The 1,153,433-nt window shown below is 37.9% G+C and overlaps 5 protein-coding genes across 9 annotated transcripts in view; 2 read left to right on the top strand and 3 right to left on the bottom strand.

Annotated features, from left to right (window-relative positions):
* Positions 1–111,220, bottom strand: part of LOC5577138 (carboxypeptidase N subunit 2) — a 557,300-nt gene extending 446,080 nt beyond the window's left edge. Inside the window, exons 1-3 of the mRNA XM_001663176.2 lie at positions 109,750–111,220; positions 63,607–63,981; positions 54,137–54,970 (exon numbers count right to left, since the gene is read on the bottom strand). The gene's annotated coding sequence lies outside the window, so the exon portion shown is untranslated. The remainder of the gene's footprint in view (positions 1–54,136; positions 54,971–63,606; positions 63,982–109,749) is intronic.
* Positions 111,221–150,536: 39,316 nt separating this feature from the next.
* On the bottom strand, positions 150,537–152,375 carry LOC5577135. Of its 2 annotated transcripts, none has more exons than XM_021852630.1 (4): positions 152,030–152,375; positions 151,785–151,961; positions 151,438–151,728; positions 150,537–151,380 (listed from the first exon to the last, which is right to left on the bottom strand). In XM_021852630.1, the coding sequence occupies exons 1-4, from the start codon at positions 152,358–152,360 to the stop codon at positions 150,686–150,688; spliced, it is 1,494 nt and encodes a 497-aa protein (XP_021708322.1). In that variant the 5' UTR covers positions 152,361–152,375; the 3' UTR covers positions 150,537–150,685. The 2 variants fall into 2 exon arrangements, with proteins under 2 accessions (XP_021708322.1, XP_021708323.1); XM_021852631.1 differs by having other exon boundaries at positions 151,785–151,927; positions 152,035–152,375.
* Positions 152,376–192,916: 40,541 nt separating this feature from the next.
* LOC5577136 (leucine-rich repeat neuronal protein 2) lies at positions 192,917–695,582 on the top strand. Of its 4 annotated transcripts, XM_021855556.1 has the most exons (8): positions 192,917–194,051; positions 242,236–242,623; positions 406,377–406,739; positions 520,922–521,446; positions 569,706–569,795; positions 674,740–675,742; positions 684,989–685,149; positions 693,497–695,582. In XM_021855556.1, the coding sequence occupies exons 6-8, from the start codon at positions 674,903–674,905 to the stop codon at positions 694,515–694,517; spliced, it is 2,022 nt and encodes a 673-aa protein (XP_021711248.1). In that variant the 5' UTR covers positions 192,917–194,051; positions 242,236–242,623; positions 406,377–406,739; positions 520,922–521,446; positions 569,706–569,795; positions 674,740–674,902; the 3' UTR covers positions 694,518–695,582. The 4 variants fall into 4 exon arrangements, with proteins under 4 accessions (XP_021711248.1, XP_021711247.1, XP_021711249.1 ...); XM_021855555.1 differs by lacking the exon at positions 569,706–569,795; XM_021855557.1 differs by lacking the exon at positions 569,706–569,795 and having other exon boundaries at positions 192,917–194,055.
* Positions 695,583–735,374: 39,792 nt separating this feature from the next.
* LOC110678172 lies at positions 735,375–738,169 on the bottom strand. Its single transcript, XM_021850796.1, has 3 exons — positions 737,271–738,169; positions 736,888–737,207; positions 735,375–735,489 (listed from the first exon to the last, which is right to left on the bottom strand). The coding sequence occupies exons 1-3, from the start codon at positions 737,757–737,759 to the stop codon at positions 735,375–735,377; spliced, it is 924 nt and encodes a 307-aa protein (XP_021706488.1). The 5' UTR covers positions 737,760–738,169.
* Positions 738,170–887,195: 149,026 nt separating this feature from the next.
* Positions 887,196–887,993, top strand: LOC110678171. Its single transcript, XM_021850795.1, has one exon. It carries the CDS (start codon positions 887,196–887,198, stop codon positions 887,991–887,993), a length of 798 nt encoding a protein of 265 aa, XP_021706487.1.
* Positions 887,994–1,153,433: the final 265,440 nt, after the last annotated feature.

The following is a 1,153,433-nucleotide window of genomic DNA, read 5'->3' as shown; positions in this document are numbered from 1 at the left end:
GAAGGAAGTCGTCACTATAACTTTTTACGTTATAAGTAACTATGTCGGGGATGGGATTCGATCCCAGGTCCTCGGCGTGAGAGGCGAGTGTTCTAACCACTACACCAGGTCCGTCCCCGACTTATCTAAGATTCATAACTGTGGTATGGGTTTCAATGCCCCACAGATATGAATCAACGCTTCTAGGAATATGTATGACATTTTATTTCCTACGAACGGAACAAATGTGTTTAAGCATGTTATTGTTGATTGCGATGCTGTATAGATTTATGGTTCGCGGAGGTAAAATGGGTTCTGCGTAATTGCAACTCTATTTGATCAGATATTCTCCGTTTAATCCAACTTTGATCCATATCTGTGTGCTATCCATAACTGTGGGGTGACTGTAGTATTGACTGGTCCGCAGGATATGATAAACTGCACTGCTGTTGTAATGTTTCCAAAAACGCCTATTTGGCCTAAGTTCCTCGCGGCGAATAGCCCAGGAAAAGCACAACTGCGTTTGATGAACTACCGCAATGTTATCTTCCATAAGAAAGCAGAGAGCAAAACCACGGTTGTTCGTTTCCTCCGGGGAACATCGCGTGTCCTTTTGAACAAATCCGTTAATATATCGCAGAAATTGTTTGTTCACAAATGTCAAAAAAAGCTGCGGAGTCCCTGATGTTCTGGATTTGCTCAGGTAGTACAGATTATTGATGCGCGCATTAGTTCTCTCTCTTGCTTTCCCGCTGTGACGTCATTTTTAACTCTGCATAAAAACAGCGGGAGAATAGAAAAGAAAACTAATACAGTCATCTCTCCCTAACTCGATATTGAAGGGACCATCGAGTTAGGGAGGTATCGAGATACAGAACACAAATTTTTAAATTTTTGATATTTTGATTATTTCGACAAAGTACATTCAAAATAGTAAATTTAAAGTAAAAAATAGTAAAATTTTAGCACATTTAGCATCGTGACACTTTTTGCATAGCCTTCAAAAAATCAATTTTTTATCACCCTGAAATGACTTGTTAACCTTCATTTTGCCATCACTATAATCATATATATCAAATTTATGAAATTTATTAACATTTGGAGAATATTTGAAAATGTTCATGGAAATATCGAGTTAGAGAGGTAAATTTGCATAGGAAATTGAAACAGATCGCATCGAGTTAGGGAACATCGAGTTAGAGAGGTATCGACTTGCAGAGGGATCAAAGTATGCTAGATCGAAGGGACAGCGCATCCCATCGAGTTAGGGGAAATATCGAGACACAGAATATCGAGTAAGGGAGATTTCACTGTAGCACGCATCAATTATTCGCGCCACATGAGTAAAGGCTCTCCCAAATCAACGCGATTTTTTCCGCGACGGCGACGAAAAATCGCCGCGATTTCGTTGTTGTGTCATACTTGTCATAAGCTCTACATGTAGCAGCGAGTGTTTGTCGCTGTCGCCGTAAAAAAATCGCGTTGATTTGGGTGATCCAAAGCCACACCTCAAATCTTCAAGAGCACAAATCTAAAGAACCAGACGTCCATTCAAGCTGAAAACTCTATCGATTGGTTATACGTTGGCCAATCGATCACGTATTCAGCTTCAACCGCTGTCGGGTTCGTTAGATTTGTGCTCTTGAAATTCTGAGGTATGCTTTCGATTTGTATTCACCTTAAACAAAGAAGATGCGTACATTATTTTATATCGAAAAATGAATATATTTTATATCGAAAAATGAATCACGCTGTACCATACCACTAACTCTTCTCTCCTCTTATAACGTGACATAATTTCCTCACGAACCTCAAATAAAAAAATGCGATTTTTTCGAATTGTTTAATATTGATAATATATCATCACAAGTATTGGAAGCAAAAAACCGCAAGGCAAAGGTCTTAACCTTTTCAATACCGACATCAAAGTTTCAAATTTCTCTACTTTCGCCATCTTTCGATCGATTTTGAAGATTTTTTTTGGAAAAATCACAAATCAGTTATAAATTTAATTCATGCATTGCATGCATCATTTTTTTTTTCGATTTTTGCACATCTAAATCTCGAGAAAAAAAAACCAAACAATGAATTTAGCTCATTGAAAGACGGATTGGCTGATCAAACATGAGTGAACTTGTCAATCTTATTTTTGGTTACTCTATGCTATGTAGTCCAGGTTCAATTTAGTGAAAATGTGATTTTGTAGTCAGTTTTAAACAAAGAATCGGAAAATGAGATAATATCAACTATCCTTAATTCTTCCAGAAATTCCATCACAGATTTTGGAATAGGATCATTTCTCCACTATTTGCTCTACAAAATAATAGAAATACCTTCAGTATTTTTCTACAAGGTTTACTCTAAAAGTTTGCATTCATCCATATTCATCCAGAGTGATCCCTCCAAGAATTAATTCACAGTTTATGAAAGGCTTTTCCAGAAAATTTATTTGAAACTTCTAAATAAACCCCAGCATGCAATCCTGGTTAAGTTGCTGCCGCAATATCTCTTGGAATTTATTACTCTTGCAGTTCTTTTAAATTTATCTTGATTGATTATTAGGTATGTGTTGAAGGATTCCTTAAATTGTAATTTAATTCAATACTCCAGTGTATACTAAACCAAATATTCCAGTGATTCCTCTGTTCTACTTATTTTTCTTCTTATTTCTGGCGTTATGTTCCAACTGGGACAGAGTCTGCATCTCAGTTTAGTGTTTTCAGGATCACTTATCGACTTATGTCCCCAATCACATTCATGCAAGCCACGAAGCACAGCAAAAAAAAAATGAAAATCATTATTCTATATTTTATGGTATATATGTATTGGCATAACATCACATCCACATGATTAAGGTTACATCGTCGTTTTAAAAATTTCAAACCCAGTTTTTTTGCTCAAAACCGAAGCAATGTTTATGAAAATCTATCATTGGATTGCACCAGCTATCTGTAATACAGTGATAGATTTTCATGAGAATATTTTTAAATTTGAAAGAAAAAACTGCTTTTTCATTTTTGATGACTCTTGATGATTGAATGATGAATTCTTGAGCCTTAAACAAATTGTAAGGCATTTATAAAAATTAATTAATTTTGGGCTCCACTCAATATTTTTGAGATTGTTTTATATATTTATAACTGCTTATCGATCCACTTCTTAGTTGTAACATTCAAATTAAACCCACTCATTCCCTTGTGTTAATGTCAGATATGTTGAAATGAAACCTTATAAAGTTATTACAGTCAACTCTCCCTTACTCGATGAAGGGACCATCAAGTTAGGGAGGTATCGTTACAGAACACAAGACCAATGCAACTGCGATCCAAGGGACCATCGAGTTAGCCATGAAAACCAACTTTTACTATGGTTCTCTAACTCGATATCGAGATACGGAATATCGAGTAAGGGAGATTTAACTGTAAGAAGATTTCAAATAACCAAAACATGTAAGGATTCTGCTGAGCAACACTAAAGTTTCCATATGGTAGAGAATTTAAAAAGATGTTTTTTAAGCCTTTTGTAAAATTTCCAGCTTTTGACAAGAAAAAAAACATAAACGTGTATTCCGCGAAACAAACTCAAAAATTTCGTTTCGTATCGAAAAATTCCGTGAGATATTTGATTTCGTATCGAGTTACACGAAACATTTTTAAATTTCGTTTCGTTTCGTCATTATCAGCGCAAAATATTCCGCGTATCGTTTCGTTTCGTATCGACATGGAAAAAATCCATATCGCATACCCTTAGTGGATATGTAAAAGAGCTAGTTAAGCTAGTTAAGAGCAATGTTTTGGCATACTCAACTCAAAAACTCCAAATTTCTAGTTATCTAGTTGTAGCATTAAGGGGACGATATGCACCCAAAATAGCCTATCGCTGGACTGAGATAAAAGTGATAAAATATTTGCCAGCTAGTGCCATATTAGGAGTGATTTCCGAACTAATAAGGTTTAGACGAATTGATATCATTCAGTTAGTCAACTATGTATTTAATTACTGGACTGAGATATAGGTGAATAAACCCTAGCGCCACCTTGGGAGTGTTTTCCGAAATAATAATAATAAAGTTTAAAGGCTTATACGTCTGATTTTGTTTAAACAATATGTCGAAGATATCAATTGTGTATCTAATTTTTGGACTGAGATAAAAACGAATATAATAAATACCCACGTGCGCTATCTGGAAAGCAATTTCCGAACTAATGAAGGCACCTGTTTTATATCGAATCACTAGACTGAGCTACATGTCAATAGAAGTTTGCTCACAAGCGCCACCTTGGGAGTGTTTTCCGAACTATTAAGTTTTAAGCTAATAGATCTCATTTAGTTGAACGCATCAGTCAGTCAGTTGAAGCCATCAGTTTCTATCTCATCAATGGACCGGGCTATAAACGAATAAAATATTTGCCCACTAGCGCCATTTTCTGAAAGTTTTTCGAATTAATAAGGTTTTAGGCAAATAGGTCTTATTTAGCTGATCAACTTTGTCGAAGACAACAATTTTGTATCTCATCACTGGGCTAAGATATAGGCAAAACCAATATTTGTATGCCGAAAAATTATTTCATATAGTACATCTACATGCGACTTTGGCTGGAGCCTGTACGCCATCTGGTGAGCGAATTTAAAATTAAAATATTCATCGAGGAAGTCAGCAGTCTTGTGATCAACTTCATAGAAGACAGTTTGCTCCTAAACCTCTTTATTTTCAAGATATTGGCACAACAAGTACTGTCCTGTTTTTAGGACGCTAAGCGTTCGAGGCAAATGTCCTATTTCTAGGACGCTAGGTAAATGTAGGTTAAGTTCAAGTATTCTACTAAAAGAATACTTTTAGATAGATTATAAACATATAGGTGTTATTTTGGACAAAGCAATATTTTTTTATTTGGGCATATTGAAGAATTTTGGTCTTACGGACTAGAACAGAGAACGCGTCTCCCAGTGAACCACGTATCGTATAAGATTGTGTGCCAAAAATCTCATATTCATACGTCAAAAATCAGAATCGCACAATATGCCAAATCAAAACGAATAAATGGTAACACAAATTGTATATAATTCTCCACTACGATTCATTGTCGACAAACTTTGTTGACAACAAACCATGCCGTAAATAGTATAATCTAGAATCGCGTCAAGTTGTATAAACTGACAGATCATATATCAATGCAGACTAGCATCAAATGAAATCGCAATAACTTAGCGAAATTTACCACCCGAGGTTGGTATCTTCTGGCGGTGGGCTTCAAAGAACAACAAAACGTGTGTGTTGTAGAGCAAACTTCCTTTCATATTGGCGCTTGAACTTTTTTTTTTATTTTTATCGGAATTTTGTGGCATTGTATTGCTGACCATGGAAAGTCTGTAAAAATCGTGGGAAGTGCGTATATGGCCTCCACTTTGGTGTGTATATAGCGTTTTCATGCATTTTATACGAGTGATTTGATTCATATATAATGATGTATAGCAAAAAATATACCAGTTAAAATGTTGACTGGGCTGTCTCAGTTGCTGGTATGAATAAAACTAGTTTAATGCCATAACGTAACGTGAAGGTAGTCTTTCACAGTGTTGCTAGGATACTAAATGTCATTTCAAGGTATTTATATATGAAGGTGTTCTACAATACTACACATATGAAGATACACAACGTGCCGTTAAGGTAAAATCACAGCCAGATTTGATCTGTACATGTTAATGCTTCAATGCAAATTTAAGACCAGGGCAGGTAATCGTCACCGTCAAATGGAAAAAGTCGTCGACGAAACTAAAAAAAGAATCGTCATCGTCACTCAACCAGCGTTGGATGACGATTTGCTGCAGTTATCCGCCACAAAGGCTCGGCGTCATGACGAACAAAGAAGCTTCCTTCGTTACGGTCGAATCTTCATTCGGGAGCTCTGAGTGGACTAAAAATATTAACCGTGGCGTCGATAGATTATGAGCCTTCTTTGAAAAAAAAAACAAAAACAAAAAAAAACAAAACGTGTCCGGAATTGAACAAACGATCTCTGGATCGTCAACGTTACGCGCTTACCAACAGAGCTATTGTTGAAGCTTGAGGAATGCGGGTTGAATCGCCAACACAAGCAATTCTGGGATGGCATTCGCCGTTTTGTGCATAGCAAGCGAATATACAATAAACGCCTCCTTCGTTTGAGAAAGGGGAGCGAACGGAATGAAGACAAAGTGGTTCGTTGACGATTTTGGATTGACGTTCGTCGTGCATTCTTTCTTCGATGACGAGACGACGACCTGCCAGAGTTATTATACTGGATGACGATGTCTTTTTTTATTTCGTCATCGCACTGTGACGAATCTGACGATTGCCTGCCCTGTTTAAGACAATCCTCTTGCATATATAACATATATAAATCATAAATATCCTATGCTTGCCGAAAAAGGAATATTTAATAGTCAATTTTACCGTTCAGTAACTTATTTTTTTAATGTATTTTCAATCAAAGATTTACCTCGGACGGCATTACTTCCCTTCCGAAAGAAGTTGTCATTACAACCAGGCTTGATAGAAACTCCTCTGCGATGCAAAAAATTTCATTCAATGAGGCGATATCAAGATTTTTATGAGTAGTAAACATTGAACTCAAAACTTTCAACACGATATCTCAAACGATTTGAAAAGCGAAGATTTTTTCTGGTGTTCTTTATATCTTGCTTCTATGCTATTCTTTACTCACACTAGAAAAGAACTCTTGAGTGACCCGTCCAAACAAAAAAAGGCCTTGCGGAATTGTGATAGCTTGTTTTTTTTTTTAATAAAATTTTCATCTGTTGTGTTTCATGTCGTACCTTCCTCGTTCATTTTTCGTTGCCTCTCTGCTCAGTGTTTTTTAGCTCCCTCACAAAGAGGCAAAGAAAGCACGCTGCTTTAGAGAATGTTGCCGAATTCTGGTGATTTTGAGGAGTATTATCAAGCCTGATTACAACATTAAGACTATTATATAAGGCATGTTGAAAATTATCTGAAATGCAATCGCAATTTTCTTCTTCTTGGCATTTCGTCCTCACTGCCAGCTCCTTTGCTTAGTGTTTGAAGAGCACTTCCATAGTTTATAACAGGGAGCTCTCTTTGCCAAAGTTGCCATTTTCTCATTCGTATTTCGGTCGGTGCCCAGGGAATTCAAGGAAAATCAAATAACGAAAAGAACTAGATCGACCGGGAATCGAACCCAGACACCTTTGGCATGACTTCGCTTTGTAGTCACAGACTTTAACCACAATGTATTCTAAATATGGCTGTCAAAATTGCCGATGAATGCCTAGAAGAATGCTTTTTAATTCAGATTTATCGTATCTGCTACTTTTAAGTATGTTTTGCAAAGTTGTACAACATAAAAACTTTGCTGACGTAATCAACTATCTAAAAATCATTTTCCCAAAAAGCCTTTTTGGCCTTGCCCTAATTGATCTCGCCCGATTTTTTTTATTATTATTCGTGATGCTATTTTAAAAAACTGTCCCGATGATACTTATTAGCAGAAGCATCTCGAAGAGGTTTTAATCATCTATTCTCAGATTCGTCCCCACTGTGAGCCGGCTGCTAGAAATAGTTAGGATGTACCCAATACAGGAAGATGACATCCTGGAATATTGCTCTAGAGTGTGGAAGGAGGTTGACGTGCTCACCGGTGCAAAGTTCAACTTCTTAAATGTCTCCCACTGTCTCATGAATTAGAGTGGTGGAGTGGAGCTGAAATGGGACGGGTAGGAGTGGATTCGATTTCATAGAACGACAGGAATTTTGGAATGCTCCTTCCTTCACTCGGTGCGTCTGACGACGGAGCGAGTGCTTGTTCAAAAACTTAAAATCGTTTGGAGACCCATTTTCGTCGAGTTCTTGTCGTTGGTTTCAGCCTTGAAGGCGCGTAGGAAGAGGGTTTAAGGCTGACGCAGCGGAGGAACCATTTATTGATTCTTTTCTCTTCAGGCGAAAGGTATTTAATGGGATAAAGGAAAGGTATATAGTAATTTAATTGGATGGGTCCTTTTCCGGAATGAAAACTGTTGGATGGATGGATCGGAGGAAAAGTTGGAAATCAAACCGAATGACGATGACGGCCGGAGATCGAACATGGGTCTCGTTTTCCTCGAAGTGAAAAGTGAACCCGATGGATTGGTTGTCAAGTTTTGCGATCGATTTTGGCTACTGATTTGCTGAGATGTTTCAAAGGATATGGTTTGCGAGCCAATTGCGGGATTTGACTCAACATGAAAAAGATAAATATGGGCAAACCATGTGTAGATTTGTTCCTTATTATTCAATTATATAAATGTGTTCGGTATTGTCACTCATACTTTAACAAGATTCATGTTAAATTCTTTCTTTTATACTCCACACAAGAGGCAATATTTAAACCTCATTTTTCGAAGCTCTTTTTCTTCCTTTTTAAAACTAGCAAGTGCCAAACATTTTGTGTTTAGGAAAGAATCGCCTCTCCCTCCTCAGATCAATTTCGAATGATAAATGAAAATCGATCTTTTATCTACTTACTGAGACCCCAGCCCCTGTACACAACTTTTCCCCCATCATCGTTGCTTCCACACAGGATCCGTTGTCGTTGAGTGAAATGTACTTTCCATAATGACCGAAATCGTTTATCTGCATGTCAGGCGCATATCTCGTTGTTAACATGGAAAACAGACCCGCGCGCTTCCCGACCCACAGCTCTGGCACCTTCCCTGTTTTGGGCTGCTGCTGCCATTGGGAAAGAATTTCCCGTGTTGCTGACAGACAGACAGAACGACAAGCGTGATCGAAGTCCCCGGGTCGAAACTGGGGAAATATTATCATGCCCTAGTACGGGGACGACCATCACTAGCCAATAAAGTAACTCTAAACAAGCAATTGGGGGTAAAAGATCAACTGCAAATTCCAACATAGCATTTAAAAATATGTTTTCCACCGGGAAATAAAAAATCAAATATAATCATTCAAAAACTAAATATTTTCCAAAAACAAATATAAGCACTACGAAGTTAGAATATTTCCAAAGAATTTGATTTTTACAATTTTGTTTGAAACTTTTTGATTTTTTAGTGTTGATTTTCATTTTTTAAGTGCTTAATATATGTTCATTATATTATTTTTCATTAGTGCTTGTTAATATTTTGTTCTTGGAATCTTTCAACATTTTTGGTTATTAGTTTTTATTGCTAAATTACATACTTTTTCTTTAAAAGCTTGTCAATTTTGCTGCCGCGTCGAAACGGAAGGAAATGAAATTGGGCACGAATGATGAATTATTCCAGCTTCAAGCCAGTTGGCACACCATTCGACCAAAGGCTGACTGGACTGAGTTATTCATTCGGAATGTTATTTACATTGTTTGACAATTGATTGGGTGTGTGTGAGTGTTTCAAGCACCCCGATGAGTTGAACTAGCATCGGCAACAGCAGCAGATTTATCCATGTTGTTATGGATTCGTTTCCGTTAGTTGAGCTGACGTTGTGGCAATAAATTTTGATAGCTCACAGTTTTTTTCTCGCGAAGGTTTGCTTGCGATAATGATTTAGCCCTGTGGGGATTGGTTTTGTCCACTTTTCGCATCAGTAAGTTTTGTTTGTAGAGAATTTTCTACTGTAGAAGATGTTGTTCATACTAACGATGGATTGGAAACGTTATATCCAAAAAAGAGATTAAAAAATCCAACACATGTGGTTTAAATTGCAAAATGCTCTCGTACGTCCTCTCAACTGCTCTATATCGTTAAATTTCAAGAGAAAATCACAAAAATTACTGAATACTGAATAGTTGGAGAGAGATTTTTGGAAGAATTACGAGGTGAAATATTTGAACAATGCCTTGAGGATGAATCAAATGTATTTTTGGAATTTCTTCGATAATTTTTGGTATATTCACTATAAAATTGAGTTTTATTCCAGTAAGTTTGATTTAGTTTAGTTTATTTTAATTACGGAATAGAACGTTCAATTGAAACTGCATAGTAGTAAGGATCTTTTTGTTGTGAATTAAAATCACCTGCTTATAGGATATGAACCTTGCTTATGCTTAATATTTAAAGTACTTATAAACACAAGATTGTTATTTTTTTTCTAAAATATGATTTTCATTCAGTATTTGCTCAAATACCCATGAGCCGATATTAGAAGGGATGATCGAGTCATGGATATAATAGTAATCATGCTTTAGGTTTGGTTCCATGACTCGATACCATGTTATAGAACATCGGCTCATGGAGGTTTTACTGTAACTTATTGATACTATACCAGAGAGGGAGCTTTAGAAGCATCTTTTCTAATATTTTATTTTGATTCCTCTGCAGAGTCAATATGTCTTTCTGGCATGTTAAGATTGATTAGTGGTTAACATTTTTCAGCATTTTTTTTTATCATGTTATAGTAGTTATACTATCACAATAATGAATCATGTTTTCTTCATCTTCCTTGGTATTACGTCCTCACTGGTACAGAGCCTGCTCCTCAGCTTAGTGCAATAAGCTTTGCCACAGTTATTAACTGAAAGCTTTCTTTGCCAAAGTTGCCATTTTCGCATTCGTATATTGTGTGGCAGGTACGATGACATTCTATGCCGAAGTCAAGGAAATTTCCTTCAGCAGCAAGCAAAGCCACTTTGTAGCCGTGGACTCTAAACACTCGGCTGAGGAAGGCCCATGAATTAAGTATGAAGTCATCCATAAACCAAATGGTAATTTTGGTGGGAGGGTGGTTAATGATCATGGTGCATACAAATTTGAAATTAGTTGTAAAGTCAAATGACCACAATGGGTGGAGAAGGAGGGGGGGTCTGGAAGTCTAAAAAATAACCACGTGGTTAAAAACTTTTTTAATTATGTAAACACTAAATTGAAAAGTAGCAATTTTCCTTCGCGAATGCATTTCGATGGAAGTGTAGGTAAAAACTCTTCTGATATCTGCAAGCTCTTTGCAGATTTCTTCCAAGAAGTTTATACAACCTACTCCAAAGAAGACTGCGATCGCGATTTCTTTTCTTTTTTTTTCAGAAATTTCGAATACCATAATCAGTCTTCTAAGATTATGGTCCATAATTATTGAAAAACTAACACAACCGGAAATTTTCGCAGCACTAAAAAACCTGGACCAGATGGCATTGCACCCGTGTTCTTCAAGAATCTTTCTGAAGAGCTTGCCCTTCCCTTAGAACGCCTTTTCAACATGTCTCTGTATAATGGTAAATTCCCAGAAACTTGGAAATCCTCGTATTTGGTTCCTGTTTTTAAATCAGGCACGAAATCTGACATATGGAACTAACGCAGAATTGCCATATTCTCTTGTATCCCCAAAACTCTTCGAATCTCTCGTGAACGACAACATTTTCTAGCAAGTGAAAAATCAACTTACTAACACGCATATGGCCTTTTTAAAGGCCGCTCGACAATCTCCAATCTGCTACAATTTGTATCGTTCATTCTTAAGGTGAAGATGAATTGAAGCCAAACTGCAAATTTTCAAGAGTACGGATCTGGAGAACCAAACATCAGTTTGAGCTGAAAACCTTATCGATTGGTCAACACCAGCTAGTGACCAATCGATTAAGTTCTGTAACCTCTGGAGTGCCCCAAGGTTCTCATTCAGGCCCACTTCTTTTTATTTTATATGTAAACGACATTTCCTTTATACTTAGAAAAATTAAATTTCTCATATATGCAGATGACATGAAGCTCTTCATGGAAGTAAGTAATTCTAGCGAAACAGAAGAATTCCAGAGTGAAATTAACTTATTCTTCACTTGGAGCAGAAAAAATTTACTCCAACTCAATGTCAAAAAATGTTATTCAATAGCATTTAGTCGAAAACATGTGACACCTCCAATTTAAGTATTTTTAGGAAATCAAGTAGTACAGAAGTGTAAAATTGTTAGGGATTTGGGCGTAATCCTAGACTCAAAACTCACTTTTGTAGAACATTTTAATTCCATAGTAAACAAAGCAAACAACATGCTTGGCTTCTTTAAGAGGCTCAGTAACAATTTTCAAGACTCATATACTCTTAAATTATAATATATTACATATGTAAGACCAATTCTGGAATACTGTCACCTAGAATGGAACCGGTGCCATGTCATCATTTATTTGGACTGTACTGCCACTTCCGTCGTATGAAGCACGCTGCATGCTCATCAACTTGGAAACACTTAAGCAACGCCGGGAATTCGCAATGATTCTCTTTATAAACAACATTATTTCGAACCGTGTAGACTCTGCTGTACTTCTTTCTCAACTTAAAAAAAAAGACACTGACACGTTAATGCTTCCAGTGGGCATTTATGCCCTTTGAAGGAAGCACCACACTAGACAACGGACTAGCATGCAACGCCCAGTGGCACAGTCGGAAAACATTTCTCACGAAAATTTTACCAGCCTGAGGTGGGAATCGAACCCACACTCCCTAGCACGGTGCGGCTAAATGCCTGGTGACACAAACCGCACGGCTACGAAGCCCACAACAACTTAATTTCTACACACCCTCTCGGCATTTAAGAACAAGAAAATTATTTTCAGAAAAATCATGCAGTACGCATTATGCTCAAAACGGATCTATAAACCGTATGATGCGTCAGTATGATGTACATTGCGAAAAAACGACTTAACCTTTCAGTCGCCGCGTGGTTGACCACCGTCAGAACCACCACGCTGCTGGTGTTATCGAAAAGCAAGGTTTTTTCACCAGTGCTGTACACAATACAACAGCGCGACGACTGAAGTGTTAAGGACAATAGAGGTAATCCATAATATGTAAGAAATATTTGTAATTATTGCATTTAGTCTACTTATGCTTGACGAAAATAAACAAATAAAAAAATAAACAAATGGACAGCCCCCATGTACTGTTTGATTGCATCATAGCATAGCATAGAAAACTCCATGCGCAATTGTGAAAAAGATCATAAAACAGTAAGTAATTAATTGTGTTAAACATTTGTCTTCAATACCATTATAAAAATTGAGGTATTGACTACTGAACAATATCTAATTATGATGTGATATCAAAATATGGTATGAATAGATTATTTGGAGTTGTCTGTTCCTCCTCAAGGAGTAGCCATCAACTCAAAAACTTGTCATTTCTTCAGTGCGAACTGTTGTCCCGTAAAATGCGAGCTTTGAGGGCAAAGGTTTGCATTTGTCTTGTAATATTAAATACAGCGTCTTCCCTATTTAAGCAACATTCGTTTTTTTTTCAACATTTTCTTCCCGATTTTGGAATCTTATTGAACATTACTCACAATTGATTATTACCCAACATCCTGAGCAAAGGCAATAATTAGTTTTCTTATCATGAGTTCATTTGAATTTTTTTTTTATCAATGGCAAGGCTCTTGTTATCAATGGATTCTGGGCTTGCCAGATCGAGAATGCCATCGATGGGTGAATGACGTGAAATAGTTGTGAACGATATTCGATCCTTACAACCAGTTAATAACATAATAAGTTATGAAAGGGAGGATTTAAACGTATAACAGAACTTGTTATTAACCTGTTTCGAAAAATAACCCAATTCGATATTATTATGATATCATAAGTATTTGATTTTGTTATCATTTTTGTTATGTTGTCTGATTATTAAATCAAAATGACGACATATTAAGTTTTGAGTTGCTTACTATTGGATAATTCAACGTGTTATCTTTTTGTTATTCAACTTTGCTCGGGATACTTTTCACACGCTAGAAAACACACTTAAATGTTCATTTCCTTGTTTTTGTTTTTTATGGGTTTTGTTGAAATTTTTAGAATTTTCCGAAAAACTCTTCTAATTTATGGGCCGTAAAACTTGTCGGATTATCTTGCGGCACCAAAATTTATCTGCTGGGTGGCGTTTGTTACAAATATTCTTCAATCTAATATTTCTCAAGATCCTGATGAGTCAGATGGTTGGTGTCTTTGACAACGTTGTTCAGCAGTAATCCTCCGCCAGGTGGCTTTAGTAACAGATTTTCGTCAGTGTTCCATATCTCAAAACCTACTGAAAGGTTGGTTTTTCGATAAAAATGTTCAGCAAACCAAGCACGGTGAATAAAATATTGTTTAGTGGCTCCAGTTTTCTAAATTTTTCCATTTCAAGAGACAAATGTGCCAAAAGTTTGGAGTCTTCGACTAACTTGTTCACTGCGTTGCGAAAGTCTCAAATTCTTATATCTCATGCTCGAGATTTTCAACGCTTAAGTTGAAGCTCACGCAGTTATACAACTACAATATCATACATGAGGTGGATCTTCAGTTGGACTCATTGGTTTGTTTTTCACAGTTGTGTGTTTTTCTGCAAGAAATATGATTAACTATTCTAATGTGAACAATGATCGTGGGTTCGAATCCCGCTTGTCGAGGATCCTTTCGTAAAGGAAATTTTCTCGATTTCCAGGGCATAGAGTATCTTCCACACGATAACTGTGGAAGTGCTCATAAGAACACTAATCAGAGAAGCAGGCTTTTTCCCAGTTGGAACGTAACGAGAAGAAGAAAATTTTTGCTTTTGACAGATTTTCGATTTGTTTTATGATTGAATCTGAATTATTCATCATAGCCTCATGCGTGAATTTTCAAAGCAGACCTCAGATAATTTTGCTCTTGAGAGAGAACTAAATGATTGAGATTTGAGCATTGGCGTAGCTGGGATTTTTTGACGTTGGATAACGTCCTTCGGCAACATATGGGGGTACAATTCCAAAAATCGAAAAATTGAGCATGTAACGAAAAGTGGTCAGGTTTTGACCGCTAATAACTCAGCCATTTATCGATAGATTTTCAATATTTATACATCAATCGATCGGAAATTTATCTACGCGTCGATTCAAATGGAGCACACTATTGATTATTGGCAACAAACTATTGAAAAATCGTTAAATGTTGACCCCTTTCTTATCTAACCAATCACGTTCAAGCATATTTTTGGGTTCCGCTTCCCACTATGAAAGCGCACCGAACCTGCTTCTTCCCTCAGTCTTCTTTTTGCGGTCGGACTGTGAAAACGGTCGTTGGAGTCATTTTCGCTTTGCGTTTGCTCCCGCGTCACAGGAAGACGCAAGGTTGATTTGCGGCGGCGATGACGATGGCTTGAGCTTGGCTTGGCCGTTGGTGTTGTGCGCCATCCACGTTACGAAACATTTAGCTGGTTCGTCGTAAAAGCAAATAACTTGCTCAAATTTATACATTTGAGTTGAGGATTCCCCGTTTGACCATGGCAATCAATTGATAACATCCCGCAGTGCTATTTATCTGTGACAACATCGAAGTTAACAAAGCCATCGGCCCTTTTCAGGGCCATCAAATGTTTGGAAAAGAGTTAGAAGAGTTATATTTTCGACTTTTATTACACTTCATATTCCTCAATACATCTCACAGCTTCATACAATATCTCATTTGTCATGAATAATTGATAACCCGACAATTTGAGAATTTATCCGCGGACGCTGCTGCAGTGCCGTTAGGGTGAGAGTGCGCAACATTTCACGACGATTTTAAAATAGAGTGGCATTTTCACCATCGTCTTTAATTTCCCATATTTAAAGGGAACACTTCGATTACTAAAATTATCACATGTAACAAAATTGCGACATATTTCGAACGCTTTTGAAACCAATTCTCATTGAACAATTTTCATCATGTTGGCACACATGGATCAGAAATTTATCTTCATAAAAATAAAACTAATGATTATCAAAAGTTAAATATTGAATATTTAGGGAATTTCAACTCTTCCAACAATTCGTGTTCGACCATTTTCTCATGCATTAGCATTTCCTACGATTTTCAAGCGATTCTAAGCCCAACAAATTATTGGCACATACCCATTTCCTAGATAGGTCGATCAGAAAGAGAAGAGCACGAAAGGGAGGAGCATAATCTGCTATTCTAAGATTATAAAACATGCTTCCCTCGTCGGATTCGGTTTCATTCCATTTTCGCTTTTGAGCTGGTAAGACCTCATCCGAACCTGCTTAGCGAGGAGCAACTCGCAGCCAGAAGCCTGCTGAGCTATTGATCAGCGTCTGGTTTGTGAAATCGCTCAAGATTTCTAGTTTGACCTGCGCTTCCAGATTTCGGCTCGTGATAAACTCATCATCTTTGGAGCAGCCAAGAATCAAGCCCGTTAGGTACCATTACCACTATTATTAGGCAAATCGAGCGTTTGGCTTGTGAAATCGCTCAAGGTTTCAAACTTGAGCTTCATTTCCAGATTTCCAGGGCCACTGAATGTGCGTAAAAGAGTTAAGAGTAACTTATCCGACTTTGTTTATCACATTGCCAAGCACTGAATAATATTTCTCTCAAACCATAAGATCAACAAAGCGATGACTGGAGCTTTTATTATAATCCTCGAATAACTTTCTATAGACACATTGCTGTTAAATATTATTTATGAAGTGAGATTACACATTTTCATAGATAAATATGACGAATGATTGACTAAATTGTAATGTTTATATAGAATGAACTCACGTTCATCGGATAGAGATAATGTAAATTTGGGACATGATCAAACGTACTCTTGGCTGCAAATCGTTATATGCATAAATATTTACGAAAGTTTCTAACACTGAAAACAGTCTGAAGTCAAAACGAGCAACCAGAACGACATCAAATTCGGTTACATTAATCATGGTGGTCCTACGTCACCAGTTCGTATAACTCCATAGGGATGTACGTTTTTCAGAGCCTCCAAGAGTATGGGTTGTTTTGAATCACATTTTTTACGAAAATATCATTATCTCACTCTAACCAATTTTGGAATAATCGAAATATGCTGCGTTAAACTGAACTATGTGTAAAACCGTCCAAAATAATCTGCCCTTCATTGAGACCATTTTCAAAACCATATCCTTTTTGAACCAGCCTAAGGTTATCCAACGTCAACACTGCGGTCGTGTCTTGCACACAACCCCTCCAACTTTTTTCTGAAGGGGGCCTAGCAAATTCTTGTTTAACAGAAGTAATGTCGATCGTGGTAAACACGCTTTTGCACAAATTTGGTAGTTTGCATAGATTTGTATTGATTTTGTCTCATATAACTGCACATCAGTAATATTTGTGAATTTCAATTTTCACTATGGAAAATATTTGTTTCTTGTCTCCTTTAAGAATGCTTCCAAAGAATTCTCGAGGTATATTCCTTGAGATTCTTCCAAGTACTTTTCAGGTATTCAATTATGTGCTTTCAATAGATTTCTCTGATAAATCATACGGGGATTAGTAGTTAATTAATGCCTGAAGTTTCTCTAGGCTATTCTGATTTGAAATTATTTTAAACAATTCTCCAGGAAGGTCCTCCACGTACTTATTACAGACACATACCAATTGTTAGTTTTTAATATCATGCTTTTGTTCATTAGTATTTTTTGTATGATTTTCTAGAATAACTGAGGATTTCTCCAAGATATAATATAAGAAATTCTGGAAGTCTCGTCAAATCTCAAGATCACCAAGCAAAAATTCTTTACACAAATTTTTCAGGGAGCTCACCAACATTTTTTTCAAAATTGCTTTTGAGGTTTTTCCTAAGGCTTCTCTTCAGTTTCTTTTAGAAAATCTTTTAGAAATTCTCTCAAGGATATATTTAAAAAAATGCAGCGCAAATTATCCAGGACTTCCTGTAAAAATGATCCTTCCAGGTGTTAGTTTTAGCATTCCGTAGGATTTCCATAAGCAATTGAACAGAATCCAATTGTGAAAAGATTCTAACAAATTTCTCCGACAAGTTCTCCATGGATTCAACTGCATTTTTCACAGAAAATTCTAGAGATTTCCATGTTATGTTGCTGAAAATCCATGTAATGCTGCTCCTCTCATTCCTTCTAAATTCTCTCGAAAATAATACCTTAAAATTTCTTCAAAAGTGCCTACCTCAGAAGAGTAAAAAAACAAACATTCCTGAAAAGTTTATTGCTCTTTAAAGCTCTTCGGTTAAAATACTCACAAATCACCATAGCAATTTGTTCAAGGATTTATTCAGAGAATTATATTATTGCTTTTTTAAGGATGTCGTCTTAGGTTTTTTTGAAAAAAAAAACAGAGATTCATTCAAAAACTTTTCAGAGATTTTTAACTTAAAATAACACTTGCACTTCCTTTGGGTATTTACAATTAAAATTTTCAGAAGATTTTGCAATTCACTTTTGAATTTGTTCAAAAATTTCTTCAAAAATTTCATTCCAAATCAAAAGCTACTTCAGGAATGCTTTGTAAGAGATTTCTTTGCAAATTTCTCTACGAATCACAAAATATCCATATCCATTTTGTATTAGATTTCTAGAAAAACACACATTTGAGCAATTCTCGCTGAAACCAGGCCGCCATCGGCACCCATCGTTAGAATTCCTATTTTATGTCACTGATTGCTAGTTTTCAATAAAACTTAAGGGTGGTCCTTTTTGTTTTCTCAAATTGGTGGACCCCTCGTACGCCAGCTAGCTGAACAGTTTGCGAAAAAGCCTATTTTTTGATAAATCTTGGGTATTTCTTCACGTGATATGTCTCATATTTCGCTTGGAACACATAGCAAACTAAGTGGCATCGTATAGAGAAGGGATATAACTTTCATTTGGTCGGCGTTAAGTCAGAGCAATAAACTGATTGATTTTTGCATTTTTTGAGTCAATTTCAGAGTCCGATAGAAGTTTATGGTAGTTCTATGGTGTATGTATGGAATGTGCTAGAACCCGCTTATTGGACCAGTATATTTTGATCGGTACTCAAGATTTTCACTTGGTCCACTCTAGCTGAACACATATTTGTATTTTTCTGGTCTTCAATGCCATGACCCTGCAAATCCTTAATTTTCGAGCTATTGTAATGCCACTGATATCAGTATTGACGAACGGATTATTGAAGAATTTACGATACTGGTGTCGAAGGGTCTTGATAATCTGCTTATCTTAGAGATGTTCACCCAGTTGGACCACGCAAGCATTAAATGATTGTTATTTTACTAGAAATTGTTCAGTCAGAGTGAACCAAGTCACTGAACGGTGGTCTTTAGTTCAGTCAGAGTGGACCAAGTATACATAGTCCATCAAAAAATCGTTCTATCAGAGGGTTGGATTATGATTTTTCATGATTATCACTTCTCATTATATTGTTTGAAAGTAATACAAAGATGTGTTGAAATATTGAACCAAAATTGAAACGATTTCAAAAATTACAGAGCAATAGACTTTTAACCCATTTTTCTTTTAATATGAAAAATGTCACTTGGTCCACTCTGACTTAACGCCGACCATTTGAAATCGAAAAAATTTGCTATCTTGAATTTTGCTAGAAAAATCGTTTTTTCACCATTAGAGCACCGCTAGTTTTGGATTCAGAAAGCTGAGGAAAAATTGCGTAAGATAGGCTACATAAACTAGGTGAGCAATGGTATCTACCCTTTCAAATGAGCGATTTTCGAAATCATGTTCTACGATTTTGACGTATATGGCGAGTGTAATCAATACAAAAATCTTTTTTTGTACCGCAAAGAAACAAGTTTTCAATCTTTGGTATTTTATTCGAGTCGAGTAAAGAATAAGAATATTATTTGAAATGAAAAAATCTGGCGGCCATCTTGGATTTTGACGCCATCTTGATTTTAAGTAGAAGAATGAATTTGTCACCTTGATGGCACTCAGCATGTCGAATTTAGTGGCTATCAATAAAAAAAGGTTACGTATACTCTTCTTTTTATAATTCTGAATTTTTCTAACGTTACTTCCCTACTGGAACCGAGCCTGATACTCAGCTTTATTAGTTAGTTATAAATCCAGGTTATTAGACAGGATTTTTTTTATAATGCGATTTCTGACAACAGAATAATTCTACGACATATCGTTGAATTCAGTGATAATGAATAAATAAATTCAATAAATGAAAACCGGCCAAAAACATTGATTGTATTAAACAAACATTTTTTTTACCATATGCATTGTTGTTCATTGATTGAAGTTTATAGATTAGGCAACGGGACATTGGTAAGTCTTGTGGTAATATCTGTAGTTTTAACGTAAAACATTGACAAAAGTGCATTGATTTAGAATGAAAATCTCACATTTTGAAGCAAAAAACATCCTTGATTTGCTGAACCATAAAGTATCATGCATGTGAAAAATAGCGAAATTGAAATATGAGAAGCAGGTTTTGTTCTAATGTGGACGTAATGCCGAAACGCAGGTGTATTATTTCGAGTTTGGAAAATCTGGCGGCCATCTTGGATTTCGACGCCATCTTGGTTTTTAGCAGTTGAATGATGTTTTACCATATCAGTGCTCATCATGTTGAACTATGAGGTCTCCGTTAAAAAATAACAATCATATTCTATTTTTCTTATCTTATCTCAGCTGTTCAACTGATTGTTCATTTCTATCAATGGTTTAGACCAGATGAATGAAAGAAATAATGGTATTTTTCAACTCGAAGATGTGCAGAAGAATCATTCAAGTAGCAAATAAGCGTGAAAAATCATATTTGATCATTTGTTTTTAAAGCTAGTCAAGCTGAGGAATTGGCTCTGTTCCAGTAGGGACGTAACGTCAGGAAAAAGAAGAACAAGAAGAATAATAAGTGTAATTGTAGCATTGAAATCTAACATGTTGAGTGCTAACAAGGTGAAAACTCATTCTTAAAACCAAGATGGCGTCAAAATCCAAGATGGACGCCAGATTGTTTCACTTAAAATAATATTCTTATTCTTCACTCGACTCGATAAAACACCAAAGGTTGAAAACTTGTTTCTTTGTAGCACAAAATTTTATTTTGTATTGATTGCACCATATACGTCAAAATCGTAGAACATGATTCAAAGAATTGTTCATTTGATAGGGTAAATACCATTGCTCACCTAGTTTATGTAGCCTATCTTACGCAATTTTTCCTCAGCTTTCTGATGGTGATCTCATAATTCAAAATTAGCGGTGCGCTAATGGTGAAAAAACGATTTTTTTACAAAATTCCAAAGGGCCGCCAAAATTTTTTCGATTTCAAATGAAAGCTTTATCCTTTCTCTATACTATGCCTCTAAGTTTTCCAAGCGAAATATGAGACATGCAACGTGAAGAAATACCCCAGATTGATAAAAAAAATGGGCTTTTTCGCAAACTGTTCAGCTAGCTGGCGTACGAGGGGTCCACCAATTTAAGAAAACAGAAAGGAACACCCTTAAGTTTCATAAAAAACTAGTGATCAGTGACATAAAATTGGAATTCTAACGATGGGTGCCGATGGCGGCCTGGTTTCAGCGAGAATCGCTCATTAACTAATATCATGTCGGAAAATTCAAGAACTCACCCTAGAAGTTCTTAAACCTTTTGGCAAAATTCATTAATACATTCCTCAAAGAAAAGCTTAAGTCTTTTTTCGTAGGAATTAGTACAAAGAATATTGTTCTTTTTATCCTTCTTCTGAAAGACAACGATTGGCCTTGTTGTGTTTTGACGATCTGATATGTGTACCCACCTTTGAACGCTCTGACTTTGTATCTAATTATCTACTGTTATTCGTTTAGATAAGTACTTAGCTTTTCATCAGATGTTCAAAGTTCAACCGGTTTGGCATTTGCGCATAGTGTAATCAGCATCGGTTCCGTATTAGTTTCAAAAACTTTGTTTCAATTTCGACACAATTGTGGACATTTTCAACTTGCAATGGCGAAAGATACGAAATGCAAGAAATGCTCTCTGTGTATTGACAGTCATGTTGATCTTTACATGGTTTGCGAAGGTGATTGTGCGTGCTTTTTCCACGCTGACTGTGTTGGTCCGAAGGAAGGAGACTTCGACGTACTCTCGCGGACGCAGAATATTCTATGGCTGTGTGATGCGTGCATGGGTGCGTTACGAAAAATGAGAGATGGTATTCCATGCGATGGGAACTCAAGAACAGCTGACGGCACCGAGCGTAAATCAGTTTAGGAAGACGTGAAACAGTTGAAGAACGCAATGAAGGGAATTTTAATACAATCACAAAAATCATACCTACTGCCTCCCCGATCGCATCGAATGTTTTGAGCTCGACTCCTATCTCGGCATACACGCTACTCAACGGAAAAAATGGATACGACGTCGGTATTACTAATGACTATAGCGCGCACCGATCCAGAGACGAGTGGATGGCGAATGACTATCACTTTGCTGTGTTTCTTTCGAATATCCATCCAAGTGCTACTGAGTGTGATGTTCAGCGTATGGTATCCCGTGTGTTAGAAATTTCTGAACCCGATCGCTTGGATGTTGTAAAGCTGATAAAAAATTGTGAAAATTCTAGAAAGTTGTACTTTGTGTCATTTAAAGTTGTACTCAATAGTGAATTGAAAGCTCGAGCGCTTGATCCTTCAACGTGACCCGTTAATATTAAATTCAGGGAATTTGTACATGGCGACCTTCAATTTGAATCTCCTTTTTAATGTTAAAATTATTCAATAGCCGCTGTTTTAGCTTTCATTCATTTGTATCATTGATCTTTTGTTGAATTACCGTTGAAAATGTTTGATATTATACTGTGTAGTTGTATTTTGTTCTGATTTTTGAATATGTTTGAATCTGTTTTCATATGTTTTGTTTGTTATGCTTGTTGTATTAGAATTAAGATATTCAATAAAACCGTAAAGTCAGTTGGATTAAATGAATAAATAAATAAATAAATAAATAAATAAATAAATAAATACATAAATAAATAAATAAATAAATAAATAAATAAATAAATAAATAAATAAATAAATAAATAAATAAATAAATAAATAAATAAATAAATAAATAAATAAATAAATAAATAAATAAATAAATAAATAAATAAATAAATAAATAAATAAATAAATAAATAAATAAATAAATAAATAAATAAATAAATAAATAAATAAATAAATAAATAAATAAATAAAATAAATAAATAAATAAATAAATAAATAAATAAATAAATAAATAAATAAATAAATAAATAAATAAATAAATAAATAAATAAATAAATAAATAAATAAATAAATAAATAAATAAATAAATAAATAAATAAATAAATAAATAAATAAATAAATAAATAAATAAATAAATAAATAAATAAATAAATAAATAAATAAATAAATAAATAAATAAATAAATAAATAAATAAATAAATAAATAAATAAATAAATAAATAAATAAATAAATAAATAAATAAATAAATAAATAAATAAATAAATAAATAAATAAATAAATAAATAAATAAATAAATAAATAAATAAATAAATAAATAAATAAATAAATAAATAAATAAATAAATAAATAAATAAATAAATAAATAAATAAATAAATAAATAAATAAATAAATAAATAAATAAATAAATAAATAAATAAATAAATAAATAAATAAATAAATAAATAAATAAATAAATAAATAAATAAATAAATAAATAAATAAATAAATAAATAAATAAATAAATAAATAAATAAATAAATAAATAAATAAATAAATAAATAAATAAATAAATAAACGAATGGATTGTTGTTAACATCTTAGGAAATGTTTTACATGAACTCCGAAGTTTCATGATATCATGGTAGACAGAATATTGTAGAAACATCATGGATTTTCAGGAATCAGTAGCCGTGCACTCCCGTGCAAAAGTTTGGGTTTATCCCCTTAAAAACATACAAAAATGTTCTGTCCATATCCTGTCTAAAAACATTTTTTTTTATTTTGTATACTAAACTTTTACCTAAAGTTGTGACATTTTTTAAAAAACAAATTAAAGAGCATGGCTTGTTTCATCAGCATTGGATTGACCAACATTTTAAATCAATGAGTCATTAGAATCGTAATCTAAAATTATTTGTAAAGCAATCACGATAATTTGGCGGAAAAATTTCAAAACTATTCAAAATCAATGGAACAGTCATTCAAGTCATCGTGCAAAAGTTTGGGTTAACTTTTCAACCAATTTTAAAAGTTCATGGCTTTTTTAAACGTAAATTATGGCGTGAACATGATTGGTTTGAGATTTCTCGTGTTTTAAGTAAGTTCAGGTGAACCCAAACTTTTGCACGATGAATTGACTGTTTCATTGATTTTGAATAGTTTTCACATTTCTCCACCAAAATTTCGTGAGTGCTCTACATAAAATCAAGTGCTCTTAGAAAATCTAGTAATACGTTATGAAGGTAATATGTTTTGGTATCACACTTCAGGGATATGGGTTCGGTCGTTAAACGTCTGATTAACAATATGGAATCAACATTTTTAAAATAAAAAAATACTCATTCGAAATGAATTTTTTGGACGTCCTTCAAAAGTGCCGAATGTCATTTTTCTCTATGTCTAGTACAGTCAATTATCCCTTACTCGATATTCCGTATCTCGTTATCGAGTTAGAGTACCATAGTTAAAGTTGGTTTTCATGGCTACCTCAATGGTCCCTAGGCTCACATTTGCACTGGTTTGGTGTTCTTTAATTCGATTGTCCTTTAGAAATCGAGTTATGAAGAGTTAACTGTAGTTCCAAAGACATGAATAGAAGAATGTAAGCAAATCCATGGTTGTTTGTCAAATTTGCTACCACCGGGGGTGATCCGATTAATAAAGAAAAAAATGATTTGAACATATAGGGTGTCCCAGAAAGTATGGACATTAGAGTGGTTCAAAAAATCGTTTTTGCTCCACACCGCTCATTCGATTCTAGATCAAATTCTGAGTGTCCTCCCAAAATTTGAGCTCATTTGGATGAAAACTGAGACTGCACAAGTCCTTCAAAGTTTATATGCGAATTACTATGGGAAAAGCAAGCAATTCATTCAATCGGTCATAGTGTTTTCCCATGTGCTCTTGGAGATTAGAGCTACGTTGATACTGTGAGATACATTCATCAGCTACAACTTTGCCGAAGACCGTTTTTTAATCGGACGCCTCAGTAATTAGTTATTGATTTATATCCAGTCACAAATTCTTCGGCAGTGCTCATTTAACTTCTGAACAGGCAACATTGCTGCACTTGGCGCGAAAGATAGCACGCACAAATCATGGCTACTATGTTTTACTGCATATATCCAGTGATGCCTGCAGAACAGCCCAATAATTATAGCCAAAGTTTTACAACTCATTCAAAAATCAATAACTAATTACCGATTTAAAAACGGTCTTCGGCAAAGTTGTAGCTGATGAATGTATCTCACAATATCAACGTAGCTCTAATCCCCAAGAGCACATGGGAAAACACTATGACCGATTGAATGAATTGCTTGCTTTTACCATAGTAATTCCCATATAAACTTCAAAGGACTTGTGCAGTCTCAGTTTTCATCCAAATGAGCTCAAATTTTGGGAGGACACTCAGAATTTGATCTAGAATCGAATGAGCGGTGTGGAGCAAAAACGATTTTTTGAACCACTCTAATGGACATGACTTTGATAACGTATTTTTTTATTTTTCCTTGGAGCATTTTAAGCGCTGGCTGTGAAAATTTTGTTTGATAAAATAACAGCTTACATTGATATTTTTATTTGTGAAAAGGAAGGACCCCTATTCATATACTAAAGTTTACGATTTCCAATAAAATTATTGAAGACCTGATCATTTATCCTATCGACAATGATAAATATGTTTCTTTTTCAGATTTTCATTGTACTTAGCACAAATTTAGTACAAAAAAGTCGCTCAGATATAACGCGATCTGTGCAAAACCGATAAGAGGAGCTTCCAGAAATGTTACACCATCAACAAACAGGTAGCGAAAAAATCGCTCAAAATTCACAATCTGCTCTTAATAAATGCAAGCATAAAATGTGTGAAAATCAGACTTTAATCTTCACTAGCCTCGAAATTACAGTATGGTAAAATGGAGCCCATACTTTTTGGGACACCCTTCATTTCAAGTTAATGAATATTACTCCAACATTCTGTTGAAATTGATGATAATCGATAACACGTTTGCATTTTTCTATGGACACTTGCTATAGAATGGTCTATCTTCATCCTCGGCATATTAATCCTGAGAAAATGGCATCTCCCATTTCCTGCATATCTGCACAACCGGTCACAGAAGGTTGCAACTGCTGGTTGCAGTAATTCTCCTCTGCGCACTGCTACTGCTACTAATATGTGTACGAGACAGTAATAATTAATTAATCTGACCAAGTAAGGAAAACCTCAGCTTGTCCCTGCATTCGTGCCAGCAAGAAACCATACCGAATGTCACCGTGTATCGCTTACGGATTTCCCGATGTGGAACATTTTCCATTTTCTCATTAGAATCCATCGCATTCTGTCCCCTGGCTTGTTCTGCCGTTGATGGCCACACTTCGTCGCAGACCCAGGCAACCAACAGCAGCGACTTGCGTGACTTGTCCACTCTGCCTCTCGCCTTCCCTCCTCCTTCATACCCTCGTGACAATGACGTTTACGCTTCAATTTAAAATTTAATTATTTAATTAATTAATTTGTGATTGGTCGCCCAAGCGCTCGGCTCTGGAGAAGTCAAGCCAGTCAGTGAGTCAGTTGGTCGGTCGATTGGGATGTCACCGCATTCAGCTCTCCGGTGACGGATGGGTGACGATGATTGAAAGCGCCCATTCCTCCTCTCTTATTGTCACCGTTCCGTGCTTTGGAGGTAGGGTACCTCGGTGTAATACGTCCACCCGGGAATTACGGCCCTGTTCAAAATTCAATCGAATCCAATAATTCAATAGAAATAAAAAAGATAATGACTGAAAAACCCTTCTGTTCACAATGCAAGTTTGACTGATGTATCACGCAGTTAAGTAATGATAATGTAAAAAGTATTGAAGGTCGAATGTAAATTTCCACCCAGTCTGTTTAGGATTTTTTTTTTTTGTAGGTAAAATAGCAACAACACAAAACCAATCTACGAACAGTGGGAGATTTCGTCATACTAGGGTCGTATTATCCCGGGTTACCCTACATTCGGAAATTGTTAGAGACGGTGAGGGAATCTCTGCGTGGAGTGAAAATTGAGCCACTCCTGTTGGTTTCAACGAGTATGGGAAAACTGTCGAGACGGAACGAGCTATTCATTGGCTCGTGAGAGTAACGTCGCCATCATATCGGGGCTGACGCGTGGCGCGAAGCGAATTGAAAAATCAGAATGGGAAATGTATGCTACGGCGATGCTACGGGGTAGGTATGTCATATCGCGCGAGATGGGTAAATATTTGAGCGGTGATACGTGTTTGAGTTCTATTAAAAGAAACTTTGCAGGAAAGTTTTCATTTCCATTATGCACTGGGGATGAGAGAGCAGATAGATGAATTGCTTGGCTTTATCTTTTCTTGAATGGGATTGAGCTTACGCAAACGATGCGCAGCAAAGTTGATAAATGAGCGTATCAATCTTCATTCATTAGCGAAAGTGAATGTCAAACAGTGCTGAGGATTTGAGAAAAAGGAAGCTTATTTGGCATTTGAAGTATTGCTTGACTGTTCAGAAAAAAAAACAAAGATGAATTGTTGAAGTGTTTGCATTTTTTCCGAATAAAGTGAGAAGGGCAGCCCTGTCGTCGTAAAATTGGAGCTACTTAGTCGTCTTGTTTTTTTGGGGGCGTTACTATAGCTCAGAGGGCTCTACTTCTCCCAGACGTTTATGAGGTCGTTTGTAAAGTCTAATTTCTGATCAAGAAACATTAAGCTGTTTAGCTTTATTAAACAGACAAAATGAATAATCTAAATCATGTTTTATTCTTCTAGTGCATTGTCCCTACAAGGACAGAGACAGATTTTTATCTCTTAATTTTATATGGACAATTGTAATGCATTATTTGTTCAATCAAAAATTCAATCAAATCGATGCGTTGTAATTTACTTATTTACCTTACCGGTTAGGGTGAGGCCATGGCGGCCGGAGACATCGGGGTCCATGGCTGCCGGTCTTTAGCTACGCATTTTATGAAGAATCCGCAAATGATCCTCAACTTGATCGACCCATCTTGCTCGCTGCGCACCACATCGTCTTGTGCCGGTCGGATTATTTTCGAGAACCATTTTCACCTGGTTGTTATACGATATTTTGTTGACATGCCTGCCCACCACAACTTCCCAATTTTTGCAATGTTCTTCCAGCAGCTGGTGCAATTCATGGTTTATTCGCCTATAGGACGTCTTCATTCTGTACTCCACCGTAGTAATCTACAAAATCTTCCATTCGAAAACACCAAGCGTTGCGATTGGCGCGTTGGTTCTCTGTACGAGGGGTTCATGTTTCGTGCCCATAAATGAGTACCGGTCTAAACAGCGTCTTGTAGATGGTTAACTTAGTGACGAACTTTACTCGATCAAAGAGTTTTGAGGAGTCCAAAGTAGGCACGATTTCCAGCAACGACTTGTCTCTGAATTTCTCTGCTGGAGTCGTTGTTGGCGGTCACCAGTAAGCCCAAGTACACGAATTCTCCGACCGCCTCGATTTCATCTTCATCAATATGACCTCGAGGTGGGGACATGTATCTTTTGAGTCCCTGGTTATCGTACACATTGATTATTCGACACATTGATGTCCGATTCACCTAGCTTCAGACCTCAATCAGTTGTACGTATCCGCCATCTTCTCGAAGTTCCGTGCTAGAATATCAATATAATCGGCGAAACTAAGTAGCTGAACGTACTTTCGGAAAATCGTGCTACTCATGTCTGTAGGCCTTTTTACGAGTCGTTTCAAATCAGCTCACTTTAAAGAAATTTGACAGTTCTTCTATGGAGATGACTGCGCGTTTGAACCGGAGCTCCACCGATGTAAACTTTTGCATAGACGGACTTGTCGCATGAAAATGCCTATCCCCGCTCTTCTTATCACACCCTCTAAAGTAATGTTGAACAGCAAGATTCGAAGAGACTTGAGGGCGCCCCTGATACTCTGGAAATGCACATCACTCGATCTATCATCGCATTGATCAATATTAACAGTTTGACCAAAACGCTGTATATTTGCATAATCTGCCATAGCTGGTCTCGATCATATGTATCGTAGGCAGATTTGGATTCGATGAATAATTTTTTTTTTAATGATGTGTGGTTACATTGTACTCCCGGCAATTCTGCAACAACAGGCGACTAACGAATATCTGAACCAGATGTCTCTCGTCCTGTGTTGGTGTTCCTGGAGTTGTAACTTAATCCTGTTGTATGTTAAAGAATAATAAACATATTGTTGTTATCATCTGTCGTTTTATTTTTGCAAAAATAAAGAAATGTAACAGTTTTAGAGGTAAAACACTTAAAAAATTGCATTCCTCTTATCAGTTCAACAATAGATTTTAGCAGGCATTGAAACTTTCAACACTATATGGACAATATTTTACTTGAACAATATTGTTATAAGACTGAGATGCTAAATATCAATTACCATTCCAGGTTAGTTGATTAGCGAAATTATAAAGAGATCGTATATTTTAGTAATACATATCCCCAAACCCTTTTTTAAAGGTAATTTCTGAACCTTTTTTTGAAGTTGGCGCCATGCAAAAGTTTGTTAGTAAAATGCACATCTAATTCAAGAAGGCTCCAGATTTCCTGACACATTCTTAATTTTCGTTAATAAAGTATTGAATTGCATGCCACAATTTGATCAAAAATCAAACGAGATATAAGAGCAATTCCTACTCAGGAGTTTATTGTCTACTGCGTTCTTGTACGAATTTTGGTCGCCTTCAATAGTATACAAATCATTGTCGCCGACGCGGATTTATTTGGATTGACCCAGAAATTCTTCTCGAAGTCCTACAAAGCATTCTGTCCATAAACCACTTTATTTGGTTCTTGTCCAAAAATTTTTCAATCGTAGTCTTAAAGGCTACGTGTTTTTTTTTTCCAAATATCTGTTCAGATAATTGAACCATAAATTTATTAAATGATTATAAGAAAATCAAGGGATCAGGTGCATTTTGTTGTCCAATAAACAATCATATATTCAACTATATCAGCACACTGGGATAATATTTTCTTATCTTACGTAGAAATGTGCAGAACCATATGCAACACTAAAATTTCCTGAATGTATTAGGGCGTTAGCATGCTCATAACCTCGAGAAGATCTGTGTGAAGCAATATTTAATTACTGAGGGACATTGATACAGCTTAACAGCATCTACATGATCTACGAGAGATACGACCACGTTACTTCAGGGCGTGGATAAAGCTTAGAAATTTCGACTTATGGTTTTCAGGACATTACGATGCACCTGGTCTACTTAGGATAAGATCAAATAATTACAGGGCCTTGATACAGCTTGGAATTTTTAATTGCTATCCTCAGGGCGATCTGAGTTACGGCCAAATAACTTCAGGGCATGAATATCTGGATGCCAATGATACCATACATGGCGCCAAGTAGACGTTGTTCACATGGGATAATGTCGAATAACTCCAGGGCGTTGATGCAGCTTAGAATTTTCAATAGTTGTTCAATGATGTACCTGATGTACATACGATAAGGTCAAACTACTCCAGTGTGTTTATACAACTTCAATCAATGTCTACAGGGGTTGAGATGTAGATAAGCTACGTGGGATGAGCTCAAATTACTCCAGGGCGTTACTAGAGCTTCTAATTTTCCACTGATGTCATACAGGGCGTCAAGAGGCGCCAGATCTTCGTGGGATAAGGTCAAATAACACCAGATTACTGTATTACTCCATTGTTGATACAACTTGATCTATATAGGATAAATTACTCCAAAGCATTGGTACAGCTTTCAATTTTCAATTAATGTCCTCAGGAGGTTGAAATGCATCTGATCTATATCAGTCGAAATAAAATTACTCCAGGGCGTTGATACAACTTTGAAATTTTGAATGATGTCATACAGGGCGTTAAGTATACTTGGTCTTCGTGAGATAAGGTCAAATCACTCCAGGACGTTGATACAACTTATAGTGTTCAACTGATGTTCCACAGGGCGTCAAGTTACTTGTGATCTACATCTTGTGATGTTAAAGTAACGTCCTCAGGGCGTTGAGGTGCATCTGATCTATGTGATATCTGGTCAAATTATTCTAAAGCTGATGTCTTACAGGGCTTTAAGATCCATCTGGTCTGCGTACATTAAATTTAAATTACTTCAGGACGTTGAGATATCACATAATTCCCATTAGACGTCCTACAGGGCGTCAAGATGCATCAGATCCATGAAGCATAAGATTTAATTACTTCAGAGCGTTAATACAGCTTGGAAAAATAGATTGATGGCTAACAAGACATTCAGATGCACCTAATCTATTTAGGACAAATTGCTCCATGGCGTTGGTACAGCTTAAAATTTGCTATGTTTGTCTTCAGGGGGTTGAGATGCATCTGATCTACGTGAGACAAGGTCAAATTATTTCAGAGCGTGGATACAACTAGGAAATTTCCATTGATGTCATACAGGGGGTTATTAACATCTGGTCTACGTGAGACAAGGTTGAAAAACTGTAGGGCGTTCATGCAGCTTACGATTTCGAACTGATGTCGAACAGGGCGTCAAGATGGTTCTGATCTACGAAGGATAAGGTCGAATAACTACAGGGCGTTTATACAGCTTAGAATTTTCAATAGTTGCCCTCAGGGCGTCAAGATGTACCTGATTTACTTAAGATATGGTCAAATTACTACAGGGTGCTGATACAACTTGGACATTCAATTAATGTCTTCGGGGGGTTGGGATGCAGCTGAATTTCATAGAATATGGTCAAATTATTCCAGGGTGTTAATACAGATTATAATTTGCAACTGATGCCCCACAGGGCGTCAAGATGCATCTGATCTTGGTGGGATAATGTCCAATTACTCCAGAGCTGATACAGCTTGAAATTTTGTATTGATGTCTAACAGGGCGTTAAGATACACCTACTAAGGATTATTTACACATGGGCGTTGATATAGCTTGCAATTTTCAATTAATGTCCTCAGGGGATTGAGATGCACCTGATCTACGTAAGGCAAAGTCAATTACTCCAGGGCGTTGATTTCGATTGATGTCATATAGGGCGTTAAGTACATCTGGTCTTTGTGGGATAAGGTCGAATTTCTTCAGGGCGTTGATATGGCTTATAATTTCATTGATATCTTTAAGAGAGTCAAGATACACTTGATCTACGCAGGGTAAGGTTGAATTATTCTCGGGCGTTAATACAGCTTATAATTTTAAACTGATGTCCTACAGGGCACCAAGATTCACCTCATCTACGAAGGATAAGGTCAGATAACTGCAGGGCGTTTATACATCTTGGAATTTTCAAATAATATCCTCTGGGCGTTGAAGTGCATCTTATTTACGTATATAGTCAGCTTATTCAAGGGCTCATGTCATGTTTCAGATGCACCTGGTCTACGTCAAAAGTCAAATTATTCCAGGGCGTTGATATAGTTTGAAAATGTCTATCGATGTCTTACAGGGAGTTAGGATGCACCTAATATCGCTATGACGAATCACTCTTCCTATATTTTTAATGAATTTTTAATGAAAATTGTAAAAAAAAAATATGAGAAAAGCTTCTTAGTCGTCGACTAAGCGCGACTAAGCAGGACGACAGGGCTGAAGAAGGGGAGTACAAATTTTTAACAATTTTAAGTAATATGTACGCACGAAATGCACAACAAGTGAAATTCGCTATCAGGAAATGCTGAAATAGTATAGGAATAAATCATAAACTTTACAAAAAATATTATAAGTTTCGACATGCTCCGCACAAACTAACAGGTGTTTTGTTAGATAATGCTGAAAAACTGTACCAGTTTTCTAAAAAACTCTTTTTGCTCGACTGACTGTCAGACTTGATAATGCTCTTGAACGTCACCAGAGTTCGGTAACATGCTCTCTAGAGCTGCGTGCTGCCTCTTTGTGAGGAAGCGAACAAATACAAGCGTGGAGGCAACGCAAAATGATCGAGGAAGATGCAACACAAAACACAACGGAGGAAAATTCCATAAAAAAGAGTGCCATCACAACTCCGCGAGGACCGTTGTGTTCGGACGGGTTTTTAAAGAGTTCTTTTAAAGTGTGAGTAAGGGTGAGCATAGAAGCAAGAGATAAAGAGTACCAGAAAAAAATCCTTGTATTTCGATGCACTTTCACTCGAATCGTTTGAGGATTCATCACTATATACCGTTTTGATTCATACTATGGACAGTTTTATATTCCGGACACTCGGCTTTGTACGGAAAACATTTCACACGCAATGTTTCCATTATTGCTGCTCAAAAGCTCTCATTTTTGAGGCTTATTTTAAAAATTATTTTTCATGGATACGTATCAAATACTGCCTTTGACGTCTCGTCAGTTGTTTGGCGATTTCAATTAATGGTTTGACGCTTCTAATTATGATTTTCATGAGTTGTCCGGGACTCGAATCAAAGTGTCCGCGATATGAGGCAATAGTTAGGGAGCGTCCAGAATAAGAATCATGAAAAATTCACACATTTTTATTTATTTAAAATTGTTCGGAAGTTGTTACGGAATCAAAATTTTCACTCATCTTTCGGAAGCTAAGTGTTTTAACGCCTATATAACGCGAAGAATTCGTACATAATAATTCATTATATATGCTTTTTGATGGGTGATGCTACACTGAGGCCTTGAGTGTCCGTAATATGAATCAAGACGGGGCTTCAGCACCAGTTATCAGTTAAAGTGAGGGAATAATTTAAATGCCTACATGAGGCTACTGCGATGGAACTCATATTGAGACCACTCAGACAACTAGAATGTATGTAGGGTAGATGTACCAATAGTGGAGGTACTAAGCACGATTGAACTTCATTTAAACGCCCAAATTCATGATGCGCAAATAATGAACATGTTAATGTTGTAACAGGAAGAAAAGATCATTGACTTTATGAGAAAAATGATTTCATCGCAGTAATCCACGTCATGTCAGTGAAAAATTATACCTCCACTATTGGTACATTGTTCTTTTAGTTGCGGTATATTTTTAATTTGTGTTCCTATAGTTGCGGTATCCGTTGTTTCCTTATGGGACCCTCCACTATAGGAACACTTTACCGCAACTATTGGTACAAGCAAGTGAAGTTTTAGCTATTTTAGTGATATTTCATCAGTTGGGAAGCAATTTGAACACTCATTTCAACTGTTCCGTGTATCAACAAGCCAATGCGTCGATTGGCAATGTCGGTTCTGTGGTTAATGTAATTAAATAAGTGAAAACGGCACTACCGCAACTATAGGAACACCCACAACTAAGGGAACGCTTACCCTATAACAAAATCACCTTTTGCGTTATACGATGCTTATATGCGTTAAATTTAACGTAAAAGATTTCGCGAAAAGGCCTTATACGTATAAAAGTGGAGGCGATATGATATGATAAAACACAGCATGAAATACGAGTGTGTTGATTTCAGTGCGAACTAATCTTTACTCTTATTTATGATAACAAAGTTGATTTGACAGCTGCTACGGATTGATCCGATTTTCTTTGAGCGAAATATTAACTCAAAAAATAGCATATTATGTGCGGAAGCTCATTAATCAAACGATTTCATTGATCATTCCATGCGGGTGTGATGCAAATTGTATGAATAAACGACTTAGTTCGCAAACTGTAATGCGGCTTGTGGTTGTCTGGGCAACCCACTGAGCACACTCAGTATTAAACAAGCACAACACCAAAATGGATCATTGAAATAACTAAAACAGCCGTTATAAACGGCCAGAATAGCAATGCAGTCACAATGATAAATGCCATGAGCCTCTGTACGTGCCATAAATTCTCTTTTCCGGAAATGACCAAGAAAAAGAACAAACCGATTATTTTACCCTTTTCTTCTTCGTTCGATTATCTACTTTATTATAACGCGTTAAACGTGCCTTGCTTTGTGCGCCACGGCACACATACAAACACAGTTTGCTGCAGCTTCGCACTCTCAGCATAACAGTCAACTTTCACACAGGCAGATGAAAGATAGAAAGAAAAAGTGCCCACATGAATGGCCAAGCACATTATGCCTCTTTCTTTTGTTTCGGGTAGGGGAAATCGATTGAGAATACCGTGATTTTCTGCGGAAGAATGAACGAAGAATGAGAGAGCAACAGATACGCATGTCGCGCAACAGGGAGTGCCGCTCTTTTGTGTGATGATGTTTTATGAGAATTTACTAAATAAATCTATACGTACTCGTATAATGTCCGGAAAAAAAGTTTGAAAAATAGACAAAATTACTAATGGAATTACTCAGAAAATACATAGCGAGAATTTTTGTCGAAAAATAAGGCTAAACTTTCAAGGAATTTCGTCATGGCAAAGTTTTCTTCAGATAAATGGTAGAAATCCTTTGCTTAAACTATATTTTTTATTATTACAGTGAAACCTCCATGAGTCGATATTGAAGGGACCATCGACTCATAGAAATATCGAGTCATCGAACAGCAATCCTTTGGAAAGCTGCTTCTAGGGACCTTAGTAACCATGAAATTTTGCTTTTAGTATGGTTCCATGAGTCGATATCGAGTCATGGAACATCGACTCAGGGAGGTATCACTGTATAACTTATATTTTCCAAGAAAACTTAGTTGTTTTTGGATAAAGTTGTAGGAAATTAGCCAAATAATATTTTGAGACTTGTTCACACTTTCAAAGCAAATTCCTCATGGTGCACATCCATTCTTGCTATCAGCCATTCCATGAAAAACCGATCAGGTGGGTCACCGAATTCCGTGAACATTTACTATATTGTTCCTTATCCGAAATAAGGATACACGTGTTTTTGGATTTTTATATTAGGGTGACCATTTCTGAAATAGAGTGACCAAAAAATCGCGATTTTGCAAAATTTTTATTAAAAAAAATTATAACTTTTGAACCGTTTGACGGATTTTCTTAGATATTGAGAAAATTTTACGTTTGCTGTCAAATTTTCAGCAGTGTTTGTTTTTAGTTTTTGATATATGTATTTTTAAAAATAAAGCTCAGTCATTTTTTATCGGCACACACTGTAGATTTGAGCGCATTAGATTTTATATTTTTTTAAAAAATCATAACTTTTGAACAGCTCTATCGATTTCCAATCTTTTTTCATGGAATGAAAGCTAAAAATATAAACTTTTCAGAAATAAATATAAAACTCCGAAAAACATTCTGTTTTACATAAAAAATATAAAAATTTTCTGCAAAACTAGAAAAATGATAACAGCAATAGTTCCTTTTGTCCCGAGGCCTTCAAGACACAAAAAAAAAACGGAAATATTTGCTTTTTTTTCTCATGTAAAGAATTTTTTTTTGTGAAATTTCATACTTTTCTTGAAAAGTCAAAATCTTTAGCTTTCACTTCGTCCAAGAAAATTGAAAATCGGTCAAACGGTTCAAAAGTTATACTTTTTTTTATTTAAATTTTGAAACATCGCGATTCTTTGGGTCACTCTATTTCGTCACCCTAATAAAAAAATCCAAAAACGCGTGTGTCCTTATTTCGGAGGAGGAACAAAATAGCAAATTTTCCCGGAATTCGGTGACCCACTAGACCGGTTTGTCGTGGAATGACTGTATGTCTACTTTTTATTAGGAAATTTATTACGGAAAATGTTCTCGGATTTACCTAAAACATTGTTACTTAATCTTTCAAGAGTTCGCAGATCCTCCAAAATATCATTGATTCTGTAAAATCTAATACTGAGATATTTTGCTGAAAGTTCAATTATTAATTCTTCAGTATATTTCTTTCAACTAGTTTTCCCAAATGTTCCATTGAAAGTCCTTATGAAATATTTCCAAAATACTTCACGAATTGCGTCAAAAATTCTTCTATGTTTTTTTGTAATTTTGCTTCGAATTATTCAAGAAATGAAAAGAATAATGTTTGTGAACTGTCTCTTGCCTTCGAATCTTTGGAGGAAATTTGCATAGTGGCAAAGTAATCTGTAGAGAGACATGTAGCAAAATACCTGGGAAAAGGGAAAGTTTTATTTTGATATTCATAAATTTGTATTGATCTTCCTCAAAACACTTTTTTAGAGATATTTTTACCATTTATTGGCAGAATCCATATTCTTGGTTAGAATATTCGTGCGATACAAGGGCGTAATTTCAAAAGGCTTTCCGACAGAATTTAAGGAAACCAGAAGTCAAGGAAGGATCGATTACAAGGATCATTTCTAAAGAAGATTCTGATGGACCTTCTTGGGAAATTTGTTTTATTTGTAAAGTTTTAGAGAGGTTTTAACTACCCTGTACTGCCCATAACTGCATATTTGTCACATTCGACATTTTTGACAATTTCGAGTTAATACCGGGGAGAGTCATCAAATGGCAAATACTTTCGATCAACTTACTGAAATCTGTGAGATTGTTCTAGAAAATTCGAAAAAAATACCAAGCTGTTTTGTCACATTGGCAATTGTAACCGCATAACAGTCACATTGAGATTATACATGAGCCTCATAATGCAGTAGCAACGAAATTTCTATCAGAATTATTTTCTGACTATTCACCCAATATGCGATATGAGTTGTACAAAATTTCAGCTTCAAATAAGGTCTTTTGAATTCTCAGTGATTTTTTGAAATATATGTTTCCTCCCATACTGCAATAAAATGCAAACTTGGTATCCCATTTACCAAATGCCTACTTTTGTCGAATGTTACAAATATGCAGTTATGGGCAGTGTAAAGATTATAAATTATGTTTCATTGTACGATTGCCCATCTATTGTTCTATCTGCTTTAATATTTTGTTGTTTGTTCTTCCGTTACATGACGCTTTGAAGAACTTTGTACAAAAATCTTTCCATACTCCAGAAAGCAACCTTTTAAAGAATCTATAAAAAGGTAAATTATTGGAGTTTTAAAAAATTCCGAATTCTTGTACGTATGGTTCCTAATTCCTGAAAGTCCATCAAGAATTCCTCAACAAATTTTCAAAGTAATGCAAAAGTTTCCCCTACTATTAAATTCATTAAAATCTTATGTTACGCATTTTAATATTATTTTTTTTTCTCCAATAGAGCTAGGTACATACAGGATGCTTCGATGCCTAACGGTGGCTTGCTCAATTTTCATCTCCTTTAAAATTTAAATCTTTTAGCACTATTGCGTCACCTATCCACCTAATAATTTCCATCATTTGCCAAAATCTTCTATAGAATCCCTTCGATAAATCGGTGGTTAATTTTTCGGAAGAATCTAAGGAAACAGTTTTATGATTCTCTAAATTTCTCTTATTTAATAACTCAGGAAATATTTTAGTATTTTTTGCGGAACTGTTTTTGAAAGAACAGTTGAAAGTATTCCGCTTGGAACTTAACAAGAGTGTTAAAATTCTTTAAACATTTATTAGTGAGGCATTTAAAAATGAATAAAAAAAGAGAGAGTTTGAAGGGAGGCGAGATGTTGCTCTTTAGTTTTGAAGAAATCTAAAAAATAATTTACTGTGAAAAAAAATACAAATAGATCTTCGGAGAACTTCTCTGAGAAATCATGAATAACATTTTCCCAATCGAATTCTTTTTATTTGCTCATGAAATTCTTGTGAAATAAAACGAGGGATTCTTACAGTAACACCTGGAAGAGCCAATATTTTTTTTCAGGATGTCTGGTAATTTTTGCTGACATTTGTTTTCAAATAATCCTAAAGGGAAACTTTGGAAAGTACTTCAAAAGCAAAGTTCGAAAAAACTGTTGGCGAACGTGGAATGCTTGCTTAGTGTTTTTGAAGACATTTTTGGTGAGACTTGTAGAACTTTTTGTACTATTTTTATAAAAAAAATCATCAGTAATTCCTGAAATCCTAAAAATTATTAATGAAAAACATGAACACAGGAGGGTACTTTAAACTAAGAATTGCATATAATGTGTAATAAGCACGTAAAGGACCTTCCAGGAAAAATGATTAAAAGGATTTCTAATGCATTCTCTGGCAGTATCCTCCAAAAGATTTTTTAAGCAATTCGGAAGAAATTTTCTGGTGAGATAAGAAAGTCTGGGAATGATTTTCCGGGACGAACTCAGTGAAAACTGATAAAAGAGTTCTTCGAGAAAGCACTGAAAAGTACGAAAATAATTCATAAAGAAATTTCCGGAAGGATTCTCAGAGGATTCTCACCAAAGCACATGGTTAAATACTTGAAAAGTTCGTGGAAGAATCACAAAGGGTATTCTATGTGAGATTTTTGCTAGAACTCTTGAAGGATTTTTGACCGGATTAAAAAAATTAATCTTTACGTAGCGAAAATTGAAATTTACAAATATCACTGATGTGCCGCGAAATTAGACCAAATAACATATAAATATAATCAATACAAATCTGTTGAAACAACAAAATTTGTGAAAATCGTGATAATTGCGACCGACATTACTTCTGTAGAACATGTATTCACTAGCCCTTCTCTAGGCCACCTCCAGAAAAAATTCTAGCTACGCCAATGGGCAGACGTACACTCAAATCTCAATCAGAGGGTAAACTCATTGGAGATTTACTTCGCAAAACTCACGCATAAGATTTTGATACTAAATCATTTGCTCACGCTCATGCCGTCAAACATGATTCAATCATAAACCCCATCGGAAATCTGTCAAAACTAATGTAATTGTTAACATTAAAGAGGTTCGTTATATTTCTAGCAGAAAACAAAGAATAAGTACTTTGCGTGAAAAAAAAACTGAGCAAATACAAGCCAATGAGTCAAACCAATGAGCCATTTCATGCATGATGCTTTGGCTGTACAGTTGCGTGAGTAACAACTCAAGCGTGAAAAATTTCAAGCATGACACATGAGAATTTAAAGTTTTTGGCAGTGCTGCCTCTAAGGATATATCGGTGGCGACTACTATAGAGAATTTTGTAGAGACTTGTCGGGAGCTCGTCACTAACCATCTGTAGATAAAAATGTTGATGCATACAGACGGTTTATGGACAAAAGGGACTCTTAACATTTTTACTCATACATTCACACTGCGTGACCAGCCCACTCAAGTCTGCCGGATTTCGTGTAGATTGTATATACAACCTACAAGTATAATACATTCAAAAGCTAGGAATGCTATCCAATCCAGATATGTCCTGATGTTATGACTTTGTTGTTTTTTTTTTTGTCGAGTCACCTGCAGTATGGGTATCAAAGTCTCAAAAACTGTATCAAAAAACTGTTTTTGTTTGTTATGATTTCATCTCTCGAAATTATCTAAATTATCTAAAGAGTTTATTTTTGGTCTATAAGAAGTATCACATATGTTATACGAGTTACCTGAAAGATCAAGGGTCGCCCTAAACAGAGATCTGCAAGAATCTAAATGACCTGGAATTTTAAAAATGCATTAGACCATGAGTGTTCTGAAGTTTGTTTCAGGGATATATTTTGAATAAAAAAGTTTGCTGAAGGATTTACTCTACGATTTTTCAAAATATTCCTCCATCAAGAAAATCGTTGAAAATTCCACTAAAATCAAGTTCATGACTAAAATCAACTTTGTGCGCTGAATGCATCGTGATATCATTTTTTTTTTCATGTGGCATGAATTTATGGCAGAGCATCTGAAATCTCTGGAATATTCTTGAACACCACACTAATAATTTATGTTCCGTCGTTTTCGTTTTTCGCGTAATTTACGTTAAAAATATATTTGAAAATACATGTCTGATCTCCAGGGGCCTTTCTTAGTCGAGTGGTTAGAGTCCCCGGCTACAAAGCAAAGTCATGCTGAAGGTATCTTGTTTCAATTTCCGGTCGGTCCAGGATCTTTTCGTAAAGCAAATTTTCTTGATTTCCTTGGGCCTAGATTATCATTCTACTAACGACATACGAATGGAAAATGGCAACTTTGGCATGAGTGTTGCCTTTCCAGATGGACATCAAGGACGCAATGATCGATGAATGATGAAGATAAGAGAATTATCGATTGGTCTACAACATTTTGCTTATTATGCGACGCAAGTATGACCATTGAAGTTCCACTACCACGTAACAAATCTACTAACTAGTGTTTGGAAAGCATGCCCAATAAACACAAATTCCTCTAGAGATTGTATCCTTCGACAGATACGCGTATTTCTAACTCAACCGTAAGGCTGTCTGCAGTGTCGTGTACTAGACTCGACTTCAGACTAGACAAATTCATTCTGAAGCAAAACGATCTACATCTCTTAAATCTTATACGATTAATGAGAATGCTTATCTGGCATTATCTCTCAAAAATAAGGACTTCAGGAATCCAAATGTTTCATCTGGTTCCTCTGTTAACCACAGCTTACCCATAAATCTCTTTCTGTTCTAATATTTAGAAAACTATTCTCGGCTTCAGTCAAGATCAAGGATGGAAGAAAATCGTCTCTAGCGACAAATAACACAGTATTCGAATGATCTAAGAGGGCTGTCGTTCTTGCAAAAACATGATTGCGATACATCATTCTGCGCGCGTTGAAACGATATTTGGATCATCAGATGAACTGTTTGTCGTAGGACAAACCGTTTGTCGGATGTTGTAACATGTTGCGATTAACATGCATCAGAACGCATTTACGATGTTAATTTTCGCTCAAACCATTCTCGAATGACTTTTGGATCAATAAAAGTATGCTAGAAGTCATATTGCAGAGTGAAATCGTGGAAATCCTCCAAAACTTATGAAATCGGTTTGCGAACAATTGATCGTCAGCTCACAGGCCGAGCGATTATTTTTTCGCGGAGCGGAGTTTGTTGTGATGGCTTGACGACTAAGGGTTTATCGTTGTTGCTATGATCGCATGATAAAGAACAACCACGATGCATCATTTGTTTTATCATGATCACTAGATTTCCATCCTTGGTCAAGATACACATACCAAAACCTTGAAAATACAATTCTTTAGATAGACCTATTCCTACATGTTATATACCAGATCTTAAACAAACTGCAATTTAATCCCTAGTGCGGATGTTCCTCAAAGTGTTATCTGAAGTAAAAACCTAGTGTACATGTAGCAGGAAAAACGAATCAAAGAATATTATGTTTGCACATCCAGGATTTATTTCTTCTTAGTCCCATCCCCCCATTCTTCAAGACCCCTCCCAATAATGGCAACAGCTCAGGACGACAGAGAGAACGACGACGATATTTGTTTCAATGAAGTTCTGCGTGGTTTATCTTTTTCCGATACCCACACCCTGTCTCTTGGTTCCTTTTTCCTCAGTAACTTTTTTTTTCAACAACGTTCCGACGATATGAAAGTTGCACTTTTATACGCATTAAGGGACCAACCATCTATCAGAGCTTTGAAGGCAGTGGTGATATTACAGCATCAGGAGAAGAAGGCAAATCTCGAGCAAATCGGTGTATCTTATATGGTTTCAAAGCAATGATCCTGTCTTCTTGCCGGGATGCATCCGACCGAGTACGATTGGAGACACGGGACATGAGAAGGCTCGAGAAGCACTATGGGCCATCAGGTGGCCAAAAATAGAAAAAAATGACTTGCTCTAATAGGTTTGTTTCATTCATAATTCCAAAGTAAATATTTCCGTTAAGATATTTCTGTAATGTTAGCGTGAGATCATTTGTGGTTTTGTTACTGAAATATTTTGAGCGGCCAGATTATATGAAAACCGCCCATAGTGGAAAGGACACTGATTCCGGAAACAAAGTTAGCTTTCCTTGTCAAAGGCACCCACTGCAGCTCCATGTCCTCGGCACAACAAGCAGAGAGATGCCTTCCGGATCAAACTAGAAAACCGGGAGAAAATTTATGTTTAGCATCATCTAATGACATAAAACATTATCCGAGACTGGGTGCTTTCCGTTCTGTCGGGAAGTTTTAGTTCCATGGTCCCGAAGAGGGGGGGATGGCGAGTGGCTCCGAAAACCGATAACGATAACGAGAAGATATGGGTTTTCTGGGCAGACAAATTTAATATTACGTTCATTTGATTTTCAAGTCGTTTGGTCGAAATGGTTGCGCCATGTCGGCAAAGGTCAGGAAAACCCGAGAAGGATGTGACATTTCATGGTCCGATCAGCAACGGGATATGGTACCTTAATGGCTCCTGAGAGGTTTGATGAGATAAGAAATTCGATTTTTGGGATGATTCAATCTTCACTTTTTGCTATTTCTCTCTCACTGTTGATGGAACGACTTCCGAATGGGAAATTATGCGATAGTGAGCTTTTTGTTTGTACGCTGAAAATATTTTATCATTGAAACGAACAAAGATTTCTGTCGGATTGTCTTCGGAGTTGCACATTGATGAATACTTTTCATCTAAAGTTGTTTTACTGACTAAAAACTATAGGCGGATCATTACAGTTTCCAGCGTCTAAAGTTGCGTTAAAGACATGTCTCGGAAATTCCACAAAAATAAAAATACAACAAACTCTTAAACAAAATCGTGTTGCATATCATCAAGAAATTTCAAGGGAACCCATGACTGCCATCAGGAATAATTTCAAGAGGAATATATTGAGAAATATCTGAAGATATATTAAGAAAAAAGGAACGAATTACACAAAATTTAAATAAAATCCCTATTTTTTTTTTTTTTTGTTCGGTTGGTGTTACATCAATTAATTTGATAAAACCTCGTTAACGATGTTACGTCAATTTCGATTTTGTTACGCCAGCTTCGATTTTGGACCACGCTCTCCAGATCTTGTTGCACCTGATCAAACCACCTCGCTTGCTGTGCTCCTCGCCTTCTTGTGCCAACCGGATTCGACACAAAAACCATTTTTACAGGATTGTTATCCGGTTGTCTTGAAACATGCCCTGCCCAGCGCACGCTTCCGGCTTTCGCCACCTTCTGGATACTGGGCTCGCCGTAGAGCCCTGCAAGCTCGTGGTTCATTCTCCGCCGCCACACACCGTTCTCCTGCACACCGCCAAAGATGGTCCAAAGCACCCTTCGTTCGAACACTCCAAGTGCTTGCAGGTCATCTTCCAGCATGGTCCATGCTTCATGTCCGGTAATATTAGCGTTTTGTACATGGTACATATGGTGCGGGGGTGAATCTTTCTTGACCGTAGCTTCTTCTGGAGTCCATAGTACGCGCGACTTCCACTGATGATGCGTCTCCGTATTTCATGACTAACGTTGTTATCAACCGTTAACAAGGATCCGAGGTAGACGAACTCATCAACCACTTCAAAAGCATCCATGTCTATCGTAACACTGCTTCCTAGGCTTCCTAGTCGGGCTCGGTTCCGCCTATCAGCATATACTTTGTTTTTGACGCATTCATCACCAGGCCAACTTTTCTAGATCTTGTGAAAATCGTACTTCGGTTATTGAACCCGGCTCTCCGCATGACACCTTCAAGCGCGATGTTGAACAGCAGGCACAGGAGTCCCCTATTCTGCACACCGTCCACTGTAGCTCTTATTAGTCTTGTGAGCTTCCCGGGAAAGCTGTTCTCGTCCATAATTTTTCAAAGCTCCTCGTGGTCGATACTATCATAAGCCGCTGGTGATGCGTTGGGATTTGGTATTCACGGCATTTCTGGAGGATTTTCCGTACAGTGAAGATATGGTCCGTCGTCGGGCGTCCGTTGGTGGAACCAGCTTGATAACCTCCCACAAACTCATTTGCTACTGGTGATAAACGACGGAAGACCCAGACAACCAGAAGTCGCATGAGGGTTCACGTAATAACTCGTTAATTCATACAAATTACATCAAAACCCGCAAAACTCGGTGGATAAAATCGTCAGATCGATGAGTTTCCTCGCATAAAACGTTTTTTTCTGAGTTCATTTGTACATTTTGTTTCGTCCCGTACACTCGTACAAAATAAGTCGAATCAATCCGTAGCAGCTGTCAAATCAACATTTGTTATCATAAGTTAAGTCGCATAAGATCACAGGTTAGTTCGGTAGAAAATTTATACCCTCGCATTGTATGCTATAATTCATCACATAATATATGCACGTATATCGCCTCCACTTTAATACGTAGAAGGCCTTTTCGCGACATCTTATATGTGAAATTTTGCACATACAAAGCCTCCAGGTGATTTCGATATACGTGCATTTTGATTATATGGGGATAATCTGGGATAGCACTTTGTAGGCGGCATTCAGGATAGTGATCGCACGATAGTTTTCACATTCCAGTTTGCCGCCCTTCTTGTAGATAAGGCATATGACCCCTTTCTTCCACTCCTCCGGCAGCTGTTCCGTTTCCCAGATTCTGACTATCAGCCGGTGCAGACAGGCGGCCAACCTCTCCGGGCCCATTTTGATGAGTTCAGCTCCAATACCATCCTTTCCAGCGGCCTTGTTGTTCTTGAGCTGGTTGATGGCATCCTTAACTTCCCTCAATGTGAGAACAGGTTGGATTCCTTCATCCGCCGTGCTGACGTAGTCACTTCTTCCACTGTCGTGACCCTCTGCGCTTGTATTCTCCATATCATTCAAGTGTTCATCGTAGAGCTGCTTCCACCATTCAATCACCTCACGTTCATTCGTCAAGATGCTTCCGTTCTTATCCCTACACATTTCGGCTCGCGACACGAAGCCTTTTCGGAATGCGTTAAGCTTCTCGTAGAACTTTCGCGTTTCTTGTGAACGATGCAGCTGTTCCATTTCTTCACATTCCGCTTTATGAGGATCGAGGACCTGAAACGCGAGCGGTCGCAAGAGAACGAACACGGTGTGCAGTTTATCGTACGCAAACATGAACTGCTAAATCGGGAAGACAGCGAAGAAGGTGACAGTGTGCCGAGTATGCGGAGCAGCCAGAGTAGTTCGAAGCGCTCCGAAGATTGGGTACGGCAGATGAATGCAGCTGAAGTAGTCAGATACCTACGTCATCATCTGTGAATGCTGATTTGTCGGTATGTGCGTCTTCAGGAAATCTACAAGTAGTACACCCTTCTTCAACTCGTTGAACAGTTGAGAATTCTATCAGCTATTTACTCATCTGTCGGTGATGGCAGGGTAGGTGTGGGATTAGAAGCGAAGTCGATTTCACAGACCTTGAGAAGCATCACAATCGGCTCTGTAGGCGCTGTCGAAGGAGACAAGGACGTTCAGAGAAAGGGTCTGTCAGACTAGCCGTTCGCAGATCTGTTAAAGGTTGAAGAAATCGTTCCAAGTGCTAGTGCTAACGTCATGTCGGTATAAATCGCATAGGTACCCACTACACGCGATGGACTGTCGAAATATGTGAGCTCCGGAAGCAGCAACGACGATCGGAAGCAGAAAATCGAGCCGTCCAGGACCTTTCTGCTAAACACCAGTTCGATATCGACACGAGACGGAAACGTTCCAATGGTGGATCTGAACGTACTCAGCGATTACATGGCGAAGGTGGGCCTTCCTTAGCCGAGTGGTTAGAGTCCGCGGCTACAAAGCAAAGCCATGCTGTAGGTGTCTGGGTTCGATTCCCGGTCGGTCCAGAATCAATTCGTAATGGAAATTTCCTTTTCACACAATATAAGAATGCAAAAATGGCAACTTTGGCAAAGAAAGCTCTCAATTAATAACTGTGGAAGTGCTCATAAGAACACTAAGCTGAGAAGCCGGCTCTGTCCCAGCCAAGAAGAAGAAGAATATGGCGAAGGTGTTGTCGGCGGCTAGTGGCGTAACGAAGCTTGCAAGTATCCCACAAAAATCTGCGAAAGAAGTACAAAGCCGACCAAAGGACAGATCGTTTGTGAACGCGCAAGTGACTTCAAAGCCGCCGAAAGCAAATCGCCGAGAAGAGACGCAAAAAACTGGAAGCGAGAAGGGTGAAGGGTTCCGTATGCAACGTCGAAAGTCACCAAGCCTAAAACTGTTCGTCGTTCAAAGGGCTGGTTCTAGACAGCAGATGGAAGGCAATGCAGGCAAACAAACTGTGCGTTCGTTGTGTCACGTCACATGCTCGGTGGCTATGTAAAGAAGAAGTTTGCGGAATTAACGACTGCCCAAAGTGGGATCATCGTTCACTTCACTTCGAACCTCCAGCGACTTCCAAGACTACTAGTGCAGTGGTTTCGACCATCCACGCTCTTCCGCATCCTACCAGTGACCATTTGTCCCGAAAGGGACAGTTCAACACCTTCGCATTCCTTGACGATGGATCGTCAGTAACACTCGTCGAGCGATTGATCGCTGAAGTTCTTGGTGCTAGCGGAGAAGTTGAGACTGTGAGCTTCGAGTGGACCGGAGGAATTAATGGAATGGAGCGTTGCTTGGAATTCGTCTTCGCAGGACTGTCGAGGAAAACCACAAGCTGAAGGTCCAGGAAACCGGTTTGTTCATGGATCAGGTCTGAAACGCGTCGATATCGTCAGTTCGGCAGGCGACATTTCGGAGTCGATGAGATATTGAGTCTTTCCAAAATTGATGAGTGGCAGTAGGTTTCGACGAAGATGAAGCCACAGAGTGGGGAAAAGGTCCATCGTGTAACGTAAACAATCGCTGGTTCCAGGGTCTTGAGTTCCTCTACAGCAGCAGTGCAGATTGGTCGATGACTCCAGATAAAGATACGAATGAAAAAGATATGGAACTACGGGAGGCATATGGCTTCATTCATCTTGAGGTAATTGCCAGTTTGTCCACGGATGCGTGCAAGAAGGCGACAGAAGTTTCGTAGCACGACGTGTCCTTCCTCAAGAAATATTTTCTGACAACGGCACAAGCTTCATTGGAGCGTGTCGGGAGACGAGTTCAGAAGGATGGCTACGGAATTGGGGAGCACTTTTATGAATACCCATACCGCATATGGGAGAGAATGGTACGGGAAATAAAGGAAGCTCTAGGCTGCGTTCCAGAATTACGGAAGATGGACGACGAATCGTTCGCAACGGCTTTGGCTGAAGCAGAAAGCACGACCAACTCCAGACTGCTTAGGTTCATTTCACTGGAAACGGCCAACCACGAATCACTGACCTCGAACCACTTTTTGCTGTTAAGTTCGAATGGCGTACGAGAACCCGAGAAATTTCCAACGGACCAACGGATGGCGCCGTTGGGTGGTAGAGTATCTACCAACTATCTAGATCTTGTATTTCTTATCTCGTAGTTGACGAAAATGTGAGGAACCGGTGGATACGTGGATGAGTGGTCCAAACGATTCCGGGAAAGGATGGCGTGTCGCGTAGAGCGGAAGTGCATGTTTTGGGCAGAACGTTGAAGAGGCCTGTTGTGCTGGACGTGATAAGGTCTGGTGATGCTGGACCAGATGTTAAGGCAACACGGGGGGTCGGAAAAACTTCAAAGTTAATGACTCGATAAAAGAGATGCACTGGGCAGCAAGTTAATTTGCTTCAAACTTTAGAATTTTATCCGATGAGTTCTTTTCATGATATTTCTCAATTCAATACCCTGATAGCTCTACTTGTTTTTCCTTCTACGATCGATTTTATCCTAATAGACTACAATTAGCCTTGCAGCCAACTATAGTTACTCACGCACCACATGTTCCTATTTCTATGAAATTAAATGATGTTAAATGATTTAAAATTATGACATGAAAGCAAATTTTCATAAAGAATTTTAAACTGAATTCAACTCAAACACAAAGTCAGTTGTTCAAACCTTTGAGACATGTCGCTAGTAGGATTCATCCACGTCTCAAAAATCAAGGTGCAAAATAACGAACCCTTCCCCTTGATGCACAATTATTTTGGCACTTGTTTTGCACGGGAACTGTCGTCATCTGAGTCGCGTGAGTTTAATGACATCAGCCAGCTTGAGCAAGTGACATCCAACAATAAAGCCGACGAAGGCGACGACGACGACGAATTTCGCCCTACAGCCTATATATGCAATAAAGTGTGCCCGTCATCTTCAAGCCGTTGTGTAGCGCCTCAATGAACTGGCGTCAGTCAGTTGGCAGCATCATCCGATAAACTGACGCCAACCAAAAAAAACGAAATTGTTGGTGCTTTTGCAATCGTCTAGCTCAGTGGTGCTCAAACTAGAGCATGCGGGCCAAATTAGGATTTTGCATAAGTTCGATTTGTTTCAAATCAAATTTAAATATCCTCACTAATGGCGCCGCAGGTAACTTTTTATTCCATCTCTTCATCATTGGAAAATCATAAGAAAATGTACATATTTCAGCATGTCTCCCTCTGATTTTGATTTTTTTTTTCTGAACATTTAAATCGGATGATTGATGCAATGTTCAAAAATATCTCTATGGCTGAAGCAGTGCAAGTTGGTGCAAAATTTACCATTTAATTGTTATTGAATTTCGTTTCTGTAATTAATTCATTTTTTAAATATTTTGGATTGGAATGCTCGTTTTCTAATGGTAAAAAGGACGAACAGTTTATTTTTCTAACAGTTAAAAACATACATATAGCAGTTATTACATAAAAGTATTTGCAACCTGGATCCAAACTTTTTTGTTTATCGTAATGATCGACTGGATGGAGCATGTGATGGAGTTGCAATCATCATTCATAGGCGTATAAAACATCAACTTTGGGGCCTTTCATAGCTGAGTGGTAAGAGTCTGCGGCTACAAAGCAAAGCCATACTGAAGGTGTCTGGGTTCGATTCCCGGTCGGTCCAGGATTTTTTCATGAGTGAAATTTCCATGACTTCCCTGGGCATAGAGTATCATAGTACCTTCTACACGATATACGAATGCGAAAATGGAAACTTAGGCAAAGAAATCTCTCAGTCAATAACTGTAGAAGTGCTCTTAGAACACAAAGCTGAGTAGCCGGCTCTGTTCCAGTGGGGACGTTAATGCCAAGAATAAGAAAACATCAACTTTCTGGTCCGCGGAGCTGCAAATTAAGCACCACTACCTACATGACTACCTATTTTCCCGCCCCGTGTACCCCTTTAAGCGCACACTGTTCGCTCATATCCACATTCCAACGTATGGTGCTTGTCATATTAGCATGCTGTCAGTCACTCTAATACGGACGGAGCTGCCAGGGAATGTGGAACGTCATCGCAAGCCGCCCTAGGACGGTAGCTGCTGCAGAGTCGGAAAGTAAGTCTCCGAGAGTTAGTCGGTCGAGCTCACACAACGCCTCATGCCCATTGATCCATGTGAACATTTGTCCGCTTGGTCGTGGTGTATTTCTGGAGCAGCAGCACTGAAGCGTTAAGGATGGAGATCACATAGTAGCTCTGACAGCATCTTGGCTTCAAAAATCAATTAAGTTGTTAAAGTGAACATGCCGAAAAAGGAAACGAGTTGAGTTGTTGAGGGAAAATGATTGATATTTGAGTTGTTATGTGTGGAAGACGATTGACTTAATTTTGTTTGTTACGAACGATGTTTGGGCAATAAGCGATGGGCTGTGACTGAATAGAGAGCTTTTGATTCCCAATTCCAGGATAACCAAAATCGGATTTCGCTTTGTATTTCCTTTCCATCGATCAAAACATGACAGATTTTGAATTTCTGTTCTGTTGGGATGAAGCACAGGTGATGTTCATATATGCAGTTAGCTTGGAAATTGAATCAGTTTGTGAATTTTAATTTTCGGATTCTGTTCGTAACATTTTTATCATAAGCTAGAAGTTCCATCTTGCTTTGCACTGCCTTCAAAGCCAAACATCACATGCTAAGTAATCCGTTACCTTCATTGATAAGAACAGAATAGAATTCCAATTTCGGCAAAGTTTTGCTGATGAATGAATTATCAATCCATTATGTTGTGCATCTTATCAATAAAAAATTGATCGATTTGCAATGGAACCGCATTTTTTTTTTATTTCATGAAAAAATTAATAATAACACTTAAAGTTTAAATTACACAAAAACTTCGTGTTTTTTTATCAGAATAAATACGTTTTGATGATATAATAAGAATCTTGAAATTCGTTTTAATAGGCTTATTTCTTTAGCTATTCGCGATTCTTCATCAAAAAAAAAATAAGTAAGTGGAGATAAATGTGGCCACTCGAGAACGCATTTTTCTTGATGGAGAATCGTGAATAACAAATGAAAATGGCCTATTTTTAAATAATCCTTTTTGCATTGAACTTGATATAATTCCAAAATAACTACTCCTAGAGAAGTGATCATAATATTCATCATGGTTTAAAATGGTTTCAAGATACTTATTGTGTTATCAGGACGTATTTATTTTGGTAAAAAGTCAACATTTTGAAAATAGACCGAAAGTTTGTCTTAGAAAAACTGTTTTATTAAAAATTTCTCCATCATGAAATTTTGCCTCAAACATCTGTTTCCTTTGGTGAAAATTTAAAAAAATATTTCAAATGGGGTTTTCGTGTAATTTAAAAGTTAAGTTAAATTTTTGAATTTTTCTAACAGTTTCGGAGAAGGAATTTGTTAAATAAATTGCATGCGAAAAATTTTAGGTCATTTTCAAAAGTTATTCTTGAGTCAAAATGATCGATTTTTCTATGGAAAACACCTATTCTACCGTACTGAAAACATGTGCATAATTCACTGCAAATCGCTGATTCTGTGTCTGACCGATTTGACTTGGAATTCGTCGAGACTTCTTTGGATTTTTTGAGGAAAACTGTCAGTGTTTATTTCTGAAACTAATCAAACCAAAAAAAAAATCCTGAAAAATCCATCATGATAAATAAACTTCAAAAATTCTGTAGGAAATCCTCCAAGGATATATCCAGGAAATTTTCAAAGGATAAACCTTGCAGAAATTTATAGAATATCGTGAGAAGTAGTATTCCGATGACCTGTTTTTTTTTTATTCCGCAGATTTTTTAGGTAGTTTTCTTAGAGATATTCAACGATAAACCTAAAAGATGCAATAAATGAAATCGTGATAAAATCTTTAAACTATTTTCCAGTGTACCAAGATTCTGAAGGAATCATTGCTGGATGTTTTAGCTACACTCTTTTCTAATACCGGGAACCCCAGCAACACACATGTTATAATTGTGTATTATCAACTGATATATGACGAAAATTAGTTATATATTAGTTGATAATACACAATTATAGCATGTGTGTTGCTCGGGAAGGAATCAAAACATAACACTTTAGGTACTTCAAGTTGAATTCTTCTAAATCTTAGAAAATCACAAATTTCGGAAATCTCTATATAAATTTAACTATGAAATTTTCAAAACAAATCCATTAAATAATCGAGAATTTTTAAACAAAATTCTTAAAAAAAATCACTGGTGGAAACCTAGATGAATTCATGCATGTAGTACAAAATGTAGATACATTTAGTTATTCTTAGAAAAATCAAAGAAGAAATATTTGGAGAAATAACCAGGCAAAATTACTGAAAATATCTGGAGAAAAAAAAAACGGTGTTTTGAAAATACCTGAAGGTCGTAGACACAAAAGTCAATTTGGACAAATTGAGATGTGGAATTGTGAAAAATAATAGAATCGTTCAGGTGAGCTTCGATCCAACGACTCCCAATACGCTAGACTGGGCGCGTTAACCAACTACGCCACAGAACGGGTAATGGTTCTAGAAGGTAGCCAGAGAGATTAAATTTTAATTTTTATAGAATTCAAAGAAATTTTTGGATAAAATCATGTAGTAACTTTTGGAACAAATTGAGAGGCAAAAACTATTTTGAGATATTGCTCTATGGACAAATTTTTGCTACTCCCAGGAACGTTTTCTGGAAAAAAAAAATATCGGAATAGTTATCGAATGTGTAAAAGAAAAGAGAAAAATCCCAGAATGATTTCCTGCGAATATGTGGAGTCATTTCTTCTCGGATTTCTTGACAAACTTCTCGATAAATTCCTTGATTAATTTGATTCGAGATAACTTAACAGGTGCTTGGCACACACTTTTTGAGTTTCGAAATAAATGTTTGGCCGATTTCTCGCAAGATACATTGTGAACTGTTATTAAATGATTTTTGATAGGATCTGTAGCAGAAATCTGATTTTGTTTGGACTTCAAGAATTATTATAAAAGTTACGTGCATGTGAATGCGTGAGATCAACAGCAAACCATTTGATTTTGATTTTTTTTGACGGCCAGAAAGGGGGGGTGGGTCACGGTCCCTCCCTGCTCCCTCTGGCGACGCCCATGGTTCAAGTTGGTTGAATAATTTAAATTAAAAAAAAATGAAATTAAACTTAGCCACGACACAGAATACCCATAAAACGTAATCATATTACTTTTCAATTATGATTTAACTTTTACGGCTTAAGAGTGGAAGTTATAAACTTAAGAAAAACTGAAGCTTACATACCTTACGTACACTTTCAATTGAAATAAAAGAATAAATTGGAGTGAAATTTTAGAAATATATACACATCTTCTCGGCAAGTGAAATTGTTCGCATTATGAAGCACCTCACGAGTGTTAACCAACGCAAAAGAGAAATGACAAACTCGCGAACAGGCTTGGTGTGAGTCGCACCTGCCTCATCGGGAGAATATGCCAGAAAGAAATAGCAAAAAGTTCGCGAACAGTTACTCGCGAGTTACCGAACCACTTGTGATTCACTACGGTTTTGATAGACAAATTAATTGTATATCCATCAAATCGACAGTAAACTACCAGCTTGTAGTCTAAATCTCTTAAAAACCAGAAATGTTGTACCTTAAAAACCAGATTTTTTTTACCCAAAAGCCCGATTGACGCTGAACAGCTACGAACACGTTCACTTTAGCTTTGTCAACTCGCGAAAACGACAGTCTGCGAGTAAATCAGCACTTTGACGCTCGTGAGCATATTATTTCGTTTTTGTCCGATTCAGCAGACATTCTCGCCACTTTCCATCACTGCTCCGTGGTAACCCGACCAGTGGATTACAGCAGAGTTCAAACAGATTTTGTTGATTAGTAATAGCGTTTTTTATAACAAAATGTGATATAATTTTGGCTGGTTAGTAGCTAAAAAAACAAAATTATAATACAATTTCCTATGCTAAACAAATATAAATAAACAAAGTTATAATATAAACAAAAATGTAACTCATTATGTTCAAAATTTAACAAAAATACATCGTATTTTGTCCTTTTCCATAACTGAATTTTACCACAATTTGTTCTTTTCTTCACATGATCATAAGCGCACATAAGCATAAGCAATTGCTCGAATTGGTGGTCGAAAAATTTGGAATTTAGCGTGACATAATTCCTTACGATAAATTTGATTTTTGCCAAGCAGCCTACAAATTCAATGAATCTCCCATATAATCTTAATTTTATATATTTTAACCATATCGAACATTCAGTCATTACATTGTATAACGATGCATTGAAATTTTGGCAAGGTATATTGCGTTAATACGATCTGCTATAAAATTTTGTAGTCCCGATTTGAGTATAAACTTTTTCATTCATTATTGACATTATCTATTTGTCACTGAGAATACCATTTCAAAATACTTGTTTAATACATTAGCTATCATTTACTATCCACCTACCTTGTATATGTGAAAGTATCCTTCTCCAACTCCACCTAATAGATGACTATAGTTTATTCTTCTCGAAACTTCACTCCTACCTCACAGAAATCCTTATCGTCTCTTCCGTTCTCTTAAATGGGCCTGGAATTTATTCACTATTTCCCTGCTTTCGTTGATCCACTTGTGCCAACTCGTTCGGCTCTAGTTTCGCACAGCTCCAACTCCAGGCGCGAAAGGTAATTTATCAGTGAATATGATTTTTAATTTATTTCCCGTTTCTTCAGCTGGTTCCCGATGATTGTAAGTATTTTTCCCTTGTTCTGTTTTCCTGGTTCCTGCCTGCCAGCCGCAGATACTCTATTCAACGCAGACTAAAGGCGCAAATAGGCACCATCAACTCGCAGACCAACCATCGGTTTTACTTTTCTTCCTGAACCGGAGTATTCTGCCATGGATATGTAAGTATGTAGTATTCCTAACAGTGCACAGTGAAAAGCAATTTATTTTCCTTTATCGTCCGGGCGCTCACTTTTCGCCTTTCTGCTCCTTCACCTTAAAACTACGCGCCAAGCGAAGAATCCGCACCCACGAAGCGCAAAAAAAAACGGTTTTATCTAAGATCTCTCACTTAATAATCACTTATCATTACACGGTGTTAGGTAATTTAAATTTTCTTCCGCCATTTCCGCCCTTCTTGGACGGTGAATCTTTTCTTGGCCCAGATCCAACCGAATAATGGTTACGTAAAGCTCGCTGGGTGAGCTTTAATATCCTTGAAAGGTGCGATTCGCTATTGTGCCTTTTTTGCTGGAAGTCGTCGTGTCCTACAACAGGTCGAGCAGTGGGGCTTCGCTGTAAGAAACCAGACAAGAACACCGAGATTCAGTCGTCGTCGTTGGGAACTGGGCTAGCTAGAAGGATTAATGTGCTTCTCAACGGGTGCGAAGACGACCAGTGAACACTGGTTCAGAACAAGAAATATGTGCTTCTTTTTAGTTTTCGAGGTCCTAACGTGTTCTAAATTCAGGTGGTGGTGATGTCCTCAGAAAAGTTGTAGACTACTTAATAAGCTTTATTTTGATAAGAGCATATAAGCAAACAGAAGCAAACTACCCACTAGGCAGTGCAATGTGAAAATCATGTGTTCCACTGCCGCTCACAGCCTTGCATGACGGTTGCGTATCTGGCTGCGTACCACCGGTGGCGTAGGAACTGTCAGTTGAGTTTGTTGTGTAAGAATGTGAGAGGTATGTTAACACAAATAAAAATACAAACACAGACATAAACAACGCCAAGCACAAAATGATCAAAATAGGGAGAAAAAAGTGACGCCTTTTTGGCGAGGGAAGTTAAAGAATTTTGAGGCAGTAAAAGTCGAGTGAATTAGGCAATATAGAGCTTAGTTTTTGTTCTGGAAAGTGAATGGAGATTGAGGGAAACTAATTCGAGTTCCCGAAGGTCGAAGTGAAGAAAGTGAGAAGTAAATGTTTGGGAAATCTTTATTTATAACATCGCGAAAATCTTCTTTAGGAATGGGTAGCTTTTCTCTTGTGGGTAGCCGTTATACCGGTAAAAGGAAGAAAATAATCAGAAAATTTTAAATTGTTAGTAAAAGATAAGAAATCGACGTAAAAAGAAATAATTAATTTACGTTTTTTGTTTCGTCCTGTTTTCACTTGTATAAATAAATGTAGTTTCAAACTGTTGCGTTAACAAACTAGCACTGCTTTGAGAATTCGTAAAACTCTCGAAATTGGAAATCCTGAAAAATCAGGTTTAAACTGCGCAGCTTGTGATCGTCCCGATGAGGATGAGTCGCAAATGGTATTTTGTGACCACTGCCAGCAATGTTACCATTTCGGCTGTGTTGGCGTCACATGGGAAATAAAGGATGTTTCGTGGTCCTGTCAAAAGTGCAATGAATGTGCAAGTGGTGATTCCAGTTCATCGGAAATGCAAGAGCAGTTGAAAAAACTCGAAGCGGCGAAGAAGAAGCAGAAGCGGAAGATGGACAAGGAGAAGATCTTGCACCGGAAGCGACTTGAGATGCAGAAGGAGCTTAACGAAATGCGTGAACAGCTCGAAAAGGAGAAACGGGAGATGGAACTGGAGTTCGAAAGGGCGCGAATGTAGAAGAAGATCGCCGAAGAGCAGTCCCAGCAGGAGAAGCTTGCTGAAATGAGGACACAGATGGAGTAAACGCTGAAGCAACTGAAGCTGAAGCGGAGTGAAGAGCCAAAGACGGCTGAAAAGGAGTTAGAAGGAGCAGTTGGAAAGAACGAAGCGGAGGGTTCGAGGAAGCGGTCACTGAAGACGATGAAGCGGGAGAAAGCGAAGCCATGAAAAATGCTCGAGAAAGAAAAGTCGGGAAAATGCAGCCTGGGAGAGCAGATCCACCAAAAATGAGTCCAAGTGATCCTGGAGCAGCCTACCGCAAACATTCGACGCCGAAAGTCACCCAGAAGCTCGCGAAGAAGTCGTTTGAAGTTGGAGGTCCATCAAGTCTACCGGAAAGTTTCCTGATCGGTCGCGATGCGGATGAAACGCCTATCGGACATCCGGAGATTCTCAAGAAGGACAAGAAGATGCACGGTAAGACGAAGCAGAAGCTGGTATAAGTTAGTAAATCGCAAATTTGAGAGAGTTTAAAGGAAGAAGAAGAAGAGTCATTCGGAGAAATTCAGCTGCGCAGAAGAAGGTTTCGACGAGGAAGAGAGCTTCGGAGAGGAGGAAGTTTTTGTCGAAGGCGTAGAGGAGGAAGAGGAGAGTTCCGAAGAAGAAGTATATCGACGTGTTCATCAACGAGGGCCGACGAAGATGCAACTGTTCGCCCGTCAGCTCCTGCCCAGGAAGTTGCCTTCGTTTTCCGGCAACCTGGAGGAATGGCCAATGTTCATAAGCAGCTACGCGACGTCGACAAAGGTGTGTGGATTTTCCGACGTGGAGAATCTGACGCGACTACAAGAGTGCCTGAAGAGAGAGGCGCTGGCAACGATACGGAGTTGGCTATTCCTGCCGAAATCAGTCCCGAAGATCATCGAGACGCTGCGCATGCTGTACGGCCAACCAGAGCGTTTGCTGAACATACTGCTATCAAAAGTCCGCAACGCAGCGCCACCGAAAGCAGATTGGCTGGCGAGTTTTATCAGTTTCGGTGTATTAGCTGCAAGATGAATTTTCGTTGCAACATCGACGGCTGCAAGGAGCATCACAACCCACTCCTTCATTCAGGGATATCAGCTGCGAACTACAACATCCATGCGATCAAGCCAAAACCCTCCGTCATCTTCCGCATGATGCCCGTCACACTCCACTGCGGAATGTTTTCGTAGACACGATCGCGTTTCTGGATGACGGATCGTCGTATACGCTAGTGCAGAAGTCGCTGATCAACCGCTTAGGTGTTCGTGAGGTAACGCAACCGCTACGGGTCACATGTACCGCCGGTATCTCCAGACTCTCGAGAAGAACTCGCAGTGTGTGAGCCTACTCATCTCCGCTAGAGGATCGGAACAGCGCTTCCTGATCAAGGGTGCGCACACCGTCGAAAGTTTGAAGCTGCCGCATCACACATTTGACGTTTCGAATGTGGTTCAGCAGTTCGCACACCTCCGAGGACTACCGATCGTTGGCTGCCAGCAAGCTGTCCCGCAAATACTGATCGGGTTGCTAGATGTGCATCTTTCGGCACCACTTGAGTCGCACCACTGAGCCTCGAAGAGCCGATAGCGGTAAGATCCAAGCTTGGATGGACGGTGTATGCACCGATCGGCGGTGAACATGTAGAAGGAGGAATCATAGGGCACCACACGTGCACCGCCGTGACGAACCACGATCTCCACGATTTGCTGAAGAGCCACTATACGCTGGAGGAATCCGGCATTTCCATCGCTTTGCTTCGCGAGCCGGAAGAGGACAGAAGAACGAAAGAAATTTTGAAGAAGACGACGAAGCGGATCGGCGATCGATTCGAAACGGGACTGCTTTGGAAGGACGATGTCCCGTAGTTTCCCAATAGCTACGCGATGGCGGTCAAGCGTTTGAAGTGCCTGAAGAATCGTCTGAGGAAGGATCCAGATCTCTACGCCAAAGTCCGCTCGATGGACGCCGACTATTTGATAAAGGATACGCACACAAAGCAACACCGTCGGAGCTAGTGACGCTCAACTGTAGCAAGGTGTGGTATGTACCGCTGAACATCATCTATAATCCGAGGAAGAAGAAGTTCCGTCAGAAGTGGGAAGCCAGAGCAGAAGTAAAAGGCGTGTCGCTGAACTCCAAGCTGCTAAAGGGCGCGGATATGCTAACTGCCCTGCGGGCAAGTTTAGAGAGCGAGCGGTTGGATTCGGTGCAGATAACAAGGAGACGTACCACCAGCTAGCTGCGAATCCGAGAAGCAGACATGCGAGCGCAGAGATTCCTATTCCGGAACGAACCTTCAGAAAAGCCGGAGGCGTACGTGATAGACGTGGCGACGTCCGGATCCACGCGTTCATCATGCTCCGCACAATACGTGAAGAACTTGAACGCAAAGGAGTTTTCCGAACAGTTTCCGGAGGCACCGAAGGCGATCAGAACCATACTAAGTCGACGACTACTTCGATAGTGTAGATACGGTCAACCAAGCAGTGAAGCGAGCGAAGGAAGTTCGACACGTCCACTCCAAGGACGGCTTTGAGCTCCGCAACTGGGTCTCCAACTCTGAAGAGTTGCTGGTAGAGATGGGAAAACGGAAAGCGGATCAGTGCGTCCGGTTTAGCGTAGATAAGAAATCCGGCACCGAGCGCATATTGGGGACCGAGCGACGAGTTTTCGTTCTCCACTAAGTTAAAAGACGATCTGGAGCCATTCCTCTCCGGCCAGCTTCCGACAAAAAGGATTGTGATGAGCTTTTTCGACCCGCTTGGCCTACTGTCTGTTTCATGTTTTACGGCAAGATGCTGATCCAGGACCTGTGGTGAAGCGGCTGCGAATGGGACCAGCCGATCGACGAAGATTGCGTAGAGAAGTGGAGCAACTGGATCAGGAGATTCCCAGAGGATGAGGGCGTTCGCATTCCCCGTTACTTATTCCAGTGAGGGCGTACCCTAGACTACAGCAGCTTTCAGCTCCACGTTTTCGTCGACGCAAGCCACCTATCAATCCCCCGCTTAGAGCTGCAGGCAGCAGTTCTTGGAGCAAGACTGGCCAATTATGTCATCGACGTTCTTTCCCTCGAGGTGAAGCAATGCTTCATGAAATCCGACTCGAAGACTGTCCTGTCGTGGATCCACTCCGACCACTGGAGATACAAGCAGTACGTGGCGATTAGTATCGGCGAAAGCCACAGGATGACGAGACTTGCGGAGTGGCGCTGGATGACAACAAAGTGCAACGTAGCTGATGTTTTCACAAAGTGGGAGAAAGGGAACATCTTCCGTTCCGTTGGGCCGTGCTTCCGTGCCCCAAAGTTCCTCTACCAACCTCTATCAAAGTCCGAGCGAGTCTACAGGTCCACAATGTTTCCGTGACCGAACCAACGGTGGATCCACTGCGGTTTTTGAAGTGGTTCGCATCGAATTTCAGGAGCAAGCGAGATGGTGTGGAGATCGAGGCCGTTCCAAGCACGGCGAGAGTGAAGAAGGTGGTGAAGAAGGAAGTTCGCTCAACTGTAGTACCACTGAAGCGCGAGGAGTACCGAAAAGCGAAGGCGTTCCTCTGGAGATCGGCTCAATCCGACCACTTCGAAGACGAGAATAGGACGCTGAAGAAGAATCAACAACTCCCAACACACCAACATCACCAGATGGAGAAGTCCAGCAGCTTGTACAGCCTGAGTCTATTCCTGAACGACGATGGAGTGTTACGGATGGAAGGCAGAGCGGCACGAGGATCGTCGTTACCTTTCGAGCTGCGCTTCCCAATAATTTTACCGAAGCAGCATCCCGTGACAAACAAGCTGCTAGAGTACTACCACCAGCAAGTAGCCCACGTGAACGTGGAGACTGCCGTAAACGAGATCTGGCAGAGGTTCAGCATCGCGAGCTTGAGAACGGAGATGAAGAAAATGGGAAAGGCCTGCGTCTGGTGTAAGGTGTAGAAGTGTCACCCGACAAATTCTAGGATGGCTTTATTTCCGGAGTCGCGTGTCACACCAAACCTACCACCGTGGACTACTGCGGACCGGTGACAGTGGCTGTTGGCCGCAGAACGGAAGAACGCTACATTCGCCGTTTCACGTGCATGACGAATAGGACTGTCCACCTTGAGATCGCTCACAGCCTGACGACACAAGCGTGTCTGATGGCCGTACGGCGATTCGTGTGCCGTAGAAAAAACCCGCTGGAGTTCTACTCCGACAACAGCACGAACTTCCAAGCTGCAATCAAGGGGATCGTGCAGCAGATTCAAGCCGTGAGCGACGACGAGTTCACGGATTCTAGAACCCGGTGGAATTTCAACCCACCTAGCGCGGCCCACATGGGAGGGGTCTGGGAGCGACTGGTTCGCTCAGTGAAGGCAGCATAACCGACGAAGTGTTGCTGACGACGATCGCGGAGGCCAAAGACCTGATTAATTCACGGCCGCGAACCAGGAGCGAAAGAAGCGTTGACGCCGAACCACTTTGTTCGTGGCGTCGGTGCAATCGAGGTGGAACAAGGCATTCCACCTGTACCAGGCAGTTGCTGAGTGGGGAACGGACATCGCCATCATATCGGACCCATACCGAGTACCCGCCGGCAACGGCAACTGGGTCGTGGATGGATCCGGAAAAATGGCGGCGATATGGACGACGGGTAAATACCCTGTCCAGGAGTTGGTGTCTAGTACCTACGAGGGCTTCGTGATCGCCAAGGTAAACGTGGTCCTCTTTTGTAGCTGCTATGCGCCTCCGAGTTGGTCGACCGAGCGGTTCACGCAGATGCTGGACTGCATGACGACCGTGTTGACAGGGCGAAGGCCAGTAGTAATAGCGGGTGACTTCAATGCCTGGGCCGTGGAATGGGGAAGCCGTATCACGAACCAGCGAGGTCAAATCCTGCTAGAGGCACTGGCCGTGCTAGATGTCGATCTGGCTAATGTTGGTACCAAAAGTACCTTCAGCCAAAACGGAGCGGAGTCGATTATCGACGTTACTTTTTGTAGTCCTGGCCTAACGAGTAGTTCGAACTGGAGGGTAGACAATGCATACACTCACAGCGACCACCTGGCGGTTCGCTACAGTATCGACTACAACAACAGCAGGCAGCGCGTAGCGGAAGCGGCTAGGTCACGGCCAAGCCCTCGTAGGTGGAAGACATCGTACTTCAATGACGAAGTACTTAGGGAGGCGCTCCGTCGTGAGCGTAACCTACTCGGCCTAAGCGGGGACGAACTGGTAGCGGTGCTTTCGCGTGCGTGCGATGCGACCATGCCTAGGAAAGTCCACCCTAGAAATGGGAGACCACCGACGTACTGGTGGACTCAAGCAATTGCGAACCTGCGCCGTGCCTGCCTACGGGCCAGGAGGCGGATGCAGCGAGCACGTACCGAGCAGGAGCGTGAAGAACGACGGGCGGTGTTCACCGCTGCCAAAGTCGCGCTGAAGTCCGAAATAAGGGCAAGCAAAAAGGCCTGCTTTGAGGGACTCTGTCAGAGTGCCAACGCGAACCCGTGGGGTGATGCCTACAGGATCGTTATGGCGAAGACAAGAGGTGCAATTGCTCCTACGGAGCAATCTCCACAGATGCTGGAAGGGATCATCGAGGGGCTCTTTCCGCGCCACAACCCTAGCCCATGGCCTCCTTTTGTAGGACAGCCGGGGATTGGGGCTGGCGATGAGGATAGAGTAACCGATGAGGAACTTGTAGGGATTGCAAAACCCCTAAGCATGGGGAAGGCACCAGGTCCGGACGGAGTTCCAAACCTGGCCCTCAAAGTCGCAATCTTGGAGGCTCCCGGTATGTTCAGATCTGCTATGCAGATATGCCTGGACGAGGGAGTATTTCCAGATGCGTGGAAGAGGCAGAGCCTGGTACTATTGCCAAAGGCGGGGAAACCACCTGGTGACCCGTCGGCGTATAGACCAATATGCTTGATTGACACGGCGGGCAAGGTGCTCGAGAAGATCATCCACAACAGACTGTTGAGGTACACTGAGAGTGTAAATGGTCTCTCAAGCAACCAGTTCGGCTTCCGGAAAGGGAAGTCCACCGTAGACGCTATTCTGACGGTTAAGAAAACCGCCGAGATAGCACTCCAGCATAAGAGGAGGGGGATTCGCTACTGCGCAGTAGTGACTCTGGATGTAAGGAACGCATTTAATAGTGCCAGTTGGGCGTCTTTTGCCGATGCGCTCCTGCGTCTGGGGATACCCGATTACCTGTACAAGATTCTCGGAAGTTACTTCCAGAATCGGGTATTAGTCTATGACACAGAGGTGGGTCGGAAGTGCTTTCACATAACCTCAGGAGTCCCGCAAGGTTCCATCCTGGGTCCGGTGTTATGGAATGTCATGTACGACGAGGTGTTGAGATTAAAATTCCCGGCGGGTGTAGTCATCGTTGGCTTTGCCGACGATATTACGCTGGAGGTCTACGGTGAACCGATCGAAGAAGTGGAATTGACTGCAGCCCACTCGATCGCAATTGTGGAGGAGTGGATGAGCTCCAGGAAACTGGAATTGGCTCACCACAAAACTGAGGCGGTTGTTGTCAACAACGATGGTGAGGCACTTCGGGATCGCTACAAGCGGTCACAGCATCTAGCAGACCAGGCACCGCCATTAGCCAGTGGCGATCTGGTGTATATCGCTAACGAAGCCGTGCGGAAGAGCTGGATCCGTGGCATCGTTACTGAAGTGTACCCGGGAGCGGACGGCCGAATCCAGCAAGCAGTGGTGAAGACCGCAAAGAGTAAGTTCAGAAGGCCGGTGACAAAGCTGGCGGTGCTGGAGGTGCAGCAGTAAATCCGGTGCGGCCCAAGGACCCTCACCAGAGTTACGGGGAGGGGTATGTTCGCACCGCTGCTTACAGCCCTGCGGCGGCATGACGGTCGCGTATCTGGCTGCGTACCCCCGGTGGCGTAGGAACTGTCAGTTGAGTTTGTTGTGTAAGAATGAGAGAGTTATGTAAACACAAATCAAAATCCAAACACAGTCATAAACATCAACAAGCGCAGAGATGTTATTATGTTAATTACATCGCAGAGCGCAAGCCAAAACTAAATATAATATATTGTTAACCAAATGTTAATAAATGCTTAATTTAGTTTTAACTTATTAGAATGATAGTTTTTTTCTAACACAGAACACCTAGATATAAGAAAAGAATTAAATGTTCGGAATAATACTAATAATGAATAAAAAAATGAAATATCAAACGTGCGGGATATCCTTCAACTCGTTTAAAGGCACCACCCTTCTAAAACAACGCTTGGACATCTGAAACTTAAAACACCCACGTTACTCTCGTTCTGAACCAGTGTGCACTGGAGCTATTAATATTTCCCCATATCATAATAATTCATACCTTTGCTTCAGTCTTGTTTAGTCTGACGGCTTACAGGTGGGATAGCTTTCAGGAATGTGGCATATAAGTTCACACACACACACACACCCAGTCGGTGGAGACTATTTTTCTTCGGAGCTGCTGGAATGCTTTTCTTGTGTGATATGAGTGGTGTAACATGGACGAGGTGATGTATTTTTGCCATTTTCCTCAGCAAGAATGATTCCACCCAGGAGACAATGTCATTCTGACGGGATGCTGCTGCTGTTAGGAAAGGTGGTAAAATTGTGTCACGAACAGGAACAAAACACCGCAAGTCTAATTCAGCAGCTTAGCATGATGTGACGAGGACGACGACGACAACGGCCATGAAGGCGATGAAAATGGGGTGATGGCCTGGAATTTGAGAAAATGGAAAAAAGTGGAAATGAAAAGGTTGTGATAAGGGTTTAGAGTTTGTGGGCTGTCATATGTGAAAACTGTTCTGGTGGCGTTATAGATACATAAAAGAAGGCAATATTTAAAATGGTGTTTTGTATGTGATGCTTACAAATGTAAATATATTTTTCCCAATCTAAACACTTTGTAATTATTTTGTGATTCTCTTCTACGTGGGTTGGATTTTGAAATCAATCTACAATTCCTACAATCCCATCTTTCCTAACCGTCAAGCACATAGACAATTATTACTGAGACTGGTTAAAAAATCATTAGATTGATTCGAAAACCTTCATATTTCGTCCAGAATTGCAACCATTCCACATTCTACTTAATACAGGTGTCCAACTAGAAGCATTAAGTCTGAGAGACTAAGAGTTGATTGCGTGCTACCCAAAAGTAGGGTCAGCGGAAACCGAAAAGCTCCCTTCCATAAATCTACTCAATTGACCATCCCGCTGCTGCTGGACAGCCGAGGCGCTGCACAGTGCTTCGTCCCTTGGACAAAAGTCAAAAAATCAACTTTCATATTCGAAAGAATCAAGTAGGCCATGATGTTGACATATGTTTTGAGCGTGTAATACAGATACTAGAAAGTTCGTGCGCTTATCAAAACAAACCAAAACACCACTTGTTGACAAGTTGTTTCATCGTTATATATAATTCATTGTTTTTGTGTCAATCAAATCCCCTTTTTAATTCGCTTTATTCCCATACTAATCACATTTTCAAAATGAAAGCCGTTAAGGATCGTGTTGAAACTAGTAAGTAGGAGTCATTCCGTTTAATTTTCCGTGGTGTATTTTAAAAATTGTAGAAAAAGATGCTTCTAAACAATAAGCTCTTTAATACAGAAGAAAATTAAAACTCCTATCTTCTTCTAGCGCATACAAAAAAGTACCTCAAAGTACCTTTCTGAAATCCACTTTAAAATAAAATTTGAAGTATTTTTCAAATTCTGAAAGTGATTTTAGCTGCATATGTTTGCCGATCGTATGTCATTTTATGATTTTTAGGTTATGCTGCCACAATCATCAATAAAGATTGTTTCAAGCAATGGTATTCTGCCAATCCACGTATTCGAAAAAAATCATGTTGTGGATTTCATGTACGGTGGTTAGGGCACTGATTCTTTCATCCAGATATTTGAAAACAAGCTTAATATGTTGAGCAAATTTTATTGCTGCAAAATACACCAAAAATGGGCTAAATATAGAAGATCATACGATATTTTTGTGAAGCAAAAATCCGACTGATTAGCAAAGCCAGTTTTGCTTCCGCGCAAACAGAAAATTGACGATGCAGAGTTTTCCAAGTCGGATGTAAAGGCTGGCATGGGAAGGCCTTTCATACCGTTCAATGAATGTTCATGAAAATCCTATATATACCTTATCAACAATAATGAACCTGAAGAGCTCGCGTTCGTAGCCTATGTATCAAATTGTTTCTAATAATCATTAAACAGAAACCCACGACATTTCAACTTTCTTTGTAGAAAAGAAGATAATAATTCGATTGATATGTTTTTGGATGATTTATAGCTGGTAAATGAATTGTATTACTAATAAAAATAAATTTGATATAACTTTTTTTATTGGGGTTGATTTTAGTCGTTGGAATAATCCGTGCTTTAATATGTTTATAAAAGTTTGGTTATTGAGACACTTTTACATTTACGCATACCACATAGATCGTTTATGCAAACGACTCAAGTACTTTTTCATGCGTTTTTATTTTAAACATTTATTCAAAATCGAGCACTGTTCTATGGTGTCAAATGTAAAACGTGGCGTATAAGCCGCTTATGCCATTACTGATGTGTCATTCATGCCAATAATGAGATTTTTTTGTGTAAAACGACTTTATCCTCAACTTTGTAGGGCAAAACCGCATAAAACATCCAGTTCTGACTTTTGTCCCCAAGTGCCATACGTTCGAAGCACTGTGCGCTGCCCCAGATCAAGATCATGTCTGGAAAGTCAAATTCTTCATCCATTCCGGGTGCAAAAAGCGGCCCCGGATTCTTCGGAAAACATTAACTTCAAACTGCGAAAAGCAAGTGGAGAATCTCCCACATTCCACCGGTCGGTCCCGGCTGTGGAAGTGAAACGAATACTTATGGTAATGGAGCCGGACTTTTGCCAAACCATGCGAAGTGCTTTTCTCGCACTTTTCTCCTGTCTCATCTCGGGCGGCCCGGGTAGAGGTGAATAACAAAATAGTGATAAAATAAGAACAGGGTTGCGATCATACCAAGACTAACCATTATTATGTTATTTAGTTATGGCATCAGTAGCTTAACATGCTATCATAGTAAATGTTTTAATTGGTATATTTTCCTTTAAAAAAATATCGCAGAACTAAACAGAAAGAAAATAGTTTGTTAAGGCTACATTTGTTATTTAGTCAAAAAAAAAAAAAATAATAACATAAAATGCCATAAGAGAAACTAACCTTGCCATCATAGTAAAATTTGTCATTATTTTGATATAACTTTAGAAAATCATGTCATTTCAACAGCCTACAATAAAATCATGCAATTATGCCTAGTTCGAAGAACTAGATGAACCATTGCCATTAAATTACGAACGTTACCATAGAAAAATGACCCAATGTTTAAAAATGATAATAATAATAAAAATACCTAGTTTATATGAGTAAAAAAAAATTTAATATTTTATTATGCCATAAATAAAACAAGCTAATATGAAAACATTGCAATAAATTCATTTGAAATCAATATCTATTTTTTTTATTTCCTCTTGTCTACATTTTTGTTAATGGACATTCAAACGTTCTATTTTAATATTACAATTTGATATTTATTTACCATTCCTCTCTACTCAGGAATCAACCTCTTTATCTACACCTCCCTATGGGAATGGGCAGCCGCAGGAAAAACATCAAAGCTTCTGGCCTCTCTGGAAGAAGAAGCAATTGAGGAAAGAGAGGCGAGAAGACGAAGCAAACGAGCTTTCCTCTAGCCAGATCATTACCGCAGATTCCGGGCTGCCGCCTTCGATATAGTTTTTCTTCGGACCTACTTTTAACACCACCGCCCGATGAGAAAACGGACCCAAATGGTTGGTGTTGCTGGAGGCGTAGAGTAAGAACGGTGGTGTCTTAAATTCTCATCACAGTTCGAAGTAGGATAGGTTGTGTGCATTGCATTTAGTTTACTTGCGGATCACGTGGATTTCGAAAGATCCTTTTTTTATTGGGACACGAAAGTATAGGGGGAAAACAAATGAACGATCCGGTAGCAAATAGTGCTCACGTTAAATATGACAGTGAAGGACTATAGAGGAGAAAAGTATTCCAACGCAATTGGAAATTATTTTGGCAACTTACAATGAAACATTGAACTCGATGGTAGAACCAAACATTTCTAGGTATAGCTAATTTTATGTATAACGTTAAATTCAAAAACTTCGGTAGCTAATGATAACACTGCTGAACACGTTTTTGACTCAAGTATCAAAATACCGTTATTTACTCAATTAAGGGTTACTGAATCCATTGCCGTTTTCAAAAATATAATAGCACGTCTAGTTTTCGAGATACTGGCTGTTGAAAATGAAAAAATTAACTAAATCAGCCAACTTGCATGCAAGTTTACCAGCTTGAAAGGCAATTTATTTGCTTAATTAGCCACAGAATTCAAACTTTATGTGAATGCAAGACTGCAAGCATTTTATCTAATTTTTATCGTGTAATTTCAACCAATTTATATCTTAAATGAAAGTTGAAGCCTTATTTTACATGCTTGTTGTATTAAATCACAAAAAAAAGTTTGATAAATCATACTTAAAATTTTATGTAAACATTAATTAAACCAGTACGTGTTTTATACATTTTTGGCGACCAATTGCTGAAAATTGTGACGTGCATGGACATTTCTGAGAACGGCATCAGATTCAGCGACCCCAAATCTAAAAGACAATTTACACCGTCTGCACAGTCTGAACATAACTAACATTAGACAACGGACACACGGAATGACCAGTGGACCAGTGAAGAATTTTTCGTTTGACGAAAAGTTTTCTCCGACTGGGGCGGGAATCGAACCCACACTCCGTAGCACAATACGCCTAAACGACTGACGCCGCTAACCGCACGGCTACGAAGCCCACAATCTACTGGAGACTTCAAATTTTAAAGAGCACAAATCTGGAGAACCGAACACCCGTTGGAGCTGAAAACTTAATCGATTGGTCACCACCAGCTAGTTACCAAGCGATTCAATTGATTAAGCTGAAAATCAGATATTTGGTTCTCCAGATTTGTGCTCTTAAAAATTTGAGGTTTGGCTTCGTTTCATCTTCACTTTAAGACTCGCAAAAATGTATTTTTTGTTATGCTGTGAGCTGTTTTGTAGTAGATATAAGTAAATTAAAACCCGAATTTATTACTATGCCATTTAATTACATTTTTTTTGAAGATGGATCAAAAGCTTTCAAGCGATGTAAAAAATTCCTTATTCTTTCTTATGTATTTATTAAAACATAGTTTCTCTTTGTAGTGCTACTATATGTAAAATAAGGTATGACCCACTTAGAAATGGAACAGACATGTTTGGTTCTTACAGCTACTTTAGTAATCAAATTTAAAAGCTGAATTATCTTTATGTACTTTATAACTATAATAACATAACATGTTTATTTTCGCAGCTTAATTCAAACGTACTTCAGAGAAATTTAACATGAAAGAAGAAATTTCTTCTATGGAAAAGCTGTGGATTGAAGTTATCTCGACCATTAGGTAAAATCCAAACATCTCGGAACGCGGCTTTGGCTGAAAAGTTCGGTAATTCACGCAGTACCGTGCAATAGATACGTCTCCGGGAAGGTCGGTCATTTGGCATAATAGACGTTTGGCATAATGCGTCTGAAACCTGCTCGTGATATCCCTCAGGAATTGCTTCTGAAACTTCTGTTTGATTGCCATCTCGAATGTTTCGAATTCGGTTTAAAGGATACTTTAAGAATAAATATTTAACATGGATTTCTCCAAAAACAGCTTCTTAGGTTCCATAAGGTGCTGCTTCTGGATGTCCTTCAAAAGTTCTTAAGTTCTTCCTAGCAAGGGGTTGAATCTTCTATGCTATGGATGCCACATGGAGTTGCTACTGCTTGTCCTTTTAAAGACTTTTTTTTAAATTTTCCATTAGGTTGACCCTGGAATTTTTCAGAGGCTTATAGAATTCTTTCGAAAGTTGCTTCTGAAATTTTCCGGAACTTACTTCTGGAGTTCCTTTAAGGGTTCCTCCAGGCAAATTCCATCCAGAATGAGTCGAAAAAAATAAAAATCGTGCACGATAATCTTCGATTTGGATTAAATTTTGCACATGTTTTGTTATGGTAGGACAAACTATTAGGTTTTGCATGCAATTTATTTGAAAAATTTGGGGCCCAGATAGCCGTAACGGTAAACGCGCAGCTATTCGGCAAGACCAAGCTGAAGGTCGTGGGTTCGAATCCCACCGATCTTGTCGGGTTGGAAATTTTCTCGACTTCCCAGGGCATAAACAGAAAGAAAAATCCGTGTAAATTTCAGCTTAAAATCGTGCACATAAAGGGAATGCCAGATATGTCGCAAATCTACACGTCACATTGTGTAAAATTACATCAACATCATGTAAGTTTCCGCTAAACATCGTGTAATCTAGCATGGACTCTAACCGATTACGCGTCAATTCGCATAAATTTACACGATGTTGATATAATTTTACACAATGTGTCATGTAAATTTGCGACATATCTGGCATTCCCTTTATGTGCATGATTTTTTGCTGAAATTTACATGGATTTTTCTTTCTGTGTAGAGTATCATCGTACCTGACACACGATATACACATGCAAAAATGGTCCTTGGCATAGTAAGCTCTCAGTTAATAACTGTGGAAGTGCTCATAAGAACACTTATCTGAGAAGCAGGCTCTGTCCCAGTGGGGACGTAACGCCAGAAAGAAGAAGAAGAAGTTATTTGAAAAAATCTCACTCCGAAACTATTGATTCTACAGAATAAAAAACAAATGAAGAAGTTGTAGTGAACCATTTGGACTACAAGAAACGCACTGAAAAAATATTTTATTATTTTCATGTAAAATTTAAAACTAAAACTTATATTAAAAATTACACAAAAACCCCATTTTAAATATTTTTTATAAAAAAAAAAATTCTAATAACAACCTTTGGTCAATTTTCAAAATTTAGTATTTTTTATTTGTCAGAATAAATACGTTCTGACGTTACAATTGCAATATTGAAATTATTCTAAACCATAATGAATGTTCTGGTCACTTCTCTAGAAGTAGCCTTTTTCGATTTATATCAAGTTTAATGCAAAAAAAAATAGAACTAAATAATCAACTAGGCACTTTTCATTAGCTATTCACGATAATCCATTAAGAAAAATAAGTAAGTGGAGATAAATATGACATATTCTCTTGAAAATATATTGTTCTTGATAGAGAATCACGAAATAACACCTAAAAATGTCCTATTTTATTGTTAAAATTATATTGTTATAATTGAACTTGATATAATTAAAAACTGGCTACTTTCAGAGAAGTGATCATAACATGTTTTGGAATGATTTCAAGATTCCTCCAGCTGAAGTTGCTCTTATTTTTTAACCGTTGGGTAGAATTTAATGAAAATTCGGGTGGATTAAGTTCATAGTGCATTATTTACATCCTGCAAGTTTTAAAGTCCTGTGATCAAAACTCGCGGAAATGGAGTCGAAAGAACAGCTGGTGCGTGATAAAATCTTGCGCATTCATCACGAGCACAAGGATCTCTCGCATCGTTCCATCGCTAATACATTGGGAATCGCGAATTCTACGGTGTCGCGAGTGATTAAGCGGTTCGAGGAACGATTGACCACCGATCGGAAGCCCAGAAGTGACGGAAAAAGTATTCCGTAGAACACCAAAAATCACAACCGCGTAGCTGGGGCCTTAAACCGAAACCCGAACGCCTCCTTTCGGGATGTGGCTAAGAACCTGCACCTAAGCCGAAGTTTTGTCCAGAAGGTCAGGTCGGTGAAGGGACAGGTGTACATGAAAGAGTACCTCTAGAAGCGGCTGCTTCCTCTCCTGCAGGTCCACAACGTCCCAACAATCTTCTGGCCGGATTTGGCATCATGCCACTACTCCAAGGACGTGCTGAAGTGGTGTGCGGACAATAAGGTCAATTTCGTGCCGAAAATGTTCAACCCTCCCAACACTCCGGAGCTCCGCCCCAACGAGAAATACTGGGCGATTATGAAGCAGCACCTTCTTAACCCTTTGGGGCCGGCGCGGTCATATATGACCGCAGTACAAAAAAGGCTGTAAAAAAAGAACCAATGAACAAATATATATATACTGTCTTCGGCAATGTTGTCCCAAATATACTCTTTTATCAGTGAAAAATTTGAAGTATATGCCTTTATGACCTAATTGACAACCTAGAACATCCTGAACATCCTGAAGTTTGGAAAATTGAACTATAAGTACATACGAAGCGTGAAATGCTGTTTGTGAACATAAATGATGTTCAGGATAGATAATACAGAATTACTCTTTTAACGAAAACACTATTTCACTTGCTTTGCTATGTCCTGGGATGTTCTAGGACGTCCAAATTGTCCTGAAGCACACTCTTTGAAATCTACAACCGTAACAGTAATTGTTTGGGTTAAAAACAATAACATTACAAATTCAAATAGAATCTACCAACCTCTGAGAATCTCAAGAGCTATTTCAAGGAACGTTTGGGATATTCCAGGCCCTCCAAATTACCCTGGAGTTCAGAACTTCAAGTCTACGCTTGTTCCAGTAGTTATTCTGGCTAAACTGAGTGAAGTTATATAATCTACAATGTTTACTGAACCTTGTCACGGATCAAAAGGCTACTTCAAGAAACGTTTGAGGTATTCCAGGCCCTCCAAATTACCCTGGAAATCTGAATTTCATGTCTACATTTATTCCAGTAGTATTTCTTGCTAAACTGGGTGAAGTTATATAATCTACCATGTTCACTGAACTTTCGCACGTATCAATAGGATGTTTTAAAGAACGTTTGGAGTATTCCGGGCCCTCCAAATTACCCTGGAGTTCAGAACTTCAGGGCTACACTTATTCCAGAAATTTATCTCGCTAAACTGAGTGAATTTATAAAATCTTTCCTGTTCACTAAACCTTCTCATGCATCAATAGACTGTTTCAAGGAACGTTTGGGATATTATAGGTGCTCCAAATTACCCTGGAGTTCAGAACTTCAGGTCTACACTTATTCCAGTAATTTTTCATGCTAAACTGAGTAAAGATATATAATTTACCAAGTTTACTGAACCTTGTCACGGATCAATAGGCTAATTCAAGGAACGTTTGGGGTATTCTAGGTCCTCCAAATTACCCTAGTGTTCGTAACTTCAGGTTTACATTTGTTTCAGTAATTTATCTCACTAAACTGAGTGAAGTTATATAATCTAACATGCTCACTAAACCATCTCATGGATCAATAAGCTCTTTCAAGGAACGTTTGGGATATTCCAGGCCCTCCAATTTACCCTGGAGTTCAGAACTTTAGGTCTGAACTTGCTCAAGTAATTTATCTCGCTAAACTGAGTGAAGTTATAAAATCTAACATGTTCACTGAATTTTCTCACGGATCAATTAGCTGTTTCAAGGAACGTTTGGGGTATTCCGAGCCACCCAGATTACCCCGGAGATCAGAAATTCAGATCTACAATTGTACAATCTACAATTGTAAACGATGAAGTTATTTAATGTTCACTGAGCTTTCTCACGAATTAAAAACATATTTCAAGGAACGTTTGGAGTATTTCAGGCCCTCCAAATTACCCTGGAGTTCAGAACTACAGGTCTTCCCTTGTTTCAGTATTTTTTCTTTCTAAACTGAGTGAAGTTATATAATCTACTATGTTATTGAACCTTCTCATGGATCAATATGCTGTTTCAAGGAACGATTGAGGTATTGCAGATCCTTCAAAATTTCCCCAGGACTTCAGAACTTCAGGTCTACTATTTTTCCAGTAATATTTCCTTCTAAACTGAGTGAAGTTATATAATCTAGCATGTTCACTGAACCTTCTCACAGACCAATTGGCTATTTCAAGGAACGTTGGTGATATTCCAGGCCCTCTAATTTACCCTGGAGTTCAGAACTTCAGGTCTACCCTTGTTCCAGTAACTTTTCTCGCTAAAATGATCAAAGTTTTCCCTTTGGGGCCGGCACGGTCATTTATGACCGCAGTCGGAAAATGACTGTATAAAAAGAACCAATGAATAAAATTTACTGTCTTCGGAAAAGTCCTTGCAAATATACTTCCCTGTCAGGGAAAAATTTTAGGTGTATGCCTTAATGTCCTACTTAGCAACCTAGAACATCCTGAACATGCAGAAGTCTGACAAATAGAATAATTAGTATAAAAGTAGCTTTAATACAATTAATGTTCCTACTTGGTAATACATACCTATTATGTCAAGAAAAACGTTGCTTCACATGCTTTTTCATGTCCTGGGATATTCTACGACGTTCAGACTATCCCGAAGCTCAATTCTCGAAATTTACAGCAGTAGTTGCTTGCGCTAGAAATAATCAGCGATGCCAGATTTCTTTGGAAATCATTCCGTAGACGAAAAGTGATAAGCGGGGGGAGAGATCCCCGGCATTCCGTAGATTTCCGTTGGAAAAATCCGTAAATTACCGTAGAATAATGAGAACTTCCGTAGCTTTCTGTAGAAAATATACATTTTCCGTAGAAAGTGCTCAATTCCGTAGATCTACGGAAATTTCCGTAGATCTGGCAACGCTGCAAATAATAATATTTTCAACTCGGAAACGGAATCTATTGACCTCTGAGAATCTCAAAAGTTTTTCCAAACTATCCTGGAGCTCAGAACTTCAAATCTGCCCTTGTGGCAGTGTTTTTTTTCGCTAAATAGAGTTCAGTTATATAATCTACCAGGTTATATAGGGCCCCCATAGCCGAAGCTGTAAAGACGCGGGTATTCATCATGACCATGCTGAGGGTTCCGGGTTCGATTCCCGGTCGGATGTACCATGAGCTTCTCAAGAGTGTTATGTCTGTTTGTCTGTGACAGTACAGTAGTGACGCCTCTACACGGATAGTCGTGTTGCACGATTGCAAAAAAGAAGTAGAGCTCGAGATTTGTATGACGATTACCAGATCTTTTCGTAAAGGAAAGAGTCTTGACTTCCTTGGGCACAGAGTATGGGCGCATGCCTGCCACACGATATATCCATGCAAAAAGGTCATTAGCTGAGAAAGATCTCAGGTAATAAATGTGGAAGTGCTAAACTAACACTAAGCTGAGAAGCCAGCTTCCTCCCAGTGGGAACGATATGCCAAGAAAAAAGAAGAAGATTCGTCGACAAACACATATATTCAAAACGTATTTCTACTCGTTTACGCATTTAGACTCTTCTGACGTTTTCACAAATTGTTCTCAAACAAAAGGTGAAAAGCAGGGGGGTTGAAAATAATATATTTTTACGTGACATAATTTATGGATGCTTCCCAATAGATGTCGCTAATTATGACTGGAAACTTTGTCGAATACACCATGTTTCGGAAGTGCTTCGTTTCGTGGTTATTAATTTATTACCACTAAATCCTGACTCTCATCGCGTTGTAGATCTTATGTACTGAACATCCCGACAAGTTAGATAATCTAGAACATTCGAAATGATCTGATAATATTTGCTGAACACTCAGAAGGTTCAGAATATACGGTAGATTACAGTTCATCACCTTGTATGATGAACAAGGTTGTTATTACTAGCATAGACTTCAAGTTATAAACTCAAGAGCAGTTTGGAAGACCTAGCACCTCCCAAAAAATATTTGTCATCATTTCTTGTTATGTTTAGCATTTTGAGCACCAAAACTATTGAAAGGTGTTAAAAAAACTGTATAATAGTTCTTGAAAAAAATCAGGCTCCAAAGGGTTAAAGGACCTAAGCTAGTGAAGACAGTCGAGGAATGGGTTTTCATGCAAAAAACGGTTGATTCACAGGTTATGCAGAACCTTATGGCCGAGGTTAAGGCCAAGGTGTGGGCATTTGCGTATGGACTGTAAATAAAATACGAGTAAAATGGTAATGAAGTTTAATAGTTATTTTTCAATCCCTGAAAATTTGATGGCAATCGGATGAAAACCCGAATTTTGCGAATCAATTTTGTGTGTGGCAATTTCATCGTAGACACCCTTTATTGCCTCGTCAGATCGTATTTATTTTAACAAAAACTCAAAATTTAAATGATCGACCAAAAGTTATTCTTAGAATTACTTTCTTATTAAAAAAATTTTCCATTATGAAACTTCGTTCCTAACCTCTGTTTGCTATCAAGAATCTATGGAGAACATTTGAAAAATATTATAAATGGGGTTTTGTGTAATTTAAAATTTAAGTTTTATTTTCGAATGTTGCATGAATTTTTTTTCAATGCATACCTTTTTTTTATTTTAGTGCGAAGAGTTCAGCACAAATTTTTCATACAAAATTTGTCTCTAAAACCAATAGTTTTGGAGTTAGAATTTTTTAAATAAATTACATGAAAAACCTCATAGGTCGCTTTCAAAAGTTTTTGAGTTGAAATAATCGATTTTTTATGAGAAACACTTATTCTACCGTACCGAAAACATGTGCAAAATTAACTGCAAATCGAAGCTGGTAGAGTTCTGTGACTGACCGATTTGACATGGAATTCGTCTCCAGTTATTCTTCCGGAAGAAGCTTCTGGAATTCCTTCAGCAGTTCCTCATGGAACTCTTTCAAGAGTTCCTACTGTAATTTCATGATAGTTATTATGAAATTCTTCAAAAATATTACCCTGGAATTCATCGGGGAGCTGCTGATGGAATTCCACCAAGAGTTCCTCCGAGTGTTGTCCTGGGTTCGAATCCCAGCACGTGGATTTTTTTCATAATTTCACCCATAATTCATTTATTTTTACCACGTGTAATGAGTTATTTAATTTAAAAACCATACGGATTGGATTACCGAACAACTCAAGCGTCAATAAATCTTCAAAAGTTGCATCTGGAGCTCTTCTGAGTGGTGCTTCAGAAATTTCTTCAAGAGTTCCCGGAATTCGTTCAAAAGTTTCTTCTGGATTTCTTCCAAAATTTCCTCCTCCTCCTCCGGTCTCTAGGAGTTGTTTTTTCTGGAATACTTCAAAAAGTTGCTTCAGCGATCAGTCCTTCAAGAAACTCTCCTCATAATCCTCCGGAAGTTGCTTATGATTTTTTTTCATGAGTTCTTTTTCAGACTCCTGCAGGATTTGTTTCTGGAATTAAATTAACCATTACTCTTGGAAATCTTCCGATAGTTGCTTCTGTTGTGTATGTATCAGAAATCGATTCTGAAACTCCTGTCCCACTAAAGTTCCAGCTAAAATTCCCCACGAAGTTGCTTCGAGGACTACTTACACAGTTATCTAGAAACCATTTCAAAAACTGACTTTGGAACTCGCCTGGTTGCTTCTGAAGTTTTTTGAGAGTTTCTTCTGGAATTTCTCACGTGAATGCCTTGGATTACCTTCTGTAGTGACTTCTGGAGTTTCTCCGGAATTTTTATCTGGATTTCCTCTATTCATCTTTCTATTTCTATTTCCTATATTCATCTTTCTATTCTATTCTATTTCCTATATTCATCTTTCTGAGATATTTTGGAAGGTACTTCTACAACTTACTTCGATCGAATTTGTTTGAGCTTGATTGACCGCCCGTGGTTGCTTCTCCAGCATCACCATATCAGCTGTACTTATACAAGGACTAACAGACACACTCATGGTGGTAAGCTCCATCGAAGTTAATACGCCAATCGCGTATTATCCTCGATTTTGATATAGTAAAATCGAGGAAAATACGCGATTGGCGTATTAACTTCGATGGAGCTTACCACCATCAGTGTATAAGTGCTGGTGATCTCCTATTTTCAAGCAATAATGGCGCCTGCTACGTCAGAATGTAGACCAATGAGGGGAAGGAGGAGGAAATGATGTTGCCTTTAGACCTGAGACCCAGTAGTCCGGATATACGCCTGCATTTACGCCAGTTTATGCGGGAAGTTTGGTTTAGCTCACTGCCTATGTATCAAACGTGAGGAAAGGAATGGAAGCGTAGGGAAAGGGTTGTTTTGTCCGTCTTTGATTTTAGCAAATGATATGAACTCTGGTAGATAAGCTGTGATAGATTAAGAGTGGAAGATAGAAGCAAGTGAAAGATACAACTGAAAAATACAAGAAAAGGGACGGGCTTGGAATTGAACCCATGACCTTCTGCTTATGAAGCAGAAGCGGTAGCTATTAGACCACCAACTCCGTTTCATTGAAAACGATAGAATTTGTTTAAATTTAATAAATTTGAATACTACTATAAAAATTGGTGCACAATATCCTTTATGAATAACTGCAAAAATTGCTCCTCACCTTCAAAGATATGCCTCGTTAATTTCTCTAGAGATTTTTTTTATTTTTTACAGAACTCTCCTAATTCTTATCTGGAATTACCACTTAAGTTTAAATCAGAAGTTCATTTGAAGTTTTGAAACAGATTCCTTCATGAATAACTTCACCATTTTTTTCAAAGGCCGCAAAATGTGCAAAAAATACAAAAGTGCATCAATGAAATATTGTAAACCTTCCGAGTATGAATATATAACCCAAATATTGAACCCTTGCGGAAAAAAACCGGAGGTTTTCATCATCTGCTGTATCAGATATAGCGTGCTTTGCTTAACAATAATCTTCAAGGTATTCCTTAAATTTTTCAAAAGAGTTATACTTCTAGTTTTCTTGGTTTCTGATGAGATGCTCCTAGAAAATTGTTCACGTATGATATAAATTAAAAATATCTGCTTTTCTCTTTCAAGATTTCTTCAGAAGCTTAGACGGTTTTTTTCCAAAATTTTCTTCGTTATTACCTCTGAAACATCTTCTAGGAATTCTTCTATAACTCCCCTAAGACTCCATTGTGAAACCTTGAAGAACTACAATGGCTTCCAACAACTCCACAAGTTCAGTAGCATGAAACCCCTGAACTGTGTCGCAGGGTCGTAATGTTACTGGGTAATCGGAGGGGCTACGCGAACAGAGTATGAACAACAAAAAGATTCACATTCATAAACATTTATTTAAGCCCTTGTATAGCGTGTGAGTGGGGGTTGAACAGGTTTGTGTGGCGAATAAGCGAGAGTAATCGACAGCTGCAGCTTTGTACATCTCCGGATACAGATAGAGATAATACTATGAATACCGACAATTTCTCGCGTAACTTTTCAAAATGACCTATCTTACATTGCGAGGCTCTCTTTGTTTTGCTTCCAGTGGACAATTTGCCATTTGAAGGAAGACCCACACTAGATAACGAGCTAGCATGCATATACGTTCCTGATGAAAAGTTTTCTGGAATGAAGCGGAAATCGTACCCACACTCCTTGTCTATCAATTCAAGTTTAAGCTTATCGGGTAAATCATTTTTAAATCTCTGGCGGGATCCTTATCAATGTAAAAAATCATCTCCAATCAGCATAGAGTTCAATTTGCTCTTCCGTTACAAACTCACACTTCATGATTTGTGAATTTTATTCATTCTTCATATCATAACTATACCATCGGGTCCTGTGAAGCTATTTTGTTTGAACCTTCTCAATCCGGCAGAATATTATTCACAGCTGGGCCTACCGAGCTCCTATAGTCTGCAGCAGAAGGTGTCGAAATGCGAGAGACATAATCCCCCTTCGAGGAAATTCGATATGTTCTACCAGGCAATAATATATCTGGCTTAGCAAAGCTTGAGATATTGGAAGCACGCGTATCCCAATTCTACCATCGAACCCGAACCGAAAAAAAACTAAAGAAGGAAACCGAAAGAACGAAGGAATGGAAATAGCTGGGGAGCATTCCGCATTTTGGCTAGGACCGGTGGTGTGTCCGGCTTCGACGAGGGGGACGAGTTTTTATGGGTTACAATTTATTGGAATGCTGCATCCTGGTGCTATTCGATTGGCTGGCGGTGCGGAGCCTGACGAAGGATAACGAGAACCGGAGTTGGATCCTAGCCGAGAATCACGTACTTACATGGGAAAATTCCAGCCCCACTACAGCAGTGCTAGGTTATTCCGAAGTTAAGGGGATGCGGTATGCGGTTTTTCATGTCGATAGTTCTCGCATCCTGGGAAACGAATTTCGAAAATAAATATTGAACCATTTTTTTCAGGAATTCAGTTTGTTGCTTCGTTAAATTTTAAAAGACGAATGATCAATTTTGAATTCCGTGGTATTTTGCTGAATTTAGTATCATTATTATATTACGGAATCATTCGAAATATCGCGTACCCTTACCCCGAAGGTACCTCCACGAAGGATGAAGTGTAATTAATGAAATAACCCTTCGAGTTGGTTTTTCTGCCAAACGTGCAGCTCGTTTGGGAATCTACATATTCGCACGTACAATTGCGAGGTATTTATAGCGACGTAATACTTTTTCAGCTAGAACGGGGAAGAATTGCAATCGATGCGGAATTTCAATCGAATTCATAAATCATGTTTTAATGTGGAAACATAGTGTTCCGGTACAATATTCCGCCGCACTTCCCTACGCTTTTTGGGCGGCTTCGGCTGCAGCGGAAACAATATAAAATCTTAATTTTTCGTAATTAAAAATAAATGTTGTGGAGTTTTCGCAAAAGCACCGGTGAGAGGCTAAAAAAGCAGCAAATTAATTAAATTTTGTTTGCGATACAATAAAAATGTTGGATGCATACATGTTCCTGGAGCGCGATTTCAAAATACACCTACCGACGAATGTCCGTACAATGGAAAAGTAATTTAAGCAAGGTACACACGTAGTGAATGTACACGGGCACCTGCTTTCGCACAAACCATCCACTAGAAAGGCGAAAAGCAGCAGCGGTTCTAACATGGGTGTAGCCAGGATTTAACGACAAAATTGAACGTTTGTTCTAAGTCGTCTTAAAAGGCCTATCAAGTGACTATAAGCCTATCACCTGAAGAGATCAAAAATGGAATAAATGATATACTTGGAATTTCCTCAGTCCAAGTAATCATTATGAAAAGGAGAACCTAATCTGGCATTGTTCGGGAGGGCTTTCTCAAGTTCACTTTAATAAAAAAGATCAAAATAATATTAAAGCTTTAGAAAAAGAAAGATTTATTTTCGATGTCCGTGTGACATGGGAACATTTCCAGATGCCTTGAGAAAATTACTAGAACTCCACTCGGTGCCGTCGGTGCCAAAAGTGGGGTCACGGTACAAAAAATTACCGCATGGATGCTAAATGCATGATTTGCGGAGGTTCTTCTCACGCAAAGAACGTCTGTTCAGTGAAGGAATATACCGATAAGTTCATGTGCGCCAATTGCGGTGGCAATCATTAGTCAATTTTTTGGGCACCTGCATATTTGCATTTTAAATTCTCTGGACAGCAAGTTAATTTGCTCCAAACTGACTTGCAAAAATTGACTCTCAATAAGTCAAATTTTTTTGTCATTGGTAGCTTTAATGCCAAACATAGGTCATGGAATAATTCTCAAAGTAATTCCAACTGCAGAATTTTATTTGATGAGTGCTCTTCAGGATATTTCTCAATTCAATACCCTGATAGGGTGTCCGGCCATTTGGCCGAACGCCGTTTGGCCGAATCATGAACAAAAAAATCAAATTCATCAGGATTCATAAGTGTGACCCAATAACTGATAAGCAAATTAATTTGTTGATATTTATGATGTGACGGGACGTCATGTTTGTCACTATATAAGAGCTCCAAAAGAATGATAACATCGACCCTTTTATTCAGGACGAAGTTGTGAACTCCACACTTCACGTTAAGACTCTGAGGTGATGATTGATTCGCCACTGGATTACCAATGGTGTAATAAGGTCTCAAGTATTTTTAATGATTTCATCAGAATTTTTTCCTTCTTTTAAATATAGGCTATTCTTTCTAGTTATACTGGTTCCATTACTATCGGCAATGATTGACCTTATATGTTATTTGGAAATTTTTCCTTCTTTAAATCATCGGCAATTCTTTGTTGTTGTACTGGTGAAATAAATAATTATATGCATTGCACTTGTTTTAATTTTCATAAGAGATTTATCCCTCTTTTGTTCATAGGCTGTTCTTTCAAGAGGGAAATATTTTTCATAATTAATTTAAATAATGCTTAAAATACGTTCTTTTCAAAACATATTTATTTAGCTCAACTTACACACTCCGAAAAAAAAAATCATGCGATTTTACGTCTTTTGGATGGACATAAAAGAAATGAGCCAAATGACGTGAATTTGTGTCTCATTTTAAATACGATGGTTTCTGATTCGGGAAATGTCAATCATAGCGGCATCGTTTCATGTCCTTCATCATGTAAAATTACATTTTTCTTTCAGAATCCATTTTTACGTCATTTCATCACTTACATAATGTGCCATTCAGTCATAATGTGAATTATGTCCGGAGTGATTTTCATTATTTTTAAGAGTGTAGATGAGATGTCATTCTCCTCCAAGACTAAAATTACAATTTGGGAACTGAACACTGCACCGTTTCTTGAATGTAGCAATAAACGACTCGATGAACACTTACGTCAAAGAAGTACACTGTTTCTCCGTTGTGAAAAGAAGAAGCCAAGACTTGTTGATGTCAGCACTATGACATATATTACTTAGTACGATTCGAGGGATCGAAGCAAGTCGATCCAGCAGAAGGACGAATAAGTTTTAAACTGTTTCAGTTACTGTCAAAAGTTAACTACAAACGCGATGCCAAAACATCTGCTTGTGGCTATTACCACTAACATAGCATTGAACAACTGCTTACATTTAGGATGTTCTTTTTTCAGCTCTGACTGTTTTTTCAACTAACACTAAAAAGCTTATGTATATCAATGATTATATTTCCTATTTTTATTAATCAGCTGATTAAGTTCCTTGAAATTCATAATAAAGCCATGTTAACTGTAGTTCACTTTTGTTTTCAATTTCGGCCAAACGGAATTCGGCCAAATGGCGTTCGGCCAAATGACCCTTTCGGCCAAATGGCGTTCGGCCAAATGACCCTTTCGACCAAATGGCGTTCGGCGAAACGGCATTCGGCCAAATGGCATTCGGCCAAATGACCCGGAACCCCCTGATAGCCCTACGCGTTTTTCCTCTTCTAGAAATCCTTTTACGATTTGTTTGGTCTTAACCGGCTCTATTCATCTTCGTAGCCAATTAGTTACTCATGCTGATTTTGAGTCTGATCATGTCCCTGTTAAGTTTCAAATATCCCATGAAGCGATTCTCAATCCTATCAGCTCCTCTTTCAATTATTATTGAGCCGACTAGAATATATATGACACATCCCAGACAACCAGATTGTACGTATAACGAAATCACCGCTCTCGTTATGCGATGCTTATATGTGAAAAGTTTCACGTATAAGATGGTGCGAAATAGCCTTATACGTACAAAAGTGGAGGCGATACACGTGCATTTTTATATGATGAAAAATAGCTTGCAATACGAGTGTATCGATGGGCCCAGATAGCCGTAGCGGTAAACGCGCAGCTATTCAGCATGACCATGCTGAGGGTCATGGGTTCAAATCCCGCTGGTCGAGGATCTTTTCGTAAAGGAAATTTTCTCGATTCCCAGGGCATAGAGTATCTTCGTACCTGCCACACGATATACGCATGCAAAAATGGTCAATCAGCAAAGAAAGCTCTCAGTTAATAACTGTGGAAGTACTCATAAGAACACTAATCTGAGAAGCAGGCTTTGTTCCAGTTGGGACGTAACGCCAGAAAGAAGAACGAGTGTATCGATTTTATTGCGAGTTAATCTGTACTTTTATGCGACTTAATTTATGATAACAAAGTTCATTTGACAGCTGCTACGGATTGATCCGACTATCTTTGTACGAGTATACGGGGCGAAACAAAATGTACATATGAACTCATAAAATAACGTTTTATGCGAGGAAATCCATCAATCAAACGATTTCATCCACCATGTATTACGGGTGTGATGCAATTTGTATAAATAAACGACTTTGTTCGTAAACTGTTATGCGACTTCTGGTTGTCTGGGATATATTGACTCTAATCTTGATGTTAACATTTCTTAACAAACAAAACTTGATATCGACAATGCTCTTGAAACTTTAACAATTTCCATTGTTGAAGCCAAGAGCATAATAATTCCAAAATGTGAAGTAAAGTTTGAATCCGTGATTATAGACGACGATCTAAAAGTCTTGATCCTTCTGAAAAACGTGAGGGGAAGGCTATTTTACCGCACTCGCGATCCTACTATGAACGTTTTATGGCAGGATTTGCAGAAAGAAATCAAGAAACGTATTGCACAATTTAGAAACTAAAATTTTTAAAATAAAATTTCCGAATTGGACCCTTGACCGGCATTAGAAGAGGAAAACAAATTATTACTAACTTCTTGCTAAAAAGTTCAAAAACTTGCTATGCAGTTTGAAAGCGCGCACAGTTTTAATTTAGGACTTACTAGTTCAATTGAAAATCAAGTTACTCAGGAGTTCGAAATATTCTCAATCAAGAGAACGTTTTTGAAAATGCCTGTGAGAATGATTTGGAAGAAGCGAGAACTATTATTAAAAAATTTAAAAATATGAAAGCTCTTGACGATGATGGAATTTTCTACATCCTCATCAAGAAACTTCCAGAAAGTAGCTTATCATTCTTAATTGATATATTTAACGAATGTTTTCAATTAGCATATTTTCCTGACAAATGGAAAAATGCTAAGGTTGTTCCAATTTTAAAACCAGACAAAAATCCTGCAGAAGCTTCTAGCTATCGTCCAGTTTGCTTTCCTCCATCAGTAAACTTTTTTAAAGAGTTATTTTGAACAGAGTGATGGTTAACATCAAAGAAAATTCAATTTTTGCCAATGAACAGGTTGGATTCCGCCATGGACATTCGACCACCCACCAACTTTTATGTGAAACAAATTTGATTCGTTCCAACAAATCTGAAGGCTATTATGCTGGTCTTGCTCTTCTAGACTTAGAAAAGGCATTCGACAGTGTTTGGCATGAAAGGTTGATTGTAAAATTAAAAAACTTTAATTTTTCAACATGCATTGTAAGAATATTTCAAAGTTATCTGTCAAATCGTATACTTCAGGCTAATTATCAGAACTCCAAGTCTGAAAGTCTTTCTGTAAGAGCTGGTGTTCCTCAAGGCAGCATTTTGGGACCAATATTATACAATATTTTCACATCTGACTTACCTGAGTTACCTCAGGGATTTCATAGATCTTTGCTTGTGGATGACACAGGCCTCTCCGCCAAAGGACGAATCCTGCGTGTCATCCGTTGTAGATTGCGAAAAAGTTTGGATATTTTATCTTCATTCTTCCAGAAATGGAAGATTTCTTCTAATGCTTCCGAGACTCAAAAAATAATATTCCCACATAAACTTAAACAAAATATTCCATTCCGTCAGGGGAGGGGGGCAACGCCCCCTTCTTACTACATCCATGGATTCCAACCGTTCCCATGCTTTTGTTTCGAAGCGATGGAAAAGCCTAGGCTTCCCAAACGAAAAAGGGGGCCGATGGTATTATTCTGTCCTGGGTGCATATACTGCATATGGGCAAAGCTGCACCAGCCAACAATGGATGGAAAGCCAAACAAAAATATTTTTCCGGGTATGCAAAATGGCATATCCGAGCGGAACATTTACAAGTCATTTTAAGAGAAGTTATTTTACGAAGTATGTCAAGTAAATATTACCGTCTGGGAATGGAGGCCCGGTAGGATAAGGTTGGCTAAAATAAATTGAATGGGTAGGGCAGTTCAAGTTTAAGGAAAAAGTCGATATCAGGCCTAACAACTTAACATCAATGGTACATTTTTTTTTATTTTGTTTTTCAATGATTTAAGATTCATAGGTTTTGCTGTAGAACTTGGTCAGCATCGGAAGTGTGGAAAAATCCTCAAAATTTGATGGTTATGAATTTCCCAGCCAGTACATCGTTTAGTTATGGGGCTTTCCTTACCTAGCCTAGTGGTAACATCCATAGCTACAAAGCAAAACCATGCTAAAGGTTTTTGGATTCTATCCATGATCTTTTCGTAATTGAAATTTCTTTGACTTGCTTGGGCTGATAGTATCACCGTACCTGCCAAAATGTACATCTCATACATATGAAGGAGGTTTAAATTGTGAAATTATGATACCATGTGCTTTGGGTTAATCGAGTTCAGTTCGCCTCCAAGCGTCGGGGTCTCTCAAGGGGCTCCTTAGCCTATATTTTCAATTTTGATTTGTACATTTTCACGTGTTTTCCGTGTACCGTAATCCGGGGTAACACTGATCAGCGAGGTAACATTGATCGGTATGACCCTTCTCGTAAGAAGTTCAAATCATCATTTATTGATGGAAAATTTTCAATGTATGAATGGTGTCTCTCTTTCTTAATTTGCTAATAAATATTGAGGTTTTTGTGAAAATTGCGTTTCGTTCATGTGTAAATTTGTCAACTTTTTAAATCAATGATTTTTAATATTATGGATGACACTACTAAAGATTCATGTCTCACATGTGTTCTGCAAATGGTATAAGCAAGGAAAATGCGGTTGTTATCAAACATGACATCGCTAAAAACGATTCCGTTGTCAAATGTTTCATAAATTTATTATATTAAGCAACATTAACGAACTTCTATTAAGAATGCAGAATTTCCTTAGGGAATTGCCTACCTTTAGGCGTATCAATATTACCGATCGTTTTTCACATGGGTGATCAATGTTACCCCATATCAGCTAAATCAAAAAATCACTTTAAACATTTATTTAAACATACTTACATCTTTTTAAAACCAATATACAGTATATGCCAGTCCTTGTTTTAAAAATATTAAACCTACGACATTTGCGTTTTCAAATAAAAAAAATGGAAATATCCCAAAAACTGATCAATGTTACCCCGGATTACGGTACATGTAAACTTCAAAACCTTACAACATTATAATTCCTTCAGCCCATTGACATGGATGGAGACAACATCTTCTTTGATGACAGATGAATCGGGCGCGGGACATCCAATACAGTTGATATAGGAAATAATGGAAGGTGTGAATTGCTTAGGCTGGAAAAGCTTAGAACTAGACAATACAAATGTGCAAATAAGTCTGATTGTTGAACATCCTTAAGAAAATACGGACTGTTTGACATTTAGAAAGATATTAATTTAAAAATGGATGAATTATCACCCTACGAAGGTTAATATGACAAATTTAGCAAAGAAATCCCAAAGTTAAGAACTTTGGAAGTTCTCATTGAATACTTTGCCAAAGTTGCCATTTTCACATTCGTATATCGTGTTGCAGGTACGATGATACTCTATGCCCAGGAAAGTCAAGGAAATTTCAATTACGAAAAGATCCTGGACCGACCGGGAATTGAACCCAGACACATTCAGCTTGGCTTAACTTTGTAGCCCGAACGCAAGTTCCCTATATGATCCTTTTTTTTTCCGAATGACATTTCCCTGAATAACATGCCTCCTCAAAAAGTGGTACAGATCAAAAAGTAGCAGGACTAGTCTTCAATGGCAGGTAGCAATTGGAAGAATTGGTCAACTTCGATAAAACACATATGGCCAAAGAAGCCAAGGACGGTGAAACTCAAAAAAAAAAAACGCCAATGAAATAAAGAAGGGTGCACATCAGATGACCAGTTAGTTCATCACCCCGAAATGTATGTACTTATGAGAAAAAAAAAGAAAGACTTGGTCTTCTTGGCAGTATGCTTCGGGTCGTTGTTCTAGAGAAATATGAATATATCTTCAAGGCCCGTCTGGATCAGCGAAACCTCCAGAATTTCCCGCAAGATGTTGATGTAGGAATCTGCCGTCATTATTCCGTCGATTTTCACGAGGCTTCCTACTCCACTCCATGAAAAACACCACACACGAGCCCGCCGCTTTCGGTTAAACAGCTCGAGCTTCAGGAGCGCTACATCCAAGGAACGGTGATGCATGAAGGTGTGATGTGATGAAATGTGATGGTCTGGGGGTGTTTTTCATGGAGTGGAGTAGGAAGCCTCGTGAAAATCGACGGAATAATGACGGCAGATTCCTAGATCAACATCTTGCGGGAAAATCTGGAGGTTTCGCTGATCCAGACGGGCCTTGAAGAGAAATTCATATTTCTCAAGAACAACGACCCGAAGCATACTGCCAAGAAGACCACGTCTTTCTTCCTTTCTTGTAGGATTAAACCACTGGAATGGCCTCCACAAAGCCCAGACCTCAACCCCATCGAGAATTCTCGATGCCAGGGTTGACAAAACTGGTGTTACCAACAAAAATAATTATTTTAAGGCCTTGGAGCGCGCCTGGGAAGAACTAGAACCACAACACCTACAAAACCTGGTGAAAAGCATGCCGAAGCGCCTCCAGCAAATCGTAAAGGCCAAAGGAGGACACATTAACTATTGAATTGCTTTTTATTTTTCTTAAATCATCTTTTCTGGGGCCAAGAAGGAAGTGGGCACTTTATTTTGTCACTATTTTTTTCAATAAAAATTGATTTTCTTTTTCTTTAAGTAAAACTCTTTTTTTACCAAATTTTCGTAAGTGCAACTTTAAAAGAATATCAAAAATAAAATTTCAAAAAAGATTTAAGTGTGTTAACTTTAATTTGAACCAAATCAATGAAAGAAATTCGAAAACTGGTAAGGTGGGCACTTTATGTTGCCTATCAGTGTACATATCTTGCGATAAAGAGGTGGAAAAAATCAGAAAAATATACAGATGTGCTCAGAAAACGTTTAGCTACCATGTGAAAACAAAATGAAGATTTTTTTAGAAAAAATTCGAAAACCAAATTAGGCATCTAAATTTTATATTTCTGAATTTTTGTCAAATATTTCAAAACTCGTGGCTTGAAAACGGCCAATATTCTGACTTCTGACAACTGAGCGACTTTCTGTGACGAATCCGGTAATTTCTTTTTGCAATCTTTATTAGGGTTTGAACGAATTAATCATAAGTTCAACACTCATAGATATATCCCTTTCGGGACGGACCACATTTGAGTGATTATTTCAAAATATACCTTATAAACTCATCATCTCGTAGAACAAAACTTTCTTTATTTTGGCTATTCTAACAATCGATGAACTTTTTAGGGTCAAATTCAGACCAGCACAATTATGCTGGTCCGTCTCCAAAGCGGTCGATGTTCGAAAAAAATATTTTTTTTTTTGTATTTTTAGAAAATTGTTCCAGTCATGCCTTTTTGAAAAAATTTGGGCCCGTTTTTTTTTAATTTCGTCATCAGGGTGCTCTTTCGTGGGATAGGGTGACCCAAAAGTTCTGAAATATATTTGTTTTAAATACATTAAAATTTAAAAATATATATAAATATATTTTAATTTATGATTTTTTTTTATTATAGGATCGAAAACAATGTACGAGAGATAAAAACACTTCATATTATCTCTAAGATTCATAGCATTAGGTGACGATGACGTTCATCGCTATAATTCAAGAACTAGGTTGGTTGGTTTGACTTTATTAACGAGATTTTTAGCCCTGGGCTAGTTCATCTCGGGACCAACGGCTTTACTTCCCTTCCGAAGGAAGTCGTCACTATAACTTTTTACGTCATAAGTGACTATGTCGGGGATGGGATTCGATCCCAGGTCCTCGGCGTGAGAGGCGAGTGTTCTAACCACTACACCAGGTCCGTCCCCTAATTCAAGAACTAGTCTACGTTATAGAAAAATGGGTAAACATACATGTGTGAATAACTTGAAAATTAATTGTCTCAACCAAACCATCTTGGTTTTGCTATGTTTGTTTATATCCTCAAAAATTATATAAGATTTTTTTCTCGAAAATAATTTATGGAATAAAAATCAAAATTGAAAAAAATAATAAACCTTCGAATACTTCAGTGGAATACCTATAAATAAATTAAAACCGAATTCAGCACTGTACCATTTCACTCCACTAGAGTTTGTAGAGTTTATTTTTTAGAGACCACCTCCAACCTCTTTTGCTCACTTTACGTAACATATACACTATCACTTTTGAAATCACATAGTCCTCCTTCAAATGATACTCAAACAATTTTTTTTTTGTAAAGGTTGGTAAAATGGAACTGATAAATTTTCAATTACTGGAATCATTCATTTTATTCCAAGAATTTAAATGGAAACATCAAAACATTCAGTCTGCGTAAGCAGCTTCCCTAAACATTCATGTAAATTTATGTAATATGTGCTCGACAGCTTGGACGTTAATAAACAAGAATGACAAACAAGCACAAATAATTAACATCAAGCACTTCCACAGTTATTAACTGACAGCTCTCTTTTTCAATCTACCAATTTTGCATGTGTATATCGTGTGACAGGTACGATCATACTCTACGCTCAGGGAAGTCGAGAAAATTTCCTTTACGAAAAGATCCTGGACCAGCTGGACTCTAACCTACGACCCTCAGCATGGTCTTGCTGAGTATTTGCACGTTTACCGTTATGGCTATCTGGCCCCCAATATCAAATTTAAGGGTATGCGAAATACCGAATGATTCCGTCAAATACGCTTCGAAACGAAATTCCGCGGAATTCCACGGAACTCGCACAGGCGAAATTTGTATTTTGCTATTTCGTTTCGTTTCGCAAAATTGTTAAAATATTTCCACGGAAAATTGAAAACAAACGGAATAAAACGGAATTTCGCGATATTCGAGTTTAATTTCGAACAAAAACAAGCAAAGCGTTCGCTTCTACTCCTAGCTACTGTCAAAAATGGGTCCGTATTATGGATCAAATCGACTCATATCATGGATCAGAACACTATAACAGCAAATTATCTGCGAGGCAAACGAATGGTGTGCTAATGAAAGCATACGTTTTGGCGTTTCTTTAGGAATCGTCTTATCTTCGATTCATAACTGTGGTATGGGTTTCAATGCCCCACAAATATGAATCAACGCGTCTAGGCATATGTATGATATTTTATTTCCTACGAATGGAACAAATGTGTTTAAGGTGATTATAAAACGAAGCCAAACTTCGAATTTTCAAGTGCACAAGACGAGAAAATCTGACAACAGTTCGCTTTGAAAATTAATCAAAATGCTTGCTTGCTGGTGGTGACCAATGGGATAGATTTTCAACTGCGGAGCGCTGTTTGGTTCTCAAGTCTTGTGTTCTTGAAAATTTGAGTTGGTGCTTCGTTCTATAATCACCTTAAGCATGTTATTGTTGATTGTGATGCTGTATAGATTTATGGTTCGCGTAGGTAAAATGGGTCCTGCGTAATTGTTACTCTATTTGATATGATGTTCTCCGTTTAAACCAACTTTGATCCATATATGTGTGCTATTCATAACTGTGGGATGACTGTAGTATCTCTCAAACCCCCAACGTCTGACTTTTCATTAAAAATGAACTTTAAAAAATCATAACTTGGCCAATTATTAATCAATTTTGGATCTTTTGGTCTCAAACGAACCGCATACTCCTCAAGATTTATTATGTTTCGGAAGAAATGGGATTGGCCACTTGGTTCCGGAGTTATTCCGGATACAAATGGGGTATATTCGTTCCGGAAGTGATAGATCCCTTAGATTTTTCAAGATTAGCGGTAAGAAAATTATTCATTGTGTACTTTCTATAAGTAAAAAGCTGCCAGAAGGTCGAATGACATTGGTTCTCATTGATTCTGGCCATTTCGGATACCCGGTCATCTGGCACCGGTTCCTGAATGTACCCAGAGAGGACATTTTCTGAAACTCAAAGAATACTACCGTGCGACGGCACAAAATTCCTGATTTTTTATCCGGAACATCATAAATATAATGCCAAAGACCAATATGAGGTTCTGGCCACGTCCGGATACCCCGGAATCGGTTCCGGCAAGGCCTCAGTGGGACACTTTTGTAATCTTACTCACTCATATCGTGCGACGGCTCAAAATTCATGATTTTTTTATCCGGAAGATCATAGATATAATGCCAAAGACCAATATGAGGTTCTGGCCACATCCGGATACGCCGGAATTGGATCCGGGAGGGCCTCAGTAGGACACTTTCGTAATCCTACTCATTCATATCGTGCGACGGCTCAAAATTCATGATTTTTTTATCCGGAAGATCATAGATATAATGCCAAAGACCAATATGAGGTTCTGGCCACATCCGGATACCCCGGAATCGGTTCCGGCAAGGCCTCAATGATACACTTTTGTAATCTTGCTCACTTATATCGTGCGACGGCTCAAAATTCATGTTTTTTTATCCGGAACATCATAGATATAATGCCAAAGACCAATATGAGGTTCTGGCCACATCCGGATACGCCGGAATCGGTTCCGGGAGGGTCTCAGTAGGACACTTTCATAATCCTACTCACTCATACCGTGCGACGGCTCAAAATTCATGATTTTTTATCCGGAACATCATAGATATAATGCCAAAGACCAATATGAGGTTCTGGCCACATCCGGATACCCCGGAATCGGTTCCGGGAGGGCCTCAGTAGGACACTTTCATAATCCTACTCACTCATACCGTGCGACGGCTCAAAATTCATGATTTTTTATCCGGAACATCATAGATATAATGCCAAAGACCAATATGAGGTTCTGGCCACATCCGGATACCCCGGAATCGGTTCCGGGAGGGCCTCAGTAGGACACTTTCATAATCCTACTCACTCATACCGTGCGACGGCTCAAAATTCATGATTTTTTATCCGGAACATCATAGATATAATGCCAAAGACCAATATGAGGTTCTGGCCACATCCGGATACCCCGGAATCGGTTCCGGGAGGGCCTCAGTAGGACACTTTCATAATCCTACTCACTCATACCGTGCGACGGCTCAAAATTCATGATTTTTTATCCGGAACATCATAGATATAATGCCAAAGACCAATATGAGGTTCTGGCCACATCCGGATACGCCGGAATCGGTTCCGGGAGGGTCTCAGTAGGAAACTTTCGTAATCCTACTCACTCATATCGTGCGAAGGCTCAAAATTTATGAATTGCCATCATGAACATCATAGATATATTGCCGTGGACCAATATGAGGTTCTGGTTACATCCGGATACCCCGAATTGTTTATCCAACAGCATCACTCCATAAATCAATATAAAGGTTCTGACTAGATACTTGAAATCTTAGCGAAATGCTGAGGCTGGTTCGAAGGAAACAGAACCAGGATTAGGACACAGAGCCTGGACGCGGAAGCAGAATCTCTTCGTGGAGATATAGCCTGGAGGCTGAGCTGTACTCTGGAGGAAGAGTTAGCATGGACGAAAATCTAATATAGATTTGAAGGTCAATACGCGTTGAACAAATTCAGCGTGATGCGAATGCTGACTCATCTAAGGAACTGGTCAACAGTGTTGGAAGGAACTTGGTAGTCTGGAGAAAATGATGCTAGGTGAATTTGGTTGGGAGGAGCTCACGGAAGAGCTTGGCAACTAATTTCAATACTGTCGTTAGCAACTATAATAAGGGATACAAGGTGTAAAAATATGGCTTCATTTTAAGGACGAATACATATTAATAAAATGATGTAGTTTATGAACCAGCATCAAAGCTTAACAAATGATATAGAATTTCATCATATGACTTTCAAAGACATTTTCAAATTTCTTTATTATTTATATTTGGAGCACTTCTGCCACAAGATTAACTGATATTCTAAAAATAAAATTATACTTTTCTCTAGTCAATTGCATCAAGGTTAACACACAATTGTATAAGAATGTATTTAGCATTGCAAACGAATTCCAAAAAACGACATGTTGTCATAAAGGATGTATAGGATGAAATAGTCGAAAGAATTTGTAGCGAACATGTCTTAGAATTTTCTCTAAATATTTATTTTTTTCAAAAACATTTATGAAAGGGACTCTATGAATTTTGATAAGGTATAGTGCCTTTTGATTTTGGCAGAATTCCAAAAAAAAAATCATGTTGCTAATATCGAACCGTGTCAAAATAAACAGTTGTTTTTAATCATACTTTTGTATATATAAACACGGATTAAATTTAACTATTTTGAAAAAAAAGAAACATTAAGATAACCAAGATCGGGGACTAACCCATGAAGTATTTTTTTTTTTGTATATAAATTTCAGTATAAGTCGGACTCGATTATCCGGGATTCGATTATCCGGAATTTTAGACTCGATTATCCGGAGTACGATATTTGATATTCTTGTTTTTCAGTATTTGTGCATAAATTTGAGATAATTTAGTATTGCATTATACAATACGAATGGTTTAGCAGTTTTAGACGTAGGTAAGAAAAGGGGGTTTGAAAAAGTTTTTTTTGTGTACGTTGGTCAAAAAATGATTTTTCTTCTCAAGACCCCCAAATGTTCCTAGAAATAATATCTTGCTGCGCCACTGCATCATATTAATATAATAACGAATGAAAAATATTTGAGTTCTTTATTCGCAGATTTCAACTTTTTTTAAGCGATTCGATTATCCGGAGGATTCGATTATCAGGAGGATTCGATTATCCGAAGTGAAAACAATCGATACTCGAGTCCGATCTGTAGTACCAATAGATAATTTAGTTGCATTGTGTAATGAAAAACAAACTAATCTTAATATGTCTGTAGATCAATAATTGGTCGCAATGGTTCTAATCCCAAAAAAAAAATGTCTGTAGATTTAAATACAGGTTGGACTCGATAATCGCTAAATCAACATTTAAATCCGCGATAAAAGCAATAAAAAAACACGATTTTTTATCGTGTTTTTTTTATGTTGACAAAAACGGTTAGCCAGAAATGTCTCATGGACTTATCGATATGGATCCAAAGCTATTTCAATGGATTCAACGAAGATTACACAGAGTGCATATGAGTCTTATCAGAACAATTTTGGAGTAATCGCATGTTACCAGAATATTATATTGATCCATGGCATAATAGCCATGATGTGCAGCATAAAAATCATGAATTTTGAGCCGTCGCACGATATGAAGGAGAAGATTTACAAAAGTGTGCCACTGAGGTCCTGTCGGAACCGATTCCGGGGCATCCGGCTGTGGCCAGAACCTCATATTGGTCTTTGGCACTATATCTATGATGTTCCGGATAAAAAATCATGAATTTTGAGCCGTCGCACGATACGAATGAGTAGGATTACGAAAGTGTCCTACTGAGGCCCTCCCAGAACCGATTTCGGGGTATCCGGATGTGGCCAGAACCTCATTTTGGTCTTTGGCATTATATCTATGATGTTCCGGATAAAAAATCATGAATTTTGAGCCGTCGCACGGTATGAGTGAGTAGGATTACGAAAGTGTCCTACTGAGGCCCTCCCAGAACCGATTTCGGGGTATCCGGATGTGGCCAGAACCTCATTTTGGTCTTTGGCATTATATCTATGATGTTCCGGATAAAAAATCATGAATTTTGAGCCGTCGCACGGTATGAGTGAGTAGGATTACGAAAGTGTCCTACTGAGGCCCTCCCGGAACCGATTCCGGGGTATCTGGATGTGGCCAGAACCTCATATTGGTCTTTGGCATTATATCTATGATGTTCTGGATAAAAAATCATGAATTTTAAGCCGTCGCACGATATGAGTGAGCAAGATTACAAAAGTGTCCCACTGAGGCCTTGCCGGAACCGATTCCGGGGTATCCGGATGTGGCCAGAACCTCATATTGGTCTTTGGCATTATATCTATGATGTTCTGGATAAAAAATCATGAATTTTAAGCCGTCGCACGATATGAGTGAGCAAGATTACAAAAGTGTCCCACTGAGGCCCTGCCGGAACCGATTCCGGGGTATCCGGACGTGGCTAGAACCTCATATTGGTCTTTGGCATTGTATCTATTATGTTCCGGGTAAAAAATCAGGAATTTTGAGCCGTCGCACGGTAGTATTCTTTGAGTTTCAGAAAATGTCCTCTCTGGGTACATTCAGGAACCGGTGCCAGATGACCGGGTATCCGAAATGGCCAGAATCAATGAGAACCAATGTCATTCGACCTTCTGGCAGCTTTTTACTTATAGAAAGTACACAATGAATAATTTTCTTACCGCTAATCTTGAAAAATCTAAGGGAACTATCACTTCCGGAATGAATATACCCCATTTGAATCTGGAATAACTCCGGAACCAAGTGGCCAATCTCATTTCTTCCGAACACAATAAATCTTGAGGAGTATGCGGTTTGTTTGAGACCAAAAGATCCAAAATTGATTAATAATTGGCCAAGTTATGATTTTTTAAAGTCCATTTTTAATGAAAAGTCAGACGTTGGGGGTTTGAGAGGTATTGACTGGTCCGCAGGATATGATTAACTGCACTGCCGTTGTAAAGTTTCCAAAAACGCCCATTTGCCCTGAATTCCTCGCGGCGAATAGCCCAGGAAAGGAACAATTGTGTTTGATGAACTACCGCCATGTTATCTTCCATAAGAATGAAGAGAGCAAAACCACGGTTCCCTCCGGGGAACATCGCGTGTCCTTTTGAGCAAATTCGTTAATATATCGCAAAAATTGTTTGTACACAAATGTCAAAAAAGCTGCGGAGCGTGAGTCCCTGATGTTCTGGATTTGCTCAGGTGGTGCAGATTATTGATGCGCGCATTAGTTCTCTCTCTTGCTTTCCCGCTATGACGACACTTTTAACTCTGCATAAGAACAGCGGGAAAATATAAGAGAAACTAATAGCACGCATCAATGAGTAAAGGCTCTCCGCGATTTCGTTGTTGTGTCATGAAATTCTACATGTAGCAGCGAAACCGCAGCGATTGATTGTTGCCGTAAAAATAGCGTTGATTCTGGTGATCCAAAGCCACACCTCAAATCTTCAAGAGCACAAATCTAAAGAACCAACCGTCCATTCAAGCTGAAAACTCTAACGTTTGGTTACTCGATGGCCAATCGATCAAGTGTTCAGCTGTCGAGTACGTTAGATTTGTGCTCTTGAAATTCTGAGGTATGCCTTCGATTTATATTCACGTTAAACAAGAAAGATGCATACCTTTTTATATACGTACATTATTTTATATCGAAAAATGAATCTAGGTTTATTCACGCTCTACCACACCACCAACTCCCTCTCTCCTCTTATAGCGTGACATAATTTCCGCACGACCCCCAATTAAAAAAAATGTGAATATTGATAATATATCATTACAAAACTCTCTAGTTTCGCCATCTTTCGATCGATTTTGATGATTTGTTTTAGTAAAAATCACAAATCAGTTATAAATTTGCATGCACATCAAAATTGGTTCCGGATTGGATTCAAGTTTGGTGGGGTACCGTAAAACGGAGTAACTTTGATAATGCGGGTAACTTTGATACTGCGAGACCCACAACATACTGAACGAAATAACGAAGTTTCTGTCAATCAGTTAAGAAAAACGAATGCAAAAGTAAAGAGTATTAGTATGACACTTCATTTTAAAGCTGTTTTCGTTGGAATCAAGTGCATTTGAGAATTTATATGCAAATATTTGAAAATTACAAGATTTTAGTATTTTTGCAACGCTTACAAACAATCTGTTCTACGATCACTATTTGAGAAAGTCATAACGCCATATAAATGTTCCGTAATTCATTCAATTTTGTTCGATTATCAAAGTTACCCCAAAACAGAAAACCGACTTTCGATTATATCAAACATAATATATCCATTCAGAATAAATCTTTTGGCAATCTATCAAGTGCAATCGATAGCTAGGATGTCAGTAATTGTTTTAAAATTTCTTACGTGCCACACAATTTATTTTTAATTTTCATACAAAAAATCTTACCATGGGGGGAGGGGGTGTTGAAAAACCCTGAAAATTGTCTTACGTAATTAATGGATCGCCCCTTAGTTGTAACATTAAACCCACTCATTGCCTTGTGTGAGTGTCAGATATATTGAAATGAAACCTTATAACGTTATTAAGAAGATTTCAAACAAACAGAAAAAAATCTTATCAAAACATGTAAGGATTCCGCTGAGCAACGCTAAGGTTTCCATATGATAGAGGATTTAAAAAGACGTTTTTACTGCCTATTGTCAAATTTCCAGCTTTTGACAAGAAAAAAAAACTTAAACGTGTATTCCGCGAAACAAATTCAAAAATTTCGTTTCGTTTCGAAAAATTCCGTGAGATATTTGATTTCGTATCGAGTTACACGAAACATTTTTAAATTTCGTTTCGTTTCGTCATTATCAGCGTAAGATATTGCGCGTATCGTTTCGTTTCGTATCGACATGGAAAAAATCCATATCGCATACCCTTAATCAAATTTACTTAATTTTTTTTTTTTACATAGAGTATTTTGCTTAAAATGTTTGAATTTATATTACAGGGTATTGTCAAATTCAGGTCATTAACCATACTAAAGCATGAATTTGCTTTTTGAAATTGTTACATATATTCCAGCTTTTTGAAAAAGTACACAAAACAATCAAATTTTGTTTCGAATGTATTTAAATATTTGGAAACTATCAAATTTTAGAATAAAGACACTGGCAATCCATAAGACAGCTGCGATCAGCAGGCTTTTTGGTTTGCCATAAGTTTTTAAAGTTTCGCAAACGGTGTGACCATTAGAGTACAAAGGAAAATGTAAAGCTCCCTTTCCCTTCCGTTTCATTGCATGGGCACTTTTAGCTGTCAACCCTGAAGTGGAAAGTTTCCTGGAAAGCATTATGTACAATTATGATTTTTGAAAGGAGCATCACACGAATCAACAGACTAGCAAGCAACGCCAAATGACATGGTCGTAATACGTTCATGACGAAAAAAAACACTGTAACGGGAATTGAACCTACACTTCTTTGATCGATAAAGCTAGTTACTTTGCACGGCAATGAAGTCCAGATTTTAATTTTTAATATATCAGTCTCAAAATTCAAGATTTGGAAAAAATATTTTTTTAAGGTAAAAGAAACGAAGCGATAGGGGAATTGGGGTAAAATGAGCACCATAAGCAATTTTCGTTTTTTCTTACTTATGAAGCTGTCAGATTCGTTTTAAGTTGCTCGAAATTGAAGAAGGATGTTTATGCCATGTCTTCTTCTTCTTGGCATTAACGTCCCCACTGGGACAGAGCCGGCTACTCAGCTTAGTGTTCTTATGAGCACTTCCACAGTTATTAACTGAGAGCTTTCTTTGCCTAAGTTGCCATTTTCGCATTCGTATATTATGTGGCAGGTACGATGATACTTTATGCCCAGGGAAGTCAAGGAAATTTCCATTACGAAAAGATCCTGGACCGACCGGGAATCGAACCCAGACACCTTCAGCATGGCTTTGCTTTGTAGCCGCGGACTCTAACCACTCGGCTAAGGAAGGTAACGAGTTGAAAAATAATGTGAGGGAAATAGAATGTTATCAACATTATTATAATATTGAAAATTTCTCTCCATAGAGTCAATGTTTCAAACATGTAGGTAAAATGAACATGCACCGGGGGTAATATGAACGTATATTTGGGTGTAAAATGAACATGTAATGAGGGTAATATGAACATACGTTGGGGGTAATATGAACATGTAGTGGGGGTTAAATGAGCATCATTCAAATTGAACGGATTGCGGCATGATTTTCGGAATCTGGTACATGATTAATACAGATTTCACAGACATTCTGCAATCGATGGAAAGTATAGCCGCCACCATTTAAATGGCTGTCCTTGTCTGTCTTTGTATTTTTCTCGGGTGTACTCTCGGCATCTGGAATAAAATCCGGTAGTATACGCCCTGCTTCGGTGCTCATATTATCCTAAGGTGTCCAGACGTTCAATTTTCAACATGAGATTACAGCGTCGAATTTAATTCTTTGACTGAATAGAGCATTTAGATTATGACTTAGGCTAGAAATGAGTGTAGAATACACATCTAATACAAATAATGTTCGATTGGCAACTAGGTCTGACAGGGTGTCCCGCGTTTTGCGTTTTTCAAAAAAGTCGAAATTTAGCGTGACATAATTTGTGTACCATCCCTTAGTAGTTTAGTTGAGTATTTTATAGTACTGCAAAAGTTTAAAGTTTCCCAGTTTAAACGCATTTCGTTCATCAACATCATTAACAACATTTTTGCGAGTAATTCCAGCATGGGCTGCATACATCAATAGTATGCCATTTAAAATACTCTGGAGTTCAGAAGTAAATAGTAAGTAAAGGTTTTTAGCTTCAGTTGTCCAACTTCATAAATATTACAGCAGATATTGAACCAGCATGCATTGTAGAACACCAACATGGATTATCGCTTCAACATGATATTGACAGATTATCAAAGCAAGGGGACATTCAAATTTTACGTCCATTGTTTTTAAGTCTATCTTAATCCCTCCTATGCTCACTATCACGTTTTTTTCCAAGCCCCTAGTACATGCACTATCACACTTTCATACACCTCCATTCCCCTAAATGATTGACGGAATTTTTGAACGTTCCCCAAACATTTTACTGTTTCTTATACATTGCTATAGGAGATTTAAGCCACTAAATGTGATTTCCAATCTATTTCAGATATGGACTTATAAAAAAAAAGTTTGAAACCAAAGCTTTAAGTTTCTGTTACATAGTTTTTGTACGGTACATATTTTTTATGATTCGTATTTAATCACTTATTCATGTTTTAATGCAATACTATGCACTATTGTGGACATTGGAACCAGATTCAGCCGCTTAACTTGATCAAAATACTGAAAATGAAAATTGGTAGTCCACAACGAACATCGACCGGGTAAGTGCCGGCACCAGCACAATTGTGCTAGTCCTACTTTGTCACTCAAGAAATCTTTGCTGTGTGAATCAATTCTCATTTGGTCTTCACCACTTCAAAGAATGACTCTTTGACTCTCGATTCGTATCTTTGCATACCTAGAAAAAACGAATAGTTGAAAAGTTGCGACAGATAAAACTTTTTCAATTCTTACGGTGTTTGTTTACATTGTGTTTACCCAGAGCTGATGTTTTCTAAACACGATGTGAACAAAAGCTTTTGTGCTTAATTACAAGTATCAATGATAATTCAATAATCGAATTCAAAACAGTTTAGTAAAACAATGATTTATTGGCTAAAAGAATCATTCAATGTCATGGGTGCCGAACAGCACAATTGTGCTGGTTCGTCCCGAAAGGGATATTCATGATTATGATAAAACTCGTGAAATATTTCTTATCTTTAATCTCGGTGTTATTGAAATTGCAGGTACCTACCTAAGATTTTTTTTTTCGATAATGATCGTTTTCTTCTTCTAGGCAAATACAATATATGGGGGAATTTTCGCCGAAAGAATACTTTTAACCATCTTATCACAAAATCTTAGCTGATAAAAATTTTCGTAAAAATATCCAAGGTTCATCAAAGTTCGGTAACAATCAAAATTTTGACACTGTGTGTAGAAGACTCGTAAAATATTGTTTTATCATCCATCATAACGTCGAAAACATCATAGAGTGAAGATAAATTAAAAGATTCTACCCCATCATTCCGAATGCTATTTCCCCGAATTTTCAATTATCTTGACATGATGATATTGATGGGATTTCCCCATCATATTGGAATTCGTGGTTATGTCATTCGGGGTGAAGGGTCGTTCGGGGTTTTGGAATTCAGGGTAATGGCGTTCGGATTAATGGCATTCGGGTTGATGGTATTCGGGGTAATGGGGTAGAATCAAATTATAAGCACCTTCTTATCAAGATCATAAATCTAGAGTCAGAATGTCGTATTTATCATGTATACGCAAATGAGCTAGGGTGCCATGCGATATTTCATATCGCAGCTCACAGATTATGTGAGACACGAGATGCAGATACGTACAAAATATATCCTAGTGAGCGAGTCTCATGAGACATTTCTTGAGGCTCGTCACATGCACTTACTATGAGTACTTTTATGCAGTTATGTTTGCCTAGTAGAATAACCCAACGGAATCATATGGTTTCGGTCGATGCTTCTTTCTTTGTTTCTTCGGTGGGTAGCACAAGATTTTCAATTCAAATGCTAGAATCTCAACCGCGTTAAACCGCGTCAGTCTTTTCAAACTGGCTACAGGCAGTTTCGCTCATGGTTTAATCCCTTTCCTTGCTTCTGAAACCATCGCCTGCGAGTCTCAAATACACTGTTACATTGAGATTTGCTCATGAGACGACGCATGAGCCAGTGCAGATGTGATCGTTTGAGCTAGTACATTGCTAGGTACCGTAAAACGGGGTAACTTTGATAATGCGGGTAACTTTGATAGTGCGAGACCCCCAACATAGTAAACGAAATATCGAAGTTTCTGTCAATCAGTTAAGGAAAACGAATGCAAAAGTAAAGAGTATTAGTTTGACACTTCATGTCAAAGCTATTTTCGTTGAAATCAAGTGCATTTGAGGATTTTTATGCAAATATTAAACATTTACAAGATTTTAGCATTTTTGCAACGCTTACAAACAATCTGTTCTACGACCACTTTTTGATAATGTCATAATGAGTTCGTCACTTACCCATGACAGCCTAGTTATAGTAGAACATGAATTCGGTCTCAAATCTCTTAGCGAAAACCATTTTTACAAACTGGGACCATTTTTGTAATCTAAGTCAGAAATTTCCATATAACGTTAAACGCCTAGAGGTATGCAACGCCCTATAAATGTTCCGTGATTCATTCAATCTTGTTCGATTTATACTCCATTATCAAAGTTACCCCAAAACAGAAAACCGACTTTCGATTGTATGAAAAATTATATATCCATTCAGAATAAATCTTTTGGCAATCTATCAAGTGCAATCGATAGCTAGGATGTCAGTACTTGTTTTAAAAATATAAAATATAATTATTTGATACAGAATGCATAAATATTGAAGTTTTCTTCGAAAAAACTATCAAAGTTACCCCGTTTTACGGTACATGAGATCAGAAAAAATGTGTCTCATCATCACACGTGCTCAAGCGCGCGATTATTTTTGTACGCTCATGGCAAGCTGATCTCCAGCTCTTGATATGAAGCGCGTATACATGAGAGATCGAGACAAGGAACATTAATTGAATGAACACTAGATTGAAAATCACTCCGTTATTAGGAAAATAATAAACAAACAAACTTCATTTCGAGTTTACAAATTGTTCTGAATCGCTTAAATCGGGTCTAGTAACCTTTGATAATGTTCATATCGAGATAAAGAGAGAAAATTGAGAACGAAAAACCAACAGGAACACATCGAGATATGGAGATATCGAGATGAGCAGGAATCGAGATATGGAGAGAGAAATGGTATGCAGAATGAAGGGACCGACATAAGGAGATATATCGAGATGTAGAACATCGAATGTGGAGAGTCGACTGTATGTTTAAAACAAGTACTGCCACCCATAGCTCGGGACTGTATACTATATACCGTTTTGATTCATATTACGGACAGCTTTTAATTCCGGACAGTCTACTTTGTATGGGAAACATTTCACACGAAATGTTTCAATTTTTGCCGTTCGAAAGTTCACAATTTCGAGGCTCGTTTTAATAAGCTATTTTGATAAATATCTATGCAAATTTATAATGCACAACTGCCTTAGACGTCTCTTTAGTGGTTCAACAATTTCGTTTGATAATTTGACTTTTCTATTAATGATTTTCATTAGATGTCCGGAATTCGAATCAAAGTGTCCGGAATATGAGGCAAAAGTGAGGACTCGTCCGGAATAAGAATCATCAAAAGACTATACATTTCGATTTATTTAAAATTATTCAAGTTGCGGAAGCGTATTCTTTACCCACGATTTGAAAGATAAGGGCTTCGGGCGCTCGATAACGCTGAGGAATCATACAGAATGATTTATTTTGAATGCTCTATGCTGTGCTATACTTCACTGAGGCCTTAAGTGTCCGTAATATGAATCAAAACGGTACTGTATACTGAAAGATTTAGGCATATTTAAAAAAAAAATTTGAGCGATTTTTTGATTTGCGTGATATGGGGTAAAATTGATCACCTATGTTAACAACGTTCGGTCATATTACAAATGTCGTTACTTACTTAAATAATGACCCCTGATGAAGGCCAAACGCTTTACTTGTTGAGTTATTTTAAAATTAAAACACCTTGAACCACGGAATACGCCTAAATGTAGGCAATTATCTAAGAGAATTCTACATTCTTAACAGTAATTCGAAAGTTTTGACATCGGAATCGTTTTTGGTGATACCATTTTTAGTGAGAACTGCTTTTGTTTTTTGTTCATATCATTTGCAGAACTTATGTGAGACATGAATCTTCGTTAGTACCATCCTTAGGCATTGAAATAGTTGTTTCGAAAAGTTGGCAAATTTACGCATAATGTAAACGCTTATTTTTGCAAAAATTTTCATTTTCGTTAGCTCATGAATATGAGACAGCGAAGCACCATTCATGATTTGGAAATGTTTCACAAATAAATGATGATACGAACTTTTTACGAAATGAGTCATACTGATGAATGTTACCCCGCTGATCAATGATACCCCGGATTACGGTACACAATAGATGTCTTATATGAAATTTCGATTGATTGTTCGCATTCAACAAATTACTAATTAGCGAGATCGGTTGTCATGTGAATTTACTCTTGAAAATTCTCTTGGTATGGCTTGATTTGGTATAATTATAAACATTTATTCAAATAAGTTAAATACAATAAAAAGAAATAAATTGAAATTAAAAGTTGAGATATTTAAAAGCATTGCAAAAACATCTCATAACTGTCGCGGAGTACCTAGGGACGTTCCAATATGGCGAAGTATTATTATTAATAATATCGAATCAGAGTATGGACATAAATAATAATCCTCTGCTAAGATTATGGTACAATTCTAACTGAAACTGCTCGTTTAAATACAACATTTTAATTTTACATGGATAAAACCCTACAATTGTTTTTCTTGTATTAGTGTACGATATATTGACATCACCGAAATATAAAGTAAAACACATCGATACCAGAATATCGAATATCGAAAGCAAAATATCGATATTCCGATAAATCGAATGAATTGGAATGACTCTAGGTACACCTCCCAAGGCTTTATTGAGTATCAAATGCTCCGCGGAGCACGATCTGAATACCGCTGTTCTAGACTAAACATGTATTTCTAAATATGTAGACGACCAAATAAGTCAAGAAGAGTGCATATAAGATGTTCATTCACCACCCTGAAACACATACAGTAATGACAATTGTCAGTGCCATCAATTATTGGGTTATTCGGAGAATTTTTATCGTATCGTCTAGAATGACGAAATGATTTAATACATTTTTAAACCATTTCTTTTTGTTGAATGACTCGAGTCTAGTATACGACACTGAAACCTTACAGTTGAGGTCGAAATACGCGTATCTGTCGAAAGATACAAACTATAGCGAAATAAGATGGTATAGTACTAGATTCTGCTTTTAATTTATTTATAAGTATTTCACTAAACAGCTCGAAGATTTATTGTCATTTTTTATGTTTGTTACTTTCTGATAACCGCTCTCTTCTTTTATGATATTCCCTGAGCAAAAATTGAATTTTAGATTTAAATAAACTTCACATAGCAATTCTGAAGGGCAGAGCTAAAAAGTGACGTTTAAGGTGCTGTAGTCGGCTTTAGGACATTTCGTCGAATGACATTTGGTTGAATGACGTTTGATCGAATGACATTTGGTCGAAAGTACATTGAGTCGAAAGGACATTTGGTCGAATGGACATTTGGTCGAATTGCTTTGGAACATTTATTTTAGTCGAATGACGTTTAGTTGAACGGAAATTTGGTTGAAAGCTTATCTTCAGGTTTATTGAAAGAGCATTTGGTAAAATTGATAATTGTTTTCTATGTTTTGCAAAGTTGGTAAGATAAGGTATCCTTTTGAAAAATTTAAATCATTAAGGTGACCACCAGCGAGTGACCAATCGATTAAGTTTTCAGCTCAAACGGATGTTTGGTTCTCCAGATCCGTGCTTTTGAAAATTTGAGGTTTGGCTTCGATTTATCTTCACCTTAACTGTTGTTGAATAAAAATGGGACATTTTATGTAGTCCTATTTTAAGTTTCATACACCTTTTAATTTGTAATTTGAAGTTATGCCAAAATTTAGGATTTCGATGATTATTCAAATGAACTTTTTAGAAGAAGTTTTTTTGTTCATTGACTGGAATATTTAGCTCTAGTGAATATCTTAATTAGTTATATCTTTGAAAATATCATCAGTCTTTGGAAAACTGCTCAACAAGTATTTTTTGTTACTCAACGATGTGAACACAATATTTTTAATATTAATTATTCTTTTGAAATGTCATCATTCTTCGCGATGCGCTGCTGATCTTTATCTAATGGAAGCATTTGGCGAGAGCGCTCGGAAACTATCTTTGAATTCTGGGTCTTGCAGTATATGAACGTGTAAGGTTTTTAAATGCGGAAATAAGAATTAAAACGGCAGGCACAATTTGATTTAAAGAAAACCTTTATGGCGAAGTAAATATTAGGTGTCGGTAACTCTACGTATGACCATCTGGCTTACTGTGAGTTCCAGCTTAATAACCAAATATATGGCTTTGCTGACAGTGTTGATGATCTCGGGTGAATAACAGAGTTTGCAGTAGAATCTTTAAATTATTAAAATTGAGATTGTGCTAATATTATGTATCGGGAAAGGAATGACGAGTTGACTGAGGCGACAAAAGTTGGTTAGCTTCCATTTAAGATCAGTTTATCTCGAGTCGCAGAACATGTCTGATTGTGAGCTTCATGGCCGTACGGTTAGTGTTACCAAACATTTAGCCGCATCGAGTCAAGAGGTGTGGGTTCGATTCCCGCTTCAGTCCGGAAAACTTTTCGCCAGGAAGGTTTTTCGACTGTGCCACTGGGTGTTGCATGCTAGTCCGTTGTCTAGTGTGGTGCTTCCTTGAAAAGGTAAATCGTCCACTGTAGGCATTAACGTGTCAGTGTCTTCTTTAAAAAAAAAGCAGCATTTTTTCCTTTATTAACGTGAATTTTAACACATATGGCTAGTTCTTCACTCAAAAAAAAAGCAGCATGAAACGTCAAAAACGCAAGAGGTTAAAATAAATATGTTGGGAGAGCGTCCATTAAATTGAATAACAAAATTTTGATAATCATATATAGATTGTTGGTGAGATGGCTGATACTTTTTCAATTATTCAATCACTCTTGTAGAGTTCTGTTTGATCCTTCGACCTTGACGCTTGCTCCTACGGGGGGCGGGTGATGAGGGCAGGATCAATCGTGTCGCACGCCGCTCGCATAGCACGGTGGAATAGTGTCTCGGGTCGCGGAACGCGTTAGTAGTGTTTGATCTTCTCGCTTGCTCCTATGGGGGCGAGTGACGAACACTTGTTCGGCGTTCAATGCGTTTATCGAGTAATATCGAGAATCCGGTTAGGCGCATTCATTTCAAATTATATATTTATCGTTTACCAAAACGAACCCCTCCCCCATATCCAAACTCCCAGTGTTTACTTGTGGAAGTGCAGAGGACTCCTCGGCTTCCATAAAGCAAGTAACACGTCAAAATTTCCCTCCCATCCCCAAATTGACCTGCATTCGGACGCAGCCCACGCCGTTATTGTTTATTGTAATAATGAGAGCACCAGTACTTACACATGGTACTAATCCCGAGAGGCGTCTGTTGGTTCCCTGTGTAAGTACAGCTGTTCTTGCAATAACGGAGTAGCATCTGCGGGCGGTTAATCATGCTCATGCTCATGCTATTCAATCAATCTTGTATTAGCGACGAAATGTTACTCTCGACGATAGTCAAACTAAATGCAAAACATTGTTTCCATACTATTTAGATTCCACGAAATGTCGGTTCGATCAAATATCGTATGCTTTCTGTTGCAACTAAACCTTTTCGAACAAATATCCATTCGACAAAATGTCTGTTCGACCAAATGTACTTTTTTTTCTCAAAACTATCGTCTATGTTTTATGAACCCAGTTGAACATCTTGGAACCCAGTTAAAAAGCTAGGCCCAGACGAAAATCTTGGACTATTTTGAATAATAAATGTTGCTTAATGTAGCTGTTTACTCTGCTACTCTGCTAATAGCAGGTCTTGGTCTCTATTCTAAAGCAAGTTTCTAAAAATACTAATTGATGAGACTTTTTTACAAAAATGATCTCTAAAGTCACTGTTTTCTTCCCCTCCCAGTAAATTAATAGTATAATTGGAAATTACTTACCAAAATGCGATTACACGATATCCTTCAGAGATTTGTCGATCATTTCAAATTTTCCACCGATTTTCCCAGTAGCCCAGGTTTTTCAAAGATTCCTACAGGAGTTCCTTCAAAAAATCTCCAGGGTCTTGTTCCAGATTTTTTGCTGAAATTCGTTAGTTTTCTTTTTTGAAACACGTACAAGGATTATTCAAGTATTTTTCTTTGCATTTTTTAGGTTATTTGCCAATAAATTGTTCATCCTCTTGAATTAAGTTGGTATTTTAATAGATTATTGTGAAAGTTAATGAGAAACTTATACGAAAGTTTCTACAAATATTACACAAGTCTTTGTTTTGAAAATACCTCCCGGATTTTTAGGAACATTTTCATTGATTAAAAAAAAAACAATTATTATAATTTCCTGAAAAAACCCTTGCAGACATACTTTGGGAAGTTCCTTGGAAAATCTCTCAAATATTGCTTTGTGTGTTTGAAATGCAAATATCAAATGCGGGAATATCAAATGCGGTAAGATTTTCCACAAGAAAAGCGGGGTCATAGATGGAATTTTCTTGCTAGGGCAGCGGTGATTTCTACAATCGTTGCTAGGTGTCCTTCGATTGATTTGTTTTACCGCATTTGAAGGACGTTTAGTCAAGATTTGCATCCCAAAATGCAAACAGCAATTATTTATTGAGAACTTTTTTGAGGAAACTTCGGAGGAGACTCTATAATAATTTCTGAAGGAACATTCTTGGTTGAGATCTTGAAGGAATCCTGTATGATAATTTTGGAGGAACACAACCAGTGGATTACAACAGAGTTGTAACAGATTTTGTTACCCAGATAGGGCGTTTTTTCTTACAAAATATGTTTATAACTTTTTTAACAAATTGTGTTTTAATTATGTTTGAAATTGAACTAGACTTAAAGCATACTCTGTTATTAGACCTGATTTTTATTTAACCTTCCAGTCGTCGCGCGATACGCGACTGTCAAAGCCATCACGCTGCTGTTGTGATCGAAAAGCGAGGTTTTTTCAAAAGTGTTGTACAAAATACAACAGCGCGATGACTGAAGTGTTAAAGGCGAAGTAGGCCGTCATTGAAATTTGTTCGTGTCGTTAATGATTGTTGCTAAATCATGCCACAATTTCGAACTAAAGAAAATCAGTTGGTATCGCACTGATGCATCTGAAAAAGGATCAGCATACTTTCTGCACGTCGGCACATAGAGTGATGCTATTCCGGATCAATATGATCTATGAGGAATGAGATTTATCACTTTGAAATTGTGAGTTGCTATGTCAACATGGCTGCCAATGACGTGCTACTTAGCCTTAACTATGTTATAATTGCCTCCATCAACTCAATGTGCTACTAACAAAAATGAAACAATATTTGTTATTTGTAACAAATCTTGATATAATTGTGCTACAATTTTGACGTAATCCACTGGTCTGGAAACCTTAAGAAATCAATGGAGAAATTATTACTCGAGCTTTTAAAAATGTTCTTATCAGAAATCTTGGACGAACTCCTAGCAAAATCTTTTGAAGAATCACTAAATGAAAATCAAACATTTGTCAAAGAATATTTGGAATTATTTCTGAAGAAATTCATGGCACTATCTGGGGTAACTTCTATGAATACCCTCGAAAAAAAAATGATGTTGAATTCTTGGAGGTATGTTGAACTGTTGATTTTCTGAAAATTCGTTTGGTCTCTTCTTGGTTATAGTCACTTAAGCTCCTATTTTCGAGGCACACAATCGCTACCCCAGGCCTGTATTTGCGGTAATTCGAATTTTTAACAGAGCTGTACCTAGAGTACTATCCAACCAGTTGAATATTCCGGACGCTATTGATTACCAAGTGTTCAAGAGGTTTATTTTGGAGGCCATAAAATAGTCCCACTGCCCTCAGAATAGTAATTAATTTATATGTTGTTCCGAATCAAGTCGAGATACACATGAAAATTTGTAGAATTTTCTGGAAAACTCATCAGAATCGTTGTTAACGCCTAACGCTAGCTATTGACAATGAGTTACTTTGTCAAAACTGCTATTCTTACATCTGCTATAGAATTGTCGTAAAGCAGTTTGAATTACGATTACATCCTGGACATCATCTGCTCGGCTTTATGGAACGTTTTCAGAGCACTAAAGGATAACCTTCTGTTAAACTAAAGGTCTTTTTGAATGATTTTCAAGAAGGTTTTACAAAATGTGTCTTCATTGTCTTTATGCACATATACTGCGACCTTTTAAATTAAAAATAAAACGCATTACTATAAATAATGTCATGAACAAAAAAGAAACCAAAGTTGCTAACAAAATAGTGTGATACAGTTGTATACAGAAATCAAATGGCAACAACGGAAAATAAAACACACGTGCTTATAAAATTATAAAGTACTTTATTTCATAAAACAATAAACAAGAATCAACAATTAATTAAACCGAAAAGTTTATTTTGATATGCGTTCAATCAATTACCCGGACACACAAAACGCTGCGATCCGTTTAACTGCTCGTTTCACTGGAATGGTTGTTGCTCGATGGTAACCTTTTGTAGGAACAAGCTTCCACACTAGGGCCCCAATAATTACCCAATTGAATTAACCGAACCACACTATTGCACACGCACACCAACACAATGGTCAACTGCTTCGGGCCAAAACGAGCTTCACGCGAATGGGTTTTTATTGTTTTACTATCACACAACGGCTCTCCCCTCCGCTATTGTTCACTTCACTCGATTGCACTTAATTAGTTCACCTCTAATGGGATATCGACGCCCCAGCCTTTTGATTCGCTCCAGCAAACGGCGGCGTGCTCGATCAACACCTTCGAAATTAATAATGCAATTTCGGGCGCGTTTCCCTGTTCGACGGATGTTCCGCACCAGATTGTTCCTCGCATGTGTTAAGTCACTCTTCCTGGAACCGGTGCCACAAAGTATGCATCGGACCGTACCGTGCCGAGCTTGTAAAACCGATTATTATTCCAATTTGCCAACGTGCCTCGGACCAGGAACGACAAGAGTGGCACTTGCAGCGACCTAGACGAGAAAACCGCATCGATTTATTCACAGTTTCGTTTTTCGGTTGCCCTCCGGTGTAGAAACTAGGGCTTGCTCTGCTCGGTACTCTCCGTAGATTGCGGTCACGTTGAACGCAGGCAAGTGGGTTTGAGGTTAACCGCACTTATACGAAAAATTCTGTCGGTTTTCAACTGCGATCCCCCTACTGGGACCAAGTTCACACACTGACGTTGTCGGACAGGACTAGACAAAAAAGAAGTGCATTGGTTTGAGCCCTGACAATTTCACTCTAATCTGCTGTTCGTTTTTGTAAGGCTCTCTCTGTAGTTCACTATTACGAAGGACGCCGTTTTTCGGGGGTTTCTGGTCCCGAGTCAAATGACAGCGAATAGCCTAGCCTCGACCGTACAGTTTTTTTAGGCAGCTTCACAGCATCTCATGCAATATGTATCACAAACTGCGAAAGCGATATGATTCGTTTTATCCTGACTGAGGCAAGGTCATATTCCCCCTTGAATAAAAACCAGTCGGCTTGGTGTGGATGGGGCTGCCTTATGGAGAGAGCGTCGCAATCCTTAGTGAGTCCCCAGTCCACCCTCCAGAGGACGAAACACACTGACACGGTCCAACGCTGCGTCCCACCAAATTGCTGCCCAGTAGCAGGCTTGATTGATTGATGATCTACTGGTGATGGCTTTCACCTGTTTCACCAGGCAGTAGCACCCAAAAATCTGATACTCTTTTGTCTACAGGAAAAATATGTTCAGACGAAAAAGTCCACTTGCTTCACACGCAATCCAATCAAACAACGCACACCGCGAGGGAACACGAAAGATTCGCATCCTGTTCTTCCCGAAGCGACGATACTACTGATGAGCGCTCGGTGCCGACCTTCGTTCCGATCCGATTCCAGCTCTCCCTTTGGTCGGTGCAACGGTGCAACGAATAGCTTCGGGTTTTACGTAGAATGTCGCGTGCTGCCGTGCAACATCTTTTAATGGAGTCGCGTGTAGCTCAATCTCTCAAAAGTTGCTCAATTTTCTGTTTGTTCACTTTTACGCTCTCTTCTGTTGACTTCTCTCTTGATTTCATATCAGCTCTGTTTTTACGAGAGCATTTCAATTGCACTTCAGGAATGCGTAGGCGCCTGTCTCCTTACAGAATGCGATGTAATCCAGTTGTTTGTTTTGATCGTTTGCGTTCTTTCCCTCACCACTGATAAAAAACATGCTTCTGCTGCGTGTCTGTCGGCCGCATCTGCCTTTCGCTCAATGTGGCATAATAGTATCTCCCTTGAAATCGCAACAATCCTTCGCGTTTCACAGCTCATCGCGTTCATGGTAAGGAACAATATTTTATTTGCCGATTTATTTCATGATTTGAATCTAAAGATCATATCAATTTTACCTACCTATAACACTGCGGAACACGTTTTTGTCTCAAGCACCAAATTACCACTATTAACTAAATTAAGGATTGCTGAATACATTGCCGTTTTCAAAAATGTCATGGCACGTCTAGTTTTTGAGATATTGACTGTTGAAAATGTTAATTTTGACTATTTCAGCCAACTTGTACGCAAGTTTCCCAGCTTGTATGGAAATTTATTCGCATAATTTGCCACAGAATTCAAACTTTATCTGTACAAAAATTACTGTCAACAAAATTCATAACACTTTCGGAATCCAAAAGTTGTTTCTTGATGGTTTCGAAAAGTATTGTATTTTGCCATATAAGAGAAACTAAGAATTTCGTATAAAGATTGCATGTTGAAAAAATCGATTTATTACAAATTTAATCGTGAAATTCCAATCAAATTATATCTGAAATGAATTCTAAAGTCATATATTGCATACTTGGTAGATTAGATTACAGAAAAACTTGATAAATCATACTTTAAATGTCATGTGAACATCAATGAAAACAGTGTTTCACACAACTTTGGCGACCTGTAGCTAAAAATTGTGACGTGCTGGAACATATATGAAAACGGCATTAGATACAGTAACCCCAAATCTACTAGAGACACATAGTTTGACCCTTGAGACACGAACAAATGTTATTTTTGTTACGCTGTGTAATAAATTCAGGATTATTTCAGCTAATTAAAAAGTGGAATTTAGGAACATCTACAATAAAACCTCCATGGTCGATAATCTGAAGTCGTGGAAACGAAAGCCTTAGAAAGTCGTTTGAAGGGATCATCATAGTAACCATGAAATTTTGTTTTTAGTATGGTTCCATGAGTCGATATCGAGTCATGGAACATCGACTCATGGAGGTTTAACTGTATATGATTTAGAGCCATGATGACTTTGCTGCTCGCAAATTGAATGTAGTGAAACTGAATCCTCGTAGGGTATTAATACAGTATGTGTAAGGAAGATCCTGGAAGGGCCTCTAAGATCTAGCTTTTGCGGCAGATGACATTAGTCATCTGCTAGAACTCAAGATCGGTTTTGCCCTGCTAGCCAAATTTTCCCCAACTCTTCCTATGAATCTGCCTTAATATAATTCCCAATAACCTTCTAGAAAAATTCCGTTCCAAAGCAGGTAAAATATCTTCCAAAATTTCAGTAATTCAAATCTACTTATTCCTTAGTATTTCAAAAGTTTTATTTAACATTTCATGCTCGTTTATTAAAAACCAATTTAAAGTAATTTTGAATGCCTTGTTGTCAATTTTTTTTAAATAGAGAATTTTTTTAAAAACTATTATCATTTATAAGCCGAGGATTTAATGGAGTAAAACAAATTTTGCCTAACGCTATCTGTGAACGGATCCGTTTGTGGCAATAATTTCAATCTATCAACCTAATCTGAGTAGTGACGTCACTCTTTTGAGTTGTAATAAAATATTGAGTACGTGAGTTACTTCTCATCAGCTTATTCCCTACAAATACAAGTCGAGATCATTTCTCCAAAGATTGGTTTAAGGGTGCTCATGCTCAAAAAGTCTTGTCTCGGTGAGTTATCTGGTCTACTGGCTAGCCGACGGTCTAGTGGCCAGCAACGGCGTCGATCTTCGTGCTGCGACCCACAGGCTACTGGATCACTATCGGCTAGTGGTAGTTGATGAGAGCTTGACCAATGCCACCTTAAGGCGAAGTAGGCCGTCATTGAAATTTGTACGCGTCGTTGATGATTGTTGCTAATTCATCTCACGATTTCGAATTAAAGACTGACACAGCTGAAAAAGTATCAGCATACTTTATGCATGTTAGCGCTTACAGTGATACATTTCCAAGTCAATTTAAACTATCAAGACTAAGTTTTATTACTTTGAAATGCAAGCTGAAAAGTCATCATTGTTGCCAAAACGAATGACGGGCTACTTAGTTTTAACAGGGATCGATGCGACGCCGGCCAACTTCTATGGTATTTCTCGCGTGTGGAGAGCACCAACAACACCAATGCTTTTTATCCGATGGTGGGGTGGGAGTAGGAGATAATCGGGCTATTGTTGACCATGGACCTTTTGAATCCGGGACGTCTCGCTGGCTGTGGTTTCCCTCCCCCAGTCAGACCTCTCGCTAAGTTTGGCAGCTCTCTTCCTCTACGAAGCTCCGAGGCTAATCCACACCCCCAATGCTCCACAAGGTCACATGCGGTGACTGTGGAATAAACACTATTAGCACTCCCAACACACCAAATGATTTTCCTGAATTTACCTCACGTTACTGCTTTTCACTTTTCAGCTAGTTTTCCTCAATAGCTTTTTTTTAGGTTCAAACTCACGTATTTTTCCTACGGAAATTATTAATAAGCTTTCAAATTTGTAATTCTGTTTTTTTTTTTTCAAAAAATATGTGCTTACAATCAATATTTTTTCCAAACAACTCCACCCATGATTTTAGATGAACTGGTTTTAACACTCAACTTATTTCTGTAAATACCTTTAAAAATAAATCTTTTTTATTTTCGACTTTTGCAGTCAGCTATTTTTACTGTTAGGGGAAAGGTATTCAATATCGGCAGATAGAGATATGTTTGCCAAATTAAGTGTAATTGTGGTAACATTGTGGTCAGTGTGTACGGCAGCAACCACGTACCTATTCCTCAGCCGAATCGACAACCCGTGCGATCATATGGGGATGTAGGTACAATAGTGTTGCGTTTTCTCACACCGACTGTATTCAATGCCGGCAGATAGAGATATGGTGAGGGATAAGTGTGGTATATTGGACTAGCAAGATTGTGGGGCTTGGGGATGCTACAAAGGTCATTAGCCAAATACTTCAGTTTACCGTAGCGTAGCTGTAGTATAATTGGTAATGCGTCCGTGTACAGAATGGAAATTGTGGGTTCAAGTCCCGCCGGCTACATAATCTTTTAGCACAATGTTACCACAATTACACTTAATTTGGCAAACATATCTCTATCTGCCGATATTGAATACCTTTCCCCTTTAAAAATAAATTAAATTAATTAACTTTTCCTTGTTTTTTTATCTAACATTACTAGCAATCACTTTAAATAGGTTTTAATCACTTGAATTAAATTCACTTTATCACTTTATAACTTTATTCTTCGGCGGTCTGAACTGGAAAGAACTGGAAAAGATCTTGTCCGGACTTTCAAACCTCTGATTTCCAGAAATTTCTTTTTAATTCCGGTCCAAAACATTCTTGAAAATATTGTTTTTAATTCCAATTTTCTTCCTTTTATTCGGCTGAATAATTTTGAAGAAACATTTTCACGAGATCCTGATTCGAGCATGTACCTTAGTTGCCTACTTAATAGGCGCGAAATTATTTGCAATTTAGGGATGTCTATGAAACGACACGACGATCAGACGCCCGTTTCATATGTCAACAGTACGGATAAGAATCAGGTTTTCCCTGCATTTCTTAAACGGAAGCATGCCTCGCTAATGTTTTTACTAAAATGAAGCCTTGCAAAACAGATGAATTATACAGTTTTAGTACTTAATTGACTTACCTACCCTGTGCCGGGTGTATAATAGAGTTCCATCTTCTTCGGTCTTGTGCGATATTTCTCCAACTGCCTCGTACGTTAACGGTCACCAATTTCTAATCAGGTTCTACTGCGTACAGCCAGCGTATTCGTAGTCTACCTCTACCTGGTTCTCTGCGATACATAATTTTTTTCGCAAATCTTTCTTTCACCATTCGTACTAAATGATCAACCCACTGAAGTCTGCCTTATTTACACGCTGCTCCACATAGTCTAGTCACCAAATGCATTTCGATCTGATTCTTTCAACGTCCACGCTTCTTGCCCGTAGATAGCCACAGGTCACAAGTGTTCCGAGGTAAAACAATCACTTCAATAACTTTAAACACATCCCTACCAAATACTACCTCAGCATGAACACCACTAGGCCTTACTCTATTTCTAACTACAACCATGTAATTATACCATAACCACGAATTGTTTTGGTAGAATTAGTGGTCAGGCCAATCCTCGCTGTCTCTCTCTCACTCTTCAGAGGCACGAAGATCTCCTTCACTGATTTGCCATCGATTCTAATAAGGCCGATATCGTCCGCAAAGCCAAGTAGCATGTGCGACCTGTGATTTTTCTGATTTTTCTGATAGCACCCTCGAGTGCTATGCTGAACAGTCAATTCTCCCTGATTCAATCCGTCTAACGTCACAAACGAGGTTAACACCTCGTCTGCAATCTAAACACTTGATTTTGAACCATCAAGGGTAGCAGGTCTTCTTCTTCTTGGCATTAACGTCCCCACTGGTACAGAGCCTGCTTCTTAGCTTAGTGTTCTTATGAGCACTTCAACAGTTATTAACTGAGAGCTTTCTTTGCCAAAGTTGCCATTTTCGCATTCGTATATCGTGTGGCAGGTACGATTATACTCTATGCCCAGGGAAGTCAAGGAAATTTCCTTTACGAAAAGATCCTGGACCGACCGGGAATTGAACCCAGACACCTTCAGCATGGCTTTGCTTTGTAGCCGCGGACTCTTACCACTCGGCTAAGGAAGGCCCCCGTAGGGTAGCAGGTATCAGCCTAATAAATTTCGCCAGAAAACAATATACAGACATTAGCTGCCACAGCTCATATCATTTCACTGAATTGTACGCTGCCTTCAAATCAACAAATAGATGTTCAGTCTGCAAGTTATACTTCCGGAATGTATTTAAGATCATTTGCAAGGTAAACATTTGGTCAGTTGTAGAGCGGCCCTCACGAAAACCAGCTTGGTATTCGCCGACGAAGGACTCCTCGAGCGATCTCAGTCTGTTTAACAGGATGCGCGTCGGTATTTTGTACGCCGAATTCAGCAGGGTTCATCCTGTTCCTCGCTTCATTTCCATTTTTACCGTTCAACAATTGCAGAAAGTAATGCTTCTTCCACCTGGCACCCTCCGCCGTTTTTTCGGTCAGCAAATTCCTTTCTCGATCATTGCACATGGCGGGCACTGTGCCGCTCGTCATTGACCGTTGCATCAAATCTCAGCATATCGCTCCGGTACATAGTAGCGTAGCTTGGGGACTGCGGTGGGTGCGGTCCGCACCGGGCCCCGAGCTCCTAGGGGCCCCAAAATCGCAGTGCGGAATTCTCATAGCATTAAAAGATCAACAATTTGTAAGATCCAAAAAATAATGAGTTTGGCAAGTATCAGATTTGGAGGAGACTTGGATAAGCAATGTACAGGGGCCCCTTGATAATCTCTTATTTTTGATATTTTAGACCTAGGTTTAGAGTGAGCAGAGGGCCCCGAGTGAACCGTGGCTATGGGCCTGCACATTTCAGGGGCGTTTTGATTCTACCCCACTACCCCGAATGCCATTTCCCCTATTTCCCCGAATTCACAATTATCTTGACATGATTACATTGATGTCATTTCCTATTGATATTGGAATTCAGGGTAATGTCATTCGGGGTTATGGGTCGTTCGGGGATTTGGAATTCGGGGCTATGGCTTTCGGGTTAGTGGCATTTAGGATAATGGCACTCGGGGTAATGGAGTAGAATCATATTCATATTTATAAAATACTTTATGAATTCTGATTTCTAATCAAATCCATCCTACACATTGTTTTACTATCTAAACCATTCTCATTGTCATTAGAAATGATACAGAGACCTTCTCAATAGTATATACGTTAGGAAAAGACTAAAGGTGTACATTTTTATAAGATAACAACGTTTGAGATATATTCATAATCATGAATTATGTAGAATGAGTAAGCTAGAGATTTTGATTTTTATTTTCTTTTCAGACTTATTAGTTTTCTTTTATGTCCGAGACCACTTGGGAGGTTCAAGGCGAGGAAAAATATTTAGGATAAAAACAAATTATAACATAGCATAGACTGGTTGTACATGTCAATGGTTGCTACTCCGTGATTGATCGGAACTGGTAAGAATTGCTCTTCGATCCAAATGAATAAGGGATGGGAGTTTCCGTTTACTCTCGAAGTGCAATTTTAGCAGATTTTATATAATTGATCAATAACGGCGCCGGCCAAGTCCTTACAGTCAGTTGTGATGGGGAAGGAATGTTAGGGTGTAATGACTGTTGCATCTAGAGTCCGAGAATAGCTCTGCATCTCCACAATCACCACGGAAAGGGTGTCTATTAGTGAGAAAGGAAAAAGATCTGGGAGTCACCTTTGGTCGGTGATGCCATCCATGGATAAGGAGGAATATTACGACTTTTGGCATTTTGTCTCGCGGTGAAAAAATATTTTAATATAGAAGATTAAAAAAAATCGACGACATTCAAAATGTCGAACTAGCCAAAGGTTATTTTAAGAAATGAAAAGAAAGAAAGCTATGTATAATAAAATTATATTTAGTAAGAATAAAGGTTTATGTCGGCACTTGAAGTGACGAACCATCCACAGCTTGTTTGAAAAATGCGGAAACGATAAGCAAAGATTTTTGAAAAATGAGTCAAAAACCCTAATCAATCTTCTCAATTCAATGCATTCCGACTTAAATTAATGAAATAGTAATGGAAGTTTTATAAAATTAACCATATAGGGTATTATTAAGAAAATTTAAACCTGTATCACGTCGACATTCGTAATATCGAACTTATCAAAGGTTATATTTTTGATAATGAGGAAAATTAAAGGTTACAGCATTAGAATTATTTAAACCAGCATAAGGGTTTATGCCACCACTTGTAGTGACGAACCAAAGTTTGTTTGAAAAGTACAAAAGTAATGTGGCATCAGTATAAATGAGTAATCATAAGCATGAAACGAGCTCACCAGTTTGTAATCCATCCTTGACTGAACATAAATATATTTTCGCACAACGCAAACCGGACACGATGGCTTGGGCTTCTCCTATGCACTTCAGCCGTTCAAAGTTTGTACGGGATTTACTATGGGAACAAATTTGTAGCTTTGCAAAGAAAAATCGTCAGCTATCGCTCATTGACTTCTAAAAAATCTGAACACAAATATCGATAGGCATTTCTATGATGAAGAACATTGCCAAAGACCGCGAAACGATGCTCACGCATCGGCGGAATAGGGTTATTGGTGTGGCGTTTTAATATGGTTATTTTGGCGGTTTTCATTGTGCAAAGCTCCCTGGTTTGCCATGCAAAACCCTTGCTGACAAGAGTTTTTTTGTAAACATGTCTCTCGACCACGTGTCTGAGAAAGTGAGCAAGAGTCAAAGCAGCATTGTCCACATCACGAGTTTTGAGAACTTCTATCCATTCGACGGCGGCGAGAAATTCCAGAATGCCTTCATCGAGGCTTCGGAGATTATGGTTGGTTTTTTGGTGATCTTTCGAAGAATGGTTGATATCTGGGTGAAGGAACCCGTTGTCAGATGATACCCAAGGTATTCCAGGCATTTTAAAATCGCCAGGCACTACGATTTCATCCGAAGGCTTTGCAATTACGGAAATAACAGACTGCAGATGAGTTTTTCTATCAGGGTCTCATCACGTGCTCGATCGGGTGGAGTGTAAATCCCGCACAAAAATAAGCTGTGACCAAAGAACTGAACGTGCACCCATAAATGCTCGGCACTGTACCATAGATCATTTCTCGACTGGGGCAGAAGGGCCGGGAGCTTCCATGAGGCTTACTAAAGCGGTCCGGTTGTTGATCATTTGAAGACTTGGCTGAGTTGCATTAAGGAGTCATTGATGTTTCATCAGCGGCGGATAGAAAGCTGAAATTTGTCAATAAATATATCATGAAAAGAACCTCTGGTATAACACGCATACTTGATACTTGTCTGGAAGTGCAAGCTGAGAGACCTCTTCCAAACCACCGTAAACAGGATCAGGACGACGATGGTGACCGGAGATTTGATCGGTTGATACGTTGGAATCCATGGTGCTTTGTTGCTTGCGTCCTGGTGCTTCGGCAAACTTTATGCGTCCAAACTGGTTGGCACCAGATTCTCCTTCGCCGATGTGGTTGGTAGACTGAGTATTCTCGGTAAGTCACAAACATGGTTTACAAATCGTCTGCAATCCGAACACTTGATTTAGCTTTATCGATGGTGATTTGAAGGTGGCCCAAAAACGATGTAGGTTTATATGGAAATTAGGCTGATACAAATATTAATTTTCTTTTATGTCACCCCCCCCCCCTTTCAAAAATCTGAAAATTTTGAAGGGGAGAAAAAAAAAGATTCATCATTTTTTTGACATCAGTATGGTTTTTTCAATTTTCAAAACAAAAAACAAGTAAAATAATGATTCAGAGGACGTTTGAAAAAAGTTTAACAATTATCGTTACAAATAAAAATTCGAAAAATAACTTTTTTTTCATTTTTATTTTTTTGTTCCTTATTTATTTTTATCCCCCCCCTCGTACCTTCCAAGTGGTCTCAGACATAAAAGAAATTAAATATTTGTATCAGCCTTACTATGGAGAAATTTTGAAAAAGGTTAGTACAGTACAAACTTATCATCTCAAAGTTAAAACTCATTCTTCAAGCAAGAATAAAGAAATTTTCTGAAGAGAGCAATTCTATCCGACGAATAGGAGAAGAGATATTCATAGGTTTGTTTGCCATTATTTTGCTTTATATGAGTTTATAGCCCTGTAATTATGTACAGAAATCCCAAACAAAAATAGCTGAAAAGGAATTTGTTTCTTCAGAAACATTTTTATATTGTTGACGTAGCTTTAGCTCAAAACCTATTTTTTTGTGAAGTCTACAAAAGTTTGAGTCTCGCGCGCGGTATACAGGTATAAATGACTATTTTATGATTTGTAAACAAAATTGGACAATTGCACTGTTGAAGGATTCTTTGGATTATTAGTAGGCTCGCTGGTTGAATGTCGGAAACTTCTTGAAAATGCGAATGTTGTCGATAGTTTTGAAATCGTCTTGCGGAGTTTTCAATCCTGACAAGGTTTTGGATTTTGTTGGAATTTCATGATCACTGGTTATGCTTATGAACATCTGTGGTTAAGATCAATGGTGTTTACAAAATTTCTTTGTTGCTGTATAGTATGAAAATTTCTATGTTATTTATATCTGTAAAAAATAATCAGACCGTTTCGTTTTGCAATATCTGATTAAATTGATCATAATAATTATCTTAAAGATATATCGTCTAGCTCAAACCTTTGTAGGGGTATGTGGCGGGACCATCATCATCATCATCATCATCATCAACATCCTTCACTAGGGTTTGAAGAATGAGTTTTCACTTTGGTATGATAGTTTTGTACTTTTGTAAACCAGTACGTGCTTGAAACATTTTTCAATATTGCTCCAAAGTAATTTCCATATAAACCTACATTGTCTTTGGACCACCTTTTTAAATCACCACCGAAAAAGCTGAAAATTTCACACAACACAATTTTTATGGTAAGGATGGTAGATTGGACTTTCCAACAGTTTAAAATTTTGAAAGGCCCTAGTGTTTAATTTCCATTCCGTTAAATCTAAAATCGTTTAGATGTCCTATATTGTTAATGAAATTGAGCGCAACGCTTGTTTCCCACAGTGCAATCTAGTTATGACGACGATGCACGAGAAAAATGACTTCCTATAAAGTCTTGAATCGTCCGCCATGACTTGTTGGGTTGATACTTTCCAAGCTGGGTGGTCTTACTCGATCTGCATTCGTGTATTGTCTCGGATAGCATCTTCTCGGAGTCTGTTCTTTGCTCGCCATTCAACGAAACGCTGCTGCGGTGTGACAATTGACGCCGATGATGAAGATAACTTCCCAGGCGAAACCATTTCCCATTTCATTCGCAGCATCGCACTGTCGGGGTGTGCGATATGCATATTTTTCATGTCGATACGAAACGAAACGATACTGTTTTTTCTCAAATTCCGAACATGATGCATATTCCAAAAAGTGACAATTTCAGCGGTTGAATTAATGTTTTCAAAACTTGTAATGGTGGAAGACGTGAATCATAGGTAGAAGAATGGATATTTAACCTTTTCGTACCTGACCTATTTTTACAACCAAATGTTCGTGATCTTTTGGCTTTAATTTCCATAATTTTCATCTGGTTTCAACAAAATCTTTACACAACACCACAGTATTATTCAAGTCCATGACTTGTTTTGAGAATCCCAGCCAGATTGTCGTTTACGGATTCATATGGATGTTTCGTGGGGTCTGTCCGAAGGTCATTTTGCACTAATCAAATAAAACTACAGTGTTTGTCACTGAATCATAAACAATAAGTGAAGTCTAACTTTTTCAACTCATTTGGAATCATTCTGACAAGTTCTGGATTCCCTGGAACCGTATCTTGGGGAATCAGTTGAAGATTTTACAACAGAATAGTAATTTAATGCGTAGTGAGTAATTGTATCTAACATAGGACCAGGCATGGGAAAAAATCAATCGAAATTCTTTCGTTGACGTTCACTTCCTGATACAATTCACCTTCTCATATTTTGTTTATATCTCACCCAGTGAGATACAAGCACTTTGCTTTACCGTGTAGAAAAGTTCATTCATGAAATCAAATTTGGTGAGGGTCAGGTTCATTCATTCACGTTCGGAAGGCATATTTTTCAGTCATGAATTCATTCGTAGTGACGTTTTGTAGTGAGAGAATCATAAAAGAATATCATTTCATGTGCAAGCGATACATTCGGTGATTCCATATTTGATACGTTCATATGATTCAATCTTGATTCATTCAATTTGCATTCACATCAAATTCAACCGCTCTTATTAACATATAAACAGTTAAGCAGAGATAAACTAGTCCGCACGAGCTGCATAATACTGATTCCCAAATAAATGTTTGTTTCTAGCATGAAGCGCTCCAAGCCAACCCAGAGATCAATTTTGTAGCAAGTAATCCGCGAACAAGATGGCAAGTTCAAATGTATTGCCGATAACAAATACAACTACGCAAGGGGCATCGCTGAACCACGGAAATTTTAAACGACACGTCCATGGCCTCCATCCAGTAGTGTTTGATAGGCTAGGGCTGTCGTCTTCCTCAAATGAAGTTGGTGAACCAATGACAGCTAAACAGAAGCCCAAAAAGTTAATTGTTGAAACAGACAAACAGCAACTGATCTTGGGAACCCTCTTGCTGCTGACGAAGAACAATTTGCCATACAGTTTCTTCGAAATGCCGGCCTATCGGATTCTACTCGGAGCTCAATATAACGGACCAATTACAAGTGGTTCCAGAATACCCTAGAGCCTATTTCGGAGCCCTGAAAAAGGACATCAATCCGATGTTTGCTAATCATACGACTCATCAATCCTTATTTTTCTCCAGGAGTATGATATGATTCAAAATGAGTCTTTAAAAAAGTTTCGATAACTATTTTTCAAGAAACCAATTTTATCACAAGACGATCAAACCATTCATGGTTCAAGTTCTGTAAAAGTTGCGAAAATATCAATGAAATGCCAGTGTTTGGAATGTGAGCCATGTTCTAAATTTGAGAGTAACCGTTTCTCCATATTTTTTAGACATTTTTTTCAGTGATGTGAAATTGGGGCGGCCCGCGTTGTCTACAAGATCAGGATAAAAACTTTTGTGCTGACACATTTACAATATTTTAGAGCAACCGAATTGGAGCAGCTTTTCTGAAAAAAAAAACCTGACCTGAAAATTTCTATCTGTTATAGTACGCGAGTTATGATTTTTTAAATCAAACATGTAAAAGTGGTCCTGAAAAATCAGTGTTTTCTTGATAACTTGTTTAACCATAATTTCTTGAAAAAATTTTGTTCCAACCACTTTTGGAACTTTTGATTGCGAAACTACTGTTCTATCTCTTATAGATGCAGAGTCGTCGGTTGTTTCCAAATGCCGATTTCTCTAAAAAGTGCAAACGAATTCTCAATTTTCATCGCCATTTGAGAGATAATATTTTTCTCTGTTTATGGTGAAGAAACTGTGAGGACGTTTTTTGTTTGAAGAGATTAACAAAATTATGAAAACAATATGTTTTCAAACGAAAATCTTCCATAACTTGAAACACAATCGACATAGCTCTTTGGTGGCTTCAGCAGGAATATGCAAAATTTAAAGGCTTGAAAGTGTTTGATATTCGTAGAAAATCAACGCTTTATATTCACCATAAACCGAAATTTATATGGTAAAGAAAGCGAAAAAAGAGATGTTTGCTAGGACAACTTAAATAACTGCAAAAAAATTTAAAATTAAACAGATGGATCACAGTAAGCAGAATCTGAGGAGTTGGAAGAACGGAAGTTATTTCATGAAGCAGCATTAAAGTGACCAGGCCCACATGGGGTTTGTCTAAGGTACAGACATTTAGGACTTATTTATATCTGGCTTTTGCACAAGATTCATGCCTTCTTCAACAGTCGAATGCTGTCCCGGCTACTTCGTTGTGGCATGGATTTAATGGCATTTATTTGATTGAAATTAATTGAATGGGATAAGTTGGATGCCCAGATAAGATAATTGCAGATACCTAAGATATCGAGAAAAGTAAGGTTTTCCTAATGTGCAGGAATTCGTCAAAGTTTACGGGTTGTTATCGTTTAGGGTTAATAATATTAAAGATGGGGCCGGTATTGTACTCATGACCTTCTGACTAGTAAGTTGAAGCGGTAGCAATTTATCACCGACCATATCATAGGGTTAGTTGGACAAACTGTATTTCGGGTGAAATAACAAGACTGCGTTTATGGATTATTGTTCCATGGATCACTGTTAAAACTGCTTTGGCAAATAATTATTCTACTCCCAACTTTCACATTGCGCTTACTGTGATCGATCTAGTATCAATGCATTAATATTCAATTTTGAATGATTTTACATATAGTAATTCCGTTCTTCTAGCAAATATCTTTTTTTTTGCTTTCTTTATCCTATAAATTTTGGTTTATGGTAAATATATCTTGAAGCGTTGATTATCTACACTTTCAGAACTTTCAATTTTGTTAATTTTTGCTGAGCCAGCAAAGAGCTATCTAGTTTATTTTTCAAGTTATGGAGGATTTTTGTTCAAAAACATATTATTTTCAAAATATTGTTATCCTCACACTTTTATCGCCATAAACAAGTTATCTTTCTAATGAAAGATTAAGAATCATTAAGAATCCGTTTGCGACTTTCAGAGATATTAACTTTTGAAAACAATATATTTTTTCGAAGAACATCCTTGATAACTCTGCAACAATAAGAGATAGAAAAGTAGTTTCTTCGGCAAAAAGTTCAAAATTCCTGAAAGTGCTCGGAACAAAGTTTTTGCAAGAAATTATCGTATAAAAAGTTATCAAAAAAGCTGATTTTTCCGGACCACGCTAACTTATTTGTTAAAAAAAATCATATCTCGTGAACCATAAGAGATAGAAACTTGGGTTCTTCCGCAAGTTTTGGGTTCGATTTGGATTCTTTTCAATAAAGTTTTCCAAACGAAACGATATCTGAATAAAATTTGTCTTACTGGATTTCATAGGTCTCCACGAAATTACGGGTGCGCGGTATTTTACGTAATGAATCAATGTATCGCATACCCTTAGCCGCGCTGGTTGTGTTGTGGGCGTTTCACTTTTAGGGCAATCTCTTCGATCCAGGTTAACAGTCGGTGGTGCCGTTGAAATCGATATTTTCCAACGGCCCAACCAACTCAAATGCCAAACCGTGTGAAGATGCACGGGACAACAAGGGGTGGCAGCGAAATGTTCGCACCCTGCTGTTGAAGCCCAAGAAACGAGCCCCCCAACAGTTGGTGAAATTGAAAATAAATTTTAATTCTTCCGTCTTAAATGGGACTTTAGACACGTTATTGGATTTCATAGTTTGCTATTTTTCTTCCGCCATTCTGGGTGAGAGACCCTTTTGCCCTTCCGCAGACAACATCGAAACGCTAATTCGAGTTTCATGATGAAGTGATTGGTGGTGGCTTGGCTTGTCAGTCGCGCTCTGTGTGTGGGATCCGGAGGTGTGGAACAAGTGATTGTGGCGTGTAAAACAGCTCGTTGGTAACTTAATGTGTTTCCAAATGGGGAATTATGTGATTTATGACTGATTGAAAGACAATACCGCCTGGGCAGCTTGGGTGGCGCCTCCGTGTAGGTTCCCACGTTTTGCTATAGTGATGTGTTAGTATTTAAGGGTCTGTATGATTTTTCTATAAATTTGACAAGTTGTGGCACACTACACTGAATTTGAATTTTTCTGCTTGGGATTCCTTGCATGATTTATATCGTTGGTTGTCCGAGTGTAGTTTTTCGTTAATGTTGGATTGGCTTTTCAGTTTTGACAAAATTAAAAACTGTTATTTTATTTTTTCCAACGTTTCGGCCCTTTTGGGTCTTTCTTCAGGTCCTCAATTGTTACAATTTTTTGATCAGTATGGCTCGGTAGAACCTGTAACTGTCAGGTGGATCGATTTTCCCGCACAACCGCAGCCAGTTTTTTCAGTGTGAAAGTCAAAGTCGTTGTGCACCAGCATTTAGTACGTGATCGAATATCGATCAAAAAAACAATCATATCAATCCAATTCTTGTCCACTTGCTTGCTCGGTAACAAAAACACTTCAAATTGTTTCATCCTAGGCATCATACACAAATTATGCGACGCTCGAAGGGAGAGGGGTTGAAAATAAGACGAATAAGAAAATAAGATAGGAAGCTTTTGAGCAAGCGTTACGTAATTAAAGGGGAGCGGTACTTCTTGCAAGATAGAGGGAGAGGAGATCAGAATTCTTGATTTTTAGTGTTACATAATTTTTGTAAGTGAATGACAAACGATACCTTAATTAAAAGGTCGTAAACTTTATCAAGTAATTTATTTTCTATTTAAAAAAACTGCTTCCCTATAAATTCCTCGACAATTGATTAGAACAGCAAACCATGTCTCTCACTCGCAGGATATTTGTTCACCAACTGCATTTAACCGGTAACTGTGATTGCACCGAGTCAACAGATGGGCCGTGATTCCAGTGTACAACCCATGGTACAACCACTTATGACTGGTAATAATTAAAACCAAACATCTTTACCGTAATTGACGTCCACTTAACGTCATGCAGCGTTAAAAACTGTAAACTGTTTTGTACACACACTTTTATCGCCTGCCGTATCTTCACGCCATCGCATCATGTTTATCCGTCCTGTGTGGAGAACGGGAGAATGCATCACGCCCGCAAATGAATTCTTCTCCGTAGCCATCCTCCTCCTGGTTGTCTGTCGGTCGCATTTATTTGTACGGGAACAATATTTGCTCGCACAGCTCACAGCATTTGCCTTGCACCCGCTATCTCTACCAGAAGGGAAATACCTTCGAGCGCCGAAAAAATATCGAAAATAAAAACAACACAATGAAACAGGCGTCAAAAGCATTTTTGGAAACGGTATTCCTATTTTCGAGAAAAAACAACAACACTTGCTGATGGATGCGAGCTAAGGGGACATGCGTATAAGGGTCTTCTCCTAGGAGAAAACCCAAACAAAACGGTTCAATTCAACGAAAGGTGTCGAGAGTTTAGATAACTTCACACCCGATCTATTGTGTGATGTCCGGACGAGTAAGGCGTGGAGTCATAACAGATACCTGAGCTTGAGAGGGAAGGCCATTGAACTGTAGCATTGATACTTCCATCCAGCATCAGGGAAGAATATCCACTTTATGACGGTATTGATGTGAAATTCATACTGCAATTGAAATCTGAACAACGGCATGCACCGGACCAATGAATTTGTTGTTGAAGCTACAAAATCTATGCTCATTTTTCAATTGCTACGCCTCTTCGAAGCAGCTTTTATTCAAATTAGGCTCGCTCTCAGACAATGGCCCCTAACAATGGACCACGTGCTGTTGGAATCATAAGATGACAAGCATAAATGTAAGCTGCACTCAGCTCAGCGCACATATTGGATGAAGCACTTTGGAGTGTGTTAGTAATCGAACAAGCAAATGGACATGAATATGGATTATTAACGATGTTGTGAAAGATGAACGATGAATTATGATGGGGCTACAAGGGAGCTGATAGAGAGAAACGGTGGATAGTGAATCGAGATACTGATGATTATATTCTAAACCTAGTTGAGGAACATTTTCTTTGAAAATTCCAGTCGATTTCCTAAGCCAAAGTTTAACGAAGATGTACAGAACATTAGCTATGGTAAAAGTTTCTGTTCAAAAAATATATGAAGGTATTTACGACCTTGGCATTCAGAGTGAAGCATTAAATTCTGTTTTTTCATTAGTTCGTTGACATTATATTTTTCGTTTCTATAATGTGTATTTTTGAGTAGTTTGCTACGATACGTAGAATCACGTTACTTTATAGGCACCATTGGATATTTAATGTTATAATTGAATGCTTTTATAAAAAAAACGATTACATCTACTGATAAAGATCTATGAAGTACTGATTTTGTCGAAATTAATTTCACAATATCTCAGTTTCAGGAGAGAACATAACAAAAAGTTGTAAAATAGTGATCAATTTGCCCCCGGATCAAGGTACTTAATTTGAAATGGTGAAATGGCGATGAATAAACAAATGGTTCAATATATTTGGGAATAAGTTTATTATGGTAAGGGGCCGTCCATAAATGACGTAGCATTTTTCGCTGATTTTTTACACCCCCTCTCCCCTCGTAGCATTTAGTCACAAATGCTGATACCCCCTTGGAAAATACGTAGCATATCAAGCACCACCACCCCCCCCCCCCATTCATTATTTTTATTCGTTTTCCTTAGAGATTGTTTGATTCCCAGTACAAATTTAATTTGGTTAAATTTAGGTTAGGTTAGGTTGTAGTACTTTTGCTATTGTTAAAACGTAGAACAAGTTTACAGCTGAAAATATAGAAAAAGATAAAAATCTTGTTCGGATTGATAAAACTACCAGCAATGAGTAAGGGTTTAAAATAAGAGGATTTTACTTTTAATTATTCGTGGTGAAGAAACAGATTTTAGTGAATATGATCAACAAAATTCCCTAAATTGGAATGGATCTCCGTCATTATTTTCTAAATTAAAATCCATTCACCAATCAGTTACTAGATAGAGAAACAATAACAATTGTAATATTTGGAATGTTTCAAAAACCAGCTATTTTTATACAATCACCTTTACTTATATTTCAACTAAACTTCAACAACGTCACCCATACTGAAATATTCTTAAACAACTCATTATAAAAGAATGAAATAATAAAAATGCTCTTTGGCGACGTCCACTAATTACGTAACGCTCTAGGGGGAGGGGGAGGGGGGAGTTGGCTCAAGCGTTACGGATCATACAAAAAATTGAAATTATTTATACAAAAAGCGTTACGGACGAGGCGGAGGGGGTCCAAAAATTGTCAATTTTAGCGTTGCGTAATAAATGCACGCTGCCTTTTCCTGAATTATCGAGTGATATAGAAAACTTATAGATAGAACAATTAACAAATTAAGGATAACACTGAATTTTGATGTCCTCATTATCATCCAGGCTTTTCCAACAAGGACATTGATATATCAAAACAAATCGTTGAGTGGAAATCTTCTGCAACATTAAACGCACTGAATATATATTTAGTTTTACTATAATAACGTTAATATTTGCCTTAATGAACATATTATATTCTTTTGAGGAATTAAAGCTCTAACAGAAAATATGAATTAAACTAGAACGGTTGATGCTATGTCTTGTTAACAAATGGACAAACAATATTTTCCAAGCCGATAAAGCATTGATTTTTATTTAACTTACTGAACTTTAAATTTGATTATTTATAAATAAAATAGCTCGGAAAAGAATATAATATAATACTCACATAAATATTTAAACCTTAAAATAATCTGTTTGATTGTCAAACAGTTATTAAAAATGTCTTAGTAAATTCAATAATTTGATAATAATTTTTTGTTCATATTATATTAATGTTTTGGAGCTGCATCATCATTTTAAAACTTAAGTTCAATAATTTAGACAAAGAAGTTTGATAAAAAAAAATATTAATATTAACAAATTTTTGCTGTGCAGTTACGAAACTACAGTGACCAGATCCGGATCTCCGGGGGGGTTTTGGAAACCAGACATGTGTGCCTTTTATTTAAGCCCAACAGAACTAAATTCGGTCACTACACTGATTTTTTCAATCCGTTTGAATTTCGGGTCGAAAACAACCCCAAGTCACAATTTGTACCTTTTTTTTAAGGAAGCTCCCCCAGGGCTCATTCAAAACTTTTGTTCTCGCAAAAATAAAATTTCTCATAAAAAAAATAATTGTCACAAAATTTTAAATTGCTGGGTTATTCAAATCAAAAGTTACATTGATTTGAATTTGGGTGGGTCGTAAAAGACCCAAGGTCCATACTAAAGTTAAACTATGATGGTTATCCACGATTTTTGTTTCCTTTTACGATGAGAAAAGTGGAGTCCTTAACACATCTTGGTTCAATTTGTTGGCTGAGTAACGAGTCCATCTAACGCATTGGAAAATGCCAGATCGAATATGGGGATTCCATACAGTTCATCCAAGAATCGCCTAAGATAGATTCTACTGTCATTTCTTACATGAGTAACTTCCTCTTTAGGCATCTCGCAAGTATTCCTTCACTTATATGGATTGATAGCCAGATGACAGCTAGAAGAGTGTTTCTAGGATTTGTTTTTGGTTGCACCTTCCGCTAACTTGCATTCTTAGAATTTGGCCTAAAATTTTCCTTAAAATCCATCTAGCATTTTATCAAAGGTTCTTACATAAATATCTCTAAGTAATAACTCCAGCGTCCCCTACATCAACTCTTATTGTCCCCTACATAAATTATGTCAAATTTGAATACTGCTTTGGAATTTTAGATATATGTATCTGCATAAATTTCCGAAGAATGCATCTAATGCTCATCTAAGCGTTTTTCAGGGTTTATTCTAATATCTTTCGCAGGAACTTGTGAATTCCAGAAAGCTACAGGTTAAAATTCTTCTTTTGAATTATTCAGATGACTTGTTAGTGTTCTAAAAGGTATTCAAAGAAAAAGGATCGTAAAATTGGAGATAAGCGTTTGCAAAAGTCCTCACGAAATCTCAGAAATTATTCTTTATGCATCGTCGAAAGAATTTATGTTTAAATGCTTGGAGCCGTAAGACCTATTCTAGGAGAAATTGCTGTATCAATTCCTTAACAAATCAATGCGATACGTTTCAAATGAAATTTATGTATGAAATCAAATTGTATCCACTAGTTCACACCCTTGAGGCTAAATCCTCGATTTATATTTTGCGAAGGAACTCTTGAAAGTTTCCGAATTCTATAGAAAAATATTTGGGGAACTTTTTGGGAAGACATCAAAACAATTTCCTGGAGACGTTTCTGCATTTTATATAATACCTAGAGTTATTCTTAGAATGAGGCGGGAGGGAATGCTGGAACAAATATAATGGGAAAATTCCTAAACGAAATTCCAATCAGTGGAGTTGTTCTGCTTAATTAAAAAATAACTCAAGAGGTATTTGTGATGGAATTCTTTAGAAAGGAATTTTAAAAATGTTTAAAGCAAATCACTTTGAATAATTATTACCTAAGGAAATGCTTGGAGATGACACAAGTTAAATAATTATGACATCTTTTGAAACTTTTTGGAATATTTCCTGTAGGAACCTTTCGATAATCTTAGAAGTTTCTGGGAATTTTTCAGAGTTATTATAAAAAAATAAGTTTGTTGAAGATGTATTGAAGATGTGTTGAAAAATACAGTAGGAAATTTGGAGAAATGTCTGAGGGAATCTCTGAGTTTTCAGAGTATATTTCAGAGGTAATCCCAAACATATTTTTGAATTATCTAAGGTTACATATCAATTACGATTTCTAGAAAAAATGTCATGAAAATATATTTTTGAGACGCCTTAATTTCTTATCGGAATTACGGATAAAACACTTAAATGAGGTCAAGAGGGAATGCATGAAAGAAATCTAATGAATATGCAGAAGAGTTCTCGTAGGTGCCATCTTTGAAGTTTAAGTTAAAGCTTTATTAAAAAATAAATAATGAGTATTTATGTTATGTATGATATTTTTCCTAGGATTTCTAGAAAAAATTTGAAAAGTAAATCCTGAAGCAAAACCCGAGAGAATACTTAAAGAATATGCTGATAAAATACCTGTGAGGATCTTTACAGGAGTTTTCATGAAAGGACCGTATGAAAATATCGTGAAAAAATCAACGAAGATCATTAAAAAATATCTGGGGGATTCTTGAAGTTTGCTTTAGAAGAATATCTTCCGAATTTGTCTGTGATACTCTTGCATGGAGGAACTCTTGGGATATTTGTTTAGGTAAAAACTTCTTGGAAGAAATCTTCCAGCTATCATAGGATAAATCAATGTGTAGCAATTGAAATACTCTCCGTCAGGCATATCTCCTCGACTCGATTGTAGGGATCATGCATCGACACATGGAGATATCAAGTCATGGAATGGATACCCTTTGTAATGCTGTCTCTAGGGACCATCATATTAACTAGTAAATTTAGTTTTGAGTATACAGTCGACTCTCCATAACTCGATATTCTATAACTCGATATACTCTATAACTCGATGGATTTTTCGGTCCCTTCATATTTCCATACATCGTGCTCTCCATAAGTCGATATTTCTATAACTCGATATCTCCACTAGTCGATGTCACGTGAGAGGTAAATTTCCCTCCATAACTCGATATATGTTTTAAAATACTTTTTTTTCGGGGAAACTTGGATTATTTCGCGTAAGGAGGTGAATAAATACTTGCAATTTGTAATAAAAGTTTAAGAGCATGAAAATAAAAAATATATTATCAGTAAAAATATTGTGATTTTTTAACATGCCAAAAAAAAGTTTTCAAATAATGGTTTGTTAAATACAATAAATCAAATCAAATAACTTTCTTACAGAAGTGATCAAATATGTTTTGGAAATACAGGAATTTGTTCCTTAGATTTTGAGATTTTTTTGTGTCGGTAAATTCTATAACTCGATAATTCTATAAGTCGATGGTCCCTTGAATATCGAGTTATGGAGAGTCGACTGTAGTTCTATGAGTCGATACATAGTCATAGAAGTTTAATTGTACCGTAAGTTCGGGTGTAATTGATTAGTAGAGTGAAATTAATCACCGTGTCACGCGATTTTATTTCTTACTAATAATGCACCAAGCTCAGTGCAACCTATAGTAAATGAACGTTGTTTGCCTTAAATAATGTCTCATTGTGTAATGTGAAGTTATTTGTGCCACAGAATGTTTATTTATATAAAATTAATGTAAAATTCTAGAATCAAGTTTAATGTGGAGATGATCATCATCTATAAACTTCTAGTTCTAAACAAAGATTTGGACATGGTGTAAACCTGAAAGTTTGTGAGGATGCTAACAATATATCTCCAAAACAATTTTACTATCAAAACTCTTACCAATTTGCTCGTTTTTTTTTTTTTGAAAAATTCAATTTTCTGCAACAAAGTAGGGAAATCCTTTGGAAATTGTCTTTGTCTTTATAAGTGATCAATTTCACCCCGAAATGGGATTCCCCGGTTTTTAATTTTAGACAAGATCTTTGTCACTAACATCACATTTGTCAAAAAATGTCGGTGCATGAGCCAATGAGGTTCACCGTCGTAATTGTTTTCCTGCATTTAGAAGTATGATATTGATAACATTTTAGAAAGGATACCAAGAAAACAGTGAAAAATGATCAATTTCACCCGAAATTACGGTAGTTCATTATTACCATTTTAATGAAATTTTACATATGGTGACATAGGCGACACACTTTTTGAAACAGTAATTCCCAACTTTTTTAAGCTGAGAACCCCTTAGAAGTTTAACAAACATTTCGCGGTCTGAAAGTGGATGATACCAAAACGAAAAATTATGAAAATATTAAAAAAAACATAATGAAACAACAGATATCCGTGGTAGACACACCCGAATGTTTCATCTGTAATTCATTACAGATTATGAAAGAATTCTTCCAAGATCATCTGGTCATCTAAGGTTATTAGAAATCTATACGTTACGTTACTTTGTCATTGAGAAACTGCAAAACAACTTAAAATTAGCTAGTTTATAGGATTCCTCAACAAAAAACAATCATCACAGTTTTTTCAACAAGGACTACGATGCAGATTTCATCAAAAACCAACCCATAATATTTTCATAAATATTAAAAAAATGGTTTCACTTTAAAGCTCCACAAGAATCCGCAAATAAATTTTCCTTAGTTAGGTAATGTATTCACCAAGCTTTCCCGCTACAAGCTTTTTTCAATATTTTAAAAAACTTTCTCTAATTTGCTTCTAAGAAGGAAGGTTGGAAGGAGATTTCTGCAAGGAACTTTTGAAAAATCTTGTTGAATATCGGTCGAAAATCTCATAAAAGGTTCTGTTTATTGAAACATTGAAGAATTGAATTTCTTCAATCCCGTCATTAGTTCTTCAAATAAATTTACTAAGATCTTACCAGGAACCTAGTGAAATCTACCAAAAGTTAAGTCTAAAATATTCTAGAAATTTTCTACTATTACAAAGAAATCACTAGAAAAATCCATTTTAAAAATCTGGAACTATGCTTGAACGTCTTTACATGGAACATGACAAATACATTGTAGGAATCGAGCAGGTATCCAAGGCAAAATTCCAGATAAATGTTGACGAATACTGTTTCTTCGAGGAATCCATGAAGAAATATTTGTTAGAATCATTTTGAAAGTTTCTGAAGATTCGTAGTTGAGGATTTCCATCCACATCAATTCCTGGAAAACAATCAAGTATGAAATATTCATTTAATCGTTGAATCTTGCTAGAAATTAAAATAAGGAGTAGCAATATCCTTCATTAAGGTTTGAAGAATGAGTTTTCAGTACGGGATTATAAGTTTCTACTTACATTGCAGTACTAGCGTGTTTGGAACATTTCTCAAAACTTCTCCATATTAATTTCTATATAGAACTACATTGTCTTTGGGCCACCTTTGAATCAACACATAGAAAGCTGAAAATTTCCTAGAACACTATTTTTATGGTAAGAATGGTAAGGAGCATATGGAAGATAAGATTTTCAAACATTTTTAAAATTTGAATTGCCATAATGAACAACTGAATGGGACAGAGAGCACCAGCACAGAAGGTCAGGACAGCGGACAGTAGAAACCAACCAGCTCCCACGATGGGGGAAGTTAAGGATGCCATTAAACAGCTCGAAAACAACAAGGCCACTGGCAAGGTGCGGACTTAACAGTCGAGGCACGATTTTCACGAGATCCGGACAATTTGTTTGCTTCGCGGACAACTTGGTAATTATTGGCAGAAATTTTTTAATGGTAGCAGATTTGTTCACCCAGGGTCCAGATAGCCGTAGCGGTAAACGCGCAGCTATTCAGCATGACCATGCTGAGGGTCGTGTGTTCGTATCCCGCTGGGCGAGGATCTTTTCGTAAAAGAAATTTTCTCGATTCCCAGGGCATAGAGTATTTTCGTACCTGCCACACGATAAACACATGCAAAAATGGTCAATCGGCAAAGAAAGCTCTCAGTTATTTATTTATCTATTTATTTATTTATTTTAACCAATAATTTTGAAAGAGGGAAAAACCCCTTTGAGTGATTTCCTTTCGAAATCTTTCTCAAAGAGGCACAAAACCTCTTTATCTTTTCTTATAACGTTACAAAACAAAAACAAACTAAAACTAAAGGCTCATACGGTAAAACAAAAACCATAAAAGAGCCATATACTGCAATATAATGTAGATTTGAGAGTGTATTGATATCTTGAAAATGGGATGAGGGAGGGGGTTTACTAAACATCATTTTGGTATCCAATCATCATCTTGATATCTGAAAATAAAAAAAAAAATACAAAAAAACGAGTATCAAACAATACATGAGATCTCAATTAAAAATTGATATAAGAGTTTAAGTATAGGGTAGTACTTTGTACCCAATATATCCCGAATAGAAACAGGAATTGGATGACCAAAATTGATTATATTACTAAATAATTTTTCTCTCGGTAAAATATATCTTGAACATTGAAGTACAATATGATCAATGTCTTCATACGAGATTCCACACTCACACAAATTGGAATCTTTAATATTGATACGATATAAATGACTGTTACACAAATAATGATTTGATATCAGTCGTGAAAAAGAGCAAATAAAATTTCTACTACCTGGTATATTCTTAAACCAAGGAAAGTGACTGACCTTAGGACAAATTGAATAACACCATCTTCCTTTGTCGCTAGAATTCCAACAAATTTGCCATTTACTAATGGAATATTCTTTTAATTGGGGATAATATTCAGAAGAAGAAATGTCACGGTTATAAATAAGCCCCCGAGCAACACCAAATTTAGCCAATAAATCAGCCTGTTCATTACCATAAATTTTGCAATGGGAGGGGATCCATATTATTTTTATGATAAATCCCTGAGAGTGTAAGTCAAATAAAAGTTGTTACAACATAAATAATATAAAATGAGTTTTGAAATTAAAAGAAATGGTGTTCAAAGCATGAAGACAACTCAAGCTGTCAGAACAAACAATATAAATATTTGGTGGACACTCCTTAATCAAGTTGCAAGCAAAGTATAAAGCGACTAATTCTGATAAAAAAAATAAATTCTAATATTTTACTCGTCGGGTTAATTTCAAATAGGGACTTCAAAATGTTGATAATTGGATGATTACTTGAGAAACAATTAATCAAAAATTTGCAATTTAGTTCTTGAAAACGAATTTTGAGAGGAACAATGCCGGTAAGAACTTCAGTTGATTGAGTATGAGTTGAATTCATAAGTTTCAAACAAATTCTCAAACAACGAAATTGTATTTTTTCAAGTTTAACAAAATATGTATTTGCAGCACTTCCAAAAGCGAAGCAACCATATTCCATAACTGAACGTATAGTAGTTTTATAAAGCGTTATTAAATCAGATGGATTTTTTTTTTTTTTTATTGAAACAGGATTTGAGTTACAAACTTCTTATTGCTTAACACTACTTAACTTAAGTACATCTACGATTGTTAACAGTTAGCATATGTTCAAATTTGATCCGAATTCCGAAGCAAAAAATTTTCTGTTGTTCCACCTTTCTTCCCTTATCTCCTTTTTGAAAACAAATAGTGATGGTTCTGAAAATGTCAAATTGAATGAAATCACTTTCATGGTCAGCCACAAAGCAGCTTTTTGTTGCTGCGATGATTTACATATCGAAAACGGAAGAAGATCCTCCAAATCAACTACACTTATTTTATAACGCGTTTGAACAATCGAACTGCACCATTCCCAAATGATCTTCGCTTTTGGACATCCTTTAAATCGATGAAAATTACTATCTGCGATTCCACACCTGCGACAATTTCCTTGGCTACTGCGAATGTTATAAGCCGAGAGTTTCTTGCCATTTGTAATGATGTCATTAACAAAACAAAAGACCATTGATCTTATGTCGGTTGAAATAAATCTCATATTTATGTTTTCCCATATTCCTGCCCAATTGATATTAATGTTTTGCTCTACTTTAGGAGTGCAGTTTTTCAAACTTACAAAATAATTATACAAATGCCTTGTACTGTTATAATTAAATCGTTCTTTCAACATTTCCCTTCCTGAATCCATTCCCTTGCGTTTTTTGTTAGTCTTTGTGTTTGTGTTTCTCTCATTTCTAGTAAATATTTTTCTTCTACTGTTGTATCACCTCCATCTGGGTTATACAGGATGTTCCTCAAAAATAAAGCTTTAATTTTCGCCTCCGGATCAATCAAATTCAAACCTCCTTTCATGTAATCAAGATACATCTGGTTTCTCTCGATTTTAAAGATAAACCCACTCCATAAAAACTTTCCGCAAATAGATTTGAGCTGCGCTATGTGTTTGTTTAAGGGAGGGAAAATTTGTGCTAAGTACCAAACCTTTGATAGAATAAATATGTTTAAAATCCAACATTTCTGATACAAATTCAAATTTCTTATGTAATGTCTACTCAATGAGTGTTTTGTATTATTTATCACTCTATTATAATTAGTGTTTACCGTCAAATACCAACTTCTACAAAACGTTATTCCTAAAATTTTCAGGCTATCTACTTCTCGAATCTTGTGTGGTCCCATTCTTACTTGATTAAATCTCATATATTCAGATTTACTCAGATTTATTCTTATTTTAGCAAGTATTGCATATTCATCGAATATACTCAAAAGTTGATCAAACTCATCGTCATTTCTAATAATTATGTTAAAGTCGTCAGCGAAAACAATTACTTTTAAAAATTTATCGTAAACTAGAAATCCTGTTATACTTTCTGAAACTCTTCTTATCAATGGTTCAATGTATAAAACAAAAAGAATCATACTTAGGGGACATCCTTGTCTGACAGAGCTGTTTATCTTGATCTCATTTATAAGAAATCCATTGATCTGGACTCTGGAAACCGCAATACTGTACACATTTCTAATACATTGAACAATTGTTTGGGGGAAGCCGAACTTCTCCAAAACCTTCCACAAATATTCATGATCAACTCTATCAAAAGCCTTGTTCAAGTCAATACTGACAAGACAACCCTTGAATCGTTTGTTCTCACAAGATTTAGTCAGCATTCGACGAAGATCTTTCAAATTATTCATACAAGATTTGTTTTTCACGCAAGCAGACTGTCCCTCAGAGAGTAGTTTATCTAAAACAGGTGATATTCTTTCCACAATGATTTTCATAAACAGCTTGTAGTCACAGTTCATTAGAGAAATTGGTCTGTAATCATCTAATGACCTACTGTTACTCCCTTTCTTGGGAACAAGTGTGATAATCCCATCTGAAAAGCCTTTTGGGGGACAAAAGGTGCCAGATAAATAAAGATTGAAAATTTGCAGTAGGTCCTGCTTAATAACATCAAAATTTTTCAAATAAAATTCATAGGTCAATCCATCTGGGCCTGGCGATTTCTTTTTCGAGCAAAGTTTGAGTACCCTTTCCAATTCAATAATTGTGATTGGCCGCGCTAAGTGTTCTCTGTCGTCATCATTCAGTGAGTTGTTAATACTGTTGAGGGGATCATTGATGTTGTTTGGAAATCCTGCACTTTCATCCATTTTGAACCGCTCTGTGTAATATTCGAAAACCTCTTTCTTGAGTTCCCTGATATCCACAATCATGGAACCATCTTTAGATAATTTAAATCCGCTACTGTGCTCTGAACGCTTGATCTGAGCTGCAATTTGATATATATTGATCATCTCTCCCTGTACCAATGTAAATTCATTCATGGTGTTTCCGAAATGCTTCAATCTGTTGGTTTCTATTTCAAGCAACCTAGATTTGATCATTCTAACATTAAGAAGAGTGTCCTCACCGTTATTCTGCTTGTTCATCCATTCATTCAACTTACTTTGAAAGTAGCTTTTTTCTGTAAAAATCCTGCTATTTAGCTCCCAGCTCTTAGTTCTATAAAACTGTTTACACTTAATTTTAAATATACTATTCCACCATTCGCATTTATTATGTACATACTGATTTCTATGCTTCCAAATCTCGTAGTTATTTTCAAAATCTCGGGCTACATCATCATCCATGAGAATTGTGCTATTTACCTTCCAGTATCCTCTACCTTTGGAAACTATCGTATTTGGACAAATTCCTATTTTCATGGCAATTCCGCAGTGGTCTGAAAAGGGTACCGGAATTGTCTTGAAATCTTTCACACGGTCCATGATATTGACCGATGCATAAAATCTATCAAGCCTGGAAGCTGACGATCCACGATGAAAAGTAAATTCTTTCTTTTTAAGAACCAGCGCTACATCTTTCCATTTGAACGAATCTATGAGGTTTGTAAGCCCCGGGCTATAGTTTATGTTTTCCCCAACGCAATCAGTCCCATCTACAATACAATTGAAGTCACCACCTACAACATTAGCAGTTATGCCCGCTTTGCCGAGGTGGGGAACAAGATCATTTAAGAATAAGTTTTCCCGTTCTTTTCTACGGTTCGATCCAGAAAAGCCGTAGATGTTTACGAAATCTATCCCGTTCACTATTACAGAAGATATTCTTCCATCCAAGCTTAGCAACGGCTGTCCCACTTCAAATGTATTTCTAATCAGAATGGCAGTCCCAGAACCATGTTCACTCACATTCACATACGGAATATAAGATGGAACAAAAGAAAAATTCGTAAAGCAAACTTCTTGTAACAATATCACATCAAGGTCATTGTTGAAAATAAAGTCCCGTAACAAGTACCTGTTAACAATCTGCTCTCTTTTCAATGTTCTACCACTCTCGCTACCATCTCTTCCATAGTCTCAACCTGACTACTGCTCTCGCTGAACTGTGATGCATCCAATACTCCGGAAACTTCACCTACCTTACATCTCTTTTGTTGTCTCGCTTTATTTCTCGTCGTCACCCCCTTTTCCCCGCATCCGCTTTGTCTATTGCTGTCGATTTGATGTTCCGATTCCGTTGTTGAGTGCTCCGATTCAGAATCTTTTCTGCCTTTCTCTTTCCCTGTCTGCTTCCTGCCGCGTTTTGTTTTTACCTTCCATTGCTCGCCCGCTGCTGTGTTGGGAACGCTTGGTGTCTCACTTTCCGATCTTTGTGTGTCACCATCGCCCCGCTCTACACCTCCGCCACATGTAGAAGTGGTGGGAACGCACGGTTGATCGTTCGTCGTTGTGGTTGTATTCTCACTGCTACGCTCGCTGATTCTCTCTTCGCTCTGCATCGCTTGACGTTGAGACAGCGTCATCGTGCCGCCGGGAATAGTTTGTCTCTCTACCTTCTCTTTCGCTTTCGTTGAATGATCCGACGGTGGCGCATGGTAGTTTGCTGCCACCGGCAGTGACGTGAAATGTAGTTGTACGTTTTGATTTTCTCCTGAGTGCGTTGCTGTGCTGCCAACATCTTCATTTGTGCGTGCTGGCTCTCGCTTCTTCGTCCATCTTCCTCCAGCAGTGAGTGCGTCACTGTAGCTCGACGGCCCTGCTGCCTGGAGACGATCGTTCACCGTTTTCCGTTGTGGGAATTCGGCTTTTATGTGATCAGTACTACCACACCGATAACATTTGTTGACCAATCCATCATAAAAAATCCGGGCACGCAAATTCTTGACTAGTACAGTACCGGGAATTTCAACGTTGTCCTTGAGCTCGACGTATACACCTCTTACCGATGTCCAGATTGGAAAACCAGTATCCTCCGCATATTTTTCCCTTACCATCCGAATAACTTTTCCATACTTAGCCATGACCTTTTGAATCTCCAGGTCTTCCACCTCCGGCGGGAGATTGAATAGCCGAATGTATCGTACAATGGCGTTTGCCATCGAAAGCTTCACATTAGCACTCTGGTACTTGTTGTAGTGAAACTCCATGACACTGGGCAAACGCATTAGCGCCCGCTGTGCGTCCTCTTCCTTCTTGAATTTCTCTTTATACATCGACAGTAGACTGTCACACTTCAACGCCATTTTTTCCTTCATAAAGGAAAAAATATCCATGTCCGTCGGTTCCGGGTCTCCTCGCTCAAAGCGCAGCCTCAAAGAATTTGTTCTCAGTTCCATATCTGCCATTTTCCTATTCGTAGCCTTCCCACACTACACCTCGACAGCAATAAGCTGAACAATACAACTTTGAAAACACCTTCAGATCTATACTTTTGTGCGTACTATATACGCCTGATCACAACGAAGTTTGAACACGAACTGCACCCCACCAAGTACCTGTGATTGTGCGAAGAAAATTAATTCTTTTCGAACATGTTTTTTGAATTTGTTTAATATGAATGTTCCAATTCAATTTGAAATCAAACCATATACCAAGATATTTATACTCATCAACTTGTTCAATTTCAATTCCATTAAGGTACAAGTTAATAGTTATATTAGAATGCTTTCTTGAAAATATGATATATTTAGTTTTTTGAACTGAAAATGAAAAACCATTCTCATGAGCCCATGAATCAATATTATTCAAAGCACATTGCATAAAATGTCTAATAACTTCTCTATTTTTGCCGCTAATAGAAATAACATTATCATCGGCAAATTGAAGCAAATAACAACCATTTGGAATAATTGATGCAATATCCCTGGTGAACAAGTTGTATAAAAACGGACTCAAACTAGAACCTTGTGGAAGTCCAAAAAAACTATATCTTGATAATTTTGAGTATCCATTGTGAAAAAAATTCATAATTTTAAAAGAAAATAAATTGTAAATGAAACTGGCGATTAAATTTGGAATTTTTAAATGATTCATCTTTTCGAAAAGTAATTCAATAAGTACAGAATCATAGGCTCCAGAAACATCAAGAAAAGTGGAAACTACATCTGTTTTTTATTAAACGATAGTTGAATTTGTGAAGCCAAAAGTGAAACACAGTCACGAGTGCCACGACCTCTTCTAAATCCAAATTGAGAAGATGAAAAAATGTTATTGTTCTCTGCCCATAGTTCAAGACGATTTAATATCATTCTTTCTAAAAGTTTTCGTAAACATGATAACAAACTTATCGGTCTCCTACTATCAGCTAATGAAGGATCTCTACCAGGTTTAAGAATGCTGATGACTTTGATTAAACGCGATTCAAAGGGAATTATATTTTGAGATAAGAAATCATTATATATTGAAAGTAAATTCCTTCATCAGGTAAATTTTTCAAAACAATAAATTTAATGTTATCAATTCCTGGAGCTGTGTTTTTAGTAATTGACAATGCCAAATTAAATTCAGCTAATGAAAGTGGATTACAAAGTTCAGGAAAATGATTTTGACTTCTATTTTTAAACTTGATGGATTTAGGAACAAAATCAGGGCAAATTTTAGATGCAAACTCCTCTATCCATTTTTCAGAATATTCCAAAACAGTAAGAACAGTCGAATCATAGTTCCTTAAATTTCTTGCAACTGACCACAAAGTAGATAATGATGTTTCCTGATCAAGATTTTGGACAAAATTTTTCCAATAATTTCTTTTCTTGGATTTAGTAAGTCTAATGAACAATGCTTCAGCTTTACAATACAAAAAATAATCATTTCTGGAGCCTGATCTGCGAAAAATTTTAAAAGCATCTGATTTTGTTTTTAGAGCAAGGGAACATTCATTATCCCACCAAAAACATGGACGCTTTTTTTATTATGACCCACCATTTTTTTGGTTTGAAATTTACGCAAGCAATCAATTAGTAATTTTGAAAAATTATTGTAATTTTCAATTGGAGAATCCAGATTGTTAATATAAATTAAGGAAAAGGATATAAGATCAGAAAATTTTGTCCAATTAACATTTTGACAAAGGTCAGGAACATGAGAATCGTGTAATAAATTACCGCGAGCAGGATTTTGAGTTTCAATTAAAATTGGTAAATGATCACTACCATTAGGATCATCAATAGTTATCCAAGAAGATTTCATTGATAAACTATTAGAACAAAGAGATAAATCAATACAATAAGGTTTATTGGGTGGTACAACAATCCTAGTAAAAGATCCATCATTGAGAATGTGTAAGTTTAATTCATCAATTAAATCCATAATTAATGAACCTCTACCATCTGTTTTGTCGCTACCCCAAGCAAAATTATGTGCATTAAAATCACCTAATATGTAAAATGGAGGAGGAATTTCATTTAAAATACTTTTAATTTGCGACAACGAAAAACTGACATTAGGTGGGATATAAAAACAAATAATAGAAAATTCACAATTTTCTCTTTTAATAGAAACAGCAACGTATTCAATTTGCGAATGCAATGTTGAATCTAAATACTTAAATTCAATATCGTCATGAATTCCAATAAGTACTCCTCCATATGTAGAATCCCTATCTTTTCGAATTATATTAAATTTTGGAATGCGAAAGAATTTTGATGTAGTTAGCCATGTTTCATTTAGGCAAAACAAATCTATATTATGGCTGTTAATAAGTGCTTTTAATCTATCAATTTTGGGAATGATACTGCGGCAATTCCATTGTAAAATGTTCATGTTATTGATACTTATAGAAGCCATTACGACGAAAATAGTGAAGAAATGAGGGGTCCAAATGAATTCAATTTATTTAAAAAGGAAGCCAAAATAGGTAAAAACATTTTGATTATTTTTTTCCAAAATTCACTTAATCCCAAAAAATCTATTATTTCCTCTAAAATGCCCAGAATTGAATTATCAGAATTTTCCTTATGTCTTTCATCCGGTGAATTGTTTGAATTCTGACTATTATTATTGGATGTGTTAACTTCTACTTTACGAAATCCAGGTATGTTTTTAGTTGAAGCAGAGTTATTCAAAGGGGGAAAATTTATATCAAACGAGGTAGATGGTTGAGGTTCAAACATTTGGTTTTGATGGGACTTTTTATTGATGGTTCTTTTTCTTTTGCTAGGAGGTTTGTAGATATAATTATCAACATTTTCATGACATTCATCATCATCATGATTTGATAAAATTTCAAAAGTGTTTGGTGAAGCAGTGTTGTCTGAAGATTTCATAACTTCAGCATAAGACAACGAATTTTTGTTTTTAATTTTTTGATTAAATTTCGATTGATTCTCAATGTAAACAACACATTCGTTTAAAGAATTGTGTTTGTGTTTACAATAAATACATACTTCAGATTGCTCTTTACATGTAGAAGAATCATGAAGTTCTCCACATTTAGAACATTTTTTCTTGTTTGAACAAAAATTAGAAGTGTGACCAAACAAAAGGCATCGATCACAATCCATGAGCTTTGGATAGTAAAGTCTCACGTGAAAAATAACATTATCAACCATTACGTAATCTGGAAGTACAGATCCAGAAAACGTAATCTTGATGCAATTGGAATGTACATATTTTGAATTATTTCCATCAATGAATAATTTAGACAAACGAACACAATCCAAAATCTTGACCGGAGAAATGGATTTGTTCCTAAAAAAGCCTGAACCATGATTTCTTATATCATCACAGTCCAAAGACTCGTCATAAATAATTCCATTAATTTCGCATGCATCACAAGGTGCGTACACGCGATAGGAATTGTAAAATAATTTGGATTCTAAGAGAGCATTAGCATCATCTCGAGATCCAAAAACTACTCTCAGTCAGTGTTGGGAAACTCGTGCTCGCGAGTAAAAAAATACTCACTCCCGTACTCGTTTGCGTGTAATACTCACGCTGTGAGTCACTCATTCCTTACTCTAACTCACGCGAGAGTATGACGTCATAACTCACTGCGAGTATTACTCACGTAAAGAGTAATACTCGCAGTGAGTATGACGTCATTACTCTCGGTGAGTGAGCAAGTTACTCTTTGTGAGTATGGTGAGTAACCAATTTCCATAGCAAAATAAAATTGTACATTAGTATGTTCTATACTAGGTGGATGACTTTAAATGTAAATAATTCAAAGTGTTTACAGTAGACCTATTCATATTTTCAAAAATGTCGGAAAATCAACCAGTCAACCAATATTTAGATTTTTCATGTTAAAATGAACTTCTGGTCAAAATTTCAATCAATTTGGAGAAAAATTAGGTGTGCTTCAAATCAATGATGTATTTTTAGGATAATTTCAAGCTATAAAAAATCATAACTACCGAACGGAACACCAAAAATTATTGAAAATACCTCTACACAGTAGTTGATTTAATTCTATGAACTTTTGTCGAACATGGTTTTACGATTGGAGCAAGTTTTAACATAGTTTGGTTGAGGTTTGTGCTTCGAGGTTCTTGAAAACCACTATTTTTAGGAAGTGTACTCTCTAAAAAACATACCTGTATGAAAATTTAGGATTTTTATCTTCCAGAACATGATGACTACACATATCTATAACTCAATACCGTTGAAAGTTACAAGTTATCTTACGAAAATAAATTGTAAAAAATAGTAACTTAGGAAGCACATAGGTGAATCCGCTGTGGAGGAGCAAAGAGCACCATCGTGAGCTTTGTGGAATGTAAAAAATGAACACGTTAGCACTGCTTTTTCTCAGTCGATGATGATGATTGTTTTCAAATCGTTCTGAATCGTCAATGAAATGCGATCAAAACAATCATCAATCGGAAAGAAAAAGCAATACTAACTTGTTCAATTCATTCAATCGTCGGTACATGTGTCATGCGTGATTTAAGGCGAAGTAGGCCGTCATTGAAATTTGTACGCGTCGTTGATGATTATTGCTAATTCATCTCACGATTTCGAATCAAAGATAGTCAGTTGGTTTTGCACTGGCACTGCTGAAAAAGTATCAGCATACTTTATGCATGTTAGCGCGTACAGTGATACTTTTTCAAGTCAATATAAACTATCACGACGGAAATGCAAGCTGAAAAGTCATCATTGTTACCAAAACGAATGACGGGCTACTTAGCCTTAACTATCATCAGGTTGTGATGCAGTGCTCGATCTTTGGGCATTTTTTGTAATATATTGCCTTAGGTAACATGTAAGCTGTTAATGGTTAATGAATTCATAGCTTTACAATGTTCTATTCCCATTGACTATGGTCTGAAAAAAAATGTCAATGTGTGGTTTTTGTACCATATATATTCAAAAAACTGTGATTTCAGGGTACTGCGGAAAACAAATCTCGATCAAACAATTTTAAAACTCAATTTGATCTTATTAGCGTGTTCGACAAACTTTAACAGAGTAGAATTAGCTATCAAGTAGTGGTAATAGCAAGTTGTTTTGATTTTCCAAATGCTAGTTATGATTTTTCAAACCTTGATATAAGCTCAAAAACACATTTTCAACTTGAAGCATATTGAAATCTTTATCAAATGAGCTGAAATTTTGACAACACATTGTTCTTGGCATGATAATTCGGAATACTGCTTGACCGGTAGATTTACAGACATTTTTTCAAATATGAACAGGTCTAGTTTACAGCTGCTGTCGACTTCAGTGTGTATTGTGATATGCACTTTTAAAGTATGGTTGTTTAAACTTTACCGAATTCAGAGCCAGTTTTTCAAAATGGATAAACAAGTTATAATGGCGAAAGTCCAGTTGTGTTCAAATACTTTCCAGACCAATTTATTTCGTTTAGTGGCATAAAATAAATACTGTAACTTTTTATGAACGCGTTTATGTTATTGATATTCAAAGTTGAATTGAAATACAGTCATCTCTCCCTTACTCGATATTGAAGGGACCATAGAGCTAGGGAGGTATTGAATTACAGAACACAAAACCAGTGCAACTGAGATCTAAGGGACCATCGAGTTAGCCATGAAAACCAACTTTTACTATGGTTCTCTAACTCGATATCGAGATACGGAATATCGAGTAAGGGAGAGTTAACTGTATTAGTAAAAATGGAATAAGGTACCGTGGGGCAAGTGGGTAATGGAAACCGTATAGTTGAGATTCTTCAAATTCTAAAGACCTAAAATTGAAATAAACGAGGTCGTCTTTATTTTATAACTTGACTCCCACCAAATATAAACAGTATGCTAAAATTGATCTTTATGTAAAAATGAAAAAAAATACAGAAAAAGTTTTTGCAAAATGTCACTTTTCACTTGCTCCACAAGTTTTTGAACAATAAATTGAAATTTAGTTATATTCACGATTTCTATTAACTTCAACATTAGTTAAGGCGTCCTGTTCCATAGGTAAGTAACATGTAAACAAAGAAAATTTTATTCTTGTCAATTCAATTTTCTTGTGTTCAGTTTCGGCTCTGTAAAATTTTCACCGGTCGTTATTTGTTTCTAAGAAAGTCGGATATGACATAAGATAACTCTTCAGGAGAAATTATTTTTTGGAACGGAATCCTTCAATAGTATTCGGATTCTTTTTTATGTGGATATACCCATACCCCATTTCTAAGTTTTGGACTAGCTTTACATTTACATTCCATGAGATTCCTGTGCGTGCTCTTATATTGCAACTTTTCAATCAACGTTTTCCTTTCCAACGTTCTTCTCTTTTAGAGAAGTTCCATGATTAGTAATAGCTTTTATCGCTTTGAGTATTGTGTTTCTTGAATTTGAAGCACGTTCCGATAATTGCGAACCTTGTTTACTAATAGCTACCTAAAAAAAAAACACAAATTCAATCTCTAATGAGATACTTTTTACTTGCCCCACGTGATTAGAAAATTGATGGTGTTCTAATTTATTTATTTTTATGTCTAGGTCGAATTAATCCCAAAACTTTTATTGTCAGTTTAAAACTGTCAGAGAGTACAACTTAGATGTGGTACAGAGAATTATTTTCTGCAACTTTTTTCTGCTGAACATATCAATACAAGATTGCACGCCGCCAACTTGTAACGGAGTAATAGTTGACAGGTAGACAATCTTTCACTCTATCATGCAATAATGGTTGAAAAATCGCAGGACTCTCTTATCTTACGATAGATACGATGCTCTGAATGGCCTCAAAGGTTTACGCATGAGTTTGAAACGTGAATACATATATTCAGTAAAATATACAAATAATTTTCACTTACCCCATTTACCCACTTGCCCCGCGGTACCTCACATAAATTTGGTTTGCGATTGGCATCTTGCCCATTTCATACGTAATTTAGCTTTTAAATATTTTCAGCAAACCTTATGTAATTTGCAAGTTTGTTCTAGAAAACTTGTATGCAACGTTGCCGAATAAAGATTTCTGATCAGAAAATTGTTCGGAATTTATTATATTTTGCTTGGTTTCTATATAGATGCTGAATGATAAGTTTATCCTCATTAAACCATTATACGGGCCTCTGATTATTGTTTGGTCATTACTGTTATGTGGTAAAAGCATGTTTGCATAATTTTTCAATATAGAATTTTCAATAGCGCTGTTTAAGGAATAGACATTTGAAAATGTATCATTTTCAACGTTTAATCTAGTCCCAAAATGAATAAAAAATAAATTAAAAATAATTTTCTGAAATATTTTTTAACATCTTCTTCGATTTTATCTAAGACATGTGGCACCTGACTTATTGTTAGATTTTTGCTCCTCTTTTATGATCTATGTGTTGTCAGAAAACCGAAAAAAAATGAAAATTGAAAAGCTGGTGCTGAAGTTGTCGCACAAAATATTGCTGGCAATACTGTTTGGCAGACCAATCAGCGGCTTATTAGTTTTGGCACGAAACTCAGATACGTTTTGTCGAGTCTGTGTCTCAGGTTTTTATTATTGCAGTAGTGCTGCATATCGTAAAGTAGAGAATAAAAAACATAGTCAATTGGCAAATAAATAAAGCTCATAGTTGATTAATGTGTAAATGCTCATATCATAAGTACATTAAGCTAAAAAGCAGAATCTGGCCCAGTAGAGGTGTAACGTCAGAAGAAAAGAGCATTTACGATGCAACATGCGCAGCGAAACACCAAACATAAATTACAGCTTGTGTTAAGAATTCATATTATACTAACGTTTTGCGTGGATCAAATAGTTTTTAGAATAAAATTTCCATGTTATCATTTGAATAAGGTCACCCCAAGAATAGCCTTACTTATTACTTATTATTTATTTGAGCCATTCGCAAGCTTTTAGAATATTTACAATATTTAAAGTGAGTAAAATTACTCACGAGTGAGTAAATGTTAGTCGAAAACTCACTCACGAGTATGAGCTGTACAACTGAAACTCACGACTGAGTATACTCACGCGAGAGTTCAAGCTGTACAACTCATACTCGTGAGTGAGTTTGCAGTTTTCAGTGAGTACTCACGAGTTTCTCAACACTGCTCTCAGTTTATCCAAAGAAATTTTTTTGATTTCCTTCACAGATTTATATTTTTTATAAAACTCTGAGGAAATCAACAGTACATTTATTGGTTTCTCTTTTTTTTTCTAAAATATACAACAAAGGGTCCAGAGAAACTAGAAGGGTAAACCTTCACTCGAAAAGGTTTGGTCAATAAAGTGGTACTAGGATTATCAGAGTTATCTTTTGATCCCCCCTCATCCCCATCAGTTTCCATAACGGAAACAAAAAGATCAATAAAACAACAAAATCAAATGTGAGATGAACAGAGACGGAAAAAAGGTGGAAACTTGAATTCGAATAACTTGAACAGCAACTCTTCAAGCAACCACACCGGGAAAATCCACAAACCAACTCGTCAAAATCGGAAATCGAAGCCTCGGAAAATTATTATCTGAAACGGGAAAAAAAAAAACCTCTCAGTTAATAACTGAGGAAGTGCTAAGCAACCAGAGTTGGGCTAATGGTGAATGCGTCGAAAACAAAGTGCATGCTGGTGGGCGGAACTGAGCGCGACAGGGCCCGCCTAGAAAGCAGTGTCACGATAGACGGGGATACCTTCGAGGTGGTGGACGAGTTCGTCTACCTCGGATCCTTGTTGGCGGCTGACAACAATGTTAGTCGGGAAATACGAAGGCGCATCATCAGCGGAAGTCGTGCCTACTATGGGCTCCAGAAGAAACTGCGGTCAAGAAAGATTCACCCCCGCACCAAATGCACGATGCACAAAACACTCATAAGACTGGTAGTCCTCTACGGGAATGAGACGTGGACTATGCTCGGGGAGGACTTGCAAGCTCTTGGGGTTTTTGGGCGCCGAGTGCTAAGGACGATCTTCGGCGGCGTGCAGGAGAACAGTGTGTGGCGGCGAAGCATGAACCACGAGCTCACCCAACGCTACAGCGATACTGGGTTTGAAGGTGGTTAAAGCTGGAAAGATACGCTAGACAGGGCATATTGCAAGAATGCCGAAAAACAGCCCTGTTAAGATTGTGTTCATCACGAATCCGGTTGGAACAAGAAGCCGTGGGGCGCAGCGAGCTAGGTGGATTGACCAGAGAAGCGAATCAAGCTAATTAATGTAAAACCAAATAAATAATTAATAATTCCTAATGGCGTCCGAGTCTTTGAAATATCGAGATAAGTAAAATTAAAAACAACGTTGGAGAAATTATGTGATTTATTTTTGAAAATATCATAAAATTGCTTCATTTTTACAGTAAGAAGGGTCATCATGAGTTTTTTCCGGTTGTCCTACTGATATTGATTACGTCAACGATTCATCTGTTTCATTAATTTCATTCCTTAGAATCAGGTTGTTGAAACTACAAAAGACAAAATGCTCGGTGCCATTGCTTCTTGTGGAATGTTTCCGACCACAGTTTGCAGATCTTGAACCCTACAGTAACTCACAGTGCCGTAGGTTATATTTGAAACGATAGAGGAATTCCACCCGTGGGATGCACCATTCAAACCGCATATCGGATCTTCGCCAACGAATGGATTATTGCTGACAACCAGAGCAATTGCGGCATTCAAATCCGGTGATTTCACTACTTTCCACAGCCATTTTGGTACGGGGATGCGTCCATTGCTCAAAGTGAATTCCGGACAATGATCCCACAGCGAACATAGGGATAAAGTGTCATAAACTCCGGTGTAGACTTCCAAGGTTTTCTTAGCGTTTTGAGCAAGTGTTCGCACATTACTTTCCAAGTACTTCCAGTTACCGTTGTTGATATGCTCCCACATGCCAACGACGTTGAGATAGAAATAGGTTGACCATTGCCAGGTGGTGAACAGTTGGTCGGCATCTGGAACAAGATGTCCCCTCTGTAGATAGCTCAAATTGTAGTACACTTCCGCAGAACCCCATGGATTTGGATCGGCTCCGAACAGAGCAACAAGTCTATTCAGCTGAGACTCTTGATTGTAAGCTGATGAAACGGCTAATCCTTGTGGAAAACCAGCAGACTTGAAGTCCGGTCTAGTCGAAAAGCATTTATCTACAAATGAAGTTTAAGGTTAGAGTTTGTACCAAGCCGAGAAATAGTGTTCATTACGTTCAATTTCGTTCCCAATTAGTGTGTGATGAGTGTAGATGGCAGTGGCAGACGGTTCATCGAAACAAATTTGATAAAGATCGAAAAATCGATTCCCAATCGTGGGAAAAGTCACATCGAATCCAATTGTTTTGTGTGTTCCCGGGCATTGGACTCGAGCTGCATCTGTCTTTACGTTTCCAGTCACCCTGTTATCGCACTGCACTTGTGTGATATCGAACACAGCACCGTTATGTACATATTCGAAGTCATATCCGTCCTTGCATTCAATTTCCGCCGATACCAGATATACTGAAACGGGAAAACTTTGTTTACTCAAAATTCATTTGTTACTGACGTACGCTTACTTCCACGTATGCTATTACGTGATCCTTCCGATGGAGGGCAAGCGATCCAACTCCTCTCTCCCTGAGCCCAGGTGAGATTACCATCTACCGGGAGCATCAAGGAACGCGGACTTCCAATGTTGAAGAAAACGGGTTGCCTCTCTTGTAATCGTCTTATGTACACTTGGCATCCCGGTCCTTAGAGGCGAAAAACAACGCATTCGGTACTCAACCAAGTAAACCTGTTATCTGTACTGAATACATACTTGGACGTTTCTGTCCCAGCACAGTGGCCACGCCAACACCTCCGACGACTGCCGCACCAACCGTTCCAGGATTTTTGGAAACAAACTGTTCCACTTTTTCAACCACTTGACCACCCTGTTTTATCACCTTGGGAATCCATTTGGCTATTTGACCGAAAATAAATTTCGGAAACTGTGGCTTTGGCGATCGCTTTTCTCTGGATTTTACAGCGTTTTCCTCAACGGATGCTACACATGTTAGACATACAATGAATAAAATTAGTACCACAGTGCAGAAATTGCGTTTCATCTCGAACGCTACTCGATCAAATGCTCGCTTGTGACTAGCCATTTCCAGACTTCGGTTTGCATTTAAATGAAGATAAGAGAACTATTAACGGTGCATCTTATCTGCATTTTATCTTTTTCAACGATCGATGTAACACGTAAATTGACAAAGTAGCTGAACGGAAGTGTAATCAGCAAAACTACAAATTTGCTGTGCGATGAAAAGTGATGTTTGTCCACAATTTCTGAGAACTAACTTACTCTATTTTACAGAGTCGCACTCGGTTGTTTCTGCCAACAGATCTGCTACCAGATTTTTAATCTTTGGATAACCCGTGCTCTTCATTCAGTGCATGTTATTTTTCTCCATATTTATCAGAGAATGAAAAAATTGCTAGTGTTTGTTACCATATCATTTTAAACCAATTGGCATTGGCAGAGCTTTTTTTTTGAAACAGATACCGCTTTGATACTGGCCGCTAAACTGCCCACGTTTGTCCAGCGACTCCCGTGGAGGATAGTTTCCGAAACGCGTAGAGTAAAGTGGGGCAAAAGTTCGAGTGGGGCAAGAGTTTCTTTTTAGGATTTCTAGCTCAATTCAAAACAAAACTTATAAATGTCATGATGGTTCAAATTCTATTCAAGTAAGAGATTTTCACTCCAAATATCATGAAAATTGATTGTGATTTGAAAAAGTTATGGCTATTTGTTGTTTTTCGACGTGAATATTGTAATTTTCGTTGCATGGAACCAAATGAAGATAAAATCTTTTTCAATATTTTATGTAAGGGCGTTTCTAAGCCTATCACAAACAGTCTTTAAAGATCATCCTTCTACTCCAAGATTCAAACAAGCATGCTTTGAATAAATCCCAATAAGTAGGATCGTTTTGAATCCTGATTTTACAATCTCAGTGAGCGTAATTTTGCTAGGGATTCAATCCCAGGATTGAATCCTTACTCATGAAGTGTTATCATTGTATCTCTGTACGGGAGTTGTTTGTTTCAATTTTGTGTGGAATTCTGTCAGTTGTCCAGATTTTTACGAACGGTCATGGCCGCCACATATAGGCACCCTTACTGGTTGGAATCAAATGATCTGACAATCGACTTGCGTGCGTTTGAAAACCAATAGTTTAAATTATAAGTGAAGGATCGACTGTAACTCAAATATTGGAGGAATTTTAAGCTTTCAGTCATCAATTCTTAAATAAAACAGTATTTTTCTACTGTTTAAATTAAGGATTCAAGATTGTTCGGGCTCACCGCAACGACTCCCCATTCATTGCTAGGCGCACTCTGTTACAGCACCAGCGCAGTAGCGTATTTAATTTCACTCTTTCTCCCCCAGCTAGCAGCAAGCAGCCCAATTGCTTTGATGCTGTTGCTTTGGGCTGCGTGATGCTAGCTGTCGGCGCATCGCTTACATTGTAATGTTACTCTCAACCGTACTACCTCTAGCGTATATAAGAGGCATGTTTTCTGTATTCATGTTAGTTGTAAGTTGTGATTGTAACGAGTAGTATCCCCCACCGAGCAGGAGCACTGCCTCTCGGTGGTGGGCAATAAATTACCGTTAAAGCCAAATCGTTCGTTTATTCGTCTGCCCCTCCGGGACCAAAATTAACACAACATAGGGCCTGGTCAACCCTGGACGAAACAAAGATAGTCCTCCAAAATGTAAGTTTGATGATCGATCCTAAAAGCCCCAGACAAATAATGCAGGGACTTATTCAAAACACTTCCTCAACATGCAATATGTTTCAGAAACACATTTGAAAAATATAAATGCATGAAAAGTTTCTCAAATATAAGCATTTTTTAACATATTTTCATCAAATTTTCAAACCACCACAACAAAAAAGCCCCACGCTGCCCCACTTTTCTTCCTTCGCGACATTGAAACTTATGTTCTTGAATAGTCGTATACAAAAAAATTAGCTGCCGCCATCTGCCGCTTCATGAGTTATCCTGGATTTTGTAAAACACTATTTTTAGACTGTTTTTACCAAAAATATAATTAAATCTGAAAATTTTGCTAGTAAATGATATAAATTTACTTTGTTATAGTGATGCTTCTAATACTTGATGACAAAATATTTTTCAACAATTTTGTTGTATGAATAAACGGTCAAAATCGATTTTTTGACTGTTTTTACTAAATTGTCATATATCGTGATCCACGTCAGTGATAGAGTGTAGATGTCTTCCGAAGAAATGTCAAAAATGTCTCAATGAACAACTTTGCAGAAGAAAGTTTTTTGCTAGGACGCTCCTATCAAAAGATAAAACTGATCTAGATCAGTTTTCACCTATCTAGATTAAATCTGAATGTGTCAAAATGCAGTACAAGTTATTCCAAAAATTTTTGTCGAAGATACCAAACCTCTAGGGTGCATATCTAGAGAACTAGAGGTTTTGGCCGTCGAAAACAGCGATCTGCCCCAGTGTGTATGGGAGCTTTCTTAGCCGAGTGGTTAGAGTACGCGGCTACAAAGCAAAGCCATGCTGAAGGTGTCTGGGTTCGAATCCCTGTCGGTCCAGGATGGTTTCGCAATGGAAATTTCCTTGACTTCCAAGAACCAACGGGTAGAACTCGACTTCTCATTTAATTTTGTCGTCCAAACCTGTACACTAGGAATAAGCGCGGTGAGTTCACCTTGCCTTCTACAAGTGGCTCCATTCCTGATGCCACTTAGGTGGTCTGTCCAATCCGATGATGTTCTTCACATTTCTGTTGTCCTTCCGCTAGTAACACTCTATGTCCCCAGCCAGATTGATGCAGATGAGGATCACTGTCTTCGACGATATGATGCGGTAATCGCTCGCTACCCGTATAGCCAAGAAGCGGAACATTCTTGCTAACTTCTCTCGACTCTTCTTGATTTTCGTACCAGCAGCATAAGCCGGAACTTATATATTTAACTTTTGATAGCGCTACGTCTTTCAAGACATGACCTGCGCCACAATGTTACGCCAACAAGCTAGGTCCATGGCTGCTAGCCTCCAGTTTCTCGATCGCCCCACACTTCCAAGATCCTGCTCCACTTGATCAAACCACCTAGCTCGTTGCGCTCTTCTTCGTCTTGTACCGGCCGGATTTGAGGTAAAAACCATTTTTGCGGGATTGTTGTCCAGCATTCTCACAACATGCCCCGCCCATCGTACCCTTCCAGCTTTGGCTGCTTTCTAGATACTGGGATCACCGTAGAATTGCGCAAGCTCATGGTTCATTATTCTCCTCCATACGTCGTTCTCACATACTCCGCCAAAGATCGTCCTAAGCACACGTTGTTCAAAAACATCTAGCGCTTGCAGGTCCTCTTCGAGCATTTTCTTTTGTTACAAACGGGTCCGATGACGCATACGATATCTTCATACATCTTCTTGATTGGTAAATGGCTGGGCATGGCGTACCGTTGGTACCTATCGTACCTGAAGGAATTAAATAGACCTCACTGTGCAGTTCATAGCCTCCTGCCCAGTAACTCCTATCCCTATCTCCTCGCGGCTCACAACAGCGTCTGTTCCCATGTCAGGGGTGGCTTATCATTATCCAAGCTTCAGAGAAGGACTCTAAGCTAAACTGAGCACTATGGCCATCCGAACATTTAAGAGGAATGGTCCTCAGGAAATCTAGGGGGTTGGTGTCAGGCCCTCCAAGCCAGCCGTAAAAAAATTCAAGCAACTAATTATCAACGAGAGAATACGAACCGGGACAATCGGCAAGGACCACAGTGACGTAAAGGGACTAGCGATTGGAAGTTCGGTACGTGGAACTGTAAATCTCTCAAATTCATCGGGAGCACACGCATATTCGCTGACGTTCTGAAGGACCATGGATTCGGCATCGTAGCGCTGCAGAATATGTTGGAAGGGATCAAAGGTGCAAACGTTTAGAGGTAACTGTAGTAAACCTTGTAATCTAGACCGTCCGAAATCAAAACTGTCGTTTTTTTCACACACATCCGTTTGCCGATAAAATCGTCAACAGAATGAATCATGTGTCAAGCATATTTTTCTTTGAACCCAATCCGAGTTTTATCACCATCCTGCTCTGACACACAGCCGTTCTAGCTTTCCTGCTCTAATCATCTCCGTCGTCGCGAAGCTTTTCTAATTCTGACTTTCCATTCATATACTTCACGCACACTTATGCGAGCATTGAACCGTGCTTCAAATCGTAAAGCTCTTCTGCCCGAGTCTACCGTTCATTCGGAATGACGTTGAAGCGTTTCGTTTTGTCATAGACTAGGGCGCTATTTCCAACCAGTGCTAACATCTCGCGTATTTTAATTGACAATAACTGATCATTGATTAATTTATCATCTGTACTCGGATTGCACACTACAGTAACCATATCATCCAGCCCTGTCGTCGTAAAATTTGAGCTTCTTAGTCCTCCCTTTTTGTTGGGGGCGTTACTATAGCCCAGAGGGCGCTTCTGTTTCCAGGCGTTATGATGTTTTCTCATAAGAAATATCACACGTATTTTAGTATATAAGGATCAACTATGACGGAGGTTATATTTGCTATGGGTTTTCGACTTTTAGTCTGTACAGATCATAAACGGAAATCCAAAAACCCTTGGCAACATTTAATATATAAAAATTATAAACATCACAAATACTTCAATATACATTCCTAATAAACGAAAACTAATGTGCTTTTGCACGTACTTAGTTTGTATTCCATTCCTATTTAAATATGGAACGAAGATATCAAGTACATGGGCTTAAAATGATTTAGTTGATAAATTTGCTAATTTAAAAAGTGAAAATTATTTACTCCTTGTACCAATTGAAACTACCATAACAATGCCTATGACTATTTATTAGAGTCTGACAACTAATACTGTTACGATGTGTACTTTAAAATTAATCTCAATCCATGAAATAAACTCAGTCTTTTATAACCTATCACTCAATGTAAAACGGATAATCGAGTGCAAATTCAAAAACCTCATCGAACCGTTTATTTGAAAACGTTTTTGTGTTCGCCTCAAATTTAAATTTTTGTCTTATGTTCGGCATTTTGCTTTTAAAACAATACATTGTTATTGCATTTCGCTTTTTAAACAAAATTGTGAACAATTTAAGCAAATTGATGCAACAGTCGAAAGCCAAAAATTCAAAATGAAGTCGAATTCGACATGCCCCTAAGATTGCTTTGTGTTTCAAGGAATATATGAGAAGAAAGATACGTGAGGAAATACATAGATTTTTTTGTCAAAAACTGAGCTTTTTGCAAACTGTCAAGCCTAGGGTTCAGCATTTTGAGTTATTTTTTTATATATGAGGGTTTTTTTTATCTAATTACTCAACCATAACTCGAAACATTGTTTAACGAAGTATTATGCGTATTCTCAGTCCTGTCAGACTAAGAAAATTTGATTAGGAAGAAAAGAAAAGTTTTAAAGTTAAGCATAAATAAATTAATACTTAAGATTCAATGTTTCAAATGATTGATTATATTTGAACGTAAAGTATTCATATACACGTAAAATATTCAGTATACAAATAATAATACATAGAGTAAAGTGGGGCAAAAGTTCGAGAGGGGCAAGAGTTTCTTTTTAAGATTTCTAGCTCAAATCAAATAAAAACTTAGAAATGTCATGGTGGTTCGAATGCTATTCAAGTAAGATACTTTCACTCCAAATATCATAAAAATCGATTGAGATTTGGAAAAGTTATGGCTATTTGTTGTTTTTCGACGTGAATATTATAATATTTCGTCAAACTTTCGATGCATGGAACCAAACGAAGACAAAATATTTTTCAATATTTTATGTAAGGTTGTTTCCAGGCCTATAATAAGGATGCTTTGACGTGTATTAGTTGGAATCAATTTTTGGCCCATAGCGGGGCAAAAGTTCGACCCATGTATAAACCCACGGAAAATTTTTCAAATTTCCTAAAATCTACATATTATCTTCAAATTTAGCGAAATTTGTCTGATCATGCGAAAAATGTCACAAAAATTTTACATTTTCACTTAGTTTTGCGAAAAACTGCTATTTTTTGGGTGTATTACAATTAACCCTGTTTTTGGCACTTTTTGATGAAAGTTTAGTGTGTATTTTTAAGCAAACATAAGTTTACGGCTGGTATGAAGTATGCCTGGCATAAAAGTATTGATATTTTGTGTTTTAGCCAACGAACTTTTGCCCCACACTAGATTCGAACTTTTGCCCCACCGGTGGGGCAAAAGTTCGTTTAAGACAATCAATTTTGAAACTGTTATAACTAAAAATGGGTAAATATTTTGACACAAGTTTGTTCAGCAAAGTTATAGCCAATATGTTGAAGGTTCGCTGTATGGTATTTGTTTTGTTTCATCTGCTATTATTTTCCTTGAATCTTTGATTATACCACTAAGGTCGAACTTTTGCCCCACCTTACTCTATAGAAAAATATTATATTTTTTCTTTAAAAAAATAAATCAAAATAATTAAGTAAACAAAGATTTTTTTTGAGTTTTCTAAAAGCAGGACATCTAGAACGTTCGAACTTTTTTAACTTTAAGAAAATGTGTTCATTTTTCAGCCAAATCTTCTTTCTGGCATTACGTCCCCACTGGGACAGAACCTACTTCTCAGCTTAGTTTTCTTATGAGCACTTCCACAGTAATTAACTGAGAGCTTACTGTGCCAATGACCACTTTTTGCATGCGTATATCGTGTGGCAGGTACGAAGATATTTTATGCCCTGGGAAGTCTAGAATATTTCCATCCCGAAAAAATCCTCGACCGGTGGTATTCGAACCCACGACCTTCAGTTTGGAAGTGAAGAATTGAAGAATTTTATCAAATTTAATAATACGAAAATGCTGCTCTTTTTGCATTCTTGATTATGAAAGTTCACTTGAAAATTATTGGTCCAAAATAAACAAGGGTATGAACTGTCTGTCTTAAGAACATATAAGTTGAAAATGTTTTCAGCTTTAAACATTAACATATTTCATCAAACTTCGAGAGTGGTCTAGAGCCTCTTAATAATCACGTGCTGTTATCGAAGGATCTCTCAAGATAATTTAACCAAAAATTTAATTAATAATACCGAATATTTGGGATAAAGCGCATACAGCCTATTTAATTAAGGGATTGTGCTACTTTGCCCTTCAAATTGATTCCCCAAATGTCGTTTCCTCGAACGTCAGTCCCTTGAATGTCTGTTCTCCGAATATCCCATTTCACAACTTCCTACATTTCAGAGTAGTGAACGGGCCAGTCATCTGGTAGCACTCTGTCACTGAGAACTATTCTTGCACCTTAATGAACTGCACCACTTCTCGAAGTGACAGGTCATTCGGAAAAATGGGATTCGAGGAAAAGGATTATTCGGGGAACTGTCATTCGCAGAAGCGACTTTCGAGGAAAAGTAGCAATATCGATTGACAAATAGTATGGAAATATAATATGAGACAAAATATAGATATTATAAACAACGTATGAGCCCATTCACAAATATTGCTGTGTGCATTTGAAATGCAAATATCAAATGCGGGAACACCAAACGCGGTAAGATTTTCCACAAGAAATGCGACGTCAAAGATAGATTTTTCTTGCTAGGTCGGCGGCGACTTTGATAATCGTTGCTAGGTGACCTTTAATTGCTTTGTGTACCGCATTTGGAGGACGTTTAGTTAAGATTTGCACCTCAAACGCAAACAGCAATATCATAACGCTTGAGGGGGTGGGTGGGTGTCCTAAGGATGTTACGGCCCATTCAAAAATTAAATAATGTTCATACAAAAAGCGCTACAAAAGGGTGGGTGGGTGTCCAAAATCATCAATTTTAGAGTTATTAAATAAATGAATGAGCCCTATAAAACGGAAAGAACTCACCAATATAATAAATAAATTGCTCAGCATACACAATCAACATTGATCTTGTTTGCATCGCTCGTTCTCACAAGAGCAGACGACGCAACTAAAGTACCAAATACTACTCTCCACTTGATATACGTTAGTTAAGGTCATAGAGCAAACAAAATTTAATTGTTTTTTTACAGGGCGTTAAGATGCAGCTGATCTACGTGAAACAAAGTATTATCACTTCAGAGCGTTGATACAGAATAAAAAATTTGATTGATTTTTACATGGCGTTACGATTCGATTCATTAGTGTGGACTTAAGTTAAATTACTGCAGGATGTTGATAGAGCTTGGAATTTTCAAGTAATGACCTGCAGAGCATTAAGATCTACCTGATCTACATAGAATAAGGTCAAATTACTCCAGGGTGGTAATACAGTTTGGAATATTCAATTGATGTTCTAAAGGGCGTTAAGATGCACCTGAACTACATAAGATAAGCTTGAAATATTCCAGGACGTTGAACAGGCTAGAATTTCCAATTGATGGCATATAGGACGTTAAGATATACGTGAGACAGGAACAAATTAATCCAGGGCGTTGATTTATTTTGACAATTTCGATGACATCAATCAATGACGGAGCATTGAGATGCACCTGATCTTCAAAGAATATAGTCAAATTACTCCAGGACGTTCATACTACTAAGAAATTTCTATTGATTTTAAACAGGGCGTAAATATCCTCCAGATCTTGCAAAGATCATTATGGAATAAAACAGAATTACTTAAGACCATTGATATAGCTTGGTCGATAGATATTATACAAAGTGTTAAGATGTTTCTGAACTATGTGAAATAAGGTCAAATTACTCCAGGGCGTTGCAAAAGCTTGGAATTTATAATTGATGTCCTACCCGGCGTTGCGATGTACCTGATCTACATAAAATAAGCTCAAATTACTCTAGGGCATTGGTACAGCTTGGAATTTTCAATGCATACAGGGCATTAGGTTGCACCTGATTTACGAAAGACAAGGTCATTGGACAAGGTCGTAAGACAAGGAAAATAGATATCGAACAGGGCGTTAATATAAATTGATTACATGACACGAGTCCAAATTACTACAGGACGTTGATACTGCATGGCGTTTTCAATTGATGTCCTAGAGGGCGTTAATGTGCACCTTATCTAAGATTTACATGAGACAAGGTCGAATTACTCCAGGGCGTCAATACAGATTAGCATTTTCAATCGATACAGGGCATTGAGGTGCACCTGATCTTCGTAAGACAAGGTCAAATAAGTGAAGGGCGTTTATACTTCTTAACATTTGTCCCATTGGGCGTTAAAATGCAGCTTATTTACATGTAACAAGGTCAATTCACTCCAGGGCGTTGAATATTCAATTGATGTCCTACAGGGTGTAAAGATGCACTTGGTCTACGTAAAATGAGGTCACATTGCTCCAGGACGTTGATAAAGCTTGAATTTTCAATTGATGTCCTACAGGGCGATGAGATGTATTTGATCGACATAGGATTAGGTCAAATTACTCCAGCGCGTTGATAGTGCTTGAAGTTTCTATTGAGGTTACACAGGGCGTCAAGATGCACTTGATTTACTTGGGATGAAGTTAAATTAGTCTAGGGCATTTAAACAGCTTGAATTTTTATAATAATGTCCTACAGCCCTGTATGTTAAGATGTTGCTGATCTATATGAGACAAGTTCAAATCACTCTAGGGCGTCAATAAATTGTAGCTTTCAACCGATGCAGGTCATTGAGGTACACATGATCTACGCGAGACAAGGTCAAATCAGTCAAGGGCGTTTGAACATCTTGACATCTGTCCCACAGGGCGATAATATGCAGCTGATTTACATGGCACGAGTCCAAGTTACTCCAGGGCGTTGATAATGCTTAAAATATTCAAGTGATGTGGGGCGTAAAGATGGGCGTAAGGATGCACTTGGTCTACATAAGGGAGGTCAAGTTACTCTTCGGCGTTGATAAAGCTTGAATTTTTGATTGATGTCATACAGGGCGTTAGGATGCTGTAAAGTAAAATTACTCCAGGGCGTTGATACAGCTTGTAGTTTTCAATTTTGATCTACGTGGAATAATGTGAAATTTCTCTAGGGCGTTGATACAGCTCAAAAATTTCGATGGAATTTTTACAGGGTGGTAATATGTTCTATATGAAGTTCTTAAAAATAGGGTAACAAAGCGTTGGTAGGTACAGGTTGGAAATTTCGATTGATATCTTATGGGGCGTTAGATTGTTGTTGATTTTGCACATTTTTTTCTATGACTTCGGGTGAAAAATTAAAAAAAAAATCTGAGAAAAGCTTCTTAGTCGTCGACTAAGCGCGACTAAGCAGGACGACAGGGCTGATATCATCTATCAGAGCTGCGGCAATACACACGAGCTGGGAACAGCTTTTATAGTGATGGGTGATATGCAGAGGCGTGTGGCCGATCAATGAGAGAATGTGCAAGTTAAGGCTCAAGGACCGGTTCTTCAACTTCAGCAAAATAAAAGTACACAGCCCTCACTCCGGAAGCACTGATGATGATAAAGACGCCTTTTACGCGCAGCGCAAAAGCGAGTACGACAGCTGCCCAAGCCATGACGTCAAATTCATCATAGGAGATCTAAACGCTCAAGTTGGCCACGAGGAAGAGTTCAAACCGACGATTGGAAATTTCAGCGCCCACCGGCTGACGAACGAAAACGGCTTACAACTAATTGATTTCGACGCCTCTAAGAATATGGCCATTCGTGGCACCTACTTCCAGCACATCCTTCCATATCGATACACCTGGAGATCACCACAGCAGACAGAATCACAAATCGACCACGTTCTGATTGATGGAAGGCACTTCTCCGACATTATCGACGTCAGGACCTATCGTGGCGCTAACATCGACTCTGACCACTATCTGGTGATGGTTAAACTACGCCCAGAACTCTCCGTCGTCAACCGACGGCCGCCCCTGTACGACCTAGAGCGGCTCAAGCAACCGGGTGTCGCAGCGGTATACGTGCAGCATCCCGAGGCTGCATTACTGGAAGAGAGTGAGCTGGATGAAGCCCCTCTTGAGAACTGCTGGAGAACGGTAAACGCAGCCATCAACAATGCAGCTGAGAGCAACGTCGGGTACATGGGACGAAGTCGATGGAACGTTCGGTTAGATGAAGAATGTAGGCAGATTCTGGAGGAGAAGAACGCAGCGCGGGCGGTCATGCTGCAGCAAGGAACTCGGCAGAACGTGGAGCGTTATAGACGAAAACGGCAACAGCAGACCCGCCTCTTTCGGGAGAAAAAAACGCCGCCTGGAGGAGACGGAGTGCCAGGAGATGGAACAGCTGTGCCTGTCTCAAGAAACACGAAAGTTCTAACAGAAGCTCAACGCATCCCGCAACGGATTCGTGCTGCGAGCCGAGATGTGCAGGGTGTAACCCTTTGGTCACAAATTGTTGGTTTTTTGTTCCATATATATTTGTTCACTTCCGTACCTTCACGTTTCTCGTGTAAAACACAAGAAAATACCACAGAAGCGTTAGGATATGTGCCGCTGTAAATGTCTTGCTGCCAATTATTAATCATGGCGGAACGATAATACATATGAGTTCGTTTTCATGAATCCACCAAAAAGCACTTGGTCCAGTCTGACTAAACATCGACCATATATGAAGCGAAATGGCATGTAATCAGATAAAATATGATGGATGTGGGAAATCTTTAAAAAGGACGGCCATTGTCCAATTTTGGCCATGTGGGCGTCATGTGCTGTGGATAAGTGTTCAATGCAGTGTGCGAACCAGTCCAGTTTAGTCGCTCCTGCTGAGTGGATGCTTGGGAGATAATTACGCTGAGATAATAATAACCTGCATTGTTTTTAGAAAACAAATTATAATTTGTACGCGTCCATTAGGACCTCTTGTAACTGTTTATTGTATCCGACCAGCACACGGTTTGGCCCGTGAAGCCTTCAGGCTTCCGCGGCTAATCGTTCAGGATATTCACCCATCGTTGGATGAATCCTCAAGCCATAGCCCTTAATTTCCAAGAAGGATTTCTCCTCTCGGCTTTCCAAGGTGGCTATGCCACGGCCGGCCGATTACGTCCATGAGGGAAGACTGTTGTGAACCCCACCGTCCAGCAACGCCCGCAGGCCCGTCAACGGACCTGTGAGTACCCGTCCGTACATAGCCGCTCCGCCGCTTCGCCATTTCGGCGAGAGTTCCGGCCGCACAGCAGGATCGGTGTCACTGTGTCGACCATTCGTCCAACCATCAACCAACGGCAGCGTCCCAGACAACCAGAAGTCGCATAACAGTTTACGAAGTAAGTCGTTTATTCATATGGATTGCGTCACACCCGCACTGAATGGTGGATGCAATCGTTTGATTGGTGAGTTTCATCGCATAAAACGCTATTTTATGAGTTCACATGTGCATTTCGTTTCGTCCCGTTTACTCGTTTAAAGTACTCGTTCAAAGGACCAATAGGTAGCAGTTGTCAAATCAACTTTGTTATCATAAATTAAGTAGCAAAAGAGTACGTATCAGTTCACAATAAAATGAACACACTCGCATTGCATGATGATTGTCATCATATAAAATATGCTCGCATATCGCCTCCACTTGTGTACGTATAAGACCTTTCCGTGACATCTAATACGTGAAAATTTGCACATATAAGCATCGCATAACGCAATAAGTGATTTCGTTATACGTATATTCTGCTTATCTGGGGTGCCTGTTGTTCAATATTGCGCTAGAAGGTGTTATGCGGAGAGCAGGGCTCAAAAGCCGGGGTACGATTTTTACGAGATCCACTCAATTTGTTTACTTCGCGGATGATATGGACATCGTCGGCCGAACATTTGAAAAGGTGGCAGACCTGTATACTCGCCTGCAACGTGAGGCAGCAAAAGTTGGACTGGTGGTGAATGCGACTAAGACAAAGTACATGCTAGCTGGTGGGCCGAGCGCGACAGGGTTCGCCTAGGTAGCAGTGTTACGATAGACGGGAATACGTTCGAGGTGGTCGATGAATTCGTCTATTTGTGATCCTTGCTGACGCTGACAATAACGTTAGCCGTGGAATACGGAGGTGCATCATCAGTTGAAGTTGGGCCTACTATGGCCTCCACAAGAAGCTGCGGTCAAAAAAGTTTCACATCCGCACCAAATGTACCATGCACAAAACGCTCACAAGGCCGGTAGTCCTCTACGGGCATGAAACGTGGACGATGCTCGAGGAGGACTTGCAATCACTTGAAGTTTTCGAACGTCGGGTGCTTAGAACGATCTTTAGTGGTGTGCAAAACGGTGTGCGGAAGCGAAGGATGAACCACGAGCTCGCTCAACTCTACGGCGAGCTCAGTTTCCAGAAGGTGGCCAATGCTGGAAGGATACGATGTGTAAGGCATGTTGCAAGAATGCCAGACAGTAATCCTGCAAAGATGGTGTTCTCTTCAAATCCGGTTGGAATAAGAAGGCGTGGAGCACAGCGAGCTAGGTGGGCGGATCAAGTGCGTATCGATTTGGCGAGCGTGGGGCAGAACCGAGGATGGAGAGATGCGGCCACGAACCTAGTATTGTGGCGTGAAGTTTTAGATTCAGTGTTATCTGTTTAGATGTTAACTAAATAAATGAAATGGGCTTAAGCTTTGGAAAGAATTACGATTTCTATTAGATCTATTCTGTCTATGATAATGAATTTATTTTCTTAACAGAAATTTTAAATTATCCCATTAAATCTGAAAATCTCATCACACTAAAAGTATGTCACTTGAGCAGACCAACCAAACCAAGACAAAACAAGCTTCCAGATTCCAATAGCCATGGCTCTCCCGGGTGACAATGACACGCTTTCGGTGCCACTTTGCATAATGAATGGCAGGTAGGAATTTTCACTTCATGCTTGGTATTGTATGCAACAAAACCTTGTCTTTCTAAGCGGAAGAAAAATCCATAGCACGCTTGCACTACCAAGGTCCATCTGAAAGGAGGAAGCATTCACACTTCCTTACACATGACGCGCGCGTTGGTTTCAATGGTGATGAAAATAGTCAAGATTGTCCTAGCTTTGCCGGGATGGGAGTCATTACGTAGATTGAACAATGCAGCGGATTTCACTAATTGTTATAAATAGTTGGTTGTGAGAATAGAGTAGAAGAAAGACAATTTCAACTTCGATTTATAATAATGGTTCCATGTGATTCCATAGAGAAAAAAATAGTTTTGATTGAAATACCCCAAATGGCATAAGCTAGGTACCCCAAGGGAATCTGGAATAAATCCGGAACCATCCGCATTTCGGTCCATACCATCCGTTTGATCAAAACTAGAATAAAAACTGGACCTTGTCTCCAATTTTCATAAAGATCGGTTGAAATTCACCTGAGTTATGAATTTTTCAATTTGAAAATTTGGTACCGAAATTACCTTGGCCTTTTGGGTGTTAAAATCCATTTACAACTTCATATTAACAACGATAAAATCACTTTTTTATTCCTTTATTAGTAGCATTTCAAACATTACATTCATTTTTTATATCTAGGTGTTGTGTGTTAGGCAGCACTATAATCCTAATTTGGTAAAACCAAATTAAGCTAATATTAACATTTTGTTAACAACATATTACGTTTCATTTGCCATAGCAGTTAAGAATTTTTACAAGTGAGTTAATTTCACCTGATTATAACCGCTTTCAATTTACTTAACCTTTGCTTCAAGAATGGAATTTGTTAAAGTTTCAAGAGCATTGTCAATATCAATTTTTGTTTGTAGAGAAATATTAACATCAAGATGACTATCGATTTATGTTTCATATATATTCAAGTCGGCTCGAAAATAATTGAAAATAGAGCTGATAGGATTGAGATTCGCTTCATGGGATATTTGAAATGTAGGCAGTTTACATTATTTATCGTCCAATATTCAGTTATTATGCGTTTTACATGATAATCTTAAAAGTTTTCATACCATGTAAGTTTAAAAGTTTTTTGCTGTTTACATTATAAATGGCTCTACATGGTTCATGCTAAAAGCCTGTGAAGTGTAAATCATAGATATTTTGGAGTGTGCTACTGAAATAAAGAAGCCTTCAAATTGATAAGAGTCTGGCAGCAGGTCATCCATATTTTATCGGGTGGTAATGTATTCGGTGTCCACATAACAAGCCGTATTACAGTATGCAAGATCAATCTTCAGATAAACTCATTTCAGACCAGTTCGTTAAAAGTGTCTGTCTATACGCTATCACTGCTAAGCTAATAGCATATGGCCGTACGACTTTTGTTTTCGTTTGAACCTTTTAAAATTCCTTTCTGGGCTTCTTCGTCAAACACAACAGCAGCACATTGATGCATATTTCTGTCCATCAACACATCTTACGAAGCATACTATCTATCCATCAGTCGGTGGCAGCTTTTTTCCAAGTCCAAGAGAGCATCGACTGATGAATAATGATAGGACCGGATAAAGACCTATCGACGACAGATGGATGGAACCGAAATGAAAGAGGCCTCATTTATAAATTAAGATAATAGGTTGATAAATTTTCGGACTGCTTTTGCCTGAGAATGTCATTTCTTGGGGAATGACAGAAAAGGTGACGACTACAAGATGTAGGATGAATTGATGGGCGACGTGAGGCCCGAAAAAAAAAGCAGGAGCGCGCTATGAATTTATATCCGAACGATAACTAAAGTGGTCGTAAACATGTATATGTTGGCTACTTTTGGAGTGATGAAATGTCTATAAGCATAGCAAGATAACGGATTATTTTGAATTTCAAATAGTTGAACGGCAAAAGAACTTCCAACAAATTTACCACCCTCAAATAACATCACTCGTTCTCAACAAGAAAATCAAAATCTCATAAATACTAAGTGAGAAGAAAATAATTGAGTTTTTTTCTTCCCATGCCACCAGGAAGCTCTAACAGAAAAAGGGACTCACTTGTGGACGAACTTCATCTAAAGGAAGCAGCAAAAGTTAGCACCTGGGTGGCCATCGTCGTGTCGGTGCCACTTTCCCTGCACCATTTATCACAGCTTCTTGATAATTTCCTTCGGTTGTCCTCCGGTAACGAATCGTTCTGCCAAGCGTACACTCAAATCCAGACCGACCTGTGTGTGTGTGTGTGGTAGGGAGTTTATTACACGCGTATTTAATTCGCTTTAGGGATGCTTCCATGCGCCGCGAAATTTATACGTGCCTACTTCCGCGGAGAGCATTTCCAGCTCAAAACGCAAGTACAAAAAGTATTTGAAGAATAGCTTGTTTTCAAACTAGATGAAAATTTTCGTATGTTTCATTAGCAGCCAAGTATGGCGATAAGCCCTTTTCAAAACGTAATTTAAGGAATTCAGAAAAAAAATGATGGAATATTTTTACTAAATTTCTTAGACTACATTTCAAATAAACGGGTTTCTATAGTTCTAAAATGAATAATTCAAGGCACCGGCTGCGTCCGAATGATTGAGGATGGAAAGGACATGTTGGCGTTTTATTTGCTTTGGGAAAGCCGTTGAGTCCTCTGCACTACCACAAGAAAACACTGGGAGTTTTGATATGGGAAATGGTTGATTGTTTGCAGGATTCGTCTTGGTAAACGATATTATTTTTATTTTAATGTAGCCTCACGTGTTTGGCATTACCGTAAAACGGGGTAACTTTGATAATGCGGGTAACTTTGATAGCGCAAGACCCCCAATATATTAAACAAAATAACGAAGTTTCTGTCAACCAGTTAAGAAAAACGAATGCAAAAGTAAAGAGTATTAGTATGACACTTCATGTCAAAGCTATTTTTGTTGGAATCAAGTGCATTTGAGGATATTTATGCAAATATTAAAAATTTACAAGATTTTAGCATTTTTGCAACGCTTACAAACAATCTGTTCTACGACCACTATTTGATAAAGTCATAATGAGTTTGTCACTTACCCATGACAGTCTAGTTATAGTAGAACATGAATTCGGTCTCAAATCTCTTAGCGAAAACCATTTTCACAAACTGGGACCATTTTTGTAATCTAAGTCAGAAATTTCCATATAGCGTTAAACGCCTACAGGTATGCAACGCCCTACAAATGTTCCGTAATTCATTTAATCTTGTTCGATTTATACTCCATTATCAAAGTTACCCCAAAACAGAAAACCGACTTTCGATTACACGAAAAATTATATATCCATTCAGAATAAATCTTTTGGCAATCTATCAAGTGCAAAAGATAACTAGGATGTCAGTACTTGTTTTAAAAATATAAATTGAAATTCTTTGAAACAGCATGCATAAATATTGAAGTTTTCTTCGAAAAAACTATCAAAGTTACCCCGTTTTACGGTACCATTTTTTCTTGAGATTGTATCCGAATTCGCAAATTCCGATTGTATCCGAAAGTCTGGTTAAAAGATTATGATCGCGATTGCGTTGTTTTTTGTTTTGCGTCTTTTTCGTTGACAATTTGATTCACTGGCACTTTATATGATTATATATAAAGCCATTTCCATCAAAACCAGAGCTTTAGATTTTATATTTTCTCTTGAACAACAAAGGCTTATCATTCGCTGGAATATAGTTTTACAATTATACTGTGCTCTTAATTTACCACTCTAGACTGTATTGCAAAGTGTGAGAAAAGACTTTAGCTTCTGCAGAACAAAAATAGTGGGATAGTTGGATTAGCTTGACTTAGTTAAGATTGACTCCACATATTTGTGTTTGCTGTTCCGTGATTGACCAAAGTCGTTGAAGATGTACAAAGATTGATTCTTGGACTGATGCATATTTCAGTATTCTCCTTTAATTAACGGTCATTAACGGCGCTGGCCACGTCCTCAAGTTAGGTGAGATTGGTTAAGCAACATTAGTGTGTAACCTTTGCTATTCGGCGACCATGTGTACCTCTGCGTGTCCACAAAGGTCACAGAAAGCAGTGTTGCGATGGACTTTCTTCGCGAACGATTATCTACGCATCTTCGCGATCCAACATTCGTTAAGATTCATTTTTAATTTTTGCATCTCGAAGAGCACCGCTAAATGCGAACGGAACCAACGCCGAAGATGCAAAATGAACGCACCGAAAGGTTGCCCGCAAAGCCCTTCCACTCACAGTATTCATTTATCCACGCCGCTCAGTGGCGGAAGCTAGAGGTTTGGGGGCCTGGTACGGAGCGCGCTATGTCTGAACCAGACGATTATAAAAATCGAATGTACATCGGATTTTTTCTCGCTAGAGATGAGTATTCAGTCTATATTTTCATAATCGGAAGGTTTTAAAATATTCTATCGGTGAAATTTTTTCCATGCATTTCCGGTCATACATTTTGTATGGGCGGAAATGCGTCGAAAACTTGATTTTTCATGGGATTTAGTATGAAAAATGGCTAAAAAGTGGAAAAAAAATCAAAATTTCACCGATGGAATTTTTTAAAACTTTCCGATTATGAAAAAACTAAACTCTAGCGAGAAAAAATCCGATGTACATTCGATTTTTATAATCGTCTGGTTCAGACATAGCGTGCTCCGTACCAGGTAGATTTGGGAGCCCCTCAAATAGAAGTTTGCAATATAGGGTAACGTATATAACTTGGACATGCATATAATTTGGACAGGATAGCCATTCTATGCTCATTTCCAATGAGATGGTGAGGAGTATATGTACGGGAAATCATGTATTGCATTATTAATACACTATGCTACTTAATATTGACGACCATTTTCAAAACAATTACAAATTATCTTCAAAACTATCAAAATTGTAAATTGTATCAATAGAACATCTGTGAAACCTACACACTAAGCTCGTACGGTGAATTTCACCGTAATCTCAACAGCTGAACAGTTCGGTGAAATAAAACACCGTGATTCCGTCAAAATTTTATGGATTCCGGTGATTTTTCACGGAATACTGTAAAAATTTACCATACTCCGTTAATTTATTTTACCGAACTGTTCAGCTGTTGAGATTACGGTGAAATTTACGGATTACGGTAAAATAATTTAAGTGTGTACGAATGCAAGAGGACGTGCATTTCAAGAACATACATTAAATGCAATAATAGAGCTCAGAATTGGCATTCATAAAAAGTTTAAAATCGGCAGTATGATAAAATATGTCTAAAATTTAGGCTAAGTCCATCTAAAATCTTAACATGAGTATATAGGGCATAAATCAAGTGATGTCCAAAATAGATTATGGTTTTTGTTCTGTTGATATAATTTGGTCATCTGATGAAATACACTGGAATGTCGTGTGCATGCATACTTGCAGGCGTTTTATCGTGGATCTGATGATATTTGCTTGCATTAAATGAAATTATTGATTATCACTAATATACACATCCAATAAGCGAAGAAAATGCATAATTCACATGTAAACTCCCAAAGTTTTATGAAACAATCGTCTTTTTAAGAAACCATTGTATGGATATTGAGATAACGCCCATGTCCAAATTATATTCACATAAGGGTGTCCAAATTGTATATTTGGTTTCCGAAATGTATAACAGACAGGCCGCCAAAAAACGCTATTTTGGAAGCTAATACTACAGTTTGTAAGCTTTTTTTCCCCGGAAACTCAAAATACAATGAGACATTTAGCATATAAGTATCATTACGTAATAAAATATTAGTGTCTAATGCAGTTAATCGATCGCCGTTTCCAGACATATCCTTAGCTTGTCCAAAATACATAATTTACCCTATGCCTTTAATTACTGACATCACTCGTACCTTTAACATTTTGCTCAAGTAAAATTTATCCTTTTTACCAAAGCAATTTTGACAGCTGATTCAGTATGAGCGAAATGTCACTTTTACTTGCGGAACAATTGAGCGGCACTTTTTTCCGTAATGGCTGGTACACTGATCATAAGTACTGCGCAAAAAGATAGGACAAGAAACGGTCAAGGAATGATTTCGCTACCGTAATTACTTGATCTGTACGCTGCTGAGAAGTAGAGCTGATTTCATAACATCGGTAACGCCTGCTGTACGAATCAAATGGAGCTGTCACTTTTTCTTACGGAATAATGTGCCTCGCAATTGTTTCGCAAGTAAAAGTGACCTTTTGCTCATATTGGATCAGCTGTCAATATTACTTTGGTAAAAAGGAGAAATTTTACTTGAGCACTTTACGTTTCAGGTGCATACCAAGCATAACGCAGGCGTTACCGACGTTATTAATTCGGTTCTTTTTCTCATCAGCATACAGCTCAAGTAATTTCGGTATCGGAATCATTCCTTGACCGCATCTTGTACTATTCTTTTGCACAGTGCTAATGATCAACATACCAGCTATTAACATTTGAAAAAAAAATTGTGATTGTAAGGTCAAACATTTTTCGATGCTGTGAAATTAAAATAAATATGTATGAAACAGATGTTCCAAAAGTTTTTATATGTTTCTGTTTAAAAGGACCTTTAAAGGTATTCTTGGATAACTTTCTGCGTGTTGTACAATATTTAGTAGTATGCTTATGACTTTTCTGGTAAAATTCTTTGAAGGCTTATGAAAAAAATGGAACAATTCAAATTCAAATATCTAGTGAAACCGCGGGACAAATTTCTGAAATTCTAGTATTGCGCAAATCACTGACAAATTCTTTATCGAAGTTTTTGATGCAAATGGAGAAAGCAATCAAGATAAAAAAATTTGTTTTATTTTTAATGTTATTTATGAGGAACTCCCAACGAAACTAATAGAGGCATCTTTAGAAAAACAATTGAATACATCTTGAAAAAAAAAAAACAAGCAGAGATCCTTTTTAAGAACAAAACTTTTCACAGGAACTCTGTCAAAGCCATTTGCTTGGTTTTTTAGAAACTTCTTATAAAACAGCCTTATAAGAATGATATTTGGAAGAATACTAGAAGAATCAACTGTTAAAATCACTGAAAAGTTTCAGGGAAAATTTATGACTTGAACAACTACTTGTAGTAATGGACGATTCCAAGAAGAGCTCCCTAGAAAAAATGAAAAACGCACTCAAAAGATTTCCAATTGTTTGATAAATTCTCACAAACTTCTAAGTCAAACACCAGAAAAAAATAATTTTCATGTAAATCTCTCTTTTTCTCTCAATAGGATTGCAGTGAATTCTGATGCAAAATTCTACGGACTCCAGAGAAAAATATCAAAGACTTTAATGCAGCTTTTCAGAAGGTTCTTAAAGAATTCCTTCTACCAATACTCCCAGAAACTATTACAGCGAATTTGCAAAGGATGCTTAGAGGACTTTCTCCAAGAAAACCTTGAGCACTTCAACGATTCACCTCCAGTTATTTTCTCAGGGATGACACCGAGTTTTTTTTTCCAAAGAATATACCAAGAGTTCCTCCAGATATTTTTTTTACTAATCCCTCAACCGAATTCTACAGTTGTTACTAAGGAAGTCGGTGGAAAAATCACCTGATACAAGCATGGAGGACTTAGGCCTTCCTTGAAAAACATCCAAAACAATCTTAGGTGAAAATCCCGGGTAATTTTTATAGTTATCCTTGTTAAAATCCAGGTTATATTCTTGAAACTAAATTCTTGTGTAAATTCCTTAGAAAAATTGTTGGAGGAATTCTATAGGAAATAATAACTCAATCTTCGGAATTATCACTGAATCTTTGGGAAAGTACTTAATTATCACGAAATTCCTAGAAAAAAAAAAAAAAAACATGAAAAATACATACAGTAATAGAAGCAGTAACACTATCGTAATGTCATAATGAAGAATTACCAAAAAAAAAGGCCGTGCCTGATTTGTTTTTCTGGAAACATTTCGTTTTTCTGTTTCCTGTTCGATCCATTTTTTGTCTCTTCTTGGTCTGTGTTTGTAGTTATTTTACATATCAGAGTTTATTTTCAAAAATTTCGCCCATTATTCCGGATTTACTAACATTCAGGCTGTCGCAATGCTGTACTTTGTACAACAGTTGTGATTTATATGCTGTGAATTTGTAACAAATGTATCTATCGACACGAAACCAAAATGTATTCCTCAAGAATCTTCTTAGGAACTATACTCAACAGCATTTGTTTACAGTATGGCCCTTTCTAAAACGTTGAAATCAACAAATGTACATAGAAGTCGCATAATAATAAACGCACTATATACTGTTCGAGTAGACCACAATTTGAAATCGATATATCTCAAAGTCAGGGGCCTTCCTTAGCCGAGTGGTTAGAGTCCGCGGCTACAAAGCAAAGCCATGCTGAAGGTGTCTGGATTCGATTCCCGGTCGGTCCAGGATCTTTTCGTAATGAAAATTTCCTTGACTTCCCTGGGCATAGAGTATAATGGTACCACATTTAATTCGGAATTTGACCGTTAGGTTGCACTTGTGGGCATGGAACTTTTACTTTTTTTCTGCAGATATTTCAGGATACAAATCATTTAGAAGGATGGCATCTTCTGAACAACTTTGCTGAAGACTGCATCTTTCTAAGTAGTCAGACTCCTGGGATATTTGCGAAACCAAGGATGTTGTACAAAGTACAACTCGCAACTACTCACGTTACAAAAATTCGTGCGACGACCGAATGGTTAAAAAAATGAATCTTTCGAATCATATGATGCGTTTCCGAAAAGTATGTTATATTGAATTGAATCTAATTATTCGTGAAAGTTTAGCTATACAAATATTTATCGAGCTTTGTAGGGGCCCCCAAAACGTGGGGCTGTAAATGCGGCCCTGTATTCAGTAATTAAGAGAATAGACCCCATAACATTATCAATGCAGTTTTAGTTCACGGAACAAGCCAGAAGTATATTGGTATATATTACGGCATAAATCGAATGAGTTTAGTACCTCGGAAAAAGTAGAAAAGATATTCACACTTATTTTCAAAAAGATACTTTTTCCATAGAACATATTAAAAGTCGAAATCTAGATACAATTGTCAAAAGTTTTTGTCTGCGTTATGATTTCAATTAAATATAGTTATCTTTTAAGTAACTCGCATATTTTTCTGAACATTGTTTCATAGTTTTGTAGTTTAATGTATTTAGCCTATAAAATTCTAACAAAACATGTTTTGAAAAGTTTTCAATGTCTATATATGTTAATAGACATCCCCTATCACATAATGCAGTTCACAATCTTCCGAACAAATCAAGCATTTCAGATGACTGATATATCGACTTTCGACGTTTATGTGACTTGTCAAAGTGACAACTTCCCTTTATTAAGTTAAATAGGATCTATTGAAAGAATAAAGAAGGTTTTATGGGTCCTTTCGGAAGATATATTGCATTTGTCGAAACATAGTTCTAAAGTGGAAGTGAGTTCAAATATATCACGCAGATGCGAGTACTAAATTTTGAAAACATATGTGTGTTCACACGATGATAACAATGTTGGTTGATGTTTTTATTACATTTTTCCGTTGTTTGGTGAAGGCATTCATGTGTTGATATGTTTCGAAAAGGTCTATTGCTGTAACCAAAAACACATTTGCAAAATCATCTGAATCTTACTTGCAAGTTGCAACTTAAGGTGACATTTGCTTGATTAAAAAAATGGCCTCAAATTTGACCCATCTCTCCTTTCACTTCCCATTCGTTCTCCACAATTCATACAGGGTTTTCCAAGGTTGTATCATGATAATAATTGAGAAAGTTGGTGTTCTAACTATCTGAAGTAGAATTGCTATACTGCTTAGTATTTCTTCTACATAGCTGGGTGGTGGCAACTAAGCGCATCATAGCCGCCTATGACGCTGGGCGAGCTGCTACACAAGGCGCATACATATATGTGATTGTACGGAAGTGCTGATCTGAGCCTAACTTTCAACAACTGGAAGGATAATGAAAATGAGCTTAAATCCAGATACAACCTTCTGCAACTATGTTCATTAGGGTATCAACTAGTGAATTTGCCAATATGAGCTCAATTGAACGCGATTGATTAGTATACCGAACGAAACAGTGACATAGGGTCAATTTTCAATATATTTAAAACGAATATTCCATGCAAACTTCGAATTGAATGCGCCAGCTGGGGGAGCAACCAAATGAGTTGAAATTTTTAGAGAGCTTTTTTCATACCCTAAGGCATATATCTAGGGGGTGCCCCGTTAAGTTTTGCAACTTTTTTGTTTAAGGACCAGTCTAACTTGCATGCAAGTTGGCTAAAATAGCAAAATTTTGCATTTTCAACAGTTAATATTTCGAAAACTAGACGTGCGGTGATGTTTTTGAAAACGACTATGGTAATTAAGTTAATAGAAAAAAAAGCAAGATATTGCAAGATAGAGATATTGAACTTGAAGAATGCCTTAATAAATTCGAAGGCATGCGTCTACGCGATTTGCGTCTTGAGCTGGAAATGCTCCGAATGCTTCGAGCCAAGCATTTCCAAGGCTTCGGGGTTGATATCCTCCATTCGAAACCAACCATAAACTTTTATCACTAGGACGAAGTTTTGCTGAATAACTTTCAACCATAATCATCTCTTACACCCAGCCCAACGACGGGCTTCTCTGCTTGGAGGATTTTTTTTGTTTTCTTCTAAACTTTCTTAAGTGCAAAAACAGCTCGTAATGCCTGTTTAATCTTTATATCCGATTTGAGCGTATTCCGTCTCCGGTACGACTCTGTTCCCTTCCCAGCCTCAAAGACGCAGAACGACCGGCCGGCGAGACGCCGGACGCAAAACTAGCACACAGGAATAATTAATGGAAGGCGAAATTTCTTACGGGGACTATTGTTATAATTCCATGGCATCTCGTGTCGCGCCACCAATAGGCTTGAGCCATGCTTTCTTGCCGGACGTCGCCGTAAGCTGTTTTCTTCACGTTTAATGACTTTCTTCTGCGGGCAACAGTCGGGTGGCCGGATCTAGGAGCGACGACCGGTACAATTACTGTGTTCGCTGGAAATTTTCCCGTTTATGGCGATTTTCCAACATTTTTCCGCGGGATGGAGATGCCGTGCTAAGGAGAAAAAGAAATTAATTAAAGCTGGGCCTTTGATTTCGCATTTGTAAGTAATGTGTTGGAACTTTCAGTCATCAGTGACCTATATTAAAGAAGTATATGAGAATAAGTAGTGGTAGTAGAATTCCAAAATCATGGTTCGGACTATTAAAACTGTTCTTTTCAGTGCTATATTTTCTACCCATCGAACCCTTTTCAATCCTTGTTTGGACCCGTGCCTTTGATTTTTCGTTGGACCCGTCAGCGAAAGCTAGCGGTGGTAATTAGTGATGGGCGGATTTGAATCGATGTTCCAAAAATTTTTTGAATCGATGTTAGGAGCACTCAAAATCGAGTGAATCGATTTTCTTCATTCGATTTTTTGTTTCGATTCAAAATGATGTAATTAATAAGAATTTATTAATGAGTTGACATAGTTTTGAATTGTTTAATATATAATTTTCAATTTCAAACGTTATTCAATCGTAGAAGTTTAACAATCATATGCAATTTCATTTGGTCCTATTTTGAAAGCTTGTTTTTGTAAATTTTCATATGAGCTTGACATTCGAATCGATTCAAATGATTCGATTTTATCGGTGAATCGATTCAACACTCCTAATTTGAATCGATTCAGTAACATCGATGCTCTGGTCAAGTCTGCCCAACGCTAGTGGTAATCCTTCTTGAACACCGTCTTGGAAAAAAAAAACCTCTTAGAAGGTCATTTTTTCTTTCGTATTTTTACTGAACATGGCTGCAACCACGAACAAAAGGAAGGGTGATCTCTAAATTCATAACTTCCTTCCAAAACACTCTTGATCAGTCTTAAAAACGTGAGGAGAAAGCAATTTCAACGCACTTGTGACCCTGCTATTAAAATGATATGGCAGGATCTGTAAAAAGAAATCAAAAAACGATTTTCTCAATCAGGAAACCAAAAAAATTGAAAATTAAGTTTCTCAATTGGACCCTTGGCTTTGAGCTACATTTTGAAAGTTATCAAAATTTTGAAAAAAAAACCTCAGAAACCAATTCCGGCATTGAAAGAGGAAAACAAATTATTACTAACTTATTGTGAAAAGCTCAAAAAGTTGCTATGCATTTTGAAAGCGCACAAAATTTTAATGTTGGACTCACTTACTCAGAATTTTAATGTTGGACTCAAGTTACTCAGGATTTCGTAAACTTTCAAAGTCAAGAGAACGTTTTCTAAAATTCCTTGGAGACTGATTTAGAAGAAGTGAGAACAATTTTAAAAATATCAAAAATATGAAAACCCATGGCGATGATGGAATTTTAACATCTTTATCAAGCTACATCCAGAAGGTATTTTTATACATTCTTTGTTGATTTATTTAAAAAAGGTTTTCAGGTCCATATTTTCCTGACAAAATGAAAAATGCCAAAGTTGTACCAATTTTAAAACCAGACAAATGAATGAAGAAGAATGATGGTCCACATCAACGAAAATTCAATTTTTGCCAATGAACAGTTCGGATTCCGCCATGGACATTCGACCACTCATCAACTCTTACACGTAACAAATTTGATCCGTTCCAACATATCTGAAGACTATTCTACTGGTCTTGCTCTTCTAGACATAGAAAAAGCATTCGACAGTGTTTGGCATGATGGCTTGATTGTTAAATAAAAAAAACTTCAATTTTCCAACATACATTAGAATAATTCAAAGTTATCTGACAAATCGTACACTTCAGGTTAATTATCACAACTCCAAGTTTGAAAGATTTCCTGGCTGGCGTTCCTCAATGCAGCATTTTGGAACCAATATTATACAATATTTTCACATCTGACTTACCTCACTTACTTCAGGGATGTCAAAAATATTTGTTTGTGAATGACACAGGACTCTCCGCCAAAGGACGAAGCCTGCGTGTCATCTGTAGTGGATTGCTAAACAGTTTGGATATTTTTTCTTCATACTTGCATAAATGGAAAATGCTAATGCTTCCAAAACTCAACTCATAATATTCTCACATAAACCAAAACTTTTCATTTGAAACCTTTGGGTAGATATGTTGTCATGATGAGAGGGGTTCTGAATTAGTCTGATGAAGTTAAGTATCTAGGGTTCATTCTAGATAAAATTTAACTCTCAAAATCACAATATGCAAGAAATCCGCGAATCGTTCCGTTTCGTATCGACTTGAAAATAATCCATATCTTAAACAGAACTAAAAAGTATGTCTTTTGAATGCCATTATGTTGATGTACTGAAAAGTAGCACTTTACAAAACTTTTTTTTGGTAGATAGTAAAGCTGTTATGTTGTTCATTCATTTGATAAAATCTAGATTGATTTGCAATGGAGTTTTGAAAAATCGATTTTCGAGATATATCCGCATAAGTGACACAGTTTATTTAAGTGAATTAGAACAAGAACGTTTTCCTGTTAATTTCTCAGACCATCTCAGCATATATTGTGTAAAAATCTCTCATTTTTCTATGAAAATATTTAATACTTTTCCATCTCATTTGTTTCGATCTCTACATAAGAAAAGAGAGTACCCTGAATAAACTTGTTTTGATGTGATCTTTTTAAACACAAATGCTCATAATTTTACCCCCATCTTCCTCAGATCTCACCTAGGAAGTCCCTCAAGCCAGCCGACCTATTCTTTATACCTCTCCACTTCATCACCTAGCACCATGTAAGCTGTTCCTTTTCGTTTACCATTTATGTATTCAACAGAACTTTCTTCCTCTTTTTCATACGACCAAAGAGTATTTATTGTTATTTGACCATGTTGTTCCGGAAGATGAAAAACGGCATGATGAGGGGGTCACACCCCGGCAAATGACCATCAATCAAAGTTGCTTTCTCCTGCTTATGTCGGCCAGCCACAGTGGAGAGGAGAGCCGTTCTTATTTACAAAGGTAAGAATATGGCAGTTTGTGCCAGTTTGAGTGTTTGACCAACAAAACGCTGCTGTTGCATCAAGATCAGAACAAACGCCGTCCCATGGCGAGTTGGAGCTCCTCAAACAACAACAAAGCACAATGTAAGAATGTGTGACCGAACCTCTTAAGGTGGGAGACGTTTTTTTCCCTGTCCAGGCGACACTTTTGATTTCTTTCACTGCCCCATTGTGTTGCGTCTTTTTTTTTTTTTTTTGTTCTGACGAGTGCTCGACTCATTTTGATGTCATTTTAATGTCCCTCTATTATCCCATTAATGATCACATAACGTCTGCTGCTTGTCTTGCTGCAGTGGAGAAAGAAAGCAAAGAGAATCCAATAAGGAAGGCAGGGAAGTACCCCGAACAAAGTAAACGATATGGAAATCCAGCTTGACTTGACAACAAATGGAATGAAAAGAATGGGAATCAAGTGTCACCTTTTTTATTTGGTCAATAATATTCTATAAATATTATGGATGTGAATGTTATTATTGCTGCATACATTTCTTAGTGCATGTTTCTTAGTGAGGAAAGGTATCAGAAAAGATAAATATTAACTTACAAGATTTATCTTTTGAGTCCAACATTCATCTCTTGTATTATTTTAGAAACCGTAGCTACTTAAATCAAAAGTAATAATGTCATATATTGTGCGCGGCTTTATTTAATCAAAAAAGCATATTTTGGTGGTATTCAGCTCTAACACCGTCTGCTGAGAAGCGCTGGATATTGAATCGCATTGTTCGCTGTGGTCTTGAATTCGCTACAGTTGATAACCGCGCTCGAATTTTACTGACAACGAGGTAGTGATCCGAGTCAATGTTAGGACCCCTGAAACTCCTAACATCGATGAAATCTGAGAAATGTCGGCCATCCACCAGATTTCGCATACCATATAGACTACATGGTTGCAAATATCACCATTTGGACGCCTCCAGGTGTGCTTTCGAATATCCTTGCGTGCAAAGTAGGTGCTGCTGATGGCCATCCATCTGGCAGCAGCGAAAGTCACTGGTTGTAGGCCGTTGTCATTGGTAACGAAGTGAACACTCTCCTTACCGATTATCGGACGGAAAAAGTCCCCTCTTTCGACTTGCGCGTTCGCATCTCCGATGACGATTTTCACGTCGTGTTTTGGGCACTCTCCATAGGTCTTATCAAGGCCTTCATAGAACGCTTCCTTCACGTCATCAGGTTTGTCGTTCGTCGATGCATAAATGTTGATCAGGCTGTAGTAGAAGAATTTGCCCCGTATCCTCAGTACACAGCGTCCAAGGTTTAAGTGAAGTTAATAAATCTCCAAGCTGTTCAGTGGAATACCTATTAATAATTGAAAACCGAATTTATTACTGTATCATTTAATTCCTCTAGAGTGCGTATCCTTTAACAGAAACTTGTATTTCAATCTCAACTGTTAGCCCGTCTTAAGTTGTCGAATCTAGTATACGATACTGAAGATAGCCTTAAAGTTGAGGACAAACACACGTCGAAACACATCTATCTGTCAAAGAATACTAACTCTAGTGGAATTAAATGGTTTAGTACCTATTTTTGGGTTTTCATTTACTTTTCAAGTGAATATTTTACAGTACAACACAGTAGTTTAAACCTAATACAATTCGGATCGGTACGTTAAAATAAGTTGAAATAAAATGACGCAATAATACAGAAGACTAAGTGTACCAGATCTAAAATAAACAATGTGTTGTATTTCGGTAAATTCACTGCGACCATGAAGGAAAGGTGTCCGACAGATTCCGACTACCACATAGTCGCTCTTTTGTCTTTCAAAATATACGAAGATCTTTGATATGCTTCAAATTCTTATGAGAAATTCTTCAAAAAAAAGTTTTCGAAGTCAAAGTGCATGTTCATGGTAATACCTTGAAAAGTAGCATGAAGTTTTATCGGCCCATTAGGTGGATCAACCGCAGCTAGGAGCTTCATATTTCTGACTGACTTCTCGGTGGCATAATTTATTACGATGGCAAGGGACCTCATTAATATTCTTTTCAATATCACCCTCACCGGTCCGTAAAACTGGTCCGAGCATAGGTTTAAAAGTTTCTTGTGTGCAGTCACAACACCGAGACTGCGAGGGCGAGGAGCTTTGCCACTTTGTGTTTCAACGGCAGCGCTTCTTATGCAACTCAAGTGGTTAAACAAACATTGTAAGGTCCTCTGCAGTTGAATGCATGCCAGTGCTGCTGCTGTTAGGTAGTGCAAGTGCACAGACACACACATGCAGTGCTAATGACGACGCGCAGGAAGTGACACTCTTTCACGTTCGTGTTGACGGTTGGATGGGAGCGGGTAAATGAATTCATATTAAAATATGAATAATGCTGCCACCGTACCTTCTTCGGGAATGTCCACCCAAACTGGGTAGACGACGGAAGCGGAATGACGATGGTGTGGCTTGGGTTCCGTATTCTTCTATCTTCTTAGGTATTCCTGAACTGAAAATTCAAGTCGGCTAACAAAATATGAGGGTGTGAAAAATGAGGCACACTAGAGAAACTATGTGGAATGAAACTATGCTATATGAATGTTAATAATAGGCAGGGAATACATCATCTAGGTCATCAAAGGGCATGAACCCTCGACCGAATATGAAGTTGAATGAGAGTAATATTAAACTATTAGTGCATCAGTGCGCATCGTACCCAAAGACCGCCAGCTAAGGGTTGCGTACTTAGCTGGTAGTGCAGCCTGGGCACTGTTGTCCTTCTGACATCAGCTAGATTGAGGAGGTACGTCTCGAGCGTCTGTTCACCAGGAGGTGCGGCTCAAACAGCGTCTGTTCTGGTATCCAGCGGCTGAGCAAGAAATGCTGAATCGCGCACAGCTAAATCCAAGGTGGTAGCCCCATCAGCGCGATCGTCCTAGTGTTAGTTGGGACGTTAAACAGAGCTGGCACGATGGCGCTCCGGCGAGACAGGAGTGTTGGCGTAGGCCCAATAAGCCACCCGTAAAAAACCTTATTGCGAATAACATAGGAGATAATACGACCCGGAACAATCGGCAAAGACCCACGCGACGAAATAAGGATTACGATTGGAAACTTGGAACATGGAACTGCAAGTCACTTGGTTTCGCAGGTTGCGACAGGATAATCTATGACGAACTACATCCCCGTAACTTCGATATCGTAGCGCTGCAGGAACTTTGTTGGACTGAACAGAAGGTGTGGAAAAGCGGGCATCGAGCGGCGACAACGCGTTATCGGGTGGCAGCCGATCAACGCAAGGATGTGCAAGATGAGGATAAAAGGCCGTTTCTTCAACTACAGCATCATCAACGTACACTGCCCACACGAAGGGAGACCCGACGACGAGAAGGAGACGTTTTACGCGCAGCTGGAGCAGATTTATGACGGATGCTCGCCGCGTGACGTGAAAATCGTTGTTGGCGACATGAACGCACAGGTAGGACGAGAGGAGATGTACAGACCGGTGATCGGGCGGAACAGTCTGCACGCCGTATCTAACGACAACGGCCAACGATGCGTCAACTTTGCAGCCTCTCGTGGTATGGTAGTCCGAAGCACCTTCTTCCCCCGTAAAGATATCCATAAGACCACCTGGAGATCACCCGATAACCTAACCGAGAACCAAATCGACCACGTTCTAATCGACGGAAAATTCTTCTCTGACATTACCAATGTTCGCACATACCGCAGTGCGAATATAGATTCGGATCACTACCTAGTTGCTATATGCATGCGCTCAAAACTTTCGACGGTGACAAACTCGCGTCGAAGCCGAACATCGAGCGGCTACGGGACTCAGAAGTAGCCCAAGAATACGCGCAGCAGTTGGAAGTGGCCCTACCAACGGAAGAGCAGCTCGGCGCCGCCACTCTTGAAGATGGCTGGAGGCACATAAGATCCGCCATAGGTAGCACCGCAACAGCAGCACTAGGTCCAGCGGCCCCGAATCAGAGAAATGACTGGTACGACGGCGAATGCGAGCAGTTGAAGAATGAGAAGAATGCAGCATGGGCGAGAATGCTGCAACACCGCACGAGAGCGAACGAGGCACGGTATAAACAGGCGCGGAACAGACAAAACTCGATCTTCCGAAGAAAAAAGCGCCATCAAGAAGAACGAGATCGCGAAGCGATGGAAGAGCTGTTCCGCGCTAAAGACACACGGAAGTTCTACGAGAAGCTTAACCGTTCGCGCAAAGGCTTTGTGCCACAAGCCGACATGTGCAGAGACTTTGACGGAAATCTTCTCACGAACGAACGTGAGGTGGTCGAAAGGTGGCGGCAGCACTACGACGAGCACCTTAATGGTGATGTGGCCAGTAGCGGAGGTGGCACGGAAATAACTTTGGGAGCACGCGCGGACGACGAAAGACTTCCGCCTCCAGATCTCCAAGAGGTAGAAACGGAGATTAGACGGTTGAAAAACAACAAAGCCGCTGGAGTAGACCAACTTCCTAGCGAGTTGCTAAAATACGGTGGTGATGCACTGGCAAGAGCGCTGCACTGGGTTATTTCCAAGATTTGGGAGGAGGAAGTATTGCCGGAGGAGTGGATGGAAGGTGTCGTGTGTCCCATCTACAAAAAGGGCGACAAGTTGGATTGCGCCAATTATCGTGCGATCACAATTTTGAGCGCCGCCTACAAGGTACTCTCCCAAATTCTATGCCGCCGTCTATCACCAATTGCTAGAGAATTCGTTGGACAATATCAGGCAGGATTTATGGGCGAACGAGCAACAACGGACCAGATATTCGCCATCCGCCAGGTGTTGCAGAAATGCCGCGAATACAATGTACCCACACATCATTTATTCATCGATTTTAAATCGGCCTATGATACAATCGATCGAGAACAGCTATGGCAGATTATGCACGAATACGGTTTCCCGGACAAACTGATAAGATTGATCAAGGCGACGATGGAGCGAGTGATGTGCGTAGTCCGAGTATCAGGGACACTCTCGAGTCCCTTCGAATCTCGCAGAGGGTTACGGCAAGGTGATGGCCTTTCGTGTTTACTGTTCAACATTGCTTTAGAGGGTGTGATAAGAAGAGCGGGGATAGACACGAGTGGCACGATTTTCAGAAAGTCCGTTCAGTTACTTGGTTTCGCCGACGACATTGATATCGTAGCACGGAACTTTGAGACGATGGCGGATACGTACATCCGACTAAGGGCTGAAGCTAGGCGAATCGGACTGAACATCAATGTGTCAAAGACGAAGTACATGATAGCGAGGGGCTCAAGAGAAGACACGGCACGCCCCCCACCTCGAGTTCATATTGACGGTGATGAAATCGAGGTTGTCGAAGAATTCGTGTACTTGGGCTCACTGGTGACCGCCGACAACGACACCAGCAGAGAAATCCAGAGACGCATCGTTGCTGGAAATCGTGCCTACTTTGGACTCCGCAGAACGCTCCGATCGAGCAAAGTTCGCCATCGCACGAAGTTGACCATCTACAAGACGCTGATTAGACCGGTACTCCTCTATGGGCACGAAACATGGACCCTACGTGCAGAGGATCAACGCGCCCTTGGTGTTTTCGAACGGAAGGTGTTGCGGACCATCTACGGCGGAGTGCAGATGGAAGACGGAACGTGGAGAAGGCGGATGAACCATGAATTGCACCAGCTGCTGGGAGAACCAACCATTGTCCACCTCGCAAAAATTGGGAGGCTGCGGTGGGCCGGGCATGTCACCAGAATGTCGGATACCAACCCGGTGAAAATGGTTCTCGAAAACAATCCGACCGGCACAAGACGACGTGGTGCGCAGCGAGCAAGATGGGTCGATCAAGTTGAGGACGATCTGCGGACCCTTCGCAGAATGCGTGGCTGGCAACGGGCAGCCATGGACCGAGTCGAATGGAGACGTCTCCTACGTACAGCAGAGGCCACCCAGGCCTTAGCCTGACTGGTAAGGTAAGGTAAGGCGCATCGTACCCTCGTGCTGTGCTCACACAGATTAATTCTTTCTGTTCTCGGAAGTATTTAAAACTACCTAAAGCAATAAAGCAGTACTTTTCAGTGCTACAAAAAACGGCACTTTTCAGAGCTAAAAACAACACTTTTCAGTACTATGTTTCCTACTATTGATCGCTTTTCGATCCTTGTTTGGACCCGTGCCTTTGCTTTTTCGTTGGGCCCGTTAGTGAAAGCTATCGATGGTAGTCCTTCTTGGACATTGTTTAGGGGTAAAACGTCTATTAAGGTTTCTTCTTCTTTCGTCTATTCACTAAACATGGTTGCAACCACGAACAAAAGAAAGAATGAATCTCTGAATTCACAACTTGCTTCCAAAAGTGGGATTTAAAACTGTTACTTAACGTGGCAAAAATGGAAGAAAGGACGTTTCTCCGGAATGCGAACCTTCTTCCAAGAGTGAAATGGATAATGTTAGTAATTGCATCGAAATGAGCAATCAGTTCGATGCTCTAGACAAATTTTCCGAACACCAAATCGAAGCAGTCTCCAGCCTGGCCTCTTCAATTCATGTGAGGAAGCAAAGAGTGCCGTCTATCGTGGTCAGTTGTTCCGAATTTTGGAGATTTAGGCAGGAGATCTTGAACTCAAGTGGAATCAAGGTTTCCTTCCAAATTGCAAAGAAATGAGACTGACGAGTTTTGCCGGAAGCTCGTAGAGATCGTGAACTTCTTCTCAAATATCTTGTTTAGTAGAATCACACATTTTTTTTAATTTATGACGACAAAACTGAATGTTTCTTCAAGGAAGAGAATCAAAAATGGAATAAATGATTTACTTGGATTTTCTCCAGTCCAAGTAATCATCATGAACCAAATCTGGTTTTCTTAGGGAAGGGCTTTGTCAAGAATATTTATTTATTTATTTATTTATTTATTTAGGAGAAGGGAAAAGCCCGTTTGAGTAGAGCTATCATTTTAGCTCTCTCTCAAATGGGCGCAAAACCTTCTCATCTTTTCTCATCAACAGAATAATACAATCCAAATGATGAATTAAAACTAACATAAATTCTTAAATTAAGCTAACTCTACCTTAAATAAACCTACTATGTTCGAAAAATCTCACTAAAACTTCTCTTTACCGCTGAACGAGACAAATTAAAATCGAAAACATGGTAACATTTATTGAACAAACGAGACATATTGGCAATAGGTTCATTGTGTCCATAATTAGTACGTGAGGTTGGTAGACGAAGAAACTGATACGAACGTAGAGTACGACGGTGAATATCAATGTTCAATGAATTCAAGACACAAGGACAATCAATACGGGACTGTAATACATCAGCAATAAAACATGCTTTGGAGATGTTACGCCTGTTTTCCAATAAAGGAAGATCGATCAATGAACACCGATCTTCATATCTAGGAAGATTGAATGGGTCATTCCAGGGTAAATGACGGAGTGCAAAACGAATGAATTTGTGTTGAATCCTTTCAATTCTTTGAACGCTGTTGTTATAATAAGGAGCCCATACTACCACTGCGTATTCGAGGGTGGAACGCACTAACGAGCAGTATAACGTTTTTAGACAGTGAACATCTGTAAAACGTTTGGCCGCACGAAAGATGAACCCTAGACTCTTTGATGCTTTAGCTGTTATATAGCTTCTTCTTCAGTTCACTTTAGCAAAAGTACTCAAAATAATTTTAATGCTTTAGAATAAGCAAGACTTATATTCGATGTCCGTGTGACATGGGAACATTTCCAAAAACCTGGAGAAATTTCCATAACCCCACTTGGTGCTGTCAGTGCCAAAAGTGGGGTCATGGTTAAAAACATTGCCGCGTGGATGCTCGTACCAGGCAGATGAACGGTAACGTTTTTCGTTCCCAAAATTCCCCAGGAAGAATCTCCAACAATTTTCATTTTTCAGTTAACGCTTAAAAATCGCTAGCTTCCCAAGTAACCACAAGCATTATAACATTGCATGTATTCTACTGCATATCAACAACATTGATGTAACATTGCTTTTATTCGACATATTTCAAGAGTTGTCAAGCTACATTACAAATGTATCAATGCACTAATACCTACCTTGATGGCTACAGCGTAGCATCACGCCATTGCCGGGCGTATTGTAGAGCTCCATCTTCGTCGGTCTTGGGCGAAATTTCTCCAGTTGTCCCGAACGTTTAGGGTCGCCAGGTCCTCTTCCACTGCGTACAGCCAGCGTATTCGTGGTCTTCCCCGATGCCGCCGACCTCTACCTGGTTCCTTGCTGAATATTATTTTCGCAATTCTTCCTTCCGACATTCGCACTAAGTGATCAGCCCACTGAAGTCTACCGTATTTTACACGCTTGATAATATTCGCATCTTTGTACACTTGATACAACTCGTGATTCATGCGTCTGCGCCACACACCATTTTCGAGTATTGTCCGCAGCACTTTACGCTCGAAAACACCGAGAGCTTTCCGGTCTGACCCTTTCAACGTCCACGCTTCGTGCCCGTGGAGAGCCACCGGAAGAATCAATGTTTTATACAGGGCGGATTTTGTTTCGGTTTGCAAGCTGCGGGAGCTAAGCTGGTTACGTAGTCCGTAAAAGGCCCTATTCACAGCCGCAATACGTCTTTTCACTTCGCGGGAAACGTCTTTGTCACATGTCACAAGTGTTCCAAGGTAAACAAATTCTTCAACAACTTCAAACACATCCCCATAAAACACAACCTCAGCACCTACACCACCATGCCTGACTCTATCATTACCTGCAAACATGTACTTCGTTTTGGTAGAATTAATGGTCAGGCCTATCCTCGCTGTCTCCCTCTTCAGAGGCACGAAGGCCTCTTCCACTGACCTGCGATCGATTCCGATCAGGTCTATATCGTCCGCAAAGCCAAGGAGCATGTGCGACCTTGTGATAATAGTGCCATTTCTTTGCACGCCAGATCTCCTAATAGCACCCTCAAGTGCAATGTTGAACAGTAAATTTGAAAGTGCGTCTCCCTGCTTCAATCCGTCTAACGTCACGAACGAGGTTGACACCTTGTCTGCGATCCAAACACTTGATTTCGAACCATCCAGCGTAGCACGTATCAGACTAATTAGTTTCGCCGGAAAACCATTTTCAGACATTATCTGCCAAATCTCATTTCTTTTCACTGAGTCGTACGCCGCCTTGAAACCAATAAATAGGTGGTGAGTCTGCAAGTTATACTCCCGGAATTTGTCTAGGATCATTCGCAAGCAAAACATCTGGTCCGTTGTCGAACGGCCCTCACGAAAAACAGCTTGGTATTCGCCGACGAAGGACTCCTTGAGCGGTCTCAGTCTGTTAAACAGGATGCGCGACAGAATTTTGTACACCGAATTCAGCAGGGTAATTCCTCTGTAATTGGCACACTCCAGTCTGTGCCTTTTCTTGTAGATAGGGCGGATGAGGCCATCCAACCAGCCGGTGGGCAATTCTTCGTCCTCTCATACCTTCAGAAGTACTCGGTGGATCGACTGGTAAAGCTGCTCGCTTCCGTGCTTGAGAAGCTCGACCGGGATCTCGTCCTTCCCAGCAGCCTTACAGTTCTTCAGCTCGCTGATAGCCATTTTAACCTTGATCGTCATCATCTATGTTCATCCTGTTCCTCGCTACATTTCCATTCTCACCGTTCAACAATGGCTGAAAGTGCTCCTTCCACCTGGCAGCCACCGCCGTTTTATCGGTCAGCAAATTCCCTTCTCGGTCATTGCACATGGCGGGCACTGGTACGGTATTGTGCCGCGCACCATTGACCGTTGCATAAAATATCCGCATATCATTCCGGTTCATGCTTTCTTGTGCGTCAGCTACCACACTTTCTTCGTGCTGCCTTTTCTTTCTGCGGTGGATTCGCTTTTCTTCGGCTCTCGCTGCTCTGTACCGCTCTCTGTTCTGTCGGGTACCGGCCACAAGCATACGGCTTCTGGCGACATTCTTCATGTCTGTCACCCTCTGGCACTCTTCATCGAACCAGTCGTTCCGTCTTCGTCGTTGACCAGTGCCGATCACTTCCCGCGCCGTTGTTGTCACAGCTTCGTGGATATGGTCCCACAGGCTGTCGACGTCTCCAGCAACGTTGACTCTTCCCAACTTCTCGTCTAGGGTTCATTCACATATTTCATAACGCTAAAAATGACAATTATTGACACCCACCCACCCCCTCATAACACTTTTTGTATGAATATTTTAAAAAAATTTGTATGAGCCGTAACAACATGAGGACACCCACCCACCCCCTTCAGCGTTATGAAATTTGTGAATAAGCCCCTAGTTGCTGACGGTACTGCGCAGCTACCCCATCAGTCGACAAGCGTTGTATATTGTTGCGGAACTCGTGACGCGTCCGAATTTTAGTTACAACGAGATAATAATCCGAGTCAATATTAGGGCTTCGGAAGGTCCTGACATCAATGACATCTGAGAAATGTCGCCCATCAACCAGCATGTGGTCTATTTGGGAGCAGGCATCGCCACTCGGGTGTCGCCAGGTGTGTTTGCGGATATTCTTTCGCGCGAAGTATGTACTGCTGATTGCCATCCCTCTAGCAGCAGCGAAGGTTACTAGCCGCAGGCCATTATCATTGGTAACGGAATGAAGGCTTTCCGTTCCAATGGGCACTCTCCGTAGGCCTTATCCAGGCTCTCATAGAACTCATCCTTCATGTCATCGGGCTTATCGTTCGTTGGCGCATATATGCTGATCAGGCTGTAGTTGAAGAACTTGCCCTTCATTCTCAACACACAGATTCGGTCGCTTACCGGTTTCCACCGAATAATTCGCTTCATCTGCTTCCCAATCACTATGAAGCCAACCCCACGTTCTGCTCTGTCGCCACCGCTGTAGTAGATGTGGTACTTGAATGAAGTGTTGGCGATGGGATCCACCGCTCGGAATTCGCGTTCTCCGGTTCTCGGCCAGCGTATTTCCTAATTAGCTGCCACGTTCACGCCGACATTCCGCAGCTCACGAGCCAGGAGCCCAACACGCACGGGTTCGTTCAAAGTTCTCACGTTCCAAGATCCAACTTTCCAATCGTTGTCCTTTATTCGTTGCCGGGTCTGTTGCCGTAAAATCAATCCGTTTGCTCTACTTTTGCCTTTCTTGGTTGGTGAAGAGTCTACGATAGGCCACCTAACCAGGGTTGCGCCACCTACATCGTGCTAGAGGGGCTGCCTCCTCGGTGCTGACACGATACAGCATCGTCCGCTTGTTCTTTACATGATGACCACGGTCATAGCCATCACAACCATCCACCTTTATCAGGGCTTTGGACCTGTAGCTCTGGTTCTCAATAGTTTCAAGTTCTTTCGGACATGCTACTATGGTGAGCCGTCATGCGCTAGCGGTGTTCAATGCACTAATATCTCTTAATAAATTGCACTGCTGCACTAATGTTACCTTATAAATTGCTTCATTGCATTATCGTCGTTTTTGCATTAGTGAAACTGTAAAAGGGCCCTTTTCCACTTTTAAACTACTTTAATGGTAGGCTTACGGCAATGCTGCTGCATTATATATGCAATAACATAATGCTCCATGGTTACTTGGGTTAAGAATCATACCTATAAGACATATTACAATCATGCTCATTAGAATGTCCATTTTCCGACCATTTTGCTTGTCCCGGGATTTGGTACAAAAATTGATGCTTGACCTAGGAAATCTTGGGATCCCGGTATTTCTTAGATTTAAAAAAAACTTGTATTTTTGTTCAAATGGAAGTTTATTACAAGTTCACAATGTTTTTTTCTTCTAAATTAAAAAATAGAGATAAACAGTTTTTTGGGGCCCAGATAGCCGTAGCGGTAAACGCGCAGCTATTCAGCAAGACCAAGCTGAGGGTCGTGGGTTTGAATCCCACCGGTCAAGGATCTTTTCGGGTTGAAAATTTTCTCGACTTCCCAGGGCATAGAGTATCTTCGTACCTGCCACACGATCTACGCATGCGAAAATGGTCATTGGCATAGTAAGCTCTCAGTTAATAACTGTGGAAGTGCTCATGCCTGCTGAGAAGCAGGCTCTGTCCCAGTGGGGACGTAACGTCAGAAAGAAGAAGATAAACAGTTTAACAAAAACTTGACTAATTACGGATATGTTTGGGAAGACAATTATGATTGCATTCCGCTTACTAATCGCGCTACGCTCGGTTCTCAAATTTAGCAAACTTCTAACACAAGTGCATGAAAGAATTGTAGTCGAAATCTGTCAAAACGCATGGAAGATAATTAAAAACGTAAACTTCTTACAATAAGAGGAAACTGGATCGAAAAAGTAGTGATTAGAAATCAAGTTCAACGCAGTGCTGGAAAAGATCGCATCACGAAGCAGCTCACGAGTGTATACCAACGCATTACAAACATCACACACTCGCAAACTGGCTAGGTCCGCACCCGCCTGCTCGGGAGAACATGTCAAATGAAGTAACAACAAGCTCGGGAACGTTTATTCGCGAGTAACCGAGCAAGTTGTAAAAAATGATTTCATAAAATAAATCAGACAACTTATTACAAAAAAAATCAAAACAATTGAATTAAAATTATAAACCTCCTATCAAGATTGTTAACTTGATGTGTGTACAAGCTGATTCAACTGAATACCAACCTTAACGCTGCCAACCACCACAAGAAGCCCAAGCCAACCACAGAAGCTGCGTTAGTAGCAGAACCAAAACAAAAACATAACAGTCGACAGAAACGTTCCGATGCTCTCCAACTCGTGGGAAAAGATCTAGTCAAAAAGGACTTCCTCTCAGAGAACTTCAAAATTCTCTCCAGAAACAACTATGCTTGAGATTAGAGCAACCATACCTACAGCATAAACCGTCACATCGCGCCCTCATCGGCAGCATGTTGCGTATCTCACCGCGAGTGCATGCTCGGGATTGCATCGCTTATGCTCGCTCACCCACTCGCTTCGGGTCGTCCTTTCTTCGAGAGCATCGGCAACGAAGCCGGCTGGTATCGACTGCTGACTCGTGGCCACTTGGCTCTTCAGTAGTGTGTCTGCCATCGGGCAAAGCGCGCGCGTCTTCTGATCTAGGGGTTAGTGATTTGTTCCCGGTTTGAATGCAGGATTTGCGAAAAAATCACGTACCCGACAGAGCTTGTGTTGACGACGACGACGAGTGGACGTAAATTTTGCACCGCGTGGAAATCGATACTGTTGGGCAGTTGAAAGTGGGAAAATTTTTCGCAGGATGTGTCTTTGCTAGAGTTGGGCGAGAAAAGCGAGAAGAACTCGGATCGGGAAAATTTTTGACGAGTATAAATATGCAATTTTTTGCTTGAATTCAAGAAGCAATCCACTGTTGAGGAACGGTGAAACGTGATGAAGTGACCGAAGGGAGCTCAGGGAAGCACTGATTTGTTGATAGTGATTCCGGCAAACATGCACGTGGAATGTGAAACGTGAACGTGTTCGGTTTCCGTGCCAGACTTGGTGAAGTTAGCATCATCGACGAGATTTCGTTCGTTCGTTGGCAGCAAAGCAAGATAGTGAAAATCACACCGGCAGTGAAAAAAAAACCTTTTACAGGACGGTGAAAATGAGGTTGGCCAAGTGAATAATGTGAATGGGCAGTTCGGTGGATTGGTTGTCATTCGAGAAGCGGATGCAACGTTAAAAAAGAGTAACCGATCACAGAAGAGCACATAAAAAGGCCGATCGTTTAGTGGGAAATTGAATTTTATTACCGGACCCCGGGGGAAGTCAAAGTCTGTCGCAACAGCGGAAGAAGCGAAGAGAGAACCCACAAAACATGTCCCACTGCTGGGCCCAGAATAAATGCTGCGTGGGCGGAAGAGGTGCCGAAGAAGAACGAAACCTTTTGTGAGAGGGGCACAGTGCCAGTGAGTGGCGTAAGAGGCATTTTCGGTCCATTGTTATGCTAATACCAATGTTTAACAAATTTCACGCATTGCAATAAAGTTTTAGTGTGGTCGGTCGAGTTTGCTGCCGAGCCGACTAGTGGTGGGAAGAAGATTTGAATCGAATGGATTGTTCTAGTCTGCTCAAGTGGTTCTTCTGATGTGAAATACGGAAAACGAAAAACACAAATGGTGAACGGAAATTGAAAACCCAGTCAGTGCTAGAGGGGAAAAGACGAGTATCGTTCCGGCAAATGTAAGTGAGTTGTTTATCAAAATATTAGATCTCGCCACAGAAACAGTTACATACAGAGCTGTTATTGAGGCGACGATACCAATAGCTGCTGTAGAGTACGTCAGGAGTTAATCATCCATATTGACTTGCTTTTCACGACCACTACGTTTCTAGTATTGACACTCCGGACTGTCAGGTTTGGTGGTAAAAGTCCACTTCATAGGTGATCTCTTATTTCTGATTTGATGTGGTTTCACGCTTATCGTGCTTAGGAATGAATGGTTGGGGGTTTTAAACAAAACATAGTCGCCAACGTGGTCTGTAGAGAGCCAGGTAGCCAAGGAGCCCTCTACAGCTGAGGGGTGTTAACTCGAACATTTTGGTCATTCAATTTGAACACAACATTTTACACCAGTGCTAACTGTTGTTTGTTTGCTTGTCTCGCAGGAAACCATTTTTAAGGCGAACACCTAGAATATTTCACACAATGTTTCTTCAGTTTGATGCAGGCAATATGTCCAAGAAATCAGCTGAATCAGATAGTTTCTGATCATAGATTAGTAAGAATTGTTTTTACAAGTTTTTGGAAGCGTATGCATAAACACGACCAAATATAACGGTTTTTTTTTAAAGTTTGTATTTTTTGTGTCAAGTATTGATCGCACAATCATACGCATACTCAAATCATTTTTATGAAAATTTTAGCTCGACAGTAGCATGGCTGCTTGTTGATATCCAGTACGCACCCCCTAGCTCCACTGTATGGATCAATGCACGAGTCCACTAATTTGACGTTTGAGCGGTGCCAAGTTCACTCGTTGCCATGGTCACATGAATAACACGGCACCGCTCAAACGTCAAATAATGAACTCGTCAATCGGTCCATGGATCAATGCACGAGTTCACTAATTTGACGTTTGAGTGGTGCCGAATTCACTAGTTGCCATGGTCACGTATATAACACGGCACCGCTCAAACGTCAAATAGTGAACACGTGCATCGGTCCATTGTTCCCTTCCTGCGCTGCTTAAAACAATAAAGTGTATAAATCTTCTACCGAACTAACCTGTGATCTTATGCGACTTATCGTGTAATAACAATTGTCGATTTGACAGCTGCTACGGAATGATTCGACTTACTTTGTACTAGGAACATTCCGATATTGCGAAGTATCGATATTCGATTCGATACGATTATCGAATCGAAGTATCGATACCGCCGATATATTGAATCAAAATATCGATATATCGCAATATCATTTGATACATTTGAATGGCGAAAAATTCTTGTATCGCTTAGTTACGTAACGTTTAGTTTCCTACGATTCGCAAACAATTCTATGAACCCTCAATATAATCGGCATTTTGATCGATTTGGACATGAATATCGTCTTTTTTGATAAATCATTCAACAATTGGTATGTGAACTGCTTTCAATTATTTAAAAATCATTAGTATTACGAGAAACCCCTACAATTGTTATCCAAATATTGGTTTACGATACATCGGAAGGAAATATCGATACCAAAATATCGAATATTGAAAGCAAAATATCGATATTCCGATCTATCGGAAGTATCGGAACGTCTCTACTTTGTACGAGTGTACGGGACGAAACAAAATGTACAAATGAACTCAGAAGAAAAGCGTTTTATGCGAGGAAACTCGTCAATCTGACGATTTCATCCACCGTGTTTTGCGGGTTTGATGTAGTTTGTATGAATAAACGAGTTATTACGTGAACTTTGATACGATTTCTGGTTGTCTGGGAGGTGACCTTGTGTTTCTGCTGGATAACTCTTCTGGCTGCCCTTCTTCAGTCTCCAAACTGAGGCTAAATAAGAGTGGGATTATGGATATGTTGGTACTTATATTTTCACCAAAACAGTTTCGGAGAATGAGTTTTACACAGTGTATCCTGTGCTTTCTCGCCTTTGATGACTTTTAAAAGATATAGATTTGTTTTATTTTTCGCTACTAATCATCTTAGTGCTAAGATTGTAAAAAGCACAATTGTGCCTGGTTTGGGTAGCGGCTACGGTTATAATAGCTCAGATCAATCTTCAGCATAAAAAAAAAGATATCAACGATCGATATTTGCATACTCATGTAAAGCGACTCAGCCTTACTTCCGTAAGGGGATCTTTTATCTAGATAACCTTGTGGACTCAGTTTTTGCAGTTTTTATCGAACATGAAATGGTAAACTCGCGTGCATTGCCTCGTGCATGCGTGCTCGTTAGTAACGCGATCGATACTACACTCATTTTTGAGTTAATTAGTTACGAATGCTCTGTCAGGATATTTTTAAAATTTATAATCAACCTAAAGTAAGACTAACGCCTCCAGAATATTCTGGATTTTTTCCGTAATCGACACAAGTTCATAAGTTATTTCTTAGCAATTAATGTCTATGTTTGTTGGTTTACAGCACTCACTAAGCCTTAACAAACTTGTCCTCAAATTTTGACAAGAAATTGGATATTGGAAGTCATCCAAATCATCCTGGAATTCAGGTCCTTATGATCTACCGAATCTACTACAGTCTATACTAACCCAATTCTCTTGAAACTTTCTCGTTACTATTCAAAAAGCTTCATATGGCTCAAAGAGTGTCCTGCTATGTATATTGATAATCTCAAGGTCTTCACAACATACTGAAGTTGTAGGCATCAATTTCTATACGCAACTTAACTTAGTATTCAAATAAAATGGTTTTAACATATCCATATGTTATGACCTTGGGATTATCAATATTCATAGCAGTACAATTTTTGAGCCATATGAAGCTTTATGGATAGGAAGGAGAAAGTTTCAAGAGAATTGGGTTAGTATAGACTGTAGTAGATTTGGTAGATCATAAGGACCAGAATTCCAGGATAATTTGGATGGGCTTTAGGACATTTCGTCGAATGACATTTGGTCGAATGATGTTTGGTCGAACGGACATTTGGTCGAATGGAAATTTGGTCGAATTGCTTTGGACTATTTATTTTGGTCGAATGCCATTTAGTTGAACGGAAATTTGGTTGGGAGCTTATGGTTTGTTAAACGATCATTTGGTAAAATTTATTATTATTTTCTAAGTTTTGCAAATTTGGCGAGATTATTCTTTCGGATTATCTGAATCATCAATTGTTGGTGAATAAAGTCATTCGACTAAATGTCTTTCGACCAAATGTCATAGATTCATTTGGATGAATTCCAATGTGAACACGTCTGTTAAGACTTAGTGAGTGCTGTAAACCAACCAACGTAGACATCAATCGCTAAAAAATAACTTATGAACCTGTGTTGATTATGGCGAAATTCCAGAATATCCTGGAGGTCTTCGTCTTACTTTAGGTTAATTATAAATTTAAAAAATATGCTGAGCCTTCGTAACTTATTACAAATAATGGGCTTTTTCACATTTTGTATGAAAACATTTCTTTTCCAAATGATAAATGAGCTCTAAATGGAAGTTTATGTGATTTTCACTCTACCTGACCCAGAGATGTTCTGAAACAATTTTGTCCACAATAATCCGGAGCTATACCTTCCATCACTTATGAAATTACAACTATTAGTGAATCAACATGTCATAAAAAATATGGAGTTATGCTCAAATACGAGCAATTTGGTTTTTGTATGTCAGCCCAGAAGCCTACTGGTTAAGCATGAACTCACTTGTACATATTCGGTCGGCATGTTTGGGAAAAATAGTAAACTATGATGACATAAAAAAAATTACTGTAAGAACAACGGCATTTTAAAGACTGTTTATTTATATATCAAATTTTAAAGCGATGACAAATATATTTTAGTTTTAAATTTGATTGTTTTGAGCAGCAAAAGAAATTTTTGATTATACTCAAAATATCTATTGCTTAAAAACTATAAGAAACATAAATGTTATTATACAAGTCTAGTGAATATATTTTAGCAACTAAAGAATTTATGGAAAATATTCATAATATCTTTTACCTAAAATAAACTATTAAAATATTAGACTGTTTGCTTGTAAATCAAAATTCATGGTGATGACATGTTTTTTTTTTCAACGAAACATTAAGTGTAGAATTCTAGCCAACATGTCTGAGCAAACATAAAAACCTTTTTGTTTACGCTAAGAAACAAATTACGAAAATAAGCTAAAAAAATGACGAAAAGCTACGAGAACTCAAGCATGTTGTTTTTTTACATAAATATTATATAAAATCTCCTGTAAACTTGTTTGAGCAGAAAAATGAATTTTAGATACAGTCACTCCACGCAGTTGAATCACCCATAATTTATGAATCAGCTGACTTCAAAAGACAAAATTATTATCAAGCTCGTCACAAAACATCACAGAATTATTTTTACTGATAAGAAACTATGTGTAAAAATAACTCTATGATGTTTTGTGACAAGTTTGATAATAATTTTGTCTTTTGAAATCAGCTGATTCATAGTAGCATTCAAAATTTATTTTATTGATAAAAAAACAAATGAACATCCTATTAAATATCTAATCATTTTTACCGTTCATCAGAACTCAAATCGACGATATGTAGTTTTTTGACTTTTATATACAGTCATTCCACAAAAAACCGATCTAGTGGGTCACCGAATTCCGTGGAAATTTGATTTTTGTTCATTATCCGAAATAAGGATACACGTGTTTTTGGATTCTTTGATTAGGGTGACTATTTCCGAAATAAAGTTATCATAAAAATCGCAACTTTGTCAAATTTTTATTTTTTGAAAAATTCTAACTTTTGAACCGCTCCACAGTGCGTTGAATGTATGGAGCTGCGGGATAAAAATCGAAACTAGAAGATTAAGCCATTTGAGCACCTTGGTATGGAAGGGAAAGTTGTTTCTGGTCAAAAGAGCTACAATTTGCATAAATGACATATAATATACGCATAATCGCAAAACTGTCCCAAGCGCAATTTCCAAGAAAAACCATGCCATTCGTACTTTTATTGCTCATAATGATGTAAGAAGTTATTTGCAAATATTTCTCTTATCACTCGTAGCTGCAAAAGTGACTTATACGCCTTTACGCAATAAATTGCATTTTTTTTTAATTTTTCAGTTTTTTATATTAAACTAGTGGTCCCGGCAAATTTCGTCTTGCCATCAAGTAGGCTGTTGAAAATTGCTATGAATCGTCCCACACAAAATGACAGTTCCGTTCATTCGTGTTTTTCCTGCTTTCCCAGTGATTACCTGGAACTTTTATACACACAAACACGTCTGAGCCCTTGACGAACAAAATGGAGAAAGAATCATCGAAATCCGTTGCCCCGTTCGTGAGCCATTTCGTGACATACAAACACCATTCCATTTTTATTTATATAGATTTGATCAAAATCTTGGAAATTACATTTGAAATATATTATTTTAAGCATAAACTTGCTCTGGTGTAATGTCTGGTTGAGCCGAGACCACATAGTGTTGCAAGATTTTCGGATTTTCCATCACAAACAACTTATTTTCACACTTGTGCTGGTTAAGGAATACCCCTAAAAATAGTGAAAAATCTCGAAGAGTTGCAGGGAGTTGCAGCTGTATCTTTCAGACCTTTTACATGACACTCTAAAAAACATGTCTGTGGGTGATTTAGGGTGGAACGTGTCGATTTCTCATATTCAAAGGTAAAATTGGTGTTATTATCCCATCAAATATACTTTACCAACCTCCAGTAATGTTCTCTTTCGGATTTTGATGAAATACATTGGTTTCAAAACTCTCCGTACTAGTTGAAAGGAATGCTGAAAACATGCGACAAAATTTAGTTTTTCTGCTACTCCGATAATGGATGCTTTCGAAGCTTGTTGCAGTAGTTTTAGTGCTTTGTATGTCTTATAAATACTTGTTTCAATAGCGGATGCTATCTATAAACACTTGTGGGTACTTATTAGCGCAGAATAAAATAACTTGAAATTTGATTTTTGTCTATGGAGCAACGCACTGTGCGCTCGACCGATTTTTAATTTTCTTGGACAAAATGAAAGCTAAAAATTTCAAGAAAAACAAAAAATAAAAATTTCCGTCCTCGGGACAAAAGGGGCTACTGCTGTTCTCATTTTTTTTTAAAGTTCAGAAAATTTCACGTTTACTATCAAATTTTCAGCGATGGATGTATTTTAGTTTTGGAGATATATTTTTTGAAAAAAAAAAAAGATCTGTTATTTTTCATTGGAACACACCGCAGGTCTCAGCGCATTGGATTTTTATTTCTTTTTCAAAATCGTTACTTTTGAACAGCTCAACCGATTTCCAATCGTTTTTATGGATTTAAAGCTTAAAATTTCAACTTTTCATAAAAAAATATAAAACCCAGGTTTTTTTTTACATGGAAAAAAATTAAAATTTTCTACTCCTTTAGAAAAACTTTATATTTGTTCATGTAAAACATTTTTTTACAGAGTTATATTTTTGTTCTGAATAGTTGAAATAAGCTTCCATTCAATAGAAAAAGATTGAAAATCGGTTGAGCTGTTCGAAAGTTATGATTAAAATGCAAATCTAATGCGCTGAGACCTACAGCGAGTGCCGATGAAAAATGACTGATTTTTTATCTCAGAAAAAAAAATATCTCGAAAACTAAAAAACATACATCGCTAAACATTTGACAGTAAACGTAAAATTTTCCGAACTTACAAGAAAAAATGAGAACAGCAATGCCTCTTTTGTCCCGAGGCCTTCAAAACATATATTTTATATTTTTATATTTATATTTTTTTGAAAAGCCATAATCTTTAGCTTTCATTTCGTCCAAGAAAATTGAAAATCGGTCGAGCAGTTCAAAAGTTATAATATCTTAAAAGATAAAAATTTAGCAAAATCGTGATTTTTCTGGTCACCCTATTTTGGAAATAGTGGCCCTAATCAAAAAATCCAGAAACACGTATATCTTTATTTCGGATAAGGAACAAAATATCAAATTTTTACGGAATTCGGTTACCCACTAGATCGGTTGTTCATGGAATGGCTGTAATAATTGCAGAGGGCCAATACATTTTTGGACAGAAACAAAAAACTTCGCAAGTCAATGCATTGAATTTTGATTTGAAGACAAAACTTATTGAAATATTGTTTTCGCATTTCTTGTAGAATAAATTTCAATATAATAAAAACAATCTATCTATCAAGGGTAAGAAAGTTTACTGCACTTCTAAAACCTGATTGATGTTAGAAAAATAAGAGTATTTCGTAATTTTGAATTAAAATAAAATTACAGTGTAATAAAAAAAAAATATTTATACACAAACATATTCACTAGACTTCAGCTGTCATGTTTCAGTCCAAAAGTCCATCATTTGTATAAAAAAAGAGTTCTTCAAAGTTTTTGAATAAAAAGATATTTTGAGTGCAATTTCGAAGTGCTTGTCGAAGCTTTAGATCAGTTCCTGGGCGCCAATTCAGTAGAAGATGTAGTGGAAAAGTTTGGTATGCCCAGGGATGAAAAGAAGATCTTGGATAGTTAATTTAAAAATCGGCAATTCAATAAAAAAGCTTTAGTGAAAAAGACTTATCTATACAACGCGCCCTAAACAACCGGAAATTTTTTTTTAACGAGTGTAGTGTCGTTAAATTCTGAAGTTTTCTCTGCAAATTTGAGTTCTTTGCTGAATTTTTAAATAAAGATTCCCGACATTCACAGGCTGGGCTGCTGAATATCATGAATATCACGTGACTTTGACATTTGAATATTACTAATATCATCTTTCCCCGTGGAAAAAGTCATCGTAAAATGTTTTCCGGATGAGCTTTCACAAATTGCTGTTGGTTGGTAATTTTTGCTGATGATGTATTTCACATGGAGGGGTACTACACATGGCCCGTTTATGCATAAATCTTACAGGAACTTCTTCAAACATTTTCCAGCAGTTCTGCAGGCAGTTTATGGTGATTCAAGCAATTTTTTTGTATCTTCCTCTGAACTTCGCCACGCTAAATCGGTGGGAATCCGACAAAATTGTTCTCAAGGATCTAGCTAAGAAATACTTCCTTAAGGGAATAATTTAGGTTGGGTTGCACCCTCGGCTATCTTGTGATATACTGCACCATGATTGTGTTGTGTATGACAAGTAAACTTTTTTTCAGGATTTCTGTAGTCGCTTTACTGCCCATACTCGCATAGCCGACGTAAGTGCCAATATGATCAAAATGCATTTTTGTCATTGATATGCATTCTGTACCAGCGAGCTGGATGAATTGTGTGGGATACTTATGAAGTCGATTAAAGAACTTTGTGTCAACTAATATGTTACTGAACAGTTTTTGCGCAACTGCAAATATTTAGGGGAAATAATTTCAGAAGTCAGAATCCACAGGGCATTATGTTATTCTTAACTCGTTGTTATGAGAAGCTACATGCTCTCATTTCGGAATTCTGATATCTAAAAAGATGTTTAACGAATTTCACACGTTGCAATAAAGATTACTGGTCGGCCAATTTTGCTGGTACCAAAAAGAGTTTTTGTATCAAATCGTTTGTTGTTCCCTGCTCAAGTGCTGATGTGAACTACGGAAAATGAAAAACATGAATGGAAAACGGAAATTGGAAGCCCAGTGCCAGAGAGAGAAAAATACGAGTATCGCACCGGCAAATGTATGTAAATGAGTTGTTTATCAAAATATTAAATCTCGCAACAGAAACACTTACACACAGAGCTCTTCTTGGGGCGACGACGATTCACTCGATGCACTTTTTTTTCCCATGCTGCCGTTTGCTGTCTGTCAATCTTGCGTTGTTCTTTTGTAGGCGGCTTGAAGCGACCGACCGACGAGCGGATCCTCGTTGGGAGGTCGAGTGGTTGGAAAATTGTGTCGACGGCAGCCGGATAGCCGGTTTAATCCCCGGATTGCAAGTAACAACACTACATGGCTGGTAGATGTTGCACTGAATGCGCGTGAATGAATGACGAGTGATGAAGTGAAGGCAGTTGGCGGAGAGAGTGTGATTTATGCGGATGACTATAATTGATGGCGATGACGCTCTGGTAGAAACACGTCGTTCAATTGGCAAGTGGATTTTTATTAAAACTTGGGTGAACGTAGCGAGGTGCACTTTGACGACATAAATGCGTCATAAAAAAGGGTATATTTGAATTATTATGGCCACTGCATACAGTATTCAAAAACTCTTCTGTTTGATGAATATATCAGTTTTTTACATGGAGAATAGCCATTACTTATGAGCAAGTTTGGAGCTTTACTGCTAGTTTGATGAATAAGCCGTTAATACTGCAAATTCTTTACATACGTAAGACCTTTCCTTAAACATTGTAATATTCTTGGCCCACATCAAGATGTACACATAAACCGATGATTATGATTGTATTGCATGATTGACCACCTGCAGTTGCTTCTCCGTTATTGTAAGAATAGCTGTACTTACATAGGGAACCAGCAGACGCTACTCAGGAGTAGTAGCATCCTCAATGTGTGCATACTGGTGCTCTCATTATAACACAGTCCAACAAAAAAGTTGATCTGAATGCACAGAGACGGGACACCCCGGGCTTGAAAGTTAAAAAAAAAACAAAAACAAAAAATAATGGCATTTCCAGAATGTTCGTGTCTGCCCCAGGTCGTTTTTAAAATATACTTAACATTTTGCATTTTTTGTTCAAAAATCTAATCTAAGTAATCAATAACCCGACACAGTGTTTTATTTCCAGGACAGCAGATTCATGTGCCATATTATGTTTTAAACTTGAAATTCAATATGAAGAGTTGTACTAAGATTTGCATGGATATTGTATGCATGCATTTTTTGCGTGGAATTGAATTTCATTCCTTTGGCATCAATTTATACCCACCAGGGCTGTTAAGGTGAAGATAAATCGAAGCAAAACCTCAAATTTTCAAGAGCACAAATCTGAATAACCGAACACCCGTTTGAACTGAAAACTTAACCCTAGATCGGTCGCATGCGTGTACTGAGTACACGCACCTTAAAAAAGCTCGCTTTTCATACACAACTCAAGCGAGGTGGCGCTGGCGATGGTTGAATGCGCGACCGCTCTTGAGTTAATCGATTGGTCACCCCCAACTTGTGACCAATGGATTAAGTTTTCATCTTAAACGGATGCTTGGTTCTCCAGATTTGTGCTCTTGAAAATTTGAGGTTTGGCTTCGATTCATCTTCACCTTAAGTATCATGACGGACTTACGACACTGACGAAACAAGTCTTCTCACTGTCACTAGACGAAGTTACATTTCATGTGCTCACTTCGTCACGTCGCAATGACAGAGCTCTCATAAGGACAATTTTTTTTCTATTAAAATTTTTATCTATATTTGGAGAATTTCGGGAAGTAAATGAGTTTGATGAGTGAAGTAGATATCCTTCCATGATTCCAGCAATATAAATAACAATCATGCCAAATAATAAACCAAAAAATATCAAGTTTACGATTCCGTCACAAGCCGTAGCGACGGGAAAATAAAAGATAATTTGAAAAAAGTTTCTGTCAATGTCTCGCCGTCTGATGACAGTGATGGAAGTATCTATGTAAAAGTCGACATTATCTATTTACATTGACGCTTTCCAGCCCTGATACCCACTAATGAGGGCAGACACGAATAACAATGCATATGAGTCACATCAGGAGTTTACCATATCATAGGCACTGCAAGTATTGACTGATGTTCCCTCTTGAGCAGCATTGAATGGCAGCAAACGCAAAGATGTTTTGGAGAAACATTTTCGTTGACTTATCGATCCCTATGAGCAACATACTGTTAAATATCTGGATTCATACGTCTAATATCTCTTATATTGGATGGAATCAAGTTGAGTGTTAACAAGTATGCCATGAAATATGTTTGGCGAACAAAGTAAACAACTTATCACCTGAGAGAGACGAGACAGCTCACTGACAGTTGGCATGCTTTTTTGCCTTCTTTGACTTCTTTCTTTAATTCTTGGGTTTTGCACAATGGACCAATGCACGAGTTCACTAGTTGACGTTTTAGCGATGCCTTGTTATTTAAGTGGCCATTGTAACCAGTGAATTCGGCACCGCTCAAACGTCAAATTAGTGAACTCGTGCATAGGTCCATGGTCAGATGAACTTATTTTGGTCAAAATTATTCATTTCATCACTATGGAAAAGCATGAGAATATAAAAAAAAAAAAACAATAGCAGTTTGGCAACACACAACTATATTTAGGTATTCAACTTTTTAAAATGTGAAATCATCGAAAAACACTTAGAAATTTTAATTATTTTACTTGAATTTTGACGGTTTATCACGCTCTGCCCTTCGAATGTTCGAGTTTTCCAGAGGCAATTGGTGACAGGTTCCTTTGACTTTCGGGAGCTCGCAATCTGTCTCCTCTCTCTTGTCACTATCTGAGAGTTATAATCAGAAACTTAATTTTTATTATTTTTTTTGTAATAATAAACCTTTTATTTATAGGTTTATAAACAATAAATCCCCTTAGAGACTCGTGTGCGTACCAATATGTCGGCGGATGGAATTAAGTGGGGGCATTCTCATGATTGTCATGGTCTGCATTAAGGTTTTTTTTTGCCAAAATTCCAGGTTAACCCCTCTACTAACAGCTTCATTTTTTATCGCAAAAACAATATTCAAATCGCGATAACATTTTTTCTCGATATTTTTGCACCTTGTTAGATAATGTTCTCAAAAAAACTCTTCTACTTTTAGAATCTGTGTCGATATTGATCATTGGTCATCTGAACCCTAAGTTATTCTTATGTCTGGTAGAATTTCTGCAGAAATTTCTGGTGCAACTTCTGGAAAAATCCGTGATTCAATTGATGGTGAAATCCATAAGTGAATTGCTGTAGGAATCCTTGAATGACTTCCTGGTAGAATACCGTGTTTGATTCCTGAAGAAATTCCTGCAAGAATTCCTTAAGAAGTGGAATTTCTGGAGGAATACTGGCGGAGCGAAATTCTTGATTTCTAGCGAAATTCCTGTAAAAATTACTGGCGGAATTCCTGGAGGATTGACTGAAACATTTCCTGAAGGAATGCAAGGGGAATTTTTCAAACAACCCCAGGTGTAATTTCTGGAAGAAAACATGATGAAATTGCTGAGAAAATTTCTGTTGAAATTCCTGAGGTTATTGGTGGAAATGATTAAGTTATCACTGATGGGTTTGGCAAAAAACCACGGTTCATGTAATTTTTAGCGGAATTCTATGATGAGATTTCAGTCGAATTCCGGAAAGAATATCCATGGATAAATATTTGAAGGGAGCTCTAGAAGAATTCCCGAAAAAAAAATCAATTGAGTAACTCTGAGGAGAGGAGCCCAGATAGCCGTAGCGGTAAACGCGCAGCTATTCAGCAAGACCAAGCTGAGGGTCGTGGGTTCGAATTCCACTGGTCGAGGATCTTTTCGGGTTGGAAATTTTCTCGACTTCCCAGGACATAGAGTATCTTCGTACCTGCCACACGATATACGCATGCAAAAATGGTCATTGGTATAGTTAGCTCTCAGTTAATAACTGTGGAAGTGCGCATAAGAACACTAAGCTGAGAAGCAGGCTCTGTCCCAGTTGGGACGTAATGCCAGAAAGAAGAAGAAGAACTCTGAGGAAATCCCGTTTCCTGGGCGGAGTCATTAAGGGAATTGTCTAGAAAAATTGCGGAATATTTACTGAGGGGATCCCTGGCGGAATTACTGGTGATATTGTGGGAGAAATCCCAGGAATAATTCTTGGAGGAGTGCCAAGAGGTATGCTTGGAGGAATTTCAGGAAAATGTCTGAATTTCTTTCTTGGTGAATTCTTTGAAGAAATCTTTCAAAGAACAGCTGGAATCCATGTAGAAGTTCTCGAAAATATATTCTTAACTTTGTTGAAATGATCTTAGAGAAATTCCATGAGAAATACATTAAGTAGCTTATGCAGAAATTCTTGAGGGAATTCTTGGGAAAATTCCAGAGAATTCTTGGAGGAACCCATGGAAGATTCTTTGAAAGAATCCTTAAGAAATCCTTGCAGGAGCTTTCGAAAAAAATCTCAACTATTTAGCGGTTAAATTTCCCTAGAGCAATCCCATGACAAATTCCTGGAGGAGTTGAAGGAATTCGGTGGAGAAATCCCTGAAAAAGTGCTGGAAGCCCTTTGGGATTTTTTGGAAGAATGCCTTTGGGCTTCGTGGCCGTGCGGTTAGTGTCGTCAGGCAATGAGCGTATCGTGTCATGGGGTGTGGGTTCGATTCCCGCTGCAGCCATTGAAACTTTTCGTGAGGAATGTTTCTCGGCTGTACCATTGGAGCATGCTTGTCCTGTTAAGTTACAGTCTGTGCAGCTAAATGGCTGAAGACGGTGTCCGTGTCTTTTAAAAAAGTCTCAGGTGTAGCCTTTCTGCAAAAATCTGAAATATTTCATGATGGAACTGTAGAAAAAACTCACTGCATTCTCTAAGTGAGTTTATGGAATAATCATTTAAAAATTCTTCCTGCTGAAATGTTCCTAAAAAATGGTTATGAACCCCCCGAAGGAACTTTAGGATCAATTCCTGAGTAAATCCTAGAACAAATTTCTTAAAGAATTCCTGGATGAACCCCTAGAAAAAATGCAAAAATAATTCCTAAACAATTCCATTGAATTGGAATTGGATCAATTTCAAGAAATTCAGTTTAGGTCCAGGTGAAATATTTGAAGGAATTACTGAAATGCTTGAATTATTTCGAGAAATCCTTGCAGGAGCTCCTAAAGGAAATCTGTAGAGGAACCCCTTTTAGAATTCTTCGTAGAAATGCTGGAAGAATTACGGGAGGTTTTTGAGAGGAATTTCTGGGAAATATCTCAAACATTTCTGAGAAATCTTTCGAGGAAATCCTTGGAGAAAGTACTGCAACCCCTGGAGAAGTATTCAAAAATATCTCTGAATTATTACCTGGGGAAATGTTATTAAAGAAATTAACTTAGAAAACGCTAAAAGAGCTCTTGGCAGAATTCCTGAGGGAATCCTTGGATTATTTCCGAATTTGAGAAATTCGGTGGAGCAATTGAAAAATAAAGAAATTTGCAGGTGAAATTTTGGAGGAGTTTCTGGAAGAACCCGTTGAAGAATTTTTGGAAAATATCTTAATTGTGTTTTTTTTTTTGTTAACATTACCGAAATCCTCTGAAAAGTTTTCGAACAAGCTCTGAATTATTTCGTGGCAAAGTTTCCCTACAGAAATTTGTTGAGTAATCTCTGCAGGTTTTCCTTGAGGAATACTGAGGAGATATCCCTGAATACATTTGCATGAGGAATTCCTGAGAAAGCCTTGTTTAATCTCTAGGGGAATCACCGTGGGAATTTCTGGAAAAATATCTGGATGAATCTTTGGAAGAATTTCTGAAAAAATCCCGGGTATGTTGTATTTAATTTATTTCTTGGTGAATTCTGTAGAGAAAATTTTGAAGGAATTACTGAAATACCCGGAAAAGTTCTCGAAAATATCTTGGAGAACTTCTTCAGGGAATCCGTGGAGAAATTGAAGGCGAAAATCTCGAAAGAGTCTTTGCAGAAGTTTCGGAAAGTATCTCAATAATGTCGAGGTGAAATCTTTGAAAGAATCAATGAAATCCCTGGAGAAATTGAGCATGAGCATGAGCATGATTGACCGTCCGCAGATGCTACTCCGTTATTGCAAGAACAGCTGTACTTACACAGAGAACCAACAGACACTACTCGGGATCAGTAGCATCCTCAATGTGTAAGTACTGGTGCTCTCATCATTATAACAAACAATAATGGCGCCGGCTGCGTCCGAATGTAGGTCAATTTAGGGATGGGAGGGAAATGTTGACGTGTTACTTGTTTTATAGAAGCCGAGGGGTCCTCTGCACTTCCACAAGTAGACACTGGGAGTTTGGATATGGGCAAGGGTTGGGTAAAGGATTCGTTTTGGTAAACGATAAGTATATAATATAAAATTAATGCGCCTAACCGGATTCGCGATATTACTCGATAAACGCATTAAACGCCGAACAAGTGTTTGTCGCTCGCCCCCACAGGAGCAAGCGACAAGATCAAAGGATCAAACACTACTAACGCCATCCGCGATACTATTCCACCGTGGTACGCGAACGACACGCGACATTATTGATCCTGCCCTCGTCGCCCACCCCCGCAAGAGCAAGCAACCAGGTCGAAGGATCAAACAGTACTCAATGTAATCCCTGGAGGAATTTTCGAAAAAAATCTTTGAATCATTAAGCGGTGAATTTTGCCTAGAGCAATTCCTTCAAAAATCACTGAAGAAGTTTCTAGTAAAATTCCTGAAGGGATTCTCTGGAGGAGTCGCTCGAGAAATTGCAGGACTTGCTGATGGAACACTTTGGGATTTCTCAATAGAATCGCTGGAAAATTTGTAGAAGAATTCGAGAAGGAGTCTTCGGAGGAATCCATAGGGAAATTTCTGGAATGTATCTGAATGATGTCAAGAATCACTAAAATCCTTGGAGGAGTTTTCGAAAGAATCTCTAAATTGTTTGGCGGCGAAATTTTCCTAGAGAAATCACAGAAGGATTTCCTGATAGAATCATTGGTAGAACCCTAGATGAATCTTTGGTTGAACCGCGGTGGAATTTTTCAACACCTATGCGCAATGGTCCGAATCGAAAATTCAACAGGAAAAGTGTTTTCTCTGTTCTCGTCAATTTCAGACGTTCGATGTCTTCAGAAAAAAATATTTATTATTGAGTTTTGCATCTTCTAACAAAAAAGTTGAATAGGATAGCTCTTATTTAGGTTTAAATTTTGACTCAATCTCTTTATGTTGGGATGAACACTTTTGGTGAATTGTGGCTGGCTCTTTTGCAAACTTTTAATAAATTATAATTTGAACAACTTTTTTGTGGAAAAAAATGAGGCATTCTTTGAAAAAACAGAAGGGGGAATCTCGGGGAATCTCTGGTGGAATCTCTGGTGGAATCCTGGAGGAATCCCTTTGAGAATTCTCGTAAGAATCTCTCAAGGAATGTGTGGAAAAATTATCAGAGGAGTTCCTGGAGGGGTCATTGAAAGAATTTCTGAAAGTTATCTGACATTTTTCTTGATGATTCTTGTTGAAGGAATCATTGAAGGAGTTACTGCATTCTATGGACGAGATTTTAAAATAAAAATCTCTGAACTGTTGTCTGCATAATGTCTCTGTAGAAATTCCCCGACAAAACATTGGAGAATTGCGTTTTACACTGAATTGGTTTACATTTTCTCTTCCCGATTGCTGTTGATATGGTAGGAAAACAAATCATTCCTATCGCCCAATGAATTTTCTTCTAGAATATACCAGGTGTCCAACTTTAGAATGCACATCAGAATACGAAAAAACGCATCGCTCCGAAGTTGGATACATCGCAGACTTCGACAAAAACCCATCCTAGGTTGATAGACGAAATCGATGACAGATCTTGCCCTCTTAAAGAATCCGCTCTCATTTGATTTTGAAGCATGATCGAAGCAAGCAAAGAAAAACATCATATCTGCATCGATCCACAAGTTGTAACAAGCTTGATAAATAACGGTAGTAAGCGAGAGCCCCAAAGAGAGAACGAGAATAAAAGCCATTTCTCTCGCTTGTCCACCATTGAGGGATGGCGTTTCAATTCACTGACATGATGAACAATCCTCAAACATACGATATCAATACTGTTCCCCAGATTTGGAGCTTGTTTTGATAGGTTTTATCATGCACTGTTTTCCTACCGATCTAATCTGAGCTGTAGAAGAAGATAAAACATACTCTCATGATGTGCTACGGAACGTGATTGTTATAGAAAATGATAAGTGAGAGATATTCTCAATTTTGTAATCCTTTAAACCGTGGTTGGCAATATAAATTGTAATTAAAGTTGGAAATTTTCTTAAAACTATAATAAATTCAAATTGTGTTTTATTATGTAGTGTTTTCAGCTTATGAAAATATACCATGATTCGGACTCATGATATCATGAGTCAAATTGCCATAACGCAACACACGCGTTATGTTTTTGTTGCGGATTGCTCGAAATCATGAATCACATATTTAAAATCATGAGCCACGTATCCGTTTATGATCGACATCATAAAAAAAAAAACTAGAGCGAGATTCGAACCAAGAACCTTCTGATTGAGAATCCCTTATCACACCACATTACCACTTCATCATGTTGAAATGCTGATGATCGAAACGAATCACATGATGCAATCCATGTAGTGTTGTCGCTCTGAATGTTACGCTTATAAAGAATCAAGATTATTATTCCAGGAACCATTATTTGTGATTTTGATATTATGATCTAATCAATTTATGAATTTCATGATTTGTAATTCATGATTTGGGGATTACATATTTTCCGTGTATTTGTTTTATGATACGAAGGTTTTGTATAATGAGGATTATGCGCCTTAATATACGAAGAAGTTTCTTCAAACAAACCATATCGGCAAAGTCGACGGTTTAAACGTTATTCAAAAGCGCACGAAGCTGACAAAATCTAAATTTCCGTCTCTTGATTCTAGATAATCCACTGTGTGTAAATTTAAAATAGAAGTGGAAGTTCTGGTCTTACCGGACACCTCATGTTGTTGTCTTCATAAAAGTTGTTAAAAATAAATTAGAGTCCGCGGCTACAAAGCAAAGCCATGCTGAAGGTGTCTGGGTTCGATTCCCGGTCGGTCCAGGATCTTTTCGTAGTAGAAATTTCCTTGACTTCCTTGGGCATATGTAGAGTATCTTCGTACCTGCCACACAATATACGAATGCGTAAATGGTAGCTTTGGCAAAGAAAGCTTTCAGTTAATAGCTGTGGAAGTGCACATAAGAACACTTAGCTTAGAAGCAGGCTCTGTCCCAGTGAGGACGTTAATGCCAAGAAGAAGAAGAAGATACTCAAAGATGAAATGCTTTTGTCTTAATAATTATATAGAATTGAGTTATTCACAAGCTAAATTTCATGCAAAAAATCAATTGATGTCGAAACTTCTCAGCACAGTTCCCTATTTTTATTCCACGAACAACCATGACTAAGGAATGTCACTAACGGTCAACATGAAGAGAGGAACAGTTGTCGCTGGGGATGAAATTAGATTTCCGTCTGTGTTTTCCTTTCGGTGACGAACTCAGCCAACAGCCGAGCAGCAAAGCTAGCCCAGTTTGTGGCTCTTCCTTTTTCTGCCAACCAACGCCGAAGAGCTGGGCAACATCAGTAAATGGATACCGCCGTAGTCATCATTTTCCCGGATTATAGAGTTGAGTGAAACTTTGTTGTGTCATGTTGTGCCAGTTATTTTTTCCTATGCTGGCGAAGGCAGCAGAATGCGTTGTCCTCGTTGCCGTTGTCATCATTATCAACAGGAATGTATTACACGGGGCAGTCGGGGAACGATGAATAATAGATCTAGTTTGTTTCGGGAAATTACGTCCGTAATTTCCCTGATCATCGAAATCATTTAGTGCCAGTTGCTGCTGTTTCATGGCTAGTCGGACAAGTTGGATGTGGAAATTGGTCGGCGGCTCATAAATCTTAAATGATTACAGCTATAAACGTATGTTCAGTTTTGTGTCTATGCTTGATTTTATTGATTTCCTTGCAAGTTTAGATCGAAGAGTTCGATTCCTACTTTGAATGTTTGAAGCTCAACAATTGAGAACACGGATAAAAATCTGATCCCCACACCATGATTTACAAATCATGAAATTCATAAATTGGTTAGGTCATAATATCAGGATCACAAATCATGGTTCCTGGAGTCATAATCATGATTCCTCATAAGCGAAACATCCAGTATGAAAACACTAAGCGGCGCACTTTGCTTCATCTCATTCGTATCGATCACTCATAATACAAGATGACGAAGCGGTCGGGTGGTAGAGTACGTGGCTCACAATCGGAAGGTTCTTGGCTCGAATCTAGATGTATGCTTTTTAAACTTATTTTTTTATTTTGTCGATCATAAACGGATGCGCGACTCAGCATTTTTGGCATTTGAATCATGATTCCGAGCAATCAGCTACAAAAACCTAACGCGTGTGTTGCGTTACGGCAAACTGACTCACGATATCATGAGTCCAAATCATGGTGTATTTTCATAAGACGAAAACACGCTGGAATCATGATATCATGAGTCATAATCTTGTTTTTGGATTCTGATTTCTACCCATGAACACAAGTGTGAAGATGAAATATCGAAACTTTTTTTGCAATCGACTACAAATGCCACAAATGGCGGAGAGGCCTGCATCATCCACAAAGATTTTTAACATCCCTGAGGTAACTCAGGTTAGTCAGATGTGAAAATATTGTATAATATTGGTCCCAAAATGCTGCCTTGAGGAACACCAGCTCTAACAGGAAATCTTTCAGACTTATTGCTCTGATGTTACCGAACAGACGTCCTTAGCGTAAGAAAAACTTCCGCAAATCATGCATTTAGCATCAATGCGGCAGCTTTTAGTACTATGACTCCACTTTTAGCACCGACGGCACTGAATGGGGTTTTGGAAATTTCCTTACTCAAACTTGTTGAACCAATGTTGCAATTATCTGTTGGTAGAATCTTGGTAGCTAAACTCACGCGAACGTTGCTTTTGTCCCTAGCTAGCTTACAGTGTTCGTTATCTTAATGTCAATCTTCCATTTTCGTAAAAGGAACTAACAAGCTCAAGTCAAAAGGCTACACAAACATTGGAGGAAAGTGCCTGCCACCCCCAAGGAACATACACCACATCCCATACAGAGCGCAGAGAAGTACGACCTGGAATTTCTATAGGCACTCTGGCAAGTGCGAGATATCAATTCCACTCACACTTCGTGGAACACCGGCGAAAGTAAGTTGCCATAGATGTACTCTCCCTCTTCGGTAGGCTCCACACTGTTGGGGGTGGATCGAAACACACATCGCGTACGTTCCCCACTCAGGCCACAAACCGGAAAGCAGCCTATAAAACACGTACTTTTTTCCTTAGAGTTCCAACAAGTAAAAACCTATAACCTCCGCCACAAACAGGACCATCAAGAGGAGTCCTCGGCAACACAACAGAGCCCACGAGTGCGAGGAAAATTGCCGAGCTGTGCCTCCCTCCTGATGGGGCGAACTGGGCAATTCCGGGGAAAATTTATTGCAAGCGATGATGGTTTAAGAGAATTGCGAAATTTATTGTAAACACGATTTGTTTTCTCGAGAAATTTGCTTCCGGTGGATTTTTATGCCGGGTGCGCCCAACAGGGAATGAATCCATTGCCGCTATGATAGCTCAAAGCTTCTACATGGTGGTGGCTCGACCCAAGTGCAGAACAGAGAGCAGAGGAGCGATGTTTTGCTTTCCGAACACATGTTCTATCGGCTGGGGGTAGCCCAGTACACTTCACTGTGCCAGTACATTATGGCAAAATGATTGCCGCCGAACAACACGAACAACCGGAGATGAGTTTGATTGAGATTAGGCCCCACTCGTGGAGGCTACGTGAGCAATTTGGAAGAAAATTTTCAACTTTTTAGCCTCCGTACGTGACTATTTACCCGGGGCCGAGGAAAAATGAACTTGGACGGAATGAGCTATTGGATCATATATTGGAACATATTCTTTAACACTTCAGTCGTCGCGCTGTTGTATGTTGTACAACACTGCTGGAAAAACTTCGCTTTTCGTTCACAACAGCAACGTGGTGGTTCTGACGGCGGCAAACTGCGCGACGACTGGAAGGTTAATTCTGGTGGATATCTCTAGGAGCATTTCTGGAAAAAAATGCAAAGTTTTAGATATGAATTATGCTGAGGTTCTAGAGAGGTATTACAACAGGAATTGTTTTGAAGTTCTTTCAGAAATTTCAATTCAAATCTAATTTTTCCAACTGGGACAGAGACTGATTTTCAGCATATTGTTCTTATGAGCACTTCCACAGTTATTAACTGAAAGTTTTCTTTTCCATTTCACAATTTTTTGCATGTGTATACCGTGTGGCAGGTACGAAGATACTCTTTACCCTGGGGAGCTGAGAAAATGTCCATTACGAGAAGACCTTCGACCGGCGGGAGACGGGTTTGGTGGTCTAATGGCTATCGCTTTTGCTTCATAAGCAGAAAGTCCTGGGTTCAATCCCAGGTCCTCCCCTTCTCTCGTACTTTCTATTTGTGTCTTCCACTTGCTTCTATCTTCCACTCTTCATGTATCACAGTTAATCTATTCAGTTCATAGCATTTGCTAGAATTAGAAACGGACAAAACAACGTTTCCCTACGCTTCCATTCTTCTATCATTATAGCACATACATGATACATAGGCAGTCCGCAAACCAAAATCAAGCCTCTCTGCCATAGTGCGCCTCGTACCTTCGTGCTGTGCGTACACGAATTCTCTCTGCTCTTGGAAGTTTTCTTAAAAACTACCTAAAGCAATAAATCAGTACTTTTCAGTGCTACAAAAACAGTACTTTTCAGTACTATTTTTTCAACTACTGATTCCTTTACGATCCTTGTTTGGACCCGTGCCTTCGATTTTTCGTTGGACCCGTGGTAAATCATTTTACATATGGTGTGTAATCCTTCTTGGACACCGTCTTGGGAAAAAACCTCTCGAAGTCACGTCTTTCTCGTTTATTAACTAAACATGGTATCAGCAGCTAACAAAAGGAAGGGTGAATCTCTGAATTCACTACTCGAAATGAGCAATCAGTTAGATGCTCTAGACAAATTTTCCGAACAGCAGCCTCTAGCCCAGGCTCTTTGATTCAAGTGAGGAAGCAAAGAGTGCCGCCTATCGTGGTCAGTTGTTCCGAATTTGGGGGATTTAGGCAGGAGATCTTGAACTCTATTATGGTTTGAATCAAGGTTTCCTTCCAAATCGCAAAGAAAGGAGACTGTCGCGTTTTGCCGGAAACTCTTAAAGATCGTGAACTTCTTCTCAGATATCTTGAAGAGAAGAAGCACAATTTTTTTACTTATGACGACAAAACTGAACGTTTGTTCAAAGTTGTCTTGAAAGGTCTCTCAAGTGACTATAAGTCACCTGAAGAGATCAAAAATGGAATAAATGATTTACTTGGATTTTCCCCAGTCCAAGTAATCATTATGAAAAAGAGAACACAATCTGGCATTGTTCGGATAGGGCTTTCTCAAGAATATTACTCAGTTCACTTTAACAAAAAAGAACTAAATAATATTAAAGCTTTAGAAAAAGCAAAACTTATGTTCGATGTCCGTGTGACGTGGGAACATTTCCAGAAACCTGGAGGAAATTACCAGAACCCCACTCAGTGCCGTCGGTGCCAAAAGTGGGGTCATGGTACAAAAAATTGTCGCATGGATGCTAAATGCATGATTTGCGGAGGTTCTTCTCACGCTAAGGACGTCTGTCCTGTGAAAGAAGATGCCAGAAAGTTTGAATGCGCCAATTGCAAGGGCCCTCATAAAGCGAACTTTTGGGAATGCTCTTCACGCAAAAGAGTCGTTGAGGCTCGTGCCAGGCAGTTGAAGGATAATATCCGTTACGATAACGGTCGTTTCCGGAATTTGCCTGGTAGAGTATCGAACAATGCTCATTTTTCAGTTAACGATCGCTTGATTAGGAATCATACCCACCAGGAAGATCATAATCATGCTCATTCACAAACAAATTTTAATCCGTTGGATGTATCTACCCACGGAAAATCCTTTGCTGATATCGTAACAGGTAATTTGAACTCCTCTCCTGTTCGTACTATGAGTAAACATTCTACTTGTTTCAAATCAAATGGAAAAAACCCTACCGCCACAAGTAATTCCTACTCCGCTTCTTCGTCTACCGAAAATTCCAATGGAAAATCATCAGATGTACCCATTTCAAGTGATATGTCTGCCTCTGATTTTAATTTTCTAACTGAACAATTGAATCTAATGATTGATGCAATGTTCAAAGCCACCACTATGACTGAAGCAGTCCAAGTTGGTGTTAAATTTACAAATCAAATTGATATTGGATTACGTTTTTCTAATGGATCCAAATAATAATTTAAATATTTTAAATTGGAATGCTCGTTCTCTGAATGGTAAAGAGGGCGAGCTGTTTAATTTTCTTACAGCTAATAACGTGCATATAGCAATTATTACCGAAACTTATTTAAAACCTGGATCCAAACTGAAAAAAGATCCTAACTTTTTTGTTTATCGTAATGATCGACTTGATGGGGCATGTGGGGGAGTTGCAATCATCATTCATAGGCGTATAAAACATCAACTGTTTTCGTCATTTGAAACTAAAGTTTTTGAAACTTTAGGTGTTTCTGTTGAAACACAGTTTGGTAAATATGCTTTCATAGCTGCCTATTTGCCTTTTCAATGCTCTGGGCAGCAAGTTAATTTGCTCGAAACTGACTTGCGAAAATTGACTCGCAATAAGTCAAATTTTTTTGTCATTGGTGACTTTAATGCCAAACATCGGTCATGGAATAATTCTCAAAGTAATTCCAACGGCAGAATTTTATTTGATGAGTGATCTTCAGGATATTTCTTAATTCAATACCCTGATAGCCCTACATGTTTTTCCTTTTCTAGAAATCCATCTACGATTGATTTGGTCTTAACCGACTCTTGTCATCTTTGTAGCCAATTAGTTACTCATGCTGATTTTGATTCTGATCATGTGCCTGTTACATTTCAAATATCCCATGAAGCGATTCTCAATCCTATCAGCTCCAATTTTAATTATTTACGAGCCGACTGGAATACATATGAAACGTATGTTGACTCTAATCTTGATGTTAACATTTCTTTAGAAACTAAACTTGATATTGACAATGCTCTTGAAACTTTAACAAATTCCATTGTTGAAGCCAGAAGCATTGCAATTCCAAAATGTGAAGTATAATTTGAATCCGTGATTATAGACGATGATCTTTAACTCTTGATCCGTCTTAAAAACGTGAGGAGAAGGCAATTTCAACGCACTCGTGATCCTGCTATGAAAATTATAAGGCAGGATTTGCAGAAAGAAATCAAGAAACGTTTTGCAGATTTAAGAAACAAAAATTTTGAAAATAAAATTTCTCAATTGGAACCTGGCTCTAAGCCCTTTTGGAAATTATCTAAAATCTTGGAAAAACCTCAGAAGCCAATACCGGCATTGAAAGAGGAAAACAAATTATTACTAAATAATTGCGAAAAAGCTCAAAAACTTGCTATGCAGTTTGAAAGTGCGCACAATTTTAATTTAGGACTTACTAGTCCAATTGAATATCAAGTTACTCAGGAGTTCGAAAATATTCTCAATCAAGAGAACGTTTTCAAAAATGCCTGGGAGACCGATTTGGAAGAAGTGAGAACTATTATTAAAAAAATTCAAGAAATATGAAAGCTCCTGGCGATGATGGAATTTTCTACATCCTCATCAAGAGACTTCCAGATAGTAGCTTATCATTTTTGGTTGATATATTCAACAAATGTTTTCAATTAGCATATTTTCCTGACAAATGGAAAAATGCTAAGGTTGTTCCTAATTTAAAACCAGACAAAAATCCAGCAGAAGCTTCTAGCTATCGTCCAATCAGTTTGCTTTCCTCCATCAGTAAACTTTTTCAAAGAGTCATTTTGAACAGAGTGATGGTTCACATCATGGAAAATTCAATTTTTGCCAATGAACAGGTTGGATTTCGCCATGGACATTTGACCACTCACCAACTTTTATGTGAAACAAATTTGATTCGTTCCAACAAATCTGAAGGTTATTATGCTGGTCTTGCTCTTCTAGACATAGAAAAAGCATTCGACAGTGATTGGCATGAAGGTTTGATCGTAAAATTGAAAAACTTTAATTTTCCAACATACATTGTTAGAATAATTCAAAGTTATCTGTCAAATCGTACACTTCAGGTTAATTATCAGAACTCCAGGTCTGAAAGACTTCCTGTAAGAGCTGGTGTTCCCCAAGACAGCATTTTGGGACCAATATTATTTGTATTTGTATTTGTATTTGTATTGAAGATTCATCCGACATCATGGTCTTAATGAATAAAATTAAAACTAAACTAAACTACGCATCAACTCTTGGACAACACTTAACAGGATACATTAAACCTGGCGATTGCGCAACCGATTTTTGAAGGTATTAGTTGAGATGTTAAAATCGAACAAATTGTAATTATCTTGGAATCTCCGGCTTATCGTGTCAATGGGATTATTGGATCCATACATAGTTCGCCTCGGTGGTTGATTAGTAGTTGTCTAGAACGCAGCACACGTTGAGGAGCGTATATATTAAGCTGGCGAAGCAATGCTGGGCTGTCTATTTCGGAGCGAAGAACTTTAGCACCAAAGACGGCTTGGTTCATCTTTCGCCTCTCCTCTAGCGTTTCGATACCGAGCAGTGCGCATCGATGCTCGTAGGACGGTAGCCGTAATGGGTCAGACCAGGGTAAGCTACGTAATGCGCATCTCACGAATCTACGCTGAATCGATTCGATTCTAGCAATCCACACTGCATCATATGGCGACCAGATTACAGAAGCAAACTCTAGAATTGATCTGACTAACGAGCAGTACAATGATTTTAGACACAGAGGGTCATCGAATTCACTTGCTATTTTGAAGATGAATCCAAGTTGACGATTGGCTTTGTCGACTGTTTCTGAATAGTGCATTTTGAATGTCAATTGATGGTCTAGTAAAACACCCAAATCTTTAACATTATCCACACGATTCAGTATGGTACCATTAATGGCATAATTGTACAGAACAGGACTTTTCATTCTACGAAAGGATATGATGCAGCACTTAGACACACTAATACTCAAATGATTCAACGTACACCAACTCACAAAGAGGTCCAACTGTTCTTGCAACTGGCGGCAATCATTGATGCTTCTTACTATGAGATAGATTTTCAAGTCATCTGCATAGAACAACAAGTAACAGTTCGAAAGTACATGGGACACATCATTGAAAAACAGGACAAACAACAGTGGCCCCAAATTACTCCCTTGGGGTACACCACAATGCGGAGTGAATGGAGCTGATATGGCTTTTCCAATCTTAACGAGTAGTTGACGATCAGTTAGATAGGAATACAGCCAACTGCAAATTCTCGAAGAAGCACCCAAACGGTTCAACTTTGCCAAGAGAATACTGTGATCAACTGTATCAAATGCGGCCTTTATATCTGTATAAATACTATCGACCTGTCCCCCTTTATCCATTTCTTTGATGCAGAATGACGTATACTCGCATAGATTTGAGATTACTGACCGTTGTGAGAAGAATCCATGCTGATTCTGTGAAATGTATGTTTTGCAGGCTTGCAATAAAACATCGTTCATTATTATCTCGAAGCATTTCGATCCAGCTGGAAGGGAGGTTATTCCACGATAGTTCGATACTTCCGTTCTACTGCCTTTCTTGAAGATCGGTCGCATATAAGACATTTTCCATGCTTTAGGGAACTGCTGACATCGGAGAGAGAGGTTGAATATAGCCTTTAGCGGAGCAATTAACACCGCCTTGCAATGTTTCAAAATGCATGCAGGAATACCATCAGGGCCTGGCGATATGGATGGTTTTAGCTTCTTCAATGCCTCCTCCACCATCATATGGCTAACTTCGAAGATGTCAACATCGATAATATCAGTAGGTAACGATTGTGACGCAGCATCGGGATCCGCTTGAGATTGAGACGATGTGTCGAAAACACTCGCAAACCATGATGCAAAAAGCTCGCATTTGCCCTCGGCCGAGGAAGCAGAGTGGCCATTCAAGCTCAAAAATGATGGCAGCCCAGTTTCATTTCGCTTTGAATTGACAAAACTCCAGAACTGCTTTGGATGTCTTCGTAAATTGTCCTGAACACGCCTTACATATTTACCGTAGAGGTATCGATTGTAGTAACGATAACTGCGGCTAGCTCGATTAAATGCCAGCTTGTTGCAATCGTTTTTTCTTTTTGAAAATCGTCTCTGCATCTTGGATTGATTCCGTCGGAGATACAACAAGCGTGCATTAGACCACGCAGGTTTGCGTCGCGGCATTGCTAACGGTACACAGTGCGTGAAACATTCGTGTAGTTTCCCATTGAAGATGCTCACCGCATTATCCACATCGTTGCATTGATAGACAGTTGACCAGTCCACTCTCGAAAGCAAAACGTGGAGTGTTTCGTAGTCCACTTTACCAAAGTCGCGAACTTCTTATTATACAATATTTTCACATCTGACTTACCTGAGTTACCTCAGGGATGTCAAAAATCTTTGTTTGCGGATGACTCTCCGCCAAAGGACGAAGCCTGCGTGTCATCTGTAGTCGATTGCAAAAAAGTTTGGATATTTTTTCTTCATACTTGCAAAAATGGAAGATTTCTTCTAATGCTTCCAAAACTCAACAAATAATATTCCCACATAAACCAAAAGCTCTTTATTTGAAACCTTCAAGTAGACATGTTGTCATGATGAGAGGGGTTCCAATAAATTGATCAGATGAAGTTCAGTTTCTAGGGCTCATGCTAGATAAGAATTTAACTTTCAAAAATCACATTGAGGGCGTTCAAGCCAAATCTAACAAATATGTTAAATGTCTCTAACCACTTTTTAATAGAAATCAAAACTTTGTCTTAAGAACAAGCTATTGATATTCAAACAAATTTTCAGGCCAGCCATGTTGTATGCTGTACCAATATGGACTAGCTGTTGTTATACCAGGAAGAAAGCTCTGCAGAGAATTCAAAATAAAATTTTGAAAATGATTCTGAGGCTTCCTCCCTGGTATAGTACCAATGAGTTACATAGAATATCCAATGTTGAAACATTGGAACAAATGTCAAATAAAATAATTAATAATTAATAAATAAATCGCTAGAATCTTCTATTGCCACGATTAATGCGTTATATGTTTAGGTTAAGTTAGGCTAAGTATATTGAAAGCGTTTTTTTCTCTTATAAGCAGGTGAAATCAACTCACCTGTAAAAAATCTGAACTGCTACGGCAAATGAAATGTAATATGTTTTTAACTAAATGTTAATAAAATCTTAGATTTGTTTTACCAAATTAGGATGATAGTGTTGTCTAATAACACAGAACACCATGATACTAATAAAGAAAAAAAAAACCTCTCTGCCATGAAACTACAATAACCCTATGCCTTCCCGCATGTACTGGCGTAGATGTAGGGGTATGTCCGGTCTACTGTAGGCCAATTGGTCTGCATTCTGACGTGGCAGGTGCCATTTTTGCCTGAAAATTGTTACCGGTAAACTTTTTGGACTTCTGCAATGAAATAGTCCTTGTAATTCTCCAAGGAACGCCTACGATATATCCGATATATCCACTGATGTCTTCAAAAATTCTTCCAGGAACTACTACAGGAATTTATTTGGAAATCCTTCGAAAGATCCCCACAATAATTATGTATCCTGTTAAATCTCTGGGATTATTTTTAAGTGATTCATAATTAATTCATACAGGAACATTTCTCAATTCGTACCGAGATTCTTCTTTGAACTCGAGCGTTGTTTAGAAATCTCCTGAATTATGTTAGGCTTCTGGGACCTTTTTCGTATTTACACTGTTCGACAAAAAATTTTTTTTGGATGGATCAGGGACGCGTTTATATGGGTCTTGAAGTGCAAGGAAAGTATAGAAAGAGGCCGTTTTCAAATTATTTGCAGCACCTCTGAATTATTTTTTGATAAAGCTTGAAAATTTGGCATTTTTAACCACAAAAAGTATAATAAGCAAAATATCAATATCTTTTTAAATTCAATTATACAACCATTAAATTTGTCAAATCAATATTTTTTAGCACTTGATGACTTCAGGGAAACGTGCTTCATTTCAGAAGAATATTGGCATCTATTTTGTATATAAATTTGGAATGTTAACGATCATTAAGCAAATACGTGAGGATGTGCACCATATAAATACTACTTTTTTTTTTATTTCACACATCTAACATAACAGTAACATTTGATTTCAACAAGGATACGACGACTACGGAAAATGTATATGTCTGTTTTATTTATATGGGCTGGTTGGTCCAATATACTCTTAGCAGTAATACAAAATTAGATTAGACACTGACATGTCAGTGGTCTTACATGAGCTAGTCGGTTTATCAGAAACCGATGGCGAAGTCTATGAAAAATGAGACAAAATTGTTATTTGCGATTTCCAAAGATTTTGAAACGTACTCATTAAAAATAGATTACTTATCGTGAGGTCCATTTGTTATCAGAATATCCCTAAAAAATACAGACTTACGTAAAATAGCAACCAACAATTCAGTAATCAACAATTTCACCTTTGTTAAGACACCACTAGACAGCCACTCAGGCAGGCATGAGCTATTTTTGATTCAGTTTGTGCACAATGCTAATCATTTGTGAAAACCGGTTAAGTGGTAGCATGCCTGCTTCTTACTTGTAAGATGAAAAAAAAATCTGGTTAAATCATTTCCAAATCTTTTTTTTTTTTTTTTTTGGTTCTACATTTTACATATTTTTGGCAATTTTAATCAAACTTTCAAATGGAGCGTTAGTTTCTTGTTCAATGGGATGTTTTCTTCAAATGGGTTTAGTTGTAAGCATATTGGAAACATAAAGAAGTCGACCATTAAAATTAATTTTAAACTCGTTTCCCTTATGAGGCCAAACGTGTCCATTTATGAACCCCCATTCCCATATCCTCTGAAAGAGTAGAAATGCTTTTCGATTAAGTGAAGAAACAATTTATCAATACATTTATGATAAACACTTTTGCGAAACTTCACGTAATGTCTGTTTTTCTTTCTTTAAACAGGAAGACATATAAAAAAAGTGTTTTACTCATTTAGATTATACCACAATTTTTTGTGAAATTTATTCTAAATCTCGAAACTGAATGTTTGATTAAAATTGTCGAAAAATATGTGGAATGTAAAATCAAAAAAAAAAACGGAAATGGTTTAACCAGAAATTGTTTCATCTTACAAGTAAGAAGCAGGCATGTTACCACTAAATTAGTTTTCACAAATGATCAGCATTGTGCACAAACTGAATCATAAAGAGCTCATGCCTGCCTGAGCGGCTTTCGCAAAAAAAAATGTGACAATGTTGATTACTAAATTAATTATTACTATTTTATGTTATTCTGTAATTTTTGTAGGGATATTCTGATGAAAATTAATCTCACGATAAGTAAACTATTTTTAATGAGAACCTATCGAAATATTTAGAAATCGCAAATAACAATGTCATCACATTTTTTGCAGACATCGTCTCCTGATAAACCAGCTAGCGCATGTAAGACCACTTGCATGTCAGTGTCCAACCTATATCAATTTTGTATTTCTGCTGAGAGTTTATTAGACCAACCAGCACATATAAATATAACAGATACATAAATTTTCCGTAGTCGTCGTATTGTTGTTGAAATCAAATATTACTGGATTGCATTGCTCATTGCTTTATCTAATGGAGCAAAGAATAAAATTCTAATCAAGCTTCTTCTTGAACCTATAATAATTATTATATAATGAATCAGATGTGTGAAAAAGAAAAAAAGTAGTATTTATATGGTGCACATCCTCACGTACTCGCTTAATGATCGTTAACATTCCAAATTTATATACAAAATAGATGCCAATATTCTTCTGAAATGGTGCACGTTTCCCTGAAGTCAACAAGTGCTAAAAAATATTGATTTGACAAATTTAATGGTTGTATAATTGAATTTAAAAAGATATTGATATTTTGCTTATTACACTTTTTGTGATTAAAAATTTTTTCAACATATATCTTCGAAACTATAAGATTAGTGTTTATCAAACATTTTACAGTCGAATACACTTAACTCCTCGAGGCGTATTGAGCCAATGTTGAAAAATTCCGTTTTTAAATTAAAAAGTCAGAATTTATTTAAATAAAATGTCAAGCAATCTTGCACTCCAACAAAAACTATATGGCTAATAATGAACTTATCAAATAAAGTGCGATCAAAAATCGCAACAGATTACCTTTTTTATTGTTTTCTTGTTTTATTGTTAAAATAAATATCAAATTAAGAGAGCATCAAAGTAATTGAAAGCTCTTGTAATTTCCAAAAATATTTGAATTCATCAAGTCAAATCTGGACAAAAAAATCAAAAGGGCACATAGACATTGGTGAACAATGGCTTTGCAAGACGCTGTTGAGCCCAATTCAACTCGATCACGCTTACCAATACCACTATCAGGAAAAGCTAACACTTATCTTCCTGATGATGGTGTTAGTTTGCGTGAGCGGGCTCAAAAGGGCTCAACAGCAACGTTTCTGAAAACATGTTCAAAATCTCTTGGGCCCTTCTCTAATATTTGTGCAGAGCTATTATGTTGCAGTGTGGACGAATAGCGAGAAATGTCTTTATAATCGAATATTTATCATAATCTGGATTTATATTTAAATTATTTATTATTTATCTATTTTTTATAAACGCCTGTTTTTTATTTGAAAATTAGCATCTGGCAACTGGGTCAACTTATGGCTAAATAAATGAAAAGCCAAATTCAGTATTATACCTTTTAATTCCACTAGAGTTTGTATCCTTTGACAGATACGCGTATTTCGACCTCATTTAGTCGAGTGAAGTACACGAAACTGAAGACGGCCTTACAGTTGAGGTCGAAATACGCGTATCTGTCAAAGGATACAAACTCTAGTGGAATTAAATGGTGTAGTACTAAATTCGGTTTTTCATCTACTTATAGGTAGTCCTAAAGAGCTCAAAGATTGATTATCAACTTATGGTTGATAAAAGTAGATCTTTTGTCTATTAATATATCAACTGAATTGAAAAATAATCTGTGAAAATAAAAATAGAATGAAGTTTGTATGTCACGAAATGGCTTGAGAACGGGCAATCAGAGTTTGAAAAATCTCCTATAGTTATGTTGTACATAGAAAGCACAGGTTATTGAACCGGAAAGTCGAAAAAAGGGAATGCACGGCAACGTCATTCTGTATGGGACGTTTCATGACGTTTTTCATCAGCCTACTTGATGGACAGACGAATTTTGTCGGAAATACTAGTAATAAAATTAAAACAATTGTTAGAATTGATTATATGTTGAGACCTTTCTCAAACATCTATTATTTGTTTGATTCTTTACCGACCAAGAGTACCTAAGCTTTGCATAAAGTAATGAAGTCTTCGTCAAACCTTGCTTGAGATTATAAATAGAAAATTGTGCATCAAGTACAATTAATTAAATTGAATACAGGAGGAGTACATGGAAGAATTTATAAAAATAGAGGAATCTCTATTAGCACCCAAGGACAAATATTTTTAATAGTTTTGGAATTCCACTCTAATAAATCTCCGGTGTAATCTCGGGAGAGTTCTTCCAGTATGATTATATATAATTATTACTTGTAAATCCAACAAACAACAAGCATGCGGATATTCACTAACCTGGGCAGTTGAAAAAAATACGCCCAAAAATATCCTCGACCGTTGGGTTTTGAACCTACAATCTTCAGCGTGATCCTACAGAATATCCGAGTGTGTACTGCAATAATTTAATAATTTGCAATAATCATAAAATACGTTTATTCGACACGAATGCCACATTAATGGTAAAGTGTCGCAAATAAATAATAATAATAATAATAATAATAAAATACGTTTACACAAGGTGCGGATAGTGTAAAATGTATTCGCTGTCTAGGCACCCTAACTAAGGGAGTAGGGAACTCTGAAAAAACATTCCCTTGTGCACGAACTTAAGTAAGTCCACCGTAATCTGCTCTTCAGCCAACCACAATTCAATCTTGTTCAAACCCCTATTAACTAACTAGCCCTTTAAATCACCCGCCACCTCTATCGCGATGATTACGTGATTACACGATCTTACCAACCAGTAAGAACATTTTCCATCTGTTCGGAGCAAGCAGACACCTCCACTGAAGAAGCCGTGGCCTTTCGCGACGAAGTGTGGCAAAAATTGAATTATTGTCGGTGCAAATTTAATTCAATTTGGGATTTACGGTTGCTTGACTCGAAACATCATCGTATCGTAGCCCGGCAAAGGTGACGTGGGGTTGTCCCGTAAATAGCTTGATACCATGCGATTTTCTTACTTTTTCTGTCATTGTTGGGGAATTTTTACCACTGGTCCTTCAGGGTCTAGGCTTTAAGCACGAATAGATACATGAACAAGGAAGCGTGTACCTGCGTCGTTTTGGGTCGAAGAAAACTTCCCCTAGCTCACTATGGGCGATCAGGTGGCCAATAATCGAAAGAAATTACTTGTTTTGGTAGGGCTTTTTGATTATTTTTAATATTTTTAACATTTTCAACTTAATAACAGTTTTTGGCGTTTCAGTCGGTTTTTGGGATCAACAACTCAGTCTTGTTTCTTCTCAAACGTTTCGATCATTCTTGGATCATATTCAGGGGTTCTGGAATTTATTTTGGTTACAAAAAGGTCTTTTTTTTGCTTTATTATAGAGGCTTTCAGCTCTGGGCTGGTACGTCTATGAAGTTAGATCATAATTACACAGCTCACAAACATTTAACACATGCCGAAACTATTGTAGTTTTATCGTCAAGTTCTCGAAAACTTGTTTGCTGAAAACAATATATCAAATTTGTATCACAAACTCATAAAAAATAAATATAAGATGACAATTTTTTTTTTTTGCTCGCTAGTTTACATAAAAACTACCCATAGTGCATCGTCTCCATCGCCATCCGACCACAATTGGAAAGTGTTCGTAATTCTATATAAATCATCAAGCCAAATGAATTGGGCTTAGCCAGGGAATTCAAAGGAACCAACGAACTAAGAGAAAAGCGAAAAAAGAAAAGCGGTTCTGTTTCGTTTCACAAAGTCACGCGATGTTTGCTACCGTGCATTCCGGATTGGTTGCCGATGTTCGTGGGCGTTGTGACGAGGCTGTGAACCTGCGGCTGCGGAGTTCTATTAGTGGAAATATACATTTCCACACGCCATGCTGTTTCGCGGGGGAAATAAATGCCCTTACATTTCGTTGAATTGGTAAAGTGGTGTTGAATTGTGGCTTGTTTTGCTGATAAACTGTTTATTAATAACCGTCGCTGCTGAAGTTGGATGAATGATGAAGTTTGGCAAATTTACTTTGGATGTCTCAGTCTAAATTTAAATCTGCGAGAAAGTTAGCGAAGAAAACTTTATTGAAAATTCTTACGAAGGGGATATTTATAAATTCATTCATATCAAAAGTCATCATAAAGCAACTAAGAAACCGCAATTATTCCTGTACTGTATTTCCAAACAGAAATTTGTGTCTTTTGACATATATACGTGTTTCAACTAATGCAACGAAAGCTTTAGTTGATACATGTGGAAGTGCTCTTAGAACACTACGCTGAGAAGCAGGCTCTGTTCCAGTGGGGACGTTAATGCCAAAAAGAAGAAGTGGTAATGAATCAGATCTCTTATAAACTTACAGATATTTTATAACAAGCTCAAGGATTTATTATTATTATGTAATTCGGCTGTTAATTGCTTTGGATTATTATTTATTATTCTCTATGGAGTCCTAACCAAATGCATTTCAAGTAAAAAACAATGTTTGTAGATAAACAATTATAGGCTAATTGCTGGGATCTTTCCTAAGTTTTGTACAGGAAATGCGTAATACATTCTATCATATTTTTCTTTAAAAGTACTTCAAAGATTCATCATAATACATCTCCATGTATTCTTGTGAAGTGTCCTGAAAACTTTTTTCTTGATTTTCTTCAGACATCGTACCTGAAGCTTTATAAAATACGAAAAACTCTCAAGAGTTGTGTGATCACGAGCACGAGTAGAAAATTTTTCCACAGATTTCACCGAATTTTTTTCCGGGAATATTTCTATGCAGGAAACCAGAAATTTCCAGAAATTAATCGAGCAGTTATTCACAAAATTCATGATTCCTGAAAAAATCTTCAAAAAATGCATTCTAAAATATATGCATAAATTACTCGAGAAATTCATTTGGGTTTTCTCCAAAAATACAACCACGAGTTTCTCCAAAAAGTTCGGCATAGATATCATAAAAAATGCACCTCCTTTTTCTCCAGGAATTCTTCAAAGATTCCTTAAATGATTCTAGAAGGAACATGTTCAGAAACTTCTTCAAGGATTTCTCCAGGGATTCTAAGTATTCTACATGTATACACTGCATTGATTCATACATTCCAATTTTTCCTGCGAATTATCTAAAAATTCTCAAAGGATTTCAAAATTTCTTTTACAACTCTGTCAAAGATTCTTTCAAGACTTGTTTTAAAAATACTTTTTCAGTGCCGTAATCCAACGTGACATTGATCAGCTTTTTGTTTTTGTTTTTTTTTTCTGAAATATTCAATTCGAAAACACATGCAAGAAGTTTTATTTATATGAAACAAGTACTGGCATTCATCGTTTGTGACTAAACACATTTTTTATTTCCGATTGTTTGAAGTAAACTTGCTGAATGTTTGAGGGCTATTTTTTTAATTTAGCTGATTTAGGGTAACACTAGTCAGTCATGTAAATAATATACAGTAATATTGAAAATATCGTTAGATACCCCTTACAGATCATTTAATTTTTAAGTTATGTTTGAAAACTAACGCATGCATATAACTAAATGTTTGCAAAACCATAATTGTTCATAAGCTTACTCTTCTTAGATAATAAGCTTAGACTTCTCTTTTTATTGAAAATGTTCCAATGAAAAATGATAATTCGAACTTTTTATGAAAAGAGTCATTCCGACCAATGTAATTTGGTGGTTCAGGTGGATCTTTTTATAACTAGTTAAATCGGCTATAAACATCTGTAATACATTTTGTATAATACAAATATTGAGAAATTTCTAGAACTATATCATGAATCTAAACTCATGTGATCCTTTTGGAATTACTTTGCATCCTGATGACATCTAAGGAAGTCCTACATATAGTAGCCACAAATTGGGCCCACCGCCTCATCGAGTTCGATCTTGTTTGTACCAACGCTACCTAAACGCATGTATAGGTCTCTGATAATCCCCGAATAAGTCTAAATATCCATCTTCATTAACTGAAAAGACCAAATCTTACGTGCAGTGAAACATTATTTTACAATTATCATTTGCTGTGTTAGAGACTTTGAACATTCTTTGAGGTTTCTAAAAATGCACAGCAGTTCTCAGAAATTTCCCATGGATTCATGCATTTTCAAAATTCCTAGGAAGATCAAAGTATTATTGCTTTGGAAATTCCCTTGAGCTTATGCAAATCCATTTCAATACTTCTGAAAAACTATCCGAAAATTAAAAACAAAAAAAAACTTAATATTTTCATGAATTCTCATCAGGCATTGCAGAATTCGCTCTCATTTGAGTATGAGGCACGATCAAAGCAAGCAAAGAAAAACATCCCATCTGTTGCGGTCCACGATCGTCAGTGTATCGCAAGTTGTAACAAGTCTGATAATTATTAGCAGCGGACGAGAGCCCCAAAGAGAGAGCGATGATAAAATCCATTTTTCTCGCTTGTTTACCGTTGGGGATAGTTGTTGTTCTTTACTTGCACGCTCAACAATCCACGAACATTCAATAGCAATAGTGCTCCCCTGGATTGGAGCTTGTTTAGAGGGGTTTTATCATGCACTACTATCCCCCCAAACTGATCAAAGTTGTAGCAGTATACGATAAACAGTCTCTCATAATGTGAAGCATATTATGATAGTTATAGAGAGCGATACGTGAGAGATTCTCTCACATTTTTCAAGATTCAATCCCTGATTTTAATATAGATTTGAGCTTAAGACCTAAGGTGCGCAATATGTTTATGACTGACCTTATTTCAATTTTTAATTGTCTTGAAGCCAGAAATAGGACAGTATTTTTTTGCTAGCGATTTTTGCTTATTTTTTATTTTTCTTTTATGGAAAACTTGTAACTTCTCTTATCTCTGATAACTGACAATAAATTGGGCCGTTTATAAATCACGTGATTATCTATGCGTGAGAAAAGGGTCTGGACAGGGATTGAATTTTGAGAAATTTGAGAGTGTATTACTCTTATCGCTTTCTATAAAAATCATGATCCGCAACACATCATGAGAGCCTCTTTTTCTGCTACAGTTATGATTAGATCGGAGGGATCGTTTTGCTCTTTATCCGCCCACGATTGTACCCCGTTTGTCATAACGTCGATTGACATAAGGTCGTTTGGCTAAAGCCGTTAAGTATAAAGCCGTTTGGCATAAAGCCGATTGGCATAATGGTCGTTTGGCATACTGATTGACTTAGAATGAATTTCGGCATTTTCGAAGCTCTTACCGAGATCAACACCACCGAGCCCATAGCACAAATTTTTGGTAGGTTCTCAACAAGCGTGGCGTTCGCTCAGAGATTTTCCAAGCTATGAATGTCAATAAATTTTGTGACAATAGAGCATAACTAAATAAAACTCGTGACGGGTCTGGTGGAAGATCTTTATGGATAAATAATTTTCTATACATCCCAGAACATAGAGTTTCTTTGAGCGTGTTGCGATATACATATTTGACAATAGTAAATTAGCAGTTATTAATGAAGGGAACGCTCATAGACTATTTCGCTGCAGATCAAGCTCTGTCCCTGTTTGGACATTATACTCGATGAAAATTACTTGATAAAAGAAGCGAAAATTTGTTTTCAAAATATTGAAAGCTCTTATCCAAAGATCTATTATTGCAGCATAATGCAAAAAGAGCGTTTATAGGAGAGCAATGATCCAAGAAAAGCTTTTTTCCCACTTTGCATTACATGAGTACAATAATGTAACGAAAATTGTGCCTTTATTATCCGGGAATTATGACAATTTTTCCACTCGACCCCCATTCCCCTTCTTCCGTAACGCTTTTTGTATGAAAAATTTAAAAATTTGATATGAGCTGTAACGCTTGAACTTGCTTTCCCCTTCCCTTAGAGCGTTACGTAATTTGTGGAGGGCAACTTATTGTATAATGGACGAGTTCGTTATTTGACGTTTGAGCGAAGCCATGTTATTTGTGTGACTATGGCAACGAGTGAATACGGCACCGCTCAAACGTCAAATTAGTGAACTCATGCATTGGTCCATATCGTACAAGAAAAACTATGGTTGCTTGGGTTCAGGAATTCTGACGATTTATATCAATCACTTCTCAGAAGGATACTTTCTTCTAATGTGAATAGTACTCCGTTCACTTCACAACACAATACTGTCATCGAATGAGAACTGCGCTCCTATGATTCAGTAATTATGACATTTTTTGTAATGAAAACCTTATTCTTGTGATTCAGGAAGTATAACTATTTTTCGCTCACCTTTCATTATGGAGTATTACCGCATCATAAAAGTAGCGTTCCCTTCTGATCCAAAAAAATAAATTATTTGTTTATCTACCTTTCCCATTTAATTTTATCATGTAATGAAAATTGCGCCCCTTTGGTGTAGTAAATATGACAGTTTTTTCATCAATTTTTAAGCAGTTTTCTATCATCTATGATCCAATCCACTACTCTACAGGTCATTGCAATCATATCGAATTGTGCCCCAATTATTCAGAAATTATAAAAATCATCATCATGACCATGGGCGTAAATAGCCATCAGACTTGAGGGGGGCCACGGCCCCTTCTCATGAGAGATAAAAGTCGTAAAGGATTTAGATAACTTAACAATGCTTGTTTCGATAATATTTTTGAACCGATTATAGTGGCTCACTTTCATACAGAGTTAGATCAAATGCTAAAAATCGTCCAAAAGCGACTGATCAACTTTCTTAGACACCGCATGTCACTTTAATGGAAAAATAGTAAAAATTTATTTAAAAATCTTTGTTTCCGTTCTATATTGCCAAGAAGACGTATTCAACGATAACAATTGTTTGAAGAAAACAGGATGGAAGGTATTTTGCTCATGGATTTATTAATATCCAATCATAGTAAGGCAGAGCAAAAGTTCGACCTTAGTGGTATAATCAATTTTTTTATAAAAACAATAGCAGTTGAAAATAAATACCATACAATGAACCTTCAACATATTTGCTATAATTTCGCTGATTGTCTTAAACAAACTTTTGCCCCGTCGGTGGGGTTCGACACTTTTACGATACACATACTTTATATGAATGTATTTGCCTTTAATGTATTAAGTTGTTTGTTTTTGTTTTATATTGTGGGTTCCGTTTTTTCTATGATTTGTAATTGATGTATTATTGTTAACATAGTAATAAGTCATTCAATGAGACCTTAACAGTCAGTTGAATTAAAATAATAATAAATAAATAATAAATAAATAAATAAATATAAACTTATGTTTACAGATAAATACACTCTAATTTTTCATCAAAAATTGCCCAAAACCCAAAAAAAAAACGTTTTTTGCAAAACTAGGTGAATATGTGAAATGTTGGTGACTTTTTTTCGCACGATCAGGCAAGTTTCGCTAAACTTGAAGATAATATGTGAATTTGGGGTAATTTGTAAATTTCTCTGCTAGATTGTATGGGTTGAACTTTTGGCCCGCTGATTAGAACTTTTGTCACACTATGGGCCAAAAATTGATTCCAAGCAATTATGTAGTAACTAATACACCTCAAAACATCCTTACATAAAAAATCATAGAAGATTTTATCCTTATTTTTTTCCATGCAATGAAAGTTTGATCAAAGATTATAATGTTTACGTCAAAAAACAACAAATAGCCATTATTTTTCCAAATCTCAATCGATTCTTATGATATTTGTAGTGAAAGTCTCTTACTTGAACACTGTGGCATTTAGAAGCTTTGATTTGATTTGAGCTAGAAATCCTAAACATTCGATATCTTATCAATTATCTAGAAACAATATTTATCTATTTTTCTTACAAATAACGCAACGTCTTCTAATTACAGAAATTTTACATGAATGCATATATATATTTATAAAAAAAAACATCTCTGAACCGAATTGATGTGGTGACGGACCTGATGTAGAACACACGTCGAGCACTTGGGATCGAATCCTATTCTGCAGGTAGTCACTTATGACTCAAAAAGTTATAGTGGCGACTTCATTTGGAAGGGAGGTGAAGCAGTTGATCTCGAGATGAACTGGCCCAGGGTTAAAAATCTCGTTACAAAGACAAACAAAAAGAATTGATGTAATGTCCATATAAACTACGTAAGACCAATGAATCAAATTATCATCAATATAGACGAAAAACAAACAACAAAGCAGGCTCGCTCACAACCGTTCGTCGCAACTGTTGCTGATAGGGACACAATCAAAAGCAAAATTGTCATGACAATCACAAGGCGCAACATTGTTGCAACCTTTTCAACTCGCGATTAATCAGTTATTTTAAACACAAAACCAATTTTTTTATGGATGCTGTTTGATAATGTGTCAATGTTTACCAACACGAAGAAAGTTCTCGAAAATTGCAATGTGAAGCCCAGAAAATCGCTGCGCACGTGGTGATCGATCTTTGTCATATTCTGTTCAAGTGATGATAAACTCATGTTGCGGATGTAAAATTGTTACAACAAGAATAGGAGGTGACAATGTCTTTGTTGCTGCGTGTTGAGTGACAATTGATTCACTGCGTAAGACGCAAAAAATATTGGCGCAAGAAAAAATAATAAAAAAATAAAAAAAGGGTCATATTATAAACACTTATAGAAGAATTAAAAGCGTGTCTTAAAGCAATCTTCAGTATGAATAATGTTTTACGTTTATTCTACAGAAACAAATAGTAACATGGTCTTATTATCTTTTCAATCTAAAAACTTCAGAAAATTGGTGTCAACATAACATTGAAAAAAAAAAAAATTGTTGCTACATCTACGATTTTACACGGTTCGAGGTGTTTTTGTACGAATCCGCCACTACCTTACTATATGTAAAAAGATTTAAATGTTTACAGTTTTGCTGTCACATTTAAATGCAACTGCTTCACCGTCGGTTACTTACCAGCAGTTCATGTCTGTTCCCGAAGTCTCGGAGACAAACTTATCGAATGACTTATATATTTGAACATGAAACATTTAAAAGTTCGCGAAAAATGTATACAAACAAAAGTTCGCTTACTGCACCATTGTTTATTTTCGAGATTTTTTTTTTTGAAAAACTTAACCATAACTCTCATCCACAAACATTTCCCAGTAACAACAATTCGTTCTTGATAATTGATCATAAAATATCGCAGCTTGTTTAAAAATATGAAAAGACTTTGGTTTTATAACTATCATTTCTTCACCATTTTTTTTTTCGGGGGGCCAAGCCCATGGTTCGGGGGGGCCAGGCCCCCCCTGGCCCCTCCCTATTTACGCCAATGATCATGACTGTTATTTTTTCAATAATGGCAACATTTTTCATGAACTACTCGAAAATAGTCTTCTGTCATCTAAATTTTGCTTAAATTAAACAGGAATAATATTCATACATTATCCTACCTCCTAGAATACTAACATGTTGTTGAAATTATGCCCCTATTATTCATAAATTATGACAATTTTTATGCCAATCTCCACTCAAAAAGTTATATCATCTTATTAACATTGCGAATCTCCACCCTTTTCCCTTTTAAATTGAATTCATATAATGGAAATCGCTTCCTCATAATTCTGGAAATCTGTCTGGATTTCTATCCATTACTCAAAATGTTTCGCCCACCCACCCTGATTGAATGGAATTTTATAATTATAATAAAACCTTATTACAATTATTCTGAAACAAAGTTCTCCAAAGGGTTCAATAATCCAATAAAAACAGCGCCTTTAAATTCCAGGAATTATGATAGTCTTTCGCTCTGCCCATAAATGTATTAAATCATGCATGAAAAATTGCGCCCCTAGATTTCAGGAATGTTGTTGATTTATTTCACTCACTTCTCAAAAGGGTACCTAATCTTTGCTAATAAAAATTGCGCTCCGTCCACTGTACAACAGAATACTGTCATTGCATGAGAACTGCGCCTTTTTGATTCTGGAGTTATGACATTTTTTCGGCCCACCATCCCTCATTACCTTGTATCATGTAAACAGTGCATGAAAAAACCCATCTAAACAAGCTCCAAATCTGGGAAACACTATCAAAGAGAAAATATACCGTCAGGAGGAAAAAGTCATTTGGTGTGCGTGACATCCGTGTACGGTGCAAAATGTTTCACAGGTTTTATGCGAACAGGCTCCTAATAGAAGCTGTGTAAATTAGTGACGTAGTTATTTTTGTTTACGTTTTTCTTTTAACTAAAACATAGCCATGGCTTCTTGTTCCACACCTTAGCATATATTCTCATTAGGATATTATTGCTGTGAGATGTTCGGGCAGGTATTATCATGCCAGTGAAATAAAACACACAACCCCAATGGTTAATAAGAGAGAGAAATGGGTTTTATCATCGCTCTCTCTCTCTCTGGGACTTTCGTTTTGCTATCACGCTTGTTACAGCTTGCGAAACATTGCCGATCATGATTCGATACAGATGGTGTTTTTCATCGCTTGATTTGATCGTGTTTCGAAGTCGATTGAGAACGAATTCTGCAAAATCTGGGTCAGGCCAAACATTACAGTTCCTAAAATTTATAATGTTTTTGTATAAAATAAAATAAAAAGGCAATGAGTGGGAGGGGTAGTCTGGATCAAATCAATGGCTATCCATTACTTACGTAAAGGGTGATGGTGGGGAGGGGTTGGAGAGGTTGGAGATATTTTAAGCGTCATACAATTTATTTTTCATTTTCATACAAAAAATCCTACTTTGGTAGAAGGGAGGGTGAAAAATCCTGTAAAATATCTTTCGTATTTAATGAACATCCGCTAAACTGACCACGTAGTTTTAAGATAGCCCTTTTGGTAGAATATTGAAATTTTAACTTGTTTAAGAAAAATTTTATTCACCATTAAATTAAAATAGGGGCATCATGGATTAAATTCACATTCCAAGCCATTTATAAGTTGAGGGATTCCACGGAGGCATGCAAGTCGATTCTGATCGACTATTTCAAAAATATCTGAAACTTTGCACAGTTTTTCAGTTCCATCTAAATCGTTATATTCCGATATCAAATCTTCAAGTTGAGTCACGACTAACTTTTCAAAAGGGTGTATGTGAAAATGGTTCAAAAATATTCAAAAAGCTGCACAGCAAAAACGGTTCGTTCGATTGTTAGACAACTAAAGAAACAAAGTTAGACAACTAAATAAAGATTCCAAAAAAAATACACACAGTAAAAAATTTTTTTTTTGCATTAAAAAACATCATTTTTGTCACAAAAACTCAAATATCTCAAAACTCTATCGGAATACCAACGTAATTTTTTGAGGGAAAACGGTCAGTTATATTAGCTATCTACCATAAAAATTTGGTGATGGTAAGCCAATAAACAAAAAAGTTATGACATTTCAAATATTTCACAAATTTGACACTTAGTGAATTTTTTTTTTTTTTCATTGTTAATTTTTTTTAGGACCGCAGTTTGTTGCTGAATTTTTTGTTAAGAGTACCACATGAGGTTAACAAGTTGTTTTCATGATATTTTATTTAATTATTCATAACTATTATAGCATCTATAAGAAAGTTAGACGCGATCCAGTGTTGTGATCTAAAGTCTTGATAGTGTCATATTTTTTATTGTACGTAACTGAAGAAAAATTCTCTCAATAGTGTTGAAACCTTTTGATAAAAGAAACCTATAAGAAATCTAATATTGAAGACAAAAGCTACAAAAAAAGTTTTCTATACAGGTATACGACTAGTTTACCTGCAAAAAGTTTACCTCGTAGAGAACAAGGCGGGTCTATACCCAGGTGATCTAGTATACGTTAAGCAGGTCGGTTTTTTCGGCGCTGGTTTTCTCCACAAAGTTAAAATCTGATTACACCTGGGTATAGACCCGCCTTGGTAGAGAATAGACTTTGTTAATCATATTTGGGAGAAAGCGAGTAACTTCAACAACATCAAAAACATGATAGGTGCATACCATGAACATACTCACGAAAAAGCTAAAAATATACTACCACTATGGTTATAAAAGATTTAATTGTAAAATTTGTCTTCAGTCAAGCAAACGACACCAAACTAGTCAGTAAAAACTTAAAAGTGATTTTGTTTATTAAAATCTAACGAGCAACATGAGTAGTCGCTTTCTCAACTGTTGCAGGCCGTTTGCAGAAAAAAAGTGTTCGAAAGAGCTACGAAATCTCACCGAAAGCACCATAGATAACCTGAAAGCGGCTGGTTATGCTCCAATGTCTACATTGAATACAAATTTACGCATTTGTACGTCCTGCCGTTTAAACGTTGACAAACGGGCAATCTGTACATCATCGGTGGATCAGGTTGCAGGAAGTTCGAAAACAACTACAACTGAGGAATTACTAGATGCACCGACAACAACTGAGGAGTTACCAGAAGTACCAAGTGCAGATAGTATTGCCACGGTACCATCAGCGACATCTGTTTCAACAAATCAATCAGAAGATGAGTGTATCCAGAAGGTCAACATCGAACGCTTCAACGAAGGGATAGCTGGAATAAAAGTGACTCCGATTAAATGGACGAAGATGGGTTACGTCAATTATCCCGAGAAAAAATACCGTGAAATCAACGAAGCTGTACGAAGAAACCTCTACAAATTAGGACCTGAGGATGTGGAAAATACAGACTACGATGAGGTAATTATGAATATGAAGGAAAGGTTCTCGAATCTAGCCACGACAAGGAAAGAAAAATTATTGATTTTGTCGATGCTGCCAAGCTCGTGGTCTATTCAAGACGCCATTGATGAGTTCAAAACCAATAGAAATACAGCAAAAGAGGCAAAACAATTCAAAAATAACTGTCTTGCAACCAAAAATGCTAGGTCGAGTACTTCATTAACAGATGAGATAAAAGAAAAAATAATTCAATATTTTGAAGACGATGAAGTAAGTAGAGCTATGCCTGGCCAAAAAGATTATGTATCTGTAAAAAAAGATGGAAAGCGTCAAGCAATCCAAAAAAGATTAATGATGACTACTTTGCAAGAAGCGTATACACGCTTCAAGGAAATTAACGAAAATATTAAGGTAGGTTTTTCCTCATTTGCAAGCCTTCGTCCAAGGCAATGCAAGCTTCTATCCAATTCAGGAACGCATAATGTTTGTGTGTGCACAACACACGAAAATGTTAACCTAATCTTACATAGTTTGAATAGAATCAATTTATCAAAGGATATTAAAATGTTAACTGGTAGTCTTTTGTGTGAAAATACAACATCAAATTGCTATCTACGATCTTGTTCGGATTGTCCAGATTCTTCATCATTGGAAAATACTTTATTCACTGAGTTTGAAGAAAATTATATTGATCAGTTATCATTTGAGCAATGGGTGACCACGGATAGGTGTGACCTAGAAACTATTGTAAAACCTGTAGATGAGTTTGTGTCATTTTTTTGCTTGAAATTAGAAAGTTCAATTCCTCACGACTTTATTAAAACAGAGCAATCCCGCTTTTTAAAAAATACGAAAAATACATTACAAGATGGTGAATTTTTAGTCATTTGTGATTTTTCTGAAAACTATAGCTTTGTATTGCAAGATGAAGTGCAGTCCCATCACTGGAACGTACAACAAGCTACAATTCATCCATTCGTTATTTATTTCAATGGAAGTACGCAAATTGAACATTTTAGTTTTATTGTAATTTCCGAAGATTTAAGACACGACTCAGTATCTGTAAATTTGTTCATTGCCAAAATGATTAACTTTTTACGCGTTGATAAGGATAAAGAAATCAGAAAGATATATTTCATGTCTGATGGAGCAGCATCGCAGTACAAAAACCGTAAGAATTTTTCGAGCCTATGTCAATTTAAATCAAAGTACGGAATTGATGCAGAATGGCATTTCTTTGCTACGTCACATGGCAAAGGTCCTTGTGATGCTATTGGAGGAACCATAAAGCGCATGGCCACAAGAGCAAGTTTAGCCAAAGAACGTGAGCATCCAATTAAAACTGCAAAAAAAACTATTTGATTGGGTGAATCGCAGAAAAGAAGAAGATTTAACAAAATTATCATTTTGTTTTACTACTACTGAAGAGTACGAATTAACGGCATCAGAGCTCAGCGAGCAATATAAAAACACGAGAACGATCCAAGGAACCCAAAAATTTCACTGTTTCATTCCATTGTCAGAAAATAAAATTAAAGCAAAACTATACTCGAACTGTACTGATAATAATGCAAAAGTGTTCGATATTGTAAAAAAATTGAATAACAATAAATAAATAAATAAGTATTAATAAAATGTTTTCATGATCTCATAACGCATACCCAAATCCAAAACTTTTAAAGTTTATATATAACATTTAGAAACTCATCGATCATACTCTAAAAAAAAAATATCCTGGTAAAAAAAAAAATTATTTTCGTGTAATCTGTTAATTCATTTTAATTTATACATATATACATATACATATAATATTTATACATATACATAATATTTATACATATAATATACATAATACTAATTAATACATGAAAACGACTTGTTTAATTCACGCAAGGCCCTTAACAATAAAATCAGCAACAAACTGCGGTTCCCGTAATAATTTACACCGAAAAAAAAAATTTTTTTCTACTAAATGTGAAAATTGTGACATGTTGGAAAAGTCATAACTTTTTTGTTTATTGGTTTACCATCATCAAATTTTTATGGTAGATAGCTAATATAATGGACACCGTTTTCCCTCAAAAAATTACGTTGGTATTCCGATAGGGTTTTGAAATATTTGAGTTTTTGTGTCAAAAATTATGTTTTTTAATGCAAAAAAAAAAATTTTTTTTTACTGTGTGTATTTTTTTTTTGGAATCTCTATTTAGTTGTCTAACAATCGAACGAACCGTTTTTGCTGTGCAGCTTTTTGAATATTTTTGAACCATTTTCACATACACCCTTTTGAAAAGTTAGTCGTGACTCAACTTGAAGATTTGATATCGGAAAATGACGATTTAGATGGAACTGGAAAACTGTGCAAAGTTTCAGCTCAATAGAAAAAAATGAATTAAAAATTTTACCAAATTTTGGTGCTGTTGCTTGGAATCACTCAGTTTTCTTGCTTATAGAGCTGTCAAATTTTTTCCAAGTTGCTCAGAATTGAAGAGGATGTTTGTATCATGCAGCAAGCTCAAATACTGGGATGGAAATAGAGTTTTATCATCCTAGTTATGATATTGAACAAATCTTTCCACAGAGTAAATGTTTCAAAAATGTGGGTTAAATAAACACATACTGGGAATAAAATGAACTCCATTTTAATTGAACGGGTGGCAGTATATAGTTGTTCTTCATCTCGAGTGGTTAATTTTTCCTCCGAATAGTTTACATCTTCAAATGTTCGTCTATCAGTCATATATACTTGAAAGATGTTATGTGATTTGGTCCAGTCTGTCTGAGCATCTTCTATGTAATTAAAAATGGAATGGTGTTTGTATGTCACGAAATGGCTAACGAACGGGTCAACGAGTTTGGATGATACTTTCTCCATTTTATTCGTCAAGGGTTCCGACATGTTTGCGTGTATAAAAGTACCAGGATATTCACCGGGAAAGTCGGAAAAACGGAAGTGAACGGAACTGTCATTGTGTATGGGACGATTCATAACGGCTATCAACAGCCTACTTGATGGCAAGACGAAATTTGCTGGGACCACTAGTTTTGAAATAATTTTACACACAAGCAAAGAATAATCTACAGCCATTCAAACTTGTCCTAATAAAACATGTTATAAACATGTTGAAACACAACTCGTTTCAAACCAAAAGCTCAAAATTTCTCAAATAATCCTCCAAGTTCCAGCATGGCCCCGAATCACTTAATAGTGACGGATGGTGGATGATGTGCCAAAATTTGCCGTTCGCCTTTCACCACGCTTTTCCGCCCCCACGTGAGCCCCAACTTCGACAAATTATGACCACCGAAAAGGTCGTTTGAACTTTCGGTGCCGGAAATTCGTCCTCGTTTTTTTTTGGCACTAGCTGCTTGCTGCCTGCACTTGGGTCGCAAGTTTACCTTAGAAGTTGCTTTTTCTAGGTCGACTGGCGCAACGATTGTGTGGTGGTGCGGCAACGACGATGATGGTCCTTTGGTTTTCAATTTTCCGTTCTTGGGGAGGGAACAGAAGGGTTGGTGGGTTTTCAGGAATGGTTGTTTGCAAACAGCAGTAAACGGCAAAAGTGCACACGCCAACGACCGTCGAAAGCACACGAAAATTGAATTCTTTTTTATTAAATTAACTGTTTTGCACTCACAGTCTCCTCTTTTCAACGTTGGTTCTGTGTCTATGTATTTGCAGAAACCTCAGCCACCGCCGGAAGAAACCCTTGACGAGGACGATTCATGGGACGACTACAGCAACGGAAAAAGGCACGACTTGGGCGTATTGAGTATAAAACTAGGGGACTGCAGCCATAAGAAGTCGGGACGTTGTGAATGATTGGATAATTGGCGTCAGTGAAATTAATTGAGGGGTGTATTCACGTTGGGTGAAGGTTCTGCAGGTGGAACGGGTGAGTTTTGTTGCAGACCGTGAAATTCCGAATAAACGCTGAAAAGTGAAAACTCTTCGGAGCAGTTTCGCGTGGTTGGGCGCAATATTTGAATTGAAAGAAAACTGTGACAAGGGTATTTCTAGACTGCTTAGTGTTGGTGAAGTGCAGGACGATGCTTCAAATAACTTGAAGGTAAGTTTGCATATATACAGTTGTATGTAATACATTAAATTTCTGTTTATCTCGTACAGTACCTCTCAGTGATATTTTTTATACCAACTGATCCCTTTTGATCCTTCTTTGGAGCCGTGCATTAGATTTTTCGTTGGAACCGTAAGTGAAAGCTAACGATGGTAATGCTTCTTGGACACCACTTCGTCTCTCAGAATATTAATTTAATATAGTTTATATCACGCACCAAAGGTATGGTGAATCTCTCAATTCACAACTTTCTTCCAAAAAAAATTTAAAACTGTCATAAAACGTGTCAAAATGGAAGGCAGGACGTTTCCCTGGAGTGCGCGATTTCTTCTATCGCGAATGGATAATAATGAAAATTACAACCGAAAGAGTAACCATTTCGATGCTTTATACAAGTTTTCCGAGCAGCAAATTCAAGCTGGATCTAGCCCAGACTCTTAGATTCAAGTGAAAAAGCAAAGAGCGTCGCCAGTCGCGGTCAGTTGTTCTGATTTTGGAGGATTTAGGATGCTTATCTTGATCTCCATAAGGAGACCAAAGTCCAAATCACAAAAATAAAGACTGATGGCGCTAAGGACGCCTGTTATGTGAAGAAAGCCACCAAAAAGTTTATAAGCGCTGAGTCGGGAGTGCCCTTCGCACAAACAATATCAGGCAGATGAGTGGCAACGTTTTTTATAGCCGGAATTCTTCAGACAGAATCTCTAAAAATTCCCATTTTTCAGTTAACGATCGCTTACTTAATAATCATTCCCACCAGGTAAATTATAATCATGGTCATTCACGAGCTTCCGTCGGATAACCGTTTGAAACCTGGATCCAAACTCAAAAAAGATCCAATCTTTTTTGTTTATCGTAATGATCGACTTTATGGAGCATGTAGTGGAGTTGCTATTATCTTTCTTAGGCATAGGCTTTTTTCTTCATTTGAAATCAAAGTTTTTATATTTTTTGTGTTTCTGTTGACTTGTGGGAATTGATTCGCAGAAAGTAATTTTTTTAGCCATTGGTGACTTTATTGCCATACATCACTATTCGCAAAGTAATTCCAGGCTTCTGGGATAGATCGCATGCTCAAAAATCAGGAAGATTGAGCGTCGAAAGCCTATTTTTGGTTACAAATACTGAAACAGTCCTCAATGCGGGTATATCCTTTGGTCATCCCCAGATTGTGGTCGCAAAGAACCAGACTAGTCATTTACTTATTATTGTTTGAGATTAGTCATATGCACACTAAATAAGGAAAAATTAGCCGTCGAATGTCGTTATACTAAAAACTCCCACTATAGACTGGTAATTCACTTTTTATTGTATTGGATGGGTCATGTGCTTTAAGAATAGAAAGATTTAACCTTCGAATCCCTGGATATGATACAAAAACTTATGTGTCTCATTATACGGGTTTCTGCAGTGGATATTCCTGGGTTATTTTAGTGGCCACATAGAACGAGAGAGGTCATTTACTCATTATTGTGTGATAGGAGTTACATGACCAAAAGACCAGTCATCGAATGACTAGTTTTGGTAGAAAAACTGAATTATTCCTCAATACGGGTTTCTCCGGTGGTCATCCTTTGGTTATTTCGATGGCCATAATCACATGCTAAACAGGAAAATTAAGCCGTCGAATGCATAGCTTAAATGTCCCAATATAGGTATCTCTGGTCATGGACGTAACCAGGATTTCCATCAGGGGAGGGCAACATTTCATTCACGAATTTCACCTAAAACCAACACTATACACAATTTCTGCACGTTTTTTACATGAAAAATTGAAATGTGATGGATATCAACAGTGGGCAAGGTGAAATCCGAATCCAATTAATCAGATTGGAAGAATTAAAAAGATTAAATTGGTAGAGTTCCTATTGAAACGGAATTTAAGAATTTCATGCAATTCTGAATAGAACTCCTTAAAATATATTCCACCAGGATTTCTTCTAGCAATAACTCCCAAATTTCTTCTGATATCTGTTTATCTAGCAGGTATTACTCCAAGCTCTTGCAGAATCTCCACAATACATTTTATCAAGTTTATGGCTCTATACGCAGGTGTTATCACTTATTGCAGAGATTCCTTCGTAGACTACCCCGAAGACTTCAAATGTTTTTATAGATATCATTAAGTATTTCCCAAAAAGTTCAACAAATGATGCTCAACATTACTTTTGAATTTCTACAGGAATTACTCTTGAAATTCTTCTAAGGATTAATTCAGCAATACTTTTAATATATTCTCATAAATCAGATTAGGTTTTTTTTCAAAGAATTCTTTTAAATTACATTTAACTTTCCTTTGGAGACATCCTCAATATATTTTTTTGGGAATGGTAATTTTTATGGGACCTTGACCTGGACCATTTTCCATGAATTTCATTAAGGATTCTTCCATCGATTTCTTTCCAAAACGACAATTATTTCATCAACAGTTCTTTAAGATGTATCCCTGGGTAAAACTATGAAAATTATTTTACTATTTCCAACCAAATATCATCATTGCATAGCTTCTAGAATTCTTTTTTTTATTTACTGAATTTTATGCAGATTGTTCTAAAATTTTGTCCAGAGATTTCTACGCAAATATTTCTAAGTATTCTTGGAAAAACCATTCAGGTGTTACTTAGAAATTCCATCTAGAAATAAGTACAGAAGAAAGAAGTCCTCCAAGGATTTCTCATTTTTTTCATTTTCCAATAACTCTAGCAGGATTCTACTCCCAGAAGCAATATGTAAAAAATCCTTTCAAAGATGATTTGTTTTGTGTTCTTTGAGGTATTCATAGATATATGATAGTAAAACCTGTAGCATTAGATAAAATTCTGAAAAAAGTCACATAAATTATTCCTAATCATTGGCGTAGCTAGGATTTTTTTCTGGAAGGTGGCTAGGGGGGCCTAGCATATACTTGTTATACAGATGTAATGTCGGTCACAATAATCACGATTGTCACAAATTTCGAAGTTTCAACAGATTTGTAATGATTTACATTATTTGTTATTTAGCTTCCTTTCGCGAAACATCAGTTATATAGGTAAATTTGAATTAACAAATTCATTATTTTACAATCCAGTCAAAAATCCTTCAAGAATTTAAGAAAAAACACACGGAATGTCCTTTGTGATTCTTCCACGTTTTTTAGGTATTCAACGGTGTGCTTTGAAAAGATTCCTCTTAGAACTCCTATGAGAACTTCTATTTGAATTATTTTCGTAATTTTCAGTGATTTCTCCAAGAACTTCTATACCAGTGGTCACCAAATTGCGGCCCGCGGGCCGCATGCGGCCCTTTCCACAATTCTGTGCAGCCCGCGAGACTTCGTTGGATATAAATGAGTTGCGGCCCGCTTGTTATGATCTCAATAAAAAAGGATTGTATTTCTTAAGTCCTTACAATCAAATACTTATAAATTGTACATTATGCACTACATCGTGCTGAACAGAGACGGAATGTTATCTTGTTTATTTTATATTTCATGAACGGCTCTGAATTTTGTCTGACAATACTATCTGTTATCAAATCTTGAATTTTCCATTAATATTAAAAAAAAGTTTTATCTGCCAATTATCTTAAAAGCGTTCTTAAGCTATTAAGAGCTTTGAGAGCGCAATTTTTATGTAAAGGAAGTTGGTACAGCTTCCTAAAGTGGCTGGAAAAACTTTCTTCCAGAAGCTGGAAAACCTTCCTAACAGAAGCTGGAAAAGCATCCTAACAGAAACCGAAAAACCTTCCTAACAAAAGCTGGAAAAGCTTCCTTTCAGTAGCTGGGAAAGCTTCCTTTCAGAAGCTGGAAAAGTTTTTTTACACAAGCTGGAAAAGTTTCCTTCCAAAAGCTGGAAATCTTCTTTCCAGAACCTGCAAAAACATCCCTCCAGAAGCTGGAAATGCTTCCATCCAGAAGCTGGTAAAACTTCCTTCCAGAAACTGAAAAAAGCTTCATTCCAGAAGCTAGAAACGTTTTCTTTCAGAAGCTGGGAAAACTTCCTCCCATTTCTAAGATTTATAAGATGAAATGATCAGCACAAATATCTTTTAAAACTTGTGCGGATTGATCCGGCTTAGAAGACAGATATGAGGGATATTTTAGCATTGAAGAGGAATCGTCATTCTTTCTGTTAAATTCATGTATTTGATCTCTTAAATGAGAATCGGATTTTTTATTACAAACCTAGAAACATTCTAATTATAAAAAAAAGTGATATGCATGGGGAAAACCATAAAAGACTCAAAGATGTTGGAGTTATTAATGAAGGGTTTTTATTTTATTATATTTCAAATCCGTCAAAATAGAATCTTCCATGTCTTGCGGCCCGCTCCATGTTCTAAAAGTTGCTTAAAAAATCTCTTAAAGAATTCCGACAGAGACTGCATTAGAAATCCTTTTTATGATTTCTCCTGGAAGGTTCTCTACGTACTTTTTACAAAAAAAAAATCCAATTATCCTTGAGTTGTTCATTAATAATTTGTTTAGGATTTTCAGGAACTACTGAGGATTTCTCCAAAACATAATATAAACAACTCTAGGAGTCTCACAAAAAAAGTCTTCAAGATCACCAAGCAAGCATTCATTCCATGAATTCTTCAAAACAAGTTTCTTTTGAAGTTCTTCCTAAAGTTTTTCTACAGGATTGTTTGAAAAAATCACAGCAAAATTTAATCAACAAATGATTCTTCTATGTGTTACTCTAAGTATTCCTCGTAATATTCTACAAAAAATCATGAGCAAATAAAAAGAATTCAATTGGGAAAATGTTATTCATGATTTCTCAGAGAATTTCTCCGCAGATCTACCTGCATTTTTCAACAGATAATTTTTGTTTAAGATTTCTCTTAAATTAAGTAGTAACATCCTCCATTCCTTTAAAAGTCTCTCGTTTTTTTTTTAATTTTTTTTTAAATGCCTGACAAAGAAATGTTTAATAAAAATTAACGTTCTTATAAAGCTCCTTGTGGAATACGGTCAACTGTTCTGTTGCATGAGGAATTCCTGATGGACTTTCAGGAATAATGAACCGTACGTTCTGCAATTTTTGAAAACTCCTGTAATTTACCTTTTTTAAGATTCTATCAGTATCTTAATCAGAAATTATCTTTAAAATCTATCCTTGACTTCTAGTTTTCTAGAATTCTGACTGAAATGCTACATGTTTCTCTACAGATTATTTTACCACTATGCTAATTTTGGAAGCAAAAGTTTTCCTGTGGTATTTCAACAATACCAGCATAAATAGCATTTTTTAGGTGAATCCGGGAACATATTCTTGGACCAATTTGCTTGTAAAAAGTAGACATGAAAGGAATGCATGTCCACCAGGAGAAATTCGCTTTGAAAGTATGAAAAAGTCCCACAATATTATTTGACTAATATCCATGAGATTTGCAAAAGTTTTGAAGCCACCCTTAAATATCACTTGAGGCATATAGTTATTATAAAATTCTATAAAGAATATGGAAAAGATTTTGAAAAATTTTGCTACTAATCTGTTAGAAAATAATTGAATAATTAATTATATACCTAATAAGTTATCTTGCAAAAAACAGTTAAAGCAATAAATTTATTCATGCGAAAATACTTCAAAACATTAAATCAAAATCGAAAAGAAAATGTATTGCTGGAATAAAACATTATGGTCAATTTTGTTACATTTTTAAGTCATTCATCTGAAGAAAACTTCTCCATTCCGCAATTTTTCTCGGATATTGACACTATTTTGTACCACGGAATTTTTTGCAACGGCGATATCGATAAATTACGCTTATAAAACAAGAAACAAGTTCTAACAGTAGTCAATCGATCGACTGGTTATGCTTTCGGTTGTCGCGCGATTCATCGAAGTCAGAACAGTCTCGCTGATGCTTTGTAAGACAAGCGAGGTTTTCTCACTATAGTTGTACAACATGAAATAATGTAACTATTGAAACGACTTATGATTGTTAATAGCAAGAGTCATGTACATTCATTATATTTATTGTTTTCAAAAATTCTGGAGAGGGGGGGGGTCTGGATGATTCTGGAGGGGGCTATGCTATAAACTTCTTTGAAGAAGCGTTAAAAGTGTTTCTTAGAGAAATACATTGGTAATATCCAAAAACCTTCAAAATCAAATTGCTTTGAAGAAACACTGGAGTAATTTCTTGGCAATTCTTTGAAAAATTCCTGTTATGATTTATGTAGAAATCCTCCGATAGTCTTAGCAATTTTTTTGGTGAATTTCTCAGGATGATGTTAAAGAATTTGGTGTAAAATTTCCAGAATGATAGTGAGTACAGTTAATATAAGAATATCTGACAAAAGTTTTCGGAGTAACTGTCAGAGGTAACTCTGAACATTGTTTTGTTCTGTCTAAGGTTGACTTTTATCTAGGAGAAAATGTCGATTGTGCTACCTTTCCCTAAATGTCGTTTCTCCGAATATCCCGTTTTCCCGAAGAGCCCAGTTCCCCCAAAAGTTTTTAGCTTTCTAATTGCATTTCAAAGTGGTTAACCGGTCTTCTGATATGCAACCTTCTTTACTTGATTGGCGGCTCTTTCGAATTTCACCGTCCTTGGCATTTGTGGCAATTTGTGTTTAGTTGGGAATTCAAAAATACTTCCTTCTTCTGATTGCTTATCATTTTTTTTTAGTTCAGCACCCTGTCACTAAAGACACCCTTGCAACCTTTTGAACTGCACTACTTTTCGGGGAAACGGGTCTTTTGGGTAACTGGCCATCGAGGAAATAACATTCGGGGAACCGACATTGGAGGAAAAGTAGCACAATCGAAAACATCAGATTAGCATTTTTTGAAGAGATTTTCGAAGGAGTTAACGAATTATCGAGAGCAATTTTGAAAATAATACATTGAAGAATAACTAAAAATACGTAATGAAATCCTGCTGAATACATGTTATAAGAAAAAAAACCTCTCAAAAAGATTCCTGAAACAAAATTCTCAAATGAATTTTCGGTGTAACTACTGACCAAGTTCAAGTGAGAATGCATGAAAAATTTCTGAAAGTATGCTGAAAAATTCCCAAAGTTGTCATCTTAGACGAATACTTGGAGGAATCCCTAAGAACTTTTCAACTAGGTTTTTGCTAGAACTCTTGGAGCAATTGATGAAACATTCCAAAAAATACCTTGAGGTGCTGCTTACAATTGGTTGGAGACATCAAATTACCTGGGAAATATGATTAAAGAAATTAATAATTCATTTTAAGACGACTAGGCAGATCTTTGGCGTAATCCTCTTGGAATCCATATTAAATTTTTGGCAGATACCTCTCTAGATAGATACACTTGCGGACTGTTTAAAAGACCATTCAAAACTTCACAAAGAAATCAATCAAAATGTAATAATATATTATAATAAATACTAAACAAATGAGCAATGACGACTCTTTGAATGGTTTCTTAATATATCTTTGGCTTGCAGAAGGCTGGTTTCAAATTGAACTACAAGAATTATTAAAATAGTTTATCCTGACGATTTTTTTTTTAAATGTGAATGCTGAAAACAATATTTGTAAGCAAACTAGTTGATTTTATTGAATTTTCCCCCCTCTTGCTACGCTCGCGTCTCCGGTGGTCATTCCGTTTATTTTGGCGGTCGAAAAGAATTAAAGTGGTCATTCATCTACAAATGAACTTGATACAGATCTACAAATGAACTTGATACAGATACAGATATTCAAAATGTGGGCTTTGTGGCTGTGCGGTTAGTGTTACCATGCATTTAGCCACATCGAGTCAAGGGATGTGAGTTCGGTTCCCACTCCAGTCCGAAAAACTTTTCGTCAGGAATGTATTTTGTCTGTGCCACTGGCCGTTGCATGCTAGTCAGTTGTCTAGTGTGGTGCTTCCTTCAAAGGGTAAATCATCGACTGAAAGCATTATTAATACGGGTTATCCGGTGGCCATTGCGGTGCTCTAGAAAAAAAAACAGAATAACCATCCATTTCATTTTCATATAGTTTTTGTTAAGTGAGCAAACACATTGAAACACGTAACATTTTAAAATAACAGAATAACATTTCTTTCAAATTGTGAACCTCTGAAAAAGGTCTCTATTTTCCTTATACGAAGGTGTCTCCTATACTCCCAGTGCGACGACTTCTAATGTTACACGCAGCTACTTACTTATCTCTGGCACTGACATTAACAGGAAGGCAACTTACCATATTCACCAACCACGACCGAGTCTTCGGATGCCGCATGACGAGACAGAATAGGTGAATAAATAAAATTTCAAACACGTCTCCGCGGTTTGATAACTACATTTGATTACATGCATTAAACTGTCAAATGTAATCGTTCCCGGGAGCAATTGTGAATCAGACAGCCACCGTCACCACCACCATCACCCTTCCTACCCCTGATGGTGTTGGACGAAGGCAGCGGGGACGATCGTGGAGACAAGCAGTAAATATTTTATTGCCTTTTGCATACCTACATTTTTTATCTAGCTTTTCGGGTGGGCTGCAAACATCCTGTGCTAACGCAGTCACCCCCTAAGCGGGGGTGCAACAATAACCAGAAGAAGCACAAGCGAACGGGCCAAATGTTGGTTGTTGGCACTGCTTCTATTTTCATTTGGTAGAAAACAGGAAATCGCACCGGGAGAATTTTTATTTCCCGTCGTCGCGTTTCGGAGTAAGGGTATGCGATATGCATTGGCTCTACGTCGATACAAAATGAGACGATACATGACATTTCTAGCATTGTTTATGACGAAGTGAAACAATATATGAAAATGAAGTTTTAAATTTTTTCTAAGAATACATTAAAAAAATTGGTTTCTTCGTGAAGGTAAAAGGTCAGCGTTTAGTCAGACAGAATGAAGTGCTTTTTATTTCAGAACTTCTACTCCTTGCATTTCCAATAACGAAATATTTTCAATATTCGCCGTAATATTGAAACTTATTTGTTTATAGACCACCTCTCAGAAAATTCCTTATTATCACCAAGTGAAAATGGAGAAGTTGAGCTGCAAATCAAAGAGAATGATTTGGTCTATTGCAAAAGTTTTTAAATTTAATATTTAATCTTAGTTCATTCTACGAAATTAGGTCTTACTGGTTGCCGTGAAGTTCCGCAGTATTCAGCATATCGCATCCCTTTAGTTAGGGGCGCTTTTCGCGTGCAGCACTCAAAAGTCAGGGCAACATCTCCACCATTGGAATGGGGCAGATGACTTGAAAGGACGAAAACGGAAGACAACTGCTGAGCAAACAAGGTGTCGTCGTCAGAAACGGTTGATGTAAATTGTTTGATTCGAGCCCTCCCTTGGTGCAAAGGAGCAGCGGGAGATAGCGGCATCTGCACTAGGTACCTTCCCAGTCTGGTAGCCAAAGATTCCAACGCGAAAACGAACGCATTCGGGCAATTTATTACCGGTTTTGGAATGCGCTTGTGATATTTCGCTTGTCAGAGCGTGTTCTTGGAAAAATAGATTATATGATTCGCAGATGGAAGGTAATAGGAATTCACTTAACGGTAACAAGATATGACAGATGCCATTTGCACTTACTATGTGACAGGCAAAATATGACGGCGCAAATTCAATATTTTGCTTTACATGTTGTACGAACCATAGACATGTAGGTTGTTCACACTTAAGCACGGAAGTCTTCAAGAAAAAGTATTTTGTATTTCAAATACAACCTTAAAAAAACTGTCACTAACTCGATATTTAAGGAATCATCTACTTATAAGAATTATCGAGTTGTTGATTACATCAATACAACATTAAAATCCAAAACTAAAAAGAATGTTTAAGATTACTTCTTCCAGGTAGAAATATTACACTGTTCGACAAAAAAAGTCGATCTGAATGCACAGAGACCGGACACCCCGGGCTTGAAAGTATAAAAATAAACAAAAATATTGGCGTTTTCAGAATGTTCGTGTCTGCCCCAGGTCATTTTTAAAATATACTTGAACTTTGTGCATTTCTTATTTAAAAATCTAATCTAATCAATAAACCGACACAGTGTTTTATATTCAGTACAGCGGAATTCATGTGCCATATAATGTTTTCAACTTTAAATACAATATGAAGAGTTGTAATAAGATTTGCAGGGAGCCCTCCCCCCTTTTTTGTACCTTCCCCATTTTTAAAGTATCGCAAATGATGGAATATTTGATATACAGGGGGTTGTCAAAATAACAAACACACAGGCAAACACACAGGGACAGGCAAAAATTGGGCCAGCTTTGGAATGCTGTAACTTTGATAAAGATTGACCGATTTCAATTCTTTAAGAAGTAATGAACGGATCAACTTATCTAATTTTGAGGTGCATCCATGGAGATGAACTATGACCACCGGATACCGGTGATAATCCGGATTTCCGGAAGCATGTCTTATGCAGAAAAATTATGACGTGCACGGGTAGAAATCAGAATCCAAAAACAAGAATATGACTCATGATATCATGATTCCAGCGTGTTTTCGTCTTATGAGAATACACCATGATTTGGACTCATGATATCATGAGTCAGATTGCCGTAACGCAACACACGCGTTAGGTTTTTGTAGCTGATTGCTCGGAATCATGATTCAAATGCCAAAAATGCTGAGTCGCGCATCCGTTTATGATCGACAAAATAAAAAAAAAAGTTAAAAATAGCATGCATTGAGATTCGAGCCAAGAGCCTTCCGTTTGTGAGCCACGCACTCTACCACTCAACCGCTTCGTCATCTTGAATTAAGAGTGATCGATACGAATGCGATGAAGCAAAGTGCGCCGCTTAGTGTTTTCACACTGGATGATACGCTTATGAGGAATCATGATTATGGCTCCAGGAACCATGATTTGTGATCCTGGTATTATGACCTAACCAATTCATGAATTTCATGATTTGTAAATCATGGTGTGGGGATCAGATTTTTATCCGTGTGTTTTTAGCAAAGGTCTTGGCTAAAAAATCAAAATTTTACTACACATGAAGATAGAAGATCAAACTTAGAAGCGATTGGTGCGCCAAGTATTAAGATCGGTCCAGAAACAACCAAGATATGGCCATTTACCCGGAATCGGTGCCGGTAGTGGATCCGAATTGGGATCAAACAATTTATTCACTCAAAATATGTCGCGCAATATTGTTTTCTCCCTAGCTTATCATAAAATACTCTATTATAAATTGAAAATGAGTCTTGTACAGATTTGGCCACTCATGCAGCCGCCAAGTCCTAGCCAATTTGTTTGATTCGCGGATGATATGGATATTGTCGGCAGAACATTTGGAGCGGTGGCAGACCTGTACACCCGCCCGAAACGTGAAGCGACAAAAGTCGTGATGAATGCGTAAAAAAAAGTACATAGCGGAACCGAGCGCGACAGAGCCCACCTAGGCAGCACTGTTACGATGGACGGTGGTTGATGAGTTCGTCTACCACGAATCCTTGTTGAAGGCTGATAACAACGTTAGTCGTGAAATACGGAGACGCATCATCAGTGGAAGTCGCTTTGGCATAATGGACGTTTCGCATAAAGCAGTTTCATATAAGAACAGGTAGCATTTAAAAGAAGGCATATAATTCTCATTATGCCAAACGTCCATTATGCGAAACGTCCACCCATAAAATTATGCGAAACGTCCTAATGCGAAACGTCTTTATGCGAAACGTCCCTCCCCCGAAATATGGACCATGCTGGAAGAGGACCTGCAGTGCACTTGGAGTGTTCGAACGAAGGGTGCTTAGAACCATCTCTGGGGACGGACCTGGTGTAGTGGTTAGAACACTCGCCTCTCACGCCGAGGACCTGGGATCGAATCCCATCCCCGACATAGTCACTTATGATGTAAAAAGTTATAGTGACGACTTCCTTCGGAAGGGAAGTAAAGCCGTTGGTCCCGAGATGAACTAGCCCAGGGCTAAAAATCTCGTTAATAAAGTCAAACCAACCAACCTAGAACCATCTCTGGCGGTATAGATTTCTGATTTGAAAACCTTGAACCGCGGAATACTCCTTAAAGTAGGCAATTCCCTAAGACAATTCTACATTTTAATTTTTGTTTCGTAAATGTTGCCTATTTGAATGAACTTATGTAAAAAATCTATTCCTGCTATAGCATGTTAACTTGCCTTCGGAAATCAATTTCAGGTGGAACATATCAGATGTCATAGCCATGAATTTCGGTTGACAGGCAAGCAGGTTAAAAACCAAGGTTTTTAAAAGTTTAAAAAGTAAAACCAATTTTGAGTGTTTTCGAAAAGTACTTTTTATGCTCACAAATGTTCAATGGTGTTCTAAAATAAAATTTATATTGAAAATACATTTCGTCGCTTTTGTAATAGAAATTTTGAGTGCAACCAAAAATGTCTATTTTATCCCAATCATGTTGACTGAACATCTACTAGAAAGTTGCTTATATGTAGTTGTTTTTAAATATTATTCGGTAGCAATCTGCTTCATAACATTTTTTTTTTCTTTTTTATGTTCAACTGTTTTAAGCGTTATGTAAAATATATCTTTCTTCTCAATCTTATGCACTGTTTTTATTTTGTAAAATTTATGTAGAGAAAATACATGTTATAGTTTTGAAACTCGATTTATAGGCAAATTGTTATACTAAAATAAGAATTTCCGTTTTTATCGTCAATATAAGAAATTTGGAATATTTCCAAAAAAAATACTATCTATGCCCAAATATAATAACTGAATTTCTAGGAGCAAAATTATGCCGAAAAATAGACATGTCTGTTACTTGGGAGTCGAACCGACCCCTAGACAAGACCTGAGTACCGGCAAGCTAGAGCGTGAGCTTTTTGCTCTCAGGATCAACAAGCATGGGAATCATTCACTCGATTATTGGGTTTCCCTCGCGCACTTCCACATACAGTCAATAGCGAGGTTGCTATTTCTTCAACCAAACTGAGTGTTTCAATGTCCAATGCGCTTTCTACTTGTTCGCCGAGCGACATATCAGACAGAAACGGCAACAGAATGATTCACTACCGACTCGGTGTGCCGAAGGCATCCGATTGCTGTAGCGAATGATTCTTTACATTCCGATTCCGCACGAGTAGCATTCGTGTTTGAGAGCTGAAGAGCGTTCACTGACTGTGAATACACAAGGCGAAATGATTCAGTGAACGCAAAATCTGTACATTCCGCTGAATGCATTCAGTGATTGAATGACGAACGCGTTCTTTCGTCACGCTTAACTTCATCCGCTCAGAAATGAGTGCCGAGTACACAAAATCGGCCTCTCTTCATGCAGCATAGATTCTGTGCAAAGGGAGCTGTACACAGTTTTGTGAAAACGATGGTAAACAAACCGAATGAGTGAAATGCGCACAGAGGAGGAACGCTTGGAATGCGGAATTCGCTTCCATGTTTGTTTTGCTTCTGAAAACATTGAAAAAACATTCCCATTTTAAAAGTTTTTCAGAGACTTTTTCATTCGAATAGCCGAAGCGGAAGCAAATGGGGGAAAAACTTTCTCATTTGCGACCATCTTCCGGCTTTTTGCTGGAAAAAATCCCTGAAAACTCCCCATCTTACCAACGGCCAACTGTTTGCTGCCACGCGGGAGATGACTGACAGTTCCATTTCCATTGATCCGCGCACAGCCAATGGCCAACACATCGGTTACACATAGCATGAGTGCGACTTACACAGAATTTTCACTCAGCCAGAGAGTCCTGCATTGTTTGCCTCAATCTGTGTAGTTTTAACACATGCGCTGCGTTGAGCAAAGTTAGCGTGGTGGCTCCCATTTTAGAGCGGATTGGTTCTCTCTCCGCTCCGTGAGATTTTTGATTTTCAGATTAACTCAATCGGTTGCGATTCGTTGGGATCGCGCTCACCCTAGTAGCGTTCGGCTGTCACTGAACATTCGGTGGCAGCAGATACTTTGCTTTATTTTATCGGTAACGTTCGGTTGAGTGAGTGAATTTTACCATGCTTGCGTGTGAATACGATGTATTGATTTTACTGCCACTGGCGGTATTTCTTAAAATTTCAGCTTTTGAAATGGCCTTAGCTGAACAGTAGCGTCTAACAAGTTTGGCAATCACTATAGAAAGAGACCGAGCCAGCTTTATAATTTCCCCAGTAGCCTTTTTCTTATTTTAGCCCTTTCCTCAACTCGCGACAACTCTTAGAAAGTTTACCCTGCAGCAGTTTTTAGTGTGTTGTGTGCAATGTTCGAAATGTGTTTTACAAATTTTGTTCTTATTGTTAATATAATGTATTTTTAATAATTTTACTTATTTCTTCTAACAAATTAAGTGTGCATGTTCATTTTATAGGTTTCTTATTCAGTACAAATATGTTTTATGTTTAATATGGCTTTAGGTGACTAACATTTTTAACGTAACTAATAAATTAAACACATTTTTTTATTCTTCATCGAGCTCTTATTCGCCAGCTTGGGCATCATCAGAGCGAATACAAATTGACAGTTGTTGTTGCTTTTTTATCAGTCATGCCACGTTGCCCCCCTGAAAAAAACACATTTCATTCCGCATAATGATTTTGGATTTTATGCCCCATCGGTAACATGTTATTGCTTTGAATATTGATTAAGAGGCAAACAAGATGAAAATTTAGGATTTCTCGTAGGTTTCTAGTAAAAGACATTACACGAAACAAAGAGAATTACACGAAACTTCAAATTATATTTGAGCACTGGATACGTATAATCTAGTTTATGCCGAAAAACAACATGTTATCGCTGTAAAATTCGATTTATAGACGAATAGGTTAAAAAACAAGGATATCCAGATGTTTTTTTATGAAGATAAGTTTTGAGTGTAGTCTTGAATTTATATTTCTACTCAAACATGTTCTCTGCACTTTGTTTTTGCTATATAGTTTTAATTTATTAATAAAATCGTGATCGGTTTTCTGTGCATCGTTGAAGAACTAAATAGTTTTTCCAAAAACTCCAAAGAGAAACTGTTTGTCAAAGTTGAGCATTATTTTTCGCATAATAAAAATCTTCATTTTTATGAACAAATTGTATGTTGGTATCATTTATAATTCTACTAAAGGTAGTGCTTTGAAAAATATCAATACTATTCCACCGTTCTCTGACACTAGGTCATGCTAGTGATTTATCCTTCATATCCAAACTTGCTAAAATGCCATCTTTTTATTCCCAGCAAAAAAAGTTAAGTGAAAATCGTGTTGAAAATGTGTTTAGATTACTAAACAAACTAAATTTGTATAACAGAGAGCTAAATCGCGAGTTTTAAACACATTGTTAGGTATATTATTTGCTTATTATGGTCGTTTTATTGAAAAATCTCATACTTTTAAAAGCTTGTACGCATATTTATCGATCTACTGCAAATTGTAAGTGTTCTTTTTCAAATATTTTAATGGGTATTCTCAGAATAACATATCATGAAAACAATAAATGGAAAATAAATTCGATTACATTACAGCAGTTTTCCCAACTTTGATGATTGTCATTTTGCTTTGGAAGGTCTTCTGGAAATAAAGCATTTATTTTTTGTATTGTGCTTGGCGTTGGGACCAAATTTGCAACTTTATGAAGGCGTGAGTAATTTTCCATATTAATACTATGTTAGTACTTTCGTCAGGACTTGAAGTACGTACCTAGTACCTACAAATTCTACTGACATCAGTTCCATTTAAATTTAAACTATTTTTATCTAAAAAAACCAACAGTGAACAATGATTTCATGATATCTGGAAAATTGTTGCTTCAAAAATAACTTGATATTTTTTGCAGGCTTCTGATTGATGATACTTTCGAAGAACGAGCCTTTTTTGAAAATAAAAACAGTATAGATGGTCGATTTTTCCAGCCCATTTCTAATAACACAGTAGAACACGATTTTGTCTCAAGCACCAAAATACCGCTATTTACTTAATTAAGGGTTGCTGAATCCATTGATATTTACAGAAACATCATAGCACGTCTAGTTTTTGAGATATTGGCTGTTGAAAATGCTAAATTTGACTATTTTAGCCAACTTGCATGCAAGTTTTCCAGCTTGTATGGCAATTTGTTTGCTTAATTTGCCTCAGAACTCAAACTTCATGTGTATAACAATACTTGTCAACAAAGTGCATAATACTTCCGATGCTCAAAAGATATTTTTTGTTGATTTAGGAATGAATTGTAATTTGCCATATAAGACAAACAAAGAATATCGTATGGAGACTGCAAGCAAATCGAAAAAAAAAACGATTTAACCTCAATTTAATTGTGCAATTTCAATCAAATTATATCTGAAATTAAAGTTAAAGACCCATTTTGCATGCTTGGTAGATTATCTCATATTTTTTTTTTTTTTTGATAAATCATTGTTTAAGTTTTACTGGAACATTTCTGAACACGGCATCAGATACAGCAACCCCAAATCTACTAGAGACAAATAATTTGATTCTTGAGACACGCAAAAGTGTCATTTTTGATACGCTGTGTGATCTTTGTTTTTGATAACCCCCCAAAATCGACTGTTCTAATCGTTTTGCTTTATTACTGTGAAATTAAATTATTTTTGTGGCTTTTTTGTTATCACAATATTGTACAATATTAGTCGATCGATGTACAGAAAACCGATTACGATATTATTGATAAAATAAAAAGAAATTGCATTTACAAGGTGTCCATTTTATAAAATGAACAGTCCTTACAATCAAATTTATATCGAAAAAACTACATGTCAATGTTTTGAATTTTGGTTCATAGGCAAACCACCCAGACAACCAAAATGTACGTATAATGAAATCATCTTTTGCTTTATGCGATGCTTATGTGTGCAAAGTTTCACGTATATGATGTCGTGAAAAGGCCTTATTCGTAATAAAGTGGAGGCGATATATGTGCGTATTATATATGATAAAAAATAGCATGCTATGCGAGTGTGTAGATTTTATTGCGAACTAATCTGAACTCTTATGCGATTTTATTTATGATAAAAAAATGTATTTGACAACTGCTACGGATTGATCCGATTTACTTTGTTCGAGTATACGGGACGAAACGAAAAGAACATATGAACTCATAAAATTGCATTTTATTTTCCTCGCATAGATGAAACGATTTCATCAACCATTTAGTGCGGATGTGATGCAATTTGTAGGAGTAAACGACTTTGTTCGTAAATTGTTATGCGACTTCTGGTTGTCTGGGCATTGTTTCTTTGTTCTTTTCAGTAGAATAAATTTTGAGTGTGATTAAAAAAAAATCCTGCTCAAACATATTATCCACATTCTACAAGCAAATTTGTGTCGCAAAAAATGTTAAAATTGTTGCATTGAACTATATTGCAGGAGAACGTTTCTAACTAGGACTAAGACTAGGACCACAGAACTGATAGCAAAGATGACAACAAAAACAGCTGCCAAAATTAACGCGAACACTAGCGCACCTGGTGGCGGCGGGCAAGCTTTTTACACAGTAAATTTTACGAAAACTCGTATAATTTTTTTTTTAGATTTTTATCCAAGGTTGTTGGAAAAAAAGGTAGTCTCCAGAAAGAGTGGAATATTTTCATTGAACCCATGATGACCATGAAATTTCAATCGTTATTCAGACATAACTTAAATTTTACTTATCTTAAAATTCACAATTTTTACACACATTTTTTTTAGTTTTCGCAAATATCAAATTTTGCAAAAAAAAAAAAATCAATTTTTCACTTCTAAAATATTTTAAAAAGAAGTAGTTTTACTGAAAAAAGTTACACTACAACCCAAATTTATGATATTTGGTATATTGCTCTTAATCAGTTCATTTAAGAATGATTGCTTATTCAAAATACTGTAATTTTTGTCTAAAGCCTGATTTGCTGCTGAGAAGGAATCGCTAAAGAAATTTCTCGCCGATTCTTTAAAGAAATTTTCTACAGCAACTCCCATTTGAACTGACAGTTCTTTTCAACTGCGTACTGCGATCAGAAAAAAGCGCCTTCTTGATCGATTCCTTGCAGAAATTTCCCATGCATCAAGATAGGCCGATAAATTACTTGTCAGCAGCGAATCAGGCTTAAATCTGAGTTTTGTTATAACTCAAAATTTTGATTATGCAATGTTGGTAATATCCAACTGAGCTAGTTCAAAGTTGCGGTTAAAATTTCAGGTCAAACGAAGCACTAAAATCCTGGATCCAATTGATTATTTTGTAAGTAAAATTGGCCAATGCGTAAATGCTGGTGCAGTACAACAGTACAACAGTACAATGTGTAAGAAAATAATATCATGCAATTTTCTTACAATATTCCAGACGTTTATTTATTTATTTTTAAGCAACGATAACATTCCCTCATGTTTTTTGCTTCTTTTTTTTCTACGATAAACGTATAAAGAAGTGGGTAAACCATCTAGAGTAAAGAACGATTTCTTAACACCTTACGTTTTTAGAATTAAAAATAAATGGTAGGTGGCTTAAACGCTTGATGTTTTTGTTATTCAAAAGTTTTCTAGATGCTTTTTTCTGAGATTGATAGGATTTTGAAAAAAAAACACTATATCAGATATTTTTATTTCTTATTCACTGTTTTGAACTATTATGTGGCTGTTACAGTAAAAATATTCTTTAAGTGTTCAAATTTCAAGGAAATAATTTTACAAATTGAGATGATAAGTTTAATATCGTATTGTTGATTCAAAATTTAGAACAAGACAAACAAGCCAGAATGCAATGCAACTTTGATTAAAATAAAAAAAAAACAATTTTCTAAACCAAAAGTCAGAAATTTACTGAGTTTGCCATATAAGATCTACTAATTTGACAAATTCCGTGTAATTTCTTGGAATTTTCTAAATTTCATGTTAAAGGAAAAATTTCGCGTATTTGGTGGGTTCCGTGAATTAAAATTGTCCTTATTTTTCTCATGTTGTCTCTTGATCTGGTTCAAGTTCATCCATGTAATTTCAGTTAATTCACGTGAAGTTTTTTTTCTGGAATATTTATAACATACAAACATTAATTTTTCCGTTTATAATGATAAAAAATCAAGAGGAGATGGTTTTATAGTTTGCGACAATTATGATAATCACAGATCATATTTCAGTAAACACCTTGATTGAGCCATTTGTCTCATTTATATCATCTTCAAAACCGAAAATTTCGAAGTTTGCAAACAACCAGAAATAATATAAGAGTTCATGTATCGTACCGGATTCCCAAGTAACCAGTAAGCACGATAATGCGGCACGGTAACAGCATCATATGCGCATATAGGGTAATCATTTGATGCATGTTAGTTTTATACACGCATAAAATGCTATTATAATGGCAGAAAAGGCGAAATAGCGTGCCATTATAATGCCAAGATATAACCGTGCTTCTCTGCACCACTAATGCTGATATAAGACCACGTGAGAAGCATTAATGATGCTGTAATAGGGTTTCTATGCAGCGGAAGTGCTGTTATAAGGTGTGTAAGCATTTATGGTGATATTATAATGCATGTACGCATCTATGATGCTGATTAAGGGCTTACTATTAGTGCTTATGGTTACTTGGGTTGATTCAAACTTTGACCCATCTCCATGATAATACGTCATTAGGTGGTTTAATCCATAATGGAAGAAACTTTTAAGTCCGATAAATGCTAAAAAAATCAGTATCACTCAAAACATCTATCTAAGAAAAAAAAACGTCGTCATAAACATTAATATTGTTTAACTCTTAAGCATATTTTTCAACCAAGTTTTTACTTCATTAAATATTGTGACATTTATATTTTTAACTCATTAAATGTTGCAGGAAAATAATTGCATTTATTAAGTCAAGCATTTTATAAATATATTGATTTTACACGCATGTGATTATGTCGGATTGGTTGGGGATCTACACCGCGTTTATTTGTCATCTCACGCTCAAGTGCAGTTAAGACACCTAATCGATCCGACGTAATTCCTCACTTCGACCCGCGCTGTTTAAGAAATTCGTAGAAATATATATGATCAAAGAATAGTGTAAATTTCATCAAATAAAGGAAAAAACAACTACTAAATTTACTTATTTTTTCTGCTTTTGTAAAACGCGAGTCTGGTTGAACACCGGAATTCGGTAATCGTTTCTCCTCCTCAAACGTCAGCCATTGCACTGAGTTTTATTTCGTCGATTTCATGCACATTTTGAATGGCGCCCAAACCGTTGATTTTAGCGATATAGTTTGTTTGGAGAAGTTTCTTGGTATATTAAAGCGCATCTCCTGATGAAAAAAGTTTTGTGATCAATCCACATAGCAGAGAGATAGAAAATCTATGTTTTCAAAACATTTAGATAGACATATGGTGTCTTCGGCAAAGTTGTAGAATTGGCAATTTGAAACAACTTTGTCGAAGACATGATTTTTCTATCTCTTATACTTTTTGAGATATATGCCGTTGTATGTGAATGTCCCCTTAGAATCATAACTTTTTTCCAAGAATTTTGCCATTTTTTGTGTTTTCTACAAAGTTACGCTATCTTTGGAAGTAACAAAGTTATTAATGAATTACTCTTTTTTCAAGGGGTAGTTTAGGCCCCTATAACTGCCTTCGGCGCAAAATAGCAAATTGTATTAATTCAATTTAAGGAAACTAAATAACATAACACCGCGATAAATTAATCAACCTTGCACTCGTCTAAAAATTTTAACATCAGACGAAGGTTTCTGCTTCATTTACATCAAAGCAATCCTTTGGTGGAGAGCAATAAACAAAGCTCGATACATTGGAATTGAATATTGAGTCCATTCACTAATTTCACAACGCCGAAAATGGCCATTTCCGAACCCACCCACCCACTTGTAACGCGTTTTGTATGAGTAATCTAAAAAATGTATGAGCAGTAACATCTTAACGACACCCACCCACCCCTCCAGCTTTATGAAGTTTGTGAAAAGACCCATTGAATAATTTCAACCGTATCCTTCACGAGAGTGTTAGTGCGATCGTGTTGGAAGAGTCGTTGCGTGAAGGCGTTTTTGTTGAAAAAAGAGCATGATCAAGCAAAAACTGTATGCCGCAACATGTAGAAGAACTTTATGTTTGACATCTATTTATTGTTCTAAACGGTGGACAAAAAAGGTGAACATGATTGAAATTAGCGTTATTTTTTTCCATATGAGTTTCACAGTGCACCAAGGTGGCTATCCTAGTAGTTGGTACCACATCATTTAGCTAACACATCCCCAAAGAAATCCAAAAGAACGTCAAAAGCCAATAAACAGCGGAAAAATGTTCAAGATTGCTGTTTGAAGCGTGTCGGGCTTTTGTTGATAAATGTTTTGATTCAGGTGCACTGCAAGGCTTACTGTGCTGGCGAATCAACGGTGTTGACATAACGTCAAACAAATTATACGAGCGAGGCAGATCATTTTAGACGAAGTTAACGTCAATATCCTGCACTGTAAATTCCAGTGGGGCAAACAGTGTTTTATTCACCTACTCTTCTCCACATTTTCTTGTACTCTAGATGAAAAATACGTTTTGTTCTAAGATGGCTATCTGTTCTGTGCTAGGACAGTTATAACTTATCTAGATTAAATCTGAAGGGATCAAAATGTAATGCAACTTATTTCCAAATACTTTGTCGAAGATTCAAAACCTCTATCATGCATATTCACAGAACTCAAGGTTTTGGCTATAGAAATCCACGATCTACGCAAATATGCCTCTTCAAGGATGTTCCAAATATATTTTTGCTTTACATGCATTATTTGTTTAGTTATCTGGGATTATTCGGGTTTGAAAGACATCATAACATTTGCGGTAAAAGGCTTTAGGACATTTCGTCGAATGACATTTGGTCGAATGACGTTTGGTCGAATTACATTTGGTCGAAAGTACATTTGGTCGAAAGGACATTTAGTCGAATGGACATTTGGTCGAATGTCTTTAGAACACTTATTTTCGTCGAATGATGTTTAGTTGAACGGAAGTTTGGATGAAAGCTTATTTTGAAAATGATTCATTGGAAGATCATTTGGTAAAATTGATATTTGTTTTGCAAAATTGATAAGATAACGTATTTTTTTGAATAATCTGAATCATTAACTTTTGTTGAATAAGAAATGGGACATTTGCTGTAGTCTTATTTTCAAATTCGATGCACCTTTTTATTTGTAATTTGAAGTTATGCCAAAATCAAAAATTTCAATGGTTATCCAAATGAACTATTTAACAGTTTTTGTCATTAACAGAAATACTGAGCTCTAGTGAATTTATTATTCTTCCAAAATATCATCATTCTCTTAAAAACTGCTCAACAAGTTATTTTATTACTCAATGATGTGAACATAATATTTTCTTCATCTATTATTCTTTTGAAACATCATCGTTCTTCGTAATGAAGATCAGCTCATCTGACGGAAGCATTCGGAAAGAGAGCACGGGATCTTTCTTTGCATTCCGGGTCTTGCAGCTCAATAAACGTGGGTAAGATTTTTGAATGCGGAAATCAGAATGAATACGGCAGGAAAAACTTACTTTGAAGAAAACCTTTATGGCGAAGTGAATGTTAGGTGTCGGTAACTCTACCTATGGTCAATTAGCTTATTGTGACTTCCAGCTTAATAACGATCCTCAAGCAAATATATGGTTTTGCGTACAAAGTTGATGACCTCGAGTGAATAACAGAGCTTGCAGTAGAAGATTTGGATTATTTAAAAGTGAAAAAAGTGCTGATTCTTTGTACCGGGTAAGGAAAGATCAGTTGAGGTGACAAAAGTTGGCTTGTTTCCATTTAAGATCAGCTTATCTTGAATCTCAGAATAAACCTGGACAAGAAAGCAGCATGAAACATCAATCACGCAAGAGGTAGATTTATACGTTGGAAGAGCGTCCATCAAACTGAATATCAAAATTTTGCTAATCGCATATAGATCGTAGGTAAAATGGCTGATACTTTTTCAATTTCTTGTTTAAGCGAAAATATGCTAATCTCGATGGTAGACTAAACGTAAAACTTTGTTTCCATAGTATTTAGATTCAAGCACAATTTTTCCCATGAAATGTCAGTTTGACCAAGTATCATATGCTTTCTGTTGCAACTAAAGCTTTTCGACCAAATGTCCATTCGACGAAATGTCCGTTCGACCAAATGTACTTTCGACCAAACGTCATTCGACTAAATGTCATTCGACCAAATGTCATAGATTCCATAACATTTGCGGTAAAAATAGATAAGATTGAATTTATGACATTTGGTCGAAAGACATTTGGTCGAATAACGTTTGGTCGAAAGTACATTTGGTCGAAAAGGTTTAGTTGCAACGGAAAGCATATGATATTTGGTCGAACTGACATTTCATGGAAAAGATTGTGGTGAATCTTTCTAGTGGTTGAATCTATGGTTGAAGTATGGAAACAAGTTTAGTCTGACTATCGTCCAGAGTAGCATTTTGTCGCTAATGCAAGAGTGATTGAATAATTGAAAACAAAAATCAGCCATTTTATCAACAATCTATATGCGATTAGCAAAATTTTCCCAACATATGGATCAACCTCTTGCATTTTTGACGTTTCATGTTGCTTTTTTGATCAGTTATGTTCTGCGTTTCGTGATAAGTTGATTTTATTGGAAGCAAGCCCACTTTTGTCGCCTCAGTCAACTCGTCTTCCCTTACCTGATACATAGAATTGGCACAATTTTTAGTTTTAGTAATTCAGTGTTTCTACTGCGAAATCTGTTATTCACCCGAGGTCATCAATACTGTCAGCAAAGCCATATATTTGCTTGAGGAATGTTATTAAGAATCTATGACATTCGGTCGAATGACATTTAGTCGAATGACGTTTGGTCGAAAGTACATTTGGTCGAATGGACATTTCGTCGAATGGACATTTGGTCGAAAAGGTTTAGTTGCAACAGAAAGCATATGATATTTGGTCGAACCGACATTTCGTGGAAAGGTAAGTGATCGAATCTTAATCGTATGGAAACAGAGTTTTACGTTTAGTCTGACAATAATCGAGAGTAGCATTTTGTCGCTAATACAAGAGAGATTGAATAATTGAAAAAGTATCAGCCATTTTACTAACAATGTTTAAGCCATTTTACTTTAATGTTTCATGCTGCTTTTTCGTTCAGGCATGTTCTGCAATTCGAGATAAGTTGATCTTAATTGGAAGCAAGCCATTTTTTGTCTCCTCAGTAAGCTCGTCTTCCTTTACCCGATTCATAGAATCAGCACAATTTTCATTTTTAATAATGCAAAGCTTCTACTGCAAACTATGTTATTCATCCGAGGTCATCAAAGCCATATATTTGCTTGAAGAATTTTTTTGAGCTGGAAGTAACAATAAGCCAATTGGCCACAAATATTTTCCCTCAAGCAACTTTTTCCTGCCGTTTTAATTATGATTTCCGCATTCAAAAATCTTACCCACTTTCGTAAGCGGAAAGACCCGGAATTCAAAGAAAGATCCCAAGCACTCTCTCCGAATTCTTCCATCAGATGAAGATCAGCAGTTCATTTTGATTTAGTAATAAGAGCAATAACTAATAAATAAGCCTTCACAGCGTTGAGTAATAAAATAAAAAACTGAGCATTTTTTCAAAGAATGATGATAATTTCAAAGAATAATAAATTCACTAGAGCTAAATATTTTAGTCAATGTATAAAACAACTATTTCCGAAAATTTCATTTAATCAAAAGATGTATGGAATTTGAGAATAAGATGACATACAATGTCCCATTTTTTATTCAACAACAGGTAATGATCCAGATTACTTAAAATAATACATTATCTCACCAACTTTGCAAATTTAGAAAACAATAATTAATTTCACCGAGTTATAATAAACAATTAAAAAATAAGCTTTCAACCAAATTTCCGTTCAACTAAACGTCATTCCAGCAAAAAAAAAAGTTCCAAAGCAATTCGACCAAATGTCCATTCGACCAAATGTCCTTTCGACCAAATGTACTTTCGACCAAATGTCATTCGACCAAACGTCATTCGACCAAATGTCATTCGACGAAATGTTCTAAAGCCGTTATTAAGCTGGAATTCACAATAAGCCAATTGACCATAAGTAGAGTAACCGACACCTAACATTCACTTCGCCATAAAATAAGATGAAAATCAACAGTTCATTATGAAGAACGATGACATTTCAAAAGAATAATAAATAATGAAAACATTATGTTCACATCGTTGAGTTATAAAATAATTTGTGAAGTTATTTTGAAAGAATTATAATAGTTTCAAAGAATAATAAATTCACTAGAGCTATATAGTATTATAAGCATTCAACCAAATTTCCGTTCAACTAAACGTCGTTCGACTAAAAGAAGTATTCCAAAGTAATTCGACCAAATGTCCTTTCGACCAAGTGTACTTTCGACTAAATGTCATTCGACCAAACGTCATTCGACCAAATGTCATTCGACGAAACGTCCTGAGGCCGAAAAGATTATCATGCCGCTTCAGTGGGCAAGAAAATATTGTATTGCTTTAATTTCCCTACCGTAAAAAACCACATCTAAAATTTACGTTGGCATATCATATTTAGCTTTTGTGAGATCTGACCAATAGCTGCGATATATTTATTGGATCTGCAAACATCAAATTTTGCTATTTTTCAGAAATTCAATGAATAAAATTTTGATATTACCTTCAGATCTTTCATCTTTTATGTGGTAAGGGTAGGGTGAGGTAGGGAAAAACAGGGTAAAAGCGCCCGCCTAAGCAATTCAACTCATATTGCAAAATCAAGAATCAATAATTCCTTTTTTGATGCCCACCCACGGAGTAAAAGCGACCAAACGAAGCGAACCAAACGAAACTTTGTTTTTGATATTTGATATGAGAAGTGTAATGTAAATATCATCCTAAATGGTTCGAAATGTCAAAAATCTTGTGTTTATGGAAAGTGCTTGGTGAACTTTTTAAGAAAATCGCCATTTTCATGCGAAACTGAAGGTGGTTCGTCTTACCCCGTCTTCACCTAAATATTACATTTTGATTGTCAGGACTTGATACATAGAGATTTCCTTGGAGATCGAGCATCTTCAATTTTTCTAACTTATTTCCGATATAGTCTTCAGCCCGTGCTACCTGAAACAGTTGGCAAGAATTTCGGCCTTCCTTCCTGAAACATTTTGATAAAAAGTTTGCTTCCTGCAAATGAATTAATCCTAAATTTGCGCAATTTGAAACTAGTTTTGGTCACATATGTGTGCATAAACAGCTGCTGCTGTTATGTAGCTTCCCTCTAACAAACGCATTTAACAAACCATGTATGCTCATGTCAAAAATAGTCGAGAGCGACGACCGTAGCTAACACATACAAAAAAAATCATGACACCGATCCATTACTCCAAACTCAAAAATTTAAATCCCAAATGACTACAACTCATTTGCATGAAATAACGTATCCAGCATGCAAAGGATGAAGTAGACAGCAGCAGAGCAAGACCACTCCTAGCATTTGAACGATGCTCCAAAGCAGCAGTAGCGTAACATCACCACAATGGCAGCAAAACATTCCCTTCTGCAGCAGTCGAATGCCCAAGCTACCAAAGCATAGCCAGCCGAAAAAAAAAATCTGGCTTTCGGAACAAGTGCCTAACCTACCAACCGAAATTGAAGTGAAAGCTATGCGAACGATCCGTTCACAACATGCAAACTGCTCTCTCTCGCCCCCCAACTGAGTGTACGTTTTCCGAAATCGCATTCCAGGGAGCAGCAGAAATACCACCCGAAAAAAGCCAACGTGGAAACACTCCGAGCTCTCAATCTAAATTTTTCTCCACTTCCTTTAATTTTGCTTGCTTTGCTCTCCAGTAGAATCCAAATCTGTCGCTTGGTTTGACAATTGTAAAAATCCTGCACAAGTCCTGCCGCTTCTACATCTGCAGCCGTGAACGACAACACTTAAGCTCGGGCGCATATTTTCTCTCCCATTTCTATTATTACCACCCTTGAGCTCCCCCGCCGAGGAAAAACACGAACCCCACCCAACAGTTTACCACTGCTTTGATATGCTTCTTTCCTTTCAAATAATCACCCCGAGGGGAACGGGCGGCGGCGGAACTACTGCCATTTGCCCTCATACTAGCACTATGTACAGACCAACCATCCAGAGCGGTAGAAATTGAGAATCAACTCCACGATAAAACGGAAACCTAGCCCTTGATCCCTGGAGTGTAATATGAGAACATACACTTGAATATTAAAATTATTAAAAAAGCAGTGGCAAAAGTCAAACCCGGTTGACTTAAGGAGAGCTTTCCTCCGTCTTACAAACCAAAGTCGAGTTCGCTTTTGTGTCCGTTGTTTAACCGGTTTCTCGGCGGCATATGAGGTGTGGTATCTGGAAGCGTGCTTGGAAAATGGTTTGCTTGTAGGAAAACATTCCATTCCCGGTTCTTCTCAAGGCTTCCCGGAAAAATCTTTCAAGAGCCTCATCGTCGTCGTCCTCGTCTTGTGTGGAGGGGGAGCGTAGCTTTACTTGTTTTCACTTTATAGTTTTATTTCCTCATATTTTCACTCTCCTGGATTGCACTCTGGCGCTTTATCTTACCCTGTCTGACACACACTCACATGCTATTAAAGGGGGGGGGGGGTTAACCCCAGTTTTATAGAGCGCAGCCCAAGTGGGAATGCATATCGTAAAGGCTCCATCAACAATCGTCACAGCAATACCTACAGAGGGATTGTCGTTAAGTTGCAAGGATATGGGGAGCAAGAAAAGTGTTTGCACTCTTGTAACGCTGTTTCCCCTTCTGTTTTTTGTTCAGCTATTCTTTAATTATGTTTTTACTGGTTGTATGCACAGCATACGTCCCATTCGATGCTATCGTCAACGTAGTCATGAGCGTTGATTCTTTTGTGCTGAGGATCAAGCTCTTAGCCTGTGCGCTTATTTTTTTTCATAATCGCTAATGATGAACCTGGGATTACGAATGCTCTGAGAGAAGGTTGCAAGGCACGCAGATTGTTTGAAGTATAATGACATTAAATAGACTTAAATTTTATCCGTTGAGCTATCCTTTTAAATCCTAGTATAATGAAGCAAGTATTTTCCAATGTTTAAACTGCAAATCCTGCTTAGGATTCAGAATAATTCCTGCTCAGGATTGTGAAAGATTCCTGCTCATCATTCTGAATAAATCATGCTCAGGATTCTCAATGAATCCTGCCAAGAACTCCGAGCAAATCCTATTCAGGGTTGTGAATGAATCATGCTAAAGACGCTAAATGAATCCAGCTCAGGATTCTAAATGAACCCTGCTCAGGATTCTGAATGAATCCTGCTCAGGATTCTGAATGAATCCTGCTCAGGATTCTGAATGAATCCTGCTCAGAATTTTTAATGATCCCTGCTCAAAAATCCCTTCTCAAAATTCTGAATAATTCCTGCTAAGGACTCTGAGCGAATCCTGTTCAGGATTCTGAATGAATCCTGCTCAGCATTCAGAATGAATCCCGCTCAGGATTCTGAATAAATCCTGCTTAGCACTCTGAATGAATCTAGCTTACGATTCTGAATGAATCCTGCTCAGGATTCTAAATTGATTCTACCCAGGATTCTGAATGATCCCTGCTCAAGATCCTGAACAGGTCCTGCTCAGGATACTGGAAAAATCCTACTTAGGATTTTAAATGAATCCTGCCCATGATCCTGAATGAATCGTGCCCAGGATTCTGCATGTTTCTGCCCACGATTCTAAATTAATCCTGCCCAGTGTTCTAAATGAATCCTGTTCATGATTCTTAATGATCCCTGCTCATAATTCTGAATAAATCCAGCTCAGAATTTGGTATAAATCTTGCTCAGGATTCTGAATGAATCCTGCTCAAGATTCTGGACGAATCCTGCTCAGAATTCTGAAAAAAAATCCTACTTAGGAATTCTGAATGAATCTCGCCCAGTGTTCTGAATGAATCAAGATTTCAAGATTTCAAGATTTCAAGATTTCAAGTTCAAGATTTTGAATGAATCCTGCTCAGGATTCTGAATGTATCCTGTTAAGAACTCCGAGTGATCCCTGCTCAAGATTCTGAATGAATCCTGCTCAGCATTTAGAATGAATCCTGCTCAGGATTCAGAATAAACCCTAATCAGTAATCTGAATGATTCTTGCTCAGGATTTTGAAAAATTCTGAATGAATGCTGTTCAAAATTTAGAATGAATCCTGCTCAGAATTCAGAATAAATCCTGTTCAGGATTCTCAACGAATCTTGTTCAGGATTCTGAATGAATCGTGGTCACTTTTCAGGAGTCTGAATGAATCCTGCTCAGGATTCTGAATGAATCCTGCTCAGCATTCAGAATGAATCCCGCTCAGGATTCTGAATAAATCCAACTTAGGACTCTGAATGAATCCAGCTTACGATTCTGAATGAATCCTGCTCAGGATTATGGATGAATCCAGCTCAGGATTCTAAATTGATTCTACCCAGGATTCTAAATGATCCCTGCTCAAGATCCTGAACAGGTCCTACTTTGGATTTTGAATGAATCCTGCCCATGAATGAATCGTGCCCAGGTTCTGCATGTTTCTGTCCAGGATTCTAAATGAATCCTGCCCAGTGTCCTAAATGAATCTTGTTCATGATTCTGAATAATCCCTGCTCATAATTCTGAATAAATCCTGCTCAGGATTTGGAATAAATCTTGCTCAGGATTCTGAATGAACCCTGCTCGTGTTTCTGGATTCTATGTTACTCTGTCAGGGTTTTGAACGAACCTTACACAAGATTCTCAACTTATTCTGCTCTGGGTTCTTAACAAATTCTTCATAGGATTTTTGAACATTTCTTAGCAAATCCTGCTCTGGATTCTGAACAAACCCTGCTTAATAATCTTATCAATTCCTGTTCGTGATTCTGTTAAGGTGAAACATCTCGGAATCCAAAGATGGCCGGCACAATGGCCGACTTGTGCCCCTACTCACGTTTTCAGAGGCACTAAACTGGGGAAATAGTTGGCAATCGGTTCAGATCTTCTTATTTTAAGCTTTCTGCGTGTGCTCAAAGCCAAAATAAAAAGTACACTGTTGTTGGATGCTTCCTTCGCGAGATTTGTGCCTTTGAAGTTTGAGTGCAATCTCTGAAGTTGATTCCAAACTGTTTCACCTTAAGGATTTTATGTTAACCATATTCAGGATTTTTTGCGAATTTTACTCTAGAATTAGAAATCTGCATTTTCGAATCTGAATAAATGTTTCATTGAGTGAATTAATATTTTAACAAATGTTATGTTAAACACATCGCCACTTAAATAATTTTATTTTCTTTCTCTCTTTGTTCCAGGTATATTTCCTGTTGTACATCAGAAACTTCACAAACTTAAGTGGGCTTTCTCGCAATACTAAGGAATTTGTTAAGTGAGTAAAGTAGTACGGTGCAAACATGGATGAATAATTTGAAGTTTTCTTATCACAGGAACAGAAAAATGTTGTTTTCCCATCAACAAACTTTTGTTATATTTTTTTTATCGAGAATTCATATGCAAGAACAAAATGTTTATTCTTGATTGACAATTTTTAAACTGACTGAAAATAGAGAATTCAGCTGACATATCTTGTAATGCCGCAATTAGTGGTTAAATTTGAATAATGTCAAAATTTTGCTTATGTTTAGTTTTATTACGTTAATTTCTTGTTTGTCATTGCCTGTGTTTTTTTAATATGCTTTTAAAAATCCCGACCTTAAAACCATCTCTGCTTTATTATTTTGTAAATTCAAAGCTTCAGGTTTTATCAATAATATTTTGCTCAATTTATCTAAAGTAATTCCTTTAGAGTTCCTTTTTGAATTATACAAAAGATCCAAGAATTCATCCTATATATTTGTTAAGGATTTTCGCAATGAATATTTAGGGAAGTTTACGATTTCCTTTTATTAAACCCTCACGGTTTGAAATCGAAGTTTTTCAAAGATTTTCTATTAATTATTTAGTATTTCTGCAATGATTTTTAGGAATTAGTTCCAGAATTACTTCATAAACTTTAAACAGAGTTATGAAGCAAACCATTGTCAAATTTTTCGTATAATAATTCAGATATAATTTATATAATTTCCAATACAAACGAAACATAAATAATATTTATTTGAATGATTTTGGAATTGTTGTATAGATTTTTGAGTTATTTGGTTGAGAAATAAATCTATGATGATTCTGTGAATTTTGTTTCTAAGACTAAGCATCCGTGTTACAATTTGGGTCTTGTCATGATTTTGAAGCAATGTTAAATTAAAAAATTGATTTGAATTAAGAGAAACCCGTGACTTGGAGTTAAATAAGATAACTCAATCTTTTACGTGAGATTGTGTTACAAAGTTCAATTTCCTTGGATAATTTTCAAGAACAAAAACAATATCAAACAGCAAAGAAGCTCACCGTTAGTCCAGTTCGTTTAGCTGATATAATTACTTCCGTCATTATACTCTGCTATCCCCCCAACAGAAGTCCCCACAGTTAATTTGTCTTCCATCCCTTATCTCGGTGGTCCATGCTTTCACTCGGAAGATCCCTTATAATTGAATTGGGTTGCATAGTTTCGAGACGTTCTGACCGCAAGCATTCGGTGCTGTCTGTTATGTGTTGTGTGTGATGTTTTGTTTCCATCGGCTGGCGGCGTTCGTACGATATGAAGTGGGAACATCAGGAATATGTTGCGGTTCGGACCCGAGACACGTTCCAGGGATCAAAAACTTAATTGAACATGTCGAATTTGTATCGCACGGTATTTTGCTTTCCTAAGAATATGCAAATTCCAGCTCTCTACATCGATTGCCGGAGCAATTAAGTACTACCGAAAGGAAATTCCAGAACGTTGAGTGTGGAAGCAAATTATAGAAAAGCTCTGAGGTGATATGTTCGAATTAGCCATATGTCATGGTTTGCCTCGAAAGAGTGTAGAGATGGAGACGTCCACTATTCAAGTTGAAACTAGGAATCATTTATAACAACATCACGATAAGAACTCGGCCCGTGCCGACAAAGGCAACCCGCAAGGGATGCCCCTTTCGTAGACTAGAGCATAGGTTTCCAAACTTCTTTTATGTATAACCCATCTAGTCTTTAGGTTCATTCTAGGGACCTACCAGATAAAGACAGTAAGATGAAAGTTTCCTTGTTGAACAGTGCTATGGTTTCAAATTTTTCCTTTACTTCAATGATTTTTTTCCAACATAAATAAAAAAAGAATAGATAATGAAAACTTTCGTTTAAAAACTTGAGATTTTTTCAGAATATTCAATTAGTTGTTGGAAGCTTAGACATTATTCAAGTGTAGTTTTGGATATATATGAATGGATTTTTAGGAAAATAATCCATTATATATAAATTATATGAGCATGTTTTGAACCCTTCGATCATATTTGGTTTTTAACTTATTCCTAGATCTCCCGAAAAAAAAAATTGAAAGTGCTTCCAAACTTTATTTTTGGAAGAATATTTTTGCTCCGACTTATGTAGTGAACGCAAACGCTAAGCATGTGGTGTATATGTCCATTCACTAAATATAATTGAAATATACCTTATTAAATTACATGATTGTTATATTCGCTGTGAAGATATAGTCAGTATAGTGATTATTCAATGCTTGTATGCATCAGGCATATAAGCAATAATGATGCAGAAAAGGTTTGGGAACCTATGTTCCAAAGCATATACCGTTCCATCGTTTGGCATCTGTGTAAACTAAGAAAAACAAATTAATTCAAATCCCCTGCTATATTGCAGCAGAGCTCAACAGCATTGACATGCCGAGTGCATTTAAAATACAGAGTAGCGTTGGCTCTTGATGCTTGACGCTTGTGGGATGTACGCACGTGCACAAGTCGGATGGATGTTTTCTAATGGTGATTGCTGTGTAGTGGTACTAGTGGTCCTTTTGAGACAGAATAACATACATGAAGAGAGAACCACAGAGAGTAGATTTGGGATCTCTATCTGTTTTGAACCCAAAGACGATAGCGGGTTCGAGAACTAGAGATGGGCAAAAAGAATCGAATCCGTTCAAAAGATCCGGATCACTCAAAAGAACGAGAGATCTGTGGCTCTTTTTTGGTATAAGAGTGTTCATTTGATCAGCACGGATCAGACAAAAAGTGACCCGGAAAAAGAACGAAATGATTCTTTTCCGCTATTCTCCATCGTTCGTTTCTCGGCTTTGTAACGCTTGACACGTGCCTTCCTTAGCCGAGTGGTTAGAGTCCGCGGCTACAAAGCAAACCCATATCTGGGTTTGAATCCCGGTCGGTCCAGGATCTTTTCGTAATGGAAATTTCCTTGACTTCCCTGGGCATAGAGTATAATCGTCCCTGCCACACGATATTGGAATGCGAAAATGGTGACTTTGGCAAAGAAAGCTCTCAAATAATAACTGTGGAAGTGCTCATAAGAACACTAAGCTGAGAAGCAGGCTCTGTCTCATTGAGGACGTAATGCCATGAAGAAAAAGAAAAACAAGACGTGCCTTGCTTTGCGCGCCACGCGCACATGCAAACACAGTTTGCTGCAGCTCTGTACTCTCAGCATACACAGCCAAACAACTAATTTGCCCCGCCCACTTGCATAAAGGCAGATGACAGATAGAGAGAGAAAAAGTGCCCACTTGAATGGCAAAGCAATTTTTGTTTCTTCTTTTTGGCTCGGGTAGGGGAAATCGGCCGAGTATAGAGAGCGAAAGATACGAGAGTACGACGCATGTCGTGCAACAGGGAATGAACCGATCTTTTTTCCGTTCGCTCTCTCTTTGCGAGCCGCTGAGCCAATGAATCGTTCAAAAGATCCGGTTCAATGAAATGAGTAATTCGGATCGAATCCGTTTGCTGAAATGAGCCTTTTTACCCATCTCTATCGAGTACCGTCGGTTGTAAATCTCTCCTGGTTGGAAATTTTCTTGATTCCTCAGATCATAAAGTGTCATCTTTTATTTTGTTTCTTCTATTATGTATTCCGTTGCCCGTACAAAAGGATCTATAACAGTGGGCTTTATATACCTTCACGGTTTCTGAACCTTTTTTTTTCATTATTATGTGACAAACTAGAAATTATCTTGACTTTTGAATTGTTTGTAAACTATTTATTTAGAGGATACAGATAGGAGGAATCTTGACAAAAATTTGTTTTGTACACTAGAGCACAGAGGTCGCCGGACAAATCATCAATGGGACGACACTGGGGCAAGTTGCCTGGGTTCCTTTCTTTCGGCATTTTTCTACATTTTTTTACTGAACACCCATTATTTTTTAAGAGTTTCAGATTGTTTGAGGAGTTATTCTTCGTCACTGAGAAATGAGTATTTTCGTAAAGGGATTTTACAAGGAATTACTACAAGTACATTTCCAGGGATTTATCTAGCAATTATATAAAACAAACAACTCCAAATATCCCTTATAAAGACTTATAGAATATTCCTTTAAGGGATATCTTCAATAACTATTCCAAAAATTCTTCCAGAACTGTTTGCAAATACTTTCCTGGGTATAGCTTCATTTATTTCTTTGATTATTCTCTTGTTTTTCAGTAATTCTTTCAGTAAACGTCTTCACAAAAACCATCAAAACTCCCTAAACGAAATTTCCAGATGTTTTATGAGAGAAGAGTTTCCAAAAGTTTTTATTTTTTATTCCGTATTTTATATTTCAGGAATTGCTCTAGGCTTCAACCGTTGCGCCAAGGACATTCTTGAGTAGTTATCGAATACAGTCGACTCTCCACAACTCGATATTCTATAACTCTATAACTTGATGGATTTTTCGGTCCCTTCGAATTACCATACATTGTGCTCTCCATAAGTCGATATTTCTATAACTCGATATCTCCACTAGTCGATGCCACGTGAGAGGTAATTTTCCTCCATAACTCGATATCTATTTTGAAATCGTTCTTATTTTGAGAAACTTGGTCTAATTCTTGTTTGGAGGTGAGTAAATACTTGCAATTTGTAATTAAAGTTGAAAAACATGAGAGTTAAAAAATATTGTCAGAAAAAAACGTGATTTTCCGAGCATTTCGAAAAAAGTTTTCAAACACAAACAAGTTTGTGAAATACTACCAACAAAATAATATTTCTTTCTATTAGAAGGATCATATAGGTACTGAAAATACAGAAATTTGTTCTATCGATTTTGTGATATTTTTATGCCGTTATATCCCATAACTCGATAATTCTATAAGTCAATGGTTCCTTGAATATCGAGTTATGGAAAGTCGCGAAAGTCGTCAAATTGCGACTTCTACAACTTTGCCGGAGGCATGTCTATCGAAATGTTTAGAAAAAATATGGTTTTTCTATCTCACTGCTAGGTGGATTGATCACAAAACTTTTTGCATCAAAAGATGCGCTTTAATATACCAAAAAACTTCTCCGAATAAACAATCTCGCTAAAATGAACGGTTTGGATGATATTCAAAAATCGACAAAATAAAACCCAGCGGATTCTAGGATTCAAATATGAATCCTGAAACTCCAGTGTGATTTCTGGGATTGTAGTATGAATCAAAGAATTTCAGTAAAGATCCTAGGATTGTGTGGGTCTTGGAATGCCAGTGTGGATCCCAGAACACCAGTGTTGATTGGGGTATTTCAGTGAGGATCTCTTTATTCCAGGTTGAATCCAGAGATTGTTGTGTAGATCCTTGGATTCCAGTGCGACCTTTGAGATTCCAGTGTGAGTCCTGGTAATCCAGTGTGAATCTTGGGATCCCCGTGTGCATCGTGAGATTCCAGTCTAGATCTTGGGGTCACAGTTTGGGTTCTGGTATTTCATTGTTGATCCTTTGATAACAGTGTAAATCTTGAGATTACAGTACAGATCTTGGGATTTTGGTGTGTATTCTGGATTTCCAGTGTGGATCCTGGGATTCCAGTGCAGATCCAGAGTCTGCAGCGTTGATCGTAGGACTTTGATGTGGAATCTGGGATTGTAATGTGAATTGCAGGATTTTAGTACATTTCGGCAGTGATCCTAGGTTTCCAGTCTGGATCTCTAGACACCCGTGTGGATCCTGGTATTCTAGTGTGAATTCTGAGATTCCAGTGTAAAACCTAGTAAGGTACAGTGGGGGAAGTGTATCAGTGGGGTAAGTGGATCATTTGTCAATATAAAGCCTAAATACTTGGATATGTTGAATGCTTTCGCACCATTGCTTCGTTTTAGGTTATATTCTTACGCCCACACTGATACTATTGCAAAACTGGTACTACACGTACACTAACACAAGCAAACTTGGTAGCTGCAAAAAGTAATTAATTTGAAAATTCTTTTCCATCAATCAAAAATCCATTGTATCTCTGTCTAAAATCAAATTCTATTATTTTTTTCGACACATGGTGAGCATTTCAGTTCTAATTGAATGAATCACAATGAAAAATATGTCATTTTTATGAATAAATACAAATATATTGGACATGGTACACTTACCCCTACTTTTTAGAGGGGTGGGGTAAGTGGATCAAGAATAATTATCATTTATTGGCAGACTGCTTACGAGAATTTTAATAAGCTTTAATACCCGCAAATGTTGTTTTCCTTTATTTTGTTCCATTCCCAGCTTGTTAAATTGACCATAGAAAATTTGAATTAATCCACCTTAAAGCTTTTTTAACCTTTCTGGTATAAAAAAAATATAAAAAGAATAATAATTTCAAAATTCACACGAAACTTTTCGTGGTTTATCTAAGCTGAGTTGTAAAAGAGCAAAATATACTAATTTTCCAATCGAAAGCAAAGTCTCGTACATGATTTGACCATATAAATTTTTCTAGACAGATGATACACATATATTCATAAATAAAACAGAAGGATTTCAGTTTGTTATTCAAAAGTAAATGTTACTAATATTTTTAAACCAAGAGTGCTTTTCAAAAATATCGTTAGGAAAAATCCTACAATACTTCTGTATAACTTATGCGTATAAATGGATGAATTTTCTCCAAATTTTTCTAGTTACAATGTTTTTTTTGTTCTAATTAGTATGAACTAATATATGCATACTTTTTATTATATTTTGATTAAATAAAAATACTTTTTAATTTTAAAGTAATAAAATGTAACATTACTAGCACTTATAACAAGTTCGAGGGTAATATCATTCTTATTAAACATAATCGTACTACATTTGTTTCGAGAACAGATTTTTTTTTAAGGTGATCCACTTACCCCACCATGGTGCGGCAAGTGGATCATTTGGCGCAAATTTTCAAGTCTCTCATTCTCAATACATAACAATCATAAAAATCGAAATAAATGACGATTTGAAGTATAATAGTTCCTTATTTGTTATCCACAGAAAAAAGTTTGAGTTAAACTATTCACGTTAGCTATACATAACAATGAAGTTAACTATTAATTTTTCTGTATCCACTTACCCCACGGTACCTTATTCCAGTGTGCGTCTTGGGACTTCATTATGGACCCTGAAATTCCAGTTTGAATGCGGAGATTCCAGTGTAGATCCTTAGATACCAATATGGATACTGATATTCAAGAATAGATCCTAGGATTTTAGTATGGCTGTTGGGATCCCAGTGTGTATGCAGGGATTCCGGTGACGATCCTGGAGTTCCAGTGTGGATTCAGCTGTTGCAGTATGGATCCTGGTATTCCAGTATGAATCCTAAGATTGATGCGTTGATCGTGGCATTCCAGTGTGGATCCTCGGATTTCAGCGTGAGCCCTAAGATTCCAGTATGGATCGAGATTTTATACAAGTATTCCAGAGTGGATTCTGGAATTTAGGTGTGTATTCTCATGGTGGCATTCTGGTTTGGATCATGGGATTTCAATATTGATCCTAGGATTACAATGTAGATGTTGGGATTCCAGTTTGGATTTAAGTATTTCAGTGTAGATCCTAGGATTTCAGTGTAGATCCAGGCATTCCAGTGTGGATTCTAGGATTCCAGTGTGGATCCTAGAATTTCAATATGGATATGAGGTAGCCAATGTGGATTTTAGCATTCCAGTGTGAATTCTGGGCTTCCATTGTGGATCCAGGTGTTTCAATGTGGATTTTAAGATTCTAACGTAGATCACGGAATTTTTGAGTGGATCCTGGGATTCCAGTGTGGATCCTTGAATTCCAGTATGGATCATAGGTTTGTAATGTAGGTCCTGGAATTCCAATATGGATCTTGGAAACACATTATCCTGTGACCCGACGATCCTCCCCATTAACAAACATCCCTCCCAGTAACCTTTGTGGTGATGCAGAGGAAAACACGGTCTCCAAATAGCAAAGATTACACACTTACATTCCTTCCCCCAATCCCACCTGACTGCAAGGACGTGGCCGGCACCGTTATTGACCATGTATAAATAGAAGCACTGAATTATGCACACTGAAGAAGATTATGGCCAATCCCAGCCAAACTTCTAGTTGATTCTTTGTGCATTTTCACTGACTTCGGTCAATCACGGAATAGCAACCATTGATATGTGTAGTCAGTCTAAGCTAAGTTAAGTTAAGCTAAGCTAAGCTAAGCTAAGCTAAGCTAAGTAAACGAGTATGTGTTGTGCATATATTTTTGTAAAACTAAGCTACTTTGACATAAAATATGAAACAAATCATAGAAGTATGTTTTTTAAGGCCCAAGAATCCATCATTCAATCATCAACAATCATTAAAAACTAAAAACTAGTTTCTCGTTCAAATTCAAATTCAAAAGAAATTCACATCAAAATCTATCAACACATAACAGATAGGAAGTACAATGTTATGATAGATTTATTTGAATATTACTTCAACTTTGAGCGAAAAAACTGGTTTTGCAAATTTGCAAAACGATGATGGTTATTTTCCTCTTAATTAAAAGTTAAATTCAAAATTTGATAAATACGTTTTTGCAAAACCTTCTTCATCGCGTTGTTGCAAATTGCAGTTCATGTTGATGCGATAGTGATTTCCGCTTCATGTGATGTATTTGAAATGTGAAAAAATATCTCTACAGTGCCCAACATGAGATTCTATGTGCAGTGTTGTGAGAAACTTAAATTTCCATAACTCATGATTGAAATTATTCTTGCCTGAGTTGTCAATCACATAACTCAGTAGTCAAAAAAATCATGGATGAGTTGACTCATTTGTTTGATTCATTGTCTCGTATTTCCACAGTTCACTCACACAAAGCAATGATTGCTTGTTAGTCTTGTGGAATTATTGTTATATTTTCTATCGTTAAAGATAACATTAGGTTTTCACGAGCTTTTGGGGGCCATCAATTAATGACGTAACGGTTTATAGGGGGGGATTTCTTACGCTCCATACAATTTATTTTTGATGTCCATACAAAATAGCTTACCATTGGGGTTGGGGGTATAAAATTACGAAAATTGTCTTACATAATTAATGGACATCCCCTTGACGGGTTTGTTGACCGAACCAGATTTTTTAAATATTTAATTTGTTCATTTGACGAAAAATAGATTTTAGGGTTCAAAACTCGGTCTTGATTTCATGGAATGCAATCTACGAGCATCTGTTTCGGTTTTATTACATATAAAACTGATATATTTAGTTTTTTATTGTAAAAAAATATATTTTTTAAATCATGTTCACTCCAAACTGCATCCTCCACATTTTAGTAATTCCGCCAAACGTCGAGAACACGTTCAACATTTGCGTTGAAAATTGTGCGGTAAATTTCATTTTCGTCTCAACCATCTTCTTCCAGATCGGAAGCGTGTGGATGATTTTGGCCGATAGCAACATTGAAGTTCAGCATGGCAAATACTTCTGCGGTTCCCGTAAGAAAGTAGCTAGGTGGGTTCTTGCTAGACGTCTCGATGACGACTAGTCAGTCGCTGTTGATTGAATGAACCAAGTTATCTTCGTCATATCGGAAGAGGAACTCCGAGCGCGGTGGAATTCCGTCTTCGAAGGATGCAAACTTGTTTACCACCATCGAAGACGGAGACGGCGAAGATAAGCGCGAAGACGACGGTGGACTTTTGTGGTGATGACATCGAGATGGAGATGATTGCGAAAGCAATCGATGCGGAATAAGTGCCAGTGAGAGCGCCGCGGCGCGGTAGATGATGCGAATCCAGGGATCGATCCGGCTGTTCAACTTGGCAGTATTGGTAGCGGAAATGGGTCAGATTCTAGTTGAGTGGATTGACGAGGGTTGTGTTAATGGAAAAGTGTCAAGATGATGCCGTTCAACTTTCGTTAAAGCTTGATCGAACAATCATCCGAAGGGATGGTGTTTATCTTAAATTGAGATTCGAGTTAGAATGGTTTATCGATGCAAATGAGATGGAATATTTTGTTAATAAGTCCAAGACTTTTCAATCATACTAAATAATTAACATCTCTTTCTTTAAATATTCAATGGTAATAATGAACAAACATTTATCATTGTTCATGATAGAGTAAGCACTTATCCTATTTGCATAATTTTAATAATTCCCTTCGATCATACATATGTAACTCAAAAGTTGTAGGTTCCAAGGGCTTACTCATATTTCACCTCATCCCTGCAATGCAATGTAGTAGAAATATATTGGCGACAAAAGCTGTTAAAAGTTCACTGAAACGAAAACCTTCTACCTAACTCCCAACAACACACACCCCTTCATCCCCCCTGCCTAAATTCGACCCTCTGTCGGCCCTATGCGTTACTCATGACAAATGACAAATGACGAGGGACACACTTCAAAAAGGCGATGACCAACTCCAGGTTATCGTCGGTAGCCGTTGGGGGACCGCAGTGACGAAATGATATAAGGGTATGCAATATTTTGAAATATTCCGTCAAATAGCGATTAAACCGGACTCCCACGACATCTTTCTTGTTCTTCTTGACATTACGTCCCACTGAGACAGAGTCTCCTTCTCAGATTAGTGTGCATTTCAACAGTTATCAACTGATAGATGAGATCGCAGCAGTCTGTGAGCGCATGAAAAAAAATTCGGCTGTCATTTGTTTTGAGTAGTAAAAGTTATAAAAAGAAATTTTTTAGCCAGTGCTGTCTACATTAGTAGATCGATTTCTGGAGAAGCAATGTGTTGTGGTGTGGCGTGGGGACGTTCGGTTTCTTGCTATGGAAATAATGCTACCTGAGCCTAACGGTCGGCGTACGTGGTAATACGAACCACTGTTGGAAATGGACTGGTCATCTTATCAGCTATACCCAATTGGGAGATCCGGTGAGTTTGTTCCAAATTATTATCAGAATATTGTTCGCAATAGTTGAATTTTGATGAGTGCCGCGGGAACGAATTGTTTTTTTTTGGGATATGCATCGTCGGTTCGGGATCACAGATAATTGAATGGTTCGCGTGTGGGTGGAAATATGTTTCGAATTTTCCACTATTTCTACATTTTCTCCGTTTTTCAGCTTGTTTAGTTTAAACATAAAGAGGCGCGTTTTTTATTTTTGTTTTTATATATTTTTTTAGAATTGCCGCCATTTCTTCAAAATATTTCGGATACTTTTTCTTTTGTTGCTAATATTCAATTTCCGAATAGTTTAAAAAAACTAGTTTTGTAGATCTTACGCGTAGCGGTTTTCTGTTTTTGTTTTTCTGTTGTCTTCTATCCTTTTTCTCCGATGACCCCTGAGGGATCGGTTCTGCTTTTAAAACATTAATAAGCAGATACACACACTTGATTCGTCGCAAACATAATCATTTAAAACGGAAAGTACTATGCGGAATCTAATTAACCATATATCTTAAATACGATAAATATCTTCTCTTTGATTGCCGGCATTCAAAAGATTAAATTCAAAACGCTTAAACAATAAATGCCATCGGTCTATCGCTAGCTTTCAAAGCGAATCCTGACTTTTTTTCCTCTCCTAACCCCCACCTCCGTAGCACTTATGAGGGTGTCGCTGAGTCGGTGGCCTCTCATTAAGTAAGTTTTACATCAACATTGCCTTCCCCTATCCCAAGTTAAGGTAAAGATAAGCGTGGCCAGGAATAGCGATATTTATGGTTTTGGTCTTCTTGTTTAAGATTGGGTCAAGGAATATTCCCCATACTTGTTCGTGAAAGCAGTCCGAATGAGATTATCAAAAAGAATATCGCATCCGTATATCGTGTGGCAGCTACGATGATACTCTATGCCCAGGGAATTCAAGGCAATCGACCGGGAATCAAACCCAGACATCTTCAGCCGCGTTTCCAGCTATTTTAAAATGTTTTTAAACAGTTTTACTATGATTCACAATGTGTTTTCCCAGGTTTCCATTTCATAATTGAGGGGGTTAGAAGCCAAGGAGCATGAATGACAAAACCTAGTTTTAATAAAATCAATCTTAACCACTCAGCGAATACCTAACGGATTCAAATAAGTTTTGTCAGTACACTGTCACACATATCTAGTTATTAGAAGTGGCCAGACGAACTCGGGAATATTCCTGTGGCGGCAGTACGAGTATACAGACAAATAATAGTTGAAATCCGTTTGGTGTTCGCTGAACGGTGAGAGGTTTAGAATTTTCTCTTTCACTTGGGCCTATACGGGTTCTTCTTTTTTATTTTTCGTTCCATACAAATTGTATGGGCGCCAAAACAGTAAACCAATCTCCTACGAATAACGTTATGTTTTCTTCTATTAGACGGGAAAATCACCTTAGAGTACTGATGGAAAGCTTGGATAAGTAGATTTTTTTAGTATGCTCAACTCAAAACTGATCAGAATGCCACTCACAATCCACTGTATTTTATTAGGTTGATTTCGTACAATTCTTGAATAGCGCTGAAACCGTTGATTTTAGTAAAAATTTCTTGGTATATTGGAGCGTTTTTTTTAACGTTCATTTATCAGGCATAACGGAGCTGAATTTATTTTGATTTGTTTTACAAATTTATATTGCTTCTTAACGCATCATGTCAGTTTTGGAGAACCGTAAAACTCTGGGTTTGGTCGAGGTTATGGAATAAAATTTAATTTAGATAAGGGTGGGATTCGAGGGTTTGCCTGATGACGTGCACTAGCAATGTAGCAGTACAAGAGCGAACTTGTAACGATACAACTAAACCTAGGGGGACGGACCTGGTGTAGTGGTTAGAACACTCGCCTCTCACGCCGAGGACCTGGGATCGAATCCCATCCCCGACATAGTCACTTATGACGTAAAAAGTTATAGTGACGACTTCCTTCGGAAGGGAAGTAAAGCCGTTGGTCCCGAGATGAACTAGCCCAGGGCTAAAAATCTCGTTAATAAAGTCAAACCAACCAACCAACTAAACCTAGAAGGGGAGACGAGATGGGCAAGCAAAACTGTAAGGATCAAATGAAAACGTCAATTTTCTTCAGGAACTTTAAGATGAGCAACATGTTATCGAAGTCCAACCTGTTCAACACATCTAGAGGAACTTACGTATTGTCGGCAGCCTAAGCAGCTGAACTTTTAAGAGGGCAATTTTACGCAACAGTAGAGCACAACAATTAGCAGGAGATACCTGAACTACACTTGAGCACTCTTTATTTATCAATTATTTTACACAAAACACTATTTTATTATCTTAATCTTCTATTTTTCCTCTCCAAAGTCACGAGGCACTTGTTCTTTTATCGGCAATGCAATTACTATTGTCGGCAATAAAAATGTTCACTTCGGCAATCCAAAACTGCGCAAAAACTAGTTTAGGTGTTGGTAACATTTCATATTTGTTGACAAATCCTGAAATTAAACGTCACTCATTATGTTCGACTTGTTGAAAGGGCCAATGCAGAAAAATACAGACTACACTGAGAACAGAATTGCAGTTATAAATAAAATAGCAGAGAGTCAAATTGAAGACACAACGCCACTAAATTTATGCAGACTATGGCGCCGGTAATAAATTACGTAACGGTCTAGGCTCAAACGTTGCGGCTCAAACACAAAATTTATTTTTTTCATGCAAAAACCGTTGCGGAGGGGGTATGGTCGAAAATTGTACATTTTAACGTTATGTCTTAAATGGACGCTGCCTAATTTCGTTTTCATTTATTTCATCGAATATGTTTCTATTCAATCTAACTATGACAGCATTTTGGCTGTAAAAATTGCCATGTCATGGTTATTAACTTGCAGCAAGTGCGAATCCAACCTAGAAGTTGCAGCGTGACGTCATGGTTAATTGATTCATAATATTGTGCTCTGCAAGAAAAATCCACGGAACACGATTATCGGATTACTTGAATTTCAGAATTGCGTTTGAATGGGTTACATGCATGCCCCTTTTCGCTACTTACACTACTGTTGCTGCACCTTAATAGCTTATTTTCAAAAGCTCTCAAAACCCAAAATTCTTGTACTCTTATGAATTCAAATCATATTACAAGAGAAACCTCAAAGTTTGACCCAAAAATATATATTAAAAATATATATTTAGAGGAGGCGAAAGCGTCTCGAAGGTAATTTTTCAAGTTATAAAAAATGGCCTTCAGTGAAGTCACCATAACTTCGGTAATTTCTAAACAATTTTGAAAGTTTCAGCACCATTATCTTACAAATTAAATTTATGAAAACTTTGTAGAATATCAAATTTGAGTAAAATCAAAAATAGTTTCACAAAATAAATAGTTTAATACAATGATTCCTCATTTTACTAAAAAAATATCTTTGTTTGACCATAACTTCATGAATACTTAACTAATTCCAATTATTTTTGCCTGGTTAAGAAGCTTACTTAATTGTTTTCAAACTTTCCATACGCCAGATTTTACTAAAAAAATGTTTTGACCAAGTTATTCAACAATAACTGCACGAAAACATGAATTTTTAACGAAAAACGCCAGTTTTTTTATTGTTAGTTAAACAATATTTTTTTTAAAGCTGGAACTGGTTTTCCTCATTTGTTAAACCTTTGAACCTGTCAACAATTTTTGAATCATTTTGAAACAATAATATTTTAGCTCATTTAAAAAAAAAATGCACTATTCAACTCGTAATTAAAACAAAATGCTTTATTAACACAAGTGTATAATTTTTGTATATTTTTTGGCAAATAACTTGAATAATCCAAAGAGATTTGATTTTTTCTTTAAAAAATCATGTTTTTGGGTAGTTTTTGTAACAAAACTAAGCCAAAACAATTTTTTGGCAAAATGTGTTGTATGGAAACAACTAAGGAGTGTATCGAAAAGTAGTCGCAAACATTCAAAACGGTATATCTCAGAGCATTGTTGCCGACTTGGGAGTCACTGAGGAATATCCCTTGCTTGAACTACAACGCACGGAGCATCACGCTACCTAACGTTGATGGTTTACACATTGTGTTTTCTATAGCACTGGAGAACGATAATAGGTCATTGTTAAATCTTCAGATAAACAGAAATCACGTCGATCAAATTGATAAATTGAATTCCTGGATTAAAATTATATCAGTTGCATTAAAACTTATAAACTACTGTGAATTTAAAAACTTATACTACATTGTTTCTTATAATAGTGAGTAAAAACTAATGAAATTATAACTAGAAATCCTAACTAATTATCATCCATTGAAGATTGAAGATCTATATACAGTAGGAAGATTAGTTGGGACGAAATCCAGAGCGAGGTTAGACTCAATGTGAGTATCGAAAATCAGCAATTGAATTTATATAAAACTAATTAAATAAACAGCTTTTAGCAACTGTCGCTACTGATGAACCAACGAAGTTCGCTTAAAAGTGGTCCGAACCGTCCAAACGCTCAGTCCCCAAAAATCTAAAAGATTGATTCTATATCGATCACTCAATCACACGCAATGGACACGTGTCAGGCATGCGGTATCCAGACGGATGATTCCTTGGTCCAGTGTGACCGATGTGATTCTTGGTGGCATTTCGGGTGCGTAGGAGTGAGTGATAGCATCAGTGAGAAGAGTTTCGTCTGCACGAACTGTTTTAACACTACTCCTCCGCAACCACCGTTGAACCAAGCTGGAGATTTGAGATTGCCACCCACCGATGCCCTTTCCGTATCGTCCAGAAGATCTTCGATCTCGAATGCGAGTGCTCGAGCTCGACTTAATCTGGAACGGCTCGAGGTCGAGAAAGCTCTAGCCGAGAGGATGTTAAATTTGGAACTTCGGGAGCAAGAACGGAAAGTCGAACTCGCACGCATACAGAAGGAGGGAGAATTGGAACGCAGAAAGCTGGAAATACAGAGGGCCTACGAAGAGGAGAAGTTTCGCTTGATGGAGGAAGAGCTGGTAGAAGCTGCAGATAGAAGTCTACGTTCCCAGCAGAGCAGTAATAGTAAGGTACGACAGTGGAGGAGTCGAATGCAACTCGGCGGGGCCTGTTCGACGATGCAATCCCCTGCAGCGAATGAGGTTCTGGGCGATCGTGAGACAACGACCACCACAACGACGACTACTACGGCACCTGAGATACAGACTTCCGCGCTACCCGCAGCTGGTAGTGGAGCTATGAACCAGCATCCGATCGGTGTGACGAGTATTGCAACTGGGGCAGTACACAAGCATCAACTGAACAGCGCAACCATATGTGGAACGGTAAAGTCCATCCCACCCCCACCTGTGGCTCCGGTAAGTGCAACGCAATTAAAAATCTCTGAAGCTGATAAGCCGCTTAGTACTATAGTTGTACCAGCTACAGGTAGTAACAGTATAGGGACTAGTTTGCCAGATCAACATAGCATTGTAACTAGTAGGCCAGAGTCAGGTGTTCCTCCAAGCAATTTCAAATCTGTCCCTCTGATTCCCGGTTCACAATCACATTCATTACTTACCCACGGCTTGAGAACCACGTTTTCTTCCCAACCTCTTTGTAAGGAAGGCTCATTCCGGCCTTTGATGGATATTAGATATTCTGCTCCGAGCTGTTTTCCGCGTCCGGTCGTTTCGTGGCGAGAGTCAATGCCCGGTAGTGCGATCGAACGACAAAAGCCTACGCGAGTGATGTTTGAAAAAGGTGTTCGTGATTCAGCAATTGGTGCGTCGCAGCCAACTCAAGTCAGTCCAGCGGGATCATATATGGTGGACATTCGTTCGCAGCCGACTAATCCGGCAGAACGAATAGTGAGCGAAGCGTCTCTAGGAGTTCCGAGTTCGGTGTCCTACACACCGATGAGCAAAACGTCAACCGGAAACAGTTTCGTCTTCCAGCAGCCATGCCAGAATGCAACTACTGGACCGGAATCGAGTGCAACTACCGGATTATCCTTCATCTCTAATAGTCACCCTGGTTTTCAGGGTCAAACTGGCCAAGTGAACGGCCCCTCTTCATCTCAGTTGGCTGCCAGGCAAGTTATGCCCAGGGATTTGCCAATGTTTTCCGGAAACCCGGAGGATTGGCCAGTATTCATAAGTTCGTTTGCCAACTCTACACAAGCTTGTGGGTACACGGACGCCGAAAACCTAATACGACTGCAGCGATGTCTCAAAGGACCAGCGTTGGAGGCCGTGAAGAGTCGCCTGCTGTTTCCTGCTGCAGTTCCACATGTCATCGCCACTTTGGAGACTTTGTATGGAAAGCCGGAACATCTAATTTTCATGTTGCTGAAGAAGGTTCGGGAGGTCCCTGCACCAAAATCTGATAGGCTGGAGACTCTCATCGGATTTGGAATGGCAGTGCAAAACCTGTGTGATCACGTGGAGGTGGGACAACAAGTAGCACACCTGAACAATCCCACTCTTCTGTACGAGCTAGTGGATAAGCTGCCAGCCAATCTAAAATTGGACTGGGCGATGTTCAAGCAGCAAGCTCCAATTACAAACTTGCGAACTTTCGCGCAGTTTATGTCGAGACTAGTGACAGCAGCGGCTGATGTTACACTTCATATGGATCCAAGAACGACCCAGCGTTCAAAATCTGAGAAACCCAAAGAAAAGAACTTCTTGGGTGCTCATAGCGGAATGAGGAATGCGGAAGACACTCCGAAGTCAGACTTTTCGAAAGGACGGCTTCAGGCCCAGTCGCTAGGTTCAATTACGTGCCTGGTATGTAAGAAACCTGGCCACAAGGTTAAGGAATGTAAGGAATTTGCAGACATGACCGTGGAGAACCGTTGGAAAACTATCCAAGCTCACTCTCTTTGTCGAACGTGCATTGGGGCCCATGGGAAACGACCTTGCAAGTCCAAAAAATCGTGTGACGTGGACGGGTGTCAAGCAAGACATCATTCACTTCTTCATTCGAACCGGGACCAAACAGCCCCGGAAATGACGCACGGAATCATGAACCATCACTTCGTGGATCGTTCCAGTCTTTTCAGAATTCTGCCGGTTACGCTGTATGCCAACAATCGATCTGTTACGGTGTTTGCCTTCCTCGACGATGGGTCGTCGAGAACACTGATTGAAGAGGACCTTGTCAAGCGACTGGGAGTGGAAGGAGAAGTGAATCCACTGTGCCTGCAGTGGACTTCGAATGTCAAAAGAGTGGAGAAACATTCAAAGAAGGTTAGCCTAGAGATTTCTGGAGAACAGCGAAAGCATCTCTATCAGCTGGTCGATGTCCGAACCGTAGGTCACCTAGATCTACCACGACAGTCAATTCGCTATGCGGAAATGGTGAGGAAGTACCCTTACTTGGAAGGATTGCCCATAAGGGATTATGTCGACGCTATTCCCAAAATACTCATCGGCAACGACAACTCACATCTTGGTGCCGTTTTGAAGATTCGCGAAGGAAACCCTCAGGAACCAATTGCCGCGAAAACCCGTTTGGGGTGGACCATTTACGGATCGGTACCCGGTAGCACTGATCGTGCTTTGAGTTTTCACATCTGCAGCTGTGAGTCGGATTCATCGCTTCATGAGCTGGTGAAACAATATTTTTCCGTAGAAAGTCTGGGGGTGAAAGTCGTCGACGGACCAGAGTCGCAAGAGATCCAGAGAGCCAACCGCTTACTGAAGAGTTCAACGAGGCGGATTGGGCAGCGTTTTGAAACCGGCCTACTATGGAAGTTCGACCAGATGGAATTCCCTGACAGTTATCAAATGGCCATCAAGCGAATGCTGTGTCTTGAGCGGCGCATGGCGAAAGATCCAGCCATAGGTGAAAGCGTTAAGAAACAGATGGTAGAATACCAGGAGAAGGGGTATATCCATCGGGCGACAGAAGCTGAATTGAATGAAGCGGATCCTAGAAGAATTTGGTATCTCCCTCTAGGGGTAGCTCTAAACCCCAAGAAACCGAATAAGATTCGAATATTTTGCGATGCGGCTGCTTCTGTGGACGGAGTATCGTTGAATTCCATGCTTTTAAAGGGGCCAGATTTCCTCAGCTCTCTACCTGCTGTTTTATTCGGATTCAGAGAGAAACGCTATGCCATCTGTGCTGACATTCAGGAGATGTTTCATCAGATCAGAATCAAGAAAGAGGACAGACATGCTCAACGACTGTTGTGGCGTGATTCTCCGGATGATGATCCAGCAGTTTACCTCATGGACGTCGCTACTTTCGGCTCTACCTGCTCTCCGTGTTCAGCGCAGTACGTCAAGAACCTCAATGCGGCTGAACATGCTGAAGAATTTCCGGCGGCCGCTAATGCTATAATTAAAAAGCACTACGTCGACGATTATCTTGACAGTGCTGAAACCATCGACGAAGCGGTGCAACTAGCGAAGGAAGTTCGAACCGTTCATTCCCGAGCTGGTTTCCATATTAGGAACTGGATGTCCAACGCAGAGGAAGTTCTCCGACGGGTCGGGGAACCCAGCAAAGCCACGTCGAAACAGCTAAACCTGGATAAAAGCAACACAACTGAACGTATTCTAGGGATGCTGTGGTGTCCCGAGAGGGATGAGTTCACCTACTCCACGAGCATGGAGGTGAATTCTCAACTACCAACCAAGCGCACAGTTCTGCGGGCGGTCATGAGTCTGTTCGACCCGCTAGGATTAATGTCCTTTTTTATTATTCACGGCAAGGTGCTCATTCAAGACATCTGGAGAGCGAAAACGGATTGGGATGAACCTATTCCGGAGAAGTTATGTCACAGATGGTGGCAGTGGACAAAACTATGCGGTCAGCTAGATCGTATTCGGATTGGACGTTGCTATTTTCTGAACTGCGGCGTTGAACAATGTGAGTCACTACAACTTCACATCTTCGTGGATGCAAGTGAAGGAGCCTATGCTTGCGTAGCGTACTTCAGAGCCATTTATGGCGGCAAGGTACAATGTGCCTTGGTGGCTGCAAAATCCAAAGTAGCGCCGTTGAAATCCCTGTCAATTCCACGTATGGAACTGCAAGCCGCTGTTCTAGGAGTACGCTTGCAGAAGCTGATTCGTCAAACGCACAGCCTACCTATCAGCCAATGCTTCTACCACACGGACTCCAAAAACGTATTAGCGTGGATCAACTCTGATCACCGCAACTACCGTCAGTATGTTGCCGTGAGAATTGGGGAGATTTTGACCGAATCTGATGAAAGAGAATGGCGCTGGGTTCCATCGAAAGAAAACGTTGCGGACGATGCTACGAAGTGGGGCAGTGGACCAAGCTTTTCCTCTACAAGCCGGTGGTTTCGAGGACCCGATTTTTTGTATCGTTCGGAAAGTGAATGGCCGGTAGACAAACAGGTCAGATACGAAACTTTAGAAGAGATCCGGGTATGTCTGATACACCAGGAAAGCAGTTGTTCGAGAACGATCGATTGGAGTCGCTTTTCGGCATGGAATCGACTGTTGCGTAGTGTGGCCTACGTGCGGAGGTATCTGAGGAACCTGCGGAAGAAACTGCAAAACGAATCTCTACAACACGGCATGCTGACACAAGAAGAGCTATCAGCAGCAGAGACTTGTATTTGGCGGCAAGTACAAAAGGAAGCCTATGCAGATGAAATTCGTGCAATAGAGTGTGCAAACCTGGCTTGTGAGAAAGGATCAGTTAAACTGGATCGGACTAGTAATATACGCAAACTATCTCCGTTCGTAGACATCACTGGAGTGCTGCGCTCAGAAAGTCGACTTCAAAAGGCACATTTTGCGTCCTACGATACAAAATGCCCTATAATACTTCCCAAGGATAACCCAGTCACGATGTTACTCGTGGAGTTGTACCATCGAAAATATCTTCATGCCAATGGTGAAACGGTTTTCAATGAGATGCGGCAGCGATTCCAAATTGCCGGTCTTAGAGCGTTGATACGTACAGTAACAAAACGCTGCAATCTGTGTCGGATTCGAAATGCTACTCCTTTGGTTCCACGAATGGCGCCACTTCCCACGGCTAGACTTCAGGCTTACGTCCGGCCTTTTTCGTACGTAGGACTGGACTATTTCGGTCCACTAGCGGTTCGTGTTGGCCGAGCTACGGTAAAAAGGTGGATTGCTTTGTTTACGTGCCTGACCATCCGCGCCGTACACCTGGAAGTGGTCCACTCACTCAGTACCGAATCCTGCAAGATGGCTATTCGTCGCTTTGTGGGCCGGCGTGGGGCTCCTGTAGAAATATACAGCGACAATGGCACCAACTTTGTCGGTGCAAACAATGACCTTCGTCGGGAGTTGGCCAACATTACTGCAGATCTCGCCGAAACTTTCACCAACACTTCTACGAAATGGCGCTTTATTCCACCGGCGGCGCCCCACATGGGCGGCTCGTGGGAAAGGCTTGTGAGATCGATTAAGACAGCACTGGATGCAATGTATACTTCGAGGACTCCGAATGAGGAAACGTTTGCAACCCTGATAATTGAAGCGGAAGCTGTAGTAAACTCTCGCCCATTGACTTTTGTTCCTGTTGATCCTGTTCTGCAAGAGGCTCTGACTCCGAACCACTTTTTATTGATGAGTTCGAGCGGAGTAACACAACCAGCGAAAACATTAGAGGAAGCTAAGCAAGCATGCAGAAGCAGCTGGAACCTGGGTCGGGTCATGGTTGACGCATTTTGGCGTCGTTGGATACGCGAGTATCTACCAACGATTGCTCGACGTACTAGGTGGTTCGAAGACGTGAAATCAATAGAGGTGGGTGACTTGGTGATCGTCGTATCCGAAAGTACTAGAAATGGATGGACAAGAGGACGAATACTTGAAGTGGTTCGAGGAAGTGATGGAAGAGTACGGCAGGCAGTCGTGCAGACCTCTACGGGAGTAATTCGTCGGCCAATCTCGAAGCTAGCTCGGCTAGATATTGATGGTAACCTTGGCCAGTTGAGTTCCGGACAAAGTTACGGGTCGGGGAGTGTTGCCGACTTGGGAGTCACTGAGGAATATCCCTTGCTTGAACTACAACGCACGGAGCATCACGCTACCTAACGTTGATGGTTTACACATTGTGTTTTCTATAGCACTGGAGAACGATAATAGGTCATTGTTAAATCTTCAGATAAACAGAAATCACGTCGATCAAATTGATAAATTGAATTCCTGGATTAAAATTATATCAGTTGCATTAAAACTTATAAACTACTGTGAATTTAAAAACTTATACTACATTGTTTCTTATAATAGTGAGTAAAAACTAATGAAATTATAACTAGAAATCCTAACTAATTATCATCCATTGAAGATTGAAGATCTATATACAGTAGGAAGATTAGTTGGGACGAAATCCAGAGCGAGGTTAGACTCAATGTGAGTATCGAAAATCAGCAATTGAATTTATATAAAACTAATTAAATAAACAGCTTTTAGCAACTGTCGCTACTGATGAACCAACGAAGTTCGCTTAAAAGTGGTCCGAACCGTCCAAACGCTCAGTCCCCAAGAAGTATGTTTTTTAAGGCCCAAGAATCCATCATTCAATCATCAACAATCATTAAAAACTAAAAACTAGTTTCTCGTTCAAATTCAAATTCAAAAGAAATTCACATCAAAATCTATCAACACATAACAGATAGGAAGTACAATGTTATGATAGATTTATTTGAATATTACTTCAACTTTGAGCGAAAAAACTGGTTTTGCAAATTTGCAAAACGATGATGGTTATTTTCCTCTTAATTAAAAGTTAAATTCAAAATTTGATAAATACGTTTTTGCAAAACCTTCTTCATCGCGTTGTTGCAAATTGCAGTTCATGTTGATGCGATAGTGATTTCCGCTTCATGTGATGTATTTGAAATGTGAAAAAATATCTCTACAGTGCCCAACATGAGATTCTATGTGCAGTGTTGTGAGAAACTTAAATTTCCATAACTCATGATTGAAATTATTCTTGCCTGAGTTGTCAATCACATAACTCAGTAGTCAAAAAAATCATGGATGAGTTGACTCATTTGTTTGATTCATTGTCTCGTATTTCCACAGTTCACTCACACAAAGCAATGATTGCTTGTTAGTCTTGTGGAATTATTGTTATATTTTCTATCGTTAAAGATAACATTAGGTTTTCACGAGCTTTTGGGGGCCATCAATTAATGACGTAACGGTTTATAGGGGGGGATTTCTTACGCTCCATACAATTTATTTTTGATGTCCATACAAAATAGCTTACCATTGGGGTTGGGGGTATAAAATTACGAAAATTGTCTTACATAATTAATGGACATCCCCTTGACGGGTTTGTTGACCGAACCAGATTTTTTAAATATTTAATTTGTTCATTTGACGAAAAATAGATTTTAGGGTTCAAAACTCGGTCTTGATTTCATGGAATGCAATCTACGAGCATCTGTTTCGGTTTTATTACATATAAAACTGATATATTTAGTTTTTTATTGTAAAAAAATATATTTTTTAAATCATGTTCACTCCAAACTGCATCCTCCACATTTTAGTAATTCCGCCAAACGTCGAGAACACGTTCAACATTTGCGTTGAAAATTGTGCGGTAAATTTCATTTTCGTCTCAACCATCTTCTTCCAGATCGGAAGCGTGTGGATGATTTTGGCCGATAGCAACATTGAAGTTCAGCATGGCAAATACTTCTGCGGTTCCCGTAAGAAAGTAGCTAGGTGGGTTCTTGCTAGACGTCTCGATGACGACTAGTCAGTCGCTGTTGATTGAATGAACCAAGTTATCTTCGTCATATCGGAAGAGGAACTCCGAGCGCGGTGGAATTCCGTCTTCGAAGGATGCAAACTTGTTTACCACCATCGAAGACGGAGACGGCGAAGATAAGCGCGAAGACGACGGTGGACTTTTGTGGTGATGACATCGAGATGGAGATGATTGCGAAAGCAATCGATGCGGAATAAGTGCCAGTGAGAGCGCCGCGGCGCGGTAGATGATGCGAATCCAGGGATCGATCCGGCTGTTCAACTTGGCAGTATTGGTAGCGGAAATGGGTCAGATTCTAGTTGAGTGGATTGACGAGGGTTGTGTTAATGGAAAAGTGTCAAGATGATGCCGTTCAACTTTCGTTAAAGCTTGATCGAACAATCATCCGAAGGGATGGTGTTTATCTTAAATTGAGATTCGAGTTAGAATGGTTTATCGATGCAAATGAGATGGAATATTTTGTTAATAAGTCCAAGACTTTTCAATCATACTAAATAATTAACATCTCTTTCTTTAAATATTCAATGGTAATAATGAACAAACATTTATCATTGTTCATGATAGAGTAAGCACTTATCCTATTTGCATAATTTTAATAATTCCCTTCGATCATACATATGTAACTCAAAAGTTGTAGGTTCCAAGGGCTTACTCATATTTCACCTCATCCCTGCAATGCAATGTAGTAGAAATATATTGGCGACAAAAGCTGTTAAAAGTTCACTGAAACGAAAACCTTCTACCTAACTCCCAACAACACACACCCCTTCATCCCCCCTGCCTAAATTCGACCCTCTGTCGGCCCTATGCGTTACTCATGACAAATGACAAATGACGAGGGACACACTTCAAAAAGGCGATGACCAACTCCAGGTTATCGTCGGTAGCCGTTGGGGGACCGCAGTGACGAAATGATATAAGGGTATGCAATATTTTGAAATATTCCGTCAAATAGCGATTAAACCGGACTCCCACGACATCTTTCTTGTTCTTCTTGACATTACGTCCCACTGAGACAGAGTCTCCTTCTCAGATTAGTGTGCATTTCAACAGTTATCAACTGATAGATGAGATCGCAGCAGTCTGTGAGCGCATGAAAAAAAATTCGGCTGTCATTTGTTTTGAGTAGTAAAAGTTATAAAAAGAAATTTTTTAGCCAGTGCTGTCTACATTAGTAGATCGATTTCTGGAGAAGCAATGTGTTGTGGTGTGGCGTGGGGACGTTCGGTTTCTTGCTATGGAAATAATGCTACCTGAGCCTAACGGTCGGCGTACGTGGTAATACGAACCACTGTTGGAAATGGACTGGTCATCTTATCAGCTATACCCAATTGGGAGATCCGGTGAGTTTGTTCCAAATTATTATCAGAATATTGTTCGCAATAGTTGAATTTTGATGAGTGCCGCGGGAACGAATTGTTTTTTTTTGGGATATGCATCGTCGGTTCGGGATCACAGATAATTGAATGGTTCGCGTGTGGGTGGAAATATGTTTCGAATTTTCCACTATTTCTACATTTTCTCCGTTTTTCAGCTTGTTTAGTTTAAACATAAAGAGGCGCGTTTTTTATTTTTGTTTTTATATATTTTTTTAGAATTGCCGCCATTTCTTCAAAATATTTCGGATACTTTTTCTTTTGTTGCTAATATTCAATTTCCGAATAGTTTAAAAAAACTAGTTTTGTAGATCTTACGCGTAGCGGTTTTCTGTTTTTGTTTTTCTGTTGTCTTCTATCCTTTTTCTCCGATGACCCCTGAGGGATCGGTTCTGCTTTTAAAACATTAATAAGCAGATACACACACTTGATTCGTCGCAAACATAATCATTTAAAACGGAAAGTACTATGCGGAATCTAATTAACCATATATCTTAAATACGATAAATATCTTCTCTTTGATTGCCGGCATTCAAAAGATTAAATTCAAAACGCTTAAACAATAAATGCCATCGGTCTATCGCTAGCTTTCAAAGCGAATCCTGACTTTTTTTCCTCTCCTAACCCCCACCTCCGTAGCACTTATGAGGGTGTCGCTGAGTCGGTGGCCTCTCATTAAGTAAGTTTTACATCAACATTGCCTTCCCCTATCCCAAGTTAAGGTAAAGATAAGCGTGGCCAGGAATAGCGATATTTATGGTTTTGGTCTTCTTGTTTAAGATTGGGTCAAGGAATATTCCCCATACTTGTTCGTGAAAGCAGTCCGAATGAGATTATCAAAAAGAATATCGCATCCGTATATCGTGTGGCAGCTACGATGATACTCTATGCCCAGGGAATTCAAGGCAATCGACCGGGAATCAAACCCAGACATCTTCAGCCGCGTTTCCAGCTATTTTAAAATGTTTTTAAACAGTTTTACTATGATTCACAATGTGTTTTCCCAGGTTTCCATTTCATAATTGAGGGGGTTAGAAGCCAAGGAGCATGAATGACAAAACCTAGTTTTAATAAAATCAATCTTAACCACTCAGCGAATACCTAACGGATTCAAATAAGTTTTGTCAGTACACTGTCACACATATCTAGTTATTAGAAGTGGCCAGACGAACTCGGGAATATTCCTGTGGCGGCAGTACGAGTATACAGACAAATAATAGTTGAAATCCGTTTGGTGTTCGCTGAACGGTGAGAGGTTTAGAATTTTCTCTTTCACTTGGGCCTATACGGGTTCTTCTTTTTTATTTTTCGTTCCATACAAATTGTATGGGCGCCAAAACAGTAAACCAATCTCCTACGAATAACGTTATGTTTTCTTCTATTAGACGGGAAAATCACCTTAGAGTACTGATGGAAAGCTTGGATAAGTAGATTTTTTTAGTATGCTCAACTCAAAACTGATCAGAATGCCACTCACAATCCACTGTATTTTATTAGGTTGATTTCGTACAATTCTTGAATAGCGCTGAAACCGTTGATTTTAGTAAAAATTTCTTGGTATATTGGAGCGTTTTTTTTAACGTTCATTTATCAGGCATAACGGAGCTGAATTTATTTTGATTTGTTTTACAAATTTATATTGCTTCTTAACGCATCATGTCAGTTTTGGAGAACCGTAAAACTCTGGGTTTGGTCGAGGTTATGGAATAAAATTTAATTTAGATAAGGGTGGGATTCGAGGGTTTGCCTGATGACGTGCACTAGCAATGTAGCAGTACAAGAGCGAACTTGTAACGATACAACTAAACCTAGGGGGACGGACCTGGTGTAGTGGTTAGAACACTCGCCTCTCACGCCGAGGACCTGGGATCGAATCCCATCCCCGACATAGTCACTTATGACGTAAAAAGTTATAGTGACGACTTCCTTCGGAAGGGAAGTAAAGCCGTTGGTCCCGAGATGAACTAGCCCAGGGCTAAAAATCTCGTTAATAAAGTCAAACCAACCAACCAACTAAACCTAGAAGGGGAGACGAGATGGGCAAGCAAAACTGTAAGGATCAAATGAAAACGTCAATTTTCTTCAGGAACTTTAAGATGAGCAACATGTTATCGAAGTCCAACCTGTTCAACACATCTAGAGGAACTTACGTATTGTCGGCAGCCTAAGCAGCTGAACTTTTAAGAGGGCAATTTTACGCAACAGTAGAGCACAACAATTAGCAGGAGATACCTGAACTACACTTGAGCACTCTTTATTTATCAATTATTTTACACAAAACACTATTTTATTATCTTAATCTTCTATTTTTCCTCTCCAAAGTCACGAGGCACTTGTTCTTTTATCGGCAATGCAATTACTATTGTCGGCAATAAAAATGTTCACTTCGGCAATCCAAAACTGCGCAAAAACTAGTTTAGGTGTTGGTAACATTTCATATTTGTTGACAAATCCTGAAATTAAACGTCACTCATTATGTTCGACTTGTTGAAAGGGCCAATGCAGAAAAATACAGACTACACTGAGAACAGAATTGCAGTTATAAATAAAATAGCAGAGAGTCAAATTGAAGACACAACGCCACTAAATTTATGCAGACTATGGCGCCGGTAATAAATTACGTAACGGTCTAGGCTCAAACGTTGCGGCTCAAACACAAAATTTATTTTTTTCATGCAAAAACCGTTGCGGAGGGGGTATGGTCGAAAATTGTACATTTTAACGTTATGTCTTAAATGGACGCTGCCTAATTTCGTTTTCATTTATTTCATCGAATATGTTTCTATTCAATCTAACTATGACAGCATTTTGGCTGTAAAAATTGCCATGTCATGGTTATTAACTTGCAGCAAGTGCGAATCCAACCTAGAAGTTGCAGCGTGACGTCATGGTTAATTGATTCATAATATTGTGCTCTGCAAGAAAAATCCACGGAACACGATTATCGGATTACTTGAATTTCAGAATTGCGTTTGAATGGGTTACATGCATGCCCCTTTTCGCTACTTACACTACTGTTGCTGCACCTTAATAGCTTATTTTCAAAAGCTCTCAAAACCCAAAATTCTTGTACTCTTATGAATTCAAATCATATTACAAGAGAAACCTCAAAGTTTGACCCAAAAATATATATTAAAAATATATATTTAGAGGAGGCGAAAGCGTCTCGAAGGTAATTTTTCAAGTTATAAAAAATGGCCTTCAGTGAAGTCACCATAACTTCGGTAATTTCTAAACAATTTTGAAAGTTTCAGCACCATTATCTTACAAATTAAATTTATGAAAACTTTGTAGAATATCAAATTTGAGTAAAATCAAAAATAGTTTCACAAAATAAATAGTTTAATACAATGATTCCTCATTTTACTAAAAAAATATCTTTGTTTGACCATAACTTCATGAATACTTAACTAATTCCAATTATTTTTGCCTGGTTAAGAAGCTTACTTAATTGTTTTCAAACTTTCCATACGCCAGATTTTACTAAAAAAATGTTTTGACCAAGTTATTCAACAATAACTGCACGAAAACATGAATTTTTAACGAAAAACGCCAGTTTTTTTATTGTTAGTTAAACAATATTTTTTTTAAAGCTGGAACTGGTTTTCCTCATTTGTTAAACCTTTGAACCTGTCAACAATTTTTGAATCATTTTGAAACAATAATATTTTAGCTCATTTAAAAAAAAAATGCACTATTCAACTCGTAATTAAAACAAAATGCTTTATTAACACAAGTGTATAATTTTTGTATATTTTTTGGCAAATAACTTGAATAATCCAAAGAGATTTGATTTTTTCTTTAAAAAATCATGTTTTTGGGTAGTTTTTGTAACAAAACTAAGCCAAAACAATTTTTTGGCAAAATGTGTTGTATGGAAACAACTAAGGAGTGTATCGAAAAGTAGTCGCAAACATTCAAAACGGTATATCTCAGAGCATAGTTCATCTTTTCAAAAGCTTTTTTCACGCAAATCTTCATCATGTCATCAAAAAATCGAAGCAGCTAAAAATATATTGAATAATATGCAGTCTTAATATAAATACAACAAGGTTTATAAAGCATGGAAAATAAAATCTTGCACAAAATTACATTTTTGAAGTGTCTTCTGAAGATTCGATGATTTGTATTGAACAAAATGTATATCAAACAAAATAGGATGAAAAGCTTATTTTATCGAAAAATATGTTTACTTCACACAGCACGTAGAAATAAATTCAAAAAAATAAATTATTGCTCTAAAAAAGCTCAATTATTGGAACAAGGTCAGTTTTAGACAGTCACTTTTGTTTAATCAACTTTTGAAGCTCTGTCATAAACAGCGGCAATTATATAGAATAGTATTTTTTGCTTACATTACTTCATAAATATGCAAAGAAACTTTTCCAATCAAAAAACAATTTTTTATTCATTACAATCGTTCGATATTACCATTAACGTGTAGAAAGAAAAAAAATCAAAAAACGAGGTCCTCAAAAATCGACTTTTCTCGATTTTTGTATTTGTTCTCAAATGCTTATTAATGAATTTTTCAAAATACTTTTTACACTATGTCATGAGAGTTGTGGCACAGAATATATAAGCATAAATAAAAATCATTTTTTCTAAAAAAAATACACATTTATTAACATATCAATTTTTTCAGAGGTGTGCAAGATTTTCATCGACATCTGTTAGTAATTTGCAAAATTATCATGCAAATTGCCACTTTATTGAAACAATATCACCACATCATAATTTTTAAATACATTGTAAAGCATTTCTGATCAAAAAATTGTTTGTAGGTTCCACCCATTAATTTTGAGACTGTTTTGAAAGTTTGCGACTACTTTTCGATACACTCCTTATGTTTTGCTTCAAAAACATGTACCTACAAATATTTGGAATCGGTTGAGTATTTATGAAGTTATGGTCAAACAAATATGAATTTTTCAGTTCAATGAAGAAAAATTTCGAGGAAACTACTTTTAACAAAAATTGTTTCGATTTAAGTCAAATTTGATGTTCTACAAAGTTTTCATAAATTTAATTTTGAAAATAATGATGCTAAAAGTTGCAGAATTGGTTAAAAATAATCGAAGTTATGGTGACTACACTGAAGGCCATTTTTCATAACTTGAAAATTCACCTTCAACACGCTTGCGCCACCCCCAAATCTTAATATTTTTGGCTCAAATTTTGAGGTTTCTCCTCTAATATGATTTGAATTTATAAGAGCACACGAATTTTGGGTTTTGAGAACTTTTAAAAAAATAAGCCACACCCTAGTGTCTATGCGCAAAAAATCGCTAAAAGGTAACGCAAAATTGGAAATTCTACAGGCTTTTTTGACATTTTTTTACGTTCATATTTTTCTCAGTGTATGAGAAAATCAAAATTGGCCCTTTGCAAATCAATTCACTTATGATTTGACACAAATACATCATCCTCTGATTGCCTGTAAAACAACAGGAGTGTTGCCAAAATAGTTAACCTATTGAAAGAAGTATATTTTATATGTTTCTCAGTATATTGAAGTTTATGCGCTAAAATCTTCAGATATGGAAAGTATTGGAAGGCTCAATTATTATCAATGCATTTTTTGTTGCCTAATTCCAATGAATTAATTAGTTGTGTTCGATTTTTTCAAAGAATTTAAAATGTGAATAAAAAAAAACACCGCAATTGAATATGGTTTTCTGGCAACCTATTCTCGTAATAAATAGTGATTTCCGAAGAAAGCAAAGTGCATTAATTTTAGTTTGTGATTTGAAGCATAAAAATTCAGTATTTTCTAGTGCTTTATAGACGAATGAAAAGTTTAATAGTGCATAAGTGATCGGTGCGTAGCTTTTGTGACAAATTGGCATTGGAGCGGAGATTTGGACATTTCAAAGTGGTGAGTTTTTCTTAAGCTGTTCTTGTGTTGTTCTATTCGGCAGCTCACGAATGACAATAATTTCGTAAGCATTTATTTCATTTAATGATAAAACCCATGTTATAAAATATTTTTGTGAATGATGAGGTTTACATGGGAGATTATAGTTCAAGGAATATATTGAGTACATTGAAGGTAACTCTTGTTCCGTAGATAAATTTTAACAAGGACGATAAGTGAGTGCTGACGAAAATACCCTCAGGGTGTCGAAGCCATCATTTACCCTATATTGTCTTTCATTTCTGGTTTTCTTCGGGTCCCTAAGATTCACAAAATTCGGTTCTGGCAATATCGTTTTCGGGACAATACCAGACAACATGGTTTATGGCTTTGTAACCTTCGGCACAAACATATCGGTAGATATCTGCGAGACCTATTCTAAAGAAATGTGGGCCTAGGGAGTAGTAATTGGAAATCAGGTGGCACATTACCTTGATACAATCTTGACTCATATCCAACCCCTTAAACCATGGTTTATTCGATGCATGTGGGAGAATAGCATATAACCTCCTGACCAAATCTTTTTCATCGCATTTTTGTGCCACTTGATCATGACTTGCTGGTGAGAAATTCGTTCACATTGTAGGTTTTGTCATTATCTCGTCGAATATTGTTCCATCTTTTAACACATTTCCAGAACAGTCACGATGACGGATGGCATGTATCCTAGCAGCGAAGAACTTGGAAGGGTTGCCATTACTAACACCTTTGGTTTCTTGCATCATGATCAGATCAAAACATATAGTAGAATTGGAGAAGACTGGCAAACAACTATCGTGAGATGTGTTCGAAGGGGAGGATTAACCTCCAGAGACATGCACCAGTAGTACAGTGTCAATTATTTTGTTTGAGGATTTCTATTTCGTGCCTATAAATCACTTCGCGGAAAACTCAAAAGAACAGCTTATGTTTGAAAGAAGGTGATATTTCTAATGCTGAATTATCAATCGTGTACCGACTGATTTTCGTTGCAGTTAAGGCATCTCTCTGGGAATATTTCTTCTCTCGAACATTGGAAGTTTTCATACGTAATTTGTGTTCCCTCGAGGATAAAGAAAAAGTTTGAAATTTAAGCGAAAAAGTCGTGACAATAACATTGATTAGATAGCCGTAGCGGTAAACACACATGCAAAAATGGTCAATCGGCAAAGAAAGCTCTCAGTTAATAACTGTGGAAGTGCTCATAAGAAGGCTTTGTTCCAGTTGGGACGTAACGCCAGAAAGAAGAAGAAGAATAAAATTGATTTAAGCTAGCTTTCTCCCTGGCGTCAAAAAGTATACTTCGCACATTACTCTCTTTAATGAAGCGATACGAGTAAGTTGGGCTTATTCTTCGAGTAGCATTAAGTGAAAGTTCTTGCTATCGTATAGCGAGGAGACAATACTCGACTCGAGTGAGGTGAGTCACCATTTGATTTGCACGAAGAGTCACTTAATTCAAATCGAGTATTGCCACTTCTCTATAGGAGACCGAAAACTCTCATCCCTTTCGTAGAATAAGCCCAAGTATGACTTGGAAAGCGCCGGTCAGGTGCAAGATGACATAAATTTGATTAGCAAATCATAAACGAATTCAATTACAAGAAAAATTATACTTTAAAATGTGTTCTTCAAATTATGCCAAATGACCATTATGTAAAATGGGGGTAGAGGCGTCAAAATAATATAAAATACTGATTTTATCTGTGGTATTGATCGAGTTAACAAAAAATCTTTGAGCCTTGAGGTATTGCTAAGGAATCTTTGGGGAAATTTGGGATACTCCCTTGAAAGATATCTGCTATAAACGAGGGAATCCTTGACAATGTTTTGTCATATAGAATACAGAGTTTCACCGGAAGCTCAACGGTTTATGGGAAAAAGTTTGAAAGACAACAGGTTGAATCTGATGTGCTTGTCTTTTTTTTTTTTTGTTCTACGACCTTATTATTTTCTGTGCAGCAGATACTATGCAGTTATATGTCTCTTTTGAATTTAAGTTTAAATGGAATACTTGAATGTCACCGATGGTTTCTGAGCAATCTTTAAGCATGGCGCATTCTGCTCAATGTCATTTGCTTTCTAGGTGGTCAAAATCCTTATTTAATATTCTATTTTTATGAGGAAATCGGGAAATGTTCTTCTGTGAGAGGAATTAAAATCGACAAAGATATCGCACGAAACAGTCAAACACTTTTTTTAACATGGAGATAATGCGGTGACGAATTTTACACCTAGTTTTCCTACACAGCCTTTGATTAGACGTGGTTTGGTGTAACATCCAAGGGAGGTCTAGTTCATTTCACATACCATGCATTTCTGTTGTAAGTCTGTCTCGATAAACCAATACAAATAATATTGATAAATATTTTGCGTGGATAAAATCAAAATTCCGTTTCGATCCAAAAATATTCGGGTTATATTGGAATTCGTATCGTTCATTTTTCAGGAAACATTTTTATATTTCGCTTCGTTTCATATGAGTGCCAGAAATTCAGTTTATCGTTTCGCTTCATATCGACATAACAAATTTCACATAGCATACCCTTAAAATATTGTGTGGCAATCAATTAGCTGGAAATGTCCAACCTTTCTCCATTTTTTCAACTGAGGGATTCATGCCTCTAGTGGCTATGCTATCACGAATTGAATTACGACTTCTTGTGCCACCAAGTCATAAGCGCCTGTGCCTGTGCATTTTTATCACTCAAGTCATGCCTTTCGGTTATGAAAGGTGCAGACCGCGTCACAGGTGAACCGTTAAATCTAATTGAAGGCGGAGAAAAGGTTTCCCCTTTATGACTCCCTCGATCGAAACCCCCGGCAAATTGTACACGATTGCTGGCCAGGAACAAGTGCCAAGCAATTCATTTCGGTCCCGTCGCTCATCGAGGGATACATACTAATTATTATGCAAATCGGAATGTACAGCATCTTGCAGTTCGGTACCATGGTATAGCTCCAGAAGTAGCTGCCTGTAAGCATGTTGTTCCACACCGAAACCAAACAACATAAGCACTTTTCCCCCCGACAACCGAACTGACTTGCAAGGAGAACATTTTCTTTTCCATTCTGAATGGTGGAAAATCCCTTTAGAGCGGGCGTTGTTATGCTTGTTCGTGTCTGGTGGTAACGTTGTGGAAATTTCATCCCACCTTGTTCCCCCAACTGTAGGTTTAAGCGTTTCTCATTCACCCGGCAATTTGCAATGATATAGTTTAACTCATTCCTGGGAGCATGGTACCCACTTGTTAGTTGGTACATAATGCTGGATGGCGTGAGGTGTGAGTAATGCTTCATGACGATAAAGATAACACGAGATGGAGACATCCTCCGAAATTGATACGGGGTGGTGTACGGTTATTTAATGCTAAATTAGTGTTGTAGCAAACCGATCGAATATGAGGAAACCCGATGGATCAGATTATAAATAATAATTACTCTTCGTTCTTCCTGGAATTTCACTTGATACTCAATTTCTACAGTTAAGGTGAAGATGAATCGAAGCCAAACTTCAAATTTTCAAGAGCACGGATCTGGAGAACCAAACATCCGTTTAAGCTGAAAACTTAATCGATTGGTCACTAGCTGGTGGTGACCAATCGATTAGGTTTTCGGCTCAAACGGGTGTTTGATTCTCCAGATCCGTGCTCTTGAAACATTGAAGTTTGGCTTCGATATATCTTCACCTTAAACAAAATTTTGAACACGTTTTTAAATAAGAAGATTTGCTTCGACTTTTGCTACTTTTTGTTCATTTAAATCAAATTGAATTATCATACAAAAAAGTTGAGCTATCCAGTTGGGCATTGGGAGGCCCGGGTCAGATATCTTGACGGGACCCTTAGAACAAAATGAACGGGTAACGCTAAAGGGCGAACACGAAATTATTGCGACACATTCAACAGGGCATAACTTTTCTACCATTGGGTAAAACTCAACCAAATTTTGCACACTTTCTCCTTGATGTGTATTGTTTACATGCTGTCAAACTCGAAGTCGTCTTTTTCGATTCAACGAAAATCGAGGTGAACCAACGCGTGTCGAGAGAACAAATTCTTTCCAAACACCTGAAATTTCCTGACCTGTCGCACCGGCAGTTGGGAAAAATGTTGAACATTCACCATTCAACCGTCTCCAGAGTGTTGAAGCGGTTCCAGGACCGGGACTAGAGAACAAAAAGACGGGGGAAAAGGTGAAGCGGATGATTAGAGCAAATCCCAACGTCTCAAGCCGTAATTTGGCTAAAAAGATCGTCATGTCGCAGAGCTACGTCAAGAATGCAAAGAAGAGAGCTGGACTACATACATACAAGGAACAGAACTTCCCAAACCGCGATGAGCGGCAACAATCGACGGCTAACACTCTACGAGAAGATTCTGACAAAATATGGCTGCTGTGTGATGGACGACGAAACGTATATAAAAGCCGATTTTAAGCAAATTCCGGGGTTGTAGTTTTTCACCGACAAGAGCAAGTTCGATCTGGACGACAAATTTAAGAAGAAGAAAATGTCGAAGTTCGCCTCCAAATATCTCATTTGGCAGGCCATCTGCTCTTGCGGACTGAGGAGTGTGCCTTTCGTGGCAAAGGGCACAGTAAATGGCGAGATCTACAAATCTGAGTGCCTCGAGAAGCGCTTTTTGCCGTTCTTGTAGCAGCACGACGAAGCTCCGCTATTTTGGCCAGATTTGGCTTTAAATTTTAAAAGTGTCCTGGAGTGGTATGAGGCCAGTTCTGTCCATTTTGTTCCAAAGGACAAGAATACGCCAAACTGTCCAGAGCTGCGCCCGGTGCAGTACTGGGCAATAATGAAACAGGAACCTCAGAAGAGCAAGAAGACAGTCAAAGACGAGAAGGACATGTTAAAAAATGGGGAAAAAAAACTGAGAAACTGGTACAGGATGACACTGTAAAGACTTTGATGCGTTCTTTTGATTACTGAAGTAAATATATGTATAAAACTACCCTAAAATTTTGGGTTAATTCTAAAAATTTTCGGTGTCGCAATAATATCGTGTTCGCCCTTTAAGCCTAGGGAAGTTGAGTATTATTGAAAAAGAGTGCGCATCGTACTTTCGTGCTATGCGTACATAAATTGTCTCTGCTCTTGGAAGTTTTTAAAACTATCTAAGGCAAAAAAAATACTTTTCAGTGCTATTTTTCTACTATTGATCCCTTTTCAATCCTTGTTTGGCCTGCTGCCTTCAATTTGTCGTTGCACCCGTTAGCGAAAGCAAGCAAAAAAAAACGCGGGGAATGTCTTTTGTGATTCTTCTACGATTTTTCAGTTATTCGACCATGTGCCTTGAAGAGACTCCTCTGAGAATTCCTATGGGAATTTCTTCATAAATTATTTTCGTACTTTTCAGTGCTTTCTTCAAAAACTCCATTGCCAGTTTTCACTAAGTTCATTCTGGGATTCCACGGAAAATCATTCCCAGACTTTCTGACATCATCGGAAAATGTCTCGAAGAATCTCTATCGAATTGATTAAAAATCTTAGGAAGAACTCCGCCACAGAACATTAGAATTCAATTCTATTTATCGTTTCTCCTGGAAGGTCCTCAACGTGCTTATTGCATATAAATTCCAATTGCTAGATTATGCTATTCTTCAGATGTTCATTAATAATTTGTTTAGGATTTTCAGGAATTACTGAGGATTTCTCAAAAAAAAAACCGAACAGAAAATTTTAGTATTGTATGTAGTATGTAGGTAGCCACCATCCTTGCTTGAGTCTTGCTCTGCTTGCGGTTCCACTCAACAGTGAGGTCAAATTTCATTACCAACCTGATTTCAACATACTGCTGTATGAAGGGCCAAAAGGGGGGTGGCGGACCCGTAAGCAGAGACACTTACGCGAAACCCGCGGGAAGTAGAGAATCTCCTTCCAACAGTATGATCCAATAGATTGAGTATTGGAATTTGCAGTACTTGTCGAGCTTTCCACGGGATGGTTTGTTAGAAGAAGGGCGCGTCAAATCGATTACAACTGTTGGAGAGAAAAGTATTTATCGCGAGCGACTAACATTTTTCCTCCTGACTCCGATTGGCACTCCACTTCATTGTCCAGTTGTAAGTTCAATGATGCCCTGATGCTCCCTCCCTTCCCAGTATACTGTCAATGTTATATAATATAATATGTAATATAATCTATAGTTTGAAATTCAATATAATAAAATGTAATGTAATATAATGACACATAATATAATATAATATAATATAGTATTTATAAACTCCCGACTCCGTATCCTGAAAATGGTTAATTAAGTAAATGAACGCTGTATATGGAATATAGTAACAATTTCATGTAACAATCTTGTACAAACAAAGTTCGCGTCACGTTCAGTAACTCCACTTCATTGTCCATTTGCACCTTCCATGATGGTCTGATGCTCCATCCCCTTTCCATTATATTGTCAATATAGTACATATATTATATGGTATACAGTATTAAAATATGAAACAATTTAATATAATTGTCAATTTGTTTGCTTCGCGGACGACATGGATATTATTGGGAGAAAATTTGAAACGGTGGTAGATTTGTTCACCCGCCTGAAACGCGAAGCAACAAGAGTCGGGCTAATGGTGAATGCGTCGAAAACAAAGTACATGCTGGTTGGCGGAACTGAGCGCGACAGGGCCCGCCTAGGAAGCAGTGTTACGATAGACGGGGATACCTTCGAGGTGGTGGACGAGTTCGTCTACCTTGGATCCTTGTTGACGGCTGACAACAATGTTAGTCGGGAAATACGAAGGCGCATCATCAGCGGAAGTCGTGCCTACTATGGGCTCCAGAAGAAACTGCGGTCAAGAAAGATTCACCCCCGCACCAAATGCACGATGTACAAAACGCTCATAAGACCGGTAGTCCTCTATGGGCATGAGGCGTGGACTATGCTCGAGGAGGACTTGCAAGCTCTTGGGGTTTTCGAACGCCGAGTGCTAAGGACGATCTTCGGCGGCGTGCAGGAGAACGGCGTGTGGCGGCGAAGGATGAACCACGAGCTCGCTCAACTCTACGGCGAACCCAGTATCGTGAAGGTAGCTAAAGCTGGAAGGATACGCTGGGCAGGGCATGTTGCAAGAATGCCGGACAGCAACCCTGTAAATATGGTGTTCGCCACGAATCCGGTCGGAACAAGAAGGCGTGGAGCGCAGCGAGCTAGGTGGATGGACCAGGTACACCAGGACCTGGAGAGCGTGGGTCACAGTCGAGGATGGAGAGAAGCGGCCATGAACCGAGGGAATTGGCGAAATATTGTTGGCGAGGCTTTATCAAGATAATTGATGTAAAGCCAAATAAGTAAGTAAGTATAATTGAATGTAATATGATAAAGAATACATAATATAATAGTATACTATACGCCAATCCTAGCATCTTGAAAATTATTAAAGCTAGAAATGTACGCTAGACGGGGCTGATAGTAATAATTCCAAATAACAATCCTGAAGTTCGCGTCTCGTTCAGGAAGTTCCTTGATGCTCCTTCTTTTCTCAGTATACTGTCAATATAGTCATTATGTTATGTAGTATATAGCATAATATGAAATAATGTAGAACAATATAATATAATATAATGTAATACAATATAATACAATATACAGTAATGACCCGATTTTGTCAGCCCCCGGTTTTGTCTATCCCCGATTTTATCTACCCCGATTTAAGCACCCTTTTTGACCCGGTTTTGTCTACCTCCGATTTTAGCATCCTTTTTTCCAGATTTTGTCAGCCTAAAATTTATATTTATTTTAATTAGACTGATATTCAATATGGTGAATGATAATGTGGATCAAGAATACACACCATAAGAAATAGAAAATTGATTTTCATTGGGAAAATTTCATTCATCGATTACTCAATTTGACGTCGATCTCAATATCGCCCTTTTGAAGAAAGCACACAGAAATATTACCGTTTCCTCCCAAATTCCGAGCACAACTCATGTTCCAAGCACTCGACAGTTTGTTGCGATTTTTCAAGAAACCACTCAAATTTATGCACATGCTTGGAAATTCTTTAATGAATCAATTTGTCTAATTACAAACGTTGTGCAAATATCATATTTTGCCTGAAATTGCCACTGTTTGGAATATGAGTCGTGTTTGGACTTCGAGACAGAACGGTACATCACTCTGAAAAGATGCGCTGGCGCTTTACAACCTCAAAGCTCAAAACACATGAAGCCCAACAAATATTACAAAAAAAAAAAACGTTTGCGCATAGGATATATATTAGGCGGCATCAACAAATTACGTAACGCTCTAGGGGGAGGGGGGAGTAGGCTCAAGCGTTACGGCTCATACAAAAATTTAAAATTTCTCATACAAAAAGCGTTACGGAGGGGGGGGGAGAGGGTCAACAATTTTCAATTTTAGCGTTACGTAATAAATGGACGCTGCCTTATAGATTGGAACAAACTCACCGGGTTACTTTGATTGGTCACCATCCTATAATGAAGAACACAGCATGCCGTACTTTTTTCAATCATTTGTCGTTCACACAAGCACACGCCTAACTGTTTCGGACATCGTTCGGCTTTTCGCACTTCACTCATACAAGATATGCACAAGATGGGAATCACTTAATTTTTCTGCTTGTAAGCAACTCAATCAGAAATTCACGGATAAAATATAGCAGAAGTCCTATCATTTTTTGTCACATTATGCCACCGAAGAAACACAGCACTCGTTGAAAAACACGCACTTCAATCACTACTCAAACGAACAACCAAGCCAAAAAGCCTTCACTTCCGCAACAAAACACAAAAACGTCTGCTCGCGACGGCTTACTGAGCCGAACTGATATTTGGTCCCAAAGCCTTCAAAACACACAAAAAAACGTATTTTTTTATTTATTTTTCTTTTCATCTTCTGACAAGCTATCTGAAGTTTGACTCCTCTCATCCAGCCCTCGAACGCGTCAATTATTTCCATCACTGATATCTCCACTTCTTCCAGCGTCTCGCCCATCATCACCGTTAATGACACATCATACGCAAAACCAACAATCTTCACCTTCCTGAGTAGCCGCGATGTAAAGACTCCGTCGTACATCACATTCCAAAGAGTTGGACCGAGTATGGAACCTCTAGGGACCCCCGCTGACCGAACAGAAAATTTTAGTATTCTCACTTAAAAATGTCTTCAAGATCACCAAGCAAGTAGTCATTCCAAGAATTCTTTAGAGAGTTCACCAACAGTTTTTTTTCTACTTTGCTTTTGAAGTTCTCCATAAGCTTCCTCTTTCTTAGCTCTACAGGATTGTTTTAAAAAGTCGCGGCAAAAATAATCCAGACTTCTTGAAAAAAAAAATAATAATAATAATAAAGCTTCCTCGTTTTATTCCTCAAGAATTTCATGAGCAATTAAAAAAAATCCATTGGGAAAATTTTATTCAAAACTTCTCAATGATGTTCCCCGCAGATCTATCTACATATTTTTAGAGATAAATATATTTAAGACTCGAAAATCTAAAAGCAACACCCTGCATTTCTTCAAAACCCTCTCAATTTTTGACGTTGGATAACGTCTTTCGGCAACATATGGGGGTACAATTCAGAAAAACGAAAAATTGAGCATGTAACGAAAAATGGTCAGGTTTTGATCGCTAATAGCTCAGTCATTTATCGATAGATTTTCAATATTTATCCATGAATCGATTGGAAATTTATCTACGCGTCGATTCAAATTGAAGACACTATTAATTATTCGCAACAAACTATTGAAAAATCGTAAAACGTTGACCCCTTTCTTATCTAACCAATCACGTCCAAGCACATTTTTAGATTCCTGTTCCCTCTATAAAAGCGCACCGCACCCTGCTTCTTCCTTCAGTCTTCTTTTTGCGGTCGGACTGTGAACACGGTCGGGCGAGTCATTTTCGCTTTGCGTTTGCATCCGCTTCACAGTTCAATTTGTTTCGTCGGAAGAGGAAGACGCAAGATTGATTTGCGGCGGCGATGCCGATGGCTTGGGCGCTTCTCCGAGCGGCGAACTACTGCCGCTTAGAGAAGCGCCCAAGCCATCGTCATCGCCGCCGAAAATTTATCCGCGCTTGCAGATTTCGACTCGTGATAAATTCAGTTTCGGTGGTCAAGAAGCAAGCCCGCTAGGAACAAAATACCGCAAGCCCTCTGAGTTGCTGATCCGACGAGCTGCTGCTAATCGAGCGTCGGATAGGTGAAATCGCACAAGATGTCAAGAATGAGCTTCGTTTCCAGATTCCAACTTATGCCCGGTGATCCACAACCCGCTGGTCTTGTGCGCCATCCACGTCACGAAACATTTAGCTGGTTCGTCGTACAAGCAAATCGGCGCTTTTCAGAGCCATCAAAAGTGTTGAAAAGAGATAAAAGAATAATATTTCCGACCTTATTACATCTTATATTTCTCAATCAATCTCACAGCTTCATACAAAATTTAATTTGTCATGAATAATTGATAGCACGACAATTTGATACTGTATTCGCGGACGTAGCTGCAGTGCCGTCGGGGTGAGTATTCAACATTTCACAACGGTTGTAAAATAGAGTGGCATTTCCAACAGCTTCTTAGACTTGCCATATATTATAATAACATATGTAACAAAATTGCGACATATTTAGAATGCTTCTGAAAAGAAATTCTCATTGAACAATTTTCATCATTTTGGCATCCATGGATCAGAAATTTTCCTTCATACAAAAGAAAACTATTGATTATCAATAGCTAACCATTGAATATTAGAAATTTTTCTACGAATCGACTCCAATAATTAAAACTATTGATTTTCATGAATAAACTATTGAAAAATCGATAAATATCAAGGCATGTCTTATTTTCCAGAAAAGCACATTTTTCTTGTGTATTCCTAGCACAGACATCATTGTTCGATATCTTAGCCACTTTCGTCATGCAAAGGGACACGCTCCTTTCGGTCTTCTTCTTATTCCTCTTTATTCTATTGTGTTCAGTCGAAGCCAACCAAGCTTCAATGAGCCCCGCGCACATCAGTCAATCGTCGACCAGCAATTGGAGAAGAACTCCTATCGGAATAAATTTTACACATTCGTCGCTGCCGCTGCTTCTGCCTTTGTTTATTCCCAACCCAAGCTAAATGCTGCGGGTTCCGTAAAATCGCTCATCATGGCCATGGGCATCCAGCTAGACCATCAAATTCGTGGAGCACGCGTCTAGAAACCTTGAAAATTGCCGTCGAAGGAGTGAGAAAACCAACGAAAACAAGAAAGCACAAAATTACCGACCGCATTTCGATTTAATCGTCTTCGGTAATCTTTTGGTGTGTTTCTGTCTAACAATAGATTGACAACCCAGTTCGATCGACGGTGACTAGCCCCAACCGTCCTTTTCAGGACGACCATTTCATTTTGAAAGAGTTGTGAGAATTTTCCACCGTGAAGAGCGACATTACTGGTGATTGGATGTGATTGATTCAGATTTTTTGGGAACCTAGATAAAACTTTGTTTGCCATTTATCTCCGTTGAAAACTTATCATTCAAAATTACAATTGATAACTAAATAAATTAATTAATCAATTGTGGCCCTGCAAAGGGTTGTTGTTTGAAATTGTGCTTCAATGCAATTTAAGCGCCTTCGCCACGGATACGACGAGCCAGCTGGATGTACTTCGGCATGATGGAGACACGCTTGGCGTGGATCGCGTACAGGTTGGTATCCTCAAACAAACTGACTAGTTAGGCCACGCTAGCTTCCTGCAGGGCCATGACGGTCATGCTCTGGAATCGTAGATCGGTCTTAAGATGACACGGGAGACCGTGTTATTTTCCCTATCTTTTGTCTCACTCTAACAATTATCATCAAAACTTTGCAGAAGCAAATCTCTAGTTTTAGTGAACCGATCAAACTGAAAATTTAATGGGTTGTGCACTACATATATATAATCCCCAGCAACACACATGTTATAATTGTGTCGTATCAACTGATATATGACCAAAATTAGTCATATATCAGTTGATAATACTTAATTATAACAAGTGTGTTGCTCGGGATGCTAGGGATACATTTTTCGCATCGATATATTGAATGGTACTTGAGATTAACTTTTCAAATGGAGAGGGTGATTAAAACACCGTCCCGTGCGGCCTTAATCAAGAAGTCCTGATCGATTTCACCGCCAACAACAACGATTGCTGTGGCGCACAAGATTCGCAAACTCTGCACCTGTTATGATGTAGAGCTGGGCTTGTCAGATGATTATGGTGATATTTGCGTTGCCGATATCACTATAATGAATTGTCGGGCACTACTGGTTTGCCTCTACATTTCTCCGGATACCACAATGAAGCAGAAAAAGTTCTTCATGGCGCGGAACTTCTTCGAGAATCAAAAGGAGCCCATGCCAATCATCGTGACAGGTAACTTCAACATCGATTTGAGCAAAGCGGAGTACACAGAGTTAGCGGACTTCATGGACAACAACCTCAACCTCAAACTGGCTTCGGAATCCACTAAAGCAACCAATCTTAGTGGATCATGAATGGACCTAATGTTCAACCGGTATATTTTTTTGGAGGGCAAAAGTTACCGCTCATGCTTCTTCTTCCATCGACCGGTTCTATCGGTGTTGAAGTGTTAACCGAACCCACCAAATAATAACACTCAATATCCATAATAGATCAGAATTGACATGCAACAAATAGTTTGAAAATTGATTAGATTTTTAGATTTCTAGGTAAATCTTTCATAAGTTCGTGACGGTCCTAAATCAGGAAATAGAAGAAGCTAACGTTATCCAACGTCAACTTGGCGGTCGTATCTCGGAAACAACCTCTTACTTTTTTTTCAAAAAAGTCTTACTAAGAAATTTTTGAAAAATTCTAACATTTCAAAAGAGTTCCTAAAGGGAACATTTGCAACTATTCTTGCAAAAACTCTTCCGCAAAAATACACCAAGATTTCTCGAGTAATTTGTTAAAAGATTTATTAGAGAATTATTCTGTTGTTTCCCTTAGATACTCCCGATAAGTTTACTGGAGATTCATTTAAGTATTTTCTACAGTTTTTTTTTCTTTAATCCGCACTAATGATTCTCTTGGGAATTTTTTGAAGAAATTTTACAAAACATTAACTACTATTTCTCCAGGAGTTCCATCAAATAATCTTTCAGGTTAAATTGTGTCACGCAGTTTTTTTCAGAATGGTCATCTCAGAATTCTTCCATAAATAACATATAAATTTATCCCCTCTCCATACGTTGGTTCCAAAACTACTCCAGGAATATCTCAATATTTGAAGGGATTGCTCTACAAATTACAAATTTCTCTACGAATAACTCCATATCAGATTTGAGTTTGTGCATGAGCATAGATGACCGTTCACTTCGTAGTTGCTACTCCGTGTTTGACCAGAACAATCGAAGTTGCTCAGGGAACTAATGAATGCAGCTTGGGATTAGCTTACCATTCTTCAATGTGCACAAATCGAGAGCTCAAATTTAAAAAGCAAAAACAGCGTCGGCCACGTCCATACAGTCATCGGGGAACGGAAGGATTGTTAGTTAGACAACCGTTGTTACTAGAGACCGAGTATACCTCTGCATCGTTACAGTTGTCATGGAAAGGATATTGGGTTAGTGGGATAAGGTAAAGATCTGGGAGTCACCAATGGTTGGTGATGCGATCCATGATAGAATCACGCCTAATCGGATTCACGATATAATTCGAAAATCGCATTGTACGCCGCACAAGTGTTCGTCACTCGCCCATACAAGAGCAAGCGACGCGATCAATAGATCAAACACTACTAACGATCCGCGATGCTTTTTCATGTCACTACACGACCGATTACATTACAGGATAGTTTAAGGATCTTAAGAGATCTTTAAATCTGTAAAGAGTGCTTCGAGAAGCCCAAGCAGGACAGTTCGGTTTTGCGTCGTCCGATTGATTTAGCTGACGGATTCGCGCGTTTTCGTTGCCGGAGAATTTTTTCCCCCTGTTTTGGAGCGTCTTGCTGGGTAGTGCTTCGAGAAGCCCAAGCAGGACAGTTCGGTTTTGCGTCGTCCGATTGATTTAGCTGACGGATTCGCGCGTTTTCGTTGCCGGAGAATTTTTTTCCCCCTGTTTTGGAGCGTCTTGCTGGGTAGTGCTTTGTGAAGCCCAAGCAGGACAGTTCGGTTTTGCGTCGTCCGATTGATTTAGCTGACGGATTCGCGCGTTTTCGTTGCCGGAGAATTTTTTTCCCCCTGTTTTGGAGCGTCTTGCTGGGTAGTGCTTTGTGAAGCCCAAGCAGGACAGTTCGGTTTTGCGTCGTCCGATTGATTTAGCTGACGGATTCGCGCGTTTTCGTTGCCGGAGAATTTTTTTCCCCCTGTTTTGGAGCGTCTTGCTGGGTAGTGCTTTGTGAAGCCCAAGCAGGACAGTTCGGTTTTGCGTCGTCCGATTGATTTAGCTGACGGATTCGCGCGTTTTCGTTGCCGGAGAATTTTTTCCCCCTGTTTTGGAGCGTCTTGCTGGGTAGTGCTTCGAGAAGCCCAAGCAGGACAGTTCGGTTTTGCGTCGTCCGATTGATTTAGCTGACGGATTCGCGCGTTTTCGTTGCCGGAGAATTTTTTTCCCCCTGTTTTGGAGCGTCTTGCTGGGTAGTGCTTTGTGAAGCCCAAGCAGGACAGTTCGGTTTTGCGTCGTCCGATTGATTTAGCTGACGGATTCGCGCGTTTTCGTTGCCGGAGAATTTTTTCCCCCTGTTTTGGAGCGTCTTGCTGGGTAGTGCTTCGAGAAGCCCAAGCAGGACAGTTCGGTTTTGCGTCGTCCGATTGATTTAGCTGACGGATTCGCGCGTTTTCGTTGCCGGAGAATTTTTTTCCCCCTGTTTTGGAGCGTCTTGCTGGGTAGTGCTTTGTGAAGCCCAAGCAGGACAGTTCGGTTTTGCGTCGTCCGATTGATTTAGCTGACGGATTCGCGCGTTTTCGTTGCCGGAGAATTTTTTCCCCCTGTTTTGGAGCGTCTTGCTGGGTAGTGCTTCGAGAAGCCCAAGCAGGACAGTTCGGTTTTGCGTCGTCCGATTGATTTAGCTGACGGATTCGCGCGTTTTCGTTGCCGGAGAATTTTTTTCCCCCTGTTTTGGAGCGTCTTGCTGGGTAGTGCTTTGTGAAGCCCAAGCAGGACAGTTCGGTTTTGCGTCGTCCGATTGATTTAGCTGACGGATTCGCGCGTTTTCGTTGCCGGAGAATTTTTTTCCCCCTGTTTTGGAGCGTCTTGCTGGGTAGTGCTTTGTGAAGCCCAAGCAGGACAGTTCGGTTTTGCGTCGTCCGATTGATTTAGCTGACGGATTCGCGCGTTTTCGTTGCCGGAGAATTTTTTCCCCCTGTTTTGGAGCGTCTTGCTGGGTAGTGCTTCGAGAAGCCCAAGCAGGACAGTTCGGTTTTGCGTCGTCCGATTGATTTAGCTGACGGATTCGCGCGTTTTCGTTGCCGGAGAATTTTTTTCCCCCTGTTTTGGAGCGTCTTGCTGGGTAGTGCTTTGTGAAGCCCAAGCAGGACAGTTCGGTTTTGCGTCGTCCGATTGATTTAGCTGACGGATTCGCGCGTTTTCGTTGCCGGAGAATTTTTTCCCCCTGTTTTGGAGCGTCTTGCTGGGTAGTGCTTCGAGAAGCCCAAGCAGGACAGTTCGGTTTTGCGTCGTCCGATTGATTTAGCTGACGGATTCGCGCGTTTTCGTTGCCGGAGAATTTTTTTCCCCCTGTTTTGGAGCGTCTTGCTGGGTAGTGCTTTGTGAAGCCCAAGCAGGACAGTTCGGTTTTGCGTCGTCCGATTGATTTAGCTGACGGATTCGCGCGTTTTCGTTGCCGGAGAATTTTTTTCCCCCTGTTTTGGAGCGTCTTGCTGGGTAGTGCTTTGTGAAGCCCAAGCAGGACAGTTCGGTTTTGCGTCGTCCGATTGATTTAGCTGACGGATTCGCGCGTTTTCGTTGCCGGAGAATTTTTTTCCCCCTGTTTTGGAGCGTCTTGCTGGGTAGTGCTTCGAGAAGCCCAAGCAGGACGGTTCGGTTTTGCGTCGTCCGATAGAGTTTGTTGACGGTTTCGCGCGTGTTTTCGTCGCCGGAGATTTTTTTTTTTCCCTTTGTTTTGGAGCGTCTTGCTGGGTACGTATTTGGGAAGGCCCAAGCAAGACGGTTTATTTTCGGGACGCCAAGAAGTTTTGCTGTCAGTGTCAGTTTTGTGTTCAGTCGAGAATGGATGGCCAACTGGTGAGTTCGTTTCATGCTTATGATAACACATATTTTCTTGAAAGCGTAACTTTTATGTAATATTAAAACAAACTTTGTATGGTTTGTCACTGTAGGTGTCGGCATTATGCTTTTTTCTTATACAATTTGAATATACATATATTTTTCTCTTTTTGACATTATTAAAAATTATCCTTTGAATTGTTCGACATTGTGAATGTTGACGTATTTTCTAAAACTTCTACCATATCGAGACAAAATGCACAGTAATACTCATATGTAATTTTCAAACAAACTATGTATGGTTCGTCACTACAAGTGTCGGCATTATTCCTGTTTCATATAAGTTAAAATATATACATGTAATTTTCAGTTTTCGTCATTAATAAAAACGTCTTTTGAATTGTTCGACATTATAGATGTTGACGTAATTTTTCCAAAAACTTCTCGAGACAAAAATACAAAACTAGCTTTAAATACAAGTCGTATATTTCCCCCTTGTCCATGGATCGCATCACCGACCAGAGGTGACTCCCAGATCTTTTCCTTCCTCACTAATAAACACCCTTCCCGTGGTGATTGTGGAGATGCAGAGGTATTCTCGGTCTCTAGAAGCAACAATCATTACACCCTAACATTCCTTCCCCATCCCAACTGACTGTAAGGACTTGGCCGGCGCCGTTATTGATCAATAATATTAGATCTGCTAAAATTGCACTTCGAGAGTAAGCGGAAACTCCCATCCCTTATTCATTTGGATCGTAGTGCAATTCTTACCAGTTCCGATCAATCACGGAGTAGCAACCATTGACATGTACAGTCAGTTTATGCTATGCTATGCTATGCTATGCAAAACACCCCTTTCTTTTTACCTTTATTTTTGTAATAAAAAGGACTTTGAATGGTTGGACACTACAAGTGTGGACTTCCGAAAGGTTCACTTTATTCAACAAACTTTGGATGGTTCGTCACTGTAAGTGTCGGCATAAGAATAGGAGTGTTAGGAATGTTTCATTTAGGTATTTGTTCAACAAACTTTGAATGGTTCGTCACCCCAAGTGTCGGCATAATCATGTTTATATCTCACAAATAATTATTTATCATGGTCTAATTGCTTATCAAAGTGAATCCTGTGACCCAACGATCCTCCCCATTAACAAACATCCCTCCCAGTAACCTTTGTGGAGATGCAGAGGCAAACACGGTCTCCAAATAGCAAAGGTTACACACTAACATTCCTTCCCTCAATCCCACCTGACTGCAGGGACGTGGCCGGCGCCGTTATTGACCCTGTATAAATAGAGGCACTGAATTATGCACACTGAAGAAGATTATGGCCAATCCCAGTCAAACTTCTAGTTGATTCTTTGTGCATTTTCACTGACTTCGGTCAATCACGGAATAGCAACCATTGATATGTGTAGTCAGTCTAAGCTAAGCTAAGCTAAGCTAAGCTTAAGAGATCTTTAAATCTGTAAAGATTTACAGCGTATAAAGCAAAAGGTGATTTCGTTAGACGAACATTTTTGTTGTCTAAACATTTGTGCTTCAGCCGACTGTGAGCGGTTCCATTTGAATTCGAATGTCGGTTTACTTTTGTATTTTTTGATTTGGCTGAAATTTGGCATATGCTTTCTTTATACCCAAAAATGCCTATTTGCATCATCGGTTCACCATTTTTACCCTAGTGTTACTTTTGAGAAGGGCCTAAGAAAAAAAGCCTTAAATATTTTTAAAAAATTAAAACTCAGAAACTGTTTGTCTGATCGGTTTGGTGTCTTCCGCAAAGTTTTAGGTTATTGTTGGAACTATCTGGAAAAAATATACAGTATAAAAACAAAGGTTGTAATTTTTTTTTTTTTCGAAAATAAAGCCTAAAAATCCATTTTCTTCAAAATTGTTTTTTTTGATTTTTTTATTTTCTTATACCTTAAAGTAGACAAAAAATGGAGTCTTTTGCACAGTGGGTCAAGATGGAGGAATCATGGACAAAAAAGTTATGATATTTTTTAAAAAGGTTGATCATTCAATATGGTCTAAATAAACTTTTTAAATGCTTTTCGACCCGAGTTTATCAAAAAAAAATCAAAATTTAGCGTGACATAATTTGTGTACCATCCCTAAAGCTTTTATTTTCGAATGGAAATATTTCATTATCTTAAATCGATATGAATGCATTTCACGTATTGATTGCTTTATATTCATTATTTTATTATTTTTTAACTTAATGTTCCATGTTTTCTTGATAATTACATATCAAAATATCACAATGTTGAATGATGAAGTTGTGTTTCGTTAAAAAAATAAATGAATCATCTTTACAGGGCACATTTTTTATTTCGCCTCATACCATGAAAAATTACCAAATCAATATTTTTTCAAACATTTTAGTCAAAAATTATCTGCTCTTTCAGACAGCGCAACGCCTGATGGTATTGATGCTGCGTTGTGTTTTGTTTGACTGACAAAATCGATGAACTGTGGCAAATTGTGATCACAGTTCCCAAGCTTATGAGCCTCGAAAAACATTCGAAAATGACCGAAAATTGAAAATTATATCATTATTTTGTATTGAAATCGCTGTATCTTTAAAACGGTAAAAGTTAGCCTGATATTCCCGTATACCTTTTTTTGTTGTAAATTTTGCGTACTTTCATAAAATCGAGTTGAAAAACATTTAAAAAGTTTATTATGACCATTTTCTAAAATTCACCTTTTTTTAAAAAAAAAAATCATAACTTTTTTGTCCATCTTGACCCACTGTGCAAAAGACTTCATTTTTTGTCTACTTTAACATAAAAAAATAATAAAAAAAAAAATATCAAAAAAACGAGTTTTGATGAAATTGATTTTTAAGCCTTATTTTCGAAATATAAAAATTACAACATTTTTTTTACAGTGTATATTTTTTCAGATAGTCCCAACAATAACCTAAAGCTTTGCGGAAGACACCAAACTAATCGGACAAACCGTTTCCAAGTTATATTTTTTTGAAAATTATTAAGGATTTTTTTCTTAGGCCCTTCTTAAAAGTAAGGCTAGAGTCAAAATGGCAAACCGATGATGCAAAAAGGCATTTTTGGGCATAAAGAAAGCATGTGCGAAATTTCATCCAAATCCAAAAATATGAAAATGAAATTTGGGAAAAAAGTCGTCATTTTCTGTGGAACCTCTTCTGTGCAACACTTTCCTGATTTTGTGAACATTTAGTATCGTTATCCTTAAAATTTATTGTTATCGACATAAATTGGCCATATAATTGGCCCTTTTGCTAACAATCCAGCAGTGTTGCCCCCTTTTATCAGAATATGAAAACTTGAATAACCATTTTGGAAATTTCTCAATCCATTATTATTTTTTGCCGAATAACTCGGATTCTTCTTGGCATTAACGTCCTCACTGGGACTTCTTAGCTTAGTGTTCTTATGAGCACTTCCACAGTTATTAACTGAGAGCTTTCTTTGCCAAATTTGCCATTTTCACATTAGTACAGGGGATAGGCAAAATGATTGAGATAGGCAAAATTTTGCCTAAATTCAAATGCTCATAACTTTATGAAAAATTGATGAAATTGGATGCATCTGGAAGCAGTCGACGGCAAATTTGGTCTAGTTTCAGGAACTTGCTTGGCCATGCATATTGGCCACTGGACACCGGAGATGTTCCGGATTTTCCGAGGTCATGTCTAAATATCATTTTTTCTGTCGCTTGTATTTTTGTGCGGTGTAAAGTTGGATAGATTTTTACTATTTTCCTAGAAACTAGAACTAATAGGAAGTTGAATGCCGCCGGACGCATCAAGATTGGTTCGAAATCTTCAGAAATATGACCATTTCCGTAAAATGATTCCAGAAAACATGGTCAGTCATGTGTGTATTTCCAATTATGTAAATATTACCCAGAACTAGGGTCGATGTACCAATAGCCGCATAGTTAAGAACAAATATTCGTATAAAATCGAAAAATAACACTAGCGTCATTATTTTTACATGATCTGAAAGCTTTTTATCTTGGTTTTATGGGAAACATATGAAAACTACGAAAACTCATATGTTTGTATTTATTATCGCTTGTGCCACTATAGGAATACATGTGCCTATAGTAGCACTATTTCTAATTTCTGTTCCTATAGTAGCACTAGCATCACGGCGTTGGCAAAATACTAATCAAAACCATATTTTTACAAAGCTTTCATATTTTTCCGTCAAAGTGTGGATCAACAGCTTTCGTTTGATGTAAAAAAAGTTCTTAATTCTTAAATTATTTCGTATAATAAAAAATAGTTTCTCTCAGTAGTGCTACTATAGGAACAATAGGTTTACTATAGGCGCAAGGGAGCTCAAATTTTAAGCAAAACTAATTATTTCGATCATTGTTCTAACAAAATCAAGCTGTGTATCAATGGTACTTAGATGAATAGCTCCTGACCTTCATGTCAAAACATATTTTGAAAAGATTTATAGAAAAACGGCCGTAAAAAGCCACTAGTGCGACTATAGGGGACTGTCCACTAAGGGAACACTGACCCTATATCCAAGTGAGCACCAACCTTAGAAAAAATGTTTCCAGCAGCATATTCAGAACCATTAGATGCATAGACCACTCTATAGAAGGTTCCAGGTGCCCTGGGGGGAAGTGGTCAATTAGAAATCTGGATTAATCTGGAACCATATCAATATGGGCATTAAACTTCATGGTTTTCAAAGCTTATGCTATCCGAAGAATTTCCAGCACCACCGGCTGCCATGACTACTTTATAGTAGGTTCCAGGTGCCCGGGGGATTTGGCCAATTTGGCCGTTCCCATGTTAAGAATCACCTTCTACCATGAACAGTAGGATCCATGTGACTTGGATTAGTTCTAGTTTCTAGGAAAATAGTAAACATCTATCCAACTTTACACCGCTCAAAAATACAAGCGACAGAAAAAATGATATTTAGACATGACCTCGGAAGATCCGGAACATCTCCGGTATCCAGTAGCCAATATGCACGGCCAAGGAAGTTCCTAAAAGTAGACCAAATTTGCCGTCGGATGCTTCCGGATGCATCCATTTTCATCAATTTTTCATAAAGTTATGAGCATTTGAATTTAGGCAAAATTTTGCCTATCTCAATCATTTTGCCTATCACCTGTATATCGTCTAAGGAAGGCCCATTTTTAATATCCATTGTGTTCGGGCAAGCGAAAACCAACTATTTTCGACGCAGGCAGCACTGGTCAAACGCAACGATTAGAGGTTTGGGCTTGCGTTTTTTCTGTCATTTTTCTCAAAATCCATCTAAACGACATTGTTTTTTTGTTAATAATTATTTGCCATTATTTACCCTAAATTACATTGAGCTATTATTCCTGATATTAACCCCTCTACCGGCAGCCTCATTTTATACCGCTAAAAATAATAATATCGCGATAATTTTTTTGTTTCTCGATATTTTTGCACCATTTTCTCACAAACTCTCAAAAAACTCTTCTAGTTTTAGAATATGTGTCGATATTGATAATTGGTCATCTGGATCCACAGATATTCCAAAATTCCTTGGGGGACCGACGCGTAGCCATAATCCATGTAAATATCTCAGGGTACAGAATTTTTATCGTATTCGGATATTTACTCTTACGATTAATACATTAATGCGAGTGTTTTGAAAATATGAAGCAATCCGGTGCAGCTGTCTCTGAGTAAAGACCATTTATGTTTCTGCTACCACACTGGACAAATAAAGATCTTGAAAACTATAGAAAACCTCATACCGTAATTTTCAGATTTCTCCAAAAATACTGAACCGATTTGTATGATTTTTTCAGAGTAGCTCCTTTCTACCTGGCATTGTATAGTACACATTTTATTTTTTTTTGATAAATTGACCAAAAACAAAATGGCCACCAAAGACATTTTATATGGAGAATGTCGTTCCCCCAAGGAAAGTCGGAATATCTTTAAAACTAGATCACCAATGGTTAATATCGACACAGATTCTTAAACTAGAAGAGTTTTTTGAGGTCTTATGAAAAAATGTACAAAAATATCGAGAAACAGAAAAGTTATCGTGATATGAATATTTTTTTAGCGGTTAAAATTGAAGCTGCCGGTAGAGGGGTTAAAATTTGACGTTGCCAGCTGCCAAATATTTTTTTGTTATTCATTCGATTTTAAGTTAGTTCCTCTATCATTATTGAACATTAAAATTTACTTTTTTGTGACAAGTTCAGTTTATTAAGATTTGTTTGAATATAAACGAACAGTGTTTTAATTCCAAAACTGAAATATGACAGCTTTAATAGAACTTCAAGTTTCTCTACAGTTTTCTAAAACAGCAAGATCGTCCAATTTGATAACTTTAGAAGGAATTGAATATTAATGAAAACGATCGTTACCCGAGCAAAGATGAACAGCAAAATGATAACAAATCTTTATACCTGGTTATCATCATTTGATAACTGATTTTGTTATCACCTTGGCTGAATTAAGAGCCAACATAACAAAATTGAGAACTCAAATTTGTTATCATTGAGTTCAAGTTGATAACTACATTTGCATTATCATCTTCTTCTTCTTGGCATTAACGTCCCCACTGGGACAGAGCCTGCTTCTCAGATTAGTGTTCTTATGAGCACTTCCACAGTTATTAACTGAGAGCTTTCTATGCCAAAGTTGCCATTTTTGCATTCGTATATCGAGTGGCAGGTACGATGATACTTTATGCCCTGGGAAGTTGAGAAAATTTCCAACCCGAAAAGATCCTGGACCGACCGGGAATCGAACCCAGACACCTTCAGCATGGCTTTGCTTTGTAGCCGCGGACTCAACCATTCGGCTAAGGAATGCATCATCATATGTTTTTTAATTTTGTGGTCATACATTAAGGAAACATTTTGAGAGGATTGAACTTACGCTCCAAATAATTTAAATAAAATGTGTATGACAAAAAGTCAACGTTGTTCAATAACACACGCTTTATAATAAAGTTATAGGAAACATGTATGATAACATATTTTGTTATCAACCTGTTATCAAAAATGTCTCGCGGATACAATGATGTTATCATTGGGTTATCTCTGATAACAAAATACCAAAATGATAACGGCGACAAAAAAATTGTTATCAATTTGATATCATCCAGTTATCCGACTTTGCTTGGGTAATCTGATTTTAGGTCGAAAAACAGTTTGGTCGTAAAACACTGTGTCATAAATAGAAGATAAAACGTGTCAGTATCATTTCATTTTCTCCATATTAATATCCATGTGAATCTTGACTCCTCCTTCAAATTCTCCCAATACTGATGGTAATTTTGACAGAACTAATCATAGAAATTGTAATGACCATCTAAATATGTGGGAGAAAGGATTTTCCAACTTTTTTGAATTGAAGTTTCTAGGAATATCCTGGGATGTCATATGGTCATCAGAATAATTTGTATTTTACTTGTCAAATAACGAAAAATAGTTCATTTGTGAATCTACTGTCCGTTCCCATCTTGAATTGATTGAGTATTTCACGGTTTCTTGCGTTTAATAGGAGAACTCCCAATCTCAATCTCTGAAGCAAACTACTTGTATAGCTGGGAAATAATAGTTGCTCTCGTTTTTCCAGACTGAACCTAAACGAAAATAAGCATCTTAAAATGAGAATGGACAAAACACCATGAATGTTTCAAGATAGCGATGCTGATGATGATGATGATGGTGATTACTATGACGGTGTTGATCATTTAACATAATCCTTGTTTCTATATGTATATGCAGCCATGCTAAGATGAAATAACAAGAAGACAAGAATGCTGCTTCTCTTAATTGTACTGGAGCTGAATCATCGCAAAACTATTCCAGCATCCGACCCAAGACTAAACTGTTTGTGTGGTTGGGAGTAACCATAGAACTATGTGTAATAGTTAGCTCCAAAAACGCCATTATCGTGTTGCATTAACTGGTCGTCGTTCCGACGAAAGGAAAGTCCGATGATGCATGAAAATGTTTCGCTTTTTCCGATGCCGGCTAAAGCACGAGTTTGAGTTTCTACTTTGGTGCAAACATTCAGTGTTAAGTATGATGTAGTTGATAAACAGTTTAATTTCGTTTCAGTTAGTTTTTACACAATACAGGAGGATTGTTAATAGTTTTTTTTAATTATGGGGAATTATCGAAAAAAAATTGGAACTTTTTGTGTTCTTCAATCCACATAACGATCCATGATGAATATTCAAAAGGAAACAGATGACCAAAGCAATCTAGAAAAGCAAAACTACAGTGAGGCAAACGATCAACAATTTACCATAAACGCAACAAATTTATTCACTCTTTCGCAGCGTGCTCCACCCAAACGCTACCGACCCATAAAGATCATATAAGTCAAAATTAGACGCGATAAAATATAGCATCTGACCAAAAATGGACCGGACTCTACCGACCGCAGTCAAGGTGTCGGCCGGCAATATGGCAATATGAAGCACCTGAAACGGTACCGTATAAATCCGACAGCGACAGATGCATCGCAGTTGATACCGTTTTTGGGAGCCGAAGGGTCACGACGCACAGCGGTATCACTGAGAAGCCAAAAGTACGCATTGATCGTTCTTCAACAAAAAATGATGATGTTTGGGTACTTGGATCTCGGCTCCTAGAAGTCCGATTGACAGTTTGGAGAGTGTTTTTTTTTTTTTTTTGATAGTCAAAAAATAATTGATTAGGCATTTTTCGATGGTTGTTTTTATCAGATTTACAATACACGTTTTATGGCCGCTTCATAGAACACATTGAACCACTGTGTGACGATGCTCACCGCGGACGAATATTCAAATCAAGCTTTTTACAAAAGTTGAGCCACACCACAGCTCTTTTTTTGCCGAGTGGCAGCTGATAATAATCTTCGTCGCCGGTTTTAGGCGCTCCCGTTCGCGTGGCCTCGCAAACAAGGGAACCCGAATTGCTTTATGAGCGACGACTGTTGCTCACTTTGTTCGTTCACCCTAACTCTGCGTTGGCCACGCAAAACGCCGTACCCCCCTCTGTGATGATTTTGGGACTTTGCCCCGATTTGGGTACTCAGTCCATATTTATAATACCAGCGCTGACTGCTTCCGCCTGCTTCGTGGGACTCAGGGCGGGTCGTCGTGACGCATCGTATCCCGACCAGAAGGAGAAGACAAACGAGCGAAATTGAAAATCTCTTCCAAGGTGAGTTGATATAAGACAAAATATCAAAAATCAAAACCTTTACTGCTAAATAAATTATTAAGATGGTGTTCAGCATTATCCATGCTTTGTAAATTTTCAAAAAATCGTCACTCTTTATCATTTTTTTTTTCTCAAAACATCAAAAATAATAGCATATCTAGTATTCTAAATCGGTTATGATAGCATAAAATGGTCTTATTAGATCTCCATACTCAACAATATAATGACTAGTTATAAAAAAAATGCCAAAGTATACTCATTGAACATTTCTAAACGACCTAAGTAACATTGAGAGCATTTCTTCGCTTACTTTCTCTTCAATCAATAGCTTAACCATGACATTCCTTGCTGTGCGCTTGAACAAGACAGTTCAGTCTTTGGCAGTCGGTAGTTTTTTTTTTTTTGGTTTTTTCTCCCACCGCCCGAGTGGGTTTTTACCAGTGCAGTTTACTTCTGTAGTGCTATAGACCGCGCACCGTGAAGGAAGCGAACCAGATTGGCAAAGGTCAACTGGTATCGTGCCACCATTTGATTAATATTATCACCATCATCCCCCGGTGATTGGTTCCCCGCATACATCAGTGTAGCAGACCAGCAGCGGTCATCGAACGGGAACGGATAAGTATCAATTTGTATACCTACTCCACATCTATTGAATTGCTTTCGCATCTCCGAACAAACAGTGTTGAGTTCAAGGTTGTTTGTTGTTTCTCCTCTGTCTCTCTCCCGGTGCAATTTCGGCCGTATAGGGGAGTTGGGTACAAAATAGCCCACTGATTGGTTAAGTTTTTTTCTCGATTTTTTTTTTTTTTTTTTTTGTTAATTTATTTTGCCTATTTAGGGGAGGTGTGTACAAAATAGTCCACTGATAGGTTATTTTTTTTTCTGCATTTTTTTTTGTTTTTTTTTTTATTATTATTTTTTTGTTTTATTTTTATTATTATTTTTTTTATTATTTGGTTGCGGTTGAATTCTTTTCCGCATGGACGAATCGGATGGAGGCGATACGCCTCCTAAAGATCTCGTTGCTCGAACGCGGTTTTATCAACCGTCTTCGGCTGGGCCTTGGGTTGTCTATTTCCGGCGCAAAAATAAGATTTTGAATGTGCTCTCGATCTCTAGAGAGCTGACGCGTAAATATCCTGGGACCGTTATTCACCAAGTGAAGCAATCCAAGCTGCGTGTAACTGCACCTAGTTACAAAGCAGCGAATGAGATTGCTCAGCATGAGGCTTTTACTGTGGAGTACTTTATCTACATACCCGCCAGAGAGGTCGAGGTGGAAGGGAAAATTATCGACGCGAGTCTGACATGTGAAGACATTAAGACTGGCAAAGGCATTTTTGAGAACCGGTCCATTCCTGATGTGGCTATACTGGATTGTAAACAATTGCAATCAGTTTCCATGGAAGGAAATAAGAAAGTGTTTTCGCCGTCAGCCTCGTTTCGTGTAACTTTTCCTGGTTCCGTTCTCCCGAAATTTGTTTGCATCGATAGTGTTTTTTACCCAGTGCGCCTATACGTGCCGAAGGTATTTAATTGTACCAACTGCAAACAGCTTGGTCATAGTGCTAGCTTTTGCGACAACAAGCCCCGTTGTGGCAAATGCAACCAAGCTCACTTGGAAGATGCTTGCACACAGGAAGCTGTAAAATGCAGCTACTGTCGTGAGGATCTTCATGACTTGCAGAAGTGCCCGGCATACAAAAGGCGCATTCGAAATGAGAGTCGCTCCATTGTGAAGCGCTCCAAGAAGACATATGCGGAAATGGTAAAATCTTTAAAAAAATCCGCAGAAGAGTCTTCATCAGCCATCCCAGTTGGTAACTCTTTTCAAGAGTTGTCTTCCGATGAAGCGAACGACGACGAAACCGATGGGGGAGATTCTTCGGAGGTACACGCACCCGGTAAAAGAAAGTCTCCATCTTCTCCGGGACTGCGCCGTAAGGTATTGAAATCTTCCCTCAGAAGTTTGCCTAATCCCAAAGGAGGTGGGGCAAATTTAAAAATCCCGAAGAAACAGGTCTTTGATGCTTCCGTTCCGTGTTGCAGCAAAGATCTGCCGCCCCCGCCTCCACCGACTAAATACACTTCGAAAAGAAGCTCTAGACAAGATAGCAAGAAAAAAGCTACTGAAGTCCCTCGCTCTTCCTCGAAAACCCCCCGGGCTAAGTGAGGACTGTTAACTTTTACGGCCCTTGTGGATCGCATATGTAATGCTCTCGGAGTTTCAGACTCATTCAGAGGCATACTCGACCTTTTTCTCCCCGCAATAGAAGAGTATCTCAGGGAATTAACTATTTCGTGGCCCCTCCTTGCTTCGATCATATCTTTCGATGGCTAATTCATCAAGTGAGGTACAAGATATGATAACTGTGCTACAGTGGAACTGTCATAGTCTAAAACCTAAATTAGACACATTTAAGTTTTTGCTTCACAATTCCGATTGTGATATATTTGCACTCTGTGAAACATGGCTTTCTTCTGAAGATGATTTTAACTTCTACGATTTTAACATTATACGCCAGGATCGAGATGATAATTACGGGGGTGTGCTTTTAGGGATCAAAAAGTGCCATTCATTCTACAGAATCCCCATCCCGACTCATCCAGGCATAGAAATCGTTGCTTGCCAAATAAACGTAAAGGGTAAAGATCTTTGCGTAGCTTCTGTTTACATTCCTCCAAGAGTTTCAATAAACCGCCGTCTTCTTTGGAATGCAGTCTCCATGCTCTCATCTCCAGTTTTAATACTGGGTGATATGAACTCACATGGTACTGGATGGGGCGAATCTTATGACGATTATAGAGCGGCTATTTTCTATGACTTATGCGACGATTTCAACTTGAACATTTTGAACACAGGTGAAGCGACACGTATTTCATCCGACGGCAAAGAAAGCCGCATTGACCTATCTTTGGGTTCAAGTTCACTATCATTCGATTGCATGTGGAAGGTGATTGATGACCCCCATGGTAGTGATCACTTGCCCATAATAACCTCTATCAGAAATAATCTTGAAAGGTCAGAACAGTCAATTCAGGTTCCTTTTGACCTCACTAGGAATATCGATTGGCAAAAATTTGCATCAGCGGTAACTTTCGGTATCGAATCATTCAACACTCTCCCACCGTTGGATGAGTATCGATTCCTAACAGAATTGATTTATAAAAGTGCATTAGAATCCCAAAAACAACGAGTTCCAAGTGCATCCTTCAAAAGACGACCAGGCACGCCTGGTTGGGATGATGAATGCACTCAGTTGTATCGAGAAAAATCTAATGCCTTCAAAGCTTTTCGTAGATATGGTACCTCAGAACTTTATTTAGAGTACTCGAAGCTCGAAAAAAGACTGAAGAATCTTATTAAAGCGAAGAAGCGTAGCTATTGGCGACGTTTTATCGATGGCCTCTCACGAGAAACTTCAATGACGACGCTTTGGAGAGTGGCTCGCAACATGCGAAACCGCTCATCCTCAAATGAGAGTGACGAATACTCCAACCGATGGATATTCAACTTCGCAAAAAAGGTCTGTCCTGACTCAGTTCCAGCTCATCCGCCTTTTTGGGAAACTCCAAGAGACGATTCTTTGGACAGACCATTCACTATGCTGGAATTTTCTATGGCTCTTCTTTCATCAAACAACTCCTCTCCGGGACGCGATATGATTAAGTTCAATCTTCTTAAAAATCTCCCCGATATCGCTAAAAGACGGTTACTTGACCTGTTCAACTCATTCATGGAGCACAACATTGTTCCACCGGAATGGAGACAGGTCAAAGTAATAGCAATTCAAAAGCCTGGGAAACCAGCGTCTGATCATAATTCATACCGCCCGATCGCTATGTTATCATGTTTAAGGAAATTGTTCGAAAAAATGATCCTATCGCGACTCGACCACTGGGTCGAATCAAACAACATGCTTTCCAGTACACAATTTGGCTTTCGCAAGGGCAAAGGAACAAACGATTGTTTAGCGTTGCTTTCATCAGATATTCAACTAGCCTTTGCAGACAAGGAGCAATTGGCTTCGGTTTTCTTGGACATTAAGGGCGCTTTTGATTCAGTTTCCATAGAAATATTGTCAGAAAATTTGCACAATAGTGGACTACCTGGAATATTGAATAATTTCTTGTACAATCTGTTGTCAGAAAAACACATGAGCTTCACTCTCGGTCAACTGACAACTTCCAGAATTAGCTATATGGGCCTTCCCCAAGGCTCATGTCTGAGTCCCTTGCTTTATAATTTTTATGTTAAAGATATTGACAACTGTTTGGAAGAACCATGCACGCTAAGACAACTTGCAGATGATGCTGTGGTTTCTATGAAGGGCCCACGAGCGGAAATCTTGCAAAGACCATTGCAAAATTCCCTTGATAATCTATCCACTTGGGCTAGAAATTTAGGGATCGAGTTTGCTCCGCAAAAAACTCAACTGGTCGTATTTTCAAGGAAGCGGAACCCTGCCCAACTAAAGCTTAAGCTTTTGGGAACAGACATCGACCAGTCTTTGACTTCAAAATACCTTGGGGTCTGGTTTGATTCAAAAGGCACTTGGCGAACTCATATTAGGTATTTAACGGAAAAATGTCAACAAAGGATCAATTTTCTACGAACAATTACCGGAACATGGTGGGGTGCTCACCCGGAAGACCTCATAAAACTCTATAAAACAACCATTCTCTCTGTTCTAGAGTATGGCTCTTTCTGTTTTCTCTCAGCAGCAAACTGCCACTTGATTAAATTGGAACGAATTCAATATCGTTGTTTGCGTATCGCCTTAGGGTGTATGCACTCAACACATAATGCGAGCCTAGAGGTTCTGGCAGGGGTTTTACCGCTACAGAACCGATTCTGGGAGCTCTCGCTAAGAATACTTATTAAGTGTGGAGTGAGCAACACACTCGTCATCGAAAACTTCGAAGAATTGCTCAAACTGAACACTCAGTCAAAATTCATGAGAGTTTATCTCTACTACATGTCATCTGACATTAGCCTTCCATGTTATAACCCTCCACGTGTACGCTTCGCCAATGACAGTTCCTCTGTTGAATATGATCTGTCCATGAAACAAGCTATTCATGGAATTCCAGATCAACTTCGATGTATAACTATTCCACGTATTTTCAACGCAAAGTTCCAGCATGTTGATTCCTACAGGAGATATTTCACTGACGGGTCTCGTATAAATGGATCCACTGGTTTCGGTGTCTTCAATGAAAATTCTTCCGCCTTCCGAAAACTTCAGGAACCTTGCACGGTTTATGTTGCTGAGCTGGCAGCAATCAACTTCGCTTTGGGGATGATCTCAACATGCCCGCAGACCACTTCTTCATCTTTTCGGATAGTCTCAGTTCAATCGAGGCACTCCGATCGATGAAACCCGTAAAGCATGCATCTTACTTTCTTACAAAAATAAGAGAGCAGATGTGTGCACTGGTCGAAAGATCATACAAGATTACCTTTGTATGGGTCCCCTCACATTGCCTAATTTATGGCAATGAGAAGGCGGACTCTCTCGCAAAGGTGGGCGCTGAGGAAGGTGAGATTTATGATAGACGAATTTCACACGATGAATTTTTTCATTTAGTACGTCAAAGTTCTCTTCGCGGTTGGCAAAGCGATTGGCTAAATGGCCAACTGGGACGGTGGTTACATTCCATAATTCCTAGAGTTTCCTTGCGAGCCTGGTGGAAAGGTTTGGACATAAGTCGAGATTTCATTCGCGTGATGTCAAGACTTATGTCCAACCATTACTCGCTAGATGCACATCTCCACAGGATTAACCTCGCGCTGAGCAATATTTGTAATAGGTGTGGTTCCGGTTATGATGACATCGATCACGTAGTTTGGCAGTGCCCGGATATGGACGCCTCCAGAGCGCAACTTTTGGATACCCTTGCGGCCCGAGGTAGACAACCCTATGTTCCAGTTAGAGATGTGTTGGGCACCCGCGATCTTATTTATATGGTCGCAATTTACGATTTTCTTCGCTCGTCTTGTATAAAAGTTTAATTCTCTTGTGTTCTCTTCCCCAGTTTTTTTTTTTTTGTGTTTTGTCCACTTTGTGTTGGATTGAGGATCCTGGCCATCCGGCAGTCGAATACCGGCAAGAAATCGCTACCAACGCCATGAAACGAGAATCAAGATGCCACGTTATACCTCCCGGATGAGCTGCTGAGAACCCTGATTCCAATCCCTACCAAGTCCTTCCTTCAAAAATTGTGACCACTAACCTCGAGCTGCCACGAGTACCCTGGCTCCATCCCATATTAATGTTGAAAAAGCCAATTAATTGTATGTAATAAAAATACAAAAAATGAATTTCGGCTCTGTAAAGCGTTAAACGCATTTGAGCCTCAAATAAACGAACTAGATAAAAAAAATAGCTTAACCACAGTTACATCTTCTGTGGCGCTTTTTGTACGAATCTCTAGCCAATGACATTGTCTTTCGGTCTATAGCGGAAAATTTACCAAACTATTTAGAGGAGAGTAGGACGTTTAGACAAGTTCAGCGAGTATTATACCTTAGCTTGGTATGTGGTTATTATAGGCTTGCTATTTCCTTCTGATCTGGATCACGCAACCATAACCTAAAAGGCAGCCCACCGAGGAGCAACGAGAAAAGCGAATCCATTTGGGAGCATGTGATTTATTCCTTTTGATGATGATGCCCCTCTCATATTTGGGCGTTTGACGCGGTTGGAAATATTTGTGCTTTTGTTGTTTGTTGACCATACCTTTCGGACACGGATGAGGCAAACTCTACTCCGCCCAAAATGGTCCCAGATAGGGGCAAAAGTTACTTACCTACCCCTCGCCCCATCTCTAATCCGGTGATAACAAATATGATGAAGTGTCCTACTGGGAAGTACCCATTTATGGGCTTTGATATGTGATACAGAGGGCCCGAGATGGAAAGTGCTGCGAAAGTCAATGTTGCTGGAAGCGGGGGGAAATCTGATGTTTCACGGAAAAAGTTATTGATATGGATTTTTAAAAGGGGCTTATGCAAATATAGAAGAAGTATGTCAGTAGCGTTGCTACATATTAGCAAAGACCATCAAGTTTTACATAAGCCATTTTATCAAGAGCAAATATAAAGGTTTTTTTTATACAGTCATCCCTCCATGAGACGATGTTCCATTACTCGATATCGACTCATGGAACCATACTAAAAACATAAAATCATAGTTACTATGATGGTCCCTTCAAACAGCTTTCCAAAGAATAGCTGTTCCATGACTCGATATTTCCATGAGTCGATGGTCCCTTCAATATCGACTCATGGAGGTTTGACTGTATACAAGTCAAAGATTATCTTTTCAGAAACCACATATGGACTGTGACAAATCAAACATGGAAAATTCAAAATCCGTATCTTTTATATTAACCTTTGTTGATTGTCGCGCTAATTTAGTGAATGGTTGCGCGATGTACTTTGTAATACACCCTTGTTTTTTCACGTTCACCATAAATACCTGGCATTCTATATTATATGTAAAATACCATCTTCGGCAAAGTTGTACCGTGCACCCCTGCTAATTTGAACGGTACCTCATCCAAACCATCGGGGTTCATTTTTAATTTGAACATCTAGTCACCCTAGAAACGTGTTTCTGGTTACCTCTTTCACTGTTTTGTTTTGATTCTGCGTTCCGTTCCACAGCGTTCTATTTCACTTTACTCCGTTCCATGAGCTGAATGACGTTTGAACCATTTTTAATCTGAACGATGTGCAAATTAGCGGCGTACAAATTAAAAAGTGTTCAATTAATCCGCATAGGCCTGAGTGAAAGCAATAATTATTATTCTTAATGGATTCAAAAGATTTTTTCTCAGTATACTGGTACACGTATCTAGTTTCTAGAGGTGGACAGAGGAACGCGGAAATATTCATGTGGCCGGAGTTATTCCGGTGAATCACTGGGTCAGGTCGGGTGAGGAGGGTACTGTGCGTTTGTGCCTCTGGAGGTAGGCAAATTTCAAATCACAGATAATGTCGGGAATCGGTTGTAATATGGCCACTACATGACGGAATTTTAAGAAAATTGCATCAGTGTAATCCTTTTGAGAAACGATTGAATTGGATAACTATGGGTTTTGCATTTGATAAATCCTACAAATGACCATTTTCGGGTCCCGGGACGCCTCAAACTTGCGATAAAGTGGCCATTTTATATCTGAACATCTGTGCAAAGCTAATGGGAACGCATTTTAGTGCACAATTATGTTTGATTTCTACTTTTCGAGAATTGAAACGGATTAGTATCCAACAAATCTATAGCCGATTCTTCCGGGCATTACGTCCGAATGGCCACGTCCGGTACATTTTAAACGGTGCATAGCTCTTCATTTATGATGTTGAATAGCAGATCTTAATGATTTATGCAGGGATTGAATCCTGAGAAAATTGAGGGAATCTCTCACGTATCGCTCTTTGTAACTATCATAATATGCATAACACGAGAGACTGTTTATCGTATACTGCTACAACTTTGATCAGATTGGGGGGATAGTAGTGCCCCCTCTAAACATGCTCCAAACCTGGGGGATACTATTGCTATTGGAAGTTCGTGGATTGTTTATCGTGCCAGTAAAGAAAAACACTTATCCCCAACGGAAAACAAGCGAAAAAATAGATTTTATCATCGCTCTCTCTTTGGAGCTCTCGCTCGCTGCTACCATTTATCAGACTTGTTACACCTTGCGATACAATGACGATCGTGGGATGTTTTTCTTTGCTTGCTTTGATCGTGCTTCATACTCAAATGAGAGCGAATTCTGCAATGCCTGGATTTATGCAAATTATTGCAATTTCAGAGATAACTTTCCATTCTACGGTTGAACAGAAAGCTACCGCAGCTGTCACATTATTGATTTTCACAAAGCATCATCGATCGGCTACGATGATACCTTGGAAACCACGCTAATGACTGTTGGTTTCTACCGCGTTCCAAAGTTTGGGTCTCTACAAGCATACTTTGATTAGATGGTTTCGTTCAATGATACAATGATTTTCAAGCCTGCGGTAGAACTTCGACAGCTGTGGTAGAACTTGGCGGCTACCGCAGAACGGAAAATTTTCAAAAGAACCGTAATAAAATGATTGTTATTGCAAATAAATAAAGGTAACTTGGCATGTCCCAAAAAATAGCCCTTTTTTACCCGACTTGACCCAGTGTCCCATCGGAATAACTCCGGCCACAGGAATATTTCCGAGTTCCTCTGGCCACTTCTAGGAACTATATATGTGGGCCAGTGAACTGACAAAAAATCATTTGAATCCGTCAAGAATTTTATGTGCGTTGAGGGTTTTAGTATTTTTGCTTTCACTCAGGCCTATACGGGTTAAATGTGGTCAAACCAACGGTACCCGGTATAGGGCTGACATACGGAGATCATTCAGATACGGAATTCCGTCACCAAGCGGCGCTAGTGGACATTAAAGTTTTATTTTGCAAATACTTAAGATCCACTCAGAAAGATGGCGTATTGCGCAAAGTTGATCAGTAATTCAAAGACTATCATTTTTCAGGCTTGTTAATCCAAAATTTGGCCACAAGATAGCGCTAATTAGAAGGAACATTCGTTTTGCAAATACCTCTAGACCCTTACTTCTCAGAAAGACGGCGTCTTCGGCAGAGTCGTTCAGGATCCTGAAATATCCACAAAACCAAAATTCCATGCTCACTATCATCACCTGGTAGTATATTCTCGAATTTCTTGGCCTAAATAGTAATAGCCCTTAAGCTCCCAAAATATCTGCAACACAAAAGTAAAAGTTTAATGACCACTAAGCGATCAGATTCCAAATTAAATAAGGTACCATTATATAGTGCTCAACCTTCAGAGCAACTTTCTTAAGTCACTCAGCTTCGAGATTATCTGGATTTTGATGTTTACCGATTTCAAATTGTGGTTTACTCGAACCGTATACAGTGCACTAATGTGAATGTAGGGACGTTCCGATACTTCCGATATATCGGAATATCGATATTTTACTTTCGATATTCGATATTTTGGTATCGATATTTCCTATTCAATATATCGGTGATATCGATATTTCCTTCCGATATATCGTAAACTAATATATTGAAAACAAATGCAGGGTTCATTAGTAGGTGGTACAGCCCTAGACCGCTCTATGAAGGTTGCCTCTTTCTCGTCAGTTACCATAGACAAAGATTTAAGACAAATCTACCTCTTAGACGAAATTGACGGATCCTTCAGCAGTCGGGATTTATCTTGGCCATGTCCTTGCAAAGAGCTGAGCTTACAATTGCCGTTTGCATTCTTCCAGGCACCACACATAATCAGCCAACTATCGTACCTCTTAGAACCATTTACAGTTGAATTGATGAGGCTCTTCCCAGTCTCGTTCGTTGCGCCAACAAGTTTCATTGCCTCCCGTATTACATTTTCGCTTCTTAAAAGTACCCTGTAACCGCAACGACCTGTATTCTCGATCAGCTGGCATCAGCAACGGTTTCGGATCCATTTCGTATGTTTCAACAACTGGGTACATTTTTTCAACCAGATCGTTTTGATCCCCGCAGAGCTTTTGTTCACAATCTTTAGAGGTACATTGGAGATTCAATTGCTCATCGTTTATTGTTTTGTTCACACATTTCACTATATCGTTTGATGGCATTTGTTCTTGTTTTTGGATATCAGCTACCGCTGCACTCAGTTTGTCAGTTTTATATTTCACATCCCACAAATCCTTTTGCATTTCAGTCATTTTGAATGTTAATTTAACAATTACCGAATTTACACGTATTAAATAATCCTCCAAATAATCACTAATGTTCATATGATGATACACAGCTGACGCATCTCCTTGGCCATAGGGGTAAGCTTCACCCCACCAGCATGTGACCGCATCCATTCTTTCAACTATTTTTCACTTCGGCACACGTATTCGAAAACTTATCCTGGAGTTATTGGTTCCCGGACGAGCCCCCAATTTGTAAGCTTCCCGATTCTAGAACCAATAAACTCGTACACTTCGGACTAAGAAATCGAAACGGAACTATGTACAATTCATGATATTTATAACGACCGAGTGCCACCAGCTCGGTGCATCGGCAAACACTAACTTCTTTTACCCGAAAACAATTCAAATAGTCGTTCATCGTTGATACAATTCCACATTTATGTAAATATCGGTCAAAACAGCATTTACTTTGAGTATTCAATTTTTTTTGACAAATTTTAGGAAACAAAACGGCAGGTCCCTAAGTGATATAGCAATTTTGCTCCATTGAAATATATCATATGATATTCCGATATATCGATATTTTGAATCAATATATCGGTGGTATCGATACTTTGTTTCGTTAATCGTATCGAATCAAATATCGATACTTCGCAGTATCGGAACGTCCCTATGTGAATGTGTGAAACAATACAGTGCCTGCTCGATTTTGGCAACATGACAAAAACTTGCATGTTGCCTTAATCAAACCATGCCAAAAACAAACGGTCGTTTTTATTAAAACTGTTATCACCGTAATAATGACCACGAACTAAATTCAACTGTTCTGAATATGATAAGCCTCAAGAAGGTCCACAGAAATATTGAGATTGAAAGGATTGGTGACTGACCATGATCCATTTTTTGTATATGGATTTCCGTGTTGTCAAAATGGAACGGTTTTTTTTACAAAATCAAACCGTGCCAAAATTAAAGGGCCCTGTAGAGACATTCATGTTGTGTAAAAATTGTTTTATTACCTCTCAGGAAAGTCAAAGTTTTTTCAACAAAAAACGAAGTCTCGATATCTGCCCAACAATAACATACTTTCGGTGTACCATCGAATAGATGATGTTTTCTATAACTTTAAGTGATTTTTGCTTTAACGTGTTTTGGGCTTTTATCTCTCATGTTGTTCTGTATGTTTTTTGCTACATATTTCATAGAGAACTCAAATTGCCTAACGCTTGTCGAAGAAACCTTTTTCTCCACGCTTGCTAAAACTCTTAAAGGATCATGAGCATAAGCAAAGGTGACATACAATTCATAGTTGCTACTCCGTGATTGACCAGAGCGATCAAAGTTGCACACAGATTTAATTAATGGGGACTTGAGATAAGCTTACCATTTTCAATGTGCACAAATCGATAGTTCAAAGTTTAAAAGTCAATAACGGTGCCGGCCACGTTCTTACGGTCATTGGGAATGGGAAGGAATGTTACCGTTGTTACTAGAGATGGGATATACCTGTGCATCTCCACAGCTGTCATGGAAAGGTAATCGGATTCGCTGTATAATACGACAATCACCATCAAACAAGTGGTTAGATAAACACTATTAACGATCTGCGGCGCTTTATTGTTTCACTACGCGAACGACGCGCGACGTGTTTGATCCTGACCTCCTACCCCTCATAACCGAATGTCTGGAAGGTGTCGTCTACCGTAGTTTGTGAAGGGTTCTGCGTCCAGATTCATCGTTTCCATGCATGATGTGTTGGCCTTTCTGATGACGAGGGAGATGTTTGCTTACATCGCAATGTAGGGTTTTGTTCTTCTTCGTCGTAAGCGCTACTATTCGTCGTATCAAACTTTAAATGTTCCACTACGGCAGATATTCAAACTCACCTGCAACATAGATTCATTATCCAAGTGTAATTTTGTGATAGCTGTTATGGTTTGTACACTTGTACACCAAAAATGCAATAAAACTACTGTATTTCGGTAAATAACTTCAGTTCAATTATCCACTTTGCACTTTTTCACCGAAATCGCATGGACGAACACGATTTGAGAGAAATGCTTAGCGATCGACTGAGCCACACCACTTTCCAACACGCCCCCGTGGGTGACTTACTTCGCCGGGCACTTATTTTCACTATGGAAAACCTTCGTACTTCTTCACTGAAGGATTTCATTACAACCACACGCCGTAAAACTTCAATAAATTACCAAATTTTACGAAATTTCCTCAACCGCCGCGTATAATTGAGAATGTAAACAAAGTTTAATCCGTCGTACTGAGAAAAAAAAAGCTTGTGCGCATCAATGTGTGCGCAAGGCTCGATGTAAAAATACGGTTTCTTTGATTGTGTTGTTTTCGCTGTACTGTGAGCAAATGCCATAATTGTACGGTCAAAAGGAATTGTGTTCATATGTTTGGGCTGAATTTTGATAACGAACAATGAATTTTAAAGGAAATTAGTACATTCCATCATGCTGAAGGAATGGAGGGAGATGCCAGTAGATCTATATATTCTAGTAAAACATTTTATTATAGCGTTGATTTGTTGTGTATTAACCATTCAATACACACAGTGAGCCATAAGTTGTGAGACGAATCTGGAAACTGATTGCGACGGAGTTGAAAACGATACGACGGACTGAGAATACGGTAAGATGCATTTTCTTTGCATTATTTCCAAAAAGAGATCAAGATTTATCAAAATGTTATTGTACAATGCTAAAGCCGTTTTGAGAAAGAATCGTTTGGCATCGGTTTGTGTCAGTATCATTCACTGCAATACTGGGAAAATTGCAGTTCTCACTGATCAATGCTTAATACGATGGATACTAGCACATCACCCTATTATGGATGTGCGACGATTGCTGTGAGGTCATAGAAAGTATGAGATTTCATGAGACCGTTAATATTGTTCGCTCAATGAATTTACCAGTTAAAAACGAGGCTGAAGATCTGAAATTTGAAGTAAAAAATTAACGACGCTCTCGATTGCTTAATGAAGAGAGTTACAACAATGTCGGATAATTTTTGATCCACTTCGACCTCTCAAAGTGCTATCAGTGTTCCTTAACAGTCATCATTAGAGCATTCACCCCCGTTAAAATCTACACGAATTGAGTCTTTAACACCTGCTTGTGCGAATGAAAAAACTCTTAAGCTGAACTTGTCGAACATCACTAGTGATGTAATAGAAGATGACATTGTGAAAATGATCAATGAGTCCATCGGAGTGAAGGAGATTTTAAGCAGCAAATGCCTCAAACCAGCATGGAGGGATGTAGCTACTCTAGATTTCATCTCGTTTAAAGTTGGAATTCCTAACTGTCACCGTTTGAATGCATTAAGTTCTTTTAAATGGCCGAAGAGCATCAGATGTCGGGAGTTCCGAGATTTTCCGAATACGACGTAAAGACGTGCTTCTTGATAGATCATAAACTTAAAGCTGCTATTGCGCCTGTTTTTTACGTGTCTATTTTTTTTTAAGTTGTGTAATGTATTAAGAAGGTGCTGTGTGTTGTTGGTACTGTATCTAGTTTTCATTATTTTCAATAAGACGGTAATATGTCAAATGGAATGAAATCAAATAAATAAAGAATAAAAATACTTATGTATTTTCAAATTGCAATAAAATTACATTTTCGATTATGTTTTACCAGATTATGTAACGATTGCTAATGTTGTTTATTTAAAGCTTTATCTACTTTTGTGTCACACGACCCACTTTTGTTCAAATATGTTGAAATGTTTTCAATTTGGAGTTTTGCACTCATCATCAGATTGTTAGAAAAAAAAAAACTGGTGTTTGTGTTCATTGTACAAAAATTCAAAACCATATTTAAAAACTTGACAAAACTCAATTTCGATGTAAAAGAATTTGTTAAAGTTCATGAACTCTACCAAACTCAATCTGTAGAAGTATTGGCTGGTGTGAAACCTCTTAAAATTTGAAACCAAAAATTTAATTTTAAATTTGCAATGCAATGTTTCATTTCAATATCCAATCATTGATACTTTAAAATCTATATATGAAATCCATCCTACTAGTAAAATATTAAATGTTTGATTCATTGTTCCAATGAAACGATAATTTCAGATTTTTCATTGGTTTTCATAATTGAAAAATGAAAACTTTTTCTTTTCACCCTCCCAATGATGTATGTTAATAAGCATTGAAACAAACTCCAAAACTAGAACTTGTTCTTTTCTTGCGAATTTATTATGTGAACGAAAATTTGAAGGCATAATAATGATCAATTTTATTTTACCAATGAATCATTGATTCAAGATATTGCTAGTTTTAAAGTGTTTAACGTTCAACGCTTCGTCATCGTAATCATCGTCATCATCGAAACTTCAAAAGCAGTTTTTGTGTACAAAACTGAAAATTATTCGATGAAAATGTGTTCACTGTGTTTCGGTTGGAGAATTGAATACAGTGAACACATTTTCCAGAAAATTTTCTTGATTTTGAACGATAAAACTGCTTTTGAAATTGAATGAAATTGATGACGGATCCTGCCCCCTTAATAATCTTTCGAAGTCTTCCTTAGCTGAGAGGGTTAGAGTCTACGGCCAAAACACAAAGTTATACAGAAGGTGTCTGGGTCCGATTGCCGGTCGGTCCAGGATCTTTTGGCATACGGATGCGAAAATGGCAACTTTTGTAAAAAGCTCTTAGTTAATAACTGTGGAAGTGCTTATAAGAATACTGAGCTGAGTAGCAGGCTCTAACCCTGTGAGTTTTTAATGCCAAAACGAAGAAGATAAGTCCCTTGACTCATTTTTTTTTTTTCAAGTAAAAAGAATCTTGTTCAATATTTACAAATTACCTAACTGTTCATTTCGTATGTTTCTTGATTGGATCATTTGCTCAGAACGTATTTATAGGAAGCTTAAATTCTAAATACGATATTTGCACAACCGAGCTCAGGAAACAAAACTAACTGTGTGGATCGAACCCCTTCACGAGACATTTTATTTAAAAAAAAAAGCCAGTTTCCCACAGGAAAACATAAGTGTTTTCGACCAAAGTGAGTAATGGGCCGAAGTTATTAGCATCGATTTTGTTTTGTGAAATGTTTTAGGGTCATCTATTAATTACGTAATTATTCAAAGGATTGGATTTCAGGAAGTTTGGACTTTAAGATTTATAAGACAAAGTTGGGGCCTTCCTTAGCCGTGTGGTTAGAGTTCGCGGCTACAAAGCACAGCCATGCTGAAGGTGTCTGGGTTCGTATCCCGGTCGGTCTTTTCGTAATGGAAATTTCCTTGACTTCCCTGGGCATAGAGTTTATCATACTTGCCACACGATATACACATGCAAAAATGGCAACTTTGGCAAAGAAAGCTCTCACTTAATAACTGTGGAAGTGCCCATAAGAACACTGAGCTGAGAAGCAGGCTCTGTCCCAGTGAGGACGTTAATGCCAAGAAGAAGAAGAAGAAGAAGAAGAAGAAGAAGAAGAAGAAGAAGACAAAGTTTGGATATTTTCTCGACATCGCAGTATCTGTGTACCTACGATGTACACAGGCAAAAATGGTCAATTGGCTGCTCTAAGTTATTAACCATGAAACACTAATCTTCGAAAAAATATGTATCTCCGAAGAAGATCAAGTTCAGATCGAAACGTTAGAGTGAAGAAAATAACTCTTTCGTTCCACAGCTTCAACTGCCTTTGACGTTTGATAAACTTAGTTTCAATTTTCCTTTATTATGGTAGCGAACGTCCCTTGACCTCCACGTCAATATACCGTGGAAGCATTTTCCAGGTAAATTTTCACTAATATCCATGGATCTAACCTCTGATGACCCCCCTCCATCGACACCACCACCGATTAAATAAGCGCATTGTAATTTTCCGCGAACAACCAATCTCTCATCGCCCATCTGTGTGCTGTGGCATCCGAGAATCCTTTCATCCCCTTACATTATTGCCGTCCGTCAGTAGTGTAGCAATAAATGCTCAGCGACCCGTTTATTGGCTGATGGGCATCTGGAGTGCAGCGGAACAAATTGATTGGCAATTCATTTATTAAAAACCCTCGTTTCGGAAAATGGGCTTCCATCGTTTCTTGTCGAACAACTCCCGGTTACCAGCGGTGTTCCGTGTCATATACCGTAAAATGGGGTGACTCTACTCAAAAAAAGCTAAGATTATTTTTTTTCGTTAAAAATACTAAATGCACAAATGTTGCCTCCCAATTTGATGTTGTGAAGGTAATAACAAATATGGCCCCGACCAGACGAAACATTTTTGGAAAATTATGTTACTGTTCATAATGTTGGATGTTACTTGAGCTTGAGCCAGTGGTTGCTACTCCAGTATCGCCAGATCAGCTGTACTTACACAAGAAACCAACCAGATGACTGTCCGGGACTAACAGACACCCTCAGTGTATAAGTGCTGGTGATCTTCTATTTTTAGGCAACAATGGCGCCTGCCACGTTAGAATGTAGACCAATGAGGAAAGGAGGCAGAATTGATGTTGCATTTAAAACTGGCTCACATTAGACCTGACATACGTCTGCATCTAATATTATTTTCTGGCATAGAGGGTTGCTTTTTGGTTAGCAGACTGTCTATGTATCCTGTATAAGGAAAGGCATGCTATAATGATAGAATAATGAAAACTTAAGGAAACGGTTTTTTGTTCATCTCTTGTTCTAACGTTTGATATGAACGAATCGTTTGAGATAGATCAAAGATGGATAATAAAAGCAAGTAAAAGGTACAACTGCAAAATACGAGGAAAGGGACGTGCCTGGGATTAAACCCATCACCTTCTGCATATGAAGCAGAAGCGATAGCCATTAGACCCCCAACTCCGTCAAGGTAATTTTTGAATGAAATTTTATAGAAATACCTTAAAGAAACTGATCAACTTTACCCCATATTACGGTACCATTAGCGTGTGCCCATAAGCTACGACCGAAATGAAGTTGAAATAGTGGATTTGAGCTTGTGAACCGGTTGAGGGCATCAATAGCAGCATAAAAAAACGCTTCCAACGGAAGAGCACTATGCAAATGGACGGGTGCAAGATTAATTGGGATGTGGTCACAGCATGCAGCCACCGCCACCCGCACAGACCGACCGGAAGTTGCACAAAGGACTCCGGCACTACACACTACAGGCGGGCTTGGCTGCTGCATTCCGGGGGCTAGAGTCTCGCTCTATTTAGTGAGCAGTCGTCCTGGAGTTGAGTCTGTGGGGATGAAAAAATGGCAACCCCAAAAAACGACACCCGCCCCCCAATGGAATCTCTCTTTCAGCGGACCCAGACTGGACGCGACGGAAACCGGGTTAAATGGGGGTGGATTACAGCAATGGTGATCCCAACCGAAGCAAGAAAAAAGCACTCGGTGAGCGAACTTCGGGGCGAGATAAATTCTCAGCAATAAATTATGCTATCTTTCCTAGTTTTATGTTTTATTAAAGACCTTTATCCGCCCTCCCAGCAGATGCATCTTCTGCCGGACAGATCGGGCAGGGGCGTAGCGAGGATTTTGATTAAGGGAAGGCGAACGACTCAATGTTTGAAAAATTCAATATACTTTCATAACAAACCAGTTTTTTGTCATCTAGGGGATGGGTAATGCACCCCCTGCTCCTCTGTCTACGCCCATGACAGCTCAAGCCTTTGATGATATAGCTAGTTCATCCCGTTCGCTGCCCAAGCCCAATGAATGAATGGCTCCGGCAAGGCAGAGGGAAGGTGAAAATAGATTTTTCATTCGGTTCCTCGGTAAGCTCCGAAGCAAAAGGAAAGAAAGGTGGATTCAAATGGAAACTGACAGGACCAAGGCCACACCGCCAACTTGTGGGAAGAGTGCTCTTCCTCCTTGTCAGCCAGTAGGTAGTGAAGGAACGTACGAGAGAACGGATGCAATGTGGAGATAAACGAGCTACAATCGAGTCGCGCTGCCATTTCTACTCGGATGAGATGAAAGAATTTGTATCTGTCAAGCTAGCTGCTAGATCCCGACGATGGATTATTTCGTCTTCGGGTGAATTATTAAGTTTTTTTTTCTTCATCGCATTTGTGGAACCCAGATGATCAGCTCCAGGGGATGGCACATCCAGGGATTCATTAGGATATTCAATTCTGCCGGCGATGAAGACAACTTCAAGCGAAAGTTTGCCAAAGCAGTAGACAAATGTTGCAGCTGATTCCATCTAATCATGGCAACTCATCATTCTAAGTGATGAGTCATCTTAGGGCATTTATCTTAATAGCAAATCGCAAAACTCAATCCCATCGACCCGGGAGCGATACAAAAGCGTTCGTTCACCCACCCGCCCATCGCTAGGAACGGGAAGACTCGATCCGATAGTGGCCGACCAATCGGAAGTCAGGATGTTCCTCGATAAAAAATACTTTCGGAAATTACTTCCACTATCGACGACAGAATGGCTCCTAATTTCGTCGCTTCACCCCCTTTCATCGATACAGGGCAACTAAGTGATGGGGGAGTTTTTTCCTTCCGTCTCTTTGCTTGTGTCTTGGTGCTCGGGTGGATAGAAACACAAAGGAAGTTGATAGTGTGAACAACAGGAAGGAAGCAACTTTTTGCTGCTGTAACACTAAATTATAGTGGTGAAAGGAAGGCATGCCAGGGTTTATTCGGGAAGGCATGTCACGTCAAATTTTGCTAAATGATAAATATTTGAGTCGAAAAATGTATGAATAGTGAGAATATTTGATTCAAAATCACCTTTAATTTTTAGACCCCTTGTATGAGATTAGCTGCGGGGCTATCGATTTTATCAATTCTTTAGCTTTTGTCCGGCCGTCTCGATCTCTGGTAATGCATTCAAAAATTTGTGATTGAGATAAACGGAGTATTAAATTCCTGCAGTTCTTTAGGTATTCTTACAAGAGTCTTTAGGGATTTCTCCAGAAGTTACCTTAGAAATTCCTCCAGGAGGAGGAGCTTAGGGATCCTCCTCATGTTCTTCGTGGAATTCATCCTGGAGTTTATCCAGAGGTTCATTAATGAATTCATCCAGGGATTTCTGAAAGATGTTTCTAGGGATTTTTCGAGCAAATCTTCTAGGGATTTTATTAGAATATTTTTCAAGGATTCCTTCAGTAATTCATCCAGGAGTTTCTTCAAGAATTCTTCCAGAGTTCCAGCAGCAATTCCTTCAGTTATTCCTATAAATATTACTCCAGGAATTTCTCCAAATATTTCCAGTGAGTTCGTTCAGAAATTCCTTCAGGAGTTTTGCCAGACGTCACTACAGGTATTTCTTCAAATATTTCTCCTGAAATTCCTGTAAATATTACTCCATGAGTTTTTAAGGAATGACTCCAAAAGTTTCTCCAAGGAATCCCTCCAAGAATTCAGTCATTTATTCCTTCAGGATTTTCTTCAAGAATTCATCCAGAAGTTTCTTGTGGAATTCAACCAGAAGTTCCTTCAGAGATTACTCCAGGAATTCTTCCAGGTATTGCTACAGGAGTTCCTTGAGGAATTACTTCAGGAGTTTCTCCAGGAATTTGTTCAGGGACTACTCCAGGAGTTCGTTTAGGGATTCCTTCAGTGATTACTTCAGGATTTTCTTCAGGAAGTCCTCCAGATGGTTCTTCTGGTATTAATCCAGAAATTCCTTCAGGAATTCCTTCAGGGACTATTTCAGGAGTTCTCCAGGAGTTTCTTTAGGGATTCCTTCAGTGATTACTCAAGGGATTACTCCAGTAGTTCTTTCAGGTATTCCTCCAGGAGTTTTTCCACAGGTTACTCCAGGTATTCATTCATATATTCCGCCAGGAATTTCTCCAAATATTCCTCCAGGAGGTCCTTAAGGAATTACTCCTGTAGTTTCTTCAGGGATTTTTCCTGAATTTTCTCCAGGTATTACTCCAGGTATTTCTTCAAATATTACTCCAGGAGTTTCTTGAGGAATTGCTTCAGGAGTTTCTCCAGAGATTCCTCCAGGAATTCCTTGATTAATTCCTCCAGGATTTTCTTCAGGAATTCCTCCAGAAATTGCTTCTGGAACTTATCCATAACTTCCATCAGGAATTCCCCCTGGAATTTATTTAGAAATTACTCTAGGAGTTCTTCCTGGTATTCCTTCAGGAGGTCCTTATGGAATTACTCCAGAGGTTTCTCTAGAGATTCCTTCAGGAATCTTCCAGAGATTACTCTGGGAATTTCTTCAAATATTCCTCCAGGAATACCTTCAAATGTTCCTTCAGGAGTTTCTTGAGGAATCACTCCGGGACTTTCTTCGGGAATTACTCCAAGAGTTTCTTCAGGTATTCCTCCGAATATTCCTCCAGGAGTTCCTTCAGGAAATCCTCCAAAAGTTCTGTAAAGAATACTTCAAGGAGTTTCCTAAGGATTCTTCCAGGATTTTGTTTAAGGATTACTTTAAGTATTCTTTCAAATATTTCTCCAGGAATTCCTCCAAATATTCCTCCAAAAGTTCCTTGACGAATTGCTTTAGGAGTTTTTCCAGGGATTCCTCCAGGAATTCCTTCATTCCTTCCTTTTTCAAGAACTCCTCCAAAAGTTTCTTGTGAAACTCAACCAGAAGTTCCTTCAGAAATTACTCCAGGAATTCTTCCAGGTATTCCTACAGGAGTTCCTTAAGGAATTACTTCAGGAGTTTTTCCAGGGATTACAAAAAGAAATTTGAAATTTCTTCATTCTGGAATAAATCCAGAAGTTCCTTCAGGAATTCTTCCAGGACTTCCCTCAGGGACTACTCCAAGAGTTCTTCCATAGATTTCTCCAGGAGTTCGTTTAGGGATTCCTTATTTCTCCAGGATTTTCTTCAGGAAGGTCTCTAGAAGTTTGTTCTGGTATTCATCCAGAAGTTCCTTCAAGAAGTCCTTCAGGGACTATTTCAGAAGTTCTTCCAGGGATTTCTGCAGCAGTTTCTTTAGGGTTTCCTTCTGTGATTACTCAAGGGATTATTCTAGTAGGTTTTCCAGGTATTCCTCCAGGAGTTTTTCCACAGGTTACTCCAGGTATTCCTTCTAAAATTCCTCCATGAATTTCTCAAGGAATTACTTCTGGAGTTTCTTAAGGGATTCCTCCAGGAGTTTCTCCAGGGATTATTTTGGGTACTCCTCCAAATTTTCTTCCAAGAATTCCTCCAAATACTTTTTTAGGAGTTCTTTAAGGAATAATTCCAGAAGTTTCTCCGGGGATTACTCCAGGAGTTTCTCCAGGTATTCCTCTAAATATTCCTCGGAATATTCCTCCAGGAGTTCCTTCAGGAGTGTCTCCAAAAACTCTCTAAGGAATTCCTCCAGGAGTTTTCAAGGGTTTCTTCCAAAATTTTCTCCAGGTATTACTCCAGGTTTTCCTTCAAATATTCCTCCAGGAATTCCTCCAAATATTCGTCCAGGACTTTCTTGCGAAATTGCTTCAGAAGTTTCTCCAGGGATTCCTTCAGGAATTTCTTCATTAATTCCTCCAGGATTTTCTTCAAGAATTCCTCCAGATGTTCCTTCTGAAACTCATCCTGGAGTTTATCCAAAGGTTCTATTAGGAATTCCTCCAGGGATTCCTGAAAGATATTTCTAAGGATTTTTAAAGGACAGCTACCTGGGATTTTATAAGGAATTCTTTCAGGGTTTCCTTCGATTATTAATCTAGGATGTTCTGCAAGAATCCCTCCAAGAAATCTTCCAAGTTTTCCTTCGGGAATTTGTCCAGAAGTTCCTGCATGAATTCTTCAAGTTATTTCTCCAAATATTGCTCCAGGAATTCCTCCAAATATTTCCAGTGAGTTCGTTTAGATTCCTCCAGGAATTCCTTCATTATTTGCTTCAGGATTTTGTTCAGGAATTCCTTCAGAAGTTCCTTCTGGAATTCATCCAGAAGTCCTTTCAGGAATTCCCCCAGGTATTCCTTCACGAGGTCCTTAAGGAATTACTTCAGGAGTTTCTCTAGAGATTTTTTCAGGAATCTTCCAGAGATTACTATGGGAATTCCTTCAAATAGTTCCTGCATGAATTCTTTAAGTTATTCCTCCAGATATTGCTCCAGGAATTCCTCCAAATATTTCCAGTGAGTTCGTTCAGATTCCTCCAGGAACTCCATCATTATTTGCTTCAGGATTTTCTTCAGAAATTCCTCCAGAAGTTTCTTCTGGAATTCATCCAGAAGTTCCTTCAGGAATTCCCTCAGGTATTCCTTTACGAGGTCCTTAAGGAATTACTTCAGGAGTTTCTCTAGAGATTCACTCAGGAATCTTCCAAAGATCACTCTGGGAATTCCTTCAAATATTCCTCCAAATATTCCTTCTGGAGTTTCTTGAGGAATTATTCCAGAAGTTGCTCCGGGGATTACTCCAGGAGTTTCTACAGGTAATCCTCCGAATATTCCTCTAGGAGTTCCTTTAGGACTTCCTCCAAAAGTTCTGAAAAGAATTCCTCCAGGAGTTTTCCAGGGATTCTTCCAGGATTTTCTTCAAGGTTTACTTCAAGTATTCTTTCAAATATTCCTCTATGAATTCCTCCAAATATTCCTTCTGGAGTTTCTTGAGGAATTGCTTCAGGAGTTTCTCCAGGGATTCCTCCAGGAATTCCCTTATGAATTCCTCCACGATTCTCTTCAGTAATTCATTCAGAAGTTCCTTCAAGAATTCCTCAAGAAATTCCTACAAGGATTCGTCCATGAGTTCTTCCAAGGATTTATTCAGGAGTTTTCCCAGGTATTCTTCAGGAGTTCCTTCTGGAATGCATCCATAAGTTCCTTCGGGAATTCCTCCAGGAGCTCTTCCAAGGATATCTCCAGGTTCCTCCTCCAGGTATTCCTCTAGGAATTGCTCCAAATATGCCTCCAGAGGTTCCTCCAAGAATCCTGCCGCTAGAGATTCCTTAGGAGTTCTTCAAGAGCTTCACCTGGATTCTCCATGAGTTCCTTTATGGATTCATTCAGGAGTTCTTTCAAGAGTTCCTTCAGGAATTCTTTCTGAAGTTTCTTTAGGAATTCCTCCAGCAATTCCTACGGAAATACCTCCATCAGCTCCTAGAGGGATTTGTCTGAGAATTCTTCCAGAAGTTTCTTAAAAGATTCCTTCAGGAGCTGAGACTTCTGGGATTTTTCCATGATTTCCTTCAGGAAGTTTTTCTAGGTATTTCTCCAGGAATTCCTCCAAATATTTCTCCTGGAGTTCATCCAAGGATTACTCCACAATTTTCGCCAGGGATTCCTCAAAGAGTTCCTCTAGGGATTCCTCCAAGATTTCCTGGATGGATTTCTCCAGGAGTTCCGCTAGAGATTCCTTAGGAGTTCTTCCAGGAGTACCCCCTGATATCCCTTAACGGATTCTTCTACGAGTTGCTCCAGGGATTTTCTCAGGAGTTCCAATACATATTACTCCAGGAATTCCTCTATGGATTCCCGCAGGAGTTACTTCCAGAAGTTACTTCAGGAATTTCTCCAGGATTTCAGCAATTCCCCTAGGACTTCCTCCAGGAGTTCTTCCAGGATTTCCTTCAGGAATTCCTCCAGGACTTGTTTCAGGAATTCCTCCAGGAGTTCCTTCAGGAATTCAAATCATAAAGGGCTAACGAAAACTCTTGCATGCTCGGAGGAAAATCTGGAGGAATTCCTGGAGAAATTTTAGGCTCCCTGGAGGAATACTTGGAGGATGCCCTGAAGGAACGACCGGAAAAAATCATACACGAATTTCTTCAATCTCCATAGAACAATTGCCGTAGAAATTGCTGTTGTAAGAATTTATCAAGGAATACTGGGAAAGGATTCGGAAAAATACTTCTCTGGAAGAGATCCTGGAGAAATCTTTGGAGAAGGAAATCCCTGGAGGAATTTTTGGAAGAGGAAATCTCTGAAGAATATCCTAGAGGTGCATTTGGAGTAATCCCGTCAAGATTACCAGGAGGAATAGCTGATTTTTTTTTCAAAAATCACCGGAATAATTCTTGAGGAACTTCCATACCGAAAAAGTCTCTTTAGGTGTTTCTGTAGGATTAACTGGAAAAATTCTTGGAGGAAATGCATGGAAGCACCAATGAGGAGGATTTTTTTCGGAGGCTGTCCTGGATGAATTCTTGGATTGATTCCGGGGGGAATCCCTTCAGGAAATCTTGAAATGTAAGGAGGAATTCAGGAGGGAACCGTTGAAGCAATAAATAGGTGAATCTTGGAAGCAATCATTGGAGATATTCCTGGCGGTGCCACCGACGCAATTCTGATTTCGTGAGGAATATATTTGAGGATTTTCCAGGAGATATCCTTAGGAAATTCCTGGAGGAAGTCATGGAAGAATCGCTGGAGGAGCTCCTGGAGGAATCCCTGAAGGGAATTGTTTGAAAAATCCCTGAGAGGACTCATAAAAGAATCCATAAGAGTATTCTATGGAGGTATTCTAGGAAAAGGTATTCCGAGGAATACCCGGAGAAACCCTAGGAGGAATTCTCAAAGGAATCCTAGGTGAAATTCTCGGATTAATCCCTAGACGAGTTCTAGGAGGAATCTCCAGAGGAATTTCCGGATGAATCCCAGCAATTGCTTAATGAATTCCCAGAGCAATCTCCGTATACAAATTTTCTTTGGAATCATTGAAGAAATTTCCGTAGTAAACATTGAAATAACTCCCGTTGTTATTCCTAAAGAAATTACTGGATGAATTTATCGAATGTTTTCAAAACAGATCCCTGTAGAAATGAAAAAACGGTTTCCTGAACTCAAAAATGTTGAAAATAAAATTTCTCTATTGAGCCCTAGTTCTAATCCCTTTAGGTAATTATTTGAAATTTTGAAAACAAAATTTAAATGCCAATTTTAGCATTGAAAAAGGAAAACGAACTAATTGCGGAAAAAATGCTTTGCAGTTTGAAAGTGCCTCAAATCACAATATAAGGACTAGTCTAATTAAAATTTGAGTTACTAAAGGCTTCGAAAGCACTCTGAATCACAAAAGAACGTTTTCGAAAATTCCTGGGGGATGATTTGGAAGAAGTGAGAACAAGTATAAATAAATATAAAGTCCCAGAATAAGCTTGCTTTCCTCCATCAGTAAACTTTTCAAAAAATCATTTTTTAAAAACATGGTGGTGGTCCACATCAATGAAAATAATATTTCAGCCAATAAACTATTTGGATTCCGACATGGACATTAGCCTGGGACACGGTCATATAAAAATTTAGATTCTCGCTCCAGTCCACTTTTTGGACTTTTTTTTCACAAGTGTCGGATTGTTTCGCGGTCTTCGGCAATACTCTTCAACGCAAAAATACCAATCGAGGACAGTGTTCAGAATTTTTATAGAGGTCAATGGGCGACCTCTGGCGATTTTTCTTTGCAAAAGTAAGTTTTCCCATAGTAAATCCCATATAAACTTTGAACGGCTGGCGCTAAAATATAGTTTCTCCGATTGAGCTGAAATTTTGCACAGTTGTTATGAAACCCAAATGCAATACAAAAAGTGGACTGGAGCGAGAATCTAAATTTTGTCCCACACTGATGGACATATGACCACTTATCAACTTTAACGTGTAACAATTATAATTCGTTCCAATATATCTGAAGGCTATTCTTCTGGTTTTGTTCTCCTAGACATTGCAAAAGCATTCGACAATGTTTGGTATGGAGGCTTGATTGTGATTTTAAAAACCTTTGGTTTTCCGACATACATTGATAGAATAATCCAAAGTTATCCGTCAAATCGCACACTTAAGGTTAATTATTAGAACACCAAGTCTGAAAAACCTTCCGTAAGAGCTGGTGTTCCTCAAGGCAGCATTTTGAAAGCAATATTATACAATATTTTCACATCTGACTTACCCGAGTTACCTCAGAGATGTAAAAAATCTTTGCGGGTTACAGAGGCCTCTCCGCCAAAGGACGAAGTCTGCAAGTCATCTGTAGTAGTTTGCAAACAAGTTTGGATATTTTTTCATCATACTTGCGTTTATTCAAATCAAGATAGAATCCTTTCATTTGCTTTCTTCAACGCATCTACCGAGCACGAAATAACCAACAATCTGGTTAGCATAAGATTCAACAGTTCAACTACAAACGGCAGCAACAACAGTTCCTATCAAGAAAGGAACATCATTTGCGTCCATTCACCGCTATCAACCAGCCGTTCGTCCACCCGCTCAAACCCCAAAGCGGCAAACTGCAAAGAACTGACTTCACTCTGTGCTCTGCCAAGCCAAACAACACGGTCCTTATCATGTTTGCCGTCATCCGCAAACAAATAGCTCTATACTTTACGGTCAGCTTTTATTAATATTTAGGTATCAGGCAAAAGTGTCGCTGCTGCTGTTGAACGACCTATTCGTCGTCGTCGTCGTTGCTTCTTGCGTGGTCTGACATAAGAAATATGCGATGCAACAACGTTGTACAAGGTTCGTACCTAGTAGAGAAACCCAGAATGCATCATAAACGGAAAGGCGTCCATAGCTTCCCGAGGAGGAACAAATAACTCCCCAATAACTTATGCATACCATTTTTTGGTATCATATCAAAATTAGGTATTGTTCAGTTGTCAATACCTCAATTTGGTATTATAATGGTATTGAAAAAAATCTTTAAAACAATTAAAAATACTTCATTGAGGTATTAAACAGCTATTGAGGTCTGCTGGAGGTATTGAACTACAATTGAAAAATTTCATTTTTATATGAAAATCCATCAAGTATTATTGAGGTATTACAATACCTGATCTAGTTATCAGTTTGGTGTTCGTAGAATATGCTTGAGATATTATTTGAGGTATTTTACCTCTTATGCAGGGCTAATTCATACCTCATTCAGGTATGTAGTATTGGAAATTATCTGGTATGGAATACCTCAATTTGGTATTCAGTAGTTATTTTCTTCTGCTCGGGTTTGGTCGCTTTGTGGCTCTCAATTTGTTGGTGAAGATGAGCGTTAAATGAGCGGGACTAGTTGGATGCACTAGTTGGATGGAGTTGCATTCCAAATTTAGGGTGTGTGATATTTCAAATGATTTCGTTGAATAGTTTTCTAGGGTTTATTCACTTTACTATCCCCCGTTTTAGCTCGCAATTTAGGATTCTGGTGAAGAAAATGTAGAGGTACAATGTGTTTCAAGTGATGATCCGGAACACTTACCAGTCTTCCAAGAAGTCAAAGTAATTTATATCCTGCCCATAAAACTAGACAACATTGAAGACGTTGTTTCTGATTTCGTACATCGTTTCCTTGAGCATTGACGAGAGAAAAAAAACACATATCGCATACCCTCATTCCCCATACAGTACCCGTGTATTGGCAGACTCCTTCATCAGTGCTTTTGTGGTCCACTGGGTGTATAGCTGCGATTAACTCGGACGGGACTAAGCTTTACCGCCACCGAACCAAACCGGGTACCGGACCGGAGAGAGATACGGAGCGCATAATGACGACATTGTCGGTCGGATCTCGTTTGCGCAGACAGCAAGATGGATGCATAACACGGCCAATTCCGTCCGAACCGAGTATGGTTTATTATTATACGTTTTACCACCAGCGGCATCGTTTATTGATAATATAATTTTCTTCCGACCGGACCGACAACAGGACCACGCTGCATGTTGTCGTGTTCTTCGCGTTGCATTTCTAGACATGTATCTACTCTTCGGGGGTGGCATCAGGAAGACAGTGTTGGGAAACACCGTTCGGACAAAGTGGCAAAGTGGCTTTTGACAGAGTATGCTGCTCCGCTGTTTGGTCTATTGCCGAACGATACAACACCGCCGTTCACGAGGAGGGAGTGCCGGTTTAGGAGTTGTTCTTTTTCCTGATGATTGAATCGAACGATAAAAAATTCAATAACAAGAGAACGAAGCGTTTTACGAATCGCTCTTATCGATGCAAGGTCAATATCTTCTTCTTCTTGGCATTAACGTCCTCACTGGGACAGAGCACATCTCTTGAAGAAATTTCAACCTGGCCAAGGCTTCTAAGAGAAGTTAAAAAAATGGTCATTGTTTTTTTTTTATTTCAGCAATATGTTCTTTCTTTGTTTTCGCTTCAATTAAAAAAAAAAATCTTGAATTTATTTTAATGGCTTAAATTCTATACTCCGTTTTACCAACCTTGATACCTTGATGGCTACAGCGTAGCGTCACACAATTGCCGGGCGTATTGTAGAGCTCCATCTTCGTCGGTCTTGGGCGAAACTTCTCCAGTTGCCCCGAACGTTTAGGGTCGCCTGGTCCTCTTCCACTGCGTACAGCCAGCGTATTCGTGGTCTTTCCCGAAGCCGCCGACCTCTACCTGGTACCCTGCTGAATATTATTTTCGCAATTCTTTCTCCCAACATTCGCACCAAGTGACCAGCCCACTGAAGTCTGCCGTATATTACACGCTTGATAATATGCGCATCTTTGTACACTTGATACAACACGTGATTCATGCGTCTTCATTTTCGAGCTTTCCGGTCTGACTTTTTCAACGTCCACGGTTCGTGCCCATAGAGAGCCACCGGAAGAATCAATGTTTTATACAGGGCGAATTTTGTTTCCGTTTGCAAGCTGCGGGACCTAAGCTGGTTACGTAGTCCGTAAAAGGCCCCACTCGCAGCCGCAACACGTCTTTTCACTTCGCGGGAAACTTCGTTGTCACATGTCATAAGTGTTCCAAGGTAAACAAATTTTTCAACAACTTCAAACACATCCCCATCAAACACTACCTCAGCACCTACACCACCATGTCTGACTCTATCTCTACCTGCAACCATGTACTTCGTTTTGGTAGAATTAATAGTCAGGCCTATCCTCGCTGTCTCCCTCTTCAGAGGCACGAAAGCCTCTTCCACTGACCTGCGATCGATTCCAATTAGATCTATATCGTTCGCAAAGCCAAGGAGCATGTGCGACCTTGTGATAATAGTGTCATTTCTCTGCACGCCAGATCTCCTAATAGCACCCTCGAGTGCAATGTCGAACAGAAAATTCGAAAGTGCGTCTCCCTGCTTCAATCCGTCTAACGTCACGAACGAGGTTGACACCTCGTCTGCGATCCGAACACTTGATTTCGAACCATCCAGCGTAGCACGTATCAGCCTAATTAGTTTCGCCGGAAATCCATTTTCAGACATTATCTGCCAAAGCTCATTTCTTTTCACTGAGTCGTACGCCGCCTTGAAATCAATAAACAGATGGTGAGTCTGCAAGTTATACTCCCGGAATTTGTCTAGGATCATTCGCAAGCTAAACATCTGGTCCGTTGTCCAACGGCCCTCACGAAAACCAGCTTGGTATTCGCCGACGAAGGACTTTTTGAGCGGTCTCAGTCTGTTAAACAGGATGCGCGACAGAATTTTGTACGCCGAATTCAGCAGGGTAATTGCTCTGTAATTGGCACACTCCAGTCTGTGCCCTTTCTTGTAGATAGGGCGGATGAGGCCATCCAACCAGCCGGTGGGCAATTCTTCGTCCTCTCATACTTTCAGCAGTACTCGGTGGATCGACTGGTAAAGCTGCTCGCTTCCGTGCTTGAGAAGCTCGAACGGGATCTCGTCCTTCCCAGCAGCCTTACAGTTCTTCAGCTCGCTGATAGCCTTTTTAACCTCTCCTATGGTTGGTGGGTCCACAGCTTGATCGTCGTCATTTATGTTCATCTTGTTCCTCGCTACATTTCCATTCTCACCGTTCAACAATTGCTGAAAGTGCGCCTTCCACCTGGCAGCCACCGCCGTTTTATCGGTCAGCAAATTCCCTTCTCGATCATTGCACATGGCGGGCACTGGTACGGTATTGTGCCGCGCACCATTGACCGTTGCATAAAATCTCCGCATATCATTCCGGTTCATGCTTTCTTGAGCGTCAGCTACCACACTTTCTTCGTGCTGCCTTTTCTTTATGCGGTGGATTCGCTTTTCTTCGGCTCTCGCTACCCGAATTTAGTACTATACCATTTATTCCACTAGAGTTTGTATCCTTTGACAGATACGCGTATTTCGACCTCAACTGTAAGGCCGTCTTCAGTGTCGGGTACTAGACTCGACTTCGAGGTGATGTAGCACCTACTTAGCGAGAGGCCACCGACTCAGCGAAACCCTCATAAGTGCTACGGAGGTAGAGGTTGGGAGGGGTAAAAGGTCATAAGATTCGCCTGAAATGCTAACGATCGACACAAGGCATTGTGGTTTAAGTGTTTTGAAATTTATTCTTTTGAATGCCGGCTATCAAAAGATGGTATTTTTTTAATTAATTTTTATTTAAATTAGTGTTTTGCGAAAGTTTTAACTACAACCCAGTCATCGATAATATGATTTATGTAAGATTATCCGTTCATTAACAAATAAAGAGCGAAACCGATCCCTCCAGGGTCATCGGATCCACAAGAAATGTATAAAAAACGCAGAACAAAAAAATTGTTTAAAACACGACCGATGGTGAGGTTCCATCTGTTTCATTTTTTCAAAGCATTTACTATCTATTTTGCGTCATCGCATGGAAAAAAAAGAAAACAAAATCATTAGTTAGCAAGCAAATAGATATTCCATATAAAAAAATAATCCGTTTCGTGCTAAGGGATGGGACATAAATTATGTCACGCTAAATTTCATCTATTTTGACCCCCCCCCCTCTTTGTCACACTTTTTGTATGGGTTCTCTAAAAAATGTGTATGGCTTGTCACGCTTAGCTTGACCCCCTCTCTTCCCCTTGGAGCGTGACATAATTTGTGCATGATCCCTAATGCGTATATTGTCGTGTGGAACGAAAGCGCTGATTGAAAAAAGGGTAGACACAAAACAAAAAAAATCATCTTAAAGAGAATAATCGGAACAAACTCACCAAATCTTCTTATCCTATTTCGGCCGATTCCCGCATTCAACATGGTTTTTTGTGACGAATTGTCAGCAGTAAAATTTTACACCATTCCTCATATAATATCCAAAGTAATGCAACAATTTCTCTAAGCTCTAATTTATGAATTTAACCATAAGACGTCTTTGGTTTTGTTCTTGTAGAATATCGCAAATATTTTCACGGTAAACTTTTATAGTTCTACCACAAAAGTTAAAAATATTCCCTCAAAAAAGTTTGTATATAATTTCTGCAAGTAGGAAAAAAATGGGTTTTCGATTAATCTGTTCACCATACAATCATGGAGTTCATGCAAAACATTTTTAAGATGCTAGATACAAACATCTTCAGTAAAAATTCCATCAGTTTTAACATCATTGTTCGTTATAAAATGAACAAGATATTTTGTTGGTCATCCTGCAAAACAACACCAAAGCTCTTTCCGTTAGGTACATCGTGAAGAAATTCGTCAAACAGTATCAACAATTCTACGGTGAATTCTTCAATTTCCCAACAAGAATTCAGTATTTTTTCAAATTCAACTTGAACTTCAATAAAGAAAAATATAAATTTTTGAGCCATATTTGTAATGTGGATAGATTTCTTAATAGTCTTCATAGAAGAATCCTTGAATTAACATTCGGAAAAAATAAGGAGTAATTTTTAGAACCCAAAAAATACCTGATGAAATTTCTGGGGATTGTTTTTTGAGATTTTCAAAAATGGATTTTAAAATCCTTCTGTAAATCAGTTGAAAAAATTATTTTAAAAAATCCCCAGAAGAATCGATAACGCTGTTTAAAGTAGGAAATCTTTGAAAAATGCTTGTGTGGATCTCTGATGAATTTTTCGGAACGATCCTTAAACGATATCCCAGGGGAAGCAACAATAAAATTCTCTAAAGAAATCTCTTAAAAAAATTCCTGGGAAATGTTGATATGTATTTTTACGGAAGAATTAATGAAAAAATAGCTGAACGTTTTTCGCTAAAAACTTTGGAATGATTGAATTAAAAAAAAATAGGTAGGCTTGTTTGAAGAAATTTGAAAATAATAAAGAGGGGTCTGCGAGAAAGAATTTCGAAGAAATTTAGAGATCATTAAAAAATTAATTTTGAGATAAACCTAAAGAAATACTTAGAGAATTTTCTGTAAAAAACTGCGGATAGATTTGTGGAATACTTATCTGACAAACCACTATTAACATTTCTTCAATTGAATCTTATGAAAATCTGGTGGAATATTAGAAGGAATCTTGAAAGAATCATCCATTATTTTTTTCAGGAAGTCCTGGATAATTTTTGCTGTGAATTTTTTAAGCTACCCTCTTAAGAATTTTTGATAGATTTTCTGAAAGATTTGATGAATGAATCTGAAGAGATACTTTATAAAGAATCTCGAAGGCAAAGTTGGAAGAACTGCACTCTTTGAAGAATTTGTGGAAAGAGCCCATTCTTTGTGATCTTGAATGCAGTTTTGGTAGTATTGCTTGGAGGAATCACTAATAATTCCAGAAAATCCTCAATAAATTATTAATGAACAAATGTATTATATTTTAAACTTACAATTAAATTTTTTGTTGAATAACTGCGTACTTTACTTTCATGGAGAAATGTACAAAATTCGGAATTCTTCAAGAGATTCTTGTAAGCAATTTGATTTAAATTCTTAAAAAAAAGAGATGGAAGTTTAGAAAGCCTAAGGAAACTCCAGGAAAAAATCTGTTTCCCACGAATGGTTTTCCGTGGGAGTCCCAGAAGGAACTCGTTGAAAAATGTACTGGAAAAGTATGGTAATAATTCATGATAAGATCCCCGATACCTGAAGGATTCTCGATGGATTTTTTTTTGGTGGAAAAGACAAAGATTTATTTTTTTCTGTAATGAAATAGAAATCTATAAGTATCAGTGATGTGCTAATTTATGCAAAATACGAAATTTGTGAAAATAATGATTATTACGAGTGACATTACTTCGGTAAATCAAGCATTTGCTAGCCCCCTCCCTAGGACCCCAGAAAAAATCATAGCTACGCCAAGGCACAGATTTTGAACCATCAAGCTGTACACGTATCAGCCTAATAAGTTTTGCCGGAAAACCATGTTTAGACATTATCTTCCACACCAAATTTCTTTCCACTGCATCGTACGCTGCAGTGAAACCAATAAACAGATGATGAGTCTGCAAGTTATACTACCGGAATTAATGTAGGCTCATTTGCAAGCTAAACATCTAGTCCGTTGTCGAGCGGTCATGAAACCCAGCCAGATGATTACCGACGAAATATCCAAAGATCGACTCCAGCTAAACGACAGTATTTTGAATACAGAATTCAGTAGGGTAATCCTTCTGTATTTTTCTCACTACAGTCTATGCCCTTTTTTGTATATTGAGTGTATGAGGCCATCAAACCAACCGGTTAACATTTGTTTGTCCTCTCCAAACTCTAAAAGGTAGCCGTTAGTTGATTGTTAAATCTGCTGCCTGCCGTCCTTGTGAGCTCATGCTTGCGTATAGTCCTTTTGACCCTTCATATGGTCAGTTCACAGTTGACCGTGATTATAGATGTTCATTTTGTTTTTGCGCTCGATCCAGGGATTTCACCAGAAAATTCTTTAAGATAATCTCTACCGAAATCTCTTCAGCAATTTCTCTGGCAGTCAGAGTCAGAGTCCTCCAGAAAGAATTTTTGTTTGCTACCAGATTTTCGATAGGGTTCGATTCCGATAGGGCTCCGGAAATACCCCCCGCAATTCGTTCAGGAATTTCGCCAGAAGTCTCTTTTGGAACTCCTTCAAGTAATGTTTGCAGGAATAGTTTCTGAAGTAGTTTTAGCCGAAATCTCACCAGTAATTCTACCATAGATTCCTCTAGTAAAATCATTACTTGATTTTTCAATGATTTTTTCCAAGGATTTCTCTGGAAGCTTTTCCAGGATTTATTGCAGAGATTCCTGCAAGGGCTGGTTCAGAGATTCTTCCAAAGATTCTTCAAGCGATTTTTCCTAATATTCCTATGACAATTCTTCCAGAAACAACAGTAACCTCTTTGCAGAAATGTTTTTAAGGCTTTCTCCAGGTTACACTTTGACAATACCATACAGTGAAACTTCAAATATTTTTCAAGTGATTTATCCAGAAATTCCTCTCGAGATTCCTCTAGGAATTATTACTGAGATATTTTTTACAGAGATCGCTAGAATATTCCTTCCGGAGAATCCACCGAAAATTCATCTAGGGATACTACAAGATCAATTTCCATAGAGATTTCTTAAGAGTTTCCTTCATGAATTCTCCTTGTAAAATCACTACGTGGATTATTCTGATGGTTTTTTAAGTAATCCTTCCGGGATTCCCTTTGAATTTTCTCCAGAGATTCGTTCTGGGTCTCTTAAAATCCTTCGGGGATTTTCCTTTCCTGACGAAGTTTTTTGAGAAATCCCTGGATAAGTTCCTGAAGAGATTCCTGGAATCATCCCTGGATGAACCTTTTGAAGAAATCTAGAGTTCAAGGGAATTCCACACAAGGAAAGCTATGGAGGAGTTGCTGAAGAAATATTATTTTTGGGAACGCAGTCTTTATTTTTTAACGTCTTAAGACTAATTAAGACTAAGTAGACGAAAAGTATATTTCATTAAAATTTTCGGTCGATTCCCTGTCAGCTCATCTCTGGTACAAATTTTAGAGGAAACAATTAGAGATTTTCCTAGAGTAATCCATGGAGGAGACTCTGAAGAAACTCCAGTAGGAAGGATTATCTAAGATAATTACTGAAGGATTCTTGGAGGCGTCTCTGGAGGAATCCCTGTAGAATCCTTGAAGGTATCCCAAGAAGAATCACTGTAGACATTTTGGAGAAATCCATGGATAATTTTTTTCAGATATCCCAGGTGAAATCTTTGGAGAATTCCATGAAGAGATTATCTAAACGGCATTTATGTAAAGATTTTACTAAGGCAATTTTTGTAGACATTTTCCCAATGTAATCACTACAGAACTCTTGGAGTAATCCCTGGATGATTTTATGGAGGCTCAGAACGAATCTCTCGAGAAATCCCTGGGGAATCACTATAGGATTATCTGGAGAAATTCTTAGATTAAGTCGTGTAGCGATTTTGCTGGTGCTTATTCTGGGAAAATTTCTGGATTAAATTTTTGATAAATTGCTTGTGGAATTCATGAGTTGTAGAAAACCTGGAGAAATTCCAGGTAAAATCTTCGGACAAATTCCTGGGCGAATGGAGAGAGGACTGCTTGAGGATATCTTTGTATGTATTCGTAGAGAAATCCTCTGAGGAAACTCTGGAGAAATCAATAGAGTAATATCTTGAGTAATCATTGCAGAGATTGTCCTAGTGTAACTCCTGGATTAATTCCTGGAAAATGTCTTGAAGATATAGCGGCAAGGAACTTTGTAGAGATTTTCCTAGATGAATCCTTGGGAAAGCCTCTGAAAGATTTTCTAGAGGAATCTCTGAATGAATACACATAGAAATCGCGTGAAAAATTCATGACGAAATCCTAAAACACAACCTAGAGGAATCTTTGAAGAAATTTCTGGAATAAGTAGAGATATCGCTGGAGGATTCTAAGAAGAAATTCCTGGAATAAGTAGAGATATCGCTGGAGGATTCTAAGAAGGAATCACTTGAAAAATCTGAATCTAAATCTATCTAAATAAAAGAATTTCTCTAGAAATATCCCAGTAAAAATTCCTGGAATAATCCTTGTAAAAATTCCTACAGGTATTTCTGGAGCTCTCTCAGAACCGGTCTTAAATGTCTCATGGCGAACAAAAGTTCCTCCTGGAGAAATCTCTAGCAAAAGCCCTAGTAGGGGCTCTAGGGATTACGGTAGAGATTATTTTAGAAGGATTTTCTGGAGAAATCCTTCAGAGAAATTTCCGAATTTAATCCTGGGGAATTTTCTTAAGGAGTCTCTGGAGATATTTCGAAAGAAATTTTGAAGGAATCGCTGTAAGTTTTACTGAAAGATCACCAGAAACTAAACTGGTCACAGTATTGAGATTGCTATCAAAAGTTATAATTCGTCAGCGATAAAAGATCGCGATACATATAAAAAGCAGTGTCTGCATTTTTCAATATACAGTCAACAACGTGGACCCTCAGTAGGATCCTTCTTCGCTGAATTCTTCTTTGTGTGAACGTTTTTTTGACAAAACATGCACGAATCTGGTAGAACGTGCATTCAGTTTTTCAATTACTTTTTCTACACTGATTTTCATCCACCTACTGACATTCGGTAGCAGTAAATTAAATTTTGCTAGTGAAAAAATTCATTTCCATCAAAATACCCCACAAAAACATCTGCAAATGGCAAAAGTTGTATTTTTTTTTTATTGAAACACAATCATGATTCATCAACTGGTAACATAAAATTCATTTGTATTTTTTTATATTCAATTTTCAATTTCAGTGCCTCTAGGTGAAATTGAATTTTGAAATGACACCAACAGTGGGTGAAACTGAATGTGTGCGTGTGTTGCACCCACTCTCTTTCTCGTCGCATTCGCACTCGAAGTCAGATTGGCTTCTTGCTAGCGAAGTTTGTTTTTGTTCGTTTTCGCACTGATCGAGTATCATTCGGCTGAATTTTTACGACCCTGATAAATAGTTGTTTCCTCTTTAAAAGCCGGAATTAGCTTTTGAAGTTTTTTTTTTCAAAATCTTTGATAATTTCCAAGTCTAGGGTCCCATTGAGAAGTTTTATTTTTTAAGTTTTTATTTCCTTATAGAGTAAAACGTTTTCTGATCCTTTTGCAGATCCATATAATATAATGTTCATAGCAGGATCACAGGTGCGTTAAAATTGCCTTCTCCTCACGTTCTTAAGACAGATCAAGTGTTTAAGTTCATCGTCTATAACCATGAATTCAAATTTTACTGCATGTTGGAATGAGTTAAAGTTTGGAAAACATTGTCACAATCAAGTTTTGTTTAATATGTATTTTAGTCGGCTCGTAAATTATTAGAAAGTGGAGCTGCTAGCATTGGGAATCTTAGATATTTGAAATGTAACAGGGACATAATCAGAATCAAAATCAGCTTGAGTAACTAGTTTGCTACAGAGATGGCTAGAGTCGGTTAAGACCAAATCAATCGTAGAAGAGTTTTTGGTTGAGGAAAGACAAGTAGGGCTATCAGGGTATTGCATTGCGAAATATCCTGAAAAACACAAAGCAAAATTAAATTCTGCAAATTAAATTACTTTTTGAATTATTCCATAAGCGATGCTTGACATTTGAATCATCAATTACAAAAACATGACTTAATGCGAGTCAATTTTGGCAAACCATTTTGAAACAAAATTACTTGCCGTCCAGTGCATTTAAAAGGAAAATAGGCAGTTGTGAAAGTATATTTACCAAATAATACTTCGAAAGAAACACCCAAAGTTTCAAAAACTTTGGTTTCAAATAACGAAAAAAGTTGATGTTTCATACACCTATGAATGATGATTGCAACTCCCTCTATTCCTCCCCAATCAAGTTGATCATTACTATAAACAAAAAAGTTTGGATCTGTTTAGAGTTTGGATCCAAGTTTCAGATATGTTTCAGTAATAACTGCTCTATGAATGTTATTCGCTGTTAGCAAATTGAACAGCTTATTAAATTAGAGGCAGTCATTTCATTAGACGAAGGTGCATTTTCTGATGATTTTTTGTTGGGAAGTTGATAAGGAGACGGAATAGGAGTTTTCTGAGTGGCAGGGGTATTCTATATGATTTGAAACAATTAGAACGGATATCCGTAGGTAGACAATTTGGGGGGGGGGGGAGAAGTTATAACTGCCTGCTACAATATCGGCATACGAGTTTGCTTGGCTAGATTCATTCGAAATCAAAAGATTCGAAAGGTTACCGAACGGAACAAAATTAGCTTGTGAATGAGCATGATTATAATATATCTGATGAGTATGATTAGTAAGCAAGCGATCGTTAACCGAAAATTTGAGCAATGTTTGAAATTATCCAGGAAAATTCCTGAAACGAAAAATATTTCCGCTCATCTGCCTGGTCCACAGAACAGACGTCCTCAGCGTGACAAGAACCTCCGCAAATCATGCATTTTGCATACATGCGGCAATGTTTTCTACCATTACCCCACTTCATTTTTGATCTCTTTAGATGACTAATAGTCACTTGAGAGACCTTTCACGGCGACCTTGAACAAACGATAAGCTTTGTCGTCATAAGTAAAATAATTGTGCTTTTTGACGTTGGATAACGTCTTTCGGCAACATATGGGGGTACAATTCAGAAAAACGAAAAATTGAGCATGTAACGAAAAATGGTCAGGTTTTGATCGCTAATAGCTCAGTCATTTATCGATAGATTTTCAATATTTATCCATGAATCGATTGGAAATTTATCTACGCGTCGATTCAAATTGAAGACACTATTAATTATTCGCAACAAACTATTGAAAAATCGTAAAACGTTGACCCCTTTCTTATCTAACCAATCACGTCCAAGCACATTTTTAGATTCCTGTTCCCTCTATAAAAGCGCACCGCACCCTGCTTCTTCCTTCAGTCTTCTTTTTGCGGTCGGACTGTGAACACGGTCGGGCGAGTCATTTTCGCTTTGCGTTTGCATCCGCTTCACAGTTCAATTTGTTTCGTCGGAAGAGGAAGACGCAAGATTGATTTGCGGCGGCGATGCCGATGGCTTGGGCGCTTCTCCGAGCGGCGAACTACTGCCGCTTAGAGAAGCGCCCAAGCCATCGTCATCGCCGCCGAAAATTTATCCGCGCTTGCAGATTTCGACTCGTGATAAATTCAGTTTCGGTGGTCAAGAAGCAAGCCCGCTAGGAACAAAATACCGCAAGCCCTCTGAGTTGCTGATCCGACGAGCTGCTGCTAATCGAGCGTCGGATAGGTGAAATCGCACAAGATGTCAAGAATGAGCTTCGTTTCCAGATTCCAACTTATGCCCGGTGATCCACAACCCGCTGGTCTTGTGCGCCATCCACGTCACGAAACATTTAGCTGGTTCGTCGTACAAGCAAATCGGCGCTTTTCTGAGCCATCAAAAGTGTTGAAAAGAGATAAAAGAATAATATTTCCGACCTTATTACATCTTATATTTCTCAATCAATCTCACAGCTTCATACAAAATTTAATTTGTCATGAATAATTGATAGCACGACAATTTGATACTGTATTCGCGGACGTAGCTGCAGTGCCGTCGGGGTGAGTATTCAACATTTCACAACGGTTGTAAAATAGAGTGGCATTTCCAACAGCTTCTTAGACTTGCCATATATTATAATAACATATGTAACAAAATTGCGACATATTTAGAATGCTTCTGAAAAGAAATTCTCATTGAACAATTTTCATCATTTTGGCATCCATGGATCAGAAATTTTCCTTCATACAAAAGAAAACTATTGATTATCAATAGCTAACCATTGAATATTAGAAATTTTTCTACGAATCGACTCCAATAATTAAAACTATTGATTTTCATGAATAAACTATTGAAAAATCGATAAATATCAAGGCATGTCTTATTTTCCAGAAAAGCACATTTTTCTTGTGTATTCCTAGCACAGACATCATTGTTCGATATCTTAGCCACTTTCGTCATGCAAAGGGACACGCTCCTTTCGGTCTTCTTCTTATTCCTCTTTATTCTATTGTGTTCAGTCGAAGCCAACCAAGCTTCAATGAGCCCCGCGCACATCAGTCAATCGTCGACCAGCAATTGGAGAAGAACTCCTATCGGAATAAATTTTACACATTCGTCGCTGCCGCTGCTTCTGCCTTTGTTTATTCCCAACCCAAGCTAAATGCTGCGGGTTCCGTAAAATCGCTCATCATGGCCATGGGCATCCAGCTAGACCATCAAATTCGTGGAGCACGCGTCTAGAAACCTTGAAAATTGCCGTCGAAGGAGTGAGAAAACCAACGAAAACAAGAAAGCACAAAATTACCGACCGCATTTCGATTTAATCGTCTTCGGTAATCTTTTGGTGTGTTTCTGTCTAACAATAGATTGACAACCCAGTTCGATCGACGGTGACTAGCCCCAACCGTCCTTTTCAGGACGACCATTTCATTTTGAAAGAGTTGTGAGAATTTTCCACCGTGAAGAGCGACATTACTGGTGATTGGATGTGATTGATTCAGATTTTTTGGGAACCTAGATAAAACTTTGTTTGCCATTTATCTCCGTTGAAAACTTATCATTCGAAATTACAATTGATAACTAAATAAATTAATTAATCAATTGTGGCCCTGCAAAGGGTTGTTGTTTGAAATTGTGCTTCAATGCAATTTAAGCGCCTTCGCCACGGATACGACGAGCCAGCTGGATGTACTTCGGCATGATGGAGACACGCTTGGCGTGGATCGCGTACAGGTTGGTATCCTCAAACAAACTGACTAGTTAGGCCACGCTAGCTTCCTGCAGGGCCATGACGGTCATGCTCTGGAATCGTAGATCGGTCTTAAGATGACACGGGAGACCGTGTTATTTTCCCTATCTTTTGTCTCACTCTAACAATTATCATCAAAACTTTGCAGAAGCAAATCTCTAGTTTTAGTGAACCGATCAAACTGAAAATTTAATGGGTTGTGCACTACATATATATAATGCTAGGGATACATTTTTCGCATCGATATATTGAATGGTACTTGAGATTAACTTTTCAAATGGAGAGGGTGATTAAAACACCGTCCCGTGCGGCCTTAATCAAGAAGTCCTGATCGATTTCACCGCCAACAACAACGATTGCTGTGGCGCACAAGATTCGCAAACTCTGCACCGGTTGTAGGACAAAAGGTCGAAGGACAGAAGGTCGAATGACAAAAGGTCGAAGGACAAAAGGTCGAATGGACAAAAGGTCGAAGTGACAAAAGGTCGAAGGGACAAAAGGTCGAATGGACAAAAGGTCGAATGGACAAAAGGTCGAATGGAAAAAAGTCAAATGGACAAAAGGTCGAATGGACAAAAGGTCGAATGGACAAAAGGTCTAATGGACAAAAGGTCGAATGGACAAAAGGTCGAATGTACAAAAGGTCGAATGGACGAAAGGTCCTAATTGTACCGTTGAAAGGGTGATAGCTGTTCTTCAGAACTATCGTTTGAAGCAATAATTTCTATTAATGCTATTATTTTCCAAACAAAAGATTTATTTTCTGAATGTCGGTTGTTATTATTTTGATACTCCAAAGCATAAAGTGATTATTATTAGCTTTTTATTTGAAACATTTTCAATAAAGATTTGTCCTTCTTTGAAACATTGGCTGTTCTTTTGGAGTTATACATTATAGTGGTTTTATACTGTTGTAGACATTTGTATCGACGATTATTCTTTCTTTTATAATCGACTGATTTAACTTTTACATCTTGCCTGTATTTTTTTTTTCAATTGAAATGTTGCCTTCTTATAAATATCGGCTGTTCTTCATGCTTACAGAGTTTATAAGCATATCAATTGCATTTCTAACAAAGGATTTTCCTTCTTTTGAAGTTTTGCTGTTTTAGGGCTATGCATTAGAGTTTTATCTAACTGTTGGTTTCGACTGATTTAAATTAGCATAAGGGAAAAATAATCGTCCTCTTTCTGGAATTAGGTCCCAAATAGGGTAGAGTCTGCTTCTCAGCTACACTAGCATTTACTGAGAGCTTTTTTGATAACTTGATCATTTTTGCATTTGTGCATCATGCTTTTTAAGAGATGATCTGCAACCCGAGCTGATGCAACACTTTAACATATGTAGAAGAAAAAGCCAGCCAAGGCAAACTGCTTCTCCTAGCCGTCTAGAACATTGTTACAGGGAACCAGCCTCCGCAGAGCGAATACTCTGCTCTGCAGTCAACTCATGGCGGCACGCCATTGGTGCAATAATTCCAGTATAATCTGAATGACAGCCGCAGTTACTGCATTCCAGCACTCGGCATCCCAACACATAGCACATCGAGTGGCATCTACCTCGATGCACTTAGAGTTTCATAATTACCAGGAGAACATAAATGGACTAACGAGTCTCCAACCAAACAGCCTTTCAACGCATCAAAATCATAGTGTGCTGCGCTAGGTTCACACAAATTCTGAAAGCGCGCTAGGGTAGATTCAACACATGCGCTGCTCGGTGCTACGCTCGCCATCGGTATCCAAGTTGTAAAACAACTGCTCAGTAACGATGGGTCTCTACAGCTATTTTTACCTCATTATACAGGTGTCTAGATGGTCTACATGGTACGGTCGAAGACGCGGGATCCGGAAGCTACAATTTCGATTCTCGTTTTAAAATTTTGTCTTCACATCAATTATTGTGCTGTTTTTGAACAACGCATGTGACGAAGTGCATGAGACGCATTGAATAATTACCCTAAAAAAGCGTGGAACACCAACATAGGTCTCAAAATGTACAGTGCACGGGTGAGCATGAAAGGAATGTGGCTCTTGCACATAAGGCTACAGCACGTACACAGTAACTCTGGATGCACTACGACCTGAAAAGTCTAACAAAATTTCACCCCGAAAAGATCGTTGACCAGCTTAAATTGAACCTCCCTCAGTATGGTCTTTCTGAAAATATGCGCGTTTTCTTCGCGTCTATTTTAGCTGTAGCGCTTGTGATAACTTGCTTTTTTATCTAAAGAGTATAGCCTTTTGTTCTTCCTAAATTGTTGTCCATTCGACCTTTTTCGGCATTCGAACTTTTGTCTATTCGACCTTTTGTCCATTCGACCTTTTGTCCATTCGACCTTTTTTGTCATTCGACCTTTTGTCCATTCGACCTTTTGTCCATTCGACCTTTTGTCCATTCGACCTTTTGTCCCTTCGACCTTTTGTCCATTCGACCTTCTGTCATTCGACCTTTTGGCATTCGACCTTTTGTCTTTCGACCTTTTGTCATAGATTCTAATGAATTGTCGGGCACTACTGGTTTGCCTCTACATTTCTCCGGATACCACAATGAAGCAGAAAAAGTTCTTCATGGCGCGGAACTTCTTCGAGAATCAAAAGGAGCCCATGCCAATCATCGTGACAGGTAACTTCAACATCGATTTGAGCAAAGCGGAGTACACAGAGTTAGCGGACTTCATGGACAACAACCTCAACCTCAAACTGGCTTCGGAATCCACTAAAGCAACCAATCTTAGTGGATCATGAATGGACCTAATGTTCAACCGGTATATTTTTTTGGAGGGCAAAAGTTACCGCTCATGCTTCTTCTTCCATCGACCGGTTCTATCGGTGTTGAAGTGTTAACCGAACCCACCAAATAATAACACTCAATATCCATAATAGATCAGAATTGACATGCAACAAATAGTTTGAAAATTGATTAGATTTTTAGATTTCTAGGTAAATCTTTCATAAGTTCGTGACGGTCCTAAATCAGGAAATAGAAGAAGCTAACGTTATCCAACGTCAACTTGGCGGTCGTATCTCGGAAACAACCTCTTACTTTTTTCTTCAAGATGTTTGAGAAGAAGTTCGCGATCTTCAAGAGTGTCCGGCCAAACGAGACTGTCTCCTTCCTTTGCGATTTGGAAGGAAACCTTGATTCCCCTTATGGAGTTCAAGATCTCCTTTGTAAATCCCCCACATTCTAAACAACTGATCACGATATTTTACTTCGGCTATATTAACTTATGTTTTATGTACAATGTGCACTGTGCACTTTGAGTCAATGCAGACGTAGATATCCAACATGATTCTTAAATTATGTTGAATTTAATTAAATTCATGCAGTTTTGGTGTTTTTGAATCTTTTGTTTCAAATTCAAGTCAAAATATTCTTGACACCAAAGCCTAAAATTGCCACTGGGTACTGAGCTACATTCATCTTCGCGAGCCGCGGGTAGCCGCAGGCATTTAAAAACATTGTTCCCTCATCTTCGGTAGCTATCTCATTTTCCCGCTTCATAAATCATGCACTCCATCAAAAAAGCTGCATCGACTTCTTCTGAACTGTGCAACCTTCCCTCCGCTGCTGGGATGCAACTATTTACGACGCGCAGCACAAAAGCAGATGCAAGTTTATAGCTCAAATCCAGCACCCATCAACTGCCAGCCATCCGACTATTCTATTGAAAGTTCGACTTTCAATCGCTCAAAATAATGCCTCATCTCTGCGTAAGAATTCACTTTGGCGGCTACCACTTTACCGCCAGCCACACCGCATGTTGAAGAGTGCATCAATATTATTGACTGGCCTGCCCAAAGCCAACCACCAACAGACGACCGGGAGCAGAAGCACCATTAAAGTTTACGCCTCAAGATAAGACTTCAGCCACCGCTGCCGTCGAGTTGCTTCCCGTATACGCTGACTGCTGGCAAAACTTCTTATGCATCCAGTCGATGTGGCCGGCGAACAAGGCATACCATCCTTGCACTGTGGGCGGTAAGGTGGCCAAAAATCGGATAAATATAGTAGGTGTGATAGATAGGTCGATGATGGAATTTTTTACATCCTCATCAAAATAAAAAGTTTGATCCGTTCCAACTCAAATTTTTCAACATACTCTGTAAGAATGATTCAAAGTTATCGGTGAAATCGTACAAGGTTAATTACACAGTGTAACAAAAATGACCTTTTTGCGTGTCTCAAGGATAAAATTATGTGTCTTTAGTTGATTTTGGGTCGCTGAATCTGATGCCGTTTTTAGAAACGTTCCAGCACGTCACAATTTTTAGCTACAGGTCGCCAAAATTATATAAAAACTTTCAATTTTGATAATAATTTGTTGAAATTGCACGATAAAATTTGGATTAAATCGATTTTTTCAACATGCTCGCAGTCTCCATACATTATTCTTTTTTTAATTTATATGGCAAAGTACAATACTTTTTCAAACCGCCAAAAATAATTTTTTACCATCGACAATACTATGGACTTTGTTAAAAAATATTGTTTTACAGATGAAGTTTCAATTCTGTGGTAAATTAAGCAAATAAGCAAATTTAGCATTTTCAACAGTCAATATCTCAAAAACTAGACGTGCTATGCTATTTCTGAAAACGGCAATGGATTCAGCAACCCTTAATTAAGTAAATAGCGGTATTTTGGTGCTTGAGACAAAATCGTGTTCCGCAGTGTTATCAGAACTTCAAGTCTGAAAGATTTTCTGTAGCAGCTCGTACTCCTCAAGGCAACCTTTAAGGAACAATATTAAAGCCTGTCCACGTTAAATTTCGGACACCCAAATAATGGCAGCAAAAAAAAGTTACTCATAATTCAACAAAAACAATTGTTTATTTCAGAATAAAAGAGTTATATCTACAAAATAAACAGTTGAAAAGGATGTTAATCCTTCTTTTCGTATGATTTTGACTTCCCAACTTTGCGAGCCACATTTCGCACAGAAAGATTGGGATTTTTCTCAATAATGGCTACCACCTTCTTATCCATTTGTCGGAAGCATACTTTTCGATTTGTTCCACTTCCAACCTTCCGATCCACAGTCAAGCGCTGGTCAAATGATTTGCAAACACTAAATACCGTACTTTTCGGTAGCTTTAGTTTTTCGGCAAGATCGCGTACCGATAAATTCGGATTTTGCTGCCGTTCAAACAAAATGCGTTTGCGCACTTCCACTTGATTGGACGCCATTTCAGTGAATGTTACGATAATGTAAACATGTTGTACCACGAAATAAAGTGGAGAGTTTCAGCTGTCATATAAGTGAAACGTTTCAGCAATCCGTGAAATAATTCAAAACCTACACTGAAAAAAAAGTGTCCGAAATTTATCGTGGACAGGCTTTATATGAAACATACACATCTGACTTCAGGGATGCCAAAAATCTTTGTTTGCGGATGACATAGGGTTTTGTTCTACTTCGTCGTAAGCGCTACTATTCGTCGTATCAAACTTTAAATGTTCCACTACAGCGGATATTCAAACTTACCTGCAACATAGATTCATTATCCAAGTGTAATTTTGTGAAAGCTGTTATGGTTTGTACACTTATACACCACAAATGCAATAAAACTACTGTATTTCGGTAAATAACTTCAGTTCAATTATCCACTTTGCACTTTTTCACCGAAATCACATGGACGAACACGATTTGAGAGAAATACTTAGCGATCGACTGAGCCACACCACTTTCCAACACAAGTTTCTTCCCGCCCCCGTGGGTGACTTACTTCGCCGGGAATTTATTTTCACTATGGAAAACCTTCGTACTTCTTCACTGAAGGATTTCATTCCAATCACACGCCGTAAAACTTCAATAAATCACCAAATTTTACGAAATTTCCTCAACCGCCGCGCATAATTGAGAATGTAAACAAAGTTCAATCCGTCGTACTGAGAAAAAAAGCTTTTGCGCATCAATGTGTATGCGACGCTTGACGTAAAAATACGGTTCCTTTGATTGTGTTGTTTTCACTGTACTGTGAGCAAATGCCATTATTGTATGGTCAAAAGTAATTGTGTTCATATGTTTGGGCTGAATTTTGATGACGAACAATTAATTTTATTGGAAATTAGTATATTTCATCATGCTAAAGGAATGGAGGGAGATGCCCGTAGATCTATATATTCTAGTTAAACATTTTATTATAGCGTTGATATGTTGTGTTTTAACCATTCAATACACACAGTGAGCCGTAAGCTGTGAGACGAATCTGGAAACTGATTGCGACGGAGTTGAAAATGATACGACGGACTGAGAATACGGTAGGATACATTTTCTTTGCATTATTTCCAAAAAGAGATCTAGATTTATCAAAATGTTATTGTACAATGCTAAAGCCGTTTTGAGAAAGAATTGTTTGGCATCGGTTTGTATCAGCATCATTCACTGCAATACTGGGAAAATTGCAGTTCTCACTGACCAATGCTTAATACGATGGATATTAGCACATCACCCTAGGCCCTATTGCTAAAGAACGAAGCCTGCGTGTCAACTTTAGTAGATTGCAAAAGAAGTTGGATATTTGTTTTCTTCATTCCAATATGGACTAGCTGTTGTAATGCCAGGAAAAAGCTCTGCAGAGGATTCAAAATAAAATATTGTAAATGATTCTGAAGCTCCCTCCCTAGTGAAGTACTAATAAGTCATGAGGTTTCATTGTTTATATCTTGGTGAACAGTATTCTTTGAATAATGTGATATTTTTCACATCTACGTTTCTAAAATGTTTAAGCAAAGCTACATATAATGATGAATATGTAAGTTTATACTATAGTTTATTCTACGCTTATCGTACATTGACATTAGACAACAAACATACTTTTGTCCACCAGACTATACAGAAACAACCCATAGTGTATTGGCACGCAGCGCAAAGTATAAGTTCATCGATCGACGGTAGCACTATGAGAGAGCAGGACGGGAGCAACCAGACGATTGGCCCTCGGACGGACGGCTTCCAAGAGTTATGCAACACCGTACCGAGCTGGTGGTGAGAAGAAGTTAATAAATTTTCCCATCCATCGATAATAATCAATTGCATTTAGTTGGGCACCTTCTGGTGAGGTGGAGTTGGTGAATATTTAAATATTCCAATCGATAGGTTCGCCTTTAAGGATTTACGCGTCTCGGACCGTCGGAGCTTTGCGTTGCAGAGGAAATTTTTCTCGGATAGCGTTGCTGATCCCCAATTGGATTGCGAAACCCTTGTCAAACTTTTTGACACGTTTTGTTTTTAGTTGTAGCAAGGTGGGAGAGGATCTTATGTGAGGAAGGAATTTTCTATATTCGAATGTTTTTTTTAACTGATCTGCATGAAATGTCAATTTGCTTGAAACGAATTGAGATGGATTAGAGCTTATTTTTCTTCTATGTTTAATCATTAAACGTAGATGCTTGTCTTGGAACACTTGCGAGTTGCTCAGAACATCTAGGAATAAGAAATGAACGTGATGTTCAAAATTATGCTGATAAGAAAACGAAAGCAAACAACAAGACTATTGGGAATGAACCTTCGGCTACTTGACATTGGATCCTAACTAAAACAATTTTCACAGATTTGTCCAGCAGATTTGGATTTCAGCAATTCGTAACTATACTTCAGGGATTCAACTGGTGAAGTTTTTCGGCTAAAGTAGCTTATGGGATGCAGACCATCTTCCATTTGCTGTAACAGTATTCCGGACAGTCCGTGCGAACAAGCGTCTATATGCACTTCTAGATTTCGAGCACGGTCGTACATGGCTACGACCGGCTGATTCACAAGAGCTTCTTTTAATTTCCCGAAAGCTGTTTCTTGTTCTTCTTCCCACGTGAACGGTTGATCTTTCTTCGTAAGTCGTGTTAATGGTTCGGCGATAATACTAAATTCTTTCACGAATCGATGAGAGTAATTGGCTAAGCCAAGAATATTGCGCACATTCACTGGCTGTGGAAATTCACTGATAGCACGGATCTTTTCTTTTCCCGGTCGTATTTCACCTTCGCTGACTTCATGGCCCAGGCAGACGAGTCTTCTCCAAATTGACTGTTAGACCAAATTCCACCAACCGCTTCAACAGAGCCTCAAACTTTTGCAACACATCATCTACATCACGCCCACGAAGAATAGCATCATCCAGATACACTATAATCCCGATCGAACGAAGGGGTGCAATCACCGTATCGATCATCCTTTGGAACACTGCACTACCGTTGCTTAGTCCAAAGGGAATTTTCACATACCGTAAAACGGGATAACTTTGATAATGCGGGTAACTTTGATAGTACAATACCCACAAAATATTAAACGAAATAACGAAATTTCTGTCAATCAGTTAAGAAAAACGATTGCAAAAGTAAAGAGTTTTAGTATGACACTTCATATCAAAGCTATTTTCGTTGGAATCAAGTGTATTTGAGGATTTATATGCAAATATTAAAAATTTACAATATTTTAGCATTTCTGGAACGTTTACAAACAATCTGTTCTACGATCACTATTCTACGTCACTTATCAATGACCGCCTAGTTATAGTAGAACATGAATTCGGTCTCAAATCTCTTAGCGAAAACCATTTTTACAAACTGGGACCATTTTTGTAATATAAGTCAGAAATTTCCATATAGCGGTCAACGCCTAGAGGTATGCAACGCCATATAAATGTTCCGTAATTCATTCAATTTTGTTCGATTTATACTCCATTATCAAAGTTACCACAAAACAGAAAACCGACTTTCGATTATATGAAAAAATTATATATACATTCAGAATCAATCTTTCGGCAAGCTATTAAGTGCAATCGATAGCTAGGATGTCAGTACTTGTTTTAAAAATATAAATTGTAATTCTTTGAAACAGCACGCATAAATATTGAAGTTTTCTTCGAAAAAACTATCAAATTTACCCCGTTACTTTCTGCTATTTTCCGCTAGACGAATTTGATGATAGCCTCGAAATAAGTCCACAGCGATGAACAGTCGATTGCCAACTAATTGGTTCAGGCAATCCTCGATAACTGGCATCAGCCAAGAATCCTTCACTGTTCTAGCGTTAATAGTCCGATAATCGACTACCATACGCCAGTCGCCGTTCTTGTTACGTACTAACACTGTTGGGCTGTTGTATGGGGAGTTAGATGGACGAATTATATTCGCAGCCAACAGATCTTTTACAATAGTCTCCACCTGAGACGAGACTCGCGAAGACGGTCTTCTTTTTCTGTGATTGCTGAGTTTTTTCTTATTCCACTTAGTGTTCATACCAATTATGCGCATGCTGTTCAAAACCTCACATGAACTTTTCAGCAAAAAATGATTGAGTTTGCATCACATCGAATCATAAATAGCCGTTTGAGTGTAATTTCATGCAAGCAAACGTAGCAGACATTAGAAATAATTAATCTTTTGCTTATATTTATCAGCAACGTTGGAAAAAACTGCTAGACCGACTGAGGTTTTTAATAACATTTTACTTTGAACACAATACTTTTCACTTTTTCAGCCATAAAAACGGTGGGCTGCATTTGACGTTTCGTGAGAGGGGAATCTGGATTGTGCGATATTTGCCAGAAAACCATTCGCCAGAAAACTATTCGCCAGAATGACATCTGCCAGAAAACCATTCGCCAGAATGTACCATTTACCAGAAAACCATTTGCCAGAATGTACCATTCGCCAGAAAGTACCATTCCCCAGAATTATTTTTCTTGTCGATTTTGATCAATTAATGCATGGTGAAATATCTCAGAATCCGAAGATGGCCGTCACACTATTCGACTTGTGTCACTTTTCACATCTTTGAGAGCATCAGATTGAATTAATAGCATTTTAACAATCTCGTTCTTTTTATTTAAGGCTTTCTGCTACTGCACAGAGCAGAGACAATATAACACTGTTATTCTACATCTCTTGTGAGATTTTTGCCTATGAGGTTTTGATACTGAATATTCTAAGCTATTTTACCTAGTTTTAACTTTGAGAAAATGGCATTTCCTTTCACCGCGAGCTGTTCTTCATCAGAATATTGTATTGTACAGAATTTCTCGTACAACTACCAGATAATTTTTGCTTTTCCATTGGCAGTTTATTGAGGTTGTGCTACTTTCTACTAAATATTGATTCCCCGAACACCAGTATCACAAATGCCAGTTCCCTGGCCCCCCCGTTTGCTCAAATGGCCTATTTCTTCGAAAATGTTTTGGCACTCATAATTATCATTACTTATTGTATATTTCAGGGTGATGAATGGTTCATATGATAGGCACCCTTCTTTTTTGATCAGCGGTTCTTCAAAGCTTCTCCGAACTCAGCATTTTTTTCTTGTTTCTTTATCGTTCTTTCTAGTTCACCATGCTGTCTCTGAAGATTGTTTCTTTATTTTGAACTGGATCTATTTTGGGGCCGTCCATAAACCACGTGGTCGTTCAAGGGGGGGGGGGGGTAGAAGGGGGTGGTTCTATCTTAATACAGGTCGGATTCGATTATCCGGAGTATCGATTTTTTTTATTCTGGATAATCGAATAATGAAGAAAAAACATGAAATCTTCGATAAAAGAACTTAAATATTATCTTTTTTCGTTGTTTTATTTATATTTATTTCTAGGAACAGTAGGGGTCTTTATAAGAAAAAACGGCCAGCATACACAAAAAACACTGTTTCAAATCCCCCTTTTCTTAAAAACGTTCAAAACTGCAAAACCATTCATATTGTATATTGCAATACTGAATTGTCTCAGATTTATGCATAAAAATTGAAAAACAAGAACATCAAGAATCAAATTCCGGATTATCGAATCCCGGATAATCGAGTCACCGGATATTCGAGTCTCCGGATAATCGAGTCCGACCTGTACTATGATCCATACAAATTTCGGGTAATTCGGGAGAACAAATTGCGGGGAAAAGTACCATTCGGGTAACTGACGTTCGTTGCAAAGATATTCGAGGGAACAACATTCGGGTAAAAATAGACCAAAAGGTGATAATGGTCATTGCTTATCGCTACTTGATATGGTTTGGGGCAAATAAGAATTCTCCATTCTCCATATAAAGGATGTTCTTATTAAACTTAAAACTGTTTTAATTTATCTGAAAGCTCCTGAAAGTTGTTATGGTAAATGTAGCTTTGGTTTGCGAGTGGCGGCATTGATTACTTCATCGAACAGACGGCACAAATAGTTTCAACGTATATAAAAATCTTATAAATATCCAATGAACTAGCCCTTAAGAGGAAACAAAACTTTGAAGAACAGCTTATGATGAAAAGAAGGTAGAACTTCTTGTCAAATATTCCAAACAATAATTTCGTATAAAACTAAATAACATTAAAAAAACATTTATTTTAAAGCTGAAAAGAAGGGCGATTATCTTGTGAAGTCTTTCAAACCATAATACCAATTTATAGGGACATATTTACTTACTTTATTATCCGTTCTGCTGAATATAAAATCTTTACATCAGTAAGCATACATAGTGGAGCAGCTTTTAATGAATGCAACTGTTATTCCATTGTATGTTTTCTGCTTTCTAGTTCCACGGTCCAGCAGGATTATGTGCAGTCTTTTCGATTCATGTTTATAAAGCTTCAAATATTGATGTTGATCGTTGATTGCTTGAAAAATATATATATTTTTTAACCGTGATGAAGTCCGTGTCTACTTGGTCCAACAATTAGAATACAAGAACCACAATCCCCAAAACGGATATTCGAAGCTGGCTCATTAAGTCAACTGGTGTCCAAGAGACCCTGTACTTTTTTGAGTTTACAAACAAAAATAATTCCACAAAATGTTTTAACGCTCTGGCTCGATTATTACTCCTACAATTGCCAACTCGATTCATTTGAAGAAAAAAAAAATTAAAAAAAAATCTAGAGGATGGTCCATTCTGGGGAATGGTACATTCTGGCGAATGGTTTTCTGGCGAATGATACTTTCTGGCAAATGGTTTTCTGGCATATGGTACTTTCTGGCGGATGTCATTCTGGCGAATAGTTTTCTGGCGAATGGTTTTCTGGCAAATATCGCACAATCGGGAATCTGGGCTGCATATGACGTTGATATTTTTCCTCTTCGCGAGTCTCTCTCAGGTCTCCACCACTTTTTCTCGCGAGTACTTCAATGGATACTGTTTTGTATGAGTCGGCTTTTTGGCTTCGAAAAGTTCAATCTTCATCTCTTAATCTCTTGCGGTACCCATTTTTTGGGAATTATTTTTTGCAAAACATGGTAAGTTCCTGAGACTAGATCAAATTTGCCGTCGACTGCTTCCATATGCATCCAATTTAATCCAATTTTTATAATTTTATAAGAATTTGAATTGAGGCAAAATTTTGCCTATCTTAATCATTTTGCCTATCCCCTGTATTTGTTATTCAACATTTCTTGGATTTGATACAAATTATCTGAAATGCAACGCAAAGTTCTATTTTCCAATCTTTCTTAAAAATGTATGTAGTAACGCTATGCATACTTGTAATAAATGTACTCTATGATCCAACATATTTACAACCCGAGAAGCTCTTGGTCCGGCGAATCGAGCGAACCAGCGAAGGGGTCATTTAAAAATAACGTCCATCATTTGGGGATCTACAAAACGGCTTTAGGACATTTCGTCGAATGACATTTGGTCGAATGACGTTTGGTCGAATGACATTTGGTCTAAAGTACATTTGGTCGAAAGGACATTTGATCGAATTGCTTTGGAACATTTATTTTGGTCGAATGACGTTTATTGGTTTATTGGAAGATCATTTGGTAAAATTGATTATTGTTTTCTAAGTTTTGCAAAGTTGGTAAGATTACTTATTTAAGAAATCTGAATCATCAACTGTTGTTGAATAAAAATGGGACATTTTATGTAGTCTTATTTTAAACTTTCATATACCTTCTTATTTATAAGTTGAAGTTATTGCAAAATCTAGGATTTCGATGATTATCCAAATGAACATGTTTTGTTGTACATTGACTGAAATATTTAACTCTAGTGAATTTGTTATTCTTTGAAAATATCATCATTCTTTGAAAAATTGCTCAACATTACTCAACGATGTAAACATAATGTTTTTAGTATAAGTTATTCTTTTGAAATGCCATCGTTCTTCGTAATAAAAAAAACTGATCTTTATTTGATGAAAGCATTTGAAGATAGTGCTTGGGATCTTTCTTTGAATTCCGGTTTCGCTGCTTACGGATACGGGTAAGGATTTTAAATGCGGAAATCAGAATTAAAACAGCAGGAAAAATTTGCTTGGCAAAGTAAATGTTAGGTGTCGGTAACTCTGTGACTTCTAGATTATTAACATTCCTCAAGCAAATATATGGCTTTGCTAACAGTGTTGATGACCTCGGGTGAATAACAAAGTTTGCAGTAGAAGCTTTGAGTTATTAAAAATGTAAATTGTGCTAATTTTATGTATCGAGAAAGCGAAGACAAGTTGACTGAGGCGACAAAAGTTGACTTAGTTCCATTTAAAATAAGCTTATCTCGAAGCGACAAAATGCTACTCTCGAAGGCCAGACTAAACGTAAAACTTTTTTCCATACTATTAAGGTTCAACCACTATCCTTTCCACTTATGTTGGTTCGACCAAATATCAGATACTTTCTATTGCAACTAAACCTTTTCGACGAAATGTCCATTCGACCAAATGTACTTCCGACCAAACTTCATTCGACTAAATGTCCTTCGACCAAATGTCATAGATTTTACAAAACTGAGACAGTATATGCATAAGATATTGTAAAACGCGTGTCAGTTGGTGGCGGGGTTCTAGAAATCCAGGAAGGAAAACGATGGACGTCATATTTGAATCTTCCCTAATAGTCTTACTGAATAGCTGATCTTTGACTGCTATGGTAATTTTGACCCCGAAGAGCTACGATGAAGTGCATATCATATCGAAAAAATAATTCAATAAACAAGTTTTACAAACTTTTACAATTTTAAAACTTTTGATATTTCAAATCCATGAAAATTGAATAAAAATTGAATTTAACCTCTGTATAGCTTGGTATGTTTGTAAAAAGATCTTGTAATTATAATCATAAACCTCAGCCAGCATTTCAATAGTGTACAATAATCTGATCTATTTTTCTCTACTTTCAGGTAAATATCAACCAAATACTCCAAATTCGAAATAATTATTACATACCTTATGGTAAGTACTCAATGATTCACAATTACCGAAAATTGTTTCCAGTTATTTACAACCCCACGCATCCTCCGATAAGTTTATATGGATGTCTTGAAATGTCCAATCGTTACGCGATCGTTAGGGTTGCAATTTTGCAAGTTAAAACACTTGTCGGTACAATCCGAAAAAACTGGAAAAAAGGCTTATTTATTTGGTTCCACATCAATCAAATTGATAAAACCTCACCAACAATATTTCGCAAATTCACTCGGTTCATGGCCGCCTATATCCATCCTCGACTGCGACCCACGCTCTCCAGGTCTTGGAGCACCTTGTCAATCCACCTAGCTCGCTGCGCCCCACGCCTTCTTGTTTCGACCGGATTCGAGGCGAACACCATTTTTACAGGGCTGTTGTCCGGCAATCTTGCAACATGCCCTGCCTAGCGTACCCTTCCAGCTTTAACAACCTTCAGGATACTGGGTTTGGCGAGCGCGTGGTTCATTCTTCGCCGCCACATTGGGGGAGATCCCCCAGTGCCGGACAGCACCCAATACCGGACAAAGCCGAAACATTGAGAAATCATGGTCCAATCAAGATGGTGTATTAATAGAAAAGAAAGCTATTATGTAGACTAATGATTGCGTAGAATAACACATCCTTGAAATATGCATGCCTTTTTATAAAAGTAGATAATTTTGAAAATCTTTAAAAAATTGACGTATTCACTTAATTTTGAGCCTATTTAGTAAATATTTTGAATATGAAAAAATGCTTTGGATCCCGCAAGCATGATCGAACATAATCCTAATTTGATAGTATGAAAGTATTTTGTACCTTAATTGAACTAAATATGGACAAATTACAATTTTGGTTAAGCACCTCCTGTCCCCCAGTTTCGGACAGCTTGATTAGTTATATGATATCTTTGTAGTTATTGCATCAGTGTCTCAGAATACTTTCATTTTTCATGGGTTCCGTCGATCATGGTATCAAATATGCAATAAAATTAAGAATAATGAACATTCAGAACAACATCGTAAAATGTGCTATTTTCCATCATATATGAAAGAGGTTTTTGTTAGGCATCTTGCAAACTAAGAAAAACTCAAATTATTCTTGTAAATGTAGCAAATGCATTGAATTGGTAATTATAAACTATTCCTATAGTGTACACATTCGATGATGTTCAAATTTACAGAATTCGAGGCATTTCCAGATCTTGTCCGGTATTGGGTGCCACCTTTCAAGACGATCAATTTGGTACTAAAACTCATCATCAAAATGCAATATCAAAATTCATATTTATATTTTCAAATTTATTTTTGTACACTTTAAAAATGATAATATTTATCATAAATGGGTAACACGAGCCCATAAAATCAATATTTTTCGAATTATGAATTTAGTGGCTTAAGTGTCCGGTACTGGGGGATCTCCCCCTACCGTTCTCTTGCATGTCGTCGAAGATCGTCCGGTCAACACGGTCAATACTATTTCGTGCCGCTTTGTAATCGATGAACAGGTGGTGCTTATGGAACCTGGTACTCACGGCATTTCTGGAGGATTTTCCGCAAAAAAAAAAATATCTTGTCTATAGACCTATCTGTTTCCTCAAATTATGTTGGTGTGGAAGAAACAGCGGAGCATGTCGTGTTCGATTGCCCCCGTTTCATTGTTGTGAGAGATCGCATGCTCGCTACATGCGGAGGGGACACGTCCCCGGACAATATAATCCAGAGAATGTGTGTGGATTCCGAGTACTGGAATGCAGTAACTATGGAAACGTTGTTTAAGTCGGCTAGGATAAAAAGTTTGCTTAGCCTTGTTCTGCTACACGTCTTCTTCTTCTTTCTGTCGTTACGTCCCAACTGGAACATAGCCTGCTTCTCAGATTAGTGTTTTTATGAGCACTTCCACAGTTATTAACTGAGAGCCTTCTTTGCCGATTGACCATTTTTGCATGTGTATATCGTGTGGCAGGTACGAAGATACTCTTATGCCCTGGGCATCGAGAAAATTTCCTTTACGAAAAGATCCTCGACCAGTGGGATTTGAACCCACGACCCTCAGCATGGTCATTCTGAATAGCTGCGCGTTTACCGCTACGGCTATCTGGGCCCCCGCTACTCGTGTCAAGTGTTATATACACTGCTCCCTCTCCGAAAAAGTACCGTAAGGTGGTTCCGGGGAGAAAATGGTCTGAGGCCATGGTAATATTTGTGCATTCTGTACAGCATTTGAACAATTAAGCGAAAATTGATGACTTACAGTCCAGGGATTGAATACTGAGAAAATTGAGAGAATCTCTCACGTATCGCTCTCTGTAACTATCATAACATGCTACACATTATGAGAGACTGTTTATCGTATACTGCTACAAGTTTGATCAGATTGGGGGGATAGTAGTGCATGATAAAACCCCTCTAAACATGCTCCAAGCCTGGGGGACACTGTTGTTATTGGAAGTTCGTGGATTGTTTATCGTGCCAGTAAAGAAAAACACCTATCCCCAACGGTAAACAAGCGAGAAAAATGGATTTTATCATCGCTCTCTCGTTGGGGCTCTCGCTCGCTGCTTCCATTTATCAGACTTGTAACACCTTGCGATACAATGACGATCGTGGACCGCAACAGATGGGATGTTTTTCTTTGCTTGCTTTGATCGTGCTTCATTCTCAAATGAGAGCGAATTCTGCAACGCCTGGGCACCACCCACTAAAACCAGCCCATGCCTTACAACTCTGATGAGAGCATGCCTTTAAATCTTTAAAGTTTAAAGATTTAAAGGCATGCTCTCATCAGAGTTGTAAGGCATGGGCTGGTTTTAGTGGGTGGTGCCGCATCTCACACTCCCTGAGTTCTTAAGGCCTTCTCAGAGGCTTAATTGCAAATTTCCCGTTGTAAAAAAAACATGTTATACAAATGGGAAAATGACAGCTTTGGCAAATATAGCTTTCGGTTGATAACTGTGGAAGTGTTCATTGGACACTAAGCCGAGAACTCTGTCCCAGAGAGGACGTAAAGCAAAAAAAAGAATAAGTCTCAAATTACTAAACAACAGAAAGGCAAGAGCAGCTGAGATTAGCAAAATCCTCGCTTCCGATTCTCTGTGCAAGCATCAATTTAAAGTAAACTGTTCTGCTATGTCCTGTTAAGAACTCGAATAATCTTTCCTCTTCACTGCTGTTGTCAGCAAGTGTGTGTGTGCTCCGGACAAGATAACAAACACAGTGCTTTATGGCATCATTCAATTTAAATCGAAACAATTTTGCACACATCAGAATCTGCTTCAACAGGACCCGGCCCCAGTCTGCACAGCTTGGGGCCTTTGTTGTGGGTGGATCAATCCCGGCAGGCACCCAACAGTGTGAATTACGCAAAGAAGACACCCCCCTGAACTGACTGACGACGATGCAATTGACGATGGAAAGCGGCTTCCTGCAGAAGAACTAGCGAAATGCGGGGGAGTGGTGGTGATGATGTCTGATGCCTGAGCTGCCTGCTAAACCATCCAGTGCAATGCAACGCTCGTTCGTTCGATGCATAAGTACCGTAAAGCGGGGGAGAATTGATCACAATTTTACAGCTTTTTGTTTTTTTTTTCATGGGATCAAAATAGTGTCAAATTAATTTCGGCAATATCAGTTCTTGGTTGATTTTGATTGAGGTGCGACATCCATTTTTATGATAACATTGAATGTTTCGTGAAATTAGCTTGTATATTAGGTAAATATAGAGGCCTTCCTTAGTCTAGTGGTTAGTGTCGGCGGCTACAAAGCAAAGCCATGGTGAATGTGTCTGGCGTCAATTATCGGTCGGTCCAGGATCTTTTCGTAATGGTAATTTTCTTGACTTCCCTGAGCATAGATATCATCGTACCTGCCACACGATATACGAATGCGAAAATGGCAACCTTGGCAAAAAAAGCTCTCAGTTAATAACTGTGAAAATGCTCATTGAACACTTAGCTGAGAAACAGGCTCTGTCCCAGTGAGGACCTAATGCCAAGAATAAGATTAAATAAATGAAACAAATTCACCCCAATGATTAATTTAACCCCAGGCTACGGTACCTAGCTATCAGCAACGAAACCGAACGCACCACACTCTGGAATAGTGCACGTGCAGTAATGTGCGATCGATTTTGCTTGCATTTGGGGTGTTGCAAGGAGTGCATACAAATCGTTAGTCTTTTACCGGGCTTGGCGTCATCGTCGTCGGTCGGCACCCAGTCAGTGATGCACAAAGAACGTAGAAGAGATAATATCGTATTGAAAGGCTTAATCGATAAAATAAATTATTCTGCTTATCTATTTGCCGATACCGGCTGCGTGTGCCAAACAAGGCTGCTGGTCTGGCCAGAGAAGAATGGAGTGATGACGGTGTCTCGACGTGAAAGGAATGCAACACTACAGTTTTGCGGAGATGGGTGCTGATTTAATGGACGATTGATTTTCCCTGTCTGGATCTTTGGGGAACGTGCCTTTGCGATTTCCGGATGAGATTGGATAAATTATTCAATAAAAATCTCAATCGAAGAACATCGGATATTTGGAATCATGCAAGCAATTTGCAGTACCTGTACACTGTACAGTCATATTTCGATATAATGTAACGAACGTAGCTTTTTTATGGATATAAAGTATTTTTTTCTTTGGCTCCCATTTTTTGCAGTTGAAATTATTGAGTGTTTGGTCCATCGATTGTGTCGCTTGCTCCAGCGGAAGCGAACTATAGGACCAGAAACACACTCGTTTGACATGTAATGCGTAATCGAGTAATATCGGGAATCTGGTTGGGTGCGATTAGGTTATGGATCGCATCACCATTATCACCACCTGATCCCACTAACCCAATATCCTTTCCATGACAACTGTAGAGATCCAGAGGTATATTCGGTATCTAGTAACAATGGTTGTCTAACTAACATTCCTTCCTTTCCTAGATGACCACATTGGGCGTGGCCGGCGCTATTATTGACTTTTAAATTTTGATCTCTCGATTTTTGTACATTGAGAATGGAAGCTAATCCCAAGCCCCCTTCATAAAATCTCTGTGTAACTTCGATTGTTCTGGTCAATCACGGAGTGCAACTATCTCAGAGTTTTACCAGTGATCATGCAACAAATTTCGACAGGGATAACCCTTAAGAAATATTCACCAGATATTCATCTATATACATTTCTAAGAATTTTTCAGGAATACTTCCTGAGATTCCTGAAAGCAGAAAGTTTTCATAGAATTCCCTTATTAGTTTTTCTAGGACAGGCCCCACTAACGTACGGCCCGCGGCTACATTTTGTGTGGCCCGTGGAGATCTTGAAGATCTTTCTCATATCTGGTCCCCTTGCTGCTCTACCAACTTGATGTTTGAACGTACCAAAGCGAATTGTTACAAGTTTATTTTTTATAATTTTTATAGGCTTGTTTATTTTGAAGATTCTTTGCATTATTTTTAGGTCTTTCTTAATTTACTTGATTTGCTTTTCAGTTATTTATTTTGTTCATTCTGTCAAATGTTACATTAAAAAAATGCCTTATGGGTTAAGTACAACAAATCTCTCCAATAACTTTTAACTAAAATGACGGAATTTATGACAAGTTCGAACAAATTTTGTCGATAATAAAAATTACTGGCCTTTTTACGGTGTTTTCAGACTATTTTTCGATTTCTTTTCACCTAGAATCCATAGACGTCTTATACATTCTACAAGCTTAAAAGTCGTTGAAAAAAATATATTTGGGTGATTAAGGGCCGGTGTCCGGAATTCGAAGCATCCGGACACTTCGAATCAACACGGTATTAAGTTTATCTAAAAGCAGATTATTAACTGCACTGTATAGACAGAATTCTCACAGAAATTTAACGGAAAACTTGGGCTGGATTCTTCCAAAATGTTTGGCAAAATCGGTACAAAATGCGAAGCAAAATGACATAGTGCTCAGAATATTTCTGACAAAATTCTGAAAATAAATTCTATGAAACTCTGTACAACATACTCACAGGGTCCAGGGCAGGATTTTTGTTGGAGCCTTGTTCCTACAGAATCATCGGAGTTATTATTTTTGAAAAATTTTATTATTTTTTTATTATTGCGGTACTTAAACATCTGGCCCGCCACAAAAAATGATGTCTGAGATTTAGCCCGCGATTCAAAAAGGTTTTGTGTTTCTTCGACACAGCTTGGTGAGAGCCACTTAGCGCATCATAGCCACTTATGACGTTGGGCAAACAGCTGCACAGGGCGTATGCATATACACTCCCGTGCAAAAGTTTGGGTTCACCCCCTTAAAAACATACAAAAGTGTTTTGTCCATATCTCCGTGATTACAAGTCCAATTCAAACTCTTTAAGCCGCATTCGAAAGGCAAAGAGTTATTCTTACTTTGTATGTATTTTTCTAAAAACATTTTTTTTAATTTTGTATACTAAATTTTCACTTAAAGTTGTAACATTTTTCAAAAAACACACTGAAAAATCATATCTAATTTCCTCAGCATTGGGTCGACCAAAATTTTAAATCAAAGTGTCATTAGAATCGTAATCTTATATTCTTTGATGAGACACCACGAAATTTTGGCGGAAAAATCTGGAAAGTATTCAAAATCAATGAAACAGTCAGTCAAGTCATCGTGCAAAAGTTTGGGTTCACCCCTCAGTATGATGCAAATCGTGCAAAAGTTTGGGTTCATCTGAGCCACACGCACATCATTTTTGTCAATATCTCTGCCATTTTTCAACCGATTTTAATAGTTTAAAGCTTTTTTGAGCGCAAATAATGGCGCGTACATGATTGGTTTGAGATTTCACAGATTTAAGTAGAGTCTATTCAAAGAATATAAGATTGTGATTCTAGAGACACCTTGTTTTAAAATTTTGGTCGATCCAATGCTGAGGAAATTAGTAATGTTTTTTCAGTATGTTTTTTGAAAAATGTCACAATTTTAAGTACATATTTAGTATACAAAGTTCAAAGAATGTTTTTGGAAAAATACATACGAAGTAAGAATAACTCTTTGCCTTTGGAATGCAGCTTAAAGAGTTTGAATTGGACGTGTAATCACAGAGATATGGACAGAACACTTTTGCATGTTTTTTAGGGGGTGAACCCAAACTTTTGCACGGGAGTGTATGTAATCATACAGGAGTGCTGATCTAAGCCAAACTTTTAACAATTGAAATGTCAATGAAAATAAGCTTACACCAGATTTGAAATCACTCCGTTACTAGGAAACAGAACAAACAAACAAACTTCATTTCGAGTTTCCAAATTGTTCTGAATCGCATAAATCTGGTCTAGAAATCTTTGATAATGTTCATATTGACATATAAAGAGAAAATTTGGAACAAAACCAACAGGAACACATCAAGATATGAAGATATCAAGATAAGGAGGATATCGAAATATGGAGAGAGGAATCGTATGCAGAATGAAGGGACCGAAGCAATCATCAACATAGAGAGATATCGAGATGTGGAGAGTCGACTGTATTTGAAACAAATATCCCATACAATCTTTGGATCGAATACGCCAACTGGTGGAGCAACCAATCGAGTTGAAATTTAGAGAGAGATTTTTTCTTACTCTTAAGCACATCGAGGGGGTACCTCGTTGAGTTTCACAACTTTTTTGTTTTCGGGCCTGTCTATTGTAGATGTACGATGTATAAAACAAAACCGAATTGGCAAAAGAAAATTGAATTGGCTCTTATTTGAAATTCTCTTAAAATTCCTCTTAAATTAAATAAAAGTGATCCTACATACTCATTACAAGCTAACTTTTTTTGCAACTTATTATCAAAAAGTGTGAAATCATTCATGAACAACAGAAATGTTATAATGACTTGAACTTTTAAACTATATGGGGACCTTAACCATTAGAAAACATATCGAAATTATCTTTCAAAAACGGATAGGACTATGTTACTCTTTGCCTTCTGCAAAAAACCTGCGACCTAGAAAAAGGGTGAGCAAATTATAACTTATATCAAAAGCATATTCTAATTACAAAATTATAAACAAATTCCCACGATAGTAATAACGAATCTTCGAGCTGTTTAGTGGTCCTCACGGCCACCTACAGACAGAGTTTAACTCTATCGCAAGAGTTCTAAGCGATAAACAGACAAGAATCACTGAATGTAAGTCTTATAAGCTGTTTCTTCACCTGGTTTAATCGTACCTGGTTTAATCGTATGGGTAAACGTGGTTTACGGCTTAAGCGAAGGTGAAAAAATCGGCCCTTATACATTTAAAAACAAACTTAACTTATGATAACTGTGCTGTTTCCCTTAGAAATTTTATAAGTATCGCGCCCTCTGAAATAAACATCATTATTAAGGAAGTGTGGTAAATGACTGGACAATGCGTACCATTGGTATAAAATAGATCCCATTTGTGGTTCTTAGCCTCTTGTCCAGTAACTCCTATCCCTACCTCCCCGTGGTGCCGCCTGGGGTACGAGTAACCGTAGGGAAGATCGGGTTACCAACCCTGGTGGGACCTTGATCGTATGCTGACATGGAAGGGGGGCTCCTCTCTTCTGAGGATGTAGCTTATCAGAGCGTCTGTTCTCCATGATAGGGGCGGCTCAAAACAGCGTCTGTTCTCCATGTTAGGAGCGGCTGATCATCGTCCTAGTGCAAGCGTGGGACTCTAAACAGTGCTGTGCACGATGATCCTCCGGCGAGACAGGGGGTTGGTGCAGGCCTCAAAAGCCAGCCGTAAAAATCATCAGTACAGGAAGCATACAATGTAAATTCGGACCGGAACAATCGGCATAGACCCAGGCATCGAAAAAGGACTAACGATTGGAAACTTGGATCATAAAACTGTAAGTCTCTCAATTTCTTGGGAAGTACCCGCATTCATTCCGAATTATTGAGGGTCCGCAAGTTCGACATCGTAGCGCTGCAGGAGGTTTGCTGGAAAGGGTCGACGGTACATACGTATAGGGATGGTTATACCATCTACCAGAGCTGCGGCAACAGACATGAGCTGGGCACAGCTTTTATCGTGATGGGCGAAATGCAGAGGCGCGTGATTGGGTGGTGGCCAATCGACAACAGAATGTGCAAGTTGAGGATCAAAAGCCGTTTCTTCAATATCAGCATAATCAACGTGCACAGCCCTCACCTAGCAAGTGACGATGACGATAAGGACGCTTTCTACGCGCTGCTGGAAAGTGAATACGACGGCTGCCCAAGCCATGATGTCAAAATCGTTATCGGAGATCTCAACGCTCAGGTTGGCCAGGAGGATGAATTTAGACTGATTATAGGGAAGTTCAGCGTTCACCAGCTTACGAACGAAAACGGCCTTAGACTGATTGATTTCGCCGCCTCCAAAAACATGGCCATACGTAGTACCTACTTCCAGCACAGCCTCCCGTATCGGTACACCTGGAGATCACCCCAACAAACTGAATCGCAAATCGACCACGTTTTGATTGATGGAAGACACTTCTCGGACATTATCGACGTCAGAACTTATCGCGGCGCAAACATCGATTCGGACCACTACCTAGTGACGGTTAAAGTGTGCCAACGACTCTCCGTTGTGAACAACATTCGGTACCGACGCCCGCCACGGTACAATCTAGAACGACTCAAGCTACCCGAAGTCGCAACTGATTACGCGCAAATCCTTGAAGCAGCGTTGCCGGAAGAGGGAGAGCTCACCGAAGCCCTTCTTGAGGACTGCTGGAGTAGTCTCAAAGCAGCCATAAACAACGCATCGGGAGGTGCCATTGGGTTCATGGAAGCAAATCGACGGAACGGTTGGTTCGACGAGGAGTATAAGACGGTTTTGGACGAAAAGAATGCAGCGCGGGCGATGATGCTGCAGCAAGGCACCCGTCAAAACGTGGTACGATACAAACAGAAGCGAAAACAGCAAACCCATCTATTCCGGGATAAAAAGCGCCGCCCGGAAGAGTTGGAGTGCGAAGAGATGGAGCAGCTGTATCGTTCTCAAGAAACACGAAAGTTCTACAAGAAACTAAATGCATACCGCAAAGGCTTTGTGCCACGAGCCGAAATGTGCCGGGATAAGGATGGAGGTATCTTGACGGACGAACGTGAGGTGATTGAAAGGTGGAAGCAGCACTACGATGAACACCTAAATGGCGCAGAAGAGGAAGATCAAGGCAGCAGGAGGAATGGCTTTATCAGTACGGCGGATGAGGGAGACGTGCCAACTCCCACAATAGGTGAAGTTAAGGATGCTATCAAACAGCTCAAGAACAACAAAGCAGCTGGAAAGGATCGTATTGGAGCGGAACTTATTAAAATGGGCCCTGACAGGTTGGCCACTTGTCTGCACCGATTGATAGCCAGGATCTGGGATACAGAACAGCTACCGGAGGAGTGGAAGGAGGGAATAATATACCCAATATATAAAAAGGGTGACAAGTTAGAATGTGAGAACTATCGAGCGATCACCATTCTTAGCGCAGCCTATAAAGTGCTTTCCCAGATCATCTTCCGCCGTCTATCGCCACTGGCAAGCAGATTTGTGGGAAGTTATCAAGCCGGTTTTGTGGACGGGCGATCGACGACAGACCAAATCTTTATGTTGCGGCAGATCCTCCAAAAGTGTCGCGAATATCAAGTCCCTACGCACCACCTATTCATCGATTTCAAAGCGGCCTAGCTATGGAAGATTATGGACGAGAATGGTTTTCGCGGGAAACTGACTAGACTGATTAAAGCAACGATGGATAGTGTACAGTGCTGTGTGAAGATATCGGGTGCATTATCGGACCCGTTTGAAACACGCAAAGGACTTCGACAAGACGATGGTCTTTATTGCCTCCTGTTCAATATTGCGCTAGAAGGTGTTATGAAACGGGCGGGCTTCAACATGCGGGGCACGATCTTCAATAAATCCAGCCAATTCATTTGTTTCGCTGACGACGTGGACATTGTCGGAAGAACGTTCCAGGTGGTTGCTGAACAGTATACCAAGCTGAAACGTGAAGCAGATCGGGTTGGATTGAAGGTAAATACGTCGAAGACGAAATATCTGCTGGCTGGAGGAACCGAGCGCGATAGGGCTCGCATAGGCAGACGCGTGACGACCGACGGGGATGAGTTCGAGGTGGTAGACGAATTCGTCTACCTCGGATCATTGATAACGTCGGATAACAACTGCAGCAGAGAAATTCGAAGACGTATCATTGCCGGAAGTCGTGCTTACTATGGACTCCACAAGACCTTGCTGTCTGGTAAACTTCACTTCCGTACTAAGTGTACCATGTACAAGACGCTGATAAGACCGTGGACAATGCTCGAAGAGGACCTGCAAGCGGTAGCAGTTTTTGAAGGACGTGTGCTTAGGACGATCTTCGGCGGAGTATGTGAGAACGGCGTATGGAGGAGAAGAATGAACCACGAGCTTGCGCAACTCGCAAGGGTACGATGGGCGGGACACGTTGTGATAATGCTTGACAACAATCCCGCAAAAATGGTGTTCAACTCAAATCCGGCCGGTACAAGACGAAGGGGAGCGCAACGAGCTAGGTGGTTTGACCAAGTGGAGCAGGATCTTGGAAGTGTGGGGCGATCGAGGAATTGGAGGTTAGCAGCCATGGACCGAGTCAGTTGGCGTAACATTGTGGCGCAGGTCATGTCTTGAAGGACGTAGAGCCAGCAAAAGTAAAGCAAGTTTGAAGGAAGTTCTTAGAATTTAATTCTTCCTAGTTGAGATCAACAAGCGCACATGTCGAATTTCATACAAAATACTTAATTTTGGCATAATCCAGTAAGGAATAAAACTCACAGAACTCACAGATCGGACGGATAAAACCACATATGCGTTTGCAGGTGACAAAAGCTAGAAATTATTCATGAAGTCTTCCCAAGTCAACTTTTGAATTTCAATCTTCAGCAAAAGCACAGATAATTCAACCGAAAATGATGAAATGTTCAAAAATGCAGCTGGGGAGACAAAAACGCGTTTTTTTTTCAGAAAAAGACAGTGCTGGTGATTACGTCGACCATGCAAAAATGGACACTAAATTGAGGTGTACTCAACACGTAGATGTCTCAAAGAAATTCAGAGATTTATCATAGAACTTATGCATCAGTTAGCATCTAAACAGATAAGGTACAGTGGGGGAAGTGTTTTAGTGGGGTAAATGGATCATTCGTCAATATTAAGCATAAATACTTGAATATGTTGAATGTGTTCGCACCATTGCTTCGTTTTAGGTTATATTCTTACGTCCACACTGATACTATTGCAAAACTGGTACTACACATACACTAACACAAGCAAACTTGTTAGCTGCAAAAAATAATTAATTTCAAAATTGTTCTCCATCAATCAAAAATGCATTGTATCTCTGTCTAAAATCGAATTCTATTAGTTTTTTCGACACCTGTTGAGCATTTCAGTTCTAATTGAATGAATCACAATGAAAAATATGTGATTTTCATAAATAAATACAGATATATTGTACATGATACACCCACCCCTACTTTTTAATAGGGTGGGGTAAGTGGATCAAGTATTATTATCATTTGTTGGCAGACTGCTTACGAGAATTTTAATAAGTTTTAATATTCGCAAATGTTGTTTTCCTTTATTTTTTCCATTCCCAGCTTAAATTTGTCAAATTGACCATAGAGAATTTGAATTAACCCACCATTTTTTTTTTTAACCTTTCTGGTATAAAAAAAATATAAAATAATAATAATTTCAAAACTCACACAAAACGTTTCGTGGTTTATCTAAGCTGAGTTGCGAAAGACCAAAATATACTTATTCTCCAATTAAAAACATATTGTCGTACCTTATTTGACCATATAAATTGTTCTAGACAGATGATACAAAAATATTCGTAAATAGAATAAAAAAAATCAATTTGTTATTCAAAAATAAATGTAACTATTGTTTTCAAACTACGAGTGTTAATCGAAAACATCGTTAGGAATAATCCTATAATGCTTCTGTATAACTTATGTGTATAAATGGATGAATTTTCTCCAAATTATTCTAGTTATAATGTTTTTTTGTTGCGCGAATTAGTGTTAACTAATGTGTACATATTTTTATATATATTTTGATTAAATAAAGATACTTTTTAATTTTAAACTATTAATATGTACCATTACTCTCACTAAAACTAAGAACGAGAATAATATCCTTCTTACTATACATAATTACATCACATTTGTTTTGAGAACAGATTTTTTCCTATTGGTGATCCACTTACCCCACCATAGTGGGGCAAGTGGATCATTTGGCGCAAATTTTTAAGTCCCTCATACTCAAAACATAACTATCAGAAAAATCGAAATAATCGATGATTCGGAGTATATTAGTCCCTCATTTGTTATCCACAGAAAAAAACTTTAATTACATTATTCACGTTAGCTGTACATAATAATGAAGTTGACTATTGATTTTTCTGTATCCACTTACCCCACGGTACCTTAACACTGAATCAACCATTTAACACCACAATTCTCGGTTCGTGGCCGCATTTCTTCTTCCTTGGTTCTGCCCCACACTCGCCAATTCGCCGCGCTCTTGATCCGCCCGGCAAGTTGTGGGCTCGCTGCGCTCCAAAGTGCTGACACTTAGTGACAATAATGGGTCTGAACTCTTCCTCCTGGCCACTCTGAGCGTTTCGATCTCATATGATGATTATGACGTCGTGGCATCATCATCATCATCATCATCATCAGTGTTTCCGGAGTAAGGGCTGAGCACGTTTATTATGCTGAAGTTGAATAACAAACCTTCCATCTTCAATTGGCACATTCTCTCATTGATCGGCCATCACTCGATCAAGCGTCTCTGCATATCACTCATCACTATAAAAGCTGTTTCCAGCTCGCCGCACCTCTGGCAGATGGAATGGTTTGATCTAAACGTTTGCTCTATTGATCCCTTCTAACACACTTGCTGCAACGCTACGATGTCGAATCCACAGTCCTTCAGCACATCGGCAAGAATGCATGTGCTCCCGATAAAGTTGAAAGATTTACAAATTCCACGTATCTTCCAATCGCTAGTCCCTTTACGTCACTGTGGTCTTCGCTGATTGTCCTGGCTCGTATTACCTCGATGATTGTTTGTTTGATTTTTTTACGGCTGATTTGCAGGGCCTGACATCAATCTGCTAGATTTCCGGATGACTATAGTGCACAGTTTAGCTTAGAGTCCTTCTCCTAACATGGAGTATAGACGCTCTAGGTTGACAGAAGCAAACCCTTCCTTCCCTGTCAGTATACGCCCAAAATTTTCACCAGGGTTGGTTACTCGGTCTTCCTTAAGGGGACACGGGAGACCGTATTATTTTCCCTATCTTTCGTCTCACTCTAACAATAATCATCAAAACTTTGTGGAAGCAAATCTCGAGTTTTAGTGAACCGATGAAGCTGAAAATTTATCGGGTTGTGCACTACATATATAGAATCATAGTGATACATTTTCGTATCGATATATGGAGTGGTTCTTGGGATTTGCTTCTTGAAACGGATAGGGTGATTTTGATGATGTCCCGTGCGGCCTTAAGGTTCCTCGTACCCCGGCCAGTACCGCGAGGAGGTAGGGATAGGAGTTGCTGGACATGAGGCTAAATACCGTACAAAGAGGTCAGCTCTATTACTTCAGGTACCAACAGTACGCCATGCCCATCATTCACAAATCAGAGAACTCTTTCGGGTATTATGTTTAAATAATTTTTCCAGGAATTACGCTGAAAGCTGATCAAGTATGCATCCAGAGAATTCTCCTAGAATACCGCCAGTAACTCTATTAGGTATACATTCAGGAACTATTCCATGAAATAATGTCAATGATAGTTTTAGTTTTGGTTTATGATGAAGATGCATCGAAGCCACGCCTTGAGAAACAGTCTATCAATCGCGCTGAAAAAATAAACGATTGGCCACTTGACTTGGGAAATTCCCATCACGAAAAGCTCATGGACTTTAAACACATCTCCTAACTATAGGAGTGCTTATAGTATAATAAGCTAAAAGAGAGTCTCGATTTCAACAAGGACGTAACGAAAAACCAATATAAAGAAAAAGTTGAAAAAAATAATAATAAAAAAAAGTAAAATATAGAGCACGTTGAAAAACAAATATTGTAACAAAGGCTGAAAATGCCTGCATAAAATGGACGTTTATTATATCAAGAAAGAAGAAATGTTGAACATAACCAAGAAAAATAATGCTTATATAAAACGTAACAAAACCAATAGCCGAGACACGTTTTATCGAGATATTACTGTATTGGGAAAATTCTCCTCCAACTGACAGCTGTTGTTTGAGTGAAAATGGAACGATTCTTCCTGTTCCGGTTCCAGGAACCAACAGAGAACAATCAAAGTGCATTTCCCCTCGACATCATATTTTGTTGTGAAATGGCAATGGTAGCAGCAGCAGCAGCAGCGGTTCAACACCACACCGGCTGATTGATTGGCTCGCTCTGATCGAAAACCTCGAGCCGGCAATGAGTGGCGTAAATACACCGGTTACGATTTACACAGCTGCTGCATTACCAACCGCTACCTACGAGGTGCAGTCATATTTAATTCAGATCCGGATTGATGGTATCGATTGTAACGATATGATTGGGTAGCAATCATCGTTCGTGCTATCAGAGCTAACGGACGCAAAGGGATGTTTACTCTATATATATTTAACCTGGATCGGTGCTTGTTTGGGTCAACTGACTGTCAATTTTGACGTTTTGATCATAAAGCACTTTCAGCGCGGGTGGGACAGGTGTGTGTTTAGGCTGGATAATAGATAATGATTTGACACAAAAATGTATTGTTGTTACTACGTGCTATGCTTTCTTATTGAAAACGTTAGGTTAACCTCACAGTAGTGAAGGATAAGCTATTAAATAGTAATGTATACCTCAGAAATAGCAGAAATTTATAAGAAATGTCTCTAAGATATGTTGCGTCATTTACACATTGAAAGTGAAATAATTCACTTGATGGGTACAAACAAAAAATGTGTGAAAATCGGAATTTTTCTGCACTAGTCTAGTATATGAAGTATGATGAAATCGTGCTCCTATTTTCTGGGACACCTTAAACCTCAAACCACTAGTTTCATCGTAGATTGTTTCTCTGTACAATCTATAAGACAGTCTTTTTTGTCAAGAAAATGCCATTTAATTATTTGGAAGAGGTTAAGAATGTCTCCAACATATGGCAGGTTACTGCTTATCAAGCATATAATTCAGAGCGATGTGCTACATGTACACCCAGAACCGTTCACCTGTTACAAACACGTATGTCCACATCGTCACCTAGTCGTCGGAGACTTCATCCATGTGTTCAATCAATCCTTGTCCAAAGCCAGCCAAACAAATCCAAACAGCCGGCTCCGAACAAGCATCTCCGACACTCCGACAAGCCGTCCGTGATCAATTCATGTCACGCCCGACATTCGCGGAGACTTGTACCTAGCCTAGCTGGATTGGATGCACTCCCCGCCCGGCGGACACTAAATCGAACGATTATAAACTAAACATTTGCATTCATAAATATCTGACACGAGCACAGACGAATCGTAATAATTCTTCGCCGTAAATCCGAACACGATAATAAATACATAAATGTCCGCTCGTTCAACGCTCTGCTCTCTCGGTGCGGTGGTGGTTGCGTCCCTCCGGTTAATCATGCCAAGCTGGTGCCGCCCCAGCATCAGCCAAAGCCCGAGCAGCAATCTTACATCTCCACTATCGCTCTCCGAACGGGGTCTGCTGTACCAGATAGGTACAAAATGCAAACCATTTGCCCTATCACTCACCGACGACGGCGATGGCACATTCTCTCGCCGGTCCTCGTGCTCAACCCCTTTAACATGGAGCATGCCCCCCGTTGTCCCCAAAATGACGATAATGTTTTCATCACCCGTTCCGATCCTGCCATCGGGCCAGATTGACTAAGCCAAACGTTTCCCCGCCCGGCCAATCGCTTGTCGGCGGTCGGTGTCATCGATTTGTCCTTCTACTCGAGTCACGACCGACGACAGCGACGACGACGGCTTGGGACGACACGGGATGCTTTTTACATGCATCATAAATCAAATTATTTTATTCGTCATCATTATTATTATCATCATCCATCGTATCATCGGGAAAGAGGTGGTGGTGGCGGAATTGGTTCGATCCATTTATGCGGTCGTGTGCGTGCGATTGACAGACGACTAATAGCTAATCGTTAGGGGGAGGACGTTACTCAATTGGTGTTTGTCTTGTTCCGGAGTTGAATTGAAGCACGAAAGGGTTGTTGTTGTGGTTGTGGGATGAATAGGATTTGATGGGTACATTTGGAATACAAATTTGAGATATGGAGCTGGAGTACAACAAGAAACAAGAAACATGATATCGGAAACTTAAATTAAAAACTGGAACCTAGCAACTAAAAACTAGAGACTTGAAAAATGAAACAAGATATTAAAAAACCAGAAACTAGAAAATAGAATTAAGAAACTTGTAACTAGAAACTAGAAATTAGAAAACAATACAAAATAAAAACTTGAATATAGAAACAAAAATAAAAAAAAACTAAAAACTAGTTACTAGAAAATATAAACTAGGAATAAGAAACAAGAAACTCGAAACTAGAACACAGGAACAAGAAACTTGTAGCTGGAGCATGAGCATGATTGATCGCCCGCAGATGCTACTCCATTATTGCAAGAATAGTTGTACTTACACAGGGAACCAACAGACACTACTCGGGATCAGTAGCATCCTCAATATGTAAGTACTGGTGCTCTCTTTATTATTCTTCTTCTTTCTGGCGTTACGTCCCCACTGGGACAGAGCCTGCTTCTCAGCTTAGTGTTCTTGTGAGCACTTCCACAGTTATTAACTGAGAGCTTACTATGCCAATGACCATTTTTGCATGCGTATATCGTGTGGCAGGTACGATGATACTTTATGCCCTGGGAAGTCGAGAAAATTTCCAACCCGAAAAGATCCTCGACCGGTGGGATTCGAACCCACGACCCTCAGCTTGGTCTAGCTGAATAGCTGCGCGTTTACCGCTACGGCTATCTGGGCCCCAATAACAATAACAGCGCCGGCTGCGTCCGAATGCAGGTCAATTTAGGGATGGGAGGGGAATGTTGACGTGTTACTTGCTTTATGGAAGTCGAGGAGTCCTCTGCACTTCCCAAGTAGACACTGGGAGTTTGGATATGGGAAAGGTTTGGGTAATGGATTCGTTTTGGTAAACGATAAATATATAATTTGAAATGAATGTGCCTATCCGGATTCGCAATATTAATCGATAAAAGCATTGAACGCCGAAAAAGTGTTCGTCGCTCACCCCACAGGAGCAAGCAACAAGATCAAAGGATCAAACTTTACTAACGCGATCCGCGATACTATTCCACCGTGGTATGCGAACGACGCGCGACATGTTTGATCCTGCCCTCGTCGCTCGCCCCCGGAGGAGCAAGCAACAAGGTCGAAAGATCAAACACTACTCAAAACTAGAAACTTGAATATAGAAACTAAAAACTAGAAACTAATTACTAAAAACTAGAAACAAGAAACTAGATATAAGAAACTAGAAACTAGAAAATTGAAACTGGAAACCAGAAACTTGTAACCAGACACTAAAAGCCAGAAACAAGAAACTAGAAAATGGAAAGAAGAAGAACTACCAACTAGATACTAGAAAATTTGAAAAAAGGAACAAGAAACTTGTAACTAGAAACAAACAACTAGAAAAAGAAACCAAAAACTAGAAACTAGAAATAAGGAAAAAGGGACTAGAAACTTGATATTAGACACTAAAAACAACAAATGAACTAGAAACTAGAAACTAGAAATTTGAAATTTGAAACTAGAAAAAAAACAAGAAACTTGTAACTAGAAACAAGATACTAAAAACTAGAAACTAGAAATTAGAAAAACAAGAACTAGAAACTTGAAAATAGAAACTAAAAACTATAAACTAGAAACTAGTTTCTAGAAACAAAAAACTAGAAATGAGATTAGAAACAAGAATCTGAAAACTTAACACTAGAAACAAAAAACTAAAAATCAGAAGAAAGAAGCATTAGCAACTAGAAACTAGAGAATAGAGACGATAAAATAGAAAATAGAAACAAAAAACTTGTAACTAGAAACTGGAAATTAGAAAAAAGGAACTAGAAACCAGAGATGCATTTGAACGCGTTCTGTTCAGAGCTAGTGCTCACGAGAGCCGTGTTCAAGTTCAAACAATTTGCGATGTTTGATCACAGTGCGCTGTTCATCCCGTAGAAACCGTAGCCGTCATTATTTGTTTGCATATTATGTGATCGTTGGATTCCTAGCAAACAAAATTTAGACTTCAATTTATGTTTCAGCATCATACGATTTTCAAATTGATAACCTGATTGATTGTATTTCAACGAGGAAATTACTGGTTAAACAGTAGCGGTGTTTGGGACCATTTCTAAGCCAGAGAGTATCGGAATGTTTTGCGCAGTTACCCTTGGCTGGATGATTTCGGTTGAGGGACAGTGCATTGTGTCTAGGCGTAAAACAAAATCAATATCGTGTTATAATCTCATCCGGACCATGATTTTATAAACAAAATGTTTGCTATACAGATTTGAAATGCTTTTTTTTTCACTGTCCGTAGAGAAATGATAAGTAACATTTATTGCAATACAAATAATGAACACTATCCGAATATTGATTTGTCCTGTGATAGAAAATGATGTTCATCTCACTATTGAATTAAACTACGATTCGTCCACATCAGTGCTGATCCTATGACTGCCATCCTATTTTTAACAGCGTTCCGTCGAATGGCACAAGCTCAGTTTATGTGCAAGTAGGTACTTGAGTGTTCTGAAATTTTCGTCGCTACATATGTGAGTTCCCAGATCATTCATCCCGTGGGAAGTTTTCCCTGATCGTCCTAGCCAATACCATTCACTGGTCGTAACCCAAATATCGAATCCGTGCCGTACCAAAATCTTGGTAGACCTAATTGCACGCTCGTCGAAAATTTTGGAGTTCACAACTCCATGATCAATCTAGTCATCATGTGTGTGTTCAAGAAGCTGAACATGAACACAAAAGCAATCAAAGGATCATTTGAGAACGCTCACAGAACATGAGCGTTCAAAATGCGTCTCTGCTAGAAACAAAAGACTAGAGAATAAAACTAGAAACTAGAAACAAGAAAATCAAAAATAAAAACTATAAACTTGTAACTACGAACTAGAAACTAGAGATTAAAAAAAAGAATCTAGAAACTAGATACTAGAAACTAAAAAACTAGAATCCGAGATTTAAAATTCAAGATTCAGAATCTGAGATTCAGAATACGAGACTCAGAATCCGAGTTCCAGAATCAAAGAATGAGAATCTGAGGTTCGGAATCTAAGATTCAGAATCTGAGATTCAGAATCCGAGATTCAGAAGCCGAGATTCAGAAATTGAGATTCAGAAGCCGAGATTCAGAATGTGAGATTCAGAGTCTGACATTCAGAATCTGAGATTCCGAGTCTGAGATTCAGAATCCGAAATTAAGAGTCTGAGATTCATAATCTTAGATTCAGAATCCGATATTCAGTAACCGAGAATCAAAATCAAAGATTCGAAATCCGAGAATGGGAATCAGAGATTCGGTATCTGAGATTCAGAATCCGAGATTCGGAATCTGAGATTTAAAATTCAAGATTCATAATCCGAGATTCAGAATCCAATATTCAGTAACCGAGATTCAAAATCAGAAATTCCGAATCCGAGACTTAGAATCTGAGATTCCGAATCCGAGTTTAAAAAATCTGAGATTCAGAATCCGAGATTTAGAATCTGAGTTTCAAAATCGGAGATTCAGAATCAGAGATTCATAATCGGAAATTCAGAACCCGAAATTGAGAATACGAGATTCAGAATCTGAGATTGAGATTGAGATTGAGGTTAAATACAACTCTTAAAATTACCCATGTTCTTTGTTCGTATGAACGCAGAGTTGCTCGATGTCACTATCAATGCTTAAAATTTGCTGATTTGTACAGGCCGACTGCGATACAAATCGGATCATTCCATATCACATCAACATTATGCTGTCTACTCCATCACCAGTGCATTGATGGCGATAGACTATGGTTATCACTGATGGGTTAAGTTTAGCTTTAAATTAAGCAGATAAAATGGCAATTTATCAGTACGATATTTTCGACAGTGTTGCAGATAGATTGAAACTATGTGTTGGTCACTGAAAAACATTAATAGCATGGATAATGACCACGTGATCACTCATTCTGCAGTGATTTTGATCTAGAGTGCGATGTCGCATCACTGCTGTTGGTTGTCAAATCAAAGTGATATTGGTAGCTTGCAAGTGATATTGATAGTTTTAGACCATCAGCCATCAGCTAATATGATTGATATTAGGCAACTCTGTATGAACGTCTCCCCTTTTCTTTGCAGAAGCTGTCCTTTGTAGAAACTAAAATGCACAATTTTCGATTTGATTTGATGCTCATAATCACCCAAACTCACTTAGATTTCAAATGGTTCTGCTCTCTGATCGGTCATTACGCTGAACCTGATAGAGGCGGAAAAAATGGCCTGCGCATTTGTGGAAATGGTCGAACGATGATAACGATAATGATGATTACGACGCCATCGCTTCGGTTGCTGCTATTTCCCTCGATGGCTAGAATCCCCCACTTGGGAAGGTAATAATAAATACCTACTACTGCTGTATACATGTAGTTTAGTTTCTGCAGCTCGAAGTCGAAAGCATGCAACGACGGTGCTGTCCTCTTGAGGAAGAAGAGTTGGCATTTGTACAAACACGCCGAACTCCAAGGGGTTAATATCTTTTTTCACACCCGTGTCATCGCCCATTATTGTCATTATTTGTGAGCGGTGTTTTTCCTCTGTGCTGTTGGATAGTAGTAGAGGGAATGATGCCATTTAACAGATCGTTTCGAATGGTCTTTTTTGCTGGTAGAATGGTTGTTGCTGGTGGAACTGGGGTTGAATTGATCATGGTTGAATTCGGTTAAAGCCCAGATTCCGGGATTTAAGGCACTGCATATGAAGGAATTCCAAAATAGCTGACTTTAAAATACACGACCCTTACTCCCCAAAAATTGAATATCCTAGACATCGCTTTATCTTTCCAAATAACATCCACCATCATTCAACTTCAAGCCAAACCCCAACGGATCGTCCATCAACTGCCCCACAGTATCACACTCCCGGCGCAGTACTCTTGAATGTCGGTGCCAGTATTTGACAAATACTTCTCTGTCAGCAGTTTTTTTTAATTCCTAGCTGAGAATGCACACGTACCCGAAGCCAAGCCCAAACTTTATTAACGAACTTTTCATTTACTTTCCACTCTTGTTGCAGGGGAAAAAAGCCAACCGAACGAGATCCACATTCACAGATATTCAGACAGCCCCCAGCCCCAATCTCGTGGGTTTCCAGAGAAGGGCATGAAAGTCAGCACTTTCACAACGGAAAGTAAATTTCGATGAATAATGAGTAAACGCAGCATTTCGGACTAACGACGAATAAGGAAGGGGCCCGGTCCGTTTTCGCCAAGGAGCCCAAAATAAATAAATTACTCTCCGGGTTTTGAACAGTCGACAAAAATCAACCTCATTTTGGTTGGTCGGTTGGTGAATCCCCCCACCACCCACTCTGTTAGACCGAGGAGTAATATTAGCAGAATCGTTTCCACAGGGAAGATTCCGCAACAGGAGGAGGAAGGTGAGTAATTTTTCTTTCCCACTGATGACCTGTTACCGGAGGGTCGTGAAAAATTGAATTTCAATGTGGCGTAACCCCTTTGTGTTTGGGCAGTAGGGTGCTGCTTATTTTTCGAAAGTTTTCAAAACCGAAAGTTCGTGTGCCCTTTTGAATGCAAAAGGACAAGCCTCAAAATTTAACCCAAAAATGCATTTGCATTCAGAAGAGCACACGAACTTTTAGTTTTGAGTAATTTCGAAATACAAACCGCACCCTATTAAGCAGCATTGTACATCAACTGGGTGGCACGCATTCAACACCACCCTCGGTTGTTGGACGTTTTCGACGAAGGTCAATGATAATCAAGTGGAAAACTGTTGGTCCCTTCGGAGAGTTTTTTTTCCTGTCCAACCATTCTTCTAAATGAATTTCTCGGGAAGTTGTGTGGTGACTATTTGCACATTTTCCCGGGTGAGTTGAGACCGGTTGCTGGAAGATTGATTCGAAAACTAATTGCTTAATTAATTATTGAGAAAGCGTTTCTTCCGTTTTCGATGGATGGGTCGGTAACGGGTCCGGTTCAAATTGGTTGATAATTAGAGATGTCTAGATAATTGCTGAAATGAACGGTTGAAAGTTCGGATGAATAGTGATGAATGGATCAGCATTTATATGGCATTAAACTAGTCAATTCAATAATCTTCCTAATGCGATAAAAGAATCTCAATCTCAACATTACTCTCAATCTCAATTTCAATTATAATCTAATTAAAATTTTGTTCATACATGTTGTTGCCGCACCCACTGTGCGAAACGATAACTCTAGTTCGATCAGTGAACCAACTGGTCAATCCCTTGCGCACTGGTCAAGCCAGTAGGTATGCGAATACTAATACAAGAACATAAGGCTCGCCGTCAAGCTTCGGCTAGATTATTGAAGCACAATAGTTCATTATATTCAAAAGCGTAAACAACTCTGTAATTTAGATAGACCGTAAGTAGCCAGAATCGTGAATTTATAATAAAATATTAATTGAATTATAATCTCTTAGCTGAACTAAACAGCTCCAGCGAGATACAGTTGGAAACCAGTTCATTGAAATTCAATTATTAGGTGAGTCAGTCCTGCATAATTTTAAATCTCTTTGACGTGCATCGAGGGAATGCAATGGCTATTTTTAGACGGCCATCAGATGCTATTGTTCAGCATTGAGGATTAAAGCGGCAGTGCAGATCGACGTATTAGGGGTGCACAGTAAGTGATACAGAGAATGTAACTTGTAATTTGAATTGGAAACTGTTTGTACTTTATAGAGCTGAATTGAGAACGATTGTCCACTTAAGAAGCTCTAGGGAGTGAACTTACCTCAAACACAGAAATGCGAGTATAGATTATGTATATTTTAGAGAGATTTATGCTAAATTCAAAATATATAGCAGCTATGAAGTTGCTCATTAAGGCAGCTATCTGGATTGTGTTTCCCTCACACGCTTCTCCAACACATGTTATATATTTTATCCAATACACCTTTTCCTCTCAAAACCAAATTTTTTTGCTATGATCAAGTTTGCAAAAACACATATCAAATTAAATTTTGAAAATTTATTCAGTTTAACTCCAGTTATTTTTGGAGTCCTGCCAAAGGCAAATGACTTTTCAAAACTTATTGGCTTTTATCATTATGTATCAAGAGTAACGATTTGATCTAAATAAATGTTGCAAGATGTCTTTCCCATTTAACATGATATTTTTGGGCATGGTACTAAAATCTATCAGACTGTGTGTTTCAAAAACGGAGCATTTTCTTAAAATGATGTCTATGGAGAAGTTTAAATTTATGACAAAGTCTGTTTGAAAACAAAAGTTAGAGAAACAATCACAGTAAATGGGAAATTAGTAGCATGAGCATGAGCATGATTGACCGCCCGCAGATGCTACTCCGTTATTCCAAGAACAGCTGTACTTACACAGGGAACCAACAGATGCTACTCGGGATCAGTAGCATCCTCAATGTGTAAGTACCGGCTGCGTCCGAACGCAGGTCAATTTAGGGATGGGAGGGAAATGTCGACGTGTTACTTGCTTACTGGAAGCCGAGGAGTCCTCTGCACTTCCACAAGTAAACACTGGGAGTTTGGATATGGGGGAGGTATTCGTTTTGGTAAACAATAAATATACAATTTGAAATGAATGCGCCTAACCGGATTCGCGATATTACTCGATAAACGCATTGAACGCCGAATAAGTGTTCGTCAATCGTCCCCATAGGAGCAAGCGACAAGATCAAAGGATCAAACACTACTAACGCGTCCCGCGACCCGCGACACTATTCCACCATTCTACGTGAGCGGCGCGCAACACGATTGATCCTGCCCTCATCGCCCGCCCCCGCAGGAGCAAGCGTCAAGGTCGAAGGATCAAACAACACTTTCTGACAAAAGCCGCGTGATGTTTCACAAAAACCGTTTAAGAGGTGAATTAAACCGCGAGACGTTCCATATCCAGAAAATTCTATTAATCGTATAATGAAACTCAAAATGGAACAAACTCACCAGATTAATGCTTCCTCCGTTATTCAGTCAAGGTCCAGTGAAACCAGCACTTTTAAGCAAAAACGAAAATCAGTTGAACCACCATTAAAATCTCGAAAAAAAATCTCCAAGTAAATGGGAAATTAGTAATGAGTTTTGAGAGTACCGCTAGAAGTAAAGTTTAGAAAATGTTATGTGACTGATTAAGTTCACCTAGTTATTCAGATTATAGTATAATATTCTATGAATAATAATATAAAATTGGCTCCGTAACGTCTTACAATACTTGAGCCTAAGAAAATGAGTAAATTGTGTAAAACATTTGTTACATGCAATTAAAGATTATCATTGATAACATTGAAACATGGTTGATGGTCTTATTTACCTTATTAAAGTGTATTAAAAATTAATGCTGTAGAAAGGGCGTTACTTAAATTTTGTTGATCATTTTATTCAAAACTCTTCCCAGAAGGTACAAATTACTAAACAAATCAACTTTTGTTTAAGTTTTGATGATACATTTCATTTGATAATCACGGTCAATGAAAAACCAGTTATTTCCTTTTAATTAATGGACTTATACCATCAAAAGGCGTTGCTTCAAAACGGTCCCTACGATTTTTTTCTTAATATTGCCCAGACATGCAATCGATGATTAAAAACGATGGTTTAATTCGTTTATTGTTTTGCTTTGAAATCCTGACTCCTAAGAAGAAGTGCAACTATCTTGAAGCTATAAAATGTTTCTACTCCATACGTAGTTCAATTTTTGTGGCTGTTTAAAGAAAAATACAATATTTGTAGAAAATCTCACCAAAGTTCCATGGTATGTCTTGCTTCAATATCCGGACATCGCTTTGGAGCAGATTCAAATTCCGGACACATTTGTGTCGAATTCCGGACACTCTTATTTAACTAAAAAACTCGAATTTTGTAAGTATTTAGCTTGAATCGAATTGAAATTATGTGAAAAATTATAGACAGATAACACAACTCTCTGCTACCGCCGCATGCGATTCAGTGACATGTGAAATCTAGAACTTAAGGCGAAGTAGGCCGTCATTGAAATGTATACGCGTCGTTGATGATTGTTGCTTATTCATCCCACGATTTCGAATCAAAGAAAATCAGTTGGTTTTGATTGGTTGGTTGGTTGACACCGCTGAAAAAGTATCAGCATACTTTATGCATGTTAGTGAGTACAGTGATACTTTTTCGAGTCAATATAAACCATCAAGACTAAGTTTTATCACTTTGAAATGCAAGCTAAAAGTCATCATTGTTGGCAAAACGAATGACGGGCTACTTAGCCATAACAGGTCACATTCTTTTCAAATTATTTAACCAAAATGGAAGGTTAGAATTCAGTTTTTTGACCGAATGTTCTTGAAAACACTTTTACAATCACCAATTGCATATTAGGATGCGGCTCATTTTCCGAAGGTGCTCAAAACCAACAATTGCTCTGCTGACTTCAATTTACATAAAAAGGGAGACCTCCAATTTCGAGCCAAAAGTATTAAGATTTAGAGGGAGTGCAAGCGACTTGAAGGTGAATTTTCGAGTTATTAAAAATGACCTACAATGAGGTCTTCATAACTTTGTTATTTTCTGACCAATTCTGAAACTCTTTGCATCATTCTCTTTGAAATTGAATTTTTGAAAAGTCCAAATGTCTTAATTTCTAAAAACAGCTAGTCTTAGTTATAAGTAGTTTTTTTTTTTCACAATTTTTCCTCTTTTTTCTAAAAAAATCATCTCTGTTTTATATTAACTTAATGAATACTCAACCGATTCCTAATATTTTTACATGATTTTGAAGCAAATTTAGTATTCAAATACATGATAGATTGGTACTGCGGTAAAGTACGTGGCTCTCAATCAGAAGGTTCTTGATTCAAATCTTGCTACAGCAAATTTTGTTTTCATTTTATCGGGTTGACTGACAAAAATATAAATAGATTCGAAATGGATGCGCGAATCATGATTTTCGAGCATTCGATGCATGATTTCGAGCACTCAGCTGCAACTTGTGTCACGTTACGACAATCTGACTCATGATATCGTGAATTCAAATCATGGTGTATTTTCTTAAGATGAAAACACACTGGAATCATCATATCCGGGTGCATAATCATGATTTTGGATTCTGATTTCTACCCGAGTAGATCAATTATTTTGAAACAAATTATGAAGTAAATGCGGTTATTTGGTTTTTCAATCCTTGGGTATACATTTTCATTTAGGCCTTGGGATAAATTATCATTTAGGCCTTCTACCACCAGAATGAATAACTTTGTCGAAGACACCAACCATCTAGCTAATAAAGATCTTGAGATATAGATGATTGAAAATAATTTGCCGCTAGTGCCGTCTATCGGATTAATTCTCAATCAGATTTTTCATCGCCAGATAGTCCTTGATCTGCTGAATAACTTTGCCGAAGACACCAACCTTCTAGGTCACTTGGATGTTGAGATATCCGTTCGAAACCAATTTTGCACCCCTCCTCTCCACGCTTTTTCCGTTACCAAGAGATGGGGGTGGGATGAGGGGGGATGTCTCAAGGATTGTAAGACCAACTAACAGCATTGATTTTTGAATTTCGGCTTGCAGTCATAATCAAAAGCGTTGATAATTTGATGGCATTAGTAGCAGTAACCACATTTACTTCGAAATTTATTTCAAATCAATTGATCTACTAGTCTTCGAATTGTGGTTATTTAAAAATTCATCTCGGGATTTTCAGAGTTAAATATTACCAAAAATAAGAAAATGTTCAAGGTGTCTGGCTTTCGAAGCATCCGGCAAAACGGTACCAGATAACCAGAAGTCACATAAGAATTTACGAAAAAAATGTTTACTTATACAAAATACATCATACCCGCACAATACGGTAGATGAAATCGTTTGATTGGCGCCTGAAGCTGAAACCAGTCTTCCCAAACGAACATCAAACACGTTTGGTACTGGTGTTTTTGTACTCGCTTCGAACCCTGTCCTCGTGTTTAAACCGAAACCACGAAGCAGCTCACGAACCAGTACCTAAACCCGAACTTATGTTTGGAGTACCAAAGTTCAAACCGATGTATAGAAACCGGTACAACCGCACAATACACCGTCACGAGTACGCGGCAGCATCAGTGTGTTTTGTTTTGTATGTATTTTCTCCCGTGGCCACGCGTTGTTTGCTAGTGCTATTTGAGTGTAATAAGCCTTGCATTCGTACGCACGCTTATAATTTTCTACCTAAAGCCATGATCTGTGACGAGATTCGCGTCACGAGAAGTATCTTAATGTTAAATATCTGTATGAACGAAAGAATATTATTCCTACGATGCATTTTAACAACTATCGTCAATTGTAACGTGAAATGACATCAAGTTAGCCTTGTAAAATACTGTTAAATACGAAAACAAAAGTCAGTTTCACTCAGACGCGTTATTTCAAAAATTTCCAGAAACCAGGAGAGTTCTACGCACTAAACTATCGCAATTTAGCGTTGCATTAGGCATTTGTTATGTAAGAATTGAATGTGATACATGTTTTGCTGTAATTTGTTGTAGTTTTCTTCTCGTTGCATGGAATAGTTTTGTGAAATTAATGAAGAAAAACATATTTTTCTATTAAAACAAGACTGTCCGGATGATGATACGTGTGGTTCTGAATCCGGACACAGTACTCAAGTTTCAACAACAGAAACAGCATTATAATTACTGGAAAAGCTTGAAGGAATGTTTAAAAGTGATATTATTGTGATGCTGAAAATTGTACGTTTGCTGTTAAACACGAGTAGAAAGATGCGAACCCAAGTTGAACATCACTAATTTTCATGGAAAGACTGCCTGAAACGCTACTTTCTGAGTTAAACATTTTGGACATTAAAAACCGTACAACGCCGATGTTGTGTATGCTCAGCGAGCGTGTTTGGGTCGTTTTGACCCCAGTATCTTATTTAGGTTTATATCGAATTAATTCATGTATCATAAAAGGTGTAATTTATTTAATGTTATCATTCATTGTAGCTTGTACCTCCAGCTCTCTTATTACATATATGAACAAGTCCTAAATGTTTGAAAAATCACAGTATTTACTTCCTTTTTTATTGTATTGAACAAATGCATTGATGTAATTTTTACATTCCTAAATTATTTGTTTTCTAAAATGTTTTTTAATAAATTTAATGTAAATTGATTATTTTTAACGTGTTTTTATGTTTTCTGGTTTAAAAGTCATATTTATGGACCTTAAAAAGTTGACAGTGAGGGATAATGTCTACCTTGACAAAGTAGGAACATGAAATTCTTGAGAAAATCAAAAAGTCGAAAACACCATTGTTTCAATTATGAGTTTTCATTCTGTTAAGTTAAATCTGTAAGCTACAAAAATTTGAGCCGATTTTATCAAATGTATAAAAAAAATGTTGGAAGAAACTTTCATCTTTCTCACCTGGAGTGACAATCTTTCTTCGGAAGAAAAGAAAATCCGTTGGTCTCGTGATGAACCATCAAAAATGTTGAAAATCACGTTAATGAAGATGTAAAAAAGCTTTCGCAATAAAAATTAATTGCTCTCTTAAGTTTATGAATTTAATAATCTAATGTGTCTCCTCCTTCCATTGGCCGAACTTTTAAGCAAAATTTGCTAGAATAAAACGACTTTAGATTTCAAGAAAGTATGGGAGCGGAACTTGTCTTTCCAGAGATCAAGTCTACCCGGTCTCCCTAGGGCGCCAGATTTGTCTTCAAAATGTACTTTCTTTTTAAATGCTTTATATTAACACTTACGTCCCCAACCCCCTTTTCGACTATAATTTTAAAATTCAAATTGATGGTTCTCAGCCGGTTTTTGACGAATTTTAAAGATTTTTTCATGGATCGGTCACAAAATTCTTCTAGTTTCAGGAACTGAGTTCGACATTCCGGTAATGACTGTGGTTCCGGATATATTCAGGGGCGTACTGGGGTAACCTCCATTGCCGTGAAGTTGGCCACCTTTTGATCGCATCTAAAACCCCGCTTGTGACACATCAAACTTCACGATTTTGCAAAATATGCACATTAAGATTCATTATGAGATTTTTGGCCACATTGGGCACTGACATGGACACTCCGGGAACCTGGTGCCCCCCAGGAAGAGGTCACGTTGCAGAAACGAGCAAAACCTATCTGGCGACGTATCGAACTTCATGGTTTTGCAAAATATGCACATTGAGAATCATTTCGAGACTTTTCGACGACCATGGACATCCGGGAACTCCCGGGGAAAATGCAACTCCGCGATTATGTACCAAACCTATCTTGTGACGTGTTACTTCATGTTTTTAAGAAAATTGTACACTTGGAATCAATCTTTTTGGATATACTTGGCCACTACTATGGATACTTTGGGAATTTGGTGCCCTCGGAGAAGAGGACACCTTGCGATAATGTACGATTCCAGTCTTGTGACGTATCAAACTTCATGTTTCTACAAAATATGTACCTTGGAAATCATTTTGAAACTTTTGTGAACATAGTTGGTCAAACCATGGACTCTTCGGGAATTCAGTTTTCTCAATGAAGAGAACACTTCATCATACTTCAGGTTTTTGCAAAATATTTACATTGGAAATAATTTTGAAACTTTTTGATTATACTTAGGCACTACAATAGACACTCCGGGAACCTGGTGCCCTCGGAGAAGTGAACGATTATTGTACGGAACGCATGATGTACAGGAGATAGGCAAAATGATTGAGATAGTCAAATTTTTGACTAAATTCAAATATTTACAACTTTATGAAAAATTGATTAATTTGGATACATTCAGAAGCAGTCGACCGGAGCTACCGGACACCGAAGATGTTTCAGATTATCCGAGGTCATATTCAAATGGTATATTCTGTCGCTTGTATTTTTGTGTGATGTGAAGTTTTAAAAATGTTTATAATTTTCCTGGAAACTAGTACTAATAGGAAGTTGAATGCCGGAGGACGTATTAAGATTCGTTGGAAATCCTCAGAAATATAACTATTTGCGTAAAACTGGTTTCGGAAAATATTGTCGATAATGTTTGTATTTCCAATCATGTTAATATTACCAGGAGGTATAACCAAGTGGGCATCAAACTTCAAAATGATGCTACCAGCAGCATATTCAGAAACATTAGATGCACTGACCATTCTATAGTAGAGTCCAAGAACCCTCTGGGAATGGGCCAATAAGGAACATATATGGAACCATATCAATATGGGCATCAAACTTCAAGATTTTCAGATGTGTTTTTTCCGAAGCATTTTCAGTACTACCACCGGCTGCGACCATCTATAGTAGGTTTCAGGTGCCCTGAGGGATGTGGCCAAATCAAACATGTCCGGAAACACATCAATGTGGGTATGAAACATCAATATTTTTAAAGGTAATGCTTCTGTAAGCATTTACAGGGCATCTGTATAGTATGTGCCCTGAGGGAAGTGGCCAATCAGGAACATGTCTGGAACCATATCATTATGAGTGTCAAACTGGAAGATTTTCGAAGGTAATGCTCCCGGGAGCACTTCTAGAACCACCAGCTGTCAAAACACCACTGTCTAGCAGGTTCTAAGTGCCCCGGGAGATGTGGTCATGTTCACTTCTCTATGTGCCCCTGAAATCTAGTATAGAGTGGTTATTTCATCTTGTTGCTGAAAATGCTCCAGACGGTGATTCTAAAAAAAACTGCATTCGGAAGCATGAGGTTTAATAATACAGTAATGTCCCGATTTTGTCAGCCTCACGCTGCATTTAGGGTTGACAAAATTGGGAAAGAGCTAAAATCGGGATAAAATTTTTCGACTGGTTTCAAGTTTTATTTTAACTTAAGGACTAAGTTTCATGATTTTGTTAATATAAACATTGTTTTTTTACTTCCATTTTTTATGTGCCATAATCCAAGGTAACATTGATAAGTTTCTTGGATAATTATTAGGAATTTCAAATTTCATAAATTCGATCTTTAGATACTTGTATGGACGAATAGAAGGGTTGAGTCTAATTAAAATATATATAAATTTTAGGCTGACAAAATAAGGAACAAAGGATGCTAAATTTGGAGGTAGACAAAATCGGGTCAAAAAGGGAGCTAAAATCGGGGGTAGATAAAATCGGGGGCTGACAAAATCGGGTCATTACTGTATTGAAGTTTGTTATCCATATTGATAAGATTCCATACATGTGTGTAATTGGCCACTTCCAATGGGGTACCTCAAACCTACAATACAGTGGTCATGGCAGCCGGTGGTTTTTGAAGTGTTTTCAGCAGCATCACCTTCTAAAATCTTGATGTTTAATCAGTACATTTTGTTTCGTTCGGTATACAAGTACTAAGTAAGTCGAACCAGACCATAGGAGCTGTCAAATCAATTTTGTTACCATAAATTTAATTGTATCAGATAATAGATTAGTTCGCAATATAATCTGTACACTAGCAATTGGCATCTCATAAAATGTACAAATATTGCAATTTTAGAGATAATTTTCCGTTCTACGATTGAACAGAAAGCTACCGCAACTGTCGCATTACTGATCAAAGCATCATCAATCGGCTGCGATGATACCTTGGAAACAGTGCTTTCTTGCTTTTTTGTTTTATGCTGTTTTTCAATGCTTTGGACTCTACTAGCATACTTTGATTAGATGGTTTCGAGCAATGATACAATGATTTTCAAGCCTGCGGTAGAACTTTGACAGCTGCGGTAGAACTTGTCGGCTACCGCAGAACGGAAAGTTTTCTAAAGAACCGTCGATGGGGGTGACAATGGGTCTGGGGGGTGAGATTTGGTCAAAACGGAAAAATATGATTTATGAAATATTTCAGCTAATAACGGTGATATTACTAAAATTTATAATTCATATGTTAGGGAACATATTATTACACATAATTCATCACAATATACATTTTTAGAAATAGTAGTTTTTGTTTACTATATCAATAAACTTGTATGTTGAAATTAGATAAAATTTACAACATTAAATTTCTCCTGTGCAAAGTATCACGCATGTAATTTAACCTCTACCGTTATATTAGTAGAAGGTTTTAAGTCTTTTCATTAAACTTCACATGTATTTTCCGGAATCTATTTGATTTTTCAATAAAAATTTTATTTTTTTCGGTACGATGTCTAAAACATCAAAAATGGGGGTGAGATTGGGTCAAGCAAGAACGACAGTAAATGAAATTGCAAGTCCACTTTTTTGACATTTTAAGTTGCCGGTAGTTCTCTTTTTCATTAAGATGTGTTTATTCTTTCTAAATACAGCATCTCTGAAACATCAAACTAGTCTACTTGAGGATTCCGTACATTGAATAACAATGCAACGCATTTTGACAACTTCACAATCCAGCAACTGTGTTTCGTGCGCAGCAACATCGTAAAATTTTATCAAATGGATTGTTTTTTTTAATTAGTTATTTATCAGTGTTTTCATATTATAGAAACATCTCCTGGAAGTACAAATGAGTTGGAACACTGAAATATCGTGATTATGACGTCAACATCTGCCTGAAATGTATTGATTGTGGAATGTCGCTCCGAAATTTAACTATTTGAGAAGAATTAAAATAATCACTGTTTCAGTACACCTTTGGGGAAACTGAATAGGCGTCATGGCAATGGGGATGAGACTTTGAAGACAATTCGAGGAAAAAAAAAAGAAAATTTATGTAAACTTAACGATGAATGTTGTGTTTGCATATTTTTTTTCTCATAGCTCTTCAATTGTTTGATATAATCGTTCTTTTAAGTGGGTTTATCATACTTGTGAAACATCTTAGATATCTTTTCATCTTGTTTGCATCGTATTTCATCAATATTCTTCAGCTGTGAATGGTTTTGCAACCATGTTATTAAAAACAAGTTATTTCAATTACAGTGACCCAATGTCACCCCCTCTATGGGGTGAGATTGGGTCATTTTTCATTCACTTGTGGTGCCGCTGTGAATAAATATTTTTCTTTAATGTTTTGAACAGTTGTTAATGTACCATCAAATTACATACACACCAAATTTGAAGTTTATTGGAGTTAAATTGCGATAGTTATTCAATAAATAATTCGTACACATCCCTTTTTGACCCATTGTCACCCCCAACGACGGTATATGATTTGTTATGCTTAGTTTTGTTTTTTTTCGTTAGCGTTTCTTGATTTTTATTCTGCTTTATTTTAATTTTATATTGGAATTTTTTGTTAAAATTATTTAAAATATTTCTTATGGCTTATTATTTTATTTGCTACTTTTTAATGAAACAAAGAGCATTCCCCTTCTTTAGATGCTTACCAACGACGGAACCGTAATATATCGCCTATTTTTTTGTACATGCAAGGCCATTCGACGACATCTTATATGAAATATTTGCACATGTTAGCATGGTAGAACGCCAAAGGATATCTCATTAATCGTACATTCTCGTTGTCTAAGTACAGTAGTTTCTCGATTATATCACTGCTCAGTTTAAACACAGTTTAGTCACGCTCGATTTAAACACGGTTTTCTTTTCGATTATATTACGCCATGATAATTATATGATTTTCATACATTTTACATTAAATAATAATCGTAAAACAATCAAAACTTTCCTATTTGATCCATTTTTATATGCTTTTCTATCGTTCCACTCTATTTCTGAAATGTTTTTGTCATAGTTTAATGACAACTGTAGGGCAAGAAAATACGGTTTCATTACATCACGTTTCAGTATATCACACCAAAAATTTTTGGAACCGTTTTATAGTCGAGAAATTACTGTAGTGACTAAGAGATTTTTCAAGCAATACAAAAAAATGTAAAAAAAACGGAAGTTCGAAAATCCTCTGTTTATCTGTCGGACAGATATATTGAAAAAAAAATATTTTAGAGTCAATATATGTCTGCAATGAACATTGCATTACATAATACTAGTTTCATACTACGTGTCGATTGTACTAGACATTAGAGAAGAACTGGGGTTCCAATAGTTCTTCTAACATCCCTAGCAATTCAAGATACATGCTTGATTTAGTCCAGAGGAATAACTTAATTGAATAAATTGAGTGCAAACAATCAAGAATCTCAAAAACATTTTCATACCTTGAACGGCCTCTTTTAAAACTTTTATGACAACCTTAAAACTATTTTGAAGCTTAATCAGTTTGTAACTTAGAAAATTTCTGGCTTTACGATTTTAGACGTTCAACGTTTCGGAAAATTGTCGTACATACTGCCAAATACTTTTCCACAAGTAAATAGTAGCACAACAAAATTGGCCATGCTCTGCCTAGAAGAGCCATTATCCTGAACCGTAGAAACAGAAACATGCGTCACGCATCCGACCAATTAGGGCACGTTGCACGCAAAGTGAAACTAATTTGTGATCGTTTTCAGCACGTGGCCAAATCGGTTTCCTCTTTCCGAGAAACAAAGGACACGACATCACAAACTTTCTGTTAGTGACTTTGCTCCTTTCAGTCTGTCATGTAGTTAGTTTCATGTTTTTTTTGTCGGTTTTCGCCTCAATTGCAACTATACTTTGTTCAATCCCCGTGAAGGACAACACGTACGCAAGAGCAGTCAAGCGAATTGATCGATGAAAATTGTCCGGACCGCTTGTTCAGTGCTTTCCCGTTCTTTGTTCCTCGGATTTTCGCGGCGAGGTTCGAAGTAACAATAATCCAGAGCACATTCACCGTATGAGTTATTGTAAACGTTTCACGATAAAATGTGGCTGGTCTTCGAAAAAAGCTTCCTTTTTGGCAAGGAGGACTTTTCTGGAGATTTGAAATGAATAATGTTTGACCTAAATGTGTTCCGTGAATGATTGCCCACCATCCATGGGAGGGACCATGTCTCGGGAGGCGTGTTCGTGCGTGTCACGAACAGCCATTTTTTCCCGGAATTTTCAGAGCTCACAAAACGTGTGGCGTCCTGATGGCATTTGGCGTTGTTTCGGAAGCGCGATACGAAAAGAATGTTGTGCAAATAGAGGAAGCCAAGTGGTTCCGGTCTTGGCGGCGGTGGTGGCGGGTGGCCATTCGTGTGCTGATGAAGCCCTCCGGCCAAACGTTGGTTGGAAAATGTGAAGAAAAATATGTCGGAAGGTTGTCTCGCTCCGGGGGCCACCACATTGAAATAAGCTGCTGCTCTGGCCAATGTAGCGTGGAATCGTTCCCGCTGGCTGCCTTCTGGTGAAGTCGACGAAAGTTTCATAATTGAGAATATATTTGAAAGGTAGACCAGCCAGCCAGTGCTCCGGAGCAAATGGCTTCAGGATATTATGCTTTTCGCAGGTTTTGTAATGTAGGATTTTTCGATTGGTTCGTTGTGACCTCGACCGGAAATTTAGCATTTCTGTAAGCTCGTAATCAATGCTTTGGTGTGGAAGCGTGGAAAGCAATGAATAGGGGTTTGGTCATGTCATATGATTGATGACATGATGACAGCAGTCTGTCAATGTGGTGTGTTGAAGCTTTCGCGTATCGGTTACAATCTTGGTTACAATCCACTGTACAAAATGATAGGATATTTTATTATTTGTTGAAATCCTTCAAACAGAGGAAGAGATAAACGATGATTTATTTTTCAATCAAAAGAATTGAGTTGTAAAGTTTGTTATCTAATACGAATATAATTTTTGGTTTGTCAAATATATGACAATGTAAAAATTACATTTCGAAGTTTTTTGCAGTACTACAGTTGCCCCATAGTTATGAATATCACATAGATATGAATCAAAGATGGATTCAACGGTGAATAAATCATCAAACAGAGTTGAAATTACGTAAAGTATTTCCCCTACATCAACCATAAATTTTTACAGCACAGCAATATGTTTTAAATTTCTTTATTGGTATCATTCCAAACATTACATTAATTATAGCTAGGTGTACTGTGTTAGAAAAAACATCATCCTAATTTGGTAATGCTACATTATGCATTAATGATCAATTTGTTAAGAACATATTACATTTCATTTGATGTAGCACTTAAGAATTTTTACAGGTGAGTTAATTTCCCCTGCTTATACAAAAACGCTTTCAATTAACTTAACCTAACTCAACCTAAATTTATAACACATTATGCATAGCAATAGAAGATTGCAATGATTTAAGTCTTAAATAATAAATAACTTAATTCCAATTTTTTCTGCAATCTTCTACTAATGACACGTAGGCTTCGTCCTTTGGCAGAGAGACCTGTGTCATCCGCAAACAAAGATTTTTGACATCCATGAGGAGGTAAGTCAAATAGGGAAATATTATATAATATTGGTAGCAGAATGCTGCCTTGAAGAACACCGGCTCTTACAGGAATTCTTTCCAACTTAGAGCTCTGATAATTAACCTGAAGTGTACGATTTGACAGATAACCTTGAATTATTCTAACTAAGTATGTTGGAAAATTATTTTTCTTTTTGGTTTTCATGCCAAACACTGTCCAATGCTTTTTCAATGTCTAGAAGAGCAAGGCCAGTAGAATAGCCTTTAGATTTGTTGGAACGGATCAAATTTGTTACACGTAAGAGATAATGAGTGGCCGTCCATGACGGACTTCAGACTGTTCATTGGCAAAAATTAAATTTTCGTTTAAAATTACCTTTTCAAACAATTTACAGATGAAAGAAAGCAAGCTGATTTTACGATAGCTGGAAGCTTTTGCAGGATTTTTGTCCGGTTTTAAAAACGACACAACCTTGGCATTCGTCCATTTGTCAGAAAAACATGCCAACTGAATACATTTGGCAAATATATCAACCAAGCTATTCTATTGAAGTTTTTTGGATGTAAAAAAAACACCATCACCAGGGACTTGCATATTATTGATTGTTTGATATGAGTTCTCATTTCTTCCGAATTTGTCTCCCAAGAAATTTTGAAAGCTTCCTTTTGATTGGAAATTGTTTTGAAATCCTGAGTATACTGCCCATAACTGCATATTTGTAACATTCGACAAAAGTAGGCACTGAGTAAATGGGATACCAAGTTTGCACTTTACTGCAGTATGGGAGGAAACTAAAATTTCAAAAAATCATCAAGAATTCAAAAGAGATTATTTGAGGCTGAAATTTTGTACAACTCATATCGCATATTGGGTAAATAGTCAGAAAATAATTCTGATAGAAATTTCGTTGCTACTACATTATGAGGCTCATGTATAATCTCAATGTGACTGTTATGCGGTTACAATTGCCAATGTGACAAAACAACTTGGTATTTTTTTTTCGAGTTTTCTAGGACAATCTCACGGATTTCAGTAAGTTGATCGAAAGTATTTACCGTTTTGATTCGAAATCCGGACACCTAAGCACCTAGGCAGCTTCAACTCAATATTTTTCAAGGAATTTCATATTATGGGATGAATTTTTTGGTTGAAGTATGTAAACAGCTGTCTTTTGAAAGCAATATTGAATTAAAAATAACGAGTAATATGATATAAACCACTTAAAAAACACTAAACGTGTGGGATGTCTTGCTTCGAAATCCGGACACTGAATGATGCATGCTTTCAATCCCGGACACTTTTGCTTCGAAATCCGGACACTATGAAATTGTCAGTAAATTAGGAGAATTTAATAAATATTTGCGTAAAAAATTTTCAACACGTTCTACAAACATCATAAAGCTATGATGCAAATATAAAAAAAACTATAAAAAATATAAAATAACTACTGTAAAATCCAATTAATCAATTTCAGACAAGAAGGAACAGTCCACTCTTAGATGTGAACCTACTTAGAGCTTAGAGCCTGTATGATAAAGTAAATTTAATCTAATCAGTTAATGCTCAAGAATGAATGTAATGCGGTTGAAGCTAAACTTTATTATGGTAGAATAAATACTACTTATATGCAGTAAGCATTCAAATTTATGAAAATGTTTGCATCTCCTGTTTTCAATCAAATTAGTAGAACTGAGACGCAAATCGAATTCCAGAAGTTGAAGCTATATTCTGTTCCCTCCACTGGACGAGGATATACTGCTGAATAGCACTTTTTAAAAGTATTAATTCCTTACCTGTTTCTGCTCAGCATGGATTTGTTTACTTCCTATTTCAAAAAAAAAAAGAATAAAATATTTCCAACACCATCACTAAATGTAGTGCAGGACTAAAACATCCATTTGTGTTGAATTAAACACTTGCTCACTCACAGTCCATCACTTTTTCAAGATTTTTAAAACTTTCAGCCTCTATAAATCACTCATTAACACTCTTATAATGATTTTTTCATCTTCCTTCAACAATCACTATGAATGGAATGTTTGAAGCATGGGGTGTCCGGTTTTCGAAACGGTAGATTTTCATGCTTCAAAACCCGGACACCATGTATTTTTGACAAATACTGGAAGCTTGTGCAGTTGTTATCACTTTTCACTGTTTACAAACATCACTATAAACAAGAATAATGCTCGGTTTTGCTCAATATCACTTAAGTTAACTTCAATACTCTGAAATGATAAGATTTGTTTTAGGTACAAATCTAAGGCTTCGACCTAACCAGCGGGAAATCTTACGCTCAATATGACACGAGTTTGTTTTTTAAGAGTTTAACAATCATTTTACCAGGTTACTATGATGAGAATTATAACACCATGTAGAAGTTAAAGTTAGGCATTGATTCGTATATAATTATTTAAAATTAAAATGCATATGCATGTTAAAATAGCTGAAATTGTACTGAGTGTCCGGCTTTCGAAGCGTCCGGGAATTCGATGCAAAACGGTATAAATTGATGACTCTCCATGGTATTAGCTCCAATTTGTCAAAAATGTCGAATGTGACTGTTATGCAGTTATGGGCAGTATATATGAATATACCTTAGATTTCACTCAACACATTTTGATAAACAGTAACAACAGAAAAAAAATAGATTTGTTCCGGCCCAATGAGTTTTTTAAATTTTCATTCATGAATCACAATAGAATACCTCTGCACTTTATTCAAAAACTACACAAATCAAAGCTAAGCCCCCTCTCTTTCATGGGGTATTATTCCAAACGCAGGAAATCAATTTAAAACTCTGACCTGACCATGGTCAAACACTCGAATCGGCTTCCCTCTCGGTAATCCCATCGCTTTCACCGGCATCCATTAAATGATATATAAAACCGAAGCCAATGAAAAACTGCAATCATCAATAATACTCTCTGATCTAGCGGTAGGGTGAGGAAAAAGTGAAAATGAATAAAATATAATAATGCCATTTCGAAAAGCGATACATACCACCATCCCGAGCAGAAAACAGAACTGCCAACCGAAGCAGAAAAACATTAAAAATCATAACTCGAATTTTCGGCTTCTGTTGACCGCCACCCTCATCCTCCTCCCGCTACCCTTTGGGATGGGAAAAATATGAGGAATGCGCTTCCCAGCGCGCTTCGGGGTTGAATTTCAACGCGGTCGAAAATTTTAAAAGCTTTAATGCTGCTCGTGCTCGATTCGACATACAAATACTTCAGCTGTTGACCACCACCCAATCGCACCGCATCGAGGCATGGGCGTAGCCAGGATTTCCATCACGGGAGATAGGCGACCACCTCGAAAGTTAATTTTGATTATGTCGGGAATAATATTCGGTATTCAATTGGGGATAGTTTAAGGGAAACTAATGTTTTAAGGAAACAATAAAAACTGGATTCGTAAAATCGGTTCGGAAATTTCTCCAGATTTGTTTCCATACATCGAATCAAATTTTGCTTCTCGAATGTTTTTTTCTTGTTCTCCCTCCAGTCAGTTTTTGCAGGAATTGCCAGATTAGTATGCTTACATGGGTTTTTCCTCAGATCAATCCAAAATGTCCCAGGAATTGCACTGCGAGGATTTTTCCAGCAATATCTGTAGCTGAATTATCTCTGTAAAGTCTATAGAAATAAAAAAAATCTTCAAGGTGTTCATGTTTTTTTTTAAATATTGTTTCAGAAAACCCCTCATGGATTCCTCCTCGATTTCCTTCATGTTTCTTTTAGTAATTTCTTCTTCCAGGGAGCCACCCGGAAATTTATTTCAAACAGAGATCCACGAATACCTCCAGAGATATCTGCATGTATTCTTCTAAGACTCCACCAGGCATTTTCCAAAAGAACCGCCGAAAAGATCTCAAATAAAGGGATTCCTCAGAGAATTCTCCAAAAGATTTTTCTTTCATGATTTCCCTAGAAAATTCTACAAAAAACACATGAATTCCTGCTCACACAGTCTAAATTCGCTGCGGTTTTCTTCATGTGCACCTCCAGTATTAGCCTCAAGATAGCTTAGAGGAAGTCCTTCAGAAATTCTCCACTGGTTCTTCTTGAATTTTTCTATATTTTTTTCAAGGGATTCTTCCAAAATTCCTCCTATAATTGCTGAAGAAATTTCTGAAAGTGCTTCTCTAGACATCCAAATGTCGAGATTAATTCCTGTTTTTATTACTAGAGAAAACCTTGAAGGAATTTCAAGATGAATCCTTTTAGGAATTATCGGAGGAGTTCATGTAGATCCTGTAATAGAAGAAGAAAATCTGAAAACAATCGTGAGATGATTCTTGAATCTCTTGAAAAATTTCTGAAACAATTCTTAGAGTTAGGCCTGGAGGAATATTTGAAGAAATCCCTGGTGGAATGGTTGAAAGAATCTGAGAAAATCTTTGGAGATCCCTGAAAAAGAGCATGCAAAAAATTTTAAGAATGATTTTTGGAACAATTCCTTCCTAAACCTCTTGTGTATTTGTGTAGAAATAATTATACAAATCCCTGGATGAACTTCTCGAAGTATTCTTGAAAGAATCCCTGTAAGAATTTTGGGCAGAATACCTTCAGCCTTCTCTGAAGAAATTGTAATAGGAAGTCTATAAATATTGCCCACTATAAATATTGCTGAAGGAATTTATTGGGAAAACCCTGGAAGAAAATTATGTGGAATCAAAGGAGAAACAAGTAGTATAATTCCTTGCAGAATTCCTGAAAACTTCTGACAAAAAAGATGCCTAGACCAATCTTTAGAAGACTTACTGGAAAAATTCCAGAAGAAATCAATGGAAATATCCTATGAGGAATTCTTCAAAAACCACCTGAACGAATGTCTGAAGAAAATTCTGGAGGAATCCCTGGATATATTCCAAAAGAAAACTCTTGGAGAATTCATGCAAGCGTCTCTGGAAAGATTTTTTTTTTAGCATGTATGCATAAGATGAAACTTTTGTTCAATGCATTACTTTTAAGAAACATCAGTTTTCCGGAAAAAAAACGAAAAATCTTAGTTTACCCCCAAGAATTGTTTGATATATTCCACGACAAATTTCCCTAAATATTCCTCCTTATATTTCTTCTTCTTAATTCGAAGAACCTGTCAGGATACTTTCTGAGGGAATTCCCCTGCAAATTTATCCTAAGACTTTCTGGAATTCGTATCAACAATCTTCATTGACTCAAATTTGTTTCAAATTATCAAGAAATTTATCAGAAAACTTATTAAGATATACCGTAAAACGGGGTATCTTTGATAATGCGGGTAACTTTGATAGTGCGTAACCCACCACATACTAAACGAAATATAATAATTTCTGTTAATCAGTTAAGCAAAACGAATACAAAACTAAAGAATATGAGTATGACACTTCATGTAAGAGCGGTTATCAAGAACATTTCATGCTTTTTATACAAATATTAAAAATTGACACAATTTTAGCATTTTCGAAACGCTTATAAACAATCTGTTCTACGATCACTATTTGATGTAGTTTTGAATAGTTGGTCACTTATCTTTGACAGTCTAGTTATCATAGAACTTGAATATGGTCTTAAATCTCTTGGCAAAAATCATTTTCACAAACTAGAACCATTTTTGTTATCTAAGTCAGAAATTTCCATATAACGTTAAACGCCTAGAGGTATGCAATGCCCTACAAATGTTCGTTATTCATTCAATTTTATTCGATTCATACTCCATTATCAAAGTTACCCCAAAACAGAAAATAAACTTTCGATTATATGAAAAATTATATATCCATTCAAAATAAATCTTTTGGCGATCTATCGACTGCAATCGATAGCTAGGATGCCAGTACTTGTTTTAAAAATATAAATTATTATTCTTTGAAACAGCATGCATAAATATTCAAGTTTTCTTTGAAAAAACTATCAAAGTTACCCCGTTTTACGGTACGTTGCTTTCACCATAACTCTCAGGAAAAACTATATCATGAGGGATATCTTCAGCTGTTACTTCAAATATCGAACGCACTTTTTGATCAGCTTCAGCTACACTAGTTCAATCTGAATAGAACTTCTACAGATATTTTATGTGCAAATAAATGGTGACGTGTTAGCAAAACTTTATAAGAACTATAGAGAATACAAAATAATCAAATGCAACGTAATTGGATTTTCTGGCGAAGTTAGTTTTCTTTGTCTATTAAAGTTAACAACACAATCACTAGTCCTGTCGATACGGAAGAAATTCTAACATTATTATTTAGTCCCATAATAAATTCATTTGAGAATTCGTGCAGGTAATTATGCTTTTCCTGCTATATGGTTAACATTCCGTTACATTTTTTCTATTCTCAAACTTTAATTAATTGTCTCACCTATCTATGTTGAAATCTAAACAAAAAAAATGGAATGGTGTTTGTATGTCACACAAAACTAATAGCAAATTGTCATATAAGAATCTAATTTTTGAGCAAAGTAACGAACCTAGAGAGATTCTGTTTAGCTATAATGATTGAGGGAGAGCCCTTCTTCAGATCGGAACTATTGACAGCCATTAAATATACTGGAATCATTAAATTTCACGCAAGTGTTCATTTTGCCCCGATACCTTTTTACCAGCCTTGTTTTCGACCCAATTTTCTTTCTCGTTTTTCTGATATAAGATTTAATTTTTATTATGAATGCTCTGGAAATTTGGCTGTTTTTTTATATTAACCTTTACAACTTCTGTTATATTTTTGATTCATGCATTAAACATTTTGAATTCGGTGATGTAACCCCGGTAAAAAATCGTACCTGGGTCTGAAACCGTAACCGAGTTCAAAATTTCTAACACATGCATCAAAAATTAAACTCATTTGTGATTTTTCTTGAAAATCTAATAATCGGTTAAACGATGACGAAGATACATAATCTTACATGTCGGCACCATACTGTAAATTTTAATGAAGCATGATCAATTTCTGCTCCCTCGAAGATTAGGAAAACTGAGTTTTTAAGCGTATGTACAAACAAAATAGTTTTAAACAAATTGACTGTAGACAGTATTAGTCAACACTCCTAAAAGAACATGTATTGTCAACCTAACTTGCTTTTGAAGCTGTTGCTAACTCGATTTTGAAGCTATTTCTTTTCCTGCATAAATTTATGAACTATGAGCAAATAAGTGAAGAGAGACGTTCAGTGAGCGACACGCTATGGGCGATCAGGTGGACAATAATCAAAAAAATGACTTGTTCTGATAGGTTTTTCTTGTACATCATTCCATTGTAAACACTTCTATTAAGATATTCCTGGAATATAAGGGCAGGATCTTGTAAAGTTTAATTGATAGAAGTTAGAGTTTTAAAGAAAAAAATCAGTGAAAACACAAGGTACACATTGAATACAAATAAGGTACAGTGGGAGAAGTGTAGCAGTGGGGTAAGTGGATCATTTGTCAATATAAAGCATAAATACTTGAATATGTTGAATGTTTTCGTACCATTGCTTCGTTTTAGGTTATATTCTTACACCCACACTGAAACTATTGCAAAACTGGTACTACACGTACACTAACACAAGCAAACTTGTTAGCTGCAAAAAGCAATTAATTTGAAAATTGTTTTCCATCAATCAAAAATTCATTGTATCTCTGTCTAAAACCGAATTCTATTATTTTTTCGACACATTGTGAGTATTTCAGTTCTAATTGAATGATTCACAATGAAAAATATGTGATTTTTATAAATAAATACAAATATATTGGACATGGTACACTTACCCCTACTTTTTAATGGGGTGGGGTAAGTGGATCAAGAATTATTATCATTTATTGGCAGACTGCTTACGAGAATTTTATTAAGCTTTAATATCCGCAAATGTTGTTTTCCTTTATTTTGTTCCATTCCCAGCTTGAATTTGTCAAATTGACCATAGAAAATATGAATTAATCCACCTAAAAGTTTTTTTTAACCTTTCTTGTATAAAAAAATATAAAAGAATAATAATTTCAAAATTCACACGACACTTTTCGTGGTTTATCTAAGCTGAGTTGTAAAAGAGCAAAATATACTTATTTTCCAATCGAAAGCATAGTATCGTACCTAATTTGACCATATAAATTGTTCTAGACAGATGATACACATATACTCATAAATAAAAAAGAAGGATTTCAGTTTGTTATTCAAAAGTAAATGTAACTAATATATTTAAACCAAGAGTGTTTTTCGAAAATATCTTTAAGAATAATCCTACAATACTTCTGTATAACTTATGCGTATAAATGGATGAATTTTATCCAAATTTTTCTAGTCACAATGTTTTTTTTTTGTTCAACTAAGTATGAATTAATATATACATACTTTTTATAATATTTTGATTTAATAAAGATACTTCTTAATTTTAAAGTATTAACATGTAACATTAGTAGCACTAATAACAAGAGCGAGGGTAATATCATTCTTATTAAACATAATCATACTACATTTGTTTCGAGAACAGATTTTTTTTTAAAGGTGATCCACTTACCCCACCATGGTGGGGCAAGTAGATCATTTGGCGCAAATTTTTAAGTCTCTCATACTCAATGCATAACAATCAGAAAAATCGAAATAAATGACGATTTGAAGTATAGTAGTCCCTTATTTGTTATCCACAGAAAAAAGTTTGAGTTACATTATTCACGTTAGCTGAACATAACAATGAAGTCAACTATTGATTTTTCTGTATCCACTTACCCCACGGTACCTTACAATATACATTCATTTGTAATATTTTAAACAGATCTTTATACACTGTCCGAAAGCTTATTCAAATAGCTATCTTAAAAAATAAAATGAATCAAAAATTCGTACCTTAGGTCGGAAAAATGCGGGGAGTGCACTGAAAAAAATATATTTAATTTTTATCGAAACTTTACACATCCCATACTGTTTTGTCCCAAGTTGTCCCAGGCTAAAATTTATTTCTAAGGATACCTTGAGATGTAAACTTAACGATCGTGAAGAATTTTGCTGCACAAATTTGCACTTTTATAATGGTTTGCACAACGTTAATCGCATAAATGGCTTATATACATCATTAGTAACAAAACTTATTATTTCGCTATAGGCCCTATTCAAAAGTGGGCTTCGTAGCCGTGCGGTTAGTGTCACCAGGCATTTAGCCGCATCGTGCTAGGGAGTGTGGGTTCGATTCCCGCTCTGCAGTCCGGAAAACTTTTCGTGAGGAATGTTTTCCGACAGTGTCACTGGGCGTTGCATGCTAGTCCGTTGTCTAGTGTGGTGCTTCCTTCAAAGGGTATAATGCCCACTGAAAGTATTAACGTGTCAGTGTCTTTAAAAAAAAAGTTAGTCTCGAATACTTGTTTTTGAAAATAAAACATCAAATTTGTATCACAAAACTCATGAATACGACATGAGATGAAAACAATATTTTTGGCCGCCAGTCTGTATGGAAACCGGCCATAATGCGACATAACATTGATTTAAGCAAGCTTTCACTCTGGCCCTAATTTTTATATTAATCATATTAATCCTCTATGAAGCAAAACGAATTAGAACTCGTAGCTACAAACCTGACTTAATATATGCCGGTTGGAATGAATTCCAATCTTATGCATATACTTAAAATGGTATAGTGTTACAACTATGATTATTTACCTTGTCAAGAGGTCATTTATAAATTACGTAGACAGGGGTGATATCAAACCAAAGTCTACGTTTCAGACATTTTTAATGAAATCTACAAGGAGTAAGAGAGAGTGGCTACATTTGGCTCACGCAAATCATTAAAAGTCTAAAATAAAGAAATATGTGGAAATGTATTCTTGAAATTATGCCAAGTGGCCATTATACCAAATGGGATAGATCCGTTCAGGACTCTACCCCATTTGACATAAAGCCATTTGGCATAATGCCTTTTGGCATAATGGCCATTTGGCATAATAGCCATTTGGCATAATTTTAAAAAATATATATATTTCTACATTTCAAAACCGTTCATTTTCGTGCTTGAAATGTTTGTCTAAGATAAGACTAATGGAATACTAAACGAATAATGGTCAAGATTTTAGGTACAAAAAAGTGAATGGGAAGTGCAAGGAAACACTTGAAGAGTGACTCGTTGCCTATTTTAAAAGCTTATTACGGGGAAATTTCAAATAGACCTGTAGACAGAGAAAAGTCACCAAATGCGCGTTCGAGGCTGATGATAAAACATCAGTAGTTACTACATGTTGGGTTGAGCATAACGCTGGGGAGGTATCTAGTAGATGGAAATCTATATAGCAGATTTCAATACATCATCATAAGAAAGCTTTCAAGTTTGAGTGTGGTGAAACACATGCACCGAACAAGATCGTTGCGTACAATTTGAACTAATCAAAGGATGGACTCCCAAGCAGGTGAAAAAAGCTGAACAAGATCATAATTAGTTGTTCTAAAGACATTTGGTACTGACGATCATAATCAGCATAATGGCTTGTTGAAGCTAATAGATAAAATATCAAAAATAATATCCTCAATTAGCATGGAGAAGTTTTGAGCAATATATTGCTATAATATTATAAGATTAAAACAATATCTGGTAACACAATATCAATATCAAAATATGATCTGATATATAGCGGATAATAAACAAAAGAAGATCGACAATTAGCATCGAACCCTCAACTTTCAGATCTATACACAGATATGATAGCCATTAGGCCATGCCACACAAATAAGAGCCGAAGTAATTAAGAGCATCATGCTCTTCGCTGTCTGAGACTATTTTTTACGCTTTGAAGTTGTCCTGACGCCACCCTGTTCAGTTCGACCATTTTGTTGAAGAATGTGTTTTGTTTATGTCAAGAAACTAATTATGACCTTGTGTATATTTTAAAGTGTCGAGCTATCGCGTTGAGTTTTACCAAATTTTTGATAATCTTTTCAATGTCAGATTGACATTTGAGATCAAAATTTGTTCGGTTCGAGATATGGTTTTAAAATTCCCGCCTGTCCGGACTTGAATCCACTAAGATATAAATTTCCACATGCGTCATTTAACTGTTGCTTAATTGTAATCTTTTGAATTTATCATATACGTTATAGGGAGCCGGATCCTATTCTTGGTACTTTTAATTCACTTCGGGGGGTTTTTGGAAGCTACAGAGCTCATATTTGAATACAATATACGTCGTACTAAAGCGCTTCTAATTGCAAAGTTTGAGACAATTTGGTCGAAAAAAACCCCCCACGCTGAAGTGGAACTGCCCAAGTGGTTCTGTACAATATATCTGTAGGGGAAGATGAAGTGGCAGAAGTAAATCCTGCCTTCGCACTTAAACGTGCAAAATTGTGCAGCCAAATTTTTACAATTTCTCAGAAATTAAATTACGCATTGGTGCACGATTATGAAATTAGATTAGTAAATTTCATCTTTTTTCTAACATAAGCTGTTCTTTTGTATTTGTAGCTTATCGAATACTACTACACCAAGGCAATCCGGCGTAAATAAATCCTACTTTGCAAACTGAAAAGAACAGCTTAAGTTTGAAAAAAGGTAAAATTCTAATTTGCCAATTGCTGAACGGCTTGAATATTGACTGATTATATAACTCGTCGAAAGGAACAAAATGACTCTTCAATAATAGGGGAGATTTTTAGCCATTCAACAATAGGTGGATTACCTTACTGAATAACTAACCGTGTATCAACTGATTTGTTAAGTATTTAAGACAAACCCTCTCTCTTAGGATTATCCTTCTTTAGGACATTGGCTGTTCTTCATACTTAATTTCTGCGCCCTCATAAATAAAAAATGAATAATTTTTAATTTAATGTTTAGGCTATGGTAGAAGGTTTTATATAACTGCGTTTGCAGCTACGATATAATTCTGGCACCGAAGGCACGGTCATAAAACAAGCGAATGCTTCATCATAAATAAGTAAAGACAGACATTTAGAGCGCATTATAATATTGATTTAAGCGAGCTCATTCTATGGCCATTCTATACTCCTCATATTATTCCTTCATGATGTGATACGAATAAGTACTCTTAAATACAAGCGTGACTTGGAAGGCGCCGGTCGAAATTTGTAAGTGATCCGATTCCATTGTCTAGAGTCGAAGATGAAACCCATTTGTTTTAGGCAGATCATTATCGAGTCCAACATTGCAAAAAAATAAAATGTATTCTTCAATTTATGCCAAATGACCATTATGCCAAATGTCGTAATGCGAAACGCCAAATGGGGTAGAGCCAATTTGTTCAATGTATATTTGTACACGCTGTGTAAGTTTTACTAATAGATGTGCAATTGTTGTGTAGATGGTATCGGAAGAACAGCAGTGCCGCAAACAAATTTTACGCACGTTCGTTGAAAATCCGGATCTATCTCATCGTGCCATCAATAGAAAGCTGGGAATAGTATATTCTAAGGTGCATCGTGTTTAAATCGGTGTTTTAAATCTATACCAGGTTCTCCGTATATTGTCAAGGATCACAAACGGGTAGTTCAAGCTTTCGAAGGAATCCCAGCAGTACAGTTCGAGATGTGGAGAAGAAACTGAATCCATCCAAACTTTCGTACAAGATGCGAAAAAAACGTGAAGGACTACATACGTACATAGTCATATAGGTGCCTGATTGCGATGAACGGTAGAATACTGTAGGTAAAACACGTGCAAGGATGCTCTACATCTAGATGGCTGGCTCATCTCGGATGTTCACGATTTTGCCTCGTTATGGATGATGAGACGTATGTAAAAGCAGACTTCCGGCAGCTTCCACGACTCTAGTTTTTCACTGTTCATCATAAATACGATGTCCCTGAGGACGTAAGATAGCAGATGATGTCAAAGTTTGCCAAAAAATGTGTGACTTGGCAAGCAATTTGCTTTTGTGAAAAGCTAAGCACCCCATTCGTGACAACTCGAACGATCAATGGGCAGGTGTACCTGAAGGGATGCCTTCAAAAGCGTATACTTCCTCTTCTGAGGTCACACGATGGTCCTATGATTTTCTAGCCGGATTTGACCTCGTGCCATTACTCGAAAGAGGATTTGGAGTGGTACAAGGCTAAGGAGGTCAATGTCGTGCCTCAACCACCCTGCCTCAATGTCAATTGCAACCACCCAAAAGCACCGGAATTGCGGCCAATTGAAAAGTACTGGCCCATCATGAAGCAGGCACTTCACTGTACAAGACCTTATGAGTAGTGTGAAAAGAAAAGCTCGTGCATTTGGCTATGGAATTGAAATTAAATAAAACAAACACGTGAACTCCCTGAAAGTTTGAAGAATTGGTTCAGCGTGCGAATTTTGCCAAATGTTTGTGTGTGTCGCAATTTGATTCCGTACACCTTTTAACAATTTTACGCTATGTTGAATCGTTTGCCTCTCGCCTTAAGCTACGTAGCCAAAAATCGCGAAGGAACAATTAATGAAACAATGGAGTTAAGTGGTTATAAATATAATATAAACCTTCTCAAAAGTCTCAGAATAAATAACAAGATAAATGTAAAGCTCATCTCAGGATACATTCCTGGGAAAATAAGTGGAGAATTCCCTAAAGGTATTTTTTGATGAATTTTTCGAAGAATTCCTGGTTAGATTCATTTTCATTAAACTAGCGAGTCTGCTGGCAATATACTTGTCGAAAACCGTTTGAGTTGTACATCAAAGTTTTGGCAAATTTAACCCAGGATCCATTAACGGACTGTTGATCAAACCTAGCCCCCCTCTGGCTACACCCATGCATTCGGGCGATCCGACTTATAAGGCACGTTTCATATTTTCAATAGGGCGTTTTTTTGCCTACCGAAACTCGGAAAGCTTCCCAATGGCGTGCAATCAGTTATCGAAATTCCATCGGTCAGTGAGTGTGGTTTTTCACCGATCGCGGTGATTGGCTTGAGCTTGAGAGCTGTTTGAACAACCGTAGTTTCAGTAGGGACTTCTCCTCAGGCGGGGGCAAAATGCAAGGAGCTGAAAACGCGGCACTCGGCAACACAGCATTGCTGTGGCTTATCCACCCCTGCTATGGGCAAAATATTACTAAGACGTAGGAAAAGGATAACCATCACTGTCTTATCTTAGAACAGCCAAAAATGGTTTGGAAACAAGCAATGATTGAGCGCAAATTAGCAATAAGCAAAAAGCAATAAAATACCGAAATTTTTTCAAGTATATTTTTCAAGAAAGCTGAAAACAAGCACCGAAAATTTTAGAAAATTTTCGAAGCAAAATGAAAATGCTCTTTTAATCTCATAAATGGCAATGAACTTTTGCAATTTTTATTGGTATATGATTCGTTATGCTTAGTTTTGTTTTTTTTTTTCGTTAGCGTTTCTTGATTTTTATTCTGCTTTATTTTAATTTTACATTGGAATTTTTTTGTTAAAATTGTTTAAATATTCCTTATGGCTTTTTATTTTATTTGCTACTTTTTAATGAAACAAAGAGCATTCCCCTTCTTTAGATGCTTATCAATTTGGCTGCCCTCCAGCTATCACGGTTCGTGATACTCATGGAGGGTAGGCCACGCGACCAGGCCAGACCAGATCAGAGACCAGGCATGGCACCGGCGGCGGCAGAAGAATCAAAGGATGGAAAACATATTGTTGCGGTCGGGCGTTGAAAGTTATTGCTTTCGCTACTGGTTGGTTTCTGCGAGTGGTGAGCGTCTGGTTGTTGGGTCGTGGGATCAGGATCACGCTGGCTCCGTTCCTTGCCACCTACCACACCGATGATGCACCGCAGGACGATTTCAGAATTCAGGACTGCCTTCGGGCGGAAAGTTCCTGCTTCGGGAATGGATTTACCAGTTGGCTTTTGTATGAATTAATTCAAACGATTGCTAACGCAGTCAGAATGAATTAATCATTATCCTGGCGATGGTTGCCGTGTTGGTGCTAAGCTTTCGCATTATAAGAATTAAAAAGTTTTTGCGAAGACTCTTGAAATGCTGCTATACTTGATGTTCCCCAGACCGGAGCGTAGTGTTTCGTGTTGTTCTGTGTTATGTAGAGGCTTCTTTATGGCGTTTCTGCTCAAGCATAAAAATTCCGCTATTTACTTAATTTTGATTTGTATAATTCATTGCCGTTTTCAGAAATATCATAGCACGTCAAGTTTTATGGTATTGGCTGTTATAGTTAACTCGTTAAATTACGTCATCACGCGACTTTGAATCATGTTAATTTTACTCCTAATCTATCATAGACGTACTTCCAAGGAGTAAATTCTTGCTACCGTTTCCGTTTGCTTTATTGTACGACTCCAATTGTGCGCGTTCAAATCAGGCCAATCATGCTCCGTTCATACCATACTGAAGAAACTCAACCCAACGCGGAACTGCAGCCTGGACTCATTATTGGGCACTTCTCTATCCTCTGGGCGTCGCGTCGGGCAGCGTGGAAATCGCGATTCCAATGGTTCGCCAGTGAAGAGAAAGGCAGCAGGAAAAAGCTCATTGCCAAAGCAGGAAACTTTTTAATTTTTATGTAAATTAGATTCATTTGTGAGAGTTAGGGTACGGTGCGGTGCATGAAAGCGAAGTGGGAGGACCCCACCCCCTTCGTGGCAAATGTCTTGACGTTCTTGCTGTGAGAGTGTGTGTGCTGTTCGCGAACACTAAGCGGTAGACTGTGGAAGTAATGAAAGGACTGTATGTAATACGGAACACACCCTCCCCTCAGAGGGGTTGTAGAGTGGCAGCAGGAATGACAGGTTTTAGTGTGGGGGAGTAATGGCAGCATGGGTTTTAGCGTTTGTAACATTTTTCTTTAATTGCGTACGGTCTGGTGGAAATGAATGGGAAACGTTCACAAAAGTGTAATCCAATGTTAAGCAGCTGGCAGGTACCCACGTTTACGATTTTTTTTTTCGCGAGTATTTAATGAGTGACATTTCAACATGTTCGTTCATCTCATTGTGTAAATTATTTATAATTTCCTAATTTTTAAAACTATTATTTTCTTTGGCGTAGAATTTCATATGGTTATTTCCAACTCCGAACGCAAATTAAAATGACATTTCTAGACCGACTATTTTCAGAGCCGTAGCGTTGCTCTTGGCGTACATTCATTTGTACGCCCCACAGTGGTATCGCCCATAGACCATAAATCGAAAAACAAAATGTCTTGTATGTCACTGCGTTACTTTTTTATGGATCGATTATGATCTCAAGAATGTAAAAACATAAGCATTATAGGCGTTCCTGTATAATATTCATAGTAGGGCTATAAATGATGAAATGTATTTTTCAGCACTTTGTTTATTGTCTTTGCAAAACCAGAATCACTATAGATTACAGATTCTTAGTACAGATGTATATCTATCACTTCCGATACATTTTATAGTGTTATTTGACATCCAGGAGTCAGTAAGTAACTACATCACTTTATTTAAAGTACGTTTTCGAATATGTTCTAAATCACATTTAATCAAACTTCTGCCACCACTTGAACATGTTTGAGTAGGAAAATGAACCTGTGAAGGTTCTAGCTGCAAATATTTTCAAATAAGTTAGCAGCGTGCCTTCAAAGCTGTTAGTTTTTACCAATAAAGGCAATGATCAAAATATTCATATAATTTATATCATACCAGTAGAATTGCAGCTAACTGGAATGAATGTACAAAATAATAAAATTCTTACTGCTTATACTTCAATTCAATATAAATACACTGGCAATATTGTACTTTGATTTATTGAGTAGTTTTAGTGAGGGCGCTGAGACAATAAAATCCTAATAAATTAGTAGTGATACAACATCCATTCTAATATACATGAAATGACTTGTGTGGGAGAAACAACATGAAAATGATATTTTCTTAGCATCAAAATAAGATCTTCAACAAAATTGTAGTACCGTTATCCGGGGGAAAATTGATCACTATTTTACAAGTTTTGGCTGTGTTGTCCTTTGGAATTCAAATGTTGTCAAAAAACTTCGACAAAATCAGTACTCCATTGATTTATATCAGTTTATGTAATCGACTTTTCATAATATGATGTTTAACATATCATAAAAACAGTTTTAATATAAAAAAATTGAGATGACACATAGGGGCGAAATTGATCACTATGTAACAAACCAGGTTTAAGTATAAATATCTACTAAATATTGGTCTCCTGAATCTGAAAATGATGTCAAAAATCTTACAACTCGAATATTTTAACATTTTATTGCAAAATTAAACTTTTAAAATCTGCCTAATACGCCTAAATGTAGGCAATCCCGTTTGAAATACACACATTATTTGAGAATTAAACGATTTCATGAGCAAAATTGCTATGCTGTATGGTATCAAAAATGAGTTCAGTAGTTCATACATGAGTTTACACAACATTTTAAACACTCAAAATTGACATGTAGGTACAGCACCAGCGGATTGTTTGGCACCAACATTACCAACTGTATTGCTTACACCTTCAAAAAGTGTGAAGATTTCTATGCAAAATTGACCCTAATAAAAATCAAACTGTTCAAAATCATCATTAGACATCTATAAAACATTGAATGTCTGTAGAGCCAACGAAATTTTCAGGATCCTTGGAAGGAAATAATTTTTGGTACCGACCTGATCAAATTCGCCGCAGTGATTAATTTGCCCCCAGATTACGGTATCTATTGATTCAGCGCTTAGAAAACAAAAGTGTGAGAATAAAAAATATATCAAGAAGCAACAATATATTTACAAATAATTCATAAGTTATTTCGTTGTGAGTATTTGAAACATAAGGTTAATTACATTAGGCAGCATGTTCGTTATTTGATAGAGATTTGATGTGAAATTGGTATTATCAGTTAATAAGTATTTCAAGTATTTATTTGGTATTTAGTACACACATATATATATATATATATATATATATATATATATATATATATATATATATATATATATATATATATATATATATTTATTATTTCAACAAGTTTTCGCTGCAGAAACTACTAGTAAGGTCATCTTACATTCATCTTACTAAGATGCATTCCATCGTATATGCCTTGATATTTCATGCGAATCAGAATTTTAATGGTGTTCTAGTTGAAACACAAATGCACGATGAATCGACCCAATTTTTCCTATTACCGTGCATTAGTGTGAAAGGTATTAACTTATTGGGTTATATTGGATGTAGTTCCGTTTTATCACGTTGCGATTTCGTCAACAAATTATTCCGTTTTTTATCAACACACAAAAATTGTTTTTTTTTTCAATATTAAAATGTTTAGAATATAAACTAAATACTACATTACTAAATTATTTTGAAAATATAACATGACATAAATACTTATTTTGAATATATAACATAAAGTAATTTTCTATGTAAATTTGATTTTTTGTATGAAAATAAAAATTATTTGTATGTATATATAACATAAAGTAATTTTCTATGTAGGTTTGATTTTTTGTATGAAAATAAAAATTATTTGTATGGCACTTAAGATATCTCAAATCCCTCTGCCTCCCCCATTACCGCTTACATGATTAATGGACGATCCCATATATGTTCAGTTCTTCTTGATAAGGGATGCACTTGAGAATGAACTCAAGAATGTTTGGGCAACGGCAAGAGACATGATCGAGTTTATTTTATTTTTGATAAGACTGTCGACCTTCTCATATTTTTGACATTATCTTTTATCTCTCAATCACGAAAGCCTTGCACAAATTATAGCAAAAAAAATCGAAATTTTTACGTGAGCATTGAATAATAGTAAGTTTCCTAGAAACTGTTCAGTCAGAGTCAACCAAATCACGGAATGGTGGTCTCCAATTTAGTCAACGTGGACCAAGTGAAAATAGCCCTTTAAAAAATCAGTCTTTTAGTGGTTTGGATTATGTTTTTTCATGATATCGATGTTTGGCTTCAAGTCCATTTTTCTCAAAATATTCACAATGTCACTTAACTCTGACTTAACGCTGACCAAATCAAAAAATGTAATGTAATAAAATTTCATTTTGATACCATTGTAGTCAAAGTGTCTATTCAAAAATATGACATTGGCTAAATTTTTCCAGGTAACAATTTTTCTTAATTTGGTTGATTTGATCCCTCTTTTTCACTACATTTGGTGAAGCCAAGTGAAGTAGTTTTTATCGTCAAAGATATTAAAGTTCTAAGAAAATGGAAGCTTTCAAAACGAATATGTCTGATACGGAGAAGTACTATCTGTATCATTTTATTACATTTTTTGCATACTATTAGAGGTTTCCGTTTTCATTCATTCATTTATTTACCTTGTGTACCAGTTGCTTGGCCGCATACGCGAAAGCTCTCTGGCTGCGTACGCGAAAGCACAAAATATTCGCCCTAAAAACCTGGCGAAAACAACTGACGTTTCTCACGTGGTCTTATATCAGCATTAGTGATGCAGAGAAGCACGGTTATATCTTGGCACTATAATGGCACGCTATTTCGCCTTTTCTGGCATTATAATAGCATTATATGCGAATATAAAACTGACATGCATCAAATGATTACCCTATATGCGCATATAATGCTGTTACCGTGCCGCATTATCGTGCTTACTGGTTTCTTGGGTGTCTCAAGAGTTTATCTTTCAAATCAGTTCAAAATTAACAAGAACACAATCAAAATTGGAACTTTGAGTTTTGCATTTAGTTTTATTCATTTAAACTTTCTGCTAGTGTACAAAGCCGAAATCAAAATTGCTCAGTCGCTTGATGGTTTCCCGCGTGATTAGTCCTTCAAAGTTTGTACATTATTGAATTTAGATTGCAAGCAGGTTCACCTTAATTTTTTCTTAAGCCGTTCAAAAGACCTCTGTTGAATCCCGACTTCAAACCCGACTTGCTAAAGCTATCAAAATTATAACTTGATGAGTTATTTAGCTACGACCTTTTATGTAACACTGGTTTTTATAAATTAGATGCAAGATGTTGTTATAACTACAAATTTTCACTACAGCAAATCAAAATTGCAACAAATGTTGTAACAAATACCGCTTTGGGTAAAAATAATTAGGGTAAAAACTTTTTTATTTAACTAATTTTTTGGGTAAATATTTTTATTTTTTTTAACGAAGCCAAACTTCGAATTTTCATGTGCACAAGACTGGATAATCTGACAACAGATCGCGTTGAAAATCAATCAAATTGCTTGCTTCCTGGTGGTGATCAATGGGATAAAATTTCAAAGCGGAGCGCTGTTTGGTTCTCGAGTCTTGTGCTTTTGAAAATTTGAGGTATGGCTTCGTTCTATAATCACCTTAAGTATGTAAGTCCATTTTTAGAAAATGACAGAAATGAAAAAAATGTTTTATATTGCTTTTAGAAAACCAAGTCAAAAACAGGAATCGAACCGAGGCATGTAACAAACTACCGAAATGGACCTGATGCCCCTACCGTTGAGGTTATTGGTACACTTGAAGTAAAGGATGATAGAAGCTTAACTGGTTCTACGTCTTCTCAGCTCATATGAATGGACTTGGTGTTTTTCAAATTTCTCCTGCGTCAGAGTTGAAAAACATGACGTTACAGTTAATGACGTCTATAAGCATAAGCATAAGCATGAGCATTGATGACCGTACTACTCGTAGTTGCTACTCCGTGATAGACCAGAATAATCGAAGTTGCACAAGGAACCAAGAGATGTAGCTTGGGAGTAGCTTTCCATCTTCAATGTAGACTTTCGATAACTCCAAACATTGAAACGTCAATAACGGCCCCGACCACGTCCTTACAGTCATCGGGAAAGGGAAGGAATGTTAGTATGACATCCATTGTTACTAGAGACCGAGATCATCTCTGCATCTCACTGTGTTTTAATTCCTCGTTTTCATGCGCTTTTTGAATAGCGCCCTAAACGTTGATTTTAGCGATATAGTTTGTTCTGAGAAGTTTCTTGGTATGTTAAGGCGCAACTTTTGACGAAAAAAATTTTGTGATCAATCCACCTAGCAGTGAGATAGAAAAACTATTTTTTCAAAAAATTTAGATAGACATATGGTGTCTTCGGCAAAGTTGTAGAATTGGCAATTTGAAACAACTTTGTCGAAGACAAAATTTTTCTATCTCTTATACATTTTGAGATATATGCGATTGTATGTGAATGACCCCTAAAAATCATATTTTTTATCATAACTTTTTTCCAAGATTTTTAACATTTTTTGTGTTTTCTACAAAGTTGTTTGTCATAGAAAAACCCGTGTTTTTGCTGAACATATCATCACCTTATCTTTTGAAGTAACAAAGTTATTCATGAATTACTCTTTTTTCAAGGGGTAGTTTAGGCCTCTATAACTGGCTTCGGCGCAAAATGGCGCAGACAACTCTTACAAATCATGAAAGTACCATATCTTCCCTTTCGGCAGTTGATAAAAACTTTTGTCTATAAGCGTCTTTGCATGGGTTTTTACTATCAAACAAATAAGCCTTATTAAAACGAATTCGACTGATAATTCTTTTACTTTAAGAGATAGAGAGGTGCAATGTTCAGCAAAAACACGCGTTTCAAGATGTTTAACAACTTTGTAGAAGATATGAAAAATGTTAAAAATCTTGTAAAAGAGTTACGAATTTTTTAACTTAAAGTACACAAATTTGTATGAAAAAAATAATTTAAAATCATTTTCGATTATAACTTTTTTTGATGATATGTTCAGCAAAAACACGGGTTTTTCTATGACAAACAACTTTGTAGAAAACACAAAAAATGTTAAAAATCTTGGAAAAAAGTTATGATAAAAAATATGATTTTTAGGGGTCATTCACATACAACGGCATATATCTCAAAAAGTATAAGAGATAGAAAAATTTTGTCTTCGACAAAGTTGTTTCAAATTGCCAATTCTACAACTTTGTCTATCTAAATTTTTTGAAAAATTAGTTTTTCTATCTCACTGCTAGGTGGATTGATCACAACATTTTTTTCGTCAAAAGTTGCGCCTTAATATACCAAGAAACTTCTCCGAACAAACTATATCGCTAAAATCAACGGTTAGGGCGCTATTCAAAAAGCGCATGAAAACGAGGAATTAAAACACAGTGCATCTCCATGGTTGTCACGGGAAGGAGTTTTGTTAGTGGGGAGGGATCATAGCTGCATGATCAGGATTCACTTCACCTTGAATGATGCGATGCATGTAACTTTAGTTCAAAACATAACATACTCTAAAGACAACGTGAACATATGGTAAGTCGACACTTTTAGCGTCGAACTTTTCAAAGGTTATTTTTTATTATGATAAAATAAAATAAAAGGGAAGGTTTGGGATTTTTAATGTTAATGTACAAGAGTCTATGTCGACACTTACTATGACGAACTGTTCATATTTTGTTAAATCAAATTATTTAGGTAACATTTCCATCGTTGTCATGATATTTTTTTTTAATATTGTACATTTAAAATGAAAGCATGAAACGAACTCACCAAATTGATCATCGATCCTTGGTTGGGCAGCTACTTTAATCAACGTGATCATTTCACAATAGCAAAATATCACTCCGGCGACGTGAAATCGTGAACTCGATTTGCACTCAGAACGCGTGCAAACCAATACAAGAAAAGAAAAGTCGATGGCGGTACAAAAAAAAAAAACGATTTTTCTGGTGAAGATGAAACGAAACTTAAACTCAAACCTTCAAGACCACAAATCTAGATAACCAGACAGCGGTTCAAGCTGAAAACTTAATGGCAGACAATTAATCGTTCCATAAAAATATATAAAATTTCCATAAAAAATGCAAAATTTGCCAGTAAAGAAACAAGGGTAAAATCAACAGAAAAGTCAAAAATTTACATAAAAAAATAAAGAAGTGCATAGAAAAAACAAAATTTTCCATAAATAAAAAAAATTTGAGCAATAAATAGATTCAAAAGTGCAGTAGAATCGACAATAATCTCACTAAAAAATATCGAATTGTACATTTAAAAACCTCAAAATGTCCCTATTTTCTTCACAAAAAGCAAGAAATAATTATAAATTTTCCACAAAAAAAGCCAAAATTTGCAATAAATAAATAATAATTCGCCCACGATAAATCAAAAATTTCCATTCAAAAAAACAAAAAGAGCAATAGCAGTAAATGCAAAGTTGCAATAAACAAACCCAACTGAGCAATTCAAAATGACAATTAATACATGAAAATGTTGTAGAAAATTCCAACATTTAAGTAAAACTTTCCATAAAAATAACGTAATTTTCCAATAATGAGTAACAATGTGTGTAATGGATTTCATAAATTTTCAGTCAAACTGAAGCATTGTTTTCACAATTGGAGCTAATTAGTCGTCGTATGTAGATGTAGTTATTGCATTTTAGAGTTCGTTAATTAATTACGTAAGAATTTGGGGGAAGGGAGAGCGGGGAGATTGGCCGGGTTTGAAAAAACATTTCTTGCTATATAGAAAAAAATAATGTTTCATACAAAAAATCATACATGGAGGGAAGGCGAGGTTTCGAAAAATCACAAAAAAATGTTTTTAATACACCCCATCGTTAGGCGCTACAATTTTAATTATTTCGGCAAAGTTGAAATGAAACATGGAACATGGGATATCTAATCTTCCAATATTAGGAACACTTATGTCACTGCTTGGGTTATGTCCTACTACATTGATGGTAGAAGCTTATGCTCTCATGCCCCACCAGCCAGGGAACTGGTGTTTACAAATTAAGCATCATTTGTGGCAACACTTTATGCGGCATGATGGAACTTTGCCGAGCGCGCTAAGTGTTGTTAGACCACTGACGTAGTTGCATGAAGTGGGTGATGAGGTACCAAAGTAGCGTTACAGCATGCTTAACCATATTTGTAGTACTGAGACAACCCATTAGATCTAAAAATGAACCTATTAGAAGATACTTTGAAAAGCGTTATGTTCGTATGCAAATAAAAAAAAATATTTAGGAAAAAACTCATCAATCGAAGTATATACATTTCTGCATCTGCTGTGGGTAGTTACACCAAAGATGAAAGTGAATTTCCGTATTATGAGTCCGTATTATGTTTAAAATCACTCGCCACTAGCTCAGTAGAGAAACCTATCGAAGAACATACTTACCTTGTTGTGCTCAACTCGTCTAACGTACCCTCACCAACTCTGGTTCCTGAATCGGGAATCGTTAATCCACGCATCTTTCAGCGTGTCGCACATCTCTTCGAGCCCCTCGTATATCTTCCGCATCAGCATTATCGTCAGGAGAAGCCAAATCATCTCCTCGTCTACGGAATTCGTTGAATCAGCTAATGAGGCTACAAATAAAAACACCGTCTCAAATCCTTGTATAAAGAGGTATAGTGAGAACTCAATCATTGTTGCATGCTCTGTCATTAGAAAAAAAATCTATGGTCAATTCTCGCGAAACTTTTTCAAAGGACCTATCTAACATTGTGAGACTCTCTCCTCTCTAGTTCTCTTTCGCTCATAACTAAGCTGCTTTTACATTTTTCGTTGCGCTCTTTGCATAAACCTCTAGACAATGTATTTACCCAATGTTAGGCCCTTTTGAAAAGTTACGCGAGAATTGAATGTTGCGCGTTTTCTTCCGTCGAAAACACTACTTCGTTATTTTTTTTTTTTAATTTTTAGCTACTGTGAATGGCAAACAAGTTTTGATTACAAAATCTGACGAATTGAACTACTATGCATTTGTTAATTTTGCTCAATTCTGGCGTAAAATATGAAAATGGCCAATGTGCTTTTTGTAAGCAAATACGTTTCTGTCATTGCTGTCTACTCTACTCAGGCAAACCAACACCACTAACAGAAAACCAATCTTCGCGCTATCAGTTAATGGTGTTGAGATGCGTGCGTGGAGTGCGGGGAGCCCAGCAACGTCAGAAACGTGCTTGTTTACAAAAAGCAGATAGGCCTTTTTCAAATGTAACGTCAGATTTAACAGATCTAACGAACGAGCTGCTTATGTTCGGATTGACTGACTTTCACGAAACAAGATTTTGATAACAGATTTTGTATTAAAATACAAAAAAAAAACAACTTAGTCGTTACTGTAAAACTTTACGCTCTACAAAAGTTATAGAAAACGAAAGAAATATATGATTAATCAATAACAAGAGCCTTGCTCATTTTTTTCGGCCTTCCAGGGGGCGCTTCTTGACCAATGGCACCGTGTTAGCCTCCGGGCGCAGTTGATATGCTCCGCTTGTGACTGCTGCAACTAGGACATATGTAATGCAACAAAATGGTGTATGATTTTGTCATTAATTTTTTTCGGAAAAAATGAAACAAAATACATAGTTGTGGGTATGAATCGGTAGCGTGCGAAATTTTTAGGACGTGTGCGGGAAAAAAGATGTTTAAAATTGGATCTTTGCTAAAACTATTTTTGTTTGAAGGTTTCTAAAACTCACTATTGGTTTTCTCAAAACCATGAAAAAGCGACTTATGCCCGACTTCCGAAGTTGGGTATCTCGCATCAATTTCGAGAAAAATCCATTTTCGGTAAATGCATTTTCTAACGTTTTTCCTCACCGACAATAATACCTATTCAATTGAACTAGAAGCTATTCAGACGATTTTCAATCCAGTTTAACAAGTCACATGAACCTTGTAAACTTAGCATAAGATCACCCTGCCTCAACAGTAGAAACGGTCGGGCTTTACCTAAATAGTCTATACAAAAAGAATAAATAAACGACTAGATCCGTTTTCACATAAACACCAAAAAAGTAAAAGAGAAGTATCTTACCACCACCGTAGATCTCCCAGCGACACGGCACTCTCTGGCCGATTCAAAGCCACAAGCGGCTCCGGCTCACCCATCCGCCGGTGTGCCAGCGCTCGCCGATCGCAGATGCACTGCCGAATCATCCGCGCGAGCGGCTTCGGTCTGCTCATCAAATGAAAGATTTTCTGCTGGATCTTGCGCGCACAGATCCGGCCCGCTCGCTCGCCAGTGTGTCAGCGCTCGCCGATTGCAGAAGCATTGGCGGATCTTTCGCGCGAGCGGCTTCGACCTGCTCATCAGCTGGTGTGCCAACACTCGTCGCCTTATTGTCGGATGAATGATTCTCTGCTGGATCTTCCGTACTCACAGCTCCGGCTCACTCTCTCGCCGGTGTGCCAGCGCTCGCCGATTCCAGATGCACTGCCGGATCTTCCACGCGAGCGGCTTCGACCTGCTCATCAGCTGGTGTGCCAACATTCGTCCCCTTCTTGCCGGATTGAAGATTCTCTGTCAGACCTTCCGCGCGAGCGGCTGCGGTCCGCTCTTTCGCCGATGTACCTGCTCGCTGAACGTAGGTGCCCCGTCGGATCTTTCGCATGAGCAGCATCGGTCAGTTTACCAGCCGGTGATTCTGCATTCGTCGCCTTCTTGCTGGATCGAGGATATCGTGCCGCATCTTTCGCACGGACAGCTTCGGCCCACTCTCCGGCCGGTGTGCCCGCGCTCGCCGAACAATGTTGCCCTGTCGGATTTTTCGCACGAGCAGGTGCAGCCTGCGGCTTCTTACCCGACCGGTTAGCGGAGCGAAGAGACTAGAATAAAAAAGAACACAAAAGTTCGAAATTTCGAATTTTTCACGTTTCTCAACACTTACTGCAAATCTACTGTGTCTATGACTACTGCACTCAACTTTAAACTCTAACCTATCGCAAAACAACGAGAAGAACGAATGAAAATCGCGGGAAAAGACATGTTCGATACGAGCTGGTCATCCGGCGTCCGGGTCGGTCGTCTTCGAAATGAAAAAAGTGCTGCCAACTGCTGTGACAGCGGAAAAAAAAATCAACACCACACGGAAAAAAATCTACACGGAGAAGAAAAAACACGTTACCCAAAAAATGTCAAAAATACGTAAAAATAACGCTAAAAACTTGCTGCACAGTAGAAAAAGGCTTCTCGACAAACATTTTAACCACAGACGAACAGACGTGACACTTAGAACAAATATGGCGTTAGATTTGAATAGATCGTAGGATTCACGGCAACTATACGACCTATTCAAATTGAACGTAACCATCGTCGGGTATACATAATTTGGTACTACGAAAGTATGCTGCTTCCACCTGGAAAAAGTTTGGTGTTTGCGTGATGCAAGGGAACGTTCAAAAATTACGTCTATGATTTAGGGAAAGAGGGGGCCACCCGGAGAAAGGTCGCGATTAATTCTACAGTCAAGTTTGCAGAGTGTGAATGATCCACGGTACCCAGTAGGTAATTTATGATTTCTTCATTTTCTGTCAGATCGGTGTGAGCAGAGTCTACACGGAAAATCAAAAGTACTCAAAAATGAGTATTTTTATACTCAAAATTAAAATCAAAACTTGAATAAATTTTACGTAACCAACTAAGTTAATTTTACTCAACGAATATTGACGATCTTGCACCTAAAACAAAATTGTCCAACCACACAATGTTCACACCGTTTTCAGCACACATTGGTTGGTATCGCTGCTGCAGTTTTCTATAGCGGTAGCGCATTTTGGGGTTGAGCATCAAATAATCGGTTTATTTACGTGCTGTTTCTTTTGTTGTTGGGTGCGTGACCATTAGAGTGATGCAAATTTTGAAATGTTTGCTCCCCTATGCTTAAACGATTTTAATTATGGTAAATAGCATCATCCCAAAGTTTGAAGTGATTCGGAAGAAATTTGACTGTGCACACGCCATTTGAAGTTTATATGGAGATTACTATGGAAAACGCCAATCTTTTGTGTTCAGCCCTCTATCTCTTCGTCATAATATTTTATGTAAAAGTGAACAAATTCTTCTAATATGAAATCCCCCCAGCTACAACTTTGTCGAAGACCACTTTTTGATTGGACCTCAGAATAAATTGTTATTCATCATAATAAAGTTGGTTTGCATGTAGCATGCTTCACCAACTGTTCGGCATCAACAGTGGTGCTCCTGGCGGGAAGAATAGATCAAAGTAATCCAGGCTACTATGTTCTACAGCAAAAAAGCAGTGTTGCTCTGAAAGTGATTGAATGATCATCTCAGCATGATTTAGACTTCGTCATCAATAATAACAAATTATCTTTACGTCCCATCGAAATGTGGTCTTCTGCAAAGTTGTAGCTGGGAAGTTTTCACATGAGATGAGTGTGTTCACTTTTCCATAGATTATTATGATGAGCAGTTAGAGGACTGAACACAAAAGGTTTGCCTTTTCCATAGTAATTTCCATATAAACTTCAAATAACGTGTGCACAACCAAATTTCATCCGAATCATTTCAAATTTTGGGAGGATCATTTTCATCATAATTGACATCGTTTAAGCATAGGGGAGCAAAAACTTCAAAATTTGCATCAGTCTAGTGACCATTGTGTTTTCAACGATCGAACATTTGCACGATACTCTAAAAATCTTTGCAAAGCTCCATAAGTAGTTTAATACGAACTCAAAATTGAACGTGAAAAAAACCTTTTTTTGTGTTGAAAATATCCATTTTTGGGTTCTTTTCGTACGGTTTGGTTGAGTAAAAAGTACCAAACGCTAACAATAGAGCAGGTACTCAAAATTGAGTACTATAGTAAGTACTCAATTTTGGCTTCCCACACGGAACTAGCGAGTTGCGTGAAATGGACTCATTTTTGAGTACTTTTGATTTTCCAGAGTCACGCGAAGAGATTTCTTACTTGTGTTGTTGTTCTTCTTCTTTTGAACTTTGTTTTCAGAATTATGCTGGCGTGCTCGATAGGTAACTGGTTTGACAGTTCGATAGGTAGACTTGGTTTCACTCTCGCGTGAATCTGGTTATATTGGCGCTGCAGTTGAGAACCGAAAAACCCCATTAGCGAAGTTGGATTTTCTCCGAAACGATACGTTAAACCTAACTTCGGAAGTAATGCGCTGTATAGCGCATCATTTTGCGAATACAGCGCACTACTTTCGAAGTTAGGTTTAACGAATCGTTTCGGAGAAAAATTGTAACGTTTTGCGTTTTTCCGTTAAAAACATGATAAAAAAGTTTGTGAACTTTTGACGTTTTTATCTTTTTAAGCAAAATCATCTGAATTTGAATTTGATTGAGCTCAGTGTTACGTATATTGTCGATAAGGTTTGTGTCTAGACTAAGTGTACTAAATTGACGTCACCCAGTATGGGATATGTGTAGTGATGTGCAAACCTTTGTAGTGTTCATTTTCGTTTTAGCCATGTTCGTTTACCGAAGGCACGAACTCTCGCCATATCAAATTAGTTTGGGCGCAATTTTTGAAAGAATAGGCTCTTTATGTGAGCAGGTTTCTTGTCTGCTCCAAAGAAGTAGACTCGTTCATTTCGCTTCTTAAACGGCTGGAGTTCAGAAGTTCGTAGTTCAATTTTAAAGTTAATTTATTTGAAGTGTGTTAGATTCGTTGTAACTAAAAGGTATTGAAAGTGATTGAAGTGATTTTTCGTTTGTACTTTGTTCTAATTTTGTTCTATTTGTTTGTTCTATAAGGTAGTGAAACGTTTCGGAGTCGGTGTGTCCGACAAACGCGAACTGTTCTGTTAAATTTATAATTGTGACTCAAAAAGGTAATTTCAATGTACTCGATTTTCTAAATTCAGTTTTTAAAATAAATTTCGCGTTGGACTTTCTAGCGCCCTGCGCTTTTTGGGTACAGGCTGGAGTTTTTCGAGTGTCGATCGAAGTCGAATACAGTCCCCGTGGCGTTTCGGGCCACCATTTCCGTCCGAGGACGTTGTTTCGAGTCCGTGCAACCACCAAGGCCCGCCCTTCGGGGTAGTCAAACGGAGCGTGGTGTTTCGCCTTTCAAAAAGGAGCGAAAATTCCCCGACGATCGCCAATTAATCGTCGTAGACGGTCCACCAACGTTACAACCCCGGACCAAACTAAACGAGAGTGCGGATCGTGAACTGCGTCGCCAATTGCGCATCACGTTCCGGATCAGAACCTTAGGGGAGGAGTTCATTTCATCACGTACGGTCAGAGCGCCATACGCGAGGCCGTACGGAGGTACGTTGGCTCTAAACCGAAGGAAGAAGATCAACCCCGGGTCGCACGACACTCCGTCGTAGCCAAAGCTCTCTGGAGAAAATCGGAGGCCATCCGTCCAGCCGCCACCCGCTTCGCAACTTTAGTTCGGCCATATTTGCACGGGCTCATCGCGCTGCACGCCATTCCTGCAGCGACGGCGAAACGATCCCCTTCGCCGCCATCGTTACGAAGGTTCTCGCCGCCATCGCCGAGGTTCCTGGCTGTTTCGAGTCGTCGCCGAGATTCAACAAGTCGACGAAGAGAAACCCTGCGCAGGTATGTGGTAGTTGTAGACATGGCCATGCTCTAAAGTGTTTCCCCAATCCAAACCCAACCCAAACCGTCCAACCCGAAACCGAATAAATTGTGGAATTTGTAATTAATAGAAAATCGAGTAGTTTTGGTTTAGTTGAGTTCCGTTTAGTGCAATTGTGAGGAAGGTCACTTCAATTGCGAGTTTTGTTTCAGGTTGCTGCTTCGATGTTCATTAAGAGGTTTTTAAGTTCTTCAGTTCAGTGGGTTGAACGAGTCTAAGGCGGGATTGAGCGTGTTGTGGGAGATATTTCAGCTTTCAGAGATTGCGCTTCTTTGTTTCAAATTTGAGCCAGCGACCGTTCGAGTACCCCTGAGGTAAAAGTCGAAATAGTCGGGCAAATCAAATCGACCGGCGGTCTCTCCTATCGCGAGAGTGGCGCTTAAATCGCCGGTTAACTATCCTCGAATTTGTCGAACGGTTACAGTGGCGCCCAACGTCAAAAGTTTACGAAACTTAAATTCAATTGAATTAATTTTGAATAGTTTCAGTTAATCTTGAGTGCTTTTATTTGGATTAAGTGAAATTGAATGAATTTTGAAATTGTTTTAACTTTAACTTTCTAGTGTTTAAGGTTTGAATTCGCTTAAGTTAATTTGAATTGAATTTTTGATTTTTAATTTTTAGTTTTATTTTTTTTAATACATTGAATTTTGAATTTGATAGGTTAAGTAATTATAGTATTTTTTTCTTTTTATTTTTGAATTGAATTGAATTTTTAGAAGTTGCCTCCGTGCTTGAATTTGATTTTTCTAGGATAAAAGAATAGTTAACTCTCTATTTTTAGACTGAATTTTGAATTGAATTATTTTTTTTAAATTGAATTTATAATATTTTGTCACGTCTTTGAGTTCTGAAGAATTCGAGATGAGTGGACAGTATGTTCTGCCGGTGGCAGACCATTTGTTAGAAGAAGAGGTTGATTTTGATCTAAAGTTGCGTGGACAAGTGGTTGACCGCAGGGAGACCTTAGAAGATAAAAGAAGATTTCTGCGTAGATTATTTTTTGAAGAGAAGAAATCTAAATCGGTTTTGATCGGGAAACACAACTTAAGCGATGAGGTTTTGCGGATCGACAAAAGCGTAAAAGTGATCGTGTCGAATTTGAGCAAGAAGTTTGATCTCGCGTTGGTTTCGCGTCTGCGACATTATTTTATTCGGACACAAACCGCGATAGTTGACAACGAATCAGAAAAGCATAAGCAGGCAACTATTTGTGGGGAGATTGAAGAATTTTTGAAAAGCCTAAATCAGAAAGTTTATATGGAAGCTAATGAAGGAGAAACAGAAACGGATAAAGAAAGTAGAACTACTGATGGAGGAGATGGAAGAGATAGGACGGATGATAGTGAGGTGGACAGAATGAGAAAGGAAGAATACGAGAAGCAGAAAGAGATTAGGGGAAGTGAGCGAATGGAAAAAGAGAAGAAAAAGCAAGAGACAAAGGTATCACATCAGGATGAAGTTGAAAAGCAGAAGGAATTAGAAGAAGAATGGAAGGAGTTTCAGATATGGAAGCAAGCCAAACTTTATGATGAGGCTAGAAATAAACTTTTAGAAAAGAGAGAGAACTTGGAGAAGGGGCCGCCGAAGTGCTATAAGAGTCCGAATTCTCGCAGGTATTCGAGGGATGAAGAAAGTCAGAGTGAATCAGATAATCGAGGGCCGCCGAAGAGCTATAAGAGCCTAAAATCGTCCAGGGAACGTAGCAAAGACAGGAATAACAAATCCAAGAGCGACAGATGGCCGCCGGAGAGCTTTAAGAGCCGGAAGTCCCATGGAGATGTCAGAGATGAGAAAGAATACGTGAGGAGAAGCGGTAAACGGCCGCCGGAGAGCGATAAGAGCCGATCATCGCGAAGAAGTAAAAGTTTCGATAGAAAAAATAGAAGAAACGGATATAGTTCGGAAAGCAGTATAAATAGGTCTAAGGACAGGAAATCGAAAGGTAGATCAAGACAAAGAAGTAGCAGTAGTTCAGGGAGTGAATACGATTCTGGGGAAAAATATGAAAATGAAAGAAAACGTTCCGATAGGAGGCAAAGAAGATATTCGTCATCGAGTCCTGATTATGGCAGAAGACATTATGGAAAATCGCGTGTTGAGAGCTGGGATTTGAATTTTTCCGGAGATAGTAGAAGCATTCAAGTAGAAGATTTCTTGAACAGAATCCAAAAGCTAGCGAGACATGAAGGAGTTTCAAAGAGTGAACTTTTGATGAACATTCACAAAAGGCTAAAGGGAGAAGCTTACGACTGGTGGTTCACCAGGGAAAGCCACTTGACTAGTTGGAGAAGGTTCGAGAATGAAATACGGTTTCGATATGCAAATCCCAATAGAGACAGAGGAATTCGGGCGCAAATCAGAGAACTGAAGCAGAAGAAGGGCGAAACGTTTATCGCATTTGTGACAGAGGTTGAGAAGCTGAACCAATGTCTACAGCGACCTTTTTCATCTAGAACGCTTTTTGAGCTGATTTGGGAAAATATGCGCCCACATTATCGCTCGAGGCTTTCGGTTGTGGACGTTGAAGATCTTGAGGACCTAATTGAGATCAACCATAAGATTGATGCCAACGATCCAAGTTTCTTCAGGACTCAGGAGGGTAGAAGAGAACTTCACCAGTTGGGAGTCGAAGATTCATCCAATGAGTACTCAGAAGATGAACCAAACGTTCCTTCTGTGAAAGTAAATCGGCCTGAAAGAATAAAGACAGGACCTAGGAGGAATGAACTAGGAACACAACATCAGCGAATTAGCAGTAGCCAGCAACAGAATTCTATGTTGGCTACAGGATTTTTGTGTTGGAACTGCAGAGGGTCAGGACATATATGGAAGGAATGTAGGGAACCAAAACAACTATTTTGTTATGCCTGTGGGAATCCAGGACGGACGACCAGAAATTGTGAACGGAACCATGTTCCACTTTCCCAGCGAAATTCGCAAAACACGGTCCGTCCAACAAACTAATTGCGGGGTGCTTGCAAGGGAATCCAACCACCTCGCTATTTGAAGGAATTCCCAAGAAGCATAACACGGTTCTGGAAATAAGAGTGAACCCTAGTGCGTGTCCACATGTTAAAGTTAACATTCTTGGGACAGAGGTTGTTGCACTGCTCGACTCAGGAGCAGGTGCTAGTGTAATGAGCGCACTAGATATTGTAAAATCCCATGGATTGAAAATTTTGAACTCTAATATTAAAGTTTGCACTGCAGATGACACTCAGCATACGTGCTTAGGCTATGTGAATATTCCGTACACCTTAGGGACTGAGACAAAAGTCGTCCCAACGTTAATTGTTCCAGAAATTAGGAAACCTTTGATTTTAGGGATGGATTTCTGGAGAGCATTCCAAATTCGTCCAATGATTACATCTCAGAATGGAATTAAGGACTTAGAACTCACGTGGACATCAAGCTTGACAGAAAATACAATACATTACTTGAGAATTGAGCCAGGTCAGTCGTCTATTGGTGAGGAAACAATTTCTCTTTCGGTTCAGCTGGTTAGCCCTTTGGAGCCGGAAGAAATATTCACGGCTAAACCAGAGGAGGACTCGTCTTTGGATGTTCCAACCTTGGATTTACCTGACGATCCAGAGAAAGCGATTGAAACTGTGGAAACCGAGCACGCATTAACGGCAGAGGAACGCCGGAAACTACAGAAAGCCTTAAAACATTTCAGTTGTACCAGTTCGGGGAATTTAGGTAGGACTACGCTCATCGAGCATGAGATAGAACTGGTTTCCGAAGGAAAGATGAGAGATCTCCCGATGTATCGTTACTCGCCAAAAATTTGGGAGAAAATTGAGGAGGAATTGGAAAGATGGAAAAGCTTAAAGGTGATAGAAGAATGCAACTCGGAGTTTGCTAGTCCACTTGTGCCAGTGAAGAAGGCAAATGGCAAAATTCGCGTTTGTCTTGATTCACGAAGAATCAATTCAGTCACGAGAAAGGACGCATATCCCATGAGAAATATGGCTGAAATATTTCACAGATTGCAGAAAGCAAAGTATTTCAGCATCGTGGATTTAAAAGATGCATATTTTCAAATTCCGTTGAAGGAATCTTCAAGGAACTTTACCGCGTTTAGAACCCCTAAGGGTCTATTCAGATTCAAGGTGGTTCCTTTTGGTTTGAAAAATGCTCCTTTCACAATGAATCGATTGATGAATCTGGCTATTGGATTTGATTTGGAGCCGTTCGTATTTGTATATCTTGACGATATAATAATAGCTACAGAAACTCTCGACGAGCATTTCCGCCTGCTAAAGGAAGTGGCACTTCGTCTTAAGAAGGCAGGTCTGACGATATCGGTTGAAAAAAGCCGATTCTGTAGAAAGCAAGTTAAGTATCTAGGGTACTTGTTAACAGAAAAGGGTCTATCAATCGATAGTGCTAAATTAGAGCCTATCCTCAATTATCCTCGTCCAAAAACCATCAGAGATGTAAGAAGGTTGATGGGTCTAATGGGCTTCTACCAAAAATTTATACCAAGGTACAGCCATTTGACTGCCCCAATCACAGATTTACTTAAGAAATCTAAGAAATTTAAATGGTCAGAAGATGCGGAGAAGGCGTTAGAAGGGCTTAAATCGGTTTTGACTTCAGCTCCAGTTTTGGCAAATCCCGATTATTCCCGTCCCTTTATTATAGAGACAGATGCTTCACAATTGGCAGTCGGAGCAGCGTTATTGCAAGAGTTTGATGACGGTAAACGTATTATTGGATACTACAGTAAGAAACTGTCAAGCACTCAAAGGAAATATGCAGCTACTGAGAAGGAGTGCTTAGCCGTTCTTATGGCTGTTGAGAATTTCAGGCATTATATAGAGGGAACAACATTTACTGTGATTACCGACTGCAAAAGCATAACTTGGCTGTTTTCAATCACAGCTGCAAGCGCTAATTCGCGATTATTACGTTGGGCTCTGAAATTGCAGTCTTACGATTTTGTGCTAAGATACAGGAAAGGAAAAGATAACATTTTAGCTGACTGTTTGTCACGTATAGAAGCATTAAAAATTATTGACAAAGATTACTCGCAAATAGTTGACGATATTTTAAAAAGTCCTCACGACTACAAGAATTTTAAAGTTGCGGGTAATAAGATTTATAAGTATGTAGAGGAACCTGGAAAGCTGAAAGACAAACGTTTCGACTGGAAATATTTTCCACCAAAGGCAGAGCGCTTATCACTGATCGAGTCAGTCCATAATACGGCACATTTGGGATATGAAAAGACTCTCAGTGCGCTTAAAGAAAAATATTTCTGGCCAAAAATGTCCAAAGAAGTAAAGGAGTACTGTAAGAGCTGTTTAGCCTGTAAAACATCAAAGGGAATAAATGTGAACCCAACCCCAACAATGGGATCTCAGAAAAAATACTGCGATTACCCATGGCAGTTCTTAACCCTAGACTATGTTGGCCCTTTTCCCACTTCAGGGAAGGGAAGATGCACCTGTTTACTTGTAGTAACAGATGTGTTCTCTAAGTTCATCATGGTCCAACCATTTAGGCAGGCCACGGCTTCATCATTAGTACTGTTTTTAGAACAGGCCGTATTTTTACTTTTTGGAGTACCGGAGATGATATTGACAGATAACGGTAGTCAATTTACCTCAAAAGAGTTTGCTTCACTTCTCAAGCAATACGGGGTGAAGCATTGGCTGACACCCTCATACCACCCACAAGTCAATAACACCGAGAGGGTGAATAAAGTAGTCACCACAGCAATAAGGGCTACGCTTCGAGGCAATCACAAACATTGGACCGACAATTTGCAGCAAATAGCTTGTGCAATTAGGAATTCGGTCCACGATTCTACCAAATATTCCCCATATTTCGTAACATTTGGTAGAAATATGATTTCAAATGGAGCTGAGTATGAGAGAATGAGAAATTCGAATGGAATTGCAAATTCAGCTCTCAACGATAATGAACGGAAAGAATTATACAAAACAATTAGGAAAAATTTAGCCGAAGCTTATGAAAAACAAGCAAAATATTATAATTTACGTTCAAATAAACGCGCACCCACTTACCAAGTAGGAGAAAAGGTGCTAAAGAAAAATACAGTTTTATCTAACAAATCAAAAGATTTCTGTGCAAAACTTGATGCAAAATATGTTGTAGCATATGTAAATAGAGTTTTAGGTGATAGTTATGAACTCATAGATGAGAAAGGCAATTCCTTAGGCATATTTCATGCCAGTTTTTTAAAGAAATTCTAGTCAATTCGAGAACGAGCTATGACATTTTCCCGTTAGGGAAAATGTACAAAAATCATCACTAGGATGAAAGAAAAATGCGTCGCATAAATGGATTGGTTAGCGAAAATTCTCTTACCTAATGTTAGTTTACAATCTGACCTAGCCTTACAATGTTTGCAAATCTACTTAAATCTATATTAGTTTTAATCCTAGGTTAGTAGAAAGATAATTGGAACTGACTCACCCGTTGATCTGGTCCACTAATGCGGTGGATTCATGGCCATGGGTTCACTCCCTCGCCGTAAGGAATAGGTTCTTGATGTTCCGGACGCGTCCCTATAGTCGATCGTCGTTGAGATTTGTAGTCCAATCCGGTACAAGAAGTTCACTCGTCGATAGGCAACACCTCCGTTCAATTTTTGTTGGATAAGTCCGATTATTTGTCAGCTGTAGCTCCTACACATAAATGCAGCAGAAATACCAGAGTCCTTCGATTCCAACGTAGTGCCAGGAAATTGCCGGTGTCAGGAACACTGTAGTCGTCGTTCGGAGACGTTTCAGGATCCGGTTTTTGTTGGATGCAGTTCCTCGCATCAAAAATGTCTGAATCGCGTCCATAAGTCAAACCAACTCCGTTAGCGATAGTTATGTGTTTAGACGACACCGCGTGTAAATCCTTCCACGTAGTTTTTCTTTTTCAAAAAGTTTTCCCGACCGGTGTCGGTATTGGATAATCCCACGACGAGTTTCCTGAAAATAACGAAGAAAAGATTAATCTAATGCATAATTAGTATAATTACCTCATACTCCCCCGGTTTATCGACGATTAAAGATGTTTTTCTCCGGTCCCACGACGTCCTCCAGCAGCTTGTCCGACACTTTCTAACAGGAAACTGAACTTTGTGTTCGTTTTCCTGTTGTTTTCGTTCTTGTTTATCATTGACACTGACAGTGCGATGTTTTTCTTCGCAGATGTCACTCGCAGTGACAGCGCGATGTTTTTCGCAGTTGTCAGTGAGCGCTTGACAGGCAGTGAGTTGCATGCAAGTTCATATGCTGTCAGTTTCGTTTGAACGCAAATAGGGTTGCGCGCTATGCCGTGTATGAATTCTAGACTGGTCAGAAAGAATTTCTGATTCTAGAATTCAGTTTTTAGTTTCGTTTGTACGGATGTCAAATTACTGAGTCAGACGAAGTGTTCTGATGAATTTGATTATCCAGGTTTTAATTTTTGTGGGGGTGGGAATGCCAAATTCTTTAGAGCAAACACAGGGTTGTAGTGTACTGTTTAAAGCTACAAATAAATTTTATTGTAAGGTAGAATCTCTTTATGTAAATCTATTGTCACTTACATATTTTGGTGATAACCTCCGAAACGTTCGATTCGTTTCGTCGACTGCTGATGATACTTGCTTCCTACAAATGTTTATTACTTGTAATATTTCTTTTTAGGATCATTTTCTATTACTTACTGCGTGTAGCCAAACTCTAGCCAAAGATTAAACTGTGATCTAGTATTAAGTTGAATTTAGGTTCTAAGTAAACAATATCGAGATCAATAGAAATAGGAATTTAGTTAAGTATTATTTCACAATTCTGCATAAAGGTTTTACTCACTAGGTTTAAGAACACTAACTGCATGAATTCAACACTAGATTAACTTGATAATTTAAGATTTGCTTAAGAAATTTTAGTTCACACTGACTGAAAATAACTTGATTGTTCTATCCAATTTATTTAGCATGATATGCAAAATCACTTATCGATCTGACAGTCCACGTCATCGACCGTTGACATAACTCCTCTTCTTTCATCTACGGCGTCGCTGCAACGAGGGGTTTGCCGTCACATTCCCCCTTCCGTAAATCCTGGAACATCCGAGGATCCGTTACCAGGTTTTGCTTCATCTAAGACGTCCAAAACTGCTAGATTCACCGCCGCTCGTCGATGAACTCCTGAAGATGTTTTCACCATTGCTTGACGAACTCTGCCATCTTTGCCTTTCACGACTTCTACAATTCTCCCGCGCACCCATTGACTTCTCGACGGACCTCCAATAACCATCACCAAATCTCCTACTTCAAGGTCCTTAACATTTTCAAACCACTTTGATCGTCTGGTGATGATTGGAATGTATTCCTTAATCCATCTCGTCCAAAAACTGTCCGTAATGGATTGCGCTAATTTCCAGCTACTGCGAAGATTCCCAATAAACTTTAAAGGTTCCATCGGCATCATTTTTGATCCATTAGAACTGCCCAATAAAAAATGATTGGGCGTTAAAGATTCCTGATCTGCAGAGTCTAAAGGAATGTAGGTGAGAGGACGACAATTGATCATCGCTTCAACCTCGCACAGAATGGTCTCCAAAGTCTCGTCATCCGGTTTCCGTGGCGCTTCTAAAATTGTTCCAGCTGCTACTTTTACAGAACGCACCAGGCGTTCCCAAACACCGCCCATGTGTGGTGTTGCGGGAGGAATGAATCTCCACTTTGTATGCGCACTGGTAAATGTAGTAGAGAGTTTATTACCAATTTCTTCTTGCAATTCCCTGCTGGCACCCTGAAAACAGGTCGCGTTGTCTGTATAGAATTCTGCTGGTGAACCGCGTCTTGCCACAAATCGTCGTACTGCCATAACGCAAGACTCAGTTGAAAGACTATGCACGACCTCGAGGTGTATAGCCCTTATTGCCAGGCAGGTAAATAGAGCAACCCACCGTTTTACTTGACTACGCCCAACTCGCACCAGCAATGGGCCGAAATAGTCCAACCCGACAGATGTAAACGGTTTAACATAAGGCGTAACTCGATACTCCGGGAGTGGTGCCATAATGGGTGGCTGAGGTTTTGCTTTCATCACACGACACCAAACACAGCTTTTTGCTACCTTGTAAATCAGGGAACGTAGTCTTGCAATCTCGAAACGTTGTCTTACTTCATTTGCAATAGTTTCTCTGTTAGCGTGGCGGTAGAACTGATGATACCAGTCGATGAGCAAGAAAGTAATCGGATGGTCATGGGGTAGAATCACCGGATACTTCGCTTCAAAACTCATGAAAGTTGCTGCTCCTGCTCGACTACGTTTCCGTAGTACGCCTTTATCGTCAACGTAAGGCCAAGTTTTATAGATAGGGCTGGATTTGTTCACGGTGAGATGTTGATCGTCAGGACCACCTTTACTGCTAGATAGAACTCTTATTTCATTAGCGAAAACTTCCGACTGTGCTTCTCTCCATAACTCGCACTCCGCACGTTCTAGTTCCTCTTGTTGGAGCGTTCCTACCTGCAGTGGAATGCCCTGTACTTTCCGTTGCACATTGTCAAGAAAGCGCAGAACATACGCCATTACACGGTGTAACCTGATCCATTTACTGTAGCGACTGACGTCAATTATCGGCTGATGATGCTTGTGATGCAACACGCGGCTATGGTTTGGGCGTAATTCTTCTTCGGTTAGTGGAAGTTTTGACTGCCTCGGCCATTCTTCTTCTGCATTATGTAGGAAACTCGGACCTTGGAACCACTGACTGTCCGATTGAAGTTTCGGTCCCTCATTCCACTTGGTGGCTTGGTCCGCTATATTCAACTTGGAAGGTACCCAGCGCCAATTTTTCTGCTCCGTAGACGTTAAAATTTCTCCAATCCGAACGGCTACGAATTTGTTATAACGACGGTGTTCGGAATTTATCCACGCCAACACTGTTGCTGAGTCACTCCACATGTATCGCTGGTGAACTTTGAAGGAATGCTGATTACTGATTGATTCCAAATATCTCACCCCAAGGACTGCTGCCTTGAGTTCCAATCTAGGAATAGACAACGACTTGAGAGGCGCCACTTTGGATTTAGCTCCGATTAGTGACACGCTTACGTCTTCTCCTGTTGCCAGGCGGAAATAGGCAACGCAAGCGTAGGCACCTTCACTTGCATCCACAAACACGTGGACCTGTAGCTGGTTCTTGTCACCTGGAACCAGCGACTTAAAATAGCAGCGTGGAATGCGCAATGCATCAAGTTGTGGAAAGAATCGCGTCCATTGCTTCCAACGAATGCACAAAGCTTCATTGATTTGCTCGTCCCAATCGCATCCTGAGGCCCAGATATCTTGCATGAGCACTTTCCCATGTATAAGAAAAAAGGCAATGAAGCCTAAAGGATCGAAAAGGGTCATAAGTATCTTCAGTACTTCGCGTTTTGTTGGATTGTGGTTATTCTCCAAAATTGTGCGCAGATCATCTCTTAGAGAGAATGTATACGTGAATGTATCCTCGACAGGAACCCATCTCATCCCGAGTATCGATTCAGATATCGCGCTGCGCTCCAACGTCATATCTTTGATATTATTTGAAGTCTTTTCTCCAATGCTGCGCAGCAGTTCAGATGAGTTCGATCGGAAATTTCTTAATTCAAAACCTCCTTCTGCATGTATTGTCCTCACCTCCTTCACTACCTGCTTGGCTTCTTGAATAGTCTCAAAGCTATCCAAATAGTCATCTACATAATGATATTTCTGGATGGCAATTACAGCTCGGGGATACTGATCGGAGAATGCCGCCGCGTTGACATTTTTCACATATTGTGCCGACGCAGGGGAGCACGTTGCCCCAAAAGTAGCCACATCCATCACATATATTTCCGGACGTTCCGACGGATCTTCCCTCCACAGGAATCGCTGGGATTGCTGGTCTTCAGCTCGCATTTTTAGTTGGTGAAACATTTCCCTAATGTCACCACTTACGGCAATCGGAAAATGTCTAAACTGAATGAGTACAGCCGTTAGTGACGACAGAAAGTCGGGACCCTTCATCAGTTGAGAATTAAGAGAAATTCCTGATGCTTTTGCGGCTGCGTCCCAAATTAGCCTTATTTTTTCTGGCTTTTTGGGATTCACTACCACACCAAGTGGTAAGTACCACACTCGCCGTGGGTCAGCTGTTTCTAGCTCAGCATTCGTTATCCGATGAGCGTAACCCTTTCGTTCGTATTCCGCTATCTGCTCTCGTATTTTCTGCTTCATACTTGGATCTTGCTTTAACCTCTTCTCCAAGGATTGCAGCCTACGTGCTGCCATCGAATAGCTATCCGGTAGCTCAGGATTATCAGTCTTCCACAAAAGGGCTACTTCAAATCCTGATGAGGTACGCCTGGTAGTGTCTGCCAGCATTCGTTTGGCCCTTTTATCCTCGTCAGATTCCAGTTTCGCTTGCGTACCTTCTGTTCCCATACTTTCAACTGTGAAAAAGTTTTTCAACTGCTCGTTCAACAGCATGTCGGGGTTGTCCACTTCGGTCATGTGGAAGTTTATCACTGCTTGGGAAGAGCCAGCATCTGGTTTGCTGCCATAAATACCCCAACCTAGTCGGCATTTTGCAGCAATCGGTTCTCCTTGCCGTCCTTGACGGATTTTTAATGGAACACCCAACTGCAGATTATCCAGTCCAATCAAAAGTTGGGGTTGGATCCGTGCATGATCTTCTATCGGAAGACCACGCAGATGAGGGAATTTTTTTGCCAATTCTTGGTATCTCATGGACTGAGAAGGTAGGGACAGACTACTTACGGTATGAGCACCGACCAACTGATGCTTTGTCTTCCCTTTTTTCCCGGAGATCTCCAAGTGCACCTTTTGAGATTTTGCTTCCCTTCGGGTCACGTTTCCAGTCCATTTCAATGTTAACGGTTCATTCTCGCCATTTACGCCCAATTGACTTGCAACGCTCGCATCGAGAAAGGTGAGCTCCGACCCCTCATCAATGAAAGCAAATACCATGACTGATTGCTCTTTATAATGCAGTACAACGGGTAGCACGCGGAAGAAAGTATACGTACCTTCAGAAGACATGGAGACATTAGAAGAAACATTGACTGAGTGCGATGGCGCAGATGGAACTGGACAGTGGAGCAATGTATGGTGCTTATTGCGACAATCTTGAACACCACATCCTTGCCAGGATTTACATGGCCATTTCCCATGATTATTCAAGCATGTTCTGCAAAGTCCTTTGTGTTGTATGGTTTTCCATCGCTCGTCCACATTCATCGCCTTGAACTTGAGACAGTCGCAGACTCTATGACCCTCACAGTCGCAAACTACACAAATCTTACCAGTTTTCCTACTGTTAGTCGAAAATTTGGAGGAAGAACTAGTTTGTATTGCAGACCCTATTGAATGTGCTTGAATATGGGCCTTTTCTCTAGGTTTATATCGTTCATTTTTAAAACTTGCTGCGCTGACTAATTGGGACATAAATTTACCAAATGTCCGCAGTGTGGGCATGGGGTAATGTTTCTTGTATATTCCCCAGTCTAGCCTGAGAGGACCTGGTAGTTTTTCAACCAATTGTTGTATTAGAATAGGATTGGTTAAATGGCTTTCCTGATGCGCTGCCTCCAGGTGGTCTACTAAGTTTTGTACTGCTAATCCAAACTCCATTACCGATTCTAGACGGTCGTGCCTTGGAGCCGCAACTTGCTGAACCTTTCGTAGCAAAGATCGAATCAGTAACTCTGGACGACCATATAAAGTGCGTAGCGTTTCGATTACCGAGGGAACACTGGACGGTAGCAATAGGCGACTGCGTACTGCCTCTAGTGCAGGTCCTTTCAGGCACCTTTGTAATCGGATTAAATTTTCAGCATCAGAATACCCGCAGGTGATTGTTGTTTGTTCGAAGCAGCAGATAAATATGGGCCAATCTTCGGGATTGCCACAGAACGTAGGTAACTCTTTACCCATCACTTGACGAGCTGCTATGTGTTCGGCTCCAAGCACTGTCGGCGTGTTGTTTTCGACCATTCGTCCTATTGGTTCCTCTGTCGCCATGGCACGATACCTAGATGGAATCCAAGGATTGTCGTGCAATGCGTGTTGATAGTTGAGATCTCTCTGCACTGGATTTGGAGGCGAAAAACGAGTAGAACCGTTTGGATTCGTTTGATAAACATGGTGAACGACAGGATTTTTAACTCCCATTCGCGAGGTAACCTGAGGATTGACTGCATCTACGGGGCCAGTAGGAATGCCAGTAGGGCTTGGATTGACGACTTCCTTATGTCGCCCTTGATTGTCCTCGCCACATTCCAAGGGTCTTCCAGTAAGTTGCAGATCCGCAAGCCACGATGAGACATTATCCTGAACGTCGACCTCGGATGCACATTTGCTGCCAGCGTTGCTTTCTGCGATTTGCCGTAAGAGTGCTTTCCTTTTCGTCAAAGAATCCTGCCGAATCTGCTGCTGCTCTTCTTGAATCTTCCGTTCTTCCGTTAACTGCAGCTGTCGTAACTCGGCTTCTTCTTCCAACAACTTTCTCTTTTCCTCTAACTGACGCTTCCTTTCCTCAATCTCCTTCTTCTTCATTTTCTCCTTTTCCTTCATTTCCTCTTCTTTCGCCAGACGTTCCTCTTCTACTATTTTCAGCTCCGCCTCCAGAACAGCAACCCGTTCAGAAACACGAGAGCCAGCCTGGCTTCCAACCGGAGTTTTCAGCTTTGTTTTACTCCGCGTGGTCATTACGCTACGGGAATCCGAGTGTTTGGGTCGATTTTCGCGTCCTGCCGTTCCTTTATGTAGCTGACCTGATGTTTCTCCTGTACACTCCTTACAAACGTACGATTGATCTCTTACGTTTCCATCAACATTTGCGCAACCAAAATGCTCCCATTCGTGGCATTTGTCGCAAGCTACCATTTGGTCTTCCGCTGAATTCGGTCGGGTACATCGCTTGCAATTGTGGCCATCTATCGAGTCGCGAAGATCTTCCATTTCGGAACCCACGTACAAAATATCTTTAAGTTTATGGGGGTGGGAATGCCAAATTCTTTAGAGCAAACACAGGGTTGTAGTGTACTGTTTAAAGCTACAAATAAATTTTATTGTAAGGTAGAATCTCTTTATGTAAATCTATTGTCACTTACATATTTTGGTGATAACCTCCGAAACGTTCGATTCGTTTCGTCGACTGCTGATGATACTTGCTTCCTACAAATGTTTATTACTTGTAATATTTCTTTTTAGGATCATTTTCTATTACTTACTGCGTGTAGCCAAACTCTAGCCAAAGATTAAACTGTGATCTAGTATTAAGTTGAATTTAGGTTCTAAGTAAACAATATCGAGATCAATAGAAATAGGAATTTAGTTAAGTATTATTTCACAATTCTGCATAAAGGTTTTACTCACTAGGTTTAAGAACACTAACTGCATGAATTCAACACTAGATTAACTTGATAATTTAAGATTTGCTTAAGAAATTTTAGTTCACACTGACTGAAAATAACTTGATTGTTCTATCCAATTTATTTAGCATGATATGCAAAATCACTTATCGATCTGACAGTCCACGTCATCGACCGTTGACATAACTCCTCTTCTTTCATCTACGGCGTCGCTGCAACGAGGGGTTTGCCGTCACAATTTTCGTTTACAGATATCAGTAGTAAGAGTCAGACGAAGCGTTCTGATAGTAACTGATTATCTAGTTTTGAATTTGTGTTGACTGCGGTTGGGTCAAATACGATTTGATGATGCAGTTAACCAGTTTAGTTAGAGTAACGATTGGCGTAATTGATGGACAAGTTCCATTGTGCTGATCGTAAGATGCAGTTTAGCTGAGTTAGTGGTAGTAAGCGCTCTGTTTGTGATCCTAGAAACTGGTGAGATGATTATTAATGTTCAACTGCAGGAGGTAATTTCTATTAATGTTTTCACGTAGATCATTTTGAAAGTTATGAAAATTTGATCAGTGCGCCTGATCAAATTTTCATAAAACCTGGTGGTGTGATGTAACGTTTTGCGTTTTTCCGTTAAAAACATGATAAAAAAGTTTGTGAACTTTTGACGTTTTTATCTTTTTAAGCAAAATCATCTGAATTTGAATTTGATTGAGCTCAGTGTTACGTATATTGTCGATAAGGTTTGTGTCTAGACTAAGTGTACTAAATTGACGTCACCCAGTATGGGATATGTGTAGTGATGTGCAAACCTTTGTAGTGTTCATTTTCGTTTTAGCCATGTTCGTTTACCGAAGGCACGAACTCTCGCCATATCAAATTAGTTTGGGCGCAATTTTTGAAAGAATAGGCTCTTTATGTGAGCAGGTTTCTTGTCTGCTCCAAAGAAGTAGACTCGTTCATTTCGCTTCTTAAACGGCTGGAGTTCAGAAGTTCGTAGTTCAATTTTAAAGTTAATTTATTTGAAGTGTGTTAGATTCGTTGTAACTAAAAGGTATTGAAAGTGATTGAAGTGATTTTTCGTTTGTACTTTGTTCTAATTTTGTTCTATTTGTTTGTTCTATAAGGTAGTGAAACGTTTCGGAGTCGGTGTGTCCGACAAACGCGAACTGTTCTGTTAAATTTATAATTGTGACTCAAAAAGGTAATTTCAATGTACTCGATTTTCTAAATTAAGTTTTTAAAATAAATTTCGCGTTGGACTTTCTAGCGCCCTGCGCTTTTTGGGTACAGGCTGGAGTTTTTCGAGTGTCGATCGAAGTCGAATACAGTCCCCGTGGCGTTTCGGGCCACCATTTCCGTCCGAGGACGTTGTTTCGAGTCCGTGCAACCACCAAGGCCCGCCCTTCGGGGTAGTCAAACGGAGCGTGGTGTTTCGCCTTTCAAAAAGGAGCGAAAATTCCCCGACGATCGCCAATTAATCGTCGTAGACGGTCCACCAACGTTACAACCCCGGACCAAACTAAACGAGAGTGCGGATCGTGAACTGCGTCGCCAATTGCGCATCACGTTCCGGATCAGAACCTTAGGGGAGGAGTTCATTTCATCACGTACGGTCAGAGCGCCATACGCGAGGCCGTACGGAGGTACGTTGGCTCTAAACCGAAGGAAGAAGATCAACCCCGGGTCGCACGACACTCCGTCGTAGCCAAAGCTCTCTGGAGAAAATCGGAGGCCATCCGTCCAGCCGCCACCCGCTTCGCAACTTTAGTTCGGCCATATTTGCACGGGCTCATCGCGCTGCACGCCATTCCTGCAGCGACGGCGAAACGATCCCCTTCGCCGCCATCGTTACGAAGGTTCTCGCCGCCATCGCCGAGGTTCCTGGCTGTTTCGAGTCGTCGCCGAGATTCAACAAGTCGACGAAGAGAAACCCTGCGCAGGTATGTGGTAGTTGTAGACATGGCCATGCTCTAAAGTGTTTCCCCAATCCAAACCCAACCCAAACCGTCCAACCCGAAACCGAATAAATTGTGGAATTTGTAATTAATAGAAAATCGAGTAGTTTTGGTTTAGTTGAGTTCCGTTTAGTGCAATTGTGAGGAAGGTCACTTCAATTGCGAGTTTTGTTTCAGGTTGCTGCTTCGATGTTCATTAAGAGGTTTTTAAGTTCTTCAGTTCAGTGGGTTGAACGAGTCTAAGGCGGGATTGAGCGTGTTGTGGGAGATATTTCAGCTTTCAGAGATTGCGCTTCTTTGTTTCAAATTTGAGCCAGCGACCGTTCGAGTACCCCTGAGGTAAAAGTCGAAATAGTCGGGCAAATCAAATCGACCGGCGGTCTCTCCTATCGCGAGAGTGGCGCTTAAATCGCCGGTTAACTATCCTCGAATTTGTCGAACGGTTACAAAATCCAACTTCGCTAGTAATGTTTTTGGTTTTCAACTGCAGCGACAATATGCCCAGATTGATGTCAAAGTGACCCACATTATAGACACAGCCAAACGAGCAAAGCCCGTAAGGAGCAAGCAGGTAGACAAAGACAGAAAACGTGATGCCGTGTGAAAGAGAGCTATTGCCTCCGCAAGTCTGTGGGTAAAAAGTGTAGTTCTGGACAAACATTTCAAAAGGGCACATCGACATTGGTAAACATTGACTTTGCAAGACGCTGTTGAGCTCAATTCAACTCGATCACGCTCACCAATACCACCATCAGGAAGAGCTAGCACCAATCTTTCTGATAGTGGTGTTAGTTTGCGTGGGCGTTCCAAAAAGGGCTCAACAGCAACGTTTCTAAAAAAACAGGGAATTTTCAATTTTCAAATGTTTGTCCAGAGTTGATCATTTCTGAGTAAAGGTGCCTTCACTCTAATCTGGGCTACCGATGTTAGCTGCGCAATAGGCCTGTCCACTTTTCAAAAACTTTCTCTGGTTCTCAAGTCCACACACACACACACACACATTCTGGTTGCCATCCAAAAAGAAGTCACCGGTTCAAATTTCAGCCAAATCCGTTAAAATTTAGAGGTGCATCAAATCAATTTTGTGTTTTTCAAGCATTTTCAAACTTCAAAAATTCATAACTCGACTCAAACGTATCGGAACATAATTATCTTAGCACGAATCAAAAGATAAACATGTCTGCTACAACTTCTCTTAACAACGTTTACTGGTAAAGCCTAACTTTATCTATGTAAAAATCCTTTTGTACTTTGAAGTTCTTAAAAAAATATGAATTTTCGTCAGTTTTGTACTAGAACAACCATATATATGTTTCAAATCGAAAGGTACAAAACGGCGACATATTTCCTAGAGTCTTGGGATCATTCGATTCTTACACGTCAATGCTGTAGAAATTGAGGAAAAATTATTAAAATTCGAGACAGTCAAAATTGTCCTAAAAACTAACAATCCAGCATTGGCGCGCAATTGCAATGAACGTAGTAGCTTCACGTCCTTGCAATTTGCCTGGGCTACCGCCCACCGCGGGGGTAAACAAACAAGTTTTTTCGTAATAAAATCAGTGCGACCCAACAACATGCGCGTCAAAGCATAAATGCCATCATAGAGCTAGTTTTTGGGACGAATTTGGCTTTCTAGAATTTTTATCATTTCCATTAGCGTAACTTGTACTCAAATCTAGCGGGGGCTTGAACCTTCTAATCGAAAAAATCCCTTAAGTAAAGCGTATACTTAGCATGTGAGTAAAAATTTTCTAGGGGGGGGCTTGAACTTTTCTAGGGGGGTCTAAGCCCCCCCTAGCCCCCCCGTATTTACGCCAATGATCATTTCTCTTTATTTCCTACAGCTTTGACGTGTAAGAATGAAATGATCATAAAACTCTAGAGAATATGTTGCAGTTTTGTACATTCTTATTTGAAACGTAAATACGAGTGGTCTAGAACGAAAACCATTAAAAATACGCTCTTTTTAAGAACTTGAAGGTACAATTGGAATTTTTACATGGATAAAATTAGGTTTTATCAGTAAACGTTGTTCAGAGGAGTTGTAGCAGGCATGTACATCTTTTGATTCGTGCTAAGAGAATTATTTTCTGATGGTTTATGTCGAGTTATGATTTTTTGAAGTTTGAAAATACTCGAAAAACACAAAATCGATTTGATGCACCTCAAAATTTTAACGAATTTGGCGGAAATTTGGACCAGTAACTTCTTTTTGAATGGCAATCAGAATGTGTGTGTGGATTTGAGAATCAGAGAACATTTTTGAAAAAGTGGACAGCTCTACTGCACAATCTGGGTAAAGGCTACATAGATCCTTCTAGACCTAGATTTTCTCAATTTGTTTTAATTTTTAACTCAGAATTATAAATGTGACATTTTCCAGCTGGAAACACTGGAAAATCATTTGCACGCAAAATTTACTAAACTTAGCACATTTTTCATCACATTTATTATGAAGTAAGCATGATTTCATTCGTCCCCGCAGGCTTCCGCCATGTTCTTCAGCCCAAAAACGAAAAGTGCCGATTACCCAGATTTCTATCCAGATCAAACAAATCGGCACAAACATTTCAAAAGGGGCGTAACTGCTTTTGTAAACAATGAATTATTTCTAAGCTGTGGATCGTGTTTCATCTTTTCCATGTGATCTTTTATCGTCATAAGGTGGAAAAAAAGCTTCCTTTTCCCAACAGTGCCTGTGGTTTGCATAGATGAGATGAAATAGAACCTACAGCTAAGAGAGAAGGTGCAGTTTGCAAATGCAATAGAGTCCCAAAGCCCTGTCTTAGTTTTTGTACCAAACGACCAATATGACATATTTACTCATTTTTTGAGTATTCATATTAGGTAATGTCAATGAAAATAGGTTTTGAAAATTTTCCCTGTTTTCGTAACACTCTTTGTTTGACATTCTATTTTTGGTTGAAACATTTTACCGTGCATGTCAGATAGGAACAATTTCTGTCAAAAGTGAACCTTCGTTACGTTAAAATTGATCTCAAATGTCAAGAAAGAATAGGGTCCTAAAGGCCTGTACCAATTTTAGTGCCAAACGCTTAAGTTTAGGCCAAAAACACATGTTTACTCAATTGTTCAATGTTTTTCTTTTGTTTGAGTCCAAAATACATTTTTTTAGATTTTGTCACACTCCTTGGCTTAAACTTAAATTTTGCGTGTATTTTGCTTTCCGTGTTCCTTCCGAAATGTCAGATAGGAACAACCCCAGTGATAAAATTAAAAGCCCTGTGGTGTTTTTGTCGATTGAGCGAACGTCAAACATGATCAAAAGTGTCAAGGTTCATTTGTGGCCCCAATTTTTAAATTAAAGTTCAAATATGATATAGCCGTCATTTGAGCGGGAAAAATTGCTAAAATAGTAACATGCAGTAACATGCTCTTTCGTGTCATTAAATAAAAACAATATTTCATTCAACATTTTAGGACCCAATTATTGTTTACCATAATTTTGTTTTCGAGTTTATTAAATTCCGTTGTTTTAGTTCGGGAAAAGTACTGTTGCAAGCAGAATAACATGCTTCATCTTATTATTCAACAAAACCGTGAATTTATTTTTAGGACCCAATTACGCCCATTTTCAATGTTGGTGCCGAAATCTGGGTTTTCGGTTTGCCCGGATTTTGACATCTAATAACAGATAAAAATAGGTACGGTTAACCCAGCAACTGGGTAGCTGGGGGTTAGCGCTCAAGCAACACATAGTCACAGAAGAGTTACGGCAGCGCAGGTTTTTTGTTGTCCAGAAGTCACTGTGACTTAATTTTTAGTCATAACTTTATTTCTAGTCACAGTGACTTCTGTGTAACAAAAAACCTGCGCTGCCGTGACTCTTCCGTGATATGTGTGCTACGTGGGCGTGTATAGAGCTTAGTGACATTTGAATGCACGAAGACTAGCATACGATCGTCATATATAGTTTGTTTTTGTTTTCCTCAAAGAAACTTGCACACGCTTTGCAGACTCATCAAAATGTATATGGAAATATTACCCAATATGAAAAATTTACACCCGGATTCTTGGTGTTTTTCATGACAGAGTGCATATTGTTTTCCTCTAAGGTTCACAACCACATCTACACTAGGGCACGCATACCATTGGGCGTGATAACCACTATTGGGGTCTGCGAAAAAACGTTGCTGCCACCTGGAAAAAGTTTGGTGTACACGGAGACAAAAAACAACCCAAATATAAGTTCTTTTTCACGTATCTCGGATCTTCCGTGCGAGAACCCAAATTTGGCTAAAAGCTCCAAAGCTATGAATGGGTAGTTTTCGTTTGTTCACGGCCGAAAATGTCAACCCATTGCTAGGTTCCTTCTACCCAGCATTGAGTTCCTAAGTATCCTAATGGGTTAAAATAAACCCACTTTTAGGTAAACCGCAAAGAAGCCAAATTTAGCTTCTCGCACGCTCATTGTCGAATAAGTCGATGCATCTCGCTTTGTTTCTGAAAACAATGCGTGCGAAAAAACAAAACGAAAAAACAAGCGTTTCACTTATTTCTGTGGTTTTTGACGCATTCGCTGGATAATCTGTTTTTCCGTGTATGCGTGAAGCATCAAATTTTTAACACAGCGAAGCATAGGCAGTTAAATTTCAAATGCTTCTGAAAAATTCAAGACAAAATTTAATTAAAAACGGGTTGCAATACGAGTATAAAATTATGATTTGCATGTTATCATGTTTTTTTCGAGATAACTATAGATTCTGTAGCTAATCAAATTTCTAACCCCGTACACCAACGCGTTTTTTATTAAATATTGTTTTAAATTTTTGAGAAGCATTCAAAAATTTGCTTCCTATGCTTTCTCGTGTTGAAAAATTTGTGCTTCACGCATACGGTCAACTCGCCACCAACATTTCAAAAAGACGTAACTGCTTTTGTGAACAGTACCTTCTTTCAAAGCTGTGAGCTGTATTTTATCCCACCCACGCAATCCGGCACCACTATCTGCTAGAGGAGAGTTTTATCTTTCTAATAGAAGTTGTATATTGCGTAGGTGGATTGAAATACAACCCACAACTTCGAAAGAATGTACTGCTTACAAAAGCAGTTACGCCCTCTTGAAATGTAGGTGCCGAACTGTGGTAATTTGCTTCGTAGCCCCCAATAGACTCTGGGTGTAACACGTTGAATTCGCGTTAGGTGCCGGCAAATACTCTTATGGTGGTAAGCTCCATCGAAGTTAATATGCCAATCGCGTATTATCTTCGATTTTATTATAGTAAAATAGAGGATAATACGCGATTGGCGTATTAACTTCGATGGAGCTTACCACCATTAATCTCAATATACTCTACTTTAGCGATTTCGAGAGATAGCTCACTAGCGCCGAAGTGCACTGCAGTGTCATTAAAGCAACCCGGATAAAAAATACAATACAAAAACAATATAGCGTATTGAAACAGTACCATTCAATATATTGGAAAAACAATACAGTATATTGTAAAATGACAATACAATCACAGTTCAATATATTGTTTTGAACAGTTCACTGTATTGTATATGATATTTTGCCAATATAATATATGGGTGGTTAGGTATCGTAACAATACAAATATAGATATTTTCTCATACATACATTTTGAAAATACAATACGATATATTGCTCATGGATTGTCTTAATTAGCAATTCGTGTATTGTTGTACAATACAAAAACAATTCAACGAACTGTATTTCAATTAGTGGTGAAAAGCATAGAATATGTATTTTGAATGGATTGTCCCCCAACTTAATGGATATTCGTGCCAACAGTAGTAAAATAATTTAACTCCTATAGAAGTAAAGATATTCATCATGGTTGCATTCGTCGTTACAGCTAATGTCAAGTGACTTCTACAAAACTACTTATTTTTACTTTTTGAATATTTTTCATCCAACATTTCTTGCTTTCTGAACTTGTTTTGTTTACTTCTTTCAGACAAGCTACACAGAAAAAAGCAACAGTTGCTTCACGCATAATTTGGAATTTGACCAAAATTGTAAGGTATAAAGCCAATAAAAAACAATACAGTGTTCTGTTACAATATATTACACTGTTTTTGAATTGTATATTCAAACAAGAATAATGTTGCTTCGACATTCAATTACGATACGCTGTATTGTATCCAATACGTTATATTGTACATTAATGGTTTATTCCATTCACTGAATGGTACGTTTTTATCCGGGAAACTAATGCACCATAATTTTTATATCAGGGGGCGTTCATCAACTACGACACATACACAAGTAATTTTTAACTGTCATCCATTACATTGCAATGCTATTTGTATATGCAGACAGAAACTTCTGAATAAAGTGTAACATTATGGAAATCCTTCTCTCACTTCTTGAAAACGTTACATAATTTGTGAACAAGCAAACACTCAAAAAACGGGAAAGTCATAAAATGTCTATTTTTATTCATTTGATTACTAAATAACGTTTAGTAATCCAAATGACTAAAAATACGCATCAAAGGAATAATTTTTAGCATTAGAATGCATAAACTGGATTAAGTTTTGTCGTTTTCTAGAAATCAGATCAACAGTCTTCTGCTAGATCTTTGCAAGAATACTGAAAATTTCAAGTTGAGTTTCTTTGTGTCTCTTGGAGAAAACAAAGTTTAACATCAAAATGGTAAGTGAAAAAGTCTTATTGATAACTGAATTCGGTCCTCATAACATATTCATGTTTATCTACAGCATTGTACTTAAAACCAAGTCGGAACAAGACGGAAGTCGGGAGCATACGAGATCCTAGGCGTGGACTACAATGTGTTGCGTGTCCGCACTTGTCCCAGGAATTATTACCAGCAAAAACTAAGACAGGGCCTTAGGACTCTATTGCATTTGCAAACTGCACCTTCTCTCTTAGCTGTAGGTTCTATTTCATCTCATCTATGCAAACCACAAGCACTGTTGGGAAGAGGAAGCTTTTTTTTCCACCTTATGACGATAAAAGATCACATGGAAAAGATGAAACACGATCCACAGCTTAGAAATAATTCATTGTTTACAAAAGCAGTTACGCCCCTTTTGAAATGTTTGTGCCGATTTGTTTGATCTGGATAGAAATCTGGGTAATCGGCACTTTTCGTTTTTGGGCTGAAGAACATGGCGGAAGCCTGCGGGGACGAATGAAATCATGCTTACTTCATAATAAATGTGATGAAAAATGTGCTAAGTTTAGTAAATTTTGCGTGCAAATGATTTTCCAGTGTTTCCAGCTGGAAAATGTCACATTTATAATTCTGAGTTAAAAATTAAAACAAATTGAGAAAATCTAGGTCTAGAAGGATCTATGTAGCCTTTACCCAGATTGTGCAGTAGAGCTGTCCACTTTTTCAAAAATGTTCTCTGATTCTCAAATCCACACACACATTCTGATTGCCATTCAAAAAGAAGTTACTGGTCCAAATTTCCGCCAAATTCGTTAAAATTTTGAGGTGCATCAAATCGATTTTGTGTTTTTCGAGTATTTTCAAACTTCAAAAAATCATAACTCGACATAAACCATCAGAAAATAATTCTCTTAGCACGAATCAAAAGATGTACATGCCTGCTACAACTCCTCTGAACAACGTTTACTGATAAAACCTAATTTTATCCATGTAAAAATTCCAATTGTACCTTCAAGTTCTTAAAAAGAGCGTATTTTTAATGGTTTTCGTTCTAGACCACTCGTATTTACGTTTCAAATAAGAATGTACAAAACTGCAACATATTCTCTAGAGTTTTATGATCATTTCATTCTTACACGTCAAAGCTGTAGGAAATAAAGAGAAATGATCATTGGCGTAAATACGGGGGGGCTAGGGGGGGCTTAGACCCCCCTAGAAAAGTTCAAGCCCCCCCCTAGAAAATTTTTACTCACATGCTAAGTATACGCTTTACTTAAGGGATTTTTTCGATAAGAAGGTTCAAGCCCCCGCTAGATTTGAGTACAAGTTACGCTAATGGAAATGATAAAAATTCTAGAAAGCCAAATTCGTCCCAAAAACTAGCTCTATGATGGCATTTATGCTTTGACGCGCATGTTGTTGGGTCGCACTGATTTTATTACGAAAAAACTTGTTTGTTTACCCCCGCGGTGGGCGGTAGCCCAGGCAAATTGCAAGGACGTGAAGCTACTACGTTCATTGCAATTGCGCGCCAATGCTGGATTGTTAGTTTTTAGGACAATTTTGACTGTCTCGAATTTTAATAATTTTTCCTCAATTTCTACAGCATTGACGTGTAAGAATCGAATGATCCCAAGACTCTAGGAAATATGTCGCCGTTTTGTACCTTTCGATTTGAAACATATATATAGTTGTTCTAGTACAAAACTGACGAAAATTCATATTTTTTTAAGAACTTCAAAGTACAAAAGGATTTTTACATAGATAAAGTTAGGCTTTACCAGTAAACGTTGTTAAGAGAAGTTGTAGCAGACATGTTTATCTTTTGATTCGTGCTAAGATAATTATGTTCCGATACGTTTGAGTCGAGTTATGAATTTTTGAAGTTTGAAAATGCTTGAAAAACACAAAATTGATTTGATGCACCTCTAAATTTTAACGGATTTGGCTGAAATTTGAACCGGTGACTTCTTTTTGGATGGCAACCAGAATGTGTGTGTGTGTGTGTGGACTTGAGAACCAGAGAAAGTTTTTGAAAAGTGGACAGGCCTATTGCGCAGCTAACATCGGTAGCCCAGATTAGAGTGAAGGCACCTTTACTCAGAAATGATCAACTCTGGACAAACATTTGAAAATTGAAAATTCCCTGTTTTTTTAGAAACGTTGCTGTTGAGCCCTTTTTGGAACGCCCACGCAAACTAACACCACTATCAGAAAGATTGGTGCTAGCTCTTCCTGATGGTGGTATTGGTGAGCGTGATCGAGTTGAATTGAGCTCAACAGCGTCTTGCAAAGTCAATGTTTACCAATGTCGATGTGCCCTTTTGAAATGTTTGTCCAGAACTACACTTTTTACCCACAGACTTGCGGAGGCAATAGCTCTCTTTCACACGGCATCACGTTTTCTGTCTTTGTCTACCTGCTTGCTCCTTACGGGCTTTGCTCGTTTGGCTGTGTCTATAATGTGGGTCACTTTGACATCAATCTGGGCATATTGTCGCTGCAGTTGAAAACCAAAAACATTACTAGCGAAGTTGGATTTTTCTCCGAAACGATTCGTTAAACCTAACTTCGAAAGTAGTGCGCTGTATTCGCAAAATGATGCGCTATACAGCGCATTACTTCCGAAGTTAGGTTTAACGTATCGTTTCGGAGAAAATCCAACTTCGCTAATGGGGTTTTTCGGTTCTCAACTGCAGCGCCAATATAACCAGATTCACGCGAGAGTGAAACCAAGTCTACCTATCGAACTGTCAAACCAGTTACCTATCGAGCACGCCAGCATAATTCTGAAAACAAAGTTCAAAAGAAGAAGAACAACAACACAAGTAAGAAATCTCTTCGCGTGACTCTGGAAAATCAAAAGTACTCAAAAATGAGTCCATTTCACGCAACTCGCTAGTTCCGTGTGGGAAGCCAAAATTGAGTACTTACTATAGTACTCAATTTTGAGTACCTGCTCTATTGTTAGCGTTTGGTACTTTTTACTCAACCAAACCGTACGAAAAGAACCCAAAAATGGATATTTTCAACACAAAAAAAGGTTTTTTTCACGTTCAATTTTGAGTTCGTATTAAACTACTTATGGAGCTTTGCAAAGATTTTTAGAGTATCGTGCAAATGTTCGATCGTTGAAAACACAATGGTCACTAGACTGATGCAAATTTTGAAGTTTTTGCTCCCCTATGCTTAAACGATGTCAATTATGATGAAAATGATCCTCCCAAAATTTGAAATGATTCGGATGAAATTTGGTTGTGCACACGTTATTTGAAGTTTATATGGAAATTACTATGGAAAAGGCAAACCTTTTGTGTTCAGTCCTCTAACTGCTCATCATAATAATCTATGGAAAAGTGAACACACTCATCTCATGTGAAAACTTCCCAGCTACAACTTTGCAGAAGACCACATTTCGATGGGACGTAAAGATAATTTGTTATTATTGATGACGAAGTCTAAATCATGCTGAGATGATCATTCAATCACTTTCAGAGCAACACTGCTTTTTTGCTGTAGAACATAGTAGCCTGGATTACTTTGATCTATTCTTCCCGCCAGGAGCACCACTGTTGATGCCGAACAGTTGGTGAAGCATGCTACATGCAAACCAACTTTATTATGATGAATAACAATTTATTCTGAGGTCCAATCAAAAAGTGGACTTCGACAAAGTTGTAGCTGGGGGGATTTCATATTAGAAGAATTTGTTCACTTTTACATAAAATATTATGACGAAGAGATAGAGGGCTGAACACAAAAGATTGGCGTTTTCCATAGTAATCTCCATATAAACTTCAAATGGCGTGTGCACAGTCAAATTTCTTCCGAATCACTTCAAACTTTGGGATGATGCTATTTACCATAATTAAAATCGTTTAAGCATAGGGGAGCAAACATTTCAAAATTTGCATCACTCTAATGGTCACGCACCCAACAACAAAAGAAACAGCACGTAAATAAACCGATTATTTGATGCTCAACCCCAAAATGCGCTACCGCTATAGAAAACTGCAGCAGCGATACCAACCAATGTGTGCTGAAAACGGTGTGAACATTGTGTGGTTGGACAATTTTGTTTTAGGTGCAAGATCGTCAATATTCGTTGAGTAAAATTAACTTAGTTGGTTACGTAAAATTTATTCAAGTTTTGATTTTAATTTTGAGTATAAAAATACTCATTTTTGAGTACTTTTGATTTTCCGTGTAGACTCTGCTCACACCGATCTGACAGAAAATGAAGAAATCATTACCTACTGGGTACCGTGGATCATTCACACTCTGCAAACTTGACTGCAGAATTAATCGCGACCTTTCTCCGGGTGGCCCCCTCTTTCCCTAAATCATAGACGTAATTTTTGAACGTTCCCTTGCATCACGCAAACACCAAACTTTTTCCAGGTGGCAGCAGCATACTTTCGTAGTACCAAATTATGTATACCCGACGATGGTTACGTTCAATTTGAATAGGTCGTATAGTTGCCGTGAATCCTACGATCTATTCAAATCTAACGCCATATTTGTTCTAAGTGTCACGTCTGTTCGTCTGTGGTTAAAATGTTTGTCGAGAAGCCTTTTTCTACTGTGCAGCAAGTTTTTAGCGTTATTTTTACGTATTTTTGACATTTTTTGGGTAACGTGTTTTTTCTTCTCCGTGTAGATTTTTTTCCGTGTGGTGTTGATTGTTTTTTCCGCTGTCACAGCAGTTGGCAGCACTTTTTTCATTTCGAAGACGACCGACCCGGACGCCGGATGACCAGCTCGTATCGAACATGTCTTTTCCCGCGATTTTCATTCGTTCTTCTCGTTGTTTTGCGATAGGTTAGAGTTTAAAGTTGAGTGCAGTAGTCATAGACACAGTAGATTTGCAGTAAGTGTTGAGAAACGTGAAAAATTCGAAATTTCGAACTTTTGTGTTCTTTTTTATTCTAGTCTCTTCGCTCCGCTAACCGGTCGGGTAAGAAGCCGCAGGCTGCACCTGCTCGTGCGAAAAATCCGACAGGGCAACATTGTTCGGCGAGCGCGGGCACACCGGCCGGAGAGTGGGCCGAAGCTGTCCGTGCGAAAGATGCGGCACGATATCCTCGATCCAGCAAGAAGGCGACGAATGCAGAATCACCGGCTGGTAAACTGACCGATGCTGCTCATGCGAAAGATCCGACGGGGCACCTACGTTCAGCGAGCAGGTACATCGGCGAAAGAGCGGACCGCAGCCGCTCGCGCGGAAGGTCTGACAGAGAATCTTCAATCCGGCAAGAAGGGGACGAATGTTGGCACACCAGCTGATGAGCAGGTCGAAGCCGCTCGCGTGGAAGATCCGGCAGTGCATCTGGAATCGGCGAGCGCTGGCACACCGGCGAGAGAGTGAGCCGGAGCTGTGAGTACGGAAGATCCAGCAGAGAATCATTCATCCGACAATAAGGCGACGAGTGTTGGCACACCAGCTGATGAGCAGGTCGAAGCCGCTCGCGCGAAAGATCCGCCAATGCTTCTGCAATCGGCGAGCGCTGACACACTGGCGAGCGAGCGGGCCGGATCTGTGCGCGCAAGATCCAGCAGAAAATCTTTCATTTGATGAGCAGACCGAAGCCGCTCGCGCGGATGATTCGGCAGTGCATCTGCGATCGGCGAGCGCTGGCACACCGGCGGATGGGTGAGCCGGAGCCGCTTGTGGCTTTGAATCGGCCAGAGAGTGCCGTGTCGCTGGGAGATCTACGGTGGTGGTAAGATACTTCTCTTTTACTTTTTTGGTGTTTATGTGAAAACGGATCTAGTCGTTTATTTATTCTTTTTGTATAGACTATTTAGGTAAAGCCCGACCGTTTCTACTGTTGAGGCAGGGTGATCTTATGCTAAGTTTACAAGGTTCATGTGACTTGTTAAACTGGATTGAAAATCGTCTGAATAGCTTCTAGTTCAATTGAATAGGTATTATTGTCGGTGAGGAAAAACGTTAGAAAATGCATTTACCGAAAATGGATTTTTCTCGAAATTGATGCGAGATACCCAACTTCGGAAGTCGGGCATAAGTCGCTTTTTCATGGTTTTGAGAAAACCAATAGTGAGTTTTAGAAACCTTCAAACAAAAATAGTTTTAGCAAAGATTCAATTTTAAACATCTTTTTTCCCGCACACGTCCTAAAAATTTCGCACGCTACCGATTCATACCCACAACTATGTATTTTGTTTCATTTTTTCCGAAAAAAATTAATGACAAAATCATACACCATTTTGTTGCATTACATATGTCCTAGTTGCAGCAGTCACAAGCGGAGCATATCAACTGCGCCCGGAGGCTAACACGGTGCCATTGGTCAAGAAGCGCCCCCTGGAAGGCCGAAAAAAATGAGCAAGGCTCTTGTTATTGATTAATCATATATTTCTTTCGTTTTCTATAACTTTTGTAGAGCGTAAAGTTTTAAAAGTATTTTAATACAAAATCTTGTTTCGTGAAAGTCAGTCAATCCGAACATAAGCAGCTCGTTCGTTAGATCTGTTAAATCTGACGTTACATTTGAAAAAGGCCTATCTGCTTTTTGTAAACAAGCACGTTTCTGACGTTGCTGGGCTCCCCGCACTCCACGCACGCATCTCAACACCATTAACTGATAGCGCGAAGATTGGTTTTCTGTTAGTGGTGTTGGTTTGCGTGAGTAGAGTAGACAGCAATGACAGAAACGTATTTGCTTACAAAAAGCACATTGGCCATTTTCATATTTTACGCCAGAATTGAGCAAAATTAACAAATGCATAGTAGTTCAATTCGTCAGATTTTGTAATCAAAACTTGTTTGCCATTCACAGTAGCTAAAAATTAAAAAAAAAAAATAACGAAGTAGTGTTTTCGACGGAAGAAAACGCGCAACATTCAATTCTCGCGTAACTTTTCAAAAGGGCCTAACATTGGGTAAATACATTGTCTAGAGGTTTATGCAAAGAGCGCAACGAAAAATGTAAAAGCAGCTTAGTTATGAGCGAAAGAGAACTAGAGAGGAGAGAGTTTCACAATGTTAGATAGGTCCTTTGAAAAAGTTTCGCGAGAATTGACCATAGATTTTTTTTCTAATGACAGAGCATGCAACAATGATTGAGTTCTCACTATACCTCTTTATACAAGGATTTGAGACGGTGTTTTTATTTGTAGCCTCATTAGCTGATTCAACGAATTCCGTAGACGAGGAGATGATTTGGCTTCTCCTGACGATAATGCTGATGCGGAAGATATACGAGGGGCTCGAAGAGATGTGCGACACGCTGAAAGATGCGTGGATTAACGATTCCCGATTCAGGAACCAGAGTTGGTGAGGGTACGTTAGACGAGTTGAGCACAACAAGGTAAGTATGTTCTTCGATAGGTTTCTCTACTGAGCTAGTGGCGAGTGATTTTAAACATAATACGGACTCATAATACGGAAATTCACTTTCATCTTTGGTGTAACTACCCACAGCAGATGCAGAAATGTATATACTTCGATTGATGAGTTTTTTCCTAAATATTTTTTTTTATTTGCATACGAACATAACGCTTTTCAAAGTATCTTCTAATAGGTTCATTTTTAGATCTAATGGGTTGTCTCAGTACTACAAATATGGTTAAGCATGCTGTAACGCTACTTTGGTACCTCATCACCCACTTCATGCAACTACGTCAGTGGTCTAACAACACTTAGCGCGCTCGGCAAAGTTCCATCATGCCGCATAAAGTGTTGCCACAAATGATGCTTAGTTTGTAAACACCAGTTCCCTGGCTGGTGGGGCATGAGAGCATAAGCTTCTACCATCAATGTAGTAGGACATAACCCAAGCAGTGACATAAGTGTTCCTAATATTGGAAGATTAGATATCCCATGTTCCATGTTTCATTTCAACTTTGCCGAAATAATTAAAATTGTAGCGCCTAACGATGGGGTGTATTAAAAACATTTTTTTGTGATTTTTCGAAACCTCGCCTTCCCTCCATGTATGATTTTTTGTATGAAACATTATTTTTTTCTATATAGCAAGAAATGTTTTTTCAAACCCGGCCAATCTCCCCGCTCTCCCTTCCCCCAAATTCTTACGTAATTAATTAACGAACTCTAAAATGCAATAACTACATCTACATACGACGACTAATTAGCTCCAATTGTGAAAACAATGCTTCAGTTTGACTGAAAATTTATGAAATCCATTACACACATTGTTACTCATTATTGGAAAATTACGTTATTTTTATGGAAAGTTTTACTTAAATGTTGGAATTTTCTACAACATTTTCATGTATTAATTGTCATTTTGAATTGCTCAGTTGGGTTTGTTTATTGCAACTTTGCATTTACTGCTATTGCTCTTTTTGTTTTTTTGAATGGAAATTTTTGATTTATCGTGGCTTTGGCTTTTTTTGTGGAAAAAATTTTGGCTTTTTTTGTGGAAAATTTATAATTATTTCTTGCTTTTTGTGAAGAAAATAGGGACATTTTGAGGTTTTTAAATGTACAATTCGATATTTTTTAGTGAGATTATTGTCGATTCTACTGCACTTTTGAATCTATTTATTGCTCAAATTTTTTTTATTTATGGAAAATTTTGTTTTTTCTATGCACTTCTTTATTTTTTTATGTAAATTTTTAACTTTTCTGTTGATTTTACCCTTGTTTCTTTACTGGCAAATTTTGCATTTTTTATGGAAATTTTATATATTTTTATGGGACGTTAATATTTTAGCCAAACTTAATCAATTGGTCACCACCAGCGAGTGACCAGCGAGTGATCCGCTGTCCAGCTCTCCAGATTCGCGCTCCCGAAAATCTAATGTTCGGCGTCGATACATCTTCACCTTCTGCTTGGGCTTTAACAAACCACTGCCCAGAAGCACGCGTGCAGTATAATCCGTTTTATTTCCGCTATAAGCACTTTTTATCAAAAACTGCACCAGCCGAATTGAATAATTTGCGGAGACGAAAAAAACGTGACAGATAAATTTTCAACAAATCTGTTCGCGCACGTTGCCTACTGCGATCGTTACAGTTAATGACGTCTATAAACGATAAACTTACTCGTTCTTGGTGAATGTTCTTCATACAATAAAACACAATTATATCATGTCCTGTTATCATAACAACCTTTGATGTAATTTTGTTATAATGATGAATATAGCTAAAATTCTATTGCAGTTATAACAAGATTGTAATGAGCTTTGTTATAAATGTTTGTAACATGATGTGTTATAAAATGAATTGTAACACCTTATGAAAACTGTTTTACATTCCGAGAAAATAGAGTGGGATCAAGTCTACCTAATGTTTTGTTGTCTCAGCAGTGAGAGACTGTTCATCACCCATGTGGGCAAGATTTTGGAATTTAGACTTAGACCAGGAGCTTAAGCATGGTCGAGCTAGGATGTGGCGGGGGTTCATCAATGGACTCTGTTAAATCTTTACAAAAAACACAAATTCAGAGTTTCTTAATATCAAAAGTATCAGCTGATGGCTGATGCTCTAAAACTATCAATATCACTTGCGAACTATCAATATCACTTTGATTTGACAACCAACAGCATTAATGCGACATAGCAATTTAGATCATAATCACTGCAGAATGAGTGATCACGTGGTAATTATCCATGCTTTTAAGGTTTTTTAGTGACCAATACGTAATTTCAATCTGTTTGCAGCACTGTCAAAAAATCATACTAATAAATTGCCATTTTATTTGCCTAATTTTAGGCCAAACTTAACCCATCAGTGATATCCATAGTCTATCGCCATCAATGCACTGGTGATGGAGTAGACAGCATGATGTTGATGTGATATGGAATGATCCGAATAGTATCGCATTCGGCCTGTACAAATCAGCAAATTTTAAACGTTGATAGTGACAGCGAGCAACTCTGCACAGAATAACGGATTTGAATGTAACACCCAGTGGCATGATCGAAAAAAATCCTAACGAAAATTTTCCAATATAGAGCGGAAATCGCTCACACTATATATTTTCCAAAAAGAGCTCGTAAATAACCTTATATTATAATTTGTTTATCTAGGTCTTAGGTAATGCTTAAAAGAATTAATAGCTCCAAAACCATCCTAAATCAGATAATCATTCTTATATGCAAACTTTTCACCAAAATATTATCATGAAAAACCCATAATCATATTAATCAGTTTTTATCTACATTTTCCTGCCAATTTTACCAAATTTTGAAATAAGTCATTTTTGGTGATATTTAGTGACTTACTAAATAGATCCCTTAACTTTACGTTGCAGTTCAACTTCACGAAACAACTCAAAACTATATTGAAATATATAACGGCATAAATTTAATGAGTTTAGTTACTTAGAAAAGTCAGAATAGATAATTCCTTAACACCCCACTTATTTTCAAAACGAGACTTTTTTCATAAAAGTTTCTAAAAATCGAAACCCAGACATAATTTTAAGAAATTTTTGTCTGTACTATAATCTCAATTAAATTTCATTATCATCTACCTTACTCGCGAATTTTTCTCAAATATATTTCATGGTTTTGTAGATAAATGTTTTTAGACCATGAAATTTGAACAAAAATGTTTTGAAAAGTTTCCAATTTCTAGAAACCACAATACTTCATATTAATAGACAGCTCCTATTACATAATGCAGTTCACAATCCTCTGAACAAATCGAGCATTTCAGATGACTTATATTTCGACTTTCTAGGTTTCTATGATTTGTCGAACTTGGTTGAGAAGTTCAATCCCTTAAAACCCCACGAGTCCTTAACACCCCATTTTACGGTATTTACTATTTTTTTTCAATTAAAACCGATCTAGTGGGTCACCGAATTCCGTGAAAATTTGCTATTTTGTTTCTTATCCAAAATAAGGATACACGTGTTCTTGGATTTTTTGATTAGGTGACCATTTCCGAAATAAGGTGACCAGAAAAATCAAGATTCTGCTTAATAAGGATACACGTGTTTCGAATGAAAGATTAAGATTTCAACTTTTCAGACAATATTTAAAATTTTAATTAATTCGGAAATAGTCACCCTAATCAAAAAATCCAAAAACACGTGTATCCTTATTTTGGATAAGAAACAAAATAGCAAAATTTCACGGAATTCGGTGACCCACTAGATCGGTTTTAATTGAAAAAAATAGTAAATACCGTAAAATGGGGTGTTAAGGACTCGTGGGGTTTTAAGGGATTGAACTTCTCAACCATTTACCCTCCAGTTCATGTTGCCCGCCAGCGATGAGCTACACCATGTAAGTTCGATGATCGATTCTTGTCCGTATTTCCTAAATGTGCTAACGGTACCTTCATTGCTTAGTTGGAGATCAAGCTTTGCCAGGGCAGGCTGTTGCCTCTGGCATTAATTACCCTGCTAACCCATTCCACTGCCCAAGCATCACCTCCAATTATTACTGGCTTCCGACCTACAAGCTCATCGGTCAATTCCTCTAACATGGGCCTGAATTCGTCGAGCATCCACCTTGGAGGAGCGTGGCAGCTGCCTACTTATAAACCATTGACTTTCGCGATCACGAATCCTTCTTTGGTGCTGGAAACCACTTCTTGCATGGGGATCCTACGCATCTCCTGTATCGCCGCTATTCCCGCACGGGTAGAAATCAGAATCCAAAAACAAGAATATGACTCATGATATCATGATTCCAGCGTGTTTTCGTCTTATGAAAATACACCATGATTTGGACTCATGATATCATGAGTCAGATTGCCGTAACGCAACACACGCGTTAGGTTTTTGTAGCTGATTGCTCGGAATCATGATTCAAATGCCAAAAATGCTGAGTCGCGCATCCGTTCATGATCGACAAAACAAAAAAAAAAGTTAAAAATAGCATGCATTGAGATTCGAGCCAAGAACCTTCCGTTTGTGAGCCACGCACTCTACCACTCAACCGCTTCGTCATCTTGAATTAAGAGTGACATTGGAGAGGGTGACATTGGGCCAAACCAACAAGTATTGATTCTCAATAAAAACAAATCAAGAGAATCGTCAGCCGCTCAAAGTCCTTAAAACATTCCAATAACAGTTCAAATAGTGGACATGGTTGCAAAGTTTTGAAATAGTATTAAACTACTCAAAATACAGATTTATATTAACGCTCTAATTTGAAAAAATCAAAAACGTTTAATAATTTAATAAAAATTTGCTTTTAGCTTCAAAGACTTTATTTGTTGGCGGTAACTGTAAATAAAAGTACAGTATACCTCATAAAAATTCCATACCAATACATATCTCCAATTTGTCACCCCCTTTGACGGTATTGAGAAATTTGCAATAATTTGCAATCAATAAAAGATAGCAATTGTAATGTATACAAAATTGAAGTGAAATTTTGCGTATTATTATTTTTTGATACCATATACGTCAAAAAAATCAATTTCAATCGGTTTTGCAAATTAATAAACAATAAATCGTTAAAATATTATTAACCTTTTGGCCATCCTAGGCCATATGGCACAAATAAGGGCTAGACATCATTTTTCTTTAGAAAAAAAACATGAAAATAAAATCAACTTGTTAATTTTTTGAGAAAATTTGCTTTATACAAATTATTATGAATCCACTATTGTTTTTCATGTATCCGAAGGCCCAAGCTCTAGTGTTCGTTTCCGCGCGTCTGGAGTGATTTTATTTATTTTTTCTTCGTTTGCTTGACACGAAGGCCCAAGCTCTCATGTTCAGGATCAACCGTGCTCCGAAATGATGTTCGTGTTCTGACGAGGATCTGGTGACTGGAGGGCTGGTGAGCTCGTTTCATGCTTATGAAAACACATTTTTATCGTGGCAGCGTCACGTTTATGTTATTTACACACAAACTATGAATGGTTCGTCACTACAAATGTCGACTAAAACCCTTGTTTCTGTTTTATATAATTTTAATATTACTTTGAATATCTTTTTTTGTCATTGCTGAAATGACCTATAGATAGTTCGACATTATCAATGACGACATACACCCAAATCTACGCGACTTTTTACGGTGACAGTGACAAATAATCGTCGCGATTTCGTTGTTGTGTCGCTGTAAGTACTCTTCTATGGAACCATCTTGACTGACACGACGCGAATCGCAGCAAAATCGCGTCGCTGCGGCTAAGACGCGCTCATCAAACAGTGCATGCAGCGAAATCGCTACGATTGTTGGTATAATATGAGACCTGCTAAAACGTGCACTTCGAGAATGAGCGGAAAGTTCCATCCCTCATTCATTTGGATCACCAAACCTAGACGGTTATAATCCATCAGATTTATTTTTTACTGAAAATCCTTCAACCGTTTGATGCATTTCCACCAAAACCGCGGCCAGACGTTCAAAAAATACCATCGGAAAACCACACTCCCACCTTGCACTCCAAGGGCACTCAGAGTAAAACAATACACAATACCAGCCATTCTTCGATGTGGATGCCATTCGGGATGAAACTGGGCTCAGCTGGCACTTTGGGACTCAGTGGAAAGTAATAAAAATTTATTGGTAATTTTTATTGTTAACAAACCGTCGTCCGCGCCACTGTCACTGTCGGAAGTCGGCAATGGTACCCAGCACCGGTAAGTCCTTTCCGTCCCGCTATCAATTTGCTTGAAAAACGATTTCGCCTCTCGTGTCGAGACGGTATGAGTGAAACAATTTTTCAGCTTTAAATCCCATCCAGACGAATTTATTTGCCCTCTCGTGGCACTGTCACTGGCTGGCGGAGTTTGAGGGGCTTCGGTCTCGTCTGGAATTGGGCAAAGAAGCAACCAGAAGTAAAAAAAATACGTTGATGGCTGTAGTGTTTCTGTTTATCAGCGATTTTTCTCCGTTTTGTTTTATTATCGGACATAAAAGGGAAATTTTTCAAAGCTGTGCAGTTTTTTGGCTGGATGAACAAGGCGGTCATCTTCTTTTTTTTTTTTTGATTTAAACATTGTAGTATTTTAGTGAATATTATTTCTATAGGGCTGTTGAATACAGTTTCTTTTGGAAAAATCTTATTCTGAATCATTTTCAGGATTTGCTTATAATCCTTTTCAGGATTTTCTCCGAATCGTTTTCAAGATTGGCTCCGAATCTTGATCAGGATACGCTCCAAATCCTTTTCAGAATTTTCTCCGAATCTTTTTCAGGATTTGCTCCAAATTCTTTCCACGACTCTCTCCGAATCGGTTTTCAGGGTTCACTCCGAATCATTTATGGGATTCGCTTCGTTCGAGTTCTACTTAGGTTTCGCTCTGAAAGATATTCAGGTTTCGTTCCGAATCCTTTTCAGGATTTTCTCCGAATCATTTTCAGAAATTGCTCCGAAACCTTTTCAGGATTCACTCCAAATCCTTTCCATTCGCTCCGAATTCTTTTCAGGATTTGCTCCAAATCCTTTCCAAGACTCTCTACGAATCGTTTTCAGGATTCACTTCGAATCCTTTTCACCCCGAGTTCTACTTAGGTTTCGCTCTGAAAACTATTCAGGTTTCGCTCCGAATCCTAAAGTAAAGTAAAAAATAGCCCTATTTTTCGCTCTCCATCCTATTACTGGGCTAATATAGAGCCGACATGCCCTATATTAGCCATATAACCGCCCAATTAGCCCTAAAAGGTGAATTAACGGGCTACTGTAACCTGGGAAATTATTGTCAGGATTGGATTGGATGTCTTATTGAATAATTGAACAGAATTCATTCATTTCCTGAATGTTATTAGGTTTACAATGTTTTTCTTTTCTTTCTTTACCTCAACCACAATTTGTCCACCATGATAATACCAAAAAAATAACAACCCGCTGCAGAAAGTGCAACATTGCAACAAGCTTAGAGTTTGCTCAGCTCTCGTTCGAACTTTCCCTATTTCTGCAAACGCGGTAAAATTCCACAATGCAGAAATTAATTTCATCCTTTGTTTGAGCAAAGTTTTTTTTTTTCACAGCGGTTTACAGTGGACTTACCGAGAATCCAGAATTGGATTATTTAATTTCTCCGCACTCCGGGTTCAGTTGTTTGAACGCTACAATTGAACCGAGCTTTAAGATATCCTGGGAGGAAGAAATGGAGCTGGAATGGAAGCAAAGTTTTTCCAACTGCGTTTTCTACTGGTCGAGTGAAACCATTTCTTCACCCCAGTTTTTCGCTTAGTGCAGTCTAATTAAGTAATTACGTGTTAATGCACATTTTTCGTGATGGATAATTTGAATAAATTAAGAATGGGTCTCCGAAACGAAAAACAAGGAGAACGTGGAATACGATAGGGAGGGTTGAGGTTAGCATTTTTCTGAGCAATCCTATCTCCCAATCTAGGATTCAAGCTTAACAAGTGAAAGAGCAAAAAAAATCTCCATTTTGGGTGTTTTTTCCAGCCAGTCATGGTCGAACTAGGTGAAACGGTTTCATTTTATTTCAGTTCTAGTCGCCACACCGCCTTTAACCGTGCAACCATGCTGGCGGCTATCTACAAGGTAATCAATCTTTACTTTTCTGCTTGTTTTAATACCGTCGACTTGCTGCTACTGCTTTGCCGTTACAGCAGGGTTGGGTTGGCACTAATGAATTCACCTTGTCCGGTAAACACAGTGGTTGCATTTGTTTTACGTAGCGGTCAAATCTTGAAAAATCTGAAAAACTCACGACATTGCACATATCAAATGCAGAAAAACTATGATGGTTATTTTCCTGTTAAAATATTGCATGTACGTGATGAAGAACGACATTGCATTTATTTCCTTTTCAGAGTTAGATATGAATAAAATTATTACCTTATTATTTTGAAAATGATTACGAAATTTATGTTTTAAAAGCAATTGACGATTATGAATGTCCTACTTAATAAGATTCCTAGCTCAGAGTTGTTCCTCATAGTAATAGGCATTAAGGGATTCGCTCTGAATCTAGATCAGGATTTGCTAAAACCTCAATCAGGATTCGTTCAGAGCCAGTCTGGCTCTTGAGCAAGATTTTTTCACATTTCTGAGCTAGACTCGCTCAGAATCCTGAGCAGGATTCCCCCAGAATATCTCAGAATTCCGAGCAGGATTTGTTTCGAATCCTGAATAAGATTTGTTCCAAATCCTGAACAAAAAAAAAAATTGATTGTAATTTACGAAGACAATAAACATAATGTAGACAACACATGATTTTTTTTTACTAATTTTAAAAATAGGAGAATCCACCCAAACATTCACGGCTGGGCTGCAAATATCAAACTAGGACATCTGTTAAATTTAGGTTTACACAAGTTCTGAGGCTCCAGAGGACCCAGAATAAGTTCCTCCGGATGATCCTCAACGGTCTTCCGAGAATGAGGACAACTGAGGTCCACCGTCTGGCCGAGATAAAAACATTAGAGGAGCGCTTTGGTGACTCGATCGATAAATTCAGGGCTCGTTGCCACCAATCTGGCCAGCAGATCATCCGGGACCTTGATCCTCCCTAGGTTATCAAATTTTATTAGAAGTTCTGTAAATTGTAGTTAGGTTATCAAATTTTACTTTTTAAACTACCAGAGCCTATAAGGCCAGTCATATAACTAGGGTAAAACCAATATTAAACACAATCAATACAAAACATCAAAGACACAAAGCTGAAGGACCATTCTGTTTAAAAACTTAAAATGTAAGACAAATTTCTATGTAAAACAAAAAAGCAAAATAAACATGAATTTATTGAAAAAAAAAAAGATTTACACAACTTTAACCTTACAATTGATCCATGAGAATGTGAAAAAGTGAAAATTAAGATAACTTATTAGTTGAATTTTGGCATATGAGCTGACTCACTGTGGGCCAGTCCCTTACTCTCCCGTAGCAGACTTAAAGGTGTATATGTTGTCGCAAATCGTCGTGATTGAAAGGATATAATATGAAGGGAAAAATGAAGCGCCATTAAAAGGGAATCGCCACCACCGAGGTAAAAACGACTGCAATTAAGTGATTTTCTTTTCTTGGTCGGGGCAATTAATCACGAAATCGCGCCGACAGAGGCATGCGAGACCTGCAGGGCGTACTGTTCTCTAGGTTCGTGTACCGTATACGGAGTGCTACCGTAATCCGGGGTATCATTGATCAGCGGGGTAACATTGATCAGAATGCCCCATCTCATAAAAAGTTCGCATTATCATTTATTGATGGAACATTTCCAAATCATGAATGGTGCTTCTCTTTCTTATATTCATCAGCTGATAAAAGTGAAGATTTTTGCGAAAATTGCGTTTACCTTATGCGTAAATTTGGCAACTTTTAGAAACAATGATTTCAATGGTTAAGGATGACACTACCAAACATTCATGTCTCACATAAGTTCTGTAAATGATATGAGCAAGGAAAATGCGGTACTTACTAAAGACGGCATCGCCGAAAACGATTCCGTTGTCAAAACTTTCATAAGTATGTTCAATTAGGCAACATTACCGAATTACTGTAAAGAATATAGAATTTCCTTAGGCAATTGCCTACCTTTAGGCGTATTCCGTGGTTCAAGATGTTTTTAATTTTAAAATAACTCAAAAAGTAATAGACTTATAAGCATTTGGCCTTCATATTCGGCTTCAGGGGCCATGATTTTAGTAGGTAACGACATTTTCAATATTACCGAACGTTGTTTACATAGATGATCAATGTTACCCCATATCAGCTAAATAAAAAAATCACTTTAAACTTTTTTTTAACATGCTTAAACCTTTAAAAAAACAAAATAAAGTATATGGTCACGAGCCATGGGTGGCAGTACTTGTTTTAAAAATATGAAATTAGCAACTGTTGCATTTACGAACCAAAAATTTAAGAAATATTCAAAAAAAATGATCAATGTTACCCCGGATTACGGTACATGTTTGCCGCTGCTGGAGTGACCGCTAGAAGAAAAAACTGTTTACAAATTGAAACGCTGATAAAGCGCGATCGATTGCGGTAATGTTGAATATGGTGCAGGCTATGAAGCTTCTCAAAGGATCCGTGAGTCAGTAGACTGAAGCAGAAATGTGGCAATAATAATGAGTTCTTATGAGTTGAGAAGGTATATAAGACTCTTACTAGATAAAAAAAGTTAATTTCAAAAGTCACATTAATGGAAAATGTAACAAATATATGAAATGAAAATCAACAGTTTGCCTTAAGATCCAGCTCATGATCTTCAAACTTTTTCTTATGACAGCCACGTTGTTGTAATACTAGAAACAAGTGCCTAAACATTGATCGTTGATGAAAACAATTTTCTTCACCAATTAAAGTTTGCTTGATAGATTTGAGATATATTATTTGCGTATATAAGACAACTTTCAAAACATTTTATCATCGCGTAATCGACAGCAAACAAACTCAGTCAGCCCAACGATGGTTGACACAATTTCCCGGTGAACATCGTCAAACAGAACTTCATCGAACCATGTTTGCGAACCGCAATGCAAACAAAAGCACGCTCCATTTCCCTCGAATCTCAAACAAGCCTCGATTCCATCAATATTACGAGGAGTTTCGTTGAGGCCACCACCCAGAGAATCGAAGTGGGTACTCGAATAAAAAAAAACAACATCGTCGCGACTCAACTGGAGGAAAAGATCAAAGCTGTGCCGGAAAAACCCAGCGAAACACGATGATTGCGCTTTTTCCCTGAATCTAGGGAATTGGCGGCGCGCGGTGGCGATATTGCTAAAATTGCAGGCGGCTTTACACGGCGTCAAACCTGAACTGGGTTAACACGGAGGATGGATTGCTTACCACTTTGCGCCCACCTGGTGCGGCACTGCTCGAAATAAACGTTTAGCGATTCGCGATATTCTCTGCGCTCCAGTTCTTCACTCCAATCCGGTACCGTGAAACGGGGTAACTTGAAAAGAATTGCTATTTAATACCGATCTGATCAATTTGACCCCAGCTTACAGTACGTTGAGTTACCTTCCAAAGAACTCGCCTCCTTTTCGCGTTCGAAGGAAGTTTACCCTCTCCGCGTCGTCGGGGTTAGAATAAACGATTGGAATAAATCTACCAAATGGTATTACCATCGAACCCATCACCGTCTCCCGGTGGGCGCTCAAAATCCGCACCAAAGTGATTTACAAACAGACAAATCGCTCAAAGAACAACCGGGTGGAAGAAAGCTTTCCATCTAGTACATGGTTTGAGTGGATTGAGGAGCGGGGGCTGATGATTCCAGGAACGGAGCATTAGATTCTTGGAAAAGTGTTGGCTGGGAAAATGATCGCGATTGATTGTTTGTCGGCTTTTATGGAGATGAATAAATTGATCTTATGGTTCGAGCAGTTTGAGTTGGAATTCACACAATTTTGATAGAACTAAGACATTTTCATCTCTGTATTCTGCAAGAATAAAATATATGTTTTATCCATTAGAGTACGATCTATATAAACCTATATATGAATTAAACATAGAAGAATTCTAAAAGTGCATACCTTGGTGAATCAAAATCCGGACGGTACCAATATCCAGATACAATGATAATATTCATTAATTTATGCATAATTGAATGTTTTTATGTTTGTGATTATTTGATAGTCTATAACTTAAACATTGAAAATAATTATACTATCATTTTCAATCAAGTTAACATTTCCAAATAATTACTAACAATAACAACATGTTAATTGTTTCTGTCGGACGTCATTCCTTAGTTGTCCATTTTAATTGAAGATTAACTATCTTTGGACGCACAACCCAAACCAAAAGTTGAAGAAAGAGCGTGTAAAGTATATTTTTATGGAGTGTTTTTAACACAATTAAATACAGAGATATACTTCCAATGTTCTGTAACACATCTGTTGTGAGTTTCGAAGCAAATGTGTATTTAAAGGAAAGTAAAGAAACTGTCCGGGATTACGGGTCAGTGATTTTGAAACCGGACATCGTGTAGAAGACCCACTTTTTATTAGTGTAAATGATATTTTTGATACATATAAAACAAGAGAAGACCTAAAATATCTGCATATAAAGTATTGTGAGTAATAAGAAAATGGTGTAATGTAGATTAATTGTGTATATCTGAGATTCAACCGCACGTTAACGAGTTCAAGCTACATGCACTTCAGTTCAGGTAATTAAATCACTAATATTAGTTACGTGTTATTCTTCGTGACAGTATAGGGAAACACGTACGTCAAACATTATTTTGACGAGTTTGTATGAATTTCTTGAAAAGATATGCAAAAATATCATATAACAACACAGGTGTCCGGATTTTGATCCAAAAATGTCCGGATTTAAAAACATCACTTGATCAGGTGTCCAGATTTAACGACAAGACATGCTCCAATATTCCGTTGATTTACTTGTAAAAACCATGGATAATATCGAAAATATTGTCACTTTCATGAAGATCTGAAGTGTAAAAATATGTTGAATAAAAGCGTTAGCGTTAGCGTAGTTACGGTATACTTCGTAGATTGGATACTAGCAATATTTATGTTTTTATTTGGATAATCTCATCTAGACTGCTTTCAGGAACAGAGCTAGGGAATGCCTTGATCCAATCGTGAACAAGAATACCAAAACCATAAATATCGCTATTCCCGGCCACGTCCTTCTTTACCGTAACTTAGGATAGGGAAAGGAAATGATGATGTAGCACTTACTTAATGAGAGGCCACCGACTCAGCGACGCCCTCATAAGTGCTACGGAGTTGGGGGTTGGGAGAGATATTAGGTTGGTTGGTTTGACTTTATTAACGAGATTTTTAGCCCTAGGCTAGTTCATCTCGGGATTCGCCTGAAAAGCTGACGATAGACCCAGAGCAATTGATGTTGATTTGTTGTTGATTTAATCTTTTGAATTCCGAGAATCAAAAGAAAGAAAAAATGTTTTATTTACAGTGTGAAAAATATTGTATCGCGTCAAAGAAACAAAAACGAATAAAAAAGAAGATCACGCGTGTAACAATGGTGACCGAAATAAGTTAATTGTACAAATATAAGCCTTTTCACGAGACATTTAAAATTAGTTGATCATGAAGTTCTTCATGGAAATGACAGCCCCGTGCATTGGTCCTCTGCCGATGTAAACAAATGCATGGACCGACCTGTCATATGAAAATGCCTATACCATTCCAAACAAGCGAGTAAAAAATTAAAGCACCTTCAGCGAAAATATGACGAAACAAGACACACTCCGGAACGCGAAAATCATCGTACCATATAAAACAAGTTCTGGTTTCTATTATAAAGGAACGAACTCACCAGATTCCTGAAGTCTCCTAAGATAGGTATCCGCCAATTCAACAAACTCATCATCCGAAAACTGCACTATCTGCTCGACTTAAGCTGCGAACTTTGCTTTAATTGTCTCTATTTTATTATTTTTATAGTTCCTCAAACTAAATTCCTTTGATTATTGAACCTTCACATAATTAAAACCATTATAATTCCCCATCATATCCGTCTAATTTCACTTAACACAAACGAGAAAAAACAAATCCGGGTGGCGTAGTACCGGCCGAACCACCAACGGAATTATGTACGCCGGACGAACGCGAAAAAAACGTGACAGCAGTTCAAAACACAACCGTTCGTGGCACGGCTTACTGCGATCCTTCTGTAAAAATATGTTGAATAATATCACTTAACGAATATTTTAACCAAACATACCTAAATCTAAGTTTGAGCGTTTCTGTCAGCTTATGCGTCCGGGTATTGATGCAGCAGGCAAAAAAATTTGAAATTTTCTTCGAATTATTTTAATTAAAAAAAAAAATGAGAAGCGACTGGAGAATTTTCGATGATGTTTTTGAAGGAATTTCTACTGAAATGCTGTAAAGAATTGCTGGATCAGTTAGCCGTAGCGGTAAACGCGCAGCTAATCAGCAAGACCAAGCTGAGAGTCGTGGGTTCGAATCCCACCGGTCGAGGATCTTTTCGGGTTAGAAATTTTCTCGACTTCCCAGGGCATAAAGTATCTTCGTACCTGCCACACGATATACGCATGCAAAAATGGTCATTGGCACAGTAAGCTCTCAGTTAATAACTGTGGAAGTGCTCTTAAGAACACTAAGCAGAGAAGCAGGCTCTGTTCCAGTGGGACGTAATGCTAGAAAGAAGAAGAAGAATTGCTGGATCAACTGCTGGTGATAAATTCGAGATAAATTTCTTTTCCACATCTAACTCAATATTAGCATTTTGTTGACAAATATCAATGATTTCTTGTTTTAATTATGAATCGTGGTTTACGGCCAACCAGCCGAGTGGAAGTTTAACAACTACCGAAAAGCTAAACATTACATATAATTTGCAATTGGATTAGATGGACAAATTGATGTGAAGATTTGCGAAAAAGTTACACGTCTTCTCAGTGAGAATCGAACTCACGACTCCCCGATCTCTAGTTGGGGCGCGTTAACCACTACGCCATGAGAGGACTCATGAACGCAGAAGTTAACCTGAATTCGATTTCAGCTCAATAATCACGTGGTCCTCTTTCGCAAAGTGCACCTCTTTCGGAAGAATTAGATGCCCATCCAAACACAACGCTTTCTATATATATCCAATGCCTAGCCCGAGAGCGCATTGTTTTTTAGGTATAGGAATAGCACACTACACTAGCCAGCAACTGCGCTGGCTGAGGTTTCTATTGTGTGGGCTTCCAATGGGTCGCGACGTTCTCAAACGACCGGTTACGGAACATGAGTCCGTTGCTCGATAAATACTTGTTTTAATTATGAATCGTGGTTTACGGCCAACCAGCCGAGTGGAAGTTTAACAACTACCGAAAAGCTAAACATTACATATAATTTGCAATTGGATTAGATGGACAAATTGATGTGAAGATTTGCGAAAAAGTTACACGTCTTCTCAGTGAGAATCGAACTCACGACTCCCCGATCTCTAGTTGGGGCGCGTTAACCACTACGCCATGAGAGGACTCATGAACGCAGAAGTTAACCTGAATTCGATTTCAGCTCAATAATCACGTGGTCCTCTTTCGCAAAGTGCACCTCATGATTTGTCCAGGAATGGATTCTTTGCTCTCCTTGAGTAAATTTATTTTGAATCACTAGCCGATTTCGTTCATATGGCATTGGTGCAATGTTTCAGATAGTTTTTGATTAAATTTTCCGACATTCACTCAATTTTGAAAAGTGTTTCTTGTTTTATCATTAAAAGTTTGTTGGCTAAATTTCCAATCAGTAACAAATTGCTGTAAGGAAAATTCTTGAGAGAATATCTATACTCTCAAAATAATGAAAATGACTGTGGATGTTATTCTCGTTATGAATGAATGACAGATGATGAAAGTGGTGGAACAATACCTAAAAAACCTGACCTTGAAAATTTATTGAACAAAAAATGTAATTTAATATGTTAAATTCGATACAAATTTACGTCATTCCGCTTGCTTATTTTATGTGGCAGACAATTAATCGTCCCATAAAAATATATAAAATTTCCATAAAAAATGCAAAATTTGCCAGTAAAGAAACAAGGGTAAACTCAACAGAAAATTTAAAAATTTCCATAAAAAAATAAAGAAGTGCATAGAAAAAACAAAATTTTCCATAAATAAAAAAAATTTGAGCAATAAATAGATTTAAAAGTGCAGTAGAATCGACAACAATCTCACTAAAAAATATCGAATTTTACAGTTAAAAACCTCAAAATGTCCCTATTTTCTTCACAAAAAGCAAGAAATAATTATAAATTTTCCACAAAAAAAGCCAAAATTTGCAATAAATAAATAATAATTCGCCCACAATAAATCAAAAATTTCCATTCAAAAAATCAAAAAGAGCAATAGCAGTAAATGCAAAGTTGCAATAAACAAACCCAACTGAGCAATTCAAAATGACAATCAACACATGAAAATGTTGTAGAAAATTCCAATATTTAAGCAAAACTTTCCATAAAAATAACGTAATTTTCCAATAATGAGTAATAATGTATGTAATGGATTTCATAAATTTTCAGTCAAACTGAAGCATTGTTTTCACAATTGGAGCTAATAAGTCGTCGTATGTAGATGTAGTAATTGCATTTTAGAGTTCGATTGGCCGGATTTGAAAAAAATATTTCTTGCCATATAGAAAAAAATAATGTTTCGTACAAAAAATCATACATGGAGGGCAGGCGAGGTTTCGAAAAATCACAAAAAAATGTTTTTCAATACACCCCATTGTTAGGCGCTACAATTTTAATTATTTCGGCAAAGTTGAAATGAAACATGGAACATGGGATATCTAATCTTCCAATATTAGGAACACTTATGTCACTGCTTGGGTTATGTCCAACTACATTGATGGTAGAAGCTTATGCTCTCATGCCCCACCAGCCAGAGAAACGGTATTTACAAACTAAGCATCAGTAAAGTAACTGCCCACAGCAGTTGCAGAAATGTGTATACTTCGATTGATGATTTTTTTCCTAAATATGTTGTTTTTATTTGCATACGAACATAACGCTTTTTAAAATATCTTCTAATAGGGTCATTTTTAGATCTAATGGGTTGTCTCAGTACTATAAATATGGTTAAGCATGCTCTAACGCTACTTATGCATATGCTTCTACCATCAATGTAGTTGGACATAACCCAAGCAGTGACATCTTCTTCTTCTTCTTTCTGGCATTACGTCCCAACTGGGACAGAGCCTGCATCTCAGCTTAGTGTTCTTATGAGCACTTCCACAGTTATTAACTGAGAGCTTACTGTGCCAATGACCATTTTTGCATGCGTATATCGTGTGGCAGGAACGAAGATACTCTATGCCCTGGGAAGTCGAGAAAATTTCCAACCCGAAAAGATCCTCGACCGGTGGGATTTGAACCCACGACCCTCAGCTTGGTCTTGCTGAATAGCTGCGCGTTTACTGCTACGGCTATATGGGCCCCCAAGCAGTGACATATGTGTTCCTAATATTGGAAGATTAGATATCCCATGTTCCATGTTTCATTTCAACTTTGCCGAAATAATTAAAATTGTAGCGCCTAACGATGGGGTGTATTGAAAAACATTTTTTTGTGATTTTTCGAAACCTCGCCTCCCCTCCATGTATGATTTTTTGTATGAAACATTATTTTTTTCTATATGGCAAGAAATATTTTTTCAAACCCGGCCAATCTCCCCGCTCTCCCCTCCCCTAAATTCTTACGTAATTAATTATCGAACTCTAAAATGCAATTACTACATCTACATACGACGACTAATTAGCTCCAATTGTGAAAACAATGCTTCAGTTTGACTGAAAATTTATGAAATCCATTACACACATTATTACACATAATTGGAAAATCACGTTATTTTTATGGAAAGTTTTACTTAAATATTGGAATATTCTACAACATTTTCATGTGTTGATTGTCATTTTGAATTGCTCAGTTGGGTTTGTTTATTGCAACTTTGCATTTACTGCTATTGCTCTTTTTGATTTTTTGAATGGAAATTTTTGATTTATTGTGGGCGAATTATTATTTATTTATTGCAAATTTTGGCTTTTTTTGTGGAAAATTTATAATTAATTCTTGCTTTTTGTGAAGAAAATAGGGACATTTTGAGGTTTTTAACTGTAAAATTCGATATTTTTTAGTGAGATTATTGTCGATTCTACTGCACTTTTGAATCTATTTATTGCTCAAAAAATTTTTATTTATGGAAAATTTTGTTTTTTCTATGCACTTCTTTATTTTTTTATGGAAATTTTTAAATTTTCTGTTGATTTTACCCTTGTTTCTTTACTGGCAAATTTTGCATTTTTTATGGAAAATTTATATATTTTTATGGGACGTTAATATTTTAGCCATTTTATGTGCATCCAAAAAGATGTACAATCACATGTTTTTTTTGTAGCAGAAACTCTGTCAAACAAATTCCTAGTTGAAGAGAATCAGAAAAGTAGAATTGAGCAAATTGCTTATCTTTTTACAAATACGCATTTTTGGGCTGCCACTTGCAGTCGTCTTCAGTGTCAGTTACACGCAACTCCGTTGATTCTCATTTAGATTAAGAATTTTAAGAATTAAGAATCTGCACATATGATTTGAACGCGTTAAAAAAGATACTTCTGGGTTTTTTCTTCGGAATAGGTATGGAATAACGTGTTGCAATAACTAAAGTAATGTTCATTCACATTAAAGACAGTGGTTGTCATATCATACTTCGCTGAGCACTTGCTGCTCCGAGACGTTCCTGAGAATTTGTACCAATGCTTTAAAATCGACGATTTTTCATAAGGGCTTATCTGCATTGATCTTTTTTTCATAATTGCTCTCTTTGCTTTATTGCAGAAAATTGATTCCTTTTCGTAACATGTTTTTGAGCTGTAAAATGAAGAATCACTACATCTTGCGTCATAAACAAGAAATATAGAGAATTTCTTCAATTTGGCGAAATTATTCGCGAGAAAAAGAGGATCGATGAAGAGAAATCGATCATGCCATTATGATTCTTATGAAGAAGCATTGTTAAATTATATTTCAAGTTTTTGCTTCAAAATACGCTTTTGTGCTCTTCGAAAATTTGATGTGGTTTCAATTCAACTACAACATATTATGTTTTCGACGTAATGGTGGATCACGAAATATGGTTTTCGAGTCTTATGCACACGGCGTCAAAATCTCGAAAATTATTGAACTTTCAATATCCGTGTTTTACGAAAACGTTTAGAGATTGGACAAAGATGTTGTTATTAAAACGTTAAAAACATTCTGTCGGTGGATTTTTTTTGTATTGTTTTCAGTTGGAGCTGCCTGACAACTTAACTTGTCAAGGCTGAACCCTCGGTCTGGCTTTTGCCAAGTTTCCCCTCTACCAGGATCAATTCTCAGACGGACTAGGCAATGGCGCCCACATGAACACTGTTTTTTATTAGTATTGTGACTTGGTAGTTTTTTTTTTAAATACCCATATTCCCTTGCTTCTGAGAAAAGGAAGCATTGTGAAAACAAGCTGCTCCATCAGAATTTTTTGAAATAGTAGTGTAGTAGTGTCATTACTAATACTGTCTAGTCGAAATGGTTTTGAATAATTTGTCATTTAAGTGCTATTCTGATTACTCCTGTCTTTTACGTAAGATTAGAGTCTTAAATGTCAATTGTCGTCAAGTAAATTAGGCTGTTTAGTTGGTAGTAGCTCTAGTTAATTTCAGGTCTTTACGTTTATATATCCTTAAAGAAAAAAGTCACTTTCATTGTCTTCAACAATTTCTCAAACTAACAAGTGTACCCTTATGATCGATCTCAGCGTCTTGCTTTCCGTAGTCATTTTATAGTGAATATTTATGAGTAAAGTTACCTTAGGCTTCTATAACAGTCTCCTACAAGATTCACTTTTCCGTAGCAAATGCAATGCTTCACAACGCCTTATTATGGCACTGTAAAAACCGTAATAAAATAAGATTGTCGCCACTTATTTCTACTCAGTGAATCAACTAGTCATTTTCCTAAGAGTTCCTAAGTATTCCCTACGTCGTATATGATAACGATGTATCTAGCTAGCTAATAGTAAGAGTGGCTACGGATCCTTCTGGTTAGCACAAGACAAACTGAACGTCACCAATGGTATTAATGCCCACTTTGAATAGATTAATTATTTGCAATGGGCATCAATTCCATCAATGACGCAGAATGTCCGTTGGATCACATCCGTGATATTACTGCGTCTATGCCATATGAATTATGACGCGGCTTTAAGTAACAAATGCCAAAATGTGATACCACCACTACAGGTTACGCCTTTGGTTTCCATCATATGGGCTAATGGATTATGCCCTCCCATCGCGGCAAGATCGCATAACCAAGAGGAGGGTAAAAAAATATTTTGTCGGAGGAAATTTTCCCTTGAATTTTGTATGTGGCAGTTTGAGCTGCAAAGTAGGGTTTTCTTGAAATTAAATATCCAATTTTCCTCGACAGAGAATTTTAAAACTTTCAGAGTGTGAAAATTTTTTTGGGATGCGTATCCCCATATGAAATAAAATCTGGAATGAAATTTCAATAAAAAATCGAAACGTTGACAACTTGATACAAAATTACAATTATTTCACGAGTTGCATCAATATTTTGAATATTTTCGAGAGTGCTGAACTTACGCTTAACCCAGTCGGACACTTTATTAAAGACTTAGAAAAGAAATACATCGCTACCAAAACTCTCTCAGTTGCTCAAACTAACAGCATAATTCGTGTTAAAATATTTGACAAAAACCCAACACAGCTACATTTGGATGTCTATTTGTCATAGTTATATATTCAATATATCCACGATAGCCCAATAATATTCTATCGTTGAAGTTGTTTTTCGTGCTCGCGAGTTTTCGATCGTTCTGTCAGTGTTTTTGATCTGAAAAATTCCTATAGTGGACTCGAACTATTCCTAATGGACTTGTGAATCACTGATAATTACAATTTGTGCAAATATGACTACGTGTGTTGTGTCATTGAGTGATTTGTTTTTGTGCGATTTGGACAATTATTATCGCCATTGGCAGTATACCCTTTCTCGCTTTCGGATTTTTGAAGCGCCATCTAGCAGCAAAATTGGAAAGCTTATTTACGGCTACTATCAAGGCTGCATACTTGTAGGCGCTTAACATCGATTATTGCTAACCGTACCACAGCGGTGCTTCGGAACAGTATTGCTTTCGTCGTTACATCATGGATTCATGCCAAGTGTGTTCTATGACTTTGGACTCGGGAAGAGCACTTTCATGCAATGGAACATGCAGCTCGATATTCCATTTCACCTGTGTTGGCTTGACCAAAACACAATATGCTTCCTTGACTGCAAAATTGGGGATGTTTTGGTTTTGTAACTCATGCCGCTTAAATTTTGAGCCGGCCGTATACGACCGCGAGAGAACCATCATGAAAGCATTACGAGAACTGTTGATAAGAACAGATTCGATGGACACCCGGCTTGGAAATTATGGAGAAAATCTCCGTAAAATAAACAAAACTCTCTACGACAGCCAAGTATCGATGCCAGCAGATTCCTCATCGTTTGCAAAGCGCATCGAACAACTGACTCTAGATGATTCGTCTGATGATCCAATAAACCGTTCGAGATCTTGTAACGAAACATCCTTTTTCGAAGTATTGGATGCTGTAAACTGCTCGATTGCGCAGCCGCCGGAAAAGTTTGTAGTAGGAAACAATAAACGTGTTCAAATACTGGACAATCCCTCCACAATACCTGCCAATTTTTCAAATGGCTCTCGCACTGATGTTTCCACACCTGCAGCTTTACCTCATTGTTCAAATCGCCAGAGCAGAAATATTCTGGATGCATCGGTTTCTCCTACACGTACAGAGGGCGCAGCTAGACCGAATAATGCTCTGAAAGTCGCAAGCAGAGTCCAACACTCGAACGATGTTGAGGCTTTCTACGCAACCCCTTTTGAACCTGAGCAAAGTGAAGAGGAAGTAAAATCGTTCGTTGCCGACATCACTAATGCTCATCCGTCCTTGATAAAAGTGACGAAATTAGTTCCACGTGGAAGAAGTCTTGCGGATCTTTCATTCGTGTCCTTCAAGATAACTATTTGTAAAACCTATTCGAAAGTTGTTAGCGATGTCTGGTATTGGCCGGATGGAATCTCTGTTCGTCCGTTTGAAGCCAACTCAAAAAACGAAACGGCCGTACGTCTTCAGAACTCGTCATGAATGACAAAATAACCACTGCAGAATCTGATCCTGATTCACCATACCTGGGACGCACAACATCAAGCACTTTGGAAGCCTCTTCGCCACCCATCATAGTCGAGAGCATCCAGCCAGCGCACATCAGTCGTCCCAGTCCTATGTTTGAGATGGTCGAAGGGGTCTTCCAGTCTGTGCACTCAGGCAAGTACGAAGCAAATAAGGACATTACCTCTTCTGAAGACGTTCCCTCCCGCAGCGTATCTAGAATTGCCCAATCATCATTTACTACAGCCACTACTGGAGCTACAGATTTTCAGCAACAGCCGGAACGCACGTTATCATCTTGCACATTGGAAGCCTTGGAGCCCCCCATCACAGTCGAGCCCATCCAGCCAGCGTTCAGCAGTCGTTCCGGCCCTGTGTATGGGTCTGGCGAAAAGGTTTTCCAGTCCGTGCTATCAGGCAAGTACCAGCAACATAAGAACACTATCCGCTCTGATATCACTCCTGCCCGCAGCTATCATGAATCGCACCACAACTCTCAACTTTCTACACCGGGATGCACGCCTGCTAGCTCTAAGGAAGGCCCCAATTCCCTCGTCACAGTCGAGCCATTCCTGCCAGTGACCTGCAGCCATCCCGGTCCTGTGTACGAGCAAGAAGAAGGGGTCTTCCGGACGCACTTTGCAGGCAAGTACGCACACCGCCAATCTAATACGTTTGCAGTAAATTCTACCGCTTCCAGCCCCATGTATCATCAACTCCACCAACGGACGTCATCTCATGTTCTACTCAGTCCCAAACTCACCAGAAAATCGTTACCAACTCGGAAGCCTCTTCAGACGTCCTGATCTACTATCAAAATGTCGGTGGTATAAATAGCGCCATATCAGACTATAAGCTAGCGTGTAGCGACGCCTGCTACGACATTTACGCTTTTACCGAAACTTGGCTGAACGATAATACCTTATCAAACCAACTGTTCGACAACTCTTTCTCTGTTTATCGTCAAGATCGTTCGTCCACGAATAGTTGCAAGAGTTCTGGTGGGGGCGTCTTGTTAGCTATCCGCTCCAGCTTCAAATCGCGCCTTCTGAATCCTCCAAATGATTTGACAGTTGAACAATTGTGGGTTGCAGTTACAAGCCTTGAAAATACTATTTTTGTTTGCGTCTTGTATACCCCGCCGGATATGGTTAACAATGACGCGTTAATCAGTGCGCATCGTACCTTCGTGCTGTGCGTACACGAATTCTCTCTGCTCTTGGAAGTTTTCTTAAAAACTACCTAAAGAAATAAAACAGTACTTTTCAGTGCTACAAAAACAGTACTTTTCAGTGCTAAAATTAAAAACGGTACTTTTCAGTGCTACTAAAACAGTACTTTTCAGTACTATTTTTTCTACTATTGATCCCTTTACGATCCTTGTTTGGACCCGTGCCTTCGATTTTTCGTTGGACCCGTTGGCGAAAGCTAGCGGTGGTAATCCTTCTTGGACACCGTCTAGGGAAAAACCTCTCGAAGGTCACGTCTTTCTCGTTTATTCACTAAACATGGTATCAACAACTAACAAAAGGAAAGGTGAATCTCTGAATTCACTACTTCCTTCCAAAAAAGTGGGTTTTAAAACTGTCACTACACGTGGCAAGAATGGAAGAAAGGACGTTTCCCCGGAATGCGAACTTTCTTCCAAGGGTGAAATGAATAATTGTATCGAAATGAGCAATCAGTTCGATGCTCTAGACAAATTTTCCGAACACCAAATCGAAGCAGCCTCTAGCCCAGGCTCTTTGATTCAAGTGAGGAAGCAAAGGGTGCCGCCTATCGTGGTCAGTTGTTCCGAATTTGGGGGATTTAGGCAGGAGATCTTGAACTCCATTAGGGGAATCAAGGTTTCCTTCCAAATCGCAAAGAAAGGAGACTGTCGCGTTTTGCCGGAAACTCTTAAAGATCGTGAACTTCTTCTCAAACATGTTGAAGAGAAGAAGCACAGATTTTTTACTTATGACGACAAAACTGAACGTTTGTTCAAAGTTGTCTTGAAAGGTCTCTCAAGTGACTATAAATCACCTGAAGAGATCAAAAATGGAATAAATAATATACTTGGATTTTCCCCAGTCCAAGTAATCATTATGAAAAAGAGAACCCAATCTGGCATTGTTCGGAAAGGGCTTTCTCAAGAATTTTATTTAGTTCACTTTAACAAAAAAGAACTAAATAATATTAAAGCTTTAGAAAAAGCAAAACTTATGTTCGATGTCCGTGTGACATGGGAACATTTCCAGAAACCTGGAGGAAATTACCAGAACCCCACTCAGTGCCGTCGGTGCCAAAAGTGGGGTCATGGTACAAAAAATTGTCGCATGGATGCTAAATGCATGATTTGCGGAGGTTCTTCTCACGCCAAAGACGTCTGTCCAGTGAAGGAAGATACCACCAAATTCATATGCTGTAATTGCGGGGCTAACCATAAGTCCAATTTTTGGAATTGTCCTTCACGCAAAAGGGTCATTGAGGCTCGTGCCAGGCAGATGAAAGATAATATCCGTTACGATAACGGTCGCTTCCGGAATTTGCCTGGTAGAGTGTCGAACAATGCTCATTTTTCAGTTAACGATCGCTTGATCATGAATCATACCCATCAGGAAGATCATAATCATGCTCATTCACAAACTAATTTCAATCCGTCGGGTAGCCGTTCGAATCTTTCAATTTCGAATGTATCTACCCACGGTAAATCCTTTGCCGATATCGTAGCAGGAAATTCGAACTCCTCCCCTGTTCGATCCATGGGTACCCATTCTACTTGTTTCAAATCAAATGGAAAAAACCCTACCGCCACAGGTAACTCCGCTTCTTCGTCTACCGGAAATTCTAATGGGAAATCACATGACATGTCTGCCTCTGATTTTAATTTTCTAACTGAACAATTGAATCTAATGATTGATGCAATGTTCAAAGCCACCACTATGACTGAAGCAGTCCAAGTAGGTGTAAAATTTACTAATCAAATTGTTATTGGATTACGTTTTTCTAATGGATCCAAATAATAATTTAAATATTTTAAATTGGAATGCTCGTTCTCTGAATGGTAAAGAGGACGAGCTGTTTAATTTTCTTACGGTTAATAACGTGCATATAGCAGTTATTACCGAAACGTATTTAAAACCTGGATCTAAACTCAAAAGAGATCCTAACTTTTTTGTTTATCGTAATGATCGACTTGATGGGGCATGTGGGGGAGTTGCAATCATCATTCATAGGCGTATAAAACATCAACTGTTTTCGTCATTTGAAACTAAAGTTTTTGAAACTTTAGGTGTTTCTGTTGAAACACAGTTGGTAAATATACTTTCATAGCTGCCTATTTGCCTTTTCAATGCTCTGGGCAGCAAGTTAATTTGCTCCAAACAGACTTGCGTAAATTGACTCGCAATAAGTCAAATTTTTTTGTCATTGGTGACTTTAATGCCAAACATCGGTCATGGAATAATTCTCAAAGTAATTCCAACGGCAGAATTTTATTTGATGAGTGCTCTTCAGGATATTTCTCAATTCAATACCCTGATAGCCCCACATGTTTTTCCTCTTCTAGAAATCCATCTACGATTGATTTGGTCTTAACCGACTCTAGTCATCTTTGTAGCCAACTGATAACTCATGCTGATTTTGATTCTGATCATGTCCCTGTTACATTTCAAATATTCCAAGAAGCGATTCTCAATCCTATCAGCTCCACTTTCAATTATTTACGAGCCGACTGGAATATATATAAAACGTATGTTGACTCTAATCTTGATGTTAACATCTCTTTAGAAACTAAACTTGATATTGACAATGCTCTTGAAACTTTAACAAATTCCATTGTTGAAGCCCGGAGCATTGCAATTCCAAAATGTGAAGTAAAATTTGAATCCGTGATTATAGACGATGATCTTAAACTCTTGATCCGTCTTAAAAACGTGAGGAGAAGGCAATTTCAACGCACTCGCGATCCTGCTATGAAAATTATATGGCAGGATTTGCAGAAAGAAATCAAGAAACGTTTTGCTCAATTAAGAAACAAAAATTTTGAAAATAAGATTTCTCAATTGGACCCTGGCTCTAAGCCCTTTTGGAAATTATCTAAAATCTTGAAAAAACCTCAGAAGCCAATACCGGCATTGAAAGAGGAAAACAAATTATTACTAACTAATTGCGAAAAAGCTCAAAAACTTGCTATGCAGTTTGAAAGTGCGCACAATTTTAATTTAGGACTTACTAGTCCAATTGAAAATCAAGTTACTCAGGAGTTCGAAAATATTCTCAATCAAGAGAACGTTTTCGAAAATGCCTGGGAGACTGATTTGGAAGAAGTGAGAACTATTATTAAAAAATTCAAAAACATGAAAGCTCCTGGCGATGATGGAATTTTCTACATCCTCATCAAGAAACTTCCAGAAAGTAGCTTATCATTTTTAGTTGATATATTTAACAAATGTTTTCAATTAGCATATTTTCCTGACAAATGGAAAAATGCTAAGGTTGTTCCAATTTTAAAACCAGACAAAAATCCTGCAGAAGCTTCTAGCTATCGTCCAATCAGTTTGCTTTCCTCCATCAGTAAACTTTTTGAGAAGGTTATTTTGAACAGAATGATGGCCCACATCAACGAAAATTCAATTTTTGCCAATGAACAGTTCGGATTCCGCCATGGACATTCGACCACTCATCAGCTTTTACGTGTAACAAATTTGATCCGTTCCAACAAATCTGAAGGCTATTCTACTGGTCTTGCTCTTCTAGACATAGAAAAAGCATTCGACAGTGTTTGGCATGAAGGTTTGATTGTAAAATTAAAAAACTTTAATTTTCCAACATACATTGTTAGAATAATTCAAAGTTATCTGTCAAATCGTACACTTCAGGTTAATTATCAGAACTCCAGATCTGAAAGGCTTCCTGTAAGAGCTGGTGTTCCTCAAGGCAGCATTTTGGGACCAATATTATACAATATTTTCACATCTGACTTACCTGAGCTACCTCAGGGATGTCAAAAATCTTTGTTTGCGGATGACACAGGCCTCTCCGCCAAAGGACGAAGCCTGCGTGTCATCTGTAGTCGATTGCAAAAAGTTTGGATATTTTTTCTTCATACTTGCAAAAATGGAAGATTTCTCCTAATGCTTCCAAAACTCAACTAATAATATTCCCACATAAACCAAAAGCTCTTTATTTGAAACCTTCAAGTAGACATGTTGTCACGATGAGAGGGGTTCCAATAAATTGGTCAGATGAAGTTAAGTATCTAGGGCTCATGCTAGATAAGAATTTAACTTTCAAAAATCACATTGAGGGCATTCAAGCCAAATGTAATAAATATGTAAAATGTCTCTATCCCCTTATTAATAGAAAATCAAAACTTTGTCTTAAGAACAAGCTTTTGATATTCAAACAAATTTTCAGGCCAGCCATGTTGTATGCTGTACCAATATGGACTAGCTGTTGTAATACCAGGAAAAAAGCTCTGCAGAGAATTCAAAATAAAATTTTGAAAATGATTCTGAGGCTTCCTCCCTGGTATAGTACCAATGAGTTACATAGAATATCCAATGTTGAAACATTGGAACAAATGTCAAATAAAATAATAAATAATTTCAGGCAAAAATCGTTACAATCTTCAATTGCCACGATTAATGCGTTATATGTTTAGGTTAAGTTAGGTTAAGTATATTAAAAACGTTTTTTTTTTCTCTTATAAGCAGGTGAAATCAACTCACCTGTAAAAATACTGAACTGCTACGGCAAATGAAATGTAATATGTTGTTAACAAAATGTTAATTAAATCTTAAATTTGTTTTACCAAATTAGGATGATAGTGTTGTCTAATAACACAGAACACCTAGATATAAGAAATGAATGTAATGTTTGAAATGATACTAATAAAGAAATTAAAAAAAAAAAAAAAAAAAAAAAAAATGACGCGTTAATCGACAAGCATTTGGCATCACTTGATTGGATTGTCTCGAAAATGGGCTTCAAGGATAACATCATTATTCTGGGCGATTTTAATCTGCGCGGCATTACTTGGCAACGCGACTCGATCGGAACTCTTTTCCCAGATTCAACTTGTTCATCTATGCACTATGGCTTATCAGGTGGCCAATAATCAAAAAAGTGATGTGCCCCAAATTTCAATTCTTGTTCGCCATTTCATTGTAAACATGTCTGCTAAGAAATCCCTAAAATATTAGGGCATGATTTGCATTGCACACTCAGATATGAGGTGCCAAAGTTGAGCCTATGGAGTAAAACTTGTTTTTATTAACAAAAACTATGGTTTACTCAAATTAATATAACTTTTTTTCTATAATACTTATGTAAAATGTTTTTACACCATTTGAAAGCTTACAAAAAAGGCTTCCTAGAAACAATAAAACAAATAAAAAAAGCTTCAAAATAGTGGCTTTTATGATGTCTTTTTATGAAGCAATTAAAAAAATCGAATAAGCTTTTAGTTCTCACATCGAGTACTTTTTTGTCCCAAGTTGTCCCAGGCTTAAATTCAGTTCCAAGGGCACTTTGGGATGTAAACTAAAGGATCGTAAAGAATTTAGCTGCACAAATTTGCACTTTTTTAATTTAAGGGTTTTTGAATTTTTTCAATATTTTTAACCATTTTCTATTGAAAACAGCTAAAAACAAGTTTAGAAAATAACTGAATTTCGCTAAATCATTCAAATCATCATTTCTATGTAAGTTCTAATATTTATAATGGTTTGCACAACGTTAATCGCATAAATGGCTTATATGCATTATAAGTAACAAAGTTTAATATTTCGCTATAGGTCCTATTCAAAAGTTAGTCTCGAAAACTTGTTTTTGAAAATAAAACGTCAAATTTGTATCATTAAACTCATAAATACGACATGAGATGGAAAAAATATTTTTGGCCGCCAGTCTGTATGGAAACCGCCCATAGTGCTATGTCGCTGGCAACGCGAGAGTTGCTGGATGCTTACAGTACTGTCGGACTCAAGCAGTTGAGTTCTGTCTTAAACGAGAACAATCGATCACTTGATCTGTGTTTTGCTAGCGAGGATTTGTGTCTTGTTTGCTCTGTCATGCGCGCGCCTTCGCCTTTAGTAAAAAACTGTCGGCATCACCCTCCACTGCTTATTACCATGAAAGGAGCGCCTCAGCTTCACTACGTTGACAGTGCTTCAAGTGTTTTCTACGATTTTTCGAAGGCCGATTTTTGCGGAATGAATGTCTTTCTCAGAAATGTAGATTGGAACCAGATTCTTAACGAAGATGATGCTAACGAAGCTGCTTCATCGTTGACTAGTATTCTACTCTACACAATTGGTCAGTTTGTGCCACTGAAAACACCTCGTGAGCCAGTCAGACCCGCTTGGTCTAATTCACATCTGAAGCATCTAAAACGTTTGAAAAGAGCAGCACTCAGAAAGCACAGCAAGCACCGCACCGACACCACCAGAGCTGCTTATGCCGAATCAAACGCACTGTATACCAATCTCAATGAACGTCTTTACCGTGCGCATCTAGTGCAGATTCAAGATCGCCTCAAGTCCGACCCCAAAAGCTTTTGGCGTCATGTCAGTGACCAGCGGAACCAAACAGGTCTACCATCTTCAATGACGAACGGAGCTGATTTGGAAGCCAACTCATCAACAGAAACTGCAGAATTGTTTCGAGCTCAGTTCAGCAGTGTATTCACCGACGAAATACTCACCGCTGAGGACATCAGTACAACTACTCGCAATGTACCACAGCTGTCGAATCCAGGTCTTCCTGTATCAGTTACTTCCAACATGGTGATCAGCGCTTTGGACAAACTAAAGTCTTCGAAAGGATACGGTCCAGATTTCATCCCATCAGTTCTTCTTAAAAAATGCGCTAGTTCTCTGGCGTTACCTTTAGCTAAAATTTTCAATACGTCTCTGCTTACTGGCGAATTTCCGGCTTGTTGGAAGGATTCATTTGTTTTTCCCGTATACAAGAAGGGTTGCAGACAAAACGTTGGGAATTATCGGGGAATAGCTGCATTAAGTGCAATCTCTAAACTTTTTGAGCTAATCGTTCTCGATAAACTTGTTCAAACATGTGCACATTATATCTCGCCTAACCAACATGGCTTCATGCCCAAACGATCAACAGCCACAAATTTAACTGTTCTAACTACCTTCGTAATTCGCGAGATACAAAAAGGTCACCAAGTAGATGCCATTTACACTGATCTGTCGGCTGCATTCGACAAAATGAATCATGAAATCGCACTTGCTAAATTCGATAAGTTAGGATTCAAAAACAACTCACTCAAATGGTTACGCTCATATCTGATCGGCCGCAGCATGTCCGTTAAAATCGGCGACCATATTTCATCACCTTTTCCGGTTACTTCTGGTGTACCTCTAGGCAGCCATCTCGGGCCGTTTCTATTTTTATTATATATGAATGATGTCAATTTAATTTTGAACTGCCTAAGTCTATCATACGCTGATGATTTGAAGCTGTATTATGTAATCAAACACAAGAACGACGTTGTGTTCTTGCAGCAACAGCTTCAAGTTTTCGCTGATTGGTGTCGACGTAATCGGATGCTACTGAATGTATCGAAATGCTCGGTGATATCTTTCGGCCGAAAACACTCATTATTAGTGGAAGATTATTACTTAAATAATACTAAATTGCAACGAGAAACGACAGTTAAGGATCTAGGCATTTTATTAGATACTAAATTAACTTTTAAAAATCACGTTTCCTACATTGTGTGTAAAGCCTCTTCGCAGTTAGGTTTTGTTTTACGATTCGCGAAACAATTTAAAGACATATATTGCCTGAAACCTTTGTACTGTTCCTTAGTTCGACCTATACTGGAATATTCAGCCATAGTTTGGTCCCCATACTACCAAAATGAGGTTCATCGAATTGAAAAAATCCAGCGCAAGTTTGTTCGCTTCGCTCTTCGTAATCTCTACTGACGAAATCCCTCGAATTTACCAAGCTATGAGAGCCGCTGTATGCTGATTAACTTGGAGCTTCTTCACGCAAGGCGAGATGTTTCAAAAGCTTGTTTCATCAGTGATCTACCTCAAAATCAAATAGATTGTCCTGCTTTACTCGCCAGGTTAGATATTAATATTCGAAGCCGTAACCTACGATCACACTCTTTTCTGCATTTAAATGCCGCAAGAACAAATTATGGCTTAAATGAGCCACTGCGTAATATGTGTCGTACTTTTAATAAATGTTTCGAAGGATTTGATTTTCATGTTTCCCGCAATGTGAACAAGAGTAGATTAAAGAGAATTCTTTGTTAGTTTTAAGGTGTATGTTATAGCCGTTAAGCATGTCATTGGGGTGTATAATTTTAACCTGTTGACAGTAATAATAATAAATAAATAAATAAATAAATAAATAAATAGTTACACCTGGAACTAAAAGAAAAAAAAAATCAAATTTTTGCATATGAAACAAAAAAAATGAAAATGAAATCAAAAATAATGAAAGATTGACAAATATAAATCGTACATCATGAGTTTCGTTTCATTGAAACCCAGATTACAAAAACAGAGTAAACCGTAGGACTCAAGGCATGAAATATTATGTCTGTTTGAGTCTGCTTGGGTATGAAACTTTTCCCTGAAAACTTATTCTTAAACTCATATTGATCACTGGTTATGCCTGTGAGTTTTAATAATTGCACTTATAGAAGTTTTTAGTCAATTGAAACATGATACATTACCCCGAATGTCATCTTTCCGAATGAACCATCACCCCGAATTCCATAGTCCCCAATGCTGTGTCCTCGAATCACTTATTGAATTCGGAGTAATGGGTTATACTTGTTCCTGAAGACACATCTTCGTTCATCACAAAGAATGTCCCGATATTTCCCGACTTACAACGTAGTTCATCTATGCAGTTTCCATGTAGGAAGGTCTCAGACGGAGTTGGTGGTTCAATGGCTAACGCTTCTTCTTCATAGGCAGAAGATCATGATTTCAATCCCAGGCCCGTCGCTTTCCTCGTACTTTGTAGTTGTATCTTTCAATTGCTTCTGTCTTCCATTCTCAATATATCTTAGTTGATCTACAGTTCATAGTATTTGCTAGAAACAGAGACAGACAACGATAAAACGGTTCCCTATACTTTCATTCTTCCATAATTATAGCATTAACCTTCCATCATTAAACTGGCGTATATGCAGAGGTATATCCGGTCTACTGTGGGAGCCAGTTTAATGCATCATCTATTGCTCCTTCTTTCCCATAATTGGTCAGCATTCTGACGTGGCAGGTGCCATTGTTGCCTTAAATAGAAGATCACCAACACTTATACACTGAGAGTCATCTGGTTGGTTCTTTGTGTAAATGCAGCTGATCTTGCGGTACTGGCAACTGTGGGCGGCCAATCAAGCTCAAGCGTTGTTCCATCGTTGTTCACACACTCGATATGATATTTTAGCTAATCGATTCATTTTGGCAAAATGTGATCTACCATGCGGCTACATAGTTTTCTTTTCGGCGAGCGCTGGTAGAAAATATTTTTGATTGTGTGCCATAATACAAATCCCATATGGTACATACTCATGTATATTACCCCAATCACCACCCTATATTGCGTTAGATAGTGTTATTTTCAACAGGTTCCCTAGTTTTAGCACAATGTTTAATGTTGAAATTTTATAAGACAATCATGAGTATCTTTGCGCTTAACGAATGGTGTTTAGCTTTCAATGCGTAAAAACTTCATTTCATCACAAATGGAATCACGTACTCCATTCACGTCAATAGAACAATCGGAAGGTTTCAGCACAAAAGCTGTCCATTAATTCCAAATAGCAAAATTTTAGAGTCCTGTGTCTTGAATTCTAATGGCTTATTTAATTTAAAACTTTGGATAACTTAAACTGTTATTAGCAATCTTCCGAAGAATTTCGAACACAGAACATACTCAGGGTAGTTCAGAGAAATATGTATTAGAGTGGTTCAAAAAATCGTTTTTGCTCCACACCGCTCATTCGATTCTAGATCAAATTCTGAGTGTCTTCCCAAAATTTGAGCTCATTTGGATGAAAACCGAGATAACTAATTACTGAGGCGTCCGATTTAAAAACGGTCTTCGGCAAAGTTGTAGCTGATGAATGTATCTCACAGTATCAACGTAGCTCTAATCCCCAAGAGCACATGGGAAAACACTATGACCGATTGAATGAATTGCTTGCTTTTCCCATAGTAATTCCCATATAAACTTTGAAGGGCTTGTGCAGTCTCAATTTTCATCCAAATGAGCTCAAATTTTGAGAGGACACTCAGAATTTGATCTAGAATCGAATGAGCGGTGTGGAGCAAAAACAATTTTTTGAACCACTCTAGTATGTATATATGCATAGAATTTAACGGATGGTCTAAAAGTAGTCTAATAACAAACCACTAAACGATGGAAGTTGCCTTTTTTTTAATTGTCCGCGGAGGCACCAAACAAGGTTCCAAGCGTCTTCAGATAGTTTGTAGATATATACAAAAGTTAACAAGGGTTCTTTGGGTTTACAAGGGGCTTTCAAAGTGTTTCCAAGAATTTTCAGTAAAAGTCATTAGAGTCTAAGGCGTTAGAGAGCTGAAAGCTGTGTTTCAGGGAAACATTTGGAGTTTTCCAAAGCGTGTACAAAAGGATTCCAGGATTGAGGAATATTTTTATGGGTTTTGGATGGGGTTTCTAAGAATATCACCAGTTTCCAAGGGTTTCTTAAGAATTTCTAATGAATTTGAGATGTAAAGCTACATACTGACAAACACTTTGAAGCCCCTTGGATCCCATGTGAACCATTTAAGAATCACTGGAAAAACCTTCTTTGTGGCTTATAAGAACCGTTTGATCAGTCAAAAACTCCTTTGGAATCCGAATACCTTGTAATCTCTTGTAAACCTGTAAAATCTGTGTGAACTGTCTGGAAACTTTTAGAAGGCCATGACTTTCCTCCTTCGAAATACCTGAGCTTTATTTTCGTAGCTCCAAAACCGTATGAGTATTTATTGAATACCTTCTAAACCCAAGGACATTTTTAAGTATTCAAGCCAAATCATGATCATTAACCAAGCTCCACTGCATTTTCATTTATGTCTTTATAATTTTATAAGAACACTAATTTAAAGAAGCAGTACTCTTGAAATTGAAATGTAGGATCAAAGCCAAAAAAGAAAAGAACATTTTTAAGTAGATCATTTCAATGCACTACAATATCTTATTGCAATCCATTTGAAAATCGATTCAACTCCATCATACCATACAAATAAATCAATCCAAAAAGTGGACTTAACTTTCATCTCCAGTTTCTCGCTTTCCAAAGCCACGCAAAAGAAACTTATGCTAAAATATGAAAATATTTTACTTCCTGTTGCCTTCCTTTTCCTTTCCTGTTAGGTTTCAACGGTTGCTTACAGTTTGCACAGTCACACAGCAGCACAAAGTGCATCGCCGCTGGTCAAACCCACTCAGGCAGTAGCTTTCCAACTTTCATCCACGGAGGAATGAACGTTTCCGTCTCCACTTCTGCCCGAGCAGGAAAACATGGCAAACGAATACCATATTCTGGTATTAACTTTAAAAAAAGACATATCATGACAAGTGTTCCGAGATAAACAAGTTTTATTCAATAGTATAAAACACGTCCCTATCGAAGTCTTTTTCTATCTCTATCTGCAATCATGTACTTCGTTTTAGCAGAATTATTTATCATACCTCTCATCGCTGTCTTCCTCTTCAAAGGCACAAAGATCTAATCCGCTGACCTGTGATCCATTCCAATAAGGTCGATATTATGCTAATCTCTGCACGCCAGATTTCCTAACAGCACCCTCGAGTACAATGTTGAACAGTAAATTCGAAAATTACAAACGAGATTGGTATTCCGTCTGCAATCCAAACACTTGATTTCGAACCATACAGCACGTATCAGCCTAATTGGTTTCGCCGGAATACCATGCTTAGACATTATCTACTAGAGCTCATTTCTTTTCACTGTATTGTACGCTGCCTTAAAACTATTAACCAGATGGGAGTCTGAAAGTTATACTTCCGGATTTTGACTAGGATCATTCGCAAGCAGTGCCGTAGCGTGCGGTTGGCCAGGTTGGCACCCGCCAAGGGCGCCAACTTCTAGGGGGCGCCAAAATGCGTGACGTACTTGACGAAATTCAACAAGTTTCTTTTTAATGAGTGCATTTTCCACGTCACTGTTTCATCAAAAATCTTCGATATTAAGATATATCTCGCAATTCTCGCTGAAACCAGGCCGCCATCGGCACCCATCGTTAGAATTCCAATTTTATGTCACTGATCGCTAGCTTTCGATAAAACTTAAGGGTGGTCCTTTTTGTTTTCTCAAATTGGTGGACCCCTCGTACGCCAGCTAGCTAAACAGTTTGCAAAAAAGCCCATTTTTTGATAAATCTTGGGTATTTCTTCACGTGATATGTCTCATATTTCCCTTGGAACACATACCAAACTTAATGGCATCGTATAGAGAAAGGATATAGCTTTCATTTGAAGTTAAAAAAAATCCGGCGGCCATTTTAAATTTGGCCGCCATCTTGAATTTTGTTAGAAAAATCGTTTTTTCACAATTAGCGCACCGCTCGTTTTGAATTCTGAGATCACCATCAGAAAGCTGAGGAAAAATTGCGTAAGATAGGCTACAGAAACTAGGTGTGCAATGGTATTTACCCTATAATATGAACGATTTTCTAAAACATGTTCCACGATTTTGACGTATATGGCGAGTGCAATCAATGCAAACATCATTTTTTGTACAACAAAGATACAAGTTTTCTATAGTTGGTGTATTTTTCGAGTCAGATGAAGAATAGGAGTATTATTTAGAGTGATAAAATCTGGCGGCCATCTTGGATTTTGACGCCATCTTGATTTTGACTAGTAGAATGAATTTTTCACGTTCTCTATACGATGCCATTAAGTTTGGTATGTGTTCCAAGGGAAATATGAGACATATCACGTGAAGAAATACCCAAGATTTATCAAAAAATGGGCTTTTTTGCAAACTGTTTAGCTAGCTGGCGTACGAGGGGTCCACCAATTTGAGAAAACAAAAAGGACCACCCTTAAGTTTTATCGAAAGCTAGCGATCAGAGACATAAAATTGGAATTCTAACGATGGGTGCCGATGGCGGCCTGGTTTCAGCGAGAATTGCTCATATACAGTTGAAACTAATATTAGTCAAATTTTCATACATACCAAGCCATAATTTCAACAAAGAATTTTAGTCAGTCTTTCCACATTATCCAATGTGTGATTCTGACAAAATTTCAGGCGGGCTCTGGACCGAATTTTCAACAGATTCTTCGTTATCATGAGAATTCAGGCTGAATTTTCATAGAATCGAATTAAAAATTCTGATAAAATTATGAGTTTAATTCTCACAGAATCCCGAGCTGGTTTATCAATGAAATGCAAAAATGGCATCATCGGCTAGGCACTGAACTGAGATGTAGGCTCTGTCCCGATATGATAGGGGCGCCAAGAAGAAGGAGAATATTGAGGATTTTCTTGAAATATAATTTAAAATCTGCAGTTGTTATAACATACCGCTTTTCGATCAACAAAATAAATTATATTGAAGGAGTAAACTGAAAATTCATTTAGAAAAAATTGGCAAGGTCTACATGCATTTCTTATTTATGTTTAATACATCCGGGTAGATTCTGCAGATTATTTTCTGGCTATATGGAAGGAAATATATTGTAAAATATTGTAACTTCGTGGCTACCAATCAGCTCTCTTGAAAATAACATTTGAAACATGGTCTATGCTTTTTAACACAATTTAAAAAAATATTTTTCAAAACCTAGTTCAGAGCAGACATTTGAATTTGTAATACACAGTTTGTGGGTTTTTAAGAACATCTTTTAAATAAGTCACTCTATGATTTTGAAAGAATCTTTATTATAATGCATTTTTAGTGAAATCAAAAATTTGATCATGAAATAAAGGGCGCTTAAATAGTGGTTCGCCAAGGGCGCCAGGAGGCCACGCTACGGCTCTGTTCGCAAGGTAAACATCTGGTCAGTTGTTGAGCGGCCCTCACGAGAACCAGCCTGGTATTCGAAGACGAAGGTCTCCTCGAGCAGTCTCAGTCTGTTAAACAGAATGCGCGACAGTATTTTGCATTCAGCAAGATAGCAGGGTAACACTCTAGTCTGGGAACTTTCTTGTAAAATTGGCGCATGAGGCCATCCAACCAGCTGGTGGTCATTTCTTTATCCTCCTATACCTTTGAAAGTATTCGGTGGATCGATTGGTAAAGCTGCTCACTTCCGTGCTTGAGAAATACGATCGGGATCTTTAATGGTCGGTGGGTAGACAGCTTGATGACCAACCATCATCTTGTTTCTCGCTAAATTTCCATTTTCACCATTCAACAATTACTAAAAGTGTTCCTTTTACCTGCCAGCTACCGTCACTGGTAGAATATTGTGCCACATGCCGTTACGTTGACCGTTGCATAAAACCTCCACATATCGTTCCGGTTATAGCATTAACATCAGCTATCACATTTTCTTCATGCTTCAATTTATTTCTGCGGTGGATTCGCTTTTCTTAAGCTCTCGTTGCCACCACCCTCTCTCTATCGCTCTCTTTTTTGGCCGTGTACCGGTCACTAGAATACGGTTTCTGTTGGAATTTTTCATGCCCGTCACTCTTTGGCATTCTTCATCGAACCATTCGCTTTGCCTTCGTCGTCAAAGCTATTTTTGATAACAGGCATCTATAGTTATTCAAATAATAGGAAATAAAAAAAAAACTAGATTTTATAGTCCCGTTTGGTATGTGATCACAGACTTACTTTTGTCTTCTGATCGGGTGAAGAAGGCATCGAAAAGCCGGCGTAAAGTGACTCTAGTTTCACTCGGCTAGACACACTCAATTTTCCGTTTTCAACTGCACTGCACACGCACCATCCCTGAGCCAGTCATCCACTAGTAGAAACAGTAACGGCAGCGAGTGGACTCAGACCCCCCAGGGGGTTGGCGAGTTTCATCCCCTGCATTTTTCACATTATCACACCCTTTGGACAGTTGCAGCCAAACAAGAACCGAGGGAGCTTTTATCTTTTCGATTGCAATTCTTGGACGTCGTCTTCGCCGTCATCATCGCTACTCTTTTAGCGCGTTGTAGACGATGATGGTCCAGTAGATGGCAAATAAATTTAAAATACGATAGTTGTAGCTTTCAGTTGTGCCTTGAAGTTGAATGCATGATGGCGAGTCTTTTTTTTTTTTTCTTCTTTCGGCGTCTATGTTGAACCACGATTCGGGGATCAGAGCTCTCGGGGAGTCTGTCGTCCAATGCAGTTAGGGTAACGAACTGTAATAACTGCGCTTGAGTGAGGTCACGTCGTCCGATTGTGAGTGTGTCCGAGAAGTGGTTTGGAATTTATGGATTCGAAGCAAGATGTGCCATCTTGAGTTTGAAGATTTTGTTTTTTCAACTTGGAATCCATTTCTGAACCCTGCGATGATAATAATTGTGTTACTTTCTATTTTTAGTCCAACAAACTAGGTGAACTACACCATAGTTGGTTGAGATGGAAATCAATATAACAACCAGAGAAAATTTAGAAAAACTTCAACGCAAGATTATTTTTGTTAAAAAGCATTAAATTTTAAAAAACTTCTAATTCAGAAGCAAAACCACATTTCCACTTTCACCTTTTCATCTAAAAGTTCAAATTTTCTCTAATCTTTATTATTTCTATTTTCTTTCAGATAACAAAGCATAACTTTATGTTTACGATCTTGCACGACAGGGACAGCAACACTCACGGCGTCCAGTTCCCCAATGTTCAACCTTAAACCAAATGGGCAGCCATATTTTTGAAAAGGAAAGCAAACTCAAAACACACCCCACCGAAAAGCGTCTGGTCCGGCCTGTCGCACCCCAACAGCTCTTGCCTGGCTGCACAGATATTGAATATTTAAATTCAGGACCGTGAAATTGAAAGTGAACTTCCTGGACGAGTTGGAAGAAAGAAAAGCCGGAATCTAATAAGTGCTCGTGATTCTTGTGCTGCCACTTGGATTTTTAATAATTTTAACTTACGGACATTCTCGTTGGGGGCGTATGTTGGCATCGGCTTCCTGTTTTGCTACTCGGAGGGGGAAAAAGAAGTCCGGAACTATGTAAATAAATATCAAATTTATGCAAATGTGGCAAGCGAAGATAACGAGGATACGACAACACTAAATCTGGATCTTAACTGAGCAGAACCAAATGGCAGCCGTGATTTGAAGGTGAGTTTTGGGCCCGATTAAATTTTCAGGTAATCCTTGGGGGGACTGTTGTTCCATTCATATTCATGGCTTTGCGAGTTGAGATTGGTCTACAAGAGGTGGAGAAAAATGAAATAATGTCCATTTTAGACGAATGACGAATGGGTAGCGATTAGTAGGAATGTTTCACTGGGGCCATATTTATTTGCTTGCCCGTTCATTTTTCTGATCATTCGTTCTTTACGTTTTTCATTTGGTCGATGTTCAGAGAGAGCGGATTAGATGATTTTTTGGTGTTCTAAAGATACGGTAAAAGCTTCACAAAATTTGAATTTGCTGATATTATTTTGATACAGATGCATCTATTTGCTAATGCATGCTAATATGTTCCATTATTACGGCATATAATGCAAAAAATAGATATTTCAAATGACTGGTATTCGTTTTTTTGAGGCCTGAAAAAGCACTTGGTTCAATTTTAATTTAATTAATTCATAACGCGTGGTAAAGATGGGTAAATTATGAAAAAAAAATCCACGTGCTCGGTTGGGATTTGAACCCAGGACTCTTGTATGCTAGACGAACACTTTACCAACTAAGCTACCGAGCCACTTGGTGACCTAATAACTAAGAAGGTTGAAAGTTTCGAATACGTCGTTTTAGTTTAGTCTCGTCGCAAAAATGATGTATAATTACATCATTCAAAAGTATAAACCAGCCAGCTACGGCTGACCGGAATTTGAATCCTGGTCCAGCGAGTGAGAGCTGTGTCAAATACCTCTCGATTATTTCACCACGCTGAAATGCGACGAAATGTCTGTTCGACCAAATGTACTTTCGACCAAACGTCATTCGACCAAATGTCATAGATTCGCTTGAAACCCATTTTCGGTCCACAGTAGGGCAAAAGTTCGATCTATATACACAAAGGTTTTTTACACGTTTTTTTGCACGGTTTTTTTACACATATTCCGATATTAACACGTTTTGATTCTTATGTACACGGATTCCAGAACTAACACGGTTTCTTTAACACGGATTTACACGGATTTTTTTTACATGGTACGTATACTGCCGTTATACGCATAATTGTCCCATGTTACTTTTTGTGCATTTTGACTTTTTGTCATTAAACAGTTTATTTTTACGTATAGTTTTAGAAAACACACACCAAAAATTTACTTTGTTCGGAAACTCAATGAAAAGCAAGCCAAGTCAATTTGTCCCATTGTTGAATTTCTACGCATAACTGTCCCACTACTGTATTTCTACGCATAACTGTCACACTATACAATTCGCTGCGTTGATCTCGAACAAAATAGTCAGTAGGCAGTTTTGAATTAGCTGGTATTTGGGAAAATCGTTTTGAACACCTTCTTACGTTGGATTTACATCCCATGTGGAACACAACCTGTTTTTTTTTATTTTCGAGTCCAAGGCTTGCGAAAAATCAACTTCATGTTTTCGAATGTTTTTGGATGACTTAGCCACATGTCGGATTGTTCCGAATTCCCGGTTCCCTGGGGGAAATGGCCTCTAAACCATCGATTCTGAAATCTAGCTGGCAACATCAAACTACATAAATTCCCAAATCAAGGCTAAATAAAGGTAATTCTTGGATAACTTAATAACATGCCAGGTTGTTTAAGGAGTGTATCGAAAAGTAGTCGCAAACATTCAAAACAATCTCAAAAAAAGGGTTGAACCTACAAACAATTTTTTGATGAAAAATGCTTTACAATGTATTTAAAAAAATATGATGCGGTGATATTGTTTTAATAAAGTGCCATTTTGCATGATAATTTTGCAAATTACTAACAGATGTCGATGAAAATCTTGCACACCTCTGAAAAAATTGATATGTTAATAAATGTGTTAAATTTGAATAAAAAATGGTTTTTGTTTATGCTAATATATTCTGTGCCACAACTCTCATGACATAGTGTAAAAAATATTTTGAAAAATTGATTAACAAGCATTTGAAAGCAAATACAAAAATCTAAAAAAGTCGATTTTTAAGGACCTTGTTTTTTTGATTTTTTCTTTCTACACGTTAATGGTAATATCGAACGATTGTAACGAATAAAAATTGTTTTTTGATTGGAAAAGTTTGTTTGCATATTTATGAAGTAACGTAAGCAAAAAAATGTTACTCTATATAATTACCGCTATATATGACAGAGTTTCAAAAGTTGATTATACAAAAGTGACTTTCTAAAACCGACCTTGTTCCAATAATTGAGCTTTTTAAGAGCAATAATTCATAGTTTGAATTTATTTTTACGTGCTGTGTGAAGTAAACATATTTTCCGAGAAGAATAAGCTTTTCATCTTATTTTGTTTGATATACATTTTATTCAATACAAATCATCGAATCTTCAAAAGACACTTCAAAAATGTAATTTTGTGCAAAATTTTATTTTCCATACTTTATAAACCTTGTTGTATTTATATTAGTATATATATTAGTATTTATATATATTATATTATATTATATTGTATTTATATTGTTGCTTCAAAATTTGATGAAATATTGAAGATTTGTGTGAAAAAAGCTTTTAAAAAGATGAACTATCCTCTGAGATATACCGTTTTGAATGTTTGTGACTACTTTTCGATACACCCCTTAGGGTACCCTGTTCTCCAGAAGAGGTGGTTATTATATTGGCGATTCTGAGACCTATCTTGCGACACATGAAACTTGATGAAGTCAAGAAGAAGTCAAAGTCATGTCAAAAGAAGAATAGTTCAAGAGGTTTTGGGTGACCTGGCCACATACTGGGTTATTCTGGGTAATTGGTTCTTCGATGCAAGTGGCAAATATGTTGATGGTTCTGAAGCTTTATTTGCGATGTATCAAAAATCATGATTTTGCAAACCAAGTCCAAAGAAATGTCAAATCGTGTGAAGATTTGTGTCGAAAATTTTGAGTTAAATATTCACTCCGCAAAATAACCTTGAATTCGCAGATGAGTTTCTGTCAAGCCTGCAGCTGGAAGAGTCGAAATATTAATTTATAACATCTTATAAACTTTCTAACTTACTCATCCACTCTTTCTTTCACTAACTCATACATTGTCTCATTATCACACATACAGAAAACTATGTTTTCCATCCCAAACTATAAAATCGTATTTCTTCACTTCCCCCCCTCCGTTTGGCACATGTCACTTGAGCCGTCATTAGGTGCCTTAAGATAGTCCTGAGGATATACGTCCGCTACACTCGGTACAATCTATACGTAAGAACGGTCATCTGCAGCATTACGCTTAGCACATAATTGGTCACTAATATCAGTGGGACTGTTATGCGTAGAAATTCACCAAAAACCCCGTATTTCTAGGCATAACAGTCCCACTTTGAATTTCGTAGCTAAATTTACTTTATTCCCATAATAAAAACTCTTGACTCTAATGAACACGCTATTCTTTATACTGTTGTAAAGATTTTAATTTAATTTAGCACACACCTGGTCAATACGAGGCCTAAATGTGTGAAAATCTTTAAATGCGTTTTTCTCGATTGCATATTTTGGAACATGGGACGATTATGCGTAGAACGGCAGTATACCCCGTGTAAAAAAAAACCTTAGTGTATTATCTTTGAATTTAGTGAAATATGCCTGATCGTGCTAAAAAACAACACAAAAATTTCAGGTTTTACCAATGTTCTGTTCAGTTCACTATTAATTCACACACACTAATTCTGTTCTGGTCAAATTTCTGATAGAAGTTTAGTGTATTTTTTCTGCGAACACCAGTTAATACCTGCTAGAAGACATTCCTATCATAGAAGTATCGATATAGTGTTTAGGTCAGCAAACCGTTGCTCCATAATAGTATTGAATTCTTGCCACAGCAGTGGGGCAAAAATTTTAGAGCTGTTATAACTTAACACGTTTACATATTTTGGCACAAGTTTGTTCAGCGAAATTGTCGCCAATATGTTGAAGGCTCACTGTTTGGTTTTTATTTCTTTTCAACTGTTATAGTGTTTTTGGAAGTATTGAGGTCGAGGGTTTGCCTCACCTTAAACTATGTATTTTATTGAGCAGACATTACCTAGCGTTGTCATGTTCTTCTTTCTTCCTTATCTTTCTTGCGTTACGTCGTAACTGCACAGCATAAAATAATTTGTAACATCATGTCATTTTAGATGCAAATCAGTCTCGTCGCAAATATGGTATACAATTACATATTTTAAACGTATCGAACCAGCTGGTGACTGCGGAAGATCGGGTTCAGGCAATCGATAGAATCAGATTGAGAAGCTAACAAAAAAGATGTAAAAGTTCAACCGGGAATTGAACCATGATCCAGTGCTTGGAATGGTAATAGTAGTAGACTTGAATTTCGCGAAAATCACGTGGATTTCCCAGTACAGTAGTTCAAAAACGTGAATCTCATCAAGTAGCCTATGTTGGGTGCATGAATTTTCTAAATCGTTAGTGTCATTGAAGGCTCTAAATGCGGGAAATAGAACATTTTTCTACAGTAATTTTGGGTTGCCCTTAGCAACGGGTGTTTTTTAATTTTCAAGGCACTTTGCCTACAGCAGCGATAGGCGTGAGTTTCACTGGCTTCGCTGACTGAGATTGGCTTTGTTTGGCTACTGTAGAATAAATTTCAGATTTTTTCCCAACCCTGCCATGATCTAATGAGTGAGAATCGTGTCTCATACACCTCGGTCATTCCACCACACATAAGGTGAAAGTTTTAGGTGACTGTTCGAAATGAGTTTCTTTGCATTTTGGTCGATCAATTGTGTTTACGTTTTGAGCGTAATATTGTTGTAAAATGAATGTGATAATATTCACTTACGCTCATTTCTTGATACATCGCAAAAAATTACGTCAGCCGATCTTATTTTCTTTTTTGCTGTGTATGACAAAGCCTCTTATTTAGTAAGTGTGCTTATAAGTACTACATACTGAGAGGCTTTTTTTGCCAATTGCTAAATCGATATATTTTATAACCCGCAGGATTTTTTCAGTTCCTCCAAATTCCCATACATCATGCTCTCCATAAGTAGATATATCCATAACTCGATGTCTGTTCTAGTTTAGCAAATTTCCCTCCAAAGCGCGCCGTCCTTAAACAAGATAACGCTCGAAGGGGAGTGGGGAGGTGGAGCGTTACGACTCATACCAAATTTTGAAAACAGTCATACAAAAAGCGTTACTTAGGGGAAGAGGGTCTTTAATTTTCAATTTTACAGTTACGTTATCAATGAATGCTGCCTTAGTCGATATTTACTTAAAAATCCTTCTCATTCCGTGATGCTTTGCAATGAAAGTTGAAACACATGAAAATAAAAATATTGATTGTCAGTAAAGTTAACATATTTTTTAAGCGATATGCAACAAATTGACAGATAACGTTCATAAATATTTTCAACAAAAATAGTATTACTTGCTCACGAAAGAGATCATAAGAGTATAAGAAATACAGCAATTTGTTAGATTGATTGAAGATTTTTTGTTTCGGTATAGATTATCGATTATTATATAAGTAGATTATCCTCTGAAAATCGATTTGTGGAGATTCAACTGCAGTTGCCTTTTTAATAAATGTTTTTAGCATGGTTAGAAAAACATATGGTTACACAATTATTTTCTGCAACAATGTTTGTAGATCTTCTGAGATGTACACAAGAATTATTTTAGATGAGTATTGCTCAAGGTTGGTAAATGGCTGAGCATGGCGTACCATTGGAACCACGCGTGCCTTCTTCTTCTTTCTGGCATTACGTCCCCTACTGGGACAGAGCCTGCTTCTCAGCTTAGTGTTCTTATGAGCACTTCCACAGTTTTTAACTGAGAGCTTACTGTGCCAATGACCATTTTTTTTGCATGAGTTTATCGTGTGGCAGGTACGAAGATACTCTATGCCCTGGGAAGTTGGTAAAATTTCCTAACCGAAAAGATCCTCGACCGGTGGGATTCGAACCCACGACCATCAGCTTGGTCTTGCTGAATAGCTGCGCGTTTACCGCTACGGCTATCTGGGCCCCGCGTACCTACAGGAATAAAATAGACCCCAACTCCTATCACTACCTCCTCGCGGTACTGGCTGAGGTATGAGTAACCTTAGGGAAGATCTGGTAACCAATCCCGCGCCGGTGGGTACTTTGGTCGTATGCTGACAGGGAAAGGGGGTTTACTTTAGCTTTTGCTTCAGCAAATCTAAAGCGTTTGAACTCCATGTCAGGAGCGGCTCACAACAGCGTCTGTTCCTTATGTCAGGGGCGGCTGATCATCGTCCCAGTGCCAAAGAAGGATTCTAAACTTAACTGCACACTATGGTCCTTCGAACATTTAGGGGGAATGGTCCTCCGGAAATCTAGGGGGTTGGACCTATCGTGGCGCTAACATCGACTCTGACCACTATCTGGTGATGGTTGAACTGCGCCCAAAACTCTCCGTCGTTAACAACGTAATAAACTTACGGTATCGACGGCTGCCCCGGTACGACCTAGAGCAGCTCAAGCATCCGGATGTCGCAGCGGCATACGCGCAGCACCTCGATGCTACATTACCGGAAAAGGGTGAGCTGGATGAAGCCCCTCTTGAGGATTACTGGAGTACAGTGAAGCCAGCCATCAACAATGCAGCTGAGAGCAACGTCGTGGGACGGAGTCGACGGAACGATTGGTTCGACGAGGAATGTAGGCAGATTCTGGAGGAGAAGAACGCAGCGCGGGTGGTCATGCTGCAGCAGAGACCCGGCAGAACGTGGAGCGTTATAGACGGAAACGGCAACAGCAGACCCTTTCGGAAAAAAAAAACATCGCCTGGAGGAAACGGAGTTTGAGGAGATGGAACAGCTGTGCCGGTCTCAAGAAACACGTAAGTTCTATCAGAAGCTCAACGCATCCCGCAACGGCTTCGTGCCGCGAGCCGAGATGTGCAGGGATATGGATGCGAGCATTTTGACGGACGAGCGTGAGGTGATCGAAAGGTGGAAGCAGCACTGCGACGAGCACCTAAACGGCGCTAAGTGCACAGGAAACTGAGGTCGGGATAACGGAGCAACTGCCTTCGGGCGATGGAAACCAACCAGCACCCAACTTTGAAAGAGTTTAAAGATGCCATTCACCAGCTCAAGGACAATAAAGCAACAATAAAGGATGGTATCGGAGCTGAACTTATAAAGATGGACCCGTAGAGGCTGGCCATTTGTTTGCACCGGCTGATAGGCACAATCTGGGAAACAGAACAGCTACCGGAGGAGTGGAAGGAAGGGGTGATATGCTCCATCTACAAGAAAGGCGACATGTTAGATTGTGAAAACTTTCAAGCGATCACCATTCTAAATGCGGCGTGGTGGGGCCAAGGGCGACAGGGCTCGCCTAGGTAGCAGTTTTATGATGGACGGGGATACGTTCGAGGTAGTCGACGAGTTCGTCTACCTTGGATCCTTGCTGACAGCTGACAAAAGCTGCAGTCAAAAAAGATTCACACTCGCACCAAATGTATCATAAGGCCGGTAGTCCTCTACGGGCATGAAACGAGGACGATGCTCGAGGAGAACTTGCAAGTACTTGGAGTCTTCGAACGTCGGGTGCTTAGGACGATCTTTGGCGGTGTGCAGGAAAACGGTTTGTGGCGGCGAAGGATGAACCATGAGCTCGCCCAATTCTACGGCGAACCCATTATCCAGAAGGTGGCAAAAACTGTAAGGATACGATGGGCAGGGCATGTTGCAAGAATGCCGGACAGCAACCCTGCAAAGATGGTGTTCGCTTCGGATCCGGTTGGTACAAGAAAGCGTGGAGCACGGCGAGCTAGGTGGGCGGACCAAGTGCGTATAGATTTGGCGAGCGTGGGTCAGAAACGAGAATGGAGAGATACGGCCACGAACCGAGTACTGTGGCGTGAAATTTTTGATTCAGTGTTATCTGTTTAGATTACCCAAAACGCGGGTAGATCACCTTTTCGAGGTGCGTTATGGGGTGAAGATGTACCAATGAACCCTAGTCCTGACTGCTTCAAACGAAGAGAACAGGATGCTATAGTAATCAAAGGAACACTATTAGTCCTTGTTACATTTTAAACCTAGTTAAAATTGGCAAGTCTCGGTTTTCCAGTAGGCGAGAATAACCTTGAGACAAGGATAAAAATAAGTCGAATTCAACAAGTTGTTTTCTAATCTTTTATGTATTGTTCTCTAGTTTGAAGAAGTAAGGACTAGGATTCTGATGCATGGACAATATCGGTGTCACTTCCAAGGGATCCGATTTTGACTGATAAAGGGGCGTGCCTGCGGAGAGTGTACCCACCACACCCTTCGAAGGGTTTAAAAAGCGGAACCTTTCAATTAGAATCCTATCCTGTGATCAAGTTGGGAATGACAACTGTAAAAAAACGAATACCTTATCACTTCTCGATAGTGACAAAGTAACACGACATGCACTATACAAAGGACACGGGATCTACTACAATAGATCAAATATTGGTCGCAGTGGTTTATGTTCCGAACAGGAAAAAAAAAATTGTTTAGATGTTAATTAAATATAAGAAATGAGGGTTTCTGATTTTTACGCGTGTGAAGAAGGCCCCCCTAAACCATTTGATGTTCAGTTACAATTAACATTACAACAAGCTTGATAACTGAATTGGATTCGAACCAATTCAAAACCTTTTCATACTCCAATTTGTCTAGACAACAGCCTGTCACTTGAACTGATGGGGTACAAACTCATGTCCACTCCCCACAATCGACAACATGTTTGTAGTCTGCAGTACCGTACTTTATGACACGCGTCCGCTGTTGACAGATGCTGGTCAACTCCACAAATGGTGATAAATTGACTGACTAAACAACGCCACCCCTGCATTAGCCGCATCCATTTGCAACCCACCCGCGTTCCGTTGTTTTTTTTTATGGCGGTTATGATGATCCGGAAATATGGCTCACCGGTCGTAACAAATTTGCAGCGTTGTCATTTCTGTACCATCCCCTCGTCAACCTAGCCTGAACGCATCACTGGGCACAGTGGCTCAAAGCTGGTCAAAAAATAAGAAAATGATTAGGTTAGAATTGATAGCAAAGAATTTGAGAATGTCAACATGTGTATAATACTGAACTTCTTCAATAAATTTACAAGTATGTGATGTCAATAAATTAGGATTTTTGATTTTTTGTTTTAAGTGGGATTTGGGGCCTTCCTTAGCCGCGGCTACAAAGCAAAGCCATGCTGAAGGTGTCTGGGTTCGATTCCCAGTCGGAAATTTCCTTGACTTTCCTGGGCATAGAGTAGAATCGTGCGGCAGGTAACATATTGATACGAATGCGAAAATGGCAACTTTAGCAAAGAAAGCTCTCTGTTAATAACTGTGGAAGTGCACATAAGAATACTAAGCTGAGAAGCAGGCGCTGTCCCAGTGAGGATATAATGCACATGAAAAAACAGAAATGGGATTTGTTCTATTGGCCAGCATTTGTATGGAGTGCAGCCACTGTGCAGCGGTCCTCCCTTGTTTGATGGAGGCACTATCGGAGCTTCAGCTCCCTAGAAGCACCTTGCACACTTTTATTCGACACATTTTCCCCGCACGAAGTGATAAAAACAGAAATAATGCTCAGTAGGGGAAGAGAGATGAAGTGGGGTCGTACTTTCATAGTGCTATTTATATTCCGTCCTGGCTGGTTTCGTTTTTTTATGAGCAACCGAATGGGAAAGCTTATTGACTGATGGATGACAGAAGCGAAAAATTTATGTCGCGCCGAAGGATAATTTCCGGATCATTTCTCTCAAGATGGTGCAACTAGTGAAGGATTCGTTCGAAATTGGTGTTTCGCTAAGTTTAAAGACCATATGAGAAAATTATACGGAAGCAAACTTGAGATGAAAATAGGTTTTTTGGCATATTGGCAGACAATAGCAATTATTACACACAGATAATGTGAGTGAGCAGCGACAAAATATACGTTCTTAACAAGAAAATATTCTTGTTCAAGGAAATCATTTGTTGTTCTATTCAGAGCTTTCTTCCTGGTATCACAACAGCTTGTCCATACAGCATACAATATGGCTGGCCTGAAAATTTGTTTGAATATCAAAAGCTTGTTCTGAAGACAAGGTTTTGAATTTCTATTAATAAGGGCATAGAGACATTTTACATATTGATTACATTTGGCTTGAATGTGATTTTTGAAAGTTAAATTCTAGCATGAGCCCTAGATACTTAACTTCATCTGACCAATTTATTGGAACCCCTCTCATCGTGACAACATGTCTACTTGAAGGTTTCAAATAAAGAGCTTTTGGTTTATGTGGGAATATTATTAGTTGAGTTTTGGAAGCATTAGGAGAAGTCTTCTATTTTTGCATGTATGAAGAAAAAATATCCAAACTTTTTTGCAATCGACTACAGATGACACGCAGGCTTCGTCCTTTGGCGGAGAGGCCTGTGTCATCCGCAAACAAAGATTTTTGACATCCCTGAGGTAACTCAGGTAAGTCAGATGTGAAAATATTGTATAATATTGGTCCCAAAATGCTGCCTTGAGGAACAACAGCTCTTACAGGAAGTCTTTCAGATCTGGAGTTCTGATAATTAACCTGAAGTGTACGATTTGCCAGATAACTTTGGATTTTTCTAACAATGTATGTTGGGAAATTAAAATTTTTCAATTTTACAATCAAACCTTCATGCCAAACACTGTCGAATGCTTTTTCTATGTCTATAAAAGCAAGACCAGTAGAATAGCCTTCAGATCTATTGGAACGGATCAAATTTGTTACACGTAAAAGTTGATCAGTGGTCGAATGTCCATGGCGGAATCCGAACTGTTCATTGGCAAAAATTGAATTTTCGTTGATGTGGGCCATCATTCTGTTCAAAATAACCTTTTCAAAAAGTTTACTGATGGAGAAAAGCAAATTGATTGGACGATAGCTAGAAGCTTCTGCAGGATTTTTGTCTGGTTTTAAAATTGGAACAACCTTAGCATTTTTCCATTTGTCAGGAAAATATGCTAATTGAAAACATTTGTTAAATATATCAACTAAAAATGATAAGCTACTTTCTGGAAGTTTCTTGATGAGGATGTAGAAAATTCCACCATCGCCAGGAGCTTTCATATGATTGATTTTTTTTTTAAATAGTTCTCACTTCTTCCAAATCAGTCTCCCAGGCATTTTCGAGAACGTTCTCTTGATTGAGAATATTTTCGAAGTCCTGAGTAACTTGATTTTCAATTGGACTAGTAAGCCCTAAATTAAAATTGTGCGCGCATTCAAACTGCATAGCAAGTTTTGAGCTTATTTGCAATTAGTTAGTAATAATTTGTTTTCCTCTTTCAATGCCGGTATTTGCTTCTGAGGTTTTTTCAAAATTAAAAATAATTTCCGAAAGGCCTTAGAGCCAGGCTCCAATTGAGAAAATTTATTTTTAAAATTCTTGATTTCTTTCTGCAAATCCTGCCATATAATTTTCATAGCAGGATCGCGAGTGCGTTGAAATTGCCTTCTCTTCACGTTTTTAAGGCGGATCAAGAGTTTAAGATTATCGTCTATAATCACAGATTCAAATTTCACATTTTGGATTTGCAATGCTCCTGGCTCCCACAATCGAATTTGTTAAAGTTTCAAGAGCATTGTCAATATCGAGTTTTGTTTGTAAAGAAATGTTAACATCAGGATTAGAGTCAATATTTGTTTCATATATATTGCAGTCGGCTCGAAAATAATTGAAATTGGAGCTGATAGGATTGAGAATCGCTTCATGAGATATTTGAAATGTAACAGGGACACGATCAGAATAAAAATCAGCATGAGTAACTAATTGGCTACAAAGATGACTAGAGTCGGTTAAGACCAAGTCAATCGTAGATGGATTTCTAGAAGAGGAAAAACATGGAGGCCTATCAGGGTATTGAATTGAGAAATATCCTGAAGAGCACTCATCAAATAAATTCTGCCGTTGGAATTACTTTGAGAATTATTCCATGACCGGTCTTTAGCATTAAAGTCAACAATGACAAATTTTTTTGACTTATTGCGAGTCAAGTTTCGCTAGTCAGTTTCGAGTAAATTAACATTAAAAAGGCAAATAGGCAGCTATGAAAGTATATTCACCAAGCTGTGTTTCTCCATAAATACCTAAAATTTTAAAAACTTTAGTTTCAAATGACGAAAAAAGTTGATGTTTTATACTCATATGAATGATGATTGCAACTCCCCCACATGCCCCAACAAGTCAATCATTACAATAAACAAAATATTAGGGATCTCTTTTGAGTTTAGATCCAGGTTTCAAATACGTTTCAGTTATAACTGCTATGTGCACGTTATTAGTTGTAAGAAAATTAAACAGCTCTTGCTCTTTACCATTCAAAGAACGAGCACTCCAATTTAAAATATTTAAATTATTATTTGGATCCATTAGAAAAATGTAATCCAATAGAAATTTGAAAAGTAAATTTTACACCTACTTGGACTGCTTCAGTTATCGTAACAGCTATTATCTTTCATCTGCCTGGCACGAGCCTCAATGACTCTCTTGCGTGAAGGGCAAGCCCAAAAATTTGACTTATGATTGCCACCGCAATTTAAACATATAAGCTTAGTGGTATCTTCCTTCACTGAACAGACGTCCTTAGTGTTAGAAGAACCTCCGCAAATCATGCATTTAGCATCCATGCGGAAACTTTTTGTATCATGACCCAACTTTTGGCACCGACGGCACTGAGTGGGGTTCTGGTAATTTCCTCCAGGTTTCTGGAAATGTTCCCATGTCACACGGACATCGAACATAAGTCTTGCTTTTTCTAAAGCTTTAATATAATTTAGTTCTTTTTTATTAAAGTGAACTAAATAATATTCTTGAGAAAGCCCTTTCCGAACAATGCCAGATTGGGTTCTCTTTTTCATAATGATTACTTGGACTGGGGAAAACCCAAGTAAATCATTTATTCCATTTTTGATCTCTTCAGGTGACTTATAGTTAGTTGAGAGACCTTTCAAGACGACTTTGAACAAACGTTCAGTTTTGTCGTCATAAGTAAAAAATTTGTGCTTCTTCTCTTCAATATGTTTGAGAAGAAGTTCGCGATCTTTAAGAGTTTCCGGCAAAACGCGACAGTCTCCTTTCTTTGCGATTTGGAAGGAAACCTTGAATTACCTAATGTGGTTCAAGATCTCCTGCCTAAATCCCCCAAATTTGGAACAACTGACCACGATAGGCGGCACTCTTTGCTTTCTCACTTGAATCAAAGAGCCTGGGCTAGAGGCTGCTTCGATTTGGTGTTCGGAAAATTTGTCTAGAGCATCGACATGATTGCTCATTTCGATACAATTATTCATTTCACCCTTGGAAGAAAGTTCGCATTCCGAAGAAACGTCCTTTCTTCCATTCTTGCCACGTTTAGTGACAGTTTTAAATCGCACTTTTTTGGAAGGAAGTTGTGAATTCAGAGATTCACCCTTCCTTTTGTTTGTTGTTGATACCATGTTTAGTGAATAAGCGAAAGAAGACGTGACCTTCAAAAGGTTTTTTTTCCCAAGACGTTGTCCAAGAAGAATTACCACCGCTAGCTTCCACTAACGGGTCCAACGAAAAATCGGAGGCTGTCATTGCTATGACCTAAACTAAATAAAATAGAGTTGCTAGTTGAGACTATGATACTAAACTGAGTAGCAGACTTCATTTCAGTTGGGATGTAATATCAGGAAATAGAAGGATCAAGTTCTCAGAAACTAAAATCATCACAAATAATTTTATGGGAATAAATCCTACAAAACCCTGCACAGCACAAAAAATCTAGTAATTGAAATCCATGTGTTTGTTAGGTCAGTGAAGCATTAGTACCGGTACGCGAACATCACATTTTTCCACTACAATTCTTTCTCCACCGCACAATAAAAAAACAAGCTCGATTAATTCCAGTAAAAAAAAAACGAGGAACGAGAGATATGACGCAATCGATCACGTTCGCTGCATTTAGCATCTGATTGACCAGAAAGTGAGCCAAAATATTATGTTTCACACCGGCTGAACCCGATCAACAGACAACAAAAGCGAACACGAAATTGGCTTTGCCGGAGGCTTTTCCTGCGAAACTGAAAATAGATTTTTCCAGCTTTTCGCATGTGCAGCTGCATTATACTGTGCATCGGTTTTTGCACTGATGAAAATTCCGTGTTCGGTACCTATATCAGTACCAACCAGTTCTATGCAGTATGCTAGCGATACTGCACTCATAGGGATTCACTGGAGTTTAACACATGGGTTTAATTGACCACAGATGAACAAGCATAACATTCTCGTTTGACGTAAAATTTTCGAATGTATTCTGCGCGAACCTTCCTTAGTTTAATATGAAAGCATCTTCTTCTTTTTCTTGGCATTACGTCCTCACTGGAACAAAGCCTGCTTCTCAGCTTACTGTTCTTATGTTTGTTTGTTTGTTTGTTTGTTTGTTTATTCATTAGGCAGCGTAAGGGAAGCCCTTTTCAAATACTACCTCCGTGTCGTAAAACGTTCCATTACATACAATACTTATGTCTACTAACATTATTAAAATTATCTTTTCTTAACTTACTGTCTACAATTCCAAAAATCAAGGCAGCCCCTCTTAAAATTTGCTTCCGATGTTGAGTGTTTGATCACGGGAGGCATGGAATTCCAATTCACCACACCTCTGACGAACATTGTACTTGCGTAACTAGTCGTGTTGTTCAACGGAACGATGAAATTCTTCGATCGGCGGCTTTGAGATGGGATTAGTTTCTGATACAGCGCTATTGGGGATTGAGATTTAGCTAGACTCCACAAGAAAATGCAGGATCGGTATGGGTAAAAGTGCTGTATTAAACATCCAAGCAAGTTTTTCTGTAGATGACTCACTCTGCTATAACGGTTGAGGCCGTAAACATATCGTACACAGCTATTGAGTGCAACTCGTAGTCTGTCCATGCAGTATGCACTTGGGGTGACATGCAAAGCATCTCCAAATAAGAAATGTGGCAGTATAAGCGCTTTGAATAGTTTTAGTCGCACGTCCGTGCGTGCAGATGAGGTGGTACTGTAGAGCGTGCGCAGACAACCGTAGATTTTACCACATTGTTGGTTGACGAGGCCATCCCATTCCAGATCATACTGGAACACAAAACCAAGATTCATCGATTTATCCGTCCATTCAATAGGCTGTCCCTTAATTGTTATAGTAGGTAATGAATCGGTGAGAATAGTGTTGCGACGACGACCCTTGATAAACAGTGCTTTGCTTTTCGAATGATTCACACGGAGCTCGTTACGATCGGACCATTCAGCGACTCTAACTAGATCTTCGTTAATCATCCTTATCAATTCACGTGAACATGGTCCCAACCGTTTTATGTAGAGTTGGACATCGTCAGCATAGATTTGTATCGAGCACCACCTTAAAACCGTTGGGAGATCGTTGATGTAGCAGCAGAACAACAGTGGACCGATTACAGAACCTTGCGGCACACCCGAAGTTACCACCCCAATTTCGGAAACTTGATCTCCACAATAAACAGCTTGAGTTCTTCCATTTAGATACGATTCAACCAAACGCACGGCACTGTGAGAAAAGTTGAATTGCCTTTCTAGTTTCTTGCACATCTTGCGATGTGAGATTGTATCGAACGCTTTGGAAAAATCGAGCAGTAACAGAATAGCAGATCCTCTCTTATCAATAGTGGCGGCCAAATCATCATAAACGCGTAGAGTTGCAGTTTTAATACTTTGGCCCTGGCGAAAGCCAGCTTGAGAATCTGACAGAAGATGATTCTCTGCGATGAAAGACGATATTTGTTGCGCCATAAGTTTTTCAAAAACTTTTGATAATGCGCATAAGATGCTAATTGGCCTGAGATTTTCAAGCGTATTCAAGTGAGGCTTTTTCCGTAATGGCAGTATCTTTGAATGCTTCCAACAAGAAGGAAAACATGACGATTCGATAAACTTGTTGAAGATATAGGTGACTTGCTGTAAAATCAAAGGAAGCACGATTTTTATGAATCGTATTGGCAAACCGTCGAGACCCGTTGCATTTGACTTGATATCCCATACTGCATTCACTATCTCCCAGTCATACACAGGACGGAAGGAGAAACTCTGGGGGTGATCCTGTGATAGGAGAGTTGAAGTAACACTGGGTGTATTGCTGATGTAGCTTGCCAAAAACATGCGATTAACGTCATTTGGATCGAACTCGCAATCCGCTGAAGCGTTTTCCTTACCAGCTGCTCCTACCAATTTGATGCGCTGCCAGAGAGTTTTGGCTGGTAGCCTGCTGTCCAGGAAGCCACTAAGGTGAAGTGCTTTTTTCTTTTTAATCATCGTGTTGGTTCGGTTTCTTAGTAATTTGTATCGGCGTTTCACTTGTGTTTTTGAGTCCGACGGTGCATTTAACCAATCTCGATACGCCAAATCACGTTCCAGAATGGCCTTCTTAATGTCGTAATCGAACCATGTATTGTTCTGCCTGCGACCACAGCTGGTGCGAAGTGGAATATAGTGGTCGTGAATCCGTTTGAGATGCTCGTTGAAGAATCGAAGTAGCTCATCAGGATCGTCAATGGAATGCATGTTATCCCAGGGAACTAATTGAATGGCGACCTCCAAAGCTGGTGCATTGAAGTTCACGTAATCACGATAGATCTTAATTTTCGGTATGGGCGTAGCATCAAAATCCAGAGAGCTGAAGAGCAGATCGTGTTGCGAAAGTGCAGGAAAGCTTACCTGATTGAAACGTAAAACTTTCTGATTGCAGCTGGTAATGAACAAATCTAGCTGCGAGCATCCATTGTTATGAAAGAAAGTTGGTTCCTCACCAATCGACGTCATAGCAAAGCTCTGAAGTACTGCTTCGAAACATGCTCGTTTATTGCTCCGAGATGATAAATCTGTGTTGAAATCCCCAATGAGCAAAACGGTGTCGTAATGAGCAGAGAGGTCAGACAGTTTGTCGGCGAGGAAACGTGAACAGTCGTTGTCTGGAGGATTGTAAACGGCCATGAGCAGCAGTGTTTCAGTTCCGAAATGGAAAACTAGCGCCAAGCATTCTGTTTTATCTTCAGAATCGCGTTGTAATACGGTTTCAAAGACTTTATGGCATCGTAGATGTTCCTTGTAATAGATTACGATTCCCCCGCCACGCATATACAGTCGATCATTACGTGCTATTTTGAATCCAGGAATGGCAATACTCCGATCGGCAATCTTTGGAGACAACCATGACTCGGTAAAACATGCTATGCTGACTACAGAATTTAGTAGCATATTGCTCACTTCTTCCATTTTGGTCGATCTTCTGGCGCAGATACTTTGCGCATTACCATGACACACGTTCAATTTTCCCGGGAATAGTACCGCATTCATCACTGCACCAGGGATGTTCGTCAGGGTGTGGTTGTTCAACGAGGGCATAGAGAAAAACGTAGGAGGAAGCAATTTTTAGGGGGCTGCAAGAGAACACTTTTTTTAATTATCAACATTACACAATCTTCACAATAATACAACATAAAACAAACTCTAATAGTGGAATACAGATTAAAATACTTAGTTCGAAAATTGATTCAGTTGTTCCTCGGAATTGATAACGATGGGCTGAGCCGCGGTAGTAGACTTCACGATGACAGTTCCGTTCTTGGTATACACAGAGGCCAGTTTACCCGCTTTTTTCAGACGCACAGCTGCGACTTTTATCTTACGCGGGACTGCCGCCAAATTTTCGTTCACATACACTCGTCGCGTAGAGTTTATCCCCAGATGATTCAGCTGAAGATCACGTTTCCGAAGGTAAGCACTGTAGAAGTCATCTCGAAGGTTTCGCAGTGCAAATTGTACCAATACCAGGCTAATGTCTCCGTCGTTCATTGCTCCGGATTTGAGACGCCTAATGTCTACCGATGGTATCGATGGCTTGGAATAGACGAAAATTCCAAGCTGCATACATATGGCCGAGAAGTGCTCCATCAGGTCCTCACCTCGCAGATACGGGATTCCACTGAGAATGAGCTCGTTCCTGTTACCCAGATTATCCATTGCTGAGGATATTTCGTCAACCCTTACGGTCAAACCATTAATCATGGCATTGCTGGTTTGAAATTTTGATGCACACTCTGCTTTTAGTGAGTTGATATCGTTCGAAACAACAGTCAGTTTCCCCTCAAGCTCATTTTTCACTGCGTCAATTTTAGAATTTATTTCGGTGCGCATTTCATCGATCAGCAATTTTGTTTCATTGAATTGCTTCATCAGCATGTGAACAGCAGAGTCCAGTGTGAGCGAGTTCCCATCGGTTTCGCCATCCTCGCCGGTTCTTGGACGCTTCACAACGTTGTTGATGTTTGACGGCGGAGTGCGTTTGGTCGTCATTGTTGCTCCGTATGTATGTGTAACGAAGGGGACTAGATGAGTAAATCGCAAACAATAGTGAACGATATCAACACCGCGTGAGAATTTGACGGAATTTTGTTTCGGTTATTCTGAACCAATCCGGACACACATCAGCAGGATAACGCGTACGGACAATCAACAGGGTCTACGGAAACCACCGGATATAACTTAGGGAAAAAACGCGACGGATAACACCACTTTCAGGGTTGTTTAATGCGCGCTCGTATTAGCTACACATTTCTGCTAGCCGGTGTTCTTTTGTTTTTCTTATGTGCACTTCCACAGTTATTAACTGGGAGCTTTCTTTGCCGAAGTTTCCATTTTCGCATTCGTATATCGTTTGGCGGGTACGATGATACTGTATGCCCAAGGAAGTCAAGGAAATTTCCATTATGAAAAGATCCTGGACTGACCGAGAATCGAACCCAGACACTTTCAGCATGGCTTTGCTTTGTAGCCGCGGACTAACCGCTCAGCATATTTGCACTTTGCATATTTGACCATCTCATAACGGAAAAAGTTATAACGTAAGTACATAAGGGTTCCAAGTTTTTTTATTTATTTTTCATGGCGCAAAAAAACGTATACAACATAAACTAAAATTGTATCGAGTTCCGTATTAACCGTTTCATCATCAATCTACAACCGATTGACACCGCAAATCCCTGTCCCATCAGGCGTCAGCAAACGATCGCGTATACCGAACCGACTCGAAGCTGGTAGCTGTCAACCTCAACCAACGCGGGCAGACTGATTTCAGCCAGATGACACAGTCAATCCATCATCGGACCTTTGCACCTGCTAGTACTGGCTGCTGGCGGTTGTCGTATCTTCAAGCTCGCTTCGGTGGAAAAGTTCATCCCCAAGCGATACCGAGAAGCAATATCTTTCGCCATCCAAGGATATCATCATCAACCATATCGGCTGCTGCCCATCGCAATGTTTACTGCAGCTTTGGTGGAAATTTTATGTGCCCGGCAAGACCGCCTCCGACCCCGGGGGAGATAGTTTTGACAGGCACGCCATTCTCGAGAGGACCCATATCGGCATCGATATTGCCACTGTCAGATACAATATCGCACCGTCGTCATCACCAGTCACGGTGCTCCTCAGATTGGAATTATCAGAAAAAAAAAGTTTCCACCAAATCTGTGGTCAAGCTAACAGTAAACGAAATTACATTATCGATGCAACGTATTCCGCAGACACAATTTACGGCTGATTGGCGCGTTAGGAGTTAGTCATCGATATTGATATCGCGACCTTGATAGCTGCGTAGTGTCAGTAGCGATTGTTTCAATTGGCAGAGAATTAACACTACAGGCTGCCTGTTCCGGTGGTAAAAGTCCACCTCACAGGTGACCCCTTATTCATGTGGCTTCAAGCTAACCATGCCTAATGCAGCTCACAGACGCTCAAACGGTTTGACCAACATTGACACCGCCCCCCAAGTTAGACAAACCGATTATTATTGCTGCAACCATTTGACCGACTATCAAAGTTCGTTGCTGCAACACTATATTTCTTCGCATGTTTTGAATGATCTCGACAAGTCTTGTAAATATTTGATTGTTATTTTTTTCGGATTCTGTGGCTGTGGGGGAATATTTCTACGATTTTCGGGCAATAATCGTAGTTAGGATAAGTAGTACATTCAAAATAAGAGTACTGGAAGAAACTGATATTGAATAAATATTCCAGCTATATTCGCACGAAGTATTCTGACAAAACTCTAAAATTAAGAAGAGTGGGGGGAATGGCTATGGTAATTTCTTCAAAGATTCTATCCACAATCTTTAGTAGTTTCCGTTGGTTATTCTACTTTGAAGTTTTCACAAGAATCCATGGGTTGCACTAGGGATTACACCAGAAACTCTTCCTGGGATTCTACCAGGAATTTTATCTATAATTTTGCTAGAAATGAATCCACAGATTCAACCAGAAATTTCTCCAGGAAAAATTTTTCAGGTGGCACTCTTCCAGAGATTCCTTAAAAAAATCCTCTACTCGTTATTCAGGTTTTCCACCATTGAATCCTTCAAAGATCAATCCAAAAAAAATTGTCAAGTGATTTCTTCAGTAATTTTTCAGAGCATACTCCAAGGCTGCCTCCAAGAATTCTTCCAGAGGTTGCTACAACAATTTCTCTAAAGATTTCATCACGAAAATGTACAAAAAATATGTATATGAATTTTTCCAATGTTTTTTTTTTCAAATATTCTTTCTTGTATTCCTGAAGGGACCCTACGAGGCATTCGAGCTGGGATTTATGAATCTACCAGAAATTTTTCCGAGGATTCAAAAAAAATATACATCAATTCCTTCCTGTATTTTTTGAACTTCTTGATTTTTTCCAAGAAATCCACCAGAAATCACTTTAGAGAATCCTGTCGGAATTCCTAAATGGATTGCTTTAAAAGTTCTTCCAAAGAAATATTAAGGAATTTCTTCAGTGATTTTTTATGGCGATTCCTCCAAGGATTTTACAATAAATTGTTCCAGAAATATTCCAAAAATTCCTTCCAGGTATTCAACCTGAAGACATTGAGAAAAATGCTTTGTACAATCCTCTGAGTAAATATCAGAGGAATCCCTGGAAGAATAATCTTTTGGAATACTGTAGATGCCTTTTTGATGGAATACCTATAGTAGAGAAAGAAAGTATTTCTAGTTCAATCCTTCGTTGACTTCCTGGTCGATTCTCTCACGGATATATTGTTGTTCACTTTTGGAATTTTTTTTATTAATGTCCTGGAGGAATTTCTCATAACACTGCAAAATTCTAAGAAGGAAAATTCTAGTAAAACCATTGAAGTTTTTTCTGGTAGAACTTCTGGCAAAACTCTGGTAGATTTGTCTGGTAGAAATGCTATCGAAACTCTGGTGGTATTCCCTGAAAGAACTTCTTGTAAAATTCCCAAAAAAAAATCCTCCCAAGAAAAATTACTGGTGAAATAATTAAAGAAAATACTGGTGCAGTCTCTGGAGGAATTACTGGTGGAATCTTTATAGGAAATTGAGGTCGAATCCCATAAAAAAATTATTATGGAATCCTTGGAGATTATCTTGGAACCCTTGGAGGATATTTTTCCAGAATGTTCCTCAAGAAGATTTTTTGAATTCCCGGCAAAAACATCAGAAAAATATTGGTGTAGTTACTGAAAAAATTCAAAGTGCAATCCCTATGAGAATTTCAGCTGAAATCCTTGAAGGTTTTCTTGGTGTAAATCACGGAGAATCACCTGGGTGAATTCCAGATGCAATCCATATAGGAACCTCTGGAGGAATCCTTAGAGGATTCCTTTGAGGATTAGAAGTTGGAATCCTTAGAGAATTTTAAGGGGAATTTTTTCATGGATTTTTTAGAGGAAATCCTAACAGAATTTCGGAATAACTGAGGGAGTTCTCAGATGAATCTCTAAAGGAATTCATTTTTTGAATCCCAGAAGAAACTCCTCATAGACTCATTGGAAGATATACTGATGGATTTCAAAATTACTTGTGAAATCCTCATAAGACATTTTTGGTACAATTGCTGGAGGAATTCCTACAACCAACCAAGCATCCCTGGCGACACTCCTCGAGCAATTCCTTGTGATATTCCGGAAGGAATCTCTTGAGTAATTCCAGTAAAAAAATCCTTATGAGAAATTTCAGGTAACATCCCAAGAGGAATTCGTGATAACCCTTGAGGATTCTTGGAGATATCGCTTAAAATTCCTGAGAAAACATTTAGAAGAATTCCTGATGGAATCCCTGGAGGAACTTCTAATGAAATCCCAAAAAAGTGTTCATGATAGAATTCCTGTAGGTTTTTTTCAATGAAATCATAGAAGTATTTAAAAAATAATCCATGGAAAAACTTCCGATGAAATCCCTGCCAAAACTCTTAATAAAATCTATTGAAAGATCCTTAGAGAAACTGCTGATGAAATCTTTGAAAAAGCTTCTGGTGAAATTTCTGATGGAATCTCTAGAGAAACTCTTGATAAAATTCTTGTAGGAATACCAGGACATCTGATTAAATCGTGTAAAGAACTCCTAATGAAATCCCTAAAAGGACTCCCAACGGTATCCCTAGAGGAACTCCTGCAGTAATCCCTAGAAGAACTTCTTATGTAATCCCTGGAGGAACTTCTTATGGAATCTCTAAAGGAGCTCTTAACGGGATCCTAATTTAAACTCCTGATGAAATCCCTGGAGAGATTCCGGATAATATAACTGGTGTAACTCCTAATAAAATCCCAAGAAGAAATCCTGATGGAATTTCTTGAGGAATCCCTGATGTGATCTCTAGAGAAATTACAGGTGCAATCTCCGAAGGAACTCCCGATGGAATCCCTAGAGAAACTTTTGAAAGAAACCCTATAGGATTACCAGGTGCAATCTCTGAAGGAACTCCTAATGGAATTCGTGCAGAAACTTTAGATAGAAGGAATGGAGGAATTCTAGGAGGAAGAGCTTTTAATGAAATCCTTCTGAAGAAATCCCCAAAAGAACTCCTGATGTAATCGCTAGAAGAACTTGTGATGTAATCCCTGGAGGAGTTCCAGGTGGATTCTCTAGAGAAACTGCTGATGTAATCTCTAGAGGAACTCCCGAAGAAATCTATATAGGAATACCTGTTGAAATTTCTGATAAGATTCCTGATGAAACTCCTGATAGAATCCCTAGAAGAACTCCTTATGATATCCCTAGAAGACATCCTGATGAAATTTCTCGAGGAGCACCTGGAATAATCTTTGGAGGAACTCCTGACGGAATCTCTGGAGGAACTCCAAATGGAATCTCTGAAGGAACTTTTGATGGAATCCCTGAAGGAACTCCTGATGAAATCCTCAAAAAAACTCTCAGAGGTACTCCTGGTAGAATTCCTATAGGAACTCTTGATGGAATCCTTGGAGGAATTCCTAAAGAAATTATTGCAGGAACTCCAGGATAGAATAATTGGAGGAACTCCTGATGAAATCCATTGAAGATCTTCTGATGAAATTCCTATAGGAACTCCTGATGAAATCCCCTCCTGATAGGAGGAATGCCGTATAATATGCCTAGAAGAAACCCTGAAATAATTCCTCAAGGAACTCCTGATGGAACTCCTGATGAAGTCCAGGTGGAATCTCTGAAGGAACTTTTGATGGAATCCGTGGAGTAATTTCTGATGCATTCAGTAAGAAGAACTCTCAGAGGTACTCCTGGTAGTAACCCTGGAGGAGCTCCTGATGGAATCATTGGAGGAGCTCCAGAAAAATGTTATCCTGAAATCTTGCCAGTTATTTTTCAGACTTTCTTTAATTCTTATGTAATTTCTCTGGACATTATTTCAGAGATTCCTCATTAAATTTTTCCGAAGATTTTACCCGGAATTATTTGAATTTACAGTATTCCTTCAACAATTCCTTTCAAGAATTCCACCATAAAATCTTCAAGAGTTCCGCATAAACTCCCTCTCAGATTCTACCAACAATTAATCTAGAAATAACTCCAGGAATTCGTCCAAGCAGTTCTTCGAAACCTTCTCGTCAAATTTGTCCAAGTATTTCTTAAAACATTCCTTTATAAAATTCATTCAGGATATTTCCTTAGAAACTCCCTCAGGAATCTCTACAGATTTTTTTTCCTGATAATCATTAGGAAATCTTTGATTTCTACAGGAAATCTTCTAGATGTTTTTTCAAACATTCGTCTGGACTATCTTCAAGAATTTTCAAAAAATCGATTAATTCCTCAAGATGTTAGTTCAGAAATTTCATAATAAATTCTTTCAAAGATTCCTATTCAGATTTTTTTAAGGAATATTTTCAGGGATTCCTCCGAGTATTCCTCTAGTGATTCCTTCAGATATATTTCCAAAAATTCAATTATATTATTTAAGAACATCTCTCAGATATTCCTCCTCTAGGGCGTTCTCCAGGAATTCCTCAAATCATGTCTATAAGGATTCTTTCAGAGATTCATCTAGGATTTCGACAGGAATCCAACAGAAAATCCTCCAGGGATTCTTTCAGAAATTCCACAAGACATTTATTCAGAAGTCATTACAGGTCTTTCTCCAGGAATTCCTACAAACGTATCCTCAGTTGTTCTTCCAAAAAATCCTGCAGGAGTTCCTCCAGGGAATCCTTCGAACTTCTCTACCGGTATTTCGTTAGAAATTTTTATAGAAAATCCTCCATGGATATTTCAGAAATTCATCTTTTTCCAGAAATTACTCAAAGGATTTCTTCCAAACTGCTCTAGGTTTTACTAAGGGCTTGTTCATATATTTCATTACGCTTAAATTGGTGTCCACCCAAACCCTCGTGAAGCTTTTTGTATTGGTACTCTACAAATTTTGCATGAGCCGTGACAACTTAAGGACACCCATCCACCCCCTAAAGCAATATGAAATTAGTGAATGGTCCCTTGAGGAAACGCTCAAAAATACATATTCCTGTGGAAATTTCAGAAATTGCGCCAGGATTTACATCTAGAAACTCATGTATTTACTCTTTCAGAATAACCTTCAAGGCACTCGTAAAAATTTCTGCGGAAGTTCCTTCAGGTATACTTCTAAGAATAAATGGATTTCTCAAGAAATTACTTCAGGGATCGCTCCATAAATTACTTCAGAAATTTGAACAACAGTCCTTCAGCTGTCCATCTATGTATTCCTCCAGATAATCTCCTAGGAATTCCTGCGGAAATTCCCCTAGGAACTCCTCCAGATATTTCTGGAATCCCTTAAAGAATATCTGGCGTAACACCTGAAAAAAAAAAACTAAAGGCAACTTTACAAATATTCTGAAAGGAATCTCTGGAAGAATTATTGAATGCTTTGATAAATTTTCGAAGAAATTCCTTGGGAAGTTGCTTAAGATGTTTCTGAAGAAATGCCTGAAAAAAAATCATTAACAAAATTTAACAAATACTACCAGAAGAATACCTGAAAAAATCGGAGCGCTATTCGGTTCTCAAGTCTTGTGCTCTTGAAAATTTGAGGTGTGGCTTCGTTTTATAATCACCTTAAAGGAATATCTTTAAAAATAGTTATACAATAATTTAAATACATTCCCAGAGAAAATGTAAATGAATCTAATGGGGAGTTCTTTTAAAAAATAACTTTGTAATTAATTTGTAAAGAATTTACTGGGTTGATCTCCAATGTTTATCTCTGGAGGAATTTCTGAAGTGATTTCTCAAGTTATCTCTGGAGGAGAACTGGTATTTTATGGACGAACTTTCAGATAAATTCTCTGATAATAAATTGATTAAGAATTTTAGCGTTATAAGGGGTATTCTGTAGAAATTCTTGATGAACACTAAAAACAAATACTGAAAGAATCTGGTTTGTTCCTGAAAGAATCCCTGGATTATGTATAAGTTGAACTTCTGAAGGAATCACTAACAAATTTCTGGTAAAACCCATGTAATTATTAAAAAAAGGAATCTCTGAAACTTCCGAAAGAATTCCTGGCGTAATTTCTGCAGAAAACTCTGGACAAATCTCTGAAGAAATTTCTCGAGGAATGTCTTTAAGAATAGGTGGATGCATTCCCAGAGGAATTTTAGAAAGAATTTGAGAAAAAGTTTCTCAAATTCTGATGGGGAGCTCTTTGAAAAATAGCTCTGTAGTCAATTTGTAAAGATTTTGCTAGATTAATCTCTGGAGGTATTTCTGAAGTTATTTCTCAAGAAAACTCTGAAGGATTTTCCGGAGGAGAACTGGAATTTTATGGACGGCCTTTCAGATAAATTCTCTGATAATAAATTCTTTAGGAATTTTCGCGTAATTTCCGCAGAAAATTCTGGATGTATCTCTGACGAAAATTCTGGAGGAATCTGTAATATTTCCTGAAGGAATCCCTGCATTATGAATAAGTGAAATTACTGAAAGATTCACGAACAAACTTCTGGTAAAACCCCTGTAATAATTTAGAAAGGAATCTATGTAATATTTTCTGGAGGAATGTCTAGGGATTTGCAGGCATCTCTGAAGAATTTCCTGATGAAATCACTGGAAAATTTGCTGAAGGATTTTTTAAAGGATTTTCTTTAGGAATTTCTGAAGGAATCACTGACAGAAATGCTGGATAAATTTCCTGAGGAACTCCTGGTAGAATTTGTGGTTGCATTCCTGATGTCATATCTGGAAGAAATTTTAAAAGAATCTCTGATGGTCACTCTTGGTAGAACTTCCGAAAGAATTCCTGGCGTAATTTCCGCAGAAAATTCTGGAGAAATCCCTGAAGAAATTTCTCGAGGAATCTTTGAAGAAGTACCTGGAGGAATTCCTGATCGAATGTTTCGATAAATTTTTAAAACAGATAAACCTTTAGTAAGTTGTTTGGAAATTCTTAAAAGAGTTTGTGAAAGAAGCTCCTATGTTTATGTCAGTGTATTATTTTAAGGAAAATTTTGCTAGATTCCTAAATAAATTTTTGATGAAATCTCTGAAAGAATTTCTGAAGGGATCCCCATAGAAATTTATAAGGGTTATTCGTTATTCAGGAGGAATCTTTGAAGGATTTTCTTAAAATATTTTTGGAAGAATTCCTGATAGCATCCTTTGTGGATTTTCTGGAATAATTCTTTGAAGAATGTCTTAAAAATCTTATGTCGGAGACTACTATGGTGAGATTTGTGGATGAATCGCTGGAGGAATTCCTGGATGATTTTCCTGATGAATTTCAGGTGGAATTTTCCGAAGATTTTCTGAAGAATAAATATCTTGGATTATTTGTTTGGAATTTTTGTGAAAACATCTGAAATAATTTATGATTTGAATATCTAGAGAAAGTTCTGCTGGAGTCTCTGGAGGGTTGTATTGAGGAATCCCTGGTGAAATTAGGAGAATTCCTGGAGGAATCCTATGTGGTTTTCCTGAAGAAATATTTGTTGTTAACTTCTGGACGAGTTTCTGAGACAATTTCTGGATGAATCCGTGTAGGATTTTGTGGAGTAATCCCTGGTGAAATTACTGGAAGAGTTATCAAAGGAATTTCTTAAGGAATCCCAAAATGAGTTTCTGTATAGCGAATCGTGGAGGATTTCATTTAGGAATTCTTGGATAAATCCATAGAGACAAATCTTTGGGCATTCCTAGTAAAATTGTAAAAGTTTTCTGGTAATAACGATCGGAGGAGCACCGTGCTGTTGTGATCCGATAGCAAATTTTCTTTTTTTGCGAAGCATCGCTTTTTTATCGCTGAGGACGGATCCACGGTTGGCGAGGTTGTCACATCATAAGCTGTTAGCTGAAGTGCTATTGACAGTGTCATCAGTTCGAGAGCGATGTTTTTGTCTCCTGACGGCGTGATGAAGTCGTTATAAGCTGATAGGATGCGTTCGCTTTTTTTTCTTTTTTTATTCTCATCAACTTTCCGCCGATGTGTACGTGGTGTGTGTAAAACATCAATATTTCCCGAAGGTGCAAATCGCAACATCAATCAAGCAATTTCCACCCAATTGTGTTTACCGCTTTGAAACCGCACAGCACACAGCGCAGTGAAAGAAGCAAGGTAACTAAACTAGGTATTCACAGCGTTGTTTTCCACTTTTCCCCGGAGGAAGACGAGCTGAAATACGCACTATAGCACTTTCAGTAATGGACGTAGTCAGTGAAGCAGAAACATTTGTTTCATTTGCGTCATGATACATTTCTTGGAGTACAACTAAAATTCTGACCTTTGCCAAAGATTATTCGAAATTTCGTTAAGAATAACAAAAGGATCGTCTTAGCCAAGGATTTTGTTACTAGAAATACTAGTTTTTCTTTTCAAAATAATTCTGTTAAGGATTGATCCAAGATGGATTCGCCGAAAAATCTTTCAAAAAAAATATTTTATTTCTTCAAAAGATTTACTTCAAATAGTCGTCAGTGATTCTTACAGCAATTTCACAGAAATTCTTCAAAAAATATTCCAATTGACCTTTTTTTTTGAATTTCTACAATGAATGATATATTTTCAAAGCATCCGGCGATGCAATGGCAGAGAGACTTGCATTTTGGTTAGCAGGTTGCCTATGTATCAGACGTAAGGAAAGGCGTGCTACAATGATGGAAGAATGGAAGCGTACGAAAACGGTTTCTTGTCCGTCTCTATACCAAGTACGAGGAAAGGGACGGGCCTGGGATTGAACCTATGACCTTCTGCTTATGAAGCAGAAGCGATAGCCATAAGACCACCAACCCCGTCTAGCGTCAAAAGTGTTAGTGTATTAGGAATAAACAAATGGAATAATTGCCTTCAGATTGTTCGGCCCCCAGAATGGAAATCCTGGCTACACCCATACCTTCAGTAACGATGGTTGTCGGACGATACGATGGACGCTTGGAATCTGAAGCATTGTTCACGTCCAGTCAGTGTCACGTCACTACTGACTGGCTGCTGATGGGGTTGGACAGGACATATCAGCAGACGGACATGACGCATGTTGGACTTGGTGCAGAAATCTCGTTGATCATTGAATCATTTTACGCCTTCTGGTATTACAACGCTGCACTGAGGGGGCCACGTGTTGGAATTCGGATTTGGAGTCACCACAACGGCCAGCAACATCCCGGAAGGGTATCATACACAGAAATACACTTCTAATGGAAGATTGGATGTCCTGCGAGATGTGTGTTGCAAACATGGTCCGAAAATATGAACCTCTACAGCACAACAGGTTGTATGGTTGCTGAAATCACTAGTAGAATGTGATATTTTGTATTCGCGGTAAAACCTTGTTTGAGGCGCATAATGGCTCATATGTTTTCTGTGCTATCGTCAGAGTTTCTGTCAAAGCTGGCAGGTGTGACTTTTTAATAAGTTTGCAGGGAAAGCAAGTCGTGTATGTTCATCGTTATCGTTTATTTATCAGAGAATTGAATTTCGATGCAAATTCAATGCAACCCCAATTTATAAACTCAATTCTCAATACCACGCCTCATTTTTGAAGCGTTACAGCTGGAACGCACTTTATCTTGAGGTAAATATTTTAACCAAACGAGGCAAATCATAACCTTCGGGCTGTCGTGCTGTTGTACTCTGTGCAACAGTTCTGATTTACCAAACTAGAAAATATTCCTCAAAAATCTTCTTATCAACAATACTCAATAGTTTTTAACACTTCAGTCGTCGCGCTGTTGTATTTTGTACAACACTGGTGAAAAACCCTCGCTTGTCGTTCACAACAGCAGCGTGATGGTTCTGGTGGTGGCCAACCACGTGACGACTGGAAAGTTAAATACAGTGATGCTTGTTTACAATTATTTAAAAGCATTGCAATTTTAACATTGAATATCACTACGAACGAAAAGTTTACTTGAAATATTTCTAGAGAAAATATAACATTTCGGGAACCTTTCGATAAAATTGTTTCTAGTATCACTACAGGATTACTTAAATTACAGGAGGAATTCTGGAAATATATCCAAAGGATACTTTATGAAAATTCCTGGATGAGTAAATTCTAGGGAATTGCTTCAAGAACTCCAACAAATCATATCATATATATATTCTCCATGTACCTATTTGTTCAAGCATGACATCAAGCAATATTTAAACAAATCTTGTGAATTTCTAACGAATTCTGAATTATTACTTATAGAACTCTGAAAAATTTATTGTGAGATTTCATCATAAAACGGGATTTCCCAAATAGTATTGCTAAAGGGATACTTGAAAGACTCTTTGTAAAATTGTGATTTATATCCCACATAATGTCATGATGAGATATATCAGCAGAAATCTCTATTGAAATTTCTGGAAAACTCCCAAGAAACACTTCTGAAGGTAGTCATGAATATAATCATATTAAATTACTGAGTTTTCGTATTAAATTAAGAAATCTGTGTAATGCAATCAAGCAATCTCTGAATGAAAAAAACATTAGTATGATTATTGACGATGTCTTTGAAGGAGTGTTCTATGATGTCTTAGACAAATAAATGAGATACGTAAATTAAATCCTTAGAAAACGCCTGAAGTACTTTCAATAAATATTATTGAACGATTTCCAGGAGAAATGTATGCATATATTCCGACAAGAAAAAAATGGGAAAGAATTCCTTAAAGAAAATCAAAATATATTCTTCGAAGAATTTTTGATCAAAATTATTATGGAATCCCTTGAGGAATCCTTACAGCTATTCCTAGAGGACTTCTAAAGGTACTCTTGTAGACATTCATAAATAAATTCGTGTAGAAATGTTTCGATGTATGACAGAAAAAATCAATTAGGCAATCCTTTGTGAAATCATTGATACCAATTGTTGGAACTATTTCATAGGAATAACTGAAACAAAAAAGTCATTATCTTCTCAAGAGATTTTTTGAAGAGTTCCACGCAAATTTTTTTGGAGGAACTCTCAGAGAAAAAATCGTTGAAAAATTAAATGGATAATGTGAAAAAAAATTCTAAAACATCAATGAATCACGTGCTTTCATCATTTGATTTCGGAACCGTTTGCAAGCAAGCCTTAACAGTTGTTCTAAATAACCTAGGTAATAAGTTTTCAATTTTGCAGCATTGCTACAGTAACCTTCGTAATACTAAACAGTTAATTGATAGTTGAGCCAAACACTGATTTGTAAGGAATCGGTATTTTGGATTCACAAGGGTCAAATGTATTCTGGAAGATTCAAGAAGAAAAGGAAAAGGCTTTCCCTTTGAAAATCATGCGGTATACTTTGTGTGGCTTAGCGGCTTAAATGGGAATTGAAATCGAGGCTACCGAGAAGAGAAGAATGAGAGCGAGAAGAGGAGAAAATGCAGCGCGGGCTGCAATGCTGCAGCATGGTACTTTTCAAAACGTGGAACGATACAGACTGAAGCGGAAACAGCAAACCCGCCTATTTTGGGACGAGAAGCGCCGCCTGGAAGAGGTGGAATGCCAAGAGATGGAGTTGCTGTACCGTTCTCAAGAAACGCGGGAGTTCTATCAGTAGCTCAACACATCCCGCAAAGGCTTCGTGCCGCGAGCTGAGATGTGCCGGGATAAGGATAGGAGCATCTTGACGTACGGACGCGAGGTGATCGCAAGGTGGAAGCAGCACTACTATGAACACCTGAATGGCGCAGAGAACACAGGCACAGAAGGTCAGGACAGCGAAAACGATGGCTACGTCAGCACAGCGGACAGTGGAAACCAACCAGCTTCCACGATGGGGGAAGTTAAGGATGCCATTCAACAGCTCAAGAACAACAAGGCCGCTGGCAAGGATGGCATCGGAGCCGAACTCATCAAGGTGGGCCCGGCCAGGTTGGTCGTTTGTCTGCATCGACTGATAGTCAGAATCTTGGAAACGGAACAGCTACCGAACGAGTGGAAGCAAGGCGTTAAATGCACTATCTACAAAAAGGGCAACAAACTGGAGTGTGAAAAGTACAAAGTGCTATCCCAGATTCTCTTCGTCTATCACATATAGCAAACGAGCTCGTGAGTAGTTATCAAGCAGGTTTCATCGACGGTCGCTCGACAACGGACCAGATCTTTTCCGTGCGGTCAATCCTCTAGAATTGCCGTGAATACCAGGTCTCTACGCACCAATTGTTCATCGATTTAAAGGCGACATACGACAGTATTGACCGTGTAGAGCTATGGAAGATCATGGACGAGAACAGCTTTCCTGGGAAGTTCACAAGATTGATAAGAGCAACGATGGACGGTGTGCAAAACTGCGTGAAAGTCTCGGGTGAGCACTCCAGTTCGTTCGAGTCTCGGCGGGGAAAACGACAGGGCGATGGACTTTCGTGCCTGTGGTTCAATATTGCGCTTGAAGGTGTCATGCGGAGAGCCGGATTTAACACTCGAGGCACGATTTTTACGAGATCTGGACAATTTGTTTGCTTCGTGGACGACATGGATATCATTGGGAGAAAATTTGAAACGGTGGCAGATTTGTTCACCCGCCTTAAACGCGAAGCAACAAGAGTCGGGCTAATGGTGAATGCGTCGAAAACAAAGTACATGCTGGTTGGCGGAACTGAGCGTGACAGAGCCCGCCTAGGAAGCAGTGTTACGATAGACGGAGATACCTTCGTGGTGGTGGACGAGTTCGTCTACCTCGGATCCTTGTTGACGGCTGACAACAATGTTAGTCGGGAAATACGAAGGCGCATCATCAGCGGAAGTCGTGCCTACTATGGGCTCCAGAAGAAACTGCGGTCAAAAAAGATTCACCCCCGCACCAAATGCACAATATACGAAACGCTCATAAGACCGGGAGTTATATATGGGCATGATACGTGGACTATGCTCGAGGAGGACTTGCAAGCTCTTGGGGTTTTCGAACGCCGAGAACTAAGTGTTGGCAGAGCCAGCAAACCTTGAACCAAGAAAGCGAGCAACCAAAAGGGGTCGTCACCACTTCCTAAGTTCACTTATATACTCACCAGAACTAATCCGCTTCCGCAGGGCTTCCTTCAACTTCAACCGGCTTTTCGGATTTCGGATCGGTGTCAAAAATATTCGAAGTCTCAAATAAATTTGCCTAACGCAATCTTTATTAGTGAACTTCCATCGGGGTCCGATCACATCCGATTGAGAATGATTTCGGTTGGTGCACCCACCCGACCTAACTCTTCACTGAACATTGTACACTAGCGATGTCTAACTTGCTACCTACCTACGCGCGCACGCGACCTGCTGTTCGCTCTCGTTTTCTTTATTATGACAGCTGCGCTCTTGCTCTCGCTCTCTATTTATGTTCGGGGGGGGGGTGTTGCCAATTACACCGACTTTCATTATACCGACAATTTACACCGTACAACAAAATAATGAAAAATTAATATTCCAATACGTCCCCTTAATTTATCATTTTTATCAATTCGCACATTTTGTTGAAACGTGATTTCATTAGGTGTTTTGTAAACATATCAGCAATCTGATCTTCACTTCTTATGTATTCTAACACAATTTTCTTCTCATGAATCAAATTTCGCCCATACATATACCGCACATCAATATGTTTTGTTCGTTGATGTTCCCTCGGCTCCTCCGAAATCCGAATGCAGGGTATGTTGTCTTCATATATGGTGAAGGGAATGGACGAAATTCCAACCTCTTGTAGCAAATTTGATATCCAAACACCTTCTTTACCAGCTTCACACAACGAAACCAGTTCTGCTTCCGTCGACGATAATGTCACAATCTGTTGTCGCTTGCTCTTCCAGGACACGATGTTACCGTACACCAGGAAAACATTTCCAGAATTGGACTTCCGTTCTTCAATATCGTTCGCAAAATCAGCATCTGCATATCCCTTGAGTGGTTCGTCATCCTTCTCACGAGAATAAACCAGGCGATACGTTTTCGTTCCATGGAGATATCGAAGAATCCTCTTCAACCCAACCCAGTGTTCGTCTCCTGGCATGCTCTGAAATTGGCTCAAAATACTCACAGCAATGGTTATGTCAGGCCTTGACATTAATGTCAAGTATTGAAGGCAACCTAACAGTTCTTTAAATGGTTTATCAGTACACTTTTCTGATCTCACCCATTTACAGTTTAAGTCCATTGGAGTAGATGCCGCTCTGCAATCTTTCATACCAAACGTATCCAGTATCTTATCAACATAGGATTGCTGAGAAAGCTCTATTGTACCTCTTTCAAGATTTCTGGAAATTTCCAGTCCTAGGAAGTTTTTAACGTCCCCTAAATCCTTCATCTTGAAATAGTCCGAAAGCTTTTCTTTGATCCATTTTATACCGGATATGTTACTTCCAAAGAGCAAAATATCATCAACATATAGTATGATAAACAAATCTTTCTCGGGACATTTATAAAGACATGTATCACTGTTCAGCCTTTGAAAACCAAGTTGTGTTACAACTTCATTGAAACGCTGGTTCCAATTCCTTCCAGCCTGTTTCAAACCATAAAGACTTTTATTTAACTTACATATCTTAACAATTCCATTTTCGTCCCGTGGTAGTTTCATATACACTTCTTCATTTAGATTGCCATTAAGGAATGCAGTTTTTACATCCATTTGATGTATTATCCAGTTTTTCTTAACTGCAATCGAAAGCATTGTCCGAATAGTTGTCATCTTTGCAACTGGAGCAAAGGTATCACTGACATCAATACCAGGGCGTTGCGAGCACCCCTTTGCTACTAGCCTTGCTTTATACCGGACTGTTTCTCCGTCTTTGATGTTAAAAATCCACATGGAGTTAATGGCTTTATGCCCTTCAGGCAATTCGTCAACCAAAGTCCATGTGTTATTTTCTTTTAGCGTTAGCGTTAGCGTTAGCGTAGTTACGGTATACTTCGTAGATTGGATACTAGCAACATTCATGTTTCTTTTTAATAATCTCATCCTGACTACTTTCAAGAACAAGGCAGGGGAGTATACCTTGTTCAAATCATAAACAAGAATACTAAAAGCATGAATATCGCTATTCCCGGCCACGCCCATCTTTACCGTAACTTGGGATAGGGGAAGGAAATGTTGATGTAGCACTTACTTAATGAGAGGCCACCGACTCAGCGACACCCTCATAAGTGCTACGGAGTTGGAGGTTGGGGAAGGTATATTGTCAGGATTCGCCTAGAAAGCTGGCGATAGACCATAAATATTTGTTGTTTAAGCGTTTTCAAATTAATCTTTTGAATGCCGGCAATCAAAAGAGAAAACAATAGCTTATTTATAGTATAAATAGTATTTCGCGAAATGCTTGTCGATTGTGCAGTAATATTTTTGCTCAACAACCAGTAAAAAGCAAAACCGATCCCTCCAGGGTCATCGGATTGTGTAACGATACGCGTAAAAAAAAAAATCACGCCTATTGAAAAACTGTACTGTGCTCATTGAAAAACTGTACTGGGTGGTACTGTATTTTTAGATAATCGAAAAACGAAAGGAAGCGCGTTCGAACTAAACACCCTAGGACACAGTCGGTTTTTCTGCTCAAAATTATACGAAAAGCAGGATCGATCCCTCCAGGGTCATCGAACAGTTAAAAAGCATCCACAACCGATTGTTAGTTGCGTTACACCCGCCCGGACAGAATGCGCAATCTGAGCATAATTATCAAACTCCGAAAATAACATTTTCCGTTCAAGAAACGATCAGAAGTTCCACGACGCGGACAAAAACGATCCGGAAGGCTCACAAAAGAAAAAGTATCATACTGGAACAAACTCACCGGATTGATTCTCTAAATTTATGTGCTGCATGTCACTTCCGGATGGTTCGGTGAACTTCGGGCGGCCAAAAACCAACAGTACTGAGGACACAAATCAAACAAATCACTTTTTCATTTTTCACTTTTCACTATTCCATTTCTGAATGTAAAAACGGTCCTGCTTGGGCTTCACGAAGCACTACCCAGCAAGACGCTCCAAAACAGAAGAAAAAAAAAATCTCCGGCGACGAAAACATGCGCGAAACTGTGAGCTAAATCTATTGGACGACGCAAAACCGAACTGTCCTGCTTGGGCTTCACGAAGCACTACCCAGCAAGACGCTCCAAAACAGGAAAAAACAAAATCTCCGGCGACTAAAACATGCGCGAAACTGTGAGCTAAATCTATCGGACGACGCAAAACCGAACTGTCCTGCTTGGGCTTCACGAAGCACTACCCAGCAAGACGCTCCAAAACAGGAAAAAACAAAATCTCCGGCGACGAAAACATGCGCGAAACTGTGAGCTAAATCTATCGGACGACGCAAAACCGAACTGTCCTGCTTGGGCTTCACGAAACACTACCCAGCAAGACGCTCCAAAACAGAAGAAAAAAAATCTCCGGCGACGAAAACATGCGCGAAACTGTGAGCTAAATCTATCGGACGACGCAAAACCGAACTGTCCTGCTTGGGCTTCACGAAGCACTACCCAGCAAGACGCTCCAAAACAGGAAAAAACAAAAAAAAAAAAAAAAAACAAAAAATATCCGGCGACGAAAACATGCGCGAAACTGTGAGCTAAATCTATCGAACGACGCAAAACCGAACTGTCCTGCTTGGGCTTCACGAAGCACTACCCAGCAAGACGCTCCAAAACAGGAAAAAACAAAATCTCCGGCGACGAAAACATGCGCGAAACTGTGAGCTAAATCTATCGGACGACGCAAAACCGAACTGTCCTGCTTGGGCTTCACGAAGCACTACCGCGGAACAAATATTCGCAAAGTTTGAAACAAACACGTTGTGAATATATTCAGAGAAAAATTGATCAGCATCAAAACAACAGCAGAGAGTTATGGAAAATTTTGAAATCTTTGTTAAAGCCTAGTAAATCTAAATCGCGGTCCATAACCTTCAATGGCACAATAGAAGATTCTGAACAAGTAATAGCATGTAAATTTAATGAATACTTTGTTGATAGTGTTTCATCAATCAACCGATCCATCGAGTTAGTTGATGAACCTGATGAAATAAAACAGCCGATAAACATTAATTGTAGATTAGAAAGCTTTCACCCAATTACGATGGAAGAATTAAAACATATTTGCTTTTCTATGGGAAAGACGGCTGGCGTAGATAACGTAAATGCAAAGATAATTCAAGATTGCTTTCATGTTATCGGACACAGCTTGCTGGACCTAATAAATGAATCACTGCAAACTGGGCACGTGCCACAAGTTTGGAAGGAATCTTTAGTGATCCCTATTCAAAAGGTTGCTGGGACGATTAAAGCCGAAGAGTTTCGTCCCATCAACATGTTGCACACATTAGAGAAAATTTTAGAACTTGTTATTAAAGGCCAGCTTTTAACGTACTTAAATAGTAACAACTTGCTGATACCGGAACAATCGGGATATCGGGAAGGTCATTCCTGTGAAACCGCATTGAACTTGGTATTGTTTAAGTGGAAAGAACAAATGGAGCGAAAAGATACGATTATTGCTGTTTTTTTGGATCTGAAGCGCGCCTTTGAAACAATCTCTCGGCCCTTATTGTTAAAAACAATCAGGCGTTTTGGAATTTCGTGTTCTGCATATAAATGGTTTGAAAACTATTTATCTGACAGAACCCAACGTACTGCTTTTAATGATTTTATATCCAGTCCCGTGGAGAATAACCTTGGTGTGCCACAGGGAAGTGTATTAGGGCCTATTTTATTCATTATGTACATTAATGACATGCGACGAGTCTTACGATTTTGTGATATTAATTTGTTTGCTGATGATACCGTGATATTCTAAAATCATAGAATATGCCGTTTCACACTTGAATGCAGATTTACGTTCTCTGAGTAGATGGTTGAAATACAAACAATTGAAATTGAATATAAGTAAGACTAAATTCATGGTTATTTCGCGGAATCGAGTAAATGATAATGTCTCTGTGAAAATTGATGATGAGACAATTGACCGCGTGCGCGATGTTAAATATCTTGGCGTGATTATTGATGACAAGTTAAAGTTTGACTCTCATATTGACAATGTTATCAAGAAAATAGCCAAAAAGTATGGAGTTCTCTGTCGCTTGAAAAACGATTTAAATGTTGCAAGTAAAATACAGTTGTATAAATCAATCATCTCTCCTCATCTAAACTTCTGCCCCTCCATCTTGTTTCTAGCAAATGAAACTCAAATATCGAGATTGCAACGTTTGCAGAATAATTTTAAGATGTAACCGGTTCACTTCCTCCTCTTTTTTATTAGATGCCCTACAATGGTTATCAGTGAAGCAAAGAATTGTGTATTTGACAATGGTGTTTATTTTTAAAGTAGTAAATGGATTGTTGCCTCGATATTTGTGTGATCGAATTGAAAGAGGAAGTGATGTTCATAGAAATAATACTAGAAACGCGGATGATATAAGAACACCGTATTTTTTAACCAGTGCTTCACAAAATTCTTTGTTTTTTAAAGGAATCAATATCTTCAATTCGATGCCATACACATCAAACGTGCAACAACACTAACACAGTTCAAAAGACTATGTATTTCACACGTCAAAGCTGCCTTTAGAACAGCTACTCTGATAAGTTTTTTAGACTTAGACTAATTTTATATCTTGATGAAGTTATCATTAACTGATATTTTGTATGGACTAAATTGTATTTGTTTTAATATTATTGGGGCACTAATAAACTATAATGTTCGCCTCGATGATGATGATGGATTTTTTATATTTTGACGTAGTTATAGTTTACTCTTTTTTGCGAAGTCTACAGAGATTTGAGCCCCGCGCGCGGTACACAGGTATAAATGACTTTTGATTATTTATCAACCAATTTGGGGATTTAGGCTGTTGGATTATTCTATTAATTAGTAGTAAGTTGTCTGGTTGAATGTCGGGAATTTCTTGAAAATGCGAATAATGCCCATAGTTTTTGAAATCAGCTGGCGGGGTTACCAAATCTGGCAATGTTTTGGATTTTGTTGAACTTTCATGATCACTAGTAATGCTTACGAATATTGATGGTTGAGACCAACAGTGTTTTTTAAATTTGTTTATTTTTTTGCTGTAGAGTATGGAAACTTCTAATGTTGTTTACACCTGTTATAATAATCAGACCGAATATTGCTTGTAAATCTGGTTAACATTGATCACAATTAATTATCTAAAAGATATATCCATATAAGACCATCATCATATTATTATTATTATTATTATTATTATCTTTATTAACGAGATTTGCAGCCCGAGGCTGGCTCATCTCGGTAGCATGCATCTTACTTTCTTACATAAGTAAGGGAACATGTGTGTTTTTTAGGTCGAAAGATCATACAAGATTACCTGTGTATGGGTCCATACACGTTGCCTTATTTATGGCAATGAGAAGGCGGACTCTCTCGTGAAGATGGGCGCTAGAAAGGTAAGATTTGTTTCATTATGTACATCAAAGTTTTTTTTTCGCGATTACCAAAGCGATTAACGAAATGGCCAACTGAGGCAGCGACAATCGTTTTGTCTCAAATTCCGAACTGACTCATATTCCGAACACTCGGTTTTTGCATGACGATTTGGTTGAAATTTTTCGTTGAAATGTGTCATCAAATTGCCTGGAATTGATAGTCAATTGCAATCCCTATCGTCTTTTAATCTTTTCAATATTTTGGGAGTAGCGATGATTGTCTAGTACGAGGTAACTAAAACTAGCTCAAATAAATATATTTGCCAAATTATTTATCTGAATACGATCGATTCGTGCTGTTCGGTGTCTTAATCAATGTCTTCGGAATATTAAACAGAATGAGCATAGTGTGCGGCATTTGAATCAAAATGTTTTTCCGTACTTTTACGTAAATCATAACAAGTTTAAATAAACATTTTAATTGACACACCGGCACAAGAGCTTACAGTTGGATTTGGAAAGATTTTTTTTACAAATATCAACTAGTTTATGCCTACCAGTTGCATTTGAAGTCACTGTTGGCCATAAGTGTTCATAATATGAATCAAAACGACACTTTCCATAATTATGATAGTTTCTTTGTGAGCATTATCAAGCGTTGTGGAAATGTCCGAAAATGGACGTCTCCAGAGCGCTACTTTTGGATACCTTTGCGGCCCAAGATAGACATCCCTATGGTTCCTTTAGAGATGTGTTGGGCGATCCCATCTACATGTTTTTGACTTATGATTTCGGCAGTCAAAAACCTACATGAAAGTGGTATACGCCATGATAAGATAAACTAACAGCTAAACTAATTAGAAAGAATTTTGGCTCCGTAAAGCGTTAAACCCGATTGAGCCTCAAATGAACAAACTACATTTAACAAACAACATCTGGTTCTCCAGATTTGTGTTGTTGAAATTCGAGATGTGGTGCGATTCATCTCCATCACACACCTCCCCATTTTTCATCACCTCTCAAGTGTAATCAGTTTAAAGATTAAATCATTGCCTCAGTACCTGTTATCTGCTCGTTAATAGTCTAACCAGAAAAGTCCATGTGTTATTTTCTTTTAAGGCGCAAAGTTCTTCATCAATGGCTTGTTTCCATTGATCCCAGTCAGTTCGTTTACGCAATCCAATATTCTGTGGTATATCACCTGAACCATTCAAGGAGAGGGCAACAGTTTCATAATCTCTTAGCCAGGCAAGAGGTCTAATGGTTCTCTGGGGACGACCTTCTTGCTCAGGAATATCTTGAAACTCATTCTCAGATGGCTCTCCTACACTCATGAAATCATCTTCACTATTTTCATTTAATGGTAAATCATTTTCTACTTCAATGATCTCAAGTTCAGGTCTTTTCTCCACCTCACAGAAATTGGGATTCTCTTGTAATTCGTCATCAACTTTAGGGAAATAAAAGTGATGTTCATCAAATTTGACATCCCTCGAAACCGTGATCCTGTCAAAGTTTTCATCCCATAGTCTGTATCCGTTCGGTGCATATCCCATCATACAAAGACGTCTACTCTTCTTATCAAGCTTTGTACGGTATTCCATGTTCACATGTGTATATGCAATACACCCAAAAACCTTTAGTTTACTGACATCAGGTTTCACTCCAAACCACATCTCATAAGGTGTTTTTGGAACAGATAATGCACTTGTGGGACTACGGTTCAATGTATATGTAGAAGCATACAAAGCTTCTCCCCAAAACATAAATGGACAACCACTCTCATGTAGAATCGTCCTTACTTTTTCCATTAAGGTACGATTCATTCGCTCACTTACACCATTTTGCTGTGGTGTGTAGGGAGCAGTGGGTGTCATTTGAATTCCTCTCTCTCGGCAGAACCTTAGAAATTCTCCACCAAAGTATTCACCACCGTTATCTGTACGAAGCTTGGCAATGCGAAGATTGAAATGAGCTGTTGCCATAGCCTCATATTCCCGAAACTTGTCCAGGACTTCACTTTTATACCGGATTAGATACACTACTGTAAAATGTGTGTAATCGTCAATGAAAGAAACAAAGTATCTACAACCATCATAGGTTTCTTCCGGTAATTGACCACAAACGTCAGAGTGAATAAGCTCAAGTGGTCGGTTCGATCTCGAAGTGATCGAGTTATCAAAAACCTCTCTGGTTTGTCTTCCATAAATACATGATTTACATGCAAATGGGCAATCAGACATGGCAGATAGTTCTACATCCAACCTCTCTACCATATTGTCTCTCACAAGTTTGTTTAAATTTTGGGCTCCCAAGTGTCCATACCGAACATGCCATAACTCGGCATCACTAAGCATTTTACTTGCAAATACCTTATTTGCGTATCCAACAAACTCAATATCCAAGATATACAAACCATTGACTCTCTTTCCAGTAAGAATCACCGTTCCATCGTTGTCCAAAATTTCAACTCCACCATTCCTGAATAAGACTGCCTTCCCAGTGGACTCAATACGCGAAACAGAGACAATATTAAAGTTCAGATTTGGAACGAAAAGAGCGTTATACAAATGAACGTTGAAATTTTTATTTGTCCGCAAATTTACATTTCCGGCTCTGCGTGTTCGCATCATCTCCCCTTCTTTAGCCGTCTCGATGTTCGCAACATAGTCCCACATCTCGTTGAACATTTGTGCATCGCGGAACATATGATTGGAGGCTCCCGAATCTAGCAGCGTAACGCCGCCGAAAGTGGGCGATGGAACCGGCAGTCGCCTGAAATCCATTTGGAACACTCGGCAGTCGCGTCTGAGATCAGGATTCAGCTCATCGAGGGGAATACGCACCATGAATCCACCATTCTGTCGTGTTACCAGGGCAACATCGCGTTTCTTGCCCCCCGGATGGATATAGAACGTCGGCTTCGATGCTTCCTTTCGGCGACGCGCTTCCCGACAGTTGCGCATCTTGTGTCCATACCGTCCGCATTGGAAACATTTCAGGTTCCGGTAATTCTGTTGTGGTGCAGTCATGGCAACTTGAGATGGTCCCGGCATGTTCCGCTTGGTCTTGCCTTCCTCAGCATCCAAGAACACCCTTTGCACTTGTTCAAGTGACATTGTGTCGAGGTCGTCCTTTCGCAAAACGGAAAGAGCTCCAATTAAATGTTGGAATTCATCAGGAATAGCGACAAGTAAAGAAGTTAATTTTTCAGTACTTGTAATAACCTCACCCATGCTTTCAAGGTCCCTGATTATCTCTTGGTGGGTTGCAAAAAGTTGCTTCAAATAGGTAAACTTTCGTGACTTCAGCGAAAGTAGTTTCGTTCGAAGCCCAAGCATAGCCATTGGGCCACGCTTCATAAAAATCTCTCCTAGCCGATCCATTATGTCCTTCGCATAAGCACAATGCATAATGTGCCCCATCGGCTCATCATCAATTGCAAGCAACAGTTCATTAACTGCCGCATCTTCCTCCTTAAGACGCGCTTGCAATTTGTCTTTCCTCTCAGTCTCTGCTGCGGCTGAGGCACCAGCCACCGGTTGGAAGAAATCTTCTTCCTCGGGAGTCTTCTCGAGGGTATGCAACAAACCTTCAAACTTGAAGTGTTGCTCCATCCTTTTCTTCCAAAATGGGAACGATTTTTCGTCCCCCTTAAACAAAGGAACAATCACTCGTTTGAGACGATTCTCCATGTTTGTAATCTGAGGTAAACCTCCTGGAAGAAAGTATACTCACTGATCAGACTGTCTTAGAACACCCAAAAATCTTTGATCAAAGTGCGTCCCACAGAAAAGATGGTCTCCGTCTGAACAACACTTTTTCTCAAGTATCCCCTGAGCTTGCTCCTCGGAAAGATCAACGACAGAACAAACTCGAATGCGCAAACGATTGTCCCACAGAAAAGAGGGTCTCCGTCTGAACAACCGCTCACTCCTAATCTCTAAGCTTGCCCCTCAGAAAAGAAGGTCTCCGACTGAGCAAACTTGTATTCAATTGTTTACGGAGAAAATTTCCGTCCAAACAATTCTTCAAGACAGTCACTTAGCCCTGGGCCCATAACCTGTTGGCAGAGCCAGCAAACCTTGAACCAAGAAAGCGAGCAACCAAAAGGGGTCGTCACCACTTCCTAAGTTCACTTATATACTCACCAGAACTAATCCGCTTCCGCAGGGCTTCCTTCAACTTCAACCGGCTTTTCGGATTTCGGATCGGTGTCAAAAATATTCGAAGTCTCAAATAAATTTGCCTAACGCAATCTTTATTAGTGAACTTCCATCGGGGTCCGATCACATCCGATTGAGAATGATTTCGGTTGGTGCACCCACCCGACCTAACTCTTCACTGAACATTGTACACTAGCGATGTCTAACTTGCTACCTACCTACGCGCGCACGCGACCTGCTGTTCGCTCTCGTTTTCTTTATTATGACAGCTGCGCTCTTGCTCTCGCTCTCTATTTATGTTCGGGGGGGGGGGTGTTGCCAATTACACCGACTTTCATTATACCGACAATTTACACCGTACAACAAAATAATGAAAAATTAATATTCCAATACTAAGGACGATCTTGGGCGGCGTGCAGGAGAACGGCGTGTGGCGGCGAAGGATGAACCACGAGCTCGCTCAACTCTACGGCGAACCCAGTATCGTGAAGGTGGCTAAAGCTGGAAGGATACGCTGGGCAGGGCATGTAGCGAGAATGTCGGTAAACAACCCTGTAAAGTTGGTGTTCGCTACGAATCCGGTTGAAACAAGGCGTGGGGCGCAGCGAGCTAGGTGAATTGACCAGGTGCACCAGTAAATATGCTATAAATCTATGCAAAATATAGCACCATCCTTAATCCTTAGACTAAGGGACTATTTCGACAACTCTAGAGCGATCTAGAACTGTCAAAAGCTGGAAAAGTAAACAAAAACAAAGTACGTCTCTCCGATTGTACCCCGTTTGGCATAGTCGTTTGGCATAAGGTCGTTTGGCATAAAGCCGTTTGGCATAAAGTCGTTTGGCATAATGGCCGTTTGGCATAATGGTCATTTGGCATAATGGTCATTTGGCATAATGGTCATTTGGCATAATGGCCGTTTGGCATAATGATTGACTTAAAATAAATATCGGCATTTTTTAAGCTTTCACCGAGATCAACACCACCGAGCCCATAGCAAAAAAATTGGTAGGTTCTAAACAAGCGTGGTGTTCGTTCAGAGATTTTCCAAGCTAAGAATTCTCAAAATTGTTGTGAGATTAAAGAGCATTACTAAATTAAATTCGTGACGGGTCTCTACATCTCACAACATAGAGTATCTTTGAGCTTGCTGCGATATACATATTTGAAAACAGTAAATTGGCAAAGAAAGTTCACAGTTATTCATCAAGGGAACGCTCATAGAATATGTCGCTGCAGACCAAGCTCTGTTCCAGTTTTCACGTAACACTGGATGAAAATTACTTGATAAAAGAATGTATTTTTTTTTTGCAAAATGTCTAAAGCTCTAATCCAAAGATCTCTCAATGCAACTTAAGGCAAAAATAGCCTATGTTCGAGAGCAGATTATTTTTCGTTTAAAATGTTTAAGGCTCTAACACAACAAAAAAAACTTTCACAGCATAGCTCAAATGAACAACACATCTTTAAGAGAAAATATTTGTGGCAAAACTTTTCAACGGTTCAATATAAATTCTAATTTTGGAAGTGTACATCAAAAACATCGTCTACTATCGAGAGAAGTGAAAATTTGTGATTGAAATATTTTTTTTTTTTCAGCATATCTCGGAAGGAGATCACGCGTTTCTTTCAAAAAAAAAAGTATGTGTTGAATATTGGCAGGTTCTAAAATAATTATCGTTCTAACAACACATCTGACAAGAATTGATAGAACAGCAAAATATAAAATTAATTAAATATTAACCTTTAGCTTTACTAAATAATAAAATTTCAAACAGTATATATGTAAAGAACAGCCTATTTTTAAAAGAAGGCAAAATTAATAATTATAATTTGAACCAATAGAAGAATGGACTCCAAATATTATTGCGGCATAATGAAACGAAAAGACGTAAATAAGTGCGTTCAGAATCATCGAAGTGATTGTGCTACTTTTCCCGAATGCCTTTTTCCCGAAAGAAAGAACGATAAACAGTCAAAAGAAGGAAGTATTCTGTCATTCTCGGTTATACACATGTTGGCAAAAATGCTGAGGACGGTAAAACTCGAAAGAACCGCCAATTAAATAAAGAAGGGTGCATATTAGATGGTCAGTTCGTTCACCACCCTGAAATGTATAAAGTTACGACAATTATGAGTGCTAAAAACTTTTCGGGGAAGTGAGCTAGACGGGGAAACGAGAAATTGGGGAACTAGCATTCGGGGAACTGGAGTTCGGGGAAACGACATTCGGGGAAAAGTAGCACAACCCGTCGAAGTAACTGCTGTAATCGATTTTTCTTTTCGCTGATCATTTTAGCAGATCAATGTTAATGATTGCCGCCCCTTTGTCAGTTGGAAACAAAAAAATATAGCTCCAAAGAACAGTCTATGCATGGAAGAAGGAGAAATTTAATGAAATTTTAAATCAACAGTTTTCATACCTATAATTATGGTTACATCATATTTAGAAAACAAAATATAACAATTAAAAGAAGGGTAGATTTGTGCTAAATATATAAAAATCTTCAGTGCAAAAATTTGTTCCAATAGCAAAACTCAAAAGAAAAATAAATATTTGAAAAAAGGGTAATTTCTGGATAAATAATAAAATACTATTGGCAATAACTTTCCTAATATGCTTAAGTTTATACAAGAGCGAATGATTGTTGAATAAAGTGTCATTTTGTATCAATTGACTCCAAAACAAGCCTGATGTCATCAGAAAGATTCAAAAGAAAAGTAAAAACGAAAAATTGAGAAATTCTTGATTTCAGACTCATTATGCCAAACGACTATTATGCCAAACGACCATTATGCCAAACGACCATTATGTCAAACGACTTTATGCCAATTGACCATAATGCCAAACGACTTTATGCCAAACGGCTTTATGCCAAACGACTTTATGCCAAATGACCTACCACCCGTCTCTCCGTTTTCTCATATGATGTAATTTTTCACTCGTGGAATTTAAGGTTTTTATGACTAAAATCATCAAAAATCTATTAAACAGCGTATCACACCATATCTTTAAAATATTTATGATAAGTAGACGGAAATTGAAAGTATTTTTATCTTCAGAATTATTAGAACAGATGATTTGAATATGTTGATTCTTTGGGGGTAAAATGAACCACTCAAGATGGGGGTAATATGAACACCATGGCAGGGCAAATGCTGACGGATTTGATATCAGATGCCGAGAGGTTTCCGGAGAAAATACAAAGACAGACATGGATAGCCATCAAAATGGTCGCGGCTAAACGTTCCATCGATTCCGGAATGTCTGTGAGATATGCATTGAACATGTACTAGATGCCGAGAATCATACCGCAACCCGTACAATTTGAATGGTGTTCATTTTACCCCCACTGTATGTTCATTTTACCCCCAGCATGTGTTCATTTACCCCCAAGTATATGTTCATATTACCCCCGTTACATGTTCATTTTACCCACATGTTTGGAACATTGACTCTGTGTAAAGAAATTTTAAAAATTATAATAAAGTTGATAAAATTCTATTTCCATCACAATATTTCATCTTGTTACATTGCATAAACATCCTTCTGAGCAATTGAAAAAGAATCTGACAGCTTCATAAGCAAGAAAACATGAAAATTGCTTAGGGTGTTCATTTTACCCCCAGTTCCCCTAGCTAGTTCCTTCACACATCAAATGACGATTTTTTTAATGCATTAAAAATGTTTCATAGACTACTTTGATAGTATATTAGAATTAAAAACGATGGAGCCAGAAAATCAGTTTTCTATCGACCACCCTATGTCATCAAAGGCAAAAAGCAATAAATCTATCATTTTAAGAACTAAAAAAAAAAAAAAAAAAAAAAAAAAAAAAAAAAAAAAAAAAAAAAAAAAAAAAAAAAAAAAAAAAAAAAACAATTGAGCCTCTCAAATAAACGAAGTAGATAAAAAAAAAGAACTAAAAAACATTTTCGGAAGAGTTGCTTGAAATTGAATGGTCTACAAATTTGCTTAAGAATGTATACCATAGTTTCTTATGTAATAAAGTTGGTCATAACTCTAAATATTGATAATACTAAACCAAGGCCCTAACTGAAACAAAAAGCTGTGTGCAGTTTTGTTCAATATTACATTCTAAAACACTGAATACATCTTTCTGCGTAAACCTTATTTCCAGACCATAGTTCATCGGGTCTAGAGAAATTTTTAAAGCAAGGGATCCTAACAAGAATCGAAAAGAAATCAATAGATATAAGTGGCGATCCATTAATTACGTAAGGGTTTATGGGGGAGGGGGCGTTTGAGATTCTTACGCGGCATACAATTTATTTTTAATTTTCATACAAAAAATCTTATCATGGGGGGAGGGGGGGGGTCGAAAAATCCCGAAAATTGCCTTACGTAATAAATGGACCGCCCCTTAAAAGTAGCACTGAAATAGTAGTAGGGAACAAATTGCAGAATGATGATTTTTACAGCACGAGTCGTAAATTTATCCAACGCGGCTTGCCGATTAGGATAATTACGACGAGTGTTGTAAAAATCATCATTCTGTAACGAGTAACGTACAACATTTTTTGCAATTTCGTTGAAGACCACTTGAGGGCATCAGAAATTTCGGAATGCATTCACCATTGTTTTGCAATTGCTGAAAAAATGTTGTGTAATGATTCATTACGCAACTCAAAACAGTTGCGTAATGAGAAAGCGTTGCGTAATGAATAATGCCAGTACTGATTTCAGTTGCGTACTGACTATTCCCGCACTGCATACTTCAGTGCAGGAAAGTAGGCCGTTTCATGACAGATTGGCGTGATGAAAAACAGCCTATTACGATAAGAAATTGCAAAAAATACTGCGTGTAAAGCATTGAGGTGTTCTGATTTATTAATTGCTGTACGAAAAAGGGTAGAAATGATTCTGATCTCTTTAAAACTAAATACATCGTCATTTATCTAATTTTCTTTTTCATTCTCTTTTTATTGCAGGTTAGTTTCCCGACATTCCTAAATTATTTGACTTGCTTATCCGAGATGTATTTTTAATTCGTAGGAATTCAGTCACTCATCGCACACTACGTGGCATTTTCCATTTCAACTGTCACATGCATCAATATTTTTTAGTCCAATGCAATTGTTTCAGGTTAGTTGGGATATTATACTATATTGAAGTAATGTTTTTACTGATATAGATGGCGCTTCAAAACATAGTCTTCCGGGGGGTCGGGAACATTTTCCAATCCAAAAACATACCCGATCGATGAAATTCAAACCCAGTATTCGAGTGCCACGAGTAAAACGTTGAACAACTTACGAATTAGGCGCTATTTTTGCTGTGCAATGAAAATAATCCGAGTGTAAAGTCTGTTAAAACTGTGGTTTAACATTAGTTTCAGAAATGTTACTAGAAGATTTTTGAAGCAATATCCGGTATAACTTCCTATAGGCGAGTGGTTAGAGTCCGCGTATAAAAAGGAAAGCCATGCTGAAGGTGTCTGGGCTTGATTACTGGTTGGTTCAGGTTCTTACTTGCTACACGATATACGAATGCGAAAATGGCAACTTTGGCAAAGAAAGCTCTCAGTTAATAACTATGGAAGTGCTCATTGAACACTAAGCTGAGAAGCAGGCTCTGTCCTAGTGGGGACATTATGCCAAAAAGAAGAAGAAGAAGATTCTGTACAACCGCACTCTGAACGTCAATGTCCAAAATAAGACACTCCAAGGCGCTTCATATTTATCCAGACACAGAAATATATATTAATAGTACCGTCTGCTGCCACCGTCGCCATGCCCAAATTTAGAACCACGCGACGTCGCTAGGTGAAATGTGTTCGCATGTAGTAATACTTGTTATGGAGCAAACCGGCAGAAACTTGGCAAACCAGCCTTCAAATACAAACGTGTGCCGAATGTAGACAGTTGTCGTATCCGTCTGGACCATCTACGGGTTCGAGCTATTGCACCAAAGGGATTTATGTGTCGTCATCACTCGTTGGCAGTGCCGAGATAAAAAAAGAAAACCTTCTGTTCCTGGCGGCGGGCCATCGCATGGCAGTTCTTAGTTTTGGTAGTCCCATTTTCCGAACTGCGACGAGACAGACGAATTAACGCTCTCCCTTTGACTTTTCCGACCCGGGCAGGGGAAAATTGCTGTAAATTTAATGCACAATTAAAATAATTCACAAGGTTTTATTATGATCATAATGTTTGCTGTTTGCGCTACTGAACGTAACAATACATCCAGAGCTAAAATTGGAAACTCTCATTAGAAAGCTTGCTCATTGCACTGTGGGCCAGACATCAAAATTTCGTGACAAAATTCATGAAAATTTCATATTGAACAAAAATCAGCCATTACTGGAATCAATGTTTCCTACTGAATCGCAAAGAAAGGAGACTGTCGCGTTTTGACTAAAATTCTTAAAGATCGCGAACTTCTTTTCAAACATCTTAAAAAGAAGAAGCACATTTTTTCTTTTACTTTTGACGACAAAACTCAACGATTGTTCAAAATCGTCTTGAAAGGTTTCTCAAGTGACTATAAGTCACCTGAAGAGATCAAAAATGGAATAAACGATTTACTTGGATTTTCTTCAGTCCAAGTAATCATTATGAAATTGAGAAACCAATCTGGCATTCGTCCGAAAAGGATTTCCCAAGTATTTTATTTAGTTCACTCTAACAAAAGTGATCGAAATATTATTCAAGCTTCAGGAAAGGCAAAACTAAGGTTCGATGTCCTTGTGACATGGGAACATTTCCAGAAACCTGGAGGAAATTTTCAGAACCCCACTTCTTATAAGCAAACGATACTTCTTAACATCAAACATAGTCACAATATCAAACTCATGGAGATTTTTTTTAAATTTCCGTACAAAGTGGGCCGAAGGGTCTCAGATTTTGATGAAACTTTTTCCACAGGCAGGGCTCATCAATATATGAATAAAAAAAATTGAGAAAAATTCAGGGTCGCTTTTTGTCCCGGAAAACTTAGTTGGAATTTTTTTTATGAAAATGAAAACAAATTTTCTCAGGAATAAAAAAAAATAACTGGAAAAAGTTTTCCACAAAATTTTACACCGTTGAAAAAATTCGTAAAGAAAAGCCGGAAAAACTATGCTCCAACTCGTGAAAAACTTTCAAAAATATATTTTTGAGAAGACAATTTCATAAGCTTTAGCCGGTGAAATTTTTGAAATGGTATTTTTTCGTTTTTGAGATATGGGCAATTTTGTAAAAAATGTGCAAATGTGCCATTTTGAGCCTTTTATTTGAAAAATCATAGCTCAAGAAAGAAGCAAATTTCCGGAGTTTGGAAAAATCATTTATCTTTCTGATGGTTGCGGAGAGCAATACAAAAATAAATCGAATTTCAAAAATGTATGCAACCATGCAAATGATTTTATAATTAAAGCAGAATGGCACTTTTTCCCAAACCTCACATGGAAAAGGTCATTGTGATGGTATCGGTGGCAACATTAAGCGAATGGCTAGAGATGCTAGTATAAGAAAGTCAGCAGAAATTAATAACGCCAAACAATTTTTCGGCTGGGCTGTGTCGCAAAAGGTGAAAGACCAATTTAAAAAAGATTGGGAATTTATCTATGCAACTGAAAATGACTATTCAGAGGCTGCAAAATTTCTTCAAGCAAGATTTTCTAACCTTGTTCCAATTCCTGGAACAAAATCTATCATTCATTCATACCAAAAGACGAACGAAGCGTTTTTGCTAGTGAATTCTCAGATGCACATGAAAACCAAGAAAATACAGCATGCTTTGTTCTTAATAATACAAAGAAACGAAAATCTTCTGGTGTTAGCAACCAAAGACAATCTTCCCGGTTGAAAAAATAGATAGTATAAAGATGAAAATGTAAGTTAATACTGAATAATTGAATAAATAAAAAAAAATATAATCTTATTTGTTCCATAGAAAAGAAAGAATCCCTTTTCAGTGTAATGAAAATTGAAGCAGAAACAGTTTTTTTTCAGTTTTTCTTAGCGATGTAATTTTTCATGAAAAATATCATCCATTCCGACTTATACTTCATTAAAACCAATCCCATATCTTTTTTTTTTTTCAGATGTTTTAGAAAATTTGCAATTGCTTTGATAAAAAATCTTTGTTTTTCCGATGCTTCGATTGAAATATGGGTTTTCAAAGAAAAGGCTTATATGATCATTTTCCACAAAATTGGCCATAACTCAAAAACGAAAAAAAAGTATATTTCAAAAATTTCATCGAATAAAGCTTATGAAATTACCTTCTCAAAAATATATTTTTGAAAGTTTTCCACTAATTGGAACATAGTTTTTCCGGCTTTTCTTTACGAATTTTCTCAACGGTGGAAAATTTTGTGGAAAACTGTTTCCAGTTAATATTTGTTTTTATTCCTAAGAACATTTGCTTTCATTTTCATAAAAAAAACTTTGTTTCTACGATGCTTCGTTCTTGAGTTATGATTTTTCAAAGATAAGGCTCAAAATGGCACATTTGCACATATTTTTACAAAATTGGCCATAACTCAAAAACGAAAAAATACAATTTCAAAAATTTCAGCGATTAAAGCTTATGAAATTATCTTCTCAAAAATATTTTTTTGAAAATTTTCCACGAGTTGGAGCATAGTTTTTCCGGCTTTTTTTTACAAATTTTCTCAACGGTGGAAAATTTTGTGGAAAACTTTTTCCAGTTAATATTTTTTTTTATTCCTGAGAAAATTTGCTTCCATTTTCATAAAAAAAAACTTTGTTTCTTCGATGCTTCGTTCTTGAGTTATGATTTTTCAAAGTAAGTAGGGTCAGGGGATAACATAAATTTCCAACTGAGTTTTCCGGGAAAATAGGCGACCCTGAATTTTTCTCAATTTGTTTTATTCATATATTGATGAGCCCTGCCTGTGGAAAAAGTTTCATGAAAATCTGAGACCTTTCGGCCCAAACCCGTACGGAAATGAAAAAAAATCCCTTCATGTCATATAACTCATTTTATAAGAAAACTATTCGGACTTTCGCCGCCGAACTTTGGATCGTGGCCTATAGTGCATTGCTTCAAATTGTACCATAAACAACACGATTTTCGCAATCTGCGCCGCATCCTACGTGATGAGATTGTCAGCCAACTTTTTTTTTCCGACCGAGGACGCTTAATTCCCTTCGGAGGAACGACTCTACTGGCCGTGCTCGACGCGCTGATGGAGGTCCAAAAAGGAAAAACATAAAAACCAGGAATCACTTTGTCGGAGATAATGATGTCTGCAAACCGCAAAGTCACTGCCACTCTCTCTTCCTCACCCGACCCGGACGGAGGATGCGTTCTAGCTGTTCGCCATCAGAGGCAGCGTGATTCCCAATCTGATGCGCCATCGAAACCAACGAGGAAGTTTGAGGGGGCTGGGGACTCTAGGGGACAAGCGATGATGCAAGTGTGTGCTTTATCGAGTGATACACCGGAGTCAAACGTGGCGAAAATCGTAATTAACAGACCTTCGACACGGACCAGCATATCAGTCAGTGCAGAGGATTGGAGAGGTGAGAAAAACACAAGGGGAGCATTTCCGAAACGGTGGAGGGTAAAAGTTCCACGTGTGAGGGATGGATTCAGTTTGCAAGGTTGGTGACAATTTCCCCCAGTATGATGATGATAATGGCGATGATTGGGGGAAACTCGATGATGACGACGACGACAACAGAACGCATTCAGAGATAAAGGGGCAGAGAATACGGCGAAGAAGTCAGCAGAAGATAGACACGGGGAAAACCACATATGATGTTACTGACATCTACCAGCTAGGGCAAATGATAATTACATATTTTCATTAAAATAATGACTACTTTTATTATTCCTTAATTAATGGAATTTTGCTTTTATCACATTTGGTCACGGTGGTGGTCGGTTTTGCGGTATGGGCAGATGATTGTCATTTGAGAGAGTTGCTCTATTATTGAGTGGTGCTAGCAGAAGTCAGGTTCCTGATTTTGTAACCTTATTATTGGAATAAACTTTTCCACCGTGCAGATGAAACAGTAACGATTCATGTAGATATTTTTACTTTGTACTGGTGTGGAAATTTTATAAACTTCGACAATACCGTAATCCGGGGTAACATTGATCATTTTTTTGAATATTTCTTAAATATTTCGTTTGAAAATACAAATGTTGCAATTTTTTTATTTTTAAAACAAGTGCTGCCACCCATAGCTCGTGACTATATACTGCATTTTGTTTTTTTAAAGATTGAAGCATGTTTAAAAAAATGTTTTAAGTGATTTTTTGATTTAGCTGATATGGGGTAACATTGATCACCTATGTAAAAAACGTCCGGTAATATTGAAAATGTCGTTACTTACTTAAATCATGGCCCCCGAAGCCGAATATGAAGATCAAACGCTTACAATTCATTTACTTTTTGAGTTATTTTAAATTTAAAAACACTTTGAACCACGGAATACGCCTAAAGGTAAGCAATTTTCTAAGGGAATTCTATATACTTTACAGTAATTTGTTAATGCTGCCTAATTGTGCATACTTATGGAAGTTTTGACAACGGAATCGTTTTCGGCGATGCCATTTTTAGTAAGATCCGCATTTTCCTTGCTCATATCGTTTGCAGAACTTATGTGAGACATGAATCTTCTGTAGTGTCATCCTTACCCATTGAAATCATTGTTTCAAAAAGTTGACAAATTTACGCATAATGTAAACGCAATTTTCACAGAAATCCTCACTTACATTAGCTTATGAATATAAGAAAGAGAAGCACCATTCATGATTTGGAAATGTTCCATCAATAAATGATGATACAAACTTTTTACGAGATGAGTCATTCCGATCAATGTTACCCCGCTGATCAATGATACCCCGGATTACGGTACTCTGAATGCTATTTGATGTCAGATTTATCCTTAAGTGTGGGAAATCTAAGATATTCTTAGAGACTGGAGAAAATTCGAGTAATCGTGGATGTTATGGCACCCGGAAATTATTTCCATGAAAAGTAATAAGCTTTATGGTCAGCTTCATCAACTAATTAGCCGAAGTAGTATGGAAGTGATAAATAGAAGTAATATCGGTCGCAAATATCACCTTTTTTTACAAACTGCGTGACAATAACTCATTCTTTGTTTAATCCTGGTAAAAATCCTTCCCGAATGCTTCCAAAGAACTCATGCGGAATGTCCTTTGTCCATGAACTTTTCAGCCATGGTATTCAACCATGTGCTTTTGAGAGATTCCTCTGAGAATTTCTGCATGGATTATTTCCGTACTTTTTCAGTGCATTCTCCAAGATCTCCTTTACAAGTTTTCATCCTCCTGGAATTCCCATGGAAAATCATTCCCGGAATAAGCAGTTATTGTTCAACCAGTTTCTTGGGCTTTCTGATCGAGTAGTGTTTGATCCTTCGACCTTGACGCTTGCTTCTGGGCAGTGTGTCAAGAAAGCCCGAGAAGTCGTCAGTTGTTTTCCCTCTCGGGTCGCGCGCCTTTTTTCTCTGAGTGCTTTTATATTGCCGGGCAAACGAGTGAAGCTGAAAGTGGATTGTTGCTGTTCAGTCAAGGATGACGGATCAATTGGTGAGCTCGTACATGCTACTATTTCACGGTGCCCCGATAGACCGTTATTATGCAAAAAAATTGTCCATCAAATCTGAGCACAGGGCTCGATTTCTGAGGTCATTCTGCACCTCTGGGCCAATTTTTAAAAAAATCCCTAGGAGGAATCTCGAGAAATCTTGATTTGAAGTTTTTGATTTAAAAATTCAATATAATCCTTAATCAAATTTTGCATTAGCACTGAAAAAACCTACAAAAACGCTCAAAAAGTTGGCCAAACTGTTCTCAACTAGCATATAACTATTACCATTGTTATAATTAAAAATATTTAAAACTGACTTAACATACCAGAGCGGCTTAAGTATGTTTTTACATGGCTTAATCCAGTTAGCTTAGTTCAATAGAATGCAATCTAAGCAATAAATTCTTATATACAATTGATATTACGTTCGATAAACGTGAAACATTCAATGCTGAACAAAAGTAATTTACTGCTTATTTTTCGACTTTCACACTAAGTGACCAGCCCACCAAAGTCTGCCGTATTTATTTTGCTAAAAAAAATTGTTTCTACTACTTACTACTCTTGATGTTTACGTCTAGTTTTCCGCCGAGTTCTGCCCTCACCATTCTGTGTAAAAATATCCTTTTCAATACTCCAGCTACAACAGGATCATAACTACACGGGAAACATGATTGTCATATGTCACAAGTGTTCGAAAATTAACAAAGTCTTTAACAACTTCAAACAAATCCTCAATGAGTATTTAAAACTTTAGATCAGCATCACCAGGAATTCCACTCTATATACCTGCAACAATCTTCGTTTTATTTTTTTCGGAATTCATCGTCAATCTGTATATTGATTTCTAGATCACGATCGACTCAGTAACGAAATTCTAGCTGCTGCAGGTAATATCAAAGGCTTAAAAATAAAACATAAAGCTGATAGGCTGGCAAATACAATGAAGTGTAAGAATTGTAGACGAGGAGCCTATTATTTTTGGAAAATTACATGGAATGGAAGGAGATGAGTTTCAGAATTTACTGTTCAATATTGCGTTTTGTCGCAAATAATCCTTGATTTTGCAGGCGATGACTTTATTGAAATCGTCCGCAGTGCAGTAAAGCAGAGTTTCACTATTTTAAAGGTGGACAACTAGGATAAGCTTGTCATATCATGTACTCTACCCAAACGTATATGGTTGCATGTAGACAAAGAAGGAAGTTCAGATTTGTTGGTGCTGAAGCAGTGCTTGATGGAGATGTACAGTTGTGTTCAGAATAATAGTGTAAGCCGATTTCCATACAAAATGCTCAAATTTGGCATTCTGTTACTTTCTTTCCATAGGAGCAATCGGCATGAAATTTTGGCAGTAAACTACAAATATAGTCAATTTCATTATCACATAATTTGTTAATTTTCACACTACCGGTTAAAAAGTTAAGCACCAGGCGAAATCGTTCAAAATAATAGTAGTTTTCATTATTTATATATCTGCTGTATTTTGAGTTTTTGAATTTTTCTAAATTTAAAGCCGATTGCTCATAGGGAAACAAAGTAACAGCATGCCAAAGTTGAGTATTTTGTATGAAAATCGGCTTTCACTACTATTATTCTGAACACACTTATGACGTATTATAATAATGATGACACACGTGTACTAGCTGTGAATATCTCCTTTTATGGATTATGTAACCAGCTTAGGGACCAGCTTGCAAGGGGAAACAACATTTCTACACTGTTGCTTGATAAAGGCTTATCTGATTTCAATAAAAATGCAAACAGAACATTGATGAATGCAAGCATGCCTAAATGAATCACCATTGTCAATTTGCCCTGTATAAAACGTTTATTATTGGCTCTAAAAGCACATTTATTTGAGAACAGGAGCGAAAACTATTGTGTGAATAAAATAGGCAAACTTCAGTGAGCTGGTCATTTAGTGAGAATGTCGGAAGAAAAAGTTACATCATTCAGGTGGAGGTCAGCGGCCCCGTGAAAGACATTCGTGTATGTTCATGTGTATTGTACCAAATCACTCCAGATTTGAAACAAATGGTTGATACTAGCTCTAAATCGACTATACAAGTATAAAAACTATAGAAAACTATGAAAAAAAAATCTTAAGCCACTCTGGTAAGTTCAGTTAGTTGTAAATGTCTAATTATAACAACGGTAACAATTTTATACTAATTGAGAACAGTTTGGCCAACTTTTTGAGCGTTTTTGTAGGTTTTTTCAGTGCTATTGCAAAATTTTAATGAGAATTATATTGAAATTTTAGATCTAAAACTTCAAATCAAGATTTCTCGAGATTCCTCCTAGGGATTTTTTTAAAAATTGGTCCAGAGGTGCAAAATAACCTAAGAAATCTAGCCCTGTGCTCAGAATTGATGGACAATTTTTTTGCATAATAACGGTCTGTCGGGGCACCGTGATTTCTAATCTATAAAATATGTATGACTGCACATTTGATTGTAAACATGATGTTTCAACAAACTTTGAATGGTTCATTGCCTCAAGTGTCGGCCTTATTTTCATCTACATAGAAATTGTTCAATCAAATGAAAAAAATATATTTACATACAAGCATGTGTTTTTTTTTTATTTTTTTTTTTGATAGGCACTCCGTGCACTTGGCCACTACTATGCCGAGTATCATATATACAGAATCTATTTATAGTTCATATTGCTATTCCTCTCATACCGAGAGCAGGTAGAGGAGAGTGCTGTCGTTGGTCCAATCCATATCCATATCGAAGTCCATTGGTGTGCGGTGGTTCATTTTGCCATGTTTATGTGTCGTGTGAGGCAACAGCCTACAAAGAGGGTCAGTGTGTCTCAGTCACCATCCGATACTGACGAAAGATGGATGTGTTCTTCCCCAATACACGGTCCTTCGTGCGGCGTCTTCTGGTGGCTGGACGGAGTTTTTGTGTGGGGGGATTGGGAATCGAACCCATGACCTTCCGCTTGCGAAGCGGAAGCGTAACCTCAAGGCTACGGGACCCCCCTAGCATGTTTATATCTCACAAATAATGTTTTATCATGGTCTAATCGCTTATCAAAGTGAATCCTGTGACCCAACGATCCTCTCCATTAACAAATATCCCTCTCAGTGACCTTTGTGGAGATGCAGAGGCAAACAAGGTCTCCAAATAGCAAAGGTAACACACTAACATTCCTTCCCTCAATCCCACCTGACTGCAAGAACGTGGCCGGCGCCGTTATTGACCCTATATAAATAAAGGCACTGAATTATGTACACTGAAAAAGATTATGGCCAATCCCAGCCGATTTTCTAGTTGTTAATACGAGTTAATACGTAGGTCAATTGAAGTGAAAATATCAACGAAAACTAAGATTTTAGAAAACCACGTTTGAAAATTAGAACTGACGTAACTTTTAGCTCGGAAGACTTGTGGTTTTTCAGTAAGGTGAATATCGTTATGATATGATGTCAAATCTGATACTTTTAGAATTCTTTTTCAATGGGTTGCGATCAATAATGGATGTATTTTCGGTGGGGCAATGAAAATTTTCGGAAATATGTGTTTTGCTCACGTTTTTTTCATGGTGTTCGTTTTACCAGCAACCGCTGTTCATTTTACCCACATAGTGCAGGTAAATGAACATTTGCATTACTTTTTGATAGCGATGAAAATATGTAAACATTTATCTATTTTAGTCTGAATACATGTCGCTGCTATAGATCACATCCCTATTTTTGATGTTGTGCGATTGAACTATACAAATTTCTCGTTTTTCTATCAGAAACAAGATGAGTTCCTGAAGGTGTTCATTTTACCATCCCTTCCCCTACATACGTCTTCTTCTTCTTTCTGGCGTTACGTCCCCACTGGAACAGAGCCTGCTTCTCAGCTTAGTGTTCTTATGAGCACTTCCACAGTTATTAACTGAGAGCTTACTATGTCAATGACCATTTTCGCATGCGTATATCGTGTGGCAGGTACGAAGATACTCTATGCCCTGGGAAGTCGAGAAAATTTCCAACCCGAAAAGATCCTCGACCGGTGGGATTCGAACCCACGACCCTCAGCTTGGTCTTGCTGAATAGCTGCGCGTTTACCGCTACGGCTATCTGGGCCCCGCATACGTAACATAACTAAAAAAACGTGGAAAAATATCTAGAATACTTCAGAAAACCCCTGAAATGATTTTTGGCGTACTCTTGAGCAGTGTTGACCAGACTCATTTCCCCGAAATTCGAATTGTGAAGCCATGAACTGTTATAACTGTGCGTTGTATTCCTGAGATGGAGGGGGAGGTGGTTGGGCTTGAGTGTTGCACATGGGATCCGACAGTTTCGATCTCGGTGGGCCGCAATTCAAGTTTCGGTGAAATGACTGGGATCAAAATTGATCGATTTTGTATGCAGTACTCAAGCTTAACCATCTGCTTTTCTATCTTATGAGGATAGAGCATGGTTGTAGTAGTTCGTGGTTTCGTAGTTCGGGAAATGTTATTTTCGAGGAAATGAGTCTGAGCAACACTGCTCTTGAGTGAAATCGCTTGCGTGTTTGTATTCTTGAAGAATCCTCGAAGAATCATATTTTTAACGACATTTTGGTGGAATCTCTGGGTATGTTTAATCAAAGATTGATAGTAAAATCCAGGGCATAATCCCAAATAAATCACCAGGAGAAATGTATGAACGAATATATTAATGACTTTTTATAGTTCACCTGAGGATGAATTTGGATGAATGTTGGTAGAATACATACCTGAAACATATAGCGCTTTTAGATTTTCGAAGGCCTGCAACTTGGATAAATTGGTAGATCAGACCTAACATATTTAGAATAGGATCCTGACCCCACTTAAATATCCGTTTTTGGGTCACTTTAAACTATCAGGAAGCGTATAGTTATAGAAACAACAACAGCTAAAAGTAAATTACCTTACTTAACTATTTTTATGAAGGCCCTTAAACTGTGGGGCGGCCAAGGTCCCCCTGGGCCGACTCACTGTAGATTGAGTACTGATGTATAAAAATAAAGGGATAATCATGAGGCCTCTGTACATCTCTCATGCAGATCTCCTCCAACACTTGTTCTTGCCATGCTAACTACAATTTATTGTCTTGCAAATTGTCAGTTCCCTACAAGTTTTAATGCTGTGTCTTTATCGAGATTTTAGGGCCCTAGGAGCTTGAGGCCAGGTGCGAACCGGGCCCACTGCACTCCCTAGCTATTCTTCTGCTACCAAATTAGGATTGTAGGCATCGTGCCGTGCGGTTAGAGTTACCAAGCATTTAGCCGCATCGAGTCAAGAAGTGTGCGTTCGATTCCCGCCTCAGTCCGGAAAACTTCTTGTCAAGAGCGTGTTTCGACTGTGCCACTGGACTTTGCATGCTAGTCCGTTGTCTAGTGTGGTACTTCGTTCAAAGGGCAAATCGTGCACTGGAACCATTAACGTGTAGGTGTCTAGGATGTTAGTGCTGTCAAAATTAGGAACACCTTATTACAAGGAGCAAAATTTAAGTATGATGTTATAGTATTCAAGTAACTGAAAATAGAAAAGAAAGTGAAATAGAATCGAACACCTAAATACAACAAAAAACTTCAAATAGTTTAATTACATCTTCAGGAGTATATAATAAGCATAGCAACGAGTCTAACTTCAGCTTCGTGGTTTTTTTTCCGGATCATGCGATCTATGTTTATTGAAATATGATTTTCAAGCACAAAGCATTTACAAATTACAATTACCCTTCACAAGGTATTCCTATACAATTAGCATACATCCATATGCTATGAACATAGCAATAAGCTAACACTTTGTCAGAAAATATTGCAATCCAGAGCAGCACCCACGACACGATCGCTTTAAAAAGACGTTGCAATCGCTCCAACAATTTATGAGGAATGTCGCGACGTGGCTGTCGGGAATGCCACCGTGAGGCGTTTCGAGCACTTCCCCACGCAAGCTCGGCAATTCCAACAGTGTGTCGGTTCTCCTCCATCTCGCGATTCCATAGTCATTCAGCAGAAAAGTGTTGTTCCTTGAGAAGCACCGAAGAATGGCGGTAAGCTTCCTTCACTCGTGAACCGTGCGGTGCTGCCAAACGTCGGCTGTCTGAATTATGAGATAGGTACGTGGTTGTTGCACCAACTGGAAGTATAGCCAATATCGTGAATTCAGGGAGAGGAGGTTTGCGAAACTCAATTTTCCTTTCAATTCTCATCGTTCGACGTAAGTGTAACTATCCTAAAGCTAAAACATCCAACAGGAGACAGCGTTCGGGAACATGTGAAGCACTCCCATCAAATCCCAGCACCAGTCTTGTGATCGGGTGCAAGTGGTTGGAATGGTGGCCCGGAAAAAAATGTACCATTCAGTAAATGGAACAAGGCCTTCAATGTACAATATAACGTATTGGATATAATAAATAGTATTTTTACCGTATTTCTTTGCAACATTATTCTTGTTTTTAATATATTCAAACCCTCTGATCAGAATTTCAATAGAGAATCAAAAAAAACAAATTGATTTACAATTGGCTGTAATTTGATATCATATATCAGAGATACATTTCAACCAAACCGTCATACAAAAACTGAGTGTTTGGAATATAAGCCTGATCGGAATTTAAGGCAGTTAAAATCTCGTTAATAAAGATAGAAAAAAAAAATTAAGGCAGAAATTGCTTTAAACCATATGTCGTAACGTAATGTTATTGTTATTTTCACAATACGCTGTATTGGTTCACTTATGTTTTAAATATTACTATAACAGTATGTCATATTGTTTTGTACATTTATTTCTACTCGGGATCAAAGAGGTGGCATCCCAAGCGGCAAGCAACTGTTCTGCGGCCGGCAATAACTGTCGCTCCTTTTTCAGCTTTTTCGATTTCGCGAATTGCGCCACGCGCTTTCCAAGCCATAGAGAGTTACGCTACATTGCTACATACTCGTCGCTACCCCGTGACTTGTGTAGCAATTCGTTTCGTTTTGTTTTGCCGGCATGCACTCCTTCTCATAAACATCTCACGTTCTTATTTATGGGACTGCCAGAGATGAATATTAATACCTACCCATACGAGAGAGATACATGAGTGGCGGAAAGTGGCAGAATCGGTTGCTGGGTTAAACTATTTCCTGGTTTTTGGATGTTCTGTGGAAAACCACTTGAACCCTTTGAGGACGGATGGGTCATATTAACAGAGCTTCTGTATTTGGCAGTATAAAATCATGGCCTTGATGTTTTAAGAACTAAAAATTGACTTGAAATTCAGATAAAATGCTAAGCTGATTCAAGAAAGACTTTGATAATATCCTTGACGAGGGTAATTATTGAATATGATCCTAGAAGCATACGATTCTCTTGATTAGGTATTCCAAAATTAGTTATCATTTGATTTCGAGGCAAGATCAAAGCAAGCAAAGAAAGACATCACATCTGTATCGTCTACACACTTATATTAGTATGCCGAATCTCGGCTAATTTTAACCGAGATCCGCACAGCCGAGAAGTCGGCAAACAAATTTCCTAGGATCTCAGTAAATAAAAGCCGAATATCGGTAAATCGTGCTTCGTTGCTAATCAACCGAACAAATTGTTAGCTGAGTCTCGGTTAAAATCGGGAAACCGAGATTCGCACAGCCAAGCTCGTGAAAAAAATCTAAGTGTGTATGATTAACAATGTTTCGCACATTTTAACGAGCTTTATAAATAACAGCAGCGAACGGAAACCCCTAAGAGAGAGAGCGATGATAAAACTCATTCCTTCCAAATTAATTAACGCGTGGAAAAGAAAGATAAATTATGAGCAAAATTATAAAAAAACCCACTTGCTCAGGTGGGATTCGAACCCACGGTTTTTATATGCTAGACGAGTGCTTTACCAACTAAACTACTGAGCCACTTTGTGACCACGCCACTGGTAAAACACTCGTCTAGCATACAGGAGTCTTGTGTTCGAATCCCTCCTGAGCACGTGGATTTTTGTTTTCATAATTTACTCATCTTTATCACGCGTAATGAGTTAATAAATTTACGAAATATATTTTTCATCGTGGAAAAACATTCTGCAGCCAAGAGGTTACGCTCTGTACTTCTCCTTCACATTACTTCGTTTTCTTCCTCAAGGAACCTTCAAATGTGATTCCATACCTCTAGTTAACAAACTTACAAAATTGACATTTTCGCGAAATTCCATCTCCGTTACAGCTATTTACGGTCCTAATCGAGCACCCCGAGCGTGACAAGTTAATGACTCGAAGAACATTTCACCCGAATGAGAAACGATGCTACCACATCACATCAACCAAGTGGCACATATCACGATTGGGAAGCAGATTACCTTGATTATTCATCCTCATATGTGAGTTAGTTCGAAGGAAAAACAAAGATTTGCATGATTATGACGACAAATCATATATTTATTTACTGCTCGCTCGGAGTTTGGGCTGATGATGAGGTACTTTGCTAATTTTAGAAGACGATGGAACTGATTGCGCTCCACTCGGCTGCATCAAAATTGAGTGCTGGTTGCTTTGAGGTATTTCATCGGAGTTTTCTTGTTCGTCGTTTGTGAAACATCTTGATGTTGTTCGTAATACGTCATCCATTACTGAGCGTTAGTGGCGCCAAAATGGATAGAATAGACTTGCAATGTAAAGTTGTACGTTGCTTAGGTTCAGTATGAGTTTTGAAAAAAAACCTTGAATATCGATCTTAAGCTAGTTTCTCACTTAAAGTTTGATCATTTATTTTGTTTTGTAAAATTCCCATTTACTTGAAACATGCAAAAGCTACATTTTTATTCCGATCGGTTCGACGATAGTTTTTGAATACAGTGTTTTTTTTTTTCAAATAGAGTGAGATCCCCAAATACCGGACATTGTTGAAGAATTGAGAAATCATGATCTTATCAAAGTTCTGTGCTTAGCTTAGCTTAGCTAAGCTTAGCTTAGCTTAGACTGACTACACATATCAATGGTTGCTATTCCGTGATTGACCGAAGTCAGTGAAAATGCACAAAGAATCAACTAGAAGTTCAGCTGGGATTGGCCATAATCTTCTTCAGTGTGCATAATTCAGTGCCTCTATTTATACAGGGTCAATAACGGCGCCGGCCACGTCCTTGCAGTCAGGTGGGATTGGGGGAAGGAATGTTAGTGTGTAACCTTTGCTATTTGGAGACCTTGTTTGCCTCTGCATCTCCACAAAGGTTACTGGGAAGGATGTTTGTTAATGGGGAGGATCGTTGGGTCATAGGATTCACTTTGATAAGAGATTAGACTATGATAAATAGTTTTTTGTCAAATATAAATATGCTCTTATGAAAATATAATATTTTCATTTGATATGAACAATATCTATGTAAAGGACGTGTAAGTGACGAACCATTCATAGTTTGTTGAAAAATCATATTTACGTCCTACCGTTGTATCGATTAAATGTGCAGTCATACATATTTTATAGATTAGAAATAGTAGGATGAAACGAGCTCACCAATTGATCCGTTATCCTTGACTGAGCAGCAACAATCCGCATTCAGCACTCAGAGAAAATAGGCGCACGACCCGAGAGGGAAATCAACTGACGACTGCTCGGGCTTTCTTGACGCACTGCCAAGGAGCAATCGTCAAGGTCGAAGATCAAACAGAACTAACCGATCGCGGAACTTTTTCACTTCACTCGGCCGACGCGTGACATGTTTGATCCTGCCCTCGTCACTCGCTCCCGCAGAAGCAAGCGTCAAGGTCGGAAGATCAAACAGAACTCCATGATCTCATCAAAGTTCTGTGTTAGAAAAAAAGTTAGCTATAAAAATATTAACTGGAAAAAGTTTTCCACAAAATTTTCCACCGTTGAGAAAATTCGTAAAGAAAAGCCGGAAAAACTATGCTCCAACTCGTGGAAAATTTTCAAAAACATATTTTTGAGAAGATAATTTCATAAGCTTTAATCGCAAAAAATTTTTGAAATGTACTTTTTTTCGTTTTTGAGTTATGGCAAATTTTGTGGAAAATGTACAAATGTGCCTTTTTGAGCCTTTTTTTTTTTTAAAATCATAACTCAAGAAAAAAGCATCGTAGAAACAAAGTTTTTTTATGAAAATGAAAGCAAGTTTTCTCAGGAATAAAAAAAATAACTGGAAACAGTTTTCCACAAAATTTTCCACCGTTGAGAAAATTCGTAAAGAAAAGCCGGAAAAACTATGTTCCAATTAGTGGAAAACTTTCAAAAATATATTTTTGAGAAGGTAATTTCATAAGCTTTATTCGCTGAAATTTTTGAAATGTACTTTTTCTCGTTTTTGAGTTCAGGCCAATTTTGTGGAAAATGACCATGTAAGCCTTTTCTTTGAAAACCCATATTTCAATCGAAGCATCGGAAAAACAAAGATTTTCATAAGTCGGAATGGATGATATTTTTCATGAAAAATTACACCGCTAAGAAAAACTGGAAAAAAAAACTGTTTCTGCCTCAATTTTTCATTACACTGAAAAGGGATTTTTTCTCTTCTATGGAACAAATAAGATTATTATATTTTTTTTTAATTTATTCATTCAATTATTCAGTATATAACTTACATTTTCTTCATCTATTATTTCAACCGGGAAGATTGTCTTTGGTTGCAAACACCAGAATATTTTCGTTTCTTTGTACCGTTTTGACTCATATTCCGAACACTTAAGGCCAACAGTGACTTCAAATGCATTTGATAGGCATAAATTAGCTGATATTTGGAAAAATTTCAATTTATTCGCTAAGTCTAACTGTTAGTTGTTGGGTGTGCCGATAAAATTGTTTATTTTAGCTTATTTAGTTTGGTTTTTACGTTAAAGTATGAAACACTATTTTGATTCAAATGCCGAACACTGTGTTCATTCTGTCTCATATTCCGAACACCTTGATTCGAATTCCGAACAGCACGAATAAATCGTATTCAAATGAATAATTTCGCAAATAAATTTATCTGAGCTAGTTCTACTGGTCTCAAACTAGAGAATCATCACTACTCCAGAGGCATAAAATAGATTTGAAGACGTTAAAATTGAATTGCAATTGACTGCCTTTTCCTTTTAATTTGATGACATATTTCAGCGAAACATTTCAGCCACATCGCCATACAAAAACCAAGTGTTCGGAATATGAGTCTGTTCGGAATTTGAGACAAAACGGTATTATTAAGAACAAAGCATGCTGTATTTTCTTGGTTTTCATGTGCATCTGAGAATTCACTAGCAAAAATGCTCCGTTCGTCTTTTGGTATCAATGAATGATATTTTTTGTTCCAGGAATTGGAACAAGGTTAGAAAATCTTTCCTGAAGAAATTTTTCAGCCTCTAAATAGTCATTTTCAGTTGCATAGATAAATTCCCAATCTTTTTTAAATTGGTCTTTCACCTTTTGCGACACAGCCCAATCGAAAAATTGTTTGGCGTTATTAATTTCTGCTGAACTTTTAATACGAGCATCTCTAGCCATTCGCTTAATGTCAAATTTCAAAAATGTATGCAACCATGAAAATGATTTTAAAATTAAAACAGAATGGCTCTTTTTCCCAACCACACATGGAAAAGGTCCTTGTGATGGTATCGGTGGCAACATTAAGCGAACGGCTGGAGATGCTAATATTAGAAAGTCAGCAGAAATTAATAACGCCAAACAATTATATGGCTTACATGGTCATTTTTCAAACAAACTGAGTTTTCCGGGAAAATAGGCGACCCTGAATTTTTCTTAATTTTTTTTATTCATATATTGATGAGCCCTGCCTGTGGAAAAAGTTTCATGAAAATCTGAGACCTTTCGGCCCAAACCCGTACGGAAATAAAAAAAAATCCCCACTACCAGAAGCTGAGATACAGCACCCCAAACTTGAGCATTTGGTATGGAAAAACAGCATTTGGTTACTAACTTATGTCACTGACTGTATATGGAATTATGTCAAATTACTCCAGGGCATTGATACAGCTTGGAAATTTCGATTGATTTTCTCCAGAGTGTTATGTGGAATAAAGTCAAGTTGCTCTAGGGCGATGATACAGCTGGATCGATTGATGTCATACATAGCGTTAAGATGCATCCTGATGTTCCTGATGCATCCTGATTGATGTCCTTCAGGGCATTGAGTTGCTCCTGATCTACATAGGACAATGTCGAAATACTCCAGAGCGTTGCTACAGGTAGGAATATTGATATTTTTTTATTTTCTAAGGGCGTAAACATGCTACAGATCTCGCAAAGGTATGTGTGGAATAAAGTCAAATTATTCAAGGGCGTTGATACAGCTCGATTGATGTCATACAGGGCGTTAAGATGCATCTGATCTACGTGAAATAAATACATAGAAAAAAGTCAAAATTATCCTGGATGGTGATGCAGTTCTCTACGGGGCTCCGGATCTAGCAAATATTTCTGTAGAATAAAGTCCAATTGCTCCAGAGCGTTGATACAGTTTCATCGATTGATGTTATAGAGAGCATTGAGATGGAATAAGGTCAAATTATTCGAGGGCGTTGATACAACTTGGAATTTACAATCGATGTTTTACAGGGCGTTAAGATACACCTGATCTACATAGAATTAGGTCAAATTACTTCAGGGCGTTCATACAGCTTGGAATTATTAAATGATATCCTACAGGGCGTTAATATGCAGCTGATCTTTTTGAGACAAGGTCAAATTACTCCAGGATGTTGATACAGCTAGATAACTTTGATCGGTGTCATACTGGGCGTTAAGTTGCACTTGACCTACATGAATCCATGTCAAATTTCTTCAGGTCTACGATATAGCTTGAATTTTTAATTGATGTCCTATAGGGCGTTGAGAAAATATCTGAGAATAGGCGTCGACTAAGCCCGACTAAGCAGGACGATAGGGCTGTGTTTGTTATTTTCATAAATTTTGCCTTTTTAAGAATTAAGCAGTCATATTTGGATTCAGGGAGTCTTAATTAAGTAAGTATAGATGTTTTCAAAACTAACAATAATCGTTTTGACAATTTTTTTTTTATCTTTATTAAGGAGACTTTCAGCCAGTAGCTGGTTCGTCTCCGGTTTTGACTAATGATAAATTTCACCCCGAAATGGGATCCCTTGATTTATTATTTTAGAGACGATTTCCAGCACTAAAATCACATCCGTATGAAAATTTCGGTATATGAACAAATGTCGTACTTGTTGTGCTACATTATTGGCAATATTATAGAAAACAGACATGGAAAACTGTGAAAAATGATCAATTTCACCAGAAATTACGGGACTTCAGAATGATTTGCTGCTGCTCTTGAAGATCACACACAAAGTAGTATTTCGTGGCAATATGTTTCGACCTCTTCTCTACCTTGTCGTTTTCGACTTTGGTTGACTTCGAGCTTTGGTCGTTTTCGAGCTTTGATTGTCTTCGAATGTGATAACTGGCGAAGAAACGTTCACACCTAGATCATTCATCAGCTTCTTCAGCCAGCTGAGCTCTTGACAAGCCTTGTTTAAGGCACCGAACTCCGCCTCCGTTGACGATAGCGCCACACCAGTTTGTTTTCATGATGCCCAACTGACGGCGCTACCTCCGTGCCGTATTAGGAAACCGGAATTGCAGTTCCTATCGCGACGGCTGCGAGCCCAATCGACATCTGCATACATCTTGAGCCCGTTAGCTGTGGATCCTAGAGTTCAAGTACCCTCTTGGCCTCGTGCCAGTCCAGTTGGGTCAGGCAGCTTGATTTATGAGCCAAAATGGAAACGCTCACTGCTATGTCAGGCCGAGTATTAACTGCTACATACAGCAGACTGCCGATGAGACTCAGGTATTAAGTGTTGTTACTATTCCTCCTTCTTCTGCTGAAGGTAGCCAGGATCCTATGATATTTTCGAAGGCTTGGCGTTTTCTAAACCGAACCGTTTCACGAGCTTCAGGATGTATCGTAATTGATTAAGCTGGAATCCGTTACTATCCCTCTCGATTTCGATTTCTAGGAAATGTTTAACATCTCCTAGTGCTGTCACGTTGGAATGTTGCCTCAACGCCTGGTGAATAGCCTTGAACTCCTCCTCTCTCCTGCAAACTTCTAACATGTCATCCAGCGTAGAACGTACGTATAAGTGTTTCCTTTTCTCTGCACGTACAGACAGGGATCCGCCAATGATGGGTTGAATCTCATTTGACATAAAACTGCATCGATGCTTTGATTCCACACACGTGCGGATTGCTTGAGCCCGTATACGCTCCGCTTCAGTAAGCACATTGTGTTTTGCCCACCCATGGAATATCCTTCCGTTTGTCTCATGTAAATGGTTTCATCCAACTTCCCATGAAGGTGCGCGGTTTTGACGTCCATGTGCTTCACAAACATCTGGCGTGCCATCGTAAGTAGCGCCCTGAGGGTCACCTGCTTAGCGACGGGTGCAAAAACCTCGTAGAAGTCCACGCCGTATTTCTGGTTGCATCCTTGCGTAAACAGTCTTTCTTTGTGCCGCACGATGATTCCTCTTTCGTCCTCCTACGTTTTAAAGATCCCCTTACAGCCGATAGCTTTTTGGCCCGGAGGCAGCTCGACCAGATTATTGCTTGCTTTGCATTCCAGTTTCACTTCAGGTGACGGTTGATGACTGGCTGCAAGTCCTTGATGCCGGTCACTAGCTGCGGGGCTAACAAAGTCGATAGTGCTTCCTGCGTCCACGTAGACTCGGATTGGTTGTCTGGAAATCGATCGGAAGAGAGTCCTCTATTCGGAAAGAAAAAATCTTTGAACCTGCCTGGTAGGTAGCACTCCCGTCCGCTGCGCCTCAACGCCTGTGACTCGAGCGGGTTTAAATATGATCGTGGAGGGAACGCAGAGTTAATCAAGTCACGAACGGGATCCAGACATTCTTCATCTTCAGAGCTTGATTGATGTTCTTCCACAGGCACAATTTTAAATTCGACGTCAGTTGCTTCTGCTCATACCGGAAATGGATCGCCCAGGTCTAATCGTACGACTTTTCACCCCGGGGCTGCAATCTTCATGCTGCTGGAAGACGATTGTTTCCTCACATGCACGTAGTAAACCGGATCAAGCAAAAAGATGATGTTCGCTCGCACTCTCCGGTTTTTCAATGCGTCCGCTACTGGGAGGCTGTCTACGTTTGGCATTGGTTTCACGACTTCCCACAAATCTTCCAGATCCAGGAACATTTGAACCGCGAATTTCCAGATCGACCAGTTTTCGCAGCCGAGCAGAAGTTCAACTGACGGTAGGCTTGCTGAACCATGGGCGGAATGGATCCGATTCTGGACTACGTCTCCTTCACCTCGCTTGGAATTTTTCACCAGGTTGGCCGTCTTGAAAAATTAGGAACTTTTTTTTAAATCTTGAATTTATTCTTCAAACCCTTTGGGCCCATAACCTTTCAGTAAAATGTGGTGAGAGCCAGAGACCAGTTGCATTTGGAACGAGAATGAAGCATTTTCTAATTAATTATACATGATTCACATAGCCCTACGAGTGCAAACTGTTGCATTTATATTACAGTGCCAATGAGCTTGGAACATGTTTCAATTATTTTCATAGTTATATTTTCCTATATTTTCTGTGGGCTTACTTTAAATGACAACCGAAAAAGCTGAAAATTTCACAGTATTCTTTGAAAGAATGAAAAAAAGGATGAAAGCATTTAGCAAGGATAACATTTTTTTGGAGATTGGATTTTTTATCTTTTTTGGATTTTGAACCGCTCTGATTGAGGAAAAACTTGACGGGGCTGGTGATCTAATGGCTACCGCTTCTGCTCCATAAGCAGAAGGTCATGAGTTCAACTCCAGGCCCGTCCCTTTCCTCGTACTTTGTAGTTGTATATCTCTCACTTGCTTCTATTCATTCTTTATCTATCACGCTCAAACTATTCGTTCATAGCAAACGCTAGAACCAGAGACGGACGAGAAACCGTTTCCCTGACGCTTCCATTCTTCCACGCGCATGCCTTTTCTTACGCCTGATATATAGGCAGTCTGCTAACTACAAAAGCAAACCTCTCTGCTCTGCCTTTCCACCAATCCATACACTTCCGCATAAACTGGCGTAGATGCAGGTTTGCTTGTTGCCTAAAAATAGAAGATCAATAGCACTTATACACTGCACTGAGGATGTCTGTTAGTCCCAAACAGTCATTCGGTTGGTTCCTTGTGTAAGTGCAGCTGATCTGGCGATACTGGAGTAGCATCCACGGGCGCCCAATCAAGCTCAAGCTCTAATTGAGGAAAACGCCCGTCCTTTTCCTCGTACCTTGAAGTAGAGTTGCTCGATGTCACTGTTAACGCTTAAAATTTGACGATTTGTACAGGCCGACTGCGATACAATTCGTATCATTCTGTATCACATCAACATCATGCTGCTCATTTCACCACCAGATCACTGAAAAACATTAATACCTTGGATAATTACCACGTGATCACTCATTCTGCAGTGGTTCTGATTTAGAATGCGGTGTGGCCTCACTGCCTTTGGTTGTCAAGTCAAAGTGATATTGATAGTTCGCAAGTGATATTGATAGTTTTAGTATATCAGCCATCAGCTGCTATGACTGATATTGTCCAACTTTGCTTTGAAGTTGTATCTTTCACTTGCTTCTATCTTCCACTCTTAAACTATCACAGTTGATCTATGTTTCTTCATAGTATTTTCTAGAACCAGAGACGGACAAAAACCGTTTCCCTACGCTTCCATTTTTCCATCATTATAGCACGCCTTCCCTTACGCATGATACATAGGCAGTCTGCTAACCATACAGCAAACTTTTCTGCTATGCCTTTCACCCTATCCGTACACACCCGCATGTACTGGCGTAGATGCAGTCGGACTCCACGGTCTACTGTGGGTCATTATAACTGCAACATCAATTCCTTCCCCTTCCCATCATTGATTAGTATTCCGACGTGGCAGGCGCCATTGTTGCCTAAAATAGAAGATCACCAGCACTTATAGATTGTTAGTCCCAAGCAGTCATTTAGTTAGCTCCTTGTGTAAGCGCAGCTGATTTGGCGATACTGGAGTAGCAACCTCGGGCGGCCAATCAAGCTCAAGCGCGAGCAAGCTCATTCGAAAAACTATTAAGATAACTCGTGGATAAAACCTGGGAAAAATCAGAACGAATCACTAAAAGAATCCTATTCCTGAAAGAATGTGATGAAAGATGCCTGGAAATGTAGAAATAATAAGGTTCAATACTAAATAAAAGTTCAATCTTTGAAAGCTTCCTAGAAGAATTGAAATTGAAAAACCCTCAAGATCTTATAATAACCTCCTGGAGTTTCGAGGTAATATTTAAATAAGTAATAAGTGTAACTCTTGGAGAAATCCAATAAAAATCCTTAAAATATTCCTTAGAGAAATCTTAGGCGAATTCCCAGATTTCCAGTGTCCAAAAAGCCGCGCGTCGAACGCGCAGCCTCACTCCGACCTCCAAGGATGGCGTTTTTGACAAAATCAATCATAATTTAGGCTATGAGAATGAAAATGTTGCACCAGGTGGGGTTCGTGACCATTAAACTTTTGTTTTGCAAATATCTCAGATAATAAGTAGTATTAGGTGGCGTAAATTTGTTCATGTTGTGTAGGTCAAGGTCAAATTCTGTTGTAAAATGGATGTGATCGAACTCACTTTAGAGCTTATCGATGAATAGGTGGAAACCATTTATAAAGAAAAATGAAACTGAATAGTCCAAGTTAGCAATGCTTGATTATATTATTTTGAGTCCTGTCAATACCTTGGTACTTTAAGTGAGATTTTTACGTACACTTTCAAAAACGTTTATAAAAATGGAAAGCTCTTCTGCTATTCCCAAACATCATCATGTTAGGTCGTAACTTCTAAGTATCAAAGCCAAATACATGGATGGTTCTTGATAAACCAACGGCCCAAAGTATGCGCTCAAGTGCCAACATCCCATCCATCGCAGCTGCTGTTCTCGTTTTAATGATGATGTACCGACTGCTAACATTTTTCCGGAGGTGTGAGAAGTAAGCTCGGGAATTCCTTTAAAAAGTCCCACACAGATTTTATGCTCATCTGGTTCGGCGTATCCTACATCAAACAAAAACAAACCCAGACACTGATGATGTGCTACCGGGAGATGCAAGTCAACCAAGCACCAGCGGTGCAGCATAGAAGCGCCGTCATCATCGTTAGCGTTCTAGTCGACGACAGGCGTGAACTAAACCGTGACTATATCTCCCGTGGGATCAAGACAAAGGAAACGACATCACTAGATGACGCCATCGCTGAGAATAAGGACGTAAGAGTACTTAAAACTCTTCCGTTAATCACCTTGAAGGTACCCTTCGGTGACAGGGTCGAATCACACTCTAATCCACGTTAGAAGTTCGTGCTTTATTGACAATGGCCGAAGTCCATTCGCTCATTTGCTTAAGCTTCCTCCCAGGTATGATACAAATGAATAACATAGAATATATAATGTTGAAACATTGTGACAAAAGTTGAATACCCAGACAACCAGAATGTACGCATAACCTATTCACCTTTTGCGTTATCCGACGCTTATATGTCCAAAGTTTCACGTAAAAGATGTCGCGAAAAGGCCTTATACGTACAAAAGGGGAGGCGATATACGTGTATATTTTATATGATGAAGCATAACATGCAATGCGAGTGTGTAGATCTTCTTGCGAATTAGTATGAACTCTTATGCGACTTAATTTATGATTACAAAGATTATTTGACAGCTGCTACAGATTGATCCGACTTAAATTTTACAAGTATACAGGACGAAATGGAATGTACGTATAAACTCATAAAATAGCGTATTATGTGAGGTAATTCATCAATCAAACGATATCATCCACCATATAGTGCGGAAGTGATGCAGTCTGTACAAATAAACGACTTTGTTCGAATACTGCTATGCGACTTGTGGTTGTCTGGGTAAAATTATCAATATTTTTTTAAAAAAATATCGTCTTCTACTACCACAATAAGTGTTTTATGTATGAAGGTTAAGTTAGATTACGTTAAATAAAAACCTTCTTGTTATTTTCTAGGTAGGTTAAATCTATTTTGCTGTTGTTAACAATTCTAAACTGTGAAATGTAGTATGTTATTAGAAATATGTAAATAATAACTTTTACCAAATTTGGATGATAGTGTTACTTCACACAAAACAACTGGGTATACTAAATAAGTATAATTTTTGTAATGGTGCAATAAAAAAAATAAAAATTGTCAGCTGAAAATTGTGAATCCATCTCTGACTTGTTTCTAAAGAAGGATCTTCCCTTTCTGGGTGGCAAAAGTAGCATAGGCCGCGTCGTCGTGCGTCGTAAGAGCCAGCAGGTACCCACGACGCCAAACACATAAAGACAACCTGCAAAGCTACCGTGTAATCCTCTTATTAAATTGATAATTAAAATTCCGCCATGGTAGAGGTATAAGCAACGACGACAACGAGCAAAACCGTTGACGACGACGATGTTGGCCGCGAAGACGACGGGTTTTTGTTTTGTGTGCAAAAGTAGCGACATCCTTCGAGACGTGATGCGCTCCTAATCAAATAAGGCGTTCGAGACACTTTGTTCAGGGTTGAGTTGAGTACACAAGTAGAGAGTGGAATTGTTTCAAATTAGAACAGTGTATGAAGGGCAGTAAGAATGCGCGAGTCATTTGGATTGTTCTATTTTGTGAATTGGATACTTTGCCGAAAGCTGTAACACTAAACATAATTTGAATTTTAAACGTTTTACATTATTAGTAATTGGTCCTTGTTCAATATGGGTTTCATTGGCGTCTACTTTTCGTGAGACTTCTGTGAAGAACTTGAGTTTGAGCTTGATTGGTCGCCCGTGGTTGCTACTCCAGTATTGCCAGATAAGCTGCATTACATAAGGAATCAACCAAATGACTGCTTGAGACTAACAGTCGCCCTCAATGTATAAGTGCTGAAGATCTTTTTTAAGGCAACAATGGCGCCTGTCACGTCAAAATTCAGACCAATGTTAGCAAGGGGAAGGAATTGCTGATGCATTTGAAACTAGCCCACCTTCATTTATTTAGTTAAAACACTGAATCAACAATTTCACGCGACAATACTCGGTTCACCGCCAATGATCGTCCTAAGCACCCAATGTTCGAAGACTCCAAGTGCTTGCAGGTCCTCCTCGAGCATCGTCCACGGTTCATGCCCGTAGAGTACTACCTGCCTTATGAGCGTTTTGTACATGGTGCATTTGGTGAATCTTTTTTGACCGCAACTTCTTCTGGAGGCCATAGTAGGCCCGACTACCTCTGATGATACACCTCCGTATTTCACGGCAAATGTTATTGTCAACCGTCAGCAAGGATCCAAGGTAGACGAACTCGTCGACCACCTCGAACGTATCCCCGTCTATCGCTGCTACCTAGACGAGCCCTGTCGCGCTCGGCCCTACTAGCTAGCATGTACTTTGTCTTGGACGCATTCACCACCAGTCCACCAGTTTTGCTGCCTCGTGTTTCAGACGGGTGTACAGGTCTGCCACCTTTTCAAATGTTCGGCCGACAATGTTCATATCATCCGCGAAGCAAACAAATTGACTGGATCTCGTAAAAATCGTACCCCGGCTGTTGAGCCCGGTTCTCCGCATAACACCATCTAGCGCAATATTGAACAACAGGCACGAAAGTCCAGCTTTATTGTTTTTGAGCTGGTGAATGGCAACCTTAACCTCCCTCATAGTGGGAGCTGGATGGTTTCCATCCTCCGCAGTACTGACGAAGGCATTTCCTTCGCTGTCCCGTCCTTCATTGCCTGTGCTTTCAGCGCCATTCAGGTGCTCATCGAAGTGCTGTTTCCACCTTTCGATCATCTCATGCTCGTCCGTCAAAATGCTCCCATCCTTATCTGTTGCGGGGTGCGTTAAGCTTCTGATAGAACTTGCGTGTTTCATGAGACCGGCACAGCTGTTCCATCTCCTCGCACTTCGTCTCCTCCAGACGGCGTTTTTTTCTCCCGAACGAAGCGGGTCTGCTGTTGCCGTTTCCGTCTATAACGTTCCACATTCTGTCGGGTCCCTTGCAGCAGCATGGCCGCCCGCGCTGCATTCTTCTCCTTCAGAATCTGCATACATTCCTCGTCGAACCAATCGTTCCGTCCCACGTTGCTTTCAGCTGCATTGCTAATGGCTGCCTTCACTGTTCTCCAGCAGTCATCAAGAGGGGCTTCATCCAGCTCACTATCTTCCGATGATGCAGCCTCTAGGTGCTACGCGTAAGGATCGGCGACATCCAATTGCTTAAGCCGCTCTAGGTCATACCGAGCCGTCCGTCGGTACGGAACGCTGCTTGGGCATATTCTCGGAGGCGGTGTATGACAGAGCTTAAAAAGTTGATTGTACAAAAACCGACCTTTTTCCAAGAATTAAGCTTTAGAGCAATGATAATAAATCTTCGAGCTGTTTAGTAGATCTACTAAAAAATGGGAAACGTATTTCCCTACCCATTTTTTTTAAACTTAAAATTTATGAGCTTTAGGTACATTCCATCCCTCTTTTGTTGAAACTTTAATTGCTGAAAGGTACATCACGGGAACGATTAGTGGGTACCAAGTTGAATAGCCATGTATTGCCGTTGCCGTTGTCTCTGTTGAGTAGCGTCGTAGGTGCCTGTTTGCAAATTTCCAGAGTCTCCGCCACATCCAGTTTCCAAGGAGAAGACATTTTTTCTCAAAATTTTGATATCGGCCGTCGTAATTGTATGTCCTTCTGAAAAGATATGTTCTGCCACCTTAGATTTGAAATCGTATGTCATTCCCTTGTCTATCGTCTTCTGAGTTTTTCCTATTTCCGCTAAGTGTTCCTTGAATCTAACCTCGAGAGACCGCCTTGTTTGACCAACGTAGACCTGCAGTGGGAACAGCTGATTTTGTAAACACCAGCCTTGTTTAGTGTGTTTACCGGATCCTTGGTAGAGCCTAACGAAGTTCTAAGTTGGTTGTCTGCTGGAAAATACCAAATCGATTCCGAAATTCCTTAGCTTTGGGCGGAGCTGTTTGCTGATGTGTACGTCGTATGGGATGGAGACTCTCTTCATGGGTTCGGTGATAGGGGTTAGTGTCGTCAAAGCGCTCCGAATTTGCTGTCTTTCCTTTTTGTCGATGATGGCTTTTATCGTCCTTTCCTTATATCCGTTGATCCTTGCCGTCTCTTAGATATATTCCAGTTCCTTTGTCATTCCGTCTTCGCTGAGGGGTAGAGTCTGCATCCGGTGGATCATGTGGTGAAACGCTGCCATCTTATGCTGGAACGAATGATTCGATGTGTAAGGGATAACTCGCTGGGTGTTTGTAGGCGTCTTGTAGATTTCGAAGTTGTAAGTTCCTTCTCCTCCTCGTGGGTGAACTTGATATCCTTGTGTACGCTGTTGATTGTATCCAAAATTTTAGCCAGATCGTTCCGCTTGATAACGCTGAAAATGTCGTCGACATATCACCACCATTTATCCGGTAATACTCCTTGTTTCTTTAAATTTTTCTCGAAATTCGCCATGAATAGTTCGCACAAAAACGGGGAAATGGTAATAGCACTAAATTTGTTTTTTCATCTACTTTTAGAGCAATATTTTTTTTTGAAATCTGTTTTACGTGCTGTATGAAGTAAAGGTATTTCCCGATGGAATAAGCATTTCAACCTATTTTGTTGGATACAGATTTGGTTCAATACAAATCATCGAATCTTCAGAAAACATTTCAAAAATGTAATTTTGCGCAAGATTTTATTTTCTATGCTTTATAAACCTTGTTGTACTTACATTAAGACTGCAAATTATTCAACATTTTTCTAGTTGCTTCAATACTTGATGACATGAAGATTTGCGTACCATATATATTGATATACCATTTTGAAAGTTTGCGACTACTTTTCGATGCACTCCTTAATATAATAATATGTATTACCATTAACCAAATTTCAAAGAAAAAGGTCAACACAAACTTCATCGTGTTCGAAAAAATCATTATTCTTACACATTTTTTTCGATTGATTTTGTTTTATCTCAACTTACGAACTTCAAAAGGTTCATAAATTGAACAAACGTTAAAAAAAAACTTCGTAAAAAAACCTTACTTTACATACTTTTACTGGTACCACTTGTAATTTTCTTGGAGAACTCTCTCCAATAAAGAAATATTCCTATGTATTTTTTTTAATCCATTCAGAGTCTCCTACTGTTAGAATAAGTCCAAAATAAAACCATACAAGAACTTCTTTTTAAAATTTCTTGAAATTCATGAAAAATTCAAGAAATTTCACAAAATAGAGTAATGCGTGGAAAAAGGTGCGCTCAGAAAAGTGCGATGCCTTATCAAAAGCATTTGATAAACCAATATCTGTCATGCTCACTATAGTAGGTTCCAAGAACCCCGGGGAGCTCCAGAGCATGGTTGAACTTGACAGATCAACAATTTATTTCTGCTCCCAGTAATTTGAGAATAATTAATCATTTGTCAAGTTTGTTCTGAAATACTATTCGTCTGTCAAAATCGAAATGGGTCAATCGCGAAGTTGATTTTGAACAGTTGAGGGGAATATGACTATCGAAATGTCAGATTTTAACTAAAAGTTAAACGTATCGATGAAACGGTTCACAGCCTTAGTGTCCGAACAGATTTATCAGCGAACAAAAAGGTTGATTCGATTTGCTGGTTATGTTCTACAATTCAATAAATTCAGATTCGAGTAGTTAAGAAATGAAATAAACTTACAATTACAGCCGATAACAAATTCAATTTGTCTATTTCATAATAGTATACTTCGGCTACTTTTAGGTAGTATTATATTAAGTTAGGAATTGTGACAATAAACTAATTCATCTCTCTTTTCTGACGATCGCCGTATTGGTGATTTTTGGGTCACAGTTTTGGCTCTCTAACCGAAGGGCTTGTTGGTTACAGGAATATTTGAAAAAAAAAAAAAAAAATCTGAAGCATTTTTTTCTCTCAGAAAAAAAGAAAAAATCTCTGCAATGAATCTGCAGAAGAACACCTTAATTTTATTTAATGATTTATTGTAAGAATGGTATTCGTGTAAGGATCCTACTTGTTCACGTGATCAAGCTTCCGAATTCTCACTCACTCTCACGATAATGGATTTCTCCCTCACCACAATTTTCAGCGAAAAGCTGCCTTGCGAAATTATCCGTCTACAAAACAAAGCGAAAATAGATAATGGCACAACTCCACAGCTGTGAGAATTTTATTTTCTCCTTCTCCTCTCTATGGAGAACTATTCAAGTGTCCATCGCCACAAGAAGCAGTTGCTTTTATGCTTCAAATCAACTACTACTTTCGTCAAGCTGATGTGGTAGCATGGTTGGCGTGCACGCATCGCGGTAGTTTTTAGCAATGTTCTAGGTTCGAATCCCGTTGCCGGCACCAGTTATTGTTTATCCACACAGTGATAATTCTCGGGAGCAGTTGGTGAGCGAAAATATGATGGAGTGAAAAAGAAATTATCCCAGAGTGAAATGATTTACGGTTATCCTCCATCGTTACTCTAGGGAAAATAAGTGTAGGGGAAAAAAGATGTTCACGTGAGAAAGCGATAAAAGCATTCTCCTTACGTGCGAAAAATCGTGGATTTCGCATCAGTGATACGAAAATTCAGAACCCTGCACGTGATGCAATAAGACCGTATTTCATAAGTGTAATTAGATTCTATTTTTGGTCTAGTATTGATTAACCATTTTACTTAAAAAGAATATTTAAGAAAAGATGTTACAATTTTCAGCTATGAAACTATACACTGAACGTTATTGGCAGGAACTACAGCAAATGATAATTGCTGCTTGAATATAATCATAAAACGAAACGACTGAAATATTTCCGGAGAAGGTAGAGGTATCTTAATCAGGCCTATACTTCCTATTACCAGAATACTAAGCAGACGACGTCAGACGATATGCCTCCAACCCCTAGCTCAAACTCGAATGATGCCGTTGAAAGGCTGAAGCTGGAGGTAAAATTAAATGAGGCCCAGATTTGCAAACAGAGCCCTTCGTTCGTTACTTGTGGTGAAAGCATACGACGGAGACGACGTCGAAGCTCGGTTTTGTACCAAGAAAGAAGCGTAGAAAATCAAACATAATTACAAAGTAGGTTCACTTGTTTGCAGTGGCGGGTTTTTTTGTACACGTCAATTTCCGGAACACATGTTATAAGCGCCCCAAGTACACTAACATGAGTCAAAGACAAACAAAGACGAACCGAACATACTGCAAAATGGTCCTAGACAATATTGCTCTCTGTCTCCTACCGCTTAAAGTGTTTGAGTTTCCTTCTTCTGGTAAGTTCACCATCCCTGGTTTCGTCCTCGAAGTCAGACGATGCTTCCCGAGTGTCTACAGTCCCTATCAAAAGTATTTCACAAAATTATAACAGTCGGAAGTATAAAATAAGTTGATGATCAAATGTTAACAAAAATACAAAATTTCATTTCACATTAAAATATCTCTATATCATTTATTTTAAATAAAATTTTATAAAATTATAATTAATTTTATGACTAAATAGATATCTGACAAAAATAATGCCAAACAGTTTATTAATTCAATAAATTTCCTGTGGATGGATTTGGTCTAGTGGGTAGAACACACGCCTCTCATGCCGATGACCTAATGGATTATTCAAATATTACGTAAAGTAACAGGTGGAGAGAGGGGGTCTCACATAGTGTTACGGTCCATACAAAAATTTAAAGTTTTCCATACAAAAGCTGTTATGTGGGGGTGGGAGGGGATCTTAAATAACCAAATTTTACGTTACGTAATATTTGAATGAACCCTAAGAGTACAACCGTTGTTAATTCTAAGCAGGGCTGAAAATCTCGTTCATTAAGATAGACAAAAAACATAAATTTCCTTTCAATATATATATATAAAACCTTTCAATATATAACAGATAATGTTATAACTTTGATATCCGACAAAAGTTGTTCTGCATAATTGTTACTGACATTGTAATAATTTTAGTATGGTGTTTCCAGACCACTCAAAAGCAAAGTATCAAAATACATCAAGTTTTGATATAAATAACAATTGGAGACATTATTGTGTTATGAACTTCTGATCGGGATGCTCTTCAGCGAGCCGGGAGGCTGGAATCAAACAAGACTAATACCCGTACTTTATCACGCGTCGCATTCCCCAGCGCATTTTCCACTGCTAAACGTTACGAGTTCAATGGGATTCGTCAGGATCAAGACTTTTCTCCAAGCAACTGAGGCAATACATGTAATCCAACAGAAGTAGCATGAATGCAAGCAAAATACACTACAATTAGTCACCTATTGAATGGTGTCCGGATTGGATTATTTCTTTTTGTCAGCAATTATGTTCACTAGATACGATTTTCTTTGATGACAATCATCGAATAACTTCGTTGTTTTTATAAATGTGTGCGTGTGTTTGGTAAGAAAAAAGCCATGACTTGTATTGAAAAAGAAGTGGTTCGCTGCGCCAACATTCAAGACCTGAGAAACACTCGCCGTCGTTTCATTGCAGTTTGAGGGGTATTCGAACGCAAACCGCCGTCGTTGCAAATTGTTGCCGGAAGGGATCAGAATAAATTAGAGTATTAACTCGGAGAGATTACGGATCCGGGAAGATTTATGCAATGCCATTTCTATGTTTTCTTTCTGTGTCATTATGTCTGTCCGGAACAATGTTGCCACATTTTTTTCGAATCTCATCTGTGTTTTCGGCCAAAAAAATCTTTTTTTATCTTAGGTCAGCCTCCAAAAACCTTGGTAAAAATCTGTGTTGTGCGAAAATACAAAATTTATTAATTAAAACTCAGAAAGAACCTTAGCAAACATATTATAGTTATATTTGGCATGTCAACCATTAATAATTTGAACAATTTCTACTAAAAATAAGTGAAAGATGCATAATTGTTTCTAAAAATTAAGAACAATCATAAGTTTTTGAGAAACTACTAAACAGAATAATGGTATTTCTGCTTTATACCTTCCAAAACATTGTCCTCAACTCGTGAAATATCCTAAAATCTTTAAAATATTTTTAATAAAAAAATCTGTGATCTGTAATCACAGATATCTGAAGCCAAGAACAGGAAAAAATGTGTGTAATTAGAGATAAATCTGTGTATGTGGCATCACTGGTCCGGAAGCGGTGTCAGTTTGATCTTAAAGCTGTGGGCTGCCTTGGCGAGAATTCTTTAAGAAGGAACTAGAATTTAGTTTTACTTTGTTTCAAAGAAAATTGATCTTGTCTTTTTAAACTGTGAAATCAATTTCTAATGTCATAAATTGACCATAGATAATTGAAATTAAATGCAAAATCTAAGACTGTTAGTTCTCCTTTTTTAACCACACCACTTTTCGGGGAAGGGTTGGTGTTCTAATGGCTACCGCTTTTGCTTCATAAGCAGAAGCTTATGGGTTAAATCTCAGGCCCGTTCTTTTTCTCGTATGATACACAGGCAGTCTGCAAACCAAAAGCAAGCTTCTCTGCCTTAAAACTACCCTAACCCTATGCCTTACCGCATGAACTGGCGTAGATGCAGGGGTACATCCGGTCTAGTGTCGGCCAATCTTCTATATAAATAAAAATGGAGTGATGTTTGTATGTCACGAAATGGCTTGAGAACGGGTCAACGGATTAACGCAAGGTTTTCACTATTGCACTCCACAAGGGATGCGACGTGTTCGTGTGAGGAAAAGTTCGGGATAATCTCCGGAATAATCTGGGAAATGAGAGAATACTAAGGGGTCATTTTGTATGGGGGATTTCTTGACGTTTTCCAACAGCCTACTTGATGGCAAGACGAAGTTTGCCGGGACCACTAGTTTAAAAAAAAACATATACTCCTCATCTTTTCCCACATTGGTCTGCATTCTGACATGACTAGCACGAAAATACTTTATGAAAGATCCTCGGCCGATGGTATTCGAACCAATGGATGTATTGTCGTACTTTCGTTGACCGGGGTAATCCAAAAAATAAACTTCATTTTTTCATGTTCCCTTTCTTCGTGTTTTTTAAGGAACCTTGATTACACTAATGACGTTCAAAATTCTACGTGCCCAACGAAAAATCGATGTTCATTTCTTTAGGTAGTTGGGCTCAAAATTTCAGAACATCGAAAGAAAAAACAAATGCTATGCGTTGCAAGTAAGAACATGTTTGTGCATCACGCCAATATGTGTAATTACCCTACTTGTATTTTACCTATACCACAATGTAGATATTTATATATGAATAAAAAGTTCCTATTGAGTCTCCGCCATGGCTGGACGATCAGAAAATCGTTTGTTTTTATTTTAACATCATTTAATCACAACGTAGGAAATAGAGTTTTGCCCAATGTTCGAACAGAACAATATGCACTGATTGTCGGTTTACTAATTTCCTTTTCTTTTTCTTTTATTTCCAGGTTTGTTTCCCGTTTCTGCTAAAAATAGGAATTCAATAACTAGGCAAACAGTTTATGTTGGTAAATTGCACTTCTTGTCAAAAATCATTATAAGGGTCATTTCATACTAAGTGCCCACAGCACGTGTAATCGACAATTACCAATCACAAATTTGTATTCCAATCGGACCGACTCTTGACCTAAGAGACGGCCCCCTGTGATAGCAAATATGTAAAGAATCCATGGGTTTGCTACCATTCTTTAATATATAAATCGTTACCGTAAAACGGGGTATCTTTGATAATGCGGGTAACTTTGATAGTGCGTAACCCACCACATGCTAAACGAAATATCATAATTTCTGTTAATCAGTTAAGCAAAACGAATGCAAAACTAGAGAATATTAGTATGACATTTCATGTAAAAGCGGGTTTCCTTTGAATTACGAACATTTGAGGCTGTTTATACGAATATTGAAAATTGTCACAATTTTAGCATTTTTGAAACGCTTACAAACAATCTGTTCTACGATCACAATTAGATGTAGTTTTGAATAGTTGGCCACTTATATTTGACAACCTAGTTATCATAGAACTTGAATACGGTCTCAAATTTCTTAGCGAAAAGCATTTTCACAAACTGGGACCATTTTTGTAATCTAAGTCAGAAATTTTCATATAACGTTAAACGCGTAGAGGTATGCAATTCCCTACAAATGTCCGCTGTTCATTCAATTTTGTTTGAATTATGCTCCATTATCAAAGTTATCCCAAAACAGAAAACCAACTTTCGATTATATGAAAAATTATATATCCATTCAAAAGAAATCTTATGGCAATCTATCGACTGCAATCGATGCCAGTACTTGTTTTAAAAATATAAATTATAATTATTGGAAACAGCATGCATAAAATTCAAGTTTTCTTCGAAAAAACTATCAAAGTTACCCCGTTTTACTGTATTAGTTACTAGACTAAGAGAAAATGACTTAAAATGAAATTGTTTCCTAGAGTGCTGCCGATATTTTCCGGAATTCCGAAGGATCTCCGGGCTGATTCATATTACGGGCATGCACATATAAATGCTCGACAAAATTCTGAACGCCACAAATAGAGCAGATCCGTCTGAAAGAACCATGTCCTTCCATATTACGTGAAACCCGTGAGATCGTGGAGAAGAGGATAATCGGCCTAATATTCGGTTGATATCTTGATTTTTTGTAGGCGTTAGACTGTAGGTAAGACTGAGCCTGTTCAGTACCCCATACGTTATTGAAAGTTTTTGAAATCATTTTTTGACGTCATCGAATGTAACCGATAAGATACATTATGTTCGAGTCGAGAAAGTTCGACACTCGTAAAGATTTTCGCCCGATGAGATTCGAACCCATGTCCCTCAGCTCAGTCGCGCTGAAAAGCTGCGTGTTTACCGCTACGGCTATCTTGGCCTCACTAACTTTACATTATAATATCCAAATATTTCCAGAAATTTCTTCAGAGACCCTTTCTGAGATTTCTCCATGAGTTCCTTCGAAAGTTTATGAGGGGAATTTAATAGACATTCCTCCGAGATTATCTACAGTAATCTCTACTGTGATTTCTTCGGGAATTCTTCTAGGAATATCACCAGAGATTCCTCCGGGTAGAACATTCAATCATAATGATTTTTCGGACCAGCTCCAGGAATTCTGCCGGGAATTTCTGCAGGGATTCGGATTATTTCAGGGATTTCTGCAAGAAAATCTCAACAAGGGTTTTTCTAGAAATTTCACAGAGTCTCCGCTACAATGCCTCCAAGTATAATTTTACTGGGATTCCTCCAGGAATTTCCTCATGAGTTCTGCCAGGAATCCTTCCAGATATTCCTCCAGGAATTTTCCTGGCGATTTATCCTGATATTCTCTCAGAGATTCCTCCAGAGACTCCTTCAAGGATTCATCTAGGAATCAAAAAATATTCTAAAAATTTCTCCAGGGATCTACCCAGATTCATCTGGGGAAATCCTTTCATAGCGATTTCTCCATGGATTCCTCCAAGGATTATCCAGGAATTTCTCTAGAAATATCTCTGAAGGGATTTCTTCAGGTATAACCCTCCCGCATTATCCTTACAGTAATTTTTCCTGGGATTCCTCCAAGGATTAATCGAGAAATTTCTCCAGGGATGCCTTCAGCAAGTATCCCAGGTAACCCTTCAAAGATCCCTTCATCAATTAACCTAGTTAACCTTTCATTGATTAATTCAGCAATTTATTCAAGTAATCCATCAGGAATTTATCCTGAGTCTCCTCCAGGGATTCTTCCAGCTATAAGAGGATTCCTTAAGAGGTTTACCAAGATTTTTTTTTCAGGAATTACTCCAAAAATTACTCCAGAAAAACCTCTATCTTTACTCTAAAAATTGTTCCACAGATTTCTTCAGGAATACAAGGTTTCTACAAGGTTTTTTTTCTAAGGACTTTCCAAGGATTCCTCAAGGGATTCTCCCAGAGATAACTTTAAGGATTCCTTCAAGTAATACTACAGAGATTTCTCCATATATTTTTACAGAAGACATCATCCAGGGATTTCTAGCGATTGCTCTAGGGATTTCTTCATGGAGTTTTTCAAGAGGTTCCTCCAGGGATGGCTCAAAGAGTTTCTCCAGCGAATCATTTAGAAATATATCCAGGGGCTTTTCAAAAACTTTTATGGTAAAAGAGTTTCTCTAGTAATTCCTGGGAAAAATCTTTTAGAAATCTCTTGAGTAATTTCTCTAGAATAATTTGTACTGGAATTTTCGGATGCCAATAACGAATCTCTGGAAAAATTTCTCGGGGAATTCCTGGAGGACGACTTGATTTTTTTTTAATTTTTCATGTAGCGATATCCTTAGGACAGTTAATGAAGGAAATCCGTGAAGTAATTCCATGTAGAATCTCTGAAGAAATTCCTGTTAAAATTCCTGGAGGAATCCCTGAAGAAATCTCCAGAATAATTCCTGAAGGAATCTAGAGAGGTCTACCTGGGGGACTATGGAGCAGTCATGGATGCAGCCGACAATTTGTCAAATTTCAAAAATGTATGCAACCATGAAAATGATTTTAAAATTAAAGCAGAATGGCACTTTTTCCCAACCTCACATGGACAAGGACCTGTGATGGTATCGGTGGCAACATTAAGCGAATGGCTAGAGATGCTAGTATTAGAAAGTCAGCAGAAATCAATAACGCCAAACAATTTTTCGACTGGGCTGTGTCGCATAAGGTGAAAGACCAATTTAAAAAAGATTGGGAATTTATCTATGCAACTGAAAATGACTATTCAGAGGCTGAAATTTTTTTTCAGGAAAGATTTTCTAACCTTGTTCCAATTCCTGGAACAAAAAAAATATCATTCATTTATACCAAAAGACGAATGAAGCATTTTTGCTAGTGAATTCTCAGATGCACATGAAAACCAAGAAAATACAGCATGCTTTGTTCTTAATAATACAAAGAATCGAAAATCTTCTGATGTTAGCAACCAAAGACAATATTCCCGGTTGAAAAAATAGATAGTATTAAGATGAAAATGTATGTTATATACTGAATAATTGAATAAATAAAATTAAAAAAAATATTAAAAATCTTATTTGTTCCATAGAAAAGAAAGAATCCCTTTTCAGTGTAATGAAAAATTGAGACAGAAACAGTTTTTTTTTCAGTTTTTCTTAGCGGTGTTTATGAAAAATATCATCCATTCCGACTTATACTTCATCATATCTTTTTTTAGATGTTTTAGAAAATTTGCAATTGCTTTGATAAAAAATCTGTGTTTATCCTATGCTTCGATTGAAATATGGGTTTTCAAAGAAAAGGCTTATATGGTCATTTTCCACAAAATTGGTCATAACTCAAAAGCGAAAAAAAAGTACATTTTAAAAATTTCAGCGATTACTTTCTCAAAAATATATTTTTGAAAGTTTTCCACTATTTGGAACATAGTTTTTCCGGCTTTTCTTTACGAATTTTCTCAACGGTGGAAAATTTTGTGGAAAACTGTTTCCAGTTAATTTTTTTATATTTCTGAAAAAATTTGCTTCTATTTTCATAAAAAAAAAACTTTGTTTCTACGATGCTTCTTTCTTGAGTTATGATTTTTCAAAGAAAAGGCTCAAAATGGCACATTTGCACATTTTTTACAAAATTGGCCATTACTCAAAAAAGAAAAAAAGTACATTTCAAAAATTTCAGCGATTAAAACTTAAGAAATTATCTTCCCAAAAATATTGTTTTGAAAATTTTCCACGAGTTGGAGCATAGTTTTTCCGGCTTTTTTTTTACGAATTTTCTCAACGGTGAAAAATTTTGTGGAAAACTTTTTCCAGTTAATTTTTTTTTTCTGAGAAAATTTGCTTTCATTTTCACAAAAAAGAAACTTTGTTTCTATGATGCTTCGTTCTCGAGTTATGATTTTTCAAAGTAAGTAGTGTCAGGGAAAAACAAAAAAATTCCAACTAAGTTTTCCGGGAAAATAGGCGACCCTGAATTTTTCTCATTTTTTTTTTATTCATATATTGATGAGCCCTGCCTGTGGCAAAAGTTTCATGAAAATCTGAGACCTTTCGGCCCAAACCCGTACGGAAATAAAAAAAATTCCCAAGACGCTTCAACCTCTAGACAATCCGATTATCAATCAGAATCGCCAGCCTGTGTGTGCCATAAGTTATGGCATAATCAGTGCGCATCGTACCTTCGTGCTGTGCGTACACGAATTCTCTCTGCTCTTGGAAGTTTTCTTAAAAACTACCTAAAGCAATAAAACAGTACTTTTCAGTGCTACAAAAACAGTACTTTTCAGTGCTAAAATTAAAAACGGTACTTTTCAGTGCTACTAAAACAGTACTTTTCAGTACTATTTTTTCTACTATTGATCCCTTTACGATCCTTGTTTGGACCCGTGCCTTCGATTTTTCGTTGGACCCGTTGGCGAAAGCTAGCGGTGGTAATCCTTCTTGGACACCGTCTAGGGAAAAAACCTTTCGAAGGTCACGTCTTCTTTCGTTTATTAACTAAACATGGTATCAACAACAAACAAAAGGAAGGGTGAATCTCTGAATTCACTACTTCCTTCCAAAAAAGTGGGTTTTAAAACTGTCACTACACGTGGCAAGAATGGAAGAAAGGACGTTTCTCCGGAATGCGAACTTTCTTCCAAGGGTGAAATGAATAATTGTATCGAAATGAGCAATCAGTTCGATGCTCTAGACAAATTTTCCGAACACCAAATCGAAGCAGCCTCTAGCCCGGGCTCTTTGATTCAAGTGAGGAAGCAAAGAGTGCCGCCTATCGTGGTCAGTTGTTCCGAATTTGCGGGATTTAGGCAGGAGATCTTGAGCTCCATTAGGGGAATCAAGGTTTCCTTCCAAATCGCAAAGAAAGGAGACTGTCGCGTTTTGCCGGAAACTCTTAAAGATCGTGAACTTCTTCTCAAACATCTTGAAGAGAAGAAGCACAAATTTTTTACTTATGACGACAAAACTGAACGTTTGTTCAAAGTTGTCTTGAAAGGTCTCTCAAGTGACTATAAGTCACCTGAAGAGATCAAAAATGGAATATATGATTTACTTGGATTTTCCCCAGTCCAAGTAATCATTATGAAAAAGAGAACCCAATCTGGCATTGTTCGGAAAGGGCTTTCTCAAGAATTTTATTTAGTTCACTTTAACAAAAAAGAACTAAATAATATTAAAGCTTTAGAAAAAGCAAAACTTTTGTTTGATGTCCGTGTGACATGGGAACATTTCCAGAAACCTGGAGGAAATTACCAGAACCCCACTCAGTGCCGTCGGTGCCAAAAGTGGGGTCATGGTACAAAAAATTGTCGTATGGATGCTAAATGCATGATTTGCGGAGGTTCTTCTCACGCCAAAGACGTCTGTCCAGTGAAGGAAGATACCACCAAATTCATATGCTGTAATTGCGGGGCTAACCATAAGTCCAATTTTTGGAATTGTCCTTCACGCAAAAGGGTCATTGAGGCTCGTGCCAGGCAGATGAAAGATAATATCCGTTACGATAACGGTCGTTTCCGGAATTTGCCTGGTAGAGTATCGAACAATGCTCATTTTTCAGTTAACGATCGCTTGATCATGAATCATACCCATCAGGAAGATCATAATCATGCTCATTCACAAACTAATTTTAATCCGTCGGGTAGCCGTTCGAATCTTTCAATTTCGAATGTATCTACCCACGGTAAATCCTTTGCCGATGTCGTAGCAGGAAATTCGAACTCTTCCCCTGTTCGATCCATGGGTACCCATTCTACTTGTTTCAAATCAAATGGAAAAAACCCTACCGCCACAGGTAACTCCGCTTCTTCGTCTACCGGAAATTCCAATGGGAAATCACATGACATGTCTGCCTCTGATTTTAATTTTCTAACTGAACAATTGAATCTAATGATTGATGCAATGTTCAAAGCCACCACTATGACTGAAGCAGTCCAAGTAGGTGTAAAATTTACAAATCAAATTGTTATTGGATTACGTTTTTCTAATGGATCCAAATAATAATTTAAATATTTTAAATTGGAATGCTCGTTCTCTGAATGGTAAAGAGGACGAGCTGTTTAATTTTCTTACGGTTAATAACGTGCATATAGCAGTTATTACCGAAACGTATTTAAAACCTGGATCTAAACTCAAAAGAGATCCTAACTTTTTTGTTTATCGTAATGATCGACTTGATGGGGCATGTGGGGGAGTTGCAATCATCATTCATAGGCGTATCAAACATCAACTGTTTTCATCATTTGAAACTAAAGTTTTTGAAACTTTAGGTGTTTCTGTTGAAACACAGTTTGGTAAATATACTTTCATAGCTGCCTATTTGCCTTTTCAATGCTCTGGGCAGCAAGTTAATTTGCTCCAAACTGACTTGCGTAAATTGACTCGCAATAAGTCAAAATTTTTTGTCATTGGTGACTTTAATGCCAAACATCGGTCATGGAATAATTCTCAAAGTAATTCCAACGGCAGAATTTTATTTGATGAGTGCTCTTCAGGATATTTCTCAATTCAATACCCTGATAGCCCCACATGTTTTTCCTCTTCTAGAAATCCATCTACGATTGATTTGGTCTTAACCGACTCTAGTCATCTTTGTAGCCAACTGATTACTCATGCTGATTTTGATTCTGATCATGTCCCTGTTACATTTCAAATATCCCAAGAAGCGATTCTCAATCCTATCAGCTCCACTTTCAATTATTTACGAGCTGACTGGAATATATATACAACGTATGTTGACTCTAATCTTGATGTTAACATTTCTTTAGAAACTAAACTTGATATTGACAATGCTCTTGAAACTTTAACAAATTCCATTGTTGAAGCCCGGAGCATTGCAATTCCAAAATGTGAAGTAAAATTTGAATCCGTGATTATAGACGATGATCTTAAACTTTTGATCCGTCTTAAAAACGTGAGGAGAAGGCAATTTCAACGCACTCGCGATCCTGCTATGAAAATTATATGGCAGGATTTGCAGAAAGAAATCAAGAAACGTTTTGCTCAATTAAGAAACAAAAATTTTGAAAATAAGATTTCTCAATTGGACCCTGGCTCTAAGCCCTTTTGGAAATTATCTAAAATCTTGAAAAAACCTCAGAAGCCAATACCGGCATTGAAAGAGGAAAACAAATTATTACTAACTAATTGCGAAAAAGCTCAAAAACTTGCTATGCAGTTTGAAAGTGCGCACAATTTTAATTTAGGACTTACTAGTCCAATTGAAAATGAAGTTACTCAGGAGTTCGAAAATATTCTCAATCAAGAGAACGTTTTCGAAAATGCCTGGGAGACTGATTTGGAAGAAGTGAGAACTATTATTAAAAAATTCAAAAATATGAAAGCTCCTGGCGATGATGGAATTTTCTACATCCTCATCAAGAAACTTCCAGAAAGTAGCTTATCATTTTTAGTTGATATATTTAACAAATGTTTTCAATTAGCATATTTTCCTGACAAATGGAAAAATGCTAAGGTTGTTCCAATTTTAAAACCAGACAAAAATCCTGCAGAAGCTTCTAGCTATCGTCCAATCAGTTTGCTTTCCTCCATCAGTAAACTTTTTGAAAAGGTTATTTTGAACAGAATGATGGCTCACATCAACGAAAATTCAATTTTTGCCAATGAACAGTTCGGATTCCGCCATGGACATTCGACCACTCATCAACTTTTACGTGTCACAAATTTGATCCGTTCCAACAAATCTGAAGGCTACTCTACTGGTCTTGCTCTTCTAGACATAGAAAAAGCATTCGACAGTGTTTGGCATGAAGGTTTGATTGTAAAATTGAAAAACTTTAATTTTCCAACATACATTGTTAGAATAATTCAAAGTTATCTGTCAAATCGTACACTTCAGGTTAATTATCAGAACTCCAGATCTGAAAAACTTCCTGTAAGAGCTGGTGTTCCCCAAGGCAGCATTTTGGGACCAATATTATACAATATTTTCACATCTGACTTACCTGAGCTACCTCAGGGATGTCAAAAATCTTTGTTTGCGGATGACACAGGCCTCTCCGCCAAAGGACGAAGCCTGCGTGTCATCTGTAGTCGATTGCAAAAAAGTTTGGATATTTTTTCTTCATACTTGCAAAAATGGAAGATTTCTCCTAATGCTTCCAAAACTCAGCTAATAATATTCCCACATAAACCAAAAGCTCTTTATTTGAAACCTTCAAGTAGACATGTTGTCACGATGAGAGGGGTTCCAATAAATTGGTCAGATGAAGTTAAGTATCTAGGGCTCATGCTAGATAAGAATTTAACTTTCAAAAATCACATTGAGGGCATTCAAGCCAAATGTAATAAATATGTAAAATGTCTCTATCCCCTTATTAATAGAAAATCAAAACTTTGTCTTAAGAACAAGCTTTTGGTATTCAAACAAATTTTCAGGCCAGCTATGTTGTATGCTGTACCAATATGGACTAGCTGTTGTAATACCAGGAAGAAAGCTCTGCAGAGAATTCAAAATAAAATTTTGAAAATGATTCTGAGGCTTCCTCCCTGGTATAGTACCAATGAGTTACATAGAATATCCAATGTTGAAACATTGGAACAAATGTCAAATACAATCATTAATAATTTCAGGCAAAAATCGTTACAATCTTCTATTGCCACGATTAATGCGTTATATGTTTAGGTTAAGTTAGGTTAAGTATATTAAAAACGTTTTTTTTTCTCTTATAAGCAGGTGAAATCAACTCACCTGTAAAAAAACTGAACTGCTACGGCAAATGAAATGTAATATGTTGTTAACAAAATGTTAATGAAATCTTAAATTTGTTTTACCAAATTAGGATGAGAGTGTTGTCTAATAACACAGAACACCTAGATATAAGAAATGAATGTAATGTTTGGAATGATACTAATAAAGATATTTAAAGAAAAAAAAAGTTATGGCATAAAGATACTAAAATAAAGAGTAAGAAAATTTCAGTTTTTTTTTTCTACAAAGTAACAGCTCCTTTAGAGTGCCGAATGGCCAAAAATGACCCCAATGCACAAGGAAGGTCGAATACTTTGAAACTTTTATGTTGCAGTGAATACTTCAGCAACGATATTTGTCTTACTTCACTATGTAAACCACCTGAGTAGCGTTCAGAGTTGTTTTATGATAACTTTTATCAACCAATCATTTTGCTCAGATCAGCAGAAAGGTTGAAAAACAAACTTAACTATTCACCATCTGTTCAATACACATATAAACTCGATCTACGCATTGCAACGTCGAGCTTATTCTTATGGAAGATGGATGACACGATAAAGTTTTTCATGGCATTCTCATGTCTAGCACAGCGTGACATGGTTTGTGACCACCAAAAGTTCAGGCTCGTGTGATGAATAATTGAGAATATCTATAGTGAAAATCCTGAGAAACTTACTGTAATAACTGCCATAAGAAACTTCTTAAACTGTTAGAGAAACAAATGGACCAATTCTCTATGGCATTTCTGAATGAAACATTGGATGGTTTCTTAAAAATATCTATGGTCAATCCAGTATATGTTCTGGGATGAATTGCCGTGAGCCTGGAAGTAATTCTTGAGATGTTTCTGAAATATCAATAGAGAATTATTGGAAGGTTATTGAAGAATTAATGGATGAAGTAATGGATTAATCTAATACCGGTCGCATCGTGTTACACAGCACGATTGTGATGGTGCTGCAATTTCTAAACGTGCGATCACTCTTGTCATAATCTATCAAAGCGTTGCTGAATCTCTTAACTACTTTCAGAACAATTCCTATAGAATATGGATATAGAGTATTAATTTCAACCAAAACGGTCTATGAAGTCTCTTTTTCCATTATTCTGCTTCCATTGTATCCTGATACAAAATTGTGAGGCTCCAAATAAATCTTCAGAGATTGTAACGAGTTCAACAGGCACTTCAAAACTTTCGTCTCAAATTCCCAGAGAAAAAGCTTCTGGAATATTCATGATGGTTTTATTTAGAATGATTTCAGGGTCTTCTACAGGGATCCCTCTAGAAATTGTGGGAGTTAGAAGGTGTAAGTGACAAAAGCTCGTTTTGAGAAAATCGACTTTGAACTTTTTGCAGCAATTTTCCATTTTGTATGGAAGAGAAGAAAACAAGCCAATCTTTCTCGAGTTATGTTTTCTGATGGACGGAAAAATACTGTTGAAAAGCTATAAAAATGTAAAACAATTTCCCACACTTAACTCAAAACCGACCAAAATGTCACTTACATCCCTTTGCATTTGGGCCCCTCAATTTTTCCAGAGATTTTTTTACCAATTCTTCCAGAAATCCTTCCAGCAATTTCACAAAGTATGCTTAAAAGCATTTCTCCAGAATTTGCTACAGGAAATCCTTGAGAACTCCGAAGCTACTACATCCAGTAATTTCCTCAAGTCACTTAATTTTTTTTTTTTTTAAAGAAAATGTGGATTCATACACGTTTCCTCCTAAAAATCCAAAATTCCATGAGGGGTTCTTCGAAACAATTTATTTTTATTTTCTAGGAATTCTTACAGCATTTCATCCAAGTATTACTCCTGCAGTTTTATCAAATATTTCATAAAAAGTGTTTCAAAGCATTCTCATGCAAGTTTCAAAAGTTTAATTAAGTGCTCCCACCAGTTTATACTACAGCATTTTTTTTTCAATAATTCCTCCGATCACTCCTATAGAGATTTTTTATAGAGATTCTGTTCAATGTTGGAGAAATTTCTTTTGCAGTTTCTGGGGAGTTCTATCACGAGATTCTATTGTTTTTTTTTTTTCGATTATCTCGGCAAGTTATCTAGGAAATCTTTCAAAAATGCATCAAGAGTCTAGGAGTATTTCAGATACCCTTGTTCATCAAGGATGACTTGAAACATACACATGTTTTATCAGAGGTTGCTGTAGGGGTTTTTAAATAATCCACGTATGTTTTTCAGAAAATTTCCATGACTTTTTCCTCGAGACATTCCTGGAAAAAAACCTGAAAAAAATTAAATGACTTATTTGAGAAAATTTCAGAGAATTACTGGAGAAATTCCGGTAGGAATTCGAATTTCTGAACCTCTATCATCGTGACAACCTGAAGAGTACGATTTTTCAAATAATTTTGGATTGTTCGAACAATGTACGCTGTTTTTTTTTTAATTTTGCAAACAAAGCTTTAAGCCAAACCATTGTTGAATGCTAGCGTCCTTTTTTTATTTTTGCCACGTTTAGTGTCAGTTTCAAACCCACTGTTTTAGAGAGAAGTTGCGAATTCAGAGATTCACCCTTTCTTTTGTTCGTGTTTGCAACCTTGTTTAGTGAATAAACTAAAGAAGACGTGACCTTCTAAGAGTTTTTTTTTAAGACGGTGTCCAAGAAGGATTACCACCGCTAGCTTTCAGTAACGGGTCCAACGAAAAATCCAAGGCACGGGTCCAAACAAATGAAAAATACTGTTCTTGTTTTAAAATCTTCCTAGAGCAGAGAGAACTTTTGTTATCATGTGTGAGTTCATCAGAATAGTCATATGAATTTCCAATAGAAACAAGAGTAACGTTATTCTATGAGCTTGTTGTCTCACCTTGTTCCGCAAACGTCAAAGTTTCATTTGAAAAACAAATATTCAAATTAATCACCATCACACTAGCTTAGCTTCCTCTAAAGTATTCAAAGACCGCAGACAGCGTGTAAGACATAGGTACAAAGTTTCTTTACCATCAGTCTTCCTGAGAAACGCCAAAGGTGGCCAAGAAACCCACCCATCGACATTCATGGCCCATTTCACCCGAGTGGTAAATCCAACTCTCCCGGTTAAAAGCCGCAAAACTTCCGAAAGCTTTGGAAAATGCAAATCTCACTTTTAATCTCAGTTCCGGCCGTGTCGCCGGGTAGTTGATTGCCAACTGCAGCACACAGTCCTCACTGGCGAACTCTCAGGCACCAAACTAATCCAACTTGTGTAACGCAACCATCCGAACAAACAGCCGTTGCGAAAATTTGAGCGCCTACATAGCCGTCTCGGGTTTCGTCGTTGAGTAGTCCTTTCGGAAAGTCACCTAGCTAATGATAAAACTAATTTTACACCATGTAATCTGTCAGGCGGGGCTTATCTCACCACCAGCACCTCTCGCTGGACGACTTCGAGGAGGCGGGCAACAAAGTCGCTAGATACTGCGGTTTTCCCTTTTCGGTGTTGATCAACATCAGAAGCGGTGTGGATGGAATTTGGCTCATCAACTTGTCCCCTCCACTCAACCGACAAGACACGACTAGCTGCTAGTGGAGCGGAGTTGAGGAAAGTGCGGTTCGCTGATAAGCAACTGTGTTTCGGATGGGCGGATATAACCCGAAGCGACCGAGGTTTGGCGAACAAGCAACTTCGAATGAACACTTTGCGGCGAGGAAAGGGTAGAATGACATGACAATTTCACGCGTATTTAGGTAACGTTTGCTCGTGTCGTGGGTGACTTTTCACTGGCTCTCTAATCGGAACACGTGTTTCGAAATGTGATGACGGTTAAGATCAAACGGGGAAATAGTTTGGATTCGACGGTATCTAATCAGCTGCATTGTGGGAACAGTGTTATTTGAATCCTTTCCCGTTTGGAGACCAAATTAATGCACCAACTGGGTTGGGAAAGTTCGACTTCTTTATGGCGTCATTATTTTAGAAAAATGATTCGACTGCAGATGAAACTCCCTATCATTACTCGAGATGAACTTGGAAAAACAGCAAATTATCCTTGTACATACCAGTCATCCTGAAAGTCATTAATGAGCTCCCTATTTTCATGTTTCGTTTGGGTTTTATGAGTTCCATGAATGCATCATTACGACGTTCGTACTCATAACGTAACCAGCCAAACCTTGAATAGCGCCACCATGTTTCCTCTTTTATTATATTGTTCAACATCACGACGCTGCTGCCGTGCACCGCAGAAAATATTCAACCGAGGAGTACAACCCAAAGTACAAGAGATACTCCATAATTCAGTGCTGGGAAGTTTTTTTTTTCTTCGCGGCTCCCTCAGCACCTCCAACGACGACGCACAGTGGCGCATGGCTGGACATCACCTTAAAAATTTGAATTCTTCAAATTACATGTTTTCATTTTCTAGATTCATGTATATTTGAAATCTGTCAACAGTATTAAGTGTTTCCCCCAAATTTTCGATTAATTGAAATTTTCGAATCTAGGCGTTACCTTAACCCGTCTAGGATTTTGCTCTGGTGTCACGGATGTAATATCCGCCGCAATAATCACAGTTTTCACAAATCTCGTATTTTTAAAGGATTTTAAGACATTGAATTTTTTAGGATTTGGATACAAGGTGTAAAGATGAAAATGTGTCTCTAATCGTTTTTCACAATTCGCATTCAATATGAACAACGTTACTTGTCAATGAGTTTAATATTCTCGGTTTCTTCAACGAACTTCCTTCGGAGAGTTCCGTCAACAGTGCCTTGAGAAATTCCTTTGAAAATTCCACTTCCGTGATATTCTTTAATGTTCTTTGGGATGCTTCGTAGCATTCAGCAAACAGGAAGTTTTCAGAAGTCTAATCAGTATTTATTGAAAAAAATATCGTCTGGAAAACTTCTATTAATGTTTAGCGGGGTCTCATGCAGGTGTTTCCAAAAGTTAACGGGCTTTAAAATTTTTCAGAACCAGCTCCTGAAATTCATCCAGGAATTACTCTAGTGATTCTTGTTTATATTATTAAAGAGTTTTCTGTAGGGAATCTTACAGGATTTTTTTTCCTAGCATTCTTCAAGAGATTTCTCTATGCAGTCATTCCATGAAAACCGTTCTATTTTTTTCCTTATATGAAATGAGGATACACGTTTTTTTTTTATTTTTTGATTAGGGTGACCATTTCCGAAATACCGGAAACCTCGTGACTCTGCAAAATTTTTATTTAAAAAGAAATCATAACTTTTGAACCGCTTGACCGATTTTCAATTTTCTTGTACGAAATGATAGCTAAAGATTTTGACTTTTTAAGAAAAATATAAAATTTCACAACAAATGGTTTTTACATAAAAAAAAAATTGCCTAGTCGCAATTTTTCTGGTTACCCTATTTCGGAAATATTCACCGTAATCAAATAATCCTAAAACACGTATATCCTTATTTCGAACCAGGAACAAAATATCAAACTTTCACGGAATTCGGTGACCCACTAGATTGATATTTCATGGAATGGTGGTATGACAAAATAAATTGTCTTTAAATGTAATGTTTTTACAGATCCTTCTACAAGTTTCGTCATATATTACTTAGCTTAGACTGACTACACGTATCAATTGTTACTATTCCGTGATCGACCAAAGTCAGTGAAGATGCACAAACAATCAACTAGAAGCTCGGCTGGGATTGACCACAATCTTCTTCAGTGTGCATAATTCAGTGCCTCTATTTATATAGGGTCAATAACGGTGCCGGCCACGTCCTTGCAGTCAGGTGGGATTTGGGGAAGGAATGTTAGTGTGTAACTGCAGAAAAACTGTGCGGTTTGATGGATCTTGAGTATTAAGAATCAAATGCGCTATCTGCAATTTTTGAACCAATAGTTTTCACACAACTTTTTCAATAGTTATCGAAAATTGAGGTACTGTTCAGTTCGTCACAGACAAAATGAAATCGGTTGATAAACGGTTCTCTGAAGTTGACCAATTTGTTTGGGAAAACGGCTTTGCTGCAGTTTATATGTCGGATACTGCATAAAAAGAAAAAAAAAAACAAATCGCTGGACTATTACAGAACGCTCTTATTCCGACACTTACAGTGGCGAACCAATTAAAAGTTTTTTTTTATTACAACAATAAAGGTCAAAGAAAAGGGGTGCTATGAAAGAAAAAATAACAATGTGAACATGAAACATATTTTACAAATTTGAAATAAAAGTATGAAACGAGCTCACCAATTGATCCTTCAACCTCAATTGACGCACTTGTACAACGCGGTCCGAACACGATTGGACAGAATGATTTTGAGTAAATTGTCTATTTATTCACTAATACATACCTGGATTGCTTCTACCAAGAACAGTCGATGAAAAAAAATGTGGTTTACAAGCTATTATTCCGCACAACAGAAATTTTCACACTTTTCCCAAGAGTATTGTTATATAAGTGGATGGATTAGAGTCCAAGAAGGTGACAATTCACTCATGAGATTCTCTATCAGTGTCTTCTGGGAATCCATCAGGAATATTACCTATTTCAAATTCATAAATGAATCCTTTTTTTTTTCTCAAGAACTACTATAGAACTTTAGAAATACTTCTGAAGATTGTTTTGTGGAATTTATCTTGGAAACATTCCATACATGTATCCCAATGTTTCCATACAGCTTTTTCTGGTCATATTTCATGGATTAATCTTAAGTATTGTACCGTAATTCGCCTTTAGGAAAATCCAAAAATAATACAATATTTTCGTGAATTTCACAGGTATTATGATCAAAAGACCAGGGGGGCAGATAGCCGTAGCGGTAAACGCGCAGCTATTCAGTAAGACCAAGCTGACGGTCGTGGGTTCGAATCACACCGGTCGAGGATCTTTTCGGGTTGGAAATTTTCTCGACTTCCCAGGGCATAGAGTTTCGTCGTACCTGCCACACGATATACGCATGTAAAAATTGACATTGGCATAGTAAGCTCTCAGTTAATAACTGTGGAAGTGCTCATAAGAACACTAAGCTGAGAAGCAGGCTCTGTCCCAGTGGGGACGTAATGCCAGAAAGAAGAAGAAGATGATCAAAAGAGAAACCAGATGTGCGGAGATCAGCACTTTTCTGAACATTTTTTGTTTTATTTGATTAGTTGAGGATTTAAAGGCGCGAAGTTATTCCTCGCAAAGTACCTGAATAAATGGTCCACATGATTTCCAGAGCTATATCAAAATGAATTTTAAATAAAACTCATTACGAAATTTCGTGGTGAAATATAGCTTTAAACTTTGAGCTAGTGGTTGTTTTTTCGCGTAAACAACTTCGAAATTTGTAGATGAAAGTCCTTCTGATATGTCTTACTCGCATTGTTTTTGCCACAATTACTGGCAGAATGCAGGCATTGAAATAGGAATAAAAGAATTTTGTTTAAGTCAAAATAGATTGTAAATACTATTGTTTTTTTTTTCAATGTGAGCATATTTCAATTCTAAATTTTGGAAGAATTTTTACTATGGCGAGGTCAAAACATATTTTAAATGAACTGATTTCTATCTTCTTCCGGAAATTCCTTACAGCATTTTATGCGTCAATTTTACAGCGAAATCTATTTTTTCATTAAATCTGTTTAAGTTTAAACGAAATTATCGAAGAACGATCTCAGCTTCGAAATTAGTTATCAAGTGATAGTTTTCTGTATTTTGACGGAGTTTTTTTTAAGATATTTCCAGTTATATATTGTGGAAAATTTATAAAAGCACATTTGATGACATTTTGCCAATTATAATACAGTAATCACTGAAATTTTTTTGAAAACATTCTTAGAGAAATTTTCAAAAATCCGTTATTTGCCAAATTAAATGACAAATCTGTTTTTGTTTTCTTGTTTAAAGTTGTAGTATTACATTATGGTTTATTCTATTGTTTTCATGGTTCCGGGTCATTTGGTCGAAAGCCGTTTGGCAGAAATTGAAAACAATAGTAGACTTCAATTAGCATACGTTTGTAATAAAAACTTTTTCTGCTTATTCAATGATAAATCATTATTGATATACAAATAATTAGCTCTTAAGTATTAGTTCAAGAAACAGTTAATGCAGAAAGAAGAACATCCTAAATGTAAGCAATCATCCATTTCTTTGCTAGAAGTAAGAGCTACAGCATCGTGTTTGTAGTCTTGTAGGCCTCTAATAGTAACTTAAACGTATTACGACTTAATCGTCCTTCTGCTGGATCGGGTTGCTTGGACACCTCGAATCCTACTAAGTCAAATATTTCATAGTTCTAGCATCCAAGACTCTTTTTTTTTAACGGAGAAACAGTGAGCTTCTTTGACATGTTCACTGAGTCCTTCGGTTTACTGCTTTACGCAAACAACGGTGCAGAGCTCAGTTCACACGTTGCAATCTTAGTCTTGGAGAAGAAAGACATCTCACCTTAGTTAATCGTTGATCTACAAAAATATTTTTTGGAACAGACTCTTTTGAGCAAGCTTTAATGTACAACTATGAAGAATACTTCACTCTTAGAATACCAGCCTATGATCAAAATAAGGAAAAATCTCTTGTAAAAATTTAAGCAAGTGTAATGCAAATAATCGATTTATCAGTATAACAAGAAAGAACTGCCGATGATTTTAAGAAGGTAACATTCCCAATGGGAACATAAGCTAAATTATTGCCCATAGTAATTAAACCAAAATAACTCGAGAGCAGCGTTGCCAACCTTCCAGATTTGACTGGAATATTCCTGATTTTTGAGGCCCCATTTTACAAAAATCTGGAAGATCCATGAAATGAAATGAACTTGTAAGGTTTTGTAAATAATTTGTAGGGGAACCTGGTCCAATTCGGACCCTGTTCTAATTCGGACCATCAAGCATTCCTCAATACTGGTGCTACTGTAAAGATCGTGGGTACCGTTTTTCAGCTCACCGTTTGGCTTAGATCTAACACAATACATTTGACGCCTTTCAGTTATCAAGTTTGCTTTTTATATTATTTTATTGTTTTGAAGTGCTCAGGTGTACTGTCGGTTGGCGTTATTTTCAAGCTTCTATAAGCGACAATAACTCTTCAATCTCTCTGTGTTATTTTATAATCGAATCACCCTAGCCTGAGCTTTCATCTGACCATATGGTTTTGATATGTCTATGCACCGTTTGTGCTCAACGAGTTTTAAAATCTCAAAATGTGAGTTGGTCCAATCCGGACCTTTTGATATGGTTCAATACGGACCTCTTGATTTTCAACGTGTACTCAGTCTATTCTACGAGCTCCACCCCGTGAAAATCTTTCCGACTCGATCGAAAATCACAGAAGTTGTAATATTGTTTAATAGTGCCTTTGTTTCTGTTGCGGTCAAGAAAATGGCTTTGCAAAAAATCTAAGAAATGAGGTAGATTACCAAAAACTAAAGGAATCAATAAATCAGCTACTTGAAAAGCATCTCCATCAATACCACATCCAAGTTTTATCCAAAATAGTTTGGCAATGCGCTAAAAAAACGCTTACGAGTACTATATAAGAACAATACAGCCAACTATCCCTTATCCGATTTACTGTGTTTTTGTTCACAAGCTCGAAGGAAAGCGCAATCCCTTCAATATAGTGTGCTTTAATCCATAGTTATAAGTAGGTACTTCTCAAACTTGTATTTCCGAGACTTCGAGTCTGTTTGTTGTCTGTTTCAGTTTTCCATACAAGTTCACCTTTTCAACCCTTTCATAGCAAAGTTTCAATGTGTGAAAAATTTTACAATATTCAACTTCAAAATTACTTTTTCGAATGTAATTTGTCAAAATAAATAAAAAAAGCTCTAAAATTTGAAAACATGTGTACTTCATCTCGATAGCTCCCATACACGATAGTCTGTTCAAAATCGAGTCAGGAAGAGTTGACTTACCCAATTTTGAACAAGTTTCCGATATATTTTTTGATGAAATTCATATTTCACTTGAGCTTGTTCTGACTCGAATTAGTTTGAAATTTCTCACACATTGAAATTATTTTTTATGCTTGCGCTTGCAGAAAAAGTTCAATAAGCTTCAATACCATCTAACAATAATTAATAATCTGAGTTATATTTTGTTACTAACATTGCAAATAACGATGAAAAATAGGGTGGCCCGAATTAGAACCTGGGGGGTCCAAATTGGAACAGTGTTGGTCCAATTCGGACCTTTTGGAGAAGCTGGTTCAAACATGTCTAGCCATGTCCTGGTAGGAGCTATCACAAAACTCTCTGAGAGAAAAATGTGCGCGCTGAATTGCGCTTTCACGAAAACATAAAACTTTTCATGCCGTTCATCGTGCTGAAAATATATGGCCAAAAAACTGTTACTAGGTCCGAATTGGACCATACTCCCCTAAGGTTCTTTGTATACAGTCGCCTCTCCATATCTCGATATCGAAGGGACCATCGAGATAGGGAGAGATCGAGACAAAGAACAATTTTTTGATGAATACTAGATTGAAAAACACTCCGTTGTCAAGAAAGTAATACACAAACAGACCACGGTAAAAAAGAGCAAGGTATTATACTCCGAAAAATGACATTTGGCAGTGACGTCATTCCTATCGCAAACTCGAACGAGTGCAAAAGAAAGCAAGGCCTGCTCTCCTTTACTATCCTCAAGGCCTCATGCTTGACGATAGGAATGACGACACATGTTATGATGGAAAATCGTTGTTCACACGTGGGAATAGCCAACCTTGTTGTGTATACCGTGGCTGACGGATAACAAGATAAAAAATTGCACATTTGACATCTCATAGACGCAGAAGAGGAACATTTCATTTGAAATTTTTCTTTGCTCAAGATACGCAGAATAATACTTTACGCAGCTTTAATATGATGATTTTTTCTTAAATTTTCAAGATCTTGACGCGGCTAGAGTGGTACCACAATCATAAATGCTTATTCCTCAAAAAACGGTCACACCTTTTTTAAATACAGACTTTTATAAAAGTATTGTGTCGAAAAACGAAAACTCGAACATGAGAAAAGCCTAAGATATTTACGTGGGTTATGGCTACGCGTTGGTCCCCAAGGAATTTCGGAAAAAGTTATGACGATTTGAATATTTTCTTGTTGTTAAAAAAAAAACGATGCTGCTAGTAGAGGGTGATGTTACGTTTAATGTTACATGAAATTTTAACTATGGTTAATCAATCTTCTTAGCGATCTTATCCTCCAAACATGCAGAATAAAACTTAAACTTCGATTAAAATAACGTTTGAGCTCTGAAAGTATAATGAACTTTATCGGGATAAAGTTTTTCGACTGGTTTCAAGTTTAATTTCAACTCAATGACTTTGTTTTATGATTTTGTTAATATAAACATTATTTTTTTACTTCAATTTTCTTTCAAAAATTCAATCTTTTGATGATTGTATAGACGTGGCCAAAGTCATATTTGACTTTATGCACCCAATATTGCCAGTATAGACGTGTTTAGTAGAGTGATGCAAATTTTGAAATTTTTGCTCCCCTATGCTTAAACGATTTTTAATATGGTAAATAGTATCCTCTCAAAGTTTGAAGTGATTCGGAAGAAATTTGACTGTGCACACACCATTTGAAGTTGATATGGAGATCACTATGGAAACCAATCTTTTGTGTTCAGCCCTCTATCTCTTCGTCATAATATTTTATGGAAAACTGAAGAAATTCTTCTAATGTGAAATTCTTTCAGCTGCAACTTTGCAGAAGACCACTTTTTGATTGGACCTCAAGATAAATTGTTATTCATCATCATAAAGTTGGTTTGCATGTAGCATGCTTCACCAACTGTTCGGCAGGCAACAGTGGTATTCCTGGCGGGAAGAATAGATCAAAGTAATCCAGGCTACTATGTTCTACAGCAAAAAGCAGTGTTGCTCTGAAAGTAATTGAATGATCATCTCAGCATGATATAGACTTTGTTTTCAATAATCACAAATTATCCTTACGTCTCATCGAAATGTAGTCTTCGGCAAAGTTGTAGCTGGGAAGTTTTCACATGAGATGAGTGTGTTCACTTTTCCAAAGATTATTATGACGAGCAGTTAGAGGACTAAACACAAAATGTTTGCCTTTTCCATAGTAATTTCCATATAAACTTCAACCAAATTTCTTCCGAATCACTTATAATTTTGGGAGGATCATTTTCATCATAATTAATCGTTTAAGCATAGGGGAGCAAAAACTTCAAAATTTGCATCAGTCTAGTGTTTAGTCTAATTAAAATATATATAAATTTTAGGCTGACAAAATCGGGAACAAAGGATGCTAAAATCGGGGGTAGACAAAATCGGGGGCTGACAAAATCGGGTCATTACTGTATTCATCACATAACATATGCACGTATATCGCCTCCACTTTTGTACGTAGAAGACCTTTTCGCGACATCTCATAAGTGAAATTTTGCTCATACAAAGCCTCCAGGTGATTTCGTTGTACGTACGTTTTGGTTGTCTGGGTTATCATACAAGCTGATACATTTTCTTGTAAGTTAACTCAAATCGTTAAATTAGTATATAAGAACTAGACGTGCTATGATGGTTTTGAAATTAGAGTTGCATCCGATGTAATCAAGCGCCACTGTGCGACGATGATGAGTCGACGGCGAAAAATGACTTTTTATTACCAGCCAGCACCGTAACGGGGCGAACATAAACAGCCAAGTCAAGCCAAGCCGAGCCGAGAGTAAGAACGTGGAACGAAACGGCGCGCTGTCATATGCTTCTAATGTTGTTTTCCTTCACTTTAATTACTCATATATTAAATTGATAAGAGTGGAAATAATTCATTTTTATGGGCTCCCGAATATGGTGGTCGGCACCAGAAGAAGCACCAGAAACTGCTCCTAGCTCGGAAGTGACAAAAAGATGGAACGGCACCGAATGAACTCGTAAGACAACGACAATGACATCGGGGTCGATAGGAAGCTGAGTGGAAGACTTTTGGACAGTGGAATAAAAATGTGTTGAAACGGAGAACAGCTGCTAGTGGGCTTCCCGAAATTCGAAGATCATTACTGCGCTGTACATGGGGTTCTTTTGAAATGATTAAGATTTATCAGTTATGAGTTGAATTGTGATGCTACATTCAGCCAGCAACACATTTCATAGTTAAACATGGAAGGGCTAGCATATTTTAAATTGGTTTTGAATCGATACCCTGGAGTACAGCTCATTGAATCAATAAAAGTGTTGAAATCCTTACAACTATTGAAGTGAACCTTACTATTGCAAAAGCAAAATATGAAAGTTCACATCATACGCCAATCATATGCAATTGCCTTCAAGTTGAGCACATCTTCTAGGAATAATCCACTTCATGGTCGGAAATCAAAGATGCTACATGATATCAAAAATGTATGTTTATCAATTATGATTTATCGTTTACGGCTAACCAGCCGAGTGGATGTTTTAATAATTACCGAAAAACTCAACGTTACATATACTTTGCAATTGGAACAAATAGACAAATTTAAGTACCTAAATTTTTCTAAAACGTTACACATCTTTTCGGTGATAATCGAATTAGGAGTCGTCAGTTAGAATCTAACCGAGAAGACCTTTTTTTGCAAATTTCACTTCTTTTTCTCTCTGGTGTTTCTCAAGGTAGCATTTTGGGTCCAATAATATGCATTATTTTCACATCTGACTCACCTGTGTTACCTTTGGGATGTCAAAAATCTTTGCTGGCAGATGACACAAGCCTTTCCGCCGAAGGGCGAAGCCTGTGTGTCATCTGTAATAGATTGCAAAAAAGATTGGATATGTTTTTTAATACTTGAAAAAAAAAATGGAAGATTTCTTCTAATGCCTGCAAAACTCAACTTATTCATGACATGGGATTTAAGCCAACTGTAACAAATATATAAAATGTTTGTATCGACTTATTAACAGAAAATCAAAACTTTGTCTGAAGAACAAGCTTGGGATCTTCAAACAAATTTTCAGGCCAACCATGTTGTTGGCTGTACCAATAGAGGCTAGTTGTTTGAAGAAAGAAAGCTCAACAGAAGATTGAAAACTAAATTTTAAAAATGATTCTGAAGCTCTCTCCCTGGTATAGTAATAATGAGTTACATAGAATATCTAATTTTGAAACATTAAAACAAATGTCGAAAAAAAATATTTGAAATTTTAGATAAAAACCGTTGCAATCTTCTGTTGTCATGATAAATGTGTTACCTTCTGTTCCTTCTTTTTTCTCTTCAACTTCGTGTTTCATCCTCTAGTCATAGTTTCGTTCAAAGTAATTGAAACTCTTTTACTCTATATTCAAATAAACTTTTCATGGGATAGAACTCATGCTATTTGTGACAAGCCTCATATTTTTTTTCCTCTATCAGTGTCAAAAATTATTAGAGTAAAGTGGGGCAAAAGTTCGAGTGGGGTAAGAGTTTCTTTTTAAGATTTCTAGCTCAATTTTAAACAATTCTTATAAATGTCAAGGTGGTTCAAATGCTATTCAAGTAAGAGACTTTCAATCCAAGTATCATAAAAATCGATTGAGATTTGGAAAAGTTATGGCTTTTTGTTGTTTTTCGACGTGAATATTGTAATTTTTGGTCAAACTTTCGTTGTATTGAACCAATTGAAAATAAAATCTTTCTCAACATTTTATGTAAGGGCGTTGCTAGGCCTATCATAAGGTTGCTTTGAGGTGTATTAGTTTTTGCATAAATGCTTGAAAACAATTTTTGGGCCATAGTGGGGCAAAAGTTCGAATCAGCGGGGCAAAAGTTCGACCCTTGTATAAACTCACGTAAAAATTTGCAAATTGCCTAAAATCCACATATTATCTTCAAATTTAGTCACCGGTGGGGCAAAAGTTCGAATAAGACAATCAATTTTGAAACTGTTGTAACTAAAAATGGGTAAATATTTTGACACAAGTTTGTTCACCAAAATTATAGCCAATATGTTGAATGTTCACTGTATGGTATTTGTTTTGTTTTAACTGCTATTGTTTTCCTGGAAACTTTGATTATACCACTAAGGTCGAACTTTTGCCCCACCTTACTCTATGATTCGTCTCCTACCGCTGCCGTTTCATTTTTATGGCAATATATTCCGGAAAACTGAAAAACAACGGAATGAAACTTCACACATCATCATAAAAGCCATTTCGAGTCATTCATCCCTATAGCTCGACATATGTACCGCCAACGATCCGACAGTGCAGAACACTACCAGTATATCCGTAGGAGCTGTCTCTACTCTATTTGGCGCGTCGCTTGAGTCTAGTTTGTCCTAAAAGCCACCACCAAGCCCCAGACTCATCATTTAAGAGCTTCCGTCCGACCGTCACTCGAGTCGTCAAATAAACATAACGCCACCGCTGTGCTTTCAGCCCTGCTCTGCACTGTTTTCGTGTCGAACATCTCGTCAAACAAACGACTATCAACTGAACGACGATGCACGCAGGTAGAGCGGAAAATTCGTAGCCCACCTGGAAAATATCGTGTCCGTCCGGACAACACCACGATAGCTGCAAAAAAATAGCGGGGCTGTTCCTCCGGCATTAGCATCAGAAGCACTCGACGAAATGAGCGCGACGCGTGCTCATGAGCTCGAGCTAGCCTCGTGTCCATTGATGGAACTAGGATTTTTCTGGAGGGGGCCTGGGGAGCACATTTGAGTTCAAGCATCGTTATAATCATAGTTCATGTAAACTTCGTTATATTTCTGGATTTTTAAAGTTTTTGCAATTTCCGAGGATCTATCGTTATGTCTTACTTGATCGGACACATTCTGCTTTTTTTTATTTACATTTCTTGCAATTTCTTCTTTATTTCCTTTGGAATTCTTCCCAATTCCAAGGATGATACTTTCTCATGAATTTCCAAAAAAAATATTGGATAGTTTCCTATTGAACTAATCCTAAGATTGTTTTTAGAATTTTCCAAGAGCTTTATCAAGAACATAGATTCCCAACCTTTAAAGAGATATGATTCACCTAGCCAGCGAATGTATTTCTCACGACTCACTATGAGTTGTATAGAGCAGTTCGTTTGAAACATCGAAACGATTAAGCATTATTCCCAGAAACATCAAAATTGTTTCACGTTTTCTTAAATATTAGCTCATGCTGACATGGTACTCCTTATTTGGTCATTGTTAAACTTCCACTCGGCTGGTTAGCCGTAAACCACGATTCATAATTAAAAACAAGTACTGAATTTTAGGGTATTTATACATATATTTACTTCAAAAATCAAAAGAAAAGTTAATCGATGGAGCCTTGAGTGTAAAATTAAAGGCACTTTCGCTTGATGCCCTCCATCAAAGTCTTTACAGTGTCATCCGGTACCAGTTTCTCAGTTTTTTTTTCATTTTCTTAACATGTCCTTCTCGTCTTTGACTGCCTTCTTGCTCTTCCGAAGCTCCCGCTTCATTATTGCCCAGTACTGCTTCACCGGCCGCAGCTCCGGACAGTTTGGCGGATTCATGTCCTTTGGAACAAAATTAACAAAATTGGCCTCACACCACTCCAAAACACTTTTAGAATAGTGGCATGATGCCAAATCTGGCCAAAATAGCGGTGCTTTGTCGTCTTGCTGCAAGAACGGCAAAAAGCGCTTCTCGAGGCACTCAGATTTGTAGATCTCGCCATTTACTGTGTCCTTTGTCACGGAAGGCTCACTCCTCAGTCCGCAAGCGCAGATGGCCAAATGAGATATTTGGAGGCGAACTTCGACATTTTCTTCTTCTTCTCAAATTTGTAGTCCACATCGAACTTGCTCTTGCTGGTGAAAAACTGCAACCCCGGAATTTGCTTAAAATCGGCTTTTATATACCCCAACTAACATTCACTCATTTAACAAACACCATTATGGCAGTTTTATCCAGCATCATGTTTTATAACATTTTAATAATTTCCATGGCCAACCTTTGTTAAAGCATTGTTCACACAAATTTGGAGAAACTTTAAAGCATGTCGTTGAATACCAACTTTATTTTTCAGCTTTAAAAACGTTTTACAAGCATTTAGTTCAGCTTTTATACGGCTGGTCTAAAAATAATTAAAGACTAATAAAAACAAAAAAATATTTTTCTAGGCACTATATAAATGTAGTGTGCACTATTATTATGATAGTATAACAATCTTAATTAAAAATCGCCTGTATACTGGATTCGAACTCGAGACCTTCCAATCGTCAGCGGTATGCCTTGCCATCTGCGCCATCCTAGAATTGATGATTAAATCGTCCAGTGCAAAATATAAACTTCACAAAGCTGAATATTGACCATGTTCGAGCTTCTATTCGACAACGTCTAATCAACACATGGTACGCTAATCTACAACTGAACAAGCATATTATTCAGCTGCTGTTTAGTGCTGATCCAAGCGGAGTTCAGTCGGCTATTTTTAGCACACAGTGAGAAAATATATGTCGATGTTGGTCAAAATAATGTTTATTTACACAAAGTAAAAACAGTCTGAAATGATTAATCTAATTTCATAATTAGTTTTAGTTTGTTCAAAAATGATTAATTACTTAAATAATTTTATAAATTATAGTTTGATTATTTTTTTATTTGTATTTTTCATAAACCTATTACATATGCATTGAAGTAAAAGTTCTCTGTATGAATATATTTGAATCATTTGAAGGGTTAGTCCTCAGAACCCACCTGAATAGAAAAATATTCGAATATCTTGATGCGATTTTTATTTTCTGAAATGGCCAAGTAAATCATTTTTTTTAGAGCGCAGTATTTATTCAGTTGTGAAGAAATGTCATTTCAAATGTAGCTGGCTATAGAAATTTATTTTATCAATTCTGTCAAAGAAATTTCCATTTTTCTTGTACGGATAAACATCCCGAGCAGGCGAAAAAAGCTTAGCAATAGAAAATATAATATGGATAGCTTAAAGTGATATTAACTTGATAGATATATGATATAAAATATCTGGAAATGATATCTAAAATAAACTACTAGAACAAAATTTGCATGTCATATTTAGATTCTGCCAGATTTTACCAATAGCTGCGAGCTATTCATTAGATCTGCGTACATCAAATTTTTCATAGGTTTAGAAGTTCCAGGAATTAAATTTTGATATTGTCTTCAGATATTTTATCTCTTATGTCAATCAAGTCAATATCACGCTTTGTTTGTCAGTACTTTGCTCCTACTCGGAATACTTAGCTTAAATATTTATTTTTGTTTTTCACAATGATTCTGCATTTCTGGAGACTGACCATGTTTATTTTCTGAACAGCTATTTCAAAAGTTTTAAGAAAGCATAATTTATGAGCTTTGAAATGCATTCGGAACTCAACACGAATTTCGGATATTTTGTCCATTTTATGAAATTTAGCTATAGTGTGATCGCTTTTACAAGGCTTATTTATTGCTGAACAATGTGTTTGTTAATCGTCATTTTGGCCTCTATTGGATCAACTGTTCTCATAATATACTGAAGCTGAATTAGGATTTTATAAGATACTTATTTAGCTCTTATTCATGCTTATGTTAAACATGTGGAAATAGCTGAAGTGCGACGCAAGTAAAACGTTAGTTCGTCTTCTAAATATCCTTTTATACATATACATTTGTTTAGTGGAATATTGGCTTTTTAATTGGGGGAAACATGTCTTGTTCAGCTCATTTGTAGAACAATCTTGACTAGTCGAATGAGAATCTTTGGAAATGTTTAATAAGTGGCGATTCAACTTTTGTTCATGCTAATGCATAACGTTGAACATTGATCTAAGTTTGTGTTAAAAAAGCACCTTCTCAGCTCTTTATAGAGCAAATTTTTTATTCAGCTACCATTACCATTATTGAACAATAATTAAACATGCATGCTTGTTTGTGGCTCTGAATTGTTAGTTGGGACGTTTCGTCGTCCATCACACAGCAGCCATATTTTGTCAGCATCTTCTTGTAGAGCTTCCAAGCCCGAGTTACAGCCGTCGATTGTTGTCGCTCATCGTGATTTGGGAAGTTCTGTACCTTATATGTATGTAGTCCAGCTCTCTTTTTTTGCGTTCTGGCCGTAGCTCTGCGACATGCCGATCTTTTTAGCCAAATCACGGCTTGAGACGTTGGGATTTGCTTTAATCATCCGCTTCACCTTTCCCTCCGTATTTTTGTTGTCCAACGTCAACCGCTCCTGGAACCGCTTCAACACTCTGGAGACGATTGAATGGTGAATGTTCAACATTTTTCCTAACTAACGGTGCGACAGGTCAGAAAATTCCAGGTGTTTTTAAAGAATTTGTTCTCTCGACTCGCGTTGGTTCACCTCCATTTTCGTTGAATCGAAAAACACGACTTCGAGTTTAACAGCATGTAAACAATACACATCAAAGAGAAAGTGTGCAAAACCAGGTTGATTTTTACCCAATGGTAGAAAAGTTATGCCCTGTTATGAATCAAGTAAGTTCTTTGGAAATTGATTCATAACTGTTTTATTCTTCTTTGTGGCGTTACGTCCCAACTGGGACAAAGCCTGCTTCTCAAATTATTGTTCTTATAAGCACTTCCACAGTTATTAACTGAGAGCTTTCTTTGCCGATTGACCATTTTTGCATGTGTATATCGTGTGGCAGGTACGAAGATACTCTATGCCCTGGGAATCGAGAAAATTTCCTTTACGAAAAGATCCTCGACCAGCGGGATTCGAACCCACGACCCTCAGCATGCTGAATAGCTGCGCGTTTACCGCTACGGCTATCTGGGCCCCTTCATAACTGTTTTATATTGACAGTTTATTGATGTTTTAAAGCTATAACAAATGAACATTTAAAATTTGATCTTAAATATATAATATCAATTATCACCATTTGAAAAATAGGACCTTTTCAATAATAACGTTCTTGGCTGCGTTCGGTTGGGCATCTCGTTAGATATAGGCTTTTGCGGGAGAGTCATTTAAATCTGTGTAGACATTGGGTTAGAAGAAGCCGTCCAAGAAACAATTGTAGGCAATTAATAAACTTGTCTGTTTAACTAAAGCATTACAGCAGCCGTGGTAGTTGAACAAAAGTATAAGTTGTATAAAGTGATAATCAAATGTTGCATATATTATTAGCAACGCTTTTGTTCCCCACTTCTATGGCATTTTAATAGCAAGTAGAACCAAAGTTGAAGCAACGTTGGTTGATAATTTAGTTTGGTTGTCTAAAACCTTCTCTATAACAATTACAGATGAACTGTTCTTCTAGATCCAGTCTCTGTTGTTCCATATTCAACATACAATTGAATAACAAGCTTTTACAATTTTTGACAATACTTGTTTCGTCACTTTTTCAACAATACTTAAACGAGTCAAACGGCAGTGAAGATATGTTAACTTTGAAAAGCTTTGAATTGCACTTTTCAACCACCCATAATAGAAAAGCTCTTAAACATAATTGTAGGTAAATCGTTGTTCAAAAATTGCAGAAGTGTGGTAATAACCATTATTACCGATTAAGATTATGGGGGCCCAGATAGCCGTAGCGGTAAACGCGCAGCTATTCAGCAAGACTAAGCTGAGGGTCGTGGGTTCGAATCCCACCGGTCGAGGATCTTTTCGGGTTGGAAATTTTCTCGACATCCCAAGGCATAGAGTATCTTCGTTCCTGCCACACTATATACACATGCAAAAATGGTCAATTGGCATAGAAAGCTCTCAGTTGATAACTGTGGAAGCGCTCATAAGAACACTAAGCTGAGAAGCAGGATTTGTCCCAGTTGGGACGTAACGCCAGAAAGAAGAAGAGCCGATTAAGATAAAAATTCCCAATCACAAGTATTGTTCAACTTCCCAAGAAACAATTTCTTCCTTGAGGAATGTTTCTGAGAGCTGTTTTATTCAGTTATTGGTTGTTTAACAATTGTCCTAGTAAAAATAAAACAATTAAGCAAACTTTATTCGCGCAGAAATGTAGAATACAATAAATTAATAATTTGATTAACGTAATATAGTACATATTTATTCAATGACCTTACCTTGGCTGTTCAAAATTAATAACATTATAAATGGACTCTACAATGTGTATTCGACAATCAAACCACCAGTTATCCATCGAACATTCTGAAATGCTTGTTCAGCGTTTGTGGAAGAAAAGTTGAAGAAGTCCTTATTACTTATGATTACCATCATTCCTAAAATAGCCTTTGTACAGTGTTAATTGAACTACATGTTTCCATAAGGTTCTTCATCTGTTATTAATCTGCAATAAAGCTGACAGCTTGAATAAGTCTTGCGTTTGAGACCTTTTCACAAGAAATGTTCAACAATGATGTTTACATACACCGCAGGTAAGAAAAATACTTAGACAATGTTTAAACAACATACGTACGATAATCTGTTCGATTGACCTCTGCTGATCTATATAACCTAAGTTGCAGCAGTTGAGAAGCATGCGCCTGTAAATAGGAAGGTCCTGAGTTAGAGCCTCGAAATCGCAACAATGTTTGATTAATTGAAATTTAATAATGAAACGTAAAATTTCTAGGCATCCAGATATGAGTATTTACCGAGGTACGCAGTGTTAAATTAAATTAGTGTTGATGAAACATTTAACATTTAATTTGTGTACGTTTATACAATTATTTCTATAAAAAAATTATAATGTCTAGTTCAATTGAACCAAACACTTAAAAAGACTGTGTTCAGCATGTGTTTTTGTTGAACTAATGCTGAACAAAGCCTACTGTTTTGCACATTTGTTTTATTACTTATATAATAATGGCACCTACAACTTTTCTTCGATAATTTAGAAATAACACGTGATGCAATAATAGAAATATTAGTAGTAGAACGCTAATGGCGTTGTTGTCACAAAACTAATTTTAATTATTATTACCTTAAATTATGGATTTCCATTGTTTGTTCAATACCATGTCGTTGTTTTGGTTTCTAAAATCAATCTGACACTTTGAGACCCGGTACTCAAGCTGTCAGTTCGTGGCAAACTAGATGTTAGTAACACGAACAGCAGCGACATTAGCATTCTTAGGTTAATGCTTCTACTGATGCAATCCTGTCAAACAAACGCCTAATAACCATCTCTGAATGTTCGCTGTATACCTGGTAGATTGAATGTTGAACAAACATAGTAAACTCTATTCATATTGTTATTACTGTTTAACAGCCGAAGTAAGGTAATTGAATAAACATGTACTATATTACGTTTAATAAAATGATTGTTGTTGAATAGATTCTCCATTTCTGGGCAAATAAGGCTTGAATAATAGTTAAATGTTAACTAAATCAATCGTTAAGCAACGAACAGCTTAATAAAGCAGCTCTGAAAAACTTTTCTTAAAGCAAAAATTGTTTCTTGGGATTTTTGAGGAATTTCTCAATAAAAACGAGTAGGTGGAATTCATTAAATTTCTGAAGGAGCTTTGAAGTTTATGGTGAAACCTGGAAGATGTCTGAAAAAATGCTAGACAATTTTGAGGAAACAGGAATTGTTGACCAGTAGATTTCATGCGATACTCTTGTATAGACATGTATTAATAAAAAATAAGGAATTTTTCGTGTGGAACAATATATTCTTGCAAAACGCATGAAATATTGTCAAAAATTACAATTGCTTGATATATTTACGCACTTTGTATTTGTTGGCTAGTCCGCTTCGAAACGCAGATTCTATTTGATCAGTTTCAATGCTGGAAATCTATTTCACATATTACCATGTTCTATATTAATCAATTTTCATATACAACTTACATCATGGTATCTTTTAACAATCGGAAGTTCACTTTCCAACTATCATCGCACTTTTATTAAATATACACTGCTAATAATACAATTAAATACTGCTACAATAGTCAGTCCCAGCAGTGTTGCCAGTTCAACAACAAAAAAATGCAAAAATCAAAAACATTTCTGGGTGGGGGCCTGCACCTTGTTCCTACGCCAATGCTTATGTCCAAGTTATGATGGCGGCGATTTTGCCCGGTAGCTGTTGGCGGTTGTCAGCCAGGACCAGGTAAATAACAGAAAAAAAAGCTCACGTCTATTCACTCTGTAATGAGCCGGTGTGTGAGAATTTTTCCAGTCGACAAAGTTTCAGACAAAACGACTTTCCCGTAAACGTATGACTCTCTGACTGACTGATATGGCTGGGAGCTTTCAATGACGGGTGGGTGGTGGTGATGGTGGAATTATGAATCGTGTCTTCTCGTAAATATTGTTCTTTGCTGCTATGGTGGGCTCCATGACTGCGCTTAACGGGCACCAACATCAGTATGTGATTTTACGATTGTCGACAAGTAGTATAATCGGATGGGATGGTTTTTCCTGGACGAGATTGAAGCGGGAAGTTTTCTTGTAATCTGCTGGGAAAGCGATGAATGAAGCTGAATGAGCCATGGTGAAATGGCGTTAAAATTATTCTTCAGATTAAAAAATGCAAAGCAAATGATAATTCGTTATACCACGTACTGTGTATTATAAACCAAGAGATTAATCTGTTTGTGGAACCTAATGATCTTTACAGCTACAAAGACCCGCAACGAGTATTTAGTAAAACTGTTGCTCGAATTATGTTCTACGGTTCTTGTTTTTGTAGCACATAGAAACCATTCAGATGAGCTTGGAACGTTTATTCAACCCATAATTCTGTAGCTAGAATCTCCAACAATGTTAATGTATCGAACACTGAACTTGAATTAACAATCACGCCCATAATCAGGTAAATATTAAACATGCTCATCAACGCAATAACTTTCTTTTTACCGTTGTTGTAAATTGTCAACGTTTTAGATGAGCAATTACTGTATTATTTTAGGATTTCGCTTAAAATATTTTCCAAAATTACCGTAACCAAAACTTTAAAAAAAATCTAAAAGACTACTTGGAATCTCTAGAAATTTTCTATGGGAGAGATTTTTTTGATGTGTGATATCCCTTTTAATCCAACAGTCGAATTTCATAAAGTGCTAATGTTTAGCTCAGGCCTTTACTTGGAACCTCCTCAAATCAATTCATCCAGTGGCGCGGGAAGTGGGTTGGACAGGTAGGACATGTACTACGCACGGAAATACCTGGGACAGTTAAAGCATTGTCCTACCCACGATTTAACAAAAAATAAAAAGAGGTCGGCAGAAAGCTTGAAAAAATAAATTAAACCATTTATTATCTGTCTTATCATGTATACAAACTCGAGCAAATCATGACGATTTTTTTTTTTGCAGAATCAATCACAAATTTCAAGCGAAATATTCGATTGAGTTTATGCTTGATGAAACATTTTTCAAGCATTTTCAATTTCTCTTGAAAACTTTAACGATTAGCCAGGTCACTTTCATGCAGAGAAAAATGAATACAAAAATTTACATAATTTTTGCTGTTCATCTATTTGTTATCTAGGAATAAATGAGGAAATTAAAACAATATACAATATCATTGGTTGTAAAAAGACACGGCTGAAGACGGCCGTTTAGCTGCACAGACTGTAACTTAACACTAGAGAATGGACAAGCATGCTCCAATGGTACAGCCGAGAAACATTCCTGACGAAAAGTTTCAATGGCTTCAGCGGGAATCGAACCCACACCCCATGACATGATGCGCTCATTGCCTGACGACACTGACCACACGGCCACGAAGCCCACAAAAGGCAAGCAGTTTGATTTATTTTTGTCAAATTTGTTTAATAAAATTGATTGAAAAAGATTATAGATATAAAAAAGACTGGTATTGGTAGTAGGTTTATTTTTAGAGAGTTCGTCTCTGTTTTTTATGAAAATTTCTAAGAAGTCTCAACTTTAAATGAAAGGTCTTTGGAGTACCTATTTCAACCAAAATGGTCTCTAAAGTCTCACTGTTTCCATATTCTGAATGCATATAATCCTGATGCGAAATTTTACAGGCTCTAAAGAACCTTTCAAAGACTATTACGGGCTCAACAGGCTCTTCAAGAATATCATCACAGATTCTGAAAGGAAAAGCTTCAAGAACTACCATATTAGGGGGGTCTGTAGCCTTGAGGTTACGCTTTTGCTTCATAAGCGGAAGGTCATGGGTTCGATTCCCAGCCCCACAAAAAACCCGTCCAGTCACCAGAATACGCCTCACGGAGAGGACCGTGCTTTGGGGAGCACATCCATCCTCCGTCAGTATCAGATGGTGACTGAGACAAACTGACCCTCTTCGCAGGCAGCTAGCCTCACTAACAGCAGAGCTCTCTCCTACCTGCTCGGTGTGAGAGTAAAAGAGTAGAAGAGAGTGAAACTAGATGTAAATATAGATAAGTTAAAAATAGATCTGTATCGGTAAAGAAGCTACAAGATCAACTGAGTCCGGCACAGTAGTGGCCACGAGCACGGAGTGCCCTAAAAATGAATAAAAAATTGCCATATTGATTACATGTAGAATACTTTCAGGATCTTTCACAGGGATCTCTCCAGAAATTTTTCAAGAGATTTCTCTACCATTTCTTCCAGAAATTCTTTCAGAGATTTTTCAAAAGATGCTGAGAAGAAATTCTTCGAAATTTGCTCTAAGACATTCTTGAGATCTCCAAAGCTACTACCTCCAGCCATTTCCTCAGGTATTACTTTCATTTTTTTTTTTTCAAAATAATCCCTTATCATCAATAATCCAAAAAATTGTTACTCTAGAAAATCTGCAAGAGATTACTACAGAATTTATTCCGAGGTCATCAACAAAAGGTTTATTCCAGAGTGTTAAAAAATAGCTTAAGGGTTTTTTTCCCCAGGAAACCCTGAAAGAATTCCTCCGTCTGTTCATGTATGTTCATTCAAGAATCCATCCTCGTTTCCTCTTTGAAATCCAAACTTCCTTGAGAGTTTTCGAGGTTCTTCAAGCAAATCAATTTTTTGACGTTAACTACGTCTTACGGCAATATACTGGGTGTCAATTGGAAATCTAAAATGTTGCGACCGTCACGAAATTATGTAAGACTTTAAATACTAATAACTCAGCCATTTATCGGTAGATTTTCAATATATTCCCACCAATCGGTCGAAAATTTAAACAACATTTAACTCAAATGTAGAAAACTTTTGAGTTTTGACGATAGACTGTCGAAAATTGGGAAAATGTCGACCCCTCTCTTACGCAACCAAACTCGTTCATATTGTCTTCCACGATTCTTTTGGGTTGGGAAGCGCACTATAAAAGCAGACCATTTTCTGCTTCTTCGCTCATTTTTCTTTTTATGTTAACTACATCTTACGGCAATATACTGGGTGTCAATTAAAAATCTAAAATGTTGGGACCGTCACGGTATTATGTTAGAGTTTGAACTAAAGCAAGGCTGCAACTATGAAAATCGACTAAAATTCAAATGCAAAAAATCACTTGGCGTAGTTAACGTCATGCGGTCGTGTCTTGTACACAACCCCCTCTGATTTTTTCTAGATATTTTCCAGCATTTCATACAAGTGTTTCTCCTGCAGTTTTACCGAACATTTCTTAAAAAGTTTCTCAAAAAAAGTTTATTCAAGTTTTCAAACAAGTTTTTTCCAGAAATTCATCCTTTAATTCCAAAAATTTCTGTCGAGCTTCTATTCAATGTTTGTTGAGATGTTTTTTTTTAGAAATTCTGCGGAATACTATATCGAAATTCGATTGATTTTTTTTATTATTTTAGCAGTTTATCTAGGAAATCGTCTGATACTTTCTCAAGTGTCCAGGAGTTATTTCAGAGATCCTTGTTTATTAAGGATTACTTTTAAAGATACTCAAGTTTTATCAGAGGCTAATCTAGGATAGTTTAAGAAAAACCACACGGATTTATTTTTCTGAATAATTTCCTTGGCAATCTCTACAAAATACTGGAGGAATTTCTGTAGAAATCTTAGAAGGAATGTCTGGATCAATTGCTTAAGTTATCTTTAGATAAATCCTTAGATAAAATTATACATAAATCCTGGAGAATAATTTTAAAAGTAATCCCTAGAAATTTCTGGAGAAGTTACTGATTGAATTTCAGAAGACGTTTGGACAGAGAATCTTGGAGGATGTTATCTTGAAAAAGTTATGACTTTTTTAAAAAGTTTTTGCAGGAATTCAGTGGATTTCTGAAATAATCTTTTGAGAAATTCCTTATTTGTTCAAAAATCCAAGTTGAATTCTTGAGGTATCCGTAACAAAATGCTTGGAGAAATTCCTTAAGGAATAATCCCTAATAGACTCCTCTAGAAATTTCCGTAGTAATATCTGAACATTTGAGCAAATACCTGAATAAATTTCTGATGAAAATCCTTCAGAAAATCATGAAAAACACCTACATTAATGCTTGTTGTAATATCACAAGCAATTCTAAAAAAAGTGTTAGATTTTAGAGAAATATCTGCTCTGATGCTATGAAAAGTCATACTCTTATCTTATGGCTCCTATTAAATTTATTTTGTTTTCTTGGTTCCTGTTTGGTCCCTTTACAGCTTCTTTCAGGTTACTTATACATACGCCTCTATTTTTCTGTTGGTTGGTCTTCAATTTATTATTTTGAAGGCCCGACTAAAAGATTTCTTAGTCTTGTGGTAATGAAAATGAGGGTTTCGAAGCAAAGGGGTACCAGTGACAAAATCCTAGTTTTTCGATACTTTACTTTGATTTTTTTTTCAATAATTTTTCATTCTATACAAATTATATGGGTGTAAAGATAAGAAGCCAGTCTTCTAAAAAATTATGTTACTTTTTCTGCTGATCGGAAAAGTCACCTGAAAATATCGTAAGAACGCTTGGAAACAGTAAAATTGCATCAACTCAACTCAAAACCGACCTGAATGTCACTTACACCGCTTTGCGTTTGAGCACCTCAAATATAGTAACATTCAATTTCCATCCCAGGGTTAAAATTTTTCTTAGCCTCACTGTGCACAAAAAATGGGGCCCTTCCTTAGCCGAGTGGTTAGAGTCCACGGCTACAAAGCAAAACCATGCTTATGGTATCAAGGTTCGATTCCCGGTCGATTCAGGATCTTTTCGTAAAGGAAATTGCCTTGACTTGCCTGGACAAAGAGTATCATCGTACCTGCCACACGATATACGAATACGAGAATGGCAACTTTTGCAAAGAAAGCTCTCAGTTAATAACTGTGGATGTTCTCATAAGAACACTAAGCAGAGAAGTCCCAGTGAGGACGTAATGCCAAAAAGAAGAAGAAGAAGCACACGAACAAATTTCCAAAGTTTGTCCTACCCATGGTTTTGAACGTGGACGCGCCTCTGAATTCATCGGACATAACTCCAACATGAGAAATAATCCAAAACTTTCCGATCTTCAGATAAGAAATCGATCCATTGTTAACTTTATTTTGCGTTCTGTGTAAGATTCAATAATATGACAAAAGAAATCAGCGAAATCACACAACTTACAGTTGATTGATGCGAAGGGTATCAAAATGATAATGAACTACATGTAAACTTTGTTTTGTTGCAATTATTCTTGAGTTGAGAAAAATACTGTGACAAAATTGTGAAAATTCTTGCTAGTTGCTTGATAAAAATGAGTGAAATCGAAGTTCCGAACCTTTTGAAAGCTGAAAGCGTTACCCTGATTGCACCCCATTTTTGCGACCTAATTACTGTGCAGCTGAAATATGAAAAATCGTTATTAATACTTCACTTTGCAGTTGAAGAACCTAACCAACGAACAAATGTTATCAACCCTTAACGACCGTTCAGATTTATTACCAGTAAAAGTATGTCCTTAAAGACAAAATAAACATGCAACATGACAAGACAGTTACTGCTACCATCGAGCACTTAAACTGATTTATTGAGTTCAGCTCATTAAGATAATCTCGGCAGCTCACAGGAACCAACATCGACAAGCGGCTGACGACCGGCTGAGCTCGCTGTCCGCCGAATACAAGGGTAATGGTTTTCCTGAGGGGGGAATCGGAGCCGGAGGATAATGTTTTGTTATTTCTCTGTCCTCCCGTTTTCTTTCGGGTTGATTGCAAGATACTTTCTGTGTCCATTCATTTCACCAAACACTGTCGTTTCACAGCCCAATCTTGTTAGGAAATAAATATCACCCATTATAACTGATTCGAGTATTTTTGTACCCAGGGCGTACAAGATTGAAATGTTTCCATCTTCGTCCCCGGCTTGGCCACTTTGTGGTGTGGTATCCCTTTAATTACTGACGGCAGCTGAGTTGACGCACCAATAAAAAAAAATCGTCTCAACAAGTTCACTTATGTAGGAAAGAAAGCAGATTGGACGACAGCTAGAAGCTTCTGCATGATTTTTTTTTCCGTGGTACAAACTTGGCATCCTTTCATTTGTCAGGAAAATATGCCAACTCAAAACATTTGTTAAATATATCAACTAAGAATGATAAGCTACTTTCTGAAAGTTTCTTGATGAGGATGTAAAAACTTCCATCATCGCCAGGGGCTTTCATATTTTTGAACTATTTAATAATTTTTCTCACTCGTTATCTTGATTAAGAATGTTTTCGAAATCCTGATCAACTTGATTTTCAATTGGGCTAGTGAGTCCTCTAATGTTTTCAATGTCGTAGGGTGCCGGTGCCATTAGTGGACTACCTAAGCTATAAAAATTCATAACAAAATAACGAAAAGCCTTAACAGAGATCTTTTGGCGTCAACAGAAAGATTTCAACCTCTACTATATGGAAAAAATATAAAAAGAGTGATAAAACTAATTTTTTAACATAAAATCGCTTGAGCCACTATTGGTACACGTGTTCCAGTAGTTGCGCTAGTGCTCCAATAGTAGACGTTCGGGAATTACACAAGGAATTTTGAACAAAAAGGCAAATTTTTACACAGGTTTAACATTTTTCTCTTCGAACAGCAACTAATATCTTTCGAATGAAGCATTAAGAACATCTCTGGGACTTTTCTTCATTTTAATACATCCATTTTAATAACTGCTTCCATCCGTTGATCCACTACTGGAACACGACGGCAACTATTGGTGCAAGGGAGCAAATTTTTTGCGTAAACTTAATTATTTATATGACTTTTTGATGAAATAAAAAGCTGAAATTTGGCAATTCGACTAAACTAGAGGCGATCTATCCACCAAAAAATAACACATGTCGTTTTTATCAAAAAATGTACGTTTTATTCCATAGTCCAATCTACTGGTACATTACAACCATTGGTACCGGCACCCTACCGTTTGAAAATTTTAGTAAATCAAATACTGAGAATATAAGCCATGGTTTGATGTAATTGTGTTTATTTATGGAACATCATATGAATTGTAATATTCATACAGTCACAACAACCTTTTGCCCATTACTGACCGTTGAATCGCGCATAGCGAGCATTGAGCACCATCAGTCACTCACTTCTCCGGGGGTGATCATCATTTTTGCGAAACAAGCGTTTAGGAGAGCTGCTGAGTCGGTTCGGTAGGACCCCAAGATGGAACGGTTTAATTTCACAGATGATTATCTTAACTACCGCGCTCCGCTTCTGGCGACTGCGAGTGCTGCGTTGAAGATTGCGGTGCGGGGGAGCACTATAAATAAATGTCCGCGGGAAAATATTTCGCCTTTTGACGTTGGATAACGTCTTACGGCAACATACTGGGGTACAATTTTGAAAAACGAAAAATCGCTCGCGTCACGAAAAGTGGTTAGATTTTGACTGTTAATAACTTACTAACGCCCGGATAGATTTTCAATATTCTTGCACCAATCGATTGGAAATCTTTCTACGAATCTACTCCAACAATGAAAACTATTGATCCACATGACTAACTATTGAAAAATTGGGAAATATCGAAGCATGTCTTATTTTTCATAGAAAAGCACATTTTTCTTGTGTATTCCTGACACAGACATCATTGCGCGATATCTTAGCCACTTTCGTCATTCAAAGGGAAACGCCCCTTTCAGTCTTCTTCTTACTTCTCTTTATTATCTCGTGTTCAGTCGAAGCCAACCAAACTCGACTTCACGCTCGCATCAGTCAATCGTTGACCAGCAACCGGAGAAGGACTCATATCGAAATAAATTTTACACGTTCGTCGCTGCTGCTGTTGCTGCTGCTGCTGCTGCTGCTGCTGTTTATTCCCAAGCTAAAAGCTGCGGGTTCCGTGTAATCGCTCATTATGGCCCTTGGCATCCAGCTAGCCCATCGAATTCGTGGAAAATGCGTCCAGAAACCATGATAATTACCGTCGGAGGAGTGAGCAAATCATCGAATATAAGGATGGACAAGAAAACACAAAATTACCGACCGCATTTTAATTTAATCGTCTTCGGTGATCTTTTGGTGTGTTTCTGTCTAACAATGAAATGAAAACCCAGTTTGATCGACGGTGACTACCACCAATCGTCCTTTTCAGGACGACAATTTCATTTTAAAAGAGTTGTGAGAATTTTCCACCGTGAAGAGCGACATTACTGATGATTGGATGTGATTGATTCAGATTTTGGTCAGTCATTTGCACGCAACCATAAATGGGAAAAAAATTTCCCATTGTGCGCGCGCGAGGCAATCGTCGACAGTGTGTGCATTACTTACTTGTTTACTTACTTTACTTATTTGGCTTTACATCAATTATCTTGATAAAGCCTCGCCAACAATATTTCGCCAATTCCCTCGGTTCATGGCCGCTTCTCTCCATCCTCGACTGTGACCCACGCTCTCCAGGTCCTGGTGTACCTGGTCAATCCACCTAGCTCGCTGCGCCTTCTTGTTCCGACCGGATTCGTGGCGAACACCATCTTTACAGGGTTGTTGTCCGGCATTCTTGCAACATGCCCTGCCCAGCGTATCCTTCCAGCTTTAGCTACCTTCACGATACTGGGTTCGCCGTAGAGTTGAGCGAGCTCGTGGTTCATCCTTCGCCGCCACACGCCGTTCTCCTGCACGCCGCCGAAGATCGTCCTTAGCACTCGGCGTTCGAAAATCCCAAGAGCTTGCAAGTCCTCCTCGAGCATAGTCCACGCCTCATGCCCATAGAGGACTACCGGTCTTATGAGCGTTTTGTACATCGTGCATTTGGTGCGGGGGTGAATCTTTCTTGTCCGCAGTTTCTTCTGGAGCCCATAGTAGGCACGACTTCCGCTGATGATGCGCCTTCGTATTTCCCGACTAATATTGTTGTCAGCCGTCAACAAGGATCCGAGGTAGACGAACTCGTCCACCACCTCGAAGGTATCCCCGTCTATCGTAACGCTGCTTCCTAGGCGGGCCCTGTCGCGCTCAGTTCCGCCAACCAGCATGTACTTTGTTTTCGACGCATTCACCATTAGCCCGACTCTTGTTGCTTCGCGTTTCAGGCGGGTGAACAAATCTGCCACCGTTTCAAATTTTCTCCCAATAATATCCATGTCGTCCGCGAAGCAAACAAATTGTCCGGATCTCGTGAAAATCGTGCCTCGACTGTTAAGTCCGGCTCTCCGCTTGACACCTTCAAGCGCAATATTGAACAACAGGCACGAAAGTTCGTCGCCCTGTCGTAGTCCCCGCCGAGACTCGAACGAACTGGAGTGTTCGCCCGAGATCTTCACGCAGTTTTGCACACCGTCCATCGTTGCTCTGATCAATCTTGTGAGCTTCCCGGGAAAGCTGTTCTCGTCCATGATTTTCCATAGCTCTATGCGGTCGATACTATCGTATGCCGCCTTGAAATCGATGAACAAATGGTGCGTAGGGACCTGGTGGACAGTGTGTGCATGAGTCGGATAAATTGCGAACGGCACTTGAATGAAGAATCCCTCCTGGTTTGTTTCGCATTTAGACATGATCGCATAATGCTGTTTTCGCCGTCGCTACCTACATGATACTAGAGCGATCAGTATCAACTCGTCAAACACAGAGCTAAAACTAATCAGCAACAGCATTGTTGACGTTTCGATTTGGTAAGACGTTGTCGATCGAATGGAAATACGCAAACAGAAAAGACTGCGAAAATGCTACCGCCGCCCGACCCGAACGACGGGAACCTATGTTAAACTTTGTTTGCCATTTATCTCCGTTGAAAACTAATCATCCGAAACTATAATTGATACCTAAATAAATTATTTAATCAATTGTGGCCCTGAAAAGGGCGGTTGTTTGAAATTGTGCTTCAATGCAATTTAAGCACGTTCGCCACGGTGGATCATGCGTGGACCTTCAAGCGGAATATTTATTTGTTGAGCAAAAGTTACCGCTCATGCTTCTTCTTCCATCGACCGGTTGAAGAGTTAATCGAACCAACCAAATAATAACACAAAATGTTCATAATAGGTCAGAAATGACATGCAACAAATAGTGTGAATATTGATTAGAAGAGCACTTATTTACGACGGAATTCTATGCCAATTTTCAGATTTTCATACAAAGTAGGCCAAAACCGTATCGAAAATCGGTCGAAATTGGTGTTGTTCTCTTAGAAATCTTTCATAAGTTCGTGACGGTCTCAAGCCAGGAAATAGAAGATGCTAATGTTATCCAACGTCACTTTGGCGGTCGTATCTCGGAAACAACCTGTTACTTTTTTTCTGCAAATGATGCTTCGGATGCTGGTGCTGATGATGCTTCTCCATCCCGAAACGAGAGTTACGAGCGCTCAATGTGATGTAATTAAGACGGTTTTTCATTTCCTCGTTTGTATTTAATTGAGGGCTGGAAGATGGGGTTTATCTGCAAGACGAATGGCGAATATCTGAAACTAGGAGATTATCAAGATGAAAGTTTTATGAAATAAAAAGAATCTGTTACAATGTTGAAAATCTCTGCAATATTAAATAGAAATATCGATCTATTATTTCCACACTCGTTCTACAATAATTTAGTTATGTCATGCCCCTTCTGCTTCTTTTCTGGTATTACGTCCCAACTTGAACAGAGCCTACTTCTCAGCATAGTGTTTTCGGGCACTTCCACAGTTATCAACTGAGAGCTATCTTTGCCAATTGACCATTTTTGCATGTGTATATCGTGTGGCAGGCACGAAGTTGAGAAAATTTCCTATCCGAAAAGATCCTCGACCAGTGGGGTTCGAACACATGACCATCAGTTTGAATTTGCTGAATAGCTGCGCGTTTACCGCCGCGGATATTTGGCTCCTAATCTGCCCATAAGAGCATAACTGTTCCAAATGGAGTTTTGAACCAACATCGCTTTTCGCAACATTCATGTTTTAATACCGTAAAATCGGGTGAAATTTATCATTTTGTCACACGATTTTATTTATTACTAATAGAGCTCAAAAATCAATGTTACCTATAGAAAATGAACATCGTTTGTCTTAACTATAGTCGAATTGTATGTTGTGAAGTTTTTCTTGTTAAATAATGTTAATTTCTTTGAAAATAATATAAAATTTGATAATCCTGTTCGGTCTGGTATTGGCATATATCTATAAACTTCTTGTTTTTAACAAGGATCTGGACATGCACAGTTCGAACGAAACAAGTAAATTCCAATGCACATAATTGGAGCGTGGAGTATCATGGATATATACATGATATGTCTTGTAAACTTCAATTATATGTTATTAAATCCAGCAGGATCCCCTGTGATTACATGACATATAACGCATTTTAACATGATTTCAGATTTAAATTTACATGACAAAATGTTTACATCGCATAAATGAAGTTTACAGGACGTGTAACCTGAAAGTTTGTAAGGATGCTTTAATATATCCCTAATACTGATTTTATTATCGAAACTCGTACGAATTTGCTCATTTTGTTGAAATAATCAAGGGTTTGATAGATATAAGAAAATTCCTTCCAAAATTGCATACATTTTGGCGTTTTAAGTGATATTCTTGAAAATTATATGCTTATGATTTCAAAAATGCTTGCATTGTTAAGAAAATAGCAAGCATATTTGGATATAAGAAGCCCAAATTAGGTTAGTAAAGTTGTATTCAAAACTAACAATAATCGATTTGACAAGTGATTATTTTCAACCCGAAATGGGATCCCTTGATTTTTTTTTATTTGAAGACGATTTTCAGCACAAAAATCTCACCTGAATGAAGATACCGATGTTGAAAATGTTTCCTTCGAAATGAATCAACACCTATTGATAGCAGCTTCGTTCAAGCAGCTTCAATGCTGTAAAAGTAACGTTTATTTTAAATAATATAATCTTAACTTAAGTAACAATTACTTACATTTCAGTGAACGATTCAGCGCATTTTCGAAGGTTACATCTTCCACAGAACGACTAACTCATACTAAACTTCAACCGCTTATACTGACCAATCTTCTCTTTAATTCTATATGACTGTGTTGCCAGTTTCACTACAAACATCAATCGCCATCACAACAACCGGTATATGCGCCAATGAGGCTCACCGTCGTTCTTGTTTTCCTGCATTCAGTTGTGTGCCATTGGCAAAATTATAGAAAACAGGCATAGAAAACAGCGAAAAATGATCAATTTCACCAGAAATTACGGTATATGCTTCAATACGCGTTTAAAAATAAACTTACTTCGATTTGATGAATGCTTTCGACTGTGATGATTAATTTATTTCTGAAGTTTTATTGGCTCTATCAGTCTTCAGTCTGCTAAAACAACTTTTGATATTACTTCTCCGACGTTTCGGCGTATATTTCGCATTTTCAAAGCGAAATATTCGTCGAAACGTCGGAGAAGTAGAAGCAAAACTCGTTTGAGTTGCCTTAAAACTGATAGAGTCGATAAAACTTCAGAAAGAAATAACTAAAATGAGGTTGATGCAATCCCATATTGAAAAATATAGGCATAATAGTCTCTATAGAACATTTAATCTAAATAACAGCTGCAAAATGAGAATTGTGTTCAAGTTTGTACTTTTTGCTGAACAATACAATTAAAATAAGTTATCTGTGTGGTGGTGCTAAACTAAAATGGCGTGCAGGAATGTACAAGACTATTATAAACATTTGTATGAGAAAACGAACTCCAAATTTTGAGCGCTTTTTTCTTAATGCTCACTATTTCCATGTGGGACAGTAATGCTGTTATGGGCAGTGTTGGGGCAGGTTCGCGATTTCCGATGGTATTGGAACGGTGGAGAAAAACGGCCACTTGCTGTCAAGTAGCCAATATGCTAGACGGGAAACGGCAATACCGGCGAAACCACTAGCACAAAGCTCACGGAGGTGTCGCTAACAGTCACTAGGCGTCTTCTTTCTATCCACTTAGGAAACGGCTAACACTTGGAACTTTATTTTATTGGGCAAATAACTTTGGAACTACAACTTTTCTGGACTTCTTGCTTCTTTTAAAGCTCAAATTGGAATGATTTTATTCTACAAATCTTAATTTTACGAAACCTAGCCAGCTACTACAACTTATGAAAATTAAATTATATGCTACTGAATTATAGCATTACTACAATAGTCTAGCACTCAAATGCAGTTCTAGATCAGGTGGGTTCGGTGCGAATCTATAAAGATCTGGTTGGGAACTTGTTGAGAACAAACAGGCAGTAATGTCCAATTACAGAATCTGTTCTTGTAATAACTATTTGCATCAGTTGCTATCCATCATCCACCAGGACCAGACATGCGTTATTGTTTTGCTCCAACGGATGTTTTGTTTGTTCTTTTTGCAATCCATTTTGTATGGTGAAAAAAGTGTATCGTTCTGGATACATCGGTTCTCCCTTGCCGGCCAAGTATTCCTGATAATAAGAAGTTTATCGATGAGGAGTTTGAAGTTGATATGACTGAAGTGAAGTGCTTGCAGATGCATAATGTTTAGAACAAACGCTGGAACTAATGAACAAGTATAATTAGTTAGAGTGACCAAAAAGAGTGAAAATTTACTTAAATATTCATATTTTAACAACATTTCATTTAATGGCAATGTTCCTCACTACGGTCTGGACGACACAGATTGAATTTTCTAAGCAACTAGTACAATAATGAGCCTATTGATGTGTTTTTTTTTCTATTAGAGATATTGCTTTTGACAGAGATATTTCCATTTTTAGGGGGACATATTATACCGGGCTACCCTTATAGCACTTCCACTCTTTTTGAAATTTAATTTCATGTGACTTTCATGATAATGTTCAAAGAATCTAGGATATTCACATATCATCAGCGTAAGTGTAGACATGGTATACTTGGTGGGTTGGAAGCCAACAATATTCGATAATTTAATTCAGACTGCTTCCAGCATCTTTGCTCCGACTCTAAACAAAAAAAAAAAACTTATCGGAGAATTCTTTGGAAACTGCGTTATTTTGTTCCACGAATTACTTGAGGGATATCTTAATGGACTCCTCAATTAACCTTTTGAAAGTTTTCTTTTAAAATTCTTCGTAAAATGTTGCCCATCATTGTGAATGGATTTCCATCTAAAATTCCTCTAAAAGAGAATTTTTGGAAATTTTCAGTAACATTTGTAAGGATATGTAGGGAATCCTCCCAAAAAATTTTTCTGAGATTCCTTCACAATTTCATAAAAAGATTTATGTATCGATTATTATATCATTTTCAAGTTATTTAAACAGAAGTTTCCAGAGTAATTGTAACAGACACAGACGGTAATATTTATGGAACTGAAACAAGATTTCGTCAAGAACATCCTTTAAAGATTATGGCATAAATTCTCCCACAGGGTCCTGCAAGACTATCCATAAGAGATCTTGAAATATTACATCCACAAATTTCACAAAAGATTACTTTAAATTAAATTAAAATTAAAAAAAAAAACTCCTTATAAATTTCGTTTGCGTTTTTTACAGGAATTTAAAAAAGATTTCCCGAAGAAGCTAGATTGTATTGTATTAATTTGAATCTGGGGTTCCATGAGAAACACCTACTCGTTTCTATTTCAATTTGACCTTGAATTGTTATTGAAAATCTGCTGCTGAAATCCTTTTGGAAAATTGAGCATCGACTCCGTAATATTTTGGACGTTATCTTTTATCTCTCAAACTCAACAGTATTCTACAGATTATACCAAATAGGTAAGGTCTTGTCACAAGGAGTAGGGGAAATGGTCCCGCCGAACTTAGTGAACTATTGAAAATTTCGGAATCTCCATACAATATGGTAGCATCGGAGAAGAAGGAACAGGGTTGAAATGGCTGACAATTTGAAAAATAGTTGATAGGACGTTCATACGTTACGCACGTTCCCATCTCACATTTGCTGAGTTTTTAAGACAACTAAGCCGTGCGAATCTCGTTTTATTTTTCAATTTTACCCGAGAATCAACTAACAAACTGTCTGGTTGCTTAACCACGAAGTACAGTTTTCTGATAATAAGCTTTAATTTCTTGAGATCTCATGAAATATGTTTGCCGGCTACTCGGCTGTGCAAATCTCAGTAAAAATTGATCGAGATTTGACCTTCTAAATTAGGTTTATAAACACGCACCCCTTCTCCACATAGATATCGAATTGTTATTTAAAAGTGTTATACAAACTTCTATACGCTTACTCATAAAACTATCAACAAAAGATTTTTTAATCAAATGCTTGTTCTGGAAAATACACTTTTGAGCTTTTGATGAACTTATTTAATATAAGTTTTGCTGAACAAAACACTAGAACTTTAGTTTGATGGTGGAGGTGTTTTATAACCGCAATCAGTGTATCCCAGTTGAAGTTGAAGGGCTCAAATGCAAAGTAGTTTAAATGACATTTTGGTCAATTTTGAGTTAAGTTAACTAAAAGATTGTACACGCTAAGCTTACTTTACCACAATCCTTAAATTTTATGGTAATCTCAACAGATGAAGAGGTCGATAAAATAAAACACCGAAGTTTGTTCGATTTTTTCTGTTGTCGGTGAACTTTTATCGAAAGCTTCAAAATTTTACCATACTTTATTTATTTCACCAAACTATTCAGCTGTTTAGATTTCACCGGAATCCGTAAAATATTTTAAGTGTGTACAATTTTAAAACTTTTCAATGGTTGTTCAAGGTGATTTTTTTTTGTTTTTGGCTGTTATACAATTTGTATGGAAAGAAAAATAGTTGGAAAAATTTCGAAGCAGATTTTCTCAAAAATAAGTTGTTGTCTATGTTTTTGTAATGTGTTAATTTACTTCAAAACCATTCGGATTGGAATACCAAACAGCTCAATATATGTGTCAATATAAGCTTTTGCATCTAACCACCTCAGTTGGTAAAGTGATAACTTTAGAAGAGAAATTTTACTGTTTTACTGATTTTTTTTTATTGAAAATCCAAAGCACAGGAAACTGTTAATATTCATTTCGCATATTTTTGCAACATAACCTAACATTTATTTGCCAATTGGGTGGTGTCACATATGTAACAAATGTACTTTTACAATATAAAAAACTTTCGATTGATAACTGCGGAAGTGTTTATAAGAACACTGAGGTGAGAAGAAGGCTTGGGATGTAATGTCCTGAATTCTTAAGGATTTAGAAAGGATTTATCAAAGAGCACCTCCAGTAGCTATTTCAAGGAACTATCCAGTTAATCTTCCATTTATTTTTATTCTTTCTTGGATTTTTTCAGGAACATTCTCCCATATTTCCAAGATTTTTCGAGGAATGCTCGCAGATTCTTTTTCAGGACTTTCTCATGAAGTCCTAAAAGACGATGTTGGTGCTCTAATGGCTTTCGCTTCTGCGTCATAAGCAGAAGGTTATGGGTTCAAACCCAGGCCCGTCCTTTTCCTCGTACTTTGTAGCTGTATCTATCACTTACTTCTATCTTCTACTTTCAATCTATCCCGCTTAATCTGATCATTCATTCCAATTGCTAGAACCAGCCAAGGGCAAGAAACCATTTCCCTACGCTTCCATTATTCTATCATTATAGCACGCTTTTTCACAAGCCTGAGACATAGGCAGTATGCTTACCAAAAACCAATCCTCTTTGCAATAAAATTGCCTTACCCTCATCTCATACACTCCCGTATAAACTGACGTAGATGCAGTTGGACCCCACAGTCTACAGTGGGCCAGTTTTATATGCAACATCAATTCCTCCTCCGTCCCCTGATTGGTCAGCATTCTGGCATGGCAGGCGCCATTGTTGTCTAAAAATAGAAGATCACCTTAAACACTGATATTGCTGGTTAGTCCCGAGCAGTTATCTGGTCTGTTCCATGATAGGTGCAGCTGTTCTGGCGATACTGGAGTAGCAACCACGGGCGTCTATTCGAGCTTAAGCTTAACGACTTTCTCCTGTCCTGAAGGTTCACTTGAAAATCTTCCAGAGATTATTCCACGAGATTTTTAAACTGTTCAAGCGGGGGTTCCCTTTAAATATTTCCTTTACAAATCATGGTTTCTTTCTCTACAAATTTTGAGGGCATCTTCACATTTTTTTTCTGGATTTATCAATGAATCGCTTAGAAATTAGATGTATGAGATTTTGGTCGAGCACTCGACACTGAAGAAGTCTGAACGTCGTTGACAAAATAGGCCTATCTGTCAAGATAAGCAACATATTAGAGTTTAAAGGTATTTGCTCGCCTTGCTAGTGATTTTAGTATTTTATATTTTGCAAAAAGTGAAGTGTTAAAGTTCAAATGGTAGTTTTTTTTTTCCTTAACATACTCTAAGAATCCCTCCCCTACATTAAATAAAAAAAAGTGTAGTCTTCCACTAAGTTTTTCGAATATTTTTTTATGAATATTTAGAGAGAAAAAAAACAGAAACATTTAAGTTTTCTAATACAATAATACATCACGGAAATTCTACCGAGATTGTGCTATAGTTTAAAAATACCAAAAATTTCAGCACGAATAAGTTTTGAAAACTTACATTAAGTGTTATAGAAATTTTCGTGAATTACTATTCTGCAATTTTTCAAAGAATAAATTAAAGTGATTCCTCCATGAGATCCCGACCAGTGGATAATAATACAATTCGATAATAATAACAAATTTTGTTTTACTTTTGTTAGAAGCCCTCTCAGTTTGTTGAGGAAGTTATAACGCAATTGAAACAAAATTCATTACAATAGCAAAGGCTGCTATATGTTTGTTTCACAAATAAGGGATGGTACACAAATTATGTCACGCTAAATTTCGACTTTTTCAACCCCTCCCCCCTTTGTCACGTTTTTTATATGAGTCCTTCCAAAATTTTGTAAGACTTGTCACGCTTGGCTTGACCCCCCCCCCTCTTGGAGCGTGACGTAATTTATGCATGACCCCTAAGCATTATTATAACACAATTTATTATAAAAAAAAGTAATTGCATTTACATGACCAGTTTTATTTCATCTAAAAAAATTACATATTTTGCTACAAGGCAATTATGGAAGAGTGTTATCTCTGAATTATATATTTGTTTAATTTTTTTTTTGACGTTAACTACGTCTTACGGCAATATACTGGGTGTCAATTGAAAATCTAAAATTTTGCGACCGTCACGAAATTATGAAAGATTTTGAACGCTAATAACTCAGTCATTTATCGATAGATTTTAAAAATTTTCCCACCAATCGGTCGGAAATGTATACAGCAATTTCCTCGAATGGAGAAAACTATTGAATATCGACAATAAACTATTGAAAATTTGGAAAAAGTCGACCCCTTTCTTACGCAACCAATCACGTGCAAGCAGTTTTCCACGCTTCTTTTGCGTTCCGCTTCGCACTATAAAAGCAGACCGATTCCTGCTTGGTCGGCGAGCAAGTCTCGAGTGCCTTTCGCATTCTCAGCTCAGTTTTCAATGGAACGCGAATGGAACAACAACACGCCGCCACGACTGAAGCCGCTTGTTGAAGCGCCCATCGTCATCGCCACCGCAAACCTCATCGGGCGAGGAGGATTCCTACCAGTGTGCCGTCAAAATGTGTCCGTGTTACGCAAATTCAACAATTCAATCGGCACTTTTCAAAGTCAACAAATGTGTTTTGAAGAGTTGATTGTGTAATATTCCTTAATTTGTTCGAGATGGCTGAAGAAAATCGACTAAAGCCGCCAAAATGTGTCCGTGTTACGCAAATTCAACAATTCAATAGGCCCTTTCCGGAGCCAACAAATGTGTTTTAAAGAGTTAATTGTGTAATATTCCCTAATGTGTTTACCACATACTTGCTATAATTTCTTAATTCATCTCATAGCAGCATACAATAATTGATTTATTACGAATAATTGACAATACGGCAATTTGAGGATGTTTCCGAGGACGTTGCTGCAGTGCCGTCGGGATGCAATAACAGCATAATGCTAATCTTGTACATCCCTTACCCAGACATCAGTTTCATATAGCCTATTTCCCGGATAAGCAAACGAAGAATTTCAAAGGAGCATCACCTGCTATTCTAAGGGTATAAAGCATCCCTTCTTCGTTGAATTCGGTTTCATTCTATTTTCGCTTTCGAGCTGGTAAGAGCTCCTTCAAACCTGCTCAGCTCCTCGCTACCTGTTTGTACGAGATGGCTGAAGAAAATCGACCAAAGCCGCTTGTTGAAGCGCACATCGTCATCCGCACCGTAAATCTCATCGGGCGAGGAGGACGCAACCAGTGCGCCGTCAAAGTGTGTCTGTGTTACGCAAATTCAACAATTCAATCAGCCCTTTCCAGAGCCAACAAATGTGTTTTAAAGAGTTAATTGTGTAATATTCCCTAAAGTGTTTACCACATACTTGCTATAATTTCTTAATTCATCTCATAGCAGCATACAACAATTGATTTATTACGAATAATTGACAATACGGCAATTTGAGGATGTTTCCGAGGACGCTGCTGCTGTGCCGTTGGGATGCAATATATTTTCTATTGTTAAGGAATGATTCAAAAATTACGTAACGCAAAATTTTCTAGCTTTGGTTCCCCTTCTTTCCCCATGTAATGAAACATTTTAAATTTTTATGTTAACACTACGAAAGACCCGCTCCCTCCCCCTGTTGCGTTACGTAATATTTGAACGCATGTTTTCCAATTTCCGTTGTGATGCACCATCATTGCCAAAGCCAAGATAAAAATTTCCCTCACAAGATGCAAATTCAAAAATAATCAATTATGACATTTGACTATAATACAAATGCAGCAAATTACATGGCGTAGTTAACGTCATGCGGTCGTGTCTTATACACAACCCCCACTGATTTTTATTTTTATCTTTATTAACGAGATTTTTAGCCCTGGGCTAGTTTATCTCGGGACCAACGGCTTTACTTCCCTTCCGAAGGAAGTCGTCACTGAAATTTTTAGTGACTATCTCGGGGATGGGATTCGAACCCAGGTCCTCGGCGTGAGAGGCGTGTGTTCTAACCACTACACCAGGTTCGTCCCCATTGTTTACATTATAGCATATTTTGTGTAATGTAATTGTGCTATATTATTTGTAATTTTGACTACTAATCAGAGAAAATAATAACATATTTTGTTTGAAAAAACGTCCTATCTAAGTAACAAACTTTGTAAAAATGTTGTTGTAATCCACTGGTCGGGATTCCTTCTCCAATGATTTTTTTTCATCTTTTCCTTAGAAGATCCTTTACAAAATTTTTTAAAAGATGCTTCTTTATTATTCAAACCATCATTAACTATAATTTTTTTTAACTGAATTGTATCTGAATTCTTCCGGGAAGTTTCTTTAGATTTTATTTGTGTTTTCCTTATAAATTTCACAAGACTCGTTCTTCTTTCTGTATTTTCTTTCACAGCTGTTCATTGAAAACTTGCCATTTGTATATTGCGTGTGTATCCCTGGTGGGAAGCACGAAGGTACTCTAAGAAGACCTGAGAAGTCTAGAATTTTTAAGTTCATAAAACGATGCTCCACCGGCGCATAATGGTCCAAATTTTCAAATAAGTTGAAAAACAAAATCAAACATTCATCTACTATATCAAATGGTTAAGAATACATATGAGAATTAAAATATATCTCTATCTGTTCTATATGTTAGGACGTTAAATAGCTGTGCAAAACCTTACATTTTGCTTCAAAACTATACAAATGCATTTTCATTAAAATCCGTGCAAATTTGGGTTACAGCATATTTTTTTCTCGTCGATTACTCGTTGTTATAAAGATTCGGCATCCTCGAATGCAAATATCATTTAATCAATACTTATTGTTGTAGGTACTTCAACCAATTAAAGAAGAGCTTCTTTATACCGTGCAAATTGATACCCGAAACTCCCCGCGGAGATATCTTGCCCAAACACGCGTTTCAGACTAATGAGTCGATTGAAGAAGATTCCTCTTGCCAAAGTTTGCCAACACGTTTTTTGCCTAATGTTTTTTGAAAAAGTTGAGAGCCAAAAGATGTATCAAAAACAGCATTTTTGTTAGAATGTTGCTCTATGGGAACCAAAAAATTGTGACTATGCCCGAAATAGAGTCTTCAACCCTCCAACCATGTTCCAAAACAATTTAAGAAAGTTTTTAGAATGCGTAGTTTCTACCATGAATATTTAAATCTGGACCACTGTGTGGCGGTACTCACGGAATTCAGCATGGCCTGACTGAATAGCAACGCGTTAACTACTATGGCAATATGGGCCCCTAAGATTTCCGTTGAACTTTCGGCTTGGATTACCCCAAAAAAGTAGACAATGATTTCCTCCAAGATTTTTTGTTTCGAAGTTTTCTTCAGAAGTACATTTTGAGATTTCATGACAAAATTTTCACGGAGATCTTGAGAAGATTAGGCGGAAATATTTCATGAAATTTCATCAAAAAACCGTGCAGTCATCCTCTTATAGATTTTTTGGAACATTATTTAAAAATAGCTCCAGCTTTTTTAAGGATATCCTTCAAATAATTTCTCAAACGATTCATTCTACATTTTTTCTAGGATTTCAAAGGAAATCTACCAAAGCTTTCCCTAAGAGTACTTTTAAAGATTTACTTATGAAATTGCCATGTTTTTATCAGATATTATTTTATATGAACATCTATACAAAATATATACCAGGAATTCCTTTAAAGGGGCTCTCCAATGATTTATTTACGAATTACATATTCCAGAATTTTATTCATGAATTTGTCGTCATTTTTTCACATTTCTTCAGTATTGCCTTCAGGAATTCGTTCTACATCCGAACTGATTTTTACGAACGATTTTTCCAAGATTAATCATGGAGGCTAACGAAGATTTTCCCAGTAACTCCAACAGAGATTATTTAAATTATACATTAAGGGGCCTTCTCCATACGTTTTTCCGGAAATTCTTTCAGAAAGGCCTCCGATATTTTATAGGTAATTCCTGTAAATATTCACAAGCGGTTTCTTAGGGGTCTAGATAATTTTCTAGATAATGTTGATGAATAAAACCTCGGATTTTCAGGAGTTTCATCGGAAACCCCTTTAAAAATTTCTTCAAGGACTTTTCCACACATCTGTTCTAGCATTTTAAAAGATATTCTCAGGCTCGGAGAGTTCTACGAAATTCTTTCGTGGATTGCTTTCATCGTATATTCATCGTGGGAAAAGCTTAGGAACATCTCTGACGATTTCCCTAAGATTTTCCAAGTACATTCTGCTGAATAATAACTTAAGGTTTTCAGAGGATCCTATCAAAATTTGCCTGAGATACATCCGTCAAACCCTTTATTACACCTCTGGTTTCCCAAGAATTATTTTGTCAATGCCTTCATGAATTTTTATATTTCTCCAGAGTTTTTAATTTATTTGCTATAAATCCCTTTCAAGATTAAAAAACATAAATTCTTAAATAAATCTGCTGAAAATTCCTTGTAAAATTCTTCTGGGTAATTTAGCTATATTTTGCAATTGCTGAAATACCTGCAACAACTCTTTTGAGGTTTTTGAAAAGCTGGATTCTCCCAAGGGTTATATTTGCAAGCAGAAAATATTCATAGCAAATTACAATATTGGAATTAATCAGTCTAGCTAAATGTTTTCTCTATATTCACGAGCATTCACGCTTAGCTGTGTTGATGGCTGTTCTTCTGTTTTTCTCCTGTCACTAAAAACAATGAAAATAACAGCACTCAATTGAACGACGATCATTCGGCACCCCTGAACGGTAAGCAATCGAACTTCACTTTCCGCATGACCGATAACGAGGAAATGCCTGCATCCAACTACCTACAGCTATTGACTGTCAAAGCCAACAGAATGTGTGACAAATACATAATTTACTAAACGACCTTCTCATCCCCCACCAAGCGAAGACATGTTCAAGTCGTCAAAAAGTAGCACATCTCTAAGCTCTAAAGAGGAAAAAGACAAAAGACCTAAACTCACAAACGCCTTCGTTCGGTGAGGTTCTGCAGAAGGGTCTTTACTTCTCTATAGTCGATGGGGTGTGATTCTGGACGATGACAGTTGACTTCAACCTCCTCGCCTATTCACCATCCGATCCGGTAGGTTACGCATTCGGTTTTCTGTTTGCTGTCTCCGAAGGAGGCAATTGCTGCAGTATTTTTCAAGCAATCGACCGTGACCGAAATCAGTCACATGTGATTGTTTGGTTCCTACGTATCCGTCCCAGCTATTGAACGAACGACTTGGGGAAGTGGAAAACGATTTTAGCATTCTAAACCTGATTTTCCACGAAACCGAGAAAATTTATTTCGAGGCCGAAGATGTTGAAGAACAAAAAAGAGGGGATGAATTTAATTAGGATGTCTGGTGGAGAACCGTTCGAAAACGAGTTTTTCTCTTTATGAAACTACCAGAACCATTGGATGGATCCGGCAGAGGCAATGCACTTTGAAACCGAAAAAAGAAAAATACACATTGTTAGAAAAGGATTTGCAATGCAGTGGAGTATGAGAGAGTGAGGAAGGTGGGGGAACAATCAAGAGTGAGTAGACGATTTCGCTCTCATCTTGAGGACAAAAAAATAGAAAGAAGATAAATAAACAAACAATTGCAGAATGACGACAATAATGGAGCACTAGACACACACTGTGTTCCATTCATCAGTTTGGAACTGTAGCACGGAGCTTGATGTAGAAGATTTAGGAGTAACAATCAATTGGATGTCTATCCAAAAAGTGGTGTACTGTTCAGCGTTTTATATGACTACGGTTCAATTTTTTTCTTATCTTGTTTATTTGGTAGGTTAGAAAAACCTTTTCAAATAAACTGAAAAGTAATGTTTTGTGAAGAATTTCAAAAGTTTCAGAAATCATTCGCTAACGAGACACCGTTCGATAACAAAAAGCCACTTCTGCTCAGCAATCAAGCATCAAGGATTGTCTACCATCAGTGAGATAGGTAGTACGAGAAGAACAAACAGAGAATTCCAATGGAAAACACATTTCGTCACACTACCTTCTCAACCCCACACCCCACTAGTAGAGTACTAGAGCCCAACAGATCGGCTACACACAAACTGAATTGTACGGTTTCCGGCCAGTCTGTGCAGAACAGTGTCCTTGCAGGCACCTAAAAAGATGAAACGTAAGAAACGGCATGAGAAATGAGTCTAACAGTTTCTGTTGAGATACGATACTCCCCAACAAAGAAGGATGTTGTATATGGATGGGAAATGGACGGTGTGCGGTTGAAAAAAAAAGATGGAGCCTGGGCGTATGATGAGCTCTTTTTCTCTTGCTATTGCAAACAAAATAACACTTTCGGTTCTAAATGATGATGGTGATGAAAACGACAGACAAACAACGGCCACACAGACTTTGGGTGCGGGAATTGTCTGTGAAATTAAAAACAATAAAAACGACCGTTACTATGCCTCTGAGAGGAGCGGGATGCTATGAAGCAAACGCAAGAAAGCTCGGAATAATAAAAAGCACTTTCGGACGAGTTGAAGATAGCTGTAGAACTATTGTCCTAGGGTTTGTCAAATGGCAATGAGGGAAGAGAGATTTTGCTTATGCTTTCAAGTTGATGAAGCGACACAACTTTTAGCAACTTCTCAAAGTTGAGAACTAAGAAAGGCAACCAAATTATTCTGCATTGGAATTTCAACTGTTTGAAATCTCTCAAAGTTGTTTCCATATAGATTATTTCTCCAAATTTTATCGGTTTTGTGTAGGGGATTAGTTGCACCTAAAAATGTTTCCAAAAATACTCAGATACATCACGGAAAGAGTACACCTCCTTTTACTTCAGTAATTCTTGCTAAAATTCGATATATTTCGAATGTATTTATGTTCAAGTATTGTCATGACCAAAAGTCATGAAATCATGAATCTCTTTACCGTAACGCCAGCTGTACGTTACGTTTCAGAAGTGTAAATTCAAATCATCAAACCATAAACTATATATACTGGAACCATGAATAAAATTCATGAAAACATGAAAACTATTCATGGATTTAGATACCTGTCATTTATGATTCCAGTTTTGGCAATGAAAAGTGGAAATTTGAGTAATGAAATCATGAAGCAGGATCATAAAATCATGAACTAATTTCATGAATACATACAAATGTCAGTTATGATCCCAGTATATTTGTCATAGGTAAACAAATAACATGAAGATGTATTTTGTGCCAGTAGTTTCGGAATAAACTGTGAGAAGAGTCAACAAGTGCCACATTTTGGGCTGGAACGCGAACATCCAGTGGTTAGGTTTGCACGCAAAATGTTAGTTCAAACATCAATGAATTGGCACATCGTCCCTGGGCTGCAAAATGCTGCTGGATTGTATTGGCGATGGAAAAATCCTAAACGACTCTGCAGGCGTGTAAAGATCAGCCGGCTGCCGAAGTTTTGTGTGAGCTGCTCTATTGTAAGATGTGGAGAATGCATCACATCCGAACATTGAAAATCGCCGACGAATTTGTCAAGCAAAACCTTCGTCAATCATTGCCCGGTATGGAATAATCCGTGTGAAAGCTGGCAAGTACGTTTTCGCACATCTAATAGCACCGGCAGTTTAATTGGGTTATCGGTAATGTCATTGATAAGATGGCAAAGTTCCGACGAACATGGTATTCAAATTAACTTCTTCCGTAAACAAAACTTATTCATAATTTCACTTAAAAAAAAAACACTACCGGTCGCAAAATGAAAAAAGTGACAGTTGGATTTATGTAACGCCCTGAGCACATAAATTCTTGATTAATAGCCATGGTTTCATGACTTGTAGTCATGATATCATGAAACATAAAATTTTATGATTTCATGACTTTTTGTTCATGATTCCGGCAACGGATTTTTTTTCGTGTATATGAGGCAAGTTGGTCGGGTCGGGTCGATGACCATTAGTCTGGGACACGGTTAGCTTAGCTTAGCTTAGCTTAGACTGACTACACATATCAATGGTTGCTATTCCGTAATTGACCGAAGTCAGTGAAAATGCACAAAGAATCAACTAGAAGTTCGGCTGGGATTGGCCATAATCTTCTTCAGTGTACATAATTCAGTGCCTCTATTTATACAGGGTCAATAACGGCGCCGGCCACGTCCTTGCAGTCAGGTGGGATTGGGGGAAGGAATGTTAGTGTGTAACCTTTGCTTTTTGGAGACCGTGTTTGCCTCTGCATCTCCACAAAGGTTACTGGGAGGGATGTTTGTTAATGGGGAGGATCGTTGGGTCATAGGATTCACTTTGATAAGCGATTAGACCATGATAAACAATGATTTGTGAGATATATACATGCTTATACGTAAATATAATATTTTCATTTGATATGAACAATTTCTATGTAGAGGAAAATTATGCCGACACTTGAGGTGACGAACCATTCAAAGTTTGTTGAACAAATACCTAAATGTAACATTCCTACAGCTGTCAGGACGAAAGCATGTGTTATTATATTTTACTCATTTTAAAAGAAACAAAAAACTCGATTGGTTGGGACATCATAGAACACTCTTATTCTTATGCCGACACTTACAGTGGCGAACCATCCAAAGTTTGTTGAATAAAGTGAACCTTTCGTAAGTCTACACTTGTAGTGTCGAACCATTCAAAGTTTTTTTTAATTACAAAAATAAAGGTATATAAGAGGTGTTCTGAAAAAAAAAAGGTTAAACATAAATAAATCATGAATCAGAGTTTGTGTCGACACTCACAGTGACGAACCATCCATAGTTTGTTGAAAAATCATATTTACATCCCACCATTGTAACGATTGAATGTGCAGTCATACATATTTTATAGATTAGAAATAGTAGCATGAAACGAGCTCACCAATTGATCCGTTATCCTTGACTGAGCAGCCACAATCCACTTTCGGCTTCACTCGTTTGCTCGGCTATAAAAAAGCACTCAGGAAAAAAAAAATAAGCGCGCGACCCAAAAAGAATTAAAAAAAAACTGTTCGGGCTTTCTTGACGCACTGCCCAGGAGCAAGCGTCAAGGTCGAAGGATCAAACAGAACTAACCGATCGCGGCACTTTTTCAGTTACTCCAACCGAACTCACCGATCACGCCACTTTTTCACTTACTAGACCAACGCGCGACATGTTTGATCCTGCCCTCGTCGCTCGCCCCGGAAAAAGCAAGTGTCAAGGTCGAAAGATCAAACAGAACTAACCGATCGCGGCACTTTTTCACTTTCTTCAACCGAACTCATCGATCACGCCACTTTTCACTTATGAGACCGACGCGCGACATATTTGATCCCGCCCTAGTCGCTCGCCCCGGGAAAAGCAAGTGTCAAGGTCGAAGTATCAAACATAACTCACCATTAGTCTGGGACACGGTTATATGAAAAATTTAGATTCTCGCTCCAGTCCACTTTTTGGATTGCATTTAGGTCCCATAACAACTGTGCAAAATTTCAGCCCGATCGGAGAAATTATATTTTAACGCCAGCCGTTCAAAGTTTGTATGGGATTTACTATGGGAAAACTTACTTTTGCAAAGAAAAATCGCCAGAGGCCGCCCATTGTCCTCTATAAAAATTCTGAACACAGATCTTGATAGGTATTTCTTCGATGAACAACATCGCCGAAGACCGCAAAGCAATCCGATGCTTGTGTAAAAAAATATTAAGCATAGACTATTCGGAAATTATGCCCGATTTCGTTATTATTGTTATTCCTTTACGTGTTAATCAACGTCGCGTTGCCAATAGGTTTTCATTGAATAACTTTTTTCACAAGTGTCGGATTGTTTCGCGGTCTTCGGCAATATTCTCCATCGTGAAAATACCTATCGAGGTCTGTGTTCAGAATTTTTATAGAGATCAATGGGCGACCTCTGGCGATTTTTCTTTGCAAAAGTAAGTTTTCCCATAGTAAATCCCATACAAATTTTGAACGGCTGGCGCTAAAATATAGTTTCTCCGATCGAGCTGAAATTTTGCACAGTTGTTATGGGACCTAAATGCAATCCAAAAAGTAGACTGGAGCGAGAATCTAAATTTTGTCCCACACTAAAGACCATGCGTTTCATAAAACCGTACAACACGCTTGCGGAGTGCATGTTGTTTCGACGCCATCTTCGATATTATTGGAGTAATATAATCATTGTTAAAAATTGAAATATCGCAAAAACACCATAATAGACCTGTCTGAAATTTTGACATCCGTTTCATCAAGTATTGTTCAATGTTGCCTCAAAATTTTAGCTTGCGATTTTTCTCGCTTTTGAAGATATTAAGGTTGAAAAATTGCTCTATTTTTCAAGTTTTTTCATAATCAATTCATAACATAATTTTAATTTGGTCTACCTTTGCCAATAACTCGAAAACAATAGGCTGTGGAATTTTGACGTCTTCGAAAGAGTTGTTTACTTTATTAATTTATTAAGTAAGACAAAAAAGAAGACACCAAATACCGGAAACGCTTCGCTACCGAGTTATAAATTTTGTTCCGCCACATTTTCGTCCCTGGCCCATAGTGGATTGAAGTGACTGCATCTAAGCGAAAATAAACATGCCATCCATTTTTAATAAGTCCAGTTCTCTTCATAAGGAAAAAAATACGCCCTTTACTTTAATAACAGTAAGGCATTTAAATAATTCTCATTTTCTTCTGATTATCCGATATTATTAATAAGCAATTTTTTTTAATACGAAATTGGCTTGGGAAAGTGCTATAAGCATTACTTTTTTACAATTTTGACATTTTGCACTGACTGTCAGTGTTGGCAGACCCATACACAAATCTCAATCATTGAGTTCTCCTGCGAGAACAAACTCAATAGAGATCTGCTTCACCAAACTCACGCATGAGATTTCGAAGCGAAATAACTCACTCACACTCATGCCGTCAAAAATGATTCAATCATAAAACTCATCGCAAATCTATCGAAAAAAAAATGTTTTTTTTTGAACATCAGAAGGATTTGTCATATTTCCGACATAATTGCAAGGAATTTCTTTACGTGCTATACGTGAAAAGCTAATGAAATACAAGCCAATGAATCAAACGGATGAGCTACTCAAGTGAGAAAAAGCTCAAGCATGAGAAATGATAGTTTGGGATTTTCTCAACGCTACTGACAGTAACAGCTGTTTATATATGTTTCAGAAAACCTTTTCTTTTTTTTGTTCCCTAAGGCCAATTATCATCAATTGATAACACTACATATTAAACTACACAATTATTGAAAATGACAAAAAAAATCACCAAGACAAAATATATTTTATCAGCAAAACTATTCAGCGAATAAGTATATTGAGTGATAAGAAATCAATGCGCTGGAGATACATATTCTCTCAGTATTTTTAGCAGATTCGTCTCAGTACTCTCATCAGAATCTTCCTAGGATTCTCAAATGAATCCTTTCAAAATTCTCCACAGAACTCTTTCAGAACTCTCATCAGAATCCTCTCAGGATTCTCATCAGAATCTTCTCTGGATTCTCGCCAGAATCCTCTCAGTAATTTCATCAGAATCCTCTCAAGATACTCATCAGAATCCGCTCAGAATTCTCAATAGAATCCTCTCAAGATTCTCTTCAGAATTCTCTCAGGGTTCTCATCAAAATCCTCTATTGATTCCAGGAATCAAATATAAATCCGAAAAGGATTTTTATAAGAATTTATACAGGATTCCCATCACAATCCTTAGAGAATCCTCACCAGAAACCTTACAAGCCATTAGAACCATCACACTTTTTTCACAAAATAAGATTCCTCTCAGAATTCTCATGAGAATCCTCGCATGATTTTCATCAGAACACTCTTAAGATTCTCATCAGAATCATCTCAGGATTCTCTTCGGAATCCACTCAGAATTCTCATCAGCATTTCCCCAAGATTCTTAATAATCTCATCAGAACACTCCCAGCATTCTTATCAGAATCCTTTCTGGAATCTCATCAGTACCCTCTCAGGATTCTCATCAGAATCCTCCCAGGATTCTTAACAAATTCCTCTCAGGATTCTCATCAGAATTATCTTAAGATGCTCATTACGAATTCTCCTCTCAAGATTCTCAACAGAACCTTTTCAGGTTTCTCAACAGAATCCTTTTATTGTTCTCATCAGAAACTACTCATAATTTTCATCAGAAGCCTCTCAGGATTCTCATAAGAATCCTCTCAAAATAATCACCGGAATCTTCTCAGGATTTTTATTAGGTACCTCTCAAGATTCTCATCAGAGTCCTCTCACATTTCTTATAAGGGTCCAAACAGGATTTTCATCAAAAACCTTTCAGGATTCTCATCAGGAACCTCTCAGGATTCTCATGATAATTCTCTGGATAATCATCAAAATCGTCTCAGAATTATCATTCGAATCCTCCCAGGACTCTTAACAGAATCATCTCAGGATTCTCGTCAGAATCCTCTCAATATTCTCATCAGAATTCTCTCAGGATTATCATAAGAATCCTATCAGCTTTCCCATTTGAATCTTCTCAAGATTCTCATCACAGTCATCTTAGAATTTTTATCGGAATCCCTTGAAGATTCTCATCAGACTCCTCTTATGATTACACAGTGTAACACAAATGACATTTGTGAGTGTCTCAAGAATCAAATTATGTGTCTCTAGTAGCTTCGGGTTTGCTAAATCTGATGCCATTCTCAGAAATGTTCCAGCAGGTCACAATATTCAGCTACAGGTAGACAAAGTTGTATAAAACACTGGTTTTATTGAAGTTGACATGAAATTTAAAGTATAAATACTTTTTAGTGATCTAAACCTCCAACTTTGCAAAATATAAATAAAACTTTCATTTTAGATATAATTTGGTTGAAATATCACGATTAAATTTAGATTAAACCGATTTTTCCAACATGTCTCCGTACATTAACCTCTCAGGATTTTCTTCATCAATCCATTCAGGATTCTCATTAGAATCCTCTCAAGATTCTCATCAGAGTCATCTCTGAATTTTAATCAAAGTCCTCTCAGGATTCTCATCAAAATCTTCCCAGGATTATCATCAGAATCCTCCCACGATTTGCTTCAACATTCCCTAAGGATTGTCATTAGAATCTTCTTATCATAATTCTCTCAGGATTCTCTTCAGCACCCTCTCAGCATTCTCATCAGAATCCACTCAGGATTCTCATCAGCAACCCCTCAAGATTCTTATCGGAATTTTCATTAGCACACGCCCGAGAATCTTATCAGAATCCCTTCTGGATTATCATCAGAATCCTCTCAGGATCAAGATTCTGAATTCTGAATTCTCGTCAGAATCCTTTTAAGAATCTCATCAGGCAATACTCTCAGGATTCTAATTAAAAAATATCTAAAGATTCTCATCACCACATTCTCAAGAATCTTATTAAATTCCTCTTAGTATTCTCTTGAAAATCCTGCTAGGATTTTCGTCGGACTCCTTTCAAGATTTTCAACAGAATACTCTCAGGATTCTCATCAGAACCCTCTCAGAATTCTTATCAGAATCCTAATATCTCATTAAAATACATAAATAAAAAAGTCAAGTCATCAATTGAAATCGTCAAACCACTAAAGAGACGCATAAGGCAGTTGTGTATTATAAATTTTCATGCAAATCTATGGAAAATGCTTAATAAAAAGAACCTAGAAAATGACAACTTTTGAACAGCAAAAATTGAAAAATTGCGCGTGAAATGTTTCGCTTACAAAGCAGACTATCCGGAATTTGAAGCTGTCCGTAATATGAATCAAAACAGTATATGAAAAACCTTTATCGAAAAAAAGTTATCTATATAATCGATCACATTCTAAAACATTTCAGGCAAAATCGCCTTATTTTTAAATATACCAAAACCATATTTCAGAACATTCTTACATTCTAATTACTCGTCATGAATTATAAGGTACCGTGGGGTAAGTGGATACAGAAAATCACTAGTCAACTTCATTATTATGTACAGCTAACGTGAATAATGTTATTCATTTTTTTTGTGTGAACAAAAAATTAGAGACTAAAAATCTAAACAAGTATAAAATCGTTATTTGTTTAGATTTTTCTGATTGTTATGTATTGAATATGGGTGACTTGAAAATTTGCGCCAAATGATCCACTTGCCCCACTAATCTCAAAAAATCTGTTCTCAAAACAAATTTGATGTAATTAGGTATTGTAAGAATGATATTCCTTCCATCGTTGTTATTAGTGCTATGTTGCATATTTTGAGAGTTTTAAAATAAAAACCAGGGTAGGTGTACCAGTTATGGACATAATGGTTCCCTATTTCGCCATACTTCATTACTTAAATGTCTTCAAATTTTGAAAATTTGTGTGTGTGTTGTAGTAGTTAGATTTAATATATATCTTGATGTTAAAACATTCAAAAAGATTTAAAATGTGAAAGTTATCAAAATTTCTCATATGGCCAAATAGGGAACCACTATGGCCATAACTGGTACACTTTCCCCATATTTATTTTATTAAAATATTATGAAAAATATGTATACATTAGTTCACACTAATTCGAACAAAAATAAAACATTCTGAATAGAATATTTTGGAGAAAATTAATCCATTGTATACACACAAGTTATACATTAGTATTTTAAAATTATTCCTACCTATTTATGAATGTATTTGTATAATTTCTCTGGAACAGTTTTTATGGTCAAATAACATACAATAAAATACTTTCAATTTGGCGAATTCGTATATTTTGTTTTTTTTTTTGCATTTCAGCTTAGATAAACCACGAAAAGTTTTGTTTGAATTTCACAATATTCATTTTTTATACCAGTAAGACAGTAAAAAGGTTTAGGTGGATTAATCAAAATTTTCTCTGATCAAATGTAAGCTTGTGATGACAAAAATTTAAAGGAAAACAACATATGAAGATATTAAAACTTATTAAAATTCGCTTAAGAAGTCTGCCAATATATGATAATAATGCTTGATCCACTTACCCCCTCCATTTAAAAAGTGTGGGTAAGTATACCATGTCCAATATATCTGTAGTTATTTACAAAACTCACATATTTTCCATTGCGATTCATTCAATTAGAACTGAAATGTCCACCATGTGTTGAAAAAACAAATAGTATTTGATTTTTGGTAGAAATACAATGGATTTTTGATTGACAGAAAATAGTTTTGGAATTAATTGATTTTTGCAGTTAACAAGTTTGCTTGTGCTAGTGCACCTATAGTACCAGTTTTGCAGTAGTATAATTGTGGACGTGAGAATATAACCTAAAACGAAGCAATGGTGCGGAAACTCTCAAAATATTCAAGTATTTATGCCTAAAATGGACAAATGATCTACTTACCCCACTGGTACACTTCCCCTACGGTACCTTATTATTTATTTCACATGAGTCGCATGGAGCGTAGACTCGATATGAATTATAAAATAAGTTGAACTCTTATAACACGGTGTGCTGGAACACACATATTATCGAACTTGCATGAACCTCAGATCTTTTTTCACTAAAAGTTAGCCTTGGTAGTCCAAAAAAGATTGTTGCATATTAAAAAATCTTTCATCGGCAAAAAATTGAAAAAAGTCGATTTTTGTATTTTTGAGCTTTCCCCATATATGGGTTCATAGAAGAATATTAGAGTTACACTAATTTTGATGAATTTAAACGGATAAACACCAATTTGACATATCTTGAACATAAAATAATTATCAGACATTTCAAATTGAGCATAATTTCTTCCTACAATCACACAATATGACCAGCCCATCGTGGTATGCCGTTTGTAATTGACTTCAGTCATTGACATGACCTTATAAAAATTTAGAGTAAACATACTACAACTCATCATGCCAAATAATTTGAATCATTGGAATTCTTTATCGGATATGAAATTTTATAAAGATAGTTAAAATTGTACAATTACATAAAGCTATAAAAAGAGCATTACTCTGTTTTGATCTTGTATAGCATTTTTACTATTACTGGCCTCGTTGTTTAAAATTTTCATGAAATATTGAAAGATAAAGAAAGATTTTTACGTAGAGCTCTTTGCGATATATTTACATCCAAAATTAGAGCTTATACAATTTTTATAAAATAACGTTATATATACAGAAAATGTAAGATTTGAAACCAAAAAAATCAATGATAGCCTTACATGTGTAACAATTTTATGCAATACCTGTAAAGTTTTCATGCAAAATTGTATTGGAATCTTGCAGCCGCTGGTTGGGTGCATTTTTCACATCATTATCGTATCCTATGTTACATTCACCTACCTGAAACTAAATACTTAAATTTATGTTTTATGTTTATGACATAATCTCGCTCTTATATTATAAAGCCATTTGCTGTCAATCGTGTTATAGTGAACCCCCTTTTAAGACTATTGTGTTTAAACACATGAATGAAGGCTCTATACTGCAGTGTGCAGCCATGTGTTTCCATTTCTATTTTTTTTTTTCTATCTTTATTAACGAGATTTTTAGCCCTGGGCTAGTTCATCTCGGGACCAACGGCTTTACTTCCCTTCCGAAGGAAGTCGTCACTGAAATTTTTAGTGACTATCTGGGGGATGGGATTCGATCCCAGGTCCTCGGCGTGAGAGGCGTGTGTTCTAACCACTACACCAGGTCCGTCCCCCGATTTCCGTTTCCATTTCTAGGATTTCATATTTTGATTGAGAAAATCTGTCGATTACGTCAAAATATGACTGAGAATATAATCCATGGGTATGGAAACAAGACACACACTTAGTTGAGCTCGGCCAATTTTCATTGTTTTACCGAGATCCGCACAGCCGAGCGGTCAGCAACTGAATTTTAACTGATATTTCAGCAAAAAATCAAGTTTGTTTATAGCAGCACCTTCGGGTGCCGCTACCATCAAACGTCAGTTTTGCTGAGATGTCAGCAAACGAACTTTAACCGAGATTCGCATAGCTGATTTCGGCATTCTGATTCAAGAGTGCACCTGTTGGAAAATACATTCTTAATTTGTAACTACTAAAAACATTGATTTTTACCGCATTTTTATCATCTTGTTGATCGTATTAGGCTTATTATTTAGAACTGTGGGCTTCGTAGCCGTGCGGTTAGTGTCACCAAGCATTTAGCCGCATCGTGCTAATGGGGGTGGAGGGGGTGTTTCGATTCCCGCCTCAGACCGGAAAACTTTTCTTCAGGAATGTTTTTCGACTGTGCCATTGGGCGTTGCATGCTAGTCTGTTGTCTAGTGTAGTGCTCTCTTCAAAGGGCAAAATGCCCACTGGAAGCGTTAACGTGTCCATGTCTCTTTTTTTTTTAAATATTTTTCATGTAAAATACAGCAAATCAAGACTTTCTTAAACCTACAGAATTCCATATCGTTAGTTCGGAAACGAAACATTTCAAATAGTCAAAACGATATGTTGAATGATTGTGGAAGTGCTCATGGAACAAGCAATCTCTATCCCAAGAGGAACGTTTCTCCAGAAAGAATACAAAGTGTTTTTATGAAAAGCTTACTATTCTGAAGGTCAAAGTGAAATTTATAGTTATATAAAATGCGGCATACCACCATGGGCTGGTCATATTATGTTAGTGTACGTAGAAAATGATGCTCAAATTTAAACGTTGGATAATTCATTCGTCCTCAAGATATGTCAAATTGGTTTTTATCCGTTGAAATTCATCAATATTAGTGTAACTTCAATATTCTTCTATGAACTTATATATGGGAAAAGGTCAAAAATACAAAAATCGACTTTTTTCAATTTTTTGCCGATGAAAGATTTTTTAATATGCCGCAATCTTTTTTTGACTACCAAGGCCAACTTTTAGTGAAAAAAGATCTGAGGTTCATGCAAGTTCGATAATATGTGTGTTCCAGCACACCGTGATAACGCATAAGCGTCTTCAAAAGATCCAAAAACGGCCCGCAATTTGTCAAGAGAAATCTTTTTGATTTATTTGACAAATTTGTTATTCTTATCTTATTTCTGGCGTTACGTCCCTACTGGGACAGAGCCTGCTTCTCAGCTTAGTGTTCTTATGAGCACTTCCACAGTTATTAACTGAGAGCTTACTATGCCAATGACCATTTTTGCATGCGTATATCGTGTGGCAGGTACGAAGATACTCTATACCCTGGGAAGTCGAGAAACTTTCCAACCCGAAAAGATCCTCGACCGGTGGGATTCGAACCCACGACCCTCAGCTTGGTCTTGCTGAATAGCTGCGCGTTTACCGCTAGGGCTATATGGGCCCCCAAAACAAATTTGTATAATCTATGAATTTCTGACGAAATTGAAAGAACGTTCATTGGTTTTTCTATTATACGGAAAACACAACAATAGGACATAGATATGTAGAAGGATTTGTTTTAATGCGAATGTATTTAACTGTCGATGAAGATTTTCAGCACCTTTATCTACTACAGAAGCTTCAGTTTCCATAATGGAAAAATGACTGGGAAGAAATTGAACTAAGAAAACACCAAAAATATAATAAAATGAAACACAAATCTAATTAAAATGAGAACAAATACGTAACAAACGCCAATAAACTTCAGTGACACCAGCAACAGCACACAACATCGTCAAACGGATTGCATCATCAACAACAACCAGGAGTCTGCGATTTAAAGTTTTGCAGCACACTTATTTTTCTGCTTACGCAAATCAAATAAGCAACTAACACGCTAAGGCTAGTAGGCACCAGTAGATCCAGTAGATATAGTAAATCTTTTCATCAGAGTAATTTAAAATTCATAATACAACCAATAAGCTCCTTAAAATGGGTTTGAGTTGATCAAGTATGGATATATTTAAAACATCTTGCTTGAGTAATAAGTCAAAGTGTATACTGATATTGATGCTTACTACTTCAGTGTGTTCTGAAGACCTTAATATTAACAATATTCATAGTAGTACACTTTCCGAGCCCTATGAAGCTTTATGGGTTGGAATGAGAATGTTTCACAAGAATTGGGTGAGTATAGACTGTAGTTGATTTTGTAGATCATAAGGATTTGAATTCCAGGACAATCTGGATAACTTCCATTATCCAATATCTTTTCAAAATTTGTGGAAACGTCTGTTAAGGCTTAATGAATGCTGTTAACCACTAAACGTAGACATCATTGTCATCAGAATGTTCTGGAGGCCTAAGCATTGTTCTAAGTTATTTATAAATTTCCTTAATCCCCTGGTGCATCGTAACTTATTATATATAACTGGTCTGTTCACTTTTTGCATGAAAACATTTAGTTTCCAAATGGAAAATGAGTTCTAAAAGAAAGTTTATGAGATTTTTACCCTACCCGACCCAGAGGTGTTATAGAATATATTTGTCAAGAATACTTTGAATGTATACTTTCCCATTACTCATGGAACTACAACTAATAGTAAAGCAATCCTTCATTGAAAAATCAGCCTCGTAGCCTACTGGTTAAAATATATACTGAATTCATACACTTTTACATAGATACTATCGAAGCATATTGAATTTTTACTAAGAATCACTGACTGGTGGAATAGGAAGTGTACACTACATGACCATGTATTTGGATTGTCCACTGGTATCCAAACTTTGTAGATGCATTTGGAGGTGCAAAACCGTTAAAATGATGAGAAATGATCCAGTGGGTCAAAAGATTTGAGCAAAAGATGGTACAAAGTCGTGCACACATTTTAAAGGTCAATTAAATGTGATTTCTATTGATGCTCACACCTACGAAATTCCTAAAAATCAAACTTTAATGACATTTCAAATTCAAAATTCGACATCTGATGACGACCTGGCTATGCCCTTTAACACCATAAACTCGTTGATTTAATTTGACATTCGCCCCTCAAAGTCACACTTCACGCCCGCACAAACTTATCATATCTTAATAATCAACAGACAAATGAAAAAAAAAATCACCCAAAACATGATACAATCTCTTCCCGTCACAGAGCGAGCACAGATGATGATTTTCATTTCTCTTTTTTCTCTCCACTCTTGACACCGTTTCGTTACAGATGCCCAGCGAAGAAATCAGCCGCCGCATATAATTGAATCCAACACTTCGGACCGCCCCCACCTACAAGCTCAAGACAGCAACAGGAAACTTGAAGACGGAACACCATTTATCTCCGAGGGCGGCGAGGCGGCGAAGGCGGCAGATAAGTTGACAACAGAGCCATGACAGTGTCATCGTCACCACCGTTCCCCAAGGCGACAACCGTTTGTCCCTCCCGATGGACGGGCCGACAATGTCTCGTCGCCACACTGCTGGTGCTGTTGATTTGCATACCGAGGCAGATAATTGGATTCTGTCCGTCACTGTGTACCTGCGAGGCCGATCGCAATCTTCGGACGTCTTGTATCAACGCATCCCTCGAGGTCGTTCCGATCCAGCTGAATCCGGACGTGCGACACATCAATCTCAGCTCCAACGCAATTACCAATGTGCACTTTACTCTGGGGTTCTACAGCCAGCTGGAGATGCTGGACATCTCCCATAACCGGCTGGACTCGCTTGGGTCCAAGAATTTCGAAGCCCAAGAAAAGCTCAAAGTTCTCAACCTGAGCGAAAACGTTCTCACTAGCCTGCTCAAGGACACCTTCAAAGGTCTGAAGCAGCTGGAGATTCTCAAACTGAACAACAACCGGATCGAGAAGATCCATCCGACGGCCTTCCACGGCTTAGCGAATCTTCTGGAGCTGGACCTAAACAATAATCTGATAGTAAGCTTCGAAGATGAGGTGTTTAAACCCCTCACGACGCTCGAGAGGCTTTCCCTAAAGAATAATCAAATACTAGAAGTGCCATACGATACGAATTTAGAACACTTGCGGTTACTGCAATTTTTGGATTTGTCCACCAATCTGATTGAATTTGTCAGTAATGACAGTTTTGTGGCGTTGCGAGAGCTTCGGACACTGAAGCTGGATGTAAATGTGCTGACCGAGCTGGACTTGGGCTCTTTCAATGGGCTGAACGCACTGAAGCATTTGGATCTGGCCGACAATAATTTGACGGTGAGTATTTTTGGCTTTAGTTTCTCATATGTGTTCAAACACTCGAAATTGTTACTACTTTTTTCCGTAAGATTTTAAGATTTGGGAGATTTTATTCCCTTTTCTAAATTCAGCTGCAACTCTGTAGGGTAATTAAACTTTGATGAGATTTCTGCATAGGTTCTTCATTAATTCTTTTTCTGTGTTCTGGGGTCAATATGACCCTAGAGCTGTTTGAAAGGTTGTAACATTTTTATTAGTGATTCTATTTGTGATTTTTTTCACACGTTAGTGCGTTTTAATGAGTTGTTAGTTTAACACATAGATTTTTTTTCAAATATCTTGATAGAATAGTTTTCAAGAATTATTTTCTTGAAAAAAGTACGTCCTCTTTGCCTTGGTGCCATATTGACTAGGGTTAGGCGATTTTGAATCGACGTTCCAAAAATCGATTTTTTCGTTACGATAAATCCATTTTTGGGTTAGATATTATGCAGCTCACAGTTACTCAGATGGTTTGAACAACATCGACACCGCCCCCAAGCTAGTCAAACCGATTAATGCTGATGCAACCGTTTGACTGACTGTCAAAGTTTGTTATAGCAACACTATATATCTTCGCATGTTTTGAATGATCTCGGCAAGTCTAGTGAATATGTGATTATTATTTTTCCGAATTCTGCGACTTTGGGGGGAATATTTTTACGATTGTTGGGCAATAATTGTAACAAGGGAGAGCGGAACTTTTAAAATTAAAGTATCGGGAGAAATGAATGATAAAATTATGAGGGGCCTCTGTCGGGGATTATTCTGAAACAATGGGAATTTTTCCAAACAAAATTTTCCATAACTTATTCAGGATTTCCGCTACTGATTCCTTCTACGATCGCTCCAAAACAATCCTCCAGTGATTTCTTTAGTAATTCTTTAGGGCTTACTCCAAGGCTGCCTTCAAGAATTTCTCTAGAGGTTGCTATAACAATTTCTTCAAAAATTCCTTTAGGAATTCTTTTAGAAGTTAGTTCAGAGGATTCCATCGTGTATTATTCAGGAATAAAATCACAAATTCTTTCAGATACTTCTCAAGAAATTCATCCCAAAGGATTTCACCAGGACTTTTTTCAGGGCTTCCTCCTTAAATCCACTAGAACTACTCCAAAAGTAATTTCTTCAGAGACTTATCCAAATTTTCCCTTGGGATTTTTTCAGTGCTTCATCTAATTCATCTAAGAATTCTACCAAAAAATCATCCAAAGATTCATTAAGGAATCCCTCCAGCGAAACTTCAAGGATTTCTAAACAATTTCTATAAGGATTTTTTCCTGCGATTCCACCTCAATAAATCCCTCCAAAGAAATTTAAACAGGAATTTCATTAAAAATTCCACCAGGAATTGCTCCTATCAAAACTCTTCCAGTGGTTCTTCTAGTGCATCGATTCCAAAATTTGTCTATTGCGTTCCCCGGACCTGTCAGCACGTCGCTTTGCGTGTGCAACAAAAAGCGAGGTGACGAGGTGTGAGGCTTCGCAAAACCCGAGTTTGGGAAAAGATGTTCTAGTGATTTCCCTTCAGCGATTAATCCAAACATCCTGGTAGGGATTGCTTAAAGAGATTCCTACACAAATTTCGTTAGAAGTTCCTTCAAAAATTTCTACAGAAATATACGTAGAGATTTACTTCAGGAACTCTCACAGTGATTCTACTTAGAATTTCTCCAAGAATTATTCAAGGAATTCCTCCAGAGATTACTCCAGGAAGCCTTCAGGGATTGCACAAAAAAATACTGCAAAAGTATCAACAAAATTACACGGGATTCCACCAAGAATTCTCTCATAGATTCCGGTTAAAATTTTTCAAGAGGTTTCCCCAGATTATTCTCGGAAGAGTCTTCTAGGGAATCTTCAATAAATTATTTTATAAACTCTTTCAGTTTCCTTCAAAGATTCTACCCAGTATACTTGAAGGGACCCTACGAGGCATTCGATATGTTATTTTAAGGAATTACTTCCATCCAATTACACCAGAAATTTCTCCGAGTATTCATAATTAAAAAAATCTTGTACACGCAAATAAAACCGTTCCAGAAAATGCGCACAATCAGTCATGAACTCTGGAACAGGGTAAATTTCGGTTTACAAAAATACACCATGAATATAAATCACGGCGTCGGGAACTATGTTCCTCAAACCATTCGTAACGCCTGCGAAACTGATCACTGGTAGGAAAAAAAATCAAGGATCCGTGATTATTGTTCTAGTATACGAGAACAGTGTTCTTGGAACCAGGAACACAGTTCATGGTGATGTTTCGGATACCGTGATTTTATCATACATATTGGAAACTTTTTATGACCGGCTTTCCGTTAATGAATTATTCAAGAAGTTTTCGCTGATGCAATTGTATTTATTCACAATGTATTTTGATGCCTAGACTGTAAACCCGTAAGCTACGCAGTCCAAAGAAAACACGATAAGGCAGCATGAAATCACAATTTTAGGTATCGAAAGCTACGCCCACTAATTTGGAAGAACACACAATTTTTCAGCAGCAAATCAAGCAGCATGAAAAAAAACTAGTTACTTACTTGGTAATGCATGCAAAAAAACACAGCTCCAAATAAAAATTTCGCTGAAAATCTAAAACAAAAATGCATACTTTGCATACCTCCATTCCGGACCGCCATTCCTTTGTTGACTATCGTATATTTGATGCTGCGCATGCGTTATCATTTTTGACAGCGCGCGTGAACAGCGTTCTCTTTATCAGGAATCAAATCGTGAAAATGGTTCAATGGGTTCTGGATATCGTGATTTGAGAGTCATGATACCGAACGCGTTACTAAACAAACATGCTAATGAAAGAAGCAAGAACTGTGTTCTTGGATTACGGATTGGGTTCATATAAACGAGATGCAAACATTCACGTTTTCGAGAACTAAGTCATAAAATTCAACAAGCAATGCGTTCCGTTTACCATGACTTTTTGTTCACGATTATGAGAACGGATTTTTTTGCGTGTAGCAACTTCTTCAAACATTGCTTCAAAAGTTTTTTTCAGAGATAAATTAAGGAATTTCTCCAGGGAATTCTCTGGGAAATTCTCTAACAATTTCACAAAAACATGTTCTATGACTTTTTCCAAAAATTCCTTCTTCGGAGAAATGTTTTGTTTAAAACTCTGAATAAATATCAGTGGAATCCTTGAAGGAATAATCTTATGGAATTTTGTAGCTATCTTTCTGATGGAATACTTAGAGTGGAGAAAGGAAGAATTTCTAGTTAAATTCTTCGCATATTCCTGGTCTATTCTCTCGTGTAAATATTAGTGGTTGTCCAGAAAACAAATCTTGTGAACTTGTAAAATTTGTTGGTTAATGCCCAGGAGAAATTTCTGATAACCCTAAAAAATTCTAAGAAGGGAAATCCTAGTAAAATCATTTAGGTATTTTCTGGTAAAACTTCTGGCAAAACTCTCTGGTGAAAATAATAACGAAACTCTGGTGATATTTCAAGAGTTAACCCTTGAGAACTCCTGGTAAAATTCCTTAAAACACTCCCTCTCGAAAAATTACTGGTGAAATAATTAGAGGAAATACTAGGGGGTTAGGACCTTCCTTAATCGAGTGGTTAGAGTCCGCGGCTACAAAGCAAAGCCATGCTGAAGGTGTATGACTTCGGTCCACGATCTTTTCGTTCGGAAATTTCCTTGACTTCCATGGGCATAGAGTATCAAAATTGGCAAAATGCTCTCAGTTTATAACTGTGGAAGTGCTCATAAAAAAACTAAGCTGAGAAGCACGCTCTGTCCCAGTGGGGGGGGCATAATGCCAAGAAAAAGAAGAAGACATAGACTTGTAAAGTCTCTGAAGAAATTACTGACGGAATCTTTATAGGAAATTGTGATAAAATCCCATAAGAAATTCGTTACCCTTAGAGATCATCTTGGCGAGACCCTTAGAGGATTTTTTGTCCAAAATGTTTTGGAAAAAACTCTAGAGGATTTTTGAATTCCCGGTCAAATCACCGGGAAAGGAAATCCTAGCGGAATTTTCGAAAGAATTCCTGGAGGAACTACTGAAGGAGTTCTCAGAGGAAACTCTGAAGGGATTCCTTTTTTAAATTCCAGGAGGAACTCCTAGAACTGGACGATATACTGGTGAATTCCCAAATAACTTGTGAAATCCTAATAAGTAATTTTTGGTAAAATTGCTTGAGGATTCCGCGAGAAATTCCAAAAAGAATCCATTGAGTAATAAAACCATTATAAGTAATGTTCGGTAGCATCCCAGGAGGAATTCCTGATAACCCTTGAGGATCTTTGGAGATATGAATTCCTTGAAGAATTTCCTTGGGAATTCTTTGAGAATTCCCTAGAAAAACCGATGGATGGAAATGCTGGTAGAATCCCTTAAAAAGATTCTGGGAGGATGGAACCCGATGGAACCCAGAATAAACCTAGAGGATGTCCTGATAGAATTTCTGACTGAATTTTAGAAGGTGTTCATGATGGAGTCCCTGGAGGATTTTATAATGAAATCTCAGAAGTATTTCAAAAGAAATCCAAAGAAGAACTTTAACGGTGTCTTTGTGGAGTAACTTTATTACAAAAAATAGGTAAGTCTGAAATTCCGAACTAAAAACAATTAGACTTTGCTCTTTCATTTGCGACCAAACTCAAATAAATCGGTCCAGAAATTTTATTGTTTTTACATATTTTGTGTGAAGTATTTATGGATATGTGTTTTTGGACCGACGCACATTGCGTTGAACGTATGGAAATACGGGATAAACGGCAAGATCAAACCATTTGAACACCTTGGCTTGGAAGGTAAGGATGTTCTTGGTCAAAATGACATATGATATACGCATAATCGCAAAACTGTCTCAAGTGTTATTTTAATAATTTTCCACGAAAAACCTTGAAAATCGTACTTAAATTGGTCATAATGATGTAAGAAGTCATTAGGAAATATTTCTCGCAAAACTTATGATCTCGTCCTGAGGTCAAACCTCGAATTTTCAAGAGCACAAATCTAGAGAACTTGACAACCTTTTGTGTTGAACATTTTATTGATTGGCGCCGGCGAGTGACCAGTGAGTTACCGGTTGTCTGCTTCTCTATACGACAATGCGGATCTGCTCAAATCTGAGTTGTTTCAACGCAAAACCGTAGTTGAGCCTAATAACCCAAATTGGGCTAAATTTTCAAGGCCTCCATTATGTACTTAGCCTTTGAAGCCATAAGAAAAATTAACTTAAATTTGGTTTGATTCAACGCAAAATTGAGTTCATTCAACCCAAGCTTGAGAATAATGCATTTACCCAAATTTGGTTTATTGGGCCAAACTACCCCCATTGGGTAGGTGCAGCTCTCTCTATTTTTGACAACATTGGTGGGGAAGAGGGAGAATACCGAGAGATTTCGGGTTGAGAGAATAATCGATATACTTAATTTTGGGGTTAAGTCAACTAAAAAATTAGGTGAACTTTTTCCGTGTAGACTTCTGCTTTTGAAAATTCAAGGATTGGCTTCTATGTATCTTCACCTTAAAAACCATTGGTAACCGAGTGTGTAGCTCGTTGTTATTAAGCAGATAAACGGACCAAAATAAAAACTATCACCGCTGGGAAACAGAGGAGGATCTTCTCTTCATCGTAGCATTGTGGAATAAGATGTAAATCCATTCGTTTGCTCAGTAACTACAAGCTACACACCTATGACTTTTGGGGCGAGATCATAAAGTATGCGAGATTTTTCTTTTTACTCGTAGATACAAAAGTGAATTATCCGCCTTTCAAACAACACAATTTCAGTTATTCGAATTGACTAGTAGAGAGCTTCGCATGTGATAAACCTTGCTATAAGGCATGTAACATACTCGCCCCATGGTGCTGAAAAATACGCTATTTTGGATGGTATTTTAGAAGCTTCAAATCTTATATTTTTTATGTTATTTTATTAATGACGCAGTGCTTATGAAAAGATAAGAAACTAACATCATGAGGCTAAAATGGATTTGGGATTTTTGTACATGTTTGCAGGGGTTTAATCCCATATTAAGCTAAATGATAGAAAACAAACTCATTAATATCTCTTCTGCTATCCGTCGGATTGAATTCCTCTCTTCAGCAAATTTCTTTATTATTGTTTGAAGAATGAGTTATATGAGTTCGATTTCCGGTCGGTCCACGATCTTTTCGAAATGGAAATTTCCTTGACTTCCATGGGCATAGAGCATCAAAATTGGCAAAAATAAATCTCTCAGTTTATAACTGTGGAAGTGCTCATAAGAAAACTAAGCTGAGAAGCACGCTCTGTCCCAGAAGGGGGGACATAATGCCTAGAAAAAGAAGAAGTTATTACAATGGAATAATAAATTTGTACTCACATTACAGTACTAGCGTATTTGGAACAAATTTCAAAATTTCTTCATAGTAATTTCCATACAAACCTACATTGTCATTGGGCCACCTTTAAATCACCACCTAGAAAGCTGAAAATTTCACGGAACACTATTTTTATAGTAAGAATGGTAAGGAACATATGGGAGATTCGATTCTCGGTGTTTTTGAAATTTTGAACCGCCCTAATGTACATAAACACATAGATACGAAAATACAAACATATGTGCCAGTCGCCCGAAATCAAAAAAAAAAAAAACTTTAGACACCCCGACCGATTTTATTGGTTTTTGCAGCAAATGAACGCGAGAGTCCTAGACATTATTTTGGCGAAGTTTCAGACTTACCTATTTTTTTTTATAGAGAAAACTTTTAAAGTAGATGGAGTACCGTGTACCTTTTAATTCCGCTCCTAAACGGAATTAAAAGGTACACGGTACTCCATCTACTTTAAAAGTTTCTCTATTTGAGATTCTGCTCAGAGGATTCGAACATTCATTAAAGAGTATTTTTTTTTATTTGTTCTACGAAACACACCGTGCTTTTGATTGAGTCCCTGCAGTAACTCCTAATAAAATCTATTGAAAGACTCCTGTTGATATCCCTAGAGAAAATTCTGATGGAATTCCTGGAACAACTCTTGGCAGAATTGCTGTAGGAATCCCAGGTAGAACAGCGTAGAAAAACACATGAAAATATATTGAGAAAAGCATTTTTATCCATTTACTACAATCTAGGGTGAAAAAAAACCGTTCTAAAAATATCGTTCGTCCAAATCGAGGGTGACGCGTTTTGCCCCCTATGGGCAAATTACCCCCAGTTCCTCTATCATTGAAATTGCTGTTCGTCGACACCTCGGCGAATTGATCAGCCAAGGCCTAAGCAACCTCAAACAGCCTTAAACAACCTTGTGACCGTCAGGGAGTTAGTGAAAGATATCTACGGCCTGCGACATTAAGATAGGGAAGTGCTCACTACTATTATTTATAAATTTAGTTGGTGTTACATCAATTAATTTGATAAAACCTCGTTAACGATGTTATGCCAATTTACTCGGTCCATGGCTGTGTCTGTCCAACTTCGATCTTGGCCCACGTTCTCCAGATCTTGTTGCACTTGATCAAGCCATCTCGCTCGCTGTCCTTCTTGTGCCAACCAGATTCGACGCGAACACTATCTTTGCAGGATTGTTGACCGGTAGTCTTGCAACATGCCCTGCCCAGCGCATCCTTCCGGTTTTCGCAACCTTCTGGATACTGGGTTCGCCGTAGAGCCTAGCGAGCTCGTGTTTCATTCTCCACCGCCACCGTTCTCCTGCACTCCGCTAAAGATCTTCCTAAGCACCCTTCGTTCGAACACTCCAATTGCTTGCAGGTCCTCTTCCAGCATGGTCCATGCTTCATGTTTATAGAGGACCACCGGTCTTATAAGCTTGGTGCGGGGGTGAATCTTTCTCGATCGCAGCTTCTTCTTCAGCCCATAGTAGGCGCGACTTCCACTGATGATGCGTCTCCATATTTCACGACTAACGTTGTTAACAGTCGTTAAAAAGGATCCAAGGTAGACTAACTCATCAACCACCTCAAAAATATCCCCGTCTATCGTAACACTGCTTCTCAGGCGGGCTCTGTCGAGCTCGGTTCCGCCTATCAGCATGAAATTTGTTTTTGACGCGATTCTACCCAATTACCCCGAATCTCATTACCCCCAATGCCATTAACCCGAACGCCATTACTCCGAATTCCAAAACCCCGAACGACCCATCACCCCGAATGACATTACCCCGAATTTCAATATCATGGGGAAATCTTAATCAATATCATCATGTCAAGATAATTGTAAATTCGGGGAAATGGCATTCGGGGTGATGGAATTCGGGGTAAAGGTACATTCGGGGTAATAGAATTCTGGGTAATGGAGTAAAATCTCTGCCGACAATATCCATATCATCCGCGAAGCAAACAAATTGGCTGAATCTTGTGAAAATCGTACCTCGGTTATTGAACCCGGCTCTTTCGAATGACACCTTCTAGCGCGATGTTGAACAGCAGGCACGAAAGTTCATCACCCTGTCAAAGTCCCCGGCGGAATTCGAACGAACTGGAATGTTCGCCCGAAATCTTCACGCTATTCTGCACACCGTCCATCGTTGCTCTTATTAGTCTTGTGAGCTTCCCAGGAAAGCTGTACTCGTCCATGGTTTTCCATAGTTTTTCGCGGTTATGAGTGGAACTACTGAAGATTCATGTCTGACATGATTTCTGCAAATGGTATGAGCAAGGAAAATGCTGTTGTTACTAAAAATGGCATCACCGAAAACGATTCTGTTGTCAAATATTTCATAAGTTCATTAAATTAAGCAACATTTGCGAAATACAATTAAAAAGGCAGAATTTTCTTAGGACATTGCCTACCTTTAGGCGTATTCCGTGGTTCAAATTGTTTTATTTTCTGAAATAACTCAAAAAGTAATTGACTTGTAAGCATTTGGTTGCCGCTTCAAAATCGATGAACAGGTGATGCGTTGGGACTTGGTATTCACGGCATTACTGGAGGATTTAAATGTTCACTACTATGAGTTAGTGTTAAGATTTTGAATCTTTCAAAGCTTACTTGGGTCCTTAGCTGCCGAATATTTGAATTCTCATAAAAATATGTTTTTTTAACTGTGTGTTATTATGCTGGTGCTATTATGAAAACGAAATGTTACGAAACTATTGAAAATAGATTCAAAACCAATAAGCCAAAATCAAATGAATCTATTGCAAATGGTCAAAATTAGTGAAACACTTTTTGTTCTAGTGTAATACAAAAATTATATTCCTTCGCATTCAAAAGCTCATAAAAACAATCTGCGTTTTTCAGGTCGTCCCAACGGTGCAGCTCTCCAAGTTGTACAATCTAACCACACTTTCGCTGAGCGGTAACTCGTTCAGTCATCTGGCAGCCGTATCGTTTCTGAACCTGTTCCACCTCCGGGAGCTCCACTTGAACCGGCTGGATCTGCTCGAGCGCATCGACGCACGGTAAGTAACAGTTTTGTGTGTGAGTGACAATACATCGAAAGACAAAACGTCGAATTCCAAACAATAGGATAAAACATCGAAAGGAAAATATTGGAAGCAAACGAAAATTTCTTGGAGGAATGATTCTTTTCACTTGCGGTTACAGGCGAAATTAATTCACCAATATATAAGAAAAAAAAATTGCAAAGTTTTTTGTCTCCAACTAATAGTAATTTTAGTCAAAATTTGTTCCAACTTCATTTTTGAAATTTTATTTTGAATTCTCTATGAATCTTTCTTCCTGGCATTACAACAACAAGTCCATATTAGTACAGCATACAACCTGGCCGGCCTTAAAATTTGTTTGCTTGTTTTAATACACATTTTTGGTTTTCTGTTAACATGCATATGTATATAATACACAGACACTGTATATATTTTTTGCATTTGGCTTGAATGCCCTCAATGTGATTTTTGAAGTTTATTTTTTATCTTGTATGTCTGGATACTAAACTTCAACTGACAAATTTATTGGAACCCTCTCAACGCGACAACTTTTTACTTGATGGTTTCAAATGTAGAGCTTTTGCTTTATGTAAGAATTAAATAAGTTGAGTTTTGGAAGCATTGTGCCAAACATGATTCAAAACACATAAAATCGAACACGATGTGAAAAAAGTATTCTGGAAAACATTTCCAAATCACTGTTGAAATACCATAGAGGTAGGGCTTTCATCCAATTCTCCGTGAATTAGTTGCATCTAACCCACTCCCTACTCGCGACACCGACAGTCAGTCAAAGCTCTACCGTTGTTGCGTTGTTGGTGCGACAGCTGCTAAGCAAGGATTTTGGCACTTTTCTGGCGCCTCTCACGTATGAATAATTCAATGGCGTCGTGCGATTCAGAGTGCGGCTCACACGGGTTGATTAAATAATTATGACTTAATTCTGCTGCTTTCGGAACACATGCTAACTCGATATGTGCTTTATGAGGCAAAACGCTCAGTAGGGTGCGGTCTGTTTGTCTAAAAATCTCAAAACCAAGAGTTTGAGTGCTTTTCGGGGTTCATAGCATTTGAAAAGAGAAACCTCAAAGTATGACGATCAAAAAATAGCTTTGCTATTTTTCAACTAATTTCGAAAGTTTTATCGTCATTCTTTTCAAAATTGAATTGATAAAGTAGAACTTGAAGTTCGCAGTACTTCAAATTTGCATGTAATTAAAAAAAAAATAGTTAAAAATAGTTGTCCATAAGTTTTTACTTTTTCTTATACTAAAAAAAATGTTTGTCTATGCCGGGGCGATAGATTTTGCTCATGGTTTCGCGCGTGTTTTCGTCGCCGGAGATTTTTTTTTCGTTTCGGAGCGTCTTGCTGGATAGTGCCAGTGATGCCACATACACAGATTTATCTGTAATTACACAGATTTTTTCCTGTTCTTTCCTACAGATATCTGTGATCAAAGATCACAGATTTTTAAAATAAAAAAGATTTTTAAGATTTTAGGATATTTCACGAGTTTAGGACATATTGTTGTAAGAGATAAAGCAAAAATGTCATTTCTCTGTTTGGTTTTTCTAAAAACATAAGTATTTTAAACTTTTTGAAACATGCATATGAAAGATGCATATATCTTTAACTTACTTTAAGTAGAATTAGTTCAAATGCAATAATTGTTGACATGCCAAATACCGGAAAAATACGTTTGCAAAAGTTCTTTTTGATCTAAAACATTAAATTTTGGAATTTTGCACAACACAGATTTTTACCAAGATTTCTGGAGGTTCACCTAAGGTAAAAAAGATTTTTTCGGCCGAAAACACAGATGAGATTCGGAAAAAATGTGGCAACACTGGGTAGTGCTTCGTGAAGCCTAAGCAGGACAGTTCGCCAAAAAGATTTGCTGTCAGTGTCAGTTTTGTGTTCAGTCGAGGATGGATTACCAGCTGGTGAGTTCGTTTCATGCTTGTGATAACACATTTTCTCTTGAAAGCGTAACTATTAAGTAATATTAACACAAACTTTGTATGGTTCGTCACTATAAGTGTCGCCATCATGCTTTTTTCTTATACAATTCCAATATACATATATTTTTCTCTTTTTGACATTACTAAAAATTATCTTTTGAATTGTTCAACACTGTGAATGTTGACGTATTTTTTAAAACTTCTACCATATCGAGACAAAATGCACAGTAATACTCATATGTAATTTTCAAACAAACTATGTATCGTTCGTCACTACAAGTGTCGGAATTATTCCTGTTTCATATAATTTATAATACATAAGGTACCGTGGGGTAAGTGGATACAGAAAAATCAATAGTTAACTTCATCGTTATGTATAGCTAACGTGAACAGTTTAACTCAAACTTGTTTCTGTGGATAACAAATAAGGGACTATTATACTTCAAATCGTCATTTATTTCGATTTTTCTGATTGTTATGTATTGAGAATGAGAGACTTGAAAATTTGCGCCAAATGATCCACTTGCCGCACCATGGTGGGGTAAGTGGATCACCATTAAAAAACAATCTGTTCTCGAAACAAATGTAGTATGATTATGTTTAATAAGAATGATATTACCCTTGCACTTGTTATTAGTGCTAGTAATGTTACATTTTATTACTTTAAAATTAAAAAGTATCTTTATTTAATCAAAATATAATAAAAAGTATGTATATATTAGTTCATACTAATTAAAACACAAAAAAAACATTGTAACTAGAAAAATTTGGAGAAAATTCATCCATTTATACGCATAAGTTATATAGAAGTGTTGTAGGATTATTCCTAACGATATTTTCGAAAAGCACTCTTGGTTTAAAAATATTAGTTACATTTACTTTTGAATAACAAACTGAAATCCTTCTGTTTTATATATGAATATATGTGTATCATCTGTCTAGAACAATTTATATGGTCAAATCATGTACGAGACTATGCTTTCGATTGGAAAATTAGTATATTTTGCTCTTTTACAACTCAGCTTACATAAACCACGAAAAGTTTCGAGTGAATTTTGAAATTATTATTCTTTTTATATTTTTTTTTATACCAGAAAGGTTAAAAAAACTTTTAGGTGGATTAATTCAAATTTTCTATGTTCAATTTAACAAATTCAAGCTGGGAATGGAACAAAATAAAGGAAAACAACATTTGCGGGTATTAAAGCTTATTAAAATTCTCCTAAGCAGTCTGCCAATAAATGATAATTATTCTTGATCCACTTACCCCACCCAACTAAAAAGTAGGGGTAAGTGTACCATGTCCAATATATTTGTATTTATTCATAAAAATGACATATTTTTCATTGTGATTCATTCAATTAGAACTGAAATGCTCACCATGTGTCGAAAAAAATAATAGAATTTGATTTTAGACAGAGATACAATGGATTTTTGATTGATGGAAAACAATTTTCAAATTGATTACTTTTTGCAGCTAACAAGTTTGCTTGTGTTAGTGTACGTGTAGTATCAGTTTTGCAAAAGTATCAGTGTGGGCGTAAGAATATAACCTAAAACGAAGCAATGGTGCGAAAACATTCAACATATCCAAGTATTTAGGCTTTATATTGACAAATGATCCACTTACCCCACTGATACACTTCCCCCACTGTACCTTACATGTAATTTTCAGTTTTCGTCATTAATAAAAACATCTTTTGAATTGTTCGACATTATAGATGTTGACGTATTTCACTGTTCGACAAAAAAATTTTTTTTGATGGATCAGGGACGCGTTCATAAGGGTCTTGAAGTGCAAAAAAAGTGTAGAAAGAGGCCGTTTTCAAATGATTTGCAGCACCCCTGGATTATTTTTTGATAAAGTTTGAAAATTTGGCATTTTTAATCACAAAAAGTGTAATAAGCAAAATATCAATATCTTTTGAAATTTAATTATTCAACCATTGAATTTGTCAAATCAATATTTTTTGGCACTGGATGACTTCAGGGAGACGTGCACTATTTCAGAAGAATATTGGCATCAATTTTGTACAGGAATTTGGAATGTTAACGATCATTAAGCAAGTATGTGAGGATGTGCACCATATAAATACTACTTTTTTTTTCTATTTCACACATCTGGTTCATTATATAATAATTATTATAGGTTCAAGAAGACGTTTGATTAGGATTTGATTCTTTGCTCCATTAGATAAAGCAATGAGCAATGTTTTCAACAAGGATACGACTACGGAAAATTTATGTGTCTGTTATGTTTATATGGGCTGGTTGGTCTAATAAACTCTTAGCAGTAATACAAAATTAGGTTAGACACTGACATGTAAGTGGTCTTACATGAGCTAGTCGGTTTATCAGGAGCCGACGGCGAAGGCTGTGAAAAATGTGATAATATTGTTATATGCGATTTTCAAAGATTTTGATAGGTACTCATTAAGAATAGATTGCCTATCATGAGGTCCATTTGTTATCAGAATATCCCTAGAAATTACAGACTAACGTAAAATAGCAACCAATTATTTAGTAATCAACATTGTCATTTTTTTTTGTGACACCACTTGACAGCCACTCAGGCAGGCATGATTGATTCAGATTCAGCAGGCATCAACCCTTTTGAATTGTGCACAATACTAATCATTTATGAAAACTGATTTAGTGGTAACATGCCTGCTTCTTACTTGTAAGATGAAACAATATCTGGTTAAACCATTTCCGATTTCTTTTGTTTAACACTTTACATATTTTTCGACAATTTTAATCAAACTTTCAAATGGAGCGTTTGTTTCTTGTTCAATGGGATGTTTTCTTCAAATGGGTTTAGTTGTAAGCATATTGGAAACATAAAGAAGTCGACCATTAAAGTTAACTTTAAACTCGTTTCCCATATGTGGCCAAACGTGTCCATTTATGAACTCCCATTCCCATATCCTCTAAACGAGTAGAAATGCTTTTCGATTAAGTGAAGAAACAATATATCCATACATTTATGATAAACAATTTCGCGAAACTTCACTTCTTTAAACAGCACACCAAAAAATTCTTAGATTTACACGTAACGTTATTTTAGTTTCAATCATGTAAAGCCATCTCTCATGTATTATTCAATGATAAAACCTATAAACACATCTATTATATACAACATTGTTACCAAATTCCTTTATATTGAACGCGAAACGCCTTCTCTCAAAGAATGTTGCTTGCAAAACGGCTCGGTTTACATGAGTTTCCCGCTGAAAATTCAATCATAAATAATGCACATGAAATGACACGCCGTCGATTCATCCATGTGCATTATTTTTGGTAGAATATTCAGCGTAGAATCATGTAAACCGAGATTTCTTGTTTGCAATTTCACTTTCAAGATGCAAGAAAGCATGCAAGATTGGCGAATGTTGGATGTAAGATCATGAAATTTTTCAGTTTCTATCAGTGTTTATCATTGAAGAATACATGAGAGATGACTTTGCATGATTGAAACTAAAATAACGTTACGTGTAAATCTAAGATTTTTTTGGTGTGTAATGAAATGTGTGAAATATATAAAAGATGTGTGAAATGGAAAAAGTAGTATTCATATGGTGCACATCCTCACATACTTGCTTAATGATCGTTAACATTCCAAATTCCTGTACAAAATTGATGCCAATATTCTTCTGAAATAGTACACGTTTCCCTGAAGTCATCCAGTGCCAAAAAATATTGATTTGACAAATTCAATGATTGAATAATTAAATTTCAAAAGATATTGGTATTTTGCTTATTACAATTTTTGTGATTTAAAATGCCAAATTTTCAAACTTTATCAAAAAATAATGCAGGGGTGCTGCCAATCATTTGAAAACGGCCTTTTTCTACACTTTTCTTGCACTTCAAGACCCATATAAATGCGTCCCTGATCCATCCAAAAAATTTTTTTGTCAAACAGTGTTTTTTAAAGCTTCTACCAAAAACTTCTCGAGACAAAAATACAAAACTAGCTTTAAATATAAGTCGTATATTTCCCCCTTGTCCATGGATCGCATCATCGACCAGAGGTGACTCCCAGATCTTTTCCTCCCTCACTAATAAACACCCTTCCCGTGGTGATTGTGGAGATGCAGAGGTATTCTCGGTCTCCAGAAGCAACAATGATTACACCCTAACATTCCTTCCCCATCCCAACTGACTGTAAGGACTTGGCCGGCGCCGTTATTGATCAATAATATCAGATCTGCTAAAATTGCACTTCGAGAGTAAGCGGAAACTCCCATCCCTTATTCATTTGGATCGTAGTGCAATTCTTACCAGTTCCGATCAATCACGGAGTAGCAACCATTGACATGTACAGTCAGTCTATGCTATGCTGCTATGCTATGCTATGCTACTAAAAAAATGTTTGTCTATGCCTAATGAACACTAAACCTATTTCAAATATGTTCACATTCTTTTGCATCTATTTTGATTAAAAAAAAATCGAAAGAGTTTAGGGTTATCAAATTAAAAACATACAAAAGTGTTTTTGTTAATTTTAAAAACAGTGATTTACTGTGCAGGTATTTTAACCAAATTTTTATTTTGAATTCGGTTCAGGAAAATACAAATTTAACTTTGACATTTTGACCCCCCCCCCTTCTTCAAATTTTTTGGACCAAACTTTGCAGTCTGAAAAAAAAAATAAATTTAAATGTTTTCTGAAAATTTCAATCGGATTTGTATCCGATGAAATTGATTAAAACGAACTTTCGGAAAAATAAGCCGCACTCTAATATTCAGCCCTATGACGGGGGAATCTATCGCATGGTCGGGGGAGTTGCGGTTTATAACGGCGGGACAATTTTGCAAACGAGCACCCGTCCGAGACTGGGAACGCATCGCAAACGGCACTCTGAAGTTTCCCGGAGAGTGTGCGGTATTGACTCATTCATTGATTTTAAGGGGCTGTGAATATGGCAGATCATCAAATTTTACTGCAGTTCGGTTCGGTAGCAGATTGTTGCTGGCTTTACTGGCTGGTTGGAATCGAATATTGCTGAAACGAGGGTGGGTGGAATGGGTTCGGAGGACAAATCGTTAAAATGTAGCTACAATTTAAGCACTCTATCTGGCACTTCTGCTTTTGGAAACCGAACACCAGTAATAGCATGTCATCAATTTTGTGCCTCAAAGTGGGATTACACCCCTTTTTATGCTGATCCCATCATCATTTATAGGAAACCGAAATACATACACGTTTGTCTGGAAATAATGGAAGTGTACTATTCAATTGATTCAAAAGCTTCGATCATTAGCGAATTCATAGATGGGGTGCTCGGTTCGTCAAGTTTTGATTATTTCTTTAATTGTGTTCATTGAAAGTTCTTAAAAGTAAAAAAAAAAATCTCGGCGAGTCTCATAATCTTGTGCTGCGCGTTCGTAATTTTTTTCTGCTCTCGGAAGTTTTAAAAACTACCTACAGCAACAAAACGGTACTTCTCAGTGATACAAAAACAGTACTTTTATATATATTATTGATCAATCTATATATTGATCAATCAAAAAAGTAATCAAAAACATGAAATTGACCAATTCCATAATGATGACTATATTTCTACACGCCTTAAGACTTTTACAACTTTTCTTCATGCAAGCCTTCATTTATCGTCACAGCAAAAAACACCACCCAGAATGAGCTAACGAGCTAACGTTCGCAGCGATTGTGGGCACGTGTGGAATTTATATGGCGCTTTCTTGTGCGGAGCTGCCGAAGAGTTTTTGCTCCATTCAAATCGGCTTGGAACATGTTCATTCAATGAGACGCCCGAGTTTTAACGCCTATACCTATAAGTACTTCAGCTGAAAGTTGTCGTAGAAGGCGGCTCCTAGTCCTTGGTTGCGACGACGCTGAATGAAGATATGTTTCTTCGAGAAAGGAGCTTTGCTTTTGCATACATATTTCCATTCAATAACGTTTTTTTACACGCTCCTCAGTGGGGCTCCGTCCGGATGTGCTGGCCTGTGAATGTTGTGTACGACGTGCGATGTTTGTGGTTTTATTACACAGGGTTTTTTGTGGGAATTTTTGCTGTGTCAAAGCTTTCAGTTATGTATAGAATCCCTGCCGCCACAACGGAATTGAATAATTTCTACTTGAGTCGTTAGCTCTAAAAAGTTCTGGCAGCTACGTGTTGAACATTGTGGATGATATAGTAATCAATAGTAGCAAAATTTTAAGGTCTGATTCAAAGATTTTTTTTGAAAGCTTGATTGTATTTGTCTTTTCTCCAAATTTGACTGTTTATCTAACACAATGTTCCAAATAGTTCTCCGCTTACTTTTACAGTGATGGTAATGCTCATCACATCTTTTGGCTTTTATTTAGAAAGGCTCCAAGAAAAATAAATATAGGTATTTTTATTTTCTACCGTCTTCTTCTTTCTTTCAGAGCCTTCGTCGATAACACGTACCTCCAAATCCTTTCGCTGGACGACAACCCTTCGTTCAGTGATCTTCCTCTGCGACTGTTCTATGGCAATCCAAATTTGATTGATATCTCGATGCGTCGAAATGCTCTGGTTTCGCTGGATGCAGTTCAGTTTCCTCTGGACAGATTACAACGATTGAAACTGGCAGGAAATCCGCTGGTTTGCAACTGTTCTATCCGATGGCTGTGGCGTTTAGTTACCGGAACCGTAGACGAAGATGACAGTGATGGCGTGGGCATCGTGGGCAGAAATGGTGACAGTTTGGCGAACATTACCACAGTGCTGATGATCGATAAGGACGAAATTGGATGTGATCAGAACGAAGATGGGTTGGTGACGAGAAGAATCCTGAGAAATATGTCCGAAGGGGACATAAACTGTCCCGCACATTTGGTAACGGTTATCAGTGTGATAGCTAGTGTTCTGTTGGTGCTTGTGGTTGCACTAGTTATGATTTTCTATCGAAAGAAGTTTAGGCAGCGGAAAAAGATACTACAAGAAAGAAAGAATGTACACGAGAGGATAGTACCTCAGAAGGTAGACAAGCTAGAGTTGGAACGATATCTTGCACAACAAGTATTGGCTAATGACTACCGAGAACTAAGACCTTGCGATGCTACCATTAGATATGACTCTAAGAGCTCGACACAACCTCTCCGAACTCCTGATCCAGAAGAATCCGATCACTACGAAAACATTGATTACCTCCAACATCAGCGAGCTTTGAACCATCACAGTCATCCGTATCATCAAAACCAACACACCCATCCCTACCACCAACAAGCTCAGAATATACCAACCATGACCCTCCAGAATCCCAACCAATATTCTCAAAAGTATCCTCCGTTGAACCAAACGGCCACTAATACCCTTCCAGTGCCTCCTCAACAGCAGCGAAATGCACAAAACCACCCTTACTCAACGAACTTCTTCATTTACGTGCTATATTCGCATTTCATCTTCCTGTTGTTGATATTATGATGAATTACAGTAACTAACCGGTCTAGATCATCAACCCCGAGCTCAAAACGCTGTGTAAAAATATTTCTAGCTGGAAGTTTCGTTTGTTAGGTCAAATAATGTTCAAGTTCTATTGTTTTCAACCCCATTCGCGAATACGTACACAAACTAAATGTTGACAAAAAATAAACAAACACCAACGCTGCATACAATCATTCTAACTCACACAGAAAGAGATCATCTATTTCATATATTCATCGCTAGCAAGAAACATAAACGGTAAAAGACAATTTATTCGTAACGATATACATGCAAGAAGACAAGTGAAAGCAAACAGAATAGAAAGTAGCAAACAAAAGGAGAGGATATAATCTATTTTGTACAGTCATTTTTCATATTTATAAGTGAATTCTTCAATCAAATTGTAATGTACATTCAGATGCAATAATAACTTAAATAGTCTAGGAAAAACAAAACTCAGTTGTTGCGACGACTAACCCGAGCAGCTCGTTCTGATTTACTTTGTTACATATTTTCCGTTTCCCATAATTTGTTCTGCCATACTAGCACTGTAAGTTTTTGATTTAACTTTTGAACTAAGCAATCGTTATCCGTACTTTATTACGACAGATGATAAGAACTACAATTAGAAGGGAAACACAATACGCAAAAGTCAACTAATTCAAAGAATAAAACATTTTTGATACCATTTTCACTCATTTCGAATAAAATTCTTGTCCAAGTAATACTCTGAACGGGCATAAAAAAACAACAAATGAATCACATTTTCTACACCGAAAACATAAAAGACAAGATAAGCCGAAAGCAAACCACAACAACATTAGAGTTAAGCAGAAAAAACTACAAAACAAAATTTAAACAGAGAAATTTCAAATGCTTCATCATTGATATAAGCAAAGAAAAAACGCGTGGAAAAGGAGCCAATAAAATAAACTATTTAACGAAGGATTTTTGGTGAAGCTAACCAGCAAAACCGTAACAAACAACCACACATGCTATGTTCTAATATAAGTTGTTATAAGACTGAAGACTATTGCGCAAAATAAAGGATGGAATATTGAAAAATGATAGTTTTTGTTATAAAGAATTTGAAAGAAATTTGACTACTTTTATTTCTATTTTTCTGGTGTTACTTTTCAAATGGAGGCTTTGTTTCATTCGCTCGATTCGTTCATATGTTTTTGAATGTGCAAACATGTCAATCGTACTAATGAACAATTTTGTCCTTTGAAGGGAGCAGACACTTGATAACCAACATGCCCAGTGACATATTCCGAAAACAGTTCATCAAATAATTGGACTGCAAAAACAACTATCATAGGACCTGGATGATTTTTTTAGAACAACCCCTCGGAAAATTCTTTGAGTAATTTCCAAAAAAAAAACTTATATGTATGATCAGTGAATGGGGAAATTTTTAGAGGAGCCCGAGTAGATATCCCCGAATAACTGGAAGAAAACCCCGAAGGAATACTTGCGCTGAGAAAATCTTTATTCATGAAATCTATCAAAAAATTCCTAACATCTCTGTATGAATTGAGCGATTTGTGCAGATTGCTTCATGAATTGTAGGAGTAAGAAGCAAAAAGACTAGAGCTAAGTGACAAAAATCAAATGTTAAAAAAATTAACTTCCTTGTGCAATCGGTACGGAAAATGAACAACAGGGATCGCAGTAGGCAGCGCGCGCGAACGGATGTGTTGAAAATTGATCTGTCACGTTTTTATCGTCTCCACAAATTATTAGAATAGGTGCAGTTTTTGAAAAACAAAAAATGTTTATAGTGGAAATAAGTCGGTTTATTCTGCACGCGTTCTGCTGGACAGTGCTTCGTTCAAGCCCAAGCAGAAAGTGAAGATGCATCGAAGCCGGACCACGGAGAGCCAGGCCATGGCGCTGATGGTGACCAATCGATCAGGTTTTCAGCTTGAGCCGCTGTCTGGTTCTCTAAATGTGTTGAGTTTTGGCTTCGTTTCATCTTTATCAGAAAAATCGGTTTTTTTGTGTCGTCGCCGAAGTATTTTTTTCGTTTTAGTTTGCACGTGTTCTGTGTGCAAAAGAGTTCAGGTTTTCGCATCACCGGAGTGATATTTTGCTTTTGTGAAATGAGCATGCTGATGAAAGTAGCTTAGAACTGCTCAGATAAGGATGGATGGTCAATTTGGTGAGCTCGTTTCATGCTTTTATTTTAAATGTACAATATATTATGAAACGTGGTATTATCATGACAACAGTGGGAATGTTGCTTAAATGAATGGGTTTGACACAAATATAAACAATTCGTCACTGTTAGTGTCGGAATAGACTCTTGTGCATTAACTTCAAAAGCTCCATACGTTTTCATGTCATTTCAATTTTATGTTTTATTTTGAATTTTTCATGAATTAAAATAAAATATGTTTAGTGCACATATTGAACTTGCAGTCTCTAAAATCAACAGTTTCGAAGTTAGAATTTTTCAAATAAATTACATGCAATACCTCCATTTTCAAAAGTTATTCTTGAGTGAAAATGATCGTTTATTTATGGAAAACACTTATTCTGCCATACCGAAAGACCCGAAAGACCTGATGGTTAGATGGTCTGAAATAATAAACTAAACTAAACCATAGCGAAAACATGTGCAAAATTTACTGCAAATCGAATATGGTCGAATTATGTGACTGACCGATTTGACATGAAATTCGTCTTCAGTAAACCATCCAGGAAAACTTCCAGAGATTCCTTCAAAAATTCCATTTAAAATATCTCCAGAGAACTCTTTCGAATATTCCTCCAGGGATTTCACCAGAAAATCCTTCACAACAATCTATATCGTAATTCCTATGACCATGGTGATTTTGTCAGAGATTCATCCGGGAGGAACCTTTATTCGCTACCAGATTTTCTACACCGTTTCTGACCGGACTCCAGGAACACTTTCAGCAATTCTTTCAGGAAATTCACCAGGGTTTTTCCTGGGAATCCTCCATGAATTATTCCAGGATTTTTTGCAGGGCTAATTTAAAAGCGGTTTTTCCAGGAGTTTCCAAGGATTCCTCAAGAGATGACTTCAAGAACTCCTCCACAGATTTTTCCTAAGATTCTTCAAGCGCCCTGATATTCCTCCAAAAAAATTTCCCGAAGCACCTTTATAGATTCCTCTAGGAAAATCTATATATGTATTTTTGCAGAGATGTCTTCATGACTTTCTCCAAGATAAACTATGGCAATTTCTTAAAAGATAACTTCAGAAATTCTTCAAGTAGTCCTCTCAAACTTCTTCTAGGAATTATTCCTGAGATTTTCTCCAGAGATTGCTCCAGGAATTCTTCCGGAGATTCTACCAAAAATGCATCTAGGGATTCTACAAGAAATAGCTCCTAAGGGACCTTTCTTAGCCGAGTGGTTAGAGTTCGCGGCTACAAAGCAGAGCAACGCCGAAAGACCGACCAGGAATCGAACCTGTACCGACCGGGAATCTAACCCAGACGGTCGGTCCCGGATCTTTTCGTAGTGGAAATTTCCTTGACTCCCCGAGGCATAGAGTACCTGCCAAACGATATTCGAATGCAAAAATGGCAACTTTGCCAAAGAAAGCTCTCAGTTAATAAAAGTTCTCATAAGAACACTATGCTGGAAAGCAGGCTCTGTCCCGGTGAGGATGTTATTGCCAAGAAGATGAAAAAGATCTTGATAATTTTTTATAGAGATTCGTCAATAGTTTCCTTCATTATTTTTCTACATAATCCTTCAGGGATTTTCTTTGAAATTTCTCCAAAGATTCGTTCTGGGTCTCCAAAAAATCCTTCGGGAATTCCTCGAAGAATTTCTCTTTAAATTCCTTCAGAGATTCACCCAAGATTTATTTCAGGGATTTCATCACATAGAATAAGAACTCCTCCAGGATTTTCCCTGCGATTTTTTTCAGGTTTTTCCAGGAACTTCTTTTCTGAAGATATATTTTGAGAATCCCTGGAAAGATAACTAGAGTATTCCCTGGAGGAATCTCTGAAAAAATCTTGAGTAACATCTAGAAGAAATCTCGGTGAAATTCTTGGAAAAATCCTGGAGAAATTCTTGCAGGAGCCTATGGAGGGATTTCCGAGAAAACTTCTGAAGGAATTCCTGAAGAAATCCCTTGAACATAGAATATGCTCTTGACGGCTGCTCAGTCTTTATATTTTCAACAGCATTTTTATAATTTAGACTGCATAGATGCTTATTTCATTAAAATATACAGCTGATCCTCTACAATCTCATCCGTGGAACAAGTAAACCACGAGTAATTTTCTGGAGCAATCCTTGAAGAAATTACTGAAGAAAAAGGTGGAGAAATCCCTGCCGGAGTCCCTGTAGAGATCCTGGAGAGTTCTCTGGAGAAATTCCTGAAGAAAAGATTATCGAAGTTTATTACTGAAAGACTTCTGGAGGCTTCTCTGGAGGAATCCCTGGAGAATCCTTGAAGGTATCCCACAAAGAATCATTGAAGAAATTCGACGGGTGGAATTTCTAGAGAAATTCCGGGAAACCCACTGCAAAGATTTATCTATAGAAATCCCTGGAGTTATCCTTGAAGGAATCCATGGAGAAATATCTTCAGAAATCCAAGGTGAAATCTCTGGAGGTATGGAGAGATTCTCCAAAAAGAATTAATGTATAGATTTTACTGGAGGAATTTTTGCAGGCATTTTCCTATGTAGAAATTGTTATGATAACTTCTGATGATATTCCTGCAGGGAAGAACCTTTGGAAGAATTCCAAGAGGAACGAATCTCTTGAGAAGTTCCTGGGGAATTCTTGTACTTGTCTGAAAAGATCTTTGGAGTAAGTCATGTGGTGAATTTCCTGGTGGTAGCTCTGGGTGAATTCATGGATGAAATTCTTAAAGAATCCTTTGAGGAATTGAGTTGTTTGACGCCTGGGAGAATAACTGATGAAATCCCTGGAGAAATTTCTGGAGCGAGTCGTGGAGGAATCCCGGAAGATATCTCCGGAATAATTCCCGAACTAATTTCGACATGGTTACTTGGGGTTATCTTAGTATGTATCCATGGAGGAATCCTCAGATGAAAATCTGGACAAATCACTATCGAAATATCTCGAGTAATCCTTGAAAAGATTGTCCTAGTGCAACTCGGGGAACAATTGGAGAAATGGAGAATGTTTTGAAGGTATCTCTGCAAGAATCTTTGTTTGAGATTTTCCTAGAGGAATTCTACACCGATAAAAATATTTAAATTTCAATGTAGTGTAAACTGAGGCAAATAGTAAAAATAAATCAAATTTATCTATTACTATGGCATCACGTTTAATTTTCAACTAAAGATGCTTGAGTGCTAAGGAGTGTATCGAAAATAGGCTATCGACATACTGTGAAAACTTTTCGCGGTAGGGTTTTACCAAGCAACTCGACTGAAATATATTTCATTATTAGTATGGTATTTACATTTACATGACTATTGTCTTACAAATTGGTTCTCAATTAGCTTGATAGTAGCACACTTGGATGGCTTGGGTGGTTTTATACCAATACTAAAATTCAGAAAATCTAATTCACGTTAATCTTTTAAATCTAGGTTTAGTTCAACTTACGGTTTTTCAACTGATCAATAGGACTTAAATTAGTTATTCTAGGTCAATGTATACCACAAAGCGCTTGCTAGTGGATTCCTAGAAGGGTATACAAATTTGTGGTTATATGGTACAATTTTAGTATATACGAAACTATATTACCACTTCAAGAAACTTTAGGATTTGGATAATAAAGCAAAGCTCTATAACTCGAATTCAGTAGGCTTATTAATTAAATTCTTTAGAAAACTGCATAATATTATATGAACTATAAATCACTCAACTAAACGTGCGCGTATTCGTTCACTATATATGTATCGGTTTTTTGACACATTCGTTCTACAGTGTGTCATATGAAGTGGGCTTAACAATGTAAAGGGCCAATCGTTCCCTCGACGCAACACATACATTTGCGTTGTACATTTGCGTTGTACGCATTTGTGATGATTTTTTATGTTGTCATCACTGCGTTCCGTTTGTTTACTTGTTTGCGCGGTCCAAATTCTAGGTTTCCAAAATGTCGCGTATTGAAAAGGAAGTGAAAAAAAGGTTCTGGACACATGGCAAGTGAGAAGGGTATTACTATGCGAAAATTGGCGAAGCGCTTTGGAATTCATCATGCATGTGTTGAAACCATCATTAACAAGCTTGGGGAGCACTATACTTTGGTTGAGTTACCAGGAAGAGGCAGAAAACCCGGTTCTTCCAACCCGAAACTGGACCGGAAAGTGGTATCTCTGATCATGAAGAACAAATCGATGTCAATGCGTGATTTGGCCAAAAAGCAGGAACAGGTGTCGGAATGATCCAGCGAATCAAGCAGCGGAACCATCTGAAGACCTACAAGAAGCAGAAAATCTCGAAACAAAGTGCAGAACAGGAGAAGCGAGCAGCAACAAGGGCCCGGAAGTTGTACTTGCGTCTTTTGCAGCGTCCGAATGCATGCGCTTTGATGGACGATGAGACCTATGTAAGGGAGGACTCAAAAACCCTTCCGGGTCCACAATACTTTATTGCCGTCGTAGGGGAGGATGTAAGCGATGCAGACAGGTCGTTTAAAGTGGAGAAATTTGGTCGAAAAGCAATGTGTACCTGTGGTTTGAAGTCGACAATTTTTTACACTACCGGAACTATGAATGCGTAAATCTATCGATCTGAGCGTCTTCAGAAGAGATTGCTGCCTTTATATAAGAAGCATAGTACCCCTCCACTGTTTTGGCCGGATTTAGCGTCGGCTCACTATGCCAAAACTACTCTCAATTGGCTTGCGAAAAACGGTATAGATTTTGTTGAGAAAAACATCAATCCACCAAATTACCCTCAGCTTCGACCCATCGAACATTACTGGGCAATGGTGAAGAGGGTCTTCAAGAAGACTGGTAAAGTAGCTGGGAGCATGCAGGAATTCAAAAAAAAAAAAAAAATTGGGCTCAAGCGTCCAAAAAATGTGATGCAACTCTTGTCCGGAACTTGATGAAGAGTGTTCGATCAAAAGTTCGAAAGTTCGTAAAAGAATAGTTTTAATTTCATCCGGTCTTCTTTATGTTCAAGTTAAACCTTGTACAATACAGGATCAGTTTTTTGTTTGAATAAAATATCATTTTTTTACATGATTTGAAAGAAAAATATGTGGATAGCTTATTTTAGATACACTCCTTACATGATCTGTAAATTTGAAGTGCATTCGAATTCAAAATGAGAGATTAATCGTTGACATTTCAGTTTATTTTGATGCTCCAAATATGTGCATGAAAATAAATTCATATTTACATTGCATTTTTAGCTGAAACATTTTCTAGAGGAATATCTGAAAGAATATCAGGAGAAGTCGCTCAAAAATTCCTGAAGAAATTTCCGTAAAAATTCCGGAGTATTCTTGGAAGAATACGTGAAACAGATCCAAGGATCCAAGTAAAAATTTTATTGGAGATTGGATTCCTGCATGAACTCCTTGCGAAATCTCTAAATAAAATAATCCCTGAAGAAATATCCATGCGAAAATTCCTGGAATAATCCTTGCAATAATTCCTGGAGGAACTTATAGAGAAATTGTTGATGATGTTTCTGAACCACTATTAGAATCGGTCTGAAATGTCTCATGACGAAAGTCCTGATGGAATCCCTAGATAATTCGATAAAGGAATTACGGTAGAGTTAATTTTGGAGGATTTTGAAGTAAAATTCCTTGAAGAATTTCCGAATGATTTCCTGGAGCAAGCTCTTGATATTTCGAGATAAAATCCAGGTGGAATCTCCAAAGGTTTTCTTGAAGTGATTAATATAGGAATCAACACAAGCATACCTCCAGCAAATACCAGAGTTTTTTATTTAATATTAACTGAAAAGTCCCTGTAAATGTCTTGATAAAAATCCTGATAGAAATTGTTGAAGATTTTTGGAAGAAACCCCTTAAAAAACAAGATATTTGAAGATGAATCTCTGATTTAATCCCAGGAATTCTAGACTGGAAAACTTTAGAAAATCCTAAAAATAATGTAGGGTCTTCAACGACATTATTCAGGAATTCTCCAAAAAAATTCTTGAAGCAAACTTTCTTTCTTTACACTTATTTCAGGGCGAATTGTTACTTTACGTTCTCCTTAATTCTCTTCAGCTGCCAAAAACAATAATACATTTAGTGCGCGGCCTACTACGAAGACAGTTGCCTCATCCGGGTTCATCTGTATAAATCTGTAAAATTTTGGCCATATTAAAAATCTGTAATCTGTATATACAGATTCTTGGTCACAAAATATTCGAGAAAATCTGTAAAATACAGATAAATCTGTGATTCTATGACACTACCCCGAACGCCACTACCCCGAATGCCACTACCCCGAACGCCATTACCCCGAAAGCCATTACCCCGAATGGGTCACTACCCCGAACGCCATTACCCCGAATGCATAAAATTTGAAACTTGTTCTAGTGAGAGAGTGGGGAGATAATTGTACGATTCCTTATGAGTATTTAACGAGTGGCTCAACAATTTATATTTCAAACATTAGAAGATATAAAAGCAGCTACTTTTTAGCTAATAACTCACTTCCTTTACTCATTTTTGTAGGTGTCGGACTACTAACATAAAGATCTCCTTAAAGATTTTGTTTCGTAAACTGCGGTAATGGAAGATCACCCTGAGATAATCGCTGCAAGTGTTCGTCTATGGAAACCGCATAAAAACCAACCTGATAGACAACCGTTCCACTAAAGCAAGGAAACGTTAATACACTTGTACATGTTAGAAAAACGGCGGCCTTTGATTGCCGCTACAGTAAAAACTTTCGTTGGTTTGTGGGATCATTAATTTGAATTTCGATGGGATAATCACAATTTTTTCCGATTCAGCACTATGAAGAAATGATGATGACAGCAAAGCGGTGAGCAAATTCATAAGAGACCTGTCTGTTTTAATACAAGAAGATGAAAGAAAGGGAAAATTACTGATTAAAATTATAGGAGGATTCACTTGAGTGAATGCCTTTAAGATATATTTCTTCAAAAAAGCTGTTCTATATGGAAATATTAATGACTAGCTTGTTCAACGAAAACTTGAAAGAACAGCCTATTTAAGAAAGAAGGGGAAAATTTCTGCTGAAATGTTTGCAGCTATGACGTGAATGATCACTGTAACAACGGGATATGTAAAAAATATGATATGTCATATCATGCTATGACACAACATATATACACAAGAAAGGAAAATATTTGCTTAAAAACAAAATTGAAATATGGACACCACCAAGAAGTTCAAATATCTGTGTTCACGCAGCTGTTTAGCAAGACCATATTAAGGGTTATGGGTTCAAATTCCTCCGGTGGTGGATCTTATGCATTGAGCATTTCCTTGACGTTCTATGCCCAGGGACAATAGAACATGTACAATAATGGTAAGTTGACAAGAGGAGCTCTCAGTCAATAAACGGCTTATTTTATCAAAAGCCCATTCACAAGTTTCGTAACGCTGAAGGGGACAAAAAATGTTGTCCATACAAAAAGTGGTACGAACGGGTGGGTAGGTGTCAAAAATAGAAATTTTTGGCGTTATGAAATTTGTAAATGAACCCTTGAACTGCGAAAGTGCCCACTGGGCCGATAAAAAGCTACCGTCTCCGAAAGAATGAGAAGAGTTGCCAACTATATATTTCGAAAGAAGAGTTGACATAAAAAAGAAGGGAAAATATATGATGAACATTTAACCGACGAATTTTACGCGCTATTAAGTACCAGTTTTCATAAGAGACGCATTTTTGCCCGCAAAACAATATATTTAGCTGTATCTAATACTATTCGGGGTAATGGCTCATTCGGGGTAGTGGCGTTCGGGGTAATGACCCATTCGGGGTAATGGCTTTCGGGGTAGTGACCCATTCGGGGTAGTGGCATTCGGGGTAGTGGCGTTCGGGGTAATGGCGTTCGGGGTAATGGGATGGAGACAAATCTGTATATGTGGCAACCCTGGTTCTCTGGTATGCATTGTGATTGCTAGTTGCTCCTTCAGCGTACGTTGGGCGACAATATCCATATCGAGGCCAGCAATGGTAATGAGCAAGAAAGAAGACATCGAAGAATATTTCATGCAAACTTTCCGTTGAGACGAGGAAGGCCTATTGACGGTTCAGCTGCTCTCCTATCAATCGCAGAACCCGATAAAAAAAATTCTTAGTCCTTGGCATTTATGTGATTTCTTCTGTTGGAGCAATGATTGGCTAGAAATCCTGATTTTAAGACTTCTATTACCAAATACCAATCCTTGAGGCACTACCGTAAATTGAAGGAAAAGTAAGATCCACCAAATATCTAAAAGTACACACCGACCTCTGATCCGAGATACACCCGATTCTGTTTTTGCACGGATTTTTTTTACACGGCCGTGCAAAAAAAGTTTCCATACATTTTTTTCCGCCAAAACCTTATTTTTGCATGAAACGTCGAGAAATGGTGTTACTTTTTTTGCACGGTTTTTAAAATTTTGAACTGAAAACTTTTTTTGCACGGTACGCATCCCCCGTGCAAAAACAGAATCGGGTGTATTCCGCAAATTTGAAGCATGGATAGAAAACTTTCCAAAATGATTAATTTTTTATATTCCGATTATATACGGCAACACTGCTTGATTGTTATCAAAATTACCAATTATATGCAGAAACTAATAAATTGTGGACATAACGATACCAAATATTTATCAAAGTTGTGGCATGTCATACAGTCGGCCGAAGCACACATGTTCAACACCGTTTAGAAAGAATGAAAAAAAAAATCAATAGCATAAAATTTGGCCGGAATTGAAAAATAGAATGCTCAACAACTGCAATACATGTTTCATAAAGGGTTCAAAATTATGTCGTAGCTGGCAACACTGCTTAAGTAAAATCGATCAAAAAGTCAATATGTGAAATTTTGTGCACTTTATTCAAGTTGAATCTTGAGCAAATTTGAAGTACCTTTTTGATTCGAATCCCGGACAGCTTCAAATTCCGGACACTCTGCTTTGTATGGGAAAGACATCACTCGACATGTTTAAAAATTTACAGTGAAAAAGTACACAATTTAAAAGACGATTTTAATAAAAAATTTCTATAGCAAGCCATGGAAATTTACAATGCTCAACTAGTTTTGACGTCTTTCTAGTGGCTTAGTGCGTTTAATTAATAATTTACCTATTCTAGTTGTGTTTTTCAAAAGCTGTACGGAATTTGAATCAAAGTGTCCGGAATATGAAGTAAAAGTGTGGTCGTGTCCAAAATAAAAATCACGAAGAGGCTGAACATTTCGATTTATTAAAGATTTTATGCAGAATGATCACATTTATGTGTGTTTCTATTAGTTGTACTTCACTGAAGCCTTAAGTGTTCGTAATATGAATCGAAACGGTATGCATTTTGTGTTACACATTGCGTTCGAGAAAGCGAGCACAATCATTTTTTACGCTGGCAAGATGGCATTTTCGGCAAAATTGTTCCCTGAAGGATTCTACCCCATTACCCTGAATGCAATTGTCCCGAATGCCATTAACTCGAATGCCATTACCCCGAATTCCAAATCCCCCCGAATGACCTATAACCCCGAATAACATTACCCCGAATTCCAATGCCGTGGGAGAATGTCGTCATGTCAACATAATTGCAAATTCGGGGAAATAGCATTCGGGGTGATGGAATTGGGCTAAAGGTGCATACGAAGTAATGGCATTCGAATGATGGTATTCGGGTAAAAAGCATTCGGTGTAATAGGGTAGAATCGTTCTTCAAATCTAATGGCTCCTAATGATAGATTATAAACACCTGAACAACTGTACCAGAGATGCCATCTATTCATATACCAGTAGTCAGAATTCTGAGACATTTGCGAATACAAAAACATTTTTAATGCTCACTAACGCCGCCAGCTGACTAAATCTCGAGTCTTTTGCGCATATAAAGATTGCTATTGAGGTTCTACACCACTTCGCCGAATGGCGTATTGTTTCTGAGTAAATAAGATGCAGAAAACTCTTCAAAACAAAAGTGACGAACCTTGAGCTACTGAACAACTTTTCAAGTTGGTAAGAATCCTGAGATATCTGCAAAACAAAAGTTTCATGCTAACTAGCGCCACCTAGTGTCAAAATTCCAAATTTTTTGGCAAACAAATATTGCCTTTGAGCTACTGAACAAGTTTTTCGAAAGCGCCGTCATGATTTGGAGATAACGCACATGCCGAGCGATTCATTATTCGCAAAGCGTAGTTTGTTGTGATACTTGACTACACAATGTATATCGATGTTGTTATGCATAGAGTAAAGTGGGGCAAAAGTTCGAGTGGGGCAAGAGTTTCTTTTCAAGATTTCTAGCTCAAATCAAATCAAAACTTAGAAATTTCATGGTGGTTCGAATGCTATTCAAGTAAGAGACTTTCACTCCAAATATCATAAAAATCGATTAAGATTTGGAAAAGTTATGGCTATTTGTTGTTTTTCGACGTAAATATTGTAATATTTGGTCAAACTTTCAATGTTCCATGCAAATGAAGATAAAATATTTTTCAATATTTTATGTAAGGGCGTTTCTAGGCCTATCATAAGGATGCTTTGACGTGTATTAGCTTTTCCATAAATAGTTGCAATCAATTTTTGGCCCATAGCGGGGCAAAAGTTCGAATCTGCGGGGCAAAAGTTCGACCCATGTATAAACCCACGGAAAATTTTTCAAATTTCCTTAAATCTACATATTATCTTCAAATTTAGCGAAATTTGCCTGAACGTGCGAAAAATGTCACAAAAATTTTACATTTTCACTTAGTTTTGCGAAAAACTGCTATTTTTTGGGTGTATTACAATTAACCCTGTTTTGGGCATTTTTTTATGAAAATTTAGTGTGTATTTTTCGGCAAACATAAGTTTACGGCTGGTATAAAGTATACCTGGCATAAAAGTATTGATATTTTATGTTTTAGCCAACGAACTTTTGCCCCACACTAGATTCGAACTTTTGCCTCACCGGTGGGGCAAAAGTTCGTTTAAGACAATCAGTTTAGAAACTGTTATAACTAAAAATCGGTAAATATTTTCACACAAGTTTTTTCAGCAAAGTTATAGCCAATATGTTGAAGGTTCGCTGTATGGTATTTGTTTTGTTTCATCTGCTATTATTTTCCTGCAAACTTTGATTATACCACTAAGGTTGAACTTTTGCCCCACCTTACTCTACACAATAAAGAACAGCCACGATGGATCGTGCATATTGTCATGATCACTAGATTTCCATCCTTCACTGATAAAAATATTTAAATTTCAATATAGTGTAACCAAATTCATCTTTTGTTACAGCACCACGTTTAACGTTCAACTAAAGATGCTTGAATGTTAGATGTTGATCGTGTAAATTTTGAGTGTATTCGATTGAAAAATATGCGATTTTTCGTTGACATTTCAGTTAATTTTAATGCTTCAAATATGTGTATGAAAATAAACTGAAATTTACAACATATTTTTGGCTGTGTTGGATATCATTGAGGGATTCCACGGAGGCATGCAAGTCGATTCTGATCGACCATTTCAAAAATATCTGAAACTTTGCACAGTTTTTCAGTTCCATCTAAATCGTCATTTTCCGATATCAAATCTTCAAGTTGAGTCACGACTAACTTTTCAAAAGGGTGTATGTGAAAATGGTTCAAAAATATTCAAAAAGCTGCACAGCAAAAACGGTTCGTTCGATTGTTAGACAACTAAAGAAACAAAGTTAGACAACAAAATAAAGATTCCAAAAAAAATACACACTGTAAAAAAATATATTTTTTTTGCATTAAAAAACATAATTTTTGTCACAAAAACTCAAATATCTCAAAACCCTATCGGAATACCAACGTAATTTTTTGAGGGAAAACGGTCCATAATATTAGCTATTGCCAATTATATGCAGAAACCAATAAATTGTGGACATAACGATACCAAATATTTATCAAAGTTGTGGCATGTCATACAGTTGGCCGAAGCACACATGTTCAACACCGTTTAGAAAGAATGAAAAAAAAATCAATATCATAAAATTTGGCCGGAATTGAAAAAAAGAATGCTCAACAACTGCAATACATGTTTCATAAAGGGTTCAAAATTATGTCGTAGCTGACAACACTGCTTAAGTATCAAAAAGTCAATATGTGAAATTTTGTGCACTTTATTCAAGTCGAATCTTGAGCAAAGTTGAAGTACCTTTTTGATTCGAATCCCGGACAGCTTCAAATTCCGGACACTCTGCTTTGTATGGGAAAGACATCACTCGACATGTTTAAAAATTTACAGTGAAAAAGTACACAATTTAAAAGACGATTTTAATAAAAAATTTCTATAGCAAGCCATGGAAATTTACAATGCTCAACTAGTTTTGACGTCTTTCTAGTGGCTTAGTGCGTTTAATTAATAATTTACCTATTCTAGTTGTGTTTTTCAAAAGCTGTACGGAATTTGAATCAAAGTGTCCGGAATATGAAGTAAAAGTGTGGTCGTGTCCAAAATAAAAATCACGAAAAGGCTGAACATTTCGATTTATTAAAGATTTTATGCAGAATGATCAAATTTATGTATGTTTCTATTAGTTGTACTTCACTGAAGCCTTAAGTGTTCGTAATATGAATCGAAACGGTATGCATTTTGTGCTACACATTGCGTTCGAGAAAGCGAGCACAATCATTTTTTACGCTGGCAAGATGGCAAAATTGTTCCCTGAAGGATTTTACCCCACTCAAATATCTCAAAACCCTATCGGAATACCAACGTAATTTTTTGAGGGAAAACGGTCCATTATATTAGCTATCTACCATAAAAATTTGGTGATGGTAAGCCAATAAACAAAAAAGTTATGACATTTCAAATATTTCACAAATTTGACACTTAGTGAAAAAAAAAAAATTTTCTCATTGTTAATTTTTTTTAGGACCGCAGTTTGTTGCTGAATTTTTTGTTAAGGGTACCACATGAGGTTAACAAGTTGTTTTCATGATATTTTATTTAATTATTCATAACTATTATAGCATCTATTAGAAAGTTAGACGCGATCCAGTGTTGTGATCTAAAGTCTTGATAGTGTCATATTTTTTATTGTACGTAACTGAAGAAAAATTCTCTCAATAGTGTTGAAACCTTTTGATAAAAGAAACCTATAAGAAATCTAATATTGAAGACAAAAGCTACAAAAAAAGTTTTCTATACAGGTATACGACTAGTTTACCTGCAAAAAGTTTACCTCGTAGAGAACAAGGCGGGTCTATACCCAGGTGATCTAGTATACGTAAAGCAGGTCGGTTTTCTCGGCGCTGGTTTTCTCCACAAAGTTAAAATCTGATTACACCTGGGTATAGACCCGCCTTGGTAGAGAATAGACTTTGTTAATCATATTTGGGAGAAAACGAGTAACTTCAACAACATCAAAAACATGATAGGTACATACCATGAACATACTCACGAAAAAGCTAAAAATATACTACCACTATGGTTATAAAAGATTTAATTGTAAAATTTTTCTTCAGTCAAGCAAACGACACCAAACTAGTCAGTAAAAACTTAAAAGTGATTTTGTTTATTAAAATCTAACGAGCAACATGAGTAGTCGCTTTCTCAACTGTTGCAGGCCGTTTGCAGAAAAAAAGTGTTCGAAAGAGCTACGAAATCTCACCGAAAGCACCATAGATAGACTGAAAGCGGCTGGTTATGCTCCAATGTCTACATTGAATACAAATTTACGCATTTGTACGTCCTGCCGTTTAAACGTTGACAAACGGGCAATCTGTACATCATCGGTGGATCAGGTTGCAGGAAGTTCGAAAACAACAACAACTGAGGAATTACTAGATGCACCGACAACAACTGAGGAGTTACCAGAAGTACCAAGTGCAGATAGTCTTGCCACGGTACCATCAGCGACATCTGTTTCAACAAATCAATCAGAAGATGAGTGCATCCAGAAGGTCAACATCGAACGCTTCAACGAAGGGATAGCTGGAATAAAAGTGACTCCGATTAAATGGACGAAGATGGGTTACGTCAATTATCCCGAGAAAAAATACCGTGAAACCAACGAAGCTGTACGAAGAAACCTCTTCAAATTAGGACCTGAGGATGTGGAAAATACAGACTACGATGAGGTAATTATGAATATGAAGGAAAGGTTCTCGAATCTAGCCACGACAAGGAAAGAAAAAATATTGATTTTGTCGATGCTGCCAAACTCGTGGTCTATTCAAGACGCCATTGATGAGTTTTTTTTTTTTTTTTTTTTTTTTTTTTATTAGGCTCATGCGCCATTAGGCATTACGGAGCCGAGTTCTTTTGATTTTATTTACAAATTCGTGGTGGTTTCTTAATTTTCTATGTTAGTTTTGGGGAACCGAAAAACTCGCGGTTTGGTCGAGGTTAGGGGTAACAATAATTTCAAGGAAGGGAAAGGACAATGGGATCGTTCCGTTGACATTCAGCAGCTTTAAGTTGTGACGTGTTTGCTTTGCTGCTGGTCGAACGTTGAGTGGACAATGACAACCTGTAACGATACAAAAAGACGGGTTTCGAGGGGACACAAGGTGGACAAGTGGACCGACAAGAGAGGTGAGTTAAACAATGATGTTAGCTTGTTTCAAAAAAATGTACATAAGCTTCATGTACACAAAATCAAGTTTACCCAACACATCCCTAATGTCTTCCTTTTCTGGTTTCCCTTGGGCCCTGAGGGATGCACAAAAATCAGATCTGGCAAAACCGTATTCGGGGCATTCCCAAACTACGTGGTTGATATCCTGGTAACCTGCACCGCAGCTGCAGTGATTGCTATCTGTGAGCCCTATTCGATAGAAGTGAGAGCCTAGAGAGTAGTGATTGGACATAAGACGACACATTACCTTAATAAAGTCTCGGCTTAAGTCCAACCCCTTGAACCACGGCTTCTTCGATACCCGCGGGAGAATGGAATGTAACCACCTGCCCAACTCTCCGGCATCCCACTTTTGTTGCCAGCTGACCAATGCATATTGACGAGCCATTGAAAAAAATTCATTGAAGGCGATTTGTCGATCATAAATATCGCCTTCCATAGCGCCCACCTTGGCAAGCGAGTCCGCTTTCTCATTGCCCGGAATCGAGCAATGCGAAGGGACCCATGCCAAGGTGATAGTATATGATTCATTCGATAGAGCACTCAATGTAGATCGTATTTCACCGAGGAAATACGGAGAGTGCTTTACCGGCCTCATTGAACGAATAGCCTCTATGGAGCTAAGGCTATCCGTAAAAATGAAATATTGATCAGAGGGAAGAGAGGCAATTCGCTCTAATGCGTAATGTATAGCCGTTAATTCTGCGACGTACACGGAGCAAGGGTTCTGAAGTTTATATGCGGCGCTATGAAACTCGTTATATACACCAAATCCAGTGGAATCATTTGTTTTTGACCCGTCTGTGTAAAACCTTTTATCACAGCTGGCGTGACCGAACTTGCTTGCAAAAATTTTTGGTATTTGCTCCGAACGAAGCAGATCTGGTATTCCACGGATATCTTGCTTCATGGTCAGATCAAAAACTACAGCGGAACTTGAGAAGTCAGGGAAGCAACCGTGATTGGGAAGATTCGAAGAAGGGTTAACCTCCAGAGTCATGTACGCGTAGTACAATGTCATGAATCTTGTTTGAGGATTTCGTTCGATTAGCTTCTCAAAATTTTCAATTACCAACGGGTTTAACACTTCACAGCGGATGAGGAACCTTAACGACAATTCCACGAACCGATCTGATAAAGGCAGTATTCCTGCTAATAACTCTAAGCTCATGGTATGAGTCGAGTTCATGCAGCCTAAAGCGATCCGAAGACAGCGATACTGAATACGCTGAAGCTTCAGAATGTGTGTTTTCGCGGCGGATTGGAAGCAAAAACTACCGTATTCAAGAACCGACAGAATCGTGGTGCGATATAGCTTTATCAGATCATCCGGGTGGGCTCCCCACCATGTTCCTGTGAGTGTACGCATGAAGTTGATTCGTTGTTGGCACTTCTGATACAGATACCTAATTTGTTTTCCCCAGGTGCATTTAGAATCAAACCAGACCCCTAAATACATATGTGATAAACCTTGAGAGAGTTCCTTACCCATGAATTGAAGCTCTAGATCCGCAGGATTACGCTTCCTAGAAAAGACAACTAACTCAGTTTTCTCCGGAGAGAATTCGATACCCAGCTTCACAGCCCATGCGGACAAATTGTCCAGAGTATCTTGCAACGGTCCTTGCAAATCGTCCGCCTCTGGTCCTGTGACAGAAACAACGGCGTCATCCGCAAGCTGTCTTAACGAGCAATTTCTCATGAGACAATCATCAATATCTCTTACGTAAAAATTGTAAAGAAGAGGACTTAAACACGAGCCCTGGGGGAGACCCATGTAACTTATTCGCAAAGTTGTCGAGTTTCCATGTGAGAAAAACATATACTTCTCAGACAACAAATTGTACAAGTAGTTGTTCAAAATCGAAGAAAGTCCACACTCGTGGAGTTTGTCTGAAAGGACATCTACGCAAACTGCATCAAAAGCCCCCTTAATATCCAAAAAGACTGAGCCCATTTGTTCTTTTTGAGCATAGGCCAGTTGAATTTCAGTAGAAAGCAACGCAAGACAATCGCTCGTTCCTTTGCCTCTGCGGAATCCAAATTGAGTATCTGAGAGAAGGCCATTCGATTCAACCCATTTGTCCAGCCGAAAGAGAATCATCTTCTCTAACAACTTCCGAAGACACGACAACATCGCAATAGGACGGTACGAGTTGTAGTCCGAAGCAGGCTTTCCTGGTTTTTGGATGGCAATAACTCTCACTTGTCTCCAATCATCCGGAACAATGTTGCTCTCCAAGAATACATTGAATAAGTTCAACAAGCGCTTCTTTGCGACGTCTGGGAGGTTTTTGAGCAAGTTGAACTTAATCCTGTCCATACCTGGGGCAGAATTGTTACATGAAAGGAGAGCAAGTGAGAATTCTGCCATCGAAAAAGGTGAGTCCATTTCATTTCTTTCGTCTGGATAATCTCGTGTTATCGTTTGCACTTGGACAGAATCCGGGCAAACTTTCTTCGCGAATTCGAATATCCATCGAGAAGAGCTTTCACGATCCTCATTTACCGATACCGCATTGCGCATTCTTCTTCCGACCGTCCAAAGAGTTCGCATCGACGTTTCCCGTGATAGACCATTAACGAAATTCCTCCAGTAACCGCGTTTCTTCGCTTTCACGAGGCTCTTGAACTTGCGGTCAAGAGAACAATACCGATCGTAGTTATCGCGCGTGCCACGTTTCCGATATTCTTTAAACGCATCTGATCTTTCACGATAGACTCCGGTGCATTCGCCATCCCACCACGGGGTGGGTGGCCGACGACGTACTGAAGATCCTGGAACCGGTTTACGCTGAGCTTGAAGAGCACTGTTCATAATCAACGCGGATAAGAATTGATATTCTTCCAGCGGAGGAAGTATCTCGACCGATTGCTCACCTACGGAGATCGCTTCGGCATATTTTCCCCAGTCGATATGCTTCGTGAGGTCATACGCTACGTCGATCTGGTGTGTTCGACACGGATTATTGGTAACTGAAATTTTGATAGGCAGGTGATCACTACCATGGGGATCCTGAATTACTTTCCACATGCAATCCAATGATAATGAATTCGAACAGATTGAGAGGTCTAACATACTTGGGGGATCTGGAGGTTTTATACGAGTTGCTTCCCCAGTATTTAAAATTGTCAGATTGAAGTAGTCACAAAGATCATATATTAATGTTGCGCGATTGTCGTCCCTCGGTGACCCCCAGGCTGTACCGTGAGAATTAAAATCTCCTAGGATCAACCATGGCGCAGGCATAGCTTCGCATATTGCTGCAAGGTCTCTGCGAGATACTCTAGCATTTGGCGGTATGTATACACTGGCTATGCTGAGGCTTTTACCTCGAGCTGTGATATGACATGCAACTACTTCAATGCCTGTCATCGAGGGGAAGTCGATTCTGTAAAAGGAGTGGAGCTTATTAATCCCCAAGAGCACCCCTCCGTATCCATCCCCTCGATCCAGACGAATAATATTGAAATCGTGGAAAGAGACAGTTTTATCAGAAGTGAGCCAGGTTTCACAAAGAGCAAATATGTCGCAGCGAATGCTGTGAACTAAAAATTTGAACGCCTCCATATTTTTCATAACACTTCTACAATTCCACTGTAGCACTTCGATCATATCTCCGACCTCATTGACCATATTAGCCATCGAAAGATATAAACGAGTCAAGAATCGGCCACTTTGAAGCTATTTGCTTCAGAAAAGGTTTCACCAAGGAAAGTGCCATGTTGAGCAGGTTCCTCGTTTCGGGTGAGAATTGAAACATTTCGAAAATGAAATCCACTATCCCAGAAAGAGTCAGTTTTCCGGAAGCATTATTTTGCTCCTGCTGACGAATTGGTTGTTCTTCTGGGCAAAAAACTGGGACAACTGGGGTTTTAGAAGTTCCCGGAAGTGACGGAAACTCTCCAGCTGAAAACTTGAAGCCTGGAGGTGACCCCTTTTTGGTGATTCCGCCATTTCTTGATTTAGCCAAAGGCTTTGAAGAAGCGTTTTGATCAACAGGGACGTTCTGAGAAGCCTGTTGCTTCAAGCGCCGTTTTGTAACAGCACGCTTCCTTTTCGTCCCTGTCTCAATTATTGTATACTCTTCTCCATCCTCAGAGTCAGAGCATTGATCGTTATCCGGCAGGGATGCGAAGATATTGCTACTTTGAAAGGTATGGGCCGATGGAGGAACAGTCGGAGCGATCTTTTTCAGCATGTCTGCATAAGAACGCCTGGACCGCAGCTTCAGAGAGTTTATGGTATGTTTCTCCCGCTCTATGTACTTCGGGCATGCATTGAGTTCGTGAGGAGCTTGGCCGCAAGAGGTACATTTTGGCTCCATATTGCAGGAACCTTCGGCATGTTGTTCGCCACACTTACTACAACGTGGTTTGTTGCTGCAGTAAGGTGCAGTGTGGCCCAACTGCCGGCACTTTTCACAGTGCATAACCGTCGGTACATAGAGACGAACAGGTAACCGAAGACGCCCAATCACGAGGACGCTTGGTAAGGCCGAACCGGAGAAGGTTACACGGAACGAATTTGACGGCTGTTTTGAGCCATCAGGCAACATTTTGTTCATTTGATTGGCATCAAGAACAGGAGCCAGCGGAACGGCACGATTTTTAAACCCACCAGCTCCCGACATGATGTCTGCGCGAGTCGAATTGTGCTCTGTGACCACTCCATAACATTCGACCTCGCGACTGGGAATGTAGACTCTGTACTCCATCAAAAAGAGCTCAAAGGCAGCAATTTTGTTCGCCTGGTCGCGATCACTGACGGTGACACGCAACTTATCACGGCTGGGTGAATCTATCTCGAGGATACCTCGAAACGATTTTGCCAGATCCCTTTCAATTTGGAGTTTGTTCAACGGTTTTCCATTCGCTTTGGGCCGAAAGAAAACCAGAAAGGGACCCTTAGATCCGGGTGGGTAAGCTTTATGGCGGGGGGGTGCCGGGTTCGATGAGGAACCAGAGGGGGAGAACGCATTTGATTGGCTTGAACTGCCAAGCAGACCTGAATTAGTAACCGTTTGCTTTTGAGACGAATGCGGTGAGTCATGAACAGAGAGATTAACCGTAACATCTCCTGACAATGCAGTACCTGAGTGTACTGGAGGCACAGCTGAAGGAGATAAAGGAGGAGAAGGAGTACCATCATCGATGGTCTCCATGGCCTCACAATGTTGGGTTTTTAGAATTTTATTCATCTGACCCAAAACTAACTCATCGTCAGAAGAGACTAAATATTCCGGCGTGCCCCCGCCAGTATCATTTGGTTCCATTGCGGAGCAATTTTTGCTCTACCGCAAAGGAAGATCAACACAGCGCTAATGAGCGAATTGACTTCACTTAATTTAATCACACTATTGCCAAAGGAATTAAATAAAAACCAACTCACGTACTACAACTAGTTTGGCGAGAAATTCCTAATAGTGTAAAAGGTATTAACGAGAGAAAAAAATAATAATAATAACAAAAAAAAAAAACAAAAAAAAAATATTAACGAAAAATAAAATAGAGGAAAAAAATATTTACAGAAAATGATATTTCATAATAAAAAAATATATAAAAAATAAAAATATATACAAAAAATATATAAAGAAAAAAAAACAAAAAAAAATAATTTGCACAATAAAACACTCCGGGACCACTGTGTCACTCGGTGTGTAAATATTACTTCAACAAAATGTTTTGAAAAAAATAATCAAAAATATATCAATTAATTGAGCGAAAGTACACTTCGAGACCACTGTGGGAATATCACTCAAACAACGGAGACTAACAGCAACCAAGTAGTGCGGATGGTATGCGACCGGAGAGGAACAATACCTACAATCTCCTTTCTGCTGTTGTAGCTGCGCTGCGAGGACAGATGTACCGGCGTGGTGCGGTCGTCTATTTCTGCAGCTTGGTTTGAAGCGATGGAATGATGACGCCGATCGCTTTTGTTCTACCACGTGGTGCGATTTTGATGATGCCTCTTGTGGTATTATCGCCACCGATTAATGCTGGTGGTAATGATGATGTTAAAGATGTTCAGTCTACCAATCTGGGCTCGGCCAATGGTAGCTGCTCCTTGTGCGGGTGCACTATCGGCGGTATGATTTTCAATCGGCCAGCGAAAAAACCCATAAACTTGGGAAAAACACTTGGGAAAAATAAACTTCGATTGATCGTAGATCACAAAGCGCGATAGTCGACTGACTCGGGCGAGCACTCAACAAGGAATGATTGATGAGTTCAAAACCAATAGAAATACAGCAAAAGAGGCAAAACAATTCAAAAATAACTGTCTTGCAACCAAAAATGCTAGGTCGAGTACTTCATTAACAGATGAGACAAAAGAAAAAATAATTCAATATTTTGAAGACGATGAAGTAAGTAGAGCTATGCCTGGCCAAAAAGATTATGTATCTGTTAAAAAGATGGAAAGCGTCAAGCAATCCAAAAACGATTAATGATGACTACTTTGAAAGAAGCGTATACACGCTTCAAGGAAATTAACGAAAATATTAAGGTAGGTTTTTCCTCATTTGCAAGCCTTCGTCCAAGGCAATGCAAGCTTCTATCCAATTCAGGAACACATAATGTTTGTGTGTGCACAACACACGAAAATATTAACCTAATCTTACATAGTTTGAAAAGAATCAATTTATCAAAGGATATTAAAATGTTAACTGGTAGTCTTTTGTGTGAAAATACAACATCAAACTGCTATCTACGATCTTGTTCAGATTGTCCAGATTCTTCATCATTGGAAAATACTTTATTCGCTGAGTTTGAAGAAAATTATATTGATCAGTTATCATTTGAGCAATGGGTGACCACGGATAGGTGTGACCTAGAAACTATTGTAAAACCTGTAGATGAGTTTGTGTCATTTTTTTGCTTGAAATTAGAAAGTTTAATTCCTCACGACTTCATTAAAACAGAGCAATCCCGCTTTTTAAAAAATACGAAAAATACATTACAAGATGGTGAATTTTTAGTCATTTGTGATTTTTCAGAAAACTATAGCTTTGTATTGCAAGATGAAGTGCAGTCCCATCACTGGAACGTACAACAAGCCACAATTCATCCATTCGTTATTTATTTCAATGGAAGTACGCAAATTGAACATTTTAGTTTTATTGTAATTTCCGAAGATTTAAGACACGACTCAGTATCTGTAAATTTGTTCATTGCCAAAATGATTAACTTTTTACGCGTTGATAAGGATAAAGAAATCAGAAAGATATATTTCATGTCTGATAGAGCAGCATCGCAGTACAAAAACCGTAAGAATTTTTCGAGCCTATGTCAATTTAAATCAAAGTACGGAATTGATGCAGAATGGCATTTCTTTGCTACGTCACATGGCAAAGGTCCTTGTGATGCTATTGGAGGAACCATAAAGCGCATGGCCACAAGAGCAAGTTTAGCCAAAGGACGTGAGCATCCAATTAAAACTGCAAATGAACTATTTGATTGGGCGAATCGCAGAAAAGAAGAAGATTTAACAAAATTATCATTTTGTTTTACTACTACTGAAGAGTACGAATTAACGGCATCAGAGCTCAGCGAGCAATATAATAACGCGAAAACGATCCAAGGAACCCAAAAATTTCACTGTTTCATTCCATTGTCAGAAAATAAAATTAAAGCAAAACTATACTCAAACTGTACTGATAATGATGCAAAAGTGTTCGATATTGTAAAAAAATTGAATAACAATAAATAAATAAATAAATAAGTATTAATAAAATGTTTTCATGATCTCATAACGCATACCCAAATCCAAAACTTTTAAAGTTTATATATAACATTTAGAAACTCATCGATCATACTCTAAAAAAAATATCCTGGTAAAAAAAAAAATTATTTTCGTGTAATCTGTTTATTTATTTTAATTTATACATATATACATATACCTATAATATTTATACATATACATAATATTTATACATATAATATACATAATACTAATGAATACATGAAAACGACTTGTTTAATTCACGCAAGGCCCTTAACAATAAAATCAGCAACAAACTGCGGTTCCCGTAATAATTTACACCGAAAAAAAAAATTTGTTTCTACTGAATGTGAAAATTGTGACATGTTTGAAATGTCATAACTTTTTTGTTTATTGGTTTACCATCACCAAATTTGTATGGTAGATAGCTACCATAGTTTTCCCTCAAAAAATTACGTTGGTATTCCGATAGAGTTTTGAGATATTTGAGTTTTTGTGTCAAAAATGATGTTTTTTAATGCAAAAAAAAATTTTTTTTACTGTGTGTATTTTTTTTGGAATCTTTATTTAGTTGTCTAACTTTGTTTCTTTAGTTGTCTAACAATCGAACGAACCGTTTTTGCTGTGCAGCTTTTTGAATATTTTTGAACCATTTTCACATACACCCTTTTGAAAAGTTAGTCGTGACTCAACTTGAAGATTTGATATCGGAAAATGACGATTTAGATGGAACTGGAAAACTGTGCAAAGTTTCAGCTCAATAGAAAAAAAATAATTAAAAAATTTACCAAATTTTGGTGCTGTTGCTTGGAATCACTCTATTGTAACGAAACCATCCTCTGGAAACATGGAAGGTTTTTGAGTTGACTGCTGTAACTTATAGGACTGCATGCGTATCGTTTCTGGCTGTAGTCCGCTTAGTCCGCTAGCTAGAGACGAAACTGAAAATTATCCAGAAGCTAATGAAATCATTCCGCATTATTCATACTTGAATAAGACGGGGCCAAGATAGTTGTAGCGGTAAACGCACAGCTTTTCAGCATGACCAAGCTGAGGGTCGTGGATTTTAATCCCACCTGTCGAGGATCTTTTCGAGTTTGAAAGTTTCTCGACTTTCCAGGACATAGATTATTTTCGCTCTCAGTAAATAAATGTGAAAGTGCTTATGTATAAGTACAATAAGCTGCGAAGCAGGATTTGTCCCAGTGAAGACATAACACCGGAAAGAAGAAGAAAAAGGGTGCCATGAAATTTGCAGAAGACGAATCCAGCGTAGAATGCCATGTTGTAGCACGGAACGAGGAACAATATAGACCTAAAATCGGAAACAGCAAATCTGACTATTTTAGAACAAAAAGCGCCAGGCTACAACAGACATAATATCATGAGTTGGAGATGATCTACTGTTTTCAAAAAACGTGAAAGTTCTACCAGAATGGATGGAATCATTTTAACGGACCAATACAAGGGGATCGAGAGATGAAAATAGCATTACGATGAACACCTGAATGGCCACAATGGCCGACATATGACCCTACTCGGGTTTTCAAAGGCACTTAACTAGAGAAATAGTAGGCAACCGTTCCTGAGGCTTCTTATTATCAGCTTCCTGCTGAATCCCTCGCGCGATTAGTGCCTTTGAAGTTTTAGTACAATCTTTGAAGTTAGATTCCAAACTGTTTCACCGAAAAACAAGGTTGAAGTGGAAGAAATTTTCAGGCTAAGCAAAATAGACAGAATCAATATTCACAGAATTGCAGAATGCTGCTTTACTTGCTATAAGAAGCATGTTTCTCATATTACGCCGGTTAGGGAATTAAACCTTATCTGTAAGAGACGCACAAACTTTCCACGAAGGAATTCTTTTTCATTTGGAGTTCTTCAAACGTTCTGAGAAAAACATGCAATTTACTATACGTTTGAATCAAGTGCAAGCATCCCGCGAAACTTTTATTGCCCACTTCACATGAGCACTGGCTGACGCTGCTGCTCCGTTGCCGAGTTTTTTTTTTGCAAACTCAAAGTGGCAGAAACAACAGAAAATTAAGTGGCCCCGGTTGCTCTCCAGCTGAGCTACAGCAGAGCTGCGGTAGTTTCCATACATTTAGTTTTATTTTCCACTGGTTTTCCTCTCATATAGTAGATACCTACTACTGGCATGCCGTAGTTGTTGTTTTAATAGTTGGCTCCAGAGAAAACAAGATTTATGATTAACTGCACAAGCAGTTGGAGGGTGACCCGAGGCAGAACCGTTGCAGCAGAACTGAAGGCTACAATCGGTCGGGCTCTCACATACGTTCGACTCGTGGTGGGAAGAGCTGTTCCCACATGGCACTATGGGCCAGAAATGGAAATTTAATGAGAAATTTTAAGCTTCAACCTAAAAATTATGCAATCTCATAGATTCTGACAAGAATCCTGAGAGGATTCTGTTGAGAATCCTGAGAGGTATTTGATGAGAATCCTGAGACGATTTTAACGAGAATTCTGAGAGAATTCTAACGGCAAATCTGAGAGTATTATGACAAGAATCCTGAAAGGATTCTTATCAGAATCATGAAAGGATTCTTATCAGAATCATGAAAGGATTCTAATCAGAATTCTGAGTAGATTCTGACGAGAAACCTTAGATGGAGGAGAGGATTCTGATAAAAAATCCAGATGGGATACCGGTGGAAGGATTTTCTTATTGCGCTTCTGTACATAATTCCTGAGATAATTTTGATGAGGTTTCAGAGGAGAGGGTTATTCAAATCTTGAGAGGATTTTGATTAGAATGTTGAGTGGATTGGGCTGAGAATTCTTAAAATTCTGTTGAGAAACTTAAGAGAATTCGGACAAGACTCCTAAGAGGATTCTGATGGGATCCTCAGGGAATCTAATGAGAATCCTGAGAGGATTCTGATGAAAATCCCGACATGATTCTGATGAAGTTCAGAGGAGAGGAATCTTCAAATCTTGACAGGTTTGAACTGAGAAATTTTAACGACTTGTGCTGAGAATGTTTAAAGAATTCCAACGAGATTCCTGAGAGGATTCTGACAAAAAGCCTGCGAAAATTCTAATCAGAATCCTGAGAGGATTCTGATAAAAATGCTGAGAGGATTTTGATGAGAACACTGAGATGATTTTGATGAGAATCCTGAGAGGATTTTAACGAGCATGCTGAGAGAATTCTGACGAGAATTCTGAAACGATTTTGACGAGACAACTGAGAGGATTCTGATGCGAATCTTTAGAGGATTCTGATGAGAAACTTAGAAAACTGTGATGAGAATCTTGAAAGAATTCTGTTAGAAACTCTCTGATGAGGATTCTTCAAATATTAGGAGGATTGTGATGAGAATCTTGAGAGGATTGGACTGATGATTTTTAGAGAATTCTGTTGCGAGCCTTAGAAGAACTCTGACGAGAATTCTGAGAGGATTCTAATGAGAAGCCTAAGAGCATTCTATTCAGAATCCTGAGTGGCTTCTGATGAAAATCTGGAGATGATTCTGATGAGAATCCTGAGAGGATTTTGACGAGCATTCTGAGAGAATTCTGGTGAGAATCCAAAGAGAATTCTGACGAGAATCCTGAGAGGATTTTGACGAGACACTTGAGAAGATTCTGATGAGAAATTTAGAGGATTTTAATGAGAATCTTGAAAGAATTCTGACAGGAACCATGAGAGGATTCTGATAAAAGACTTGAGAGGATTCTGATAAGATCCTCAGAGTAATCTATTGAGAATTCTGTGAGGATTCTGATGAAAATCCTGATAGGATTCTAATGAGAACCCGAAAAGGATTCTGACGAGAATCCTGAGAGGATTCTAATGAGAATTCTGGAAGCATTCTGACGAAAATTTTGAGAGGATTTTGATGAGCATCCTAAGAGAATTCAGATAAGAATCTAGAGATAATTCCGACGCGAATCCTGGGATGTTTTTGTCGAAACACCTGAGGCGATTCTGATGAGAAACTTAGAGAATTTTGATGAGAATCTTAAAAGAAATTCTAACAAGAATTCTCTGAGAGGAATCTGATGAGGTTTCAGATGAAAGGATTCTTCGAATCTTAGGAGAATTGATGAGAATTTTGATGAGAATCTTGAAACAATTCTAACAGAAACTCTGAGAGGATTCTGATCAGGTTTCAGAGGAGAGAATTTTTCAAATCTTGGGAGGATTGTGATGAGAATTATAAGAGGATTGGACTGAGAAATTTTTGAGAATTCTTTTGAGAATCTAAAAATAATTCCGACAATATTTCTGAGAGGATCCGGATGAGAAGCCTGAGAGCATTCTAATCAGAACCCTGAGAGGATTCTGATGGAATCCTTTGGGAAATCTAATGAGAATCCTGAGAGGATTCTGATGATAATCCTAAGACGATTCTGATGAGAATCCTGAGAAGATTCTGATGAGAATCCTGGAAGGATTCTGATGAGAATCCTGAGAGGATTTTGACGAGCATCCTGAGAGAATTCTGACGAGAATCCTGAGATGATTTTGACGAGACATCTGGGAGGATTCTGAGAATAGTCTTTAGAGAATTCTGACGACAAACTTAGAATTAGATAGAATTCTGACAGAAACCCTGAAAGGATTCTGATGAGAATTTTTTGAGGATTCTGATGAAACTTCTAAGAAGATTCTAACAAGATTCCTGAGTGGGTTCTAAAGAGAGTCCTGAGAGGATTCTGATGAGAATCCTGACAGAATTCAGATAAGAATCATGAGAGGATTCTTATGAGAATCCTGAATGGATTCTGACGAGAATTCTGAGAAGATTCTGACGAGAATCATGAGAAGATTCAAACGAGAATCCTGAGAAGAATTTGACGGGATTTATGAGAAGATTCTGAAGGGGATCTTAGGGGAATCTAATAAGAATCCTGAGAGAATTCTAATGAAAATCCTGAGGGAATTTTGACGAGAATCGTGAGAGGGTTCTGACGAGAATACTGAGACGATTATGACGAGAATCCTAAGAGGACTATGACTAGAATGCTGAAAGGCTTCTGATGAGAATTCTGAAAGGATTCTGATGAAAATCCAGATATGATACCGATGGGAATGCTTAGAGGATTTTGATAAGAATCCTAAAGAGATTCTGTTGAGAATGTTTAGAGGATTGCTAAGATCGATAAGAATTAAATGAAAATATAAATAATGATGAAAATATAAAAAATATACCGATGGAAATCTTGAGAGGATTCTTTTTTTTTTTTAATCTTGAGAAGATACTGATGAGCTTTCTGTTTAAATTCTGATGAAAATAATAAGGGACACCTCGTCTGCGATCCGAACACTTGATTTCGAACCATCCAGCGTAGCACGTATCATCCTAATTAGTTTCGCCGGAAAACCATTTTCAGACATTATCTGCCAAAGCTCATTTCTTTTCACTGAGTCGTACGCCGCCTTGAAATCAATAAACAGATGGTGAGTCTGCAAGTTATACTCCCGGAATTTGTCTAGGACCATTCGCAAGCTAAACATCTGATTCGTTGTCGAACGGCCCTCACGAAAACCAGCTTGGTATTCGCCGATGAAGCGGTCTCAGTCTATTAAACAGGATGCGCGACAGAATTTTGTACGCCGAATTCAGCAGAGTAATTCCTCTGTGATTGGAACACTCCAGTCTGTGCCCTTTCTTGTAGATAGGGCGGATGAGGCCATCCAACTAGCCGGTGGACAATTCATCGTCCTCCCATACCTTCAGAAGTACTCGGTGGATCGACTGGTAAAGCTGCTCACTTCAGTGCTTGAGAAGCTCGACCAGGATCTTGTCCTTCCCAGCAGCTTTACAGTTCTTCAGCTCGCTGATAGCCTTTTTAACCTCTCCTATGGTCGGTGAGTCTACAGCTTGCACATGTTGGGCACTGGTATGGTATTGTGCCGCGCACCGTTGACCGTTGCATAGAATCTCGGCATATCATTCCGGTTCATGCTTTCTTGAGCGTCAGCTACCACACTTCTTTCTGCGGTGGATTCGCTTTTCTTCGGCTCTCGCTGCCCTGTACAGCTCTCTGTTTTGTCGGGTATTGGCCACAGGCATACGACTTCTGGCGACATTCTTCATGTCTGTCATTCTCCTGCACTCTTCATCGAACCAGTCGTTTCGTCTTCGTCGTTGACCAGTGTCGATCAGTTCCCGCGCCGTTGTTGTTACAGCTTCGTGGATAGGGTCCCACAGGCTCTTGCAACGTTGATTCTTCCCAACTGCTCGTCTAGTTTCTGACGGTTGTATATTGAAGCGCAGCTTTCTGTTTGTTATGGAAATCCTGACACTGGATAATCGCGCCCGAATTTTAGCTAACAACGAGATAATGATCCGAGTCGATATTAGGGCCTCGGAAGGTCCTGACATCAATGACATCTGAGAAATGTCACCCATCAACCAACACGTGGTCTACTTGGGAGCAGGCATCGCCACTCGGGTGTCGCCAGGTGTGTTTGCGGATATTCTTTCGTGCGAAGTAGGTACTGCTGATTGCCATTCCTCTAGCAGCAGCGAAGGTTACTAGCCGCAGGCCATTATCATTGGTAACGGAATGAAAGCTTTCCGTTAGAAAGACGGGTCGGAAGAAATCTTCTTTCCCGATCTGCGCATTTGCGTCGCCGATGACTATCTTGACATCTTGTTTTGGGCACTCTCCGTAGGCCTTATCCAAGCTCTCATAGAACTCATTCTTCATGTCATCGGGCTTATCGTTCATCGGCGCATATATGCTGATCAGGCTGTAGTTGAAGAGCTTGCCCATCATTCTCAACACACAGATTCGGTCGCTTCCGAATAATTCGCTTCATCTGTCGCCATCGCTGGTGGTACTTGTGATACTTGAATGAAGTGTTGGCGATGGAATCCACCGCTCGTAATTCGCGTTCTCCGGTTCTCGGCCAGCGTATTTCCTGGATAGCTGCCAACGATCACGCCGACATTCCGCAGTTCACGAGTCAGGAGCCCAACACGCGCGGGTTCACGTTCTCACGTTTCAAGATCCAACTTTCCAATCGTTGCCCTTTAGTCGTTGCCGGGTCTGTTGCCGTAAAATCAATCCGTTTGCTCTACATTTGCCTTTCTTGGTTGATGAAGAGTCTACGATAGGCCACCTAACCAGGGTTGCGCTACCTACATCGTGCTAGAGGGGCTGCCTCCTCGGTGCTGACACGATACAGCATTGTCCGCTTTTTCTTTACATGATGACCACGGTCATAGCCATCACAACCATCCACCTTTATCAGGGCTTTGGACCTGTAGCTCTGGTTCTCAATAGTATCAAGATCTTTCGGGCATGCTACTATGGTGAGCCGTCATGCGCTAGCGGTGTTTTAATCAATAATGATCTCAATAATGAGAAATTTATTTCATACAATTCAGAGTTGAATGACCTTCGTTAAATCCCCTCTAATAAGTTCTAATATGGTCATTGGTCATATGGAAAAATGTTTGAAACAAGTTCCATATAATTTCATTTTTCAGTTAATAATTTTGTATAAATAATTCATTATAAAAGAAGATAAAAATTCCAGCCCATAGTGCATGGTTCCGAGCGCAAAGTGGAAGGGTTCAACTTGGCACAGCCAGCGGGCTCCTGCAAGTCTACTCACTGAGTTTGTTCTGTTCCAGCAGCTTCTATCGAACCAAGCTGCTTCCCGAGAGGGAGCAGATTTTTTCCACCAAGTAATAATTTTCCCAACATGCTACTTACCCCGGGACGAGTCCAAAGAGCTACCCTGAGTGCAAGGTTCTTTCGGGCAAGCATCACCAATTGCATACAAGTCAAGCTGCGCCGAGCTAAAGAGCTTTCAAGAGTCCAGAAAAAAAAAAACGGTTTCGGGATTCCTCGGTGCAATAAGTTGCTCCCCGTAGAGGGACTCTCGTTGGGGAGGGTAAATTCATGTGAATTTGTTTAGGTCAACTTGTACCACAGTTTTTACTAGCCAATTTGTCTTGCGGTGTTCCGAGGAGCGGTTTCAATCCAATTGTGAAGAACGATCAGAGGACTTTTCATGGAATTTTAATAAACTGAATGGCAAACTCAGTCAGCACAGCAGTGGTTTCGCAATAATACTTAGAGAAAAACTGTCCCTCTTCACCGAAAGCCTGTTGCTGGTTCAATTGCTGTTAAATTTTTGATCACTGCCGATTAAGTAACGAAAAGCGATTACCCTGTGCAGGATATACCACTCAACTATGTTGGGGTAGGAGTGTGTCTACAGTTTCGAAGAAGGCTCACGCAATCGTCTCAACTTTCAGTTCTCGAGTTACACAACTTCCACAAAAATGAACGTTAGGCTTTTAGAGGCTTTTACAGAATCTTCAAACTGCCATTGAATGAACTTTTTGGATTATGTTCAGAAGATTACAACCACAATGAACCGTTGCTTTGTGCTAATTTGGAACGATATAAAAAAATGCTATTGAACATATATTCTCACCGTTCGTGAGACACCAGGCAGATTGCACAAAGTTGGTGTGTTTCTACCGCCTTCAGACTTAATATATAAGAAGTGAATGAATGTATACTAACAATTAACAAGAATGCGGAGAAGAAGATTAATGGATTTTATGCTTTTTTACTTTAAACTATTAAGTAGAAAAATTAAACCGCATCATCCAATTTCACCCTCATGCACGGTTGATTCCATATGCAAAGAAAGGTTTCTCCCCAGACATCAAACTTTCTGTTTGGCAACCCATAATCATCATCATCATCATCGTCATCAACATCGCAGGAACTCATACAAAACCCAAAGCCGAACCTGTATTTCCCTCATCGAACCTTATCAATTATTTATACGCCACTCTGGAGACAATTTTCTCTACGTTCATGAATAAGGAAAATTTTAAAGACGATTTGTTCATTTTCGTATTCAACTTCGGCTCCCTTTCCACCCCTCCTCGAATGGCAAGAAGACACAACCGTATCAACTTTGTAGCTCAATTTGTCTTTGTTTGTAAAATCGAATCGAAATGAAGCGAGCGTTTTTGCTTGAATTGGTTGAAGGTACATATGCAAAAGCAGGACGAGTGCTCTTCGGAAGCAATGTGGCTCAATCTTTTTCCTTGAATTGGGAGGCACCCTCGTTAGCATCTTGTTAAAAAGTATACTGCACATGAAGGAGGGTGACTACTGTTGAGTATATGTTAAACAAAAGGGGTGACGGGTTGAACTTGCATCATCAATCGATTTGATCGCTGTTGTCGCTGAATTTGTTTGGACTCTGGGATGGATGGTGCAAAATGCACCTTTATACAAACAACTATTGTCCTGAGAAACTAAACATACCCAACACCTGGGTGAATGGTTAAATTAGCTTACTTCGATATGCAAATAATATACCTATTACACGGATTAAAATCAGATTTTTTAATAATGAATAGTCATGGTATTCGTACATTGATCGGGTCAGGATATCATGACGACAAATCATGGTTTCTAGAGCCATAATCCCTTACACTTTACTTACAAAAAAATAATAAATAGATTATATATGCATGCGTGGGTCATGATTTCATTTGATTCACGATTCCGAGGAATCATCATCAAACCATAACGCATGTGTTGCGTTACGGCAATCTGAAGCATGATATCCTGATTTCAAATAATGGTGTACCGTTTTTATTCATATTACGGACATTACGGCCTTCTCATGATTCTTATTCCGGACGCTCTCTCACTTATGCCTCTTCCGAACACTTTAATTCAAATTCCGGACAGCTAATGGAAATCATTAATAGAAAAGTCAAACCATCAGTTGAAGTCGTCAAGCTACTAAAGAAACGTCTAAGGCAGTTGGACATTATAAGTTTGCTTAGATTTTTATGGGAAAAGCTTATTAAGGTGAAGATGAATCGAAACCAAAGATCAAATTTTCAAGAGCACGGATCTGGAGAACCGAACATCAGTTCAAGCTGAAAACCACCACCTAGTGACCAATCGATTAGGTTTTCAGCTCAAACGGATGTTTGGTTCTCCAGATCCGTGCTTTTGAAAATTTGAACTTTGGCTTCGATTCATCTTCATCTTAAAACGAGATTGGACCCGATATAAGGCTTATGGTTGTTTAAGTTTTCGTCCGTTACTAGCATTTACTGAGGAATAACTTGCCTCAACAAATCTGACCGACACGACCAACACCCGTTTTTCAATGAAAAGGTCATCTTAACCCAAAGGTGCATTCTGCACCACACTTCCTGAAAATTGGCATTGTGTTCTTCTAATACATTTTCTGGCAGACGTTGCGATTTCAATTCAATTAATATTTAATTGTGCACACAACACATAATCGATAAACGACGCAATAAAGCAGTATTCTAACTGTGGGACGTCATGCTATAGATTCCTAATTTTGTTTCAAGAAAAATGGAAATAGAAAGCTGAAATATTTATAAAACCTATGATTTTTTCTCAATTGGTTCTCGATATACTATATAACATAGTATAATTCAGCAACATCGGTGGGAAATCGTAGGAGCTAAAGAGTTTAAAGATCTAGGATACGTGTACCAATTATGGATACAATATGTCAACAGTAAAAATAACAGATTTTAATCGCGTTTCTCAAACGTAAGCATAACTTTTTGATGTTAATTACTAATGTAAAGCTTTGCAAAACAAATGAAGTAATCAGTTTTAGTATTAAAATGACTTAAAGCTTTTGAAATTTGGTTCCAAAAAGCTTTGTCATAATACAATTATGGCAATACTGTTCCTAGCATTCTCCATAATATCAAACTTGAAACACTTCATTCATTTTTTTAGTCAACATCTAGACAGATAACACTGAATCAACAATTTCACGACACTATACTCGGCTCGTGGCCGCATCTCTCCATCCTCGGTTCTGCCCCACGCTCGCACAATTGATACGCACTTGATCCGCCCACCTAGCTCGCTGCGTTCCACGCCTTCTTGTACCAACCGGATCCGGCGCGAACACCATCTTTGCAGGGTTGCTGTCCGGTATTCTTGCAACATGCCCTGCCCATTAAACTGATGTAAATTTTGAAATTTTTGCTCCCCTATGCTTAAACGTTTTTTATCATGGTAAATAGCATCTTCCCAAAGTTTGAAATGATTTTGAAGAAATGTTTAGTACATTCTAACAATCATTGTTTGTTTTGATTTCGAGCTTGAATCATATTACGAAGCTGGTTGCATACATTTTACGAAACTGTTTCGTTGCAGAAAACAACGAATAATTTCGTTGTTCAAGCGAACGATTTCGTAACATAAAACAATACCGTAAAACGGGGTAACTTTGATAGTTTTTTCGAAGAAAACTTGAATATTTATGCATGCTGTTTCAAAGAATAATAATTTATATTTTTAAAACAAGTACTGGCATCCTAGCTATCGATTGCAGTCGATAGATTTCCAAAAGATTTATTATGAATGGATATATAATTTTTCATATAATCGAAAGTTGGTTTTCTGTTTTGGGGTAACTTTGATAATGGAGTATGAATCGAACAAAATTGAATGAATAACGAACATTTGTAGGGTATTGCATACCTCTAGGCGTTTAACGTTATATGGAAATTTCTGACTTAGATTACAAAAATCATCCCAGTTTGTGAAAATGCTATTCGCTAAGAGATTTGAGACCGTATTCAAGTTCTATGATAACTAGGCTGTCAAAGATAAGTGGCCAACTATTCAAAACTACATCAAATAGTGATCGTAGAACAGATTGTTTGTAAGCGTTTCGAAAATGCTAAAATTGTGTCAATTTTCAATATTCGTATAAAAAGCCTCAAATGCACTTGATTCCAATGAAAATAGCTTTGACATGAAGTGTCATACTAATACTCTTTACTTATGCATTTTTTTTTGCTTAACTGATTAACAGAAACTTCGTTATTTCGTTTAATATGTTGTGGGTCTCGCACTATCAGTTACCCGCATTATCAAAGTTACCCCGTTTTACGGTATATATTTTTAGTGTAGAGCAACCGGATGTCGCAGCGGCATACGCGCAGGACCTCGAGGCTGCATTACCGGAAGAGGGTGAGCTGGACGAAGCCCCTCTTGAGGACTGCTGGAGAACAGTAAAAGCAGCCATCAACGATGCAGCTGAGAGCAACGTCGGGTACGTGGGACGGAGTCGACGGAACGATTGGTTCGACGAGGAGTGCCAGGAGGTTTTGGAGGAAAAGAATGCAGCGCGGGCGGTCATACTGCAGCAAGGGACCCGGCAGAACGGGGAACGCTATAAACGGAAACGGCAACAGCAGACCCGCCTCTTTCGGGAAAAAAACGCCGCCTGGAGGAGACGGAGTGCGAAGAGATGGAACAGCTGTGCCGGTCTCAAGAAACGCGTAAGTTCTATCAGAAGCTCAACGCATCCCGCAACGGCTTCGTGCCGCGAGCCGAGATGTGCAGGGATAAGGATGGGAGCATTCTGACGGACGAGCGTGAGGTGATCGAAAGGTGGAAGCAGCACTTCTACGAGCACCTGAATGGCACTGAAAGCACAGGCAATGAAGGACGGGACAACGGAGGAAATGCCTTCGTCAGTACTGTGGAAGATGGAAACCAACCAGCCCCCACTTTGAGGGAGGTAAAGGATGCTATTCATCAGCTCAAGAACAATAAAGCTGCTGGTAAGAATGGTATCGGAGCTGAACTCATAAAGATGTGTCCGGAGAGGCTGGCCATTTGTCTGCACCGGCTGATTGGCACAATCTGGGAAACAGAAGAGCTACCGGAGGAGTGGAAGGAAGGGGTAATATGCCCCATCTACAAGAAAGACGACAAGTTAGATTGTGAGAACTTTCGAGCGATCATCATTCTAAATGCGGCCTACAAAGTATTATCCCAGATCATCTTCCGTCGTCTGTCACCTGTAGTAAACGAGTTCGTGGGAAGTTATCAAGCCGGCTTCGTTGACGGCCGATCGACAACGGACCAGATCTTCACTGTACGGCGAATCCTCCAAAAATGTCGTGAATACCAAGTCCCAACGCACCACCTTTTCATCGATTTCAAGGCGGCATATTACAGTACCGACCGCGTAGAGCTATGGAAAATCATGGACGAGAACAGCTTTCCCGGGAAGCTCACGAGACTGATAAGAGCGACGATGGAAGGTATGCAAAATTGTGTGAAGGTTTCAGGCGAACACTCCAGTTCGTTTGGTTCCCGCCGGGGACTACGACAAGGTGATGGACTTTCGTGCCTGTTGTTCAATATTGCGCTAGAAGGTGTTATGTGGAGAGCGATTTTTACGAGATCCAGTCAATTTGTTTGCTTCGCGGATGACATGGACATCGTCGGCCGAACATTTGAAAAGGTGGCAGACCTGTACACCCGCGAGGCAGCAAAAGTTGGACTGGTGGTGAATGCGACCAAGACAAAGAACATGCAAGCTGGTGGGGCCGAGCGTGACAGGGCCCGCCTAGGAAGCAGTGTTACGATAGACGGGGATACTTTCGAGGTGGTGGACGAGTTCGTCTACCTTGGATCCTTGCTGACGGCTGACAATAACGTTAGCCGTGAAATACGGAGGCGCATCATCAGTGGAAGTCGGGCCTACTATGGCCTCCAGAAGAAGCTGCGGTCAAAAAAGATTCACGCCCCCACCAAATGTACCATGTACAAAACGCTCATAAGGCCGGTAGTCCTCTATGGCATGAAACGTGGACAATGCTCGAAGAGGACCTACAAGCACTTGGAGTCTTCGAACGTCGGGTGCTTAGGACGATCTATGGCGGTGTGCAGGAGAACGGTGTGTGGCGGCGAAGGATGAACCACGAGCTCGCCTAATTCTATGGCGAACCCAGTATCCAGAAGGTAGCCAAAGCTGGAAGGATACGATTGGCAGGGCATGTTGCAAGAATGCCGGATGCCAGGGTTGCTGCAAAGATGGTGTTCGCTTCGGATCCAGTTGGTACAAGAAGGCGTGGAGCGCAGCGAGCTAAGTGGGCGGATCAAGTGCGTATAGATTTGGCGAGCGTGGGACAGAACCGAGGATGGAGAGATGCGGCCACGAACCGAGTATTGTGGCGTGAAATTGTTGATTCAGTGTTATCTGTGTAGATGTTAACTAAATAAATCAAATGAAACATCATCGAAATTGTTTGGACGGTCCTGCGAATCAAACTCAGATACCGTCAGCCAGAGAATGTCAGAAAACTCGGAGCGGTGCAAAATATGCATGTGTTGCACCCGACTTTTGCGTGCGTCTCCTGTTTTTGTTGAGTGACACAAAAGAAGGTGCGAGTATTGCTGCAGCTGTGTGAGAGACAAAAGATAGCTCCAGCTCTACTCTTTGAAACTCAAAGAGTTAAGCACAATGTGTATCACGGTGCTTCGTTCGGTGCTGTTCATAGAATCATAATCGAGAACGAATGTGCCTGACGGCGGTGTCGAATCGTTTTTTGCTTGCTCCACACGTCATGTACATTTCACGCTGCAAGCACGTGAATTGCCAACTTGGGCGTAGGAAATGTTTTAAAAATGATCAAAAATTATTTTGTAATTAGGGGCCGTTCATTGATTACGTAAGGAGTTAGGTGGAGGGGGGAGTTTCTTACGGGCCAGACTAGTTATGTTTTTTATTCATACAAAAAAAAACTTACCATGGAAGAGGAGGGTGTCGCAAAACCCACAAAATTATCTTACGTAAATAATGAACGGTCTTTCATCAAACTTCTTGACACTTCCGCATCCCCTCTAGGCGCATGACGAAACAGATGATCATTCCTCAATGCGTATTTTGCTGTCGAGGGCGAAATGTGTGGTACTGTTCGTGAAAGTACAAGTCTATTATGGTGTCTCAAAATTTCATTTTGTCAGAAAACTTGGGGGCTCAAACTCAAAATGGTAGCCAAAGATGTAACTATCAAACTATTTTATATAATTAAAAGCGAGTATCAGACATAACGCCAGTATTATTCCTTTTTATTAAAAAATTAAAAATTTTATCGAAGATATCATACCTCTAATTTTAGGCGTTTTTGAGTTTTACGAGATTTACTGCAGGCAGAAATGACTTTTTTCATATTTTTTGCATAACATCACCCAAATGTGATCTAATTTCTAACATACGTTCAATTAAACCGAAATTTATGCTTTACAGTTTCTGTACAATTATTTCCAAAGTATTTGGAACAATGGGAACAGTGGCGAGGGTGACCCTTTTCGCATAAATAAATTTAACATAAGAACGCATAATACATTTGCGTGATGGACGTTTAGAATAAAATTATGGGTATGATGTTTCCGGTAAAGTTTTTTCTTACAAAAGTTCAAACATACAGTTAAATGATTTTTTTTTCAGATAGTTTGAAGCATAATGGATCTGCAAAAAATATAACAACTAGTAAGATGTACTTTCGTTCAACTATACGCTAAAAACGTTACGCAGTGCGCTGCATTAGTCACACATGAATTATACAGCGCACTTCTTCCTATGTTATGTTTAACGTATATAAAAAGTAGCGGACGTTGACAATTGGAAATTAGAATGCAATTTTGTTCTAGATGTACATTAACATAGACACAGCCAGCGATCACGTGAAAATTTTGTCAGATGTGTTGAACATAATCAAAGCAATCATTTGTTAAGGAAATTGTCAAAATTGTTGGTCCACACAAAAAGTCGTCGAAATTATCGAAGTATGCGGCTGCAATAATCTGAAGACAGTTAAAGATGAAGGTAACTCAAGAAAAACCTCGAATAATTGGTTCAAATATTACACAGAATAATGGTTATTTACACTTAACCTCCTTGAACTAATTTGCTAAATTATTTCAGATGATGACCTAGAAACACTGGTCGGGAATAAGTTGATATGGATCAAAATAAATTGAACATCCGAATTCCTATAAAATGAGAATGAAATTTCATCTGATTCAATATTGTGGATCGAGAAATACACGTATAACAGTACTCAAAGGATAAGTACCCCTGCTGTTAATGTTGATAAGATGATGTAATTTATTTTCAATATATTTGCAAAGCAAAATGGACATGAGTGACTCAATTTTGCTGCATATCATAAGCAAAAGATCTTATAATCTGAGTATATATATATATATATTATTTTTCTAATTCTATCACAACATCGCAGCAAGCCGCGTGCGCGAGTGGACGTGTTTCGAACCAGCTGCCACGATTTTTCTCGTTTTTGCGTACTATTTTCATTCGGCTGGCAACTAAGTATTCCAAACCTTCAAGAATATGAACGTACTTCGAACTTGAAGCCCATTATAATAAAGGATTTTGCGTACCACGAATGGCGCAGTTCACCGGAGGACCGTATTTCAAACACTAAAGCTTTCGGATTGCAATGCATTGTCAATGGTGCAAAGCAAAAGCACCCAACGTATGTTTTGTGGCCAACGAATGTTCGGAAGCCATCCGGAAGAAGTCGCCGTCAAAGGATATGTGAACAGCCCCCAAAGCGATGTTTGCAACTAATACGATCGTAATGCGACACCTGATTCAGAAGCAGCTCAGCTCATCGAACTGAATCCGACGGGAGGAGAACCGATGAGACCGCATCTGCTGGCGTTCAACGATTTGCTCAGGCAGATGAAGCCGGCTTGAGCGAAGGTTGGCGAAGCTGACCTGGTAGAACATGGGACGTCAAGACCGAAATGACAAATTTCGAAAGGGCAGCTTTTTCCGGTGACAAAACGTTGGAATCACGAAGCTTGAAATACTTCCCCGGACGTTGTTTTTGAGTTTATTTGGATTAAGCTGAGTATAATTTTTAATTTCTTTTTCTATAAATTTACGGTAAGATACTTTAATAACACTATATATGATATATTACTATATATTGGGTATTGGGGAGGGGTAGCCTAAGGGAGTTAATTGAACTGTTGACTGGATGAAAGTGCGTGGGGTCGCCAGCCTTTTGTCATGAGAAAACAGCCTTAGTGTTGTCTTCCAAAGGTCTTCAAAGATATTAACTAGCCCTGCTACAACAATCCATCAGGTAGATCATATCATCCCGGTATGATTCTGCAGCCATAGGTAATCCTTGCGCTGATGGTGGCTAAATAATCATCATCATCATCATCATTATTTTTCTAATTCTATCACTTTTGAATAATTTTAAAATTTCTCAATTATTACATAATGACTTTTTTTTAGAGAAATCAAGAATTCGTGTGATTCAAGAGGAAAACTTGTTAACCATTTGCAGATTATACTTTATGAACTAGAGCACACAAGCATTATGTAAATAATAACGACCAGAGATGCGATGGATACCAGCACCTTGCAATGCGATTGCGTAGTAGAGCGTAATCATTACCACCGCTAAGTTTACTTCAATCTATTTGAGCACTTCGAAAGCTTTTTGAGCCAATTATCTACTTTATCAGTGTAGCTGTATAACGTAACTATTGCTCACATTATGAACAACATTCTATCTTGATTGTGAGTATATACACAAGAAGTAAAGCGCCAGTCTCAGTGGTCTAACTGTACTTCGCGCTAATGGCATGGTTCCTCTTGCCGAAGAGTACAGCCACATATGATGAATTGGTAAGCGACGAATAACTGATAACTTTAGGATGAATGTTGCGTCATTTGTTGAGCTAAGTTAAAAAGAGCTTTTAAGCTTTACGGCTGAGAAACAACCCTTACTAAAAAGAATCATGTAGGAAACCAAGTAGTGCTGTTCTTTTTAGTGATGAAGAGTTGTGAACTTTGTTTAGGTACTATCTTTCTATATAAAATCAATTAAAACACCAAGTTGAAGCTGATACTTAATTCATTTATTTCATTTGCAAGAGCAGAAGAATATTATTGAGTATAACGCGTTTTTCGGAAATACCTTTCGCGTCGAATTGATATCTCAAACGTTGCGTCGAAAAGATATCTCACACGTTAATTTTCTGGAAAAGCTCAGCGTTCAACCTTAGCAACAAAATATTTGCCAAAACAGTTTCACTTAGACGAGTTCTCAGTTTTGTAAGAATGAATGCTAAGGTACTGAAGGCGCGTTCAGTTGACTCTTGAGTTGCTGGTGTGGCAAGTGCTATCGCCGCCAAACAGTATAACTCAGGCTTAGCTTGCTTTTGTCCGTACCAGTAGTCCAAGATTGTTTGACCCTTCTCTAGTTTCAGACGAGGAGAGCGGCTCAAGTCTTCCAACTCATCGAACAAACTTGGAGAGATACTTGATTCTTGAGACTCATCATGCGAACGGAAGAACTCCTCTAAAACGTCGTCATGATTCCCACTAGTTCCTTCCTTTGGATCGTCTACTGATACATTTGATGGCTCGCCTCGTGATACACGTTGAATGCTTTTCCATACATTTTTCAGATGCATCTGAAATAGTAGGACGAATTTGAATCATTCTCACATTATCATCATTACATTTAATATTCTTACCAATGCAGTCTGACGTTGATCCTCATTGAAAAGTGGACTATTCCGATAGTTGATACGTTGATCGAAGAAAATTGCAGCCAAGAAAGCGTTGTTGCTGGTTAAAGCTAGTTCCCGAGTTTCCATGTTGGCCAGCAGCTGTTTCGATAATGGATTATCTTTCTTACCCAACAGAAGCTTGCATCGTAGCCATGCCAAATAAAAATCGCCAATGGTGAGCTGTGATGATTGCAGAGCTTTTGTAAGCTTTGCTACAGGTTCGAAGCCTTCGACAAAATTATCAATAAAGGTCCATGTATCGTTGCTTAGAGCAACATCTTTGTCGTTTTTCGTTATTGAACAAATGAAATCTTTGTTGGTCTTCAGCGAGGATGCATTATCGTACCACGAATTCCATCTAGTGTCACAACTCGGCTTCGGCAATTCCTTGTTGTTCAACTTAAATAGGTTTTTGAATGGAACCTTTCGCAGTTTTTTGACGAATGCTTGCATCAAATCTAAGTGCTTCCTTAGTTTGGCCCCTTTAATGGTGTCTGACACCGCTAACTGGGCGGTATGCGCTGCACACCTGACACCGGAGAATATAGGTGTAATTTTCTCCAATAGACTCCTCTCGCGTTCAGTTGCCAACTCGATATCATCATCCTCTAGCTCTTCGGTAACTTCTTCATCGCTGTCGTCATCTGACTCGTCGGTAGATTCGTTGACTCTGTGAAACACATAACAATATGATTATAATTACAATTACATTGGTCACACTATTATGGGTCACCCACTATTATTGGTCATTTTCATTTGAACTGCATGTGGAACAGAGTGACTAATAATCGTGACTAGGTGACCCATAATAGTGTGATCAGTGTTCCTCTTTTCTTATTTAGATTCGATTGTTGAATACGGTAAACAAGAATGAGGGTGAATATTATCATGATTATTACTCTTCCAAATCTTCATCTTCGTCATCAAGAAGACCGAAAATTGCCATTTCTTGTTGCTTAAGGAAACGCTTATTTGTTGCCAACATATTCGAGCCGTTGTCAGTTGTGCAGCTGTATATTTGGAATACCTCGATTTTGTAGGTGGTCAAGATATCCGTAACGACTTTTTCAAGGTGATCAGCTGTGTGCCGCTGCTTCAGTTCAACCATAGCTAGCGTTCGGATTTTCATTACATTTCTTTCGACGAATTGGACATTAACGCAGAGAACATCTCGGCCCAATCGGGTTGCAGTGTCAAGCTTTAAGCAAATTAGTTTATTCCGAACCTCTTCCGTAATCATTTTTCTCAACTTTTCGGCGCTCGATCCAATAATTGGTTTGATTGTCCGCGAATCAATTCGTTGAATACCTTCTCCAGCTTTAGCGTTAAACCCGTTTTCAATGGCATCGAATATTCTGCGAAGTGGTGCACAGCTTATTAACTTCAATGGAGCACCAACGACAGTGACTGTCTCGACCAAAGCCTTGATGTACGTCTGCTTATTTATTCGAACATGGATTTTCTTCCGGTCAGGCTGGTCGTCATCTTCATTAGCCCCGTTGTCATCATCCTGCACAAGTCCATTTTCCTTGGCGATGTCTCGATGCTGTGACACGTAATGCCTGACGAACGTAAAATTTCGCAGGCATGTTACAACTTTTCCACAAATTTTACAAGATGCCACTTTGTTGTCAGCATCAATGTTAAACAAATCCAAATCCACCAATTTACGCTTCTTGCGACCCGCCATGTTCACTATATTTACACTTTACTGTACTGGCACTAATGACAGATAAAAAGTATGCACGCTAAAGATGACTCTTGAAAAGTTGTATCGTTTGGCACAAAATCTTTTTACTTTATTGAAAATTTGTTTCGATGAAACGATTTCTTATATATATGTATATATATGATTATGAAATATAGATTCATGGGATCATTTCTTTCCACAAAAGGGCAAATGTACCATTAGTGGTGCATCTCTAATATGGTGATAAAGTCATGAAATATGTAATTTTGACGTATCAGTCGATAGCTTAAAAATCCTTATATTATTCAAATGTATGAAAATCACGATACATATAAAAATTTTCCTTGGAAAAATACTTACACCAATAATAGGAACACGGTTTCTATTATGGAGGTATGTTTTAAGCATAATTCTTTTAATGGAGCAATTCATTGATTTTTTATGGGACCTTCCACTATGGGTACTGACACCCAACTTTAGGTACGAGGGGTGCAACATAATTGTTTTGAACAGCTTTACGATAAAATTGTATGGATATTATTGGATTACTTGAATCATTTTCACATCGTGCATCATTGAAAAATATCACATAGTCATTTATTAGTGTGAAGCACGTCGAAACACACTACCTCCACTTCATGTATGAAGTAAACAAACGTTTGTGTGATTCGTTTGTAGAGTGGCGACCACCCGTACTCCGTCAAAGCGCAAAGCGATGTTATTAGAGAGTGCTTTGGCTAATGCTCAGAGAGATTCTCAGCAGAATAGAAACAGCACCTGGGAGTTTTAGCACACAAAAAAAGATGGGTGCAACACAGTTCATATTGCACCTGCACGTCTCTTTCAAATTGAACGTGCTGTCTCCCAATAGCGAGTGCTTCACCGAAAGAGTTTTGAGTCGCACCCTATCCCTGCCGTCAGCATCACTTATCTGAAAAAGACATTAACATAAGAATGATGAAAATTAATATCTAAAAAATTCAATGAAAATACATAAAAAAAATCTTAGAAACCACATTTCCAATAAAGGAAAAATTGCCCTAACGACTCATTCGCAAAACCCCTTCGTCCTGGTTAGAATTGTTGTCCCCTCATAACTTCATGCCATTTGACTGCTTCGAGATAACAGATTATTAACGATTTCCCCTCATAAAAGAACTCAAGCTTCATTTGATGCCGAGGCAGAAAAAAACGATCACGACAAAGTACTAACTTTTGCTTATAATTGAAGCCCACGTTCCAGACCAAGTGCGTACCTAATTCAAATTTAACCACATTTTTCGCATCGTCGACATTTCTCCGGCCGAAGCAATGGGGAAATGTTTGGAAAATATCCTTCGCTTTCCCCCTTTTTTTGCCACTTTCTCCGCACTTACAGAATTGAATTTGGCCGAAATGCCGACATTGACATCGTGTGCCCGCGTGCATACCACCTCCCTACATAAATTGTCATGCAAAAGTTTTGGATCACCCATAAATGCAAATAAAAGTGTTTTGCGTACTAATGCCAATTCAATGTTAAGAAAAGCAGTTTTTTGGTCAGAACACCTACGAAGCCAGATTAATTCATTGCCTTTCGAATGTGCCACTGGGAAATTAGATTCGAGAGTAATCACAAAGGTATGGAAACTAGACTGATGCAAATTTTGAACTTTTTGCTCCCCTATGCATAAACGGTGTCAGTTATGATGAAAATCATTCTCCCAAAATTTGAAATGATTTGGAAGAAATTTGGTTGTGCACACGCCATTTGTAGTTTATATGGAAATTACTTTGGAAAAGCCAAACATTTTGTGATCAGTCCTTTATCTGCTCGTCATAATAATATATGAAAAAGCGAACACAATCTTCTCATGTACAATCTTCCCAGCTACAACTTTGCCGAAGACCACATTTTGTTAGGACGTAAGGATAATTTGTTATTCTTGATTCCAAAGTCTAAACCATGCTGAGAAGATCATTCAATTAATTTCAGAGCAACACTGCTTTTTTGCTGTAGAACATAGTAGCCTGGATTACTTTGATCTATTCTTCCCGCCAGGAGCACCAATGTTGCCTGCCGAATAGTTGGTGAAGCTAACTGAAAGCAATCCCACTTCATGATGATGAATAACAATTTTTCCTGACGTCCATTCAAAATGTGGTCTTCGGCAAAGTTGTAGCTGGAAAAATTTCACATGAGAAGAGTGTGTTCATTTTTTCATAAAATATTATGACAAAGAGATAGAGGGCTGAGCACAAAAGGTTAACGTTTTCCATACTAATCTCCATATAAACTTCAAATGGCGTGTGTACAGTCAAATTTCTTCCAAATCATTTCAAATCTTGAGAGGATGCTTTTTACCATAATTTAAATCGTTTAAGCATAGGGGAGCAAAAATTTCGAAATTTGCATCACTCTAATGGAAACCCATTCGTACGTTTTTCGGGGTTGACCCCAAACTTTTGCACGGTAGTGTAAACCAGAGGGGGCGATTTTTTACTGTTATTGCCCAAGAAATGTGCAGACGCCCTTCGAGCAACGAAAGTCTGCTTAACCGTGGGTGGGGCGGCAGTAAAAAATCAAGATTCTGATAACGAGAGTCAGATTTTAACGGCAGGCCACTGATTTTTATGGTCAAGAAAAATTATACTATTGTACGGCTGAGAGAGATGAAATATTTCGGTGGAGTCGATTTTTTGGCCTGAGAAAGCCGAGCAAAAGGCATCTGGATTTGTTTATTGTTTCTTTCCGGCGACGATGGTGGAAAACTTTGCTTTCGCAAAACCATAACGGAATGATGGGGACATTGGAACGAGCGTTTGTGGAAGTTCGTCACAGCATATTGTTTCAGTTATTTTGTCTTGAAAAGTTTACCGTTTGCCGTCGCTAACGACATTTTGATTATGCGCTAAATGATGGTGGATTGATTTGAAGAAAAGTTCTAAGAATATCGAGTAGGATGAAAAGCTATATAAACGAAAGTTTGAGCACTACAAGAATCGTCAATTAGCTGGTAGCGATCGCAAATTTTCTTGAAGTGCTAATATAAGTTTAAGGTTTTCACCTGGGAGGGAGAAACCGATACGAGATTTATGTACGTCAAGGTGAGCCGAGATTCTGCTGTCACGAACTGTCACTGTGAGCCAAGATCCAAAACAATGGACAAACATGATAAAAGCGCGTAATTGATTAAAACATATGTTTTGTATTTTATCAAATGTGACAAAATTCAATTAAAAAGCTATTCATGCTTATTTAAAAGTAATGTCACAATAGCAACTTTTATTCTGATTGCATATAAAGTATTTGGAACGCATCATTTTACTTTTTCCAATAAAAACAAAAATGAAATGCATAAAAAACTTTGGCCCTTTTTCCATGTTTGTCCAGAACGATCGAAGGAACACAACAAATGAAAACTAGCGATTTTCATCAAGTCTGCCTAGATTGTCGCTGGCAAGCTGGAGTTTTCTTGCAGTTCGAAATAATTTTGAGTCATATTTCGTGTGTAGTATCGGTGCCTCCCTCCCAGGTTTTCACTATAATTTTATGTTGCAAATAGCTAAAAATTCTTAAATACATTTAAATTGCGCAACGACACATAACACATCGATTTCCAAAAATTTTAAAATCTTAAGCAGAATTCAATGAGTGAACAACTCTACTAACAAACTATTTTACTCTTAAGCAAGTCAATAATGTCCTCCGGCAAATAATTGATTGTAATCTTACTCACAACTGTCACCATTAAATAAACCGTCTACTTTTTAATGACCGCACGTTCAATTAATAGGCAGCCATTTTTCAAGTCAATCGCATTTGAGATTGCTTCCCGAAAGAGTTACTCGTTCCTCCTTCCTGGCAAATGTTCGCACTTCCTCCTCGTTGTCGTCGTTGAAATTGTTTATTTATTTATTATTGCTTCATCCGACGATGATTAAAATCGGAGCAACGCCGGACTATCATCGGGGAGACCACACGGACTTTTTGCGTTAACGCCTGTTTGCTTCTTTCGTCGTCGTCCGGTAAATTGGCTGGACCGAAAGTAGCTTCTGATTCGCAAGCTTTTTTGCAGCCACTAGCCGAAGTCGTGAAATCAATTTTTCAATTTTTTTCTGCCTGATTTATCACCTCGGTCACGGAAGGCAAGCAGCACGCAACACGAAAATTGTAATTTATTTCATGACTTTCGGAAATTAATCAGAACTTGTGCAGTTTTGAGAGTTTTCGTTTTATATATACAACAATAAATCTGTCGTGTTTAAGTCAGCGGTAGAATAGGTGAAATTTGTCAATGCGAATTAATTGATTTAGTCGCAAACTCTTTCAGTGAGTATCGTACTCTCGTGTTGTGCGTACATAAATTATTTCTACTGACGGAACTTATGAGTCGTCCTTAGGCAATTGAACAGTACTTCTCAGGAATGCAAAAAAAACGTATTCTGTACTACTTTCCATATCTATTGATCCCTTTTCAATCCTTGTTTGGACCCGTACCTTACGATTTTTTGTTTTACCCGTAATCCTTCTTGGACACCATGTTGCCCTCTTAGAAAGTCTCGTCGATTATTAACTGAACATGGTTGCTACCGCAAACAAAGGAAAGGTGAATCTCTGAAAACACGGCTTCCTCCAAAAAAATTTGGATTAAAAATTGTTACTAAACGTGCCAAAAATGAAATAAAGGACATTCCTACGGAATGCGCGCTTTCTTTGATGGGTGAAATGGCTAATATTGATAATTGCATCGAAATGAGCAATCAGTTCGATGCTCTAGACAAAGCAAATTGAAGCAATCTCTAGTCCAGGCTTTTTGATTCAAGTGAAGAAGCAAAGAGTGCCGCCTATCGTGGTCAGTTGTTCCGAATTCGGGGGATTTGGGCAGGATATCTTGAACTCAATTAGGAGAATCAAGGTTTCCTTCGAAATCGCAAAAAAGGATACGCGAAAGAAGTTTTTTTTTATTTATGACGACAATATCGAATGTTTGATCTAGTTCGTTTTGAAAGGTCTTTTAAGTGACTATACGAAGAGCTGACAATCATCAGATTCGTCACCAATTGGTGACAATATAAAAAAATCATCGTCATCCAGTATAATAACTCTGGCAGGTCGTCGTCTCGTCATCGACGAAAGAATGCACGACTAACTTCGATCCAAAATCGTTAACGAACATTGTTTTCCATAAGAAGAGGGCGTTCATTGTATATAGACCAATGCACGAGTTCACTAATATGACGTTTGATCGGTGCCGAATTCAATAGTTTCCATGGTCACATTAATAACACGGCACCGCTAACACGTCAAATAGTGAACTCGTGCATCGGTCCATGGACCTATGCACGGGTTCACTATTTGACGTTTTAGCGGTGCCGTGTTATTTATGTGACCATGGAAACGAGTGAATTCGGCACCGCTCAAACGTCAAATTAGTGAACTCGTGCATTGATCCATTGTGTATCCGAGTAATCGCGGCAACGTCGCTCAACTGTCGCATAGCTAGACTGTTGGGCGCTTTGCAATTTAGTGCTCCATCGACGCAATGTCATTTATAACAGGTCCGGTCCATTGTGTTGGTGTAATAGTATTAGTAGTGAAAAAAGCGTAAACAAACGGCATGCCAGTGATGACGTCAATTTCAGAAAAACAAATGAAGATAACATTGCGTTCTGAACAGCAGTTAAAGTTTTTGTGTAAAAAATAATAGATTTTCGTTATTAATTGATTAAAAAACTGTACGGACGAAAGCCAGACATGTGAGTTTGAGATATATAGTGAAAACTGCTTTTGAAATGAATTATTCTAAGAGCAATCGTTAATTATAATAATGTTTTCAGATGTTGTGTGTGAAGCAAAAGAAAAAATTAAGTTGATGCCACCCGGCAAAAGCATTGGAGTATGGTCAAACCAGACTGGGAACGAAGTTTGCGAAAAAGTTGGATCTCAATGGATACATGCTGAATGCCTCCTCGCTTTGACAAAGTTGGATCCCAATTGTTACAAGCTGAGTGCCGCCTCGCTTCGGCAGTGCATGCCAATTACCTATGCCTCTTGCAAATATTAGCAACCAACAGCTGGATGATGGAGACGGAGATCCAATCCGTGTCAAAAGATGGCCCAACTCAATGATCAAAGAGGAGATCTAGGCTGAAATGTTTGTCCTATAGAAGTCATAAGGTTCGGAACGATGGAACCATTTTTCTGATTTTGTTCGATCGTTAGACTGAGAATCTGGGGTGCCTGATTTGTTTTCTTAGTGTATGATACTGTTAGAATAAGATTTTCTTAGTAAGTAAGTAAGCCATCCCTCTATGTGGGCGGTACCACCCACTCACCTCCAATCGCCGTATCTCAACAGTTTACTTATCAAATGAATCAATTTTTGTGACACAGTGAATGTCATTTTGCTTCTAACTGTGTAAGTCATTCAGATACAATACAACTGGGGCCTTGGTCGAGTCCGCGGCTATAAAGCAAAGCCATGTTGAAGGTGTCTCGGTTCAATTCCCGGTCTGTCCAGGATATTTTCGTAATGGAAATTTCTTTGACTTACCTGGACATTATAATCGCACTAGCCACGAATGAGAAAATGGCAACTTTGGCAAAAAAAGCTCTCAGTTAATAACTATGGAAATGCTCATAAGAACACTAAGCTGAGAAGCAGGCTCTGTTCCAGTGGGGACATAATACCAAGAAGAAAAATAATACAACTGGGAAAACGCGGTGAATGGTTAGTGGGTGGATTGCTGCAGTACTTAATAAAATAATATGTAATTTTTTTTATTCCATATAAAATTAACACGTTTTCGAAAGAAAATATCTGATAGGTCCTGATATCTGATCCATTCCCTTGCTTCCATTGATACGCTTGAAATATCATGGTCGTCCCCTGATTACTCTTCCATCAGCACTGAGGCACGACTGAAACGCTCTCAAATGTTGAAAAGTTGCCAGTCAATAATCATATGCATTGAGTTCTTAAAAATCCTACTTACAGAAAAATTATGATAGTTGTTCGTTTAGCCATCAATCTGGATTTAATTGATAATATGCTTCAATTTTCTGCTGTTCTGTCTAACAGCCGGAGTTCTTTCCTTTTGATGCTCCTCACCTGAATTTTCTTTTCCACGCTTACGCTTCTTCCTTATTTTATACTCATGAATTTTTTTTTCTTCCTAATTTTTCTTCATGTGCCGCACTCGTATGTTGATTCGGCTGTCAACATATTTTTTAATGATATTTTGGGGAACTTCTGGAAATTGTTTTTGCATCCAGTTGATAGATCTTTGTTGTATATGTTTCGGGTTTCGAAAACCAATTATGGACCGGTCTTCAGAGGATCTTTCCGAATTATTATTAATATGATTGAAGTACGAATCCATTTGACTACAAATATTGTTCCATGACTCGTTTGGTTGTAGAAGGCCTCCGTACGACAAATCTTGAACATAATTCTCGGGTCGTAGTTCATCTTGCATGTCGTTTTGTAGTGTGTGTGTGTGTAATTTGCAAGGTCAGGGAAATTTGTTAATAAACCTCGAGCCACGAATCCAGCGAAATATTCTCTTCCGTCAACTTCTTCGAGATTACTTTCTCTAGGGACAAACTGCCATGGTTCATCATCATCGCTGTCGATATCGTCTGTATCATTTACAGCTCCAAATTTTTCGTTGATGCTCTTCTTTTTACGAAACATTCTTGCCATTATGAATTCTTCGTCGACTTGATTTTCATCCGTATTCTGATTCCGTTTTAACTTTGATAATTTTTTCCCCAGAAACACTAACCTTAAACGGTCAAGTGCTTTCAGTGGAGATGGGTGGTCGTGAGTTCCTCCGTTCAACCTTAGGATGGCAAACAGGTTTTCAATGAAATCCTGATTGAGTTTATATGTCATGATGAACACTACTCCGTAATTTGCCTGCATTTTCAGAAGCAGCTTTTTCGTTGAAATAATAGAAATTAAGACTGCTTTTTGGAATAACTTGAAAGAAAAAATACATAATAAATTGTACAATACTGTATGCAAATAATATTATTTTAGCACAGACAAACATACGTTACGTCAAAAATTTAGAATATGGTCAGTAGTGTGGAACAAAACTCAGATTCTCGCTCCAGTCAACTTTTTCGGATCGCATTTGGGTTCCATAACAACTGTGCAAAATTGTAGCTCGATCGGTGAAACTATATTTTAGCACCAACCGTTCAAAGTTTGTAAGGTACCGTGGGGTAAGTGGATACAGCAAAATCAATAGTCAACTTCTTTGTTCATGTACAGCTAACGTGAATAATGTAATTCTATCTTTTTTTTTTTTGTGGATAACAAATAAGGGACTAATATACTTCAAATCGTCATTTATTTCAATTTTTCTGATTGTTATGCATTGAGAATTAGGGACTTAAAACTGCGCCAAATGATTCACTTGCCCTACCACGGTGGGGTAAGTGGATCACCAGTACAAATAAAATCTGTTCTCAAAACAAGTGTGGTGTAATTATGTATAGTAAGAATGATATAACCGTCAAACGGGGTGACTTGCAACACTTTTAAACTTCAATCAACCAAAACCATGATCTAAACATCATCTAAAAATCTAAATTCCTTTTAGAACTTTTAATGACCGGCCCACCTACAGAAAGGGATGACAGAAGATTGAATCGAATTATTTTGTCATTTAAAAAGTCATCAATAAGGTGATTTTTTTTAAATGTCCTTATGCGGGGTGACTTGCAACACTCAATGCTAATTTACTTTTTGTCAACAAAATGTTGATATTTTTTTCAGTCACACTTGTTATTCATGCGTTTGAACCATTTTAAACAGTACAATAGCATTTTGAATAACTTTTTGTAAGAAAATAATTGAGCTATTTTTGTATGGGAAAAATATGTGTTAAATCATCAAGGTTCAATACCTTAACTGAACAATATTTTTGATGAGTGTTTGTTGCTGATTGATGAATTATTACTCTTTTGATTATAAAGTAGACCTATTACAAAAGTTTTTCACTTTTATAAAACTCTAAATTGCTTGGAAATAAAGTGTTGCAAGTCACCCCGCATAAGTACATTTTTATAAAAATGATTTTTATTCAAAACTTGTTGCTACAATTTCGTAAAACAAAATTCGTCATATTATCACTTATTAGTTATAGAAACACCAGGTAGAGTATTACTTTTGTAAATTAAATCTATCTCATGTTTTTAGGTCACGATTTTGAACCTTCATCAAGTATCAGTTTTAAGACATTTTAAAGAATCATGTTTAATGTATAAACATATTTATGATAACAGCTTTAATCGTGACTCTTAATTGAATTGTGAGTTAAACGTATTGAAGAACCGATTTGAAACGAATTTTCTTTTGAAATTTGTGTTTTAAAGCGAAATTTAGTTGTAAATTACAATGTGTTGCAAGTCACCCCGTTTGACGGTACTCATTCTTGTTATTATGCTAGTAATGTTACATTTCATTACTTTAAATTTGAAAAGTATCTTTATTTGATCAAAATATAATGAAAAGTATGTATACATTAGTTTACACTAATCCGAACAAAAAAAAACATTATTATTGGAATAATTTGGAGAAAATTCATCCATTTGTACTTTTAAGTTATACAGAAGTATTGTTGGATTATTAAAAATATTAGTTACATTTACTTTTGAATAACAAACTGAAATCCTTTTATTCTATTTATGAATATATTTGTATCATCTGTCTAGAGCAATTTATATGGAGTGTGACGTATGTTTGTCTATGATTTTAATTGTTTAACATACCTCAAGATGCGACCTGTGTGGTAAACAGTGTCGATTCAAAGCTCTGATATTTTTCATCAGATCAGCCATGTCATCAAGGATTTTGTTCTGATTGGGCAGATCCATACCATAGCATTTCTTACTCGGAATATTTTGCGAGATTTGAAACGAGTTCATGACATCGAACCACAAATTGACTTTCTCAATTATTTCAGCCAATAGTACAGCCTCTTCGTATTCTCCAAAGTGTCGCCGCAGATTCACTGCTGTAGTGTGGCTCAACAACTCAGCAGCTAAACGCACATTTTGTCTTTCTGCGTTTTGCACTGTCAAGTGTTTGATAGAAATTTTGAACATTGAGTTAAGTTCAACGTTTGTAGATTCCGCTTTTTCATTTGACATGGGTTTTTGTAATGTCGAAGCTTTTTCTACTAGCAATTCCAAAAACTTCTTCGTGATAAGTTTTCCTACAAAAAATAATTATATAAAAATCATCAGTAATTTGTCACAAGCTTAATTACCTTTGTAGTAGAATCCATGATCTAGAAGCCAATTCCAGATGAGCTATAATAGATGAGGGGCATCCGGGAAAAAGAATATATCCTCATTCGTAACAGGGTGCTTCATACTTGTATGTTCTTTCGTGTAATCTATTCCAATCGCATTCCATAGAGTGCGGTTTTTTGCACCGCAGTCATGAACGTTTCCCACAACAGTAAAACCTATTTCACGCAGACGGGTGATTACTTCATTCAAAATAGGTAACGTCACAGTCTGGTCGAAGTTAACGTATATTGGTTGTTTCCATGTTGAGAAAAGACCACGGGCTGATATGACCTGCATTTCATTATGAGGGCCTACTATTTCATCGTTTCGTTTGTCGCGTTCGTATGTATTGCTAACAGACATTTCGTCATAACCTAATATGACAACTCTCTCGCGTTCAGTCATATTCGCACCAGCCAGCTTAAGAACTGTCAGGACATCTTCGAGGATTCCTTTCCGCATGTCGATATTTGACGCCCACTGCCGAAGAGTTCGGAGGCATGGCAATGGGACTCTCATATCTCGGCGTACAATTTCATATGCAGGTTGACTGTGGTATCTGCAAATTACAGTATAAAGGATTTAATATCACCCGAGTCATTAAAGAATACGAAATAAAAGCAGATTGTTGCGCGTGAGGGCGTTGTTCAATTACGCCCTGCACGAGGCTGAGCAAGATGATCACCTTAAGGATAAACCGATTTTTGCTGAATGTGACCATTATTTGTTAATTCAAATGACATGGAGCTTGTTAAAGAACATGTTTTCAATCACCCATGAACTAAAAAGCTAAAAAGATATTGAATCAAATGACTGAACAACAAAGATGTTTTTAGTCGGCTCAAGTTGAGCGGGAATGGAATAGGAATGCTTTGGAAAGCTGTTTAAGAGGATCATCATGATAACCATGAAAATTTGATTTTAGTATAATTATCGAGTCAAGGAACATATACTCATGGATGTTTTACTGTATACTTATTATTTCTAAAAAAATATCAATGGAAGTAGTTAGATAAACCTCAATTCAACGGCGTAAAACATTATTTTTATAAAATTCATTCAAATAATCTCAAAATTAAGGAATGCTCATCTTGCTCCGTTCTACCCTAAGACCCAAATGCAATGGTTCTCAATCCACCGGTGAACTAAGGCTGTGAACTGGTTCACCAAATCGTTTAACTATTAGTTAAAATTTAACATTTCTATAGTTATTTTCCCTTCAACCATGCTCCAGAACAGGATTATTTATAAACGGAGGGGGAATGACTATCGAGCTATCAAATTTTAACTAAAAGTTAAACGAATCGGTAAAACACTTCACACCCTATAAACTCGATCCAAAATTGTGACCCATAAGCAGAGTGCTTCAGTATGCTCCCCCACTCGTTCTAGCCCTGGTCTAGTGTAAAAATCTCTTGGGCCAAGCGAATTTAGCTCATCGGTGGATCAAGTCAACGCTAGCGGAACGGCAACGGAAAAGGAATCCATTGTCCATAATTATATTGCTTACCTTAAGGAAAATGCCATGTTAATTTCTTCTGATGCCCAAGTAACTCGTTTCTTATTTCCGAGGATCAAATCGGCCTGGTTTGGTGTGAATATCGTGAGGAAGGCTGACCGAATACGTTTTTTGATCTCGGACTCTGTAACATCACCTTTTTCGGCGCAAGCCTTTCGTAATATTTTCATATCATTTGCTTGATCGTTGTTTTGCTTCTTAAGCTGTCGTATTTGGCAGTTTAGTTCCTTGGCATGAATTTCCTTTCCTCGTACCTAAAACAATTCATGTAATATTACACATTGTTCCGAAACATACTCATGCTATAATTACCTGCATTCGAAGATTACGAATGGTTTGCCGTTGATGACGAATGATGGTTTGCAATTTTGCTAAGGCACCACGCTTGATTGTAGGCTCATCAGTTGGTTTAACGCGGATTTCGGACTCGTCAGTATTGAACGATGGCTTACTGTTTTGGACTGACAGGGACATCACCGTATCACATAGTAATTGCAAATTGAAATCCGGGACCGGATCAATTTCTTCCGCTACAACTGTACTGCACAGATCGGGATTGAATGTTGCCATGCCGAGTGGTTCTTCATGTTGTGGACATGGTTCGGTTTCGTTGGTTGATTCCCCTCCAGTCGAAATAGAACTAATATCACCAAACGGATCACTCCAAGATTCTGGTCCATTGCACGGATGTAAACTTACATCCTCTGCAGAACACGACATATGCTGGGTGTTGACGGACGGTGCGTTATCATTAGGAAGCTTCTCATATTGCTCCAGTAAAGTACGCACAAGCCGCTCTCGCGACTTTCGACGCGCTCGTTTGAAGCGCTCGGAAGGTTGCTCTGGATGTAAAACTCTAACAAAGGGAACAGCTAAAAGGAACTTTATGAATGACACATAATTTACATAAATAAACTTTTGTACTAACCATTTTGGGTTAATCTACGACGACGGATATCCGGATCATACAAATTGTGGTAGTCCTCCGGAGTGAAATGTTAAGAACAAACATACAACGAATCCAATTTGGTGCTGTTGTTCTTGATGCCGCAAAACAGCAGCCACTTTTTTCGCAAATTCTCATTTTTTGGAATGCGATGGAGCTTCACTGGTATCTCACTTTTCTCTATGATGTGCCGTTTGACACCACAGTTTTTAACGGAGCACGACATTTTGCACAAAACTATTTCATCAATAAGAAATTACTAGCAGTTGCACAGCCGGCTGGCGAATTAAATTTATGTAAATAACTAACGTGACGTCACGGCTTTTGACATCCATCAAAACAAACTTGCTTCTTCAGCCCAACCTGTAAATAAAAAACATTGCCATCGACGCATGGAAATAGCCTGTTTCGCTCGAGCACTAACACGAAAAGGATGCCAGCGAATAGCGACGTTACGGTCGCGCGAAATAGCTAAGCGAAGTTAGTTTTCGTTCTAGCTTTTATCTGCACTGACAATATTCGCTTGCTACGCACCAAACGCCGAATGCCATCACAGAATTGCTTTTAATCTCAATTAAATAAATGCAATAATCTTGATACTACACTAGTCCTGTTGGAAAGCACGAGGAGTTGAAGATTCGGAGGTAGTTTGTTCAATTGCAGAGGATTTTGTTTTTTTTGTTATTGTTTTATTTTTTCAAAAAAGTCGTACAATCTGTCGAAGACTCGATTAATATTCTAGTCGGGTCAGAGCTCCCGAACGAAGATTCGACTATAAAGAAGGAAGCTTATTTGTTCGCTTATTTGTATCGCTTAGACCTTAATAATCATAGGTACAACGCTGGTTGAGTGACGATGACGATTCTTTTTCTTTTTTTTTAGTTTCGTAGTCGACTTTTTTCCATTTGACGGCGACGATTGTCTACACTGACTATAAGTCACCAGAAGAAATCTAAAATGGAATAAATGATATACTTTGATTTTCTCCGGTAAAAGTTATCATTATGAAAAACTATAAGGGTACATCCCTATGGGGTTGTACGAACTGGTGACGTAGGACCATGATGGTTAATTTAACTGAATTTGATGTCATTCTTGTTGCTCGTTTTGACTTCATACTGTTTTCAGTGCTCGAAACTTTCGTAAATATTAATGCATATATCGATTTGCAATTTGGTCAATCATTCTTCATATTTATATATGAAAATGTGAAATTTCACTTCAGGACGTATGATCATTTTGAAATTATATTAATAACCTCCCCTGAAATATACAGTAGCATTGGAAAGAACAGTAGTGATTCAGTAGTAGATCCAGTCATCGCTTTGTAGTTCTTATGGTTTGAGAGAAATATTATTCATTGCTTGGCAATGTAATAAATTAAGTCGCGAATATTACTCCGATAACTCTTTTACGCACATGTGGTGGCCCTAAAAAGAGCCAAAGGCTTTGTTAGCACGAATGCTGTCATAGATAAATGGCACTACAGGATACTATCAGTTTATTGCCATGGTTAAACGAAAAATCCTCAATGCAATGCAATGAACAAGTTCTCTGCTTATACGACGAACCAGCTGAATGTTTCGTCGTGTGGATGGCACACATCAGCAACAGGTATTGGACCACACGGCTGAAGTCGAAATCTTAAAATGTAGCTCAAGTTTGAGCAATTTCACAAGCCGGACGCTTTATTTGTCTAATAATAGTGGTAATGGTGCCTAACAGGCTTGATTCTTGACTGCACCACAGATGATGAATTTATCATGAGCCGAAATCTGGAAGCGGAGGTTAATCTTTAGCGATTTCACAAACCAAACGCTGATCACAGCTCAGCAGGCTTGTGGTTGCGAGGTGCTCCTCGGTAAGCAGGTTCGAATGAGCTCGAAAGCGAAACTGGAATGGAACCGAATCCAACGAAAAAAGCATCTTTTAAACCCTTAGATTAGCAGATGATGCTCCTCCCTTTCGTGCTCTTCTCTTTCTGTTCGACCTATCTAAGAAATGGGTATGTGTCAATAATGTGTTGGGCTTAGAATCGCTAGAAAATCGAGGAAAATGCAAATGCGTGAGAAAATGGTCGAACATGAATTGTTGGAAGGTTAAACATTTACTCAATATTCACTACTTAACTATTGATAATCATTAGTTTTCTTCATCATGAAGGTAAATATCTGATCCATGGGTGACAAAATGATGAACATTATTAAATGAGAATTTCTTTTCAAAAGCATTCGAAATATGTAGCAATTTTGTTACATGTGATAATTTTCGTAATTGGAGCGTTTCCATAAAATATGGAAAATCAAAGACGCTGTTGGAAATACCACTCTATTTTACAATCGTTGTGAAATGTTGAGCTCTCACCTCGACGGCACAGCAGCAGCGTCCGCGAATTCAATCTCAAATTGTTGTGTCATCAATTATTCATGAAAAAATAAGTTTTGTACGAAGCTGTGAGATTGATTGAAGAATATAAGATGTAATAAGGTCAAAAATATTATTCTTTCAACTCTTTTCCACAAATTAGATGGCCCTGACAAGGGCCGATGGCTTTCTTAGCCTCGATGCGGTCACAGATAAATAGCACTGCGGGATGTTATCAGTTGATTGCCATGGTCAAACGGGAAATCCTCAACGCAAACAGCAACAGCAACGGGTAGTGGTTCCACGGGCACATGTCGAAATCTGGAAACGATGCTTACTCTTGAAATCTCGAGCGATTCCGACGCTCGATTAGCAGCAGCTCCTCGGATCAGCAACTCTGGGGGCTTCTGGTATCTGGTTCCTATCGGGCTTGCTTCTTGAGCGCGGATAAATTTGCGGCGGCGATGACGATGGCTTGGACGCTTCTCCGAGCGGCAGTAGTTTGCCGCTCGGAGAAGCGCCCAAGCCATCGTCATCGCCGCCGCAAATCAACCTTGCGTCTTCCTCTTCCGACGACACAAATTGGACTGTGACGCGGGTGCAAAAGCAAAGCGAGAATGACACGCCCAACCGTGTTCACAGTCCGACCGCAAAAAGAAGACTGAGGGAAGAAGCAGGGACCCATTTGCTTTTATAGTGGGAAGCGATACCGTCGAAAAATGCTCGAACGTGATTGGTTGGATAAGAAAGGGGTCAAGTTTAATCAAAGTTTCAATAGTTTAACAACAAAATTTACTTATCGGATACATTACTAACGATGCGTAGATACATTTCTGATCGAATGATACTAAAATAATAATAATTGGTTCATAAACAACTGAGTTATTAACGTTCAAAATCTCCCCTAATTTCGTTACATGTCTCATTTTCCGTACTTTTAAAGTGCACCCCAAAATAGAAAACAAAGACGTAGTCCTACGTCAAAAGTGATCCCAATCTCGCATTCGTCGGCATGGGCTTTCTCAACGAATGCCTCAGAAAAATCAAGACTCGTGTTTGATGTCCGTGTGACATGTGAACAATTCCAGAAACCTGGAGGAAACATCCATGACCCCACCCAGTGCCATCTCTGTCAAAAGTGGGGTCATGGTTCCATACATTGCCGCATGTATTTTAAATACATGATAAGCGGAGCTTCTTCTAACACTAAGGACGTCTGTCTAGCGGAGGAAAATACCGAAAAGTTTGTAGGTATGCGCAAACTTTTGGAATTGCTCTTCGCGCAAACGAATCATTGAGGCTTGTATCTGTTGGATGGCAACCAATGCGCTTAGCAACATAGAATAACAAATATTAGTGCTCCTAGATAATTATTGAATTAAAATATTCTTCACTTTCACTGTAACACTTAACGAAACCAGACGTGTTGTCTTTGCCTCTGCCTATTCAATAGGTTATAGGCCCAGAACGGAAATAGCTATTTTTTGCATTTTCAAGAAGTCTTCAAGAAATCGAAAGTCCGGATCCTGATGGAAGATCGGAATATACTGGTCTGCTTGACGAAGGTCATCGATTTAGGAAAGCATCCTCCGCGTGCGGATACTGCGGAACATCGTGCGCGGTAGAAGAAGCTACTCGAGGAATGGTGGGCCCTGGACAGAAAACGCAAGAATCTCCTCTTCCATCGGATTTCGTAGGACCAGCTAGAGTATGTCAAGGACAAGAGGACGGATAAAGACGTTTTGGGCGTCCTGAGAAACGCTTTCGAGCGGATTGAGATTGCAGGCAAGATAGTACTGAATAAGCAATTCCAAGAGCTGAAACTGACTGAAGGCTGTGACATGAAGGCTTTCTTGCTTCGCTTGTACATAGTTCTCCTTGAGCTTTGAGTGGCTAAAGTTAATTTGACGTGGTGTTTCAGCTACTTCTGACGCTAATTAGTCCTACGAAGCATTCAATACCGCCCTGGAAACTATACAGCCACAGCAGTTGATGTTGGACTACGCGAAGAAGCGGCTTTTAAATGAGCAGGTGAAAAGAGTTCATTCAAGTCCTGCAACCGTTGCGGATAGCTCTGGAGGCTCAGCATTTTCCGGTACAAAGGCAGGAATAAAATGCTTCGGTTGTGGAAAGTTTGGTCAGTGACGATTCAGCTCCAACCCGGCCGTGCAAGCACGGAGGACAATTTGAACGGAAAAAGTTTAGGGCAAACATTTTTCCAAAAGAGATCATCCATTCGGACGTGTGCGGTCCGTTTACGCCGAGAACGTGGGAAAATAAGCGTTTCTTCATCACCTTTATCAACGTTTACAGTCATTTTACGGTCGTCTATCTGTTGGAATCGAAGGATAAGGTGCAACGACAAAATGCGAGTCTTTGCTACTGTCTAAGCTACTGAAAGAGGAACGCAGTAAATTAGATTCCAAATAGGAGCGAAACATCATGGTTACACTACGAACAGGTATCGAGTATGGGATCCCCGTAAAAAATTCAATTGCGAGAGACGTAATATTTGATGAGCAGCTAGTCGTTCCTGAAGTGGCACCGAAAAATACGAAGAAGGTATTGTATCGTAACGATCCGGAACACCCTCCGGAATCTTCCACTCCCTCTCCGTTGATAGGCAATAGCCAAAACCAAGCGATGATTAGCATCATGAAGCAGCAATCGAGCGGAAGATCATTTGACTTTTGACGAGGACGACGATCCCTTCGCAATCAGAACATGTCAACTGCCCTGCAGAAGGAACCATGTAGCGAAGCGGACGGGAGCGCAATCTTACCGATAAATTGCGATTCGACGCATGCGTTTGCGTTGAACGCTGAGACATTCATGGAGAACTTGCCAAGCACGAACGGCTGGAAGCATTGGGAGAAGGCCATCACCAGGGATTTGGAATCAATGAGGATGAATGAAGCTTGGGAACTCGTTCCGAAACCGCATAGCAAGAATATCGTCGAATATAAGTGGGTCTTCATGATCAAGAGATATGAAATCGGCAAATTTGACCAGTACAAGGTCTGCCTAGTCGCCAAAAGCTTCTCTCAACGAAAGGGCTTCGACCACAGTGTAGGTAGATGTTGTTGGCGATGGCGAATCAAAAGGGATAATGCCATTCATCAAATGGACGTCAAGACAGCCTTCCTGGACATCTGAAGGAGCAAATTTTGATGCAACAACCAGAAGCCGTCGATCGAGGAGATCCCAACCTTGTCTGTCATCTGAAGAAGTCCCTTTACGGATTAATGCAGGCTGCACGAAGCTGGAATTCGGAATTTCAGAACTTCGTGCTGCAGCTTGGCTTCCGACGTTTCGACATGAACAGCTGAAGAAGCTAACTTCTTTAGCATATATAAATCCATCTGTTAAGGCAAACACTGGATTTATCTGTAACGCATTCTCCAATACTTAAAAGGAACCGTTGGTTATGGACTAGTCTTCCAGAAAAATGCTGAATCGGAACCATTGATAGGATACGCTGACGCCGACTGGGCCAACGATCCAGCCGACCGTCGTTCAATATCTGGAAACGTTTTCCAAGTATTTGGTGGAACGGTTTCCTGGAAGATTCGCAAACAGAGTACCGTCGCCCTATCATCAACTGACATGGAATACGTTTCACTCAGTCATGCGTTATGTGAAGCCATCTTGTTGAGGAACCATGTCATCGAGCTCGGCATCAAACTGGAGCAGCTTGAAATTCTCTACGGAGACAACCAGTCGTGCATCTACCTTGCCCAGGAGTCACGTGACCACAAACGCATGAGGTTCGTGGACATACGGTACAATTTCATTCCTTAAAAGCTACAAGATGGTACTTTCAAAATCAAGTAAGGTACCGTGAGGCAAGTGGGTAATCTATTTCGCATAGGTGGTATTCTTCAAATTCTAGAGACTTTAAATTAAAACAAATGAGGTTATGTATATTTTTTAGCTTGACTTCCACCAAATATAAGCAATATGCTGAAATTGATTCTTATGTAAACTTGAAGAAAAAAGTACAGAAAAAGTTTTTGAAAAACGTCTCTTTACTTTTCACTTGCCTCACAAGTGGGGCAAGTGAAAAGTTTATCGTTTTGAGCAATAATTTCAAAAAATAACAGTTATATTCACGATTCCTATTACTTTTAACATTTATTAAGGCGTCTCAATGAACAATAACATAAATAACATGTAAACAAAGAACATTTTATTCTTGTTACTTGAAGTTTCTTCTGTTCAGTTATGTTAGGTGAAATGATTCGACAACATTATAACTGCAACATTTCCAATGGTAGTTCTTACATCATGGGGCAGCAATTGCTTTTCTGCTCTGTAGAATTTTCACCGCTCGTTATTTGTTTTTATGAAAATCGGATTTGACGTCGGATAACTCTTCGTAAGAAATCAAACGGAATCCTCCAATAAAGTATTTCGAAACTTTCTTATGTGGGTAGACCAATACCCCATTTTTTATGTTTTGAACTAGCTTTACATAGACATTCCACGAGATTTCCGTGCGTTCTCTTATATTGGAACTTTTCAATCAACGTCTTACTTTTAATCGGCTGTCCGAAGTACACATATTAATATCATAATATTTGGCAACCTTTATTTAGAGAATTGCCATGATAATAGCTTTTAACGCTTTGAGTATAGTGTTTCTTGAATTATCAGCACGTTCAGCTATTCTATGATAATTGCGCACCTTATATACTTATAGCTACCTAAAGAGAAAACACAAATTTAATCTCTAATGAGAAACTTTTCACTTGCCCCACGTGATTGGCAATTTGACGGTGTTTTAATTTAGTTATTCTTAGTTCTATGTCGAATTAATTCTAAAACTTTTTTCATTGCAGTTTAAAACGGTCAGAGGGGACAGCTTAAAAGTGGTACAGAAAATTATTTTCCGCAACTTTTTTCCGCTGAAAATATTAAAATAAGATTGCACGCCGCCAACTTGTTACGGAGTTATATTTAAAAGGTTAACAATCTTTCGCTGTATTATGCAATAATGGTTGAAAAATCTCAGGAATCTCTTACCGATCGTAATGTTCTGAATGGCCTCGAAGGTTTACGCATGAGTTTAAAACGTTAATTCACATATTCAGTAAAATATACCAATTATTTTCACTTACCCCATTTACCCACTTGCCCCGCGGCACCTTACATTCCAACAGGAAACCAGTTAGCAGCACGTATATGGTAACCTCAATCCCACCTTATGGATTTGACAGTAACGTAGGTCAATTGAAATGCATTTGAGTATCCAATGATCATAGAACATGTTAGATTCGAAAAGATGGTGGCGGCGCAGACTTGTTCGCCAAGGGGCTGCCTCGTGGACGTTTTGATACACTAAGATCCAAGCTAGGATTATTCTGTTGAACAGGGGTGTTGGATACTTGTTACCAATAGCCTTGCGCTTATTAACACAGAATAACAAATCTTAGTAGCCCTAAACAAATGAATAAAAATGTTGTAAACTTCTACCCAAACACTTAACGAAACCAGACGTGTTTTCATTGCCTCTGCCTATTCAATAGTATCAAGCAGATGAACGGGTACATTTATCATACCCGGAATTCCTCAGGCAGAATCTCCAACAATTCTCATTTTTCAGCAGACGAACACTTGTTTAATAATCATACCCATCAGATAAATTTAAATCATGCTTATTCACAATTCTTCCGTCGGGTAACCGTTCGAATCCTTACAATACCCTTTGGCGTAGCTAGGATTTTTTTTTCTGGAGGGGGCCTAGAGGGGGCCTAGCAAATAATTGTTTTACAGAGGTAATGTCGGTTGCAATAATCACGATTTTCACAAATTTCGTAGTTTTAACAGATTTGTATTGGTTTTATTTATTTGTTGTTTTGTGTCATTTTGCGGCACATCAGTGATTTCAATTATTGCTACCAAAAATAGTCATTCTTTTTGTAATACAGTCAAAAATCTTTAAAAATTTCTAGCAAAAAAAACTCACAAAGAATGTCCTTGGTGATACATCCAGGAACTTTTCAGGTATTCAACCATGTGCTTCGAAGAGAATCCTCTGAGAATTCATACGGGAATTTCTTTATGAATTATTTCCGTACTTTTAAGTGCTTTCTCCAAGAACTCCTTTTCACGCAGTTTGTCCTGGGATTCCCACGGGAAATTATTCCCAGGCTTTTAATCTCACCAGAAAATTTTTCAAAGAATTTTAATCGAATACCTTAAAAGATCTCTTAAAGAACTCTACCAGAGAATGTATTCAAAACTACTTTAATCATTCCTCCTGGAAGGCCCTCTACGTACTTATTACATATAAATTATAATTGTTAGTTTAAAGTATCCTCCAGTTGTTTATTAATAATTTGTTTAGGATTCTAAGAAATTACTGAAGATTGCTCCAAAAAAAAGTACAAAAGATTCTAGGAGTCTCACCAAACATGTCTTCAACATCACCAAGCAAGGATTCATTCAACGGAAAGTTTGCCAAAAGTATTTCCAACTTTTCTTTTGAAGCTCTCTTAAAGTTTATCTACAGGATTATGTGAAAAAATCGCATCAAAAATTATCAACACTGCAACAAATTAAATGACTTCCAGATGTTACTGTAAGGTATCCTCGTAATATAAAAAAAAATAATGATCAATTAAAAAGAATTCAATTGGAAAAATGTTATTCATGATTTCTCAGAGAAGTTTCCTGCATATCTATATCTGTATTTTTTTTATAGATAACTAGTGATCCCGGCAAACTTTGTCTTGCCATCAAGTAGGCTGTTGAAAAACGCAACGGATCGTCCCATGCAAAATGACAGTTCCGTTTACGCTCGTTTTTCCGTCTTTCCCGGTGAATATCCTGGGATTTTTATACACACAAACACGTCGGAACCCTTGGTAAACAAAACGACGAAAGATTAATTCAAATCCGTTCCCCCGTTCGTAAACCATTTCGTGACATACAAACACCAGCGTAACAAAAATGACCTTTTTGCGTGCCTCAAGGATCAATTTATGTGTCGCTAGTAGATTTGGGGTCCCTGAATCTGATGTCGTTCTCAGAAATGTCCCTGCACGTCACATTTTTTAGCTACAGGTCGCCAAAGTTGTACTCAAAATTGGTTTAATTGATGTTTACAAGTTCCGCAGTGTTATTTATTAGATTTCTCTAAAATCAATGAGCAACATCTCGCATTCCTTCAAAACTCTCTCAAAATATTTTTTTTTAAATGACCGTCTAAGAAATGTTTAAAGAATTCAAACATTCCTATAAAGTTCCTATCGGAATACGTTCAACTGCTTTTTCAAAAACTCTTCTGCGAAAATACTTTCCCGAGGAATTTGGTCCGGAATTTCTAAGAGAATTATATTATTGTTTCCCTAAGCTTCATCCGAAAAATTAACCAGAGATTCATCCAAGTATTTTCCAGAGATTTTTGTCTTTAAACCACACTAATGATTCTTTTGGAAATTCTTTGAAGAATTTTTTCACCAGATCTATCATGATTTATAGTATTCCTTCAAGTCCTAGAAATAACTATTTTTTTTGCGAATGCTAAATTTTTTGTTCAAAAACTACTCCAGGAATATCTTAATATTTTTTTCGCAATTTGAAATTTCCTCTACGATTCACATTGTAACAGATTTCTGGAGAAACTCATACATAAATGGTTTGAAAGAACTTTGCTGGTATTTTTTGAATAATTGCTGCTAAATATAAGTCGGAAAAAATACTAAATTCTTGTCGTGAGACTATGGTGGACATATTGATGTTGAACTCATTTTTGCTGCCTTAGAAATTTTAAACAAACTTTTTTGAAGAGTCTATTATAGATTATTTTGTAATACTGCCGAAAATATTGCCGGTATTTTTCAGGAACATTACCTAAGATGTATTGTGGTACATTTCGTAATATAAGATTTGAATGAATTTAAATCTTAGGGGAAACACATTACTTTGAAACTTTGTTGAGGGACTTTCGGAAATCATGAACCATTCGTATAAGAATTCTGAAATTCTTAAAAAATAATTGACCTTATTTTAGATGTTTTAAAATGTTGCTTTTTTGAGTTTATGAACCAAATACTTCAGAGCGTCATGCAAAGGAAGGAGAAACAACAAAATGTTGAAACAGATGGAACAATGGTACAATGAGAGATAATTTAAAATCTTTTCTTCAGAGGTAAATTACAGGATAGTTAAATCCTCTCTAATGAATTTACAAATAAAAAAAAATCTCAAGAAGGTCCATCAGGATCTTCTTTAGAAATTATCCTTGAAATCTATGCTACCTTGACTTCTGGTTTTCAAGAACTCTTCCAGAAAGCTTCTAAAAACTCCGCCCTCGTATCGCACAAAGAATTAAACTAAGAATATAAATTCTTTCAATAATTGGTAAAATTATGTCTAAAGAAGTGTTTTAAGGAAGATCAATAAAAATTTCATTATGAATATCTTAATGAATCTTTTCTCCCTCTCCAGTTATTTTGCTACATGTTTCTCTACAGCAGGCATGCCCAACCTTTTTGGCTCTTTTTCGACATAAATGGTTGGTGCGTTCGCAAAAATAGACCGATATGAACAAAATTAGTCTCAAATGAAAGCTTGGTTGTATATTTGTCTAATCCATGCTGCAAATTTTAAATTTATATCAACCTCTTTGCTATCGATGCAATTAAGTTCAAAAAATGATCTAGATTTTTGCCTTAGCTTGCATAGCTATCGAATAGTTCGATAAAAATTCAAAATTTTTGGCATGGATTGAACAGATATACCGTAATCCGGGGTATCATTGATCAACGGGGTAACATTGATCGGAATGACCCATCTCATAACAAGTTCGCATTATCATTTATTGATGGAAAATTTTCAAATCATGAATGGTGCTTCTCTTTCTTATATTCATCAGCTGATAAAAGTGAAGATTTTTGCGAAAATTGCGTTTACCTTATGCATAAATTTGGCAACTTTTCGAAATAATGATTTCAATGGTTAAGGATGACACTACCAAACATTCATGTCTCACATAAGTTCTGTAAATGATATGAGCAAGGAAAATGCGATTCTTACTAAAAACGGCATCGCCGAAAACGATTCCGTTGTCAAAACTTTCATAAGTATGTTAAATTTGGCAACATTACCGAATTTTTGTTAAAAATGTAACTTTTCCTTAGGAAATTGCCTACCTTTAGGCGTATTCCGTGGTTCGAGATGTTTTTAATTTTGAAATAACTCAAAAAGTAAATTACTTGTAAGCATTTGGCCTTCATATTCGGCTTCAGGGGCCATGATTTTAGTAGGTAACGACATTTTCAATATTACCGAACGTTGTTTACATAGGTGATCAATGTTACCCCATATCAGCTAAATAAAAAAATCACTTAAAACATTTTTTTTAACATGCTTAAGCCATTCAAAAAACAAAATAAAGTATATAGTCACGAGCTATGGGTGGCAGTACTTGTTTTAAAAATATAAAATTTGCAACTATTGCATTTGCGAACCAAATATTTAAGAAATATTCAAAAAAATGATCAATGTTACCCCGGATCACGGTACTATCAAGCTTTCATTCGAGACTAATTTTGTTCATATCAGTCTATTCTTGCGAACGCACTAACAATTTATGTCAAAAAGAGTCAAAAAGGTCGGGCAGACCTGCTCAATCTGTAGAGCGCTAATTTTGGATGCAAAAGTTTTACTGGGGGTTTTCAATAAATTTCCTCTTAAGATTCGACAGCAAAAGGCATTTCAAAAACAATTTTGTTTTCAATTCGTGATATGCCGGGGATTTAAAGCAAAATTGAAATATTTTTTTTTTCGAGAAAACTGTTTAAAGAAATTCAATGAAAATTTTTAATAGAACTTTCATTGAACTATCTCAGTATTTGATTTGACAGAATAATTTTTTTTTTTGCAGGAATTGCGATAAAAACTTAAATTTAATAAAACAAACTACCACTTTTGAGGTAAATCCGGGAACATTCTCCGTAATCAATTTCCTAATAAAGTAGACATAGAAGGAATGCTTGTCCACCAGGAGGATTTTGCTTTGAAACATGTCCTTCAATATTATTTGATAAATTTTCAAGAGATTTGCAAACGTTCTGAAGCCACCCTTCAATATTCTTTGAGAAATTGTATTATGCTTAAAGTCTATAAAAAATATCGAAACGTTTTTTGGAAAATTTTTGCTTCAAATCTGTTGGAAGACTATAATAAGTTTTCTTGGATAAGTATAGTTTAAGCAATACATTTATTCATATAAAAATACTTAAAAATAAATCAAAATCAAGAAGATAATTGATTGCTGAAATACAACGCAATGGTCGATTTTGTTACATTATTTCACACCAGCCGGACGGTTAAGCTTTCGGTGGTCGCGCGGTTCACCGAAGTCAGAACCGCCACGCTGATGCTATGTAAGACAAGCGAGGTTCCCTCACTATAGTTGTACAACATAGAATTAACTACTGAAGAGATAACAACTACCGAAAAGCTAAACATTACATATAATTTGCAATTGGATTAGATGGACAAATTGATGTGAAGATTTGCGAAAAAGTTACACGTCTTCTCAGTGAGAATCGAACTCACGACTCCCCGATCTCTAGTTGGGGCGCGTTAACCACTACGCCATGAGAGGACTCATGAACGCAGAAGTTAACCTGAATTCGATTTCAGCTCAATAATCACGTGGTCCTTTGAGACGTGAGTTCGATTCTCACTGAGAAGACGTGTAACTTTTTCGCAAATCTTCACATCAATTTGTCCATCTAATCCAATTGCAAATTATATGTAATGTTTAGCTTTTCGGTAGTTGTTAAACTTCCACTCGGCTGGTTAGCCGTAAACCACGATTCATAACACTGTTCGACAAAAAAAAGTCGATCTGAATGCACAGAGACCAGACAACCCGGGCTTGAAAGTATAAAAATAAACAAAAATAATGGCGTTTTCAGAATGTTCGTGTCTGCCCCAGGTCATTTTTAAAATATACTTGAACTTTTTGCATTTTTTATTTAAAAATCTAATCTAATCAATAAACCGACACAGTGTTTTATATTCAGGACAGCGGAATTCATGTGCCATATAATGTTTAAAACGTTAAGTCCAATATGAAGAGTTGTAATAAGATTTGCAGGAAGCCCTCCCCCTTTTTTTGCACCCTCCCCATTTTTAAAGTATCGCAAATGATGGAATATTTGATATACAGGGGGTTGTCAAAATAACTGGGACAGGCAAAAATTGGGCCAACTTTGGAATGCTGTAACTTTGACAAAAATTGACCGATTTCAATTCTTTAAGAAGTAATGGACGGGTCAACTAATCTAGTTTTGAGGTGAATCCACGGAGATGAACTATGACCACCGGATACCGGTGATAATCCGGATTTCCGGAAGCATGTCTTATGCAGTAAAATTATGACATGTTTTTAGTAAAGGTCTCGGCTAAAAATTCAAAATTTTACTACACATGGAGATAGAAGATCAAATTCTGAAGTGATTGGTGTGCCAAGTATTAAGATCGATCCAGAAACAACCAAGATATGGCCATTTCCCCGGAATCGGTGCCGGTAGTGGATCCGAATTGGGATCAAACAATTTATTCACTCAAAATATGTCGCGCAATATTGTTTTCTCCCTAGCTTATCATAAAATATCCTATTATAAATTAAAAAAGAGTCTTGTACAGATTTGGCCACTCATGGCGCCGCCAAGTGCCCCGAGGGAACCTTGCATAGGGGACATTTCGATTTTGACACCAAAGCATATTATGCGAAGGCTCATTCTTCATGTCTTGTCGAAAATAGGGCAACTGTAGACTCAAAACGGATAGTTGACTACAGTGACTACTTCCGGGACCACCGGATGTTCCAGAGGGAACCTGTAATTAGGGACAATTGAAATTGAATACAACACATATCGTGCGATGGTTCATTTTTCATGTCTTGTGCTAAATAGGGCTATTGTAGACCTTAAGTGGATATTTGACTACAGTGGCCACTTTTGTGACCATCGGATATCCCATTCAGATCGACTTTTTTTGTCGAACAGTGTAATTAAAAACAAGTACTGAAGAGATTTTTGTCAATAACAAGAGTCATGTACATTGATTCGGAAGATTTTACTTCATGTTAAGTTGCTTTTTTTTATTTTTATTTTGTATTATCATGAAAAATTCTGGGGGGGGGCCTGGATGATTCTGAAGGGGGCAAGGCCCCCCTGGCCCCCCTGTTCCTACGCTAATGACAATACCCTAAGAAGTTTTTATTTCAATTTTGTCGCACGTAATTTTAGGTCCTTCCCTTCAAATTTTCTTCTAACGGGTAACCGTTAGAATGGTTTCAATTCAAATGGAAATACTACTTTTATGTCGCTACAAGTAATTGCAATAGGGCGATATTCAAAACTGAAAAAGCAATAGATGGCTCTTTTTCAGTGGTAGTAAAATCGAAATCCTGAAGCAATGAAAGCACCATGAAACATGAACTAAACACAAAAAGTTATCTATTCACATAGCGCTTGATTTCTAATCACTACTTTTTCGATGCAGTTTCCAAATTGCTAGTAATTTACGTTTTTCATTATTTTCCATACGTTTTGACAATTCTTCGACTACCATTCTTCCATGCGTTTGTGTTGAAAGTTTGAGAAATTTAAGAATCCAGCGTAGCGCGATCAGCGGGTGAAAACAGTGTCGTCGCTCGGCGGCTAGTGAAAGAAACTGAATGTTCGAAAGGTTGTTGCCTGTACTTTTTACCGCTGGCGCCAGCTGTTAGCGGTTATGAACGAAATAAATAGTCGTTACCCTTTTCTGTCTTTTCATCAACAGTAATTCCAGTAATTATACACTCCCGTGCATAAATTTGGGTTCACCTCCTAAAAAACATACAAAAGTGTTCAGTCCATATCTCTGCGATTACACGTCCAATTGAAACTCTCTAAGCCGCATTCGAAAGGCAAAGAGTTATTTTTACTTCGTATGTATTTTTCCAAAAACATTTTTTGAATTTTGTATACCAAATTTTTACTTAAAGTTGTAACATTTTTCAAAAAACACACTGAAAAATCATTTGTAATTTCCTCAGCATTGGATCGACCAAAATTTGAAAACAATGTGTCATTAGAATCGTAATCTGCCTCTGATTCTGATTTTTAACTGAACAAATGAATCAAACGATTGATGTTCAAAACCACCACTATAAATGAAGCAATTTGGTGTAAAATTTACTAATGAAATTATTATGGGATTACGTTTCTCTTATGGATAAGTAAAATATTTATAATTGATATGCTGGTTTTTTTTATAGTAAAGAACACAAGCTGTCTAATTTTCTAGCAGCAAATACAGTGAATAAAATTGTCATCAAAACCAACGAAAAACAAACAACAAAGCAAGCGCGCTCACAACCGTATGTCCCAACTTTTGCGGATTAGGATACAACCAGAAAAAAAATGTCACGACAATCACAGGAGGCAACATGGTTGTGCAACCTTTTCAACCCAAGATTAATTAGATACTTAACACACAAAATCAGATCTGTTTTATGGATGCTATTCGATAGTACGGCAATGTTTACTAACACGGAGAAAGTTCTCAAAAATTGCAATGCAGAGCCTAAAAAATAGCTAGGCACGCGATGAGCGATCATTCTCATATTTTGTTCCAGTGGTGATAAACTGTTGTTGCAGAGTAGAATTGTAGCAACAAGAATAGCAGAGGACAGTGTCTTTGTTGCTGCGTGTTTGTTGACAATTATTTCACTGGGCAAATAACATACATATGACAGTCATTTCTTAAACTGAAACCTTGATCCAAATTTTAAAGAGATCCAAACTTTTTTGTTTACCGTAATAGACGATCATTACGATAAACAAAACAATTGGTTGGAGTATTGAGTATGTATAATTTTTTTTCGTCAAATGAAACCAAAGATTTTTTTTAAACTTTGGGTGTTTCTGTTGAAACATAGCTTGGTAAATATAATTTTATAGCTGCCTATTTGCTTTTTCAATACACTTGACAGCAGTGATGTGAACAACTCAATTTCTCACAACTCACGCTTGAGATTTTTCATGCGTGAGTTGTTAATCATGCAACTCAGCAGTCAAAAAATCATGGATGAGTTGGTTCATCTTTTTAACTCATTGTCTCGCATGTCCACAGTTTACTCACACACGGCAAAAATTTCTTGTTAGTCTGGTAAAATTATGTTAATTCTTTCTAACGTAAACAATAACATTCGGGTTTAACTAGTTTTTGCCGGGTTTTGCGACTGAATCATTTTTTACGGTTTGAGTTGATTGAGTTGATTTTGCATCAAAATCTCAAGCGTGAGATTTGCGAAGCAGATCTCTAATGAGTTTGCTCTCACGGGAGAGCGTATTGTTTGAGATTTTGAGTGTGAGTCTATCAACACTGCTTGACAGCAAAATAATTTTCTTCAAAATGACTTGTGACTTGTGCCTCGCATTCAGTCAAACTTTCTTTGTCATTGGTAACTTTATTGCCAAACATTCGCAAAGAAATTCCAACAACCTATTTTTATTTGACGAGTGCACTTCAGGATATTTGTCAATTCAATTCCCCGATAGCCCAACTTGTTTTTTCTCTTCTAGAAACCCATCTACGACTGATTTGGTCTTAACCGACTCTAGTCACCTTTGTAGACAATTGGTTACTCAAGCTGATTTTGATTCCGATCATGTCCCTGTTACTCTATCCCTGTTGAAGTAAGGGCATTGCAATACCTAAATGTGAAGTAAAATTCGAATCCGTGATTATAGACGATAGTCTTAAGCTCTTGATCCGTCTTGAAACGTGAGGAGAAGGAACTTCAACGCACTGGTGGCAGAATTTGCAACAACAAAATACAGAACGTTTTTCCCAATTAACAAACAAAAATTTTGAGACTACAATTTCTCAATTGAACCCTTTCTCTAAGCCCTAAAGGAAATTATCTTAAATGAACAAAAAAAAACTAAGTAGCCAATTCCAGCATTGAAAAAGGAAAAAAATATATTTAATAAATTATTTCATAACAAATTAGGAAAAAATCAAAACCTTGCTATGCATCTAAAAAGCGCACACAATTTTAATTTAAGACTCAGTAGTCCACTTGAAAATCAAGTAACTGGGTATTACGAAAACATTCTCAATAAAAAGAATATTTTAGAAAATTCCAGGGTGACTGATTCGGAAGAAGTGAGAACTATCATTAAAAAACAAAAATATGAAAGCCCCTGTCGATGACGGAATTTTTTACAACCTCATCAAGAAAATTTCAAAAAATCCATTGCTAAACTGCTTAGAGAGGTCATTTTGAACAGAATGATGGAGCACATCAACGAAAATTATTTTTTTTTGCCAATGAACATTTCAGACATGGACATTCGACGACTCACCAACTTTTACGTGTAACAAATTTGATCCGTTCCAACAAATCTGAAGACTATTCTACTGTTCTTGCTCTTCAAGACAAAGACTTTGCATTCGACAATGTTTGACATAAAGGCTTGACTGTAAAATCAGAAAAAAACTTTAGTTTTCCAACATACATTGTAAGACTAATTCAAAGTTATCTGTCAAATCATACACTTCAGGTTAATGATCAGAACTCCAAGTCTGAAAGACTTCCTATAAGAGCTGGTGTTCCTCAAGGCAGCATTTTGGGACCAATATTATACAATGTTTTCACATCTGACTTACAGTGACTCAATTTCATTTTCGTACGGGGCACTGTTCTCATATCAAGTTGGTATAAAACTATTAAATGGTGCATGGACTTCGATATACTTTATCAATAATGAAGGTTATAGGTGTCATCTATTGTTTGGCAATGACAAACTGAATTCATTGGCTTAAATTTTTGGAATAATGGAAAAGTATTAAGATTGTGTCTATAATTGACTCAATTCCATATTCGTACACCTAACAAAAAAAGATATATACAGCATTCAAAACTATTTTTTAATGGACTAGATGATTACTTAAGCTCTTTGTTGTGTTGTTCAGATGCAGTAGAATATATTTGGAAAATTTATAAGCGGATATATTTGAAATTTAAGTAAATTAAAGAAAAATACCAGTTTTCCCATGTTTTTTTCCTAAAATGTTCGGTAAGTCGAACAATAAATTGCATTTTTTTTCAACATCACTTCCTTAAGAATGATAACTGCGAATATTGCACAAGTTTCAAAAAATTATAATCAGTTTTAGAGTAGCTAGGAGTGGCTATCGACAACTTATACTTTTGAATCTTAGGTAATATAACATTTATAACAAATCCAAAACCAAAAATTTTAGTCAATTTCTTTATGTTTGGCTCCTAAATGTATATACATAATCCATAGTTAATGATCCTATCAAAGCATTGCGTAATTATCATTTTTAATTTACATTTTACTACAAAACATGATTATAGAGATTTATAGAATAAATATTATTGCCATAACCGCAACATAAACGTTTTTTGAAATGATGAAAACAACAGGATATATTCTATTAAATAGTATATCAATGCTCTCTGCTCATTCATGTTATTTTGTATTTTTATTATAAAATCAATAAATTGCAAAATAGGGCGCTATTTTGAATATAATTTGAATATTATTTCAAAGAACATTACGATGACATCAATTATGTGGAGGTATGTACAGCGTAGTTTAGGGTACTTTATTGTAAAACGAAGTTCGTAGTTCAAATTATTTTTACAGACAAATTCAAAATTAACATTTACCTGTTGTTTTGAATGAAAATTTGGTTTACATTGATTAAAAATATAATTTTAGAAGAGTTTTGAACTTATGGCACAACAATTTTCTGAACTCAAAAGGGATAAAAACTGTTTATGATATCTGTAAACTGTATATATTTCAACTAAGCTTCTAAATTTAGTTTTGAACGTTGTGCGTTTGAATTTTGATAGATGTACGAATATGGAATTGGGTGAATTTTAGACATCAATTCAATACTTTTCTATTAATCCAAAGATGAATGTAAATGGAAATATTTTGTGATTGGCAAACAATAGATGACACCTATTACCTTCAATGTGGATAAAGTATTTGTAGCTCAATACTTCATTTAATAGTTTTTTACTAACTTGATGTGGAAACAGTATCCTGCACGAATATGAAATTGGGCCACTGTAGCTGAGTTACCTCAGGGATGTCAAAAATCCTTGTTTGCTGACGACACAGGCCTCTCAGCCAAAAGATGAAGCCTGTATTTCATCTTTGGATATTTTTCTTCATGCTTCCAAAAATGGAAGATTACTCCTAATGCTTCTAAAACCCAACTAATAAACCTCAACACATAAGCCAAAAGCTCTTTATTTTTAACCTTCGAGTAGAAAATCAAAACTTTGTCTTAAAAAAAATTTGATCATCAAACAAATTTACAAGTCAGCCATCTTGTATGCTGTACTTATATGGACTAGCTGTTGTAATACCAGGAGAAAAGTACTGCAGGGGATTCTGAATCTCTTTTCCTGATATAGTATCAATGAGTTAAATTGAATATCCCATGTTGAAATATTGGAACAAATAAATGCGTTTTTTATAAAGGTTAAGTTAGGGTTAGTAGATTGAAGGCTATTTTCTCCTATAAGCAGGTGAAATCAACTCACCTGTAAAAAATCTGAACTGCTACGCTAAATGTAATGTAATATGATGTTAACAAAATGTTAATAAGAGCTTAACACAAAACCCCTCGATGCGAGAAATAAATGTAATAATTGAAATGATAGCAATAAATGAATTAAAAAAAGCACTAACTCCTACTGTCGAAGTGATATTGAACATGCAGCTTTCATTCCATCCCATCCGAAAGAAAGTCGCAAAAACTAGTCCATTGAGTGTCAGAGAAAAACTAAAGGTTACAATAAAAAGCGCACTAGAGCGTTTATAATCCCATCCATCAATTCGTTTCCGGCAAACTTCCGTCTGCTCATGGTCCTCTTAGCCTCCGGCAGAAGCAGCAACAGCAGCAGTAGCAGAAGTGCGGGTGTTTGCCTTGGCCCTGCTCCAAATGCGGATTGGGGGTGGTGTGTGAAATGTAGATTTGCCAGTTTTCATTTTTATTTGCTCCAAATCGCGCATCCAGAAGGGGAAGAGATGCCTTTTTGTTCGTTCGGCTGCCTTCAGCGCTTTTCCTCGATATACGGGGAGTGGGATGCAACATCTGGTTTCTTTCTCTCATTTGCGCATTTCCGCATTCTCGACCTCTAAGCGGTGCGCGATGGTTTGGTTGGCCGCTTTCGAGCCACTTCCCGCTGGCGCATAGTTTCCCAAACTGTGGGTGGCGAACCCCTGGGGAGTCGTAACATGAGAAGGGAATTCAAAAGTTTTGAGGTCTCGCTATAATAAATCTGGAAGATTTTGGATTTGATAACCCATATTTAAAATGCTCAAAGAATTTCCAACAAGTTCAAAAATTTTAGTTGAACGAAATATTCTACGAGAGATCTTCAATAATCCAACAAAAAAAAAAAAAACAACAAAAAAATAAACTAGGCAACACAAAAACTATCATCCTAATATTTTTTTCTGATGAGTCACGAAAAATGAACATGACAGTTGGATGAGATGGAAAAGTTTGGGAACCAATGCTCTACCTATTTTACTTTGCGAAAGGATGGATCTCTGATGGTACCATATTCTGGTCTGAATGCTGCTGGCACACCTTGAGCGGACGGAAGAGAAGCTCCCGATATAAAACACTAAATGGCATTCTTCTCCACCGGTGAATGCTTTCATTTTTTCAGTCCACTGCCTTCGTTTTGTTATGAGGACCTACTGGATGGGACCTCGGCACTGAAGATTGCATTCCCAGCTCATTTATATGGATCCGAAATCCATTTTTTGGCACTGCTGGGAAGTATATTTTTTATCCATTTGATCGCGGTTGGGACGGAAGGGTTGAACTTTGTTCTGTAGCATGCATAAGTAGAACTATCTATCTTGTGGAGCAATTGAATTCTAAGTAGTGATTACCCAAGTAACCAAATAGCACTAAAATTTGCCTTGCGTTTCAATATACTGCTATTTTGCAGCTGACATGCCCTATATTAGCAGTATAATATCCCTATAAGGCCAAAGGCGAATTAGCGCGTTAGTGGTTCTTTGAGTACAAATGTTTTTGAAATGTAATGCCTCTGTTAGATTATTTATTGATTAACTTGGTGTATCTCAATTAGTTTGATACAACCTCGTTAACGATGTAACGCCAATTTACTCGGTCCATGGCTGTGTCCCTCCAACATCGATTTTGGTCCACGCTCTCAAATCTTGTTGCACCCGATCAAGCCACCTCGCTCGCTGTGCTACTATAGTAGCTATAGTAGCACTATAGTATAGTATACTCGACAACGTACCAGATGTTTACTTTGCGAATGATCTTAGATAAATTCGTGGAGTATAACTTGAAGACTCACCATCTGTTTATTGATTTCAAGGTGGCGTACGGTTTTCTTGAGAAACTAATAAGGCTGATACATGCAACGCTGTATGGTTCTAAATCAACTGTTTGGATTGCAGATGAGCAATTCTCGCTGAAACCAGGCCGCCATCGGCACCCATCGTTAGAATTCCAATTTTATGTCACTGATCGCTAGTTTTCGATAAAACTTAAGGGTGGTCCTTTTGTTTTTTCTCAAATTGGTGGACCCTTCGTACGCTAGCTAGCTGAACAGCTTGCGAAAAAGCCCATTTTTTGATAAATCTTTGGTATTTCTTCACGTGATATGTCTCATGCTTCGCTTAGAACACATAGCAAACTTAAGGGCATCGTATAGAAAAAGGATATAGCTTTCATTTGAACTTAATTAAAATATTTTAACGGCCATTTCGAAAAAAAAAAAACAGATTACGTAACCAGCTTAGGTACAACAACTTTCAAACGGTATCAAAATTCACATTGTATAAAACATTGATTCTTCCGGTGGCTATCTACGGGCATGAAGTGTGGACCTTGAAAAAGGTAGACCGAAAAGTCTTCGGTGTCTTCGAGCGCGAAGTGCTGCGAACAATAGGGTGCAGAACCACTTGGGCACTTCCATGATTCACTTTGGCAGGGGGGTCGAATTATCTGAAACTTTATAATAAGAAGCGCATCAGTACGACGCATATTGTGGCCAAATAAGAGCGCTCTAGCTTTCAAAAAACCCCACTGCCGAAGTGAATCAAAAGTGCCAAGAATAGGGCCCGGCTCCCTACTCGGTAGAACAAGAACAAGTGTTTGAAGATGCGAATATTATTAAGCGTGTGAAATACGTTAGACTTTAGTAGGCTGGTCGCTTAGTGCGAGTGCCGTAAGAAAGAATTACGAAAATTATGTTCAGCAGGGAACCAGATCGAGGTAGGCGAATAGGCTAGCTGTACGCAGTGGAAGAGGACCTGGCGACCCTAAACGTTCGAGGCAACTGGAGGAGTATCGTCCAAGACCGACGAAGATGGAGCTCTACAATACGCCCGGCACTGGCGTGACGCTACGCTGTAGCCATCAAGGTTTAGTTTAGGACAACTATTGAAATTTTTAATTTTATGAATATGATAACCAGTAATAATAGGCAAATTGCTATTTTCATTGTTCTATCATTGCTTTTGACTTAAAATACTTTTTATCAAAAATATAGAAATTATATTCAAAACTCAACGTATATCATGTAAAACCTCCATGAGTCGATGTTCCACTCGATATCGACTTATGGAACCATATTTAAAATCAAATTTCATGGTTACTATGATAGTCCCCTCAAACGCCGTTCCATAGCATTGCTATTCCATTACTCGATATTTCCATGAGTCGATGGTCCCTTCGATATTGACTCATGGAGGGTTGACTGTACATCCATCATGAACTAAAACACCTGCTGCTTGTAATTGTTTTGGCTCTAAACAATATATCCCTGTATAGAGGGACTAGTTTAAATTATGGGTTTTTCTTGCTGCATTATTTAAAACTGTTTTTCCAACGATCAAAATCGTTTTATTTTGAAGGCATTATTTTGGTTCAGCTTTGGAATATTATAAGCTTTTATCATCATCAATCATATCCATACAAAAAAAAAAAGTTATAGATTTACCATGAGGATTGAATTAGTATACCGCAATCATAGTGAATATCTCAACAATGGACAAATTACCCTAAGTGCTAATATAATTTACGAATGTGGTGTCAACCCTGCCACTTGTTCATTTCTTGGCACTGATTCTTCACGTGGAACCAAACACTGCGAATGCAGTCCAAAAAGGTGGAACATCAGTCGACCCCACCGGCGCTCTCTTTGCCCACCTGTATCCGTATGTAAATTTTATAATAATATAAAATGGAAATCAATTCGTTTGCTGCTTTATTCTACCATTTTTTTTATTGGCCGACCCAGTGAGGTACCATTTCTACACCGGTGTCAACGGTTTTCTTTGCATGTGTGTTTTCTTCGATGGAGCCGGCAGCCAAAAAGGACACCCACGGGAGCTTACCTTGTTGGTCGGATGGAGCAAGTGTTCGTATAACTCTCTTTATCTCGGATATCTCCGGTAGCTGTTGCTGTTCAAGTGATTCGAAATTTGTCGGAATTGGCGAGCACAGCTGTTGCTGATGGTCTCACAGCACTATTCGAGAAAATGGTAAGTATTTTTTCCGCTTCATTTTGACATTGTTGCAACAACGATGAAAGAGCAACACAGCGTTTGTTTCCGTTTGGGCCGTTGGAGTTTCGAGAAGATGTGCCGGAATATAAATGACATTTGGATGTGGGAAAATTGTTTTCCTTGAGAGTGGTTCAATTTTCAGCAGAATCTTCAAATGAAATCGTGGAGGTATTTTGTTCATTGTTGGATGAACAACGTAGGGAACCGGATCCTATTCATGGCATTTTTTGATTCACTTCGTTAGCGGAGTTTTTTTAGAGCTACTGAGCTCACATTTGGCCACAATATGCGTCGTATTAAAGTGCTTCTCATTGCAAAGTTTCAGAGAATTAGACCGACCCTGCCAAAGTGAATCATGGAAATGTCCAAGTGTAGCTTCGACCCCCCTCCCCTGTAGATATAAAATCGAAGAACCTTAAAATACATCAATTTGTTCTGTTACCCTTATTTCCTATATATAGGCTACCAGCATACCCAGTGCAATATTTATGCTCCGTCCCGGCAGAGTATGAAAAATGATTGCATTGGGTGGAAATCGAAGATTTATTGCGAACGCTCGCTTCCAATCGCAGGCAACTATTCATCATCCAATTGTCCACACCTTTTCTCTTATCGCCCAACGAAAATCTTCTGCCATATTTATTTCAACCGATCGCTCGTCCGTCGCATCATTGTCGACCAGCTCGGCATTGCGAGACTCTCTCAGCGCTGTCAGCAGCATCTCGTAAAAGTTCCAGTTGGAACCATTGCACTATGGACCCGAAATCAAAATTGCGCGACAAAATACCAAGCGCTTCAATGATGAGCATGAGCATGAGCAAAGGTGATCGTACAATCCGTTATTGACCAGAACAGTGTTGTGAAAAACTCAATTTCTCATAACTCACGCTTGAGATTTTTCATGCGTGAGTAAGCCATATTATGAGACGTTTCGAATCATATGTTTTCCGTTTGTTTACTAGCTTTGAAACTTTCTGGCGGACTCATAAATTAACGTTTCTTCTAGCGTCACATTTGGAAGGGGCTTATTCAACAATGGCGCTTTAAAAAACTTTTCAATCTTCCCATGTTAAATCAAATCAGCGGGAAGGGAGCAATTTATTTCATCTACTGGTAACACGAAACATGGAAACTGGTTAGAATAATGGTTAAAAAGAGACAGAAACGTCATGACCAACGAAAATGTGATCAGTGCCATTCACATGTCATGCTAGTTTTTTGAGCAATAACAATGAGCGGCCCGCCGGAAAACATCATTCGAACGTCTCGAAAAATGGCTTGTTGTCAATCACGCAACTCAGCCGTTAAAAAATCATGGATGAGCTGGCTCACCTTTTGAACTCATTGTCTCGTATTTCCACAAGTTTACTCACACATGGCAATAATTTCTTGTTAGTCTGGTAAAATTACAGTAAACCTTTCTAACGTAAACAACAACTTTCGGGTTTCACGAGTTTTTGATGGGTTTTGCGGCTGGATCAGTGTTTTACGTTTTGAGTTGATCGAGTAATTTTGCATCAAATTCTCAAGCGTGAGATTTACGACGCAGATCTCTAATGATTTTGCTCTCACGGAAGAGCGTATTGATTGAGATTTGAGTGTGAGTTTATCAACACTGACCAGAACAATCGAAGGTGCACAGAAATTCATTGAATGGGGCTGGGTATTAGCTTACCATTATCAATGTGCACAAATCGAGAGCTCAAAATTTGAAAAGTCAAAATTGCCGTTTGTCACGTCCTTACGGTTATCGGGGAAGCGAAAGAATATTCGTTGGAAAATCATTGTTACTAGAGACCGAGTATAACTCTGCATCTACACAGTTGTCATGGAAACATCTAGCACCATGGAAGCCCCAACACCCCCTCAACAGTCGAGTCCCTCCAGCCAGCCGTCCTGACCCTGTTGTAGGGAGAGGTGGAGGGGTCTTCCAGACTGTGCTGTCAGGCAAGTACAACAAAATCACTGACACGGTGCTTCCCTTACTGTTATCATCAAAAAAAAATCTCCATCAAATCTGTGCTCACCAGTCGTTTTTTATAGCTAAGCTGCAAGTCTGGGCAAAATTTAAAAAAAATTCGTAGGGCCCGTTTTGAAGTTACGCCCTTTTGATTGTATAAGTCTACAAATTTAATGGAAATCTGAGATATTTGAACTTATAACCATTAGAGACACTAATTTTCAATACATTAATTAGGCACTATAATAACGTCAGGCACGTTCAAATGTTTTCAATGACACATTGCTTTTACATGCCGCAAAAGTCCCTCACAATTAACTAATTTTTCATAGGCTAAAGTGCTATAAGGCATTACGGAGCCAATTTAATCATGTAACCAAATTACTTTTCATACAACAATATTCTGAGTAGTAATGAACTCACGATTCAGATTATTTAACATGCAATTCAAGTTGCATATCGAAGCGTAAGTTGACGTCAGAGAATACTTTCGGGCTTCAGTTTTCGGTTATGGGTAGCAGGGTATGGAATAAAATGAAATTAACGAGTAGAAAGCAGCGATACAAAATGGAAAAAAAATAATGCAAAGTATAGAACATCCGTTACCATTTTGTAAAATAGAATTTTAAATCGTAGCCCTTACAGAGCCTAATTTTAAATATTTGTTTTTGTCACCTACCGTCGTTGGGGGTGAGAATGGGTCAAAAAAGTATATGTACGAATTATTTATTGAATAACTATCGCAATTTAACTCCAATTAACTTCAAATTTGGTGTGTATGCACTTTGATAATACTTCAACAACTGTACAAAAAATTAAGAAAAATATTTATCCACTACAGCATTACAAGTGAATGAAAAACTACCCAATCTCACTCCATAGACACTGTAATTGAAATAACTTGTTTTTGAGGATATGATTTCGAAACCATTCAAAGCTGAAAAATATTGATGAAATACGATGCAAACAAAACGAAATGACTTCTCAGATGTTTCACAAGCATGACAAACCCTTTTAAAAGTACGATTATACCAAAAAATTGAATAGCTTTGTAAATAGTATGTAAAACCAGCATTTATCGTCAAGTTTACATAATTTCTCTTGTTGTTTTTCTTTGATTCGTTTTTGGGTTCTTTTCTTCATTAAAGTATAGTCTATTCAGTTTCCCCAAAAGTGCACTGAAAACGTGATTGTTTTACACCTTCGGAAATAATTTATTTTCGGTGCGACCTTCCACTATTAATAGATTTCAGGCAGTTTGCCAAGTTGTTGACGTCATAGTCCCGGTCATTTCGAGATCAATCAGTTCCCTTGTACTTCCGTGAGATTTGAGTTAAAAATTAATAAGGCCGGAACAAATCTTAAAATCTTCTTTTGTCACCTTCCATCGAAATGTGTCGAGGGGGGGGGACAAAAAATAATAAAATGGAAATTCAGGGAAATTTATCATTTTTTATTCTATTATGATGAAAAACCATGTTTTGCCACATATATTCGTTTCCACATATATCCGTCAAATCAAAATGTTGGAATAATAAACACGACATTCTTTTATTGTTCGTAACATCAATCGCATAACATTTCTCATAGAACGGCTTTCAAATTGTAGTCTAGCTGTTAACAATTTAAAGAAGACTGTGAAAATGTTGCACTTATATGTAACTTGAAATCATATTTAGATTGTATCAATTTGGTCCAACATGTTTGTAACATTAGGGCGATTCAAATTTTAAAAATGTTTGACAATCCAATATCTCATATCTTCCTTATAATCCTCACCATAAAAATAGTTTTCTGTGAAATTTTCAGCTTTCTAGGTGGAGATTTAAAGGGGGCCCAAAGACGATGTAGGTTTATATGAAAGTTAATATGGAGAAATTCTAAAAAATGTTTCAAATACGTTAGTACTGTAAGTACAAACATATCATCCCATACGAAAAACTTATTCTTCAAGTTTTAATGAAGGAAGTTGCTGAAGAAACAAATCCGTTTTAAGCACATTTTGTTTGGGAATTTTGCAGATGTTCAGTAGGGCTATAGAGCTAAATAATAGTCAACAAACTCATGAGTATCTTTTCATAAAACGGTCGGATTGAATTGCTCTCTTCAGCAAACTTCTTTATTATGGTTTGAAGAATTAGTTTTTACTATGGGATGATAAATTTTTACTTACATTCCAGTACTAACGCGCTTGGAATATTTATCAACATTTCTCCATAGTAATTTTCATATTAACCAATATCGTCTTTGGGCCACCTTTAAATCGCCACCTAGAAAGCTGGAAAATTTACCGAGCTCTTTTTTTATGGTAAGGGTTGTAAGAAAGATATGGAAGATTGAATTATCAAACTTTTTTAAATTTTGAACAGCCCTAGTGTAACATTCCTGGTCGGCCCAGGATCTTTTCGTTTGGAAATTTTCTTGTCTTCCCTGGGCATTAACTGTCATCGTACCTGCCACATGATATACCGTAAAACGGGGTATCTTTGATAATGCGGGTAACTTTGATAGTGAGTACCGCACCACATACTAAACGAAATATCAAAATTTCTGTTAATCGGTTAAGCAAAACGAATGCAAAAATGAAGGATATTAGTATGACACTTCATGTAAGAGCTGTTTTCATTTGACACAATTTTAGCATTTTCGAAACGCTTACAAACAATCTGTTCTACGAGCACTATTTGATGTAGTTTTAAATAGTTGGTCACTTGTCGTTGACAGCCTAGTTATTATAAAACTTGAATATGGTCTCAAATCTCTTAGCGAAAAGCATTTTCACAAACTGGGATCATTTTTGTAATCTAAGTCAGAAATTTCCATATATCGTTAAACGCCTAGAGGTATGCAATGCCCTACAAATGTTCGTAATCCATTCAATTTTGTTCGATGCATACTCAATTATCAAAGTTACCCCAGAACAGAAAACCGTCTTTCGATTATATGAAAAATTATATAACAATTCAAAACAAATCTTTTGGCATTCTATCAACAGCAATCGATAGCTAGGATGCCAGTACCGTAAAACGGGGTAACTTTGATAGTTTTTTCGGAGAAAACTTCAATATTTATGCATTCTGTATCAAAGAATTATATTTTATATTTTTAAAACAAGTACTGACATCCTAGATATCGATTGCACTTGATAGATTGCCAAAAGATTTATTCTGAATTGATTTATAATTTTTCATATAATCGAAAGTCGGTTTTCTGTTTTGGGGTAACTTTGATAATGGAGTATAAATCGAACAAGATTGAATGAATTACGGAACATTTATAGGGCGTTGCATACCTCTAGGCATTTAACGCTATATGGAAATTTCTGACTTAGATTACAAAAATGGTCCCAGTTAGTAAAAATGGTTTTCGCTAAAAGATTTGAGACCGAATTCATGTTCTACTATAACTAGGCTGTCATGGGTAAGTGACGAACTCATTATGACTTAATCAAATAGTGGTCGTAGAACAGATTGTTTATAAGCGTTGCAAAAATGCTAAAATCTTGTAAATTTTTAATGTTTGCATAAAAATCCTCAAATGCACTTGATTTCAACGAAAATAGCTTTGACATGAAGTGTCATACTAATACTCTTTACTTTTGCATTCGTTTTCCTTAACTGATTGACCGAAACTTCGATATTTCGTTTACTATGTTGGGGGTCTCACACTATCAAAGTTACCCGCATTATCAAAGTTACCCCGTTTTACGGTACTTGTTTCGTCCAGGGTTGACCAGGCCCTACGTTGTGTTAATTTTGGTCCCGGAGGGGCAGACGAATAAACGAACGATTTGGCTTTAACGATAATTTATTTTTGATAACGATGTAGAACGCTTGGTTGGGATGATAGTTGCTTGTTTCGTTGATGACGCTTGGGTCCATTGATGATCACGGTTGGATGATTAGATGCGGGGATCCAGCGGGTGGACGCAGGGGTCCAAGGGTCACACTTCCATTCGGCAAATCGACACTTCGGCTTTGCACTGATGGACGCAGGGGTCCTTGGGCTGATCTTCTTTTCGCAAGTCGACGCTCCGGCAATGCTAGCGGACGCAGGGGTCCGGCGGGTGGACGGCGGGGTCCGGATGGACGGCGATGGTCCGGTGCATGGACGGCAATGGTCCGGCGGGTGGACACGAGGGTCCCAACAGGTGGACGGCGAAGTCCGGTTGGACGGCAATGGTCCAGAATGGACGCAAGGGTCCGGGAATGGACGCAGAGGTCCCAACAGGTGGACGCAGGGGTCCGGGGATGGACGCAGGGGTCCGATGCATGGACGGCGATGGTCCGGCGGGTGGACGCAAGGGTCCTCGATGGGCGACACTTCGGCCCGGGGTGAATTGTCCGTTGCTGATCCAGTCCGTCACTCGTCGATCGTTCCTCCGGGGTGCCCGTTATCCTGGTCACGGCACCAATGTTTCGTCCAGGATGCGACGGCCCTACGTTGTGATCGTTTAATTAACCGACGGGACTCCGGGCGACGAAGAAACAACACGTTCGAATACTGTTCGACTTAACTGTTTTATTGCCCATCACCGAGAGGCAGTGCTCCTGCTTGGTGAGGGATACTAGAGATACACGCAACTTACATTCAATTTGTGCTTCCCTTTTATAGGGAAGCAGTACGGATAGATATAAAGGAGCAAAGCGCATGGGTACTTGCTTCACCATGCCTATCGCTGCTCTGGGCCTTTTGCTACACGAGTAACAATCAATTGAATGGCAGTAGGCTGATACTGTGTTGTACGCTACTGCGCTGCTATGGGAGAAGCCTACTGCGGTGCGAGATCGAACAGTACTTGTTTTAAACATATAAACTATAATTCTTTGAAACAGCATCCATAAATATTCAAGTTTTCTTCGAAAAAACTATCAAAGTTACCCCGTTTTACGGTACGAATGCGAAAATGGCAACATTGGCAAAGAAAGCTCTCAGTTAATAGCTGTGAAAGTGTTTATAAGGACACTAAGCTGAGAAGCAGGCTTTGTCCCAGTGGGAACGTAATGCCAAGAATAAGAAGAATTCATGTAAATCATGAAATATATTTTCATAGGTCACACTGCTGCAGTAATACAAACAGATTGAGGACTTATAATCCAATAACACCTGTTATCTCATATAATACAGTAAAGACGAATTACGAAACTAGCAAAAACACAAAGAATAATGAAAATCTACACTGAAAATAAGATATTTTATTTATTTTCCCCTTCTGACATTTTGAAAATTTTGAAGGGGGGGGGAGACAAAAGTAAAATTTCAAATTTGTTCCGGCCTAATTTGAGATTGAAAAAAAAAAACTGTTTGATTGTTGTGCTCCACAGGAAAAACTGTTGCTGGTTTGTAAAATTGAAGGTTTGTGAAATGCCTAAATGTTGTAATGTATGCCACAAATGATCCCAATAGCACAGACGTAACAGCTAGAACAATTATCAAATTAAAACATAGTCACGTGAACATATACGCCCTTGCTAAAAATACTTCATTTGACTAATTCAGGTGGCGGTAGTGAGCAAACGTCGAACTCGAACAAAAACAATGTGAGCGCCATGAGTAGCCCGTCTGCCAACTAATAAATATTAGAGTTGGGCACTATTCGGCTGTGCGATGAAAATATTAGAAGTGTTACGTCTATTTGTCTGTGACTAAAGTATTGACAGTGGCCTTGAATGCCAAAGTTGGGCCAATACTGCAGTACTCAGTAATTGAGGTTTAAGCTCTGGGCAGTTCAGAGTTAGCCAGAATAGCCGGAGGCAGCTTGTTGGGTTATTACAATATTTTATGACTATTGATAACATTACAAAATTGGCTCCGTAATGCCTTGATCGCTTAAGCCTCGATCAACTATGAAAGACTTTGACGGCATGTAATTGCAATGTGTCATTGAAAACATTTGAACATGCTTACCCGTTTTACAATGCCTAATTTATCTATTTAAAATGAGTGATTTTAATAGTTACACTTGAAAACTTGCGTAACTCAAAATTTCGACAATATTCTTTTTCAAAACTCCGACCAGAGGTTACAAATAACTAAAAACACCTACTTCGAACCAAATTTTGATGTTTTAGTACTTCTGATAATCACGACCAATAAAAATCCGTTCAAATATCTTAGATTTTCATTGAATTTGTAGACTTATACAATGAAAAGGGCGTAACTTCAAAACGGGCCCTACGATTTTTTTTAAATTTTTTCCCAGACATGCAGTATAGCTATAGAAAACGACTGGTGAGCACAGTTTTGATGGAGATTTTTGAATGATAATAACGGTCAGGGGAGCACCGTGACTGATAGTTTGCTTCCTGACATTTCTCGGCCTTCCAGTCTACGCATCTATTATCAGAACGTTCGTGGCTTACGTTCAAAAATCGACTCGTTCTTCCTTGCCATCAGCGAATTGGATTATGACGTCATAGTACTTTCGGAGACCTGGTTAGATGATTGCATCCTCTCATCGCAGCTGTTTTGAAGCAACTATTCAGTATTCCGGACGGACCGTAGTGCTTTGAATAATGATAAAGGAAGGGGAGGTGGTGTTTTAATAACCGTGTCAAGCTGCTCTGTAGATTCTGCGCCTGTTAGTAACCAGCTTGTACAGATCTGGGTTAAAATCGTCTTACCCCGCAACAATGTTAGTATTGGAGTGATATACTTGCCACCCGACAAGAAAAACGACATTGATACCATCCAGTGCCACATTGAGTAAATTGGAGCTGTCCACAACCACCTCCATGAAATAGATATGGCAATACTGTTTGAGGATTACAATCTTTCCGAAGTACATTGGTCTTCCGATGCGAACGATAATGTTTTCGTTTATCTGACACGTACACGCCTGAATCCGGCAAGTTCCACTCTATTAGATGGTTTCTCTCGCAAGTTAATACAATAGTTTGCGCAGGTGGGCGTACTCTCGATCTCGTCCTACTCAATGATGTCGTTCTGCCAAATCACTCAATACACGAAGCTGTCGAAGCACTTAGGGTAACTGGGGGTAAGACGCGCCCTCTAAGGAAGGAAGCGTTTTTAGCTATGAAGAACATTATTATAAGCTCTTTTAAAATCATTATCCCATAGACAAACATGTTTTCTATCAAATAGTAGAAACAGCCATCCATTTTAATTTTTCTGGAGTTAATAAATCAATTTTTATAAAATGCTTGCTTATCTGCATTTTTATTTTTTGCGGGGTAAAACGAGCCACCTGATCTCGGCGTTAGTCGTTCGCTCGCACGCATGCGCAATCATGCTTGCAAATACGTTGCATACATAAGGGCGTTTGATCAGATGTTATTGTTCGATTATAGTATACATGCTGATTCGAAAAACGTGCATTTGTAAGGTTCAAATTGGCACGTAACTACAGCTTGGCATTACGTTTGCTGGAATTTGAATTCAAACGGCTGTTTTGGTGTTATGAAATAGGGGTGGCCGTTTTTCCCCACGAGTTGATTAAAGTTTAAGTCTTTCAATACGCTTTTTAAGGATAAATTCAACACTTTTTTCGCATGGAATACAAACTATGGGAGTGCACAAGTCGATTCTCGATGATAGTTTCAAAAGTTTAGTTGTTTATCGACCTGAAAAATGACCTAGAAAATAACACAAAATTACAACGAAAACAGCGAAAATCGTTTTTTCGAGTTTTTCACGATTTTAGCCAGGAAAACACTTAAAAATATATATACGTAAGCATTTTAATACATTTTCTATTATCTCGGGTGAAAAACAGCGTCCCAAAGCACGTCGTTTGTTCAAAACAAGGGTGGCGCGTTTTACCCCAATGGCGCATTTTACACCCAGTTCCCCTACCACGGTCGGTGTTCATCACCCGTCAATTGAATTAGTTGTATCTTGTCCGCTACCTGTTGCATACGAAACAGTTTCTGACAACACAGGATTTGACTTTAAAAAGCAAACTTCGAGTCACTGAATGTTGCTTTACGCTCAATGGATTGGGATCGTCTTGACTCTATTGAAGATGTAAACGAAACCGTTGCATTTTTCACTAATTCGGTGATGCAAGCTGTTGCGGAACACGTTCCGCCACGCCGACCACCTAGTAAACCGCATTGGTCGAATAGCGGACTGCGTCTTCTAAAGTGTCGTCGATCTGCTGCTCTCCGTGTTTATCGGAGTCATCGGTCACAACAGTCAAAGCTGCACTTCAACCGGTCAAGCAGTGAGTACAGGAGCTACTTGTTTGCTAAATATAAATCCCGTACTGAACAGAACCTCCGATCAATGCAATTTAAACGTGCCTTCAATGACTATGCTTCTCAACCAAGTCAAATTGATCGTGCTTTACAAGATACACCCGATTCTGTTTTTGCACGGGGGATGCGTACCGTGCAAAAAAAGTTTTCAGTTCAAAATTTCAAAAACCGTGCAAAAAAGTACCACCAATTCTCGACGTTTCATGCAAAAATAAGGTTATGGTGAAAAATTTTGTATGGAAACTTTTTTTGCACGGCCGTGTAAAAAAAAATCCGTGCAAAAACAGAATCGGGTGTACTCTACAAACTACTCTTGCAAACGATACATCTCCACCGATCGACATGGTTTTTTTTTTTCAAAAAGATTTATCTCGTCCAATATTGTCGTCTAGAGCAATCTGGAGAACCGAATATCCGTTTTTGCTGAAAACTTGATCGATTGGTCACCACCAGTAAATGACCAGTCGATCAAGTTTTCAGATTTGTGCTCTTGAATATTCGAGGGTTGGCGTTGATGCGACTTCACCTTAATAATAGAAAAAAAAACATCTTAACTACAATATCTGGTTGGCGTTAAGTCATAGTGTGTCATTTTTCATATTTTTTACTAGTGAAAATTTGGGTTCAATATTTGAGTTACTTTCAAACAATATAATGTGAAGTGATAATCATGGAAAAACATAATCGAACCCTCTAATAGAACGATTTTTTGTGGACTAAGTGCACTTGGTCCATTCAGACTGAACCATATAACAACGTTCACTCTGTCTGAATTAACTGGTGGTGACTGAATAATTTCTCGGAAAATAACAATCATTTAACGTTTCCATGGTCAAACTGGATTCATAACTCTAAAATATACACATAGCCATCATCCTTCGACATTAGTATTGTTAAATCTTTAAGAACCCATATATTCAATTCCAAAATCAGTGACATTACGATACTTTCAACTAGAGTTTTTTTTCTTGGATCAGGGTATGAAAGACCAAAAATATTCAAATATACGTTCAATCAGAGTGGACCATAAGGTAATCCATCTGACCTACACAAGTTCTTGAACTCCAGTGCATTACTATATGCCACACATTCATTTGCATATAAGAAAATTATTCTATGGCACGGTAAGTCGCTGGGCATGGCGTACCATTGGTACCTCGCGTACCTGAAGGAATAAAATAGACCCCTTTGTGTGGCCTTTAACCTCTTGTCCAGCAGCTCCTATCCTTACCTCCTCGTGGTACTTGCCGGGGCACGAGTTACCTTGAGGAAGATCGGGTAACCAACCCCGGTGGGAACTCTGGTCGTATGCTGACAGGGTAAGGGAGGCTTGCTTTTGCTTCTGCAAACCTTGAGCGTCTGTACTCCATGTTAGGAGCGGCTCACAACAGCGTCTGTTCCCCATGTCAGGGGCGGCTGATCATCGTCCGAGTGCCAGAGAAGGACTCTAAGCTAATCGGCGCACTATGGTCCTCCGAACATTAAGGGGGAATGGTCCTCCGGGAATCTAGGGGTTTGGTGTCAGACCCTGCAAGCCCACCGTAAAAACATCAAGCAATGAACAATCAACGAGAGGATACGAACAGGGACAATCGGCGAAGACCACAGCGACGTAAGGGGCCTAGCGATTGGAAGCTCGGTACGTGGAACTGTAAATCTCTCAACTCCACGGGAGCACACGCATACTCGCCGACGTGCTGAAAAACCGCGGATTCGGCATCGTAGCGCTGCAGCAAGTGTGTTGGAAGGGATCAATGGTGCGAACGTTTAATGGTGACCATAACATCTACCAAAGCAGCGGCAACACTCACGAGCTGGGAACAGCTTCTTTGGTGATGGGTGATATGCAGAGGCGCGTGATCGGGTGGTGGCTGATTAATGAGAGAATGTGCAAGTTGAGGATCAAAGGCCGATTCACCAACTTCAGCATAATAAACGTGCATAGCCCTTACTCCGGGAGCACTGATGATGATATAAACGCTTTCTACGCGCAGCTCGAACGCGAGTCGACAGCTGCCCAAGTCACGACGTCAAAAGCGTCATAGGATTTCAAAACGCTCAGGTTGGCCAAGAGGAGGAATTCGGACTGATTAATGGAATAATGGATTAATAGCGTCCACTGGCTGACGAACGGAAACTGCCTACGACAAATTGATTTCGCCGCCTCCAAGAATATGGCCATTCGTAGTACCTACTTCCAGCACAGCCTTCCATACCGATACACCTGGAGATCACGACAGCAGACAGAATCACAAATCGACCACGTTCTGATAGATGGACGGCACTTCTTCAACATTATCGACGTCACGACCTATCGTGGCGCTTACATCGACTCTGCCACTACCTGGTGATGGTTAAACTGAATCCAAAACTCTCCGTCGTTAACAACGTATGGTACCGACGGCCAACCCGGTATGACCTAGAGCGGCTTAAGCAACCGGCTGTCACAACTGTGTACGCGCTGCACCTCGAGGCTGCATTACCGGAAGAGGGTGAACTTGGATCCTTTGGATCTCGCCGGGGACTACGACAAGGTGATGAACTTTCGTGCCTGTTGTTCAATATTGCGCAAGAAGGCGTTACGCGGAGAGCCAGGCTACTATTTTAACGCGATCCAGTCAATTTGTTTGCTTCGCGAATGATATGGACATTGTCGGCCGAACATTTGAAAAGGTGGCAGAACTGTAAACCCGCCTAAAACGCGGGCGACAGAAGTTGGACTGGTGGTAAATGTGAGTAAGTACATGCTAGCTGGTGGAGCGACAAGACTTGCCTAGGTTCTATTGATACGATAGACGGGGATACGTTCGAGGTGGTCGTCCAGCTCGTCTACCTTGGATCCTTGCTCATAAGGCCGGTAGTCCTCTACGGACATGAAACGTGGACAATGCTCGAGGGGGATTTGAAAACACTTTTAGCCTTCGAACTTCGGGTGCTTAGGACGATCTTTGGCAATGTGCAGGAAAACGGTGTGTGGCTGCGAAGGATGAATCACGAGTTGATGATGATGATGATGATGATTATTTAGCCACCATCAGCGCAAGGATTACCTATGGCTGCAGAATCATACCAGGATGGTATGATCTACCTGATGGTTTGTTGTAGCAGGGCTAGTTAATATCTTTGAAGACCTTTGGAAGACAACACTAAGGCTGTTTTCTCATGACAAAAGGCTGGCGACCCCACGCACTTTCATCCAGTCAACAGTTCAATTAACTCCCTTAAGCTACCCCTCCCCAATACCCAATATATAGTGATATATCATATTCAAAAGAGAATAATCGGAACAAACTCACCAATCTTTTATCCGCTTTCGGCCGATTTCCGCATTCAGCATGTTTTTTTGTGAGACGTGAGACCAACTTGCAGAACTGTCCATTATCCACTCCACGTAAATATCTCGGACTCAATATCCTTCACCTAGTAACACTTCAAATATCCACTTGTTTTTTTTATACAAAACCATCACAATCACTTCTGGTGGTTAAGCCATACGGTAGACAATGACTAGCAGCCATCATTCTACGTAGATCAAGCTCGTTTCCACGCTTGGTATCAAAGAAAAGTTCGCATGGCGGACCCGCATCTGCCATCTTGCTGAAGCCGAAACAGAACGATTTTCTAACCTCTACGAAACACTTCCCAACTTGCACTCCACCGAAATCAAACACTTTGATGGCAAAACTGCACCATAAACTTCCTTAGTATTATTTTCCTTCGAAAAAAGTGAATTTTTTCGCGACGAATTGACAGCAGTAAAATTTTACACGTCCGTCCATTTACGCGCACCGCCTACTTCACCAAGGATGAATCACGAGTTTACTACGAACTCCACAAGTCCTTGTGATCTGGTAAACTTCACCTCCCTATTTAGTGTAACATTCTATGGAGAATACCGGACAATAATCCTGTAAAAATGGTGTTCACCTCGAATACAGCCGGTACAAGGCGAAGAGGAGCTTAACGATCTAGGTGGTTTGACCAAGTAGAGCAGCATCTTGGAAGTGTGGGACGATCGAAAAACTGGATGCTAGCAGCCATGATCCGAGTTTATTGGCGTAACATTGTGGAGCAGGTCATACCATGCAGAACGTAGCGTCATCAGAAGTAAAGCAACTAAATGCGATTAATATGAAACATTTGACGATTTTAACGTATATAATACAAACGACATTAAATTCTAGTAATGAATAAATAAATAAATAACTCTCCAAAACTTTGTTGTTTGACGTTCAGATCTTTCTTGCCTTCGGAAACAAGTCGTATTTCTCAACGTTCTCTGGAAAAACGAAAGCTCTGGAAAAACTTCCAACTAACTTTTTATCATGAAATTCAAAAACAAATAAATCCGGGATAAATTTCCAACCGCAAAAAAGGCACTTCTGAAGCGCAAGAAGTTATTACTGGAAATATTCTGTTCCTGGCCCAGTGTGCGTTGGAAGCAAGGATGGCGATTGCAGATTCATTCATGTTTTGTATAAGCGCTCTCCGCTCGCTCCCAAACCTGCTGCGCCGACGATCATTTTCAATTTCATTATTGAGTACCAATAGAGGAGTACAACGTACTTCACTGAAAGTACGATTACCTACCGCAGTCTACCGAGAGATGCACGGAGGGAAATCATTTCAATTTGCAAAACTATGTTTATCAAGGAAATTGTCATAACTCACAGCGTAAATAAAAAAAGTGTAATGAACCTGTGAACAAATTTTGGAAAATATTAAATGTTAGTCACAGTGCCATTTCATTCAACTAGATGGTTCCCATATTCCGTACGTCAATGCACAGCAGCAGCTACGGCATCGGCATCGGCAGTATTCTACTCGGCAAGATTGCAGATAATAAATTACCTCCGCTCATATATGGGTACATGCTGTACCGATTGGGCCCAGAACCTCTTGAACCGCAAAGCTCAAAAGATCTCCGCACCCAATTTCGAAAAACGACAAAAAAAAGAAGAGAAACAGAGATGGAAAACGTGTTGAACTGTGTGCTTGAACTTCGGAAATCGCATCATACGGACTACGAAGACTCTTTTTCTCGGCCTCGTGTGCTTGTGAGTATGATTGTGCGGACCACCTCGATAGGGGATTTTAATTGAATTGAACTTTACTTTTCCGAAGCCGGAGCCTTGTCGCCGAGAGGTCACCCAGTGTGCCAATGAGAGGACCATATATTTTCTTTTCAGCACTAGCTTTTTTCCACATGTGGCGTAGTGAACTCGGGTATGCGGAGCTTTTTGTTCTTATTCTATGATGATGGGGTTTGGGAATAGTTTATTCGAGAAAAGTATTAATATTTATGAAAGAGTAGATCTATTAAGGAATGATAGATTTTGGAATTTCATTGCCGTACATCTCACGACCTCAATATCAACAATTGTAAATCAGTGAAATTATGTAATTGTAGATTATTTGGTTTTAATAGACTCTAATCTTCAAAGGTGCTGTATTTGTTACAAACAGAACTAATTTTGGTTCTGAAACAGATTCAGGAATATTAAAATAAATTAAATCTACATTATTATCGGCATACCGAATAGCTAACAGTTAAGTTTTATGAAGAAATCAAAATGTTCACGAATATCTGCTAGTTCATGCCTATCAAATGCATTTGAAGTCACTGTTGACCTTAAATGTTCGGAATATGAGTGAAAATGGTAAGTATGTTTATAGATTGGAATTTCTCTTAGATGAATTATTCTGAACTTTTCTCTTTTTCCCTACATTTCTATAAAAGAAATCGGTGCCAGGCAGTCTGCAGCAAGAAATACACATATCCTATCCATATCTATTGTGGATGTCATCGAGCAGTATGTGTAGCCGATCCACAATACTAGGAGCCTAGCAAAACCCCCCTCTCTACAATAATGCTGCTGGGGCGATGAAGTTGCAGATAAGGGTTATGCTTTTTGGCCTCGTGTGTTCGAAGTTAATGCTGCTACCAGTTGTTAGAAGAAGCACAGCCAGTGACGGCGAAGGCATCATCAGCAATCGAGAAGATATGTGTGCAAGTATGCAGAAGGAGCATTGGAAGGGAACTGGTATGAATACGTACGTATAGGCTTAATGGCTGATCGACGATGCGACGGCCCAGAAAAGCTAATTCAATTGAGTGTATTCGTTTCATTTTGGATGGGATTGATTCTCATTCTGAGTTTGTGTCTCTCTATCTCTAGCTCTGGTATATTCTATATTTATGTTCGAGTGCTGCAAAATTTAGTGCTCTGCAATTTGTGCTAGATTCAAATTGGGTTATCCCCCGATATGGAGATTGAGTGGAGCTGCTCTGAAGTGAACTGGAAAAAGATTAAGTACTTTGATGGTGACAAATAACGCCACTGGTCTATGGATGGATAATACATTGGAATTCAATTCGTGTGGTCCTATTTAAGAAGAATTATTCCTTCAACGTATTTGAAGATTATTCTTCTATACAATATTCATGCCAGGTTAAAATCTGCTTCTCAAATTAGTTCAACAGGTTTACGTCAAACTAAGTATTATCCATTTTCCATGAATTTCTCGAATCTATGACAAAAGGTCGAAAGCACAGAAGGTCGAAAGACAAAAGGTCGAAAGGACAAAAGGTCGAAGAACAAAATAGAAGGGACAAAAGGTCGAAAATCTTTTTTCAAAGAAGGAAAAATTTTCTACCAAGCAAATCACTTTCGACTTTTTGTCCTTTCGACTTTTTGTCTTTCGACCTTTTGTCCTTTCGACCTTTTGTCTTTCGACCTTTTGTCCATAAACCGAATTTCTCACATAGTTTTAACACAATGCATAACGGCTTTGGTTCGAATTTTAGAGAAACATCCATTAGGTTTTCAACAAACGCCTCCAAGGTTGATCTATCCACACTTAAGTTTTGAAAAAATTTCAAAATTCAATAATGTTCACTAATACATAAAGGTTAAACAATAATTGGAATAACAATTACACTGATGTACCTGAATTTTCCAATTTCAATTTGAATGCAGTCGTGCTATAAAATGAACAATACAAAATGGCAGCACTGCTGTTACTAAAAAAACTGCTCCACTACTATTTTCTTACTCTAGAGCAATCAAAAGTGAGCTAATATTTTTTTTAATCGGCTTAAATTGCACTTGAAGTGTTTTTGAATGGAAAATGTCTAATCAACATATGATAAAACATAATAAAATATGCTTAGAAACACTGAAACAAAAAAATAACGTTTTCTAGAACGTTCCATTTTTATTATACAAAAATATATACAAGTGGGTAACACCCTACAGATAAAACTCTAATGTACTTCGAGAGGAAAAGCTAAAACATTTTTTTAAAGATATCTTCAGAGGGACTTTAGATGGTTCAGGAACAAAACATCGAATGCAAAAACGTCAGATCCCAGTACGTCGAAAGCAGTTATTTTTCTAGCGAAGGTTTTTGTATAGCTACCTTTGCTAAGGAAAAAACTGGTTGCGATGCGAACGGCTTTCTATACAGCAAAATTTACCATTTTCAACACGGTAAATATGAAACTAATGTTCATAAAATACCGATCGTTCAACTATTTTTGACGGGATAAAAAATAGTGCAGCACTTTGTGAAGCGAATTGGAATTGAAGCCTGAGATAGGTTGACAGTATCAGATGCAATGAAGGTTGACTGTGATAATGATAAAGTTACTTTCATATGACTAACATTGCAGAAATGATCATACCAGTCAATCATGATTTTCGATAAACAGTAAACTCTTTATTATTCAAAAACAAACTAATTCTTTTCTCCAACAGGAACAATTGATTGATTTTCTTTTCGTGTATAGATATTCAGGATCACTTAGATGGAGATCAGGATAATTAGCAAGTTTTTTTTTAATGTATACACTCTTGAAAATATTGAAAATTACTGTGGACGTGATTCGAAGTATGAGAATGGTAAATGATAGATGTAAATGTAAATGATAACACGACACAAAAGTGTGTTCTTGACGATATATTGAACAAAAAATGTAATTTTATTTCTCATTTAAGGACTGTTCATTTTATAAAGTGGACATTTTGTTTTTGCTATATCTTTTTTATTTATTGATAAAATCGTAATCGGTTTTCTGAACATTGTTCAACTATTATTCTACAATGTTACGAAAAAATAAAATCTTACAAAATGCTTTTGTCAAACTTAAGCATTATTTTTCGCATCGTGTTGAAAATTGGTTTAGATTACTAAGGAAACTATATTTGCAAAAAGAGAGCTAAATCACGAGTCTAAAACGCATTCTTATGTATACATTTGTCTCTTAATGGTCATTTTATTGAAAAATCTCATACTTTTAAAATCTTGTACGCATATTTATCGATCTACTGCAAGTTGTAAGCGTAAATTCGATTTCATTACAGCAGTGTTCCCAACTTTGATAATTGTAATTGTACTTTAAAACGTCTATTGAAAATCAGTGATGCATTTTCAACTGAACGCGAGCCAAAAGTGAACTGAACGCGTTCTAATTTTGCACGAGAACCTAGTAAGCATTGATCTCTTGTGCATTCTGCACCTGCACAACGAAGTTGAAAACCAAAAAACTACATCAGAACATATTGAATTCATACCATAAAAATATATGGAGCCATAAATGTTTCCTAACATCTTTGCAAAACTTCCGCATTGAAATATGTTCTGTAACTGCCATGACGGTTGTTTTCATTTCGCGTTCAATTTCACAGCGTAACAAAAATGACATGTTTGCGTGTCTCAAGAACCAAATTATGTGTCTCTAGTAGATTTGGGGCTGCTGAATCTGATGCCGTTCTCAGAAATGTTCCAGCACGTCACAATTTTTAGCTACAGGTCGTTTTTTTTTTTTTTTTTTAAATCTTTATTAGAGTGTATTTTAACACACGAGGGCTAGTTCTACACTTAGCTACAGGTCGCCAAAGTTGTACAAAACACTGCTTTTATTAATGTTTACATGAAATTTAAAGTACAATTTATCATACTTTTTTTGTAATCTATTCCACCAAACATGCAAAATAGAACTTGAACTTTCATTTCAGACATAATTTGATTGAAATTGCGCGATTAAATTTCGATTAAACCGATTTTTTCAACATGCTTGCAGTCTCCATACAAAATTTATCGTTTCTTCTATATGGCAAAATACAACAATTCTCTAAACCATCAAAAAATAACTTTTCCGTATTGAAAATGATATAAACTTTGATAATAAGTATTGTTATACACATAAAGTTTGAATTCAGTGGCAAATTAAGCCAATATATTACCTTACAAGCTGGGAAACTTGCATGCAAGTTGGCTGAAATAGTCATTTTTTGCATTTTCAACAGTCAATATCTCGAAAACTGAACGTGCTATGATATTTCTGAAAACGGCAATGGATTCAGCAACCCTTAATTAAGTGAATAGCGGTATTTTGGTGCTGGAGACAAAAACGTGTTCCGCAGTGTTTTCAGCTCGCACGGCTTCAGATTTTTGAACTGCTCAGTGTTAAGAGGAAAATAACCATCATCGTTCTTCAAATTTTCAAAACCAGTTTTTTCGCTCAAAGTTTGAGCAATGTTCAAGAAAATCTATCATTGCATTGCACTGGCTATCTGTAATGCGATGATAGATTTTCATCAGGATTTTTTCAAATTTGAACGCAAAACCTGGTTTTTAATTTTTGATGATTGCTGATGCTTGAATGATGGATTCTTGAGCCTTAAAGCCTACTTGATCCCTCGTTCAAAAGTTTGAACTGGAACGCAAACTGAACGCGTTCAAATGCAACACTGCTGGAAATTAAGCATTTGTTTTTCTATTATGCTTTTAATAGGACGTGGGGATTAGTCAATATGACGAATTCCAACCAGAATGAGTCGAAAAAAATAAAAATCGTGCCCGATAGTCTTCGATTTGGATTAAATTTTGCACATGTTTTTGGTATGGTAAAATAAGTGTTTTCCATAGAAAAATTGATCATTTTGACTCAAGCGTAACTTTTGAAAATGGCCTATACATTTTTACATGCAACTTATTTGAAAAATTCTAACTCCAAAACTGTTGATTTTAGAGAAAAATGTTCTATGAAGAAGTTGTAGTTTGGACTTCGATTTTCAAAATTTTGATTTTTTGTCAAAATAAATACGTTCTGATGATACAGTAAGCATCTTGAAATGATTCTAAGCCATGATGATTATATGAATAATTTCTCTATAAGTAGCCATGTTCGAATTATATCGAGTTTAATGCAAAAAATATTATTTAAATATTAAAATAGGTCATATTCATTAGTTATTCGTGATTCTCCATCAAGTAAAATAAGTAAGTGGAAAGAAATATAGTCTTTACTCTCAAAAACGTATTATTATTAATGGAGAAACGCAAATAACTAATGAAAATGGCCTATTTTAATATATAAACAATATTTTTTGCATTAAACTCGTTATAATTCGAAAATGGCTACTTATAGAGAATTTTTTCATATAATCATTACGGCTTAGAATCATTTCAAAATGCTTACTGTATCATCAGAACGAATTTATTTTGACATAAAATCAAAATTTTGAAATACGACCATAAGTTGTTCTTAGTAAAACTTTTTTATTAAAAATTTCTCCATCATGAAACTTTGTCCCAAACATCTTTTAACTATCAAGATTCTATGGTGAAAATTTAAAAAATATTGAAAATGGGGTTTTTGTGTAATTTAAAATTCAAGTTTTATTTTTAATTTTTCTATGAAAAAAAATAAAATATTTTTTCAGTGTATTTTTTTTCTTATAGTCCAAACGGTTTACTACAACTTCTTCATGGAACATTTTTCTCTAAAACCAACCGTTTTGGAGTTGGAATTTTTCAAATAAGTTGCATGCAAAAAATTATAGGCCATTTTTAAAATTTACGCTTGAGTCAAAATAATCAATTTTTCTATGGAGAACACTTATTTTATCATATTAAAAACATGTGCAAAATTTGATCCAAATCGAAGATGGTCGAGTTCTGTGACTGACCGATTTGACATGGAATCCGTCATATAAGAGGTGAGGAGATAGTCGGTGTGTACTTTATTAGTGCAGTGTAAAATCAAAATAAACATTGAGGGGAAATGAGTGACGTCATACGGGTTCTTTTAAATGCTGTGAGCAAGCAATGTGAACATTTGTGAGTGGGTACAAAACGTCCTATATTCTGGAATAGGCGTAGATGAGAAAACATATGCAGCCATATACTCCTAAGCTAACAAGTTGTATAATTAGATTACAGGAGTCATATTTTCCAGCAATAAATTGGCGGATGAGTTAGCTTTCCCAGTAATCATCGACATAAGCACTACACCAACAGACAAAATGTTGATAACTTTCATGTACACCCATTATTTTCTATTACTTCACGGCTCAGTATTTTGCGGGTTAATATTTTACGGGTGCCTTCCAAGGTTTCATTTCCTGCGTTGTTGAGAATTTGCCCTAAAATAAAACAAAAGTTAGAACTAAATTACATGAATCACCTGTAGTGCCATCTTCCCGTGCTGATTTTTTTTTCATGTTTTTATTTGAGTAACAACACACACAACAACCTTGGTAACGAGGGGGTGGCTAGCAACAAAGCCTCAGAGTCTTCCGATAACAAACTGTATGACGTCTCACACTGAGAGAGACTCGCGAAGAGGAAAAATATCAACGTCATATGCAGCCCAGATTCCCCTCTCACGAAACGTCAAATGCAGCCCACCGTTTTTATGGCTGAAAAAGTGAAAAGTATTGTGTTCAAAGTAAATTGTTATTGAAACCCTCAGTCAGCGGATCAGTTTTTTCCAAAGTTGTTGATAAATCTAAGCAGAAGATTAATTATTTCTAATATCTGCTACGATTGCTGGCATGAAATTTCACTCAAACGGCTATTTATGATTCGATGTGATGCAAACTCAATCATTTTTTGCTGAGAGGTTCATGTGAGGATTTGAACGGCTTGCGCATAATTGGTATAAACACCAAGTGAAATAAGAAAAAAACTCAGCAATCACAGAAAAAGAAGACCGTCTTCGCGAGTCTCGTCTCAGGTCTCACACAGTCACGATTCAATGGTTGCTGTGTTAAAATGCAAGCGGTGCACTAATATTGACAATTCGAGTGACAATAAGAAGTTCGGCAGTCAAAACTTCGGCGAAGTTCGGCGTCGGCATTCTAATTTGGTGCTTCGCCGACGCATAAGGATTGCCTTTGTCGGCGTAGTACTTCGGTAGAATGCAGACGCCGAACTTCGGCGAACTTTCGGTGATATTTCATTTCTCTTATGAACTTCGGTCTAAAGTTAATCTGAATGCACAATACACTCAAACAGATGTGTATTATACAGAAGCATCTCCTCACCTGTATTATAACACATTGGAGCTGTACATCAACTTCCAATGGCGGGTGGCTATCTTCAATAGGTAAAAGAGATTCTAAAGTACACGTTACCAAAGCTGCGACGTTCAAGAGTACAAACTCAAGCACCCAGCCTCGAGTATTCTTAACTCCGTTGAACTGTGTTAAGGCTAAGTAGCCCGGCATTTCAAAGTGATAAAACTTAATCTTGATAGTTTATATTGACTTGAAAAAGTATCACTGTACGCGCTAACATGCATAAAGTATGCTGATACTTTTTTAGCTGTGTCAGTGCAAAACCAACTAATTTTCTTTGATTCGAAATCGTGAGATGAGTTAGCAACAATCATCAACGACGCGTACAAATTTCAATGACGGCCTACTTCGCCTTAAACCATGGAGATTTAAACCATCAAACAGGGCACTACTGGTAACTGATAAGCACGATCGATCCAGATCCATCGATGGAGGCCCAGTTTCCGACAAACTCCACGAGATCGTCGACTTATTGTAATCCCCGAACTGAAGGGCGAGATTGTTTGGACCAAGGCGAGAGATGACCGATCCGAATGGAGTCAACATGATTGCGGATATCATTCAGATTGTTTCTGCTGCTGTCAGACACCTACTTTATTACTTTATTTTTTTATTAGTATCATTCCAAACATTACATTCATGTCTTATATCTAGGTGTTCTGTGTTATTAGACAACACTATCATCCTAATTTGGTACAACAAATTTAAGATTTAATTAACATTTTGTTAACAACAAATTACATTTCATTTGCCGTAGCAATTCAGATTTTTTACAGGTGAGTTGATTTCACCTGTTTATAAGAGAAAAAAAACGCTTTGAATATACTTAAGGGGACACGGGAGACCGTGTTATTTTCCCTATCTTTTGTCTCACTCTAACAATTATCATCAAAACTTTGCCGAAGCAAATCTCGAGTTTTAGTGAACCGATGAAGCTGAAAATTTAATCGATTGTGCACCACATATATAGAATATAGTGATAAACTTTTCACATCCATATATGGAGTGGTACTTGAGATCTGCTTCTTCAAATGCATTGGATGATTATAATGACGTCCCGTGCGGCCTTAACCTAACTTAACCTAAGCATATAACGCATTAATCGTGGCAATAGAAGATTGTTACGATTTTTGCCTGAAATTATTTATTATTTTATTTGACATTTGTTCCAATGTTTCAACATTGGATATTCTATGTAGCTCATTGGTACTATACCAGGGAGGAAGCCTCAGAATCATTTTCAAAATTTTATTTTGAATTCTCTGCAGAGCTTTCTTCCTGGTATTACAACAGCTAGTCCATATTGGTACAGCATACAACATGGCTGGCCTGAAAATTTGTTTGAATATCAAAAGCTTGTTCTTAAGACAAAGTTTTAATTTTCTATTAATAAGGGGATAGAGACATTTTACATATTTATTACATTTGGCTTGAATGCCCTCAATGTGATTTTTGAAAGTTAAATTCTTATCTAGCATGAGCCCTAGATATTTAACTTCATCTGACCAATTTATTGGAACCCCTCTCATCGTGACAACATGTCTACTTGAAGGTTTCAAATAAAGAGCTTTTAGTTTATGTGGGAATATTATTAGTTGAGTTTTGGAAGCATTAGGAGAAATCTTCCATTTTTGCAAGTATGAAGAAAAAATATCCAAACTTTTTAGCAATCGACTACAGATGACACGCAGGCTTCGTCCTTTGGCGGAGAGGCCTGAGTCATCCACAAACAAAGATTTTTGACATCCCTGAAGTAACTCAGGTAAGTCAGATGTGAAAATATTGTATAATATTGGTCCCAAAATGCTGCCTTGGGGAACACCAGCTCTTACAGGAAGTCTTTCAGATCTGGAGTTCTGATAATTAACCTGAAGTGTACGATTTGACAGATAACTTTGAATTATTCTAACAATGTATGTTGGAAAATTAAAGTTTTTCAATTTTACAATCAAACCTTCATGCCAAACACTGTCGAATGCTTTTTCTATGTCTAGAAGAGCAAGACCAGTAGAATAGCCGTCAGATTTGTTGGAACGGATCAAATTTGTTACACGTAAAAGTTGATGAGTGGTCGAATGTCCATGGCGGAGTCCGAACTGTTCATTGGCAAAAATTGAATTTTCGTTGATGTGGGCCATCATTCTGTTCAAAATAACCTTTTCAAAAAGTTTACTGATGGAGGAAAGCAAACTGATTGGACAATAGCTAGAAGCTTCTGCAGGATTTTTGTCTGGTTTTAAAATTGGAACAACCTTAGCATTTTCCATTTGTCAGGAAAATATGCTAATTGAAAACATTTGTTGAATATCTCAACTAAAAATGATAAGCTACTTTCTGGAAGTTTCTTGATGAGGATGTATAAAATTCCATCATCGCCAGGAGCTTTCATATTTTTGAATTTTTTAATAATAGTTCTCACTTCTTCCAAATCAGTCTCCCAGGCATTTTCGAAAACGTTCTCTTGATTGAGAATATTTTCGAACTCCTGAGTAACTTGATTTTCAATTGGACTAGTAAGTCCTAAATTAAAATTTCGCGCACTTTCAAACTGCATAGCAGGTTTTTGAGCTTTTTCGCAATTAGTAAGTAATAATTTGTTCTCCTCTTTCAATGCCGGTATTGGCTTCTGAGGTTTTTTCAAGATTTTAGATAATTTCCAAAAGGGCTTAGAGCCAGGGTCCAATTGAGAAATTTTATTTTCAAAATTTTTGTTTCTTAATTGAGCAAAACGTTTCTTTATTTCTTTCTGCAAATCCTGCCATATAATTTTCATAGCAGGATCGCGAGTGCGTTGAAATTGCCTTCTCCTCACGTTTTTAAGACGGATCAAGAGTTTAAGATCATCGTCTATAATCACGGATTCAAATTATACTTCACATTTTGGAATTGCAATGCTCCGGGTTTCAACAATGGAATTTGTTAAAGTTTCAAGAGCATTGTCAATATCAAGTTTAGTTTCTAAGGAAATGTTAACATCAAGATTAGAGTCAACATACGTTTTATATATATTCCAGTTGGCTCGTAAATAATTGAAAGTGGAGCTGATAGGATTGAGAATCGTTTCTTGGGATATTTGAAATGTAACAGGGACATGATCAGAATCAAAATCAGCATGAGTAATCAGTTGGCTACAAAGATGACTAGAGTCGGTTAAGACCAAATCAATCGTAGATGGATTTCTAGAAGAGGAAAAACATGTGGGGCTATCAGGGTATTTAATTGAGAAATATCCTGAAGAGTACTCATCAAATAAAATTCTGCCGTTGGAATTACTTTGAGAATGATTCCATGAACGATGTATGGCATTAAAGTCACCAATGACAAATTTTTTTGACTTATTGCGAGTCAATTTACGCAAGTCAGTTTGGAGCAAATTAACTTGCTGTCCAGAGCATTGAAAAGTCAAATAGGCAGCTATGAAAGTATATTTACCAAACTGTGATTCAACAGAAACACCTAAAGTTTCAAAAACTTTAGTTTCAAATGATGAAAACAGTTGATGTTTTATACGCCAATGAATGATGATTGCAACTCCCCCACATGCCCCATCAAGTCGATCGTTACGATTAACAAAAATGTAGGGATCTCTTTTGAGTTTAGATCCAGGTTTTGAATACGTTTCGGTAATAACTGCTATATGCACGTTATTAACCGTAAGAAAATTAAACAGCTCGTCCTCTTTACCATTCAGAGAACGAGCATTCCAATTTAAAATATTTAAATTATTATTTGGATCCATTAGAAAAACGTAATCCAATAACAATTTGATTTGTAAATTTTACACCTACTTGGACTGCTTCAGTCATAATGGTGGCTTTGAACATTGCATCAATCATTAGATTCAATTGTTCAGTTAGAAAATTAAAATCAGAGGCAGACATGTCATGTGATTTCCCATTAGAATTTCCGGTAGACGAAGATGCGGAGTTACCTGTGGCGGTAGGGTTTTTTCCATTTGATTTGAAACAAGTAGAATGGGTACCCATGGATCGAACAGGGGAGGAGTTCGAATTTCCTGCTACGATATCGGCAAAGGATTTACCGTGGGTAGATACATTCGAAATTGAAAGATTCGAACGGCTACCCGACGGATTAAAATTAGTTTGTGAATGAGCATCATTATGATCTTCCTAATGGGTATGATTCATGATCAAGCGATCGTTAACTGAAAAATGAGCATTTCCGGCAAATTCCGGAAACGACCGTTATCGTAACGGATATTATCCTTCATCTGCCTGGCACGAGCCTCAATGACTCTCTTGCGTGAAGGGCATTCCCAAAAGTTAGCTTTATGAGGGCCCTTGCAAGTGGCGCATTCAAACTTTCTGGTATCTTTTTTCACAGGACAGACGTCCTTAGCGTGAGAAGGATCTCCGCAAATCATGCATTTAGCATCCATGCGACAATTTTTTGTACCATGACCCCACTTTTGGCACCGACGGCACTGAGTGGGGTTCTGGTAATTTCCTCCAGGTTTCTGGAAATGTTCCCATGTCACACGGACATCAAACAAAAGTTTTGCTTTTTCTAAAGCTTTAATATTATTTAGTTCTTTTTTGTCAAAGTGAACTTAATAAAATTGTTGAGAAAGCCCTTTCCGAACAATGCCAGATTGGGTTCTCTTTTTCATAATGATTACTTGAACTGGGGAAAATCCAAGTAAATCATTTATTCCATTTTTGATCTCTTCAGGTGACTTATAGTCACTTGAGAGACCTTTCAAGACGATTTTGAACAAACGTTCAGTTTTGTCGTCATAAGTAAAAAAATGGTGCTTCTTCTCTTCAAGATGTTTGAGAAGAAGTTCGCGATCTTTAAGAGTTTCCGGCAAAACGCGACAGTCTCCTTTCTTTGCGATTTGGAAGGAAACCTTGATTCCCCTAATGGAGTTCAAGATCTCCTGCCTAAATCCCGCAAATTCGGAACAACTGACCACGATAGGCGGCACTCTTTGCTTCCTCACTTGAATCAAAGAGCCTGGGCTAGAGGCTGCTTCGATTTGGTGTTCGGAAAATTTGTCTAGAGCATCGAACTGATTGCTCATTTCAATACAATTATTCATTTCACCATTGGAAGAAAGTTCGCATTTCGGAGAAACGTCCTTTCTTCCATTCTTGCCACGTTTAGTGACAGTTTTAAATCCCACTTTTTTGGAAGGAAGTTGTGAATTCAGAGATTCACCCTTCCTTTTATTTGTTGTTGCAACCATGTTTAATGAATAAGAAGACGTGACCTTCGAGAGGTTTTTTCCCAAGACGGTGTCCAAGAAGGATTAGCACCGCTAGCTTTCGCCAACGGGTCCAACGAAAAATCGAAGGCACGGGTTCAAACAAGGATCGTAAAGGGATCAATAGTAGAAAAATAGTACTGAAAAGTACTGTTTTAGTAGCACTGAAAAGTACTGTTTTAAATTTTAGCACTGAAAAGTACTGTTTTTGTAGCACTGTAAAGTACTGTTTTATTGCTTTAGGTAGTTTTTAAGAAAACTTCCAAGAGCAGAGAGAATTCGTGTACGCACAGCACGAAGGTACGATGCGCACTAGTTAAAGACACCAATGCTTACGATGACTTGATGCATGTCAACTCGCACCCATAATTGCTCAATGGAATCATGAACGCTGGCAGGTTCACGAATGCTGCTGAAATTCTCCTCCTCCTCTGGATTTGCAACTATTGATGGAGCGGCGGTCGTTTCTACACTGAACCAAGGAATCATATCAGGTTTATCTGAAAACACACATAGTTTTTTTCCATGTAGCTTTTCACATAACGCTCATCAAAATATCACATAAACTTGTGCGATTTCTTTTTGATTAATTTCATCTGATAAAACACATACATTTGATGCAAATTTATCATACGAGCCATTGGATTCTGTCAATGAGTTCTATGTGAAATTCAGATGAAAGTTATTGGCATTGTTAGTGATTTTTATTAGATATTAAAATGAGTTTGTGATGATTCTTCTTCAGTTTTTATCCAGTAGAATTGATGAATAATCTAACCAGAGTTTTTAAAAATCTGTTTATTTTACACATGATTGGCATTTGTGTGAATAAGCGATGGAAGCGAATGCATTGGTTAACCGATTTTATTAGCTCTGAATTCTTCTGGATGGTTTGTTCCGTTCCTACCGACCTTGTTCCGTTGACTTCAGCTAGGAATAAAGTTGATGTTTTCTTTGAATTCAAGTCTAAAGAAGTAATTCACATTCATTTTTTCGTTTATAAATAAATAATGTTTTTTACTTACTTCTTGATTATCCCAAACATTATTCTGTGATCCACGTCGCGTTGAAACAAAATTTTATTCCAAATACTCCACGATGATTCTTTCGAGACTCAAATTCGCCATTGCGAAATAACGCTATACTTTTCACATCTGCCAATCCCATAGCATTCATTGGATTGAATACATAACTTTTGTTCATATACGTTTCATAGTGTTCAAAATTGAATATTATGGAGTATCATAATGAGATTTATGTGTTTCTTACATGAATGTCAATGGACACATATAACGTGAATCGGATTTCAATTGTCGTAAGGGTATGTGACGTTTTTAATATCTTCTATGATATTTCTTGGTTCAGTGTATACACACGATAATGATCTCCGAACAGATGTGCAGAGTATATTACATCGTCGAGCCAGGTTTCAGTCAAGATCATGATATCGTACTCGTTCTCGCTGACGGCCAAGAAGAAGTCGTAATTTTTTGTCATGAGCCCTCAAACATTTCGTTATCATATGCGCAGTGTGTTCCGAGTCTGATGCTTGCTAAAACACGAGCGTGCGTCAGTACTTGAAAAGTTACAATCAAAAAAGGACTTACCTGAAGTAAAAGGGCGGAAGCCCCCGTCACCACACTCGGCTGCAGGATCAGAACGACTGTGATGGCTGGAACCTGCAAGCGCGACTGATCCGAGATGCTTGGGGCTTGCTTCGTGCTACGTTCTGGTTTAAGAAATGTGTCAAAAATTGGTCCCAAAAAGAGGAGGAAGCGTACAGTTGTTACGTTCTCGCATATTGTTGGATGAATCAATTGGTCCGTGAGGCACGCTAAAACGTAATGGCATATTATACATGTTAAAGAACATGAAAACGATGTCACTAAGAACGGCATTTCCAGAATCAGACACTACGGTATTTGGCACAAATTTACGTCATTTGACTCGCTTAAATCATGTGCATCCAAAAGACGAAAAGTCCCATGAATTTATGGGAGTGTGTACTATTGAATAGACTGAAATTATAGTGTCATCGTGTAAGCATCAAATCAAGAACAATACAAGCATCAATTGATATGTATAGGGAACCCTCCTTGAGTCGATATTCTATGACTCGATATCGACTCATAGAACCACACTCCAACAAATTTTCATGATTTCTATAATGATTCCCTCAATTATCGAATTTTGTACGATACAATTTGAGGGTCAAGAATCCATCATTCCATCATCAGTAATCATCAAAACTTACCAGTTCCTTCAAATTTAAAGAAACCCTTATGGAAGCCTATCACCGCCCCACAGATGACTAGTGAAATTCAATGATCAGTGTTGTAAGCAATCACGGTAGTGAACACGTTTTAGTTGACATTCGACAGCCATTGCCTTCAGCATTCACAAAACGAGCGATCAAATGAATGAAAGAAAAATGTTGATTGAGTTCAGCTAATCAGGATGGGATCGCCATGGGATGGGATTATGAATAAATAAAAATAAAAAAAGAACTGTTTTGTTATATTTCTACCTCTATTTATGATAAGAGCTGCTTTCGCTGCAAGTGTTACACTTCTGATAAAACAAACAAGAATAAACTATTCTTGTTTTTTATGATCAAACATTTCTGAACTTTATTCAATTGAGAAAAAACTACTTATTGAACTTTCACACTCCACTTCACTTTTGCAAAAGAAAACATAAAATACAAAAAAATACTAGTAAGGCCTGCAAATACTTTTGAACTCTAATATGTTGCTTATCTTGACAGTTAGACCTATTTCGTCTACGGCTTACAGACTTCTTCAGTGTCGTGCACTCGTTCAAGTTAAAGTTCAATTAGTTGTTTTTTTAAACAAACTCTAATAATCCCTTCCATAAATTTTAAAATAGTGTGGTTTATTCAATTGATTTATCAAAATGTCATCGTGTTTCGACACGACAATTCATTCTACAATTGTTGGTGTTTCTCGATGTTTACTTTACCGCTCATGCTGTGTGTGTGAGAAGTAATGGTAGCGGATGAATGTAGAAAATCCAATTGACTGCTGAACAGGAAGCTAAAATGAACGTCGCAAAGAAATGTCAAATGTTTACAATACTGGCAATGATACACAGAAAAAATAACATTCCATGCAAAGTTCAGCCTAAAATCTAGCACATGAAGGGGATGCCAGAATTGTTGCAAATTTACAATACACTTCGTGTAAAACTACTTCAACATAAATTTATACAAACAGTTGCGAAGGGTTTTTTTTGGTTGAGATTCATAGAAGTGCTAATATTCGGTATTTAGAATCAACAATCAAGAAAAATGTTTTCCAAAAATGAATTCACACTAAATCGAAGCGAACGAGCATGTTTTATGCTATAACATTTGATTTATGAAAATACCTGAAGGTCGTAGACACAAAAGTCAATTTGGACAAATTGAGTTGTAAGATTGTGAAAAATAATAGAATCGTTCTGGTGGGCTTCGATCCCACGACTCCCAATACGCTAGACTGGGCGCGTTAACCAACTACGCCACAGAACGGGTAACGATTCTGCAGCGCAATCGGCCAACCTGAAACCAAAGTCCGTCACGACCCCATTTTCTCCTTCACAACCCTACACCTCCTTCGGCTCTCTGAGATGCCCAATTCGACTCTCCTAAGCGTGCCTACGAACAACAGTGAGAGATTTTATTTTTAGCGTCGCACTGTTGCCTTGTTTGTGCCACACTACTCATAAGCCAACATTGGCTCAATGAGATGGTTAGTATGGGTCCGGCTTTCGACGTGGTCGTATCTCGTCATATCGACCCCTTTTGCGATAGAGAGATCGCCGCTCAAATTTACTCAACTAGGGTTGTCATGTCTATTACGGCTTAACCAGCCGACGGTGTTTTGAAAATACCTGAAGGTCGTAGACACAAAAGTCAATTTGGACAAATTGAGTTGTAAGATTGTGAAAAATAATAGAATCGTTCTGGTGGGCTTCGATCCCACGACTCCCAATACGCTAGACTGGGCGCGTTAACCAACTACGCCACAGAACGGGTAACGATTCTGCAGCGCAATCGGCCAACCTGAAACCAAAGTCCGTCACGACCCCATTTTCTCCTTCACAACCCTACACCTCCTTCGGCTCTCTGAGATGCCCAATTCGACTCTCCTAAGCGTGCCTACGAACAACAGTGAGAGATTTTATTTTTAGCGTCGCACTGTTGCCTTGTTTGTGCCACACTACTCATAAGCCAACATTGGCTCAATGAGATGGTTAGTATGGGTCCGGCTTTCGACGTGGTCGTATCTCGTCATATCGACCCCTTTTGCGATAGAGAGATCGCCGCTCAAATTTACTCAACTAGGGTTGTCATGTCTATTACGGCTTAACCAGCCGATTTGATTTATACCAACTGTGGGAGCTTATGAATGCTGACGGCATTTCTTACAGAAAACGACCATATAATGATAGCTGTGTGGTACCAACTAAACATATGTCAAAAACACCGTTATTGACCGGTTGAATGTTGTGCTAACATTACAAATGGTAGAAGACAAATAGTATGACATGGGAAAAATATGTTTTACGTCAGCGTTTATGTTTTGAGCGAGTTATCCAATGTTGAAAGTTAAACTTATCCGTAATGTGGGTGAACCGTAACTATGTGGGCATGGTACAACTTTCTTTTGCTTTTATAATGCCGTCAAAAGATGTGTTCTATGTTTGTTTGAATCAAAACTATTTTCAATAACTGTAGGCGCGTTATCGCAAGAAAAACAGCAATAACTCCTAAACGGAAAGAGATAGCGAGTTCCTCAACTCACCAAATAACTCATTTTTTAAGCTTTAAAAGTGTTTCATAGACTACTTTGATGAAATTGGAAAATTATAAACCAGTTGGAGCCAGAAAACCAGTTTTCTTTGGACCACCCTAGGCCACCATAGTTCAAAAAGCTCTCAATAGGTCAAAGAGCTACGAAAATAAAACTTTTCTGGAAAAATTGCTTAAAATTGAATGGTCTACAACTTATGCATCAGCAAAGTATACTATACTTCTACAAACAAAAAAGTTAGTTATACCATTTCTAATAAAATGTGGACCACCCTGATATTTAATAACACCAAACAAAGGGCCCAGTGCTGTTAAGTGTCAATTTTTTGAAAATTTAAAGTGCTTATAGCACCTTCCCAATCAGCAAATATTGCCAACCGATAGTAATTTGGAAAAAGTGACCGGGAAAAACATTTTCCTATGGGGTAGGATGATATTAGCAATATTCAATTGTCAAAGTCACGTGATATTCATGACATTTAACAGCTCTGCTCATAACAACTTTGATGAAGGCCGTTTTTGCTAATGTTTCATTCTAAAGTTCAAAATGTATCTTTCCGCGTAAAACTGCTTTCAGCACCGAAGTGCAAGTGCTTTTAATAGAAATGGAAGGGTTTTACATTTTACAATCCTGAACCGTATCCGTTCTTTTTCATTTTTTAACTCAGGCCCAACCCGAAATCGATACAATAATTGAAAAACCAAATCTATAGAGCCTACTACACTGTTGATGTGAGAAGATTTTTTTTATTTATTATTTCTTGTATTTAAATTTAGTGGTTTCTGAACGAATTCTGGATCCTATGTGAAGATCTTGAGATAACAATCAGAAACATCTTGGGTTTCCACTAGGATAACTACGATTCCTGTAAAATTTACCTTCCAGTCATCGCGCGGTTTGCCACCGTCAGAACACCGCACTGTTGTTGTGAACGAAAAGCGAAGTTTTGTCAACAGTGTCGTACAAAACACAACAGCACGACGACTGAAGTGTTAAGATCGTTAAGATAGGCTTTCCGGCTTTCCAAACGCAAAGAAACTGTTAGCCCTGCGAAGTTATGACATTTTTCAATGCAAATAGATCCTTGCGGAAATTGAATCCCCAACATTGTGTTATCTCTGCTGATCGAAAACACCGATTCAAAGCTTTCAAACAATATAAGATCAGAGTTCCACACACTTACATTAACTGGAAATCAATTGACCATACCACATTGAATCTCCAGTGAAGTTGAAAGGTGTGAACGAGACACTTGCAATGAAACGCATTGTTGCAAAGACAAGACAACATCCTTACCGATAAGAGATTCCTGAATTGCTTCCTCAAAGACTTCATTTCATCGGTCGATGCAAGGAGAGGGTGCGTTGAGAGCTGTCAATTAAAGCAATCCCTTTTACCTGGTCTGTTGGGATTTTCTTGACTACTTCTTGAATGACACCAGCTTTGGCCGGTGGTGGTCAGTTTCCGTTTTCTCAATGAGTTTTTTCTTCCTGAAGTTCTGGGAACGCTCTGAAACAAGTGCGAAAGAATAAAAAATAATTGAGTTTTCAGCATCATCCCTCCTATAATGAGGAGTGTCTTACGTTTTTTTCTTCTGCTTTTGCAATTTTCCGTCCGTCAAGGGGGTAAGATAATTTCTCGTGGAAATTGTTTTCCTTGTTCGCTTCCATTTGGCAAGCGATAGGTCTGTTTTCCCCCTATTGAAGTGAAGCTCTCGGAAAGTGCCTTACATCAGGATCCTATTATTTCCTTCCTCAAAAGAAACAATCAACAGTAATCATTTTGCGATAGCTACCCACCTGTCCTTTTAATCAAGATACGAACCTTTGCTGCCACACTGTTTTCCCTTTTTTATTATACAGAAAAAGAAAAACGCCTTACCACCTTCCATCTGCAGAGGGGGAGAGAATTTTGATAGAGGGCCCCTACTTCGCCCAAGTAAAGATAATCAAAATTGAGTGAAAGGGTTGCGGACGCCCGGAAGAAACCGTTCTGACCAACCTGCAAAGACGTACGCCGTCTTCGTTGGTGGCGAGGCGATGCCCCATCCGTAAGAAGGCGAAAAGTTCATTTTATGACAGTTGGAAAGATAACACAGATTATACGAGAAGAATCCGTTCCGGGTCCCTAGAGAGCAATTTGAATTTTGTTTTACGACCATTTGACAACACGGTTTTCGCTCTTCGAGAACCCGAGCAAACACCAGCCAGCCAGCCCCAGTTCTGCGCCATGACTGGATGGGGTGATGGTTTTTGGGAAATGAATTGGAGGTTTGGGAAATGGGAGAATTTATTATGCAGTGGTCTAAAGAAAACATTACTTAGATGTTGGTCTAGGGGAAAATATAAAAAATCAGAATGGAATTGCAGATTGTCGTACCATGGATAAAAACTCAATTTGAGTTTTCCTGCTGCATGGAATACTTTGCGTTTTTCTATCAGTCTTGAAGAAATACTATGTAGAGAACGCAGCTATTGAATTGTATCGTGAATTCGGTTATTCGTGACTAGATCCCGCATAACATATGAACTTACCCTTAAAGCTATTGGTAACCGAGTGCGAAACTAGTTGTTGCTGAGCAAATGAATGTATTTACACGTTATTTATCAATGCTACGATAGAGAGAAAATCCTCATCTATCTTCCAGTAATAATAGTTCTTCGTCCATTCATGTGCTTGGACGACCTACACACTGGGTCAAGGTGTAGGTAACCCTCAGATCCTTACCTTATCTCACGAACCCAATATCCTTTCCTCGGCAAATGTGGAGATGCAGAGGTATACTCGATCTCTAGTAGCAATGATTGTCTAACTAACAATTTTTTCTCTTCCCCGATGACGGTAAAGACGTGCACATTAAGAATGGCAAGCTAAGCTCAAGCTCCATTAATTGATTCTCAGTCCAACTTCGTTTATTCTGGCCAATCACGGAGCAGCAACTACGAACTGTACGGTCTTATATGCCAGTGGCCTCCAAACTCTTCGAAGTTGCGACCCACTTTGAAGTACTACAACTGTCCCGTAGACCCTTCAAAATAGACGATCTCAACATAAAAGTTAATGTAACCCTTACAAAAATTTCATCATCGACGGATATCCTCGACAGGCACCCCAAAATGTTCTGCCTGTAGTCCACCATAAGTAATGCACAAAATCTGCTAACATCATCTCGAGTTCATAAAGCATTTTACCAGAAGTCTACCAAACAACTACTCAGGAGTCTGATAAGGACCATCACAAAAGGATCTTGTCAAATTCAAAACAAAAATTTTGAAGTTGTGAACTTAACTACAAAAAACGCCAGAAACTTGTCACACATTCCCAGATAAATCCGATAGTAAGATTATGATTTCTTCTAGAAACTATAACAGCAATTTACCTGCGAGCTAAACGAGTGGTGAGTTAGTGAAAGAATAAGTTTGGCGTTTGTTTCGGAATCGTCTTATGTATGATCCATAACTGTGGTATGGTTTTCAATGTCCCACAGTTATGAATCAACGCTTCTGGAAATATGGTTGATATTTTATTTTCTACGAACGAAAAAACATATGCTTAAGAATATTATAATTGATTGCGATGCTGTACAGATTTATGGTTAACAGAGAGCTTCGCCATTTGACTATTTTTGATCCTCTACCGGTGAAATTCGAACCCATGGCCCTTAGATCTCACTAGAAAGCAGCATGTTCTTCGCTTAGGCTGTAACGGCCTCTCAAACATAAAGCTATCATACTCGAATTCCTATTCCGTTATTACTAAATTAGAAAAAAAAAATAATAAAAGGAATCGGAATCATTTGTTAAGTCATAATTCATGTTTTGGATAAGTAAAACTCCACTTCATTGCTGGTGAATTATAACTTTTGGCACCAATCGCAATTTTGAGACCTTCAAATAGAGCATATAACGTTCTTTTTTAAAAACCTTCAGATATTCCTTCAAGAATTCCTCTCTAAATATCTCCTTTATTTATGGAAGGTCCCTTAGAGCTTTTGCCAGAGATTCCTCCATGAAGAAATTTGGTTCGCCGATTCCGATAGGGCTCCAGAAATATCTTATCAATTCCTCCAGGAGTTTCTTCAGGGATTCGTTCAAAGATTCTTGCAAGAAAAAAAAATACAGGGATTTTTTCAGAGATTTTGCAAGGAATTCCTGCAGGAATGTCTCTAACGATTCCTTCATAGATTCATCCAGTGATATGTTACTGGGATTCTTCCAGGAATGTCTCCCAGAAATCCTCCAAGAGTTGTTTCAGGAACTAATTCAAGCGATTTCTTCTGTTATTCCTTCAGAGATCCCTCTAGTAAATAATCCAAGGACTCTTGCAGAGACATCTTCAAGGCTACATTTGTATAATTTTCTAGATAGATTATTAGAGTTTGATAAAGTTCAATTAGTGGTTTTCATATCTTCTAGGTTTTCTCCAGGAGTTACACGAGGATATTTTTTTTAAGGATTACTCAAGATATTTATTTTTCTAGTGATTTTATCAGAATTTCCTCCGAGGATTCCTCAACGAAAACAAACAAAGATTTTCCCAAGTGGCCCTCTGAATATTCTTCCAGGAATTATTCCGGAGATTTCTTCCGGAATTCCTCCCCGAATCGTTCTAAGGATTCTACCAGGAATTCCTGCATGTGTTCCACAACTCAAAAATTTCTCAAGAATTCCTTGCATGCATTCTCCCAGAGTTACCACGAGGAAAATCGCGACATGAATTATTCTAATGATTTCTCCAGATACCCCACCAGGGATTCTCCAGGATTTTCTCCAGAGACTCGTTCTGAAACTCCAAAAAAATTCTTCGGGAATTCTTTCAAGACTTCCTTTTGAAACACCTTCAGAGATTCTACCATGCTTTCCCGTAGCAATCTCATCAGAAATTATCCTAAGAATTACTTCAGGACTCATTTTTTGGAAAATCTCTACAAAAATTCAGAGATTTCTCTTGGGATTTCTCCAAGAATTATTCCAGGGATTTCTCCAGAAAAATCTCTACAAGGGGATTCCAGATTTGTCTACCAATTCCACCAGCAAAATCGCTACAGTGATTCTTCATGGGATACTTCCAAGGATTCTCCAGGAATTCTTCCAGAAGCCCTTCATTCCTGCAGAGCTTTCTTTAGTTTTTGCTTCAGGAATTTCACAAAGGATTGCTTCAGAAAAAAAAATCTAAATGATTTCCTTTGTAATTCATTCCAAGGATAAACTGGTAGACAATCAACCGTATATTTTAATGAAGTATGTTTTTTGTCTATACTGTTCTTATTATAAAAAAAAAATCCCAGAAGTAATCTCTGGAAAAGTTCTCTGAGGAATCCTTGGAGAAATGGTAGTAAATATTTTACTGGAGGAATCACTAGAGATATTCCGGCAAAAACTTCTTCAGATATTCTTGGCGAAATCCCTGAAGAAATATCCCTACAAAATATCCTAGAATAATATTTGGAGGAATCCCTGGAGGAACTCCTGGCAAAATTCCTGAACGAATAGCTGAAGGTACATCTGGAACTCAAACGGAACCGGTCTGGTAGCGAACAAAATTTCCCATGAGAAATCGCTCTAAGGATTACAGTAGAAATTTTCTTGGATCTTGTGGTTCCTACACATAAGGCTACAGCACGTGTACGTAACTCTATTTTGAACTATACCTCCCTTACTCTATGGTCTCTTCAATATCGAGTTATGGAGGTTTGACTGTATAATCTTTTTTTTTTTAATTTGAGTTATTCGAGATTATTTAAGTTTGAGAGGCCCAGTGGTAAACGTACAGCTTATCAGCTAGATCAAGCTGAAGGGCATGGGTTAGAATCCCACCGGTCGATGATCTTTCCGGGTTCGAAGTTTTCTCGACTTCCCAGGCATAAAGTATCTTCGTGTTTGCCAAACGATGTACAAAAAAAAAAAACTATTCAAATGGCAAAGCTCTCCGTTAATAGCTGTGGAAGTGATCATAAGAACACTGAGCTGAGAAACAGGCTCTGTTCCAGTAGGGACGTAACAACTGGTGTTTAGCATGGTGTCATCTGGATGAAAAATCGTGTATTCTGAGCCGTCACATGATGGAACTATAATATATATTATGATATGTCCACATGAAAATGTCCACATCACACCCTAGCGGAATTCGTTCCGAAACACTCCAACCAAATCCGGCCAAATCTAAATGTTGGTCCTCTTGGTGCTCTTGTAAATCGGAATGAAAAAACAATGCTGAATATGATATACGCCAGTTGCTTCTGAATAAGGTTGCAGGTTCCCTTGTACACTTGTGCAGAGAATGATCATACTCACAAAGTACACAAGTTTTCCAGTTTTCCATTGTAGAGTTCCATATTTTTCATATAAAGCTAAAAGACCAAAAATCGGTTCAAAAATGGATATTTGAGAACGTTTCAAATTCATGGGTCATTTTTGACATAATGTGTCACTTTTTTTTTGTAGCGCCGTTTCTTGAGGTCTCTGAATGCACGAAAATGTGCGTTTTTGGAAGTAATGAAAAGTCAGAAAATTTACAATGTTAGGTAATAAAGAGCATCTTTGAAAAAGTCATACAAATCGGTTGAGTTGTCCCAAAGAAATCTAAAAATTACGATTTGATGATTCATGATCCTCCCACGGCCAGAGTTATACCACATACAAAAGAGCGCATATCTTAAAACGGTTGCACTAAATCGTTTCTTTTTTTTTTGTTGTTTCGAAAAGTGAATAAATGAAAAACAATCCGTAGCCAGGCTACTCGTCCGTCCTTCACGAAATTTCGGAATTTCTCCGGATCTAGAAGGCCAATGATTAAAATCGACACAGATTCTTAAGGCCGCACGAGACGTCAGAATTATCACTCTATCCATTTCAAAAAGCAAATCCCAAGAACCACTCCATATATCGATGCGAAAAATGTATCACTATGGTTCTATATATGTAGTGCACAACCCAATAAATTTTCAACTTCATCGGTTCACTAGAAATCGAGATTTGCTTCCATAAAATTTTGATAATAATTGTTAGAGTGAGACAAAAGATAGGGAAAATAACACGGTCGCCCGTGTCACCCTAAAGTAGAAGTGTTTTATTGAAATTTCGTGAAAAAATGGTGCAAAAACTTTGAAAACCAAAAAAGTTATCGCGTTGTGAAAAAATGATGGTGCTAGTAGAGGAGTTAAAGCACCGATGATTAGTTGCCGGAAATGATGTCTGACGCCATTTTGAGACTCAAGATGGCGACTACCAGCTGGTGAAAATCACTTAAAACGCACAAAAATGCAAGAAATCGATGTATGATGTGATTTTGAAATCCGAAGTGGCATCCGGTTAGTGAAAAACAGTTTCCGATTAATTAATTTTTACACCGAGCCAAAATAGAACGGATTCCAAAATTTGTTTGATTTTGGCAATTATTATTAGCAATTTCTACAGTTTATTCAAAATTAAGTCACAATTTCCTATAAAAGGTTAATCTACTTCAAGGCAAACATCTCAGTGGTCGAACTATGACTTATAGTTTTTCAATGATATGCATTTGAAAGTTTTTGATTGCCGTTCTCTAGCTACTAAACTCGCATGTACTGATTGCGTAAAGGTTCTCAGACTATGATGGGTTGAAATGATCCCACTAGCAAACGAGATCCCCTGCGAGTTGTATTTCAATTCCATTTCGGCAAAGGCATAAAATAATCACATCGCCACCAGACACGTTCCGGTGAAAAATGGCCACTAAGTGGTTAACAGCGTTGCAACATTTATTTCGGGATGCATTTTGCAAACGAATTTCCATTTGCATTCCCACCAAACCCGTACGGGGATTTGGATGGAAGGAAACGTTTCTGAGGGATGCTGGAAAAGAAAAACACATCCCAACCTACGACGAGAGTGAGATATTTGAAAAATTTATTCCCCAGTCAGTGCGCTTAGACAAACGAGAGAATGTGCAATTTGTTGAATGGTTACAGAAGCCAAATTTATTGCAGCAGTTCGTGTAGTGCGGTAGATCGTTTTCAGAAGGCGAAAACGGTGATTTACGGAAATTATTGAAATTTACACATATCCAGTAAGCTTTAGCCTAGGTTCTTCCTATTCTATAGATTGTGATGTGAATAAACTAATGTCCCACTTTTTGAAGCTGAATGTTTCAAACTATGCATGCAAAAAAAAATCAAAGAACTATTATGTCTTACTTAGATACACTCCGCTTCTGACCTACTTCCAAGAAGGTACATACAAAGCTTCAATCTATACTACTGTCATGCGCTCCAATATCCCGGCAACTTAAAGTATCCATTTTTGATGGCTGAAACTTTTTCGACGCAAACCACATCTAGAAGTCTACCTACCACGTACCAATATGGGGCTTAGATAGTCGTAGCGGTTAACGCGCAACTATTCAACAAGACCAAACTAAGAGTCGTGGGATCGAATACCGCCGGTCGAAGATCTTTCCGGGTTGGACATTTTCTCGACTTTCCGCGTCAGAGAGCACCGATGTACCTGCCACTCGATATACGAATACAAAAAAGGGAAGCTATCAGTTAATAGCTGAGCAGCAGGCTCTGTTCCAGTTGGGAAGTAACGCCAGAAACGAAAGAGGCACTAATCTGTACGCACTTCGTTGTTTATCCTGATGGTGGAAGACAAAAATCTTTGACAAAATTCATCCCAAAAGATGAACAATATCTATTTCGGTACATCTCACAGCAGGGATAACCTTGGCACAGCTTCCGACAGTGTTATACTACAAGTTTTGCGCTCACCCCATGTCCCTCTAATGGATGTACTTTCCATATCCTCGAGAAAATTAGAATGTGTTGCCGGATGTTGGGTTGGGTTCCAATTTCACTTTCAGACTCACTTTGGTTCGATTTTTTGCTTAGAAGCCCTAGCGGGTATATAAAGTTTTGGAATGATTTCTACTAGAACTCGAGTAAGATGACTAAGTTAGAGTACGTGCAAGGAAACTTTGTATCTTAAGCAGGGCGGGTTTCATATTTGCCAGAAAACCATTCGCCAGAAAACTATTCGCCAGAATGACATTCGCCAGAAAACCATTTGCCAGAAAATACCATTCGCCAGAAATCCATTCGCCTGAATGTACCATTCCCCAGAATTGACCATCCCCTAGAATTAAAAAAAAAAATTCAGGTAAATCAAGTTTGCAATTGTAGGAGAAATAAACGAGCCAGAACCTTTAAAAAATGGTGTGAGATTATGTTGGTTCTTCTTCTTTCTGGCGTTACGTCCCAACTGGAACAAAGCCTGCTTCTCAGATTAGTGTTCTTATGAGCACTTGCACAGTTATTAACTGAGTGCTATCTTTGCCGATTGACCATTTTTGCATGTGTATATCGTGTGGCAGGTACGAAGATACTCTATGCCCTGGGAATCGAGAAAATTTCCTTCACGAAAAGATCCTCGACCAGCGGGATTCGAACCCACGACCCTCAGCATGGTCATGCTGAATAGCTGCGCGTTTACCGCTACGGCTATCTGGGCCCCTATTATTTTGGTTATTATACTCAAAAAAGTACAGGGTCTCTTGGACACAATCTACCGTTGACTAAGAGAGCCAGCTTCGAATATCCATATTCTAATTGTTGGACTATTATAAAAATATCGATTTCTCGAGAATTCAACGATCAACTTCAATATTTAAAGTTTTATAAACTATAAAACTATAAATATGAATTGAAAAGGCAACACCTAATACTGGGGGACCGTGGAAAGAAGAAAATATACAATAGAATAACAATTGTATCCATTAAAAGCTGCTTCACTATGAAAGATACTGCTTACTGATGTAAATATTTGATATTCAGCGTGACGGATAGTAAAGTCTTTTTTTTTCACTATATGTTGTCCCTGGAAAATGGTATTATGGTTTGAAAGGCTTCAAAAGAGGTTCGCCCTTCTTTTTAGCATAAGCTGTTCTTCGAAGTTTTGTTGCTTCTAAGGGGCTAGTTCATTAGATATTTACAAGATTTCAATATACGTTGCAACTATTTGTGCCGTCCGTTCGATGAAGTAATGAATGCCTCCACTCGAAAACCAAAGTTACATTTACTATAACAACTTTCAGGAGCTTTTAGACAAATAAGACAGTTTTAAAATTAATAAGAACATCCTATATATGAAGAATGGAGAATTCTTATTGGCCAAAAACCATGTCAAGTAGCGGTAAGCAAATACTCTTTTTTGAATACTTTTTCATGTACTGAAATTTAGGTGATCATTATTACTAAAAACCTGTTGGTCTATTTTTACCCGAATGTTGTTCCCTCGAATATCATTTCTCCGAACGCCAGATACAAGAATGACACTTTTTCCTGCAATACATTCTCCCAAATGACCCGAAATTTGTATGGATCGTGGTATTATGATAGGACCGCCCACTTCTACTCCCTCTTGAACGACCACGTGGTTCATGGACGGCCCCAAAATAGATGCAGTTTAAAATGGACAAGAAACAATCTTCAGAGACAGAGTGGTGAACTAGAAAGAACGATAAAGAAAACATGAAAAAATGCTAAGTTCAGAGAAACTTTAAAAAACTGCTGATCAAAAGAGAAGGGTGCATATCATATGAACCATTCATCACCCTGAAATTATCAATAAGTTCTGATGATTATGAGTGCCAAAACATTTTCGAGGAAATAGGCCACTTGAGAAAACGGGGTATTCGGGGAAGTGGTTTTCAGGGAAACGACATTCGAGGTATCGATATTCGGGAGAAAGTAGCACAACCGCAATAAACTGTCTTTTGAAAAGCAAAAAATATCTGGTAGTTGTACGAGAAGTTTTGTACAAAACAATATTCTGATGAAGAACAGCTCGCGTTGACAGGAAATTAAATTTTCTTAAAACTAAGTAAAACAGCTTAGAATACTGTATCAAAACCTCATAGCCAAAAATCTCGCAAGAGATGTAGAATAACAGTGTTATAATGTTTCCGCTCTGTGCACTAGCAAAAATCTTAAAATGAGAAGAACGAGATAGTTACCTTACTATTTGTTCAATTTAAACATGTGAAAAGTGGCACAAGTCGAATATTGTGACGGCCATCCTTGGATTCCGAGATATTTCATGATAAAAATCGACAAGAAAAATAATTCTGGGGAATGGTACTTTCTGGCGACGGCTACAGTGTGCGTCTGGTACGTGAGACGGAGTCAATGAAACGATTGGTTCGACGAGGAATGTAGGCAGATCCTGGAGGAAAAGAATGCAGCGCAAGGGACCCGGCAGAACGTGGAATGTTATAGACGGAAACGGCAACAGCAGACCCGCCTCTTTCGGGAGAAAAAACGCCGCCTGGAGGAGACGGAGTGCGAGGAGATGAAACAGCTGTGCCGGTCTCAAGAAACACGTAAGTTCCATCAGAAGCTCAACGCATCCCGCAACGGCTTCGTGCCGCGAGCCGAGATGTGCAGGGATTAGGATGGGAGCATTTTGACGGACGATCATGAGGTGATCGAAAGGTGGAAGTAGCACTTCGACGAACACCTGAATGGCGCTGAAGGCACAGGCAATGAAGGACGGGACAACGGAGCAAATGCCTTCGTCAGTACTGCGGACGATGGAAACCAGACAGCCCTTATTTTGAGGGAGGTTAAGGATGCCATTCATCAGCTCAAGAACAATAAAGCTGCTGGTAAGGATGGTATCGGAGCTGAACTCATAAAGATGGACCCATAGAGGCTGGCCATTTATCTGCACCGGCTAATAGGCACAATCTGGGAAAGAAAACAGCTACCGGAGGAATTGAGAAAAGGATTATATGCTCCATCTACAAGAAAGCCGACAAGTTAGATTGTGAGAACTTTCGAGCGATCACCATTCTAAATACGTTCCAGAAAGTATATTCCCAGATCATCTTTCGCTGTCTGTCATCTGCAGTAAACGATTTCGTGGGTAGTTATCAAGCCGGCTTCGTTGACGGCCGATCGACAATGGTCCAGATCTTTACTGTACGGCAAATGCCGTGAATCGACCGCGTAGAGCGATGGAAAATCATGAACGAGAACAGCTTTTCCGGGAAGCTTACGAGACTGATAAGAGCGACGATGGAAGGTGTGCAAAATTGTGTGAAGGTTTCAGGTGAACACTCCAGTTCGTTTGGATCCCGCCGGGGACTACGACAAGGTGATGGACTCTCTTGCCTGTTGTTCAATATTGCGCTTGAAGGTGTTATGCCGAGTGCCAGGCTTAACAGCCGGGGTACGATTTTAACTAGATCCAGTCAATTTGTTTGCTTCGCGGATGATATGGACATCGTCGGCTGAACATTTGAAAAGGTGGCAGACCTGCACACCCGCCTGAAACGCGAGGTAGCAAAAGTTGGACTGGTAATGAATGCGTCCAAGACAAAGTATATGCAAGCTGGTGGAGCCGAGCACGACAGGGCTCGACTAGGTATCATCGTGCAAGTGTGCAGGTGTGCAGGATAACGGTGTGTGGTGGCGAAGGATGAACCACGAGCTCGCCCAACTCTACGGCAAACTTAGTATCCAGAAGGTGGCCAAAGCTGGAAGGATACAATGGGCAGGGCATATTGCAAGAATGCCGGACAGCAATCCTGCAAAGATGGTGTTCGCTTCGGATCCGGTTGGTACAAGAAGGCGTGGAGCGCAGCTAGTTGGATAGTGCGTATCGATTTGGCGAGCGTGGGGCAGAACCGAGGATGGAGAGATGCGGCCACGAACCGAGTATTGTGGCGTGAAATTGTTGATTCAGTGTTATCTGTTTAGATGTTAACTAAATAAATGAAAATTATTACTGAAAACTGTCTTGTTATTTACTTCACCACTTTTATTCCAATGTGGATCAGTGGAATTGGAAGATGATCCTTATAATGGATCAAACCAACTCAATTAGGGTCGATGTACCAATAGCCGCATAGCTAAGAACAAATATTCGTATAAAATCGAAAAATAACGCTAGCGTGATTATTTTTATATCATCTGAAAGCTTTTTATCTTGGTTTTGAGGGAAAAGTATGAAAACTACTAATACTCATATATTTGTATTTATTATCGCTATTGTCACTATAGGAATACATGTGCCTATAGTAGCACTATTTCTAATTTCTGTTCCTATAGTAGCACTAGCATCACGTCGTTGGCAAAATACTAATCAAAACCATATGTTTACAAAGCTTTTATATTTTTCCTTCAAAGTGTGGATCATAAGCTTTCTTTTGATGTAAAAAAAAGTTCTTTATTCATTGATTATTTCGTATGATAAAAAACAGTTTCTCTCAGTAGTGCTACTATAGGAACAATAGGTTTACTATAGACGCAAGGGAGCTCAAATTTTAAGCAAAACTAATTATTTCGATCATTTTTTGAACAAAATCAAAATGTGTATCAATGGTACTTAGATAAATAGCTCCTGACCTTCATGTCAAAAAATATTTTCAAAAGATTTATAGCAAAACGACCGTAAAAAGCCACTAGTGCGACTATAGGAGACTGTCCACTAAGGGAACACTGACCCTACTATGGATCGGAATGCTATCATCTACGAGAAAAATGCATGGTGTATTAGTATAAGCATGAGTCTTGACATTTCTTTCTTCTTTCTTATCTTTGATTCATAACTGAGCAATGGGTGTCAATGCCCCACTGTTATGAATCAACACTTCAAGGAATATGGTTGACATTTTATATCACAACAACAGAGAATATGTTCAAAAGTCCATTATGACATTATTACTGATCGGTATATGTGAGTTATCCATAACTATGAGGTAACTGTAAACACATACTACACACACTAACTAGGCGAAAATCAAACTCCGCAGTGATAGGAGGAGGATTCTTTTAATTTCGCACCGGCACCGAAAATACTCAGCTCCAGCCAGCCCCGTGAACTCGATTGGCACGGGATTTAAATTAAATTTATTGGCACGATTCCCTGATTGCGGTGAAAAGCTCCCAAACCGCACTCGTTAGATCGTCGACCACCGCCCGCCCAATCCATTGCAATGGTCGGTCGGTCAGTCGGTTTGACGGGGAAACTGATGGAAAGTCTAAAACGCCCTCCTGCACTATCATCGGCGGCGGTCGGCACTGCTGAAAACAAGCCCGGCTCTTTGGTTTGCGGAGGTGAAAGGTTTTTGCGATTGTGAGGAAAAAAAGTAACAAAAGAAATAACAAAGAGTTCATGCATAGTTACTCGCGAGTAATCAAGTAAGGTGTAACTTATAACGGGTTCGACTGACAAATCAATTGGATCTATCTAATTTTCCAATATACATTGTTAAAATAATCCGAAGTTATCTGTCAAATCGTACACTTCAGGTTAATTATCAGAACTCCATGTCTGAAAGACTTCCTGTAAGAGCTGGTGCTCCTCAAAGGCAGCATTTTGGGATCAATGTTATACAATATTTTTACATCTGACTTACCTGAGTTACCTCAGGTAACCTAGGCCTCTCTGCCAAAGGGCGGTGTCTGCGTGTCATCTGTAGTCGATTGCAAAAAAGTTTGGATATTTTTTCTTCATACTTGCAAAAATGGAAGATTTCTTCTAATACTTCCAAAGCTCAACTAATAATATTCCCACATAAACCAAAAGCTCTTTATTTGAAACCTTCAAGTAGACATGTTGTCACGATGAAAGGGGTCCCAATAAATTGGTCAGATGAAGTTAAGTATCTAGGGCTCATGCTAGATAAGAATTCAACTTTCAAAAATCACATTGAGGGCATTCAAGCCAAATGTAATAAATATGTAAAATGTCTCTATACGCTTATTAATAGAAAATCAAAACTTTGTCTTAAGAACAAGCTTTTGATCTTCAAATGGTTTTTGCGTTGCCGTAACGCGGGAGAAGTATTCGGGCGTCGTAAGAGATTTGTCCATCTGGTGCGTAGGCGAAGTTGAGCTTGTTCGTGAAATGGAACATTGCGAGTTTGAACGAACCATTCCCTCCGTTGATGGGCGAAAGCGGAAGGTGGTTTTATACATGGGATGCGTTGAGAACACTCGTGCGGTATGTTCAAAAAAATAAGCTAAGCCTTTGCCATGGACAGCATGAAGGATCGTACCGCGAGGGATATAGTTACGCCGAAAAAGCCGCCGCGCATTACGATTAGTGTACACAATCGGTGTCCGTTGTTCATAACTTTTTTTTTCCTAAATATTTGATTTATTTTTGTTTGTCGCAACCTGTCGAGTACAGTAGTGTTTGATCCTTCGACCTTGTTGCTTGCTCCTGCGGGGGCGGGCGACGAGGGCAGGATCAAACATGTCGCGCGTCGTTCACGTTAGAGTAAAAAAGTGCCGCGAGCGCCAGTAGTGTTTGATCTATTGATCGTGTCGCTTGCTCTTGCGGGGGCGAGTGATGAACACTTCTTCGGTGTATAATGCGATTATCGAATAATATCGCAAATCCGGTTAGGCGTGATTATATCATGGATCGCATCACCAAACATTGTTGACTCCCAGATCTATACCTTATCCTACTAACCCAATATCCTTTCCATGACAACTGTGGAGATGCAGAGGTGATCTCGGTCTCTAGTAACAACGGTTGTCGAACTAACATTCCTTCCCTTCCCCGATGACCGTAAGGACGTGGCCGGCGCCGTAATTGACTTTTAGATTTTGAGCTCTCGATTTGTGCACATTGAAGAATGGTAAGCTAATCCCAAACCTCATTCATTAAATCTCTGTGCAACTTCGATTGTTCTGGTCAATCACGGAGTAGCAACTACGAATTGTGCGGTCATCTATGCTTATGCTTATGCTTATGCTTAGAACAAGCTTTTGATCTTCAAATAAATTTTCAGGCCAGCTATGTTGTATGCTGGTAGCACTGAAGTTATGCATGGAGCAATCTCATTTGTCATGTCATGTCACAAATTGTAATGGTCAATAACTGCTTTGATTATGAACCAGTTTCTAATTATCTAAATAGAATTTCAGTTTGTTTTATTGGTGCATCAAACTGGCTGCCGTTTGTGGCAACCATAGGCCAAACTGACTGACACGATTCGGGGTGGGTACCTAATCGTGATTTCCTGCTCAATCGACTAATCAATGGCTTCGATGTCCGCAGCGGCCATCGTTCCGTTTCCTGCTTCAACTGCTAGCCCTGACAGACAACCGTTGGGTTGCTGTGCGAGGTTCGGACCAAAACTCACCGTTTGTGGTCACTTCCGCAGATGCATTTGGACATCGATTTGCTAGGAGTGGTTGGTTGTCTGTGTGTCGGCACAGAGTGATAGACAGCCACACAAAGCTGTAAACCACAATGTGTGTTAAACCGGAGTTTGTATTTCGATATCAACCGGATCAACGGGGATGGTTGAACGGCTTAACATGTCTGTTTTTCGTACAATTAGAAATAAATTTTAAAATTTGTAATGCAGAGAGGTTTTGCCGGTCAAAGAAAAAAAATGTTGACATACAGAATTGTTCCACAAGCGATGTTTGGTATTAATACTCCAATTGTAAAATATATACTTATTGCAAGTCGATTTCCATAAGTTACTTTGAAGCAATTGAGCATATGGCCCAGTGCATTGAAAAGGCAAATAATCAGCTGTGAAAGAATATCTACCAAGCTGTGCTTTAACAGAAACACCCAAAGTTTCAACAAAAAGTCAAAGTTGCATTTATTTTGAACAGTGTTTGTAAATTTGTTGTCTGAGAAGCTTGTGAATTTTACATGAAAACTTTTCAGTTTCATGAATAATTGCTGTCTGAGTCCCTCTTTCATAATTTTTACTCCCCAAGAAAACTGAGATAAGTGAAAAAAAAAACCATACAAAGATTCAATCAATACGTCTACAAACATTAACAATACCTTATCAGAAAATGAAAGGAATATGCACATACCAAACCTCTTGAAAATCAATTAAAATTCTTCTAAATTCTCCATTGTTTGTCATGAAAGGAGCATAGAAGCATCTCGAGTCCACATAGCTGCCAAGAGGTTAAGTGCTATAATGCATCGCTCTTTTGTGTCGGAGGCACTCTAGACATTTTCCTGTGTAAAAGCTTCTAACCCCCAGGTGCAATGCAAACGTTTCCCACATATCGAGAACAATTCAATCCCTACTCCATTTACAAATCAATAGCGGTTCATAGGCGCCTGCTCGAATATTTCGACAGCAGGATTCATTGCTGCGGGGCACGCAAAGTGAACATCCATAACAGTATCACACTATCCTAGCGTCTGACCCGTAACCAATTATATCGAATAAATGCAACACCCAACAATTAGTAGAACTCTCAGCTACTCGTAGATAGAGCAGCAATTGAAAGCCATCGTTTGACTATACACTCCCGTCCAAAGGTTTGAGGTCAAATAATACAAAAGTTTGTTTTTTTTTAAATTCTAGTAGTATTAGTTTATTTGTATTATTCCAAGCATTACATTCACTTTCCATATCTAAGTGTTATGTGTTATTAAACACTATAATCCTGATTTAGTACAACTAATTTCAGCTTTTATTTACATTTTGCCTACAACATTTCATTTTCCGTATCAGTTCAGAATTTTTACAGGTGAGTTTTTTTCACTTGCTTAAAGAAAAAATAAACACTTTCAATCAACTTAACCTAATTAATCCTAAATATATGACGCATTAATTATGGTAATAGAAGATTGCAACGATTTTTGCCTAGGATTATAACAATGTTATTCGACATATGTTCCAATGTGTCATATTCTATGTGACTCATTGGTGCAGAGCTTTCTTCCTGAAATTACAACAGCTACTTATTGTTCTCCAGATCTTGTTGCACCTGATCAAGCCACCTCGCTCGCTGTGCTCCCCGCCTTCTTGTGCCAACCGGATTCGACGCGAACACCATCTTTGCAGGATTGTTGTCCGGTAGTCTTGCAACATGCCCTGCTCAGCGCACCCTTCCGGCTTTCGCAAACTTCTGGATACTGGATTCGCCGCAGAACCTAGTGAGCTCGTGGTCCATTCTCCGCCAAACACCGTTCTCCTGCACTTCGCCAAAGATCGTCTCAAGCACCCTTCGTTCGAACACTCCAAGTACTTGCAGGTCCTCTTCCAGTATGGTCCATGCTTCATGTCCATAGAGGACCACCGGTCTTATAAGCGTTCTGTACATGATACATTTGGTGCGAGTGTGAATGTTTCTCGACCGCAGCTTTTTCTGGAGCCCATAGTAGGCGCGACTTCCACTGATGATGCGTCTTCGTATTTCACGACTAACGTTGTTCTCGGCCGTTAACAAGGATCCGAGGTAGACAAACTCATCAACCACATCAAAAGTATCCCCGTCTATCGTAACACTGCTTCCCAGACGGGCTCTGTCGCGCTTGGTTCCGCCTATCAGCATGTATTTTGTTTTTGACGCATCCACCACCAGGCCGATTTTTTTTTGCTTCACGTTCCAGGCGGGTGTACAGGTCTGCCACCGTTCCAATTTTTTTTTTTTTTTTTTTTTTTTTTTTTTTTTTTTTTTTTTTTTTTTTTTTTTTTTTTTTTTTTTTTTTTGCGTTGTTTCTAATTATAGCCTTACGAGAATACATTAAATTTAATTATTTCGTCAAGCATAGGTAGACTACATACAATAATTACAATACTTTCTTACATGCTATGGATTACTTCTATTGTTCTTCAGTTGTGTTTTAAGCTGCTCTTTGGACATAGTAATGCCAATGAATTCGCAATGTACATTATACTGACGCATCATACGGTTTATTGGTCCGTTTTGAGCATAATGCGTTCTGCATGATTTTTCTGAAAATAATTTTCTTGTTCTTAAATGCCGAGAGGGTGTGTAGAAGTTTAGTTGGGAAAGAAGTGCAGCGGAGTCTACACGGTTCGAAATAATGTTGTTTATAAAGAGAATCATTGCGAATTCCCGGCGTTGCTTAAGTGTTTCCTAGTTGATGAGCATGCAGCGTGCTTCATACGACGGAAGTGGCAGCACAGTCCAATTCAATTTCCGAAGGGCGTATAAAAGGAATTGCTTCTGTACTGATTCTATGCGTTCTTCGTGTACGACATGATACGGGTTCCATACTAGGTGACAGTATTCCAGAATTGATCTTACATATGTAGTATACAATAGTTTAATAGTATATGGGTCTTGAAAATTGTTGCTGAACCTCTTAATGAAGCCAAGCATGCTGTTTGCTTTGTTTATTATGGAATTATAATGCTCTACAAAAGTGAGTTTAGAGTCTATGATTACGCCCAAATCCCTTACAATTTTACACTTCTGCACTACTTGATTTCCTAAAAATACTTCAATTGGTGGTGTTACATATTTTCGACTAAATGCTATTGAATTACATTTTTTGATATTGAGCTGAAGTAAACTTTTATGGCACCAAGTGAAGAATAAGTTAATGTCATTCTGGAATTCCTCTGCTTCGCTAGAATTACTTACTTCCATGAAGAGCTTCATGTCGTCTGCATATATAAGAAATTTTATTTTTCTAAGTAAAAAGGAAATGTCGTTTACATACAAAATAAAAAGAAGTGGGCCTAAATGAGAACCTTGAGGTACTCCAGAGGTTACAGAAATGGGTGCGGATAATTTATTTTGAAAGCGCACAATTTGTTTCCTATGTGATAGATATGACTGGATCCAACTCAAGAGTCCTGGCTCCATTCCTATTTTCTGCAATTTGAAGATTAATAATGGTATGTCGATTCGGTCAAATGCCTTACTGAAGTCAGTGTAGAGGGCTTCTACGTGCTTGCCATTGTCCATTGCGTTGAGAATAAAAGATACAAATTCTAGCAGATTGGAAGATGTTGAGCGGCCTTTAAAAAAGCCATGCTGCCTACAAGTAATTTGGTTTTTTACTTGCTGGAAAATTTTGTCGTTTACGAGAGATTCGAAGAGTTTGGGAATACATGAGATAATGCCAATTCCGCGATAGTTCCTTATGTCAGATTTTGTACCTGATTTGAAAACAGGCACCAAATATGAGGATTTCCAAGCTACTGGGAATTTTCCATTATTTAGAGACATGTTGAAAAGGCATTCTAAGGGAAGGGTAAGTTCTTCTGAGAGATTTTTGAAGAACACGGGTGCAATGCCATCCGGTCCTGCTCCCTTAGTTGCGTCCAGGTTTTTTAGTGCCGATAAGATTTCTTGTTGTGATAGTTTTTCAATAGATATACTATTAGAAATTTCTGGGAAAAAAGAAAAGAAATTGCGGTCGCGGTCTTCTTCAGAGTAGGTGGTATACACTTCTTGAAAGAAATCTGCAAAGAGGTTGCAGATATCGGAAGAGTTTTCACCTACGTTTCCGTCAAAATGCATTCGCGAAGGGAAATTGCTACTTTTTAATTGTGTGTTTACATAATTAAAAAAGTTTTTAGGACATGATTTGACTTCGGATTCGACCTTACGATTATATTCTTCATGTGCGGAGTTAATGGCTGAGTTGAGTTGGTTACATGTGTCATGATAATTTTGTAAGTTGGTGGCAGTATTTTCTTTTTTGTATAATGTATGCGCTTTCTGTTTCTTGTTCTTTAGGTTTTTCAGATGTGGGCTAAACCACACCGGTAATTTGTTATTTTGTATTCGTCTTTTTCTTCTTGTTGGCACAGTTTCATTAATTATTTGTTGAATAATTGAATGGAACTTGTCTACTTCGGTGTCGACATTTCCTTCAATACTTATGATATGTTGCCAATTAATTGTACATAGTCTACGTTTGGCTTCGTTGTAATTTGCTTTATTGTATTCCGGCACTTCCTCGTACTCCCAGTCGCTGGGGAGAGAAGTTTTATGTATGAAGATTGAATATTCAATTGCTGTGTGAAATACTTCATTTTTCCATAGAGGTGATAATGATGTATACACACAGAAATCTTCAGTGCAATTTGTAAATAAGAGGTCCAAGTAAGAATTTTGCTGGTTTTTACGTGATTAATTTGATTTAGGCCAAAATATGATGTTTTGTCGAATAAAAATTGTAAAGTACTGTCTGTTGACAATATCCATATCGAGCCGTGAAAATCGTACCTCGGTTATTGAACCCGGCTCTTCGCATGACACCTTCTAGCGCGATGTTGAACAACAGGCACGAAAGTCCATCACCATGTCGAAGTCCCCGGCGGGATTCGTACGAACTTGAATGTTCGCCCGAAATCTTCACCCTATTCTGCACACCATCGATCGTTGCTCTCATTAGTCTTGTGAGCTTCCCAGGAAAGCTGTACTCGTCCATGATTTTCCATAGCTCTTCGCGGTTGATGCTATCATAAGCTGCTTTGAAATCGATGAACAGGTGATGCGTTGGGACTTGGTATTCACGGTATTTCTGGAATATTTGCCGTACAGTGAAGATTTGGTCCGTTGTCGAGCGGCCGTTGATGAAATCAGCTTGATAACTTCCCACAAACTCATTTGTTATTGGTGATAGACGACGGAAGATAATCTGGGATAGCACTTTGTAGGCGGCATTCAGGATAGTGATCGCACGATAGTTTTCACATTCCAGTTTGTCGCCCTTCTTGTAGATGGTGCATATGACCCCTTGCTTCCACTCCTCCGGCAGCTGTTACGTTTCCCAGATTCTGACAATCAGCCGGTGCAGATAGGTGGCCAACCTCTCTGGGCCCATTTTGATGAGTTCAGCTCCAATACCATCCTTACCTGCGGCCTTGCTATTCTTGAGCTAGTTGATGGTCTCCTTAACTTCCCTCAATGTGGGGGCAGGTTGGTTTCCTTCATCCGCCGTGCTGACATAGTCACTTCCTCCGCTGTCGTGACCCTCGCGACCTGTGTTCTTCGTGCCGTTCAAGTGTTTCGTAGTGCTGCTTCCACCTTTCAATCACCTCACGTCCGTCCGTCAAGATTCTTCCGTCCTTATCCCTACAAATTTCAGCTCGCGGCACGAAGCCTTTTCGGGATGCGTGAAGCTTCTCGTAGAACTTTCGCGTTTCTTGTGAACGATGCAGCTGCTCCATTTCATCACATTCCACTTATTCCAGGCGGCCGTTTTTGTCCCGGAATAGGCGGGTTTACTGCTTTTGTTTTCTTTTATATTGCTCCACGTTTTGTCACGTTCCTTGCTGCAGCTTTGCATCCTTCTCCTCCAAAACCTGCCTACGTTCTTCGTCGAACCAATCGTTACATGTCCTCCTTTCTACGTACCCGATTATGCTCTCGGCTGCGTTGTTGATGGCTGCTTTTATGTTGCTCCAGCAGTTCTCAAGAGGGGCTTCGTCCAGCTCGCCCTCTTCCGGCAACGCTACCTCGAGATGCTGCGCGTATGCGGCAGCGACGTTCGGTTGGGCCAGTCGCGCTAGGTTGTACCGAGGCGGGCGTCGATACTGTACATTGTAGATGACGGAGAGTTTTGGGCGCAGTTTCACCATCACTAGATAGTGATCAGAGTCAATGTTAGTGCTACGATAGGTTATGACGTCGGTTATATCAAAGAAGTGCCGTCCATCGATCTAAACGTGGTCGATTTGCGATTCTGTCTGCTGAGGTGATCTCCAGGTGTATCTATACGGGAGGCTGTGCTGGAAGTAGGTGCTGCGAATGGCCATGTTCTTAGAGGCGGCAAAATCTATCAGTCGTAGGCCGTTCTCGTTCGTCAGCCGGTGGGCGCTGAACTTTCCAATCGTCGGTCTGAACTCCTCTTCTTTTATTTATTTGTTGTATTCGTTTTCTTTTGTGACAGGAAAAACCAGCAGAGCTGATTAAAAAACCTGTATCTTTTTAAACAACATCACAACAATATACATACATTCAACGGACAATCTTATGCCTAATTGAACAATGATCCTTAATCTAATTATTCTAAACCCTTGGCCAACCTGAGCGTTCAAATCACCTATGATGATCTTGACGTCGTGGCTTTGGCAGCGGTTGTACTCGCGTTCGAGCTGCGCGTAAAATGCGTCCTTGTCATCATCAGGGCTTCCGGAGTGAGGGCTATGCCCGTTTATAAAGCTGAAGTTGAAGAACCGGCCTTTGCGTCTCAACTTGCACATTCTTTCGTTGATCGGCCACCACCCGATCACGCGCCTTTGCATATCACCCATCACTATAGAAGCTGTTCCCAGCTCGTGTGTGTTGCCGCAGCTCTGGTAAATGGTATGATTACATTTAAACGTTCGCACCATCGAACCTGTCCAGCACACCTTCTGCAGCGCTACGATGTCGAAACCACGGATCTTCAGTACATCGGAGAGTATGCGTGTGCTTCCGATGAAGTTGAGAGATTAGCAATTCCACGTACCGAGTTTCCAATCGCTAGTCCATTTTAGTCGCTGTGGTCTTTGCCGATTGTTCCGGTTCGTATTCTCTCGTTGACGTTCCTGTGCTGGTGTACTTTTACGGCTAGCTTGCAGGGCCTGACACCAACCCCCTAGATTTCCGGAGGACCATGCTCCCTAAATGTTCGGAGGGCCATAGGGCGCAGTTTAGCTTAGAATCCTTCTCTGGCACTCGGACGATGATCAGCCGCCCCTGACATGGGGAACAGACGCTGTTGTGAGCCACTCCTAACATGGAGACGCTCAAGGTTTGCAGAAGCAAGAGCAAGAGCAAACCCCCCTTCCCTGTCAGCATACGACCAAAGGGGGTTGGTTACCCGATCGCGACATACTTTTCCGTATTGATTTTGTGCTTCAATGAAATCCTTTGAACGACGACTACTGAGAGGATTTCGTTTTCATCAGTACAGAGTTTTCTTTAGATTAGCCAAGGCACGTCTTCGATTAGGTGATGCTAAAATTTTTGAGAAATTGTTTATCGTTGCTGTGGAGTGCAGCTTTCCGGCTGGTAATTCACACGCTTCTGAAATAGTAAGTGATGGATTATCTACGTCGATTGCTGTCTCTTGATAGTTTTTCCTGGTATTTCTGCTCTCCTCCTGAAGAAGTTCATATCCCATTCCTAAGATGTCTCAAATCTGGTCCGTGTTCCTTTTTTTTGTTGTGCTTGAATTCGCTATTCTTTCACGAACTTTGAAACATAGAAGTTTACGGTCACTTTGTACTTTTGCTATTTGAGAGTTCATTGATGCGAGAGCTTCGTCTATCGAATTTCGCTTCTCAATTCTGCAGCAGCCCCTTACATTCCAACAAGCGATACTGATACTTTCATTATCTTCTTCCATTTCCGTTGTAGCATCTGCCGACGTGTCAACTTTTGAGCTGTCTGTTGTACGTTGTGGTTCTTAAAACTTTCCTGTTACAGGCGCTATTCTCTCCCGTTTTCTCGTGCAAATAGTGCCCTCAACGTGGTTTCATGCCACATCAAAACAGACAAGAAGATTTTTTATTAGGTTGGCTCTCTGCTGTGTCTCTGGTACAACTTACATCAATCTGACGCATTCTGTATATGTTATGGTGATTTCCCAGCACGTGATGCAGCCACAATCATCTTCCCAGTCTGTGCGCTCATTTCTTCTAGCTCAGGAGGACAAATGACATTCTTCATCCATTCACTATTTCTACTGCCGAATCTTAGGATTTCATAATGAAGCAACTTTGCTTTAAACCCCCGATGTAAAGCTGTTTTAGAGCGGAGTTGATGATATAATCACATAAGCGGAGTTTCGGTGGGTCCTTCGAAAAATACCTCGTTGTACCTTCTTCCATCTCTGGCAATTAGATTCCTGGCTTCGGTCTTCCAGAGTTGATTCGTTGCGGTCCATTCATATTCCGTTTCTCCGTTTGTATTTACACATTTAGTAATGCTGTCGTAATGATTGGCGGTTGAGCTTTTCCCATTGAAATCGGCACAATCGTGATGATAAATCCAGTATTGCTTCATAGAGTTCTCTTCTCTACGTCCGTGTTGAAAAAAGACATAAGGTACCGCGGGGCAAGTGGGAACGAAAAAAACGATAGTTCAAACAAATTGTTCAATCAAATTTTCAAATGTCAATATTTTTCAAATCCAACAACACAATCATGTTTTGGCAACATATTTGCTGGTGTGTGCATGGAACTAATCGAATAATTTCGAAATTGTGAAAACCTTGGAAGAAAGTTTTAGAATGAGCCAATGGTCCCACTTGCCTCGCTAAGCGGGGCAAGTGCGACACATCCAGTTTCATGCGTCAATCCACATCAGTAAGTCAACCATTACAATAATAGGATTGATAAGTCATAGATTTTTAATTTTAAGTACATATTTGATGTACATAAGGGATCAACCATAAAATACGTTACGTTTTAGGAAGAAACCCTTTATTTAATAGTATGTCACCTCACATTTAATATTAACTGAAAATTCCTCAATAAAAGCGTAAAGAGGTATTAAACATGTTCAAAATATATCATTTATAAGTTGTTAATTAAAATGTAGAACATAAACAATCAATAATTGACGAAATTATAAATATGTTTTGTTATTATTTATATGCATGGCAGAAAACCACCTTATGGGGTGGAATTGTTTTCCATCTCTACTTAATTTGGTAGAAATAACAAATAAAGTTCAAATAAAATAGAAAAGTAATCGTTCTCATGATGCATTTCAAATTTCAGCTGTGTGTTTGTTCAATTTTGAAGTCGTATTTCAAAAATAAAAATAAATTTAAAAATAAAGAATAATAACACTTTTCTTCTCTCTCCTATGCAATTACGTAATTTGAGGTTGATCTTTTTTGATAAAAATCATTTGTTTGAATGTTTTAGTGCTACTCTCTAGGAGAATGTATGAAACGTGTACGAAAAGTTTTGATTCTGGTTTTTGTTTTGATAGGTCCCACTTACCCCAGGTACAAATATATTCTGGGGTAAGATAGACCATCAAAAATTTCATATGAAATGAAAACAAAATACTGGTTTATCGTTAGCAGCTTGTAATAGTACTCAAAATTATAGCATACTGATGGAAATTCGATTTAAAACACATTTATTTTTTGCGAGTCAATGCAAGACGTGGAACGTGTCACAATTTGTCATGCAAGTTGAAAATGGCGCTGAACTGACAACTGTTACATGAACCACATGGTAATAAAAATAACAATATGTTTAGTACTAAATACATTCCTTGTCATTGTATCTTCAACTTTCTAGAAGAATACCCCCATGAAAAACTTTTCCTAGTTGAGCTATGACGAAACGCCCCACTTACCCCGTATTCTCACTTGCCCCGCGTTACCTTAGTTTTGCACCATCTCAATTGGAACACCAGAAATTTTCGATACTGCGAGAATGGTTTCCTCTCCTCCTCATCAATGCCCTTTATCTATTTCATCTAGAGCCTGCTAGATCTGTTTGGAGCATGGGGCTCCCATAAGCACATATTCTGGGCACAAGTAAGCTGCATACTGGTTGAGGTTTCTTCTCATCTCTAACCGTCTAAGATCCCTAACCGCTTCTTGATAACCTTCACTTGTCGCTGTGATACCAAACAGTTGATGCCGAAGGACCCGAAAATACCTCCTCCATCATACTAGACTCCTACATCTACTTCAATATGCTTAGTAATCTTACCTAACCTTATATGGTTTGCATTGTTCATGGTTCTATTGATTTATCCCTTCAAATATTTCATTTGTGTATTTTATCATTTATAAACAGTACAAAATTAATAATTATATTTATCAGAACCTTAGGTCGGTTTCAGCTGTCGCGGTCTATTCTAAATATTGACAGTAAAATAGACCAAACCAAAGTTTTGCATCCCCACCGGGGCTTTCCAAATTTTATTTTCGAACAGTTATGGTGCAAATAAATAAAACTGTCATACGGGTTTGTTTCATTCTGCGCAACATTTGGAACGGCAACCAGCCCGTTCTAAATGTTGTGAACACTACAAATGCAAATTAAAAGTTGCTCTGTTTGGCGTCCTTTGTGTTGAAGATGTGATTCTTGTGTTGATTTCAGAATCGATGTTATTGGCGGAAACATAAGCAGCGTTGCATCTGCGGTTTTTTAGAAAAGCAGTAACTTTGCTGCCACAGTATATCGCTTAACTCCAGTAATATTTTGAATCGGTTGAACAATGACTTTACAATTCGATGCATGAGCATACATGACCTACAATTCGTTGTTGCTACTCCATGAATGACCTGAACAATCGAATTTGCATAGAGATTCAGAATCCTCCACCGCCCAAAACGTATCCGCATAAGTTATAAATTTCTGATGGAAAGTTTTCAAGACAGCAAAAATGTGCAATTAACTGAAGCGGAAAAAATAGGCTATGATATTCCTCAAATAAATTTGTTGGTTATATGGTTTGATTGCACGCTTGTACGATTAACCACTCAGCCTTTTCGGAACCAGCTTCTTATGCTTTGTGATTTTCTTAGGAAAGTTTGATAGATGACACGTTTTCAATGGCTTTTTACCAAATTTCAGGCAATACGCTTGTGCCACTGATCTTCGATATTCGCAGTAGGTCATTTCAGTTCCAAAGGTATGCTTCTTCAACAGCCAAGCATTTAGACACGATGCGCCCAAGCTGAATAGAAATAATGGCTACCACCATTTTTTCCGTTTGAAAGATGAGCACATGGAATCGACATTTTGATCAAAGCGATCAATACCTACCATATAGCAATTATATTTTGCAATCAGGTTTGGGCATTTGGCGGATATTTTTGATTTCTTTTTGACGTTGGGGTACAATTTCGAGAAACGAAAATCGCTCGCGTCACGAAGTGGTTGTATTTTGACTGATAATAACATACTAACACCCAGATAGGTTTTCACGATTCTTGCATGAATCGATGGGAAATCTTTCTACGAATCGACTCCAATTATGAAAACTATTGATTTTCATGACTAAACTAATCACATTTTTCTTGCTGTTATAAGGTTTTGACGTTTTAAAGTTCACATGGTACCATAATTTCGGGTAAAATTGATCATTTTTCAGCAGGAAAAAGTTCTTTTGAACGACGTACTTTGTAATCTGGATCAAATAGTTTTGTTTAAAATGCTTGTGGCGCGAATTCGGAAGAATCCAGAGCAAGTATTGAATGAAGTGCTATGAAGAGTGAAACATATATGGTTTTTCTTGTCTGTTTTCAACAATGTTGAAAATGCCAAACAACTGAATGCAGGAAAACAAGTACGACGGTCAGCCTCTTTGGTATATGTGCCAAATTTTCTAACAAACGTGTTTTTAGTGCTAAAAATGATCCCTTAAATAAAAAAAATGGGGATTCCATTTCGGGGTGAAATTGATCACTTGTCAATGCGATTATTGTTATTTTTGAAACGACTCTCTACATAATGAGTATGAGCTCCCTGAATTCGAATAATGCAATATGTAAAGAAATAATGAAAAGTTAATTTCAAGAGTTGGAATGAACAGTGCGCATCGTACCTTCGTGCTGTGCGTACACGAATTCTCTCTGCTCTTGGAAGTTTTCTTAAAAACTACCTAAAGCAATAAAACAGTACTTTTCAGTGCTACAAAAACAGTACTTTTCAGTGCTAAAATTAAAAACGGTACTTTTCAGTGCTACTAAAACAGTACTTTTCAGTACTATTTTTTCTACTATTGATCCCTTTACGATCCTTGTTTGGACCCGTGCCTTCGATTTTTCGTTGGACCCGTTGGCGAAAGCTAGCGGTGGTAATCCTTCTTGGACACCGTCTTGGGAAAAAACCTTTCTAAGGTCACGTCTTCTTTCGTTTATTAATTAAACATGGTATCAACAACTAACAAAAGGAAGGGTGAATCTCTGAATTCACTACTTCCTTCCAAAAAAGTGGGTTTTAAAACTGTCACTACACGTGGCAAGAATGGAAGAAAGGACGCTTCCCCGGAATGCGAAGTTTCTTCCAAGGGTGAAATGAATAATTGTATCGAAATGAGCAATCAGTTCGATGCTCTAGACAAATTTTCCGAACACCAAATCGAAGCAGCCTCTAGCCCAGGCTCTTTGATTCAAGTGAGGAAGCAAAGAGTGCCGCCTATCGTGGTCAGTTGTTCCGAATTTGGGGGATTTAGGCAGGAGATCTTGAACTCCATTAGGGGAATCAAGGTTTCCTTCCAAATCGCAAAGAAAGGAGACTGTCGCGTTTTGCCGGAAACTCTTAAAGATCGTGAGCTTCTTCTCAGACATCTTGAAGAGAAGAAGCACAAATTTTTTACTTATGACGACAAAACTGAACGTTTGTTCAAAGTTGTCTTGAAAGGTCTCTCAAGTGACTATAAATCACCTGAAGAGATCAAAAATGGAATAAATGATTTACTTGGATTTTCCCCAGTTCAAGTAATCATTATGAAAAAGAGAACCCAATCTGGCATTGTTCGGAAAGGGCTTTCTCAAGAATTTTATTTAGTTCACTTTAACAAAAAAGAACTAAATAATATTAAAGCTTTAGAAAAAGCAAAACTTTTGTTTGATGTCCGTGTGACATGGGAACATTTCCAGAAACCTGGAGGAAATTACCAGAACCCCACTCAGTGCCGTCGGTGCCAAAAGTGGGGTCATGGTACAAAAAATTGTCGCATGGATGCTAAATGCATGATTTGCGGAGGTTCTTCTCACGCCAAAGACGTCTGTCCAGTGAAGGAAGATACCACCAAATTCATATGTTGTAATTGCGGGGCTAACCATAAGTCCAATTTTTGGAATTGTCCTTCACGCAAAAAGGTCATTGAGGCTCGTGCCAGGCAGATGAAAGATAATATCCGTTACGATAACGGTCGTTTCCGGAATTGGCCTGGTAGAGTATCGAACAATGCTCATTTTTCAGTTAACGATCGCTTGATCATGAATCATACCCATCAGGAAGATCATAATCATGCTCATTCACAAACTAATTTTATTCCGTCGGGTAGCCGTTCGAATCTTTCTATTTCGAATGTATCTACCCACGGTAAATCCTTTGCCGATATCGTAGCAGGAAATTCGAACTCCTCCCCTGTTCGATCCATGGGTACCCATTCTACTTGTTTCAAATCAAATGGAAAAAACCCTACCGCCACAGGTAACTCCGCTTCTTCGTCTACCGGAAATTCCAATGGGAAATCACATGACATGTCTGCTTCTGATTTTAATTTTCTAACTGAACAATTGAATCTAATGATTGATGCAATGTTCAAAGCCACCACTATGACTGAAGCAGTTCAAGTAGGTGTAAAATTTACAAATCAAATTGTTATTGGATTACGTTTTTCTAATGGATCCAAATAATAATTTAAATATTTTAAATTGGAATGCTCGTTCTCTGAATGGTAAAGAGGACGAGCTGTTTAATTTTCTTACGGTTAATAACGTGCATATAGCAGTTATTACCGAAACGTATTTAAAACCTGGATCTAAACTCAAAAGAGATCCTAACTTTTTTGTTTATCGTAATGATCGACTTGATGGGGCATGTGGGGGAGTTGCAATCATCATTCATAGGCGTATAAAACATCAACTGTTTTCATCATTTGAAACTAAAGTTTTTGAAACTTTAGGTGTTTCTGTTGAAACACAGTTTGGTAAATATACTTTCATAGCTGCCTATTTGCCTTTTCAATGCTCTGGGCAGCAAGTTAATTTGCTCCAAACTGACTTGCGTAAATTGACTCGCAATAAGTCAAAATTTTTTGTCATTGGTGACTTTAATGCCAAACATCGGTCATGGAATAATTCTCAAAGTAATTCCAACGGCAGAATTTTATTTGATGAGTGCTCTTCAGGATATTTCTCAATTCAATACCCTGATAGCCCCACATGTTTTTCCTCTTCTAGAAATCCATCTACGATTGATTTGGTCTTAACCGACTCTAGTCATCTTTGTAGCCAACTGATTACTCATGCTGATTTTGATTCTGATCATGTCCCTGTTACATTTCAAATATCCCAAGAAGCGATTCTCAATCCTATCAGCTCCACTTTCAATTATTTACGAGCCGACTGGAATATATATAAAACGTATGTTGACTCCAATCTTGATGTTAACATTTCTTTAGAAACTAAACTTGATATTGACAATGCTCTTGAAACTTTAACAAATTCCATTGTTGAAGCCCGGAGCATTGCAATTCCAAAATGTGAAGTAAAATTTGAATCCGTGATTATAGACGATGATCTTAAACTCTTGATCCGTCTTAAAAACGTGAGGAGAAGGCAATTTCAACGCACTCGCGATCCTGCTATGAAAATTATATGGCAGGATTTGCAGAAAGAAATCAAGAAACGTTTTGCTCAATTAAGAAACAAAAATTTTGAAAATAAAATTTCTCAATTGGACCCTGGCTCTAAGCCCTTTTGGAAATTATCGAAAATCTTGAAAAAACCTCAGAAGCCAATACCGGCATTGAAAGAGGAGAACAAATTATTACTAACTAATTGCGAAAAAGCTCAAAAACTTGCTATGCAGTTTGAAAGTGCGCACAATTTTAATTTAGGACTTACTAGTCCAATTGAAAATGAAGTTACTCAGGAGTTCGAAAATATTCTCAATCAAGAGAACGTTTTTGAAAATGCCTGGGAGACTGATTTGGAAGAAGTGAGAACTATTATTAAAAAATTCAAAAATATGAAAGCTCCTGGCGATGATGGAATTTTCTACATCCTCATCAAGAAACTTCCAGAAAGTAGCTTATCATTTTTAGTTGATATATTTAACAAATGTTTTCAATTAGCATATTTTCCTGACAAATGGAAAAATGCTAAGGTTGTTCCAATTTTAAAACCAGAAAAAAATCCTGCAGAAGCTTCTAGCTATCGTCCAATCAGTTTGCTTTCCTCCATCAGTAAACTTTTTGAAAAGGTTATTTTGAACAGAATGATGGCCCACATCAACGAAAATTCAATTTTTGCCAATGAACAGTTCGGATTTCGCCATGGACATTCGACCACTCATCAACTTTTACGTGTAACAAATTTGATCCGTTCCAACAAATCTGAAGGCTATTCTACTGGTCTTGCTCTTCTAGACATAGAAAAAGCATTCGACAGTGTTTGGCATGAAGGTTTGATTGTAAAATTAAAAAACTTTAATTTTCCAACATACATTGTTAGAATAATTCAAAGTTATCTGTCAAATCGTACACTTCAGGTTAATTATCAGAACTCCAGATCTGAAAGACTTCCTGTAAGAGCTGGTGTTCCTCAAGGCAGCATTTTGGGACCAATATTATACAATATTTTCACATCTGACTTACCTGAGCTACCTCAGGGATGTCAAAAATCTTTGTTTGCGGATGACACAGGCCTCTCCGCCAAAGGACGAAGCCTGCGTGTCATCTGTAGTCGATTGCAAAAAAGTTTGGATATTTTTTCTTCATACTTGCAAAAATGGAAGATTTCTCCTAATGCTTCCAAAACTCAACTAATAATATTCCCACATAAACCAAAAGCTCTTTAAGGTACCGCGGGGCAAGTGGGAACGAAAAAAACGATAGTTCAAACAAATTGTTCAATCAAATTTTCAAATGTCAATATTTTTCAAATCCAACAACACAATCATGTTTTGGCAACATATTTGCTGGTGTGTGCATGGAACTAATCGAATAATTTCGAAATTGTGAAAACCTTGGAAGAAAGTTTTAGAATGAGCCAATGGTCCCACTTGCCTCGCTAAGCGGGGCAAGTGCGACACATCCAGTTTCATGCGTCAATCCACATCAGTAAGTCAACCATTACAATAATAGGATTGATAAGTCATAGATTTTTAATTTTAAGTACATATTTGATGTACATAAGGGATCAACCATAAAATACGTTACGTTTTAGGAAGAAACCCTTTATTTAATAGTATGTCACCTCACATTTAATATTAACTGAAAATTCCTCAATAAAAGCGTAAAGAGGTATTAAACATGTTCAAAATATATCATTTATAAGTTGTTAATTAAAATGTAGAACATAAACAATCAATAATTGACGAAATTATAAATATGTTTTGTTATTATTTATATGCATGGCAGAAAACCACCTTATGGGGTGGAATTGTTTTCCATCTCTACTTAATTTGGTAGAAATAACAAATAAAGTTCAAATAAAATAGAAAAGTAATCGTTCTCATGATGCATTTCAAATTTCAGCTGTGTGTTTGTTCAATTTTGAAGTCGTATTTCAAAAATAAAAATAAATTTAAAAATAAAGAATAATAACACTTTTCTTCTCTCTCCTATGCAATTACGTAATTTGAGGTTGATCTTTTTTGATAAAAATCATTTGTTTGAATGTTTTAGTGCTACTCTCTAGGAGAATGTATGAAACGTGTACGAAAAGTTTTGATTCTGGTTTTTGTTTTGATAGGTCCCACTTACCCCAGGTACAAATATATTCTGGGGTAAGATAGACCATCAAAAATTTCATATGAAATGAAAACAAAATACTGGTTTATCGTTAGCAGCTTGTAATAGTACTCAAAATTATAGCATACTGATGGAAATTCGATTTAAAACACATTTATTTTTTGCGAGTCAATGCAAGACGTGGAACGTGTCACAATTTGTCATGCAAGTTGAAAATGGCGCTGAACTGACAACTGTTACATGAACCACATGGTAATAAAAATAACAATATGTTTAGTACTAAATACATTCCTTGTCATTGTATCTTCAACTTTCTAGAAGAATACCCCCATGAAAAACTTTTCCTAGTTGAGCTATGACGAAACGCCCCACTTACCCCGTATTCTCACTTGCCCCGCGTTACCTTATTTGAAACCTTCAAGTAGACATGTTGTCACGATGAGAGGGGTTCCAATAAATTGGTCAGATGAAGTTAAGTATCTCATGCTCATGCTAGATAAGAATTTAACTTTCAAAAATCACATTGAGGGCATTCAAGCCAAATGTAATAAATATGTAAAATGTCTCTATCCCCTTATTAATAGAAAATCAAAACTTTGTCTTAAGAGCAAGCTGTTGATATTCAAACAAATTTTCAGGCCAGCCATGTTGTATGCTGTACCAATATGGACTAGCTGTTGTAATACCAGGAAGAAAGCTCTGCAGAGAATTCAAAATAAAATTTTGAAAATGATTCTGAGGCTTCCTCCCTGGTATAGTACCAATGAGTTACATAGAATATCCAATGTTGAAACATTGGAACAAATGTCAAATACAATCATTAATAATTTCAGGCAAAAATCGTTACAATCTTCTATTGCCACGATTAATGCGTTATATGTTTAGGTTAAGTTAGGTTAAGTATATTAAAAACGTTTTTTTTCTCTTATAAGCAGGTGAAATCAACTCACCTGTAAAAAAATGAACTGCTACGGCAAATGAAATGTAATATGTTGTTAACAAAATGTTAATTAAATCTTAAATTTGTTTTACCAAATTAGGATGATAGTGTTGTCAAATAACACAGAACACCTAGATATAAGAAATGAATGTAATGTTTGGAATGATACTAATGAAGAAATTAAAAAAAAAAAAAAAAAAAAAAGAGTTGGAATGAAAACGCCTAAATGTAGGCAGTTTCCTGAAAAAATCCCTGATTAACATATTTCATTCCAAACGTTACATTCATTTCTGATATCTAGGTGTTCTGTGTTCTTAGACAACACTATCATCCTAATTTGGTAAAACAAATTAAGGATTTTATTAACATTTTGTTAACAACATATTACATTTCATTTGCCGTAGCAGTTCAGATTTTTTACAGGTGAGTTGATTTCACCTGCTTATAAGAGCAAAAAAACGTTTTTAATTTACTTTACCTAACTTAACCTAAATATATAACGCATTATTCGTGGCAATAAAAGATTGTAACGATTTTTGCCTGAAATTATTAATTATTTTATTTGACATTTGTTCCAATGTTTCAACATTGGATATCCCATGTAACTCATTGCTACTATACCAGGGAGGAAGCTTCAGAATCATTTTCAAAATTTTATTTTGCAAATTAAATTCTTATTTAGCATGAGCCCTAGATACTTAACTTCATTTGACCAATTTATTGGAACCCTTCTCATCCTGACAACATGTCTACTTGAAGGTTTCAAATAAAGAGCTTTTGGTTTATGTGGGAATATTATTAGTTGAGTTCTGGAAGCATTAGGATAAATCTTCCATTTTTGCAAGTATGAAGAAAAAATATCCAAACTTTTTTGCAATCGACTACAGATGACACGCAGGTTTCGACCTTTGGCGGAGAGGCCTGTGTCGTCCACAAACAAGGATTTTTGACATCCCTGAGGTAGCTCGGGTAAGTCAGATGTGAAAATATTGTATAATATGGGTCCCAAAATGCTGCCTTTGAGGAACACCAGATCATACAGGAAGTCTTTCAGACCAGGAGTTCTGATAATTAACCTGAAGTGTACGGTTTGACAAATTATTCGAACAATGTATGTTGGAAAATTGAAGTTTTTCATTCGGTAATCTCAAACATTCGCACGAGAGTGTAGGTACTGTTGCACTTTGACTCATAGTCGTACTGTATAGCCCCTTCCTCTCAGAATCAGAATCAATCAGATATCAGGGCGACGACAACGACGTCGACGAACGGCTAGTCCGGAAACAAATGAATCTCATTTCTCGGATCTTGGTCGTATGAATTATCTGCTGCTAATAAATTAGCCTCCATAAATTGTTTTTCCGGAAGAGTGCCTCTCTTCTGGGTGTCGATTTTCTGCGGTTGCCTTTGGTTTTGCCACGGGCGAAGAATGATGGAGGGTGGACGAAATATAATCGAATCGAAATCGATCTTCAGACACCAACCAGACATCCAGTCCCATTTGGCAGAATTTGCCACTTGTTTCAATATGCGGAGCCGTGTAAGAATAATGAGCTTGGGATTGAGAGGAGAATAAATTGAAAAGAAAGATTTGAAATAAGGCTTAAGCGGAGTTGAAATTACGACAAGTTGCGTAAAAGAGTGACAAAAATATCATCAAGAAAAAGCTTGTTTTATTTGTCCTATACATTTTGTCGTATCAAATAGTTTTCTTCTTCTTCTTCCTGACTGGGACAGAGTCTGCTTCTCAGCTTAGTGTTCTTATGAGCACTTCCACAGTTATTAACCCCTTTACCGGCAGCTTCATTTTTTACCACAAAATTCAAATTCAAATCGTTATAACTTTTTTGTTTTTCAATATTTTTGCACCATTTTTTCACAAGTTCTCAAAAAACTCGTTTCGAAATCCATGTCGATATTAATTATTGGTCATCTGGTTTTAAAGATATTCCGATGTTCCTTGGGGGACCGACATTTTCCATACAAATTGTATCTGGCGGCCATTTTGTTTTTGATCAATTTATCAAAAAAAAAAAATGTGGGCTATATAATGCCAGGTAAAAAGGAGCTTCTCTGAAAAAATCATACAAATCGGTTCAGTATTCTTGGAGATATCTGAAAATTACAATATGATGTTTTTTGAAGTTTTTAAGATCTTTATTTGGCCAGCGTGGTTCCAGAAACCTAAATGGCCATTACTTAAAGACGGCTGCACCGAATTGCTTCATTTTTTCACAACATACTCTCATTAATGTATTGTTCCGAAGAGTGAATATACGAATACGATTAAAATTCTGTAGCCTGATAAATTAACGGGGGGTTCTAGTTACGGGTCGGTCCCCCAAGGAATTTTGGAATATCTACAAAACCAGAAGACCAATGATCAATATCGACACAGATCCTAAAACTAGAAGAGTTTTTTTGAGAGCTTGTGAAAAAATGGTGCAAAAATATTGAAAAACAAAAAAGTTATAACAATTTGAATTTGAATTTTGCGGTACCGTAAAACGGGGTAACTTTGATAATTTTTTCGAAGAAAACTTCAATATTTATGCATTCTGTTTCAAAGAATTACAATTTATATTTTTAAAACAAGTACTGACATCCCAGCTATCAATTGCACTTGATAGATTGCCAAAAGATTTAATCTGAATGTATATATATTATTTTTCATGTAATCGAAAGTCGGTTTTCTGTTTTGGGGTAACTTTGATAATGAAGTATAAATGGAACAAAATTGAATGAATTACGGAACATTTATAGGGCGTTACATATCTCTAGGCGTTTAACGCTATATGGAAATTTCTGACATAGATTACAAAAATGGTCCCAGTTTGTAAAAATGGGTTTCGCTAAGAGATTTGAGGCCGAATTCATGTTCTACTATAACTAGGCTATCAAGGATAAGTGACGAACTGATTATGACTTCATCAAATAGTGATCGTAGAACAGATTGTTTGTAAAGGTTGCAAAAATGCTAAAATCTAATATTTTTTATTATTTGCATATAAATCATCAAATGCACTTGATTCCAACGAAAATAGCTTTGACATTAAGTGTCATACTGATAATCATTACTTTTGCATTCGTTTTGCTTAACTGATTAACGGAAACATCGTTATTTCGTTTAGTATGTTGTGGGTCTCGCACTATCAAAGTTACCCGCATTATCAAAGTTACCCCGTTTTACGGTACAAAATGAAGCTGCCGGTAGAGGGGTTAACTGAGAGCTTTCTTTGCCAAAGTTGCCATTTTCGCTTTCGTATATCGTGTGGCAGGTGCGATTATACTTTATGCCCAGGGAAGTCAAGGAAATTTCCATTACGAAAAGATCCTGGACCGACCGGGAATCGAACCCAGACACCTTCAGCATGGCTTTGCTTTGTAGTCGCGGACTCTATCCACTCGGCTAAGGAAGGCCCATCAAATATTATTAAAAAGAATGAAAATCAATATTAATCTTGATATGTTCGATTTTTTAAAATGTATTGCTTTCATAATGATACGATCACCATAACTTATTCGTATACAGGAGAATATAAATGAAAAAGATGAAATTCAGGAAATTATAAATAAAAATAAACAGTGGCAAGTAATCATATAATTTAGGAAGAAGTATACAAAGAATAAGTGTTAAAAGAATAATCCACAAAGCAACTGTATTCATAATGTATGCGCGCACTGTTGTTAAAATTAATTTAAATTCACCTCCAAAGCAATCAACACAAGCTCAGTGATTAACGCAACATCCTATACACACGCTTCACTCAAAATATCCTTTTAGTTTGCACCCCGTACAAAGTAAGATGAGAGAGTCCCACCGTCAGATGACAAAAGTTTAAAGTGGAAAACTTTCCCACATGATATCCCTCTACCTTTTTCTTTAAAATATTAAGATTTTAATCAAAAGGTGTTTCTTTTGTATCCAAGGCAGCTTCCGCTCACTTGTATGCTGTCTTCCGGAATAGCGGTCATGATAGAGTTGAGGAACTTTTGTCTATCCCTTGGTCCACGTGGAACGCACATACGAGAAGAGAAGGAAACTTAAGTGTTGGGTTCATCCCTCCATGTCGTTACGTCTTCCGAAGACGTCAGCTCGGGGGAAGAATTTTAATTGGAATAAAATTTTAATTCGTCTTAATGTTTGTTTGAAAGCAAGCGTGTGCATCCGGTCCGGTGCGAATGAGTTTACCCTTTTCAGCAAAACTATTTAAGCCATCGCTTGGCTAATTCTCCTGTCACACATACATACAAGTACGGTTAATATGGGTCAGATTATTTCGGAGAAGCCTTCAGTTTTCCGAGGAATAATGGCTTATTAGCGTCATAATATGATAATATATTATAATGGTACACATATTCGGAGAAATAGGACGGTGTAACCCGAAAGCCTTGCGAGTTTCCCGCGAACAAGTAAAAATGGCTTACACTCTTAAAAATAATGAAAATTACTCTGGACGTAATTCTGGTTATGACTGAATGACAAATGATGTAATTGATGAAACGACACAAAAACGCGTCTATGAAGATGAATTGAACAAAAAATGTAATTTTACATGTTAAAGGACACGAAAACGATGGAACTGCGATCGTCATTTCCCGAATCAGACACTAACGTATTTGAAATTCGACACAAATTTACGTCATTCGACTCGCTTCTTTTATGTGCATCCCAAAAGACGTAAATCACATTATTTTTTGGTACTGTGTACGCGCCACTCCCGAGGGAGACCACTTACCGAGATTGAAAGGTTGCCCCACCGAACTGAGACCCTTCAGGGGAGGGTTCTGGTTTTTCCCAAATGAATGGGCGGGAAACAAGCTGGCTGATCAGGGAAACGAAATGCTTCATGACCGAAGTCGTGCAAATAAAGAAATTAGAGTGCGTAAAAGTGATTTTCGCCGACGACAAAGTAGTGCTCGCGATGGTTATCATCACGGGAAAACAAGACTCAAACACCTCGAACGAATCTTCGTTCGATTAAAGAGCTGTCCCTTGGTTAAATTCGGAGTCAACCTCTCCAGTAAAATATCCAAAAAAATGACCAAAAACAAAACTACCCGAAACGTGAAAATCCCTCTACATTTACCTTTCTAGACTTCTCTCTTACTCTCTTCTCGTGTGGTAAATTCATGTGTGTGCGGTGCGACGGGTGGTGTTCATTGGGGATTCAATTTATGTTGCCGACTACCGACGCCTAAACGGAACGAACGGTAGGGCCGAAATGAACGATGTGGCCACGCTAGCGGTTTAACTCGGGCTAGGGGCGAAATTCACCATGCGCATGGGATAAAAAAAGATTACTCACGGTTTGAACGGTTACTTGCGTGGAGGCATCGGCGGTTGCTACTGTTGCTGCGGCACCTCACGTGGCCGACACGCGGATCTGCTCCGGACTTCGCTTGTGCTACTCGCTCATCAGGTTGCCGTTCTCAACGGCGCCTCACACGGGATTCGTGGACTTGCTCGACGGGGTACAGCCGTCACATCGGTGGTCGTCACCAACGATGGGTCAGACGGTAGCGTGCGTGACTCTCACGCGGGGGTCACCGGTTCGAAACCAGTTCGGGACGCTCGACGGAACTTTGCTTGTTATTCACACGGGTTTGCTGTATATCTGTCCGAAACCGACTCGCTCGCTGTTGCTGCCCTGCCAAGGGCGCGGGGTTGATGGTACGCTTGCCCTCTCCGGCCCACGTGTACCGCCGGGAAAACTTCGAAGCTGGAATGCGGGGTTGAAAACGGTCGCTGACGATTGTGTGTGGTGTGACGGGCCTTGCAACTTGCCACAAATCCTGTCGCATTCAAGGTTCTACACTCGCACAATAACCGCCAACTTGCACAAAGCACTACCACGGCACTTAACTTTTGCCTAACTAGAACTTCACACCACGGCGCGTTTAGAATACTAGGACCGCTCTCGCCTCTTCCACAGACCAGAACGAAGTGAAAGAGTCAAGTTCAGGGATCCTCAGATTAGGCGCGAGATTTGCAAATCTTCGTCGCCGGAAATTACGCGAAATCTACGAAGTAGAATTTCGCGAAAGTCAAAAATCGCCTTCACGCATACTACTTTCTCTATCCATCGGGAGAAAGCATTCAATTTCCCTAAGTGGGCACGATCATCCAACTCGCTGCCCACCCGAAGTTTTATAAAAGACTTAGGGGGTCAACGATACTTGAACCCAGGTCGATGCCCGATCCTCGAACCGAGATCACGGTCTTCTGCAAAAGAATCGCTTAGCTGTCGATTTACGCTCAGAGCCAGAATCGAACAGGGAACTCATTCTACAAATGGTATGCGGAGTGGAGCAAATGAACAAATGAACTTGAATTCAGTATTTCACTCAAAGTGAGTGGTCTATATACAGGGGGTAATTCAATGGTATAATTCAACATGAGGAAATTATTCTGTACAATTTAAACTAATATTTATTTTAAATTCAATTATTAGTGGTACCGCCACATCGGGTTGAATATTCACTGTTGGAGCATATCACAATATGTCATGCAGGGACTTTTTTAATTGTTGCTATGCCACTTTAACCCTTCGTTTTGTTGTAATCAAACACTTTATTATGGAAGATATCCTTCAAAAGTATAAAGAATTACTTTGCCTCTGGACATTCACAATTCAGGAACTTCTATTAAGCATAAATTTATCCTGAATTTGTCACTTCAGCCAACGACTTGTTCACCTCCAACTGCTTCAAGATGTCATCCAAAGTTTCCTGTAAGGGTTTTTGAGAAATTACTCGCTTTATGTCAAAAATAAAAAACAATGAAAACTTTATGAATTGAGTAGTGTTTGATCCTTCGACCTTGACGCTTGCTCCTCCGGGGGCGGGTGATGAGGGCAGGATCAAACTTGTCGCGCGTCGTTCGCTCATTGAAATGAGAAAGCGCCGCGGATCGTTAGTAGTGTTTGATCTATTGATCGCGTCGCTTGCTCCTGCGTGGGCGAGTGACGAACACTTGTTCGGCGTACAATTCGATTAGGGAACTATTTCGCGAATCCGGTTAGGCGTGATTATATCATGGATCGCATCACCAAACATTGGTGACTCCCAGATCTCTACCTTATCCCACTAACCCAATATCCTTTCCATGACAACCGTGGAGATGCAGAGGTGATCTCGGTCTCTAGTAACAACGGTAGTCACATTAACATTCCTTCCCTTCCCCGATGATCGTAAGGACGTGGCCGGCGCCGTTATTGACTTTTAAATTTGAGCTCTCGATTTGTGCACATTGAAGAATGGTAAGCTAATCCCAAGCCCCATTCATTAATTCCCTGTACAACTTCGATCGTTCTGGTCAAACACAGAGTAGCATCTACGAAGTGAACGGTCATCTATGCTTATGCTTATGCTTAAAATAAAAAACAATGAAAACTTTATGAATTCTCTAAGGTATCATCAATATGTTCTTTATGAGCAAAGATTTCATAAAAAAAATATTAAACAGAAACAGAAATAAATGGAATTAGCCCACTAAATCACAACAGATATTTCTCCGACAGATGCGGCAAATTTATGACGCATATCGTTTTCAATTGGAAAGCACCTTTCATCATTTCGATCCATCTCTAATCGCTCCTAATAAGAACAGAAATGCCGTCGAGCCACTTCCAAATGACAGATGCAAAGTAACACGTGCACGCTACCAAGAGACTTCCCGCCGTGTAATATGTTCGATTACGATGGCTCGCTGGACTGGAACGCCCCATTGATGTAGAATGATTTTCGGATTTCTTCACGGTCCACCACCACCATCGACGGGAATCGATCCAGCTTGTTTGCTTTCCAGAGCGATTTTACATAAAATTTGAATAAAACGCATCGAATAATGGGTTCCCAGGTATCTATTAGGAAAGCCGAAACTCTTCGCTCCCATTGAATTAAAAAGCACAAAATCCGATTCCATACGAATGCATTAATTAGATAAACGTTTACAAAAACACATCAACAGGGGAGAGATGGCGTTCACTTTCCATAAATATTAATAACAGGGCTGATAGCGAAAAGTGGTGTCGAGTAACCGAATAGCGACTTAGAATATTCAAAAAAGTAACATAAAGTGACTTAAAAGTCAAAACGTAATCAGTTTAGTTTCAGTTCAATTACACTGAGGGCCTATTTTGAAAGTTGAGTCGATCGTTTTGACTCGACTGGAGTCAGTGTATACTATTTGTATATATAAATAAATATATATATATATATATATATATATATATATATATATATATATATATATATATATATATATATATATATATATATATATATATATATATATATATATATATATATATATATATATATATATATATATATATATATATATATATATATATATATATATATATATATATATATATATATATATATATATATCGATTGATATCATGTTTAGACATTGAAATCAACATAAATCAATCGTTTTTGTCATATTTATCATGCAATTTTTTTTTCAACTGTATGTCAGACATTATTTTGTAATTCATCAGATTTCTTGGAAGTCGATTAATAAATACTCTCGATTTTTTTTTATAGTTCGATGTTGTGGCTTATTGTCGGAAGAAGTAACTTTAGTAGAAATGACTACAAAAGTGAAACATTGAAGTGGATTACATTCCTAAGAGTGACTAAGTCATAAAAAGTTACAACTCTCTACCAGTCCTGTAATAAAAATCGATCGAGATGGTAAACGATCGTTTAATGAAAGTGCTGTCTTGAAATTGAATGCGCGACGTTGATGGTCAGATATTACTTCTTAAATTGTAATTTAGGATCTTTATTTGTGAACGACGCATATTGTCTTCAAAAATTTTCTTCAAGTTACTCTCGTTGGTATAACACATGTTCTGAAAAAACACTGGTCAGCAGCAGTACCTCTTAAGCCTGAAGCAAAGCAACATCACAAAAAAATGAAATATGTTCCAATAATTGTCAATCATCTATTTATAATGAAGCCGTTTATGTTTGCGCGTTTGAAGAATATTAATGAACTAAATTCTGTGACCACAGGCAGTGCCTAGCGCAATTCTTTGCCTTGGATATTTTCTCCCCACGTTACTCTTTCTCAGTTCACTTATGTTCGGCCCTTTGGCAAAGTGGCTCTTTTTTTCCCGGGCCGTCCCTGCAACCGGCAGCGGTTCTTTCCGCGGGTTGATAAATTTATTTATTTACGCTAAGCTGTTAACCGTTTGAAGTTTCCACGTCTCTCGTTCTTTACGACCGTTTATGAACGTTTTTATGGGCGAAGCTAATATTGTGGCGGTCCGTGCTCGATCGTTTTTTGGTTTGTTATTGCTTTTTAAAACTTACTTGGGTAGTAATAGAATTCCAACGAAACCAAGTTGCAATCGACTCGTTTGTATGACTTTTCCTCCCGCCTTTTAGTGCGTACCAATTAATTGACAAGTTGTTTTTCTAATTGAATTGAGACATGTGGTTGACTTTAAAATATGCGGGTGGAGTTGAGGATTAGGGAGTTACATTGTCAATACCGAAAGAGTTAGGGTAATTTCCCCAGTATTGTTTTATTATTGCGGTATAAGAATGAAATACTCATTATTAACCGAAAACTACATTCTCTATGGATATTATTGATGATAATAAATACTTATACTTTTCCCAAACTGATCGAAATGAATGATTTATCATTGGGCGAACCGTTTAATCAGTCCGTCTGTCCACGAACGAATTAATTAAAATTAAACGGATTAAAATAGGAGCGATTTTTTTTTAACTTAGAACCAATACAACTTCATGCAGCAGATATATCAGTTCATGATAGATGTAGTTAAATGAAAGACGTAGAGTTTTGAAGAAAATTCCCATATTTTTTAGAACAGGCATACACCGCTAAAATAGGACAATGAAATATGCTTCTTGAGTATTATTGCGGTTACTGTATATCACATCCAAAAATTTGTACGATAGTTATAATAAATGAGATTGAAAGAAACATTTCTATTATTATTTTTAGATACTTTTTTTGAGAATAATTTTGCGTCATTCATACATTTATTCATTGAAACAAAAAAATGAGCTCCTTATTTTCTCTTATATTTTGAAATATATATTTCAAAAAACACAATGCTTTAACAACACATCACGAAAACTAAGAGCGAATCGGTACATATACCAAAAATGCGTTTGAAAACTAAGCAACAAGATAATCGCAGTATAGCAATCTTTTAAAATTGCACCGGGTTAGTGAAAGTTAGTGAAAAATCTATTTACAATACACACAAATTGTCAAAAAGTCAATAAATTCATTTCTTATTTTGCGACTAGTGGTTTCAGATGGAAAACACTAGTCTACATACATCAACATTATCTAACTACGACGGAAAATGATACGAAATTGGCATAAATCAATTGAAAATTGAGATAACATCGAGATAGGGAGATATCGAGATAATTAGGATGTCGAGATATGGAGAGTGCAAATGTATACAAAATTAAGGACCCGAAAAAATCATCGACATAGAGAGAGATATCGTGATGCAGAACATCGAAATGTGGAGAGTCAACTGTAATTATAAAACTATTTACTCTTGTATGTTTTACTTCCCGGGCCTTCCTTAGACGAGTAGTTAGCGTCCGCGGCTACAAAGCAAAATCATGCTGAAGGTGTCTGGGTTCGATTCCTGGTCGGTCCAGGATCTTTTCGTAAAGGAAATTTCCTTGACTTCCCAGGGCATAAAATATCATCGTACCTGCCACACGATATACGAATGCGAAAATGGCAACTTTGGCAAAGAAAGCTCTCCGTTTTTAACTGTGGAAGTGCTGAGTAGCAGGTTCTGTACCAGTGCAGACGTTAATGCCAACAAGAAGAAGAATAAGTGTGCCCTCTTACCGAAACAAAGCTATTTCAGTACGAATTTATGTCTTGTTGCTAATTATTGTGACAGTTCGAATTCTACATCCACGTCAAATATACAATGTTTAATCCTCAATTATTTCCTAGCAATTGGTATCGAAGCTACTAAAATCCCATCAAGTATTTGCTACTGAGTCCGGAAATCAATTACAAATCTCGCTAAACCGTACCGCCTGTAGCAAGTTTTAATCCTCCCGAACGCCAGCTTCCAGAGCGCTGTCCACCGGAATGAGTCTGCTGTTGCCGTTACCTGGAAGGAGAGGATCAACAAAAGACCAAGATTAATCGCACCTTAAATTAACTGGAACTAAAAGCAATGGCACGAACGTGTTGGAGCGCAAGACCATACCTACTTTGGCTAACTGCGTTTGTCTGTCTGTAGGTCTACCTTCGCTTTCAACGCGCCAACCGCAATAGCCATCGTCGTCGTCGTCATCATCGCCGTTACCATCGTTAGATGATCTGGATTCACAGCAATGAACGACAATTGGCCGGCGGATTAAACCAGTTTAATTATCCTTCCCAGCAACGTAATCCATGCCTTGGTGGCAGTAGCATAGCTAGGAGGGAGCGATCCATACCAAGTTTGTAGGGGCCCTAGATTCGTGGTCAGAATTAAGCATACCTGTGAACATTCGGTTTCTACTACACTAACATGTTAACCAGCTGGGTAAACATCAAATCGTGAATGGGTTTGTCATGGCAATGTGTATGGACCCTCTTGATTTGTTTAATACTTTATTACCGTTTTGATTCATATTACGGACACTTAAGGGCTCAGTGAAGTATAACCGATTGAAAAGCATATAAATTGAAATATAATGTAAGATACCTGTGCGTTATCAGGCTTCTAAAACACTTAGCTTTCGAACGGTGGGCGAAGAATCGGATTCCATAGCTTGAATTACCTAAAATAAATATAAATTTATGATCTTTCCATGATTCTTATTCCGAACGTAACCTCACTTTTGTTCCATATCACGGACACCTGGTTTCGTATTCCGGACAACTCTCGAAAACCAACACTTAATTAGTAAAGTTATAAATTAAACTCCCGCAACGGTACGATCAACGTCAAAACTAGTTGCGCAAACATAATTTTTCATGCATTGCTTTTTAAAATTATAATTATAGAGTATCCGGAATTTGAATCAGAACGGTAGTATCATTTCAATCCTTTTATCCAGGTGTTCTGCGTTAGAAAACACTATCATTCGAATTTATCAAAACAAAATTAAGCTCTTATGAATATTTTTTTAACAACATTTTACATTGAATGTAGCAGATTCATGTGCAATATTCAACTCAATTTTTAATTTTACTCACTTGGGGTGTTTGTTTCTGACCCCCTAAATTAGACTCCGCATCGAACCCCAAAAATCCTAGCTACGCCATTGTTTGGCAGCTTCACACGGAGAAATCGTAATTTGGTTTCGTACTGCTCCATATGTTTTTCCCTAATGAGCCCATACTGTACTTCATTGATGCTTCGGAAAATGGTTACAACCAACATTATTGGAAAGTAATTTCTAAGTTGAGACTCTCTGACAGGATATAAATATCTCACACCCGACAGTTGCACTTCCTCATAAAAAGAAGGAAATGCATCGTTCGCAGTTTGCAAATTCCCTGAAGGAAAATGGTCTCGTTATTTCTCACCTTGCCTTCATTCTCCCGCAATGTGAAAAGGATCCGAACAGCATTAACGATTGACTCCGCCAATCTATAGCTACGGTCTCGCGTGTCATACCTTTAATGGATGAACGCGCTTCCAAAGCCTTCCCGAGCAGAAGAAAATAACTACTGAATACCAAATTGAGGTATTCCATACCAGATAATTTCCAATACTACATACCTGAATGAGGTATGAATTAGCCCTGCATAAGAGGTAAAATACCTCAAATAATATCTCAAGCATATTCTACCAACACCAAACTGATAACTAGATCAGGTATTGTAATACCTAAATAATACATGATGGATTTTCATATAAAAATGAAATTTTTCAATTGTAGTTCAATACCTCCAGCAGACCTCAATAGCTGTTTAATACCTCAATGAAGTATTTTTAATTGTTTTAAAAATTTTTTTCAATACCATTATAATACCAAATTGAGGTATTGACAACTGAACAATACCTAATTTTGGTATGATACCAAAAAATGGTATGCATAAGTTATTGGGGAGTTATTTGTTCCTCCTCGGGTTTAGCTGATCAGTAGAGCGGTTCAAAAATCAAAAACGTTTCAAAATTTAATCCCCTAAGTATTAGTGTACTGTAAAATTTTTAGCATTGTCGGTTGTGATTTAAAAATGGACCAAAAACAAAGTAGATGTACATGAAAATTACTATGGATAAATTTGGAAATCTGTTCCAAACGCATTAGTACTGCATTCAAACCTATCATTTCATAATAAAAAAAACTTATTCTTCAAATTACAATCAAAAGAGTTGCCAAAAAGAGCATATTAGATTATAAGCCTGCAAACTTCTGCATAAATTTCGAACAAAATTAGCTCAAAAAGGATTTGTTTCTTGAACTACTTTCTTGATAGTTACAATAATAATAATAAATTATCACTCTGAAATGTTATATTTGTACATACGTTACGCTTTTTACGTGTTTGAATTATTTTTCGAAATTGATCCAAACTAATCTCTATATCAACCTTCTTCGTTGCTATAGAAGACATGGGAGATTGGATTTACATACTTTTTCAAATTTTGAACTCCCCTACTGGCCAGTCAGTGCTCCCCTTTCTGTCAGTGGGCGTTTCTCCTCGCCTGTTCGGTCAGTTCGCGTGTGTGGGTTTAACGAGGCGTGATCCATCCCGCTTTGTGGCGCCCGTGGCTACCGTCGTGGCTGTTTGCTCATCCCGTGCTGTTCCTTCAGGATCTGAATCGGGTCCTTTTAATGACACCTTACCGCCAGTTAAATTGGTTTCGTTTATCCGATGCATACATATGCCGGTGATCGTGCCGCATGAAACAAGCAAAATGTAATGATTTTGCAATGGTTATATGCAGGACTTTCAAAAGAGTCATTCATTTGATGGACAACCACGTTTAACGCTTTACGAAGCCGAATTTCATGGTTAGTACTTGTAAACAATTATTAAATTTCTTAAATACCAAATTTATTACGAGATTGAGAGAACGCTACTCTTGGCAACTCGAGGATAATGCACACAAGTATTTTAAGGATTGACAAGGTAGGGATTGAGGTTTAGGGTTTTCTGTAGGTTCCTCATAACCGGAACCACAACCTTTTACAAATATTGCTCACCGCGAGGTTAGCCCTTGACATTACGTGAATGAAATCTCGACTTACATCCAGACCTTTTAACTACGCTCGCAACGAAACTCTAGGAGTTCTTCTTCTTTCTGGCGTTACGTCCCAACTGGGACAGAGCCTGCTTCTCAGATTAGTGTTCTTATTAGCACTTTCACAGTTATTAACTGAGAGCTTTCTTTGCCGATAGACCATTTTTGCATATGTATATCGTGTGGCAGGTACGAAGATACTCTATGCCCTGGGAATCGAGAAAATTTCCTTTACGAAAAGATCCTCGACCAGCGGGATTCGAACCCACTACCCTCAGCATGGTCATGCTGAATAGCTGCGCGTTTACCACTACGGCTATCTGGGCCCCTCTAGGAGTTAGTCATTTAGCTAATCACTTTGTCAATCTCGAAGAGAACATTGGCGTATGTACTGGATGAAAATTTTTTGGGTGTAATTCTGCTATCATATATCTCATCTTCCTCAGAGCCCACCTTCGCAAGAGAGTCCACCCCTTCTTCTTTTTCGTATTCTTCTTCTTCTTGCCATACATCCTCACTAGGAAAGAGCCTGCTTCTCAGCTTAGTGTCCTGATGAGCCCTTCCACAGTTATTAACTGAGAGCTATATTTGCCAAAGCTATCATTTTCGCATTCGTACATCGTATGGCAAGTACGATTATAATCTATGTCCAGGGAAGTCAAGGAAATTTCCATTAGCTTTGCAGCTGCGGATTCTAACAAGCAACATAAACCGTGTAAAGTTCCAGAAGTTTTCTAAAAGTGGAAGATTTGCATTGGTGTAAATAGGGATGGGCCAGGGTGACCTGGCCCCCCAAAACGTAGACTTGGACCCCCCTAAAAAAGTTGAGAAGTAGATAATGAGATAGTTAAACTGCATGTTGTATATATATTTTCAAAATTTTTGGAAGATCATTGTTTAGAATACAATAGTAATAAGTAGTTTTGAAACTTCTCATGTCTACAGCCAAACCTTTTTTGTCATCTATATTCTCGATGATGAAATTCATAGAAATACGTTTTACAATTGGCTGAATTCGCTTGATTCATTTGCAGAGCCGTAGCGTGGCCTTATGGCGCCCTATGGCGCGATTTGAGCGCCCCTAGTTCAGAAAATTATCAAGGATGCTTTTCAAAGTTCTAGAGTGTTTCTTGTAATTATTGTTCATGGAAATTCGCAAAAATAGCATGATAAAACTCAATAAATACTATAAGGCTTGTGCAAGAAGGCATACAAAATCTTTCAAATTTCTATTACATATGAGCTGTCTGAACATCCTCAGATTATTTTAAACAATTGTAAATAAAATTACTGTTTATATGGTTAGAGACGAATAAGAAGGCACTACTTTATTATTTCTCTATAAATTTTCATTAAAATATCTTGTTGACTTAAAAAACGAGGGTCAGTTGCAGCATATATTCAATAAGTGCTCGATAAATTCTCTGTATAATCAAAACTATGTCGAACACTTCTGCCTTGAATTATACAAGAATATTTTTTAAGAATTTATGTCAAAGTTGTGTTATAAATTGGAATGAAAGAGTTTTCACAAAAAGTTTATGTAAAATAGTTATAGATTTTATTTTCAGAAAAAAACTCAAAATACCAAAAGAAGTTTCATTAAAATATATTAAAAGTGAATTAAATACCGAACTCTGTCAATCAATGAAATCGATGCTACTGATTCAAACATTTATCAGTCAGTTCTGACCATTGTTTTGGAGAAACAAACAAATCTGTTGTTACAAAAATGCCCTTTTCCTTTTTTTCACTTATATCCTTTTTTTTAATGTTAGGTATATAATTATCTCATAATTATTTTCGGGATACTGTGATAATTATGCGCAGGATTGAATCAAATTTTTGTTTGAGACTTTATGCAAAACTGGCTTGAGGTTCTGTGAGAACACCATTAACCACGCCAAAAAATTCTGCTTAAAATTCTGTCTGGAACCTACCTAGTATTCTTTTACGAAATTGGCTATAGGTGGTATTTGTGATTTAATTTTTGAGGAAATAATGTGCTGAGTAATTTGAAAATCCTTCCGGCAGTTTTGTAGAATCGTACAGTTTTAACTACCAGTCAATAGAATTTTATTCCAGTTTAGAATTTTATGGTTATTTTTCAAGTAAGCATAAGCTGATTTATCATTGCTTTCAAAAACTGTTTTTGAAATTATGGAATGAATGAACTCAGAAATTTTCTATTGATGAATCATGCAACATACAGCTAAATAATTACATAGGAAGAACGACACAACTTTGCTTGTGAATCTTTATAAGCCCTGTATCGCTATTTATGTCTATGATTGTTTTTCTTGATACTGTGACTTCAGAAAAGAAAACAATTTTAAATATGTATCTCCAAATAATGCCCAGATGCGTCACGCATTTTGGCGCCCCCTGATGGCTGGCGCCCTTGGCGGGTGCAAACCTGGCCAACCGCACGCTACGGCACTGTTCATTTGTAGTCATAATGTTTATTAGAAAACTAAATGGTTAAACTATTAAGTAGGATTACTAACTTTATAACAAGCTTCGAGATTTTGGGATCAATTATTGTCATTTAGACATTTTTTTTTCGCTAATTGGCTGTTGAAAAGAAAAGTAACTGCCTATCATAATACGTGGGGAATTACTTGTCTAAAATGGTCAAGAAAATCATTTGTTTTAATCGCAGTTCGCAGTTGATAAGAAATGTTATTTCAAATGGAGCTCGCTGTAGAAAATTTGTTGACCCCTTTGGTCAAGGAATTTCTTTACTTTTCTTGTGGAAAACAGCACACTTTGCTCTACGATTCGACTAAAAGCTAATTAGCATTGATTTGCAACTAGCGAAGCATCAGTTGGCTTCAATGATACCTTGGATACTTTCCTGAGGATTGCTGTTTGTTGCAAGGAATTCAAAGCGTTCTCTTCCTCAAACATGAATGTTAGCTTCCATGATAAAATAATGCTCAATGTACAATGTTTTATTCCTTTTCTTCTTATTGACTGCCAAGTGTAAAACCAGTTGAAACAGCTGAAGAAGTTTGGCGCTTAATATCGAAATCCTTAACATCTTATCGATTATTATATCTATAGTTTTGTTGTTTAAGCATTGATCTTGAATGATAATATGAATCATTGTTAAGGAAATTATTGTGTATAAGAATTTTATACAATTTATATCAATTGTGTTCAAATATTTGATTCAAACGAACTGTCTTATCATTACCGATAGTTCTGCATTTTTGTAAACTGCATGTTATTCAAAAACATGACGATATTAAAAAAAAGAGATAAAACTTGCTTCTATCGATAACGAGTTATCGATGATGTATAGGTTGGTAGAAATTTGGAATCATTTTTATAATTATTTTTTAACACCACAATTTAGGTTGAAAACTCTCACATTTCTCTTTGTGCTTGTGATGCAAGTTTGAGAAAATCTTCAAAGACTAAATACAAAGGAAGTCTCAATAGTTTATGAAAAAGTATACATGTTAAATCATTAAATAGTTTAAAATTGTTGTTGATTTCAGGCTCGATACTTTTTTTTATTTTACCGAGTTCGGTTAAACTTGCGTGAAGTGAGCGTCCTTCTACATCTATTCTAGTTTCCTAATTGAAAACTGATGGGTTTATCTCATGAACTTATGATTTAATATGTTTTGCTCAGTCGTTATGTTTACTTCAAATCTAGTTTTCTTTTGATTTTGTGCTTACTTCGAACAGCTGTAATCGTATGAATTTGAGGAGCTTTATTGAAAAAAAAAACAATCCGTCAATTTGATGATGACCATGTAGACTTTAACTATAACAGAAAATTATTATTCAATCTTTTCCGTTAAGAAATTGGGATAAATTGAGATTAATCCATTAGTAAAACTATTATTAAACAATGAATTTACTATTGAAAATCACTTTATTTTTATTTTAAACTGATTTCGAAAAAATTGATCAGTTTTGAACATTGTTTGTTTAAGTACTCTCCATAAAAACACTTTTTTCGTAGAGTAATTGTCGATTAAAGTCGTGGGGAGAAAGGGTTAAAACTCTAGTTCAAACATTGTTAATGTGTAAAATGAGTTCAAATTTTAGTTTTATTTTAAATCATTGACTTTTGTTTGACTTCCATGCTACATCATCTGATTGTTTAAAAAAAACTGTCTTGCAAATATACCTAAATTATTATATTTCAATAATGCACACTACAAATAACTATGAATCGATTTGTGACACTTCGAGGTTGTGTTCTACCTTTGTATGATGATGTTCTATTATAATTGATTCACAAATATTATAGCAACAAGCATTGGATAGTTTTGTAAATCCATAACAATCCAACACCTACAACACTAAGGGGCCATGGCCCCCCTGAAGTCTGATGGCTATTTACGCCTATGAAAATTTTGTAATTGAAGACACCGAAGCCGTTGATACGAGACCCGTCAATGAATTAGCTCCTGTGAGAATGGGGAATTTTTTTTAATTTCCGTACGGGTTTGGGCCGAAAGGTCTCAGATTTTCATGAAACTTTTTCCACAGGCAGGGCTCATCAATATATGAATAAAAAAAATTGAGAAAAATTCAGGGTCGCTTATTTTCCTGGAAAACTCAGTTGGATTTTTTTTGTTTTCCCCTGACACTACTTACTTTGAAAAATCATAACTCAAGAACGAAGCATCATAGAAACAAAGCCGGAAAAACTATGTTCCAATTAGTGGAAAACTTTCAAAAATATATTTTTGATAAGGTAATTCCATACGCTTTAATCGCTGAAATTTTTGAAATGTACTTGTTTTTAGTTTTTGAGTTATGGCCAATTTTGTGGAAAATGACCAGGTTTTCTTTGAAAACCCATATTTAAATCGAAGCATCGGAAAAACAAAGATTTTTTATCAAAGCAATTGCAAATTTTCTAAAAGTCGTGTTGCTAAGTGTTAGCAACCAAAGACAATCTTCCCGGTTGAAAAAATAAATAGTATTAAGATGAAAATGTAAGTTATATACTGAAAAATTGAATAAATAAAATTTAAAAAAATAATAATAATCTTATTTGTTCCATAGAAAAGAAAGAATCCCTTTTCAGTGTAATGAAAAATTGAGGCAGAAACAGTTTTTTTCATACTTGTTTTAATTATGAATCGTGGTTTACGGCCAACCAGCCGAGTGGAAGTTTAACAACTACCGAAAAGCTAAACATTACATATAATTTGCAATTGGATTAGATGGACAAATTGATGTGAAGATTTGCGAAAAAGTTACACGTCTTTTCAGTGAGAATCGAACTCACGACTCCCCGATCTCTAGTTGGGGCGCGTTAACCACTACGCCATGAGAGGACTCATGAACGCAGAAGTTAACCTGAATTCGATTTCAGCTCAATAATCACGTGGTTCTCTTTCGCAAAGTGCACCTCTTTCGGAAGAATTAGATGCCCATCCAAACACAACGCTTTCTATATATATCCAATGCCTAGCCCGAGAGCGCATTGTTTTTTAGATATAGGAATAGCACACTACACTAGCCAGGATATATATAGAAAGCGTTGTGTTTGGATGGGCATCTAATTCTTCCGAAAGAGGTGCACTTTGCGAAAGAGGACCACGTGATTATTGAGCTGAAATCGAATTCAGGTTAACTTCTGCGTTCATGAGTCCTCTCATGGCGTAGTGGTTAACGCGCCCCAACTAGAGATCGGGGAGTCGTGAGTTCGATTCTCACTGAGAAGACGTGTAACTTTTTCGCAAATCTTCACATCAATTTGTCCATCTAATCCAATTGCAAATTATATGTAATGTTTAGCTTTTCGGTAGTTTTTTTCAGTTTTTTTAGCGGTGTAATTTTTCATGAAATATATCATCCATTCCGACTTATACTTCATTAAAACTAATCCCATGTCCCCATCCCAAATTTGCTTTCATTTTCATAAAAAAAAAACTTTGTTTCAACGATGCTTCTTTCTTGAGTTATGATTTTTAAAGAAAAGGCTCAAAATGGCACATTTGCACATTTTTTACAAAATTGGCCATATTTCAAAAACGAAAAAAAAATTTTTTTTTGAAGATTTTTCACGATTTGGAGCATAGTTTTTCCGGCTTTTCTTTACGAATTTTCTCAACGGTGAAAAATTTTGCGGAAAACTTTCTCCAGTTAATATTTGTTTTTATTCCTGAGAAAATTTGCTTTCATTTTCATAAAAAAACTTTGTTTCTACGATCCTTCGTTCTTGTGTTATGATTTTTCAAAGTAAGTAGTGTTAGAGGAAAGCAAAAAATTCCAACTGAGTTTTCCGGGAAAATAGGCGACCCTGAATTTTTCTTAATTTTTTTTATTCATATATTGATGAGCCCTGCCTATGGAAAATGTTTCATGAAAATCTGAGACCCTTCGGCCCACTTTGTACGGAAATAAAAAAAAATCCCCAATGGTAATGTTTTTTGCTTTTAAAATAGTTATACATCGAAGTTGATCTGGAATTCCATGAATAGTATATTTCATGAACAGAATGTATTCAACCGAGGAATTGTCATCGGTGAGTGAAGAGTTATAGCATAGAAGTCATATATCACAATCGGTTCTGTATCGGTAAACTTAATCAGAACACTTTTCAATTTATAGACACATTCCACGCACATCTACGCCAGGATATCAAAAAATCAAACTCTGAAATATTTCCAAAGCTATGCAGAACATGAAAGACAATATGTTGAATTATATAAAAAACATAAATTTGATTGAAAATACAGTGAAAAACATACCTGAAAAGTTATATAAAGTTTATATAATTTATTGATGAGAAATTGAGACATTAAGCAACTTTTTCATAATAGCCCTGTATCATAGTTTATCAAGTGTAATATGATTGTCTTATCCGTTAACTAGAAGGGTATTAGATGACATTGTTATGTGCGGGTTTAATTTTTTCAAACAAATTATTGGTTCTTTGAAAACGTATTTTTTCAAATAGTCACATTATTATGGTGTCGCGTTACGAAAATAGCCTTATTTTTGACATTGTAAAATAAATACTTCTTATAGAACTCTTATATTTTGGATTCTCTTTCTACTCGTCAAGATACGTGTTTCCATAAAAAAAGATTTAAAATCGGACCATTCTTCGAAAAGTTACACTAGGTGCACAGTTTTGGTGTCGCGTTACGTTAATTTTAACCGTAAATTTTCAGGATGAAACTACAAATTTCAAAATGCTCGTTCTTAGCAATGCTCCAACCGATTTTCGAAATTTTTTATTTTTAGTAGATGGAAATAGTTATACTAGCTTTCAGCGTTGGTGCCACCCCACTAAAACCCTCCCCGTTTTTGTAAAATGTGGGTATGTCTGTTTTCTCTTGTTTTTCACTCAAATCTGATCAAGTAGCTCTGGTTTTTAATGGCTTGTGACCCAAATCTTATCAGACAGGTGCCATTTAGTGCAGGAATAGTCTCTTACATGTTGTGGAATACTTTGCTTCGATGGTAAACAACGTGGTTCTCCAGCGGATAATCCGGAATATCCGTAAAAATAATCAATTCATGAAAATAATCCAAGACATTTTTTTTGCAAACTCACCAGAACTCCTTATTATAAAACGCAATAGATTATTTGAATTGTTCATGGACCTAGGTGGTCAAAATAATGACCTCCGGAAGATCCGGAACATCCGTAAACATGGTCATTTCGTGAAAATCATCCTGGATCACTGCGCTTTTTTTCAAAACATATCGGAAATCAATTACTAAACATAACGGATGATTGAGATTGTACTTGGATATAGGTGGCCATTATAAAGCTCTTGAGAGGATCTGCAGCAACCGTAAAAAATGGTCATCTCGTAAAAATCAACTTAGACACGTAGTTTTTTTTTCAAATTTTCTGGATGTCTTGTAATGACATTTATCTATGTTGACATTCATCCTTTACGTTGTATAATAATTAATTTGATTAATTTTGCAATAAACTTCGGTGATCAAGGTGGTGTTTAATTTCAATACAAATTATACTTCTTCTTCTTCCTGGCATTACGTCCTCACTGGGACAGAGGCTGCTTCTCAGTTTATTGTTCTTATGATACTTCCACAGTTGTTAACTGAGAGCTTTTTTTACCAAAGTTGTAATTTTCACATTCGTATATCGTGTGGCAGGTATGATTATACTCTATACACAGGGAAGTCAAGTAAATTTGCTTTACGAAAAGATGACATGACTTTGCTTTGTAGCCGCGGACTCTAACCACTCGGCTAAGAAATGCCCCCAATTATACGTGTATTACAAATTTTATATGTTCTATAATTATGATTTCTTACGTGTTAAAAAAACGCGCAGTGGTCTAGGATGATTTTTACGACCAGTTTTGTGGATTTTACAAAGGGAGTTGTAGTGGCCCATGGCAGCCCTGATTGGATGATTTTATAAATTGATAATTTTTATGAATATTAACCAACCATTCTTAAAACCAGACCTAAAACCAGAGCTTTGTGCAAAAAAGAAAAAAAGAAACATAGGGAAAGTGTACCAGTTATGTCCATAGTAGTTCCCTATTTGACCATATGTAAAATTTTAATAACTGTCACATTTTAAACCTTTTTCAATGTTTTTACATCAAGATATACGTTAAATCTAACTACTACAACACACAAACAGTTTCAAAATTTGAAGACATTAAAGTAATCACGTATGGCGAAATAAAGACTCACTATGTCCATAACTGGTACACCTACCCTATTTACCACTCACTAAAACGTGGAAGGTTTCAGAAGAATTGCGCCAACGCTTAAATCTGGTACAACTATTTCCTCTCAATGAAAGCTCAAACAATCGGTTGAATAATTGAGGAGCTGAATTTTATGAGTTAAAATGTATTCACAGTTTCGCCTAATAATCTGATATAATAACTCTTCTGTGCGGTAGAATTCCATGATATTCAGATCACTATTTTGAGACCATAAACGTCCTTAACAATTTTGCTAAAACATGATCCTCAAAATACTACATGGCTACGTTGAAATTTTATTGGACCAATATCTGGTTCAATTACACCCCTGTGCCACAAAATTCTGTATCCTTCAGACCACCATTAGTAAATCATAAACACTTGCACACGGTATGTCTGAACCAGCAGATTATAAAAATCGAATGTACATCGGATATTCTCATCATCTTCAAAAGAGATCAAAGGAACGGTTAAAAAACTTAACCCAAAAAACGTACAATTACCCCACTGTACAGCAGCTCTACATATTTTTCGTCCCATCATTGGGAAGCTTTTATGGTCGTCTACAAATTTCTGAAACAATATTCTCAAAATGATTTATTGAATCTTTATAACAATTTTACCCATTTATCAGATCCATTAACTCCACTGTGTTATTCAATTTCGGATAGTTCCGACAATCATAAATGTCTGCTTGTCGACTTTGCCGAAAGCATACTTTTAAAAGTACATCGTTGAGTGGTTTACATAATTTTATTTTACAATCAAATTAAATCATTCTAACATGTATCAAAGCTCAAGATTACTCGCGCCGCCATCCGAAAGCACTGTACCGGAAACATTTTTAAAAAATCACAGAAATATCTTAACATTATTGCAAAGAATTTAGTCAAATTTATATGGTGACCACAAGTGCCATCTACGCTTTTACAAAGCACGACATTCTCAAAACGTTTCAAAGAAACATTAAATTAATTTTAACCAGTGTCGGATCAAATTACCCCACTGTGAGGCAGAATGTCGAATGTATTAAACAAATAACAATACTAGATATACATTTTTTCTGAAACCCGAAAGCAACATTACCGATTTTATCAATAAAAATAAAAAATGCTTTTTCGTAACGCGACACCATTTGCAGAACCCTGTTGGAAGATAAACGTAACGCGGCGCTCATAAAATGAAATCAATGATTTCTGCAATTATTCAATATTTTCATCCAGTTTGAAGTCACACTCTGATTCTTATCAATACATAGAAAGAATGCCTAGAACAAACCCGGATTGTGAAAATTATAGCAGAGCAGATATAGGCGATTATAGAGTGATGTTAAAAAAAGTGCATTTCAGCGATGGTGTCGCGTTACGAAATGCAACTACTTTTAGTTACCGTAATTTGGGGTGTAGTTGATCAGTGGGGAGAAGTTGATCATTCCCGTAGCCACATGTATGAACTGCCAGGAGAGCTATTATCCGTTTTCAACTATCACAAGTTATGTCATATCATATTACCTGATAGCTGCTCTTGATGTTTCTGAATTCGGTTCGTCGTTCAAGATAGTTATACCATGGAATAACAGATTTTTAAGAAAATGTTCGATGAACTGTTGAAGGCTTCTACCCCAAACATTCGACTATTGCCAAGGCTATATAAAGACACCATTTAAATAAACTGTTTCGTACATTCCATACATGTTCTGTGAACCGAGTTTTATATTTGCATTGAGGATAAAAATCATTTTCAGAGATAAAAATGTTCTTTTTGTGAGCGAGTTGCTAATTTCAAAGAAAATTGCATACCTTCAGGCGTTTTATTTGGTGTATTCTGGATTCCACAACATTCAATTCTAAAATTGACCGACTTATCAACAAGTTGTAGGATTTTTGAGACTTGATTCGGGACTTCACCCCATTTTACGGTACCGTATATACAGTGTTATGTTTCAAAATGAATGTCACAACATCAAGTACATTCAATATGCATGATATAAAACCTGTTTTATCACATGGTCACAAGGCATATTTCCGAGAACATGCCTAATTTGATAATGAAAGTCGGTTCCCCGTGGTGTCGCGTTACGCTGGAATGTGTCTATACCCCGTTAATTTGCACATCGTTCAGAGTAAAAATTGTTTGAGAATGAAATTGAGTAAATTGACGCAGAATCAAAACAAAACAGCTAAAAGAATAACTAAAAGTACAATGCTCTGTTGTTTAAAGGATAACTAGAAGTTCAAATTAAAAATGAAACCCGATGGTTTGCATGAGGTACCGTTCAAATGTTGCCACTGATACCATCACAAGGACCTTTTCCATGTGAGGTTGGGAAAAGTGCCATTCTGCTTTAATTTTAAAATCATTTTCATGGTTGAATACATTTTTGAAATTTTACATTAAGCGAATGGCTAGAGATGCTAGTATTAGAAAGTCAGCAGAAATTAATAACGACAAACAATTTTTCGACTGGGCTGTGTCGCAAAAGGTGAAAGACCAATTTAAAAAAGATTGGGAATATATCTATGCAACGGAAAATGACTATTCAAAGGCTGAAAAATTTCTTCAGGAAAGATTTTCTAACTTTGTTCCAATTCCTGGAACAAAAATATATCATTCATTTATACCAAAAGACGAACGAAGCATTTTTGATAGTGAATTCACAGATGCACATGAAAACCAAGAAAATACAGCATGCTTTGTTCTTAATAATACAAAGAAACGAAAATCTTTTGGTGTTGTACAATTTTGGAAAACGAAAATCGCTCGCGCCACGAAAAGTTAGTTAGATTTTGATTGTTAATAACTTACTAACGCCCGGATAGGTTTTCAAGATTCTTAAACCAATCGATTGAAAATCTTTCTACCTATCGACTCCAATTGATTTTCATGACTAAACTATTGAAAAATTGGTAAATATCGAGGCATGTCTTATTTTCAATAGAGAAGCACATTTTTCTTATGTATTCCTAACACAGACATCATTGCGCGACATCTTAGCCACTTTCGTCATTAAAAGGAAAATGCCCCTTTCGTTCTTTTTTTTACTTCTCTTTATTATCTCGTGTACAGTCGACGCCAACCAAACTCAACTCTACGCGCATGCACACGACCGCATTTTAATTAAATCGTCTTCGGTAATCTTTTGGTGTGCTTCTGTCTAAGAATGGAATGAACCCTCAGTTCGATCGACGGTGACTACCCCCAACCGTCCTTTTCAAAACGACAATTTCATTTTGAAAGAGAGTTTTGAGAATTTTCCACCGTGAAGAGCGACATTACTGGCGATGGAATGTAATTGATTCAGATTTCGGTCAGTCATTCGCATACAATCACTCATCAGGGTCAAATAATGCTTTTCGAGAATCACAGCGCCAAGAAATCGATTTCCCATCCTGCTCGCGGGGGGCAATGGTCGACAGTGTGTGCATGAGGGATACATTGCAGACGGCACTAGAATGAAGAAATACTGCAAGAATACCACCACCACCCGACCAGAGCGACGGTAACCTAGGTTAAACTATTTGTAATGTCTCTCCGTTGAAAACTAATCATCCGAAAATATAATTGGTTAATAAATAATTAATTAACAGTAACAGATTATACGTATCTGGTTGTAACTTTTTTACATGGAATGCATTGTTGTGGCCCTGAAAAGGGCCGTTTTATTTAAATTGTGCTTTAATTCAATTTGATCGCGTTCGCCACGGATACGACGAGCCAGCTGGAAGTCCCTCGGCATGATGGCGACACGTTTGGCGTGGATCGCGCACATGTTGGTACCCTTAAAGATAGGCCTCGCTCGCTTCCTGCAGGGCCATGATGGCCGAGTTCTGGAATCGCGGCGAATTCACGGACTGAACGATTTCACGGACCAGGCGCTAGAATGACAACTTGCGGATCAGCAGCTCCGTCGAATTCTGGTAGCGACGAATCTCACGCAGAGCGCCCGTTCCTGCCCGAGAGCGATACGGCTTCCTCGGGTGGCTGGGGCGCTCTTGGGAGCGACTTTCGTGGCCAGTTGCTTGCAAGGGGCCTCTTTCCAACAGTGAATTTACAGGCAGTCTGCTTGGTACGAGCCATCGTCGTAGTAGTGGTCTCTGGACTGATTGAAACAAACGAATGATTGAATTTGCGCAGCTTTATAACCTTCCCTTGCCCGTGCTGGGCGAGCGGGCGAGACGAACAGTGGTGAACAGCGAGCGAGCAAGAAAAACTCATCCATCGCGTACCGCATAAAAGCTGCCGAACCGGTAGCCGAGCATCAGTTTTGTTTCAATCGTTGCCGAATAGAGACTGTCATAATTCGTTCACATGGCCATAGAAGGGAGGCAAAGGACTCGGAAAAGGAAGCATCAAGCGTCATCGCAAGGTTTTGCGTGATAACATCCATTGCATCATCACCAAGCCCGCCATCCGCTGGATTTTTGGCTCGCCGTGGTGGCGTCAATCGTACCTCCAGTCTCATCTACGAGGAAACCCGCGGTGTGCTGAAGTCATGCGGAATGCTGTCGGCTACGCTCTGAAGTGTCAGGGCCGAACGCTGTACAGATTCGGGGGCCGATCAATGAGAGAATGTGCAAGTTGAGGCTCAAAGGCCGGTTCTTCAACTTCAGCATAATAAACGTGCACAGCCCTCACTCCGGAAGCACTGATAATGATAAATACGCCTTTTACGCGCAGCTCGAACGTGCCTACGACAGCTGCCCAAGCCTCGACGTCAAAATCATCATAGGAGATCTAAACGCTCAGGTTGGCCAGGAGGAGGAGTTCAGACCGACTATTGGAAAGTTCAGCGCCTACCGGCTAACGAACGAAAACGGCTTACGACTAATTGATTTCGCCGCCTCCAAGAATATGGCTATTCGTAGCACCTACTTCCAACACAGCCTTCCATACCGATCCATCTGGAGATGACCACAGCAGACAAAATCACAAATCGACCGTTCTGATTGATCGACGGCACTTCTCCGACATTATCGACGTCAAGACCTATCGTGGTGCTAACATCGAATATGACCACTATCTGGTGATTGTCAAACTGCGCCCAAAACTCTCCGTCGTTAACAACGTACGCTATCGACGGCCGCCCCGGTATGACCTAGAGCGGCTTAAGCAACCGGATGTCACAGCTACATACGCGCAGTACCTCGAGGTTGCATTACCGGAAGAGGGTGAGCTGGATAAAGCCACTCTTGAGGACTGCTGGAGAACAGTGAAAGCAGCCATCAACGATGCAGCTGAGAGCAACGTCGGGTACATGGGACGGAGTCGACGGAACGACGAGGAATGTATTCAGATTCTGGAGGAGAAGAACGCAGCGCGGACTGTTAAGCTGCAGCAAGGAACCCGGCAGAACGTGGAGCGTTATAGACGGAAACGGCAACAGCAGACCCGCCTCTTTCGGGAGAAAAAACGCCGCCTGCAGGAGACGGAGTGCGAGGAGATGTTGTTCGTGCCGGTCTCAAGAAACGCGCAAGTTCTATCAGAAGCTCAATGCATCCTGCAACGGCTTCGTGCCGCGAGCCAAGATGTGCAGGGATAAGGATGGTAGCATTTTAACGGACGAGCGTGAGGTGATCGAAAGGTGGCAGCAGCACTTCGACGAACATCTGAATGACGGTGATAGCACAGGCAATGAAGGATGGGGCAACGGAGCAAATGCCTTCGTCAGCACTGCGGGCGATGGAAACCAACCAGCCCCCACTTTGAGAGAGGTTAAGGATGCCATCCACCAGCTCAAGAACAATAAAGCTGCTGGTAAGGATGGAATCGGAGCTGAACTCATCAAGATGGGCCCGGAGAGGCTGGTCAATTGTCTGCACCGGCTGATAGGCACAATCTGGGAAACAGAACAGCTACCGGAGGAGTGCAAGGAAGGGGTAATATGCTCCATCAACAAGAAAGCCGACAAGTTAGATTATGAGAACTTTCGAGCGATCACCATTCTAAATGCGGCCTACAAAGTATTATCCCAGATCGTCTTCCGTCGTCTGTCATCTGTAGTAAACGAGTTCGTGGGTAGTTATCAAGCCGGCTTCGTTGACGGCCGATCGACAACGGACCAGATCTTCACTGTACGGCAAATTCTCCAAAAATGTCGTGAATACCAGGTCCCAACGCATCACCTTTTCATCGATTTTAAGGCGGCATACGACAGTATCGAACGCGTATAGGTATGGAAAATCATGGACGTGAACAGCTTTCCCGGGAAGCTCACGAGACTGATAAGAGCGACGATGGAATGTGTGCAAAATTGTGTGAAGATTTCAAGTGCACACTCAGTTCGTTTGGATCCCGCCGGAGACTACGATACGGTGATGGACTTTCGTGCCTGTTCTTCAATATTGCGCTAGAAGGCGTTATGCAGAGAGCTAGGTTTAACAGCTGGGGTACGATTTTAACGAGATCCAGTCAATTTGTTTGCTTCGCGGATGATATGGACATTGTCGGCCAAACATTTGAAAAGGTGGCAGACCTGTACATCCGCCTGAAACGCGAGGCAGCAAAAGTTGGACTGGTGGTGAATGCGACCAAGACAAAGTACATGCTAGCTGATGGGGCCGAGCGCGACAGAGCTCGCCTAGGTAGCAGTGTTATGATAGACGGGAATACGTTCGAGGTGGTCGACGAGTTCGTCTACCTTGGATCCTTGCTGGCGGCGTGAAATACGGAGGCACATCATCAGTGGAAGTCGGGCCTACTATGGCCTCCACAGGACGATCTTCGGCGATGTGCAGGAAAACGGTGTGTGGCGACGAAGGATGAACCACGAGCTCGCCCAACTCTACTGCGAACCCAGTATCCAGAAGGTGGCCAAAGCTGGAAGGATACGATGGCCAGGGCATGTTGCAAGAATGCCGGACAGAAACCCTGCAAATATGGTGTTTGCTTCGGATTCGGTTGGTACAAGAAGGCGTGGGGCGCAGCAAGCTAGGTTGGCGGATCAAGTGCGTATCGATTTGGCGAGCGTGGGGTAGAACCGAGGATGGAGAGATGCGGCCACGAACCGAGTATTGTGGCGTGAAATTGTTGATACAGTGTTATCTGTCTAGATGTTAACTAAATAAATGAATGAATGAAAGACCACTTGAGGGTATCAGAAATTATATCGGAATGCATTCACCATTATTTTACTATTTCTGAAAAATTGTTGTGTAATGATTCATTACGCAACTCAAAGCAGTTGCGTTATGAGAAAGCGTTGCGTAATGAATCATTACAGCACTGGTTTCAGTTGCGTAATGACGATTCCCGCACTTCATACTTCAGTGCAGGAAAGTAGGCCGTTTCATGACAGATTGGCGTGATGAAAAACAGCCTATTACGATGAGAAATTGCAAAAATGAACTAACGAGTCTCCAACCAAACCGCCTTTCAACGTATCAGAATCGCAGTATGCTGCGCTAGCCGGAGGTTCACGAAAATTCTGAAAGCGCGCACTAGGTGAGATTCAGCACAAGCGCTGCTCGCTGCTCGCCTTCGGTATCCAAGTTGTAAAACAACTGCATTGTAACGACTACAACTATTTTTACTTCATTATGCAGGTGTCTAGATGGTCTACATGAACGGCCGAAGACTTGCAATCCGAAATTTGCAATTTCGATTCTCGTTTTAAAATTTTGTCTTCACATCAATTATTGTGCTGTTTTTGAACAACGCATGTGATGGAGCGCATGAGACGCATTGAGAAATTACTCTAAAAAAATGGGGTGGGTGGGTAATGTCTGTTACACTACCGCGGGGTTGACATAGGAGTCCTGTTAAGGTTCGAATTCACTTCCGATCAAAAATCATTTCGCATTCCCGTTTACGTCATATGGGGCATGGATTGGAACGAATAAGATTCGATTGAGAGCTGTTTACAAGAAAAAGGGTGATAATCTAAGCGAGATTCTACGCCCAGGAACGTCAAGGAAATTGACAGGAGGCTCGATCCCTGACATCTTCAGCTGAAAACCGTTATTGTACACTGCCATTTATTTTCTATGCTTACCGTGGTCTAGAGTATGTAGTTTGCTTTGAAATGATTTGAATCAATGATGCATTATTTTTGATCAAGTGAGCACAGGAGCAACCAAATGCAAAAAGCGCAAATCCATTGTGAAGCATTGATTTTTTCAAAGCATGCTTTTCAAAGTATCTGTGCAGCAATGATGATCTTTGAAGACTGCATAGGACTACTATGGACAGAACTTCGATTAATTCTGGGTCAGAGTCTAACAACAGTGCGGTAGTTTTTTATGCAGATGATTGGATATTTGATGATAGATGATAGGTGCTTTGATTGTTAGTATTCAATTACGTTATTATTTTAAGGGAGATCTGTTATTTGGTTTGTAAGCTTTTTCAGAGTTTCGGATTTCAAAGTAAAATGTTATTAAAACATCAGTGGGGATTGTGTACAAGACACGACTTCATGACGTTCATCACATGGCGTACGTGATTTGCTGCATTTGAATTTAAGTCAATTGTCATAATTGCAACCTTCCTTTAGTTATAATTCCGAATGTAATGGTTTGTGAATTTAAGAACAGTGAGCAGCTCTCCGTTCGGAGACGTGCCCCAGTCATCGATATCATCATCGCCACCGTAAATTTCAATTTGCCGTATTGTCAATTATTCATGAACAGGGTTGATTTAACTGTTAGATTCTAGTTACATCCAATTTTTAATAGTTTATCGTCAAAAATCAATAGTTTTCTCCATTTCAGTAAAATGTAGTATAAATTTCCGACCGATTGGTGGGTAAATTCAAAATCTAACATTTAAAACATCTAAAATTTAGATTTTCTATTGACACCCAGTATATTGCCATAAGACGTAGTTAACGTCAAAACCATTACATCTTTTTCTAATAATTGGTACTTTTTCTAATATAACAAAATTGAACAAAAAAAGTATAAAACTTCACTTAAATTACAAACATCACCTTTGCTTCTCAAAATCGATTACCAGTCAATATTATTTAATTTATTCCTAATGTTGTCATAGTTTGCTAAATTATTGTAAAATAATCCTCTAATTCATTATGAATATAAAAAAAACAATATTAGAAATAAACTAAGAAAATTCTATTGCCATGTGATATATTCCATTTTTTCCAAAGTGGTGTCAATGCCACATTAACACAAAAGTCGCCAAAGACGTTTTTATTCACATTTTTTTTTTTTCAAAACACCGTCGACTGGTTTAAGCCGTAATTAACATGTCAACCTAGTTGCGTACACCAATTTTCAATTTCTCAGGGTCCTACTTGCCCCAGGGTACCTTAAAGGTGAAGATGAATCGACGCCAAACCTCAAATTTTCAATAGCACAAATCTAGATAACCACACAGCGGTTTGAACTGAAAACTTAATCGATTGGTCACTTGCTGGTGGTGACCAATCGATTAAGTTTTCAGTTTGAACGGCTGTTTAGTTCTCTAGATTTGAGCTCTTGAAAATTTGAGGTTTGGCATCGATGCATCTTCACCTTAAAAGCTTTCCGGTGAATGGCATTCCACGTAATGTTATATAATTGCTCTCAACTAGTAAATGGAAAAGATTTCATAGGAACACTTAGCTATAAAACAGACTTTGTCCCAGTTCCGCATAACGCCAGAGGAAGAAGAAAGATGTAGATCGTACCCCACAATTCAACAACGTTTTCCTAGAGAAAAAAAAATAAAAATTGAGATAGATAGATAGAATCAAAGTTTAAAAATTTTGAAATTGAAATTTGTTTGAAATCTGTATTAACCATTTATAATATAGATAACTGTGGGATATATGATGGGTACTAATCTAAAATAAAAACACTAATTGAAATAACTGTGTGAAGAGAAAGCTTTGTTTACAAAAAGACTGAAAGGATTGAAGAACAAAAATAATACCAAAACGATGTTTGCGTCTAACGCAAGGCCGGTAGAATTAAAAGCACAGTTTGGAGATCTCGAGTAAACGCGATTTGTTGATCGACCTCCGATTCGACGAAAGCATCAACGGGAAAATCTATTCACACTTGTTGGTGCAAGTTTCACTGAGTGAAGGTTGTACTGCAATTGTATCAAGAATTTTAAGCGTGATTGGAGATTTGAAAAGCGCCAAAGGAAGGTGAGTGTGACGCTCTTTTTGTAAACAAAGCTTTCTCTCACACAGTTATTTCAATTAGTGTTTTTATTTTAGATTAGTGCCCATCATATATCCCACAATAACTTTAAATTATTCGAAATTTTAAGTGCAATGAAATTGTATTGTACTTGAAAAAATGTGTAGTTACAAAAGCCTGTACTTTTTCCATCGCTAAAGAACCCAATTCATCCGCCAGGATATCTACGGAGAAATGTTAGTGGGAATCCCCACATTGAAGAAGAGCTGAATATTTTCACTACGTTATTTTACTTGCCTTCTCCTAGAATTTGCATGAATTCCTCAAATTTATACTTACAAATGCGCGCCTTCTACCCACCGATTTCGATCCGTTCATCGTTGATGCCAACGTATGCAAATTTCGAAGATGCACTTTTATCCATACGGACACTTTGTTCGCTATCACCATAACGCTTTTTTTCCTCGTGTTCAATCTGCATAATCATTGTAATTCAAGCTATCCTATTTCATGTTTTATTACTCTCGATCATCAACAATGGTGATGACTTTACCCCAGAATGGTACCAGTTTGGGCGAGAACATCCCCGATGGAGTTGTTCACAATGAAAAGGTGTAGCTCACAGACTGTACCCATTCGAAAGGGCTCGAGCCGAACTCGGGCCATAAAAACCCCAAGTCCATTTAATGCAAAATCCCATAACTCGTCGGTCTGGGGCGTTCGGTCGGCTGGTGGTGCAAATGCATTAGATGGTTTATGGATCAATTGCAAAAATGGAGATGTGTGTATTGTGAATAAATAATGATTATTTGTAATGTTGGTAGGCTCGAAACGTACATGTGACTCGCATTCTGGCGGAGTATAATCTCCCATTGTGGCATAGAGGGTTTCGAAATGGTAGCCTATTCGATGCACCAGTATAAAAGTGAAAATACTTCATAGAAAATTTAAATCCATAATGAAAGCAGTTATTTGCCGTAACAATTTTAGACATGTTCTATACATATATGCGGATGGTCTATAAATACTCATAAACTTCAGTCGTACCGGTAAAACCAGGAGTTTTTGACTAAAATGGAAAACCGTATCAGCAAATAATTGAAAAAATACATAAAAAAATACCCTGAAAGCCTAAAGTTTTTTTTTTTTGATTGGTTACTACATATTGAGTTCTTTCAAAATGTATCCGGACTATCTTTTGGAAAAAGCCGAACTTTTTTTCAAATAATGTAATCGAAAAATGGCAAATCCTAAGAAAAGTAAAATAGGGTAAACAAGTTTGGCCAGAGAGTGCTGCCAGCTTGGAATACGATTTGGTGCAAAATGGTTCAATAGCTTCATTTATCATGGAGCATGTTTTGATTTCATATGTAAAATCTTTATTTTCATATAGTCTCATAAACCTTTTGCATGAGCGCCTGGCTCTTGCCCAAACCCAAATCCTCTCCATCAATACACCGAGTGGAAAAGAGTGCTGGCAAGGGCGGCATTACTCCTCTTAACCCTTCTTGAATGGTACTTGCAGAGTGTGAATTAAATTATTATGGATTGTGAATAACTGCATTTATTATTAGTTAATTAAAATCAACCGATCGGCATCGGGGAGGGGGTTTGGGAGGAGCACTCGATCTGGAGCGCAAATGCATAGGCCCATGTGCATGAATAATGTTCTCAAATCATACGGCGGTTGTGAGCGGCGTTGTAAAAATAAGCCTGCAGCGGATGCAACGAGTTCGCCTAACAGCGGGAACGGAACGGATAGCTTGTGTCGAAGAACCACCAACCGATTTACGATTCGTAACGTGTGTTTTATTAACGATCTAAATGAATAAATCAATAACGACATGAGTGTGCATAATCAAGGTGGGATTAAGCGTATTTTAATTAGTAGATTATTTTAATTTGCCGACTATGTCTATTCATATGTAGGAGTTACTCGATTTGATGTTTGAAGATAACCATGTTTATTTATATTGATAAGTATTCTTTTGAATAAATTACGTATCTGATGTACAGATGACTGCATCCAAGACAAACCCGAGCAGGAAAGCGTACTCCTCACATACTTCAGAAGAGATAAAAAAAAATAATACAAAAAAGTATGAGCATGAGCATCTATGACCGTACAATTCGTAGTTGCTACTTTGTGATTGACCAGGTATCAGGTATCAGAAGGCCGGCTCCAAAGGCACGTTCCCCACCAGTTGGGAGATTTGTGCCATCGCCATATTTGAGCCTATTTCATCATCTAACCGATGGGAGAGGAAAGGGAAGGGAAAGATGGGAGGAAATAGGAGTGGGGACCCTTGAAGAGGGAAGATCGCATTAGCGAAATGAGAGCATGTAGCTCCATACCACAATGGGTTCGAACAGCGCCCTAAAAAGGGCACTGCAAAACGCATGAGCGTAGAGAGCCTATAGCTCATTACCACAGCGGGTTAAGAATAAAAGAATGTCCTGAAGATTCAGGCTTCTGAATTCAGTTTCACTCAATAAGTGTTTACCAAGTAATTGGAATCGCATTTGCGCAAAAACTGGACAGTTACATATCAGGTGATACGAAGTTCCATAATCGGAGTCACAACTATCACACACAAATGAGTCAGCACGCTGAATATTTGCCATGTGATAGTTGAGTCGGCAGTGGCCTGTCAACGCTCTGACCAAGAGACTGCAATTCTGCTTTGACAGATTTGTTAAATACTTTGCCACCCTTGGAGATGGCTCAGTAATGTACAATTTTGTTTGACGACATGACTCCAAACTATTCCAATATTGCTTGTGCTGAGTTGCCGCCCAAGAGTTTATCTGAAGCTTCACCCAGCACTTCGAAATTGGAATAGCCGGCTCAGGGCCAATGAAGTCATGCGATGATCCATCGCGAGCTAGCTCATCAGCCAATTCATTTCCAGCGATGGAAGAATAGCCTGGTACCCATACAAGGTTTACAGAGTTGACTGAATTCAGTTCCTCAATTTGAGTTCGACATGCGATAACAAGCTTCGACCTTGAGTTGGCCGAAGCGAGAGCTTTTATAGCAGCCTGACTATCTGAACAGAAGTATATGACTTTACCCATTACGCGCTGTTGAAGTGCTGATTGCACTCCACACATAAGGGCAAATATTTCCGCCTGAAAAACGGTGCAGTTTCTACCAAGTGAGTAAAACTGATTCAGCCTTAGCTCACGAGAATATACTCCTGCACTAGCTCTACCTTCAAGAAGGGAGCCATCAGTGTAACATACTATATTGTTTGATATACTTCTTTCCAAATAGCCAGACGTCCACTCTTCCGGTGAAGGGAATTGTGTGATAAATGTCCTGTAAGGAAAGTTACAAGCAAAAAAAAAATTTTGTCCCAATTCACCAAAAGTGGAAACAACGAAGTGTGTGTAGATCTACGATTCACTGGATTTTTCTCCAGTAGATCCAGTACCCATAAACGGTAAGAGCAAGAAAGTGCTTCTAGTTTAAGATATATGTGTAGTGGCGCAACGTCGAAAATGGCCTCAAGCGCTGCTGTGGGAGTTGTAGGGAACGCACCAGACATCGCCATCAAGCACATCCTCTGGAGATGGCCCAATTTTGATTGGATTGTTCTCACTTCGCCCTTTTGCCACCACACAAGACATCCATATGCCAATATTGGTCGAACAACTGTTGTGTAAATCCATTTGATATATTTGGGTTTGAGGCCCCAAGTTTTACCAAAGGTTCGCCGGCATTGACCAAAGGCCATGCAAGCTTTTTTGGCTCTGAAATCAATGTGAGCTGTCCATAAAAGTTTGGAATCTAGAATGACTCCGACATACTTTACTTGATCAGTCACATTAATCTCAGTGCCAAAAAGACGTAAAGGTCGAATTTCATCGCGGTTTCGTCTTTCCGTAAAAAGAACAATAGATGTTTTATTCGGGTTAACCGAAAGGCCATATTGGCGACACCAACTCTCGACTACCTGAAGAGCACTTTGCATCAGGTCGAATAGGGTGCTTATGCACATACCAACTATCAGAGCTAGATAGTCGTCGGCAAATCCATAAGTTGGAAAACCGCAATTATTGAGTTGCCTCAATAGCGTATCTGCTACGAGATTCCACAAAAGTGGTGACAAGACTCCCCCTTGGGGGCATCCGCAAACACTCAATTTTCGAATCGCTGCTTGATGCAATGTCGAGAAGAGATGTCGGTTTTTGAGCATTTGATGAATCCAATTGGTAATCATTGTAGGTAGCCCATGGTTTCGTGCGGCTTCCAATATGGCATCGAAAGACACGTTATCAAAGGCACCCTCAATATCCAAGAAAACACCCAAGCAGGATTGCTTCTGAGCGAATGCTTTCTCGATATCGTATACAAATTTGTGTAAAAGAGTCACTGTGGACTTTCCAAATTGGTAAGCATGTTGATTCACATGAAGAGGCATGTTTGCCAAATAAACATCACGGATGTGATGATCGATAATGCGTTCCAGACATTTCAGAAGAAAAGAGGTCAGACTGATTGGTCTAAAACTCTTCGCTTCCTCATACGACGCACGTCCACCTTTTGGGATAAACTTAACAGTAATATCACGCCAGGATTTGGGAATGTACCCGGTAGCAAAACTGCTTACAAGTAGCTTTTTCAAAATATGTTTGATAAACTCAAATCCCTTTTGGAGCAGAACAGGATAAATCCCATCCGCTCCTGGAGATTTGAAAGGAGCAAAACTATTAAGTGCCCATTGAATCGATTCAGTAGTTACGATACTGCGAGCCGAGGCCAGAGACTCGTAACTACATGAAAAGACATTTGGTTCATCCGTAGATGCTATGTCCACACATCCGGGGAAGTGTGTATTGAATAAACATTCTAAAACTTCTTCATCAGAAGAAGTAAAGTCACCATTTGGTAAGCGAATTTCGTTCACTTGGAAATCCTTAGACTTTGCAAGGATTTTGTTCAGCCGACTGACTTCACTCAAACTGGAAACATTTGTACAAAGGTTTTTCCAGCCGGATCGTTCAGCAGAACGAAGAGCCTTCTTGTAAGCCTTGCGAGCCGACTTGAACGACTCTGATCCAGCTGAACGGCGTCTGTTCCAACTCCTTCTACATTGTTTCCTGAGTCTAGTCAGATCGGAATTCCACCATGGGGTCCCTCTTGTAGTCTTTACAGACCGCAGAGGACATGTTTCTTCAAAAGCTTCCATAATGTAGGATGTTGTAGTATCAACGGCATCATCCAGATCACTTGGATTTTCAACGGACGGAGAATATCCATGAAATTTGGTCGCAACCAATTCAATATAGAGTTCCCAGTTTGTTGAAGTCTGCGCAGTTACATTTGAATGTTCAAAGAAGATGTAGTGATGATCAGATAATGATTCCTCATCTGATACATGCCAATTCGTCAACTCGTGACTGATTCTATTCGAGCAGAGCGTTATGTCTAACACTTCTTCTCTATTAGAAACCATGAAGGTTTGGCGATTGCCTATGTTAAGTAATCCAAGGTCTGTACTACTTAAGTATTCCATCAGACTGGAGCCTCTCAAATTGATATCCGAGCCGCCCCAGATGATGTGATGAGCATTGGCATCACTGCCCACAATCAGCGGAAGGCCTTTTGTTACGCAGTGTACGACAACTCGTTTGAAGTCATCCGTTGGGGATGGTTCATCATGTGGTAAATATACCGAACAATAGACGTATTTCCTGTTGAGGTCACCAACAGAAACATCGATTGTGACAGTACATACATCTCTGGTAGTTAACTCAGAAATGAGTGTAGCAACGATTGCTTTATTAACGATCACGCATGCGCGGGGCATGGAGCGCGAGTTTGCCGTTTCAAGTTTGCTGAAAGTAGCAAAAACTGGGTCCACAAGGTTACCTAGATAGAAGTTCCCTCTACGAAAGTAGGGTTCTTGAACTAGCGCCACTTGGGCTGCACCATTTTGCATGAGTCTGCAAAGATTGATCGTTGCTGTTCTTTTATGCTGAAGATTGATCTGAGCTAACCTAACCGTAGCCACTACCCAAACTAGGCAGGATTAAGCTTTTTGCAATCTCAGCACGAAGAAGACCTGCAGCGAAAAAAACAGATCGGTATCTATTTAAAGTCGCCAAAGGCGAAAGAGCACAGAATACACTGTGTAAAACGCATAATGCGAATCCATATAGGTGATAATTTAAATTAAATGTCAACATATTCATAATCCCACCCTTATTAAGCCTCAGGATAGAGACTGAAGAAGGGCAGCCGATTATCTCGGAGAAACACAAGGTCACCTGCACCATTGCTCCGGGTAGCACAGGAAGGACTCTATACTGTGGAGGGCGCCCTGGTACCCCACAGGCTCCGTTAGCGGTTAGGTTCTATTTAGAACCCCCTAACCATTCATTCCTAGGCACGGTACGCATCACACCATAAATTAGGGGTCACCTGTGAGGTGGACTTTTACCACCGGAACAGGCAGTCCGTAGTGTTAATTCTTAGCCAGTTGAAACAACCGCTACCGACACTACGCGGCTATCTAGGCTGCTCGGGAAAAGGAGGTTAATATTGATGATTAACTCCTGACGTGCCCAAGCAGCCGGCAAAAGCATGAGCATCTATGACCGTACAATTCGTAGTTGCTACTTTGTGATTGACCAGAACAATCGAAGATGTACAAAAATTTAATTAATGTGGCTTGGGTTTAACTTACGATTATCCATGTGCACAAATCAAGAGTTCAACATTTAAAAGTCAACCACTTCCATTGGGGTAGGGAAACAATGTTAGTTAGACAACCTTTGTTGAGCAGGAATTGAATAACAAATAAATAGCTTTCAATGTTATTTCGATACTATTCAATACCCAACCAAGCTTTGTAAATTCACATAGAATCTTCATTTTCTATAATATTTTACCTATAAAAATAAAATTGAATAGCTTATCAATAGCTAATAAAATTATGATAGCCAAAACAAGATATTCATCAGGTCTTTTTGTTGATTTAGTTCAACAAAAGTGTATAAAAATAACAATTCATAATAAACAGCGATATCAAAAGAATAAATGAACACGTTCCGGCTCACTCAAAAGTCACAGCCTCCAAAGATAATCAAAATACTACCGAATTCACCAAAATCAGCCCCTTTTAATCAAATTATTCCAATCAGCAACGACAGATGTCCCCGATCCCGTCAAAAAACCGATAACCGATCCGAGCCGCCTCCATCAAATCAACAACTCAAATTAACATACGCCGTGGCTGCCGTCCGATTTATCCTTTGATTTACCACAATGATGCGGCCAAATCTAGTCTTTCTTTCGTTCCAGTGAGATTCAAAGCTGAAAAGTTTCTCCCCGCAGCAGCCAGCAGCGCCGCAATATCGGATAATCTGCCATTGGTCGGCGTGGTTCACCCACTCAGCCAGCAGCCCTATCTAGCGTAAGGGTATATGCTATGCAATTTTGCCAAGTCGATGCGAAACAAAATAGTACACGAAATTCCTGGAATTACAAAACGGTACGATATGTGAAAATATTTCGTGCTTCGGGGATGAACCAGCCTCGGGCTGAATTTCCCCTTAATAAAGAGTCAATCAATCAATCAATTTCGTGCTTCTCGATACAAAATCAGAATGAAACGAATTTTTTTATTGTTTTCCGAGGAACATAGGGTAGGTGTCCCAATTATGGATGCAATAAGTCAACAGAATGGATAAAAATTATATTTTCAAATTCTATCCAGATGGAATAGCAATGCAATGCTAATAAATAATAAAATGATTGCTCATGAAATTTCCAGAACTATTTTGTTAAATAGACATTAATTCAGTTTACCGCAATAGGTTCATGGAAGCATATAATTTTTCCATTATAAGTAGAAATGAAGTGAAAATTCAAAGTAGCTTAAATGAACTCACATTACCTTTCCAGTTCATGGTTTTGAGGAAAAATAGCGAAAATTCAAATATCAAGTATCGCAGAAACAACTCATGATATTAGCAGCTGCCACTTGAGAACTTTTTGGAAAAATCCTAATAATTGAGCACAAAACTTATGTTTAGCAAAGTAAGCTTAAGGTGAAGGTCCATTGAGCACGTAAACATAATGTTGCCATCCACTCGAGCCACCCGCTAAACCACCCTCTCGAGCCACCCAACACGGCGGAGCACAATGTTATGTGCGTCGGCCAAAAATAAATCATCATGTTCCATTTATACCTCCACCTACAGAATTATGTAGGCAGTATTACTTGCACACGTTTCATACAAATGTAGGGGAACTGGGTGTAAAATGCGCCGTTGGGGTAAAACGCGCCACCCTTGTTTTGAACGAACGACGTGCTTTGGGACGCTGTTTTTCAGCCGAGATAATGGAAAATGTATTGAAATGCTTCTCTATCTATATTTTTAGGTGTTTTCCTGGCATAAATCATGAGAAACTCGAAAAAACGTTTTTCGCTGTTTTCGTTGTAATTTTGAGTTATTTTCTATGCCATTTTTCAGGCCGATAAACAACAAAACTTTTGAAACTTTCACCGAGAATCGACTTATGCACTCCCATAGTTCGTATTCCATGCGAAAAAAGTGTTGAATTTATCCTTAAAAAGCCTATTGAAGGACTTAAACTTTAATCAACTCGTGGGGCAAAACGGCCACTCCTATTTCATAACACCAAAACAGCCGTTTGAATTCAAATTCCAGCAAACGTAATGCCAAGCTGTAGTTACGTGCCAATTTGAACCTTACAAATGCATATTTTTTGAATCAGCATGTATACTATAATCGAACAATAACATCTGATCAAACGCCCTTATGTATGCAACGTATATAGCAAGCATGATTGCGCATGCGTGCGCGCGAAAGACTAACGCCGAGATCAGGTGGCGCGTGTTACCCCGCGAAAAATAAAAATGCAGATAAGCAAGCATTTTGTAAAAATTGATTTATTAACTCCAGAAAAAAGAAAATGGATGGCTGTTTCTACTATTTTAAAGAAAACATGTTTGTCTATGAGATAATGAATAAAAAAGGCTTATAATAATGTTCTTCATAGCTGAAAACGCTTCCTTCCTTAGAGGGCGCATTTTACCCCCAGTTACCCTATTATTGTCGATATGAATTCTTCAACAACTTCCTTAAAGCTCAAAATCACAATTTATTTCATTTGGTAGTGGAAACATGCTATTTGACCAAAATTATAAGCATTTTTCACACCATGCGTGTGTTGTTTACTTTTTTTGGCTGTTTTATCCTCTCTTCTCTCGCTTCTCACGGACGGAGAAAGTTGCCATCAGTATGCATTTGAATTCTACAGTCAATTGTACTGTATAATATCTAATTTTCATTTTTGCTGTTAAATTGCGTCGTACATTGTTTTTCTCATGCTTACAAAAGTTTTGCTACACTTGTGACAATGTACACCTTCTGAGTGTTATGAAATTGTAAAATACGTGGTTGTAGCAAGTGTATGAATATCCAAACAATTTTATCCCAAACATAAAAACTGACATCACTTCCAATCAGTGAGAGCTGCGCATCCGATTCATAAACAATGTTGGCCCAGTGAATTTGTATTCCGGTGTTATTATTCGAGCACAAATCGGTGAATTTCAGTGTTTTATTGCTCCCAGGAGTACGGCGCGAGAAAACATAAAGTGTTACAAGTATCGCATCAGATTTTTGAATTGTCACGGTGAGTAGAAATACCATGAAAAGTGAATTTTAGAACGGGCACCGAAAAGCCTTCAAACAACAACACGGTGCGTGAAGAAGAAGTGATTCGGTAGTGCGTGATATTTAACAACACAAATCACAGCAGTAACTACATGTTTGCATTCAAAAACAGGTAATTTGTGAAAAACACATTATGGAATGCTTTCAGTTAAGAAACCACCGCTCTACAATAAGGTTAGTAGCTTCAAATAATCATTTTTTGTGATCGCTCTCCAAAATACTGCGAGAAGCGTGGGAGGAGGGAGTGGAAAGTGAAGGGGGAAGTAAGGTGCCATATTAGAGGCCATTTTGGTACTGATGGAGATATGTCCTTAACCTTCCTAAGGTGTTAAAAAAGTAACGCGTAAGGTATTCAGGCCATTTGATAGAACCATATCATGCGACCTACACTCAAAACGAATCTTCGTATTTTATCCAAAATCCATTTCGTAAAATAAGATTTCGTACATATCACGCTATTTTCATTCACCTTACGAATCATTTGTAAAAAATTCGCGATTCAGTAATTTTACGAAATATTCGTAAGATGCACGATTCATAATTCTTAAACAAGCGTTTTCATTTCTCTTTCACTTGCCCTTCTCGCACTGGATGAAAGTTCTCGAATACTTATTCAAAGAGTCGTTAGTCATAAGAGTAAATAAACTTAAATTTTTCTCTGAATCAACTCGATTTTCACTTTTATAACATTTAATTTTCGGAATCACGACGTAAATACCAAATAAAACAAATCAATACTTGAATTAATCTTACACTGCACAGTGGTCCAGAAAGGAGATTTATGTGGAAATATGCATTTAGAGCTTTAGGATGAAAACTGCCTTTTACAAATTTGTTTGTATTAGTAAGGCTTTTCGTTTGGAGTTATTCAAAATTAGGGTGGTACACATTTTAACTGAATTAAAAGAGCCAAAATTTTTTTTTTTTTTTTTGCTGAAATTGAGAGGTTTTTAGATTTTTATTAACATAGAATCACATAGTTTTCTGGATCCAGCGTTTTCAAACAAAAACTATTATCAGAAAAACTTTAATGACTTTTCAAATAAAGTGGATAGCAAAAAAATGCATGAAAATATTCGTCGTTCATTGACTTTTTTGACCAGACAGTCAACTCTCCCTTACTCGATATTCTGTAACTTGATATTCCCCCTAACTTGATGGAATGCGCGGTACCTTCAATTTAGCTGAGTTTCCCATAAAATTTTACTTCTCTAACTCGATATTTTCTTAAAAAGTTTCAAATATCCTCCAAATGTTAATAAAATCCGTAAATTTGAATGTTATGATTATGCTTATAGTAAAATTAAGGGTTTGACCTTTTTTCACTATGATAAAGTTTGAAATTTTTGTTGTATGTTCAAGAGGTGTAAAGTAGGTGAAATTATCAAAATTATTTGGTATTATTTTTCACGATAAAATAATTATTTTGATTGTATTTAATAAAATTCACGAAAATTTCAAAAATTAATAAAATGTGTGTTCTGTATCTCGATAACTCCCTTAATATCGAGTTAGAGAGAGTTGAATGTAAGAGCAATATAAAAAAACTGAGCATTTTGAGCATGAAAATAGATTTTAGACAAAAACATTCTCCTAAAAAAATTGTTTCTAAACATACAGTCTTCTACACGGAGAAAAAATTGGTAAACACAATTTAATTTTAGTTATTTTCAAACTAAAGTTTGGGTTGAATTTTGCACAAACAAAATCTTAGTTTAATTCAACCTAATACGGTGGTTGAAACAAACAAAATTGATTTTTCCACAACTTTTCATAATTAAATATATCATTTGATCAGTATTTGCCAAATTGATGTGAAAACTGTGCGCTGTATTCGAACTTTCGAACATCTGCCTTTTGAACGGTTGGTCTTCTTGTTTTCGATCCTATGCGTGCGTTTGTTTACTTTTCATTCGACACTCGGAGGCAGCGAATCCGTACCGAACTGGTGTTCATTTGTTTTATTTGTCGGTGTTAATTTTCTGTTTTGGGTGATACCTTCACTAAATTTGTAAGATGTAAGTACCATTTATGCTCATTTGCTAAAAAAAACATCCACATCACATCAGATAGTTATGTATTTTAGGGCCAAACGACCAAAAATCCAGAGCACCAATAGGGACCAGTATGCCAAATTGGTAGAAGAGCTGGAGGAGCAACCGGACATTGCCAAAGGATTTGCCAAATTCAACACCGATCCATTCTGGTCTAATTTGGCGGAAGACTTAAATAGCCTTGGCCCACCAACAAAAACTGCAGAAAAATGGAAGCGAGTTTGGGGCGACTGGAAATCTAACATTAAAAAGAAGTTGGTTTCAAACCGCAAAGAGCAGCGATCAACAGGAGGTGGACCGTGCAAGATAATCGAACTATTCTCTTTGGAAGAGAGGGTAGTTGATAAGGCAGGGCTAACGGCAGCTGTAGAAGGAATCCCCGATTCGGTTCCGTTTGGTGCTCCTCCGGATGAAGACGATGGTGGTGCGTTTAACGGCTCAATGGCGCGACGGATGTCAACAAACCAACAAGACAATATGGAAGAAGGAACAGATACCGAGACGCCCGCAAGTGCTACTTCAACACCACGCCGTCAGCCAAAACGTGCTGCTTCCAGTTTGCGCTTGCTGGACACGCAAGTCAAGCAACAAAAACAATTCCACACTGATATGCTGGATATCTTACGCAACCAATCCAAAAAACTAGATGACATGGGATACTATTGCAAAGAAATCTCGAAGAGATTGGCAGACCTGCAGGCTTTAAAAGTGGAGCAGCACAAGGAACAACAACGCCATAACCTGGAAATGGAGAAAATAGCTCTGGAAAAGCTGAAGACTAAGCGGGAAATCATTGCTCTTCAATTAGATCGCCTGTGATTAATTCATAACTATTTTTCCATCTGATACGACTTGAAAACCATGCAATCCAAAATAAATTAAAATCCACATCGATTTTCTAAAAGTAAACCGAAAATTTAAATTTACTGAACTTGTTCATCGTTTCGAAGTTCTTGAAGATGTACCGTAAAATCGGGTGTAATTGATCAGAAAGGTGAAATTGATCGTCGTATCACACGATTTTATTTATTCGTAATAGAGCACAAATATCAATGTAAGCTGCTGTTAATGAACGTTGTTTGTCGTGTGAAGTTTTTTTGCGTTGAAGAATGTTTATTACTATGAAAATAATGTAAAATTTCAAAATCATGCACGGTGCAGTATTGACAAACACCTATAAACTTCAATTTCTAAGCAAGGATTTGAACATAACATAATAATAATAACTTCAGTTTACCGTGGCGTAGCTGTAGTATAATTGGTAATGCGTCCGTGTACAGAATGGAAATTGTGGGTTCAAGTCCCGCCGGCTACATAATCTTTTAGCACAATGTTACCACAATTACACTTAATTTGGCAAACATATCTTTATCTGCCGATATTGAATACCTTTACCCTAAAAATAAACCTGAAAGTTTGTGAGGATGCTTGAGATATAACCCCAAACCAGATTTCATTATCAAAACTCGTGCCAATTAGCTCAAATGGTTGAAATAATTGAATTCCTATTAGATATCATTGAATTCCTTAGGAAATTGCATACATTTAGGCGTTTTCCGCGTAATTCTTGAAATTCAACTATTCAATATTTATATAAATATTGCATTGTTTAGAATTTGACAAGCATATTCGGATTCAAGGAGCTCAAATTTCTCATGTAGAGTTGTTTTGAAAACTGACAATAATGGCATTGACAAGTGATCAATTTCACCCCGAAATGAGATCCCCTGATTTTTTATTTTAGAGATATTTGTTAACATTAAAATTACATTTGTTAGAAAATGTCGGTACATGAGTCGATGAGGCTCACCTTCGTACTTGTTTTCCTGCATTCAGTTGTTTGGCATTGTTAACATTATAGAAAGCAGACTAGGAAAACCGTGAAAAATGATCAATTTCACCCAAATTACGGTATTAAATTTTTACGAAAGGTCCGCAAAAGTACCAGAGATCCTAATGATCCCCTCGGGCAAACTGCAACACCCAGTTATGCCAAGATTGTACATTCCAGTTAGATATTTCCATTCGTTAGTTGGAAACCCCCCCCCCCCCTATTAAACCCTTGTTAAACAGCCCTTTAAACCCCCTTACTCCCCGCTTGAACCCTCCTCTTCCACCCTTAACCCCTCCCTCCCATAAATCACCCTCAACCTCAGCTCTTCTTGAAACCCCCTCTGGAAGAATTTTCAAAATCTTTTGGAGCACAATATGGGATGTTAAGAAATTCCTCTGCAATCTATGAAGACTTCTGGATTTGAGAGGGAATTTTCCAATGACATGAAAACATCTTTTTAAATTCTGAGATTATTCTTTATGCTCTCTACGCCGCAAAATATTTCGATATTCTGTGAAATATTCCAAGGTTCAACAACGCTTCCATCGTTCACCAATTTCAACGAAGGATTTAAAAATCTTTAGTTTGACAATCGGGCACCAGTAGCGCTCACGTCGTTTTTTTTTTCGATACTTTTCAAAATTAACATTATGCGTATTTATTAAGGTGTTCTGCGTTAATGAAACACTATTATCCTAATTTGGTAGGGTAGGGTGGGGTCATTTGGACACCTGGGGTGGGATAAATACCCCTTTTATCTCCAAAAGTAAGGGATTTTCAGGAGTTTTGATGATAAGGATCGCATGCTTATATTCTCAAACCGTAAAAATCATAAACATATTTTAGCTGTACTTGAAAAGTGGACAGAGATTTTAATGGAAACAGAATGTTTGACAAATTGGACAATTGATGTAATATTTCGCTCGTGGTCGTAAGAATTTTTATGCGTATAGCCTTAACAAATTTCTCTGTGCCATTGAGTAGTTCCACATCTTAGGAAGAACTGGTGAGAAAATGAGAACTTATCATCAAGGCACTTCTGAATGAGGTCATTTTGACATGCTGTGTGGGGTGTAATGGACAATTTTTGTGTGGTGAAATGGATATCCCCTATAGGATGAAAATGAAAGCATTGGTTCCATCATAATAGTTCTGAAAGTCTGGAATTGTCCACTGGTGCACTAATAAATTCAAAACTTCTCTATTGCTGGTGCAACAAACTGGTTGAGCCTCAGAAGGTCAATTTAAGGCCTTGAAGATCTACCCAAGTCTTGAAAGATCTACTGCAAATTTTGAGTATCTACCGAAGTCTAACGTGATCCGCCAAAGTCTCTAAAAGACTAACCTAAATGGGGCAAACAAAGCTATAAGAGTTTGTGGAAGTCCTTGAAGCTCTAGTGTAGTCCTTATTGGATTACGAAGAGCCCCGAAGACTTGCCGCAGTCAATGGATATCTTTCAAAGTCTGTAAACGTATTAAAAGCTTGATGTTTTCGGGAGTCCCAGAGGTCTTCGGAAGTCCTGGAGGTCTTCGGAAGTCCCGGAGGTCTTTGGAAGTCCCGGATGTCTTCGGAAGTCTCGGAGGTCTTCGGATGTCCCGGAGGTCTTCGGAATTCCCGGAAGTCTTCGGAAATCCCGGATGTCTTTGGAAGTTCTTTAGGTCTCGGAGGTCGTGGAGGTCCCAAGAGGTCCTGAAGATCCCAAGAGGTGCCGGAGGTCCCTAGAGGTGCCGGAGGTCCCAAGAGGTCCCAAGAGGTCCTGGAGGTCCTCTTCTGGAATTCTGGGGCAATCTTTTTGGATGCTAGGAAAACTTTCTGATATTTTGAGAAAATCCTTCGGAATTCGGGAAAATGTGAATCATAGAGAATAGACTGGCCCAGCTCAGTATGGGAGAAAAATAAAGTTGTATGATTCCACGGGGCACCCCCCAGGATTATTTCTTGGGGTTAGAGGAAGCCTTTCTGAAAAATTCAGCTCATTTGGTCGTTCCATGAGCTGGCGCATTTGAATTGAAGTTAATATGGGATTTTCAGCTCAAACATATGAGCAACAGCACATCATCTACTGTTTGGTTCAGAAAAATTGTTAATTACGTTCAATTAAACCCAGAATGTCAAAAACACTACTTGATGTAATAGCGAAGAATATTGTAGAAGATTGTACCATGATCAAAATTAATAAAGTTTGTGTTTTAACCATCTGAAGTATATCATGCAATACTGCTTGTATTTCTTCAACATAGCTTGGAGGTAGTCACTAAGTGCATCATAGCCACCTATGACGCTGGGCGAGCTGAGGCACATGTCGCATGCATATAAGTGACTGTACGGGAGTGCTGATCCAAGCCTAACTTTCAACAACTTAAAGAGTAATGAAAATAAGATTAAATCCAGATACAACCTTCTGCAACTATGTTCATTAGGGTATCAACTAGTGTATTTGTCATTCTGGGCTTATTTGAACGTGAACAATTAGTATACGGAACGAAACAGTGACATAGGATCAATTTTCAATATATTTGAGACGAATATCCCATACAAATTTCAAATCTAATGCGCCAGCTGGTGGAGCAACCAATTGAGTTGAAATTTTGAGAGAGCGTTTCTCTTACCCTAAGGCTCATATCTAGGGGGTGCCCCGTTGAGTTTTACAACTTTTTTGTTTAAGGGCCAGTCTAATAGAGAATCTTCAGAGTCTTTGGAAGAATGTTTCGTGATTTGGCGAGCAACCTTATTTCTTTATTTTTTTTGGGATTTTGTAAAAATATTCTGCAATTCTTGAAAAGTTTATTGGCATACACACACTATTTTCTCACAGAATATGAGAAGAATTCTCCCAATATGATGCAGGATTTCCCAAGAAAGCTGGAAGATTTTGCCATAAAACCATAAAATTCTTCCATAACACCAGAGGATTTTCCCAGAATGCCGATAGGTTCTCCCAGAACAACGAAAGATTCTCAAAGATACTCAGAGGATTCTCTCAAAATACCGGATGATTCTCCAAGAATGTCGAAGGATTCTTTCAAAATGCCGGAGAATTCACCCTAAATGACGGGAGATTCTCCCAGCACGCTGGAGGTTTCTTTTTTTTTTAATTCTGAATAGGCCTATTTTAATATTCTCCCCTTCTAGTAATACTAGATGACCCCACGTGGCTCGCCAAGTCCATAAAAAGATAGAATATGCAAACTATTGTTTATAAATGTAAGCTGTATGCTCACTTCCAAATCATATGAAAACTCACACTTTGAGGAAATTGGATCATCCTTAGGTTTATTTGTAGTGCTGCTCCTTTAGTATAGTACCACCAAGCACTCTGTACAAAATCCATAACAAAACCAAAAATTTCTAAGTTCATTCACAGATATTATTTTGGTAAAAACTTTTTTAGATTAAGTTTTAAAAACATCAATTTTATTGATTGATTAAATGTAAAAGTGATTTGAATATTTAACGATTTTTTTTCCGTTTTCCTTAACCCTAATATGCCACCCTAATGTTGGGCCACCCTAATGATGGATCACTCTAAGTAGGGTTACCGTAATTTTTGATCACTATTATGTTGGCTACCCAACCCTAATGCTGGATAATCCTAATGTTCTAAAGTTGGGTCACTCTAATGTTGGATCATCCTAATGCTGGACCACCATAATGTTGGACCACCTTGATATTGGGCCACACTAATGTTAAGCCATCCTAATGTTGGGTTACCCGAATGTTTGATCAACCTAATGTTTGATCATCCTAATGTTTGATCAAACTAATTTAGAGCCACCCTTATGTTGGGCATTGTTGAGGCACCGTAATGTTTCAATACTGAAACGTCTTAAAAATAAAAAGGGGTTATTTTTTTTTGGGCACAAAAGCAATTACAGCATAACGGCGCCGAGTAGCGATTACAAAAATATTAAAATTAACATGTATATATATATATATATATATATATATATATATATATATATATATATATAAAATGAAGGTGTTAGCATTTAACTATTATCATTGAAGAGTTTCGTTTTTTCTGTGGTTCTCTATAAAACTATTTTCGCTTCGTTTATGAAGTTATTTACACAAATCAGAATCTGGTTGTTCAATATGCCCAGAATATCCCTAATACTGCAGGGTGTCGCGTGTCCGTGTTTCTGCAACTCGTCTAGCATTTTCCTTCGGTGCTCATTATACCTTTGGCAATGCCAAAGAATATGATCGAAGTCCTCATATCCGTCCCCACAATCGCAAATGTTTGACTGTTTAATTCCTATGCGAAAAAGATGAGAAGAAAGGCAAAAATGATTAGCAATCAATCGACTCATATTTTTAATTAGGTTTCTACTAAAATCGTGTTCGATAAACCATGGCTTACTACTGACATTTGGTAATATTGAGTAACAAAATCTACCTAATTCATCTTCGGTCCATTTCTGCTGCCATCTTGTTTGCATATAGCTCTTGATTATTGGCAAGTATTCGTCATATTGGATATTACGTTCGAAGACCTCTCCTGTTAGTGCTCCTGTTTTTGCAAGATCATCTGCGGACTCATTGCCATGAATACCACAATGGGCCGGGACCCACAAAAACCGTATTGTGTATCCGTTAGAGTATAGCTTTCTCAGAATTTGTTTCACCATCAACACAGTACTGTTTGAGTTTTTGTCAAGAACACGCGAAGAAAGCGCTTTAAGTGTACTCATACTATCGGAGCAGATCATATAGAGTCTTATAGGAAGTTCATCTATTAGGGTGCATGCTTTGATTGCTTTGTAAATTGCAGTTGATTCTGCGCAGAAGATCGATGCAGGAGATTCAAGTTTGTAACTTAAGCTAACGGTTTCGCTGTGCAATCCAAAACCTACGGTTTCGTAAGATTTCAATCCATCGGTGAAAAACATGTTCTCAGGTGGTACGTTTTCGGACTTATTCCGGAATAAACTATTAGCCAGTCTTTTGCGGCATATTTCAGAACTGTTCTCTAGCTCTGAATGTAAAGAGAAGTCAATTTGAGGTACAAATAGGAAGTCATCTATTTTGAGATGTGATGAGCATGAATGTGTGCTTGTTGTAGCATTCATCTCACTGATGGTGTTGAAGTACGAAACGAGGTAATTCTGGGGCTTGAGATTTTTCAAAATGGCAAGGTCCTTTTTTAATTGATTGTCTGAGGATATGTTTTTCAGAACAAATCTTAAATTCAATTCCTCATACCTCAGCTTCAAAGGTTTAATTCCAGCCATGATTTCCAAAGATGATGTATGGGTTGACATCATACTTCCTAAGCAGATCCTTATAGCTCGATATTGAATGCGTTCTAATTTGAGAATATGTGTTTTGGAAGCGCTGCAGAATGTAATGCAACCATATTCCATCACGGACAATATGGTTGTTTTGTACAGCGTGATCATATCTGAAGGGTGGGCTCCCCACCACGTACTGCAGATAGTTTTCAAGAAGTTTATCCTTTTCTGGCATTTTCTAACAATATCTCTAATTTGACCACCCCATAAGCATTTCCGATCAAACCAAATTCCCAAATATTTGTGTGGTTCTACCGCTTTGATCTCGTTTTGATTCAACATTAATTTCATTTCTGGCAGCTTATGCTTTTTCGAGAATATCATCATTTCGGTTTTACTACTGGAAAAGGTTAAACCATTGTCAGCTGACCATCTCTCAAGATTTCGGATTGAACTTTGAATGTGAGTTCTTGCTATTTCTTCGTCTTTTTCGGAAATCCATATTACAGCATCATCAGCAAACTGTATCAGCTCACAATCCTCCGTGATACAAGAATCGATATCGTTCACGTATATATTATAGAGTAGGGGGGACAAGCATGAGCCTTGAGGGACTCCAACGTATCCAATCCGGGTTTCTCTAATACATCCGTTTATTATGAAGTGCATAGTTTTAAACTTCAACAGCGTAAAAGGAAAGTCGCTCATCTGCCTTGGGAGTCCTATGGAAACCAGTTTTTGGTATAGAAGATCAATACGTATAGAATCAAAGGCTCCTGAAATGTCCAAAAACACAGCGGTCAAATTTTCTTTTTTGGCAAATGCTAGTTGAATCGCAGTAGAAAATTTTCCCAGGCATTCACGCGTTCCACGAGCATGTCTAAGACCGTACTGAGAAGGAGATAACACTTTTTGTTTCTCTGCCCAATGTTCTATACGAACCAAGATCATTTTTTCAAAGGCTTTTCTGTCGCATACTAAAAGTGAAATTGACCGATAAGATTCATGTTCGGCAGCACTTTTTCCTGGTTTCAATATAGGGAGGACTTTTAGTTCGTACCACGTACTAGGACAAACATTAAATTTGAAAAAGGCATTGTAAAGATTCAATAAAAGTTTTTTCGCGTTGAGCGGCATGTTCTTCAGTAAAGCAAACTTGATACCATCCATTCCCGGAGCGTTATTCTCTGCCAGACACAATGCTGATTCCAGTTCTTCCAAACTGAAATCCTTCGTTAAATCACAGTTGCCATCTCCTAATGAAGAGTTCTGAATCTCGGGCTTCGAATTTGGGGCGAATTGAGGGCAAATTTTTCTGCTGAACTGTTCGATCCATTCTTCAGAGTAACTATTTAAATTTTCCCTAGGTGTACTACTGTTTCGCATTTTTTTGGCAATAGCCCACAATGACCCAAGAGCGGTGTCTTTATCAAACAATTCAATGAGTTTTTTCCAGTACCCACGTTTTTTAATCTTGAATAATCTTTTAGATTCCGCCTCGGCTTTTTTATATTTAAGAAAGTCCTCGGTACTCCCCGATGATCTAAACGTTTTGAATGCATCTGACCGTTTTGTCAACATTTTGGAGCATTCCCAATCCCACCATATTGTAGGATTCTTCCGAACATTGCCTCCGTTAGGGATTGGTTTCGTTTGACTCGCAATTGCACTTTGTTTTATGGAATCGATCAAAAATGCGTGTGTCTCTATCGGATCCTCGGAGTGATTAATTTTGGTGACGATCGAATCTAATTGTCCTCTATACCTATTCCAGTCTATGTGTTTGGTTAAATCATAGTTAGTTGTTGAAGCTGGTTCTGAAGTGTTAGATTGAAGTGATACGATTATCGGAAGATGATCGCTTCCTGATGGATCATCGATTACTCTCCATGAACAGTTTAACGCTATTCTTGATGAACAAATTGACAAATCTAGTCTACTACATGACTGAGTGAGACACGCTATTCTAGTTATTTCACCAGTGTTCAAAATTACAAGATCAAATTCATCAGTTACATCGTAAATAACCTTTGCTCTACTATCATCTATTTGCTCACCCCATGCGCATCCTTTCGAATTAAAGTCACCTAAGAGCATCAGAGGCGCAGGAAGTGTATCTACAATACGCTTAAGATCTGTGTATCTTAAGTTGATAGTGGGAGGAATATAGATGGAGGCAATGGTTAACTCTGTTGATTTGACATTAATAGTAGCGGCCACTATCTCGATAGGGGAGGGTTGTTCAATCTCAACTCGTTTAAATTCAATCCCGTGCTTCAAACCAAGCAGAACTCTGCCATACGGCTGGTCTCTGTCGCTTCTAAGTATGTTGAACTGTGGTACATAAAAATCTTTCTCTTCTGTCAACCATGTCTTTGAAATTGCGAATATTTGAACTTGATTTAAATTGATTAAGGATCTGAAGTTTGCTATTTTTGGGAGAATACTATGAGCATTCCATTGAAGTAAGCTTAGTTGTTGCGGAGTAGCACTAGGCATCATTAGCAGCAATGAAAGCAAGGAGGGGCATATGGGCGATTATCTTTTCCCAGATTAAGCTGAACAGGGGCATCAGGCTTTCAACAACGGACATCCACACATTGGAGACACGAAATACTGCGCACATCATACGAATCAACTGTGGTATGGACAAAATGGACTGATCTGGACTGCTACCTGCAGGTTTATCTTTTGTACCTGGGAGCGGAGGAAACTGTTTCTTGTCGTGAATGCTAAAAGTCGCGCCGACGGTTTGCTGAGGGACTTTTTGAGAGAGTCTATAGAACTGTTGTGTTTTGTTTTGCTTAGACGTGTTTGGAGACGACTGTTGTGAGGTTAACTGATCTGATGTTAACGCGATCTGCGGAGCTTGGTTTTGGGGAGGCATGTTTTCGGATCTTCTTTTGATATTAGCGGTCTTTTTCTTTCGTTTTGGATAGACGTAGGTGTAGCTGCAGTTGCCATTCTCGTCATCATCGAGATCATCGGCTGGAAGGTCTGCAAGTGGAGAGAACAAATTGTCTAAGACAACTGTTTCTTGATCCGCGGTGGAAAGCAGTTCAGCGAATGAAAGTCTGGACTTTTCCAATAATTTACGCCGGGTCATGTTAACGTGGTCTTGATAAAAGGGGCAACTCTTCGGGGATGGATCATGCTCCACATTGCACCGAATGCACAAAGGAGACACGAAAGAGCACGTTGATTCGTCATGAATTTCAGCACATTAGCCACAACGTGCTTTGTTATCGCACATTTTAGCCGAGTGACCATATCGTTTGCAATTCGTACGCATCAACACTTTAGGAACATATAATCGAACGGGAATCAACACCTGATCGATTTCAACAAAATCTGGAAGGGCCGTTCCTTCAAAAGTAATGCGAAAAGAGTAACTCGGATCATATACGACATCTTCACCTTCTTTGCGCGGGACGACTAGTTGATTGACCTCCAGAACATTCACCGATGGAGCATTGGGATTTCTGAACTTTCCGACTCTATTTTCTAATAGGTACTGGCCGCTCAAGGTGGAATCGGAGATAACACCGTCTATCTCAACTTCTTCGCTAGGGATGTACACTCTATACTGCTTGAATAAGCGATTCTTTACTATGTCGTTCGCATCGTTACGTTCTGACACGACTACCCGAATTTTCCTCATGGTAATTTTACGAGTCTGGTGTATAGAGCGGTAATGCTTATGGAGGTCATTGGAGATTGTTGTGATGTCTAATGGTTTTTCGATTTGCCGGAATAACACTACATATGGAGGCTTAGCTGTAACAGTATGCTCTGGCTCTCGGTGAATGATCTGGATTTGCCAAGTCAGGAGGATATTTATATCCGTCTCCATAGCCGCAACGGACTTGCGGTCACTGGCTCACACACGCTACAAATTCTCGATAGGAAAGAAACAATGGTACTTAGCTTTGTTCAACGATCACTCGACGAAGGAAACAAAAGGCTTCACTTTCTATACCACAATCGAACACTGCTTTGCCAACACGACCGTTCTCGTCAAAAGCTAAACGTGGAATGTTCATGAAGTTATTGTACAGTTTAATTTTTCTTTTCTTCATTATGCTACCAGCTGCTGCATTGCAACAAAACTTATCGATCGTTTCATTAATCACTGTAAAATGTATCAGGTCATTACAATAACCGATCCAGTTCTATATCGACAAATCACTTAGAATCTATAATAGGTAATATAATAATTTCATATTAGAAGCCAGATTTATAAGGATGTCCCTCATTACCACCATACCTAACCAAGTTTCTTTTATTATTGATGAATACGTCTGGAAGCTTCAAACATTCAAACAGTGGAAGAAAATTTAAGATTTCTCAATGCGTAATAAATGTATTTTTAAATGTAATAATGCCAGACCGTATATTTATTTCTTCTTTTGTCAAAAAAATAGGAGCACAACGTTTGTTTTTTTTTAATTATATTTTTCCTTTAATCGTTCCCAGCAGGGACATTAATGAGTTTAAAACAGTTATCGGAAATAAAAGCTGGAAAATTTTCGCATGTGTATTTAACATATTCGAATTTGGGTTTAAACAAAATTAACATCTTATCATCAACAGATCATTATCAACAATGATCAACTTTCTTTAATCTGGAATGTGATCATAAAAATAATCATCGCGATAAGTTAGGCATATATTATGCAATGCGCAGCATGCATTTATGATCCTTGATGATTTTAAAGGCGAATAGTGCAGTTGTCGGGCAGCCTAAATGCATCGGAAACGGTTTTTTTTATGACACCGATCGTTCTTTCAATTATATTCCTTGCCGAAGTGTGTCGGCTGTTGAAATTACTTTCAGCACTTCCAACTGCTGCTGCTCTGTGCGGAGTTATTATCCAGGGTTCTGATGGATATCCAGCACCTAAAACAAACAAATATTCATTAGCTGCTATGTTGAATACCCTTGCACTGTATAATTACAAACCTAGAATCTTAGTATTTCGATCGCCATTCCTATGTAGCTGCTGCAAATATGTATGAGCTCCACTCAACCTCCAAACATGTGAGTCGTGATTGTATCCCTGATAGCTTGCATCGACGAAACGGATTCGAAGTTCATCATCGCACATCTTTAGAAGTATAAAATAAAATAAATAGCAGCGCAAATTACAGTTTCTGGGAATTGTTTCTGATTTCTTGCACAACACATGATTTGGGCGTAGAGGCCATTATAAACATTTGGTAACCATCTGCTTCCATGACTTTAACTATACAACATGCGCTCATGCATATTTACAAAATAGGTCCTAAGTGATTGGTCGATATAAAATTCGATCAGTTTCTTTTGTTTATTACGATACCATGCTATGCTTTTTGTTTCACTAATCAAATGCGCTGAAAATCGTTTCCGATCATTAAAATAATCGATCGAATTTCATATCGACTAATCACTTAGGACCTATTTAAATTGGAAGCCAGATTTAATCAAACAGATAAGGAAGATCTTTCACTTTCTGCTTACTTACTTGATACATGATGGACTACAATCCGCTACGTTGAATCTACGCCGAATGGATAATTCTTCTCCACTGGACTCGGTCCTGAGCCAATCGCTTCCAGTCGCCCTAAACGTTAAGTGCCCTTAAGTCCTCTTCAACTGCAAAAAGCCAACGTGTGCGCTACCACGAAGCCGACGGCCTCGTCCGGGTTCTCTACTGAATATTATTTTTGCTTGTCGTTCTTCCGGCATTCGTACCACGTGACCAGCCCAACGCAGCCTGCCGTGTTTTATGAGCTTGATAATCTCCACTTCTTTATATACTTGGTACAACTCATGATTCATGCGACGCCGCCAGATGCCATTTTCTTGTTTACCGCCGAGTATTGTTCGCAGCACTTTACGCTCAAAAACTCCAAACGCTTTCCGGTCGACCTCTTTTAACGTCCACGATTCATGGCCGTATAGAGCAACCGGAAGGATAAGAGTCTTATATAGCGCGAATTTTGTTTTCGTCTGCAGGCTACGAGACTTAAGCTGGTTACGGAGCCCGTGAAAAGCCCTATTCGCAGCTGCAAGACGCCTTTTCACCTCGCGGGTAACATCATTATCGCAAGTCACTAAAGTACCAAGATACACAAATTCTTCCACTACTTCAAATTTTTCACCACCTAGCACCACTTCACTACCAACGTCACGATTGGAACCACGCTGTCTACCAGCGATCATGTACTTAGTTTTGCTGGTGTTGACGGTAAGTCCAATCCTCACTGTCTCCCTTTGAAAAGGCACGAATGCCTCTTCTACGGCTCGACGATCAATTCCGATTATATCGATATCGTCCGCAAAACCCAGGAGCATATGCGACCGGGTGACGATGGTACCGCTTCTTTGCACGCCCGCTCTCCTTATAGCTCCTTCGAGAGCAATGTTGAATAAAAGATTCGAAAGCGCATCTCCGTGCTTCAATCCATCTAAGGTTACGAAGGAGGTTGAAGTCTCATCCGCAACCCGCACACTTGATTTCGATCCATCCAACGTTGCACGAATCAGTCTAATCAGTTTCGCCGGAAAACCGTGTTCTACCATTATCTGCCATAATTCATTTCTCTTTACTGAATCGTACGCCGCCTTGAAATCAATGAACAGATGATGAGTCTGCAAGTTATATTCCCGGAACTTATCAAGGATTTGTCGCAAGGTAAACATTTGATCCGTCGTTGATCGGCCCTTACGAAAACCAGCTTGGTATTCGCCGACGAAGGACTCCTCCAGCGGTCTCAATCTGTTGAACAGAACACGCGACATTATTTTGTACGCCGAATTGAGGAGCGTTATTCCTCGGTAATTGGCGCACTCCAATCTGTGGCCCTCCTTATACAGAGGGCAGATGAGGCCCTCCAGCCAGCTAGCAGGCAATTCTTCTTCCTCCCATATCCTTAACAAAGTACGGTGCAGTATTTCGTACAGCTGCTCACTACCGTGCTTGAAAAGTTCGGCCGGGAGCTCGTCTTTTCCAGCAGCCTTACAGTTCTTCAACTCCTTAATCGCTCTTCTAACCTCATCTAGCGTCGGGGGCTCCACAGCTTGTCCATCGTTGCTGATGATTAATCTGTTCTCAGACTCGCTCGTATTCTCTCCATTCAACAATTGTTCGAAGTGTTCTTTCCACCTGGCAGCCGCCAAGATTTTGTCTGTCAGCAAGTTACCTTCGCGGTCATTGCACATGACGGGGGATGGCGCAGTTTTTCTCCGTACGCCATTGACAGTTTCGTAAAATCTCCGCATATCGTTTTGTTCGATGCTGTTTTGCGCCTTAGTAATGATGTCTTCTTCATACTGCCTTTTCTTTCTGCGGTGAATTCGTTTCTCGGCTGCTCTAGCTCCCTTGTACCGCTCTCTATTCTGCCGGGTACCAGACACTAACATCCGACTTCTGGCAACATTCTTCCCATCCGTCACATTCTGGCACTCCTCATCAAACCAACCATTTCTGGGTCGTCTCTGAGCAGTACCTATCACCTCTCGCGCTGCTGTGCTCATCGCACCGTGGATAGACTCCCACAGATTGTTGAGGTTTTCGCCTACGTTGTATCCCCTTATCCGCTCATCAAGCTTCCGGCGGTACTCGTCTGCTACAGCTTCTGTTGATAAGCGCTGGATATTGAAACGCAACGGTCGCTGTGTTCTTGTGTTCGCCACGGTAGACAGCCGTGCACGAATTTTACTAACAACGAGATAGTGATCAGAGTCGATGTTTGGGCCTCTAAAGGTCCTCACATCGATGACATCCGAGAAATGCCGACCGTCCACCAAAACGTGGTCTATTTGGTTGCAGAGCTCGCCATTTGGGTGCATCCAGGTGTGCTTTCGGATGTCTTTACGTGCAAAGTAGGTGCTGCTGATGGCCATCCCTCTAGCTGCAGCAAAAGTTATTAGCCTTAGGCCGTTGTCATTGGTGGCGGAGTGAAGGCTCTCCGTACCAATTATAGGGCGGAAAAAATCCTCTCTTCCGACCTGAGCGTTGGCATCCCCGATAACAACTTTTACGTCATGTTTTGGGCACTCTCCGTAGGTCTTGTCGAGAAAATCATAAAACGCATCCTTCGTGTCGTCGGGTTTATCGTTTGTCGGCGCATAGATGTTGATCAGACTGTAGTTGAAGAATTTGCCCCGTATCCTCAATATGCAGATTCGTTCATTAATCGGTTTCCACCGCATAACACGCTTCATCTGCTTCCCGATCACTATGAATCCGACGCCATGCTCTGCCTTATCGCTGCCACTATGGTAGATGTTGTATTTGAAAGCTGTGTTGGCGACGGGATCCACCGCCCTGAATTCACGTTCTCCAGTTTCACTTTCTGCTAATGATTTCTTTCAAAAATAATTAACATCTCCGAAAGTATTTTTGAGAATGTCGGCTGGGCACAGGCTTTATTCTGCTCATCTTGATCTGATAGATGAAGCGACCTCGTACGCTCACAACAATTATGAACCAGCATTCGCTGTTGGTTGAATAATCCGTGGCTGAGAGAGTGGAGAGAAACGTTGGCTTTATCCAAACGCACATCTTCCATTTGACAGCTCTAGCTTACTGCGAGGCTCTGCAAACACATCATCATTGCTTTTGGGATGAACTGAGGTTGGTTTCTCCGTCAACACAAGAGCATGATTTCGCTGTCCTCTTTGCCCTTTTGGGCAAAGAGCTACAAAGAGACAACGAAGAGCTGTTTGGAAATGCTCTTCCCCGAACTGAGAAATGGGAAAACATGCTCTCCCCCTAACTGAGAAAGGGAGAAAATAATCTCCTTCTCTTTTAAGCACTGAGGTTGTCAAAACAAGCTCTTCACCACTGTGGGAATGAAAATAACAAAACACAAACGTGTAAACTCTTCATCCCGCAGAGCTCGTACGCTCAGTTTGTGTGTGGGTAAAATCGCTTCTCTTTTGTAGTTGATCATTAAAAGGGGGAGAAAGAGGATAAGTCAAGAGCAAGGAAGAAGCCTGGCTGGGCCACGGCGATGTCGCAATCTCTTCCGGTACCATGCTGGTAACGTCCTTCAGCAAAAAAAACATAGGCAAGCAGCAAGCTTACGTTCCACGGAAAGACCGCCTTGTTTTTAGCAGGAAAATCGTCTCTTATCTCTTCCAGAATGTAGAAAAACGCTTCTTTATTCAACCGAAAATGAAAAGATATACGGAGCGGAAAGAACACCTATCCGCTTTTAAATGGGAGACACGAAAGAACATGCTCGCCATTCAATCACTGAATGCTTCCTGCGAAATGTACAGATTTTGCGTTCACTGAATCATTTCGCCTTGTGTATTCCCAGTCAGTGAACGCTCTTCAGCTCTCAAACACGAATGCCACTCGTGCGGAATCGGAATGTAAAGAATCATTCGCTACAGCAATCGGATGCCTTCGGCACAAGGAGTCATTAGCGAATCATTATTTTGCCGTTTTTGTCTAACTTGTCGCTCGGCGAACAAGAAGAAAGCGCATTGGAAATTGAAACACTCAGCTTGGTTAGAGAAACGGCAATCTCGCTCTTGACCGCTTGTGGAAGTGAGCGAGAGAAACGCAATATTCGAGTGAATGTTTCCCATGCTTGCTGAAGACATTCCTGGAAGAAATCCTGAAAAAAAAACTTTCAAGACTTACTTGAGTAAATCTCAAAGAATTATTGGAGGAATTTCTGTACAAATCTAAGAATCTAAGGAATCTCTAAAGCAATTGCTGAAGGTATCTGTAGAGAAATCTCTAGTTGAAATCTTATAAAAATCTTGAAAGACAATTTTTAAGGAAATCCCTGTAATCTTCTGGAGGAGTTATTGATTGAAGAAAAAACAAGTACATTAATACCTATCGTAATGTCACCAAGAATTTTAAAAAATCTGGCAGTAAAAAAACAATCCAGCCTTCTAAGAATTATGTCATTTTTTCTGTTGAACGGAAAAATCACCTGAAAATATCGTTAGAATGATTGGAAAGAGTAGAATTTCCTAAAGTCAACTTAAAATCGTCAAAAATACCCCTTACACCCCTTTGCGTTGAAGTCCCTCATACGGACACTTAAGGCTTCAGTGAAGTATTACTCATCAAAAAGCATATAAAATAGATCAGTTTGTATGATTTCTCCGCGTTATCGAGTCTTGAAAACCCTTAGCTTTCGAATGGTGGGTAAAGATTTTGATTCCGCAACATGAATAATTTTAAATAAATGGAAATATGTTGACTTCTCATGATTCTTATTCCGGACGCTTCCTTACTTTTGGCTTGATTTCCGGACACTTTGATTCCAATTCCGGACAGCTCACGAAAATCATAAATAGAGAATTCAATAATCGATTGAAATCGCCAAACCACTAAACAGACGTCTAAGGAAGTTGAGCATTGTAATTTCTCATAGATATTTAAAACAAGCTTCGAAAGTGTGAACTTTTGAACGGCAAAAATTAAAACATTTCGTGTGAAATGTTTCCCATACAAAGAAGAGTGTCCGGAATTGAAAGCTGTCCGTAATATGAATCAAAACGGTATATGAAGTAGCTTTCAATTTACAGTCTAGGATTCCAAACGGATAAAATTTTTCTTAGCTTCACTGTGCACAAAATATTTTCCAACATTTGTCCTACCCATGGTTTCGAACGTGGAAGCGCCTCTGATTACTGCAGACATTTATGATGGATGCTCAAGAAAAAATAAAAGATATGTTGTGTCACAAGGCTCAATTCCATCAACTTTTTGAATTTGTTGTTTTTTCCGGAACTCATGGAACGTGTTACGGAGCCAATTAGTGGGTGACCAATGTTACTTTACGTAACTTAAAGATTTCTCTCATCAATTCTGTATGAAATTCTGAAAAATTTCTGCAGTTCTACCATATGTTTGAACTGGGCACATTTTCTAGTATCCCGAAACCTATGGAACCGCTAGATGGTACATGTTACTGAAGATATGTGGTCAATATTACCTTAGATAATTGAAGGCATTTCCAATGAATTCTGTATGAAATTATGAAAAGTTTGATAATTCTTGCACCAACAGTGGATTATTGAGACGATCTTTTTTTTTGGTCGCATAGTAGCTTTCAGGTGATTCCGAAATGAATAAACGTCTCCAATCGATCAACCCTCGGTAATGGAGCGTTTTTAGCAGCTTCCCTGGGCTCCCGAAAAGATTGCATAGCGACTTATAATGTTCGGAACAGAATCCGACAGGAGGAGCCGGCTTCTAACTGCTTCAAGCGCATCACCTTGCAGGCAATCTCGTAGTCGCTTCAAATTCTCGTGATTTGAAAATCCGCACGCTATCGTCGTGAGTTCAAAGCTACTAATGAACAGCTGGTACTTGAAACTCAAATGAATACTTACAAGTAACACAACTTCAAAATCTAAACTTTTTTGCAATCCACTACAGATGACTCACAGGCTTTGTCCATTGGCGGAGAAGCATTTGTTATTCGCAAATAAATATTTCTCTACATCCCTGAGGTAGGTAACTTGGGATTATTCTAGCAATGTATGTTGTAAAATTGAAGATTTTTTAATATTACAATCAAGCCTTCATGTTAAACACTATCGAATGATTTTTCTATGTCTAGAAGAGCAAGATCAGTAGAATAGCCTTCATATTTGTTAGAACGAATCAAATTTGTACCACGTAAAAGTGGATGAGTGGTCCAATGTCCATGTCGGAATCCGAACTGATATCGAATACCCTTAATCCACCGTCCTTTCAGCGACAGCGTCTTCGTCGGTCGGAGAAAATAAACACAAAATGTAGCATTTTGTTGCGATTCCCGCATCTTATTCATCCAGTAGGCAGGCAAGCTGTATTGAGAGCTTCTCAGATTCTATCTCTTTGGCTGGGCAAGATGAAAAGTGCTTCATCGCGGGCTATTTGAATAATAACACTCTTCAAAGTCTTGAAAGGTTGAATGGCAGATGGATGGACGGACGGGAAGGACGGCGGCAACTTGATCCATTTGGCGTAGGTATCTCTTTCTCGGAGATTAGGTCTATTCATTGGGACGAAAAATTGAATAGCAGCGATGGGGATTGCGGCTGTTTTTCATTTCTAGTTCAGAGGGTCCCACAGGCCCATAATGTGAGGCCCGTCGAAATGGATGCAATTTGAAATTTGATGGGCTATGGCACAATGATCCTTCTGCTTCTTCTTGGCATTACGTCTCCTCACTGGGACAGAGCCTGCTTCTTAGCTTAGTGTTCCTATGAGTACTTCCACAGTTATTAACTGAGAACTTTCTTTGCCAAACTTGTCATTTTTGTATTCGTATATCCTTTGGCAGGTACGATGATACTCTATGCTCAGGGAAGTCAAAGAAATTTCCATTATGCAAAAATCTTGGACCGACCGGGAATCCAACCCAGACACCTTCAGCATGGCTGTGCTTTGTTGCCGTGGACTCTGACCACTCGGCTAAGGAAGGCCCCTATTTCTCCAAATACATAAGAGAGATTATGTATAAAACAGTTGGAAACCTCTGGATTAGTTAAAGGCTAAGCTTAATACCTTGGGAGTATTTTTTCCCGACAATTGTATAAGATACAGATTGAAGAAACTAGCAACTAGTTACTACTTGTTACCAGCTGCAGACCTGTACATCCACCTAAATTGTGAGTCACGAATCGAAATGAAGTGAATTTGACATAATTTTCAACCGTTTCAACCAATTTGATGGTGGGTATTTGGTATGGTTTGACATTCTGATCTGAACGTTTTGCAATCCCAGTTCAATTTTCCGACCAAGTGACTTTTAATCTAGAATAAGTCACAAACATCGCCGAACTTTTCTTGCACTCGACGAAGAAAATGATGAATGGGATGCAATTATTCAACTCCTTCGACATGCCTCGGAAAACGAACGTTCTTTCTTCATTGGGCCCACAACTGCTCTCTGACTGCTCTTTAAGTAGAATCGACGAACTTAACTCTCCTCGCACTTTCGGCTCTTAAAAAGTTCAAACTAATCGGAAAGGGCGCGCACCGGGCGAAACAAAAGCATCAGACGATCGGAGAAATAAAATGAAATATTACAACTTTCAAGACATTTTGCAAAACGGGCAAAAGAAAAGTTGTGCCTTTTCTTCATCCAATTGCATAGTTGATCGAACAAGGCAAGAGCTCTAAGAGTGCAAAACTTTTGCTCAAAATGATTGACTCGGTTTTTGCGAAACAGGCAAAAAGCAGCAGCAGTGGCAATCGGTTTTTCTGCCATGCCATTTCCAGTCGACGACATAGGTTTCCAGTATGCAGTTCGCTGAAATGGACCGAAAGAGTTTTCCGAAGTTATTGAAAGACTTCAGAATTGATGTTTTCGAGGGCAAATCGAGCGTAGCGTTGCAAGTCTGGAATGGAGAGTTTTTGACTTTGAATTAGGGAGGGGGTTTCAGTCGATTGTTTACGAATGACACGGTTGAAGATTCTGCTGAGTGCAGGCTTAAACGACTGGGGTGGGCTTTGTATGGGAAAACTTCGGTGGTCGATTATCTTAATTTGAAAATCTATTTTTTATGGGCATCGTTCTGTTTGTTGGGGTTGGGGCCTAAATGGATCCCGTGTTTTCTAGTTCTGCAATATAACTGTTGGGAATTTAATGAACCACAACTTATAAACGATATACCGTTTTGTCTCAAATGTGGCAATTTCAAAAATGAGAATTGATAGGTATTTTCATAACCATTAAATAAAGATGGCTTGAATCATTGAAGAATTGATCATCTTGAAGAGAAATTTGAGTGGTTGTCTTGAAAACGTGCTATAAAACGTCGAATATTCGGAATATGAGTCATGTTCGGAATTTAATACAAAACGGCACTTGTTTCTTAATTCTTTATCCGCCAAAAAAGCCTCTCATACCTGCAGCTTATGATGGATACGAATTGGACCGTTGTGGAAACGTTATAAACGGAATGTATATAAGCAGATGTAAAGATGGTGTCGTTTCCAGTAAGCTGCGTTTTGGACGAGCAGGCATTATTTGCAGATTTGTTCGCAGAAGTGCCAACGGAGTGCTTACAATTATTCCGCCCTACGAATGTCGGTATTTCTGAGCTCTTAACAGTAAACGAAGTCGATTTTGTTTCGATTCTTCTTTTTCTTTCTGGCGTTACGTCCCCACTGGGACAGAGCCTGCTTCTCAGCTTAGTGTTCTTATGAGCACTTCCACAGTTATTAACTGAGAGCTTACTATGCCAATGACCATTTTTGCATGTGTATATCGTGTGGCAGGTACGAAGATACTCTATGCCCTGGGAAGTCGAGAAAATTTCCAACCCGAAAAGATCCTCGACCAGTGGGATTCGAACCCACGACCCTCAGCTTGGTCATGCTGAATAGCTGCGCGTTTACCGCTACGGCTATCTGGGCCCCCGGCGATTTTGTTTCGATACTGTCCATGAATTCCCCTTCTTTCGAAGTCAACCAGATATGGAACTGGATTGCCATTTGACGAAGTAGAAACGTAAGTAGAATTGAAAGATTTTTATCCTATGGTAGAATTCTGATTTATAGTGCTTGAATTTTTCTCACATTACTAGAATCTTCAGAATTGTGTTTTTGTCAAAGAAGTGAACCAACAATGCCAGTAAGAAGTGACAGTTGAATAAGTATCTAATGTAAACTCGACTGTTTAAGAAATCTCCATAGAGTATGTCTCTCTAGAAGATTCGACCGGGATCGAAAACAGTGAAGCGTATAATACATTTTTGATGCTATTGTCGCATTGCTGTTACATTCACATGCAAGAGGTTTCAAAACATTCATTTGTGACATTCAGGTTGCTACTGATACATTCTTACTGCAGCCATGAATGTATTACCTGACATGGATAAGAGTAGCGTGCAATTCTTTTCAGCCTCCCATGAACGTTATGCTGTTGTGGATGACGGGAATGCGAAATGAATGTAAAAAACAATCACGACGCAGCTGCGATCGTAGCGAAAACTCTTCATTCGTTTGCTTCTGATCCAAATCGCCACTTCAACACAGCTGCGTTTTCACTGCTGCACAATGGACCGATGCACGAGTACACTATTTGACGTTTGAGCGGTCCCGTGTTTTTTACGTGACCATGGCAACGAGTGAATTCGGCACCGCTCAAATGTCAAATTAGTGAACTCGTGCATTGGTCCATGGACCTTTGCACGAGTTCACTAATTTGACATTTGAGCGGTGCCGTATTCACTAGCTACCATGGTAACGCTCAAACGTCAACGACTGAACTCGTGCATTTGAGCGGTGCCGAATTCACTCGTTACCATGGTCACGTAAATAACACGGCACCGCTAAAACGTCAAATAGTGAACCCGTGCATAGGTCCATTGGAGGAGAGGGCGTTCATTGGAAACAACAAAAAAGTGGCACAAACGGAGCACCAGGGTTTTGTTTAGGTTTGCTTCTACCCTCTTTATTCGTAGGTTTCTGCTTCGAGCCGTTCTCGCACAAGGTGCTGTCCATAAACAACGTGGTCATCCATGGGGGGAGAAGGGCGGAGGTAGTTTGTTTGACCAAAGATCACGATCGGCACATTTTTTTTGTATAGACGAAAAACCGACCGACGAAGGAAGAGGAGTCTAAAAATAGAAAAATAACCCGTGGACAGCCCTCAAGCTGGTGCGGCTGGTTGATACAAGAATGAAAAGAAAAATATATTTCAATCGGTGCGCATTGTGAGTGGCACATTATGATAATACAGATTAACGTCTACTACAGTAATTCATTACAACCATGATACATTTATTGCTGACCAAAAAAATAGTCACAGTCGCGCATGACTTTTATTTTCAGTATCACATGAAAGTTTTTGTTGCATGAAAGTCATGGTAGTCTATGTGTGATTGTCACGCTCACTACAGTTTTTGACGATACATTTTGGTTCACTGATCGAAAACTCGAATGATACTGAAATATTTGCCCAAAAGAAAGAGTTCCTCAGATAGTAATAATTGTCAGGACAACGTAATCGACTTAGGATGCCATATATGCAGTGTTATAAATGTGATGATCTCAAAAATACGACAAGAGAAAAGACACATATCGGAAGCACCTTCTTTATCTTAGGAACACCACCTATCTTCAAGTAAGCTAATATACGGTTTGCTTTCTTTATTTTTTGTTTAGTTTTTAAAGGTATTGCAGCATTACAATTTATGTCTTATTTGATAATAGTTGACATGAACAAACAGAAAATAATACAAACAATTCAATAAACAATGACATCACTTAAATTTCAAAAGAACAAACCAAGGTATCTTGAAGGGAGGTACGATGATCAAAGCACTGACTGTTTTGATGAAGGAGAGGTAAACAGTGCACTGCAGTGGTGACATCTAGTAAAACAGTGTTATACAACTTTGGCGACCTGCAGCAAAAATAAGTGACCTGCTGGAACATTTATGTGAACGGCATCAGTTTCAGAAACCCCAAAGTTACTAGAGACACATAATTTGATCCCTGAAACACGCAAAAATGTCATTTTTGATACGCTGTGTCATAGAAGTCCGAAAATTGGCGCAGAATTCAATTGGTTGGTGTTTTCTCCCTACTATGTCCCAAATTTTTCAGATACTAGCTTACCCATCGTGGCTAGCCACTTTCTAACGAAGATTGAAAGCGGAAAGCTATGTACCGTAATCCGGGGTATCATTGATCAGCGGGGTAACATTGACTCACCTCATCAAAAGTTTGTATTATCATTTATTGATGAAACATTTTCAAATCATGTACGGTGCTTCTGTTTCTTATATTCATAAGCTAATAAAAGTTAATATTTTTGTGAAAATTGCGTTTACCTTATGCGTGAATTTGTCAACTTTTCGAAATAATTATTTTTATTGTTAAGGATGACGCTACCGAAGATTCATGTCTCACATGAGTTCTGCAAACGATATAAGCAAGCAAAATGTGGTTCTTACTAAAAATGACATCGCCGAAAACAATTCCGTTGTCAAAACTTTTATAAGTATGCTCAATTAGGCAACATTACTGAATTACTGTTAGGAATGTAAAATTCCCTTAGCAAATTGCCTACCTTTAGGCGTATTCCGCGGTTCGAGGTGTTTTTAATTTTAAAATAACTAAAAAGTAAATGACTTGTAAGCGTTTGGTCTTCATATTCGGCTTCAGGGGCCATGATTTAAGTAAGTAACGATATTTTCAGTATTACCGAACGTTGTTTATATAGGTGATCAATGTTACCCCATATCAACTAAATCCAAAAATCGCCTAAAACATTTTTTTTAACATGCTTAAAAATTTTCAATAAACAAAATACAGTATATAGTCTCGAGCTATGGGTGGCAGTACTTGTTTTAAAAATATAAAACCTGCAACATTTGCATTTTCAAACGAAATATTGAAGAAACATTCAGAAAAATGATCAATGTTACCCCGGATTACGGTACAATCTTTCAAAGATTTATAATGGCTTTGTTCAAATCAAATTACAACATGGATGAAGAAATTTCTCTATTAATAACTGTGTTAATACCGTAAAACGGGGTTACTTTGATAGTTTTTTCGAAGAAAACTTGAATATTTATGCATGCTGTTTCAAAGAATAATAGTTTGTAATTTTAAAACAAGTACTGGCATCCTAGCTATCGATCACAGTTGATAGATTGCCAAAAGATTAATTTTGAATGGATATATAATTTTTCATGCAATCGAAAGTCGGGTTTCTGTTTTGGGGTAACTTTGATAGTGGAGTATAAATCGAACAAAATTGAATGAATAACGAACATTTGTAGGGCATTGCATACCTCTAGGCGTTTAACGTTATATGGAAATTTCTGACTTAGATTACAAAAATGGTTCCAGTTTGTAAAAATGCTTTTCGCTAAGAGATTTGAGACCATATTCAAGTTCTTTAATAACTAGGCTGTCATTGATAAGTGACCAACTATTCAAAACTACATCAAATAGTGATCGTAGAATAGATTGTTTGTAAGTGTTTCGAAAATGCTAAAATCGAATCAATTTTTAATATTCGTATATAAAGCCTCAAATGCTCTCGATTCAAACGAAAACAGCTCTTACATGAAGTTTTATACTAATATTCTTTAGTTTTGCATTCGTTTCGCTTAACCGATTAACATAAATTATGATATTTCGTTTAGTATGTGGTGGGTAAAGCACTATCAAAGTTACCCGCATTAACAAAGATACCCCGTTTTACGGTATTCTTGTTGTTTATTAAGGGCTTGTCTGCATTCATCGATTTCTCTTCATCGTTGCTCTCTTTGTGTTATTGCAGAAAACTGATTCTCTTTTCGTAACACATTTTTGTGCTGTAGGATGAAGAATCACTATATCTTGCTTCATCAGCAAGAAATATTACATGTTTATCTAATTTAGCAAAGTTATGAGCGAAAGAGAGGATCGATGAAGAGAAATCGCTCATGTCAGCTAGCTTCTATTGAAGTAACAGCACAGCTTTCGAAAGTTCATAACATTCTATGAATTAGAGATAACAATATTACCGAAAATGGTCGAATGTTCTGCTTAATAGCTGTTGAAGTGTTCTGTATTCCATTGCCATCTCTTGAAATTACAGTCACCCCACAGTTATGGATCAACTAAGGGTCACTATTCAGAGCAGCGTTGCCAACCTTCCAGATTTATCTGGAATATTCCAGATTTTCGAGGTCTCATTTTACAAAAATCTGGAAGATCCAGATAAAATTTGTAATGAATTTGTAAGGTTTTCTAAATAATTTGTAAGGTTCTCCATATACGCCATAAAAAATCCAGACTTTTCCAGACAAATTTTGAAAATCTTCCAGATTTTTGAAAAATTGACTTGGCATCCTTGATTCAGAGTAAAATATTATTAAAAAACATGGTGAAGCAGTACAAAACAAAATTACCTACCAGGCACTGCACAATATAGTTGTTTTTGAGAATACATCTCAAAATACCCGGTTATTGACGAAAAAGTGTCGATTTCGATAGAAATTGCAAACGATGTCCATCGCACAGATGTGGATCAGTGGGAGAGGAGGATCCTTATTATGGATCAAATCGACTCATATTATGGATCAAAACACTATAACAGCACTTTACCTGCGAGGTAAATGAATGGTGTTGTTATGAAAGCGCATACCGTAAAATCGGGTGTAATTGATCAGAAGGGTGAAATTGATCATCGTATTACACGATTTTATCCATTCGTAATAGAGCACAAATATCAATGTAATCTGCAGTAAATGAACGTTGTTTTTTGTAACTGTTGTCGAATTGTGTGTTGTGAAGTTTTTTGCGTTAAAGAATGTTTATTACTATGAAAATAATGTAAAATTTCAAAATCATGCACGGTGCAGTATTGACAAACACCTATAAACTTCTATTTGTAAGAAAGGATTTGAACATGGTATAAACCTGAAAGTTTGTGAGGATGCTTGAAATACATCTCCAAACCAGATTTCATCACCAAAACTCGTACCAATGAGCTCATATGGTTGAAATAATTGTAGGGTAGGTGTACCAGTTATGGCCATAGTGGTTCCCTATTTCGCCATACGTGATATCTTGAATGCCTTCACATTTTGAAAAATCTTTTGTGTTTTAGCAGTAAAATAAATGATAAATCTTGATGTTTAAACATTCAAAAAGATTGAAAATGTAAAAGTTATCCAAATTTTGCATATTGCCAAATAAGGAGCCACTATGGCCATAACTGGTACACTTTCCCTATTTCTGTTAGATATCATTGAATTCCTTAGGAAATTGCATACATTTAGGCGTTTTCCGCGTATTTCTCGAAATTTAACTTTTCGTTATTTATATAAATATTGCATTGTTAAGAATTTGACAAGCATATTCGGATTCAGGGAGCTCAAATTTATCATGTAGAGTTGTTTTGAAAACTAACAACAATTGCATTTACAAGTGATCAATTTCACCCCGAAATGAGATCCCCTGATTTTTTATTTTAGAGATATTTGTTAACACTAAAATGACATTTGTTAGAAAATTTCTATACTTAAGTCGATGAGGCTCACCTTCGTTCTTGTTTTCCTGCATTTAGTTGTTTGGCATTGTTAACATTATAGAAAACAGACTAGAAAAACCGTGAAAAACGATCAATTTCACCCGAAATTACGGTACGTTTCGGCGTTTGTTTCGGAATCGCCTTATCTTTGATTCATAACTGTGGTATGGTTTTCAATGCCCCACAGTTATGAATCAACGCTTCTGGAAATACGGTTGACATTTTATTTCCTATGGACGGAAAAATATGCTTAAGCATATTATAATTGATTGCGAAGCTGTTAAGATTTATGGTTCACGTAGGTAAAATGTGTTCTACGTAATTGCAACTCTATTTGATGAGATATTCCCGTTTCAATCCGACTCTGATCCATATCTGTGTGCTATCCATAACTGTGGGGTGACTGTACTAGAACCGGAATGCTCTCTGAAAAGCTGTTTTAGGGGATCATCATAGCAACCAAAAATGTTTGTTTTGAGTATGCCTCCATTAGTCGATATCGAACCACATTCAATCTTATAATTATACACAGATTGATATTTCAGAGATTGAAAATGAACAAATTATCATCGTATGTATAAAATCCCAGAGTTGTCTATCAGTAACGCTTTGAAATGTTTCAATGAGCACTATAACAGCAAATAAAGAGCACTATAACAGTAGAATGTAACAACATAACAATTGCACATTTTAGACCACTTATTTTTCTTCTCCTTGGCATTACGTCCTCACTGGGACAGAGCCTGCTTCTCAGCTTAGTGTTCAATGAGCACTTCCGCTGTTATTAACTGAGAGTTTTCTATGTAAAGTTGCCATTTTTTTTCGGCGGTCGTATCGGGTGGCAGGTACGATTATACTCTATGCCCAGTGAAGTCAAAGAAATTTTGTTAGGTGAAATGCATCTAACGAATTATTTCTCAAAATTGGGACCTATTTTCGAAAAAAATATTTGGTACCGTTTGTGTGTAATGATGCTATCTATCATGCCTAGCATATATTTTTATCCATTAAAGCTTCCATTCACAAGATATTTGATGTAAGATGTCTTTCCCTGTACAAAACGAAATGAGAAAACTTCTGCTTATCATGTGTGGACAAGAGCAAAACAGGGAGTCCATTAATTATAGAACCCTGCAGCAGCAGAATATTCTAGAATTTTCGGTAAGATTCTTCGCTCTAATTCCTAAGGGCTTATTCACAAATTTCATAACGCTGAAGGGAATGGGTGGGTGTCTTCATGATGTTACGACTCATACAAAATTTATAGAATATTCATATAAAAAGCGTTACGAGGGGGTGGGTGGGTGTCGAAAATGGCCATTTTCGGCATTATGAAATAAATGAATGAACCCTGAAAGCTTCTAGAGCTCTTGAAATGTTTCATAACTGAAGAAACATTACAACAGCATTCAAGGATGTAATCAATTCAAATTAGAACAATACAACAGCATTACAGCAACGTGCTCGAGGAGTATGGTCAAAGCATAAATTTAGGCGATTTTGCGTTCATTCATATCTTGCGTGTCGAATTTAGGAATTTGAGTCGTGTTTATAAATGATTACCATTATCCTCTTCTTCTAACATTACATCTCCACTGGGACATGGTGTGCTTCTCAGCTTATTATTCGTACACCACTTGCATACCAATCAACAGTGAAATTTCCTTGTCCATGTTACCGTTTTGCAGTTTAACAAAGACATTATCAATCTTTAAAAGATTATACATAATTTTTCGCATTAAAATATCGTTGGAACGTGGCTAGCCACGCTGGGTAAGCAAGTTTATTAATAGGTTGAGAAGCAGACACTGTGCCTGTGGAGTTTCAAAGTCAGAAATCGTTATTTTATTATTATGACCCGATATCGACATCTGCAGAATCGCCTAAATTTATACTCTGACCATACTCCATCGAAATAATTACAGCCTTAAATGCTGTTGTAGTTTTTCTCCACATGTGAAACATTTCGAAAGTTCTAGAAAATTTTCTGAATTTGAGAAAATAACATCTTTCATAGGCACTATAAAATTTTGTTTCAGTATGTAACTTGAATATTTGGCGCTCATTTATTTCTTTCATATTATGCTTGATTTTGCATACGTCGAATTTGTTGTGGTACCTAGGTTGGAACTGGTGAAACCAGATTCAAGTTCGACCGAACTACAATGTGCTTGAAGTTAACGTTGTTAACGTTTTTATCATCGAATAAGTTCCTAAGAACATTTGACACATGTTTCGTCGCTCATATGTAAAATTCAAAGCTTCAAAACCTTATAACAGCAAGATTCCTTAGGCGGGAATTCCCTACAATCTGATCACTAATTAGCTGTGCAGTTTAGAAGTTGTTATTTCAAAGACAATTCTGGCAGCTTCTAGCTCATGATCCCGCCCGGATGCGCCCACCTATAAAATTCGTGTCTTCAGCAAAGTAGTTCAAAAGACTGCAAGCGATCACAAGCAGCTAATTTTGGTTCGTTCCTCTGTCGTCTCTGTTTTGGTTCGTCCTCTGTCTGGATCTTTTCTCAGATCCAGTCAAGTTGTTTGCTTCGTTTATGCTATGGACATTACTGGCCTTTTTTTGTTTTTTACAAGGGGCAAATTTGCAAATAGATCCCCTGAGAAGGTAACTCAGGGAATGCGGGCATGACGCACCAACGATGACCCGCTAAAACCAGCCTATGCACTGTGCTTGAGCAATTCTAAAAGAATTGCTCAAGTGGTTAACATTGCATCGACGTTACCCTTGGCCTCAGACCATTATCTCCCCGGAACCACCTTACGGTATTTCTTCGGGGAGGGGCCTGTGCATATAGCACAACACGTGTAGCAGAAGTAGCCTAGGCATTTTCTCTATTACATTGTCGGGGGACGTGTCCCCACCGCATGTAGTGAGCATGCGACCTCTCACAACAATGAAACGGGGGCAATCGAACACGACATGCTCCGCTGTTTCGTCCACACCAGTACAATTGGGCAATTCGTGTAGTAGCAAGTTCTGGTGTCAAAAAGAGATCGGAAATTTGAACTTGTTTTAGTTTTTTAGGAGAAACAGGTCAGGTTAGCTCAGACAATGATTTCTGATCCATCCTGTTGATTCTATTTTAAGCAGTGCTCATAAGACCAGTAGACCTCTACGTGGTGGCGGCGAAGCATGAACTACGAGCATGAAGCAAAGCTAGAAGGACACGATGGGCAGGGCATGTTTCAAGAATACCGGAAAGCAACCTTGCAATACATGTTGTTTGTTGATTGATATTTTATTTCATGTTCATAATGGAAATCAGGACAAAAAATTGAGAGGTCCATGGATTTTCTGTTCCTTTTTTGATGTTACACCACCAAGCACTAAACCATCAAAACGAACGACTCAAATCCCTAACAAAGCCTTTTAATTTCACGTTCACTTTAACAGGATGATATACGAGGAATCACGGATGTTTCGCCTTTGTCTTACATTTTCTTTCGTCCCAATGGCCACACGTTGATTGCAATTTTTATGCTCGGAAGGCACCGAAATTCGTTCATGCCGAAGCCCATAAATAAGCAACAAATCGAACACGTTTGCCGATAAGTTCAAATTATCGAGAACCATCCTGTCGGAGGGGGTTTCGTGTGACACAAAGAAATCCATCCCAAAGACGGGCCCACAAATTTCGGTCAATTAACGCGGCTGACAAATGGGGGGCCCGTCCCAAAAGGCGACAAGCGGCCCACAGTGGTTCCACCGATTCCGTTCGTCGAGGATCTTTTTTTTCATAATGGAATTTTCTCGACTTCACAGGGCATAAAGAATCTATCGATTCAAATATGTAAAATGGCAAAAAAAGCTATCAGTTAATAACTGTGGAAGTGCTTATAAGCTAAGCTAAGAAGCAGGCTCTATCTCGTTACGTCCCTACCCCGGTAGAGGAGAATAGCAAAAGAATAACAAAATTTACTTTTGAAATAGAATGTTTGAATAGCAAAATTTGTTCTTTGTTTGTTTGAAATAAGAGATAAAATAAAAAAAATAATAACTAAGTTTGTATGGCATAAAAACTAAATAATAACATATTTTGCCATTGTAATAACAAAATAATAGCAACAATGTAGGCAACCGTAAATAACAAAATATGTTATTATTTAGATATAGATAACAAAATAATAACTAAATAAGCTATTCCCAAGTAAATCAAAATAATGGTAATTTTAGCTCTTTGACTTTAATATCTTAATTTAGCATGATTGAAAAATAAACTTTTTGCTTTCCTGCTAAAAAACTTTTGCTTTTTGAATCTTCAATGAATATCATACGAATAGTAAAATAAGCTATTATGGTAAAATTTAATATTGGTTTGATCTCATGAATTATTTAAATGAAGTTTCAAAAAAAAAAAAATAATGACAAATTTTACTGTGATGGCGATGTTTGTTATTCTTTAGATATTTAATGTTTTTTTAGTATTTTTTGCACAAATAACAAACTTCATTATTAGTTATTACATGACTTTCAAGAATAACATTCTTCTTCTTTCTGGCGTTACGTCCCAACTGGGACAGAGCCTGCTTCTCAGATTAGTATTCTTATGAGCACTTCCCACAGTTATTAACTGAGAGCTTTCTTTGCCGATTGACCATTTTTTGCATGTGTATATCGTGTGGCAGGGTACGATGATACTCTATGCCCTGGGAATCGAGAAAATTTCCTTTACGAAAAGATCCTCGACCAGTGGGATTCGAACCCACGACCCTCAGCATGGTCATGCTGAATAGCTGCGCGTTTACCGCTACGGCTATCTGGGCCCCTAGCATGAGAAGAAGAATAACATATCAATGATAAATTTAGCTATGATTGTATGTTTTGCTATTCACGAGATATTTAATGTCATATATTAATAACATAATAATGGTTAAACTAGATATGATTGCAAAATTTGTTCTTATTTTACCATTATTTTGTTATTCACCTCTACCCGGGTAACGCCAAGAATAAGAAGATATTGCATAAAGTGGAAAAAAAAATCCCCAATCATTTTTTAAAAGTTATATCACTGTATTTGATACACTGGTCCTCGAAAATGTTTTTGATAGTCAAAACGTGATTAATTAAGTAATTTCTGATGGAATTTTTCATAAGATATGTATAAGATGATTTAAGTCTGTTTCGCAGAACAAATGGAACCACTGTGCGGCCGAGGTCATGTCAGAAGGCGTGTCCTCTTCCGAGATCCTGAGTGCTTCCAAAAGCCAATTAATTGGACGCATTTTTCGGAACACGTACCGATGATGGCTAATTACAGGCAAAGCGCGCTTCACGGAGAGAGAAAGTGGGGCTCACGTGGAGTGGTTTTCGGCAAATATTTACAACGTGACTGCGGTAAAACAGAACACGGCAATTCGCGAAACCCGAAAATGGCACTCTGTGGGATTTTCTACGTTGGCGGAAAGGAATTCCCTCGCGGGTAGGGTTTAATTTATGCGAGAAGTTAATCTCGTGCGCAGCTAAAAGCCTTTTCGCGGGTTTAATGGCGAGGTATGTGTGAATGTGATACCGAACGGGTGTGAAGAAGAGCACTCTTTCACCATCGAAGACGTTAGTTTGGAACTGTGTCTCGCTTATGAAAATTTAATTTTCCGGTATAAGTGAGATTAATATTTAAATCTGAGGCAATAATTTTGGCTCCACTCGAAGTATCTCATGGCGGGTAAATGGTGCATTATGCTGCATTATCTATGCTGAGTGTTAGGAATAATTTGTGACGCAAATTTCAAACTAGGAGGAATGTGTGTTAAGGTTAGAGTGATAGCAAATACCCTAATATGTCTAATTTATGATAAAAGATCATCTTATTCCTTTGTTTTAAAATTAACAGCTGCTTAACCAACTTTGTTATAATAAAATAAGTTGCTTAAGATAACACAACAATTGTCAATAAAACCAATACACTCGCATTGTACGCCAACTTCCATTAAATAAGATATGCACATATATTGCGCATTTCTTTCACCACTGGACTATCGCAATAGTTTTACAAGTGCGGAAACGCTAATAAAAGTGCGCAATTGCATCAAATCGGGTAGGGTAGATGTACCAATAGTGGAGGTACTAAGCACGAATGAACTTCATTTAACCGCCTTAATTCAAAAAGCACAATTAATGTACATGTTAATGTTGTAACGGGAAGTAACAACCATTGACTTGATGAGAAAAATGATTCATCGCAGTAATCCACGGCATGTCAGTGAAAAATAATACCTCCACTCGCACTGTTCCTTTAGTTGTGGTAAATTTTTAATTTGTGTTCCTATAGTTGCGGTATCCGTAGTTTTCTTATGGGACCCTCAACTATAGGAACACTTCACCGCAACTATTGGTACAAATAAGAAAAGTTTTAGCAATTTTAGTGATATTTCATCAGCTTTGAAGCGATTTGAACGCTTTTTTCGACTATTCCGCGTATTAACAAGTCAATACGTCGATTGGCAGTGTCGGTTCGGTGGCTACTTAATATAATAAAATCAGTGAAAACGGCACTACCGCAACTATAGGAACACCCACAACTAAGGGAACACTTATCCTAGCTGTCTTCGGGGGACTTATTCTTCGTGAATCAAAGAATAAGTGCTCTGAAGACTCCAACAGGATTCAATGCAATCCCGCACTTCTATTCACACTTTCGCACAAAACTTTCATAAGTTTATTCAATTAACCAACATTAACGAACTACTATTAAGAATGCTGAATTTCCTTACGAAATTGCCTATCTTCAGGCGTATTCCGCGGTTCAGAGTGTTTTTATTTTTAAAATAACTAAAAAAGTAATAGACTTGTAAAAGTTAGGACTTCATATTCGGCTTCAGGGGCTATGATTTAAGTTAGTAACGACGTTTTCAGTATTATTCAACATTGTTTACATGGCTGATCAATGTTACCCCATATCAGCTAAATCAAAAAATCACTTTAAACATTTTTTTAAACAAACTTAAATCTGTTGAAAACCAAAATACAGTACAGTAAGGACCCAATTTTGTCAGCCCCTCGATGAATTTTAGGCTGACAAAATGGAGAACCTGACAAAATCAGGACATTTTATTTTGTTCCTGTTTTTTTAAATTTTGACGTGTTACATGATTACATGGACTTCTAAGAGGGTGATGGACATGGGCGTAGCCAGTTTTTATTTATTTTTATCGATTTTTAACACTTAATAAAAAGCATTGCCATTGCCCCCTCTGGCTACGCCCATGCGTGCATGACATCAAACATCATCAACAATTTTAATGTAAACGTGATAAAACATGACGATAACAATTTGTTTGACTAATTTAAAATAGGCTGACAAAATCGGGTCAAAAAGCTGACAAAATCGGGGGCAGACAAAATCGGGTCAGTACTGTATATAGTTACGAGCGGTGGGTGCCAGTATTTGTTTTAAAAATATAAAAATTGCGACATTTGCAGTTTCAAATGAATAATTTAAGAAATACCCCAAAAAATGATCAATGTTACCCTGGATTACGGTAGTTCAAAACAGTCATAACACGCATAACTGTCACACTATACAATTCACAGCGCTGATCTGGGACAAAATATTCAGTAAGTACGCAGTTTTTGATTGGCTATTGTTCGGGAAAATCGTTTTGAATATCTTCGTACGTTGACTTTACATTCCATGTGGAACACAACCTGTTTTATGTGTTTGTACTATCGGGGTGCATTCATCATTCATGCGCGCCTGACGTCAAATTTGATTGACATTTTCAATATCAAAATAATACTAAACAAACAAGACATGAATATTGCTAACTAGTAGAGATTGCTAGGTATCCTCGAAAAATAAAACTTATGGCTTCTGAGAAGTTTGGAAGGTTTCCAAAAGATCCATTTATAGACAATAGAGGGTTGGAACAATTTTTTTTCTTCTCCAAAGCCTCTAGATATCCAATCCTCTAGAATTGGTCCTCTGGGCGCTTTAAGATTCATACAACAGCTATGCCTTAGATTGCCTATGTCTTATTTCAACGACTTTGATGATCCATAGACTCATATAGCACATTTCACGACTGTGAATCCCAACTTTCCGATAAATATAAGAGCCTAATTGAACAAATTGAAATCAAATTTGTTCCAGCGGTTCATGAAAAATTTACCACACTTACTGTCAATAAAGCATCTTCTCTTCTAAAGAACTTCAATGCTTGCTAAGGTATATTTGTTCTATGCGGAGATTGTTCACTGCACGTTATTTCCGCGGAGCAATCCAAATTTTTAAATTTCCCCGCAATAACATATTCAGATTACATATTTCATTAATCGAAGTGATAAAACTAATTTTGCCCAAACTTCATTTTTTCCGACCATTGTGCGCCGGAGATGTCGTTATAAATAACGTCGTCATAAAGAAGCTAGATGTCCTTATAAAGCATGGACGAAGAAAACGGTCATAATTGTACTAAAATAATTGAACGGGTGCAAACATGTTTTTATACTGAGTGACTACCAATTTGTACTACCAAATACAACTCGAATGTCGTAATAGAGAACGGTCGAAAGTTAAAATTACAATGGAAATTTTAAGGGACCATTGGCAAAGATATATAGAGATTTGTCACAAAAAAGTTGTCGTTAGTTAAACTAAATACTTACATAATCTTGAAACACAACTTTTTAGCGAGATCTTGATAGAATACTAAGTGAAATCTTACTGAACCCTTAGTATGATGCTCAAAAACAGTAATCTCAATTTTTTTCAAAAGAATTTTGGTTAAAACAAAAAAGGATTTTTTTGGCCCGCCGTGCAATATTATTGGCAGGCGGTTCAAAAAGATTGGGGAGGCCTGATTTAAACTATCAAGAAAGTTGCTGAAGAAGCTTAACAATTTCGATTTGATTTTCTTTGAGTTTTTAGCATAAGTAGGGTAAATCGCCAATTGTTGAACGGTCAAAATGCTCGCTAATTGTTGAACACGCCATAAGGAATACGCGGGCTGCTCAACAATAGGCGACGTTTTTAACCGTTCAACATTAGGCGACTTGCCCTATGCAGAGCTGCAATCCCATATGAAGCTAAATAATAGAAAATAAATTGAAAATATCTTCTCTCCCATCGTTAGGAATGATTTGCTCTTTTCAACAATTTTCATCATTAAGGTTTATAAGACCAGCAAAAGCCCCAGACTACTGGTCTTAGCCACGGGAGCCTATTGTGGTAGGTACCTGAAACCTCTTTTGGTTCCGGGTCTCAGGGTGTTTTTGGCGTGGGGAGAATTCGAATAATCGGAGAATGTGTGGAATACCAAGCAATTGGATGGATTTACCTTCTAATCGTGCGTTTGATGACAATCGTATTGGGCCATGGAGATGGTAATGGACGTTGAGAAGGAGGTCGATACTGTAGAAGGGAAACGAGGGGTTATTGCGGGCCCCCGACTGGAGTGGCGAGATGAGTGCACTATCCGGTACGGTTACGGTACTTCCCGGCGATCTTCGCCAGAATTGGATCGAAAAGTTTAAAAGTTCTAGTCACGCTGTGACGAAAAACACTTCGATCCTACGTTTTCGGACAAGTCACTTAACACCTCGTGCTCTGAACCAATTACCAAACCATTCATCCCAAATGAAAATTTACACAGTCGACATACAATTTCAAATCCACCGTTGGCTACTTAACAATTGTAATTCCCTAATTCCACACAAAAAAAGGAGCAAAAATATCGGAATGGTACCTGCCGGTAACAGATTTTAAGAATGAGTTTTCACTATGAGGTGATAAGTTTGCACTAACTACTAATTGAACATACAAAGAAAACCCATGATTGAAGGCAATAGTCAATAAATAAAATTAGTTTTGTGATAACAGCGCCACTAGCGTTCTACTGCTAATATTTCTATTGTTCTAATGAATGTGTTTCCTGCTTTCGAGAACGTCCAAGAAAACGTAACGGTTGTTCACGGAGTATACTAGGGTGGACCATAATGACCAAACTAGAAAAATCTAAAATTTGTTCCTGCTTAATTACGGAGAATGGTATAGCGAAGAGATTAGAATGCTAATCAGGAACGATAATACAGTCGAAGCTGGTTATAACGACATCGCAAGGGACCGTCATTATAGGGAGATGTCGCTATAAAAATGTGTCGTTATAAAGAACTTCGATGTCGTTATAGAGAGCAATGGTAGAAATTCCCATCTAATTGTTCAATTTCATTGTATTTTACTCAGAATTAAGTTCGTTGTCACAAAATTAATAACAATAATATATTCTGGATTTTATATGCCAATTAGTTTTACTCATTCATTTCTCAACAGTTGTTTTTCTTAACAGTTGTTGAACTTACTTAAAATTTAGAAAGCTTTTGATAAGTCGGCATCAGATGGAGTGGCTTTTTGCTACCTCTTCTGTGCTGTTTGCGAAACTTGTTGATGATTGCCCGTGATGTCGTGAAATGGCCGTCAAAATTGGAGACACCACATCTAACTTCTTCCCAGCAACCTCCGGAGTGCCTCAAGGTAGTCACTTGGGGCCTCTAATTTTTTTAGTATATCTCAACGATGTTCATTTACAACTCAAATCCCTAAAGCTCTCATTTGCTGATGACTTCAAGTTGTACTGGGCTGTCAAAGATGTTAAAGATGCACAATTTCTTCAAAATCAGCTCGATGTGTTCACTGAGTGGTGCGACACTAACCGAATGGATCTGAATGCAAGTAAATGTTCGGTGATTTCATTTTCCCGCAAACAGTCAACGTTTCATTTCGACTATAGAATCAGGTCTACTACTCTTAAGAGAGAGTCGGTTGTTAAGGACTTAGGAGTGTTACTAGACATTAAACTCACTTTCAAAGAGCATATTAGTTACATAACATCTAAAGCCTCTAGAACACTCGGCTTTATTTTCCGTGTCGCAAAACACTTTAAAAATATTCAGTGCCTTAAGTCTCTTTACTGTACACTAGTGAGATCAATATTAGAATGCTCTTCAGTTGTCTGGTCCCCTTATTACCAAAATAGTATTCTTCGAATCGAGTCGATACAGCATAAATTTCTGCGCTTCGGACTGCGTCATCTCCCTTGGAGTAATCCCCATAATTTACCTAGTTATGAAGACCGTTGTAAACTTATAGGGTTAGAGCTGTTAAGTGTTCGTCGCGATGTATCCAAATCTCTGTTTATCTCCGATCTTCTTCAATCAAAAATTGATTGTCCTTCGTTGTTATCACAAATTACCTTTAATATTCCATACCGTCGTCTTCGATTATGCACATTTCTGTTTCTTCAGAGTGCTCGCACTAATTATGGACACAACGAACCGTTTATTAGCATGTGTCGAATCTTCAACCGTTGTTCGTCTGAATTCGATTTCCATCTCTCTCGTTACACCCTCCGTAAAAAATATAGCCAAATACTTGCAGCCTCAGTTAGTCGAAGTAGTTAATCTTTGTCAGATAGCTTAGGATATAACTAGTTGTATTTTAGATGTAATTATAGATGTGAGCCAAAATTGTATCATTTGGAAACCATGTAAATTCTGTTGATACGAAAAGAAGAGAAGGTTTTGCGCCCATTTGAGAAAGACGCTAATGTTGATCTACTCAAATGGGCTTTTCCCTACTCCAAATAAAGAAATAAATAAAGAAACTATTTGAATTCTCGCTTAAATTATGATTTTGCCCTAAAAGCCATTGGTAACCAAATGTATAGCTTGTTGTTACTGAGCAAACTAATAGATTAAAACGTTATTTAACAATAACTTATAAATAAATTATAATAAATAACTAATTTGCTGTAAAACAACGATCTACACACTCGGTTACCAATGGCTTTTAGGGCGAGATCATAAATTATGCAAGAATTATGTCATCATCCGACAATAGTTCACTTGAACTTATATCGTCATCGAACGTAACGAAGTCTGTAAAATATAATATTTTTTGTTTAACTTAAATGCTTAAATACTTATTAAAATTACCATACCATCAAAACATTCGAATCCGAAAGTTTTTCAAAGCTACTGTGACCATTTATACTTTCTTCATTGAGGTTATTCTCATCTATGTGAATTATATATTATTAGGCTTTGGGAAACCAGCTTTGACAAAGCATTTGGCTATAGTAGACTGCTTCACACTGTTGTGTCATCTATCACTTAACATATTGATGAACTGCATTAAGTTTACTTAATAATCTTCTTACAGCAAGTTGTTTTTTAAACTAATTTACTGCGGTAATGCAATTTGGAGCATTTAACTATGACAAGATCGGGTGGTTGGAATACCAATCTTAACACCGTCGCTTGCTTTAAATGAATTTTTGGTTCAGCTTGCGTGCCAATTCGCTTGTCTTCCCTCTTATAATCCTGTCAAACAATGAAATTCTGCAAGCAATTGCTTTTTATCGAAATATTATCAGCGTTTATTCCAAAAAAGTAAATTTGGCCAATCGTGACTATTTCATGTGGCATGAAATTCATATTTTTTTAGACGAACAGAACGGAATGCTCCTTTTTTATAGTAGATGATATTCTATTGCGCGGTACATCATATTCCTTAGAGAATTGTTTGTTTTTAGTACCTTCGTCGACCTTTTTCTATAACATCTAACTTACTTTTACAATTTATTTAGATATTTTTGCATTTTATAATAACTTTTATGAGAAACAACTTTTTGCAATATAAATTACCTGTTTACCGAACAATAATGAATCAATTTCGTAATCAAATTTGAGTAAAATAAACTTGTTATTGAAAAATGTCATTATAAAGAGTGTCAATCATATATAGCTAAAACGTCGTAATAGAGAACGGTCGATAAAGAGAAATGTCGCAATAAAAGTTGAAATTATTATGGCAATTTGAAGGGACTGTTGAGAATGTCGATATAGAGAGATTTGTCGCTATAAAAGTTGTCGTTTTATCGAGCTTCGACTGTATTTTGAAGCAAATATTGGTGACCGAAATTATAGTCATTTGTATAATACGCCCTTTTCAATATTACACAGAAAAAAGTTTTTAATATTATCAGTAGCTTAATTCAATATATAGTGTGATGAAGCTTATCGTAATCTTATTCCTCATTTAAATTTCTGCTACATTTGATACACATGGAATGTTTTGTGAAAATGACTTAACATTGCTCTTCCTGTTGCACTTTTCCAGGATGTTAGAGCATGTTTTAACGAGCGCGATCATTTTTCAGCTTATTTCAACTCATATTTACATGAAATTCATTGACACACTCTTGCCCGTCGCAGCTCGAGAAATCGACATCCGCCATATTGACTTGCAGAGATTTTGTATTTTGAAGTGAACTTGTGGTGAAAACAACTTGAAGAAATGTAGTTTTGATTGATATTTGATTGTTTTAAGGTGAAGATAAATCGAAGCCAAACTTCAAATTTTCAAGAGCACGGATCTGGAGAACCGAACACCCGTTTAAGCTGAAAACTTAATCGATTGGTCACCACCAGCGAGTGACCAATCGATTAAGTTTTCAGCTTAAACGGATGTTTGGTTCTCCAGATCCGTGCTCTTGAAAATTTGAGGTTTGGCTTCGATTCATCTTCACCTTAAATCAATTTGAATGCTATTGTAATTAGTGCGACCATGTAGTGCAGATTTGGAACGTGATTTTGTTGTCGGGAAAGAAGTGGAACATTCGTTTGCAGCTGTTAACACACTCGGAAGCAGGGGACATCATCCAGCGCCGTTTATCCTTGCGATCGTTTATGAATTCATATTATCAGTGATTTTGTTTTGTGAATAAAAGTCCCCAATTTTATTGAAAACGTGGTTATGATTTTTTAGTCGAAAAAATATCATTTGGATGAATAACATTATCCCAACTCCCTGATTATTATGCTTCAGGTTATAATCACCTCCACCTCGTTTTCGCCTTGTTTCACTTCGGTAGGAAGAGCCAAACCAAAACAAACGACGCATTACGCGATGGTTGGAATTTACATCGATAAAAAAGTGGGCATGTAAAATTTTAACCTCATGTAAATTTTAGCTATTCTTCGCATTCTCTTCATGTGCATTATAAAAAGCGGAAAATTACATCGATTTTTCGATCTGTGTAACTCATTTGGCACAATACTGCAGTTGACTTTCAAAGGAACGATATTTGAAGTTGTGTGTTTCTAATGGAAGAAGCCAACTATCATTCTTCCAACAGAAAAGCAAGAGAGAGAATGTGCAAGTGAAACGACAACAATGGTATAACCGAAACCGATCAGCTTTTGAGCAATCACTGGAAAATAAGCAGAAATCAGTTAATCGGTTATTGTGAAGAGCAACGGACGTGTTGCAATCGAACGGTCACTCCAATTAGAAAACGTCAAAAGCTCATGGTAAACAAATAGCCAGCTGATTGCTGATGTCTCATAGATTGCCTTGTTCACCAAAAATCTGAATAAAAATCTAAGGGTAAGAAAAAAAAATTAAAAACAATATACATAAGATAAATAGATATTTATGGATTATGAGAAGGGTCCTGAACCTAGACTAGTGCAAAACATAAAAAAATTGAGTTCAAGGCTATTTCTGACGTAGGTTCAAGCGTTTGGAACAACAATTAGGATAGAAATTTTCCTTCTAGTGTGCATTGAAAATAATGGAATTTTGATACAAATTACGAGAAATGAACTATTCTTCCATAATTTGACTATCAATCTGAAAAAAATCTGTTTTTAAGATAAAAAAAACACTCAAAACTTCTTCAGTTTGATTGGTTTCCATTTATGATGATGATGATATGATCTATAATTCACTCACTTTAGTACCAATATAGTTTATTCCATCGCAAAAAAACTCCACAAACTGCGTTCCAATTCAACACCTTGTGAAAAAAAATATATGTCAATTTAGAAGCGTCATTCCTTTCTTCGCACGTCAAAGAATGTATAAACATTTCTCAGTCACACATGTCAGACACGTCATTTTCAATTTTCATATCAAAAGTTCATCATCTCTTTCGTTCATCTTACGAAAGCTAATGGCATTCCGTTTCCACTTACCGAAGAAAAGCTGTTCCTTTTTGTTCAACGGTAGTGTTGCTACTTCTTTTCTAGTGGAGAAGAGCTCTAAGATCATGATCCCCTTAGCTCTTCAGTAGTAGCATGCAGCATTGGCATGGCATATACACTCGTTCCCTTACAAAGGCAGCATCCGTTGGTTTACATTTTCCACCGCACCGAATAGGTGAAACATGGGAAAAGCCCTCAGAAGAATTCTATTCATCCCGTGGAACGTTACCTACAGCATGTGTGGTGCACTGCATACTTTTCGGAAGGCAATAGGGGCAGAAGCAGAAGCGAGAGTTGCACATAGTTTTGGAAGCTCTTGGCATCCCAGTGGAGAAGGTACCCACCGGCTCACAATGGGTATGACAAGGAATCCACTTCAGAGTACGGCTTTCCTAGTATAGAGTATTTCCAGGCCGAAACGCAAATCGCGCGGACGCTATCTTTTCCGAAGACTTCTTGCAACAGCTGGTGTTCCCCAAGGCAGCATTTTGGGACCAATATTATACAATATTTTCACATCTGACTTACCTGAGTTTCCTCAGAGATGTCAAAATTCTTTGCTTGCGGATGACACACACCTCTTCGCCAAAGGAAGAAGCCTGCGTGTCATCTGTACTTGATTGCAAAAAAGTTTGGATATTTTCTCTTCATACTTGCAAAAATTAAAGATTTCTCCTAATGCTTCCAAAACTCAACTAATAATATTCCCACATAAACCAAAAGCTCTTTGTTTGAAAATTTCAAGTAGACATGTTGTCAAAATTAATTATGTTAAAATATTGAAACATATGTGGAATTAAATTGAAGATTGTTTCTCTTATAAGCAGATGAAACCAACTCATCTGTAGAAATTCTGAAGTGCTGAATAAGGGGATTATAGAGAAGTACACGATGTACCTGATTGTTCCTATCGAAGTTTTTCTAAATGAAAACATAATAAAAATTGAAATCGGCTTTGTAATGATGTTTATGCAATATCGGACATATACTAATACATGTGAAACGTTTCATTTATCTTGGAAACAGTTAATATGAAATGGTCATTTTTTTGCCTTTTGAGCTGGAAATGCTCTATACTCTTACGACGACTCCCTTCTAGCAGAACTGCGATCGGAACTGCTTTTGTGATTCAAATTTATCACCTTGCAATTTTCGGTGGCATGTCAATAGGAAATTTTCAATAGCTGGTAAAAGTTGGCTTATTGATAGTGGCATGATTTACGTCAAGCGATAAGTCACAGGGCTCGGAGTTTTATACGGTTAAGTGGATAAGTGAGTATTTTTAGGCCACATATAATGCAATTGATCAATGTTTTCTGGTATAAATTTTCAGCAAAGTAAACATGTAAGCCAAGGAGCAAAAGTGGATTTATTATCAACTAATATAAATAACGAATAGGTCCAGCAGACAGAGGACTCAACACTAGGTGATACATCATCTAACCACCGACATTAATGCTCCCGCAGAAACCTCTCCAAAGCCGGCATATGCAAATCTCCCTCTGAGAAGTTGACAAAAATCCATATATAATTATAATAAATAACCTCAACAAGCACTTCGGTAAAAGTTTTTCTCCTTCGTTACCGGGATATCTCTTATGTGCCTCTCAACATCCCTCCACCCATTCCTTACTCCACCTACACTTGGGAAGCTGAATCTCGTAATATGCAATGCAGTTCGCCCAACTCCCGGACCAACATCGAAGCTCCCCTAGGAAGCAGGCCACACACCTCTCGTGCCCTGCAGTTGTGTTCCGTACAGGGGAAACCGTTTCTTCTAATGTGCCTCCGGGTATGCTGTAACACTACTGTCCTGGACAGAAAGTTTCATCCTCATGATACGATTTCCGTTTGGATTTTTTGTCGTCCTGTTGCAGTGGCTCTCAAGTTTTAAGAGAAAGGTTTGTAATACTCCCTCAGCAGATTATCGAGGTTCTGTCGCGATTAGTGTAGTTTTCGTATCAATTAAATGTCGATAGTTCAGGAAAGTGTTGTGTTGTATGTTTCTGCTCTATGTTTGGTCACCTGATTGGCACGCAACCTACCAAATGCTACTCATCAGGCATTGCAGAATTCATTTTTAATTGATTTAGGAGCTTTTGATTTGTTCGCAATTTCAAATTGATAAAACTCAGTCCTCACAGTTCATATTCATCTGAAAAAGTATCACTATATACGCTGACATGCAAAAAGTATGCTGATACTTTTTCAGCTGTGTCAGTGCAAAACCAACTGATTTTCTTTGATTCGAAATCTTGAGATGAATTAGCAACAATCATCAACGACACGTACAAATTTCAATGACGGCCTACTTCGCCTTAAAAACGTGGATTTAGAAACTTTAATTTTCCAACAAACAATGTTAGAATAATTTAAAGTTATCTGCCAAATCGTACACTTCAGTGTAATTATCAGAACTCCAGGTCTGAAAGAATTCCTGTAAAAGCTGGTGTTCCTCAAGGCAGCATTTTGGGAGCAATATTATACAATATTTTTACATCTGACTTACCTAAGTTACCTAAGGGATGTCAAAAATTTTTGTTTCCGAATGATACAGGTCTCTCCGCCAAAGGACGAAGCATGCGTGTCATGGAAGATTTCTTCTAATGCTTCCAAAACTCAACTTATAATATTCCCACATAAACCAAAAGCCTTTTATTTGAAACCTTCAAGTAAACATGTTGTCACGTTGAGAGCGGCTCCAATAAATTGGTCAGATGAAGTTAAGTATCTAGGGCCCATGCTAGATAAAAATTTAACTTTCAAAAATCACATTGAGGGCATTCAAGCCAAATGTAACAAATATAAAAAATGTGTTTATCCCCTCATTATTAGAAAATAAAAACTTTGTCCAAAGAACAACCTTTCGATATTCACTCAAATTTTCAAGCCAGCCATGCTGTATGCTGTACCAACATGGACTAGCTGTAGTAATACCAGAGAGAAAGCTCTTCAAAGCAGTTCTGGGAATGGTAATAGTAGTAGGCTTGAATTTCGCGAAAATCACGTGGTTTTCCCAGTGCAGTAGTTCAAAATCGTGAATCTCATCAAGTAGCCTATGTTGGGCGCGTGAATTTTCTAAATCGTTAGTGTCATTGAAGGCTCTAAATGCGGAAAATGCAGCGGGAAATATAACATTTTTCTACAGTAATTTTGAGTTGCCCTTAGCAACGGGTGTTTTACAATTTTCAAGGCTCTTTACCTTCAGCGATAGGCGTGAGTTTCACTGGCTTCGCTGAATGCGATTGGCTTTGCTTGGCTACTGTAGAATGAATTTCAGATTTTTTCCCTACTCTGCTTCAAAGGATTCATAATAAATACTGAAACACAAGTATGAATCCTTCGTAAAGTCTTCAAAATCATTTTTTGCAGAGAACAACGAACGATTTAATTGATAAAACCATCAGGTGCGTAAACATACACAACCTTCATTCCGTTAGAATTGCATTAGTGGAAAGCAAACGCAACAAAGGCAAAAACGTTCATCAACAAATTGTGAAACATGTACCATGCCCACACAGTTACGGATCACCCACAGTGACGGATCACTTTGGCGTTCAACATCGGATAACTCGCTCAAAATATAAATGTTGACGTAAAACATATTTTTCCCATGTTATACTATTTGTCTTCTACCATTTGTAACGTTAAGCACAACATTCAACCGCTAAATAACGGTGTATTTGACAAATGTTTAGTTGGTACTACGCAGCTATCATTATATGGTCGTTTTCTGTAAGAAGTGCCGTCAGCATTCATAAGCTCCCACAGGTGGTAAAATTCAAATGTTATAGCATGAAACATGCTCGTTCGCTTCGATTTAGTATGAATTCATCTTTGGAAAACATTTTTCTTGATTGTTGATCCTAAATACCGAATATTAGCACCCTTAACTAGTGATCCATAATATGGACCAGGAAATGATTGTTTACCACGGTTATGGATCACTTCCAAAGAATGAAGATTTCTGCCATTTTAAGCATTGGATTCGAAAATTCAGACAATAGCACTAAGAATAAAACTAATAAAACATCAAGGTTTGTCAATTTCGTTTGTTATCAGACAAAAATGGGTGGAAAACTTGGTGTGGAGCAAAAACAGTTCATGTCTCAGTTACTACAATGCAGTATCACAAAAACGGACATTTTACCCTTGTTTCCAGCTCTAACACTGCTATTTTTTGCAGTAATATGTGACACATTGTTAACTTTCGCCAAATCATGCAATACAGATGCATTGAGTTGAAAATCTCTTGATTTTGCGCACTGATCCGTAATATGTCACAATTTGATCCATAATATGAAAATTGATCCATAATATGGTTTTCACAAACCGATACAATTTTTAATTTTTATGCAATCCTATGTAAATATTACACTCAAAACAGTTTACTAACCGAAGGTCCAATTTGAAACGATTCAATTCGTGCTTTTGAATAACAATTTTACGTTTTCCATGTTGAATTTATTGAATTTTATAGGTTGAGCTTTACAATATTTGATCCATAACTGTGGGGTCATGGTACCGTGATGCATCAATACCCGGACACTTGAGACGAAACAAATGTTTAAAATCAATTTTGAATTGGTTTCCTTTAGAATTAATCGAAGCCTTTTACATAACGAACAGTTTTATGTTTAATCTTAGTAAAAGTGACAAATTAATATTCCGATGACATTCGAGATTTTACTATAAAAATAGTTGAACTAAAGAAGCATTTCTTGTCTTTATATCCGGACACCTGCGCAAAGCATATCGATAAATCCGGACACTTCTGAATCAAAACCCGAACAGCTATGTTTTAACATGGAATCATCAAATCTAACTTTGTTAAACTTTTCAAATACACCTAATTTATCACGCATTTAATAAATTTGTGGAAAGCATATGTTTTGGAATAGTTGAAACATAAAAAAGTAAGAAAATGTGATTCGTTACCTGAACTATACTCTCTGCGGTATGAACTGCAATCACCACTACTAATTATCTTATTTGATCTTCATAAAACGATTCACCCAATTAATTTCATCTCTTATTTTCCATATTTTGCTAATATTAAATGTTCTCTTTCAGTTTCACTTGTTAAACATGTGGTAACGCATTCAAAATATACATTTTCTCTTCAATGTCCAGATTTGAAAACACTCATCTTCATTCCTGGACAGCCTGATTTCACTATTTTATACGTGTATTTATCTTATATATATCTGCGATGTGGTATCACTGAATTGTGCAACAATACATGAATAGTATAATTTAAATACATTATAACTAATGAACGTTGAGAGTGCATTCGCTAACGCTATCACCAAAATCACTTGCACCACGACGAAAAGACGCTCAATAGGAGCACGGTATACACAACCAGGTAGGCTATTCCCACGTGTAAACAATGATTTTCAATCAAAACATGTGTCGTCATTCCTATCGCCAAGCATGGGGCTAGAAGGATAGTGAAAAAGAGCAGGCTTTGCTTTCTCTTGTACTCGTTCGAGATTGCGATAGGAATGACGTCATTACCAAGTATCATTTTTCGTAATATAATACCTTGTGTCTTTTTATCGTGAATAGGAGCAACTTTTCATTTTTGTTATTTTTCATTATTATTATAGATTACAAATGAATGTTAAATGATCGGCTGTTTTCATAGCAAAAGTAATGAATGAAAATTAACATATTAAAATTCAATTTTGCCTTTAGTTAACAAATGTTATCAGAGTGTCCAGATATTGGAACCGTCCGGATTTTGATTCATCACGGTATATCACTAGTATTTCATGAAGTTGCTGAATCGCGAGATTGTATCAAATATATAGTATGGTGAATAATAATGGTGTGATTTCTACGAATTCTTATTGCGAAATGGATATTAGGAAAAAATACGAAAAGCTGTTTTCAGTGCAGACCCTTTCTCCTCATATGATCACGTAGTTTGAGAAAGGGTGAAGGTTTGATCACGGCTTTTATCGGACCAACAGTTTCGTCACATCCGGGAATGGTTCCATCTTCGTTGGTCCAGTGCGATTTTCTCCAGTTGACCTTAACTTCTATGGTTCTTAGGTCATTTCTAATGCATGCAGTCAACAAATTCAAGATTTCTTATCTGGTTTGGGCAAATTTCAAAACTCAACATGGATTTTAAATTGAACTAGTCCAAGGTTAGTTCTCAGAGGTTTCTACAAAAGTCTCCACAGAGATCTCCACAATGCACTATGGGCCATATCGTCCCCTTAATGCTACAACTAGATAACTCGAAATTTGGAGTTTTTGAGTTGAGTATACCAAAATATTCGTCTTAACAAGCTCTCTAACATATCAAAAGCTCATTAAAGAGTGATTTCAAATAAAAAAGTTATAGCATGTTTTCAAAACTAGACATCTCAACGTAGAACAATCGTGTTTTATGCTAAAACTAGATAACTGAAGATTTGGATTTCTTCTGGGTTTCTATAACAAGATAACTCATATAACTACCATTTTTAAATTATCAAATGGATGCTACATGTGGTTAACTCAAGTTATCCAGTTGTTGCTCTGAACTCAATCATATAACATTATGCAGATTTTTGTGCAACAACTGCATATCTCGACAAATTCTTAGCAAAAACAACCTATCAGAAATCTGCACAAAAAATGTTGACATTACTTACCATTCATATGGGGACGCACATAATATAAACAACTTACAAACATCATTATACATCATATTATGAGGTAGAATGGGACGGAACACACTAAGCATAGTGAAATCGCCCGAAGTATGGCTTTGATTTCAATTCAGAGGAAATCGACTTGTGTAAGAATGATCGGGTGTTGGTAATCGTGGCACTTTGCTTGGAGACCTCTATTTCGACTTCGTACTTCACGGTGTCTCTGGTAGAAAACATTAATGTAAAAAAATCAGTATCGATGAAACACCCACCAAATGAAAGCTTAGTCTTTCCCCTTTCATTTGAGACCGGTTTGAAAATGTTCTATCGGGGGGTCCTGAACATTTTTTTTTATTATTTTAGTAAGAGATACGTACCATAGGTGATCTTCTTCCACCAATAGTATGATACAATGAATCGCTTGTACCATATGATGACAACTCAATCGAACCGTAGAAGGCCATGACAAATATTTCTGGACAAACATTTGAAAAGGGCTGGAGAGGTCTTGAATCTTTTTTCAGAAACGTTGCTGTTGAGCCCTTTTTAGCTTGCCCATGCAAACTAACACCACTATCAGAAAGATTAGTGTTAGCTCTTCCTGATAGTAGTATTGGTAAGCGTGATCGAGTTGAATTGGGCTCAACAGCGTCTTACAAAGACATTGTTTACCTATGTCAATGTGCCCTTTTAAAATGTTTGTTCTGATTTCCATAAAACAAGCTTGTTTTTGTTTTGGCAGTGTTGCTGTTCAGTTGATTATAAATTCAGTAAATAGAAAAATTGTATATCTTTAATCAACATTTATTCATTTATACAAAACTAAAATGGTTGTAAATAGTCTTTAAAATTTTGAATAAAAAATATGTTTAGAGATTTGAAAGATTTCCAATAAATAACTATTATTTAGATTCAGTTGTATGCTACCGTCTTAATATTCAAATATATTTTCATAAGATATTGCTTTTTACAATTAGTAATAACCAAAGCGTTTGAAAACATTTACTCATGGATCATTACATTACCAATGGTTTCACAGATTGCAAAAAATAACTAAATTGGCATCAATGGTAGGAAAATCGGCGCTGCGTTATAACGCTTCATTGCTTAAGTTGTCACGTTCTAAGATGGCATAGCAAAAAATTGGTGCTTGTGTCGCGTGATAAGTTTATAAATTCATTGTTTTGGGTCAACATTTTGGTTTGCTGATTAGAGGTATGCCTGTTAATAATTACAATAAATATATCCCAATTTAACACCTAAAAATATATATATATATATATATATATTTACACTACACTCTGTCAGGAGACCTGAAGCATGAAACCGTAAAGTCATGAAGACAATCGTTCGAAGATTTGCGTATTGTGTTAAAAGAATTTGTGTCTGCAACCGTTATCAGCAATAGTGGTTGATATTATTGAACAGCACATTCTTCACGACATCAGGATTACATTCTGGTATTGTTCTACAAAAATATGTCGAGCTTGCACGTTTATTCGTTCAGTAACCAGTTCAAATTTTTGAATATAGCACTGTATAAATATAAATACAATTTAAAACCTACCACTCGAAGCATGTAATGATGTGAGAACAACAATCTCACCAAAACTTAAGGGAAAACGTGGTAGACACAGTAATGCAAAAAGTAAGTGCCAATTGAATTGGTTGGTTGTCGAATCTACACGGTTTACCACCCAACTGAGAATCTTATTCAACATCTGTGCTGCCTAAAAAAACTCATTTGTTCGCTGATGACTTGTTTTTGATTAAAAAAAAAATTGATTTGAGCACCAGATGAGCAGCTGTCTAAGGGGTTTGGATGTTGCAATCGCCCCAAACATCGCTTTCAAAATCAGCAGACCTAACAAATCAGTTCAGGGGTTTTTAGAGGTAACACATTTGCACTTTGATTTGAATGATAATGCACAAACTGTAATAACGTAAATGTAAATGCATATAAATGCGTTCAGGGGCCTTCCTTAGCCGAGTGGTTAGAGTCCGCGGCCACAGAGCCAAGCCATGCTGAAGGTGTCTGGGTTCGATTCCCGGTCGGTCCAGGATCTTTTCGTAAAGGAAAGTTCCTTGACTTCATTGGGCATAGAGTATCATCGTACCTGCCACACGAGATACGAATGCGAAAATGGCAACATTGGCAGAGAAAGCTCTCAGTTAATAACTGTGGAAGTGCTCATAAGAACACTAAGCTGAGAAACAGGCTCTGTCCCAGTGAGGACGTTAATGCCAAGAAGAAGAACGTTCAGGGGTTAGTTGATTATGTGACGTCCAAAAAGGGGGGTTGGCCTGGGCAGTTCGATCTGCAAGCGATGGAGAAGGGTCCTTTAATCATTTACCCTGTCGATTATCGAGCATAATTCCGACGTCATCAGGATTCAAGGCCGATGTAAGGATACTGGCGTAAAAATACTGTTGCTGTTTGCTGTTGCTTCTGGCTCTCCAGAAAAATATGGCAATATTGAGAAAATGTAGAAGACACTGTTGCTTTGAAAGATTTGAAAATCGTCAATCTGTTTTTCGTAATAATGGGAGATAGTTCAACATTTCCTTGCCCATACTGTACCACACAAAAAAGATTTATCCAATTTAACTGCTCATCTATGAATACTTTGTCACATACGCGTCCGCGAAATGGAAAAGTCTCGGCTCGGACCATAAACTGGCGGAGCAGTTCTTCAATTGTATTTACTATCCACTGCTCGCAGATGAAACTATCAGAAGCTTTTGAAAAATCGGCATGTTTTGGAAGTGTAATGGGATCTAAGTTTGCTAGCAATTGTAATTTATCGTACTGTTCTGTAAATTATCTCTTTTAAATGAAAAAATGTATTTCAGGCGCTTGATCATTCTGATCAGGCACATAAAAGTTGTTTTCAAACGAGTCTGGATGATGATTTTGCAGAAAAGTTGAGAACTTTTCAAAAACGTGGATTGCTTACCCAATAACTCGAAGTTCCATATATCCGCTATCATATCCCGGAGTTTTGTGAAATCACAGGAAGTGGTTTGAGCAAATACGGGAAACAAGCCAGTGAAACCGTGCATTTCGATTTTCAAGTTGCTTGGAATCATGTTAAGATTCCGGAGAACTCCGAAGCATATGATCAACAGCTTCTTTGCGCTGTAGTAATGTACAATAGTGAGCATTTGTAAGCCGTATTATCCGTATTTACTTTATCGATATGTCGTGTATATAATTGGTTTAAATAAAATGGTATAATGCTAAATCTAAATCCTTTTTATTAATTGGTTAACTATTCGTAGTACAATTTCTCATGGCTACCTAGATAAAAATGAAAGAAAATGGCTGTGTGAACCATAATTAAGAAATCAGTACTGAAAAAACGGCATTGTACTGTTTTGAAAAAAATGTTCAGGACCCCCCGATAGAACATTTCCAAACAGGTCTCAAATGAAAGGGGAAAGCCTAAGCTTTCATTTGGTGGATGTTTTAGCGATACTGATTTTTTTATATTAATGTTGTTCTACCAGAGACACCGTGTTGACACTGCTTAGTATTGGTGAGCTCTAGTTGCACTCGCGATTCCCATTCTGTTATGTATAACCGTTCTCGTTAGACGTCAAAACTCCAACATAAACAAACAGTTCATAATACTAATTTCGATCAATTCGATGTGATTGTTGTGAAAATAAATTCGAGCCTATCGGATCGAGAATCCGAGTACACAAACGACTTGTAAGTATTATTTATGACGATAAACAATGAGTGTTCTACAACTATTCCGCTGCTTAGATCATCTCCTGCATCAACGAGCGAAGAAGAATCTGATCAATCCTCAACAGACGAATCATGTTCCTCACATTCGGACGATGTAGAACTAGGGCAAGGTAGTTTGCTGTTCACTTTTAGCTATTGAATATCAACAGGAACTATATTATTTTTTTCTCGAATTAACTTACATCAGGAAGCAGTGACTTGGAACGCGAAATTGGCTCCATTCCTACGGGATCTGAGGATGAACTCGAAATCAGCTCTGTGTGTTCGGAATCATATTTGTCTAATCAAACTTCTGTAGAATTGCCAGAATCAAGCGATGCAGATTTCTCTACTGACCACTCAGAGTTTGTTCCCGATGATTCCGATTCGACAAAATCGGACGTGGATTCCTCAGAAATGTCTGACTTGAATCAGTCTGTATGTTTAGAAAGTAATGTGAGCATTCGCGAAACTATTGTTGAAGATGCGGCAGAAGCTTGTACATCTTCAAGTTCGGCAAGAATGTCGGGTCATGAAACTGTCACCTTCGTGGCAGCTGGCGTTGAATGCAGCACACCAGCTACCGATTTTTCAGAAGTTATTGATCCATCCATTTTGTTGGATGGGATGGAGTCTCTTGCAGAAGAGACTAATCGACCACGGAAATGAACAAGATGTCCAGACAAGTGGAAAAGGAATATCACCAAGCATAAGCGTGCTGCTGGACAAGCTTATGTATCAAGCCGAGGACGTGCAGTTCCTGCCGCTGCAATGAAGGCTTCCTGTACGGGTTGCAGGTTTCAGTGTCATCAGAAACTGTTGGAGGAGGAACGTTTGGAGATATTTAAAAGTTATTATGACTTGGCCGATTACACCAGACAACGCAAGTTCATCAGCAGCCACACCATACGGACTCCGAAGAAAACAATCACATCTACCGCTAATGCATCAAAAAGAGTATTTTCCATCACCTATCATCTCCCTCATAATGGCGATAAAATTCGGGTATGTAAGACTATGTTCATCAATACGCTGGGGATTAACAAAGGGGTAGTGGATGTCGCTTTGACTAAAAGATCTCTTTTGAACGTGATTGAGGAAGACAAACGCGGAAAATTTGCAAAATTCGGTTTCCTCCTTCAGTGATCGAGAACGTGAAAGAGCACATAAAAAGTTTTCCGGTTGTGCCATCTCATTACTGTCGGGAGAAAACCAATCGCAAATACCTTGATCCTTCTCTGAACATCACAATAATGTACCGTCTTTATTGCGAGTATTGTGACAACACAGGCGATCAGAAGGTTAGTTCCTCCACGTACCGAAAAATTGTCAATGAAAAATTCAATCTGGGATTCCACAATCCCAAGAAAGATCAATGCCGCCTTTGTAATCACTACGACACCGCTGAATTGAACGTAAAAACGGCATTGAAGGATGAGCATGATCTTCATTTGGCTCAGAAAGAGAGGGTTAGAAGTGAAAAACAAAATGATAAGCTACAAGCAGTATCATCGAGTGGTAAGCTTATTTGTGCTTCATTTGATTTGCAACAAGTTTTGCTAGTGCCTTACGATCCGAAAAACAGACGTAAACTCTCTACGTATAACTTCACGATTTATGACATGGTTAGCAAACAGGGAAATTGTTTTATGTGGAACGAAACCGAAGGCGATCGAGGTAGTTGTGAAATCGCCAGCTGTATTCAGCTCTACTTCAAGTCACTTCCGGCTGAAGCAGCTGAAGTAACATTCTTTAGCGATCGATGTGGAGGCCAAAATCTTAACAGGTTTGTTGCTGCGATGTTTATGCTAGCAGTTCAGGAAATGGATCACATTGAGAAAATCGATCACAAATTTCTCATATCCGGACACAGTGAAATGGAATGCGATTCCATGCATTCGTCCATCACCACCGAGCTCAAGCGTATTGGTCAAGCCTCCTGGCCAGAAGACCTGAAACAAATAGCACGTGGTGCACGTAAGGAAAACGACAATCCTTACAATCATATGGATGCGATTCATGAAGTCTGAGCCTTTCAAAATGGCCTTCAAAACATCGTACAAAGAAGAACTTCGTTACATCGACTTCAACAAACGCAGAAAGAAAGAACTGAATAAGCCGCTACAACCAGTTTACCGCTCAACAATACTAATTTCATCTGCAAAATACAACGACCTGAAGTCTCTGTTCACTTTGAAACCACCAGCTCTCAAGGAATGCTACAAACCCTTCTATTTGAGTCTTCCGTACAACAATAATGTCAAAGATGACGGTGACCGTGGTGGATTCGATGAAGATTAAAATAAACGAATATAACTTGTAATGAAAATGTAAAACAGTTGCAAAATGAAATAAAAATATTGGTTTTGACTCATTTTTCAATATTGATTAAAACTCGATATCTCAAAATACAAAGAAATATATCAATTATGGTGCGTGCTACAACTAGGTAACTCGGATTTTTTTTCGAAATACGATTTTTTTTTCAGTTCAAAATACACAAATGTTGAAAAATTTGCACAAGATTGGAACAATAATGGTTTACTTCACTTGTTTTTCAAGGAATAAAAATTTCAGAAAATTCCAGAGAGATAAACCATTGCTTTGAAAAACGGTCAAATTTTCAAAGTAGTTTTTCTCAAAACGTGGATTTTCGAGTTATCTAGTTGTAGCATTAAGGGGGCGATATATCAAAATTTCGCGACAAAAGTCAAAAATTATTTTTAATAAAATGAATTGTTGAGATGAATTTATCATTATTCAGAACATATGTCAGGGTGACCAGCGCACCGGGAAATCGGGAAAACCGGGAAAAAGCCGGGAATTTCGAATCACCGGGAGAAAACCGGGAAATATACGGGAATTTCAATTAGTACCGGGAAAATTTTGCATACCAAGTAATGTTTTAACCAGCACGATCTGTACCACTGCTTCCCAAACTTTTTCAACTTTCACCCCCTTTAGGCCCCCTAATCAAGGATGGAAAAAAATCGCCTCAAGCGACTACCAACATAGTATTTGAATGGTCTAAGAGGGCCGTTGCTCTTGCAGAAGCATGATTCGTACAGCTCATCACGCGTGCATAGTAAGCATCTGATAATAAATGGAGCATCTGATGCACTGTTTGTCGCGGGACAAACCATTTGTCGGATGTTGTTACAAGTCGCGATTAACATGAATCAGAACGCGTTCACAACATAATTTTTCACTCAGACCATACCCGATTGACATTCGAATCTTAAATGATATACCACAAGGTAGATCGCGGAATAAAAACGTAAAAATCCCCCAAAAGTTATGACTTCGGTTTGCGAGCGGAGTTTGTTGTTAGGACTTGACGACTAATGTTTAATCGTTGTTGCTATGATCGCACGATAAAGAACAACCGCGATGCATCATTTATTTTGTCATGATCACTAGATTTCCATTCTTGCCCCTAATATGTGATTCACATATTTTAATTAAGCGCTGTACGCCAGAAAATTTCCTTGACTCGCATATCCATAGAATCATAATACAATAACTTTTATGTACATTTAAAAATATTTTCTTAAATATCGATAGCCCACAGTTACTATGAGTGATTTATTGGACTGTAATTTATAATATCGACTTCAACAATATCTTGCGTGCATTACAGGCTACTGAATCAGTCATTCCATCATCTGCCGTTTCTAAAATTACTGCAATAATTTTCAGAAATTGTAAATAATAAATGTTTGATGTTTCTGGGAACGCATTTTTATCCAATCCAAATACCCTGAAACATATATGAAAATCCAGAATGTTTTTCAACTCATTGTTCAATGCAATTTTTCTAACACCAAGAAAACTCGATTTTTTTTCGGAAGTTCTGAAAGTTCAAATCTAACGCATCTCTGAAAATTCTTCAAATATATTTTTAAAACACTTTTTAAAAATTCATTTGAAGAAATTACGTCTTTAAAATCGTTGGAACCCGATTTTTGTTTGCTAAATTTTTCAAAATTTGTTTCTAAAATGAATTGTACCATAATAACTCATGAAAAAGAGTGCAACCGAACCATGGGCACATTAGATTTTTTTGTCCGTTTTAAAAACTCATGATATTAAAAAACCTGAATGCATCACACAATCATCAAGTGTTGTCTATCATAATTTGAAAATGATAATTTATTTTTTTTTATATATTTTTACTGATAATTTTGAAAGAGGGAAAAGCCCCTTTGAGTGATTTCCTTTCGAAATCTTTCTCAAAGAGGCACAAAACCTCTTTATCTTTTCTTATAACGTTACAAAACAACAAAAAAAAAACTTAAACTATAGGCTCATACGGCAAAAAAGAACCATAACAGAGCCGAAAACTGCAATGTAATCTAAACTTGAGTGACCATTGATATCTTGAAAAAAAAGGGATGAGGGGGAGGGGGGTTCTAAGCATCATCTAGGCATCCAACGCTATCTTGATATCTGAAAATAAAAAAATACAAAAAAAGCGAGTATCAAACAATATAAGAAATATCGACTAAAAATTGAAATAAAAGTTTAAGTATAGGGTAGCGCTTTGTACCCAATATATCCCGAATTGAAACAGCAATTGGATGACCAAAATTTATTATATTGTTAAATAATTTTTCTCTCGGTAAAACGTATCTTGAACATTAAAGTACAATATGATCAATATCTTCATAATAGATTCCACATTCACACAAATTGGAATCCTCAATATTGATGCGATATAAATGACTGTTACATGAATAATGATTCGATATCAGTCGTGAAAAAGAGCAAATAAAATTTCTACTACCTGTTATATTCTGAAACCACGGAAAAAGACTGACCTTTGGACAAATTGAATAACACCATCTTCCTTTATCACTTGAATTCCAACACATTTGCCATTTACTAATGGAATATTGTTTTAATTTGGGATAATATTCAGAAGGAAAAATGTTACGGTTATAAATTAGCCCTCGAGCAACACCAAGTTTAGCCAATCAATCAGCCTGCTGATTACCATAAATTTTACAATGGGAAGGGATCCATATTATTTTTATGATAAATCCCTGAGAGTGTAAGTCAAATAAAAGTTTTTTCAACATAAACAATATATAATGAGTTTTGAAATTGAAAGAAATGGTGTTCAAAGCATGAAGACAACTCAAGCTATCAGAACAAACAATGTAAATATTTGGTGGACACTCCTTTATTAAGGTGCAAGCGAAGTATAAAGCGATTAATTCTGCTAAGAAAATATAACAAGGAGCTTGCAATTTAAAAAAGTGAGCCGAAAATTCATTATATACTCCGAAACCCGCGGTATCTTGAATTAACGAACCATCTGTAAAATAAAATTGTGCAGGGGTGATTCCATCAAATTTACGCTCAAATAAGATATTGGCAAAATAAGGATGTAAATGTTTTGGAAATTGTTTTAATTCATGAAACAAAGACAAGTTAATAATGGTTGATAAGTATGAACATCAATTTTACAATTGTAAAAACCATTCAATGGAACTGGTACAATATTTTCAGTGGAGCAATGAATATAAGGTTCCAATATTTTGCTCGTCGGGTTTATTTCAAATTTTACAATTTTTACAATTTAGTTCTTGAAAACGAATTTTGAGTGGAGCAACACCAGTAAGAACTTCTGTTGATTGAGTATGAGTTGAATTCATAAGTCTCAAACAAATTCCTAAACAACGAAATTGTATTTTTTCAAGTTTAACAAAATATGTTTGAGCAGCACTTCCAAAAGTAAAGCAACCGTATTCCATAACTGAACGGGTAGTAGTTTTATAAAGCGTTATTAAATCAGATGGATTTGCACCCCACCAAGTACCCGTGATTGTGCGAAGAAAATTAATTCTTTTCGAACATGTTTTTTGAATTTGTTTGATATGAATGTTCCAAGTCAATTTAGAATCAAACCATATACCAAGATATTTATACTCATCAACTTGTTCAATTTCAATTCCATTGAGGTACAAATCAATGTTTATGTTTGAATGTTTTCTTGAAAATATGATATATTTAGTTGAAAATGATCATGATTAGAGATATAACGGTTCAAGGTAAAATAGTCCTGGAAATAGTTAAGTTTGGAATTGATTGATCATCAGATATGTGTTCTCCAAAGGTTATGAGTAATTATTTTCAAATGCTCCCGTGTTAGCTTTTTAGCCCCCTTTCTAGATTTTTTCGCCAAAATTCTGTTTTACAAATTTTCGCCCAATTGAGCCTGAAAATAGCCCCAGTAGGGTGGATTCGCCCACTTTGGGAATCACTGATCTATACTTTAGTGGATTTTTACTAAAGTTTTTGAATTCGAATCCCAAGTTAGTCAATAAAGCCAAGAACATATTCTTTATTTTCTATCAGAAATAATTGCCCTGAGAAAATGTTCTAGATTTGTGGGGATGAAACATAACAAAAACTATATGCTGATGATCATGGAACGAAATGTTGAACAATTGATATATTCATATTTATGTCTACCAAACCTGTGACTGTTTAAAATTTAAACTATGATTCATTCAAAGATTTACTCGAACCCATAATATAAACAAGGATCAATCTTTTTTTAGCACTGAACTTGTTCATAACAAATTTTACGATTACCTAAAATGACCGTCGTAAAATATCGTTTCATAGATCAAACTGAAATTTAGCAGAATCAGTATAAGCCCAGAAAATTTGAATGCGCAGCAAAATATCTGATTTCCGTCTACCCCTAATAGAAATGCTTTGGTTTAAACAAAAAACTCGTACTTAAAAGTCGTTTGAAATAGTAAAAAAAATCCCAATAATGTTTCTTAGCATATCATTAAACCGGGAATATTTTTGAAATATCGGGAAAAAACCGGGAGAAAACCGGGAATTAGAAATTGACTTTTCACTGGCCACCCTGATATGTGATTGTATACCAATAGCCGTAGCGGTAAACGCGCAGCTATTCAGCATGACCAAGCTGAGGGTCGTGGGTTCGAATCCCACCGGTCGAGGATCTTTTCGGGTTGGAAATTTTCTCGACTTCCCAGGGCATAGAGTATCTTCGTACCTGCCACACGAAATACACATGCAAAAATGGCCATTGGCATAGTAAGCTCTCAGTTAATAACTGTGGAAGTGCTCATAAGAACACTAAGCTGAGAAGCAGGCTCTGTCCCAGTGGGGACGTTACGCTAGAAAGAAGAAGAATAAGTGATTGTATACCAACTATCTTATTTCAGTTGACAGTCTTTCTTCGTACTCAGCAGACATGTTTACTTTGTATCGCTGTATGGCGAGCTTTGTTTCGACTAAAATGAGTATTATCAGCAAAAATACTCTGGTAGTAGATTTGAGCGTTCTTCCAGCGAGACCTGAAGCTGGGAAGGTTCACCAATTTCTGGTTAACGAAATCAAGCTGCAACTTTTGGATGTGAAAAGTATACAGCTGCACAACACACGAAAGTGTGTATTTTTGGAAATGGTGAACAATGAGACCGCGCTGCGTTATGAAAAAGCGCACAATATAAAGCGCGTTTTTGTGTGGAACAACAAGGTATTCAAGATTTCTGTATACGTCGACAGTGAGGCAGTTACCGTGAGGGTACATGATCTCCCTCCTTCTGTACCTCACAAAACCGTCGGTGATTTTATGGCCAAGTTTGGAGAAGTCATATCGATCCAAAGCGAGCGATGGAGACAGTATTTTCCGGGCATACCCAACGACGTAAGAGTGCTGCAAATGCGACTAAGGGGCTCGATTCCGTCCTACATTAACATAGAGAACGAGGTCTGTTTCGTTGAGCACAAAAAACCAACAGAGGACATGCAAGTGGTGCTTCAGGGCGGTTCATCTCAAGCAGAAGTGCTTGGAGATAACCGCAGCTGAAAACGAAAAAACAGCAACCACATTAACCACTCCACAATCATCAACCGAAACCATGTTCTGCGACGCTGATTTTCCCCCGATCAGCAGTGACTCGTCGAAATAATAAACTCACTTGATGATCCAGATACACACAACAACGAACCATCAACCGAGTCAACACCGATAGTACTACCTACGGATGCAAAACAACCGACGATCAGGGTCGATGATAGGGGGTCTGTAGCCTTGAGGTTACGCTTTCGCTTCATAAGCGGAAGGTCATGGGTTCGATTCCCAGCGGCAGACAATTAATCGTCCCATAAAAAAATATAAAATTTCCATAAAAAATGCAAAATTTGCCAGTAAAGAAACAAGGGTAAAATCAACAGAAAAGTTAAAAATTTTCATAAAAATATAAAGAAGTGCATAGAAAAAACAAAATTTTCCATAAATAAAAAAAAAATTGAGCAATAAATAGATTCAAAAGTGCAGTAGAATCGACAATAATCTCACTAAAAAATATCGAATTTTACATTTAAAAACCTCAAAATGTCCTTATTTTCTTCACAAAAAGCAAGAAATAATTATAAATTTTCCACAAAAAAAGCCAAAATTTGCAATAAATAAATAATAATTCGCCCACAATAAATCTAAAATTTCCATTCAAAAAATCAAAAAGAACAATAGCCGTAAATGCAAAGTTACAATAAACAAACCCAAGTGAGCAATTCAAAATGGCAATCAATACATGAAAATTTTGTAGAAAATTCCAATATTTAAGTAAAACTTTCCATAAAAATAACGTAATTTTCCAATAATGTGAATAATGTGTGTAATGGATTTCATAAATTTTCAGTCAAACTGAAGCATTGTTTTCACAATTGGAGCTAATTAGTCGTCGTATGTAGATGTATTAATTGCATTTTAGATTTCGATAATTAATTACGTAAGAATTTAGGGGAGAGGAGAGCGGGGAGATTGGCCGGGTTTGAAAAAATATTTCTTACCATATAGAAAAAAATAATGTTTCATACAAAAAATCATACATGGAGGGGTGGCGAGGTTTCGAAAAATCACAAAAAAATGTTTTTTAATACACCCCATCGCTACAATTTTAATTATTTCGGCAAAGTTGATATGAAACATGGAACATGGGATATCTAATCTTCCAATATTAGGAACACTTATGTCAGTGCTTGGGTTATGTCCAACTACACTGATGGTAGAAGCTTATGCTTTCATGCCCCACCAGCCAGGGAACTAGTGTTTACAAACTAAGCATCATTTGCTGCAACACTTTATGCGGCATGATGGAACTTTGCCGAGCGCGCTAAGTGTTGTTAGACCACTGACGTAGTTGCATGAAGTGGGTGATGAGGTACAAAAGTAGCGTTACAGCATGCTTAACCATATTTGTAGTACTGAGACAACCCATTAGATCTAAAAATGAACCTATTAGAAGATACTTTAAAAAGCGTTATGTTCGTATGCAAATAAAAAAAATATTTAGGAAAAAACTCATCGATCGAAGTATACACATTTCTGCAACTGCTGTGGGCAGTTACACCAAAGATGAAAGTGAATTTCCGTATTATGAGTCCGTATTATGTTAAAAATCACTCGCCACTAGCTCAGTAGAGAAACCTATCGAAGAACAGAGACTTACCTTGTTGTGCTAAACTCGTCTAACGTACCTTCGCCAACTCTGGTTCCTGAATCGGGAATCGTTAGTCAACGCATCTACATACAACGACTAATTAGCTCCAATTGTGAAAACAATGCTTCAGTTTGGCTGAAAATTTATGAAATCCATTACACACAATATTACACATTATTGGAAAATTACGTTATTTTTATGGAAAGTTTTACTTAAATATTGGAATTTTCTACAATATTTTCATGTATTGATTGTCATTTTGAATTGCTCAGTTGGGTTTGTTTATTGCAACTTTGCCTTTACTGCTATTGCTCTTTTTGATTTTTTGAATGGAGATTTTAGATTTATTGTGGGCGAATTATTATTTATTTATTGCAAATTTGAGGTTTTTAAATGTAAAATTCGATATTTTTTAGTGAGATTATTGTCGATTCTACTGCACTTTTGAATCTATTTATTGCTCAATTTTTTTTTATTTATGGAAAATTTTGTTTTTTCTATGCACTTCTTTATTTTTTTATGGAAATTTTTAACTTTTCTGTTGATTTTACCCTTGTTTCTTTACTGGCAAATTTTGCATTTTTTATGGAAATTTTATATTTTTTTATGTGACGTTAATATTTTAGCCGATTCCCAGCCCCTCCACAAAAAAACCCGTCCCGCCACCAGAAGACGCCTCACGGAGGATCGTGCTTTGGGGAGCACATCCATCCTCCGTCAGTATCAGATGGTGACTGAGATAAACTGACCCTCTTCGCAGGCAGCTAGCCTCACTGACAGCAGAGCTCTCTCCTACCTGCTCAGTGTGAGAGTAAAAAGAGTAGGAGAGAGTGAAAGTAAGATGTAAATATAGATAAGTTGAAAATAGATCTGTATCGGTAAAGAAGTAGCTACAGATCAACTGATTCCGGCACAGTAGTAGCCACGAGCACAGAGCGCCTTATATAAAAAAAAGGGTCGATGATGACGATGACAACGGGAGCGACTCTTCTTCACCATATGAATTAGGCGATTCTACCAGCAAGCGGAGGCTGTCAGCTCGGCGCAAGAAAGAGAGTAAAAAAATATGTGCAATTCATGGTACGCAAATCAGTTGTGATCCCAAATAGTGTGTTTATTTTCATGTAAATGTATTATACGCATCAGCCCCGTTAAGCTTAATGGCGTTTGGGCCTACCAAATAAACGAATTAGAAAAAAAAACTATCTTATTTGATTAATTTCAATATCTCATTGCACTTTGGAGATCAATTTAGTTTAAACTGGAAAACTTGAATTTTAGCTTATCATGAGAAAATTTGGTTTGAGGGAAAAAATAGCAAGAAAAATAATTGTGTGTACAATTTTGGAAAGCAAATTAAGTGCATTTTACATCTGATGTCTGATTTTTTTCGAAAAAGTTTAGGTATTCCACCGCATTCGACTTGCAACCAAATTGAGGTGGAAGCCTAGACTCCACACTTTCATGCGTTTTTGCATATATTTGCGGATGACATCGGCTCAAGCACATGCGATAATTTAGTCGATTTTTTAACCCTATATTTTCAACTTCGATGCTGTTCACACAATCAACCAATTAAATAAGTTTGATTGGTATAAAACTTTTACTTAAACACCTTGCCTTATTCACCTTGCCGAACTAGATAAAGAATATTCAATAGCTATATGGAGTTATACACAGATTGTGATTGAAGTGTGGAGTAATGCTGAGTATTAGAAGGATGAAAGCCCATCACTTTGTTGGTCTGATGGTCTGTGAGAAAAATTATTATTTGGTTGGCAATGTGATAATCACAGTAGGATATATGCTACTAAGATGCTGTCACAGATGAATAGCACTAGGGGGACATGGGGCAGGAGTGCCACCTCCAATTTCATGTAGTTCAAATCATTTTCTGATGTTTTACCTAGGATAAATATACATTGAGTTCTAATTGAGGTTTCTGTAAGTATTACAGTTGAATATTTTTACTACGAAAAACTAAAAAAATGCATCTAACTCGCCAACGCGAAAATGGCTAAATATTATAAGAATAAAAGATTGGAAAATAAGGTTTGACTCCCATTAAATTTGAAGCATCATGATTTTTTCGCACAGCATCAATGCTTCAGGATTGTTTAATATACTTGTAAAGATTTTTTTCGCAAAAGTTTTTTTGACAGTAAGTTTTACATGTATAAAAACGGTATATCTTATGGAGCAAGAGGTACACCTCAATTTTCTCATATAAAAACAAATGAAGTTTTATTTTTGTCTAATATTACATTAAATCAATGTTTCTTAATAATTTAAATCAAAATAAACCATCTAGGGCGCTGCAGCGGCGTCCATGGGTAAATTCTCAAATTTCATGAGAATATGTGGAATAAATTATGTGAACCAAATAAAGTTTTGTACAATACTGCTAGATTTAGGTCATGATAGATAAATTAGGAAATATTATTCAATAGGGGGAGATCCCCCAGTACCGGACACTTAAGCCACTAAATTCATAATTCGTAAAATATTGGTTTTATGTGCTCGTGTTTCTCATTTATGATAAGTATTATCATTTTTATAGCGTACAAAAATAAATTTGAAAATATAAATATGAATTTAGACATTGCATTTTGATGATGTATTTTAGTACCAAATTGATCGATCTTGAAAGGTGGCACCCAATACCGGACACGATCTGGAAATGCCTCGAATTCTGTAAATTTGAACATCATTGAATGTGTTTACTATAGGAATTGTATATAATTGCCAATTCAATGCATTTGCAACATTTACAAGAACAATTTGAGTATTTCTTAGTTAGCAAGATGTACATAAAAAACCTCTTTCTTATATGATGAAAAATAGCACATTTCACGATGTTGTTCTGAATTTTCATTTTCCTTATTTTTATTGCATCTTTGATACCATGATCGACAGAATCCATGAAAAATGATTGTATTTTGAGACACTGGTGCAATAATTACAAAGATATCATGTAACAAATCAGGCTGTCCGAAACTGGGGGACAGGAGGTGCTTAACCAAAATTGTAATTTGTCCATATTTAGTCCAATTATGGTACAAAATACATTCATACTATCAAAATAGGATTATGTTCGAATATGCTTGCGTGATCCAAATTATTTTTTCATATTCAAAATAATTACTAAATAGGCTCAAAATTAAGGCAACACTTAATTTTTTTTTTAAATTTTCAAACTTTTGTACTTTTTTAAGAAGGCATGCATATTTCAAGGATGTGTTATTCTACGCAAACTTTAGTCTCCATAATAGCTTCCTTTACTACTAATACACCATCTTGATTGGACCATGATTTCTCAATGTTTCGACTTTATCCGGTATTGGGTGCTGTCCGGTACTGGGGGATCTCCCCCTAAACCTTTTTTAAGGACGTTTATTGGTCCTGAAAAAAGCCGATTGAGCTTTTATGCTGTCACAGATGAATAGCACTACGGGATGTTACCAGTTGATGAACTTTCGATCGCATTCAATTCTCCTTAACTCGATATTTTATATCTCGATAGGGAGTTGTAATTGATATACACATGTACTAAGGTCCTGTGACCCAAAATGGTTGAAAAGTCAATTGATTCTGGTTTACGAAAATAATATACAAAATGCAGAAATCGCTCAATTTATAACGTATTTTTAAAATATGAAAAATATACTCGATTATTCATGGTCTTGCTTTGAATATTATACAAGGACGTCAAAAAATATATGTTTTTGCATTCTTGAGATCATAGTTGATCCATGTGATGGAGTGAAAACCAAGGTAATTTATTTTTTGATTTTTGGTGTATGGGTGGTACCAAAGTGGGGCCTTTCTTAGCCGTGTGGTTAGAGTCCGCGGCTAGGAAGCGAAGCCATGCTCGGTTCCCGGTCAGCCCAGGATCTTTTTGTAATGGAAATTTCCTTCACTTCCCCACGATATACGAATGTGAAAATGACTACTTTGGCTAAGAAAGGAAAATTATAAAGGTAGAAGTGCTCATTGAACACTACGTTGAAAAGCAGGCTCTGTCCCAATGAGAACGTAATACCAAGAAGAAGAAGAAGTGGTACCATTGTGCACTGGTTGGGAATCTCTGTTCGGCAGCTAAGTATCACTGGTTTACGTCCAACTGCGCTCCAGTCAGCTAAAACTTTTTTCCCCTCCCGGTCCTTTGCCTCTTTGGCCGTCGACGCTCTCGGCACCTTTGAGGAATTGCGAAGGAAACTTTATGCTTCTTTCCGTATTCCGGTTTTGAAACATGCATTAGATACCTTACCCACTATACTACTGCAACCTCATTCGTATTCATCTTTCCTAGTTATGATGACGACTGGGAGCAGCACACTGCCGCAGGCTCCAAAATGGAGAACAAAGCTGGAAGAACTTTTCCCTCTGAAGCAGTAACAGAAGAAAAAAAGACTCGTGTTGGAAGTGCAATGCGATATGGGACAGAAGTTTCTTTGGGCAAGGTGTCTGGCTCTGGTTCCGGTCGTGCCTTTGTGCGTGTGCGGCGAGCTCGGTTTGGTTTATATCAGGTGCTAAAATGGCACTTTGAACAGTGTAATGTGGCCAACTCAACGAAGCAATAAAAATTTTCGGGATAACATATTGTTATAAGCTCTGTCGGGGGAAAGTTTTTCGCATAATGGGATAATCCGAATGAACTGTAATAAGAAGTGAGCTGGAGATAAGTCCAAAGTGTTGGTATTCGAGTGATACACTTTCCGATGGAGTATGCTGGTGGTTTCAAGGATTTAAGGACCCGTGCGAATCTTTCTGCTCTCGAAAGTTTTTAAAACTACTTAAACAATAAAACAGTACTTCTCAGTGCTAAAATTAAAAACGGTACTTTTCAGTGCTTTAAAACCAGTAATTTTCAGTACTATTTTTAACTATTGATCCCTTTACGATCCTTCTTTGGACCCATGCCTCCGAATTTTTGTTTGACCCATTTGCGAAAGCTAGCAATGGTAATCCTTCTTGTACCTTTGGAAAAAAAACCTTTTAGAAACTCTCATTTTCTTCCGTTTATTCACTAAACATGGTTTCAACTACAAACAAAAGGAAGGGTGAATCTCTAATTTCACAACTTTCATCCAAAAAAGTGGGATTTAAAACTGTCACTTAATCTGGCAAGAATGGAAGAAAAGACTTTTCTCCGAAATGCGAACTTTCATCCAAGGGTAAAATGAATAATGTTGATAATGGCATCGAAATGAACAATCAGTTCGATGCTCTAGACAAATTTTCCGAACACCAAATCGAAGCAGTCTCTAGCCCAGGCTATTTGATTCAAGTGAGGAAGCAAAGAGTGCCTCTTATCGTGGTCAGTTGCTCCGAATTCGGGGGATTTAGGCAGGAGATCTTGAACTCCATTAGGGGAATCAAGATTTCCTTCCAAATCGCAAAGAAAGGAGACTGTCGCGTTTTGCCGGAAACTCTTAAAGATCGCGAACTTCTTCTCAAACATCTTGAAGAGAACAAGCACAAATTTTTTACTTGTGACGACAAAACTGAACGTTTGTTCAAAGTTGTCTTGAAAGGTCTCTCAAGTGACTATAAGTCACCTGAAGAGATCAAAAAATGGAATAAATGATTTACTTGGATTTTCCCCAGTCCAAGTAATCATTATGAAAAAAGAGAACCCATTCTGGCATTGTGCAGAAAAGGCTTTCTCAAGAATATTATTTAGTTCACTTTAACAAAAAAGAACTAAATAATATTAAAGCTTTGAAAAAAGCAAAACTTATGTTCGATGTCCGTGTAACATGGGAACATTTCCAGAAACCTGGAGGAAATTACCAAAACCCCACTCAGAGCCGTCGATGCCAAAAGTGGGGTCCTGGAACAAAAAAAATTGCCGCATGGATGCTAAATGCATGATTTGCGGAGGTTCTTCTCACGCTAAAGACGTCTGTCCAGTGAAGGAAGATATCGATAAGTTCATATGCGCCAACTGCGGGGGCAATCATAAGTCAAATTTTTGGGCGTGCCCTTCGCGTAGGCGAGTCGTCGAGGCTCGTGCCAGGCAGATGAAAGATAATATCCGTAACGATAATGGTCGTTTCCGGAATTTCCCTTGTAGAGTATCGAACAATACTCATTTTTCAGTTAACGATCGCTGGATCATGAATCATACCCATGTTTCAAATAAAATGAAAAAAAAAACCCTTCCGCCACAGGTAACTTCTACTACGCCTCTTCGTCTACCGAAAATTCTAACGGGAAATCATCAGAATATTGACTCGCAATAAGTCAAAAAATTGTGTCATTGGTGACTTTAATGCCAAACATCGGCCATGGAATAATTCTCAAAGTAATTCCAACGGCAGAATTTTATTTGTTGAATGCTCGTCAGGATATTTCTCAATTCAATACCCTGATAGCCCTACATGTTTTTCCTTTTCTAGAAATCCATCTACGATTGATTTGGTCTTAACCGACTCTAGTCATCTTTGTAGCCAACTGATTACTCATGCTTATTTTGATTCTGCTCATGTCCCTGTTACATTTCAAATATCCCATAAAGCGATTCTCAATCGTATCCACTTTCAATTATTTTCGAGCTGACTGGAATATATATGAAACATATATTGACTCTAATCTTGATGTTAACATTTCTTTACAAACAAAACTTGATATTGCCAATTGACAAACTTTAACAAATTCCATTTTTGAAGCCAGGAGCATTGCAATTCCAAAATTTGAATCCGTGATTATAAACGATGGTCTTAAGCTCGTGATCCGTTTTAAAAACGTGAGGAGAAGGTAATTTCAACGCACTCACGATCCTGATATGAACATTATATGGCAGGATTTGCAGAAAGAAATAAGAAAAAAACGATTCTCACAATTAAAAAAAAAAACAAAAATTTTACAATAAAATATCTCAATTGGACCCTGGCTCTAAAACCTTTTAGAAATTGTCTAAAATTTTGAAAAAACCTCAGAAGCCAATACCGGCATTGAAAGAGGAAAACAAATTATTACTAACTAATTGCGAAAAAGCTCAAAAACTTCCTATGCAGTTTGAAAGCGCGCGCAATTTGAATTTAGGACTTACTAGTCCAATAGAAAACGTTTTCGAAAATTCCTGGGAAACTGATTTTGAAGAAGTGAGAACTATTATTTGAATAAATCAACAATATGAAAGCTCCTGACGATAATGGAATTTTCCACAACCTCATCAAGAAACTTTCGGAAAGTAGCTTATCATTCTTAGTTGATATATTAAACAAATGTTTTCAGTTGGCTCATTTTCCTGACAAATGGGAAAATGCTAAGGTTGTTCTAATTTAATAACCAGACAAAAATCCTGCAGAAGCTTCTAGCTATCGTCCAATATCTTTGCTTTCCTTCATCAGTAAACTTTTTAAAAAGGTCATTTAGAACAGAATGATGGTCCACACCAACGAAAATTCAATTTTTGCCAATGAAGGGTTTGGATTCCGCCATGAACATTCGACCACGCACAAACTTTCGCGTGGAACAAATTTGATTCGTTCCAACAAATCTGAAGGCTATTCTACTACTCTTGCTCTTCTAGACATAGAAAAAGCATTCGACAGTGTTTGGCATGGAAGCTTGATTGTAAAATAAAAAAAACTTTAATTTTCCAACGAACATTGCTAGAATAATTCAAAGTTATCTGTCAAATCGTACACTTCAGGATATTTATCAGAACTCCAGGTCTGAAAGGCTTCCTGTAAGAGCTGCTGTTCCTCAAGGCAGCATTTTGGGACCAATATTATACAATATTTTCACATCTGACTTACCTGAAACTTCCTTGTTTGCGGATGACACAGGCCTCTCCGCCAAAGGACGAAGTCTGCGTGTCATCTGTAGTCGATTGCAAAAAAGTTTGGATATTTTCTTTTCATACTTGCAAAAATGAAAGATTTCTCCTAATGGTTCCAAAACTCAACTAATAATATTCCCACATAAACCAAAAGCTCTTTATTTGAAACCTTCAAGTAGACATGTTGTCGCGATGAGAGGGGATCCAATAAATTGGTCAGATGAAGTAAAGTATCTAGGGCTCATGCTAGATAAGAATTTAACTTTCAAAGATCACATTGTGGGCATTCAAGCCAAATGTAAAAAATGTGTAAAATGTCTCTATCCCCTTATTATTAGAGTATCAACACATTGTCTTAAGAACAAGCTTTTGATATTCAAACAAATTTTCAGGCCAGCCATGTTGTATACTGTACCAATATGGACTAGCTGTTGAAATACCAGGAAGAAAGCTCTGCAGAGAATTCAAAACATTTTTTTGGAAATGATTCTGAAGCTTCCTCCCTGGTATAGTACCAATGAGTTACATACAATATCAAATGTTGAGACATTGTCATCACTTTCAGACAAAAATCTTTGTAATCTCTTGTTGTCACGATAAGTGCTTGATATATAAAGAATGTCATGTTTAAAATGACAGAATCAAAATGAACAAAAAAGTACCTTTTAATGTAAAAAAATCTTACTTACTTAATTACTTTTCAATTATAATCCCTAGGAACAACCACCCATACATCTGATTTGATACATCCCCCTAATCAATCTTATCGTCAGTTTACCAATTATCGTTCATCGTTCAAGACCTTCGAAAAAAAATCTCGGTCAAGAAACCTCCCGGGTAGCGTGGATCGATTAAAATAATTGCATTTTATTAAATTAATTTCTTTCCACCCCTTTTATTGGTTCGCATTACATTGAAGGGCGTCTTCCTGGCGGGTGGAACACTTTGGTCATTCCTTGCTGGATTGTTGTTGGCTTCAATTGCTGGCCTCTTCTTGTGATGATGGCTATCCACCAAACCATTCAACGGATAAGACCAAGGCGGATTTATGTGCGTTGCCCCAAAGCGATCCGATAAAGTTATTAACATCTCAAGTACCGCAATCGAAATGCGAAGGTTGAATAGGTTGCTGTATGTAGGCATGCACAAACATCGAGCGAAAGTTTGCAAAAGGGGGAAGGTCAATTGAGTGTGATGAAGAATGTTTCTTGTGTACTGTTCGGACGTCGTCCTTTAGGGGTCAATCAAATATTACGTTACGCAAAATTTGCCACGTAACAGCTTTTGTATGGTGAATTTAATTATTTTGTATGGACCGACACATTATGGAAGACCCCTCCTGGCCCCTATTGCGATACGTGATATTTAAACGATCCCTTACAGGAGAAAATGATGAGTTGTGGCTCGACTGCGAGTGCACTGCGTGCGTTTGTATGTGCAACTATGTTATGATACTGTTGATTTTGGGGGCGTTCGTGGCTGGTAGATTTATCGTTGCTAATTGAATTTATCGTTGAACTGAGGACGGACGTACTATTTGCGACCAATTGTTTGCCACGAGACATAGCGGAATACTTGGCAAGGCACGAACATGAATGATTTATTGAAAGAAAATAAATGATTTATTTGAAAAAAAAACTCTTCGTTTATTGGAAAGTTTTTTCCTCGTGAAATTTTATTTGATTGTTATTTATTAATAACATGACATGTTATTTTTTTTGACTATCATTGCATAGGTGTATTGCATATGCATATTTTTATATCTTGGTGCTCTAGTTATCATCGTTGTAAAATTAAATGATACCTTACATCAAGACTTTGTTTATTACATACTACAATTCATTTGCCGCAGAAGTTCAGATACAATCAAACTAAAAAATCAAATTAAAAAGGCATCTATCATGGCAATAGGTTATAGCAACGGTTTTTGACGACAAAATTGAAAATTTAATACATTTGCTTTAATGTTTCTATATTGGATATACTGTACAATTCATTGACTATATGCAAATTCCTTTCATCGTGACAACATGCCTATTTTTTATTCAGATGGGAACATATGGAAAATTTATATTCAAATAAGAGTACGATTTGACAGATAAATTTGAATCATACAAAAATGTATGTCAGACTCCATACATTCGATTATAGTTAAGAAAAATGTCAATGTTGTTAGCCACATCTTACTGCATTTTTGATTTTGAATTACGCTTCCGCAGACGACTAAGTGCGAGTTATTTAGAAAACCAATTCAAGAAAAACTTTTTGTATTCTCCTCCTCGAGTCGAGTTCCGAATGGGCAGCTACATACGCGTGTAACGCATTTTGGGTACAAATATCAATGATATTACAAATGATAGCTACGGGATACCTGTGTGTTCGAAGGGATCATCGAGATAGGAAGAGGTTGAGACATACAACAAATGTTTGATGACTTCTAGATTGAAAATTACTCCGTTAACAGGATAATTAAAAACAAGCAGACGTGATTCCGTCTCTGCAAATTGTTTTTAATCCCTAAAATCTAATCTAGTAACCTTTGTCAATGGTTATATCGACATACGGAGAGAAAATCAAAATGAAAAACGAAATAGAGAGATATCGAGATAAGGAGGATATCGAGATATGAAGAGTTAAAATGTAAGCAGAATGAACTGCCCATAACTGCATATTTGTAACATTCGACAAAAGTAGGCAGTGAGTAAATGGAATGCCAAGTGTGAATTGTATGGCAGTATGGAACGAAAATAAAATTTATAAAAATTACCGAGAATTCAAAACTGGTACAACTCATATCGCGTACTGGGTGAATAGTCAGAAAATAATTCTGATAGAAATTTCATCGCTACTTCATCACGGGACTCATGTGTAATCTCAATGTGACTGTTATGCGGCTACAATTACCAATGTGACAAAACAACTTGGTATTTTTTTTCGGATTATCTAGAACAAACTCACAGATTTCAGTGAGTTGATCGAAAGTATTTATCATTTGATGACTCTCCCCGGTATTAACTCGAAATTGTCAAAAATGTCAAATGTGACAAATATGCAGTAATGGGCAGTGAAGGGACTGACAAAATCATTATCATAGGGAGAGATATTGAGATGTACACAGTTCGAACAAAACGTGTAAATTTCTGAGACATATAATGTACATAATTGGTGCGTGGTATATCATGTATAACACGTATTTACATGATTTCAAACTTAAATTTACATGACGTCATGTTTAAATTGCATAAATGAAGTTTACATGACGTGTAACCTTCATTATTTTTAACCGTTTTTTTTTTAATTCTTTATTAGCATCATCCCAAACATTACATTCATTTCTTATATCTAGGTGTTCTGCGTTATTCAACAATACTATTATCCTAATTTGGTAACACAAATCTAAGATTTTATTAACAATTTGTTAACAACATATTACATTTCATTTGCCGTAGCAGTTCAGATTTTTTACAGGTGAGTTGATTTCACCTGCTTATATATATAACGCATTAATCGTGGCAATAGAAGATTGCAACGATTTGTGCCTGAAATTATTAATTATTTTATTTGACATTTGTTCCAATGTTTCAACATTGGATATTCTATGTAACTCATTGGTACTATACCAGGGAGGAAGCCTCAAAATCATTTTCAAAATTTTATTTTGAATTCTCTGCAGAGCTTTCTTCCTGGTATTACAACAGCCAGTCCATATTGATACAGCATACAACATGGCTGTCCTGAAAATTTGTTTGAATATCAAAAGCTTGTTCTTAAGACAAAGTTTTGATTTTCTATTAATAAGGGGATAGAGACATTTTACATATTTATTACATTTGGCTTGAATGCCCTCAATGTGAGTTTTGAAAGTTAAATTCTTATCTTGCATGAGCTCTAGATACTTAACTTCATCTGACCAATTTATTGGTACCCCTCTCAACGTGACAAGATGTCTACATGAAGGTTTCAAATAAAGAGCTTTTGGTTTATATGGGAATTTTATTAGTTTAGTTTTGGAAGCATTAGGAGAGACCTTCCTTTTTTACAAGTATAATGAAAAAATATCCAAACTATTTTGCTATCTACTACAGATGACACGTAGGCTTCGTCCTTTTCGCGGAGAGTCCTGTTTCATCCGCAAACAAATATTTTTGACATCCCTGATGTAACTTAGGTAAGTCAGATGTGAAAAAAAAGTATAATATTGGTCCCAAAATGCTGTCTTGAGGAGCACCAGCTCCTACAGAAAGTCTTTCAGACCTGGAGTTCTGATAATTAACCTGAAGGGTACGATTCGGATTCTTCTAACAAGGTACGTTGGAAAATTCAAGTTTTTAATTTCATGCCATACATTGTCGAATGCTTTTTCTATGTCTAGAAGAGCAAGACCAGAAGAATGCCGTTAGATTTGTTGGATGCAGCCTATATAGATTTACCTGATACAGCCTTCAAAGCCATCACAGTCGATAGCAACATCATCTTGTAGTTCTTTTCGAAGAAGTTTTTTTTTCTTATTACACGATATACACAACTGTGGCTCTTCCACAAAACTTTGATAGGGGTAAACATTTTTAAACAAAATCAGATAAATAAAATAAATGAACTTTATAGTTTTCTAAATGTGTTAACACTTTCCGATAGATACAATATCTTGTCATAAACGTTGCGGCCGAAAACGTGTATAAACCTACTCAAAATGAAGTTTTATATATAAACGCTTTTATTCATTCTTATAGCTTGTAAATCAGAAACTATCAATAATGCGCCCCCTGCAGCAAAAAAAGTTAAAATACGGATGAAAAATGCGCTCATTTTTCGCAACATGCAAACATTTAAATACCGCGCATTACAGCACTTAAATCGCTACGTTAAAAGCGGTCGATATAAATTTATCAACTGCAACCACGAACCCACACATGCTGACTACGGAGCGGGATACGAAAGTGGAAAAAGGCGCTATCCACAAATAATGTTGTAAATCGAACGGAATAAATACCGCGATTGGCACATGGGTAAATACGTTTAATCGGATTTCGCCAGCTCCACTGAATCAGTACCTATACGAAGTCTCCCTGATGTTCCATTCCACGCACCGCAAACTCGACATCTTGCTTCGGTTGGATTTGACATGAATTGCAGCATTGCAAGCCAGGGACTTATGCATACGATGAGTGGACGTTCGATAAGGCGGCCTATTTAATGAACCATTTAAAAAAAACTGAAAACGCGGCGCTGGAAATTGAAATTTTTTCCCTGATAAAAGCTGTATTTTTATATGTTAAATGTCTTTATCCCCATTTTAATAGAAAATCAAAACTTTGTCTTAAGAACAAGCTTTTGTATTCAAACAAATTTTCAGTCCAGCCATGATGTATGCTAGCTGTTGTAATACCAGGAAGAAAGCTTTGCATAGGATTCAAAATAAAATTTTGAACATGACTCTTCCTCCCTGGCTTAGTTACATGTATGAGATACATAGAATATACAATGTTGAAACATTGGAACACATGTCAAATATAATAATTAATAATTTTAGATAAAAATCGTTGCAAACTTCTATTGTCACGATTAATGCGTTATATATTTAGGTTAAGTTTAGTTAAGAAAATTGTTTTTTTTTCTTTTATTAGCAGGTGAAATCAACTCATCTATAAAAAATCTGAACTGATACGGCAAAGGAAATGTAATGTTGTTAATTAAATATTAATAAAAGCTTAATTTTGTTTTACCAAATTAGGATTATAGTGTATTCTAACACAGAGCACCTAGATATGAGAAATTAATGTAATGTTTGGAATGATACTATTAAAGAACCGTTGAATAAAATAGTGTTAATACTTAATTGACTTGAAGCTTCTAAAAATTGAGTTGAAAAGGCGTTTTCTTTGTTCCAGTTATAGCTTTAGTAGTAGTTTTTTGTTTGCTGTGGAGCATTACCATTTTCCTTTAGTTGCAAAACCCTTTTGCCATTCGATAACCGCTTTTGGGAGGAGTTTCGATAGATGGGTTCGACACGTATGGACTGTGAACACGGAACAACCGCCAAATGGCATGCCGGCAATTGAGTTGTTTCTTTTGCATGACTCAGTCGCCTTCACGTGACTTGACGCCCTCAATCCTGTTTTCTAATAAACGGTGTCATTTGTTAGTCGTTTTTATGTTCGATAATATTTAAATTGAGCTTTTAAGTGGCGTGCTTCGTCATGGACGCTAAATTATACTGATTTTGACAGTATATGGGAAAGATACGTTTAACGTTTGGCGGAAAACTGTCATGGTAAGCACGAATCTATTGTACAATTGAAGTTGTCCAACATTCTTCTGAGTGCTAAACCAGTAAAGGTTTATATCAAAAACTCTAGTTTCTGGGGTAATTAGGAAAACCTTTCCGAGTAATATTGAGTTCTCCTATAACATGAACATGAACGCAGCGATCTTTGTTTTTTTGAATTTATCAATGAATTACTAATACTGCATTTTCGTTGCCTGAACCCAAACAACCAAGCTAAATTCTAAACAATACAATATTTAAGAACGGAAAAATAATTAAATTTCGGGAATATTGCGTAAAACGCCTGAATGTAGGCAATTTAAATTAAACTCATCAATATCTTACAGGTTTTTGGTTATTTTAACGCACATGCTTCCATTTATTGTAGAACATATTGTAGTAGCAAGAGAAGTGTCCGTTGAGCTGGCAATGGTGAAAGAACCACGCTTAAATTTCCTCTCAAAAGCTGCAAAGCATTATGGGAAGCAGAAAACTTCTGAGACAACGAACTTATTGTCTTATAGCAGCAGGCACAAGACAATACAACATACATATAATTTATGAACTGAAAAGGCGAAACCAAACCACTTGGTGAAATAAGAAGATTTCAAGAAGTTACGCCAGGGATTGAGCTTCGAAAAGCAAGCACCGTAATGCAGATTCACATTTTTAAGTTTTTTTTTGTATTTTTCGAAAATTTCATTTGGAAATGCATTCTACGAAAAAATCATCTTGTAGTTGCAATCGACTGTGATGGTTTATTTATTTCTGGGTATTATCGGCTCATTCAACCGATATGATTCTGCAGCCATAGGTAATCCTTGCGCTGATGGTGGCTAAAAAATCATCATTCAACCTTTTTGCAGCAAAAACGAGTTTTACTTCAACTTTCCGACGTTTCGGCGTATATTTCGCCTTCAGTCGGGTAATTGAAGCTACAGTAAAAACTGATAGCGCGATAAAACCCAGAATAAGAAAAGATCGTTGCTAGGCGGGATTCGAACTCACGACCCTCAGTGTAATCTTGCAAAATAGTTATGGCTCTTGGGGGTGATATCAAGAGAAATTGCATGAATTATCCTTGAAAAATCAAGCTGAAATCTCTAGAATAACTCTGCTAAAATTAATGAAAAAGTTATCATAGATGCAGTGATTACACTATCATGGGTCATTTGCCTTTGAATTGAATGTGATATGGAGTGACTAGGCACGGTAAATGGCTGGGCATGGCGTACCATTGGTACCTCGCGTACCTACAGGAATAAAATTAGACCCCTTTGTGCGGTCCTTAGCCTCTTGCCCAGCAACTCCTATCCCTACCTCCTCCTGGTACTGGCCGGGGTACGAGTAACCTTGGGGAAGATCGGGTAATCAACCGGTGGGAACTTTGGTCGTATGCTGACAGGGAAGGGGGGTTTGTTTTTGCTCTTGGTTCTGCAAACCTTAAGCGTCTGTACTCCATGTTAGGAGCGGCTCACAACAGCGTCTGTTCCCCATATCAGGGGCGGCTGATCATCGTCCGAGTGCCAGAGAAGGACTCTAAGCTAAACTACGCACTATGGTCCTCCGAACATTTAGGAAGAATGGTCCTCCGGAAATCAAGGGAGTTGATGTCAGGCCCTGCAAGCCAACCGTAAATACACATCAGCACTGGAACGTCAACGAGAGAATACGGACCGGAACAATCGGCAAAGACCACAGCGATGAAAATGGACTAGCGATTGGAAACTCGGTACGTGGAACTGCAAATCTCTCAACTTCATCGGTAGCACACGCATACTCTCCGATGTACTGAAGATCCGCGGTTTTGACATCGTAGCGCTGCAGGAGGTGTGCTGGATAGGTTCGATGGTGCCAACGTTTAGAGGTAATCATACCATCTACCAGAGCTGCAGCAACACACGTGAGCTGGGAACTGCTTTTATAGTGATGGGTGATATGCAAAGGCGCGTGATCGGGTGGTGGCCGATCAACGAAAGAATGTGCAAGTTTAGGCTCAAAGGCCGGGTCTTCAACTTCAGCATCATAAACGTACTGTTAGATTTTGCCGTCTCCAAGAACATGGCCATTCGCAGCACCTACTTCCAGCACAGCCTCCCGTACACCTGGAGATCACCACAGCAAACGGAATCACAAATCAACCACGTTTTGATCGATGACGGCACTTCTCCGATATAACCGACATCAGAACCTATCGTGGCGCTAACATTGACTCTGATCACTATCTAGTGATGGTGAAACTGCGCCCAAAACTATCCGTCATCAGCAATGTACGATATCGACGCCCGCCTCGGTATAACCTAGCGCGACTGGTCCAACCGAACGTCGCCGCCGCATACGCGCAGCATCTCGAGGTAGCGTTGCCGGAAGAAGGCGAGTTTGATGCAGCACCTCATGAGGACTGCTGGAGCAACATGAAAGCAGCCATCAACATTACAGCTGAGAGCATTGTCGGGTACGTGGAAAGGAGGACATGTAATGATTGGTTCGACGAAGAATACAGGCAGGTTTTAGAGGGAAAGGATGCAATGCGGGCTGCAATGCTGCAGCAAGGAACGCGACAAAAAGTGGAGGGATATAAAAGAAAACGAAAGCAGCAAATCTGCCTATTCCGGGATAAAAAGCGCCGCGTGGAAGAAGCGGAATGTGAAGAAATGGAACAGCTGCATCGTTCACAAGAAACGCGAAAGTTCTATCAGAAGCTTAACGCATCCCGAAAAGGCTTCGTGCCGCGAGCGGAAATGTGTAGGGATAAGGAAGGAAGCATCTTGACGGACGGACGTGAGGTGATTGAAAGGTGGAAGCGGCACTACGATGAACACCTGAATGGCACGGAGAACACAGGCGCAGAGGGTCACGAAAGCCGAGGAAGTGACTGCGTCAGCACGGCGGATGAAGGAAACAAACCCGTCCCCACATTGAGGGAAGTTACGGATGCCATCAACCAGCTCAAGAATAACAAGGCCGCTGGTAAGGATGGTATTGGAGCTGAACTCATCAAAATGGGCCCGGAGAGATTGGCCGCCTGTCTGCACCGGCTGATTGTCAGACACTGGGAAACGGAACAGCTGCCGGAGGAGTGAGAAGCAAGGGGTCGTATGCCCCATCTATAAGAAGGGTGACAAACTGGAATGTGAAAACTATCGTGCGATCACTATCCTGAATACCGCCTACAAAGTGCAATCCCAGATTATCATCCGTTGTCTATCACCAATAGCAAATGAGTTTGTGGGAAATTATCAAGTTGGTTTCATCAACATCCGCTTGACGACGGACCAAATCTTCACTGTACGGCAAATCCTCCAGAATTGCCATGAATACCAAGTCCCAACGTACCACCTTTTCATCGATTCCAAAGCGGCTTATGATAACATCGACCGCGAAGAGCTATGGAAAATCATGGACGAGTACAGCTTTCCCGGGAAGCTCACAAGACTAATGAGAGCAACGATGGACGGTGTGCAGAATAGCGTGAAGATTTCGGGCGACCATTCCAGTTCGTACGATTCCCGCCGGGGACTTCGACAGGGTGATGGACTTTCGTGCCTGCTATTCAACATCGCGCTAGAAGGTGTCATGCGGAGAACTAGGTTCAATTATCGAGATACAATTTTCACGGCTCGATATGGATATTGTCGGCAGAACTTTTGAAAGGTGGCAGACCTGTACACCCACCTGAAACGTGAAGCGACAAAAGTCGGCCTGGTGGTGAATGCGTCAAAAGCAAAGTACATGCTGATAGGCGGAACCGAGCGCGACAGAGCCCACCTAGGAAGCAGTGTTACGATAGACGGGGATACTTTTGAGGTGGTTGATGAGTTCGTATACCTCGAATCCTTGTTAACGGCTGATAACAACGTTAGTCGTGAAATACGGAGAGGCATCTTCAATGGAAGGCGCGCTCAAGAAAAAGCTACGATCGAGAAAGATTCACCCCCGCACCAAATGTACCATGTACAAAACGCTAATAAGACCGGTGGTCCTCTATGGACACGAAGCATGGACCATGCTGGAAGAGTCGTGCAAGCACTTGGAGTGTTTGAACGAAGGGTGCTTAGGACCATCTTTGGCGGAGTGCTGGAGAACGGTGTGTGGCGGCGGAGAATGAACCACGAGCACGCAAGGCTCTACCCGGGTAGAGGTGAATAACAAAATAATGGTAAAATAAGAACAAATTTTGCAATCATATCTAGTTTAACCATTATTATGTTATTAATCTATGACATTAAAAATCGCATCAATAGCAAAACATACTATCATAGCAAAATTTGTCATTGATATGTTATACTTAAAATTCATGTAATAACTAATCGATAACAAAATATACTATCATGGTAAAATTTGCTATTTGTGCAAAAATACTAAAAATATTGAATATCTAAAGAATAACAAACATCGCCATCATAGTAAAATATGTCATTATTTTGATATTTGAAAACTTTATTTAAATAATTCATGAGAACAAACCAATATCAAATTTTGCCATAATAGCTCATTTTACTATTTGTATGATATTCATTAAAGATTCAAAAAGCAAAATTTTTTTAGCAGGAAAGCTAAAAGTTCATTTTTAAATCATGCTAAATTTAGATATTAAAGTCAAAGAACTAAAATTATCATTATTTTGATCTACTCGTGAATAGCTTATTTAGTTATTATTTTGTTAATAATATCAAAATAATAACATATTTTGTTATTTACGATTGCCTATATTTTACTATTATTTTGTTATTACAATGGCAAAATATGTTATGATTTAGTTTTTATGCCATACAAACTCAGTTATTATTTTTGTTATTTTATCTCTTATTTCAAACAAACAAATAACAAATTTTGCTATTCAAACATTCTATTTTAATGGTAAATTTTGTTATTCGTTTGCTATTTTCCTCTACCCGGGTACGGCAAACCCAGTATCCAGAAGTTTGCGAAAGCCGGAAGGGTGCACTGGGCAGGGCATGTTGTAGGACTACCGGACAACAATCCTGCAAAGATAGTGTTCGCGTCGAATCCGGTTGGCACAAGAAGGCGGGGAGCACAGCGAGCGAGGTGGCTTGATCAGGTGCAACAAGATCCGGAGAACGTGGACCGAAATCGAAGTTGGAGAGACACAGCCATGGACCGAGTAAATTGGCGTAACATCGTTAACGAGGTTTTATCAAATCAATTGATGTAACACCAACTAAAGAAATAAATAATGGAGTGACTAACAATCATGACTAGGTGACCCATAATAGTGTGAGTAGTGCAACAAAGAAACTGATCGAAGCAATTGGAAATTTTAAGGGAGTTGATCAACGCAAGATTTTTGGAAGAACCATTTAAATGTTTTTTTATTAACTCTCGAAGGATTCCTATGAGGAATCCCAGTTAGAATTTTTGGAGAAATCCTAGGAACAATTCCCGGAGGTATCGCTGGGGGATTTCCAGAAGAAATCCAGGGCAATTGACGGAGGAATACCAGATTAAATTTCCAGGGGGAATTCGCAGAGGAAACTCAGGCGGAATTCCTGGAAAAATCCCTGGGAAATTCCCGGAGGAATCCTAAGGGAAATTCACGTAGGAATCTCAAGGGAAATTCTTGAGAGAATCCCAGAGGGATTTCTCGGAAGAATCACGGGGGTAAATCCCGGAGACATCCCAGGGGAATTCTCCGGGATATCCCCGGAAATCCAAGGGGGAAGTCCCGGAGAAGTCCGATGGGAAATCCAAAAGAAATCCGTGGAGGAATTTCCGTCTGAATCCAGGGGAAATTCGTAGAGGAATCCCAAGTGAAATTCATGAAGCAATCTCAGGAGAAATTCCCGGAGGAATCATAGGAGAAATTCCCGGTGGAACCCCAAGGCAAATGCCCTGAGAAATCCCAGGGAAAATTCCAGGTGGTATCCCAAGGGAACTCCCGGAGAAATTTCAAGAGGAGTTTCCAGAAGAATCTTAGTGAGAATTCCCGGAGGATTTCCCGGTTGAGAGTTCCAGGAGGAATCCCAGAGGGAATTTCAGGAGGAATCCCAGAGGGAATTCCCAAAGAAATCCCTGTGGAATTCCCAGAGTAGTCCAATGAGGATACCCGGAGGAATACCAGGGAAATTCCCAAAGGAATCTCATGGGAATTTGCGGAGAAATCCCAGGGAACTTCCAGGGGGAATCTCAGGGGAATTCCCAAAGAAATCTCAGGGGAATTCCAGGAGGAGACCCTGGGGAATAGTCGGTGGAATCCCAAAGGACTCTGCAGAAAAATCGCAGGGAGATTCCCGAAGGAATTTCATAGGAATTCCCGGGGGAATACCAAGGGAATTCCTGGAGAAATCCTAGCAGGAAGTCCCGGAGGAATTCCAGAGGGGAATCCCAAAGGGCGGGAATTCCCGAATAAATCTCGGGTAAAAATCCCTGATAAATCTCAAGGGGAGTCCCGGATTAATCCCATGAGAGATTCCGAAGAAACCCCTGGAGGTATTCCCAGATAAATCTCAGAGTAAATTCCCCTAGGAATCACACCGGGAAGTTTCAGAGTAAATTCCCCTAGGAATCACACGGGGAGTTTCTGGTGGAATCCCTAGGCAAATTCCCGGTGGCATCCCGGTGAAAATTCCAGGTAGTATCCCAAGGGATACACCCGGAAAAATCCCAGAGGGAATTCCCAAAGGAACCCCATGGGATTTCGGAGTAGTTCATGGGGGGACTTCCAGAGGAATCTCAGGGAGTATTCCCGGAGGAATCCCAGAGGGATTCCCAGAAGAATTTCATGGAAAATTCTTGGAATCCCTAGGAAAATTCACGGAGGAATATCAGTAGATATTCCCGGGGGAATCCCAGAGGGAATTCCCGGAGGAATTATGGTGATAATTTCCGGAGGAATCTTAGGGGAATTCCTGGAGGAATCTCAAGAGAATCCTCCGAGGAATCACAGGGGAATTCCCCGAAGAATTCCAGCGAGAAATTGTTGGAGAAATCCTGGGAGAATTCTCGGAGAAATCACGTGGATAATTCCAGGAGGAATCACGAGGAATCTTCGGAGGAATCACAGGGGGAATTCCCTGAGGAAATCCTAGGGGAATTGTTTGAGTAATCTCAGAGGAAGTCCCAGAGGAATCACATAGGAGATTTCGAAACATCCCTGGGGCGAATTCTTGGAGGAATCCCTGAGGAAATCGTAGGGTATTCCCCGGAATAATCCCATGGAGAATTCGCGGAGGAATCCCTTGGGAAATTCCCGGAGAAATCACAGGGGAATTCACGGACGAATTCCAGGGGGACACCTGGAAGAATACCAGAAGGAATTCCCGGGGGATTTCCCGGAGGAATCCCTAGAGAAATCGCAGGGGAATGCCCAGCCCTGTCGTCCTGCTTAGTCGCGCTTAGTCGACGACTAACAAGCTTTTCTCAGACTTTTTATTAATGCCCTTTGGGACATCAGTTGAAAATTCAAGCTGTATCATCGACCTGAATTAATTTAATTTTGTTGCATGTAGATCAGGTGCAACTAAACGCCCTGTGTAACATCAATTGAAATCGTCAAGCTGTATCATCGCCCTGGAGTAATTTGACCTTGTCTCAATTAGATCAGTGGCCTTTAACGTCCTGTAGGATATCATTAAATAATTACAAGCTATATTAACGCCCTGGAATAGTTTGAACTATGTAGATCAGGTGCATCTGAACGGTCTGAAAACATCAATTCCTAGTTGTATAAACGCCCTGGAGTATTTTAACTTTGTTCTATGTAGATCAAGTGTAACGCCCTGTATGACATCAATCGAACAAGCTGTATCAACGCCCTGGAATAGTTTGACGTTATTATACACACATCTTTTCGAATTCGGGAGCATCTTTATGCCCTGTAGAAAATCAATTAAAATGTCTCTGTATCAACGCCCTGTATTTATTTGACCTTATTATGTATATCAGGTGCATCTTGACGCTCTGTAGGACATCAATCGAAATTTTCAAATTGTTTCAACGCCCAAGACTAATTTGCGAGATCTGAAGCATCTTTACGCCTAAATTTCCGAGCTGTATAAACGCCCTCCAGTATTTTGACCTTGCCCTATGTAGATCACGTTCATCTCAACGCTCTGTAGGACAACAATTGAAAATTCCAAGTTTTATCAACGCCGTGCAGTAATTTGATATTGTTGCATGTACATCAGATGCATCTTAACTCACTGTATGAAATAAATCGATCCATCTGTGTCGACGCCGTGGAGTCGCTTGACGTTATTCCACATAGATCTTTGCGAGATCTGGAACATCTCAACGTCCTGTAGAAAATCAATCGAAATTTTCATGCTGAATTAACGTCATGGAGTGATTTGACCTTATTCCATGTAAATCTGGTGCATCTTGACGCTCTGTAGGACATCAATTGTAAATTCCTATCTTTATCATCGCCTCGGCTCTATTCTACACAGCTTTTTGCGAGATCTATAGCATCTGAACGCTCTATAGAAAAGAAATGCAAACCTACGTGCTCCATGGCGTTGGAGTAATTTGAGCTTATTTCATGTATGTTGTATCTGATATAACGCCCTGTAGGACATTTATTGTAAACTCTAAGCTGGATCAACGTTCTGGATTAATTTGACATTTTTCCATGTAGATCAGGTGCATGTGACCGCCCTTTAGGGCTTAATTTGATAATTCCAAGCTGTATCAACGCCCTGAAGTAAGAGTCCACAAAGATCTTGGCGAGATCTGAAGCATCTCTACGCCCTATAGCAAATCAATCGAATTTTTCTTGCTGTATCTAACCCCTACGGTTATTTGACTTTATCCTATGTACATCATGCGCACTTCATAGCCCAGTATAACATCAATCGAGATTGTCAAGCTGTATCAACGCCCTGGAGTAATTTGTCCTTATCCTTTGTCGATTAGGTGCATCTTAACGCCCTGTAGAACTTCAATTGTAAATTACAGGATGTATCAACACCAAGGAGAAATTTGACAGTATTCCAAATAAATCAGGTGTATTTGAACGTCCTGTAACAAATTGAAAATGGTCCAACATTAATTAAAATTGGTAAGCTATATCAACGCCCTTGAGTAACTTGACTTTATCTCACCTATATCTTTGCAAAATCTGAAGGATCTAAAAACCCTTTTGGAAAATCAATCGAAAATTTTCATGCTGCTTCAACACACTGAATCTTTTTATCTTGTATTATGTGAATCAACTGCATTTTAACGCCCTGATTAAGATCTATTGCAAATTCTAATCGGTACATACGACAAATTTGACCTTATCCTATGTAGATAAAGTGCGCCTTTGACGCCCTAAATCAATTAAAAATTTCAAGCTGTATCGACGCCCTGGAGTAATTTGACCTTAATTCAAGAATATTAGGTGCATCTTAACGCCCTGAAGGATATCAATTGTAAAATACATGCTTCTAAAACACATTAGAGTAATCTGACATTGTCTTATGTAGATAATTTGCATCTTAACACTCTGTATCATATGAAAATTTCAAGCTGTATCAAGGCACTGGATTTATGTGACCTTACCCTATATAGATCAGCTGCATATTAACGCCCTTTATGGCATCAATCAAAATTGTTAAGCTTCATTAAAGTCATTAAATTTGATCATGTCTCATTTAGGTCAGACCTGAGGACATAAGCTGAAAATTCAAAGCAGTGTCAACGTTCTGGAGTAATTTGACTTTACATATAGATCGGCTGCATCTCGTCGTCCTGTAGGGCATCAATTAAATATTTCAAACTTTATCAACGCTCTGAGGTATATTGACCTAATTCCATGTAGATCAAATACATATCAACGCTCTGTATGGTATGAATCAAAATTGTCAAGCTGTATAAATCCCTTGGAGTAAATTTTAGATCAACTGCATCTTAACGCCCTCTATGACAACAATCGAAATTAACCCGAGCTGTAATAACGCACTGGAGTAATTTGATATTGTCTCAGTAACTCAGAATCATCTCAAGTAACTCTTGATGAGATACATGAAATTTTTAAGCAGAAAAAAATAATGTACCTTATATGTTCTAAAGACAATCAGTTCGTATTCTTGTTCATTTTGGGCCAATAGTTTTCATGTGATAGTGACGAAAATTCATTATCAAGTACGCATAAAAAACGGTATTTGCTGAAATGAGTTTGAAAACCTGCTGTAATAAATAATTAACAAGTCTAAAATCCACTAATAGATCCAACGCCAAACTACTTTTATAAACAATAGCGTAATATTTTGAAATCCAGGGCAGTTGTCAAGTTTTTTGTACTTTGATATCACTTCAAGAGCGACATTTCATTTTGAAATTAAGCGATATATTTGGCTGAAGCTCGAAGCTCTTGTTAAATCCAAAAATAAGGTTCAAACTTTCTAGATGTCCCGCTTTAAGAAACCTTGAGCATTTGTTCGTGAACGTAATTTTTCGATTATATTTTTATATAAAATAATATAAGGGAATTTACGCATTTTCAGCTTTCTAAGCCAATGCCATGATGCATTTGTAATTTTCTCGGACATACGCAGACAAACTAAATGTTTGTTACGTTTATGTGCTGTTCAATCCTGTCTTGGATCACACAGGCAGGCTTGTTGAAAACTTTTTAGAAACGTTTTTACCATACTTCAAATATGTCATGTAATTGTGTCGGCATCCTCGTTTTCTTCAGCAGCCTTTCCCATAAGAACTACAGGTAAATCTGTTCGGCAATTCCACATAAGCCACATTTTGAGGCGTATTTATTTCAATCAATGACATCTCTTGCGAAATTGTTTGTTCGGAAATCTCGTCAGGGGGAAACAAGCATATTAGTGGATCCCTCTTACGCTAGCTAGCAGTTTGAAGAGAAGCTAATTTTTTGATACATTTCAGATATTTCTTCACGTATATTTCTTTTCATTATCCTAAAACACAAATCAAACTGAGAAAGTATGTAGCTTTCATATGCAATAATTTTGGTCATTTTAAACTTGTTCATCTTGAATTTTATCAGAAAAAAAAATCACCATTAGTGCACCATTCGTTTTTAATTTTGTGGTCACCATCAAAAAGCTAACTACCAGAGCAAAGTTGAATAGCAAAATGATAATAAATCTTGTTACCTGGTTATCATCATTTGATAACTGATTTTGTTATGATCTTGGCTGAATTAACAGCCAACATAACAAAATTGAGAACTCAAATTTGTTTGTCAGATAACAAAGTAATAGTAAATTATGTTATCTTTGAGTTCAAGTTGATAACAAAATTTACAGTATCATATTTTTATGAAGTTTATGATCATAAATCACGGATAAGTTTTGGGAAGTGAGTGTTTTAGATTAAACTTATGCTTCAAATAATTTTACAAAATTTTGTATGGCAAAAAGTCAACTTTGTTTATCAACACACACTTTGTTAAAATGTTATTGGAAAGAAGTGTGATAACATATTTTGTTATCAATCTGTTATCAATAATGTCTGTCACGGATAAAATTATAACCAATTTTGTTATCATTCGGTTATCATTGATAACAGGATATCAAATTGATAACAGGATATCAAATTGATAACAGTGATAATGAGTCATTTGAGGGAGGGCGATGGTCTACGAAAGTGTGACAGTGCTTTTATTAGGTATAAAAAGGTATGATAGAGGGGGGTGGTGGGTCTAGAAATGCCGAAAAATGATGGACGTCATATTTGAAACTTTCCTAAGAAAGAACTGAGTTAGAACAGCTACAAAAACTAGGTGAGCAATGGTATTAGACTCCCTCATTATCGCCTGGGAGTACAACCGCCCTCTGGGCTATAGCAACGCCCTCCTCAAAAGGGAATGACTAAGAAGCTCAAATTTTACGACGACAGGGCTGGGAATGCCTTGGGAAATTCCAGAAGAAATATCAGGGAGAATTCTTGAAGGAATTCCAGGCAGAATTCTCGGAGGAACCCCCACATTTATTAAACATTTAGTTATGTCTGCAAATCTAGAATATTAATGAACATGTTTTGAAAAATACTAGATAGTACATTTGGGGAAAGTGTACCAGTTATGGCCATAGTGGTTCCCTATTTGGCCATATGTGAAATTTCGATAATTTTCACATTTTTTTGTATTTTTGAATGTTTTAACATTTAGATACAATGTGAAGAAATTCAAGTTAACATGTATGGCGAAATAGGGAACCACTATGGCCATAACTGGTACACCTACCCAGGATGTATTTCTTGAAGAATTTCAAGAGAACTTTCAGACACATTCCTGAAGAAAAGCCTGAATGTGTTTCTTAAGCTCTCTAGAGATATACTTATGGATGGATTATCATCACTGAGTTAAAAAAAAGATTGTTCTTGGGTTTTTTACCCTTAATCACTCTTCAAGAAGAACCTTCTCCACTTAAATCAAAACTAGAACTGACTGAACTCACTAAAAACTTCCTAGGTCCTACCTGACTGACATGGAAACTGCTACCTCAGTGTGCCGTGTCGAAGTGTTGGCCGTTGGCTTCCGTTGGTGGGCGATCAACTGCTGACTCTTCGGTTTGCTCCTGGCTGATGCAATTATGATGACCGGATGTAAGTTGCTATGTCTGCACACCTTATCGTCTGCTGGTAACTCGATGCTCGCTGTCTCCACGCGTTGGTCGGTTGGGTATGTATCGGGAATTGATTTTGTTAGGAAGTTCCTAGGATTCGTACATAGCCATATAACTGAATAAATTTTTGATAGGTTTGTGGAAGGAACTCATAAAAATCAATACTGGAGGTTTTTCAAGGCGGTTATTAAATGAAATCGGTAAAAAATAAATTGAGAAACCTTAAGATGTACTTCCAGAAAATAATTGAAATTCTGCTAAAATTAAAATAAAGAACATTTTTGAGTACATTTTTGAAAACAATATTGTAGAATTGTTGTTAGAATTTTATGTGAGATCAAAATCGGAAGCATAGAATAAGCTAGAGGAAAAATTTCAATGAATAATTAAGATATCATACTATACCTGACTTGTCTGTTATTTGTTTCTTCATTGCCAACTCAAGATATCTATATGTGAATACATGTTAGTACAACAGGATTTTTGTTCTATTTAAAAAAAATGCGATGCTTTTACAAAGATTTTTAAATTCACAAACAATACAAGAAAAGTTTGAAGATTCCTCAGAATTCCGATTGCTGCACCCTTATGTTTCAAATGAAGTTTGCGCTTTTGAAAGTACTGAATTATTTTATCATACAAACATCATATCATTGTTTTCCCATCTATTGCGTGTGCTAACTTCACCCAAACAGTATTTTCCATATTGTTCCATTAAACTAAGCACGCCCTCGATGGACTACGGATGTAGAATCTAAATCGTGTGATAAGGTTCTACCTCGACACCGACTGAGTAAAAAGTGTTCGACCACTCTTGACGTAATACCGCACACCGATAGCATTACAAACTATTCCACCTAGCGCTGTTCATATTCACGAAAATTCCAATTGCCCTGATGAGACACGACCGGCCAGGAAAACAACTCACGGAAAGTAATTTTCCCTACCTTATTCGTGTATGCATAATTTTCCTAGATTTTAACTCTAACATAGCAGCAACCAAAAAAACTCTCAAAGAAGGTACACTGGAACCTCAATTTACGAACCAGATCAGTACGTAAATTGAATTAGTTGAAGTCCGTTAGAAAATCATTTTTGTCATTGCAAGAAATCGTTTTTTTTATGTTTGTTAAGCTTTCCCAGCTGTAGTCTATTGATAATTTTAGTAATGACACTATCCCTTAACAATCAATTTAACTAAAAGAAATATTGTATGATTTTGTACCTATGCTCTAGGTGTTCCAAGGACTCCATAGAATATTTGCCTAAGGATCCACAAGCGTAACAGTGTTAGTTATGCTAAAGATTTTTAACCCTTCATATAACTAAACGGAGAACTCCCGTTGAACTCAAGAAGTCATCCAGCTCAATTACATGAGTCTGCTGCATATCATACAATAAGTTGTTACACTACTGGTAGATCTTGTGCTCTATCTTGCCCATCTAGAAGCTCTTTGACGACTTAAATTTTTTGTTGTGCTTCAAAAAATCGCTTTTGAATTCTTCAAATATTTCTGGGTATGTACTACACTCAAAGTTCTTAAATATTTAACAAATTTTGCTTATATTTTTTTGATGACCTAGATTTGATGAAGTTCTTAGATGACGCAGATTGTTCTTCTTCTTGGCATTACGTTCTCAGTGGGACAGAGCCTGCATCTCAATATGGTGTTCTTATGAGCACTTCCACAGTTATTAATTGAGAGCTTTCTTTGCCAAAGCTGACATTTTCGCATTTGTACATCGTTTCAAGGAAATTCAAGGATCTTTTCATAACGAAAAGATCTTGGACCGACAGGAATAGAACCCAGATACCTATTTATATTTCAAGAAGCTTACTTCATTGAATTACTTAGAGCACGTACTGCATCACCAATCGTCCACTATGTCACTTATTAGGTACGCTGGTCTAAAGACCTTCCAGGAAGTTCTTGGATAGCTCTGGACATCTTTTCAATATAACACAATAAAAGCAGCATATTGGTCTGAACTTCGATTTTAAAAGTTTAAAATTTCACGTTTGTAGAGTTGGAGGATGCTTTGGAGTTTATGACAGGCAAGACTAATAATATGTACTGATATATCATAGATTAAACGCGTCTCAACTAAACAACAAAGCAACACATAATTCTCCATTACGGTTCAATCAACTCAACTTAGGAACTACATGAAAAAGAAACTTACGTTAATTACATGTATGAAAAAAACACTTCGTAAAACGAGGCTTTTTTTTATCTATATCAAGGAGACTTTCAGCCAGTGGCTGGTTCGTCTCCGATCGTAAAACGAAGATTAAATGTACTTCAGAACCTAGGGTTTGACCCTCAACCGTCAAGGTAGATTGACTTTCGAATGAACCAGCACCACTCCTATCAGTGCGTTTGACTTTCTAATCTGCGGGCAGGGAGCCCAAGAACCAACACCGGAATGGAAGGTAATTAATCGCTCAATTTATGACGTTCTACATTTATGGCAGAGCCGGGGCTGTGGTCAGCCAGCTCATTAATGAGTCACGCGGAACACAATCTGCGTGAATGGAGCGACAAAGCGAACTGTGGTTCGTTTGCCAAAGTGAAGAAATTATTCAAATAAGTTTTCCGCCATTTCCCCCCTGCTGCCATTTTTCCCCAGCGAGCAAAACCAATATCGAAAGAAACGTTCGCATTTCCAATCAGTCACCGCTAATCACCATAATGACGAAGGGATTTTCAATTGAACGCTACCAGGGTCAGGATGGCTAGTGCAAACCCCCGAGGGGACACATACTGCTTGACACCATCAAAAATCAAAAGCCATTGGCGCAAAAAAGGAAGGACCAGGGGGTGATGTTATCTTTTACCAGACTCGAGGTTCAAGAAAATTTTGGAAATGATTGACTGAATTGTTAAACTCTGTGCTTGAACCATATTTTCAAGCTTTTATTGTTGGAACTCTCAAGTTCAATATTGAATCCTTCAATTTTAGGAAATCTTGTTCATTGAAAGTCTAAAACATGCAAGAAGGACACTTTTTATTGCTTCAATTTACAATATACCACTTCTAAAAAGTCTGATATTGCTTGTTGAAGAAGTTCCTAAAAACTCATATAGCGGCTTAATTTCATATTTTTGCAGAACACTGATTGCACACTGTTTGTGAGTTTAATATACTTTATTTATAGTGAAGGTCACAAGTGTCATCTAATAAAGTGTTTTCATTTACATTCATATTTGGATTGATGTAATGTAATTGATATGGAATATTTAATATTCAATTTGCGTTTGAAATAAAACGATTCCTTATTTGTACGAATATCAAAATTATAACATGAGACATTCATAGCTAAATTTTGATACTCTATTTGATTGCTCAATTCCTACATTAACAGTAGTTTATCTATTTATATTTCCAAACTATGGTGAAAATGTTAGGACAATTGGTAAGTAAGATTCAAGGTGGTCAAAACGCATTATCTCATTCCTTCAGAAATGTACTTCTATTAACTGCTTCCATTATGCAAGGTCCGTGCCTTCTGATTCCTATTTACGTCTATGTGAAAAGCACCTTTTGCTACCATTCAGCGTTGACCATTTTCTTCCAAACCAATTGCTTCCAACAGCGAACGACCCAAAACCCAATCAGTGGTGGCACCCCGATGTCGAATGAGTAAGATGCTCCGATCACGCAAATGTCGCCTCGTTTGCTGCTTCTGCTACTGGGGATGGAAGGGGGTCCACCATGATTAGCACAAATTTTCTCTGAAAAATCGAAGAAAAATTGCTTCCGTTTTGTGCTTGCGTAATGGGCAGCTGGTTTGGCGTGAGATGGACTGACAGGGGATTTCCTTCTTCCTTCGGAACAGTTCGGAACAAATTTTGCGGTGCGATTAGTGTCAATTCCGATGATGAATTATGGTGGGGATTTCGTGGGAGAATCGATTCGGGTCGTAATCTGTAATGAATCGTAATAATCTGTGATTGGAATGATTTGTGGAAATTGTCGGATTTTCGTTGACCGATGATCCACAGGTATGGAAAAGCCTCATGAAGCCTAATGATATGAGTAGCAATTCTTTCAGTTCACAATAGTTTCTAAAACTACCTAAAGCAATAAAATACTTTTTGCAATTTCTCATCGTTATAGGGTGATTTTCATCACGCCAATCTGTTATGAAACGGCCTACTTTCCTGCACTGAAGTATGCAGTGCGGGAATCGTCATTACGCAACTGAAACCAGTGCTGTAATGATTCATAACGCCACGCTTTCTCATTACGCAACTGTTTTGAGTTGCGTAATGAATCATTACACAACCATTTTTTCAGAAATTTTAAAATGATGGTGAATGCCTTCCGATATTATTTCTGATACCCTTAAGTGGTCTTCTACGAAATTGCAAAAAATGTTTTTTGCAATTTCTCATCGTAATAGGCTGTTTTTCATCACGCCAATCTGTCATGAAACGGCCTACATTCCTGCACTGATGTATGCAGTGCGGGAATAGTCATTACGCAACTGAAACCAGTACTGTAATGACTCATTACGCAACGCTTTCTCATTACGTAACTGTTTTGAGTTAGGTGAAGTTAGGTAATGAAGCATTATAGAACATTTTTTCAGATATTGTAAAATAACGGTGAATGCATTCCGATACAATTTCTGACACCCTCAAGTGCTCTTCTACGAAATTGCAAAAACTGTTGTACGTAACTCGTTGCAGAACTCGATTTTTACAACACTCGTCGTAATTATCCTACTCGGCAAGCCTCGTAGAATGAATTTACGACTCGTGCTGTAAAAATCATCATTCTGCAACTTGTTCCGTAAACTACTAGTACGTAACTCTTTGCAGAACTCGATTTTTACAGCACTCGTCGTAATTATACTACTCGGCAAGCCTCGTAGGATAAATTAATGACTCCTGCTGTAAAAATCATCATTTGGCTTCTCAATGCGCATCGTACCTTCCTGCTGTGCGTACACGAATTCTCTCTGCGCTTGGAAGTTTTCTTAAAAACTACCTAAAGCAATAAAACAGTACTTTTCAGTGCTAAAATTAAAAACGGTACTTTTCAGTGCTACTAAAACAGTACTTTTCAGTACTATTTTTTCTACTATTGATCCCTTTACGACCCTTGTTAGGACCCGTGCCTTCGATTTTTCGTTGGACCCGTTGGCGAAAGCTAGCGGTGGTAATCCTTCTTGGACACCGTCTTGGGAAAAAAAAACCTCTTAGGAGGTCACGTCTTCTTGTTTTCAAAAATCTTGAAGAGAAGAAGCACAAATTGTTTTACTTATGACGACAAAACTGAACGTTTGTTCAAAGTCGTTTTGAAAGTTCTCTCAAGTGACTATAAGTCACCTGAAGAGATCAAAAATGGAATAAATGATTTACTTGGATTTTCCCCAGTCCAAGTAATCATTATGCAAAAGAGAACCCAATCTAGCATTGTTCGGAAAGGGCTTTCTCAAGAATATTATTTAGTTCACTTTAATAAAAAAGATCTAAATGATATTAAAGCTTTACAAAAAGCTAGCCGTATGTTCGATGTTCGTGTGACATGGGAACATTTCCAGAAACCTGGAGGAAATTACCAGAACCCCACCAGTGCCGTCGGTGCCAAAAGTGGGGTCATGGTACAAAAAATTGTCGCATGGATGCTAAATGCATGATTTGCGGAGGTTCTTCTCACGCCAAAGACGTCTGTCCAGTGAAGGAAGATACCACCAAATTCATATGTTGTAATTGCGGGGCTAATCATAAGTCAAATTTTTGGAATTGCCCTTCACGCAAGAGAGTCGTTGAGGCTCGTGCCAGGCAGATGAAAGATAATATTCGTTACGATAACGGTCGTTTCCGGAATTTGCCTGGTAGAGTATCGAACAATGCTCATTTTTCAGTTAACGATCGCTTGATTAGGAATCATACCCACCAGGAAGATCATAATCATGCTCATTCACAAACAAATTTTAATCCGTCTGGTAGCCGTTCAAATCTTTCAATTTCGAATGTATCTACCCACGGAAAATCCTTTGCCGATATCGTAGCAGGTAATTTGAACTCCTCCCCTATTCGTTCCATGAGTACCTATTCTACTTGTTTCAAATCAAATGGAAAAAACCCTACCGTCACAGGTAACTCCTACTCAGCTTCTTCGTCTACCGAAAATTCTAATGGGAAATCATCAAATGTACCCACTTCAAGTGAAATGTCTGCCTCTGATTTTAATTTTCTAACTGAACAATTGAATCAAATGATTGATGCAATGTTCAAAGCCACCACTATGACTGAAACAGTCCAAGTTGGTGTAAAATTTGCAAATCAAATTGTTATTGGATTACGTTTTTCTAATGGATCCAAATAATAATTTAAATATTTTAAATTGGAATGCTCGTTCTCTGAGTGGTAAAGAGGACGATCTGTTTAATTTTCTTACAGTTAATAACGTGCATATAGCAGTTATTACCGAAGCGTATTTAAAACCTGGATCTAAACTCAAAAGAGATCCTAACTTTTTTGTTTATCGTAATGATCGACTTGATGGGGCATGTGGGGGAGTTGCAATCATCATTCATAGGCGTATAAAACATCAACTGTTTTCGTCATTTGAAACTAAAGTTTTTGAAACTTTAGGTGTTTCTGTTGAAACACAGTTTGGTAAATATACTTTCATAGCTGCCTATTTGCCTTTTCAATGCTCTGGGCAGCAAGTTAATTTGCTCCAAACTGACTTGCGAAAATTGACTCGCAATAAGTCAAATTTTTTTTTCATTGGTGACTTTAATGCCAAACATCGGTCATGGAATAATTCTCAAAGTAATTCCAACGGCAGAATTTTATTTGATGAGTGCTCTTCAGGATATTTCTCAATTCAATACCCTGATAGCCCTACATGTTTTTCCTCTTCTAGAAATCCATCTACGATTGATTTGGTCTTAACCGACTCTAGTTATCTTTGTATCCAACTGATTACTCATGCTGATTTTGATTCTGATCATGTCCCTGTTACATTTCAAATATCCCAAGAAGCGATTCTCAATCCTATCAGCTCCACTTTCAATTATTTACGAGCCAACTGGAGTATATATGAAACGTATGTTGATTTTAATCTTGATGTTAACATTTCTTTAGAAACTTAACTTGATATTGACATTGCTCTTGAAACTTTAACAAATTCCATTGTTGAAGCCAGGAGCATTGTAATTCCAAAATGTGAAGTAAAATTTGAATCCGTGATTATAGACGATGATCTTAAACTCTTGATCCGTCTTAAAAACGTGACGAGAAGGCAATTTCAACGCACTCGTGATCCTGCTATGAAAATTATATGGCAGGATTTGCAGAAATAAATCAAGAAACGTTTTGCTCAATTAAGAAACAAAAATTTTGAAAATAAAATTTCTTAATTGGACCCTGGCTCTAAGCCCTTTTGGAAATTATCTAAAATCTTGAAAAAAACCTCAGAAGCCAATACCGGCATTGAAAGAGGAAAACAAATTATTACTAACTAATTGCGAAAAAGCTCAAAAACTTGCTATGCAATTTGAAAGTGCGCACAATTTTAATTTAGGACTTACTAGTCCAATTGAAAAGCAAGTTACTCAGGACTTCGAAAATATTCTCAATCAAGAGAACGTTTTTGAAAATGCCTGGGAGACTGATTTGGAAGAAGTGAGAACTATTATAAAAAAAATCAAAAATATGAAAGCTCCTGACGATGATGGAATTTTCTACATCCTCATCAAGAAACTTCCAGAAAGTAGCTTATCATTTTTAGTTGATATATTTAACAAATGTTTTAAATTAGCATATTTTCCTGACAAATGGAAAAATACTAAGGTTGTTCCAATTTTAAAACCAGACAAAAATCATGCAGAAGCTTCTAGCTATCGTCCAATCAGTTTGCTTTCCTCCATCAGTAAACTTTTTGAAAAGGTTATTTTGAACAGAATGATGGCCCACATCAACGAAAATTCAATTTTTGCCAATGAACAGTTCGGATTCCGCAATGGACATTCGACCACTCATCAACTTTTACGTGTAACAAATTTGATCCGTTCCAACAAATCTGAAGGCTACTCTACTGGTCTTGCTCTTCTAGACATAGAAAAAGCATTCGACAGTGTTTGGCATGACGGTTTGATTGTAAAATTAAAAAACTTTAATTTTCCAACATACATTGTTAGAATAATTCAAAGTTATCTGTCAAATCGTACACTTCAGGTTAATTATCAGAACTCCAGGCCTGAAAGACTTCCTGTTAGAGCTGGCGTTCCCCAAGGTAGCATTTTGGACCAATATTATACAATATTTTCACATCTGACTTACCTGAGTTACCTCAGGGATGTCAAAAATCCTTGTTTGCGGATGACACAGTCCTCTGCGCCAAAGGACGAAGTCTGCGTGTCATCTGTAGTCGATTGCAAAAAAGTTTGGATATGTTTTCTTCATACTTGCAAAAATAAAAGATTTCTCCTAATGCTCCCAAAACTCAACTAATAATATTCCCACATAAACCAAAAGCTCTTTATTTGAAACCTTCAAGTAGACATGTTGTCACGATGAGAGGGGTTCCAATAAATTGTTCAGGTGAAGTAAAGTATCTAGGGCTCATGCTAGATAATAATTTAACTTTCAAAAATCACATTGAGGGCATTCAAGTTAAATGTAACAAATATGTAAAATTTCTCTATCCACTTATTAATAGAAAATCAAAACTTTGTCTTAAGAACAAGCTTTTGATATTCAAACAAATTTTCAGGCCAGCCATGTTGTATGCTGTACCAATATGGACTACCTGTTGTAATACCAGGAAGAAAGCTCTTCAGATAATTCAAAATAAAATTTTGAAAATGATTCTGAGGCTTCCTCCCTGGTATAGTACCAATGAGTTACATAGAATATCCAATGTTGAAACATTGGAACAAATGTCAAATAAAATAATTAATAATTTCAGGCAAAAATCGTTACAATCTTCTACTGCCACGATTAATCCGTTATATGTTTAGGTTAAGTCAGGTTAAGTATATTCAAAAGGTTTTTTTTTCTCTTATACGCAGGTGAAATCAACTCACCTGTAAACAATCTGAACTGCTACGGTATATGAAATGTAATATGTTGTTAACAAAATGTTAATAAAATCTTAGATTACCGTAATCCGGGGGCAAATTGATCACTTTTTCACAACTTTTTGGCATGTTTTCCTTTGGAATCAAGAAATTATCAAATTTATTTCAGTAAAATCAGTACTTCACTTATCTGTATCAGTTTATGAAATCGACTTTTTATGAAATATTATTTAACATTTCATAAAATTAGTTTTAATATCGAAAATTGAAAATGACACATTGGGGCAAAATTGGTCACTATATAATAAAGCATATTTTAGAATGTAAAATTTCAATATCTACTAAATTTGGGTCTCCTGAATCTGAAAATGATGTCAAAATTCTTACAACTCGTGTATATCGTCATTTTATTGCCAAATTAAACTTTGGAAATCTGCACTTTGCGCCAAAATGTATGCAATCTTCCTTGAAATAAGCACGTTATTCAACAATAAACGGTTTTATGGGCAAAAAACTATTCCAGTAATGTTGTACGATTTCAAAAATGAGTTCAGCAATTCACACTGAAGCTTACACAACATTTTGAACAGTCAAAGTTGACATGTAGGCTAAGTACCAGAGGATTGTTTAGTACCGACATTTCAAAAACTGTGTATATTTCTATGCAAAACTGACTTCAATAAAAATGAAATTGTTTAAAATCATCATCAGACATCTATAAACTAGAATATATGGAATGCATGTGATGGCAACGAAGTATTAAGCATCCTTGAAAGGAAATGCTTTTTGGTACCGACCTGATTAAATTCGCCCCAGTGATCAATTTGCCCCCGGATTACGGTACCAAATTAGGATGATAGTGTTGTCTAAAAACACAGAACACCTAGATATAAGAAATAATGAATGTAATGTTTGGAATGATACCCATAAAGAAATAAAAAAAATAATCATTCGGCTTCTTGTTCCGTAAACTACTATTATCCACTTCAAAACTTTGTGACGGTGCGATTTAATATACCACTACCTCCATTTAACATTTTTAAAATCTTTTAACAAAATTATCAAAATCACAGCAAAGTCTCAAGTAAAGATAACGCAATCAAGCTCATACAAGCAAGCTAGCCACAGCACCATCACCAGTTAAGAGGAATCCACTTCTTTCATTGTTCTTTAGGCTGACCTTTTCCGCATGATTAATGACAGGCAAATGGTATGCCATTAATTATGTACCGTCGATGGGGGTGACAATGGGTCTAGGGGGTGAGATTGGGTCAAAACGGAATAATATGTTTTGTGAAATATTTCAGCTAACAACGCTGATAATACTAAAATTAATAATTCATATGTTAGGGAACATATTATTACACATAATTCATAACAATATACATTTTTAGAAATAGTAGTTTTTGTTTACAACATCAGTAAACTTGCATGTTGAAACTAGATAAAATTTACAACATTAAATTCCTCCTGTACAAAGAATCACGCATGTACTCTAGCCTCTATCGTTGAATTAGTAGAATGTTGAAAGTCTTTTCATTACACATCACAGGTATTTTCCGGAATCTGTTTGATTTTCCCACAAAAAAATCATTTTTTTCGGTACGATGTCTAAAACATTGAAAATGGGGGTGAGATTGAGTCAAGCAAGAACGAGAGTAAATGAAATTCCAAGTCCACTTGTTTGACATTTTACGGTGTAGGGTGTTTTCTTTTTTCATTAAGATGTGTTTATTCTTACTAAACACAGCATCTCTGAAACATCACTTGAGTCTACTTGAGTATTCCTTGCATTGAATAACAATACAACGCATTTTGACAACTTCTCAAACCAGCTACTGTGTTTCGTGCACAGCAACACCGTAAATTTTTATCAAAAGGGTGTTTTTTTTTCTAAATTTGATTATTTATCAGTATTTTTATATTATAGAAACATCTAACGGAAGTACAAATGAGTTGGATCGATGAAATACTGGGATTATGACGTCAACTTTTGCCTGAAATTTATTGATCGTGGAATGTCGCACCGAAATTTAACTATTTGCGAAGGTTTAAAATAAATACTATTTCAGTACACCTTTGGGGAAACTGAATGGGCTTTATAGCAATGGGGATGAGATTTTGAAGACAATTTGAGGGAAAAACCAAGAAAATTTATGTAAACTTGACGATAAATGTTGGGTTTACAATTTTTTTCTCTTAGCTCTTCAATTTTCAGTTTAATATTTTTTTAAGTGGGTTTATCATACTTGTGAAACATCTTAGATATCTTTTTGTCTTGTATGCATCGTTTTTTATCAATATTTTTCAGTTGTGAATGGTTTTGAAATCATATTCTCAAAAACAAGTTATTTCAATTACAATGACCCAATGTCACCCCCTCTATGGGGTGAGATTGGGTCATTTTTCATTCACTTGTGGTGCCGCTGTTAATGAATATTTGTCTTTAATTTTTTGAACAGTTGTTAATGTACCATCAAAGTACATACACACCAAATTTGAAGTTTATTGGAGTTAAATTGCGATAGTTATTCAAAAAATAAATCGCAAATATCCCTTTTTGACCCATTGTCACCCCCAACGACGGTACCTCTCTCATTCGCTCATCCTTTGCCTTCAATTCGAGTGACAGCCTAATGACATAAGGGCTCAAGACCTAATCTGAAAGTCAACATATTCCATAAATGCACAAATTCTGTTGGAGGCAAAAGCAGAAACTTCCAAAATTCAAAAGCGACACGTAACGTCGTCGGATGAATGCTCCAAGGGACTCCGTCGAAGATGACTTTCTAGCGATAGTTAATTTCCTGAAGCTTCCTTCGTCACGTGAGGTATTGTTCTTACTCACACAACAGACCCCCTGTCCACTCTCTCTTGTTGGCCCAGAAATGCTTCTGGGTCGTCCCTTTTTCGGAGACCTCTCCCTCCACCGTCATTGAATATTTATTATGGCTCAGTTGGAAGTTTAAAGCAATATTGCCCCGTTGATTTATGGCTATTCCTACAGGGCAACGCAGCGGAAGTGATGCTATGCGGTGTTCTCCCTGCTATGCACGATAGGAGATGTGGTAGCTTTTTTTGACAACACTGAGAAGATATTTGAATGGCTTGCAGTCACATGAGTCTCATCGTTCTCGGTGCACATTAGGGAATTTCAATCATGCAAATAATTCTTAAAATAATATTCAATTGTGCAAACTGTGTACGGTTTGAAAGATAAGTCCAACAGTTTATGTTGGAAAATTAAAGTTTTTTAATTGAACGATAATAATTATTGAAAAGTGGAACTTATAGGGCTAATGACTGTTCATTTTATAAAGTGGACACCTTGTGCATGCTGTATCTTTCTTATTAATCAATGAAATTTCAATCGGTTTTTTGCACATCGTTCGACTAGTATTGTACAATGTTGTGATAATAAAAATTCTCCAAAATAATTAAATTTCACACGAATATGGAACAACGATTAGATCGGTCGATTTTTTGAGGTTATCAAAATCAATGATTGTAAGAAATTGGCTGGAAAATTCGATAATTTGTATTTTCTATTTTCAAAAAAGGCTTGTTCTTCGAAAGCATCATCAATCAGAAGCCTGATGGAAAAAATCAAGTTATTTTTGGAGCAACAATTTTACAGATATAATAAAATCAATTTTCCCGTATATTTTTAAAGAAATTTTTTTAAATTTGATGGGAATTGATATGAGTAGAATTTTTTGTGTAAAAGTACGTCGTGGCGGAAGTCCTAATATAGTATTAATATGAAAAATAACTTACGCCTTCATAGAATTACTTAGTAAGTCCCCACGTCACATTCAAAGCACAACAGAAACACAATTGTTTTATTCCTAGAAGACCTATCAAAGTACATTGACAATCATCAAAATTGGCAACACTGCTGTAATAAAATCGATTTTATTTTCCACATATTATTTTCATAATATGTTATTCTGAGATTACCAATTGAAAAATTCGGAGAAAACTGTTTACAATTTGCTGTAGATCGATAAATATGCGTACATGATTTTAAAAGTATGAGACTTTTTAGTAAAACTACCATAAACAGTAAAATTTATACTTAAGACTTTAGTTTAATCTCACGATTTAGCTTTCGTTTATACTAATATAGTTTCTTTAGTAATCCAAACTAGTTTTGAACACGCTTTTTACTTTTCTCTTTTGCTGGGAGTGAAAGGATGGTGTATCAGCAAATTTGGCCATAAATGGGTAAATCACTAAAGTTACCTAGTGTCATAGAATGGTGAAATATAATTGATATTTTTAAAGCTTTACCTTTAGTAGAATAGTAAATGATACAAACATACAATTTGTTCATAAAAATAAGGATTTTTGTTTTGCGAAAAATAATGTTAAACATTGACGGACAGCTTTTTTTTAAGAGTTTTTGGAAAAACTATTTAGCTCTGCAACCAAAAGCATTTTCAAAGATTTTATATTTTCATAGCATTTTAGAATAATAGGTCAACGATACACAGAAAACCGATTACGTTTTATCAATAAATAAAAAAGATATAGCATAAACAAAGTGTCCACTTTATAAAATGAACAGTCCTCATCAGGGTGTTTTCAGTGAAGAAAGTTTGAAACCGTTGATAGCTCATAAAGCTCAAATTCTAAAAAAGCTCTAATTGAGCTAATATCTCGGAAACTAGACGTGATAATGAAATCTGTTGATGATGCTCAACCCGTGCCTGTTGAGTTTAATGGCTTGAATAAAATTGGTGTTTTAATACATTGTAAACCTGCGAAGGGAGCAAAGTGTGATACGAGCAGCATACCACAACCTTACAGGAAACACCGACGTGATGATAATCTCCCATTTATCCTCCTTAAAAGGGCAAACCGTCACCCGTAAAGAACTTCTCTTCCGATGGCCATTGGCCGCAAAGAGTACCCGAAACATTGCCCTCGTAATCAAACAAATAATCTTAAACGCTGAGATGCAAGTCTTCTGCCAGCAAACGCACAAAGTCCGAAAGGAACGCCAGAACTTAAAAAAATATGCAGGCATGTTACGCTTCTCCTCCGCAGAAAGACAGAAAAAGATTATGCTGATTTAAATGCACATACATTAATTGCATGATATGCGGTCCTTTTCCGTATCTCTGATGGTGCGGTTGTTTTTCTTCCTATTTAGTCGATCGCCGCATTTGGCTGCGCAGAAATCTAGAACCCGGACTGACAGCGCACTCGAGAGCGATAATCGGCGTAATGTATGCACATACGTTTAAGTTTCTAGGCACATACAACAGAATCCCGTCATCCTTGGTTCGCATTCTCTGCTGCTCTGTGTACCCAACCTAAATTGAGACAAACCACTCCTCAACAAACGCAGCAGTCTCGGTTGCAGCTCATTGTGGGCCTGCTCCTTATTCAGGAAGATGTCACCCGACGAAGATGTGCCGCTCGGCCCGCTATGGAAGGTCGGGGTTTTGGTAAAGGTATGCGATGTTTTGAATGATTCCGTAAAATAAAATAAAAATATCGCTCATCAGTCATAGGGGCGGTCCATTAATTACGTAAGGGCTTATGGGGGGAGGGTGGGTCTGAGATTTCTTACGCGCCATATAATTTATTTTTAATTTTCATACAAAAAATCTTTCCATGGGGGGAGGGGGGGTTGAAAAAGCCCGAAAATTGTCTTACGTAATAAATGGACCGCCCCATATTTGTAAATTTCATTTTTCGCTACGAAAGAGATTCATTCATTTTGTAATCCAGTCAAAAATCCTTCAATAATTCAAGCAAAATAAATCACAAGGAATGTCCCTTGTGATTCTTTCACGAACTTTTCATTGCTCTCTTCAAGAACTTTTTTACCAGTTTGTCCTGGGATTTCCACGGCAAATCATTCCCAGACTTTCTTATCTCAGCAGAAAATTTTTCGAAGAATCTGTATCGAATTGTTGGAGAATTTCGCCTGAGAATGCATTAGAAACTCTTTTAATCATTTCTCCTGGAAGGACATCTACATACTTATAACATATTAATTCCAATTGTTAGTTTGAAGTACACAACTAAAAATATGTTGTAAATTTTAGTTTATTTTCATGCACATATTTGGAGCATCAAATGTCAACGATAAATCGCTTATTTTTCAATCAAATGCACTTTAAATTTACACGATCATGTAACATTCAAGCATCTTTGGTTGAAAACTAGACGAAATGCCGTAAAAATGGATGAATTTGGTTAATTTTTACTCTATGCCTCAGTTTACACTACATTGAAATTTAAATATTTTTATCTGTGTATCCTCCAATTGTTCATTAACAATTTGTTTGGGATTTTCAGGAGTTACAGTGAATTCCTTCAAATAAAATGTACAAAAAATTTTAGGAGTCTTACCAAAAATGTCTTCAAGATCACCAAGCAAGGATTCATTCTTCAGAGAGTTCGTCAACAGTTTTTCCAACTTTCCTTTTGAAGCTCTTCCTAGAGTTTCGCTAGAGGATTGCTTAAAAAACTCGTAGCAAAAGTTATTCAGACTTCCTGCAAAAAAAATTAAATGATTTATCCAGGTGTTACTGTAAGGATTCCTCGTAATATTCCACAAGAATTCCATGAGCACGGCGCCTCAGCAACGTACCATTCCGTGTATCGTTTCGTTTCATATCGACATGAAAAAAAATGCATATCGCATACCCTCAGATTCTAGAATGGCATGTGCATCGGGAGGGATCGAGCCTCTCCAGGGAAGAACAGCAACCGCACCGAACTGTGAGATGCACAAGTAGGTACGTGCTAGTGGCATCATTGCATCGAAATTTTCAATCTGATATACAAATAAACTCCTTTTACGATGACATTATTTTAGTTTGGAGAAGAAAAAAGAGGAAACCCGAACGAAATGTGGTTATTTGCTGACAGAGTGCCAAGAGAGGGAAACGCTACGGAGAGGAACCGGCACAGGAGGATTAAACGATATAAAGATGGAGAGACAAGCAGTTGCCAGCCGGAGCGCACACAATATCCACTTGGCCACTGGGGAAAATGCAGCCTGGACGGGGATTCCGGAATCAACAATACTGGGCGGTTTTATATACATATTAAATTCAATTTAGTTGCAGAAACAATACGGATTTACTAATGAAGCACGGCAACTTTGGTTGTGCTGCCAAGGATTGTGCTTTTTCGAGGTAGTTTGCGGACAATGCAGATTCAAATGCAATGCAATTACTGTAGAGGATGGTCGATGGTGATACAGTAGGGACAGGAAGTTTTTTTTATTCCGAGTTTTCCATTACAGCTTAGCTTAGCTTAGCTTAGACTGACTACACATATCAATGGTTGCTATTCCGTGATTGACCGAAGTCAGTGAAAATGCACAAAGAATCAACTAGAAGTTCGGCTGGGATTGGCCATAATCTTCTTCAGTGTGCATAATTCAGTGCCTCTATTTATACAGGGTCAATAACGGCGCCGGCCACGTCCTTGCAGTCAGGTGGGATTGGGGGAAGGAATGTTAGTGTGTAACCTTTGCTTTTTGGAGACCGTGTTTGCCTCTGCATCTCCACAAAGGTTACTGGGAGGGATGTTTGTTAATGGGGAGGATCGTTGGGTCATAGGATTCACTTTGATAAGCGATTAGACCATGATAAACAATGATTTGTGAGATATATACATGCTTATACGTAAATATAATATTTTCATTTGATATGAACAATTTCTATGTAGAGGAAAATTATGCCGACACTTGAGGTGACGAACCATTCAAAGTTTGTTGAACAAATACCTAAATGTAATATTCCTACAGCTGTCAGGACGAAAGCATGTGTTATTATATTTTACTTATTTGAAAAGAAACAAAAAACTCGATTGGTTGGGACATTATTAGAACACTCTTATTCTTATGCCGACACTTACAGTGGCGAACCATCCAAAGTTTGTTGAATAAAGTGAACCTTTCGCAAGTCTACACTTGTAGTGTCGAACCATTCAAAGTTTTTTTAATTACAGAAATAAAGGTATATAAGAGGTGTTCTGAAAAAAAAAATGTTAAACATGAATGAATCATGAATCAGAGTTTGTGTCGACACTCACAGTGACGAACCATCCATAGTTTGTTGAAAAATCATATTTACATCCCACCATTGTAACGATTGAATGTGCAGTCATACATACTTTATAGATTAGAAATAGTAGCATGAAACGAGCTCACCAATTGATCCGTTATCCTTGACTGAGCAGCCACAATCCACTTTCGGCTTCACTCGTTTACTCGGCTATAAAAAAGCACTCAGGAAAAAAAAATAAGCGCGCGACCCAAAAAGAATAAAAAAAAAAAAACTGTTCGGGCTGTTTGATCCTGCCCTCGTCGCTTGCCCCGGGAAAAGCAAGTGTCCAGGTCGAAAGATCAAACAGAACTAACCGATCGCGGCACTTTTTCACTTTCTTCAACCGAACTCACCGATCACGCCACTTTTTCACTTACGAGACCGACGCGCGACATCTTTGATCCTGCCCTCGTCGCTTGCCCCGGGAAAAGCAAGTGTCCAGGTCGAAAGATCAAACAGAACTCTATTCCGAGTTTTCCATTACAGCTGGGATTAACTGAGAGCTTTTTTTTGCCAAAATTGCAAATTTGGCATTTGTATACCTTGTGGCAGAACCCATAATACTGTATGCCCAGAGAAGTTGAGAGATTTTCCGATCTTAAAAACCTTCATCACTTTTGTTTTTAGCCAAGGACTCTACCACCAGGCTAAGGGAGGCCCCGTAATAGATTATTTAATGAGACTTTTGAAAGCGAACACTGAAGTTGACCAAACTTGGAGGAAGTAAAAATCGTATCAAGGTCGTTTCGAACCTGCGGAAGAATATGTGTGAGTTAATCCCCAAAAGAAATAGAGTTAGGCACAGCACATAGGTCAAACAGGCACTTAATCATAGTCGCATAAAATCCGCAACGGTTCAGGTACTGGTATCTATAAACAATAATTATTATGAAACTCCCCAGATTTGTTCCAAGAATCCCACTAATATAACTATTGACCCTTCGCCTTCTTCCTGGCGGCATGTCCCAAGTTAGACAAAACCTGCTTCTCAGCTTAGTGCTCTTATAATCACTTACACAGTTAGAAAAAAGTGGGACAAAAATTTAGAATGGTAAGTGTTTCTTTTACAGAGTTATACCTCAATTCGAATGAAATGTCATATATGTCATTAGGCAGCGTAACAAAAATTACATTTTTGCGTGTCTGAAGGGTCAGATTATGTGTTTGTAGAATATTGGGGATTACTGTATTTGATGCCGTTTCCCCCACGTCACAATTTTTAGCTACAGGTTGCCAAAGTTGCATAAAACACTGAATTCATTGATGTTTACATGAAATTTTATGTATTTTTGTGATCTAATCCACCAAGAATGTAAAATATGACTTTAACTTTTATTTCAATTATAATTTGGTGGAAATTGTACGATTAAATTTAGATTAAATCGATTTTTCCACATGGTAACAGTTCCCATAAAAAATCTTTGTTTCTCTTATATGGAAAAATACCATACTTTTCGAAACCATCAAAAAATAACTTTTGACCATTATGACCAATTATTATGAACTTTGTTGATAATGATTGTTATACATATGAAGTTTGAATCTGTGGCAAATTAAGCAAAGAATGCATGCAAGTTGGCTGAAATAGTCAAATTTTGCATTTTCATCAAACAATATCTCAAAAAGTAGACGTGCTATGATATTTTTGAACACGGAATTTTTTAAATATTCCAATATGAATTCTTACAGGAATGTTTTCAAAGGATTATTTAAATGTTAGAGAAATTCGTGTTTAAATTTTATGAGAAATCATTGAGGAATTCCTCAAAAAGCTTTTATGTCAATGTTGTTCAAAAACACTTTCAGTCATTTTTAGAACTACTCCTTCAGATTATCTTAGGAGTTGCACCAAAATTTCAGAGATGATTCCATTAGGTTTTATAGGAATTCTTCCAGAAATTACACAATTAGTTCTGTATACATTTCTGCAGAAGTTTCGAGTTTTCGAAAGATTTTTTGAATTATTTTTAAGGTGATTATAAAACGAAGCCAAACTTTGAATTTTCAAGTGCACAAGACTGGAGAATCTGAAAACAGTTCATGTTGAAAACCAATCAAAACACTTGCTTGCTGGTGGTGACCAATGGGATAAATTTTCAACGCGGAGCGCTGTTTGGTTCTCAAGTCTTGTGCTCTTGAAAATTTGAGATTTGGCTTCGTTCAATAATCACCTTAAAGTAAATTCTCCATCATTTCTTCGATTTGGAATTTTTTGAGGGTTTTAATTCACAGTTTATTCCTGTAATTTATCCAAGCCCTTCACTCTATAGTTTACAGGGATTTTATTTAGAAAAACCAGCAGGAAATCATGCAAGGATTCGTTTGATAAATTTTCCGATAATTATTTTATCAGTTTTTCTGGAGACTCATTCAAGACTGTTGTTCGCGCGTCACTTAAACGATTTTCGGACACATAATAATGATTTCGTGACGGTTTCCACTGAAAAAACTACACTTTATTCACGCGAACAGAAACTACTATTTTTATTCAAAAAACGGACGAGGTGTAGTTCTCGCGGCGGTATATTTACTTCTGCCTTCTATTTCTATTATTGCTATGTGCGGACCAGCTGATCCACGATCGAGAAGCGATCGGGTAGAACGGTCTTTCACATACCGTAAAATTGGGTGTAATTGATCAGAAGGGTGAAATTGATCATCGTAGTGTGAAGTTTTTTTTACGTTAAAGAATGTTTATTATTATGAAAATAATGTAAAATTTCAAAATCATGCACGGTGCAGTATTGACAAACACCCATAAACTTCTATTTCTAAGCAAGGGTTTGAACATGGTATAAACCTGAAAGTTTGTGAGGATGCTTGAGATATATCCCTGAACCAGATTTCATTACCAAAACTCGTACCAATTAGCTCATACGGTTGAATTAATTGAATTTCTGTTAGATATCATTGAATTTCTTAGGAAATTGCATACATTTAGGCGTTTTCCGCGTAATTGTTGAAATTTAACTGTTCGTTATTTATATAAATATTGCATTGTTAAGAATTTGACAAGCATATTCGGATTCAGAGAGCTCAAATTTATCATGTAGAGTTGTTTTGAAAACTAACAATAATGGCATTGACAAGTGATCAATTTCACCCCGAAATGAGATCCACTGATTTTTTTTATTTTAGAGATATTTGTTAACACTAAAATGACATTTGTTAGAAAATTTCGCTACATGAGTCGACGAGGCTCACCTTCGTACTTGTTTTCCTGCATTTAGTTGTTTTGCATTGTTAACATTATAGATAACAGACTAGAAAAACCGTAAAAAATGATCAATTTCACCCGAAATTACGGTACTACCGTACATGCCTATCACTCGTATCGAGAAGCGAAACGGACCGAGAGATAACGCGTACCAGAACAGGACAGCCTGTGGTACGGCAATTGTGGATCATGATCGGTCACTCATTTCTGCCTACTTCTATTCGTGATCAAACGTCAACATCCCACCGTAAAATCACTAGTGTTTGGAGGTGATGTTAACCTCCAAAACGTGATATCATCACCTCCAACTTAGTTCTAATACCCACCGTTATATGAATTATGGTGGCGCGTCGATCGTCGCAAGTTTCTCGTTAAACAGTCAATCTTGCTTGAACAACTGTTTTTAACCAGAATTCGTCATCAAACGTCAACATCCCACCGCAAAATCGCTAGTGTTTGGAGGGGATTTTAACCTCCAAATTGCCAAATCACCTCCAAATCATCACCTCTAAGTTAGTTCTAATACCCACCGTTATATGAATTATGGTGGCGCGTCCATCGTCGCAAGTTTATCGTTAAACAGTCAATCAGGGATATCTTTGCGATTCAGTTTAAAAATATCTCCGTTTTTTTAAGGTATTCGCTCCAATTATTTCTAAAAAATGTCCTCAGCATCTATTTGAAGAAATTTTTAGAGAAAACCTGAATGAATTATTTGGGAAACTTTTGGAAAAACCAGTAAAAGAACTCCTGAAGAAAACTTTGGAGAAATCATTCAAGGTATCATTTTATGAAGTTGGAATATGAAAGAAACTCTTAGCGAACTTAAGAGGGGATTCACAAAAATTCCGATGCGATCTCTGGAGCAATTTCTGAAATTTTTGAGAGAATTGTTAGATGAGCTCCGAGAAAGATCACTTTCTTGAGAAATTGTTGAACAAACCTTTAAACATATCTCAAGAGTAATTTCTGAAGTTATCTTTGGAATCATTCAGGTTGGAAATCTGGGAAGATATTTTTGGAAAGATATAGAAGTTTTGGAAAAAAAGTTTTAAAATCTGATTTACCATATCTTTATTACCATTTTTACGATAAAAATAGAGTTCTGTGAAATTTTCACCTATTTTGGTGGTGATTTAAAGGTGGCCCGAAGACGATGTAAGTTTATATGGAAATTACTAATGAAAAATGTTTCACACATGTACTGTACTGTAAGTACAAATTTATCATCAAATAGTAAACGTATTTTTTTTTTTCAAACCAACAAATCCTAAACTGACACTTATATTGAGCTGTTCGGTAATCCAATCCGCATGGTTATTAAATTAATTAACTCATTACGCGTGGTAAAGATGGACAAATTATGGGTGAAATTATGAAAAAAATCCACGTGCTCGGCTGGGATTTGAACCCAGGACTCTTGTATGCTAGACGAGCGCTTTACCAACTAAGCTACCGAGCCACTTGGTGACCCAATAACTGAGTTGGTTACAAGTTTAGAATTCAAATCCCTACAGACCACGCGGACCCCTTTCATAACCAATATCCATCCATCTCTTGTTCCTACACACGCGGAGCGAGCGAGTGCGATTTATTTAGTGTTGAAACTGTTTGCCTATCGTACCTACATCGTTTCCACAACAACTGTATTGTGGAAGAGTAAAGATGTGGGAAGGCTATCAACGTGTCGTTCTCACTCAAGTGACGACATGACTACTACAGAGAGGCAGTACACTCTAATATAAACTGACACTTATATTGAGCTGTTCGGTAATCCAATCCGCATGGTTATTAAATTAATTAACTCATTACGCGTGGTAAAGATGGACAAATTATGGGTGAAATTATGAAAAAAATCCACGTGCTCGGCTGGGATTTGAACCCAGGACTCTTGTATGCTAGACGAGCGCTTTACCAACTAAGCTACCGAGCCACTTGGTGACCCAATAACTGAGGTGGTTACAAGTTTAGAATTCAAATCCCTACAGACCACGCGGACCCCTTTCATAACCAATATCCATCCATCTCTTGTTCCTACACATCTTTACTCTTCCACAATACAGTTGTTGTGGAAACGATGTAGGTACGATAGGCAAACAGTTTCAACACTAAATAAATCGCACTCGCTCGCTCCGCGTGTGTAGGAACAAGAGATGGATGGATATTGGTTATGAAAGGGGTCCGCGTGGTCTGTAGGGATTTGAATTCTAAACTTGTAACCAACTCAGTTATTGGGTCACCAAGTGGCTCGGTAGCTTAGTTGGTAAAGCGCTCGTCTAGCATACAAGAGTCCTGGGTTCAAATTCCAGCCGAGCACGTGGATTTTTTTCATAATTTCACCCATAATTTGTCCATCTTTACCACGCGTAATGAGTTAATTAATTTAATAACCATGCGGATTGGATTACCGAACAGCTCAATATAAGTGTCAGTTTATATTAGAGTGTACTGCCTCTCTGTAGTAGTCATGTCGTCACTTGAGTGAGAACGACACGTTGATAGCCTTCCCACATCTTTACTCTTCCACAATACAGTTGTTGTGGAAGCGATGTAGGTACGATAGGCAAACAGTTTCAACACTAAATAAATCGCACTCGCTCGCTCCGCGTGTGTAGGAACAAGAGATGGATGGATATTGGTTATGAAAGGGGTCCGCGTGGTCTGTAGGGATTTGAATTCTAAACTTGTAACCAACTCAGTTATTGGGTCACCAAGTGGCTCGGTAGCTTAGTTGGTAAAGCGCTCGTCTAGCATACAAGAGTCCTAGGTTCAAATCCCAGCCGAGCACGTGGATTTTTTTCATAATTTCACCCATAATTTGTCCATCTTTACCACGCGTAATGAGTTAATTAATTCAACAAATCCTTTTGTTTGAGATTTCGGCAGAAGTATGCCGGATGATAATATCTCATTTAGCCAAATAATAGAATAAAAATTAGAAGTTCATAAATATCTCTTCTCCCTACCATTGGACTGAATTGCTCTCTTTAGGAAATTCCTTTATCATGGTTTGAGCAATAAATTTTGACAACGAGATGATAAATGTGTACAAACATTACAGTACTGAAGTGTTTGGAATGTTTTTCAAATTTTTTCATAGTAATTTATAAAAATCGACATCATCTTTGGGCCACCTTTAAATCACCTGAGAAATAGCTTAAAATTTCACAGATTTTTATTTTTATCATTTTTTTAATGTGAAATTGAACTCTTGAACTTTTTAAAATTTGGAACCGCCTTAATAAAGAAGGAATCGTTTAATTAAATCTTGATGAATCGAATTAATTGCTGAAGGAAACTGCTTAATAAAGAGTTAAAATGATTTCAATAATGGATAAACTCAAGTTCCATCACAAATCTTAATGTTGATTAAAAGGATTTTATCATTTCGATCAATCGTGTGTTAGCTTAGCGGCAGACACGTATTTTGAAGGGCCTCTGAGTATGACTCCGCGCCGAGCTCCGAAAACCCTTGCAACGCCATTGGCTTTGATAGCAAATTTTCAAAGTGTTGTTCCTTGAATATTTTTTTAGTCGTTCCTTATCAAATTATTTCAGAAATTGTTTGAAAAAGCACGTCTAATAATTTCTACAGTGGGATATCTCTAGTATCAGAAGTTTTTTTTTTCAAGAGCTAGATGATGCTCTTGAAGTTTTTTAGAGCAATCATTGAGCGAAGTTTGAGAAACTTAAATCAATGAGGTAATTTTTTTTTTTCAAATATACATATTTTTTGGAGTTTTTAAAACGATCCAGTAATTTATTCAAGAATTCCTTACAAAATATGTTTCCAAGTGAAATAATTATGAAAAAATCTGAAAATACTCGTTGGAAAATTTTCTAGTAGTTCTTGTTAAAAATCATGGAAAATTCCCGGAATGAGACTTTGATAGATATACAGGATGTATGATAAAAAAGAATCATCAGAGCCAGTTACTGTTAGTATTTTAGAGTAGTCTCTGAATCCTTCCTTCGGAATGCCTTAAAACAACATTTGCAAAACTCAAGTGATCTGGAAGAAGTACTTAGGTTTATTGAGTATTTGCTGGTATTAGTCCTGATATAATAATGAAAAGAAGCCGTGAATGATCAGTTGAAGGTATGCTCAGAGGTATCTCTGAAGTAACGTTTACATCCAAACTTCACTGCAGTTGGTAATGTATCTCCTAAAGAAATAGGAATAGAAATCCAATGAGAAATAAATAATAGTATATCATATGAATTATCAGAAGTAATGTCTAATGAAATATTTTGAGAATACCTTAATACAAGTTGCCTGAAAAAGTCATTATCCTTTCAATAATCAGTCGAACAATTTCGAGCATAATTTCTAAAGTAATTCAAGCAGTAATATCTTGAGTTACCTATTGAGAAGTTTCTGCAGGACTCATTAGCATAATTCTTGGACGAATACTTTTTGAAGTATTTGGCAAACTATTTTAAGTATGTTTTTACATAAATGGCTTGAAACATTCATTAAACAGCTCTGTCAATACCTTTGATACCAGTTCCTGTAGGAATATCTCAAAGAATTCCTGGGGTTTACATGAATCGCAAGATAAACACTTTCTAACGGATTTTATTAAGAAATCCTTCGAGAAATTTTCACCTGAAAAATGTATGGAGTTCTTGCCAGTTGAATCGCTGAAATAATTTCCCCTGCAAACTTGCTTTGGTTGATTTTTGGCACCCTTTCGGTACCATAACATTTAGATCTTTCAAAAACCATCAAACAAACCTATTACTTAGCTCAGAAATATAATCAGATCGCATTTTGGATTCCTTTTTCTCCACGTAATAGAATAAAAAGGGTTTACGGTTTTCATAGGGTTACTCAGCGTGCAAAAGTTTTGAATAATCAATCAAAATTTAATAGGCTGCCGAAGGTGTCGAAAAGTGCTTGATTGGCAATGTTATACGATATGCAATGCAAAAATTTCAACCTTGGCACTTAATTTTTAACTGGAAAAATCATAGAACACTAACTCTCATCTGAGAAGAACGCTTTGTCCTAGTTGGGATGAAAAGTGTGGAAGAAGAAGAAGAAGAAGAAGAAGAAAATACATTCAAATCATGTTTATAATTGAAACTGGTAAAACATGGAAGTCTAAAAACTTACGTTATATCGAGTTACGCTATATATTGATATCGTTATATCAATATATGGCTTTAAAAGTATTAGGGTTCGTTGAAACCCAGGTATCCAAAATAGAACATCTTGTAATGTAGTCGATTGAGGGTTAATGGCTAGAACAACCACAAGAAGTCAGCAAAATAATACCCGAGCGTCGGAGGTCGTCCAATATGCATACCATCTCCTGAGCCAGAATCTAATGCTCATCGTTCGATCCTTGCGCTTTTACCTCGCGTCCAGCAGGGTGAAGCGAAAATTTATCGAACTTCAAATGAAGTCAAATTAATTCAAATTTATTCCGCGCACATAGCCGTGCTTTTTCTCCCGGTCGTGATTTCCAGCCCCATGATTTAAACATGGTCCCAATACTCCCAATTTGATCTGGATTCTAGTTTTTCCCGCATTTGAATCAATTCACTTCGACGTTCCGCTCTACCGAACATCAAGATAAACTCGACTACCGATATGTAGGGTGGATGTACGTATTATAGATAAAGTACCAAGTATGGCAATAGTGGGAAAAATAATAGATTTATTTTGTTATTCCAGCATAATATAACGGCTAATGTTAACTGGAATGATAAAATAATCTGTTTTTGATTAGAACATTAGTGCAATACGGTGCGAAACAACCATTTTAAATGTGCATTATCAATTGCTCCGGTTGGAATTGGAGTTCATTTTGGGGCAAATCATTGATAGTTCATAATTGGTACACTTTTGTGGCGAGTGCAGGATCACTATTATTCTGTTTCTTCTTCGTGGCATTACGAACCCACTGGGACAGAGCCTGCTTCAGTGTTCTTATGAGCACATCCACAGTTATTCTTCGCCAAAGTTGCCATTTTCGTTTACGTATATCGTGTGGCAGGTACAATAATACTCATTGCCCAGGGAAGTCAAGTAAATTTCCATTACGAAAAGATCCTGGACCAACCGGGAATCCAATCGAAACACCTTCAGCATGGCTTTGCTTTTTAGCAGCGAATTCTAATCACTCGGCTTAAGTAGGTCCTAGGATCACTATTACCATAACTGAAATAAAGACAACGATTTTGAAGACAAATTTTGAGAAGCTACAAGTCAGTTTAATATTAAAACTTTGCTAGTTTTTAACATTAACATTTTTATGTTTAAGAAACGCGGCTAAAATTTGATTTTCGACCATACTGTTAACATCTTCTTCTTCTTCTTTCTGGCGTTACGTCCCAACTGGGACATAGCCTGCTTCTCAGATTACGGTTCTTATGAGCACTTCCACAGTTATTAACTGAGAGCTTTCTTTGCCGATTGACCATTTTTGCATGTGTATATCGTGTGGCAGGTACGAAGATACTCTCGACCCTCAGCATGGTCATGCTAAATAGCTGCGCGTTTACCGCTACGGATATCTGTGCCCCAACTGTTAACATATTGCATACATAATTGGCACACCTTCCCTATTTACATCGTAAAACGGTATATAATCAGAGGTGACGAAAACCGGTGCATCTACCCTACCGATATGTAGCAGGTCCCAATTCCAATGCTGAAGGCTGTCGTGTGTTAGATGTTGGCGTGGTAGTTTGCAAGTGCAAATCTTGTCGATTCCTCAAATTCTTCCCCATTCTCTCAATTCTCCGCGAACGCATAAAAAAACAGTGAACCCACAAAAGGAAAAACCGCGCCGTAACCAATCGTCGTAAATTCTGCGCGGTTGTCCAATAATGGTTGCAGCAATCGCTTAGCATGCGAACGAAGAGAGTAGCTTCCATATAATGAATTAATGTACAAATCGGGCAAATCGGACGACTGCAAAGTACTGTCACAAATCGAGTGCTTCGCGGCCGGAGCGGACCGGGGACTCACCTGTGCAGTGAAATTTACGATTTGGAAGAGATAAACCTCACAGTGGCGGAATTTCAGCGGTGGTAGCAGAGATGTAAGTGTGAAAGATGTTTGAGCATTTTTTATGACTATTTATTCAAACATTACATTCATTTCTTATTCTAGGCGATCTATATGTTACACGTCACTATCATCTTAATTTTTTTTAACAACACATTACATGACATTTGTCATAACAGTAGGTACAGAATTTTTACAGGTGTAATGATTTCACCTATTTATAAGAGAAATGAGATGCTTTCATAATTACCTAACTTAACCTGAATAACCCGTTTTATAATCACCTACATTAACCTGAATATAAAACGCACTAATCGTGACAATAGAAGATTGCAAATGATTTTTGTCTAAATTTATGAATAATTTTGTTAGGTATTTGTTCCAATGTTTCAACATTGGATTTTCTATACAACTCATTAGTACCATACCAGGGGGGAGGGTTGTTTCAGAATCATTTTTAATATTTTATTTTCAATACTTTGCAGAGCTTTCTTCCTGGTGTCACAACAGGTAGTCCATAAAATTTGTTTGAATATCAAAAGCTTGTTCTTAAGACAAATTTGATTTTTTATTAATAAGGGGATAGAGACATTTAACATATTTATTACATTTGGCTTGAATGCCCTTAATGTGATTTTTGAAAGTTGAATTTTTATCTAGCATGACCCCCAGACACTTAACTTCATCTGGCCAATTTATTGGAACTCCTCTCATCGTAACAACATGTCTACTTTAAGGGTTCAAATAAAGAGCTTTTAGTTTATGTGGGAATATTATAAGTTTAGCTTTGGAAGCATTAGGAGAAATCTTCCATTTTTGCAAGTATGAAGAAAAAATGTCCAAACTTTTTTGCAATCTACCACAGATGACACGCATGCTTTGTCCTTTGGCGGAGAGGCCTGTGTCATCCGCAAACAAAGATTTTTGCTTCCCTGAGGTAACTCAGGTAAGTCAGATGTGAAAAGATGTGATCATCATTCTGTCAAAATGGACCTTTTCAAAAAGTTTACTGATGGAGGAAAGTGAACTAATTGGACGATAACTGGAAGCTTCTACGGGATTTTTGTCTGGTTGTAAAATTGTTACAACCTTGACATTTTAATATTTGTCAGGGAAATATGACAACTGCAAACATATGGTAAGTTTATCAACCAAAAATGATAAGCAACTCTCTGGAAGTTTCTTGATAAAGATGAGAAAACTCTATCATCGCTAAGGCTTTCATATTCTTGATTTTTTTTTTTAATAATAGTTCTCACTTCTTCCAAGTCAGTCTTACAGGAATTTTCGAAAACGTTCTATTGATTGAGAATGCTGTCGAAGACCTGAATAACTTGATTTTCAATTGGACTAGTGAGTAGAAATTTACAATAATTGGCCAAATCCTTAAGCGCTCTGGGGATGGGTCTTAGAGGTTCGATATCTGTAGTAAATTAACTAACAATATATCTAGGTCAATCTTATCCATTGATAGAAGCGTCCTAGCAAAAAACTTTCTTCTGCAAAATTGTTCATTGAAAGTTTCCGACATATGTTCCAAAGACATCTATGCCCAAAACGTCTTTTAAAATGTCGATATTCGACATTCAAGAAAAACATTGTCTTAAAAACTTTAAGGCCACTTTTTATAGTTTTTTACGTGAAAAGGATCGACAAGAAATATAATAGTACTTTTTCTCAAAATTCTTTATACTCAGACTGTTCGCTGCAAAATTTCAGTATAAGTTTGTTATTTCATTATCGAAATAAAAATAAAAAAAAATCACAGCTAAATCTTCCACTTATTTCTTCTGAAACACATATAGAATACGGTTTAGGGACAAAATGTCGAACGACAATACGTAAAATGCCAGAATGTCGAATCCTAAAACGTAAAAAGGAACAAAACGTCGTTATCGCAATATGCGTTTAGCACTTCATTCTTTCGGGAAAGAACAATTTGCCATGAAATTTTCGTTTTCTACCTATTTTATCTTTTCGGCGTTTTGGTCCTCTTGACTTTTGTCCCTTAGACGTTTTGTCTTCTTGACGTCTTGGCATTTAACGTTTTGTCACCCAACCATGGAATACATCCCCATATAGTATAGTTATTCTTGAAAGATTGTATTGAAATATTCGTGGGAAAATCCTTGAAGGAGAACTCAGATAATATCTTTAAAGAAATTCTTCGAAGGGTATTTTGATAAGAGTTAATGTGAAACTCTTTATGATTGTTTCTTGCCACCCTTAACCCTTATAGGCCTGAGTGAAAGCAAAAATACTAAAACCCTTACCACTCAGCGAATACTCAACGGATTCAAATATTATTTTGTCAGTATATTGGCCCACATATCTAGTTTCGAGAAGTGGCCGGAGGAACTCAGGAATACTCTTGTAGCCGGAGTTACAGCAGTGGGTCACTGGGTCAAGTCGGGTAGAAAAAGGTAATTTTTTGGGACTTGCCAAGTTATCTTTATTTATTTCCAATGGCACTAATTTTATTTTGCATAAATTATTAAGATCTGATATTCAACATTATAAATGAATAGTTTTTCACCATTTAGAATATACCAGATGTGGCCACTCGGACTTAACGCCCTGAAGAATCGGCTCTAGATTTGTTGGGTACTAAACCGCTTCAAATTTCTAAAAATATAGGTTGAACATAATAGTTCACTAAAATGCGTTCCCATAAGCTTGACATAGATGTGAAGATACAAATTCTGCACTTTATCATAAGTTTGAGGCATTTCGGGGACCCGAAAATGGTCATTTGTTGTATAAATCAAATGCAGTGGACATAATTATTCAATTTAATCGACTATCAGAAGGTTCACGCTGATGCGTTTTTTTACAAAACTCCTCGAACATTATATCCGATTCTGGAAATTATCTGTGACTTGAAATTTGCCTACCTCCAGGAGCACAGAAGCACAGAACCCTTGTCGCCCGACCTGACCCAGTGATCCACCGCAATAACTCCAGCCACATGAACATTCCCTAGATTCTTTGACCACTTTTAAAAACAAGATGTGTGTACGAGTATACTGACAAAAAATGATTGAAATCCGTTAGGTATTCGCTGAGCGGTGGGAGTTTTAGTATTTTTTTCTTTCACTCAAGCCTATACGGGTTAAAGGTGTTTTTAAAGCAAGAAATCCGAGATCTCTTCAAAAATTGTTTGTGAAATTGTTCTAGAAAATTCGAAATAAAAATACCAAGTTGTTTAGTCACCTGGATAATTGGAACCGCATCACAGTTACATTAAGGTTATACATGAGCTTCATAATGTAGTAGTAATGAAATTTCTATCAGAATTATTCCCCGACCATTCACCCAGTATGCGTTATTAGTTGTAAAAAATTCTATCCCCAATTTTGCACTTTCGAGTTTTCGGTAATTTTTTAAAATTGCATTTACTCGAAGCGTACTTTTGTCAAATGTTACAAATATGCAGTTATGGGCAGTAAAGTTCTTAGATATATCTATCAAGAAACGACCGAGGAAACTCAAATTTCTTGAATAGAATTCTTTGGGAACAGCTTCTGGATCTACTCCAAGCATAATTGTTCGGAGTATCAGTCGTGGAATTCCTAGAGTATTCAACTACTTCGTGGCGGAACCCCTGAAGATTTTTTTGTTAAAATTCCTCGAAGGATACTTAAGGAAATTCCTGAAAGATTTTTTCAAATTGTTCATGTGTCTGGAGGAATACGTATTAGAATTTCAGAAGGGAGCTACTTTCCGCTGGATTTAAAAAAAATCCTGGTGGAATACTTTCCAGAATGTAATTTTAACATATAACGGATCCTTCGCAACTAGCTTCATGTATATTACGGCTTAATCCAATTGAAGTTTTTTTGAAAAAAAAACTGAAGTTCGTAGACACAAAAGTCAATTTGAACAAATTGAGAGGAGGAATTGTGAAAAATAATGGATTTGTTCTGGTAGGCTTCGATCCCACGACTTCCAATACGCTAGACTTGGCGTGTTAACCAGCTACGCCACAGAACGGGTAACGACTCTGCACCGCTGTTGGCTGAAACCAGACATACTGCTTCACAAATCTGCATCTCCTTCGGTGTACACCTCTGCCAACTCCTGGCTCTTTTATTTAACGGATGTTTAACGTACTAACCGATTGATTTACTTGCAGTTTGACCGTTATCGACAACAGATTTTTTCAGATCTTTGTGCGCTTTCGATAGCAACATATGCCTTTCCGACAGAATCCCAGCCGTTCCTAGTAAAATCGAATGCTTTCTGGATCATCTTATTCTTAATGTTATTACTCAATTTTGTGTAATAAGTTTATTTTGTCTCTATCTTAAACGATTACTGATCGTGTATTAGAATCCGCAAGTAACCAAATAATCACTAATCAGATGGTTTCAGCTTTTGAGATTTCCCACCATGTAAATTATTTTCGATCTTTTGTCTTTTGAAGTTTTGTCCTTTCTATTGTATGTCTTATCGAAGTTTTGTCCTTGCGATCTTCTATCTCTAAACTACGCATAGTTCCACGGCAAATTCGACTCCTTCGACTCTTTCCTTATTACACCACTGCCAACTGCTCCCGCTAACCTGATCCCGTGTATTTAATTTGCATTGAAAGGCCTTTCTGGGTTGCAAATGAATGTGATTCGTTTGGCTGGCCGACATGGCGTAACTTCTTTAGGGCTGATTGGAGTTTTGTTCTGTCGTGTGCAAAGACATTTCTCAATGCACTGCGCCATAGTCTTGTGAGTGCATGTATGGCAATGCAATCGAAAGGCTACTTCAGATCGCTGCGCTGCTGAAGGCGTTCTGCGATGGTGGCAATGTCAGCGTTAAAAACATATCTGATTGTGAGCCGATATCAACTCAGAGGCCTTAACTCTGTCACTCCCTCTGTACCCGATCATAAGAAAATATCAAGTGAGTATCCTAGTTTGTGAGATTCTTGAAGGAAACCCTTTACGCTTGTAGATCTGAGGTATGTACTCATGTATATGTTTATACAACCTGCAACGATCGTTGAACTCAAAACTTGACAGAATATATTTTCATAAGCCTTGTAGATCTCAAAGTCTGGCCCACGGAGTTCGTGGCTGACCTGGATCTTCAAAGCAAATCAGTATATAGCTGACATAACTTTGTGTTTGACCAAGTTGACATTGAATTCTTCTGCTAGTATTAAATTTCAATACCATGACATAGTGGGGGCCTTCCTTAGCCGAGTGGTTAGAGCCCGCAGCTACAAATATAGTTCGATTTCCGGTCTATCCATGATCTTTTCGTAATGGAAATTTTCTTGACTTCCCACGATATATGGATGCGAAAATGGCAACTTTGGCGATGAAAGCTCTCAGTTAATAACTGTGGAAATGCTCATTGAACACTAAGCTGAGAAGTCGGCTCTGTCCTAGTTTGGGACGTCAATGCCAAGAAGAAGAAAAAAAAGCCATGACATAGTATTCGTTTGACATTGCTTTCTGCTCGGATACCCAATGCAAACGATCACACTAAGACGGGGGCAGTTAATCCAATTGGTCGCGCACTTGCTGGCACTGTGTAATACGTGGCATAGCCAAGTACAGGAGCCTGCGATGGATAAGACCTATGGTGAGTGCAGGAATAATGCAAATAAAGTGCCCTCGTGTGATCTGAGATGCACCTTCTGATGGTAACGTAGCACCGTGAAGAAGTACTTATTCAGTGGGATCGTGTCGTAGCCAGAGGAAAATTAACAGACATTTACTTAAATTGGTTTTGATAGCTGACTGATAATAAATGGAAGGTTTAGTGAAGAGGTTGATTTTGTTTGCGGATCGATAGGGATTGTGTATAATTATGCAAATTTATGTAAGCAGCTTACATGTATGCTCATGGTTTCTTGATTTTATTTTAATTGAGTTTGCAGTTGAAGCAAGAATCTGGACAAGTAAAATGCTTTAACCAATTTTCTTCATTTTTCACACTCTCATCAAAACATTGTTTTGAAAAGCGAATAACCGAACATGGGAAATATTTTATGGCCTTAGATAATTACCTGGATTCAGATGACCAATGATTAAAATCGACACAGATTCTTAAAAAAAGATATCTTCAAGAAATCTTTAAAACTGGGGCAAAATAACGAAAAAGAAAATAGAAATCGCTTTTTTGTAATGAAATGGATGCTACCGGTAGAGGGATAAAAAATGGTAAGAAATTAAATTATGCTTGTAATAATAAATTTCATGCAATTCCCTTTTATCTATAGCATGCTAATATTCGGTCTTTTTCTTCTGAAATATGATATTTTCACACTTCACCGTTTGCCTTAAAGATACACTTAAACAGCAGGGACGGCAGCTCAACGCTAGGAAGAATCATTTTCCTTCATTTCCATTTGCCACTCTGATAGTATCTAAATACGAACCGACTTCTCGCTTGAACCTCATGATCAAACCGGGGTTGGCGTGTGGTAAAATGTGTAAAAATTTGAATTCCTTCGCCCGTAAATGCCAACCCGAAGCATTCCATACACACTTCAGCGTGGGTCGTCGTCATATGGCGCAGAACACGTGAAAAATATGGAAATCAGCCTTGCCCTAGGCGATATACTTACAGAGCAACACGGAGGAAAAGGCACTCAACCATTCGGGACAAAGCAAGGAGCAACAAAAAAAAAAATACACGTGTTAAACATTCTTGTTTATTGATTTTTAATGTCATCCTCTTCGGTTCGTCCTGCAGACGAGGAAGCGTTTCTTCTTTATGACAGGCACATACATACAGTGGTGTTCAGAATAGTAACGAAAACCGATTTTTAAGTAAAATGCTGTAACTTTGTTTCCACCAGATTTTTCAATAAAAATCACTTCATATTTTAACAGAATGAAAAATTTATGATTAAAGTTCTTTACATGTGAAAGCTGTGAAAATTCCAATTTGTATCTATGAAATCGTCATTGTACAGAATATTAGTCATGTTCGAAATTTGGGACAAAACGGTATGTTTTGTTTATTTCTTTGTTTTTTGTTTAGCAGCATTTTTTTTAATTTGCTTGTTTTTACGTCAAGTTTGAAATGCAATAAGAAGTAAATTATTTTTCAAACAAATTCCAGGTGGAAATTGTTCAAAAGGTAAATGAATAAACAATGTAAAACTCAAAGTTGATACCTTCAGCAGAAATTTCATTTCTTATATGTAATACCGTCAAGCCACCATTCACCGTGCATTTAAGAAAAATCTGCATTTCAAAAAATTATATAACTTATCCAAATAATTTGAAGCGTACTAGAATACCACTGCGTAGCGTGCAATTATATCATAATTCAGGGAAAAATCTAAAACTAGTGATTCATAACAAAAAATTACTTAAAAATTATGTTTGAAAATGTCATGTTAAGGTCGCCTCGTACCGTTCTATGTCACCATTTACCGTGCACGCTAGTGCACCATTCACCGTGCATATAGTTTTGTTCATGATTTTATTTCGTATCTTGAAGAAACGTTGTTGATGAAGCAACTATGTTGCTAGTAGTATACGCACTCATTTTTAAGAGTATTCAAATCTTCATTTACAATAAAAATCATAAAATGTTTAAAAATTGGCTAAATCATTATATTTTTATTAAAACCGTTATATGAGGTTTGACTGTATTGTCCAAACCATTCCATATTCACTCAAAAACTAAATATGAAATTGTTTAATCACGACATAACAATAAATCTAATATTACCGAATAATTTCATGCCTTTTAAACTAATGCACGGTAATAGGAACCATATATATTGAAAAGAGTCCATTCACCGTGCATATGGGTTTCGACTGAGACACAATAAAAACTCTAATTTGCATAAAATCTCATTGCTCATACGATTAAATACATCTTACTAATAGTATCCACAGTGAAAACTTGTTGAAATTTTGGAAAATTGCATACCTTAACGTATAAATGAAAAATGTGATTTTTTGGAGTTTCTACCAAGAGTGTTGAAAAATCTCATTATCGAACAGAATTCACATGATTTTGACTACATAAACCAGGTTTTTCAGAATACTTTGTGACAAAAACTACTCCATTTTATCAGTTTTATCTTATTTTGATGACAAAAGAATAATTTGTGAAAATTGTATGGATATTTTCTATGAATTTGTATATGTGCACGGTGAATGGAGGCCGCACGGTGACTGGTGACTTAACGGTACATTTTTTTTTTTTTTTGAAAATTTGGTGCTCAACATCTAAACAGATGCTTCAAAAAATTCCAAATTTAAAGTTGAGCATTTACGGCCGTCACTACTATTTTGAGCCCAACTGTACATCGCCTTACCAAAGACTGACATTCAGCCGAGAGTGGGGTGTCAAATCGATTTCAGCGATTGTCCTTTGAAGCTAACCGCAGCAGGACTGACGACGGCTGATGCTGTTTTCGGGTGTCTGAATCTGAGCCGCGGGCTGTGTTTATTTGGGATGCTGATTGCAAGACGCGATTCGGGATTGCACTATGAGCCTACAGTCAAAATTTATAAGTCAAAATATATCTCTAAAACACTGAAATGAGTTTTTGGGTTCTCTAAGAACTTTCCAAGATAAAATTATGATAAAATGAACAAAAACATTTATGAAGCAAAATATTTAAATTCTCATAAATTTGATAAGATCCTTAAACTTTTGATTTGATTAACCAAGTCAAAGTTTAATTGGGCAAATTAGGCAAAACTATATCCTACATAAAAGTTGCTCGGAATATGAGTCATGTTCGCAATTTCAGACAAAACAATAATTTTAGTATGTACTCTATGAAAAAGGTTTTGAACTTTCATCATAATATTTTGATTTCTGACCCACAGTGCGCCGCTGGGGGATCGATTTCCGTGTAATGAAATAGGTTGACACATGCGAGCCCTGGGAATAGCAGTAGCACTGCGCGATGGGTAGTGTTGAAATGCTGTAAATGTTTGATCCTTTTGATGTGGATGTTTGCCCGGTAGCCTTTGAGGGTGCGGATGCTGTATCGGTTCAATAAGCCAGGATATTTAAAACCGATGCGTGTGCATGTAATTTTCCGGTTGATTTGAGGGAAATGACGCGTCACATTCGTGGGTCACGATACTCGTAATTTGGGAGAGATCAAACTGGATGAGGGTGGGAATTGGTGTATGTGTACATCAGAGATTTAATGATTAATCGAAATATTAATCATGATTGATGAATAAAATTACAAAATTTCTTCGGTTAACCTATCTCTTTTGGGTACCGTAATATTTGTAAGATTTATCACGTTTGATAGTTTTCCATGTCTGTTTTCTGTAGTTTTACTAGTTGTTAGTTGTTTTTGCTGTTTGAGGGATAACATCAGGATCAGCGGGCCTTCCTTAGCCAAGTGGTTAGAGTCTACGGGTACAAAGCAAAGCCATCCTGGAGGTGTCTGGGTTCGATTCCCGGTCGGTCCAGGATCTGTTCGTAATGGAAATTTCCTTGGCGTCCCTGGACATAAAGTATCATCGTACCTGTCACACGATATACGAATGCGAATATGGCAACCTTGGCAAATAAAGCTCTCAGTTAGTAACTGTGGAAGTGCTCAAAAGAACACTAAGCTGAGAAACAGGTTCTGTCCCAGTGAAGACGTAACGCCAGGAAGAAGGTATAGACAACAAAAACTATTTGAAATGTCAACTTTTCATCAAACAAGCTGACTCGAGAAAAGTTTGAGTTTTCTTTATTAAAAAACAAGTTCTTTCAGATCCTGTCAGCAAGCTGACATGTGCTACAATTTTTCCCCCAACATCACCGTACATGTTACATCTCAAATTTGCAAAGAAAAAAATCCAACACCATAATAACAAGGGTGCTAAATTTGTTTTCCTATGTGAAAGGAAAATAAACCGCACAGCAAATGGATGGCCATAAAGGCGGAAAGCATTTTCAAAATTATGAGCACGGAACTCTTACCCAGGAGTAGTAATTTCCCATGTTATTTTAGCGTCGTACCGTAAAACGAAGTTCGCTTGAATTCAGAGAAGATTATTTTTCTTCTTCTTTCTGGCGTAACGTCCCAACTGGGACAAAGCCTGCTTCTTAGTGTAATGTTTCTATGGGCACTCCTACATTTATCAACTGACATTGTCAATAACCATTTTTGCATTTGTATATCGTGTGACAGGTACGATGATACTGTATGCCCTGGAGAGTCGAGAAATGTTTCAACTCGAAAAGAACTCTGACGGGATTCGAAACCCGCGACCCTCAGCTGGGCCATGCTGAACAGCAGCGCGTTTGACGCTACGGCGATCTAGGCTCCAGAGATTATTCAACACATATTTTTCCAGAAGTCTGGCTGGAAATATGAAATAATATTTTTCTATGGTATGACTGACAATATGAGTAAGAACGAATGTAAATTCACAAGTGATCACTAACCGCCCTTCTTGGTACACACTTGTCAAAACCATAACGTTACTGCCGATATGTACAAGTGGCTGGCATTTTTATTCTTTATGACAACGGCCACTTTTTGCGTAATATACAGCACCTAGCACCAAGTCATGACAGGGGCTGATATTTGATAACACGTAGGGTGTGAATATTAGGGGGTGGCAAAAAGCATATTTATTCCAAAAGTGCGAGAGCGAAAAGAATGAACGTCATAAAAATGAAATGTTACCGCTGACTTTGGGGAAAATCTTTGCTCACAAAAGTGAGGTACACTCGTTGTGGACGTTCCTGTAAGCGTAATAACATTGGTTACTTCTGTCAAATGCAAAACACAATGTACACGCATTTACACTATTCATTTTATTTCTCACAGGATCAAAATTTTCAACATACTAGGATAAATCATGTATTTTTGTCAAGGAAAGGATAAATAATAAGGTTATAAAGTATATTACCTAATGTTACAAATATGTATACTTGAGGTGAATCAACTCGGAATCCAAATATGGCAGAATTCAGTACGTCATTTTCAATTTTTGAAATGCATGATAATTAGGTAAAACAAATAATGTTATTTCATAAAAACCAATGACGTTTCCAAACAGTAACGAACATCACGCACTTCTTATCGCATACCATATTTTTGTATCATACCATGTGTTCGGACTACTGAACACACTCATGTTGTTGTTATTCAGAACTGCTTGAGGCATTGAACTAGTATTGAAAATATTCACTTCCATATGAGAACTCAACATGTATTATTTAGGTATTGCAATAACTGATCCAATTATCAGTTTAGTGTTTGCAGAATATGCATGAGATCATTGGCGTTGCCAGGATTTTTTCTTGAATTTTTTCTTGTTTAACAGAAGTAATGTCGGTCGCAATAATCACGATTTTCACAAATTTCGTATTTTGCATAGATTTGTATTGAAACTGATTTTGGTTTTTTTTTTTCGTGATTTTGTACATAAATAATATTTGTAGATTTCATTTTTTACTACTTTTAAATGTTCATTTCTCGAATAATCTCTATCAAATTATTTAACCCTTTCTTTCACACGACTTTGATCAACTATTTCTGTAGCAAAAATGCGTTCTTATATAAAGTGTTCGAACGAACAATGTCTCAAAGGGGTAAAATTTTCAAAAACAGCGTGGAAAATACTTGTTTTTCAATACATGTTTAACTATTGAAATAGTTATTACAATTTTGAATCAATCTAATTAGTATGGAATTATTTTCTAATAACGAATGCATAGTATTCATCTAATTAGGTTTGTCTCAGGTTCGTAGAAAACCAATTGAGCTCCAGAGCTACCATGGTAAAGAGAGGGTTAAAACATTTCTTAAAACATTCCACCAGATAATGCTTTATAAATTCTGTTAAACATTTCTGCAGGAAGGCCTTCTACGTATATATTACATACAAATTCCTACTGATAGTAAAAATATTATCCAGTTGTTCATAAACACTTTGTTGAAGATTTTCTTAAATCACTGAGAAAAAGAAATTATAGTAGTCTCATCAAAATTGACTGCAAGAACACCAAGAAAGGATTTTTTCCAAAAAATCGTTAAAGAGTTCACTGAGAGTGCATTGTATTCAAGCCAATCCTAGAATTTTCAAGAGCACATATTTAAATATAGAGAAGCAGAGAGCCAATCGCGCTGAAAATAATATCGATTGGTCGCCACCAGCGAGTGACCAAATGATAAAGTTTTCAACTTAGATGGTTGTCTGGTTCTTCAAATTAATGGAAAAAAAGTTGTTCTTTCAGATTTTCTCTAAAGATTCCTCCTAATGTTCCGCAAGTTTAATTACCAATTAAATTGAATTCAATTGCGAAAAAGTTCTAAGCGATTTATCAAAGTTGTTCTTCGCAGATCTTTCTCATTTTTTCACATAAAGTTCTCCAGAATTTTTATTAGATATATCTAGAATTCTCTTTGATTCCTTCAAAAATATCTCAAAAATAATATTTGAAAATCTCTTTTAAAATGCCAACCTAAGAAGATAAAAAAAGAAATCCACCATTCCCATAAAGTTTCTAGCATGAAGCGCTCAACTGTTGATGAAACTTTTCCACGTAAAAGCTTTAAAAACTATCCCAGCAATTCGATCAGCAATTTCTTAGCAGAATTATATGGTTGTTTGTCCTGGAATGTCGTCCTAGGATTCTTCAGAAAAATTCACCTGATATTCATCCAAATACTTTCCATAGATTTCTTATCTAAAAACATGATAAACTGAATTTAGTACTATACCACTTAATTCCGCTAGAGTATGTATCTTTTGACAGATACCCGTATTTCGAGCTCAACTGTAAGGCCGTCTTAAGTGTCGTATATTAGACTCGAGTCGAGTACCTGACAAACTAGATTCACAACAAAAAATCCTGATTTTTCGTCTTTTGTAATGAATTAGTGTAAAAGTGAATAAAATTTTCACCGAAATTTGTTTTTATCTGACATTTTATAAAATGTTTGGCATGAGCTCCGAAGATTTTGGTTCAAGGTTTCTCATGAGAGCGAAGGAAAGAGAAAAACAAAATGTTGAAGCAAGCAGAAACAACATATGGACAACGGAACAACGAAAAATAAGTGACTTGTCTTTTGAAATCATCCTTAAAATCTAGCAGAATTCCTTCCTTGACTTTGGTCTCCCCAAAATTTCTGCCAGAAAACCTCTACAAATTACGGCTTGGAATTGCAATAGAATTCAATCCCAGAATGTGGGTTCTGTCACTAATTGACAAAGAAATGTTTTAATGAAGAACCTAAAAAAATTCTATATGTTTAAATTTCTAAATAAATCACTTCCCCATTCCAAGTTATTCTGCCAAATGCTAAAAATTTGAAAAATTTCATAACAATCGGTTAAGTGATTATTGAGATGGCATCGAAACAACCCAGCCAACGAATTTGTTCACATAACTGAAATTCAGCTCAGGAAAGTAAACACTTATTCGATAATAATAAATAAAAGATCCACGTAATGATCTTCAGATCGCTAATCATATTGGCTACCACTGTTCCGTTCAGTCTCTATTGAAAGACACGGAAATTTGGCAAATATAAACTTAACAATATAGCTGATCTGCATGTACGTCTATTCCATCCATACTGACATAGGCACACCGTGTATAGGCACCACCTAAGTGAAAACTGCTCCTTAGCATTCTATAGTTTTCGATTTCATGGAGTATCTAGTTTCAAAACAATCCGAGCAATATGCCCCTCCCGTAGAAAAAGTAAGAGGTTGTTTCCGAGATACGACCGCCAAAGTGACGTTGGATAACTTTAGCTTCTTCTATTTCCTGGCTTGAGATCGTCACGAACTTATGAAAGATTTCTAAAAGAACAGCACCAATTTTCGACCCAACACTAATTTTCGACCGATTTTCGATGATTTTCGACCGACCGATTTTCGATACTGTTTTGGCCTACTTTGTATGAAAATCCAAAAATTGGCACAGAATTCTTGTAGGTCGAAAATCAATGCTCTTCTAATCAATTTTCACACTATTTGTTGCATGTCAATTCTGACCTATTATGAACATTTTGTGTTATTATTTGGTTGGTTCGATTAACACTTCAACCAGTCGATGGAAGAAGAAGCATGAGCGGTAACTTTTGCTCAACAAACAAATATTCCGCTTGAAGGTCCACGCATGATCCACTAAGATTGATTGCTTAAGTGGGTTCCAAAGCCTTTCGATACTCGTCGTATCCGTGGCGAACGCGCTTAAATTGTATTGAAGCACAATTTCAAACAACTGCCCTTTTCAGGGCCACAATTGATTAAATAATTTATTTAGTTATCAATTATAGTTTCGGAAGATTAGTTTTCAACGGAGATAAATGGCAAACAAAATTTAACATAGGTTCCCGTCGTTCGGGTCGGGCGGCGGTAGCATTTTCGCAGTCTTTTCTGTGTGCGTATTTCCATTCGATCGACAATGTCTTACCAAATCGAAACGTCAACAATGCTGTTGCTGATTAGTTTTAGCTCTGTGTTTGACGAGTTGATTCTGATCGCTCTAGTATCATGTAGGTAGCGACGGCGACAACGGCATTATGCGATCATCTCTAAATGCGAAACAAACCGGGAGGGATTCTTCATTCAAGTGCCGTTCGCAATTTATCCGACTCATGCACACACTGTCGACGATTGCCCCGTGCGCGCACAATGGGAAATTTATTTCCCATTTATGGTTGCGTGCAAATGACTGACTAAAATCGGAATCAATCACATCCAATCATCAGTAATGTCGCTCTTCACGGTGGAAAATTCTCACAACTCTTTTAAAATGAAATTGTCGTCCTGAAAAGGACGGTTGGTGGTAGTCACCGTCGATCAAACTGGGTTTTCATTCCATTGTTAGACAGAAACACACAAAAAGATTACCGAAGACGATTAAATTAAAATGCGATCGGTAATTTTGTTCTTTCTTGTCCATCCTTGTATTCGATGGTTTGCTCACTCCTCCGACGGTAATTATCAAGGTTTCTAGTCGCATTCTCCACGAATTCGATGGGCTAGCTAGATGCCAAGGGCCATGATGAGCGATTACACGGAACCCGCAGCTTTTAGCTTGGGAATAAACAGCAGCAGCAGCGACGAACGTGTAAAATTTATTCCGATATGAGTCCTTCTCCGATTGCTGGTCAACGATTGACTGATGCGCGCGTGAAGTCGAGTTTGGTTGGCTTCGACTGAACACGAGATAATAAAGAGAAGTAAGAAGAAGACCGAAAGGGGCGTTTCCCTTTGAATGACGAAAGTGGCTAAGATATCGCGCAATGATGTCTGTGTCAGGAATACACAAGAAAAATGTGCTTTTCTATGAAAAATAAGGCATGCTTCGATATTTCCTAATTTTTCAATAGTTTAGTCATGAGAATCAATAGTTTTCATTGTTGGAGTAGATTCGTAGAAAGATTTCCAATCGATTGGTGTAAGAATCTTGAAAATCTTTCCGGGCGTTAGTAAGTTATTAACAGTTAAAATCTAACCACTTTTCGTGACGCGAGCGATTTTTCGTTTTTCGAAATTGTACCCCAGTATGTTGCCGTAAGACGTTATCCAACGTAAAAAAAAACACTGCCGAAGTGAATCAAAAATGCCAAGAATAAGATCCGGCTCCCTATTACCTCATGAACAATTCCGAGTACATACATATGGATGGTTGAGTGAATCTTCAACCAAGACACGAATTGTAAGATTTATAACCAATTCGTGCCCATCTTGACTGACAGTATCAATTTATTCACCGTATGATTCATTCATTCCAAATACACCTTACAGAAGATTTATTTTCCTGTTCAACATTAATCACCTGCAAACTTCAAAGCCGGAGATTACCGCAGTATCGTCCATAAAATGATGCGTTGCCTTTGTTATCAACCAGCGTCAACGATTTTACGGACTTCCTCTCCTTTTACGGCATTTTCGGATGTAATTCGTGGTGTCCCAGACACCCGTTATAAATTTATACATCGTTTACACGACATTAAGAATCACTTATGCTCTTATCTCGAATGACTTAAAAGAAAAATAAAAAGAATCATTCCTAATAATCCCCATTTGAATACTTACAGTTCGCCGAAAGATAAACCCGATCCCGAACATCACCTGCCGTCTCTTCGCCGCCGCTCGTGACCACATTCTTCAGGCGCGTTCCGCGATTCCGTTCATATCTCTCGCACTGACTGGGAAGCTGTACGAAAGGAATAGGAAAACAATAAATTTATTATGTGTGTGCCTGGGTGGATAAAATTGATTGTCTTCCACCTCTCGCGGCTTCTTCTCCGCGGACCGTTTTCAACTCTGTTTTGTACCTGTAGCTTTGAGGGACCGAGTGGCACCGCGACCGCGAATCTGTGTATCTCCATAAGTCTACCTTTTGCTAGAAGAGAACATACACCAGAGTTGTAAGCGCCATGCCATCATGTATGGAAATGAGGTGTAAGTGAAATAATCTCCCGCCTGCAGTTAGTCAATCGAGTGAATAATCATTGAGTAGAGGCGATAAATCTTGTTGGTTGGATTTGTTTCTCTAGAAAATGCGGGGGTGCCTGAGCAAAATAGATGCAATTGCGTTGAAAAGGTTGAAACATTTTCTGCTTTGACAACGAAATTAATCCTGCGTTTGAAATGAGATGTGTATGATGCATAACAAAGAATCCCAACAAATCTATTTGAAAATGTAAGAAACGCTTCTTTTCAAACAAAATGTTCGCAAATTCTTCGTAATTTTACCTTTGAATTTACCTCCAATCGCTACACTGCATAATTTTTTATGTGTTTCTCCCCGCTTTAGGAATAATAAATTTCAGGCATCACAGATAAAAAATTTCTTCAGATATCTAGTTATTCCATTTGTATTTCTTCAGATATATTCAGTGATTCCTCTAGATATTCTTTTAAAAAATACCGTAAAACGGGGTAACTTTGATAGTTTTTTCGAAGAAAACTTGAATATTTATGCATGCTGTTTCAAAGAATTATAATTTATATTTTTAAAACAAGTACTGGCATCCTAGCTAACGATTACAGTCGATAAATTGCCAAAAGATTTATTTTGAATGGATATATAATTTTTCATATAATCGGAAGTCGGTTTTCTGTTTTGGGGTAACTTTGATAATGGAGAATTAATCAAACAAAATTGAATGAACTACGAACATTTGTAGGGCATTGCATACCCCTGGGCGTTTAACGTTATATGGAAATTTCTGACTTAGATTACAAAAATGGTCCCAGTTTGTGAAAATGCTTTCCGCTAAGAGATTTGAGACCGTATTCAAGTTCTATGATAACTAGGCTGTCAAAGATAAGTGGCCAACTATTCAAAACTATATCAAATAGTGATCATAGAACAGGTTGTTTGTAAGCATTTCGAAGATGCTAAAATTGTGTTTATTTTTGATATCCGTGTAAAAAGCCTCAAATTTTCTCGATTCAATAGCTCTTACATGAAGTGTCATACTAATATTCTTCAGTTTTGCATTCGTTTTGCTTAACCGATTAACAGAAATTATGATATTTCGTTTATTATGTGGTGGGTTCCGCATTATCAAAGATACCCCGTTTTACGGTACTCATATAATACTTTCAACAGAAACTGATAAGGTTATTAAAATAATCATCCAAGAATTATTCACGAATTTAATTGATTTCTTTTGGAATTGTTAGCTTCCAAATGAGCAATTCTTGCTGAAACCAGGCCGCCATCGGCACCCATTAGAATTCCAATTTTATGTCACTGATCGCTAGTTTTCGATAGAACTTAAGGGTGGTTCTTTCAATTTTCTCAAATTAGTGGACCCCTCGTACGCCATCTTGCAAAAAAGCCCATTTTTTATAAATCATGGGTATTCACGTGACATGTCTCATATTTCCCTTGGAACACATAGCAAACTTAGTGGCATCGTACAGAGAAAAGATATAGCTTTCAATTGAAGTTAAAAAAATTTTGGCCGTTATTTTAAATTTGACGGCCTTTTTAAATATTGTTAGAAAATTCGTTTTTTCACCAATAACGCACCGCTCGTTTTGAATTCTGAGATCACCACTAGAAAGCTGAGGAAAAATTGCGTAAGATAGGCTACAAAAACTAGGTGAGCAATGGTATTTATTCTATGAAATTAACGATTTTCTAAATCATGTTCTACGATTGACGAGTGCAATCAATGCAAACATTATTTTTATACAACAAAGAAACATGTTTTCAATAGTTTGTGTATTATTCGAGTCAGATGAAGAATAGGAGTATTATTTTGAGTGAAAAAATCTGGCGGCCATCTTGGATTTTGACGCCATATGTTACGCAATTTTTCCTCAGCTTTCTGATGGTGATCTCAGAATTGAAAACGAGCGGTGCGCTATTGGTGAAAAAACGAATTTTCTAACAACATTCAATATGGCGACCAAATTGAAAATAGCAGCCAAAATTTGTTAAACTTCAAATGAAATCTATATCCTTTCTCTATACGATGCCACTAAGTGTGCTATGTGTTAAAAGGGATGAGACATATCACGTGAAGTAATACCCAAGATTTATAAAAAATAGGCTTTTTCGCAAACTGGTTAGCCCATCAATTTGAGAAAGCCGTAAGGACTTAAATTTTATCGAAAACTAGCGATCATATGACAAAAAATTGGAATTTTAACGATGGGTGCCGATGGCGGCCTTGTTTCTGCGAGAATTGCTCAGATGCATTTTTGAACTAAACCAGGATTTTCCAATAAATGACTACAGGGATTCTTCAAAGTCATTCGATTTAAGTAGCTTTCAGATACTATTCTAAGAATCATCGTTTCGGACTGCCGTGTAAATCGGACGCTTTTTTCGATAGCTCGTTTTTCGAAGATTTTTCTTGTGTGCGACGTGCACTTTTGCTTTTTCCGCGATATCGCGATCCCGTGACTGCTCCCCGGTGCTATCATACCTTCTTGTTGTGGCTAGCGAGCGAGTCTCTCTGCAGCAAGTAGCAGGAGAACAACCGCGGCCCAAAGCAAGGCGAAAACAGAAGGCGGATTCCGCCTCGAACCCTGCCCCGCTGGCCGAAAACGGGTAAACAAGCACCACGAAGCGAGCCCGCAATGAAGATGACAACCCGGCGGCTTACAACAGCAGGTTGCTGGCAAGCAACCAGTTTGCCTCCCTGCTAGTGGACTAAGTCCCTCAGAAGGCAAAGGTTGCCCCCCTGTTTGCGGCGACGACGGACATCGCGGTACTGCGGTCGGAACTAGCGGCCCTCAACATCAAGCCGCTGTTTAAGGTGTTGTGAAGGTTATGTGCGACTCCTGCAATGACTACGAGAAGGCCGGTAAGCTGCTGAAGACAAAGGGGCTGGAGTATTACACTCACGATGCCCCGGTAGCAAGCCGCTGAAGTTGTTCATTCGAGGGCTTCCAGAATACACCCCGGAGGCTATCATCGAGGAGATGGTGCTGGTCGGACTGGAGCCGACGAACGTGTTCCCCATCCGGCGAGTGCAAGGAGGAAGGCATCGGAACAGCCTGTACCTGGCCCACCTGGCGAAGGGATCCATCACCATGGCAGGCCTGACGAAGGTAAGAGCGCTCTTCAACATCGTAGTTGAATGGGAGCGCTACCTCCCGAAGAAGAGAGACGTGACGCAGTGCGACAACTGCCTCGCGTTCAGGTACGGTACGAGGAATTGCCACTTGAAGCCCCGTTGTGGCAAATGTGCCGGTGCGCATGCCACGACGACATGCCAGCCGATGGAGGAGGGCATCGAAACGAAGTGTGCCAACTGCGGTTCCAACACTTTTCAACTCCCCGCTACCAGGTGTCCACCGGCAGGCATCTCGCCAGCCGGCCCCCTCCGTTCAGTATCGCCTTGCGGCCGCCGCCGCTGCTCCATCGATGCAGAGAGCGCCCCCTCCTGGATGGGGGAATCCTGGACCCAGTGCTTCTGGCACTCCTCCCTTCGACGACTGCTCCCTGTATACACCGGAGCAAATCTTGGAATATACCAGGAACTTGTTCCAGCGGCTGCTATCCTGCCGTTCCAAGTCTGAACAGATCGACGCCGCCAACTCGGTGGTATTTGCTTTCCTCTCCAAATATAGCCCATGAGGCCATCACCAAGATCGCAAACTGGAACGTTTGTTCCCTCCGGAACAAAGCCATCGAGTTGGTTGACTTTCTCGAAGAGAAAAGCATCGACATCGCCATCATCACGGAGACGCACCTTAAGCCTGAGCTTAGCGTCTCCAATCCCAACCGTCGACTTGTGCGGGTAGATCGGACCGGCTCTTGAAGAGTCGACATCGCTTTGCGCCACAACATGAACTGTCGCCTGCTGACGAGCCTGCAGCTCGAACTTATTGAGGCTGTAGGAGTTGAAGTGCAAGCTTCTGACGGTCACCATCATCGCTGCATACTACCCAACGCAAGCGAACCTCAACAACGGGTCGGCAACGGCTCTACGGTAGGACATCACCAAACTAACTCGGCAGCGCGGGCGGTACATCATCGCTGGCGACCTCAACACGAAGCCTGGGGAACCCCCGGAGAAACCGAAACGGTGTCATCCTGCAGCAAGGCTTGGAGGAAGGTGACTTCAACAACTTGAGCCCGGATACTCCCACCCGGTTGAGCAGATCCGGGGCCCATGCCATCATCGACCTGTTTATCACCAACATGTTGTAGGTTATGGCCTTCAGTCTATTATGCTCAAAAACGGATTTTACGTTTTCATCCGACGTTTCGGACACATTTATTGTGCCTTTTTCAAGGAGTTAACTGTGTTCCGTTTTCTCGTTAACATGCCCACAGCATAGGCAGCATAAGTCAACATACAGAATTTTGCCCGTTCTGGTCTTAACACGGGCGTAGAATCCGAAAAACGATCCGGGTCGCAGAACTACGATAAAGTTGCCTGTTTATTACGTATTGCCTATTTATTACTTATACAATAAGAATAAAAGTGGCGATAAACAGTAGAAGGGATTGTTGTTTTATCAAATTGTTGAATGAATTTTCAAAAGATTTGTGTTAAGTTCCTAAATATACCGTAAAGGATGGTACACAAATTATGTCACGCTAAATTTAAACTTTTTTGACCCCCCCCCCCTTTGTCACGTTTTTTGTATGAGTCCTCCGAAATTTTTGTAAGGCTTGTCACGCTTGGCTTGACCTCCCCCCTCCTCGGAGCGTGACGTAATTTGTGTACGACCCCTAATTAAAAAACGAAGACTTGTTTGTGTTTAAGGAGATATCTTGAAATTTGGATAAAAATTGTGCGCTCATGTCCCGGTGGCTACATATGGTTTCCATATTAACATTAAGTGTTGGATAACATATCTCTTATCTGCTATTTTTGAGTAATGTCCTCTAAAATTATTATTTTCTTTTTCATTTCAAGTTTGTGAAAACTTTTCAAAGATTTTTATATGAATCAACATAAAAATTTGGCAGAAGCACTCAAATTTCATGTCTGTAATCCTCCATAGATAATGCAAGATCTTGCCAAGGTTTACTTGACATATTTTAACCCTCTAATACCCAAATATATATTTTCGGTCTATATATCATTTTTCTTTATCTAAAATCATTCTAAACACGTTTTGGGCAATGTTTTTTTTTCTGAGTGAATTTACGAATTTTGTTTAATTTTATTATTTCTTTTTTTCTGGGACATTTTTTATTTTTCGTGTAAATTACGGAAAAACAGATTTGGAATCATTTTAATAATTCCAGGCTTTTCTTCTGTGGTAGATTGATCATAGAAAAATATAAAAGGTACGATTTCTTGTGTCAAACATTAAATGAACCCTAGGCACGATGTATTTGTGGAGCAACTTTATTACAAAAAAATAGGTATGTCTGAAATTTCATACTTAAAACAATTAGATTTTTCTCTTTCATTTGCGACCAAAATCAAAATGATCGGTTCTGGACCCCCCCCAGAACATTTTTTTAAATTTTGTGTAAAGTGTTTATGGATATGTGTTGTTGTACCGACGCACATTGCGTGGAACGTATGGAGGTACGGGACAAACTGCAAGATCAAACCATTTGAATACCTTGGCATGGAAATTAAAGTTGTTCTTGGTCAAAAGAGCTGTAATAAGCATAAATGACATATGATATACGCATAATCGCAAAACTGTCTCAAGCATCATATTAATTATTTTCCACGAAAACCCTTGAAAATTATACCTAAATTGATCATAATGATGTAAGAAGTTATTAGGAAATATTTCTCGCATAACTTATGATCTCGTCCTAAGGTGAAGATGCATCGAAGTCAAACCTCGAATTTTCAAGAGCACAAATCTAGAGAACCAGACAACCTTTTACGTCGACCATTTTATTGATTGGTCGCCACCAGCGAGTGACCAGTGAGTTACCGGTTGTCTGCTTCTCTAGACTTGTGCTTTTGAAAATTCGAGGTTTGACCTCTATGTATCTTCACCCTTAAAACCATTGAAAACTGAGTATGAAGCTCGTTGTTATTAAGCAGATAAACGGACCAAAATAAAAACTGTCACCGCTGGGAGACAGAGGAGGATCTTCTCTTCATCGTAGCATTGTGAAATAAAGTGTAAATCCATTCGTTTGCTCAGTAATAACAAGCTACACACTTGGTCACCTATGGCTTTTAGGACGAGATCATATATTATGCGAATTTTCTTTATTTACTCGTAAATACAAAATTGAAATACCGGAACCTTTTCAAATGTTTTACATTCTTGCACATAAATTACAAATCTTATTAATTTATTTTTTTTATTGGAAATAGTTGCTTTATTTGTTATTCTAATAGGTGAATACTTATAGATGAATAACAGTTTTATAAAATGACCGGTCGCATTTGAAAAAAGCGCTGAAATCTTTACTAATATCCATTTTCCAGTAATCCTAGTATACTTAAATATTTACTTACAGATATACATACGTACATTCATTTAAATATACATCCAAACATATGTACATTAGGGCGATTCAAATTTGAAAACTGTTTGAAAATCCAAGCATATGGGAGCTCCTTAGCATCGTTACCATAAAAATAGTGTTCTGTGAAATTTTCAGCTTTCTAGGTGGTGATTTAAAGGTGGCCCAAAGACAATGTAGGTCTGTTATTGTTTGGGATTTTTGTACATGTTTGCTGGGCTCTTATTCCATATTGAGCCAAATAATAGCAAACAAACTCATGAATATCTCTTCTGCTATTTGTCGGATTGAATTTCATTCTTAGCAAATTTCTTTATTATGGTTTGAAAAATAAGTTTTAACTATGGGATAATAAGTTTGTACTTACATTACAGTACTAGCGTGTTTGGAACATATCTCAAAATTTCTTCATAGCAGTTTCCACATAAACCTACATTGTCTTTGGGCCACCTTCAAATCACTACCTAGAAAGCTGAAAATTTCACAGAACACTATTTATATAGTAAGGATGACAAGGAACACATGGAAGAGTGGATTCACAAACATTTTTAAATTTTGAACCACCCCAATGTACATAAACACACGGATACGCAAATACAAACATATGTGCAAGTCTCTCGAAATCAAACATAAAAAAATTACTCTAGACCCCCCGACCGATTTTTTTGGTTTTTGCAGCAAATGAACGCGAGAGACCTAAATTTTATTGTGGCGAAGTTTCAGACTTACCTATTTTTTTGTAATAAAGTTGTTCTACGAAACACACCGTGTAGGCATTTGTAGGTTATGAAAATATACAATTTTTCAAACATTTTTCAAAAATCACAAAAAACTTTCTTCATATGTGTGTTATGGTTCAAGGTTTTTGCAAAAATAATAATCATTTTGATTTCCGAGCTACGAAAAAATACACAAAATTCCAAAGTGTACCGTCTAAAGGCGGGGTTGGATATTAGAGGTTTAAAGGGTAACTCCCATAAAGGACCTTGCAAAAACCCTATAAAAATCGGGTAGTGGAGAAGATTTCAAGATAACCAACCGCCAGCAATTTGTGAAAGATATTGCAAGTAGTACGATGGAGATTTATTCAAGAACCGTGCCAAAAGATTTGTATGAATGCAAAAATGACCAATTGGCAAAAAAAACTCTCAGTTGATAACAATGTATGTGTTAGTATGTTCCAGTAGGGTTGAAATGCCAGAAAGAATAACAGTGATGTTTGACTCTCATTGCAACTATGCCGTATCAAGCACGACTGGTACCAGGAAAAGTGTGCCGCGAAAATTCACGTTTTAATAAACGTTTCTCGGTGGTCAGATTCCTTACAAAATTGCCTGCAGTACGATTTTCATGTTTCATGTAACGTGCATCTGGTACAACTTTATCCAGCTGCTCGGAAGCTTGTTTCTCCTATGATTTTACTGGGTGGTATGGCTGTACGGTTTCCCACCCATGGAATCCGACAAGAAGGAAATACCAAGCCTATAACAATCACATACCGGTATGAGCAATAATATTTCGAATTATTTTTGGCTTGCTGTTATATCGGAGACCTGGTAAAGACCATGCTATTGTAACAGAAATATCTACTCACAGTTCTATTCTTCGGCGCATTCTTCTAGATTTTATGTGGTGAAATATTATCACAAGTGCAAATCCCTTGAAAGTTGTCAAAGCTTAGTTTGTTATCGTATCAATAACTCTTGAAAATATTTTCCATCATTTTGTTATGCATTCAGTATTAAAATACTTAAGTCTGTTATTTTTAAGGCGCTGTTCATAGAGATCTTTGATATTGAATTTTGGTGTTTTGCCTCCTATCCCTTTTGAATACCATAATGCTGGTATTTGAATTTAGTACCATGGTATGGCCCTTGTTTGTTATCTTTTCCTGCTCGGGAAGCAGCAACAGTCTGACCAAAGCGCGCGTGGCATCAGTGGCGACCGTCGTCGGCGGAAAAGCTTCTCATAATTAATTGTGGCAGCGTTCATGATGAATGGTGTCTGGAGTAATTAAGAGTAATGAGGTGTCTGCTTCCGAGGCTCAGCCATAGTTTTTTACGAAGCTCGCTTTTTATTCGCTCTTCCTTGAATGCGAGCTGTGACCACTGTACGGCGTTATTGTGCATGTCTAGGTGTGTTATCTGCGAGGGATGCCCACAACTATCCTGCAACGTGCCCATTTGTGCAGTTTCTGGCAATCCACGTGGCTGACGACGATGGCGGTGGAATCATGCGGACTGCAGTTCCGTTCTGAGCTTGCGGGCATCGAAAAAGTGAATGTAATTGTAATGATCAAGGATCCAGTGAGGTTTCTACCTAACGAAGCCGGAAAGTAAAATTCATCCCGTTTTGGCAGTTCAGCTCGTTGCTGCTCGAAGCTGAAAGAAAATTCGACGCCACATATCATGATGCTTTGATTGATAAATGATTGAAAGATGCTGAAACAAAACTAAAACCTCGCGGTAGAGAAAGGTAAGCCTTCATTAGGCAGACTACATTTATTACGTAACGCTAAAATTGAAAATTTAATGACCACCTCCCCCCTGCCGTAACGGTTTTTTGTATGAAAAATTGAAATTTTTGTATGAGTCGTATCGCTACCCCCCTCCCCCTAGAGCGTTACGTAATCTGTGGATGCTGCCTTATGCTATCAAAAATGCTTATAGGATTTAGAAAATGTCTTAATTGTTCGTAACGCAATACATGAATGCTTCCTATTTTCCTACCTGGAAGAACTGCGAATCCTAGAACAAAAGCTAGTTCCTACCTACACAGCGAAAAATAATTTGTAATGTCATGTCGAGTGATGTTCGGTGAAAACTTCTTTAAAGTTTAATTGTTTTTCGCTGTGTATCTCTTTTTGCACAATACAAATCATAAACAGTAGCAAAGAGCGAAAAACGATGAGGCAAATAGTAATGAGCAGCTTTGCTGCTAACTTTTTTTTTCGCTTTTCATCAGCCCTGCAGCGATTATGAGAAACTAAAACCTTTTTCAAGTCCATTCAAGCAGCCGCTATTGAAAACAGTTTCTGATATCTGATGATGGGCCTTCTTTAGACGACTGGTTAGAGTCAGCAGCTTCAAAGCAAAGCCATGCTGAAGGTGCCTGGGTTCGATTCCCGGTCGGTCCAGGATCTTTACGTAATGGAAATTTCCTTGACTTCCCTGGGCATATAGTATAATCGTACCTGCTACACGATATACGAATGCGAAAATGGTAACTTTGGCAAAGAAAGGTCTCAGTCAATAACTGTGGAAGAGCTCATAAGAACACTAAGCTGAGAAGCAGGCTCTGTCCCAGTGAGGACGTAATGCCAAAAAGAAGAAGAAGAAGAAGAAGAAGAAGAAGAAGAAGAAGATGATGAAGAAGGTTTTCAGCAAAACATTATACAAGGAGTTCGTCAAATATTCAATAAAAAAAAATCGCTGAAAGATTATGATGATGATGTTTTATATTTATTGTAATTAGATAATTGAATTCTTGAAAACGAGCAATCTTGTCTTATCTTTGACTGATTGAACGTATCTCAGTTTATTACAAAACATAATTTTTGAAATTGTGTTTTATATGATTTGTTACTATGGAATGGTACACAAATTAACTCACGCTAAATTTCAACTTTTTCGACCCCCCCCTCCCCCTTTGTCACACTTTTTGTATGAGTCCTCTGGAAATTTTGTAAGACTTGTCACGCTTGGCTCGACCCCCCCCCCCCTCATTGGAGCGTGACGTAATTTGTGCATGACCCCTATTCACGATTATAGAGACCGCATTTTTGTTTCTATACATATTTTCGGACTAATGTTTCCAGTTGCAGAAGTCAATTTTTAGTCACTGTTCATTTTAGTCACTATAGGCACTATTATTTTGCTGTCTGGTCGCTACCAGCCTTGAATATTTTTAGGGACTTCTACAGAAGTTATTCCAGATATTACTGTAGAATACTATCCCGAAGATTTTCCGGTTAGTCTTCAAAGATTTTCTCCAAAAACTTCCCCTAGAATACCTCTAGAAATTACTTGTCCGAGGATTTTTCCTGGATTTCTCTCTGGGAGTTTCCCAGTATTACTTCAACAATTAGTTTCAAGAATTCCAAAATAATATCTTTAAGAGTTCCCCAAAAACTTCTTCCCAGATTCTTCCAACAATTTATCTAGAATTACTTCAGGAATTCGTCCAAGCAGTTCTTCGAAAACTTCTTGTCAAATTCGTCCAAGTATTTCTTTAAACATTCCTTTATAAACTTCTCCAGGAATCTCTAAAGATTTTTTTTTTCAGATATTCCTTAGAAAATGTTTGATTTCTACAGGAAAACTTCCAGAATTTTTTCAAGACATTTGCCTTGATCATTTTCCAGAAATTCCGCGATGGATTTTCCAAGAAATCCAAAAGCTCCCCACGGTGGATGTTCAGAAATATCTTAAGAAATTATTTTATAGATTCCTATCCAGATTTTTTAAGGAATATTTGCAGAGGTCACTCCAAGTATTCCTCCAGTGATTATTACAGAAATTTGTTCCAGAAGTTTCTCCAAGAATTCCTTCCGATATCTTTCCAAGGATTCAACCCTATTATTTAAAACTATCTCCCAGCTCTTCCTCCATGACGTCCTCCAGAAATTTTTCAAATCGTGTCTATAAGGCTTCTTCCAGAGATTCATCTAGGCATTTCGACAGAATCCGTCAGAAAATCCTCCAGTGATTTTTTCAGAAATTCCTCAAGGCATTTCGACAGAATCCGTCAGAAAATCCTCCAGTGATTTTTTCAGAAATTCCTCAAGAAATTTATTCAGAAATCATCACAGGCCTTCATCCAGGAATTCCTCCAAATGTGTCCTCAGGGGTTCTTCCATAAATTCATGCAGGAGTGCCTCCAGGGAAACCTTCGAACTTTTCTTTAGGGATTTTTTCAGAAATTTTTACAGAAAATCCTCCTGGGATATTTCAGAAATTCCACTTTTTTCAGAAATTACTCAAAGTATTTTTTCAGGTTCATATACTTCATAACGCTTAAATTGGTGTCCACCCATCCCCTCCTGACGCTTTTTTATTGGTACTCTACAAATTTTGTATGGGCCGTAACTACGTTAGGACACCCACCCACCCCCTAAAGCGTTATGAAATTTGTTAATGGACCCCTGAAAAAGCGCTCAAAAATAGTTTAAAAATACATATTCCTGTGGAGATTTCCGAAATTACGCCAGGGTTTCATAAACTCATGCAATTACTCTTTCAGAATATCAATAATCCTACAAAATTCTGCGGAAGTTCTTTCAAGTATACCTCTGGGATAAATGAATTTCTCAAGGAATTCCTTTAGAGATTGCTCTATAAATTACTTCAGAAATTCTATCAACAATCCTTCAGCTATTCATCTATGTGTTCCTCCAGACATTTCATGGAAGTATCACTGCAAGAATCCCATGAAGAATACTTGACGCAACTTAAGAAATCTTATCAAATATTCTGGAAGAGAATCTCTGGAAGAATTTGCGAAGTAATTTATGTAAGGCTTTGAAATCCCTTGATAAATTTCCTGAGGAATTCTTGGCGGTGCTTTACCTGAAGGAATCTCTTGGGGAGTAGCTTAAGATGTTTTTGAAAAAATACCTGAAAAAATCATTAACAACATTTTGAAAATACTACCTGAGAACTACCCGGTGGAATTTCTGTAGGATTCCAGGAAAATCTATCGAAGATTTCCTTGTTTAAACCCTGAAGAAATCACTGAGAAATTGTTGTTATTTTGGAATCCATGAAAAAATCTGAAAAAAATCCTAGAGAAATACTTTAAATACCTGAAAAAATCATGAACAAAATTCTGGAGGGATATCTGAAAAAATCTATTGAAAAAAATCAGGAGAAACACATGGAGAAATATTTGAAGGATTCTATTTGCATAAACCATTTGATGAATTTTGAAAGAAATTCCTGGAGGTATTTCTGAAATGCCTCTAGAAACACCTGGAGAAATCTTTGCATATATTCCTGACGGAGGAGAGAAGTTTAAAAGCGGTTTAAAGAAATCCGAGAGGGAACTCTGGGCGTATCTCCAGAGGAATTCCAGAAAGAATCTCTGGAATAACCGCTGAAATAATTTCTATCTGGAAATATATGAAGTAATCTTTGACCATTTTACTAGAAAAAATCATGGAAAAATTCGTGGATGAACATCTAAAACTATTAAGAGGAATTTCTGAAGCAACACAATGCAAAATTTTACTTAATGTGAGTTGAAAAAATGGCTCTTGGCTTATTTCAGTTTAATAAACTTTTGTTCAGCTACTAATGTTACATGGGAATTCCTGTAGATTTACTTGAGGAATTTTGGAATGATTTATCAAGAAATTCTGTGAAGAAATATTTTTAAGGAATTCTAGAAATAGTTACTGACCGAATTTCTGGAGAGCTACTGGAGGAATCAATTGAAGAACTTCTATGAAAATCCCTGGAAATTTCTGGTGGATGCTTGGAAGTTATTTCAAGAGAAATGATTGTAAAAATTAAAAAGCAATCTCTGGAGGAATACATAGAGGAGTTTCTGAAGCACCTTATGGTAATATTTCTAAACGGATTCCTAGTGAAATCCCTGGTGGAATTTTTGTAAAAACCCTTGCAGCAATTCCTACAGGAAATTCTGAAGTAAATCGTAGCGTATTTCAAGGAAAACATCCTGAAGAAATTCGTTATAGATGTTCTAGAGATTGTATGACATTTGCCAGAAAACCATTTGCCAGAATCAATTCGCCAGAATGATTTTTGCCAGAAAACCATTCCCCAGAATGGACCATTTGCCAGAAAACCATTCCCCAGAATCATTTTTTGTAATTCATTTTCAACCTTGACATCAATTGATCGACATATTTGTGAAGATGCATCGAAGCCAAACCTCAAATTTTCAAAAGCGCAAATCTAGAGAACCAAACAGCCATTCCAGCTGAAAATTTAATCGATTGTTCACCACCAGCGTGTGACCAATCGATTAAGTTTTCAGCTCAAACCGCTGGCTGATTCTCGAGATTTGTGCTCTTGAAAATTTGAGGTTTGGCTTCGATGCATCTTCACCTTAAGCCAACCAAAATTTTCGATATTTGTCATTTTTGTATCTTGAATATACTCATATTATTTGCACTTATAGCATGAAACATTGTGTAGTCAACTTCCACATTATTTACATCAATAGGATTGGACTACTTGCACTGCACAGCTGCAGCGCAAAATTTATTAAAATTTAGCGTCACTTCTACAGTACTTCACTCGCATCGTAAATATTGCTCCAAATAATGTTTATATCTTTGTAATATTATAACAAGTATAAAACAACGCAACTGATTGATCCGTGTTATTTGGTCTATGTTGTTAAAATCCTTCGCAAACAATTTTATGCAATTTTCACTACTTACATAGCTGGTTTGAGAACAAAAACGCTGAAACGTTTGACACGAATTAGTTTAGTTGAATAATTTTAGAAATATGAATAGTGTATCTTTGCGGAAAAAATGGCAAAACAACTAAAAAGAACAGCCTTTGAGTGAAAGAATGGCAAATTATGTTTGAAATATGATCAGTTTAGCGCCAATAATCATTGTTCTTTCGGTCATATATTTAAATACATTATTCAGTCCTTGAAAGGAACGTTAAACTGTTTTACCCTTAATAATAATTTGAACCACATTATTTATTGTTTTAAAGTAGTCTTACAACATTTACGACAGGCTGCTGGAAAACTCTTCAATCTTCAGTATTTATCCTGATTGTTAGTTTTAGCTATCTGGAACCGCAGATATTTAGAAATTCTTAGCAGTACTGCTACGTTTTGGAAACCAAAAAACACGCATATATTGGTTTCTCATATTCTGTCGCCTGCTCTACGAAACAAGTCTGTTATGAAGATTTATGTTTTCGGAATCACTCGAGTAATCTTCAATGACCAATTAGATGAAGGTCATGGTAAATATTCCATTATTGAATCACTTTCAATATAGTTTTTTTTATTTGAGGAAATGTATTGATTGTCAATTTCCAGATATTCGCATTTTTTAACATTAATCCTTTTACAGACATTTTTATTGACACCAGTCCTTTATTGATTTTTGTTTATCTATAATTATTTAAAATTGAGATGACATAACCTTGTTTACATTACTTCCATTCCTTCTGTTAACTGCAGGCAGAAACACACAGTACAATTATAAAGACTAGCCAATAATATAAAGAAGGGTAAATCTCCTATGAAGCATATAAGTCCTTGAATTAGTTAGCCCTAAAGAACAGCTTAATCTTCAAAGAAGGGAAAATCATTAATAGAATGTTGAAAATACAGTTGCCTATAAGGGGTTGTCCATACAAAAATTTAAAAAGAATTGTTTGTATCGTGGCCAGGCCCCCTTCCATCCTCCCATACATGATCACATGGTTAATGAACGTCCCCTTATAGCTTGTATTAAATTGATGACTATTTCAACATTAGAAAAAAGTAACAGGTTGTTTCCGAGATACGACCGCCAAAGTGACGTTGGATAACATTAGCATCTTCTATTTCCTGGCTTGAGACCGTCACGAACTTATGAAAGATTTCTAAGAGAACAACACCAATTTCGACCGATTTTCGATACGGTTTTGGCCTACTTTGTATGAAAATCTGAAAATTGGCATAGAATTCCGTCGTAAATAAGTGCTCTTCTAATCAATATTCACACTATTTGTTGCATGTCATTTCTGACCTATTATGAACATTTTGTGTTATTATTTGGTTGGTTCGATTAACTCTTCAACCGGTCGATGGAAGAAGAAGCATGAGCGGTAACTTTTGCTCAACAAATAAATATTCCGCTTGAAGGTCCACGCATGATCCACCGTGGCGAACGTGCTTAAATTGCATTGAAGCACAATTTCAAACAACCGCCCTTTTCAGGGCCACAATTGATTAAATAATTTATTTAGGTATCAATTATAGTTTCGGATGATTAGTTTTCAACGGAGATAAATGGCAAACAAAGTTTAACATAGGTTCCCGTCGTTCGGGTCGGGCGGCGGTAGCATTTTCGCAGTCTTTTCTGTTTGCGTATTTCCATTCGATCGACAACGTCTTACCAAATCGAAACGTCAACAATGCTGTTGCTGATTAGTTTTAGCTCTGTGTTTGACGAGTTGATACTGATCGCTCTAGTATCATGTAGGTAGCGACGGCGAAAACAGCATTATGCGATCATGTCTAAATGCGAAACAAACCAGGAGGGATTCTTCATTCAAGTGCCGTTCGCAATTTATCCGACTCATGCACACACTGTCCACCAGGTCCCTACGCACCATTTGTTCATCGATTTCAAGGCGGCATACGATAGTATCGACCGCATAGAGCTATGGAAAATCATGGACGAGAACAGCTTTCCCGGGAAGCTCACAAGATTGATCAGAGCAACGATGGACGGTGTGCAAAACTGCGTGAAGATCTCGGGCGAACACTCCAGTTCGTTCGAGTCTCGGCGGGGACTACGACAGGGCGACGAACTTTCGTGCCTGTTGTTCAATATTGCGCTTGAAGGTGTCAAGCGGAGAGCCGGACTTAACAGTCGAGGCACGATTTTCACGAGATCCGGACAATTTGTTTGCTTCGCGGACGACATGGATATTATTGGGAGAAAATTTGAAACGGTGGCAGATTTGTTCACCCGCCTGAAACGCGAAGCAACAAGAGTCGGGCTAATGGTGAATGCGTCGAAAACAAAGTACATGCTGGTTGGCGGAACTGAGCGCGACAGGGCCCGCCTAGGAAGCAGCGTTACGATAGACGGGGATACCTTCGAGGTGGTGGACGAGTTCGTCTACCTCGGATCCTTGTTGACGGCTGACAACAATATTAGTCGGGAAATACGAAGGCGCATCATCAGCGGAAGTCGTGCCTACTATGGGCTCCAGAAGAAACTGCGGACAAGAAAGATTCACCCCCGCACCAAATGCACGATGTACAAAACGCTCATAAGACCGGTAGTCCTCTATGGGCATGAGGCGTGGACTATGCTCGAGGAGGACTTGCAAGCTCTTGGGATTTTCGAACGCCGAGTGCTAAGGACGATCTTCGGCGGCGTGCAGGAGAACGGCGTGTGGCGGCGAAGGATGAACCACGAGCTCGCTCAACTCTACGGCGAACCCAGTATCGTGAAGGTAGCTAAAGCTGGAAGGATACGCTGGGCAGGGCATGTTGCAAGAATGCCGGACAACAACCCTGTAAAGATGGTGTTCGCCACGAATCCGGTCGGAACAAGAAGGCGCAGCGAGCTAGGTGGATTGACCAGGTACACCAGGACCTGGAGAGCGTGGGTCACAGTCGAGGATGGAGAGAAGCGGCCATGAACCGAGGGAATTGGCGAAATATTGTTGGCGAGGCTTTATCAAGATAATTGATGTAAAGCCAAATAAGTAAAGTAAGTAAACAAGTAAGTAATGCACACACTGTCGACGATTGCCTCGCGCGCGCACAATGGGAAATTTTTTTCCCATTTATGGTTGCGTGCAAATGACTGACCAAAATCTGAATCAATCACATCCAATCATCAGTAATGTCGCTCTTCACGGTGGAAAATTCTCACAACTCTTTTAAAATGAAATTGTCGTCCTGAAAAGGACGATTGGTGGTAGTCACCGTCGATCAAACTGGGTTTTCATTTCATTGTTAGACAGAAACACACCAAAAGATCACCGAAGACGATTAAATTAAAATGCGGTCGGTAATTTTGTGTTTTCTTGTCCATCCTTATATTCGATGATTTGCTCACTCCTCCGACGGTAATTATCATGGTTTCTGGACGCATTTTCCACGAATTCGATGGGCTAGCTGGATGCCAAGGGCCATAATGAGCGATTACACGGAACCCGCAGCTTTTAGCTTGGGAATAAACAGCAGCAGCAGCAGCAGCAGCAGCAACAGCAGCAGCGACGAACGTGTAAAATTTATTTCGATATGAGTCCTTCTCCGGTTGCTGGTCAACGATTGACTGATGCGAGCGTGAAGTCGAGTTTGGTTGGCTTCGACTGAACACGAGATAATAAAGAGAAGTAAGAAGAAGACTGAAAGGGGCGTTTCCCTTTGAATGACGAAAGTGGCTAAGATATCGCGCAATGATGTCTGTGTCAGGAATACACAAGAAAAATGTGCTTTTCTATGAAAAATAAGACATGCTTCGATATTTCCCAATTTTTCAATAGTTAGTCATGTGGATCAATAGTTTTCATTGTTGGAGTAGATTCGTAGAAAGATTTCCAATCGATTGGTGCAAGAATATTGAAAATCTATCCGGGCGTTAGTAAGTTATTAACAGTCAAAATCTAACCACTTTTCGTGACGCGAGCGATTTTTCGTTTTTCAAAATTGTACCCCAGTATGTTGCCGTAAGACGTTATCCAACGTCAAAAATTGAATGCATTACGGAACATTTATAGGGCGTTGCATACCTTTAGGCATTTAACGCTATATGGGCTTAGATTGCTGAGATCGAATTCATGTTCTACTATAACTAGGCTGTCAAGGATAAATGACGAACTCATTAAGACTTCATTTAATAGTGATCGTAGAACAGATTGTTTGTAAGCGTTGCAAAAATGCTAAAATCTAATAAATTTTTAATATTTGCATATAAATCCTCAAATGCACTTGATTTCAACGAAAATAGGTTTGACATGAAGTGTTATACTAAAACTCTTTACCTTTGCATTCGTTTTTCTTAACTGATTAACAGAAACTTCGTTATTACGTTTAATATGTTGTGGATCTCGCACTATCAATGTTACCCGCATTATCAAAGTTACTCCGTTTTACGGTACTTTGATAATGGAGTAAAAATTGGATACGTAACGTAACGTTGACGTTGCAAACCTCTAGGGGTTTAACGTTATATGGAAATTTCTGACTAAGATTACAAAAATAGTCCAAATGTAAAAATGGATTTTGCTAAGAGAATTGAAACTATATTCAAGTTCTGTTATAACCAGGCTGTCAAGTATAAGTAACGATGTATAAGAACTATTCAAAACTACATCAAATAGTGATTGTAGAACAGATTGTTCGTAAACGTTTCGAAGTGATAAAGTTACATCAATTTTCAATATTCGGATAGTTAGTCTCAAATGTTCTCTTTTCAAATGAAAATAGCTCTGACATGAAGTGTCACACGTAAATTCTTTACTTCTGCATTCGTTTTGCTTAACTGATTAACAGATAATATCTTATTTCGTTTAGTATGTGGTGGATACCGTTCTATCAAAGTTACCCGCATTATCAAAGATACCACGTTTAACGGTACTGATTTTGTCGAAATTAATTTGCAATATTTTAATTCCAAAGGATAACATAACAAGAAGTTGTAAAATAGTAAAATAAATTCATTCCAGGTGAAACACTTCTCCTGGCCTATTAACCCCTCTACCGGCAGCTTCATTTTTTACCGCAATAAAAATATTCAAACCTTGATAACTTTTTTATTTCTGGATATTTTTGTACCGGTTTTTCACAACTTCTCAAAAAACTCTTCTAGTTTAAGGATCCATATCGATATCAGTCATTGGTGATCTGGTTTTAAAGATATTCCGATGTTCCTTGGGGGACCGACATTCTTTGGCGGCCATTTTGTTTTACGTCAATTTATCGAAGAAATAAAATGTGGACTATATAATGACAGGTAATAAGGAGCTGCTCTGATAAAATCATACAAATTCAAGGAGATATCTGAAAATTACGTTATAATGTTTTTTGAAGTTTTTAAGATCTTTATTTGGCTAGCGTGGTACCAGACACATAAATTTTCATTACTCAAAGACGGCTGCACCAAATTGATTCATTTTTTCACAACATACTCTCATTAATGTATTGTTCCAAAAAGTGAATACCCGAATACGATAAAAAATCTGTAGCCTGAGATATTGACGTGGGTTATGGCAAAACGTCGGTCCCCTAGGAATTTCGGAATATCTCAGGATTTAGTTGACCAAGGATCAGTATCGATACAGATTCTTCAACTAGAAGAGTTTTTTGAGAACTTGTGAAATAATGGTGCAAAAATATCGAGAAACAAAAAAGTTATCGAGATTTGAATATTTCTATTGCGGTAAAAAATGAAGCTGCCGGTAGAGGGGTTAAATGCAGATCTTGAGCTGGTCTTAGTAGCTCGGTTCTGGTGCGCCAACTTAGTCACGCCTTTTATAAATGGTCTTAATATTTGTACTTTGGTATTTTTCACAGAATCAATGTATTGTGCTGATCGTCAATATCCCAAGCACTCCCGCAATTGTCAAAGTATTATCAACGCATAGTTGTCAATCTATATTAGATTAAATTTATTGATCCCATCTCAATGCAAGCACAAGTACAAGATAAGTCCATCTGATATTGCGGCACCCCTTTGCCCAGCTTCCGTCCATAATCCTTTCATTTACAAATTGAAAAATAAACACACTTTTGTGTAAGCCCACTTGAAAATTACCAAAGCGTAATTTCACTCTTAATGCACCATTTGAAACCCTCCTCAAAGTGTTGAATCACATGTCGAGGAAGGGAGGACGACCGCCTCCCAGTAATGTATAGTGTCTTCTTTTCTTCGCTATCCAGCTCGTTTGGTATTTCGTCGGTCGGTTTTGTTGGAGGAAGTCCTACGACCGGCAGCAAGGATCGGTATCATCCCGTTGACGTCGCTCGTACCTTCTCTTTATTAATAGTTAGGCAAACATTATTACATGCTTTCGTCCCTGCTGTCGTCTACGGGAGCCGGTTCAGGAAAAAGAGTTAATTTTAAGCACCGAGATAAACATCTTAATTTCTCATTTACTATTCCCTGTGAGTAGTTGAAAAAAATCCCTATCTCGGCCGGCCTTTGCTTAACCCGTCAATACCCAGGACGATCTTATTTTGCTGTAACTTAATGGATTTCAAATATTTGTAGTTGTAATTATTTATCTTTGTTAGTTGTACTAACAAATGCGTAACGCCCTTACCTATCCTCACTACCTGTTTTATCTATCATTCATTGGTCCACCTTTAAATCTCCACCGAGAAAGCTGAAAATTTCACAAACCCCTAATTTTATCGTAAGGATGCAAAGGCAGATATGCGAAATTGGAATTTTGTTTTTTTTTTTATTTGGAACTGCCCTACTGTACACGAGATACGTCATGCACATGTTAGCACAACTTACTGATTTAGAAGAAAATTGTACTTAGAAATGTTGAAAAACCGACAAATTAAATAATTATTGTAAAATAAAATCATACTGGGCACATTACGGGTTAACGTGAAATGGTGGTGTTCCCTCTCCTCAAGCAAGTAAAGCATCTGCACTGGGGATTGAAGAAATGGGCAATGAGCTCAATTTAAGGTCTTCCACTCACTCGCAATAAAGTATGCAAATGGTGTTTCGGAGCGGTTGTTTGCATAATTCTTTTCAACCTATCGCCCGCCCACGTGATTTTCCCTCTCGTCCTGGCCCTGTGGCGATGACGACCTCGGTGGTAACAGGGAGTCTTACACTACACTACTGATACGAGGGGACGCTTTATTAACCCTGCGTGTGTTTCAACGTCCTCCCAGTCAAGGAGAAATCTATGCTCGGTGTTCTTCACATCATAATCATATGAGTAGATCAGTAAAGTGTTTTCCCGTGCTATCGAGCTAGTTGATGTTTGGTTGTTTAACTGGTAGGGAAATAAACTAGAAGGGCTAGGGGAAGTGATGTCGTATTGGCAAGCAAGCAGGAGAACAGACACGGAATGCCTTCGGGGGATTAGAGCAAATGCGTTGAGAGAAGTGTAATTGATGGTTGAATTAAAATTCATTTCTGGTACCTACAGCGATATCCACTCCGCATGCGAGGGTAGTTTTATTGGGATAGCTACCTGCAACCACACCATATACGACATGGTATTTTGGGATAGGTACATTGAAAGCTATGATTTGCATAATTGGAAGCCGATGGGGCGCACTTCGTGTTGGAGGTTGGTATTTTCACTGTTGGAGAATTTAAAACAGTCTAATGTGCTGGATAGTTTCCATCAATACATATATAAACTTGAAATAAAATTAGGAATATTGTGTCATCTGTGGGAAATTTACTACAATCTAAATAGGTTGAAAAAATTTTCTTCATACTTGCAAAAATGGAAGATTGTTTCTAATGATTAATAAACTCAACTTATAATATTCCCACATAAACCAAAGGCTCTATATTTTGAACCTTCAAGTAGAAGTAGACATATTGTCACGATGAGAGAGGTTCATATAAATTGGTCAGCTCATGATAGAAAAAAAAATCAAAAATCACATTGAGGGTATCAAGCCAAATGTAATAAATGTATAAAATGTCTACCATAAAATTGAAGTTTTGTCTTAAGAAGTTTTTCAGGGCAGCCATGTTGTATGCTCTACCAACACTAGTCCATATTGTTGTAATACCAAGAAGAAAGGTCTACAGAAGATTCAAAATACAATCTTCGAAATGATTTTGAAGCTCCCTTCCTGGTTTAGTACAAATGAAATACAGTCACCCCACAGTTATGGATCAACTAAAGGTCATTTTTCAGAACAAAATGTGATTACAAAACATGGTGACGCTTTACAGGACAAAATTACCTCACTGGCATGGCAGAAAATAGTTGTTTTTGAGAATATGTACACCTAAAAGCATGCGGTTATTTACCAAAATATATCGATTTCGAAAGAAATTTCAAACGATGTCCACCCCACATATGTGGATCAGTGGGAAAGGAGGATCCTTAGTATGGATCAAATCGACATATAATGGATCAAAACACTATAACAGAAATTTATCTGCATGGTAAACGAATGGTGTGCTAGGGAGTAGGGAAAGCATACGTTTTGGCGTTTGTTTCGGAATCGTCTTATCTTTGATTCATAACTGTGGTATGGTTTTCAATGCCCCACAGTTATGAATCAACGCTTCTGGGAATACGGTTGACGTTTTGTTTCCTACGGATGGAAATAATATGCTTAAGCATATTATAATTGATTACGATGCTGAACAGATTTACGGTTCACGTAGGTAAAATAATTGTATTTGATGAGATATTTGCGTTTTAATCCAACTTTGATCCATATTTGTGTGCTATCCATAACTGTAGGGTGACTGTACATATGAATATACATTGCTGAAACATCGGACAAATGTCGAATGAAATTATTTATAATTATAGACAAAAATCATTGCAACCTTCTAATGATAAATGCCTTATAAATTTATGTTGAGTTACTTTAAGTTCATTGAAAAAGTTATTTTTTTTTTCATAAGCAGGTTATGGACTAGCCCAGGGATAAAAATCTCGTTAATAAAAAAGTTATGAACTAGTCCAGAGCAAGTTTTTTTTTTTTAAATTCACTTGTAAAAATTTTGAGCTGCTACGCCTATGTTTTCAGCTTAAACGGATGTTAAGTTCTCCAAATTTGTGCTCTTGAAAATTTGAGGTTTAGCTCGATTCATCTTCACCTTAAGGCGAAGTAGGCCGTAATTGAAATTTGAAATGGACATCGACGATTGTGGCCAATCCGTCTCACGATTGCGAACAAAAGTAAATCACTAGGTTTTGCACTAACGACATTGCTGAAAATGTATCAGCATAATATGCTTACATATAGAAAGCGCAAATAGTGATACCGTAAAATCGGGTGTAATTGATCAGAAGGGTAAAATTGATCATCGTATCACACGATTTTATTTATTCGTAATGGAGCACAAATATCAATGTAAGTTGCAGTAAATGAATGTTGCTTTCCGTAACTATTGTCGAATTGTGAGTTGTGAAGTTTTTTGCATTCAAGAATGTTTATTACTATGAAAATAACGTAAAATTTCAAAATCATGCACGGTGCAGTATTGACAAACACCTATGAACTTCTATTTATAAGCAAGGATTTGAACATGGTATAAACCTAAAAGTTTGTGAGGATGCATGAGATATATCCCCAAACCAGATTTCATCACCAAAACTCGTACCAATTTGCTTATATGGTTGAAATAATTGAATTTCTGATACATATCATTGAATTCCTTAGGAAATTGCATACATTTGGGCGTTTTCCGCGTAATTCTTGAAATTTAACTATTCGTTATTTATATAAATATTGGATTGTTAAGAGTTTACCAGCATATTCGGATTCAAGGAGCTCAAATTTATCATAAAGAGTTGTTTTGAAAACTAACAATAATGGCATTGACAAGTGATCAATTTCACCCCGAAATGAGATCCTCTGAATTTTTATTTTAGAGGTATTTGTTAACACTAAAATGACATTTGTTAGAAAATTTCGGTACATAAGTCGATGAGGCTCACCTTCGTACTTGTTTTCCTGCATTTAGTTGTTTGGCATTGTGAACATTGTAGAAAAGAGACTAGAAGAACCGTTAAAAATGATCAATTTCACCCGAAATTACGGTACTTTTATGAATCAATATTACTTAAGATGACTGAGTTTTATCACTTTGAAATTGCAATCTGCAAAATAAACATGGCTACCAAAACGAATGGCGGGCTACTTAGCCTTTTAGGACTTCGGATAGTCCAATTCGAAGCATAGGTACGGATTTGCTATGAATCTATGGACTATGCTGTGAATCTTTTTATCGCTCGAAAGATTTCAATGATTCTTCATAAGCTTATTGTATTCTAATCGAATACGTGACCTATATTCAGGAACTGAACATTTCCTCAAAATGGTAGGAATTCAATGATAAATACAATAAATCTAACTATAAAGTATGATAAAAAAAATGTATCAATCCAATGAAAATAAAATAAAGTATATCTTCTATGCCTTGGCGCAAAATTTGACAAAATTCGGTAAGTTGGAAATGGCTCTTCAAAGTTATGTTTCTTTCAAAGTAGAGCATATCATATCGAATGATTGACTTCAGTCAAAAGGGAATCTTCTATGCCTTGGTGCAAAATTTGACAAAATTCGGTAAGTTGGAAATGGCTCTTCAAAGTTATGTTTCTTTCAAAGTAGAGCATATCATATCGAATGATTGACTTCAGTCAAAAGGGCATATATAAGCAGCTATAATCATGGCTGTACACAATAATTAAAGTATTTTTTTCAAACTAAACTGCACGATACACAAATAAGTTTCTTAAAGATTTGTTTTGAAAAGAGTTTTAATTTTTTTAAGAAGTTGGGCTGATAGATGTTTCAAACCCGATAGGAATCTCTAGGTGCTCGTTAGTGATCCACACACCCGCTGGGACACTACAGCATTCCACTAGAAACCAGCCTGGAGTTCTCAGGATCTCGATTAGGATCCCGATATCAATTAACTTATATCCAAGAGCTCGCAAAAAAAATGAGATTTCAAGTTTTCGTTGCGATATTGCTTAAAATTCACAACTAAAAAATGCAGGCTTTGCTGGGAATCTATTCAAAATCATCAACATATTTCTAGAAATTATACGATTATGAATAATTATAATTCTCAGGATCCCGCATAAAACCCCTAATGTCCTGGAATCCCCAGATCCCGCTCTGAATTCTCAAGAATCCACTAGATATTCTCAGTAGCCCACTAGAGGGTCGTGGGTTCGAATCCCACTGGTCGAGGATCTTTTCGTAAAGGAAATTTTCTCGATTCCCAGGGCATAGAGTATCTTCGTACCTGCCACACGATATACACATGCAAAAATGGTCAATCGGCAAAGGAAGCTCTCAGTTAATAACTGTGGAAGTGCTCATAAGAACACTAATCTGAGAAGCAGGCTTTGTCCCAGTTTGGACGTAACGCCAGAAAGAAGAAGAAGAAGCCCACTAGATAAATCAAGAAAATGTCTCCATAAACCAGTTTGACCCATCTAAGGATCCCCAAGATCTCGGATGAAGCATTTTTGTTATAGGGAGCCGGATCCTATTCTTGGCACTTTCATTCATTTCGGCAGTTGGTTTTTTGAAAGCTACAGAGTTCATAGTTGGCCACATTATGAGTCGTACTGATACGCTTCTTTTTGCAAAGTTTCCGACAATTCGACCGAGAAAAACCTCTCATGCCAAAGTGAATTATGGAAGTACCCAATTGGTTCTGCACCCCACATTGATTATAATCAAGCATGATTATGAGTTGTTAATAAAATCTTAAATTTGTTTTACCAAATTAGGATGATAGTGTTGTCGAATAACACAGAACACCTAGATATAAGAAATGAATGTAATGTTTAAAATGATACTAATAAAGAAATTAAAAAAAAATATCGAACGTCATACAGAATCTCTACTAAAGATGGAGCGTAGCTCTAAATATTTAACACATAGGGTAATTTACGGCTTCGTCACCATTCGAATATTACCAGCATCCATACTTCAAAAGTCAAATAAACAGTAAGTTTCTATAAAAAAAACACCAATGAAAACATTCAATATTTCTTTGTTCTGTCAGCTTTTCGCTGACGAAATTTTTGGAAATGAACAAACAATTTCGCCAGAGATGTCATCAATTCAAATGAAAACGCCTAAAAATGCAACTGAATTTTGAGCTGCCGAAGAGTTTCGCCTGCAGTTCTTATGCGAAAGCTGCCGAAAAGAATAAAACTGCAGGCAATAGTCACATTGACAAGAGATGTTCGAAGCGTACGTTTCCAGAGAGCTTTTAACAAGTTGGTTGGTGTGAACCGATAGAGGATTGAGCAGCGCTTAAATGTGAATAGACAAACACGTAATTTGTTTGCTGATGTCCGAGAAAATGGCAAAAGAAGCGTGGCATTGACTTAGACTGCCGAGAATACGTAAATTTCCCTACCTTCCACCAATCTTTCCCTACCAACTTTGCTTTCGACGAAATTCCAAGTGATGAAATAAGCGACTTAAGGCGTAGACCTTAAATAGAAGTCAACCCATTTCTACAGTCAAGATAATGTGATTCTGAATTGTACTTGAAAAACGCATTTTACTTCATAAAATTTCATAATAAATTAGCAGACACTTATTTTTGCCTAATTTGTTCCTATTACTGCATATTCGGATTGATTGGACTGAGTTTGTAATACTGAAAAAGTAGCGTTCTATGCAAGGAAACTCTATATCAAACGATTTTAAGTAAAGTACCGTAAATTCGGGTGAAATTGATCAGTAGGGTGAAATTGATCACTGTGTCACTCGATTTTGTTTCTTCCTAATGGAGCACAAATATCAATGTAATCCGCAGTGAATGAATGTTGTTTGTCGTAAGTATGTCCAAATTGTGTGTTGTGAAGTTTTTTGCGTTAAAAAATGATCATTTATATTAAAATAATGTAAAATTTCAAAATCTTGTACGGTGCAGTGTTGACGAACATCAATAAGCTTCTAGTTCTAGACAAGGATTTGGACATAGTAAAATCCTGAAAGTTTGTGAGGATACTTAAGATATATCCCCAAACTAGATTTCATAACCAATACTCGTACCAATTCGTTGATTTGGTTGAAATAATTGAGTTTCTGGTATATATCAGGAAATTCCTTAGGAAATTGCATACATTTAGGCGTTTTCTGCTTTATTTTTGAAATTTAAACATTCACTACTTCTATAAATATGGTATTGCTAAGAATTTGGCAAGCATATTCGGATTCAGGGAGCTCAAATTTATTAAGTAAAGTTGTTTTGAGAACTAACAATAATGGCATTGATAAGTGATCAATTTCACCCCGAAATGAGATCTCCCGATTTTTTATTTTAGATATATTTTTTAGCACTAAAATAACATTTGTCAGAAAATTTCGATAATTGAGTCAATGAGGCTCACCTTCATACTTGTTTTCCTGCATTCAGTTGTTTGGCATTGTCAACATTATAGAAATCAGACAAGAAAAACCGTAAAAAGTGATCAATTTCACCCGAAATGACGGTACCGTAAAATCGGGTGTAATTGATCAGAAGGGTGAAATTGATCATCGTATAACACGATTTTATTTATTCGTAATGGAGCACAAATATCAATGTTAGTTGCAGTAAATGAACGTTGCTTGTCGTAACTATTGTCGAATGAGATCCTCTGAATTTTTATTTTAGAGGTACCGTAAAACGGGGTAACTTTGATAATGCGGGTAACTTTGATAGTGCGTAACCCACTGCATACTAAATGAAATATCATAATTTCTGTTAATCAGTTAAGCAAAACGAATGCAAAACTAAAGAATATTAGTATGACACTTCATGTAAGAGCGGTTTTCATTTGAATCAAGAACATTTTAGGCTTTTTATACGAATTTAAAAAATTTACACAATTTTAGCATTTTCAAAACGCTTACAAACAATCTGTTCTACGATCACTATTTGATGTAGTTTTGAATAGTTGGCCACTTATCTTTGATAGCCTAGTTATCATAGAACTTGAATACGGTCTCAAATCTCTTAGCGAAAAGCATATTCACAAACTGGGACCATTTTTTGTAATCTAAGTCAGAAATTCCCATATAACGTTAAACGCCTAGAGGTATGCAATGCCCTACAAATGTTCGTTATTCATTCAATTTTATTCGAATCATACTCCATTATCAAAGTTACCCCAAAACAGAAAACCAACTTTCGATTATATGAAAAATTATATATCCATTCAAAATGAATCTTTTGCCAATTTATCGACTGTAATCGATAGCTAGGATGCCAGTACTTGTTTTAAAAATATAAATTGTAAATCTTTGAAACAGCATGCAAAAATATTCAAGTTTTCTTCGAAAAAACTATCAAAGTTACCCCGTTTTACGGTATTTGTTAACACTAAAATGACATTTGTTAGAAAATTTCGGTACATAAGTCGATGAGGCTCACCTTCGTACTTGTTTTCCTGCATTTAGTTGTTTGGCATTGTGAACATTATAGAAAAGAGACTAGAAGAACCGTTAAAAATGATCAATTTCACCCGAAATTACAGTATTGTGAGGGTATGATGTAATTTGTATAAATGAACGACTTTTAACGTAAACGGTTATGCGACTTTTGGCTGTCTGGGTTTTGAAACCTCTTCTTATTTATTACTCTGAAACAGGCATGTGAACTCTTAAAGGCTGGTCCACAATGGTGTGAGCGGCAACGCGGCGCGGCAGGTTTTGACAGAAAATGTATGGGTTAACTGTCAAATCTTGCCGCGCCGCGTTGCCGCTCACATCATTGTAGCTCAGCCTTAACACTTTCTATCGCCGTTCATTGATTCAGCCAGTCAACCACAGCACAACGCAGCAGCACAAATACCATCAGGTGCTCGTTGCTAATAGTGGTTTCTGCGCTCGTGTACATACACGTTACATGTCACCAACACTACTTAAAGAGTGCGGGTGGAAAATATAAACAAAGATCAGCTGTTCCCAGCAAAATCAAACGGCAGTATTTTCAACCAGCAAATTTGCGCACGTGTTCGTGACATCGCTCGGCGAGAGCTCAATAGTTCATACCTGAGACGAGACTCGCGAATACGGTTTCCTTTTTCTGTGATTGCTGAGTTTTTTTTTCTTATTTCACTCTGTATTTACAGCAAGCCGTTCAAACTTTCACATGGGCATCTCAGTAAAAAAAAATTGCGTTTGAATCACACCGAAGCATAAATAGGCTTTTGAGTGAAATTTCATGCCAGTAAACGTAGCAGATATTAGAAATAACTAGCCTTGCGTTTAGGTTTAACAGCATCTTTGAAAAAAAAAAACTGGAGCAAAAGGGGAGCGCTGACTGAGATTACAGAAACAGTTTATTTCGAATACAATGCTTTTCACTTTTTCAGCCATATAAACGACGGGCTGCATTTGAAAGGAATCTGGAATGTATATGACGTTAATTTTTTTCGATTTAGCGAGTCTCTCTCAGGTCCATACACTGCTTGAATGTTTTTTTTTCCTCCTCGACAGGCATTGCAGAATTCGCTCTCAATTAAGTATGAAGCACGATCGAAGTAAGCAATGAAAAACATCCCATCTGTTGCGGTCCACGAACGTCAATGTATCGCAAGTTATAACAAGTCTGATAAATGGAAGCAGCGAACCAAAGCCCCAAAGAAAGAGCGATGATAAAACCCATTTTTTCGCTTGTTTACCATTGGGGGTAGGTTACTGGCACGATAAACAATCCACGGACTTCCAATAGCAATAGTGTCCCCCAAGTTTGGAGCGTGTTAAGAGGGGTTTTATCATGCACTACTGTCCCCCCAATCTGATCAAAGTTATAGCAGTGTACGATAAACAGTATCTCATAATGTGCAGCATATTATGATAGTTACAGAGAGCGATATGCAAGAGATTATCTCAATTTTCTCAGGATACAATCCCTGATGTGGATATAAAAAGATTTTAGACACTTTTCTGAGATCCGAAGATGACATTCCACTGTAGATACTGTAGATTCTGGAATGTTGTTGAAGAGCTTATTTCGATGCTTATAACACATCGTAACAAAAATGACATTTTTGCGTGTCTCAAGCATCAAATTATGTGTTTCTAGTAGATTTGGGATTGTTGAATCTGATGTCATTCTCAGAAATGTTCCAGCACGTCACAATTTTTAGCTACAGGTCGCCAAAGTAGTATAAAACACTGGTTTTATTGATGTTTACATGAAATTTAATGTACAATCTATCACACTTTTTTGTAATCCAATCCACCAAGCATGCAAAATAGAATTTGAACTTTCATTTCAAGATATAGTTTGATTGAAATTGCACGATTCAATTTCGATTAAACCGATTTCTTCAACATGCTTGCAGTCTCCATACAAAATTTTTCGTATTTTCTATATGGAAAAATACAACGAATCTCTAATCCATCAAAAAAAAACTTTTGCGCATCGAAAGTATTATAAACTTTGATGATAAGTATTGTTATATACATAAAGTTAGAATTCTGTGGCAAATTAAGCAAATAAATTACCTTACAAGCTGGCAAACTTGCATGCAAGTTGGCTGAAATAGTCATTTTTTGCATTTTCAACCGCCAATATCTCAAAAACTAGACGTGCTATGATGGTTTTGAAAACGGCAATGGATTCAGCAACGCTTAATTAAGTGAATAGCGGTATTTTGGTGCTGGAGACAAAAACGTGTTCCGCAGTTTAATAGATACATTTTCATGTCGTTCCTCTCACACTTTGGGAAGCCATATGTTAGAATAGGGTAACGACTGTTTATTTCGTTCATTACCGCTAACAGTTGGCGCCAGCGGCAAAAAGTACAGGCAACAACTTTTCGAACATTCAGTTTCTTTCTCCGGCCGCCGAGCGACGACACTGTACTTTGTATTCCACCCACTGATCGCGCTACGTTGGATTCTCAAATTTTTCAAACTTTCAACACAAGCGCATGGAAGAATGGTAGTCGGAGAACTGTCAAAACGTATGGAAAATAATGAAAAACGTAAATTACTTGCAATTAGGAACCTGGATCAAAAAAGTAGTGATAAGAAATCAAGTGTAAAGTGAATACATAACTTTTTGTGTTTAGTTCATCTTCCGTGGTGCTCTCTTTGCTTCAGGATTTTGTTTTTACTACCACTGAAAAAGAGCCATCTATTGGCTCTTCAGTTTTGAATATCGCCCTATTACTGTTGTACCATAACTAATTTATTAGGATTTTATTGTCTCAGCGCCCTCACTGGAACTACTTATTAAATCAATATACATACATCTATATCGAATTGAAGTAGATACAGTGAAAGTTTCATTATTTTGCATATTCATTTCAGTTAGCTACATACACTATAACCTCAATTTACCAAATAGATCGGGGGTGCGTAAATTGAATCAGTGCGTAAAACGAGGGAGCTCAGTTCGTAAAACGTGGTTTTGCCGTTTGGAATCTTCCTGTATGAAATTAATTTATATTATTTTGAAAAAATATACTCTTTTAGCACCTTTTTCATATTATTAATACATTGGATTCTAAATCAGGCTAAATGTGTGCAAGTTAAGATCTCCCAAGAACTATTTTTAGTTTGGGCATATGATTCTACATGAGTTAACGGAGATCAATTTATCATTTCAATGTGGGATCATTCAAATATGACGTCCATTATTTGGAGGAGGGGGGAGTCTACGCAAGTGTGACAGTACGTGTATAAGTTATTGGAAGAGAAGAATGTCTCACAATACTGGACCCTAGAAGATTGTTAAGCGTTTGTATTATCAGATCCATGTTTTGGTAATTAAGTGAGTACAACAGGTTTTCTAGTTCATCCAAAACTTCCTGGAATCTATACCTGCAATGCACTGGCATATTTAGCTATCCTTTGATGTTTTTTTTTTGATATGGCACAGGCCCTTATCTATCCATAGTAGTAAAATGAGTATTTTTATAATTTGTGCCGATGTCCTAGGTCCTCCAAGCGCTCCATTGAATATAGGCCTTGGGATCTACGTAATAAGAGATTATAGGTTAGTTTTCAATTACTCCACAGGCCCCTAACCATTCATGTGAGTAAACGGTGTATTGTAATAATTTGTGCGGATGTCCTAGGTCCTCCAAGATCTATATCGAATATAGGTCTACAAGCGTAACCAATTATCAATAGATGCTTTTTTGCGCTTTTTTGCGCCAATATAAGAAAAAAAAATAGTTACACTACGAATCAGCCCATTAGACCATTATACTTGATATAAGTATCGCATTTTTTACCTTTATAAGCTTCCGAATAGATTCAAAAACAACCCGGGCTTGCCCACGATATTTAACTTCAAATTGGCATCAAAATAATGACGATTCATTTGATTTTGATCTGGATACGGATTTCATTGATAGAATTACAAAAAATTGCTATTTTAAACAAATTCTGTCAAATGCACCGGAAATATTGATTTTCTGTTTCAGCGACTTATCTCTAAAATCATGTTTTGTCTAATAATCAGTATTTTTAACGTTTTGAATGATAATTGTACTTTTGACCAGCATTTGTATGGGATGCGGCTACTGTGCAACAGACCGTTGTTATGAAAAAAAAAATGTCCATCAAATCTGAGCAAAGTGCTCGATTCCTGAGGTCATTCTGTACCTCTGAGCCAATTTAAAAAAATCCCTAGTAGGAATCTCAAGAAATCTTGATTTGAAGTTTTTGACTTAAAACTTCAATATAATCCTTATTAAAATTACGTAATAGCACTGGCAAAACCTACAAAAATTCTCAAAAATGAAACATGAAACAGTACGCCGAAGTAGTGAAACATAAATTTAGCGACGTGATGTGTAGAACAATAATTAGACAATTTAACGTTGGATTTAAACACATAATGACAAAAAACAGAACACTATTATCCTAAGAAGAAGGCAAAATACATTGCGCCGAAACGTCGGAAAATAGAAAATCACTGTTTTCCTTCGATTCCTTGAGACTGGATGCCAAACCAAAGCGAAGAAAACTATAAACAGTCGATAAATCAAGCCATTCTCAAAAAGTATTCCAAACTATTCTCAGCTAGTATATAACTGCTACTGTTGTTATAATTAGAAATATTTACAACTGACTTAACTAACCGGAGTTGATAAGTATGTTTTTTCTATAGTTTATTGGTTTATATTTAATTGCTTGCTGTTTTCTATGTTGAACCGATTGAAAGGTAAAACAAATAAATTTACAGTTAACAATATTTGTTTTCGAGAAAAGGATCTGAGAATAAATGTAGGGCAATAATAGTTAGAAAATACGCCATGTGATACTTTTCTAGTCGATTAGAGCTAGTATCAAACGTTTGTTTCAAATCTTGAATGATTTGGTTGTTCTGGTACGTCTGGTACGGTCTCACGTCAATATCAGAATGAACATACGTGGGTGTCTTTCACGGGGACGCTGACTTCCATTTGATTAATGCAACTTTTTCTTCCGGCATTTGCACTAAATGACCAACTCACTGAAATTATCTATTTTATTCGCTTAATAGTCTTCGCTCCTGTTGTCATAGAGGATGTGCTCAGAGAGTCAAGAATCAGTGTTTTATACAGAAAAATTGACAATGATGTTTCATTTGGGCATGCTTGCTACAATTGTTGCTTTCTTTGCATTATTATTGACAACTGATTAAGTTTTCGAAAAAAACTTTTCAATGTTGTACGAGTAAGTGAGGATCTTGAGGTGTTTTGGCAAAAGTGTTACCAAAATAATGGATCTATGAAGTCAAATAAGCCTTTATCAAGCAACAGTGCAGAAATGTCGTTTCCCTTTGCAAGTTGCGAGTCCCTAAGCTGGTTACGTAATCCGTAAAACGAGATATTCACATGTTTATTATTTTTTTTAATTTCTTTATTAGTATCATTCCAAACATTACATTCATTATTTCTTATATCTAGGTGTTCTGTGTTATTAGACAACACTATCATCCTAATTTGGTTAAACAAATCTAAGATTTTATTAACATTTACATTTCATTTGCCGTAGCAGTTCAGATTTTTTACAGGTGAGTTGATTTCACCTGCTTATAAGAGAAAAAAAAAACGCTTTGAATATACTTAACCTAACTTAACCTAAACATATAACGCATTAATCGTGGCAATAGAAGATTGTAACGATTTTTGCCTGAAATTATTAATTATTCTATTTGACATTTGTTCCAATGTTTCAACATTGGATATTCTATGTAACTCATTGGTACTATACCAGGGAGGAAGCCTCAGAATCATTTTCAAAATTTTATTTTGAATTCTCTGCAGAGCTTTCTTCCTGGTATTACAACAGCTAGTCCATATTGGTACAGCATACACCATGGCTGGCCTGAAAATTTGTTCGAATATCAAAAGCTTGTTCTTAAGACAAAGTTTTGATTTTCTATTAATAAGGGGATAGAGACATTTTACATATTTGTTACATTTGGCTTGAATGCCCTCAATGTGATTTTTGAAAGTTGAATTCTTATCTAGCATGAGCCCTAGATACTTAACTTCATCTGACCAATTTATTGGAACCCCACTCATCGTGACAACATGTCTACTTGAAGGTTTCAAATAAAGAGCTTTTGGTTTATGTGGGAATATTATTAGATGAGTTTTGGAAGCATTAGGAGAAATCTTCCATTTTTGCAAGTATGAAGAAAAAATATCCGATCTTTTTTGCAATCGACTACAGATGACACGCAGGCTTCGTCCTTTGGCGGAGAGGCCTGTGTCATCCGCAAACAAAGATTTTTGACATCCCCGAGGTAACTCAGGTAAGTCAGATGTGAAAAAATTGTATAATATTGGTCCCAAAATGCTGCCTTGGGGAACACCAGCTCTTACAGGAAGTCTTTCAGATCTGGAGTTCTGATAATTAACCTGAAGTGTACGATTTGACAGATAACTTTGAATTATTCTAACAATGTATGTTGGAAAATTAAAGTTTTTCAATTTTACAATCGAACCTTCATGCCAAACACTGTCGAATGCTTTTTCTATGTCTAGAAGAGCAAGACCAGTAGAGTAGCCTTCAGATTTGTTGGAACGGATCAAATTTGTTACACATAAAAGTTGATGAGTGGTCGAATGTCCATGGCGGAATCCGAACTGTTCATTGTCAAAAATTGAATTTTCGTTGATGTGGGCCATCATTCTGTTCAAAATAACCTTTTCGAAAAGTTTACTGATGGAGGAAAGCAAACTGATTGGACGATAGCTAGAAGCTTCTGCAGGATTTTTGTCTGGTTTTAAAATTGGAACAACCTTAGCATTTTTCCATTTGTCAGGAAAATATGCTAATTGAAAACATTTGTTAAATATATCAACTAAAAATGATAAGCTACTTTCTGGAAGTTTCTTGATGAGGATATAGAAAATTCCATCATCACCAGCAGCTTTCATATTTTTTATTTTTTTAATAATAGTTCTCACTTCTTCCAAATCAGTTTCCCAGGCATTTTCGAAAACGTTCTCTTGATTGAGAATATTTTCGAACTCCTGAGTAACTTGATTTTCAATTGGACTAGTAAGTCCTAAATTAAAATTGTGCGCACTTTCAAACTGCATAGCAAGTTTTTGAGCTTTTTCGCAATTAGTTAGTAATAATTTGTGTTCCTCTTTCGATGCCGGTATTGGCTTCTGAGGTTTTTTCAAGATTTTAGATAATTTCCAAAAGGGCTTAGAGCCAGGGTCCAATTGAGAAATTTTATTTTCAAAATTTTTGTTTCCTCATTGAGCAAAACGTTTCTTGATTTCTTTCTGCAAATCCTGCCATATAATTTTCATAGCAGGATCACGAGTGCGCTGAAATTGCCTTCTCCTCACGTTTTTAAGACGGATCAAGAGTTTAAGATCATCGTCTATAATCACGGATTCAAATTTTACTTCACATTTTGGAATTGCAATGTTCCTGGCTTCAACAATGGAATTTGTTAAAGTTTCAAGAGCATTGTCAATATCAATTTTAGTTTCTAAAGAAATGTTAACATCAAGATTAGAGTCAACATACGTTTCATATATATTCCAGTCGGCTCGTAAATAATTGAAAGTGGAGCTGATAGGATAAAGAATCGCTTCATGCGATATTTGAAATGTAACAGGGACATGATCAGAATCAAAATCAGCATGAGTAACTAATTGGCTACAAAGATGAATAGAGTAGGTTAATACCAAGTCAATCGTAGATGGATTTCTAGAAGAGGAAAAGCATGTAGGGCTATCAGGGTATTGAATTGAGAAATATCCTGAAGAGCACTCATCAAATAAAATTCTTCCGTTGGAATTACTTTGAGAATTATTCCATGACCGATGTTTGGCATTAAAGTCACAAATGACAAAAAAAATGTTGACTTATTGCGAGTCAATTTACGCAAGTCAGTTTGGAGCAAATTAACTTGCTGTCCAGAGCATTGAAAAGGCAAATAGGCAGCTATGAAAGTATATTTACCAAGTTGTGTTTCAACAGAAACACCTAAAGTTTCAAAAACTTTAGTTTCAAATGACGAAAACAGTTGATGTTTTATACGCCTATGAATGATGATTGCAACTCCCCCACATGCCCCATCAAGTCGATCATTACGATAAACAAAAAAGTTAGGATCTTTTTTTAGTTTGGATCCAGGTTTTAAATAAGTTTCGGTAATAACTGCTATATGCACGTTATTAGCTGTAAGAAAATTAAACAGCTCGTCCTCTTTACCATTCAGAGAACGAGCGTTCCAATTTAAAATATTTAAATTATTATTTGGATCCATTAGAAAAACGTAATCCAATAACTATTTGATTTGTAAATTTTACACCTACTTGGACTGCTTCAGTCATAGTGGTGGCTTTGAACATTGCATCAATCATTAGATTCAATTGTTCAGTTAGAAAATTAAAATCAGAGGCAGACCTATCATCTGATGATTTCCCATTGGAATTTTCGGTGAACGAAGAAGCTGAGTAGGAGTTACCTGTGGCGGTAGGGTTTTTTCCATTTGATTTGAAACAAGTAGAATGGGTACTCATGGAACGAATAGGGGAAGAGTTCAAATTACCTGCTACGATATCGGCAAAGGATTTACCGTGGGTAGATACATTCGAAATTGAAAGATTCGAACGGCTACCCGACGGATTAAAATTAGTATGTGAATGAGCATGATTATGATCTTCCTGGTGGGTATGATTCCTAATCAAGCGATCATTAACTGAAAAATGAGTATTGTTCGATACTCTACCAGGCAAATTCCTGAAACGACCGTTATCGTAACGGATATTATCCTTCATCTGCCTGGCACGAGCCTCAACGATTTTTTTGTGTGAAGGGCATTCCCAAAAGTTAGCTTTGTGAGGGCCCTTGGAATTGGCGCATTAAAACTTTCTGGTATCTTCTTTCACAGGACAGTCGTCCTTAGCGTGAGAAGAACCTCCGCAAATCATGCATTTAGCATCCATGCGACAATTTTTTGTACCATGACCCCACTTTTGGCACCGACGGCACTGAGTGGGGTTCTGGAAATTTCCTCCAGGTTTCTGGAAATGTTCCCATGTCACACGGACATCAAACAAAAGTCTTGCTTTTTCTAAAGCTTGAATATTATTTAGTTCTTTTTTGTTGAAGTGAACAAAATAATATTCTTGATAAAGCCCTTTCCGAACAATGCCAGATTGGGTTCTCTTTTTCATAATGATTACTTGGACTGGGGAAAATCCAAGTAAATCATTTATTCCATTTTTGATCTCTTCAGGTGACTTATAGTCACTTGAGAGACCTTTCAAGACAACTTTGAACAAATGTTCAGTTTTGTTGGGACGGACCTGGTGTAGTGGTTAGAACACTCGCCTCTCACGCCGAGGACCTGGGATCGAATCCCATCCCCGACATAGTCACTTATGACGTAAAAAGTTATAGTGACGACTTCCTTCGGAAGGGAAGTAAAGCCGTTGGTCCCGAGATGAACTAGCTCAGGGCTAAAAATCTCGTTAATAAAGTCAAACCAAACCAACCATCAGTTTTGTCGTCATAAGTAAAAAAAATGTGCTTCTTCTCTTCAAGATGTCTGAAGTTCACGATCTTTAATAGTTTCCGGCAAAACGCGACAGTCTCCTTTCTTTGCGATTTGGAAAGAAACCTTGATTCTCCTAATGGAGTTCAAGATCTCCTGCCTAAATCCCCCAAATTCGGAACAACTGACCACGATAGGCGGCACTCTTTGCTTCCTCACTTGAATCAAAGAGCCTGGGCTAGAGGCTGTTTCGATTTGGTATTCGGAAAATTTTTCTAGAGCATCGAACTGATTGCTCATTTCAATACAATTATTCATTTCACCCTTGGATGAAAGTTCGCATTCCGGGGAAGCGTCCTTTCTTCCATTCTTGCCACGTGTAGTGACAGTTTTAAAACCCACTTTTTTGGAAGGAAGTAGTGAATTCAGAGATTCACCCTTCCTTTTGTTAGTTGTTGATACCATGTTTAGTTAATAAACGAGAAAGACGTGACCTTCGAGAGGTTTTTTCCCTAGACGGTGTCCAAGAAGGATTACCACCGCTAGCTTTCGCCAACGGGTCCAACGAAAAATCGAAGGCACGGGTCCAAACAAGGATCGTAAAGGGATCAATAGTAGAAAAAATAGTACTGAAAAGTACTGTTTAAGTAGCACTGAAAAGTACCGTTTTTAATTTTAGCACTGGAAAGTACTGTTTGTGTAGCACTGAAAAGTACTGTTTTATTGCTTTAGGTAGTTTTTAAGAAAACTTCCAAGAGCAGAGAGAATTCGTGTAAATTCGTGATGCGCACTGAACATGTTTATTATAATATATCACAAGTGTTCTATGGCTCTTCAACATCTTCCGTCCTTGCAGTTAGTTGGGATGGGAAAGGAATGTTTGGGTGATTTTTGCTTTTAGTGACCAAGAATACCTTTGCATCTCCACAATCACCACAGAAAAGGTATTTATTAGTGAGGAAGGAAAAAGAGTTACCTTTGGTCGGTGATGCGATCCTTGGATAAAGAGGTAAAATACGATTTTTGCATTTTGTCTCGCGATTAAAAGATATTTTAAGATGGAAGATTAAGAAAAACGTCGACATTCAGAATGTCGAACCATTCAAAAGTTAGAGAGTGAAAGTCCTAGTGATGTTGAAACTCAAGTAGTACTTATTGTGAATTTGTTTGAAATTGTTAAAGACTTTGTCAATCTTCTTACACTTGTGACATATGACAATCATGTTTTCCGTGAAGTTAAAATCCTGTTGTGGTTGAGAAGTTGAACAGGATATTTTTTACGTAAAGTGCTGAGGGCGATACTCGATGCACAACAAGACGTAAACATAAAGAGTAGTACTAGATGTACAAAAAAGCAAATTTTATTAGACAAATTAATTCGGCAGACTTTTGTGGGCTGGTCACTTAGTGGGGGTGTCGAAATATGCTGGAAATTATTAATATTCAGCATTGAGTGAAACATTTATTGAACGTAACATCAATTGTATATTGAAATTTATTTCTTGAATATCTTGAATATCATTCAAGGCAGACTTGATTAAAATCGTTAGTTTTCTTTTGTTGTGTACTTACGAACTTTTTGGACAAACATAGAAAAAGGGCCAAAGTTTTCTAGGTATTTCAATTTGGAAAAAGTAAAATGATGCATATTTGAATACTTTATATTCAATCAGAATGAAAGCCCGACCAGACGGAAGAAACAAGATTATAACAGAATGTGTTCCCCTGATATGATATTTTTATATCACCAGTTGTAATAAAACATGTACCGTTAGTAGTTAAAATAACAAAAATTCTAACAAAATTTGCTCCAAATTAAACTAAAATATAACAAACCCTGTTACAATTTTATCAAAATTATTACAGAATGTGTTGCAAGGATGTTACAAAATAACAAAATTATTGCAAACTATGTTACTGTTTATGACATCGGATGTTGTTTGCAACAAACTTATAAATTCAAAGTCAAAATTATAACACATGTTGTTATAAATGTGTTACTAAAAATGTAACAAGTTGAGAACAAAGCCATCTTGATAACAAAATTTTATCAACTTCTGTTATTTTTAACTGCTGCTGATAGGAATGTGTTATAATCTTGTTATGTGGTTCTGGTCGGGAGGTGCTATCGTTACATTACTTTTGAATAACATGAATACAGGGGATAGGCAAAATGATTGAGATAGGCAAAATTTTGCCCAAATTCAAATGCTTATAACTTTATGAAAAATGGATGAAATTGGATGCATCTGGAAGCAGTCGACGGCAAATTTGGTCCAGTTTTAGGAACTTCCTTGGCCATGAATATTGGCCACTGGACACCGGAGATGTTCCGGATTTTCTGAGGTCATGTCCAAATGTCATTTTTTCTGTCGCTTGTATTTTTGTGTGGTGTAAAGTTAGATAGATGTTTGCAATTTTCCTAGAAACTAGAACTAATAGGAAGTTGAATGCCACCGGACGCATTAAGATTGGTTGAAAATCTTCAGAAATATGACCATTTCCGTAAAACTGGTTCCGGAAAGCATGGTCAGTCATGTTTGTATTTCCAATCATGTAAATATTATCCGGAGCTATATCCAAGTGGACATCAACCTTAAAAATGATGTTTCCTGCAGCGTATTCAGAACCATTAGATGCACAGACCATTCTATAGAAGGTTCCAGGTGCCCTGGGGGAAGTGGTCAATTAGGAACATATCTGGAACCATATCAATATGGGCATCAAACTTCATTATTGTCAAAGGTTATGCTTTCCGAAGCATTTCCAGCATCACCGGCTACCATGACCACTTTATAGTAGATTCGAGGTGCCCCGGGGATGTGGCCAATTCAAAACATGTCCGTTCATCTGGACCAAATTTGCCGTCAACTGCTTCCAGATGCATCCAATTTCATTCATTTTTCATAAAGTTATAAGCATTTGAATTTGGGCAAAATTTTGCCTATCTCAATCACTGCCTATCCCCTGTACTTAAGCCACCCTGGTAAGTTAAGTCAGTTGTAAATATTTCTAATTAAGGTAGCGTGGGGTAAGTGGATACAGAAAAATCAATAGTCAACTTCATTTTTATGTACAGCTAACGTGAATAATGTAATGCAAACTTTTTTCTGTGGATAACAAATGAGGGACTAATATACTTCAAATCATCGATTATTTCATTTTTTTCTGATTGTTATGTATTGAGTATGAAAGACTTGAAAATTTGCGCCATGGTGGGGTAAGTGGATCACTAATAGAAAAAATCTGTACTCAAAACATGTGTGATGTAATAGTAGTTACTAATAGTATAGTAAGAATGATATTACTCTCGTTTTTGTTCTTAGTGCTAGTAATTGTACATTCCAATACTTCAAAATTAAAAAACATCTTAATTTAATCAAAATATATTGAAAAATTTGTATACATTAGTTCACACAAATTCGAACAACAGAATAACATTGTAACTAAAATAATTTGGAGAAAATTCATTCATTTATACACATAAGTTAAACAGAAGTATTGTAGGATCATTCCTACATATTACATATATATACATATACATAGGATATTAGTTACATTTATTTTTGAATAACAAACTGAAATCTGTGCAGAATAATTTATATGGTCAAATAAAGTAAGATAACATGCTTTCAACTGAAGAATTAGTATATTTTGCTCTTTTGCAACTCAGCTTAGATAAACCACGACAAGTTTTTTGTGAATCTGAAATTATATTTTTTTATTTTTTATTTTTTTTTTATACCAGAAAGGTTTAAAAAAACTTTTAGGTGGGTTAATTCAAATTCTCTATGGTCAATTTGACAAATTTAAAGTGGGAATGAAAAAATAAATAAAGGAAAACAACATTTGCGGATATTCTTCTTCTTCTTTTTGGCGTTACGTCCCAATTGGGACAAAGCCTGCTTCTCAGATTAGTGTTCTTATGAGCACTTCCACAGTTATTAACTGAGAGCTTTCTTTGCCGATTGACCATTTTTGCATGTGTATATCGTGTGGCAGGTACGAAGATACTCTATGCCCTGGGAATCGAGAAAATTTCCTTTACGAAAAGATCCTCGACCAGCGGGATTTGAACCCACGACCCTCAGCTTGGTCATGCTGAATAGCTGCGCGTTTACCGCTACGGCTATCTGGGTCCCTGCGGATATTAAAACTTATTAAAATTCTCGTAAGCAGTCTGCCAATAAATGATAATTATACTTGATCCACTTACCCCACCCCATTAAACAGTAAAGGTAAGTGTACCATGTGTAATATATCTGTATTTATTTATAAAAATCCCATGTTTTTCATTGTGATTCATTCAATTAGAACTTAAATGCTCACCATGTGTCGAAAAAACTAATAGTATTTGATTTTAGGCAGAGATACAATGAGTTTTTGAATGATGGAAAACAAATTTGAAATTATTTAATTTTTGCAGCTAACAAGTTTGCTTGTGTTAGTGTACGTGTAGTTAGAGGGTCTTGTTTCCCGGACTCGAAAAAATCGCGGGATTCGGGATTTTATTTTGAAAAATCCCGGGATTTCCCGGGATCCCGGGACAAAAATCAAATGCTTCCGAAATGACTATTGAACAGTCAGAGCGGGTGTAGAGTGGTTTAATTATTATCGAACCTGTTTTTGAAGGGTAAGTTAAATTCTTAGAGTAAAAAACAATGCTATCTTAGAATTCATTCATCAATATTTCACCTATCAGCAGTCGAAGTCAAAAGGGTATTTAAAACGAAAATCAATCGTGATGCATAAGGTATAGGCATAGGTGATACCAATCACTCTCCAATTTTATCAAGAAATCTTTTAAAATCAACTCTGATACTTATTTACATTGTTGTTTCATACGGAATCTTCATGCTTTTAAATTATTGGCATAACAGCCACGTTAGACCACGTTAGGCATATTAGACCAGGTAAAGTGTAAGGTACATCGGGAAAATTAAATAAAATCAACCACCAAATCAATTGTTGACAAATGGAACAAACCGTAGAGGAACCTTCTTCTTCTTCTTTCTGGCGTTACGTCCCAACTGGGACAAAGCCTGCTTCTCAGCTTAGTGTTCTTGTGAGCACTTCCACAGTTATTAACTGAGAGCTTACTATGCCAATGACCATCTTTGCATGCGTATATCGTGTGGCAGGTACGAAGTTACTCTATGCCCTGGGAATCGAGAAAATTTCCTTTACGAAAAGATCCTCGACCAGCGGGATTCGAACCCACGACCCTCAGCTTGGTCATGCTGAATAGCTGCCTGTTATAGTTTATTGAAAATTACGTAACAAACATACCAAAAAAACACAAGTTTAAGCATAAGTGACCTTAAATCTCATTAAAAACTCTTATTTAGTAAGCTAAATGCAATAACTAAAACACATTCTTGCATCAACAATCACCAAAAAAAATGCCGCTTGTTTTGTGAAATTATTTGAAAATAATCCAACAGCACTTTCTAGTTCAACATGCAATTTCGGGAAATCCCGGGATTTTCAAAAATATTCCGGGATTCGGGATTTTTTAGATCCCGGGATTTCCCGGGATTTTTGTCCCGGGATTCCCGGGACAAGACCCTCTACGTGTAGTAACAGTTTTGCAATAGTATCAGTGTGGACGTAAGAATATAACCTTAAACGAAGCAATGGTGCGAAAACATTCAACATATTCATGTATTTATGCTTGATATTGACAAATGATCCACATACTCCACTGATACACTTCCCCCACTGTACCTTATAACAACAGTAGCAGTTATATACTAGTAGAGAACAGTTTGGCCAACTGTTTTGAGCAGTTTTGTAGGTTTTGTTAGTGCTGCTACGTAATTTCAATATGGATTATATTGGATTTTCAAGTCAAAAACTTCAAATCAAGATTTCTCGAGATTCTTCCTAGGAATTTTTTTTAATTGGTCCAGAAGTGCAGAATGACTTCAAGAATCGAGCCCTGTGCTCAGATTTGATGGACATTTTTTTTTTTTTTTCATAATAACGGTCTATCGGGGCACCGTGGTACTTCAAATTTAGTGATGTAGGTACGAAGGGAGTATATTTATATCCTAATTACTCACATCAATACTGATTTCAAGATGTCTACTAATACTCTAGAATCTATCGGAAGTGATAGAATGACATATGTACTAAGGTTCTGCAACCTAAACTGAACTAAACTGAAAAATCAATTAATTCTGGTTTGCGAGGACAATAAAAAAAATGTAGAAATCGCTTAATTTTTCACGTACTTTTAACACACGAAATATATACTCCATCATTCAAAGACCTACTATGAATATTATACAGGAACGCTTATTATCTTTACGTGTTTACATTCGTGAGATCATTATTGATTCAGGAAAAGGTAAGGGAGTGAAAAAGAAATCAATTCATTTTTCGATTTTCGGCCTATGAACGATACCACTGTAGGCACTCCTGTTCCTACGCAAATGTTGATTTGATTAAATCTCTAATATTACTAGTGTTTTTGCACTTCTGACAACTACTGTGGTGGTGAATTAAATTCGCAATACTACAAAATTGTAGACCGAAAACTCACGACAAACGTGTTACATGACGAAACAATAAAAAAGTTCTGTCACCGCAGTAATGATTTGTGGTTCTTAAATTGAATTATAGTGACAACATATTCTCATAGATGAATACTCTCGAAAAAAATTCTCTCTACGTGTCACTCTTCAAGTGTTAACAAAAATGTATTCGTGTCCGACATTACAGTAAAATGTTCATGTAGGACGCTAAATGCTGCCCCATAAGGGAAAACCTTATTGCTGGTGCATATAAGCGGTTCAATTGGTTAGAATTACCTGCATTGGAGTACATCTACTAAAATTATCTACTAGGCGTTCAACTTCAAAGGAAATGTCTCCGTAGAGTATCGTACATGGAGATATTACTGTACTTTTTTTTAATATTGCATAAACACGAAGGACAACCGTCAACGTGTTATAGCTCCCATATGAAAATATGTTTTTGCATCAACATGTGCAGCTAGAGTGCGCTAGAAAACAGATCTCAGCCAAGGGACCATGTTTCACCGTATGAGCACAAGCAACCAAACAACCTGTCAGATCAGACCCAACGCGGAAATGCATTCAACGGAACAGAGCAACGCACGGTGAACTCGACGATCCGAACCTTTTTCGCGAGAACAGGGCTGGTAGCGACTAAATTTTCTTGCTAATAGAATCTTCAGAGAATTCTTTCTCCAAAAAAGAGGCCAAACAGGAACCAAAACAAGACGCGGAAGAGGCCAAATTGGCATCAGCAAAACATTTTATAAACCTTTTACGGACTTCCCAAAGAAATTTGGATTTTTACGGACTTTCAAAGGAATTAAAGACAGTGTTTCGTTTTAGACAAGTTCATCTCGAATTAAATCATTACTTTCTCCAAGAATTTTGTTTGAATTCCTACAAACATGTCGTTTAGAGGTTTTTTTAGGATTTTTTTTTTCAAAAATGTATCTAGGATTACCTTCAGGAAGTACCGTAATCCGGTGGCAAATTGATCACGGGGGCGAATTTGATCAGGTCAGAACAAAAAAATATTTCCTCCCAATGATGCTCGTTGGCACCACAGGCATTCTATGTTTTCTTATTTATAAATGTCTAATGATAATTTCGAACTATTGCATTTTTTACGATCAGTTTTGCATAGAAATATTCACACCTTTTGAAGGTGTAAGCTATACAGTTGGAAATGTCGGTGCTAAACAATCCACTTTGCCTACAAGGCAACTTTGAATAATTAAAATGTTTTTTACGCTTAAAACTATTTTATGATATGTTAAATATTATTTCAGTAAGTGACATCCAATGCAACTAGTGTGAGTTCTAAAGTAACGCTTCATTGACTTCCACAAGATTCTCTGGAACAAATCCTGCATGAAAAAATCTAGGTGGATTTTCTTGACAAATAGTTGAGATAATTGAAATAAGACATCAATCGGAGTGATAACTGTAGTATAAACTGGAGTGAAGCCTGTCATAAACTTTTGAAAAATCCCTAACTTTTTATCTCTGTAACTAGCTACTTGAGAAACTGTATGAAAAAAACTGCAGGAAATATAAAATACTGGAATTTCAGTAGATATATCTGGAGGAACTTCAAGAGAAATCCCTGGAAGGGTATTTTATTTATCTCCCAGAATATTCAAAGGAGGAATTTTTTGAGCAATACCTGGGAGAAAATGTGGGTGAATTCTTGAAGCAATTCATATAAAAATGCTTGGAAGGATAGCTGGAAAGGAATTTTTGCAGATCCTTATGAAAAAATCCATAAACGAATTTCTTCAACAACTTTGAAATGAACCTTTATGAATCTTCTTCTGTAGGACTCTTTGGAAGACCTTCTATTAAAATTTTAAATCGATGGAAGAATAAGTCAATAATATCTGGAGAAAATCCTGAGATAGTCTCTGGGGAATTACTGGAGGTAGAAGCGTTGGAGTTGTCAAGAATTTCTTGTAGCGAATTCTGGTGAAATCCTTCTAGGGATGCCATAAAAAACCGCTGGAAGAATTCATGGGATAGTTGGTAGAGGAATCACTTGAGGAATTTCTATAGAGATCTCTGAAGAAGTTTCTGAAACTATGTCAGAAGAAATATCTAAAGAAATCACTTGGAAGCCGTTACGTAGAGGAATCTGAGAAGAAGTTCACGAAGAATCCGGAGAATAGTCTCTTAAGGATTCTCTGCAAGTAGAATATCCAAAATGATACTAGACCATTTTTATGTCAACTAAGACTTTTTGAGATTTGTATTAAAACCATGTCTCTGAAAAGAGACATGCGACCAGCCCTGCGAACATTACTGGGAATTATTTGGCTGGAAGCGATCACGACTGACACGTGAGACAAACTGACTTTGTGTGTGGCGCAACTATTACGATGACGACGACGACGCAAAACCCCGTGCAATTAGTCTAAAATACTGACAGATTTGCCTCAAGCTCACTCCTAGAAATCGGGCTTCCCTTCCGTTGCAACAGCTGCTGCTGCTTTGAGGTTTACCAAAATCAGCGTTCTCCTTTTAATGTGGTGCAATGTATCTTCCTTGCAAGAGAGATGTTTAGAGCAGAAGACAGTCTTTCGCTCACGAATCAACCGCGCAAACAGATTTTCGCCAGTAATCAAGCAAAAGGAAGAATAATTACACAGCCAGACGCGTTGGTGGAGGCTTTCATCTAGGGGGAATCCTTCCAGTCGAGATTCACAGCTGCCTTCGAGGTATTTCCCACCCACTGTGGTAGATTTAGATGATGTATTTCAGCGAACGCGGTAATGCAATGGGGTTTTGACAACGTTTTACCCTTTGCGAACTCATTTGTCAACGCATAGATTTGAAGTGACGGATTTTCTAGTCAACTGTTCTAATCAATCATTAGAAATTTGAATTATGGGATCGTTTTGAAGAGTATTTCGGCATTTCTTATTGTGCCTAGAACTTTTTTTTTCTCATTAGAAACTTTGTGATGTTGACTTGGCTTTGGCAAAATCGGCTTTTTTATGATAAATTGCTGTTTTTTAATAAAAAAAAACATTCATTTTCCAACATACATTTTTAGAATAATCCAAAGTTATCTGTCAATTCGTACACTTCAAGCACGACCATTTCGAATAATTGGGAATCTGACTCATGACGTGTAGTGTACAAAATAGTATACTCCAAAGCGCTGGTTGCATTCCAGCAAAGAATGAAACTGTACGCATAAATGTTATTTATAATACATTTCAATGAATTCAAAATGAGATTTTTAAACAATTTATAACAATGCATAAATCATAATGAAGAATGTGAGTACATGATGGGCGACGGAATTCCTCCCACCACCACACCTTACCTATTCACTTTTGGCCAGCGCATCGCATCTCATCGTGCCTCGTGCATAACCAGAGCAACATCGTCCCACACAAACGTCCTTGTTACAACAGCCAGCGCGCGTTCGCTCAATTCAGCTCATTTTCGACTGGTATCCTCTGGCGATCTGCATGGGTCTGCGCGCCAATGCGGCAGTGATGCCGGATTTGCAGAGCATTGATTAGCGTTTTGATTCATATTATGGACAACTTCAATTTACGGGCACTCTACTTTGTATGGGAAACATTTCAAACGAAATGTTTCAGAAATTGCAGATCAAAAATGCTCTGCTGCTGTGGCTCAGATATCTATGTAAATGTATAATGCCCGTTAGGTGAGTTATACAAATTATTTGACTTTTCTAGTTATAATTTACATGAGCTGTCCGGAATTTAAATCTTAGTGTTCCATATTTCGAGCAAAAGTAAGGGTGCTTTCGGAATAAGAATCATGAAAGACTACCCATTTTCATTTGAAATTACCTATGTTGCGGTATCAAAGACATTGATTGATCTACTATTCGAAACTTAAGAGCTCTGAATGCTTGATAACACTGAAGACCAGTACAGCATCATTAATTTTCTTTGCGTTATATTTCACTGAGGCCCTAAAACTTAAGGAAATTTAATGTCCGTAATTCGTGAAGTCAAAATATCATCATTGTCGTCTTCATCGTTAAATTCTAGATGGTAACTTTGTTGTCTACCGTAAGATATACGGAAAAATAGGATTCGTTCGCGTTGAAGGATTACGAGGATCACGGTACGGTTGTGCGCGGAAAAGATCCGGAGGAACGATAATTAAGTGCTGGACTGGCTGAAAAATATTTTCTGTTTGGCGGACTACGGTGAAGCGGTTGATACTGAGCTTTTTATTATGGAGGAGTAGCTGGAGGTGTTACGCGAGAATTCTCATTTTACCTATAGCCCATGGTGGTTCTCAACTTGCCACTACAACATCTTCATCCTTTAAAAAGCTGAAGGCTACTAAAGTCAAACTTAAATATAATCTGAATGCAAATTAAAATTCTTAACTAGGGTCAGTGTTCCCTTAGTGGACTATAGTCGCACTAGTGGCTTTTACGGCCGTTTGGCTATAAATCTTTTCAAAATATTTTTTGACATGAAGATCAGGAGCTATTTATCTAAGTACCATTGATACACAGCTTGATTTTGTTTAAAAAATGATCGAAATTATTAGTTTTGCTTAAAATTTGAGCTCCCTTGCGCCTTTAGTTAACCTATTGTTCCTATAGTAGCACTACTGAGAGAAACTATGTTTTATTATACGAAATAAATAATGAATTAAGAACTTTTTTACATCAAACGAAAGCTTTTGATCCACACTTCGAAGGAAAAATATAAAAGCTTTGTAAAAATACGGTTTTGATTAGTATTTTGCCAATGCCGTGATGCTAGTGCTACTATAGGAACAGAAATTAGAAATAGTGCTACTATAGGCACATATATTCCTATAGTGGCACAAGCGATAATAAATACAAACAAATGAGTTTTCGTAGTTTTCATATTTTTTACACAAAACCAAGATAAAAAGCTTTCAGATGGTGTAAAAATAATGACGCTAGCGTTATTTTTCGATTTTATACGAATATTTGTTCTTAGCTATGCGGCTATTGGTACATCGACCCTATACGTTATAAAAAGTCTTAATTCAATAATATAAGAAATCAGATTTTCTTTGCTTCCACCATTTTCTTTTTGATCGCCTCGCAGGATGTTCTGTACTGGAAAAACCCTTCTAAAAGACTTTTCCAAAAACAGGACCTTGATCAAAAAACAAAGAATCAGCTGCAAATCCATAGAAATCGTCCGAATCCAAATTCTTATTTCATCACTTTATAGAAAGAACAAAATCTACTGATTTTGCATTTTGGGCTTGCCTGCGCGTCTAAGATTTATAAGTATGGATTACGTTAGAGTCCTTTTTATCGAATCCCTTTATGAGTGCATCAGTCAATTGTTTGTGAGACAGGTCCTTAAAATAGTTTCCAGGAAACAAAAGTTTAAGCCACATATAACAGACCCCAGACAACCAAAATGTACGTATAACGAAATCACCTGGAGGCTTTGTATGTGCAAAATTTTCTCTTATAAGATGTCGCGAAAAGGCCTTCTACGTACCAAAGGGGGGGGGCTTTGCGTGCATATATTATGTGACATACAATGCGAGTGTATAAATATTCTACCGAACTAACCTGTGATCTTATGCGACTTAACTTATGATAACAAATGTTGATTTAACAGCTGCTACGGATTGATTAGACTTACTTTGTACGAGTGTACGGGATAAAACAAAATGTACAAATTAACTCAGAAAAGAAGTGTTTTATGCGAGGAAGCTCATCAATCTGACGAGTTTCCAAGGTGTTTTGCGGGTTTGATGTAATTAGTATGAATAAACGAGTTGTAACGTGAACTTTCATATGATTTCTGGTTGTCTGGGACGTTAATGTCCAATTGTAAAACTGTGTAAGCCAATTAATGGTCATTTTGAATGGCAACACTAGTAGTAACATCGTGGTGGCGCTGTCATCGCTAAGTTCCCATGACGGTGTCAATATGCAATATTTCACGATACTGATATTCACCACTGTGGTTGCAAGGATTTTCAATTTGAATATTTACATAGGTTTTCAGATTATTTTTGTTCTAGTATAAACATCTGTTATTAATGCTTAAACTGTGTGAACCCTTCGGTTCCACAAATATGCAGAAAAGAAGTTTTATAACGATTGTAGTTACTGTGTTTAAATTTCCATTCCAATTGTTCAAGATATTGGGAAAAAGAGATTGTTCCCGGAATAAAAGGTTCGGTTCAAAGGTTCAAGATAAAAGAAATTCACAAAATGGAAACAAAACAAAAATATAGTCAAAGTCAATATTGCAATCCTTGAAAAATTTCACTCAAAAAAAAAATAAGGTAGAAACAAACATACAACGTTAGACATGTACGCTGGGGCGAAAAACTCTTGCTTAATCCGAGCAGTGGTCCAGAAAAGTCCAAAGGGCACTAAACTGCAAACAGCAACAACAACAGCAAAAAAAACCGGACGATCGGCAACAGCAACAACAAATCGAGCAGCAACAGCAATCGAATTGTTTCCCTATTCTTTCAAATCCAGCAAACAAATTGTTTCCTTTTCTATTTCATTAGAGGTCGATGAACCACAACAATAATTTCAGCAGCAGCAGCAACAACTTAAACTCTTCTTATTAGTTTCTCAGGTCAATGAACTGAAACGTGGTCAGTGAACCAACACGATTACTAAATTGGTTAGGTAATAATCGTGAACCAAAGGGTTATGATTTTATCCAGTCTCACAACTACAATCCACTGCCAAACCGCGATTTTGGTCGAATCTAATTAACAGAGCACTTTTTGTTGTTTTCTGTCTCTTCTCGAGATTATAACTGTCAAACTCTTTTCTTCTGCAACGCCGCAACCAATACAAAGCCAAAACGGTAACTTTGATTTTACCGCCTTTTACTATAGTTAACTGCGATGTCGTCAAAGGGCTCTCCCCGAATACTAACAGTGTTAGTCAAAATGGTGCTAAAATGCAAAAAGAGCACATAGAAATATGCATGTAAAAAATTGAAACCCATAAAATTCTAAATGGCGTCAAACAAAAGAGAAACTTGCTTCTCAGTCTCTCTACGGAATAATCCCTCTGATAAAATCACTTGGTTTAGTAGATTATCGGCGTAGCAACATAAATTCACTCAACAGTCTGGTAAAAGTAAAAATCAGAATTTTTTTTTTTATTTGTTGCTTTTCACTTATTGCTTTTTCCGGTAAAACCACTTACACCGAGAAAAAAAATCACGCCAAGAACGATACAATATCACTGCGACCGTGACAAGATGAATAACGGTGCACAAACTAAATTAAATCTTTTTATCCTCGTGCGCCACTGAACTGTTCTAAAGAACTGTATGGGTTCTTATTTTAATTATGAAAAGTAAAAAACACTTAACTCGGTTGATCACAAATTCAAAACTGGTTTATTCCTATTCTTTCGTGCATGTTTTACATGCTTGACCTCGATAACTCAAATCTCTGATTAGATGAATTCTCATTTTACCGATAGCACATAGTGGTTCTCAACTTGCCACTACACTTTTCATATCAGTGGAACATGGTAGCACATGCTGTAGGAATGTTGTGTTTAGCTATTTGTTTAATTAGCTTTGAATGGTTCGTCACTTCAAGTGTCGACATTATTTTTTTCTTCTACTTTAAAATTTTTCATATCAATTGAAATATTTATTTATTTATTTATATTTATTAATTTGCAATGTAAGGTTACACCTTTTTCAATTATTGCATTCCAAATTCATTTAGTTATAAAAACACTTAAAACTAAACATACAGTTTCTGAATTCTGTTCACTTATACGTTGCTATTTTCATATTTCTAATACTAATTCCTTCTGTTGAAAAACTCTCTGCACTCTGTTCGGAACCTATCTAATCGATCAATAGATCTTATTTCTAGAGGTAGTTGGTTCCAAAACACAACGCCACGAACGAAGAAGGTACCACCATAATAAGATGTAGCATACTGCGGTAAAACAAAATTACAAGTACGCATGCTACGGAATGGTTGCAGTTTAGTGAAGAGATAATGCGGTGTAGTTGTTTTGATTATCTTAAAGAGTGTTATGCAAGAACGTAGTTTAAAAAAAATCATAAAAATTACAGCCTAATAAATTGTGCTGTAGTCGTGAAACACTAGAAAATCTTGTTAAATTATAGACCCATCTAACACAGCAGTTCAAGGCAACTCTTAATCTGTCCAGGGCTCGAGCTGAAGCATTTTGTAATAGCTCTATACCATACAAAAAATGCGGAAGAATAAGTGATTTAAACAATCTAAGCTTAATTTCAACAGAAACCATATTAGCCGTGAGCTTAAGGTGTTTTAAACCCCCATAGATTTTTCCACATTGAAGATTAATGTGGGAATCCCATTCTAGATCATGTTGAAATATCACCCCTAGGTTTGAAACATGATTTACATAAGAAAGAGTTTCACCTCCTAAGGAAATGACCGGTAGTGACTGGGACTGACGAGCCCTTGAAATATGCATTATTTTAGTTTTAGAAGCATTAATAGGTAGAGTATTGCGACATGACCAATCGTAGATGTTTGATAAATCTTCATTGATAAGGTGAGCCATTTCTGACGAAGAAAGGTTGCAGGAGTGAAAATAAATTTGAACATCGTCAGCGAACATTTCAATACAGACGGTAGGTCATTTATAAAAAGGGTAAACACTGTTTACTAAACAGTAAAGGGCCTAAAACTGATCCTTGCGGGACGCCTGAGACAATATGAGCTATTTCAGAAAGGTTTGCATCAATTGAAACCTGTTGTGAGCGATCCGTTAGATAGGACTGCAGAAGATTCACGGCGGGAGCAGAAAAGTTGAATTGATCCGAAATTTTGCGAAGCAGTTGATAGTGGGAGACTCGGTCAAACGCTTTAGAAAAATCAATTAAAAGCAAAAAAGCGATTCCTTTCCTATCAATTGTACGATGAATATCATCATGGACTTTTAAAAGAGCAGATGTTGTATTGTGCCCCGCACGGAAGCCTGACTGAACATCCGTTAAAAGATTAAAATTATTCAAAAATTCTAGCATTTGATTTTTCAGTATTTTTTCAAAAGCCTTTGAAAGCGCGCTTAAAATGCTTATAGGTCTTAGATTTTTTAAATCGCAGCCTCTAGATTTTTTACGAATTGGCAAAATTTTAGCTGTTTTCCATGCTCGTGGGTGGTTACAAGTCAAAATGATTGTATTGAAGACATGAGTAATTGGTGTAATCACAAACGGTAAGATCAATTTAATGAATTTAAGAGGTACACCATCTAATCCAACAGCATCCGAGGTAATACTATTGACCATTTTATCGATTTCGTATTCATTAGTAGTAGCAAATCTGAAACCATTTTCGTTCGGTGGTGATAATCGAAGAAAATAATTATCGACGGTGAAGTTAGACGCAAAATAGTTGTTGATCTCATCACAAGAATTGTTGAAAAGCATACCAGCGTCAGATTTTTTAACATTTATCTCTTTCAGTCTTCTCCACAAGTCATTATTTGAACGAGATAATTCAGATGAACGAGAAATATAAACAGATTTAGCTTGATTGATTAGCATTGTTACTCTATTTCGTAAGCGTTTGTATTGGTCTCTTTCTTGTTGACCTTTAGTCCGCTTCCAAACACGATACGCTAAATCTCGCTCTACCATTGCTCTAGAAATGTCATTGTTGAACCATTTATTATGTCTGACAAGCTTACTAGAACGAAGAGGTACGAAATGATCAAAAAGTGATAAAACTACTTGATTGAAATAGTCCAAAGCTAAATTAAAATCACTGATAGAGTAAAGACCTGACCAATCAATTGTAGTTAAAGTGTGATTTAGAGATTCGAAATTTATGTGTTTATAATCACGAAAAAATACTGCGCTACTTCCGTTGTGAAAACAGGAAGTGAACTCATTGAACTTACTAAGTTGCCGTGAACAAATACTTTGCACATTCATGTGGCAAATATTTAGGAAATCTTTACGAAGAGCCGCATTCATGACAGCACGAGGAATATGATAAATACCTTCATTCGAACTGACGTTGTTAAGCATGTTATCTGACATCGTGGTAATAGTAGTATGAGCACGGAACGCAGAGCGCAAAGGGGATCAACAGAAGGATTACAGATGAATTCATGATATAAGTACAATCAATAATTATTATTATTTTCGAATGGTAAGCTGGTGGCTGAAACGATGACTTCATGATTTAAGATTCAAATTTCATAAACACAAACAACTGTTTCATAGAATGTATCGGAGTTGAATGATTATCATTAGAGCGTTTAACTAGAACAAAACCATTTTTCAAGTGTACCCTAACCAGCTTTCCATCATTTCTAAGTTTACATGCATAGCGCCAAATTTGTCGATCTACTGGGCTTAGATTTTCATTGATATATACACGCTGTCTAGAATTGAAGCCTACGTGTTGCAGTGATAAATCTCGCTTTGCTAAATAACGTCGAAAAAATTGCTCTCTGGATAAATTGGTAATAAATTGAATCAGCACGGGTGTGGTTTCCCTATATTTCCTAGTTCTTTTTGGTAATCGAGTAGCATAAACAATTGGGAGATTGTTGTTTTCATATCCGAGATGCTGTGCAATATTTTGAACCATATCATTTAAGTTTTCATTGGGCACATATGGGATACCAGAAACAATCAGATCGTTAGACCTGTTGATTCTTTCTTTCCTAGATTTCTCCAGATCTTTTTCAATTGCTGAAACAGAGGCAGCTATTTTTTTTCACATTTTGTAAATAAACAGTTTGTAATGACGCGATTTCATTTTGCACAATTGAAATTTGATTTCTGATGTCAGAAACGCTATCTTGAAATTTAGATTTAACGGTGGAGCACTCTATTTCACAAAGATGAAGAACTTTTTTCAGCAAACCATCCAACGATGAAAGATGGAAGCCCGGCTTCAGCTGGCCATCGATAGAATCCATAGTATTCGAGGTCATGCCAGTACACATATCAATTGCTTTAGGCGCGTGATAGTAGTACAAAGGGCAAGAGCGAGAACAAATCCGTGTGTTACCTTTCTCTCAGCAGATAATGATGAACGTGAGAAACGTTGCTATGATGGCGTTCACAGTTGAATTGATAAGAATATTAAAGCACCATAAGAGAGCACTAGGATATCAATAATCATCAAACTCCATAACCAGCACATAAATCGGGACTTCAAACAGCATAATATGAATAAACAACAGTCGATCACATTAGTTATCACTACAAAATCATCGCTAAAGCCACACCTACGAATACATCACTCACAACGCACGGCCATCTTTTCAGAAACTGATTGTATTTAAAAGCATGTTTATATCTCACTAAAAATGTATATCATGGTCTAATCGTTTATCAAAGTGAATCCTGTGACCAAACGATCCATACCATTAACAAACATCCCTCCCAGTGACCTTTGTGGAGATGCAGAGGTAACCACGGTCTCCAAATAGCAAAGGTTACACACTAACATTCCCTTTCTCAATCCCACCTGACTGCAAGGACGTGACCGGCGCCGTTATTGACCATGTATAAATAGAGGCACTGAATTATGCACACTGAAGAAGATTATGGCCAATCTCAGTCGAACTTCTAGTTGACTCTTTGTGCATCTTCACTGATTTCGATCAATCACGGAATAGCAACCATTGATATGTGTAGTCAGTCTAATCTAATCTAATCTATCTCCGTAAGATATACGGAAAAATGGACTTGCCATACGAATCAACCTGTTCGTGACTTCAAGCAGTGTATATACTCAATACTATAAAAGTGAGTAGTGGTATAATGAACAAACGGGATGAAATTGACGGTGCTGAGCCATTAGGCCGAAGTTTGTAGGTCATTGGACTTCTCGCGTCGTTTGGCCAAATGAATTTAACACGAACAAACAAAATCTAAAATAAAAGAGGTAAAATTTTTCTTATGTTTTGAAAGTTTTGGCCTAATGACCTCACATCGAAATAGAAATCCCGTAATTCTTTGAGAATACGCATATTTCATCAAAATTGTATTGTATACAGCCTGTTTGACTGCATAACAGTGAAACAGGGTGTAAACGACACATTTTAGTGCCACATCATTTAATTTTACTAGAGTTCCTGCTGTTTGACATATACGTGGAATTCGATCTCAACGGCCTTACTGTTACTGAGTAAATTCGAACGTCAACCGCATAATATAACGGTAACAATTTTAATATCATATAAATTATTTTGTTATATTTTGTTAATAATGGAAAGACTCTTGTCATGAACGAATTACGGGCTGCCATACCGAGGATGCCATCGACAAGTGAATAACGTTAATATAAGAAATTTAATGTATAACATAACAAGATATCAGTCTTCTTATTCTTATTCTTCTTGGTATAACTGGGACAGAGCCTGCTCCTCAGCTTACTGTTCAATGAGCACTTCCACAGTTATTAACTGAGAGCTTTCGTTGCCTAAGTAGCCATTTTTGCACTCGTACATCGTGTGGTACGATGATACTTTATGCCCAGGGAAGTCAAGGAAATTTCCATTACGAAACGATCCTAGACCGACCGGGAATCGAGCCCAGACACCTTCAGCATGGCTTAGCTTTATAGTCGCGGACTCTAACCACTCGGCTAAGGAAGGCCCCGTGTCATTATTTCTTATATTATATTATATTCTTAGTTACAACATAACACAATGAGTTATTCTTGTGATATCATTTGTATAGATTTTTGTTATCACGTTTGTTATGTTACTAGTTTATTCAAACTAAATGAAAACAAACTATTGATGACTTAGTTATTGCTAGGTATCGGCAAAGCTCAACAAGTTATCTTTTTGGGCTTTAGGACATTTCATCAAAATTGGTTGAATGACATTTCGTCATAAGTACATTTGGTCGTTTGGTAGTTAGATGGTTTCGACAAAAAAATAGAACAAACTACGAGCTTACCAATAAGAGAAATTGTCCTTTAATTTCCTCATTAAAACAAAGCGTTTTTGCCTAATTCAATAGAAAAAGTTGTGCTGTATCATTAGTGCGACTGTAATATCATTGAATGATATGATGAAAACTGATATCAACTCAATTTGACTTGTGATTCACAGCAGTGGCGACAACTGTATACCACCAAAGCTAGAAACATCCTGACTAAATGTTAAATGTTGATGTAATTTCTTAAATAATATGGCATGAATTTTTAGTGTTCCTGAAAAGAATTCCTTCAGAAATTCTCCAAAATATGCACTAAGTGAATCATGGAAACTATGATTCAATCTTCTAATGAACACATTAAGAAATCTGTGTGCTTCGGGAGTTTTGTAAGAACTGCTCAACAGATCGTCAACAAATTCTTCCAGGAATGCTTTGAGAAATCAAGAGCATCATCGACTATCGCCAGCAACGCAACGCTCGTGCTGTGTATAACAAGCCAGCTTTTTTTTAAGATGCGTATGCTCAGGACATGAAACCACTGGTCTTGGGATAATCCATGAAATGTTCCAAAGTTTTTTTAGGAATCTCTTGATAGTTCTCCATGCACCTTCAGAAATTCGTCTAGGTATTCTCATTACAATTTATCTAAGAACATCTAGGGTAACCAACCTACATCTGCTTGTAGAAGATTTGAAAAAAATGTGTTACTTCGAGTTGAATCATGGATAGGACAATCTTTGGACTGTCCTACCCAGATAGTTTTGTGCTACCAGGCTATCTACTTCCCGTGCCACTGACATATAAAAACTATATCTGTGTTTCAGTCACTTAATATAATCCCTCCAAAACAATGTGGCAGAACTTGTATGCAAGTTATAGAGAGGATGGCATGCCTATAAACGATAGTTAATACATATGGATGGAAGGCAAAAAAAGAAGATGAAAATTATTAAGAAAAAACAAAAGGGAGGTCACGCCACAAAAATGTTGTCTTCGGACACCTCGGCGTTTACATACCAGCTCACACATTAATTTGCATGTTTTTTTATTTATTTATTCATTACTTTCATCAAACTTAAGCAATCATGAGTCGGGCTAATGGTGAATGCATCGAAAACAAAGTTTACATGCTGGTTGGCGGAACTGAGCGCGACAGGGCCCGCCTAGGTAGCAGTGTTACGATAGACGGGGATACCTTCGAGGTGGTGGACGAGTTCGTCTATTTTGGATCCTTGTTGACGGCTGACAACAACTTTAGTCGGGAAATACGAAGGCGCATCATCAGCGGAAGTCGTGCCTACTATGGGCTCCAAAAGAAACTGCGGTCAAGAAAGATTCACCCCCCCGCCAAATGCACGATATACAAAACGCTCATAAGACCGGTAGTCCTCTATGGGCATGCGACGTGGACTATGCTCGAGGAGGACTTGAAAGCTCTTGGGGTCTTCGAACGCCAAGTGCTAAGGACGATCTTCGGCGGCGTGCAGGAGAACGGCGTGTGGCAGCGAAAGATGAACCACGAGCTTGCTCAACTGTACGGCGAACCAAGAATCCTGAAAGTAGCTAAAGATGAAAGGATACGCTGGGCAGGACATGTTGCAAGAATGCCGGACAACAGCCCTGCAAAGATGGTGTTCGCCACGAATCACAGTGGGTCGCAGTCGAGGATGGAGAGAAGCGACCATGAACCAACTGAATTGGCGAAATATTGTTGGCGAGGTTTTATCAAGCTAATTGATGTAAAACCAAACAAATAATAATCTATATGGAATCTGTAGATCCGTAGAAAGTCTATAAATGCGTAGATCTACGGAAATTTCCATATATCTGGCATTGCTGCGCTGCAGTGGAGAGGTTCAACATTGGTCCGTTTCCGTGTAAGCAGACGGGATGGCTGCTCGCCGCCTTAACGAATCGGGTCCAGTCGGGTGCACTTCTGAACACGACGGATGATGATGGCGATGATGATGATGTAGTAGTAGGTTCGTAGGGGGGAGGAGGCAGTCGAAATTGATGCTGCGTGTTTTTGCGAGCGAGTAACCGTGCTTTGCTTCGCACCGACGAAACTTCTATGCCCTAGCTATGTCTCGTCCATCGAAGCGATGGTTGGCGGTCGGTATAATCGCCGCAGGGATGAAAAGGAATTGTGTGTGTTATTTGAGCAATGTTCAGGATTGAGAATGTGCATCACAATCCGCTCGTTACAAGCCCGTTGAGTGAAGGAGGGTGGCTTTTCAGACCAAACTCTGTAACTTATCGGTATCTGGCGTAGCAGCTTCGGAATTGGATTGCTTACTGGGTCAAAAGTTGATAAAACGATAAAACGTTCGGATTTCTATTTTTTTTTCTTTAATTATTATGCCAACTTGAAACCAGTGGTCTAATTGAATGTTCGATTTATTTTTGAATTTTATCGTTTTACGGAATTTATTTGCTGTCAATATAATTATAATCCATCTGGTACAACAGCCTATTTTCCCAATATCCATTTCATAAAACAAGATTTTATACACGTCTCTAAGGCTATCGAAAAAAGGTAATGTTTGTTCGACAACAACTGCTACTACCCAGACAACCAGAAGTCGCATAGCAGTATACCAACAAAGTCGTTTATGTGTACAAACTGCATCATTCCCGCACTACATGGTGGATACAATCGTTTGATCGATGAATTTCCTCGCATAAAACGCTATTTTATGAGTTCATATGTACATTCCATTTCGTCCCGTATACTTGTACAAAGTAAGTCGGATCAATCCGTAGCAGCTGTCAAATAAATTTTGTTATCATAGATGAAGTCGTATAAGAGTACATACTTATTCGCACGAAAATCTACACACTCGCATTGCATGTTATGTTTCATCATATAAAACATGCACGTATATCGCCTCCACTTTTGTACGTATAAGGCATTTTCGCGACATCTTATACGTGAAACTTTGCACATATAAGCATCGCATAACGCAAAAGGTGATTTGGTTATACGTACATTCTGGTTGTCTGGGTAGATACCGAGAACACCTCTGCATCTCCATTGGAATAATGGAAAGGATTTTGTGTCAGTTTAATAAGGTTAGATTCAGGAATATAACTTTATTCGTGATTCGCGAGTTTTACACCGATCAAGTTTGATGCCTCATTTGTTTTCGGAGCAAGCTCAAAAGATTTTCGTGAAACATTATTAGTAGCGAGATATATGGAGAGACCAAAACCAAATGCATCCCATAAATAAGAAAACGAATATATCATCCCAGAAAAAAAACCGTTAACAACTCGCTCCAAATCCATTGATAATCCCTTTTCTTTCTATACTTTCCCATACGTCTTAATCGCACAAGGGCGAAACACGTGTGATCCTACGACAATCCATTAATTTCAAGCCGCATTAGTTTGTCATAATTTATTTCCACTATTCGTTGCGGATGGGTTTCGGAGCGCAGCATTATCATCACCCAATTTCTCGGCTAAGCGTTCGAGTCATTTATCACACCAAGTGACCACGGACTTCACGGGCAGACAGCTGAAGAAGAGCAGCACAGCATGAGACCCAGAATGAGCAGCATGGCGTGTGATTATGGGTTGTAAGAACTGGTAAAAAATGTCCATCCTAGTGCCATGATTGCAGCGCAGTAATATTTCTCGACATGATTCACCTCTGAACCCAAGATGCACCACCAGACACACTGTACGATTTGGAGAAATGGTCATTTCTTCAATGGGAGCCTCGTGTTAAAGCGGGGGAGAAAAATGTACGACGACGGTAATTTCTGCAATTTTACACAATCGAGTAAGGTACTTCCAGGTTTCAAGGATGAGACCTCCGTATATAATAATGCTAAGAATGATTTATCATCTCTATATTGCCATTTGCCAGGTTCCTTATCGCGGGAGCAATTGTTTCCAAGCACGGTGCATTCAGAGATAGTTGGTTTCAAGAAAAATAATCAAATCGGGTTTTGGTTAAAATTCTTATTTTTGAGCAAAAACTCTACAATGTATCTCAAAATTTTCGAGTTGGTTCAAATGTTCCGTAAGAAGTACCGTGGTGAAACATTTTCTGTAACACTTCAGCAATACACATCTACAGAGTCTGTGCTATTTCTTCTGCAATGCCAACACCAGTAGCCACCCGCTCGAACAAGATCTGATGCAATGATGCAATTTTTGTGACACTGAATGTACATAGAACTAGAGGTGCGCGCCGAAGCGCATTATATCGGCGGCGCTTTGAAAAAAGGTACCGTGAAACGGGGTAACTTTGGTAGTTTTTTCGAAGAAAACATCAATGTTTATGCATTAGGTTTCAAAGAATTAAAATTTATATTTTTAAAACAAGTACTGACATCCTAGCTATCGATTGCACTTGATAGATTGCCAAAAGATTTATTCTGTATGGGTTTATTATTTTCCATATAATCGAAAGTCAGTTTTCTGTTTTGGGGTACCGTAAAACGGGGTAACTTTGATAATGCGGGTAACTTTGATAGTGCGGGACCCCCAACATATTAAACGAAATAACGAAGTTTCTGTCAATCAGTTAAGAAAAACGAATGCAAAACTAAAAAATATTAGTATGACACTTCATGTCAAAGCTATTTTCATTGGAATCAAGTGCATTTGACGATTTTTATGCAAATTTTAAAAATTTACAAGATTTTAGCATCTTTGCAACGCTTACAAACAATCTGTTCTACGATCACTATTTGGTAAAGTCATAATGAGTTCGTCACTTACCCATGACAGCCTAGTTATAGTAGAACATGAATTTGGTCTCAAATCTCTTAGCGAAAACCATTTTTACAAACTGGGACCATTTTTGTAATCTAAGTCAGAAATTTCCATACAGCCTTTAACGCCTACAGGTATGCAACGCCCTATAAATGTTCCATAATTCATTCAGTCTTGTTCGATTTATACTCCATTATCAAAGTTATCCCAAAACAGAAAACCGACTTTCGATTATATGAAAAATTATAAATCTGTTCAGAATAAATCTTGTGCAATCGATAGCTAGGATGTCAGTACTTGTTTTAAAAATAAAAATTGTAATTCTTTGAAACAGCATGTACAAATATTCAGGTTTTCTTCGAAAAAACTATCAAAGTTACTCCGTTTTACGGTAACTCTGATAATGGAGTACCGTAAAACGGGGTAACTTTGATAATGCGGGTAACTTTGATAGTGCGTAACCCACCACATACTAAACGAAATATCGTAATTTCTGTTAATCAGTTAAGCAAAACGAATGCAAAACTAAAGAACATTAGTATGACACTTCATGTAAGAGCGGTTTTCATTTAAATCAAGAACATTTTACGCTTTTTATACGAATTTTAAACAAATACACAATATTAGCATTTTCGAAACGCTTACAAACAATCTGTTCTACGATCACTATTTGATGTAGTTTTGAATAGTTGGTCACTTATCTTTGATAGCCTAGTTATCATAGAACTTGAAATCGGACTCAAATCTCCTAGCGAAAAGCATTTTCACAAACTGGGACCATTTTTGTAATTAAGGCCTTTTGGTGCGTCATCACAAAATGGCTTCTTCCAAAATCATTAACATATTGTTATGATAGTATTGGTATTTGAAACATCGATGAAATATAACTGCTTATCACCTGATTTAATGGGTAATTTATGCGAAGAAAAATGCTTCAGGTGGTATTTCAATATTTAATCAACACTTTCAGATACAACATTATCAATTTAGCGACAATATACATGAGATTTATATTCTCAAAAAAAATCTTCGATTTCATGCCGCATTTCATTGCCTCACACAACTACACTTGTTAATAGAAGGTGCTTACCTTTTCGATTGTAATTCAGCGGCAAGCATTTGTGTTTTGGATCCCATATTGCGTTCACTACACTTCCACTAAACAAATCTTTTATTAACTTTCCTTAAAGGAACACATTTCCACCGAGATTTCAATATTTATAAAGTTTTATCAACCGCATCACTCAAAACAATTATGGCGATAGTTTTCACTTGTTGCGAATCGACGCCGCCACCGCACACTGAGACATGCCTGTGTTTATAGTCTAAAATATCCAACTTTTTTTCTGTTGTATTAATTTTCATTGCGGAAAGGTTGGGCAAAGCATAGAAACTTGAAACTCATACGTTGTTTGTTTTTCAATTCTCTCAAATTACAGAAACCATCTCTACGAAGCATAAAATCATACCAAGTGCAGCGTTGCCAACCTTCCAGATTTATCTGGAATATTCCAGATTTTCGAGGTCTCATTTTACAAAAATCTGGAAGATCCAGATAAAATTTGTAATGAATTTGTAAGGTTTTCTAAATAATTTGTAAGGTTCTCCATATACGCCATAAAAAATCCAGACTTTTCCAGACAAATTTTGAAAATCTTCCAGATTTTTGAAAAATTGACTTGGCATCCTTGACCAAGTGTTTATCAATTTGGACCACCCAAAATAATTGAAAAGCTCCACAGTGCGATGCGTCGGGATGCTTCGGGACGCGTCTATCGTGTGTGCACAATCATCACGATCGTTGAGCGCAGTGATGTCAGAGTTGCTATCTGTAAAATCATAGCATTTAATGTGGATTGATCACAAAAAATCATTAAAATTTTAATAAATCAGTGATCTTATGATGGAAAACTATTTGCAAAATGATAAGTTTTTATAATATGCAGCAAATGTTCCGAAAACAAGCATATAACAATTGCTAGAAAAATCTGTCACCAATCACCTGGCAACACCGTCATCCTTTTTGTTTTCCAATACTCGTCAATCTACTAAGTTTCCCATATGTTTACATAAAAATATGCTTAACAAATGTTATATTTTTTGTTTGTTTGTTTTGAAAATATACATGGAAAGGCGACACTACTACTGTTACATCAATGATGATTCTAATGATTCTTTGAGTTACACGCCGCTTCACCTTAAATTTAGAATTTTCCATATAACATTAAACGCCTGAAGGTATGCAATACCCTACAAATGTCCGTTATTCATTCAATTTTGTTAGAATCATACTCCATTATCAAAGTTACCCCAAAACAGAAAACCAACTTTCGATTATATGAAAAATTATATATCCATTCATAATAAATCTTTTGCCAGTCTATCGACTGTAATCGATAGCTAGGATGCCAGTACTTGTTTTAAAAATATAAATTGTAAATCTTTGAAACAGCATGCATAAATATTGAAGTTTTCTTCGAAAAAACTATCAAAGTTACCCCGTTTTACGGTACCGTAAATTCGGGTGTAATTGATGAATAGGGTGAAATTGATCACCATGTCACGCGATTTTATTTTTGATTAATAATGCACCAAATTTATTGCAACCTATAGTAAATGAACGTTGTTTGTCTTAAATAATGTAATTGTGTATAGTGAAGTTTTTTGTGCTACAGAATGTTTATTTCTATGAAAATAATGTAAAATTCTAGAATCAAGTTTGGTGTGAAATAGATAAACATCCATAAACTTCTGGTTCTAAATAAGAATTTAGACATGGTGTAAACCTGAAAGTTTGTGAGGATGCTAAAAATGTATCTCCAAAACAGAATTTACTATCGAAACTCTTACCAATTTGCTCGTTTTGTTGAAAAATTTGATTTTCTGCTACAAAGTATGCAAATCCTTCGGAAAGGCGTTTTTCGTGGTATTCTTCAAATTTGATTATTGATTATTTCCATAAATATTGTCTCGTTAAGAATTTGGCAAGCACAGAGGCGCGTCCACGTTCGAAACCATGGGTAGGACAAACGTTGGCAAATATTTTGTGCACAGTGAAGGTAAGAAAAATTTTAACGCTTGAAATTGAAGTTCACTATATTGGAAGAGGCTCAAACGCAAATGGGTGTAAGTGACTTTTTGCTCGGTTTTGAGTTGACTGGGAAAATTGTACTGTTTCCATGCGTTCTAGCGACATTTTCAGTTGATTTGTCCGCTCAACAGAAAAAAATACAACCTTATTTTCATGCTTTACAGGGCTGGTAGCAACTGAGTGCATTAAAATAGGAAATTATAGACCTCTTGCTAGAAAAAAGAAACCTAAAAGGAATTAAAAATAGGCCGAAAATAGCATCAGAACATACATTACTGTATGTGTTTTTTTCATGATTTTCACTTGGAATTTTTCAGAAACATATTCATGTATTTGCCCATATGATCAGATAATACTCCTGGAATGTTTGAAAGAGTTATGATTATTTCCCAAGGAATTTCTCCACGAATTTTCCTATGGAATTTCTTTAATAACAGGATACTTCAAGTATACCTCAAGAATGGCAATTTTCCCAAGGAGTACCACAGAAATGGAATTTCTCCAAAGATTATTTCACAAATCATCTGAGTTTCAACATTTGAGACATTTTTCAAGAAATCCTAACTCTTCAAAACTTTATCCGGCGATTCATTCATCGATTTCCTTGGGACATGCTCCAAGATTCCCGATCAAAACACCTTCTAAAATTCATGGAGAAGTAATCCAGAAATTTCTAGGGATTTTCTTTAATAATGTATACTAGGATTTATATACCCTCATCAATTGCTCCAGAGATTCCGTCAAAGATTTCTACAAAAATTCCTCCAGTGATTCTTTCAGATTTTCTCAAGTAGGTTTTACATTTTTTTAAAGATTTTTTGAAGAAATGTTTCCAAAGAAATGCCTAGGATTTTTTTTTCTGGAAAATAAATCCGAGAGGTATTTGTGAGGAAAAAACTTGAATAACCTTTGATAAGACTTGTGTAAGTTTTCCTTAACAAGTATTTCACAGGTTTTTTTTTCTAGATTTTTTTCGAAAAATATTGGACAATATCTTCATAAAAATTTGTTCACTGAACAAGAAAAAAATAGATTTGTTCAAAAGACCCATCAAGGAATTTTGGAAATCTGGGAGGATGAGATGAATTTCTGAAGTAATCGACATGAACAGGCGGAAATATTGTCGCAGGGCTTCTTGAAAAAAAATCCTTAGGCTATATTTTCAAACACTCTTGAATAAACCTTCTCGCAAAATATACTGTAGAAATCATTGGAACATCTCCTAGAGTAACTACTGGTAAATTCGGTTGAATAATTAGTAAAAAAAAATATTAGGATGAAATTCTAGAAAATTTGGAAAAAATCAAAGAAATTGCTTTGAAATCCTCAAGGATTTCCTGGAGCGAATTCTTCTAAGCATCCTTTGAAAAATCGCTGGAATACTTTGTGGGAGAATAGGTAGAGAAATATCTAGAAGAATTTCTGGTGACATCCTTGTAAGGGACCCTGAAAGTATTCTTAATAAAATCACTATGAAAATTTCTAAAGCATTAATTTAATTTTTTGTTTGTTCAATCATGGGTAGGACAACTCTTTGGCTGTCCTATCCAGGCGTTTTTGTGCGTAGGACATGTCCTACCTGTCCTATCCACTTCCCGCGCCACTGGGCAAACATATTTGAAATCAGGAGGCCCAAATTAAGTATGTAGGGTTGATTTCAAAACTAACAATAATCACATTGCCAAGTGATCAATTTCACCCCGAAATGGGATTTCCCGTTTTATAATTTTAGAGCTGATTTTTGGCATCAACATCGCATTTGATAGAAAATTTCGGTACTTGAGCTAATGAGGTTCACCGTCGTACTTGATTTCCTGCATAAAGTTGTATGGTATTGATAACATTTTAGAAAGCATACCAAGAAAACAGTGAAAAATGATCAATTTCACCCGAAATTACGGTATAAATTGAACAAAATTGAATGAATTACGGAACATTTATGGGGCGTTGCATACCTCTTGGCGATTAACGCTATATGGAAATTTCTGACTTAGATTACAAAAATGGTCCCAGTTTGTAAAAATGGTTTTCGCTAAGATATTCGGGACCGAATTCATGTTCTACTATAACTAGGCTGTCAAGGATAAGTGACGAGCTCATTATGACTTCATGAAATAGTGATCGTAGAACAGATTGTTTGTAAGCGTTGCAAAAATGTTAAAATATTATATTTTTTTAATATGTGCATATAAATCCTCAAATGCACTTGATTCCAACGAAAATAGCTTTGACACGAAGTGTCATACTAACACTCTTTACTTTTGCCTTCCTTCTGCTTAACTGATTAACAGAAACTTCGTTATTTCGTTTAATATGTTGTGGGTCTCGCACTATCAAAGTTACCCGCATTATCAAAGTTACCCCGTTTTACGGTACATGGTCAAAATCTGTAGTTTTGTCTTTCTGATTTTCCTTTGCCAACAACCTTCGGCATGTATTTATAAGATTTGCCGAACACCCTTGGAAAATAGCGAAATCGTGATCCAATCAAGATGCTGTATTTGAAGAAATGTAGGCTATTATAAAGTATAATACATGTAAAATGTTTACAAATGTTTGGAATGTGTTAAAATTACACGCATGATGTGTTGATCCCGAAGATCTCTGTTTTGAGCTATTCGTACTCAATTTTGTGTAACTTCGTTTAAGTGTGTATAGGGGTGTCTGGTGTTATATGCACTGACAGGGCAAACGCATCTTGTCTTTAAATGAAAAATACTACGCAGATTGAGGAACGTTGTAAATTGCTGACACCCTGGGAATTTGTCATAATGTGAGTAATCAAGCAGGGAGATAGAGAAACGAATTCGAAAAGTTTTTTTTTCTTGGCATTATGTCCTCACTGGGACAAAGCCTGCTGTACTAGATGTGGCAGAAACATATTTAAAGTAGCGTTTGAACTTTTGGTGTTGCTTAAGGTGAAGCGGCGTGTAACTCAAAGAATCATTACTCGCGTAACTTTTCAAAACGTCCTAAGTAACAAATGTAAACAAATCGAGATTATCATTACAAATCATTTGCGTTGCACCACTTAGCAGCACACTAGAACACTCGTTCTGATATATTAACAATAAATTAACCTATTAAAAGCTTAACCAAATGACCAATGTTCAAAACTGCATCGCTTTTAATCAATTGTTACATTGGACCTTTGATCAGAAAACCAACCACATGTCCTATGTAACATTTATGAATAAACACGATTCTAATGTTACATTGGACATTCCTGAATAAAGCTTTGAAATGGAGTTTAAAAGGTAGAATGATTTGTAGAAGCGTGTCTGAGACACTACTTAAATGTATAGAATGCCATAATAACTGGTTCTCAGTCATTTCAGTCGATATTTTCAGAGTCGCACTGCCTCGCAAAATTGAAAACGCTCAAGTGACAAAAAGAGAATGAGTTACACAAAACTGTATTTTGGTCTTTTTGCCATACCGTAAAACGGGGTAACTTTGATAGTTTTTTGGAAGAAAACTTCAATATTTATGCATGCTGTTTCAAAGAATTACATTTTATATTTTTAAAACAAGTACTGACATCCTAGCTATCGATTGCACTTGATAGATTGCCAAAAGATTTATTCTGTATGGATATATTATTTTTCATATAATCGAAACTCGTTTTTTTGTTTTGGGGTAACGATTATCAACGAACAAAATTTATTGAATTACGGAACATTTATAGGGCGTTGCATACCTCTAGGCGTTTAACGCTATATGGAAATTTCTGACTTAGATTACAAAAATGGTCCCAGTTTGTGAAAATGGATTTCGCTAAAAGATTTGAGACCGTATTCATGTTCTACTATAATTAGGCTGTCATGGATAAGTGACGAATTCATTATGACTTTATCAAATAGTGATCGTAGAACAGATTGTTTGTAAGCGGTGCAAAAACGCAAAAAACTTATAAATTTTTAAAATTTGCATATAAGTCCTCAAATGCACTTGATTCCAACGAAAATAGCTTTGACATGAAGTGTCATACTAATACTCTTTACTATTGCATTCGTTTTTCTTAACTGATTGACAGAAACTTCGTTTTTTTTTTCGTTTAATATGTTGTGGGTCTCGCACTATCAAAGTTACCCGCATTATCAAAGTTACCCCGTTTTACGGTACCATGTTTTACCGTTTCGCTGGATTGGATTAGCTGCAACTTCTCTTTTCATATCATTAGCGCATTGCGTGCATATAGGGGAATGATATTGAGCACAAGATTGAGCATCATGATGTCATTGTATCAATCTGATTCAGATGCATGATCGATCAAGCATATAAATATGCTTCCCGGCAGCAACACGAGCAACGTACATGCGCGACTTGCTCACACATATTTTCAGAGCGATCAATCACCGAAGAGATGAGAAGCTGTATGCATTTGTTAGGCGTGGGCTCCTTTCTCAAGTTCCTACAACAAGATGGACGGCGTTGTCATCGTCATCATTCCCCACCGCAATTTCTTGTTTCAACCGACGGCTGGTGCTGATTGCAACACAGCTGTCACCACCACCACGTCATGCAGTGGGAAACTCACACATGATCATGTGAGCGAAACCGTCATAAAAACGGGGGGAAAATTGAGGGAGAATCAGTGAGAGAGCAAAATGTCCTACATATCGCTCAACGTTTCCCCTCCTTGTGTTGTTACATAGGACACATAGACAGAGCGGAAGAAGTGACCTCGTGGGATTGAATGAATCAAAACAAAACACAGCTGGTGTCTCCGATTAGCACATCGCAACAAAATGTCGATATTTTCAGTGTCGCTCTGCCTCGCAATATTGAATACGCTCAAATATTAATATTAATAACAAAAAGAGAACGAAGTACACAAAACTGTATTTTGGCACGGCAGCAACATGAGCAACGTGCATGCGCGACTTGCGCACATATATTTGCAGAGCAATCATTCACCGAAGAGCGGAGAAGCTGTATGTATTTGTTTGGCATTGGTTTCCTACAACACAATCGACGGCGCCGTCATCGTCATCATTTCCCACCGCTATTTCTTGTTTGCGCCGACGGCTGGTGCCGAATGAACACAGTCGTCACCACCCGTCGTGCATTGGGTAACTCACACACGAACAAGTGTGGGCGAAACCAGCATTGAAACGGGGGGAAGATTGAAAGAGAAACAGCGAGAAAGCAAAAAGTCCCATGTACAGCTCAACGTTTCCCCTCCTTCTGTTGTTACATAGGATACATAGACGGAGGGGAAAAAGTGACGGCGTGGCATTGAATGAATCAAATTGTTGTTGTTTGTGAGGGACTTTAACCCGAAGGTCATTCGATCCTTCTTCAAATGAATCAAAACAAAGCACAGCTGGTGCCTGCGATTATCACACTGCAACAAAATGAGCAGTTCAATTTGCATGTTAAAGCAGTTCAACGCACGTGGATACAAAATGAAATAAAACATGCTTGCTGTGTGCTCAAATCAAAATGTCCGATGTTACTATAACTGAAACAAAATGACCGAAGTGAATGTCCAATGTAACAATTGTTGAAACAGAACGACCTATGTGATATATCCTATGTACATATTTTTGGTCAAAACGTCCTATCTGATGTTTTTATAGATTTCAGTGTAATTTCCAAATAAATTGACAAAATTTCATTTCTTACGTTGAACTCTATTACACTGCTTCCCTCTACAAGCAACACAGTGGGGAAAAATTGTTTCATTTTGATACAGTTTCAAAATATATTTTCACAACCTTCAAGCTCGATTTACTCGAAATGTGTGAATTGTTAGATAGGCCGTTTTGAAAAGTTACGCGAGATTAGAATCATCATTGATGTAACAGTAGTAGTGTCGCCTTTCCATGTATATTTTCAAAACAAACAAACAGAAAATATAACATTTTTGTTAAGCATATTTTTATGTAAACATATGGGAAACTTAGTAGATTGACGAGTATTGGAAAACAAAATCAACTGTTCAATCGTACATATCAAAAGAAAACATTACAATTTAATGAAGGGCAACGGAATTTTTCTGTTTTTTATTGGATTTATCGCATATTTTTGTTAAACATCGGTACGGTTTATGTTTGCAAGGGATGACGGTGTTGCCAGGTGATTGGTGACAGATTTTTCTAGCAATTGTTATATGCTTGTTTTCGGAACATTTGCTGCATATTATAAAAACTTATCATTTTGCAAATAGTTTTCCATCATAAGATCACTGATTTATTAAAATTTTAATGATTTTTTGTGATCAATCCACATTAAATGCTATGATTTTACAGATAGCAACTCTGACATCACTGCGCTCAACGATCGTGATGATTGTGCACACACGATAGACGCGTCCCGAAGCATCCCGACGCATCGCACTGTGGAGCTTTTCAATTATTTTGGGTGGTCCAAATTGATAAACACTTGGTATGATTTTATGCTTCGTAGAGATGGTTTCTGTAATTTGAGAGAATTGAAAAACAAACAACGTATGAGTTTCAAGTTTCTATGCTTTGCCCAACCTTTCCGCAATGAAAATTAATACAACAGAAAAAAAGTTGGATATTTTAGACTATAAACACAGGCATGTCTCAGTGTGCGGTGGCGGCGTCGATTCGCAACAAGTGAAAACTATCGCCATAATTGTTTTGAGTGATGCGGTTGATAAAACTTTATAAATATTGAAATCTCGGTGGAAATGTGTTCCTTTAAGGAAAGTTAATAAAAGATTTGTTTAGTGGAAGTGTAGTGAACGCAATATGGGATCCAAAACACAAATGCTTGCCGGTGAATTACAATCGAAAAGGTAAGCACCTTCTATTAACAAGTGTAGTTGTGTGAGGCAATGAAATGCGGCATGAAATCGAAGATTTTTTTTTGAGTATATAAATCTCATGTATATTGTCGCTAAATTGATAATGTTGTATCTGAAAGTGTTGATTAAATATTGAAATACCACCTGAAGCATTTTTCTTCGCATAAATTACCCATTAAATCAGGTGATAAGCAGTTATATTTCATCGATGTTGCAAATACCAATACTATCATAACAATATGTTAATGATTTTGGAAGAAGCCATTTTGTGATGACGCACCAAAAGGCCTTAAGTGTCCGGGTAATGATGCATTACGGTAATATGAAATCTTCATTCATTTATTTAATTAACATCTAGACAGATAACACTGAATCGACAATTTCACGCCACAATACTCGGTTCGTGGCCGCATCTCTCCATCCCCGGTTCTGCCCCACGCTCGCCAAATCGATACGCACTTGATCCGCCCACCTAGCTCGCTGCGCTCCACGCCTTCTTGCACCAACCGGATCCAAAGCGAACATCATATTTGCAGGGTTGTTGACTCGCATTCTTGCAACATGCCCTGCCCATCGTATCCTTCCAGCTTTGGCCACCTTCTGGATACTGGGTTCGCCGTAGAGTTGGGCGAGCTCGTGGTTCTTCCGTCGCCGCCACACACCGTTTTCCTGCACACCGCCAAAGATCGACCGAAGCACCCGACGTTCGAAGACTCAAAGTGCTTGCTCAAAGTCCTCCTCGAGCATCGCCCACGTTTCATGCCTGGTGCGGGTATGAATCTTTTTTGACTGCAGCTTCTTGTGGAGGCCATAGTAGGCCCGACTTCAACTGATGATGCTCCTCCGTATTTCACGGCTAACGTTATTGTCAGCCGTCAGCAAGGATCCAAGGTAGACGAACTCGTCGACCACCTCGAACGTATCACCGTCTATCGTAACACTGCTACCTAGGCGAGCCCTGTCGCGCTCGGCTCCACCAGCTAGCATGTACTTTGTCTTGGCCGCATCCACCACCAATCCAACTTTTGCTGCCTCGCGTTTCAGGCTGGTGTACAGGTCTGCCACCTTTTCAAATGTTCTGCCGACAATGTCCATATCATCCGCGAAGCAAACATTGACTGGATCTCGTAAAAATCGTACCCCGGCTGTTAAGCCCGGCTCTCCCCATAACACCTTCTAGTGCAATATTGAACAACAGGCACGAAAGTCCATCACCTTGTCGTTGACCCCGGTGGAATCCACACGAACTGGAGTGTTCGCTTGAAACCCTCACACAATTTTGCTTACCTTTCATCGTCACTCTATTCAGTTTCGTGAGCTTCCCGGAAAAGCTGTTCTCGCCCATGATTTTCCATAGCTCTACGCGGTCGATACTATCGTATGCCGGCTTGAAATCGATGAAAAGGTGATGCGTTGGGACCTGGTATTCACGACATTTTTGGAGGATTTGCCGTACAGTAAAGATCTGGTCCGTTGTCGATCGGCCGTCAACAAAGCCAGCTTGATAACTTCCCACGAACTCGTTTACTACAGGTGACAGACGACGGAAGGTGATCTGGGATACTACTTTGTAGGCCGCATTTAGAATGGTGATCGCTCGAAAGTTTTCACAATCTATTTGTCGCCTTTCTTTTAGATGGAGCATATAACCGCTTCCTTGCACTCCTCCGTTAGCTGTTCTGTTTCCCAGATTGTGTCTATCAGCTGGTGCAGACAAATGGCTAGCCTCTCCGGGCCCATCTTTATGAGTTCAGCTCCGATACCATCCTTGCCAACAGCTTTATTGTTCTTGAGCTGGTGAATGGCATCCTTAGCCTCCCTGGTTGGTTTCCATCGCCCGCAATACTGACGAAGGCATTTTCTCCGCTGTCCCATCCTTCATTGCCAGTGCTCTCAGCGCCATTCAGGTGTTCGTCGAAGTGCTGCTTCCACCTTTCGATCACCTCACACTCGTCCGTCAAAATGCTCCCATCCTTACCCGAGCAGAAGAAAATAACTACTGAATACCAAATTGAGGTATTCCATACCAGATAATTTCAAATACTTCATACCTGAATGAGGTATGAATTAGCCCTGCATAAGAGGTAAAATACCTCAAATAATATCTCAAGCATATTCTACGAACACCAAACTGATAACTAGATCAGGTATTGTAATACCTCAATAATACTTGATGGATTTTCATATAAAAACGAAATTTTTCAATTGTAGTTTAAGGTGAAGATGAATCGAAGCCAAAGTCCAAATTTTCAAGAGCACGGATCTGGAGAACCAAACATCCGTTTGAGCTGAAAACTTAATCGACTGCTCACGACCAGCTAGTGACCAATCGATTAAGTTTTCAGCTTAAACGGAAGTTTGGTTCTTCAGATCCGTGGTCTTGAAAATTTGAAATTTGGCTTCGATTCATCTTCACCTTAATACCTCCAGCAGACCTCAATAGCTGTTTAATACCTCAATGAAGTATTTTTAATTGTTTTAAAGATTTTTTTAATACCATTATAATACCAAATTCAGGTATTGACAACTGAACAATACCTAATTTTGGTATGATACCAAAAAATGGTATGCATAAGTTATTGGGGAGTTATTTGTTCCTCCTCGGGTATCCCTGCACATCTCGACTCGCGGCACGAAGCCGTTGCGGGATGCGTTGGGCTTCTGATAGAACTTACGCGTTTCTTTGGACCGGTACCCGAGCAGAAGAAAATAACTACTGAATACCAAATTGAGGTATTTAATACCAGACAATTTCCAATACCTACAACCTGAATGAGGTATGAATGAGCCCTGCATAAGAGGTAAAATACCTCAAATAATACCTTATGCATATTCTACAAATACCAAGCTGATAACTAGATCAGGTATTGTAATACCTTAATAATACTTGATGGATTTTCATATAAAAATGAAATTTTTCAATACCTCCAGCAGTCCTCAATAGCTATCGAATACGAAAATGAAGTATTTTTAATTGTTTTTCAAATACCATTATAATACCAAAATGAGGTATTGACAACTGAATAATACCTAATTATGGTATGATACCAAAATATGGTATGCATAAGTTATTGGGGAGTTATTTGTTCCTCCTCGGGTACAGCTGTTCCATCTCCTCGCACTCCGTCTCCTCAAGGCGGCGTTTTGCTCCAGCGGGTCTGCTGTTGCCGCTTCCGTCTATAACGTTCCACGTTCTGTCGAGTCCCTTGCTGCAGCATGACCGCCCGCGCTGCATTGTGGGCTTCGTGGCCTTGCGGTTAGCGGCGTCAGTCGTCTAAGCGTATTGTGCCACGGGGTGTGGGTTCGATTCCCGCTCCAGTCGGTGGAAACTTTTTGTCAAACGAAAAATTCATCGCTGGGCTACTGGTTGTTTCGAGTAGTCCGTTGCCTAATGTTAGTGATCTTTCAGTCTGTGCAGCTTATGTGCTGAAGACGGTGTAAATTGTCTTTCTTTCTCCTTCATAATCTGCCTACATTCCTCGTCGAACCAATCTTTCCGTCGATTCCGTCCCACGTACCTGACGTTGCTCTCAGCTGTATTGTTGATGTGCTTTCACTGTTCTCAGGCAGTGGCTTCATCCAGCTCACCCTCTTCCGGTAATGCAGCCTCGAGGTGCTGCGCGAACACATTGGTGACATCCGGTTGCTTAAGCCGCTCTAGGTCATACCGGGGTGGCCGTCGGTACCGTACATTGTTACCGACGGAGAGTTTTGGACGCAGTTTAACCATCACTAGATAGTGGTCAGAGTCGATGTTAGCGCCACGATAGGTCCTGACGTCGATAATGTCGGAGAAGTGCCGTTCATCAATCAGAACGAGGTCGATTTGCAAATCTGTTTTCTGTGGTGATCGGTATGAAAGGCTGTGCTGGAAGTAGGTGCTACGAATGGCCATATTCTTGGAGGCGGCGAAATCAATTAGTCGTAAGCCGTTTTCGTTCGTCAGCCGATGGGCGCTGAACTTTCCAATAGTCGGTCTGAACTCCTCCTCCTCCTGGCCAACCTGAGCGTTTAGATCTCCTATGATGATTTTGACGTCGTGGTTTGGGCAGCTGTCGTACTCGTGTTCGAGCTGCGCGTCGAAAGAGTCTTTATCATCATCAGTGCTTCCGGAGTGAGGGCTGTGCACGTTTGTTATGCTGAAGTTGAAGAACCGGCCTTTGAGCCTCAACTTGCATATTCTTTCGTTGATCGGCCACCACCCGATCACGCGCGTCTACACACACGTGTGTATTGCCGCAGCTCTGGTAGATGGTATGGTTAATAGAGTTGTTCAAAAAATCGTTTTTGCTCCACACCGCTCATTCGTTTCTAGATCAAATTCTGAGTGTCGTCCCAAAATTTGAGCTCATTTGGATGAAAACTGAGACTGCACAAGTCCTTTAAAGTTTATATGGGAATTACTATGGGAAAAGCAAACAATTCATTCAATTGTTCAAGTGTTTGTCCATGTGTTCTTGGGGACTGAAACTATGTTTATATTGTGAGATACATTCGTCAGCTACAACTTTGCCGAAGACCGTTTTTAAATCGGACGCCCCGGTAATTAGTTATTGATTTTTGAATGAGTTGTAAAACTTTGGCTATAATTATTGGGCTGGTCTGCAGGCATCGCTGGATATATGCAATAAAACATAGTTGCCATGATTTGTGCGTGCTATCTTTCGCGCCAGGTGCAGCTATGTTGCCTGTTCAGAAGTTAAATGAGCACTGCTGAAGAATTTGTGACTGGATATAAATCAATAACTAATTACTGAGGCGTCCGATTTAAAAACGGTCTTCGGCAAAGATGTAGCTGATGAATGTATCTCACAGTATCAACGTAGTTCTAATCCCCAAGAGCACATGGGAAAACACTATGATCGATTGAAGGAATTGGTTGCTTTTCTCATAGTAATTCCCATATAAATTTCAAAGGGCTTGTGCAGTCTCAGTTTTTATCCAAATGAGCTAAAATTTTGGGAGGACACTCAGAATTCGATCTAGAATCGAATAAGCGATGTGGAGCAAAAACGATTTTTTGAACCACTCTAATGGTTACCTCTAAACGTTCGCACCATTTATCCCTTCCAACACATTTCCTGCAACGCTATGATGCCGAATCCAAGGTCCTTCAGCACATCGGCGAGTTGAGAGATTTACAGTTCCACGTACCGAGCTTCCAATCGCTAGTCCCTTTACGTCGCCGATTGTCCCGGTTCGTATTCTCTCGTTGATTATTCGTTGCTTGATTTTTTTACGGCTGGCTTGCAGGGCCTGACACCAACCCCTAGATTTCCGGAGGACCATTCCCCCTAAATGTTCGGAGGGCCATAGTGCACAGTTTAGCTTAAAGTCCCTCTCTGGCACTCGAACGATGATCAGCCGCCCCTGACGTGGGGAACAGACGCTGTTGTGAGCCACTCCTAACATGGAGTACAGACGCTCCAGGTTTGCAGAAGCAAAAGCAAAACCCTTTTTCCCTGCAAATGTAAATACCTCAATTTATTTGGTCTTATTCTACGAGTTTAATTAAGTGAGAATGGTATAGCAAGGTGAAAAACTCGTCTCGACTCGTATTACCTCGTAGAATAAGCTCAAGAAGATTATGGTATTGACATGTGCAGGAAAAAAAAGAATAGAAAGTTTTCCGAGGCAATTTAATCAACATTTTGGAACAATAGATACAATGGTTATACTCTCACGGGCCATCCACTATTAAGGGTCATTTCTATTTGAATGGCATGTGAAACACAATGACTAAAACTTGTGGCTAGGTTAACCATGATAGTGCGAGCAGTGTATACTGCACATTCTATTATGGATCACCTAGTCACAATTTTTAGTCATTTTGTTCCACATACAATTAAAATAGAAATGGTCCATTATTGTATTAGTATGACCACTGTACTCTTTCATTTTACCTTTTAGCAAGGATGCCAAGTCAATTTTTCAAAAATCTGGAAGATTTTCAAAATTTGTCTGGAAAAGTCTGGATTTTTTATGGCGTATATGGAGAACCTTACAAATTATTTAGAAAACCTTACAAATTCATTACAAATTTTATCTGGATCTTCCAGATTTTTGTAAAATGAGACCTCGAAAATCTGGAATATTCCAGATAAATCTGGAAGGTTGGCAACGCTGCCTTTTAGTCGTGATTCGGCCCACAGGTTTGCGGTTTTCGTACAAGCCTGCCTTCGATACGTATCCGGAACGATTCACAAACCTACGCATAGGTGTTTTCTTTGCAAGTTGTTGATGTACTTTATTCATCTCCTCGTTTTGAATATTAGTTGAATCGTTCATGATGGTTAAATTTTGCGATTGGTTTCCATTCGACATCGGCACTTCAGGGTTGGCGGCTGTTGAATGCTATCCACTTCAAACATGCATCACAATGACTTTCGGCATCTTGTTCGCGAGAGGACGATTGCTTAGATGAATTTTCGCAACAACAAGAATATTACTCGGAGTGACATCGATCATGGTTTGTGTTTCACTGGGAGCGTTCGGCGTTTCAACTGTGATACATTGTGGCACTGAAATCATAAGATAAAATTCATCATTAGAACTCTCTCTTCACGGTCATTTCCATAGTGAACGAACACTTAATTTTGCAATTGAATAAAAAATCAGAGGGGGTTGTGTACAAGACACGACCGCATGACATTAACTACGCCAAGTGATTATCTGCATTTGAATTTTAGTCGATTGTCATAGTTGCAGCCATCCATAAGTTCAAACTCTAAAATAATATCGTAACGGTCGCAACATAATAGATTTTCAATTGACACCCAGTATATTGCCGTAAGACGTAGTTAACGTCAAAAGAAGAATGAGCGAAAAAGCAGAAATTGGTCTGCTTTTATAGTGCACTAGCCAACCCAAAGGAATCGTTGAAGACAATATGAACGAATTTGGTTGCGTAAGAAAGGGGTCGACATTTTCCAATTTTTCGACAGTCTATCGTCAAAAATCAAAAGTTTTCTTCATTTGAATAAAATGTTGTATAAATTTCCAACCGATTGGTGGGAAAATATTGAAAATCTATCGATAAATGACTGAGTTATTAGTATTTTAAATCTTACATAATTTCGTGACGGTCGCAACATTTAAGATTTTCGTTTGACATACTGGGTGCCGTAAGACGTAGTTAACGCCAAAAATGTTTAACTACAATAATCCTCGGTTCCATTATTTCTGTTAGCCGAAAATCGTTTTCTGGATAAAACGCATTCACCAATGCGTACTCTAAAGGTACAGTCACCCCACAGTTAAGGATCAACTAAGGGTCATTTTTCAGAACTAAATATGATTAAAAAACATGGTGACGCTGTTCAAAACAAAATTGCCTCCCTTGCACTGCAGAATATGGATGTTTTTGAGAATACACCTCAAAATACCCCGGTTATTTGCGAAAAAGTGTCGATTTCGATAGAAATTGCAAACGATGTCCACCCCACAGATGTGGATCAGTGGGAGAAGAGGATCCTTATTATGGATCAAATTGATTCATATTATGGATCAAAACACTATAACAGCAATTTATCTGCGAGGTAAACTAATGGTGTGATAGTGAAAGCATACATTTTGGCGTTTGTTGGGAATCCTCTAATCATTGATTCATGACTGTGGTATGGGTTTCAATCAAGGATGCCAAGTCAATTTTTCAAAAATCTGGAAGATTTTCAAAATTTGTCTGGAAAAGTCTGGATTTTTTATGGCGTATATGGAGAACCTTACAAATTATTTAGAAAACCTTACAAATTCATTACAAATTTTATCTGGATCTTCCAGATTTTTGTAAAATGAGACCTCGAAAATCTGGAATATTCCAGATAAATCTGGAAGGTTGGCAACGCTGGTTTCAATGCCCCACATTGATTCATACGCTTATGGGAATACGGTTGACATTTTAGTTTATATGGACGCAAAAAATATGCTCAAGTACCGTTTTGTCTCAAATTCCGAACAGACTCATATTCCGAACACTCGGTTTTTGTATGGCGACTTGGTTGAAATGTTTCGCTGAAATATGTCATCAAAGCACTACGAAATGGCTGTCAATTGCAATTAAATTTTAACGTTTTCAAATCTATTTTATAGCTCTGAAGTAAAGATTATTATTATTATTATTTATTAAGGACACTTTACCACTTTAGTGGCATTCGTGTCAGCGTTAACTTATTTGTTTACTATACAAGTATTAGGATATTAAATTTCATTGTATATGTTGCTGTCTTTTAAAAACTGTAGAATTGCTGTTTCTCGTTGTGGGTTATACGATAAAATTTCGCATAGTGAGCCGGTGATTCCACAGTTAGATCGTTGATGAGCGTATAATCTGCAGTCAGTCAGGATGTGTTGAACAGTAGTTCGCGTCCCACAGCTGTTACACATTGGCGGAGACGACTTGTTGAACAGATACGAATGGGTGAGACGAGTATGTCCTATACGAAGTCGTGTCAAAGTGCGTTGTTCAGAGGCGCATTTGCGGTCTGGGTATTTTATGGGTGAACATTTTACTTGTCTTAGTTGTGATACACTTTGACGCCACTCGAGCTCCCATACAGACCAAATCTTACGCCTGATGTTCTTAATGAGGTCTTGGGCTGGTAATGCAATGTCAAGTTTTTGTTTGCTTCGAGCTTGCTTGGCTAAGCTGTCAGCGCGCTCATTCCCTGCGATACCACAGTGACCTGGGATCCAACAGAACGTGATGCTTCGACTTCGGGAAACTCTTTCTATGGATTGAATCCACGGGTGTTTAGAATGACCGCTCTGTAGAGCGTCCAGACAACTAGCAGAGTCGGTGAAGATAATCGTGTTATGGTGCTCACTTGCTATAGTCGCAGCGGTCATGAGGGCGTGAGCTTCGGCTGAGAACACGCTGCAGGCTTCCGGTAGCGCATAACTTTCTTCCTTGTCCTCCATGACTACACCTACTCCGGTGAAGTCAGCGTCTTTGGAGCCGTCAGTGAAGGTTTTTTTGTGGTATTGGTACTGGTTAGATATCAACTCTTGGAATGTGGGTATAACAATATTGCTGTTTGTACCCGCTTTGATCTTATTTCTAACATGGTTCTCGGTGTGCGGGGAGTGTGCATACCATTCTCGGTCATAATTTCTCAGCGTGCTACATACATTTGGCATGCTGTAGCCTGTTGTTTGCTGTAGAAAATCCTTAGCTCTTAGCACTACAGGATAGTTGACTGCTGAGGGATTTTTCTCCAGAAGCCGCACCGCTAGTTGCGCTAGACGTTGTATTAATGCCAGGCGAAATGGGAGACATCCAGCTTCCGCCATAACAGAATTGATGGGGCTGGATACAAAGGCTCCCGAAGACTGGCGTACTACCTCGTTGTATGTTGGTCCAAGTATTCGCTCCATGTCATCAATATTGCGGCTTGTAAGACCTAGGCCGAAAAACAGTTTTGAGGTGATCAGAGCTGCTCCTGCTTTCAGTAGGGTGAATCTGCTGCTTCTTTTCAGTCGGCATCCTAGAATTCTAAGAATGTTAATCCTTTTGCTGCAGCTGCTCTTGACGGATGCTAGGTGTTGCTTAAAGTTGAGGTTTGAATCTAGCATAATTCCGAGTATTCTCATTTTTCGAACATGCGCTATAGATGCTCCGTTGATTTTAATAGCTCGGCCTCGCTTCCGATGACGCAGTCGGCAGCAGTGAAGAAGTTTGGATTTGGTTGGCGCAATCGAGAAGCCAACACTATTGGCCCATTCAGTAACAGAACGAACAGTTTTATTCATTATTTGGCGTAACAATTGTCGATTTGACCCCTTCACTACAAGGATGACATCGTCAGCGTATAGCAAAATTTCAGCGTTTGGAGGTATTTTGGTGAAGATGGGCTGCATGGCTATCAGGAAGAGGGTGACCGACAAAATGGATCCCTGTGGCACTCCGTTTTCAGCTATCCTTGGGCTTGATATGTGTCCGTTGGCGGAAACCTGGAATGATCTGTCGACAAGGAAGCTGCAAAGCATATTTAACATTCGGCCGGAAATTTTCCATTCCTTCAGAGTGCGCAGAATTCCCGGCTTCCATGTTGTGTCGTAAGCTTTAGATATATCGAGGGCTACGATCTCGACATGCTCATCGTTTTCGAAGCTTAGAAGGGACTCGAGGTGAGCTAGATGGGACTCAACACCTTTACCTGGGCGGAAAGCATGTTGACGAGGGTCCAATTTCTTGTTTATCTCGAGCTCGGTAGTGAGACGACGGTTTATCATCCTTTCGAAGACTTTTCCTAAGCAACTAAGCAGAGCTATCGGTCTGTAGCCGTCTGCCCTGCTGCGATCCGCGTCTGGTTTGGGAATAGGCACAACTGTTGCTAATTTCCACCGTTCTGGGAATGTTCCACTGTTCCATATTCGGTTGAACAGCTCCAACATGGCCGTTTTGGACGATATCGGTAGACGCTGCAGCATTGGATAGCCAATGTTATCTGCACCAGTTGATGAACCTCCTTTGCGATCAAGAGCCCATACTAATTCTTCTATAGTAAGGTCTGTGTTGTAGCGTTTGTAGAGGTGTGGTCGCTGGGACTTGTTGTATAAGTTGGAGTTTGATGCGTGTTTTCTTCTGAATTTTTCAGGGTAGCTGGAATTAGCTGATTTTGTTTCGTACTCGTCAGCCAGAGCTTCTGCTACATCTCTTCCGTTGTTTGTGAAACCTTTCGGGAGGTTTAGTGCAAGTGTGTTTGAAGTCCGTTTACCTTGGAGTCTGTTTAGCTTATTCCATACCTCGCTAGCTGAACTCGTGGGGTTGATACTTTCTACGAAGTCTTCCCAGCATTTTTGTTTTGCTTCTTTAACAATCTTACGGGACGAAGCACGGGCGTCGTGAAATTGATTCAAAGCCTCTTGCCTCTTAGGATCTTCGGGTCCAAGCCGCCGAAGGGCACGCAGTCGCTTGCGTCTTTGTTTCACGGCTATCTTGACGTCTTCGCTCCACCATGCAACCGATTTTGTCCCACGTTTAGTTGAGCTTTTTGGAATAGAAGCTTCAGCTGCTGAGATGATTCTATTTGTGAACTCTTCGACTGTCAAAAAATTTCCTGGACGTAGAGTTTCGCTGGTGATTTCTTGGAATAGTTCCCAGTTAGCTTTGCCGTAAATCCATTTCGATCGACAGTGCAATTCGCTTGAAGCGCTCAACAGATCAATTAAAATTGGCAGGTGATCGCTGTCTGAGGTATCCGTCTGTATTTTCCAGGCGAACTTAGCTGCCACCGATGTAGAACATATCGAGATATCGAGGGCTTGAGAGTTCCCGGTGACAGGATCTATTCGGGTGTGAGAGCCGTCGTTTAGGACAACCATGTCATTCTGGACCACCAATTCCAGAATTGCTTCACCTCTTCTTTTTGCTTCAGTGATAGCTGTGCTTGTTGTGCTTCCCCAGGCAACATGATGTGCGTTCAGGTCTCCCAAGAGCATTACTGGTTTTGGAAGCTCTTCTAGAAGATCTTCTAGTAGGTTGATAGCGTTCTTGTCCTTTGGAGGTAGATACACTGAGACAACGGTAATTTCCGTTGGAGCGAAGAGTTGAACCGCAACAGCTTGGATACGGGTTTGTATTTGTATTCGTTGGAAGGGTGAGCCCCTCCTGACGGCCACACCTGCGCCTTGTCTTCCGTGTGTCGAACACGAGCTAAATAGGAATTCGTATTTGTCGCCCAGGAGTTTCGCCGGTGCTCTTTGATGGTCTATATTCGTTTCTTGAAGAGAGACTACTACTGGTTGATGTTTCGCGATCAGCATCTGTAGCTCGCTGTAGTGTGACCTGAGACCACATATGTTCCATTGCATGGCAAAAGAAGGTGAAACGGCTTGCTCATCGCTGTTTGATGATATTGTAGCGTCGGAGGATTTTGAGTTAGATCGTGGGCTTCTTGGGTGTCGGTGGAGGATGTTTGGTGCGGCATCAGTTGTGAAAGTGTGGGTATAGTTCGGCTCGACTGGATTTTGAGAGGGGGAGAGAAATGCAAGGCGCTCGTGGTAGGCGTCATTCCTGCCCCCCCGAGCATCCACTTCCAGAACTGGAAGGGGGTAGGTAACTTCACGCTTTCCCTTCGCTCGTCGAGGTTCCTCGTGAAGATGGCTACGGAGAAAGGACTCGTTGTTCTTGTTTTCGGTGGTATTGCTTCTCCGCTGTGTGGTGGCTGTGTTTGTCCCTAGATTGGTGGGAGAGTTTGGAAGGATTGAATGGTTCACTGGTAAATAGCGTGAAGTGAAGATACTTGCCGATACAGTCGGCTTTGCCACGTCGACTGCCGCCAGAGGCTCATCGGAAAAATCCGGGACATCTCTGGTCAGGGTCGACGTGGTAAGCCTCGCACATGGCGAATCAAAAGAAGTAGAACTGGACGATGGTTTACAGTTCAGGTTGTTGTACTGGTCGTAAGCAGCAGAGTTAGAAACAATGTTGTAAGGTAAAGCTGAACTTTTTCGCTTGATAGCAGCCGAGCTGGAAGTTTGGCGGTCGACGGGTTGGAGGTAGACGTCCCGGATCGCCTCTCTTGCCAGACTCGCTTCCTCTTCTGGAAGTGAAGGGGGTACTACACATTCCCCACCTTCAAACCGCTCGCAGTATTGATTGTTGTAATCTAGCGTATTTTTCGATCGATGTCCAGAATCATGTTCCGTTGGTTTGTAGCTGGGGTCCATTCTTGCGTCTTGATATAAGTTCCGTTCTTCCGTGTTCGTGTCCGTTTTAGTTGCCAGGTCAGGGTCGGAGTTTGGGGAGATAGTTTTGTAGGTTTCTCCGGTCATCACGTTTCCGTGTTGGTGGTGTTGTTGCTTGTACATGGATGGTTCGATACACGTTTGCCCCGGTTGCCGCGGGAGTCTGTCGGAGAAATTTCGAATACACGTTTACCACTTCGGCTCCTGGTTCGAATGCCATCATCGGTTCCATTGTCTTCAGCAGACGGTGATACAAATGGTTTATCTCTTCTCGACTGGTGCTCAGTCTTACGGCTTGTTCCAGATACCCGGGTGGGTGCAACAGATGAATTTGGTGGTAATGATGATGGTTTTGTAAACGTTGGTTGTGGTTCTTGAGGGGCTGACTTGAGAATTGCTAACTCTTTGGCTAGATCAGCAACCTGTTTTTGAAGAGTTGCAATCAGTTGGTCCTTCTTAGCAACTTCCTGTTTGAGCTGGTTCTGGATCATACGAGCGATGGTTTCTCTTCTATTTTCTTCACTGTAGAGACGTCTTGCTTCGCCAAACGAAATTCCGCGATCAATTTTTAGGTGAATGATCTTATCCTCTTCCTTGTATTTAGAGCATTCCCGAGACATGATGGGGTGTTCTTCATTGCAGTGGAAGCAGTTTGGTGTGTTTGCGCACTGCTCGCCTTCTGTTACATGGAGAGGTTGCGAGCACCGTAAGCAGATACCTGGTTGTTGGCAGGATTTTCGTGCATGGCCGTACGATCCACAGTTGAAACAAAGTAGTGGCGATGGGTAGTAGGTTCTTACTGGAATTCGTAAGAGTCCAAAGTACACATACTCTGGGAGTTCTGTACCGTGAAATGACAAGATTAGCAGGGGGGTGTTTTGTAGCTTGCCGTTTACTCGTTTTTTGATACGACGCACCGTGTGTACCTCCTGGGGGATAAGGTGTTTCTCGATCATTTTCTCGTCGGTGTTTATGGAGTCCGGTTCATACACAATACCCTGGACGGTGTTCAATGTCGGGTGTGGGACAATTTCGATTGGCGTGCCGTCGATCAGTTCCGTCAACTTTTGGAGCTTATTGATGATGGTTTTCGAGTTAGTGCGAAGGAGATATCGTGAGCCACGTCCTTCACGGGTGGTTTTTACACTTCTGGCTTCCTTTGCTCCTATTGCTAGTTCGACTGATGTGCCGATGGTAAATGGTTCAGGGAGGCGAGGATCAGCAGTTACGTTTTCCGGCACTTTGCAACGTAGAACTAGAACCATGGTTTGGCCCATCTCATCCTTACTTTGCATCCATCCCGGTGTTCTTCCGCAGCGTTGGGAGCCAATTGGATCGTCTGGTACCCCCGCCATCAGGGCGGGGGGCTTACCGGTCATTTGACCGGACGAGGGTAGCACTAATTCGGATCCACTTCTTTATTCGTTTCCCGCGACAAAATTTCGTACGACCGAATTGAATTCGTTGTTGGCGTCAACTCGCACTCGGGGCTTGCGGGACAATAAAGTCTATCAGCGCGACGTTAGTGTGGGTAGTCTGAGATTAGCGGCACCTCCCTGAATTTATTTTGACGCGAATTTCACTAATAATTCCTCGATTTTTCACCAAATTCCGTTGGGTCAGTATGACAACTGACGGTGTCTACCACACAACAATTTTGTGGGAATAAATGAGCTGTGATTCGTAGCAAACCGATAAGTTTTGTTACTAGTAGCTGGCGCGTGTTGATATGCAACATGACCCGATCACTCGAAACTGAAGTAAAGATGATTCTCTAGTTCAAGACCAGTAAGACTAGCTCAGATAAATTTATTTGCGAAATTATTCATTTGAATAAGATTTATTCGTGCTGTTCGGAATTTGAGTCAAGGTGTTCGGAATATGAGACAGAATGAACACAGTGTTCGGTATTTGAATCAAAATGTTGTTCCATACTTTAACGTAAAAACAATAGTAAACAAGTCTAAATAAACATTTTTTCGGTACACCCAACAGCTAAGGGTTAGACTTAGTGAAGAAATTTAAATTTTCACAAATATCACCTAATTTATGCCTATCAGATGCATTTGAAGTCACTGCTGACCTTAAGTGTTCGGAATATGAGTCAAAACGGTATATTACAATTAATTGCGATGCTGTACCGATTTATGGTTCACGTAGGCAAAATATGTTCTGCCTAATTTGAACTCTATATAATGAGACATTCCCGTTTTAATCCAAATCTATGTGCTATCCATAACGGTGGGGTGACTGTAATTACGGGATAGTAGCAGCCATGATATGTGTATCATACGTGCACAGGGGACTTGAAGATGGGTCATTCAACACTCCATTTGGTAGCGACATTCCATGATCGTAGCACGAACCTTATGAATAAATCTTACACACCAAAAAATCTTAGATTTAACGTAATTTTAGCTTCAATCATGCAAAGCCATGTATTATTCAATTATAAAACCTACAAACACATCTATTGTATTCAACATTGCTAGCAAAATCCTTAATATTGAACACGAAACGTCTTCTCTCAAAGAACATTTCATGCAAAACGGCTCGGTTTACATGATTTTTACGCTGAAAATACAATCATAAATAATGCACATCAAATGACAAGCCGTCGATACATCCATGTGCATTATATATGATAGAATATTCAGCGTAGAATCATGTAAACCGAACAATCTTGTTTGCAATTTCACTTTCTAGATGCAAGAAAGCATGCAACATTGGCGAATGTTGGATAGAAGATCATGAAATGTTTCAGTTTTACTCAAGATTGCAAGCATTTTCGAATGCAATGAGACAGTTTACATTAATTATCGTTGAATGTTCAGTTGCAACTCCTTTTACGTCATTATCATAAAAAATACGTACCATGTAAATTTGAGAATTTTTTGCTTTGTAGTAAGGTTTTCCGACCATCCAATCTAGGCAATTGTAACACTTACCTGTCGATGACAAATCGATGAAAATGGAAGCATCATTGCTATGGCATTTAGTAGACGACAAAAAACTGAACTGCACTAAGTCTGGCACTTCTGCTGACCCTCCGGGTGCTTCTATCAACGAGTTCCATATATGTTCCGGATTGTGGAGGTCCTCTGTCAGCTGGCACACAATACTATCCTCACTTATTCGCGTTTTTTACGTATGTCGCCGTCGATTGCCGCTGGTTTTCGTTAAGTTAGACAAGGCATTTCGAAAAACTGATTGCAACACTTTAGATCAATGTTTATTTTTTGCATGTTATGACTGCTCTAGCCAACACGGCAGTGCTGCGGATATATCAAATTGCATATCCCTAATAAATTACAAGTTATTAAAAAGTTGCTCTGCAATTCAATAAAATTAAATGTATATCAGTATATTGTAATGGAAATCAAATGTGCTTCCTTTTTTGTATTATGAAAAGCACTACAACTATACTGTTTTGATTCATATTACGGACACTTGAGGCTTCAATGAAGTACAACTAATCACTACACATATAAATTGAATCGTTCTGTACAAAACTTTAGCCTAATCAGGCCTTGCAAACTCTTAAATTTTGAATGGTGGGTGAAGATTTGGATTCCACATCTTTAATTCACTTTAATCAATAACGATGTTCGGCCTCTTCATGATTTTTATTCCGGACACAACCACACTTTTGCTTCATATTCCGGACACTTTGATTCGAATTCCGGACTGCTCTTAAAAAACACAATCCGAATAGTCGAATCATTAATTAAACGCACTACACCGTTAGAAAGACGTCAAAACTAGTTGAACATTGAAAATTTTCATGAATTGCTATGTAAAATGTTTATAAAAATCATCTTTAAAATTGGGAACTTTTTGACGGCGCATTTTGAATCATTTCGAGTGAAATCTTTCCCATACAAAATAGAGTGTCCGGAATTTGAAGCTGTCCGGGATTCGAATCAAAACGGTATTATTAAGACAAAATGTTGGCACCACTGCTGAGAAAGTCACTAATATTATTAAACAACACGTTGCGGATTAGTCTCCGTCGTGGGTGTTTACGTTTCGCGAAAGTGAAATTCAAGTAGGTGCAGTGAATCGCGTTTTCCGAGGTTTTTCCGTAATTCCCACCAGAGTGAAGGAAAATTTGAGATAAACTAAAGTAAAAGCCTTTTCAAGGATGTTTTCTGTGCCAAAGTGTTTTACAATACAGTGTTAAATATGTTGCCAAAATGTGATGAAGAACATTGGAAGAAGAAACTGGAAGAAATAGCAAATCAAGTGGATAATAAAAGTGCACTAATTAAGCGATTGAAACAAAATTCAGCGATTAATTGTGTTTTGGCCTAAGAGTAACAAGTAGCAGTTTAACATCACAATTTGAAGGTCAAAGATTAGTGCTTTTCCCCTATTTCGTTTACAAAATACGATATACTATGAGTGCTCTATTGAATCAATTACACTGCGGAACACGTTTTTGTCTCCAGCACCAAAATACCGCTATTCACTCAATTATGGCAATTGTAAGGCAATTTAGTTGCTTAATTTGCTACAGAACTAAAACTTTATGTGTCTAACAATACTTATCATAAAAGTTTGTAATAGTTTTGACGAGGAAAAATTATTTTGTGATGGTTTATAGAATTGTTGTATTTTGCCATATAGAAGAAACGAAGAATTTTGTATGGAGACTGCAAGCATGTTGAAAAAATCAGTTTAATCGAAATTTAATCGTGCAATTTCCATCAAATTATATCTGAAATGAAAGTTCAAGTTCTATTTTGCATGCTTGGTGGATTAGATCACAAAAAAAAATGATAAATTGTTCTTTAAATTTCATGTAAACATCAATAAAACCAGCGTTTTATACAACTTTGGCGACCTGTAGCTAAAAATTGTGACGTGCTGGAACATTTCTGAGAATGCCATCAGATTCAGCAACCCCAAATCTACTAGAGACACATAATTTGATCCTTGAGACACGCAAAAATGTCATTTTTGTTACGCTGTGTTATATACAATCATCTTGACCTGGGTCCCTTCTCAGTGCTCTTTCCCGGGTAATGAGAAAGCGGACTCGCTTGCCAAGGCTATTAAGACGCCAACCTTGTGGTATGGGACTGTCCCGAACACGGTATTTCCAGATCCGATTTATGTGCATCCCTCAAGGTCCAAGGACAACCAGAAAAGGAAGACATTAGACATGTTATCTTGGTTATGTGAAACTCGTTTTCGATTTTTTTATGAAAGCTGGAACATCTGTTTGACTCCATCGTTCTTAGGTTTGCTTATCATATATACTTGTCATTTGTCAACCTCGTCCCTGATGTTGTAAAAAAATTAAAATGAATTCGGGTCCGTTATGTCTATTGACGTATGAACCTTAAATAAATAGCTTAGCAAAAAACAACTCATAGAAAGTCAAAGTAGGAAATTTCAATTACTTAACCCATCAACGCCCGAATTAGGATTCTCACAATTCCCGCAGAATTTCTAAAGGTATAACAAAAATTTCTCAGAGAATTCTTACATAGACATTACTTTTATGGAATTCTTACATGATTCTCAAAATATTTCTACTCACACTGAATCCTCAAAAATCCCAGCTTTCCCGCGAGATTCCCAATGTATTTTCATGCTATTTGCTAACCATTTCTGCAGTATTGACACAACATTTGCAAAGTATTTCAACATAACACTTACAGGATTCTCACAGTATTGCGACCAGAAGCCCAAGATTCTCTCAGAAATCCTAGGATTCCCATTTGACCATTCCAACTGAAATGCCAGAATCCTCTCTGGAATACCAGCATCTTCTTCTTCTTTTCTGGCGTTACGTCCCCACTGGGACAGAGCCTGCTTCTCAGCTTAGTGTTCTTATGAGCACTTCCACAGTTATTAACTGAGAGCTTATGACCATTTTTGCATGCTTATATCGTGCGGCAGGTACGAAGATACTCTATGCCCTGGGAAGTCGAGAAAATTTCCAACCCGAAAAGATCCTCGACCGGTGGGATTCGAACCAACGACCCTCAGCTTGGTCTTGCTGAATAGCTGCGCGTTTACCGTTACGGCTATTTGGGCCCCTCAATACCAGCATCCAGACTGGAATACCCGATTCCTCACTGGAATTCTAGGATCGACACTGGAATAGCAAAATCAACTTTAGAAATCCAGGATCCATAATGTAATCCCAGGGTCCACAATTCAAGCATCCACACTGGAAACTATATATCAACACTGAAATCTACAAATGAAATACTAGGATCGACACTAGAATCCCAGGATTCACCGAGGAACCAAGAACCCATGTTCCAATCCAGGATCCACACTGAACCGTAAGATCCACACTGGAATTCCAAGATCCACAACAATCCCAGATCCAAACTGGAATACAAGGATTCACACAGGAATCCTAATATCTACACTGGAATCCTAGGATCCCCACTCCACTAGGAGACCTAGGATCCACCAAGGTCCACACTAACACACTACGAATCATCAGTCCCAGAATTCACACTGAGCTACAACAAACCACACTGGAATCCCAATATCCACGTTAGAAACCTAGGATCCACAATGCAATAAGACAATTTACACTAGAAGCCCAGGACCCACACTGAAACACCTGGATCCACATTGCAATCCCAGGATCCACACTGAATTCTAAGCATTCACACTGGATTCCCAGAATCCCTCATGAAAGCGATAGATCCACATTGGAGCCTCAGGATCCACACTAGAGTTTCAGGATTCACACTGTAGTCCCAGGATTTACAATGGATTTCCAGGATCCACACTGAAATCCCAGGACCCACACTGGAAAACTAGATTCCGCATTGGAAATCAAGGATCCACACTGGATTCTGTTGATCCATATAACTACGCTACAATCTAAAAATCCACACTGGAAGCTCAGAATCCATTTTGCTTTCCTCGGATCTGTATTGATATTCTAGGATCTACACTGGAAACCCATAAACCATGCTGGAATGTCAGGATCCATACTGAAATCAGAGGATCCACACTGAAATACTAGAATCCACACAGGAATCCCAACATTTGTTATTTATTTATTTATTTATTTATTTATTTGGCTTTACATCAATTATCTTGATTAAACCTCGCCAACAACATTTCACCAATTCATTCGGTTCATGGCCGCTTCTCTCCATCCTCGACTGCGACCCACGCTTTCCAGGTCCTGGTGCACCTGGTCAATCCACCTAGCTCGCTGTGCCCCACGTCTTCTTGTTCCGACCGGATTCGTAGCGAACACCATCTTTACAGGGTTGTTGTCCGGCATTCTTGCAACATGCCCTGCCCAGTAGGGTGCGGCTTATTTTTCAAAAGTTCTCAAAACCAAAAATTCGTATGCTCTACTGAATACTTATCACATTAAAAGAGAAACCTCAAAATATGAGCCAAAAATATTAACATTTAGAGGTGGCGCAAGCGTCTTGAAGGTGAATTTTCAAGTTATGAAAAATGACCTTCAGTGAAATAAACATAACTTTGTAATTTATCAACCGATTTTGAAACTTTTAGCATAAATACCTTCAAAATTAAATTTGTAAAAACTTTGTAGAACATTGAATTTATCAAATCAAAACTAGTCTTAGTTAAAAATACTTCTATCCAAATTTTTCCTCATTTTACTAAAAAAAATCCTTTTTGTTTGACCATAACTTCATAATTACTCAATCGATTCCGAATCTTTCTTCATGTTTTTGAAGCAAATTCATTTGTTTTTAAATTGTTTATACAACACTTTTTTCTAAAAAATGGTTTTGACTTAGTAATTCAACAAAAACAACCCAAAAACATGATTTTTCAATGAAAAAATCAATTTTTTATTGATTATTTAAGTTTTTTTCGCCGGAAATTGCATTTTTTCTATTAAACTTTAATTTATAAAGCATCTTGCCTTAATTACGAGTTGAATAGTGTATATATATTTTACATACGCAAAAATATTTTTGTTGCAGAATTATTTAAAAATTGTTACAAGTCACTCACAAAGGTTAAACAAATGATAGAGATAATATTTAACTGGCAAATAATCAAAAAAAAACTGGCATTCTTCGTTAAAAAATCATGTTTTCGCTCAGTTTTTGCTGAAAAACTTGGTCAAGACATTTTTCTAGTGAAATGTGATCTATGAATGGTTTGAAACCAATTGAATTAGCTTCAAAATCATATAAAAAGATTTGGAATCGGTTGAGTAATCATGAAGTTATGGTCAAAAAAAGTTGAAATTTTTAGAAAAATGAGGAAAATTTTTGAATCAATTACTTATAACTAAAACTATTTTTGATTTGAGACAAATTTGATGTTCTATAGAGTTTTCATAAATATAATTTTGAAGGTATTGATGCTAAAAGTTTCAAAATCGATAGACGAACTCGTCCACCACTTCGAAGGTAGGTCTATCGTAACACTGCTTCATATGCCCTGTCGCGCTCAGTGTGTTCTTTGTTTTCGACGCATTCACCATTATCCCGACTCTTGTTGCTTCGTGTTTAAGGTGGATGAATAAATCTACCATTGTTTCAAATTTTCTCCCAATAAGTCCGCGAAGCAGATAAATTGTCCGGATCTCGTGAAAATTGTGCCCTGACTGTTGAGTCCGGCTCTCCGCATGAAACCTTCAAGCGCAATATTGAACAACAGGAACGAAAGTCCGTCGACCTGTCGTAGTCCCCGCCGAGACTCGAACGAACTGGAGTGTTCACCCGAAATCTACACACAGTTTTGCACACCTTCTATCGTTGTTCTAATCAATCTTGTGAGCATCCCGGGAAAGCTGTTCTCGTCCATCCCAACATGCACTCTGTAATTCCATGATCAGTTCTGAAATCTCAGGATCAACACTAGAATACCAGGATTTACACTGGAATACGGTGATCCACACTGGAACCTCAGCATCCACACTGGAATACCAGGATACATACTGGAATCCTAGGACTCACGCTGAAATCCTTGGATCGACAAAGAAATTACACGGTCAACGCTACAAAAAGCCTTTCCAGGAATACCAATGGGACCTTCCTTAGCCGAGTGGTTAGAGCCCACGGCTACAAAGTAAATCCATGCTAAAGCTGTCTGGGTTCGATTACCGGTCCAGGATCTTTTCGTAAAGGAAATATCCTTGACTTCCCTGGGCATAGAGTGAAATCCCAGAATCCACACGGAAATCTAAGGATCCACACTGGAAACCAAGAATCCCTGACACAATCCACTGAATCCTTGTGATTCACATAACAATCCCAGAATCCACATCGGTGGCGGTGGCGGCGTAAAATTACCAGCGATAGCGCCGCGGCGCACTTCTCTGCATAGAACCTCTGTAGAAATATCTCGATAACCCAAGTGACCATCCGAAGACGAGTAAAAGTAAATAAATGGTACAGAAAATTCCCGAAGACACTGCAAAACTCCGGTCCCTAGACCGAGAAGGGAATGTGTCATAATCTAGAACGATTACCGAACGATATATATGGTGTTCTATAGAAAGTGGGCACTACTCAACAGCACCATCCCGAATGAATTATGAGAAAAAGATCAGCGCGAAAGAATTATTATTTTACCCGTGCGCTGATACATGCTTTTCTAGTGGCCCAAGCACGTAATTTTCCCCGTTCTGGCTGCATCGCATCATCGTGTAGACATGCACCAAGCACCGGGAGAGTAGTGGAGCAATCAACTAAATCAACACCACAGGCAATAACTCAACTGCTGCTGGCAGTGGAAAGCATGTAGCTGTAACTGTTATCGAGGGGATAAGAGTTCATCGGTGCAATCTTTAGTTCCTACTGCTAATTGGACACGTTTTATTTTGTTATATGAAGAAAAGGGGGCGATTGTGTTTGTTTCGATGAACGCATAAAAATGATGTTTGAGATCTTATTATTATATAATTTTAAATCAAAATATTTAGATTCGTAATTTTTCTTTGAGATAAACTTTTATTGATGTAATTATTTTTCAATTTATTTACCGTTAAGTCACCAGCCACCGTGCGGCCTCCATTCACCGTGCACACATACAAATTCCTACAGAATATTCATACAATTTTCACAAATTATTCTTTTTGTCATTTATATAAGGTAAATCTAAAAGAATGAAGTAGTTCTTGTCACAAAACCTTCTGAAAAACCTAGTTCTAGTATTCAAAATCATGTGAATTCTGTTTAATAATGGGATTCTTCAAAACTCTTAGTAGAAACGCCAAAAAATCACATTTTTCGTTTTAACGTTAGAGTATCCAATTTTTCAAAATTTCAATAAGTTTTCGCTGTAGACACTTCTAGTTACATGAATTTCATCGTATGAATCATGAGATTTTTTACAAATTAGATTTTTTTATTGTGTTTCAGTCGGCACGGTGAATGGACTCTTTTCAATATTTATGGTTCCTATTACCGTGCATTAGTGTAAAAGGCTAGAAATTAGTGGGTAATATTGGATTTATTGTTATGTCGTGATTTGACTACTCCATATTCAATTTTTTAGCGAATCTGAAATGGTTTGGATAATACAGTCAAACCTATTATAACGATTTCAATGAAAAAATAATGATTTAGCTTTTTTCAACTTTTTATGTCTTTCATTGTAAAATATGGTTTGAATACCCTTAAAACTGATTGCGCACACTACTAGCAAAATAGTTGCTCCAACAACAACGTTTCTTCAAGATACGAAATTTAATCATGACGAAAACTATACGCACGGTAAATGGTGCACTAGTGTGCACGGTAAATGGTGACATAGCACGGTACGAGGCGACCTCACCATTACATTTGTGAACATAATTTTTGAGTATTTTTTTTATATGCATCGCTAATTTTAGATTTTTCCCCGAGTTATGGTACAATTGGACGCCTCGTAGTGGTATTCTAGTTCGCTTTAAATGATTTGGAAACATAATATAATTTTTTGAAGTGCAGATTTTCCTTAAATGCACGGTGAATGGTAACTTGACGGTATAACAATTATTTCAAACATGACCGGCACCGAGATGAACTAGCCAAGGATCAGATCAGGATTATTAAAAGCTTAGCTTAGCTTAGACCAGCGTTTCTCAACCGGTGGTCCGCGGACCCCTGGGGGGCCGCGGAGCCTGTTCAGGGGGTCCGCGAAGCCTTTTGACGCGACCATTCCTTTTAAGCAACAAATTTTCCGCAAGATATTTCAAAAATTGAAAAAAAAATAATTTAAATGCACTTATAAATTTGATACAATATCATTTTTTAACAATATTTGCAAAATTTGCAGTATTCTATCCAATATTAATGAGATTTTTGCAAACCAGGAAAATTTAAAATCGATGGAAACTTTCAATTAAGCTTTCCGTCCTCGGCTGGTCAACCCTAAAATTAAACAGTCGTTGGTTAATTTATGTCCGTGTCCTCTTCAATTATTAAATTTCCGACAAATGTTCCTTTCTGGCATGCTTAACATCACTCAATCAAGGTGTCAGTAGGACGCGTGCGTAAAAACCGAATTATGATTCAGACGACATGGATCAAAAGATTTAACTTTCATTCACGTTGGGCTTGCCGTTTTCCGTTGTTGTCGCAATGCCGTTTCATTATGTTTGGGTCTTAACCAAGCAGTCATGATTGCTATGAATGAAGATCATTTGTTTTGTTTATATTCTTAAGGTGAATTAGCGCAAGAGCGTATTTTCCGACGCAGCGTTTTTTTTAAACTTTTCAATCATATCTGTTTGCAATACAATACATATTAAGTTTTCAATTTGCAATAAAACACACATGCTATTTTTGTGTCAAACTTCATTGATAACATTTGAGGTATTCATGAGATTTTGGTAATTGAACCGGCACAGTGGCTTTGTCGTAAATGCTGTCCCGTATCCCCTTAATGAAGAAATGTCATTCACAAAACTGGCCGGTTGAGCTTTTCATTATTCGTTTTCGCTCTTTGCAAAATTCGTAGTTAAATTAACGTTTGTAATCAATTTGCTTCGTTGTTTTTTAAACATTTGAGCTCGAGTTCCAAGGTAATTTTATCAATTCGTGTGGGTAAAACACTTTTTGATGAATTGGAACAGCTACAAGTGTTATTTATTACAGGCGCCGCAAAAATGGATAAGAAAAGAATATACTGTGAAGAATACATCAAATATGGATTCACGGTTCTTACCATCAATTGAATCGACAAGCCACAATGTGTATTGTGTAATATCGTGTTAAGCGTTGAAGCACTGAAACCATCGAAACTGAAACGGCATTTGGAGACGAAACATCCCGAGCACATTCAAAAGGACACGGCATTTTGTCAACGCCATGAAACCGGCCTTATACGATCGCGATTCGGCGCCACAGGCAGCATTCAACAACAAAATATCGCTGTTCTTCAGGCGTCATATGAGGCAGCATTCTTCTTCTTTCTGGCGTTACTTCCCAATTGGAACAAAGCCTGCTTCTCAGATTAGTTTTATCATGAGCACTTCCACAGTTATTAACTGAGAGCTTTCTTTGCCGATTGACCATTTTTGCATGTGTATGTCGTGTGGCAGGTACGAGGATACTCTATGCCCTGGGAATCGAGAAAATTTCCTTTACGAAAAGATCCTCGACCAGCGGGATTCGAACCCACGACCCTCAGCATGGTCATGCTGAATAGCTGCGCGTTTACCGCTACGGCTATCTGGGCCCCTATATGAGGCAGCATTGGAAATTGCAAAAAAACAAAAAGCCACACACAATTGGCGAAACTCTGATCAAGCCCAGCATGCTGAAAATGGTAAGTTTGGTTCTTGGCGAGGCAAGTGCTGTCAAATGCGACAAGTATCTTTGTCAAATAGTTCTGTGCAATGACGAATAGCTGATATGTTAAAATTCGTTAAAATTCAAATCTTGGAGGAAATCAAGCAGTCCCCTTTATTCGCAATCCAACTGGATGAATCTACGGATGTAAGCTCAAGCGCGCAGCTGTTGGTGTTCGTAAAATATTTGAAGGAAGAGTTTCTTTTCTGCAGTGATTTGGAAACTACTATTAAAAGTGATGACATTATGACTAAGGTAAAAACCTTTTTCGATTCCAATGGTTAACAATTGGAGAAACTTTGCGGGGTTTGTACTGATGGTGCCCCAGCTATGCTTGGATCTAAATCAGGGTTCCAGAAAAAAAATAAAGAACTCGCTCCACAAGCTAAAGGTGTTCATTGCATGATTCACCGATATGCCCTTGCCAGCAAGACACTGCCGAAGGATTTGCAAAAAGTGCTGGATTCCATAATAAAAATCGTAAACCATATCAAGTCTGGAGCATTGAACACTCGTTTATTCAAAGAACTCTGTAATGAAATGAACTCAGATCACGAAACTCTTCTTTTCCATACTGCTGTTCGATGGTTGTTGAAAGGCAATGTCCTTAATCGTGTTTTCGAATTTAAACACGAGATCAAGACATTCCTAGAAACGCAGGGAAAAAGGGATCTTCTTGGTAACTTCTACGAAACCGGATGGAACAAGCGTCTCGCCTATCTGGCAGACATCTTTGATCAACTCAATTCATTGAACTTGAAACTGCAAGGAAAACAAACCAATCTTATCCTTTTCCAAGACAGCCTGCAAGCATTTGTGGCAAAAATCAAAAACTGGCGTAGAAAAGTAAAGGCTAATAATGTCGCCATGTTTGAAAGACTTTGCAGTATGCTTGATGAAGAAGCTGAAGAAATAGAAACGGAACTCAAAACAGAAATCATTGCTCATCTGGATTCACTGGACGAGCAATTCGAGCGCTATTTCCCTGAATTGACGCAAGAAGAAGCTGCTTTAGTTCGAAACCCGTTTTCTCCTTCATTGGATGTGGCAAGCCTTCCTGATAGAATTCAGGATGAATACTTGGACCTACGTAATGATTCCTCGGTTCGTGATTTGTACAACGAGAAAAACTTGAATCAGTTTTGGTGTACTATGTACAGATCGTACCCCGCAGTCTCCTTGCAAGCTCTGAAGATTCTCGTTCCATTTGTATCAACCTACCACTGTGAAAGCGGATTTTCATGCCTACTCCAAATCAAGACAAAAGCCAGAAATAGACTGAATGTTGAGGACGACATGAGATTGGCGCTGTCAGATACGCAACCTCGGATCACCAAACTAGTGTCACAAATGCAAACTCAACAATCGCACTAAAAATGGTTCAATGATCTCAAATGTAATACTCCTTGAATTGAATTGATGTTTAAATATACGCCTAATAAAAATAAAACAGAGTAATAAATCAAACGTATGCTATGTACTTTTATTGAATTCTGTCTCTGAAAATGTTAGGGGTCCGCAGCTTAATTGAAAATACGTCAAGGGGTCCGCGATCCCAAAAAGGTTGAGAACCGCTGGCTTAGACTGACTACACATATCAATGGTTGCTATTCCGTGATTGAGCGAAATCAGTGAAGATGCACATAGAGTCAACCAGAAGTTTGGCTGGGATTGGCCTTAACCTTCTTCAGTGTGCATAATTCAGTGCCTCTATTTATACAGAGTCAATAACAGCGCCGGTCACGTCCTTGCTGTCAGGTGGGGATGAGGGAAGGAATGTTAGGGTGTAACCTTTGCTATTTGGAGACCGTGTTTGCCTCTGCATCTCCACAAAGGTTACTGGGAGGGATGTTTGTTAATGGGGAGGATCGTTGGTCCACAGGATTCACTTTGATAAGTGATTAGACCATTATAAACAATTATTTGTGAGATATAAACATGTTTATAAGTATAGTATTTTCAATTGATATGAAAAATTTCCAAGTAGGAGAAAATAATGTCGACACTTGAAGTGACGAACCATTCAAAGTTTGTTGAACAAATAGCCAAACGCAACATTCATACAGATGTCAGAACGAAAGCATGTTGTCATATGAAAAGAAAAATAAACTCAATTGGCTGGACCATTACAGAACACTCTTATGCCGACACTGTCGACAATGGCAAACCATTCAAGGTTTGTTGAATAAAGTGAACCTTCTGCAAGCCTACACATATAGTGTCGAACCATTCAAAGTTTTTTTAGTTACAAAAATAAAGGTAAAAAGAAAAAAGTGATTTGAAAGAAAAAAAAATGTTTGTGAAACATACACAATTTATGAATAAGAGTATGCCGACACTCACAGTGACGAACCATTCATAGTTTGTTGAAAAATCATATTTTCGTCCAATCGTTGTAAGGATTAAAAGAGCAGTCATACATATTTACAGATTTGAAATAAAAGCATGAAACGAGCTCACCAATTAATCCTTCATCCTTGGCTGAGCAGCCACAATCCACTTTAAGCTTCACTTACAGACGCTCGGAAACAAACAAGAAGCAAAGCAAGAAAAAAAAAAACAAACAAAACCACACCGGACGTTCGAAAGCCAACTCTAGCGCTTGGCGCTTCCCACTACCGCACTACCGCACTACCACACTACCGCACTCCCAGCAAATCGCGAAAAATGAAGGGAAACACTCAACCGACTAGTTTGTTCGGGCTCTTTTGATGCACTGCCTCAAGGGTTAAAAATCTTGTTAATAAAGATAAACAAATCTATATTATATCTAGATAGTAAAAAAAATCCTAATATTAGATGGTACGCAAACTTTTATGATTGTCATGGGAAGCGAGTTAAAGCTGAATATTCAATTGAACATAATTCCTCATTGCATTTTGGGATGCTTGCAATCTTGAGTGAAACTGAAACATTTCATGATCTTGCATACAACAATTGCTCGTATTGCATGCGTTCTTGCATCTTGAAAGGGTAATGGCAAACGAGAATGCTCGGTTTACATAATCGTGTACCGTAATCCGGGGTAACATTGATCATTTTTTTGAATATTTCTCAAATATTTTGTTTGAAAATGCAAATGTTGCAAATTTTATATTTTTAAAACAAATACTGCCACCCATAGCTCGAGACTACATACAGCATTTTCTCTTTTGAAATATTTAAGCATGTTTAAAAAAATGTTTTAAGTGATTTTTTGATTAAGCTGATTTGGGGTAACATTGATCACCTATGTGAACAATGTTCGGTAATATTGAAAATGTCATTACTTACTCAAATCATGGCCCCCGAAGCCAAATATGAAGGCCAAACGCTTACAAGTCATTTACTTTTTGAGTTATTTTGAAATTAAAAACACCTCGAATCACGGAATACGCCTAAAGGTAGGCAATTTCCTAAGGGAATTCTATATTATTTACAGTAATTCGTTAATGTTGCCTAATTGAGCATACTTATGAAAGTTTTGACAACGGAATCGTTTTCGGCGATGCCATTTTTAGTAATTTTTCCTTGCTCATATCGTTAGCAGAACTTGTGTGATACATGAATGTTCGGTAGTATCATCCCTACCCATTGAAATAATTGTTTCGTTGACAAATTTACGCAACAGGTAAACGTAATTTACACAAACATCTTCACTTTCATTAGCTTATGAGTATAAAAAAGAGAAGCTCCATTCATGATTTGGAAATGTTCCATCAATAAATGGCGATACGAACTTTTTAGGAGATGGGTCATTCCGATCAATGTTACCCCGCTGATCAATGATACCCCGGATTACGGTAATATGAAAGCTGAATAATTTGCCACTTGAATGGATCGGCAACTTGGGCATTTCACGTGCATAGTTAATGATTTATTTATCAGCGTAAAACCATGTAAACCGAGCGGTTTTGCTAGCAACATTCTTTGAGACAGAACGTTTTCCTTGCAATATTTAGGATTTTGTTAGCAATGTTGGATATAATAGCAGTGTATGTAAGATCAATCTTTGAATAATACATTACAAATCTTTACATGTTTAAAGCTAACAAGACCCGTCATACCCGACATCGACATGCGACTGCAAAATCGCCTAAATTTTTGTTTCAACAATATTTAATCGAACATGTAGCTTCAACGCTTCTAAGGGGCCGTCCATAACTGACGTAGCATTTTTTACTGATTTTTTACACCCCCCTCCCCCCTCGTAGCATTTCGTCACAAATGCTGGTACTCCCCCCTGGAAAATACGTAGCTTATCGAGCACCCCCCCCCTATATATTTTTTTATTTGTTCTCCTTAGTGATTGGGTTGAAACAAAAAAAAATGGAATTCAGAAGTTCAATACAAAGTTTGACATTAATTACTGACTGAAATGAAAGGATAATCTATTCTAACAGTTTGGTTTAATTATATTACTATTGCTGTTCTTACCATAAAAAAACAAGATTACTATAAAAAATGTGAAAAAATTGATTGGATTGATGAAGCTCATTACTGTCGAGTTAGGGTCCAATATATTTTATAATATATTGAACAAATATTTCGTTATATTAGTGGATTGTTTTTTTTTAATTATTCGTTGTTAGGAAATAGATTTTAATGAAGATGATCAAGAAAATATATTAATTTGAAATGAATCATCGTTAATATTATCTAATTTTAAATCATTTTAGCAAACAGTGGCCAGATAAACAAAAGATTACACTTGAAATATTGGGAATGTTTAGAAAATTTTAGCGATTATTATACAAATACAATAATCTCTATAAATATTTCAGATGATTTTTATTATTGTTTCCATACTGAAATAATCTTACAAACCTATAATGCAACCGTTACATAATAAAAATTCTTCAAATTACTGAGTTATTTACAAAATTTAATGATAGGGCAATTTTGTTAGCACTCGAATCTATTATCCTCATTAATATTCAGGCTATTCCATCAAAAGCATTGATATATCAAAACAAATGATGAGTTGATTGGGTGGAGATCTCCTGCCACATTGAAGGCATAATTCGCGGAATAAATATCTTACTCTAAATGTAATATTTGCCAAGAAGAGCATATTTTATTTTCTTGAAGAAATAAAGCCCCAACAGAAAGTATGGATAAAACTAAAACGGCTGACTTTATGTCATGTTAACAAATGGCAAAAAATATGTACTCCAAGTAGTTAGAGCATTGATTTTTATTCAATTCATTAAACTTATTTTGTTTATTTATCAATTTATTAATTTAGACGCGAATATAATATATTATTCACATAAATATTTAAAGCTTCAAAACATCTGTTTGATTGCATTTATCAAGAAAATCTAAAGTTTCAAAGATATTTTTTCAATCTTGTCATATGAATGTTTTGAAGCTTAATCATAATTTCATAACCCAAGTTTATAAGTAAATAAAAAAGAAGTTTCATAAAAAATAATTGTATGCAATTTTTTTCAGCGCCTTTCTTTTAACGGACTTGATTTAAAATGCTACGTCCACTAGCTAGGACCCCTCCCTCCCCTCGTCACACTTCGTCACAAATTCGTGGAGACCTTCCTCCCCCATAAAAAGCTACGTCATTTATGGACGACCCCTAAGGTTCTAATGTCAAATTATTATAGCCTTAACTGCTGTTGCAGTGTTTCTTATTAAGTGAAACTGTTCAAAAATTTGGTCGGTAAATGGCTGGGCATGGCGTACCATTGGTACCTCGCGTACCTGAAGAAATAAAATAGACCCCTCTGTGCGGTCCTTAGCCTCTTGCCCAGCAACTCCTATCCCTACCTCCTCGCGGTACTGGCCGGGGAACGAGTAACCTTGGCGAAGATCGGGTAACCAACCCCCGGTGGGAACTTTGGTCGTATGCTGACAGGGAAGGGGGGGTTTGCTTTTGCCTTTGCTTCTGCAAACCTTGAGCGTCTGTTCCCCATGTCAGGGGCGGCTGATCATCGTCCGAGTGCCAGAGAAGGACTCTAAGCTAAACTGTGCACTATGGTCCTCCGAACATTTAGGGGGAAGGCATTGGCGTATGAACAGGGGGGGCCAGGGGGGCCACTATAGTGAGAAAACCTCGCTTGTCTTACGCAGCATCAGCGTGGCGGTTCTGACTTCGGTGAATCGCGCGACAACCGAAAGCTTAACCGTCCGGCCGTCGATTGAATTGTTATTTGTTATTTTTGTTGTATGCGATAGCGCATGCAAAAAATATCGTGGTAAAAAAACGGCAATATCCGGGAAATTGGATTCCCAAAATTCTTTTTTTTTTCTGTATAATCCAAATAATGCTGTTTCAACATAAAGCAGCATATTCACTGCAATCTAACTGCCCGAATGCCCGAAAAAAAAAAATGAAAAAATATACAAAATTACTAACGGAATTTCTCAGACAGCGGGAATTTTTGTCGAAAATAAGGATTGACTTAAAAAAAACTGGCTTGGCCAAGTTTTCTTCAAATGAATGACAGAATTTTGACCTGGTTTAAAATAATGTAGCAAAATTGACCATAGTGTTTTCGCATGATTAAATTTATTGCTTAAAACTATATTATTTCATAAATTATTTGATAAATTTCCAACAGATTTAAAGAATAATTTTTCAAAAAACTTTTCGACATTCTTTTTTAAATTTTAATATGATGAAATTCATGAAGAAATATTGAAAGGTGGCTTTAGAAATTTTGAAAATTAGTCAAGTAATATTGTGGGACTTGTTCTTACTTTCGAAGCAATTTCCTCCTGATGGACATTCCTTCTATGTCTACTTTTTATTAGAAAATTGATTCCGGAATATGTTCCCGGATTTACCAAAAAAAAGTTACCTAATCTTTCTAAAGTTTTTTTTCTCGCAATTCCTCTAGAAAATAATTGATTCAATCAAATCTTATACTGAGATATTTCGCTGGAAGTTCAATAAGAAATTCTTCTGTTCCTTCAAATAGTTTCCCCAAAAATTTGATTAGTAATTCTTTCACGAAGTTCATCAAAACCCCTAAAAAATATTTCCAAACTACATATAAAAATTGCGTCAAAAATTCTCCTATGTTTTCTTTTTCTAGAAATTGTGCTTCAAATCCCCGGATTGTTCAAGAATTGAAAAGAAAATTGTTTTTGGAGTATCTCTTGCCTGCGAATCTTCAGAGGAAATTTGTTGGAAAACTCCCGGAAAACTTTTGCTTCCAAAATAAGCATAGCGGTAAAGAAATCTGTAGAGAACCATGTAGCGGAATAACAGGGAAGGGAGAGAGGATTTATTCACAAAGAAATTTGTATTGATTTTTGGCAGAATCCATATTCTTGGTTTGCATTTTTCAGCGATACGAGGGCGGAATTTTAGAAGGCTTTTTGACAGAATAACCAGAATAACCAGAAGTCAAGGAAGGATAGATTTCAAAGACAATTTCCAATATTCTGATGGAACTTCTTGAGAAATTTGTTCTATTTGTAAATTCAGGTTTCAACTGTCCTGTAATTTTCCTCTAAAGAAAAGGTTATAAATAATCACTTAACTTTGAATGTACCATTGCTCATCTATTGTTCTACCTGCTAAAACATTTTGTTGTTTCTCCCTCCTTCGCAAGACGCTTTAAGGAATTTCGTACGAAAATCTTTCCATACTCCCAAAACCAACATTTCAAAGAATCTATAAAAAGGTAGATTATGAAAAAGGATGGAATTTCTAAAGTTAGGAAAATGGGTTCTACATCAATATGGTCAACATAGTATCATGAAACTGTCGAGTTCATACAAAATATTATGTATGATTTTAGTTACAAATATTTTCAGTTCAAATCATATCCAATTTAACACCAACCATTTTCTGCTATAGAAGAACTTTTGTAGTAAATCCTGCATGGACCACTTTTCTCTGAGGTACATTGTCAACAAGTTCCAGAAATTCTACGATATATTTCTTGAATTTTACGACAGGAATTTAGTAAATTTTTCCGAATTATTTTTAAGCTGCTATTATTAAAAAAAATACCAAAAAAGTTCTTTAATTTTTTTTGTATGTTTATTTTTTATGGAGGAGGAGTTTGTAAAGCAATCCATGAAATTTTTTGAAATGGATAGTAGATACATTTTTAAATGTTATTTATGGAAGAGTCCTGAGATTAACATTTGGAAAAAATGGAGTTATTTGTAGAGCCCGAAGGAATCTTGATGGAGCTGTAACTCTGATGAAAACTTTCTTTAAAAAATTCCCAATTGGTAAAGAAAATGTAAGGGGCCGTCCATAAATGACGTAGCATTTTTTCACTTATTTATTACACCCCCCTCCCCCCTCTTAGCATTTCGTCACAATAGCTGGTACTCCCCCCAGGAAAATACGTAGCATATCAAGCACAAGAAATTCTTCAAATTACCGAGTTATTAAGAAAATTGAATGATAGGGCAATTTTGATAACACTCGAATCTGTTGTCCTCATTAATATTCAGGCTATTCCATCAATAGCATTGATATATCAAAACAAATCGATGAGTTGATTGGGTGGAGATCTTCCGCAACATTGAAGGCATAATTCACGGAATAAATATCTTGTTTCAATGTAATATTTACCAAAAAGATCAAATTTTATTTTCTTGAAAACATAATGCCCCATCAGAAAATATGGATAAAACTTAAACGGCTGACTTTATGTCATGTTAACAAATGGCAAAACAATGTGCTCCAAGTTGTTAAAGCATTGATTCTAAATCAATTTATTGAACTTTCATTTTGTTTATTAATAAATTTATTAATTTAGACACGAATATACTATAATATTCAAATAATTATTTAAAGCTTCAAAACGTCTATTTGATTGCATTCATCAAGAAAATCTAAAGTATCATAGATATTTTTTCAATCTTCTCATATGAATGTTTTGAAGCTAAATCATAACAAAAAAAAAAGAAGTTTGATAAAAAAAAAAAAATTGTATGCCATTTTTTCAGCGCCTCTCTTTTTACCGACTTCAAAATGCTACGTCCCCTGGCTAGGACCCCTCCCTCCCCTTCGTCACACTTCGTCACGAATTCGTAAAGACCCCCCTCCCCCCTAAAAAGCTACGTCATTTATGGACGACCCCTAAAGAAAAATATATCTGGAAAATACTAAGATGAATCTCGGAATTCTTCAAAAGATTTTTTAAGCAATTGGATTCTTCGAAAAATTTTCTGATGAGATCAGAAAATCTAGGAATGATTTTCTGTTGGAATCCCCCCGAAATGAAACAAATTAACAAATAAATAAAATCAATAAAAATCTGTTGAAATTACGAAATTTGTGAAAATTTTGCTTATTGCTATTGAAATTACTTTTGAAAGACAAGTATTTGCTAGGCCCCCTCCAGAAAAAATCCTAGCTACGCCAATGGGGAATGGTCCTCCGGAAATCTAGGGGGTTGGTGTGAGGCCCTGCAAGCCAGCCGTAAAAAAAAAACAAGCAACGAATAATCAACGAGAGAATACGAACCAGGACAATCGGCGAAGACCACAGCGACGTAAAGGGATTAGCGATTGGAAGCTCGGTACGTGGAACTGTAAATCTCTCAACTTCATCGGGAGCACACGCATACTCGCCGACGTGCTGAAGGACCGCGGATTCGGCATCGTAGCGTTGCAGGAAGTGTGTTGGAAGGGAACAATGGTGCGAACGTTTAGAGGTAACCATACCATCTACCAGAGCTGCGGCAATACACATGAGCTGGGAACAGCCTTTATAGTGATGGGTGGTATGCAGAGGCGCATGATCGGGTGGTGGCCGATCAATGAGAGAATGTGCAAGTTTAGGATCAAAGGCCGGTTCTTTAACTTCAGCATAATAAACGTGCACAGCCCTCACTCCGGAAGCACTGATGATGATAAAGACGCTTTTTACGCGCAGCTCGAACGCGAGTACGACAGCTGCCCAAGCCACGACGTCAAAATCATCATAGGAGATCTAAACGCTCAGGTTGGCCAGGAGGAGGAATTCTGACCGACGATTGGAAAGTTCAGCGCCTACCGGCTGACGAACGAAAACGGCCTACGACTAATTGATTTCGCCGCCTCCAAGAATATGGCCATTCGTAGCACCTACTTCCAGCACAGCCTTCCATACCGATACACCTGGAGATCACCACAAAAGACAGAATCGCAAATCGACCACGTTCTGATTGATGGTCGGCACTTCTCCGACATTATCGACGTCAGGACTATCGTGGCGCTAACATCGACTCTGACCACTATTTGGTGATGGTTAAACTGCGCCCAAAACTCTCCGTCGTTAACAACGTACGGTACCGACGGCCGCCCCGGTATGACCTAGAGCGGCTCAAGCAACCGGATGTCGCAGCGGCATATGCGCAGCACCTCGAGACTGCATTACCGGAAGAGGGTGAGCTGGATGAAGCCCCTCTTGAGGACTGCTGGAGAACAGTGAAGGCAGCCATCAACAATGCAGCTATCAACAATGCAGCTGAGAGCAACGTCGGGTACGTGGGACGGAGTCGATGGAACGATTGGTTCGACGAGGAATGTAGGCAGATTCTGGAGGAGAAGAATGCAGCAAGGGACCCGGCAGAACGTGGAGCGTTATAGACGGAAACGGCAACAGCAGACCCGCCTCTTTCGGGAGAAAAAACGCTGCCTGGAGGAGACGGAGTGCAAGGAGATGGCAAGTCTCAAGAAACACGCAAGTTCTATCAGAAGCTCAACGCATCCCGCAACGGCTTCGTTCCGCGAGCCGAGCTGTGCAGGGATAAGGATAGCAGCATTTTGACGGACAAGCGTGAGGTGATCGAAAGGTGGAAGCAGCACTTCGACGAGCACCTGAATGGCGCTGAGAGCATAGGCAATGAAGGTCGAGACAACGCAGGAAATGCCTTCGTCAGTACTGCGGAGGATGGAAATCAACCAGCCCCCACTTTTAGGGTGGTTAAGGATGCCATTCACCAGCTCAAGAACAACAAAGCTGCTGGTAAGGATGGTATCGAAGCTGAACTAATAAAAATGGGCCCGGAGAGGCTGGCCATTTGTCTGCATTGGCTGATAGGCACAATCTGGGAAACAGAACCGATACCGGAGAAGTGGAAGGAAAGGGTAATATGCCCCATCTACAAGAAAGGCGACAAGTTAGATTGTGAGAACTTTCGAGAGATCACCATTCTAAATGCGGCCTACAAAGTATTATCCCAGATCGTCTTCCGTCGTCTGTCACCTATAGTAAGCGAGTTCGTGGGAAGTTATCAAGCTGGCTTCGTTGACGGCCAATCGACAACGGACCAGATCTTTACTGTACGGCAAATCCTCCAAAATGTCGTGAATACCAGGTCCCAACGCATCACCTTTTCATCGATTTCGAGGCGGCATACGATAGTATCGACCGCGAAGAGCTATGGAAAATCATTGATGAGAACAGCTTTCCCAGGAAGCTCACGAGACTGATAAGAATGATGATGGAAGATCTGCCAAATTGTGTGAAGGTTTCAGGCAAACACTCCAGTTCGTTTGGATTCCGCCGGACACTGCGACAAGGTGATGGACTCTCGTGCCTGTTTTTTAATATTGCGCTAGAAGGTGTTATGCAGAGAGCCGGGGTACGATTTTTACGAGATCCAGTGCTTCGCTGATGGTATGGACATTGTCGGCCGAACATTTGAAACGGTGACAGACCTGTACTCCCGCCTGAAACGCTAGGATGCAAAAGTTGGATTGGTGGTGAATGCGACCAAGGCAAAGTACATGCTAGCTATTGGGGCCGAGCGCGACAGGGCTCGCCTAGGTAGCAGGGTTACGATAGACGGGAATACATTCGAGGTGGTCGACGAGTTCGTCTACCTTGGATCCTTGCTGACGGCTGACAATAACTTCAGCCGTGAAATACGGAGTGGAAGTCGGGCCTACTATGGCCTCCAAAAGAAACTGCGGTCAAAAAGATTCACGCCGGCACCAAATGTACCATGTACAATACGCTCATAAGGCCGGTAGTCCTCTACGGACATGAAACGTGGACGATGCTCGAGGAGGACTTGCAAGCACTTGGATTCTTCGAACGTCGGACGATCTTTGACGGTGTGCAGGAAAACGGTGTGTGGTGGCGAAGGATGAACCACGCGCTTTTCGGCGAACCCAGTATCCTGAAGGTGGTCAAAGCTGGAAGAATACAATGGGCAGGGCATGTTGTAAGAATGCCGGACCCTGCAAAGATGGTGTTCGCTTCGGATCCTGTTGGTACAAGAAGGCGTGGAGCGCAGCGAGCTAGGTTGGCGGATCAAATGCGTATCGATTTGGCGAGCGTGGGGCAGAACCGAGGGTGGAGAGATGCGACCACGAACCGAGTATTGTGGTGTGAAATTTTTGATTCAGTGTTATGTGTCTAGATGTTAATGAAGAATGTATTGAAGAATAGAATAAATGAAATGAAATATTTTTTTTGTAAAACAACTACACTATTTTTTGTAAATTTTGCTCATCATAAATTGTAAATTGTAAATGTTTCTGAAATTGTCCTCAAAAGTTAAAAAACATCTCCTAATGTGAGAGACTTTCAACAATTTTATAGAATAAAAGTTAGAAAAATTAAAAAGTGCTCTATGAACGGCATCATTTTCCACGAAAAAAATACGTAGAAACCCCTGTTGCCAAGGGCAGACAATTAAATAATAATTAGCCCACAATAAATCAAAAATTTCCATTCAAAAAATCAAAAAGAGCAATAGCAGTAAATGCAAAGTAGCAATAAACAAACCCAACTAAGCAATTCAAAATGACAATCAATACATGAAAATGTTGTAGAAAATTCCAATATTTAAATAAAACTTTCCATAAAAATAACGTGATTTTCCAATAATGAGTAATAATAATGTGTGTAATGGATTTCATAAATTTTTAGTCAAACTGAAGCATTGTTTTCACAATTGGAGCTAATTAGTCGTCGTATGTACACTCCCGTGCATAAGTTTGGGTTCACCCCCTAAAAAACATGCAAAGTGTTCAGTCCATATCTCTGTGATTACACGTCCAATTGAAACTCTTTAAGCCGCATTCGAAAGGCAAAGAGTTATTCTTACTTCGTATGTATTTTTCCAAAAATATTTTTTGAACTTTGTATACTAAATTTTTATTTAAAGTTGTAACATTTTTCAAAAAACACACTGAAAAATCATATCTAATTTCCTCAGCATTTGATCGACCAAAATTTCAAAAAAGGAATCGTAATCTTATATTCTTTGAAGAGCACTCATGATTTTTTTGCGAAAAAATCTGAAAAGTATTCAAAATTAATGAAACATTCAGTCAAGTAATCGTGCAAAAGTTTGGGTTCACTCCTCAGTATAGTATATCGTGCAAAAGTTTGGGTTCACCTGAACTTACTTAAATCTGTGAAATCTCAAAAAAGCTTTAAACTTTTAAAATCGGTTGAAAATTGGCTGAGATATTGACAAAAATGATGCGCGTGCGGCTCACGTGAACCCAAACTTTTGCACGATTTGCATCATACTGAGGGGTGAACCCAAACTTTTGCACGATGACTTGACTCACTGTTTCATTGATTTTGAATACTTACCAGATTTTTCCGCCAAAATTTCGTGGGGTCTATTCAAAGAATATAAGATTACGATTCTAATGACACTTTGATTAAAAATTTTGGTCGACCCATTGCTGAGGATATTAAATATGATTTTTCAGTGTGTTTTTTGACTTTTTCCCGATTTAGGAACCAGAGTTGGCGAAGGTACATTAGACGAGTATAGCACAACAAGATAAGTCTCTGTTCTTCGATAGGTTTCTCTACTGAGCTAGTGGCGAGTGATTTTAAACATAATACTGACTCATAATACGGAAGTTCACTTTCATCTTTGGTGTAACTGCCCACAGCAGTTGCTGAAATATGTATACTTCGATTGATGAGTTTTTTCCTAATTTTTTTTTTCTTTGCATACGAACATAACGCTTTTTAAAGTATCTTCTAATAGGTTCATTTTTAGTACTACAAATATGGTTAAGCATGCTGTAACGCTACTTTTGTACCTCATCACCCACTTCATGCAACTACGTCAGTGGTCTAACAACACTTAGCGCGCTCGGCAAAGTTCCATCATGCCGCATAAAGTGTTGCCACAAATGATGCTTAGTTTGTAAACACCAGTTCCCTGGCTGGTGGGGCATGACAGCATAAGCTTCTACCATCAATGTAGTTGGACATAACCCAAGCAGTGACATAAGTGTTCCTAATATTGGAAGATTAGATATCCCATGTTCCATGTTTCATATCAACTTTGCCGAAATAATTAAAATTGTAGCGCCTAACGATGGGGTGTATTGAAAAATATTTTTTTGTGATTTTTCGAAACTTCGCCTCCCCTTAATGTATGATTTTTTGTATGAAACATTATTTTTTTCTATATGGCAAGAAATATTTTTTCAAACCCGGCCAATCTCTCCGCTCTCCCCTCCCCTAAATTCTTACGTAATAAATTATCGAACTCTAAAATGCAATTACTACATCTACATACGACGACTAATTAGCTCCAATTGTGAAAACAATGCTTCAGTTTGACTGAAAATTTATGAAATCCATTACACACATTATTACTCATTATTGGAAAATTACGTTATTTTTATTGAAAGTTTTATTTAAATATTGGAATTATCTACAACATTTTCATGTATTGATTGTCATTTTGAATTGCTCAGTTGGCTTTGTTTATTGCAACTTTGCATTTACTGCTATTGCTCTTTTTGATTTTTTGAATGGAAATTTTTGATTTATTGTGGGCGAATTATTATTTATTTATTGCAAATTTTGGCTTTATTTGTGGAAAATTTATAATTATTTCTTGCTTTTTGTGAAGAAAATAGGGACATTTTGAGGTTTTTAAATGTAAAATTCGATATTTTTTAGTGAGATTATTGTCGATTCTTTTGCACTTTTGAATCTATTTATTGCTCAATTTTTTTTTATTTATGGAAAATTTTGTTTTTTCTATGCACTTCTTTATTTTTTTATGTAAATTTTTAACTTTTCTGTTGATTTTACCCTTGTTTCTTTACTGGCAAATTTTGCATATTTTATGGAAATTTTATATTTTTTATGGGACGTTAATATTTTAGCCGTTGCCAAGTTCAAACCCACTACACTCCAGGTTGAGATCGGGATATTGAAGTTATACCTATGGGAGTTTAATGAAAAATATGTACCTAACATATAATTGGGTTCTTTTAACTTTTGCTAGATGCATTTGAAATTAGTTTTACACCACATAAATCCCATACTTTACAATTACAAATTCGTGCATATTGAAGTCTTTGTTCATGCTTCAATCCCAAAAATAACATTCATAAACAACATATTCACATTATAATCCCTCAAAACTAAGGTCCTACTCTTCAATTCTTGAGAGCAAATTGTTTGTCGAACGAGACTATGAATAAAACCATAGGGACAAAATTGAGTTTCCAACGCCCGCAGCACCCGCATACATAGTAGGTACATTGTCAGAACGCAGCTTCTTTGGTATGTTCGAAAAACGACCGCATGCTTTCTTCAGCCCTAAACGTATACGCGACCGCCGCCCTCTGAGTGCGCAGAACATAAATCACAAAAGTGTGGATAAATTATGAGCGCGTAGGTACAGCAGTCCCATCCCGCAGCAGCAAGGCATACCGCGTATCACAATCAGCAGCCGAGGGAATCAGAGTATATCTTGTACGCGAATCATCGAAAAAATAACATTGAGGAAGTCTCTTCGAGTGTCGCAGCAGCATGCTTTCGATATCGTTTCGCACCGAATGCTACGAGTGCGACTATGGAGCGCTGAACCAAAGGCAGTAGGGAAAGATGATTCACAATGCCAACTTAAGCTCAATCATATTTTACAGAGAAACAACAAAGTTTTACTAGAAACTTTTAAAACAATTTTTGACAATTTTAGAATCGAATATTAGAAAGAAACAAAAATCATTTATTTGACATGAAATATTGATTTATATGAAGCATCCAAAACCAGTATCGTAATCCGAAGGCAAGATACTATTTTACAACTTTTTGTGATGTTATCCTTTGGAATTCAAATATTGTCAAAATGATTTCGACAAAATCAGTACTTCATCAGTCTTTATAATCGATTTTATATGAAATAAAATTGAACATTTTATAAAATTAGTTTTAACATAAAAAATAAAAAGTGTATCATACTGGGGCAAAATTGATCCCCATATAACAAAGCAGGTCAATGAATAGAAAAAATCCCTATCTACCGAATTTAGGTCTTTTGAATCTAAAAATGATGTCAAAATTCTTACAACTGCTATATTTGATCGTTTTATTGCAAAATTATCTTTGTAAATCTGTATAATACGCCTAAACGTAGGAAATTCTCCATGAAATAAACACGTTATTCGAGAATAAACGTAATGTGCAATAAACTATGTTTGTATGTAATGCTTAATGATTCCAAAAATGAGTTCATTAGTTCACACTCCAGCTAAAATGTCGTGTAAACACTCAAAGTTAGCATGTAGGCTTAGCAACAGCGAATTGTTTAGAGTCGACATTTCCAACAGTATTGCGGTATTGCAAAACTGAACTTAATAAAAATGGAATAGTGCACATTTATTATAAAATATTTATTAACTAGAAAACATGAATTGTCTGTAATGCCAACGAAATATTAAGTATTCTTGGAAGGAAAAGTGTTTTGGTACAAACCTAATCAAATTCACCCCAGTAATCAAAAAGCTTCCAGATTACGGTACTGTAAATAATATTTGTATCATTAAGTTGTTAGCTGGGCCATTCTACCACACGAGCTCATTTTGAACCACCTTGCCCTACTATCCGAAAGGTTGACGGGATAATGTCGAACCTCGATCGGAATGGGGGGTGGCGGGTGCCATGTGTACACAGGCGTGTTAGGCCCTCCATCCGCCCGTGCCCAGGATCGTATGGTAAGAAGTTATTGATATCTTCCAAGTTGCTTCTCTAGCGATATATCATCTCCGGATGTCGAGAGGGTGGGCAAAAAGCGGCTGACTCTTGGGGGAGTCGAATCTCGTCAGGAAGTAATAAATCGTTACGATTGGATGGCTCTACAGCTCTAGGGAATGGAACGGGTGCCCGGAGTGAAAAGTCAATGCGATGGAATTTATGATATCGTTCAACATACATTGCTGTTCATTGGCGGAAAAATTTGTATTTAGCGGGTGTTATATTGAAGGTTCAAGCCTTACTATTTGTTTTACTATGTTTTAGCAAACCTTTTACTCATGTATGAAAAAAAAAATATGTAAGAAGGATACTAAACAGCTAAGACATTCCAAGGTCAACTGAGCAAATTGCAACGGAAGTATATCACGCCGAAGCTGGTTATCAGTACAAGATAAATTGATGTGGAAAATGTGTACGTGATGAGAATATACAGTTCATCAGCAGATTTGAGTCTGCAGTATTGTATCCGCAAAAAAGTAAAGTAATTCTTATATAAATGGGATATGTTATGGCATTGGAATTTTTTACAATGAAGAAGCTAGATAACGATTACAACTAAGGGCCTTTTTCAGGAAAATGGGAATATTTAAAATGATGGGGACGCTGTACAAAATAAAATTACTCCCTGGTAAAACAGAATTTTGTTATTTTCGGGTACAAACCTCAAAATTCGCGATATTTTACTACTGAATCCTGATTATGGTTTAAATCGGCCTCTATTATGGATCAGAACACTTCTTCCTCTTCTTCTTCTTTTTGGCGTTACGTCCCACAGGGACAGAGCCTGCTTCTCAGATAAATGTTCAATGATTGGCAAGGTTCCCGTTAAAAGAGGCTATTAACATCAACTTAAATGAGAACAGTGTGGGCAAAAGCCTAGACACTGTGATGCCATATACACAGATTTATCTGTAACTAGTGGTCCCGGCAAACTTCGTCTTTCCATCAAGTAGGCTGTTGAAAAACGCATTTGATCGTCCCATATAAAATGACAGTTGCGTTCACGCTCGTTTTTTTCAATTTTCCCGGTGAATATCCTGGGATTTTTATACACACAAACACGTCGGAACCCTTGACGAACAAAATGGAGAAAGAATCATCCAAATCCGCTGACCCGTTTGTAAGCCATTTCGTGACATACAAACACCATTCCATTTTTATTTATATAGATAGATTACACAGATTTTTTCCTGTTCTTGCCTACAGATATCTGTGTTTTTGAGAATAAAAAGATTATTAAGATTTCAGGATATTCCACGAGTTTAGGACACGGTTTTGGAAGATATAAATCGGAATGGATATTACTCTGTTTAGTTTCCCCAAAAAACTAATTATTTTCTATTTATAGAAACAGTTATGCATCTTTAACTTATTTTTAGTAGAATAAGTTCAAATTGAAAATTGTTGATATGCCAAGAACAACCATAATACGTTTGCAAAGGTTCTTTTTGATTTAAAAAAAACTTAATTTTGGATTTTTGCGCGACACAGATTTTTACCAAGATTTTTGAAGATTAACTTAAGATAAAAAAATTGTTTTTCAGCCGAAAAACAGATGAGAGGCCGAAAAAATGGAACAACACTGTGACGATGGCAAGCACTGTCAGCTCCAGTGCGACATGTGAGGTGATCGATGGCCCGGGACTAATCGAGGCCATGGCTCGCAATAGGGAGTACCGTAAAACGGGGTAACTTTGATAGTTTTTTCGAAGAAAACTTGAATATTTATGCATGCTGTTTCAAAGAATTATAATTTATATTTTTAAAACATGTACCGTAATCCGGGGGCAAATTGACACTTTTTCACAACTTTTTGTCATAATTTTCTTTGGAATTAAAAAATTGATAATTTTTTTTCGGTAAAATTAGTACTTCATTGATCTCTATCAGTTTTTGTAATCGATTTTTTATGAAATAAAATCTTACATTTCATAAAATTAGTTTTAATTTCAAAAATTTAAAATGACACATTGGGGCGAAATTGATCACTTTATAATAAACCATATTTTCGAATGTAAAATTTCCCTATCTACTAAATTTGGGTCTCCTGAATCTGAAAATGACGTCAAAATTCTTACAACTCTTGTATATTGTTATATTATTGCAAAATTAAACTTTGTAAATCTGCATAATACGCCTAAATGTATGCAATTTCCCTTGAAACAAGCACATTGTACAACAATAACCGGTTTTACGAGCAAAACACTATTCTTGTAATGCTGTACGATTATAAAAATGAGATCAGCAGTTCACACTGAAGCTTACACAACATTTTTAATGATACACGAATGAAAAGAAAAACATATTGCAATCGGTGCACATTGAGAGTGGCACATTATGATAATACAGATTAACGTCTACTACAGTAATTCATTACAACCATGATACATTTATTGCTGACCAAAAAATAGTCACAGTCGCGCATGACTTTTGTTTTCAGTATCACATGAACGTTTTTGTTGCATGAAAGTCATGGTAGTCTATGTGTGATTGTCACGCTCACTACAGTTTTTGATGGTACATTTTGGTTCGCTGCACAGAGGAGGGGCAGAAAAGCGTTCGAATTACCGCGGGAGTACCTCAAGGTTCAATCCTGGGCCCGCTGTTATGGAATGCGATGTACAATGACGTACTGAGGCTGCCCCTTCCGACGGGTGTTAAGATTGTTGGCTTCGCCGACGATATCACCCTAGTGGTCTATGGTGAATCGATGGAGGAAGTAGAGTTGACAGCAGCGCACTCTATTTCCATAGTTGAGGAATGGATGAAGTCTAGGAAACCAGGACTGGCCCGTCACAAGACTTAGGTGGTGGTGGTCAATAGTCGCAAGTCCGAGCAACGGGCGCTTCTCTCGGTAGGTGATTGGACTCTATACCAAGCGATCCCTTAGGCATCTTGGGGTATTGATCGATGACAAGCTGAGCTTCGCTAGCCACGTTGAATATGCCTGTAAAATGGCATCTACGGCTATAGCGGTGCTTTCGAGTATGATGTCTAACAGCTCTGCTGTAATTGCCAGCAAACGCAAGCTCCTAACAGGCGTGGTGCTCTCCATACTAAGGTATGGAGGACCAATCTGGTCAAAAGCGCTTAGAACGAGTAGAAATCGTTTTGTTGAAAACCACACATGATCCTGTATATGCTAAAGAGTAGCAAGTGCATACCGATCGGTTTCTAAAGAAGCCGTGTGTATCATAGCCGGGAAGACACCCATCAGGCTCATATCAAGAAAGATGTTCAATCCTTCAACCAAAAAGCTACCAGAGGAGTCCGCAACGAAAGTAAAGATACAACACTCTGAGTTTGGTAGCAGGAATGGAATAACTCCAGTAAAGGTAGATGGACCCATCGGCTAATAGCAAATGTGTCAGATTGGAATAAAAGAATTCATGGGGAAGTGAACTTCCATCTGACGCAATCGCTGATAGGCCATGGTTGCTATAAGTAGTACCGTAAAACGGGGTAACTTTGATAGTACGTGACCCACAACATACTAAACGAAATAACGCAGTTTCTGTTAATCAGTTAAGAAAAACGAATGCAAAAGTAAAGAGTATTAATATGACACTTCACGTCAAAGCTATTTTCATTGGAATCAAGTTCAATTGATAATTTATATGCAAATATTAACAATTTATAAGATTTTAGTGTTTTTTGTTTAAAGCTTACAAACAATCTGTTCTACGATCACTATTTGATGAAGCCATAATGAGTTCGTCACTTTCCTTGACAGCCTAGTTGTAGAACATGAATTCGGTTTCAAATCTCTTAGTAATAACCATTTTTACAATCTGGGACCATTTTTATAATCGAAGTCAGAAAATTCCATATAACGTTATGGTGAAACAGCTTGGAATCATTATTCAATAATGTACCGTAAAACGGGGTAACTTTGATAATGCGGGTAACTTTGATAATGCGAGACTCTCAACATACTAAACGAAATAACAAAGTTCCTATTAATCTGTTAAGCAAAACGAATGCAAAAGTAAAGATTATTAGTATGACACTTCACGTTAAAGCTATTTCCGTTGGAATCAAGTACATTTGAGGATTTATATGCAATTATGGAAAATTTATAAGATTTTAGCAATTTTGAAATGCTCTCAAACAATCTGTTCTACTATCACTATTTGATGAAGTTATAATGAATTCGTCACTTATACTTGACAGCCTAGTTATAGTAGAACTCGAATTCGGTCTCAAAACTCTTAGCAAATACTATTTTTACAAACTGGGGCCATTTTTGTAAGCTAAGTCAGAAATTTCCATATAGCGTTAAACGCCTAAAGATATGCAACGCCCTAAAAATGTTCTGTAATTCATTCAATTTTGTTCGAGTGATGCTCCATTATCAAAGTTACCCCAAAACAGAAAACCGACTTTCGATTATATGAATAATTATATATCCATTAAGAATAAATCTTTTGGAAATCTATCAACTGGAATCGATAGTTAGGATACCAGTACTTGTTTTAAAAATATGAATTAAAATTCTTTGAAACAACATGCATAAATATTCAAGTTTTCTTCGAAAAAACTATCAAAGTTACCCCGTTTTACGGTACCTGCGACTGTATCGGGTGTGAACAAGCAAACGAAGAAGCGGAAGAAGTCAGACGACGCTATGGACGGTGACTCGGTACTCGCGGAAAACCGTTTTGCATTGCTTGCGAATGGGAATGAGCCAACAGATGGTCATCTGGCGACCTCTGTCAGGGATGCCAAGTTAATTTTCCAAAAATCTGGAAGGTTTTGAAAATTTGTCTGGAAAGTCTTGATCGCTTATGTCGTATATGGAGAACCTTACAAATTATTTATAAAACTTTACAAATTCATTTCAGATTTTATCTGGCTCTTCCTGATTTTCATAAAATGGGGCCTTAAAAATCTGGAATATTCCAGACAAATCTGGAAGGTTGGCAACGCTGCTGAAGCTAGCGGAAGAGACGAACGATGCAGCTGGTCATAAGGCGACCCCCCCCCCCTAGGCTGGGGCTTATTTCCAAAAATCTTCCGTAGTCAGGATTTACAATGGGAACGACAATGGTTCGAAACTAGAGAGAACAAGCTGAGGGAGATAAAACACGACACGAAGAGATGGTTAGACAGTGGCAATGCGGCCGACCAACGCATGTTAACGAGGTTGAGATTCAACTTGAGAATCGGCCACACGCGGCTCACGCATACTTTCCTCCTAAAAAAGGAGCCCCCGCCCACCTGCGAGTGCTGCGGAACCTTACTGGATGTTCGACACCTAATCTTACACTGCAGAAAGTATGAAGACGAAAGAAAACGATACGACATCGATACTCTTACACTGAAAGAAGCACTGGGTAACAGTGAAGAAATGAAAGAAAAGTTAATGAAACATCTGCATGGCACAAGATTATATGTGAAATTGTGAAAGTGATTTGTAAAACGCAAAGAATTGGTTAACATGATACGCTTTTTTCTCTGACACGAATGCACCCTTAAGGTGTAAAGTGGCACTAATAAACAAAAAAAAAGGATTTACAAAAAGAAAATGATCATCGATCCCAAAATAACATCCTGTGAAAAAATGAGAATTTTCGGTGAAGGTTTAAAGGTGGCGCAAAGGGCGTAAGTGCAATTTTCCCATTTTAGTGAACTCTGAAAAAATTTGGTATGCTTTTCAGCTTGTTTTGGTGATTTTAGGACCCTTAAGGGCAAAAAATCACCTCAAAATTGCGATATCTCTACTTCTTTAGATTATATTTGACGAAACATATTTATGCATGCGATTTTTGGCCCTTGTATAGGTTACGCTGACTGATTACTTTGAACCCGAATAAACATATGATTAGCTGGGGAGAATTCCTATGCTAGTAAAATGGAGCGAAGAGCAAAGAAGAATGAGAGAAAGAACAAAGAACACAGAAGAATGTAAGGTGGGGGTGAAGGGAAAAGTTGGGAGGGTGAAACTAGTAAAATCTCGATTTTACGCAATGGAGAATAGTTCCAGTAGAAAACGATGATTATATTGACTTCTATTTAATACAACCTACTTCAGAAATATTTCAAGCAATGTTTCTTCAAGTAGGGGAAGAGCACCAATTTTTGACCCATCTCTAGTTTTCGACGCATGCATACGATTTTAGATTACTCTTAATAGAAAAATTGCAGTAACGGCTAAAATGTCCTCAACTCCATACGAAGTTTCATAATTATTCTCCTGGTAGGTATAGATAAATGCATGTCCACTTCACTGCTTTAGTTCAATAATCGTTCGGTTTTTTTTTTCCTGGATGTTGATAGCAATTTATCGAAATGGACCGTTGCAAAATATACATCCTGGAAATTCAGCCTCACACAGTATTAAATAAATTCATAACAAATGTATATAAGCATTTATATATACATAGGACATCCTGTGAAAATTCCTTCATGTAGCTCTGCCGCAATTCCTAAAAAAATATGTTTCAGAACTGTGAAGCTTAAATTTTGTTTTAATTCGAGAGGTTTTCATCTTGAAGTGCTTTATCTCTTGCACCCTATAGAAGCTCGTGCAGTAATTTGAATTTTGACTACCGATTTTTTCCTTCTGTTGTTGTTTATATACATCGATTTCATATACAGATGTAGAACGATGTATTGAACTTCAACTGCATTTTCGTTTGTCCGAAGTTATGTTGAAGGTGTTGTGGCAAAAGTGAAGTATTGGAAGCCCAAACGCAATTAATTGTTGAAATGGCATCATAATCCAGAAATTCCTGTGGAAATTCTAAGAGGAAGTGTTACTGCTAGAAAGCAGAAATCGTTTATGAATTTACCTAATAAGGATATATCGTGCGGGATCAAAATCCGAACACCTATGAAATGAATCTAAACCCTTCCACTTCATACAAAACTCCTTCTATTTGTATGAAGTTTACGGATTTAGAGCCTGTATTGGTTTAGGCCCCTCTGTAATTTTTTTCAGATTATAAAAGCAATTGCTGGAGTTATATAAAACGGGCATTCTAAAATACAAAATTAGTGTTGAACTTGCATATAATCACATCTCATACATCCAACCGAGATATTTTCATGGTTCCGTAGTTCATTCTAATATAATATCATCAGTTACACCTTCCCTTGTTTAACTCACCCCACCTTACATTCTTCTGTGTCCTTTGTCCTTTCTCTCATCCTTCTTTGCTCTTTGTTCCATTCTACTTGCATAGGAATCCTCCCCAGCTATCCATATGTTTATTCGGGTTCATAGTAATCAGTCAGCGTAACCTATACAAGGGCCAAAAATCGCATGTATAAAATATATTTCGTCAAATATCATCTAAAGGATTGGCGATATCTCAATTTTGAGGTGATTTTTTGCCCTTAAGGGTCCTAAAATCACCAAAACAAGCTGAAAAGCATACCAAATTTTTTCAGAGTTCACTAAAATGGGAAAATTGCACTTAGCGGAATTTGGGGCAAGTGTGCCACCTTAAGCAAATTGTTCTCTAACTTTGACCAAAGCTTATGAAATCCACCAATTTAGCCTCATGATGTTAGTTTCACATCTTTTGATAACCACTATGCCATTTGAAAAGAAAATAATTTCAAAAAGTATTAGTTTTGGAGCTTCTCAAATATCATCCAAAATAACCTATTTTTCGACACTATGGGGCAAGTGTGCCACCCATATGGGGCAAGACGGCCACCGAATAAACATCGCATGTAATTCTACTTGTAATAAAATTTTCTTTATTTCCCATTAATATTACTTAAAAAGCAGACGCTAATCGATGATTTAAAAAAAAAATTTAAGTTTACTGTAATGAGGTGGTGCTTTATAACAAGGTTCAAAACATGCGTAACTTCATTCGAATAACGAAAATGATTATTTTTGTCTCCATTCAATACAATATATGTAGAACCCTTATATTACGGCCAATATGTATAATATTACACCAGATTAGCACTAAATAACGGTAAAATATTGATTAGAATATGTAAAACGGTACCTAATAAGCCGAAAAACATGTTATTATTGAATATTTTGAGATAAAATCACTTTGGGGGGCAAACATGTCAGTTATTCCCCTACTATACTTCAGAAACCACTACCGGTGCTTCATTTTAGTTTATTGTTATGATTTTGTTGATGATGTTTACATTTTTATAAATTTCACTTCAACAATTTTTGTTTACCAAATAGGTGGCACACTTGCCCCAATAAGTATACATTTCAACCAAACTGGATTTCGGATGTTAAACTAAATATTTTTTTCGTTCAAATGCCACAATAACTTACACATTTGAATAGTTTCACGATGCACAGTACGTTAGAAAAATCTGTTGATAATTTACGTTTTACCATGCTATTCAGAAACAACGAAATCTTATAAAAATCCAATCAAACTTGGTTGTATTTGCAAAAGTCGATGTAAATACGTGAAAAGTAGAGCAATTTTCATCATATTTTGATCATTGTATAGTGAACTATAAAGAAACATATTGTTAAGCTCAAAGAGAAAATATATATTGTAGTTTTTATAAAAAGTAGGGGTGGCACACTTGCCCCAAAGTCCGCTACGCCCTTTGCGCCACCTCTAAACCTTCACCAAAAAATCTCATTTTTTCACAGGATGTTATTTTGGGACCGGTGATCATTTTCCACTTTGTAAATCCTGACTACGGAAGATTTTTGGAAATAAGCAACCCCCTACCCACCCCGACCCCCCCCCCCCCCTGCGGAAGCAACCAAAACATCAGTCGACCAGGCAGTAGCTCCAGCCAGGCTGACGCTGCCTCCGTTGGTGGTGGTCAATCACTCTTTCCGGGATCTCCGAAAGACCATCTACGAGTCGGACGTTCGTCCGGGATTCAAAATCACCCGGTTCGGAACGAGGGTGACGTGCAGCTCTGAAGTGGACTACGGAAAGGTGAAATCCCTTCTGGCAACAACCAACGCGGAGTTTTACACACACGACCGTGTAGACTCCCGACCATTCAAGGTGGTCCTCACAGGATTGCCGGACTGCTACCCGGACTCGTTGCAGGAGCAGCTGAAATTCGAAATCGGTTTGGAACCGGTTGCCGTGTACAAAATGTCCCGTCGTGCAGAAGCAGCAAGTCACAAGGGCTCACAGTTCCTGATTCATTTCCCCAAGGGATCCACTACGCTCAAGCAGCTCCAGCAAGTTCGGACGGTCGACAGCATTGTGGTGCATTGGTAGATGTACAGCCAGCGGAAAAAAAACACATTGGCAAAACTGCCTCCATTTTGGCCATGGTGCACAAAATGGCCACACGTACAGCCGGTATAACCGATGTGGTGACGCGCATCATACCGACGAATGTGAACAGAAAGCAACAGCCAAGCTCCGGTGCGCCAACTGCCGAATTCAAGCAGGGCGTTTTACCCCACAAAACAATACATGTGTAGTTAAACAAGCATTTTTGACGTTGGATAACGTCTTACGGCAACATACAATTGGGGGGTACAATTTCGAAAAACCAAAAATCGCTCGCGCCACGAAAAGTGGCTAGATTTTGACTGTTAATAACTTACTAACGCTGGCATAGATTTTCAAGATTCTTGCACCAATCGATTGGAAATCTTTTTACGAATCTACTCCATAAATGAAAACTGTTGATTTTCATGACTAAACTATTGAAAAATTGGTAAATATCGAGGCATGTCTTATTTTCCATAGAAAAGCACATTTTTCTTGCTGTTATAAGGTTTTAACGTTTTGAAGTTTACATGTACCGTTATATTGCGATGAAAATGCCTAAATCAAGCATAATTCTTCATTCCGACGTAACTGCAAAAATAAACAAATCGAGATTTGCTTTGCATGGGCTTGACAAACGCATAATCTACATATTGAGTCCAAAAAAGTAATCCTAAAACATTTTTTTGATTTTTTGAAATAAATTTCAATTCTGCCCTAAGTGCACTTTACTCAGTGTTTTTAATTTGGCTACATACACCCTACCATTGCAAAACGACTCAACTGTCAACATTTTTCATGCTAGCACATACACCGTACATATGCTCATAGCAAAGCGACCTATATGCAGAATCAAAACATAAAATTTTAATCAGCAGATACGTCATACTGTTTTCGAATTACTAAACATGTTGGAAATCGAGAGATTCGGATTTTCACAGCTGCAGTAAGCTGACGGGTCGGCAAACTGATGTGGAACATCATCAGTATTCGGTTTTAGACAAATTTCTCACCAAATTTTTCACAAGAACTGTTCTCCATTTACTTCTGTTACTCACGGCTCCGTCCGGTGCTCCTTTTAGTCGAGTTGAAATTGGAAACATTCAATATTCGTTGTAGTTGAACGTAGAAACTGACGAATAGAACAAACTTTATTATGTTTTATGGGAATTTGCAAACCGGTGTATGTGCAACTTCAAAACAATACTGGTGTATATGACGTGACGCATGTGATAAATGAACTGTCAAACCGACGCATCAAGCAAGGTGTATGTATCAAGCAAGGTATGATATCGACGAATCATCATGGTGTATGTGAGCAGCACAAAGCAAAAGGGTTTATTCGATAATTTCACCAGTTTTTCAATCTAATTCAAAACAAATCGGAATTGTTTAATAGTGGTTAGAAACGGTGTTCTTTTTTTCAACTTATAGAAGACACAGCAATAGAAAAAATGCAAAACATTTTAAACAGGATTTAAAATGCTTTACAATATATTGCATCGCATTTTTCTCGAATCCTTCCAAATGTTAGATACGCCGATTTGAAAAATTAGGCTTGAAATATAGGAAATTTCCTAAGGGAATCCCTGATATCTAACAGAAATTTAATTATTTCAACCGTATGAGCTAATTGGTACGAGTTTAGAAGATAAAATCGGGCTCGGGGATATATTTTAAGCATCTTTACAAACTTTACTTACTTTGAATAATGCCGTTGTCGTCGTCGCTACCAACATGTAAACGCATGCTAGAGCGATCAGAGTATCAACTTGTCAAACAAAGAGCTAACACTAATCAGCAACAGCTTTGTTGATGTTTTGATTTGGAAAGAAATTGTCGATCGAATCGAAATACGCACACAGAGAAGACTACAAAAATGCTACCGCCGCCCGACCCGAGCGACGGGAACCTAGGTAAACCTTTCTCTGCCATTTATCTCCGTTGGAAACCAATCATCCAAAATTATAATTGATAAATAAATAAATTAATTAATCAATCAATAGTAACAGATGTTGTCGGTGTGTGGCTTCGTAGCCGTGCGGTTAGTGTCACCGAGGCATTTAGCCGCATCGTGCTAAGGAGCGTGGGTTCGATTCCCGCCTCAGGCCAAAAACTTTTCGAGAGGAATGTTTTCTGACTGTGCCACTGGGCGTTGCATGCTAGTCCGTTGTCTAGTGTGGTGCTTTCTTCAAAGGGCAAATAGCCCACTGGAAGCATTAACGTGTAGTGTCTTTTTAAACAGATGAAATGTTTCTGGTTGTAACTCTTTTACGTCGAATGCATTATTGTTTTGTTTGAAATTGTGCTGCAATTCAATTTAAGCGCGTTTTCCACGAATACGACGAGTCAGCTGGATGTCCTTCGGCATGATGCTGACACGCTTGGTGAGGATCGCGCACAGGTTGGTATCCTCAAACAAACCCATCAGTTCGGCCTCTCGCTTCCTGCAGGACCATGACGGCCGAGCTATGGAATCGCAGATTTGCCTCTACATTTCCCCGGATACCACGACGAAGCAGAAGAAGTTCTTCATGGTGCGAAACTTCTTCGAGTATCAAAAGGAGATCATGCCAAAAATCGTGACTGGCAACTTTAAAATCGATTTGAGCAAAGAGGAGAACATGGAGCTCGTAGACTTCATGGAGAAGTAGGTGTGTACTCAACCTCAAACTGGCTTTAGAACCCACTAAAGCAACCAATCTTAGTGGATCATGCGTGGACCTAACGTTCAACCGGAATATTTGTTTGTGAAGCAAGAGTTACCGCTCATGCTTTTTCTTCCATCGATCGATTCTGTCGGTGTTGAAGTGTTACCCGAACCAACCAAATAATAATACACAATGTCCATAATAGGTCAGAATTGTCCTGCAACAAATAGTATGAAAATTGATTAGATTTTTAGCAGTTGAAATCTTTTATAAGTTCGTGATGGTCTCAAGCCAGGAAATAGAAGAAGCTAACGTTATCCAACGTCAACTAGGCGGTTGTATCTCGGAAATAACCTCTTACTTTTTTTGCAAAAGTGATAACGTAATCATAATTTTATTACAAAGTGCGCCCAGGACTATTTGGCAGTCGACGTCATGAGAGGATTGAAAAGCCCATCCGGGATGGCTTAACGAGAAAACGTCCATCGCATGTCGCTATGGAACGCTTGTCGTTATTCGCCTTTCTTGTTTCCGCTGAGTCACATCGCTTGTCTTCGTAGTAGTCGTCACCGGTCAGGCGAAGATTGGACTGATTGAAACTGATAAGAACAAAAAAGAAGTTCGCTGGTGAGAGCATTTGGTTGGCAGCCCTTGAAGATGAAGAAGATGGGATACTACGCAGGCATCATGAAGATTGGATTAGATCTGCTCCATTGTCCCATTTATTACACTTGCAGTGTTTGATTGGACTGCGGAGAAACGGGGATTTTTTTTTGCTTCTCTCGGTATGATTTTTAACTCTCTTGATACAGTTTTCGTGTTGCGAATACTAAACGATGGTGGAACGGGAAGCATCCCGATGATTTGGAAGATTGAATGGAAAGAAAAGGGCCCGATATGCGATGATCAAAGCAGAAAACCCGTCCTAAGCGCACTTCCCCCTTTCATTTGCTGCCGGATATGGGGTGTAATCCTCTGAAGGATATTAATCTTTTTTGACGAAAATGATGGGATGTGGAAAGCAGGATGCTCGTTTGTTGGGAGATATGTTTCTAACGAAGGTCTGCGATATGTGAATCGATGGAAATGCTTTCTCCGTAATAATGGTAATGGAGAGTTCGGCTGTGCGAATACCAACAGGAAATTTGGTACGGAAAAGAAATTTAGCTGGAATATTATTCAACAGGAACACCTCATTCCAGTGTACTGTACACTGGAGTGATGCAAATTTTGAAATGTTGGCTCCCCTTAAACGATTTATATTATGGTAAATAGCATCTTCGCAAAGTTTGAAATGATTCAGACGAAATTTTTACTGTGCACATTTGAAGTTTATATGAAGATTACTATGGAAAACGCCAACTTTTTGTGTCCAGGCCTCTATCTCTTCGACATAATATTTTATGGAAAAGTGTACAGCCTCTGCTCATGTGAAATCCTTTCAGCTACAACTTTGCTGAAGACCACATTTTGGTAGGACTTAAGGATAAATTGATATTCCTAATCATAAACTGGGTTTGCATTTTGCATGCTTGACCAACTGCTCGGCAGGCAACAGTGTTGCCCCTGGCGGGTAAAATAGATCAAAGTAATCCAGGCTACTATGTTCTACAGCAACACAGCAGTGTTGCTCTGAAAGTAATTGAATGATCATCTTAGCATGGCTTAGACTTTGTAATTACTAATTACAAATTATCCTTACGTCCCATCAAAATGTGGTCTTTGGCAAAGTTGTAGCTGGGAAGATTTTACATGAGTAGAGTTTGTTCACTTTCCCATAAGTTACTATAACGAGCAGTTAGAGGACTGAACACAAAAGGTTTGTCTTTTCCATAATAAATTCCATAGAAACTTCAAATGGCCTGTGTACAACCAAATTTCTTCCAAATCACTTCAAATTTTGGGAGAATGATTTTCATCATAATTGACACCGTTTAAGCATAGGGGAGCAAAAACTTCAAAATTTGCATCAGTCTACTGTACATTCGTATTCTTCTTCTTCTTCTTACGTCCCCTAGGGACATAGTCTCCTTCTCAGATTGGTGTTCAATGAGCACTTTCTCAGTTATTAACTGAAGCTTTTATTTGTCAAAATTGTCATTTTCGCATTCGTATATTGTGTGGCAGATACGATGATACTCTATGCCCAGGGAAGTCTAGAACATTTATATTACGAAAAGATCCTGGACCGACCGGGAATCGAACCCAGACACCTTCAGCATGGCTTTGCTTTGTAGCCGCGGACTCGGGTTAAGCTTTAGTTGGACATGATTTCGCTTATTAGAAAATACAAACTTAAATCTTGGGTTTTTGTCTAACTGGATAGATTATTAAGGGGATTTTACAATGGTCTTTGCAGGATCATCTGCACTGCAATTTGTATATGCGTGCATTGTTCTTCCAGATGGTTGTCAATATATGTATGTAACACACAAAAATATAAAGCTGGGGACTTAAACATGAGCCATGGAACTAATTGTGAAATATTGGTTGAATGATGAATAACATCCAATGCATAAATTCTGTCAATGTACAAATTTCTTTGAAAATATGATATCACATTCTTCAATATGGTGATTTAAATCCTGCTTAAAACACCGATCAGTTATGTATTTAAGATCATGATCGCATGATTATTCCCATTATGTAAATTGTCCAATTTATGTAGCTAAATCAATTTTTGCCTGTCAAGATGCGGCACATGAACTCTGAACAGCGTGCATATCTTGTCCAATGCCCAGGGCGTTCATATCACACAAAAAAGCGAACATAACAAACCAACTGTCCAGTGCAAAAGCGGCCTTCGCGCGCTGGCTGGTTTCCTTGCTGCCAAAGTATGTCCGAGTTTGCGATGCATGGAATCCACCGCGAAGCGATATGAACAAATTGTTGAAAGGTGCGCATAATGGAAATCCAGCTGTGAAGCCGCAAAAAACGATTCCCAGAACCTTTAATCATTGCAGTTCATACTGGGTTGTTTACCCGAGCAGAGGGAAGAAACAAGATGAAAACAGAATGTGTTTCTCTGATATGATTTTTTTTTTATCACCAGTTGCTAAACAATATTTTTCGTTAGAAGCTAAAATAACAAAAAAATCAAAATGTTTATCAAATAAAACAAAAATATAACATATCCTTTTATAATTATAACTAAATTACTAGAGAATGTGTTTTAAGGATGTTCTAAAATAACAAAATTATTTCAAATTGTGTTTCTGATCGTAACTTCGGATATAGTTCACAATAATTGTCATGCCAAAAATATAACACATGTCGTTATAATTATGTTACAAATATGTAACAAGTTGAAAACAAAGCTACTAATAATGGAATCATGTTATTTTTAACTGATGTTGATAGAAATGTGTTATCATCTTGCTATGTGATTCTTTTCGGGTATGGCTTAAAGCCTTCGAAGTGAGAACGAGTAAAACTGAAATGACGACAGGCAAGGTTAAATGATAGCACTTCACACATTTCCAGCAAATTTATGCCAACACGCGTAAAGAAATTGAAGCTTCAAGCAGATCTGCTCAAGTTGAGCGAACAATCTGCGCACCGAGTAGGTATACTTCGATGGATTAATTTCGTTCCTGAAATGCGTGAGCAATTTTTCAGGCTGATTGACGTATTGCATGCATTAAAGCGATGTATTTATTAGCGACAACGTGATGTTCGTGGTGAAAGTTTTTGAACGACATGCGTCACATTGCGATTCATATAATCACATCCAAGTTATATTGGGGAAAGTTGGACCCGTAATCGGACTTAATTAGGATTACTGTGTCATAGGTTATCTCTGGCTTCCATATTTAACATGCGAATTGTGCACCGTTCGATACGAATAACTTCGAAGCACAAACATATGAGACAAAGCTCAAATTGTACTAATGAAGAATTAAAATTTAAAAAATATATGATTTCTTTATTAGTATCATTCTAAACATAACATTCATTTCATATATCTAGGTGTTGTGTGTAAGACAACCCTGCCATCCTGATTTGGTATAAAAAATCAGTAGGGGTTGTGTACAAGACACGACCGCATGACGTTAACTACGCCATGTGGTTTGTTGCATTTAAATTTAAGTCAATTGTCATATTTGCAAACTTCCTTTAATTATAATTCAGAATGTAATGGTTTGTGAATTAAAGAACAGTGAGGAGCTCTCCGTTCGGAGAAGTGCTCCAGTCATCGATATCGTCATCGCCACCGTAAATTTTAATTTGTCGTATAGTCAATTCTTCTTCTTCTTCTTCTTGGCATAACGTCCCTACTGTGACAGAGCCTGCTTCTCAGTTATTAGCTAAGAGCTGGCAAAGTTGCCATTTTCGCATTCGTACATCGTGTGGCAGGTACGATGATACTTTATACCCAGGAAATTTCTATTACAAAATTACCGACCGGGAATCGAAACCAGACACCTTCAGCATGGCTTTGCTTTTAAGCCGCGGACTTCAACCACTCGGCTAAGGAAGGCCCCTTTTGGCAATTATTCATAACATATCAGATATTGTGTGATGTTACGAGAAGAATTAAGTGATTGCACAGCGTAACAAAAATGACATTTTTGCGTGTCTCAAGGATCAAATGATGTGTCTCTAGTAGATTTGGGGTTGCTGAATCTGGTGCCATTCTCAGAAATGTTCCAGCAGGTCACGATTTTTAGCTACAGGTTGCCAAAGTTGTATAAAACACTGGTTTTATTAATGTTTACATGAAATTTAAAGTACAATTTATCATACTTTTTTGTAATCTAATCCACCAAACATGCAAAATAGAACTTGAACTTTCCTTTCAGACATAATTTGATTGAAATTGCGCGATTAAATTTCGATTAAACCGATTTTTTCAACATGCTTGCAGTCTCCATACAAAATTCTTCGTTTCTTCTATATGGCAAAATACAACAATTCTCTAAACCATCAAAAAATAACTTTTCCGTATCGAAAGTAATACAAACTTTGTGACAAATTCTCTAGTTGGTGAGACTGTCGTTCTAAGTAATTGCAAAAGAAACGCTACTATTTCAGAGACGTGTCGTGTGAAGTGCCCTGAGGATAGGTGTGCTAGATGACCTTCTGAGACACGATATTTATGTTGGGCTTGGCAGGCTGGCCACTGCCATTATTCTAAACTAAACTCAATGAAGCTTTATGTTGTGACTTATGAAGGTAGGGTAGGTTACCGCATAAACTCAAACTCAATAATGCATTTTCTTACATCTATTGTACCTGGCTAACTAATATGTTCATACAATGATCATCTGCATCGGTGGGGGCCCCGTATCACTGCCGAAACTGCTTAGCCGCTGTCGTTACTGCGACGAACCTTCACACCGAATAAGCTGCAACGGCCTCGTCGCATAGATGCACCAGCTCCGTCTCTCTGTGTTGTCGCACGACTCCTTGGACGTGTATCATGTATCATGGACTAGATGCACTGGTAGTGAAACAAGATGCAGGAATGTTGCATGCAGGATGTCACACGCATGCGGGGAAGATGTTGCACGACTCTATGCTACCATGCGTTAAAGCCTCTTACCGCCCCTCGTCGGTGCTGCTCGTGAAGCCAATGTAGTGGAGATGTGGTATCGCTATGGCCAGTATGGACCCTAGAACCGTATGTGAGATTTTGCACTGCAAACAAAGGCCCTCTGGTGAGGATGCCGTGGGTTAGCTTGGACTGAAACACCGTCAGGCTTAATTGTTCAGGTTTTACCTGGTGTAGAAGGCCTTTTTGTATATGTCGCCGATGGTCCCTTTTATGCAATACGGTTCACAATTTAGCGAGAAGGTGCTGTAATCAAATTATGTTGCATAAATCATGGCAAAATCATGAATGAAATAATCAGCTACCTACTGGTTCTACATAGAAGATGTGAATTGTACTGGATCTTCCAAGGTCTAGCTGGGCGTCCCACGTGCATGCACTGAAAACTAACTTTTCATGTTAGTCAAGGGAATAGCGGCGATATGAGCACTCATTTTACCTTTTCAGGAAGCGTGTCGATTGCGAATTCGATGGAAGTTATCGATCGTTAGGGACGGTTCGCAATATCGCTTTTATGGAACATGCACTTATTTTTCGGCCATGATCACTTGACGAGGCAAAATCGAACCATACTCTTGCTTTCACTGAGGCACAATGATCATCGCATTGTTCTTTCTTGTTGTGTATCACCTTGGTTGATCGGATATATGTGGTAGTTTAGATCAATCCCAACAAGTATCTGTGGTTTGTTCAAAAGAGGTAGAGGTACGATGTAGCAAGAGCAAATTACATTATATTTCTCTCATTAGGTGCACTGCAAGAAATCGTTGTCGAATTTCGGTCGGCATAATCTCGAATTTTGTAACACAACATCATTCAAACGGTTACGAAATTTTTGCGAATGCTGCATTCGCAAAAATTTCGTCTATCTGCTGACGATTAGGTTTTGGAAAGGCTGATTGATTCTTAATCTAATATACAATCTCGAACAGATTTTCTCCTGATTGGACATCGAGTAATGCGGTTTTTAATTAACACTATGCGGTACAAATCTTATTAGCTAACGGTACTATTCTTCTTGTTCACACATGATTGTGCCAGATCTATTCAAGAAACAATACTTCTCACCGCTGCTGCTGCGCTGCGGAATATCTCTTACTCTACCTAATAAAACTAAACTAGCTTTAGGGCCAATCGCGTCTCCAACACCTAAGTTACGGTATAGTAGTTGGGCGCCAGAAATTCCGCCGAGAAAATACAACTACGGTGTTCTTAAAGCAGTATTCGGAACTTTACTTAACATCATTATGGAATTCATTGAGTAGTTTGAATCTATGAGCACTTAGCGTTAATAATAGCGTTCTTATTTTACCAGACTTGAGTGAGTGATCTTTCTATGGAGTGAGCGGGTGCTCTGGGTGGAACGGTGGCGATTGGGAAGTCCCTTTACAATTTTCGATCAAGTCAACAGGGGAGAGTTCTGATAACGAGATGCTCGTAATTGGTCAAAGGATCTGCTTACATAGCTTGAGTTGTTGTTGCAGATCACCGACTCGCAATGTCAAGTTCCGCGAGTTGACGTCCAATCCGTTTCACTTGAAGTGGTCAATCGACTTCGGATAACGAAGCGGATGTAGACCGGACTTGAAGCTACCCGGTGTCGATGTTTTCTTTGGCAGTTGTTGCACTTTGTTGACAGTGGAGTGCTGTGGACATAGCTGTACATCTAGGTGATTGTGGTGTTGTTGCTTGCTGACGACGAGGTTTCTGTAATGTTGTAGGGCCTTCAAATCAGTCAGCAAACGAGTTCGTTGGCGTAATCGCTCTTGGTCAGACTATGGAGAGTCATATTCATAGCTGGTTCTGATGTGGATTAGTCTGCCTTGATGTCCTTCGAGTGATATACCCCTGTTTTCGACGTCTTGATGTCCTCTAACATGTAGTTATTGCTGCCTTGAACTTGTCGCACAATACAAGGAATAAACTTTGGGCCAAGTTTTTTCGTTCGGTGCTCTGCTGCGTTTGAAAGTTCAAACGAACGTCTCCAAACGATGTCTCCTACGGCGAATGCTCTGGATCTTGCCCTAAGATCGTAGCGCTTTTTACTATTGTTGTGAGCTGCTCTGATCTTCGTCACCACAAAGTGTTGAATGTTTTGAGCGTATTTCGTCCGCACTCGTTGTGCTGATGCGGAGTTTGCAGCTGAGTTCAGTTTTGCCAATGGATATTGATCGGTATAGAGAATATGATCCCTGCCAAAGTTGCAGAAGTAGGGACTGCATCCAAGGGTTTCGTGCTTTGCTGTGTTGATGGCATGAACTATTTGCTGTATATTAATGTCCCACTCTCGTTGGTCATCGTCAAGCAAAGATCTGACACACGTAATTAAGGTTCTGTTGGTTCTCTCTGCGGCGTTGCACATGGGAGTGTAGAATGCCGTC

Source organism: Aedes aegypti, chromosome 3 (assembly GCF_002204515.2).
Source record: "Aedes aegypti strain LVP_AGWG chromosome 3, AaegL5.0 Primary Assembly, whole genome shotgun sequence".
Lineage (NCBI taxonomy): Eukaryota > Metazoa > Arthropoda > Insecta > Diptera > Culicidae > Aedes > Aedes aegypti.
The sequence above is the reverse complement of the archived record's forward strand: the minus strand, read 5'-3'. Positions and strand labels throughout refer to the sequence as shown.

What these genes read in the sequence shown, in the direction of transcription:
- LOC5577135 (XM_021852630.1), bottom strand. Translation starts at nt 152,360, where the DNA reads ATGGCTAGTCACAAGCGAGCATTTGATCGAGTAGCGTTCGAGATGAAA. An exon ending in GCTGGGACAGAAACGTCCAA is followed by an intron (nt 151,962 to 152,029) that starts GTATGTATTCAG and finishes TTCGCCTCTAAG; the next exon opens with GACCGGGATGCCAAGTGTAC. An exon ending in ACGTAATAGCATACGTGGAA is followed by an intron (nt 151,729 to 151,784) that starts GTAAGCGTACGT and finishes TTCCCGTTTCAG; the next exon opens with TATATCTGGTATCGGCGGAA.
- LOC5577136 (XM_001663174.2), top strand. Translation starts at nt 674,903, where the DNA reads ATGACAGTGTCATCGTCACCACCGTTCCCCAAGGCGACAACCGTTTGT. An exon ending in TGGCCGACAATAATTTGACG is followed by an intron (nt 675,743 to 684,988) that starts GTGAGTATTTTT and finishes TGCGTTTTTCAG; the next exon opens with GTCGTCCCAACGGTGCAGCT. An exon ending in CTCGAGCGCATCGACGCACG is followed by an intron (nt 685,150 to 693,496) that starts GTAAGTAACAGT and finishes TCTTTCTTTCAG; the next exon opens with AGCCTTCGTCGATAACACGT.
- LOC110678172 (XM_021850796.1), bottom strand. Translation starts at nt 737,759, where the DNA reads ATGCAAGCATTCGTCAAAAAACTGCGAAAGGTTCCATTCAAAAACCTA. An exon ending in ATCAACGTCAGACTGCATTG is followed by an intron (nt 737,208 to 737,270) that starts GTAAGAATATTA and finishes CTACTATTTCAG; the next exon opens with ATGCATCTGAAAAATGTATG. An exon ending in GCCACACCAGCAACTCAAGA is followed by an intron (nt 735,490 to 736,887) that starts GTCAACTGAACG and finishes ATGTTCTACCAG; the next exon opens with GTCAGCTTCGCCAACCTTCG.
- LOC110678171 (XM_021850795.1), top strand. Translation starts at nt 887,196, where the DNA reads ATGTATTTTAGGGCCAAACGACCAAAAATCCAGAGCACCAATAGGGAC.